The following is a 1,153,433-nucleotide window of genomic DNA, read 5'->3' as shown; positions in this document are numbered from 1 at the left end:
CCACACTCAGGAGGAGGGGATAAGACCAGGTTGTGGGTAAAAGGGAAGAATCACATGTGCATACATACGCATGCATAGACGTGTGTTTATATACACATACCCGTAAAAAACTATAGTGTTTCTGAAGCTTGATCAGCCATATTATGTAGCTTACATAAGGTCAGAGATATACGTACATGCATGATGATGATGATGATGATGATGTGTGTGTGTGTGTGTGTGTAATTTGTCCTATCAGAAACAAATTTCTCCCAGTGTGGTTCATGCATAGCCCGACCAAAAAATTGCTAGTGATTTAGTGCTGATATCTGATTGATCTACGAATTATAGCTCCCCATTGCCTATAAAATCCTCAGAAGTTTTGGAGGCCCCGGAAGGTTTCCCTCAACAGCCGCAGGAACTGCCCGTTCTTGCTCAGGGAACTTCTCTTCGGTCATAACGCCCACTGTTTCTGATGCCACCCCGGCCCACTCCTCCACGCCATGCTTCTGCTGAGTCCTCAGTTTCCTACTTGATTCAAATCCTACACTCCTCCGAAGCCTGGCTCAAGTTCATTTTATTTCCCCAATGAAACTGTGGAGTAAGAAGTTGTAGTACCCCTGCACGGTCATCAGCAATGGTTATGTTTACTGTTTATACCCAGTTATGCAGAGATACACCGCCACACGAACGTTCGGCTCCGATTTTGTCTTACGTTTTCCTTTAACTTCCGGTTACGTCCTATTCTCTTTTGCATTGCTCTTAGCCACTGCACAAAGTCGAATGCCGCTCTGTGTCTATCGATCTGTATACGAATGGATTGCATGGCATTCCAGACGGGCCTTTGACCCAAGAGGTGATTGGATCAACCACAATTATCTTCACAGCGTTGAGTGAAGGGGTTGGGCACAGAGCGGTCCACGTGTGTGAGAAGATGTGGGGACAGCGAGAAACGCATGTGACCACGGGGAAGTATGACATGCCACTTACTGGTCTGCGTGAAGTGTTTATTAATAATTACTGAAATGAGACCTGCCTCTAGGTCAAAAAATACCCCTCCTTACTGGCTTTCTTACAGCCTTTCTTTTGCGATTATAGAATACACAATCAAGTGGTTCCAAATGATGTTAATAGTAACTAGTCCTGAATTTTTTTTTTTAATCTTAAAATTAAATTTCGTAAGTCCAATTAGGCAATACTCTGGAGGTGTGATTTTCTGATGACGACTGACTCTGCAGGGGAAGGAATTTATTATAGAGGTCTCTGAATTATTTCCCATTTGGTCAAAAGTTCTTTGCGAGAAGAGCTATGTTATTCACTTTTTAAAACAGACTTAATTTTTTAGAACAGTTTTCGATTTACAGAAAAATTGATAGTGGACAGAGTTCCCATATAACCAATTTCCTCTATTTGCATGTTATATCAGGATGGTTCCTTTGTTACAAATAATAGACCCATAGTCATACATTATATTAACTGAAGTCCATACTTCATTCTGATTTCCTTAATTGTACCTAATGCTCCTTTTCCCTTCCAGGACCTTGCCTAAGGGGCCACGTTTCATTCAGTTGTCATGGCCCCCTTAGGTTCCTCTCGGCTGTGACAGTTTGTCAGACTGTCTGTGCCTCTGTCGACCTTGATAGTTTCCGTCAGGTATTCTGAAGTTTGCCCGTCTTTTGGAATTTATGTTCTTCTCTCATGATTAGACTGGGGCTGTGGGTGTTGAGGAGAACGATCTCAGGGCTAAAGTGTCATTTTTGTCACATCATATCGAGGCTACGCACCGTCAACATGACATCACTGTTAACACCGACCTAAGTCGACTGGCTGGGGTGTGCTGGTCGGTGTCTCCCCTGTGAAATTGGCCTTTTCTCCCCCACCCCCCACAGTGCCGTCTGCAAAAACGGTAAAGCCTCTGGCTCCCGTAAAGATAAACGACGTCGCCTGTCTTTTTGACCAAATATATTTTGCTTCCTGAACTTTTTTTCCCCCCTCTGTATATCAGTTACCGGCCAGAATTCTAAAGACATTTCGGCGACATGTTTTGGGTGTCTGCTGACATGGTTCCCAGGGCCTTCTGAGGTTCGAAGGGCGCGGAACAAAGCCCTCCTCCTAGCACAGGTGACTCCACGCCAACTCCGCAGCGGGAGCTTTGTCCTCTCCCTTCTAGGCCTGGCGCCTCCGCCTCCCACGGCCAGCACGAAACGGAGCGCTGGCCTGGGAGCGGGAAGGGCAGGGCAGGGGGCCCAGCGCGGGCGTGGGGACACGTCCCCCGCTCACGACTGTGTCGACCCCGTCTTCTCCTGCCTCCTCCCCAGCTCTCCTCCACCCCCTCGTCTTGCTTCAGACAATGAATTTCCTGGGAGCTTTTTTTTTTTTTTTTTTTTTTGCCTTTTGATCTCCTCACTGATCTAATGCAATTGTCCACTGGCAGAAGCGCTGTGAGGTGCAGAATAAAGGCGCGGAGCTAATTTGATTTGCGCTCCACCTCCTCCCTGAAGATCTACATGTCTTTATTGTATTAGATGCCTAATGAGATTCCCTGTCTGCACGCCAGCAGGGGCCCCAGAGAACTGTGGGGGCCGCGGGGGGACGGGGTTCACCTCAGGAGGTTTCCCCCATTTACATCCCATCTTTAATGGATATGGACCTGCCTGTCCTTGAGTCATAAGGTGGCCATGTGTCCCTCCCTGGACTGTCCGGGGCAAGAACTGGCAAAGCCACCACCGCCACAGAGAAGTGTGGGCTTCTCTTCAATCCCAGGGACGGACACAGGAGCCAAGGCCAGTGCTGGGCTGCGCGGTTCACGGAGGGAGCTCCGAGCAAACTTCCGGCCTCGAATCATGTTTCAGAAAGGGGTTTCCTTCTGGGGAAGGGCTCGTGGATAACGTTTCGAAGGAACTTGCCCCAGGCACCGAGTTCCCTGAACCATCTCAGCTGCATTGAGGCAGTTCCTCAGACTCCAGGGTATGTGCTGGCCAAATTCCTGGCTGGCCAGGGACCCTCCCAGAGAGACATAAATAGGAAACTGAGTCTGGAGAAGAAGCCCGCCCCTTACAACACAGTGCTCACTCACTTCCTCTGCCCTCCCCACCACCCACGATGAGAGAGTCAAACCTTTTCATAAGTGCCTATTTATTTAGCCTCTTATTATATTCACCAGGAGTTTTGCTGTGCTAATGACATTACTGACTTCCTGTTTTCCAGATCCAAAACATTGGATTTATCTGTCTCAAATCATAACAACATACACCAGGAGTAGAGTGTGATGTAATTTTGCTTTTTTTTGTTTGTTTTTAACTCCAAAAGCTACTTCTTGCTGGAAATTCTGACTTAATTGATATTATGCACTTATTTAGACAGTTCAAGGAATTATTTTAAGACCCAGCTGGGGAGAGAGCAAACATTGGTAGTTCACAATTCACAAGTTACTGCTCCAACATAAAAGGGCTTTTTGATTGTTTCGGGGGAAATAAAAAAAGGGGAGAGAGAGAGAAACCGGAGTGCTACTCAAAGAATCGTTTACATTGCTTCGTTTGTTTGGGCTTCTCTTGGCTCCCTGAAATCGTGGGAGGAAAGAGAAGGAGAGCTGATTGGCACCATGACGACCTTTCTCGTGGGGAAAAGGTAGTTTATATCTAATCTAAGGTCTTTAAGACGAATCTATCAGCTTTGGTTTGGCTCTCAGCGGACAGGTGTCTGTATCAGAGAAGCGCCATACATAATTCAGCACCAGAGAGCCCCAGAACTTAGCGAGGAGGCTAAATTACCTGTCACTGCCAAACAAGGTGTTCCCCGCAGGTCAAGGTTGAGAGCTCTGGTGAACCAGAGTGAGGAGAGCGCGTCGGTCTGTATTGAAGTGTCAACACTGCTCCTCGGTTGCCGGAGATGCAGGCCGGCTACTGGCCCCTGCGATTTGCCTGCCTTTTCATGGGGGCCAATTAACACGTTATCATTCTGAAATCGGACTGCGAAGAAGGCAGTGAGGTTGCTCGTTTTAGTGATCAGAGGCCACTTTGTTTATGTCGGATCACTGGATGCCGGGGGAAGCTTGCTCTCTGCACGGGAGGTGTGGGTTGGGGGGTGCCTGTCAGAGGTGGGAGCCGTTACAGCCTCCTCGGAATACAAACACGGCTCATTACTACCGGAGCAGGGGACCCAGGCAGACTCTGACTGAGGCACACAGGTCATGAAAGGCAGGTGCCATCGGGCTGTCAGTAAGCTGCTGAATGTGCCTTTCTCCTTGATTGACTGACTAGCGATGGATTGGCAGGTGTCGTGGAGCCCGACGGAGCCTGCCTCAGGGAGATGGGGGGAACCTGTGTCTCGTCTCGGTGGTTTTGGGGAGCCCGTGTGAGGCATCGCAAGTGGATTTCCCTTCAGATTTATCACCTATATTTTAGAAACTTTGTTTTTTGAAACAATACAACACAAAACAAAACCGTAACATAAAGCACCGACCCTTCGCACAAACTGGCGGAGGGGGCAGAAGGAAATGCTTCTTTCCTCTAGGAAACATTTTCCAGGTTTAATTCTGAGGGCGGGGGGAGAAGGCTAGTCGTGTTGTAACTCCTCTGTTGCTTTATAATTTCTTTGTAGTTATAATGCAAATTTGTAGTATCGGCTAATGAATTGAGTTTTAAAAGTCCTCTATTTCTAGTAAAACAGGAGAATGCGTAAGAGTTCTGAGATGTCTGTGTATTGAAGAACGCTTTGTTATATTAGAACACTCTAATCAAATGTGTTAATCAAATTATTACACTCGGAATTAAGGATCAACTCTGCAATATCCGAGAAATTTATGGCATTTGGTAATGCAGGGGGTGGAAAATCATTGTCACAAAAATTCCTAAAAGTGAGAAGCAAAATGTATTGGAATGATCAGATGTTGCTTAACAAATATTTGATTGACTCATTGATTGAGAATCACTGAGAACTTTTTGCCCCAACTTGGAAGAATCTCTAATGTTTAAATTCAGACGATCTCTTACCAGAGAAAACTTTCCCAGCTACATCTCAGTAAAAGATAGTGCTTTCCAATTGTGTTAAAACGAAGTGTTATTTTAATTTGGTAAGCTTGGGAGAGGCAGAAATAAAAATCATTAATTAATTCAACAGAGAGAATTTAATACTTTCTTTGGAATGTTATTTTGGGATGAAATACATAAAACTGTTTAAATCTATCTTTTATAAACATATCTAATTGATAAAAAATTCATTAACCATGAAGAGTTCTTGTAACTACTGATTCAGAAGTAAAAGCTAATTTTCCTGTTATATATACATTATTTGTGAGATGTATACTTTACACATAGTTCTAAGTATAAATTTTGTTTGTATCCATATTCCAAGCTCTGTCTATATTTTTACTTCTAAATAATTCTATATATAACCAAGTGAAAATGATTTTAATTAAAAACTGTCTGAAATCAAACATCGCACACATTTACAGCAAATTCCTGGGCGACCCCACTACTTGGGCTCTGCTGTGTGCGTAGCATTGCCACGCTGGGGGATTCTCGGGGAGCAGATACGAAAGCCAAAGGAGCAGCTTTCGTTGCTCCCATTTCAGGGCTGATTTCTCGTTCTCAGGTTAAACGTTTGGAAAAGCTCGCTTCACCCTTCTCGCTGAGGTTTCTGGGGGCGGGGATGGGGTAGAACACAGAGGCTCAGAGCTGTTTTCCGTTTCGCACAGTGGAGCAGCTGTGGGAGCCTGCTGCTCTGTTTGAAAAAGCTACCTGAAGGGGTGCCGTGACTGTAAATACCACCTAGATACCGACAACGCTCAAATTTGCGTCTCCTCCTCGGATGACCCCTGAACTCCAGGCTCGGACATCGAACCGTCCACAAGACGTCTCCACTCAATCCACCTCTCAAATGGAAATACATTAAAAAATGGACTCATGCTTTGAACTCGCAATTTTCTCTTCCACACCTGTTCTTCTAGCAAACAGTCTTCTCCACGCCTGTGGACAGCAAGTCTGTCTTCCCAACTGATCGACCCGGAAACCTTGAGTCATCCTTGACCTCTGTCTTTCTCTCACCCTCTGCGTCCGTTCTGTGATGAAGCCCTGGTGGCTCCAGATACGTCTGGGATCCAAACACCCTTCACCACCCTACCCCTCCCGCCTGGTCCGAGCCACCCTCATCTCGTCGTGGACGGCGCTGAGTCTCCTGATAGGTTTCTCTCTTTTCTTCCCACCTGCCCAAACCATACACTCTATTTTCACAGAGCAGCCAGACAGCCTGGCTCCTTGTAAGCGTAAGTGGGACCACGCTGCTGCTCTACCTGAAACCCTCCGACGGCGCTCCTCACACAGAGGGAAGCCAAGCTCGTCTCGGATGCTCACAGGACCCACTTCCCCGGCCTTACCCTCTGACCTCCGCTCCCTCTGCTCTCCCTCGCAGCCCCCCAGGCCAGCCAGGTCCCCACATGTTCCTGGATTTGGCCGAGAACGTTTCTCCCGCAGGACTTTGGAGCTTTACGTTGGTCTTTCCCAGGTAGCCACAGGACGCACCCTCTGGTCTCCTTCAGAGACTGTGTTCAAGTGTTACCTCCTTAAAGGAGCCCTCCTCCCTCCCCCCCTCCCTCCCTCCCCCCCCCTCTCTCTCTCTCTCTCCCCCCTCTGCTTCTCTCTTCCCTATAATACTCGCCGTCATCTGACATTACTTACTTACTTGGCCTACTGTCTTCCCGCACTAGAGTGAAGGTGCCTTGAACACAGGTGTTCTGCCTATTCACTGCTCTTTCCCCAGGACCGACCGGTGCCGGGAAGGCCGTGGTACTCAATAAATGATCATCAAATGCATAAACACATTTTCTTAAGCGAGGGTAATGCGGAGACCTGATGATGTCTCTCTGGTCTACATTCTTTTGAATATATTTTTAAAATTTCTTTTTAATCTACATAGAGTAAAACTTAGCTATTTTTGGGTGTGTAGTTTTATGCATTTAACAAATGCATACAGTTCTGTAACCAATCGAGACACAGAATAAGTTCATCAGCACTTAACAAAAGAAATCTCATGCTCTCTCTTTTAGTCAAACCCTTTCTTCACCTTTAACACCTGGGAACCACTGATCTGTTCCCCATTCTACAGCTTTTCCCAGAATGTCATATAAATGCAAGCACACTGCAGGTGACCCTTTCCGGTCTGGCTTCTTCCTTTCAGCAGAATGCACCTGAGCTTCACCCACATTATGTATGTTAAGTTGGCTCTGTTTTATTACCGAGTAGTAATAAAACATTACGTGTGTGTGTGTGTGTGTGTGTGTATGTGTAGCAGTTTGAATTTTATGTATTTCCAGGAGACCATGAATAAAGGCAATTATGCTATCAAGTTGTATATTACCAAACCAAGTCTCTAGGAGAATACATATACTTTTGTAGAGATTATAGAACTAAATTTAGTTGTTTATTTTTGAACTATGTGTGTCAGAAGACCCGAAGAAAATAACCGAAAATATCAACAGCAGTTGTCTTTATGAGTAACTTCTTTTCTATTTTTACTTGCCCAGTTTTTATAAAGGGCATGTATCTTTGTAATAGAAAATCTCCATTTTGAAAAAGATGATACATTTATATGGATATTTAACTATCCAGGGGTTATAATTTGGGGAAATGAAAATATACTTTATTTCCCTTTGATTCAGGTGGTATCAGATAATCGTAGTCAGCTACACTTTTTTTGAAAAATGAGAAAAATCTAGGTCCAGTGAAACGTTTATTTAACCCCGAAGGAGGAAAATAGACGCTAACTTTAAGATTATAATTTACGATTTGTTCTGCAATGATTTTATACCAGCCATCAAGAAGGCAGAAGTGAGGGTCTCAAAACTGTTTATGAAGTAATAGATCATATATAAATAGGTTGTTTGCTCTCGGTCCAGACGCCGTCATTAGGAACTACGTTCAGGCTCTTTGAGAGCGAGATAATTCTGTGATGCATCATTGAACATTCGGTTGCTTCATAGCAGATGGTTTCAGGGGTCCATCTGCTCACAGCAATGTTTTCGACAAGCCCCCTTCACCTTCACCAAAAGGTTCGGGAACATCAGAATATTCATTTTCCACCCTACGTGCACTTCCTTGGCTCCCCTGCCTTAAGAAGGGGCCACTGTCTTTTTTTCTTTTCCTCTGTGGACTGTGCGGGCGTAAGAAACCTTCCTGCGAGAGCCAGGAAAGCAAGTCGAAGAATATCTTGATTTAAAGATCTTGTACTCAGCCAGGTTATTGTGCAGGCGTGCGTGTGCATGCGTGTGTATCTGTGCGTGTGTGTGTGCGTGTGTGCACGTGTGTGAAGTGACGTAATCGCCTTCCTGGGCTGACTATGTTAAAAACGAGACATTACGCAGTCCACTTTGCTCCCTTATGCCCACCCCCAATACGCGCAGGGCCGTGTCAGCTCTTTAGCGCCTTCTGGGGAGAAGGACGCCCTCCCTGCCTTTGAGGCCACATGGGAGTCCCTCGGGCAAGGTCACCGTGAACACAGGAAATCCACGAAGAAGCATCAGCTAAAACCGTATGAACAAGAGCAAACCGAATAAAAGACCTGCGGGCCACGGAGCCGGGGCGAAGCGTTACGGGGCCAGAGTGCGTCTGATTCCGGAATCCCAAATGCCCCCCACGTGATGGCTGAAGTTTGCAGTCAGACTGCTGGAGAAACAGGGGTGCGGGGTGCGGGGCGGGCAGGGAGGTAAGGCATACGATGAGGACGTGTACGGCAGCTGCTCTCGGAAATTGTAGAATTTTCTTTTCCAAATGGGAAAATAACAAGGAAAGACGAAGTGGGTGGGGAGGAGGAGAACGCAAAGCAGAGAACTTTAAAAAGACCCCGAGAGACTCGCGGGCACCTATTTGGGTTGAGTCTGTGGAGACCCCTGACCCGCCGCATCGAGCACGGATTCAACCGCGAACTGCACATGTACCGTTCAGGTACCGAATGATTAGAGAGATGTCCCTCTGTCATCGAGGCGTCCGCAAGGAAAACAGTGAGTGAACGGCTTCCCGATGACCGTGGAACCCTCACCACGGCTCCTCCCTGCGGCCGCACGGGAGCGTCCGGAGGACACTTCTCTGCGCTTTGTGTCCGAGGGGTTGCATTTGAATTCGTCTTTCGAGAAAGAATGTGCGGTTCAGATTAGGATATTAAAGAAAATTGCTGAAGCTTTTAGAGTCATATTTCAGAGAGCCGTTTGAAGGCAACTTACCTGTTATCCTCTTTGTTTAAGGAGACAAATACATTTTAGAAAAAACGAGACTCTTCGGCTGACCGAAATGCAAGGTACTCTAAGCAATTGTCATGGGTGCCTCAGATTTGATCACTGTAATTTAGTAGCTTTACAAATGTAGGTCTGCTATTTGTTGGCAGTGATTTTTTTTTTTTTAATTTCAAGGGCATTCCTTTTCACTAATAATCTTCAAGTCTGCAGTCAATTTATTCCAGAGATATACAAAATTGTCAATTTTATATGTAAAAATCTGAGGCAATTTAGATATTTGGCGGCCGCAGGAAGTGGCTCTTTCTTCCATGCTCGTGCGGTGGTTCTAGCTGCTCACTGCTGCTTCGGGCTCGCGCCCTGAAGTTAGCAGTGTTTCGCCGTCTTGGGACGAGAAACGAGGAGGATGCGCGCAGCGGAATCAAGACAACACTTTCTTCATCCAAAACGAAGCGTGATCGTCCGAGGAGCCCTAACATTCCCGAGCCCCAGAGCCGATTTTCCCCAAACGCACATTAACGCAGGGCAGAGCTGTCTCCCGTCGGAACGTGTTGTTTGGGCCTGGGGACTCACTTGGTTTCGATGGCTAAGGTTTGGGTCACTCCATGACTTTTTTTTTTTTTTTCCAGAAGCACCGTAAAACGAACCTAAAGTAGGATTTAATCTCCCCAGACCTTCTCCCTTGTCCCTGTCCCATGTCATTGATACGCGGCGAGCGGCCGATGAGCTGTGACGGAGGCTGCTCCCTTCTTGACGTTCCCCGTCCCCCCGCATTAGGTCACGCAGGACCGGGGTCGGCGACGTCTCGGTCTGCAGAGCCCCCGGTGCCAGACCAGCTGCAGAGGGTGACCCCGCCGAGGAGCCGGCGCCTCTCAATGGCCCTTGGCTCTTTCCCCTCAGAGGCACGGCAAGCGAACATGCCAAGTGCCATCTACGTAAAGTCGCGTGCCCACTGTCATGGTGTTCGAGATCACGTGCACGTTGGAAAGGCACCAGTGGCAAGAGCGTTTGCCAGTCTGAATCACGGGCCCCTGCTCACCGTGCCGGCGGGGAAGGGCGTTTAACCGCGCTCTTAACCCTTCTCTGCAGATGCATGTGGACAGAGGTCTAGGCTGGAGCAATATGGAATGTATCACCCTTATTCCTGTCTGACTGCAGAGACGGGAGAGCTCAGGAACAGGGAAAAGCCACTTTGGAGAGCAGCTCCCTTTTCGAAACCTGTAACCACTGTGAATTACCTTCTCTATGATAAATACGGTCCTTAGGTGAGGTAGGTAGAAATCCTGTTAATGGGCGAGATAAAACCAGATACCCTCTGGAAATCTCTGCCTGCTGCTCATCTTCAGAAGAGTCGCCTCTTTTTTTTTAGGATTGTTTCTATGAAATTAGGCGATTTTTATTATAAAAGGTATGAAAAAGAATAGTTACGTTCTTAAACACTGATTGAGTAGCTGTCATAGTAGCTTTATTATTCTAGAAGCTGCACTAAATCTTGTTTCAGGTAAAACAAAAAATAGATGAATTCTGATGTCTTCATCAAAGAAAGCATGCAAGCGTTTTAGTGGATAACACTGTTATTCTCTTTTCTAAAGACAATTTGTAATAAAATTGAAAGATGTTCATCTATATGGCATCTATTAAACTAAAAGTATTCGTTTCTCTATTTTTGCTTTCCTAGTATATATATGAATTATCGGAAATGAATAGTTTAAATAAATTTAACATGAAAATATCATGGTTCATAAGGGTCATGAGTTTCAAATAAACTTTAAAGGGCTAATATTAGCTTTACAAAATGCTTTTTAATAATCTCATGGAAAAATATTAACAGAAAAGAAATTGGGAAGGTATAAATTGGTTTATGTTTTTAAATACTCAAAAATGTTTTCTAAGTTAAAAATTCTTTCTTTGAAATTATATGCTCATACCCAGAATTCCTGATACTATTGACAAGGGAAGCATATTAAGTTTTATCTTTACAATAGCTGGCTGAATTTTTTATCGTTTTCTCATAAATTATTGTTTTCTAATAATTAAACGTGATATTATAGGACTGAATTACCAACCTCATAAAACCATTTCCTCTTCCACTGGACATAACACAATTTTGATTCTAATTACATTTGAAAAAAATATTTTATAATTAATTTTTGGCTGTGTCTTTGTGCTTATTTATACGGAGTAGGATTTCTAAAGAGAAGATGATGATAATCTTAATTCAACTACTATTTCCATTTCTTAAAATGTTCAGTATACTAGTTTTAAGAGAGGGAAAGCTAAGATTATTTAAAGTTTCCGATGCTAAAACGATTCGTGTTCTTTCTCTCTTGGATGAATGTGTTTTAAAGCTTAGGATCCTTGTCGCAGGGAAGAAGTGATATATTGCCGAGTCACGAATGCCGGGTCCGGGGTGGGGTGGGGGTGGCCGGGAGAGGCGTTGAGGTCTCTCTCGGGCACTCCGTTTTCATTTCTCTTCACTGCTCGGGAAATGCTGTCCACCTTTGCGGCCGTCACTCTGGGTCTTAAACAGTCTGGCCCAACCGCATTCGAAACCCTGTAACCTCAATTTTTAAGTTGGGACGCTTCTCTCTGGTCTAGTTGGGCTGTGACATTATTTCCTCCGCCTCCCGCGTTAAGAAAATTACTCCTAGCAGGTCGCAGTGAAGACGGGATTATTGCCTGATTGGAAGGAGCATGTTCCATTTCTCGGGAAGCGGACGGTGTCACCGGGGCGCGGGTGTGTGTTTCTCTTTCTCTCCCACCGTTTACACAAGGGCCCCGTGTTCTCCTCGGATGGCGACGAGAGAGCTCTCGGCACCCATTTCGCCTCCAATGTAATGAAGTTGTTAAAGCAGCAAAGACTGACAGGTTAATTATCCTTTATAAAAGGGGGACAAATTGAACTGTGTCTTTCCATCATTTTTTGATAGATCAGGAAGCTCCGAGGCGCCCAGATGTGGCTCCGGTGAGCAGAGCAGCTAATCCGGTCGGTGGTCCTTCGCTGACCCTGCTGCTCGCCCCGCCGGGGCCTCGCGAGATGGCGCTGGGTTTTTGTTTCACATTCAACAGATCCCACTTTATTATAAATTCAGGAGGGTTTTTTTTTTTTTTTTTTCCCCCTCCCTTCCTCTCTCTCCATATGTTGGCTGACAGCTCCCCTGGAATAACCGATGGCTAAATTTAAACTCTGATGAAAATTAACCCGAGTGTTAAGTGCAGACAGGAGCTCGCTTGCATGGGGAAAGAGTCATCGCGGGAGATGCTGAGCGCTGGGAAATGTGCGTAGCTTAACAGGGCCTCGCCGGTGACAAGCCGTCAGGCGGGTTGATGGCTCTCGCTCGCATTCCAGTCCCACCGACGCTGGCCAGAGGGCAGCACACGGACAAGTCCTGCTTCTCAAAAAAGACCACGGGAAGCTTGACAGTGACGCTAACTAGATCATCGAAAGTTCATGGTCAAATAAGAGAGTTTTTTTTTTTTCTTTCTTTCCTGCTTTGCACTAAACAGAGTTTGCACTAAACAAGAGTTTGCAGACAGGGGAGCTGTGAATGAGCTCTCAAACTGCAAGTACAGCAGAATCGCCGAAAGAGGAGAGGGAAAGCCGGGAGGAACGGCCGAGACCGCAGACCGACGAGCGCGCGGCTGCCTTCAAGGTTACTAACTGGGAAACTGGTTTTGTTAGAAACAATAAGCATTTGGCTTGGAACGCTTCCTCCCTAGACCCTCAGGCTTCACTTATTCTAGGCGTTTTCACACAATCTACAGTTGTAGTTTCTCAATTTTTTCAGATTAAAATATGTAATTTTAGTGCGGTTCACTGAAAGGAAATAGAAAGCTAATAAAACGTAACTAGGTTTTATATTGTAACATATATGTGACGTTCAGAAGACTCTAAGGAGAAAAGTTCGACCGGCCGTCCATTTTTCACCAGGCAACGTTTTGCCTTCCTAAAAAGGTAACATTAACGGTGCGCTGTTTGCTACAGCTCGGGATCAGCAGGGTGTGATGGGTCATCGGTCGTTGAATCTCGAATTGGCCCAACTGCCTTCGGTCCAGGCTCGGTGTCTTCACGGACGCGCGGCCTTGGCCATGCGAGCTTGGGCGTTTGTAAAATAGGAGTAACGGTGAGGAGATCAAATGGGATTCTGAAGGTGGGAGCTCACCCTCCATCTAATGAGGGGAAGGACACTGGCAGCCTTCTGGACACTTCTGGACACCAAAGGAGGACCCTGAGTATGGGACAGTGGCCAGGCCTGGAGCTTTAGTCTGAAAGGCAGTGTCAGCTGCGGGCTCTGTGCCCACGGGCCGCACGACTCCGGTCGACACAGAGAGGCTGTCTCCCTCCCGCCCTCCCAGGACCCTGCGAGCATCAAATGCGCGGATGCACGGAACAGGCCTTTTCTGTAGACCGTAACTCACCGTACGGCGTGCAGCAGACAGGGGGCCAGGCCACGGGCCAGACAGTGGCCGAATGACGGAGATCAAGACCGCAAGGCCCGACAGGGAGGACGACGCTCAGAGGGGCGGCCGGCTGTGTTCGGGGAGGGCCGGAGCTCGGCCAGCGTGCCTGAGGGGGCGGCGTTCTGAGGATTTCAGGCGGGGGGGGGGGCAGGGGAGGGGTTCCCAGAGTGGAGGGGACGTACAGGTCATGGAGTTGGGGAGCTCAGAAGTATCAGGTTGGACACCCGGAAAATCGGTCACCTCTGGTTCGCAGCTCAGGGGCCATCGCTTCACCCCTGGGGCACCACTTACAATCACACACGGTGCCCAAACCGCCATCTGTGCAGCTCACGCCAGTTTATGTGGGTCAGGGGGCGAGAGAGTCCTCCTGGGGGCGAGGACCGGCGCCTCTTCTTGTCCTCCAGAGGCCAGCGTAAGATGCATGTCTCTCATACAAACTGTTCATCCATCCATCTATCTATCTATCTATCTATCTATCTATCTATCTATCTATCTATCTATCTATCTTTTATCATCTATCATCTATCTATTCTGTCTCTGTCTCTGTCTCTCTCTGTCTCTCTCTGTCTCTGTCTCTCTCTCTCATATATATCTTGCCATGCAGGGGGAAAAAAAAAAGGCAGAAGTATTGCATTCCAGGCCTTAACATGCAACACTGCATTTGGAAAATACACTACTTCTAAGTAGCTACTTTCCCCCTTTCACAGTGAATTGAAAAGGTTTACTCTCTACAACCAGCCCTCTAAGGCTCGAAGCAGTCTCACCTCCAAACACAGCTGAAACGTATTGCTGGGTTTGTTGTCGGTCGAATCACATCAAAACTGGGAAGCAGTTTGTTGCACGAACCATGCAATGTGTTCTTGAACTGGAGAGAAGGATTTTGAAGTAATGGCTTTGTCGGATTATACGCCCATCTCTCAGTTCAAATAAAAATAACAAAATTAAGAGTTGATTAAAGGGGGGGGGAAGCCTTAGTTATCTAGTTATCCGTCAGCAAATACTAGAGACTTTTTCATGCAAAGTGTGTTCTGAAAACAGTTCTTACCCATAAGAAACAGCTGCCATCTCCTGTTGAACCCTGCAAGTCACAAAAAATGCTGCAGGACCTGGTCGCCTACCCAAACTGGGAGAGTTAGAAAGCAATATTGTTTCTGATATGCCATGAGCCGGTGCGCGCGCAAAGCCTAAAACATTTGTGCATTCTTTCATGCAGATGCTCTCAAAACGAGCGGCCGCTCGCCACGTCAAGGGCATCTTCTTACTCGGCAGAACGGCCAGAAAGCCACAGTTTTGTTTTCTTCGAGCTCTGCCCTTCACGTCCGGAGCCCTGCCTGAGATTAAAACAGCCACCTGTGCCCATATCCAGTTGGCTCTCCACACGAGAAGGGACCCGCCGGCTGCGGGGCTCGGGGGCGGGGGGAGGCCCCCTGGGCCGGGCGGCAGTGATGGAAGGCTACTGACCCCGCCCGTGGCCTCTGCCAAGAGAACAGAGAGGGGCTCGGGGCCTCGGAGGACCCACCTCCGCATCGCAGCCTGCACTAATTGGTCCTCTCTCAGGCTCTCGCGGCGGGGAGGCTGGAGATTGGCATGGTGTCCGAGTGGCCGGCTGGGCAGCCTGAGCCGGGGGCGTCCGGGTCGGCCCCGGCCGCGGGCACGCGGAGGCCCCGGCGGGCAGCAGACCCTCTGTGAGTCTGGCACCGCGCGCCGGCAGGCAGCCTTCTGGTTTGAAAACCACGGCTATGATTCCTTGGGAAACGTGCAAAGGGAGCCGTTCAAAAAGAGAGCGGCCTCGCCGCCAAATTTCTGTGCAGATTGTAAAGCTTTTGACTATTATCCTTCACTGCCCTCCACTAATTGAAAGAAAAAATAAAAAGCCTGATCTCTCATGACAAAGCAAAGCAAGCGTTTTGTTCTCGTGGGAGCCGTATGTATGTGGCCGTCTACCCATCGAATGATCGACAGGGCCCCTGTGATCCTCACTGGACGCGGATCAGGAAGGGCCTGCTCTGAAGGATGCCGATGGAGACGAGGACGGCGAGAGCTCCGTGTGGCCGCGATGACAGCTGAGGAGTGCGCAGGTGGGGCCCGGCGGCGTGGGAGGGTGGGGACGGGGCGGACCCCCACGGCCCGTGTGGAAAGAGAACGGGACAAGAAGCTCAGAGAAGGTGCTCGAGCGAGCCTGGGGACCTCGGGAATGATTCGAGGAGAGGCAGAATCTGAAAAAGATGGGAATCGTCTGGACTGGGAGGGTGGAGCAGAACGCAGCTCCTCAGCATGGAGGACGGCGCTTCGGCATGGCTGGGCGTGGAGGATCGCGCACAGGACAGGGAGCCGGGGGCTCCCGTGAGCGTCGGAGCCAGATCGCGCGTGGACCAGCACAGCGCTACGTGCTGGGCGCTCTCCGAGACGAACCAGGCGGGGCCCTCACGGAGCTACACCAGCACGTCGGACACGTGGGCAGAGTATGAGAACGAGCAGGGGCTGCGGTGACGGCAGACGGATGGCCACATCACCACTGCACGCGCGTGGCATCTCGAGTCACCTGGGGCCCCCATGACCAAGCGCCACCCACTGAGCTGCTCAGACAGCAGAAGCTGACCGTCCCACAGCCCTGGGTGCTAGAGGCGCGGGGCGGGGTGCCAGCTGGGCCGAGCGTCGAGGGAGGGCTCTGTTGTGGGCCCCTGTCCTGGCCGCTCAGCTCAGCACCAGCCTTCGCCAGGCATCTCCGGGGTGGAGGGGGGCAGGGGTGGGGGAGGGCGGAGCTGCCTCCACGTCTAGGTCTCCCCCTTCCTGAGGATGACAGTCCAGTTCAGGTGAGGGTCCCCCTGCACCAGGACGAGCTCCTCTTAACTAATTATGTCTGTAATCACTTGTTTCCAGCAAAGGCCACATTCCGAGCTCCTGGGGGTTAGGGCTTCGACATGTGGATTTGGAATAGCCCCTGTGAACCTGAGTGTCCAGAGGCCGGACGCGGCCTGAGCAGCCCACGGAGCTTCCCCGGCCTGGCCGAGGGCTGAGCACTCCAGAAGGGCCTGGAAATGAGAACAGGAGTGACCAACAAAGGCCCCTTGTGAAAATCCGCGGGGACCGCTGACCACGAGCGGAAAGGTGATGGGTCCCTCAGCAAACGGCAACGTGGACAGGGGACACGAGGCCCTGATGCCCGCCCCTGGACCGCGCTAAGTCGCCCCTCGTTCTGTGAACTGCAGAGGAAGCAGGGCGAGGGGCGGGCGGTGGGGGCTGGACACCACCTCTCCTTCCCCCCAGCAGGTAGGGTCGGAAGGCAGAGTTAAGTTCACTAACAGGAAAAGAGAGGTCGACTTCTTGCACATGTGGGCGGGCGGGTTCCTTCGGGGGAGGGGAACGGCTCCCTCGCCCCCCTCCCTTCTCTGTATCTCCGTCTCTATCTCCCTTTCTGGCCGGAAGCAGATACCGAGTATACAGGAACAGCCCGTGGATCGGAGGCCCGGCCACGTGGGCCAGCGCGGGGGTCCCAGCGGCCCCTGGCACCCACAGGTCCCCGCGCCCTCACGTGAGCGGCCGTGTCTGGGGCTCGTGGGCGCCCCGTCCCTGTCCTCCGGGCCCCATCCGACTGCCCGGGCGACTGACACCCCACCTCCCCCCCGTCTCCGCAGCCGGCCGGGCTGCCGCGTCCTCTCCCCGCCCGGCCATCTGCTCCTGCTGCTCCGGCAGCCTCGCCGCTCGGCCCTCGCCGGGGCCTGTCTGAGCAGGGGGGTGTGAGGGCCTCGGATGAGGTGGGCCTCGGCCTCTCCATCACTCCCGGCCCCAAGGAAAGCGCCAGCTATCTGGCTTCATTTGCATTTTTCTCTCCCAAATAATGAAATTAGCCATGAGTTTCCTGAGGTGGTGCAAGACGCGAATTCGGGCCGGATGTGTCAGGATGTGATGGAGAGAGGAGGAGGAGGTCGGGGAAGTGCTTTGGTAACAAATTCGCGCGACTGAAACGGAAAGGAAAATGATCACAGATTTTTACTGGAGATGCGCCTTTTAGCTCAGAGGAAGATGGACCTTTCGAGCTCAGAGGAAAGTGAGATGAGGCCTTTAAAAGGTAATTTTCCCCTCTCGGGGATAAGGGCGCAAACATTTCATGAAGAAACAGAAAACGGTGTCGGCCAAGGCCAAAGCGATTCCCAAACTGCTAAACGTTTCTCTGGCCAGATGCAGAACCGTCTCAGGACATCTGCTGACGTGCAGAGGCCAGGAGGCCAGACAGGGCCGCGAACCACGGGTGCGACGTGGGAGTCGAGGACTCTTTTCTCTGAGGCGTTATTCGAGCCCTTCCGATCACAAACGAAGCCAGAGGCTCCCCATTTGTCATGAGGGTCTGGTCGCCAGTTCTGTGAATGGTTCCTGAAATGTCATCTTTCATATTTTTAAAATGATAAGTTCTCCTCCCTGAGGCGAATACACAAACTCTTGAAAATGTCTGTGTATGATATATATTCTTTCTTTCTTTCTTTCTTTCTTTCTTTCTTTCTTTCTTTCTTTCTTTCTTTCTTTCTTTCTTTCTTTCTTTCTATCTATCTATCATCTATCTATTTATCATCTATCTATCTATCTATCATCTATCTATCTATCATCTATCATCTATAGTCTGTCTGTCTATCATCTATCATTATAGTCTGTATATTATCTATCTATGTATTTATCTACCTATCATCTATCTATCATCTAGATACAGATACATAGACAGGGACGGAGACCGAGGCAAGACCACCTTTGAGGATCTTCTAAGATCCTCATATTAGCGACAAGTTTACGGAGTTCTTCAACTAATCCTGTTCAGACGCAGAAAAATCGGACCGCATTAGCTCTTAGCTAGGCGACAGGAGAGGACTCCCCCGCACGGGCTAGACGCCGGCACTGCCCTCACTCAGAACGAAGCGTCAACTCCTTCCCGGGGTTTAAAGGCCTCCACGCGATTCGGCTCTCTCTAACATCTCCCTCGGCTACATCTCTTGCATTCATTTATTCCACAGATATTTCCGAGTGCTGTCCACGTCCCGGGCACCTCCTAGACACGCGGGAAACATCGGTGAACGAAGCACTGGTGTCCGCACTTTGCAGCCGACGGCCCAGCGTGCAGGGGGAGGCAGACGTGCTCGTTGCAGACAGTGATTATGGTAGAAGACTGCGGCGGAGGGAGAATGAAGCGGAGCAAGGGATCCGTAGTGTGGTGTGTGTGGGGTGGGGCTGGGGGTGTCACTTAAAAGAGCTTGTAAAATGGTGCAGGGGACCTTGGGGCAAAGGCTTGAGGGAAGGGCAGGATGGGCCGTGAGGACGCGGGAGGCGGAGCTGGACAGAGACGGACGCGGCCGGCGCAGGAGCCCGACACGCGGGACGGGGCCCGGGGCGCCGGCGTGGGCAGAGCGGGGGGAGGACGCGGCCGTGGCCCCGGAGGTGGAGAGGAGAGGCGGCAGGGCCGGGTGTCCCGTGGGCCCCTGCGGGGACGCACGCCAGGCCCCCGCCTCCGCCTCCGCGGCCACGCCGCGCCCGCCCCCCTCCTCGCGGGGCCCGGCCTGACCCCGTGCTGTGTCCGTCCTCAACGAGCCACGTCCGCAAAGACCCCGTTTCCAGGCGAGGCCACATTCTGAGGGCCCCGTGGACATGAATTTTGGGGGGACACGATTCAAGCCATCACAGACAACCAACAGCGTTTTCAGACCAGGTGAGCGAGGGGTGTGAGAGAAAGAGAGGGAATAAAGACGACTCCCAGGTTTTTGGCCTCAGATGTCAAGTCAGCTGTTGGATTTGCAAGTTTTCCTGAAACGGTCAGTCTTGCTGCCACCGAGGACGCATTTCACGTACAATAGAATGTTTTAAAGCTCTTTATATTTTGGAAAAAAACAAAAGAATAAGTTGTGATTAGAATGTCCCCTAAGTCAGGGGTCCCCACCCCCGGGCCGTGGACAAGTACTAGGCTGTGGCCCGTCAGGAACCAGGCCGCATGGCATGAGGTGAGTGGCAGGTGAAGCTTCGTCTGTACCTGCAGCCGCTCCTCCGCGCCAGTATCACCGCCTCGGCTCCGCCTCGGCTCACCAGGCACTGGACGCTCATGGGAGCACCGGTCCCCGGAGCCACAGAGGCTGGGGACCTCTGCTCTAAGTCACGCGAGTCCTGGCCATTTGCATAGACTGCCACGTTTGCCCCGACTTCATTGCCCCGGCCGCTCTCAGCTTTGCCTTGAACTAACTATGCAACTTTAGGCAAGTCATTCTCCTGGGTCTGTCCCCTGGTTCCATGGGACAGAAAATAATACCTACTTTCGAAGGCACGAAAGCAACACCTATGTTAGAATAGAGCTGCAAGGATTGCATTAGATATAATAACGCATGGGAAGCACCAGGGGGCCCTGGACAACACGCTCTGCAGGATCGAGCCCTGCCGTGGACGGCAGGCGATTCGGCTTTCGTCGACGCCTGCGCCATCGGCGAGAGGCGCCCGGGCACTTTCACCTCTGGAACTCACTCTGTGCTGTGAACCCGTCTGCTTTCCAAGAGGGAAGTGCGTACATTTTGGGGGAAAACAGGGCAGGGATGAGCACACGGGGAGCCGCCAGGGCCCCAGCAGGCGGCACCCCCAAACGCGGGTGTTCACAAAGCGACCGAGCGCAGAGCGTGGTGGGTCGCGGGGACCACTGGACACACCTGGAGAATCAGCGAGAACGTCGGTGAGCACAGGGTCTGGGTGGAAAAGAGGCATCTCAGGGGGACACTGGCCACGGCCACCAAGCGAAGGACACTCTGGCGTGGGGGGCCTCGTCTTGTGATTTAACCGCTGAATCCTGCTGTCGGTCAGGACACAGCGCCACGACTCGAAAGTGAAAAGCTGAACTATACGAGTACGGCTTCTGGACGCGTGGGGCCCTGAAGCGAAGTCACTGTGCCAGTACCGGTTGGGTTAAAATACAGAATAAATGATGTCATACAAACAGGATGCATGTAACACCCCGCCCCCCCCCCGCCCCCCGGAGAAGCCACGTGCCCAAACGCTCGCACAGGAACAGCACGGATCAGCTCCCTCCGGACCCCGCCTGCATCCCCGTGCACGGTTTGTTCGAGGCTGCAAATCTCCCTGCGTGACCGCACGGGGGAAATCATTCCTTTAGTCGTTTTGAAATCGGGATTAAAAATCGTATTAGTAATGATGTCCTGTTTGATGGAGATGGACATTAATTGCTTCCGAGGTCCCCTCATGGAATTCTCAGACGTAACTGGATCCCGCCAGCGCTTTATGCGGCTGGGACAGAATCGTCCCGCATGGCAGGGTGCACCGGCGGGGACGCGGGGGCGTCCCCGGGGCGCGAGGTCCCTCCCTGGCCTTCCCTCCTCCCCCTGCCCCCGCCGTCATCCCTGGAAAAGACGGCTTCTTCCTGACAGCTGTCTGTGTCAGTCAAAAGTCCAGGTCGGACACTTATCAATTGACCCGGTGTTAAAGGTAGACGCTCATTTCAGCATCTGTCAATAGTCTCTTTTGATCCATTTAGACCAGAGCCTGCATCTCCGTGGTGATTTCTAGCGACATGCCTGCGGACTGTTAAAGACATGGGGGCCTTTCTGGAACTCCGGAGATCGTCTGGCTGGCGTACTGCAGCTTCTGCCGCTCTCGAAGGCCCCGAGAGAGAAGACGCCGCCGCCCGGGGGAAGACAGCGCCGACAGCTGTCGGCCGGCCTGGGAGGCCGGGGCTGGGTGCTCCGCTGGGCCCGGGTGCGGAAGCCCAGCGTCCCCTCGTGGTCTTGCCTTCGCCGGACTGGGCAGCTGAGCTGCCTCCTGAGTCACCAGGCTGTGGAGCCACATTTCCGGGGTGGAGGGCGGGGAGCGGGCACAGCTCCCCTAAGTACTCCCTCGGGGAAGTGCCCAAAACGCAGGACCCAGGGCCAGTGCGCAGCGTCCCCCCAGGCCTGAGCTCCCCTCCGATTTGGCGAGACACCCGCAGAGGCTTCTCACTCGGCTCGGTGCCCCCCACCCCTGGGCCCTAACGGGGATGACTCGCCTCTCTCTTTCCCAGGTGTGTGTCGCCAAGCTGCCGATCCCTCCCCGCTTGCGAGGCGGGAGGAGAAACGTGAGCGTGTAAGACATTCGGAGCGGCCGAGGCGATTTCCCTGACGCGCTCCTGCTGTGACGCCCCGGCGGTTGAAGAAGGCCTGTCATCGGGCTGTCAACCTTTAACCTCCCCCAGACGTAGTTGGAAATGATGTGAAAAGAATCGCTGTGCGGTACCACTGGCTCCTTCCAGCTCGGCATGTCTGTCCTTGATGTCAGTCAAAAGTAGTCAGCTGGCACCCATGGAGCCTTGGAAAAAAACCCTCCATGAAATATCGGTAATGACTCCGGTTAGGAAGACTAGCTCTCGTCAAGGAATGACTATTTGACATAAGGTATTGTTTACCTAGGCAACGTTCTCTTACTTGCATTTTAATGAGCCTAATTAATAACAAGTTAGGAGTCCTCAGCTACTTCTTCACAGCTGGACCATATGCACTAATTACGCCGAGCGTGCAAACCTAAAATGATTCATTTGGTCAGAAGAAATACTTTAAACGGAGAGGAAAATCTGGGTTTGTAAACAGTTTTGCTTTGTCCTCCTGATGATGTCGACTGTGAGAGCAAAGCAATTTGCAAGTGATTTAGGCGGCTGTGGTCTTAAAAAGCATGCTCTGCTTGAGTCGTGTTGGTGCAAGTTTTCACGGGTAGAAGTTCTGACTCACGCTCTTGCACAGACGGTCCTGTGCGCACCTCCGGTGTGTAACGAACCGGCACAGTTCTCGAGTGGAAGAACACACATCCGCGGTCCTAAAGAGTGACCTATTAGTGGAAATATCTCATAAAGAATAAACGCCCTGCAAAGGGCCATTCTGCGGCTTCTGAAAGTCTTTTCTGGGCAGTGGACACGTGCCTTTACTGGCTTGCATGAACGTTAAGCTCTCATGAATCTAAATTGTGCTCTTTTCTCAACAGAATCCTAGGAGCTGACGACTCTGGAATCAAGGCAAGAGATGCCAGGTCACCAGATTTTCCAGAAATGACGGCTCAAGCGCCGCGACCCCGATGGCAGCCTTCCTGGGGGGAAGCGTGTGAACCCCGACTGTCCCGGAGAGGGTTCGGCCCTCTGGGCAGCCGGGCACAGAGCTGGTGAAACTTTAGCGCCCCTAGGTGACTCTCTGGCCACAGGGGTTGGGACTGCCACACGGACACTCCGAGCGGAGCTGCAGCCGTGAAAGGTAATCTGCGACAGATCCGTTGGTCGCCGGAGCTCGGGGTCGGTTATTAACATTTTCACAGACCGAGTCGTGCAGTTTAGCTTTTGGGTTGTGGAAGGTCCTGGAGGCGGTACCACCAGACACGAGTCGGCGAGGGCAATGCTCAGAGTCCCTGTTCGGACTCTTCCAGAAATGGCAAGGCGGGCGCTCCAACCTCCATTTGCACCGAGTGGAAGGGAGCGGATTCTGGCGCTGGGGCTGCGTAGGGGGCTCGGTTCGCTCGGAGTGACGTCTGGACGTCGCCGGGTCCCCATCCACCCATGTTTTAACAAGACAGAGTTCAAAGCAGTCAGAGCCCAGTCGAGCTAATTGGTTGATTCAGCAAGAAACCTGGGAAAAGGAGCTGCGGGGGCGGGGGGCGTCGGGCCGGCGGGGGCCGCAGATGTTCTCCAGCCAGGGCCGTGGGTGGGCGCGGCCCCCCGCCGGGCGCCATATGCGTGATGGGCATGACGCGCCCAGGACGCCTGAGCAGAGGCGACAGATCGGCTCTCGCTCGCAGAGAAGGAAACTTCCCCGGAGCAGACACGGCGGAAGCTAGGCCACGACGCGGGCAGAAACGGTGACCCAGCATGGACCCGCATCATCCAAGCTCATTTAGACTCTCAGATTGCCTTTCCCCCGCAGGTCCGAGGCCGCCGAGGGACTCCACGCGAGCAAGAGACGCCCACGCTATGAACTGTGCCCCCCAGTGTGCTGAGCAGGACCACGGAGCTGTGAGAAGTCAGGGGGTGTTTAAAGCCAGAGCCAGCTTCTCGCCTAGTTGTCACCTGCCCGTGGGGTCAGCCTGGACCGGCCTAAACCACAATCATCCTCCAGATGATTGAATCGTACTTTATTCGGAGAGGATCGTTCTCTAAAAAAGTCACTTTCAGATTCCCTTTTTCCAGTCATTTCTCCGCCGAGACCGCGGTGACTGCAGGAGGCGTGCGGTACGTTGGTTTGTTTCCCCACGGAGATCTTTCTTGAAAAATCTACTGAGTTCTGCCAGAAAAAACTCACGGCTTCTTGTAAGTTTAATTATGTTCAATTCATTAACACAATTAGAGCTGTGAACAAATTTATTGACACAGCCAGAGTCACTTAGTAACAGGCAGTACGTTATAGATTAAACACAACTCGTTCCTGCAGGCCTCTCGACTCCGGGATGAGAAATGGGGGAGTCAAATTCGGCATCTTCAGCTCCCCGGAATGGTTCTCAGCGACCTCGCCAGACGTTGCCGCTGACAATTCACTGCAAGAATGGTTCTTATGTCCCTTGGAACATAAATCGAATCTCTTTGAAATACTCCTTTTCATTTTACCAGGAGAAGTGATCCAAACAGGGCGATTGGATGAGTACGGATCTGATGTGAGCTGAGTTGAGCTGGCCTCTCTCACCGTCAGGGGCGGAATCTCACGCTTGCTTTTCTAGTGAAGGCTGAGGGGACGGTGTGAGAAGCATTAGGTGGAGAACCTAATTTCCAACTGGCTTTCCCCTCTGAATTAATCCTTTCCAGCTAGACTTCTGTCCTTCCTCCACTCCACGGTCGATTTGCACCAACAAGCAGAAGAGGAACTTGAGGCACATATATAAAGTTAGGTTTTCAAAGGAAGATTTTATGACGCAGGATAGTTTCAAGAATATTCTCCTGGATGAGAGTCAATTTGTCAATCTTCAGGCAAACAATTTGGAAAGAGGCTTCAATGAAATACTTTTTTTTTTTAATAAAAGCTTTTAAAAAAAAATCACATGTAATTTAACAGCTTTTTCCAGCAAGAATTGTCTTTTCTTGAATAATCCTTCGTTGCCGTAATGCCACTGGCAACTTGACTCTCGAAGAAAGCTTTACACACACGGTTTTGATAGCCAAGTCCAGGGTGTTTACCACAGATCCCCCCGGGTCTGCTTACCCCCACGCTACAGCTGGGGGCTTGCGGCCCTACAAAGTGCGTCTGCTCACTCACTGCAGGTCCTTTAGCTGCCTGGGTTTGAGTCCTGCGCCCTGACGACATGGTAAACAAGTAACTAGACTGGTCTTGGGCCCGTTCTCAGTGTTTCTGTGCCTTAGTTTCTGCATCTTTAAGAAATGGCCGTGATAACTGTGTCTCTCGCAAACGTTTGCTCTAAATGAGAATCATGGAAAGACCTCAGACTAGAGGCTGCTACGTTACGAGGACAGAATGGGAGCATCACGTGTGGCCTCGTATCGACCCCGCCGCCCACCTTCCGGTGCGGCTCACGATTTTAAGTTGCCCCGTCCCCAGATCCCGGAACCCAGACCCCCAACAATGACCGCTGGCCTTCCAGGTAATTCTTTGCTACTTGTCAGGTAACTTCTTCGCATGTACAACTAGCTCATTATCATTGTAAAATAGAAGATTTTTTAATTAGAAAAAAGAAATCTCTATTTTATACCCCTTTAACGCAGGTTTTAAAATTTTAGCTGACACATAGTGCAGTTTAGTAAAGAGATAGAGAGGAGAATTATGTCTGGGAAGACAGACATGTGGCCTTGGAGAGTCAGAAAGTCATGACCTGGAACTTGTTAATGGGAAGCCACGTTCACGGCAAAATCTAATTTAGAAGAGGCCACAGGAGACGCTATTTCCGGGCAAACAGCAAGTGCGCAGGTTTTCGTTATGGTGTATTTCTGCGGCTCGCGCTCTGGCGGGGTGTGGCTGTCCTGTGTGACAGAAGTGAGCTGGCACCCCCTGTGCCACGCACCACGTGGCGCCCAGGAGAAGCCGAGTGTCGGATGGCAGAGATGAGCAAAGCCGCTCGAGAGCACATAGGTGCCATCATATTAGAGAAAACTCAACGGAGATCGATAAAAATGATTAAGGGACTCAGAGAATTGATTTTTGAGAAAAGATTAAGATAAATAAATGTGCAGTTTGACACACAGCCAAGGAGGAATATGATAACCGGGTGGTCAAATGAGGCACGGGCGATACCGCCGAGGAGGCAGGCTCGCTCTGGGAATGGGGACAAGCCGCCTGCGGTCTCTGAGGGCACAGCTTTCTCAGAGTGGTGGTGGCGAGCCCCGCCTCCGGACGCAGCCAGAAGCTTCTGGGTGGCAGAATTTGGCGGTAGGCAGAAGTGGACACGGTGATCATACCTGTTATCCCTTCCCCCGACCCCAGCGTGATTTTAGTAATTTCTGGAAATCAAGAGTGTACGATGTGGCGGAGTTACAATTCCAACCAAGCTCCTGTTTCCAGGGTCATTTCATTCAAACTACCTTAGACCAAAGTCAAAATTAAACAATGAACTACAGCCTACAATTGAATATCTCTCTGCCCTTAGAACAAACATACATACTCTCTATATAGGTAAAAACGCACCTGTAGTATAAATATACACAAAGCAGCCGGGCTCGTGGCTCACACACATGCGCATAAATGTAGATCTATCAGACGGATCCATTTAGTGACGCGCCACCGCGTCCAAAGTGAGGGGGTGGTGACGGCACCTCGTAGGGTTTTACCTCCGTCCTTTGTTCTGGCAGTTTCCAGAAACGGCTCCCACGCCAAGTGTGAATCATACTTTTCTGGCACTGAAAAAGCTATTTTCAGCACAGCCACGATGCGGGGTCATTAGTCTTCAGGCTGCATCACGGGCATCAGAGGAAATGACATCATCCGAAGCCATTCGCGAGACGTGGCACGTGGACGGCGCTGAAGGCTACATCACGGCATCTGCACATCTCTCTCCCCAAAAGTCACAAAACTTCCTACGACGGTCCCTGAGGGAGGAAGTCTCTCTAAGGTTAAATGGGAGGAGATGGCCCGAGAGGTGTCTTGCTGGTATCAAACTTCCTTCAGGTATTTATTGTAATAACACATGTACGCAAAAATAAAAAACAAAATAATGTAGCACGCCTTTATTCATTGTGTGTGTGTGTGTGTGTGTGTGAGAATGTGTGTATATATATATAGTCATATTCACACACACACACACACACACAGTGTTTGGCCACTATTCTTCGCACTTTCCATATACGGCATGAGATCTTTTAATAAGCATCATCATAATAAAATACACAGAAAATGACTGTGACAAAGCGTCAGGGAAAAATGTTGACCTCCTAGTCTCGATGGCGTAGCCTCCCATTCATTGTAAGGTATTATTTAGATTTACTCTCCTCGCTACTGAAAGAAGGTAGGGGTTTAACGAGCCACCTTTCTACTGCTTCAGGGCTGAAAGAGAATTTGATTTTCCTCTCAGGTGAGCTGTGCGTTAGACTCTGCTGAACAGTTTTTCCAAAAGGGCTTTTAGTGTCGTGGTGCCTTGAAAAGGGCTTAGCATCCCACGGCAGAGATGAAGGCTGGACCGAGTGGCCACGATCTAACTGAGGCCTGTGTCAAAGCATCAAAGCCAAAATTTAACCCTGGGCCAATTCGTGTCGTTTTTTGTTTATTTGTTTTGTTTTGTTTTTGCGGATTTTCTAGCACATTGTTCGCTGTTTCTTCAAGTGACTTGCTCTGCCTTGAAAAGGCCTAGACATTACTGTTTGTAATTAAATAGTGAGGAAAGAAAACCAAACAAAAACAGCCATTCCGACCTCAGGAATCTCCTCTTCTGGGAGATAAGCACAGAGATTCTTCTGTGAATAAACAAAACCCGGGAGGCAGGTCAAGACCGCGAAAGCAGGACTGCCTAGGTTTGAGTTCCAGAGCTGGAGTTCCCGGGGCGTCTGCACCACTCGGGGGCTCCACCACTTCTGCTTTCCTGAGCCACGCTGGCGCGCGGGCTGTCAGGAAGTGTTAGCGGCAGCTCGTGCGGTTCTGGAAGTTTTCACTGTAGTCACGTTCTCACTTGTCGTTTCTTCTTTCTCCTTGACTCATCTTTCATTTTGCTTCTCTCCTTCCTCTGTTAAATCTAAAGTGGAGACTAAGTGAAGAGAATTGACACAAAATTTGTAGATTTTGGGGGGGAAACATATTTTTCTCCTTCTCTAATCTCCTATGCCACGACAGCACATTTTCTCTGTGGCATTTGCAAAATGAATTATGTGTAACGACATCTCATATAATCCGTTTGTTTATTTATCCATGTATGTGTGCACGTATTGGTTTAACTCTTTCTTTTGGAACGAGTTTTAGATTTACAGAGAAGCTGCCAAGATAGAACAGAAAGTCCTCGTCCCACCCTGTTCTTTCACAGTTACATAAGTTCACATCTTATGTACTTATGCTATAGTTGTCAAAACTCAGAAATAACGTAGTTTGCAGCAACTAAGCTGTGGACTATTTGGACGTCACCAGTTTTCCCACTAATGTGCTCTTCCTATTCCAATATCTCAGGCTGGACACCACGTGGCATTAATTTGTCACGTCTCTTTTGTCTCTAACCCGTGACAGTTTCCTACTCTTTCTTTTTAATAACCTTGAGGGTTGTGAAGGGTGCTGGTGGGGAATATTACGGAATGTCCCTCAATTCTATTTTAAAATGGGGTTAAGGGTGTTGGAGGGGAACATGCCAGAGGGGCAAGCCGCATATCACAGCAGGGAGCATCTCTGAAGCATAAAGGCACTCGGAGCGTCCCCGACGCCCTGGCTCTCGCTTACCGGAATGGCCGCAGCAGTCAGATGTCACCCCCTCGGCTTTTCAAGCCAGGATGCCCCCCATCTTTTCTTGCTCCTGAGGCACTAGAACTACATCTATTAGCGTGGAGAGACAGGGGATGACTCAGACGCGCAGGGGAGATGGATGGGGAATGGGGCATCTCTTAATTAAGCAGAAGCTACTAATAAAAATGAACCTACTGGATGATTTGTGGGGTCCTAGCCTCACACCCAGATGTGCCTCAGAGCACTAGAAACGGGAGTGGCGCCCGGCTAGCACTAGCTGATAATAGAGACCACCATTTGGTTGTAAAAGGGGGAAATTCGAGCGGTCCCTTTTGGCCCTTCAGGATGAATACCGAGAGACCCGACGGGCCAGGCCGTCTGTGTTGCCTTCTGGACTCGCTGCTCTAGCTTTGCCCCTGACTCCTGCCCTCTGCCCAGGGAGCGCGAGGCTGGTCTAAGGGAGGGGATGGCTTAGTCCCCCGAAGCCCTGATGGGGCTGTTTGGGGGAGTGAGGGGGACATGGAGAATAACGGACTTGGGGTGGGCAGAGGGGGAACTGGCTTCTGAACGTCTACTCTGCTGCCTTTTGGAAAATCTCAACTGATGCGTTCTACGAAAGGGCGCTCTTTCCCGAGGATGTCGCTGTTCCAGAGGGAGCCCGCGATGAGGTCACATGACATTGGGCGCCTTTTCTTCACGGGGCCGCTCCAACCTCACTTCCTCTGTGACAATGCCCGTCCGACTCAGAAACCTGCCCTTACTTCCCTTCCTCTGTTGTCATATTTGCGGACTGGACAAGCTCGGCGCCCCCCCCCCGGTTCCGACTCAGTGTCCCGCAGTGAGGTCCCAGGTGGCAGGCTCCGGGAATCCACGTGCTCCGGCAGAACGTCCTTGGCCGCCCTGTCAAGTTTCCATCCTCTCGTAACCAGTGAGCGCCCCCGATCACACTGTACGTTTTCTTCACTCTCTATTATGTCTCTTTCGCTAAATGTCTCTTTCGCTAAAACGTGAGCTCTGTGAGCTCAAGAATTCGAATTTATTTTCCTCTTTCCTACATCCTCTGCTTGGAGAACAGTGCCCCGTATAGAAAGCACTCAATCAAGACTTATCGAGTATAATAAATAACTGCTCTTTTCTAGAGAAATCGCCCTAAGGCAGAGGATAAGTCCGTTTGGCTCATACCATACAAGCCCTTGAGATACATGGTCCTTTATTGAATGTCTTCAGTGCTAAATGTGAAGATCTGACTTTCGCACCTGGTGGATGCTAAACTTTAGAACAGTAGGTGTGAGGCTACCTGTCACATCAGGGTGCACAGACATTCTGCTTTGTTTTTCCTGTCCTGAGCCTTCCTTCATCATGAAGTCTTCTGCAAAGTCCTCTACTGACTCTCAAGCAAAGAGGGACATGGAAATCAAAGTCCATCAATTTCTTTTTTTTTTTTTTCAGCCTTAAGATGAGGCTGCCATCTGGCTGCCCGGGACGTTTGGTGTCTGGAAGAAGTCACGAGCCCGCGTGAATGTCAACACTGTTTAGAATAAGGCTTTTTTTTTTCCTCTTTTTTTTTTTTCTTTGTATGTTGGTGGATAACAAATAATACATATTCATAAATGCTGATGGGGCGGAGATCGGGTGTGACACGGGCTCTGAAGGGCAGCAGGACAAGGTGGGCTGGAGAATGGAAGCAAAGCCATGGTGCCCTGCGAACCTCCCTCGGGGTAGAAGCCCTGTTTTCTGAGCCATCGTATCGTTTCTTTATTCTCTTCTCTTTTCTTTCCTTTCCTTTCTTTTCTTTTTTTTCTTTTCTTTTCTTTTCTTTTCTTTTCTTTTCTTTTCTTTTCTTTTCCTTTTCCTTTTCTTTTTTCTTTTTTCTTTTCTTTTCTCTTCTCTTTTTCTCTTCTCTTTAGTTTTCTTTTTTTATATTTTCTGCAGGGCACCTAAAGTTTCGGGTCTTTCTGACTTCTATTGGACTATGCTTTTATTATTTATTTATTTATTTATTTTGCAAAAGGATCACACACCACATGTTTCTTTAGTGTTTATTGTATAACGGGCACTGCGTCAGGGGCCAGTAATGCAGAGTCGCACCTGGGCCTGTCCTCTCGAGCAGGAATCGTGTCGACTTCCACGTGGAGGCCAGACAGTGTCCAAGGTGTGGGCACTGGCAGGTCCGCTGTCCGGTGGGAGCCCCGGCTTCCTGCTTCATGGGGGGCTGACTTCCGGCTGTGTCCTCACAGGGCGGGAGGAGGGAGCAGACCCCGGGGGTCTCGAACGTCATTCAGGTGCCTTGCCTGCCAAAGGCCCCGCCTCCAGGTATCATGATGTTGGAAAATAGATTTTGACACATGAATTTGGGGAGGTGGGAGTAGGGACAGAAACTTTCAGTCTATAACACACGAATTTCTAGAAAATCAGTAAACCAGGTCATATTAAGAACACGTTTATGATTACTTACTCCACGCATCCTAAATGATCTGTATTTGTGTCCTGAACTTTAATTTCAGTAAATTTAATGCCCGTTCTGTGTAGACAGAGCACGATTCTTCCCTGGTTGGAATCTGCGTCGTTCTCTCTCATTTTCATAATAAATGAGCTCTTAACTTAATGGGATTGTTCTAGAATCACACGGACTGTGAACCGGCCAGCACATCTCACGTTCCATGGTGATGTTTAATGGCACGTTGTCCCCATCTCCAGGAGTGATGATTCCCGATGACGGCCTCCTGCACCGTCTGTAACCATGCCACGCCATTAATCCGGGGAAGGCAGTACCTACCAGCAGGAGACGGCTGGCACGGGGTGGGCGTTAACTGCCCTTGCCTGGTGCCGAGTCCACTCTACCTGCTCGACTGGGGCCTGCCTGCCTCGCTCTTTCAGCAGAAACACCTTTCTCTGAAGGCGTGGCGACTGTGGTTTTCCAATTCGCTTTGGATTCCTGTGAACAGAAGCCCACGCCTGCAGAGAGCTGGAATACCGGCTCCCAACGTAACTCGATGGTCTAGCATCTGTCATCACGGATAACCTGGTACGACACTACGAAACGGGTCCGCCTTTCACCCCAAACGGGAAGCAGCATAAACGTGCTCTGTCTGCTAACTCAAACACTCGCCTCTGTTTTTGCGGCCTGATCTGCTGAGTTCCTTTTAGATAAGATTTAGCTCCTGAGCTTAGGAGTGTTTCAAGGACGACAACAGCAACGAGACAAAAAACAACGACAAAGCAATCTTTGTAAAGTCAGATCTAAAGGAACGCGCTTTCTGATTTACTTTTTACAGACAAAAAGACCCTGTAAGACTTGACAACTATTTTAGTTTTTCGTGTTCTTCTTAGTTGGCAAATTGTCCTTAAATTGAACCTAAATTCTTCTTGCCGCAAAAGAAAGCCATCTCTCCTCTTTTTTCCCCCTCGTTTTAAACAGCTGCTAAACACTGCTTATCCGGCAGCGATGAGCCAGGTCTCCAGAGTCTCCGGAGAGGCTCTCGTTTTCCAGGGATCTGGGTGGGAATTCTAGGCAGGGCAGAAGGGCCGCAGGTGGGCGGGTGAGCGGCTTGAAAAACGACAACCACTCACTTGTCTTTATGAGCTGAATGCGTTGATGGAGAGAGCTAGGACCGAACTGTAGGGAAAATGTGTCCTCGCTTTACGCGCCGGTGTTACTTCAAGTATTTGTTAACTTAGAACAGTTTTTAAAACGTACTCTACTTCCCTATTGCTTAGTTAAACATTTAAATCAGTATTTTAGAGCGAGGAGTTATTCTTAGTGCATATTTTGCCATTGCCTTACAGACAGGCAAAGGCAGAGGTCAAGTGACAAAGAGTCAAGGACCACCCACGCTCTGAGCATCTCAGAGAAGGGTCTGCCCCTTGCCTGACCCGCAGGGGCAGCCTATGAGCACTCGGGCTCCTGCCAGATGACCCTTCTTGGGCACCTACTACGAGAGCTTTGGCCTACGAGAGCATCTATCCTAACAGTGTGATTTACCTGGCGGTGACCTTGGGCCATGTGGCATCGGGTTGACCTCTTGGGGACTACAGACCTAGGTCAGCCACATGGGTGGTCAGTGGTGTCTATGTGACTGACTTCCCCCCAGAAGTCTCTGGCCCCCGAGGCATGGTGAGCCTCCCGGGTGGCTGACGCGCGTGTCATTGAACATGGCGGCACTGACTCGGGGGACACCTCCCCCGCAGAGCTTTCCCAGCGCCCCAAGGGTAGGTCTGCGGCGGGTCCCGCTGGACAAGGGCCACTTCCCTGTCACTCCGTGAGCCAGTGCCACACCCCCCGACGGGCCTGGCACGCCCTGGAGCCTGAATGTCGGCCCCAGGCGGGCAGAGGCTCCCTCTGTTCCTCAGAGTCCCCTCTACATCCCGCTGGCCCACCCCTTGGCGCTCAGTCCTGTGTCAGAGTTTCTAATCCTTTATAGCAAATTTCTGTGTTCAGATTACCTGGTGGATTTGTATCCTGATTGGACCCTGACTAATCCATTCTTTTCTATGAGTCACTGCAAAGGAATTTAGGGTGAGGGCTTCCTGATTGCTTTATTTATTTATTTTCCTGTGAGATAAAGCAGCCATGTGATCTGTAAGCGTTTTTTGTTTGTTTTTTTCTTTTCTCTCTCCAAGCCCGTTATTAAAAACGCTACCCTCGATGATAGGTCAGATTCATTGATACTCTGAGGTTTATTCAAAAAAGCTCCTTTACATTCACGGCTTTCACTAAACACGAGACCAAAGCCAGAATGACTTCGCCGTCCAGGCCTCGTCGGACAGCATCACCTTCAGGAGCACACGGAGCCGTGGAAAAGTGATCTCACTCCCTTTGCCCTTCTCTTTTAATGACTCTCATCCAGACGAATTCTAGGAGGGACTGCTCACTGCTCTGTCCCACCTTCGGCCTCGGCAGGGACGTCTTCCTGGGCTTCTTTTGAACAAACACGGAGTGGAATAAAGGTGCCTAAATTTGGCCTCTCCAGGTCTGCACATGACAGATGAGACATCTGAAAAGTCTTCAGATCTCCCCGACATCAGGAGTAAAGGTTTGAAGAGGCGGGAAGGACGGTCGCATCTTCTAAAGCATCCTGTTGGTGAGACGACAAAAGACCTCGTGCCTTAGAGGCCTCGCGAAGCAGGCGGAAATGCGGTGACAGCCCCAAGAACGGAAAGATGGGTGACCTCGTCCGGACCTTGGGAATGAGGCTCTAGCGCATGTGAGAGAGGAGGAGAGAGGAGGAGGAAGGAAAGATGGAGAGACAGAGATCAAAAGGAAAAGCAAAGACTGCTTGGTTCCTATCGTCCACGCTAAAAGCTCCAGAAGTGTAATGACTAAGCGACCTCTCTTTTGGATCGTTCCTGAATGGGCACACAAGCTTTTGCCTCTGTGCCCCCAGGTTCAACTAAGCTAGTGCATGAATGACCTTCTTTCAAGCACATGAATACATTAGACCTCGTTCCAGAGGACACTTGCTGGCCAAGGAATCATCCACCTCCTCTGTACTCATTCACCAATTCCACAAATATCTATGCATGCCCACTACGTGTCAGACTTTGTCTCAGGTGCCGAGACTTCCTTAGGGACACATCTCAGTTCTCAGGAAGCACATATTCCAGAAAGAGGATATTCAACATACAAATGAACCTCAGGCGGGGGTAAGAACTACCAAGAAAATAACACAGCGTTGCAATGTTAATGACGGGAGGGGAAGAGGTTTTGTGATCAGGGAAGTCTCTCCGATAAGATGATATTTAAATTGTGACTTTCGTGACCAAGGTGGAGTCGGCCTACAGCTTTGTGCATTTCTGTTCTGCTCTGTGTTGGTTTTACGGTTTGATTGTGGGGATAACACGTTTCCTCTCTGACCCTGGAAGGGGCAGCCCCTCACTAAATGCCTCAGGTTCTTGCAACACAAGTCATGTCATTAGATAAGGCTTTTTTTTAAAAGTGAATTTAGGATAAAGAAACTTCAATGGACTTAAGAAATTGTAGTGGTGCACCAACTTTCTCTCTCAAAGAAATGCTCCTAAGACGTGATATATTACAAACTGGTTTTTTCTTTTTCTTTTCTTCTTCTTCTTTTTTTTTTTTTTTTTTGATTTATCTGTAGCCAGTTTTAGACATCTAAGGATAAATACAAGTCACGAGTAAGCAATGGTCATCTGGCCATCCTCTCTCAAATGTAGTCTTGCTTCAGTGTGTTACTCAGAGCGTGAGATCTAAATATGTTCCTTATTCTCCGAATAAATAAATGGCTTCGGTTCCTCCACACCGTTGCCTGTAATTAGACTTTCTAATTGGTCATCTCTGCGTATCGTTCCATGTCCAGAAGTCCATATTAATAAAACGTCTGTTTACGTAGAAGAATTTGGTGAAAAGTTTAATTTCAGGATGCGAATCCGTCTGGCCTTGCCAACTGCGGAACTACAGCAGGATAAGTCGACAGTGAGGAAACGCCATCTGTTCCTGAGAATTTAGTTGCTCTCTGCACGACGAGCAGAAAGTCAACTGCAAGATGGAGGAGCCAAGATGGTGAACGGAAAAGTGAAGAGTTTATTGGGCCTTTTGTTTCATACATGAGCATGATTTTCACAAGATGGAACATAACCAGTGAGCAAAATGTTCATCTAGTCACTTGGAAGAAATCAATTATTAAAAGGAACTGTATTCTTTCTGCCTAAACGTATATTTCTTCAAATGAAATAACCTGTTTATCCATTAGTGTTGACTCGATCAGGCAATATACAATGCAAGTTGAACCAAATGTCTAGGTTAGCTCAGTTGAATGTGGTATAGCGATGACCCCAACGTCCTAAACTTTACTTTTATACAGTCAGGTTAGTGTCACACAGGAACAGACTTCACCCCATAAGCGGGACTCTGTTCTACCCTTAGCTAAGTGGCTGAAAGGTGCCATCAAGAGACGGAGATGTGGTGACCTATCACGTTTATCTGATAAAAGTACTTCTAAGGAAGGTCATGTCCTAGTGATGGTGACCTGGTTGAATCGTGACCATAAAGAGCAGCACATTACAAAAATTGATGAGAATGGTTTGGTGACTCGATGAAGCTGGGAACAATTGGAAAAGCAGTTCGTCTGAAGTTTTCCTAACCATTTGACATCAGCGTTACTGGTGGCGTTTGGAGCAGAGGACCACTGCCTCTGTGACCTCGCTCTCCTTTAGGCTCTGCGACAGTTCTAAAGAGTCCTATTCTCACTCTTCTTTTTCTTTTGTATTCCTGTCTTCTATGTGGAATTCCCAGGCTCTCTGTGCAATTTTAACCACTTTTGTGAACTAATCTCCCTTGTCACTGATTCGGAGATAACCTATCTCCTGATTGATGCCTAAATTTATATTTTTGGCCCTGACTTTTCACCAAAACTATGGCTTCATAATTTCTCACTGAAACATCGTATAGTAGCTTCAAAATAAATATATCTCAGACTGAACCATCTTCCCTCCTAAACTAGGCCCTTTTCCAAGATTGGCGCGGCGTCCAATTCTCTCGATCCCCAGGACTCTTCATTAGGGGTTCTTACCATTTTGCCACCAAGGCTTTCTTTTCTCCACCCGATCATCTTCCTGGAGCTCGTTTTAAAATATATATATGTTCACCAAAAAGTTTCATTTAAGTAATGGTTTTTCCATTCTTATTAAGCAAAGGCATTTGGACTATGCTTCTAAATAAACTGAATTTTGGCCACAGGCAGAGATATTTGACATTTATTTAGTCTGTGCCGCCAGCATATACAGAATGTATAGGTCAAGCTCTGTTATTGTTTGAAAACAACTTAACTAATAATAAATAATCAAACCTAACAAGTTTTTTGTTTGTTTGTTTTTGTTTTTCTGTTTTTTGTTTTTTGTTTTTAAAGCTCCGGTGGGCGCTGTATTTGTAGGCCTAACTTCTTTACAAAAACTCGACCCGGACAGAGTCACAGAGTGTTCTTAGGCTTATTCATCCATGAACTTCAGCGGTTTCCTGGAGCCGACAGATGGAGATGCAGGAGCTCTGGGTGGCCTGACGCTTGGCAGTGGATGTGCGTGATCTCATGCGACAGAGACAGAACTTTCTCTGCTTTTCCTGGCAGCGCATGACAAGGAGCATAAAGGAGATTGAGCTTCTGAGCAACATTTTCTTCCGAAATCTTCCGTAAGTATTTTACAGGGGATGACACCCCTCAATGAAACCTGCCATGAACGTAAGGTCTATGTTGCTGTCTAACAAGGATAGTCTAGATTCTAGGGTTTCGCATGCTCCAGAAATGCATGCGCTTGAATAAAAAGCTCATTAATCATCTCTTAAACGGAAGCCAAATCAACATTCTGACATAATGTTTACTGATATCGCCCATTCACTTTTATTGCCTTGTTCTCATAATAACCTAGCACTGAGGATCTTGCCAAATATGAGTATTTTGGTCCCAATGACTGGCAGTTCTTTTTAATGGAATCTCATTATCAAGGTCAGAGCTGGCATCCTGTATAATTCCTTAATTTAATTTGAAGCAGAGGAAACACTGACATCATCAGCCTTGGACCGGACTAGAGCGTGTTATGAAAGGGCTTTAATGCATTCTGCATCTTGATCTTCACCGAGCTAAACTCATCATACCGAAACCAAAATGCTGAGGGGCGCACGTGGGTTCCAACTGGCTTCCAATTCGAGTGGATGAGCGGCTGCCGGAAGGGCCATGGGGACCAGGTCTGCAGAACTGAGGGCTGCGGGTCGTAATGTCCCCCATGGACAGGTAGCGAAGGAACAACCATGGGGTGAAGTTCTGGAACCTAAGGCCATTTAGCACAGAGGAAAGAAATCTCGGGCTAGCCATGGTATCTCAGTCAAATGCCTGGAGGATCGTAATATGAAAAAGGGAGACATACTCTAAGGCTCCAAATTAGTCCCGGTAAATGAAATCACAAGCTGCACCTAGTGAAGAACTTTTAAGTAATTAGGGAGATCCAAAATGGAACACATTCTCTTGAATATCTTCTAGGTCTCACTGATTTTCTTGAGTGGCTTGCGTGGAGAATGTACAAAAAAGAATTGCATGTAAGGTAATGTGGTTAAATAATTTTTCAGAAGAAACAGATTTATTGGTTTCCCCAATTATAGTCTCTAGTAATATTCCTTATCTTGGTCACCTCTCTCTTCAATGAAAAGGTATTTTTGACTCATCTGGACACCTCTGTAGCTATCAGCAGCGTGTGTGTGTGTGTGTGTGTGTGTGTGTGTGTGTGTGTGTGTGTGTATTTCAGTGAGAAGATAAAACTGTTATTCGCAGCAGTGAAATACTAAGCAGTTCCCAAGAGGAGGAATTATTTCTCTTGGGTGAACTAATATAACTTAGAAGAACAGGAAGAAGAGGAGAATGAAGGAAGGGAGGGGAGGGAGCGAGAGAGGGAGGGAAAGGGCCGGACAGATGCGTTCAGATTACTACACGTGAGCATTGCAGCTGGCGCAGGCTGATTCACATTTTCTGAGCAGAGAAGTCACGTGCCACTCACGATTACTTTTGTTTCTGAAATTCCAAGGACAGGTAACGGTGGAGTCCTGAGGTGATGCAGTAGCTTATAATGCCCAAAGTTAGCTTGAAAGAATGATTTCCCCGAATATTGCGAGCCCTGGCAGCGTGATTAGAATAAGAGTCCAGTCTCCTAAGTAGTGTAAAGAACAGGGATCGCCGATTGCATTACTATAAACAACACAGTCTATAAAATAGAGAAAAATCACCGAGAGCCCCAATAGGCTCACTTGAGCTAGAGACCAGGTTACATGCTCCCCACCCCCCCAGAGTGTCACCTTGGTTTTCTCCTTTCATGGACTTTGTCATCTGAGATACATGCAATGCAGAACATGTCAAAAGCATCTGCTCTGTTCTGAATCTAGTTCCTTCCACCCGACTTCTTACACTTTATAATAGCGTGCTTTTTAATTCTATTTCCTCTGCCCCAAAATGTTAGCCAATTCTTCCTTGCAATAAATATTGTTTTATTGAGAAACGCATTTGCTTTTCTATTCGAATTTTCTATACTTATTCAGCAAATTTGGTTCCATAAGAATGCTTGCCTTTTCTAAATAATAAGTAGCATTATTGACAATGTTTTAAAAACGAGTCTTCACATACAACTTCACAAATCATAATGCATTGCAGACCACCTCCTTACAGCGAACGCTTGCGGGATGTTCTAGGTGAGACTATCAGACTGACGAGGGCCAGGTTACGGACTGCATCACAAGACTGGTCCTACGGCTTCCGGGGGTGATGTTCAGACTCTTTCTAATACCAGCTAACTATCTTACGACTTTGTGCTCAGGTCAGAATCAACAGATATTCACTCAGCATCTATCAAATAGCTCATAGATGGCCTACAGTTACTAAAGATTCAAAGGGCGTACTCTTGAGTCACAGTGTCACCAGTCAGACGCCTGTTTCGCCTTCAGAAACCACTTACAGGTGAGTACGGCGAGCCGGGCACAACCCCGCAACCAGATGATGGTGTTGCCCTGTGTGGCGGAGACCCAGAAATGTCTTCTCTACACGAGGTGCCTAGGTTTCTGCTCCCACACCCTCTGAACCCTGCCTGTGTGTCTCAAGTTCAACGCACTGAGGGGCTTTCTAATCGTTCTGATGAGTTACTATGACCCTCGGGACCAAAACTTGATGCAAAACACTGCGCACCATTCGGACCGCCGTCCATTCATCATTCCCGCTTATACGCTGGCTGCCCCCAACTTGGAATCCAGCGCTGGCTTCACCATGTGACTAAGGCGACAGGGTCAGAATCTGGACGCTCCAGGGAAAACATTTATGACACTTTTGGTCACCAGGGGCCGTGGTTGTGACATTCTCAGAAGTAAAAGGCCCACTACTCGCGCACTGTGTCAAAGTCGTCAGGTGTAAAATATTAATAGTTTATTGAATCATAAGAAGTATGACCTACGTCCTCATTTCTGTTTTCTTTCTAGAATTGTAGAGTTTTTCAATAAACCAGAAATGGTTCCCGTTTCTTCTTTGGATAGATGAGAGGTGGGGGGAGAGAGAGAGAAAGAGAGAAAGAGAGACTCGTGTCAAGGTTACTCAGCCGGCCATGGAAGCGGGTTCCAGGCAGTGAGGGGTCTTCTAGGCCACAGTCACTTCACACCTTAACCTCATTTTTACATTCTGTCTTCTTTTATTTTCTAAAAACGAAACAGTAAAACGAAAGGAGGTATTTTCTAGAAACAGAACAATAAAACGAGAAAAGAAAAAAAAAAGAACCCAAAAACACGGAAGTTCTTGAATTCTCTATTTGAATCTTCCTCCCTTAGAGCTGGCTCAGCAGCCAGTCTGGGAGGCGACAGCCCTGGCTGCCCCCTCCTCGCCCTGCAGGAATGACCCTGTCCTGTGGTCTCTGTCCGCACTGCCACGACCACGTGTGCAGCCAGAGAGAGACTCAGTACCCGGCCGACCCGCCTCCGTCACGGAGAAACTTCTAGAGTGGAACCTCCTCCTATCGGCATGTGGGTTGTTACGTCATCTTTATTCCACGGACCAGTTCGCCAAGAGAAAAATACTAAAGATACCTAGATTTTTGTTTTGTTATTTTTTGCCAGTTCGCTATGACGGAACTGAAAAGGGTTATGAAGCTCACATGGTGCCAAGGTGAATGACAAGGTCTAACAAGTTCTCCTGCCGAGTTAAAATTTTATTTCCCAATGGGCACGTCTATAGCTTACGTGCCTGGTTATCACTCCCCCCTCATACATCTCCTCGTCCCTCACACAGTGGCCAAGACCTTATTCCCTCTAGAAAAGACAATGGAATTTCACCCCTTTCCCGATTCGGGTGCTAACCAAACTTATTTTTCATTTTAGTTTTTTCTTGGCTATTTGAGTAATCCATATGCCAAATCCCAAAGAAGAAGGGAAAAAGGTACACTGTTTTTCATGCATAACAAATAATTTAATTAAAACTCATCTCATCTGGCCTCAAAATTTTCAACAGGAAGACAGCCTGGACCAAAGCACATTGCAAAGAAGAAACTGAGAAAACTGAGAAGCGCGTCATGCAAGGAAACTACGCTGAGGCCGACTGACCAGTGATTTCATCTTATCCTGCTGATTTTTCTCCCCTCTGATCTGTTAAAGAGATTCTTCTGATTCAAAGGATGAACGGAGCCAAAAAGACGGCAAAGCAATCTGACAGGGATAGCGCAGCAGCCTATGAGAAACTACTAAAGGTTACCAAAGTGATTAGCTATAAAGAAAGATTAAAGAAATTAAAAGGAGTCGTATTATCCCGGCCAGAGAGCAGATTTTAAAATACGTGTGTGTGTGCGCGTGTGCGTATGTTTAAAATCTAATTCGCTCTGAGCGGTTTCAGTGGTAAAAATCTTAGTAGATTAATCAAAATGGGTAGGGGTAGGCTCTATTCATCCCAAACTCAGACATGCTAAGGGAAAGAAAGATTAATCTGATCAAGGCGTCACTATTTCTAATCGGACTGATGGAAAAACGTAGTATGGCTCTCAGAGGCGAAGCCGCGTGAATTACAGTGAAATGATGAACTACCTCGAAGCCGAAGCAATCAGATAGATAGCTCTAAAAATTACTACGGCATCTTTATGCAACACTTTGGTGCAAGTGTCCACATCCTGGCCTTTTTTTTTTTTTTTTTTTTACAAAAAGCAGCACTTCGTCATAGTTGGTGAAATTAAATCTTAATAGGAGAGCCTCAGCTAAGGCTGCTGCCCTTCACTTATCAAAATTAATTTCTTTTGAGGAAATGGCATTTGATAATGTTTCGATTCACAAAATAGTTAAAAATCCAAGAGAAGAGTTAGCAAGCATTTGTTTTTTTTTTTAAATTCTGTCACATATTTGTATCTGCATATTGTGCAATTTTTAATTAAAAGTAATGTGAGACATTTGTTACTCATCCTTGTCTTTCTTATAAATAATTTAGCAAGTAATTATTTTGTCTTCAGGAAAAAAAAAAAAGATAATTCTCTCTAAATGATGATTGAACAGAATAAAGCCAAGCTGTTTACGTAATTGGTAGAGAAGAGTAAGTAATCCCTATTGCATTATTTTGTTTTAACACTTTGGTTTTGTCTGATTAGATACAAATTTCAAAAAATGGGGATACATAGACATTTCTCCCAAAAAGGTACCTATGATCTTACTACCCAGAAATAGCTACCATTAACATTTTGTACAATACACAAATGTATGCATATGCACATACTATACAAGCACATATGAGTGTATTTCTTATAAAAGCACACACATTGTGTGATGTGTGTGTACACACACACGCACAGATTTTTTGACAGACTTAAGCTATGCGGTATTTTTGCATCCAGCCTTCTTTTCTTAGAAAGATATTCAAGTCTTTTTATAGTTAATAGGTGAAGATCTATGTTAACCTGTTTAATGTCCTTGTAACATTGCATTTTACATCTTTTACCATTGATTTAGCTTGGCGTATAACAAGCACTCACGTTGTTTTCAACCTTAACGCCATTATAAACAGAATATACCTTTGAATTAAGACCTAATTAAAATCACACACAAACATGAAAATTTTTATCTAGACTACTTTATACTATGTGTTATAAATACTAGATAAATGCTCCAATGGGTAATAATACTTTATAAACCTTGAAACTGCAATTCCACCGGCATTACATACATGTGTGTTTCTATTAGCTCAGAATATTTCATTTGGAGTCATTAAAAGATAGATATCGGTATCTGCATCTAACATACTGACTTCTACACTGAAGCACCCAAAGCCGTAAGTGAAGGAGAGGAGGCTGACATTAAATCTAGGGGACACAAGCTGCTCCAATCTACTCTGTGTCCCTTCCAAAGGACCTGAGCTGGCTTCCCCTGGGTTCGGGGTGTGGAGGACGCCTGCACAATTCTAACCAGCACGATTGGCTCAGTTTTTGCCTCTTTTCCGTTAACTGTAGTGGCCTGTGCTCTCTTCATCCAATCCCTCCTCTACCTGGGCTGAAAATGCCAAAATACCTCCTGGAGGCCTCACTTTGATCGTAAGCATTTCCCAGTTTTTAAACATCTTAGCAGTTAAGTAGACACTAGCTTATTCTGAGATCTCAAATTTTATGTGGGTCTTTGTTCTTCCCTATAGTGTAAACTTTAGGGAAGACCTCGGACACTATTTATTCAGAAACCCTTAAAGAGGTCTCGTACTTAGAATCACACACATAAGAAATACAGTATTTTAAACTATACTGTGTATTGACACAGTATTGAGAAATGTTTTGGCTTTTGGACACTGACAATATTTTTTTCATTTTGTTGTGTAAAACTATTTTTTCTTGTATTAATTTAAAGAGAAAGAGTCCATTTTAGAAAAGAGGTTTGAAAAACAAAGCCCACGTGTTTGAATGTTGAAAACCATTAGGCTAGAATGAAAGGAGTATCTGGTTCTGTTATGCATGAAGGTTATTACAGCATAGTTTTGAAAATGCTCGACAGTTAAGTCGCTCTCATTTGATCTGTTACTTAAAATGGTTTTGAAGTGTTTCTTAGCAAAAAATGCATACCTTTATAAAATCTGTCCAGCTTTTGAATACAGTTTTCCATAGTTCGAGAAGAGATCGATTGGTGGCAATACAGTTTGGAAATTCTAGGAGGAAAAAAGAGCAAAGGTTACCACAAAGATCTTACTGACTGTGCTATTATTAATGGTTGTTATTATTTTGTTACAATTTACATTATACTAAACTGTTGAATAGGTAGATTTTAATCGTCCTTTCAATTTTCCATCATACTCTCAAATAAAACAACATTCGCACGTAAGTTTTAACAGTTGACTCAGAGAGATTAAAGCTTTCTTTCTTTCTTTCTTTTTTTTTAGGCGAGGCAACCCTTGGTCGACATCACAGATTGCAAGGACCCCGTCAGTTTATAATCTCTTATTTTTTTTTTTATTGTTATTTACACCTACAGGGCCTGGTCTTCCTAGGTGGTCTCCCATCTAAGTAACTAACCAGGCCTGACCCTGCTAAGCTTCCGAGATCAGACGGGATCAGGCTTGTTCAGGGTGGCATGGCCGTAGCGAAGCTTTCTTAAACACACAGTTTCAATAGCCGTGAGAGGCAACTCGAGACGCCCTGAGCAATGCAATGATCACACAAAGCCACTTGTCTTCAAAGGGCTCACAGTCTATCACCTTGACCTCTAAGGCCCCAAGTGATCCTCCTCCCCCTGGGTCCCTTTCTTATATGATTTATTTTCTCCACATTTCCACGCCATGTAATCATCTCTAGAAACACGTCTCCTCTCAGAGCCTATAAAGGCCCCTACCCAGACGAAATGGTTAGTTTTATTTAAACTATCTTAGTTTAAATTTTTGATATTTATTAATTTAGTTTTCATTTTATATTTTGTTTTAGTTTAGTTTTTATTTAGTTTTCATTTTAAAAGATCATGTTGAATATTTAAAGTAAGTTATTTTTTTAAATGTCTATTTCAATTTTTGTTTCTTACATTTACTTCAAATTACTTTGGATAAAAACATATTCAGATTATATATACTTTAAATTCATTGAATGATTGTAGTAGAAAAGAAAGGTCTAAAATTAATAATCTGAGCTTCCACTTTAGGAAACTAAAAAAAAAAAAAAAGCAAATGAAATCCAGGTGAAAAGAAGAAACAATAAAATCAGAGCAAAAGTCATGAAATTGAAAACAGGAAATAAATAGAGCAAATCAACAAAACTAAAAGCTGGTTCTTTGAAAAGATCAATAAAATTAATAAACACTGAGCCAGTCTAAGAAAAAGGGAAGAAGACTCAAATTACTGAAAAAGATGAGACATTACTACTGATACCATGGACATTAAAAGTATAAGCTGAGAAGCATTATGAAGAGTTGACCGTGAGTTTGATATCTAAGATGAAATGGATGGATTCCTTAAAAGAAACAGTCGACCAAAACTCACATGAGGAGAAACAATATGAATAACCTACACCTATTCTAAAAATTGAACCAATAATTAATAACCTTCCCAAACAGGCCTAGATGATTTCGCTGGTGAATTCTACCAAACCAGCCCCCCACACGCACACACGCACCAGATGATGCTAATTCTCTATAACTCATTCCGTTTCATCAAACATAAAATGGAGATACTGACCTCACAAGGTTGTCGTGAGGGTTAAACAGGAAAAACACATTGTGGCATCAGCACTCACATGTTCCTCTCTCTGTCCTTCAGTGGTAAAAGTCTGTTCATAGTCTACCTACCGTGTTCTTCCAAAAATCAAATCAAATACATGTCATTCATACCTGTGAAGCAGGTGAGACTGCTTATGGTGAGTCGACGTAGAGGAACGGGACTCAGAGGATTTTGATCACATCCTCCATCGGCAAAAGTATTTTGAACACGCGCTCTCAACATATGTCTAAGTTATCTGTGCTAAATTATATACGTGTAACACTGTGGCAGTATAATTTAATGCTAAATAGATCTGTAAATGAGATAAAAATAGAAACGGAAGTCTAATGTTTTATGCCTCCGTTCCTGTGCATCTTTCGGTATACTTAATTTTGAACCCCTCCAATATAATGAATGAAGACTTACTTAAGTCTGGGTTTTAAGTTAATCCGTGCATGCCATTGACACCTGATCATCTGCAGTGTGTTAGGGGCTCCTGACGAAGGGTACCCAAACTCAGTCCTGTCTCCCACGAGTGCGAGCCCACATGGCAGGGATTAACATTTGGGTAGATAAACAAAGATTGTCTCTTCAAGTACCTACACTCTACGTCCCAGAAAGAAAACCAGAACTTTTTATGCCACTCTTATTTTTTAATTTAAAACCTCCCATTCTTACTTGGCCCTAGGCAACCAATAACTGCTACTAATCTCTGATATGGAAGAGGCGAATATGCCATTTAGACGGCTTTCGTTTTAGAAAAAAAAAATCTGGTGCTGATTCTCTCTGGTGTAAAATTTGCCCGTAATTTATAAAACCGGCCACCCGGCCACAGGAAGCCATGAGTGAGCTCGAGAAAACCACCTGCATGACACCCGTGCTGTGCCGCTTTTTAAGCGGGGGGCTGGGGGCTGCCTGCCTTCCTGAAAAATAGCCTCGCAGGGACAAAACGCTGGGGTGGTCATTCCGATTCCTGCCACGGCCCTCGCTGGCCGGAGCGGACAGCTTTCGCTGTGAGGCTGCCCAGCCCAACACAGAGAATCCGCGGCCAGAATGTGCTCCTCGGGACAAGTTAGGCATCTCTGGAGGCGGACGGCTCTTTGAGCTGGAATGCGGCCAGGCCCATTTCCAAACCCAAGTCAAAATGACAAAGAGCAAATTTCCTGGGCCACTCACCCTCGGAGTGCGAGATCACGTTAGGCTGGCAGATGCATTGCTTCTCTAGTTATAAGGTTTTGGTGGACACATTGCAACTTTTATTTCGATGTGTGTATTTCTAAATTCTAAAGGTATATATTTGAGTTTCTATTGTTCCCCACCCCTCCACATTTTTATATATCTTGCCTTCTTATTATTAGCTTCATCTGTCTTCCTCTTGTTTAGTTCCTGTCTCTCCTCCATCTTTCAAACTCTGGCTACAAACGCACAGATGGGAAATGGCAGGCCAGACGTGTAAGCTGAACCGTGTCAACTTACCGTATTATGGTGTTTTTCGTATTATGGCCATAATAAAAAAAGATACAAGATATAAAGATACGTCAGAAGAAATAGGTCTAGATATAGAAATAGACACATACAAAACGTGGCCTTCCCTGTTCAATTTCAACTGCAAACAAGAAGAACGTCGCCTAAATAAAAGTCACGAGTGGAACATGCCGCTGGTTGCAATGTGCAGTTAGAACGGCCTGCGTCCTGTGAGCCGCCCTGACGGCAGAGCTCAGGACAGCAGGGCAAGAGCTTCCTGTACCGTTATTTTCACATACAGTGACGGCCCCCTTTAAATGGAGGGGATGCTGTCTCTATGGAACTTCGATTTCCAGTGATCAGAGGCAGACGATAAGCAAATGTCAAGTAACAGCAAGTGCTATGAAGAAAAATAAGACGGGGGGAAGGGGAAGGGCTGAGGGAACTCGGGGAGGGCTTGCGGTGTCAAAGCGGGTGGCCAGGACAGGCGGCCCGAGGTGACGTCTGTGCGCACGTCGTCACCACGCAAACTAAGATCATGACCACATGGTTGTCACTACACCACTAGGGTCGTTTCAAGTAACTGAAACCCACTCGGTGACCCTACAGAGATCGACTGATCTGCTCTCGGAGTTTCGGAGGGGCAAACTTTCCAGCGCCTGGAACCGCTCGGCGCACGTGGCCCTCGCGGGGCGGAATGCGGGCCAGCCTCGAGCGATCAGAGAGGATCAGAGAGGGGTGCTTTTTTCTCCGTAGGCTGCACGAACAGGGCACCCCGGCCTCGCTGTATACGGAATTTCGCTCTTTCTGACAGGCGCTGTCATATACTGATGCCGTCGTCACACAGGTGAGCTGACACATCCCAGCCCCTGAGGCAGAGGTGTGGGAAGGTCCAGCAAGTGACGGGCCTGGCCCCTAATTTCTAGTCCCCCCTGGGGCATTGATATGCCTCATGCAGCTTGGCCCGAGAGAGACGTTTGGAGCAGTGAAGAGGACTGTTAAGAACGGTTACCTGTTTCTTTCATTGATACCACGAATGGTGTGCAATGTCAAAAAGTGAAAAAAAAAAATTCACATGGAAATGCCACGTGAGGCATGGCTTGGGTAAGTGGTAGCTGGAGATTTTTTTTTTTTAAGATAGCAATAACTAACTTTGGTCAGGGTTTGCTTTTCTTTTGACCACTGTGGGCTCCCGTGAGAAAAATGACCCTCCTCCATGAGCAGTACTGACAGAACACATCCCCCCACCCCTCCACTTTTTCTAAATTATCTATAGCTAAGTTTTGGGGATGGGATTTATTCTAATTTCTTGGTTAGCTGGAGGGGAGGCCTCGGCATAACATGTCTTGCTCATTTTCCAATTACCCCCAAAAGAACAAACATCCTGGAACAATGCACTGGATAATCTACAAGGCGAAGCTCACTCAAACGAAAGGCCATTGAATCTGTTATTTCGACGGCTTCAAAAACGCAAATCTTACCCTTGGAATCAACTAGTCATCAGATCTTAAAACAAACAGTAATATTGCCTCGCCTTCATAAAAGCCAGTTTATCTCCCTCTGAAGCATATCATTTTCATCAAACAATGTTTTTGTTTTTTTCACTCTTCTACTGTGAAAATACATTCGATGATGTTTGGTGTAAAAATTAAGAAATTAGTGTCACAGCGGGGAGTCTGCTAACAACACTCCTTTAATCTTATCCTTCAAGCAGCGGCAGAAAACGTATTAATTGCAGTTTAATTTATGCAACAAATATTTAATTTTAATTATGTTTAATTTTTGTCAGCTATAAAAATGTCAATAGTTCCGACAGTCTTTTTACGCGTTTTTTTCTTTAAGTGAAAGAATTAAAATCAAGTGCCATTTCTGAAAGAAATTATGAAAGATTTCTAATTACTGCTTATGCTTTTGAAAAATTGCTAATCGAGTGGCCCCAAAATAACATCTGGGAACATGCGAACTTGCAGCTTTATTACTCAATATTTATAATTCTTAGTAATAGACATGCATCATTAACATGATGACATTCTCACAGGAAGGTTGTTTTTTTCCTCCCTGTAATTATAGGATATATCGATAACTGTTATTGAATGGTGAATTTTCTCTATAGAAATGTTTCTGTTAATTCCTCTCAGCCAAAGACAAGAATAAGTGGAGCTGATTGCTGCTGAGCAAGGGTACGTACCGTTAACCGAGGCAAAGAGCGTTTGCCGTTAGCAGATGCAGAAAGAAGAATGTCAGCCCGCGGAGGCTGGGCAGCACTAGTTATAGTCGGCAAATATTTGTGCGGCTCTTATGAGGTGCACATCCTACTCAAACAGCCAGTCTCATATAAAGACGCTGCTGCCTCCCAGAAATCCTTCCTCGGGTGTGAATCGACTCTCCCTGCATGAATCCCTACGGTGCATAGTCACAGCCTTCTCGGGCCCTTGTAGATTTTGTTTTGCACCAGGGCAATTCCCTGACATGTTTCAGCTCCTCCCCTAGACCACAAGGTGCCTGGGGGCAGGATCCAGGCCTTCTGCGTTTATATCCACCGTCTATCCCCATTCAGGTATGCTTGACATGAATGAAATGCCCTGGGCGTTAACGTTTTTGGAAATAACGCTATCATTTCAAAAGCCTCTCTAGAAAAGCTGTGCAGACCCGCATTTTGAAATTGTTCATTTGGAAGACCGCAGGTTTTCGGATGGCAGAGCAATGACTTTCATGCCCTGTCTTAACTCAAGACTGGTACTCTCAGAAAACATGAAGATGACGGCATACAAGAGCTAAATTCTCATCTTCCGGAGGTGACGGTTAATGGCGAACACCAGCAGCTGATAAATCACGATGCCGCCATATTATTGGCTGGGAGATGGAGGAGCTGAAAGTGGCCTTTGGAAAGGAGGGCCATACATGTAGATGGGGGGGCTGAGTCGGAGTATGCCGCTCGGCGTGACAAATCTGGGAGCAGAGCTACTTTAACAAGGCACATGTTTCATTTTGATATTAAGTAAAAATAATAATAATAATAATAATTAGTGCATCGAACATTTACTTTTCCTCTTGGATTTAAGTTTTCTTTCTACTTGGACACTTATCAACTGCGTTCCTCTCTGTAATTGATTCCTTTTTTTTTTTTTTTTTGTCATTTATATAAAATACCCAAACATATAGTTTCTAATTCTTTTTTTACATTTTCCTTTCGGAACGTTTTTAACAATGCTTTCCATACATGAGTCTACATAATAAAACATCTTAAAATGCAGGTAAGATAGTGAATGGAAATTAATGTATTTTATAATGCCAACCCCTTGACAAGCTTTGGGAAAATTACACGCACATTTACTAGTCTATGTACAACACCTAATGTCTACATTTGAACCAAAATTATTAAAGACAAAGATCTATTTTCTGAACTAGTGTCCTTTTCCCCAACTAAATCAAATTACGGAAGTAATGTGCATTTCCTCACAAGCTATTTCATACTCGGATGCCCTTGAACTTTACTGAGTCTGAACTCGAAAACATGTGTAGGTAAAATACCTTGGAATTCAAAATACTAAGAAATGTTTATTTGCCGTGGCCGTTAAAACCACAATTTATTTCACAATTTAAATATTGCTCCTAACTTATTTAAACTTTATAAATAAAAGATGTCAAATTGAAAAACACTGACGTATGATACATCTCAATATTTAATACATTATTTCACTATTATTTTTGAACAACGTAAAATTATTTAAAGATTAAGAGGATATAAAGACAAAATAATTTTAATGATTATGGCCTTTTGAAACTATTTTTGGTAAGGGCCACATATGAGAAAAAACTCTTGAATAAAGTTAAATTCAACTGTGTATGTATTATCTTCACTTACATCACTTTTGTTCTGCAAATAAGAATTTATCAGAAACAAAGTAAAAAAAGCATGTCTCACTGTGGCCAATATATAATATCTGTAAATTAGCTGATATCTCTTTTTAACTTATACTTTTAAAACTAAACCATTAACATGTTACATTCTTAGCAAATGAATTATATGCAGTTGATACTTAAAAATACTTGAGCAACTGGCATGTTAAGTGGGTTAACCACTTAAAATGTTGCTTTAATTATCATTCTATTTACTAAACCTTTTACAAAATATATGAAATAAATTCAATATAAGAAAAAATAAAACAAGTACAAAAGTAGCGTATTCTACATAGTTCAGATTTGGCTCTGATGTAAACAGAATAAAATCGTTTACTGGGGTCTTAACATGCCTTATAGCCATGTGCAACTTGAAGGTTCATATGATTTATTAATAAAAAAAATCTCTGTATTAAGTTTGATAAGTTAAAAGTGTTTTAAACAAATCAAAATCTCCCAGAAGTTACTCATAGTATCTTTTTAACAAATAAGAACCAGAATGCTCTTGACCTGTTCAATGTTACTAAGTAAAATTTTGAGAACTCTATATTCACTTTACTTAAAAAAAAAAAAAAAGTATAAGAATTGTTTTATATTTAAAAACCACATTAAAACTCTATCATAAATGTAACATTAATATACTGGACCAAAATCATTATGAGTTGTAGATTCTTTATACAAACATTATTTGGCAATATAGTTTAAGATATCGATATGTAATACTTCATATAGCTCTTACGTTGACATATGTTTAGCTGATACAGATTATGATATGTGTTAGTCATCACTAATGATATTTCTAGAAACCCATTAGTTTCTAAGAGCTTGGAAATTAATGGCAAAGTATTTCAATTAGTTTTGTCTGCTCTCCAACTACATGGTTAGGGCCTATCCAAATTTTCAAAACTGTTAACATGATTTAGTGGATATTAACCTCACACAATGTTCCATTAAGCTCTGATCCATCATGAGGGCCAGTTAATTAGCCTACGGGAAGAAATTCCTCTTCCAAGAAATCTTATATTTAGAGCCCTAAGAAAAACTCTTGTCCATCTCTACCGTCGACAGTACGTGAAAGAATTGGCTTAGGATGTGGGAGGAAAATTGGAACCAAGAGTTACTGATGCTGATGTCTTCGTGGGGGGAACTGAAGAAGACATCACGGAAGGACCTGGCGCTCAGACTGTCATACCAGCGAGCTGTCTGAAACTTTCAAATAGCAGACAGTTCTTAGTCCGAGCAAACAGTATCAGAACTCCTTCTTACGTAACTTCCGATTTTCTTGCAAGCCTTAGCGTTGGCTTTCTTTTGAGCCATTGCTTTCTCAAGAGAAATTTCTATCTCTTCAAGGGAGTTCAGGACCATGAGTGGAAAACCCAAAATGTCTGAGCTACAGAAGCCGAGCTGTGGGCTAGGCTTTCTACAGGGGCTTGCTGCTGGCAGGGCCTCTGTGCCCTGCAGAGAAGAGCTGTCGGGGGCAGGACCTGGTTCGGATTCTAAATTCTCAACGTTCCCACCAGTTACCAGTGCTGGAGAACTAGGGACAGAAGACGCCGAACGACAGGTGCTCTCAGTGGCTGACAGTGAACGTGGCCAGTGCTCTTCACACAGGAAGAGGGTAAGAGGGACTAATTACATCAGCCCATGGAGGAAAAACAGACCCGCATGATAAAGCCTGGGATGGAAAGCAGACGTCTGATAATCATCATTTCCAGGCACCTACAGAAAACTCCACTGTTAGAGAATTATTTGCCAACCTCAACGAACTCCTGAAAATACAGATGCTATAAAAGAAGAGCCGAAGACCAAAAGGATAGGAGTCTAAAATGACAGGACTAGGTACCCATAAAGACGACAAGGTCACGGACGCTAGGCGAAAGGAGTAAATAAACTGAGATTACAACAGCAGAATTAAAATCCACTTTAGAGGCAACAACTGGCTATTCTAGGTTGAACGGGTGATAAAAGTCATATTATAGAATGAAGAAAATGACTCACAGAGGGACCCCCCTACACACACACATAGATTCAGTCGTATATCATATTTCTTTTGTAGCAGTCATCGATAGATTGCAAACTAATATCTATAAAGCTAAGAGAAAAATGTGAATTTAGTATTTTACACACACTCTAGTTGTCACTTACTTATGAAAGTAACAGAAAAGTATTCTTAGATATCATATTAATTGGGATTAGACGCAGCTGCAGCTGATGGAAAGACCAAATTAACAGTGATTTAGACGACTGTGAAGTTTATTTCTCTTTGCATAAAAGTTCAGGGTTGGTGTGTGACTCTCCACAGCACAACAGACCCATGATTCTCTGTTTTTGCTCTATCTTTTGAAGCCTGCATAGATCCAAGGATTAAAATACAACCGAAGATGTCAATCAATCTCTAGCTATCAAATCCCCCATTCCAGACGTCTGGAAGAAAGGAAGGAGAGGAATGACGTTTGTCTTTAAAATCGCTAGCTATTGGCCATGGGATCCTTGAGCTCCTACGTGTCTTGCTGAACGTGTCAAAACCACAGAGTCTGGATCATTCTTTTACCCAGATGGCAGGCCACTTCCCAGTACTGCTCATGTAACTGGGGATCCCGGGAAGTGATGGAACCCCTCACGGCACGTGCCACAGACCCGCAAAGCCCCTGGTCTCCCTGGAGACGGAGCGGGCTGTGTACCGCCTCCTGTAGCAGTGGGGGACCTCCTACGCGCAGGGCTCTCCTCCTGCAGCATGCCTGCCCGTGCGGCCGCACCTGGCACTCCCACCTGACGGTGGCATCTGAGACTCGGGGACTGGCACGCTGGGCTATCGCCCTTTCTTCCGCTTTTGCCGCGAAGGAACATTCTTTGACCTAGGAAGCTTGTGTCTTCTGCTGGCGCCTGCGGAGCCACGGGTTTTCATGCTCTGCTGTTAGCTGTCCTCCGCATCATCGGACTTATTTATGTAGGGGAAAATCGAGATAAATAATTTCTGGAAGGTGGACTCACATTTTCACTTATATTTTGTTTTCTAGCACAGAGTCACAGGAGTATAACTAGCTTCAAAAAGCGGCTGATATGTGCACTTTTTAAATTTCTGACAGCCACGAACCCAGCTACAAATCAGAGGTTCTCTTAGGATAGAACGGAAGTAACAGACTATAGCCCACAGGCCCAAACCAGCCCACTTTCTAATTTTTAAATAAAGTTTAATTGGAACACAGTCATGCCTACTGACTTCAGAAACTGCAGTCATTTCTGCAAAATGACTGATTTCCCTTTTTTGGGTAAGTTAAAAACCTGTGAACCAGGCTTTCTGAGTTGAACTGCAGGTTTATAGAGTTGTTTCGCTGGGAATACACAGTTCTTTGGTCTTAATGTTTTAAAATATTTGGCTCAATGCAAAATGTAGAAACCTAGAAAAAATGATAAATAGAGAGCTAGTCTCCCCTAATAATAAATTATCATCTATGTATTAATTTCAAAGAAACTCTTGGTGGAATTTTAGTCACTAATCACCAACCACGATTCTCCTATGTTGTATTATACCTATGTTAGAAAAAATAGTTATACCTGGACATGCTTTATTGCCACCTTTAGCAGGATTAAAACAGTATATCAAATTTTATTTTGGTGGTCCTTTTATTAGCTTTCTACCACTTGATCAGCTGATATCACTAATAATTTTTTTTTTTTTTATAAACTAGAGTTTGCAAGTCCCGAGACTATAATATTTCAAAAAACAGTCTAAGCTTTAGGGGAAAAACCAATTACAGAAACAGCATTAAAAATGCCAAGCACCGGGCAGAAGCAATTCTGGATCAGTTTAAAAAAGTGATTGATGAAACCCTAATCCAAACTGAAGGAACAGTTTCGCGACAAGCTGTGACCATCCCACACACTTCATTAGCTGCCATAATTAGCCTGGTGTTTCAATTTGTTAGAACTGGTGGGGACAATTTTCCTCAGAATGCAAACATCAAAAAGCAGGGTCCCTCAGACTTCAGAAGAGGCTGATGAGAGGCTTTTCTAGCCTCTGTTAACTAAAAGATTAATTATGGCTGATGGGAGGCTGTGCTGTGATTGTCACTCTGTCTATGTGCATTACTCTTAGCATTAGAAGGAAGACATGCTTGACACAGCACTGCTCAATCAAGCAGCCTCACATCAGAGCGCGGAGTCAGTTTTAATATCTAGGGCAGTTTTGATTGATTGTTTCTTCCTGTTTTTTGGAGTCTAAGACTCGCACCTATTTAGGTAAACCAGAATTTTCAAACGGCTTCTGAAATGCTCAGACGTTTGGTTAATGTGCTCTGTCTCGAGTCATAGCTTCCTTCTGTAACTACGCAGGAAGGCAGAAGAGTCGCGTCATATGTTTCTCTGACTGTATCGTGACATCCTTCAAATACGTTTTTAACTCTCCCAAGACTACAGATGTTTCAACCAATCTATGAAGCTACATGAATTTTATCTATACAGAATATACTGGAGGCTTCTGCGAATCCATGACACAGGGCTGGAAAAGTTTTACAGTGAAAAAAAAAAAAAAACATAAAAACATCAGAGGAAAATGCTTGTCAGAGTTTCCAGAGGGGAGTTTTTCATAGGTTCTGTTAAAATCGAGTCTTTTTTTTTTTTTTCCTTTACTCAAACAACTGGGCAAACACATGGGTCAGAGCAGCCTCAGCCAATGGAAGTGCAGAGTGGGCCCTGCAGGTAACTTTACCATTTGCTACAGTAAATGGTACCCTGATAGATGGTGAACTACAAAGAAATCTGGACAGACATCCCAGCCCAGGCTTCTAATGATAAATAATGGCTCATACCAAAACACAGCCAGAAAGAATGTGCAGCGAAAATATATGAAATAATAAAACACTGAAAGAATGTAGAGTGAGAATAATAAAGCACTGGACTGATATTGTATTTAGCCTAAGAAAAACTTGCTTTGGACTAGGATGTGATTTCTATATCAGCATTTAAGGTTTTTAAACACCAAACGTGCCAGTCATGCATGACTACAGTTGGGGGAAGGCGCGGTTTTAGGAAAAAGCTTTTCAAAGCGGGAGGTGGAGGCGGGGACTAGTGACTCTTAGCGCTTGACATAAGCGAGGGACCAGGTGGATGGAGAGAATCTGGAAGAGGCCAAGCGTCAGGGAGAAGCTCGGCATTGGGCATAATCGGTGTGAGCTGTCTCTCTGGATAAGCAAACAACGGACAGAGCAATCCGGCAACGTCTTCCTCTTTCCTCTCCAATGCTGCTCACAGGCGAGTTCTATAATTAAATGAAGAAGGTAGGCAAAGCGACAGACAAATGGCAATGCTCTGGGAGCCGGACGGCGTGATGAGAACATCTAATTTTCCCTTTAAAATCCATTTATTCTTCACGGCCCGAGATCGTCATCAGGGGACCACATTTTCCAACTGAAGAATTACAGAGGAGGAAAATTGGATTTTATTAAATATTCCAATTGTTGTGAGTAAACTCTTTACAAATAGCTCTTGGAATAGATTTAATAAGAAAGTAAGGTCAATATCTGTATCCTTACAGCCAACGCGGTAAAATATTTTGACTAACCTTGTACCTTCATGGTATTTAGTTGATGTCTTTAAAGGGAGTTGGTGCCAAAACTATCAAGCTACCAGTTTTTTGTCACCTGACACTTCATATCCGTCGACCCTTTAACACGTTGGCAGATTTAAATGTTTCCCTAATAGTTTATAATCTTATAACAGCCATCTAGTAAATGATTTGTAAATTAATCCAAAATTAATAAGACAATTATTAATCTGTCATTTATATAACAGAAGTTACGATTTGTAGCATTCTCAAAATCAGTCTGGTATTTGGTTTCTGGCACTTTTTAAAGGATGAATGTAAGGGTTTAGTTAGATAACTCTGTAAAGAATGTCTTTAGGGGAAAATACATTGCATTTAGTCATGCTTTGGGAAATATTCAGCTAAGCATACTAAAATAAATTAAATCCACAATAATAATTTTCACAATGGAACGATTTCTTCAAATGAGTTCTCAAGCAGGAAGAGCGGTGTGTGAAACATGAGTGGATTTCTGATACTGCGCGGTGTACGTTATATAAAGTGAGAGTAAGTGACAATGTAACAGAAAGTTAAGTGTTTCACTTGTCCCTTATTTTTATAGTCTGTGTCACTAGTAGTTAGTTGCCTCTGCCTTTTTGTAAGAGGTAAAGTTTCAAGCACCAACTTGGAAATTTACCAAAAAATAATTTTCAAAGTACCGCTTTTATATTCTGAGATAGAATCACAATTGAAAGATACAAAAGATATGAAATGTTATCTAGAAATTAAAATTTGACTTGATAGCAAGCTTTTACATCTTTGCCTTAGAAGCAACATGTTAGTAAATGTTTGGTATATTTAGATTTCAATATTTAACTTTTATAACATTCACACATGAACTATATAGCATGGGAAATACATTTAGATTAATAAAAAGCTAATTAATCTTCTGATCATCTTGAATTTGGTCAGTCTATTAATGTGATTTTATTACTTTCTAAATGACTTTTATTCTAATGTTAATACATGAAAATGGGGCTAATAATATATACATTTTAAATGAAAGATTGATCATCAGAGATTTAGGCTATCATCAGACACAAGTAATCAAAATATACTGTGCCATATACTTGTCTATGGGGTTCCATGGGGTGACATGCCTACGGGGTAACATGTCGCATGGTCAGGGAATTGACATTCGAGGCTGCAGCAGAGGGGGAGGCTGGGAAACCAGCACTCCTGAAAGAGAACACTCTCCGTAGGTGAACTAGGAAAAGGAAAAGGGCCCTATTAGGGAGACTCTGAGAGTCTGCACCCATCTCATTCTTGGTTCCGCATGGAGTGGAGGCAAGGGGAAAAATCGTATTTCCTAAGAGTTTCTAACTATGTACTCATGTAGGTTTGGACATCAAACCAAGTTTAATTTTCAGAGGTCCCGGGTGGGCAGTACCACTAGGCTGCTGGCAGAAACAAACAAAAACCTGCTCGGAAGAAATGTACTTCCAATCGGTTCTCAAAGAATTCCCATCAATAAAGTTCTAAGGAACAAAAACTCACAATTGAAATTTTCTTTTAAGAAACAAGGGTAAAAATAATCAAAAATAATCTATGCTAAACTTCTTCCACCTTAAAGGAAAAAAAGAAAGCTTTACTATAGGTCTCCGTACAGCTATTGCCCCCAATCTCTTCTTCCTTTCTCAGCCAAAACTATTCCAATTAGTATCTAGGCATACCTGCCCTCCGCTGCCCTGTTTTTCAGCCCCTCCCAGCCCACCCCAGTCGGGCTTAGTCACCCGCTATTGTCATAGAATCAGCTTTGGCTAAGTAACCAATGACTTTCATTTTGCTAAATCTCTGGGACTTTTCCAGTTCTCATCTTATTCAACATCACGGCATCATTTGCCAAGGCTCTTCACTCTTTCTTTTATTGTATTATCTTCCATTGGCTTCTCTGATGAGCCTATTCTCCTGGTTTTCTTCAATTTATCTACCTTTTATATGGATTCATCCTACTCCAAATGGCCATTAAGTGGTAGCAATCCTCAGAAATTCTAGCTCTCCTCTCTATTTTATTCTACGTTCTTATTCTTGAGTATTTTGTTTGCTTTCATGGTTTCAATTATGATTTATGAACCAAATATACTAAATTTCATGTATGAAGCAGACATACTCAATTTCATGATTCTGGTCAAAAATGTGATTCCAAGATACAGATTTATATGTTCAGCTGTATATCTGACTTCTCCACTTGGATGAATCAAAGTCATCTCGCATCCAGATGTGTCCAAGACTGAACTCAGGATCTCTTCCCTACAACTGCTCCCCAAATTCGACCCTCTTCTTTTCCCAAGCTCAGTGAACAGCATCACCATAAATTCACTTTGCCCCTTTCAGAAACGTAGGAGTAATCAGGGAATGACCTTTTTTCTTCCTCCATCATATCCAATTAATTTTCTAGTTTTAACAGTATTCGTACTCTTAATACTTCGAGTATTAATTTGCATCTCTCTGTTCTTCTACAGCACACCGCCATTAAATACGGTACTAAAGCGTCATCAAGGTGACACATAAAACTAACCGTCACAGTCCTGACTCAGAAATTCCTCATTCGGGAATTCATTAGAGCGGAGATGTATATGTAAGAATGTTCATTGCAGCGGGAGCACCCAAACGTCATTGCTAAGTGGTTTGACGGGGTCCCACCTGGGAGGACACACAAATGTCCCTTAGGCTTCTCCGTGCCAAGGCTCCAGACATAGCCAGAACCACACTGGATACGTAGTGATGATGCCCACTCTTCATATAACACTTCGAATACCTCCGCGATCCCTAAGATCGAAATTGGCCTCTTCCTAAGCGACCGGGTCTATTTCCTAGTTTTAGTTCTAGTCATCTGGGGTCCTTGCTTCTCTTTTGCCAAGTTGGATCGTGATATCACCAAGAGGCCAGAGACAGAAGTGAGAGCTCTGATCCTCTCTGTGGACATGAGGACAAGTCTGGACTCCTGATTCCCACTGGTACGTGAACCTCGTTTCCAACAACACCGTGAACTAAGAGTTTAATTGCAGAGAAGTGCAGATAATACGTGCCATAATCTTTGTCAGATGAGGAATTTAACTCTTGTTATTCTCGCTTAGCAAAAAGGCAGAGAAGACTAGCTTGTGTCGCATTTTTTAGAGACAAACTTCAAGAGAAACTCTTCCTAAAGTCCATGAATCACATTGAGACTCAAAACTTTCAGAAGAAAATTTTGGAGGCATGTGACTCAAGCCTCTCATTGTTCAAACAGAGTCTGTCCTACTCCAGAGCCCGCGTCCGCACATGGGGGGGCCAGCACCTTCCTTGAGGTGAGGTCCACCTTACAGACCACGGAGAGGAGCGTTAGCCTCAGCTTCTTCAGAGCTGAACGGCTATTAGTCATCCAATGGCGAGACCTCTCGATCTCAGACTTTACTGCAGTTGCAAAATAAACTTTTTAAAATATGCCTTGCCATGCTTTATAAAAATGCATTCCATTATGTTTGCTCCTCGCTCAAATGCAATGTTCTAGATTCAAGTGCAAATTGAGCCCTTAGGTTAATAATTATGGACTGATATGGTCCAATCTAATCTATTAAGAATCTTGGACACAGCTTCGCACATATTATTTTCACTCATAAGTTAAAATTCAAACCTGAAACTTCTGAAGTCATTTTGAAAACAGTAATTGAGAATGACTATACAATGTAATAAATCTGTCAGAAACCAGACAGTAATTAAAGAGCAAAGGTAGTGTGAATGCATACGTCTTCACATTACACATTTAAACTATTCTATAGGTTAGATTTTATTTTAATAAAATAATGTTTGGCTCTGTACAATTTTCTAACGTGCATAATAGAGTATATATAAATACTATATGCAAATACAAATGTTTCTATAGATTTATAATGAAATTGTATAAACTAATACTTTTCCTGAAGCTGACTGACCTCAAGACGACTGACACAGGGTAACGACAGGAGAGGAATAAAGAATTTCAGTCCCTGATGTATCGTGTGAGAGAGAGGGAGGAAAAAGCTCTTGCACTGAATATTTGATTATCAAAGGCCGTCCTCACAAGCAAAATATTCTCCCTCGATTACACCTAATTATTTAATTGTTTACATTTACTAATGAAATGAAACAACACAAAACAAACAACTGTAAGGGGTTGTTTTTCAGCAAGTGCATAATCATCAATCAACATGTACAGAAGGATTCTTAAAATTATATGAAGCTGGTCTGTTTAAATAGAAAGGCATATTTTATCCCAATCAACGCATAAAAGTAAAATTATCCCTAACTGAGGCGCGCTTCTCTGCTGTACAGTTCAGCTGTAATGATCCCCACACGCTGCACTTGTTCATCAATTATGATCATCATCATCACGGTCGTTAAGCGGGATGCTCATTATTATCAGGATGCTGGTGACGGCAGATCCCGCCGCCGGGTGCAGTGGGCGAGCCGTCACCACCCCAGCCGAGGTTCTGCAGACAGCGATGCACCACATTAAGCCTACGATGTGCACCACATCCCACTCCATTCCAAGAGCTGTAGACGGTAAAGGTCAACTTTATGTTCTGTGCAATATGCTTAGGTTCTCTAAATTAATTCTTTGGAGTACTCGATATTTTTATGCTTTGTAGCTTATCAAATCCTGCTTAGAACCAAAATGCTATGGAAATAACAAAAAGGGCTGCTCGTCTGTCATAATTCTCCTACAATGAGGCACGTGAGCGAGGGCTCTGCTGACATCAACCATCTTAAACGTCTCGTCTTGGATTTTGCAAACAAAGGAAAACATGAAAAGGCTCCATTAAAATCAGTCGTCTAACATGAACACGAAAACTAACTGCAATTAAGAGAAAGGCCTCAGAGGATCATCTCTGCTTCGGTAAATACAAACACATGTGGACACTTTGACGACCAGAAGAACGTTTTCAGTGTACTGAAAATTTTATTTTCCTACTCTTTTAGACCTACCCAAGTAGATTCAATTAATAGTGATTGGTAAATTACTTCTTAATGAGTTTCATTTCTATTTTAAATACTGAAATCAGCACAGCAAAGAATTTATAAACACAAAGCAGTTACCTAAATATAGAAAGTTTGACCATTTGAGACACAGAGCGAGAATCTCAATCTAACATGGGGCATTTTAGAAATAGATCAAGAACTATGAGTAAGTTATATGACACATATAGAAATTATAACCTCGATGCTTATAGATAATAAAAGAGAAGAACAATTCTCCATGTCGACAATCTTAAAACTTGATGGAAAGGTGAAGAACAGAAACTAAATATACTTAATTAAGCTGTTTCATGGCTGAAATCAATCTATTGCCTTCAATTAAATCTCTGGTGCATTTAAATGTTTGTAAATAGTCCATCTTCCCACAGTAGAAACATAAAACTCGGTCAGTCTTTTACTTTGTCAGCATTTTAAACGTAACAACTCTCATCTCCCTAAAATTGTCTTTAATTAATTAAAAATGAATAACTTGTGGCCTCTGATTTCCAGAATCGAGAGGAAAGTTTTATAAAAAAAAAAAAGACAAATAAGCCTGCTTTTATCAAGTTATTGGGCACAAGTCTTACTCAAATCACTTGACATCAAAACAGAAAATAGTTCAGATTTTTGCATATAAGTAACAGAATGCTTGCCTTCGTACTGTGCAGATTATATCAGCTACACAGAGATACTCTTTGTTTAATACGGTTATTAGAAGAGATCAGAAGGAAGGTGGGAAGGAATAAGGATGGAAGAGGAAAAGTAAGGGGGGTAAGAAGAGAGAGAGATTTAAATTTGCATTTAACGTTTTTCTACATGGTTTTGTGTAGGGTTAAGGAGACTAATCATTTTTCAGGAACTAAAGAATTCCTACATTTTTCTCGCTTACTTTTCAGGGTCTACAAGAACAATTATTTGTCATTAACTTTTTAACTTTGTTTATTTTCTAAAAGTATAAAGGGGCACACAATGATTCCTCCAAAAGAACAAAATACAATACGTTTTCTGTTTAACGAGTATCCAAAAGTCTCTATATTTCCATGAACTTGCTTACTTCAATTAGATAAATTCATATTCTCAGGCTACATGAAGTGAATCTGTTCCATAAAACCAAAAAGTTATTATTTCATGAAAGTAACATTTACACAAAGATCTTTGTCACTCTAAAGTAGCTTAATGTACTAAGGTGAGTCATTTATATTTTAGAGAACCGAACCGAATACTTGCTCAAATTAAATAGGATGATGAAAGGGCATTAAAGCAAAACAAAAAAGTTTATGTCAAAAAAAATGAAATGTAGATCATATCATGAGCATTATTCAAAATATAAAATTAAATAGTTTATAAATCTTACTTAGCCTGTATTCTGAATGGCTGCATGTTAGGTAAACATGAACGCTAGAATAGTTTCAGGGTGATGTTTATGAAATAACGTTGCCACTGACATTCAGATTTGTCAATCAGCAGACCAGGCGCTGCCCCAAGTACCCAAGTTATTTATTCCCCAGCATGATAGTCACTGCAAATGTGGTGATCCCATTTAGAATGTCCTTTAAAGGAGGAATTTTTGCTAAGGATTTGGTAAAGACCTCATTTTTCTCAAGGGTCTAAGCTGTCCCCTCCTCTTGGGTACGGAGTTCCTCTCCGCAGTCTGTTTCTCCTTCGTCATGCACGAGCTGAAGGCCGGAAGTCGCCCCCCATCACAGTGGTGCTCTCGTTTATTTTGTGGGCACAGACACTCTTCTCATCTAAGATCATGTCCCCTTCCTTCTATTTCTAGAGTAGGACCATTATTGACTTGTGTTTCGGTAGGATGCTGTAAAATCCTCGTGGAAGGAGGCTGCGTGTAAACGAGCCCATCCTCACTGGCAGGCGGTTGACAGGACCAGGGCCTGGAGCACATGGGGCTCGGGAGCCCCCATCCCTCTGCAGAAAATCACCCACTGCTTGATTTTATCTGTGTGGTTTTGCTATCAATCAGGTTTAGGTTCTGACTTCTGGACAGTCAGTTAAACACAGAGTAAACTTTCCTTGTCATTTTCTATAATGTGACACATCTTGGTGTTTTCCCAATTCATAAATTTTTATCAAGGTACTAACAAATACCATTATGGAATCAGATATTTACTTTCTTCCTTCTCGCTATTATATACATATAGACACAATATCACACATAGCTTTGTCTGTCTGTCTGTCTGTCTACCTGTCTACCTACCTACCTACCTACCTACCTACCTACCTACCTACCTACCTACCTACCTACATGTCTTATCCATCCTCTATTCATCTACAGGGACTGAGAGAAGGCAAGCACTGGTCTCCCTGCCTGAAAGTTAGCTTAACTCCATTCTCTCGCCACAGATTCGAGCCTGGACCCCGGTCAGCTTTGCCGAAGACAGTGATCCACGCCATTGATCATAGGGTAACTGAGCCATAAAGCATAAGTATACAACACTAAACAGATAAAAAAAAAAAAAAAATCCCTGAAAACAAGCCTCATATTGACGTAGGTCAGCAGCGCCATCTTTACATATAATAGCTCTAAATAACATTCTAACCAAGAAAGTGGTGATTGTAACGAGACTAGTTACATTTGCTGTCATTAAAAGGAAGGCACCGTTTTAAATGTGGCATTGACTCACCTTGCTGCTGATCCACTTCTCGGGCTTTTCGTCTCTGAAATGCGGACACTCATAAGAGCTGGGGTCATACTTGCTTGACGTATGCATCGATGGGATATACTTTTTGTTCTTATGGTAGGAAGAAAATGGCAAAAACCTGAAAGAGCAGGAAGGTGATATTCTTAATTTGATTTCGAGAGACATTTGTTTAAAAAACAAGACTTTCCAGAGGTAGTAGGGTGAAAACAGTGCATGGCTTGGGATCAGAGCTCCCGAGTTCTACTTCGATCTCCACTACTGGCCGTTGCTGTTACTTCTACGAATCCCTATTTCTTACTCTTCAAGTGGAGAAACTAAAAATCGGAAGAGATTTCTTACTGGTGAGTTATGAAATACACACAGGATTCTTATATCATAAGTAACTATCAGTGCATTCACTCATACTATGTGGGAAAAGAGAAACAAAATATAAATACTTCTTTTCATTTCAGACAGGAGTATAAAATGAGTTATTCTTAGAGTTTTAAAACCTCCTATACCTTATGCACAAGAAATTGTAATGTCGCGAGATGCTGGCATAGCGAATAAGGTCTTAGGAACTGTGCTGTCTTACCGATTTTATCTCGTAAACCACACAGAGTGGGAGCGCCAATTACTGTTTCTGTCCTTACAGCAAAGCCATGGAACACACTCAAGAGATCCCAAGCTGCATTAATAAAGACATCAGTCTACAAGCAGCCCCTCTCATGCCAATTGTCACTGACACCGAAGTGGGGGACCCAGGAGTGAGTATGGGGGTCCATCCCAGGAACTGTGCTTAAACGGTATAACTAAAATAGTTTGAATCGTAGCAGCAGCATTTGGCTGAGGACAGAAATAAAGGTTTTCATGCAGGATAAAGAAGCAAAGTCATTAAAGAGGTAAAGTACTAAATCGTTAGTGGACATCGTACCGAGACGGTCAGACCACAGGAAGGTTTCTCCTTGTAAAAGAGGCCTCGCATTTCTATAAGATTCCTCGATGTATCGCTTCAAACACACCCTTAATTTTTTGAGTTACCACGAATGAACCTTTGTTGTTTGCAACCAAGGAAGTTCTAAGAGTCATCCTAAGTGCACCTGAGACCCCGACCACAGCATCCATCCACACCATTATCCGGCTGCCCCCGGAATCAGGCTGGTTTAGGGTTTACAGCATTCTACTTTTAAGCAATTTGCCAGACTTGCCCTTCTCCACGAACAATGTCCCTGTCCGACTGCGAGTCTCTTGCTCTCTGAGCGGGGCTGTGACAGCCGTCTCCTAACTGGTCTCCGGTACCCGTGATTCACAATTCTGAACCATGGGCGGAGCTAATGAAGTGATATTTCTAAGCTACCTGTTCCTTTCAACCCAGTGATTACCAACACACTGTGACAGTTCTACACTGCATCCATATGGTCAAGTCCGAATACTGTATCGTGGTACACGTGGCCCTTTATTTTGTGACTTCACCTATGCTCTCCATGTCCTCGCTGTCACACTGTACGAGCTCCCAAAGTTATGCGCCAAGCTTCCCAAGGCGCCTGAGATGGCAAACGAAGCATCCATGAGCTTTGCACTTTTTTACCACAGAGAGGGCGTCGTCCAGGCCACCTCCTCGGAGCCAGTCCATTTGCTCTGTCTGGCAAACATCTGTTTGGCCTTCAAGTCTCTTCTGACCCCCACGCCCCTTTTGAGCCCTAAATTAAAAGGGGACGATCTGGCAGGTATAAATGGCAGACCAATATAAGGCTGTGAGTACAGCGCAAAATGACTATCTGTCTTTCACACACACACACACACAGCCATATGCTCGCGAATTGACTAAAAGTCAACTTTTAGTTAGCAGATGTTAGGCGTCGTATTAGGAAGAGTGCTTAGGATATGATGAAATCCAACTAAACAGACTGAAAGTGTCTTTTTATGACTTGTCGGATTGCACACGTTAGAAGCACATGTAATACTTTCAGGCATACCACTAAAAATATTCCAAATAACCACCATTATGTCGCGGTTATACATCCTAAGCTTCTTTAGACTTAGATATCGATAATGATGGAATTCTAGCCTTACGTGGTCATTTCTCAAGGAAACAGAGGACAAAAATGAGCACAGATGTCACTGTACAGTTGAAGTAATTAAGGTTTTTTTGTAGACAAATTCTAGAACTTCTTAATTATACATAGGCTTAATATCTGTATCCTCAGTGTTATAAAGCGCCAGAACTTCATTAGAAACATTCGGCTGGGAAAATGAAGGCAGCACTTTGTAAACTTCCACTGGAAATTAGCAGGGAGAGGCGGAGGGACACGGCGCCCACCTGAGCCCTGAGCGCCCGCGTGCACAGCGCGGTTCACACAGCAACCGCCTCTCCCGTTACTGCGTGTTTGGAGTATCCTGGGTTAATGGGGTTAGCTAATTCAGTATTTCAACTTAAAAAGGCTCTGCTGATTAATAAACGATGCCCGCTGCGCTAGTAATTAAAATAAATGGAAGAGTTGCAAATAAAAGTTGAATTGTTAAGAAAACATTCTCTGAAAATACACGATAATCCCGATTTTTCATCATACAATAGCAGTTCAGAGAAATGTGCAGATTGTAAAGGTCTAAAGTGTTTGAAAAAGTCACAAAAGTCAAATAACGTTGTGGGACGTGTTAAATTTCCTCATCACTATTCTTTAGTGATAAATGGAACCAGGTCTCTTTTATACCACCACGTTTTTTCCATGTCCCTTTTTTCAAAATCGTTGTTGAAGATCTAGTTTCCTAACCTTTCCCACGATTTTCCTATGGTGCTGTCTAGGAAATGCTGCTGATATTTAAGTAGAAACAAATATTTTAAATGTTTAAAAATGAGAAACCTACTATTTCCCAAGGCTTCTGTCTGAGCCGGGTGGTGAATGTGAGGGAAACGAAGGCGGATACGTAAGATTCACGGCTGCTGAAAGGTTTTCATCCGTGCCGGTGAATGAGAGAGCTCAAGACATCGAGATGCTGGCTCTTCTTTGCCACTGAGTGCTGACTGGGCATCTCTCATGTCATCTATCCCGAATAACGAAGGGTGGCAGAATATGCCCCCCAAATGGTGCCACTTTGGCAAAGCACTGTTTTGAGGTACAGGTGTTCAGAAACAACAGGTCCAAAGAAAGGGATCCGAGCTCTTTTTTTTTAAACGATGAACCTGCTTTTATCTTTTCTCTTTTTTCTGTCGAAATCCAGATCATCAGAGACGAGAGCAAATTGTAGGCTAAAAAAAAATCATGGTCTTTGACACACACTTGACCACTTTCAATAGCTTACCTGTAGTAATTCCCACTCAGAATTTTGTTAGGTTTTCTGGTTGGGTTTAAAGCTAGAAACATGGAAGATCTAAGAGAATAGTCTCTCCCCTCAGAGCAACATTTCTCGAGCCTAGAACTGCTCCTGACATGCAAACGTTTGCTGGATCAACAAACACCCCTCCACATTTCCCACAATATCCAGCTGGGAGGTTCTCACAGAAAAGTTACTAATTACTCATGTAATGTCCTGGCTTCCAAGAGCAAGGCGTATAAGGAAAATATATATTTTTTTTCTAGAAGGCATGAGAAAATGACATGAGTTTTTCTTTACGAACAAGAATAAATCAATGACGATTTAAAATGACTTCCAAAAAAATCCTCTGTAACCCATACTCTATATGTAAAATATTATTGTCACACTTCCTATGCTTAACAAACATATGAAAGACTGTGACATTATTCAGCAGTATGGTCGTTGCAGGTGTAATAAGTTAAGATGAGGTCATACAGGAGTAGGGTGGTCCCCTAATTCAATACGACTCGTATCCTCTGTGCGTGTGCGTGTGTGTGTACACACAATCAATATTGTCGTTGGTAGTGACCTTTTCTAAAACATTTGCACGTTGAAAAGGGTTGCTTTCAAATAGGTCAAGGGTGACCTTATCTTTTCTCACAAATAAAAGATTCTCTATGATTTCAGGGGAACAGGAAATATTAGATAACTTAGGGCACCAAACGGGGCGCAGCTGCGAACTCACATGTTGTCGTGAATGTTTTTTATCCATTCTCGTCTTTTGAGCTCCTCCCTGGCTTCTTTCAGCTCATCCATGGGTTCTGCCACCCGCAGGGTTGGCTCCAAAGGCTTGTAGCGCTGTTCTAACACGTCGGCGATGTCACGAAAGGGCCCCTAGTGACACAGGATGACGTACATATTTTATTACAGAGGAGTTCCCCACGTATTATTGATGACCGAGGGTGCTGAATATAGCAAGTTTATTAAACTATTTTTAAGGAACAATTGCTTCTTCTCTGAATTAGAAAATGACATGAGAGTATCACGTCCTTGAGAAATGTTCACACAAGAATAAGTTATTCTATTCAATTGTTTTAAATTAAGTAACATTTCCCTCGCATCAAAAGGGTTTTTATGCTATAACTGTAAACTTGTAGTTTTAGGTTGCTTTGCTTTCTTATTCTAAAAAATATGTTACTTATTCTATCTTTTTGAATAAGTAAAAATATTAGAAACAATTCTGAGCATAGTTGTCCTATAAACAGAAGTAGAATACCAAGTGTTTTTTCCATCAAAATTAAGTTTTTAGGTGAATGACAAATCTTATATTTAATTTTTGGTCCCCCAACACACAGAAGGACTGTATTTCCAATTATTTCAGGTGTTCTTTATTTAAAACTCTAAATTCTATTGCTTCATGATTTTGACACAATAGCAACCATGTCATCACACAAACGTGTAACAGGAAAGCCCAGAAGCTGCTCCTGGGAAAAGTGATTCACAATGTAACCTGCCTTTAAATTAGTAGTTACTTACACTACTACTGGAATCCACTGGTTGTCTAACTAGGATCACATAAAGCACAATGCAAATCAGAGGTGGCTTCAGATTTTGCTGTGCCATTAATGACATTTTTTTTTCTTTTTTCACCACTATTGTGCAGGAGGGAAGTGACATGAAATGGACCAAGATTTCTGTCATATTGCTTATCCTTAAAGATCTTTTTTAAATAGGTTATCACTAACGAGACACAGCTGGAGTTCCTGCAAGCACGGAGCAAAGACTGTGGGCTAATAAAAAGAAACGATTCACGCCTCATTTATGTTCACTTATGTTTTACATTAATAGAAACCAATAATAGGAACCAGTTACCATAAAAGCCATGGACCGTAAATAACACAAATGGCAAATAAGTATCATCGAGTACTTTTCACAGCTGGACAGGAGGGTTGCTATATTGGAAAGGCATTAATGGATTTTTATTGGAACTTTATTTTTTAAAGATACAGAAACATGATTCGAAGTTTACTATGAAAAAAATGGGAATATATATATGTGTGTGTGTGTACATATATATATATATTTCTTCATTTTTTACTTTGACGAATTCTATGTTTTAAAAATTAATGTTTGGTTGTGTCATCAGGGGCAAATCACGCCTCTAGACCTTCCTTATACACACATGAATTATAGCTATCTCACAAAATTGCTTAAGATATGTTAAGATAAGAAGGTAAATAATACTTCTACTTGGAGCAGAGTAAACACTCAGAAATGACATCCATGGCTTTATTATTATCTTTAGCACTATTATTGTTTGTTTCAAGAAGAGGCTGAAAAAGATTTTGGACGGCAGCAGCATCAAACATGTGAGCAAACGGCCGAGGCTGACTGAGAAGGGCCGGTATTCACACGGGGTGAAGGTCTTGCAGGTGGCCAGGCCCCGCCTCCCAACCTCCATCGGTGCAGCGACATGACTGACGTCTGTCCATCTGTAGACTTGCCCCATTACTTGGTCTGGAACTGACTATTCCCAACGAGACTGGAAGGAGCTCTAAGCGAGTAGCGAAATTTAGAATAAAAATAGACCCAGTCTTTCTTCGGGGGTTCAGTATCACCTTTGTGACCCCAATCCTCGGGCCGCATGTCCATCTCTCTCTGTGCCTGGTTTATACGTTTATATCTTAGAAAATCAGCATCTTGCCTTTGAGCTCAATATTCCTCCTCCCTGGATAGAAAATGACATCCACTGTCAAGCTTCTCTCTGTCTTTCTGTTGATGGATTGCCTTTTAGGTCTCAGGTGATCATTTGTATCAGCCATGTTTGGAGTGACCTGGGATTAGGTTTTGGCCATAGCTTCAAACTCCAGATTGGCTCATTTCCAAATATTGATCCTCAGAATGCCGGCCACCCAGGACTCCACCTGAACCTGTACGTCAACTAGGACTCCTAGTTTGACTTTCTTTGCCTCCAACCGAATCCTGATTACAAGAGTCAAATATGTCTATACTCTTCTATATTATTAATAGCTCCCATATGTTACAGTCATCTGGTATTTCCAAACATTTCTCAAAGCTTAAATAACAGTGAAGTTATTGCTTAAACTTCTAGACATACCTTTTTATTACTTAGGTTACATACAGGAAATGTAGTTCAATTAAAGAAAATCACAACATTAAAAATCCCATTCTGTGAAAACAGGATGGGGAGGAAGAAAAAAAAAAGGGAAGGAAAGAAGGAAGTCAAAAGAGGAGAAAAGAAGGTGAAAAGAGAAGATGGATTAAGGAAGAACGAGAAGGAAGGAGGGAGGGAGGGAGGGGGAGAGGGAGGGAAGGAAGGAAGGAAGAAAAGGAGGATAAAATGGCAGAGGAGGGAGGAGGACCAGGGGTAGAAAGGAAGGAGATAGGGAAGGGAGGAAAGGGAAAACAAATAAGGGAATAGAAGGAAAAAAGGAAGAAAGAAAGGAGCAGGAAAAGAAAAAATTAGCAAGGATCATTAATTTGTGGTGAGCTAGACAAATGTAATTTAGGGGTATGTGTGTATATGTATATATGTGTATATATACATGTGTGTGCATACATCTGCACAGATGTGTCGTAAAACCTCTCGCGGGAGATGTGATGAGCTTCTGACCAGCGGACAAATCCGTGTGCCCGGAGGGTGGTGCACAGGCTCCTGCTCTCTGGACCCGTCCGCATCTCACCCGGGCCCTCTTCGTCTGGTTCTTCACTCGCGTCCTTTATACTGAAGCAGTAAATGTAAATGAAATGTCTTCCCGAGCTCCGGGAGCCATTCTAGCAAATCATTCAACCTTAGGACGGGGTCATGCAAACCCTCGGTTTATACCTGGGCAGTAAGCAGCATGGGAGGCCTGAAAATTGCTGCTGGGGTGCGAGGTGGGGGTCGGGGTCACAGTCTTGTGGGACTGAGGCCTTCCACTGTGGCGTCTGCGTTAACTCCTGGTGGAGATCGGCGTCAGAACTGGCTTGAATCCTTGGACGCCCAGTTGGTATTCAGAGGATCAGACAACCGCTTGTTGGTTTTAGAAAACATCTCGGTCACATATACCTATTACATACATATATGTATATATATCTTCCATATGGATATATAACCATTTATACATGTATAACTTTATGTACATACATATTACCCACATTCGTATTTTATATCGATACATGTATAACATGTTCCATCTACATCACAATTATACTAAGAACGTTACGTGTATATAAGATACATTTAAGTAGAATGGTGTCGGGGGGAGACGCGAGGAGTCATAAAAGTGGGGGTATCAAGAGAAGCGCGTTAACAGAGAGGACGCGCACACGAACCAGTATAAACTAAGTCGTGTTAGAAAAGCATGAAAATAATCAAAGCAACAAAGCGATATTATAAAACGCGAAAACTAAGGTTAAGTGGGCACCGGACGGTGGGGCATTCGGTCTGGTTTGAGCGTTCTCAACTCAGAAACATGCATGTAACTGGATCTTATCAATGCTATCTAACGCTCGCATTCTCTAAGAGGCGGCATGCAGAACTACTCTGTGAATTCCACGGAGTAGCGGCGACTGTCCATATGACACACGCGCAGTAAGTATTCAAGTGAACGACGTTATACCTGATACTTAGCAACCACTGAACAGTTAACACGCACGCGATGAAGATATGAGAATAATCTCCTTTATCGAATAACTAATGAATGCCTTGCACGTTCCGATGGCATAGAAAACCATTGCTTGCTGTCATGGAAATACTAATGTGCATAATGCAAATAGTAAAAATTCAGTTCGTTATGAAATTCATTTCATATGCCTTTATTGGAATAACCCGTATGTTGAAAAGGATAATGGAATCATAGTTTGAGGATGTGTTCCAGAGTAAACTGAGATATTCCTGATCATGTCTCTCTGTCTCCTCGCTCAGTTCCGCCCTGCTTGCCACGCTGTTTCAGAAATAAGGAGAATTTTTCAGCTTCCATATCTTCTTTGGATAAACAAATTCATTTAAAGGTAATTAAAATATTGATATAGATTTTTTAAAACTAAAATAAATCAGGGATGAGGAAAAAGAGAAAAGTGGTCCAGGGGGAAAATTATCTTGATAGATTTTCAACTATTTTTTTTACAGCTCTTTCCACAATATACTAGAAACCACTAGTTTACAGTGTTATCTGTTAGTAGTTTCGAGAGATCAAAAATATACAAACGGAGGGAATCAAGGAGCCAATTGTGGAGAGTAGAAGCGTAAAACGGCACGTGATTACAGCGGCGATTCTCCTGGGATGGCACGAACGCAGGCCGTCCCGGCTGCCTCGCGGCGAGGCTCACCGAACGGCACGCACACTGCCCGGTGTTCACGCCCGGCCACGGACTGGACTATGCACTTCACCGCAGGCCAAGAGTGACGTCACTGTGGCACTGGGTCATAGAAAGGCTGCGGCTTCTGGTCTGAGAGCCCGCGCTCGCGCTCTTAGGTGGCCCGCTCTGAGCAAAGCCAGCTGCCCTGCCCGAGGCCGCGCCGCCGAGCGAGGCCGAGACACGAGACCCACCGCCCACCCTCTCCCTCCCCACACAGGCGGGCTCCCGTGGAGCTACGGTGCCTGCAGCTTTGCGGGAGATCTTGAGTCGGGGGCACCTGCCCGAGCTGTACCTACAACGCTGACCCACGGAAGCCGTGAGGTAAGCGAGAACCGTGTAGCAGCTCAAGTCGACAGGTGTTCGAGTAACTTATTGCACAGCAAGAGGTAAACTGAGGCAAGCCTGCGCAGGGGGCTGACGGTGAGGCATTCTGGGAGCTTGGCCGTGCAAACCAAAATGAATCGTTTCTGGCCTGATGCTGCCTGGTGGCACCTGTCCGCTCCGGTTTAAGTGTTCACGGGGATCACAGAACTGCTGATCCGTGTGACTGTCGGGACAGTGACGACTGTCACCTGATACCTCTCACTCCACCTTGGCCCCAGGAGGTCGTGTGCCGGTCCTGCTTTATTCCAGTCCATGGTGACTTTTCTTCCCGTCTCTGCTTGAGTCTTGCATTGTTTGGGGCCCTCTCTAATTCCCCAAGGCTAAAGTAGGTTTACAATCGTATATGAAGATACAGATCACCAGATGACAGGTGAAATTAAGTATATTTGATTATACTGAGGCTTCTTTCCTAGTAACAACAGGTTATAACAAATACTCCTAACAATATTTTTCCATAAAAAGGCTAAGTCCTATGTGTTTACTTCATATTGAAAACAATATACTAAATTCAATACTAAAGAAATATTTGATGACTTCCTTGGTATATATTTTAAATATACTTTATACTTATTATTTAAAATTAATTTCCATAAAAAATAATTTTCCTTTTTTTCTTCTTTTGGGTCACGAAAACCAAAAAAAAAAAAAAAAAAAAAACGGTAACTTAACAACAGCAGCAGCAGCAGCAGCAGCGAGAATACGACCAGCGATCAATGTCTCACACAGGCCCGACGAGTGCCTACCTGGCACTGCCTCCCGTTGATGGGCGGCAGGAACTCCGAGCGAGGGAAGGACCGTGCCGAGCTACACGCCAGCCAGTTGCTAAGGCAACTGGAGCTCGGCCGCCGAAGCTCGAAGCGTCGGTGTGTCAAAGGCTTCGCCTTCTGCAGCCTCAGCTCCCAAGGGTCGGGCTCCTGTCGGAACGGTGAATTGTATATGCCTGGAATCTAAAGGAAAAGAACTTCGTTTTGATCTTTATCTTTCATTTGCACATGCACGGAAAGCAAGAACGAGTCGCAGCTTAACATTTCTTGGACGCTCAAGGACTCTTTGAAACCACCACTCTGGTTCTGAACAGGAGGTGAATTTCAGATTGGCCCGAGAAGATCATAAAGCACTCACGCTACGTCTTCACTCTATACCAACAATTTCAGGATCATTCGTGGCTGAAGACCCAACATGCTAAATACTACTGAGTTATAGTTTCTACTTGCCTCACGGGACCTATTTTTCATAATTACATCTGTGGGGAAAAAAAAAAAAGGCAGAAGAACCTTAAGTCATTCATTTTGCTTTCTAACCACTCGCCATGTAGCCACACCTATAAGTCACACAGCCACTCACACGAACTCACATATGCAATGTTTGAACCACTTTCAGTGACAAAGCAGGTACTCAATATGTATTTGATGGTCTGAATGATTAGTTATTACACAGCTTAATTAATGGAAGCCATGTTAGCTTTTTTTTTTTCCTTTAAAATAACCCAGTGCATATTCGGAATAACGTCCTGTGCTTGGGGTTCATGTGGTTAGATCCCGCACCTCGGCAGTGCTGCGGTGCCCTTGCTGTTGACCTTGTCACACTGCATCAAAACAGTCAGGACCCGCTTAGCGGAGCACCTGCTACGCCGTGGAGGCTCAACAGATGTACGTAGGGCAGCTTTTAAATGCAAGTCTAGCAGATGTCCAATCTCTGAAAAGTCAGCGGCGTTTGAGTACAGAACCACATTCTGATCCTCTTTGCATCTCTACAAACACGTGTTCGTATGGAAAAAAGTACACTTTAAAGGACAGTATGACCTGTCTGACTGTTCATAGACGCTCCAGACTAATGTAAAGAATGGCGCCATTGAACCTGTTTTTTCCTAAAAATGCGTTGTTTTTTTTCTCTCATGCCATCATCGTATCCATAAATATAGTCACCTCATGAAACACACGGTTCCAAAGCATTATGCTTACTTAGGACAGCTGTCTTTGAAAAACCATCCTAGAAAATTATACATTTCTGCTCTGACACGTCAATAAGTGTTCGCCTCTGATGCCAGCTCATGCGAGATTCACTCCGCTCTCCCCGATGCTCCCGTGATCGCCTGGGGGCGTCCGGCACAGAATCTATTTACGTTGTCGCGACCACCTTTGCGGGGGCCCATCTCCCCCAAGCACGCCGCTGAAGCACGGGGACTCCGTTTTACCTATCCGTGCGTCCCTAGGGCCTCACTGAGGACTTGGTACGTAGCGGACACTCAAAAACGGAACACTAAATGCTTATCGAGAATAACATGCACTCAGAAAGGCCCACGAAGCCTCTCTTTCGCCCTCGTTTTCCGAAGATACATAAATGTCTTAGTAAAATGTTTGAGGTTTATTGCAAAATCCGATCGAATTCTTTCCAAGAAGTTACAGATGATACTCTTTTCAGCTTAACATGCCAGCTTTGATTTGCTTTCGAGCACATTGTGATTAAAAACTAAATTATCACAGACCCACACACAATTGTGTTACCTCCAACCCAACTTTTCCAATGTTATAATTGGGGACTGAGTTTTATTAGAAATAACTAAGTTAATATAAATATATTTAAACATTTTTAAAATATTTTGAACTGGCTCTTCTTCGAGATGTTTTTTCCTCTATGCAATTTATATAAGAAAAATCTGTTGGAAAGGTTACAGGCAATTATATAAACCATTTTTTAATGTCATACTAACATTCTCACTATAATACCAAATATAGAACACAGTGGATACATAAACAGCTAAATTGTCTTAATAAAAATATGTGTATATACATATATTCAAAACAGCTTTAAGTAGATAGTAGCTTTTAAGTGGATGGTAATTTTTATGATGATTTTAGGGTGATTTTCTGCAATGAAGATATATCAATTGTAATGAGAAAAAAGCACATAGTATATTAAGAGAACTATTTTAACGTAACATTAAACTAAATCTACATAGTGTATGAAAGAAAATCCCAATCCATTTAGTGATGATTTAATTAAATGAAGTCTGTTAGTTTATCATGTTCACAATCCCATAGATTTAAATGGTGAAATACAGACAATTTAACTAGATTATAATTTATGCTTTAAAATATCCTTCTACCTGAAGAACTGCTACCAGCTATTAACTTTACCCCCATTAGAAATCTTCTTTGATCTTCCACACTTGCATGCACATGTATACACAGGCTAGACGGGAAATGCAAATAGATCAGCAGACATGATAGGTTTCTTAAATTATATTTTGCAACCTATATAGAGACCTCCTCATGTGTATTCTCTCTGCAATTTAAATCAAATATAGAGAGAAAATATATTTTAATTGAATTTAAAATGTGTCATTTAAAATCTTCAAGGTGTATTTTAGAAATCAATTTAATATATTCGCTAACTTACGTCGATGAACACAGTCCAGCCCTCCCCCAATCCCTAAAGCAAATATCCTATTCATTTAGGCTAATACAGTATTCATTTCATTATTATTATTTAAGCAAATAAAACAACATCAACTTACTATAGTCTCGACTGCTGTATTTCAAAATTTGGAATCCACTTGTGAATAATGGTTTGTTGTTGATTTTTTTAAAATATTGCTATGAGTCACAAAAGACAAAATTAATCCTAAGGGACTATGACATATTTTTCGGTTTTCACATTTTTCACAGCTTAGAAGGGCTACGGCCAAGCTAGCTTTTGGGACCTCATTTCTAGCAATAATTTTCTAGAGTGACGGACACTATGGGGAAATCTGTGCTGTTTAAAAAAAAAAAAAAAAAAAAAGCCTACAACTGAGTTATTTGCAGTACTGTCATGCTAACATTCAACTCAATAAGACCCAGCAAATCTCAGGAGAGGCCTCTGCTAATGGCTTCCTACTGACCTCCTTGCATCCGGCCCACCACTGACTGGTGGCCCAGTGGTGAATACGGCAAATGAGGTGTGAAAGCACTGATTTTTTTTAAAGGCTACGATTCTGACTCGTCAAAAGGAGAGGAGAAAAAAAAAAAAAAAAAGCCAATGAGTTATATAATAGATATATATTTTTCTTGAATTCCCCCCTTCAGACCTTCCATCCTGGGAACTTAAGCGTGACCTAGAATATTAATTATGTCAGGTTGAGCAGCGAGCAAATGTACCATTTGTTACCCAGTCACCCTTAGCGTTACATTAATATTTTGAACTATTCCATATTTCTGACAATCTATCCGTGGGCTCCTTTCTTCTCAGTTTTTATTCTTACACTTAAGCGTTATATGGGCAAGTTCTTTAAAAATGCAATTGATTTGAAAATAAGCAGATCTATTTTTTTATATATATATATTTGAAGCACTTGCTGTTTTATTTCATGAAGAATGTTTTTATGGTCATTTTCCACTCATACACTGACCTTTATTTTGTAATTGCCTGGGGGAAGTTCTGTCTAATTTTTTTTCCCCTTCTCTTTGTTACTGAGGTTTACTTTTCAAACAAGCTTCCATGAAATAAAAAGAACTTGAAGAGGGTTGTGTATACCTGTAATTCCCAAAGCACAATTACTAGTGTTTCGATTTCATATTTTACCACATGAGAATAATAATTTCTCATGACTTCAAAGTAACTGCTTGTCCCAGGAAGGGAGAACTATCAAGTATACAGGGTAAGTGGGAGAATTCAAGTTTTACTTTGGCTAATAATAATCACACAGCAACCGGGAGTCACCGACTGTCATAAAAAGGAACAAGATTAGAAAGTATTTTTCTTGCTCCATGATCCGAAATTTGTGAATACTGTGAGACATAAAGTTTTCAAAGAAGGGCTGTCTGCAATATGTGTGACTTCTAAGTTTCGATTAAAAAAAAATGCTTTTAAAAAACAAGACACCGAATGAGCACAGAAGAGTGATAAAAATCCCCCAAAAAGGAGACGTGAAGGGCAGGGAACTGAGAATAAACTATTTGCCAGGGCGGCGGCTGCGGAGTCAGCACTGACCAGGGCACGTCTTCATAACTATCGGGATGTCCTTGTACCGGGGGATTTACAAAAGCCCCACTCGGCAAATAATTGCCCTGCTGTTAGGAGGTAGTCAGAGTGTTAACATTGTCACACTCCAGCGTTTAGTAAGACATTCCACAAGAAGGCACGTGAACAAGGCTGGGCGTCCACCTGCGTCGCAGACCACAGCCCTGGGAACCCTCAGGTACGGCGCCTCGGACGGGATGCGACTCACTCCACGGAAATGCTGGGATTCACAAAGAACACACGTGATCGAGCGGGACTTTAAAAAAATCTGTCACTGACTACAAATGCTTCTTCTCTTCTTTCAGTGCCATTGAGAGAGAGAATTTTTAAATGTTTGAGTCGAGTTATGGAGGGGTTACAGACCCCAGCTGTGGCTTGGCTTGTTTAGGCTAACAGATTATTTTTACAGACCATTTTGATGTCTTAATCATTATCATCATATGTTACGATGTTCTCGTGAAATGTCGATAAAACGAAGAAACTTAAACGAGATACCATTCTCGACACATGAAGTCCATTCAATAATGTTGAGACTCTACTAACTTAGACACACTTTGCTAGATCTAAGGTGGGGACAGAGATGGATAAAAAGCGATCGGCCCGTCATGCCAGGGCCAGCAGTGCGGGAGGGTGGGATTCAGAGAATAATTTTGTGACTGACAATAACGTAACCAGCTTGTAGTAAGTGTCCTTTAATGACTGTTGAAAAAGAGGCATACAGCAAAGGCTGTGATGATGGTATATCCTTTAGAAAACTCGGGAAAGAGTATCTGAATTCGTGCTAAAGATGAGTAGGCAATTAAAAAAAAAAAAGAAAAAGAAAAAGAAAAAGGAAAGCATACCAGGCTAAGGAAGGAGTAAAATAAAGACAGATTTATGGAAAAACACAGGGCCACTGCTCGGTGAACATCGTGTTGGCCAGTTTAAGCCTGAGATGAGCTTGTGAAGACAAATGGGGTCTAAACCTTAGCATGCTGCAGATTGCATTTAATTCTGCATATAGTGGGGATCTCTTGATTTTCTCATTCTCCTTTAGAAGGTGAACTCAGGAGGAAGTCTGAAGCAGGTCCTACAATTGCATGAAGCCTACAAAAAACAGAAACATAGGCAAAAAACACTTTGAAGAGACAGAGCGAGCATCAGAATCGGATTAGGTTATGGCAGGGATGTTGGAATCATTAGACGAGAAATTTAAACCAACTGTGATTTCCACGCTGAGGGAATCTAACGGATAGAGTAGACGGTGTGCAGGAACAGATGGGCGAGGTAAGCAGAAAGACGGAAATTCGAAGACGGAATCAAAACGAAATGCTGGGGATCAAAATCATTGTCACGGAAACGCAGAGCGCCTTTGATGGATACATTTCTAGTCCGGACATGGCGGAGGAAAGACTCTCCCAACTTGAGGACATGTCAGAAGAAACTCATACAATGGAAAGGCAAAGAAAAATAGTCTGGCGAAAATGAGTACCGAAGGTATGCCATACAAGTCATGGGAATACCAGAGAAGACGACGGAAAGGTGTAGAAGAAACATTTGAAGCAACGGTGACCAAGGACTTACCACACGACAATTTTATTCCTGGGAAGCTACACAGAGCAATGGAAATGTATGCCCTCACGAAACCTTGTGTACCGATGCTTAGAGCAGCATTGTTTATAAATCAATGCCCCAAACTGGTGACAACCCAAACATTCACCTGCGAGCTGACAAATTAACTGAACGGGGCAATCCACAGAATGGAACACTGCTCCACAAAAATAGATAAAAAGTACTGATACATGTTATAACATGGAAGAATCCCAAAATCAAGATGCTAAATCAAAGAAGAAAGATGTAATATCACATGGTGTATCATTCTATTTACATAAAATGCCCAGAAAAGGCAAAGCTAGATAAAGACATGTACAGAGTCATGGGGTATATGAAAAACTTCTGTACCTCCTCTCAATTTTGCTGTGTACCCAAAGCTATTCTAAAACCAAGACTATTAGAGAAAAAAGTAAATGGCACCATCGGTTCTCAGTATCTTAAGCCAAACACCTGAGGATCATCCTGGATGATGAATGACCTTTTCCCATCTCTACACCGAATCCGCCAACAAGTTCTATTAATTTCATCGTCAAAATACATCTTCAGTCCATAGGCTTCTGTTCGTATCCGTGGCCACTACCCTTGTCCAAACGACCATGATAATATCACCATAAGTGCTTCTAACTTACATTTAACTCTGACATACCACTCTTTAGAAAGACCTTTGTGACCCCAAACACACTGTCCTGGTCCGCGCTCTCTCACGTTCTTCACGGCACTGAGAACTTTTAATTACGCACACGTGTGCCTGTTTGCTTTTCGGTTTCTATCTCCCCGACTGGAATTTAAGCTCTGTCAGAGCAAGAGCAGTGTTCGCTGCTCTACCTGCTTAGGCTTGTTCTCATCTCTGGCTGCGCACTGTGGTCATAACACAAATCAACGTCCAAGCTCTGCCCTGACCAACCCGACCAGAGTCTTTGAACCACGTGTCTGGGCGTCAGGTTAGCTTTGTGTCTGAAAGCTGAGGTGCAGCCAGCGTTGAGAACCCTGACTTCTTCCCTTATCTCAGTACCTGGCTCGGAGCAGATGACCAATCCACGTTTACCTGAGTAAGCGAAAGAGACCCGAAGTCTGGAAAGGAGGCGAAGACTGCTTATCCAGGGGCGAGAAGAAAGAGCCGCAGGAGCAGGACAATGGTACGAACGGGGAGCGCGCGTTAGAAACAGAATCAAAAGGCGCCGGTAGTAAGTTTACGGAGGAGGAAATAAGAGAAGGCGGAGTTACAGAAAAGTTGGGGTGAAGCACCCGGGTGGAGAAGGCAGACGGAGGAGCGGCCCTGCGGGGGCACCCCGCCTGTCCTGGAGTTATTAAAATTCGGCTCCCCACCAACACTCAGGTCGAAAGGCCCAGTGTGGGCCTGGACGCTAGGAGAGCGGCCGCGGCTAGCGGCTGTTGTGTCTTCAAATAAAGCTAGCCGGAGGTGGGAAAATGGACAGGCCACCGGGGGAGGGGCAGGGGGTGCAGGCAGGAAGAGCCTCGGGGATGCGTGGGGACCGCCCCAGACCCCAAACAGGGCGCATGTCGCAAAGAAAGGGGGTCGCACACAGGTTTTGGTTTCCCGGTGGATGTGAAAGTTAGGTTTCTGCCATACTGTCGTCTACTGGGTGTGTGATAGCGCTATGTCTAAAGACACAACAGACATACTGTAATTAAGAACTACTTGGTTTGGCTAAAAGATGCTAACCGTCGTGTGCGCCTCTGGGGAGTTGTAATCTTTTTGCTGGTGCTTGCCACAAACCTGCAATTTGTAAAAAAAACAAAAAAACAAAAAACAAAAACACAAAAAACAAACAAACAAAAAACCGCAATCTCTGCAAAGTGCAAATAAAGCAAGTCGCAATAAAGTGCGGCCGGTCTGTGTAAGCAGCACGTGGGAGTTGAGGCCCCGGGAAGGACACTCGAAGGGCAGCGGCGGGCGCGGGGCCCAGGGCGGCGGGGTCAGAGGCAGGGGCCGGGGCAGCGGCGTGGGCAGGACGCGCAGCGGGGACGGCAATTAGAAGGTGACAGCTGACCTCTGCAGGAGCGGGCTCTGCTCCCGTGGCAGGAATCACAGCACAGCTCACCGAGCGCGAGGGGAGGAGAAGAAGCGGGGGCTGGTGTGAGCTCCCCGAAACGCAGTAGGGGCGTGACGGCTCAGAAAATCTCAGGGCGGAGAGATTACATATAATTATAATTTTTTCGTTTTGGTTTGGTGCTTTTTTCAGTCCGGACTTCCCTGTAACCAGACTGCATTTGGAAAGACTTTCTGCGAATGCCACACAAGAGACTTTCCGGGCAGTCGCCCCCACGCAACCACCCCTCCTCTCTATCCACGGCCGGGCGGTGTCTGCAGCCCGGCCGGCCCCGTCCTTATCCCCCGGCGAGCCCGCCGCGGCCGCCGCCTCCCTCTGCTCCCGCCGCCCTCTCTCCAGACGTGGCTCCTTCCTGCTTGTCTGCGGGAGTCAGAGCCCCGATCGCTTACAAACGACCGTGGAACGCTGACGCTGGCCCTGGGATGGGCACACGCCCGCACTGAGAACGGACGGTCGTGAGCGGTGTGGACGCCCGGTGTCTGGGGGAAGCGTGTGTCTGGTGTGCAAGGTGTGCAAGGTGGGGGAGTCACTCCCACAAAACAACAAACAACAAGATGTGCACAGAAACAGAAGCTTTCGATCGCTCTGATGTGACAGAGCCAGAAATAGCCCCACGTGGAATCGGAGTAAAAATACACAGGGAATCACTGAGGGAGGGAGAGAAGAAAAGACCAGAGGAGGAGACAAAGCCAAGCACAGGGCCACAAAGGCCACCGGAGGTTTCAGGCCACAGGCGCGACGTGCCGTGTGCGCATCGCCAAGAGGCCGCGCCAGCTTCTAGCCAGGGCCCTCCCGGGTGACCTTATTCGGGGTTACTGTCGGCATAACAGCCAGCGTGGGCTCCCAAGTCCACGGCGCTCTGCAAACGCCCCACTGTGGCCCCTCGAACACACGAGGCCACACCCTCCGAGCTGGACCATCGCACCCACGAGCGAAGCCTGCGCGCCCTGAGCTAAACACGGGAAAACTCACTCTCATGCTTCTGTGGCCACCATGCCCCTAGACCCCGTCCACGCCTCCTCTGGGAGCCCAGCCTGTTCCTTTGCTCGGTTTGTCCACAGACGTTTGAGCTGAAAATGATCGCATAGTTTGGGTTTAAGAGCTGACTTCCAGGGCAATTCATCACTAAAAGGAAAAATGCTTACCATTCCAGAAACAGGCAACTGAATGAAACTTTTCTTTTGTGAAAGAAAATGTACCAGTGGAATGGAGCATTTGTTGAATTTTGTCCCCAGTGCTACATGGGGCTCTCTGCCGGACACCGATTTCCCGTGAGTCCTTGAAGAAGGGGTTTTTTTTTTTTTTGGAGTAAACAGGAGTTTTATCCACGTGCGGGGCTGACTGCCGCGTGGGGGCGCTGCCGCCGCCCTATCTGGTCGCCACAATCTCGGGTCCACAGCCAAAGGCCACCTCGTTTTCAGAGCCCTGCGCCCGCCCCCGTCTGGGTCTGCAGACCTGCGGTCTTCCTGCACGGCACGTAGTGAAGCAGTGCCTGCGAGGCACACGTGGCGCCTGCCGCTTTGCGTGACTGAGCTGCCCGATGAGGAGTCTGGCACGTTTCTGTGTGTCCCCCTTCAACCCACACTCTCCCTTCTCAAGGGGATCGTCTGCTTTCCTGTTTTGCTCTGGTCTCCTTGATGGTCGGGAGCCCAGAACATTCCGCCACCCTTCGCACCGCGTCATCTTTTATCACCACTCACGCGGTAAGCCTCTCCAGCGGTTACACCAATTTGGCCACAAAATAATATAGAGGGAAAGTAATTTAATCAAGAGGAGTTGGCTGATACAATATCATGTTTGGCTCAGAAACAGATGTGGCTTAACAAGAGTAACAGTCCAGTCCCTGGCTTTTTGGGTACACTATCGGGTTGTTTCACAAGTTTCTAGGTGTTCTTAATTTTTCTCACTTTTCAAAATTTGAAGCCACAGCACTGCCCTCGCACCTGTTAGCTACCCCATATTCACTTTCGGTCTATCACCCCACCACCGTGCTGAGATAATAGGCGGAGCAGCTTAAATTTCTCTACAGTAGAACAGGGCTGGCCAGAGCGACTATTTACCTAGTTGATTTTTGGTCGGACTGCCGACGAATCAGCCACGGCTCTCCTTTACATTCTTTGGGGTTCTAATCCTCAACTACCTATTACTTTTCACAACACTTCTGATTGGCCGTTCTGCCTCTCACCTCCCGATGTTTGAAAGAACTGACAAGCTAATTCGGTACGCACTTGATCTTCTTAAGGCATTAAAGGCTAATAGTGCTCCCTAGGCCGTCTTGTTCAAATAAATAGAAACTTGAGGATATGATTTCAGCCTTCATCCAGGAAAATATCCTTGAGATAGGACCTTTCTCAGCTCCCTTCAAACTATACCATAACAAGAAAGCGTGGTTTTGACAACAGCCAGACCCAAGTGTGAATGTCAGCTGCATTCTGTCTAGCTGCATAACCTGGTTTAACTTGTGATGTAAGTCTTTAAAAATATTAGCTTCTTCTTTGCTATATGTGTGTGTGTGTGTGTGTGTACACATATATGTGTGTATATACATATATATGATTGCACTTTAAAAAATAAGATATTTTAGCAAATATAGATATCAGTTACTAAAATTATAGCTTTCAAAATAAACTGTTCATTTACATTTTTTTCACTCAAAGATAGTAAATAATTGAGATTGAAATAAAAGCTGTCCTTCTTGTGTTAAATCTGAAAGTATTATAAATCAGAATTAAGACATGCTTATAAACCATAACTATAGTTGACACAGCTGCATGATATATGTGAAAATTGAGAAAGTAAATTCTAAGAGCTCTCATCATAACAAAAAAAAATGAATACAGTAAATGGGAAATAAAGCCAAATAAATTTAAGAGAAAAAAAAAACTGAAATTCAACTTGTTAGGGAGACTAATAAACTAAGCGAAATGCTTTACATTATATAAGCACCTTGAAAATGTAACTTTTCTCTAAACTAAGGAAGATTATATCCTTTTGCAAGACTTTCAGGATAATAATAGCTACTGAGACATGGAGCTTATTCATTTTGGGGCCCAAGAGACAGTCACGGATTAAGACTTAAAGACAAATGGTTTCCCTCTCCTCTCGTCTCCATACTTCCTTCCACTCTCTCATTGTTTCTTTACTCTCTCCTGTGACACTGTGTGGATAACACAACTCATTTTCGAGTGAAATATTTCCAATTGTCAAAAGATGCAGTAGAGAGAAATATCAGTTAATGAGAGAGAAACCTGTCACTTTATACTAACATGCTTAAAATCATCTTTGTCACGCCGAAATGAAACTATTTTTTATATTTTTAAAATAATAATTGTACTTCTTTATTTTGTGATTATAATAAACACATAAAATAATGAGCAAATTTTCTATGTCTTTTAAATTATTTATCTATTTTATATTGCATGAAATCTTAAGTTCATAGGTAATTTCTCGTTTTGGATTATACCTTAAACTCAAAAGTTAAGAAATACTGATGTGGGTAGGGAGATAAAAGTGGGGTTTGAAATATGTACATCTGGAAGCTGGACTATGAAAAATTATTCCAAAATTTACAAGAGAAAATCATAAATGGAGAATTTGATTCTTACTTACTATATGAAGTGGAAGACCTCTCCTTTCAAAAATATGCTTAGTAATGCAGGATATTCAAATAGAAATCCATCACTTAACTTTTTTATAGTAATGACAAATTTACATCGGTATTCTTAGAAAAAATAGTGAATAAGCTTTCTATTCTCACTGTAGAAAAATACAACAAAATTACTATCAAATAAAGAAGTAATCAAAGAATATGTAGCCAAAATATAGTGAACAAATATTATAGTGCTAGCTGTCAGGAAATGAATGAAACTGGTATATTTTTAGATTTTTGAGTTGTAGTGTAGATGTCAAAATTTAAAATGTATTTGAAACAATTTTTTTGCTCATTATAAAAATCTCCATCTTCTTGTAGTTGTAAATTTGTATACTTTCTTCTAAAAAAGATGGCTCTCCAAACTATATAAGCTTCAGGCCCCACAGCCCATGAATCTGTCTCCTGTCACATGTATAGGAGGGGTTTATAGTGTGTTTCATCAAAGAAAATTGAAAAAAAAATAACTTTTAAAATGTAGCATATTGAAAACAGATTATATATAAGTAACCAAGGCACTTTTCTACCTAAGGGGACTCTCTTTTAGTTAACTTTTGTTTAATTTTTATTTTTATCAGCGTTTTTGGCTCTATTTCATAGATGTGTAGTGGTTCCATGACAGCAAGGACAGAAGAGCAGAAGAGGGATTCACCTGGGGACACAGCAAGATATTTAACCATTTCGCTCTGTCTCTTCCAAGAGTACTGACAATAAATAAGAATTCCACCCCTTTCGTATACTACAGGATAACAAAAACTACGACGTTAAAGAGGGAGGAAATAAAATGCAAAAGTTAGCAGCTAATTCACTGTCCATCCTTGGCCTTTTCTGAATGGAGATTGTGATCGTTACGAATCACGTGATGGTTGTGTGATGGGGACCGTTTGCGTGGGACCAAGAACAAATGACCAGACTCGAAGACCTGCCTCTTCGACAATGGGTCCAAAGACCGTGGTCAGAGCTTTATTCGTCACAGGATCTTCTTGAAAGGATAAACCTGCCAAGTGTCCAGAGGATCTAGTCACCAGGAAGAAGGCTGCTACTTCATAGAATATTATGGGGATAAATAACAGGAAGGCACCATAGAAATCTAGATAATGTTCTAGCTTGACTCGCTCTTTTCTGTGCAGGCCCTAATTTCTCTCTATTTTTGTATATATTCACACTCAGAATCAATGTTTCTTAAACGCCCTAAACCATTCCAGAGAAAGGGTGAAATGGGAGTTCACTGAATTGAGGGGAAGTCAAGGAGCAGGGCATAACCAGAATGCTGGTGTTTTCCAGAAAGATACCTGTACGCTTCTTCCCTTCTCTTATCATGACCTATTTCTAGCTATTGTTTCCACCGAGCTATACCAATAAGAACTTAATGGCCATCTCCATTCTACGAGTACTTTAATTCCATAGAGGAAGAGGAACGCATCTTTAACAGAAAAATAATGGCCCCATCAAAGTGTTACTGGAAACTCTGTGAGATGCTTCCCCTTCTCCGGTGGGGGAAAAAGGGAAGCTTCTGAATCTCTACAATATGACAAGCCACTAGAAGTCACCCACCTGATGTACACAGAGAAAACCTTATGATGGCTGTTTCTAGTCTGTGAAGCCAGTCTGTATCAGGCTGTTCCCACTGAGAAATAAAGGAGGTTAAGGCTGAACAGGCAGGGCCGGGTCAGATTATGGAGAGTTTGTAAATGCTTAGGCTGAAAATGTTGGGCCGCATCCTACAGGTAACACGGAATCGTCGGAGGTTTTGAACCTCGGTCAGAGGCGCAAGACGGAGCCAAAAGAAAAGCGTTTTAGACATTGTGTTCATTGTCCAGGGTTTGGGGGGTGGACGCGATGGAATGGATTTGAAAGAAACCTGGAAGAATGAATTAAAAGAAGTCGGCGATGTTACACAGAAGTGAAAGAAGGGCCAAAGATTTAAAAAATGTGGATGACCAGGAACAGTTCAGAATTACTGATCAAAATACAGACTGATCTGAGCAAATAAAAAAAAATTTAAAAGTACATAAAAAAGAAGAAGAAAAAAACCCAGAAAGCTGAAGCAAGGAATCACATGAATGTCCCAAATTAGGTTCTATCAAACCCTGGTAATCATAAATACGATATTCCATACCGTGGATATAAAGGTACCAGGACGGAAGGAGAGAGAGAGAGAGCACGTCCCACCCACACACTGGGAAAGGACAGGATCAGTGTTTTGAAGCCACGGCAGTGGTTTTGTGACCAGGACCGAGGCCCTGGAGCGCACTCCGGACGCCGTCGTGGGCATGTTCCCCACCACACTGGAGCATCCCATCCCCGAGAACCACCCCTCACGAGAGGCCCTCCGAAGACTCTTCCCAAATACACCACGTGTACGGTGACAAGCGTTCACACGCCGAAGGCTGCCGATCTTGTCACTTCGCCAGCCTGCATTAAAAGTGACCTGTCACAGCTACCGCGCACCGAGCACACATCAGGCACAGAATCTCTCTGCTATGGCACTGGGAAGACAGAGTTAAAAGCAAAAATCCTTGGAGAGACTTACTGTAATTTTTAACTTATACCTTTCCTCACCTTACAAGATTTCTCTAATAAACATGTTACCCATATCAGGAGAGTACCAATTAACTTGAGTATATCAAAAAAAAAAAAAAAAAAACTTTTAGATTTATGTATTTTCCTTCTGTGTACAGATGTGATATGATTTGAGCGGCAGTGAATGTAGCTGAAACCATTTGTTTTTCTCAAAAAAAATACTGAAATAAAGTTTACTCAATATTAACCTGTTAAAGAATCATGAATCACTGAAAATTGTTCTCAATGTCCATATGAAAAATTTCACTATTCACTAAAGGGAAAGCATTGAAAACCTACCTATTATATAAAGGATAACATGAAATTTATTTCCATAAATTGTGTGTACAAATTTTAATTAAATTCAAAATTTTCATTTCAGTTTTAACTTGAATATGCTGGAACTATTAAATGTCATAACTATAATAAATATACACAGTTATAATATAGTGAGTTATGAATATATTTTACATTTATGTATTTTTTGTGATTAGCATATTAAAATAAAAAACAGGATATTTCCACTAAATCAGGAAACTGTTAATGTGTATAATTCTACGTAATAACCTATATTTCTAAACATTAACGTTTTATGATTTGGATCTTGAACTTCAGATTTGTATCCATAATTTTGCTGATCTCCGGGAGGGTTTTTAAACGTTCTGGCAACATTTTAGAGGCAACGTCTTTTAATGAATTCTACAATAGGCCTTTGCATATATCTACCAGTAGGTGGAGCAGACAACATAATTTATTACCCAAGAACAAGGACAAGGGAATGAAAGTCAGTTAGCTGCTCTGGAATAAAACAAATCTACAAATGAGATTTTCTTCAAAGGAAATATGTCCTATATGTGTTAGATTTAGTTTGACTGGTTACTGAATCAAAATAAACAACTTTATTAAATAATCAATCTTTGCAGAAAGATAAATTAAATGTACAAATGGAGGCCATGTTTGCATTTTACTTATTCAAATCAACTAAAATTAGCTTTCTTTTCATAAAACTTTTTCGGGGACAAAGATTTTTTGATGTGTTCATTTAATAAGGGTGCTAAACCCAGCCCTGTCTTACAGGTGATGCGGTGCATAACAAACAGTATTTTCTGGGAAATATAATTGACTAATCCTATTATGTCTGTAGCAACAAATTAACCTTATTACTACTAGAAAATGGTGATTGATTATTTATGCAAATAAGTTACCATGTTCAGCTTTCTGATTGAAATAAACATATACAAAAGGTGCTTTAATATGACTTGAACTTTTTAATTAATATAACCCTGAGGGGTCTATTAATTCGGTCATTGCAATATTAGTTATTTAGTTGTGTAATTTCTATTTGTGTTAAATATTTGCTTGCATAGAGATGGGATAATTAATATCTGTAAAAAGTAGTAATAGATTTTAGAACTATTTTAAGATATACATTGGATTTGCATAAAAAATAAGCTTAAAACTGACTTTAAAACGATGCTAACAGTATAAGCATGTTAGTATATCAGCATAATTGTCCTAAAATTATTAATGCATTAAATAACACACGATTTCATTTATTATCTAAATCCGAATTTACGAATACAATTTTGGCTTATGAAAATATTCACCTTCTCTGAAGCATTAGTTGTCTAAATTAATGCTATAGTTCTATGCATCTAAGTTAAGCTATAGTAGAGCTGTGAAAGTTTAATATAAAAATTAGCATTTTTCAAACTAGATTAAAATCGTTTCTAAATTATTGAAATCGCCACTAACACAGGGTTTCTCTCCTTGCTAAAATGCTATTAGAATTATTCTTTTAAGTAGGTCAACAGGACATTTCTTATCCTGATATATTTGTTATAAAAAGTTATTTACCCTTGAATGTTTATTTGGTAAATTTTCAAATATCTGCCTGAACTGTGAGTGAAAACTGACAGAAGCCTTACAAAACAAATAATCCATAGTTGGCTTCTATTTTGTACTTAAATGTATATTTAATATAAGTTGAGATCAAAACTCTTAAAACAAGCAATAAAATTAATCTGCAAACATCTAACAGGAATATTTTCAGATCTGTAGCCTGACATCTCCCTAAGAGCAAGTCACACCAAGAAAACCGGTAACAAGAATCAGTCTCAAGGACGAATCTTTCATTCTCTGAGTCTTCCTTGGGTTTGAAAAAGTAGGAATTTTAAAAAAATTAAAATAAGCCAAACGGTAAATAGAATCAGTGAAATCAGAAACATGAAGAGCTATTAATTACAATGATGACCTATATTAAGCTGTCATGGAAAGTTGTCCAGTTCCTTCTACTAAAGAAGATGGCATTGGACCCGAACTTAAACTGAATGCTGCTGGCTGTGGTTACAAATCCCGTTGGGTAAACGTACATACGTCCTAGTCCTGGGACAGGATCAGGTACTCTGCGGGAACTCGAAAATATGTGAGTTGGAGTAATTAACCAATACATTTTAAAGTCGAGATTTATAATCACTATTAAATCTTAAGTGTTGCATCTTTTTCTTTAGGTGAAGATAAAAGATTGCTTTTTTTTTTTTTGCTGAAAGATAGTTTGTAATTATCACTTGTAATATCAGTTTTAAAATTCAGCCTCTTAATCTATGATGAAAAGTACTGATTTAAAGCTAAATAAAGCAAATTTGGTGGATATGAAAAAGACGACGTTTGAAGTTTTCAGGACCATCCAGTCAGTACAAGTTATCCCCTGACCAAGGCAAACAGATGAAACTAGAATGACACCACATTCCTATCACAAAACATGTGAACACACATACACACACGTGTGTGCACACACACACGCACACACACATACACACACGTGTGTGCGCACACACACACGCGCGCGTGCACACAGAGTTCGCTTCGGCAATAAAAGTGGTCCAAAGGGTCATCCTTCTGTCTTAGTAAACTGTGATCGAATATCAAGACCACTTCAACGAAGTATGCCAACTTGCCAGATCCACAGAAAAATCCCTAGTATTTTTCTAGCACTTCTCCAAAAAAGGTGATTTGGGAACTGTTTCTCCTTTAGGGCCTTTAGGTCTGTGAAACCAGGTGTAAAACGGGACTTGGGGGACAGCATGCTAAAGATTTCTAACCAATTTCCATTAATAACTAGAGGAAAACAAACAGGGGAATGAGGAAATGGATGCTTTGAACTGCTAAGACGAACGGAAGGAAATAGAAGTGCAGAGTCACGGTTCGTCCTCGGCAGGTTACACTCTGGTCACGTGGTACCGCTTTCTGAATGTTCTCGAAGAGCCTGGCACTCTCTTCCATACGTTCCAGGTAACCTGTGCCATGATCCTACAAGGTGCTGAGTGACAAGGAGGCTCAGAGGACTCAAGGCGACGTCCCATGACGCCCCCCTGAGTGGGAGAGCGAGGTGCCCGCTCGGCCCTCCCCGCGCACCGAGGCACCGCAAGAGCAGCCGCAGGGCTCCAGGGACAAGTGATCGCCGAGCCAGAGTCCCATGTGCCCTGGCACAGCCAGCAGCCCGCACGGCACAAACAACAAGGGGAGCAGGGTAGGGCACTGCCTGCATCTGTATCTGTAAACATAAGCATACCCTGAAACGTAACGGTAACAGTATTTGAAAACGCACTAAGATCCATGAGTTGAGTCACGTGGTCATTTGTGAACTAAACTGTTAAACCAGGCACTTCATTTTAAAGTTGAAAGAAAACCAAAAATAGTGTTAAAAGGAATGCATACCCAGTATCTACCATACTCTGGCACAGGGTAAGCATTCATGCCTGTTTCCTATATTATTATCATTAGCAAAAAAACTAATTCTTTCTGGACTTTCCAAGTTATTCCACTACCTACCTACTCGATAGCTAGATAACCCTGGATAAGACAGAATTAACTAGTATTTCAGTTAAATTGGATTTCATCCTTTTAAAAATTGCTTTCTCTATAACACTATCCATCACAAGTATCAACAACACAATTAGAACTCAGACTAAGAAAGATCCAAAGAATAAAGAGGGTCCGGAGTTATCAAAAAAAAAAAAAAAAAAAAAAAACAGTTTCCTTGTCTGTAAAACAAAGATAACTCAGCTATACAAATCCAAGTAAATAATAAGAAAGTCAGCATTATTGAAAAGAATTGTTTTTCAGACCAGGAACCGGAGGCCGGGAGTCCAAGGGCTCTGTTCCCAATGCGCATGGCCAGTCCAGTGGTTAAGATGGTTCTGGGCTTGGATGGCTCTGAGGAGGACACTGGTCTCAAAGCTCCTCACCGTCCACCTCTGGGATTTGACTGGCTCACGTCTGAAAACATGTAAATGTGTGACTCTAGCTAGAACTATGAGACTGGACTCGAAAGTCTAGAAAAAAATAAAAATAAAACCCCAGAAAATGTCTGTTTTCTGCCTCTAGCTCAAGTACCAAAACACAACTCAACCCTCAAATCCATGCTCTTTTTAACCATCTTTCTTTCTCTGTGGACAGCATACTCTGCATGCAATGTATTTTTTTTTTCTTAGCAACCACGTCAAGATCTGAGGCAGTGAAATTTTGCCACATGTAGGAAAATAAGTTTCTAAATATTCCAAGGTCCACGTTCCTAATTCTGTGTGAGGATGCAGTTGCAGAAGGACTTCTGCTAAAAGCTACACCTGGAAACTTGCACCACAATTTGGCAGGTGCGCAAGGACGGTTTTCATCTCCACGCGATCTCAATGGACAGACAACACCTAAAAGCCACCGCAGCTTGGTAACCTGTTAGTTCTTGATCGACAGACACCACCATGAGACGCTGCCCAGAAGGGGTTTGGAAAGCTGGGGTCTGCCCTTCGTGCTGTGCTGTCGCGGGCAGACCCCACTGCAGACCCCACTGCTGACCCCGCTGCTGACCCCACTGCTGACCCCGACCTGTCTGCCAGCGTCGCACTGGCTGCCTGCAGGAAGCCGCTGTCACAGGTGAGTCACGGCGCCTGCGTGCACCTACACAGAAGCACGGAATTGAACTCGAAGCCGCGTCCCTGTGATATCTCTTCAACAAGTCATGTCCCATTCAGCCTGCTAGTTCATCTCTGTCGGGCCGGAGGCCCGCGCGGCTTGCGGGGGCTGTCAGGGACAGGTAGACCAACCTGCTTTGTGCTGACGAGGTAATGCATCTTCCGGGCTTGGTAATCTCTTTTCTTCTCTTCCCTTTCGAGGCTGGCCTTCCTCTCTTCTCTTTCTTTCATCTCTGCAAACTCCTCCAGCGCCTCCCTGCATCCAAACAGTCTGCAGTTATTTATGAGACTGCAAATCTGCTTACATGTTAATTCTTTCACTAATGATCATCAAGTAAGTTTTTGAGGGGCGACCATCACCCACATCCATCAAAATCAGTGGTGTGATCCATCTTACCTGCACGTTCGTGCGATCTTTAAAAAGCACTTCAAGTGAATTTTCAGTGGTTGTTTTTAGAATCAAATATCTCTATATTATAGTTAATTCAGTAGTAGAAGAAACATACCAAATCCATAACTGAATTACTGTATTAATTTCTTTAGCTGAAGATGAACTTTTTGGGACATAAATACCCAAGAAAACACTTGATCTACTGATTTTCTTTACATTTTGATTTTGTATTTACAAATCCCTAATCATTTATTTTATACAGCAATAGCCTAATTTTAAAAGTGTAACGGTCTTTTATACATATGCTTGATTTATTGTAAGCTTACTTCTGTTAACAATTCAAATAATATCGTGGTTACATATATTATCTTGCACTTGAAAGGTTGACATTTTGTCGAATTACATAAATAATTAGAATAAAAGCTAAATTAGGTGAATAAGTTCATGTTTTCTGGGTGAAATAAATTCCATTAAAATAATGAAACTTTTTCATCATTTGTGTGTGTGTGTGTCTAAGAAATTTAAACAGAAAATAAGATTGTAAAATACACTACGTAAAAAGCACCTGATAGATAGGTTATGTTATCAAATGTGGAAAACTAAATTTTTTAATAGAACAAATCTAACGATTCATCTTAAAACAATGTTTTGAAATTGTACTTTATTCTTTTTAAAATATACATATGTAACTTAGTGTCTAGTTCTATAAATAAGACATTAAGTAAATCATCTGAGTATTTACCTCAAAGATAACAGGGGAAGGTTTCAAAAAGAAGAAAAGATTCACATTTCTATTTCAATGTCTCAAAATACTTTTGCTGCAATTTTCTGTTAAAGGCTGCTAATGCAATACTTCATACAAGGTTACTTATGAAACACCCTGACGTTTAAAAATCACCATGCTATGCTCCTGCAGCAGGGCAATTTTTTTCAACATAAGATTAAATTGCAAAATAAATGAATTACTTGGAGTGGCATGGCCCTCATTTTGCCACCCTTCTCTTGAAAATTGCTTATTAATATGAAAAAAGGAGTCGGAAAATAGCCTGTTTTGCTTTATGCATAGTGTTTTGGGGGCTTCTGCGGCCACGTTGCTGGGCTAGCTGCACATTTAGATTGTGTTGGCAAGCTAGCACGGTGACCTTCGTCACCTGCATCTCGAGGCTATTATTAATCGCTAAGTAACCTGGTAAAGCCAAACAAATTTGTTTCCATTGAAAGGATCTCTATCTGTGTCTGAGAATTTGTTCTGTACCAAACAAACCTCATTAACTGTGTCCATTTTTGACAAAAGAACCAGGAGTTAGAGGGACTAGTGACCTTTCTTTGTCCTTAAGGTACAAATTTCAAGGCAGTTACATATGAATAAATGAGAACTTCTACCAGGAAAAATACTATCCTGTTACATAACAAACTGAATAAATTATTAACTTTCATCTTTTTTATATCATACAAAAATAAATATTTCTTCTATAATTCCTCTTGTAAATCTTTAAGATACTTTAAAATAACCAACGAATTGCCACTACAAGGACGATTACTCAGCTATGCATGCACCCAATTTATGTCGCTCCAAAGATAAGTAATTTTCTGAGTAATCACAAGTTTGTACTCTCTAAGTGATTTCTTGAATATGAAGAGATCTTACCTAAGAAAGGAAAAAAGGCCCAAACTATGAACATAGACAAGAACCGGAAAGATACAAAGAAGGATGTGAGACTTGACACAAAATCCAAACTGTAAATTATTTGAAATCGTAAAAACAGTCCATCTTCGGGATGTGGAAACATAAAATATAAACAGTGGGTGCTTGGGGAACTTGACGAGAAAGGCTAAAATTGAGAGATGTGAAAATGAATGTCAGTTTCCATTTATAAAGAAAACACACAGTTAACCCTGAAGGAACTGGGAAGCCCTAAAAATAAATCCAAGAAACTTGACGAAACACTAGAAAAACTAATCTGGGGTACTTTTGAAACACAAAGTAACATAGTGGTCGATTTAATAAATCCATCCAATTGTTGAAAAGAATCGGCCTTACAGTCCTAATTGATTTGTTGCCATAGTTGACAGTGTACAGATATACTGAACATCAGTTCTATTTATGTCAAACAGTCTTTGTTAAATGGCCAAGTAGGAAGAGTTAATTATTTATCCTTGATATACAAGTTTTTATTACATCGATAGGAGTGAAGATATGACTCAGTGTAAAGGATTTAATAAAAATTAGGATCTCGTTAAAAATTAAATGATAGAAACCATTCTAATGAGGATTCCTCAGAAAATTATAAAAATTGTCTACTTTTTTATCCTGGGATTTTAAAATCTAGTACTTTTAAAACAGTTAAATTTTTTTCCAATTAATTTCAGATTGTTTTCGTTTCAGTTGTATTGTCTTATTTCTAGTCCTAAAAAAAAAAAAAAAAAAAGTCCGTGATATTTATGGGATAGGTGTTGCTCATTTTTCTATTTCACAAATATGAAAACACAGGAAGTGATGAAATGATCTAGTTTGAATAACAAATTAGTTAATGGCGGAAGTGGAATTAGAATCCTCCGACTGCAGAGTCTCTAACTCCAGACCAGGCTGTCGTCATCCGGATACAAGAACATTATGCAGAAGAGATTTTTCTATTGAATGAACCGGGCAAGTTTTCTTTCATCTTACGATTGTTTCCTACTATGTAGTTGCAGAACCTGGGTAGCTCCCAGGACCCCTTGCATCCGTTTTCATTTATCTGAAGAAGTTCGTGATATTAGCTTTAAAATAACATTAAAAATTACTGAGACTTTTGTAAAGCCTTAACATACTCGAACATATTTTCCTGATGTTTATAATGGTAAGAAAATATTCCTATATTTTAATAATGATAAAAATAATAGCCACTTGGAGGCAAGAGAGTAGAGTGGCTTCCAGTACAGACTCTGAAATGACACCTGGTTATAAAAGCTCAGCTGGGCTAAGTAGCTGTTCATCTCTGAGTCGCAATATCCTTACCGGTAAATGCAAATATCATAGTAGCATCTTCCTCATCAAGGTATTGCGAGTATTTTATTGAATATTCACTCTAAGCCAGGTGCCAGGCTGTTTGGTTTATCTACTCAAGTGGATACGAATCTTTTACATTTTCTCAAACTCCTCGATGACTCTCCTTCTCTGCCCCCATCGACGTGCGCTTTGTGGATTGAATTCCACAATGCAGAGCAGGGAGCAGGGCTTCCTCAGGGCCATGGGGTGTGCGGTGAACCCTGATCAGTGGGAAACGGGATGTGGACGAGAGCCACACGCATCAATGTCGTCCACGGGCTGCTGCGGGGCCTCGGTGCAAGCCCCTGTGGCTAAGGACAGCAAGCGAGCCTGCTGCAGCACGCTGAGTCACTGCGGGGCCCGCGGAGAGTGGCGGCCCCACGCTGCAGGAGCGCACAGTCTGCATCCCTCCCTACGGGACAAACGCACCCAACCCTCCAGCTGCCAAGAGCGTTGGCGGCTGACAGCTGATCGCTGTGTCCCACCGAGAAAATCAGGCTTCGGCATCCTCTCCCCCAAGCCTGCAGCGAGTTACTGGTGACCGAGGGGACGCACAGGCCCAGAGTCTTTGTCTCAATTCGGGGCCGCTCCAAAGACCGGAGAAACCCCAGGGCTTCCTGAGGTTGGCGGCGACCTTTCGACGCAGTTGAGCGGCTCCCTCTGCTCCACTCCCCTAGAGATGTCACCCCCCAAGGGCTCCCCAGTCACTGCCAGCACCAAATCGCTGTCTCAGAGTCCATTTCCACCTGTGACGCCTCGCTCCCCATCTTCCTCAGCCTCGTTGTCCTGGGCCGGAACCACTCGGAACCGAGCAGCAGCGACTCAAGGCCCGACTGGGGTTTTATTTCCCAGAGGGCCCTAAGACACACACACCCCTCCATTTCATCCGTTCACAGGTATCGTCACTCGCATGTTGTAGACAGGAAATGATGCTCACAGGGGCCAAGCCTGTGCCCCAAAGCCCAGACTGCGCCCCAAAGCCCAGACTGAAAAGTGGTCGAGTTGGAATTTGAATCTAGATCTGAAACCAAAATTGGTGTCTTTAAGCACAATGGTATATCATACATTTTGCCCAACTCCCTTATTTTACTTAGATATTGGCAGCACTTTTTATCTAAGACGGTAACTTTAAAAGCTGATCGGCACGACAGAACGAACAGTAAGGTCCGCGAGGCCTCTCACGATGGGCCCGGCTCCCCCCGCCATCTCAGGTCTTAGCTTTCTCCCGCGAGCGCCAGGCATCAGTCACGGGAGCCGCCATTCAATCATTCATTCCCTCACGAACAATTCACCTCCACCTCAGGACCTCCGCTTACAGCGTCTTTGCTCCATTTCGAGCGATCTGACTTCTTCCCCCACCGTTATTCTCACTCGCAACAGCGTGACTTTGTTCTTTCTTCCACAGAACTTAACAAAATTCACAATCGTGTGTTTATGGATACACTTGTTTTTTAATACATGTCTCGCCCACTAAAACAGATTTTACGAAGACAGTCCTGGACGGCAGGGCCCTTACTTGAGACATAGCCGTTGCTTGATTGCTCCCTGTCATGAAATAACTAACATTTTCTTGTGGTGCATTATTTTCTATCTCATCACAATGACTTTTCTTTTTAAATTATTTCTTGATTTTGTCTAAAGTCTAAGCCAAGGGAGAAAAACAATATATTTCCATGAACTATTTTTTGAGGAAAAAAAGAAATACGCTGCTCAAAATAAAATTATTTTTACCAACAGATAATATTTATAAGATGAAAAATATCCAAACTCATAATTACAATTTGGTAACTGTTCCCTCCTACATATTAATGAGTAAATCATTCCTGCAGTTCAATATTTGTTCAGCAGATTCATGTAATACTTCATCATAATAAAAATTATTCAGATGGCCACCTATGCCATCAGAAAAGCTTTATGTGTTGCCATTCTGTTTGATTTTCTTATTCATATCAAAATATAGTACAAAAAAAAACTTTATAATTTCTACCTTCTCTTATTTTAAGTCCAAAACAACACAAAATCTATACCCTCTCCTCTAAAGAGGTTTCATAGATCCCCTCAACCATAACTGATCTCTAGCTGTTCCCATCCGAACAGCCTTCCTTTCCCTTTCATGTGTGAGTTACACACATGGGAGCCGTATGCATGCACCCACTTCCTGCACCCCCGAGAGCTGAGGTCTGAAGTTCACAGTTAAGGTTTACTCATTGACGTGCCCCTCCCAAACTGCTTGGCCTACACCTGCCATAAAGCAGGTGCCAGCATCCCTCTTAACCATGTCTCCACCGACTAGCGGTAATTTCATCACTTCTGACGGTTTAATTAGGAGAGGCCTCTCTGGGGAAGCAGGGTGGGACCAGGACTCGGGCCCTCGGCCTAGGACAGAGGCTCTCAGGGTGAGGTCCCCTGACGCATCAGCTTCACCTGGGACCTGCCAGAAATGCACACCCTCAGGCTCCACCACGGATGGACTCAACCGGAAAACCCGGGGCAGAGCCCTGCGGCCATATCCTGCTTGCTCAGGTCTGAGGGGCACTGGACTGGCCCAGTGAAACCTGCCAGCTCTGTTTGGGAATGAAGATGGCTCAGTTCTCGTCACTAGGATGTCGTCATGAAGAGATGCGCTTACATAGTTAATTATCTTAACACGAGCACCATATTAACTAAAGCACTATGCGGCACTATAAATGAAATAGGCTATGTGCATCACAATACCTTCACAGAAATCATAATTTTGCCAGAGAAATAAAAAAAATTATATGCAAACTGTTTTCAAAGCCTAAATGCTCAAAATTCCAGAGGGAACTGCTAACGATATTACACAATTGCGCAAATAAAAACAAAATGCCATCATCTGCACTATCTTTAAGAAAAAAATAACTCTGAAGAAATGAATTTAAACAATTCTCTAGAGTCTGCACTCGGTTTTGCTGGCAGTCAGTGACGGGCTTCCGTAGTTTGAAGGCTTCAAAACAAAGTAGCTGAAAGGCATCAGTTCCTGCCGTGGTATATCCTGACAAAAGCATCTTGGTTAAATTTCTCGAATGTACTTACATTATATCTCTAGTCACTGCTCTCAATCTATGCATATCAAGTTAACCAAATTACTAGACAACAGAAGCAAAAAGAGAAGGCTAAGTCTAAACCACAAGTAAAAATACTAACCGCGAATAAAGGCGGTCGCAGGCTCGGAGCCGGTGCGTGACACCCCGAAATACTTGAAGGCTGACAAAGGCTCAGAACGGATGACGCGGCGTCGTGAAGCTCCCCAGAATGTGCGCATTGAAAACAAGAGCTTCACTTCTAGGAGGTCGGACCATACAACCCACTTACTCCATCCGCCCGGTCAACCCAGACCCTGGACGTGCAGGGCACGTGTCACCACTCAGATCTGGGCGGCAGCAGGCTCAGGGGGACGCAGCTTAAAATCAAGCCCTCAGGTTGCTCCTGAACTTCAGACTTTACTCTGGAGTTGAGACTGAGACATTTTGGCAACATTTAGAACAGTCCTCTCATTGGGGGGTCAGGGGGCGGAATTAGCTACTCGGAGGGAGCCAGGAGAGAGGGTGTCACCAAACAGGGCTGCGTTGCCCACGGGCCAGCGGCAGGGGAGACGCACTTCGGAGGAGAAGGCGGGCGCCCCCACCCAGGAGGATGGGCTCGCTAAGGGTAATGCCAGCAAATCTGGACTCTGTAGAGCAGGTATTTTGAGAATGGAAAAAAAAAAAAGTAAAAAAGAAGCTAATGACCGACGTTCTAAAATTACAATACCATGACTTCACTTTGATCATAAAAAAGGGACCGTCCAATTGCTCCCTTATTTCATTTGCCTTCTTTGCATGATTTTAAAAAGCAATAAAGCTCCATTCAAAGATCGTTCATGAAAATCAAATTTTTTCCTTCTTCTGGCTCTTTTGAATAAACTTAGTTGAAAAGAATTCTTTTTTTTTGTATAGTATTCTTTCTAAAAATATGCACATATTTCACCGTCAAATCTTTTTTTTTTTTTTAACTGCCCTGGATAGTTTCTGTAAAAGGAAGTAAAATGTACCGTACGTGACGTTAGATAATTGAGAGCGACATGGAGCTAAGCACAGTGACAGGAATAACAACACGTGTTTGCACCGCGGGCTCTTTTAAGGAGTGCCAAAGGCCTCGGACATGAATTCATCTTCACAGCATCACGCCAAGGCCGGGAAGGGGCAGGGATCATTAACGAGGCCCCCGTTGCTCTTTGTGAAATGCAATGACTCTACGGATGGCGACTGAGACGGAGAGAGGGGCCTTCCCGCGAAGAGGTCCATCAAGGCACGTCCTCTCTCTTTTGTCTGTCTTCCCAGTGACTCAGCCGTAAAGGATGAGGGCCAAGCTGGCGAAGTTTTGTTTGGGGTCGAGTGCAGAGTCGAGGTACCTCACTTTCCCGTTTCCTACGAAAAGGATTGCCCGATCCTATTTACTTCGTGTTTCCTCAAAAATCACACATTATCTCACATTTAAAATGGGTTGACGTCATTTTAAAGCAAAAATAATTCCCCTGCTGCTTTTGCGTGCAATCCACTCAACACAGACCGGGACAGCTCTAAATGAATCTCGTCACTGTCAGCAAGCAGTGTCATACCATCGGATGACATCAACATATGTCAAATGGTTTATCACGTGTAACTTCACAAAGTTACCTGATGAGTTTTAGAAAACCATTTACTAATCAACTGTTTAATAATCAATCTTAGAAATCACGTCCATATGGATGCCCAACAGAATCCCATCCTATTTATGACAGGGCAGGATTAAAAAAAAAAAAATGGTTGCAAAGTGGAAGTAGAAGGAACAGAGAGAAAGAGACAAACCAGAGGGATTTTCTCTCTTCGATCTGTTCAGTGTCACTCCTGAGAGAGAAAAGGGATGAATTAGAAAGGAAACAAGATGGAAAAAGCTGAAAAGCATGACGAAGGAGTAATAAAAACTATTGTTTAAAAAAAAAGTGATGCCTTAATTCACTGCTTTTGAAGTATGGTACTACTGCATACATTTCTTCTTCATCGTTTTTAGCTATATATAAACTCTAGGAATTCCCAATCTACAGTAATATTTTAACAAAGATGAATGCTAACTTTTTTTTCCCCTCAAAGATCCATTCTTTTAAACATTATAGCTATTTAAGAATATAATGCAAGTATTCATTTTGAGTTTGCTTAATTTTAATGCTGAGAAGAATCTCTGAAATGTAATCCCAATGTTTCTATGTATGTAGGACCTGCAAGTCCTCTTTTACTACAGAATCCTTAAAAGGAAAGAAATACAACAGATTGCATCCATCAGATTTGTATTTTAGAATAATCATCCAGGCAGCAGTAGGAAGGATAGATAGATGAAGATTGAGAACAGAGAGCTAGGAAAAGAAATAATAAGTTTGAGGAAGTAAGTATTTTATATATAAACATACTTCGCTTGAGGTGTCTGTGAGTGTCCAAGTGGCAATATTAGCAGGTATCTGAATAGATGGGTATACACTTAGAAGAAAGTTCGGGGCCAGAGAATCTTCGGGTTCACGAATCATGAGGATACAAGTGGTAGCAGAAGTCGTAGAAGCGGAAGAGACCGTCCACAGCATACAGAGTGAAAAAGCAAGCACATCGGAGAGAGAACGCTAATATTTCATCGGGCAAATAAAGGCAAGTACACAAAGAAAACGGTGAAGAAATCACTAGAAAAACAGAAAAAAGGAAAATGCAGGAGAAAGTAGTGTCACAGGACTCGAGTTACAAGAGAGATTAGAGAAGCAACCGGTCAACAGGGTCATACCCTTCGGAGGCCGGACACTTTGAAGGTCAAACAGCCCACCGGATGGCCTTATAAATGCCGTTTTAGAAGTGTTTACGTCTTCTCCACACACTTTCACAATAACTCACACAAATCCTCAAGTGTGACTAAAAAAGTTTGTATAGCCTTAATATATCAAAGAACCTGAATCTAATTTCCAGTATATAAATTTACTTTCAATCAGCAATATTAAAAATAGCATTACCAGCCCTTATCACAGAATTAAAAAAGAAAAAAAAAGAAAGAAACTCTCTTCCATCCATCTCCTAGGAGAAGATTGGCTAGGCTAAAGGAGAGAGGAAAGCTTCCAATGCACCCATTCTGCAAAGCTGGACGACCAAGCGGCTAAGTCCACGTGCCAACATATTCTTAGTCCCTTGCTCTGAAATGAGCAACGATTTAATGCTACACTCTGGCCTTTTCTCCCCACATGTCACCACATACACAAAAAGAGACTTTAAATTCAAACGAGATTTTATCTGTTACGAAAAAAAAAAAAAGGTTAACGGAAGTCACTGGTCATTACATTATTTGGTGTCTCGGAGTCGAAGATTCATATGTGAAATTTCTTTTAGAATCGGTAGGAGAAAAAGCTGTTTGTTGTCACATGCAGTGATCTTTTCTCCATTTTGACAATGGGACGCACCTAACCAACCACACTCCCCGATCAAACACGCCATACAAAAATACATTCTGTGTTTTCCTTTACTGTGCTCCACATTTCCTTTACTCTTTTCTTATATATCTTTTCGTAAATTGCTTGAAATTCATTGTGTAAAGAGTTACGTTTGAAAAAAAAATTAATATATATGTAAAGAAATTATACCCGGTATACTAAGCTTTTATTTTTTCTGTTATTAATTTTATCTTGGGAATGAAACTTTTTTTCTTTTCATATACTTTGCTTTTAAAACTTTTTGAAATAGATTGGTAAAAACAGTATGTGTAAACTGTGATCAAATGGTCGATGTCATTCCATATTTTAAAGTGATTATATAACTTATGTTATTACTTACTAATTAGGGATAATTGATAGACTGTTTTAAAACTAGGGCTATTTGCTGTATTTTAAGTTAGACACTCTAGTACGTTATCTAAATTCTACTAAATTAATTGCTATAATTATATCCTCACGTATAAAATGATTCCACGGGGGGGGGGGGGGGAGTCAGTGAACATCACAGACTGATTTGGTTCTTAAAACTTAAAATGTTAGTTTCTTGACAACTTGTGGAGCCCTTACTAAAAAATCCTGTCATCTAGGATACAGTTAGATAAAAACCAAACCGCTATCATTTCGTTGGCTGAGATCGGAGCATTTTACTTTCTGGATGAGGTCTACTGAAGCAGCATCTTTAGGTAATCGCATTTTTTCTCCCTGTTTACACAACATCTACAGTGGTCTCCTTGTGTCCTTGAAACAGGGAACAGAGACACCCGAGTATGAAAAAGTGTCCTCGCTGTTGGAGTTCATAAATTTCGTTCAGCTTTGGATGAGTTCAAAGGATTGCCATGTAAGAAAAGCCTTACAGAGGGAATTTATCTGATTATGGCAGTAATAATTACCCAGCTGTTTATGGCAGATAGAGAAATAATTCATGTAGGCAACAGGCCGTGGTGGCGGTGACACTTTGCATTTAGTAAATATGCAAACTGTTCACTTCTAATTAACCAAGCTAGAGGATGCCCTTATTAAATGGATAAACTAAAAGTGCCTTCCTGACAAGTGATGAATTGTTACATTGCACCAACTCTTGCCACGGAATTATTGCAGTGAACTTGGGGCTTAACTTCATTAAGAGATCTTGTGGGATAGTTAAATGAGGATGGACAGCATAACGAGGCCTCCCTGACGGCCACGGATACGCCGGGCCTTAATGGAGGTGCGCCTTTTCTTCTGTCCCCCGTCACTGCTCAGACGCGCCACGGATAAACCGGATAAACCGGGAAAACTGTAAAGTCAATCTGCGTTCGAATAATGAAAACAAATGAATGAGCATGACGGCCCACTCATGGACCGTTTACCTACCAGACGGATCGACAAAACGGCCACTTTTTAAAAAGGACCTGAGTATCTCTCACGTATCGAAAAGGAAAAAAAAATCTATCACTCTTTAACTTAAAATTATTTGTTGAATAAAAATAAATGGTCTTATTGACTCGCATGATCATACCTTTCAAAAGGAAATGAATTTTATTAAAGAAAATATAATACAGAAATTACTCTTAATATCGACTCTGAATGAGTTTCGTTTAATTTGGCCAATTAATTAATTACAAATAGTTCATTGTCTGTATTCTATGCTTAGCCCTACTCTAGGATAACCGTTCATTATCAATCATCTGTTCGGATATTCCTATTCCAATTAAGGACCTTATGGAAAACACTACTTAGAGAGAAGTCCTAAACATAATAAAGCAGAACTAAAATATTTCTATTTTAATTACTGAATAGGTAATCTCTACCTTATAGGTTTGTTGTGAAAATTGAAGGTGATGATGAGAATAAAGAGCTTAGCATAATACTTGGTATATAATAAGTGCGTGTTAGCAATTGACAATGTGCTTCTGTGACAATAGCGCTATTTGATTAAAAGATTAATTCCTAGTATTTTCCATGGGAGGTTCACTGTGGCATCTGTTAAGACTCTATACGTGCTCCTGCAATACGCAGACTCTGAGAACATAAAATATGAATGGGTATTTTGGATAATATCGGAATATTATTGTAAATGTTTGCTTAATCATGCACTCATTGTTAAATATGAAACGATATGTAAAAGAAGTATTTTTTTTAAGAGAATCAGATTTTGCCACTATTGAAAGTCTAATATGGTGCCTCCAAATGTATAAGTTAATTAATGAATATTTAGGAATCATGGAAGAATATATTACCCCATCTTCAAAAAATTTATGCATTCCTACATTTATTTCCATACGTTTTTTAATGAACACTCTACGCCAAGAACTGCAACCCAAACTAGGAAAATTATCAATATCGTTATAAGATAAAACTTCCATATCTTGATGAGGGACTACTATAATCAAGCATGAAAGTAAAACTGTTTTAATTCAGAAAGGAGCCATGTATCCAAATATACCAAAGAAAAGGCTTTAAAATGAAAAACAATTAGGCTCCACACTTTGAAGAAAGGGCAAGACTGAAAAAAGTAAAGAAATGAAACTCCATTTAAGGAAAGCAGAACAATAATAGCTAATATTGAGTGCGTGTTAAAATAATTATGTGTGAATTTCTAGGAAGACAGTGAATGGATGCTCTTTGGCCTACAATCCCTTTCTGAAGTCAGCCAAATGAACAAAAAGAACAAACACGTAGAGAAAAACAAGGAACAGTCACAATCCCCACCGTAAACCAGCAAGTAACTAGAAATCGAATGAACCACGAGTATCTGTCACATTCCATTACACTTAAGTCACAAGTGCAGGGCACTTTCCTTTATCAGGAGTCAGTGCAGCACTCGGGAAATAACTGAGTTCGCCTGAAGAACCGAGTAAGAACCCCAGCCAAGAGGGATGAAGGCTGGGGCTGGCGGGCAGGCGGGGCGGAGGGAAGGAGGGAGTGAAGGGCGAGGTGAGAAGACCGTGACCTGCGTGCCCCCCCCTCTCGAGTTCCAGGCCAAAGCCTTGGAAGCAGAGAGGAATGGTTAGTGAGCGGAGAGGGACTCCAAAGGCAGGGGAGGGCTCCCTATGATTTGTTGGGGGATCCTGTGGGGGACGCCACCTGTGCCAGGCAGCCCAAGACAATAAGGAATGACCAGGACAGTAAAGAGGACCCAAGAGCGGTCAGGTAGAGGAGGTTTCTCAGCCCTAGTGAGTCTTCCTCGGCTCCGAAGTCACGCATGAGGACCAGGGAGTTTGTGTATATCCCCCTTCAGGGACAAGAAGGATCTAGGTTGCGAAAGAATCAGGGTCGGAGTTGCGAAACCTTGGACAGCGTCTGCAGCGGGGCTGGCCTTCGCCGAGCGGTCACCGGAAGCCTCCGGAAGACCTCAGAGAGCGCGACAGAGATGGAACGAGGTGGCGCAGGGTCTGGTCAGCAGAGCGAAACCACCAAACTGAAATCAAGCTGGGCCGAGGCCGGAGACCGGGTACAGCAAGTGCCCGTCCTAGGGTTGGATGCCAGCGACACTCCTGGAGACAGGACACCGGCCACTGGCCCCGAAACTCAGACCGGCTCCCGCTTGATCCCTGCGGCCGCATGGGACGCGAGGCCCTTTGACACGCATATAACGCCTCGGGGAGGACGAGGGGTGCATGGTTTTCAAAAATTACAAAAAAGACTGACGTATTTTAAAAGATTATGTACTCTACTGGGCCAAATGGGACTGTTTAGTCTCTTGACCTCTTGCACCCCATCCCAGTGCTGGCGGGCCGGGATGGAGAGGAAGGTTTCATGGAGAGTGTCAGAGGGAGCTGCGCGCCCTGGCGAGCAGGGGATGCTCCCTCCGCCAGGCAGACGCACCTGCATCTCCGAGGGCCGCCCTCTCCTGCACACTGGCCAGTACGCTGCTCACAGTGCTGCCAGCTCTTTGGTGCTTAGACGTCATCATGAGGATGGCTGGTCCGAAGTACCGGCCACCAGCAGACAATACCCCTAATCCGATCTTTGTCTCGGGCTCACGTACGTGTCAAGGCCAGGGCTGACCTCCAGCTAAGACCCGAAACTTCACAGCCACTACTCATAACCATATTGGGTTCAGACACAGAAGTGGGTTTTTCAGAAGCACAAGGCTCCAAATTATAGGACTCTCACGAAGTGCGCAGGGCACACAGAGACCACATCCCGTGGCAAAGCAGTAATATCTTCCGTGTCTGCTTTCAGACTGGCTACCTCTGGTCCAAGTTCACCTGTTTCTCACAGGAATTTGCTGAAAGCCAGTAGCAATATTCTGAAATGTACGTACTGTTTCAATTAAAGTCAAAGTCTCAGTGTTGACGATGTGCGTCACAGGCAGAAGAGATGGGATCTGAGAACAAAATTCACGCTGTACAATAATGGCTTCTAATCTGACACAAACTGCCTTCAAGTGACAAATCTCCAGGTCCACCAGTAACTACAGGTATATGACCTCACCACCCAAGTTACTTAAACCTTGAGTTTAGTTTCCCAGTTTAAAATGCAATAATATATACCCCCAAGGAGATTTGTATGGCTAGATAACATATAAAACACTACACACATATGTAGGTGCTTAATAAATATGGCTTACTGTGATTGTAGTCTACTTACTGAGCTGGTCATTGTTTACAATATATAAATCTGTCCATATAACTTATTAGCTTGATAATTAATTATGACATCTCTTATTTCCACACATCAGATTGATTTTTCCCTTATTGTTATTTACCAGAAACAAATAGATATGCTATGCCAACAGCTGGAAATTGTTGCTGAATCTGTAATTAAAGTATTTCCGTTTATGTTTGTACCATTTAAGCAACTACTCAGTTATAATGCTCTCTACCTACACTGTGCATATGTCTAGGGAAAGCTATTATCATCAAGAATGTATTCAATATTGGTAGACTAGATATATTTCAGATTCTTGTTTACATTCATATTTTCCCACTTAATACTAATTGTGACTTTGACAATGGAGTTGGTAAAAGTTCGGAGGATCTGTGCGCGATGGCAGAGTAAGGGCCACCGACATCACTCTGAGTCACGTGACCAGTCTCAAGGACACACTGACTTCCTTCATTTCCAAGTCTCTGTCAATTGAGCACAGCTGGTGACATGCTGCCTAGATAGCTTGATGCACCGAAAAGTCCTCAACTCCAGAGCACCAGAACTCTGTTTTAGCACTGTGCTTCCCCAAATGCTACCTGAGCTGAACGCTCTTCCATTTTTGTCATTAGCCTGATGCATTTGCTGACTCGGTGTGACTTCTCTGCCACAGCAAGATCACTTAAGAACTGCAACGGTGGTCATATCGAAGCTCCCGGATAACGCTTTACAAGGAGGAGAGACTCTGTTCGAATTTTCCGGATTGAATTTCTCAGAAGCTAGACGCATATTCATAAAAATCACTCGGTCTTTCTGCTTTCTCCTTGAAAACAAATGCAAATTCACAGATGACAAAGATGGAATTTAACACAAATATTGATATAAACCTTTTGGAACAGCAAGCTGTTAGTTCTGGAGTGCGACTGTCTCAGCGACAGCCTGAATACAACAGAGAGGGAGGCACTGCGAATCTCAGGAACTAGGGATTTCTCCTGGTTCAGCTGGACGTGGTTCACATGAAAACGGCAGCAGCAATGGGCGAAGAACAGAAAGTTCATTTTTAAAAGGCGAGTGAGTGAAGTGTACGGATGCACGGACTTTAGAATAACCAAGGAAGCCAAGCACACGGCCCCGCCTGTGCCGACATGGCAGAGCGGCTTGCGATCCTGAATGGACTGGAGGCTGCTCTTACCAATGCGTTAGTTCATCGGCACTACCCGGATCATGACATAGCTGATCATATATTTTAATAGATGGCGTCTTCTCCAATTTAGCGTTTCGGCAAACATGTCAATGGACCTGAGAACTCTTAAGTGTAACATTAAAATTGGAATAATGGTCGTAATAATAATAAGTCCATCAGTCATTCTTCCCCGAAACTTTGAAAAACTAATCTTGCAATTTGCAAAGGTGTCGCCACATCTGAGAAACAAAATTTTCTATCTATGGGAATGCAAAGCAATCTTTATGCTTCAGGAGGGTATAGTTCAATCATAGCTTTTAGTATTATAAATATTTTTAAAATTTCATGATAGACTGAGTACTTTTAACTTTAGAACAAGGGTTTTAAATACATAATTATAATGTGTATGTGTGTATACAATCATCTTAATTTACATGTACTATTTACATCCATTTTGGTCTTGGAAAATGATAACTTTATACCATATAGTTTACTGTGAAGCCATTCTGCCATAGATGATTCTCATTTAAATTTTCCTAGCACCTTTAAGGAGTTCAACGTTCTTTGAGATTTGTCATAAATAAATATAAAGATTGTGTGTCTTTTAAATATATGTATTAGCATATCAAGGAAATGGTCTCAGTGTAAAGGGAGGTGAGAACTTTTCTAGCCATCGAATGCAGAATCCTTTCTACCCAAGTCCCGAGCTTCTGCCCTGCACATCTCTGCCACCTGGCTGTTCCTGAACTGAATCTTTTTATAACGAACCGGCAGCCTAGTAAATCCACCGTTTTCCTGAGTTCTTGAGGCTCTAGCGGAGGCCCTGGGAACCTCTGATGTGCGGCCAAGGCGGACAGGTGTTGCGGGCGCCCTGGGAAACCACCCCTAGGGACTGGCATGCGTGGGAGACAGCAGGGCTGGGCCTTCACCTACGGGCCCTGACGCTGCCTCCAGGTGGAGAGTGGGAGACTGAGTTATACTGTAGGACACACAGCTGGTGACTGAGAACTGCTTGGTATGGAAACCCACGCATCAGTGGCCGAAGGTGTTGGGAGTAGATATTGGGTACACAGAAAACAGAGAAGGGCCTCAAGACAGTAATCTCCGTGCCATAAATCTACTCGATTCATCTAACAGAGCAAAAAACCTGATAACAAGACCTGTAAATTGTAACACAAGAGAGAAAATTATACCATCATATATACAAAAGTGGATGTAAGTATTCTGTACAAAATATGGATATAATTTAGTAACAAATCAAAAGAATATTTAGCAATGGCCCAATTAGGTATATTCCTAGCTTACAGTGATGGTTTAACATTAGAATACCTATTAATAAAAATACATTCTACGACATGTCAATAAGTCTAAAAGGAAAAACACCATCATTATTTTAACAGGTGATGGAAAATCATTTATTACATTTAACCTCTATTCTGTCCCAAAAACTCCAAGAATGGTAGGAACACAAGAATCAGTCTATAATCTGGGGTACCAGGCTACACTGATGTACCTGACTCCCTAGTGACTAGAGACAGTCTCAGTAAAATCAAGAAGAAAACAAGGAAAACCACCTGGCTTCATGTTTGTCTATCTAAGGACATTCTCTCGTTCAGGGATGGACTAGGGTGAGGTGAGTAAGGCCTCTTAAACGCACAGTTCAAGGGCTCGCTGTCAGGGCTCACTGCAGGGTCGGCACTTGTACGGCCTTGGGCACTTGCTTGACCTTGATGGTGAAATCAGGTCCTTTTATATATATAACATGAGAAGTTAAAAAGTCGTGAAATTAGTTTTTAGATATATATATAATTTGCATAATTTTCGGGTTTCAGAGAAAACCTTTATTTTAACAATTACTGCCAATTGGTTTGCTCTCTAATTCAAAGAACTTTAGGAGTAAAACAAGATAATGTATGGGGAAAAAAATGAAAGTTAAGCTACAACATAAATGCCAACAATTAGTTACAGTTCCTTGTTATCTAAAAATATTAAAGGCATACAGTCACTTACATGTAATTAGAACAGAGTATATTACAACAGGAAAAAACGAACTACTTTTGAAGTAATATGAGAACTTAATACGCAGAGCTTTGGTAAAGCTTACTGAATAGTGTTGCCATGATCCTACTTTGCATAAATCTGTAGAAGACATCATCATCATCCTGCAGCCTAAATCGAGGTGCTATTTTCGTATGTGTTCAAGAAAATAAAAACTGACAGTAAAGCAGTCCATTTTATTATGTTCCATTTATTGTACTTTCTTATTTTATCTTCTTGGAGACGCAAGTTCTTGCTGTTGAATATGTTTCTCAAAATCCATCTGAGGCTAATCATACTTAAGCTTTCATAGCTAATGAAATCATTTTACAGTTAAACTCATCTTAAAAATGAAATTTTACTGAAACTAAACCATTTTGCAAAGGACCAAGGCATAATATAATCTAATTTACAGTCAAGAGTGCGAGATGTTTAAAAATACGACAATAATAAATTTTAAGGTAAAGAGAATCATGTATCTCTATCTTATCAGTATATTTCCACCTATGAAATCACTGAATTTTAGAAATTATTTCTGAGTATTGTGATGATCAACATCTATTGAGTGCTCTTCCTAGAATTTTCACTAGTAGACGAGTGATTCTACTACTCACCTAATCGCATCGTTGGTCTCTGAAACAGCTCTCAGGTATTCCTTCAAATAAAAATAATTAAAGCAGTATTTCCGAATCTTATAGCCTCGCCATCGTCTCTGAATCTATAGGAGTAAAAAAAAAGATAAAATATGTGAGTGAACATTTTTAGTGAAAACATTAACAGTTCTTCAAAATGAAGGTAATGATGGATGATAATTCATATTAAATGAAGTCTTAGGCTTTTCCGCTAATATTAAAGACAGTTACAAATGTAAGTTGTACTCATAGATTATAAAATATTAGAAAAATAGAAACATACTTATAGATTATAATATGTAAACATGTAAAATAGTTTCACAAATACTAAATGTGAAATTAACTATTGAAAGATTAAAAACTTGCTTTACCAATTCTTACCATTTATACTTCATGACCAAACAGATTTTTTTGTTATTCATAACTCCTGCCTTGAAGACTGTATTTGGTCTCATTGAAATCAATTTTTCAAATGGGATTTTAAAATTCAGTGGTATCAAAATCTTTGAACAGAAATGTCTTATATCTTCATATTTTGATACGTCTTTAATAATAATAGCTAAAATTTATTGACTTATCATGTGAGAGGCACTATTCTAAGGGTTCGCTTGTATCTGTGCATTTAATTTTTAAGACACTCCTATGACATATTCTTATCATCTTATTTACAGATGAGAAAACTGCTAAAAAGTAAAGTTATATAATTTTCCCCAAATTTTACAGCTATTAGTGATAGAGCAAAAAATCAAATTCAGACTTCAGAGAGCTCATTCTCTAAACCATTACAATATATAGCAATTGGAGCGAAGTGAACCATAATTTTCAGTAAATGGACATTTCTGTTGGAAGTATCTGTTTTTGTTTTGTTTGTTTTGTTTTTTTTGTTTTTTGTTTTAGATGAGATGATCTCCATGTTAGAGATGAAAAAACTGAGGTTAAGTAAAATGATCAAGATTACATAACCAGTAAAAAAGTAAATGGCAGTCTGGATACAAAGCCAGCTCTGTGTTACTCTCAAGCCCAGACATCTTGAATTTTGCTTAAATTTCCTATTGCTATCCCAACACTAGTGATGAACTTTCAATTAAAAAAAAAATAGTACTTTAAAGAGGGAAGATGACTTTTTGATAACATTTCTTAATTTCAAGGTGAGTAGGTTATGACTTCCAAAAAAAAAAAAAAAGCTAGTGTGCATGTCCTTCAAAGTAATTAGCACCTCTCAGAAGTGATTGGTATAAAACAATTATTGTCATTGATCAGCTCTGAATAGATAATTTCAAACACAGTCGCTGTGTGCTCAGCAGATTACAGCTTGTTAACTGGTAACTTCCAAATGACCTCTTAAGCTAGTCGAATCAATGATGCATATTCCTCTTTAAGTAACATCAAAATATAAGTGGTCTTATAAATAATGTTTATTTTAAGCAGTAAAATAAATGGTTAAAGCTTGCTATATTAAAAGTCATCTGCCCATAGGAAAGACCTTCCCTCCATTGGGTTTACTTTCATTCCTCAAAATTCAATAGTAACCTTAATGTTATCAAAAAAGAGAAAAAATAATGTCTTCTCACCTAAAATTAAAATGAAGGCATGAACAACAAAGTCACTGATAATAAACTACCTAGCATCAATGCTCCAAATAGACGTGAGACCATGCAGACAGAGCTCTTAGTCATAATGATACTTTTATTTATTAGAATGTTCCGACATTCTAGAAGACTATACAGCAAACATAGAAAAGTGGGTTTATTAAATTTTCAAAGATAGGGTGTTTAAAAACTAGTGATTTTTAGCTAGCAAAAGATCCTGGATAATTATTACATATGCCATTTCTACTCTTTAATATTGTTTCCCCACTCTACTTGACTTCATACTTCCTTTTCCTATAAATTTTTAAAATCATTTCACAATGATTTGGCATTAGAGTAACAGGAGGGAAGAAGAAATATTATTTTGCCCATTAATGGAACATTTAAATATCTGTCCATCATCAGGCAAAAGCTTGGGATTGTCTAGATGTTCCCTTCCCTCTTATTCCCTAAGCTGATATTTTGGGATGTCGTCTTCTGAGTGAATGGGGCTGTGTCTTATTCATTTTGTCGTCCTAGAACCTTGCATAGTGTCTACCAGAGACTGTCCTGGAGGCTTCCAGCACACCCACGCCCACGGAGGCTGTATACATAATCAAAATAATGTTAATTCGCCTGCCTTAGTTCAACACAGGGCTTTTTTTGTTTTACCCAAAACGAAATCATTAGCGTAAGAACTAAGAGATTAACAAGAAAGAATATAGTAAGGCAATATAGGTTTTAAGAACATTAATGAAACTTGCTTAAGTAACTCCTTCATTTACAGTAGCTTCTCAATTAAGCTAGTACCATATTGTCTGAGACAAAAGAAATATTTTTGTTGTCGGTTTCTGAATCTGTACAAGCTAGCCTCACAATCACTAAATTCAGCTCTCCATTAGGAAAATAACACACAAAAATGAACACAGAAATGATAGAAATAAAACTCCGAAGCTGGTAACTGGCTTTATTACTGTTAAATCATATGAATAATTTCTAATTGGTTTGTATTGGGCAGGAATCTTCTATTCCAGAACTGTATTCATCTATTTATCACAATATTCTATATGACATATGGAAAGTAATGCATTGCTTCATTAATATTTACAATCTTTCTCCAGTTATGGCTCAGAGATATTTAACATTCTAAAACATAAGCACTGATAATTACATGTTTTACATTTTACTCTAATTTTTAATACTGCCAAGATTATTTAGTATAGCTAACTTTTTAACTGTGTGCCCTTTTCTCTCTTTATCATTAGCATATCAATCAAATTTGCATTATTCTGGTTTGCTCATTTTATTAAAAGCGAATTCAAGGCACAATTGACTTTTCATTTGTTTAACAAGTGAAGAAATATTTACCCTGACAGCCATCTCATTGTAGAGATTCATCTTCATAGTATAATACGCTATCTGTGAATCAAGAAAAAAAAAAAGATGGCATACATTTCAGTTACACAAAGACAGAGCGGCCTATTTTTACATATAAAAGATAGGAGTCTTTATACATAATACATAATAAGAGTTCTAGGCTTAGAAAAATGAAATCAAACTTTGTATTGAAGAGATAGGCTTCCTAATACATAATGCAGGCTTAACCAGAAAAATCTATGGTAGTCAAACTGGGAGCTAATGGAGATATATGATCATAAAATGCTCTCCGCTGAGTTTGATAATCAATGGTGCTCTACTGAGAATAGAATAACAAAGCAGAAATATTCACAAGTGCTGGTGACATGTAGTATTGTATGATTTATTCACTGTAGTTCTTTTAGCCAAAACTCACAGAAACATAAAAGGAATTCATATTTCAAGACGTCTGGTTTAATGAAAAATTCAAAGAAATGCTGTCTTCAGTGGAAATCGTCCAAGGATATGGAGGCAGAGATGGAACAAAATTGTGCCTTCCAACCATCTGTACGAAACAGTACGTGCTTAGCTGCCTCCTGCGTAATCCTTGGGAATTCGGTTTCATTTAACAATCATTTTAACACCATAAAATCATCAATACGATGACATCATGTTACAGCGAATCCCCTGATACAGCGAAGACTTCCTGAAGCCTCGGTTTCTCCCTAGTAGAGACATGTTTGCCTATTAACTCATCTTATTTCAATGGAAATGTTGCTTTAAATACAGCGTCCACATCTGTTCTACCTTTCCATGAAAAATATGAAATTAACATAGTTCGTGACAAGACAATAAACATTAAAATGATGAAATTACATCTTTTTCAACACAAAATACAGCTTTAGCTGTTTTTATTCAGTCAAAATTAACTTGAATAATACATAATAGGTAATAGGTGCTTTGTTTCAGGCAAAAATCAGAGCTGAGTGCCTTAACCTTTTATACAGGGGTTTTCTTCCCTGCAACAAACAGGGATTCGTATGAAAGGATTTCACTGTAATTAGTATTGTTTGAATTGCCTGGTCTGATCCAAAGCAAATTGTCTGTGCCGAGCAGCAGGGCTGGATTATTTATCAACAGTCTGAGCAATTAAGAAACAGTTGGCTGCAATATGTTATTTACGAATAAACACCATGATGATCCTTTGCTTAAATTCTCTGCCTTTGTTATCGCAATCAAGGCAGAATGACTCTCGGTGTTTGAGGTAAACTCAAAATATTTACTTTAAAAGCATATTTTTTCAATTCATATGGAGGCAGATATAACCATTAAATATTTTTATACAGAAGAACCATATTGGCAGTTATCTATCTGAAGAAGTTTGGGTTTATAAAAATATATTGTTTCTCATCTTCCTCAGTTAGTGGCAGTGAGTTTGAGCTCTGAAGCCACGAATTCAACTCCTGACATGGCTATTTTCAGCTGAGTGGCTTTGAAGAAGCTACTGAAGGTCTCCCAGGCTTGATTCGCGCCCTTACAAAATGGGATGAAACATACTTCCTAGAGTTGCTGTGAAGATTAAAATGAGATAAAGTATTTAAGGTGCTTGAGACATAGTTGATGGTCACTATGAAAGGGATCATCGCTACTCTGCTAAACTTTTTGTGGCGAGAAGTACGTAATTTAACTATAAGTGAAAAATCCAAAATGTGTAAGAGGTTAAATTTTATTCTGAACGACGAGGAAGAGAGATACAGCCTCGAAGCCTGAGAATTCTGAATTTTATGGTTAAAAGGTGGGAACGCACTTTGATTCCAATGTATTAGTCTCAAGTGAACCAGTAATACACGGTTCATTCTTAATTCTGCAGCACGTATGCTTTTGAAAGTCCCAAAATAACCGCATGTGAGACCTTTCTGAGTAACAGCACATGGATGTGAACTTGACCGGATCCACTGGCTTTCTTCGCTAGACTGAGCAAAGCGGAAACCATATTCGCGTGAGAGCAATGGTGGTGGAACCGTTAGGAACCACGCGCCTGCGGACAACGGATCCGATGGGCCGGGCCTCTGCGAGTCTCCACGCTGATGTCACCCTCACTTCATAAGTTTCAGTATAATCATTAAAGTGATTTATTATCGAAGGATCGTGAGTATTTTGTGCATATGCTTTGCCTTGTTTGCTGGCTGGCAACTGATACCAATCTGGTCATTACCGAGAGCTGATTTTTAAAATAACCTTTCTTTTTCCACAAAATAATTAGACGCCAATTATATAATTTCTCACGGTTACTGCAAATGTAACCTTTAGAGGCAGGTGAACCACATCTAAATTAATTTCATAATTACGATGAAAATATGTTAATAAAGTTTCAAATTAACATTGGTAAGTCGGAGTCTAAAGGTATCCAGCCTTTGGTGTTTATTTAAAAGGCAAGACCCTGAAGGGGAAAAATTATATTATGTTTTTGTTCTCTGCTCTGACACTAAAGGGTGACATGTGTTGCCTCATTAGCTTGTCACTTATTTGGAAGTCCTACTAAGAAATTTATAAAAGAGTTGGGCATTTTTTAATCTTTAGAAGAAATGTTTACTTATCTAATGAAGAGAAAAATGTCTGTAAAAACAACCATGTCAATCTCATCAGTTTTAAAAACAGTGACTAATAATTTATATATTTTTACTAACCATAAAAAAAAAAAAACAAAAAAACACTGGTATTTATCATGACAACATAAAATGGAATTTAAGAGTAGATGGCTCCTTTTGACTCATTTAAAGTTAGTAAAATTTCTGTTATTACTCTTTCAAATACTAACCAAATAAAAAAACTTCTAAGGAGCGAGAAAATGGTAAGCAGTATATAAATATTATGAGCCTTGATTTTTGGCAGTTAAATGATTTTTATAATTTGAAAACTAATCTCTGTTTGACAATAATCTTTATAAATTAGTTCTACCATAGACTACTAACAAGTTTTCATTAAATTCTATTAAATGGTTTCCATATATACATTATTCACTGAACAATCTCAATGTAAAAACATAATATTGAGCTGTTTAGGACTATAGTTATCTATATTTATTTCATGATAATTCCTATAGAATTAATCAGGTATAAAGGATAGTGCTTATACTCTGCTGCTCTCCGAGTGTGGAGATTAAAAAAAAACACACACAGCTTATTGGATATTAAACATAATGTAAACTACGTGATGGTGAGATTCAATAAAAGAAAAGAAAATGCAAAAGGCTACGATGTAGACAGCGGTCCTGGATCGGTTGTACTGAGGAATCCACGCTAGTAAAGCTCGTGCTGCAAAAGCAGCCAGTGAGAGAATATTCGACATTCCTCTGGTCCTACTGCTGACGGGAATGACTATTTTCACGTTATCACCTATGAAACAGAGCGGGGAGTGGTAAGGACACGCTACGGAGAACATTATACTGTCCAAAAACGGAAGGACCATTTGGGCATCCAGTGGGCAGAGCAGGTGGCAGTGAAATGATGGGAAGGGCTCAGTGGGTATGAGACCCACCTGCCCTCAGCGCACTGAGCACCAGGAGACTCTGAATCCATCGCCAATGAAAAAGGAGAGTCGAGCACATCCCCACGGACAGGAAAAGATTTTCGAGTTGTGAATCCACAGTCCCGCACCCTTGAGGGGGACAAATTTGGGTTACGCTTGTCAGATTCAGCAGTGGCGTGGAAGTCCGCGAGAAGGCCTCAGATGAAGAGTGAAAAATTTAAAAAGCAGAAGCAGCAGTCATCCAGGAAGCAAGAAAGAGTCCAGCGACCAAAGAAAACTGGCATGGCTCTAAGACTGTGGTTTAAGGAGGCCACTGTGGGGGAGAATGCATGGCCCTTTAGGACTGGGCCGGCCGGCGGATGCCGCTGTGAGAGTTATTTAAAAGCTGGGCAGAAATATTCCGGTGCAGAAGGAATTTGAGGGAGGCTGTTCAAAAGTACGGAAGTCGTCTAAAGAGATCTCTGGAGTTCTGCCTTTTCACACTTCATTTTCTGTTTGACCTTTGTCGCGTTTGAGACTGTTGACAACTCCATTTTCTAAGTTGTCGCCTCTGCGTCCTGTGATATTATGTTTCTGCTTTTTCTATTTATTATCTACCTATACTTCTTTTGCCTCTGCCTAAATCCTACTTAATGCATTCCACGAGCCTAACTTCTCGGCCGTCTGCTCTACTGTTCGGGGACTTTTTCCATCAGGTGGGAAATCCTGTCATGACATGATGTTGGCACTAAAACCTCTATCTCCAGCTATGACTCTTAATCCGGACTCCCATTCCGCAGTTCACTTTCATAAGCATTTGCCGAGGGCTAATTAAGGTGTTGCAGCCACTCTGCTGAAAGGCGGCAGCGTCTCCTTACAAGACGTCACCACACGGAGGTGTCCTAACCTCATCACAAGCTCAAAGAGCTCGCAACCTCTTTCTTGTTGTGAGCTTCCCTGAGTGTACCATTCAGAATGTTTCTTACAAACATCCGTGCTTCTGTTAGCGTTGTAAACATTAATCAGCTTTGTAGAGATAAAAATGCAGCTCTCCGCGTCGCTCACAAAACAAAAAGTTTATTTCTTCCTCAGATGGCATGTGCGGTAAGGTTCCTTGTAGCTAAGCTCCACACGCCTCCTCCTCATCTTGGCCCAAGAAACGGAGACAGAAAAAGCCTCGTGAAGCCTCACCTTGGGGGAGGCAGGTGTCCCATCTTCTCACAGTGCATGGCCCAGCGCAAAATCAGCGGGCTGGGCACGAAGCATCCTTTTATGAGGAAGCGGGTTATGAGTCATTGTGGCACACGTTACTGCTCATCACCAGCCACGCCGACCATAGCGCAAGTCTCCCAACTTACGTCTCTGTGAATCGCTCACTTATCAGGCCAGCAGCGATTTCTGCAGGCTGTCTACGTGGCGTTCACTGCGATACGTCTGAGGGGTAATTAGAACACCCGCTGCCATTTAGCAGGTGCCGGTCAAGTGAAGGATATAAACAAACAAACGCATCACAGTGATAACAGATGCCTACCTGAAGGAAGCCTTAGCAAGACAGTCCGCACCATTCCGGACGCGTCCTCGGGCGATTAGAGAAGGTTCAGCTTTAAGTAAAGCCCTGAACGGTAAGTAGAGTCAGACCGACGGGAGGCGGGCACTGAAGAAGGGCATTCGAGGCAAAGTAAAGAGCATTTGCAGGACACCGCATGTTCTGGCAGTGGCGGGTGGTCCGACGTGTCCAGAGCACATTGCCGCACAGGTGCAGCAAGGAGTGAGGTTGGATGAGAAGCGGCCGTGAGACACGAGAAACCCCACACGGCGCGCTGAAGAGTGTGACCGTTACGACAGGGAAATGACGACGTTTCGCCCGGAAAACGGGATGGATTTGAGGACCAAGAGAACACAGAGCTGAGAGAGGAGGCGGCGGTGGGGAGTCGAAAATGCCTGACGTTCAGGCTTGGATGCTGTCAAATGGTTGTACCGTTCACCTGGCTAAAGGGATACGTGAGGAGGAGCCAGTGTGGGTGCCCAAGGGACACCCTAGCTTCGCTCTCCAAAAGCCTGAGCTCTGAGAGACGATGCTGGGGGTGGGGGGCTAGGAAGAGAGGCGTGGGAGGAGGAGGAAGAGAGGCGCTAAGAAGCCACACGCCAGGGAAAGGGATGGGCGTCAGATTCCTGAAATGAGGAAAGACGGCATTTGCATTCCTGCTGCTCCTGACAAGCAGCTTAAACCCTAGCGATGAGCGTGGAGGCAGCTGTGGAGGAGAGGGCTCTAAGCACCGGCGTCCTAGCTCTGGCAAAAATCCCATTGTCACACGTGGCCCAGCAGCGAAAGGGTCCTCAAAGGACGAACCGTAGAAGGACCCAAAACATGGGCTTGGACAATGGGCATTTTTTGAATGAGGGCTCCACAAGGCAGGACTGTGGCGTGTTGGCAGTCCGTCAGTCTCGAAGGGTCTCTCTATGACCCAAAGGAGGGAAATCTCCAATCACGACACCGCACTGCCTACCAGCTCCATCTAGAAAAGTTTCGGAATCAGATCCAACCGGCTTTGAACTTTTCCCCACCTGTCACTAACAGTGAGTGTGTCCGTAGGGAAGTGACCGTGCCTGAGCCTAATATTTTTCATCTGTGAAATGGTGACTCTATTCTTAGGGTTGGTATGAGACGTCCCACAGCTGGGAAACACACTATGTAAGGAAAGCGCTTAGCACAATAGTGCACTTGCATAATCAATCAAGAAACGGGAGCTATTTTACTCTCATTCAATCATTATTCATTGAGATCTGATTATACTATTTATTGAAATCTTTACGTTCGGCCCCTTAAGAGTTTTGAAATCCACCGAAACCAAAGATGACTTTATTCTTTTAATTCGACTGGCTAAAAAAGCCCGTCTTACATCTGCGACAGATTTGCAGTGTTTCTCATTCGCCTTGTTAATCGTTAGGATGGGTTTCCTGACCTAGGAAAACAGTCTTCTGCATCAGGCACGTTTCGGCCGTTTAAAAGGAATTGTGGAATTTTCAGATGATGACGGATTTACAGAAACTCGGTGAGTGACCCAAAGAACTTCCATCCAGTCTTCACTCGGATTTCCTCACTCAGGGGAAGAAATGTGCCATACCACATTCTCTCTCCTCTCCCCGTACACATTTTTCCCTTTTTTCTTTTGCTAAGGGAGGTGATGACGTTAAGGCAAGGTGACATTCAGATAACAAAAATTTGTTTCGGACATCTGATATGTTTAATAGGGACATCACAGTGGTTTTAAACCTACCTGGAAAAGAAAGCTGATGCTTATGAAAGTTTATGCCCACACATTTGTTTGAATTCTCTAGCTTACTTCATTAAATCTAAAATATTGGGCTCTTTCCCCAAGCAGTCTCTGTACTTCGACATGTTTTAAAATTTTCTCACTCAAAGTGAACTCTTACCAATTAGTTATGGATTCATTTTTTTTCTGTTCTCTCTCTCTATCTTTTAATTCACTCAGATGCAACTAATCAAGAATAAATAAAGAATAAATTGAAACTATTATGGTAGAAATGGTAACAAATCAAAAAGTTGATGGGATAGGCCACTAATTGGAAGCCTTCCCATTTTGAATCAAGAAAATTACCTTTTTCTTACTTTCCTAAAACTCAGCTGAGGTGCAAGTTGGCATGCTGTCATATAATTCTGCTAGTCTACCAGGGGATACAGATGGCTGTGGTATGTTAAATTTCTCAAGGCACATCCTCAAAATATTCTAACAGTCAATACTAGAAATGGTAAGTAACACAAAGAAAAATTGCCTTATTTTCAATATTTTGTAGAATTTTGGGCACTTCAGTTGAACTGATGTTTGTTGACTGTGCAACGGGCCAGGGAATGGCCTAATGTTGGTGACCCGAAAAATGAACAAGCTACAGTATCTACTCGGAAAGAGTTCACCATTTAGAAAGTAGAAAAAAATCATTCACGAATAAGTACATATGCATGCATACACTGTAAAAGGGTACTGTAACAAAATAAAACATCTAGTGTAGTTTGGGTGTAAAGAAATGAGTCACCAATTGTCCATGGAAAATCAGAAGTGTCTTCTCAGAAGAGGTCTCATACTGAAAATTAAATCCAGTTTTGCTCTTATGTAAATATTTACCAAACAATTTCAAAGCTACTAATAAATATACATACGTATATATAAAATAGTATTTACCTTCACAATTAGTTGATAATGTTGTCTTCCTAAGTAACCTCTCCAACATTTTTGAATAATTATTGCCACTCTGTGTAAAAACCTGAGTGAAAAATATCCCTATTAGTACACTTTCACAGAAACAAAGATAGTTCTTAAATTTTCGCTTAGAATATACCTTCCTGCAATTCAAGAAATCGAATTCAAAGCCGAGTTTATGTGTACTTGTGAAGACTAGAGTAATCATTCTACGTTAGAATTCCTTATTCCTAGAAGTAGAAATAAGGCAGAGACAACTACTCAGTATTTCTTTTGGGTTTCTGAGTACACGGTTTTTAAAATTTTTAATTGCCCTTCAGTACTTAACTCCGTAAAATATTTTTATCTGTTAACACCATAAAACAGGTCACAGTGACATGTTGAGGAATAAGCCAAGCACTATTTTTTTTAGCCGGGCACTACGGACATGAATCACTGGAAGGACTCAGAGAGAATTCTCGAGGTCAGGAAGCAGTTCCCTCTCTCATTTTTTCCTTGATGAGTCTGTCCACGCCACCTCCATGTGAGTCGGAATCCAGAAATGCTCTCCTTGCTGCCCTGTTCCGAGCTGGGACAGTGGCAAGAGGAGAAACTTCACCTCCTCACTGTGATCGGCGTGTCCGGCCCCTGCCGGCTGAGACAAGGCGCGGACAGCCCAGTCCCCAGCCCGCACGGAGCCATCGCAGAAGAGGCACAGTCTTCCTACGCCTAATGCAAGAAACTCTTTTTTTTTTTTTTTTTGGAATTTAAAGGGGGGTCCGAAGGGAAGTTTGAGCACTGAAGAAAATGTGGGAACCGTTAAGGGTCAACTTCAGTCTCTTTGTAATAGGAACGGCATCATTTCCCTGCATCTACCAACATGTTGAGAGGGTGGGAATACCCCCTGTGTGTGTGTGTAGGCACGTGTGTGTGTATGCACATGTGTGTGTACATGTGTGTGTGCGTGTGTGTTTTCTTTCTTACCAGTCAATGAATTCATTGCTATAACTACAAGTCCAGTCATTTTTTCAAATATGGAAGTTAAAGAATTTTCTCAAGTATGTTTACAATACTGAAGATTTTTAGACGTCAAGAAATAGTCAATATAAGTTAGTTTCTTGATATGTAAGAAAAGATGACAAAAAAGAGTTATATTTTTTAAAAAAAGACATCGTATAATTTCATTTAATTACAAAGAACATAAAAGATAATTTGAAATGAGCACTACATGCATAAATCGCATTCTCTACAAAGTATATTTTATGATATATCTGATTTTCCATGCCAACATCAATATACCTGATATATGCCCGAACTCGACATCCTCGAAACCAGCTCTGGATTTTAACTGCTGCATTATACTCTTTTTTTCTAAACGCGTCCACGACACTTAAAAAAAAAAAATTAGAGCATTTTGTTAGTTACTAATATAATTCTAAAGCAAATCAACCTCTTACACTTAACCTTTAATGTCTTCCAAACTAATTATAATCAGATGTCATTTTAAATAAAATTAAAATATTAAGTAACAAAAGCATTTCAAAAATCATGCGTTACGTTTTAAAAATTAACCTTTCTCTGAGGGGCCATGTGCTTTCAACAGCTTTACTTTTTAAAATTTTTATAATCACCTACTTTGCAACTAATTAATTTCCCGGAGATTTTATAAGGAAATAAAAAAAAAAAAAGCAATGTGCTATTTTTTTCATTATTTTAAAAACGTTATTTGAATTTATTATTTAAATACTGTTACACGTATCATACAAGATTAAAATGAATGAATAATTCACTCAAGGCACCAGTTAAATAAGTTGCCTCTAAGTTACACAAGTCCATCACAAAGTAACAATTCTAGATAGAATTCTCAGAAAGTCTATTTTAGTTAAAAGGGGCAATAGGCAGAAGGCAGGGCCATAGGGCTTATTAAGAGATAAAGATATAAAAACTTCAGTCTTTAGATTTACTAACTGATGGCAAGAAAAGGTTTAATCAAGATAGTTCTCCATCTTAATTGTACCAGTCATTACAGTTGCTCTCCCCACCCGCCCTTTGATAAAGTGATACCGCTTTGGGCATCTACAGGCGACCCCAGAGTAATCTCTCTCCTAGAATGCTGGTTGGCACATAATCCGCGCTTTATGTTTGCTGAATGAATAAAAAACGGCTAGTCATTTATTTCTTACTTAGACAAAAAAGTCCCTCAGAATTGTGTTTGATTGGAAAGGTTATTTTGTTGTTGTTGTTGCCATTATATGTTAGATTAAATATATATATTTCATTAATTTATTATAATTAGAAAAACAGAATGGAAAATAAAAACACTCTGAACAATAAACTTCTTAGACAATACTATGAAGTTGGCTGACAGAAAATAGGATTAGCAAGTAAGCTGTCAGTGGCAAACAGCTGGGAAAACCAGTGGATGGATTACAGTTCTAGGTAAGCGAGAAAGAGAGTTACCTGGACGGCCTGACTGAAAAGGGCCCACAAAAGCAAAGAGAGGAACAAAACCGATGCGCGGAAGACAGTGACCGAGACGCGGAGAAGAGCAGGGGAGGGAATCCACGCCAACCGGCAGGTGGCCTCAGGTGTGGTACAGGTGTTGTAAAGGCCACACGAGAGAGAGGGGGGTCGCGTTACCTTATCCCGGAAAGCTCCGTGACAAGACTACTGGACGACGGAATAAATTTTTTCTGGAGATAACTGAGAGAGATCACGCTAAACAATTAGGACTAGGAGAAAAAGTTTCGTTATTGTCATATGCTTGTCCTGCATGTAGCGAATGGCAGAGACGCAGAGACACTGTTCCTGGCCCGTGTGACGTCTGCCACGCGGCAGGGCGAGCAGCCCCCGGTCCTTCCTCTGTGGCCCTTTCCTGGTCCCCGAGGCCGCGCTCCAGCTAACACAATCGCGTTTGCTGGTAGGTCAACGATGGTCTCTCCACTGCACCTCAAAATCTGGAAGGCAGCAGTCCTGTCTACATTGTCCCACACAGCACCCCCAGGGGTTCCAGAGAGATCATTTATGTTACCTGGAAGCGGCTTCCCCTGGAGGGGGGCACACTCAGGCCCTGCAGGGCGCCACGGCCAAGCTCCCCGCACTAGACCGACCCACGACATTGAGGTCCCTCCCTACTTTGGGATGACAGAGTTGCAGAGCAGCCAACAGGTGCTTCACACTCTTTAATAATTTGAATCCTGGGGCGATTACAGGTAAGAGACAGCCAGGTATTAAAAGAATCTGTTAGAAGAAACAGAGAAAGAATAATAACCTCGTAAACAAATCAATCCTTTATGTGCCAGGCCCCGTTCCTAGCATTTTCCATGCCAGCGAATTGAGTCATATATGACCCTTTCAACACCCCCATCAAGTCGATCACTATTATCGCTATTTTTGACTTTGAGGAAGATAGTGAGAGCGCGCTGTGGCATGTGCTCAAGGTCACACATCACTGTGACAGAGCCGAGACCTGGTCCTAGGCAGTCTGGCTCCAGAGGCTGCCATCTTCATCCTCGCCGCCTCTAAAGGAGACGAGAGAAAGGATGAAAACAGGAGAAAAGAGAAAAAGTAAGAGGGAAGACGAAGGGGAATACCCGTGCCATTTTCAAACCCAGTCTTGAAATTCTGCAGTGTGAATTAGCGCCAAGCTCCTTAAAATGATAAAATGATCCAGAGAGACTAAGCTGTGAAAAGACACCAGCGTCTACTGCAATTAACAAAAATGCCTGACTGTGACAGGTATCGGTGGGAACACAGAGCAATGGGCATGATGTTTAGTGCCAGCAGGAAACAATCTGAGTCTCTGCACAGATACGGAAAACTTTCACTGATGTAAACAGAAAACTCGCAAACTTTAGAATCTTCATTAGGGACGCATACATATGTCGGAAAACTATCATGGGAATGATAAGACACAAATTTCAGGACGGATGTGAGCGAATTTCTAAGATTGGCCCTGTTTTCATACACTGCGAATTCCAAAAACAGGAAAACCAAAGATTTTATGCTGTAGTCACTACATCTAAGCAAAATAATAATAATAATAAAAAATAAAAAAATCAAACAATCCAATTGAAAAGTGGCAAAAGACCACTTACAGAAAAGGAAATACACACAACTTTTAATTTTAAATATTGCATGAAAAGATGCTAAACTCTAAGGAGGATTCAGCAATTCTATCCCAAGAAATCTATTTTCTTTTATGATGTATCATTGTTTGTACTATTGAAATAATGGGAACAATCTAAACAAGCAGATATACTGTAGAATACCCATAAAATGAGATACTAATTTGTTCTTACAAAAATTAAGTGGATCAATATGTCTTGACATCGAAACATACAACCTGACGTAAAGTGAAACAAAGAAAGATGCTACAGTGTAGTACAATGTGCTTCCACAGTGATAAAAAACAGTTTCACTGCATGGGTGTGTGAATGAACGCATCCTCAGAAAAAGTCTTACTTTGTATCAATTAAAAGTGGTTGTCTTTAGGGAATGAAATTTATAAGGTGGCCCAGTTACGAGCGGAGTATTTGGCAGCGTCACAGAAGTTAATGAGAAGGCATCGGAAAGAGCGAGCCTGATCATGCGGCGGCAAATGCCATGGAGTCAGGCAGAAGGTCAACCAGCAAGGTCAATGTTTCAAGGGATGGCAGGGTTAGAGGGAATCTTTCATTTTTCTTGCAACATCTTATCCTAGCCCATAGTAAGATGTGACGGTGCGGGACAGGAAATGTCGCTTGTGGAAACAAAGAAAAGATCCACCTCCACCACGCCCAGCGGGGCAGGCAATTCAGAGAAGAAGGGGCGGGAAGGAGGAGAGAACAATTCCATTCCGTAAGGCCGATGAGAAGTGAAATTCATGACAGCGGGATAAAACGCTTTCCTATGATTATGCAACCCTTTCTGCCACTGACATTTAATGTGGTTATAGCAGATGCATTTTTGTTTTTAACACCAGTTATCAACAACTGACTACCTTTGCAAAAGAGGAAGAAAAAACGTCAATAAGGTATACTGTATGATACACCTAGTACTTCTTTTGAACGAATGTATAGTTTGAACTTACCCTTTACTTATGGTTGTGGTTAGAAACGCAGAAGATAAGCAATCAAATTCTCTGTTTTGAGTATATATTTCTACTGTCTCCTGGTGATAAGGCTAACATGGTCAAAAGGAAAACTATCTTTTTGGAGTTACAATAGTGTATATAAATACAGGCATATGTATTGTGATATACTAAGAAGAACTATACATTTCAAAGGAAAACATTCAAAAAATCACTAATAGTTAACTTACTGCTAAGTTTTAACTTATGTGCTGAAACTTGACTTCTATACACATTTTTCTGTTGCTCTTTTTAAACTGCTCAAAAATGAAATTTACAGATGCTTGGGTTACCCCTGGGATGCTGAATACTCATGCAATATGTCATGAACTACTAGACATATTATGTTCAAAATGAAAAATGTGGGTAACACTTTATTTTAATGGCATATTAATTAGTTCCAAATTACAATGAAAATCCTATAGCAGTGAATAAAATATGACATCTGCATGAATTTGAAATAAATTTATTATGATCAGTATTATCACAATGAATACTAAATGAATTATTAATGATGAAAGACCAAAAGTATTACCAGGAATGTAATAAAACATCAAGAAAAAGCTGGAAGTTTCCAGTCACTTTATCATCAGTTAGAATTAACTACTGTAACCCCGGGTAACGCGATGCTCATGTGTGTCGTTAGTGGCCAGAAATTAACTGACGACAAATAGAAATTGAAAAAATGTGTTGTTCAATGTCTTTCCAGTGATATGCAAAAACTGTGTGTTAACTCTGACCTATGTGTATAAATAAATAACTGAATAAATACTAGATCAAAAGCCCCATAGTTTTTCTTTCTCCATATCATATATCAATTTTAGATACCAGGACTAAAACTCCAATATTAGCGGTCCTGTATTGTAAGATATATTGATGTGTAAAATTGTTACTATTTGTAAATCATCTCACTATTCGGTCTTAAGCACGTCAAGCCCCCTAAAGGCAGAAACGATGCTTAATCTGTACTTTGTGTTCCGACGATCACCCACGTGATGACGGGAAGCCAGGCTGCCTTTCGGGAGCTCGAAGCCATGTTTGGTTTTCATTAATGGTCCTCCTCATCATTATTATTATTTCACAGCTCAGTGAATAATGAGCTACGAATGCATGACTATTCGATCGCAAAGCAGGAGTGTCCTGCGGATGTATTAGTGTGCTTTAAAAATGTTGTATTATTCATTTTTCTACCGCTGTCTTCTCACTTCACTTGATTCCTGGAGCAGTTAAGTCCCAAGAAATCGGCAGCGGGCACAGCAAGCAGGGGTCCGTGCTACAGGGGGTGGAAGGGGAGGGCGCCGCAGAGCTCGGCGAGTCTGCATCGGCTCAGGTGGGCAGCCACCCATCGGGGCAGCCCCGGGAACGGGTGCCACAGGTGTGCAGGACTAACAGATTCCAGAATCGGGCCACCAGAAGGAACGCCATCCTTCGGGTTGACGCTGGGCATGAAGCATGGACAAGCCGCCTGTCCTGTGCTGGAGAGACCCTCCTGTGGCAGGTGTTTTCCTTCCTCGACCTGACCTTAGGAAGGCAGGTTGGCCCCCACGCACTTGGTGCACGCTGCCCCTCCAACCGCACAGGTTCACGCTTCTGTGAGATTCGGTCCACTTCCATGAGATTTTTTTTCCAATAAATACAGTGGGCGCCTGGTAGCCACAGATTTTGCATCTGAGGGTTTCGCGTCCAAGGATTCACACAACCTTAGATGGACACGGCATGTTCGCGTCCCCAACCACCGATACCCGGCCACACTCTCCCAGCTCCGGATCCCAGCCTCCGCGGAAAACGCCGCCCTCCACGCGCGGCTGAATGCACAGGTGCGAAGAGCCAGCTTCGGAGCTGAAGTTAGGGGCGGATTTCCGACTGTGCCAGGGCCAGTGCCCTTGACCTTGTTCGAGGGTCAGTTATATTTACTTCCAGGCAGAGTCACAATGTTTTAAAGCCCCTCCACCCCAAGCACAAGCTTTGGACTGACTTGGATTAAACCTCACTAGATCTTTGGCAAGCCATTTACACTTCCTAAATCCCATTTTCTTCCGTTATTAAGCAGGAAAACAGTTAAAATCACCTTATGAGATGATTGTGAACGGCAAAATGATGTTTGTGAAAGCATTTCACAAGAGTTCTCTCGGCAGGTATTCAATAGCATTTATTTCTCTTTCTACTTCCTTCTCTCCATCCTCATGGCAAGAGATCTGAAAATTTGACAGTTGGCTATCTGGGGTCCAGCGCATCTCTGCAAATTCTTCTCAAGTAGCTGCCCCTCAGCGAAGACGACTAAAAGAGACTGCGTCTCACCTACCATTTCTTTAATCATTACATTTTCATGTCTTTAACCACCACACATTTTCATCTCTTTCATCACAAACTTCCTTAGTTTTGATTTTTTTTTAACTAGAAAATGTGCTGCTTGTAAACAGGAATACATAGAATATGATTAACTCCTATCAGATAAAGGAGGATGGAGATTACAAGTAGAATTTAAAGATGAAACATTTTGCACATAAAAAGAAGACCAATAGATTGTCAATAATGAAGAGGCACGCCGGCACACATGCATAATAAGCTAAGTAACTTAGCATCAGAGGACACTACTACAGGAACTTGGTGAAAGAGGAAAATTTTAACTCATTCCTATTAGTATTTGACAGATTAACTAGACAGTGAAATAAGGCTACGAGGAAAGCGGACCATTTGATTAATGAAACACGTATGAAACACTTCCTTTCACAAACGGGATAGTATAAATAAGTCACGAGAAAATCTCCATAATTCAGAATAGAAGTGACACTAGGAACTTTCACAGCGAACTTTTTCTTTAAGGCCAATAATTGGTCAAATGATAACTGAGAACTATCATTTTCCACCCTGTGACATCCTGGATACAATATTCAGCCTCTTTGATGCGTTGGCCGAAATATGAATGCCCACCGAACGTTTCCTGTGACAGCAACTTCCCCGAAGACTTGGGCTGGTCGGGACAGACTCCCTGGCTCCCCAATCTCATCGGCAACTCCCATACACGCTTCTCACTTCCTGGGAGTTCCACGTCCTCCCCTTGATCAGGCAGGGGGGCGACCCCCTTTCTCGGTGGACTTCCCGGCCTGAGGACTCAGCGGCTAACCTAAGCATTTAGGAATAATACTTTTCCCCAAGACAGTCACCTTTCCACTTCAGAGGGATTCAGGTGCCGGCTGTAAGGCAAACACAGTTTTGCCACTGCTTCGTTACCGACATAGAGGAAAGATATTGAAACAAATTAAGGAGAAGCAAAAGTGTGTCCTCGAACTCCGTTCCCTACACGTTAGTGGGTTTGGGACAGTGTGCTCAGGCCGTCCGGGTTTCTGGGCCTCTGTGCTTGCTGCCACTTACTTCGTCAGACCAGCGTAATGGGAAAAATCTTGCCCTTTGCGGCAGCATAGGCCTTAGTGCCGGAGTACTTGGCTTTGAGGCTTCGTAGTTTTGAGACCTTAAGCAAATTCCCAATCTCCTTGAATCTCATTTTCCTTGAATTATGTGAAAAGGAAATAAATATATCATTTTTAAAGATGTTTAAGAATTGAATACGCTCATACATAGTTCCTTTTTTCCCCCCCAAAATGGGGCCTTACTGGAACTCTTGTGAGAAATGAAATGCACATTCTTCTGGCCATAACTGTGACCCACTGAACCAGAATCTGTAGTTTAACAAGATCCTCAGGTGATTCTAGTATACACTGAAGTTTGGGAAGAACTGATATAATCTATAAAAGATGGGAAATGATAATAACTTCTTAACAAAACTGCCCGTGTAGGTTTTCTGTTCGTTAATATTTTATATAGTTTTTACCCTGCTTTCGAAAACACTGCTAGGGACACTTTGACATTTTGATTCCTTAATGATCTCTAAAGGGTTTCCTTCAGACCGAAAACATTAATAAGAAACTACGTCTGCTTGCAGTGTGGCACTTCACCAGGCTTCTCTAGGACACTGTTCTCAAGCTCTAGAAACATACGTTAATGCATTAACTTATACCATTGTGAAGACCAAATGAGATATTACACGATAAAGTTCTTAGTCCATGCCCAGCATACGATCAGTGCTCGAGAAAGGTGAGTCATTTCCTTTCCTGTTCATCCTTAACCTACCACAATGATTTTTTTAGATGCCTATATCCCATGTTAGGCTGCAAACATCAAGAGGGACAGAGCTTATCTCTTTCATGGACATATACCATAAATAAGTACGGGACCTGTCACATCATCTAAATGATTGCTAAATAAATAGATAGCTTACCTACAATTATAGATAATATAAAGCTAATAGATAATTTCTATCTTTGGCTATTTTTAGTGTGTTTACTTAAACTAGAACCAATGATTGATTGAAAGATTCATTTATGCATTTATTGTGCAGCTACTGTGTGTCAAGAACTATGACAGACATGAGACAGAAATGATAATGAGCAAAAAATGACAGTCTGCTTCTAGTTTAAGAGGGACAATAGATATTATCTCACGACAGAATGGAAAGCTGAATTGTGATTAAGCACTGTGAAGAGAGGCACCTGGCCTTATTAGAAGGTGGCAGGTGAGACGAATGTTGGGATAAGAACAGCTCGGCAAGATCTTGTCTTATTGACTAGTTTTCCCTTGGTCCGCCAGGTCACTATATTCTATGGTCGTCCAGTTCACTTTTTCTGGTGTTTCTCTTTGGTAGGAAAAACTCCTGGAGCGCTCCTTCCAGAGGCCATTGATAAAATGCACCTCTTCAGGAGTGAGAAGTTTGGGTGTAGGGAGATTTAGGTTAGGCTGCTAGTATCTATCTTCCTTAGCCTTTCCCCCCCCCCCCCCCAATTAATGCGCTGATATTAACCACATGGTTTTGATACTGTTACTTTTGGGAGACAAATGAGCCATAGAATAGTTGAGTTCAATAATATTTGTAAAATAACGGAGGCCCAAACTGCCAGGTAGATAGGCGAGCCCAGGTGACCCCAACCAGGCTATTAGCCCTTCAACAGAGAGGACGGACGGAGGTTTCGTCAAATTGCGGAATGATGATATCCAAGAAAAGCACTTAATTTTACAATTTTACCTATGCCGGGCTTTTACTTAAACGATATCCATGTCCCCCCTCCCTCTACTGTTGACCCTCCTGTATGATAAAACTACTTTTAAACTTGTGACATGTTTGCAGCCAACAAATTAAGGGGAGAAGTGGGCGGTCCTTGCTGAATGAGAGAATTCGTTCACAAACTCCTGCTGGGGACACCTGGCTGACGTCGAGCCAGCTCTGCGCGACCCCGAGTCGGCGACTTACTTGTTCCTAAAGTAGAACTGCTGCCTGACAGTCGCCCAGCGAGCCTGCAGCCGGGCCAACGTGGCCATCGCCTCCCGGCGTCCGCTTTCCCCGAGGTGTTACTCTCGGTCTCCAAGGCAACCGGGCTGAACCATGACGCCGCTCCCGGGGGGGGGGGGTGAGGAAGGGAGGATACGCTCCGCCTTGACTCCGCTTTCTGTCTCCCCTCGTTTCCGTCTCTGGGACGTCAGGAAGGAAATGAGTTGATTGTGGAGGGGGGGGACGTGGGGCCGAGGGCCGCCGCGTTCTCCGCGGGTGCGGCGAGGGGCGGGCGGCGGGCGCGGGCAGCGGCGCGCGCCGTGGTCGCTCCCGGCATCCGGCTTCCGGCGCGCGGCCGCGTCCGGAAGCGCCGCGCGCGATGCCGCGCTGCTCGAGCGAAGGCGCCGGCGCGCCGCGACCTGCAGCCTGAGCTCGGGCCTGAGCCTCGAGGCCGGGCTCCCGGGTGTCGTTAATGTTCGGGGCCGCCGGGCGACAAGCGATCGGAGCTCCCGCCGCCGGGAACAGCTGGTGAGGCTGGCGGCCCCGGGGAGGGGCGATCAGCGAAGGGGGTGATGCCGGCCCGAGGCTGCCGCCGGCTGGACCCGGCGTGGAAGGGGGCGGGAGTTGAGCCGGAGGCTCTGAAGACGCTCAGGCCTCGCTCCCGCCCGCGTCCGCCCCGGGCGCGGTCTGAGGAAGGCGTTGAGGTGTGTGCCAGAGATCTGTGAAGACACGCAGCCGATGCTTGCCGACCGCTGCCCGAACGCGACGGCCCCTTAGGAGTCACGCCTTCTGGACTCCGGGAGCAGTTCATGCCCTGGCGGCCGTTGACCAGGTTAGGGACGGACAGGGAGCATCCACCTTAATCCAGGCCTCCTCCCAGCACTTCCCTGGTTAAATGGATTAGACGGTGCCGGGCTCTCTCGCAAGATCAAAGCGCGCAAACCTAGAGTTGCGGAAGTTGGCGGGTGGAAGCCACCGCCTCCTCCCGCCCCCTTTGGTGGAGTGGGAGTGACAAGCCTGTGTCTGTACCTTGCACGTTCCATTCTAGTCAAAATGAGGTACGTATGGGTGTCCCCCCAAACCTGTAAACGCCAGGACGCAGTGTGGGGCTTCGACGGCGTCTACCGTATCCGATCACCAATGCCACTTTAGAATAACAGATCGCTTTGACTTTTCAGAGTGCTTTCACGTCTTAAGTGCTTCCGCTTTATCTTTATGACAGGCCTGCAATAGAAGATCATTACAGGCACAGAATACTTAAGTGACTTGTCCAAAATTGTCATGCACGTGTGAGTCCTACAGCTAGAGGCTGGGTGATGGATTTCTAGTTGAAAACTCTTATTATATGGCCCGTTTCTCTCCCCAGCTCTTTTCCACAAGACGAGCAGTGACACAAACAAGCACATTTTCCACTGACGATTAATTCTCAAACATTAAGTATTGAACAGGTGACATGAGGCTAAAAAAAAAAAATGTATGTCCATTCCTGGATTCTGCAACAAATGAGAACATGGGGAATTCTAGTAGTGTGTGAACTCAAACGATTTGTTTTGCATCACCAGTATCTGAAAAGTTAAAAGAATGTCTTGGCTAAAATGTTTTCAATGAGATCAGTTCATTCTATAGTTCATTTTATAATGAACATAGATTTGGTTATGTTCCTTTTCTCACATTTTCCATTGGAAAAGGCAAGGAGCACTTTTTTATTAGTGACGTCATTAGCATCGAACATATTTAAGTGTTTAGTAGTTTTAGTTTCGACAGTGGTACATAGCGCGTAACTACCACACCAAACAAGGCATAAGACATCTCCACCCCAGAGTTCTCTCTCCAGGGCACCTTTCTTAAAGTTTCACCATTCGCTATCTTGTTAAGGGAGAGAGACAAAGTGTGCTATGTGGATTGGTCTGCTCTTGCTTTAGTGATACTGATTGGTAGGATAGGTGACTATTTAATCAAAAAATATGACTTTGAACGCCTTCCGCTCCCTTCCACCGTCTACCTAAATCATGGTCAGGTGCCTCTTTACGATACGCAGCTACCCTCCAGTTCTCTTTTAAAGAGCCTGTCCTGTTTTCCCTTGGCAGCACACAACTCATCCTTTCTTATGGCGCCAGAGAGCAATGGCACCAGCGTCTAACACGGTGCCTTGCACTGAATCTGTTTCTGGATGCAGTTCTTGAGATCACGCCCGATCTGGCAGAGTGAATGTGTTCCGGGCAACTGGAACTTTTATTTTCTAGTTTCTCTGCACAGCCATCCTGTCATTCGGTGGCATTTACTACACGACTGTGCATGTGTGTTTCGTCCCAGTGGGGACATTCCAGTGCCCCTCAGTGTGCTACTGCTCAGTGGTTACCTGGTGCCAGGTTTTACATACATATCATCTTATGTAAATCTTTTGAGGTAGGTTCTATCTTTTTTCTTTCATTTTAGAGATTTGAGAGGGGCAGATATAGTTTAAGTAACTTACTTAAGTATCGTATTTGCAGTGATTCCTGTATATTTTACAAAAATTCTTAACCACCCCAGGGTACCGCCCATGTCTGAGTAATATCCTATATCTCAAGGAGCATGTAAACTGGAAAGTATATGCCGAGATTGTTAACCAAGCTAGAATTCATGACGTATTTAACTCCCATTTTGACTACAACTTTTTCTCCAGCGTCAAGATTAGTATTTCAATTTTTAGTCACCAAATAGGTAATTGTAGATGGTTTATCTCTTTTTTAACAATTTGCCAAAAAGAATAGATGCTATGTTTTATAGTAAAGAAACCTAAGGAAGTTTTATATAATTAAATAATAAAGATTCTGTGATTTTCTGTGTGTGTGTGTGTTTCAGGAAATGAATATATTTTTTTGTTCAAGTTAATCTTAAAAGTGATTTATATTGTTTTTATAAAAAAAATATATATATATATATATAGCGCTGAGAGTTTGTCACTTCCTGCCTCATCACTCACGTTAGGGTCCAAGATGTACTATCATGGTACATCTAATGTTAACCTTTTAAAATGTGATCCATTTGTTGCACAAATTACATTTAGAATTTAGGTACACTTTCTTTATTACTTTTAACCTTAATAATTTATATTTAAAGTCAATTTCTGGGTTTTTTTTTAAATAAGTCGAACTAAATTATAAAAATTAAGTTTTTGGTAATGAAAATATTGAATTATTGACATATTGAACAATAGTATTTATTTACTGTGTGGCTTTGCTTTAAAAAAAATTAAAAATAAACTTGATTCTAGACCTTTGCTTCTATAGTTTCATTACTATTTGTTATTTTGTTGTTTTTTTTAATCTTGAAAAACTGCATAGTGAAATTGTGCATTTTTTAATAACTGTTCTTTTTTTGTTGTTGTCTTGAACTCAGTTTTATACTGTCAGGTTTGTTTGAGTCAGATTTCTGTTGCAACGATTAGGAATCAGAGCAATGGCCAGTGTGATTTTGGGCAAATAACTCATTAACCTTGGTATAGCTTCTTAGCATCCTTATCTACGGCATGATGGAAACCTTAAACTATCTTTGATAATGTGTGCTTAACTGGCACATTTACTTAACTAAAAACTTTGAGTATCTAACTTATTAATGTGACAAATTTTGAAATCTCGATTGTCTAAATTTTTAGTCAAGGCATAGTTTTCTTTTGTTATTTAGTCATTCGTTAGTTTGTTTATCCAACAGATTTTTTTTTAACATCTGTGATGTATCATGCATTATGCTTGATATTTGTAATAATATTCAATTGTCTAATTCTCATTGCTATTCTAGGAATACAGAATATATTATATATTTGCTATGTATTAAGCAGTTACCATGTAGAAGCAATGAATGAGACTCATTTCCTATAAACTGGAAACTTGCCTTGATGCATTCTCATATATGCATGTTGACAGGTGTTAGAATGAATTATCTTTTAGATTCTACGATTTTTTTTTTTGTTTCAGACTTTGATATTAATTCACTTAGGAAGTTTTTCCATTCAATAGTTTCTATTTTGAAAGTCATTAGAGTATAAGGCAAGAAGTTTGGAAAGACTCCTGAAGTTGTTAAATCAAGTAACAAAAATCAAATTTAAATAATGAGTTTGCCTTATTACATCGCCTTTTGGAAAGCAGAATTATAGTTTTTTTTGTTTTGTTTTGTTTTTTTCCTTTAAAGCCACCTGTAGTTTGTTTTTTGCCAGGTTGCTAGGGTAGGAGGAAAACAGGCATTCTGAGTGTGCCTGTGACAAAAGTGACAGAGCGGCCGCTGCCCGCAGCACCCCAGACTGAGCGCCTCCGTCATGGGACAGGAGTCGCCCTGGCTAGAGACCCATGACTCTTCAGTTGGAAGGACGATTCTCTTTATTTCTTATATGTGTATATCATTAAGATGAGTAGGTTAGATGCACAGAATTATATTTTGATTTTTTATTTTTTTTGTTCTTAAAATCTTTAAGGAGTCCCTGAATCTCTTGAAATTTTAAGAATGATTTTTGCAAATGTCTATTATCTCTACTCTGTCCAACGTTCAGACTGGATCAAGATCTCAGAGAGGTTGAAGGTCTTTGGTTGTATGATATCCTCAGGATTCCTGCTACGGTTATACCTTAAAAGCAGACCGAATTGGCATTTCAGTGACCAGTTTCTCTTAATTGTAAATAACCTCTATTTTACCACTTCGGTTGAAAGTTGACATCACTGTTCTCATGCATTAAGGCCCAACTTCAATCCTCATAGAATCTCTTCAATATAGAAATCATACTCATTTTTATGATCCCGTTTTTATGATGACTAAACCAGTCAGAAGATAAGTCATTTGTTCAAGGTCCTATGGCTAATGAGTACCACTGAATATAAAGTCAAGTTCTGTAGTTTCCTCCCAGCCTTTTTTTCCCTAGAGAATTTTATATTTCATATCTATTGCCCAGTGTTAATGTAAAGTTACAATCGATCATTTACAGTACATTTTAGAATAACATGGGCTCCCTCATCCCCACGCTACCTTTTTTCAAAACGAGAAAAGCTTAGCTAGGTCAAAGAGTTTTCTAAAGTAGCCCAAGTATTGACATTTAATGTTACGGTTATTCTTGAATTTCTAAGACGACCTCCCGCAAAATATAGAAGAAGGAGAAAAATGAAGCCATAGTCTATTAAGTTGTTAGCCTGAAATAAAGACTTATTTTGACAATGTTACCAAATTTATAAATTCCAGTGGGCAGCAGACATCTTAAACAGTATAATTCTTATGGATCACATTTTGTTAAATTAGTCATGCAATTTGGTCCCTGCTGGGTCATCCTAAGGCTCACCATTTGCATATTCAGTCACTCATTGTCAGCGTTCTGCTGTTATGCATCAATTTTGATTCACACGGTTCCGCTGTTTGCTGTATATTTTTAAGGCCAACCATCCTTCACTATTTTAAATGAAACTAACATGAGTACTGAGACACTTAGGTCCGAGTCTATTTTCTTAAATTTGCGAGCAGTCATAGCACACATCCGTCAGTCAGAATAGTTCAGGAACAGGTGCTGTGTTAGTATAGTTTTTTTTATTCATACAGAAACTAACACCTAAATGGCTATTTCTTCCCTTAAGTTTTTGAAAGCCAGTTAAGTTGTATTAGCAACAGGTCACTTTTAGCACTCCGCTCCTAAAATTATTTAACTTTGTAGAAGAAATCATCTGTTTTATAGAGATAAATATGAGAATTTTACCATGTACTGGGTGACAGAGTATTTGATTTTTTTTCTCCTTAACTAGATGTTTATAGCTGTCGTCAATTACCATTTAGTTATATCTGGAAGATTTTTGTTTTTTGATGAACTTACTAGATTTTTTCAATAGCAGACACACATATCTATCCTCTTGTTATGCAGTTATTTTTTAATCACTATCCACTCAAGGAAATTATTCCCTAGCTTTTCTATAAATTGTGTTTTTCTCTCAGGAATAGTAGTTTTTGCTAATGGTGGCTTCAAATATTAATAGTCACTGCCAAAACAGTTTTTAGGAAGGCCTCTTTTTGAATGAATTAAGCCTGGGTATTAAGGAAGCCAAGGAGACCAGTTCACTCGTTTTACTGGATGTTTAGTATTTCCTAGAGGAGGGCCAACAAGCTTGACCTTTGGCCAAATATTTTTACCCAGATCTGGTGCAGCAAATTTTGGGTTGATTGTACATTATACAGTACTTGGCATAATCTAGAACCACCTGAAAAAAAACAAATGCTTATCTCCTCGAGTCATTTCCCTTTATAAAATCCAGCTTTATATACATAGTGGGGTTATAAATTTATTCTCTTTATTTGGACCATCTTAAGAAAACTATTAGTGAACTGTTGCTATCTTAGACATTATTCCCAATACAGACTATTCCCCAAAGATTTCATTTCCAAATGAAGAGAAATTGTTTTATAAATGCAAATATAAAACTTCCAAATTAGCAAAGTGGTAATTTGCTGAATTTTATAATTTACAAACTTGAAAACTGCGGATGCTTAAACAGATTTTTATGTAGAAAAGTTAAGTATTTCCAGGTTTCCCCTCCAATAGGAAAGGTCTTATTAAAGAAAAATATCTGTAAGACAAAGTGTTTCACTGCCATGGTGTCTTCAGTGTAAATGTGAAAGCAAAAGAAATACACGAGTTATTGATCACGTCATGGTCTCTTGTGATAACTTTATTTCCATGAGGCCAGTGATGCCAGTTTTACCCAAGTGATGGAAGTAAAGCATCTTGACCACTAGCTGACGTTATTGGCTCATTAATAGGGGTTTAGGGGGGGATCATCTGGTGAGTTGAAACTGAAGGGGGAAAGCAATGATTTGAATTTCGAATGGCACTTATATTAAAGGACTCTTTCCTGTGTCTTTATAGGGTTTTTAAAAACGATTTCTAAAGTCGTATTTTAGTTGATCTGTGTTTGAGTGACCTTATAGAATAAATTGGCTTCTTCTAGTTAATTTTTTTAAATTTAATTTCTCTTTAGAAAAACAATCGAATAAGGCTGACACAATTTTTAAAAAAAGGTCTTTCTGACTACATCTCTTCCAAAGAAATAGTGTTAAAGGGAAAGACTAAAATGCTCAGTGCTATGAAGGGAAAACAAAAAGGCAGGAAGTAACAGAGGTGATGGAGGAGGGACCTGCTCAGATCATCAGTTTGGTCACAATTGTACCACCTGCTGCTAAAACGCATGAACGCAATGGCAGGCTGGGTTCCGGGATCCTGTAGCCGATTTTGGCTGCAGCGGGGTGAGCACTCAGGCTCCGGAACCAGATTGCTAGGGTTTGAATCCTGTTTCTACCACTGCCTGGGCGTGCCACCTCGGGCAAGCTGCCCCCAGTCTCTGCCGGTGCGTGTTCATCAACCACCTCATAGGGTTATTACGCGAGGACGAAATGCAATGATGCAGGTGAAACTCTTAGAACGGGCCTGGCACGCAGCGCTCACTGCCCAAGGGCTGGGAGCTACTCGTGCGTTGTCCTCCGAGTGGCAAACCCAGTGGAATCACGACATGTGTTTGTGTTCGGGTTATCATTGACATGAAAAGACAAAGTTGAAAGTTATCGTAGGGGACTCGGCAAACGTCTGAAAATACAGACTTCAGAGAATACACGAAGAGGGGTGAGCAAAGTGTGGCCTGCCATCATTTCATTTTGTAAATAAAATGTAACCGGAACACTACCACACCCGTTCACTTACGTATTACCTGTGGCCATTTTTTGCCACATGATGGCAAGCAAAAGCTGAGTAGTGCCCAAGGCGTAATGGGGACCTCAAATGGTCACTGTTTGGCCCTTTACGGAGAAGCGTGCCTACCCCTGTCATAGACTCTAGAAACTATATTGTTCTCTAAAATTAGAATATTTTGATCCTTTAGTTTGAGAAATGATTGTTCATGATCTTCATAAGAAAGGCACATAGTTGAATTACCTATAATGTTTAAAAACTAAAATCAGAATCCTGGGCCTCTATCACACCAACCGATTTAGAACCTTCTGGAGCTGGGTTTGGAAAGGGCCAGTACACTTCATAAAAGTTCTCAAAGAATACTGATGTTTATCCTTGCTGACTAGTGGAAAGCTTTCTCACTGGTAGTATAGCTCAGTGGTTTTTGTCTCTTTTTATAAAGAAAGGCCAAGAGACTTCCTCAGATGACTTGTAGGAAGAATAATGGGCCATTTGAGAACAGTAAGGCTCTAGTTTGAGTATAGTTTCTGCTTCACCGGCTTGTGAGATTTGCGCGGCCTAACTTTATGCCCAGTGTTTGGTTAAACTTGCTATTTACACACACGGCAAATCTCGAGGGTGCCTGCCAGTCCGGCCCGCCCGCGGGGCATGGCCGTCACTGGGAGAGTATGGGGTGAGAGCGGGAGGCTCGGTGCTGCTGAGAAACTGAGCAACGGGGCCAGCAGGGGACGGGGGAAGTCTCTCCATCCGTCTCTCAGAAGAGGACGGGAATAGGCTAAAGAACAGTTTTTACGCAGAAATAACTTTGCCGTAATTACACAGTAAAAATAGGAAATTACTGAGACCTTTCCCCTGCTGATATTATGCTCTATCTTGAAGTAATTCCCATATTTAATAAAAGAACTTATGCAGGAAAAAAGAGACCTTAAAACGAGTCCGAATATGTAAGACTCTAATGCGCCAGACAGGGAAATTAAAAAGCTTTTAAATATCTCTGTGTAATGACCACTGGTTTTCGCCAGATTGGGAGTGAGCCGTCTGCTGGAATGAGCCAGGCTAACACGGTTAATACTATTTTCTTTACATTTCTTCCTTTAATTTCTTTTCTCTCTCTCTCTCCCTCTCCCCCGACAATGCAGGCACTTCAGCCGGACCATGGAGGAGCTGGTCCACGACCTCGTGTCGGCCCTGGAGGAGAGCTCCGAGCAGGCCCGCGGGGGCTTCGCCGAGGCGGGGGACCACGCTCGCGGCCTGGCCTGCCCGCTGAAGCGCCAGGCGAGGAAGCGGAGGGGCCGCAAGCGGCGCTCGCACAACGCGCACCACCCCTGGGACCCGGGCCACGGCCCGAGCGAGGGCTCCGACTCGAGCCTCGAGGAGCCGGCCAAGGACTACCGCGAGGGCCAGGCCGGCGGCAGGCAGGACCGCAGCGACTCGGACGACCAGGTGCTGCTGGCGAAGCGCAGGCCGGCGGCCAACCCGGGCGGCGGCGGCGGCGGCGGCGCGCGCGCCCGGCGGCCGCTGTGGCTCGAGTGCGACTTCGCGGCCGATGGCCTGGCCGCGCGCGCGCTGCGCCGCCGCCGCAAGGTCAAGCGCATGGCCGTGGAGCCGCCGGCCGACGGCTGCGGCAGGCGCGCGCTCGCGCCGCCGCCCGAGGGCGCGCGCGCGCACGACGCGGACGGCGCGCGGCCCCAGGGCCGGAAGCGCAGGCTGCGGCCCGGCCGGCCGGGCGCGAGGACGGCGGACGGCGGCGCGGAGCGGAGGGCGCCCGACGAGCTCATGAGCGAAAGGTGACGGTGGCCGCCCTGGCGGCGCAGGCCCGCGGCCCCCACCGCGGTCCGCTTTCAAGTCGCTTCGCCTTTTAACCGGTTACGACGGCGGCGGCATTGCTGCTTAGCCGGGGTCGCGTTCCCTCATCACTCGGGACGTTTGCGACCGAACAGACGCGCGTGTTCCAGTTACACGAACCGTTTCGATTTCGTTATAACGACTTAGTATCTCGCCGCAAAGAGAAAAAGGAAATAGATCTTCATAGGGAAGGATGCGCGTTCGGATAATGGCCCCCAACTCTCAGAATAGGATATCTCGGCACTCGTGTGTCTAACTGTAGAGCGCTAGTCTTTTCTTCTTTTGTTTCGCAATTCATCAGTTTATTCTGATGACTGAGAATCCAACATCGATGCCACTTCGACATGCGCGGCTTGCCACTTTAAGTGTATCGATTGATTGCTAGGAATTCCGATCACTTGCGAATTGTCACACCCAGTGTGCAGTCAGTCAGTCTAGAAACACCTCGCCTTGTCTTTAGACAGATGGGGAAAGCAGTGGTCCTTTGGCAGGCAGTCTGATCTATCCGTTCTGGAAAGCGGGTATGCCCCAGGGAGGAGCCCTGTTTTAACAGCATCAGGAGGTGAGTGGGCATTTTTGTTTGACACAGAATTAAGGCGATTCGCAGAGAATGAGAAAGTATTGATACTGTTCATCCTCTTAGGTGTGTCCTTAGAAGCACATGCAGAACCAATGCAGAAAAAAAACATTCTTTAAAATAGTCCGGTAAAGAGTATTTTATTTTTAATTTGTAGGATTAGGATTTGAAAAGTGGATTGTGACCTATGGATATGGAATATATATACATATACATACATCTATAATATATATATACATATATATACACACACATATATATGATTTTTTTTTTTTTTTGCCTGTACACGTGATTACGTTTTTACAGACACGAGTAGGTCCTGGTAAAATTTTATAGAATGGACCTTTTCTTAGAAATGGTTTGCTATTTATGCAGTTTTTCCAAAGAAGTAAAAAATTACTTTAAAAACGTTTCAGAAAGGTTTTGCAAAGTTTATGCGTCTGCTTCTCTTCCCAGAAACATGTCATTTTTATACTAGAATGAGAATGATGTGTTTGCTGCTATTGGGCCACTGTGACTGAGAACACTTAGCTTGACTTGAAAGTAATTACCTTGCTCACTTGCCGGGAGGGCAGGAGGCAGTGGAGACAAGTGCTCACTTCTGGATTGTTCACAGATTCCCTGCTTTCTGGATGGACCGGGCAAGTCCCCCTTTAATTGACAGACATCTACCATGGAAGAGAGATGAGATCAAACCCTCATTTCTTTTCTGTTAACTTATGTGTTTAACTGTTTATTCCTCGTCACTTAAGAGTTAGGTGCATACTCGTTCTATGGGAAGACTGGTAAACATTTAAGGTGTTTTTCCAGCACGTATAAGGTTTTTTTTTTTGAGACGACTTCCAAAGCTTTCCTTCTGTAAAAAGCTATGCATTTCCTTGGAACCGATGGATGAGTAAGAATTGAACTGCTCCCCTCTGTGTGAGTGGTTTACCAGGCCCTGAGTCACTGCTGTTAGCACTTTACTCGTGGTACCGAGACTGATAATGAGACAGCCCCTGGTCTCGAAGCTTCCTGATCTGGACTAGCAGACAAGCAGGTGCTGAAAATGAAAGGCGCGGAAGGAAGGTGCTCGTGAGGGAGGACTTCCTGAAGGAGCTGTGATTCCGAGCAGGGCTCAGCCTGCAGGGATGTCGAGGAGGGCAGGAAGGGAGGGGAATGGCGTTGCGGGGCAGGGGCCAGCCTGCACAAAGGCATGGCTTGTGAAGCCAGTGTGGTGTATTCTCAAAAGTATACGCAGTTCATGATTGCCAGGACATAAAGTCGGGGATGAGGCGACAGCAATAAGCAGGCCTTAAAGGCCTCGTGCACTGTGGTAAAGAGTTTGAATTTCACCATATAAATAATGGGAAGTCAGTGAAGAGACCAAATTAGACTCCCATGTTATCAGTTAGAGTTACATGTTATCAAGATAACGCATGTGATCCTGACAGCAGCGTTTCCTTTGGCTTTCACCGACCTCCGGTCTGTCCCTAGGTGGGAGGTGAATTATGGCAGTGATAGTACAGGAAAAAGAAAAAAAAAGAAAAAATATATATATATATGAGCAGTTTTAAGAGCTGGAGACCCTCGGGGGTTGACTGACTGTATGTCAGAGGATGAATGAGAAAGAGGACTCTCAGATGGTGCCGGGTTTCAGGGAGAGAAAACAGAGGAGATGACCCGCTTGGGGCTGGAGACTACGATTACTGTTTGCACATCCATTAATTCAACAAGCACTCAAGGCACATCTCCTCCGAATTCTGCGCTATAAAAGTCACACTGAAAAAAGTGGAAGGAGGTGTCCTGGCAGGTGAGCCATAACAGCCGTCAGGTCCTGCAAATGAAAAGTCTTGCTTCTGTTTCACTTCACGTTCTGACTCAACGAACACGTTGCCAGCCACACGATGTGCCCGGAGCATCTAGCTGGACGTCAGGGAGGTGAAATGGAACCAGGAAACGTCGTTGAAAACGCATGTAAAAATATCTCGGGTTAGGACGGGATCCCTGAGAACTAAGAGCCGGTCTCAGAGACGCAGTTTGGATTTCCCTGCATCTTTGAGAAGAGTGGCCGAGCAGAGAGAGACGAGTAAGGACAGAAGGACCCCGCTTTAGAGAAAGACCAGAGGTGGGGATGGGAAGCATTTAGGTGGGAGTCCACCCAGAGAGAGCGCGCCTTGAAGTCTAAGTTTCGTCCAGCAGGTGTGGCGGAGTAACTTGAGACTTTTAAGGGAAGACGATTAAGACTATTTAGAGTTACAGAAAAGTCACAGAGATGGATGTCCTGTGCCCTGTCGTTACTATGAACAGCCTACGTCCCGTGGCTCATTTGCGAGAATTGATGAGCCAGTGTGGGCACATTATTGACAAAAGTCAATACTTTATTAGAATTCCCTTTGTTTTTATTTGACGTCTATTTTGGTCAATGAGTTATATTTTGAAAAGATGAACCTGGTTATATGTAGAATATATCAGACGGGGTAAATCTGAACTCAGAGAGATTAGAAGACCATTATGCAAAAAATAAATAGATAAGAAGCACATAGATTCACCGTCCTTTCTCTGCAACTCTGAATTCTGAAAGCTGTGAAAACCTATTTGTGGCCAGACAGACCTAACTCGACCTGTATTTAATGTGGATATTCATTCATTTAATTGAAAAAAAATTATATCGGTGTGTTTGATTATGGAGTCCTATCTCAACCCCCTCTAGCCATCTTAGAACATGCCTTTCTAAAATTCGAAGAATTCTGCATTTTAAATACATTTTGCTTCAAGGGGATGGGGACCTGAGGTGTGCATGACGAGTCCCTTTATTAGAGTTGCGTGTTGGGGACAGACGGGAAAGCACTACTGGGTCGCGGAAGAGAAAGAAAAAAAAAAACAGTAGTAGTTTGGACAGCTAAAGAGCAAAAGGATACAAACTTCCCAAAGTGTTTTTAATCCTCTGACATCACTGTGCATCGGCCAGCATGTATGTTTGTAAATAAAATGTGGATCCGGTGCTCTTAGAAAGTATTACTTTCTTACATTGATGTTTATGTAGTATAGGGAGCTTCATACATTCTCTTAACTTGAAAAAAGTTAAAAAAAAGGTTCAGAGTTCCTAAGGACAGTGTCACTTAAATTCTTTTAGTTTTTGTTTATATTTGTTTTCAAAAAGTCAAACAGAAACCGAGGTGAGATTTTATCTTCAAAAAAATGTATGGGGATTTAGACCTCATCTATAATTTTAATCCTAAACTCTCAATTTAAATACTTTAAAACAGATTAGGACGTTGATGAAAAAAAGTATTATAATATAAAAATTCACCTGGGGCAGTTTTCTGATTAGTAAAATTAAGAATTACAGTACGAAGAGAGTACGTGTGAATTTTTAAAGAACGTCATTCACTTTCTTTAGAGGCCAAACCGTTTATCCTATGACCTTGTTCTTTTATTTTTTAACTATGTTATCACATAAGCATTTCTTCTGTTAGAACTAATATTAACAATTAGTTCCTGTCCGTAGAATGCCTACTCTTAGTTTTAATTTGTATGTTAATTTCGACACTGTATCATACTCTCCAGCTTCTCTGTAGGAGTTATTTTCGCATACTCCTTCATATTGGTAATCCTCTTTTGCTCAGTTTTTACCCGGAGAGACCTTAACTTTGATTTAATTTGGATCGTTAACTCTCGTCAACTATTTCTTTTCTTGCCGCGTCATAGGGCTGTCGTGGATTCTTAAATAATGTCCTTTCCCGGATAGTTGCACGTGTGGTTCTTATGAAAAGTAATTTCGTCGCATGTGCAGAACAAAGGCGTAGCCCGCTCTCGAGGGAGGCTCTGCCCGAGCTCCCGGGCGGCGGGGCCCCTGGCGCGAGCTGGACCGTGTGGCCTGGGGAAGGCGCAGTGTGCGCTTGATGGAGGAGGACGATGACATGCACCAGTTGCAGTCACATCTGGCGTGCCGTCGGGGTCCCGTTAGCTTCCTGTGGTGTCATGTGCCAAAAATAATATGCTCTGTAGTTAATGGAACCAGGATATTTGCAGTTTGATTTTAAAAAAAAAGAGAGAGAGAGAGAGAAAAGTCATCTTATTTTCTTTTCAGATCTTTGTTAGGCTTAAGATCCATCTCTGAGCTGCCATGTCTTTTAAATTTTATGGCTGAGGGATCAATTGTTCTTCTGATCTGTTTGTTTTTTTTCCCCCTTTTTTCCTTATGACAGTGATTCCAGCAGCCTCAGCAGCACTGACGCGGGGTTGTTCACCAACGATGAAGGAAGACAAGGTACAGAAAAGTTCTTTTTCTCCTCTCTTTGGATAAAGTCTTCATTTTAAAGTTGTCCTTATTACTAGCTGTTCCCTAAGTCGATGACTGCAACCCATGTACCCTATACACACTACGCAGCGCACTGGGGTTTATGAACGTATCCCGTCTTCATAACCTCCGGTAATTGATTATCTCCAGAAGCTAGTACGCAGAGCTGATAATATTGAAGGAGGATTATCTTCCTTAGGGAAGCTTTACACACCTCAGTCTTTCCAGTGTTGTCTCTGTTAGCAAGTTCGCAAGACGCTGGTTCTCATTCTTCACCCGATTTCAAGTGATTTGATTCTGTTTAAGCATTTATATAGTTGGATTCGCAAGTCATTTGTCATTTTTATTCCTCTGTGACATTTGTTCACCCTGTCTAGTTTGTAAGTAATTAGACAATTTTCATGAATTCAAGATTGTAGCTGTTAAACAGGAATGTTTTACAACTTAGATCTCTTCCATCTTAGAAATTTCCTGAGGCTTTTCATACTTGAATGTGACATTATTTTGAAACCACCAGTTCTTAAAGAAAATATAAAACCCTTAATAAGGGGGCAGGAGGCATACATGCAAATCCTCGGTTATAAATGTTATATTTATTGAGAATCTTTAGAGGAAAGCAGTAAGTTCTAAGGGTAAAAGTATAATTTATTGTTTTAAATATTAGTAGTTTAAGGATGTTATGAGAAAAAGGATATCATAATAGCTGTCCCACATGGTTTTTTTCTTAGACAATAATTTTCTTAGACAACATTTTTTTCTCTTGGCAATACCAGTAAATTAAGTGATCATTCTTTTCTGTTTACTTACAAACCATTTGTCCTGGATAAATAGGTACATAACTTTTAAAAGCTGTAGACTTTTTCAAGTGAAGAGATTTTGCTGAAATATGGTAGAACCTCAGGGCTAAGAGTGAGTTTGACTCTCTCGATAATATACCTAAGTTCTCGTTAAAATACATATATCTACCCAAAGCTATAGTATAACTGTTGAATTTCATAATGAAATGAAATGAAATGAAAAAACTCTAAAAAAAATACTTTAATAAGCCTATCAATCTTTGAAAAGCTGAGTGGCTTAGAATATTATGCTAGCATTTATTGTGAGCTTATTATATTTCACATTGCCGAGTGCTTTTTTTACATTTAATTTACTTTACATTCTTATTTAATTCTTTAAACCTCCCTATGGTATCCCCCCCTTTTTTTAAGATGATAAAACCTAAGCTGATAGATTGAAGTAACTTCCCCAATGTTACGGAATACTAGAATTCTAATTGGTCTGTTTGCCTTTAGAGCCCAAGTTCGTAATCTTTAGCTACTTGATTTCCCTGTTAAGAATAAAGTTGTGTCTCACATCAAGAACAAAATAACCTTGTTTTTCTATAATGATGTTGTCTTAATAGGAATTAAGATCTAGGGTAGTCAGTTTCAAGGGATTCCCTTTCTTTTCTAATGCTTATATCTAATCTGAAATTTCAATATAACTCTCAGTAAAAATGCTTATGTGTTTTGAATTGTGATTTTTTTTTAAATAATTTTTTATTAAATCCTCAATTGAAATACTGGTGACTCTGGTTTTCCAAATGCTTAAAATTTTTTTCTCCCTTATAATTTGAATATAGCTGTTTCCCATAAAATCATTTTCAGTTGAAGCTTCAATTTGTTTTTAGTTTGCATTTAAAAATATTTGTAATGAGAGAACTTGGAAATCAAAAACTTCTTTTTCTAAAGGGAAAAGTTTGTGGCAGTAGTTTTTTATAAGAATCATGAGGATTTTTGATACAGATTGTATTCAAAATGCTGTTTGTCTCATTTTTAAAAGCTCTCTGCCTTTTTCTGTATTTTTATCTTTTTATACATCTCTTTATTATTCCTTTTTTAAAATAAAAAATACTCTTGATTCTCACACAGGACACATTTCAAAATGAATTTTAAATTGATCAATACTCCATGGCTGTTCTCAAACTTACTGTGAATAGTGATAAAAAACACCTTGTAGCAGTCTGGTATAAGTTTCTTTGTAAACTCTGTGGTATTGTCACTTTTCATTTAAAATCAACTTTTTCACAGCTATTGGTTAATGAACTTAATCAGATTAATTTCATTTAGTCACATCTGTTCATGACTGTTTTTCCTTTTACACTCCATACACATCATGGAATTAAGCTAATAGATACCATTATCAGCTGCAAAGAATAAGTTCCGCAGTTTTATACCTTTTAATTTCTGGCAGGAGATTAAGGCCTATTACTCCTTAATGTGGAAAGGATAACAGTTTAAATGGATTTTTCTATAGTTTTTGCCAAAGGATTAACTGGTTTATTATTGTTTTTCGCATTTTTGCATTTGGCTCTAAACCACAGCATTTTATATTTTTGTTGATGGCAGTTCTTGTTATAGTGTTAAAAAACCATTTTTTAAATGAAGCTGTGGGGTAGAATAAAGGTTTTATGTGTATATGTGTGAATATATATAATTATATATAGGTTATATATATAATTGCCAGATAATATACAGGACTCCCAGGTAAATTTGAATTTTAGATAACTAACAAATTATTTTTTAGTATACGTATGTTCCATGCAGTATTCTGACATACTAAAAATTCCATACATGTACTCTATATTTATATTAAAAATTAATCATTTATCTGAAATTCAAATTTAATTGCTCTCTTGTATTTTTTAAATCTCAACCTGAGGAAGGGGTTTATTTGCATGATAAAGCTGACTCTCCGGGGGATTTCTTGTCTTTGCACAGGGGACGATGAACAGAGTGACTGGTTTTACGAAAAGGAGTCGGGCGGGGCATGTGGCATCACCGGAATTGTGCCCTGGTGGGAAAAGGAAGACCCCGCGGAGCTGGACAAAAATTTACCGGATCCTGTCTTCGAGAGCATCTTAACCGGTTCTTTCCCCCTCATGTCGCACCCCGGAAGAAGAGGTCAGTGGTGCTTCCTGCCGGGCGGGTACAGTGGGCTCCGTCAGTCTAGGAGTCTAAGGCCACACTGGAAATGAAAGGCGCCAAGCGCGAGATGCTGTAACGAAACACGTGGGCCAGTAGTTCAGCTACCGCATCCGTCGCACTTTCAAATTAGCAGAGAGGTCCGACCCGGAAGTGTTGAAATGACGGAAAGGGACATCGGAGGCAAAGGAAAGCCCCGGAGGACACCCCCATGCTTCAGTAGTGGATAATCGTGTGCTGCCCACGTCAGAGCCCAGCCTGGCATTGCTTCTGACCCGTTAAGTGCGGGCTTTGCCTTTTCCCCACGACTACTCGAGATGCTTCCCTTCGCCCCCTTACTTACTTTTTGAATCCTGTCGTTGACAGGATCTTTTTCTATGCCCCAGTGACCATAGAACCCCCTAAGTTGAATACTTGGATTTTCCAGGTTTCCAAGCTAGACTCAGTCGCCTTCATGGAATGCCTTCCAAGAACATTAAAAAACCTGGAGGGACCCCCACTTCAATGGTAGGCATGCTTTTTTTTTCGTTTGTTTAATTTTTGTCATGTTTGCAAATGTATTCATTTCTATGGAATAAAAAGCCACATCCTCATCCGTTCTTTCCATTCTAATGTTATACTGAAAAATAATCCATTTTTTTGTAGGCTACAAACTGGACCAGTGAGATTCCCCTATAAACCAAAGCTTCTAATGCTAATAAATTAGTTTCGTTTTGAACATCTGGGGAATGGCATTCGAGGGACCCTGGCTCCTGTCCTCTCCCCTGGAGGAGTGTCACTGAAGGGAGAGCCTCTGATGAAAAGATGGGGCTGTTTTTGCTGCAGGACTGGCTTCCTTTGGGAGAAACTTTCTAGGGATCTAGGTTGGCCCAGGGTGGGGAGCAACTACTGTAAATTTTATATATTTTTCTCTTTTATGATTTTTATTTTTTACATTGAAACCATTTATGTATCACTTGCTTTGCCAAACTGCGAACAAAAGCTAGAACATTAAAAACGTCCAGATGTCACATAGGTATTCTTTAATGTTTATATTGTGACTGGTTAAGAACGAATTTTTACATTACCTGACTGTTGTAAATAAAAAAACAAAAAACAAAAACGTGATGCATTAACATTTATGGTTCATTTCTAGAGAAATCATATATAACTAGCATTATTTTAAAATACTTGCATTTTACTCAGGGCATTTTAACAAGGGCTAAGATGAGTAGTAGGTAAGGTTCATCATTTTTTCTAAAGCTTGTATTTTAAGTTTGCTTTCTACTTGGATAATCTGCTCTGTATCTCACACTCATTGTATTTTATACTACAGTTTTCGTTGTACTGCAAAATCATCCTCGCTTTACACTAGCCGCCGTGATTACTAGTCTGTGCTAACGGAATCATTTACTACTACCTTTTAATTATGTGCTTTGTGTGATACGTGAAACCAATCAAAATTATCATTTGGCTTAGAGCTTATTGAAATCATGTGAAAGCTGATATTTCAAAAACACTGTATGACTCTGAATCATATTTTCATGTTTAAAAGTGAGAGCTGCTTGCACGTCCTTAGAATGACAGACCGTGTGTCACTGTGAGTGTCAGAAATACTTGCATGAGCTCATTTTCTCCGGGCAGGAGGGAAATGTAACATTTCTATTGGTAGTAGTATTATTTAGACACTATACTATGTTCAGGCCACTTGCGTTCTTCAAAATGGTCATATTAAAATGATATTTTTAATAAGTTCAAATAATTGATGAAAACTGTGATGTCATACCTGTGTTTTTATGTTATTGTATGGATTAATTGTTAACTCAGCACTTAATGGCCAACTTAAATATGAAGACTGGGAAAGAAACTTGGAGTTGATGTGACTTTTACCTAAAGTTATTGCAATCTGGAAGATTTCAGCAGGAAGGTGTGACATTTTTTTAGATTGCTTTGTCTAAATGGAGAGATTAAAAATGATCAAGTGCAACTCTGAGTCTCTTTACCTTTGCATATTTAAAGTGATATTTTAGAGGTACAATAATGTGGTGTTTGGTAATTGTGAGTAAGCTTTTTTGTGCTATGTCCTTTGCAGTGAAAATTCGTGATTTTTTTTTTTTCTGAATTACATAAATAGTTTTATTTTATGTAATGACTGCCTTTTGGATCTGAATAAGTCACTTTAAAACCTTGGCCTATGAACTTTGCCTTACCGATCATGAATCTAGATGAATGCTATCTAGTTCTTGGTTCAGTTTTACCTATTTTTATTTTTGGTTCACTGCTTGCTTGAGCATAGCTGGGATTTGTAGCCCATTTTCTAGGCTTATTGCAATCTCACTGTGGTATTTTATAGACGCTATTACAACTGATAGGCTAGCTTCATGGTATTGATGATACATTGCTTACCCATAGGAAAAGCTGCCTTTCCTTTCTAAATTGTAAAAAGGTGATTAAGTTTCACTTGATGGAGATTTACTATATATGTGTGTTTATCGTGGAATGAGTGCATTAGGCTATAAACTGTTTTCCTGGTCTATGTTTTTTGTATTCAAAATTTTACTGAAGACAATGGGCTTTTTCAGGTTTCCTTTCTTTCAACCCTGGATTGTCCTTGTTTGGATTTTTAAGTACTATAATCCACCCCCACACCCCCCCCCACCCCCAAATAAAATATCTGACTTGGGCAAGAAAGATAAGAGTTGCAATTTCTGCTGATATTTTTAAATTCCCGAGCTGAATTTCTTTGTTGTTGTGGCTCCATACTGTCCATATTATTTCTAGTTTTAAAAATCGTAAGCTCACAGAACAGTCGTCTTTAAATAGCACCCGCGACTTCCAGTTATAAGAAATGAAACTTAAGTCCTCAGACTTTCACATCGGAAAGCCAGGTTGCTTCTAAGGGATTGAGCAAAGTCACACACAGGTCGTGGCTGCGACCCACTGAACGGAACGGCACCTGCCCAAAGACGACGAGGAAATGACCGAGGGAGAACCTTTCACTGAAGCATTCATGCAGATACGTGGGGGGAGAAAGTTTTGGAATTTTCATTATTCACCATAACTATGTCCCATGAAGTTGCTGCAGACACCGCATTGGTGAATACTGAGCCCCACTGATCCCAAGGGAGGACTAGGGGCGGGTTCCCGCGAGCCTCCGAGCACGGCATTTCCCTCAGTCGATCAACCTCGTCTTGTGTGTGTTTGTGTTTAAAGCACCTCGTGTGACATATGTCGTTGATTCATTAACATTCAGCTCTCGGCCAACAGCCCGTACTGTAACTCACGCCTGAACAAAGCTTATCTAAAAGATTTTTCCTCCACGAGGCGCGTCACAGCCTCCTCGCGCTTAGGAAGGGGCGGCCTCATTGCCGCTCTGTGCCTGGGGTCGCTCACAACAATGAACCACCCACAAAAAGCACAACGGTGTGTGAAAGACGGGTCCCTAAATGCGCCACACGAAGGGCCCCGTTTAGCGTATTAGAGCCAGAGCGGGGAGGCAGAGCCCTGCCTTGGACGACCTGACCCGGCTTTGTCCTGCCCATGTCCGTGAACCATCACAGAAGTGTTGACTTGGTCGCAAGTGCCACAAGTGTTGGATTTGGGGTCGCAAATAAATATTAGCAACTTGGTGATTGTGGAACCTGGAGACTGTAGTGGGGACCGACTGTAGTTTTGCAAAGAGCCAGGCAATACTGTAGGAAACACACAGGCTTTGAGGTCAGGCCTTGCTCTCCTTTTTACTCTGTCAGTGCCGTCTGGACCTCGCATTCTCTTCCTGCTAAATGGAGACAGTGGTTACTTTTAAAACTGTGGTCAGGATTAAATGAGAGTGTGTTTACATGATGGGTCCTGCAGCGTCTGTCCCGTAGTGTATATTAAATAATTGATAGTTACTGTTATTACACAGATTACACGCAGAAGCTCATGATTTAGAGAACATTTGTATTGTGGGTCCAAGTGCAAAATTTCGGACTTAACACCTTTTCAAATTTTAGCGTAATATGCCTTAACATATAAAGTGGTTTATATTGCAGGCGTTCCTGTTTCTTTCATACCTCATTTGTGTCTGAGCCAGCCCTTGTCTTTAATATCCATGAAGAATAATTTCGAATGAATTTTAGATTGATAGCTGCTGAGTTAAATCTTAAAACTTAATTGCAAACTAAAAACTGTTCTAAACACTTCTTCCTTGCCCCACCCCCTATCATTAAGCTATTTATTTGTAGAAAGACCCGTGCTGTTTAGGAGATTTTGGAGAGTTCTCTGAGCTTTAAAAATAATTTGGCCACATGCATGAGGTGTGAATGTAGACAGTCCTGCAAATTTAACGTTGAGGAGAATCAACTATAGCTGTCCTGTTAGAGCAAAGCACTGGTTTCCTGGAGCTCAGCTAAGCAGCCTCTAATAGTTATCTTTTTTTAGGAGAATTAAACGAATGAGAATTCCAAGGGATATTCTGGGGCCATTATCTAAAATTCATGCTCAAGTGCAATTCAGAATAATCTCAGAGTAAGGATGTATCCCAGAGCCAGTTTGGGGACCGGGTACTTACAAAGTGGCTGCCGTGAACCTGACCTCAGCACAGTGTTTCAGTTAGCCAACACGGCCTCTTCCTAAGCATCCTAACTAATAATTTCCATAGGTGAGAGATTGTTTTTTATTCTTTTTAAACTTACACTCTTTTAACCGGTTAATTTTATCAAAGTTAGCATTCAAACTGAATAGTCTATTGAAAGATCAGGAAGTAAATGGCTCCATTTAAAACATGGCACCTGAAATCCAACATAAATATTACATAAGGCCGATAGGATTCTATCTAAAAGTTTTATAATTGTTTCAAATTTTTTGTATGGTTGTAATGAGAAAAAGGGTGGTGGTGATGGTGGTGGTTGTTATTCTGTCAAAGAAAATGAATCTGATTTAATTGACTTTCTACATGTTTATCAAGTTTAAATATCTGAGAATGTGAACATCAAACCTTAATCTAAATTGTCATGCTGTACAAGTAAGCATACTGTTTATATTCGACAATACCATAGCTTGTATCTGTTCAGAATCTCGAGTCAGTCCATTAGAAGAGAAAAGGAATTTTGTGTGTTTTCCTCCTTCTGTGAAGTCACGGAGGCCAGATTTCATGAGTGGGATATCGATAATGATAATGATACTATCGTGGTTTACTCTATGTCTCGTTCAGCCTTTGTTTTATTATTTCTTAGGATACTGCAGTAGGAATATTTAGTCTGATTTACAGCCTTTCACAACAGCAGTGCCATTTGAAATGGATTTGGTTTAAATAAGAGAACTAGATAGACTTCTCTTAGGTTAGTCTAAGGTAAAGGAGAAATTTTACGGCAGAAAACAAATCTAAAATGATTTTTCAAAGTACAGCATATGTTCTCACTGGTACTCTGACTATGTGCTAGGCATCTAATATTTTTCAATAGAATTCAATAGCTAAATGCTTAATTATAATTTCTGTGAATCGATGTAAAGAATTTTTGGATACATTGCAGAATTTCAAAAGAATATATATTTAGAATTGTTTGTATTCTAAATATATAGCATGTATTTTCTATTCTCTTAGTATGTACGTAATAACTTAGTTTTTATCTTACCTTGCAATCTACTTGAGATCAGATTTCGTGGTAGAAACTGATATTTTTTTCTTAGAACTTATTTTAAGATAAAATAGATTTTGTATCATAGGAAAGTACTGCTTAATAGAATTATAATAAATATTTCTTTTATAAAAGACAGTTTAATAATATCTTATTTGACTTTTAAAATTCTATTTTGATGTCATTCATAACTTTATAGTTCATATTATATAAACTTAATATCTGTGACTGATATTTAAAATATGACTCTAAAAATGTTTCACTCTGTTTTATAAAAAACAATATTAATATTGATATTTAGTCGTATTGTATCATACGTTATTAAAAGTGGAGTAGATCTATATACAAATTTAAATAGTAGAGATATGCAGTAATATAATTATTATTTTTTATTCAATAAGTATTTGAATGTTTCTTTTGTTTTACCACAGGCTAGTTAACATGTAGAAATATGCCATAGGACTTATGAGTCATTTATGCTAACTAGCCCTTGTTAACACTGGCTGAAGTTGCATTTCCCAAGAACTTAGAACAGCAGTCACTGAGGACTTGCTGTGTAATGAGGAGCCTAAGCTCTCCGCGTGTTCCCCCAGCAGATGGGATCCCCAGTAGCCTGAACCCCTGTATATTCCGATCCACTTTTGTGTAGTGTCTGTTCATTCAACAGACATTTCCAGAGTCTACCCTGTGTTAGGCACTGTTCTAGGCTTCGGGGGTTACGGTGGTGAGCAAGACAGACAAGGTTGCCTGAAGCTTATATTTTAGTGAGTAAAAGTAAATTCAACTGGTGGGAGGAGATGGGTACGTACATGAAAACAGCCATGGAGAAAACTAAACGTGGTGATGGTAGTGTGACAGAGGACTACGGGGCACGAAGGTGATCGGAGAGGGTGTGGTTCACGGGACTGCATCGTTTTCAGCCGTGGCCAATCTAGGGTCTCCTCCTCCGTCTTGTGACTTGGGGAGAGGGGCGAGGGCAGCCATTACCCAGCCCTGTTCATCCGGGAAGTTGGAACAGGTCCTAGATCTCCCTCCCGATCCCTGCCCAGGCTGACCACAGCTTCCAGCGTCACTGTAGGTGGGCCTGCAGATGCCAAAACACCTCGCTTTTGTTTACAAAGTGTAGTGTTACTCCTGGTGTTTTTGAATGTTTTTTGTTTGTTTGTTTGTTTGTTCGTTTACGAAAGTTTACAGGTGCCAAATATTTATATAGTGTTTTCATTTTCGCCTTTTCATTTAATCATAATGCATGCTCTGAAATTTAGTATTGTAATATTGTAGTAGTCATTCCGTTTCATGGCTACTTACATATACTTCCAGGGCAACAGTCTGTTACATTTTTTTTTTTTAAATGCATTAAATGCCATGCTTCCTTCTTTTCATTTTTTTCACTTTTGTATTGGCATGCAAATTCTTAGGTAATTATTCACTTTATTAGTAAAGAAATGCTTTAGGACTTTTTTTTTTTGAGGCAAAGAGCTATGGACTTTTTAATGACTCTTTAAAAACATCGAATTTGCGAACATTTTAAAAAGTATTTCTAAGAAAGATTTTTCTTATCATTTAAAAACTATTTTTTTGGATCCTAACAAAATTTTGAAATGTGTTCTAAAATATTTATTGTTTTTAGAAATTAAGACTGACGATTGGTAACCGTTTGACTCCACAGATGGAGACGAAAGACCCCTCCTTATCCTCGACCAACTTTACAATGGCAGTGACATTGTAGAGGCCCCATCATTTTTCTTTGTTCCCCCATCAAAATCGGGGAAACAGAAAGGCTGCAAACATTTCACTTTCTTCGAAGCTTCAACTCTGGTTTTCTGCCTTTTATGGTGCTGATAGAATTATTCCGATGGTCTATAAAACTCAGTTTTCTAATTTGCCTTCAGATATGTCAGACATCTAATATCAGAAAAGTTCAAAATCAATGATGGGTAGAACACTTCCAAATAATATTCGACACGTGCTTTCTATGTCGAAGTCACCTGCAGATCCTCCAACTGAAGGTCATTTCGAACAACTGAGAATTCACCATGAAGTGATATAAATAAAAGGTGTTCCCTGTACTACAGTTAGCAAATGCCAGCGAGATAATCTGTTGCCTGTCATGCAGGCCGGGGGTTCTGACAAACCAAAGATACACGCTAACAGGTATTTACCAATATTCTAAGCCAATAAAACTTATAAAATTTTTGTTGTCAAATCACAACTATTTAAAACATTGACCAGTACTTAATGAGGGAATAAAGGAGAAGCGTGATGATTTCTTTACATACCAAGGAAATGATGGCTTGTGCTATTAACGGTGTACAGAGCATCCTTCTCTTCGAATGTCACATTTAAATCTGATAACTGGTCGTAGACAGTTCACCGTTACGGCGTTTAACGTCAGCACAGCTCTGAATTCGCAGGGGTGTTTATTTTTAAGTTGCAGTATTTAATGGTATGTGCTTGGTCTTTTTGAGGTCTTTCAGATTTATAGATGTTGAAGTATGTAGTCTAGAAATACTTCTTTAAAAATGACACAGTCTTTAAAATTGAAACCGTAATTATTACATGCCATCTCATTGTTTCATTTCTATATATATATATATACATATATATATATCTATGATAGACTCTTCTAATTTTTGATCCACAAAAATGTGTTAAAGGAGCCCATCATTTGGCGGACAAATGAATAAGCATATGTTACTTTTGACTCAGAAACCGAATGTCTTGCCGAATGGCGTTTTCAGCCACAGATTTCTTGCTTCAGGTGTACACACGTGTGATGCGAGCTTGTGACGTCTCCCTCGTAGGGAGGGCTGGGGACAGTGAAGTGCGTAAGATCTGTCTTTGTCCTCCAGCACCTTACAGGTTGGTTAGTAAAGATTAATTGGGAAAGGGAGAGAGAGCAGAGAGACCTGACATCGGCCAAGGAGCGCTGCGGCGCGTTTCCACTCCCCGGTGTGAGCTCTGGCTGTCTGCGCCCCGTCTTCGCCCACCCTTTCCACACCCCGTCAGCGTCCTATTCGTTTATCTGTCATCCTGGCCCCTTCTTCCCAATTTCATTTGCGCTGCCGTGGCGTACTACGCATCAGCTTCCATTCCGATGCTCCAGTTCTCTCCTCCCTCGTCTGGTTTTCCTCACAGGCCATCCCAAGTAGACGTTTCTAAAACATGGTTAGGCCCGAGGCGAAGAATAGTTCTCACCGCCATTATCGTAAAATCCCGGCTGTGGCTTCCTACCTGCCCTGCCCACCTGTGACCTGTATCGCTGCGCCCTCTGCGGACGGGCCCGGGGTCTCTGCCCCTCCGCCCGCTCGTCGGCTGCCTCGTGCCCAGCCGGCCGGCCATCTGCGCCCTTGCTCACAGCAGCGCACCCCTCTTCTGAGCTGTCAGACGTCGACCCTCCAAGTTCAAGCTCTGCGCCTTTTCTTCCAAACCTTCCCCAACTCGTCACACTTCTGAGGTCACTCCGTCTTCTGAAGGGGCCTTCCGCCTGCGGTCTCTGCCATTCGTTCTCTCGGTGACGGGCCGCCCTTCCGTTCCGCGCTGCTCCTCCTCGGCGTGTGCGTGCACTGTGTGCCCGGGTTCGTGTGGCACCCAGGGCCAGCAGGAGCCCAGCTCCTGGCGTGCGGTATGCGCTTCGTGACTCTCAACATGTCGGTAGGGCTTTCCTGGGTGTCGCCCCGTGGGGGGGGCAGGTTGCCACCACTGGTTCCATTTGCTGGGGCCGCCCCGAGTTCCGCCCTTGCCCGCCCACGTCGGCATCTGAGTCCCCCACGGTTTGTAATTTGCCCTTTCATGCGTTTCGCGATGTGATGGCAGATAAGCCTCTGTTCGAGGGAGCCCTAAAAGTTGACTGGACGCCGAGTGTGCAGACAGACGCGGGGCTGGCTTGCCTTTGGTTTGAGGGCTGGGGGGGCCCAAAGGCGGGGTAGCCTTTGGGGCCACTAGCCAGTGTTCTGGTCGCGAAGCAGAGGACAGGCAGCATTCAGTGCTAGACGGTCACTGAATTCCTTTGATTTTAGTAAAGGTGTGTTGTGTGGCCCCTAGGTGTGACCCCATTCTAGCTTAACATTTTCGTATAATAAATTTGGAGCCGCTGGTCTTTTATTATCATATCAGTGGGGCTTCGGGAAGGAGCTGACATGTGTGTGATGTTTAGTGGGAAGTCCTATCCACTGTTCTTTTAATTTCCATTTTTTTTAAGCAAAAATTAATAGATGCACAGGCTTTAAAAGTCAAATAGGGCAAAAAGTATCCAGCGCACGATACACAGTTCATTCCTCACATACCCATCTGTGCAAACAGAGCATTTATTTCTGTGCACCTTGTTTTTTATACTTGAAAAAACGTCTGAAAGGCTGTAAATGATAATTATTTATTCATTCGTTTGGCTGCATTACATTTTATTATACTGTATTATTAAATAGTTTATTTCGCATATCGGCTTTTATCTTATGTGACCACTTTTAAAGGACAGAAATATCTGATGACTATTAATTTTATTAGCTAACATTTATTGAGTTTTTATTTTTATGGATGGTAATTCATTTAATGTTCAAAAAAACCCTATCGAGGTAAATGTTATTTTCCTCTCTATCTTATAAAGTAGGAAACAGGGACAAATGGCTTAAATGACTTACTTGTTCAATGTCAGAGCTAGCAAGTAGTTAGTAGCGTCAGAATGTAAACTCTGGCCCTGTGGCCCACGCCCCAAGGACTTACCCATCAAGCTGGACACCTGCCCCTTTGAGGGTAAAAATGCTATTTTCACTTAATTTTTGACATGTAAAAGGTGGACAGGCCTAATGACCCACCAGAATAATACATCTCAGTCAAATGGTTTGGCCAATCTAATGAATGTATTTGGCAAGTCATCATTCTGTGTTTGGTGATCAAGTCGGTACGTTTCAGTTGTCCGTGTGATAGTTTTCGTTACATAAATACGATGTCCACCCTTCCTGTCAGTTCTCTGCATGCACCTCACATACGCTCCCTCTTCTGTCTGTCTCTTGGTACCTGTTGATTTAACTTTTTAGGTCCCCGCCGACATTTAAATCTTCTCTTTCTCTAGTTTCTTACAAGGTAGATTTTTCTGTTAACTATCAGATAGGTTTTCTTCATATCCCCAAAAGGCCAGTGACACTAGTAAATATATTTAAATAGCATTTCATATTTTGTAAAGAGCATCTTACAATCTCCATTCGTCCTGTGATAAAAGTATGATTATAATTACTATTTTATGGAGTCACTGAGATTTTCAAAGAAGCAGCTTCATTAAGAAGGATCTAAGCTAGGCCTTCTGAACACCAGTACTTCTACAAATGAAATTTTTCAGAAGTTATACTCTTCTGTATGTTTAGCTAGAGCTACAATGATTTTGCTTTTTTGAAATGTTAACTTTTGAAAATACCATGAGACCTGAAATTTAAATTTCTTGTTAACGCGTAAAAGTTGTCCATTTCAAAATTTGATTAGGCTTTCGTTTTGAGGACAGATTCAGGAGTTTTTATCTTGTTGAATTCTTAACTCGCCCTTTTAAATTTGTTGCAAATTGTATTGAAAAGCGTAATACAGGCTACAGATTTATCACCAGCCTCTTTAATGTTCATTAATATCACAGATTTTCCCTAATCCCACTTCCTCAAATTGCTTTTTAAAACACTAGTACACGCCCCTCCTCTGGAATTGACTGTTGATAGAAAATACCCATTAATCTAACTTATTCCTTGATTGAACATAATCTTAGAGTCATCCTGTTTCCTCAGAAATTATTGTGTATATCACATACGTTACTAATACGTTGTAAGCACATTATTTTATAGTGCGTCACATGCTCGTTACTGAAATGCCTTTACTTTCCATCGGAATGTTTCTTAATGGTGCTGATTGTCTCGCTGACGGGATGGGTTTTGATTTCTCCAGTTTTCCCCGATAAGTAACTGCCGGCTCCACAGCGAAGCTCTGTGAAAGGCATGAAGGGCCAAGCACACACTTTACGGAAAAATGGGCCTCTGTGTGCACACGCGCGCACACCCGTGTGCACACGCATTTTCTTTTTAGGTTGTCCTATTTCTGGTAGGTAATCCTTGATTTCATTTAGATATTATGAGGACACACGCTTGTTTTCACAACAATCATTACTGTAAACTTCATTAAAAGTGAATTAAGACATGAATATGCATGAAGAAATTAGATGTTCTAACCGTGAATATATGGCATCAATGTGTCCTGGGTGAGTTACAGACTTTACTTATTTCTGGGCCATTTGTTTTTTATATAGATTAAATATAGATAATTACTCATTTGACAGGTCACTTTATTACTTTGATATATCTCAAAGTACTGCATGTAGTTATAGTGTGATTATTGTAATAATTTGGATTCATTAATAACTAAAATTAATATTTTATATGCATTGAAATTTAAAAATTGGAATTTGATTTTGTTTAAAGTCAGTTTTCTGGTAGTTATCTTGATTTAATAACAGAATATACTTTTTAATTGCAGTTTTTAATTATTTTTAAGCTCACGCGTAAACATAAAAATGTTTTGTAATTACTCTAAATTATAGCTAGAAATATTAACTTCTGTAGGTTAATCAGTTCATTTTGTCTTATGCCTCACTTTATGAAAAAATTATGAGTTAAATTTACGTGTTGGGAGCAAATGTGCCTCACACGATATACTAAATTTAAATTTATTTTTGCACTTGTGGAGAACTTAGCCAAATACCTAGCACAATCGGATGTTCGATAATTGTCATTCCTATATAACTAATATTTCGTCTTAAAATTAGTATGTGGTTTAGACAGATATTAAATGGTTAAACCACTTAGAAGTTATTTGCACACTCATTAAGATTCGTTACCTGAGAGAATAAAATTAAAAGATTCTAATCAAGGCTCATGTTTTAATTTCTATCTTTATTTTGTTTTGTTTTCCAATAAGGATTCCATGTTTCTGGTTCAAAGTGGTTTTCACCTGCTCTTTTAGGTTAATACAATTCTTTAGAAAAGCAGATCTATTCTGGCTATGTAATGCATTTTATTTAATTTTATAGTTTTTATGGTATCATATATTAGAGATTGCCAAAAATATAGAAAAATTTTAGAGAACATTTTTGGATTTGATGGATTACCACTCTTGAAAGGGAAACAAAACACTAAATATTTCTAATCCCGCATTATTTACCGCATGGGTGGTTAAATGCTACTTTAAGCCTCATAAAATTAAAAGGGAGAAATCTGCCAACTGTAGCAGGAATTGGATTTAGGAAGAGTGGTACAGAGCCAAAATATTGCTACAGAATTAAATGTCAAAAATCTTCTTTAATAGTAGATATATAGTTCACAGTGCCTGGTTATGATTAATACATTTAATCTAAATCACTGAAAGTTGCACTCTCTTCTTCCATAAAATACAATAGGACACAAATCAGTTTTACTGTAGATGGATAACAATTGGAAAATAATGCATCTTCCCGCCCAATAAATTGTCAGTTATACCTTTTAACTAAAATCAATTCATCTTTCCAAAATTTATTGCAATTTCTAATAATAAATCTCCTCAAATGTTTATTCATTTGGTTTTTGATACATTTGTGCCACTTTTGCTATGGTCTAATGTTTTCTCTTTTGATTCATTGTAAATTAGAAAATCTATTTTGAGGCGGTGTTCTAGTTAAGAAGTTAAAATCTATAACCTAGCACCTTTTTTCACTCTCCTTTGTACATTTTAATACCCTTGAACTTGAACTTAAATGCAATCCAGTAAATTCTTTTCAGAAGGAGATTAAAAGACTTTTCAGTGTAACTTCTTGAGTAAGGGCCAGATTCATAAGACAAGCACTTGGGAGGTTGTTAGATGATTATTGCCACAGATCCATTTTTGAATTAAAAAGAGCTTGGGGTGGTGGAGAGACATGGGGTCGAGCTATCGTTTCATGTGTTTGTTACAAAGAAGAGTAAATACCCGTTTGAATTAGGATCAGATATTGATCATATTGGGAGCCTGCTGTATTTTCTATTGACTGCGGTGACCCACACAAATGGCATTAAAAGGGAGCACGAATAATCACCTCCATGCTCTTGGTTACACAGAGGTCTTTCCTTCATTAATCTCCAGATAACGTCTTTTAAATCTCTATATGTGCCTTTTCAGATTGTTCTTTTTTAGTGTGTCCTAAGTGTGAAATCAAATTTGTTTTTCACATACACTATGTTTAGTGTCATTATTATTTTTTAGTTTGATACATGATACATGAGCATTTCTCTTTTTTTTTTAGACTCAATATCATCATTAGACTTAAATTCCATTTTTCAGATATTGCATGGTGAACACTGACTATTGTCATTTTCATTTAAAACCTTTCCTCATTTACTCCAATGTGAATTCTGATTGGTACCCTTTTTTTCTACCTCCACCTCCACTGTGCCATTACATAGAATTTAAGAACGAAAGTGAGAATCCGTTCACTTTCCCACAGATTGAATAAAAAATGTGTTTGCAATCAACGTGTTCTAAGACTTGTTTTTTATGTTCTAAGACTTAATTTTAAGTCTTTCGATATCAACTAACATTCTAAAATTAACTTTTAGAATGGATACTATTAAAAACGAAAGCAACATTAATTTGAATCGAACCTGTAACTCATTGGCAAATTTGTGTCGCTTGCTATATATAAGATGCCGTATGATTCCTTTGTCAGTTAAATAAAGGTGATTTATACAGCCAGAATATCCAAAGTAGAATTCATTACTTGGACTAACTACAGAGAAGGAAAGAGAAGTTTTCTAAAGCAAAGATCAGACATGAAATTACAGGTTTTACTCATTCATCTAAAAATAGTACTTTTTTGAAGCTATGAACTTAATTTTTTTAATCTATGGATTCTTTAATATAAAATATATTACTCTTTTATACTTAACAAATTAATTTCTGCATTAACGAATTTTAGGTTTTAATAAATTTAGCAAGCTGTAAAAACTTTAAAAGTAATCTGACTTATGTGTACTCCTAATTTGATTTTCCCATCATACAGAATATGAAAGTAAATTCTGCTCTTTTAAATAAAAAATGATAAACTGAATGTTTATGCCTTTCTTTTAAACAACCGATAATAGATTTCGGTGGTATTTCTCTGGTGGTTTTATAAACATTGCTTAACGATAGAGTCAATTTATTGCTTAAGTGTTTGGGGTTTTTCCCTATTACTATCAGTTAAGAAGACTTTTTAATCACGACTGTAATGTTACGGCCGTCACCTTTGCATGGTAGCGTTCAGTTTTGTGAAGGACGACAAGTTTGGCAACGTGCGCCTGTCGAAGGAGGGAGTTAAGGTTCTGGGAAGATAAAGGAACTGACCTAACTAACGCGAGGCAGAACCAGGGTCAGTCCGCTGCTTCCCGGTCCAGGCTGCTTTTCTGTTCCCCCACCTGCCTCTCCGACATTCCTGGTTGAACGCGAATTCATCCCTGAGACGGAATTCTTCTTGTTCGTGTTTCTAACGGCAGCTTTAAGGGTTGCCAGGTACACCATCTTCGAGCAAAGCGAATGTTTCCGCGGGGGTCAGAGCGAAGCCCGTGGACTCTCCCCGCTCCTCTCGTTCATCCTCTCAGCCCTCGACATAGTCTGTTTCCCTCATTTAGTCTCTCTCCACTTCCTCCGACGCCTCCGCAGATTCCGATGTGAGGCTCGTCACCCGTTCGACTTCTGGCTCTGTGAGTGCCGCCCCTTGGTTTATGAACATAAGCATGAGCTCTCTTTCTCCCTGTTCTCGGTCTCTGCCGTTAGGATGTCCACTTATTTTCCAGTCTCCGTGCCCTGAGCCTCCCCGGGGATGCATCTTGAGTGTGCCTTGGACTCTCCGGCGTCTGTCTCTTTGCTCCTACTCTTTTTGCTCTCCGAAACGTCACCCTTGGCGTCAGTCTGCGCGAGTCTCGCCCATTCGTCAACGTACGTTGAAGTTAAAACCTCAGTCTGAAAACTTCGCCGCCCGAAGGCATCTCTGTCACTCAGAGGCCTCACTGTCGCTCAGAACCGTGTTTGAGCCACTTTCGTATAGCGCAAGCAGAAAGCATGCGACTAGAAATCATCGCGCCTTCTCTCGGATCCGTGATTTACTGGCTGTGTGACCTTGGAGGAATCACTTTGTGAGCTTCCGTCTCCTCATCCCTAAAATAGGGATAATAAAAGCTATGATGGAATAAGCGCTGTAATAGGACTTCGTGAACTGTAAAGGAACTATTTTTACTCATTTTCTTCAAGAGTCCAAAGCTCAGATGCCTCCAGGGGCAGGTGATGTATATGCCTGTGATGAAGCTTGCTGTTAGGTGTGTAGCCACAGTAGAAAGGCTGTTCCCTCACCGGAGGGGCTCAGGTCCAAAACATTTTAAGGGACTATGAAAGCGAGCTCTGGCAGACTGAAGGGCGTGGAGAGTCGAGAGCTTTTCCCTTCAATCACTGCTCCTCCTCATCCTTGACTGTTGGCTAAAGAAAACCCTAGTGCTTGAGATTAGTTAATGATGCTTTTTTCCTAGGACCTGGGAAATACGTGTCGTTTATTTCCTCGTCTTTAGAGATTTAAATATATCTTATCCGATGTGTTAGAAGCCACTTTTAAAACTTAGATTTAGGCACAGTTAATTCTTGGATCTTTCAAAGCAAGTAATAGAGACTTAATTTGATGTTAAAATACAAACCAAGGACCCCAAAGCTCTAGCGTGTATACCGTTCTATGTAATTTTCTCGTATATTTACCAACAAAATGACCATCTCTGCAGTTACTGTATGAAAAGCTGGTGTCGAGTAACTCTGATGAGAGAAAAATTATATTCCAGCACAGTGACTAAAAGCAATGCGCTATTAGGTAAAACTAATGCAGACACAAGCTTAACTGTTGTACTTGCTAAGAGAAACTTGCTCCCCTGCGCATCCGCCACCTGAGCACGCCCTTGCTAAAACGCCCACCCCGGCTTCTCTTCCCTGTATTTTCCCAGTTTTCGCCTTCCTCTGCCTCTGTGTTGTCCTGGCTTCTCTCTTTCCTGGATCCTAGAAGATTGGCGCTCTCGTGTTTCTTGTGTATGCGTTTTCGTCTTTAACCGGATCTCTTCTGTCTACACTTCGTCTTTCGCTCTAACCCCTCTCAGTTCTCGCCCGCTGCAGAAGGCAGCTGGGTCTGTATCTGTAGCTCCACGTGGCCTCTCGCCCAGGGTCCTTGGCCTTTTCTCCATCCTGTAACCCTGAGAGATAACACGTTACTTCCTTCAATGGAATGATTCGCTCAGGTGACCAGTCTTAAGCATGGGCGAGGCCATAGCTCAGCCCCCAGCTTCCGCAACAGGGAACAGCCTATGTAGTTTGAAGATCCTGCCAGGTAGTTGTGACGCATGACCCATGGCCATTTTCCTTCTCATTCCGATCTCTGTTTTTTTCTTATTTTTACTGGGGTCACCCTTCTACCCCCTGAGCAATTCAAATGTGTCTCCAGTCATCTTCTTGAGGTTACAGTGACTTTGATTTGACTTGATACCCCATTATTTATTCTTCTTTATTTTAAAACATGCCCAAATCTTCAATTGAAGAATAGTTTCCATAAATAAGTAGTTCTGAATTTGACCACGTTTAAAGTGAAACTCATTGTTGAGCTGAGGAACAACACGGTGTTGAGACTTACTGTATGCCAGGTACTTTGCTAAGGTCTGGAATTCCAAAGGCGACGAATGACACACGCCCCTCCTCTTAAGGAACCTGCAGCCACTGGGGACATGCAGATTAATCCGCAGCGAAGGAAATGTGTAAGTGCCATGACGGAGTCGTAAACCAGTTGCACTGCTGAGACCAGGACGAAGGGGAAACCTCTTCTGCCCAGAGGGCGTTAAGAAGGGTACTGGGCTGCATCTTTCCTGCTTTTCCCACGAAGGAGAGTAAGGGCAGCAGCACAGAGGAGAAAGACCAAGAGGCCTGGCCCAGAAGGAGCTCAGCTTGAGTTATTCCCCCATCTTGGCACAGTTCCCTGGGTCTGTTCTCTCTCCCTGTCTTTTCATTCCTTTCCTTCCTATGGCCTTTTCTCTTCCTTTATGGCACATGCTCTAGCCTGATCTACTTTTTTTTCTTTTCTAGTATCTCCAGCTGCTAGAATGGAAGCTTCCTGGGGCAGGGACTCTTGTCTGTCTGGTTCGCCTGCTTCCTTAGTGTCTAGAGCAGTGCCTGGCACGTCCCGGGAACTCAGGACGCTAGTGAGCATGTCGACTGCATGAGCGTGGGGTTCTTGCGAAGATTGACATAGGTTTGTTTCTGGATTTTCCTTTTCTGAGCAAACGCAGGTCATCCAGTTCTAAGTCCAGTGCTTAAATTCAGCACAAGGGACGATAAAGAGTTGAAAGAATGCCTGGCTAGTTTAAGGAATGCTGAGTACTCAGGTGGGTGTTAAGTTAAGGCCCTTGGATACTGATGTCAGGGCTTCTGACAATTATAATACGCTAATTTTCGTCATCCTTCTTCGCACTTAAACCGTCTCTTGCTCGCCAACCTGTCAGTTTTGTAAACGTATGAATTAACCATTAGTATTCACCCGCAACTGTTTGTTTAGATCTAAAGGCTTACCAGAGCCTTGCTCACCCTATCATCTTACATACATTTCGCATTTTCATTCCCGGGGTCATTTTTTTTCAAGTATGTACTTAGAAGGCATTTCAGTGCCCGACCCCTGAAGGCGTCAAGGCCAGTGGTGTCTGCGTTCTGAGTTTCTTTTGCACGGCCTTTACTCATGAGTTCCTGATTTCCCCCTCTCCGACACTGCAGATAGTTTTTGACAGAAGCAACACACGATCGATCGATGTAGAAAAGGGAAGCCGATCTCAAGGCTGAAGAACTATATAGCATTTGCCGTATTTGCGAACATGGTATTTCTGCGTCTCTGAGCGTGGAAGCCGTCCCCCCGCGACGCACCGCAGAGCCTGCCGATCGTGTCGCCAGAGACGAGTTCTCCCACACGCGCAGCCAGAACGGGGACGGCCGTGATCTCTCGGCCTCCGGCCTCGTCTTGCTCGTGCGTCAGGTGTCGGAAGGAGCCCTGGACACAGAGTCAGCGCGAGGCCGCTCTTGCTTTATCCCTGCGACTCGCTGACCACACGACCTTGTGTTGTTGAGTCCTTAGCATCTTTTACCTTCAATTTCTCCTCTGTCTCTTGTCTTAGGCCTTGTCATTTACCGAGGGCCTTTGAAGGCAAGGTCCTGAGCTAGGTACTGCTAATCGTTTCCAGTTTGCTTATCTGTAAGACGAAAGTTTCGGAATCAGTGGTTTCCAAGATGCTTCCCAACCTCCTTGACCCGGAGACCCACAGATGTGAAAGGTCAGGGCAGGAGACAGGACTGTGAGGGCGGAAGGCCCTTCCTGCAAGCCCGGGGCGGTGCTTCCTAAACTGAGTCTCTGGATGAGCTCTGGAGGGAGGCGGGGTCTTGTTAAAATGTAAATTCACGTTCGGAGATCTTGGGTGGGGCCCGAGAGCTTGCATTTCTAACAGGCTCCTGGGTAATGCTGCTGCTGGTGTGAGGCCCTCTCTGTGAAAGTAGCAAAGCAGGAGAGGATGGATGGGGAAGGGAAATGTTTTCATGGAGAGAGATGATACGCGTGAAAGGAGAAAGATCACTGAAGGCAAAGTTACGTCCGCCCGACTTATAAAGACATGATATAGCAGGATGTGAAAAGCAGATCTCTTTGCTGTGATGTTGAGATAACTGGGAACATTTGGCTTCCATCCTATACACTCCCTAACCCATTTTTGTTTGATATGGACTTTTTAGAAGTATAACCTTTTCCTTTTAACTTTCAGATTTGTAAGTTGAAAAGTTATCTTTCTAGTGATCAGAGTTACGATTATTAGCTTTTATCCTTTTCATGATTCTTTTCCGATAGGCAGTATTTGGAAGATAGGGGAGTGGGGATATTTCCAATTTATTTAAATTTGCAATTGTTTAGATGTAGGGTGCGATCCACCAAGTTAAACTTGTGCACGTGATACATTTACTTAAGGAACAGAGAAAGTTAACCTGTGCTTCTGTATCCTTGTCTGTGGAAATCTCACTTTCTCGTGAATACATTTCTGAATGAAACACATGATTCGTTCTGGTTTTGACCCTGAAAAATGTGTGCATGTAATAGCAAAACGATGGTAGCAAAAGCGACTGAGATGTTCACGCTTTTTCTGTGCTCAAATCTGTTGTTTTCTGCTCTCGAAACATCTCGACGGCCCCATGTTGCATACCACAGGTGCAGCCTCTGACTGCACGGAAGATCGCTGCGATCAGGGCTACCTTCGTTTCTCTTATTTTTCTCATTGCATTTGGAGAGATCACAATAGCTTGCTAGTTGTCTATAAAGATAGGACGTTTTATAAACAGCAGGTAGGTGGTGCCCTGGTTGCAGTCTTTGATGGATTCTCAATGAAATTCAGCTTATCCGGTTCTTCGGTAAATTTTATCAAGATTGCCTTACATGTGCCATAAAAAGTACACATTTTAATGATAAAAATTTAGTATTTGGTATTCACCTTTAGATGTTGGTTAGCCCCAGTGTTATGTCCCAGCATTTAAACTCTTGATGATTTTTATGTGCTAGGTGCATAGATTTACTGCGGCAGTCTGAACATTTTTAAATTAAAATATATCTTTCATTCTGATTGTATTGATTTACACATCTCTGTGTCAATATTAAGTTAAGTGAATTTTTCAATAAGTCGGAAAGATCTGGCAGGCCAAGTTAAATTTATTAGATTCGCCAGAGGTTTTTTTCTTGTCTGTGTTTGGGCATCTCTCTGCTTTTCTGTTCTTGATCAGAATTTTACTTTTAAAATAGCACTAAAATTTTAATCGCACAGTCTTGTTCTTCTTAATATTCTTTTTCTCTCTTGAACGTATTGCCATTGGAAACCTTGTCAATTTTATTACATCCTTGGCATTCTTTGCTACTGTTTTTTTAAAACTATAATTTCAGTTTCCTTTTTGTAAAATATATAATAGCTTGAATTTTATTTGAGTCACGAAACTTAAGTCATATTTCTTTGTATACTTTTTTTTTTTGTCAATTTTAAGTTTAGGAGAATTCACACCTTTAAAAAAAATCAGGCTAGGAAGTAAGGTTACCTCAGTTCATTGGAAATAAAAAGTTTCATGAGGCTTTAAAAACTTTAGGCATAATCCACCATCATTTTTAAGTATACATATGAATAAAGCGTTTACTTTTTTTGATTGTAAGTGAAAACTTTGTCTACGTATTTTGACTAACCCAGAATATCAGTTATCAGTACTTAAGGGTGAATCAGAGGGTCACGCATTCTGTATTCAGACACCAAGACAGAAACTGGAGGTACCAAGTGACGCTAATCGAAGTGCGTTGGGATGTTTATCAGATCATGATTTCACATAGACATTTGAGTCCGGCGTGACTATCCTCGTATCCGTTATGCTATTTATACACCGCCACAAGTCGACTTTCGAAGACAAAGGCTGTGATGAATATACCCAACATCAGAATATGCGAGCTGTGGGATAAAGGGAACATGACAGGGTGACTAAGTCAGTAAAACTTAGGGCGTAAATGGCCAAGAACTTTGATCCAAGGAACAAAATGGCAAAAAATAAATGATGTCAGAAGCTTTAACCAAGATTTAGTGAACTCATCAAGCTGTGGACGAAATATTCCTAACACCGACGCTAATGTTTGTGTCTCGGTGTATTATTTGCAGTGTAGGCTGGTCATCTTCCTCCCACCGTTAAATCCAGCCTTCCTGACTCTTTGTGGCTTTTTTTTTTTCCCCCTGGGCAGAGTGCAGGTTGTAGTATAAAGTAAAACCAACTTTTCTATAATGCTTTGGCATTGATAATCGATACTTTTATGGGGTCCTTGACTTTGAACCACTGAACACCTCAGAAATTCCAAATCGCCATGTAACAACACTGAATTTTATCTGTAAACAGAATAACTAGCAGATTTCAATAGTAATATAGCACTAATGTTACATTACAGCAAAAGCTAAAATAGTCGAACACAATGCTCAGTGTTTTACACAAGCACACGTATTTGATCTTCACAATAGCCATACGACATGGGTGTTATATCTCAGTTTTACAGACTGGGAAATCAAGCCAGAGGTTAAGTAATTTCCTCAAGGTCGCAGATCTATAGCAAATGCCAGAGCTCGGCCTTGAAACTCAGTCTCACTAAAGTCAGAGATCATGCTTTTATATATTACATTACACTGCCTCTTCATGCAAGAGAAGAGTTTTGATTTCGTAATCACCTGAGTTGTGTTATCCTTACTCTTTAAGAAAATACGTAGTTTTCAAACTATAGTTGGGGAATTTTTTGCCTTAAAATATTAACAAATTTTTTTTAAAAAACTTTTATTTAATCTTTCCAAGGTTTGTTTTTCTTTTTCTTTTTTTTTTAATTTATAGACAGGTGCAAATTTCTATGAAATCTTTGCTAAGCTGTTGACTATATACTTGTGTAAAATAGTACCTTATGTGAAAATGTTTGTGCCTTATCCTGCTAGCAAGCATATTATAATTTGCATTTTCTCGGGCGTGATATTAAGCTACTTTCACGCTTCCGTTCTAGAATTTTAAGGAACTTGGTGCAGCATGAAGCAAAACAGTGCGAGGAAAGCGGAGCGCTCGCCCGCGCTTGCCACACATTCGGTCATCTGCTTAATCCTTCTCCTCTCCGTATTGCCAATACCCATCTAATTCCACTTTAACAACAGTAATTGGCTGATGGAGTAGAAGATATAGATTTGTTTTCTTGATGACTCCTTGACTTTTTTCCCTCTGGTAATACTAATAGAATTCCAAATCCGTACTGGTGTGATCATGTCACGAGTAGGTCAACAATCGTGTCAAGGTCCTATTGGGAACCTCATAGCCAACATCTTAATTCAGACTTAGCCATCTCTGTCACTCGTGTGTGCAATTGTAAGCAATTTTTTCAAGTCTCAACTCTCTATGATAACGGAATTCATTTAGTTCAAAGGAGGGGAGTTCTGCATCTGATTTAGGTTGGCTGGCTACAATCAAGTGAACAGAATATTATAAAAATACGAGAACCCCGTTCGTATGAGTAATTTTAAGAAGGAAACATAGGTTCCCTTCTTAAAGTTACATCGGTTGAACAAAAATAGGAAAACTCCTACCCATTTTCTTTTTGCAATTAGTATTTTGTATTATGTAATTTGTAATAATGAAACATGAATGGTTTAGTAGCATTAAGTTCTAGGAAAGTATACTTTTGCTTTAAATAGATTATTGAGTTATTACCATACATTGTCATTACTGTTCCAATTTTATTTCATCACTTGTGACAGGAATAATATGTATTCATAATAAGAAAATGTTTTTTTAAATGATTAAACTGCTTTTATTTGAGGGGATGGGACCTATGTAATGCAGGCAAAAAGCATTTCAAATATTGAGGATGTATAAATGTGTGTATGTGTGCATACATGTCTGTGTATTCATCTGAGTATAGATATATGCCTTTTATATATTTCCGTTTTCTCATCTCGTAACATTGACTAATAAACATATTCCTCTCAACTGTATCATTATCTGTATATAAAAGGACCCACTGCACTCACTGTTTTGGATAGTAATAGATGATAATAAGCTGAAGCTAATTAGGTTTGGCTTTTATAAATTGGAATTTTGAAAAAAAAAAACATAACTAGGAACAATGGGTTAAAAGACAGAAGCTGCAGGCTTTTAAGATGCATAGAAATGGATTTCTGTAGAGACTTAGAGAAAGGAAAGGCAATCTGGTCATTCTAAATTTCTTTGAAATTTTGCATTTTGTAATTCATTCAAATATTCTTTTATTGAAATGTAGAGCAGATCTTTGAGCTGATTCTGTTTGTTTGTTTGTTTGTTTGTTTGTTTTCCTCCAAGCACAGAGATAGTACACATCCAGGAGCAAGGCTTTATTATCATACTAATAGGTTTTTGGTGCTTCCATTTATTTGTTGGGCAGGCCAAAGCAATCAAATTGGAAGCACATAAGGAATCAGTAACAGTTTTCTCATGTCACGATGTATTGATCTTTTACATTTGTTGTATTTTAAAGCGGAGCCACCTAGAGTTTTGCCCAGTAAATCCAAATTTTATTTTGTTTAAGTAAGCGTACTTAGTTTTGACGTTTTTCCTAATGACATCTGATTATTTTGTTACAGCAAAATTGATATTAAAAAAAAAAACCACCTAGGTAATCGGTTCCCTTTGTAAAGTAATGATGAAACGTCCTAATTTTTGAGAGGTTTTGAATGACACTCTCATGGTTGTGTCATGATAACTGACAGTCACAATCTTTTCCTGAGCTGGGGGAAAGAAAAACAAGAAAACCCGGCATTCTGTAATGGAAAGCACAGTGGATCCCGGGTCAGACCTCAGGTCTAATGCCAGCTTTGCAAAAACTCGAGCCCTGTGACTTCGGGCAAGACATCAAACCACTGTAAGCCTTTGTTTCCTCATCGGTAAGGATCAGGAAGCCTTAGGAACTTAAAAAAATAATTGTAGTAAATGTTATGATTCTAAGTGCAACAGTCACCTCAGGCCCAATCACTCCTCACACCTAGGAAAAAATACCTAATTCCCAGATTCCCAAACCTATGTGTACATTTAAGGAATTAAAAGGGAAATAATAATGATCTTTTACACGTCAAGTGTGAGAACATGATATTGAATTTTATGTTTTCCTTGTCTTTGAATCAGATCTTGAATCTTGCTTTTCCTTAATAGTTTACTGGGTAAGCGTGCTCTTGTGAGCCGCAAAGACCTGACTCGAATCCTGGGTGGGCCTGTCCTTTCTGGACTGAGTGATTTGGGACAGTTTCCTTAACCTTCCTGTATCTCTTTTTCTGCTTTTGCGCGTGGCAAGTGCAACGCTTCCTTGGAAACGTTGATGAGAGAAGAGATGTTGCATGACTATAACATAAGTAATGTACTTAGCAACGTGACTGCCTCGTAATACGTGTTCAGAAATGTTCCCCCCCACACACAAACACACTTCTCTCTTTTCGGGTCTGCCTTTACTCCCGGTATCGGTTCTGTCTGTCTTTCATGCATTACAAGCCAGCTCTCTGTAGGCAGGTGAACCATCCAGAAACTAAACGCGGTCACCGAATGTCATTCCACATCGCGGGCACCAGCGGAAGGGCCCTTCCGGGACCGAGGCCAGCCTTGGGGCGCTGCGGGTTCCCAGGCAGCTCTGTCCGCTCCAGGCTCTCCCTGGGCTGTTATGGGTTTCTTGGTTTCAGTCTAAATTTCCATGGCAGCTGCTGGGGCAAGCTCTGGGGTGAGGCTTGGGGGAATGAGCGAATTGAGAAAATAAGACCGTTGTAACTGAATGTATAAAAATGCTAACAAGGCGCAGTTTGTACCACTAGCCTTCAGAAGACTTTTCCTTGGTCACTGTATTCCTCTTATTTGTCCATTTCCTAAGCATTTGAGAAACCCTCTAAGAAGTAATATTTTAGTGTTGTGTATATGTCAGTACAGAATCAGTATCTGTCCAATACCCCAGCAGTGGTCCCTGGCCTGTATTTGTGTCTAGACAGCACATGCTTAAAAATCATCTCTTCAGGTATCATTTTTGCAAAAAGCAAATCATTCTCGTGTTCTCTGCAAAACAATTAAGTAAACATATTTAGCTAAGTCATTAACTGAGCTTTACCTATACTTGCGCTGTGAGCATTAGAATCAGGCCGTTACCATTATTTGAACATATTTCTGTAATATAATTAACAGCCAGGATAGGTTGATTCTAAAAAGGACAGCTAGCAGTTCTGACACTGGGAATTAATTATAAGAGAGCGAAGACAGATTTGTGCTCCGACCAGAATTAACGAGCAGTTCAAAACATACGCAGTCACCTTGTTCTCTTGCGACAAAAAATGATATCCCTTTTCTTAACATCTAGCTTGCAAAGTTGATTTAGACAACTCATCTGCTTGTCAGCTCTGTTATTTTTTTTCCTCCCTGTTTAATTAAATTGAGAAAACAGTTCCTGCTTTTCTTTGACCACTCCAAAGTTCCTGTTTCTTGAATTAAAAAAAAAAAAATCACGTTTTATGTGTGTTAGTGTTTAAATGGTTCAGATACTTATCAGAGGTCATTCATTCTAGGAGGAGAGGGATGACATTCAACTTAACATTTCTTCCCAGTTTTAAAGAATATCTCTTTAATTAAAGAGCTGAAAACTGTGTCAGACGTTTGCAAGGAAACCGCTCACATAAATGCTGGCACTGTATTTTGCTGATTTTTTCCCCCCAAGCGAGCACAATTATTTTAATGCTTTTAATGCAGCTTTTTCTCATTTCGCGACCACAAAGACCCTCTTCAAATATCCCACCCTGGTTCATCCAAGAAACACTGTGATAGTGGGGTTCATTCTGAGCTCACAAAGAGCTTCCGGAGGGGACAGAGAGGGCATCTGTTGGATAAGCCTCCAGTGTGATGAGGGTGATAACAGATCTGCCGCCTGCGCAAAAGACACGCGATCTTTCTCAGCACCTGACTTTAAAAAGTGTCATTCTATTTGTTTAAAGAGCATATTTTAGAAGAACGGGTTAGGTGATGAACATTGCTGTCGGGCTGCCTTTCTCTTTGTATGTCTGATGTTTTGGATCTCGGGAAATCCGGATTTTGTTTAACTATATTGTAAGTCGGTGCAACGTTGCATTTCAGATTCGTTTTTATAAAGATGCTTCAGCATTGTGTTTGCGGAGCCAACGTCTTACTTTTTCACGCTTACCCCTCCTCTCCCGCAGAGAAGTAGTTCTCCTTCCTTCCCTGTGTGGTCACGATTGTACTGAGTTGGGTGGGAGGTCACATCCAGGTCCCAAAAAGTGGCCTCATCTCAGGCAGATTAAATCAGAACCTCTGGAGGTGGACCCCAGACACTGGGATTTTGAAAGAGTTTTGGTTGATTTTAATGTACAGCCAGGGTCAGAGAACTGTTGAAGAAAAATCCAGAAAGACCTGTGATTCAATCCTGGTTTTGGCTTCGGGACCTTGGGCCAGTTATTTTCATGTGCAATAAATAAGATTGTTTTTCCACGGGGCTGGTCGTGGAGGTTGAGGGATTGTGGGACACCTGTTGTAACTGTTGTTCAGCAAATGCAAGGTCCCCACAGAGCCTGGAACGTCAGTGATGTGTTTTCAGGCTGAAGTTGTTCTGGATCACACTATGGACGGCCTTTATGTCTAGACTTTATAAGGGTACATTTTTGCTTTGTTTTTATTTCTTCCTTATGATGAGCTGAAATCTGGTATGCCAGTGTGAGTGGTTCAAGTTCTATTCTCTGGGATGACACAGAATAAATTGGATTTTTCTTTTTCGCCAGACCTAAATGTAGGCTCCAGTTCTTCTGCTAGCTCTCTGTGTTACCTCTCTGAGCCTCGTTGTTTTTTTTTTTTTTTCCCCCACCTGTCAAATACATATGAAGAAATTAAGCAAATGAAAGGAATTAAGAGTTGCCACGTGATAGTCCCACAAATACTTGGACAGTTTTATATCTTTTTCATACTAGATCACCTCATTTCTGTCCAGTTATTTTTCACATTTTTCAAACGTCTTCACCTTTCTGATTGTTCACTTTTAAATGTGCTTGTATGTTAATGTCATTAAATATGGCATCCAAAGTAAACTATTTGTAGTGGAAGGCTGAATTTCAGATTGCGAAGGTTTTCTTTTGAATCTTGATTCTGTCACCTAACGTGATCTTGTGTCATTAATGTTTAAGAGGCATACGTTCTTTTTTTTTTTTTTTGGTTCCAATACTTTGATAAATACATCGATTAAACTGAAGGAGCCAAGAACGCCTGCCATTAGAAATTTCTTTGTAGATTTATTTCAATCTGTTAGTCAATTTTCTTTGCCTAAGGTTGCTTTGCTCTCTATAATTCCACCTAACTGAGCTCTTGGCCAGCCATAGTTTACCCTCATTGTTGCAAATATTTTTGTTAGATACCCTTTTGAAATTCTCATATACCATATTTCTACCATCTTACTTCCAGGTTATTAACCTTGTCAACAAAAGTAAATGCCACTTCTTTGGCAAAATTCATTTTTAGTGAACCTGTGCTAGTTCCTGTTAATTATTACTTTTTTTTCTAGGTCCTGATAAACTCCGTGTTTAATAAATGACACATAATTTTCCCTTCATTTGTCATTACTGTCTCGGTTATTAATTTGTAAGCCTCCTGACATTTGATAGAAACAAAGAAAATGCAGTTCTAAGATTATATCTGAAATATCTTTGAATATTTGTATGAATTTAGAGATTTGAACTAATTTAAAAACAGCGAATGTTCTCCATTCTCTGTCTTGAGCTGCCGTATTTGCGGAAGGATTGAAAGTAGAAGTGGCATTTGAGCTGGTGGAGGGAACAGGAGGAAACAGTAATATCCCTTTCAAACACCCCATCTGAGTCGTATTTTTTTTAATCTCATTTATTGCTCGAAATACCTTTTCAAGTAAATATTGTTATTCGTACATTTACCGATAAGAGCGACTCCTAGAGAGATTAATTTATTTCAAATCATATAACTGGCTAAGTTCCAGATCCAGAATTTAAACCCAGATAGGCTTGGTTCCAGAGCTTATGTCCATTCTCTTAGATAATCTTGGTCTCAGAAAGCAGTATTTTTGTTTTGTTTTGTTTTAGCTTTTTATTTCTTTTCCCCATGCTACATAGTCCTTGTTTTCTTAACTTCATAGCCTCATTACATCATGCAGAAATTTCCATGATTTTCTATCTTTTTCCCCTTCTTTACACACACAGCAATGAGTCGGCATAACCGTAAGGACTAAATATTTGTCTCACTCATGTGATTTTCCTGGCACAGGGTACGGTGAGCCGGACAGAGTATCCGTTACTCTTGGTGCTGAGTGGTAGAGTGTGACTCTTGGAACAGGACAGAACTTGGTTCCTTCCAGTGCTTGGACAAATGGTCTTGGACAAATTTTATAATGTTTACAAGCCTCTCTTTCCTTCTGTATACGATGGGAATGATAACATCCCCTCTCAGGTTTGTCATGAAGATTAAATTAGATAGCCTATAATGAAGTATCCGGTACGTCTTTAGCAGAGTGCCTGACACAAGGTGGGTGCTCAGTAAGTTATGCCTCCTCTGAAAAAAGCCAAAGGTGACACTGATTTTAGCAATCTTGTTTTCTTATTGCCTCATTAACCACTGGAAAACCAAAAGATTCAGGTCTTTTGATTGTCGAGAAAATCCCATTACCCTATGGATCACTGATTGTTCTTATCTAAATATGATTTTGGCATTTGGCTATGAAAATGCACATTGTTAGTTTTAAAAGCAGCTGTACCTGCTCTAAAGACAGAGCCAAGTGCAGGCTCCCAGAGTCTTTTTTTGACGTCAGTCTGAGACTATTACTTAATATTCTTTTAATTAATTATTTTTTTAATTGAAGAAATGATTTAATTTCCCCCCTCCCCACCCCCCGTTTACCTTCCTCCTCTCTCCTCTCCTACTCTCTGGTAACCACGAGTCCATTGTCCATGTCCATGAGTCTCTGCTTGTTTGTTTGTCCTGTTCATTTGTTGCTCTTAGGGTTATATCTCACATTAATTAATATTCTTTAGGTAACTAACCTATGACTGCATCCAATTACCCTCTCTTGTCCTCAGTGATACTTTGTTAGATACTTTGTCTAAAGTCATGCTGATAAGAAATTAATTATAAAGTATAATTTCTATCCATTAGCCTGGCAAACCCTATAAACAAATTAAAAAAAAAAAAAACAGGAAAGAATGTAAATAGAGAAGAAGGGTAGAAGGAGAATATATCCTCATCTCAAATAATCAGCTTTATGTTTTATTCTGGAATTTTGATAGTCGATTAGACATGAACCTTTTTTGTCTCTAATGTTCCACTGATATATATATTATTTTAATTACCCAGTTTTGAAACTCAATCTCCTTAGGCAGTTTTACTTCTCTAACACCTTCCTCTTCATGATTTGGAAAAGACTTTATCCATTTACTTCTGAAATTATATCCAAAAATGCATCGGACTCGTGCGAGCCTGGAGTGTAAGCGTAGGCGAGCGGGCGTTCTTTCGCAGCTTTGGTTCCCTGGACTCCCGCTCTCTCTGCAGGTTCTCCTAACCGTTCTAGTGTAGGGAGCGCTTGCGGAGAAGATTCAAAGGGTCTGGACTAATAGTCTGCCTTCTTCTTATCATCTGTTCCAACTCCCCAGCACCTCTGTCTTTTCTGGGTTTTTTTCCCCCTGTTTCCAGCATTGCCAAAAATAGACTCTCGTTCTTGTCCGCTTCTCATGCTTTTCAGCAGCCCCAGTTTATTACGGGCTCTTGCTGCCCCTGTGCTATTATGATGAGCCTGTGTTAGTGTTTTATGTTCGTTCTTGGTTTCATTCCGTATAGTGTATTCTTAGAAAGTCTGGGTTCGTCGGGTCTATTATCTTAAGTACTGGCTTCATAAAATTGCCCCTCCAACTTTCTTATGGTTGAAATCACTGTTTTTTTATTTAGAATTTTGATTAAAGTAGCATATTCCTTTTATCAGATGAAGTTTTTTTTTTTTCTAGTATTTTATCCAAACAAAGCCTATTACTTAGCTATTAGAAACACGTATTCCGAAACTTCTGGCTAGTCTTGTATCGACGTTTGACCATCGTGCTTCCTGTTGTCTGTCTGCAAAACAGTGAACGGCGGTGTTCTCCTCTTATACCACGAGCCTCTCTTCCCCCCATAATATTCTGGATTCGTGAGTGGATCTAGCCGGGTCTGTCTCCCAGCGTCCTCAGGGTCCGATGCCTTCTCATCACGTTCAGTTTCACCTCCTCGTTCTAACGCCACTTCACCTCTTTCCTGATATAAAAGCTGCCAGGCTTTGTCTTTGTTCTCCAGCGTTCTGTTCTTAAAACAGGAGCTAGCGACCGATTCAGCAGAAGCCCATCGAATCTTTCCTCTACTCGAAAGCTTCCTGCGGCCTCTTCTCTCAATACAACAAAAGCAGACGTCCTGCCGTAGCCCGTAAGACAGGACCCTCCATCAGCACTGTCCCCACAACTGCCGTAATCTGTCTGACTTCCTTGTCTGTAATATATATCTGTAATTTATTATTTCAGTATACAAAATAAAGGTCTGCAATGCTCGTACACAGCCACTTTTAGAGCTATTGAGAGAACATCTAAAGAATAAGTAGCTTACTCGCCTCACAGCAATTGAATGGATATGCAATTAGTAAGGCCAAGTGAGCACAAAAAAGAAATTTTAACTTTTCACTGTCTTTGGTCTGCATCTTTTCTCTGAATTGAGTTGTTTGAATCGTTTGCGCCAAGGCTGTTAGTTAAGTACATAGAATAAATTTCTGTATTGAGAAGAAAGCTTAATTAATAAAAAAAAACCTTCTGTTAAGAACTAGCAAAACATTGGTTCTTTCATCTTCTTTCACTTAGCATCCCTTTGACTAGACACATGTCAAGTTAGACCACATAGAAAAGCACAGGACTCTAATTTTTTGTATGTCTTGTTTACACGTTAACTTTCAAGCCTTAAATCTATTCATAAGCATGGTTAGAACACTTAGTTACCTGAGAGGGTGGAGATATTTGTGAATTATCTTAAGGGTTAAATTAAAAAAAACCAGAAAGCCTATATATCATGGATGCTTATTTGCTAGTGTACTGTGTTACAGGAAGCATTTAGCGGTGAAACTGTGTGAAGTGTTTGCATATGTATGTTTTTGTTCCTGATTCTTTGAGAGTATAAAATAATATATTTTTTTCCCCACAGATGTCTTGCTAATCACTATTGTGATAAATGACATTAAATTCCTGGAAAGTATAGTTTTTCTCTTCAGGAATTTCCTTAAATTTCAGGCCGAATAGAGACTGTTTTTAAAAACTGAAATCGCCTGCTTTGGAATATTTCTGTACTCACTTATAACAGAGTTAAAAACTTTTTCCCTGCGTACATTCCTTGTATATAAATGCACTTGCCTTTATCTACTTCAATGTTTGAAGCTCAGCGTTCTCTGCATAGGTTTGTCTTGTCAGACTAAAGCAATGCTGGGGACCTGGGGTTCTTAGGACCTAGAGCCGCTCGCATTGTCACCAGCGAGCAGCTCCGTGTGGAAAAGCCTCAGATGATAAGCGCGCAGTCAGATGAGCATTGCCTTTTAGAGCCGGCCTTAGATATTAATGATAGGCCTGTTCGTGCCCAGGCCCTGGTCCCTGTTTTCTGTGGCCACGATCTTTTTAAACTCCTTTCATACTTTTAGGGGGACAGCGTGGCTTTTAAATTCAAGCTAAGGAAAGGTTTGCTGTGAAAGGTGGAAAGGCAAATACGTGAGGTTACGGCTAACATTTGTTTGTTTCTTGATTTTTTTCTTTACGAAAAGGGCAAACTCCTCCGATAGGGACTTTTGCATCTTTGATCGTTCAGCACAGATCACACCGGGTTCACTACCTGGTGTCTGGCCGTCACCCAGGGAAAGTTGCAGTCGACGCAGAAACATACTTTCCCAAAAGTCGCTGGACCGAGCGTGTGCCGCGCCGGAGGAATCGAATGGCAGCGCTCGCGCGGGGCAAGACAAATGGCGTCAGATGGGAAAACACACCGTGAGCTGCCCACGGGGCTGAGCGAGGCCGTTGCTCCAGTGGCGTCTCCCTCCTGTTAAATGGAGGCTGTGTAATTACCTTGCTGGCAGAGATAATGTCAACCCCTCGCTCCTCCTGACGTGCCTCCTTTTTACAGGGGGGCTAATTGAGCTGCGAGGTGACAACTGATTACGTGTGGCTATCGCTGGGTCCCCGTGCTCAGTTCTCAAAGATGCTGCCCTTGCTTTAAGTGAGCGGTTTTTTTTTGTTTGTTTGTTTATTTGTTTTTTATCAGACGTCACGTAAGGTCCGAAAGAAACTCTTTGAACTGCCTGAGTTATTTGCAGCATTCTTTTCTGTCTGTAAATTATTCTGGAGTAAATTGTCTCTTCGTATATATATACTTTTTAAAACCTCTTTCATCTCACATGCTTACACACTTTAGGTAAAGGAGCTGGCAATACTAGTTCATGTTTTATCTTGTGGCACGTGATAGTTGTGTTCAGTTGAAACTTTTTTTTTTTAATTTCTGGAACTTTAGGCTTTTTTAGGTATTGAAAATATAGAATGTCAGAAGTTCAAATAACAGGGGCCAAGCGCTTTGTTCATCAAAGTCAATCGAATTACAATTCCGATTCCTTTCCTTTGATACCTGGGATTGTGCTCACTTTCCTGTAAGTCTTCTGTATCGCGCTGCCTCGGGGGGTCCGAGCAGGATGACGCTGTTCGTGCACCTCGGCTCCAGCGTCGTTGGCTGTGGCTCTGTCGCTGAGGGGGCAGCGTTTTATGCAGTGAGCGTTTCTGTTTATTAAAGATCTGAAGGATCTTTTGCGCTTGTGGGCGTCCCGGAGTCCATGCTGGACGCAGGTCAGCATCTCAAGGAAAGGCCGATGGCTGCTCGAAGTGCCGCGTAGTTACCCGTGTTTCACCCTCCAGCTGTAATTCACAGCAGCGAGGGCCGTGCCCATGTTTCCGGGCGCACCTCTCCTCCGGTCCGGCGCCTCACGGCTCTTCCCGTCGCCGAGCGGGCGTTGCTGGTGGTTTCACTGCGTTTTGTAGCGGGGGCAGTTGTTTGCCCCGACGCTGAGCTGCAAGTGCCAACGTCTGGTTTCATTCTGCCCACGAGGAAGGGGTTCAAGTGCAGTGCAGAAATGGCTTTGGAAACTGCGGCAGTCCCAAAAGGTGTAAATAGTGCACGAGTGGCATCGTCTTATTTTTTCAAAAGGGGAACTGCTCATGTTATCGGAATTTTCTTTTCTTCTTTTTTTTTTTTTATATCGAGGCATAATCGACATACGACATTGTATTAGTTTTAGGCGCACGACGTAATTATTAGATATATGTGTATATGTTGCAAAATGATTAGCCCCACGGGTTTAGTTAATACCCCTCACGGCACATAGCCATACACTGAAGACTCCCTTTCCCAAGCATCAGGATTTCCCTGCCTTGTGAAATGAAGCTTAGACTGATGAGCTCCCCCGTCCCCAAGCGCCCTGTCAAACAGCCCACAACCCCAGGCTGCGTTAAGTTCACAGCCCTAAAATGGAGCTGCCCCGTGTGGAGGGGAAGCGTGGGGGCCGGACGGCCGTGCTTGTCGGAACGGGTCTGGGGAGCCGCTGGCACCCGGCGGGCGGGGGCCGGGGTGCCGCCCATGGTCCGCCGCTCGGCGTTGTCCGGCCCCAGATGGTGGTGGTGCCGGGGCTGGGGGCTCGGCTCTGGTGAAGCACGGAACCACAGGCGCGGTTCTTAGCTGCTGGGCCGTTACATTCAGGAAGCTGAGCTTCGTCTGTATATTTACTTATGTTTTAGTTGATAACATGTGATCCTGGTTAAAGGAAAAATATACTGAAGAACGTGTGTGTGTGCGTGTGACAAGCGAGGGTGGCAGATAAGCGAATAGGCGCTGCTTCGTTCAATTTGGAAAGTTTGCTGGAGAAGTCGGAATACTGGGGTTTTTCCTTCCTGCGGCCTTCATACCCCGGTGATGTAAGAGGCGGGGATACTCCTGAGGGATCCGCATCTGAATGAGGAGGAAGGGCAGAGAGACTTACAGGGGCCCTGAGGGCGCAGAGGGGAAGGGCCTGCGGTCACCCACGGTGGAGGGCTGTGCAGCAGAGGGTCCCTGACGGGGACCGTGGGGGACCGTGGCGGACGGGTGCGCACAGCGCCGGCCCTGTCTCCCGGTCCCTGTGTCTCCGCCCCGCGCGCTCTCCCTCGCGGGTGCTGCTGGGTCCACGGTTCTGTCTCTCGCCCCCTTTGGGGCTCTTGCTCGCTGCTGCCCGGTGTGGCTGTCTCCGGCCCTTCTCAGTCCCCCTGAACTGGGCCAGGGCTGCGTGCTGGCTCGCCGGCTCCCTTGCACTCACACGTGACCTTGGGCTTTCTTGGGACCACGCTCCCTCTCGCTTCCGCCCTGCCTGGCTGTCCATTTTTCTACCCTTCCTTCTTTTCATTTCCTTAATCCAGTCTGTACGTTTATAAACTGAAAAGACAACGGTAAGGAGAGTCCTCCGTTGAGGACAGAGAGACGGGCGTCAAGCGAGAGACGGTGAGAAGCAGGACTCAGGGACGGCAGCGGCCGGCTCCCAGCGGCCGTTAGGGAAGGAGTTTGCTTTCCATTCCACAGGTAGAGAGACCCCTTCGCAGGGTCCGTATTCACAGCCCACCTAGAATCGCGTCATTCCCGCACGCCTCGTGCCGGGGTTCGGCAGGGTGGCGCCGTGAGCGCACGATGCAGAACAGACGGGCGCCCCGCGCGGGCGGCGTGGTCGGGGGCTGCCGCTGGCGCCGCTGACCCGGGAGGGCTCCCGAGCCCAGCACCCGCGCCGGGCGATCTGGACGGGCCGCCTCCACCTGCCCTGCCGCGGCCTCCTCAGCGCTCACAGGACTGTGCTGTTTTCCTCGGATTTTGCTGTTGCTTTCAAGAAGGTCCATGCAGGTTTTAAATGGTTCGTTCACATTAACGTGATTGCCGTCCGGCACGGCAGCGCGGAGCAGTTTGGCCAGGGGTGGATGGCGAGGGGCGGGCGGGGGAGGGGGCGGCATTCGTTAGGGAGAGATTCAGTGGGTTTGGTCAACGAGGTTCGGTCCCCACCAAGCACACGGATGGAGCGGGAGGGGAGGGGTGTCGGGGTGGCGTCTCGGCTCGCGGGGCGGCACTGACTCGCTGTGTTTTCCTTTAATGCTAAGCCAGGGCTTCTCTGAATTCCGACGGGGCAGGACGCGGGCACCCTACACAGGGAAGAGACTGGAGTTTCGTTTTAAAAATCAGATGCTAAGGAGTAAGAGTGGGGCGGCAGGGTGGCTGGCGACCTTGGGCCGGTGCTTGAGTTTGTAGTCGTCAGCCGGACGCCCTCAGTCAGCACGACGGCTCTGTAGTGCACTCGGGTGCGACCACAGAGAATTACATTGTACATTTAATGTCGATGCCACCATTGTTTGGTGTCATCACAGACTAAACCGAATGCGTCACAGAGGGCTGGGTCCACCTGTGCTCAACGTCATCTGCGTGTATACATATGCGTGTATATGTAATTTAGTTAGTGCTTACTGTATCTCAAGCCCAGTGCTGGCTGTTTAAATGTATTACCTTCCCCACACAGAAACCCTTAATAGGTAATGGTTTTCAACACTGTACAGATGAGGTGACTCCAGCCTCAGAATGGTAAAGGACGCACCAGAGATGGTGAGCCCAGTCTTTACAGAGCCTGTTTCTAGTCACTGTTATGTGAGCGTGCGACTCCAAAGCCTGTACTTTTTCTACAGTATTATAAGGCCATTAGATATAATTAGTATCATTTAAAGTTCGAGATTAATGAGATAACATAAAAAGCTTTGAAAAAGTCAGCGGGTTAGAAAATCATCAGTTTGAGAATTGTAGGATGTGGATCATGATTTGGAAGCATTTTACAGATTAACTTGTGCCTTACTCTTATTAACTTGTTAAACGGTAATAAAGTTTGACTTCTGCTTATTTTACAGTATGACTATCATGTACTGAAAGTTTTTAGGGATTCAAAATAATATTTTCATGGAATGATCATTAATGAACAATTGGGTGTTGTTGCAAGAATGGAAAAAGAAACAAATGAACAGACCAGGGAGCCCAAGACCAAACCACACACATGGTATCATTAGACAGACGACGGAGTGGTGCCTTGGATCAGTGGGAAGTGGGTGGAGTTTGTCATCGGCGAGGAAGGGACAGCAACTTACTTTCATGGCTCGGGGGGGCGACGGAATTGGAATCCCTACCTCACAGCACATGCGAAAATCAATTCCGAGTGGCTTAAACATGTAAACGAAAGGCAAAGCTATGACATTTTAGAATATCGGGAAAAAAGTCTACGACCTCAACACAGAAGAATTTCTTTTAAGAATGCAGAAAAAATGTAAGCCATAAAGGAAAAGACTGAGAAATTCAACCACACTTAATTAAGAGTTCGACACCTGTAAAAGAGAGTGAAAACATGCGCACACGGGCACATGTGTGTGCACCCCATGCTGCGGACTGGGAGGACCTTTCAGGGACACGGGTCATTATCAAAGTTTAGAACCTGAAACATATAAAGACCATAAATTCGTGAGAAATAGACACCTGACGGAAAGACGGGCAAACAGAAATGTCAGGTATCGCGTAAGAGAGGGAGCAGAAATGGCCTGTAAGCATGAGACGTGTTCAGCTTTGTTAGAAATTAGGGAGCTGTCACTGAAATCACATTGGGGTGTGCTTTCTCACCCATCGGACTGGCAAGGCTTAAGAACACACAGCACGAGCGCTGTCGTGGTAGGGGTTCGTGGGAACCCTGAATCATGGCTTCGACGCGTACCCTGCTCTATTCGGGAAAAGGCAACGGCCCGTAAAGAGTGCGTGTCTCATGAACTTGAAGTTGCCCACGAGGTACATGCCCTAAAGAAACTCTTGCACCTTTGTGCTAGGAGCCATCTGCAAAAATACTCATAGTAGCAATCCTTATGAGAAGTGAAAAATTAACAGGGAAAAAAAAAACCACAAATGAGTACTGGCAGAATGGACAGGTTGTGGTGTGCTCGAGGGATGTAGTATATCCACAGTCAAAAGGAACGAACTGCAGCTCTGTGGATGCGAACGGACTGCCTTACCTTGCTGTTCTGAGAGTCGCTGCTGCTGTAGAAACGTCTTAGCTGGTGAGTTTTTCCGCCCAGGGCAGCAGGCCTTGTTCCTCTCGGCTGTCACTGCAGGAAGTCAGCAGTCCCGAAACCCTCTCCCCCTGAGCCGGTCCACGGCGGAGGGAAACTGAGGAGGAGGCAGGCTTTCAGCGTCCAGCTCTCTGCAGCCTTCCGGCAAGTGATGACCCTGGACAGTGGCGGTGCTAATGGACGAGAAACAGTTTGATTACGGTCAGGGGCATGACCATTCCTTCCCTCAGTGTCCCTGGGTTAGACGAGGTGAGGCTCGAAAGGGGACCGGCCTCCGATAGTAGGAGTACACGAGAAAAAAACAAACAAACCTTCCTACTCTAGCATGCAGGCGGGAACGAAGCGGAAAATTCGCCCTCTCGAGCTGACTCTAAGTCAGTGTGACAGAAGGGTACAACAGCGTGTGTGTGAAGCCACTGGCCAAAGGACTTGCAGACTGCGACTTGCCACTTAGAACTCTGATTCATCTATAGCTTCACAAAATGGAGTCATTGACTATCATTAGACTCTGGGGAATAGAATAAGATAAAGACAATCTTGATAGACAGTTGGGGTTTTATAATACATTATGATGCTAGCTTACCTTTTTTTTCTGCATTGCGTGCCACGATGACGTTTAAAAAGAGGACCTGAAACAACAACAAAAATGCCCATCTCAGTAAACCTTAGTTTTAGAAATCCATTAACCAAGCAGTGGCATCAAACCAAGTAGGAAAAGATTCAGGTGTCGTAAATTTTCAAGCCATCTGTACGCTGAGTACACTGATGAGTGAATCACTTTAGATGAATGGAAGTCATAGAAGCTTCTGTTCTTTGTAGCTGGCTGTAAAACCTTGAGTACTCAATAGTACAGGCAAAAGCTCTCACAATTTTTTCTAAGTACTCTGGAGGGAAAATAGAAATATGTATACCTTTTTAAAAATAATTAAAACTAAGAAATGTAGGCGAAAAGACTTCATTTAAAAAATGGTTATTTTTATTGTTGACCTTTTGTTTAAGTCAAAATCCTTTAACATTCAAGCTTCAAATGTATAAGGATTATTTTTTTATGCCTGGATTAGAAGCAAAATGATGCCTCTGTACTCTGCATTTGCTTTTAGCTATCCTGCTAATTCTACCAAAGTCCTAAGGGGGGAGGGGGGGCGTGAGGGTGAGGGAGGGTGTGTGTGTGTGTGTGTGTGTGTGTGTGTGTGTGTGTGCCTGCTTCCAAGATTTGCAGTTAGACTAGTTTGTGTTCTGAAGAAGACTGTATCCGATTAAATAAATGTGCCTTGTTGATGGGTTGCTATGTTCCTGAATCAAACGCACAGTAGCTACAGCATTTACAATAATAACAATAATGCTCAGATTGTGGCAGCTCTAATAGTTTCATTATTTCCTTCCCGTAGTTGTAACCTTTCATTGTTTGCCATAGAGCAAGCCATACTGTAGATACAGTTTAATCGGTTGCCAGGCAATGTAGCATTATTAATGTGATCTCAAGAGATGCTCAAGTGAAGATAGGGCCTGAGCATTTTATACCAGAGGCCATTGTGACTTTGGGGACTCAGTGAAGACTCGGCTGCCCTAGCTAGTGACCTCATAATTTCCAGAAGCAGGTGGAGGTGGCAATTATAGCTTCGGCCACTATCTGGAACTTTCTGTAGTAAGTGATGAATTGCAAATGGCTAGACCCTATACACAACCATAAACTCAAATAAATCTTCAATGTGTAATAATGACAAGACGGGAAGACTGGCAGCTATAACAAGGCTTCTGTTGTCACCCACTTTACTGGAGCCTTGATATTCATCATTATCGGCGGGAGCCAGCTCAAGAGCTGGACAAGAAGGTCCGAAGAAGGATGAGTTGTTTGCGCTGAAGCGTCCAGTTGGTCCCATCTGGACGAGAGTAAATGGGATTTTTTTTGCCTGTTCACTAGGCCAGAGCTGTCCATCATTTTAGGCAGGTATCTGATCACTTCATGCTGTGGGACAATATGGCTTTACACTGCTTGGTTCTCTCGGTATTGTAATATAATATTTTCACCCTGTTTGAAAGCTTTCGGTTACTTTTCGGTTACATAAAAAATGCAGTTCTGTTTTACAAAACTGAGCTAATAATATTTTCCGTTGTTGACAAAGGACTTCTCATATGAGAACCTAATTTTAATACCACCTGAATCACAGTTGAAATCTGTGTCTTGAATCATATGAGGTTATGTTGAACAATAATGTCTTATTTTCTTGGGCACAATATAACTTACTATTAATTTTAAAACAGTAATGTAGACAATGTAATTGTCAGAATTTTAAAATTATTTCTAGATACTCTAAATTCTCTAAATACGTTACTATTATTAGTATATATAGTATACATATTCTAGATAACAATAACGTGCCTGTGGCATTTCTGTCAAAACTGACAACCAAATGCTGTTTGATTTAAAATAAAGCCATATTCGCTAAATCCTTCAATGTTTTAACTGTGATAAGATTAATCAATCTATTATTAATCTTGGATTGATTATTCTCCCCTTTAGAGGCACATCAAATCTTTAAAAATATAGTCCGTTGAACATTCATTTATGAAGAGCATATAATTATGTATTTTGTACGTCGTCTTGATTGTGATTATGATGTTCTTAAAATGAAAATTTGAAAATTTAGTAACAGGTGGTTGATTTCCCTTTCTGTTAACCACAGCCATTTTAATAAAGATTATTAACATCCTCTTAGTGTGTTTTTTATTACCTTTTTTTTTTCTGTTTATTTTGCATCTTTTAAGGGAAAAGGTCACGTAACTGTTTCTTAACATGTTAGATTTGGTGTTGGTCTTTGGGAAAAATGAACTCATTAATAACAGAAAGTGGAACCCTCTGAGTATTTTCCCTTTTGATTTATGATACTCCTATCATTGTCACTTAAAAATATATTTTTAGATAAACCAATAATTACATAATCCAAGTTCACTTTAACTCCTGAGATGATTAAAAGGTAAGACTTCTGAGGTTTCCGTTTCTCCGAAATGCAGGTTCACTCCCAGGGTTCGGGCCAGATGACACGCCATCGTTCATTTTTGTCTCGCCACTATAATAAATCTGTAAGCCTTGAGGCGCCAGACTCATGCAGATTTCTCTGCATCTTAGTGTCCTGATGGAATAACAGCTTCCAATTTAAAAGCCGAAGCATATTGTATTTCATCTCTGTAGACCTAGCTTCGCCCAGTAGGGGCCACATGAAAATATATGTCAAGAGTACTGTTTTCTCATATTGGAATTTAGGCAATTTGTTTCCGGACCGTGGGCAGTTTCAGCCTATTTTTGGAACCCCTTTGTGGCCTGACCATTCGTTCTCACGTAATTGATGGTGGCGCTGTGACATATGGACTTTTCATCACTGTCCAGCTGAAATTCTCTGTTGTACGTAGACGCTTCTCCCTTTGCCCCCCTGTGGCTCCTTCTCTACCCTGGCTGCCTCCGGAGCAGGTGAAGCAGTGTGCAGTTTGCATGAGGCCACGCGCACCTTCAACTAGGTTAGCTCCTGTCTTGTAGATGATATAACCGCACTCTGAATAGTACGTGCATGTGTCTGGATCCGTCGCGAGAACCCGCTCAAGAGACTAACGAACAGCAGTTTGCCGAAGTGTCTCCGGTGTCTGTAAAGGCTGCACTTGTGCTGAGCCTGCTTCGCGCACATCGGGGTGAGCGGGCAGTTAGGACGGCGGTCAGTATTTTCTCTCGGTATTTCACTTGTCGACATCTGGCTCGTGGCTGAGTTAGAATGAGAGAGTGTGTAAGCATCTATCTATCTGAATCTCTTCACAAAGCTCTTGGCATTCAACGCTGAGAAATGTTGCCGATGGCGTCGAAGGATGTGATAACTGGAGACTAAATAAACTGGAAAGTGGGTGATGTTCGATGACCGTAGTTATTCTGTGACCCTCCGGCACGCTACTTTTTACTTGCCGTTTGACCGTGTACAAGTTACACAACTCCCAATTAAATCCTAGTTTTCCCCTTGTAACGTGGCTTCTTGATCATAGTACTTCTTTCATTTTAGTGTGTTAATGGATGTCAGCTGTTTCACATGATTTCTGGCACAACATTTTCAAAAAGCAGTCGACATTATTATTCACAGACAATATCCATGCACTTTCTCCTCAGCTTGCGGGTCAGATTGCTAGCCTAGTTGGCAGAGAGGGCCTTCGGGGCACTAGTGTCGAGGTTAAAATGGAAAGGAGGCACAGTCTCGATTCCTCGAATGCGTTAACCTTGAACGCAGCAACTCGAGAGTCCCTGGGCCTCCGGATCACCTGGAGGGGGCTCCTTACACCCGCAGTGGCTCTGCTCTCCCTGCCCCCGCATGCCTCACTCCGGGTCAGAGTCCGAGAGTTTGCGTTTCTAGAATGTTTCCCAGCGATGTTCTTGCTCCCAGGAACGCTAGTCTCTGACTCTCTCCTTAACGGGCACGGAGAGTGAGGTGAACTCCCCGACGGGACCCTGCGTGCGCCGTGTGGGGACCCAGGCAAGTGAGGACTCCGCCTGCAGGGACCGAGGCTCCCTTCAGTGATCCGGCTTCTTGTTTTGTTTCTGATCTAACCAGATCCGCATTCCTGGCTGGTCCAGGCTTTTCCCTGTTTTATTCACGATGAGTGAAAAATTCTCATTTTGCTTTCTTGAGGAGTTGCGGGTTCTATAATGATTTCGATTAAAATAAAATGTTATTTCAAATTACGAACTCTGTAGAGGTTTATAACGTAGTGTATGTGTGTGAAAAATCATCTGTCCACGTCAGCAAAAATTCTCCAATAAGTTTGTGATTGTATGCTATGTGATTACACTTAACTAATCATGTAATTGCCCGTTTTAATTATCGCATATCTTACTTGCTGCCCTACATATATTTAAATAATCTTATTAATATAAAATTACAAAATATAGTTTGGTATCAGACTTTTTTTGCTCACACTGAAAATGTTTGTTCATTAAATTATATAAAGCAGACAGTCATTTTTGACTGGCTAATAGAAGTAAAAAATAGTTTTAAAATCATTTTTAAAAATTACTTTATTTCTAGGACAAAGTAAACTATTTTTGGAAACAAATTTTGCTTTTTGGGTTTCCATTTCTGAAGCAAGTTATTAACCAATATTTATCAATAGATTTTTTGTGTTGTTGTTACAATATTTTTTTAAGCCCAGAAGGTAACAAGAAAATTTGGCTTTCAGTTGTGGATAAGTATCACACCAAAAAAATTTGAGACTAAGGAACGTAACGTAATCAATTGGTATTTAACGTTATCTGGGGCTGTGTTATTTCTGCATGTGTCGTGGTTGGCCGCCCTCCGTGGGCATGGCAGCTTTAAGAGAGGTGACCATCTCCTTTGATCATCACTTTGTCCCTAGGGTCAAATCACTACCCACCCCTGAGCAGGTATCCATAAACATTGGGCAAATAAATGAAAAACAGGAATGATGATGATTATTATTATTATTGCTGTTGTTGCATTTTTGAGCATCTACTATTTGGGAGGTCTTTTGCTAGATACTTTCACATGTCTTCAATTGTCCTCACAGTCTTTAACGATAGATATTATTAGTCGCCTGGGTACCGGCGGCTTGGACAGATTAGAATCCTGCTCTGCGTCCCAGTGAACAAACGGTGAGCCCTTGGCCTCAGACTCTCCGCTCTTGCCACTAAACCATGCTGCCTCTGAGTCTCATATTCTGGGGGAAAAAACGGAAACATGTATAGTATTCAGGCTGAGAAGAATGGGACTTACGAGATCGGCATTTTAAAAGACAGGAAACGGGGGGGTGGGGGGGGGGTAGTGGATAGGCAGTCAGTTACTCCTTCCATAGCTCTCCCATTAAAGAGCTAATCAGAAGGAAATGAGGTTTGATTTTGTTTGCACATAATTTAAAGCAGCTGGCATCCAACTAAAGCATGTTTTGTGTGCGTGTGTGTGCCCAGCTAACCTGCGAACCTAAATACAGTGACAGTTTCCAGTCATTAAAATTTTCTTTTTTCCAGCTCCCATGAATGTGCATAGGACAAGTTTGTTTCCAGATTCACTCTGTGAATGAATGCTGAGAGACCATAAGCATTTCGTGATTTCTCTTTGAACGATCCTATATGGGCCGTACAATTCGGGTGGATTAGAACCTTTCGTTTGTATCCTTAGGTCAAAGATGGAAAAGGAAGATATCAAATCAAATAAGCGTCTCCTGAGACACAGTCGCGGGGGTGTCTCAGATGCGTCTGGAGCATCTTCATCCCAAAGCAGCGCGGTCCACCTTCATTTCCCAAACGGCAGATGTGACGGTCCTCGTACCCATAGTCTGATATTTGAGGCACGGCATATGTGTGTGGGGGGGAGGGTATATTTTCAAGGGAAACAGAAATTTGTTAAGTTGAAAAATTCTTGAAGTATTTACCTGAGTTATACGTGATCATCTGGTCATTAGTTGAGATTGAAATAAAACTTAGGAAGTGCTCAGCCCACAAGAGGTGCTCACTGAATGGTACCGTAGTGAAACTGAGAGACTGCGGCCTTACCTCAGAGCTGCATGAACAGACCTGGGGAGACTGAGCCAGACTTCAGCATTTTGAATGAAGAGAAGGCATCTGGACACTATTAGACAAATCTTGCGTACAGAGAGGAAAAGAAAATGCATTCGTATGCAAAGACAGATGCTCGTGTGCACCTGGCAGTTAGACCTCCTTAAGACGTTTCTGGTTGCAAGAAACAACAGCCTCACTTAGCCTGCCTCGTGCGATTTAAAGGAATGTGTGGACTCAGAGAACAAGGTCCCGGGACCGGAGGCTGAGACAGTGGCCTTGGGACCAACTCTCGTTCCTGCCGTCTGCTGGCTGTTTTCCCTCGCACCGAGTCCGTCCTCGGGCAGGCTCTCCAGCTAGTGCGAGTGAAACGGCTGTGGGCACTTGCATTTTCTATCTTACAGTGCGCCCCCTCCTCTCCTCTCCCCAGAAAAGAGGCGTTTCCTCTTCCCAACAGTTTCCGAAATATCTGGGAACTGGTTCTTGATGATCGGGGCGAGGTCGCTTTCGTTCTCTAGAGATGGGGTGACAGGACCCCAGCTGGATGGGAACACTGCTCGGGGTCTGGCCACAAAGCTCGACACGTCCTGACGATTCCAGGACAAATGTAGCCACCTGTAGCTTCTGCAGCAAGCTCGTTTCTCGTTAGGCAACTTTTATTCCGTTTCCTAAACAACCTTTGCAGCACCACTACACGGATATGCCTTCTTACCATTCTATGATTTGACCTTTTCAGACAAAGGCAGTTGTTCTTTGTAGGAGGCCCTGTTCGGCCTCATTGTTAGATCCAACACCCAAGGTATGTCGGGGTGCAGTCTCCCCTGGAATACGTCTTAGGAGAGAGGTTATGGAATCGCAGATACTGGAGACTTCACTTGTCAGACCCCGAGTGACTCATGGGCTTTTTTAGAGGCTTTTTTTTTTCCCCCCCACACCTTCAGCTGCATAGTCCTGGGAATAACTATTTCACATTTGTAGATACCAGATCCCTCACTGCTAGAAATCAGAACTCGTCTTCCTGTTATTTTATTAAAGGCTTATCTTGAATGTTAAATCAAATAAAGTGTTCTCATAAACAAGAATTAGAATTGAGCGAAGAATAGCACTCTCAGGCGAGCATTGTGCACTTTAGTGTAATAAAGTTGACGGAATTATTTTACCGTTTAGAGAAGAGTAATCACTGCTCTGTTGCTAAAAAAAAATATTTGACATTTTTGGAAAAATTAACAAGCTATATTCATCGCTGCTATCGATGTAAAAATTCAGCTTATTCCACCCATTATCATGTAGTGTTTTGTGAGAAAACCAGGGACTCTGATGCTTTAGGATGAAAGATACTGAGGATCTTTTAAAAAGCAACAGCCGGCAGCTCTCTGGACCGTCACCCGGCAGCAGCCGCTGCACGTCCGTCTGCTGCTGTCTGTTCGTCTGTCCGTTTTCCCGTCTGCTTCTCTCTCTCTCCCTGCCTCCCTCTCACCCTCCCTCCTCCCCTTCTTCTTCTGTTCCCTAAATTTCAATGTGAAGAACTATGGAGGATGTCTGTTGTTTGCGGAGGATGTCTGTTGTTTGCGCCGGAATCGATTGCGCTTTCCTTATCAGTCCTAAAGTTGAACTACGCTATGTAATTTTAAAATACCCAAACCTCCAGAAACTTTTTAATGTTTAAAAAAAAAAAAAAAAAACCTCCAAAGAAATGTAATTTTTTGATTTAGATACTGAAAAACTTTAGTTTTTATCTGCTCTGCTAATTTTTATCCCAAGCATTTTTTAGAGTCGACATGTTAACCAAAACTAGGTGATTATACTAAAAGTAGTAACTGTTTCAAAAATATAGTGGGCGTAGATGCATATTGTTTTTAGCATAAATACATTTCTACGTAAACTGTAGAAACAATCAAGAAATCAAGCCTTTCAGGGTTATCTATTGCCATTGTTTCCTATGCATCGGGGCTCTCACCTAGCCATTTACTATGAAACGTTCCCTAAGTACATAAAGGCTCTGATCGTTAGGATTTTTATTGCCAGCCGCACATACAGAGCTGCAAATTGCCTTGTTTCAGATTTATTATGTATTACTCCAGAAATTCTATAAAGATCAAAAGAACTGATTACAATGTTGACCTTTGCATTAACTCATCTGAATTTAAATTCAAGTGTTTGATTTGGGAAAATAAGTCCATTTATCATAGGTCTGCCACTGAGGGGATTGTACGGCCCTGATTGGGAGTGCTGGGACCAAATTTATTTATCGAGCGTGGGCTCGGAAACTGTTTGTAGGACACGAGGAGCAGAAGTCTGACCTGCCGCTGTAGAGCGCCGGGGGGCAGCGTGGACGCCGGCCTTCTCAGACTCCAAATGGTCAGTCTGTTTCGACCTTGTTAATCGCTAGATGTTAAGCTGGGCAAAAAAAAAAAAAATACCGTCTTAAAAAATATAAGCCGTTCTTCAATTTAAAATTAATGATCCCTCTTCTACAGAGAAGGTAACCATTTCTCCAATATAGCGTTTACATTTTGGAGGCACGTTGAGATGCTTCTCATTCTGAAATCAGCCTTTATGTTATACTTGAACTCATACCTGTTCTTGACTTTTTTCCCTGAATTACTAAGAAAAAACTTTTTACAGTAATGTCTTCCTATGTAGAATTACAGATTTAATTAGCTTCCACCTGTTGAACTATTCAATTTTCCACATACGAAATTTCTAAATTTAAACCCTTGCCCTATACCCACATCCACCCCCTAAACTGCATCTTTTGTCCACACTGATAAACCTCATCTGCCTTTAGAAGGACAGAGAGTTCTAGAAAGCAATCTGATAAAGGAAGGGATGCTGGCAGTCAGCACAAGACATTGGCGTGAGTCTGTCCCTAAATCTACAGCCATGCTTTTAGAGAGCGCAGCATTCATAACGGTGTGAAGAATTAGAGTCCAACACTGTTAAGTATAGTGATGATGAGCATAACGTGGCTCATAGTAAGTAACCGGAAGAGGAAGAGCCGATCAGGAAAACAGCACAGACATTGTGGGTGAGATTTATGCCCTTCCCAGTGCTTCTGCTCCTTGTGGTGATTAACCCTCCAACCCACGTCCCCATCCAGACGGCGTGGCCAGGCTAGTATCTGTTTGCTGAGTTTCAACGGGCAGGCTGACAGCAGTTAGAGTAGACCCCGGGCCTAGGCAACAGATTTGCCCTGAGACATCCATGCACCGAAAGTGGGAAAACGTGATGTAGCATATCACATTCCCCGTCAAATCCAGTAAAGTAAAACTGAAAAAGTTAAGTGACCCTCCCGGCCATTAACGATTCTATAAACACAAACCCAATGTATTTATAAAGCTATTGAAACAAATCCTGCCACCAAAACAAGCCACACCACATAACAGCATGATTTTAGTAATCCAGGTGATGAGTATAGGATAAAGTTCCTATATTGCTGTCAATTAAAATTCTTAGAATTACCCAAAATTATTGAGTTACTGGGAAAGTTGTATTTACTGAATTACAATGTTCCTTTTGTTCTTACTTGGTTTAAAGGGACATGGAGTCCGGGACGGTTTGATTGTGCTTTGATGAATTGGACTTTTTTCTTCCACCATCCTTATGGATATGTTTGGGGTGGTTTCATTGATTGTCATGATGATTCTTTCACTTCTTGTATTTTAATGTTTTAAGTAACATCAAGATGTCATAGTAGTGAGGAGGAGGGGTGGGTGGTTAGGGCAGGGTTTGGTAGAGAGAGTACCTGTGTTCAGCACAAAGAGAATAGCCTTATATGTTCTTCGCCCATTTCGAACCTCTTAAACTAGTTCATGTCAGGTTAGCAAGTGTATATTGAGTCCCTCTATGTGCCAGACATTGTCTTAAGCAACCTCAGGTACGTGGATTAACGGGCACGGGCCGTGCTGCCAATGGGTTGGCTGCCTAGCAGGGCAGACATGCACATGATCCAGTGTGGTAGACCAGGTGCTTTGTGGGAAGAGCAAAGGGCCGAGGAAATTCAGAGGGAAGGAAAACGCCAAAAAGGACCCCTTCTCTTTGGTTTTAAATCTGTCAAGGTAATCTAAGAACTCAACTTAGAAACGCAGAATGCTTTTGATATTCAGGATTTTAGATAAAATACATACATATATGCACTGTCGCAGACATCTGCAAAATGGGCCTTGTGTGCAGGCGAGGCTTGGGTAAATGAAGGGCGTGAGGGCCACAGTGTCCGAGAGAGAAAAATGAAAGGAGAGGCTAAGGTTGAGGTGTAAGAGTAACAATTTCCAGCATAAAAGTCTCGATATTCAGAGTGTGTGTGTGTGTGTGCGCACACATGCGTGTGGGTGTGCATTTGGGGCAGTGGAGAGGTGCATTTCCTTTATCACGTCAATAGCATGTTTTTGAACGGTCTCTAGTTTAGGCTTCCTTCAGGCCCGTGAGTTGGCCAGGAACAGCAAATCAGCTGTAAAGCATTCAATTTAGAGGCCATTATTGTAGATAAGATACTTAACTCTATTTTATTTAAACTCATGACCTTTACACTAATTGAAAAGCATCGGAAAAGCACCAGGCTACGGAGTCACTAATGTGTCTTTGTGGAAATCACTGAATTAAGTTTGGTTATTTAGGCTGGCCACCATGTTGTTCCAGCTTAATTTATAAAGTAGCTCTTCTTTATAATTCAGTGTTTTTCGAATATTAAATATGTACCTACATTTCTAATATGCTCGTGAAAAACAACTGCTCATCTGATTCTTATCAACCCTCACCAAGACTATTTCAAGTCACATCACAGCAAGGAGTAACGATGGCCCTACAGTCAACATCTCCGCATGCACCATTCCCCTGAATTCTCACCCTCCTTGCTCCGACATCCCGCCAGCCCCATAAAAGCCCTTTATGCTCACGGGACATCCACCGCTGTATAGTGCGTCCTCTCGCTTGTGAGGTCGTATCTTGCAGCAGACTTTAAGCCAATTAATACAAATAAGGATAGTTAATAGACACTGATCCACGTGCTTTACAGGTTATCTCGTTTAATTATCACAATAACTATAAAACAGGTACAATTTTAATCCCCATTTTACAGATGAGGAAGTCGAGGCTGTCATAGAACTAAAACATGGATAAATCAGGCTTTGGACTCAGGCAATCAGGCCCTATAGCCCATGCTTTTAATCACTATGCTGTTCTGTTCCTATGAATAGCATTATACTGGAGGGGGGAAAAAAAAGAAAATTGAGGAAATTCATGGATTCTAGTTTATTTTGTTAAAACTGGTGGGTGGTATGTCCCATCGCGATCACTGCATTGGACAGCAAGAGTGACTGTTAGGACTCTGTATCTCTTTGTCTTCTAACCTTATCATAAAAATTCTGTCTTTGTCACAATTGATTTTATAACCTGCAGACTGAAAAAATATGAGATACACATTGTGGAATTTTGCTATAAGATAGAGAAAAGGCTTAAACTGGTAAAGTAATGCTTTACGTCTTAACTTGTGCACCATGTAGAAGGGTTTTCATCTATTCTAATGTAAGAGGAGCTGCTATTTGTGAGTGACTTAAAGGGTCGATGTCAGTTTGTAAGTGTGGTGAGGCAAACATTCAACACTTGGGCAAAAGTAAGCGTGGCTTATTTACTACACACGATGTTTCTCGTGGGTGTGCGGGGCAAGCATCTGGGGAAGTGAATAGACTTGCCAATGATACATTTCAGTGTAAAGTGTTTCTTTGGGCGACTTAGCCTCTTTCTAACAAACGCCGGGTCTTGCCGTTCTCCCCCGGCCCTCCCCGGAGCCGAGAGCTTGTGTGCCTGGGAGTCATGGAGTACATGCCTTAGCTGCACACGCCTCCCCACGATCCTTGCTGACCGGGTGGGCTGACTGGTCTGAACCTTGGCTCCACTTGCCGGCACCCATGACTGAAGCCCGTGGACTCCAGCCGTTGCCTCTGATCTCTAAGTCTCGGTGGTCCTTTGGGCCCCAGGACCGAGCTCACCGGCTGGCCCCCGCGTGGGGTCACAGAATGCCTGGCTCGCCCGTCCGGCGCACTCAGGCCCTGGGGGGCCCACACTGTCCTCTCAGGCTGTCTGCCTTGCCCCTCCATCCACAAATGCAGCACTTCGACGACCGTGCCAGGGAGGGTGGGGCGCCGGCTCAGATGTGGGGTCTTTCCCAGAGACCTGCCTCCTCACCAGCTGTGCCTCAGTTTCCCCACACTTTTCTGATCTGCCCCTCACTTCACCCCATGGAGTGGGGGCTCAGTTCTCCTTTCCGCGTGCCGTGGGAGCGAGAAGGGGCAGGAGCCTCGAGCCCCGGCGCGGGCAGAAGGGGCTGCATGTGACCCCCTCTGGCTGTCTGCCTGTTTTTATTATGTGACCTGAGTTGAACTCGATATTTACTTCTTTCAATTTAAAGCTGATTCTGCTCATGCATATCCTGGAATTATGAGAGTCTGACTATATGATTTTTTTTCTTTTTACTTGAAATACGTATTGGCCAAAGGATATTAAAAGTTACAAGTTATTAGTTGGAGTTTGTGTTCCCGTTCATTGAGAATAGACAGTATGCAATGTACTAAGATGAAACTCTTGTCTATTAACTAATATTTGGGTTTTTTTAATCAACTCATTCATCCATTTTTTCATACCCTAAAATATAGTTTGTCTGTGATTCTACTTGTGATCTTTTCTCTACCTTCTCAAATCACAATTATGTGTTTTTTTTTAGGTTATAGAAATTTTTTGTGCAATTAACAGTACAATAATCAGATTTCAGCAGCATCCATACAGGACTGAGTGGTTGCCTGCATGCTTGTTTCACCTTGTAAAACATATCTTAAGTGGTTTATTTGCTAAATATAAACCATATTAAGATAATCAGTTTCAAAATGTGGAGACTATCAGCATTTTTCTTAAAAATTACTATCGATGTATTCTTGAGATTCCTAGAAGCAATCTTTTAAACATCAAAACCAACTGTAATTTCTTTTTTTTTTTTTTGCTACAAATTAAGATTTTATACAGCATCACTGTCAACTTAAGGTAGGAAGAAATTGACTAGTTTGTAAAAACAATTTGAAAACCAAGAAAAATAAATATACAATTCAAAAAGGTATAGGTACAGCAGATAATATGACAAATTGTCAAATAATGACTACAGAAAGAAAATAATCTTTAGCTACTGAAGTGTAGATCATGTAATTCAGAATAATTTAAGCAATTTGTAAGCACTTAGAGATTCCCAAGTCTGCTTATATTTTTAAAGTAATTTTTTTAATGTGTATGGTAGAATTTTTTCCAAAAGCTGTGTTAATAATTTTTGCTGTTGTGTTTTCTGAATATCATAATTATCTTCACTGCCCTGTTATCCTCTAACCTCTTCAACCACCAAAAAAAATAATAAGAAGAATTTCACATGTACCAACCTTTTCAGTATGTTGCAATTCTCATTAGTAATGAGAACCATCAATTATTATTTTTTTTTTTTTATATTCCGTCCTGTATGTAATAGATTCTGTATTAGCTAAGCTCTAAGAAGAAAATATTTTCTCACTTCTATGTTCTGTATATGTGAGTCCTTTTTTTTTTTTTTTTTTTTTTAAACTTCCACAGAATTGTGGAAGGTGGGAGGGGAGCTTCAAAGTACCCATTAGAATTTGTACTTATTGTCTGAAATTCCTTCGACTTGTGGAACATTCCTTTTAAAAGCATTTCGAATGTCCAGAGAGATACGAGGATTTTTATAAACACATTTCCTGACGGGATCCGTGTCGTGCGCCATACATTTCAAGCTCGTAATAAAGGCTTCCTCTGGGTCAGTGTGCCGTATCCCAGGGGTGTCCCGTGAGGTGGAGGGTTATCGTAGATGTCAGCCAGCTCGCCCCGAGAACAGTTTCGAGCAGGCAAGATAATGGGGCCGCATTCTGAAACGAGGGCTGACATATAACTGGAAATTGTCACACGTGAGAACAATAAGTTTTAGAAATCGATGTAGTCGCCTTTTGACATCGTTAGGCAGATGCAGTCATAATTTTTAGTGGGGTATGTTTTAAATGTATTGACTGGATAGCATACGAAGCGAATCGTATATGATTGTCTGTTTAAATGGCTAAGCAAAAATTCACAAATTCTATCACGTGAGGTTTTTATTAATAGAAAGCTGCTGAGCAAAAATGGGAGCTGTTTTTCTGTATGATTACTGAATTAACATTGCCTGATGTTACATTACTAGGGTGAAGTTTCAACTTATTGCTATTTTAAGTCGTTGATATAAAACTGTTTCTACCAAAACATACATGCAACAATATAGAAATCTATAAAATTGCTTTGCTTTTACTATGTTTCCAGGATTGTATCTTCATAAACCATTATATGTTAATGCCATTTTTAAAATCACAAAAATTTTTAAAGATTTTTGAATTGTCTTTCTTTGCATTTGCCTGCAAAGTCGTTTCACCAAAACCTAAATTATACACTTACTTTTGAGAAAAACTTTGTGTATGTTTGAGTGTAATGTACCTTAAGAAAATACTTATTTTTAATGTAAATGTCATTTACTTGATACGAACTGAGTAAGATAATCCACAGTGATGGCATATAAAGATTTCTAGATTTTGAGTTTAATCTAATTTTGTTGCAATGGGATGAAATTATAAAGTTTTATATACCGTCTTACGCACATTTTGTTTATTTCTTTGGCATTTACTCTTATAAAAGGCAGGTTTTTATGCATGGATTTTATATAAACATACGTGAACCCAGCCTTATTTTCCTGAAGCTCGTGGTATCACAAGCATCATAAATGAGTGATTTAGGAAGCCTTTGGTCAGCCAGCAGAGGCCACTCACAGCTTGCTGCTAAAACGGGATGGCGAAGTGAAACTCTTCTTTAATCACTATTGACTGTCATTCTAAACTGATTTCTAGCTTCTTATTCAAAAATATATATATATATATCAGAGAGCAATATGAAAAAAAAGGTGTTGTATTTGTTTTTTAATTATATTGTGATTCATCTTTTATATGAAAGCATTTAGATTATTATTAGCATATACCAGAAATGAGAATTTATGCACTTAAAAATTAAAAGTATTATTATTCTAACAGGCCAGGCATTCTAAATCTTCAATTATTAATTCGGACTTATTTTAACAAGGAAAGAAATTGTTTAAAGTGAAGACTTAAAATAATTACATTAACTCTTAGATGAAAAATCTAATGATTGCTAATGTCATATACACACATATATGTATGTATATGTCTAAACCTTCATCCCTTTAGTATAATTTACATTTGGACAGTTCTTTTAGAGAAACATATGTGCTACTGTTACTTGAAAATGTACTGAAATGACTCCCAGATCACCTGAAGTCTGTCTTCATTCACTACACGTGATGCTGGCAGCCGAAAGGTTAGTATTTTCCCTTCGACACACAGGAGTCCTGCTGGGAAGGCTAATCCTCAGCTGAAAGAAAGCCTCTGCTTCTCCTGCTTTATTCCCCGTTCTTTTGTTTTTTGGTTTTGTCATTGTTGTTCTTTATAAAAACCTTTCTTGTTTCAAAAGATAATCTCCTATTTGCACTGATATCTGCCTTTGAAGAAAAAAAAAATAGCCAAGTTCCCTGATTTTCCAGGCTCCTTCTCATATTCTCATTATGGAACACTTAACCTCTCTCTGGAACAGTGTTTAACCGTTCTCCTGCGTGGGCCGTGATGCCTAGTCATGGAGCCGTTTGTTACTCTCCTTAGTCTTAAGACGTGCTCACGGCCCTGTCTCAGCTGCCATGCGCACTCTTGTCCGTATTTAAAACAGCCCCATAGGTGTCCCCGAAGTTAAAACTGGGCACCACCGTGTCCTTGGATGTGCATTTTAGGCTGCAGCTTTTCCAAGAGTGAGAGTAATTCCACGGGGGGATACGGTCCAAGCCCCCCAGGGGCTGCCCGAAACCACGGATAGTACCGGACCCTGCGTACACTCTGTTTTCACCGAGACACAGATACTTAGGGTAAAGTTTAACTTGCAAATTAGGCACAGTAAGAGCTTCACGACAGTAACTAACGATAAAATAGAACGTTTCTAACGTCACGCTGTCATAAACGTTACGTGGATGTGGTCTGGGTCTCTTAAAATGCCTCATTGTGTCGTACTCACCCGTCGTCTCGTGATGATGTGGGGTGGTGCAAGGCCGACGTGGCAGAGGCAGGGAGGAGGGTGCTGGGAGGTACCGTTCGGCTGCCACGAGGGCGACCAGCCCAAGCCCTGCGGTCCCCGTTCCGTCCACCGGATAACCCGGATTGCTACGCAGTGACTGACCGGCAGGGCGGGCGCGTCTGTACAGTGGAGACGCTGGACAGAAGGGGAATTAGCCTCCACCCAGGGCAGGTAGGCCCCGAGCTCATCACACTGCATAAAATGGCGGGAGATTTCCTCACACTGCCCGAAAGGGCGTGAGATTTCATCACACTACCTGAAAAGGCGCGAGATTTCCTCACACTACCCGAAAGGGCGCGGGATTTCCTCACACTACCTGAAAGGGCGCGAGATTTCATCACACTCCTCAGAATGGCGCGGGATTTCCTCACACTGCCCGAAAGGGCGCGAGATTTCCTCACACTGCCCGAAAGGGCGCGGGATTTCATCACACTCCTCAGAATGGCGCGAGATTTCATCACACTGCCCGAAAGGGCGCGAGATTTCATCACACTGCCCGAAAGGGCGCGAGATTTCATCACACTGCCCGAAAGGGCGCGAGATTTCCTCACACTGCCCGAAAGGGCGCGAGATTTCATCACACTGCTCAGACTGAATTCATTACTGCTCAGGTCGGCGCACAATTTAAAACATATGAATTGTTAATTTCTAAAAAATGTTCCTGTAATATTTTGGGGCCGCAGTTGACTGTGGGGAGCTGAAACTTGCAGGAAGTGAAACCATAGACAAGGGGGGGCTCCTGCTGTATTCTAGACTCAGGCCAGCATCTCCCGTGGCGCATCCTCCAGTACAGAAAACAGTCGTTTTGATGTATTGTCTCTTTTATGGGGTCCCCTATAGGGGAAAAAGTGCTCAGTCTTGACTAGGACAACTTCGGTTCAAATCTAGCTCTGTTTAGTCTTTGTGACCCAGGACGTGTGCCCTCACCTCACCGAATGTTAGTTTTCTTCATCTAGTATTTGAAAATATCGTCTGTTCACTCGCGCCATCTTGCCTGAGGAAACACCTTCTAGGCAGGCAAGAGCTGTAAAGAATAGGAGTGTCATTATCATTACTAACAATAGTAGTATTTTCGCTAATTGTATTCTTGATGTATCTATCACAGGTGGTCATTGTCACATTCTTCTCTGTTGGTTTGTTCATGCTTACATCCTGCCGGGGAGGATTAAAAATGACTTAATAAAACATAATGCAACAATTTGGAGCCCTTAACCTTGACGACCAGATAAAAGTCATGAGATTCACCCACTGTGTTATATCCACTATGAAATAATTTAGATAAAATAAAGGCTATGAATATAAGCTGCAGCATAGATCCTAAAAAGAGGTTTTCCCCCCTTAAAGTCTTAACCAGCGTGAGCTCTGCTGATAAGAGCTAGATTTTTGGTCAATATTGGTATATTAAAATGTATGAGAGATGATGAGAACTTGGTGTACCTTTCTGTGATGTTATTCGAGTTCACGAAACTCCAAACTCTGAGTCACATTTTTAGTTGGAAAACCAACTAATAGTGTATAAATTTAGGAATTTAGGAGGACAGATTTTGAAATCTCATGAAATGCAGTTGTCCTCGGGAATAGATTGGCTGCCTGACTTCCTGAGTATTCCTTTCTAGAGGACGTTGTCTGAATCTGAAACACCTGCTGGGTGAGGGCTCATGGCGATTCTTCCCGAGTATCTTACCGTCTTACCAGGCACACGCCAGACAGCCTGCACGCACATGTTATTTTTTTAGCTTCTTATAGCCATTCAAGAGAATTTTTCCTAGAGCACTGTATCAATCCACATTTTACTTTAACAGCAGTCTAGACAAATGAAGGTAAAATATAAATTACCACAAGAATTATGTACTGATATTTTTGTTAAAAAAAAAAAAAAAAACCGAAACCTTGGAATTAGAGCGAATCCTTCTGTTAAAACTTTATTATGACACCGAAAGGTAAGTTCAGTGTGTCAATGTCACTAAAATTATTCAACTCAATGGGAACCATACACCACTTATATAGTAAACTGAAACATAATTTCATATACACAGTAGGGAACTAGGCAACATTCATTGAATTGCATCAGGTAGAGCAGTTTTGGGTTTAGAACAAGGAGCAGTTGCTGCGTAAGGAGCTGGAGAGAAGGATCACATTGGAAAATAAGGATCGGCTTAGCGAGGGCTTCAAATGCATTTCTCATTAGTTTTAATTTTATTTTCAATGTAGAGCTGTGGATGGCTCTGGAACGAGAAAACTGACATGCGAAAAGCAGCGATTTAGAAAGTCTAATTTGGCAAGTTGGCTAAGATGGATTGGAGCAGGGAGAGAGAAATCACACGCGACTCCCTTCTCGGAGGTGATTTCTGTCGCCTTTTCACTCTTAAATCAGATATCTACTTTGCTTTCCTTTAACCTTATAAATGATATCCATTGATGCTACCTGAATTGCCACTTTTTGCGTTGCCTTTAGAAGTAATTCTTGCTTTTTATTTTTGTGTGTCGGTTTAAAAGTAATTCTGACGTTATTTTCCTGACTATTTGCCATCCCCAAACAGATCGTGCCTTTTGCGAATTAGGACCGTCCTGTAATACTATATATGACAATGGATGACACGCAATATTTTATTCATTCTCCCAACTATCTCGTAACCGAATTTTTCACCGTTTATAAAACTCGGGGGTCTTCATTTGAACTAATTTTGTGAATTTTTTTTTTATTCTATATGAGGTTAAAAGATAAATATCTTGCCCATTCATTTTAACAGGTATTCTTTAAAATCGATTACTACAAAATATGTAGGATGTTATTTTCTTAGGCTTGTTGTTTAACGAAGATAAACGTGTAGACTAGCAAGTGCAAGTCTGTGCTTTCCTCCCCTTACGTCCTGCCCCCAGGGTTTAAAGTCCTATTTTTAAGCCTGTTTTTGTTGAGTTGTTTTCCTTACTATCTGTCACAAGCGTTTGACTGACACATTTGTCGGATGTACCAGGGGGCCTTCATCGCAGAGCCTACTACTTTAAAGGCTTGTTTCTTTCTTCAAAGAACTCGAGTCAAATTAATAACAGTCCTTACAGGAGCAGGAAATGTCTGGGTCTTGACAGACTGGCGGGGAGGCTCAGGCCGTGTCTCCTCCTAGCCCGGAGGCCGCGCAGGTTTGATTGACCGGTCCTCACGAAACCGAAGGGCTTCCTTTTGAATGGCAGCCTGCCACCGTCGGTGTTTGTCCATGTGGCCACCGCCGCAGAGTAGCGTTTGGAAAGCAAATAGAATTTAGCCGTATATGAGAGCAAAGTCGAAGGGGGAACGGCTGGCTATACCAGAGGGAGGGAAGAAAGGGTGATGGCCTCTGGCAGTTACGTGGAGACACAGCATTCGGTTAGTTTACAGAAGGAATCTTACTCGGTGAGAACGTGAGCAGAGTATTATCCTTATTGAACAACCTCTTTTCTGATCCTATAAGACCATTGTGTTTTCTATATCTTTACCTGATTTGGGACACCATGTATTCAACTATCTAATTGTAGAAGAATGGGGTGGGATGCGGTGGGTTTGGCAATAACAGAATGAAAATGAGGTAGAAAACCAATTGTTGTGTTTATCTTTTGAGGAAAATCCTGAAATTGGTGTTAATCAGTGATAGGAAGAGTCAGAAATTACTTTTAATATATCTAATAAAATTGGGAAAAGAGATATTTTGTCATCGATATCATTTAGCTAAATTTCCCATATATTGTTACTTATGGACTTGATGAATTTTGATAGCGGCACTTATACAGTTTTTAGTTAAATTTTTTTATCTCTCACTACTACATTCCGAGGTTGATAACTTCATTGTGAGTAACAATAGCAAAAACTAAGGCCCATGTTGACTTTTAGCATTATAGTTTATTTTACCATCTAAAAAGGCCAGAGGTTGACCTAAATGTTATGGTATCTAGAGACCCTCCATTGCTTTCTACCCTTGAGTTTACTTTTTTAATTTAATAATTTTGTGTAACAAACATAGGTAATGGAAAGAACTATTCCGACTTTATTCAGCTTTGCAGTCACTATTGATAGAGTAACATTTAACAAATGAATCATAAGAATTCAAGACATACGGTGTGATGTCTGAGATTATTATCAGTAAATATTGGCTAATTATATAAATGATCATCTCCAGTGTTTTAACAGACAGCGTGATTGGGTTGTGGAGATACTGTTTTTTTATGAAGAACAGACTACCTGTTCCCTACCTAATCTTGTGGAATAAAATCTATGTTTTCTAAAAAAACAAACTTTACCATGTTTTGTTGGCTATTTAAAGAGATAGGGTTTTTATTTGTGGTTTCTCTCTAAGACATTTCTGGAATAACTGGAAGGCACTTTTTTTTTTTTTGGAGAGTAAAATCATCATCATGCTTGATTATTTACTAGAAATGAACACTTTGATCCGATGTTGAAAAATTTTAGAAGGAATTGTGTAGTAATGCTTCTTGACATTTTGTAGTACTTGGAAGCATCTACTAATGATCAGTCACTGAGCACATTTCAGCACGTCGAATGCACGGAATGCCATACAGTGGTGCTTCCCACAGTCGAATTCCGTTCCCATCCTGTTCTCACACTTTGGGTGAGGGCGTCCAGCCCCCAAAAGTAGCACAAGGTTCCCTCCCACGGTAAGAATACTTTCCTCCCGAATCAGACCGGTGCCTTTCTTTGACCCTAAGAAGATCATCACGCATGCATGGATCTCAGGGTTGCTTAATGTTGCCGAAAAAATTCTAAATTATGCCTGTTTGCATATCTTTAAGAGTAAAACAAAAATTGACATGAAATAACAGAAGGTGATATTTGCCTCCATTTTTTTTTTTAAAGAAAGGTCCATGGACTAGCTACATATATAAAGTCATTTAAATATCTCCATTTGCAACTGTAAATCTCTTCAGAGTTATTTGCAGCAATTGAATTGAGCTTATTGTTCTTATATATATGATTTCTGAGAAATAGATAGTGTGATTACTTCTGACTAGATTGAAAGCTTGCATTTGTATTGTGGTATAAATTAGTTATGAATTCTGTTTTATTGTATTCGGCTGCATTGTTTTCATCTGGCAATTTATCACACGGGCGTATGTGAAATTTCTTCATTTATTAAATTTCGGATTATGTATTTCGAGTCAGAGCAAGACGTTAGACGTTTTTCCATACGTACAGCTCCAGGTAAACAAGCAATTTTAGCCCTGAAAATAGCTTCTGCTTCTGTCAACACGTTGTTTATTCTTTCTTTGAGATAAAAAGTTCAGTTTTCTGATATTTGTGCCAAGATAAAGTCAGCAAACAAGATTAATACAGTGTGGAAAAGGTTGCCTGCGGCCCCGGCAAAGGAAACAAGTTGCCCGCGCGCAGAGCACCCTGTAAACCAAATAAAAGTGTCAGGTCCGCCACGCGGTAATGTGATCGTGAGCCCCTAACGAAGCGCGACATGGGCGCGGGGGGCTCTTCTCCTCGCCACGGCGTGGAAAATGGATTACTGCGTCGCAGCGAGCCCCGCCGGGCGAGCGTGCAAACCTCGTTTGGGGACGAACGCGGGACGGAGCCCTGGGGTCGGGCCGCGCGCACCTGCCATGCTCACGCCGTGGGTTCTCAGTGTCGCCGTCTGCGCAGAGCTGCAGCGTTTGCGCGTCCTGGAGGCCCAGAGGGGACACTGGCCTCCTCGCCAACCGGGTGGTACACGAAGAAACTCATTTTTGAAACGTTAGGTTTTTCTCCCCCTACGCATTCTTCCGCCGCACCGTGCCTCTGTCAAGCCTTGTTCTCTAAGTGGCACTCCTGTCATCAAACAGAGATTTTACTCACATGATGAGGGAGCATACCGAGACCTTTTGTTGCAAATGTATGTCCTGTTGGTTGGGAGGGTGCAGCGTGGTGCTCTGTATGTTCCCGTCGAGAGCCCTCTGTGCGATTAGGAAAGTGGTGAATTTATTTTAAATGGGAGTGGGTCAGATTATGAAAAAAAAAATTTTTTTTGAATTTTTCATTCTTTATCAGATTTTTAATTTTACTAAGAAATAGAGGACTAAAGTATCATTCTCGCAGGTGAAATTACATTTTGTTCTCTGTAAATACACATTTAATTCCTAATGGGAAAACCATGAAAAAGGACTAGCGACGACTTCCTTGACTAAAGTTTTTGTCTGTGTTAAAATGTGAGCATTATCAATGCATGCTATTCATATTTAGGAATTAACTGCAAATACATTGGTCCTTGGAAATATCATTCGCTCAGCACTAATCTTTTTTTTTTTTTTTTGGTTTTGTTTTCTTTTTGCCTGTGATTAAATATATGCACAGGTGAACAGTATTTGGAAGTAAGAGTCAGTGGTCTAGTTCTGAAGGAAGATTTTTTTTTTCCCTAGCATAAAGTTACTTTTTAAAAATTGTCTTAAAATTCTAGCAGAGGGTCTACAAGAGACTTACTAGGTGCTTACTAGGAATTATATTATGCTTTGGGTCTGTGCAGTCTTGGCTAGGTTTTAAGAATCCGTAATCTTCGTTTCAGAGCGGATGTCTTCAAATGCAAGCACCCCTGTTAATTCGCCGCCTTGTCAGAGCCGCATCTGTTAACGCCTTTTGTTGTCACTCTCTTTTCAGGGGACCACTCCCGGCCCTGTCAGTAACAAGAGGATGGTTCGCTTTTCCCCGGATTCTCATCACCACGAGTGAGTACAGGTTGCGCTGGCTCCGTGTAACCTCGTCTGGGGCATTCTGCGTCTTTCTTTTGGGGAACTGGTGGCTTTTGCTGGTAAGGGTGGTTTAATTCGTGCTCACCTTAAGAGGGAGTAAATCTCATATACCAAGGACAGTTGTGCAAGAACCACGTCTGAATCCCAGGGCAGACATTTAAATGAAATAAATGAAGTTTTTTTCGTTTTTTTTTTTTTTTTAATACAGTCATTATTTGTGATAGAATTTGAAAAACACGCGTTACTGGACTTCGTGTGCTGTGTTACAACATTTAAGTTTTCGTTACGTTAAGTTGCCTCAAGCTCTTCTGCTTCATCCTTATACCCTTTCTCCTCCAACTCTTTCTAAAGTACTAAAATGAGGCGTAAGTGACTTTTTGTCAGTCACTTCTCTACTCCCTGCTCCTGTCCATCGCGAGCTGTGATAGGACCAGAATTTATTTCCATTTAGCAACAAGAGGAAGAGACTTATTTACTACATAATTCCAAAAGCTAAGTAGTTGAGCTTTGACTTCAGTGAATTACTGGGTACATTTCTAGGAGCTAATTCTATTTCTAAATGCACCTTTGTTACAAGAGCTTAAATACATTATATATTTTGGCTCAATACCATATGTCTCCTGTGAAGTTGGTTGAACTTGAGGAAGGCCATAAAGTATGGGAAGATGTGAATTAATTAATAGAGTGAATTTTTTTCTGGCAAGCAATCATATTAGGATCCATTGGATCCTATTTTTTAATCCTATCCTTAGCAAATATGAAACAAATTGTTTTCATATATAGCTTATTTTATATAGATTATTAATATAATGTAAATATAATTTATATAACATAAAATGTTATTTAAATAGATGCCATTTTAGATATTCATTTTAATAGATTACGATATCATATTCTCTTTTATTATCCTATAAGAGGGTGTCTCTATTGTCCCTTAAACAGAAGGGGGGGTGGGGAAGCAGACTAAAGCATTTATTATCTCAGAATGACAACCAATCATTTTTATATCAATCTAGTCTGATATAAAACAAAATCTCTAGCGAGTAGATTTTTCGGTAACGATCGCAAACGCTCTGAGGCAGACGCCTGCCGTCTCTCTCTATCACCGCTGTACGCCCGGGCCCGCAGCCGCTGATACATAGTGAACTGTTACTGAGTGAATGAAGACACGAAGGCGGGAATTTAAAATGGGGCAGCCTGGAGGATGTCAGCGGAGGGGGGCTTCCCGGTGCGGCCCTCATCGTATTCTCCCGACACCCCTGCCCCACCGACCTCTGCAGAGGTTCCCAATCCATTTACTCAGACCCTCGGGGGGCGGACGTCAGCTGTCACTGTGTTCAGAGCGTCCTGGTCATCCCGGTGTGTTTGATTCCCGTTCTCCCGACCCTGGGGATGAGCAGGGAGCCGTTCTCTGACCCCACAGCCTGCGTGCTGCTAGCCCGGTTCCTTCAGGACCCCACGCCGACCCCCGCCGACCCCCGCCTTCCACTCCCTCCTCCGCGTCTTTAATTAAAGCTCTGTTACCGTTCGCATTAGGGCCCTCGTGAGTCTCTCTGTCTGTCCTGTTTCAGCCCATGCTACCCAAGCCCCGTCTGCTCCTTTCCTTTCCCTCCCTACAGCCTCCAGTGCTGCCGCCTGCCAGCGGGGAGACCTCCCAAGTATGTCACTGAACACCCTCCAGCATCCGGCTCCGGCTGCCTTTCCACCTTAGCCATTGTCACTCCCTCTTAACAGCACCCAAGGTCCAGCTGTCTGGTCGGCCTCCGTTCCCGGAGTCCGACCTCTGTGTCACTGCCCGCTGTAGCCGGGGACCTCGCTCACGCCTCCCTCTTGCCCTCATGTGTGAAAATCCTATTTGCCCTTCGAGACTGATCAAAAACCACCGACTGACTTATCAGCATGTACTAGGTGCAAGTAACAGAATCACTCCGAAAGTTCAGTAAGCAAGCGACCGCTCTAACCAATTTCCTTTTATTGCCATTTACTAAATTGTGTGAACAAGATTTCTGAGCATTCAAATCAATAAAAGTGAAAAATAGGAATAGAATTGATGCTAACAGTAATATCAGTGGATACACAAACTATTTGGGGGAAATGGTTATTTTAATGATGTCATTTTTATTTTATTTTTTATGTTTAATGTTATCAAAATATGTTATATTTATACTGGCTTAATTAGTTGAATATTAATGATACTGCTTCGATTCTTATCAACTAACAGTTTTTATCAGCATTGACTAATAAACTTTTCCAAATGATTCTTTAACTCTAGTTTTATACTCAGAAATTTAAGAAAAGTATATATATGTGTGTGTATGTATAGACAGCTATATACATGCATGCATGCAAAAGATAATAATAGGGTTATTAATAAAAGGCTTTTGAGCATAAAAATATATTGCATTAGGATGAACTTCTGTGAGGCAGTGAACTAGAGAAAAGAGAAAAATCCTGTAAAATTTTCAACTTTTAAAGAAGTGCTTGTTTTTTTTAATATTAAATTACAGTGATATTTGGATTCCAACATATTTATTTGAAAGCATGTTTTATGGTTTTATTTTAAAAGCAATATATATTATTGGTAGAAAACTAATCCTTTGTAAATATTTTAATTGATCGTGAAAAAAATTAGATGTCTACATAAAATATGTGAGGACGTTTTCTTAACTATTTCAGACAGTATATCCTTAAAGATCATTGAAGACCAATGCTGCATAAAATGCTTTCAGAAACAAGCATTGGAAAATCCTACAAATAATGGTTTAAACAAATAGCAGTTTAGTTTACTGACATAACTATAGGCTGGAAGTCAGTTCCACGGCTGTGAAGAACCAATAACAGGATCTGCCACCACCTCCTTTTAAGGAATCTTTGGTATTTTGCCTCAAATTCCCACTAGCGATTCTCTCTATCGTCTATGTTGTCTGATTGGGCTTTTATTTCTACTCGATTATAATATTTATCACATTATTCTCTACAACATAATTATTATATACATGTTTCGTAACCCTCGATGGACCATGAATTTGCCATGGTTAGAGACTTTCTCTTGTTCTTTAGGTTTCTTATAATAAATAGCAAATCAAAATTTATTTTAAATGCACATAGGTAGCTACCTATAATCCTATGATGAATTCCTTTAAAAAGTAAATACTCACCCCTTATTTTATCTTTTGTATAAATATCGAGTTTGCTTAAGCAAGCTGTGCCTGGATTAAAGATTATGTTCACTGGGAATACTTCTGCACTTTTGAAATTTAGCATCTATTGCTTTATCGTGAAAGTGGCTTTAACTTTAAGTTCAGATAAATAAGATATACTGGATCAATTTCTCCTCTGATTTACAGATTCCCTTGGGTAAGACATTTAGCTTACATATGTCTTAATTTTTAGTTATAGAGTAAAGATAAAAACAGGCCTCTCTTATGTAAGACCTTTTACAAAATACTTGTGTAAAATACAGAAAGATTATTGAAATAAGTATAAAACATTTCAGGATGCTGCTGCTGCTGCTTTATTTGGATAGTATACTTTATTTTTCAGAGTTTTCCCCAGCACTTTTCAATGTTTTTATTGCCTCTTAGAAGCAGTCATAGTAGTATCGCTTCTTCATTTTACAGGTAATCTGATTTTTCTGAAGTCAGACACTTTCTCACTCAGCCAATAGCCAAGTGAAGAAACAAGTGTTCTAAGCATCTTTTATGTACTTGATAACGTGCCACACCTGTTAGGGACCTAGAACTATTACCCCAGGAGCACTGGTGTCTTTACTAACACTTAGGAATTAAAGATCACGGACGAAAAGTTCACATGTTACTATATGTCCTTGGGTGCTATGTGGGGAAGTTGGATTTTAAGCAACTGCTATGCGCAGATTCTTTCTTAGTCTGGTTTAAGCCTCTCAACACTATAAGGGAGGTGCAGAGAGTTTTATTTTATATACGTCGGGCTTTGTTTCTAGAAATGCCCAAGCCACATCTGCGTCCTAGAGGGAGCACTGAGCTTGGAAACCACATAAGGCTGTTGTGAGGGTTAAGTGAGGTCATCTATCTCTGTGTGACCCCTAGCATGGGACCCTGCACCTCCAACATTTATCGAGTGACGGTGGCGTTTCTACTGCTCTTCCTACTGCTACTACTACGTTTCCTACAACTACTAGTACTGTTCCGTTACTTCGACTGTAATCACCATCCCTTTCTCAAGGACCTCCGATTCTCCATCAAAAGAAACAGACTACTACAGGATAGGGGTATAACTGCTGTAAAGGAGCAAAGTCCTTGCACGTTTAGAATGGGAAGCATCTGAGTCTGCCAGGGGGCGTGAGGCAGGCTGCCCAACGGAAAACCGAGGGCGCGGAGAACACCATTGTCCTACCCCATGTTATTGCCCCTTCCAGATCATTCTTTTTAAACTCCTGTGTAAAACTTCTTTCTTGTCTGCAGTACATACTTCCAGCAGGAAAGAAAAAAGAAACAGTAATAGGAGAGGGAAAAAAAGAAAACAAATGAACAAATTCTCTTGTATCGAAAGAGCCAGATCTCTGGGTTGAAAGGCCTCACCCATCCCAGTGAGGACAAGGGCTCGCGACTAGTGAGTTAGAAACGGCTAAAAGCATCCAGAGGGGGAAAAGACAGATCATATTTTTAAGAGAACAGGAAGAAGCATTGGATTGGTAAATTGAAAACTACGCATGTGAAGAAGCAAGCAGACAAAGGAAGGGGAGAAAAGGTCCTCTCAACAGGGTGCTTCTCCAGCCCTCTCAAGATGCTCTTCAAGCGAGTGCTTTGGGAAAAGGCTGAAATCAACGGAGAAGCTGTGAGATGCAGGAAACAGAGGTTCAGCAAAGGGGGACGACGACAGGAAGGCCCCGCGAAGGCAAAGGGAAGCCCGGGGCAGACCGCAGAGCGGCACCCGCACGAGACCGAGCACACTGAAGGCTCGGGGGCGGGGGTGGGTGCGGGGCGGCTATGGCGTCAGAGACTTTTTTTAATATATGAATAGTAACAGTGGTAAGGACTCCACAGCTCTCACAAAGGAGGCCAGTGGGCACACAGAAAAAAATAGCGAAGGAAGAAAAACAAGACAACTCTCCGTCTTTAGGAGAAATGGAAGATTCAGCACCACGAAGTGTTCACACAGTTCTATCTGCATCCACAACTGATTAATCAAAAACGGTGTTACAGCTGGAAATAAGGGGCCAGGAGTTTCGAAGGGGCTACGTTTTCAGTCGTAGGGAGTCCGTCCTTCACCTCTAAAATCAATCACAGATCATCAGTATAATCACGTTCTTGTGAAAAACATCATTAAATACCAAAAGAAAAGGCCAGAAGAGGTGACAGTGGTTTCTCTGGACAGAGCTTACGGGTCAGAAAGTGAGACAAGACGCTGCTGATTTTAAACCTTTTGTTGACTTGGGTTTTTGTTTGTTTGTTTGTTTGTTTGTTTTAACCATGGAAGAATCAGGCTGAAGGTACCTACAGCTGGTGCTCCAGAGTTTGCCTTCTGGGGCATAGCCAAAGCATGTAATATTCTTGTATTCTTAACGTTTTTTTTTTTTTTTTAAACTCCCACAATCAAAAGGTCATAATTTGTTGTAATGATGCTATAATTAAGTTGTGGTAAGTGATAGCGTTTGTAGATTTTATAACCAGAATTGATTTCGCAAAGTGAATAGCCCCAGCAGTTTATGTTAACATAATTAAATGGAAATTTAATTCTAACTGAGTTTGCTTATTAAATTGAAAATTACTGGGCTTATGAGCACTCCTACATTTCTGTCAGAATCGGTGTAAGTCTAGAATTACACGAAACCGCCATTAAGATGAAGCTCGCGTGAGGGAGGCCCCGCGGCTGGTGGCGAGCGGGTCCCCGCGGCCCCGGCCGGTGGGCGAGGCGTGGGCGCCTCCCCAGGGCCCCGCTAACACCCTCTCTCTTCCCTCCGCAGCCACTGGTTCGGCGCTGGGGCCCGGACAGAGCACGGCCAGGTGAGCAGCGTCCTGACCCAGAGGAAACCCCTCCGTCCCTTTCTAGCACTTAACTCTCTCCCTTTGGCGCGCGCTCGAGAAGCAGTGCGAATCCCCGTTTCTTTAAAAGAGAGTGAGTAGAGCCAGGGCTTACGGCGCGGACCGCGCAAACGATGCTCGGTAAACGTCTGGTCAGCGTCTGCTCTTCCCGCCATCGACTTGGACTAAACGTGAGATCAGCCGGCAAGAGGATGTACTTATTTATTTTTTTATTTGCTTATTTATATTTAATTTTTTTTTTTTTAGGCGAGGCAACCCCTGGTTGACCTCACAGATTGCAAGGACCTTGTCATCTTACAATTCCTTATTTTTTTATGCCTACGGCACCTGGTCTTCCTAGGTGGTCTCCCATTCAAGTGCTAACCAGGCCTGACCCTGCTTAGCTTCCGAGATCAGACAGGACTGGGCTTGTTCAGGGTGGCAAGAGGACATTTTTAATCTTTGAAGCTGAGAAGGTGGCAATAGTTTCTTACAAGTTTGTTGTATTTCTAGATGAGTTTGGGGTTTGTTTGTTTTTTTAATCTCGTATTTAGTATACATGGCAGTACAATGATTAGTCGACTTAGGAAGAACTCGACATTCACTTTAGTTAACTTTACACAAGAAGTTTACATATGAAGTAGTTTACTTTCGTTGTCCCTTGAATGTGCTAGTTCTCTCTCTGCATCATAGGAAGGTAATTTAGGGCATAGATAGATAGATAGAGATATATAGATATATAGATACACATACACACACACACATATATATATTTATCACTTTTAAAGCATATGTACTTTAGGCTGTGCAACCTTCCTACACTTTTTTTTTTCACTATTGATTCTAAAAGTTATTTAAGTGGGTCAAAAATATCATATATAGAGGATACCTCTAAAGACACGGAATGCTAGACCCCAGACGCCCAGGAGTCGTTCCTTCTTAGAGGCGGGTAGGCAGGCAGGTGGGAAGACAGGTAAGGGGGGATCGGTGTGGCGGCCGTCATCGGAGGCGTCGCCTCGTTGGGGTGCTTTGTCTCTAAGCTGGGCCGCGCACACCGTCGTTCCTCGGACTTATACAAGGTGCCAAGCACTTCATTACAAACTAGACCCTGTGCTTCCTAATGCGTATGAGCCTAAATGAAGAAAAATATCTTTGGAATTCAGTTTTAATGATTTTATTTTTTTTGGTAAACTTGCCTTTTTCCACGAGAGCGATTTTCCCTTTGAAAACTATTTCTCCCATAATAATAGACTATGTAACACCATTTCTAAAGATCTGGGAATTAACTAGGCTGCATCTATGAGGTGTTCATCTTATTATTCCGAATGTAAAAATTAGACACTCTGCTTTCCCGAACGGTTCAGGTCTCTCTATGGACAACGTAAGATCCTGTGTCTAGAAGTAAGCTGCATCAGGATACACTTTATCCCAAAACACTGTTTTTTAAAGCTCATTTTCTACCTTTTAAAATTCTAGAAATGCTAAAATGGTGTTATAAAGTACTGTTTTAGATTACAATGTAACTGATTGATTCCAGCCAGCCTTTATTTCTGCAGTTAAAAATTAACTAGTAACCAATAACATATAGATAAGAAAGTTAACCAGTCTCTTTTCTTTTAATTTTTAAAATCTTTTTTATCAATTTATGAATCAGCTTATTGCTTGAACTTTGATATACCAGGTCAAATTTTTATCTCAACTACACACATTATTAATTAATAAATACAGTCGATTCTTGTTATTTGCAGTAGGCATTTTCTATAAAATTGAGACAAACACTAAAATAGCAAATACAGAAAAGTCAGCTTCCTGAGAACTTACAGTCACAACTTTGTCGCTAACCTATCAACGCATGACGTTGTTTGATGTGCGTTTCTGTTTCGAGACACCTCTTTTATTCCATATCATGGAGACCTTAACTTTGAACACCCGTGACCTGCAGCACGGTACCTCCTGCCTGAAGAGAGCTTATCGAATGTGCGTGTTTTCTCCGGAAGGCCCATCACAGCTCTCTTGCACTGAGGAATGCTAGAAATCTCTTCAGCGCAAGGCATGGGGACCATTTTAAGAGACATAATCACCCATACGAGTCCAAAGATATTAAAAAAAAAAAAAACGTAGCACTAGGTTGACTGCGAAAAGACTCTGCTTTCCAGTCTGAGAGCTCAAAGGCGAAGACAGAGCATCTCCTTGTCCGACTTCGCCTGGGAACGGGCACTGCAAGGGACTTGGGTTTTACCACTCTGCACACCTGTGCATTCACTAGTGCCAGTAGTAGTGATTATTTCTTATTATTATTACAAATACATTTTAGCAAGTAGATGAGTTCACAAAAAAATGGAATCCACGAATAATGAGGATCGACTGTACATATGTGTGTTCACATACACAGACGACCGCTCAGATTCTGAGGGACAAAATTCCCTTAGTTCCACTCCGGCCTCACTACAGCCCCCTCTCCATAAGAGTGAGAACCGTCAGGCCCCCGGAGCACTTCGCCCCCTGGCTCCATTCAGCAATACCATGTCCCCTCTGTAAGCCTCGCACTGTACTAGGTCTTCTGTTTATGAATGTTAATGTAATTCTTACGTGAGTCATTTTCTAATGTGCATCTGCAGGTCACTAATAAGGGACTTGTATCTCCGTGTGGCCTAAGTCCAGAAATCTGAAAGTGGGAAGGTAAGAAGCACTTCGCACCATATCCAGAAGTTCTTAATCAGAGTCGCCATTCTTGAGTCAGAGCCCTGAAAAGTGATGACCTCGCTTGTGGCACTGATAGGAGATCAAGGAAACAGGAAAACTGTACCTAAGAATGAAAAGTTTCTCAAAACCTAGCGAGCTAGATACCCCTGCCGATTAGAGCCGAGCTTGAGGATTCTTGTTTCTTTTCACTGTGAGTTTATGCCCAATCTCCCTCTTCGTTTTTGGTCTTTGAGGCATAACAGAAACATGTTGGGAATCTTTCAAATACAAATATATGTCTTCTATTTTAGTAACCCTCTGGATTACCTTTTTCATCTCTGCCCCTTAAAAGATGTAGGTTCCCATAGTAACTTGTTAAATTCATGACCCAGACATCTGGGTCTGTATTTTTTTTTAACCTGAGTTTGATGGTAAATTTGCAAAGTGACACCCACATTGATAATTTTATTGATAAAGTGCGATAGTTTTGTGATGGTTTCTTAATAGAGGTAGATCGTATTAATTCATTCCAATATTTGTCTCTTTTTATGTACAAAGCCCATCAAAGCTATACGTTTGAGGAAGAAAAGAAATCCCCGTATAAATCTAATGGAAGGAGCTGTTCGGAGAAGGCGCTGTCACATTTAAGTTCATCCAGGTGGTGGCCTCTCCGAGAACTAGCCAGATGCCGTAGGCACGACCTACTATATTTATTTTGGTCATTACAGTTACGTTTTTTTAAAACTATAGAATTCTTTTATTTCAGAACCTTGCGTTGGGGATATTGAGTTTTTTCGCTCTGTTTTTAACACAAACCTCAGGAATAAATCGTGTTCAAATATCTGTCCTTTATCTTAAAATTAAAAATGTTCGTTAGCTAGTACCATTAACTTACGGTGGGGGTAGAGATTTCATCACTTCACCTCCCGCTATCTGTGTCACAAATGTTGGTTCGTACGTGTATTTTTTTTTAAAAGGCACTAGACTTATAAATGCCAAAGTAATTAATTATTTTCAGAAAAAATTTAGTCTTCATGGTACGAAGTGTTTCTGAGTTGAAACACTTTCAGATTAATGGACTTTAGATACATCGTTGCTGTTTTTATAAGTAGTAATAATGAGATATGTCTTCAGCCACGCATCAGACACTAGATCTCACTCCTGTTTTTTATATCATTTATTCATTCATTCAACAAATATTTATTGAGCAATAATAATAAAAAAAAAAAAATCCCAGACAGTGCGCTGGACCTTGGCTATGCAGACAGATTGAATAACTGAAGTTAAGGGCCAAAGGGGAACGAGAGCGTGATCCACGCCCCAAACTTAAAAGTTTAGCATGGCTGGGATGTGTAACTTAGAAGGAGGTTGGGTTGGGGATGGGAGGAAGCGTAACGGATTATAAGTGTAGAGATGTAATCCAATTATGAAGGGCCACAAAAACTTTGCACAAGATTGTGGGGTTTATCTGAAGGGAGTAATGCAATCAGGTCTAACTATAGAATTACTGGCTGCGATGTGGAAAACAAGTTAGCTGGGAGCCAGGCTGGAGGCTGGGAGGCCTTTGGGAGGCCGTTACGGGTGAGGGAAGGTGATGTTCTGGACTAAGTGGCAGCAGTGGGGATGGGCAGAAGTAGGTATTTAAGATAAATGTAATATATACTTATTTAGTTAAGATATTCCTAAAAGACCTGAGTGAGCCCACCACATGCCTGCTGATCTAATTAAGGTCTGTTCCTTCTCAAAGATGGCCCAGTGTTGCTAATAATTGATTCTAGACGATGTCATTCAATAGTTCAAAGCACTCATTTCATTAAGAGTCATTGATACTGGTCAGACACTCCTCACCGACAGCCAGGCTCATTAATTATAGTCACAGTTGTAGCACTGGAACCTTTTCCCAGCACTTCTTAACGTTCTGGTCAGAGCGCTGAGCATCCGATGTGGTTTGTCTTGTTTGACAGAGCGACCTTACAGGTAGATAGTATTATCCCCATTCTACAGATGAGGATTGGGATGTACCGAGCTTAAGTGCTGTGCCTAGGGTTGCACAGTGGTAAATGGTAGATCCGTTACTGAAATCACATGACTCGTTAACTGTGGGCCCAGCAGGGATTGGAACCCAGATCTGTCCTGCAGTATCAGTTCTAAGGCTTTAGTTTCTGTTTGGACTAATTTCTGAGAGGGTGCGCAACTCCTTTTTAGCCTAGTCTAGTGTACAATCACTTGCTGTATAAGTAAGCTATAGTTTTAGTGACCGCGCAGTAAACAATGTTGACCTTTTTTTTTTCTTCTTCTTTTTTTTTATCTTTTCAAATAGAGAAAAAGTAAGTGTGAAGGAAAGTAGATGGTGAGGCACTTTGAGAAGGAATCCATATATATATATATATATATATATTTTCTAATTACCTATTTCAAAACTAACAATTTTTTTCAAAAACATATGTTTTCAGTGTGTTTCTTTGCCATGTTAGGCCAGTAAAACCAGAGAAAAGCATGTTAGATCTTTCAGTTGGCATAGGTGAAAAGGCCCCAACACTTCGCAGCCAAACGCAGCGGAACAGGCCGTTGGTAAGAGAAGCTAGGGCGCTCTTACCGGGACCAGTCAGTCCGGGGCGCCGGGGCCGGAAGCGGGGTCCCGACCTCCAGCCGTGGGCCGCGCCCTGGCCGACCGCGAGAGCAGGCAGGCGTCGGGGAAGCGCCGGGCTGCCCGCTCCTGCTCCCGTCCCGCGGGACGCCCAGTGGCATCTCTCGGAAAAGCGAGCAGCCTCCCTGGCGAGAGCAGGGGGGAAGCAAGTAACGCAAGGTGAAGGAACGGCGTCCCTTCAAATGCGAGGCACCCTCTTCTCCTTGCGAAGGGATGTAATGAGGATATTTTTGTTTCCCCAACCGGGTCTGAACACTTTGGCTGGCGCCAGCTTCTGCGAGACAACCGACCGGAGAGAGGGCACAAGAAGAACTGCTCCGTGAAGACGGCCAGCAGGTAAGCGGCCCAGGTTCGCGTCTGCTCCATCCTCCTAATCACGCGCCGCTGTGTTTTCTCTCATACCAGTGTGAACGCGGTGAGTTGTGGTTGGGTCGTCTTTGGTTCTGAAGAGCCAACTTAAAATATTTTGTGTCTTACTCATAAGAATACATTTTCAGATTACGAGTGATGAGTAAATGATGCCATTTTAAGTGTATTTTTGAAAGCTGGTGAAACATAAAGAATGAGTTTTTAAAGGGAAAAATGTATATCTCCCATAACTAATGAATTATAGGTCAGGATTTAGACTAATTATGTTATTTTTTTATTTAAAAAAAATAGAATTAATCTTTTTCCCCAAATTTGAGTGGTACTGAGACCTCATGAAAGAGCACCATGTGTATTTCTTCTTCTAATATATAAACGAATACATAGAAAAGTCATTTTAGAAAAGTGCTTCCAGGTTCCTGCTCATGTTATGTTGCCGAGTCGATGTTCTTTTTTTTTTTTAATACAAAGATTGTGCCAGTTTATTGTTAGATGATACATTATCAAAGTTCACATGTGGTATCTCTGAAAACTTAATTTTTGTTCCAATGAACGTGGCTTTCAGAATGTCGATCAGAACTGCTACGCTGAGATTTATACTTATTCAGTCTTAAACAAGATAACTGACCTCTCAGCCATCACTGTGTCCCATGGCTTCCCATTGCTAGTCTGCTAGCCACTGCATTTAACATTCCCAAGCCGGCAACTTAGCTTTGAAGTACTAACCCCCAACCGAGAACCCACTAGACAACCCGCAGAAGCACATGTAAATCCTATCTTGCCTACCTGATTTAGACAACCAAAAATTACCAAACACATAAGAAGTTGACCACCAATGACAGTCAGCCAACATAAAATCAATGGGTTTACCCCTAAGAATGTCAGAGCCTAAAATTATAAAATATGAATTAAAATTATAATCTGTATAAAACTTATAAAGGTTATAAAAACTATGGATGACATGTTTATAGAGGCAACGGATCCCTATTAGAATTAACCAGGTAAAAGTGAATTAAAAATATATAATTATTAGAAATGAGAAATATGATTTTTAATGAGATAATTAGTCCAGCGGAATTACATCTGAAGAAACAGGCCATAATATAGCATAAAAACACGAAGAGTTGGAAAAATGAAAGAGCTGTTAAGAAATACAGAAAAGGTCTGAGATATAGTTAATCAGAGTCCTCGGTGGAGACTACAGAAAGGCTGGGAAAAAAATGTGCTCGAAAAGGAGTTGGCTCAGAATTCCCCAAACTGGTGAAAGTTACAAACCCCTAGACACACATGCAGAAAGCACAGTGAACACCAAGTGAATAACTGACCAGAAACCCGCGCCTAGTCGCATGCAGTAGCACACCGAAACCAAGGAGAAGATCTTAAAAGGGTCCAGAGAGAAAGGCCGAGCACCCACGAAGCAGCCCACGGCGCGGCTGCCTTTGTGAGGAGCAGGCGGGGACGGGACTCAGCCACAGAGCCCGCCGACCCCCGGGCTGAGAAGCACAGCTCTCTCTCGCCCTCTCTGGAGTGAAGAGAGGGAGAGGGGGTTAGCCCGACTCGGGGAGCTGTGTGTGTGAGTTTATCTTAATAGAGATAAAGATCTTTATTAAGATCTGTAACAAAGATCTTATTTTTTTTTCCCATAAAATCCTGAATAGCTTTCTATTTTATGCCAAGTAAAAGCCGAAGTCCTTATCTTGGCTGACAAGGCCATCTGCGACCTGGCCGTGCCCTCCTCGGCTTCCGCCCTGACCCGGCTCCTCCCAGCTTAACTTACTCACCTGCTCCAGGCACAGCGGCCTCTGTCCTGCCCCCGACACCCACTCGCCAAGCCCACGCCCGTCTCAGGGCCTTTGCACTGTGTCCTCTGCTGAGAACAGCCTCCCTGCAACTGTCTGTTAGGCCTGCTCCCCGTTTCCTTCGAGTCCGCTCAGCGTGAGGAGGGCCCGGCCCCCACCAGGGCCATCACACGCGGCTACGTAAGTGTCTTCCTTATTGCTCCTGTCGACCCCCTCTTTGAGCTTCATGAGGGCAGAGTCTTTGCTTTACTCGCTGGTATGTCCCCAGTACCAAAAACAGCACCCAACACGTGGGCATAAAGTGTTCATAGGACGAGCTTTAAACAGTCCTCCAGCGGCACGCTGTGCTGACTGAGTCCTCGTCTTGGCCTCTGTGTGCAGCCTCCGCAGTTGGAGTGCCTGGCTTCTCTTCCTGGTTCAACCGTTTCCTGAGCAAAATACTTCTCTGTTCTCCCGTTTACTCACCTGTCAGATCGAGAAAATAGTGGCGCCTATTGTATAACGTTGTCGTCAGGAGCAGAGGAGCCGATGCCTGCGCAGCGTCTGAAATGCCAGCTGCAGTATTGAGAGTGTGATGTCGTTATTTCCTTTTCTGTGTTTCCTGAGCGCTCGTTAAGGTCACATGTTTCATCACACTCTTCCGTACGTCGTTTAGAATGTCCAGCCTTCCGTATGACTTCTGACGAAGTGCAGCAGGCCGGGCCCTGAGCTTCCCTAGTCCCCAGTCTCGCCCTCCGAGGAAACCACTTTCCACTCCTGTAGACGTTTCTTAACACACTTTTTATGTTTCTGATTGGTCTTTCTTGTTCTAAGTATTCATACAAAAAGACTGATAGTGAATAGCAACTTTATGGAATTATTTAAATAACGTCAGGGCCTTTTATATCTGGTATCTTTTTATTTTGGGAGGGGGGGGAATTTGCCCTATTTCCTTCGTTACGTGATTCTTGTCATTTACTCTTGTGAAGCGCAAAGGCTAAATCCTCTAGCAGCCTTGATACATAATTCGAAATCAAGTAAAACCATTTTTTATTTCCACTATTATTAAATTCTATTTAATATTTTTAAATGTCTTTTAGAAACACGTGTTTGTTCGCACATTTTACTCAGCTCTTAGAAGCATTTTATTTTGCATCTACTTAGTTTCAAAAGATAATGCCTGGATTTGTGTGTCCTATAATTTCTTGTGTTATCAAGAAATTATAGGACAGACAATTAATAGAAGCAAGAAATAACTTTTTTTTTTTTTTGCTGTCATCTTGTCTGATTAGTAGTAAAAGAAAAAAAAGTCTTCCGAAATTAAAGAATGACAATGGATTTACTCATGGATCAGAATAGATCCCATCACATTCTCATTCTCTCTCTCTCCTTCTCTCTCATGCACACACACACACAAACGTTCATGTCAACCTTCTCCCATCAGGTTGGGACGATCCTGTTTACGGTAACACAGAGCACATTTGTTTTCACATGACGATCCACATCACTATATCTTGCTGCGGATGAAACAAATAGAATTACAGCTGTTCTTTATTTGATCGTCTAAAGACTCAAAGATGTGGAAGGATTCAGTTTGCTCAGTTTTCCCCATAGTGTCCTCTGTTATTTGGGAAGGAGATCTAATTTGCAACAGATACAAAACTATTTGTCATTTTGCAGGTTTGCCAAAAATAAATGAAACTATTAATTACTACATTTTTGAGCAGCTGTTAATGAATTGGGATGGAATGACTGTTCACTAGAGTACGGGTTAATGACGTGGACAAATTTGTTTAGCATTGCTTTTCACAGAAATGTATCAACAAAATTAAATGTATCAATAAAGGTAATTGATGCATTAATTATTTAAGATAAGAAGTTACCTATCCTATGTTACTAAATTTAGAATTTTTAGAACAAATCCTCCTTTGTCATGTTAAAAGTAGCGATTCAACACTGTATTTAAAAGCAAGTTACATTACTCAACATTTTATATTTCATGTATTTTATATTTATATATCTAAAAGAATTGCTTGAAACTGCTTTTAAATACTAATTTTAAAAATAAAATTTCTAGTACTTTATCATTTTTCTTTCTAAACCTAAAATTAGCGTTAAATTTTATTGTTCTAAAAAAATGTACCCAATCCTCCATATGGAAAAAGGTCTTTTAGATTATTTTAATTCATTTATAAGTATGCATGAATGAATAAACAAAAGTATTTACATAGTCGCTTTAATTAGAATGTATACATTTCATATTTGTTTCATTTGAACACATTTAATTGCATATGTGTTCTTTTTTTTTTTTTTTAATTGAATAGCTTCTAGGTATGGAGGTACTTAGACTAGAATAATTGGAAACATACCACGTATATAACATAAAACAGTTTTAAGAGATTTAATTCATCTGTTTCACTCTGCGACCGAGGTGCCGTATTAACAAAGGCCTTATTCTCACATTGCCAGTTCTCATCCCTCCTGTCCTTCCGGCATCCTGAAATTCTAACCTTCCTCGCCAAAATTTTAAACGGTGATGATAGAGAGTTATTTTAAATTGTGATTCTACTAAATAAAATGAGATATTAGCCTATTAGGATTTCGTAAGGTGGTTTTCAGTTTGAGATGAATAAACCATACCGGCAAAAAGGGGTTTTCCATTTGGAAATGTGTGTCTGATGTGCAGCGAGTGAAAAAGCAGTCGTGGGCTCCCTGGGTAAATGCCCGTCGTGGTGGCCCCCTCTGCCCTGAGATCTGGCGGCTGAGCTAGGTATTTTCCAACGACTAAAAGTATGCACAGCCTGTCACCTCCAGAACAGCAGTCGGGTTTGGCCGTGGTCACTAATAATGGAAAATAGTTATCACACGAAAGCTGGTCCAGTGACCTGTGGCCGAAATACATTTGTCGTGGGAAGCCCATGTCCTCGAGGACGGATGTCTGTTTCACAGTTGGCACTCTCCAAATTGGCCCTGTGATTAAATGGGCATGGACACAGACGTGACCTTTAACTCCCAGAGGCGGTTCCCCCAGGAAGCAATGAGGGGACACCTGGCGGGCCATCTCGCAGCAGCCTGTGTGGCCGGTGCCGCCCGGGTTGCGACTTCATCCCGGGCGTGTTTGGGGACCTGTCCGTCCAGTGTGTGCGTGTGCACCAGGATGCCTCCCAAAGCAACGAGGGTTCCTACCTTATTAGTAAAAGCAGCACTGTAAAAAATGAACACTTTAAGTCAGCAACACACTAAACAACAGATGCTGCTTGATAATTTGTACCGTATGGTTCCCCACCCCCCCCCCCGCCCCCAGAACAAACTTACTAATAAATTCATCGAAAACGCCTTCAATTTAAAAATGCTGTTTTGTGTCTATGGAACAACAGATCACGTCAACTCTTGAATTTTGAGGTATGTAACCACTCGTAACAGGAATCATCTTGTGATCTAAAAAGTTTAATGCGTATGTAAATGTAATTAGAATGCTTTAATGTTTTATCAAATAATTTATAAAAATATTCAAATATGAAACATTTAACTATCGCTTGTGTTAGCTAATTGTCATTACTTTTCAATTATGAGACAATTAAAAATGAACTTAAAAATCACAAAATAATGTCCCATAGAGTTAGAGCTATGTTTTTAAAGGAATCAATTTCTTTATGAGCAGTATTTTTCCTTGCTCTTTCTTCTTAAGACTATTTTTTCACCGCTCCGTAGTGATTTGTTTGTCTACCAAGATATTGTTGGGAATTTACCTTTGTTTATTTCATATATGTCTGATCAATTCCAACTCATGCCCAATTATATTATACTAAATTAACATAATTCAACAGATGTTGATATTTAAATGTTTTCTGGCATTCAAATCTTGGACAGCTGTCTTCGAGCTTGGGGAAAAGGCAAACATTTAGAGTTAAATGCTGAACATATGCTTAAATTACTAATTAGAAAGATGGAATAAAAACTGTGCATTATCCTTTCTAAGGACAATAAACCTCAGATAGGGATTTCTGTAATCTTTTTACATCAAGTTATAGTCCAGGGGTATATCCGGATTAGATGACATAGGCTTCATGACAACTTAATTTAATTTCCATTTTAATCATTTAAAAATTATGGAGAGTCTCACTAAGGTTTGAAAAACCTATAATAACTTTATATCAGCAGTCTTACGAGGTGAAAGGATGTCGTTTCTCTTTCTCTGTCAGGATGGTAAAAGCTGTTTTCAACGATATTTTATTATGGAAAATACATTGTTTGAATTGGATTCAAATGAGATCTACTGCCTGTTATGATTGATGGGGGTCTGCATCTTAGGTGCCCTTTGGTTTATGAATTCTCCGGTCCACGCCCCTGACCCCACTTTCTTTGCTTTAAAGTTTTGGGTTGAAGAAGTCAGCTTGTTTGTCCTGTACAGTTTCCCGCGTCCGAGGAATGTTGCTGATTTATTTTATCTACTTGCTGTCATTTCACACGGTCCTCTGTATCTCGTGGTTTCTGCAATTGGTATTTAGAGCTGGAGAATTGATTAGATCCTGGTTCAGTTTTTCGTTTTTGTTTTGTTCTTTTAAGACCCTTTCGGAGGCGGTGTTGTATACTTCTCTCACGTCCATGTCTTTTTATGATCTGTTGGCTGTAATGACCGCGGGATTGCTGTTTGACAATTAGGCATTTTGTTTCTGAAATTTAAAAAATATAGGGACTTGCATGTTTTTCTAAGGAAGAGCATGACACAAATGAGAAGGAAAAAAGACTTAGTTTATTTTCGGAGTTAATCTTTGTAGGGTATTTCTCCACGGAGCTCTACAGGCGATAGGCTTTCCAAGTGATAGACCTGAGTTAACAAAATTATGGAGGATGTTTGGTTCAGAGATCTCGATGGCAAACCGATCCTGAGTATAAGCTAATGCATTTCCGACTGAATTGGATTCGGAGCATCCGGAAGGGCTCTCCTCCGGATTATGGAACGTCAGTGTTCACGAGATCTTCACAACCCTCCTGATGTCCTTCCTTGCCATGCCAGTGTATTTCACAGTCTAGTCAATGTTGGCTAACAAGTCTATAAAAGTTTTACAGACACAATGTTCATTCATCTGGCAGACATCATGGAAAAGGAGAAACTAAAAGCATAGTTTCATCTAGTAAAATCCAAAATTACATGGAAAGAGACCTAAGGTGCCTGCATAGACTTTAAAAGCTGGTTTGCATGTACAAGCTTGATTTTACAGATACTTTGTAACCCGAAGCCCAAAGTATGGCCTGAACAAGTTTTCTGGTTTTCTATTTTCGTAAATAATCATTTATTATAGAAATTGGAACCTCAATAAAAATATCAATTATCATAAAAACAAGTTACTATAAAGGCTCTGGCATGTCCTATTAAATTTCGTTTAATAACTATTTAATAAGTGCCTGAGATTGGCAAGGTTTGTAAACACTAAGGAAAATTTACTAAAGAATTAATAAGATGCAGGCCCCACAGTCCTCAAGGACGTGCACGTCGGCCTGGGATTTTCTCTGCGCGTCGAGCTGAGTCATTTCCCGGCATGACCAGTAGCCTTTAGCTCCTAGGAAGTGAAGACTGTCTCTTTTTTATTCCTCGGTCCTGTCCGATGGCATAGGGTAGGGCATGTATTACGTTTTCAGGAGATATTTATTAAATGGAGTATGATAAACTAAGTTGAATAGTGTGGTATGGAATAAGGGGAAAAGTCGTTTTTTGAGGCAAGCATTGCTCAGTTCAACTACATTTACTTTGCTTTCTGTTCAGGTGATTGTTGTCAGGTAAGTTTCTCTGGACCTTGGGTTACTCAGGCCTCTGAGGGGTGATTCTGAGGATTAAACAAGATAAAGTATGTGAAAATGTTTGGCCTGATACCTCACGTATAATTGGCACTCAATAAGCTTGTCTCTTCCCGGTAATTCAGATGATAAATTCTAAGACTTAAGAAACCAACATGCATTCAAAATAATTAAAAAGTAAAATAAAATAAAAATATGCTCTCTGCCCTGCACTTCCAACTCCATCATTCCCTGAAGCTAGTGACAGAAAGAAGCTCACCGCGCTTATTCCAAAATGCTGCCCCAGAGCTGAACTGAAAGCTTGCCTTAGAGTCAGAAATATCAAATGGGAGATTTTAGAAAGAAGTCAGTTCAACAGATATTATACACTGCACTGGATGAAGTGGATATGAAAGTCAGTAACGTGTTGACTTCGCCCAGAAGAGTTAAGAATGTTAGGAATACCTCATTTATGAGCAGACATTATAAATGGCAACCATACCGTCCTAGGCAACTCCATACTGCTAGTATCGGAGAGGAAATGTGGAATTCTGTCTGAATCTGCAGTTTGATTTGAGGGTTCTTTTATGTGAGGTACAAGATGTTATAAGACCCACATTCCAATTTCCTTAAATGTAGACGCAAATCTTGCATTAAATGAAGCATTCTAAAAGAACCATGTTTATTTTGAGTAAGTTTTTTCTCTCTCTTAGGAGTAAACAGTATCTTTATTTTATTATTATTAAGCAAATTAGAGTAAGTATTATTATTAAGCAAATCAATGATATGCAGATTCCAAAAATGTATAGTTATATCTAGAAATCAAGTATATGAAATCGATTTCACTTTACTAAGTGCCTACTGTCTCCTAGGTTCTATGGTGTGAAGAATAAAAGAATCCTCCAAGATGCCTCAAATATCTTAGATTCCGCTTGGAGAGACAATATGCAAATTTGAACTCAGGAGAAATGAATTTTCCTCACTTTCCCCCGAAAAGGTGGTCTGCTACGACAGCCCCGTGGATTTATTAAATCGTATAGTGATTTCTAATCCGTGTGAGTCTCCTGCCTTAGTCTCCGAGCCCCTCGCTGGGAAGAGCTGTCTAACACTTCTTCCTGTTTCGTTTAGCGTCAGCAGAATGCCTGATTCACAGTCGAGTTTCGTTCATTGTTAAATGAATGTTTTCGAGCGAATTTACATAACCGTTCAAGAAAGGAGAAGTGTTATCAAAAAAAAAAAAAAAATTGCAGGACTGATTGCCAAGTGAGCAGTTACTAAGTTTTAGTTCAATAAACGTTTATTGTGCTTCTAGCAGATGGCAGAAGCAAACTGCAGGGCTCTGAGAATTAGACATGGTTCTGGGCCTTGAGTTGTTCCCGGTATATATTTAACTGCTAGTCACCCCTCATCTGAAAACGACTCAAGGCCATACTATACGGTGAGTGTCACAGCAGAGGTAGGCACAGATTGATATGAAATAACGAGAAAAAGCACTCGGAAGGATAGTGAGGTTGGGAAAGTTTTTTTAAAAAAAAAAAAAAAAAAGAACGTTTAGATTTGAGTGTGCTGGGAGAACTTCAAAGGGAGAAAGCGCAGACTCTCAAAAATGGGCAGAATTAGGAAACAAGGCATTTTTTTGAAGTAGGTAGAATACAGCGCTCCAGCATTAGCTCATGTGCACGGGCTCGGCGGCCGGCAGGTCCTCGGAAACACCCTAAGGAACTGGACAGGTGCGGCTGCCCGCGGAAGCTCAGGTGGAGCAGCACTCGTCCCAAACTGATTTTTAGAAACCGCGCTGCATAACTGGCTCCATTCAAAGGCTGACTTCCCTCCCGATGTGAGACCGTCCTCGCTCGCACGCACTCAGAACGACCCCAACTGCATAAAACCATCGCCGCCACCTTCGGGTTCCCTTTGTTTAGAATAATACAGAGGGACAAGGAGCAGCAGCATTTCCACGAGCCGTGGAATCCGTGCTCGTTAAGGCACGCGAGGAACGGCGCAGTTAGAGCGGCAGACCCCCGGGTCTGGGGTAGAGCTCGGAACACACCACGGGGGAGAAGCAGGGCAGCTCTGAACTCGCCAGGACCAGGTGGTGGCCAGGTGGAAAGGTGCAGTCGAGGACTGCCATGGGAAAGCCAGGGGGTGGCAAGGCTCTCGTGGGTTTTTCTTGAGCTCTTGAAACGAAAATGAGTACTTCATCCTGACATGCTGCAGCGCACCGAAAGTGAGCAGAATCAAACACTAGAGCCCAACCTGACTTTTCCATTAACTGCCAGAAAGATTCCTACTTGTTCTTTAGAAATGAACCTCATTACGTCCTTATTACAGCATATCGATAGTGTCCAGACGTAACGGCTCTGTGCTGTCACGGGTTTATTTGGTGTGAGTTTAGTGGCACTCCTCACCTGTGGCGTTATGATACCACAAAGTGCCTATCTTCAGTTCCCCTTCAATCCTGGGTAAATTATGTACCTTTTCTGTGCCCCGGGCCGCTTATCTGTAAAATGGGGATGACAATATCAGTAAGATTAACAGCTGACAGTTATCACTTGTTTCCTTTGCGCAGGCGCTGCACCAAATTTTTACACAAATAATATCTAAATAAAATCTTCAAAAAAAAAACTACTTTGAGATAAGATAGTCTTATCACAGTTCTTGAAGGTAAAGAAACTGAGGCAAAGAGTGTAAGTAACATGTCAAAGATTGGGGAAACTCCTCACACATTGACAAATACAGGGACACGGAGGCTTTTTCAGAGAACTGGCTGGGAGAGCAGAAGCAGTGGCTCCCCAGGGAGCAGGTTCCCCTGACTCATCCCGAACGCAAACCAGGCCGACAGAAGCCGTCGACGCTGGAGCTCACTCCACAGCTTCTGCCGTGAAAAGTTCGTGTCCTTGACGACAAAATCTCTCAAGCTGCCTAAATCGCTTACATGTATTAATTCCGTTGCTTGCTGTTTTCTAACTCACCTAGTAATAATTTAGAATAATTTTTCGTTGCATGTTCATTGTAAAAATAAAGTCCAAAAACCATGAGAGGCATAAAGAAGAAACCCCACAAAATGCCATCACACGGAGACAATCGTCATCAATATTTTGTCGCATGAGTTTCTGTGCCTTTCAGCAAACACTGAGGCACATTCATTGATTCAGAAATATTAGTTTAGTATGCTAGGAGGGAAAATAAAGCAGGCCGAGAAGTGGAGAAGGAAGGAGATTGCTTTTCGAGGTACAGCATATGATACGTATTATATTTCGATGAGGCTTTTGTTTAGCTTACATTATTAGAAGGTATTGTTTGAGATATTCTAATCAGAGAAAGTAGCCTCTGTGTGTGGAATATTCAGAATATTCCATAGAAATTTTAAGATAGGTATGTCCTATTTTAGATGATGAACAGCTTGGTATAAATCTTCTTTGTCTATTATGTGGGTGACCCTCTCTATGAATGCTTCAGAATCAGTTAAAGAATGGTGGACACTCTTGCCATGATAGGATACAAAATGCATACGCACATTTTGCGTGAGATTTCATAAGGTTCCTGGACCACCAGACGGCTCCCGCCATCTCCATCGCCCCCCTTTGCTCACTGGGGTTCAGCCGCACTGGTGCTGCTCTGAGCAGCAGGAGTGTCCTTGACTGGCAGGACGGTAAGACTTGTCCCTGAGCTCCCTGGCATCTTCCCGACACACAGCCGGTCACCTCTCCCTCACGCTCACAGCAACAACTGGGAGCTGCAGACAGAACGGATTTACCTGTCAGCATACAACCTGGAACACATTTTAAGTCCCGAGCATTAGAATATGGTGTTTCCTATTGAACATCATTCTAGAACCTTAGAGTCTTGCTGAGAACGACGTTTGAAAAGTTTCTAGGTTCCAAGAACGACAATGTCATTCTTTAAAAGAACAAAGCTTCAGCTTGTGTCTAATGAGAAGCCATCTGTTAAAGTAAAAGTGACGTGATGAGGGTTACAAAACTTTTACAGATCTTACTATTGCCTAAGCTTCCTCTAACCTCTACAAATGTTACCAATTGTATCATAAATAGAAACTATGGTAAGAAAGAGAGTAGGGAAGATAAACAACTCATTGTAACCCAGTGAAATAGTACGTGACTGAAACAAAGAAGAAACAGTAAACGTTAGTTCTGGCAGGTGGGTAGTGAGCAGGGATGGAACTGGCAGCAGCTGATGGTTGGACAGGGGTCCACCGGCCAGCCAGACACCTGCCTGCACATCCAGGCCGGACCTTAGCATCTGGGGTGGTCCAGGCAATGACCTAAACCTGAAAGAACGCACCACCAGGAGATTTATGATGAGACGGGATAAGTCCAGCATAAAGCAAGGGCCCAGTCACTGGCCATGAGCACTGGATTCAGGGCACTGATCTGAAACGTAAACCGCCCCTTGCTAAAGTCGGGATTGTTCTAGACAGACGTGGGCTGGAGGCAGATGGTGAGGTCAGGTGACCAAACACCTAGAGAGAGCGGCCTCCAGAACCAAGAACTGGGGTCGGGGTGGGTGCCGTCAATCAAAAGCACCCAATGCAAAGCGATCTTCGTGCACAACGAAGGGCTTTGAAAGAAAATACCATTAAACGCAAGGATCCGACATGATCCCAGCAGTGAGGAAATATTTATGCTTGAGGGCACTTGACCTCATGTGCATTTCGGTACGAAACGAAAGGAGCCGGATACTGACGTCGACTTGTTCGGTTTAATGCATTGAGACAGTTTAACGCCGCGCACAGGGCATCTGGGAGAGGAGCTCACACAGGGCGGGCTGCGCGGCCCCCGTGGTGTTGTTCCTGCCACCGGACGCCCCTCCCGTGACACCGCAGACCTGCTTCGTCTCCGCGCAGCTGAGGCCCCGTCCAGGCGCGAGCGTTTCGCGCTGACAGTGAGCGCTCCTGCCAAACGCCAGGGCCCGCGGCCACAGCTGTTCGTCTGGCGTCCGAGCTCGGCGGAGGCCGCGGGGAGCGTTCTGTCCGGGGGGGCAGCGTCCACCAGGCCCCACGTGCTTGTGAATGCAGAGGCCGAGGAGACCCGTTCCTCTTGTTTCCCCTTCAACATTATCCTCTCTGACACTGCCTGCTTCGGCCCTTGTCAGCCCCTGTCAGACGCCAAGTTCTCAGGCGAGGTGGTTCTCACCAGGCCTTTTTTCTTTCTGCTTTTTTATTTTTTGAAGGTTTTGTTTTTATTTGGGGGTTTGTTTGGTTTTTTTACTTTTTTTCCCCCCTCCAGATACATTGTCCAGTTTCCTATCGCCACACCATCTAAAAGGATGATGGATAAAAGAGTGAAGCCTGTTTCGAAGCAAAAGAAGAAAAAATTCTTTTCGAGCTCTGCTCCTCTAATATTTAATGGGCAGTTCTTCAGAACTAATACATAAGAAACCACGTTTCGCACCATAACTACGGGACAGTGCTTAATAATGAAACAGCATTCCTTCTTTGTCCTTTCCACGTAAAGGTGTGTGTTTACTCCCAATATTAAAGGTGTCAGTAAGTGTAAAGTGTCACCTCTTGTCCACTGCAAGCAGCTGCTCTGAAACCAATACACCACGGTAGTCGTTGGGTCATTTCCATACAGCACTTTACAAGAACTAACGTTCGTCTTTAGTACCTTTGGGCCAGTTCGCAGGACAACGTGCCGTCATTCCTCAAAACTCCACAGCAGCAAATAAGCAACAACAGTTGCCAACTGTCACCTTGAATAGTGACCCAAGTGTCCTGCTTTGCACAGACAAATGACCTGAAGCAATGAGGCTGCCTTTGAGACATTCATTGATTTCAAATTAAAAAATAACTGCTATGGTTTACATTAAGAGCAACAACTAAGTAACAGAGACAACCTTACTTAATGCTATTGGGAGCAACAACGCTGTTGGCAGCCGAGGGAATGGGGGCGCACGGGCCAGCCTCTCGGGGGGCCGTCTTGCCAGTCCGGGTCGCTCGGCGCGCTGTGGCCGGCGGTCAGCTCTGGGCAGAGCCGCTGCACTCCAGCGAGCTGCATTTCTCATGGGTCAGGTCTTCGAACTCGACGTGCTGAATTTATTCACTTTTAACTGTATCCTCCTGGAGCGTCTGCCCCTTTTCCTTTACGTCCCTTTGATGGCGATGAAGGAGAGGAGTTCAATGAAAACGTCACGTTCCATTTGTCCTGGAAAGATGCCCCAAAGGGAGTCTTGAGTCCGGCAGATGAGAAAAGGGTTTAGAAGAGGGAGATGCTCCTGGAGTTTGTAAACAGGGCATCCTAAGAAATATTAAGTAGTGTTAAAAAAAAAAAAATGAAAGCTTTAAAGACTACTGAGTGGGGAGACTGATCCTAGAGCAGTCGGAGGACTCAGCTCCACACAGCTGGGGTGGTAAGAGCCCGAGCAGCAGCGTAGTCGTTATGGGAAGCGGCTCCTGTGTGTCAGACCCATGATTCCTAGAAGTGTATTTCTTGAGGAGGACACTGCTGGCCAGTTTATTGTCTGTCTGTCTATCTATCTATCTATCTATCTATCTTAGTTTGAGCTTTAAATGTTTCCAAAAAAAAAACAATCCAACGTTACGGCTTTTCATCGGCCGCCTTCCCCTCCTGCCCACGGCTTCCCCGGGATGCGCCAACCCAAAGGGCTTTGCTGGTGCTGCAGCTTTGCAGGACGCCCCTCGTCGCACAGCTGGCATGAAGCTCCCGGGGGACGTGTGTGTCCGGACCGTCGCCACGCTCGGCACCTTCGACCGTGCCCAGCCGCAGCTCCCACCAGCGCCCGTGAAACTGGCCTGTGAGGACTTCACCGCGGCTGTAACACCCAGACTCCCTCAGGGGACGCGTGTGGCACGTCAGGCCCAGGGTCCGGCCCCAGCATTTGTCTTCTGTGGTGTTACACGCAGGTGACCCCTGAACAACACAGGTCTGAACTGTGCGGTTCCCCTTATGCGTGTTTACCAATAAACACGGTAAACATATTTTCTCTTTATGATTTTCTTAATAACATTTTCTTTTCTCTAGCTTGCTTTATTGTAAGAATACAGTTTATGGTATATGTGACATATAAAATACTTGTTAATAGACTGTTTATGTCCTAGGTAAGGCTTCTGGTCAACAGTAGACCACTCAGAGTTAAATTTTTAAGGAGTCAAACTTATACTTGGATTTTCGGCCAAGTGGGGATCGGCGTCCCTAACCCTCTCGACCTCCCTCATTGTTCAAAGGTCAACGGTAGCCCTTCTGCAGATACTGCTCTCCAGACATTGCGAGCTAGTCACAATTCTCTGAACAGAACAAATTCTGTCATGCAGAGGTACCTTCAGCAATGAGTATAAAAAAACCCAACCGGTAGCAGTTTTAACTTGTGAGACTGTTCCTTGTGTTTTAACCAGAGGGTCCGAAGCAGAGGGTCCATGGGCTGGTTGTCACAGCTCAGTAGCAGAAGGGCCACCCTTCCTGTCCATGTTCCCCCTTTATTCCCGTTCTCAGAATGCTGCCTTCCCGTCCCCCACCCCCAGCCGGTCCTGATGGCCGAAACTGTCAGGATTCGCTCCGCAGAACGTAAGCGTGACTCGGGTCTTTTACTACGGGGAAGTTTCAAGAGGGATCAGAACTGGTAAAGGACAATTTTGTTCCAAAAGGTAAAATCATGACATTTTTTACAGGTGCAAAATGAACATGTGTTTGAGATTCTCTTTAACTCGTTAATGCATGCAGGAACCAGGCAGAGGTTATAACGAGTTCAAAGGAGAAGTCAGAGCAGCACAGATTTTTGTGGAGTACGGGATATTGAAATGAACATGCCACGTGGCTTCTCCACAGGAGAGAGGCTTGTCCTTGCTCCGGACAGAATTCACTTGTACGTCTGTAGACCGGAATTATTTCCTGCTGCTTTCTGTATCTAGAAATTAGATGGAATCGCAGATGACTGGAAGAGTATATTCTAAAAATATAGCTTTCCATTGACGTAACCATTCCTACTCCCCGCCCCCAAACAGAAGGGGAAAAAAAAGTGCATTCAATGCAGCATATTTAGACATGTTATAAAAACCTAAAAAAAATACAGTCCCCGGTAATAGCTAATGAAGCGGATCATGTCTGCCGCTGCCACCAACGGCCCCCGTTACTTCACACACTTGTGGCTTCGGCTCCCGGCTCGGACCTGTGACCTCTGCCAGTTTCAGGGCTTGACCCTTCCGTTTCCTTTGTACCTGCGTCTCCTCTTGCCTATTCTTCGCATTTCTGCCGTCACGGTGGGGTCTTAGGCCAAGTCCGTAGGAGACATTGACGAAAGCTCGCTGAAGAAAAAGTACGTGTCTTCTCTGATAGTGCTTTAATTTCTTTTTTTTTTTTTTTTTAACTTTGATCATAACTGTTCATCTTCCCTGGCACTGGGAGTCAAGACCACACCACAAAATCTAATCAAAATGTTACAGTTACGCATGTTAACGAACACTTGGACACGTAGGTGCAGTTGTATATGTTTGCGAAGTTGGTCATTAACTGAATGAGCTCATTCTTAAAATAGTTAAATAATCATAAATATTTATTCTGTAACAGGGAAACCGTATGTATTCAATACAAAGGAAAGAAAACTAGACAAATGCCCATTTGCTGTGAGCTATACCGAGAAACTTCCAGGTGTGTTTCTTTGGTGACGTGTACCCCTTTGATCAGCCTGATTGTTAACTGGACTTGGTGCCTCATAGATAGAACTTAGATCCAAAGGGATGTTATTCCACAGCTCCAGTTTTTCATGATATTTTACTATGTGAATGCATGTGTATAAAAATATATTTGGGTTCTTACCTGAATTAACTTTTTTCCTTCTAAATTTTTTTCTAATACTCTGTTTTCGAATTGGGCCCTATAAAACGTCAGGATATTACCGGATGTCTCTACAAATCACCAAAATAACATGAGCTCTAATAAGCCTGCTTCGCCTGCTCCATTTCTGTTTCGTGATCACCAGACAGTGGCCCAGCCCCAGAGACTGGGATTACGATCCAGGAAATGAACGCGGGGTCCTTCTGTATCTTGAAAAATGTGAAGACTTTTAAATCCTTACCACCTCTGTAGTAGTGTGTCTTGACATCCAATGGGCCATTTCTAATTTTTCTGAAACTCTTTAATTTAGGAGTCCATGGTTAGAGACAATAATTTAATTCTAAGTAGGTCCAAGAATAGCAGAAGTTCTGCTTCTCAGCTTTTATATATCGTGTCTTTACAAATATAATCCAGTATCATGTTAGCCTGGTTAGTAGCATGCCAGCATTAACAGATTCCAATTATGTTTCCTCACCTAACTGATTAATTCTTAACTGAAGAATTCTAATCATATGAATTATAAGGGAGAACATCGCTATTTCCTTCTATCCATCTAAAAGGTTTTAGAAGAATTCACTGCTGCATAATATCCTAAAAGAAATTGATCATACTTTTCCTGTAATAAATGTTGTTCTGACAGTAAAGCATTAGTAACCAATTGATAACCCAGCAACAATATTGTGATCCCTTTAGATAATTAATCTTAGCTATTTTCCTGTCAGAAGCAACAGGGCTTGATTTTATGTTGAGCCAGAAAGATTGCCAGTTTTGAAAATTAAAAAGCATTCCTTTTATATTATTCATTCCAGTAACAATTTATGATGGCGCATTTAGCTGCTGAACGCTTGTCAACAAACGTAATTATGTTTCGATATAAACAAGATTGGTGGTTTTACTGTGCCGCTCCATCTTTGTCGAGAATGTTTTCATTTAGGTTCAGATTATACAAGCTGTGTTTTTATGTGTCACTTTTTCCCTCCTTTGTTAATAGTTTTGTTTTGATAATTACTTGTAGGCAAACGAGCATGCATTTAGGATCCTTATGCACGGGAGATGTCAAACGGAGGAGGAAGGCTGCACCTTTGCCTGGACCTACTCCTGCGGCAGGTAAAAAGAACAGGGGCTCAGGGCGGAGCACAGATACCGAGTTCGTAAACCGCCAGGAATAAAACGTGGGTAATTCTTCATCACTCGCACCGAAGAAAAGGCAGTTACAGGCAACTTAAATCGTTTGCATTTGGGGTCAAGGTCTTGCATGATCCTTCCGAAGATTCCTCAGGCAGCCAGTCCATAAAATGTTTGCTACATACCTGCCCCCAACACAAGACTTTGTGTGCGGTATTAAAGGATACAGAAACTTCAAAGGCTGTGTCTTTGGCCTCAAGAAACTCACAGACTTGTTGGGAAAATAAGGCATAAATAGATGCAAAGGCAAATAACCCCAGAAGAGATTAATAGTAATGAATGCAGAAGGCTAGGATCCGCCTCAGAACGCAAGCCCCGCGTCGTGAGTAATGGAAGGCTAGCCAGGGATGTGGCAGACCCGTGTCTCGTCCCAGCTCGGCGGCGGTCTCAGACTCATCTTTCCTTAGCTAGACAATGTCAGCATTCGAATAATGATAATACGAATAAACATCTCTCAGCGTCTCCACCTTCAAAACCATGTCAGTCTAAGAACATGTCATTCTAAGGAGTGTAGAGTAGGGAAAACCACCAGTTCTGACAGCGAGACGTCTGTACCAGACAGGACAGGAAGCCTAGCAGGGCAAAGATGCAAGCTTGGTTGTGAGGGGGCGGAATAAGATTAGTACACACCGCAAAATCTCATGCAAAGGCGGTGGTAAGGCGGGCAGAGACAAAAACCAGTGAAGGAAGAAGCCACCTGGGCATTCACTCATGATGCCCACGTGGGAATCAATGACAGGTGACCATAACGGGTGTGTGGTACAGCAAACTGATCATGGGCAAATGTTTTCAGTGTAGGTCCTTGGTCAGTTACAACGAATCATAGCCTTGGAATCTTGCCTGGGATCCTTACATTCAGATTTATAAACTTCCTCTTAATTTGGGGAACCTTTGGAGGAAATGTTGTTTTTTACATAATTAATTATAGAATAAGAAAAGATTCACATCAACACAAGAGTAAGTAATGAAAGATGGAATACACACACACACACACACACACACACACACACACACACCCTGACATGATGATTTCGAAGGAAATAAAAATGTGAAGCTCAAATTCTCTATTTAGGGGACCTGTCCTATAGTTCAGCCTAAAAATTTGAAGAATAATTTAAAATCGAAGCACTTATAGTGCTGTTTTTCCATCTATATAAAGGGCTACGTTATGAAATTATGCATGGGGGTTAGAATGTCTTTATCTTCTGGCTGTATTGAATTTTCACCTGCGCGCAGAGTGCGTTTACGTAGGATAATACTTTCCCACTCGTTGAGAACTTACTATGTGCCAGAAGCTTTAATGTTTCATTTTATCTTTGAACAACCTTATCAGCTAGGTGTTATTATCATAACTTTACACTATGAAATTAAAATTCAGAGAAGCGTTAGGACCTTCTTAGCTACCTAAGAAGACATAATCATTGGATGGCAAAGGGAGGTTTCAAGCCTGTGTATACATGGCTCCTGCTCTTTCCATGACAACGTCCTTATGGCCTCTTTGTAAGAATATGTGTGTAAAGACCCTGTCATTACACATGTTTACTCGAACCCACTATTACGTAAGTTTCCTAGGAGATTTCTCTATTGCTCTGCAGAGATACAGAATATCATTTAGAATACTTCTAACGTATCTCTTTAATCAGGAACATGTAGCCACTTTTCGATCAAACACATGTCGTAAGTTCTTTGAAACTTTCACAAGGCAGGTGCAGCATTCTTTAATTCCAACTGAATGGTCCCCTGAATTCTCTGCAATCAGTGGCAGAAATAATAGCATAGGAACAATCTCAGGAATGCGACCGAAGCACCTTAGTGCCAGCAAGAAGGAAGAGAGAGTATCGCAGTAACACTGGACATACGTGAAGTGGGAAGAATACAGACCGGTTGAGGATGATGATATGATGATTTCCACAAAGTGATTTTGACGCTACACCTCGACAGCATCAGAGGAAATAACTGATACGGGGTATGGGTATAAACATCAAACTTTAGCCTAAAGTATTCGTAAGCCCACGCTAGCATATTCCAGATGTTATATCTGGAATCAAAAGTATTGATTCTCTTAAGATTCAGGATGTTGATTACACTACTAGATTTTTTCCTTAAAGAGTAAAATTCATAGAAATCTAATGCATTTTTATAATTATTCAAAAAGTAGTGGAGCAGGAGAATCATGATACTCGTTTTCAGTACATTTTTAAAATCCATGCATAACTGTTTCTCTCAAAGAGGAAGAGAATGAGGTTATTTAAAAGTCTTCAGTTTTAAAAAGAATATCTTCTAATACTCTAAGGTGAAAATTATTATTCGAATTCAAGTGAGAAATGTGTTTGCATAAATACACATTGATAATGAGGTTATGAATCCTAGATCATCCTGTCTCTGGAAATTATAATTTCCAAATTCTAGAATATAGCAAGTCACATAAAAAATATCAGTATATTTGTAAGCTTGCAAAGTTGAGCTAGCTTGTAGAATTTTATTTTTTTACCATTTTATAGGGCCTTGCAGACCTCCCCCCAAAAACTTTGAGATATATTTTCACACTTTTTTCTATCTTTATTCAGCATTCAATCCAAACTGGAAAAATGCAGGTGAAGATGACTCTCATTTAAAATAGGGAATGAGAGTTATATTATTTGATGAGTCCCTCTGATTTATATGTGAAATATTACAGCAGGTTTAGAAAAGATTTACCAAAAAATTATCATAAAATTATAATTAAATACTTTATAATCCCAAACTGGGGTTATACAACAATTTAAGATCCTAAAGATAAACTTTATGTATTATATACATAATACTTTTTTAAAAGACTTAAAGTCCTTTATGAACTTAATAACCCCAATTTTAATCATCTTTACCTGATGGTGTATTGAAAATTGTACGCACTCTATTTTAGCAATAGCATCGAAGCATAATTCCAGTTGCTTTGTAAGGCTGTGGACCAGCCAGCAGTGTTATCGGTTGAACATTTATTAATTGTGACAGGAACACCAAATTTATTTCAGTGCTTTAGCTTATTTACTGCTCTTTCACCTTTGTATTTTGTATTGACAAAGTGAAATGAATATTGATAAGGTTCGATATTGATTTTTTAAATGTATGGCTTGTTCTCTGCCTCATTCAAAGTCACATACCAAAAGATAGTGGATGTCTCAGTAGCAAAGGATGTAGATTTACTAGTATAAAATTGAGAGCCGTTGAAGCAGGAAGGTTTGCCAGCAGAATGCATTTTATAGTTTGAAAAATGTCATCTGCGAAGATGAAGAAAAGCAATGAACAAAATAAGAGGAATATTATTAACACATTTTTAAAAGGCGGCCAGCGGTGTTGGTTATGGTCTGCGTTTTTGGCAGAAGTCATAGCTTACCAAGAATTTGATAGTGAAAAGACTGAACTATGTTTATTGAGTTATCGTGGCTACCACACTTTAAAAAAAATGTTCTGTCCACTAGACATCACTACATTCATTGTTCTCCACAATTAGTATTTGCTGTTACGTTACTACTTTCCTTTCTATTGAAATAATATTATGAGGAAAACATCATAGGAGTCAACCATTTTTCTAACATTTTAAATAGACAAAGAGATGCCTGCCGAAGTTTAATATCTTAGTATAGATATTGCTGCAAGGTAACTGTCTTCATGGACATACAAGTTCTTGGCAAGAGGTGGCATTACAGCTTTTGTGATTTTTCAACCTTTTCCTCTGCATTCTAGTGATACTTCAATAATAAAATAATCTTTATCAATATTCAAGACAATAAAGGCAGGTTGTAAATTATAGTAATGGGTGAAGATTTTTAAAAAGTGCACTTTTAATGAAAAGTTAATACTGAACATAATCAGGAAATGTTTGGTCTAACCCAACTCCCTTTCAAGGTGGTATTTGTCTTCAGTTGTCCAAATTTATCTTACCAATAATTATGTTTTTATTTCTCTCATCACTGGATCTATGTGACTAGTATAGATTATCTTATCTCTTCCAAGATTTTAATACAGGCAGACTTTGGAAGAGGAATTGTTATTAATTTGGAAACAAACCTACGTCTAAACATATAGCAAAAGCCTAATAATTATATAACATTCCACATCCTGGTACGTGGACCACCAAACGACCTTTCAGTTGTGTGTTTTGGTAGATTTTTAAGTGGCTCTTCATTGCCATTTGGTACAAACCACCCCCGTGCCATGTCCAGGCTTGCTGGTTGCAGAAATACTGAGGCATGTTGGTCAGTGCCCCAGCAAGAAGGGAGCCACACCAAGGAGCTGGCTGCCTGAACCCAGAACCTCTGGAAAGCTCCATTCTCTGAAAAGGGCAGACTAGGAACAAAACTCACCCGCAGGCCCAGGAATGTAAGGGACGCTGAAGAGTTGTGCCCAAGAGCCGACCCTCGCAGGAGTTTCTAGTTTGAAATTCCACCACGCCAAAATAGTAACATAAAAACCGGTCTTAGACGCAGATGCCCAGCTACTCCAGAGGTACACAACCCCAAGCCTCGAGAATTACCACAAATGAAAAACAACGGAAGACGATCTCATAAAACCAAAGGGAATGACTGGCAAAGAAAAAGACAGACGTGGTAAAGAAGCAAGTAGAAATTTGAGATTAGTTTATTATGAAGAAATCTTGAAAATTATAAACTTACCAGATGAGTTGAACAGCAGATCGGCTACATCCAAAATGAATAAACAAATTTTAAGGGCAATTTATTTATTTTTTAAGAGCAATTTTAAAGAAGCACAGGGGGAAAAAAATAGGGAAAATGTAAAAGAATGGCTGGACTTTAAGGAAAATGCAGTTTAGCATCTGTCTAACGGAACTTCCAGAAGGAGTAGGAAGAAAAGGGCAGTTTAATATTTAAGGGAATATTGAAAGAATTCAATGAATTCTTACAACTGAAGAAAACATGAACTTTTATGTTCAAAAAGTACAAGTTTTTATCAGGAAATAGTATAAATAAAGACATACCTAGACATATTGTAATAAAACTTTAGAACACCAGGGATGAAGAGAACTTCAGAGCAGCCAAGGAGAAGAGCTATACCCTATGAAGGGATGGAATCATACTCCTTAATAACAGGAGTGCAGTGCAGAAGATGAGGTAACACTTTCAAAGTGCTGAGACAAAATAAGGGAATCAAGACGGAGTTTTATATTCAGTGAAACTATCTCCCAAGAATATTTTTAGGTAAAGACCAGTCTTACTAAATGTAATACCTCAGGTAGAAAAATGGGATCCATAAAGAAAAATGAAAATCGAGAAGGAATTGTAATCCAAGAAATTGTTAAATGTGCCTAAAACTAAACTCTAATATTGAAAGTATAAAAATAACGATGATGTTGACAGGTGTTATGACAATGATTTATTTGGGTATGTAAAAGTAAGATGGCACTGTATCTCTGGACAATAAATAATATGTAAAGTGTGAGGGAATGATAAGTCGGGTGGGCATGTGGACATTTAAAAGTAAGGTAAATAGCATTAAGTGAAATAAAAATCAATCCTGAAATGTCAGTAATCACAATAAATGTAAATGGAGTAAATGTGTTCGTTAATTTCAGGGAGTATCATAACTGATAAAATAACAACACTCAATATATGCCATTTACAGTAAATACAACTAAAATGTAAGTTATCATTTAAATAGAAAGTCAAAGCCAGAGTTGCTGGGTTTATGACAAAACGCGCCCTGAGGTTTTTAAGGGGGGTTGACGCACACTCTCCAGACAGATTTGCTGTGCTACTTCAGTTTTTCTAGGAGTCTGAAATGTGTGACTAGGATAAAATCTCAGTCGTTTGGGAAAATGTGGCGGACGAAATCACAGAGCAGTAGCAGGTGTTGGTGACGTCACATTCTAAGTTCCATGCTCCGTCAGTAAGAAGTTACAGACTCAGGTATCCTAAGTTTACCCGTAAAGTGGAGCCAGGGATGACTTGTTGGTCTGGTAAGGAAGATCAGAAGAAATGCGGATATGAAAGCGCTGGGAATCTCTAAGAGCTGCAGACACGATTATATCCTAGGTTGTCCAGGTATGTCAGTGTGTGTGTGCCCTGCCATGTCCACGTGCAGATTGAGAGAAGTTAATATTACGATTCACATAGAAGCCAATTAAATTTTTTTTTTTAATGGCTCAAAACATAAGCTCTACTGAAATGGTTTGTTTGCCAGTAATTCTCATAGGGAGGCGATGCAGGTCATGGAGAGTGTAGACTCTGAGAGTAAACTTAAACGAAAGTTTGACTCTGAGCGTACGTACTCACGGAGCTCGAATGCTCAAGTTCCTTCATCTTTCCGGGGCCCATCATAACTGCTGCCTGGCACAGTCGTTACAAGGAATGGAGACAGGGGTTGTCGCATGCCTACCAAAGAAACCACGTGCCCGATACGCAGCAGGCAGACCATAAATGCCCTGACTAGATTACAGCAAACAAACATCCCCGTGTGCCTGCAGAAGCAATGCCATTCTATTCTGAGATTGTTTTTGTTTTTAGTTTTCTGAAAACTCTGTTCTTTAATACATAATCATTCCATAAGAAATATATTTCTATATAACCAAATCACGTCAACACAGACCACACCTCTCATTCTGTACATCGTGTGCATCGCTTAAGGAAGCAAAAAGAGAAAAAAAAAAACAGAGAAAAAGCTAGTTTTGCATTAAATTTTCATTATACGGAAACAAAGTGCCTTGTATTTTTAAGCAACTAACTATCCGAACTGATTGTATTGAATAAAATTTACATGAAAATGTCTGCGATATTGCAGATAAAATACAGAAAGGTCTGAATTAGTGAGGCTCTTCCCTAATAAGCAATGGAATGATGGAATGATGAAGACATTTGACAGGAAGTCGTTCGCACCGACCCCTCTCTCACATCTCAGACCGTGCTCGTTACTACTTCTTTAAGAGTCATCGAAACTCGTGTTCCTGCACTAGTGAGAACAGGGGACAGTATTATAACTCGCCATTTTGACAGCGTCGCTAAAAGCCGCCGCCCAGTCTCTCGGCCGGCTAGTCACGGGGACAGGAAGATGGAAGGAAGCTCGCGTGGACCGCCGCTCGCCGCCTGAACGCCGGGCAGGGGCCGGATGGATAGGGGCGCAGAGCTGCCGCGCGGGGAGCGGCGTGTGTCTCCTCCCCTTCCATCGGCTGTTTATCCAACATCAATACAACACTTTAGGAGCCAAATTACTAAACAAGCTGCCAATTAGGCTTGCAGTCAGCTGGATAGATTAGCAGCTAAGAGAGACCGATACAAGATTTTCATCTCTTGAGCCAATTACGCCAGTGAATTACTGTCCGCAATCCTCGGGAAGATTTGAGGGGAAAGGACCAACTCGGCGGTAATAGGTAGAAGATCTGGCTTCAAGGGGGCCGCGAGCGGGGGCGCGCGCAAGGGTTAGCAGGCTTCGCGGGGCTGAAATTGCCTGAGCAGGAGGAGAGCCTTCGAGGAAGAGACTTAAAGGATTTAGCACAGCCAGGAGCAGAAGGAAAGGAAATTACGGCTGCAGAAGGCTGCGCTGAGACCGAGCTGCTCCCTCCTATGCTTAATCTCATAAAGAGAAAAAAAGGATGCGAGACCAACCGACAGTTGATCTCACTCTAGAGTCACTTTCCATGAAAAATACAGTAGTTGTCGTTTTCCCTTTTTTTTTCTTTTTTTCTTTTTTAGGTTGTATAGACAGCCACCGCCTTTTTGTATCACTTTTTCAGGAACGTGTTTCTATGTGGAAAGATTTTAGTGTTTGAGAAATTTAATGTTCCTCCTCCCCCTTTTTTTTGTTTGTTTGTTTCTCTTCAAAGATATAACTTTATTTTCATTAAGAAGAGACATGAAACCAGCATTTAATAGAGAGAGAGAGAATGAATTCTTTTCCACCTCTACAGAAACACGAGCGCAGGGGGGAGGAGGGTGGCTGCCCTGGGGCCACCGTGCCGGACAAATCAGCCTTTTAAAATGATGGTCGTGAGTGAGTTATCCTTTGCTGTTCACTTTAGAACAGTAAACGTACCACAACTTAGCTTTTTTTTTTTTTTTTTTTTTTGGCAGGGTTGTTTTAAATTGGCCTTATATACTTTTTTTTTCTTAAATATTAAACACATTTTTTTTAAGTCCGAACTTTTGCAAGCCCTGTATCAAAAATATGATGAAACAGATGCGTGGCCTAGAGCAGCATTTTGGCTTATAGATGGAATGAACGTAAATCACGGCAGTCAGTGAAAAATCGGGCAGATGCGACAGAATGCTAGAGCATCGATTCACCTAACACACCTGCTCGGCAGCTGTAAAAAATTAGATACCTGGGAGGTCTGTCCTGGTCACCACCATCACGATAATTTCAAAATAAAATTTTAATAGTTTTTTTTGTTGTTGTTAATTGTGTTAAGGAAGTGTTTTGACATGACGCTCTCATCTATTATTATTGTCTTATAACCAAGAGGTTTATCTTTTTGCATTTTTATTTCTTGCGCATTTTGACCTTCTCAAGCATCTAATAATAGAAGTCAAGAATTCTTCTTTGATACCGGCCGCTGCCATTCAAGCAGTGTGCAGTTGAAGGCTTTTGTCTGTCACACGTTAACGGTGCTTTCGGCGAGCTAAGAGCCGGTGCGACGAGTCCAAAACCAGCTCGTAATTGTGGCAGCCTCGTTCGTACTCCCGATAAGGAACTGAGCGAAGACAGTGGCTACCCCAGGGCTCGATAAGGAGATTTGAAAATCAGCTGGTGATGACGCCACGGTAAACGAAAGCGTCGGTCACTGACACCCGCCCCGAGCACTGCGCAGTTTTCTTCGTCCGCAAGTCGGAATCATGAGAAAGAGCCCGCTTGCTATTCCCCAAAAGGCCAGGTGCAAATTTCCACATGAGATATATTACTGGTTCAACCCTGGCAATTTTTTTATTTTATTTTTTCCCGTGAAATGCATATGCCAGAGAACAAACGGGAATGCACAGTTTAAAGAACAGTAATAAACTTTGAGTAACCACCACCCAGGTCGAGAAACAGAATGCTATATACTCTGCGGTCCCACGGGTAATATTTTTGTCATTGTGATTGGTGCTTGAGGGTCCTTCTGTGCCTTGTGTCGGAAACACAGCCTTAGAGAAGGAAGAGGACAGAGAGTCCCAGCCTTACATGCGGTCGTAACCCTGGCTCAGGGAGGAGAAATCGAGGGTGATGACAATGACGACGACGACGATAGAAATCGGGTGGCGCGGGGATCTGCGTTGGTGCCCAGGAGACATCTAACTAGCAGGCCTTCGAGAGCAGTGAGCGATTCTTGTCAACAACTGCCCATTGCAGCACTCAAACTCTCTAGGAAGACACATTTCAGAGCAGAAGTAGGCTGGGCCCAGGACACAGGCCTGAGGGCTGATAGCTGATATACCACGGGTATCCTCTCTGAAAAGCGAGGCGTATTTATCCTTGGAGGCCTGGAGAAGGAGTGTCGGGCATGCACTACATCGCTGTACATCTGCGACCTTAGAGATCTACAACAGACTTCTTGGGAAGAAGCCTCCGCATAAATCAGGCTGAATATGTTCTCACGAAAACAAAGGTGGTTTTAAGATACCCTCACCCTTTTTTCCCTGCACAGCCGTTAACATTAGTTTGCCTGGTTAATTACTTCTTTCTTCTGCAAGAAGAGTAACCACATAAAATGCTCTGGTGATAGGGGGTTCGGATGGCTTCTGTCTGGTCACCTCCAGATTTGCCATACTCCCTTTTCATACACCGAAATCTAATAACTGTTGCTAGAGGATGAGCAGAAGTGGACCGACCACAGAGCCGGTCTCTACCGAGCTGAGACAGACGGGCCACGGCCACGGCCGCCGTTGCAGGCAAGAGCTCAGGTTCTCGTGACGGCTTGACTTTTACCACATTTGTTGGTTTCTTAGTCTTTCGACGTTAGAGGATATGACGGCATGTAAGGCTGATATGGTAAGGAAAAGAATTGTTAGATATTTAATACTTCTGCATTTCCCCCTGGAATCACACGCACGGTATATATGCTCTACTTTTTCCATAAGAGCCTATAAGAAAGTTTAAATTAAAAATCAGTCTTTGGAAATGTCATCAAACACAAAATGCTTAAAATAGATGCTTCACTCCGTCTTTGCTAAGGAAAACAGGGAAACGATAGTTATTTCTTAATTAATCATGATAAGCACTAGTCGATCTCTTTTTTTCAAAATAAGGAACGAAGGTAGGTAGGAGGAGAGGGAGGGAGGTAAAAAGAAAGGGCTGTTTATAGATAGTGCTATAAAGAACTTCAATCTTCTTTTCCATCTTCCCCTATTTATGTCCTGTTCCAGTCATTAAAACATAGAAATGGAAAAAGGAGAAGGAAGAGCATTAAAGGATACACAGGTTACAGACTGAATAACAAATAACAAGAAGAGCATTATCGCAAAGTCAACGATCCTTAGGAATTAAGGATGCCATCGATTGGGCTTTTCGTTCGCTTTGGTCTTAGCCGTGGGTTTGAACGTCAAGGTCCTGGATCCGTGTGAGATATTATAGTGTGCGTGGGTGATTCTCAAGATCACCTGTGGGGCTGATAGGGTAAAGGAAAGAATTGCCTTCGTAAAGTGCTTTGTCATTGGCTGAGAGCTTTCTTTCCGTACGTGACCTCATCTGATCCTTACAACTTCCCGCGCGTGGGAGGCAGTGTGTTTTACACCTGTTTTTCAGACGCGAAAACACAAGCCCAGGAGATCAAATAACTTAATCGGCTACCAAGTGGTAGAGCTGAAACTCTAAGCGAGGTCCTTCCCCCCTTGACCCTTGCACTGCAGCAAACTTCTTACCCAAAGCTGAATAAACAACCCTCCCAGGTGCCTTTTTGAAAGAAAAACATAAAAGAACGTGGTCTCTTCGCCTGAGAGGATCTGTCTTCGCCCGTGTTCCAACTAATGTCTTCTGTCGTCTTGTCATTTCAGGGCTTGTAGGAGAAAATGCCCAGCCCATCCTGGAAAACAACATTGGAAACCGAATGCTCCAGAACATGGGCTGGACGCCTGGCTCAGGCCTTGGGCGGGATGGCAAGGGGATCGCTGAGCCCGTTCAGGCCATGCAGAGGCCAAAAGGATTGGGACTTGGATACCCTCTACCCAAAAGCGCGCCTGCAGCCACCACCCCCGCCTCAGGAAAACCCGCCTAGGAAGAAGAGCGAAGAAGAAAGGTCCTGTAGTTTTCACTCGCCCTCTGTATCCCGTCGTCCTGAAAAATTACGGCACCACTTCTCTTTTTGAAGCCGAAATCTGCATCGCCTCGAGCTTGTCCCTCTAGCCGCCTAACTGCCTTCGGTCTTACTGCAGTGATCGAGATGAGATTTTGTCACAGTTCACGGTGCTCAAGGACAGACCTTTTCCCTTTTAAAATTTTTTCAGCAATTTTCCGCTGTATCTAGATACAAAACAAAACAAAACGAACAGCTCATTTCTCTTATTTATTTTGATCGCGTGTGTCAGTAATGTCTGATGCTTTAACTTGACCCATCCGGGTGCGTGTGTGCGCGCGCCCGTGGGCGTCTGGAGCAGGGTGCTCCGGAAAGAACTGCGTTCGGTGTCATCCCCACATGTGGCCACCGAAAGGCCCCTCACGGCCTCGGCGAAGCCCTAGGCAAGTCTTTGCTCGTTGCTCGAATTGGGCTTTTCTTTATTATTATTTTTTTTTACGAGGATTCTCCAGTGGGGTGATACCCATCATCCTTCCGTCCTTGGACAGCAGAGTACGGAGCCCGCTGCCGACAAACCCCAATCACTGCTCCCCTCTTGCGTTCTGACACAAATAAAACTCGTCATTGTTGTCACCAGAGCGATGCGTGACGTTAGTGCCGATTTTATACGTTTTACCTCACTTAGCACATAAAATAATTATTGGAAGAAAAATGTAATTTTTTAAATTCATCATGACCGACCTGCCAATTCTATTAATCTAGACCTAACTTCTACCTCTCCCTCTCTTCCCAAAGGCCGATTTTGTGTTTTTAGATCAACTCAACTGTAGTAAACTGATTTTAAATTTTAACCATTGGTGTAAGTTAGAACCGCGCATCAATTTATCTGAGGGTTTAAGTCGCTCTCCCAAGAATTCAGAGTTCGGACAGCGATCCGACCCGGGTGCAAGGCAGACAAAAACGGAAAGTGCTGATTTGCCCATTCTGGCCTCGAAGCCGTGACCTTAGAGCCGAGCAGAGCAGGTCGTTTTTGTCGCGCGCCTACTTTGTTATTTCTGAACCGCCTGCTCCGTAATCTCAGTGAGGAAATGTCGCCGACTTGTTATCACCTTCATTGTTAAGGACTGATAATCATATTCCATTTGTAATGGCCCCTGTTGCTTGAGCAAAGGCCAACACGACACGTGTGAATCGCCTTTATAATGTATTTTTTTTTTTTAAGACTTTGCTTTTTTTTAGAGCGGTTTTATGGTCACTTCGAAAGTAAGGCCAAGATCCAGAGGCTGCTCCTCGCCCCCCGGCCCCCCGCTGTCAGCATGCCCCACCGGGGAGGTGCCTGCGTCCCAGCCGATGAACCCACACCGCCGCGTCCTCATCGCGAGTCCACACGCACGCCGCCGTTCCCTCGCGGTGGCGTCCAGCCCGCAGGCTCGGACCAGCGGACCCGGCGGGAATTCCTCTGTGCTGCACCGTGACAGGTTTTTGAAGATCTGTAAAACCCCCAGGAGCTTTTAAAGCGGGGGGAGGAGGTTTGTGCGTGTACCGGACCTTCCCCGGCTGGTCCCCCGAAGAAAACACTGCTAACGAGGGAGAGGAGAGGCAGCCCGCCACTTGACAGCCTTGACGATGTGCAGATGTATCCGTTTCTTTTAAGAGTTTCCTCCTTTCTTCACATTACCGTGGTGAGCGGACAGGTTGGTTAGAGGGACCGTGGGCCACCGGCTGGGCCACTCTTTGGAAGCATTCTTCTCGGGTATGGTAACGCTGCTGTACAATTATTTTCTATCAGTTTGTTACTTAGAAATGTGCCATTAAAAAAAAAAATGCTTTCTGTTAAATATGCCAATAATTCTCAGGACGTAAGGGAAAGAGCTGGGGGAGACCGATAAATGCTGGTTTAAAACGTCTTTAAGGTCGATTCCAGTGCTCTCGTGTCCGCTCAAAAGATCTTTTAAATTCCAGTCTTTTCCGAAAACGCGAAGATCTTCTAAAATCCTAGATTTTTTTTTTTTTTTAATTCGTTAAAATGTAGCTGAGGCACAATGTCGTATTAGTTTCAGGTGTAAACCGCAGGTATCCGACATCTACAGCCCCGAAGAAGTGCCCGGCACGACACGCCCAGCCGCCAGCGGACGCCGCGCGGCGCCACCACGGTCTCGTCGGCCTCGTTCCCTGCGCCGAGCACCACCTGCCCGTGACGTCTTCGCGTCAGAGCTGGACATGTGAACCTCTTACTCGCCTTCCTTTGATTTTTCAATTGCGGTTGACGTCCGACATTATTAAAATCCTAGAATTCCGAAAAGCCAAATTTGGAGCCGCCTGAGAACCTGCAGCGAGGCTCCCGTGAGACCGACGTCCAGCTCCGGAGGACTCGGCGGTTCTTCTCCGCGCCACTTCCGAACCCTCGCGGCGAGAAAGAGCGGGACGTAGCCGGCCGCCCGGCGCGGCGGAGCCCTGGCTCAGGGACGCCAGGGCGCGCGAACACCGTTCATCGTTCTGCCGGACGGGCACTCACTCATCTGGAGCGAGGCCTCCAAACTGCTCACGGAACTGGGGCGCGGTTCTCTGACACCTCCCCCCGTAATGAGAGTTCATCTTTATATGTTCGGCTAACAGGGGAAAGCTCTTAATCTTGGTATCTAGAGCAGGGGACGCGAAATGTGTCTTATTCTCTAGAAGTGTCTAACTACACAGCACACGTGAACCACTAGCCGGGGTCGAGAAGGAGCGACATGCAAACGCCCCCCACGCCCCCCACGTCCACCAGGGGCGCGCGCAGCTCTGGAAAGGAGCGATGCGCCGTTCCGTCCTTATGGACTCATTCATTCCACTTGATACTGACCACGCTCTGGTCTGGGGTGATTTCCTTCCTCCCTCCCTTTCCTCCCTCCTTCCTTCTTTCCTCCTCCCCAAATAGAATGTTCCCCTCACATGCATTGCCTCTGTTGTTAAATTATAGGGTACCCCTGTAAAAGAAAATCCATTGCCAACTAAAACTTACGCATTCACTGATCTCAACATTTGCACACAGATTTTACAACTCGTATCGTGGCTATCCAGCAGAAGATAAGGCAGTAGGGTTGAAGATAAACATAACGTATGCACACAGAGGAGTGTTTACAGGGCACAGAAGCCTGCAGTATACGTGGCTGCCCAGCACCGCATTTTGTTAATACGGCTTTGTTAACATTGTGCATGGACATTCTTGTAATTCATCGAACTGGCAATTGCTTCTCCAGTATATCTGAGCGGATATTTCGAGAAAGGAAAACGTTACCGTTGACATGCTTTTTAAAACAATTTCCTCCTGTACTTTTGCCTTTCTAAAAAAAAAGAAAAAATCTAAATTGGTATTATAAACTGATGTTGTTTAGCAAGGAATATTTTGGATTTTTTTTTTAGATTATTTTTTTCTTTCGGTAGAAAGTCATACTAATAATACCACAAAGAATGAAAGAATAAACACAACACTTCAGAATGTTATTTACGAGCAGCCATTGTCCGTGCTTTAAATCTTTTCCTCGTACCTTGAGGTAATAAAAATAAAGTTGAAAGTACTTAAAAATTTTTTTTTAATTGCTACCTGCTGACAATTAACATTTAACAGTGCAGTTAAATTCATTGTTAACATTTATGTCAAAAAATTTCAGAGAAAAGAATCGCTGAACAAATCTGGCTCGCGTTTATTCACAGCTGATTGGGACTTGTCCTACCACATTTCCCTGTTTTCATTTTCTCTGAAATTGGCTTACGGTCTCTTTCCATTCAGAGACCCTAAGATTCTAAAGTACGTTCTCTCCCTGGCCACTTGAAATACCACAGCCGAAATCTCATGCACACGCTGGGATGTTTTTAATATTTTGTAATACTCATGAAAGTGTTGAGTTTTGTTTGCTGTAAGAAGCATCTCAAATTTTACCTTTTCTCCCAGAAATTAAGTAGACTTGTTAGAGTGTGAGGTATTTTGTTTTTTGTTTTTGTTTTTTGGGTTTTTTTAAATCCAATAGGTATTAAACACTCATTTTATTTAACAGGCTTGCAGTAACATATACTCAGCTGACAAATGGACCATGAAGGCTCCTTATGCTGGGTTCCTACTAAGCAAAGACTCATTACTTTACACACCTGACATTTTAAGTAGGTCCAGATTTGTCTTAGAGAGTCAGTGCCATTAACTGCCAGGAGTATGATCTACTATGGTCACTTTCCTTTTATCTGTACATTAGAGTTGTCTTCTGTCTTTGAATTGTCAGACAGTTTAAATCACTCTCAGATTCACACAGACCTCGCTCCTGTGGCATTATCTATCAGAATGCCCTGTGTTTACTCCTTAATCTTTCAAGGATGAAGTTAGGTAACAATTGAAGGCTATTTTGTGTTTCTTTTGGTTTCTTTTTTTTTTCCCCCTTAGTTCGAACTCTCAAAATAAATCACTAGCATTTTAAACTTGTGTATATTATTTGACTTTTCAGCTATAAGAGAGGAATGGCAAGACTGTATTATGAATACATCCTATATGAAAAGAACACCCAAAACTATTTTCTACCTGTTTTCACCTTCCTATTAAATTTCAAAGAAATGAACACATTTCTTTATGAAGACAGCTTTCTGTAATAAAAGCAGAAAGGATGAGAAATAGTAGACTAACTCATCATGTACTTAAAAATACGCTTTCCAAAAGCAAGCAAATTCTTATTTCCCTTATTGAGGTGAATTTCCTCAAATGCCAGAATTTCGTAGTTATCATGAGCCAATAAATTTATGGGGGGGGGGAGGGGTCGAGGGTGGGGAATGGGTTAAGGAGGCCACCTGGCTAATCTGTAATTCTAAATTTCTCTGTTGACGGCTATAATTTATTATGGAAACTGTAGATGACCCACATTGCCCGTCTGAGGCATGAGATGCATAAAATAAATTTTAAATGGGTGCGAAGCACTTGGGAGCACAGATTAAAGGTGTGAAATTTGAAGTGCAAAGCTGCAGTAGTTCTAATGCCATGGCTCTGGCGCCTGGGTCCTCGGCCGTGAGTACAGCGGTCCGCAGCCTGTGAGGCTTGGGTCTTGACCCTCCCGCATCTTAATACGCCTGTCCCCTTACTGTGCCATCTCGGATTCCTTGCCAGCACAGCCCAGGCTCCTTCCCATATTTTAATATCACAGGGTGGCCTTCCAAAATGAGGGCACGCTCGCCAAGCACCCAGGAAGCCAGCGTGGCGCGGCTCGGCTGCCATTGTGCTTCTCCGTCAGGTCCTCGAGCAAGTCAGCCAGAAACAAGCAGCAGACTCCCCCAGCTCCGTGAGTAATTGTCTGCACGCGGTGACAGATGTGCAATATAGCAGCTTCTTCAGGAAAAAATTAACAGTTTGTCCAGCATGTCAGCTCTCTCTTTTTAGTGCTTGGGAGGTCTTGGCCCCATTATGGATGATTTAGAAATTGAGGCAAGCGAGGACCAGCTGCCCGTGCTGAAAGCCTTCGTTAGGCGCCCTCATCTGCATTCCAGGACTCGCTCGCAGCGAGAGATGGGGGGAGCCCCTCGAGCCAGAGGATGAGTGTGGGCTGACAGCGCCTTGATTTGTTGAGAGAGAGAATAAATGGGTTTTTCAGAAGATGAGGAAATATCACCATTACTGGCCAATTTACAGCATTTTATCTGTTCTTCAAACATGTCACTTTTGTTATTGTTGCATGGTAATTACATAGCGCAACGGAAAGAAAACAAATTCCGGTTGCGCATTCAGATGGATTGCAAAATCATATAATCCTGATAAATGCCCATTGATGATACACACGGATGAAAGGTTCATTTTAATTTTCAATGGCCAGCTCCACCATAAATAGGATGTAGGATTAAATTTCAGAGACTCCGATTTCGTAAAAGCAAACAGTCTTTTCTCTGCACTTTTCCCCATCTAGGAAAACTGCGAGGCCTTGTCACAAACAGGATTTCCCGAGACGAAAAGTGAGTTCAGGATCGCATTCCGAAAAGGAGGAGAACTCCGGGGGAAGCCGGAGAGCTGTCTGTCTCGTTCTGGAGATCGGTCCGTCCTCGGGCTTCTCAGAAAACGCGGGGCCTACCGTGGAGAAAAAAACCTATGGCCCTATGTTCTGAAGCGTTAGCTCCTGGTCCCTTCTGCAATCTCGCCAGGCATTTGGATACTGGAAATCAAAAATGCTTTTTCTTGCTTGTTCCTCTTTCTGAAATTATTTTTCCCCCCACTCCCTACTTCCCATTATGGTAAAAGAACGTTGCCCGTGGAGTTTAGCTGAGCATGCAGACACTGAAAAGCCTGGAGGTGAAAAACGAAAAAGGGGTCCAGCCCCCCAGGACTGCTACTTGAAGTGTCAGGTGTGTAAAATAATGAGTCGTTCCTCAGCGAGGACCCAGCAGAAGGAGGCTTCATGGTCCACCTGCCAGGTGAGTGTGTTACCGTAACTCTGTTAAATAAGTGAGGATTTAATGCCCGTCGGCTCCCAGGTTTGCTGGGTCAGGGAGAGAGAGAAGAGCCACAGCAGCACGTGGCCCTGGGGTGGCAGGTGTCACTCCCGTTCAAACCCCATTGGCCAGAACTGGTCACGTGGGCCCACCTGGACCACAGGGGGGCTGCCGTAGGTAGAGGAGCACATGGACACCCATGAGCACTAACTGTCCCTGCCCGCATTATTTACTGACCTCATAAGCCCACTATTTCTACGTCATCTGAATTGGACACATCCAGACTGTTAAAGATCAAAGCGGCATCTACCGTATTTCATCGACTCTAAGATGCCAACAATTTTAAGATGTATCCTAATTTTCTGTACTATTAAAAAAGAAAAAAAAAATTGACAAACTATAATCCACCACCCATGGCGAGATGCACCGCAATTTCAGAAATATTAAAATAGAAAAAAAATGATAAAGTATGGTCACAAGTATCAAATAAATGGTGTAGAAAAAAAAATCTAAGGAAAGTCAGGGGAAGCTCGTGGGCAGGTGAGGCTGTGGGTGCTCCTCGAAGAATGATAGGGCATCACTAGAAAAAACAAAGACTCATTTTTACTAAAGGCTCCTACTGTGCATGTGTACATTGCAGTATATAAATGGCATTAGAGTTAGAATCTAGGCTGGTCAGTGCCCAACACTGCTGCCTTCTGAATGATGTGGAGCTCCTCTCACAAGTTTTAGGCTCCTGTGTTGGAGTCGGGAATGATAATAGCTGCCTCGTTGAGTTATAAGGGGTAAATGCAATAATGCACATAAAACGCCCTACCACAGCGTCAGGCACGTGGAATGTGCGTTAAATTGGATGCCATTTCTTCTCCTGTTTCTAAGGTTTATTTACTCTTCTGGTTGGCGAGAGGAGGTCAGAGAGAAGTGTTAACACTTTTAGTGCTTTGCTAATAGTTCTCCATAAAGGCAGTGATATTAAACAATCTTCCTGATATCATAGCTATGGATGGACACGGCTTAATAATAAACTTCTGCTAGGATTCCAAATATTAGGTTTTTAAAAAGCCACTTAACCAAAACCTATACAGGATTCAACTGCTCTCACTCCATTTCTCAGTAGCTGTCTGAAAATCATTTAGGAACTACTGGTCACAGCCACCAGGGCCACCGGAACCTTCCATGGCACTCTCTTGTATATGCTGCTCATCTCACAGAACCCAGTGAGAACGCACTTAGCCCCAAACTAATGTCAATGCTTGGATGGATTCCTCAGATAGGCCGCTTGCCTCAGATGCTCAGGTTGCAACTGTGTCTCTTACAGACTCTTTTTGAGACTGTATTCTAGAATAGTACCTACGTACCAAACTTCAGAGAGCACACGAATCACCAAGGATCTCACATGGCACTCTAGAAGAGGCACCTAAAGGTGAGTATGCAGTTGAGGAAGACTGTCCTAGAAGAACCAGCTCAGGTAATTCCCAAACCTGGACCCCCAAACAAACCCAGTCTTCTATGGTGGACCCTGCTGGGTCATCAGTCCCAGCTCTCACCTTCTGGGAACTGGTCTCACCTCCCTTCCACCCTCCCCCTAAGATGATTCCCAGGAATTCGAAATCAGAACTAAGATTTTATTCTGGTTTGGTATGACTGGTGTCTTGAATGAAGAAGCCTTTGGACTGGGAAACAGAGAAAGTCAGTATGAAAATGAGGTCTGGGCACAGAGCCGAGGGGCAGAGAATGATGGGAGATATTGCCCGGGTTTCCTACCGTCCTGGAGCCTGGTAAAGGTTGCAAGATGTTCTCATCAAAAATATATATATATATGAAAGAGAGAGAGGATTATTACCGGGAAGGCAGAGGAAGCAACACTTTTCTATAGGAGAATATGACACCTTTTTCATGGATCTACCCTTTCACATCATCGGGCAGAATACTTGCTATGCGGGTCTCAGCATCTTATGAGCAAACTGATAAAACACTGGAAAACACTGATCAGCCAGAGGGTGACGCATTGGCATCGCACCAAGACTCGGCACGTCATGAAAGGGCGCAGGGCCCCTTTAGTTGAGCATTCTCTCAAGTGCCTATTTACGGATTATCAAATACTTAATAGAGGGGAAAAGTACAAGCTGAAGTTCTTAAGCCGGTATTTATTAAATATCCATCACGGATTCAGATAAAGCAAATTAAAATCGTAATTCAGTTAATTGTCCAGTTTTTAGATTCTTTATGTTAGTGGACTGTAGGCTAAAGTAACAGCTTGGTCTAGATTAATACAGGAGCCCTGAGCATTCCACTGTGGTTATAACTCTTTTCTGAGGCTTATTTTTAGTCTCATAAAATACCCCTTTTGACTATAATAAATGTACCTTTTTTTGTACAAGTTAACTTAAGCTTTCTGTTTTCTACATAGTGCTAATATTCTGCTGGATGTTGGCTATACTTAAATTATAAAACACTGAAAATTACTACCATAACTTGAAAAACTGAATTTTTCTCTTGTGCGATAATCTAAAAATTTATATTTTTAAAGGAACTATTACACCCTATAATGTTTTAATAAAGTTCCACCTTGCGGGAATGGGATATTTTAAATGACTTCGTCTCATTTTTCTTTTTCTTTTCTTTTTAAACTGAGCCTCACTCTATCAAATTCTGGCCCAGTAAGTCTTATCAATAGAGGAGACCCATTACTCCAAGGGATTCTCATAAGACTGGAGAAGAATTCCGAATATAGTCATTAAGATATTTTTAAACATGTTAACGACTCCATAACATCCGATATTTTTCCCTGAGCCGTTTAACAGTGTTCGTGCATTGCCGTAGTGGAGGGCATGACGAATCTAGAAATGTGACTAGAAGCCACTCCCTTTATTCCCTCTCCCCCATCTCACGGCTACTTGCGCATCACACACTCTCATGCTAAGGAGTTTTGCTGTTGGTTGGTGAGCTGTCCCTGAGCAGATGATTCCCCCTAGAATCATCAGCGGCCCCGTTTCCCTCATCCAGCTCACCCCCTGCCTCCAGCCTGTCAGCCAGAGATCCGGGGCCCCACTAAAGGAAGGAAGCAACTTTCAAACAAGGCAAAAAGGCAGAGAGCGGAGAGCAGCCTTCTAGTCCCGACGAGATGCTTTCCTTTTACATCTCAGATACAGAGGAAGCGAGCTGCAGCAGGAGCAGCGGGCTGGGGGCTGGAAGACCTGGATTCTGGGCTGGGGATGCGGTACGTCGCTTCCTCCCGAACTTCGCGGAAAGGTAACCCTACACCTCGGTGGTCCTCAGTCAGAAAGATTACGGGACACTTAATTTGGATGATACAGACTAATTGGGAAAAAACTAATTCTTAAAGTAGCAGAAAGTCCAAATCATTTAATACTTAAAGACAGATGATGTTATCGTTTGCAGGTAAATTACAAATGATTTAAATTGACAGTGAATACAATTTTACTTAAACTAATACGCAAATCGGTGTATGCAAACAACATCTGTATAATGTCAAAAGTTTGGACGTTTTTATTTTCCCTAAGTACTTTATTTCCCCTGTAACCACTTACCACTATTTAGTTGATCAAACTATTACTGTAATGCACAGGCATACTAGCTCACCCCATGACTCGATTACTAAGAATTAAAATCGTATGGGGTCCTCGTAACTGGCACTTGACAATATCTCCTGGTGTATGTCTCATGACACGTCAGCCTCCTGATCACTGGTACGGGATAACGCTGACTTGACAACCTTGGACACGAGCCCACGCCTGATTTCCCAGAACAATGAAGAAGAAAGTAGTGGGTTTTTTTTTTTTCCTTTAAAGAACTAGGGTCCGTGGTAGTGACCTTAACTCCATATACAGCTTGAGAAATTGGAACAGATTCATAAAAAATCAAGACAAATGATTACAGGCTAAAGGGACCGACTTTAAGAAACACATAGGCAGTGAGTAATGTAGTTTGCTAAATAATGACCGCAGAGAGGACGTAATGATCCCGAGAATATTTAAAGATACAAACATCCACATGAAATAAAAGTATGTCGAGAACGACCCTTTAGTTCTAGAATGGGAAAAGCATGGATTTGTTGGTTTTAAAATAAATGAATAAATAAATGGTGTTTGAGTAAAAGGAAACAGAAGAGTGTCTATTTTAATGGAAAACATTAAACTAGTCAAAGAGGGAGCTCGTAGGAAATGTCAGTCCGAATTAATGGAAGCCCTTTCTAAAACCACCGGAGGCGACAATGCAGCCCAGCTCTGTCTGGGGCGATGGGCAGAGATATTCCAACACACCTGAGAGTCTAGCCTCGCTCCATTCCCCACCACCCTGACTGTAAGTTGTGCCAGGCCAGGTGTTGAGTGCCTCTTCACGCTGAGCGAGGCCATTCCCTCCATTCTTTTGCTGATGAGTAGCTTAGGGTTTGGCCTGTAACCCTTTCCGAGTCTCTTCTTCAATCTGACTTTTGCAGCTATGAAAATAACCAACGTACTCACAGGCCATTAGCCTAAGTAAATACTCACAACAGAGCAAAACTAAACCAATGACGGTCATATTGTGCCCACGCAGAATGTGTCTACTTCCTAGCATCTAATTAAATGCCACTTGCCAAGTATTTACGGGGCATCTACTGTATGCTTGTCACTGAGCTGCTCACTGTGAGACTTCATATTTCATAGTGTACTCACTGCCCACAAGGGATTTGGAGTCTTTTTGGAGGCATCCACATATATTCAGGAATGCTATTTAAAATTTTTATAGTGAGACCGGCCCAGGCACTGGCCAACGAGAGTGGATACCCATCTTATCTGAATGGATGCCAGCTATAAACAATTAGTACAGCAGTGTAATGGCACATATCAGTGAATACCAGCTCTACGTACGTCAGATCATTTTTAAGTTAGAGGGAGAAAAAAAACCCCTACATCTAAAATGTTATATTGAATACGATCAAATGCCAATACATATGATGGAACATGAAGGCTGTATATACCTTTCTCTGTCCATGGCAGACGTCAGTCTATAATTGTGCTCTTTCATGATGAACCCAGACTTAGAATCCTGGGTCGTCAAACACAATCAAAGTTACCTCTTGTGAAGAATTCCATTCGCAGTCCCTTATAAATACAGTAAGTACTGGTCACGGAAGGGTTAATATCAAGACGACTGACCACACAGATCTCCAGTGATACTTTCTTGATAATTTTCAGGAATCTCTTCTTGCTTATCCCTTAATCGAGTGACTCCACCATCTTTCAAATGTGCACATACTGGTTTTTTCTCATTTCTGTTGCTTTGCCTGTGGTCTCTGGCTCGTCCAGCTTAAAGAATTCCCCAATAACTCATGTCCACTTAGAATCGGGCAAAATCTCATTTCTTTCTACCAATCTTAAGGACTGATTAACAGAGTAAAACTAATATTTAACCAACACAAAAATTATGTATCCACTTTTGGTTACACCATACAAAATAATTTGACCCATAATTGAAATTTGACTGAATAAATGAATGAACAAAAAAAAAGGGGAAAAAAAGGAAATTCTACAGACCCAAAGGCTATATGCAAAAATTAGAAATGACCAAAATTGCCTCAAATTTTGACAAAGCCAAAGCGGAATAGCTGTCTATACAATGTTATTTAAGGGAGAGCACTTCTCAAGCAAATGCAGTAGAAATGAGTGTAAATATTTCACACAGGGCTGCCTCCGGCTGAGTTTCTTAACTAAGAGGGAAAAGTTCACAGAAATCTGTAAACAAATCGCCAGAGGTGACAAGAAAACACGAAGTCACATTCCCTCCAGTGAGTGTAATTTCTCCGCGAGGCCGGCTGGCGTTTCAGGAAAGTTTGCCTGGTGTCAAGCCTGCTGGTGTCTATTGTCCTGATCTCGAAATAAAGGATTGACTCAGAGGTGTCTCTACAATCATCTGGCAGGATGACAAATCCCAACTTTAACACCAAAATAAGGGGTGAACCATTAGCTCCGGCTGCTGCTTGGATCTCGTGCTTAACTCAATCTTCAGGCTGTCAGTGGTGCTGGGGGAGGAGGTCACCGGGCAGGCTCCAGGAGGAGCTTACGCGGCACAGGGCTGTCCTTGCTCTCTGCGTGATGCTCCTGGCTGCCTGCCGGGGATCCCCCATCTCCAGCCTGGTGTGAATGAATGGCCCATAAGTCTACAAAGCGGTTTATGAAATCTGAATAAGAGCTGAGCTATCATCTACAAAATTGTGGCTCATCGAGTAGAAATTATGAAGAGATCCCGTGTTTCGCTTTGTGTTATTGGCAAGCATCCTTAGTGAAACTGACTCTTTCCATAATAAGCTGTCATCGCATCCAATTGTTTTGGAATATGGTCTAGGTGTTTGATTGCAGGGTCTGCAGGCTTCAGACAGTAGGAATGCAATGCTTAAGCTTCTTCACTTATTGCCTGCTGGTGTACAAATATAGGATTTGGCAATTTAGCCTAAAGCCTTAGTCTCTCCCGCTCTGTCCGCCCACTCTGGGAGGTGCTACAGATGCAGGTTTCCACGGGCTCAGAGACAAGAGGAGGCCCATAAAGCTGAAATCAGAGCCACGATGTGAGCCGGCCTCATGCGTAATCAACCCACGAAATGCTATCTGATGGACCCCTTGCTACAGCTGAACTTTGGACTCCCCGCCACTTAAAGAAAATAAATAAATAAATAGAAGATAACAGTCAAATCCTCAAAAACGCTGAGAAGCAGCTGGTTGCCAAAAGACCACTTTAATAATAGGAATAAAAATAAAACCAAAGCTGGAAACGCAAAGGCTTATATCTGTTTAAAAAAAAACAAACAAAAGAATTAATGCAAAGAAGGGGATCAGAGCCATTTTTGCATCATGTGTGCAGGCAGGAGAAAGAAGGAAATTTCAAAATTGGAAATCCTGCCGACGCTCCCCAGATAATAGTCCACTAGGCTAACATACTCTGCCGTGATAGGTATAAGGTTATTTCAGGTTCCTGTTGCCATAGAAGAATCTCCACATAACAAAAATATTGATGGAACAGTGTTCTTTGTATAGGGCGTCCACGCCGACTCTGCTTGGCAAGTGACTCCCTACCAAATTTTGTCCAAGAAAACGCTTTGCTCTTAACGACATTCCCAGATCCTTTATAATTGAGCAACCTGTCTATTCAATGAGGCCAGAGTCATTTGTATGGACTATTGCTTAACCATGACAAGATTCGAATACATGTGTGAGGTAAACGATGATAGAATTCAGTATGTTCATAATACTGCCAAATAAGGAAAGGCGAGAGGAAGAGTTTGAGATGCAGCACAGTGTACCAGACGAAAGCATTAGTTCATGGCCATAGCCCTGGCTGGGGCATGCACTATGGTATCTTGAGCAGCCTGAAGCTTTTGAAGCCTTGTTTTGTTTTTGTTTTTTTTTAAATCTGTTCCCACTTTTTCAGTAGGTTATAACGAAGGTCCAATAAAACAACGTCATGTAAAAACATTTGAAAACTGAAATGCTATGTAACTATACAGACGAGTTTATGCCAGGCACCCCCAAAATTTATATGAATCTGTAGATGTTCAAAAATTACAGCCACTTGGTTACAGAGGCGGTTAAAACAGGTTGGTGTTTCTCTGGAACTTTAAGGATAATCAAGTCTCCCAAACACAGAGATGGAGAGAGACGTTGCAGATGGAGGGAACTGAGTGTAAATAGAGGCGAGAACATGTCTATAGACAGTGTTCAAAATCTAGACAGTACTCTCATTTGTTGAGAGCATGGGAGACCTAGAATTAAGAAAATTGTTGTTTCGAGTGTCTACATTTTAAATGGCAAAATTCCTCATCTTTTTATCCCAAACCTTAGTTATAGCGATACCAACAACGCATGCTCTACATGTCACATCTAAATGGCTAAATATTTACAACTCAGTCTGTGTTTTAGAATGTTTACACAATAGTTCTTGCTGTAGACCACATGAATATCAACCATCAAAAATTCAAAATAGTTTCCCAATTTCCTTTGCTGTTCTTTGCTATAATGGCTGATTTTTTATGTTAATGTTTCTATTGTTTTAATATCCGTGCTTTTCTCATTCATATTCTAAGAGATCATTGCTAGTGCCAACTCATTTGATTTATCACTGAGAGAAAGCGCTTGTTCAAAAAGTCAGCGCTGGGTATTAAATGATGATTGCCTGCGAGGAATTTCTACTCAACATCTGCAGAGACAATGTTGCCTTTTCTTCGTCCACTGACCTCTAAATAAGAGAGCTTAAATATACTTACATAAGTTTCCTATCAGCTTAAAGAATATCTTCTTAAAAGCTAGGATGTTACAAACAGTGACGTTTCTATTGCTTATTTATTTTTTATTTTTTTGGTTAGAGTAAACACGCACGTGCATGCCAGTGTACCACTGATGTATGATGCATGTGATCTTTCACCGAAACCCTAGCTAATACTGTACAATTAAAATATCCCTTCCTTTTCATATCATTTTATGTTGTATTTATAGAGAGTTTTATAATTTATCCACTGCTCTTGACTTCAAAAGACTCTATACAAACAGGAAAGAGTGAAGTCGCCATTTTAAAATAAACTTTTAAATTTGTGAAACCCTTCTCCAAATGGAAATACATTAGAAATACCGTGCGACAATTGCAGCTGGAATGCAGAGTTAATCCACAATAGTTGGCTGGGACTTTAGAACATCGAGGTGACACAAATAGGAGAAACCTAAGTAAAAAAGGCAACTCGAAAGGAAATGTAGTATAAACAAAAAATAATTATTTTATTTTGTCTGTAGAAGAGACATTATTGTGGACAGCAAACAATTCAAAATATTACTTTCATTGGTTTTTTGTCACCTTTGTGATTGTACCTGTTATTTTATTTGATGCTGACGTTCAATAAATATTTCCTGCTTACTACCATATGCCAGCCATAAAACCAGGAGCTCAGTAGGAGAGGCAGAAACAGAAAACTAAGCTACATTCCTTGCCTTAGATAATCTCAAATATTAACAGAGAAACTAAGTACATAAACAAATGATGGTAATAGAGTTGGATCCAAACTATAAGATAGATCTGTCCAAAACACTACATAAGTACATAGAGGGAAAAATCCACTCTGTCTTCATATGAGGTAACATTTTTGGCTGGATCATAAAGAATGAGTGAGCACACAGCAAATAGAGAAGAAGAATTATTCCAGGAAAAGGTAATCACTCAGACAACAGCACAGAGTTACACGCATGTGGTGCATTTCCAGGAAGGCTGCGTTGTTTGGTCAGAGCAGAATGAGGGGGTTTGGGGAGTCCGGGCAGGGGGTGATGATGGAGGTAAAGTGAAGCCAGGCAGGAAAGGACCACGTGTTCCATCCTCGGAAGCCTGGAAATCTGTAGATAGTGGGGAGCGGGAGCCCGTGAAGTTTTCCAAGCAGAGAGATGACGGGCTGATCATAACGATGATCGCGACTGCGGGATGAGTAACATTTACAAAGCACGTACTCTGTTGTTCCACGAGTAAGTATACGATTCATCCCTGTGAGAACTCATGACGATGCTGTAAGATGGTATTGCAGTATTTCTCTTTCACAGATAGGAGACTGGAGAGGCAGGAAATGGAGACAAGTAGTCTTCCCTGCGATGTGAGCCCAGTCTACTGCCCACATTCCTAACCACCAGACAAAAACGCACCATCGCACGTTGGTCCAGAGGATGGACGGAGGGGGGCAGAGCATGGACACATTTGGGAGGCCACACGTTCATTCGACACGCACACATGGCACCTACAGTTTGCCAGTCTCTAATTTACATACTAGAGGTAACAGCAGTGGATAAGAAAATATCCCCCTTTTCACAGAGCTATTATTACGGAATAGTCTAAAAACGGTGAGTGCCTAGACTAACTTAGAGATAATGTTAGGTCAAGAACAGAGAATCAAATCGAGGGAGATTTAGGAGCATGAATGGATAGGCCTTGGTGACATGAAAAGTGAGCAAGCACAGCGAGGTGGAAATTCGAGAAGACTCCGAGTTTTCTAAATTGGGCCGCTGGTCCCATAATGATACCAATTTAAGGACGATCGGTTTAGGAAAAAGACAAAGACTTCAGACATGTGGAAATGAAGATACCTTTGGGACAGCCCGACGGGAATGCCGGTCCAGAGAGCCTTTTCAAATATTGTTAAGCAAAAATTTATAAATATGTTCATGTCATTTCATATCCTCCCTTGCCAACATAAGGATCCCTGAGATTATAATGCACAAATCAGCACTCTGTTAATAACTTAGCATGTGCTTATAAAGTGTTTATTAAGGTCCAGAACAGGGCTAGGCACAAGGATGAGCAGAATAGACATGGCCCCTGGCCGTCAACTCGAGATGGTAGACCAAGCACAGTATCTGCCTCAGAGCCCAATAAAATGAATGCAGAGATGTTTACAGAAGAAGAATGTAAATCATGAAATGCAATAAAAACAGGAAAGGGGATGGAGCCTCACTGGGCCCAAACCTTTGAGGGCCAATTTTGAAAGTGAATGGGATCAAACGGATAAAAGTTTTGCAGAAGAGAGTGCAACTTGGTCATCAGGAAAAGCGTGGTCTTCACAGGGAGAACTGGAGAAGCTCTAAGCCCTGAGTCAACGATCAAGGGCAGGAGTGAGCTGCAGCTAACAGGCAGGACAAGTCACTTACAAACCGCATTTCAAACAAGCAGACGAGGTGTCCCCTCTCACCTGAGCAGCAGGTTGCTGTGACCAAGAGGAGGAGAAGCAGTTACCCTACTGAAGGTTCCCAGAATGGAACCCAAGATGGCAGCCCTCTGCCCCAGACGGACGCCCCCTTACCTGGGCGGGCCCCACCCACCTGCTCCCTGCTCCTCACACACGGGAACAGCTTCCCTCTACGCCCTACCCAGGGACGCAGGGCTTGGGGGAGACAGTGCCACACCTCTGAGCAGACCCCGACCGGCCACCTATGAAAGCCAACAGGGGTCTTCATTTAGGAGCAAACAGACGAGGTCCACTGACCACGGAGGAAGGAGGACGGCATGAAGGGAAAGCCAAGGCGGAAGAATACTTCAAGAGCATGGATTCTGGGAACATACTCGCCTCGACTGAAATCCCAGCTTGGTCACGTACAAGCCGTATGGCCCTGGGTAAGTTACTCAACCTCTCTCTCTCTCAGTCTCCTCACCTGCAAAATCGGAATAATAAAAGCATCTACCTTAGAGGCTATAGAAGGCTGTGCAAGGTGTATTTAGCAAGTCGAGCGCTCACACAGTTTAATATTCATGTCAGAAGCTCATTTTGGTTTTATGAAAAAGATCTTATATCTGTGTACATATTTGAATGAACATGGGGAAAATGGGAAAGGATGCTGGACCCCTCCATTATGCACGACACAAACTACTGACCTGTTCATCTTTTCGTAAAAGACTTATTAACTTTTGTAACCTAAAACACATTTTTTAAAAAAGAAACAAAACTCATCCTAGTTTTAAAAATATATTTAAATTAGTTTGCTGCTTTAAAGATAAAAACTTGGAGGACTAAAACGGTCTGAAAAGAACCTGTCCTGACATCATGATTTTAGGCTTGTAACCTGTAATTTGTGGTGTTTCATATTATTTTGTTTAACGGCATTACATTATGTCTATCACAAATATCCAACACAAAGTTAAAAAGAGTAACAATGAACCAAGTGGCAAAATTCTATCATTTAAGTGTGCATCTCTGGTGTTTACAGCCTTTTATTTTAGAAGCATGTTCTCAGTAACAGAAAAGGCAACACATGGTCATGGAGAAAAGTTTCAGAAATACAAAAAAAACACAAAGCAAAACACAAAAATTTTCTTCATTCTACTTTCTACATCAATTTTTTTGACTGTATAGAATATATGTCCTCCCAGGCATCCATTTTTCTCTCTCCCTCTTCCATCTTGATAATTGTACATATTTTTTTAATCACCAAAAATTCACATACAGTTTTGTAAACTGAGTTTTTTACTTGCGAATATTAGAAACATTTTCTTGTGTCTCCTACTGCATCATTTTTTATGGCCACTATTCCTTTGCACGGATGTATAATAACTTATTTAACTAGTCATTTATGACTGGATATTTGGGCTAAATTATAGCAGGAAAAAAATATGTACAGCATTTCTACTCAAAATTTGATGAATGCTTTCTAACATATGTTTGTTGCTACTTTTTCAAGTGTTTTTTTTTTTTTTTTAGGGAAACATACATTTTCTTAGCCAATTAGAGATTGTGTTTGGTAATGAGACGTTGGCACCTCCTGAGTTTTACACAGGGCAGAACAAAGAGATGTAGATGGTGGGCCTAAGTCTCCAGGTATGCTAGTGGAAACCTTACCAAGACCGCCACCACCCTGTGGCGACTCTGGCCAAGGATGCCAGAAGGCCCCATCGCCAGTACTTTATTTTGCAGTGGACCTGAATGAAATGATAATTATTGATCCAACAAACTATAAGTCCTCAGGGACTGTTGTGCAAATGTGTACTTAGGGACTCTTAAATACTGCTTATTAACGGTTTGACAGGCCTAACAGCTCTGCAGGAGCTATTAAAGACCACGGTGTAAATCTTTTTGGGTTCTCACTTTCTAGACCCTTCCTGTCAGAGACTGCCACGTGAGAACTAAATCAGACCTCTCAAACCATTAATGATGCTCTAACTTCTGAACAATTCATCCATAGCATCCAGAGCAATTTGGCATTTTTTTCCTGGAATTCATTGTTTCTCTTGCTTTTGTCTCTTTAACACAATGTATTTGATTCATTCTCTTAGGCTTTTTCAAATGGTATGTATAGTTCCATAGGAATTTTATTCTAATTTTTCTAATCTATTTCTACAGACTTGACTATAGTAAAAAAAAAAAAAATCATTGAGTAAAGTCTTTACAACAACTAGAATAACATCTGAAAGATATATTCTTACAATTTTTACATTGTTAAATATTTCATTATTGATTTGCAAGCACATCAACATAGTCCAGCTAATAAAAATGAGAACTTCTAATCCTCGTCATTGGCTTCAGAGGCTTAATGAGCAATGGTATATTTCACTGACACATCTTTGACAGGTTAGTATATATATCCTTCCAGGCATCCAACCCATATCTATGTCTACATTTATATCTACTTCTATCATCTAACTAAGTACCTCCAAAATAACACTGCAACAGCAAGAATGCTGAGCCAACTCCCGCTGGAGTCCCACTCGTGGTGCTGAAGTCAAGCCTATTTTTCTTTCATAACCGAGTTCCGCGGAGACACTTACGGAGGCTAAATTACAGTGTTTTGCCAGCATAGATCTCATTTCGAGTTACCGTCTTTGTTTTACAAACCGAATCCGGAGGACTGAACTTCCAAGGCCGGCAAGTTGCCGGAGGGGCACACAAGGGTTTAAATTGCATCTTTTCAATGCATTCTGGCACCGCAGCCTGAAGCCAGAACTTGTTTTTTAACTGGCATCCTGCCTCCCACGCACAGAGGAAGCAGATTGCCTCTTTGCTGAATACTTAGACAAGGTACTGATATAACAACACTGGACAAGCAGCTGGGAGCAGGGCTGTCAGCCTGTCACACGCTGACAAATCTGTTGTTCATATTCAGGCAGGATGTGTGTGCTCGCTCGCCATCGGTATCATCCATCTAGCACAGGCCCTGGGAAGCAGCCTCTCCCCCACGCGCCTGTGGACCCAAGGCTGGTATTAACAGCCTTCTGAAGGTGCTCAGCTAAACAACTCGTTTGCTTTTTTATGATGGGGTCTGGCAAATGAGACAAGCAAGATAGCCTGCTCAATTTTTGTTTCTCTTTCTTCTTTCAACACGCCAAGATAGCTTGTGGTATTGTCATTTCATGCCACATGCATAACATCATAACTCTAAATGGCTCCAAACTGCTCTTCTGAAAATCCACGAAGCAGAAGGAAGAGCAGATAGGGGGAATATTACGTTCAAGTGGTGTTGTTTGAAGGGGAAAAAAAGCATTTGAACAAAATGTGGGGTGAATTTTTGTTTTTGTTTTTGTTTTTTGGGGAGGGGAGGTCTTCTGTATTACAGGTAGGGCTGACTTTCAAGATGATCTCTAACAAATGTCCCCTAGAGCCCACCGGATGTGTGACACTCAGCTCTCTTTCTGCAGATCCATTTCAGGCTGAACGTGGTGCTCGTCTGAGACTAAGTTTACAATTCCCCAGACAAACCATATCTATATTTAGATGGGCCTTTGTAAATCAATGAAATATATTTTCTTTCTAAATGTAGGTATTTGGAGGAATTTATAGGTGATTGAGTCTGTATCCCAGATGTTCTGATATGATGCCATTTACCATTTATTGATCTTTAACCTGGAAAATTTAAAAACAAAATTCTGGCTATGGATTATTGATTTTCATCAAACGGTGTGTGTGTATGTGTCTCTGTGTGTGTGCATGTGTGTGTGTGTGTGCACACGTGTGCATGTGTGTGTGTGTTGCATTGTTTCTTTCCTTTTCCAAACACAGCTCACTTGATTGTTTTGGGGAAAAAAGAGACCAAACCCATCAGAATCAGAACTGCAGGGTAGAGTGTTTAGTGGACTGCTTTGTGTTTTTGATAATCATTTGTCATTTTTTTTCTTTTCCCAGGGTCAGTCCAAGACCTTTACTTATGAGAAAATATTTTGCCCCATATTTCAGGTAATCTGCTCCCTAAGAGTCACAAAATGTGCGCGAGCTCGAAGAGGCAAAACATTTGACGTTAGAGACGTGCATGATGCTAAAACGCCATATGACATTTTAGCATTAAAAAATTTCATGTTCCCAATATCGGCAGCAACGCATTATTGCCGTTCGCAATTTAACTTAAAATTCTTTTACATTAAAGACACTTTTTGTCAGTAAAAAGTTAAACAACAATAACAGTATTTATTATTTATTGAGTTCTCACTATTTGACTTTTTTTTTGCTGTGCTGATATTTGTTAGGAGAAAAATCTATTAATCATGAAATTGGTAGAGTAGTAGTGAAAAACAGCCAAAAATGTAAACAAGAAAAGCTCCCCCCCAAATAGTTATCATTTTCTGTTCACTATCTACAGTGCATAGTACATTGACATAATAATTCTTATACAAACATAGAAATTAAAGAGTAATAGGCACTACTTATTTTCTTAAAATTTCTTAAATGACACGTTTCAAGGATTGTCACGGAAGCAGTATCATAGTAAAACTTGAATTTAATTTAATTACATATACATGTGAGAAAAAAATAAAATGGTCATTTAGGAAATTCAATTTCTGGGTCTGTTTTTAAAATTAAACTCAATTAAAATTAATTATATATATATATGTGAGGGAAAATTACACACACACACACACATCTGTCATTTAGGAAATTCAGTTTTTAGATCTGTTTTTAAAGTGACGTAATGTGTACTCTCAAATGGGAAAATATTTTCTATTCCTAAAAATATTATCCTCTTGACTTACCTTGATTTAAGGTATAACATAGCTTTAAGCAAATATTTTCCTTTATGACAATATGTTTTTCACATTTTTATGCCTCTGAATGAGAAGGAAAGTGAAAGTACTCTGTTTAAATCAGTGGTGCAGAAAAATATGAAAAATTGATTCATACTTTGGAAATGAATTTGTCCTAATAGAAAACAAACCATTAATACTGAAGAGGGCTAAATAACTCCTGTCGACTTTAATAATATCCACATTAACTCCTCTATAAACTCTCGGATTTTTAAGATCGTGCCAATTTTTGTGTACAATAATGTTGTAAATTCCCCATCCTTATAAAATTTCTGGGTGCTCTTTATTCTGCCCTGAGACTGGTGGTTTTTGATTGACGGAAAGATTACCTAATAAAACTTCACTACAGACTAATTAACCACTTGGAACACAACACTGAATCTGCAGGCATCAAAAAAAGCAAATGAAATGGGCGGCGAAGGCCCTTTTCAAATGACCTTCATTAAAAGCCAAGTACAGACTTAATCCTTCTTTCCCAGCGCCACCTTTACATCACAGGAAGTGATCGCCCCAACGCCTGCCTGCCACCCCGTACCAAACGTTTCGCTTTTTTGAGTAAAACCATTCCGCAAGCAACAGGTATCTGCCGGACTCTGAGAGAAGAACTCACACGTCAGGTTGTACGGCTGCCTCGGCTTCCCTAGCACCCTGCGTCCACATCACTGTAACGGCGTGACGATTCTGTACGGAGAGTCTGTGCGTCCCGTACGGGGGCACCTTTTATTCATCTGTGTCTCCCCTGCAGGTGGCATAATATCTGGCACTCAGTACTTGTGCAAGAACTGAGTGCCATCTAGAACAAGACAATGGTTTTCAGTCATTCTTTCAGGTTGAAATGATTATTTGAAATGATTATTTCGTATTGAAAGGTGTACTGTCAATTTTGGCTGGAAAGACAAAATTCCTTAACAGAATCGAGTTCCCTTGTTCATTGTTTGAAAAGAAGGAGGAGGAGGAGAAGGAGGAGGAAGAGGAAGGAAGGGAGGGAGGGGGGAGGAGGGGAGAAGAGAGAGGGAGAGAGAGAGAGAGGAAGGAAGGAGCGAGAGAAGAGACAAGGAAGGAAGGAAGGAAGATGTTTTGTAGTGAGTGAGGGACTGTAGTACAGGGTTCTCCCTAATTCACTCCCAGCCCTCCCCCCTTTAAAACCTTCCTTCCTTGCCTTCCTCCCTCCCCCTCCTTCCTTCCCTTCCTCAATGCCCCCCCTCCCCTCCCTACCCCCCCCCTCCCCCTCCTCCCTCCCTTCCCTTCCCTCCCCTCCCTAACCCAGCAATAAAAGAAAAGAAAAGAAAAGAAAAGAAAAGCTATCTTGATCGGTTGACCATTAAGCCAATGCAACGTCATACACACGATCCAGCAAGGTGACCAACATTTGAGACAGTTCCTGACACGCTGGTCCTGTCAATGTCATCTGCGCCTGACAGTTGGGCGACATAGAACCCCATCTATACGTGCATCACCACTAACATACTTCGTCGCTTTGGTTCCGCTGATCTCTGGGATAAACAGCTCCGTGAAAGGGGGAAGGTGGTGGCCCAAGGCCCTGCGGGAACAAGAAAACATTTTCTAGATTCGCTTCTCACTTGCGACAAGTAGACTCTCAAGGTTTACGATAGTCGTCTTCTAACCTCAGGCCTAAAAATAGATGGAGGTAAAAAAGAAACAGACAGCACCAGCAATTTATTATTTTGGAAGGGCCCTCTGCCTGCCCCCAGCTCTGTCCTGAGTCGGCCCCTCTCTGCCTTTCGGCATCACTGTGGTGGCTTTCGTCTGTCGTTCTTGTTCAAGATCTGTCTGCTGACCCCAAAGACAGACATCCGCCTGCCTACGTCACAAGCCGTGGCTTCCTGGGATATTAAGGAGCCCTCGGCTACTTCTTGGGTCTCCCTTCCCCGTCCCCCTCTCTCTGGCCCCCACCCCTGGCCAGCCATGCTCCCTTGGCTCCTCCTCCTCCCTGCTTTCATCCAGAGACCGAGAGGGAGAGAGGAATTATTTATTGTGCGTCTGTTTGAAATGAAAGGCTTTTACATTTTAATGAGCACTAAATAGGTGCGAGGAAATATTGTTCATTAGCTGTAATCTGCCGAATTGCTTGAGTGAACTTCCTTTGGAGGCTGCTTTAAATGGTTCACTCAAGTAAAGCAGTTTGTATGGTAATTAAGGGAGCATTTTTCTGTCAACATCTGTGCTGCTATTTATAATGAGGGAGGCAGCTCGCAGCCTCACCGGAAGAGCAGGAAGGGGTGGGTCCTGAACTATGCGGGTGCGGCGGGGTCCGTGCCCGGGTTGGTAGTGGCACCGCTGTTTCCTCTTGGCACCTCACAACGATGCCAAGCGCTTTTTCCTTGCTTTCTTTCCACTCAACCTCTAATAATTCTTTAAAGAAAAAAAAAATCCCCACTCTCCTTGGCGGGAAAGAATTATCTCCCTGACACCTCTTCATTAATCACGTCCTTCACTTGGCAGGCCAGGCAGGGAGACTCAAGCTGCTTTGGAGAAGCAAGTGGTCTTCAGCTTTGTCAGATGGTTGCTTCCTGACTGTCATCTATTTTTCTCCAGGTCGCCTTTCCACACATACGGTGGCGGCAGAATACCTGAATCAGAATAGCAGAGCCCAGGGCGGGCAAAGACCCTCGGGAAACAAAGAACTAAACTGGAACCACACGTAAAGTGCAGGCAACCAGTCGTCCCTCCATAATCGATGATGCTCCAGCAACCAGCCCGATGCGCTATTTCCCTAGAGTGCTTTGTAGGACTGTTTTCGTTTTCCCTAAAGGAAGGCCTGGTGCTACATACCTTCACACCAGAGAGACTCAGGACAGCATGATCTGGAAAGTTCTAGAGACAGGTGGTTAGGAAAAGGGAGGTTCCTTAGCAAGGTGGCCTGGCTATGCTGAAGCCAGGACCGGGAAACACAAGAGCGGACAATCAGCAGACACAGTCAGCCTGTACACGGTCTGGCAGTCAGAGCGGGTGGGCACTGAGTCCGGGCTGGGACAGGACAATGCTCCAACCCTTGGAGGGACCTCACAGAGGCAAGTCGGAACCAGAGCCTTGAAGTGGGAATTAGTGAACATAGGGATGAAAGTAGAAGTTTGTACATGGTGAATAGGACTAGGACCCAGCTCCCGAATTCAGGGAGATAAAAGATCTGAGCCAAACTGGCAGTCATCCCACTGGATGCGTTACCCTTGAGCAACTGGTAGGTCTTTCTAAATCTTCTCTCACTAAAGGCAGAACGATTCCAAAATTTTCAAGAAGAGCAGTTAGTTTTTCTAGCTCAGAAGTTTATAGCGATACAGGGGCAAGAAATCAAGCAGATTTTAACTACTGAAGGAAGACTAAAGATCATTTAACAACTAGACTAGGATTCTTAAAGGCAAGGAAACTATTCTATTCATTTTTCTTTCTCTTTTCTTCCTTCCTTCCTTCCTTCCTTCCTTCCTTCCTTCCTTCCTTCCTTCCTTTTTTCCTTCCCTCTCTCCTTCCCTCCCTCCCTCCCTCTCTTCTTCTTTCCTTCCTTGAGTAGGTTCTCAAATATATTTTGAATGAAAGAATACATGATTGAAGATTCTGTCAATAATAGGAATGACATGATAATGGAATGATAAAATAGAAATGAGAGTGATAATGGCCAACTTGTCTTCTCCTGAAGAACTTTTATTTACTCAGTGATTAGTAAAGGATCAATATCCTTAAAATTGAACATTCTTGCTTATCACATTCAAAATCTTGATTGGGAAAACCCACTGAGAACCCCACATTAAGCGTGTGCTAAAAGATATTACATATGCACACAGAAGCTCTACTTACTTCTGACCAATTTTATCATAATTCTCTCAGGAGTGCTCCCTCTTTATTATTAAATGTCATCTTCACTGAAGAACTTGTCATGACACACACTATTTTACCCCTATTCTATTTTTGTCTTGACTCTTTTTGTTTATTAATGTTTGGATTCTCTATTTCACCCCAAGGTAATTTCACAAAGTGATTAATTTTGAAGAGTCAAACGGACATGAACAAATATAGTAAACTCTAAATGACCAAAGATGATTCGCACTTGAGATAACGTGAGTAATTCAAATCCACAAGTGACCCCCAGGTTACTCTCAGATTAAAATAACTGCCTTGCCACACTCTGTCAGTATGATTAGGCTGGGCAAATCCTCTTATCTGAATGTTGTTCTGTCCCCCAAGATCCAGTTCCTTTTTTAAGGGAACGATTGTAGGAAAATACTGAAGAGGAAGCAACAGAGAAAGAGAAGAATGAAAGTAATTAGCTCTGGATAATTTCCAAGTGTTTATTCATGTGTGATCTATACGCCAGTGTCCCTTACAGGATATGATACGACAGCTCGGCTGCGGAGCTGGCGGAGACAGAGTGCCAACTCTAGGAGTTTTGAGATTTAATTTTTCCACAGCACACAATGCCGGCCTGTAGGTTCTATGTTAAGCCTGATCCCAGCCTTCAAGGGGTTTTAGGTGTAGCCATGGAGACAGATTTTAAATCGATAAGTATAATGGAGTCTCGTGGATCTCATCACAGGTGTGTGCGCTGGACGGAGTGGGGGCGTCAGGAGATAACCGTCAATAGCACTTGGAAGAAAAGGGCAGCAGAAAAATAGACGAGTGAGGACGGGTGGAGGCGGAGGCACGATGAGCCGTGAGGGTCGAGGCGAAGAGGCACATGGCCATCCTGAGAAATTTCACTCTTGTTCTAATTTGTGGACAGTAGAGAATCACTGAAAAATCTAAGCAGGAAACGAGTGCTCTCTTGTTTGAATCTTAGACACCTGGGGCCGCGGCGGAGCTGGGATCAGAAGAGTAGAAAGCTGGAGCTAAGCAAAACCAACTGGGAGTCTCCTTTTGATGAAACTATTTTAAATTTCAGAACAGTACGAACTTGGAGTGACGTACATAGCAAAGACTAGTATAGTGACCCGGGGAGAGAGGACGATCCAGAACTAAGATAACGGCACTGGTGATGACGGGGAGAAAAAGCTGGGGTTCCTATAGATCACTGTCTGTAGGATTGGTGAGGGACTAGATGTGGAAGGAGAGGAGAGTAAGTTTGGTATGAATTGTAAGATCTATTTATTCAACAAAGAGTTTCTGGTTGCCTGTTATTACTGTTTGGATGATGATGATGATGATGATCATCATCATCATCATCATCATTGTCATTGGGTAGACACAGAACTAGGCCCCAGGAATAAAATGAGACACTAGGCTTTGTACCTGCCCTAAGATGCCAGCATGGGGTAGTCCCTTCCCCATAACAGGAAATTTTGACATGGTAGCAGGTGATAGTTTCTTTTTTTTTTATAATTGAAATACATTTCACACATATCACAGAATTCATTCTTTGATGGTATGCAGTTCAGCGGCCTTTAGCACAGTCACAAAGTTTTAGCCCATATTTTTATATGGGCTATATATTTTTAGCCCCTATAGATAAGATAGAAACAAATATTTTATAGCAATCTCTTTAAAACTGAGAGAGGGGTTCTCCCCTCGTTGGTTTTGTGCTCAGTTCGGTTATTTATTATTTATGAGGGAGGCGTTGCGCGACGAGATGAGTGCTATCGGCTTGTTTTAAACTCGAGCCCATCTTTATCACAGTCTGGGCAGAACCGGTTTTGGCAATGGAATGTGATACGTGTAATCGACGAATTGCAGCGGTTTCCAGACTTTGACTTCTGGTGTCATTATGTGTCGCCGCAGGTAGCATTCCACTGACGTTCAGCCTCGGCACCCAATAGGACACGTTCTGGCGCTTCATTAACGTTTACTTTGGAATGAAATGTTGACACATTCGATCGCTTGCTACATATATTAATGGGCCTCGAAAATGGACCACAGAGTGACATGTTTTAGCACACACACAGAATCATTTTTTTTAAACTTTCGACTTAATTTTCATCCTCTTTTTTCCCAAACGTTTTCTAGAAAGTGATTTGCCAGCCTAAAACACACTTTAAAAAAAACAACAACAAAAACAAAAATCACAACTGAAATAGAAAAGACAATTAGAACACATTAGACCGTTTTTCTCCTATTATTTGTAAAACGTCCCAACGAATACGTAACTGAAGAAATAGATAGAAACTGGGAAAGAAACTTTGGCCTGAGCGTGAGTTACCAGAGGTGACTCTCAAGCGTGGGTTCAGAGCTTCAGCCACAGTCTGTGAAATGCTGAGCGGAGCAGGGCGTGGGAGCTGAGAAGCGCTGAGCCAGGTTGCACAGGAAGCGACAAGTGTGGTTCTCGAGAAGTCGAGGGCCCGTCCGGGAAGGAACGGAAAGAGTGAGAAGGCAGGAGCGAAGGCCGAGTATTGCGAGTGGTGTGGCAAAGGGACGCGTAAGGCCAGGGGTGTGCGACACTCAAGTTCTCATGGTTTTACACACAAGAAATCCCTCCACGTCTCACACTTCTGTGCCGGCATGCACGCGCGTGCCTCACGTGTGACTACCGTGTTGCATTGAGGATGATTTCTTTAACTCCTTTAGTTTCGTGCTGGAGTTTGATGAGATCTGGGAGAGGCAGTGTCCACGTGGGGCACAACTCAATACACGAAGCTGTGCTTGGAGCCAGTGGCCGTCGGTCTGAGAAAGGGACCTTCCGAGAAGCGCCCTGGGCACAAAGCACCGCCCCGCCGACACAAACTGGGTTGTCTGCGGGGAACGAGTGACCTATTTTGTTTATACGTTTGTCTCAACCTGCAAAAGCTTTTAGCCGAGGTGAATTACTTAATCTCCAGGAGCCTCCTTTTCCTCGTCGGTGATATAGCAATGATATTTCTCAGACCAAAGTCTAGTTGTGAGAAGTAGTTTTCAAATTTCATTCACCTTAATTCCCCAAAGAGAAGGCTGGACAGCCCTCCCTATCTGAATCCACCAATTTTATTTTCTTTACTAATTTCTCTAACAAGCTTTGGGTTTCTGCTCACTCGACCTACCTTATTATGGTTTGTTGGGGCTCCAGTTGTGACCTTGTCTCTAAATGGCATGTTAGTTCTGGTTTCTCTGTGTCTTAATTGGGGAGAGGAAAAGAGAAAGGAGCGTGTGGTGGGGGTGGGGGGAAACAGCAAATCCTATTGGCACAGTCTAAGCTAATATCAGGTCCCCTCGCTACCTCTATTCCAATCAGCCGGAGCCAGAGAAAGGAATCGTGAGGAATAAACAGGGCTGCCTAGCCCTACTCATAGGGGCTAGAGTCTGGGAGGAATTTCAGAGAAGGAAGTATTAGCTGAGGGCAATAATGATTGTTCCTATTATGTATCTTTAGGTCACCTGATAGACCCCTCTTGTGGATGACAAGTCTTGAAGAAGATGAAGGAGAAACAGGGAGAAATTCCCCCTCTCTCTCTCTCTCTCTCTCTCTCTCTCTCTCCCACACACACTCTCTCTTCCCTTCCCCCTTCCATTCCTCTCCCTCTCTCTCATACACACATCCAAGACAATGGTTCGAAACAACCTTCTCTCTCCCTCTTCTAACTATTTTCCATAGATTTCACCTTGTCTTAATAATTATCATTCCACATGCTTCTACTTTTATGGTAATGATGAGGAAAGGAAAGGAGAAAAAGGAGATGTGAAGTCAGATTATTATTACAGTTGAATGTTGGAAAACCAGCTGGCAAGTTATAATTGACTGCTGCTCGTTAATCAGGTACCGCTTAGATATCAAATATAAGGTTTCCTGCATGCATTTTCCTGTACAAGGTTAGGGGATAAGTATAATAAAGGTAAACATTCAATGATAAGATGAAGTTTGCATTGTCTGGTAAATTACTTTGTGAATATGTTTTAGAACCTAGGAATTTTTGTTTTATTTTGTTTCTCTGTGTGTAAAGCTTTTATCATACATTGGTGTATATACCACGAAAGGCAATCAAATACCATAAGAGAAATTATACTTTGATCTCATCAAACTTGGAGAGTGGGTGCAAGGGAAAAGGTTTGGCTTTGGGGAGCTAAAAGTAAGAAAAAGAATAAAACGGTACAAACTGGCAGGGGAGTGTTTCAAGCTCAGGGAGGGAAGCCGATGATCAGAGCAGAATCAGGGATCTAGAATCTGGACAGAGGACAGTTGGGCAAGTAACGATGCTGAGGATCAGCGCCCGGCAAGCAGCGTGGCAGGCATTGCTGCTGGAAGACGGGGCGCTGTCCCCGATCACACGCAAGCCGTAGGTCTGGGCTTCTGGCAGATAACGTAGCAGACACCCAGAAATCTAGCCAAGGAGACTGAATACAGAGGGATTCTGGGCCCGAGTAAAGAGTCTGGCCAGCAAGTAGAGGGCACTAGAGCAAAGCAAAGAATTTCTGGCCAGAGACTTTGTAATGGCTGTACCTGCTCTCGGCATGGGGAGCAGCGAGGACAAGGAGTCCTGTGGTGGGGTGTGTAGGGGGAGAGACAAACCCAACACTTTTTTATTAGAAAAGATATAATCTTGCTTATATCCTGGCATAGATCCCGCAGAAATGACTAAGAATATAATCTGCCGTCCGATCTCAACAGACTATTACACATGACACAAATACCGAAATATTCAACAGGTAAACACATGTATAGTAATACATTTTATAAAATTATTATCTTTAAGTGAAATATATTTCATGGCATCCACTTTGGCAAACATCTTGTCCATGTGGGGCAAGTTATGCGAACGCTTGTGAAAACTAACACTGAACATTCTAGAGCACAGTCTTTCTTCCTTCATTTATTCAGACATTTGACTCACTTGTTTAAAAATACCACTCTCTACACTTTGCTAGTAAGATGTATTTCCTGACTTCAAAAGGATTAACAAATTCACCTGGTTTTGCTTAATATTAAATTATTAACATACAGTTTTACTTAATGGTGAAATTCAATAAAAATTAAGTATTTTAATTTTAGGAAGCACATTTCTGGAGAAGACAAATCTTTACTATTTACCAAACAATTTCCTATAGCATTAACTCGAACAAATAAGTGCTCACATTTAAACATGTTTAAACATCATGTTCTATGATGTTGACGTAAATGATTACATTAATATGAAATACATCAATAATAAATCTATTGATTTATTAATTTGAAAGTGATATTGGCGCAATGTTTATATTCTTTGGGTTATAACAAAGATAGTTTTCCAGGGCAATTTTTAAAAGATGTTTACTTCATCATCATAGCATAAATATATCCTCACCAACAGAAGCTGTAAGCAGCCCGTTTGTTTTGTTTTTCTTGGACCACTTGGCAGGACCATGTGGATTTAAAATATTAAAGCACCTGAACAGGGCGGAAAAAATATCTTCATTTTACAGAAACTTGATTAATTTTGTACCTCAAACCTCTAAATGCTTATAAATCACGTCTTAACAATAGAATTTTATTTCATTAAAAAAAAAAAGCGATTTTAGGGTATACACACACACACACACACACACGTATATCAGAACATATAATACAGTGTTTACTGAACAATAACTATAAAATATGCCATTTTTTGAAAAGCACGCTCAAAGCCAATGAGATTGTGATACAAAACAGATTGGAAAGAAATAAAACCTAAAAGGAAGCCCAACTACTGTGCGGGTTACCAAGCTCTTTTCAAACACGGTTGCGTCGAGAATTATGCTGCTCGCATTAACTACTCTGCTAAACGCAATTTCCGAGCAGCTTGGCTGTGCTGGGACCAATAACGCTTCAGCAGATGTTAACAGTGAGGGAATTTAAAAATTACAGAGTTTCATGGGTGCAGTAAAGCTGCGCTGGGAACAGAAATATTGCCGTAGCTGTTATGTTCCGAGTGCACTGCATTTACTGACAAGTAACACATGAGTGATAGTGGGAACCCAGGGAATGGAACTTTCTACTTACTGGTCAGCAGCATATAAATTCCATAAATTAAACAAAGTTTTATGTATTCTTCGTTTCTTTTCAGACTGATCTCCCTCCGAGGGCCTTTGTTTCATGTTAATTCCATCATCAAAGCTTTGTTCAACGGCGCCGTTCTCTTTAGGGGTATCTAGCCTCATTCAGGGTTTGCTGCCACACGTACGTTCCCATTATTTTCAAATCTCGGCGTGATCGCCATTTGGAACTTTGGGCAATCTCATGGTTTTTTTTTGTTTGTTTGTTTTTTTTATCACCGGCTCTATCAGTCTATCACTCCTTACAGAAATCTCATCCTCGTCCATCTAAAAGAGATCGTGTTCAGCTTATTTCTCTCTTTAATGATCTAAAAGGAACAGTCTCTGAAGATGTGAATGGGAGAAAAGTTGGGTAAGGGCGTTGCTTATGCTGGTAAAGACAGTAAAAGGCAGTAAAAGAGAAGGGGGAAGGTTTACTCTGTAAACATGGGGACAAATGGAGAATGGGCGTAATGGTTCATAGACTCCTTGATGCGACCTCCAGCTTTTTCAATGGGGCCAGATAATCAGACCCTAGACAATAAAATGTTGTTAATGGACTGAATATATAGGATCCTAATAACCCCACTGGATCTCAGGATAAAGCCAAAGTCAGATTGTGAGAGGTGAGAGTGAAATTATACTTTTATAATACAACCAAGTCGGCAATAGTTTTTCCAAAAAGATGAGATCGTATTAACGTTGAAAGTTAAAAGAGTTCAACGAAGAGTGTTTGGTGACTTCAAATGGACACAAAATTAGCCGTGTACAAATCCATGTTTCCTAGCTATCTGGACACAAAAAAAATAAGGTCACATATCGTGAACCTTACTCCACCACATCGACCAGATGCTGGAGTAGAAGCAGCAAGTACTATGCTCCATATAAATGCTCCCATTTCAAACCCCGAGGCCGGCCACGCCCATGCGGAGCCCTCGCCAGGCACTTCTACCTCTGTCCCGGTCACTCACTACAGTCTCTGTGTGAACGTTTTTCTTGTTACTAGACAGTCAGCTCGATTGAGAGCTTGCATGGTGTGATTTCTCGTTCCTCTGCCCAGTAGCGTTTTAACAATGTTTTGCAAAAAGTAAGCAAAGAAATAATGGAAAGAAAAAGGAAGATGGCATTACCGAAGAGCTTAGCCCCAGCTAGCTAGAAAGTATAAAGAAAACTTTCCTCAATAATTCTCCCCAACAGGCATCATGACATTAGCTTCACATGGATTATGGCAAAAGAAAAATCATACTCTCTTAGATGTGGAAATTTGCAGGAATAGTGACGTACTATCGTTTAGGTAGGTGCTAATCTTCTTATTTGTAAAATTGCACAAATTGTTCTTCTAAGCCCATGTTACTGGTCAGTCTTTCAAACTGTGAAGACTCTGACATTTGACCTATTTGTAAGCTAAGAAGTTAGCTTTCTCATGGATGCTAGAAAAAAAAAATGTGAGACTCCTAAGGACTGTCATACTTATGGCAAAAACAGTAGGAAGAGTACCAGCTTCTGCACAAGGTCCCCGAGCCCCAGTTCTCACAAGGCACTGTGAAGACGGCCACGTGGCACCTGTACACATGGTGGTTCATGTTATGGGAGAAGAATTCTGAGCTTCACACCTGCCTTTTGCCCTCGGGGAGATTCCATTCTCTCTTCCATGGCTGTTTGCTATCAACAAGAAAAGATTGTCTGGAGCTGCGGCAGAGAGTGGCTCTGCTCGCATGATGTATACACATGTGAAAGACCCGTGGAGAAATGTCTCCGGACAGTGAGCATCTAGAAGTGTCAAGGTGTTAAACCTTTTACCTAGAAGGCAGTTTTACTGCAACGACGCTGTCAGCCCCGCGTGGGTCTGGGCTGTACGCAAGGTAAGATGGCAGCAGAGTTCCCTGGTCTATTTGATCACTGTTGCATAAACTCTTAAGACTGATCTTCTTTCAAACAAGTTCTTAGTCCATCACAGGATGTAGAAAAGGATAGACGTTATGCACTATTGAAATATAAGTGGTGAAAGCGGTTTTAATTTTCTTGCTAGGGCTATTATCTTTTAAGTCCTAATAATCTCTCTCATGCACAGACCTTCAGTCTATAAATCTGTACAAGTTCAATTAGCAATGGCATTGAACTTTGCCTCGACAGTGCAAGGCACTGATAAAAGCAAACAATGCAATAACACCAGCATGCTGCTTATTGAGGAGGAGACGCCCACACAGCCCACGACAGACCGAGAGCCTTTTCATTTTGACGGTACTATTTCACTGTCTGTCATAAACTTAGCAGAGCAGGCTTTCTCTATCCTGCTCTCCTTTTATTGGGTATAAATCACCCCTGACAGGAAGTTTTATGCCTAACTCCGTTTACTGTCCTTGTTGGTAGTCTTTAAATTAATATGTATAAGCCGAAAGAGGCCTAAAAGGATGCGGAGGTAAAATAGCTAAATCTCCAGTTGGGCTTGAACTGACTTCCACCTCCTTGACCACTGACATTTTTAATCACCCCAGACCCAGGCGGCCATTGTTGGTGTCAGCCCTCTGCCTACAAATCACTGGCTTTGGTGGACTCACGGTGGACAAAAATGGGAATACAGAAGGGCTTCTTAGCCTTTGTGCTACATGTGATTTTTTTGAAAAGCTTCAGAAAGCAAACATAGAGACAGAGTAAAAGAAAACTGCGAACGAGTTACGCAGCGGGTGAAAAACAATGGCTTGGGAATTGTTCAAATCGGAATCGTGTAGGGATGGATCTCTTAAAATTCCGTTAAGAATTACCTCTTAGTGAAAACAGGTAGCTGAACGCATGGTTGCATTTTACCACGACGTCAGCCTCCCAGCACGGAGCAGACGGTGTCGGCTCCACGACTCTGTGTCTCTCTGCTGCCTTCTGCCAGCCTCGACACGTCCCCCGCCCCCACCTTGTTCAAGGATCTACAGGAGCCTGCCTTTGCCCAGCCACGTGCTGGAGGCGGGCCGGCCCAGCCCCACGGGAGACTCCTGCATGGTCTAAGCAATCACAATGTGGGCACGGGAAGGTGGCACAATTCGGGCCACTGTGACGTGAGGGAAAGTTGGATAGGGAGCTTCTGGGACACGCGTTCTCACCTTCGAGAGACACAGCAAAGAGGGGCCCTCGTTTGCGCGTTGTCCCATCTAACGTGGCCGCCTCACCGCTGTGAAGGAAAAGAACCAGAGGACAGGTCCGAGAAGCAGAGCTGACGCACTGGCCTCCCTTGCCTGGCGACTGCCCTCACTGCGGACTTCTGGCTCCTAAGGTGATAAAGCCCTGTACTGTTCAATCCCAGTAGAGTCAGCGTTTTCTGGTACTTGCACCCAAAGTCACCCACTTTCTTTATATCAAGATCTTTGGTGTTACCTAGTGCGCATAGACTTTCCATACAGTTCGGCATTTGTATCCTTTTTAAAAAGCATTGAAACATGGTCGGCATCTCTGTACCCAGTTCTCGAAGAGTTCTTACTTAACCTTTCCCAAAATAAACATGTTCTCCTCATGCCACGCCTCTCTAGGAAGGCTAATGCCGTAGAACTCTACGTTTCCTCCTCGATCGTTTCCTCCGCGGGATTACATCTGTTCTTACGCACGTGGTCACCTGTGCGTGGCTCTTCCAGGTGTACCTGGTCGACTCTGCCTCTCGCTCCTCTGCAGTGCTCTTTTTCCAGGTGCTCAGGGCATTTAACTTAGTCCTGAAATTTGCCCAAGTACTATTTTTCTCTAGACAAATTCTGCTTCTTTATTCTTCCATCTCTGCCAACTATGACCATAGTCATCCATGTCACACGTCACACGCTCCCTGGGAACCGTGCTTGCTGTCTCTCACCCAGTCCGTTACCTAATCGCACCAATTCTTGCTCTGCGGTGTCTCCTCCCTACATATGAGTCAGAGACGTGGGTGGCAAGCAAGAAAAAAGGGACGTGACAACCTCTTGCAGAATGGGAATCAGTGGAAAGGATATCGGTGGCGCCAGTAACTGATGAACGGCTCCCAGAACGAGCGGGAGCCGCCGAGGCTGGGAAGCCGAGCAGGCGAAGAGGCGCCGGGTCTCGCCTTCCCTTCACGTCACTGCCACGGCGGTAATCGCACCTTCGACTCACTCCACACCCTGCCTTTGAACACCTGGTCGGGATTTAAAGTCCTAGGACCGTACGCCCACCTGTCAAACGGAGGTCTCACATGCTCTCCTCCCCTACCGTCCAGTACCAACAAGGAGAAGCTGGCCCCTTTCGATCCCAGAGTGGGGGATGAAGAGACGCACGCTGACCCACCAAAACCACACGCAGTAGGGGCATTCCTCGAAGGGAAGACGGAAAGCTCACAGGAAGCGGCGAGCACAAGAGGTTGGGTCCTCAACAGCCACCAGCCAGCTAACATCCACTAACCATACAGCTCCTCTGCCTCCGAATTTCCTCACCACATTTCAAATCCATATCCCTTGCCACTTTACACTTCTGTTGCCGAGTCAACGACATAGCCTGTCTTTCTGCCTCCTGGAACTGTCCACTGTCATGACCATTTCAATCATCTTCAGCTTCTAGAATTACTGGCCTCCAAAAACGCCTGTTTGGAGATTTTCCTGCTCAAGGACCTCTCTTTCTAAACCTGAGCAGCTCATCACCACTTTCAAGTTCTCTTTCTTATTTTACATTCAACGTTTTCCCAAATTTATTGTTTCCATGTCTATGTTTTTCACTCTCATATATTTTACTTATGTCTTCTTTTGCTCCTGCATTTCCTTTTTCTCTTAACCCCATGCAAATACATTTCTCAATCCATCAATATTCCTAAAATTATCTCCTACCAAATTCTACATTTTCGTGTGACCTCTTCATATCCAATATCTCTGAACATTTGATGTACGACGTAGTTGAGTGAACCTTACAACACGAATTAGACAGTAAACTTTAAGAGGACCAGGAATTACACCCGACTTCCTCCGAAAGCTGAACATACGGCAGGATGTGGCAGGCAGCATTTGCCTCTTAACCTTTCCTTCTCCCTCCCCCAGCCCAATACATCAACATACCAACTGTCCTCCTATTTTCCCAGAATAGTTATACTACTATTTTTGGCTAAGGCATTATTTAGTAATTACATTACTGGGCCTACGGAAGTACGCGCAGCTTAGTCATATAATAACTGTAATTATATCTTTTTTTTTTTCATGATCTTTTTTTTCCTGGAGTTAATTGCCCAGTTTTTGTCATTAGTTTAAGCTTATGTGCACCAGTCATTAATTTATCCCCAAACTCCCCAAGAGATTTCTATAAGTTCTTTCCACATGGTCAACCACACAAGAAAACTTAATTGATTTCGCGTTTCTCTCGGGAATGACCTCCGGGAGCCCTTGGACTTCTTGCTCTAACCTGTGCTGCTAGCCTTCCTGGCTGCCGCTCAGATGGTTCTTGGGACAGCCCTTTACCATCACCCTGAAAATCTCTCTCATCTCTCTTCTGTGTCGGACCCCTTGCCTTCTAGATCCCCTGCCTTCCTCATTCCTGATTTATGCTCTTGCTTTTACAGAATACATACCTTAATTGTTTCCTGAGAAAAACAATACATGAAAGGGTAAAGTGTTTTTTTTTTTTATAGGCTCTGAATGTCTAAAATGCATTTATTTACTTTCACATTTGATTGATAGTTTAGCTGGCAGCAAAATTCCAGGTTGGAAATCATCACCTCTTAGAATTTTGAAGACGTTTCTCCTCTGTCTTTTAGCTTCTAGTGCTGCCGTTAAAAAGGCTTGTGACATCCTGCCTCCCGATCCTTAAGGTTTTACCTGCTTTGTTTTGGTTTGTTCATTTGTCTTTTTGGAAGGTTTTAAGATCTCTTTACCCCTAAGGTACTGAAATGCATGATGGCGTGACTTCATGTGGATTTTTTTTAAAATAATTCATTATGCTCTAAATCGGCAGGTACATCAAAGTTCAAATTGTTAAAATCAACACTCAGTTTCTAAGCCCCGTCTGACTTGACCTGTCCGCTGCAGCTGACATAGGTGGTCTGTCTCCATTCTTCGCCTGGCTTCCAGGACACCGTTTTCCCCTTCTACCTCACTGTCTACTTATCTGCGATCTCCTTGGCTCGTCCCTCTGCATTTCACAGACCTGTTCAATGCGGGGTCCCCCAGCCCTCGGTCCTCGGACCTCTTGTTTTCTCTCTTCGCTGACTCTCTTGGCGATCATCCCCATGCCACCTTATTTTGGGCGCCACCTCCTTACCCCAGAATGACGAATCCAACAGCTTTCTGATATCTCTACTTGCATGGCTAAGAGACCCCTTAACATCGGGTATGGTCCTCTTGGAGAACATTTGCTACCTGGAAGCTTAGCTCAACTTTATCTGATACTTTTTCTGCTGGATTTTTTGATTTCTCTGATATTTACAGAAGCTTTTTTTTTTTTTTTTAATTTTTGCTAGCCTCCTGCTTTGGTATGTTTATGTGTGTACGGTTTCAATATCCCCTCTAATCTTTCTGAGGATACTAACTATAGAATTTTTAAAGATGTTTTCACCTATTTAACAGTTTTTATCAGTTTCCCAGCACTGCTTCTTTTCTCTACACTTTCCTTTTTATTAATCTCTGCCTTTCCCAGTAAACTTTCTCCACATGTCTGGTGATCCCTTAGCTGTCTTTTCATACTTCAGAATGAATCACGAGAGAGCTTGTTAAAGCCTCATGGGGCTTGTTGACTGGTAGGCTTTACCAGAGGGCGCCTCGGTGGGGACTAGGCCTTTCCATTGGGGATCCTCAGTTACAGATTTTTATTTGTCTTTTCCCTTAGGTTGTTCATATTCCTCAACCTCCCCCCTGGTGAGACTAAGTCTACATTTTGGTCACCAAGCAGAAGGGAGCTGGGGTCTCAGTGTTCAGCATACTTTCGCTTAATAGCCTAGTTTTGGTTAATTAATTGCACCTTTGCCTTGCAGACTGGCGTTCCAGAATGCAGTGTCTCTCCGGGTGGGATTACTAGAGAAGGACCCTGACGTTTTCGGGGGTTGGAGGAAGGGTTCTTGCCTGGATGGGGGAGGGGACCTGGGGATTTAAATTAATAAAGAATTTCAACAAATCCTCCCTTTTCTTGCCCCCACCTCTCCTGACTCTTTGAGTTGCTCGTTGCATCTCATTCCTGAGGCAAGGTGCTCAGGTGAAACCAGCCTCTCCCTGAGCGTTCCTCATGAGAGCCTCATGTTCCAGCTCTCTTGGGTCTGCCAAGGCCTTGGCCACTTCTCCGGCTGTTTTCTAGTTTTCAAAATACTGGTTCCTGCTTCCTCCTGAACCTTCCTTTATGCTTTCTTTGTCTTTGCAGATTTATGCCTTCTTTTTTCTTTCTTCATTGTCACTGTAGTACAGTTTCGGAAGGAGATGGAAATAAACAGGTGTGTTTATATAATAGATCTTCTTTTATTACATATTTGACTTGGAAAACACAGGAACTAAATCTGCTAAGTTTATGCATCATCCTTCTGGGTAATGCTGTTTTTTGTCAAATGCAAACTGTGATGTGAAATAATGAGATTGGCTTTCTGATGTGGCTCATAATCCACCTCCAAAGGCAATTTTAAAATATCAGTGTCAAAACGTTGTGAGCAGTAGCTGCCTGCTTATGATAAGTGTCCAACCTCCAAGGGGAGTACTTCGCAGGAGACATCACTCCTTTAGATATTTTAATTCTGGTTTTGTATAAAAGTCATTTTTTTTTTTTTTTATACTTTGCCCAGGTTATGCTTCAGAATTATTCTTCAGCTGTTTCTCTTGGGCGTGTTTTGTCAGTGAAATCACTGATTCCCACCAGGGAGCTCTGCAACTCTCCATGAGCGATCACTGGACCTCCTCTGTCAAAACCCCTGGACAATTAGCAAAGATGCACCTTCTTGAGCCCAGCTCAGGACGATTGAACCTGAATGTCTGGAGGGTTTCGGTCTGGAATTAGATTTTAACAAGCTCCCTGGGGGATTTTTATGCACAGTACAGTCTGAGAATCACTGCCCATTATATTTGTTGGGGCAGGAGGTAGGGTCCAAATGGAAGCTCACGTGCCATATGTCTAAATATTTAAATATCAATCATTAAAAATTTATAAATCAATCTAAAAATTGTTTAAAATAATACATCGTATTCTCTTACTTCCACAGGATTCTTTTGGAACAACTTGGAAGGACGGTTTCAAATGCGGTGTTCTCAGGCTTCTGGAAGTTCCAGCCGAACGTGGAAACGGGAAAGAGCTGGTCCCCCTTCTCTTCCCATCCCGGCTCAGATTCTCACTGAGGGTGACCTCAGGAGCACAGGTAGGCACAGCCCTGCATCTAGGTTCTGTGCACAGTTCCTTCACAAAAAGCACCCCGTGGGCCCAAGGGTGAGCGCATCCATGTTACAGCTCACCCTCAGGAGGTCGGACCCTGGGAAGAATAAGCCCTTGCAGGTCCTGAAAGTTGACTCAAGACCACTTGGGTGGACAATGCTGAGTCCTTCAGCACCGGGGACATGGTCTAGAGGGAGGAGCATGGTCTCTGGGTGACCTCCCAGGCTCCTCCCCAATGCTGGGCTGTGACCAGGAGCCTTTAACCTAAATCCAAGGGTGGTAGCACTGCTCATCTGTGCCCAGTGCAATAGCAATAGTACTCAGCGTTTAATGGGATGCAATAAAAATAAGACACAATCTGATTGTTTTAATCTCGCGAAATGGTTTTAAAGCGCTGTGGTGTGATCCTTATTGAGGCGTGTGAGCATTTTCACATTATAGAGCAGGAAGCACAGTGGCTGGCTCAGCTCACACAGGTGTGTCACCAAGAAAACTCCCTGGCTCCTTTGTTCTTTACTTAGCATGCCAAGGGAGCCAGATAGCTTGGGATGGTCTGAAAAAGAGACTCAGGCTCCTGGGTCTTAAATCATTTGAACCCATGTGAAAAAATTCTGACAGCTACGAGTAGGATGGATGTAGATTGGTTTTAGAACGCCCAGGCTCTGTAAGAACTTGGAAGCTTTTTCAGGCTGATTTCAGCTTATTTATATTTCCACAGCACATAAATTTCACTTAGAAGAAGTATTAAGCCAGTCTTGCCTCCTGAGGTGAAAGAAGGATTAGAAGGGTCGGCTTAGTCCGGGGAATCCAGCAGAAGTACTGTGTTACGTGGCTTCAGAGTGAGAATAGACACAATTTTGACTGGTGGTGGTCCAGAGGCCACTTGGGCAACAGCCACAGGCCTGTCCCTAGGGTCTGTGGCTCCTGTAGACTCCCCTGGGTGGTGACACAGCCCAAGGGGAAAGAAAGACCTTCCGTTAGACTTCTATCTCAGCTCGTGGAGCGGGTCCCCGTCATTGACGTCAGCTCACTTTGCAACTAAGGTTTGTTCTGGGCTGCAATCGCTCCCCCCACATTTCTCCAGACACTAGTCTAGGCAAAGCTGGGTGGGGAACCCAAATAGCAACAACAAAAAAAACCCTATGCGTAGCAATATGGAGACGCAGGGCCGCCACTTGCGATGGACTGTGTGCTGCTCTAATGACTGAGTACGCTCCGAAAACAAGCGATGAGAGGTTGAGCTTGGGGACAGAAGCCACTTGGGCGCATTACCCAATGTACCGAGATTGTTATTCTTTTTCTCATTTAAGGAATTTGGAAACTGGGGCAGAGGGAGGATTTATCAGTTGCCCAAAGTCATACGGTTTCTAAATGGTGAATTTAAAATCAGTGTGCATGGACTTCACCGCCTTGTGCTGGTAACTAACTACGAGAGTGTATTGCATTCAAGGCACTGGCTACATGGATTGCAGAGCAGTAAATACAGGTAAAGACTCCCTGGCTTCCTATTTTATTTCTCAAGCAACAGCTCTGAGTTCTGTACCTGAGCTAAGCAGGATTAGAATCCTGTCACTGATTAGATTTTCCTGCAGATCTCTGCCATGATTATGAATGTGGTCACTGTCTTAACCTCCATCTCAGCTTCTGTCCCCTACCCTAAATTTCCCATTATTTTAGCAAAGACAACTTGAATTCTGTGTGTGTGTGTGTGTGTGTGTGTGTGTGTGCGTGTGATAAGTGCTTTTGAAGAATGCATTCCATTTCTTCCTTGCATGAGCCCATTTATATTTCTACTTTTACTTTAAGGGACACAAAACCTATATTGCTGACTATGTTCTCTCTTTGGTACAAGTTCGATAATAATATTTTATTGTCATTTATATACTGTACTTAGCAGGGTCAAAAAGGCACAAAGACCAAGTCCAGCCTGAAACGCCCATTAGCATTATAATATACTAACACTGGACAAATAAGGGAGTCAGTAAACGAATGTCAGTCAGCTATAAAACACACGATAGTGAAACACGTCTTTCATTCACCTATTATGAACAAAAGCTGGCCACCAGAAGATGCATAGGCCTAATAAATCAATGAGAAGGAATTCCAAAATGGATAAATCAATACTGAAGCATTGAGAGAACCCTACAGATGTATGACAATGACTCACTGAGCCTTTAAACCTCAGCCAGAAGGTTTATCCAAGATAGTCTACAATGATAGATGAACTGAGATGATAAATATCTCTGTGAAGGAAGCTTGACTTGTTTGCCTTTTTCTCCAAACAAACCCTTACACATTGGCAATATAAACTGACTTTTTAAATACTGAAGAACAGTTTTCTAGGAGGTTTCAGTTGTAAATCTATACACAAGAGAAGATGCCCAGGGAATTAGGTCATTTGCATAAACAGTTAGTTACTATTTGAATTTTACAGATGTGAAATTATACACTGGTTGTTGGTGAGAGTGTATATAAATCCCTCCCTTCTGGAATATAATGTGGCAAAACACGTAAAAATACTAATAATCTTTCAAAGGTTATTTAACTTCTAGAAAGCTAACCTAAGAAAGTAATGTAATGTTGATAAAGATGTTCATTTCATCGTTGTTTATAATTTCAAAAAATACAAATATCCTTTTAAATATTTATTGATAAAAGAGTACCTACAAGTACTAACAATGATATGTTCATAAAAATATTAATATGTATATTGTCAAGAGATATTTTCTACCAAATGTAATGATATGCAAAAATGTTTATGATGGAAAGTTAGATTTAAAAGATAGGCTCCGAGACTGTATATATATATATAATCTGATTAGGATTATGTTTTTAAGTTATTTTAAAAATTATTAAATCAAAAGACACAAAGTTCCAGTTATAAAATAAATAATTCATGAAGATGTAAATATGGTGATTACAATTAATAATACTTTACTGCATATTTGAAATCAGTGAATATTAGAAAATACACCAATAAAAATACTATGCCTGGGTTCTTTCTTCATGTCTGTCTATACTCCTCCATGTTTTCTAAAAGAATGTGAATTATTTTTATAAGACAAGAACCCTTATTTTAGTTAAGTTCTTTTTCATTAATCTCTTAATCCTACTTCAGAAAAATCTATCTTAAAATATTTTTTTAAATCATTATTCATAATGATTGCTAACATGCAAAAACAGAAACTTCCTAAATGTCTGACACTAGATTAACTAAGAAAATTATAATAGCTACATGATAAAATATTTAGAAAGCCATTGAAATTATAATTTTGTGAACTCTTAACAACATGAACAATGTATATTAATGTTAAGTAAAAAACTACTGTATAATATTGTCTATATGGTGCAAATATTCATAACTATAACGAATGCTCTAAAATGGCAATTGTGGTTTAATCTTTGGATGGTAAGACTATCAATGTACATTTGTTCTTACAACTTTATTTTTCAGATACTCTAGCACAAACATGTTGAACATTTCTAACTGGATACTGACAAATGAACTTTATCATTTTAAACCCTTTTTTTGCATATTAGCATCTTTAGCATTATTTTTCCCTGCGTAAATTATACCCAAAACTTAGAGTTTATTAAAATGCTTCAGATTGTCATGCAATCTGAGTGTAGAAAACGTCCAGATTTTTATAATTTTACGCAGTCCTTTTATGTTTTCTTGCCTCTTTTTTATTTTACGACATTTTTAGTGACTTGTTTTCATTAAGTTTTTCAAAGAATTAACTTATCTTTCTTAGAAAGCACTCTTCTTCTTGCCAACATTTGATCGGCTTTCACACTATTTTGTGATCTATATTTCAAATGTCAACTACGACCTGCCTAACGGGTTTAGAAACCGACGCGACCGACTCCCGATAAGCGAGACGCTGGAACAGAGGGGTGGATGAGGCCCGCGCACCGTTCAGTCAGCATTCGGAGCTGACCAGCGATGCCAGGCTGAAGGCCCTCGCTCTGCTCAAACGACGTACCCCTGAGTTTCCTCTGAGGCTATTTTAGATTTAATTTTCGTTTCTGTAAGTCGCCTGTTTCTATCCTTAGACCAAATTTCAGTGAGTTGTTTGTTTTCTACTGCTTCATAGAAATCCTTTATGTACTTTAGATATCATCACTCCTTCTATATACATCGTCAATATGTTTTTCCAGCTTTTAGCTTTCGCTGTGATTTCTTGTGACACGGAGTTTATAAATTTCGATTTACTCAAATTTATCCATTTTTTTTTCTTTTACAGCTTTCATATTTCGTCTTGTTTAAGAATGCCGTTTGTACATTTCCCTCCATTATTTACGTCTAACGGTTTTATTTGTAACCATTAGCTTTTCTGATTTATCTGTGCTTTATTTTTGTGAGGCATTTAAGGTAGTCATCTGACTTTTTTATTTTTAAAATGCATAGTGAATCTTCTAATACAATTTGTTGACACTCTCTTTCCACGTTGACTTAAAATTCTACTGTTATTATGTAAGAAATTTCCATGCATACATGAATCTTTTTCTGAATTCTCTCCACTGTTTCATTGATTTTTTTTTTCCCCCGAACCAATACCATGGTGCTCTAATTCCTAAGCTTTTAAACAATGTTCTGAGATCTGGTGACAGAGGCTGCTGCCCTTACCTCCTAAGTATTCTACTTAAAAAAACAAAAAACAAAAAACAAAAACTTGATTTTTCTTTACATTTTCTTTCTTTCAGATGAACTATGGAATTAGCTTTTCAAATATTATTTTACAAACCCTCCTGATAAATTCCAGTTGCTTTAAATTTAAGGAACAATCTGGAGAATATTATCAGCATTTAAACATCAGATTATTCCATATACTCATAATTTTTAAGAATATGAGTAAAAATTTTCTATATTAGTTGAGGAAAACGTATTCGCATTATTCCACTTTGTACTCCATCTTTCAGTAAACTGTCCACCACAATTCTACGCGCTTAACATCCCTGAGTAGGAATCAATTATAATGACATCATTTTCAATTGGAAACTGGACGCTAACCTCACAGACTGATGTTTACCAGGCTTCTGTGGGAAAAAACATATTAATCTGGACGTCACTCTTTCAGGATTTTGTGAAAATTCAACTTTAGCTGGACTGTGAATTCACTTTTGCCCTACTTAAAAAGAAAGGTTTACTTAACAAATTAACAGTGTAAATAGGCAGTGAATATGTTTAAACCACTTTGAACACTTTTTTAAAGGGTTTTAGCAAATTAATTTTATGCAAATGGTGTTGCTAATGCTTGTGCTGCTAATCCGTTCATTAAAGCCAGAGGGAGCAAACTTTATTTTGGCAATTAGCTGAAGTTACTATATGTATTAAAAAGCACTCGACTGCATTTCTTTAAAGCGAGCGATAAATTTAGACTTTTCTCTAGTGCAGACTTTACTCCATTATATAGTATGAGACAATGAGCTTAGATTTTCGCCTTTGGCTGCTGTGGGGAGGTTGTATGGCTGGAATGACTGACGTAAAGTATCACCAGTACTTTGACTTCAGGGAAAAGGTACTCGGGTCAGCTCCTACCTGTAACTGAAAGACTCACCTGGCAGAAAGAGCACCGATGCCCCTCTGACCGAGAGAATCAGGGAGACGGCACTAGTCTGTCTTTCGAGACAGAGAAGAACTGCCATTACTTAATACGACAATGACGAGCCCCAATCCATTATCAAATGTCAGGCTGCCATTGCACCCAACTTTTTCCCCTGCTCCAGAAATGCCGCGTTGTCGGATAGTGTTTGGAACGAAAGACATAGCAGGTGGCAACGATCGACGTGACCTTTCAGGTTATCTGCAGGACACTGAGTGCATTTAAAGGGATGAAGCTGACGTTTGTGGTTATGATCATTCATATTCTTGTCATCTGTCCATTGATCTAAGACACTGGTCACATCAATGTCTAGATGCCCAGTGACAAATGTGACATCTGACTGATAGGCAAAAGCTCAAGTGAATTTTGCCATTTATTATTATAATTATTGTTGAGTCAATTTTCCTTGCCCCAATTATGGGGGCGTAGGGGGGTGAGCTGTCAAAAGGAAAGATACGGCTGCCTAATGTCGTGGCGAGTCATAGGAAATACTTTGATGTAAAAAAGGTTGTCTTTCAGCACCCAGATCTGCTTCTTTCTCTACTATTTCCTCCACACATAATTTTTTAAATGAGTAAATCTATGATTTTTTCTGGGCGGGAGGGGTGTCCCATTGTACCAGATGCTTTATATACTGTATTTCTTTTTATTCCAAGGTGCACTTATTATCTATTGTTGTGAAACAGATTAACCCCAATTTAGTGGCTTTAGATAGCAAACACTTATTATTAACCAGCGCAGGTGGTGGAGATCCTGACAGCTTTCTGGACGGGATACCTCTGCCCAGGTTTTCTCAAAAGGCTGCAGTCAGGATGCCAGCCCAGGGTCTCTCACAAGGCAATACTCGAGGGGACAACTCAGGGCACATTTGCTCCCAAGAAAACTCACGTGGCTCTTGGCAGGCCTCAGGTCCTTGCTGGCTGTTGGCTGGAGTCGTGAGTTCCTCTTCACAGAGCAGCTCGCAACATGACAGCTGGCTTCCTTGAGAATAATGAACTAGCAAGAGAATGAGAGAGAGAGAGAGAGCTTGAGATAGAAGCAACAGTCTTCGTGCCCCAAGTGACATCTCATAACTTTGTGAGGAGTGAATCACTAGATCCAGCCCACACTTGAGGGGAGGGGATTACACTTGAGGAGAGGAGTTGAACTCCATGAAGCCAGGACCCTTCGGGGCCACTTAAAGGCTGCCTGCTATGCCAGGGCAAATGGATAAGGTATGCACCGCATCCCTTACCTGTTTCAGAGACAAAGCAATTGAGATTTAGGGAGCTGCTTGTGTTAGACCACATAGCTAACACTGTAGAACAGAGATTTGAACCAGATCATTCTGCTGCTCTCCGTTCCTTTAATCAAAACATAATCCTGCCTCTCTAGGTTAGGGGCATATTATTCACCCTCAGGTGTCCCAGAAAACGGGTGCTGCTGTCTCAGGGAACGGTAAAACAACACGTTTTAGCCGCTAAGACTTACTCCCAGGACCAAAGCACTAAAGGCTTTAAATAAAACCTTTAGGGTCTGACATAGATGACTTTGCTCTTATACTGGCTCCATTGCTAACTAGCTCTGTGAGTTGATTCTAATTCATCAAATTGGAATAAAATCACCTATTTCATAGAACTCTTTAAGACCAAAAGAAATTATACGTGTAAAGATATCTAACTTATACCTAATATACATACGTACTTACATATGTACATGATTTATGGTCAATTAGTTTCCTTTCTTCCCATACCCTGCCCAATTGGCCATTCAGGAGACAGAAACATTGGTATTTTCTTTATACAAACGCACCTTTCTTGAGCTACAAAAATCACTTAGATGGCCATCACTGCCTATGCTTAATGTCAAATGTTTAAAGATATCCATTCTTCCTTGGAGAAAATTTTAAACTTCTTTGCCCAAAACCTTCACTCATAGCGAGATACACTAGGGCACTGGCCAGGAGAGAGTTGGGGCTGTGATAGGCTGATAGGTGATGTGTAAGGGTCGGTGCCCATAGAAGAGAAAGGTGCTTTGGATGGGAAATTAATCTTAATTTTAGTATTGCTTCTGTCTCCCTCTTCCCCGTGTCTGCCTCTGAACTGAATAGCATGTAAAAATACTACTACCATCAAGACAGAAATACATGTCCTATCCCAGCCCGTGTTTACCCCCGACTCCTGTGACCCTGAATTCGATTCTTCTGATTCTTGCTGAACCCATAAAATCCAGTTCTTTGTGCTGTGATTTTTCTGTCCCCAGTGTCATAAATCACTCTAAAGACTAGACTCACAAAATACTAAAGGGAGTGGAAGAGAATGGATGTCGAGGGCAATTACTATTTCCTCATTGTGTGAATTTTTTGTAAACTTTTCTTGGAGATATTTTGTTATAGAAAAATCTCAGCCACACTTTTGATAAAATGTATTTCTTCTACAGCTTATCTAAAAATGAGAATGTTGTTGGTATTGGATGGTTTCATACACCTAAGTGTTAAGAGATTAGCTGCTATGTATCCTTGGGCAGTTTATAATCATTGATTTTTTTTTCTTAAGCTGGTTTCTCAAGGAGAATAGTGGTTGGCCCTATTGCCCCACAGACTTATGGGTAAAAGTTACCCTACGCATGTTTAAACAGGACTTGAGTTCCAACTCATGTCTTCTTCCAACTGCATGAATGTAACACTAATTAAATTAGATTAACTGAACTTCATATAGCAACTACAAAGTGAAGAGTAGTGGGCTGAATATTTTCATCTCTATTATTTAATACTCATATCAATTAATAATATTAATTATTAATTATTATAATTTTTTAAATTCAGGGGATAAGCATAAGGAGTTCAACTGATTTTCTGAAGATTATATAGATAGTAATTTGCAGAACCAAATTAGAACTTGGAGCTTCTGACTCTAAGTAAAAAAGCTCTTTGGTTCTATGTCAAACATAGATAGAAAGTGTGGTCACATTTTTTAAATAAGTTTGCCATTAATTACATAGGATAAATATATTTCTGATGGCATTAATTCTTCATTCACATTCAAAGGAAGTACTTTCAAAGGTCGGTCTTACTGTTTTTCAGGAAAGCAATAGGAACTTCTATTTTAAATTTTAAATACTCTGCCAATTTCCTTACCCAAATTGCCTGCTATGAGAACTACAAAATTAGCATTCAAGAATGAGATGTTCTCTAGTTTTGAAACCAGTCATAGCCGGGAAAAAGAAAACACAGCCAGCTCTTGACTAATTGAGTAGAGGACAGGAATCGCGTGTGTGACTGAGGTCTGCAGTGGATCCTCATTCTTAATTTTCACCAGTAGTTTCGAGCTTTTTCTCAACAAATCAATTTAATATTTACCGAGTTCCACTCAGAAGAAACAAAATTAAACATTACATAGGTTATAATTAGGTTCATTTATGGTAAAAGTTACTCCCCAAATGATAAATTAACAAGTTAATTTTTCTGCCATGTAAAAACAATCCAGAGACTGTCAGCTCAGGTGTCAGATGGCAGATCAAAGCCATCAGGGCCCGCTGTCTTTCAGAAGACTCCAGGAGTGAGCTCTGTGGTCCTCTCTCTAAGACCACTATGGGCAGCGACCATCACGGACACAGTTCAAGCAGTAGAATGGACCAGAACTTTATCCTCCTTATTTTTTCCTTATTATTTTGTGTGTGTGTGTGTGTGTGAAATAAGAATGTTTATTAAATCAAGGACTTTAAAAAAAAACAAATCAAGATATTATGGTTTTCATAAGACTTTTCTTTGTAAGGTTGATAACTGTAAACTGCAAAGTGGAAGGAATGCCTACAGAAATGGATACCATGAAAGCAGGAGATACTATAAAGAGTATAAGGAGTGAGAGAGACCTCTCAGACGTCTCACGTGGGGCTGTCCCTTGTAATAGGTGAGCGACATCTCGTGGGAAGTTGGGAGGCGTAGTTTATACAGGATGCCATTTTGCCTGACTGAAAACAAGTGTTCTGCTAATTTGAGGGAGTAGTTGAGAATAGATCATTGATGGCAATGAGCAATCTCTACCTTAGACAACTAGCTACTTTAAATTGTTAGGGGTACACAAAACTCATGTCCGATAAAGTGACGGAAAAGCTGGTGGTTAGAAGAAGTCTCAAAGACAAAGTTTGTATCACCTACTGCATAAGCAAAAGTAGAATGTGACCTCTCCATATTTAATAACTCTTGCTGTTAGAAACTGTGGAAACAACGTTTAACACAATAAGAACATTGGTGTCGGCCCAGACTGATGATCCAATAGACTTTTCCGTAGCAGTAAAAGGTGCTGGTAAAAGACAAAGGTTATTTCCTGATGAATACCTGCAATGTCTATCCCCAAATCTCTTAGCTTTCGGTATTAACCTATAAGGCCTGGGCAGACATTAGTTTATTGAACCTGGGTTTGAACCTATTCAATCTTGAATTTACTTTCTATTGTGATGAAAATTGATTGCCCACTACATAAATTAGTGCTTGCTTTAATTGTCTAAAATTTATCTGTGTCAAGTTACAAATGCTTCTCCTTCGAGCTGCTTAGTGTTCTAGGCTGTGGTGAAGAGGTTCGTCTTGTTCTAGCTACTTTGTGAGGAAAAAGACATGTCGAGATTCTGCTCCACCCTGATATTTCACCCATTCATAGTGGCTCCTGGCATTTCCTTTCCAAAAGAAAAACAGTGCAAATCTCTATTATTATTTTGATGTAGAAGTATATCCCCCATACCTCTACATCAATCCCTCCCGGCTTCTCCAACAATGTTCTTTCCTGCCTTGACCTCATTTTTTCTCACTGACAATGTCCTGTCTATCACAGACATTACCAATTGAATATAAACATTTAAGACTTAGGAGTTATTAATTTTTCTTGTCTCGACTCAGCAGTAACTAACTACATGACATTCTATCTTCAAGTTTAAAATCTTGATTTTAACTCAATAGTAAAATGAATGAGCATGGACTAAATCATTCCTAAGACACCTTCCAGCCTGGAAAACCCCAATGATCCTGTGACTTTACTGGTAAAGGATCAGATAAAGACATTGGGGTTGGGGAGAGCCCATTCTTCTAACTACACAGCAGTGGCTAGATAGGCCTATTCTTAAAAATGGGACCAAGGCTTCACATGCCCTCTGCTAACGCCTAATAGCAACTCAGTTGTCTGGTCACCTCCAGCCTTAAAGGTACTACATTCTCTACACTACCCGAGAATGAAAAGAAATTGCTCTGTCATTTGATTTTCATATAGTCAATTCTCAATTAGCTAAACCAAGGAGGTATAGTGTCATGGATAAATATAGATTACATGAATAAAAATTACTTATGTTTAGTTTTGGCATTGTTACAGTTTGTGGAGCACTGGTTTCTGCATAATTATATATTCTGTTGAAAAAATGACATGTCTGTATATTTTGATGATTCACATTCCATCCAGGAAAGAGCTTCAAGATGGAGAAAACCAGCCTAGACATAATGGTAGGTAATCCACATGCAGATAATTGAGAATATAATTCTGTCTACCATCTTTTATCATAAGAATTTGAAGCAGTTTACCAGAGTACATGTGACACCTTGTAATTGAGAATTTATCATCTTTTATTTGATAAAAATCTATGCCAGAGCCACTTACACATTTGATTAGCTGCATTTGCCTTTGGAAAGTTTGCAACTAGTCAAGATTGTATTTGCAAAACTTTTACAAATAAGGATAATAACAGCTCCCTTGCTATATCAATAAATCACCATGGTTCCAACATGAGAGACTGACAGCAGCTGTCAGAACACAGCTTCTTTGAAATGCTTTATAAATACCATCTAAAGAGCCAGATTGTTCTTTAACAGCCTTGTTATCCTAATGAAATCACTCTGCTTCCTAATCTTTGCTCCAGACACCACCAAGGTTGGGCAATGGAAGCCCCATCTCCCCAAATGACTCTAAACACCAAGTTGGGATGACAGATTAATGATTGGATCTGCCTCCCCATTAATTTATTTGCAGGAGACACCTGTGCCAATAACCTCGTTAGAGTTTGGAGCTTGTCCCTAGAAAGGCATGCCTTTCCTCTCATTGAATTCGCCTCCCATAATTCTTAATTACTTTCTATTGCCTGGTGGGGAAAAGGCACATGACATGGAAAATTTTATAGGGTCTAATCATTAACCAACTCTGTTCTTGAGTGGAGTTAGAGTATCAGAGAAAACGGTGTGTCTCAATCCCCCTAGCTACTTTCAAACCCATTGGCCAAAGGAATTTTCCATGTGCATTTTCTGCTTGAAAGCTATTCCTTCAAAGATACCAGCACTTTCAGAGGTCTTACTTTGTGTGAGGTATAGCCCCAAGTTCTCTACACAGAATTCATTTAATCCCTCAGCAACTCCATGAGGAAAATCATTGCTGTTACTCTAACTTTACAGTTGAGAAAACTGAGTCACGGAGAAGTGTCACTTGCCCAAGTGGTAGAGCCAGGGTTCAAAGTCAAGGTGTCTAGTTCTTACAACGGTGCTCTTCTTTCTCTAGAAGAGAGACTTCGTGAAAAACAACTTTTAAACTTAGCTTTCTTTGCTTTTCAACATTTATCCAAACTGTAGAGGAGATAAAGGAAATCTGAGAAATCCTTTCGGCATCACAAAAGCAAATCGAGCAACTGTAAATAGTCCAATTTTGTTCTAGCAGCTGAAAGTCTGTTGTGTGTGTGTGTTTAGCTCTTGCTGCCCGGTCCTTCGATTCTTGGCTGCATATTGGAATTACGCAGAGAGCTTTGTAGAATCCTGATGCCCAGTCTCGGTCTCTCTGTCTCTGTCTGTCTCTTCCATTATCTATATCTAAGTCTCTATCTATCTATTTACCATCTATCTATCTATTATCCATCTATTTATCATCTTTGTATCCATCACTCTATTTATCCATCTTATTTATCATCTAAATCTCTATTTCTCTCATCTCTCTGTCTCTGTGTATTCTATCTATCTATCTATCTATCTATCTATCTATCTATCTATCTATCTATCATTTATCATGACATAATGTTAGACAATGGTAATGCTATGAAGGAAACTAAAACCGGGAACAAGAGTAGGGGTTGTTGGGGAGAATGTGCTGTTATAAAGAGGGTTTCCCTTCCGAGGAGGTGACGTTTTAGCAGAACCTCGACTGAAGTGAGGGAGCAGGCTTGCTGATACGTGGAAGTGTTTCAGGCAGAAGAGACTGCAAGCGCAAAGGTCCTGAGATGGGACGGTGCATGCTTGCTTCGGAGAACAGCAAGGCGCTCAGGGAGGCGGGCATGCGGGTGGGTGAGGTGAAGACAGGTAGGAGAGGAGGTTGAGGATGGTTCCAGCACCGGATAACGCAGGGCCTTGAAGATCATGGTAAGGAATCTGGGTTTTATTCTGAGTGTCTAGAAAAAACCCTTGGACGGTATTGAGCAGGAGCGTAGCCAGATCTTATATTTTTAAATTATTACTCTGGCCATGTGTGGAAAATAAATTGTGTTGAGCAAGTGTAGAAGACTGGGGACTAGTTAGGAGGTGTATGTCGTCCACGAGGAAGAGACTGTTGACTTAGGCTGTGGGGTGAGCAGCTGGGGAAAGAGAAAGGATGCGAGACGTGGTAGGTTTGACCTGGGGTAAGAGGGAAAATGAAGGGTCAAGGAGAACTAGGTGTTACGTCTGACAAACTGTTTAATGTTATTTACAGAGGTTAACAAAAGGCTGGAGAGTCAAGATGAATCTGGAGTGGGAATGGGAATCAAGTTAAAAAAATATATTAACCGCTTAACTATTTTGCTAATATGTATTTCTAGGTGCCTCAATCAAACTTAAATGTGACTAAAACCACCGCAGGCACCTAGATTCTCCTTGTCCCAGCCTAACGTTGAAGTAAACACATTTATTTCCCATTCGAGTTCCAATCCACTTTTTTTCCATTTCAACTTCAAACTCTTTACCTCATCCCTTCTTATCTTTACTAGACGACGCCCACTCCTTACGAGCCAAGTGGTTCAGAAGGGATTTCCTTTTACAAAGACACTAAAACCCTTCCGTGTGAGTTGAGCTATGAATGCCTAGGGAGCGGGGTGGTTCAGTGAACTAACTGCCTTCTCACCTCTGGGACCCGCGTTCGCATATAGCCTTTGATTAAAGTGGCCCTAAATCATCCTGATTACCCTTGCCCTTATTATAAAGTGTGCACCACTCCAATTTGTGTCGAGACACTTTAAGAAGTTTTTTATCATTCATGTAACTGCCTGCCCATGAAACTCTCATTAGACCTGCTCTCTTTCATCGTCTGCATTTGAGGGCGCACGTGTGAGTGGCCTGATGAGAAACAGAGATTTGGCAATCACGTGTTTAACGTAAGGCCTGTGGGCGGAAATTTGCTTGGTTCTCAAAATGGTCGAGGACCATCTCTGCTTCACTATTTCTTCCTCCTCCTTCTTCTCTATTTCTTCCTCCTCCTTCTTCTCCACCTACTCTGTCTCTGTCTCTGTCTGTCTGCATTAAAAATGTTGAGTTACTTCCCGTTAACAGAAACTGAGAACAATCCACAATTCCAAGTCATTTCTAGACTTGAGTGGTACCCCCTTGTCCACACGTGTCCACAGTTTCCCCTTGCTGGGTTTCAATTACTTTCAGTCACCTGGAGTCTGCAGATGTTAAAAGGAAAATTCCAGAAATAAACAGTTTCCAGGTTGTGAACTGCATGCTGCATTCTGAGCAGTGTGATGAAATCTCAAGAGTCCTGCTTCGTCTCATTGGGGACATGAATCCTCCCTCTGAGCAGTGTCTCCGCGCCGTGGATGCTCTGTGCCTGTCAGTCACATGGTAGCTGTCGCCGTGATCAGATCAACTGTCCGGATATCACAGCGCTTGTGTTCAGGTCACCCTTATTTCACTCAATAATGGCCCCAAAGCGCAAGAGTAGGGATGCTGGCCATTCAGATATGCCAAAGAGAAGCCATAAAAAGCTTCCTTTAGGCGAAAAGGTGAAAGTTCTCAAATTAATAAGAAAAGAAACAACATTTTAAGCTGAGGTTGCTAAGACCTGCAGCAGGAACAGATCTTCTATCTATGACACTGTGGAGAAGGGAAAACGAATTTGAGCTAGGTTTGCTGTAGCACCTCAAATTGCAAAAGTTATGGCCTCAGTGTGTAATAAATGCTTAGTTAAGATGCAAAAGGCATTGCATTTATGGGAGGAAGACATGAACAGAAAACTTGTTTCTGTGGACGTCAATGTGTTGTGCCAGAAAGCACTGAACCTATACGAAGACTTCAGCAAGGGATCCCCAGGATGAGTGACACAAAGCCACTTACTGTAAGTAAAGGATCGTTACGCCCATTCAGGAATAGGTTTGTACTGAAAAGTATAAAGATTATTGGCACAATCTACAGTTTCAGGCACCCACTGAGGTCTTAGAATGTATCCCTTGTGGGTGAGGGTGACTGTTGTATTTTCCTGGTTGACCCCCAAATTGACGTGAAGCAAATATGTTGATGATAGATGAAAGATTGAAAATAATAGTAACTGAAATTAAAATTTACACGTGTAAAGTCTCACACCGTGATTCAAAGATCAACGGCATGACTGTAGCAAAGGGGCGGCGTCCTAGCTTGATCACTTGGGAAAAACTTGGCGAAGGAAATTGGTTGGCCCGAGCTCTCAGTGGGCTAGTGGCATTGGAAGGCAGCTAGAGAGCTCCAAGAAACAAGCTCCGTTCGTGGAAGCACAGTGTCCCGACCAAGGAGAGTAAAGTGTCACTTTGGCCAGACCGCATCTGGATTTTATATGCATCTTGGCGCGACGAAATGTTGACAAAATACAATACATTTAATGGAGGATGCTGACAGCAGTGAAGAATGCAGAAAATCACAGCATATAAAAGGAACGGAGGAAGCAATGGGAGTCTACAGAATGCGGATCAGGTAACAATCAGCGTGGGGGAGGCTTGGGGAAGTTAGCGTGTGAGAGTCGCCTTTAAATATTTCAAGGCTTGTTGAGTGAAAATGGGTTAGCCTCTGCTGGATGTAATTGTAGAGGACAGAACTAGAAAGAACGATAAGATATATGACTGGTTCTTTACCCTGGCCGCCCCTCAGAATCATCGGCAGAGTTCTTAAGATTAAGATTCCTGGGCCTCACCTCTTTCAATCTGATTCAGTGGCTCTCAGGTAGGGCCAGGTAATCTGTAGTTCTGAGAAAAAAATTATGGAACGTGGTGCTCAGCTTGATTTGAGAACAGCTCTAAGGAGACAACTTTTAAATATGAGAATGAATTTTCTAATAATTTCTCTCTTTCAAAGCAGAAACTGAAAGTAGTCTGTCCTTTGGGGGAAGTAAGCCCCTTCCTATCAGAAGTGTCCAAGCGGTGGCTAAGTCCTAAAGGGAAGATTTGTCCTTTAAGAGCAGCTGTGTTCAGTGACCACGGAGGCCGTCAGTCACTTTAAGGACCTGTAAGCTCGACGAGAGCGAAATGGTATCGGGTTGTGCTCTTTCCCAGTGTTTGGTACATCGCAGGTGCTCAAATATCTGCTAAGGCACGGTGGCAGAAATCTTATTCCTAAGACTCGTTTCTAGACCCGCGCCGCCTCACACCCAAACTTCACTCCCTCTCTGCAGAACGTTCTTTATTCTTCTTTCATTCTGGCACGATGGAGAGTTCCGACATACAGATCCAGTGTCACAGAATGGCAAAATCAGCTAACACATAATATAAATGCGAATACATCGCAATTGACCATTGATCATTGACATGCTTTTGTAGCAGGACCTGTGCCCACCACATCTGTGTGCTCGGGCCTCAAGGCCATCCCCACCCTTCGCCCCCTGAACATCCGCTCTGAGCCAGGCTACAGCTTTAGTTTCTCCATGTACCTTCTTTTGAGTCGCTGGGATTCCCAGCATCTGTTCCCTATAGAAAACGAGCATATTGGGCTTTAAAATGTTTTAACCTTTGGATTCTTGGATTCTCGCCAGAATGACAATACTCTTCAGTCACTTTTCTGTCAGCTCAGAACCAAAAAAGATTTTCTTCCTATCCGTTATATCCACCATGTGTATTTTCCCTTCTCCGATTTGGTAAATGTTCTTTCTCCTTTCCAAAATTACAAATTCCCACCCATCTTTTAAGATTCAACTCGATCTACACTTTCCTCATGGAATTTTTCTGGATAACTGCAGAATTTGCTAACTTTCCTGTCTGTCTCCCAACTCCTCTAATACCTATACTGTAATCCCAACATTTGTGGCTTAACCAGCTTCTCTCTTAAAATGTTGCCTGACAGCATTAGCCTCTGAGGATATAGGATATTACATTACTTGGCATCTTTCAGTGTTTTGATCTGGGTTGCACACAGCATATTTCTTGAGAAAAATACATGCTTGCTGATTTCATGTAAGATTAAATGCACAAATCTAGTTGTGTTGAAAAAGCATCTGGCATTACAATTTCTTTGGTAATTTCTACATGAAGAGAACCAAAATTCAACTGAATTAGACGCAGCCTCCGAGAGCTGTGGTGTGTGTGCATGTGTGCTTGCACACACATATTTGTATATGATGTGGTTATGCCCTGATGCCCCTGCCTTCCAGAAAGTTCCATGTTTGATTCTGACTCATCTCCATTCTCACCACAGGCCCTGCTCTCACCCAAGGCTGCAGAAGATGATCAAGTCCAACTTGTCAGGATTCGTTACTTGCTAGCGAAATATTCACACCTTTGACAGAGCTGTCAGATTTTTGTCCCCAAACCAAATGAGCACACAAACTGAATTTCCCTCCCTCCGGACCGGAGGCCAGTGCTTTAAATCAACTCTCAAAAGTAGTTCAAGTAAGTGGCTCTGTACCAGCAAAAGCTAAAAAAGAGGGAAACTCTTCGTCCATGATTCATCGGACTCCTAACAAAGATGGTGTCACATTTAAACTAATCAAACATCCCTCACTAGAGGGGAGCAATTGTGATGGTGTGGAGAGGCCGGAGGTCAGAGCATGTAAACGCGTAAAACCTTAAAAAATGTCATGCAATCATCCAAATCCGTAGTTTTACAATGAGCGAAGAAGCTGCATTAGTACATTTGCTAAAGAAACACTCTCAGGGACTTGTAGAGGCCAACTGTGAAAGGACGAATAAGAAAAATTAGTAATTTTATATTAGTAATTAATAATTTATAATGTTAATATATTCTCAAGATAATGTGAAACTAACGAATAGTAAAAGATACACAAAGGTTAGTGGGAAGGGTATTCGCAAGTAGATTCGGGCTCAGATTAGGGCTTCCAACTTCTAAAACATCAAATAAAACACTACTTGTAATGATTTTTGTCTACCAGCTACAGAGTAAATAATAGCAGGACAATCTCATTGGATTTAAGAAAGATTTTATGTGGGTAAATTCTGGAAATCGAGGGTATCCTCCATGTGTCCACCCTCCCCAGCCATCTTCAAGCCCAATATCACTCTTTTTCTTCTCAAACAGTCATTGCCAAGATTGCTATCAAGGAACTCCCCTCTACACTTTCTTCCATATTTTCTTCCAGGAGTTTTATGGTTCAGGTCTTATGTTTAAGTCTTAATCCATTTTGAGTTAATTTTTCTGCACGGTGTAAGATAGGGATTCAGTTTTTCTCTTTTATATGTGATTTCCAGTTTCTCCAAAACCATTTACTAAAGACACTACCCTTTCTGCACTGTATATTCTTGGTTCCCTTGCCAAATATTAGTTGACTACACATGCAAGGGTTTATATCTGGTCTTTGTTCCATTGGTTTGTCTTTTCTTATGGCAATGTCATACTGTTTTAATCACTATCATTTTGTAGTATAGTTTGAAACTAGGAATTTTCATGCCTTCGGCCTCGTTCTTTCTCGGGATTGTTTTGGCTCTCAGGGTCTTTTGTGGTCCCATATAAATTTTAGGTTTTATTTTTCCTACTTCTGCAAAAAATGTCATTGGAATTTTGATAGGGATCATATTGAATCTATAGATGGCTTTGGATAGTATGGACATGTTAGCAATATTAATGCTTCCAATCAATGAACAGAGGATATCTTTCCATTTCATATATGTATTCTTCAATTTCTGTCATCAATATAGGTGCCTATTTATTTATTTAGCCTAATTGCTTTGGCCAGGACTTCCAGTTCTTTTTTGAATAGAAAGGGCAATGGTGGTTGTTCTTCACCTTAAAGGAAAAGCTTTTAGCTTTCTACAGTTCAATATTATGTCAGCTGTGGGCTTGTCATATATAACCTTCATTACGTTGAATTATATTTCTTCTATACCTAATTTATTGAGAGTTTTTATCATCAATGAATAGTGTATGCTGTCAAATTTTTTTCTGCACTTATTGAGATGATCAAATGATTTTTATTTTTATTCTGTTATGTTGTATATCACATTTATTGATTTGTATGTGTGTGGTGTCAATTGTAATGTCTCCTCCTTCAATTTTGATTTTGAGTCATTTCTTTTTCCTTAGTCTAGCTAGAGGTTTGTCAATGTTGTTTATCTTAAAAAAAAAAAAAAACGGTTTTAGTTTCAGTGATTTTTCTATTGTTTTCATGGTCTCTGTTTCATTTATTTCTGCTCTGATCTTCATTTTTCTTCTGCTAATTTTGGGCTTAGTTTGTTCTTTTTCTAATTCTTTGATGTGTACAGTTATGTTGTCTGAGATTTATCTTTTTTCTTAATGTAGGCATTTATCACTATAAACTTCCCTTTGAGAACTGCTTTTGCTATATCTCATAAATTTTGGTATGTTGTATTCCAATTTCATTTATTAACAGCTTTTTTTTTTTTTAATTTCCCTTTTGAGTGTTTCTTTGACCCAAGATTATTCAGGAGCATGTTGTTTAACTTCCAAATACTGTGACACTTCCAGTGTTCTTCTTGAAATTGATTTCTAGTTTCACATCATTGTGGTCAGAAAAGATACTTGGTATGATTTAAATTTTTGTAAATTTGTTAAGACTTGTTTTGTGACCTATCATATGATCTATGCTGGAGAGTATTTCATGTACCCTTGAGAAGAATGTAGAGTTCAGTGCTATGGGATTCAATGTCCTGTATATGTCTTTTAGGTTCATTAGGTCTAAAGTATAGTTTGAATCCAATGTTTCCTTACTGATATCTGTCTGGGTGATTTGATCATTTTTGATAGTGGGGTATTGAAGTCCCTTACTATCATCATCTTATGTATTTTTTCCTTCAGATCTGTTAATATTTTCTTAATATATTTAGGTGTTCTGATGTTGGATACATATATATTTATGATCGTTATAGCCTCTTGATGAATTGACTCATTTATCATTATAAAATGACATTTTGTTTCTTGTTACAGCTTTTGATTTAAAGTCTGTTTTGTCTGATGTAACTCTAGTTAACCCTGCTCTCTTTTGGCTTCCTCTTGCATGGGATGTCTTTTGCATTCATTCCCTTTGAGCATCTGTGTATCTTTAAAACTGAAGTGAGCCTCTTATAAGCAGCATATATTTGGCTCTTATTTTATTAGCCATTCAACCATTTTATGGCTTTTAATTGGAGAGTTTAATCCATTAACATCTAGGGCAGTTATGAATAGGTAATGACTTATTGATGCTTTATTCATTCACAGATTCTTCTTATTGATTCATTCTTCTATCAATGCTCTATTACTTTTTTTTTTGCATTTAATTCAGCATTTTTTTAGCTACAAAATTTCTCTTTTTTAAAAATTATTTCTATCTTTGTAAAATTTCTCATTTTGTTGCTGTATTGTTTCCCTAATATCATTGAATTGTCACTCTGTGTTTTAGGTAAATCACAGATATCCATATCTTCCGTGTTGGTTACTGGAAAATTGTGATTCTTTGGTGGTATATTTCCTTGATTTTTCATGTAACTTGAAGTTTTGTGTTGTTTTCATATCTGAAGTAGCAAATCTCCTTCAGTTTTCACTGAATGACTCAGGGAGAAAAATACCTTCAGTGTACTTGCTCCCACCCTTCATGAAACTATTTCTCATTTTCTTAGGAAGCTGTTTTCTTGGGGATCCTGAGGCTGTCTTAGACCTTCCATGGATACACCTGCTTCGCACTTCTTTCTTCTTCTGGTGACAGACCCTAAGCTTCCGTGCCTTCCCTCAAGCCTGTGATGTACCAGTCTAGGGGCTGACAACCTCCTTTTTCATTCTCGAGGGTGATGCTAAAACTCCGGTTTGTGGTCTCTCCCTGGCCCACGTATTATGGCAGCCTTTTTGATGGGCGAGGTGGCAAGCCTCTCGTTGGAGTCTATGTTGTGGTTAGTAGGATCCATGTCCCTTTAGTGCCTGCCGAGTGTCCTATCTGCCTCTCTCCAAGCAGCTTCCCATCTCGCAGGAGCGCAGCTCAGGACTCTGTACTCTGGATGGAGTGGAGGAGAAGGAGGCCTCTTGGGAAGCATCCTGCTCTGTTGGGGAGACCAGGCACTGACTCACATGCTCTCACTTTACCCTGCAGGAGAAATCACAGGCGGAGAGGCTCTCTCCTGGCCCTGAGTTGTGCTGCCTTGGAGGAGGGGGTCATATGAGTAAAGTCCAACTGCTTCTCTTGCCCTCTCCAATGCATCCTTGTTATCTCCCCCTGCCCCCGACAGTGTGTTGAATCTTTTCCTCCAGAAACCTGGATTTCCGCAAGGGCTCTCCTGTCTTTGGGTGATTATCTAAGACAGAGTTCTCCAGGGACTCCCAGACTGTGGCTGAGATGGGCTGGAGCTGGTCCACAAACCACTTCAGGGTCCACTGCTAGGACTGAGGTCTATGTGCCTATTACTCAAAGCATAGGTGAGTGACACACTTTCTGAGTTCCTCAGCATAGGGTGCTGGATCCCAGAGCTCCTCCAGTCACTTTTGTCCATAGAAGGATGTAAAATTGTTGTCGTTGAGGGAGGGAGGTGAGAAACATCCTCTTTAGCCATCTTGCTAACTTCACTCTGCTGGTCACTAAATATTAATTATGTTTATCATAGGATTATGAAAACTCAAGTGACTTTTATTCTCTTCTCTTTACCTGTATGGATTGGTTGGCTTTTAATTATTTTTTTAGTGACCAGGTGGTGTTTATATAATCAAAAAAAAAAAACCCTCATTTTATTATGGAGAAAAGTCTTTATGATCATGAAATGAAATTTACTTGCTCCCACCCTTTGTTTTTATTTCTTGTTGAGAAAACGGTAAGATTCTTACCCGGTTTGTGTAGAATTGCCAATCAACAAAAACTTTATCCCTGTCATGGGTGATTTAATGTTCAATATCATAAACTTATTTCTCGACTGTTCTTCCCATATGTGACTAGGAGTTGGGAGCAAGGAACTACCTACCGCTTATTAAACATTTACCTATGTCAGATCTCTTAAGCACATTATCTCAACTGTTTTTCAGGTAAGATTGATTATCTCCACCTTTTTCTTTTTTTTTTTAAGTATAATTTACATATAGTATTAGTTTCAGGTATACAACATAATGATTCAATATTTGTATATATTGCAAAATGATCACAAGTCACATAATGACAATTTTTTTCTTAAAAATTATTTCCATTTTTAAGATGAGAACATCAATACAAGTCTAAACAGCTAGTTAGTAACAGCCACTCTTCACATTTGGTCCAGACTGATTTCTGAGCTTGTCCCATTCACTATCACCCTCTATTAGCAAGTTAACAAAAATAAATAGACCTCGCATCCTTGTCCTTAAATGCCTGCAGTTTGTTTATTTATCTGCAGAGGAAGCTCATAGGTAGACTTCAGCTCATTTAATCCCCACAGCCTCCCCCTGAGGTAGAAATGTCTATTTTTAGAGATGAGGCAATTCAAGCCCAGAGAGAAGTTAAGCCTTTCCAGCACTTTGCAGGGTGCAGACAAACGCTAAGTCTCCTGCAAGAAGTTACTCCTAAATTCAGCTGCACCATTTCGTTTGGCTGGAACTCCTGTGTTTTGAGGTTCTCACTGATCCATGCTTTGAAGCAGCCTATCTGGGGGTTTGCACCTCCAGAGACGTTGACTCATCCCAAACTAAAAATGAATAATTAGTCTGCAAGAAGATTGCTGAATTCCTTCCAAATTATCAATGCCACCCTAGACTTAATAAACCATCTTTTCCCCAAGAGCTCGGGGAAGTTTGTCGTGTCATGGGAATCAACAGAAACACGATTTTGCTTCTCATGCAGATAAAAGAGAGGTTTAAAAAGCATTGAGTCACCAAAAAAACATAATGTCCTTTACTACTCAAGTGTATTTTAAATTTCTCTCTCCAGCCTCAAGCCTGTGTTCAAATATAATCGACCAAATAGGAGACTCGAGTGCTGCCGATGGACATACCTCAGGTCACAGATGTCCTACCCACATGCGTGGTGTGTCCTACTTTGTTTTCTAAGTGAGCTACACACTTGGGGGAAGGAAGTAAGGGACTGTCGCTGGTTGTGTTTCTATTTCTACAGCTCTCCGTCTAGCTGCGGGTTATCTGCGTACAAGCCGCTTTGTGTCCACGAGGGGTTTCTGCAGCTCATCCCACCCCCGTCGGTGGCCCGGACCCCCCCCTTGGATGGTCCAAGGACCATGTTCATCACCTGGAGTGAAAGCTGACAGCAATGAGCCCGGGCAGCGAGCAGCGGCAAGCACGTACATTGTCATGCATGACTGGCCAGCAGCCATCAACGGCAATTAACCAGGAAGAGCCCCCAATCTTTCTGGACAGGTTCAAGTTCCCTGGCGCTGCTGTGATTAGATGTTTTGCGCTGTGCCCCTGTAGTCAGGATGTGACATATTCCCTTCCTCTTGCTCATTTCTCGTTTCTTTTGTGCCATCCTGGTGCTGCCCGATCCCCCAGCACAGACATTTAGATAACTTCATTTCATTGAGTTTGGTAGAAGCAGATGCAAGAGGAACCAAATCATAAGTGGTCCTAATTCAAGGGAAATCAGTTTTTGAAAACACTACATTATTTTCCAGATGCATGAATTTTAGCTCAGTAGGCATGACCTGCCAAGAGAGAATTCTTGCTGCGTTTCCTTTGCTTTGTTGTAATTTACATCCTGAATTTGATTCTGCAATTTTGGCTTCTTCAGAACGCTGCTGTTTTCAAGAGAACTGAAAGAACGATAAGCTATGCTTTTGAAGTATCTTTGGTCACTTAATTCTCACGATGTTTGAGACAATCAGGTTGTTGTCATTCTTAAAATAGTTGGCCCATAAGTTAGCAGAATTATATTTATGAAATTGGCTTTGCAGGGAAAAGAAAGTGGTTTATTTTAACAGAGTTAGATATCCAGTTTGGAGTCCTGGGGGAAAGGAATTGATGAAGGAAAAGAGCCCTGTCTCTCTATAGATAAAGCAGGAGGAGGAAACTGTCATTGATCTCCTGTCCCTAAGATCTGCCTACGATCATAGTTCCTTTAGTTTGATGATACCCATTGTTCCTCCATGAACTGAGTCATTCATAAATATTTAGAGAATTCCTTTTATGTGGAAAAAAAAATGGGAGTGTGTAGAGTAGGCCTACAAAAGGGTATAATTCGATGTGACAAACAGTTATTAACACTCCCCTCCCCCAATGTATCAGGAACCGTCCTCGGCACTGGGGTATGATGAAGACTAATGTCAGGAACTAGATGTTGAGAGACACAAGCGTAAACATGAACGTAAACATGAAGGCCCGAGAGACAGCGTCCGCGAGGCGAGGGTCTGGAGTCATAGAGTTATAAGGGCATCTGGATGTAGAACAGACAGAAAACGAACACCTATTCGATGCGACAAAGTGCAGTGATTTCATAACCACGTAACTGAGGGGGAAGGGAGATACTGAAATGTGACTTGCCAGGTAAGGACTGGTCACTTCAGTTAAAAGCGAAGTGCCCATTTTTACCACTTTGAGATGTGTAAAAGGGTCATGAATGGGCATGAGTGTTCAGCGCATCGTTTTGGGAACATATGTGTTTATAAAAGCCGTTCATTGCTTCAAGGCCGATAGCTCTTAAGTTTTTAAATATTGAGGTCTCCTTTGGGGAGTTTTAGGAATTTAATTCGGAAGGCTAGGACGGTACTCTCTCCTCTATTTGGCTTTGAGTCAGGCAGAAATGCATCTAATTAGTGAGTTAGGAAGAAATGCATCTAGTTTGTATTCCCTCTGCCTCCTTAAAACTTGGGGTGAAAAGTAAATGCTGTAGACAAATAGGAGACTTTTCTAAGGGTGTGCCAAGGATAACAGATTTAAGCTGTTTGAAAGCGAAATCACTTACATTTTGATACATGACAGAAACTCTGTTTGCTTGCTGAGAAACAGTGCCCACAGTTACCCTCGGATGTGGGCTCATGACCTGCATTTTTAATACAGGAAAGGAAATGGGAATTGTGTGGTTTGGGGCTGGTTTCTTAACTTCTCTGGGCTTTAGATTCCTCTTGTGTAGAAGGGAGATTATACCTATTAATAGGGTTAATTAGAGATAATGGATGTAAAAAGTACCTAATGCTTAGGAGATAATCAATAAATGTTATCAATTATGACTGTCAGGTCCTGCAGCCTTGGAACAGCCTAGATGTCTTGTGCAGAGATAATAGCTGCTAGTTAGAAAATAGAAGGTCAACACACAACATTGGGGTCTGGCTTTATTAGTTTTAGAAAGCCTATTTAAGCCCTATTTATTGTTTTGGAGTCTAGCTTTCAGAAACTATCTACATGTCCTTAACTTTCTTTTTTACACAGTTTTTTGTTTGTTTGTTTGTGGCTGTTCCTTTGAAAAGTCTCTAAGGAAGGTTTATCTCGAAGGTAGGAGACCTAAAGAATTAAACATGTCAGAGAGTCAATTCTAGAAAAGCCTTTTGACATTGGTTTTCCTTTGTGTGACATGGGAATAAATAGGTCATCCACTAGTGAGGTGCACCTGAGAAGCAGCAAGTAGCAATGTCGTGAGCACAGTGGGGGGCCCAGTTAGCTTTTGCTTCATGAAAACCATCCCAGAACTTAGCGACTTAAAACAACAATCATTGGTTAGCTCGCAATCGCGTGGGTTAACACTTTGGGGCTGGGTTCATTTGGGCAATGCTTTCGATGATCTCACCTGTGCTCACTCACATGTCTGCAGGCATCTGGTAGACAGACTGAGGGCTGGGTGGTCTAAGATGGCCCAACTCACAGTTCTAACAGCCAGCAGGTGGCCAGCCGAGGTGCCTAGGTTTTCTGTTATGTGGTCTTCCCGGAAGGCTAGCTCGTGCTTTCTCATATGGCGGCCCCACGTCTCCAATTGCAGCAAGAGAAGGTAAACCTTAATACCACAAGCATTTTTTGAGCTTCTTGGAATTTCTCAAGTAAAACTTCAAAAAAGTATGACTTTGTGAACAGGACTTCTGTGAGTATGGAAGGATGGGGGCGGGGGGGGGGGAGACTGCTCAGTACAGTAGAGATAGCTGGGATTTGGGATTTGCTACTACTGTTGTTAAGAAAAGAGCTATGTGTCACTGGTTTGGTTGGTCGGGGCAGAGTTCATGTTGAGAATTATGAGGAAGTTTGACGACTAAATTGATGCGTGCCAATGGGAAGAAAACCTTCAATTAATACTTTTCTGGAAGTCAAAAGACATGAATTCTACTCTTGGATTTATTAACCACTAAAAAAATAATAATAAAACCTTGTACAAATTATTTCACTTCCTTGAACACTTACGTATAAAATGGAAATTATGGAATAAATAATCTCTCAAATCTATTGGTGCTCTAAACATTGATTTTTACCTTAAATACATTTGCACACAGTTAATGCATTGAAATCCTTCCTGCTTCGAGCTTCCAGAATAATATAGAAATAGACCATTCATTCCTCTAACACCTATTCATTGTGTGACAGACCTTATGCCAGGAACAGGGAAACATCAGTGAACAGGATGGACGAGAGCCAGGTCCTGGTTGGCAGGTGGGATGGGGGTAGGGGAGAAAGAACACACAAGGAAGCGAATCAGTCAACACGATAGTTCCTGATCATGTTAAACATCACGAGAGCAGGAAGCAGGGTGGTGAGAGAGAGTAAGTGTTTGTGTGTGATGGTGGGGGGGGGGGGAGGGCGGGTGTGTCTCAAAGGCTACTTTATTTATTATAACCATGAAGCTTCTCTCTGAGGAGATGACATTTAAGCTGAGACCTAAAAGGGAGAAGGAGACGGGCATGTAAAGAACAGATGTGGGAGAACGTTGCAGGCAGAGGGAATGGAAAGTAAGTAAACAGGTAGTGGAAACAGGAAATTACGGTGGGAAGAGTATTAAGTGCTACTATGAAGTTTTGTAATATCCAAGAAGAGAGCCTCAGGCATAGCCAGGGATTCTCCATAAGCCAAGTCCTTAACCACCAGAGCACTATGAACGAAGACGAAAAGGAATCCTGAAAGACATTCGAGGCAGTCAGGGGACACTCACGAATTAAATTTTACCTTAATCACAAGCAACACCAATTACAAAAAAAAAAAAGGAGTTGGGAGGTAAGCCTACAGCAAACAATGTAACTGACTGGATGAAGAACTAAATTCTCCGATGAACTCAACTATAAAACTGGAAAAAAAAAAATAGGCCTAGGAAGAGTGTTTAATGGTACTGTGGAATCATTTTTTTTCTCAAAAACTGTCAAGGTCATTGCCTTGAGCTAATAAATCATCATCATTACCATCATCATCATCTTCTACACACCTTTAAAGTTGTATAGTGCTCTGGTATACTTTCTACCTACTCCGTGAGTCAGGCAGAGCAAGTACGATCGTGCCATAAAGGAGGCTCAGAAAACATGAGCAATATGTTAACAGAGCTAGGGAGTTGCTCATCTATACTCAAAACCAAATCTTTGCGTTTATGTCCAGTGTTCCTTATATGTAACCATCTTGTTTCTTAATTTAAATGCATCTCGCTCTTTTCCCTCCAAAAATGTGGAATAAATAATTCACAACTTTTGACTTACAAATGTACTGTTTATGTACAGAGGATTTGTCTAGGTCACATGTGCGTTCCAACATAAACAAGCTAATATTCCTAATATTTCTCATTCAAATGCTCTTGCCATTATACGCTGTTCCTCTGATGAACGTATTTCTTAGGTCTGGTTTTGCCTCAATGATGAGAGGCAGAGTGGGGTCTAACACACTGAGCTATGAGGGTCCTGTGACCCTGTGCTTTGTGATAGTGTGTGTAGGGAGGACGGGTTCAGCCAGTCCCATGAGCACCTGTCACAGGGCTGGAGCTCTCAGGGTAAACACGTTAATGGAACAGGTATGTGAGATCTTTATCACCATCCATGACGAAACGGTTCCTGGGGTGATTCTAAATGTTTGGCTCATCTCACCAAATCCCTCTCTAAAGCGTAACACTGTTCTCATATGATGAAATAGTCTGTAGAGGCAAAACTTAACACTTAAAAAGGGAAATGGAGGAGAGATTGACATTTCTTGTTAATTTGGTAGTTATTTCTTAAATAAAAAAATTCACAGGCATATGAAATGAGATACTTATTTTGTTCTGATGCCCCCGTCTCAGAATAAAAGCAAATGTACTAATACTCATTTTCAACACTAGTTTAATTTCAATTTCCATCTCAGTTTACTTTTAAGCTTTCTGGTGGTGGGGATATGAGTTTATGTTCTAGAGATGTTACAATAGAAGACTGATCATACTAAAACAAAAGCTTATGAGGTTTTCCATTTTGTTTTTAGATTTTACGTGTCTTGTGGTAAGCTTTCCTCCTAATCTTCAATATCACTAATTTGGTGATACCTATTCTCTTGAAAAGTGACTTTTTTTTTTTTAAACTTCTGAGTATTCCATTAACTACTAGATTGGTTCCACAATGTCTTTGTAATGGCTTTTCGCCTTCTGGGAGATGTATCTCTAAATTATATCCTTAATTAATAAGCTCTTTACCAATTGCCACAAAATAATAGAGTATTCTTCTAAACTTAGCAAATATGTGGGTACTTGTTAACTCATTCTAGGTCTCTATCCTGGAAAATCTGTGTTGAGACCGTGCATGGAATCTCTGTGATCATAACTGCAGGTGTTCCGATCCCGAGAAAGGAGAGCACAACTGATTCCCCAGCTTTCAGATGGGCTTAGGCAGGTGACCCCTTGTGGATGGGAAAGACTGAGTAGCCAAGAACAACACTAGCTGCAGGAGAACCAAGGTTAGAGAAACGATTTAGATTCTTAAGCGTTCTCAAGGAGAGAAAATAATAAAATATGTTACCGGTTCCCGATCATAATGCACCAGACTATAACTTCCCAGTGGCCAGTGAGCCACAGTCTGAGGGATGTCTCCTCTTTATCATTTCATTTACTTGTTCATTCATTCCTCCCTCCTATTTTTTAATCAGTTATTATATGACAACTTTGTATTGACAAAGAAGAACAAGAAACAATTCTTACTCAAAAGAAAGATTTTTGCCTTGGTGTGTTTTGTCCGAAGCGTTGCAATGTGGACACTAAACTCTAGGAGGAGCTCAAGCTCCCTTGGTGGGTTCTACGCTCTAGGTTGCTGGTGGGGGCCGGGGAACTCTTGATGCTGCTTCAAAACGCACAGTTAACGAGCACCGGCGGCCAGAACCGAGACGCCGACGGCTGTCTGTTCTCCTGGACGGCTCTTTTTATCTCACGCTGTGGCCAAGCAGCCTGGGACTTCTTACATGAAAGCGACGACAGTTTAATGATTCAAAACAAGGGCAGGTACCAGGGGCTGGGGGTCGGGGTGTGGGGAGAGGGGGAGGTTATTGGTCAGTGGGTTCGGAGCTTCAGGGAGGGACGATGAGGGAGTTCTGGAAGGGGACGGTGGTGACGGCTGCACGGCAGTGTGAATTCACCTAATGCCGCTAATAATACACTTAAAAATGGTTAAAATGGTAAATTGTATATTACGTATATTTTAACACCATTTTTAAAAAAGTCTTTCATCATGGGTTTCGATAGACTCAAAGATTCAAATTCCGGTGTATTGTAATGTTGGCATCTTTAAGTAAAGCCATGATGTCCTTCTTTAAAACAGACAAACAAACAGTATCGGAAGCGTGTAGAGCCGGATGAGCCTCTCAGGTAGGTCACTCTCCAAATCCACCCTTTTTCATGGGAAACGTGCTCAGTGAAAAAGCCAAGATTGGAGCACGCCCTCTCGCCTTGCGGAGGAAACTGGGACCAACCCAGCAAGCCGCCTAAATCTCGGGGCACGCTGTCGTCCACCCCTGTGCCTTGTCCTGGCTGGGACTCAGGCCTTCGTCTCCTAGGGCTTCGTGCAGCGAGCGGGCTTATCCCCTCAAAACTCAGTTCAGGTGTGCCCCTCTTCTGGCGAGAGGCCTCTGCTCTCGGCTCACCTGAGCTTGTCTCTCTCCCCAAACTAGACGGTGTACTTCCAGAGTGTACAGACAAGTCTTTAAGTCCTCAACACACAAGGCAGGATCTGACACCTCGTAGCTGGTTCACCGTAGTTGCTGCACTTGAATTTACACAATGCGCATCCCCTAAGCACACCCCAGTCTCCAGTTCCCACGAAGACACCGAAATGACCAAGCTTCGAAAATGACTCACCCTGCGTAAGGGGATCACTGGAGAAGTATGCAAGTGGGGGAACCAGGCCAGAACCAAACGCCCAAACCCTAAAAACGGCTCCGAGCTGGAAGCACGTTTCACAGAATGACCGTCCTCCACCAGAGCACCGAGGTCCCTTGGCTGTTCGACTCACTCCTCCTTCCTCCTGATGTCCCTCTCACTGCCCAGCCGAGCGATGCGTCCAAAAGCTCTTGCATTAATAACTTTTGGAAACGCAAAACCAGCTTTGCAAGGGGTTGGGGGGTGTCCTGGGGGCAGAGAGCTACCTACAGTGCATCGTCTTGCCTGGACTCCCTGTCTCCTACTCGAGAACGAGTTACCCTCACCCTGTTTCATTTCTGGGTTCTCTGTCCTGAAGCCAGCCCAGAGAGAGGTCTAGCTCTTGTGCTTGGCACTGAGCCAGGCATGAAAGAGTGAATGCCGTTGCTTGCCTGAGACGGGACTGTGGCCTGGGAACTAAATTCAAGACCTCTTCTTCCTGTTCTCCATAGGGACTTTTTTTTTTTTTTCTGTTGTAAATTCTCCAGTTTATGAGTTGACCAAGTATATTTCCCTCCAAGATGGAAGTTTGCTGTAGGCTAAGTTTGCTTAGTTCCTAAGAATGCAAAGATAAAATAAGAAACTTTACCTGGCTCATTGCAGAGAGCAAAAAAGTTAGACTCCCCAGTTCTCTTCCCGGTCCTGGTACTCACTTGCTAGGTGACCTTGAATGGGTCACTTAAGTAGGCTGTATCTTTTAAATATGCTTTTTTTTTTTCTTTAACCAGATAAGCTATGTAGATAGTTTTAGTGTCATGATGAGAAAAACGTGACAATCTTTCTAGAGAACTTTTGAGAAAGATGCACAATATAAAGCCTGACTGGAGCTATTCATCCTTGTGAATCTGATCAGTAACTTACAACTTCGGGAATTCGCAGTCGTAAACGTAAACACGAGAGAGCTGAAACCTCGAATGCCCTTCTCCCTCTCCTCTCTTTTGCCCTGTAGCAATCTCATCAAAGTGCCACATATGATCGAGGATGAAGCACTTAGCCTTTTAAAGTGTGGATTTAAACAATGGCTCACAGTGAAACTTAGCTCTCCCTGGCGAGCCATTCAATTGCCAAATCCCAGTGGCCAGGATGATGTACTCTGGACAGCTGTGCGCTGCTCGGAGGCGCCTCCGCCTTCTCTCCGCCGTCCGCTTGCAGCCCGAGCAGCAAACACTTGTCAGTTCACAGTTACCCCTCCGTGTCACGAGCCAAATTAGATCTGGCTGCCACAGATTTGTGGTTCCTGTTCCTCTCCAGCCTGGGCTGGCTGCTGCTTTCTCATCAGTCAGCCATCCTAAGCCCTCAGAGGCACTGAAGAGTGTCTAAGGAGCAGAATGGCAAAGGTGCCCAGTGCCTCAGCCACGCCTCCATTCTCTTGGGTGCCTGGGCTTTCATGTGGCCATTGGTGACACCCGGACAAATGTCACTCGGAAAGTCCTCAATCGACAAGACTCAGTTTTGCTAGCCACATACATAAATGATCAAAAGAGCCCCAGACAAAACAAGTTCAAGCTACTTAAGGAAATGAAATGGTTTTGAAAAAAAAAAAAAAATCATTTCTTTCGAAGCACTTACCGTTGGTGACACGTAGTTACGGGTTTTGTTTGTTCGTTCAAAACCGTTTCCCACATAGCTGGAGAATTCCACGAGAGCAGGAACCATGCAGATTTTGTCCTCGTTGAACTCCAGCACCTCGACTCTTGGCTGTACTCACCGGGATACTATTTGGTGAAAAACATCAAACTCTTTAGAGATCTCTCATAGATTATTAAGGAGTTAAAGCTAACCAAAAAAATTTCAGTGGTTATGTTCTTCAATTCCCCTCTTCTACAGGACAAGAAAGCCCCGAAGAGTGATGTGACTTACCAAGGTCACATAACGTCCGTGGCAGAAGAGTGTTCTTCTGGAATTGCATTCATATCCATTCTATTTCTTCCCTCTGCATCCCCAGTGCTCAAATAGTTCTTGTACTTGGCAGGTGTCAATGTGTTGTCTCAGGGACCACAGCTGGAGGTCCACCGATGTAATGCTACCTAGCTGTTTGCACTTAGCTGACGCATCGTCTACTTAACCGAAACACTGGCAACTCTCCTCCCAGCATCACCCACTCTACGAGTCGCTGCCACAGTGGAATACGACCTGCTGTGGCTGCCAGTCTCCACCTCGCAACTGCGAATTCCTTGAGGCACCATGTCCCTCACGTCGCTGTCAGCCTAGCATGGTGCCTGGCTCATCACAAAGAGCTCAGTATGCAGACTTTGGTAAGAGAAGAACTAAAGGCAATTGTGAACATTCACCGTACATGTTCCTTCAACCGTGTGTGCCAAAGGGATACTTTTTTTTTTTTTTCTCTCGCCCTGGTCTTCCAAACTCAGCAGACACCAGAGAATAGTTAAGGACAATTAAAATAACGAGGGATGTTTGCAAGAGCACTTGTACCATTATGCCCTAAGCACACACGGCGGGTGTTCAATGAAAATGCCGGAGAGACAAGGAGAGGTGTGCATGGAGAAGCAAGGATTGAGATGAGTGAGGCTCTTTGCTGTGGTGGAGCACCCACTCTCCAAATGTTGTTTGTTGTTGACTGTGAGTATTGAATGCATCAGGCACATTACTCATATTTCAAAATGAATCGTTTACGGTGGTGGTTCTGCACGGGGTTAAAATGCCGCAGCGGCATCCTGGAAACCAGGCCGAAGAATCATGCCTGGGCCTCTGAAGCAGGCTTGGTGAATCCAGTCCTACCGTGGAGACCCTGCACTAGTCACCTGGTACAGACCCTGACTGTGACTGTTTCAAATGTCAGGAATCCTGGCGAAGGCACAGACTGAAGTCAGAGCCCACTTCGAATCATGTCTCTGCTACTTTTTGACTATGCGAAGTTGCTTAACCTTTGAGCTTTTAGTTCCTTCATTGCCAAAATGGAGCTAAATCTTGGCAGTTCTGAGAATGAGGTGCGGTGATGGATGCAGAGCAACCCAGCACAGGGCAAGGCATGTGGCAGACAATGAATAAATGGCAGCTATTATTCTTCCACAAGCGACTCCATAATCCTCCGTAGAATCGCTAAGATTTTTAACATGTACGAAATGGATTATCTTAATTTTTTTGATAAAAAAAATTAGGAAGACCTTGATTAAATGATCAAAACACACTTCAACCTTCACATGGCAGGAGCAATGATACTAGTATTTAAGGAAAGTGCTGGAGAGCATGTATGCGGATATTGTCATTTTTTACAATATAGGAGTAAATATGGTCACTCAAAATAAACCCACAGTTGAAAGTGAAAACGGCAGGGCTATTGTTATTTATTATTAATAGCTCTTGTCTAACGAGCACCCGATTTGTTCTAGAGAATGTGCTAAGGCTGCTTGTCCATGGGACGTCCATGAACTCTTCCCAAGATTACAAGAGACTTACCCCTCTGATGAGCTGGGCCCTGTGAAGCAGGTGCTACTACTTCTGCAGCTTCCTTACGCGAAGTTTTGCAGTCAATGGTTGCAGTAACCCACGGCGAACCGCAGTTCAAAAATACGAACAGGGAAATTCCAGAAATAAACACTGCATACGTTTTAAAACGAGCGCTGCTCAGAGCAGCACGAGGAAACCTCGTGTTCTGGTCTACTGTCCCATCCAGGACTGGGTATTGTGACGAAATCTCGCGTTGTCTCACTCCGTCCACGCGGGACCGGGCGTCGTGACGAAATCTCGCGTTGTCTCGCTCCGTCCACGTGGGACTGGGCGTCGTGACGAAGTCTCTCATTGGCTTGCTCTGCCCCACTCGAGACTGAGTGGCTGACGAAATCTCACGAGACCTGCTTTGGTCCCGCCCATGACGCGAATCATCTTTTCACACCGTAGCCGGCGCCATGATCGGACCGACCGTTGTGGCGTCACAGTTCTTGTGTTCGAGTCATGCTTATTTTACTTAGTAACGGCCCCAAGCGCAAGAGTAGGGATGCTGGCTTTCCAAAGGTGCCAAAGAGAAGCCGTAAAGAGCTTCCTTTCAGTGAAAAGGCAAAAGCTTAATAAGGCATTTCGTCCTCTTGCGTCAACAGGAAGGGTGAGTATAGTACAAAAAGGTATTTTGAGAGACCACATTCACGTAACTTTTATTACAGCATATTGTTCTATTGTTCTATTTTGTTTTTTACTGTTGTTACTCTCTGACTGTGCCTAATAGGTTAAACTTTATCATAGGTGCTTACGTATAGGAAAAGACATAGTATGTATAGGGTTTGGTACCATCTGCCGTTTCAGGCATCCACGGGGCGTCTTGGAACATATCCCTCGTGAATAAGGGGGGACTCCTGTATTCTGTACAGTAGGCACTGTTATCATTTCCATTTTAGAGATGAGGAAGCTAAGGCAAGCAGCTCAGGATGAGCCCCAAAGTGAACACGTGTGGCAAAAGCAATTCGATATCACATGGCAGTGTGCTTGGGTCAGGACTCAAAACTATGTAGGTTTGACCTTCCCTGCAAACCTTTATGGCTTCCAATATGTATGATGTGGAATCACCTCATCACCTATAAACAGTCCTGAGTCCTGGTTTCTTCCATCCCTGAGTATTGCTGATTTTACTCACCGATTTAAAAAAAACTTTTAATGAGAATGGTGCTATGTTCAGAGCTTTGTGCCAGCCCTAGCGAGGAATTTAATAATGGGCAAGTCCTGATTTTTGTCTTCAAAGCAAGTTACAAATAACAAAGGTTATAAAAAGAAATCAAAGTTGGGTTCAAAGTAAAATGGTGGGGAGCTGCGGAAGCACCGAGTAAGAACGTAGGCAACCTCCAGCTTCCACGCTGGAATTGTTTTGCTCTGGCGTGGGCCTCTTTTAACGTCTGTCTGAGTGGCATAGTTCAAGACAGACTTTTACCAAGCAAGGTCTGGGGCAGACCAGCTGGACGGACTGCTTTTAAATCCACAAACTCCCTCATGTCGAGCCCATCAATCTAGGATATTGTTTCTTCCCAAGATATCCCAGACACAGCTATCTTGGCAACTGGGTTGCACATCTAAGTTGAAATCAAGGATTCGGCTCGGCCGCTGGCTTTCAGGTCGGGCCGGCCCATCACCTTTTCCCCTCTCTGTCTTTTAAAAATGTCATGCTCTCATCTTCGCCCGTTGATGGAGTATCTTAGGAAATTTTCTCCTCACACTTCTCCACTCACTCGGGGTTCCTCATTTCAGGACACCCTGGGCTAAAGCGAACTGGCGAGAAGCGAGAGTGGGTTAGACTCATTGGCAAAGTTTCTTACGACACATTTTTAACAAGCCAGCAGCCAACCTACTGATTTGGGGTTATTGTTTTTTTCGAAATTAACATACGATCGACTTTTTGGCGTTCGACTTTATTTGTACTCAAACACTGGTTTCAGTTAGGTTGCTACCTGGGTCTGTGTCTTCTAGGTTGCAACTTTTTTTGCCCAGATAAATACATTTTGTTCTTTATTGCAGCCTAAACCTTTTTGGTTACGGGAAGCAAACCTAGAGGGGTGAGAAATATGCAAGGGGCATTTCAATGTTCTTGGGAAGACAAGGACTCTATCAAAACAAGACAGTAATGAGTAATTCTGAGATTGAATGTGGGGACCAGTAAAAGAATGATAGAAGTAAGGAAATAATGAAAAAACAAACAAACAAAAAAAAAACAGACCCACCTGGGCAGAAGAAGGAAGCAATGCTTGAAGAAGGAGAATGGTAGAGATATGGTCCTGTTTCACCATTTCCATCATTCCATTTTCATTTCCCAGAGATAGGCTCAGGTGATATTGTAAAATTGGACACATGGGCCACATGGCCCCACCCCTACACACACACACACACACACACACACACACACACACACACACAAACACACACACACACACAGACACACACACACACACAGCCTTCCATGGATCCTTCCATGGATCTTGGCCCCTCCAGCTTCCTCTGCATCTGGAAGGAGAGCGAACATGCCTCCCCGAGACCCTCACGGTGCCCCCCACGGCCCCAGCACGCTGCATTTACCCTTCAGCGGGGTTTGGTCTGTCCCTTTGATGTTTTCCTTTGCTATTGTGCTCGCTGTCCCCAGGATATCCAGACCCTTTGTTTCCAGTGTAGCAATTCAAACTAGACGCGGAAGTGAGCCCTCAAGAGGATGTAAGCTTGAAGTTCAGACCCTTCTATGACCTATAGGACAGGCATTTAATCTTCTTTAATAATATTAGCATAATACCAAGAATAACAACCGCACTTATTGAGCCGCAACCGTGTTTTGGTAACTTTTGGCCATGCATCTGCCAGTCATTTCTGATGGATGTGAAAGTCTATGCATAAAATGAGCCAGGCGACCCTGGCCCTATCCCTTAGCTCCTCACAAAGCCACATTATATCACAGCAAAGGGTCGCAGCAGTTTCTCCCACCTCATGGAACGTCCTGCCTTTTTCCGTTTTTCTTCTACTGCTTTCCATTCCTTTTTTTCTGTGTGAGAAAACGCATTTTTTCCCTCCGTCAGAGACCACCAGCCCAAGTGTCCCTATCCATCATGTTCAGAACAGTCAGGGTAGAAGAGAGGGAGTCTAAAAGTAGGACTCATTTCAGAATTAAGTGCAGCGTGAGCCAGTGTTATTGACAGGAACTCTCCCCCTCATAATTGGTCTGCAGAAACACTCAGAGACTTGGAAGGCCTCAGGCTTTGAAGAGGAGCCACGAGGTAAAGCCAGCGCTGGCCCAGCCGGCCTGGCGCTCTCAGAGCGATGGGTTGACACTCCCGTCCTCTGTCAGCACTATCGTTTCTGTCATCCCTAGAGACCAAAGCGAGCACAAAAACAAAACAAAACGAAACCCCAGGAACTCAAAAGCAAAGGGATTCACGCTTAAGATTCTAGAAGTAGACTCTTCTTGTGGAATGTTCCTTTGGTCTCAGAGCAAAAGAGAAGGGCCCATTGCACAGTTGTCTCTGAAGAATATTATGTATTCTTAAAAAGCGTTATATACTCCTAAACCTATTCATTCACTGTAGAAAAAAACCATTTCGCGTCTCTTTATATACTTTTCCCTCAAATAGAAAAAAACCCAGGGCACTGTGGAAAGGACCACTACATAGACTCCTGCTTTTTATTTTCTGTCTTGTCTCCTTTTCTGGCGCTACTTTATGACCATCTCCATGAGGATTTTCCACAATCTTATTAATATTTAACATGTATTGTTAGTCTCTTAAGCTACCACAGAGATATATATTATCTCTTTGAAAGATTTAATGTCACCCTTAGTGATTCATATTCTCTATGGTATGCTTTCTCCTTAGGAAAAAAAATAAACAACAAAAAAAAACCCTTATCTCTGAATTAAAGCATTCTGTGTCCAACTGAAGTTTCAGTGCTTGGGCAGACAGGGTGAGTAATAGACAATGAGGTTGTTTATACTTTGTCCACCAGAGATCAAAAGGTTTTTACAGAAACTTTTGGAATTACTCAGCTCACGTCCTATATTTATATTCATTTGAAGTGCTTTAAAATATAGACTTTAATTAAATTTAAAACTTAGGCCAGACTGATTTAACTTTGCACAGTCTTGGAAGCAAAGTTTGCTGGGCAAGTAAATATTATAAACTCAATATTTTGCAACTGACTTACCTATCCATGGGAACAAATTATGTTTTAGCAATGTCGAGCCCCATACCAACTGTTAATTCGATAACTGAATATTATTCTTATTTATTCAAAATATAATCTACACATCACACTTGGAAATATTTTTTGGCTAACTTTCAGTAACATAAACTACAAAGACATAAGCCTGATTTATTTATAAAATCTATTCTCCTGTGCTGATTCTATAGAATTTCAAATTAATCATTCACATAACTAGTACGTTTTGCTTAAACCCCACAATAACAATTTGAGTTCGCTCTACAGCATATGCAATTCAAAGCATCTCAGTTTAGATGGAAGAAAGGCCCCATTCTAATACTATCTTTTCTTTGCTGTATGACCTAGAGAACAAGCATTTAACCTCTTTAATAATATTAATTAGTGTAAAACCAAGAATAGCAACTATACTTATTGAGCTAAAACTATGTTTCAGGAACGTTTAGTGGGGATCTGCTGGTCATTCCTGATGGATGCAGAAGTTCAGGTGTAAAATGAGTCAGGTGACCCTGGCCCTATCCCTTAGCTTTATACAAAGTCACTTTATGTCATAGCAGACACAAAGTGTGGTGCGTTTAATAAAAGATCGCTGTGTTCCTGGTGGTCCAAAGCAAGGGTTTTCTTGCTTGAGGTAGGGAGGTCATTATCATTGCGTTTCAAAAGCATCTTATCTTTCTGCAGCTGATCCTAAGCCGTTGATCTTAAGCATTTCACCTCCAAATATTCAGCCTCTGATTCAGGGGTATCTCTATAATGCCTTTAAAACAAAATTACTTAGTGCTCTGCTTTAATATGGTGGAGGTGGTTGTTTCGTTTTCATCTCTTTCTTGAGATCTTTCAGATAAACTTCCCTCACTCCCAGAATGGCAGCTAGTCTGGAGTTTGAATAAAAAATTAGGGAGCATAAGAGAACAAACCACTTTCCTGGATTTTCTCTTTGTTTTAACAGCTAATGCTTATTAAGTGCTCACTAGCATCGTTATTCCCATTTTACAGATGAAGAAATGGAGAGCTCTGCCCCAGAGGTTAAGTGACTTGTCCAAGGTCACACAGCTTGTAAGGGACACAGCTAAGATTCCCATAGGACACATTGCCTCCCCAGCTGGAGTTTGTAAACTTTAGCTTGTCTTACCTCTTTTTCTAATAAAAAACAAACAAACAACAACAACAAAAAACCCAACCCCTCGATTCTACCCATTTTGTGTTTTTTTCTCACTTGAGATTCTGTCTCTGCTTCTTCGATGTACCCCACAGAAACAAATCAATATGTTCCCCCCAGTCTGTCCCACCTCTCTTCAATGAGCAGCAAAATTAGGTTCAACTCACTAAAGGTTGCTCATGAAATGCCTGAGAATTCTGCCTTCTACGTACATCTTCACAGGACGATTTCATCAGGGTCCTGGTATGGGAAGGTTGTGTAAACAATCACGTATCTTTTCCAAGTTAATAACCAATTGTCATATGGATATAGAAGACAGATATAGATTGTAATTAGGTCATTTGGTTTTTATTGTTGGATTTTAAGAGTGCTTTGTAATTTTGGATACCAATTAGCAAATATGTGTTTTATAAATATTTTCTCCCAGTCTGTGGCTTGTCTTCTAGTTTTTTAAAAGGTGTCTTTTTGCAGAGCAAATGTTTTTAATTTTAATGAAGTACGACTTATCAATTTTTTTCTTTTGTGGATCACACTTTTGATGTTGTATCTAAAAGGTCATTGTTAAACCCACAGTCGCCTAGATTTTCTCTTTCATCTTCTAGGAATGAAATATAGTTTTGCATTTTATATTTAGGTCTATGATTCATTTTGAGTTAATTTTTATACAGATGTAAGTTCTGGTCTAGATTCTTTTCTTTTTGTCATTTTTTTGAGGTTTTTTTTTTTTGCATGTTAATGTTCAGTTGTCCCAGCACCATTTGTTGAAAAGACCGTCTTTGCCTTTGCTCCACTGTAATGCCTTTGGTCCTTTGTCAAAGATCAGTTGACTATATTTATGTAGTCTATTTCTGGGCTCTCTATTCCATTTCATTGATCTATTTGTCTATTCTTTCTCCAATACTGCATTGTCTTGATTACTGTAGCTTTATGCTAAGTCTCGGAGTCAGGTAGTGTCAGTTAACTGACTTTGTTCTTCTCCTTCAATATCGTGTTGCTTTTCTGGGTCTTTTGCCTCTTCATATAAACTATAAAATCAGTTTGTCAATATCCACAAAATAACTTGCTGAGATTTTAATTGGGATTGTGGTGAATCTATAGATCAAGTTGGAAAGAACTGACATCTTGACAATGTTGAATCTTCTTATCCACGTGCATGAAATATCTCCCCATTTATTTAGATCTTCTTTGATTTCTTTTTATTAGGATTTTTTTTCACATAGATCTTGTACATCATTTTTAGATTTAGATCTAGGTGTTTGTTTTTGGTGCCAATGCAATGCTATTGTGCTTTTACTCTCAAATTCCAATTGTTCATTGTGGCATATAAGAAAGCAATGCTTCAGTGTATTAGACATAGATTTTAAAGATCATATTTATTACTGAGTAAAGCTCTATTTGAGGATATGGGCACAACTCTGGGTCTTTTGTGCTGTATGGTGAATTAGACCATCTTGCCTACCCACGTAGACAGGGCTTAACAGCCACAGGCAGTTGCAAGACTACCCTAGGGACATTGCCTCAGAAAGGAGCTGAGCCTGTGTCCTGGGGGCTGGCCCTGTGGAGGGAGAGGCCCAAGAGGGGCAGAGCCAGCTTCACTAGCAGATAAATCTCATCTCAGGAGCAGGAGCGGGGCCAGGGCTAAGAGAAACAACTCAAGCGGAAGCTGCCTGTCAGGGTAACATTTTGCTGGAGAAATCCCTGCAAAATTCGACACTAGCTCCTCTAACCCGACAAATTTAAACAGACCAAGACAGAAAGCAAAAGCCAAAAGTAGCTTGGAAAAACATTTTGCTCTGTTTGTGGTTATGTGTGTGTATATGTGCGTATATTTATACTTTCCTTATATCATGTATTGCAAACTTCCACAAAATTAGTCATATGGAAAATATTGTCTCTTAAATTCTAGGACTCTTATATATGTAGTCCTTAACCAGGAACCCTGCCTTTTTTTTTTTTTAAGTAATGTGCCATTTAATAATAAATCATTAATCATGAAACATGGACCAAAAAGTACAAATAAGAATATAAAAGTTACTCGTGTCTCCACTCAGAGTTCAGTATTTTCTTCTATGCCTGTGTGTGTGTGTGTGTGTGTACACGTGCATGCGCACACGCATGTGTGCAGGGTGAGCCAGTATTATTGACAGACTCTGTCAGTATACATTTAAATACATATGCATTTAGAAAGAGAATTGATTATAGCATACATATATTTTTATAATCTGCTTTTTAACTTCATATATCTTGAAAATTTCTACATCAGTAAATAGTCTCTACAAGATGACTTTTAGTGTCTGTGTAGCATTCCATTATGTGGATATGTGTACGCCATAAGTTATTAAGTCCAACCACTATCATTAGCCTGCTGGGATGCCTAAAAATAAACTGCCCACATCACTAGGCACGTCTGTTTTTTAGTCTTTCGAAACAACATTTTGTCCGTCGATGCTCTCACCCGCGACTGTTAATGGACTGATTCTTCTAGTTTCTTAGTTACTCATTGTTAGTAGATTTGCCACCTTTGCAAAAAAAATTTTATAGCCATTCGGTTGTGCTCAGACTATGGATGTAGGATTTATTAAAATCATGCTGGAAAAACAATTGATTTAATGTAGATTCAAAGTTAGTCAGTCGCCGAGGTACAGAGCTAACCTGCCAATGGTGCATCGTTGTGATTTTTCCCAACTTTCTAAACTTCTCAGAGGAATTGAGACTACTTCTTTGGCTAAATGCCATGTGGAGAGAAACTCTTTAAGCTCTGAAATACCTTTTTACCTAGATCCTGATAGACAGCAAAGTCGGTGGTGTGACAAATGGCATCTGACATCCAGGAAGGAACATATCCTGAAAAATAAATCCATATCTCTCATCTATCTCTAATTTCAGGGGACAGGCTCTTGTGCAAGATCTATATCTGCCTCTGCTTTCCACAAACACCAAGTCTCAGCTTTCTGGCTCCATAATCAAGTTGGCTGAAACACCGCTACAACCCAGTCCGAGCGAAACTGTTCCCATAAAGAGTCTTCACATGCTGTTTGTCTAAAATTGATTTCTAAGGAGAAAAAAAAATGTAAGTAAAATAAGGCATCATTTTAAAAACACATATTTTTGCTGGTTTTAAAAAATAGATTTAAAGAATCCATGTTTTACATTCACGTATACATATCTCCATCAGTGTGTTTGGGTTATTTTAGAAAAAAATATTTATAATAGACATTAGGTATTTTGATCTTTCTTATGAGTAATTTAAAAAGCACATTACTATTAAAATATAAGTATTCGTTTCTTTTATAAACATTAATGACTTCCTACTATATGCCAGCTTCATTTTTGGTATGAGAGATAGTAAAATTAATAATATTTGAACCCATATGTAAGAATCTTCTAATGTAGGTTAAAAAATGCTCCGTATCATCAGTCATGTAAAGCGACTCACCAGAAGGGAAATCAAATCAAAACCACAGTGAGTAACACTCGTATTCCAAACCAAATTATTGGTTTCCAAGTATGAGTGGGAGTCAAAAAAAAGGAGATCTAGGTAAAGGAAAAGATACACGCATTAATAGTAGATATTAAATAAATATTTTTGAACAAATTCATACTAAACTAACCATTATATAAAAGATGGACAGTAGCAAGTGTTGATGAGGTTTTGGAGAACCTTCATGGTGGGATTCCAAAAGGGCATGGCCACCTTGGACGACAGGCAGTCTCTAAAAATGTTAAACGTGGGGTGACCACATGATCCAGGCACAGACCCAAGAACCGTGAAAACGTACGTCCACACGAAAGGTGTGCATGAGTGCTCATGGCAACATTATTCATCATAGCTCCAAATTGGAGGCAACCCAAAGTACGGTCGCCTGATGAACGGATAAGCAAAATGTGGTATATCCATAGCATAGAATATTATTCGGCAGACAGAAGGGGATGCCATGCCGTAATGCGGATGGCCCTTAACAATACTATGCTAAGTGAGAAAAATCAAGCACCGAAGGCTACATATCGAGCCAGTAAATTCTTGGTTTCTAGGAGCTGGGCAGGGGTGGAAAGGATTGGGAGTGGGGAGTGAGTGACAGCGGTGTGGGGTTTGTTTTAGAGGCGATGAAAATAGCTTGGGATTAGGTAGTGGTGATCGACGTACAGCCTTGTGAATATATGGAATGCTATTGAAGTTTATTCTTTAAAAGAATGAAATTTATCATAGGTAAAGTATATCTCAATGAAAGTTTTATTAAAAAAAAAAAAAAAAAAACCTATATCTAGGACAGTGTGATTCATTCTGCCAGTAAGGTAGGTTTGAAATTGAGCAGGGGAAGACTTCATGAAGGCATTAATGTCCGCCCTGAATATTTGAGTATGAGTAGGAGTCAGTAAAGGACACGTAGGGAAAGGAAATGATGCAAGCATTAATAGTAGGTGTTACATAATTACTTTTGAATAAATTTATGATTCCGGAGAATTACATGATTTGCATACGTCGTGAGAGCCCCCTCTCCATGTCCCAGGATAACTGGGGACATGCCAAAACAGTATGACTAAACTGAGTTGGAAACCGCTATCCCTTGGCAGATTGCACAATGACAAAAGTATGATCTCATTAGCTTCTTCTAATTTAAAACACCTATAAATTTCTCTTTCTCTCTGGACTGATTTCTGATGAGCTCTTAGAATGGATATTGCTATTTCTTTTATCCTAGAGTATCTCTATAAATACAGACATAAAGTCTGGTGAAAAATTGAGCAAAGCTAATCATCTCACATCAAACAAAAATAGGGAAAATTGGGTATAATATTTTCTTTTTTAATTTTTCAATTAACTTCTTCAGAATAGAGGACTTTAGGCTTATGTCTATAAATTCTATACATTTCGTAAGTTATGAGTAATGTTGATAGATATACAATTAGCTTCCTCTATGTCTAGGTTTCAAGCTAAATGTTGGAAAATATATTAAAATAAATGTAAAAAAAAAAAAAAACCTCATAATTTATATGTCAGTAAGTTTTCAGCCCTAGAAAAATGTAGTTGAACCCATGAAGGTAAAAGATGGCAATTCAATGACAGTGGGTGCTATATAATTTAATTTAAAAACAAAACGAAAACAATCTGCATATCATTCTGTACGATCGATTATTTTTTTAGAAGAGTATTTGGGGCTGGGATGATAACAAGAACCAACCTGAGTAGGAAGCATTTCACCCAGGAGAAGCTGTCAGTGGCTTTGCAAACATGAAGATAAGAGCATAGATGTCTGGGAGGTGGGTTAGAAGGTAATAGGATTTCACCCTACTATGGAAAACTTAAGCTACAGATCGGAAAGCTTTTATGTGATATCACCTTTTGAGTGACAACTGTCGATAGGAGTTGAACAGCGGCGAGGTCAGTATGGATTTTTTTCGAGGTCTCTCCGCTGCCATTGCCTGTCATGAGACTTGTCAATTTCAAATCACTTATACTACACTTCAGCCCTTTTACTGAATCAGTATGTAGAAAAGCAATGGAGTCGTAATACTTATTTGTTTTAAAATTCCGTCTCAGTGCATGCCAGGTTGTAAAATGCTCTGAGTGCCATTTCAAGCTTCATACTTTAAAAAATCGGTTAGTAATCTGTAAATAATTTTTTTCGAAGATTTGGATAATTCAGTTTTAAAGTGTATTGTATGTTTCCTTTAATGAATAGCAAATTACTTTTGTTTAGAAGACTTTCATTTACTCTATTGTACTTTTTTCATCTGATGTAGAAAAAAATCAATTATTTTAAGAGTTAAATTCTTTCTGGCAGTTCATTTAAGTAAATCCTAGTAAGTTAAATGACCATCGGTATTTTCTCCTTATTTATCAACTCCAAGAAAAGTGGAATATAATTTGCTATTGAGGAAATGACATTGATTTTCCTGTCAGTTAAAGACTGCTAAGTTGGAATGCAAGAATAATATGTTAACTTCTACTTGACAAAATCTACTTGATAAAAATTGTTCTAGAGGAGGAAAGGAGGTGGCTATTCCCTTATTCCCTCATAAACCAGCTTATGCCTGATGTAATAAAATCTTAGAGGGGAATAGATAAAGGGTTCTAAGTTTGGAATAATAATAACCAAAACAATAGTTTACAATTTATCTGCATGTAAAGTTTTAAAACCTATAAAACACTTTTATATACATGCCGTAATTGAATTACTAACACAAGAATTTTATGTAGTCAGGCACTTGGACAGCTTTAAAGAAAGAGGCTGCTTTCATATTGTAAATTGAGTTATATAATACTTCTGAGGGTTTGTCTGCATTTGATCAAGATACATAGTGTACTTATATCTATGTCATTTCATAAAGTACTAATATTTGATTAGGGGTTCACAAAACTGTCAAAATATATAAACTACCAAAATATTTAGAACTAGCTAACTATATAAGCTTCTTAAGGATGAAGAGCCTTTTTATTTGCTAATTTTTCTATATAGGTCCAAATGTTGACATGGCACAATCAGTAGCTATTTTGTGTGCTATTTTTCCCCGGAGGCATTAAATGCAGAGGGCATATTTGTTGGAAATTTAGGGAACTCCCAAATAGCTAACCCCCAGCCAAGCCAGGACTGATTGAGAGATGAGGGGTGAGCAGAGGCTTTGGGAGAAAGTGGCTCATTTGTACAGCAACACCCCCACCCAGCCCCCAGGAAACCAAAGGACTGTGGGTCCCCTTCACAGGGACAGGGCCTGCTGAGGTAGGAACAATGGCGCAAGGAGCAGAGATGAAAGAAGCAGGTGGTGGAATGAGAGGCCATCAGGTCCACGTTCTCCTCCCAGATTCACCAGTCTGATGCTGTAAGGTGTGAGTGAGGCAACAGGGGCCAGAGGGACTCAAATGGATGTCCCGCCACGTGAAAATCCCTCTACTCGGAAATGCGAGGCATGTGGGTAGGAGGGTGCCCCTAACTACTATCAATAAATAACAAAATTAATGCATAACTATAATATTTCTTTAATATATAATGTTACATTACATGATACATCTTCAAAAATAATTTGACTAGAGTGATTTTGGTGAATACTTGTGATATATGGGATTGAGCATACACTGATAAAAAGAAATTCTGTTAAGAATTCATCATCTTAAATACCAAAACTGTTTAACAGAAACGCCTTCCTGGTTTTTTCTTGCACTGTAAGTTACATCAAGTCAAGAGAGGGTTTACAATAGTTTGAAAATGTACATTTAGATATTCATAGGAGGATTGAAATCTATGATACTGCCAATAAATTTATCATTTAATACATAAGCTTAAACATATCTATCACATGGCAGATAATAATGGGAAGAGTCAAAATAATATAACCAATACTTAATGAGTATATACTATGTTCCAGGTATGCTATTAAGCATTATATATGCATGATCTCTTTAAAACTTGATAACCATGTTAGGTAAGTACTATTATCATTTTCATTTAAGGAATGTGTACTTGACTTGAAAATTCCATATGGCACATTTGAATTAGATTTTATCTGTGTTAACCATGTTTTCCTTTTTCTTTTAAAATTATTCTAGTCAGGGATAGAAAGCTATTATATGCCAACTGATATGTAGACATTAAATAACGTAAATAATTAGTTCAGGGAAGCAATACATTGTTTTAGGAATTATTAGTAAAAAGAAAGTCAGAAAGACCTAAATTCAACTCTCAACAGCACCTTTTTTTCTGGCTGTATTCCTTAATCTCTTGAAGATTTGGTTTTATCATATCAAAAATAGAAATAATAAATGCCAGTTACCTCATAGGGTTATTTCAAGAATCAAAGAAGGTCTTACATGAACGAAGAATCCAAAATGTGTTGCGTATGAGACGCAGGCTTCATCCCCCGCATTTTCTGATTGCCCCTTCTTCCTCCAGCACACCCTGTCCTCTCTTACATGCTCCTTCTTGAAGCTTGCTCCCCTCTTTGCAAGGGTGCAGGGCTTAGCCCTCACCCACACCGCAGTAGAAGTCATTTCCACCATCTCTTGAGTCATATCATGTCGCTCATGGGTTTCTGTCTGTAGCTTGACTATGAAACACCTTTTTTTTGTTTGTTTTACAGTGAATGCACATGGAAACAATAAAAGCTAAAAAATACCTATTCAATTTTGGGATCAAGCTTAGATAGAAACGCTTGATTGTTTGCTTATTATTTTCGCAAAACAAAAGGAGATGAATTCCCTTAGAAATACACATTTCTAAAACTAAAATATGCATGTTAACTAAAGGCTATGACAGTCAGCTCCTTAAAGACACAAGGCTTTGGATTTTGTTTTCATAATGTCTTCCAAAGGTACTCCTTTGATCAAGCTTTTTTGGATCCAGTTCCTACACCTTTAGGTAGTCTTTTAAATTTCATTTGGAAATTAAACCGGAAATCCACACCAATAGTTGGAGACTGCCCCCTGAAGATCAGGTATGAGCTGGAGTTAGCTTCCGCTAAGCCACTGATGTGGCCTCTATCCTCCGCCCTCTCTGAACCATGAAGTGCCAGATTTGGAGGAACACCGAAGGTTCCTTCCACCCCTGGAATATCAGAACCTCTTGAGGGGTTTAAACACACACACACATTCACACACATTGCTTTGACCTAGAACAGCAGAATGGGTTGGAGAAGCAGATAACTAATTCCTAGAACTGCAGGTCTGGGAGAGAGTTGGGGGACCGACAGCAAATCCTGTCCAGAGATTTTTTTCGCCTGTCTCCTCCTGCTGGAAGGCTGGGGCTTTTTTTGTTTTTCATGAGGGTCGAGTGTCCTCGCTGTCCCTCTCATTCCAGGACGATCCATCTCCTGTGCTTCCACTTCAATGCTCCCCAAGCTCACTTGATGAAGCTCAGCGCCCCAACATGTGTGCGGAGACAAGTGGCTTTCTCTACAACTGAACGAGATCTCTAATCCAAGCTTCCATGGCATGCAAAGCCAATCTCAGGCAACTGAGAAACACATCGGAGACCTTTGGAAGCGCCCAGATGTGAGGGCGAAGATGAGCATCGACTCCCGACTTAATGCCATCCGCCCTGTTGGCATTCTGCATCCTCGTGGTGTGCGGGCCCCCCTCCCCGCTGCCTCTGTCCACCATGGGCCACTTCTCTGGTTTTGGTTAGGGCCACCCATGCTCTCCGTAATGCTAAATCCAAGAGACATGTTTTCATTTTCATCTCGCTAAGGCCCCCATCAGCTTTTGACTTCGTTGGCCATTTTCTATTCAAACCACCACTCTCTCTCGGCTTCCGTAACCACCCAGTTTTCCTCTGGTCTTCCTTTATTTTTTTTAGCCTATTTCCATAATTTCCATATTCTTCAGAGGCGCCTCTCTTTTTCATGTCTGCTCTTGTCTGTCTCCATTCTCTCTCTAGATGACATCTTTTATTCCCATTGCTTCAAATCCTGATGACTGAGAATTTAGAACTTCGGGCCAGAGAAAGCGTTTCAACTTTTTACCTATATATTCGATGATCAACATTATATCCCTACTTAGCTGTCTCAAAGATACTTTTGAGAACAAACCAAAAAGAGAACCCAAGGTCACTGCTTCCCTAAAACATGATTCTCTTCTAGTTCGTCCACCTGGAACACAGTGGTCGTCTGTCCGTTTCATTCTTTCCCCTACACATCAAGTCCTGTGAGATTTTTCTCCCACATGTATCTCTGATCAATCCACATCTCTCACTCTCTGCTCCCTGAATCCAGGTCACTATTGTCTTCTTCTTGGATCACTGTAATGGCCTATCTGGTGACCTGTACCCATTCTTAGCTTCTTCCAATTTCTTTTCCATAGAGTAACCGGAGTGATCGCTTAAATGTGGCTCTAATCCCATTACTCCCTTCCCAAAAGTCTTCAGAAGATTTGCGACTGCCCTTAGAGTCATGTCTATAATAGTTAGCCTAACCCACAAGGACCTACGCGATGTTGTCCCTGACTGCATCCCCTGCATCGTTTTGTGTCACCGATCTCCAGATGTTATGATCCAGACATACTTTCCCAAACGAGCTCCTATGTGTCTCACAATGTTGGCACTTTCCTTAGTGATTTCAATCTTTCCTGTGCTGTAAGAGTTGCCACCATGTTCCCTGTTTGCCTGGACAATCATACCCATCGTTTGCCTTATCTGGGACAAAATCCACCCAAACCATCAAAGAACACACCTATGTTACACTCTTACAGTAGTACAAGCATTGCCTTTGTTTAACATCTCTCTTATTCATTACTTTATCCCCAGTACCTAGTAGAGCACCTGGCAAATAGTAGGCTCTCAGTACGCAAAGATTGGGTGCACAGATATGCAGCCTGCATTCCTTTCTTGCAGCTACCATAATCAGTTACCAGAAACTTGGTGTCTTAGAACAGTAGAAATTTATTCTTGCACAGTTCTGGAGGCTAGAAGTCCAAAATCAAGGTGACGGCCGGAGCGTGCTCTCTGAAGCCGCAAGGGAAGAGCCCTCCCTTGTCTCTTCCAGCTTCCAGTGACTCCAGACATTCTTGGATGTGTGGGAGCATAACTCCCCTCTCTGCCTCCATCTTTGCTTGGCTCTCGGTATCCATTCTTCTTTTACACGTGACCTTCAGTGGTGGATGTCTGGCAAAGCAAGGGGCCACACTAATTCCAGGGTGATTTCTTCTAGAGATCCTTAATCGATTATATCTGAAAAGATCCTGTTTCCAAATAATGTCATCTTCTGAGGCTCCAGATGGACACGAATTTGGGGAGTCACTTTTCAACTATTCAACACAGCCCTTCCCCTAATACTTCTTGCTGTTCCTTTTCCCTGCCTCCTGCCCCCTCATCAGCTGGAGTTCATTAGTGAAGCCGGCTCCATCATTACCATTTCTAGCAGGATCTTTCTCAGCTGCTCAATTAGAGCTTAATTCCTGAAATCAAAATAACACCTTAGGGGGGAAGAGTCCTCTGTGATTACTCTTATTGGTGAAACAGGGAATATCTTTAGAAAATAGACATGCTCTGGAGAAAAGAGAGAATTATTTCGCTTTCCAGAATTCTGAGCCTAAAAATGACACATGCCACCTATTATTCTGTGTGCCTTGCTCCCAAACAAGAAGCGAAATTAAACATAAAATTCACTTCAATTATATGTGTGAAAGTGAAAAAAAAATGCATGTGATTTTTGAAATCCACAGGCATATAACTAGCTGTGAATAAGGAAGAGGAGAAGAAATACTCTCCCATGGCCCAAACGAGCGTTAGCATGGATAACCGTTCACTTTGCAACTGTGTCTTGGGAGGGACATTCTGTGGCATGGTTTTTCCCTTTCATAAAGACACCCAGGCAGAAGCACTCGAGGCACAAAACTCATTGACCCCAACTCTCTGTCCATAAACTACAACCTCGAAAAATATGAGGCAATAATGTTCATGTTTCTAGAATCTGGTTATATTTCCAGCATATTCGTGCCCCATGCGCCCCCTGCCCCTCGCCTTGCCAGACATCCACCACCGAGGGTCATGTGTAACCATGAGCAGAACCTAATGCCCGCTGTCAACAAGCAGACGGTGATGTTTTGGTAGCAACGTAAATGAATATAAATCCCTGTTAAAGTGATTTCAGGGTATATATTTTCAATATAAAGTTAACTGGTATGCCTTCCTGGTGCCAGGCAGGGGGTAGGCAGAGGTTAATAAATGGTTCCTGACAGAGGAGAGACAGACAAGTAAATAAATAATTATGACACAGAGGGAAATGTTAAATAATAGAACTCAGCTCTTAGTTCGGAAATAGTACCAAAAAATAAAACTCAACAGCAACAAAAGGGGAACATTTTGATTCCATTTGTATGCAAAGCAGGGAAAGCTTCCTAGAAGAGGCATCTAAACAGATTTTTAAATGATGAACGGGGATTTTCTAGACAGATAAATCTTAGGGTGGAGGGAGAGAAGATGCAGCAACGCTGGGAAAGAGAATTAGAGAAGCAGAGACGAATAACAGGGATGGTCCTGAGACCTAGGAGACATTCGATGATAATGTGAGGACATGACGTGAACTTGGCCGACTGGAGGATTGTCTCTACAGGTGGAAGATGCTGGGTAGGAAAGAGTTGTGCATTGTGCTAAGGCTCACAGACACCAAGGCGGGGTTTACTGAGAACTATTAAGGCGTGTGTGTGTGTGTGTGTGTGTGTGTGTGTGTGTGTGTGTGTGGTGGTGGTGGTGGTTGAGGGGAGATATGGTTATATTTAATCCATTAATTTCATTCCTATTGTACTGAAATAACCCTAAAATGCTAAAAACACCTTAACTCATAATAGTAAAATGATAGCCCAATAACAAAAAAATTATTATATTCTTACATATCAAATTAAGTAAATGCACTTAAAGCATAATAAAAAACTGTATAGCCACATGTCGAAAGTTATATATTTTTAAGCATGCCTTATATATAAAATGAGGTGCAGTACTCATAAACTGTGAAGTTATTTTGTTATCCAGTTCTTTGAATTTCTGTTGAATTTCAGGTGACCTATAAATAAATGTCATAATGAACATAAAATATTTAATAAAAATTAAAATACCTAGTGTTTAGGGATACCATTTTAATACCATTTCTCAAAAAACAAAATTCGCTGTTGAAAAGAAAATTCTGTTATCATATTCTTAACCACTAAAATATATTCAAAAGTTATCTCTTGCTGTTGGTGCCAATGAATGATCATTGTCCTCTCAGTAATTGAGTGAACATATCTGTCCGGAAGAAATAAGTGAATGTAAGTCACAATGTTCAATTCCTCTCATTTTGACACTGCTCTGGGGTATGTAAAGGGCTTTAACATACATCGTTAAAGCCTGTGTGTGATGCACAGGTAGGCATCCATTCCTACGTGTGTGAAGTGCTTGTTAAACAAGTCTAATTCTTGCCTGAGACAGTGTTTGATTATCAAAGGACAGAGTTTAGATTGTCTGAGTTCAAACTAGTCTGACATACTGAAGTTGCTGGTTCTCCAGCCCTTCTCGGAAGAAATATGCAGTATCAGAATTCTTCATGCGAGGATTATAACATACCCTACCCTTCTCTATGGCCCAAGACAGGAGACACTAACACTCAGACCACCAGGAAAAGTCTGAGGTCACATTGGATTTGGTTTTTGAATAATAATAGTTCAAGCGAATCAACTCGAGTAGGAAGATCTAGTAAGGTACTTAAACATATACGATGAACTCATTCATTCTCTCTAAGGGTTTGTCGGCTGCCCAGAATGCCCACCATTGCGTCTGGAGTCAGAGAGGAATCAACTGAGATGTATAAAATCTTGTAAGTTTACCCCAAATTAGTGCATGATTCACTCAAGATGGGTGAATTTCATGGTATGTAAATTATTCTTCAATAGAGTTATTAAAAAAGGAGGAGGGTCCAGGGAGGGAAGAGCAGAAGGAGGGAGAAAGGTGGGTCAGATCGCCCAACCATTGCGGCAGGAATTCCAGAAGGAAGAGCGTGAGAGGCAGTGGAGTCACTTTGCCCAAATCTTAGTCACTCGTGTTAACTTTCCAGTATTTGCCTTATTTAATTTTCATATTTTTATTTATCAAAAAGTTATCTATTTTGTCTTTTTTTTTCATATAACTTCTTTATTGCTAATATTTCTTTTTCAAACCATCTATATTTATTTATTACTTAAATGGATCAATTTAAATAGGAAAAAGAAAAACGAAGCCCTTGCCTTCTGGGAGCTGACAAGGTGGTGAAGGGAGAAAATATATATAAATGTGTGTTCGGGCAAAGCAAGTTGCGTAACAACCCAAATTGTATACATCCAAGTGCCATAGATCAGAAGCAGAAAACAATTATTTCATATTTCTTTCTCAAAAAAGTCTCAACAGGAAGATGTCCCACTCCCTGAACACACACACACACACACACACACACACACACACCCCTATTTGAAGACATATAAAAAAGGATCAAATCATCTTTTATTTCTTTCCACTGAAAACTTGTATAAATTATCGCATGAGCGTGTAGAATGTGATTCTGCTTTGAGAGCCAATAATATCCCCCTTTAATTTTTTTTCATTTATTGATTTATTATTTTTTTCTCACCCGTTATTATATTAGTTTGGCAATTTTACATCTTTTTCTTTACTGTTTATCTTACAAAACATATATACATAATTTCTTGCCCCATGTAAGAACGTTACAACACTGATCTCTAACCTCTTCCTTGAATTACCGTGATTGCGGTATTTTAGTTCTGCTCTTAATCCATCTGTGCAAATTAAACCTTGTCAATATTTTATCCAGACAGTGTTCACATTTACACCTTTCGGTTACTACTTTATATAGCCACTATTGTTTCTTTAGTAAATGGTTTTCCTTCTTCCTGAAATGAATTCCTTAAAAGTTCCATTGGTGCAGGCTTATCGATGGGAAATACTTTCGATATAAAATTATAAAATAAACTGCTTTAATTATAAAATCAAATGTCTTTATTTTACCCTCATTCTCGGAAGTTAGTGTTTCTAGATACCCAGTTTTAAGTCGATAGTCATTTTCTATCAGTACTTTGAAATTATTATTCCCTTATCTTTTAGCTTCTTTTGTTGCTGTTGAGAAGTCTGTTGTCAGTTCGATTGTCATTCTTTCGTAGATGATCTTCATTTTTTCTCCAGCTACTTGTAAAAAGCAGTCCTTGTCTTTGGTGTTCAGCAATGTGACTGCCCTGTGTTTAGGTATAAATTTATTTTCATTTATCTTGCTTGGGAAATGTTAAACTTCCTTTTTACCAGTTTTGGGAAATTCTCAGTAATTATGACTTTAAGTTACCTGTGATCTCTTTTTGGAACTCTCAATTTCTTATATATCAGACCTCACATTATCCTCTCTCTCTCTTAATTTCTATTTTATGTTTTATATCTTATTCGTTTGTGCTTCATTCTTACAGTTTTTCAGGTATACCTTTTAGGAAACTATCTCTTTAATTGCATTTAATCTGCTATTTCATCCATCCATTGAGGGTTTTGTTCAACAATTATATGTTTACTTCCAGAACTCTACTTTTTTCTTTTTCAGCTCTGAGTAATCATTCCCGGTGATCTCCTGTAGCTTGCCTAGTTTTTGAGATCCCGTCCTTCAGTTCTTCATGTATTTTATACATGATCACTCAACGTCCTCTTTATGATGATTCAAACCTACGAAGGCCATGGGGATCTACATCTGTTTACTCTCCTCATTGGAGGCCTGCTCTCTTCTGAGCTTAATGATCTTCAAGAATTCCAAATTGCACGATCTTTATCCATGAACATTCTGCAGGACTAAATTAGAGCTCTTTTCCTTCAGATACAGAATGTGTTCGCCTCTGCTATGAGCAGATAGTGCCATCAATCTACAAGCTCTTTAGCCCCTTCCTAGGATTCTGTCTTAATGAGGGGGGTCCAGTTCCACCCCTGCTCTCGACCACTGACCCAAAGTGATGCATCTTATTTGTAGGCTGTATAGCTGCCTTTGAATTTGCTGTTAGGATAGCATTGCCCCTCTGACGGGCTCACTCTGCCCAGCCGTGAGTCTCCATGCCATATTCCCCTCTTTGGACATGAAGTTGGGAGAGACTTGGGGATTTTCTTTCTCTCGGCCCAGCAGGACAACCACAAGTATGTTTTGCAGCAGGACGATCCCCCCACGGTTATCTATTGTTGCAAACTTCTGAAAGTGAAAAACCTTCATTTGTGTTTTAGCAGGAAAATTATGTGCATTGAATATAAAAATAAGAATAAAAATTCTAGTTGTCACTTTTTGAAATGCAAATAAGATCCAGTTCAGCCTGATGTGACTTATTTTGAAATACAGTAACAAATAATTCGACTCTGCCTAAATTATACCATGAAACTTACTTGATGTGATGCAGAAGTACCTTGACTTACAAATAGTCTAGATTTTGAAAGCTTTTTCCTGATCCCATTTGTTAGCAAATCTAATGTGACACTTTCAATTGATTAGGGCATAGTATCTTGGAAACTTTTAGTTTCTCTTCCATTTCTATCATAATTGTTTACTTCTTCTAATCCTTTCAACATTTTCACATTTTTTACACTTGCATTAGGGTGAATAACTCCCAATTAAGCAGAAAGGCAGTGAGTATGCCGTAGAGCAACACATAACCCCGCAGCATAAACTATACCATGGTCATGCTTATTAACACTTCACGCTCTGGCATAGCTTTGCTCTGGCTTCAACCCTCTTTACTGCCCATAGCCTCAAACTAGTGTGATTGTTGATGTACAAACAGGAGGGGACATTATAGCTGCTGGGAAAGGAGGCAAGTACAGGGGAACTGAATTCAGTCAGGGCAGGTGCTCATCGTCCAATTGCACGCAGCACTGTGCGGACCACTGCGGTACCAGGTAATGACACCGAGTGCTCTTGGAGACCAGAGTGCGTAGTACAAGCCAGAATGTATAACGTATACGCAAGGATTACCGAGAGCAGAAGAAAAATAGTAATCCATTCCAGAGTAAGGAATTTATGTCACCTATAGGTTAGTAGTGCATGCATTTTGGAGCTAGACAAGAGAAAATCTTCATCCAGGGAATAAAAACAAAGTTCAGCCATTGCAAATCTTAGCTGAGCTGGGCTGACAAGAAATTATCTATAATTTTGTACCAACTGATACAGTTAAGAAGGGAATGCTTCCCACTTCTCATGCTGCATCTACTGTCAGTGACACAATCATATGACTCCTGGCCCTTCTTCAACCTTGACTCACTTTTAGGGAGGTGGAGTAACTACTGGCAAAACTGGAAAGAAAAAACTTAGGCTCTCCTTCTCCGTCCTGGGAGCTGGCTGCCCATGGGGAGCAGGCAGTCTCTTCAGCTCTATCTGGCACCATGTCATTGGGCACGGGAGTCTGCCTGATCGATTCTCTTGTTCAGGTAGCAGGCTTCTTTGGCTGAAAATATTGTATATGCTATATTGCCCAACTTATCCTTTATTGGTAATAAAAATGACAGTTTGCTTTGATCTGCTGACTCTTGTCTTATTCTTTAACTGATTCAATTTGGAGGGCAAGAGAAAAGCTAATATCTCCTCTTTTTCATCAGTAGCAGAGTCCCTTAGACATTCTTTTTTGTCCTGTATTGTCTGTTGTCTCTCTCTTGTGGGATCCCAAACCAAAATACCGTTTTCAGACTTTAAGAAAAGTGCTCTCAGGTCACAGCATCAGCAGAGAGAGCCACGTTCCCACAGGTGACACTTTGTGCAGAAAAATGGCCACTTCTGAATTCAGCTCATTTTCTGTGCATTTCTCCAGCAGTATCCACATTGCTGCTTCACTGTGTCACACTGGACGCATTGCATCTCTCTAGGACGTAATTTAAGTTTGTCTTCCAAATCCACTTTGCATCAGGAGGTTTTCTAGCTGTATCTCCAGGTGTCGTGATTGCCAGAGAGAGAGAATGTTTAGAGAGAAGATTCGTTTATCATTTTTGTTATCATACTTTGAGATAGTTTGCCAAATTTATCTCTTAATTCAAGGTTTAGCAAAGAGAGGAGCAAAAACTTGCATGTCATATGGATGAATGTAAGAGCATCTATAGCTAACCGGATCATGAGAACATTTAGTTGACTGCTCAGGATAGGCCGTCCCTCTTTGCCACACCAAAAATCTCCCTGCCAATGATAGAAAGATATTTTTTCCCATGGCTAAAACTTCTGAATTTATTCTGAGTGCCTATGGGATGTCTTGAAATCGATCTTGTGGATCTATTTCTAGGTGTAGAAGTTGATATCACCGTTAGGTTGGTTTTGCTCCCCACTTCCTTCCTCGAATTGATCAAACACCATGTGGTGTTTTTGTTGACTATGGCAGAAAAACTTCCTTTGGTTTGTTAATAATCACAAACGAGTTCTAATAGGTGCTTTATACCAGACATCGATTCAAGTAGTTGGTTTTTAAATATCAAGTCCTGATTGGGACTGTTGTACAATTGACCGTATTTTGCAGGGCAGGATGAACTAAATGGCCATCATATTGTCAATGCTAACACCGATTCACCCTGGCTCCATTCACTCAGTTCAGCGGTTCAGTTCGACAGACATTCTTTGAGATGTCTCGCAGTGCTAGGCCAGAAGCAAGTGCACGTGCCCTTGGCTGTCAATCAAGTAAATGGGACCTTTTACATCAGTTTGGTTGGTTGGCACTCCAGAAATAAATAAATAAATATATATATATATATATATATATATATATATTTTATATGTTTAGGGATTATCTTTTCTATCTCTTGCAAACTACAGCTAATGTCTGGTGTCCTGTTTATTGAAAGTAATTCTAATTACACGCTGGGTCGAGAGCAATTCATAAGGATTCCAAGAGGGCTGGTGACAAGGAACATCCACAGATGGGCAATTTTGGGATTAAAAGTTTTAGTAAATGAAAAAAAAAATTAATTCGTACTATATGCTAAACAGGAACTAGCCTGACTCAGAATGCAGATTTCTCCAATTGCACTGTAATTGCCACCGGGCTTCCGTTTTGTGAAGTAGGCTGCATGCAAGTATGGAAACATCCGGATGAAAGGATGATGGACACGGGTTCTTTTGATAATCGAGCAAGTTGGAAACTATTTAAATCCTGGGTAACTGTAAACAAATGTAAGTAAGGGGTCTCCATTCATACCCGTCCCCTCGGTAACTGATTGTTGTTTTCTTAAACTGCGCATTATTTTCCATCCCAATAAAGCAGGACTTGGCCCAGGGGCTCCTCTTTACTTGTCCCTTCACCCATGGTTCGAGGAGTGCAGTGCGGGTGAGGGCTTTAAAAATGCGAGCTCGGAGTGAGAAATCTGCCGGGACACTTCAGTTCTCTAGGACAGATGGCTGCTTCCCATAACCAGGAGAGTGGACAGGACACACTCGGTCCGGCCGCAGGACCTGGACACGAGTCTGGCTGGTGGGCCTATTTATAAAGTACAGCTTCAGATAAAAATGTATCTTGCAGCACATCTGGTCTGATTTAGCAAAGTCCACAGAAATAGCGTGTTTGCCTTATGAGCCTCCTCTCAAGGGGTTTGGGCGTGCTGAATTATCCACGATTATTATCGAGACGGGAACAATACAAGGTTCTTGCCTTTCTTAGCTGCCTAAATCGCTAGTCGTGAGCATTTATTTTTGATGTGTCATGTTGCTTTTCTGATGAGTCACGTTATCTTACATAGTCTTTGGCAGGGAAGAGACATGTCATTTTGCTGAGATGAGTTACAGCCGGACGCTGAAACAAAGCATAAAATAAAGTACCTCCTGAAAAAAAAAAAAAATCACCTGATCAATAGGCCTAAAATATCAAGCAGCTACAAAGAAAGGTACAGAACGTTCACAGTGTAAGTCAGCAAACTGCCCTCACCCAGTGTACTTTTCCATCTGAGGTCTCCACGAGGACTGCAAAGACGCGCCAGATTTCCTGTTTCGAACACCCCTTTCCAACATATTCCTCTGTTTTCAAGCAATTAATCACTTCCATGTTCTCAAATGCCAAACAGCACGTTATACTGAAAAGAACCAAGCTTGGAGTCAGAAGATTTGGGTTCGGAATCCAGACAGGCCACTTACCGGTTCTGACTTCAGCCAGGCTAGCTAAGCAATCCCTGCTTCTGTCTCCTTATACGTAAAACTTTGCAGAGCTGTTGTGTTTTTGAAGGCGATGGCAGGGAAGCTGCCTAGCACAGTGTCCGCGGAGTCAGCGAGTGAGTGAGGGGACTTTTATACCGGTTTCTCCTTACCCCGCCTCGTGGACACATAAGCAGGAAGCCTCTGTGTGTGTTGCACTTAATTCAGTCCACACTTTATCTTTTTAGAATGTCACTCATGAAATTGTGTGAAAAAGTGGCACAGGACCAAAATTATGAGTCAGAACTACCAACCTTGTTAGTCCATTTGATCTCTCTGGAATTCCATTTTCTCTATAATGTTTGGGAATTGGAGGTCATCCCAAAGGTTGCTTCCAGCTCTGAATTGCTATAATTTTATGATCTGAACTTTCAAGAGAGGAAAAACTAGATCAAAGAAAGCTTGGGTCCCTGGTTACTCCTTTAAATACCGAGAGGAGATGATTACTGCTCAGTTTGTGAAACGAGCCTCTTTGATGAAAGATTTCTGGAGAGAAGTTTTATCAGATGGCCCACAGGCTGGAGAACGCTGTGAGGGTATAAGCGAGTGGTCAACGAAAGAATGTTATTCCCGGTCTGACTGTGACTTCTTGTCAGTATGGAGAATCATGTGCGCATGTTGAAAAGAAAGAGGCGTTCTCTAGTATGCAAACCGAAGTGATCTATAATGATGGTTAATTGATATTTATAACACAAGCTTAATGTACATGGCACGAAGTCCTTAAGATTAAGACTAATTATCGTTAGGCTAGCAATTGCTAGTCTTAGGCTCTGTTCTTTTATCATTATAATCAACAACCATCATAGCTATTTGATAAGCATCAACCGTATTCAATATTGGGCATATTTCATGGCTGACATGTTCACCAAACACCGTGTGTATTCTTTAAGGCAAAACACTTTCACCGAGAAAGTGAATATGGAGGAAGACCTTATCTTTCATAGAGATCATGTTTACTGAAACATTAGAGCTACACAGGGTCGGGAGCTGTGAGGGGAAATGCTGTGCTATTTAAAAGCCGTGTGGGTGGTAGACATTGAAATGCTGGAGGTTCTATTACAGTTTCAGCATCCTGGAGACGTGACGACTTGCTAATGGGTACTTTCAGTCTCGGCAGCACACCGGAAGCCTACTTTTATCTATAAAATAAGGAATAGTAAGAGTATCTGCTTTGTAGGATTAAATAAGATACAGCTTTGCACATAATCGGTATTCAATAAGCGTAAGCTATTATTAGCAGTAATGATAATCTACTACCAAGAAATACTTGGAAACTTTCTAGAAATCAAAGTCCCCAAGAGATCTCATATCCAGGAGTCTAAGTAAAACATTTGTAAATCTTTACACCATTAGTTTAGTTTTGTTTTTTTGGTAGATATTAAACTAAGAACATAGAGCAGTATGTCTCTTGAGAGGATCCTGTGTGTACTCTAGAGTTAAGAATACTCTTAATAAGTGTAAGGTCTGACATTTCTTTCTGAGAACTCATAGACCGGAAGGGGATGGAGTAAGGACAGACTGTGGAAGTTGGGACTGCTGGAGAAATCAGTAACACATGGAAAGCTCTAAGGATCCACTACATGAATTGTAGGGTAGGGAGGAGCCGTCCTGGCTCCTGATTGACTTCCTTACGTTTGGGGAATAGAGCTGAGCCAAATCACATGAGAGAATTACCTAATAAATAAGGAGAGAGGTTCTTTGTCTGCTTCTGTGATTCAACCAAGGAATCAACTCTAATAAGAAAATGTATATTCTTTCATATTAAAGCAGTGTGACTGATTATGGCAGAGCTCCATGTAATTGAAGCACTTTATTTTTCTTATATAAGCTTTCTGAACAGTTAATTTAGCACATAGGATTTGATTCAGGAAATTCAGGTAAAACTAATAATCCTTCAGGAAATTGTCAAGCTGTAGGAAAAAAAAGTTGGTTTACATCTGTCTTGAGAGTTAAGAAAACATGTTTATAGGATGTTTACTTCTTAAACTACTTAAAACATTTCATGAAATTTGCTAATAATAGAGATAAAACCACTACTCATAGTTTGAATCAAGGGTCAAATGGCAAAAAAACAAAATCTCAGTTGAGTATACATACATGGTAAAGAGTGAAGAAATACCTAAATCTGCATCGACTCAAGCCAGATTCGAAGATAAGGGAGTTGTTTCTTGAAGTGACTTTTTTAAAAAACGTAAATTGCACGGTTCCCTTAGGTGCTAATTTTGTTGCTTGTAAAACTGTCTTTTTGCACCAGGCGTCCACTGGAGATCAGCAAAGGCATCCACAAATGCTTCATGGCTTTGTCTCATTTGGCTTCGACTCTTTCCAGACCATCATTGCGGTTCTCCCTTTCTGGCTCCTCTAGACATAATAAAGCAAAGGCCTTCTCACCACGGCCCTCGCACAGAGGAGTGAAATTCTCTGCCCTGTGTACTCGGCAGAGCTTCCCGCAGGGACCACCTACCTGCACACCAGTCTCCGGGCGTCACGTGAAGAGACACATTCTTAATCCTTGAAGTGTCAACAGATACATGGATGTGTGCTCTTAGTGCCGTGTTAGGCGGGGACATTACTTCTTATCATTCTAAATCTGTCGGAAATATCATGTCTTCGTGAAGTGCAAGCTTGTGTTTACTAGAGGTGTTTCTTCACGGAAATTCAGTCACTGGAATTTTTAAAGATGACTATTCACCATTTTAAAATGATTCAGTGGTTTCCTAGGGAGTCAGACACCCTGGACCAAAGGCTGTTGTTTTCTTGATAAAATCCTACAGCAGAAAAAAATAATCCTAAAATACTACCTGATGTCTTTTTAATTTCCGTTAACTCCTGGTGTTTCTTAGTTTGCCCATACATAGCTTTATGCTCACAGAATTAATATCATTTGTAGCTTCAAAGAGAAGGCCAGAGCCAGACTCTCACAAAGAAACTCAGCTCAGAGTTTCAAAATGAGTTTTTCAAAGCCTATGACAGATAATGGCTTGAAAGCTCAAAGGGCTTTTGGTTTGCCAGAGTCAAGCCTATGAGAGAGACACATTTGGGAAGAATCTAAAAACATGGTTTGCCTGGGTATCTCAGGACCAGTGCTGGGAATCTTTGATCTATGAGTTTGTTTTTTCCTGTACTCATGGTTGAAGTCAAGTTCAGTGAATGGGCCGGGGGAGGCAGGGGAGAGAGGCAGAGGAATGGTCTGTGGTTTCCTTTAGCCAGAAGCAATGGACTAGGAATGTGGGTGAACGTCTTTAGAAGATGAGGCTACATAGGCAGGCCAAGGTCAGATGGTGACGTGCCCTCTGTGCCCTCCTAGGAAATCCGAATTTGATTCTAAAGGGTAGTGGGATCCCTGGAAGGATTCGCTGCTGGAGTGTGACATGGCAGGTTTTCTTTCAACAAGGTTTCTCTGGCAGCAGTGAGGATAGTTTGGTAAGAGAAGCGGGTGTGATTTGAGTTACAGTGTTAGGAAGTTAGAGAGTGCAATTATTCAGGGAAGGCATGAGGAGGGCCTAAATGAAGGCAATGGAACTGGCGGAGGAATGATAAGACAGATGATTTAGGCATTACGTTTGTGGGACCCCCTGACTGAGGAAGTAGCAGAGAGAAGGAAAAAGAGATTCGCGGAATAACCCCGATGCTTCTGTGGAAGTGCTAGTCATCCATTCGCGGAGCAGTGGAACCAAGGACCTTAAAATGAGTTGGCATGGTGTGGCGGGGTTGAAGACAGCACGGATTTTGGACATCTCGGGTTTGAAGAGGCAGTTGGAAGATACTGAGGATTTAGATTTGAGAATCTAAATTTGGTGGTAGCTGATGCCAAACACCTGAGTGAGATTTTTTTTACCTATATACCCTGTCTTATTCTGAGTCAATACTGTTTCCATTTTTTTCTAGATAAGAAATTACCTTAATGATTTCAGCAAGTACAGGGTGGCATACGTTTGATAAGGTGCTTTGAATTTCTTCAGGACACAGGCACAATGTAACTATGCCCATGATTTTCCTAAAGCAATTTTATTATAATCTGTAATTCACTAGAAGCCCTCCTAATTAGGAAAAATAGATAAGTGTAGCTTCCAAGTGTACAAATTTTCTTTGCCTGCCCAGACTTCATTTTTGTGATTGAGCTTTGAATTGGATTCAAAGCTCAATCACAAGGATGAGCTTTGAATTGGATTCAAAGTCTAGTTCAGTTCACTCTCTAGGGGAGAAAATTGGTGCCTAAGCTCAGTGCCCTTCCGGAAACTCACCTTCTAACTAGGAATTCGTATTTTCTTCTTTCTGCATTCATCTACAGCTTAGCTACTTCCACTTCCAGTCCTTACAGAAGTATCCATCTTCTTTACCCTTTTCCTCTCCCTCAATACTTCTGCAAGCATAGAACGAACTCTCATTCAATGACAAATTAGAGGACTATTAGAGGATCATAACATGTGTCAATAATATTTAGTGTCTTTACATTGAAAAGGCATGTTCTCTTAGGGTTGTAATACGTAAATCCCTTACTTTATATACTTCAAAAAAATCACAGAAGGGGCATTCTGAGCTTTCATTTGTTATTGCATAGCTCCGTATATGAATTCTTGCACATCAAAAGTGTCTATGGGTGTTTTTATATCTACAACACGGTGTTGAAGTTGGGCCTGGATGATGTGTAGTGGTACTGATATATTTTTTATGCTTCATGTACTGAATTTTTTAAAAAGTTACACCTGCAGATTTTTATCTGCGTTCCATCAGCATAAACGCTCCAGGATCAGCACTTTTCAGTTCTCCCATGAAAAGTGATGAGGTCTTACAAGGGCCGGGGTCATATGATCTGTCTCAGCGCTGTCTTAAACGGTGCCAGAAGCTAGGGCATAAAGTGAGTGCTATTTTGGCCACACTTTATTGAATTCCCTCTCCAGATGCTCTACATATTTCACAGCAGAATTAGCAACAGCCATCGCCGCGGAAGATCGTAAATGTCCCATCTCCTGCCTCAATCCCCAAACCAGTTCACTGCCACCACTCGCCGAAGATGATGACAAACTTATTCCTTCCACCTGACAGTGCAAAAAGGCCATGTGCTCGAGGGCTGCGTCGTTCCGAGGGGGATAGGAGGGAGGTCAGGGGGAACATCACGGGAGTGCGAAGAGTGTGGCTTTGAAGTCTGAGATCCGTCCTGGCTTGCCATTCTGTGCGTTTTATAGGGCCTAAGAGGGCAGCCAACAACCCTCGACCGTGCTTCATACCCTGAGCCCCAAGCTGGGCTTGGCCTTTTCCTTTCAAACTCTCGTCATCTTCCCATGAGCCTTTGCATCCAAACCCATTTTTGCAGGTAATCTGCATAGTCAAATATTTCTGGAAAACACTCTCTGGGGTGAGCTTCCCTGGAAATCTCTACGGTGTGATCTGAGATCAAGTGACCAGGATTTTAGTTTACATTTAAAACTGCAGTCCAGCTCAGCAGTTTCGTCAAAGTGATGCTAATGCACGATAATATTTATAAAAGCCTCTGCTTTGTGGGAAGGCATATTTAAAAGGTTTTGTTTCTGTTTAAGGCAGGTAGATCAGTCTCGTTAGCCTGGCATCCCCTCAAATTCGGTAAATGACTGTCAGCAAATAAGTGCCAGAGCCAAACTAAATTTTTATTTACTTATTTATTTATCTTTTGCTACAAGGTGGCAATGAAGCGCACACTTGAACTTGAGGACTCTATAGTCGTCTTTATGATCGGTTATCTATGTGGCCACGATGACCTGGTGATAACTTTCAGATATATTTCTCAAATATTTATGTTTCTGATCAAGTTCTATGAAAACACCACGTGGGACCACTTTCTACCTCCATGTTCATCAATAATTGTATGCCGTCAGTGTATGACTCGTCTTTCTAATATCTGCCCTCTGAAGAACTAGAAATGCTAGGAAATTCATTTACATGAATTATGTATGAATTTTATTACATGTATTTTAAGACATTCCTATGACTCTTTACCTTAGTAATTAGCATCTTGGTGTTTAGATGTTTGGAATTAGACTATAATATTTTGCAAAATGTATCAGATCATCTAATTATTCTAAGTATCATCCACTAATGTCCCCAGTGTTTTAGGCAGTTGACCATAGTGACCAGCAAATCTTGGACGACAATCCTAATGACAATTGTGACATAGAAAACCAGTTTTGCAGAATTTAACAACAAACTCAGCTCAGTTAATGTTTGATTCAATTGATTAAATTATTTAAGGTGCTAATAGAAATAAATTGATGACTTTAGTGGCTTCAAGTTGATTCAAGTCATTATTTTTCGTCGCGTTTGGGTTATTTAAAAGTTCGACTCACAGGCTTTGCTTAATTGTAGGGAAACATGTTCGGCCACCCTTCAATCTCTGTAAGAATATCATGGGCTCCTTGACTTAGAAGTTACCTTGAGAAACTGTCCACACCACGAACTGGCTTCAAGCAGAAACATATCTATGTCAGTCTACGAGCTTTCCCTTTAAGCCTTAAGAAAGGGCAAGTCCCACAGCTGCTCCCAATGCTCATTTGGTTTCCTTTCCTACAACCAGAATGATGTCTTCTCCCTTCAAGGCTTTGCTTCACATTCAGTGTGTGTGTGTGCAGAGTCTATTTATTTATGCATTCATTTATTCGCTGTCTGTCTGTCTGTCTGTCTCTCCTTCTCTCCCCTCTTTCTCTCTCCTGCCTCCCCGACCTCCTCCCCCTTCCTCCCTCTTCCCTTCCTTCCTTCCTTCTCTCTCTCTCTCTCTCTGCTCTCTCTCACCACAGTTGTCCATTTCCTGCACTTTCATCCTTTACAGCAACCCTTGTATATCAGCTGACTTCACAGCAGGTAAAAAGGCACCCCAGGTTTCTCATCCTGCCTTCTCCTTTGGCTGAGGTCCTGAGAATCTTAGTCGTGAACAGTGGGGGTGGAGTGAGGCTCCTGTTATCATGCAAGCAATTGCTAACTGTGGACCTCTGACTTTGTAATTTGTTCTTTATGGACTTGCCTGCAGCCAATAAGCAAAATCAATAGTCTTTGCTGAAAAGTAAGCAAGTGCCAGTGTGTTATGTGACAGGTGAAGATACATGTGCTTACCAGGGGTCAGGGGGCCACATCAAATTTCTCTCTGACTTCTCTTCAAAAAGCTCAATCCATTTAGGGAGCGTTCGTCATTGGAAGATGTTGCAGCGGGGAGTAAGAAAGGCGGCCGCTCTTCTTTTCTCATTTAACGATGTTTGTTTTCAACAGCCTGTTCGATAATGTCACCGAGAAGAAATTATGTGAGAAGAATAAAGTGCTCGGAGGCTATTTACTTATTCGTTCATTCATTTCTGTAGAATAACACTAGCCGTTGCTTTCTCATGTATGTTAATACAGCAGCATTTGTCCAAACATCCGTTTGTTCTATTCCTTTCCAAGAAATAGGTAAGTCTCTCCTTATTGCCATTGAATTGATTACCTGTAGCTTAAGTCAGAGGGAAGGTTATAGGAGCTCGATGGGGGACGTACATATCTCTAAGCCAACATGATGGTAGGATGTAAATCTACTCAATAATTTGGCTATTGATAAGATGCCAAGAACCTTTTTCATTTCCACCTCAGAATCATCAGACGTTGGGCAATTTTGGAGAAGGATATAAAATAAACAACTAATAAGTGACAGTGGTTTCAAAGGAACCAGAATAAAATGGGCTTTTAATCTTTGATGTTTTATCCCCGGGTTTCTCCATTTGGCTTCTCATGCTCCCATTTGTTTGGGTGTTTCGCTCAGAAAACATGATTTCAAGCACGAGCAGGATTTCTGAACCTGGTATTAAATGGAAACAAGGAAGTGAACAGGGGTTTTCTTTTTCTTTTCTTATTTAAGGAATTTTGCAGAACCTGAAGCCGGCCATGAAGCTACACATCTGAGAGTACCCAGGCAGGGCTGTCACAGGAAGAAAGAGCCACGTAGGCGAAAACCATGTGGCTGCCCACTGGCAGAGTCTGAGGACGTGAGTTGCTTTGAAATTTTTTGAAGGTTCAAAATTCTATAGCATAGAATTGATGCTCAGTAAGATTACAGGTCATCTCACTATACAGACTCATTGCAATGAAAATGCCTACCTGCCAAAAAGATACATAAAACCCAGCTAATACCCAGCTTATTTTGTGTTATATTTAACATCACAAACCTCTAGCGTGTAAAGGTAATTGGTTCAGTATCTCAGAGTCCACTGGGCCTAATGCACTTCTCCCTAAACATAATGGAAATTCCTTGAGAGTAGGGACTGTGTCTTACATTTCTTTGTAGCCCTGTATTTCAACTACCAATTTAGCCTTACATCAGCAAAATCTGTATCTGAATTTGAGACATACATACATACATACAGAAGTTTGCTAGATGTAAAACATGTGCATGAGATACATAAAGCTTTGTCGAATGAGATAATTTGTTTTTAAATTAGATAAAGCCATATATTTGAGCTTCGTTTTCATTGGCACATTATCACATTTAATTTATATGTATGTTTATAATAACTATGATAATAGGAAATGAGTTAGAAGTCTTTCCACTAACGGAATTAACAGCCATTGCGGTAGGCTTCCCCCCACACTGCCGCGAAATAACTACAGAGAGGGAAATGCTCTTTTAATTTACAGACACATAGACTCCTGGAAAGATGTAAGGCTACACTGTTACATGTGATAGTCACATGTGGCTACTACGAACCTGAAGTGTGGTTGGTCAAAATTAATATGTTATTTAATGTATTGGACAGAGCTGATAACGAAGGACTATGTGATTTGACACGGACTGTCAGAATCAAATCGTCACATCTAACCGACCACTTGCTTAAACATCATTGCCTGCTGGTATAGGCTGTAATTATGGGCCTGACACATTTTTGTACATTTTTCCCTTAAAAAAAAAAAAAAGACACCTACATGAATAACTACATGCTGCTAAATATTTTAGTATGCTTTTTACAAAAATGAATTTGTAAACAAAACTCAAAAGTTTTGTTCGACCCGGCATTCTGAGTTTGGGGGTGAAGGGGAAAAATAAACACACACGAGCAGTCTGCAACCTTATCAACGGGCAGACGGCAGCCACCTGCAGGTTCTAGTCAGGTTAACAGCACACGCTTGGCTGTTTGCTACCCTCCTCCCCCTCTGGTCTTCCTGTTGTTTTTTTTCATGGTTCACCCCAACATCAGTATAGCCTCAGATTCACTCCAAATGCTCTGACTCTCTTTTCACACGTCACGCATTTTCACAACGCTAAAACTGGGATGCAACTTGCCATCTAGAAATAGGCAAAATGATACTCCCATCTACAGCTGATGCTGTTTTAGGTCCGATGATGTGGAGGGGAGGTTTATGAAATACGGCTCTCAGGGCCCTGCCCAGACACAGTGCGACAGAGTGTGGGTGGTGCAGCCGGGTCATCTGCTCTCGTTAAACACTCTCTTGGTGATTCCGATGTACCCAGGACACGCTTCTCAAGGGGCCGCTAATCTGAAGTCTTATTTATGACAAAGTGGGGAGACCCTGGCTAATGACACTGACCCAGTCTGTCCACAGAACAATCTGTTAATCAGTAACAGTTTTTCCTTAGTACCAACAATTGTTAGGCACTAAGAGGCCACGAGACATGGCTCGGACAGTCCTTTTTTCAAGGAATGTCTAACTTGCCTTTTACAATGCCTCAGGATGTGTTAAGTACCGGCATTTTCATGAAGAACAAACGTTGTGTCCTTTCTGCCCATCTAGACAATCAGAAGAGAAGCGTCATTCAGTGAGGAGTTGACGACGGCCTTCAGAGAAGAGGCAAGACCGCACGATGACCGCTCTGAAGGGCACAGCGCCTTTAGGCTGGAAGTGGAGACTGCAGGCCCAGGCACACGGCAGTGCCCTGATTGGAAAGCCGAGTCACAAGCTGCCCAGGAGGTAACGAGTTCTCGTTTCTTACTTAATTAAGACTTTAATGGCTGTAAGAACCAAAGTCTCTCCTTAATTCCATACCAACTGAGGACAGCAATTTCAGTCACTTTAAGAGTGTTGACCCGAAGGGAAGAGAGCCTGGCAGTACGAAGGACCCTGTGTTATCCAGGTCACTCTGAGCCCTAGGCCAGGAGAACATTGCTATCCCATTACTTAGGTTATCGCCTGCATGTGACCCATCCACCTGCTGAGGCCTTTGATTGGCCATTTGAGGAAGATGAGAGTTTACATCCACAGAAATGGAGCTGGAATTTGCAGCACTCTGGGCACGCAAGCAGCAATCCTAGTTGCCCTTACCGAGGGGACTGGAGGGCCCTAATGCGGCATCCACTGAGTGGTAATGGGCGGAGCTGCACCCCCTTCTCAGTTTCGTTTGTCCTGTTGCAAATGGTTAAGATTTTCTACTGGAGATTCCTTTGGGTGAAGGGATTTTCTCCCCTAGGCTGAAAATGCACTTAGTAAATATGGCATTAAATTACCATTGGTCATCCATACCTTCAAGTTGAATACTTAATAATTTATTCAACCATTATTTACTGAGCCACAAGTATAGATCACATTTGGGAAGATAACGGGAACGAAAAGCAGATACAGCTCCTAAACTCCTAGAGTCTAGGGTCTGGCGTTAGAAAGTAGTAGGTATCGACAGAATGAATGCAACAATAAATGCGTGATCATAAACTGAGATAAATAATAGAGAAGAGCACCAGGTTCTGCATCAGTCATTAGTAACCAGGAGGAAAAGGATTCGAAACTAACCTAGGAGATCAAAGAGAGAAAGCTTCTTCGAGGAAATGACCCATGAACTAAGGATGAAAATGGGTGGGAATTACCAGCGAAGGAGGAGGAGGCTGGCTAGGATGGACTTCGGTGCTCTTTAGCACAGATTTCGTTCGGCAGGGTCTCTTACTGGCATGTCAGGGGGGATGGCACTGTGGCCGAAAACGTCTTCGTTAGGTTATTTCTGGTGCATCTGCGAAATTAAACTTTACGTACCTAAAAAATTTAATCGTAGGTCGTGAACGGAACTTATTTAAGGGGGTAGAGAGCAGATAAGTCTCAGGCCATTGAAATGGACATGTGACATGTATATTTACTTTAGAAAACATTTTACTGCTCTGACTCAGAACCGATCGAGAGCATATAAAACATTCGCGCGCGCGTGTGTGTGTGTGATGTGTCTGTGCGTGTGTTCCATTTCTAGTAGTAAAATCAGAAATGACCGCCTATCATGGGGAAGGATAAAAGAGAGTAAAAGCCTGGAAGGGAAAGGACGTAAGATAATCCGTTCTCAGCGGCGGTTGAAGAAGTCACGTTTGAGGCGAGACGGCAAAATATAAGACTCCAGGCCACTGTCGCTTGGACAGTGCGACTTTCCAAATGGTGAAAATTGAGACCTTTGAGTCAGGAGGTGCTGCTATGCATCTTCTGACAAGAGCAGCGTGCAAAGATGTGTTCTTTTTTTCCCCTAAACGAATGGAATCGATCTAACTTATGTAGCTCAAGTATAGTTCATCTCACATGCCGTGTCGAAAGCACATACATAGGAGTTGAGCGTAGGATACAGAAACCGCATTTGGGCTTAGCAGGAAGGCGCGCCCTGAGGAGCAAAGCCTGTCAGGTGCAACAAAGTGGCAATGCTGGCCTATTACATTTTTGCTGTTTCTGCTCTCGATCGTCTCATTCGCCCGCATCGTACATGTGTTTCTCTTTGGCCACCTAAAGACATGAAAAAGGAAATAATTTTTCAGATCTTTAAAAACCGTTACTACTTCAGAAGCAACATTAAGCGCATCGGTATTTTTCTTTCTTTTAATGATTTCAGAGAAGAAATAAAATCAGCAACCGACAAAGGCAATGTTTTAAACATAAAATCGAAAGTTCTAGAGAAATTTGCATTTCCAGTGCTGAAACATATTGGGTCTTTTTTGGACTCAAACCCCCGCATGCCACACTGGGGCAAGAAAGGTAATGTTTATAACATCTGAATCTCTGAACCAGTGAATAAAAGATATCAGTGTTACTTAGCGGAGATGTGAATAAATATTCATAACAATGGCACATGCATAGCTAATTGAATGACTTTTGTTAATATTAAACTAGATATTCATGGACATGTGCCTTTTTCTATAATGAAAATACTGCCTTGGGCTAGTTTTGTTTTTCTTGTCTAGAACAATTTATGTGCTTTCACTGAAATGAATATAAACTCCTATTCTCATGACAAAAGAATTCACCATTAATTTGAGAAAAGAATTTCTTTATTCCCTTTGTAGTATGCTTTATGGAAAAAGCAAACCTTAAGCCTATCCTGAAATTTTTGTTCACGTCTTATGTTTAATTTCAACAACACATTCAATGTCTATAAATTGAGATTTCTAGGATTATTAGGACCAGATGCATTGTTATCAAGTCCTTAAGAGATTTTCTTTCAATTAATTTAAAAAGTTATAAAAACAGAGCAAAACAAAATAATTTTCTATGTAGCTGTTTGTGTGAAGTTTGAACCTAATGTTTTCCTTACTTCCTCAATTTTTTTGTTTCCATGCCTTTTTTTTCCCCCCACTTCCTCTTAATTTGTCCTATGTGCTTGGCAATGGATATTTGTTTTTTATTGGCTGCTTAGCATTTGGTCCCTCTTCTGAGCAGCACCTGGCTTCCTTTTGGAAACAAACCTTTCTTTATTGTGGCTAGTCCTAGTGCAGCCCCCTCTAAGAAGTCTGGGGAACTGTATCTAACCTCTCTCTGGAACTGGTACCATCACGGGGGCTGGCCATCACGTACGTTTGACCAGTTAGGTATTTTCTCTAAGATATCTGCGGTTAAACAAGGTAGACAAGGCCAGGATGAGCTCTTGGCGGTCGTTGGTCCGGCAGTCATGGCGACGGTGTCCTGACCAGCTTATTCTTACGAATGGGGTCATTATTCTGTGTCCTGCTTTTTAGACACCCAAGTGCCCTTGCATTCTGCTCATCAACCAGCCCTCTCCTCTGTCTGCAACTTGGTGAGCTCTTCAGTATCCTTCTCCGGAATCCCCGTTATCGTGAGGTAGCCAGTCTACGACACACGGATGCGTATTCATCTATTTCTTATTCTCCTCTCTTTCTATTCAGTAATGGCGTCCGTAGCTCAGCAGTTGGGCTTAGACAGCAGTGCCCTGTTAGATCCCAATTTGCCAATACATCGATCCATCCCCTAACATTTGCCTGACATGGCCTGATGAAAAGTTTCTGTGACCTGACCAGTACATTGAACACGGGGGTATACGAATTCACAGTGTGACCCAAGGGTTTTGCCAAATCACAATCGCTCTGTAGTAATGGTGAGTGAATAGAACTTGCAGCCATTGAAGCAACGCAACATAGCATGTCAGAGCCCCAATGTCCCTCATCCGTTGTTTTCAGAATGAGAAAACCAAGAGATTATTTATAAAGACCCGAAGATGATGTACACGGGGGTTGGTTGCTGTATGACTCGCTGCTTGGGGCTTGCTCACAGAACTTGGTTTTTTCCTCATTGGATTGTGCAAAGTTTAAATACACAATATAACTTCCAATGCCCCCTTTTTCCTTATTTACCATCATTGCCCCTGACCCATGGAAGTAAGTTCCATTACTCAAAAGAAGGCAAGGGCTACAAGCTGACCGTATCTTGTGTCTTCACTTGATTTCCTGCATTTTCTGAACAGCACATTGACTCTGAAACTGTACATTTCTATCTGTAGGATGAGTTGAGTTGGTATTATAGAATAAACTAAACCTATTGATATCTTTTTGAACCAAATAGCTAAATAATAGTGACAACCTAAAAGTAAATCAAAAGGAAAAATAACTTATTTAATCCCTCACGTTAGTATTATTATTAATATTATTGCACATGAAATTATTCAAATGCTCGGTCTTGAAGGTACTTATGTCATTTCATGCTCACCATACTCCCGGATATAGATAATGGGTGACCATGAAGCAAAGAGAGGCTAAGTGAGTTGACCAATCCAGCACAGCAAGGTCCTGGCAAAACATCTCATTGGCAAGAATGGGCTGCACTGTGACTATCAGAGCTGATTCGCCGTACACCCGAGAGCCAAAGGTGCCTGTCCGGGGTTGACCTCCCCGCCAGGCTGGCCTCTGCACGTGACTATTGACTGTCAGGCACTAGAATGGAAAAGCCTAGCTCCCTTTCCTCTGCTCGGACTCGTCCTGAGGTTTACTTTATTCCGGAGTAGCCCCGAAGGCCGGGCTGAGAGCATTTCCCTGGCGTCTGCCCTTTCCCTGGCCTGCTTCGCACTTCCTCACCTGTGTGTCCCCTGGAGTCGCTTCCTACGTAAACCACTCGTGTCAGGATAGTCCCATCGGGTTTTGCTTTTGGAAAAACTAAGACCCAAATTTTAGTTGCATATATTGTTTTTTATTTTTGATTTTAATTTTCTAATTAAAACCGACATTCGGTATTATTTTATGTTAGTTTCAGGTGTACAGTATAGTGGTTAGACATATAATTTACTAAGTTATCCCCCCCGATTCGTTCAGTACCCACCTGGCACTGTGCATTCATATGTCTAAATTTTCTCAGACAGCCGTTGGGCAATATTGCCAAAGACATTAATAGACTTTAACAATGTCTGGAACTTTTGGCTTCTCTACCACGTATAAATATTTATGTACAGTTAGATTTAATGCAGTGTGATTTATAACAGCAGTAAAATAGAATGAAAAAAATAATCTAAAAATTCAATGATAGGGGATTTAGTAAGCCATGATACATTCATATCATGGAATATTGGCAACTCAAAGTCAAATTGTTTAAGAAACAGGAAAGAAACGAAACACCGAGATTCTTTCTATTCATTCAGGATGGTTTTCACCATCTACCTTGCCTACCTAATATTGGCTCTTAAGTAAAAACTAGTTCACTCATAAATCTCCTAGTGTTTTAGGAGGCAAGTTTAAATGATTTGATAGTTAACTGGGAATAAAGCTGCACCAGAATATCAAAATCTCGATTCATAACCCAGTTATTCTGTTTGCCACCTATATGAAGCCTTAAGCAAACCATTTTACTTCCACAGCCATGAGAGAAATTTGTGTTTCTTCCATTATGAGGGCAATAAACAACTGGGCTTAATCAACAAAATGATGTGCCAGCTTCATCGCAGTTGGAGTCAGTCAAATGTATAGAAAATATTAGCCCCAACTAAGTGGTCACATTGTCCAGTGGTTTAATCAGAGGACCTAGGCCAAAGCTCAGCTGCAGAGATATACACATTAAAAAAAACTGTGTTTGGTAACATCTAAATCCACTTGAGGGTGTGATTGCAGGAGAGATGGACTCTTGTCCCTCAGAATGTATTCTTTCTCTTTGATAGGGGTAGAACTTCCAGTTCATATGAAAAAGTAAATAAAGACTACATTTCTCAGCTTCCTTTGAAGTTCAGGGTAGCCACGTGATTAGAGTCTTCCTAGGCTGCAAGCCAATATAATTTGCAAAGGCTGGGTGATGCCCGAAGGGGAAGGGGTGCCCACTGTCCTTGTTTTGTCTCGTAGTTGGAATGTGGTGAGCCATCTTGAGCTGGCAAGAGAAGGTAACGTCCCAGGAATCTTTTCATCTGTGCATGTTCAGTAAATATCGGCTGTTGTTATGAAGAACAGATTCTGGCACATAGCACATACTCAGCAAATACCAGTTTATTTTTGTATTAGTCTGCTTGGGCTGCCGTAACAGCATCTACAGGCTTAAACAACAGAAATGTATTTTCTCACAGATCCAGAAGCCAGACGTCTGAGACCAAGGTGTGAACAAATTTGGTTCCTAGTGAGAGGGCTCTTCCTGGCTTGAAGACAGACACTTGCTGTGTCCTCGAATGGCCTTTTCTCTCTGTGTGCAGAGAGAGAGAAGCAGAGAAACAGACAGAGACAGAGAGACAGAAGGAGAAAAAGAGAGGGGGGGGGGGAGGGAGGGAGGGAGGGAGGAAGGAAGAAAGAAAAGAAAGGAAGGAAGGAAAGAAGGAAGGAAGGAAGGAAGGAAGGAAGGAAGGAAGGAAGGAAGGAAGGAAGGAAGAAAGAAAGAGAAAAGAGAGAGAGAAAAAAGAGAAAGAAGAAAGAAACAGAAACACTAATGTCTCTTCTGTTCTTGGAAGGACTCTAGCTCTGTCAGATTAGGGCCCTATCCCAATGTAACCTCATTTAACCTTAATTACCTCCTTACAGATCCTAAGTCCAAATGCAGTCACATTGGGGTTTAGGACTTTAACATTTGAATTGTAGAGAGTTATAGTTCAGTCTGTAACAATCTTGCCCATCCATCAGTGTCTTCATAGATAGTCATCATAAACAAGAGACCTATTAGTAAATGAGGAGATTCCTGGTAACACGCATCATAGATTTCCTCAACCTCAATATATAGTTACAGAGTCCTTTCTATTGGATGTTCTAAAAATCATATCCTGGTTATATATTTGTCTAAATGCTTGACATCACTACATTGTAAGGGATTTGATTTCAAATAGATTAAATCAATAATTTGTCTACATAGTGACAAAGTGAGAATACTACTATTTTTGTTTCTCTGCTAATAAAAAATGTTCAAGCTGGCTGTAAGTCATACTTAAATGTTTTTTTTTTTCTCTTTTTTCTGAGTCTGTATCTTTGGCTAGACTCTAATCTCCGCAAATGTAGGGATGATGCTTTTCTAGTTCATTACTGATTCCTAATAGGTGCTTATTCGTATTTATGAGTAAACAAATCTTTATTTTTCTTCTTTGCCTAGGCTGCAAGCCCATACATGGATCAGGTTCTGTCTGATGTTTTTTGGATACTGATCTTTAACTCACTCAATGTGTAGCATGTTGAAAACTTTTTATAAGATTGAATAGATATGATGAACTATCTAATGGAAATTTTTTAAAAGGTCAATTGGTAAGACTCCTTGTCTTCAATTTAAGGACACTTTTTTAAAAAACATGTACATTTTACAGAATTAATTCTAGGTTTTTATCATAAGAATATTGAGCAAGACCCTTTCTGAGATGTTTCTCAAAAAAGCAAAATACAAAAATAAAACAAAACAATAAAACACAGAAAAACAAACCCAACATGTTGATGTTAGTTACAAGGAGACAATATGTTTTCAAACAGAAGCTTTATTTTATTTCATTTTTAATATTTCGATGTCTTCATAGAATGCTGCAGACAATTTTTAATAAAAAATCCCTGAAATAGCTACAATTTAGGTAACAGGGACTCAGAAGTAGACACAATGACAGAGTCCACCACAAGAATAAGTCAGTGCCGAGCACTATGGAAAGAGCGTCATGAAGGAAGGGCCGGGAGGCAGGGGCGTGGGAAAGGGCACAGAGGCAGGAACGGGCGTAGGCGGGCAACACACAGAGACGGTGACAAGTCTGGCCTCACTAGCACAGGAAAAGGAAATTTCCACATTTCCTCAACAACGAGGAAGAGCCTTGTCATGAAGGTCATACTTACCACGTGACTGATGAATTCCAGTTTTATTATTTCATTGCATTCAAATGTCTTCCTTAACATGGTATGCACACACACACACGCGCGCGCGCACACATACACATACATACACACACACACACACACATACATACACACACACGCACGCACACACTCCTGGACACTACCGGTTCCTCTGCCTATCTGACAGGCTCTCTACTTCCCTTGTCATGACTCGTATTCTATGTCTAACATCACGGTTTAGCACTGACTTGTTCTTCAGTTTCAGCTCAGTTGTCACCATCTTATGCGGATCTTTCTGGTCTTCAATCTGTCAAATCCCCCTGTCCTATGCTCTCCCAGCCTCAAGCATCTCTTCTTTTTAAAACTTAGCACAATTGTAATTTCACAGATTTGTGTACGACAATTTGAGTAATATCTGTAACTTCATTAGAAAGAGCTTCATTGGGGCAGAAACAGTTTCTGATGATGATGATGATGATGATTTCTATGGACCTGATGTTTATGTCCACTCAAATTTATATGTCAAAGCCCTAATCCCCAATGTGATGATATACGAAAGTGAGGCCTTTAGGAGATAATTAGGTTTAGATGAGATTCTGAAGGTGGAGATCCATGATGGGATCAGTATCCTTATATGAAGAGAAAGAGACCAGGACTCTCTCTCTGTCATGTGAGGATACAGAAAGAAGGTGGCTGTCTGCAAACCAGGAAAAGAGCCTTCACCAAGAGCCGCATCTTTCTGCACCTTAATCTTAGACTTCTCTGTCTCCAGAACTGAGAAATAAATGTCTGTCGTGTAATCCACTCGGTCTATGGCATTTCATTATAATAGACCAAGTTGCCCGAAGCTACTATTACTGTTGTTATTACCGCTATCATCATCATCATCATCATCATCATCATCATCATTATTTTCTATTTCCTAGCCCCTAGCATTTAATTGGAGAAAAACATGACATTAGGTGCAAGGAACTCTGAAATTTTAGATAGGCCCTGTCCCCGAGCACCTCGCATGTGTCACATAAAAGCTATTATTCCAAATAGTTAGGCTTTTTAGTGCCTTGACATTCTCCGGCACTTGTGAGTTTGGCAGCCAGCATGACTGTAGCTTTCTCTTATTATATAGCTATCGCTCTGTGATTTGCCACGTGCCTGAGCCGCCGTGAGCACTTCTCATGCTGAGCTTTGCCTTAGCCTATTTCTTAGGTTGACCAGATGAATTGTGTTCTTGCAAATGAACTCGAGCCTTACTGGCTTCCCCCACCCCCACCTCCCCAATACAAACTGCTTCTGGATGACGATGCTCCTTCCATTTCCAGATGAGAAGCTGTTATCAATCGACTTAAGGCTGAACATGGGCCTTATTTCTATTGCGAATCTCTTTGTAGGGCTCACCTAGCTGAACCGATTATGTATTTCTGGGTCTCTTAAGAGCAAGCTGCCAACCAGGCCAAACTGCTGGGGGATTTGAGAAAAATGTTAACTGTGGCTGAGTATGATCTTGGCACGTTCACGGGTCACCCTGACATTTAGCGGAGACATTCTGTGCACTCAGTGCAGTACCCCAGTCCCCTACTTTAGTTCATGTGATGATTAATTCTATCCTTGCGAGGTGGAGTTCACGGAACCGAAGTGCGTGCTCATGGCCTACATCTATCTGCCCAGGAGACAGAGGCCCCTGGGAATATTTGTAGAACCCAGGTGGTCAGTCCTATGGGACCTGAGCCCTTCTTATGGTTCAGATGCCTGAACTATTCACTACATCTTTGGATGTTATCAACGCTCCTTTCAGAAAACATGCAGGGGCATTTGGGAGTTTTCCACTAGGGGCCACGCCACTCTGGCCTCCACAGGGGCTCAGTGCATATATAGCCTCCGGCGAGAACAGTTTAAGCGCACCATTAATTCCATGATGGTCACGAGTAGTCGTGCTCGCTGGGGTTTCAGTGGCGGTGCTATTGGCATCTACTTTCTCATGATTTAGCAATGAAGCCCACAAGCTGTGGCTCTGAGTTTTGTTTCTTCTCCACAGTTCGATTTGTTGATTTGTTGACATTTTAAAATTTTTTCTTCAGCTGCACCTACTCGAGTGCCAGGCATCATGTTTTTGTCTCCTTTAGGGCAAGCACATAAGAGAAAGAACAGGGGCTTATAGTCATCGACTGCCCTAACGCCTAGTATAGCACCTGGAAAATTGTGGCGATTGGCATACAAGATAGAATTGAACAAAATTCTTTTAAATCTTATAAAATTAGAGCTCCGTATCTTCCTACCGCATTATTTTGATTCTTTTAATAGGAAATGAGATACCAATTATTATCATTATCTCGATATCATTTTCTCAGATGTCGTGCTGGTCATTATAGAAAGAAAATTTTATAAACGTGGTTTTGCTGGTATAGAAATGCTTTAAGATTGGGAGCATTGCCCTGGTTCTATGCTGCTAGAAGCACAAGAGAATAAAGACATGCTATCAAAATACAAATGAGATGTGGAATCCTAGCGAACAGGAAGAGGAGCACCCAGGTCGAGCAGAGTGCCGAAGCGGGCTGAGTGCGAAACCTGTTTCCTAATTCTGCACAGTACAGATTCATGGTTTTAAAGAGTCTTTCATTCTCTTCCTCGATAGCACAGCAGTGACTGTAGCGAAAGGACTTCAGAAAGGGGAAACAGGGATGCTGCCATGTAGTAAGCATTTTCGGTACCCTAGAAATGAATGAATGAATGAATGAATGAATGAATGAATCTAATATTGCTTGCTTGTTTTTCAATTGTACACAAAGTTTTGTTCCTTGTAGTGAGTATATCTTGAGGTGACCTGAAGGTATAAAGATATAAGTAACTTGCCTTGGAGCCAGGAATTATCTCGTATAGAGATGACTATTTCTCCTAAACTCAACATTTAAGGGATGATCTTGGATAAGAGACTCGATTTTTGGAGAACTCTTAAATCTCTTGGTCAAGTAGTCCAGGCACTCAAATTTCATCCTAAATAAAAAGCTGTCTAATCAGTTGGCACAGTTCATTTTCAGGCTTTCCCAAAAGACTATTTCCGTTCCCTGATGGGATGTTCATTAAATTAGGATTACTATTTGGCTCTGACAGACAAATGTGTTTCCTGGAGCAATGTTGCTTGTACAGTAAAGTGTTATATTGCTTTGTTTTAAAAGACGTCGACTGTTTCTTGGTGTATTACCAAGAAAGCAACATTAATCCTTATGGCCTCGAGTAGAAGTACTTTCTCAGTGGACGTAGCAGGGGGATTACATCATTCAAGGATATAGATTTATATAGCTTGCTGCCATAAATCTCGGTTTTTATAAATTTTTTTATACTTTATCCAATGAGTAACAATACTTTTTCAGTGAATAAAGCAATAAGATTACATCATTCTTAGATATGGATTTATATATCTCATAGTCATAAATCTAGGTTTTCACAGATTTTTATACTTTTATATTTTTATACTTCACAGAATAAGTAACAAAATTCTCTGAGATTTGCCGATTCATTCATTCATTCAGATTTTTTTTTATGTCAACATTCGGTTCATATGTCTTTTTCTAGGTGTCTATTCTTCATTTAGTTCTTAGTGTAAGTTCCTTGAATTCTTTAATAGCAATAACTTGATTGGCTTTTCTTCCATGAGCAATTTAAATTGACTGTGATTTGCCTTCCTAATCTTACGTGGCTCTTTATTTCTCTTGGAACTAGTCTTCTCATTATCAAACTTTTGGAAACCGCTTATTGAATCCCTTTAAAACATTCTCCTAAACCAAAAGGAGAAATTTGCATTTTCTTCTCAGCATGCCCTCATAGTGACCTTGGCAAATATTAGTAGGATCTGAGTTCCTCTTCCTTTTCTCTAAGAGAAGAACACAAACACAAGTCCCTTCATTTCTGAGTTGACGTTGCTCTCATGTCCTTTGCAGAGTTATTAATATGCTAGATGTTTATGGGCTAAGGAAAAATTGTTTTAGAAATAAAGGGCCTTGCTAGCTTTTTCTGCTCTAATGTCACTAAGAGTAACGACATTCCTTCAGAGGCATCTGATGAGCACTGACCCTGCAAAGGAGCAGAGAAGTTCCTGGCCATAAATTAGTGAATCAACTCAAGGGACAAAAAGCGTTGTGTGTGGATGCCATCTATGATCTGAGTACTGCTTAACCTCAGGGCAGGGAGCCAAAGTTTTGTAGATAGGAGGATTAGATTCTTTTGTTATTAGCTTTTAAAACCAATATATAAAAATAATCTCAGAGTGCATGAATTCCTTAGATTCAAAAAGTAAAGTTAAAGCAAATAAAATTTATATGAGCATTGAGAAAAAACACAACGAAAAACTGAAGCCAGGAAGCAAGAAGACAATCGATGAGGACAATTTAAATGGATTTTTGTCAAACAGTCACAGTGAAAAAGTACTCAGATAAATCAACTGGCTTCGTTTCTGTGAGAGGCTGTCATCAGATGAGGATGTGGGACGGGACCTCGGTCAGTCCGTGACGGACAGGACCCATCCTGCTTTTCCCTTCCTGGGGCAGCATGCAGACGTAGCTCAGCACTTGCACTGAGTTTTCCAAATTTGAACCAACCAATATCTATTCATCTCATTGCAACAGAGCTCAAATTATAACTGAGAGCCACTTACGCACGAACTTAAACTCATATACTACCTCCTACATGACTTTTTTATATGCGCGTGTGCCACATGAACAAAGTAAGTGGGCAAATGATGGTCTGGGGGGTTTCGTGAGTTGCTTGCTTGGATACCAACCCATCCGGCACAGGTAAGGCCATGGTAGGCAGACAGAACAACGCTCTTTCTCTCCTTTACCCCTGACATCAAACCAGTGCTTACGGCTGTGATTAAAACCCCCTTTTCCAAAAATCTCTGTCAGCTCCAGTGCAGGGCATTCTCTCTCCTCTGAACTCCTACAGCACTTGCCATCGATCCGACAAATGTCACTAAACTGCTGTGTGTTTGTTTAGCTGCTGTGTGTGCATATGAAACTGCTAAGTGCTCCAAAGTTGAAATTACGTCTTACGCTTCATGGTCAGAGAGCTAGGCACATACAGGGTCTTTGAATATTATTAATTTTAAAAGGATATTTAATCATTTAAAGATAAATGATTTAATGAAGGTAATACTTAATTTTTTTTTTTTATTTACAAATGTCTGTAAAGGATCTACAGACATTGGCACCCACATCTACAGCCGGGTGAACCTGACATCGCCGCGTTCATCCAATAGCTCAGGTTGGGGCACTTGGTCCCCGTGGGCCTATGCTCAGTATGTACAATGGCCACGTGGTGAATTGGGAGCCGTTCTACACAGAGTGGTACCCTGCCACGTACAGCACTGTCTTGTCCCAGCACCCTCGGGTTCTGAACTTTGACCCTGGCAGAGGGGCTTGCCAGAGATGCTGCCGGCCCTCCCATCCACGACAGAAAGGGCAGGGCCAGGGCGCCTTCTGACGTGGCCCACGGACCAGGGAGCTTCCACCACGGCCTGGGCCCTGCAGAGCTCCCTCTTGCTCTGAGCATCCCTCGACACTCGACATTCCCTAGGTTACTTCGTACATGGGTCTCACACGTATTCCCACTGCATCCGGAGTTCAAAGGGAGCCAGCAGAGATGGAGCACCTTGTTTAATCATAGAGAAACAAGGACAAACACTTCATCGTTGTGGTAGAGGGGAAAGCACAGCATGTCCGAGGTCACTAAGCTCCCAAGACTTCACCGGTATGGTCGGTCTGTAAATATATATGGTTTTCTCCCACCCACTAGCATGCAGATGTCTTACCAAAGTTACGGCCTACTTGCCATTCCCTGCCCCGCAAGGCCTTTTGTCCTGACATCATCACTAAGTGGACTGGCGTGATATGTTATGCAATATCGTGATGGTTGAGGTCCTCATGGCTTATATGATGTGGAAAAGCGGGAGCGTTGCTGAAGAAAGTACACTGCTGTCCGTGCCTAGTGAATTCAGGCTGCTTTGCTCCCCCCCGTTCCAGGGTTTTGAGAAGAAAGAATTTGTCAAACCCATTCCAGCGACCGGGTACAAGAGCCCGTGTTCATCTTCTTCAGTAAAGATGCCATATGCAGACTGAGTCCATAGATGCGACTGAGTCCACAACTAGGTAAGTTTACAGATGTCTCTGTCCTCTGTCTGCTGAGATCCACCAGGTTTCGCTGAGACCGAAGAGGTGAATAAAGTGGGTAAATGAGAGACTGCCGTGCCTGCATCCTTCTGGTTTTTAATGAAACCACTAATCTCTGTCATTGCTTCAGGAATGTGATTTTCTTCTGATTTACAGTCTTGACTTGGGTGGGGGAGTTGGGAAGAGGCAGTTTTAAGGAACGGTTCATTTCTCGGTCTCTTTCGTGCAAGTGACCCTTGTTCCTATTTTAGGGAACAAATGTAATCACTCCCCAGATTGACATACTGGGGCTGCCAAAACAAGATACCAGACTGAGAGGCTTAAAAAAACAGAAAGCTAAAAGTTCAAGACCAAGATGTTAGTATGTTCATTTTCTTCTGAGGCCTCTTCCCTCGGCTTGCGGACGGCCACCTCCTCTCTGTGTCCTCGTGTGGTTTCTCGTCTGTGTGTACTTACGTCTGTGTCTGAACCTCCCTTCTCTTACGGACACCAGTCGTATTGCATTAGGGCCCACCCTAAAGACCTCATATAAGTTCATTACCACTTTCAAGACCTTATCTCTAAATATGAGGTTACATCCTGAAATACTGGGGGTTAGGGCTTCAACATCTCAATTTCGGGGGAATACAATTCACCCCAGTATTTTAGGTGACATTCTAAAATCCTATTAGTATGAAATACTATGTTAGAAAATTCAATTGAAGAGAAAAATTTTGAGTTAGTTTATCTATTTTGGGGTTAGGCTTCTCCTGTTTCATTCAGCTGAAACGTAAGTTCTTAATTGGGCTTATGATATATATTTTTTAAAACGCCAGATGGTGTTCACTGCCTCTCTCTTACTCATACTCTCTGGCATTCTCTGGGTGCAGACTTGTTAGAATACAGTGAGCCTGGGTCAGTGTGTGCAAATGGTTTTCCTAACATCTGGGTGTTAGGAAATCATTACTGAGGGTTCCTACAAATGATGTCCCAGGTGTTACCAAAGAATCGATTCCCAGGAGAGCTAAGTATCACTGTTGCTGTTCACACATGCACGGTAAAGGAGAGGATGAGTCAAATGCCTGAATTATAGCTTGCATGAGCCTTTCTTTTTCTTACTTAACTAGTGCAGGAAAACATTCGTGGGCAGGGGCTTAACATGAGATGACTGGGAAATCGTCCCCACCCTCCACTTTGCTTAGGGTATACACATTCCCTTGGTATCACTGCTTCTCCGCCAGAGGCAATGTTTCCCCCATAGGACGTTTGGCAGTGTCTGGAGACATTTGTGATGATCATAACTTAAGAGTTCTACTAGAACCTAGCAGATAGTGGCAATGAATGCTGATAACCAGCCCGCGATGCACAGGACAAACCCCCCAACAAAAACATTCCATTCTGAAATGCCAGCAGCGTCAAATTTATCTCTACGAATTTATCTGTATATATGATTTGTGTGGGAGAATCGAAGGCAATTCATAAGGTTAGTTTTCCTCTTTGATTATGTGTCTTGACAGTATGAAAAAAAATACTCATGCATAAAGGAAACGAAAGACAATTTTACTTAAGATACTGTATAACTCAGTAAACTGGACTAGGACAGTGACCCAAGGTGCGTATAGGAAAACCACTCAAAAATTGCAATTATAATTATGCTTTTAACAGATAAAACACACATTTAAAGTCCTAGTGGGGTCCTACAGATATTAACTACCTCTTTGGTCAGCTTTTGTTATGGATCTGAATTCTGGATCTTCAGAACCTTAATTTTGCAAAGCAGCTATCTGTTTAAGAAAATTAAACATCATGCAAAAGAGTGGTTAGGGTGACCGCATCCTTTAAAGTAGCAGATCCAAGTGGAAAGTCCAGAAGTTTTTCTTGGGACATTAATTTTTCTTTGTGAAATGGGGACGTGATCATGTAACCCATCGTTGTCCTCGCTGCTCTGTGAAATTTAGCTGCGTATTTATGAGAAACATAACGGTCAGTCCTTAGATGAAGCATGTGGTCTTGCAAAACTATAGGCATTTTAGTTTTTAAGAAATGTGATTTTTGATTCCTACATTACAGCACCCATCTCACATCTTGTAGGAGAAAACATCCTGTAATACGAAGGAAACAGTAAGCTGGATTCTTTTCCCCGGGCTTCCCAAATTTGTCAGATTATAATGAATACCAGAGTCATTTATTTAAGACACATTTAAAGATGAATTTTAAAACAAGCTCTTTCAGTGATTTTTAAGATGCGGCAATGATAGAAATATGACTCTAGGGAGTAGGTCTGCAAACGACAGCCCATGGGCCTGGTTTTAAAATAAAGTTTTATTGGAACTAGTCATATCCTTTCATGTATTTATCATCTAGCAGGGCTTTCACGCTGTAACGGCAAAGTTGAGTTTTGCATATGCCCAGCAAAACCAAACACATCTCCTCTCGAGCCCCTTTATGGCAACGGTGTGTGCTGACCCCTGGTCTGGATGAGTAAAGTAGAGAGCAGTAGATATTGGCAAAACGGATCTGCCTAAAACTGTAACACAGCACGTGCTCAAAAACAAACAGCCATTTATTTAATTTCTGAGAACCAAGCAATTGGAAGGAACTAATTTTCCACTTCAATTAATCGAGACTTATTGAGTCCAGAAATGCATTTAGAAATATTTTAAAATATGAAGACCTCTGCCTTCCAGGAAGTTGGCCAAATATAACATATATAAATCAATTAATGAACAATTATGTGCTCACTATATGCTACTGACTAAAAAATAAATAGTAATGTAAAAAAGGTAAAATGAGATCAAGAAGATACTGAGATTAAATATGAGATTATATTGGACATGGAAGAAGTCAGTAGAAAATACGTATTCAATTGGTTGACTGCTTGACTGACTAATTTATTGATTGACACGTGTCAGGAGAGTTTTCATCTTGATGGGCAATGGGAAATAAGATTGGGTGTCGAATTACTTATCTATCGCCTCATTACCAATTACCCCTAAACTTAGTGACTTCAAACAACAAATGTTTATTATCTCACATATTTTCTGAAGGTAATAAATCTAAGAAGAGTTTAGCCAACTGATTCTGGTCCGGGGTCTCTCCTGGGACCAAGGCATAGGCTGAAGTTGAAGTCAGATGAAAGCTTGACTGGAACTGGAGGACCCCTTTCCAGGATGACTCACTCACACAGCCATGGGATGGACGCTTCAGCCTCTTGCTGGCTGTAGGCGAGGGCCTTTACCTCTTAACACATGAACCTCTTCACAGGCATGTGAAGTGTCCTCGCAACGTGGCTCCTGGCTTTCTGCTTAATAAGTGGTCCAACGGAAAGAGAGCTCAAGGAGAAAGCCCTTTATAACCTAAGACAGATAGTATACCGCTTTTATATGTTCTGTTAGTTAGAAGTGAGTCAGTAGGTCCAACCCATATGGAAGAGGGTGGGAATTAGGCTCCAACATTTAGAAAGGAACATTGAAGAATTTGTGGACATATTGTACGACCACCACAGACAGATATGTTAGACGTGAGTCAAACCAAGAATCTAGGACTAGAATGAAGAACTGGTGTTCTTCTCAGCGGGCTCAAGAGGACGAGTGGTTTACATGCACCTGTAACCTCTCCCAAACCGTCAGCTAATTATCTCACTTGTGACTTTTTCAACTGACCTTGCCATAAGCCAACAAAAGGATGTTGTCCCTTGATTTACAAAAGATAAAAGATTAGTCCTGGTCAGTCGTACAGGCTTCTGTCTCTGAATTCCCTTTCAGCAGAGGGAAATATGGGAGAAGGTGTGAAATGTAACATTTTTTTTCCCTTTTCATGGCTCCATGTGTTTATTGTTAAACAATGCAAAAAAAATCAGAAGCTTAATAATACAATGCTATAAATCAAAAGGAAACTAAGTCCTTGGAGTCATTTACAATAAAAAAATAGAAAATCTTATTTTTCAAAGGTATTTAATAGACTTTATTGGTAGTTACCTGAGTGTTATTTATGGCATCGGCTTGGTATTTATATAGTTGTATTTTTATTCTTAAATCTTTTTAAAATGTCACTATCCATTAACATGTGCTTAATATAATAAGCTGGTGATTAATTATGGGTATAGCACAACTTATTACCACACTTTCAAAGATGATTCTAATACTACCATTAAGTAATTTATTCGTTCATTCCTCAAATCTGTTTTACCTGCGTCTGTCTGTGGTTTGGGTCCTCTAGTCCTCTCTCATCACTTTTTTTTTGGTAAAACATTACCCCAAGTTTCTTCTGAGAAATCACCTCTGTTTTCTCAAGGCTCATCATGGATTGATACTGTTCTGAACTCTGATGCTTTTAAGTCAGTCAGTACATCCTAGTCCTCTGGTCACAAGGGCAGGGATGAGCATGTGACCCTATTCAGGTGGGTAAGAAATAGAACTTGGGCTCTTTTTCAACTATTGCATGGAAAATGTTAGCTCCTTTCCTTGGAGTCGTATGAGTGTGCCTTGCTTCCTTGTGGAGAGTAGGAACGAAGTGAACGTCGCACAAGGCAGGACCAAGGAAAACAAAAGGAGCCTCACCACATGAGCCCCGGATCAAGACTTACCAAGACCAGAGATGAGTTTTTGTCGCTTAAAATCCACGAATCCTGACTGATCAACCATTTACTTGTTGGATTTCATCGAGCTCTATTTTTTTTTTCCCTGTGTATTCATTGGTTTTCAAAACTCTCTGTGTAGAGACAGCACAAATTATATGCTGAGGCATTCACTGAGCCATTTCTTAAGACTCTGGTTCAAGTAAATATTATTACAGTTGAGTTGTCTCATTTTTATGTGGGCTAAAAATGAAAGAGTATGATGATTTTTTTTTTAACATTAAGTCTCCCTGAGGGGCATGTCATTGGAGGCTTGTGTTTGTCATGCTTATGGTGCATTCAAATACACTTACTAAATTCAGTCTTTGAATTAAGCTGTAACCAAGCTTGTATATTCATTAGAAAAGAGAAATTCTCCTCGAAGAAGTTCAAATTGTTTATTGATTTTCATTTCTGTGTTCAAAGGAAGACTGGGCAGATCTATCTGCACGGTGCCCATGGGACTAAGCGGCCAACAAGAACACATTTAAACCCAACCGAGCAGCTCCCAGCCAAATGGGAGGATTCTTCTAAAACTATATTAATAAATAGTAAGAGGACGAGATTTCCAGTTCAATAAAGTTGATTCTTAACAAGGAATAACAAATTTGCCACATCTGGCAAGAAATGACAATTTAGGGGAAAGTTTAAAAAAAATACAACATAGGGGATGTTGGAAATGAATTTGAGTATTCTCCTCTAGACTATGGCTAGGGGTAGAGAAAAAAAACTTATTTTAAAAATCACTTCTTCCTTAACCTTGATAATTTAACTGTCAACGTGGTAGCCCCATGGCATTACCAGTTGGGAATGTATGCAATGTGGGCCATGAGGCCAGGCATGATGTGTTCCATTCCTTAATGGTCGCGCCTTTCTGCATGAATACCCCCGAGGAATCTCTGAAAAAGGGAAACACCAGTTTACGAGAAAAGAGTATACACATGAATATTTATGTATCCTGAAGCCAAATCTAAAAGTTAGTTTTTAAAAATAAATATGAGGGTTGCTGAAATTTTCATGGCCCTTTGATAATTTTTTGCTATCCATAAAAATGTCGCCAGACCCTGATACATAGAGACCGTTAAAATCTTCTTTTGTTACTTTTATTTTCTTTTAGAAATAAAATTAAACATGTTTCATTTACTGAGCATAAATACAAGCTTAGGAAGATGTACCTTCTCTCCCAGATGGAAGATTGTACTTTCTGAAAGACATCTACATTTTTATTTTTTATTAGTTCTGAAAGGCTCAACAAGATAATAGACGAAACTCAGCTTTTAAATCAACCAAATTTTTTATTAGAAAATTTATATGAAGTCGATTTACCGTTGTCGCGTAAAACAGGAGAGGTGGTCCCCGGCCCGTTCTGCTTCTCGGAGACCCAGGTGTCGGCCTCTGTTCTGCCAGTGCTGTCTACAGTCCTAGGCAAGATTACTTCATCACTGTGTGTCACAGTTTCCCCATCTGCAGACTGGCCTGCAAACACTGGTTCTGCTTCTGAGGAATGTTTCGAGGATGAAATACAAAAGATACCGGCGATCATATTTTGCAAAACTACAAGCAGGTAGAACTCTAAAGTTTACTCGCAGGAGTGGCACCAATGTTACGTGCAGGTCCCATAAGGCAAAACCACATAGAAGAGCAAGTGCTTAGAGCTGGTACAGGCACCGTCTAGACAAGACTGGTAGCTGAAGGACAAAAACCGTTCAGTGCCTCCCGTAAAAACAATGATATAGCAGGGAAAACCTGTAAGGAATGAGCTGTGTGCCTTCCAACCGCCAACAAGCCAGTGGAGGTCTGGGAACACTCCCGGAGAGACCTAAGTCTAGATAGTTCTCTGAAACCATCCACTTGGGAAGACTGAAAAAAAGAGTGTGTATAATCACAGGATATCACAGTGTTTGATCATTACCCACACAAAAGTAAGCAGCCAATATTTAGAAACTCGCAGCAGATTGAACATTTTGACTGCTTTTGACCCAAGTCTTCAGCCCGGGAGAATTTGTTCTGGACGTGGAGGTCAGTTCTACAGTGAGCATACTTTCCATCCGATAGAGACAGAAGTCCTCCCTTCCCGTCATCGATAAGTTCTTGGTACAGCAGAGAAATGAGGTGCAATGAGACCCATTTTACCGTGGACTAAACTGAGAGAGAGTTAAGTTTCTGTGGCATCTCGTCAACATTATAATGAAATGTCATTCAAGGACCTGCTATGTTAAAATAACCTTTATCAAAATTAAGGGGAAAAACATCAAGCTGCTCTCGAAAAAAAAAAAAATTGAATTAACTGGCTAGATCAGCAATAATGCTGAGCGCTCTGGACTCTCTCAGCTTTACACCGTCAGTGAGTGAAGCCCGGGACCACGCGCTGGCCAGGAGGGTTCACTGAGTTGCATGGTTACACTCCTAAGAAAAGAGTCTGTGCTGGTGCTTTCGTACCAAAAGGAATAATTTGTTACTGGAAAACACTGTCTGACAGAAAACCTAATTTTTAAAAAGCACAGTGAAGTCTAGTGTACCGAAGTGCAGGCAGAATCTTTCATTCTGGCCCTGGAACCAGCCCAGATGGACCGTGCAAGCTTAAATCACCCACTTCTGCTTCTAGTGTCCGTGCAGATGAAGCAAACGTCCAGGAAGACTGAAGAGGGTGCAGCCCGCCCCCCAGGTGTCTGTGAGAGCTTGTGGAACGTCCCCGGACTGTGGCCAGGAGGCGCCTAGCAGAGTTCCCAGGTGCCTTGGGGCCCGACGCTCTACACAGAAACTCTCAAATTGAGTCGTTTGCTTCTAAGGCCCATGACGTCTAGCCAAGCCGAGCCTCCTTGCCTCATACGATGACAGTCAACTGATTCGCAGGGTGTTACCTCGTGTTCACAGACCGCTTCAGAGGCCGGGTTAGAGATTTCCTCTTTATTGCACCTCCTGACACCCTTCTTAGTCATGACGCTGCGCATGAGAATGAGCCAGCCAGTAGGCGAGTTCTTGGACTTCCTTGGCTCCAGCCACCCTCACATCTTGTCCCTTCAAGGCCCTGTTCTCAGGGTCACGCACTGGACCTTCTCTTTACCTAGAGCAACACCACGTCAGACTGAAACTCACAAACGTCACTCTCCTCGGGCTATCACTTACTTTTCTCGCACCTCTCACACTGCTTCTTTTCAACTTCAAAGAGAGATCAGTGCTTTGATCCCTCCATCGCTCTCCAATCTATCAGAACCATCCTGGCTTCACGGCTTTTGCTACCCAGCTGGACCCCACGATTGATCACCTGGTCTGTCCTCTTCCTGGTGCCTGTCACCAAGGCTCCTTGTGGTCTCCCCGCCCCCCATCTTCCAGCTTCATCACCAGGCATCGACTGCCTCCTCCTCAATGTAGGAAGAGCATCAGCGAGCTCACCGCTCTCTGCAAACACCTCACGAGGCTGCGTTATGCCTTGGAGCCTTGCCATGCAGGCTGAAGATTTGGTGCATGCCTCTTCTCATCTGGAATTCAGCCCCTGTCACTTTCCCCCAGACTTTTCCCAGATTGAGCTAAGGACTTCTGCCCCCACAAACACCCCTCTCACGGCCATCACAGCACCAGCCCCATGCTGGTGACAAGGTTTGCTAATATTCCCGCCTTTTCCCCAAAACTATAAGCTCTCCCGGAAGAGGGATTTTATTTTTTTCATTCTTGATTCTTCAACACCTGTCAGAGTAGCTGGGATATTATAGGTGCTCAACAAACATTTCTCGAAATGAAACGAGCTCCCCATCTGCCCTTCTTCCATACTTGTCCTCAAACGCCCCTATCCACGGCAGCTAAGCAACCAGGCTCCTTCATTCTCATCCCACAGAAAATCACATAACTATTACCCCTTCAGAAGACAAACTACATGGGAGTTTGGCTCAATCCGCAGTGCCTAGAACAACCGAGCATATATTGGGTGTTTAAATATTTAAGGTTTTTCGATATTACATGCACGTAGAACATGCTGAGTAATTTTCTAGCAACTGAGCTGGGTTTTTTTTTCTTTCCACCAGAGATTCCTCCAAAGCTCTCCCAGTGTCCCCACTCTTTCCAACACCTTCTCTCCTCTCCCTCAATGAAACGAGACCACGGAGTGTGGATTTCTCCAGCCGCCTCCACCGCGATGTGCCCGTGGCTCTCTGTCAACATAAGAAATGGTGAGTTCACCTCATACCTGTGAGAAAAAATTAGCTCTGCCCAACAGCAATCGTTTCATCAGCTTGATTACCAGCACTAGAACTTTAACTCTGTGCTTTCGAACAATCACAGGTAATACGAGGTCCACTGGAAAAAAAAAATTTGCACGATCGTTAATAATTATTGGTCTTATTGAATTATAATAATGAGCCATATTTCACTATTGTTATTGATACATAACATAGTCCGAACACGTGGATGTCTGATCACGTGACCCAGTATAGAAAAATTTGGGTGATTCGAAGGTGCACATATTAGTATCTGCTGATAACTGAGTCACTCTTAACCTTTAAGAGAAGGCGCATAGAGATTTATAATCACTCAACACTCTTCTCATAGAGATAAGAAACTTTTTATTAGGGTTGGGTCCTAGAAACACTGGGTGGTAGTTCAAGACAATTATAGATCTTACAAACAGTAATCCATCTAAACATTCTGCTGTGCTTACTTATTCACCAAACAAAGCCCAATTAAAAATGAAAAGATTAAATATGCGAGTGATCTTTTATCTATATTTAATCTATATAAATCATAAACCAACTATGTATGATTTCTAGACATTTGGATTTATTTTTTTTTTCATGTGTGTACTATGCTTTTAGCTCAAGAAGCAGTTTTATCATACCTTTCAGAAAAACTAAAAATAAATGCAGGTAAGCCACTTCGTCAAAGTTCTCAAGAGATCAGTCAAACTTTCCTTATGTTAGAATTTTGTTATTTAAAGAAAGGAAAATAAGAGTTAAAAGTCATTGGCTCTTCGAAATATATTTATATCAAAAAATATAACCCTACCCAATATCACAGGAGATGCATAATCTTTGTAAAGCCCTCTCCTTTAAGAAAAAAAAAAAAAATGTTTCTGGATCTAAAGAAAGATTTCATTGCAGTACAATTTGTTGTGATGTCATTTAACCTGGAAATAAGCTATACTCGAACGGCAGAAAATGGCTCATTTGCAAATTAAGGGACATGACCTATCAAAGCACAGAAGCTTTATTTATTGCTTAAAAACACAGAAGATTTATTTATGACTTAAAAATTATGAAGTTAATTCTTTTAAAGTATTGAGTTCAGAAATAATGAGCCTAGAACTAATTAATATCATTGATTTGAAACTAAATAAAAGCTTTTCATTATTGTCATTATTTTGAATTCAATATGTCAACCCAATAAGTGTTTGTTAATTAAGTTAATTGTTTTGACTGAAGAAAAATAGACTTTTACATTAATGTCATCATTTATTTCAATCCCTGAATCAGATTTTTTTTCTTGTACTTGGAAATTTTTTTGCTGGTTTGCAAACTATTTGTTCAATTTCTAAACAAGCTGATTTCGTTTCAAAGGCCATTATGTATACTCAGAGTCTCTACTAGAAGACTCTCAGAACAAACGCAAAGGTCAAATGTGGTTGATACTGAGAAATACGCATTTCCTAGACTCGACTCTCCTTGCTACCAGAAGTGAATATTGAGTTGGACACGCAAAAAGGTAGTAATGTTATAACATGTACATGGTGTCTTAGGCGTAGGGTGTAATGGGGCATACAACCGATTCCTAACCCAGTCATAGGAGTTCAAGGAAGTCTCTTCATTAGCAACAACTACCACACTTTGATATTAAGTATTAAGGCAACTGCTGGGTAAGGTAAAAGAAATAGGCCGAAGTGTTAGAGGAAGGGGAGCTACGGAAAACAGCGCATACAAAAGAAGAGAGGAGAGAGAATAAATATGCTTTTGGAGTAGCAAAACTATTTTATTCTTACAGGATAAAATGATTATAATGATTATAATCATTAGAAATAGGTAATTTAGTAGAACCTGGAAGCCAACTCTAAAATCAATCCAAAAATACCCAGCACCCATAAAATTCATCTCTAAATTCTCCATGTGCTGCTGATCAAAGTATTTATTATCTGGCAAATGTACCTAAACTCTTTGACTCCCCCTATTATAATTGGTCTTGATGTTTCAACCTTTGATCTTAAAATCCATCTCTCTTAATCTCTTTGCCTTTTAGGTCTTTGAGGGCTGTGATAAAAGCAAAAATGAAAATCCATAATGAGATGCTGCACCTAGCTTGGTTTGCTGCAACACAGCAGCAGCCGGCAGTCCCGATGGGTAAGTAAAAACAAGTGTGGGGGTTCTGCGGGGCAGGGGGGCGTGGCGGGGTGCCAATGGCGGATGGCGGGCTCGGGGCACTGTGCATGATGATTTCAGGATAACCGACTGGTAGAGGATAAGGGGTTTGTTTTCATTTTTTGCACCCAACTGCTATCATCGAATCAGCTAGAACATTCAGAGCCAATCTTAGGCAAAATGGCGAGATCATGCCATAATATTGACATCAGGTAACCAGTATCCCGTTTTTCCTTTTCCTCTCTCCTCTGTGAGAATTTCTCCCTCCAACCCTTAATCCCACTGAGGTTAAAAGGCCTGATAATAATTAAGGCTCCAACAGAAATATTTTAATGGATACATAAATGTCTGTCTCCTGAAAGTCTAGGCATCAATCGTCAATTTGGTAAGAAATATTTCAAGGAGACCCTGTCGCCTTCCTGGTACCCAGAATTCATAGCAATGAGTGGACACCTATTCTGCCCCAAATGTCTGTTTCTGAGACTCTGTTGCCTTCGGCAGGAAGGCTGCTCTGTCTGAAGGGTGCAGTTAAGCATGAGAAGCCCTAGTCCAGTAAGCCATCTAACTTTGGAAGGTCAGACATATGTGGAAAACCAGCCAAACGGAGGAAGGGAGAAAGGAAGATGGTCACAGGGAAGTCTCAGGTAGCGAGTTCCCAGACGCCACACTGAAACTGAGGGCAGGACTCAGACCAGGAGGAACCAGATCCCCGGCCACCTGATTGGGAGTCTCAGGGGTCACATGCAGGCTTAGCAGCCAGAGGAAGGATGGAGAATCTCAGATGTTGGCTTTTTTGACCTTTAAGCCATAGGTGATCCCTCGTCTTCCAGCCCAATGTGGGTGTTTTCCTCTCTTCTCGGCTTTCTGCCTCTGAGCTGAGTTCACTCATGTCGTACCTGCCTGTGATCATTGACCACAGAATCGACCACACACACACACACACACACACACACACACACACACACACTCACTCACTCTTCGGGTCTCTTTCAGAACAAATCCAACGTGATCAAACATTCTGCAATCTAACTCAGACATTAAAACAGCATTAAAAACCATATTTTCAAACTCTAATTTTTAATATGGGTTAAGAATCTACATGATTTTGAATTTCAACTGCTTTTCCATAACATCTAGGAGCAGGCACCACTCTCCCAAGTCTATGATGAAACTTTTAGAAAAGAAACGCTGGGTCTCAGACTCCTTCCTGAAGGAGACCTCTTGTCCCTCACTCGGGGAGTCAGCTCACGTTTGTGTATTTCCATTAGTGACAAATATCTCCATGGCCGTGAAGATTCTGATCTGAAAAGCTGTTTTTATAGTGTGTCATTGGCAAGTTGACTCGCCAAAGAGCATTCTAATCAGTAACGTTGAAAGCTTTCCATAAACGAGATGGCTGTCACTGTTCTTTCTGTCTTTTTTCTTTTTCTTTTTTTTCCTTTTCCCCTGTCCCGAGTGGCAATAAAAGAGAACAAATAAAGAGAGAAAACTATAATTGGTCTGATAATTGAGCCATGAAAATGAACCATAGAGGATGGAAACTAAAAAGAAATCCACAGAAATGGTGGCATTCCAAGTCGCCAGTTCATCCTGGCTGGCACGCCTGGAAATTACTGTTTGGGCTTTTGTTTTCTAACTTTTGAACATTAAAGGAATGTCAGCCACACTTCGAAAAGTGGCACGATTCACTTTTGGATCTCCTCCCTTCGCCAGTGGAACATGAAGACGTGTCTGGAAAATGCTGTCATTTTATTCAGAGCTTCATTAATTTGACCCTTTGTCCTCACTTCAGGAGAATAAAGGAAACCTTTTATATTATAGCTGGATAGAAGATGATCATCTGATTTTTTCCCTTACTTCCTCTGCCCCCAATTCTTTGTTTTCCGCCTAATCTCTTATGGACAAAAAAAAAAAAAAAAAAAATCATTACCCATTTACATTGTACTAAATTGGTAATGATTCTGCAGTGACGAGCCATCTTACTTAAAGAGAGCATGTCTGTGACACACTGCAAAAAAACAAGAACACAAGGAAACCCCCCAAGCTGGATCATTGAAACACATGTTAAGACCACTGGGCAGAGAAGAGGCCACAGTCGCTAGCAAAAGGGAACAAAACGTTTAAATCCTAAGACCTGACTTGTCTTGGGGAAGGGTCAGTTATGGACATGGCATGTTACTGTGACGGGTAAAACTTTTTAATCTGGTGGATCAGGCACTGTGGATACGTGTTTGAATTAAACGCCGTAGGTAAGAGTAACTAACATAGGCTCTAAACATTCAAAACTGGTGGCACAGCATTGAGCAAGACAGAGCCTCCGCTCTTGAGTTTATAGACAAGCAGACTTCCCCCTGCCATCCCCCCCCCCAAATACATATAGATAACTATACGAATAGTTTCCTGTGTCCACCTGCATCGTGAAGAAGATAAAATAGGGTAGGTAGTAATATAAAAAGAATTATGTGGGTGTGAAGGATGTTCCTTTAGCTCAAGTCTGTCTCAGTCTGGGGGGAAATGCTCTAAGTCAGATCAATTAAGCACAAATTCCCTGATATCAGAACAGAATTGGGATGTTCGAGATGCAGCGATGAGGGCCATGTGACTGGAGCGGGCTGGACAGGAAGTGGTGGGTCGTGGCGGGAGATCACCATTCCAGCTGGGATCAGAAACACTCCCAGTACCCCAGAGGCTGTTGCACACACCTTCCTCATCAGCATCTCTCTCTCTCTCTCTCTCTCACACACACACACACACACACACATTATGGAAGTCATTTAATTATTTAATTAACTATTTAACTCTTAAATATGACCCGATTTTGGCCAAAAATACATAACTTTTTTTCTTATAACACTTCAAATTTTTTCATCTATATGATAAATATTTTCCATGTATACAGGCATATTTCATAGTCGATGGATGCATAATATCCCATTGTACAGAAAAAAAAAACCAGATTTTCTATAACCCATTCTGCCATAAAAAAGTACTGCAGACTGAGACACGTGAACACCAGGAATTTACGTTTTCGCAGTTCTAGAAGCCAGAGGCCCGGGATCGAGGTGCTGGCAGGTGTGACTTCTCCCGAGTCCTCTCTTCTCGGCGTGCGGATGACAACCTCCTCACTGTGACCTCCTCGCTGTGCCCTCATGTGGCCTTTCCTCTGCGTCACTGACATTGCTCCCTCTGCCTATGAGGGCACCAGTCCTGTTGGATTAGGGATCCACCCATAGGACCTCGTTTAACCTCCGTTACCTGTGAAAACCCCCAGCTCCACACGTCATCATATTCTAAGGTGTTAGGACCTCCACACGCAAATTTGGAGGGAACACAATATAGCAAAGACTATTTTTAAAACTCAGGAGTCAGTTCCTGGTTTACATCTATTTATCCAAGTACTTTTTGTTCTTCTGAGTGAGGTCGCAGGATCTAGCAGTGGACCCTTTGGCTACTGTTCTCTGACAAACAGACTAAGCTTTTCAAAATCTGTAGCGGATTCGATGCTAAGGGAAAAAATGCTTTTCCCTAAGAACTTATCTACAGGTCTTCCATAATACCCAGAAAAACTAGCTCATTGCGTTACATCTATCGTAAAAGCGGAACTGAACGTCTGCTTCCAGCCATGACATGGCAACTGTGACCAAGCCTTGAGCGACAAGCCACGAGCAGAGCAGGCCTCTGGGTCTGGAGCGCGTGGAGGCACCCGAGGCAAGCCAGCCCCGTGGCCGTCCTGGATTCCTGCCTCGGCCCCTCTGCTGTCACGGCGTCAAGCGTTACAATCCGAGGGGACCCGCTCTGGTCTCTGCTCCTTTCTTCCCTCAGCCTTGTGAAGACCACAGTGGGTCGTTTTGTCTCCACAGCTCCCTGAGAAGCTATGCCACGGCCCCTGACTGTCCAAGAAACATCCCGCAGGACACCCGTGTGGATCGTGTGCTCCCAGGTGAGCCTGACGGAATGTGGTCAGTCGTAGACATGAGCGTGTGAGGGAGCGGTGTGCTCAGAGTCACCTGGGAATCTAGAACCGGAAAGATGTGTTTTCGTTCCCTAGCCCCCCTTGCCCGGCTCCCCACAGACTGGCTGGGAACTGTGCGAAGTCTCGGTGTAGAACTTGGTCAGAAGTTCTATGGCCTGCCCTCCACGCCCACCCCCTCCCCCCCCCCCCGGCTATCAGGAAGCAGTAAATGAGCACTTTCGATGATGGGTGGATGCCAGGCCTGCCCAAATGGAAGCGGGGACTGGCTGGGGTCGCCGTGAGCTGTAGCTCTCTTCATTCCCTCTACAAGGTCACAATGGAAAACACATCCTTGCCTTATCCGGATGTCACCCTAGATTCCAGAAAACCTTAAATGATAGCCACTTGCACAAATAAGATGCCCGTGGACGCCGGATTTTATTCCAATTACGAACCAAGAAGCTGTAACCATAGAGACATGCCAGGCCGTCTTGGCAATACTGTCCGGTACCACAAAGATAATAGCCCTTAATGATGGTCGAAAATTTTACTTTCCTATCAGCTGTGTCTACAGTCATAACATTTTTGAAAAATTAATATCCGACCATTTCTTTATCTGAATTCCATAATTTAAACTGTTCGTAGACGGCTATTTGGCCAGAGGCTATCAGCAAAGCACTAGACCCTAGATGCTGGTACAAAGAGTACCCCATTTTTCTATTTCTATCTTTGAGTCCTGTCTATTACCTGTTTTGTTACTTAGCCCGTTCCTCACTCCAAAGCAGACCGAGCGTCTGACATGTTAAAGAAGATGTCATGGGGATAGTCCCACAAAAGCTAGACCACCTTCAAAGGCCCGCATGTGCGCACACACACACCCACCCACCCACACACCCCCACACACAACCATGCCACGAGACCCTCCATCATTTCTTCACGATCCCATAAAAGGGACAAAGGGGGAGACAAACATTTATGAAGAGGAAGATTTTTCTCATAATGGCCCCAATAAATATGTTCGTTGTGGGGCAATGAACGTGGAGGGAAGACATACCAGGCTGATGCTGAAGAAAGGCTCGTTCATGCTTAATGCATTGGAGAGATTTTCAGGAGCTGTTCAACCATGTTAAAAAATATTACCCCGTAATGCTGCCAAGGACGTGGAGACCGACGGTGGCCAGCTGAGTGAGTGCTGGCCGTGCCAGCCGAAGTGCCTGGGGGCAGAAATAATTTATGTACCCAATTTTTCCAGCATGTCAACAACTGAAATCTCAAGAAGGGATACATGTATCTCGGGCATATGGGCTACTTGTTTACACACACACACGTGTGAACACACATATACACACACACTGGAGAGTCCCTGAAATTTGCTGCTTTTTCAGAAAGAAGGAAATAGAGCAGAGGAAATCTGTTGTCTGTTCCCACTGACAAGAGCCCTACACTTCTCCCATAGCCCGGAATTAAAACAACCTGAAAAACATACCGATATCCTGTGTCCGATACAGGATAATTCCAGAATGTGGGGATGAAGATAGTGGTATGCTTCAGTCACAACGAGTAAAAGGAAAAGCCACATATCTATAAGCTACTTCAAACTTTATCCTCCAAAGCACATTACTGTAATTAGTAAAGTCAGATGACTGTTAACTGTTTTCTGTCGAATGGTACTGTTCACCAGTAACAAGATAGTTAAAAAATTGAGATTTCACAATGGAATTGGGCTGGTATAAAATCCCTCTCTGCCCGTGGCAAAATTTATGGCAACTCTGAAAGCTCTCTGCCAATCACTATTATAATCACGAAACTGAACTAGTATTGCAGGTCATATAACCAAGTCTTCAAGGAGAGGATGACAAGATGGATAGGAATTTAATGGATTTATGGTATTAGACAATGAAGAAAAATACCTGTCTGGACTAATCATAAACTTTTCTTTAGCTGCAATTAACCTCCTGTTGAAATACTGTGCGGAGGCTATGTAACTGATAGCACTTAAGGAAAGCAATGAATGTATAATTGTCTGGAGCTTTTTTGGAATAAAAAGCTCTTGAAAATGAACATTTTCACAAAATAATATAACATTGTGCTTATATTCTAAATTAGCTTAGAAGACTAGATCTTTAGCTCACCATGAGAGTTACTCAAACATTGGCCTCAGCACCGACGACAGTGACCAAAACATACCTTTTGTCCAAAACATTTTTGCTAAATAATTAAGTGGCCATGCAGACCATAAGGGTTTTAGCTATTATTTAATTATGATTATTATTAGAATTAGCATCACAAGATCTGAAATTAATTTGAAAAATTCAATCAATTACAGGGCTAGATCTCTGAACAGCACCAGTCTTAGCTTTCGTTGTCACTGTCGTGTGTTTTTAAAATTTTCCTCTCCATTTTACATCCAACACCACATGATGCCTGGAACTTAGTGGGCACTCAAGTATTTGTTGAAAGTACATGACATAAATTAAATTATTCCCAGACACCGTCTCTGGTAAAAACAGGGTCCGGTCCCCGACTACCCCTTCACACCATGGCATCTTCACTTACGTCCTCAGCAAAGACATCGTCAGCAACGTCTTCTCCCTGAGTAGGAGGAGAGCGATCTGTTACACTTGGACAAATGAGAGTGTTAGCTGTTAGATTTGACCTGGCTTCCGTGATATTTCTACATTCTTGGTCCCTGATTCCTCATCTGATTTTCGATGTCAGCTGCTTGAGGGAGTTTCCATGAAGATGGTTTAAAAAATAGCCCCTCTTATCCGTGTCCCAGCCTTGTAACTAGTTTTGTTTACCTCAAATATACTCAGGTTCCTTTCATCTTAGATGGCAGAAGTAAGCCCCTCTCCCACTGAATGATAGAATGTAGGAATATATAAAGAACTGTTTCAACAGATAAACAACCTGATTTAAAAAGGGACAAAACATTTGAACAGTCACTTCACCGAAGAAGATACATAGCCAATAAATCACTAAAATATGCTCACATGATGAGTCATGAGGACTAATTTCCTTAAAACTAAGGAAATGAAAGTTAAAACTGCAATGAAATACCAATACAGACCTATTAGAATGGTTAAAATTAAAAAGCCTGAAAATACCAGGTGTTGACAAAGATGTAGAGGAAGCCAAGCTCTCATTTGTTTCTGGTGGGAATGAAAATCGTACAAACACTTTGAAACAGAGTTTGGTAGTTTCTTATAAAGTTAAATATATATTTGCCTTGAAATTCAGCTTTGCAATCTACCTAGCAATTTGCACACCTAATTATTTACCTGAGAGAAATGAAGACAAATGTCTTGTACAAAGGGTTATACATGAATATTTACAGCAGTTTTATTGATAATAGCCAAAGGCTGGAAATAATCCAAATGATTATCAACTGGTGAATACATCAATTGTGGTATATCCGTACAATACAATTCTACTCAGCGATAAAAAGGAACAAACTACGAAAACATGAAACATTACTTTTGAATCTCAAAAGAATTGCACTAAGTAAAAAAAGCCATTTATAAAAAGTCATGAGTTTGCACTTACAGAAAATTCTCAAGTAGGTAAAACTATAGTTATAGAAAGCAGATCAGAAGTAACTGACAGGCAGAAGTAGGGGGAGGGGTCATTGAAAGAGAGAATGAGGGGACTTTGGGGGAAGATAGAAATATTCCTTATCTTGATTAGGGCAGCTGTTACATGATTATACATATTTGTCAAATCTCATAGACTGACACTCAAAATGAGCAAATTTTGTTGTACGTATAGATGGCAGTTTTAGTCCTCAGACTATTTAACCTCTCAGGGCACCAGAGAGTGACAGTCAGGCCGCTGCATGCAGTTCTGTAAGCCGCGTGGTGATGTGTGCACCACTGGGTGCAGATGCCCATCTGAGAAGCCGTCGTCCCAGCTGCCCGCAGGCTCGTGTGGTTCTCCTGCCCTTGTCTCACCCAAACGGGTCCAGAGACCGTCCTAAACCTGCAGTGGCCATGTGAGGGCCTTCTAAAGCTTGAATTAGGGCGTCTTCCCCACACGAGAATAAGAAGTCTCAACTATGTGTGAGGATTTATCGCATTTAGTAAAATGGGGACCGAATGGATCCAGACGCATGTAGTGGACACACCTCGTCTATCTGCTGAGCACCCTTTCACCTGGGCGCCATGCCTCCCCCAGCTGGAATTATCCAGTTGACTTACTGTAAATTACAATGGGGGGAGGGGTGATATTGCCAAATATCATCTTATTTGCTAATATGCAAAGTCTTCGTGTTTTATATTTCTCAGTGTCCCAGGGTGACATTTTCAATCGGTCTTGACATGGGAAAAAGATAAAACCCAAGAAGGTTAATTTTGCTGCTTGACTGCAGCCCTAGAAAAAGGGTTGGTACAAGAGGAGATTGGAAATGTTTGCTAAAGCGAGATTTGGGATTGTTTTTTCCCATTATCCAATAGCCATGGAAAGTCAAGAGTCAGCCACACTGTTGAGACTCGTCCTGTGAATGGAACACGTCTCCTGTAAATGTGCCACACTGGATTACTTTGGGCTACGTTTTCAAGTCAAAAGGCATTTATGTTTTGTACGTGTCCATTCGTAAATAATATCATGGCTACTGCTTGTCACTCTTCACCCAAATTTTTAGAAGCTTAAATTAATTTTAAATATTAAAGATAATTCTTTCTCTAAGGACAGCTATCGATTACAAATATTTATGTCATCAGAGAAAGGAAATAAATATTTTTAAAATTCTACATGCTAATAATAATCAATACTAATTTTTATAAAATTGCTTTAAGTCCCTCTGTCACAGGTGTGCTGTGCAAGGTGTGACCACGTGGCCTGGGAGCTCAGAGAGCCGGTTCCCTCCTCCGCACCCACCACCATGGCTTCCATCTCCCCAGCCACGAAGTGGAGGTAAAAATGACTTTCTTTATCCCTTACTGGTTTCTGGGAAAGGTAATTTACAGCAAGACCCATGCCAATCACTTGGCAAAAAAAAAACAGGAAGATTTTAGTTAATTAACATTTTCCAGTTTTGAGACCACAGCAACACCGAAAGTGTCCCATTGATTTATTTTTCCCCCACCAAATTAGCTGACCTTTAGCTTCACTGAATCGATGGAGTCGGTCCAGGCTATTGTCTTTTCTTAGACTGATCCCACATCCAGCCCAGGCCACGCCTGCCGAATTTGCTTTCAAACATTTCTCACGATTCCTCTCAACACCCCAGACATTTCCCTGGTTCAGGGACGTGCCATTTCAATAAACGCCATGGTAGCTTTTTAGCAGACCTCCCTGCCTCCATTTGTGTCCTGTTTAGGCTCTCCACCTCATTGCACCAAGGCCATTTCTCTAAAACCGTAATTGTGGCTTCCTGCTTCCAACGGGATAAGTCCATGCTCCTTAGTCCACCTCAAAGAGTTTTCATGACCTGGCTCTCCGTTAGGTTTCTGGCTTTCGCTCCTCATACTCACCTTGCTTTTCAAGCCCAGGTAGTAGCGAACATTTTGCAGTTCCTTGCATCCAACAGGCCATCCATCCCTCTCAGGGGTCCCTTGGCCTGAAACGACTTTCTTACCTTTCCTCACCAGGTCGTGGTCCTTGCTACTTAAAATAGTGGCAGAGTCAGAAATAGAACCTAGTTCTCCAGAGAACGAGGGCTGAACTAAATCAAATAAAAGTTATAGCGGAGTCGTTGGCAGAATGCCTAGCACGTAGTAGGCACTTCATGAGTGCTAATCCATCTCTCTTCTTAGACCAGTTGCCTTTCCAGGGTGCTCCATTGCCTGTCTGCCGGGGAAAGTCTTCTGATTGCTTTGTTTTCGCTCTTGATCTCTTGGGTGGACACAGCTACAGAGGTCGTAGCTTTGGAAGTGCTGGAGAGGGAGGGCGTTTTACAAACTCAGCATTGCCGGCTGATGGTAGCATACCGCTAAAAATGGGAACTCAACACAGCCAGCAATGCCCCGATGAGGGTGCACAGTTTTTCTGTTACATTTAATTAAAAGATCTATTTTATGACAACATCATATTAGGGGTGGTAAAAGGATCGTAAATTGCTGCACGAGGTCACCAAGAAAGTTCCAATGCCCCATTAGTTTTCATTGTCCAGTCCCTAGATATCGACACTTACTTTGATCACAAAGTACATAAAACATACGACCTTTCTGGCGGCGGTACACAAATGTTCCCCGAAATCGTGTTGAGCTTGTTTCACAACTTAAACTTATTCCTGCCAAGGGCAGATGTAAAATGTGGCTAATATTTTTATATGCTGTGAAATGATGAAGTTCTGGAAAATTGCAGCTGTAGGTGCTTCGATCTCTGAAACGTAACCTGTCATTCTGTAAATATCACAGCCCCAACCTCCTAATTTTTATTACTGAATTACAACCAAAACATACAGCAGGAAGTTGTATGTGAGGGAAAATACCGGCGAGCAGTGCTGCTGTTGTTTAGAATGGAAAGGAAAACTTTTGATTTCGTTAGTTAAGGGAATAAAGGTGCTGTTCTGCAAAGACGCATTCTATCATAGTCAGTTAGAAATGCCTCCGTGCGGTGTCGTAAAGGGCTACACTACTAACCATGATTTTATGAAGAATCCGTCATTCCCCACAGAAGTGGCTGAATCTTCCATGTCTGCATTGCTTTGATTCGGACATGCCTGCTTAATATTCGAAAAATCGTAGTGCGAAGGAATTTCCAGAAGTCAGGTTCTCCAAAGTGGCTTTACAAAGCACTAATTTCTAAAGCCTTAATAAAATGATTTTATTAAGACCTTCACTGAAAACCTTGACTTTTTTTTTTTTTTATCACCTGGTTTGCTCCTTTTTCCAAAGGAAGTGACCAGCCAAAACTGTCTGTTTGCAGCAAAAAGATAAAAATTTCAATTAGGCTCAGTGCTGTCATAAGCAGACCACATGAGAAAGCTTGAGATAATCCACATTACATATTGATGCCTATCAGCCCCGAGCCCACAGTCATGTTTCATTCCAGGCCCCTTTTGTAGATTTGGCAGCCACTGCACCCAATAAAGGCTTAATCGTATTAATTTATGCCTCTATCAATTATACATTCAGATTCCCCAGATAGCTTGTCAGCCTTTATTCACTATTTTCCAAAAAATACGCCTATCATAGTTACTGTGCAAATAGTAGGACTGTCAGAAACGGAGATTTAAAGAAGACTACTTAAAAGAGGTGGGCTTCCTTAATTTATAAATGTTGTATTATATGTCATACAAGGGCTAGTTGTAAAATCAGGTACGGTGTGCAGATGGATATCACGTGAAGGACTTTGAGGAAAGAGGAGAAAATCTCCTCAAGCCCTTTGTCGTGTCTCAATAGTTCTTTAAACCAAATAATCTTCGGTTTATCTCTGTAAAATATCTCAAATTTTTATTTGAAGCAGTCGTTTACTTTCACCCGTCCAATAAGAAGCATCCATTAAGTGAGACTTTAAATGGGTTATCCTCACACTGGCTTTGCTGAGCGGTTAAGGGTGCTTCAGCCTTTTTCTCTGCTTTCCTCTATTTCTTATTTTGCTTATATGGTTCTGTTAGTTTTTAATAAGTTCCTTCCGCTACATAGTGTGGATTCCAAGTGAACCTGTGTGTGTGTGTGTGTGTGTGTGTGTGCATGTGTGTGTGTGTTGTGACCAGGAGCTACTGTGCATCGTAGAGATGTTTGCTAAATTCTACTCCCACCCACGGGAGAAAAGTTTACTTACCCTTCAGCTAGACACCTATTCTCACCACTTTTATCAATGGATGATCTTCAGAGAATTCCATTTCTCAATTGTATCAAGCCCCTTCCTACCTTCTCCCACGCCACCCCCCACGCCGCCCTGCCCCCCACCTTGATCCCAGGGCCCAAAGTGGTGTTGATATACTTCCACCAACACATCAGTGAGTGGAACTGGTCATATGGCCCCACTTAGATGCAAAGGAGCCTGGGAAATGAGGGCTTCCTGAGCCGGGAATAAATCGCAAATGAACACGTGGCCTTGTCTGCACCGCCACCCTGATCACTGGCCGACGCCAGTGTTCTGGAACCCCAGGAATATTATCCCACCACCACCGCTCCCCTGCCTTCATTCGATTCGCGCCCCTCTTTGTTTGCACACTGACTCTGAGAACCAGATTTAAGATCTCCGGCGCAGTGGCTGGGAAGTGCTCGGCCTTGTGCCTAGAGAATGGCGTTTCCAGGGGTATTTGAGAGGAAGCTAGAGAACGTTGGAGAAGAGAGGAGGAGACAGCAGGATGCTGGAGCATACAAGTGAGCCCGACGCACGGGCTGATCAGAAAGTACCATGTGACGAGCCACAAATGCCCCCTGCAAAGTACAGCCACTAAAACCAGCCTATCCAGAAGAGGTGGACTCCATGAGGAGAACAAAAAAATGAAAGAAAAAAGGAAGAAAGAAAAGGAGATGTCTTAGTTAGCTCCAGCTGCCATAATCAAATACCAGAGCTTCGGTCCCCGATTGAAATGTATTCCTCACAGTTCTGGGACGGGACATTTGAGATCAGGGTGCCAGCGTTGTTGGGTCCTGGTAAGAACCCAATGTAAGCGTGCATTCGTCCCAACCTGCAAATCAACTTTGCAGCGATACCAGGTGGCTCGCCGATGGCCACCTTCTCTCCGTGTCCTCACATGCTGGAGAGAGGAGACGCAGGTGTCTCTTCTTCTAAGGGCACGGATCCAGTCATGAGGCCTCCACCCTCATGGCCTCATCAAAACCCAATCGCCTTCCAAAGGCCCCCACCCCAAATGCCATTACGCTAAAGGGGAGGGCTTGAGGTGGAGCACAAACATTTTCTCTAACAGGAAGTCAGTTGAGAAATAAAGTTTATTAATGAGTGGCTTTTTGGCAAACAAGTCAGAATTACAGGAAGTAAGTGTAAGTACTTTTTTATTCATTACAGGACGTCTGAATACTTGTTATTAATCAGAACAGAGACGTTCAGGATGAGCTCTGGCCAGATACCAACCCAAGGATCTGGGTACCATTTGTATATCTTGCTTCACTGTGAAGGAAATATTTTTTAAAAAGAAAATCGACATCATAAATTCCTTTAAGAGGTAATAAATTTGACCTGAGTGTTTAAAAATTTGTCTCCTATTTAAAAGAATATAGTTTTCTATTGCTTTATCAACTTAAGTTATACAGATTTCATAAAAACCTTAGCTGAACCGGGGTCGTCGTGTTGTAGTCAGCTCTCGATTTTTCACGGGGAAGCTATGGAGATAAAGGTAAAGGGCAGAGCCCTGGAAGAATCTAAGGGGCATCGTGTAGAATGAAAAAGAGCCAATCACAATATGTAACGTACTGCAATATTCTTAAAGCGGCAAAACCATAGAGGTCAGGTGGATGAGGCGGAGACGATACAGCGATCAACGGGAGAGATTCTTTACGGTGCTGAACGGTTCTGTACTCTGCTCGTTACGATAATTGCACAAAACTATACACGGGATAAAATCCCTTCCGACTGTAAACAAAAAAGGTACCTGTAAAAATTGGCGAATCCCAAATAAAGACCGGTCTATGGTTGAGTTACCGGTACTGTTGCAAAGTCGATTTCCAGGCCGGGAAGAATTCACTCTCTTACAGACATTAGCAGTCAGGGGAGCATGCGAAGGGCACAGGAAATCCCTGTGCCGCTTTGGTAACTTCCTGTGAGTCTGAAACTCTTTCAAAATATAAAGTATTTGAAATATAAAGACATGCTTTCTGGGAAAGTGCTGTCTGTACAGTAAGGCTTCTTTAAATGTTTTTCAATAAAATCTTATGATTTTCTACACCTCCTCCCCCCAAAACAATAGATTCTAATTAAATTCCTTTTATTCCTAGATCCACATTATTTAATAAAGAAACAACCTATAGTGCTCCTAGATTTTTTTTTAATTTTTAAAAGATGTGTTAAGATTTTTTTTCTCAAGTTTTTATTTAGATTTGCTCCTAGATTTAAAAATTTTCATGAAAGAAACAGGCTACAGTGAAAAATAACTTATAGTACTGGAAATCACTTACTTTATTTATTCAAGTAAACCGGAGTACCTGTGCTGTTCTGTGTAGTAGGGCAGACAAAGCAGGTGCCCATGCAGAAAAAAGGTGCACAGTGCTGGCCTCAGGGGGACCCCGTTCCGGTGTGGGGTGGGCTACCATGCAGTCTCTCACGGGGGATTTAAAGCCCTTCCTCGTGATTATCTTATGATGGGGGATGTGGAAAGAAAAGCAAGTACCAGTTTAAATCCCTATAAATACAAATTCTTAAGAAGGCAAAGACATTAACCTTGTATTAGTCTTCAAGGTCTGAGGACAAGATTATTTTGGTTTCCGATTTTGCCAGACTTCAGCTCTTAGTACCATTAAATCGTTTTCTAAGCAAGAAAAATGACTCGGGTCAATAATAATTAGGCTACCCTTCTACTGCTCAGACTTTAGAAGTAAATAAGCCCATGGAAAGCCTGCCCTGGTTCGATGTCCACTCAGTTAAGTTGGAACGGGCAGGAAGGATCCCCACTTCTGATAAGAGGATGAGACGGGAGAATTATAAAAGGGCTGAGCGCTGATCCCAAGGAGGTGCTATGGGGGTTGGTTCGTCCTTTTACTGAGGCCCAAATGAACCCCTTCCGTTTCCTCCTAATAGAGCAGAGACCCAGCAGAGGGGGCTGTGACTCCAACGGGAGAATGCTGGATCATGGGAACACCCTGCCTTGGCACCGGAGAGGGGACTGGAGGTGAGTGTCGCTTTTGTTTTTTTAAAAAAATGGTTGACATTTGATGAGAAACTGGTTCTGTACATAGTCTCAAAGAGGCTCCCATGAATTATGTATAAATTTAAAATAGTGATTCTTAATAATGGAGACACCTAGCAGGCACACCTGAGCCGCCGATCGGAGTTAACGTCACTGGTGCTGGGACAGACTGACACCCACCAGGGAGGGTTCGCTTCTATGGGATTACTGCCCAAAATGAAGCAGCTAAATCTGATCACACAGAAAACATTCAATAACACCGTAATTGCAGGACATTCCACAAAATTAGTGTTCCACACTCTCCACCAGGGTCAAGGTCAAGATACAGAAAGGCAGAGGATGGTGTCAGAGTAAAGGAGACTTCGCACGCATGGGGACTGACCGCAGGGCATGATCCTGCATGGATCCTGTATTGGCGCTGGCCCCGGGGGACGGGAGAGGAGCTAGCGCTCAAGGATATTATTGGCACAATTGACAGAATTCGAAAATGGATTGTGGACCGGATACTAGCATCGTATCAACGTTACATTTTCTGATTTCAATTGCCGTATTCTAAGTATTTACGAGGATGCCTTGTTTCTAGGAAACACATCGAAGTAGTTAGGGCCAAAGGAATACAATTGTTCCCACTTTCAAATAATGAAGGGAAAACTTCGCATATACGTGTGTGTTTAGGACAGAAAGAATGGTGATGAAAATGTGTGGAAATGTTAACTGGCGAATCTGGGGGAGGGGAGGAAACTGTGGGCGTTCCTAGAATAATCTGGTACCATTTTTCTATGTCTAAAATTAAACTGAAATGAATTTTTTAGGACATATGTACTTGTCGCTGAGTGCTGGATGTGACCAGCCCCCTTGCGGGCATCGGGGTGACTTAGGGTAGTGGCCTTCCTCATTCTCCAGCTGGCCAGGGAGAGGTCACTCCCACAGCCCAGGCTGGGCAATAGCGAAGGCAGCAGAGAGACTGTGAGAGCGCAGTGGGGTGGTGAACACGAGGCTTCCCCGGGCCGCTGATCCTCGATCCTAGTCTTAAAAAAAAAAAAGGGAGAAGCGTTAGCCAGGCAACGGAGGGCCCCCGGGGGGAGGCTGCTGGGCCCGCCTCGCTTCCGCGCGGAGAGCAGGCACCGTCCGCCTTCTCCAGCTCCAGCGGCACCGAATGGAGGCGTGGACGCCGGCCCGCTGCGGCATGTGCGTGTGCTGATGGTGCCCGTGACCGAGCCCGTTCGCCCAGGGCCCGTTGCTGACCCGGGTCCACAGGGGCTTGGCCGGTTGCATGCACAGGAAGGGGAGCAGAGCGGCTACGTGTGCCTCTGCTCTCCTGCAGCGAGTGGCCAGGCTGGGGCAAGCTGCCGAGTGCAGGGTGATCGGGGAGGAAGCAGGTGTTTGGGGGCAGGGCGGGGGTGGGGGCGGGGGAGGGGGAGGGGGAGGGGGCGTGTGCGTAAATGCAGCAGTGCATTGAAAGAAGCAAGGAATCTAGATTCACGTGGTAATATGATTTAGGAAATCTCTTAACTTTTGCTAAAAACACTGTGCAAAGCAAGCGTTCTGTGGCCTCTTTGAGAAGTGGAGATGCTCTTTGATTGATGAACATGGCTTTGGGGTGCCTGGGGCAGACCCTGAGGTACGATTTTGGGTGCAGGCACTTATTTATTTGGAAGGCGATCCCAGGAAACGTGGGAACAAGGGAAGGCAGAAATGTCCACAGATGGCAGGCTGAAGGGTGACTCACCTCCATGATGCATGGGTTCAGACACAGCGGGGGCCGCTGAGAGGCTCTGGGACGCACTCCAGCACGAGGCCCGCGGGGATGATGGGCATTTGCATGGCGGCTCCCACCCCTCCCTGGCTGAGGGTCCCCCAGGCACGTGACGCTCGTGCGCCCACTTCCAGCTTGCTGAGCTCACAAGGCAGCAAGCCCCAGGGAGCCAGAGAGAGCTCCGGGCAGATGCAGGCCGGGTCGAGGGGCTGACTGCGCCTGAAGCGGCCTCTCGCGCCCGCGGGCCGATGCAGGTGGGCCAAGGCAGCGTGGGGCAAGGCGCTGCCAGCGTGTGCTGGGCCTTTCGTGCTGCAAAGACCCTTCTCCTCCTCACTCTTGGTTGCATGAGGTTTGGCGACGGGCCTAGAGTGCGAATGAGCCGAGTGGGAGACGCGAGAGCTCAGGGTGACGCGGCCCTGTCGGTGCTGTTCCTGTCTTGTGAGCGGCTCCGGCTGGCAGATAGAAGGGAGGCTGTGCGGATATCCTGGTGCCAGTCAGGACTGTGCGGATATCCTGGTGCCAGTCAGGACTGTGCGGATATCCTGGTGCCAGTCAGGACTGTGCGGATATCCTGGTGCCAGTCAGGACTGAGAAGAAGGGTGCGGGAGGCCAAGGAGAGGGTGCTAATGAAGCGGCATGACCTTTAAGACGGGTAATTTCTACCGCGGCGCAAGTTCTACACTTGTACGTTGCCCAGCCTGTCATGAGAAGCGTGAGGTCGTGGCCCGGCGTGGGGACGTTATTTTGCAGAGTGGAGACAAAGTCGGTTGACCTCTCAAAGATGATCAGTTCCATACACAAGCACCAAGGGACCCTGAGAGGTCATCAGTCCCGTTACGAAGCGGTTACCAGGCCTCGACATCAGCCCGCAATCCTGGTGTGAGCCGTTGCGATAGTACTTTGGAGAGCAGAAACTCGCACCACAGCCTCCTGCAGCCTCCAGCTCTGGCCCCCAGGGCTGGGGCCCACTCGATGACTTAATCTTTCTGCTACCACGGAATCCTCACTTCCTCTGGACTTACGAAATTGATATCAATGAATTTTGATTACAGGTATGGGGCAGTCCCTCCTGTTTACTATAAGTTTTTCAAAAAAAGGACAGCCATTTAAACATGCTGAGCTTTAAGAGGCGAACTCTGTGGGAATGCGTGTGTGTGTGTGTGTGTGTGTGTGTGTGTGTGTGTTCATATGCGTGCATGCAATGGCAGTAAGGTAACTGGGGGAAGAACATCGATATTAGAAGCTATTGTCATAGGAAACCAGCATCACATAAAACCGAGCACTTTCTTTTCGCAAACACTGACACGCTGGTGTCTGGGATTCGTTTTTTTAGGAGAAGGGTTGCCGTTAGCATAAGGTCAGGTTCTGCTGGACTTTCCAAAGGGACGTTGGTGGCCTTTGTCCGGTCGTTAATACTGAGTGTTTATAATGTTTGTAGCTACCAATAGCTCATAAGCCGATGTTTTTGCCTTTACTTATTACACAATGGGAACTCTGCCGACGGACTCAAGGGTGTTTTCCGTTTTGTGATAATTCCATTCCACCAATAGGACACTAGAGTTAATTCTGTCCTCTGGATATCCTTCAGGACATACTATTGAGACTATTGAAGGCTGGGACAGAAATACTCAATACTAAGAGAGGGTGGTGTATTTTCAATAATGTGCAGCCCGGAGAACTTCACTTTACATTAGTAGCACCTGGGTGACGTGTGACCAGAGCTGCCTGTCCTCGTTAGGCAGACTTGCCTCCGTCCATGGGGGGGGAGGGACAGGGTAAGTCACGTCCCAGAATAGGCCCGGGGGTGTTTATTTCCACCTCGCGCTTCCAAAGCAACTGGATATCGGGGTGTCTGTAGAATATCCCCAAATGTGTCGTTTTTCCCTCAAAGCAGCTTTCTGGGAGGGTGCTGAGAGATCGTATTATAGTTTAGATATGTTTAAAAAGTCCCATCTAGCCTATTGCGCCCTTGAGCCAAGGGCCATGTGTAATTGCTTTCTTTAGCAAAAGAACTGTTTCAAGAGCCAAAAAGATACGTTCTGCCTGAACTCGCAAGAGGTTAAACATGCTCATCGTTCGATGGCTGCTCGACTCGCAGCGGCATCACAAACGCCAAATACGCAGTCATCAACTGAATAGAAGGAAATTTGTCAAACTTTTTACTTAACGGACTTGACTGTTTACTTGACAGAATAACTTCTACTTCTGCCATTTATCTGGGTTCTCCTGAAATACTACGCATCTCTACGTTACAGGCTGGATTTACGAAGTGCTCTCAGAGAACACTGACACAGGCTATGTCTGTGACATAGAATGCTAACTGGTTGAGAAGTGAAATTTTAGGTCTATAAAATTATCCACAGAATGCCAAAAATGGAATGAACTCAAAAAAAAAAAACTTGAACGATATGTTGATCTAAATTTGCAGGCTCGATTGTATGACTGTCTTGAAATAGCCATCTGATTATTTATAGAGAGGGAAAGCATTGTTTTTATCTCAAAATACTTTCAAAATATATATAATTTTTAAAAAAATTCTTTATGAAGAAATATAGAGACATTTACTATTCACATTCATTCTGTATGTAATGAGATTTTATATTGGCCCACTGAAATAGCAGAATTTCCTCAGTACGGAATATCTTCTATAATCAGTATATTTCAGATAGCATTATTACCAAGGGTTTACTCATAGAGACATACACACTCAAAGCAAAACCTCATATGTAAATCCACTCACAGTGAGAAAAAAGAAGAAGGAGGAGGAGGAGGAGGAGGAGGAGGAGGAGGAGGAGGAGGAGGAAGAAGAAGAAGAAGAAGAAGAAGAAGAAGAAGAAGAAGAAGAAGAAGAAGAAGAAGAAGAAGAAGAAGAAATAATAATAGTATAGTACAAGTTTTTAAGGCTTTCTAATGTAAAAACTTAATATTACCACTGCAGCATTTTTTTTTTTTTAATAATCAAGGAACAGCCAACTGCCTATTTTGAATCTCCAGAATTGTGTTCCCTGGTAGGCGTATAGATTCGGTCAGGGTGATTTGCCACTCTCTGTAGAAGCAAACCCAACAGAGCAACTGGTATACCAGGTCCCTTCTCTGTATAGAAATCACAGGGAGCCCAATTACATGCAGTGTGGTCCCCGCCACCAACGACCTGGGACCAGCCGGCAGGAGGAAGCAACACTCTCTCCTGGCTTTACTGGTGTTTCTGTCGAAACCATCACAGCAGTGTTTTATTGAAGTGTGCTCTGGAAAACACCGGTCCTGGGAGATGCTCCACAAGAAAAGAAGTCTATGGTCGAGCAAGGTTGGAGACGCTGACTGCTATGCCTCCTTCTAGAATATTCTTAAAGCACCTTGACCTATTACATTACACCCATTGCAAAGTCTGGGAGCAAAGCAACCCATTTAATCGTGCTTAAAACAGCATCTCTTAAGCATAGGTAAGCATTCACTTTTCTTTCTTTCTTTTTTTTTTGTAATGTTCCTTTGCGAAATGTTGCTGTGCAGAATTTTAGTTTGGTTTTAGACTAAGCGCACTGATTTCACTTTTGGGCGATAGAAGAAGATCCAGGGTTAATATCAGAGAAACCACCAAGCTTTTAAAAAATTTCAAGAGGAAGCAGTTCTGACAAAGAGCCCATGCTGTTCCTCAAAGGATCAAGGCGCTAAATGACACAGTCCCACATAGCCGGTTCTACCTTATTTTTTCCCCACTGCCATCAAGCTGAGTGTTCAGCGGGCTTGGACCCTGTGCTGCACCAGCTGACCCCGTGGGGTCGCCAAGGGCTATTTCATAAGAATTTACTAGAGTCGAGCAGTGAGGAGGTCGGCGGTACGCGTTCCCACGCCAGGATTCTGCACTGGAGAGAGCTGTGCGCCGTAGTATATCTAAGTAATGACCTTCGGATGCTGTTATCTTGTGTCTGTTGGGGTAGTGCTTACTGCCAATACATCTTAGAGATGACATTTCCCCATAAGGTCGGTGTGTGTGCGCGCGAGCACGTGTATGTAAATCTCTGATAATATCGGCCGACGTATATAGGAAAAGCTGGTACATCGGGCCAGTGGTTCTTTGCAAACCTGTATTTTATCCGTGCTTTGTCGTACCAGGAAATGATGGGATGAGTGTTTGTCCCGCCCTCTGCTTTCTACTAAGTAGTATGTTTCCTCGGCTTTACTGTCATCTTGAGCCTTGTTTTGGAGGGCAGAAGAATGCTTAGGTCATGTTTAGTTTTTATAGCCTCATTTAGCGGAAATGGATCCTTTGGGCCCAGTCTATGCCCATTGCCTAAATTTAAAGTTCCTTTTCTTGCAGGTGGCTTAATTTATATTTGTTGATGGCACCATGAATGCAAATAACCGCACGGGTGACCTTTAGGAGACTTTAACCATAAAACCAGTTATATGAGGGGCTGGGATTCAGAACGGGATTTTGACATGACTTACGGATTTCTACATATACTTGTTCTTGAGGAGGGAAATGTTTAACCATCCAGTAGGCATTTTGGAAACAGAGAGAGAGCTAATCTGTGGTGAATGACCAGGCGATTCGATACCAGGCCACTAGATGAGTGACATGGCAAAAGGAAACCTGAGGAGGACCGTGGGACCACGAGGACGGCTTACCTGTCCAGGCTGTTTTATCACATTCCTTTATGTCCTGGAAGGTCCACAGGTACACCTCAAATGAGAACATAATTAAGACTGAGTCATGGCTGAATGTGAAGCGATATGGGAGAGAAATAAGTTGTTTTTCATGATTTCGGAGCTCTTGTCCAAGAATCTGTCTCAAATGATGCTTTGGCTGCAGCTCATAATGAAATCAGGTAAATGAAATACCTGATCTTCAGCTCCAGATTAGCTTTCTATAGGTTTCCCAAGTACCGACCGGGCGATGCCGCAGTTTCTTCCTTGAGAGAAAGGTATTTCCAGAAATGCTGCTGATGAAAGAGACCCCGTGCTGGTAGCAGCAATGCAGAAGCTGCTCCATCCTCGAGTTTTTACTCCATGCGATCCATAGAGCTGATTCCAGTGATCTGCATATTTAAAACCAGTAAAACTGATTTCAGATATAAACATCTCCCGTTTAAAAATCAATTTCAAAATAAGAAAACGACTTCTTTGCATTATCAGGGAGGTGAGGAAAGTGAAGATGATAAACTTTTCACGCATCTTTCACTGATGCTTCTCTCACACAAAGGCCGTGAGGGTCCCAGCCTGTCTACTCCCCCTCTCCCCACGACAGAGGTCGCTCCCCAGCCCGTCGCTCGGTCCTGCTTCCCTATTTGAGGGCCAGGCTCGACTTCCAGCAAGAGCTTCACCTAGTGCCTTTTGCTTTTTCCATTCGTATGTGGGAGCGTCTATGCACACGTGTGCAGATACATGTGACGCGCCTAGGTGGCAGGTGTTGTGCAATGTGTGAAACGCAGGGCCGGTTTTCCGCGCCAGGGCTCGCCAGATGGTCATTGGAATCCGTACTGCCGCCGGGACCGTTCTGATCGCTGACCCCGCCGGCCGGTCCTCAGGACGGATGCTCCGACTTACAGCACCTCTGCTGCTCTGTCTCCGGAAGCCGCCTTCACCTCGGTCCGGGGAATGGGTGCTTTTGGCTTTTCGACAGGTTGGAGACGGGAATCGGATCTCTGAAGTCCCCCCTCGTTGCCTAACAACCGTTGGACTGACACATACACTCTTCTCTCTACTTCCTAACACCTGTCACCCCTGCAGGTGGTTTCCCCACCCTCTGCTTGCAAGGGGACTCGATTAACGTAACCATTCCAGCTGTGTTCTGTGACAGGGTAGGTGTCTCATCGGTAACAAACGTGAAAAAAAAAAAACTGTACTATTCGGGTCTCCTCAGAAGATTAAAGCCAAGTAAACCACTTTTGTGGGTTATGCTCCACAGCCAGGGGAAAAAAAAAAAAAAAAAAAAGTCCAAACTGGATATTCTAATAATATATAGTGAATTAGGAAGAACACCTGACAAGGATTTGACTCTTTCTTACCTTCTCTTAAGAAAGCACACTCACCTTTTCCGATCTGCAGTCACATTTAAAAGGGAGGAGTCACGGCTTCGCCCGTGCCACAGGATTTTTATGAAGATCAAAAAGATAATAAACGTGAATTTAGGGAAGTGTAAATCACTACATACTGAGGTGTCATTATCATATTTAACTGATGCAAACGAAGAGCTCCAAAGGAGTATCGACTCCATGGGAATGCATTCCATTGTGCGAAGACAGGACGTCATCTTACAAGATCATTCAAGGTATTTGTGCTTTCAATTGTCTCCTTCAAGTCCAGCCACGAAGCCTTCATTTTCTTTCTTATTCTTTGGCTTTAAGTCTGTTTCTCCTCTTGTTCCCTCATACTCTACCTCCCTGCCCCCAAAAGCTCCTCTCCAAAGGCAGGTAAAGCTCCCAAATAAAAGATAACTCCTGTAATTGAAAAGATAACCTCTCCCCCTCAACGCCCCTCCCCCCAAAAGATGTAATTGTGACTTCTGGAATTATGCATGGCCTGAGAGTGCAGAAGGATTTGTATTAACGTGTAAACACGAGCCGTTAATATTTTGGGCCTGATTTTTAAAATCTGATCTAAAAAAATATTTAGAAAGAACTATAGGCTCCAAAGAAATTGCAGAACAATGCAGAGATGTCTTACCCGCCCGCCGCCCAGATCTCCGCCAGCGGTGACGGCTTGTATGACCACGGCACGTTATCAAAACTAAGGGACTGATGTTGGAAGAAGGAACCAGACTCCAGAAGGGACTCTGAAGACTCAAGTTTGTCAGGTCGCACTGACACACACTGAGGGCTTTGACTTGCAACTTGGCTAATTTTCGCATGCCTGGTACCGCCAGCCCGCACCAGGAACAAATGCCATGGGCAGAGACGAGGGACATGGAGAGAAGGAATCACCGTGAGTTGCCCAGGCTTGAAGGGAGAAACACTCAATACTTTTGGCAGGAACATGTTCCGTTTGCCAGTAGCCAAGGGCCATATTTCCTTATAGCGTCAATGAGAGCTCTCAAAGCAGCCCAGGTCCAATTCTATTGCAACAAATCAGTCACAGCCAAAACGTATGAAAAGCAAAAACCACTTTCGGTATTCCACGGCAATAAAATCATCTGAGCAGTATTTTTATTCCTATAATTTTCTTTCTATCACTTATTCAATTGGCAAATAATTTCAGAATTTCTGTGCTCTGCCTAGCCTCATTCTCCACAGGAGCTACACGAAGAGTCGGAGAAAATTCTAATTTATATCTTTGATGCACTTTCGTGATCTTTACATCTTGACCTTGTTTATATTTTCAGAAGCCGTGTGTTGAACCGTGGACTTGATCAATAGTATAATCCAATCATCAATAAGATACAAACTTCTTGTTTATTAATACATGATTAAAAATGTATATGATAAAAAGATATCGACTGTAGCCGAGTGTGTGGGTGACAAGAACAATTATAGTTCGTACTTCTAATCACTGTGTGAGCTGCACACCCAGCGAAAGTCAATAGTCTGTTTAAAAGTCACAGCGAATCCTTTTCTTTTCTTCTTCTTCTCCCTCTCTTTTTTAATTGCAAGTCCAGAAATAGAACTTGTTATCTTTTATATCTGGGTTAACTTGCATAACTCTAATTCCCTGAAGAAACATTTTTTGAACAACCACCCCATCTCAGGACCCTCCATAGGCTCTGATGATACAGAAAAAAATTTGTGCCCACAAGGGGCCACCCTGACTAGATAGTATGTACATCTTCAAACTGGAGAAAAAAAAGTATAAAACTACGTGCGTCAATGTTTTATGGTCTGTAAGCATAAGCCCTGAGTTGTTTTAGCGAAGGTGGTGATGGCTTTTACTTGTCCCAGCTTTCTCCTCTGACAAACACACTGTCCAGAGTCCAGGGGAACTGGGGGTTCACCCTATGACTAGGGAAGCCAGTGAGAAGAGCTTTTCGTATGGGCACTACAGCTGTACCTTTGGCCCTATTAACCAGCTAAGCTACCCAGACGATTAAAGTTTCATAGAAAATACAGTTATGCTTTTAGAAATATAAATAAAGGTATATGCATGTATGCATAGCTTCCATTCTGACGAGTCTGGAATAGTTAAGCAGAGAGCCAAAAAGGCTGAGTTATATCAGACGTAAGAAGGATTCTGTGTTTCCGCAAAGGTGGAAGGAGGGAATAATAAGCCCTTTTTAAAAAAGAAAAATTCTAATCCGGAAGCCATTCTTCCCAGCAGATTATAAACTGTGCCTTCCCATTGGCCGGCCTCTGCCCCCCACAAAACGTAGAGAAAGGACAGGCAGAGAAAGGACCGGCAGAGCTGCAAAGCTCCCCGGACCAGAACCACTTCCCAGTACTAAAGAGCTGGTGGCCGTCACTCTGCAGGGCCCGCTGAAGGAGCGTGATCCTCTTGAAAGGCTGGCTTTGAGCAGCTCCGGGAAGGAGCAAGTAGCTGCCATTTAGCAAGATGGCTGATAAAGACCTTCCGTGAAGTGTGCCCCTTAGAGAACGGAAGCTCAGGTTTGAGAGCCGAGGCATGCTCTGCAATGATCGTTAAGCAACCCTATGCAAGGAAATGATCTCGATCCCATCCTGACATAACAACAACAACAACAAAACAACAACAAAACAACAACAACCACCCAGGAAAAAAGGGTGACGAAGGAAGACAAGTGTAAAGGCATTTCTAGAACCAATTATGGAGAAGAGTTTCAAAGTTTATTTAAAAATCGGGAGGAAAAAAGAGTGTAGAAGTTAATATCCCCACATAACGCCATCTGTAATGGCTTTACTTTATCTGTTTGCTAATAGTAAACCATCACGTCCATAGTATAAATTATTCACTTATTCTCAAATAATCCTTTTGTAGCCATTATGAATTCCCTGCTTAATTTCAAATAAAAGGGCACAGAAAGATGCAGGTGTCACTCGACAGAGTCTACCAGATGCCTGGTCTATCAGGGTACTGTTTATAGCCCATAGAGAACGCTATGTCAAAGTCGTGTTCACTTCTGAGGGTTAGATTCACATTACCACAGCTAACAAAAGACTGATGTATAAAACCAGAATGGCATGTAAGAGTGTGTGTGGGCTTAGAATGAAACAGACTAGTGTTTGAATTGTGGCATGTACTTAGCTGTATGATCTACACAAGGCTTTTTTCCCCCTGTAAAGTAGAGATAATAACTTAATTTAAAGGTTTTGCTGTTGTTGTTTTTTAAGATTATTTGTCAATGTATGTAAACTGTCTGTCATACAGTAAGCACTTAATACATGGTAGCTACAGAATCATGGATTTATAATCAATAATGATATGCCGTTCTAGGATACAGGTCTTGGGTACAGATGTCCAATTTCCAGACCGTTGGTCCTCTCTCGTTTAGAGTCTTGATGTCCACAAATTTTTACCGGCAGCTCCTTCGTAGACACTCGGTGCTTAATCACTGTGCTTGTTGCATTGTAGTCTCTCAGCTGCAACCTTATTCCCTTTATTTTGTAAATTGTTAGGAGAATCTCACTCCTACCCCCAAGCCCTGCAAGTAAGTCCCTAGCTAAAGACTCGCTCTAGTTTTGACTTGCAGACAGATATCTCACTTAGAAACTCCTCACCCCATGATAGAGACACTTATTTTTGTGGCAAATAAAGTGGACAGACCAGAAAAATAGCCCAGACGACCCTATGTAAAGGCTTTCTCTAGACTAGTGTACTAAATTTCTAGAAAACAATAGGTACCATCTCCCTGCGCACGCGTGTACACAAAAAAATCTGTTCGAAGATATGAAACCAAATCGTACCCACAGATTCCTCCTGGAGACTGGCAGGTGTCCAGCAGGGGCGTGCTTCCTGTACCTCAGGGTTCTCATCATGAAAGAGGGCACACCTCCCTCCCAGGGCCGTGTGAGAATTAACTGCCAGAGGACGTCGGAAGCACTAGCTCAGGGTCTGGCGAAGGGTGAGCGCTCACTCAGTAAGTGACAGGGATAATGGCCGTGGTGGAGGCCACGATGATAGAGGGAAATGAAACATGTTATCCCTCCCCCCCATGAAGATACTTTATGTTTCCCAATCGTATACAGTGTATTGTTGTTCTACTTAATATAATACTAGAATACGCCAAAATATGTTTCTTGTTCGTCTTGGGAATATTTCTTGGGCTTGATTTTCTTCTACTAATACATGCTACTCGCAAGGCTATTTTAACCTATGGTGCTACATATACATTCGCTCCTTGTTAATGGATAGAAATAAAGATGATGGAAAGAGTTTGCAAAGCAGCAAGACCTAGTGCCTAAGAGCTGGGATATGCTGCTAATAACTTATTAACATATGGCAAATAAATATTTTTATTATTAACCAATAGACTTTATTTCGCGGAGCAGCTCTAGGTTCACAGCGAAACTCGAAAGCAGAAAGGATGGAGAGTGCCCACTTACCCTCTGCGCCCACACACTCACTGCCTCCCCGCTGTCAACTTCCCACCCTCGAAGGGGTACATTTATTACAAGTGGTGAACCCACACTGACACACCAGTAGCCCACTCTTGGTATTGTTAAGTCTAGGGGTTCTGACAAAGCTGCAGTTCAAGATTCCCTACCACAGTACTGGGTCCTGAGGTGGATTCGGCTCTAGGGTTTCTATTCTCATACGTTGTAACTACACGTGTTCATCTGTGTGTTTCTCCAGTTTGGAGGAAAGTCATTTTCCTGGTGACCTTACTTCTCTCATAAATTTAACCAGAGCTGATTTTTCAGTTCATGTCAGGCTTTTCTGTTTGGTAGGATAGAGTGGTGACTTTGGAGCTCCTTAAATGCTAGACTGCAAGTATTGGCTTTTGAATGTCCATATTAACTGGCTTATACTCCTTGGAAATGAATATAATATATGGTCATAGAGTTAAGTACCGACTTAATAAAACTTCTGTCTGCTTTTTGATTGGGATCTGCTGAACCCATCGTAATGGTCAGTTTTATCTTCGTTAGCTGCTGTATTTCAAAGAGTCTATGGTATTGTGACCCGTCTTTGAGGGAAAAATAAAATTATTCTGTAAACATAACCAAGAAATGGATGGACGAGCAAATATGTAATTTCCTCAGATTTCCTGGTGTCTACTAATACCATGAATACATCCAGAAATATTTAATATTGAAATCAAATCTGAAAGCAAGCAAACAAATTCTTTATCTTAAAGATGAAGATACATAATTTTATAAAATTTTAAATGCTGCACCGATACCCAGGCTGGTGCAGCAGTTTTCTTCGTCATTCCTAAGCTCTTCTTGTAGCCTCTGCTAGGTAGGTACCTTTGCTCCCTGTCCCTGCTCTGTGATACACTTTGTGAGATGTAATTTGGGTTGTAAACATATTCACGATCTCTTCTGTTCTTCATGCTGCAAGTTAGGATGTGCCCTTTTAAAAGTAAATCTTTTTTTTTTTTTCCTGTGGTCTGTGCAAGTTCATCCACATTCTCATTTGTTTCTCTTATCATTGCTGGCACATAATTGTCCAGGGCCAGTCGAATTTGGGTGTGTAGGTAGCTTCTGAGCATGGATGCCAATAACCACAAGACCAATTCTGGGCATGTTCTAAACAAACCAACTAAGCTAACCAGCCCTAACAACTAGCTTTTCCAATTGTCCCTGAAATAATGAATTGAGTGAAGTGATGCGGCTGGTTAATTTTTATATTCTATAATATCAAGCAACTTTTTTGACTTTTATCCACATTATATTGAATTATTGTTTTAAAGTTAAAGAGTTAAAAAAACAAACAAACAACCTTTGTGCAATGGAGAGTAGAAGAAATGCGTTCTTTGGTCAGAGGTCTCAGCTACCTTTTGGTTGGGTCAAACTAACTCACTGGTGATATTTGCAAACATCTGGAAACAAGACATAAAATGGATTATTGTTTAGGCTCATGCATATTTATGTGTCATTGTGCATGCACATTTGTACAACAACACACATTAGTTTCAAGCATTTTAGGAAAAAATGGATGGCACCATCTTACGGTCATGTCATTTTTTTTTTTTTCTGTAAATATCTCCTCTGGTGACCAAAAGAGCTACGAAAATGGTGAAAACCATAATATCTCTGGTAGGCTATCTTTTTTGGTCTTCACGATTCCTGATAAGTATTATTCTCTCTCTCTCTCTCTCTCTCTCTCTTTCTCTTTCTCTATGTGTGTGTGTGTGTGCGCGCGTGCGCGCGTGTGTGCGCGTAAGATTTTTATTTCACATTATAATACACCTGAAATCCACTCTTACTTTAAAAATCTGACCATGGTTATCTTCAAATACTTCCATGAAACACTGAGTGTGAAGAGACATAAAAGGTGATTTTTAAAAAGTGTGCTTATGTTAAGTCTCTTGGTTTGGGTTTCATATGCTTCCTAGTCACCCTGGCTTGATGACCACAATTTAAATGTACAGATTAAAAAAAAAAAAGAAAGAAAAGAAAAAAAGAAAGCGATTGAATGGAACCAGATCACATAAGAACTCAGGTCCCTTTAGATTTCGTTTTGACATCACGGTCCCTGCTGTGTACAGATCCCCATAATTCAGAAAGAATCAGACACACGAAACAGAGTTCAGGGACCACCTGTGGATATTGGACAGTGGTCTTTGCACAGCTCATGCAATGCCTGCGGGAGCAGCCGTCTCCTCGACCTGCTCTCGCGGCCTCTGGCACCATCACCACCGGCCAGTGTAGCAAAGTCTTAGCCGCCCAGATTCAAGTACCAAGCATAGATTACTGAAGACATACAGGAGCATTTTTCTATTAAATGGCTTCTCTGTTAAGTCATTAAGCAAATTAGCAGAAGTTGATGATACGGTGTTATACGACCAAAGCTCCTTTCTCTGAATAACTCTTTTATTGTATTTTATACACTGTTAATCCATTATTATAATTTTTAAAAATGTAACCAGGGAGGCTAGCTACCTCAAATATCCCAAAATCCTCAAAAGAAACAGGTTGTCGCAGGCCAACTAGTGCTGAGGGCCTGAAGGACACAGGAAGATTCATGTGTCTTTAAAGTCTATATGGTTCTCCCATAAGACACTTACCTACTTCCTTTGAGGAAGACAGAAGGAGGAAGAAAAGATAAATGCTCACAGGAACTGATGATATAACACCGTGCAGCTGCTAATGCATATGGATGTGTCATGCAAATGTCCCCAGCAGAAACACATTCTTTAGTTCAAACCTGCAACCATATTCAGCCATAAAAGAGGTTCCAAATCAAACTGCTGACTCCTTTTTTTCCCTTCTTATCAAAACACCCCAACATACATCTTACCAGGCAGAGTAAATCAAAAGAACCAGCTGGAGTTACCAAGTCTTGTTTTCCCTGGACTATCAGGTGTGGGCTGCAATTTTGCAGATCGATTTGGGAGCTGAAATCAGAGGCTGTTGTCCACTGAAACTCGAAATGAAGCCGTTTGGGCAACGTTCGTACTAACTTTCCAAAGGCTTTATCTTCTCATAGGGTTAGTACAATTTACCAACTGATTAGTTTCTTTTTCCTGACTGAAGATGTGTGTTGATGATACCTTTATCACAATATAGAGAGATCTAGAGGGACTCAGAGGAATATTGAGTGATAGAACATTGTTCTCTTGTCTTTATCTTTTCTAGTTTTAAATTTGGCAGATTCTCTGATAAGTTGACTGGATAAGTAGATTCGAGGAAAGGACAAAAAAAGAGAGAATAAGAACAAGAAAAAAGAAAAGAGATGGGAAGAATTCGGGGGACAGTCCTGTCACATTAAATTTCCCAAAGCATCGACATAGAGCACAGAGCCCTGGATTTACGGCAGCACTGTCTTCTCGTGCTGGTGCTGCGTATTTATTGAAAAGTTCTGTACTGGGGAATGAAAAATGTCAAACAAGGAACTCCAACTGTTACCTGGAGGGGATGTTAACCGGTAACCTGGGAGCGATTCGCTCCAACTTTTTTATGGCTGGGGGAAGGAAGGCCACCGTGACATTTTTTTATAGGGCTGTGTGCCGAAGCTAAGCACTTAGGAGAGTGAGGCAGTTGAGATTAGAGGCGGGAAGAGCAAATGAGTGTGTACCTGGGGATTAACCTGCATGTGTGCTCTGTGGGGAGGCGGGCGAGGCATTCACTTTGAAGGCGCCACTCCAGCGAAGCGCCATCAATTCCGAATGAAATTGCTCAGGGTGAAATTGCGTGTCTGCAGGTGGCATGGTCTGTGCGGTGCTAAGGGTTCTTCCTCCCCCCAGCTGGGATTTGGCTGGCCTGGCCAGGAGGTCCTGGCCGTGGAGCCCAGACTCTTGTGCCTAAAATGGGCCACTGGTTGCCCCAGCCTGTGGCCGACAGCTGTGCGCTCCAAGCAGGAGAGACTCCAATTCCTCCTTCTCAGACCTGGGGCTTTGGAGTTCCTGGCTTAGCTTTGGAGAGGCTGGGGCAAAGGTGAGGGGGCTGGCAGGTAAAAGGCCAGAGGGAGAAAAAGCAGCCTGTGGCTTGGCTAGTTCTCTCTTTCCACCAGGATGCTGGGCCACGGGTTCTGTTCATTTACAGAGAACGCGGTCGGTTCATGCAAGGAGCCCAGGCTACAGACTTCGACTCAGGCCCAAGTCAGGCTGCAGAGAAATGGCTTTGGGGGCTTTTCCCGCCCATTCCGCCCGACTGCCCGCGCAGGGTCGAGTCACGTTAAAGGATGTAAGAAGCCTGCTCCAGGAGCTGGTCACTTCCTCCTTTTCTTTGTTGTTCTCCTAGGGGCGAGGCGAGCGAACCTTTCGCAGAAGGAGCGAAGGTTGCAGTGCGCGGGCCTCGCTCCCCTGGAAGCAGGCGATTCCTGATTCCTCGCCGCGGCTGCGCGCGCCTCATATGCATACTGCGGGGGGCGGGGGGGAGGGGGGGCTGGGCGGCTGCTTCTTCGCCGGGTCAATGTGTTAATTAAAAGTTGGTCCTCGTTGGTCAGCGCGCAGTCCCAGATGTGCTTAACAGCATGCAATTAACACATGAGGCAAATCTTTTTGAAGATACCAGAATTGAAAACCCCCCAAAGAAACTCCACTCCGCTCCCCCCTCTCCGCCCGCCCTTAACATGAAATAGTAATGGCAAATAAGGAAAAAAGTCATTAAAAGACGTAATTAAATGTGGCTGCCATTCTGGGAAAGGGTTGGACTGGCCAAAAAGAAAAAAAAAATTTCCCCCGAAATCTGTAGATTTCTAAATAAATAAATAAATAAATAAATAGCAAATTGATTTTTTTTTTTTCCTGCAGTATGTGCAGGCACGAGATCCGTTTCCCTGCGTTCCCATCCCATGTATATTAAACAGCGGGCGAGCGGAGGCCGCGCGGCGCGGTGACCCAGCGAGCGCCCGGGGTCCCCCGTCCGCGCGCCGCCGCCGCAGGCGAGTGCGCAGCGGCCCGGGCAGCCAGATTGGTTTTGCATCCAGGGATAATTACAGCCCGCCCACTCGCCTAGCGTCCTTTAGACCGTCCAGAAGTGCAGGGGGAGAGTGTGCGCGCGCGTGTGTGTGTCGTGCTAGAACCATTCTAGGTAAGATACATCGGCGAGGAGTAAAAGTGTTGGCGGAGACAGTGAAATCATCGTCGCCCCCAGCGGAGAAGCGGGGCGGACTCCGCTCGCCCTGGGCTGCCTCTGCCCGGCCGCTCCTGCCGCTTCCCACCGGACGTAGCCGCCCGTTCTCCCGGCCTAGGCCTCCACGATGCAGCTTGCTTCTAGTTATCTTTTAATTTGGGTTGCTTCCTTAAAAAAATTGCCACCTCTGGGAGCCCAAGACCCCCAGCTGTTAGCGCCCCCTTCTTGCTACACACATTCACACGTGCCACACACGTGGGTCTGGGTCTGTCTCTCTCTCTCTCTCTCTCTCTCTCTCTCTCTCTCTCTCTCTCTCTCTCTCTCTCTCTCTCTCTCTCTCTCTGCAACTTCCTCACTTCCTGGGCTTGCAGAAGCCAGATAAGGACTTGGTGCCCGATTGGGCACCTGGGCACCACACTGAGCATCTAGTCAAGTTTTTGGTTATGGTCCCAGACTTGTGTCTTTGGGTGGTTTGGGTCAGGGGTGATGTGAGTCCCTCACCAACGCCACCCAAAAGGGGGGCTGTGAGGCAGCCATTTTAACCAGTTAGTCGCATCTAAAGGCCGTGCCTTATCGATACCGCCTAATGAAGCGCGTAATAGATTCGCAGTGTCTCGGCTATGCATCTGGTCCTCTCAGGAACCTGGGTGTTCAGGACGGATGGGTAGAGATGGATGGAGAGAAAGACAGAGGGAAGGGAGGCGCTGGGTAGAGAGGGGCCGGGTTAGAGATCCTTGAAAACGGATCAGGTTTGTTGCGTCTCCGCTCGAAGGAGGCAGCCTGAGCCATGATTTAAACGCGGCAGCGTCACTGCTAACTAGCGTCCAACGACCGCCCCCCGCCCCCACGCTGCCTTCCTGCCGCTCGCTGCTTCTCTCCCTTTCGTAGGATACAGAAGGTGAATAATGAAACCATTTTGCTAATAGTTTATGAGCCATGAGATTGGAAATGTATATGGATAGACCGGAGCACCAGACTAAAATCATTTGGAAGAAGCGTGAGCCTTGGCAGGGAAAGCAGCCCGCCGCGCCCTCTCTCCCCAGCTCAGAGCTGAATGGGACGGATGAGGCGGCCACGTGCCTCTCCGCTCCATCCAAGGGCAGTGGCTTGACCCGACTTCCCGCCAGCCCCTGACCCTCCTCGTCTCCCCTAGAGGCTGGAGCACAAGGGAGATGAATTGGGGCGATGGCAAGATAGCAAGAGCGAGAGAGAATCGTTATCATCAGGATGTTTCTTCCAGTGATGGCATCTAAAGTGTCTGTCACACGGGGCAGCTCCCCTAGGCAGCAAACAATAGACGTGGACTTCGCGGTCCAGACGGCCACAAGGACGCGGTGCGTCCACAGGTCACCTCCGTCCGCGTAGGGCCTGTTCCCCTCGTACAAGCATCCAGAACCTTTGAGAAACGCTGAGACCACCCAGCTGACCTCCACACTCTGCCCGGAAGAAGGTTCACACCTGCTTTGTTTGCGGGGTTACGGCAGTTTCAAAGCCTGAGCTCCCGGGGCGGGAAGAGGGGATCACCCGAGGGATTAGGGAGAGGGATGTGGGTTAGGGGACAGGTGAGGCCTGGCCTGGCCGAAAAAGCCGGGGGGAAATCCTCGAAGTCAGCGCGAAACAGTGACCCAAGCCAATGGCCCGCGAGAGACCGCCCCGCATCTGGCCCAGCTTCTAGGGGAGGGCGGGGGCGGGCCCCGCGGCAGGCGGCGGGCTCCGGGCCGGGCTCGGCAGCCAGGGCAGCAGCCGGAGCGGGAAGGCCGGGACAGGTACGTAGCCAGGGCAGCTCCAGCCGGGCAGCAGAGCCCTGGGACTCCCAGACTCCGTCCAGCTCCATCTGCGAGCACCCTACAGCTCGCTCTGGGCCGGGCTGAGGGGGCGCCCAGCGGGCTCCAGGCCCTGGAGACGCGAGGGAAGTGCCAAGGTCCGCGGCTGCGCCTGGAGCGCGCGGGCTTTCAGGGGGCCGCAAACGACGCCCGCGCAGCGCCAGGGGCGGTGGGCGCACCCCGCCCCGCAGGCCGAGCGGCCCCCGGTACCGGCTTAGCACCTCCGCCTTTTCTTCTGCTTCCGAACTCGGCTGGGTTCTGGGGGTAGCACAGGGACTTTCCTGCGCGCGCGGTGCACGGGGAGGTAACTGGTCTGGCATGAAGTGGTGATCAAAGAAGCGCCAATGGGAAGCAACGCCGCCCCCACCCCCCTCGGCTGCGGCGCGACCCTCTCGGATTTTCCCCCGCGGGTGGGGGTGGCTTCGGCGTTCCACAGATACGTTTGCGGAGGGCGCAGTGGTGGCGCCGGGCCGGGGCGGGCAGTGAAGAGAGCAAACGGCAGCCTCCCTGGCTCCCACGCCTCTCCCAGCCCGGGGTCGCCCGGCCCGCGGGCCTGGCGTGGAGCGCGGGGCCTTTCCGTGTTCCTGCCATCTTGCACCTGCGGGCCGTCCCCTGCAGAGTCCCGGCCTCTCCACGCCCGCGCCCCGATCGCCTGTCTTCCTGCGTCCGGGGGGCGCGAGACAGCCAGGATAAATAAGTTCAGCGAAGCAACCTCCTGGAGGGGGAGTCGGGAGGGGACAGTGAGTGTCCGTTGTCGCGGGGGAGAGGCGGGTCTTTTCGAGAAAGCACCTGGAATGAAACATGAAAACCGAGCCGACCCCGGTCACCACGCGCACTCGGGCCCTGGGTCACGGCGGGGGGGTGGGTGCACCCGTGTGGTGTTCAGGATCTGGATCAATCAGACCCGGTCCTACCGGTTAGCGGGCAGGTGTGAGCGGGCCTCGGCCCGGGGTCCGGTGCAGAGGACCCGAGGTGTCACCTGGCAGCTCGCGCGTCCCTGAGAGCTCGCGCCCCCTGACCAGTGGGGACTTAACCCAGGTGCGCCTTCTCCTCCCCCCAGCCCCGGCTTAGCGCCCGCGGGATCAAGTGCGGTTGTCGAGGGGGTTGTGGGGGGGTCGGTGGCCCCGGAGTGTCCTCATCCTTTCGCACTTGCTTTCCAAACTCGGGGTTACCTAAGTTCCCGTCCTGCTTTGTAAAGAAAAACTCCAAATCCTCCCAGTTTCCCGCTTTCCCTCCGGCTCTCGCTCTCCCGGATCCCAGGGGACACCCGCCTCCAGGTCTCTGCGCCCCCCCCCCACACACACACACCCCTGCTTCCACAGCTAAGCCTCAGGAGCCCGCTCTCCTGGGCCTCGGCCCTTCCAAGCTGCTGCCTGCAGTGTCTGGGTGGCGGGGGGTCAAAGGGCAGAGTGGTTTCACCCCCTCCCTCCGCAAAAAATAACAAAACTACTGTAAATTCTGATACAATTAAATTCCACCCTCCTCCCCAAATCTGCCCCCCTCCCGAAATCCCGCCTGACAGTGGCCGGCCGGAGGGGTGGTCGGGCGGACCCCGGAAAAGGGGACCCCGGAAAAGGGGATCCCGCGCCACTTCACGCCCGCCGCTGCCATCCGTTAGCGGATTCCGCGGCCAAGTTCGCTGTCTGTGGGCTGCACGCGCCCTCCGATCCCCGCGCCCTCCGATCCCCGCGCCCGCGCCCGGTTCCCGCGGCCTCCCGCGGCCGGTCTGGGCCGGGTCGCGTGATTGGTTTTGTTTTTGTTTCTGCCCTCGCACTGCAGGCAGCAGCGCAGGAGACCGCAGGCCGGGCGGCCCCGAGAGCGCCCACCCGCAGGAGCCGCGGCCCCGCAGTCAGACCATGTGAGTCCGCGCCGGACCCAGCCGGGCGCGCGCGCCCCGGGCGGACGCGTGGGCAGCGCTGCCCGCCCGGCCGCCGCGCCCCGGCTTGGCCTCGGCCTCCTCCTCTGCCCCTCGGACCTCCGGCTCCCTCTCCTCCTCCCTCGCCTTGGCGCTGCCCATTTCCGCGAGTCTCCGAGTCTCTCCTGCTCCCAACTTCCAGCCGAGTTGGCATCTGGGCTCAGAACGAGACCAGACTGCCCTGTACGCGGGAGGCGGGGTGCGCTGGGCGTGTGCGTTTCTTACGGAGAAAGCTGTGGGGGGCCGGGGGTGGCGGAGGCGCTGGACGGAGCCGGCTTGGAGCGCGGCCCGCGTGCTGGGGGAGGGGGCGGGCGCGTTTGGAGAGCCACCTTCCCTTCCGCCCCGCCACCAAACACCAAACGCCGGATGGGAATGCCGTGCTCGCTCAGTCTCGCCTGTGAGCCCGTCCCTCCAGGACTGAGGTTTCGATCAGACTCTCAGAACCTCCGGGGGAGGAAAGGGGGAGGACAAGGGCGCGGGCTGGCCAGCCGGGGAACAGGGCGAGAATGAGGTCTCCGGGTTCCACGGAGACCCGAGCGCTGTGACGCCTTTTCCGTGAGCGGCTGCGAACAGAACTCGCCTGCGGAGCTGGCGAAGGCGCAAGCGGACCGCCGCGGTCCCCGGGCCTTGACCTTGTCCCCTTTACATGGGAGAGGTGTACACGGTGCTTCTGTGTTTTAGACCTGAGACGTCAAGGGAGAAGGGAGCAGGGCAGGCTGGAGACGCCCCGCGAGCCGGGACGAGGCGAGCGCCGTGGCGCGCGCGTCCGTGGCGCGGGCCGGGCCGTGCGTCCCGGGCTGCGTGCGGTCAGGCCCGCTTTCTCGCAGGCGCGCAGCGGCCGACGACATGAGACTTGCGCACCGCGGGTCAAACTACCCTTTCCCCCCCAGAGCAGACGTGACATTTAGGGGTGGGGGAGGACGGAGAAGGTCGTGATTGAAAATCACCCGGGGCCCAGAGGCCTGTGGTGTGCCGAGGGGGGGGAGTTGGGAACCGGCCAGGGGCGAACGGCGGCCTCTCCTCTCCCGCGGGCTGGGCCCTGCGCTCCCAGAATAACTTCTCAGCCGCCGCCACTTCCCCCTCGCCTCGCACAGCGGACGGCACAGCTGGAACTCCCGTGTGGCCACATGCCCAAAGCGCTCAGTCTGCCACTGTGGATGGACTGGCGCGGAGTGAAGCCCCTGCACCAGGCCGCGGACCTGCGACGAAAGGGCGGCCTTCCTTCCCAGGGTGCGCGCTCCCAGAGCTCCCCGCCACAGGAACGGGGAGGGGTCTGTTCCCAGCCCGTGTCCCTGCCTCTCTCCCGAGCTCACCCCGCAGGGACAGTCTGGTTCAGACAGGACGGGGGCCGCTCCTACCTTGCCCAGCGCTGCCCCGATTCTCACCCCGGCCCGCCCCAAACAGCTTTCAACATCTCTACGGGCAAGTTCAAAGTAGAAGCAATTTTTTTTTTTGCTCCTATCCCTGAGCCGCGTTCGGGATTGTGGGTAGATGTCAAACCTAGTACAACTTTATAGCCAGAAACTATTGGCGGTGCCCCGTGAATGTCGGAGCCTGGGGACTTAGGGGTGCGGCGTCTTAGTGTCTCTTCCTCGCCCCATTCCCGATAGTAAGTGCCACTCAGCTCTCCAGTCACGGGCTTTGTCTGAGCATCCAGTTTTTCTGTAAATCCTAAGAGGAAGAAAAGAAGGAAGGCATTAACGAGATCTAAATAAGGAAGATGGAAATTAAGAGAAATAAGAGAGAAAGAAAAACGTGATAAATAAAAAGGATGGGGGGAAAAAATAATGTCAATAATGTCCTCTAGGTGCAGTTTCCCTCCTTGTCCCCATCTGGAAAACGCGAGGTTTTGAGAGCGATGGAGATAGCTCAGGAATGGCGCAGTCCCCTGTTCCCTGGCGGCTCGCGGACGGACCCGCTTTGCCCCGGGATTGAGTAATTTGCGTTTCTCAGCTTCCCCAGCTCCCGACCCTCAGCCACACTCAAATGCCCCGTCCCCACTGCTGTAGACGCTTGTCGCCCAGGAGCGAGGCAAAGACAAGAAGGCCGAGCGCGCCCTCTCCAGCACCCTGCAGGGCTGCGTGGGAGAGGAGCAGCCCCTACCCCATGCTGTTAGGACTGCCTTGGATCCTTGATGGGAATTTAGAATTTGGGAGCTTCCTGGGCTCAGCGAAGTAAAACAAACTTGCTCTGCGCTCTCTCCGCTGCTGGCCTTGAGCCTTCTAGTTGGCTGCCGGCTGCCCATTCTTTTCTGTCCCTGTCCTTAGCAGGTGGCCCCAAGTGCGTCACCTCCAGACACTCTGAGGCTTTACCGGCAAGCAGGCGGGGGCTCTAGATAGGAGGACCCCGCCCGAGTTACTCAGTGTGAGTAAAGATGACAGTCCACAGGAAATTAGAGGATAGACTGTGTGTGTGTGTGTGTCTGTGTGTGGAAGGAGGTGAGGGCAGAGAAAGGGGGGCGGGAGGCCTGTTTGTTTGCAGACGAGCTAGCGAATGAAGAAAGGAATTCCACTCTCCGCCCAAAAGCCCCTGTTTTCAAGGAACCCCGGCAAGCGGCAGGACCGGGGACCATCCTCACACAAATCCGTCGGGTCGTATGACCTACAAGCCCTGAGAAGAGGCTCTGGGAGGGAGACGGTGCGGGAGGGCGGGGCAGAGGCGGCCACCTGTGCCACCTGCGAGCAGGCCTTCGATCGTGGGCATAAACAGTGGCCACCGTTTTATGGGTAATCGGAGCGTAAGCACCTGGTGAAGCTGCAGGGTGGCAGGGCGAGGGAGGCGGTTTCTGCTTGAACCGCCCCAGACCCGGAGAGCTGCACGGACAAGTCTCTGTCTTCTTCAGCCTCCCCCGCAAGCCCTCGGTCACCACCCCATCTCCCGCTCTCCACAGTGTGGCCGTGTCACCCGGGGACTAAAAGGGCATGAGAAGCAACCCCAGGACCCCCTTCCCCGACCCCCTTCCCCTACCCCCGGCTAGCCCTTTGACTGGGAAAAGAGAATTACTCCGCTGGGTGTGTGTGCATGAAAGAAATGACCACGGTTCCAAAAAGCTGGGGCAGTTCCTTTCCATGCCCCGGGAACAGTCTTTCTTGGCTCCGGCCGGCGGGTAATTCCTAACGTGGGTGTGTGTGCGCGCGCTCTCGGCAGAGACTTCTCTTACTAAGTGAGAGCTTAGAGGAGCTGAGTCCAGCCTCCTTCCAGGGTTTCATTCCATCATTAAACTTACACTTACCTGGGCAAGGAGCTGAGGCCTGGAAGGCAAATGGAGGGGAGTAAGGGGAACGCAGAGAACTAAGCGACTCCATCAGACAAGCGATTTCCATGAACTCAAGGCTTTTCTCTTACACCTCACCTGCGTAGCTACCTTTCCCCTTCTTAACTGAAGGGATGGCAGAACTCTCAGCCTGCGTAACCCTTCGCCCCAGTCTGCCTGGGCATTTTTCACATTCGGTCGTGGACCACATATGCTACCTGCAAAGTCTCCCGTGCACTCTTCTGTCTCACTCGGTGGTGACACAAAGTACTGCGTAAGCATTTATTCTCATCAAGTCCTCGTTCACCTTCAACAGGTTGGTTTCAGTTTTCAGATTTCTCAGATTTCCTTACAATAACAGTACCTAATCCAGATATGGTTAGCTTTTCTGAGACAGGATTATTCCCACTACAATTCTCCAGGTAGTTCTGGCTAAAACCACCTTTGTTGTCACAGAAATGAGTCATAAACTTGAGTGAAAGTGACGGCCATTTTTTTAAAACCTGAATTATTTAAATTCTTGCTCTTTTTCTTTCCTTCCTTCCTTCCTTCCTTCCTTCCTTCCTTCCTTCCTTCCTTCCTTTCTTTCTTTCTTTCTTTCTTTCTTTCTTTCTTTCTTTCTTCTTTCTTTCTGCTTGTTTGGAATAAACCTGGTCATATTAGCATTTAAGTAGGCCTGTCCTAAAAAAAAAAAATAAACATGATTTTTTATAAGGGAAGTTTCTTTGAGATTCTAAAATCACAGCTCAGCTGTGTAACAGAATTTCAGGAAATCGTGTCTTTGAAATTTGTCGACAACTAGATTCATTTGCAGAACTTTCCAGGTAACTCTGTCATGTTTCTTTACAATTATATCCTCCGATCTAACTGAATCTGCCATCAACTGCTGAACAAGTATATATTTAAATGAAACATTTTTCCAGCTTTTAAAGTTTTCAACATTTTCCCTCATATAACCAGTTGACAGGAAAGTTTGCGGCTCAGAAAAAAAATTAAGGTTGGAGCATAGGGTATATTCTACTGACCCATTTATAAAATCTCTATTTAATTGTTAACATTTTAATGGTTAAAAAATACCTTAAATATGTCTTTTTGGGGGGGGAAGTTTATTGAATAATTGTTTTTTTTCTCCAATGTTCTTTATTTTTTCTATCAGATACACAATTGTTTTCTATTCATTTATCTCACATAAATTAAGAAAATATTCAAATTACTGATGTATGACAAATCACATCCCTCCTCATAGCGAAGTCATCAATACGCTATCATTCCAAATTAAACATTTTAATGCAATTTAGAAGGGAGATGGCCACATTGGCTAAAGTATTAATAGGAAACATTCGAAAGTGGAACTATAACATCAGAGAAGTTAAAGTTTCTGCTGGCAAACTGACAAACCAATACTGCCATACGAGAGCAAAGGACTCGTTATAAATTACACAATGGAATAAAGAGGACAAAGAGCTTGTCAGCCCCTGATGACTTAGACACAGTATCTCACTCCTTAATATGGCCAGGGTGATGATAATATTGTGCGTAATTACTTTGTATGGAAAGAAAAGCTTCTTGCTTTTCCTACCTGGCTATCAAGCGAATATATATATATATATTTTTTATGATGCAAAATATCAGATACCACAAAATTTGACATTTAAACTGCTTTAAAGCCCACGATGCGGTGGTTTTTCACTCCGTCCACGATGATGTGCAATGATCCCCATTGTTTTCAAGCCCAGAATGTTTTCATCACCCCAAAGGAAACCTCATACCCAAGAGCACTCGCTCTCATGCCCGCTCTTCCCAACCCCTGGCAACGACTCGTCCGTCTCTATGGATTTGCCTGTTCTGCACATTTACCACCGAAGCCATTTAGCATCTGGCCGCGGGTGTCTGGCTTCTTTCGCGTAGCACAGTGTCATCGGGGTTCATCCGTGCTGGAGCCTGTGTCAGCACCTCCTTCCTCTTTGAGTCTGAATAACATTTGACTTTATGGACTCACCACGTTTTGTTGACACACTCTTCAGCAGGTGGACATTTGGGTTGTTTCCACTTTGGGGCTATTATAAATAATGCTGCTGTGAACATCTGCGTAGAAGGTTCCATTTGAATGTGTTTTCGGATCTGTTGGGCGTGGTATTGCTGGGTCATATTGTGACTCTAACTTTTTGAGGAATCACCATACTGTTTTCAACAGTTACAGTCTTATCATAAATATCCGAGGGTTCCAATTTCTCCACCTCTTCACCAGTATTTATTTTATTTTCCTTTATTTTTTTATTTATTTATTTTTTTTTGTAGCTATGTCTAGTGGATGTAAGTGGTATTTCACTGTGGTTTTGATTTGTGTGTTCCGAAGGGTTGATGATGCTAAGCTTTTTTCCAGGTGCTTGTTGGCCGTTCGAATAGCTTCTTTAGAGAAATGTCTAGTCACTGTCTTTGGTCTCTGCTCATTTTAAAACGGAATTGTTTGTCTTTACATTGTTGAATCGTAAGAGTTCTTTGTATACTGAATGTTACACTCTTATCAGATACACGGTTTGCAAATATTTATATTTCTCCCACTCTCTGGGTTGTTTCTCACTTTCTTGATAATAACGCCCTACAATTTATAGAAGTTTTTGATTTTTGATAGAGTCCGATTAGTAGTAGTTATTTTAACCAATAAGTGCCTTCCCCATATTAAACACAACACAAAGCAAAAAAAATTAAAGCTCCAAACTCTGAAAAGAGAAGATTCTTCTTTAATGCCCAATGACTTTTTGAAATGTAGATTATCAGGGAATGTGTAAATTTTCTGCTGTTGTTCAAGAAAAGGAAACGGGCAGGGCCTATATTGACTTTTTTCTTTGAAGAAGTCCTGAGTTGTTTGAATAAAGTATACACTCTGGTGAATGAGATCTTTTATCTCAAGTCGACAGTAGTTTTTTAAAAACTTTTTTTTATCACTATCAAATTGATCTACCAAGAAATTTCAAATAGTCCCCAGTGTTTAAATAACATTAAGGATCTTCCTTAAGCCAACAGCAACCAGGAAAACCAACAGGCTGTCCTTAGTTTAGCAGCTTCTAACACACAGCCACCAGCACGTCTTTGCGGCCAGGCGATAAAACTTTTAACATTCCTGGGAGAAATATCTTAGGAGTCAAACAGAAGAGAAACTAAATTATTGAAAAATGTGTGTAAAACAAAAATTAATAGAAAATGATGACTACAAATACTCTTCATTGAATGTAAGGGCTTCCCCTTTACCTATTTTCTCAAATTGGTTGCTTTCGGACAATTAATTTACGAATGAAAAATAACCAAACAGTGGTTCTTGAATCAGATCTTCATTTTTTTTTTTTTTTGGAAATTATTTAGTTATTGAGTAAGAAAGCTGACCAAGGACACTGATTTAGACACCTCTGATTGCGTCCATCAGAAGCCTTGGGCTAGATTCCTGCACCTGTCATTCTGGGAGTATACTATTGGGCAAACCACTGGACACTTTCTAAATGTCCACGCACAGAGTCCCTGCGTGAGCCGCGTGCCTGGCGGTCACCCCCGGGGGGAAGCAGTCTCCTCATCTTCAGCCCCCTGGTGATGGTGAAGGAAACCATGGGACAATGCGTGTGAAACTCGTAAGGCATTTCAAAGTAGTAGTGTGTGTTTCCCTGTTTATGTAGCGCTTACCATGCACCTGGGGCGTGGTCCTAAGATTTAATAATCTTAAAAAATTAAGTTCTCAAGCAGTCCTATGAGGTAGGTGCTATTATTCCACACCCTCCTCCACCCCCCACCCCTCCATTTTACTGGTAGGAAAACGGAATGATGCAGTTTTCCTATATCTTGCCCAAGAGTATAGAGCCAATAAGCGGTGGAGCTAGAATTTGAAGCCAGGCAGTCTGGCCCCCAGAGCCCTTCTTCTCACCACTACATTATGCCGCTTACATTTAAAAATCTGGAGTGTTCAGATGAACATCGTGGTCTCTGTAGCAATTGATTCCATAAATATGTATCGCGTACCTGTTCCGTACTGGATTTCACTTGAAACGCAGATGGTCTAAGAATGCTGAGGCTGGCAACGGTCAGCTGTGGCCCAGCTGTCACGGCCCTCTTTTGAGGGGCTCACCCAAACCGGCTCGATTTATTTACTCGTTTGCCAGCATGAGCCCTTGCAGTAGTCAGTCACATGTGCCACTGCCCACATGAGGCACAGGCAAGGGAACTAGGTCACGACCGAAACATTAAGCAGACAGGCAGTAATAAACACAGGAAGCAGGCGCGAGGGCACGAACTTAGTTCCGCCAAGTTCTCCGGCCGCTCTCGTGAGCGCATGTCAAGGACCCGGAGACGTTTGCTAGGCATTCACTGAGTGGAGTAAATGCTTAAGTTTTAAGAGTTTAAAATCGGAAGGGTGAGAAAAACCAACACACGAAACACGAATGCAAATTAACATGTAGGAAATACAGTAAAAATTTCGCCAATCGGAAATCTTTAGTACTTAGTCTTTCAGGCAGAAGTCTGTCAGTCATAGAGTTTTGTTTTTTCGTTTTGTTTTGTTTTGTTTTTAATATGTAAAAGGGAAAGAGCAAGCAGTATCGGAGCCGTTCCAAAAGGCGGGCTTTAAATTGTGCCTCCCGGTTGGGAAACCATCAACTCTCTTTCTAGTGTTTTCCAAGGATTCAGGCAGTGACATTGAGCATCGTCCATAGCAACCATTGATGGCTCCAGGCCCGAGAAGAGTCTTCTGACTGGAGAAAGAATTAAATACTCTGAGTACCGTGTTATCATTACATGTATTCCACTGTATTCTAATTTTTGAGCACTGGTTAATTATTGTTAATGAGGATACTTGATAAGCAAAAAAACCCTTCTTTTATAAATGTATAGATGGCAGCCAAGATATTTGCTCTAGGTGTTTGTCCACTTAAGCGTGGAGAGCCTGTTTTTCGAAGGTGTGTTATCAAGCAGAGGAAATATTTCAGGGTCCTGTGCCTTGCGGCCAGCGACACAGAGCTTAGGCCTTGCCGTGATTTGGCCAACAATGTGTCCCTAAGTATGAGGCACAAGTACTGTGGATCGGATCGTCAGGGCGACTGACAGGCGTGAGTGTAGCATGATCGGCCCAGCTCTGCCGTGTGTCTTTAAATCAGCAGCAGAAACGCTTTCCAGGTTGAACACTTGCTGTGTTATCGTTTGTTTAATGCTGGAGAATGTTAAAATGACTGTGAACTTATTGATTCATTGCACAATGCGTACTGAGTGCCTGTAGTTTCAGGGCAGAGTTTTATAAATGCTTTCTCCTTATGCAATGCTGCCAGGCGAATGGGTAGGTGCTAGCCAGGTAGGTGAGGAGTCGTACTGTGACTCACACAGGGAGGAAAGTGAGGTTTAGAGGTCACTGCCCGTGACCGCACAAGTAGGGAGGGTGCAAACCCCAGCCTTGACCTTGAGCTTCTGATACCAAGTCAAGGGCTCCTCCGCCACAGCATCTCGGGTCAGCGTTTCTGAGAGTGCGTCCTACCTGAACACCTACGTCAGAATGACCTGGATGTTTGCATAGGGTCCTGCGCCCTGCTCTAAAAACAAACAAAATCTCAGCCCTCGGCATTTTTAAGGCCCCTCAATAGGTTTTCATACATGGTAAATTTTAAGCTATCACTGTTCTCAATACTAAAAATCTTGAAATATTTGCTTAGGTTAATTTAAAGCTAAGAAAAGATAGTTTGAGGGGAAACGAGAAATTTTCTGGCCACCAGCAACAAATGCCAGTGTACTGTTATTAATAGTTACCTCACAAACTGGGATTTAAATGAGAGATTCAAAGGGATCTTCCTATTGGGGGAGGTTGTCCTTCCTTGAAGCATTCCTAGAAATGTGATGTTTTTATCACATAGTTTTATAAAGCATGTTCTGTGGGGCCCTACTTCCACGGAAATGGATTATTCATCAGGCATTTATTGAAGTGTCAAGTCTATGTGAAGAACGCAGCATCGATACTGGCTCACGGAACCCAGCCTGTTGAGGGAAGATGTTAACAAGGCATTTTGCCCTTATTTCTTGTAGATAAACAAATCTGTGAAATAGTGAGTTCAATGGATTTCTTCAGAAACAGGTAGATTTTGGAGACGTCTACATGTGCATATTTGAGAGAAGATTATTACTGGAGGTGTTTTGCAGTCTCGGCACAACTTCCCTGATATAAAGAACAACTCCTCGCCTAGTGCTTTACAGAAACACATGTGGGTCACAGTCCAGATTACACATCCCAGGGAGATTCCATGCCTCCCGCAAGGCCCGACTCTGTGGCACGGGGAGAGATAGGAGATGTCTCATAAAAATGGACCCCTGCTGCACCCCGTGCCCAGGGAAGTCCTGCTCTCCTGGCCTAGTGAGCACCGAGAGGAGCAGCGGGCCGACTTCAGTCAAAGAACCAGTGCCCGGGGGTACGGATCCACTTTGGGGCGCCTTCGGAGGTTGGACTGGCTGTGAATTTGAACCTGGAGCAGACCTTCGGATGTGTTTCTGATCTCCCAGCGGGGGAGCAGTGAAGGCAGCAGAATCGATCGGGGTCCCCCATTCTGAGGCCGTCGGGGAGCACAGGTGTGGGACGAGCAGCGTTCATGGGGAGCAGGACACTCGGAGTTGGAGGCCGCCTGTTATCTGAGGGACACCAGCCTTTGGCTGGGTGTGTGTAGTTGGATTACTTAGTGAAAAATACTTCCTGTCTACGCACTGCTTACTTTTATCAGGAAAGTTGCTGGGCAAAGGGAAATGCCGGCGTTTTCGGTGGGCTCTTGACGTCCAGCTCCTCCCAGGCATGTTCTTTGTTCTTTGTCTTCTCTTCGGGCAGTGACGGTATCCGAACAGAGCAGAGTGAGTTGGCATCTGCTGAGATAACTCTCAGTGCTGGGTCCCCTGATGGATGGATTTAAATAGTTCGGTTATTGACATTTATCCAATTTCCCGGAGGACTGCCACGTTACCACCTTGATTCACACGCAGGAGAATTCTTAAAGAAGCCTCTTCAGGGCTATTTGTTTTTCTTAGTTATCATAATATTTAAAGATATGTTGCTTTTATTCGTTAAGTGCTTTCTTTATTCACAGGAAGGTCTTACCACACAAGCTTCCTTATGGACTTACAAAGTGGAATAAAGAAAGAATTCAGGTAGCCACCACCTGAGTATATAAAGGCTTGAGACAAACCGCCTTTTCCCCCTTGTTCTGCAGTTGCCTGAATAAAATGTCCACCTTTTTCATTCTTTGTGAGGAGACCGCGAATGTCCAAGAGTCGATCTCATCAACTCAAGGCCTGAAATTGGTTTACACTCTTAGCCCCTTCGAACAAGAGGCGTTAAATGCCGTTGCTTCTTGAGAGAGTTTACAACGTAGGCTCAGAGGTAGACAGGAAAGGGAGGTACGCACACTGTTATCACGCCAAACCAGTGTCGGACAGGTGCTAAGTGCAGAGCTGATCGGAACGGTGGGGTACTTCCGAATGTGTAACCTGGACGGGAAGAGCTGGAAAAGGCCGGATCCAGGAGACTGCCGTGAGATTGGCCTTTGAAAATGGGGGGAGGAGAAGTCGGTGGAGCAGAAAAGAGAAGCAATGGGCTTAGGGCCTTGTATAGAAAGGCAAGAACGTGAATGAAGACACGGAAACGGGAAAATATACGGTCTCTTCGGGACGCAGCAGAAGTGCGTCTATGGTGGAAGAAGACGGGGAACCACCGGGGAGTAAGGAACGACTTCACATCCCCGAGAGCTCCTTGGAGGCGAGATGCTCTCAGGTGTATTATCCACCCATTCTTGCTTTTTATCCTCGAACGAGCAGGGGAGATGGCTTTTGAGGCCACCGTTCCCCGAGATCTGTATGCCATTTCCATTGTGTAATATTTCCGCTAAAAAGTGACTGCCCAGGGGGGGGGGGGGGCACGTTTCTCAGGCCCCTTGGCATCTAGCTGGGAGCAAATGATTGTTCTCAACAGTGAAATGTGCACATAACTTCCCATCTGACGTGGTCGGGAGGGATGTGTGCTCTTTCTACCGCGGACCGTGGAAAGGAGAAGGCTGCAAACGGAGGACTCCTGGGGGAGAAAGACGGAGGAGCGTGGGCCTCGCTCAGTCTGCAACTGGACTTCCCGTAAATGAGAAGCACATCTGAGTTGAGCTACTGAGAATGCGGAGATGGATCTTCGTAGCAGCTGGAGTCGCCCTCACTAATTCAGATATTATTACAGGGTTATGCAACGCAGGCTCATAGATGTAACTCACTCAACATCACATAAATGACAAGGAGTTTGGCCGGGAGAGAAACCCAGGTCTGCCTTCGGGGTGATTCCTTCTAAATTTGGTCCCCGTGGTTTTAACTACGGTCTATATGCTAAAAGATATCAATTCCCCGTAGGTGGTCCACACCTTTTGGAGGTTCAGACTGGTGCAGACAGTTGCCAACTGGACTTCTCTGCTTGAAAGTCTACATTACGTAGGGCCTAAAATAAACTCTTTTAAATAAGATTGCAGTCTAATCTACCGTGAATTAAGTACGTAAGGTTTTATTTTGTTGTCGTTTCCCCAGAATCAGAGGTCCGCGTGAGATGCCCGGTCCGGCCTCTCCGCTTCACTGACCTTCCCCGTCTCTCCACGGTCTTTGCTCACCTTTCCCTAAGGTGCTGTCTCATTTGCGTAGCGAAAGCCGATCCAAGCTCTGGGTCGCTGAGGAGAGACCCAGGACGAGCCATGTCCTTTCGCGCGAACGGCGCGGAAGTTGCGCGCTCCGGCTCCTGTTCCGTTCCCGAGACTTTGGTCGTATGAGCACAGGGAGGCTGCACGGCGTGGTCCGCCGTCGGCGGTTATGAGCTCAGCCGACAGCGAAGGAGGACTTTGGAGGACAACCATCGTCTGGCACAGAGTCTCCCAAGTATTAAACCTCGAAGGCTTTAGACATCCACGCGGCCGTCTACACACACTGATTTCTCATCCTGCACTCCCTAACCGGGTTAGTGACCCCCGACCCTCCCAGATGGCCAGGGACGCAGAGTGACTTTTTCTCCTGCCTTATTCTCCACTGCCAGTCACTTAGGTCTCTTAAATGTCTTGGGAGACCGCCCGCTCCACTCAGGCCGCTGCTGCTGCCCTGGCCGCAGCCTCCACCACCGCTCACGTCGAGGAAGTCATAGGACGGCCTCCCAAGTGGTCACCCCGCCTGCGGCATCAGCCTGTCAAGGACATCCTTCACGCTGCCACGAGAGTGGTTTTTCGAAGATGCAAATCTGGTGATTATTTTACTCCCTTTTTACAACCCTTCGGTGATTGCCCATGGCAAAAGCCCAAATTGCTTTGCAGAGCACAGAAGGCCCTCTGTGGTGTGAGTCCCCGAGTCTCTCCAGCCTCATTCGTGACACTTTACCGTTCCCCGCCCTGAAGTGGATGCCACCCACCCACAGCTCCGGTCACGCTGAGCACTGCCGGAGCGTTTGGTGTCTCTGCGTCTCTGCTTCTATGTTCCTCCGTATTTTATTTTTCAAGACCCAGCACGGTTGATACCTCTCCTGCGACGTTGTCTCAACCCTTCTCTGGGCAAAGTTTATCACTCTTTTCTTGCCATGTTTTAGTTCTTCCGTGAGATTTAGCAACTATCTGTCCCTTTTAAGCATTGCGCTGAGCATCGGGTGTAGAGAGCAGACACAGGCAGGTGTCCCTGTCCTTATGAAGCCAACGGTCCAATGGCAGAGTTGGATATCAGTCAGATGTTCCCACAAACAAATGTAAAATCACACCCATGATAAATATTGTAAAGAAGAAAAAAGGGTGCAATGCTTAGCCCAGAGTCAGCGAACTTGACCTAGTAAGGGCGTACAGGGGAGACTTTCACCCAGGACATATGTTTGGGCTGAAATGCGAAAGGTGAACTAGCCAGGTGAGGAAAGTGAATCATAGGTAGAAGTAACTGTGAACAAAAACTTTGTGTTAGGAGGGAATTTGAGACTATCATGGAGGAACAAGTTTTCCTTGACACTCTTAGGGTTCCTGAATGGGTATGGAAATTAAATTGACGAAGGCAGATTAACAGGAGAACAATCACACAGAGTTATTTAATGGGAGTTTTATGTGACATGGGAACCTTCATAAGGAGATGAAGACCAGAAGAAACGATTCAACCGGAACATGTTTACGCTAGTTTTGATGAAGAGTGGAAAGTCGTGGAAAGATGTGTTAGGGCACATAGCGTGAGCCGAGGGTCGCGACCTGGGGGAAAATTAGCAAGGCTCGTTCTTTGGGATTCTGCTTGGTGTCCCTCCGCCTGTGAGTCAAGACTGTTCCTTTCCCCTGGGGGAGAGGAAATTAGGGTCGTGATAGTGGAGGTGCAATCATTCATATTAGGACCAGATATGGTAGAGGAGGGAGAAGGAGGTCTGAGGATGGTCCCTGTGTTACTGGGTGGATGAGAAGGAGGTAGTGTTTGGAACTCGAGAAGGACATGAATTTGGAGACAGTATGAATGCGAGGTACCTTGGGTATAGCTAAGAGGAGTCATTTCTTTGTGCATGAAGCATGCCTCTGTTACTTCACAAGCACTGTATTATAATTACTTTTGTGTGTTGCTCTTTATTTGACTGTGAGCTTTTCAAGGGAATGGATCAGCATTAATTTATTACTATTATTATTATTATTAATCACATTCAGTTCTGTATCTCTTTTATCTATGACTATAACTTGCACAAAATATACATCCAGTGAACATACATGAATAAATCATTTAATTGACCCTGAAGGCCAAGAAAACACTGGAAAGGCAAGTTGGGGCACAATTGTAGAGTGTTTTAAATCCCTGGCTAACGATGGCACAAAGTGTAATTAAACCTTAAGTTTACATTTACTTTCTAATCCAACCTTTGTATCAAATAATGCTTCTTTTTTTTTTTTTTAACCATATAATGTTTACTCAAGGGACATAATTTCCTAAGTAAATCAAATACAGCCAAGCTACAAGAAAAGCACAGAGATCACACTTGAAAACACAAACTATGCTTTTGTGTTGCATGATTAAATGAAACTGGGATGAATCTATGGGAAAAGCATTGGCATATACAAAAGAAATGTAACCAGGTTTTTTATTTTATTTTTTCACTCTCATTCTTTTAATCAGATATTGGAGGTTAGCATTCAGTATTAGGGGGCATTCGAAGAGGGGTTCAGGTGTTACGTGGTCCGTTGCTGGGTGGTTTTCACAGCATGGATGGAAAGGGATTGTTGGTAAAGGGCCACTACTCTTCCTTGGGGTCGGAGTGATAGCACAGTGTTTTGAGCCTGTCGAATTCAGTCCTAAGCACGCAAACTGCCTCTGTGTACGGCGAGACAAAACCAAGTTGCTAATGCCCCGTGGTGCGTCTGAGGGGCGAGGCCCTTGAAACTGGCTTGTGTGAGACTTTGTTTGAAGTTAGTTTGTGTGCAGTAAGGAAAGGTGCTATTCTAGTTTCATTAACCCCAACGGGGACGAGAATGTCTTCAACGCTAATCCCGAAATGGGATAAATCATTCCTTAGTGTTTTACTAAGAATCTATATTAATAAGGCCTCATACCCATCCTGCCCCCAATGAAGTAAGCAGGTAATTGAGCCCAGAGAGTGTATTTCCCCCTACTCCTTGCTATGAGTATGTGAGTGTGTATGTCAGTGTGTGTGTGATGCATCCTCTTCCTTTGGAAAATTGTGTAGTCACTCTCCATTGTTTGCAGAGGGGACAGTGGTGGGCTCGAAAGAGCCCAGGGTTGTTCTTGTAAGTCTTAACAGTGAGAGTCAGAATCGAGTGTCATGTGACCGATGGCCCAATCATACTGATTTTGATGACTGGCGGTGATGAGTGTGACTAAACATAGTCATACACGTGGAGGCCAGGTCTACAGTGCAGAGAGTAGCTTAGGCCACTCTCCAGTATCTTCAGGCCACAGAGATGGCCAAGCTACCTGTGGGTCTTAGAACCGTCGGTGTCTGCATGAAAATGTTTAGCAGAAAGGTTAAGAGCCTGGGATCCAGAGTCAAAACTGCCTGGGTCAAGTCTCCCCTCAGGCACTTAGCGGCATAACCTTGGTCCTGTTATGTAAATCTTGGTCTCTCAGTTTGCCTACATTTAAGATGAGGTTAGTTATATACTTACTGCATAAGGTTGTTGGAAGAATGATAAGCATTAATATAGGTAAAATACTTCAAACAGGTCTGGCACATAGTAAGCAATAAATAATTTCTAGCTAGTTTTGTTACAATGGGAAATGTTTAAAGTGTGGGCTTTACAGAGACAAAGATAGATTTGTGAGAGCAAGGTCAGCCTTACTTTTGGTACAAAAAAAAGAATTTTGAACACTTTTCTGAAGCATTAAATACCCATCATCTGCTTGACCTTTTAAACTGACTTATTTTAAAGACTGCTTTCCATAAATACTCTCTAAAAGTATTGCAAGTATCAGAGATTATTCTATAGAAGTTGAAGATACAAGTGTCATTAGTCAAGGTCAAAGACCTCAAGATGATTCAGTACTGCAAAGGGAAAGCCAAAGCATTGTTACCAGCCTGGGCATAAAAATGGGTTTATTAACCATTATAACAATATCAACTATTTACTGAGCACTTACTCTGTCACAGGAAACTTGCTTAATTTCATTAAATTCTTTAATTTTATTCTTTAATCATCTAGTGTCATTTAATCCTCACAAAATTTCACGAAGTGTTATCGCTCATATATCACTAAACCAAGGCACAGAGAGGTAACGTGGCTCCTTTGAGGTTCCAAAGTGGTTTAGGACGAGGATCAGGATTTGAATCAGATTATGACAAACTGTGAATTGTGTTTTTCATCTCTACGATATATTTCTCTCTATATGCTATTATTTATAGTAACAGCTATCATCAACGTGGCATTTAAAGCATTCTAAATACCCTCTAAGTTACGTGTTCCTTAAGTTCCGATTTTGCAGATGAGAAAATCGAGCCTTAATGAAGTTGATTGGTTTGCCCAGAATTATTCGGTTACTGAATATCCCATTTGTAAGACACCCGGTTTTCTAATTCGTCCACAACCATCGAATACTGTAGATTTTTGCCAGTTCCATACTTATCACTGACCCGACGGGCTGGTGTCGGGAGAGAGAGTCAGCAGAATCACCAGTGGGAAAGCGTTTCGAAGAGGGAGCTGAGCAGAACGGGTGTGGGCGGAGACGCAGACTTAACACCAGCCTGTGCTGTGTCCGCAATTTGGAATTTATCTGCCGTGATTGCTGCCTTCTTAGTAACACGTTAATGTCTCCTTTTCTTTTCTTTTTTTTTTCACTAATGTCAAAATTATAATAGAAAATATCTAAGTTAGACTTCAGTAAGAGTATTCTGACAGTATGGTTCTTAAAACACTAAGGGGTTATGAGGAACTTTTCCCTTCAATAATTTGTAAAATTCATTGTATCTATTACCACGTCTACTGCAAGCAAGCATCATTAGGTCAAAACATTTAGTTAGCTTTTTGATAAAATACAGTTACTAAGTCCAATGGATTGTGCAGGAGTTAGCTCACTTCTTTAAACACGTCAGAAAAATCTTGAGTCGTTATGGGTCTGGTTTGAATTAGTAGCGAATCATTATACTCTATTTGGGAACTTGCCAGCGAAATGACAACCAGAGTTAGGACCTGCCGGCGATGGCTGCTCTCCACGATGAGGGCTTTGCACGTTCTTCTCCGGATAATTAAGATATTTACATCTATAAAATGGAAAAGTACCTATCTTAATCTGCTTGCTCGCTAACACCTACGTAGAGTCCAGATATCTTAACAGGCGAGCCTGAGAGCGGGATCTTGGAAAAAAAACATATATTAATAAAACTTTCCTTCACTCGTCCTTTCCCTCTGTACCCACTTATACTAGAAATTTCCATTGTAAAATAGTCTACAGATTGGAAGTCAGCCTGCTACAAACTCATTCATGCATGCATTCATTCATTCATCAAATTTCCAATGAGCAGCTCTTAAATACGAGACACCGTGTGCCAGGGGCCAGGTTGTGGAGGAAACAGACAGAAGGCCCACGGCTAACGCAGCTTGTATTCTAGTGGAGACACAGGTAGAGGACGTCATAAGTCGGTAAATACATGGGCTGTACAATAATGAGAAGTGCTATGAAGAAAAGAGAAAGTAAGGGAAGGGAATACGGAATGTTAGGGAGGGTGCGATTTAGAGCAGGTGGACGGGGAAGGCGTCCGGGAGAAAGTGGCTGGAGGAAGGGAGATAGAGAGAGTCTCTTCAAGTTATCGTCCGGTCGGAGAGCTGGACAAGCAAACGCTCAAAATGCTGTGCTCTAACCTGTATGTGGTTGCACACTTGGAGCAAACGGTAGAAGAAATCAGACCTTTTCTGGAATGAGTGGGGACGTTTGACCTCTCGCTGCAGGCGGCATTCGTGAAAAGACTGGAGTGGAGGCGGGACCAACTCCGACAGGCGGGGAACTGAAGCCAGGAGTCGCTTGGGTAAAGGTCCAGCTCGGACGCAGGCAATGGCTTGGAAACTGAGGGGTCACAGCAAAAATCACAGCCAGCGATCCCTGTGCTCAATACTAAGCCAAGCTCGGGAGGAGGAGCTTAAGAAAGAGGCCAGTGGGCAAGGGTTTGCTCTGATCTTGGGCGGCCAGAATTTTGTCGAATGGAAATAACATTGGAGTTTGAGAGAGAATCAAAGGTTTGAAGATAATGGCAACTACGCCTGGTTTCTTTTGAATAGGTTAGGAATTCGGTAAGAATGAGGAGAAAATCCAGAAAAATTTTTTTTCTAAATTGTGGAGAGACCTAAATACCAGTTTAGGGGATTTGTTTCTGATTTGGTAAATTATGGGCAGGTACTGAAATTTTTAAAGCATAGCAGTAATACTATAAGAGTCAGGAATGGCGTGCTTTAAATAGAGTTCATGTCAAATGGACCACTCTGTTTATGAAAAGTTTTATTTATATAAGCACATAAATATGTATATATAAATTTCCATAGCCAAAGGAAAAGGTGGTATTTTATGGCATAAAATTATACATTTTTTGGCTCTGACTCAGCAGTCATAAAAACTATTTTCGAGCATAAGAAAGATGGAAAACACTCTTTATAACACCTTAAATAATTGTATGGAGGCCAGTCCCATGGCCCTTGTGCATAAGCAGCTCACACTGAATTTTAGGAGTTTTTTTTTAAAAAATATATTTCAGCATTAAGTTTGGGCATAGCAGCCGACCATATGGCTGATAGTAACTCCTCTGTGAAGTTCCGGTCCCACTCTCTACAACGAAATATTCAGATAGGCATTTAAATGCAGCTATTAAGGAGAACTTGAACCTTTTCCTATGTCTGTTGTCTAATAAAACAAACTTTCCAAACTAAGGCCAAGGGGGAAAAAACGTACAATCTCCATGTGTAAGTTTCAGCTTCCAAGTAAAAGAAGATGACTCGAATTCACCCAGGACTCACTATCAAGGAAGTGCTGGCATTTAACTGAGACATGAGAAAGTTACAGTTGTCGTTTGAATGCTGAGTAATAAAAATTCATGCAACCTAAGCTTTCAATTCAAAGCAGAAAAGTTGGATTCATGTAAAATCTGGTGAACATGAACAAGAGCTGTCGGATTATCAAGTTTCCATAGAAGGAGACGTGAAGTACTTCTGTTTGTTTATTTTTAATTTTTCCGATATAACAGAGTGGCAAGGATTCTTGTTTTATTTTATCTCTGCATCCTAAGATTAAGCCAGACCATGAACATCAGCCACAGGATACTGAGATTGGTGAAAATATGAGTTCTGCTAGACCATTTTTGCTTAGCATGCAAAACAAATGAATGTATAGAAAGTGATCAATCTAATCAACACCTCCAGATCTATTCAACCTGTCTTAATTGCTCTGGTTTTTAGATTTTTTTTCTGTTCCAGGTAGGCGGTAAACTGAGGGAGAAGGCAGAGAGACCAAGTTTTAAATCATGTTAGGTATGTAGAGCCTGGTAAAAGCCTGAAATTGGGCAAAATCTATTGTTTGCCAAGAAGAATGTTTATGCTGCTGTCCACTTCCAAGTGATCGGAGTGAGTTTAGCACAATTCAAAGTCAAGCAAGCAAGGTTGTCAAGGTGAAGGCAGTAAGATTGGATACCAGGTCATGCATGGTCTCAGGGGCAGGGTGACAAAACTCGAAACCAGTGTTGGATGTCGGCAAAACTTCAGGCGAGTCGAGCAGGCTGCCCGCTCCTGCCAAGCGAGGCTCCTCCTCTTAGACCACTCCAAGCTCTTCGTCTGTTATCTTTGGAAGAGAGACGTGTATTTTATTGTTTAGCAATGACGTCCACCGTTGTGGTCGCCAGTTTGGGGATGTCGCATTCGTGTTTAATCTCTACACGGACAACTGACGCCACCATACTGAGTCGGCCGCTCTGATTTAGTCCTTAAAATGGAAATTATACTGCCTCAAGTTTTACTGATCTAGAAAGTGGAATCATGTGGAGGCCAGTTTTATTATTGGTTTCTACTTCGTGACTGCTAAACTTTCTGCCTAGGAGACTCCAAGGTCACAAAGGACTCGAGGACCCATACCATTCGACCAAGGCTCAGGAGATGAACAGCTCAAACCAATCCAGGCCCCATCTCTTACTAACTCATGGCCCTGACCAAGTTATTTAATCTCTCTAAGCTAACTCCCTCCCTCCCTCCCTCCCTCCCTTCCTTCCTTATTTCTGGACTGTCTCCAAGGCACATACCGAAGCCATAAGGTTGGCCGAGAGAGCATGTGGTGAGGAGGAGGTGTCTAATGGGAGTGTTTTGGACCTGACCATTCACACCCTCTCACTCATCCCCAACGGGTCCCTCTCTGTGAAACAAAACCGTAAGGGCTCCGTAGACGTGGGTGCGTGCACGTAGAGGTTCGGGCTTCGTGGCCGTAAAGCAGAGGGAGGGCGACTGACTCAGGGCAGGGTCCCCTCGCCATGCCCGTCCTGGCAACGAGGCTCCTGAACAGTTCACCCAGAAAACTGGGCAATGGCTCAGAGACAGACTCCCCGTCCCCAGCCGTGACCTACCGCACAGCGAATCGAGGGCGGCCCGGCGCACTGTGCCTTCAGCAAATGCCAGGGATTCTGGGGACGGTCCTCTTGTTACTACTTCACTGACCCACCGACCTCACCCAGGACTGAAAAGGGCTATTTCTGGTTCATGAAGCACAGCCGTAAAGGAATAATATTGGGTTTTCTTTTGTGCGTCCTGAACCAGCTATGAAGGTGATCTTAAAAGAGGAATTCCCCAAATATTTAGAGCAATCATAGGACCGCCGAGGTAATTACAGAGCCTCCCCAAGTGACTGTTTTGTAGAGAAACACTCATTCGGATTTGTAGCTTCCGGTGTGTTTAATAAATGCCACTTTCATTACTAAAAGAGCCTCACTTCATAACCGTGGTTTTCCCGGATAAACAGGAAAGGCCAGAGGAGCAGGGCCCTCATCCGACACAGGGCGGCCGCTTTTCATTGCGCTCTGTGTTTGGGGTGGGGGGGATCAGTCAGCCGGGTCATTTCCTGAGCTCCGGAAACATCCTCACGCCTGCTCACATTCAGATTGTTCGCGGCCCTTTGACCTTTGCAGAGAACGGCTCTGCGTCGACGCCAGGCGTGGTGACCATATCGTGGAGCCTTGGAGAAACGGCCGGGGAGCTCCCAGCCAGCACACGGGTGCTGCGGGCTGACTGTGTCAGACTTCCGTGGGACGCGCCCACACCGTGGACCGGTCTGGACAGCGGTCAGCGTCGCTGCTTCGGGGGTCTGCGGAGTTTCCACGCCTCAGCTTGGTCTGCTTCGGGTAGAAGGAAAAGGGTTTCCAGACGTGAGACCTCGGGCCTCAGAGCAATTCATTCAGAGCTACGTGCGTTTACATGAGGGGTCTACCCTACCTCCTCTACCCCCCAGTCATTACACGGAAAGTTAAAAAGAATCAGTTCCAGTCCGGCCATCATTTTGCTTAACCGATGTTTTCCGCTGCTTACAGGCCCAGTTGCTTTCATGGTCCTTCTGTTTTCCTCCGAGGCGGGGATCGTGCGCACTTTGTTCTAGATCATCGCAAGGGAGTAGCTGGGCTTGGGAAGGGAGCCGAGCTGTGGAGGGGAGGAGGAGGCACTTTCATCTGAGTTTCGTTCATGGCACGTTTCTCTTCGGCTGTTTGTTCCTTCCTTGACCCCCTGCTCTGCGCAGGCACTCTGCTGGGTGCCGGGGGCGTCACTGTGGGTGGGGACAGTAGCCAGACGAGGCCCTGTGCGCGCGGGGTGTACAGACCTGGAGAGCGAGGCACAGAGGAAGCGAAATGCGCAGGAAAATTAGGAGGCGCGTCAGAAGCCGTTATGCAGGGCGGCAGGTGAGGGGCTTGGGCTGGGGGGTTTCCGTTGGCAACGAGGTACTCCAGGTGCTCCTCGAGGACTGTCTGTGAGGGCGGCACTTAAACCGAGCCTCGGAGGAGGGGGAGAAGAACACCGGGGAGAAGAACGCCGCGCCGTGAGGCGTGGACGGGACGCCGTTCCCTAGGACGTTTGTCCTGAGAAGTGCTGAGCTGAAGAAGAGCTTCGCTGTCCAGCCCATTGGGAAGTAATAACTTTAGACATTTACAGTGCTTGTTGGCATAATAAATAATTGGAAAAGTCCTGCTGGCAAGAAACCTGTTCAGCTTAAACGCACACAAAGCCGCTTCCCTCCCGCCCTCCCCATCTCTCTCCCTTCATTGCTTCCTTCTTGGCTGACGTGCCAGACCGCAGCTCCAAGCCGGCTGCAGGTGCGGCCGGGCCCCCGCAGGGGGACGGCCAGGAGGGCACGAGGCACAAAGGCCCGGGGAACGTGCCCCTTCGCGGGACCTCGGTGTAACCCGGATCCGCCGCCCTGTCCCTCAGCATGTCGAATATTCCTTGCTTTCGGTGGTATTCTGTAGAAATTGAACATAACAACATTATTGAGCGTCATCGGACATGATTCCAAGCACTACAAACACAGGTGTTTTACATGCTTTTGAACCTGCTTGTTCGGTCCTCGGGATGCGTCGGTCCACTGTGATCCCCCCGTCTGAGCTCGCCCACGGAAGGGGGAGGGGGGAGCAGGCGCCGGGCTCTGTGGAAGAGCGCGGAGCTGCCCTGAGCTGGACCAGAATCTGGAACTGGGGCCAGCCAGACCAGGTAGCTGGCCACAGGCCCATGCCCTCTGCTAGCCAGCGGTTCCCAAACCCTCGTGCACACTGGGATCACTTGGGATCCAAACAAAAATACCACTGCCTGCCTCCAGCCCTCAGACATTCCGACTCGGTTGCCGTGGGCTGTGAGTTGAGTGTCAGGACCTTTGAAAGCTTCCTGTGTGGTTCCAGTGTGCAGGAAAGTTTGGAGACTCGGCAGAAGCTCATTCCCGGGATCCTCTTTTTTCAGCAGCCTGGCTGACAAAAGAGCTCGAGAGTTGATCGTGGTTTGCGAATTGATGGATGGATTTGATCCTTCTTCCTTCCGGGAAGATGGACAGGAGTGAAGGAGGAGAGGGAGAGGGGAGACTTTGCTTTTCTAAAGGCGCTCTCCCATCCAGTCCTCCCACGAGAGAGCCCCCCGCCCTGAGCAGAGCACCCGCGCCATAGGGCCGCTGCCCCATCAGCGAGGCTGGCCCTGCCTTTTCCACTTCCCAGATTAGCTAAAGAATGTTCATGGACCGGGAACAGAAGCAGGCACATGCTGTCCCCTGATAAGAGTCTGTTCATTGAAGGTTTACGGAGCACCCGCTCTGCCCTAGGCACGACGACTAACAGGTAACGAAGACATCTGTTACACTGAAGACATTCGCCACTGAGCAGCAAAGACAGACATAGTAAAATGAAGTGTGGTAAGTGCAGTCGTGGAGGTGTGAGGTTGGTGGCAGAGACGGAGGAGGGAAGAACCCCGCTGGGTGGTCACCGCAGGGGGAGAGTCACGGGCAGGATCCTAGAGACATTCATCAAGCGGGTGACTTTTGAGGAGTGTGGTTGGGTTCGCTATGTCGCCGCCCTTTTGGGCAATCACCTAGCCAGCAGTGCCCAAGGGGTTATTCCCTGAGGGACGGAGGGCAGGTACTAAGGGGGAAAGCAGATTGCGAGAAGCGGAAAGACTTGCCCAAGGTCGCCTGAGCCACAAGAGGTGGAAATGAGACTCACACTCCAGGGTCCTGGCTCCAACTTTCACGTTCTTTCCGTGACACTGAGTTCCCTCTGCTGGTTCAGCAACTGGCAGGGCCACAGAGCTGGGAACAGAGTCCTTAACTGGTGGCATCGGGTGACATCGCGATGATTTTTTCCAGTCGGACCTGGTTGCCAAAGAGAAGTCTTTCTCCCTTCTGCACCCAGGCGTGAATGCGCTATTTCCAAAGGAAAACGGAGCCTCGGAATGCAAGAACTCCAGAAAAACCCCAGGCGTAAAATCAGATCTGAGAAGTCCAGTTAGTTCTATGCAGAAATGTATGTTAGAGCTACAGGTGTCGGTAAATAATATTCAAAATCGCCAACACTATTTTGCCTTGGGTGTTACATAATTTCATATTTTACAAATTAGATTTCATTCACATAAACACGATCTTACTTCCGATGTTTCTAAATCATTTATATTCGTAACCTCCCCCCATCTTTATTACCAACTTTAGCCACTCCCAATTCTCTGAGGATTCATACTCAAGTTCCTCCAGCCGGGGATCTCTTCAAAACCTTTCCCACGTCCAGTGGAATCTGGCTGTTCCACAGGCCTTTAAACCTAACATGCCCCAAACAAAATTCATTGTTTTCTTAACGTAGCCTTTACTTGTACCTCTTTAACATCCTATCATTAATTAAGTTGCATAAGCCAAACACTAAAATCTGTTGATTCCAGGTCCCTGCCAAATATCCCCCCATCTCCCTGCCCACCTCACTGCTATAGCTCTGCTGTAGGCCACCAAGCCTTGCCACCTAACCCTGCCGTGGACCTCTGCTTTACTCTCCAAAACATGGGGCTTTTTCCCACCCTCATCCACCTTTCTGAGCAGGCAGAGAATTATCCAGCCAGCTTAAACAAAACCCCAAACCTCTTCTTATTTTAATTCAGTATTTCAATCTTTCTGAAAGGCTGGTATGTTTTCCCACACCAGTTAAGTAAAATACTTTGACAAAAAAAAAATTTTTTTTGTATGATGATTGAAGCTTTTATTGTGTCTTGAGGCCATCATTCTGAATATTGGTGATTCCTATACACTATGCATGTTGTAGTCAGCATGAAATGTGGCTTAAATGATTATGTTATTCTCTGTAAGCTGAGTTTTAAAGTAAACTATTTTTCCATCAGGGTTCTTAACCTTTCTGGAGTCATGAACCCTTCTGAGAATGTGATGAAAGTTATGGGTCTTCTCTAGAGAACAATGCACATGTGCAAGCATGTGCATACACACACACACACACACACACACACACACACACACACACACGCACGCTTTTGCCTACCATTTCAAGACTTTCTTAATCCCTCCATGGATCCCTAGAGCGATTGTGAAAGCTGGGTTGAGGACCCTGCCTTCGATGAAACCATTCTCATTCTTTCATACCACAGGCTTGGTGTAAGTTTCTATTTTAACGAAGTGTTGTAATGAATTTGGTCCTAGTTGATTTGCCTGGCTGGAATGCTCTCTCATAGTTTGAACCATGACTTTTGACCAAAGACTGAGACGGGGAGGTTGACTTGTGGTCCTCCCGATTCTGCCTTTACCTACCTCCAGGACTCTGTGAAGTCCTACACCCAGCACGATGTGGCAGGAAGCAACTTACATTCTCAGCCAGGGGGCCTGAATTCTTGTCTTCATGTGGTCTACCAACATTGTGAAATTTTTTGGAAACACAGCTTGGTGCAAAATGAGGCATGTCTGCTATGATACTATCTTGCTGTCTTGGTGGATTGCTTTCACTTTTGCCATTTCGTTTACCCTCACGACGACCTGTTGAGAAGGTCGACGAGTTGCACATATTCAATGCAGAAAGGTAAATATGGAAAGGGACAGAGAGAGGCCTGCTCAAAGTTAGCTGCGTCAGGAAATGTGCAAAAGGTCACATTCTCCTCGTAGTCCGGTCTCTTCGTCGGAGACCTTGCTCTTCCGCTAGCTTCATGATTGAATTCAAGCCGCGCGTGAGCCTAAGGCATCTAGGCGAAAACGGTGGGATCTATTCATGTCAAGAGTCTACAGCGATCTGATTGTGCTAGAGTTAAAGGAAACTGTAGCAAGTATGAATGATGACTAATAATATTTGGCTGATATGATGGGCTACTAGTACACTCAGTTATTCATCACTTTACCTCCTATAAACGGCATCATTTTGGAAAAGGTCAATTCGAACATATTTTTATCTATGGATTTTTTTTTTTCCCCCTGAGCTACCCTTAACTATGCTCAGGAATCTGAAATACGATCTTTGCTAACTTTACTTGAGCTCCCCAGCATATGTTTTGTATCGTCAAAAAAAAAACAAAAAAAAACACAAAAAAAAAAAAAAAAAAAAAAACACCAAAAAAAAAAAAACAAAAACAACAACAACAAAAGAAACAGTCTTACCAGGCTGAGCCCTTTCTCTTTTCTTCTCTCTCTCACATCCTCTTTCAGACTTGTAGAAGCCCTGACCTAGAGGAGACTTGGAAATTGGTTAAATATCTCCTTGCGCAAGGACACTGAGGCCCAGAATGACTACTTTGCCAGAAGATGCACACACAGCTGATCAGCAGCAAACCCAAGCTAAGATTACAGGTTTCCTGACTTATTTCCCTATCTTTTTAAGCAGAAAAATTAATTTCTTGACACTGAGAAAATTCAAAAGATAGCAGAGAAAGGCTCATAACAGCTAAAGAGTCACGAGTAAGTTCACGATTACTTTTCAAATACTGTGCCCACCCTCCCTTCCCCTACGCCCTCATTGTGTTCTACCTCATCAACATACGCTTCTTCCGTTAAAATAATCCCTCCTATGATCTTACTTGGTTGTGACCTAGGGTCTGTCTGAAATGGGAGAGATAAGCTTGCAATTTCTCTAGTTAAAAGGACAAAACTTTTGCTACATAAAACTTTCAATTTCTGTCAAGTTGAAAACTGGTGTCCTAGCTCTCTGAAGGGTGGTTTTGTGTCAATCAGTGTGTATCAGAAGCTATTTAATTGAGGCCCGGTATTGCATGTGGCACTATGTTAGGCGAATCAGAAGAGTTGGAGGAAAAATGCATAATCCTGTCAGAAAGGAATTGGGAGAGGAGAGAGAGAGACAGAGGGAGGGAGGGGGAGGGGGGGGAGGGAGGGAGAGAGAGAGAGAGAGAGAGAGAGAGAGAGAGAGAGAAGGGAAGAGGAAAAGAGAAAGCTTAGGGACAGTTAAAGAACAGTGGTGTCACGTGTAGAAGTGAACAATGTGAAACAGAAATAATGGTCAATACACCCAAGAATAGTAAATAGCAAACGGCTTTGTGGGCACAGTAGGGTTTGAACTTGGCCTTGACCAATACATAGAGCTTGAATAGCCAAGAGGAAGAGGGCGTTGAGTGCTTGGGCACTGAGTGGGAGTTAACACAGGTGTGAGGTGGGCAGTGGGTGACCAGCCTGACCAGCCTGACTGGCCACATGTACAAGACCCCAGTAGTTGGGAAGAACATGGACTGGGCAGGCAGGCAAGCAGAGAAGGCTCCAGGCACTTTAATTTGAATCCCAGTTGTGTAATGTTGGGCAAATTACCTGACTTCTCTGTGTCTCCATTTCCTTGAGTAAATGAGAATACCAATAATTCCTCTCTCATATTGTTGTCGAGAAGATTTAATTTGATTAACAAGTTCTCAGCACAAGTGTAGGTGATGACAGCACCTCGTATGTGCTCCGTCCACCCTAGTAAGCGTTTTTATGCCCATTGGTTTTGTTTGGGAACTGAATAGGCTATGACAATATTAACTATTGTCTTTAAGGGGAGGCCAGGAAATAAAGACGTGAAAGTAGTCCAAGGAGTTTGAACTTGAATAAATAACTGAGAGGGATCCTTAGGCAGAATTGGACTTTGAGAATCTGGACTTGGAAAGAATCTATTTAGACCTCCAGGGCACTGGAACACCCTGCCTCTACCCTTTGCTAGTTGCTCAAACATGTCACCCCTGGGTGCCTGCAATGGCGTTCGGATGGGTGACAAACAGCGTGGACGGCATTTTTCTGGAATGAACAAACAAAAAACTAAAAGGGATTTCGAGGGATTAAAGTGAGTCGAGTTTTTATGGTTCTTTCTCTTTGCAATGGGCCTTTAAGGGTCCAGTTCTGAGGTTAATCAGCAAAAATAAATAAATAGATAGATAGATAGATAGATAGATAGACAAACAAAATGGAGAACCAGGTCTGTAGATTGAATATTAACGAGCCCCTCTTGGATAGTTGCTGCAACGTTATCAGTGACATGGAGAGATGATGCCTACTCCAGTGCTAAGTGGGCCCTGTCTTCTTTACAATCATCTTTGACACCGAGAGCCTCTAAGGACCAGCACCACTGCGCCGAGCCATCCTTCTGGCGTTCCAAGGAGACCGAGGAGCAGGGCCGGAGAGCCACGCTCACTGTCCAGAGCAGCCAGGCACATGCTGGTTTCAGGTTCTGTCTGCTGGTCCGTCGTTCTGAGACGCTCTTCGCTTTACGTTAGTGAGGCTCTTCTCCGGTTCCGATCATCTGGCCTTTGCGTCATTGCAATGTCTTCCCTCCTTATGGAATTTCCGAGGGATTCTTGTGGTCTGTGACTCTAAAGAGATCTAACAAAGTTACTTGCTGTTTTCATGAAGCTTAGACAACCTCTCAAACAGGTAAACTATTTTTAAACCTCCAGCAGCTGCAGTTGATCTCAGATGAGTTCGAAAGTCTTTGCCTTTGAGGTTCGACCCTCTCCTCCATGCTTTACTTTCTGCGACCTTGGCTTCTGCTGTCCTTGTTCAGAAACTTGGAATCGGCCGGGACAGTCACTGTACTAATGCAATGGTGGTGACCAAGGTCAACGGAGACTTGCGGGGAGAAAAAAAAAAAAAAATCTCCTAAACACATTCTGCTCCTCCGGGTGGGGAATCAGATAGAGCAGGGCGAACTATCTGCCAGACTTGACACTAGGTGTTCACCGTTCAGTAAGAGACACATGGTGATTTGGACACACGACATCGTGGTGGGCAGAGCCACATAAAACACACTAAACGATGCACAAACAACAAACTGACGCGGGAAAAAGACGTGATTCCTGCTGTACATGTCACGTCATGACATCGTCTAAAGTACGTCTTCGTGGCTGCAGAAATAAGCATGGAGGGTTACACCTGAGACCACTCCTACCAATTCTAGAGAACGTAATTATAAAAATAACAAATATGGTAATTAGCCAGCAATCATATGCGTGTGTGTGCGTGTGTGTGCGTGTGTGTGTATATATATATAAATGAAGTTTTCTGGCTGCTGTAGAAGAATGCAAGTAAAAGCTGGTCATCCTTTCTGCCCTTCCCAACTCTCCTTGTGGGTCAGATGCCAAGAGCCTGCAAATGTCCTAAGGTGTCTGCAGAGCCCTTGAAATAGGGCCTTGGGCTTTTCTTTCCCTCGCTTTTTTCTTCCTTCCCTGCCCCCTCCCCATGTTTAAAACGCTTTTAAAAAAAACATCTAAGGGAGACAAAAATAGCTCCAGTGGTGAGAGGCCTACAGCCTGGGAAGGCAACAGAGACAGGCGAGCCGGCCCGGCCGGCGGCGAGCATGAGTGTCTGGCCCGCGGCGGATGCTGCCGGATGGTTCCGCTTCCCCGCCTGGGCCCGGTGGGTAGAAAGGAGGCTGGTTTTTCCGCGGGCGGGAGGGGGCGGGGGTCGGGGAGGTTTGGGGTGCGGGAGGCGAAGGGATGGGAACCCCAGCATTCGCGGCCGAGGGGCTGGCTCTTCCTTCCCCTCCCCCCACGCTTCTAAAATTTGTTTTGCCCAGGCTGGGATTGGCGCCGGTCAGAAGGGAGCAGTTGGCATTGAATGTCACCCTGAAGGTAAAATGAAAGACAAAAGATGAACGCATGCTTGCTTTCCGTTTGCAGCGGCGGCTGCGGCGGCGGCGGCAGCAGGATTTAAAGGGGAAAAAAATAAACCCCACACGCACAGACAGACACACGCCCAGGGGCGCCAATTATGCAAACGCGATAATGCCATCAAATCGCGGCAGTGCCTGGAATTCTTCTTCTTTTTTTTTTTCCCTCCCCCCAAAAAACATCGGTATTTATTTTTTTTTAAAGAAAGAGGGGCGCGAGGGAGGAAAACAGGAGAAAACACACTCACACGCACACGCATGCAAAGAGAAGCGTGCACATACCACGTAAGCACCCGAGGAGCACCTGGCAGCCGGTCCCCGCTCCTGCCAAGTTGTCATTGAGAAAACAGACAGGCATCATGACGTCCTGGGTCACAGCGAGTGCGGACCGACGCTACCAAGAGCGGAGGGAGGCGCCGGGGCGCTCCGGCTAGCCGCGGGCGCCCGCCGCCCCTCGCCGCCCGGCCCGGTGAGTGCCCCGCCGCCCGCGCCGCGGACCCGGGGGGGCCCGGCCGGCCCGCGCCCGCGGGCGCCCCGCGGGGGGCCGCGCCCCGGCCGCGCGCGCAACGGCCCGCACCCCCTCGCCGGCCCAGGTCGCGGGAGCCCGGCGCGAGCGCGGCGGCGTGTGTGTACGATGTGCAATGCCCCTGCACGGGGCTCCGGCCGGGGCCGCCCTAACCCCCCCCCCCTCCGCGCCCCCCCCCCCCCCGACGACTCACCTGAGTGCCCTGCCGCAGTCTGACCCTGCCAAGGTAACCGGTCCGAAATCCTTACCTGCAGCCTCTGCAGGCAGAGCAGACCTTTACCTGCCTCCGGGGCGTGCGTGCTCGATTTGCAGTCCCGGCTGAAACCTCTATTGCCACCGCCCCCCCCTCCCCGCCCCTTTCACTTGTTTCTGAGTCTCTCGGAGAAAGAGAAAGAAAGAGAAAAAAAAAAAAAAAAAAAAAAAAGAAAGCAGCCCCCTCCCCCTCCCCCGGTGACACGGCCACGAGCCCCGGCCACCTCTGGCAGACGCGCCTTGCCGCGGCCGCGCAGCCGCCGGCGTGCGTGCGGGGTCTCGGACACCTTCCAGAGGCGAGGAGGTTTGTTCTGGAAACAGCGCTCCCATCCCCCTTCCCGGATGGAGGAGACTCCCGTGCTCGGCAAAGTGGCCGAGAGTGAGGGCGGAGTTAGGGCGCCGGGCCCGGGCGGGCCGAGCGGGTGCGGGGCGGGGGTCTCGGGGCGCGGGCGGCGGCGCCCGGGCCCGCGCATCCTTCTGCTGGCCGCCGTCTTCTCAGGTGTCTCCCCACCCCTGTCCCCTCCCCACCCCTGTCCCCTCCGCCTCCCTCCCTCCCGCCCTCCCGTCTCCCTGGTCCCTTCGCCCTCCCAGGGAGTCTCTGAAGTTGCGGGCGGGTCACTCGACCTTGGTTTTTAAGTATTTCAAACTGCCGACTTCCTGCTTCCCCTCAAGTCTGTTAGAAGCTTCTGCAGGATCAAGTCACCCCCCCTCCCCCCCCTTCCCCACCTCCACCTCCCCCTCCCGCATGTTTGGTGATGGGTGATTCTCAGAAGAAGACACAAGAGGGCCGAGACCCCCTCCTCCCCTCCCCTCCCCTCCCCTCCCAGCAGCCTCCCCCCTTTCGGAACCCTAATGAGCCGTTCTGGAAGTGTCCTGCAGGGCGGGAGGCCGCCCGCAGGCCTCAGAGCTGTGGAATGCTGGGGTACGTGTTTGTTTATTGTGCTTACTTGCGTCGCCTTGTGAGTCGCCACATGGGTCTGCTTGAGCCCAGGCAGCACGTTGGCTGTGTTTGCGGTGTTGTAGCCCTGGTCCAGTGGCCGGAGTCAGTCAGACAGGCACGCACTGGAAGCGGATGATTTTGCTCACATAAACCAGAGGGCAATGTTGCAAAGAGAGAGAGAGAGAGAGAGAGAGAGAGAGAGAGAGAGAGAGAGAGAGAGAGAGAGAAGAAAAAAAAAAACGCTCAGCATGTGAGTGGAGAGAAGCTGTTAGGCCCACATCTGACCTCTCACTACTTTGAACACACTCCTGCTTCATGCTTTAAGTCAACATCAAGAGACCTGCAGATGTTTTGAAGTGTTTCGGAGCCGCTGAGTGATTTGGTCCAGTTCCGAAGAGAAACCCTCCGCTTTGTTTCCCCTGCTGCTCCAAGACCAGCGAGGGGAGTTTGCCTGAAAGGCTCCCAAGTTCAGACGCAGCAGGCCGGGGATGGGCTCAGGCAGTAGTGTCCGGGTTCTTTCTTTCTTTCTTATTTTTTTTTTTCTGTCCAGTGGATGTTATCAAAACGAGTTGACCAACCTGAGCAACGGCTCCGTCCTTGTGGGGAAAAAGAGGGAAATTTGAACGTTTCTCAAATCCGAGCTGAGGAATAGCTGAAAAAAAAAAAAAAAAGAAAAAAAAAACAAGGTCCCCTGGCAGGTGAAGTGACATTGAGAGGGCCTCTTTCCCTTCAAATCTGAACAGAATCAACCAGCTCATGAAACAGGCCCAAGTGATGCTCCAAACGTATGTTTGTTATGCATGGCTTCGCTGCTTTTTTTAAAAAAACAATTCTCAGAACTCTTTAAACTCACGTTACGTAGAATTAGAAGTGTGTGTTGACAGCGCATAACACTGTCCATTGACTGGGGTGATGAACATACATAGAAGACCATTTATTTTCTTTAATCAGTTAAAATAGCGTTCTAGTCCTCGTGCGTGGTATATATGGAAACCTGCTGGTCTCGTGTGACGGGAATTGCAAGGAGACGTTCTGATGGGTGATGCTTTAACAAACCGGAGCAGATCAATCGATTAGGTTCCCGTGTGTGCTCCGCTCAATTTATTCTGTACAGTTTTTCCAGAAATTAAAAGGTTAGCAAGAGAGCGCCATGTTCCCATCTCCAACTGAGCACCACTTATGACCGTACCAGTATTTCAATATTAAGTGATTGTCAAGCCATTTCATCTTTCATTTGGAGTTCTGAATTTGAACCAGCGTGAGAATGGCAGGGCAGCCAGATAAGCCGTGAGTGGCTGTGCAGACAGCTGAGGAGGCGAGGAGGCAAAGTGTGGCTGAGAAGAGTATTCGGGGCCGTTCCCAGTCACCTTATTCACAGGTGCATTTCGGTTGCAGCTAGAACTTTAGCCAGAGCCTGCTGGAGGTCATGGGCTGACGTTTGAAACTGATCCTGGGTGTTTCTCTCTTTTCTCCTTCACAGACATGCCGTGCACCCAAGCCGAACACTCGAGGCAGGACTTCCCCAGGCAAACCCCAGCTTAACGAGTCACTGAAAAGGGGGTTGCTTCTTTATGAGGGTCGGCTCTTGTTTACAGATGTGTCCATATAAATAGCTTTACTCCTGCATTATTAATTTTTTTTTTTTAACATCTTGGGTGCTTGACTGTGTTAAATGCAAAAAAAAAAAAAAAACAAATGATATCTGAAGAAGTTTAGGGATGCGTTACAGATTGACCCATGAAATTGGTTTTAATTAGACACGGAAGATCTCATTATCCAGCGAGGGGAATTTATGATATAACGTAGGAATTTGGTATTTGTTTCAAAATTGTTGGAAAACTGCGGGAACAGAAAGATTTTGAGAGAAATGCCAAAAGCCACATTAATGAAGAAAAACACTGGCGAGATACTTTTGAATAATAGATAGGCGATGTAATGGTCAACCACAAGATGAAAATTTTACACAGGATTTTTATGGCTTTAAATTGGCTGCATTGTAAACTAAGCTTACTGCTCTATTAAGTCATTTATACTTTTCAATTATTTAACATTGCTGGCCAACCTATCTTCTGTGGTCGTCCTCTGTGTATGTCAGAAATATGTCTAATAGTAATTGCTTGTTCTTAGTGTGGGGGCTTTGCAATGGAGCAAGGTTTAATTTTAACGTCTCGAGACAAATATTACAGACAGCGCACGGAGGAAAAAGAAAGAAACAGACCGAGTCCCATGAAATGGAGACAGCTCCAGCATCCAACGCGCCTAATGCAGTTTGAGTTACTCTCACTAAGAAACCTTGACAGAATCTGCCTTCTAGATACTGTGCGTTTGGAAATACTGTATCTCCATTTAGATGCAGAGCTTCTGTTTTCTCCAAGGAGCAGTTTAGCGAATCTTTCAATTGAACCACTGGCGTGAGAAAACCAACTGAAAATTCCCCCACGAACATTAGAATCTGTCGATTTGGAGTAATGATTGCCGGGTTTGCAATGTCGTGATTTTTAAAATTCATTGAAAGTATCTTTCTAAAGTCGAAATAATGTACTGGGGTGCCTTGTGCAAACGAAGAAATCTTCTCCTGTCGCTTTGCAGTTAGTTTTGAAAAGCTGCGGAGTAATTCGGCTTTGCGAGTCCGTTTTCAGGCTAGTGGCGGGGTGGGGGAGGCGGGGGGGGGCACTGTCAGAGACTTCAGGGGTCTCCTTGGGCACCATCTTCTTTCAACGACTTTATTAATAATAGTGTTCTGTCTTGGAATCAGCGTTGGTAGTGGCCAGGAGCTGTAGCCGAAGGTGAGGCCTGCCTTCTTTAAGAGACGATTGCAGAAGGTAATACAGTCTTTTGAAACAGAGCGTAGGCACGCAGCCTGTGGTGACCCTGCCTCAGATTCAAGCAACTGGAGAAATCTTTGCAAATCTTTAAGTACTATTTCCCGAAGTACCCGTTGCGATCACGTTCAGACTGCGTCTTTGGCACAGGGCTAGGGAAGTTCTGTTTCTCTTGGAGATGAGATGCCATTCGTTTACTCTAGGACCCCGATACTTTCCAGCTGTGAAGGGCCACGGCCCCCCCAGTTTACCTCCTCTGTCGTCCTGGGTACCAGTCCCACCTCCCTCCCCCCCTCGAACAGGCTCTCTGTGTGCAGATGTTTATTAGTGTGTTTATGCCCCGGCTCCCGATCATCCCTGTGGTCGCGAGGTAGAGTCACTGGTTGTAGTTTTCCGTCGTCGGGCCTCTGTTCACGGTTCTGCGATGAAGGGTACTGTGTTCATTTGAACAAGGGGATGGTCGCAGTTGCCACGAGAGAGGGTCGAGGGTCGGATGTGTTCGGAGTCCCTGTGAGGAAGCGCAAGGCACCGGAGATGCAAAGACATTTTGTTTACTTACGGACGTTGATGGCTGTTTCAGGAGGTACATCTGCGAAGGCAGACAACCCGGATAGGACTCCATAAAGGATGTTAATTCATAAATGAGCTCATGTTACTTCCCTTATGCAAATGGAGCTTTTTGACTTAACAAATATGCGTATCTGACATAGCAAATTGTTCTGTTTTGAAGATTCAGTTTCAGGAGGCTACCTTGATTTTTCAATTATTTATTTGTTTTTTATTAAGTTTATTGGGGTAACACTGGTGAATGCAATTATGTAATTTTCAGGTGCACATCATAATTTGACATCTACAGAGTCCGTCGTGTGATTACTCCCCAAAGGCCAGTTTCCTTCGGCTATCATATCTTTGATCCCCTTTACCCACTTCACCCTTCCTATATTTGACTCTTTCGATCCCATCTACCTCTCCCCTCCTCCCCCACTCCCTACCCTCTGGTGACCGCTAGTCCATTGTCCGTGTTCCCGAGTCTCTGTTTGTCCTGTCCATCCGTTGCTTTTAGGTTTATATCATGGAGCGTGGCGTAACTTTTCGTGTTTCTATTCCAATAGGGTAAACAGTGTTTCCGGTTATCTGTGTTCCCAGAGTGGCCCATTTAAATTCGATCTCACTCTAAGATATATTAGATTAATAAAGCTGATTTTATGACCAACATAATTTATATTCACAAATACCTATTTTTATTAGCACAATTATAGATCGTGAAACAAATTTCCATATATGTTAAATGCTAAGAACAAGAATAACGAACATATGTATAGTGCATTATAGTTTATAACCATACATTATCTATAAGCTGTTCTTTGCAAGAATATTTATTGCCCTTTTTTACTCAAGAAGGCAATCAGTTTTTACAATGTAAACATTATATGGAAATATTTTATCAGAGTTTCCTCCCTCTCTTTTTCCTTCTTTCTTTCCTTTCTTTTTTTTTTTTCTTCTTTCCTCTTTTAATGCCAAGAGATCTAATGACATCTTTTTTAGGGGGGATGGAGCTTGTATAATTGCCTATCGCACATTTCTATTAAAAAAGGAGCTATATAACAAGCAATCCAACATGAATTTGGGAATATATCTTCTGCCTACCAGTGTTCTTGAGGAAATGTAAGGTTGCAAAAGTCATTTCATGCCCTGTATGTTTTCAGACATAAATCAGGAAAACTGTTAGCGAATTATAGCTCTTCTTAGAGACTGTGGTTATAGTGCCATAGTAAACACAGGCTGTATATTTTTCCAAGTTATTGTGTGTGGAGAGAAATCCAAAGTTGGCTATTGAGAGGGATGGTTTAATTCAGTTATCAGAAATTCATTTTCTATTTAGAATGAACATCTATTTCCCAAAGGTTGCAGAAATGGGACATAATACTTGATGATGCTTTAGATCGATCACCTTCAGAGTTAGAAATTTGCTCTTTTCAGCTAATGCGTGTACTGCCGAACATCGATCTTCAGCTAAGGACCAGTCAAAATGGTCCTAAGCGGAGTTGGTAGTTATCATCTGGTCACCATTGTTATCAGAATGCGATGAACCTGTTTCTTCATTTCTAAAATGACTCAGTGGTCTCCAGTTTACTTTGCCCCTGTGATTCTGAATTCGGTTGATTGATTAATTATGAATCAACCGAGTACTTATACTTCTATTTATTTCTATTTTATAAAATAGTTATTTACTAAAGTATGGTCTTATGGTCAAAAATATTAGCACGTAGAGTAATAAGTGAGCTCAGGTTTAGTGGCTGGAAACGAAAGCTCCATGAAATTTAGATACTCAAGTTTACGTTAAAATTTTTCATTTGTAGACAAATTATTAGTTATTCAAAATACATGATTTTTTTCAGAGAAAATAATCTTAAGTATTGATTACATTTTAGACTTGACTATGAAATTCTATGTTCCTTATTACAGTAAAATATTTATCGATGATGAAAAAATTAAAAAACAGTTCGATTGTGATGCAAGTGATAAACATAATAAAAGGCAATAGAAGTGAGTGATAGCTAACCCTTTATCTAGACTCTGGAGGGTTGATGTTTAAGGGAACACACGTGTAGCTGGAAGTTAAAAAAGATGGATGGAAATTATTGCCGAGTATCTGAAAGGGACTTTAAGAAACTTTCAGGAATTTTAGAGGCTGGTTACGAAGTATGTGATGTTTTTTCCCCCTTAGAATTGTGCAACAGTAGCACTATTTCTAAGATTGTTACTTGTGATGAGATGTGTTTATTTATTTATTTATTTTTTTGAGACCCCCAAATGCATTTTAAAAAGTGGTAGAGTGAGGAAAAACAAAGTGAGGAAAAATTATTCTTTGACATAATTGGCCCAGTTGTGCAAGAAGATGGAAGGCAGAGGCATATGGGTGTGTGTGTGTGTGTGTGTGTGTGTGGGTGTGGGTGTGTAAGATGGCCCGGTCGGCATTTACCTGATCTGTGGGATAGGAAACCAAAGGAAAAAGAAGAAAACAAATGTGCGCACGTTCTTCCCGAAGAGAAAGCACAGTATGTTCAGTGGGGAGCTTTGCCATTAGAGTTAGAGCCTCCATTTTGCATTTCTCGCTGGGCCATTCATTGCCCGTGTGATCTTGCAAAATTACTAGATCCTCGGAAGTTGTCTTCTCTGTGAAAATGTGAATGATAAACGCATCTGCTTCCGAGATAGTGATGAGAATGGAGTGAGACTCACGGGTATAGAAGCGCTTGAAAACTGTGTTCAGTTTAAGGCAGCGAAGAAACGTCATTGGGTCAGGCAGGTCTGACCAAGTCTTAGGCCAAAGTCTTTAGCTCCAGAGTCGTCTTTTTGGTAGGCGTGTGTCTTGTCCGTTGTGGTCCGAGAACCGTGGTAGGTACTTTACATGTTACTTTATTTAGGGAGGGAGCAGGGAATAGCATGCAGGTCGCCAGCCGAATGTAGCAAGTCTGATAATTCTGATGTCCGCGATGTGTGTAAGTAGCTCATTTAGTTTCCCTTACAGATGGCCACAGCGCGTCTGAATAAATAAGTGAACGACTGAAAGCAAAAACAGTGTATTCACTCATCGTTTTCTTTGTCTCAAACATTGCCAGTCATTTATACTCCTGCCATGACATTATTAACCTAAATTTCCTGGATTTTTGTTAAAGCCAAGGAAACCATTGTTTGGCAGTAAATACTTAAAGATATCAATTCCATTAAAAAAAGGTTTTCAGGATATAACAGAAGTAATTAATGTAGTACATGAGTTGAGCTCCAGGTTCTAGATTCTACAGAGATCTCTTTCAACAGTGTTTTCATTTTAATGTATGATTCACTGATGTCTAGCCAATTCTTCCATCAGAAATGGACTACATTTCAAAGCATAAAAGGAAGCAGTAGATCAAAAAACATTCAAGAAATTTGGGCTATTGGTACAGACAATATATTTTTAAAAATCAGATCCCAAAATCTGCTTGGAACCTGTCTGAGATTGGCCATGTGTTCCTTTCTGATTTTCAAGGTAATGATCAGTGGAATTCTGTACTTTTTGATCTGTTAAACCTAGAAACCGAAGCGGGCCTAGAAATCAAGAGTTGTCTTGGGATCACGTTTGAAGTTAAAAGTAAATATTTCATCGCTCTTACCATAATTTGCCAGGCCCACAATGTACAGAATACATGCTGAACCGTGAAGAAAACAGTCTTTGGGCGGTTTAATTATGGGTCAGTGTTAAAAATTTTGATATGTTTGTAATTTTTTGGACGTAAGTGAAGGCATAGCATGAGCCCCAGAAGGCCACGGCAATGACCTCCAAACTATGGTTTCCTGAAGAGTTGTGCCTTTCTATGAGCTCGATTATAGGGAATGAAACTGACCCCGCTTGAGTTTCTTTTAAATTTATGAAAATGTATTGAGGACGAAATATGTTTATCATCACGCTAGGTCTGTCAAAGAATGTGAAGCAATTTTAAGATATAGTTCCTCTCTTTAAGGAAGTACAGTATATACTCATGAAAGTATTTAAGATAACAAATACCGAGTTGTGCAGAAAGTGAATACTGCATGGTGAATTCATACGTATACGCTAAAGTAGAATGAGACAGAATGAGAGCTTGGGTTGACACTCAGGCCGCCGTTTCTTATCTGTGTGACCCTTAGCCATGGTTTTCCCATTGGCACATTGGGCACGGTTTCATCTGTCTCATAGTGTTGTGATGAGACAGAGTATTCGGAAGGTCGTTGTGCCTCCTGATACAATGACACAAACTTTGGGAGGGAGGGAGGAATGACCTAGCACTCGTGCCTCCGCCGTTGGGAGGGGGGCCGTGTCTCGGAGGCCTTCGCACCCCCTGCGCGTGGTTCTGGGAGCAGGCTCCGAAGTCGCGGTAAGTGGTGGTGCCGGGCCGCGCGGTCCGCGTTGGCACACGGGATTCTTCAGAGCTTCGCGATCCTCTCGTACGGTCGACGTGCTGTCGTCGCCTTTTTGCAGACGGGAAAACAGAAGTTGAGAGATTTTAAGCAGACCCCAAGACAGGCAGGTTGAGAGTCGTAGGTCCAGGACGGGAAGCCAGACCCATCCGGCCCCAGAACCCGGACTTGTCACTGCATCCAGTGGGCGCTCAGCTGTCGGGAATTGCGGTCACTCCTGAAAAGTTGCGTGGCCAACAGGAAAAGTCAGAGTCTTACTCGGGTAAGTCGCCAGGTGCCCAGGCAGCGACTGGGCTGGCTCTCAGAGGGCAGGAGAACACTTCCCTGTGCTGGCTGACATGGCGAACGTGGCCTTTTGTTAAACTGTCCGTTCCCATTTCTGCCCTTTGAAGTAAATGCACAATGGTGAGAAAATACCATCTAATATGCCATAACCTAGATTTGTCAGAGGGACAGCAGGAGAGGAAAGGCAGGAAGGAGCACTCGGATCGTGAGGGAGCTGACCAACGACCCGGGTCACGTTGGCGGCAGCCATCAGCAGCCACCCCACCCCTGCCGTCTCTTAGGCTCTCTTAACGCCCCCTCTAGAGCTGGCAGGTCTAAACTTTTCATGCTTCCCCATAGGAAGGGTGGCGAAGAGGGGGTTCCACTGCAGAGGAGCATATTCCCTGCTGCTAGCACCCCTCGACCCTGTCCCGGCAGGGGGTCCTCCTGGAGTTGATAACGGACACTGATCAAACGGCCCCCAGCACAACAGGAATTGTAAAACTCCAACCTCTGAGTTCGGAAGCACAGTGAAGAATCAGGCACAACACGACCCAATCCTATGTGATTTTTTTTGCTCCCAGTTTATTTGCCATGAACCTCACAGGAGTGATAAACACCCTCCACCGGGTCAGGAATGCGCCACGGAGTCGAGGGTTTCTGTAAGACGCAGAGGGAAATCCGTTCTAGAGATCGGGATTCGTTTTTTTTTAAATTCTGTGGGAACGTAGCCGCTGGTAGGTCAGGACAGCAGAGACAGAGACTGCCTTTAAGAAAAGCCCAGAGACTACTTTTCGCTGTCGCCGGAGGCGGTCGTCAGTGTTTGGTTTCTCCGGAAGCGCTGCGACCCACCCGAGATGAAACCTGGCGTTAGTTTGCATTTCCCACCCTCCTCCCTGACCTGTGGTGAAGCCTGCCCGGTCGAATTGTGTGAAGTTGTCAAAGGTTGCTCTGCTCTCCAGCACTTGGCACCGGCTCCGCTGAAATGTGATGCCATTGGTGTTCAGTCCAGGTTCCTTTCTGCAGGGCTGCAAACACAGATCAGCTGCGCCCGTGTATACACAACCAGGGAGCAGACCAGCCGGCACAGTTAAAGCAGCCTTTTAACCCCGAGACTTTCCAGGATCCCTGCACGCAGGAAGTTTTCTTCTCTGCTGTGAGATGTAGCACTGGGCTCTTGTCCTCAGACCTGAGCGAGGCTCCTTGCTGCACAGTAGAGAGGCTTCCTTGAGACATTTGTCCTTGAAACTGCACCAAACTCTTGGAAGAACCCAGAACGTGTAAGTATGTATGATTTAGGCAGCAATAGCACAGGGCAGAGCTGCAATCAACCATTATACAAGATCCGATTAGCAGTGCAGGAGGGATTTTCCCGACGTTATGTTACATTCATTTTCAGTTCGTTCTGAGGAAACCAATCAATTCTAGCTTCTGATACAGTGACTTTGCAGTAGATGGGGTTGTAACATGTTAGCTTTAACTATTTGCTGCTCTCATTTAACATTGAGATGTGACTCGTGGGACGATTATTGTGGGCATTAAACTACAAAAGTTTTACATTTTTATTAGGAATTGTAATTGTTGGTCATGTCCATCTTGAGAAACAAGTTTGCTTTGGGGACTGTTTTTTAAAGGATTAACCACGTAAATTCATGGACAATAGAATGAATCTGTACTGTTCTTGCTTTCAGAAAAACATATTAGTTGGCAGTCTTAATTTACTTGTAAAGAGTGAATTAAATGCTACTGAGATTTTTGTCTTAACCCTACATAGTGCTGTCTGTTTGGTATTTTACTGCCTTGTCTGTATCTGTTTAAGTTACTTGGCTGGGATTGCAGTCTGGTTAAACCTGTGTTTGGACACTTTGGAGCCTAAGAACATTCAGGTGTGATAAACGCTCGCAAAATTTTGGTAGGGGCGGGGTGTGTGTGTGTGTGCGGGGGGGTGTTTAGAGGGTGGTCGTAATATCCTTGAAAGCTTTCTAGACGCACAACGTGAATGGCCGTCAGCTGTTGGCCACAGACTGAACACTCTGAGGGTCCAAGTCCAATCTCAGCTTGCCCACGCTTGTAACTCCAACCAGTAAAAGCCCGCGCCCCTTTATATCAATTTTTAATATGCACCAGTACTTACGTGTGTAAGATTAATTTCTCTCAGATTAGTCTGATTGATAGCTGGATTGTGGTTTCCTAAGAGCTCACTCCCTGGAACCCACAGCAAAGCTGCATTCCATTCGACTAGTGAATGTAAAGACGGGTAACCATGGATTCAGCCACCACTAACTAACTGCCAGTGCCACGACTTGTTGTAAACAATACAAATGAGCCAGGAGAGCAGAGGCAACCAGACATGAAATGATTTTAATAGACATTACGGTAAAAGGTCATGTGATGTGGTCTCGGCCTCCGTGCAGTTTTAAAGGGGAACTCTGTCTTGCTCCCCTCCCCCCCCCACCACACACACCCCCCTCATTTTCCAATTAACCCAGGTGGCTCGCCCACCACCGCCGTGGCGCCCGTGGAGGAGGGCGGCCAGTGTGGTTCGGGGCAAAGTGTGGTGACTCGCGGATCTTTACTGTGAGTGCCTTTATTTTAGCAGAAAGGAGATCAGTGTCCTCCAGGGCTTCCTTCACGGAAGGTCATGCTAATTGTGTGCCAGAGACAGTCTGGCTTTGAAGTAAGAGGAGGAGGTCGTTTTGTGCCTGCCTTTTCACCCGATACAACTGTCTCCCCGCCACCCCCTTCCTGAATCTCTGGATTATTACATCTTGTTCTTTCCGAAAACTGTTGTTTGCTTTCCGAGCAAGGGCGACTTCTGCATTGTGGTAATGAGCGTGCGCAGGTCCGGGAGGCGCGCGCCTCACCTGCGGGTTTTCCCGTGCGCTCGCGTTTGCTGGCTTCTTGGCCCACCGGGGTTCGCCAGGCCATTTGCATTTATTTCTCTGGTAGAGATGGTTTCGCCACGTGAACGTGTTTGGGTTCCGACATCTGCCTTCAACCAGGAAATGTGAACGAGTCGCACCTGTGTTAAGTGCTAACTTTGTGGTTGGTTTGGTGTGTTGATACCAGCTGTGCTCAGTAAAAGGCAATGAAAGAAGAAACTAGTTAGACTTGGGGGGAAAGGGGGCACTTAAAAGGCAGATAGATTTGAAGGCTGGACCTAGTCGATGCCCGGTGTGCATGGATGAAGAAGTTCAGAGTCACTGTCTCGGGCCACCCCGGGCATGCTAAGCGAAGGCCAGTCTCAAGGTGTGTTGTGTCTCAAAGTGAAACTGACCTGAACTGGTCTCTGGAGCCATAGTCGTCCTCTGTACGCAGATGGTGGAAACGGTCATATCCTCTGGAAACAAACGATGATGAGGTATTTATAGTTAATGTCCTTTTCACTTACAGATAATTCTGGACACATGGGTAATCGTACGTATATAAATGTTGTACCGAGTGACAGAATTTCACGTGTTTATTTCCGTTTAATGCCTTTGCTGTCATAGGCCCGGTCACCACGTGAGAAAAAGGCGCGAGGGTTATTGTTGAGAAGCTCAGTAAGATGCCAGGGTGTCAGCCCCCGCCCCCCTCATGTACGCTCAAGACTCGTATCTCGCAAACTTTGTTTAGACCTGCAAGTGTTAACATAGTGCTTACAGTTAAGCTTTTTTTTTTTCCTCCCCACTTAAGCTTTTTAATAAGATATTGGCGTGCCTGACTGCATGCTTCGACTGAAGAATTCTTCAGAATGTCATGGTTAGATGTGGCCTCGTGGTGTGTTTACTTTTGTAGTACTCTGTGTCTCCTCCAAAAGAAGTTGAGAGAAGAAATTCTGGTCATTCACACCGGAGGTGGGGGAGGCACAATTCGAAGCCAACCTGGGAACACCAAGTTTAAATGAGGTTTGGGGTAGATTATAATAAAACATTTTAATTTCACTTTTCCTGGCCTTGATTCTCCGAGTCGAAGACTAGAAACCCAGTGTCGGTTGCAGGGTGAGCACTCTTTGGAGTCTGACGTGGACCTCACCGTGTTTAGGATTTTGGGCAAAGTGATTCCCACACCTGTAGCCCGAGGGTCGTACGGCATACCCACGGGTGGGCGAAGGGTGAGTTGAGACGAGGCAGAAAAGGCTTAGAAGGCATTTCGCACCACGTCCAGCATGTAGCAAGTGTTTTGTAAACTGTTGCTCGTTTCATTACTGTTTTTGATTGAGGAAACGCCGTTAAGTAGAATCCTGCTCTAAGCATCGGGGTCAGAGGAAGATGAAACTCGCATCCTAGGCAGGGTCTGTTCTCGTGACAGTTGTGCAATGCAGTAATCGTCATCCCATGGAAGACGGTGATTCAGTTTGTAGCGTAGTGTGGTATTTTGTATCACGTTTACTGAAAGCCAAAAGTAGTATCTTATTACAGTATATTTTTTATTTTTCAGCAGACTTTTTTATTTTTACCAAAAAAACCCCCCACAAAACCCAAAACGAATAACAACAAAAATATTTAGGAAACCTAATTTTTTTTATTTCGTATTTCGGATTTCTTATACTAAGGTATGGAGGCAACGTGCACGTTTTATCTGCGATCTTGTTGCCTGAGCGGAGAGCAGAGGGACCCTTCCAAGGTGTAAGAAATTCACAATTACATCACTCCTAAAACTTTAGAATAAGTGGTTACCGGTTGTTCTCAGAGATCATCATACATACTAAAGAACATTAATGATTAACAGGCTAGTAAACACGGAGGTTACATGCTACCAAGGAGACGAGTCTTGAGAGGATTGTCTGCACATGTTTGCTGTGTCCTTTGACCTTCCCGAAACCTAAGAGTCTGATTTACTGTTCCCTTCACCCCTCCCTCCCTCCCTCCCTCCTTTTTCTCTCTTCTTCCTTCCCTTATTCTTTCCTTCCTTTTAGTCTTAATTCTTCTCTTCCTTTTAGCTCTTATGTATTCTCTGAGCTATATAGTATTTTTTTTTTTATGTGTGTGAACCAGAAAAGTTCAAAGAGAGAGAGAGAGGGACATGAGACCAGAGGTCTTTTTGATGTTTCCCTGGTTTTATGAACGGAAACTTTAAGAGGAGTCAGAAAAACCTGTTTTCCTTTCTCCCGCCATTGAACTGGAGAGCGCATCTGACGTGACCTGCACACCCCAGGGGAGCCTCGCTCCGTAACTATTTGTTGATTCATTGATTAGACAGCACGGAGGGAAGGGGCATCAAGCATGGAGATCCCCTCAGTAGTGAAAGCTTTGAATCCCCGAGCCGCGGTGCGCAGGAGGATGGCTTCTCTGTGACCTTCCAACAACTAATCTCCTTTAAGAACTGAATCAAAGCAGCTAAGGGGTTTTGTCAGATGGATTTTGCCCACAGTTGGGTTTTTGGCAGTTGCATGTAGAAGGCGATACATTCTTCATAAAGATAGGAATTTTTTTTTTTTTTTTTTTTTTTTTTTTTGTTCCCAGAGAGGAATGAAGACAAGTTGCCAGCACATATCTCTAGAGAGGGCCCCTCGTGTGTTCGTGGTACCGTTCGGGCCGGGACAGCTGCAATGGGGCGACTTTCTCACACTTCCCGGCCAGTCCTCTTGACCACCCTTGTCTGGCGGACTGGCCCGTGAGCACACTCACGCCGTGAGCTCCCCTTCCTCCTCATCGTCCCTTCCGAGGGCAGAGGGAAAGCCCGTGATCAGAATTGCTGTTTGTATGGGTGACAGTGGGTATCTGCTATTATTTTTTTAATGAAAACATTTTTTTCTCATCCACCTACTACCCTCCCCTTTGGCAACATATACGCGCCTGTTTCTGTTTATTTCGTTTATTCTCTGGTTTCGTATTTTTAGATTCCACATAGGAGCGAAATTGTACAATATTTGTGTTTACCAGTCTGACTCATTTCGCTTAGCATAATGCTTTCTGGGTCCATCCATATTGTCTCAGATGGCAAGATTTCATTCTTTTTTGTTGTTGCTGCTGCATAAAATTCCACCGTGTGTATGTACCACGTCTTCTTTACCAATTTTTCCATCAGTGGACGCCCACATCGATTCCATATCTTGGCTATTTTAAGTAATGGTTCAATGAACAGAGGGTGCATATATCGTTTCAAATTAATGTTTTTTTGTTTCCTTTGGATAAATACACAGAAATGGAATTACTCGGGGGTGTGGTATGGCTGCTGTATTTTTAACTTTTTGAGAAATCTCCATGTTGTTTTCCATAGTGGTTGCACTGATTTACAATCCCACCTGCAGTGCAGGAAGGTCTCCTTTACTACTCATCCTCACCAGCACTCGCTTGTTGACTTACCCATGATGGCCATTCTGACAGGTGTGAGGTGGTATCTCATTGTGGTTTTGATGTGCATTTCCTTTGTAATTAATGTTGTCGAGCATCTTTTCATATGTCTGTTGGCCTTCTGTGTGTCTTCTTTGGAGAAATATTTATTCCTCTCCCCATTTTTTAATTGGATTTTTTTTTCTTGTTTGGTGCGACATTGTATGAGTTCGTTATATATATGTTTTGGATATTATTAACTCCTATCGAGTGTATCATTTGCGCACATCTCCCATTAACTAGGTGGTTTTTTTTTTTTCTTTCATTTTGTTGATGGTTTTCTTTGCTGTGCAAAAACTTTTTAGTCTGGCATAGTCCCATTTTTTTTTTTCCTTTGTTGCCCTGGCCCAAGTAGACATATTTTAGAAGCTATTGCAAAGAGCAATCTCCAAGAGGTTACTGCCTGTTTTCTTCTAGGTGTTTTATAGTTTTAGGTATTACATTTATGTCCATGATCCAGTTTGAGGTTTTTGTTTTGTTTTGTTTTGTTTTAATATGGTATAAGGAAGTGGTCCAGTTTCATTTTTTTTTTTTTTGCATGTATTTTTCCAGCGTTGCTAACACTTCTTTCTGAACAAGGTTTGTTGTGAGGTTTAAGTAAGATTACATAGTAAAGTGTCTAGTTCAGTGCTTGATACAAGAAGGAAAGCAGTAAATATTATGGCCGTTCTTCTTGCCTTTTCAAGGTCATTGGTAGAGTCATGCGTATTAGAATTATGATAAAATATGCACGTGGAATGGCATAGCTCAGTGGTTTTCGGCATTTTCTTCTGCCGTAATAACACATAGAAAATGTATGTGGAGACTTCCTACATGCCTGGCGTAGAGTGATCGATAAATAGTAACGTAACAGTGGCGATGATAACGGCAGTGGTGACAAAGAAGCTGAGGGGAGGCGTGCACATAAGACCCATGTGCTCAGGACTCTGAGCGATTCCCAGAGCTTTAGCTCGGATCCCGCTGCTTTCTTTCTTGCCCTGGAGAGGAAATGGGAATGTCGATGAGCAAGAGCTATGCCATCGCAAGTGCAGCTGCACTCTCAGATGGAAAAGGAGCTCATCGGCAGCCTTTGGTCTGTTGCTACCGGCGACAAACCAGTTGGTCCAGACGAAGCCATCTTTCCTGGAGGAACACGATTTCGAAAGTTGCTTTATGTCACAGCCCCGGAACTCGATGGCATGGGTCCGCATTCTGGATCCACCACTCACTCGCTGCGCTAACCCGGGGGAATAACCGAGCAACTCTACGTCTCTGTTCCTTCACCTTTAATTGGAATAATAGTGATGTGTCCTTCATACAGCCGTTGGGAGGATTAGATGAGTTAGCATGTGCACAGTGCACAGGTCAGGCAACAGAGTGGAAATATAATGTCTGCTTCTCAGAAGATAGAATCGAGGCAGCTCTAAGCGACAGAAAAGTGACCTTGCCATGCCATCTTACTGGGTATAGTCCCACCCACATTACCATGTAACAGAAGAAGAATCTGTCAGTAATATCATCGTAAAAGTGAAGGGACAGCTCAGTGAGATCCAGTGTGTGGGTAGACAGTGCAATAAATGTTCCTTTATCCACGCAATTAATAGTCTTAGCATAAAACTGCGTTGGTCTAATACTTAGTTAAAATATAGTGCCTTTTTTCCCCCCTTTGGAATGAAAGCTTATAGATTATACCAATATTAGAAAGTGGAATGAATGTATGTTCTCCCTCATATGAGTTCTGTGTTACTAATAACAGGTAAAGAAGGTCCTAACACAGGTCTCTGCAATAGGGTGAATTTCTTGGCTTGGCTTAATTCTAAGACCACGATAGAGAAATTATGTACTTGATCATGGCTCTGAAATCTTCAAGTCGACCCCAGATTCCCAGAAGGAGTCCATCCAAGCCATTGCTAATGCTTCAAAAGTACATACAGTATGTGACCGGCAGGGTGAACAAACTGGTGTGTCATATAGATGTCGGCTTTTTACCCTCAAACCATCGTGAACCAGTAGCAGCTTCCAGCTAATAGTCCAGCATTACATTGAGAATGTCAAATGATTAGTCGTCATATGGACAACAAATATGCTCCGTTAAAGGATGCACGCTTAAAAGCAAAATCGTCTGCCTCGGTGTGTTTGCACACCAGAGCTTTCTTTTGCTCAGTATTCCTCTCCATTGGGTCATTTAATAATCAATCAGTTTAATTTTAGTAAAGTTCCACTTTGATACTCCTAAAAATTCGAGGGCAATCTCACCGACGTTCATTCTCTGTGTCATACCGACATGGCACACAGCGAAGGTAAAAGATGAAAGATCAATTCTTATGGATCGCATCGTCCCGAGCTTTTAAGGCTGTCTTGTAGAAACTTTGTAATTATTGCGGGTGATCTTGCAGAAAATTAAATGTTGAGTTTGCATATGTGAAGAAGTTTGGACCGTTTTGCTCACCGTAGCTTGTTAGCGCTCAGCACCTCTTTGGCACTGTGAGGCTCTGCGTTTCCCTTCCCTGCTGGCGAGACGCTCCTCGCTCCTCTCCTTGGGGCACCAAGTGAAATCCTCGGCAGGGTGCGTCGTCCTGCGCTGGACGTGTGATTTAGAGAACTTGTGCCTGGAGTTTGTTTGCCTTTTTCACATGGACAGTGGATCGGCTGCTCTCAGCTGGGGGCCGTTCCATACCCTCCCTCCCCACCTCCTAATCCAAAGGAGCGTTTGGCAGTGTTTGAAGACATTCTTCGTTATTACAGCTGGGAGGTGGGTGCTGTTGTCTTCTAGTGAGTAGAGACCAAAGATTCTGCTAAACGTTCGATGATGCATAGGGGAGCCCCCCATACAACGAAGACTTATTTGCCCCAAAACGTCAACAGTGTTGAGATTGAGAAGCCTTGCTCTAGACTCTTCCAAAGTTTAAAAGGTAAGGGAAGAAGTAGGGACCTTCAATATTGTCATGTTTTTTAAAATGGCTGATTGCATGATTCGAATTTTCCCCGTGGGACGTAGAATAAAGATGAAAAACACAAATGCATCACATTTTTTTTTTTTTGGTAAAAAATATTTGAAACGTAATATATGCATTGTGGCTAACTGAGTTGCATGTAACAATCACCATGCCAACGATATCAATATTACAACTTAGACACAGCTCCCCGGGTGCTGGGTACTGGGCCGTGGTGGCACCGACGATCTATTGGGGTAGAGGAAGGCTTGATTTCTCTAAATGTCCCTCCCTGGTTACGCAAACTTTTGTTCTATGGTGCTGCTATTGCAGAAGGGCTTCTCTGGGAGGCTAGGAGTGCAGTCACGAAACAGGTTTATCTTTGCTTCTAGAGGGAGGGAGGAAAAGCAAGAGGGGGTGGAGCTCTGCGCTCGTCACCTCTGCATCCGCCCCGTGCCCGTTTGTCCCTTTCCGATCTCCGTTCGCGACTGAACCGGTCTTCAGGTTGTACGTCAGTGGCAGAATGGGTACCGTCGTGGCTCCGCCCCGCAGAAACGGAGTCCTCCCTTATTCTCGTGGCCGTCACCTCCTCGCTGGCTGGCCTCTGTCACATCTCCAGAGTCGACAGTGGGGACATGAAGCTTTCCCTTTGAGATTTCACCGTCGGGGTGGGTTGGAGCCACTCGAGCCTCACGTTGGAGAGGAACACTAGGTAAAACTTCTCGAGGCAGTCCTCCTGGGAGGCTCTTCAAGAACACATTTAATAACAGGATTTTCTCTGGAAATGCCACATCAAAAGTCATATTCCCGGTGGGGGTTTATGCGGGAATGGGAAGTTAGCCAGACTTGCTGCTTTCACACCTGCTGGGGTTGTGAGTCTAAGAAACTAAGTTGGTCATAGCTGTGCGTCTTACCTTTGCTGAATGAGTCTGTCGTATTAAAACTTCAGTGGCCCTCAAAACCTGGACAGGAGACCGTCACGAGTCACTGGAAATGTACCAGCATCCTGAGCAGCAGAATTTATGGGGGGTTATGGATCGTCTAGGCTATTTATCTTTTTGGTAGCCGTCGAAACACCTCTGCCTCTTCTCCCTGTCAGGGCTCTGTAGAGCCCCCAGTCTGGGACTTGAGTTGGAGAAAAGTTTTTGTAAATTTCTTGTTCACTTTGTCTTTTTGCCTCTTTCCCTTTTTTCACTGAAAACCCAAAATGGAACGTAGTAAGGATATATACGTGTGTGGGGGGTCTGTCCAGAGACTGGTGTAGTTGGGGTAGAGAGAGAGATAGCAAGAGACCCAATTCGCATATGAAAGATCAAGATCATTCATTCATTCATTCATAGGCAGGCTTCTCTGTGCCTAAAGATTGAGTCTTACATGCAATTCAGATGTGCTATTTTGTTCATCAAGTTCCAGTAAAGTTTATAAGGAATCCCCATGCTTTGGACGATGTCAGATGATTTCCACGAGTTGGTTTCAGCCCTTTCTCAAGCTCCGGGCCTCACTCACTCTTGTCCTCTGTGGAGGAGGAGCCTGAAATGCAAATGACCCGGACTCACATCGGGAGGGACAATGGCTCCTGGGAGCCTTTTCCCCGTGGGAGTTCAAGGTTCCACGTGGTGGGGGCCAGTGTGGGTTCGGAGCCTGGCTTTGCCACTGACTACTTGTAACCTTAGATCAAATCACTTAACATTGCTCGGTGTCCAAGACTGTGCAATGAGTCAAATTGTGTGTGTGTGTGTGTGTGTGTGTGTATATATGCGCACATATACGTGTGTGTGTGTGTGTATGTATATCTGATTAAATGATGTAAAATATGCAAAGACCCAAAGTAATGGGCGGAGGGTTTGGTGTTTTCCAGGGTCACGTGCTGTGCACACTAGTGGAACCTTAAGAGTCTTGACTCGGGACTTCCCTTTGTAAAAGATGAAGTCCAGGAACTACAGATTTACAATCACCTGCGCTCAAAGAACGCATGTTCCGGGCCACTAGCCCAGTGTTTTGAACAAGCGTCTTTTTGGGTCAGGATCCAGTAACTTGTATTTTTAGAAGCCCCTCCTATGACTCTCAGAGACGGAACTCAGAGTCCGAGGAGCGTTGGGTCGGCCGGCATCTCTCCCACCCCGGGACGGGCTCCCTCCTGCCTCGCACAGCGAAGTCAGCTCTTCTGGTGGAGTAGGTTCCTCTGACCCTGGCGGACTCCGTGTTTGGGTCCGTGAACTCGCTCCCCCGGTGGTCAGCTGTGCTTTTTACTGTCAGCCCCACAAGGCTGAGGAACCGGATTGACGTGGTAATGAGGACGGACCAAAGGTCAGGAGGTCGCTCACCTGGGCGAGGAGATTGCAGGGCTGAGCCTGTCCTCCGAGGGAAAGGGCAGCGCACCAACTGTGCCCACTGCAAAGCACGGCACGGGTTCTCTGCGCTGACTTAATCGTCTGGGCCGCCGGTGTCTCCAGTGAGCATGTCTGCCCCCCCGGATACGGTCGCTTCACAGCAGGAGGCGGCAGGGGGTGGCCAGTTTCCGTCGCCGGCTTCCTAAAATGCTTTTCAGAGTCAGCTGGGTGGCTCAGTCCTCTCTCGCTCTTCGATTAAATATAAAAATAACTATGTGCGGCGTATTGGCCCTCTTTTCCCTGTGTGCTGGAACGGCAATCTCCTATGCTTTTTCCAGAACCCGTTAGGAAGGGAAGAGGAGAGGATGGGTAAAAACGTGTGAAACCCCCAAACCCCACGTCAGACACTCCTGCTGAGGGAGGAGAGAGCTGGTCGCACAGCTCCATGCTCCTCGACTTCGGCTGGGCAAGGGCTGCCCAAGTGGCCCGAGCCTCCCTCTTCTTACTCTCGTTACTCTTGTCCGTCTCCGTTGCCGTATTAATGTTATTGACATTTCCACCAGAAGCCTGGGAGGGAAAGAGGCAGAAGCCAAACCAGGTGACGTTTCCATTTCCAAAGCCTTAAACGTGTCTGATGTTAAGACACGTTTGAAACTATAGACTGAAGGGAGGGGTGTGTCTCGCCCCGGTTCGGGCCGATCGAAACCGGCCTGGTCCCCGTCGCCACTAAAACAGCAGGGCGGGCTGGCCGGCAGACGCGTCCGGGGAGCAGGGCCCCAGCCTCGGCCACCCCGCGCCGACCGGGGCGCTGGAGAACAGGCTTCCCCTGCCAGGCGTCGCTCGAAGCGTCAGCCTCCTGAGAAGCTGCGGATTTCCCTGCGCGCGGGGCGGCGTCGTGGGGGGCCTGTTCTTTTGACCTTCGGCACCGTGGGTGGCAGGATCGGCAATGGGAGGGGACAGGATCGCGCAGGCCCCTCGGGGCGCCGAGGCTGGACGCAGTTCCCTGCGTTCCCGGCACCCAAGCCTGGCCCGCCGTCGAAAAGCTGCGACGTTTCAGCAGGCAGAAGCTGAGGGCGAGGTTTCCAGCTTTCCGTTTTTCCCGCTCCCGCGAAGTCTTTCACGCAGACGCCGCCGCCGCTTTCAAAACATGGTCATTTTCACGATCGCAGTGCCGCGGAGAGGGGGCCGGAGCGTCACGCAAAACCGACGGCATCCCGCGTGGCCTTCCAAGTGTTGATGCAAGTAGAATTAATTCAGAGGCCAGGGGTGTCTCAGGGGTCCATTTTAAGTTGGCACTGGACTTCGGGGGTGACCTCCCCATGACTGCCTAGGCAGAGCCCGGCCACCTCCGTCTTCAGATGCATCCAAACTAACGTATTAACTAGCGTTTAATTTTAACTAGAAGCAAACCTAGGTTCAGAAGTGGATGGCTGTTTGTTCCTTGTCCTTGGTTAGCAGTGAGGTAGTTACGAATGGTCTGCCTGGCATGTCACTCTTAATTTATTTTGGGGAAAGAGCAAAAATAATACTATCTTTATCATCAGTGGATTATTTCGTGACGTCATTTCTTAGCTCATTAAGGGATTTACTCTAGGTTTTAAACTTACCTGGTTTGTGGCTGCAGTGAGGAAGATACCGATTCTGTGTATCTTGCATTAAATTAGTTTGTGGCTAAAGTCAGACTTTCTGTGCCTTTGTAGTTCTCCCTGGCCTTGTCTTTCTATTTCTGCACAGTGAATTTAATAAAGAAACTATCTTGGAGTAATAATTCCAACAAGCCCTGGACATTCCTTTGGGGAAAGAGGACTGACCTTTTTCCTGTTTTTAATAAAACCTCAGTGAATTTGGGCTTGCCTCTTCTACAGTCCAGTGCAACTATCTTTTTATTTCATATTTAAGGGTGGGGTGAGCCCCTTTATTTCCTCCGAGTTAGAAGCCCGAAAGTGGACCTTGGAAAAAAATGGCTCTTGTGAGGTTTGTACTACACATTCCTGTTACGTTTGGTACTTATTTACATGTATTTACCTACTTGAACTTACATGATCTCTTTTGTTGTTGTCAGACTTTCGTTATTTATTTGGAATTTAATATCCCACTTATTTCTAAAAGAACTGCTTTTGTAATGTGGAGTTGAACTTTGCTCCTAACTGTGACGCCGGGCAATTTTAAAAGCTTTGTTTTGTCTTTGTCTGTCTTTGAATGAGGAGCATTTGACACATTGTTAACTCATGAAAGTCCCACTGGATGGATAATTTGGAATGGAAGAACTTAAGACCTTTTGGGGGAAGAAAAAGAAGAAATCCACAAAACCTCTTCTGATTGTTCTTTGTGGGCACAAAAAATATTTGGCATACTAAGTAAAACAGCCTATCCATGAAAGTGTGATATATTTTTAAGTGGAGTAATGAGTATAAAATAACCATTTCTGAGGGATATCGTCTCCATCATCTCAAGATACCTGTAAATTTGTTTCGATCGTTAGGGAATTCTGAGCCATTTATTCCCTGGTGCCTCTCCGATGTTCAGTGTTGCTTTGATTTTATAAGTCAGAGTTGACTCTCTCCTCCTGAGTCCTAGCGGAGTCCCAGAGAGAAAGAGTAATTTAGATGCTTCCAAAAGGCAAAAAGCTGCGGATAAACGTAATGCGCATGGCACAGCCGGCAGGTTTGAACTGGGTTCAGAAGACAGGGTTCGCGTGGGTCCCCGCGTGCTGGTGGCTCCCGTCCGCCCGCCTTCGCCGAGGGAAGACGCGTTGTTTGTGGCCAGGGTTTATTTCGCATCGTCTTTCTTGAGCTCGTGCAGCTTAATTACACAAACACGAGACTCCAGTGAGTGATGGGGGCACCAAGATGTTCAGAGGAAAGAGGAAATCACTAGACTCCTAAAAACCTTTAAGTGGATCTGCGTTATCTTTAAATTAAACGTAACTCTGACCTTTGTTGACTGTCACCATGTGACCCTGATCATCATTTCCTAGCATTCTTTCCCACGTCCACCATGTGATTTGCATCGCCTCCTCTGTAGGAGGTTGGGTGGGCGTGAGAAACAGTCTTTAAAAAAAACCATGTACATTTTTATTGCAAATAAAACAAACAAACAAAAACGACACGAATCAAATGCACGTCCTGATGTACTCTATATTTACGTGCTGTATGAGTATGTGTACTTATAGGTGGGTATGTATATCATATACGTATTGTGGACTAGCCAGGACAAAAAAGAATAGCATTCTGCCCCCCGAAGCGCCTCCCCGTGTGTCGGCGCCGAGCCGATGGAGAAGGGACGGTTTCGGGGGTGAGAAGCCAGCATGAGGATGAGACCGCGGGCGCTCGTGCGGCGGGGGACCACGTGGGCTTTGCCTGCGTCACAGAGCAGCGGTGGCATTCTGCCCCGCGCGGCGCGGCAATCGGACTCCGTAAGTTAGGCGCAGCTGCCCCGCGGCATTACCGGGACGTTCTAAATCCAGAGCCCTATCCCGAGCCGGGAGCCCGGATCACACGATGCACCTCGCCCAATCCAGTCCTTTGTACCCCCCCCCCCCAAAGTAGCTATTATTCTATTCTAATCACTCTGTCGTAGCTTTAGAAACACGTTTATCACGTGGTGTGCATCCTCGAACACTGTGTTTAGCCTTGCTCATTAAAAAAAAAAAAAAAATCGTGTGTCTTTCAGGATCCTTTTCATCTGAACGCCCCCCCCCCATTTCCTGTCATTTCCTTACGGCGTGTGTCCAGAGGAGCGCGGGCTGCCTGACCGCCTGCAGGCTCCCTGAGCCTGAGCTTTCTGAGCTGCGTGCTCACAGCTCAGCTCACCACATCCTTCTGCACCACTTGCATTTCCGTGCACGTCGGCGTCTCGGTCACACTCGGGTGTTATCCTTTTGGCAAGACCACAGGTGCTGGTTGGCAAGGCTGCACTCCTTCCTGGAGCTCAAGCTGATCCATGTATCCAGTGGGGAGCTGTTCAAACTGGGTCTCAAGTCCAGGCCTTTGGTAATAGCAGGTATTCTAGGTTCATCTTGTACATTTCTTGCCCAAGATCTGGAATCAGCCATTTTTATAAGAAACCTTATTTTTTTTTTTTGGGTGAGAAATATTACAGTTTGGGTGCTACGGATTCTCATTGCTACGTGGTCACTATTTCCTAACCCTTTGTAGAGGACGGGAATGAGGATCGATCGATCGATCGATCTTTCTATCTGACAGACTCATTACAAATATAGATAGATATATCTATACAGTTTAACACATTTTTATGAACTTGTGAGTTCATATTGATACTCCAAATTTGAGATTACAGAGTTGATTTAACCTCTTCAGCATTACATTTATGTATTCTTTCTTCCCTGAGAATCTCGATTTTCAAGGACACGGGATAATAGAATTAGAATATCCCATAATTACTCATCTTTTTTATTCCATGTTACTCATACAATAGTCTCAGGAGAACAATGCTAATAGCCCCAATGCGGTTGAAAACAAACATTGTTTTTGCATCCAGTCTCCCTGAAACTTCCCTCGTTTCTGAATTGTTGTGCCATGTCTACATTGTCAGAGGAATTAGCTATTAGACACTCTTGTCTCTACCTCTCAGCCTTCTGTTAGTCTTATTTCCATAGGTAACCGCATATTTTAATATTCACCACCAGTCCCTGTGTTGATGGGCTCTCTAATTGTTTTGATTGCCTGAAGCCCAGTCTCTGCTATGTTCTTTAGAGAGGATTCATGGGAACAATATTCCTTCAGTTCTTGCCTATACTCTGTAATGGTTTGAACCCTTTATACTCATAAGTCAGTTTCGCTGGATATAAAATTTTTAGTGTCTCAAAGATGTAGCTCTGTTTTCTTCTGGCGTAAAATATTGTTGTTGAAAAAAATATGGTGATACTTTCATTTTCTTTATAAGTCAGGTACCCTTTTTGCCTAGAAAGCCACAGGATTTTATTAGAACATGTCTTGGTATTGGGTTTTTATGGGTCACTATTGTCAAGTACATGCTATACTTTTTCAATTTAATTTCAAGGTTTTTTTTTTTTTTTTTTTTTTTTACGTTTCATGAAATTTTCTTGAAGTATAGTTATTAGTACGGTGTTTGTTATGTTCTTTTGCCTTGGTTTCTTCTTCACAATCTCTCGTTATCTATATGGTCAGTTTTCTTTGCCAATGTTTACTGTTTGTCTCTTTCTCTTTAAACTTTTTTATCTTTTTTATTTCTTTTTTACTTTTTAGCTTTCCTCCTTTTTACTTTTTATACTTATTAAGGGATTATCCATTGTATTTCTAGTTTAGCTGACATTTACAAAATAATTTTTTCCTTTTATTTCTAATTCTTTTCTGAGTCCTGTCACCCTATTTATTGATCAAATCTGATTGTGATGTTCTTTCATATTTTGTATTATTTATGTCTTTATGCTTCTTTTGAATGATAGGTGGTTATAGTTTTGATCTGTGTTGTGAGAATGCTTTTGTTGTCTCTAAGGATGTTTTTTCCTTTTCTTTTCTTTTTTTGATTTTTTGTAACCACAATAACTTCATATGGGATTTGACCTTGACACTTTTCCGTTGTTTGTTTTAATGTGAATTAATTTTCCCAACCTTTTAGAATGTGGTAGAATTCAGGAAATTTCCCCAACTTCACAGAGCTGTGCGTGCGTGCATGTGCATATGTGTGCGCGCGCGTGTGTGTGTGTGTCTGTCTGTGTTGTGTTGTGTTCAAGAAAATAGATTCTTTCTGAGATTCCTGGGCTGCTGCTCCCTCTCCCACGTTGACCTAGACCTGCTCCTCCTCCCATAGCTCTGACTCCATACCGCAGACGTTTCTCATCAGGAGGGACTTAATCTGTAAAAACGCACTACACACAAAGCTCCACTCTATCCCTGTCACTTCTGCCGACCACGGGCCCTGTGCACTGAGGTGCTCAGAAGGACAGAGGCCCTCGTGGTGGTAGCTGCTGTTCCCAGCTGGCCCACTGAACTCTCTCCTGTTCTTGGGTCGTTGGATTCCATTTCCATTATTTCCTTCTCTTCCTTCCACCCAGATGCCCTTTCCTGGTGGCGTCTTGTGACTATTGGTGCTTTGCCCCCCCAAAAAAAACTTACTTGGGATTCGTGGAGAAATTTTATCTCTTAGTTTTAAATGTCGAGAGGTTTTGGTTTTTGTTGTCCAGTGGTCTCTTCGTATCATATTCAAAAGACTGAAAAACCATTCTGCCGTTGCTGCCAAAGTCTTTCTGGTATCCCCCCCCCCCAATAAATGCCTTAGATGATTATTGACATGCATCTGAGAAGCAGCAGCTGAGGAAAAAGGATGCAGCCCAGGTCTCCAGAAAGGCTTGCTTCCGTACCAGCTGACTAGCCCAATAGTCTAGAAACCGTGAATCCATTTTCAGGGGCACCACATTCTATTGGCTGGTCAGCCTGGAAATAGAAAAAGTCTTGCGTAGTTTTGTTTTTGTTTCTGTATACGTTTAGTTTTCGTTCCTTCAATAAACATGAGTTTCTATTTATACCTGGACTTCTTTCAAAAATAAACATATGGTGACTTATAAAAATAACAACTATAAAAAAAGATATATAATTAATAATGTCTGGCTGAATACAAGACTGCTGAAACAAACAACCTAAACATCTTGATGTTTCAAAGTATTTCTTTCTTATACCACAGTCTAACTTGGATTAAAGGGCAGGGCGAGAAAGGAGCTGTGCTAGTATTTCAGGGACCCTGGGCCACCTTCAAGGGCCTCAGAATCAGAAGCAGTGGAAGAAAAAGAACACAGAATATTGCAAAGGAGAATTTTAGGGACCAGTGATGTCATACATTATTTCTACCCGCAAACCACCACTGGCCAGAGTTCAGTCAGGTAGATCCTTCCGACAGCAAGGGAAGTTGGGAAAGAGAGTATAACTGTGTGCCCAGGAAGGGAAGAAAATGGGGATTGGTGCCAAGATCTGCCACAAAATAGGAAGGAAATGTGAAAAGAGTAAGGAATAATTTACCAAGGTAGAGAGGATATTTCAGCCAGAAAAGAATTGTTTAAAGACCTGGATATAGGGAAGAGCATGTTGGCTTTGGAAAACTAAAAGAATTTTGGTAACTTCCTAAAAAGGGGGCTCGCACATTGTCTAAGGAGTCAGACCTGTCCCGTTTGAGAAAAGGGGCTATTGCGGTGTATAAGCAAGGGAGTGCCATCATCCACTTTTTGTTTTCGGAAGGTAACTCTGGCTCCCAACTACTATGGCAGTGTCTCTGAAATTGAAGAAGAAAGCGTTCCCGACCTTTCTGGATTGTGCACCTCGTTATGTACACCCAGGAAAACCCGACTTCACCTCTGCCTGTGCCCATCTGAATCATGCTGACCGGGTAGGCTCCCTTTAATGTGCTACGAGCATGACCAGAGTCTGCAGTAAGTTCTATAAATTCAAACTGGAAGTGTAATTCCGGATCTCACAGGGCCCGTGTTGTTTCAGTGATATTGTAATCAATGGCTGAAGCTCCCTTCGAAGCTCGTAAAGTGACCTCTCTTGACATTCGGTCCCCATCTGTTTTCCTCTCTGACCTTTCTTCACCTCCTGCGCCTCCCTATTCACTATGGCACAGTATTTTATTGCCGGGCGCCCTGATAATAACCACGGGAGCCATACATTTAGCTTTGTGCAAGTCATTACAGCCCGAGCAGGCGCCATGGTGGCAATGTCCAGTCCTAGTGTGCTTCGAGTCCTCCTCTTTGCCTAGACCGGAGTCCAGGAAGATGGCTACACCTGTTTTGTCATTCCTTTTGAGTAGAGCCCTGAATTAAGACAACCACGGGAAACGATCACAAATACATGATATCAGACACACGGACATCTCAAGGCATTGCCATGTCTTGCTAGACGCCTGTAGGAGGTTAAACAGGAAGTGAATAAAATGTGAGTCTTCTTTAGAGAAGCGTGTGGTCTCTCTGGCCTTTTGGCTCCCCCGGCGTGACCTTTAGAAGAAGATGTGATCGATAGCCAATTGGGCCATCCCTAGTCTGGCCATTAAGATCCAGGAGGAGAGAGCTGAGGGATTTTGATGAAAGCACCTAAAATAGCTAAGTGCAAACTTAGAAAAATACTCATTTTTTTTTTTTCAGTAGCTTCCAGAAGGTTCCTTAGCATCTGATGTATGATGCGCTTTTTCATTTTGGGCATCTACTCTCTTTGCCTAGATCAGCATTCCAGTGAGGTGTGTGTTTTGTTTTTTGTTTTGTTTCCCCTAAGAGCTCGAAACTGAATGTGTCAGTGGTGGGCAGCATCCCCCGTGCGCACGCGTGCACACACACACACACACACACACACACACACACACACAGCTTTGTGAAGAATGCCACGCTGCCAACTTCATGGCTGAGCCTTTCTCGTAAAGCAGTGCCGCATGCAGGGGCCTTTGTGACATAGGGACACCGCGGGGCTTCCAGATGTCCCCGCGCCTGGGAAAACATGCCAGCTCCTCCTCACCACGTTGCCCTTATATCCGGGGATGATAACCACGATGACTGCCAGCCCTTCAGTGGTTCTTGAGCATGAACGACCCTGCTTTCCTCCCAGCAGAGTAAAAAATAAATAGATAAATAAAAAAGAAAAAAAAAAGAAAAGAAAATAACTGCCATATTTTAAGAACAGGACCATCCGTTTGTCAAACCACTCAAATTGGGGCAAAAGAAATGATTTGGGGAACATGTAAAAAAAATTGTTTTCATATTTATTCGTGAATAATTCAACAGATGTTTAATGATTAGAACAAAAATCACACCATTTTTCTGTACCATTTCGAAGTGCTTTCTGTGTGACCACTTAAAGAGATATAATTCTGATATGACTGAGGAAGAATGAGTAAAAGAAGGTGGAAGGAAAGTCCCTCTTGAGCTCCAGGTCCATCTCCAGCTGGCCTGCTGACTTCCATCAGCCTCCCGTAATGCACAGGGCCCGCTTCGCGATCACGGGAAGTTCGTCCCTGGGCTCTGGCTGCAAGAAGCTCGATGTCTTAACCAGCGGCCTCAGGTTGCCTCCGAGAACCGTCTCAGGAACGTCCCACCGTTGATAACTGTCACCAACAACCAGGCGATAGTCATCATTATCCTCTCCTAAAAGCGCCTGGCACTTGCCCCATCGTAAGTCTAGAAATAGTCAAGTCAAGGCGAGTTTATTTTTCCTTGGAAGGACTCTTGGATATTTTAGTAGAGATGTTGCTAGACACCTGCCTCTGAACCCGTAGGTCTCTCTCCGGTCATTTTAGGAAGATGGGGAGTGAGACAGCAATATCGCAAGGTGAACGTAACGTATGGTTATAGCTCGAGTTGTAACAAGGAATTCATTTGGAATAATTTACAGATGGAGACGCCTCTGATGCTGATGCGTTCAGTCAACTACGGAACTTGCCCCGGCATCTGCTTCGGGGTGTCCCAGTGCGCCTTTGGAGATGTGCACGTGATCTCCTGAACCAAATCTTCAAGTCGATCTGTTCTTAATCGCCCACTTCATTCTGTGGCACTTCTTCGAAAGTCGCATAGCCGCTTAATTCAGAGTTTCATAATCGGCCTCAAAATCGTAGGTAGAGTTCCATTTTCCGTTCTCAGCATGTCTCCCTGTACAGCTCGAGATGAGTCTGACGGGGTGCTTTATTCAAAAACGCTTTCCCTGCTCTCGTCATTGTTATGTTCACAGAATCTTCGAGTATTTCATAAATAGGAAATAGGACTCCTGACGGATCAAAGCTACTTTTGCATAATGCCGCTTAGCTCTTTCGAAGTATGGTCGGTACATAATCCAGGGACCCCGTCTCTCAGGCCAGTTCCGATGATATATGGCTCTTTTTCTCTCCTCCCCGAACACAGAAAACGACAGCGAGTGTTTCAGAAACATCTGTAAAGAACGGACCGTGCCAGTGGGCATGTGTCGACTCATAACCGTTGCCCTTTTAATATGAGGCTCTGGCAGATGGAAAATCATCTGGATGTTGTGGTGACAGAAAAAATAACGTTGGCCTCCTCTCAGCTCTTTCCTCGAGAAGCCCCAGAAGCCTGTTTCTTCTCATGAGAAGGTGTGAGCAAACTTGAGCCGAAGCACCGAGTCAGCCATCGTAAGCATGAACTGATTCGCCCGTCAGAAGTGACAACCGAAGAATCGGCCTCAGGTAGCCTGGGGCTTTCTTCAGGTTCATACCTGAAGGGAAATCCTTGTGGGTTCAAGGCGAGTGTTTTCAGATGCTCCAGTCCTTCCCGCCTCCTTGTCTTTTCCTTCCTCTCCTGCCTCAGAACCACCTGACTGGAACCGCTGACTCCAGCTTCGTGGCCAGAGTGTTGGTCTGAGATCCTGGAGGTCAAGTAGGAGGAAGAAAGTCTTCTGCAAAACCTTTCTTCCGTCATTTCATCGTTCCCCTTCCCACACCGGGCCATCTCTAACCCGACGGACAAAGCAATGCTGCTTGACCAGAGTGGTCATTTTAAATGGCTCTGTTTTCAGTATTTGGAGCCCTAGAAGCATCTTCTCGTGGAGGATGCAGACACTTGAGGCCTTTCCCCAGGTTTACTGATTATTAGTTTACTGACTGATTCGCTTTGGTGTGAGTTTCGTCTGCTGCGACCGTTTATAAATGATCAAGTTGAGGAAAAGGTAGCTGGGAATTGAACCGAGGAGGAGCTGTGATGAACTGATCCACGTCTCGGTCCAGCTGTCAGATCCTTCGGAGAGTATTGGTTATTGCAGCTTGACATTTTCCCCATTGATCCACACTCATCTGCTGCTCTGTGGAGCTGTTGTTTCTTGAACAGGAGGAGATGTTGGGCTTCCCTGCCAGTCCCTTTCAGATGAGCAGTCATTCACGTGCAGGCTGTCTGGCCCCGCCGTTTTTCAGTCTTGAGTTGTCCCCAAGTGACCCATGATCTCAGACGATCGAGTCGCACAGGCTATGTGGTCCGTCCAACCTAATGGAAAGTAATGGCGTTTTTCTGGGCAAGGGCTATATTTTTTCGCGGTCTCTCTCACGTGTAACCTAATTTTTGTTGGACTGCGTTGAGTTTCACTACTCCAGCAACTCGTCTGGGCCAAGGAATCCATTTAGGAAGCAGCGTGGCCAGAAGTTCTTTCTCACCCTCCTGGCTCGGGTACCTTGGCCCATCCTCAGAGTCCAGGTCAGAGGATCGCGCAGGTGCGATTACCTTCTAATGAAGTTCTTTTGACAGCTCAGTTATCAAATTCTCTTGAGTGAGGTTCAAGCACGTCTGACTTGCAGTGCAGTTTGCTTTGAGTGGAGAGGGCCATCGGCCTTCTCATGGGAAGTTTTCTCTTATTTTTGCTGTCCCCTGTAGGTTTACTAACTTATGCAGATGGGTTCCATCTCTGTCCCAGAGCATGTAGTCACCGTTTCAGAAGCCTGGCTAACTTTAGTCACTCTTTGGTCTTTGAAGAGTCTCTGTGGACTCATGAGTCAGCATTGAGCAAATGATTCCTCACAGGCCTAATTCTGAGAGGCGGAGAGGAATGTTCCACGCGGATAGACGTAGGACACCGGGCCTGCTTCTCGGAGATTCGTGACAGCGCAGTAAGGGCTCCGAGAATGCCTGCGGTCAGAAAATTAGTTCTGTGGGCGATCTAGAATTCCCCGTGGGCACACAGTCTAGTCGGCGCGAGCTTGCCTAAGGAGGAACTCGTTAGATTCCGACTTACATGATGAGCGGAATTGGAAGCGAGGGAGGAACTTCGGAGAGGATATCCTGGACTGAGGGAAGGCACTTTCGAGAGCCCCTGACACCCGTCGTGATGGGGAATAGGGCGCTGAGAGGGGCAGGCGGAGCAGGAGGAGGCGGCGGGGTGCACGGGGCCCGATTCTGAAGGGCTCGTCGGCCACATTGACGAGTTCGATCATTCCCTGGGGTACGAAGGAAAACCATGGCCGATTTCCATCATCAGTGTAATTAGATGTGTGTTGTCAAAGCAGCTCGGAGGGCCGGTGCGTGTTGCAGGGCTGAGAACTTTCTCGCGCCGGAAGTTCCTACTGCAGCGGGAAGCTGGGGAACGCATTATATCCTAGTCTCTTCCAGTTTCAAGTCCTTTCTTTTCATTTAAAATGGTCGCTTTTGGGTGATTGCTCAGTCAGAGTTACCCACTCAGTCTCCTTCTCCTCAAGATGGCCCTGGTGCAGTGGGAGAGCTTCCTGTGCCGGGGGCATCGGCGGGAGGCGGCCAGGTCCCTAAGTGGGTCTTTGGTTTGCTCTGTGGGTCTCACTGCTGCCCTCTGCAGGAATGCTACCTCGTTGTCGGCCCGGCCATGCTGCTGAGCAATAGGCCGAACGAACTCACTCCATGCTCTTTCTGCCTGGGGATTATCTCTGCTGCCTCATCGGCCCCTGAGCTCTCTCTAGCATGGTTGCATCATGACGGCCTGAAGTGCGGCTCTGGTATGACACCCACCCCCTCCCAGCCTCTGCCCCTGGGAGGCTCCCCGGCCAGCTCCATCAGTGACTGCCCCTCCGCAGAGCCCAAGGGCCTTCTGCATCGTTTATACTACAGTCAAGCCAAGGGAGTGGCTAGGGAGCAAGGCCCAGGCCCGGGCTTCCTCTCTGCTTGGCCATGGTTCCCCACCGTCATTCTGCCGAGTCGCTCCAGGGCGGATGTCGGGGAGCACCCGATGGGAGAGTGCCAAACGGGAAGGGTAGGGACACTCTTCACATGCCTTCCTGCACGGGCTCTTCTCTCCAGAGAAGTGAGTCACGACTCGCATCTCCCGCTGGCGCAGCCTCTGCCTTCTTCAGCCTCCCCTGACTCCCTGAGCCGGAAAGGTGGGCTAGTTCTAACCCCTGCTCCCACCTCCTGCTCCTCCTCTGGGCCTGTGGTCAAACACGAAAATCTAGTATAAAAGCCAAAAGTCTTACTGTGGGCTTGAGAATTCCCTGTCTTGCTCTTGATAAGGCTTGGATCAGGGACTGCCGTCCAGATACAGAGGTCAAGCAAATCAGTTGCGAAACTCACAGCTGAGCAATGTTTGCCTTCTTGGTCATTCCCATCTAGTGCCCCTACATAGTACCCCCGAGGACGGTAGACCTCAGGGCTCAGTCACGGTGACGGATAGGTGCAAAGGATGATGATTTATATACATCAATTAGTATTTCCAAAATAGTCTCCTTGTTGAAGGTAGAAACAAGGTCCGCTGGGAGAGGCGTTGGTAACTCAGACTTAAGTGATGATAATGTGGAGGGAGAGAAGTCAAGAGAACGACACGTAGACGGCAGGATTTACAGTAGCTGGTACTCGATTCAGTGAGGCGACTTAGTCAAAAGCGAGGATCTCAGGTTTCTGGTTCGCACAGATGGATGACAGTGCCATTTACTAAGACACAGGACACGGGGCACGGAATCGTTTGGGGGGAGCCGTCCACTTCTGGACATGCCAGATTTGAACATTCCTATGAGACATCTAAGTGGAGGTATCTTGTAACCAGTAAGATGTACAGATTTAAAGCTCAAAATGGATATTCCTAGGGGAAGTCAGATCATAACCATTAGGGTGGCCGATGAGTATAAATTATAAGCGTAATAACTCATCCAATGGCTGCTAGTTTGGTGCAGCTGCCTCACTGTAGGCAGAGGCTCACCAGGGAGACCAGGTGGTGAGCACGACTGTGGGGGGCAGGTCCTCTCCCATGCCGTCTCCCATGGGTCATCACTGCGCCTCTTCTGAAGGACACAGCTTTCATTTACATATATCAATACATTCAATCAGTTTACAGAAAGTCATAGGGAATAATTTTCTCTCCAGTGATGTTGTGTATTTCTACTCTGATCCCATTCTGTGTAGCTCTTAAGATTTCACTCTCAAAAGTCAATTTCATTTCTGTTGTTACTCTATTCCCCAAATACTTGCAAAAGTGTTGATGAGCAGTGAAGCTAGAAATGTAGGTTGGGGCAAAATAAGTAGAAGATATTTGGACTTTATCCTACAATCATCAATGGAGAGCCAACGAAGGGTTATAAGCCAACAAGCGAGTGACGTAATTTGCATGTGCTTGACTAGGATGACTTCCGTCATGTGATGCCAGCAAGTTGACTCCTTCAGTCAATTTAATACCAATATATCGATCATCTCTTTTGCATAAGAGACTGTGCTAGATGCTACGCGGAAAAGTTTAAAAAAAAAAAATGTCTCCAGTGATTATGTTGGTATCCACTTGGGATATAAGTAGAAAAATTAGCACTCATTTTAGGTTTGATTTGTAAAGGAATGCCCAGCATAGAATGTCAGTGTTTCCTGACATAAACGCTTTTATTGAAGACATGCCTTAACCCTTTCGGGTCACAAATAGCTCCATAGACTTCATTGTTTTCAGCTCTGAGAATGCCGGCTTACTTGTCCTTGTGGCATTCTTTTTGTCATTTAGCGGAATTCTATTATTTTCTTTAGAGTCCTAATGGAAAGTCTCGATGCAGCCTAACTATGAACTTTGATTTCATTTTTAAAGACAAAAAAAAAGAAGACTTTTGTGTGAAAATTACATATTTCAAAAGAAATAGCCTAGGAGAGCAGATCTCTGAGGGGAAGCGGCAGAGGAATTCTCGCAGGGTTGGATTTGAAACATCTCTGACCAGCTGGGTGAAAATTGTTTTGAAGATGGATTACATTCCCTGATCAAATAGAAGAAAAATGACAGCTGCCGTCGTATCTAGGAGACACCCGTGTGCCATGGCCGTGAGCCACACTCTCCTTCCCACCCGGCCTCGCGGTGGAAGCCTTCCAGTACCCCCAGCTTTGGCAACTGGGGCCACTTTGTGCCTTCTCATGGAGCCTGGCCGTCTTAGAACCCGAGGGAATGCTCTGGACTTCTCATTGTTTTCCCTTGGACCTTCCCAAGTGTGGTTAATGGGTGATCTTTTCTTTCAAATGTTTAACCTAGCTGTTCCTCCGTTTCTGCCCCTTTTAGTACCTGAGTCAACTGTATAGACACTTGTACGTTAAATATGTGAGTTGGGGGGTTTTGTTGAAACGGTGTTATGTTAAAAATTTCCATCGGGTGTACTTTAGGGGTGTGTAGATAGTTTCCTGGGTTTTGAACTTCCTCCAACCTGGTATTATGATTTTTTGTTTCGTATTTCCAGTCTTGCAAAGGTTAATTTTCTTTACTGCTGTGAGTGTTTGATGTGAATCCTCCTATATTAATGTGGTTTTTGAAATGAAAAATCCCTACATGCACAAAGAGTGCCTTGGATAGTTTTGCATTTGCAAATAAAGCCCTAACAAATGCTCATTTAAAAAAATATATTTTCCCAGCTGAGCACATTAAGGCTATATGCAGCCTCTTTGTATGCACTTCAATAAACCAGGTGTGCTTCCGGAGATTAGCTATTTTTTATAAAGAATGATTTTGAAATAAATGACAATGGGCTCATTTCTCTTTATGCTGAGGATAACATTAAAGGGAAACTGCCGTGATTAGTTTTAATATCTCCGATAGCTTAATGAGTACTTACTAAAAATGTGAGTGTGTGTACGTGCGTGCAAGCGAGCATACGCATAGAAGGTAGATACGTGTGTACACACGCGCCCGCATAATTTTCTACCATCTTAAGTAATACCTGTCAGGGATTTTAATAACCCGAGGCCAGTGAATGATTCCGGTAGCTGCTCTTACTGAAGCTTTCGGCAGGAAGTCCATTTTCCCGTGGAGCTGGTTCTTTTTTTTTTTTTTAAGTGCCAGTCAGAAAATAGGAAAATGGACTGGACTTTTCTGTGTCCGGTGTAGCCAGTGGTTGCAATGCCTGTTCGTCAGTCCTCCGGGGCTCTTCGCACCTTACGCCTCTTCTGCGACGTGAGTGGGAGGCCAGCACAGGGATGTGAGGGACACTTCGGGGTGTGTGCGGAATAGTTAGTGTGCGGAAGACACTAGGGACCCATGGGAGATGGATTTCAGGCTTCCCGGAAGGGGCCACGTTAACTTACACAGAACGGACCTGGTAGGGGATGGACCTGTGTCGCTCCCTGGGTCTTTCCGGTACATTCCCGTCGTTAATGAATAGAGCGAGTATGGTCAGATGGTAGGAGGGGCCCTGTGGTTGAGGAATTCAGCGAAGTGAGAGAACCAGGTGTGTTATTAGTCGGGCAGAGGTTCAGGTGGTTAATCAAGGAGGCCAGTCCGGGCAGGGGGTCCCATGTTGCTGAAGGGAGGAGGGTGGTCAGCAGACAGCCCAATTCCAGAGGGATCAGCTGGACACCTTGGGGAGGGGGAAGGACCCCCTTGACCTTCTGTATTTCGAGATCACCTCCCTCCTTCAGTAAACTGGAAAGGTGGCAATTGCTTTATTAGAGAATTGACTGAGTCTTGATTATTTAGAGACAGATTATCCAGGGCACAATAATCAATGGATCCGTAGTTGGTGTTTTGCCTCCTTTTTTCTTACCTTTGGCTATTCTAATGCTATTGATACCTTTTCTAGAAATTGGAGAGAGAAAGGTAAAATTAATATCTAGTATTTTTTTTCCCCTTTTGTTCAGAACTCTGATGGCCTAAGCAAAGGGACAAAATTGAAGCTGTTCCTTATGTGCAGAGAGTGACTATCTAGGAAAGACAGGGTTCCATATTTTCTCTGACCCCAGGTAAATGATCTTTAGCAATCCGTTTTGACTTCTTAGTTTTCGTTTTGTTCCTGTGTGGGCACAATCTATATAAAGAACATTAGCACTTTCTCCTTAGAATTATGACTTAAATTGCTGTCTATATGTGTTTTTTAAGAGCCAGGATGTGGGTGCAAATTAACATTCTTCTTTTTCCTCTTAGCCTGAGAAGCTGACTCAATATGGGCTTAATGAAAATATGGACAGAAATAGCTAAATTTAAAAAGTCTGGGTTGAGATAATGGCCCTTTAATAAAAGCATTGAGGAACACTGTCATTGCAAGATTCTTTTGGGGCTTTTGTCAGATGGAAAAGGGTCAGCAATGATGCGTTTCATTTCAGGAAGCGTGACTGAGAATTTTTGGTTAACTAGAGTGAAGTCGTGCAGTATTCATTTATTACTGATAGGTTTTGAAAATGACGCAAACTTTTCAGGTTGAGTCTGGCGGTTTTATAGCGTTTGAGTAAAAGAGGGAGGCCAAGCCCCTGCCAGCTTCCCCCCCGCATTTACGGAGAGCGTCTTCGAGGCTCCATTTAGCTGCAGCCGACGAGAGCTGCTTGCTTTGCTGTGTCTGGAGCTGGGATGTGGTATGACCGACCCAGAGATGCATCAAGTGTGTCTTCTTTGCTCAGTTTCCTAATGGGTGTTGGGACTGGAGCATCTAACACGCAGGTTATCACGGGGCGGTGTTTCTTCTGTGTGTGTGAATGCCGAGGCATGCTTAGTGTCCGGCATTGCATTTGAACCGGGGCTGGGAGAGAAAGCAGAGAGAGGAGTTGGAGAGAGCGTGTTTCCGAGGCTAGCAGGGAGATCCCCGGCCACTGAGGAGCGGGGCGGTCAACATGCTGCCCCAGAGAAGGTGGTGTGTGCGCCCCATCGCCACGGAGGAGAACTGTGGCTCCCTTCCCTACCTCCCACCCAGCGCAGTGGAGAAGCTGAAGGACAGCAGTTCCCGGCTGTGGCCCAGCCCTCACTCCTTGCCAGATCTGAGCCTGCTGGTGGCTGGCCTTTCAACACCTCCCTTTGGAGAGCCCTTTTTTTTAAAAAAAAATAAAATAAAGTAAAATGAACAGATCGGGTTTCTAACTTTAGCCATGGCAGCTTATAATTAGAAACATCTCCGAACTTTCTTGTTTACAAACACCTGCACCAATGCCGTAAGTTTTCTGTTTTAGATTGGGCCCGGCTGGGGAAGAACGTGGAAGGGGTTGTAGCAGAGTCTGCGTATTTGTGTATTCTCTTAACTGCCCGCAGTGAGCCTGTGTGTGTGCCTGTGTGCTCGCTCATGTGTGTGCATACATGTGTGCAAATTGTTTCTTTACTTGCGTCGCGGGTGACTGCCTCAAGGCCGTCCAGCAAATGCTCCGGCCTGTGTCGCGTCCCTGGGCTCTCTTTTCCTGAGAGTCAAAGAACTCGGTGGTCAGTTGTTCTTTGGGACAAGGTTAGATTTTAAATGATACCCTAGAGAGAAATTTTCAGCCACTAATTTTAGCAACTCGGGATCCACATTGGTTAACACGCTTTCTCTATTTCCATAATTTCTATATTTCTATGTCATGCAGCATACTGTATAGCCGAGTGATTCAGGAAAAAAAAAAAAACACAAATAGAGCTATCCATAATATAAATCATTCTGCATTGTATCAAAGCAGAAACACAGATCTGGGGTTCAAACGAGCCCGCCCGGTGAAGAGATGGCTCCTTTCAAACTGCAGTAGAAGCATCGGATGATGCAGCAGCATGGCCAGACGGCAGGACTCGGCCCTGGAGGCCACTGATTCCAGGTCCTACGATGGGAATTGAGAAGCCCCTGGGTGCAGCGCCTGGATTATAATCTTAACGACTTCCCAGACAAGCGTCGTTGCTCCTCGCAAAGGATGCGAAAACGACGCCGCACGCCAAAGCCAGACTTAAAATAAGAAGTAAAATGAGAACACATGCTCACAGACCGATATTTATTTCTAATTAAAGTGGAGATCCTGTAGGAAACTAAGCAGGTGCGGGCTTTAGCTGTGACACTTGAGTCTGCCAGCTGGTTGGGTGACAGTCAGATGCCTGTTGACTACTTGATGTTTCAGGGAGAAAACACTGTAGAAACAATAAACAAAAATTACACATACAGGTCTTGTCACAGAAACCGATAGATGGAAAATTTACTTCTCAGATCTAATCCGGACTTAGCTAGGTTCTTGACTGTCATACTTGGGATCAATTAGATTAAATGCCTGTTTTAAGCCTCTCCTGGGCCTGTTCCTTTTAAAGCTAGATGCTGTATTACATGTGGGTGGATGCGAGCTTGTGCGTGTATTTGTACGTAGACATTCTTCCTACTCTTAAAATGCACAGCCTCTCTCTGTACCAACTTGCAATGGATGTTTAAGGGACGGGATGCATTCGCTGTCTTGTGTGAGGAGAGTGATGGAGAATTAGATGAGGAAGAAGGGCTTTGGGCGCCGCTCGGAGACTGTTGCTCTCACCAACTGTAGCGTTGGCTCTGATCTTTTTTTCGGTGTTTCTGACTATGGAGCCTCTTAGCGGGAGATCCCTGGGTCTTCACGATTTCATTTTTGTTATTAAAAAAAACAAAAGAGAGAGCATTTTTCATGCTTTTACATTCAGTATAACATCTTAAGCCAACATCGAAGGGGAGGCCATGAGCTGATAGAGGAGACTGTCCTAGCTGTCGGGGGGCGTGGGGCAGGGTAGAAGGGGCTCACTGCGTGTGCCGTAGGACAGGGGGATGTATTGCCAGAAGCTACAAATAAAACTCAGCGTGCTGTGTGTGGAAGCCATTGGTCAGGAATGTCTTCCCTTCAAGCCCGGCCAATTTCTGAGCCTCTCTTTGGGTCAAGTGGCATAGGGCCAACAACATTTATTGAGTGCCACTGTGTACTGAGCACAGGTACAGGGAAATAGGGTTTGGAGTCAAATTAGGTTGTTTTGGATCTCAACTCAAATGCCTGCCAATGATAGTATGTTACCTCGGACAAGTAAGTCAACCTCTCTAATTCATAGTTTTCACGTAATCAAAACACACCATTTCAGGTTTTTTTTTTTTTTTTTTTCAATGTTAAAGTTACCAGGATTTTGAAGATATTTCAGAAGAGAGGAACAAAACTAATTGCTGGTAGAAAAACCCTGAAATATTCCGAAAGTAAAACTCTCATCAGTTAAAAAAAAAAAGAAGTTTTTGATTACTAACTCATGGCCATAAAAGTTTAACTAAAGCAACAACTTTACAGTAATATTAAATCCTGAAGTCATAAGACGAATCATTTGAAAGTCATTGGAAAACTCCAATTCGAGGGCAGGAGAATATGGAGAAGAAGAAAAAAGGGGACGTTTCCTTCTCTGTGGCAGTCGAGTGTCAGGATGACACAAGCATCCTCGGTTCCCTTCTTCCTCAGACTGTAGGCAGGAGACAAGGCTTCAGAACTTTCTCCGCCAAGCCGCTGAAGAGACCGACCTTGAACTCACCAGCCTCGTAGCTCTTTCTTCTATGCCCAGTCCAGAAGTCTATTCCATTGCTACCTATATAACCCATTACGAGACCACTAGTCTGACATTAAAATATATATATATGTGTGTGTGTGTACATATATATACACACATACATATGTATATGTGTGTGTGTATTTATACTTTCTATGAATCAGAGGCCAAGAATTGGAGGACCATTATGTAAGTTCGGGGAGATAGCACTATGTTAAAATTAAGCTAGTAGGTCTTGCCATCCTTCACCTCTTGGTTTCTCCCTTCGCCCTCCTCCGTGTGTGTGTGTGTGTGTGTGCGCGCGCGTGCATGCATTTATTTATCGTTATTTCCACATGCTTCCATGGCGCACTGCCTACAAAGATTAAGACAGAAGTTGATGGGGTCATGTCGATCGCTCCATGACTGGGTATAGAACACTTTTCTGTTCAGGAGGCATGGGGGCAGGGTTAAAGGAAAAAAAATAAAATAAGACGGTCTTCAAATTGCAGGTGCTTACGTTAGAGGTGGACGGGTAGAACATACCGAGGTGTAAAGGATTCGAGAAGACGTGGAAGGTTTGTGAAGACCTCTGCACATTGGCAGGGCGAAGCCTCTGTGTGCAAAGTGCTTCGAAAGAGAGCGCGTAGTGGGTTTAGTTAAATCGGGTAACACAAAACTCTCGGAGGAGTGAAAAGTCTTTAAAAGGAGGGAGGGATGCGAGGTGCCTCCCCGTCGGGTGTTAGAGACGAATCTCGGGAGGGCGGAGGTCAGAGGGAAGCCCCACAGTCATCCTCAGGGGCCAGAGCCAGGCTCCTCGAGACGTGTGACAACACCTCAGCCAGTTTCCAGAGGACGCGCTCCGTCCGCGGTCCACAGGCACGCAGCCCGGCAGGGGTTCCTTCGACCTTGGAGGAGAGATTCTTCTCTGGCGGTCTGAGATTCCAGCTGAGATTCCAAGAAGTCGCTTAGCTCACGACGCCAGTGTGACCGAAGGGAGCCTGAGTGAAAAGGCGCAAGGCGGGGGCCAGCCTGCGAGAGGAGGCGCCGTGTCGCTCACGGGCTGTTTGCTCGTCACGTGCGTGCGCTGCTCTTGTCAGTCGGGCGCAGACTGTGGCCAGCGGCACAGAGGCGGCTCGGGCCGACGTGGACCTTCTTTGGACCCCAAGGAGTGCTTTAGAATCGCCCCGACGCCGGCTCATAATTTTTTGCACTGAACCACTAGAGCTTGCACTGCGGTCGAGTGTTTGACTTTCGTATTGAGCCTAAACATCCTGTTAAATATTGCAGGGCGTGGTGATCTTTATATATCTCACTTGCGCGGCCAGAGGTGTTCGAAGGGGCCTTGCCGCGAAAACCCGGGGATGCACGGCCTGCTTCTCGGTTGGTATGCCAAGTAACCTTGGCCTCATTCCTCCACTTCAGGCTTCTCCCACGTTTATTAAAACGAGTAGTAACTACCATAGCCATTCATTGTTTTTCAAGCGTATTAGCTGTTTACTAAACACTTGGGGGAAATGGGATATAACTGACTTGAAACGTGACCCCGGGGTCAGGTGTACGGAACACTTCTTGTACAGCATCCGTTAATTCTCACGGCCGTCCTAACGAGATAGACGTTGTTAGTCCCAGTTCAGCAGTGACGACTCTGAGGCCGAGACGTGCTGAGAGACGAGCCAAAGTCCAACAGCCGGGATCCGAACTCAGGGCCAGCCCATGTCGTCTCGTCCTCCGTCCACGAGGAGGGTCGGACGTTGGATTAGAAGACCTTTTGAAATACGTCGAACATGTTCCAGACACAGGAGTCGACGTGATAGAGAGAAGGTGTTGTTTTCCTGTATGACACAGGAAGTCCCAGTCCGGGACCCTGTGACGTCCGACGTGACTCCTCCACGGTGTTAACAGAGCCATGTGGCTCACGGAGTCCTGGGTGTGACACCGTGCGCCCCGCAGCCTGCTCCCTGCTCGTCCTCACAGGGCCTCAGAGCTCGACTCCAGGGAACGCTGCAGTGGGACCGAGGCTGCCTCACCTCGCCCCCAAGTCTTCGGCTTGCTCCCCGTCTTTGTTGATCTCTGTTCAGAAGGTTTTGAGGGAAAAAGTTGGCTGTCGTCTCAGAGGAAGCAGTGATTGTCCCGGGAGTCAACCCTGCAGCACAGAACAATGCGTCCCATTGTCCCGTGGCCAGCCTGCAGCTTACTGGAGTGCCAGACCCCCCTGTGGCTCACAGGGCTCCGCGCAGTCGGAGAGAAAAGTCCCTTCAGGCATATTTGAACTTCAGAGTCAGGAGTGGCAGGGTTTGAGACAGACCAAGGGGAACAAAGCAATGTCAAAAAGACATGTGTCAAAACAATAACAGAAAGAAAACTCCGGCGTCTGACTTTGACAGGAAGGGAGTTCAGAGTTGAAACGCGAGCATCTCAGGGCTGCGGGGGTGACGGGGATGTCTTCACGGTCCAGAGGCCGGCTCGGCTGCGGCCGAGCGGCGCCCAGGGCTGGCAGGGCCCCGTGGCCGAGGCACGGCCTCCGGGGCCTGTGGGTTTAGAGCGTGTGACGCATGGAGCGAGGGTGCCAGGTGGAACTGGGCGCTGCCGGCCGGGCAGGTGCTTCCGTGGGGAGAGGGGCTAGGAGAACCCAGGACACCACGGGAGCTTCTCTTTCTCGGCATCCTCCTTCGTCCTGGCCAGCGGCCACTTCACTCTGTGCAGGGTCCTCGCCGGGGACCTGACACAGCACTCAGCCTTTGCTAATGAGGTTTTTTCGTGGGTGCTTTTCTCACGTAAGTACAGGATTCTAGGTGCACCCCGTTTCGGCCCCCCCCTTCCATAAGCCTTAGTCATGGGTTGCTGCAGGCACGTGGCCACCGGGGACCGTCTCTGCCTGAGGCTATCAGTGGAGATAGCTATTTAAGAGGTTTTACTTTTACATCTGAGCAGCCAAATTGCGCATGTAACAATGGGGACCAATTATTGCACAATAGAGCGTCCCAGAAGAAACAGGGAGAGCGTGCGTTTAATATGCAGTGAGTGACGGCTGCCTTCTCCTAAATAACGAGGCATTTCCATGCTGTTTCGGAGAAGAGAGATTTTATTCTCGCGTTTTCGTTTGGGAAAGTGATGTGTAATGTCATGTGATCCAAAGAATGCAACGAGTGATGATAAAATGTCACCATTTAGGTTCACATGTGTGGGGTATATAACTTTTCCGGGTTTGAGGTATCATTCACACGCCTTTTTCTTTGGACATCGGGTCTTGCTGGCTTTTGTTTTATCTTCTCAGGGTATCCGTGGTGGGCTGAATGGATGGATTTAAAAAATCCGCCCTGTTGACAGTTGTCATCTGGAATTTAAATTGAGACTAATTTCCCTCCAGGTCCTTAAAGTCTCCTGTGTCATCCTCCAGCAGAAGTCCCCGGGAAGCATCACCATCTCCTCGGTGTAGTCTGTGGAGGAAAAAGTGAGGCCCAGAGCAATACAGGGTTTTGCTCCAAGATCCCAAAATGAAAGGACTGAATGGTCAATGGAGAACTTACTGAAAATTTAATTTTTAATAACTAAAAGGCAATGAAAGGAGAAGAGGCAAAAATTCAACACGCAGCTTTATTAAAGAAGGCAGTTCTTCCATTAGAAAAAAATGCGATTAGCATCGAATCCTTAATGTACTATGGTAGCTTAGTTTTTATTGGTCAGATTTAAAGTGACCGACTCATCCTGGTTTGCCCAGAACTGTCCTTTTCTTTTTCTTTTTCTTTCTTTCTTTTTTTTTTTTTTTTGCACTGTAGTATGCAGGAAGTCCCAAATCCCAGGAACCCCTGCATGCTGGGCAAAGGGACAGCTGGCCTTACTGAATATGGTCTAAAAAAAAAGCTACGATTTTTGCTTATCGGGGTAATTATCTCCCTAATTTTTCTGGCACTGAGTTCAAGAGTGGAGTATGACTAGCTGTAGCACCCAAACCCTGCAAGGGGAGACGTGAGGGGGGTCGGCAAACTTCCTCTGTAAAGGACAAGACAGTAAATACTTTAGCCACTGCTGGTCACAGTCTCTATAACACAGTCCCTCCCCAACCCCCATGCAACCTGCCTTTTTTAACAATCCTTTGAAAATGTTTTCCTTTTTAGCTTTCAAGGTAAATAAAAATAGGCCGTGGGCCAGGTTTGGCCTCCATGCCGAAGTCCCCCGTAGGGCATTGCTGTGCAACAGAAATATAATCTGAGTCACATCTAAAATTTTAAATTTTCTAGTAAGTACATTGAAAAAAGTCAAAGGAAAGTTAAATTTAATGTTAATAATGCACTTTAACCCAGTATGTCCTAATCGTTACCATACCATTCTAGCATGCAACTATGTAAAAATCGTCGATGAGCCATTTCGCCTTTTCTGGACACTAAGTCTTTGAAATCCAGACCGGTCGCGTTTCAGGTGTCCAGCAGTCATACTTGGTAGGTGGCTGCCGTACTGGACAGCACAGCTCCGGAGCGTCTTCGACAAGGCTTCAATCGCTAGTCCGTTACCCTTCAAGAGCGCAGGGGGAGAAAATGAAGATCTTAGAACCGGAAGGTGAATTGGAGATCGCCCTCATTTTGCAGAGGAGGATCAGGAGGGCCGAGCGGTTTGCCCACACTCACACAGCTAGTCCGGCGGTGGGACGTAGGTCTCAGCACCTGCCCGTGGCCTCTCTTCCTTCCACCCCGTGAGGTGTCCGAGGTGTGTGGAGGAGTCATTAACAGCCCTCTGCCTGGGCGGGAGGAGGGGTCATCAGGGAAATGGTCGGCGTCTCTGGTCACGGCGACGTGTTCATGCGGTGCGCAGGTCCTGCTTCCGATGTGTGGCGAACGTGTGAGAGGTGTGGCCGGCGGAAGGGCTGCCGTCTGGGCTCAGGGAAAGGGCAGGGGCAGGAAGACGCTCGCCCTGGTCGCCCGGACGACGCAGACGCCACAGTATGTGCGCGCGGGGCGTGCGCGCATCATGCGGCGGTGGCTCCGGACCGTCGTCTTGTCTCTGCGCTCGCCTAGGTGCAGGGCGGGGTTCGGAGGCCGGTGCGGAGGCGAGGATGCTGAAGCTCGGTGGTCCTCTTTGCCCGGGACATACCCGTCCCTAAGGCGAAAGGGTGGGCAGAGCTGAGTAAGTAGTAGTTGTGTAATCAGAGTGAAATGGAAGACAGAAGTTCCGTTGCTTTAAAGGAGCCCAAACCCATGCCTTTCTTTCTTTTTGGTTAGTCTGCGTTTTTCTGTTTTGGATCTGACTCTCTCCCTCCTCACTTCAGGGAGTTGCAGAGCAGCTAAAGAATTTTATGAATAGGAAAACCCTGTAGTGCCTTTAGCTTGGGAAAATGTCCTCTAGAATAGATGGTTTCTGAGTCAAGTGTATAAATATTCTGGCTCAAGACGATACCCTTTTTTTCTTAATGAATTGGTCTGGCAGTGGTTAAAGCCAAGTGTGGTCGAGCAGAGCGTTCCAGAGAGAAAACCGAATGGACACAAAGCCCAGTCACAGTTTTCAACTTTATATAATGCGTTTCGCAATGTATTAGAGAACTAACTTCACGGCAGCTGGCAGGACCTGTTGTGCAGGTCGGCCGGTTCGGAAGCAGTTAGGTGTCTTCTCTTAGCTGAACTTCCCTGCTTAGCGAATTTTGCCGAGGGGCCCGCTCATTTTCCTGGTGGGTCATTCAAGTGTATCGTCCCCTATGGTCAGCTTCCAGGCTAGTGAGCATAAAGAAGGAATTTTTCATGGACCACTTTAAAGGCGGGCTGTTAATCAATTTTTTTTCGTATTATTTTATGCCCTGTGCTTTTCATACTACCCCCACCAGCTGGTTAATCATGCAAAAGCCGAACACTTCATTAGCTAGGACATGTTCGCCCATGGGCATTTCTGTAGTAAATTAGTTCTTTCTATTTATACAGGTAAGTCATGGCCGAAAGTCTTACAAGGTGTCAAAGGTAAGGGTTAGAATTAATTTCTTTTTTCTTCTTTGCCTTTTTTTTTTTTGTAGTTTAGAGAACTCGTTTTTAACTCTGAGCTCTAGTGAGGCATGATGGCTTTTGAATTAAAGAGGACATGGAAGGGAGATCTTTTTCTGGAGGGTTTCGTGTTATGGTATAGGGATGGCTAATGTGATTTTGGGGGGCTACCCTTGATTTTCAGGAAGCAGAGTCCTAGGGGGTATCAGTATTTTTTTCCAAGCAAGGTCTGGACAACTATTGTCAAGAGGCTCTTTCAATTCATGCAGGAGGCAGTCAGCAACGAGCCTGCCTCAGCACCGATGCCATAGACTCGTGTAGTTGGATATACGACCTGTGCACATACCCGTTGACACATGTAGGCGGGTTTTTCTTTGACGTTTTGTGCTAATTCCTGGAAATTAGAAAAAAATATTCTTTACCAGCCTTATTTTGTCGGTGGCGGGTGGGGTGGGAGTGGGACTACTTGTGTTTTTGAGGGAAAATAATGATGGCTAACTTCCGAAATTTGCTGTTCCTAAAGATACAAAGTTCAACCCAGAAGTGTCTCTCCCTTCTCTCCTGAGAGGGATGATTTTTGGTAGAGTTTCGACAGTTTCGAAAGTTCAGCTAAACAGGCAAGGCGCAAGCCTCTTCTGAACTTGGCATCACACCCCGATACGTCTGTACTCCAAAGGCGGGTGGGTGGGCTTGCGTCTGTCAGGCGGGTGGGCTTGCGTCTGTCAGCCGCAGGTCCCTGCGTGTATGAGCAAAGTTTCCGCCTCCCACGCACGTTCCCCGGGACTGCCTCCTGCAGACCCTTCTTCCCCGCTGGAGCGCCTTCTGGCAACGTGTGCTCTGTTGTCTCCTCCTCTGGGGTCCTAAGTCCTTCCAGATGCCCGTGTGGAGTGGTGATGGCAAGGGAGGCTGCATCCTTTCCTTCCAAAAGGCCGGAAGAACATGCTGTTTCGTTGGGTCTGTATCCTTTCGTGGGCTCTGCCGAGAGGAGGAACGTGCCTTGACGGAGGTGACGGGTGTGGAGGTCGCAGAAGCATTCTGGAAATGCGGTCCTGACGGAAGCGCAAGGTCAAATCCGCTCATCCTTTGAATTTCTGTGATTCCCGCTACAGTTTTTAGAAAAGGGATAAATGCCAGTTGATTGTTGTTTGTTCCCTTTCCCAACTCCGATAGCAAGGCATTCGTTTAGAAAACCTTGATAGGCATGAAAATTAGAGAAAGGCTAACTCAAAAGCATTATGCATGAGTGACGCTCTTGATGGGAAAGGTGTCTCCTCCGGACTCACGCTTAAAGGGCCAGTGCTGCACCACAGTGCTCTGCGTCTGCTTTATTCTGTCATATTTCTGTGCCTGGGGTTTTGACAAAATCCCGCTCCAAACTAGGAACCCAAGCTCTGCCTCCCACCCTCCCCGCCCTCCTGCTCTCTGGGTAGCTTCGTGTACTGGGTTGACGACGGCTGGGAGAGGAGCTTTTTCTTTTCCCCAATAGCGTTCATTCCAGTTTAATGGTGTGGTTTGCGGCTCTCTGCTTGCCGTTTCTGTTCCTGTTTAAATACTAAAATCCATTGTTTGTCTCCATTTCTAGACAACCTAATTGCATTGCTAACTGGCAGGAACAATTAAGCGTACAGCATTATGAAAGAAAAATGTCGCAGGCCCTAAGAGTTAACTTGACTTCTAATTATACCGAATCCCTTTGTGAGGATGGCTTGATAGGGCTGAGGAGAGCGTTTACCGGGGAACGAGAGGCGAAGGTTATGCGGGGGATTTGGAGGGGCTAATCTCTAAGATGGCGCCTGTCGTTGGGTGGAAGATGGGTCACCATTTCTTCCACTTATCATGTGGGTTCAAGCTTTATTCGTTCTTTTGTGGGTGCAGGAGATAGTGACAAAATGGATCTCTGCGATTTTTCCAAATCAGTGCAGCCGGTGAGAAGTCAATCTTGGGGACAGTGTGTTTCAGGAGCAGGATGACTATGTGGCCTTTGTGGTGGGTGATATAATTTTTTTTTTTTAATTTACATAGAACATTTGAAAGTCTTCCCTCATAAGATACATCCTTTCAAACGATCTTAGGGTACTTGGCTCACAGTAAAATCTAGAAGAGAAAGGGGCGCTGCCCGCTCAGAGAAATTGTGGCAGGTGAGTAGAACAGTCAGTCCCCTAGACAGGGCTCCTTTGGGAGGGGGATTTCAGCCAGGGCTGGCAGGAAGGGCCTCCCTTTCGATGGAACACAGTTCTCTGGCCCTGGGGCCCGGCCCGGAATGTTCGCTGTTGAGCGAGTCATCCATCAGGCTCCGTGGGCTGTGCAGGTGCAGCAGTGTGTAGGCGCCTACAAAGCGAATGCAGTTAATGTTCACCTGAACTTTACTCCCTTGGGCAGGTTTGCTAGAAAAGGCTGCACATTAATAGCGCTCCAAGTCAGATCCCCCCAAATGGGTAGCCACATGTGTTATCACACGTGGAACATTTGAGCCAAACTCAGGCCAGAGGTGCTGTTTAATCGCCTTTTCGCTGGGGCCTTGGCCTTCCCTGAACCCGCAACCCTCTGAGAAGAGTGAATAGCCTTAAGTGACCGTGTGTTTTGCATACTCTTTAATTAACGCTGAGTGATGTCTTTAAACTGCTTGCCATTTGCAGTTTCTTCCCATAAGTGGGACTGGTTTGGTTCTGATTCTCTGCTGAGTTTAATTGAAATGAAACATTTCTGGCACTTCTTTCTTTGCCTTAAAGGGAAAGATGTTCTGCTCCTTTGCTGGGCCCACGGGCGGGATCAGGAAGGGTCTCGTCAGCAGGTAGAGTGGCAGGTGGCTCACGGGCCACAGGTCAGGGCTCTGTTCATGCCTCCAACTCAGGGAGGAATTAAATCACGAGTTGCCGAAAGTTCCATGGGCTCAGCAGGCCAGATGAGAGGCCAGGAAACCAAAGGCAAGGTGATAAGTCACCATGCATGGCCGACCTCAGTGGGCACTAGTGAAGCAAAGGTGGTTCTCTGCCGGGGCTCCGCTTTGCATCGTTTTACAGGAATTTTCCTTTCTCAGCTATTTCTTCTCTCATCTTGGGCTGCGTATTATTCCAGATAGAAATAGTATGTAAAAGGGAGAATAGAAAATCAGCATGAAACTGACCTACCATGACTCCCGTAATTCAATGCTGCTGGAACCCCATGACATGAAAGCAGTGGTTTTCCGGGGGCGGGGGCCCCCTAAGACTTTGGTATGGCCCTCCCCTCTTAAAAATGATCTACTCGTATAATGAACATTCATCTACGACTTTCAGGACGCTCGGTTTTAGTTGCATTCTTCTACTTACTACGTCCGATGTCTTGGGTCTGGGCTTCTGCGTGAGGTCAGTGTGGACCTCATCCGGGCCTTCCTACACGGGAGCGTGGGCCCAGTGAGAGCCCAGGCTCGCAGAGATCTGTGCTTTGCTGGCGAACATCCTCCAGGGGCGGCCAGACGTCATTAGCATTTCACAGTGACGACGGTGGGGTTTTCAGTTATCTCTGGGTCCCTAGCAGGAGGATGAGGAAGGTAGGGGCATGTTTTAGAAGCTTGGGCTCCACAGTCAGGTGACCTGACCCAAAAAAGGAATCGTTGGTTTCGGTTTCCGGAGGAGTGACCTTGGGCTGTTTCTAAAACCTCTTCAGGGCCCCGTTTCCGCACGCGAAGTGGGGAGGGTCTTACCTGTACCTTGCGCAGCGGCGACGAGGAGTGACGGAAGCAGTTCTCACGAGGGACTTGGCACGCGGCTGGCCCGTGGCGGATGTGCGGCAGCCTGTAGCAACTGAGGCAGGGCGTGTGGCGGTTTAAAGCTGGCACGCTCGCTGGGGCCCTCCCGCCGACGTCGCAGTGTGTCTCTGTTGCTAAGCAGCTAAGTAGCTGGAATGAGACACCGAATCCCTCAGTTTCCGCGCCTGACCCGAGATGGAAGCGTAACAGCACCTGCCTCCCGGGGCAGCGGTACAGGGCAAGCGCGACGATGGGTGTTAGAGCGCTCAGGACAGTTCCCCGCACAGCGAGGGCCGCACAAATCTTCAGTGTCTCTGTTTTTACAGCTGCTGGGACGGGAGGCCGAAGGCGCAGAGAGAAGTAAAAGATTGAAGAGGGTGAGCAGAAATGTATATAGGGCAAAAAAGGGAAGATAGAACAAATAGAAAAAAGGTAGAGATTAAGAATCACGTGCATCTGATGAAGGGTGATTGAATGATGTCAGGCCTCGGGGTCATTTTTTTTTTTTTGGTATAGAAATCGGGTGGGTGTAGAGTCGGCGATTCCTAAGGTGCCTCTTGGCTTGAACCTCTGTGGCGTCATGAAGCAGCTGTGACAAAGGCAACCCGCCTGTCCTGACCGGAAGTATGTACAGCTCTCAAATGTCCTTGACAACCGTAGACGGTTTATACCCCTCCTGTTAATCGCAAGACCATTTCGTTTTCCAAGTGCGTCGTCTAAGTTCGATGCATGTCACCTGTCACGACTGCCCCTTCTCATGACCGTCCCTGCTTCAAAGGTGGCCTGTCCACGTGTCGTTCACCCCACGCGATGATCCGTCACAGGCTGACCTAGAACGAGCCAGTCCGGATGGGCAGTCGTGTGACGCGCAGGGTCTTCACCGTTTCTAGGGTCTCAGTTGCGGGGAGGGGTTAGCATTCCACCTTCCCACCTCCAGGGTTTAGTCTGGGGACCAGGGGGTGGGAGGGTGAGTGGGCAGGAGAGTAGATCACGTCACAACCCGAGTCTGCCAAGGAGGCCCCCACTCCCCGCTCCAGGAAAGAGTCTCAGAGAAGGGGATTTCCAGAGGTGTTTGAATATGGGTGAAAGGTGATTCTTGCAATTATAATTGGCATTACATAAGTTTAGCTCTTAAGGATTTTGCCTTCATTTCAAGTAGGTCCAAAAAACGGTAAAAACTCATGCTCACTTTGGCGATTTCAGTGTCTTCTGGCTCTGTCCCCGAATTAAAGAACTGGCTTCAGGACGAATCAGCCTTGTCCCACCGGAAATGGGAGTAACTCGAGGCTCCAGGAAGCTCCCCCTGGACGGAGGCGCGTCTCTGCGCCTTCCTTCTGGTCCCCAGGCTTCTGGTTTCCCTCCTGGTCCCCCCAGATTGGCCTTACTGGTCTACCTCACATTTGCGGCTGATTCCATTTCTTAAAGTGTATCGAGAGGCAACATGCGGGAACATGAGGAGATCTTCTAGAGGCACACCGGTTTTCGTTCAAGTCTCGTGTACATTTCGATAGAACAACAAAGACATATTAAAATATTGCAGTTGCTTCTTTCCTCCACCGGGAATAGATCTTGACCCAAGTAGAAGGAAGGAACGGTCTGGCCGAAGACAGCTGAGGGGGCAGTTTTCTGTGCCTCCGACCTAGGTTGGTTCTCCAAAAGGTGTCCATCTTGACGCCCACGCTGGACGTCGGCTCGCCCGCCTCCTTTCCCTCCTCCTTCGAATGCACAACCTGCCGAGCGCCTGCAAGGGGCAGGTACTGCTCCAGGTACCGGGGGAGCCTGGACGGAACCTGAGCGGAATCTGCACTGCTTCCCAGAGCCGCTTCGCTAGACGAACCTGTCGGGCTGCCAGACAGACGCGGGGCCGGTGACCCCATTAAGTCAGGGTTGCGACAGCCTCCCAGCGGCGAGCCCCGTCAGGGAGCACTCGTTTGCCGTAAAGTACAATCAGCGTTAGAAAGAGTCGACCATCAGTAAATTTGGGAAGGCTGCGTGTTTTAATGTCCTCGCCGCCCTGCGCGCGTACGAACAGCCTGCCCTTTGCATATGGGAATCCTGTCACGGCAGCTTCCGGAAGCGATTTGTTAATAATCAGGTTCTCCGAACGGCCCTAAATCTGTCATTGATGTGGGTCTGGATGAAGCAACCCTTCCACCCGCCTATTTTGGGGACCATTTTTTTTGGCAGGGTCTGAGCCAGAATGAAAACTAGCCATCAGAACAAAATTCAGGACAGCTGGGATGCTTTGCAGCAAAGGCTTTTGGCTCTGCAGTTCAAATAATCCCAATAGCAGCTCCATTTAGCCTTCGGCTGAATGGCTTTGGCAGGGCACAATGAAAAATAATTATTCCATGGCCTGCTTATTTGCCGTTTCACCAATAAACACTCAGACCTCTTCGGGCTTATGTAAATACTCTGCTGCGGACGAGGATGGGCTATTACCCTATGATATCCCTATTTAGGAAATGGTTGTATTTCACCCTCGTGGGGTGGGAAGCAAAATTCAACAACTTTTTCAGATCTCTGTGTAGAGCAGGGGAAAGATGGGAAAACATTTAAAGGCCAGAAAGTCAGGCCACGGCCACAGCTGCAGAGAAACACATGGCGCTGCCCCTGACCCGCACGGAGAAGGCAGGGTGTCGGGGTGTGTGGCTGCCTTTGATGGGGAAGGAGCATTGCTCAGGGGATGTTGGACTGTGCCAGGTACACTGTAGTGACGAGGAGGGACAAGGCTGATTCTCTGGAGCTGGAGCTTTTTAGGCCAGGTGCGGAACGGTTCTCCAAACTTTTCGTGCCCGCACCGATTTGCTCTCATGACATTCAGCGTGCCACAAGCTGGTCGGTCCCTGTTCCCTAAGCCCTTGCCTTCGCCCCCGGTTGTCTGAACGGAGTCACGGAGAGGTGGATGGGATAAATTAGGCACGGCAGCAAGCCTCACAGCCACCCTAGGCCCGAAGCCCTTCAAGGCGTTTGCCCGAATCCCATCGGCCTCCTGTATTTCGCACCTGCCTTCCCAGGTCAGCCGTATCTTCGCACAGGGCCCCTGTGCCCCTGGATGACTGATTCCTATTCGACGAGAGTCCGCGGCTTTGCAGCTCGGTTGGTCAAAGCAGAGTGTTAATGAGCTCGGTCACGGGTCTGGTGCCTGCGGGAGCCAGTTAACTCCATTCTGTCCCATTAACCCCTGCCGGCTGCCTTAGGCGGGGGTGGGTTGGGTGAGGGGGTATGGGTGGCTCACTCCAGACCGTCCCCACTACTGGGCAGCCAGCGAGTGCCCCTGGCAGCGAGGGTCTGGAGTGTTCCCGATGAGTGGCGGCAGCCGGGGCGTTGGAAACAGAGGTGGCCGTGAGCTTGATGCCCCCTCCCTCCTCCGAGTGGGTGGGCGGGGGGTGTCGGGGAGGCAGGTGTAGGGGTCGGGGCGGCTGTTTCTACTGTCATGAAAGTGTAGGTTTTTCCCTCGCTTTGAAAGCCCTGCACCAAATCGCGCGCAGACCATGATCCGCACGATCTGGGTTTAATGAGTGGCATTTCTTCTCGAAGTATCTTGGAGAAATCGGCAGTCATGTCATGCATCAGGACGAATTTCTAAATGTAAATGAGATTCTCCCAGTAATTTATTTACATTTGTTTTCAGCACAACAAATGAGACATCACGTAGCTTCATAATTTTCCGTGACCGAGTCACCAGCATGCAGTGTGTAATTTACCATGATTTAAAATGCTGATCCGTAGGTTTTTCAACGGTACCTTCTGAGGCTCCAACAAGAGGAAGAGCTCCTCTGTGCTCTTTCCCTCCTTGTCCTTGTTCACCCCCCTCCTGCCCCGCAAGTGTTCCGGGGCCCACCGAAACCTCCGATCTGGCGCGCCCCTGTGAAGGCTCTTACGCGGAGCCACTTCGGGTAGGGCCGTTGTCACGGACAGAACTCCTCTGTGAAGACGAGGAAGCGCCGTTTCCCCGTGTGACCGCACGGAGGTTACTGCTCCGGGCTTGGCGTCCTCGTCGTAAACCGTCCCCGTGGAAAACCGGACAGGTTAGCGGTTGCATTCTGGATCGAGGGGGGAGAGTCAGTGTGCCCGATGGGTAAGTGGGCACGCGACAGGCTCTTCCCGGAAGCTGCGAACGTGTGTCATATGGTCCTGCGGTTTGGCATGCTGTTTTATAATGCGCCACATCCATGCCAGCCTTCCGTAACGGTCATTCCCCCGCTCCGCGCGAGAGAGGGAGCGTTCTGAGAGTCAGCATGGGCCCCGGGAGTTTCGTTCGCGTGCTCCTTTGCCGACTTGAACGGGGGGAGGGGAGGGTGTCCCAGGCCCTGTCAGACTTAGGGTGGAGCAAGGAAGGAGTCAGTGGCCTCGATTCCCGGGACGGTCTCAGCGACTTCCGGCAACCGCCGAAATCGGCACATTGGACGTGCCTTCCGGTTAGAGCTAGGATGTAGAAAGAGGCTTTTCTAAAGGTGCGTTCTCTAAGCAAGCCTTCCTGGGCTTGTTCAGTAGACAGGCGTGAGGAGCCCTCTGCGGGACGGCCGCCGGGCCCGGCGTCCGGGGCGCGTCAGGCTTGGCCGCCCCCGCCGGGCACGCTCTGCTCCTTCCAGTATGACAGGAAACCACATTTCCAGAAAGAAGGAATAAAGAGACGTGAACGAGAAGGACAAAAGCACCAGGCTCACTGCTTCTTAATACTTAAAGCATCTTCTTTAACCGTCGGTCCCGAACTCACCCGCGAGGTCCTTGTTAGCGGTTTCGCTGAATCCGCGTGCCTCAGACGTGTGTTTCTGTCCTGGCCGCCTGTCCTTTCGGTCGTAGCCTGGCACACACCAAGCGCTGTTTTGCTTGCGACCTTTCTTCCCCTTGCCACAGATATGCTTGTAAGATGTTTGTCAGGGCTGTCCAGGCGTTGGCATGCAAGCGAATGTTATCAACATGTTAGAAAAAGCTCTCTCAGGAGGGGCGGGAAAGTCATGCCATGGACCTGAGTCCTGCCTCTGCATTTTTCTCTGCTGGACACTTTAAAGCGACTTCAAAGCAAGGTCTCCCTGGCCAAATTCTAATCTTCGTTCCGTGCTGGTGATAGCCGTTTCACGGCTAGGTGTTTCTAGTTTGGTTAATAAAACAAGGAGAAAAGTAGAGGACGGTCTTCACCCTGAGTACTTAAACTGTTTGGAATTCTTTCACGAGAACCACAGATAAAGAACAAACCTGCACGTGATCTCATAAGTAGGAGACAACCGAACCACTGTCTGACTTTAAAGTTAGTAGCCGGTGGCGTTTCTCTGACCTTTCGCGTCTGCGGTGCGGGCGAAAAGCTCTGCGGAGCTCGTACTCACGCAGCGGATGTTGACGAAGCGCGCGCCTCGCGAAGGGGCCGCCCGCTGTCCTGGGAACGGCCGCGCGGGGAGCTCGGGAGACGCGTGTGGCCACGGCGTGTGCCACAGTGTGGCCCGCATAAGCCGCGGGACAGGCGCGTGACTACGGCAGGCTCGAGATGCGAGCAGAAGGAAGCGGGAAGGAGGGAGGCTGGGCTTCACCGGCGATGTTTCGTGTGAGAGCGTGAATGGAGGGTGCGGGGTCCCCGGGCAGGCCCAGTTGCAGAGGGACGGTCCTAGCAGAAGGGTCACTGTGAGCCACAGAGCAGAGGCGAGACATGGCTCGACCTTCACAGGGACTGTGGGCCTCGGGGGGTGGGAAGGAGGGAGCCGAGCAGGGAGAGGAGGCCGGAAGGAGAGGCAGCATCACAGCGGGCGTCGTGCACGATTTTCAGAAGTTTCGTCCGTGCTGAGTCGGATGATGGAGGGCGTTTATGATTTTCGCAGGAAGGTGACATGTCTCTGTTTTTGCTTTAAACGATTACTGGCTGCGGGATGGAAGATGGGACTGGGAAGACCAGGCGGGAGGCTGTCAGGATACAGTCCTCCTCGACGTCTTATTTTTGAGTGTTTATCTTCCTATGTGCTGGAGAACCTGGCCTCACCATGCGGAGATGTTAGAGAATTTTAGGATGATTAAAGAGCCGAAGTATCTGATCCAGAAAAAGTGAGGTTTGGGGAAATGTAATAACCATATCGCCATAGTAAAGTCGGGCTTGTATAGACCAGTCTCTTAGCTCAGATCCGGAATTTGTTGTTCACAATTCTGAAATCTAAAAGAAGCGGTGGCATTTTTTAATGTGTTTCATAAATTTGGCTACAAAACGTATTCGGCAGCAAAACCTGACCTGAACTGACATCGGGCTAATTATTTTCTTTTGTTTACTCAGCTAGGTGTGATTGTTTGTATCTTTCGCTGCAGAGATAGCAACGTGTTTGTGGTTTATCTTGTCGTTGATGCTGGTGCTGCTGCATTGGCCACAAACTATTCCTGTCAACTAACATTTACATAGCATAATGCAGTTTTTAGGACAGTTAACATGTTTTAGTTGACTTTTTCAAAAATGCCATGGGATAATTACTATCATTACCTCAATCTAAATACATGGAAAAAAAAAAATGAGGCACAAAAAGCCAGGCGACTTACCTCAAATAATTTATTTAGGAAGGAGGCAAGCCGTGGATGAAACTAGCTTCTCTCTCTCTCTCTTTTATTTTTCTATAGCTTTAAACAAAATAGGCAAGAATGTCTCGATGGCGAATCTCACAAATAGTGGACTGGATTCCCCCTCGCCCCCCAGCTTTTGTTGAGTTCTCCAGACTGTGTGCTCCTAGGATCTTATTAGGCAAAACTCAGAGTAGACGCAGTCATGGCCAGCGTGGCCAGGACGTGAGCCTGTCGGACAGCGGCATGAGTAACGGCGCTTCCCTTCGTTCTCAGTGCGGACGCGGCCGAGGAAAGGTGCGTTGGGCGTGCCGTGCTCTTCCCGGCTTGCGTACCGGTACTTCCCCCAGTAACGTGTTGCGTTTCTCCCCTCCCGGAGTGGAAACTCTAGTGGGAAGAGCAGTGTGACGGCTGTCGGCCGCACACGGCCCCACGGAGCGGTCCCTCTGTGGCGCTGGTCCCGGGACCAGGGTACCGATGTCCGTGCTTGGCCGCAAGAAGCTTTTCACTCGGGCTTCGTCGCGGAGTCTTCTGTGCCGGCCCCTGACTCGCAGCTTGCTTATTGCCGAAGGCAGCACCCTAAGGTGACCGGAGTCACACTCTGCATCACGTGTCGACGGGCACTCTCCTAGAAAGTGGTACCGGGCTGCTTTTGGTTAGGTCTCTCTTAGAGTCCACTTTTTGGATTTTCAGTTTTTCTGAAAATTGTATTTCTGAGTGTCGCATGAGGATAAACTGTACGTAGACCTATCTTCGCATGCATAGGCATCAGGTATCCAAGTTGATGATCGCTTGTCACAAATGGATTCCGTAAGTGCTCACGTTTACTCAGATTATGCCCTTCTTACACACTTCGGCCACACTGGTTCCATTTATGGCAGCATTTAACAGAATCCGTAGCTTGGGGGACGTGATCATAGGGCCGGGGAGGCCACAACAGGGGACCGTCTGAGCGTCTCTTCCTGCAGGGAACACACACTAAAATGGGATCCCCCCCCCCACCCAGATAGTGGGGAGTAGAGGCTGGAGGAGGGGCGGAGGAGGGAGAGGGGGAGGAAGGTCAAAACTAACCGTGGTACCTTAGATTGGGAGAGAAGCTGATAGTTTCACTAACAGCTTCCCGGGGGTCGTCAGGTAGGCAAGACGTTGTTTTTAAAATGAGACTGCGTCTCACCTAAGTTGTCACTTGAGTAAGGTCACTCATCCAGGGACTCGAGAAGCCACATTCTGTCCTTCCAGACTCAAGCTCAGTAACCGTCCCGTGACTCACGCGCAAAAGGAAATGGCACCTGTTTCGATAACATTTGTGAGCGCCGCCGCCCTTGCGAAGAGCGAGCTGACGCGGCCGACTCGTGACGGAGCGTGTTTCCGCGCTGGTCCGCGTGTTGTTAGATCAGATTTTGTTCTCTCACCGGGGGTCTGGCCCTTTCCTCTCCGCTTTCATTTTCCTGCCGTTTTTACCTATGTTCTAAGATTCGCACTTCTCACCGGACTTACTGGACTTTTTCTGCAGTAAAATCGGAGAAATAGAATTTCCTCCCAGTCTCCTCCCCAAATCAGCTTTTTCAGCCATTGGAAGGAGAAGGTAACGTCAACCCAAGTCTGTCTTTCTTTCAGTATATTCCTTCCCATTTCCGCTCCAAAGCCAGCCCCCCTGCCCCCCGGACTCTGCACATCTGAGCTCCTTAAAATATCAAACCATGCTTTATCATGCTCAGAGATCCTCACCAATGTCGTGGATCTTACACATATATTTTCAGTTAATGAGAAAATATGATAAAGTCTACAATTTTAGTTTATTAAGCAGATTTTCCTGCATCAAGATGACATGGACACTTAGAGATCCTGTGTAGAGAAACATCTTTCTCTGAACCTCCTTCAGTGGAATAATAAAAGAAGTCGTGTGAGTTTGAGCCAGGTCTCAAGAAAATAAATCTGTGTTTCTGTTCACTTACTTCCTCCAAATTATGGATTTAATTTCTGTTTAGGTAACATGAATCCAAAGCGTTACCAAGGGAGGAAGTCTGCTTCTCCAGCAGGGGTCAGGGCGATGGCCCTTAACAAATGCACATTTTGCATTCATGTAAAAAAAGGAGCTAAATAAGACCAATATGGAGATGGTGGAAATTGACTGCAGCTAGAAAAACACGAAGCGATTCGAACACTCCGGCCTGCACTGTTTTCAGAAACCCGGGAGCTGACCCGTAAGGGTCCTGGGCTGCGCCAGCCTGGGGGACAGACAGTAAAGGAAATAGATGAGTGGATTTAGGTGCCGAGGAGCCTAAGTATAGGGGAGGGTCACTCTTCGTTATTTTCGAGCATATTACATGGGGTCTCTCTCATTTTTATTTTTTAAATGATGCTTGGGAGGTATTCCCAATGCAGCTGCTCTGGGGGCCGTGATGAATGAGATGAGAGGGTCCTGGAAAATGGGAGATTTGGAATGGAATACCAAACAGTATTTGGTATGGAATCCTGTATCTTATTGAATCAGATACCCAGATGCCTAAGGGGCCAAGAAAGGTGGAGAAGAAATAAATGAACAGAAATAAGAATCATTTAAGTCGAGTTCGATCTGCAGTACCTAATATGCCCCTCTTTTAAAATGCATGCATTTTCTCCTGTCCTGAATTCCTCCCTGATCGCCGAGGACGAAGGACTTGCCCAGGACCTAGAGCCCCAGTCGGGGGCTGGCAGGCTGTCCAAGTCCAGGCCTGTGCGAGGCGGGAAGTTCTTCGGAGAGGCCATGCGACGCTTTACATCATTACGCTTTCCTTACCTGTACAATGTCAGAGGAGGCTGGTATCATAGAAGAACGGTAACCAGCGAGAGAAAACAACAATGGAAAGCACTTGTTTTGGAGCAAAAAGCGAGGACTGCTGAGGCAGAGCAGCAGGGCACAAACTGAAAACAGTCGCGGGTCTTGATGGATACGTCGGAGAAGAGTCGCGGAGCGATTACCTGTTAATTCTGGAGCACTCATACTATTTTTAAAATATCCCACAAAGGGAGAGCACAAAATAAAGCCTCAGCCTCTGCGGTGACAGCTGTTTCCATAGCAACCTGCCTGTCAATCAACACCCACTTCATCGAGCTTCAGAAAACACCCCCAGAAATAAATGTCAAAAGTCTTGCGTGGGTTCCAAATTTAAATCAAACTTTAAAATAAATTAAAATAAGAACCCACTGCCGTCCCAAAAGTAAATTTTACTTTGGAAGGAGGGAAAAGGGGGAGGGGGTCAAGAAACAATGGCCAAAGGAGCTTTTGAGGCAGATGCAGGAAGGAAGGAAGGGAGGGAGGGGCAAATCGGTGCCCCCTTTGCCCCTTCCCCAGCTTGATTTGATCGAGTGTTTCTTGATCATCAGCTGTAATTGATCTATGTCTGTTTCCTCTTGCTTCAGTGATTGGCTTTCGTTTTCATGATAACATTGCATAAGCCCGAACGCCAGCACTTCGGGGGTGAGTCATTGGCCTTCGCTTCTCTCCTGCATGAGCCCGACTTACCTCACAGAAGGGCATGTTCACGGACGGTGGTTTCCGGAGACCGTAGAACGCGTGCCCTTCGAAAAGTTGGAACGCGCCGAGTTCACGTGATAAAATGTCTGTGGACTCGAAATCAAACCAGCAGCGGTCAGTGTAATTGTCACTCAGCCTTTTACCAGTTCTTACACCTTTATTTTTTGCTGTTGATGAAATGGGCTCTTCACATAGCCCTTTGTCATCTTTATGTTATTTATGCTCGGATAACTTCCTTGTATGTGGCCGCCTGAGCTGCACATCTTTTTTTTTTGTCTTGGCCTATAATAAAGAGAGCACGAGTTTAAACGCATCCCAAATCCCCAACCCCCAGAGAGGTGCTTTGGAGTCCTAACCCCCAACACCCAAGAATGTAGCCCTGTTTGAAGACAGAGTCCTTGTAGAGCTAATCAAATCGAAGTGAACGCACCGGGTGGGCCCTAATCCGATGGGACCGGTTTCCCCCTAAAAATAGTAAATTTGGACATGGCGAAAAGACTATGTGAAGAGCCTCAGGAAGAAGCGAGCTAGCTACAAACCCAGGAGCAAAGCCCGGGGGGCAGATCCGCCCCCCAGTCTTCAAGAGGAACCACCCAGTCGACACCTCGACTTCAGAGCCCTAGCCTCAAAACCAGGACGATATGTCTGTCGCTCAAGCTGCCCAGCTCGTGGTACTTTCTTAGGGCAAATCTAGCAAATGAACGGACGTCCCAAGGGTCAAGAGAAAAAAAGGGACAAAGAGCCTTGTCTGCCGGTCAGCAGAGGGAAGAGTCTGGGGGCCTCACTGGCAGAATGCAGTTGCCGAGGGCAATTGTGGGAGGCCGGCGAGGGCAGCTCGCTTGGCAAACTGTGGAAGGAAGGAGAGAGATACTTTCCAGTTCCTTTAGCCTACGTGCGGCCTGTGACTTTGCTTTTCCTGAATTGCCACAGTCGGTGTCAACTTCTCACTGTCAGTAACTCAGAATACGGGTTGTCGTCTTATGCTGTCAGGCGAGAAGCTGTTTCAGATGCGAGCAAGGTAGGTAGGTAGGTATGCACTGGTGACCGTTCCCAAGAAAGGAAATGGGATGTGTGAGCTGCCTTTTCCTTAAATTTTACACTTCGGAGGTTGGGGACCTCTGCGATCCCATCTTATCATCACTTTTGTTATTTATGTCAGCAGGTATTGATTTCATGGCTCCTGTGCGCATACACACTCGCGAGTTTTCTCATGTTCTCAAATTCTAAAGGAAAACAAAGCCTTAAGTACTGTAGAAATAGATGGGCTTCTCAGAAGTTGAGCCAAAAATCTCTGATGGCAATTGGCGAAAATGATAGAGTTCTGGTCACGGGCAGGTTTAGAGAGAAGCTGATGAAGTCTAAGCCCGGGCTCCCTCCAAAGCTGGGTTTATAGTTTTACATGAAACCGTGTGCTCCTGTTTATTAAAGAGGGCCCCTCTCCGATGGCTCACGTTCCACGATGCCCAGATATGTCCGTGGTGCCAGTGATGGCGGGACTTCTAGGAATCGGTAAATCCTGCAAACGGGGCAGAAAACCAGCTCAGGAGGGAGTTAGAACGAAGCCGAACACAAAGGCCAGGACTAAACACACCGAGTCCAGATGAGGCAAGGGCGTCGGAGCAAGGGGTCCAGCTTCGGGTGGACGGCAGAGTAAGGGCCGTGGGAGCCAGGGCTGGGGCGAGAAGCAGCAGTGATCCCAGTCGAAGGCGGGTCACGGGGTCCACTGAGGAATTCCCTGGAGGACTGAGATTAAGAACTAGATCTGAGGTGCCCACAGTTGAGTCCCTTTTTTTTTAAAGGGGGGAGGGTGTGTGCATGCACGTACATATGTACAAGAAATCTCATATCCTTCCCAGAACAAAAACAAAGAGAGGATTGTCGATCGGCTCTCATCTTAACGAAAGTGAGGGGAGGGGGGAGATTTTGGACCCCCCGGGGGAGGATCTAGCAAAGTGCTGTGCACGTAGGTGCTCAACCTACTGTCTAATGTCCAGTGGAAGCAGGGTGGTACGTGAGAATCGAGCCGCCGGCCGCCTCTGCTCCCCAGAGCCGGGGAAAGGATCGAGCCGACGGCACTGTGTCCCGCGCCAGCCCTCGGGGGCTTCGAGAAGGCCAGCCTCGCTCCCTGGCACCGCGGTGCCTGCCTATCAGCCTGCTACCGAACCCCAAGGAACTCTCGTTTCAGTCGAGGCTTCCTTTTATTCTCCCAATAAGACCCAAAATCAGGAGAAAGGGGTTTGGAGGCCAGCATTTGATATCGCTTTCGCTTGGCTTTTTTTTTTTTTTTTTAGTAATATTCAAGCGATGTGTCATTTTCTCTGTCGCTGTACGTGCTGCCGGGGAATGAGTTATTTATAATAATAAGACTTTGCACGTATGGAGACATTTGCATAGTAAGCAAAGCCTATGGCTTCGGTGGTGTCTGGTGGGTAACCTTGGACTCATCAGTAGCTCTAATTATTTAATGTGGCTTGCTGGAATTTGCAGGCCGTTGCCCATGAATATTTTAGCCTATGAGAGCTAAACCTGTCTACCTGAGATCAAAGGCGTTTTCAGATCTAATCTGTCTCTGGGAATGGGCGAGGAGGCAAGGGGCAGATGCTGCGGAGGAAAGAATTAGATCTGCCCGTCTCCCCTCTCTTGCATCTCGGCCTCCCAGCCTCTGCCGCCGACCGAGCTCACTCTTATTTCCTATAATTTTGCATTCAAGGTCATCGTTTCCCGGGTCTCCGGCTATTTGATTCAGACTCTCGTAGCCTCTTCAGACAGTCATTCAGCGACTTGCGTTCACACGGCAAAACCTGGTGTGAAGTCACATGCCCACCTTGCCTGCTGCACCTTTGCACGAAAGGGTGACTTCTGACAGTGCCAGGCTCTTCGCGGACGTCGGTGTCCGCGTCTTGCCCGACGGGTGGCGTCTGTGCGGGAGAATTCATCTGAACAGATTTTCTATCAAAGGGTAAATGCACCCCCAAGTCACAATGGTCGTCAGAGCCGGCCGCCTCATTTCTGATGATTTTACCAACCATTTGGGCTTCAGAGATGCGTCAACGGGACTCTTCCCACACTGAGTTGTTTTGGCTGCAGGGCTGGGGGGAGGGGAGGCGGGTGCTTTGCTCTCTTCTCTCTCTCTCTCTCTCTCTCTCTCTCTCTCTCTCTCTCTCTCTCTCTCTCTCTCTCTCTCTCTCTCTCTCTTCTTTTGCTTCCAGGCTGCAGTTGTGAGTGCTCTCATCCTCTGCTAAAATGCGTTTCTCAAAAATGTGATTAACAAGTCATTTTCAAATACAGATATTGGCTCTCCTTCACCAAAAAGAGACACAGCGTGCGAGAATATCAAAATAATGCGAAAGGGCATGTTTATTGATCGGCCACTGTGCTGATGACTACCTCCGCCCCTGTCGTTGGGAGCTGGCTGGGATCGTCTCTGCTCTTTTGATTTGCTGACGTTCTCCCTACAGTGGCATCTCTTCATTTTTGTGCCCCATAAATAAAACATCCCCGCGGTCGGTCTGATGTTTATGGCCCGAGTGTTAAGTCAGAGTGATCTAACGTTCGAGGGCTGCGCTCGGTGGGACGGGCTCACGGGCTGCTCGCGTGTGGAGGGCGGGCCCTCGGCGCCTTCCTTGTGCAACTTTTAGGCGGAAAGGATTCGTGCCAAACGATGAACTGACTCACAGAGCACATAAAGCCGGGGGGTGTTTACGTTCGTTTTATGGCCTGCCGTTTTTGCATGTTTATTTTTCAAGGCAAATAAAATAGTAGGCTTGTGTGAGTGGCTCGAGGATGTGTCTTCGGGTGTTTTGGTCTTGAGAGCTTTGAACAACCCCAGGCCAGTGATTCGATCGCCAAAGGAGTGGCATCCAGCCTAGACCCGTTTTGACAAAAGCGTACATTATCTGCCGTCGGATGGAATTAATTTTAAAGAGCGGTCTTCGAGGTCACACCTTAAACAAATCGGTCGGCCGACACACAGCGTCGCTTGGTGATCCCTGCGTTGAGCTGGGTGGTTAGGGAGGTAGAGGGGGCAATGCTTAGACTTCAACAGTGGAGTTCGTGTCAGATCGACTTGAGTAGGAAGCATCGTAGTAGCAAGGAAGGGAGGCGAAATTACAGAAATGGAAATGCGTATGAGATACAGCGAGACGCCAAATATATCTCTTACTATTAAGAATGATGATGTTTTAACCGCTTTCACATCAATGTTTGAACTTACGCAGAATAATCCTGCCAGGTGCATTCACGTCAGATGACACACAAACCTGGCCACTAACGTCCCTCTCCGGTCAAAGCTTCAGAAACGTCTTCTTGAGTTTCTCAGCCCTGCCAAGTATGCCCGGTGCCTGATGGGAAGATGTTCCTTTAGCCAGCAGTGACTTGGAGAACAATGGTCTATTTCAGTAAGTCCCTTTACCACAGAAGGAAGTGGGATTTGTTTAGACTCAGCCACCGTCGAACACCAGGGAGGTGTGGACTCGCGTGATAAATCAAAGCCCCTTGTCCCCGATTAATGAAGTAAGGCTGGTAACGTTTCCAGAGGTGGGAGTCGGGATGCCATTTCACATGGCAACGTGTCAAAGACACCTGTGCTGCCTTCGGGGTTTAGTTCGTCATTAGCCCTTGTCTTCCCTCTTCCTTTGCTGCCCCCGGCAAGAGTCTGACACCTCCTGGCAGCACCGGGGGAGCACGAATAATCTAAGGACATGCAGCGTGCTTCCCGCACGCCTTCATGGAATTCTTTCCTATCCGTTTCCATTCCGTATCCCACTGTGTGGGTGTCTCGGAGCAGCCGCTGGAGTTGGGGGCTCAGTCCGCTGCTCCGTCCTTCCCCGAGGTCATGTTCTGGCCATGGAGAAATGATACTGTGTGTGGAAAGAACTCGGAAGTTGAGTCAGAAGTTCAGGATCTCGGCTCTACCGTTCAGCTTTTAAACCTTAAACAACCCCTTCGCAATTTGCTCACCCGTAAAATGGAGGTACTGCAACTCACCGTGCCTATGTATAGATCACACCTTGGCTGTCAGGCTCAAAGGCGTTCAAAGGTACGATTCATAACGGCGGAGATAGAGTTTAATGTCTGCTGCACTGGGTTTGCTGTCGCGATGGTGTAGCTGTTTCTGTTTAAGTGTCTCGTTCCTTTAGGATATGTTTGAGCACAGTAGGTTAGAGATGAGATGAGGACATGGGACTAGACCCACAGAGCAGAGGATCTGAGGGTTTTGGCTTCGCTTGGTAGGTCGTTCTTCTTATATATACCACGACTCCTCTCGTAGACACACTGAGGGTCACTTAACACCATTCTCTTCCTCTACCATGGCTGGGTTGGGACGTTTTTTCTTATTTACCCCTGACTCCCCAGCACCTGGAACAGTGCTTGGCATGTAGCAAATAGTACATGAATATTGAATGAAGATGGGAAGGAAGGGAGGGAGGGAGAGGGAGGGAGGAAGGGAGTCCACGTAAAAACTTTGATAGGTTTAGAAAGCTTGGTTTCATTAAAGAAAATCGCCTAAGACTAGACTCGGCACAGGAAGAGTTTTTCGGAGACTGCCCAGATAAAGATATTTACAAGACTGAAAATTTTCACTTCCTAATCCTCCAAAAAGAAGTCGTAAACGGTTTTTGACAATAATCCTTACAAATACTGATATTTTCAGGCGCTGAGCTGAAGATAAGGCTAATGTCCTCGAATCATCCAGGAGCACAATAATAATGCTCCTAAGTTTGTTATGAAAATTCCTTTGCCTCCGTGTTTCTTTCCTGTCCTTTCTTACCCGTTTGGAAGGAGAAAATACAGTTATTGAATTAGCAGGTGTGTGACAGCAGGGAGAATATCCGAAACGTTTTAGACTGAAACCATATGGTATTGGCTCTCTTTCTTTCTTTGCTCACTTAACTCTCCCATGGCTGGGTTGGGAGGAACTGAGAAGTCACAGTCAAGTGCTAACATATTGGGAAGGCGGGACATTCGACTACGTTTACGATGCTGTATGTGTATAAATAAGGGATGGTGAAATATCCCTTTTGCTCTTTTTGTGAGTATCCCGTGAATTTGATCTCTCTCATCTCTGAACTCATTACATTCCTTTTAAAGATCTAAAGAAAAGTCTTGATGGTCTGTTTAAAGCTTTAAATCACATAGAATTACAGTAGTTGTTAGAAGCCTTAAACAGGCGATAAGATTTAGCAAGGATTGTGGGGGAGTCAGCCTTTCTCTCTGACGACAATAAATAAAATAGCATGGCCGTTTAAAAAATTACTTTGGAAACAGTTTGTGAAATAGTTAAGATCTATCGTTATGAGCAAGCCAGTTCCAAGGTAACTATGCTTCATTGTTGGCAACCCATGTCTTGTCTTAGTGAAATTAAATGTATATTGTAGTCCTAAAGTGAATAAACTAAGTTATCAATGCCATTAATAAAAGAAATTGACATTATATATATTAATCACTCAGGTAAGTGTGTCGCCAATAATGCTAAATAAAAACTGTGAGTGTTTACAACAGCAAATTAATTATCCTATTATTTATATTTTACTTTTTAACAGCTTTAGAATGATTTATAAATATATTCTTTGCAAGGTAAATTATGTCGAATATCGAGCATCGAATATTATTTATCTTCACTGTATTGTAGTATACAAAAAAAAAAAAAAATCTGATAATCCAGAAGAACTCAATTCCGTGGCTTCAAAGCCATTCCAATTCAACTGGACTAAGCTACGTGAGTTAACCAACCGTTTCTGAGTGTTAAGAATGAACTGATTCTGTCCCTAATTATTAGTTGTTGCTCTGTTGAAAACTCAGGGATAAAATATCTATCAGTAAAGACCGCTGTGATTTGTGTGGCAGTGAGTTTACTGGCTCGGACGTTGGCAAATTAACAGTGAGTGAAAGAGAGTACTTTCCCTATGAACTTGGGTAGGCTTCTCGACTTAGAAACGCACAGGAAAAAAACGAGAGGATTTTGTCTAGAGAAGTTGTGGTTTGGACCCTTTATTACTCTCAGTTTACCATGCAATACATTAAATAAGAATTTCGGGTGTAGTGGATGTCAAGGTATCTTCTGAGTTAAGTGAACAGCGGGACTTTCTCTTTGATTGGCGTCGACATTTTGAGAAAAAACATTGCAGAACAAGTCCTTCTGCATGTCTCATCTCTTTAGCCTTGAGTCCTAAGAGTTTCCTATTGCTCTGGAGGGCTTATCTGAGAAGGCCAAACAGTCGTGATAGAAATTTTTACTGATCTGACTGATCGAGCTGGTCGTCGTCAGGTGCAAACTCACTGCGATTCTAGCATAATGGGGCGCAAAGGCTCGGGTTTAAAACTTAATTTCCAGTTTGCTTATTCTACTCTTATACTGTGTCCTTGGACAGATCATAGAACTTCTCTGGGTTTGATCTTTAAAAGAAGGCCGTTGGGTCCGAATAGGTCTCACTCAATTTAGAATCCTTGGAGGAAGTTATAGGGGAATGACTGACTTTTAGGATTTTAAATTCTAATGGAAATAAGACAAAAACTACAATGAACACAAGCCAACTAAAACATCTCCTTGTTTTTGCTTTTGGTTGGGATTATATACCTGCCAACCCTTTTTTTTTTCTTTTTTTTTACAACATGGAGTTATACAAATTACAAATTCTGACCGACGATAATACAGCTTTCTATTAATAAAACAAAACAAAATAAAACAAAAAAACATTGATATTAACTAAACAATAGTTCGATTGTCAAACACAAAATAATAGAACTCACTGGAGAAAACTCTAAAAGCTGTCAGGTGTCCTCAGCAGTAAAAAGTCCAGAGTTTCTTCTACTATTTTTAGTTCAGCAATTTCAAAGTGATGTCCTATTTATGGTGGCAGCCAGATCCCAAAATGTTCTTCTCGCTTCGCAGGCACTGTATCTAAATTGTCAGACAGCATCATCCATGAGCATTAACGAATGTTGCTGGGATAAATCAGTTGGTTGGTTTATTTATACAGATTAATTTCCTAACCAACACAATCTGTTTTCTTTCAGAACAGTAGATCTTACGCCCCTGGTTTACTATGCTAGGGAAAATCTCGTATCGGGGGTACCATTTACCTCATTGTAAATTTGGCCATTAATCCATTCTGCTTTATTTTTTAAATCCTCTCTAAAACTTGTACAAACATGCAGGATAAATAAACTGGGTAAAACACACATCATCATCGTCTGTCAATTCCCTTTTGTAGAAATCACTAAGGAGCGAGCACTGGGTATTAAGTTCTTTGGGAGCAGGGACAGGTTCTACCAGTGTTTGTATCACCAGTACTTCTAACAGTGCCTGGGATGCAGACTGCGTGTAATTATACCAGATGTTGGTGTGAATATCACGGGGATCGGGGTCAAGATTCTAGTATTAAGTTCTCGTTCCTTTTTAACCCTATAGATATTTTATTTATTCATGAGATTAATAAAATAATCACAAGTATTCATTGTGAGTTAAGCCGTATTTCCAGTTACAATTCAGTCAATTGACTGAATTGTATTATTGGAATTAATGATGACTTTGGATTTTTTTTATAATTTTGGTCCAAGCATGTAACTACTTCTGTGTCATCTGGTCATTAAAGTTACTTTTATGATATAAATCAGTAGATTAAAAATGAGTCTCAAATCTGACCAAATACAATGGCCGGATCTGCTTCTGCAAAGTATTTATTTTCCTTTTCCAAAATTTAAATGGCATTCGAGAGGCTGATAACAAATGAATTACTGATTATGAAGACTCCACATTTTGCTTGGTTTAATATTAGGCTTGAAGCAATTAATAATAGTATTAATAGTAGTTGTGAGACAAGCAAATAAAACTTATACACACATTAATTTTCTTTAGAGTATTTGCCTTTTCAAAAAATCAACATGGTCTAGATTTATTTTAATAAAAGAGAAACTAATGTTTGTTGAATAAAATATTTTACAGTCATTCGTTAGTTAACCTTCTCAACAGTGTAAGCTAAGCATTGTTTTCCCTGTTTTGAAGATCAAAACCAAGGCTTGATCAGTTTAAGTTGTTTGCTCAAGCTCGTAAGTGGCAGAAGCAATATTCATGGCCCACCTGCCTTTTTTTATTTTTTTATTTTATTTTTTTCTGACTCCAGAGTCCATGGATCTTCCACCATTCTCTGTCGCTTCAAATCAGTACTTTTTTAGTTTTGGTACTTCAGCCAAATGAAAGTTTTTGGTATATATTTTTGTAACTTTTCAATATAGTTTTATCTGATTATGATCTTATTATTGACTTTTGGGCTGTGTTCAGAAATTCGGAAACATGCTTAATAAAAATGAATGTTGTAAGTGAACAGGACAAACAAACAAGCTCACGGACATAGACCGTAGACTAGTGGTTACTAGAGAGTAGGGGACGGGGGAGGTGGAGGGAAGTAGATGGGGTAAAGGGGGTCAAATATAGGATGGTAGGGGGAGGGTGAAGTGGGTAAAGGGGATCAAATATATGGTAGCTGAAGGAAACTGGGCTTTGGGTGGTAAACACACAATAGAATATACAGATGTCAAATGATGATATACACCTGAAAATTATATAATTGTATATATACCCCAATAAAGTTTACCCCAATAAACTTAATTAAAAAAATAAATATCGTAAGCAGTAGCTAACTGACGATTACTAGAATATTTGGATATTAGAACATATGTTATCCATTGCTGAATTATCTATTACTGGGAAATAAATAACTCTAAAACTTAATGGATTCAAACACTAAGAACTAAGTCTCTCTTGTGGTTTCTATGGATTAGAAATTTACGACAGCTCTGCTGGGAAATTCTGGCTCAGGGTCACTCGTGAGGTTGTCTGTCACCGGGAAGTTGCAATCAGACCTTGACTAGAGTTGGGGCCAAAGGCAGGCTTGAACGAGGCTGGAATGGATCCATTTTCGAGATGGTCACTTGTGCAGCTGGTGAGTCCGTTCCTCCCCGTGGGAGCCTCTCCTTGTGGCATAGTGATTGGCATCCTCTAGAGCAAGTGATTCTGGAGAACAAAGCAGAAGCCACCATGTCCTTTGGGATCGAGCCTTGGTAGTCAGACCCCATCTCTTCAGCCACAGAGAAGTGGTCTCACGTAGGAAGATGTGGCTATCAGGAGCCGAGCGTCATCACAGGCCGTCATGGAGGCAGGCTACCACAGCAAAAAATACTACGGATAGCTAATTTTATAGATCATTGTATATCGGTACTAACCCCTTATTTTTAAAGAGTAGGATATAGAACCTAGAATTTGTTCAAGCTCATAGAACTTTGGGGAAGAACCTATCTTAAAATGAATATTACACAATGTGCATAATCTATGTTTAAATAAGTGTGTGTGTGCGCGCGCATGGGCTAAACTCGTTAACAGTTGTTTGAGCTTGGCTTGTTTCTAGTAGATTTATTACAAAAGGGCCACTCCACATGCTGAACTGGTTTAAGTTATCCATGCTTAGCCATTTGCTTTTGGTGAGCGGTTGACTTTTCGGAGGTAAAAGTGACTTTAAACCACATGTCTGGTTATTCGCTCTGTCCAAAATGCTGTTATGGCTTTCCGTGTCTCTCGGTAAACGTCGCAGCATTTACAGTGTCCGGTAAGACCTGACCTGAGCGGGCCGAGCACCCTGGTCTCCTCACTGTCCCTCGAGCCCAGCAGGCCTGCGCCTGCCACAGGGACTCTCTTCCCTATCCTCGTAATGAATTCCTTCCATCCTCCAAGTCTTTTCCTGAAACGTTTACTTTTCGGCGAGGTCTCCAGCAACCGTCCTGTTTAAAATTGCCGTCTTCTGCCAAGAACAGTGAACCCGAGACATAGTAAGTGCTCGGAAAACCTAGTGAGCGAAGGGACCATTAACAAAGGAATAGGGAAGTGCCGTTGATTGCCTCGGCTTCAGACACTGCTCTTGGTCTCGGTGAGGAATCTCTACAGACAGTGATCACATGTGAATGCGCCTTGCTTCTGCGGGAGGTTTGCAGAACTCGGCACCGTTTCCATACTCATATCTTGAGAATTTTAACATAAGAAGAGAACAGAAGAAAAACGCTTCTACTAACACGTATGATAGGGGACAGTTTGATATTATTTAAGGGAGGGAATTAATTGAGCCATTTCTGTAGGTGTCAGACAAATCGTTTCACTCAGTTAGAGAGCGGCTTGGGAGTCTTCAAGCACGGGGGCCCTGCACGCACTTTACGATGGCCTCCGCGCGTGATACCCTGACTTCACTCTTATTTCTCTGTTCAATCAAGATGGATCTCATTGGTGCCACCATCCCGCATGACCCGGCACGGCTCGTTCTGTGCACGTGACCGGAATTGTCTCTAATCGAATGGGAAGGTGTATCCGTCTCTGACAGGTGCCTTGCGTGGACAGTCTCGGGCCGGATTCCCTCAGCGCGGGTCTCTGTGGGATGGGGACAGATGACACAGGCTCTCGCGGTGTCAGTTGAGCGCTTTGTTGAGAGTCCGCCTCCCCTCACCTGGAAGCTGTGTCTCGCGGGCTCCTCTGGCTGCCCAGTGAAATGTCCCCACGCGGCCCTTCATGTAGAGTTCGTACAACAGGAGACAGCTGAGCTTTTAAAATTTCTTAAACGTCTAAAGAAATTGAAACTTCATAAAAAGGTAATGGTTATGGGTTGAATTGTGTCCCCCGCAAAAGATGCTGAAATTCTGACCCCTGGTACCCCTAGAATGTGACCTTAATTGGAAAGAGGGCCTTCGTGGATGACCAGGTTAAGATGAGATGAGGTCTTTAGAATGGGTCTTAATCCGATATGACTGATGTCTTCATCAAAGGGGGGCGTTTGGACACAGAAAGATAGAGGGCAAATGCCACATGAAGATTAGTTTACATGACTGTAAAGCAAGGAACTCCAAAGATTGCCAGCAAACTTCCAGAAGGGAGGAGAGAGACACGGGGCGGGTGGACCTTCACAGCCCTCCGAAAGAACCGGCCTTGCTGACGACCTTGGTTTTGGACTTTTAGCTTCCAGGATTGCGAGGCAATACATCTCTGTTGTTTAAGACACCCCGTCTGTCTGGTCACAGCAGCCCTGGCAAACTAACACGGCAGCTGTTTCCTTGTCCCTCGCGAGGCGAGCGTTAGGAAGCACTCTGGTGACTGGACAGCAATCCGCTTGGCACCTTTCACGAGGGAAAGAAGTTGGGGACAAGCAAAGATGTGAAGACTTGATTATGCTCATGTAACGAAGTCATTATTTAACCCGCATTTTCACGGAATGCTACTTTGTAATTACAATAGCTCGATATCGACATGCCTGCCATGAAAAGGCTATGAGTAGTATTCGAGTATTAGGGCAGAGGCACGGAGGGGTATCGCGCCCTTAAGAAGTACACACGAAAGTTATCTTGTCGAATCTCTTCGTGTGACAGAAGAAGCCACTCGAGTTGAATGGACTGCCTTCAGAAGACCATAGGAGCTAGGAAGAAGGCTTGATCAAGGCTCCCAGTTACTCTTCTTTTTAAAACCAAATTTCCTCTCTCATAAACCACGAATCACCACAGAGTAGCTGCTCAACCAGTGTTCACTGAATGAATAAACAAATTTACAGATCTTTATACAAGGCTTTAAGGTTTAGGTAAAATTATTAGATACTTTTCAATAGTTTAAGTAGTTAGGACTTTTGCCTCTTGGCCTAGGAAGAAAAGCAGACTTGGGCTGGTCTTGGATCCCAGTGTGCCCAAAGTGTGAAGTTGGGCAAGTTAAGCCCCCTAGCCTCGGTCCCATTATCCTCACTACAGAGACGAGAACACTTTGTAAGGCTGCCGTTAGTATGAGGTCATGTTCTTAGCATGTAAGTGCTCAGTAGCGGCTTTTTTATTTCGTCTTTCAAGATAGTACACATTAATAATGTCGTTACTTATTTAGACTGTGATGTTGACAGGGGAAGTGCATTTGAACCAGGTTTTCTTTTTCTTTTCTTTTCTTTTTCTTTTTTTTTTAATCATGATAAGGCATGAACCCAGTTCTAGCTCTTGTCTTCCAATTTTCTTTTTCGTCAAGAGCTGAAATTCTTATGCAAGTAATTGAAGCTGTGTGTTCCAGAGAGGGAAAAAAAAAAAACAAAACAAAACCGAATAGTTTGTGCAAGCACCCAATCCACAGCCTCCTCTGTCCTAACACATCCTTGTCCTCAACCACAGGAGAAAGTCACCATCACAGGTGGTAGATGATGCCACGTGTGATTATGTCAGCAGCATACAGAAGAGGAAGTGCTCTCTGTACCAGTTCCGGCTCGTGGTTCACGGGCTACGTGAACCGTGCAAATACAAGTGTCCAAATGTTTGTTTATGCATTTTTTTTTTAAATCGGCTTCTCTAAATAGTCATTTATGATTTTCTCATATTTTTATAAATTATATAAACTTGTCAAAGTGCATCCTAAACCCATTGATATTTTTCTTGTCCAATAATTTGAGGTTTATGAGATCTAGAAGTTCATTTCATGCCGTAGGAAGGGATATTTCTACTTTTCTCTCATAAAGAGAGTGATTAGCAGTATACTCAGATGCACACTACTAAGATTGAAATCACTGAAAATTGATTCTTAATCGTGATAATAAAAATAATAAAATGTGAGCAAAATGCTAAATTACATAGGGATAATGGAGTAATAAAAGTATTACAAGTGGCTTTACATCTGCAAAACAAAACCTATTTTTAAACTGGTATTGCTCAGTGAAACGAGACTCGCGTATTAAAATAATAAGAATATAATCGTCTTGGATTGGGAGGCAAACATCCCTGGCAGAAGTGTAAGGAAATGCATGTGGCTAACACCTGAAAGTTCATTTTCAGTTTCTTTTGTTTTCTCCTTCATCCTAACTTTTTCCTGCAGCTTTAAGACGCAGAGTCTCAGGCAATGCTCGTATGTATGTATTCGTCAGATAAATCATCTGTTTTACATTTTAGGTATTAGCTTTTCTTGCATCTTATTATAAGAAACAATTGCTGGAAAACAGGGTCTTTCGGTCTTAAGAGGTTGGCTGCTTGCACTTGAAACCACAATTCCCTGTGATATTAAAATTAGCTTCTTAGCAGGGCGGATGTATCACCACCGTGGAGAAGCAGCAGCTGTAAGTGGCAAGGGGATCAGTCCTCAGGAAAGGGAAGATCTTGTTTTCATGCAAATGCCTTTAGTGATAACAAGAAGGGACAAAAAAATTGAGCCTGGGGGAAGGAGCTGTTGGTGTTATGTTTTTAGGGAAACTGCTGAAAGCTATTTAGCCATGCAAACAGATGACCTTTACAATTCTCTCAAGGTTAATGGGGTCCAAGAAAATGCTAGTGTGATAATTTGGGGTTCTCGGGTGTCCTGCGGACATAGTGTATAGTCCCTCAAGTTTGCTAGCATTTTGCCTGGTGGAGGAGAGTAGTGTTGATTATTAAATGTGTCTGGGATCCCTGTGTCCTTATTCTAAGCTGCTTGCTTTTGGGAATCATCCAAAGTATATGAGGAAAGGTGACCTCGGCGGGGGAAATTCCATACATTCTCCCTTTTGTTCCAATTAAATAGGAGGCTACACTTGGTAGCCCAAAGATAAAATAGTAAACAGAACTCTGTAATGACATACCGCAAGTCTTACAGTCTAAGACGTTCAATAGCCAGAAAACCTGAAAAGTTGGGGACCATGTAGCTGAAATAGGCCTCTACGAGGTCCCCCCACTGCCCCCTCACGAACAGCAAAGAGAAGCTGTTCAGGCCTCTGCCGAGGGCCCAGGGAAAAAAGCAGGACACAGGTCTGTGTTTCTGCCACATGAAGCGGCCACAGGCTGGCTCTCTGCGTGAACATCCGGTGGGTGCCAGGCTCTGCGGGCGCCTCCGAGGGGCCCCTGAGAGGCCAAGTGTTTTGAGGTTACGCAGAGGGGCTCATTGCACCGAGGGAATCCATTTAGAATGACTTTAATGGGGCCGGCAGTCAAACTTCAGTGGAGCCCTGTGACAAAGGGAATTTTAAGTTTTCTGTATCCACTATGCCTTTCTCTCTTTAATTATGTCTGTCCTTAATATGCTACTGTTAGCGCCTGTAATGCTTTTCTTCTCCACGTTTCTGGCATTTTTAGAATTTGCAGCTCCCTTCTTAATGGGCACATGACATAATGCCATCAAATTCTGCCGAGACACATGCTCCAGTTTCCCGTGGCTTTTGGCCAAGCTGTACTATTACTTTTGATTCAGATATTTTGGATACAGATTATGGAGGCTGTGCAATATAAAGCAGAAGATTCTTTCCAATTTGAAAGAGAGATTTACTGCTTTCTTTTGAGTCGGATCCTTAACCCCTGATACAGGGTCTGGTCCATGGACGGTGCTTAGTAAATGTTGGTTGAATGAATGAATAAATTCATAAGTGACCGCCGTCAGCATTCAGACCCAATCGTATTGGAGTCTTAATATAAAACAGGGTTTTGCCTTCCGTTGAGTGAGGTGGGCGGGGGGCAGCACTTTGGGGATATAACGGATACGTGATGTAGTAGCCCGGAATCAAAGTTCAAATATTTTGTCCTTCTCGGATGTTCCTTGACTTTTGCTTGTCTCTCCTTCCTTCGTTGATCTATTCGACTGTCAAAATAAGGCCCCTCCTGTGTGCAAGTTACCGTATTACGTTTCCCCCTCTCCTTTCTTCCCGACTGTTCTTCTTCGCTTCTGTCCCCGTGTATCTATGCATCTTTGATTTTACTCTTCTTTTCCCCGCGAATCGCACCCGTCTGCCCGTCATCTGCTTTTCCTCCTCTGATCTCCCTGCTCTCCCCATGCTCCCCACTCTCCTTCCTCGAGCTCCTTCGGTACTTGTCATTTCCACTTCCAGCCCTCTGCATCTATACCTTTCTTATGTTCTGTTTTTAAGGAGATAACCTAGCATCTCCCTTTCTGCTGGTTCCTTCTCCTGTCCTTTTCCGTCCCTGGAATGCCCAGAGAAGCGAGGCATGGCCATGCTAAGGAATCATTCCAGACTCCTTACCTTCATTTCAAAATCTTGCTCAGATTCCTTTACGGCCACCACTGATACAACCCATTTCATTATCTTCAGGTAAGATCATACCTAAAACTTCAAGCAGAGGATAAACTGTCCTTTAAAAAAAATGTAAATAAAAACCCTCCGCCAAAGGCTGCCATTTGATTTTCCCAAAGAACCTGCCTTTTGAGCCCCGGCTTTGAGTTGGGACCCCCACCCCTTCTCTATTTTTGTTTTCCTCTGCTTTATGTGCAGAGAGAAGATGCCACAAGCCATTCTTAACATTCTGACCTCGTGTATTTATTCACTAAAATAAGTTAAATTCTAGACACCATATCTAGAAGGACTCGGCAGTGAGTGCACAAGACTCGGATCCTTCCAAAGGGGATAATAGTCCACCATCATGTGGCGAATGACATGATTGGGTTACAAGAACGATGCCCAACCTGGAACTGGGGAGGATCATGACACACTCTCAGAAGAAATGACAGTTACCTTGATTCCAGAAGGATACTTTAGTAGTGACCAGGAAAGGTGGTGGAAGGCAGGAATCCATACCTGGCAGCTGGAAGGATTACAGGAGTGACATGGCTGGGGCGGATGGACCTCATCCCAAAGCCATGGGGGCCACTGAAGGGTTTGAATCAGGGGGGCGACATTTGGGAGAGATGCTCTAGAAGTACCATGGAGAACGGATGGAGCAAAATCATGGCCAGGGGCAGTAAGGAGGTTGTCGTAATCAAGGGGAAAGATGGCGGTCACCTTTTCCAAGGTGGTAATGGTGACGGTGGAAATAACCGATGGATTTGGGGTGTACGAAGAGGGTAGAGGAGCAAGCCTTGCTGATGGATAGGGTCCGAGAGAGAAGGGGGAGCCGGGCGGCGAGAATGGCATCCGGTCTCTTGGGTTCTGAGGAAGGTACGTTGTGAGGAGCCATCTCGGTTGCCTTTGATCTGTAAGTGCAGGCCGGTGTTCCTAAAAGCTTCCCGACTGACGTCCCCGAAGACTAATGCCATCTTCTATTTCATCACAGTGAACAGCGAGGCTGGCTTGTGAAGGTGCGCTCGGCTGTTTGCAGCAATCCCGCAAAGCAAGAACAGGACCACGGAGGTTTGTAGGCAGATTCTTAAGTTTTTGAACCGTTTGCATTGAATTGATTGTTGTCAAATAAGTGATTAAAATATATCTCTTTCTGGTGATGAAGATGAGTTAAGTTATAGATAAGTTCAGGCAAAAAAGTCTGAAGGTGTGCGTGCTCGCATGCGCATTTGCGTGCATACGTGTGTTTATAAATGCATGTCCATTCACAATGTGCCTAAGTGTGTGCATATGTGTGTGTGGGGTGTGTTGATATATATAAATACACTCATTCTAGTTCCTCCGTCACCGAGAGAGTCTTGATTAATGTCTCTGAGATGACGGTGGTGCTTGTGATTGGATAGGAAGTAGGTGCTAGAGAGGAGCCCCTAACTCATTTTCATAAAAATGAGCCAAATAATTGTCACTTATAATAACCTTTTTTTCACCGCCTAAAGTCTGGACTAAATTCAAACTGGTGACATCAAAGTAAGTGACTCCATAGCCTATCGCCCGTCCCCTGAGATGTGTGATTCACTTTAAAGATACATTTCATTTTATTTTTATTTTATTTTTATTAATTTTTGTGGTGACGTTGATTAATGAAATCCAGTAAGAAAGGTGCATTTTAAATATCCTACTATATAGGAAACGTGATTAGCAAGCTCAGAGTGACACTTATATTTCAGAACTCTCAGAAATGCACTTACATATTTTAGAAAAATAAATCTTTGCAGGGAGTAAAATGCACATGAAAGAGATTCATTTTATTAGAGCAATTAAAACAGTGGCTCCTGTTTTCATCCATCATATTCATGAAATAAAAGAAATATACATTAGAGAAAAAGCGATACTTACCTGGAGATAAAAATTTAAATATAAGGAAGATAAAAGTCCATTTTTTTTTTTCTTTCTGAAGTAACTGAAAATCTTCTGTAGGTTATAATTCAGGCAGAACCTCATCATTATGGACCAGGAGCTGGAGTGAGATCATTGTGGAACGCAAGCCAGAGTGAGTGCCATCTCTTCCCAATATTTTTTTGAGGCACAAATGTAGCCAGGAGTGAGTCATTCAACAGGGTACCTCAGAGGTGGAGGGTCTCGGATATAAACGGGCAACAGCGCAGTACAGGAAAATCCGCCACCTTAGCCTCGGATGCGCCGCCCTCCTCTCCCGGTGAGTTCACAGAAATCACCTCCTTTGATTCCGGTCCGTGCCTTAGGCCATGTCCACGCTGTGGCGGGGCTTCAGGTGACTCGGAGATGGCTCGGAAACGCGACCGTCTCTGTGCCTAAACGCTGAGTGATGTAGGAACAGTTCCCTCTTGGGTTGCAAATAAGTTGTGTAAAAAGAACGTGGGGGACGATTAATCCGTGAGGACGGGAGAGAACTGGAGGCTTTGCTTGTGTCGAGGTGAGGCTGGAGGAGGGGGCGGGAGGGACGGCTTCCTGAGTTAACCTGTGTCAGCGCAGGGTACCAAGGAGAGCGTGGGACCGAGAGAAACTCGGGGGCCATTTCTTGGGGCTGAACATCCTGCTTTGCAGAGTTGTCTTAAAGGGGGAATCGAATCATTCATACATTCATTTATTCATCAACTATTTATTGAGTTTTACTAATTGCTAAAGGACCAAGAGCAAATAATATAATGTTTCTGTCTCACATAAGACCTTACGTTCTCGTGAATAGAGATGATCTAAGAAGTAATCAAACAAAAAAAAATATATAAAATAGCAGATGGGTGACAAGACAAAGTCAGGAGTGAGAAGGACCAGATAGTGGTGCTGCTTTCGATACGGTGGTGCGATCGTGGGCTCACCTGCTGAATGCAGTGGAGAGGGAAGAGCGGAAAAACACAGCACGGGCCGGGCACGTGGCAAACACCTGTCGTTATCCCTATTGTTATGATTGCGAGCATCAGTATCCCCGATGACAACGGTGTAGTTTACGTCCGTGTGCCCTTTTAAAGTGTCAGGAGTCTGTAAAGTCTCACAGGAAGTTGGGTGTAGAGCACACTTATAATGGTATTTTACATCTGTAAAATATAAAAGATTTTTTATTTTGTTACAGTTTGGCTCTGTAAATAGCTAACAACAAATGTTTAAAGGAAAATTAACCGAAGGTAATAATGAATGTTTAAAAGAAAATCAACAAAAGCTGATGGTTTCATGTGGTTAAATATCTTGTGAATTTTTCCCCCATCTGTGCAATTAAACATTTCCTGCCCACCTACTGTGCGTCAGGCGCTGTGCTGGGCCCTGGGGAAGCAAAAACGTGGACTTGAGTCTTTGCCCTTGGAAAGCTTATACTCTGATTTTTGCCCTCGGAAGTCGTGACTCTTGCACTGTTTGTTGGAATAGAACCAGCAGGAGGGATTTCCATGTTGACAAGGCTCTATAAGCTTCAGAAAAAAACAAGTTGCATTTGAGTGTTAACTTTGATGTTTGTTTAGTTTTATAAAATATGTAAGAGGCTTTTCCATTAGTGCATAAGACTTTCAGAAAGCTTTCAGGATCTCATGTCACAAGTAGTTAAACATTGCTGAGGGGGCATCTCAGACTGACAACTTGGAAACTTAAGCACTGTGTGTGGTTGAGGACATGTGGCCAAAGTGAGCCCCTTGTCCCGTCGTAACTGAGGTCATGTGGGTCCAATCGATTCATTCGGTCTGAAACATCCAGATTCCGTGGGGGTCCAGAATCCGCTTGGCGACCCTCTAATATCCTTCGACCTTTATTAGTAGCACATCATGCCCTGCCTGGGGCCAGTGAGGGATAAAAACTTCAGCCTGAGTATATTTTAATAATGGAATGAATTGGCACTTGGAAAAAGCGTTTTACACCTGAAATCCTTATACGGGTGGCATTAAGTGGCACAAATGAACTACACCTGGAAACTGCTTTCCAGCGTCCGTTTCTGCTATGTGTGAGTGTGTAGTTCGCTTTGGGACCAGACGTAGCACCTACTCAGGGAGGCCTGTCCGGACTCCACCATGGCCATGGAGCTCCACACTCGACCTCCTTCCTCTGTTTTTTGTTCTTCAGAGGAACATCCTATCTTATGCTATCCTGGGGTGCCCTATCCAGCCCAACCTTACCCAGTTTAACCCTACCCTACCCAACCCTGCCCAACCCAATCCAACCCAAACCTACCCAACCCTATGCTACCCAACCCTACCCAACCCAATCCAACCCAAATCTACCCAACCCTTCCCTACCCAATGCTACTCAACCCTATGCTACCCAACCCTACCCAACCCTACCCAACCCAATCCAACCCAGCCCTACCCAGCCCTACCCAACCCTACCCAACCCAATGCTACCCAACCCTACCCAACCCTACCCAACCCAACCCAACCCAACCCAATCCAACCCAGCCTTACCCAACCCTACCCAACCCTACCCTACCCAATCCTACCCAACCCTACCCAATCCTACCCAACCCTACCTAACCCTACCCTGTCCTAGCCTTTAGTTCCCAATTAAGTATGTGTTTCCGTATTCCTTGGTGCCTTCCCCCTCTGATGTATAAACCTTGTGAGGGCAGGAACTTTATCTTGCTTACGTTTGTATGCCCAGTGCTTGGCCCAGAGGAGGTTCCCAATGAATATTTGCTGATTAACGCGCTGTAGTGATGATGACAACAGCAGCAACACAACCCCGGGGACTGAAGTGAGCTTAGCTGAGCACCGTCAAAACTGCGAAATCAGAGCCAGGCTTCTAATGTCGCTTCAGGTGGCAGAGCTCTTGGTCGGTGCTCTCTGTGGGACCATGTGAAATGCTAGCACCTAACCTGAACTAATTTTACTAAACTTTGTGATGCAAAAGTGGTACTATGTGTCAAATGTTAAAAGGGCTATATGGACGGGACTGATAAATTATTTGCTTTGATTATTTTTAAATGCATTTACTTTTAACCTTTACATTTCCTTGATTTTTGCATTTTGCTTAAAGGGTGTTGTGTTCAGCTTTAACTCTCGGACTCACTGGTTCAGGTTGCCAAGTGTCATGTTCTGGGGCGAGATGCCTGTTGATGATGAACATTCACTGCTCTGCAGACGTTATCTTTGCCCTCGTACCTCCCTTCGGGTTACCCTCCTCACTGGCAAAATCTGTACGGTTTGAGCCAAAATTAGATCAGCATTGGAAAAATCTCATTCCTTTGTCAGTTCACGTAATTTTAAGAGACTTGCAGGACACAGCAGAGATTTTTCTCAATGTGTTGTAGATTATGCATTTATGTAGCTTGTTAATCATCCGTCTCTCAACTAAGAGTCATTATGAGGGCCTCAGGACCTTCCCTCCCCACCCCCCACCCCCTCACCACACACACACAATGATTCATCTAGACCAAAGCCAAACCACCCTTCTCAGGAAGTAAATTCCAGCAAACTGTTCAAACGTCCTAGCAATTACTGATGCAGAAGAACTTTCTTCTCCCCAACTCTGTCCAGTGGAAAATGTTTCATGAACACCTGTTGAGGCACAGGTGGAAGCCCATGGAAATCAAGGCATGCCGCCTGGGGGCAGAGAGATGCATGCACACACGTCTTCCCTGATACGAAGCCAAGTGTGAGCCATCGCCGGGCTGTTGGACATGAGTGAATAAGGGGTACAAATCAGAATGGGAAATTGAAGAAAATGTGATGTATTGAAACACGTACTCGTACACATGCTGTCAAAGATCTAAACTGAGGTTTTTAATTGGTGATATCCTGTTTTTACCTATTGGTTGATGATTTTAACTAGACGAAGTGATACATTCACTAAATCTATACATCTCTTTCCGAATATAAAGATACTCACGCATGATGTTTAGTTTCGTCTGATTGTCAGGAATCCCCCACTCCTCAATCTTCAGACCAGTAATTAAATACAAACAATAGGCACTTATACTTATGCAGGCAAGAAGGGCGCCCTCTGGAACGTCCGGGTCTCATGCCAGAAAGACTGCCTACGGTTAACTCTTAGCCATCACACTAGTGGAATAGAAAACGAGGGACTCCAAAAATGCCCGGGAGGCTTTTTTTTTTTTTTTTTTTTTTGCTGTTTATGCACGTTTATTTTCTCATTTAGTTTTGTCTGAATTACTATTCATAATAGACATTCTGGAACATGTAGTTCAGCTACTGGAGTAAAAGGCAAGGCCACCCGGAAGTGTCCGCTCAGGTCATGGGAAAACACAAGCCGCTCTTGCGAGGACCCGCACCGTAGCCAGGGAGAGGTGTGGTCGTGAGGTCACCACCCCAAAGAGCTACCGAAGAGGAGCCGAGTGTGACCTGAAGAGTCAAAGCCACCAAATCGGAAGCCACTGGATCGGAGGGACGGGGTTCTCAAACAAAAGGGCAGAAACTAAGAACGAGGCCAGAGCCACGTGCGAGGCACGCAGGGAAAGCGGAGAAAAGTCGCCATAAGACCGGCAGGAGGTGGGAGGCGGCGGGCCTGCCACCCGGGTTTCGTGCCCGCGAACGAAGCCGTACGCGGAGCACAGGAAGCACAGGAGGCGGGCACGGGGCAGGTGTGCGGGATCGCAGGGAGAAGGCAGGCAGGTGGAGGAGAGTCCGCCTCGGCGGCATGCCCCTGCTCCACAGTGTCACCGTGCTAGGGAAGGGACACGAAATTACAAAGCGAGATGAGGTACGCGAGCGAATGTTCGGAGCGAACGAGGAAATCACGGCGAATTGTAAGTCGAGCAAAGCTGACGCACATCACGGCACGAGGTGATTCAGAAACGTGAAATTGTAATTAGCTGTTTGACACCTCGGTAAAACATCGTTTTTTTTCCTGTGTGTTTTGGCTACATGCTCTCTGACTGCCTCCTCATTCGACAACAAAGATTTTATAATACCTTTTTCTGAGAATAGAATAGAATAGAAAGATAAATAGAAGAGAATGGAAAGATAATTTAGTCTTTCCTCTGGGAGGTTGATTCAAATTTGTTTTTCTCTAATCGATGGTTTAAAAACTTCTTTCAGTTACACTAGCCATTATTGGCAATGTTATATAAATTTTAGGATTGTGGTCAAATTTTCGAAAAACACCCTATCAAGCTTCATTCTATATAAGCTCCAAGATCTAGAAGAATTTTCTAGACTAGCATCTGGCTTCATGCATTTTAAATCGTATTTCTCTTCCATGACCACATATGGTCAGGGCCAGGCCCCCAGGGGACATGTCTCCATCTCTCTGTGACTCTGGCCCTGCACCCTCAGGGATGGCACCTGTGGTCAGCGGAGTGGAAGCGTCACTCCTGAAAGTCATCCCTGCGTGGGGCTAAGTAACAGTAATTTAACTATACATGGCAGTGACTGTGAGCCACACCAGTGTAATCTTAAACCCAGGCTGAAGGTACGGACAACTCCACTGCCCCTTAGCCAGAGTCCAAGAATGACTGGCTACTCTAAGCCACTCAACGGAAGAGAAGCGGGGAGGGAGGAAGTCAGAGGTCAATTGGCATTAAAATATCTTTACAAATACACAGCACTGTGTACAGAGAGCCCTGGGTGGGCCTCAGAACAGAGAGCCTAAGATGTAGGCTCCTTTATCTTCATGGTCAAACTGCCTCTGCCCACAGCATGGCTGTCGTGGACTTCCCTGATCCCACGTCCTATCTCAGAAGTCTGTATCCTAGCTCCCAAGGATGAAATGCATTTTTATAGATCTTGCTTCCCAATTCCTATTGAACCTCACTCTTCTGGATCAGATACAGGTTTTAATGCATTTGACCTCTTAGGGCTTTGCCAGTGGCTGTCCCGAGTGCCCCTCTCCATGAGAGATGACAATATGGTCATAGATACCATGAACAGCATGGGACAAATGGCTTTTAAGTAAGACTGGACCACCACTGCCTTCTGCAGGATAGAAAAGGTGCACTTTATCCCATTTACCTTTGATAAAGCAGCGCCTTAACTGAAGAGGATGAGTGTATCATTTAAATGAGAGGGATAGGAGCAGGAGGATTGTCCATCACAGGGAGGTATAAAGCCGTCCCCGGGGAAGCAGCTTCGCCTTTGGGGAAACGTTTGGGGAAACTTGTGCCTTGCGTTCCTCCTCCAGCCTGGGCCAGAGCGCGAAGGTTCCAGCGTGTGACTCTGAGTGTTACCTGTGAGCCTTTTCCCCTGGGTGGGGATTTCGTGGGGGGCGGCACATCTGTTAGATGAAGAATCTCTCTAACAGGGGTCCTTCCCCGCGGGCTCGGGAGGACCCGGAAGGTGTTTTATAAAGCTGTTCGAAAGAACTTCTCGCCCTTCCCACCAGCCTGTGATGGTTATAAATACATTTCGAGGTTCAGAATGGTTCCGACACTCTCCCCACGTGATCTTTTAGAGGTTCGGACTTGGTGAGAGTAGCCTTGGGATCTGGTCCTGCAGTAAAAGGCTCCACACGGGCGAACTGCACCGTGATTGAAACTGAAACTAGGAGGAAGCCCTGGGCAGAATAGGAAAAATAGTTACCTACGCTGCTGATTTGTGTGGAATTATTCTCGAGGTTATTAATAAAGAACATTCAGAAAGAGGCAAGTAAAAAATGTCATTTATGTCACAGATGAGAAAGCTGCCTACAGGTATTAATGGAATTCATTCACTGGTTTATGGACCCAGACTTCTCCGGGGACTTGACAAATTCACACGCATGTAGACCCCTCTGAACTGGACGGAGATGCCACTTAGTTACCAAATATTCTCTATGAATAGCCTAGGATTATGCAAATAATTCTCTAGTGGGCCGGAAGAGATCACCTTCTGTGGCAGGTAGCCGAGAAAACTTTCGCGGGGAGCCAGCCCAGGGATTTTCAGCGATGCGGGTTGGCTGCGTTTTTGCGGAGCAGGCGTTTCCGTAGACACCTGGGCCAGCCCCAGCGCACAAAGGATCTTTGTAAACATTTTCTTCTAGTCAGCGCTTTCTCATTAGAGGGATGGGTAAAGTGATCAGGCGTCGTCCCCGAAACAGATGTTTGCTGCTGCCAAAACGTGGCCGAAAGCACCCGTCTCGAAGATGCTAGAGAAACGAATGCTTGCAACTGAGATATGTCCTCGTCTTGTTAAGACTTTTCCCAACAAAACTTGTATGTTCAGGGAGCTGTTTTGCATGGAGCACGGGCCAGCCAGTATGAGCATATCATTCCTTAAGTGTAGCGTGGGTGCAGCTTGGGGATTAGAAGGGCTTCAAGTGATCGTAAGGATTTATTTGAAGTTCTCTCTTCTTCAAAAGAAAAAAAATAGAGTGTCTTCCCGCCAGAGGCGCAGAGGAAACTGGACGTAGCCCCGGGAGCTTTTGTTTCAGGAAACAAAGTGGCAGATTTGCTTGGATCCTACACGTGGAAGCTCTAAACGTGGCCATGCTCTAGCGTTATTTATAGTACAGGAGACTCCACCTGCCCTCCCTCATGGTTATCCGCCCCCTCCCCCCCAGCAGGGTGGCCTTATACTTACCTCCGAAGCCTCATCTTCAGATGCCTCCGCGAAGTGTGGCAGGATATGGCGTTATTTTGCCTAATAGAAAATATATCCATTTGGGATATTTTCGCCTTCTGGGGGAATAAAGTTTTGCTCCATGTAAGAAACCCAATCGGAAGGCCGGATCTCCCTGATACCATTCTATAGAAAGTAGCATTTTTGCGATAATCTGTTATTCCTTGCAAAAAGCATTGCTGTCACGTATTACTAACCTTTGGGAATAGGTTCTATAGGTAGAGGGTTCATTTTATTGTGTAAAATAAAAATTGTAGCTAACAAAACTTCAGCCAGAAAGATCTATGGTACCTGCTCTAGAGAAAGAAAATAAATATTTAAAGCTGTATCAGGAAATTAACAAAAAGAAAAACTAATCAATGTCACCGTGTTTGATACTACTTTCGATAATCGCTGACTGCCTGCTAAGCACATTTCTCGCATTGTTTTATTTAATTACCTCGTTACACATCCGGCATACAGCACCATTCCTATTTTACAGGCAGTTTTATTTAATTACCTTGCTACATATCAGTGTGCAGTATCATTCCCTTTCTACAGGTAAAATAGCTGAGGCTTAGAGAGTGAGTGACCCATTCCAGGTTGCCGAGCTGGGCAGGTGTCAAACTCAGCCGGTCTGACTCCTGGGCCACGACTTTTAACATTACCCTGGTTGCCGTTAGGTACAATTCTCTGATGGTTCATGTTGTCCAATGTGTGTGAAGATAAAATCGATGATGACGGTGACCTGGGCGTCCGCGGATGGCTGGGAAGCCCAGCGTGTGCGGCGCCGCCCTTTACAGGGGCAGAGTCCTCGTTCTTTATTAACTCTGGGCTGGGGCGACATGGAGGAAAAGGCACCCCCTCTGTGGGGACTGTTTTCCGGCTCATTCCGGAATTTCTCGATTCAGAAATTCCGGAATGAGCCTCTGTCTACTGCATCTCGCAGAGGAGTGGACTTCCCCTACAATAGCTCTCTTGCTATTAAAAGCCAGGCATACGGCCGAAAGCAATGCGTTTGGAAGCCATTTCTTTAGTATCATTTCCTTTCTTTCTCTTTTCTCCCGAAGCTACTTTATAAAACCACAAAGTACTTTTTAAAATTGCCCTTGTCACCTCCAGCTGCATCCCCGTCCATGTGCGTGGGTAGCGGCAGGATGCGCAGACGCTCTGCGGGAGGGACGAGGAAGGGTGTTGGGCATGGCTTTGTTTTGGGGGGGTCCGGGGGGGAGCACACGGTGGGAGATAAGCCGTCAGGTCTGCTTAGACTAGCACAGCACTGCCAATCTAGCACGAATAACTTCGGCCTTGTTCCTTTTCGCATCTAAAAAACAAAACAAAACAAACAAAAAACAAACTTTATTTTTTAGAAAATACCCAACGGACACCTGTGTATTTTCTGTCCTGGGAAAGACAGCACTGTGGTGTTCGCATTGGAGCAGTCAGATTTCATGTTCTTCTTCTTAAAGTGACGTCGGCGGCAGCTAAGCTCCGGCAGACTGGATGTTAAAGTTTCATGTTTAAAAGAGCATCTTTTGTTGGGGACGGGATTCCGGAATTTTTCAGGAAAGGTCTTCTCTGAAGCGGGGAGGAGGAAGAGAGGGGGAACGATGAATTCGTCGCGCTGAGCATGCACGAGGCGGCGAAGTGCGCAGGCCTCCGTCCTTGGCGGCGGGAGGGGCACCCCCCGCACCGCGGAGGTCACGGCCACGGCCGCGCCGGGCGCCCGGTCACGCTCGGCAGGCGCTGCGGCGTCACAGGCCGCGACGCGGTGAGAACAGGGAGCCAGGGGGTTGTCGTAAGAAGAAATCGTTGATTTAACATCCATAACCGGCGGCACGCCCTTCCCTGACCCTCATCCGCGGACGGCAAGCCTTGGTTGGAAAAAGGCGTGTGTGTGTGTGTGCGCGCACGTGTGCAAGTGTGTGCACGCATGCACGTGACACTTAACTCTTTCCGGTTAGCACAATCAGAAACTGTATGGGAAGTAAAAAGTGTTGAGTAAGCGACTGCCTAAACCAAGATTCATTTTTTATTTATTTCTGCTATCTTTTGTCCTTTCTTATGTAGATGTGCAGCATTAAATATAAAATAGTGAGAGTTAACATTTATTGAAGAGTCGCTTTGTGCCAGGCGCTGTTTTGAGTTATTTATGTGTATTACCTTGCTTGAAACAGGGCACCATTATTGTCTCCAGTTTGGGGGAGACGAGTAGCCTGCCCAAGGCCACATAGCTAATGATGAATAGTGTCACCAATGAGATTGCCTGACGCCAAAGGCCGTACCGTTGGCCTTTGAGAAATCTGATGAAACCAGAGGACAGTTCATTGAAGAGGCCAAGTACTCTTGTTTATTCTTTCAATGTGTCTTTTACTGAGTATTATGCTTACGGTAGATGGAAAGACAGACATGCACATTACCCCAACTTAATCCCATCATTGCTGTAATCGAAAGATGCCTATTTTTTTAAATCTCTGGTTAAGGATGACACTCTGCAATCAAAGAGCTTAGATCTCTGCGTTTCTAGCATCTGTTCTCAAGTCTCGAAAGTAGGGGAGCAGAATAGGTACAGGCTGAGAACTGGGGTGAATACTTTCAGAATTCCTCGTGTGCCTTTTTAATGAGCACTGTGTATACCTGAGGCATTTGAGAAACATTTATTTCTCTGACCAAATAAGGACCAGAGCCAGAATAAAGGAAGGGCCCTCCACGATCCTCACAACAGAAGAATGTATGGCTCCTGTCACCTGAGCTCATCCCTTGCGTCCGGCTTCCTGTGCTTTCTGGCTGGTTTTCTTTTGGGTAACAGCTTTGCCAAAAATGAAACAGAAGCCGCTCCTTTTTGTCTCCCCCTTTCCACGTCTGTCCTTGATCTGGGTAGATTGTTGTATCACAAAGGTGGTAAAAGATCGGATATCGAAAGAAGAATGTAGAATAGAATGATAACTGCTCCTTGGTTGATAAAACAATCTGATCCATTTCTGAGTGCCCGGGTGATGTTTGGTTGTATTAAAAATGTCACCAAGGGTAACAGTTCCAGGTATGTTATTCAAGATAAAAACATCGACGGGCTTTGCTGCACAGTCAGTGGGGGCAACAAAAATGCCCGTCTGTTGGTTAAGAACTGCACAAATTGGTTAAATAGAACAGAATGCCTCGGCAGCTTAAGCACACATCATACGACGTTCACATCCTCTCTGTGGTTCTTACTTTGTTGGGAAAAAGAATTATAAATTACTTTTTAAAGTATGTTTGTACCCTGCTGAGAAAATTCTGGGGGAAAAAAAAAAAGAAAGGAAGGAAGACCCAGAAACTGCCCTCTCTGTCCTCCGAGGGGCGAGAAGAGGAGGAGGAGGGTGGTGGGGGTGGGGAGGGAGGAGACCTGTGGACTCGGTCCAGGGAAAGGGTTTGAAAATGCTAATTCTGTGCCCGCAGACTCAACCCCTGAAGGACAGGTCCTTGTCATTGGACTCCTCGAGAAACAGCAGAGCAGAAATAAAAATAGATCGCTGACCAAGAATATCCCTTTCCAACCGAGAAGCTTTAAAGTGCTGCTGCCCGTTTTTCTGTTTAAAAAATTATAAACCAGCCTTTTTATTCTTTACTTTGGGAACGCTGGAGGACTCACGCATAGGTGGTTGAGGAATGGAAATATGACAAATCTCGGTTTAAGAAACGTCGGGACATTTTTATTGCTATTTTTCCCCCTTTGGAAAATTAATTATCTGCAAGGGTCAAGCTCAGGTCATTGTCAAATCAGGAATTTCGGAGGCTCAAGTCAATTAGCAGGTTTTGGAAAGATGAACATGGTTAGAAGTTACATCCTTTTTTTCTTTAAATAGAAATGTAGTGATAACGATAGCAATTCTAACAATCCCTTTGTACTTTAACTTTACGCTCCAGAGTTACACCAGGGTTTGTAGTGTTTATAACCAGTGTGGGGTGGGGACAATTATGCAGCATAGTTTTGGAGCACGCCCTGGTCATACGGTATATCAAAACCTAGCACATGCTCACCGCTTCATGAGAATCAAGAATGTCGTTAGAATGCGGGACTAGGTTTGGAATCTCTCTCTCCCTCCCTCCCTCCCCTCCTTCCTTCCTTCCGTTCTTTCTTTGATTCTTTAACACACATTTATTGATCCGATGCCGTTTAGCGCACACAGCAGTGAACAAAGGAAACAGAACTTCTGCCAGCATAGAGCTGACATTCTAGTAGGAAACTAAACAGATGGGTCAGGGAAGACTCCGCTCAGGTGACATTTGCAGAACGACCTCAGGGAGTGGCGGGAGTGGTCGTGTGGATGGTTGGGAGGGGCGAGTCCATCTGCGGGAATAGCGGAATAGCGGATGCTAAGGAAGGGAGGTGGCCGGTGCGTCGAGGTGAGGACAGGGATGGACTGGAGGGAGGACTCAGTGCGAGGTGACGTCAGGGAAGAAATGGGGGTAGGGCTACATGTGTGGGGGAATTTGGGTCACTGCCATGGCAATGATTGGGACTCTGAATGAAAGGAAGCCATCGATAGGATTTTGAGGAGAAGGGAGAGACGAGCTAACTTACGTTTGTGCGGGATCATTCCGTAGCCATAGAGAGAGAAGGACGGAAGCAGAGAAACCCAGCAAGAGGCCACTGCAGTTAGCCAGGGACAGGTGGCAGTGGCTTGGACCCTAGAGGTACGCGCCGGGGTGGGGAGAATCGGTCGGGGTCTCTGGATATACTTAGAAGGCAGTGCCAACAGGATTGGGTGATGGCTTGGATGTGGAATAAGAGAGAGAAAGTCTTCGAACTGCAGACCCTCATGCCACAGTCTCAGAAACCTTCGACAGTTTCTCAGTCACGAACTACAGCAACAGACACTCCTGTGTGCGCCGTGCTGTGCCGTGAAGGAAACGCCTTTATTTACAATATCCTAGGCGAACATATGCAGTAGGTTTTAACGCACACCTTTCAGACTAAGTTCCAGAGGAGTAATGGTAATAATGAACACTCCAACCACGTTAATGCAGCCAGTCGTGGCAGACTGGACACTCACAATCACATTTCCTGAAGAATTGGTATAATAAAGGTGATCGTCCTTATTAACTGCTGGGGCCGTAACTCATGGGGTTCTAGCATTTTAACCATGAAAAAAGTCCTCCGAGGAGCTAAGACAAGGCAAGACATCTCAAATACTAATGAGAAGAGTTATAATATGCGACCATGCACTATCTTTCGTATGTAAAGATGGAGGCTCTGAGCTATAGCGAGTACATTTGACCGTGTGCTTGGCATTGTTTTGTTTTGTTTTGTTTTCTGATAACTGGAAATGAATTTACCCAGTTTGGCCACTGCACTGTCATCCAGCGACTCTTGTATAACTCACTGGCGGTTATCTGTGGATTCGGGATGCCTTCTGAATTACTGAAATAGAGCAAGCCCGATTAGCCTAACCGGCAATTAGAAATATGACTTCGGCCCTGGTTAGTTAAGACGCCAACGAGCTGACGGACCTATCGCGTTACTGTCTTTTCACGGACGTGGTGCCGACCGGTGTGGTCTCGGCACAGCGAGTGCTTTGGCAGTTGAGAACGCCAGTCGGCCACACCAGTTTTCAGTATGATGGACAGATTCGAAATGAAGAGCAGGTTGAACTCTCAGTTAATGGGAAATAATATAAATAGGAATAAAAAAGCCCTTCCAATTTAGTCCATCGGAGGTAATAATATCTAAACACCTTAACCTCAAAATCATTAGTCTTGCATATTTCAATCAATATGGATTCTCTCAAAAATCAATTTGCCGCCACAAATATGATTATTTAATAATTCACAAGTTATGGGCCTTCAGGCTAAAAAAGGTGAGTGTGTGTGAAGGAAAGAAGTACTCTCCACCTTAGATAAGATTTCAATTAAAAGAAAACGTTCATGAAATACAGTTTAATGGTAGACGTGACAATCTTTCAGGAGCGTATGTTTTGAGCTGTCTGGCCTACTGGAGAGAGATCAACTTAGTTCCATCTCATTGTTCGCTTTCAGATCAGACCTATTTAGCTCTTTTCCTAGTACCATAAATATTTTATTCAAATAAGCCATAGCAAATTTCTGTTTTACTTACTAAATTAAAAGCAATAATTTTAAATAGCTGATGACTAGTACCAAATCACGCAGGCATTTTTCTAAGCATTATTGGCGACAGCGGACACATGCATTTCATAAGGCATTTTGGTAACTGTTTCATGGCTTTTCTGTTTCATGTCAGAGACGGTGACATTGTTCTGTGAATTTTGTCTTTGGAGTGGCCCTCCCCCGGGGTCATCACTTTGGATCGCGCGAATTCCTGATACTGGCGATTCTAACGCGTGGCTTTCCTGCTAACTCTGTTCCTCGAGAAGGCGTTCGTGGATCTGCCTTGCCGCGGGCTCTCTCCTATCCAGTTGCACAGGGCGGATGTGCCAGTTACTCATCAATCTTCCAGGTCCTGCCTCGATTCTCTTCACTCTCTGTTCTCCCTTGAAAATCATCCGCCCCAAGAATCTTTTCAGCCGTTATGAGGAGATGCTGTTTTGTTTTGTTTTCTCTCAAACGACAGTTTTTGCAGCCACTGGCTAAAATGTTCCACATCGTTTTATAATGGAATAGATAACTATTGGGATGGGGGTTGCCAGGGTCACTGCCAAACACCCTGGAGAATGTCCTGTCACCTGAATGACTCAGTCCTGCCCCCACCCTGGGCCACACCCCCATGTAGGGCTGGGTGACCTTTCTGTCTATTTGCATAATCTTCCTTCGTTGGATTTATTCTCCATGCCTGGGTCAAAAAATGGGGCTCATTAATAAACATTTATCGAGCACCAACAGGGTATTCTGTTCCAAATATATTCCCTTCCCTGTAGGCTCAGAATCCACAATTTTGGCTCCCAGCAGTCACCTCTGCCCTGATTTTGAGAAGCGTAAGTTATCTAAGCATTTGAAAGGACATTCAAATATTTGTAAACTTCAAAGGGAGATAGTCCTTCATCTAAAATGTCCTTTAGATGGTCAAAATTTCTGAATATTCTACTTGTCTAGTGAAGTTCACTGAACTGTTCCTGGGATGCAGATAAGCCCTGATAAGGTTAAAAATATTAAAACTCGTAGATAATAATTAGGCTATCAAGTTAAAAGCATCTGTTTCGTTAGGTGTGAGGACTGTGGAGAGAGAGAGAAAAAAAAAAGAACCTCATAAAAATTGAAGAACGTTGTCAAGGTCATTGGCACATAATTTTTAGAGTCATTTGGGCTAGATGCTGTTGTGCTAAAAATTCGATCAGTAGGCAATGTTGAAGACGACAGTGTTGTTAGGATGTGTGAAGCTCTTTACCGAAGCATGATAAATAATTGAAAATGCCTTCAGCAAATTCCTGTTTTAATGGGAAAATACTTTGTCATGCAGTTTTTTAATTAGTATTCACTAATTCAAATTGGTTTATCATTTAGCCAACTGCACATTAGATTTTTAGTGATGCATTTGCTCGTCTTCATTCTTATTTGTGGATTTTCCAGTTGATAGTAAAACTGTTGGCAGCTTCCACGATGCTTCGACGGGCGCTTCTCCGCATTTTTCTGGCTAATGCAACACCTGAAGGATTAAATTAAAAAATCATCATCGGAGGCTCAATCGAACCTGATTTGGGTGAAGGATCATGGGATTGTAGCTGCTTAAATTAGAAATCGGGGTAGGGAAAAGGATACATTTTAAACTGAAATAAAGAATTCTGCCCCTTAGGCCTCAGGTTCAAAGGGCTAATAGTCCAAAATTTGCTTCTTAAAATGTCAGTCATTAAGTATTTCTTAAGCACCAAAGGTAAACTCACTATTGAATTAGTTAAGGGGCTGCAGTAAATAGAAATATAAAAGAGATTATCTTTTTTTTTTTTTTCCCCGTGTGGTGCTGGAAAAGCCTAACCAAAAGTAAAGTTCCTCAGTCTCCATGAAACATTGACATTCATTCATTTGGGATTTAATAAGCACCTCCCTCCACAAGTCGGTTACTGCTGTCAGAAGACCTTTTTATGTTTGCATTTGCCCCCTTCCCCGTGAGTCTGTAAGTCGTATGAGGATAGAGAACTTCGTGTCTCTGCTTCGTCTGCAGAGCTTGGACTAACAACCGGCACGCATTAGAAATTCCATATACACATTTGCTGAATGAATGCATAAGTGGCTGAGTGAACGATTAAACATGTGCCTAGGAGCTGTCTCTCAAGGTGGCCGGCGGTCCGAGACCCGAAAGGCCAGTACGAGGTAGCCGAAAAAGAGGGGAGAGTGAAACCAGGATGGAGAAAATGTCTCGCAGAACAAAACGTGGACGGCAAGACCATTTACATTAGCACCCCCAAACATGAAATCCTTAGGGAGAACTCTGACAACGTGTGCGTAGGCCCTGTGTGAGAAAAACAGCAAAACTCCGATACAGAAGAAATCGGAGGACCAAATAAGTCGAGAGACACCCTGCATTCGTTCCTGGGGCCTCAGCGCGATGCGGGGATGTGGACTCTCGAGGGAGGAAGTCGAGCACGGAAAGGGAGGAAGGGCGCATAGGAGAAACCCCAGGCTCGGGCGGGCCCGCCCCCCAGCCTCCCCGACGGCAGTGGCACGTCTCTACCCCGTGACCCGGTTCCCCGGTTTCCATCCACGAGGTGGCTTTTGTGAAGTGGAGGCGGAACCGCGAGCCTGGGATGGTGACAGTGGGCCGGCGGGCTTGGACGAATCCTCGCTCCGTTCACCGCGGCAGGATTCGCATCCGTGGGCAGCCTGGGCGGCTCTGTGGTGCGTCGTTTGAAGCCACGCTAGTGGAACCAATTAATCCTTTGTCGAGGCTTTGTACTGCAGCCGAACTCTTCCCTGAGGCCGAGCTTTCTACGAAAACGTGCACGTCACTGATGAAAGATGTCCCTAACATTTGTGGGCCAGAGTGCAAGTGGAGGGCCTTCTGCCGCAGTGGTTCGAAAGCTACAAATCAAGCTAACGCAGTGTTAAATAAACTATGTTCCGTTAGTCTACCTTGATATTATACCTTTGTGATCCTTTTAACTTAAAGTGTGGTCCACAGGCCAGCAGCATCAGTATCATCTCAGAGCTCATGAGAAATGCAGACTTTCAGGCCTTACCTCCTATTTCCTGAGTCAGAATCTACATGTTAGCAAGACATGGGAAATAGAGTTAATGTTATTCTAGTAACCGTGTATGGTGCCGGGTGGGTACTTGACTTATCGCGAGATGACTTCGTAAATTATAATCAATGTCTAACCACTGTGCTCCACCTCCTGAAACTAACATAAAATGTCAACTGTAATTGGAAAAAAAAAAATTTAAAGACCTCCAGTTACTCTATTGGCACTTTGAACTTTGAGAAGCACTGTTGGGAATGACCTCAAAGGCAAGGCCAAGTTCTCACAGAGAACCCCCAGATATCTGGGAGTACTGCCCCCAAGCATGACAACATGACAAGAATCGTCTCAGCCCACAGCCCCTATCCTGAACCCCTTCTCTTCCCAATCCCGGGTCCTTCCAGCATCCCAAAGCGTCATGCACACACCTGAGTGGATGCCCCAGTCTACACGTTCATATCCCTTTAAGATAGCTGCTCCTTGGTCTCTCCTGAGGCCCGGGAGTATACCGTGACAGGACGGCCAGTCACCGGGACCTTGGCTGTAGGGCTGAAGGGAGCTTAGGACCATTGAGGCAGGAGATTCCAGATTCGTGGGGTATAACAGGGTCTAGAAGGGGGGTATGGGCTCTAGGCTGGCACATGCCCTTGACCCTAGAGACACCTCATACCACGGAGAAGGGCACGGCCAGAGAGGAGGCAGCTGAAGTGCAGGGCCCGTTTGCTCTGGTGTGAGGACGGCACTGCGCAAACGTATCTCGTCCTCCGGGCGTGAGACGGGAGTGGTGATGGCGTTCAACCTGGAGCGTCCTCAACACGTCAGGTAATAACGGATGCAAACTCGTGCTTGAAAACCCACGCACATATTGAGAAAAACAAAAAACAAACAAACAAAAACAGCCGTTGAAAGGCACCCAGGAACCACCTCAGAGGCTGAGGTCTGAGTTTCCTGCCCTGTGGGGCGGGTTGGAAGGAAGACGCAGCGTGAGAAAGGGGGAGAGCCCGGCGCATGGCGGGGGAGACCGTGTGGGCAGCTTTTGCGTTGCACGGGACTTGGCGTGTCCGCGATGAATTTGACGTGTCTTTTCACGGTGAGTCAAAAACTGGCTCCCTAAGAGATATTCCGTACCTTCTTTCAAAATCTGACCATCCATCAAATGGAATCTCTTTTTTAAAAAAAAAAAAAAAAAAAAAAAGTAATGAAATGTGATTAGTGCAAATGTCTGCGAAATTTATTGTACTATTAAAATCCTATTGGGTCTTTGTTTATGAAATGTATTTTTCTGTATTCGAGGTTTAGGGAGGCTTGATAATGAGGCTTCGAAGATTCATGGCCTCTTTTCTATGGCTTAATTTAGGCTCTATATCAAATATGTAAAATGACATTATATCTTCCCACCACCTCTGTGGGGCATACATTTTGCTATTATTTCCCTGCCAGAGTTTTTTTTTTTCTTCTTCTTCTTCTCCTCTTATAAATACAGAACTACCAATAAATAGTAGGCACATTTTTAATAGAGAGAGCCATTATGTAAAGCAGAAAGGAGTGTGAGTTCGGACGGCACCTTCTCCTCCTCGTTCGACCCCCAGGATCAGGTGGACACAGACCGACTCGTGTGTACTGTCAGCTGCCACCCCCCACCCCACCCCCTTGCATTTGAGGAAACGCATGTTTCTTTGTGGACCGCGTTTTCCTAAACTTCCCGTGGCCCATCACTCAGTCCGTGTCGGTGGCGAATGACTCGCTCAGCGGAACCGTCCACGGGGCGCAGAGGTTAAGAGGGTCAGGGGCACGGTGCACTTTGGGAGGAGAGAAGGTCGCCGGCGGCACGTTCGTGACTTGAGAAACCGCCCGGCGATTTCTGACCTTCCCTCCATCTCGTCGTGGGCCTGTTAAGGCCTCTCCTTGTCCCTCCCATGAGCACTGCTTAGGTTCTGCGTTTTACTTCCCTCTAAACCGTCATGGCACCAGAGACTTCACGCTGTTCTAAGGGTGAAGACCAAAGTCCTGACCGCGGCCTGAGAGGCCCTGTCCGCTCTGGGCCCCCGCTCTTGGTCCCGCCCCGTGCGCCTGCCCAGATGCCTCCTTCAGCATCCTCGCCCTCACCACGCCCCCTCCGGCCGCTGGACCACTGAGCTCGCTTGCTCTGCTCTCTGCTTACAACTCTGCAAGGCCTGCCTGCCTTACCTAGTTAGTACCGACTGTTTCCCCAGGCACCCGCTCTGTCTTCTCATCCTCGGCTAACCCTGACTGGGCTCCTCTGTGTTGATCAAATCCGTTCCTGGTACATTTTTTAAGGAATGTGGCTTTGGGTAGTATCTTCGGGTCCCCCCGGACTGAAACTCCTCAGGGGCAGAGTCGGTGTCTCTTCTCAGCACTCACCTTCGAACCCTGCACAGCGGGGCCCTCGCTACCCCTGCGGGAAGGGTCAGAGAGCGGCAGTGTGCGGGCCTCTTCCCTGCACTTCCCTGAGGGCAGCCCTGCGTGGTGTAACACTTGGCAAACTGCCATCGAACACCTTACAGGTTGGTGACTCATTGAAAGATGCTCATTCGGGGATAACGGAGCAGGGTGCAGAGGTCTTCATTCCGGCTTTATGAGAGGGCGCCAGCCCACAAATGCTTCCGAATTACATAGTTTGGTGCCATTAGGTTCTTGAGAGCCCCAGGAAAAATGCTTGAGTGTGTCTTTAGATGACTGGACCAGCTAAGGAACTTTAGTAACTTTGAGCCCCATTCTTACCCTAGGTGGCACCAGCAAGTGTCACATACATACCTTTCCCCTCTGCCCCCCTCTTAAGCAGTGGTGATTTGTTCCTCAGGAGCAACTCTGTTTCCTCCCTTATAATCAGTGTCACAGGGACGCTGTGCCTGCTGCCTAATATAAATTCCTTTTGCTATAATTAAATAAGCCCGTTTCCTTTTTCTTTCCTCAGGGAGAATCCATTTTGATAATTCTTCTCTAAATAGATGAATCATGCTTCTATAATGCTTTATAGTTTACAAAGCATTTTAAGTGCATCATCTCAAATCTTCGAATGACTCAGGGGCTCGAATATTAATTCCTTTTCTTTCGCAAAACAGCCCAGGGAGATTATTGAACTTGTTCAGGATCACATGGCTTGTCCGTGACGTTGATGGCCAGAGGGGTCTCAAACCCAGGTGTTTGCGTGTCTAAACTCCAAGTAGCTTTCACAGTATCGGAGCCACCGTCCGTCTGCAGGAAGAGTGATTTTCCAGCCCGTCCTTCCTTTGGTTATCACCATCATGTCATGTTAAGGCGTGTGTTTCTCAGTAGCTAATTTCCACACCTGTTTCTTTTCTGAGCTCTACGTTTTCCATGTATCGAATTGATATAGCTCTGAAATACAGTGTCTTTAAACATTTTTTTTTATATATGATTAGATTTCTGTGATTCCTTATATAGTGCACTTCTAGTCAAGCCTTCTGGTATGGTGCTCGCTTTGGTTTTTTAACAACAGGATTTATTAATCAGTTTAACAATGACATACACTTTAGCAACAAAGGTCGCTACTGGTAGGAATCCACAAGCTAATGGGTGAGATGGCGGATGGCGGAATTTACAGATTAAATGTCTGGTCTGACATGTGCGTCCACACTCCTCTCTCTGCCATGCTTTCGTGGGGGAAGACGTTTTTAGAAATCCACAGACAAGGGATGCTAGGCACTGAGGCACACTAAGTTGTGTTTTCTTGAAATGAAAACGGAAAGGAAATCAGAAGGAGGCCCCGCGCTGGGGGAAGACCCAGGTCACCAGCATTCAGTAGTCCTTGGACGATACTGGGGACTCACACTGTGGTTACCGGGCTGCCACCACATTGTCACTTGCAGTAAGAGGACTCTCCCAGGTTCCTTCAGATGACTTTCTTTGTCTCTCTAAGTCTTTTCATTCCTTTGTGTTTATTCCATAGTTTGGAACTAGAATCAAGCGTGAAAACTGGACTTTCTATTTGTGGTTGGAGGGGGAAAAAAAAAAGAGAGAGAGAGAGAGAAGGAAGCACTGGCAATTTTTCTTTATCTGGGTTGTATAAATTATGTCATGTTTGACTATGTTAGAATCATTAAACATTTGCGGGTAAAATAATTGCAATAATGATCTTATAACAATACTAGGTAATTTTTTAAATGTCACAGTTTATTTTGTGTGTGTGTGTGTGTGTGTGTGTGTGTGTGTGTGTGTTTCCCTTTTGGCCAAATGGTTTTCAATAGCAATTACTGAAGTGTCCGTGACCTTCTGGTTCAATGGAATTAAAAAACTTAAATGAAGTTTTACCAGTATCAGTCTTGGCTGTCATACAGGTAATTGGGAACATGATATATGCTACAACAATGCCACCTATAGTTAGCAGACTTTGTTTAAAGCGAGATAAAATTTCACATATATACTGCCAAGAAAACAATTTAAAATGAAGATCTGTTAACCGATGGTGTTTAGGTAGTACTTACTCTTTAAAGCATTAGGAAGTAATGGACAGATAGTAAGAGTAAGGGGCTCACATAGTGACTATTTCAGGGTTGATGGGAATGTAGTTAAAAAAAGAAATTTTTAATAAAAAATAGAGAGTATATGTTCTAAATATCTTCTAAGAGTTGCGACTTCTCCATTCATTTTCTTTAAGGTATCCTTGGATGAAAACATTCTCTTCCTTTTATTCAGATAGACTTTATCAATCTTTTCCTTCACGTTAGCACTTTTTATGTCATAAAGATATTATATTATTGCGTCTTCTTAAAATTTTAGAGGTTTGCTTTTTAGCTTTTATTCCATGTGGCATTTACTGTTGTGTGTTGTATAAGAAGGTGTTTCTTTTCAGGATAATCAGTTATCTTAGCACCATTTACTAGATACTTCATCCTTTCCCAAAGACCTGCAATTTGCTTTTGTTACATAGCAAGTTACCACCTGGCGAGGTCCTATTTCTAAGCTCTCTGTTTGGTTCTATGGATCAATGTGTTTATCCTTGTATAAATATCATATTGTTTCACAGTAGCTTTATAAGATGCCTTGACATCTGGAGAAGAAGTTAGCGGAAAGAAGGATGAATAAATTTGGTCTAATCATACCAGAGAAGACGTGCAGAGCAGTGAAATCAATGAACCGCTATTACGTATCAACGTAGGTGAATCGTAGAAGCATTAACATGTAATGAGAAAACGAAAAAACAACCAGAAAGAACTGTGGATAGAATGATACCATCCTAAAAGATCCCATGGAAATAAGTCCGAACAGTATATTATCTAGGGACACAATCTTGTGATAAAATTTCTAAAAACAGAACAAGACAGAGGAAGGATACCAACACAGTTCACGGTAGCGTTACTTCCAGTAAGGAAAGAAGCTGCGGCTGATGGAGGAATGGTCCATGGGACGCATTAGTGTTTTGGGGCAGTTTCCTGAGAGTTCATTTTGTTATTAGGTTTCATAATTTACATATGTGATGCAAAAATTCTTTACACGTTAACTATTAAAAAATGAAACTGAAAAACTATAAAAATATGCACGTTATGATAATTTTACAAAAGCGTATGCATATTAAAATTTTAAATCCTTCAAAGGACTAGACTTGCTGCTTACATTCCAGGTTTCTTTAATGTCCTATATCTAATTCAAATTAAATCAACTCACACACACATGTAGTATTTAGGTAAACTGATATGATACAATACAGTTTAAATCCTAGCTCTGGAACTGACTAGCTGTGTAAACTTAACATGTGACTTAAAGATCCTAAGCCTCAATTTCCTCATTTGTAAAGTAAGAATAGTCCCTCATGGGTTTTTGGGAGAATTAACAGTTCCTGGCAAGTGGTGAGCAGTCAGTAAAGATTAGTTTATGTATCTGTAATACTATTACTCAATAGTTGCATATGTGCATATGTGTGTGTGAGTATATGTATATGTAGCTAGATATAGATAGGTATGGGCATGCAATTTTTCACTTCTAGAAATTCAATTTGGCCCATGTATTTACTCAGCCTCATTAAAAAACATTTTATGGATTCTAGTTTTTTGTTTGGAAGCACAATTTCAAATTCTTTTCTTTTAAAATAAATAGATACATTTGCAGCTTTTTAAAGGCGGCATAGTTGAAGACTAAAAATCCATTTAAGTTTGCAAATAGTCCAGGTATGCAGTCTTCTCAAGAGTTCGAGTGGGTTAAACATGTATTCTAAGATCTGGAAATATGGACGTGAGCGACGTGTTTGTGGAACGAATGGGCACACGGCCGTGAACAGAACTTCGCCGTCCTCATTAGGTTCCATTTTGGTAGAAGAAGATAGAGAAGGGGAGGGGGAGGGAGGGAGAGAATGGAAATGTGAATGAAGGAAGGACATGAAGAGGGAAGGAAAAGAGAAAGAAGGAGCAAAATACATAAAATGTAAGTCTACCAGCAGAATGGCTAGAATAAAAACAAACAACGCATTCTTCTGACAATGATGAAATGCTTGTATGTAAAGGAAGCAGAATTAACTTTTATCCATTGCTGCTCAGTGTGCAAAATAGGACGATCACTTTGGAAAACAGGCAGTTTCTATGAAATTAAAAATTTCTGCCCTCTAAGCCAACCAACCACCCTATGCTCAGGTATTTACCTAAGAACAAAGAAAACGTAGGTGGAGACCACGTCTTGTAAAGAGTCTCATTCACAATAGCTAAACACTGGCAACAATTCCAAATGGCCATCAACAGATAATGAATAAATTATGGTTGTATATTTATACAATGGGACACTGCTCATCAATAAAATGGTATATACTATGTACTCGACAGTATGAATACATCTCAAAAATGTTATGACATGTGAAAGAAATCCAGATGCAAAGTAAGTAGGTAGTGTGGGTCCCATTCATTCGATCTTCTGACACAGGCAACACTGAGCTTTGATAACAAAAGTCAGAGGACTCGTTGCCTCTGCTTGGGAGGTAATTGACTAGAGAAGGACATCAGGGAAATGTCGGGCGTGATATAAACATTCTGTGACTTGACCGACATGGTGGAAGAATGTATCCATTGGTCAAAATGTATTGGTTTGTACTCTTAAAATCTGTACATTTTATCACAGGCAATAATTCATAACTTAATACTTTCATTTTTTTAAAAAAAGTGTCCCTGGGATTTTCTGTGGAGAATAAGTTGAGCAGGGCTGGAGTGGACCGAAGATCAATGGGGTTCCATCATGAACAGATGGCGGGGAAGTGAGTCGGCTTGGTAAGGACGAAGTGAAGGGAACTGGTCAGGCTCTGAACATACCTTGAGGGAAGAACCACATGGATTACATGAGCGGTTTTAGGATGTCTCTCAAGTTTTTGGCCTGAGCAACCAGAGGATGGGAAATTTGGGACAAGTCTAGATTTAGTTAAAGGGTAAGGATAACAGGAATCATTTCGGAAATGTTAATTTTGAGATGCATGTAGACATCCAAATGAATCGTGCTGAGTAGGAAGATGGATGAATGAATGAGTCTGGAGTTCAGAGGAGACATCTCTGCTAAGGTTATAAGTTTGGGATTTGTCAGCATATATATGGTATTCGAAATTATGGAGGCTAGCCATGACCACCTAGGAAGCGAGCGTAGAAGATAGAAGGTCCAAGGACTTAGCTACTTTAACAATTAGAGGACAGGGAAATGGGGAATGATCAGCAAAGGAGACTGGGAAGAAGTGCTCAGTGAGGGAGAGATCTTCAGGTTTAGCGAAGAAGTAGAAGAATTTCACCAAGCCTTTCCATTTCTAGGTCACATCCATCCATTGCTAAATACTTCGGGCATCACAGTGATATGATGCTTTTCATAATCCATCTTCATGATCCTGAACGCTTTGTCACCTTTAAGACCGAAAGTATAATTTTAATATTATTGCAGAATACCAGAGTTTCCTATGTGCTTTTTGCTTTGTTTTATTTATTTTTTCCTATTTGGTTAAGCTTTCACTTTTGTTTATTCCTTGATCGGAAGCTTTTGACAGATCAATGATTTGCGCATGAGTGACGCCAGCCTCTGCAAGCTTTCCAAATTTTGTGATTTCTTCTGGAAACCCTTTCTGTGGTCTGTGACTGCATTGTCAAGCATGCGACAGGCTGGCTCCCGTGCTCACAGTCACTGTATTTCCAGCGCGGCACCACGGGGCACTGTTTTTAGAAGGCATTTTGAGAGAGTCAGATTTAAGTTAACACCAACTCCATATGCCATCGCCAATGCAAGTAGCTGCAAGGAGGTGACAATCAGATGAACAGCTAAGTTCACACATGCTCAGGCAGGATCACCTCGGAGATGTCACAACTCTCTCCTCCGCCTGTCAGCTGGCAAGTGCCTTAATTGAGGAAACACAGCATGTAGATTACCATGAGCCACACCCCTCTACAGATGCTATGCTCAGTATTCTGGGACATATGTTTTCTATATCTTTCAGAACCCGATTATTCAGAATATTATTCAACTAGTGGAACACTCAAGCCATGATCGTTGGCTCGATTTATATAAGGCCCCCGTGTTTATGAGTCTTGATCAGGTAATTAGATAGTTTTCGATGCATTATAATTAAAATTGCATAACCAGTCTGTTCTTGTTTCCTTAGAAGAGGCTAAGTGAGATTCATCATGTTAAATTAAGCACCAAGAGGCGGGAAATAGTGACAGCATTTCCAGAGCACAGAATGGAGCAAACCGAACTTGGTTCTGATGGCTTCAGTGCAGGATAGGGATTTCTTGCAGAGCATCTTCACGGACCTTTCCAGAAAACGGCCACCTGCAATGTGAGACGACCTCTTCAGTGGATAGGAGGCCGTATTGAGGTTTTAAAAAATGTTACACTGCGTTATTACTTAGGGCACTTTTAATCCACAGTCTCACAATTTAAAAAATAGTGACGGAACTCAAGTTTTGTCCACTATCTCCTAATTTTAGGAGATAATGTCCAGAGATAAGATATTATGATGTTATTTACTTATAAGGAACCAAGATGGCAATTGATTGATGTTTCTCTTCCCTTCAACAGTTAAAAAATAGGGCTGAGCATGCAGTCTGTAGAGACCCAAAGTAGTAATAAGACACAGCCTCAGGTTCGTTTGAAACTTCGCATGGGCTTTTTAATGTTTTCCTTACTGGTCTTATGACATTTTTCACCATTGCCCACCCAAACTGATACATCATTAATGGCGGACTGTGTTATTGCTTTTAGTATTTGTACCTTTATGGAAAGGAAATGGATTTGTTCATTTACCTAGGCATTGTAACGTAAGACACCAAGGGATATTTGAGTTACATTTTATGCTATTTCAGAATGGTTTTGGCGTTCTTTCAGACTTTGCAAGTGGAGCCCTTTGCTCGTAGAGCGCTTTGATTTATGATGACATCATGTCCTTTCAGAAACGTTATTATGTCACTGGGCCTGAACAGTGAGGTCAAAAGTACATGTGAAGTAATTATGGGCCTGGAAGACCATGCTTCAGTTCAAAGGACAGTGACCAGGGCCAAGAGGGAGGATGAAGGATTCAGGACCGGGGTGGGCTCGGGAAGCGGGAAAGAGAATAAAGCAAATTCTGAAATACGGTCATTGGCATGAGCCGAAGTTTTACCCTCAGCATTTTCATGCTACGTTTTAGGAAATGGAAAAAAGAAATAATAATGAAAGGGGAAAAAAAGCCAGCACGCCTTTAAAACTTTGCTCTACTGCGTTCCTAAGAACGGCTCTGAGAAACGGGGTGGGGGAGGGCAGGGAGGTCACGTAAATGAGAGCAGGTGCGGCCGTGCAGAGGGGAGTATTCAGCATATGTAAGTGCAGTTGGAAAATCATTGCCTTGCAGAGAATACTCGGAATTGGTCCCTAATGGCTTTGGTTTTTGTCATATGGTCTTGATTATAAGGCTAAAATTGCATTGCCATGCCTTTCGTGTGAACGAGATGGATGGATAATTATTACGTGCGCTGAATACCTTTCTCCGAGAAAGAGCCGGGACGCCCCTGGCCACTGCAGCTTCTGTGTCGCCTGGGCGTCCGCAGAGCCACGTCGTCACCGTGTTTCTGTGGCCCTGTGGCGGGGCGTGCACCCTCGCACATGCACGTGCGTGTGCCGGCTGTGACGAGCTACAGTGCAGCAGCGTGCGGCGGTGGTCAGGGGAGCAGCAGCGTTAGTGACAGGTACAGAAACGAAACAGTGCGCTCTGGAAAATCGACGACCCTTGGCGATGTCCACACACCAGTGGCTGGTATGAACGCAATGCCAGGAAAGGTTCCGGGCTCCGTTTGAAATGCGGCGGGAAGTTTTAAATGATCGACCTTAGGAGCTGTCGAGAAAACAAGACACGTTTGTGGAAGACCAAGGCTTACAGACGCACTAAAAGGAAATAGCTCCCCTTTGCCCCTGTGTTGTTTTTAAACCGATTTTGCCGTTTTACACAGTTCTCGGGATCCCCTCGCAGGTGGGTGTGATGATGGTGACGAAAATCCCAGCTGCTGTTGCTGAGAATGAATTTCGTGTCTGTCTGATGTCTGTCACCACCACCCCTCTGGCGAGGACATCAGGGGAGTGCGTGTGCCATGGGGAGGAAGGACAAGCCCGGCACTTCATCCTGAGTGGGTAGGAGACAGGACTTCGCTAAGGTCCTCGCCACGATCACACCGTTCATTCATCACGGGAGTATTTGTTACGCGACCCTGGCCTTGAGAGGCTGTGGCTCCTCCTTTCTCTGCAGCCCTTTGCAGAATATGGACAACTGGGCACAAGGACCACTGTTTTTCTACACTGAGCCTTGAACTTCGGGGCCGGCGCCGAAGGGAGAAACAAATCACAGTTTGCTGAAGCGCTCAGAGGAAGTCCACTGGAAGAGCAGACCTAGGTTTGAGAGAAGAAGGTTCTGAGTCCAGAAATCAATGTCTGGAAGTTTTTTTGTTTGTGGTGTATAATTTGCCACTCAAAGCCCAAACAGGGTGTTTGTGTTGGAGGGGTAACATGAGTTGATCGATCAGATAATTAAGCCAATCACCCAGCTGTTCTACTGATGCTGTTTGGATTGTTTTGATGCAGGTTGGATGTTGTGAGGTCAGGAGTAGCCCAAACACTTAGGATGGTGGTTTTCTTATAAATGGAAAGAAAAAGAAGGGGAAAAAAAATGAAAATATAGAACTAATATAGGGATGCAGAACCAACATGTGTGTGCGTTTCTGTGCATAATAGTTAATGGAAAGGATGAGGAAGCTCATAACAATGATTTTAGCATATTTAATGCAAGCTTTTATTTCAGGTGTAAATATAGTGATCCGTGGCTCCTTCATACCCATTGTTAAGCTGTGCCACATGGTAATTAAATCTTGGATTCCGGGGAAATAAACCATGAGAATTATACTATTTCGGTGCTGCTCTTAGCTTTCGTTTCTATTGAAAAATGCTAAATTAGTAGCATTTTATGATTCCTGATTTAGCTCTTTTAATAAGAAGCAGAAGCTAAAAACAGCCCAGGCAAGCAGTGGAAATCTTATCACAAGCCGGTAAGATCAATAAGCTAAAAAAAGTATGAAAAGTTTTTGAGTGACAGCTTAAAAATGGAAAATTTAAATATATATCGCTGCCTTCTGCTCCATTGTGGAATGCATAAAGCCCGTGTTGGCGGCACGTTTTTAAGCCGCCGAGAAAGTGATTTATTTGTATTACCGGGTTTGTGTTTATGTTCCATGCCGTAAACTACGCCGACGGCAATATATCTGTGTTAAGGCGTTCGTACTAGCGGTGCCGCCTAAACGCGACGTTACAAATGTTGTTCAACGTGTAGTTTATTGGGCTGTAAATAGTAGCATCCGTATTGACACTCGCCGCACCCTCTGAGTGCCTGGGTAACTGTGTCCGCTGCCGCCGCGGACAGTATGTAAAGCATAAATCGTGACTTGGGGATGCTTCACGCCTCTCGCCGGCCTTCCCACCCCGCCTCGGTCCTCAGGGAAGGGGTTCTACGCGTGAGGAGAGCACACTGGGTTCTCCTAGAGGCTTTCAGAGGGACGCGTTTACCGGAAATTACCGTCTTGGTTTCAAACATTCGTATTTCACATGGCCACTTATTTTGTGTCACAAGGAAGAAAAAATTATCATTGCCCTGATACCTAGCAAGTCGGGACCTGAGTTTCGGTTTAACCTTCTGTACCCGAACTAGGTCTTCGCCTTACTGTGAAGCTGGTTGGTATTTATTCATTCATTTAACAAGTTTTAACTGAGGGCTGACTGCTGTCTCAGTCCATGTGGGCTGCTGTCACAAAATAACACATACACAGAAATTAACCTCTCGCAGTGTTGGAGGCTGAGTCCAAGGTCACGGCGCCGGAAGACTTGTGACTGGCGGGGTTCATTTCCTGGGTGGCCGTCCTTTTGCTGGACGCTCTCGTGGCAGAAGGGGCGAGGATGTCTCTGTGGACCTTATTGTAAGGGCGCTAACCCCAGCACGAAGGGTCCACGCTCATGGTTTATGTGCCTTCCGACGGGCTCACCTCCAAGCTCCATCAGAGCGGGATATGGGACTCAGCGTGGCCATGCTGTGGGACACTTTCAGTCCACGGTGACTACTGTGTGGTGGCCACCGCTGCCACAGGCGAGTATATGTCCTAAGTTTAATTTCTTTTGACGTTTCACGTCTGTTTGAATTTCCCTCTCGTATTAAAGGCAATAGAGAACGAGAGCACTCTTAAAAGTTGCCTTCGGGAGGCAAAACAGTCATATAAATCATCAATACGCTCCCTTCTCTCACTGTGTTTGTAGAGACTGATGCCATATGTTAAATTAAGCTTTGACTTCATTAGGATTGGAAGAGAATAGTCATATCTAGTAATTCATTCCTTCACTCAACTCAACAAACTGTTATGAGTGCCAGTTATGTGCTAGAAATGCCGTGGGTCTCTGGGGAATTAACAGTAAACGGACCACCTTCCCTTATCCTAAGACACAGTCAAATGATGTCACATTTTGCTGAGGTCATCCACAGGAATTATGAAAAAGTTATTTTTCTCTCGAACTAATAAAAGACAGGAGTCAAATGCATCAAATGATACGGATCCAAACATTTTTTGTTAGTTTATAGTTTCTTGCTAGTTTTGTCATAGAACATGATAGAGGCAAGTTCCCTGAAATGCGAACATGTGCTTCTGGTGCCCTTTTTACCTCAAATATCTTATTTCTGAGAACTGATTGGGTGCTCACAGGAAAGATACGAATTCGAGGACCCACGAAAGATAGATAGCCTATGACGTAGCACACTGGGTATTACTCTCATTGAAAATGAAGATAAGCAAGCACGGACTGTTCGCTTTCACTTGAAAGGAGCCAAGCATCAGAAGAGACAGTGAGCTAGGGGGAAGGCGATTTTTCTCAAAGCCGTAAAAGTTTGTGCCTCGATGAAACCTTTCATTCTCCCTGAAGGAAGCTCTGTTGCCGTCCGACTTCTGTGGCAGTAAATAAACCTGCGTTCTTGGTTTTCTGTCTCTGTTTTCATGCACATCCAGAAGGAGGGAAGTGGTTGGTCAAAACAGCTCAGTTCAAGAAGCCAGCGGAAACAGGACACGTTACATTCTAGAGCTTCCGGCGGGGAAGGTGTTGAGAGGCGGGGTGCTCTGTTCGCTTCTAGATGGTCCATGAACGGGGTCCAGAAGGGTACGGAGCCCGTGTACATACCGTCCCCGCATCTGTCAGACTTCCAGAAAGAACTCGGAGCACGTTAAACATAGGTTACTGCTTCTTGGACCCTAAGTCCATCCTTGTAAATGGCACAAACTGAGGGCAGCGTGCAGGCTGGCAGCTCAGGGACCTATGGATTCCCGTCGTTTTTCGTTAATTCCTCTTCGCCTCCTTCGTTAGTTGCAATATTCAGCTTTGGTCTAAAAAGCAGCTAAAAACCTTATGCAAAGAGCTTGTAAACAAACACCCACTCGAACCATCTGGTCTTGTAACACATAAAGTGATTAAGCTTCAGAGCTATGATTGTTAAAATTTTAAAAACACAACAATCCCAAATAGACTTCATATATAAGTTTATAAGGGGGAAAACATGATACTTTATATAGTAAATAATATGCAGAGATTAAAATGACTCTTTGTTTCCCTTTCTCCTTTTATCCCTTCCTTCCTTTCTTCATCATGAGTGTTAAGAAAGGGAAAGGCTTAAGATACAAATATATGGACTAAAAATACATTTGTTCTTCCACTACCCTGTGTCTGCATGGTTAACAATCTAGAATGGTTCATTCCCCATCTTTACGTCCATTTTTATTCTTTTCGCCCTTGAATGGGGAGAAACATGCCATGCGGACTTGAATTCATGTGTGTGCGTGTGCGCACAGGGGGTGTCTTCGTTCCCGCTAGAATACATTGAGCAATCTGGGCTATTTGCAAATAATGAATTCATACTTTTCGTCCATAATGACTAAAGAAAGTCATGTCGGGGGAAATTAAATATGTTAAGAGCTCTCATTTTAATTGTGTAATATTGACGCCGTCTTTATAGTTAATTTCCTTGACAGGTCAGAGGACATGTGGATTGGAGTCTTCAGATATTGCTAACGTGAAAATGATTCTAAATTGGACCGTTTCCTTTAGGTGACGTCATTAAAGGGAAAAAGAATAAGCCGCGGGAGTGTGGGAAGAACGTGGCCGTCTAGCCGATGGAACCCCGAACTCTCCAGTGAAATAAAAACTCTAAGTGAGAAATCAGTATCATATTAGGTCCCCTATTTCTGTCTTTTCCATCTTGACCAGTACGCATCCTTGGATTTATCCTATCAACTGGAGGAAGGAGGAAACACGATAGTTGAAAAAAAAAAAGGAGGAAGAGGGTTTAGTCACCGTGATGCTGACTGGTACGGCGAGCAAACCCCTACCTTTTACATGGTTCGAACATCATAAAAATCTTTTCTCTCACGTAAAGTCCACAATGGGCATCCTTGATTGTGGCGGGTCTCTTTCGTGTGGCGATCTGAAGGCGGAGCCCCTTCTGCCCTGCTGTTGTCTGGCTCCAGTGGATGGCAGGCATCCGAGGTCGCCTGTGGGAAGGGAAATGGTATGGATTGCTCTGGGGGGTGTGGGGTGTGTGTGTGTGGATTATGGCCCATGTGTGGGGAAGTTTCTGTCACTTCTGTTCCCATGGAGGAAGATTCAATCACATGACCACGCCTAACTTTAAATGTAGCTGGGGAACATGGTCTAGCCGTGTGCCAAGGAACAGGAGGAGATGGATCTGGTGAGCTGATGGCTAGCTTCCGCCAAGAGGAGGACGGAGAAGACAGAGATGGGTGTTGACGAAGGACACCCCAGAGCACTCTGCGTTTGGCAAGAAGGAAAGAAGAAATGAGAGCCTTTTCTGGTGCCGTGCTGGTCACGTATGGGAGGGTAAGGAAACTGGCTTCTAATGTCTGCTGAGTTCCTTGGGAGACATGCTCCCCCTGTGGCTGGTTTCAAGCTATACACCGTGAGGCCCCTCAGTGTGGACTTGGGGAGCGATGCCACCCTCGCCCTGAGGAAACACAGCCGAGGCAGGAAAGAAGGAAGTGAGCGCGCACGATCCCTTTCGTATTTGACGCATGGAGAAATTCTCTCCAGAATGGGTCGATTCTCTTGAAAGCCATCAATATGATGCCTTCGTGTCAAGAACGGATGGGAGCACACGACTTTCAAGTCAGAGAAGAACAGCGCCGGGAGCATCGTGACACGAGGCTGCCAGTCCGGACTCGGTCCTGGGTCACTCGCAGGCGAAACGTCGAGCCTCCAGACCGCGAGGTCGCATGCCGCTTCCGGAATTCTGTGTCATTGCAGCCGTAATGGTCTTCCAAAAGCTGGATGTGGACCGGATCGTGCTGACTAGAGGAAAGAGGTACCAAGGACGATGGCGTCTTCTCTGCCTGAGGACAGGTTGGGCGGCGTTGTCTTTCCCTGTGACGGAAGTGAAGCAGCAACATGAGCCGAGTCAACCTCGGGCTTTAAACGGACGCTCCTACCTCAACTGGCTAATTAATTTTGAGTGTTATCGCTAGACCAATGGCTGTCTCTACTCCTCAGGTTTACAAAGTGGCTTGTCTGCTTTCGCTGTGCAAAGAATTAGGCCATGTCATGATCCCTTTGATTTGCTCGTACCCTTCTGCTCGATCCACGCAGACAGGATGCCCTTGCATCGAAATCCAGGACAGGAAGTGACTACACACGGTGTGCCAGGTTCCTTCTGGGGGTGTTGCTCGGTGTGGGTCTGTTTGCAGGTGTTAAAGACATGACAGCACTTGACCTGATGGGGGAGGCTGACTCCACACCACGACGATGCGGGCTTTTGCGTGGGACGTGTACTGTTTAATTGGCAGGGTTATGGACACATCATTCCGATCCCAGATTCTGTAGGTTTTTGTCTGGAGCGCAAGCTGAGGGAGATCAAAATTAGCAATGAATTAAATCTGTGGTTGATGAATTCTAGTAGTTACTGGTTTATTTTTGGCCAATTGCTATTTTTGGAAAGTACGGAAAACTGGTAACAACAGACTCAGGTACGGAGATTTCTTGAAAAGTTAATCCATTCACTTAGTCAATACTAAGCCCTTCCAGGGAGCAGCTCTCCTCTTCATGCTTTTTAACGATGGTGGAAAGTAAGCTATTCCGAAATGAACTTTCCCTTAGGCCAACCTACCCTATTGAGTGTTTTTATAACTCTGGTCTGCCAAAAAAACAGAACCAGGCCTTGGCACACCCATTTTGATCAGACCAAGCATCAGAATCATAATGTCCTAAGTACAAAGCTCACTAATTGAATTTCATTCGCTGGACTGAGATGTTGCAGCCAAGACAGAAAACACTGTCGGCTGTTTTTTATGAGGTCCGGAGTCTAAAGTCATTTTTAAAATGTGAGTGATGCAATTTCTTATATCTTTCATTTAGAATGCTCCTTGGTAAACAGTGTTTCAGATTTGTGTGTTTGTAATTTAAATGAAGACAATACATCACACTAAATCTGAAAAGAAAGGAGAAGTTTAGGAAATGATTCATTTCTCTTTTTGTGAGATCTACTGTAGAACATCATAAATTAAGTAGGTAAAGAGAGAACAAGGGGAAAAAAAAAAGGTTTGTAGATTTTAGGAAACAAAATTGAACCATTTCTAAAACTGAGTCAGTCCCAATAGTTAAATCTTTATTTTGTTCAAGCAGACTAATACATTCCTCCTGATTCATTTTTTATTTTCTCTCGGGGTCTGCTTGCGGATTTGCGTCAACAAAGGAAGCATCGCGTTACATCTTTTAAATAATTGATGGCTCTCAGTCCAAGCCAGCTTGAAGGAAATTCTGAAAATAGTTACCGATTGAGCGAGCGCCTCCTTCCTGCCCCTGCTCCCCTCTGGAGAGCTCTTTCCTCTCATCTTTGTTTAACGAAACCTGCTTCTCCTACCTTGTGCTGGTTCTCTCTGGACTGGAAAAGGATGATATCATTTGGGCATAGCTTTTACCTACTGTCGGTACCTTCGTTTATTTCATTCCATTCTGTATATTTTTTAAGACAGAGGGAGCTGTTAGTTATAAGCCAATTGATGTACCGAAGCACTCTTAATTAACCATCAGAAATGTATTATAATCACCACCAGAGACATTTTATTGGGACTATGAACACTGGGCTGCAAACTTGTCCCTCTAAATTCAGAGCATGCTATCTCCACAGGTCGAATTACCGTGGAAGCTGGGTCAGCTGTGGACTTGCCCAAATCCAGCTGCTTATTCTAATACCGTGGACTGATCTCTGTTGCTGCCTCAGAGAGCGAAGGGCTTCTCCACCTTCCTTCCCTCACTGGTGGGGTCGTGAGCGATTATTGTCTGAGACATGGAGAAGCCATTAACGTTTTCAGGCAGCCGCGGTTGGTGGAGCATTAGACTGGTCCATGGCAAACCCGGCTCCTAGTGACTTCCTCAGTCACTTTGCCTCCCAACAGCTCCATTTCCTCACTGGTAAAATGGGCGCTCCCTGGTGGATCATGCCCAAGCACTCTGTGAGCGATGGCATTCTTGCATCCTCCAGGATGATAAGCCAGGGGAAGCTGCGCTCCATTTGATTTCGAGGGCATCGGTGGTATTCTGAGTTGGAGTGGATAGACCGTGCGCTCCTCATTGTTAACCTTCCTCTTCCTTCCCATTTTTTCCCCTTTCTCGTAGTCTTTCACTCACTTCTTCTCTTCTGCTGCGTATCCCCTTTCTTTTCCCTTTCTACCTTTCCACATTTCCAGGGTTAAGCGGAAGGAAGATGTGTTAGGATACGGGATCTTCACCGACTTGAGGAAGAAGTCACTTATTTAAAAACATGTTCTGTCCTCACAGAAAAGCTTTGTCCTTCAGAAATTACATTAGAAGGCAGCCAACGTCATTGAATTTTGGTAGACTAACTGTAAAGTGACAAAAATTAGGAGATCTAAAGCCGGAATCCTCAGTCCACGCTCACTTTACCTGGGGTGAAGCCACACACTATATAAACCCCCGAAACGATTGTATCTAACTTGACGTATGGTAGTCCTCCCTTATCCCCGGCTTCGCTTTCTGGAGTCTCAGTAACAGGTGGTCAACCGTGGTCCAAAAATATTAAACAGAAAATTCCACAACTAAACAGTTTGTACATTCTAAATCGTGCACCACACTGAGCAGCATGAGGAAATCTCGCGTTGTCTTGCTCCGTGCTGCCGGCCCGTGAGTCGCACCTTTGTCTAGTGCATCCACATTCGTCTCAGCAGAGAGGCGTTGTATCATCCCATGTCATCGCAAGAAGAGGAAGGGTGAATACCCTACAGCAAGGTGGGTTTTTTTTTGGGGGGGGGCACATTCACATAACTTTTATTACAGTGTGTTGTTGTAGTTGTTCTATTTTATTATTGATTGTTAATTTCTTACTGTGCCTAACTTATAGATTAAACTTTAGCATAGATTCGTATTTATAGGAAAAACACAGTGTATCTAGGGTCAGGTGCTATGCATGGTTTCAAACTTCCAGTGAGGGTTTTGGAAGTGTCCCTGTGGATAAGGGGCATTATTGTATTATTGTGCATCTCTTCCTTTCAAGGGACATTTTAAAGCATTGCGTTGATGATATTGTCCCCTTTTTCTGTTATTAGAGCAAGCTGCAGTGGACATGGGAGTTGCTAAAGTCATTTTCGCCCTGAATCTTCCCAATAACCAGTAGCTCGTTTGTATATCCCGTACCTGCCCAGGATAATCTTTTCTGATTGCCTTAACTGAAATTCTAGAAAACAAGTCTTCCAATCATCATACCTATTTAGACCTACGAGAACACCATGATGACCGGGAATCTAGAAAGCCAAGGAATTTCTTGTGTTGTATCTTTTGCTCTCTATCTGGCTCTATTGCTAAAGTTATACTCAGAAGGATCAAGGGAACTGGGTTTTGCCTTTTAAAAGTTTTCTGCTGTCCATTTACTTTTTAAAAATATACGATGCTCAGGCTTTTGTATCCATATGTTGGTAGACTATAGATAGGTTCACTCCTCCCAGTAAAATGTACTCCTAAGGGTCTGGCATCCAAAATGTGCCTCCCCCCCCCCCATCCCCCCGCCAAGAATAGCCATGTTGTTAATAGTTGGGTCTCACTGTATTGCCACTGTGTGTCAGTAACGACATGTGCTAAATGGCTTCTCTTTTCATCGGAATATCCGATCTTAGTACTTCTGTGGGATGCGAAGGTCAGATTCGTCCCCGTCTTTGAAAGTAGAGGAGTCATTCCGTATCTTCTAAGGAGGTGACTGCCATACAGAGGCTGCTGGTGGTGGGAATGGGGTGGTCTAGATCCTGTTGTTCTGGGGTCAGTGACTGTGGGTAAAAGGACACTAGTCATTTAGTTCTCAGTATTTGCTCTAAAAATGCACCCTGGGGTAGGAAAAGGAGTCCATACGCCCCCTCCCAACCCCACAGGGCTTAGTCGCAGTGGGGAGGCACCATTCACACCATTACCTGTGTGGAAGAGGGCCCCCTGGAGGTGTGCAGTGAAAAATCCCTCACAGTATAGATGGTGTGTTGTACCCTCGGCTATTAATTTATTTGTATGTCCAATCTCAATAATTAAGTATAGGCAATTCCTAGTTAACAAAATGGTAGTGTCTCAGTCTATATTTTAAAACCGGTTGTTTGTCATTCAGAATATTTGCAGACAGGAAAAAAAAATGAAATAATTTGTAGTGAGTTTTTAGGTTATCCACAAAAAAGTCCCAACCACACTGTAACCGAACGTCTAAGGGTTTACGACGTCTTGTTTCCTGTCCTTCAGTGAATCGTTGGCCGTCTTGAATAAGAAATGTTCCACCCGGGGTGGTCGTCACCATTTAAAACAGAATTTCTGTGGGGAAATGGGTATCGACTTTGCAGTAAGGAGACATCTCTGAGGTGGCAGGGACAAATTCCACACAATTTTTCAATGCCCACCATCATTCCTCATTCCCAAACCCCGACTGGCAGAAGCATGCAGCCCTGTCTCTCAGGAACTCCCAGATGGAGAGAGATTCCGAGTGCCCGTGGGACAGCTAGCTCCTACACCTTTGGGGTCCAGATTCTTCCGTGAAGCGCAGAGACGTGCTGGGTCCCCACTGTTCCTCTCCTTGCACCAGTTCCCGTAGAGCTTGTGCGTGGCCGAAAGGGGGGTTCGTGATGAGGACGGTGACTTTTCCTCCCTCTGACGCTGAGAGTGGGACCCACTGCCCGCTGACCCTTGCCGGTATGCGAGGTCACAAGGAAGACGACCCCGAGTTGAATGCTTCTGCTCAGAGAGAAGTTCCATGTGTGATCAAAGGCAAACTCATTTCCAAAAGCTCTGATTACAATAGGAGATTTATTTTAAGTTTGTATTGATTTCAGAGATGGGCTTTGACAACTCAGATACTTATGCGTTACCTCGAAGTCATAGCCACATCAGTCATGACCATGGGCAGCATCAGGCAGACAACAGCTTAACCGACAAAATTAGCACCTTAAGGATTTTTGTTTCTTCAAATCCGTCTTTTATACTTCTTGAGTCTAAGCTTTCCTAAAAAAAGAAGTAACAGTCTAAATTCATTCCCCTCAGGCTTCTCACCCTCACCCCATAGTGTCAGTTGGTAGGTTATCTCCTAATGTTTTTGTATATTTATACAAATTACAGCTTTTTAACAGGGCTTCTGTGTTCACAGTCCTAGAAAACAAATAGCATTGGATTCTCTCTCTTTTGCATCATCTTGGCTTCTTTCTTACTCATGAGTATGCTGGAAACGTCCTTCTATTTTTATTTATTTCTTGATTCTCAACCCTATCAAATTCCAGTTTACACCAGAAGCCTCCTCGATCTCTGGGCTTAGCTGCTTTTCAGCTCTCTCTGCAAGAATTTATTTTAAAATGGTCTCTTTGTTTGCCGGCGCTCAAATACTTTCTCTTTAGCATTGAAGCAAATGATCAAAGTTCGATTCCAGTTGCTTTTTTTTTGTAGTCGTGGGGTATTAGGATGAAGTTGGAATTGAAACCTCAGCCTTGTTTAATTGTCAAGAGTTTCGCTTTTAACTTCATTCTTTAAAGAAAATGGGAAGAGCTGCGGGTTCGAAGGGTGTGTTCAGCAAATACAATTTAGAGGTCCACAGAGAGTCTTCCAGTCACAAAGCAGGCGTCTCTTTGAAGTATTAACTCCCGTGAGTCTACAGGTACAAAATCCATGCCTCGCGGGGTGTGGCAGAAAATGGCCTGACACCACCCACACCTTTAACTTACGAGCTGCACCAGGGTGCTCACCCAACACGTGGTCCACAGGTGAGGAGCTTTACTTCTCCACTTTCTGGGCTGCAGCCCAGCCCAGCATCCCCTGCATCCCGGAGGAGCTGCTTCCTTGCTCTGAGTAGTTGCCTTTTCCATGAGGGTAGAGATCTGAGTACGAAGCTAAGTCAGATGGAATTGCCTTTTTCGTAGGTCAAGACTGGGAGAATCTTGGCGACGTCGTGAACTTGACCCGATCTCTTCCTCCGATAGACGTTCCATCTAAACCAGCCTTTCGAAGGGCACGTTTGGTGAAAACCTACGTGGAGTGATTCGAAACAGAAGCTTCGAGCTTTTCCAATCGGAAAATGTGTGCTTCTGTAAATGTTCCCTTTTATCTTGTCTAAAGAGCAGAGAAATAAGGAACAAAACCCTCCTGTTGGGAGAGATTCATGTATTTTGGGACTAATGTGAAATAATTACAAAGTCCCTTGGTCCCTGTGGTAGAATATTTTTCCCCCTGAAAGTTATAAATGGGTGATATAATGGAAAATGCTTCGAAACCTTCACCGGTGCATTTGCTATAAATAAGAAGGGAATAGAAGATTAATAAATCGAATAAAGTGGAGAAGGAAGGAAACTTAAAATAAGAAATGAGGGCTGTACGTTAGTCTGAGTGTTAACACAGCCCCGAGTATATATATATATATAGGAAAATCAAAGACTTGCTAAAGGCAGGGTATAGTAAGTTATAGCTGTTAATGTGTGCTTAACTCTGTTGCCTTGGAGATTTTATTAAATGCAGTGGCCAAGGAAATGGACCTCGCTTTTTTTTTTCTCCCTTTGGGACGGGATCCTTGTTTACGTCACATAAATGAATAGAGGTGACAATTTACTGGTTCGTCAGTGAAGCGATGTTGAATTACGAAGACGTAAGGAAGAACTTCCCACGCTAGCATTGTGCAGGTTGGACAGGATGCCGGTCCCTGCAAGATCAGGAGAGCTTACTGCTCATTTGAAACCAGCACAACGGGACGCCGCCTGTCACACGCCGGAGGGGCGGTGAGCGGCCTCGCGATGTCATCGGCTGTCGCTCTGGTCCTGCCACGCCTTTCCTTAGCGACGTACGTGGAGAGGCCCTGTGTTTCCCTCATTTTGTCTTCCGAAATGCAAAACTGTCATCTTTTATGCTTTCGAGGTGTTTTCTTTCATGGGACGTTCTTACACACGAGGCGTGTGTCGCTGCGATCGTGGTCCTTGACAGGCTTTGCTCACGGCCAGACCGTGTCCTTAGTTCTTGTCTCTTGGCGATGCACAAGAAGTTATGCATTATTTTTCTCTATGTCTTGCCCTGGACTCAGGACAGGAAGCCTCCTCTTCCTCATGCTACTTACAAAAGTTCTTGGGATGCTGTCAGGTCCTTACTTCCGGAATACCTGCTTCTCCGCAAGTCTGTCCAGATGTGAAGTCTCCTTCACTGCGTTTTTGAAGGAACGGGTCATGTAGTACCTTCCTTTCGAGGCTACTGTCTGTCAGTCTCTCACCTGGTCTACTAGACCCCGGTCCTTTACTCCACTGGGTCCACGGTTCCCGTGGCGATGGCTGACCTATAAGGACCCTAGTGCAGAGAGGCTGCCTCTCAGCGGGGTCCACAGCTCCAGAGAGGTGCCAGACCACAGCCCTGAGTGCTCTTCTCCGGGAGCCTCGACGACTCCTCGGTGACCCCAGCCCCCACAGCCCTGCCTTGCACCCAGTGGGCGTGCAGAAGGTCCGGCCACACTCCCCGCCTGCGACGCCTCTCGGCCCCGCCTGGTGCCAGGCCCTCTGGAGTGAGTCAGGCTTTCTGAACCGTGTTCTGCAGATTCCCCGCCGCCGTGTGGAAAATGGCACTTAAACAAAGTTGAATTACCTTTTTCATGACACCCCAGTTGCTTTATTTGCAAACCGAGAATAATTTAGGCAATAAGAGAATATGTTTCCGTGTGTGAGGAGGACCGGAATGAGTTTGGGGTTCTCTCTGCTCCTTCAGCTCAGACTGTCATAAAATGGAGTTCCAGCCAAAAAAAAGCATCCATTTACGTGATTCTGGGAGATCATCTGTTGTTTTGGGTAATGTCAGGTCGATCAGCTTCAATTACTGGCGATCCTGAAATCTGCTCGTCTTACAAACTGCAGGGGCGCCCCGCTGTAAGAAAACTGGGGCGCGCTTCACAGGCATGCTTGCTCTGCCGCCGTACGGAGGGGCCGTCGTTTGCGGTCTGAAAACAGCTGGGCTTTATAAAATAATTTATCCCGCGATTCCTCTAGATAACCAACTCTCTCGGAGCATTTAAAATATGATTTGATTTGAAAAATCAAATGTCCACTCACTCCACTTTTGAGGAACACACCTACTTTGTAATGAGGCAGGGCAGGGGTTTGGGGGGACATCAGGCCACCAGGAATAAGGGTCTTAAGCGAGCTGAAGAAAAATTCATTTTAATTTAGAAAAGCCTCCGCTTTTCCAGAGTTTCTCAGGGAAAACACCGTCCCCTTTGTCACCTCCACGGTGCATGTGGAAAAGAAAAGAGCGGGCCGGTTTGCGTTTGGAAAAGATAAATCTGTTTCTTCAGCGGGTCGCATTCTGCATTATGCATGTGCGTGAAAGTGAAGTTTGCTTTGATCCTGACTATTAGAAGTTTATTTTTAAACTCAGACTGGGCAGGAATCCAGCGACGCTCTTTCCCCCGATGGCCCATTCTGGTTTCAGGTCCCTGGCTGGCAAAATGCAGCTAAGCAGCTGGAAGTAGTTAAAAGTAAGGAGACTTGATGGGTGCTGAGCCCACCCCCCCACCCCCACCATTTCTTCCCCTCCATTTTTGAAATTCAAATTGAATGCAATTTTCAGCTCATTTGAGCCAGAATATACTGTTGTTGAGCTTCAGTGGCTCTTAAATTCAAACTCACAGGAGAAAACAGATATCATCTGTCACCGAGGGTGGGAGAGAGAGCGCTCCCTGCATTTTATTCATGGGAGGGAGAGTTCCACCTAGTAACTAATTCAAACCTTTCTGACTAATCGACTCATCATTCACCAGCGAACTTATCCACTAATCAATGAAACCTCGGAGACGCTCATCTTATGAATTCTGGAAGCGGCGTCTTTCTTCCTTAAAAAAAAAAAAAAAAAAATTGTGCAGGTCTATTTTTTGCATCCTCGATATTCTCCTACCTTTTTTTTGCCAACTGAGACAGAATCTCACGGCCATCTCTTTTTCTGCCCTTCCTGACTATTTTTACTGTTTTCATCTTTACTGTCTGTGTCAGGGCTATTTATTGATGACTGAGAGTGAGCAGAAAGCTTCCTGCGGGCTAGGCGGGGGCCAACACTGTGAGTTTTGTCTTCGCTAAACAGACTGCCTGGGAAAAATTCTTCTTGCAGCAAATATGAGGACCAGTTAAAGGAGGAAGGCCCACCCCCCCAACACCGTCAAGGAGTTTGCAAGTGTGTCTCAGCTGCACGGTGGCCGTTTCAGGACGGCTCGAGGATGTGTTTTAAGAAACTTAGGCCGCGGGTGTGTGCCCGGGGGACGCGAGGGGATTCGAACAAGTGAGTGTCTGAAACCCCTTCTCCGGTTTCAGAATGGACGCGACGTGGAATGAATATTCCGGTTCCGAAGTGCAGGCTTTCGGCTTTAGCAGTGGTGCTTAGCTCTGGCCGTTTTCGCACAAACCGAAACATCCACGCGAACCTGCAGGCCGTCGGCTCGCTCTGGCTGTTTTCGGTCGAGGTCCCTGAGAGGCACGTTGATTACGATGCGATTTCAAAGGAAGTGGGAGTAAAACAAATCGATCTCTGTGTGCCGCAATTTCTGCTGAAGCCCGTTCACAGCCATCGCGCTGTTTGCCATGAGCGTGTGATCAGGTCCCATACGCTGACGCGTGTGTGTATGTGCGCACGTGTGCGTGTGGTTACGCATCCCCGAGTTCTCCAAGGATGTGACGGCAGGAGTTCCTGAACAGTCGTTTTCCAGTAATAAAGGCATCGCCCACTTTATTTTCTTGGCGGTGATGAGCCGGCGCGTTAGGTCCCTTGGGGGGAGGCGTTTATTTCACTTACTTCGTGAAAACGAACCCCTGCCTCGCTAACCGGTGTCCTCAGTGATATCTCAATACAGCCTCCAGGACTGTGTTGCTGTTTCTTTGACATAGAGGTCAGAAACCAAAAACCTCCCTTGACAAGGAATCCGTGTTTTTAGCTAATGACTGAATTAGTTAACAGAAATTTCGTTTTCCTACTGCAACATCTGATCTCGTCAGTGTCCAAGGCATTACTGAGTGCTTACTGTGTGTCGGACATTCACTGTGCTGAGGTTTGTAACATGCGAAATAGCGGTTTTCTAACCCAAGTAAGGTGGACATTGGAGATGAAGTATCAGAATCCAACGGCCGAAAGCGGGAGGAGCTTGAAAAGGCCCCGCGTCCTCCAGTGGTTCGCGGCAGGTGGTCCTTCCTTCGCCTCTGTCGGATAATCACCAGTATGAAACAGATATGATCTACGTGTTCAGTTTTCTAAGAAACTGTCAGTGCATCATTAAAAAATTGGATAAAGTAACACTTCTACCAGCATTGCACGATTACCCCTTTCTTAGTGAGCCGTGGTTGTATCAGACCTTCAAATTGTTTTGCCAGTTTATTGTTGGGAAATGGTATTATTGTATAGATATTTCAACTTGCATTTTACAAGTTATGAATGAAGCCGAGCACCTTAATTTGTATTGGTCATTCGTATCTTATTTACTGACTTTCTATTTTCCTATTCTCTTACCATTTTTTCCTACTGAAACCATCATCATTTTTATGGGTTGAGACTTCTTGCACACAAAGAATATTAACCCCTTTTCTCTTAAATGGGTCATAACAATCTTTTTCTGTTTCATTTTACCTTTTCATTTTGTCTTTCCTTTTCTCTCAACAAAGAGAAGTAGTCAGATGTGTTGATTTTGATTTTTATGTGGCTCAGATTGGCTCCTTCTCCCCCACAAAGAAAGAAAGGCAATATTTATTTTATTCTAAATCTTTTACATATTTTTCGATGTAGTTCTCGATCCCTGCAGCTCATAGACTAGCCGGGAAGATGCCTGCAGAGGGCGGGTCCCTCCACGTCATGGGGCTGGTGTCCCTGGTGTTGGGAGACCCCCAGGGGAGGCCACCTGGTCAGCTGGGTAGAGGGAGGGTGGGTGGGTGCAGCCGGGCATCCCGAGGGGCCGACATCTGAAAGGAACTTTTACAGCAGGGGTAGAGAGGGTTTCCAGATGAGGGAAATGGGGAAAATAAAGAGACTTGCAAACTTTGAAAAGTCAGCACGTTTTACTGAGCGGAGAATGAGAGGCCGTGCGGGGCAAGGGGAAGCATTTTTAATATGGAGAACGATTTTCCCGAACTTAGCAAAAGTTTAACAAAGAAAGAATAGGTATCACTTTTATGGTCAGAAGAAGTTTTAAGGGAAGAAAAGAAACTCTGAGAGTGGGATAAAATAAGCTAAAGAATAAATCCGTGAGGGTGAGAAACACTCCTTCCCCTAAACTGTTAGGGACAGGAAGAAAGGCGCAGAGAGCCTCGTTTGGTCAGGAGCACCGTGAGCATCCTCTGCGATATCCGTGCGCCTTCTTCCACTTATGTTTGGGCCAGATGGCGACAGGTGCCTTCTGGCTGAACTTGGCCTTCAGCCTCTCCACTCTCAAGCCTCACCGTGGGCCCCTCTAGGGTACTATCCCGTTACCTACGATGAGGCCCTTCCAGACCGGCTGGGAACTTAGAGTCACCCCAGTGCGCCCTCCTTTTCCGTGAGGCCATTGTGTTCCTCCGCGCTCCACTTTATAAAGCGTGACCCAGTCCCCCTGTAGACGCGGGTGACGATGCTTCGTGCGGGACACCGGAAGCCGACACAGCTGGCCGTGAGCAGCGCGGGTTAAACCGCGAGTCCACGTCTGCATGAACATTTTTCAGCCAACAGTTTGAACCGCGCGGCCTGAAACAGACAGCCTCAATTTACGGTATCAATGCATATGTACATTATGTAAATGTAATTTCTCTCCCTTATGATTTTCTTAATAATGTTTTCTTTTCTCCAGCTTACTTTATGAAGAATGCAATATGTAATACATACAACATACCAAATAGGTCTTGATGACCGTTTACGTATCAGTAAGGCTTCTGGTCAACAGTAGGTTGTTAGTAGTTAAGTGAGGGGTCAGAAGTTATACGTGGGTTTTTGACTTTGTGGGACGTTGACGCCCCTGGCCTCCGTATTGTCCCAGGGTCAACTGCATTATGATACGTGTCAGTTACACCTCGAAAAAAAAGCACAACCACTGTGGACCGTGTGTGTCGCATCCACATTCTTCAAACGTGCAGCTCTTCCCACGTGGGTCTCCCTCCGCGAGTCTTTGCCAGGCCTCCCGAGATCCCCCTGAAGCTTCCGGGCTCAGCCTAAGCTTCGCCTCCTTTCTGCAGCCTTCCCTGACCTCTTCAGGCAGAAGAGAGCTGTGTGTCGCACTGCGCACTAGTCTACTTAAGGTTTGTCCCAGAACAACGGAGTAATATAGTCCTGCGTGTTCCTAACCGGATGGAAATTTCTGGAACGACAAGAACCATGTCTTGCACTTTTAGGCAGTTGTCCCTAGAACAGGCTCGAAGACCAAGCCCATCTGTAGAAACAGACCCACGGGAAGGACAGGTGAGGAGTGGGGGCACTCACGGCGCCAATGACCGGAATGCGAAGTCATTTCCTGAAAATAATGAGTTAGGAGCTTGAGGAGAGAGCGATTCCAAATAACCCTCTGAAGCACGTGACCCCGGGAATGCACGAGGCGACGTCACACAGAGTGGACCGGTAACGAGCCAAGTCGACGTCTTCCATCGAATCTGGTGACCAAAGAGCAGCGCGGGTGTCGACGCCCGAAAGAAAGAGGGGTGCAGAACGGTTAAAGACGCGGGAGGAAAAGGCGGGTGCTGGTGGACAGGGGGGAGCGAGCCAGAGAAAGGTTCTTCGGGGGACGGGAGTCGCAGAGGAAGGTGGCGCAGGCAGGCGAGTCCCGCGGGGAGCGGCCGCCAGCCCTGGGCTGAGGGGCGGTGTCCCGGGAGACTGCGTGGCCCGGCCGTCTGAGTAGGGAGCCACGTTCGGTGTGAGTGGCGGGGAGGCGCTGGGGGATGTTCCAGGCGGGAGGGATCGGGCGCCCTTTCTGCAAGGACGCCGGGAGGGTGACAGTGTGCCGGGCGGGGCTCGGAAGCAGATCACAGGTGTGGCATCTTCACGGTGGGCGATCGTCGTAAACCAGGAAGGGGCCCGGGACAGCTGGCTCGATAGTCTCATTTGGCGTTTAGGAAAAAAGAAAGTCTAAAATGCTTGACGTTATCTCCGAGGTCCCCATGGTCTGCTCCCAGCCTGCCTTTCGGGCCTCATCCCGTGCCTGTTCGCGCCCCACGCTCAGCCAGGCCAAACCTCTCTGTCTGGAATGTCCTTCTATTCTTTACCCAGCTCCTCTTCAACTTTTAGGTCTCGACTTAAAACCGTGTCCCCCAGTCCTCTCTCCCGCACGCCAGGCAAGGCCGTCATTACCTGCTTCCGGGCATTTGTCTCCTATTTCGTAGTTTTTCCGGAATGTACGGTTACTTCTTTTCTCTTCTAGATTGTAATTTTATTCAGTCCCATTTCTAGTATTGAACCAGTCACACAGTAGGGGCCCAACAAATGTCTCTGGACGGAAGGAAGGAAGAAACATACGTTTAAGTGAAAAATTTTCACCACCAAGCGCGGGCAGAGCCTGGCATGCTTCTTCTAGAACCAAGACGAGCAGGCTTGATTCAAGTGCGGCTTGAGCCTTCGTGTGCAGGTTTTGGAGTCCAGTGGTGGTTTTTTTTCCCCTATTATCTGAACCATTTCTGAGTGTGCATTTCAGAAGCATCAAGGACATCACACTGTTGTGCAGCCATCATCAGCATCGCTCACCTCGGGAGCTCGTTCATCATCTCGAATGGAAGCTCCATCTCTGTTGTACAATAATTCCCCACGGCCCACTTTGCCCAGCCCCTGACATCTGCTGGTCTACTTCCTGGCCCGACGGATTTCGCTGCTCTAGGTTCCGCGTATAAATAAGTAGAATCGTATTATATTTTCTGGCTTATTTCACTTGTGTAACGTTCCTAGAGTTCATCCGTATTGTGGCATGTATCAGAATCCCACCTCTTTTTTAAGGCTGAGTCATATTCCATGGTATGTATAGACCACATGTTATTTTTTGACTTACTCGTTGATGAATATTCGGGTTGTTTCCAGAGGCGGCCAGTGTTTCAAACCTTGAGATGTATCACCTGTCACATAATCTAGTAACCTGGGGGGAAGGCCAGGCGTGCGGAGGCTGGCAGAATCAAGCCGGGAAGGAAGGGTGGACGGAAGGATCACGGTGTGGGGGGCAGAGTCAACCAACGTGTCCAGGAACGTGGAGACAGAGAGGAGGGGAGGAAGTGTCCCGGTGTGACGAAGATGTGCGTCAGGGACTTTGATCGTAGGCATCGAGAAGTAGGGTTGGGAGAGACTTGTGTTCCCTTCTCCTCTCATTACCAAACTGGAGAAGTGGGATGGCCGAGAGGGGGCAGGAGAGAAAGGAGATCTTCTCCGAGGGGAGAGACGGGGAGGAGGAGGAGAGAGACAGATGCGGGAGGAAGGGGGTGCGGCCGCGGTCGGGGGCATGTGCCACAGCTCACGGGACGGGACGGGGAGCCAGTCGAGTCTTAGGTCACAGCCATTCTGCGGTCTTCATGTCGGAAGGGCCCGCAGTCCTCCGAGGTCGGTGAATACGTTCTATAGTCGACAATTTGAAGGAAGAGATTCCACGGCCACCCCCGGCCACCATCCCTCAGGCACAAGACGGCCTTCTTTTCGACAAGACCAGTTGGAGCCCTTTTCTTCTCTGGACTTTTCAGCAGCGGGAAAAGAATTTCGTACTCACTCCATCAAAATCCCCTCCTGTGCCTGAATTCTTTCTCAGCTAGAGATCGGAGCTGGATTAAGTCTTTTCCCTTAGCAACTTCTTAGTTACAGTTAACTAAGCCTTTAACGCCCTTTGAGGTGTCTGCTCTCCGTTCTGCTGGGCTCACGTCCTCCAGCCGGGGTGTGTCACACCCTGTGGGAAGCTGACGTTCTGTTCCGTCCTCTGGCCCCTCCCAGTGCCCGCAGCCAGCGTGGCACGGGCCTTGCCGAGGAGGGAAAAGCCGCCGTATTCCCAACATTACTGCCTTCCCCACGAAGCCCACCCTCTCAGCCCGGAGGCCCAGGAAGCGCCTTTCCAAGATGCTGCTGAGACTGTGTCATCGTTTGGGAAGTATTATTTTCTCGTTTCTACTTCACAAGTCCGGCTCGGGCCGTTTCAAGTCGCCTCTGATCTTTAGCTGCTGCCGCTCGGCCCCTTGAATCCTTCCTTGGGGAGCGCCTCACCGGTCACGGCGCGGGGCCCCCTCAGGCCGAGAAAGCCTCCCCCACTTTGTTTCTACTTAACCCTTGACCTCGGTGGCGGGGAGGCACCTTCTCTGTAGTTCTGCTGCCACTCGCAGGTGATTAGCTGGTGGCTTCTAAGCGGAAAGGAACATGGCCCCGGGCATCCTTCTCCCATAGGCTCCTGTCGTTTCGCTACGAGAGAGAGATGGAGCCTTTGAAGAGTGTCTGTACACTCTTCATGCACTTAGAAAGAGAGCGATGTCTATGAAATTGCAAGACCGGGATTAGGTTTTACTCAGCTACCAGGGGGCAGGACTGTTGGGTTACATCTCGGCTTGCCTTTGGAATTTTAAAAAAGAAAACAAACAAACAAAAAACAGAAAACTCTTGACTATAATCCTCGAGACAGTGGTCGATGAGAGGAGGCCAGGGAGCTGTGGGGTGTGCTGGGGAGAGCCGCCGGACCTCAACATAAACAGGGAAGACAGCGCACTTTCCTTACCTATTGAATACGACAGGCCGGGGACCAAGGGACATTTGAAAACCATATCTTGGGTGCATAACTGAGTTTTAGATGTTCTCACCTCACCCGAGCTTGGGCTCTGCTGTTTGCCCAAGTCTCATTTCTGCCCTGCCGTGAAGGAACCCAAGGCGAGGCCGCAAACCACACCCACCACAACAAGAACACCAGGACGTTGGCCTTGCGTGTATTCGCAGCGCTCTTCGGATTGCCATGGCAACAGTAGTTTTAATTATGGAGAGCCAAAATGATGACTTGCAAATCAGACGGGACTCACTTTCCCCTGTGGACAGAACTCTGATTTGAGAAAAGCTTTGTGTGTGGATTTCCCTCTTGGGCTAGATTGCATTATCCGCTCTCACGGGCAGCTCCGTAGGTCGTGGGATGAAGCAGAGGACGCCAAAGGGTCTGCTGGACAGAGGTCCTCACGGACGTGAACTGGACCTTTCTGTCTCGGAGGCGGCCTGATACGCTCGCCCCTTGTGAGTTTAAGATCCAAGCAAGCCTAACTCTCGGGGCTGCTTTCGGCTCCCCCTTTCGCCTCGTGGAAATCCACACGTTAGGACAGAGACTTGCGTGAAGTATCATCTGGTAATCATCCTCGACAGCTTTCAGGATTATGCTGGGGTGCGGGGGTGCGGCAAACAAGTAATCCCACCGCTGTAGCAATCGAGGCGAGACACAAATCACAGCAGCTCCGCAGTCAGAGGGGCGGGGTCCTACGCGTGAGCCCCCACCCTTCCCGTCTGGATCTGCTCGCCTGTCTTTTGAAATTTCTCTTCGGGCTCGGAGAGGTACAAACGCACATCTACATATTTCTGGGCCTCCTTATTCTGAAAGCTCTTGCAAAGCTAAATAATCTTCCCCTCAGGTAAACATAAATCATTGTCTACCTTCTTTGCTCCTCGAGTAGACCTTTTGATACGTTCATTAATTATGGCCGCTGCCTGGTGGCGCAGCGGTGGCCGGGTCACCGCCGTGAGCCTCTTCGCTAGGACGCCCCCACTTCTGACACTGAGCCCGAAAATTCACGTCGGCGTTAAGGAAGCCCTTCTCCTGTGCCGCGGACAAGTGGGTGGGTGGGGCGGGGGGCGGGTGAGGGAGGCGCGCCCGGGGAGGGCAGCGGGGAGGTGGCGGGGGACAGAGCGGGAGGGCAGGACACCTGGCACGTGACAGAGCGATGTCCTCAGGCAGGCAGCACCTGCTTCCAGTGTCTGGCGAGCCCCGGAATGAGACCTCGCTCCCCCGCTCAGCACATCCGCTGCCTCCGTCGCCAGCCCGGTGGCTCACAGGCCAGCGTGCGGAGGCTGCGGTGCCCGGGCTGACCCGTTCGGGAGTGGGCGCCGTGCTTCTGGTTTCTGATCCTTTCCCACATTATTGGGGGGTGGGGGGGGGGAGTCCTCGTTTTCAGTAGAGCTCACTCAGACTAATGACACAGTCTCCGTGTTTGTTTTCTGTTTTCGCTTCCACGTTTGGGAAGCTTTGCGGCTCTGCTGTTGATTTCGGAGTTGAGGCATGTTAATTAAGGCTTTGTATGAAAGCAGAGGGGTTCTGTTTCTTGTTTGTTAGTTTAATAAGATTTTGTGTTAAGAATGGCGCTGAGAATCTGTCAGAATGAGCTTGGCTGCATATGTGTAGCTCGGTGCTTTGAGACCCTTGAAATGTCTGTTTTTAGGACATCAGCAGGGGGCTAATGAAAAGGCTTTGTTGATTTTAACGAATTGCAAGCAACTGTAGCCAAAATAAATATAATCTGCTTTTTGGATTAGTTGTCACAGATGATTTTACCTCCTAACGGTGATTAAAGAACCCGAGTGGACCAGAAGCATAGCTACTCTCCAGTGACTCTCGCTAAAACAGCAATAAACAGAAGTAAATAAAGACTTAGGGCATTAGTTATCTTTAATAAACAGTGACACCGAATATACTGAATGCGGCATGCAGGGGTGGGAGTGGGGGCTCAGGGAAGATCGGGGTGTCAAAGACTTGCTGGACCCCTGATTGTAAAAACAAACAAATAAACAAACAAACAAAAAACTAGGTGTCCATGGGCGAGGTCCTGTGTCGCATTGTGCCTCGTAGGGAGTGATGAGAAACCCGAAGCCGCCTCCTGGTTCCCCAGCCCCGACGCTAAAGCCAGTCTCAGTTCATTGACATTCCGCTCTCATCTTTCCGTGGACTCTGGGACCAAAGTTGAAATCCTGCAACTATAGGATTAGAGTATGAAAATCAAGGAAGTGTTAATTACTTGTGTAATTATTAACCTTCTTGCTGCGGTAAATCTGCCCAGTTAATGAGCAGGAGATTGGCTCTCTAGTCCTCTCTGTATTTTCTGTCCCGTTGAAAAGAATGATTTGCCCCAACTGGCAAACCTGATCCTCGGATTTTCCCGGGAACGTCTGACTCCGTTTTCCCTCATGGCTGCTTAGCTTTAACCCGAAGGAGGAAGGTAGTGGCCCCCACCTCTCAGGTGGGGAGTGTGGGTGCCCGCGGGACGATGCCATTAGCAAGCAGAAACGTCGTTGGGCCTGAGACGCTGTGGTTTTTCCTGTTTTTAATCTTATGGCATGTTTTAAATCGTGCTGTGGAGGCTTGATCTCAGATGGCAGAGCAAGTGACAAACAGAGCTTTCCTCAGATTATTTCTCCCCTGGAGGGTAGACGTCATTGGATTTGTTCACAGATGCAGAAACTGGTGTTCCCGAGGCCCACGGATGAGTCATGGGGAGGCCCGCCATAGAACGGCGGCCTTCCTGTACCCCGCGGGGACCCAGGTGTTCGCGCTAGTGTTGACTGGCCAAAAGCAGCACAATTCACGATTCTAAAGAGGACAATCTTACCCCAGGTAAGATTGGCTGTCATTTATTACGGTCTTACCATGTACCAGGCACTGTGCTTAGCGACCTATAGATAGTTTGCCCTCTGATGCCTCACGGCAGATCCGTCCATCCTATAAATATTTACTGAGCCATCCTGAGCACCAGACTGTGCTGTAGGGCTGTGGCAGGGAATGCAATCGATGGAATTCCTGCCCTCTTGAAGTTTGTGTTTCGGTGGAAGGAGTTAAGACAATAGACACAATGAATTAACCAATAGTTATTAGAATATGGTGAGTGCCTTGAAGAGAAAGGAGAGAAATAGAGGCTGGAATTCTAAGTAAGTTGGGTATAATAGTCCAAACGAGCACGTGGCGTTCAAGCAAAGGATCGAAGGAAGCAAGGGACCGTGAAAAGGAAGGTATGCGACGGGAAGAAGTGCAAAGACCTTGGGAAAGGAGTGTGCCCGGAATGTTCTAGAAACAGCCAACTGGCCAACAGGAAGAGACAAATAAGGGAAGTCAGAGTAAATCCCCAGTCAGAAGCCCTGGGGGCGTTTCAGGCCTGGGGGGGGGGGGCTGACAGATCTGTCACACATTTCCACGCCCTGAGAGGGAGGGAGCATTTCCTCATTTCATCCATGGGGCACAGAGTGCAGAGGGAGGTCGGTTCAGCACGTGCAAGAAGTCACTGCGTGATGAGGACTCGAGGAGTCCTCAGCAGGACCGCTCCACTCCGGTCCCCCGTGAAAGACAGGGCTGGCCTCTGTCTCTCTCACCGCCAGACGGGGACAACCTCGTAGGCATCGTTTTTTAGAGGATGCCTTTTGGGTATCTGGACTCAAAGTCACGAGTGGCTGGACCGTTCCGGATGCCATTTGCGTCATCAAATTCAGCTTCTAAACAAGACGGCAGAAGATAGAGAAATCTGTAAACGGGGTACAAGTGCTCCAGGTCACAGAAGCAGGGGGTTTCAGACGGGGGTCGGGATCGAGTTCGCGTGCCTGACTGGGACTCTCTCGCCCGGCTCACGCGCCGCCCCACCGTGATGCTAACTCAGACTCTACGGCGCAGTTCGCACACGCGGAGGTGGGCCGAGGTGGCGCACGCCGGCCGCTCGCCCTGAGGAGGTGCTCGGACTGCTGGCCTTTCGCCGTTACTCCTTTTTTAAACCTCTTCTTCCAAACTGCAGGACAGATCTCTGGGTGACTATCCAGTTCCCAGATGGGTGGGTATCGACCCCCCGTAGCGAGGGAAGGAAGCAGTTTAACAAGTGATGCAGCATGGCATAGGAGCCTGCTGGGGGCTCCTTTCATTTTCCTTAGAGCTAGACCTCGCTTAACGTCATGGGTAGGGTCTGCGATCTAAGTGAAACGATGTATGACTCGACCAGTTTTACCATAGGCTAGTTGAAATAAACATGAGTTAAATTCCTACAGCGCCTCATCAACGCTATAATGAAATGAGGTCGAACAGAATGTTATTTGAGGATCTGCTGCAATTCAGGAATTTTTTTCCTCCAAATCCTATAAACCCATACTAGGTGATATGTAGATCTCATTGGCTAGCATATCAGAAAGGGTCTGTTCTTTCACGGTGAATTTGAAATGTGAATAGGTATCAGTAACTATTTTAAGTTGTTATAATGAATGTGAAAGGCCAAAGCTAATCTGACAAATGCAGGCACACAATAGTTTATACAGACAAGTGTACACACACACACACACACACACACAGCTAGGGTTCTCATTTTCTAGGTTTTTAGTGTGGCTTTGGTGTTTATTATCTCGATCAAGTCTATTCCTAAGATTTGAATACTCACAGTCCCTTTTGTGAGAAGCCATGCCTTGGTGGTCTTAAGGCCAAATTCTGGGCATGCCTTTTTAAAGAAGACTTTATATCTAAAATCTTTAGAATTTTGATGGACTACATAGACAATACTTTCTTATACAATAAGCACAGTATTGCTATTCTCCTTCTCTAAATAACCTTGGATTTTGACCTTGTATTTTTTTTTTTTTTTTTACCAAGGAGGCACCACTATATGAATGAATGATACACAGCTTCATCTTGCTTCCTGCACGTTTTCCTCTGAGCATCTTTCTGAAGCGATCACACTCTGTGATTCCGCCTTCTCGTAGGGTTTCCGCGGCATCTGCCACTGTTTCCCTGGATAACGTAACGAGACGCCAGTGATACTCAGCCTCAGACTCATTAGAATGCAATTTAATACAGGTGCTCTGTTCATTGTCCATGGAAGTCTTACTTGGGTGTCTGGCATTTTGAAATGAGAGGAAGTAATTATCTTGTTATACTGCCATACGCTGGCAGGTGGGAGGGACATGAGCAAAAGCTGGATTCTGCTTAAAATTCAAATTAACACTCGGGTCAGCTCTGCGGTGGTACAGAAACGTGGTATTCCTCCTGCATGCGAGGCTAATTTGGGCGTCGGTCCGAGTGGCTCTTGTCTAATTTCTAGGGAAGGGGCCTAGCTGTGGAGATAGCCCGTTGGTTCTTTTCTTGCCTTCTCTAACAGAAGGATAAAAAGAATGCATTTTGTTTATAAAATAAGTTATTACGGAAACTTTGTTTACTACCAAACATGGTTAACCCAGCAATGGATTTATACTGGTTACTGCTCAAATTCGAGAGCTGCTTTTCAGTCCGAGCCGAAGGTCCGAGCTCCGCGTGATTAGTCTCCTTGCCAAAGCATTGGAAATTGGACATTCCTCCGTTCTAACCCATACATACTCTTCCTGGGGTGATTAGCATTTCGAAAAATTGGATGTAAAAGTATCAATGCCACGTGGATGGCGTTTCTTTACCAAGGGACGGACTACTGCTCGTGCTCAGCAGGTGACTCAAAATTAGCAAACCCTTGGCTCTAGGAGAAAGAGCATGAACCTCAGCAAGTAAACACACATGGCTTCTCCTCGTGATCTGCAAAGTTATGACAACTAACTGTCTGTGGTTTCTTCGGTGGTGAGATAGAAATATTTTTTTCTCCTAAATAGAGACATTAGAGAAAGAAGCAAACTTATACCAGTTTATATTTGAAACCAGGGTAAAAATATGTAACAACGAATACTAGATATTATTACCACTAATTTTATTTGTAGTTTATGAAATATATTACTCATCTGATATTCATTATAAGTCTGTGATGGGGTAGTGTAGGTTTCATTATCTTTATGTTATAGATTAATAAATTAAAGTTCAGTTTGTTTTCTCTAAGGTTGCAGACCTTATTCTGGTTTTCAGATTTTTTTTTTTTTCAGATTTTTTTTAATTTAAAATACAGAGCTTTTAAAATCATATAACATTATAACATTATATACTATATAAATTGACTTTTATAGATTGTGTTTTTTTTTTAGTTAAAGCTTTGCTTTATGTCTGTTCTATTTTAATTCAAATTGCAATTAGCTTATCACACACATGTGAGTTATGGTGAGCTCCTTAGATTATCATTTGTTTTTAAGTCTCAGTGAAAAGGTTTAATAGCAATAGAGACAAGGAAGGAGACCAAAGGAAGGTTCGATGAAGTTTGGATGTCAGGAGTTAAGATGAGCATATAGTATATCCACATAGAGAAGTGTATGCAATAGAGAAGAGAGTTTGCACTTTGTTTTATCCTTAAAAATTGGTCACAAATGGCAACCTCGCTTTTTTCCCACCTAGGTGTGGAGTTGGGGTAGAAGGAGATGAGGTAGCAAAGCTTTCCTTGAACGGCGTGGCGGGGCTCATGCTCGTTTTCCGAACTCTCTGTGAACCCACAGGCGATCACATTCACTTAGTTCATTTAAAATGAAGAATGAGAGAATTTTTAGTATTTAAAATAAATGCTAAAGTCTGTCTCAGAGAATAGGAATTCTCCCAGGAGTAAACAAAATTAACTCTCCCAGAAGCTGATATTTGAAAGAAAATTACAATGCCTTTGTAGATTTTAAATTCGACAAAATATGTTCAATCGTCATTGAAAAAATAACAACTTTAAAGAGCTCATAAATAAAGATATAAAAGATATTCTGACATTTAATACAAAAACAGCATTTTAATGAACTAGGTAAAAATGAATCATAGACATATGGATTGCATATTTCTTATCGTGCGCCTGCGTTTCAAAAATTGAGGTGGTGGAAATCTGGCAAAATATTTTTGGGGAATCTGCTATATATACTATATTTAAAAAGAGGTGAAGATGAACCCCAGGCTGCTGTGATTGCTCGTGACATTGAATTTGATAACTTTTCATTCGCGTAAAGGAAACGCTTGTGAAATAGCTCAATCTGGCTATGCGTCGCGGAAGCGAGTTATTGGAGACGGTGTGTACCAGTTCATGTGGTCCCATAATCGACACACGTTTATTTCCAGGTGCTCGCTGAAGGCCAGGCTCTGTACTAGGGACAGGACGACTTCTAAGATGTTTAACACAAACCACGGACTCCGCCCTCATGGGAAGGGTAGGCAGTGGGAGCAAGGGGCTCACGAATTTGGGGGTAATCCGAGTCCTTTGGGACATAAAAGAAGACTATTTACAGAGCGTTGACTGCATGCCAGTCTTTGTGCTGACCAGTTTTTGCATTCATTGTCATGTTCGTTAGATCTCTATAAGAATACAGATTTTATCATTTCCTTTAAATGGGTGGGGAAACCGACGTCCATCAAAATGCAGAGGTTAAGTGATTCGTGAGGCGGCAGCAGTGGTCTGCTCACCGGGGCTCCACGTGACCCCTGCCTTCTGGATTCCCACCGCTGCGTGCTCCCGTCCTGGGCTCTGGGCTGGCCCCGAGGCCCACGGAACCAGTAGATCGTGGCAGACATCAGGTTGTCTCAGTCGCAGATCTAAGCCTTGAGTAGGCCTGGCAGCTTCTTCTTTTGTCATCTCGAAAGTCCTGGGCCACCAGGGAATATGTCTGCTTACCCTGCTGGCAAGACCCTGTGCTGAGACAGTTTAGAAAAATGCTCAGAGACGGGGAGAGAGAACAGGTACGGATGTCCCAGCCGGGCCCCCGCCCAGCTGCGCGCGTCCACGTGAGTGAGGACCAGCAGGGTCGACAGAGCTGTCAAGTCAAGATCAGCCCAGTCTGCGGAATGGTGGGTACGTGCCGCAGTGGTGGTTTGCAGCCGCAGAATTCTCTGGATCGCCACACAGCAAGAGGAGACCAGTGTGGCCGCTGAGTGGGCCTCGGACCTGAGTCAGACTCTAATGCATGTCTTTTTCATCGCCCCGTTTGCTCACGAGCCGGTGGGGTGAAGAATCCAGTGCTATCTGAACGCCTCTCAAAATGGTCCGCATCCGACATGCGTGAAGTGGGAGACCTTTGACTTTGCATTTTAGAGGGAAAGGGGGACGGCTCATGGCGCAGGGCACAGCCCCGGGGCCTTCTTGCCCTGTGTCGCAGGCAGCGCGTGTGTCAGAAGGAGCACGGGCCGGCGGCCAGACTTCCCATTGCCGATGCTCTTCCCGAGCGAACGCCATGTCGACGTCTGTATTGACGTTATTCAGAACCATCAAACTAATAACCGATGCTAATGAGTTCCTGTCTTTCCGCGTGGGAGTTTATAAAGTGAGCGAGGGCAGGAGCTCTAAAAAGTATACAAGTGCAACACACACACACACACACACACACACACACACGGGGGGTGTTACAGATGGTGACATAAAACGAACGGCGATCAAAAGGTGTGAAGCCGGGCCAGCCCGCAGTGGCCGGGGGAGGCGCAGGTCCCTGGCCGGCAGCACCGGGGAGCACTTGAAAGGGTAGTTTCCTGGCGGGTCCACGTTTAAAGTGATGTCATCTTTTATAGTCTCTCAGCGCGACTGCTCCTCTGAAGCTCATCCTTTCCATTCTGATGAGGAGCAAAAACCCCCCATCAAAGGTTGCTGCTCGAGTTGAGCCTGAAAGAGAGAGGGCGGGACGCACGCATGTGTGCCCCCATCCGCGCACACGCACACACACGCGTGTACACACACACGTGTATACACACACACACACACAGGTGGAGAGAGAATCACAGACGTTCTTAAAAACGTGTTATAAGGGAGCAGCCCTCTCCCTCCCCTGATGAACAGTTCACGGGATCGCGTTTGGGTCCGGACGTGGACCATCACAGTGCCTTTGACGTGGGCAGGGTCACTGGTATCACCTTTGGCAGCTTGTGGTGGCAAGGCGTGTGAAAAGGGACATTGTAGTAACCGTCAGCTCTTCCAGTCCACACAGCAAGTTCCCGATTTGCCCACACAGCCAGCCCTGGGTTCTCTCCTCAGCGTCGCCGTGATATGAGCTGGGGTTCTCTGTCCGGTCTGGAGTAGACCGCACCTGCGACCTGTGTATGGGGTGGTTCGGATTTCGCTTTGTGGTCAAGAACACATTCCGCATTCAGAGGGGTCTTTTTTTGCGGCCGTCCTGGCCGTTCGGGGTTGGATGGAATGTGGTAGGTTTACTTCTGTCCTAATGCAGTCCGCGTGTCGAAAGATGTCAACGTGACTTTTCTCTTTTTCCTGTCTGCACCTTCTTGAGGACGGCGGAATGTGAGTCATTTTTCTCCGGGTCGTTTCACTCGCGACACTCTATTCGGCCTCCTCATGGCAACCCGGGGACGAGGGGCAGGGGCGGCCTGGCTCCTGGGCGTGCTTTCAGAAGCAAGCAGCGGCGACCCTGCCGTTGCGCCCCGCCTGGCTTCTTCAGGCGGCCTCACGCAGTGGAGACCCAGCGGCATCCTGGTCGCCGGCAGCCGTGGCATGCTCGCGGTAGCTCTGCGAGGGATGGTGGCGGTCACCAGGAGCCAGACCGAAAGAAATCGAGCGGCCGGAAGAGATTCCGAGAGACCTCCCGAGTTTACTGTTGAAATCAGAGTGGGGAGTTGAATACACTCCCTTTTCCGTACTCGGGATGAGCGCCGTCCTACCTCTGGTTTCTTCGGTGTGTATTTGGATCTTCGAACAAAGGTCTGGGAAATGATACTTGAACATCAATCCTTCCCATCCTTCGAATATTGTCTCAGAACCCAGGGTTTCTGGACGGGGTGAGGGCAGAGGTGAAGGGTATGTCCCCTGTCACCCGCTTGTCAGTTGAATCCGTACGTCCCGCAGCTGGGCAGCAGCTGTGGCGGCCGGTGTGGACAGGCTGCCTGAGAGCATGCGAGGTGGCCTAGCTCCTGGTCCAGTGAGCTCCAGGACCCGGACCCTGGCGTCGCCACCCTGCTGGGCTAGCGGAGGAGGGAGCGAGGGCGGATGTGCCCGAGAGCAGGCCGTTGGCACCGAGGGCTGAGTGCCCTTTTGGAAATCATGCAATTCAGTGCCTTTCAGCGATTTCATCCGGCAATTAGACGTGCTTACATGGTCAAAGCCCTTTTTCAGACGGAGACGTTTTAGGTGAGTGCTCCTTCTGAGAAAAGCGGAAAGTTTTAGAAAATTGCAGGGCCACTAATGGTTTGAAAAAATGACCTCTTAGCAGTGTGTCTGAATTATGATGGGGAAAGAGTATTTTTATAAGTAGCATTCTATTTTATTTGTGTAACAAAGCTCATATAATAATCAATGTTAAATATTTAATGCTGCACTGCGGCCAAGTACACATATGGATGTGCTGCTAACACTGATAAAAAACAAAACAAAACGGAATTTCTCTCCTCAGGAAGCATTGCAAATATGTGTTTCTGAATCCCTCGTGTCAGGGCTGAGTGGAACTCAAGCTCCGGCCTGCCAACTCCTTGGCTCTGTCCTCTGGCGATCCAGGGCTCACGGAAACAGCCGTGTGGGAAGAGTGGAAAGCCAAAGGAATAGGGAAGGCTTGAAACAGAGTCTTCCTGACCAAGGGCTCCTGGAATACACTTTTCCGGTGCTTTCCGTGTTGTCATTTTCTGTCCATAGATCCAACATTAGAGGTGGTTATTATTAGTGTAGAAATATAAAGCCTTGTATCTTTTTTTTTATCCTTTTCCTGATTCCTCAGGATATAACTGTGGCGTGGAGTGTTATATATTGCCAAGTGCTTATCGCATGGACTGTATTATTTGATATCGCCACTGCCCTTGGAGGTAGACAAGGCAGTTATTTTTATTCCCATCTTAGAGATAGTTGACAGATGCACATGTAAAGGACCCTCAAGGGCCACAAAGTGAGTAAGGTTGGAAAAAGTATGGAGCCAAGGCTTGGACCCAGGTCTCCTGAATCAAAAGCCACAATTCGTTGATCACATAGGACACGGTGGCATGTTAAAAGGAAAGCCCTAAACAAATATAAAACCCTATATACTTTCCCCTTTGGTATGACTAGAAATAAATGTAAATATGAAGGATGGATATGTATAGCAATACTGTACCATAACTTTATAAAGGTACACCCTGTGGTTCTTAAGTAATTATTATAGTATCATCAGTAGTATAGAATCGAAAAGTCACAGGTGCTTGTTTAATAGAATACTATTATATGTTGTTTATCAGTATGAATAGAATTACAAATAGACTTGGGGAGAGACATGTAAAGGCAGTTGACTCGAATAAAGATACGTGTGAATCCTCCAGGTATTTTAAAAATATCAATGAGTGCAGGTAAGCGTGAGCTCCGTTAGTGTGAACAACTGTGTGCGCCTTGTACTTCCGCCACATGTGAATGGCTGCGAGACTTAGGCATACTAATGCATTTCTTCCAGACCCGTCTTTTACTTTAGCCTCCAGCACCTGGTCTCCCCAGGTGGTCTCTCACACAAGTACTAACCAAGCCTGACCCTGCGTAGCTTCCGACATCAGATGGGATTGGGCGCATTCCGGGTGGCATGGCCATAGACCTCACCTTTTTTTTTTTTTTAAACTGTAAAATGATGATTACAAGACCTACTAGATAAGACGACGTAATCGGTTAAATGAGTGCCAAATAGATGTATGTAAAGTGCGTTACACATAAAAAACATTCAATAAATAGTTATTACGAATACACCAAATACCACATGTAGAGAACTACAATTTATGTCAGTACATAGTTCCCTGTAATTGAGTATGTGATTTTTTTTTAATCTCCCTTTACCTTTTTCATCCATTCTCCCTCTTCCTCTCCTCTGGTACCCATCAGTTTGTTCACTGTTTCTATGAGTCTGTTTTTGTTTTGTTCATTTGTTTTGTTTTGTTTTTTATTTAACATTCTATATATGAGTGAGATCATATGGCATTTGTCTTTTTCTCTCTGGCTTATTCCATTTAGCATCCTGTTCTCTAGATCCATCCACATTGTTGCAAATGGCAAGATTTTATTCTTTTTCATTACTGAGTAATATTCCGTTGCATATACGTACCATGACTTCTTATCCATTCATCTATGAATGGACACATAGGTTGCTTCCGTATCTTGGCTATGATAAACCGTGCTGCAGTGAACACAGGGTAAGGATATCGTTTTGAATTAGTGTTCCGTTCTCTTCAGATAAATACCTAGTAGAAGCTTCCTAATGTGGACACATCTACGATCTCAGCTTTCTTGGAAGCGATCTTTATAATTTATCTTGTTTTTCAGGGCTTAATTCTCAGCAGCATGCACAGGCGAGATTTTAGTGAAGTAACGATTCCGTTAAAGAGTGTCCTGCTTCACCCGTGTGGTTTATTCCTGGCCAGACAATGCGGTCGGTGATGTATAGTGCACCTCGCCGTAACAAGCAAAGTGTCGTCTGCCCCATTTCCGGATGTTAAAAGTGCAATAGCGTTCTGTCAAACTTATTCAATGGTGTCCTATTTATTAGAACTGCCAAAATTTCATCCTCTGTCCAGTCCTGTGACTTGTGCTGAATTAATGCGAATTGTTTTTGTCAGGTCAAAGCCTTTGAGTGCTTGCAATAAAACTAACAAATGGAAAGGCCTGAACATTTTCAATTAGCTGCATGTAGCAAAATCCTAAAAATAATTAGTGGCTGAGATGGTGTGTCATTATTTTAAAATACTGTTTCTAGTTTATAAAGATCTTGGTTTAGTTTGCTTTGGAATTAAGCCATTTGGGAAAGAGAAAACCCTGTAGTGCATGTATGCGTGCATGTGTGTATGTGTGCATGTGTGTATGTGTATGCGTGCGAGGGTGTGTGTATTTTATCCAAGCCTCTTCATTTTCGTGCAGTAGTAGTATAATCATAGTGACTAATGTATCTTAGTGCTTTCTAACTTCACAAATTGTCCTGTTGTTCATATTAACTCATTCTCCACTGCAACACTTTGAGATTAGCATTATTATTCTATTTATTTTAATGAAGAAGTAGGCCGTATGTGTTTGAGATTAGCCATGGATGATCATTTACATGGCTAAAAGCACGAAGGGGTTAAGCCAGGCCGGCGCCTCGAAATCCCATGTTCTTTGTCCTGTACCAGGTTCGCGTCTCTGGGTCTTGTTTTGTTTCTTTGTTCATTAGTTTTGTTTGTTGTCGACAGCGATGTTTTGGTTTCATTCTTGAAGCGAGCCTGTGATACTTCATTGCTTTCCGATTTAACCACACGCGTCTGCCCCTGAGGTCACAGTTCAAGAAATAGTTGTTCTGCTAACACTCACTGAGCACCTGATATACTGAGTGCTTGGTAGAGGGGGTGAGCTTGGTTCTAGGAAGTTAAAACGCATTGGGAAAGACCCTGATCCCAACTGGGAGAGGATAGAGAAACTTACAGCGTCATGTCTCTCCAGGCTAGTTTTGCTTTCTGGGAACTGGATGTCATCCACAGTATTATAGTTTGATAACCCAAGCCACTAGGTGATTCCGAACTTCCCTTCTTAGACAGAGGAAGGTTGCGGAGTTATTGGTCAAAACTGGATTTTTGTGAATCCGGATCAAATGTGTTCTTAATTGAGACTTAATAGCTATCACTGCTTTATAGATTATGATATTCTTCACATGTATTTCTTCATTGGATCTCCATGGGAGCCAGTGGAATATTTTTTACTTCCCCTTTATAAAGTTGAGGAGCCTAGCTCCATGCAAGGTCAAGGCACCCAACCTCATTTTCTTCATCTATCATATTTCTACCCATGAACCCCAAGAGCAGAGGTCAAGGAACATACACGTGCAATTTGCAAGCGTCTTAGTTCGTGCTGCTGTAATAGAGTACCATAGACCGGGGGCTTTAACAACAGACTTTCTTTACTTCTGGCATAGGGCAGCCCATGATCAAGGCCCTGGCAGATTCGGTGTCTGGTGACAGCCTGCTTCCTGACTCACGTGGCCGTCTTAGCTCTCTGCCCTCACGTGGTGGGAAGGGGTGAAGGCACTCTGTGGGGCCCTTTTCATAAGGTCATTGACCCCATTTATGGGGGTTCCATCCTCATGACACAGTCATGTCCCAAGGCCCCGCCTACGGCCACCATTGCATTGGGGTTGAGAATGTCAACATGTGAATTTGGGGAGGACAAAAACATTCGTTCCGTAACAGCAGAGGCCAGTAGTGATGGCCGATAGCAATCAAAACATTCGTCCAAGTCTGCCTCGTCTTTAATATGCATGTGAAATTTGCATTTTGCTCCATGATACGCATTTCAATATACAAATTGTTCCCCAGACCCACACCAGAGTAAAATCTATGCTGCAGAGGATGCGCCGTGTGTTTTTCTGGGGACGTGCGTCGTGCATGGCACCTCGCCTTACACCGGGAAGAGCCCAGCACCGTGACACGAACCCCGCATTCTTCCAGCGTTAGCTATTCTGTGCGAGAACTGGTGACCTTAACGCTTTCCAGTTTGCTTCTCTTCTGCCCTCTCCATCTTTGTCTATCTCATTTGTGATCTGCTGTTTTATTTCAAACATAATTTGAGGGCATCCTCATAAGGACACACCATAAAGTGTAAAAAGCATCTGAAAATCAGGGTGAGAGAAAAACCCGGTTGTCTGAGCAAGGTGAGGTTGGGATGAGTGTCGGGCGGAGTCACTTTTATTATGCCCCTGCAAACGTGCGAGAAATAGACAATCGATGTGGCGCTGTGCTTCCTCCCAGCCAAACACTCTCAGCCGGGAATTTTCCCTTGTCCATGTAATCCACACTCAGCAGGGGACAGGCTCCCCAGCCCCGAGGTCTGAGGGACATTTCTCCTTCGCGTCCACGTGAGGCGGGCACGCTCTGCGATCGCCAGTCACCCCGATTCCCACTCCCGTGGCAAACCCGCGCCGAGGGCCCTTTGGCCGCCGACTCCGGCCTCCCCCAGGACAGCAGGCAGGCGGACCACCGAAGCGTGACCGTGGCCGCCCGCAGCCCGGGTTTTCTGCCGCGCGAGTCCGCCGTGGCCTCTGACGAGGATGGATTACGCTCTTGCTTCTTTTCCGTCCAAATAGCCTTCTGGACGGAGTTAAGAGGAACTGCGTAACAACAGCGTTTTCAGTGCCGTGGTGCCCTCATCAGGAGGGAAAATGAGTGAGCTGGAATTTTAATGGCGAGCCTCGCGATTCATTATTCTCCTTGGGACTTTATTCATAGTCTTTTATATATATTTATATATATATATGTATATATGTATGTATGTGTGTGTATGCTATATATGTATATATGTATGTATATATTACATATATAATATACGCACGTAGTATGCATATGTATATATGGATGTTAGCTTCTCCCTGTGGAACAAGTTTTAACGTGAGAGACGGATGAATTTGCACAGGTGACTCAGAATGCTTGGTTTCTTGTGCGTTCCTTCATTAGGTGGATATGAATGGGAGCCAGCAAGAATTTTAAAAAAAACTAAGTGTGTCACCATCACTGTTTAATCAAACGCGTCCTGGAAACTCTGATGTGGGGAGCTCTGAGATTACGCACTCTTCAAGAAGGACCGTCCCCACGGTTCGTACGCGTCTGGCTTACTCCGGTTTGTACACAGAGTGGTGAGCCGCATGTGGCTCCCCGTTGGTGAGATCCTCAGCACAGAGGGGTCTCCTCCTGGCAGCAGGCGCGGGCAGGCCGCTATCCCTTGGCGACTCGGGTCGGCCGACGGCAGTGACCAAAAGAGTGAGCCTCGACGGCTCCCGCCTCCCTGGCTCCCCGTGACCAGGCTCCCGGATCGCCGCGGAGCCCTCGCTGGTCCTCGCGGCCCTCTCCTGGTTCCAGACGCGTGATCACACGCACGGTGTCCCCCCTGCTCACGCCGCGCAGGTTGATGACACAGTCGCCGAGCCGGAGTCCCTAAAGAAATTATTAATTACCTGGTTAATGTGCGCCAGGCTGCGGGAGCGCGAGATTAATCACCAGCCGCGGGATGAGTTGCTGAAGTGGAGTTTGGTTTTTCATCTCCTGTCACTCGTAATGGCTTCTGCTGCCTTTGCCATCAGGTGCACAGGTGCGGAGATGCTGTATTTTCATTTTCCCAGAGTCGGCAACAGCCGGTGACCAGGCGACGGCTGTTCCCGGGTCCTGCTGCACGAGCAGTTTGCAGCATGGCGTCTCGCCCGCTCAGACGGTCGCAGAGGCCGCCCCGGCGTGACGGGCCCCACGCCTGCGTCTCCGCGTTCCAGATGAGCGCACGTGTGCACACATGCGCACACACACACGCACACACACGCACACACACACCCCGGGCAGACACACACGGACGCACGCATGCAGGCCGTCGTCGGTAGACGCAGAACCACTTGCGGAGACGTCCGGATGCTGCGAATGAACCTGTGCTCGACGCCGGCTCTCATTTCTTTCTTCAGACACATGTTCCTCATCTCTAAATGTAAAAAGAAAAAAGGAAAAAAAAAACGAAGGCAGCAGCTGTGTGCAGCTGCTTCTTTGAGAGGGAAAGAGAGGTTCGCCACTCGTCCTTTGGTCGTGGGCGAGAGGAGACAGATATTGTAAGACGTGTCTGGATTTTGTTTTTTCCCTTCATTTTCTCTCTTCCAGGCACTGGGTCTCATGTCCCAGGAAGTGGTCTTCGTTACTCACGTGCGACGCAATCAATCTCTCATTTACAATGAGCGCGCTTTCAGAAAGCAGGGCTCTCATCCCCGGATGTGAGCGTGTCTTGGAGTATCGAGGTTGGTGAGGGAGGTTGGCTAGTGTCCTGGGTAGCGGAAGGCTGAGCACGTTCTCGGAGCGGGTTGCAGGAGAGCTTTGCTGCACGATTAAGGCCGTACTTCTCCACCCTCTGGGCGAGCACAGAGTCCTGCGTGGACCATGGGTCCTGGGGGTTTCTGTGGGTCGGGTGAGTCCTGTCAAATCCAGCCTCTCTCTTAACGTTAGACTGGAGGCCGAGGTCCCCAGCAGACTATTCTGCTGGTTCACACTGATGCTAAGGATATGAAACTACCGGCATCACTGTCGATTTTAGCCGATTACAGTTATCTAGGGTTTGACAGTTCTTCTCTTTCAGTCTGAACAGGTAAAGTGGAGCGGAGGGCATGCACGATGAGCAGGTAGGGAGCAGTAGCCAGCAGAAAGCCTGAAACGAAAGGTTCATGGAAGTATAATGCTCTCTTCCTCTCCACTGCGTCTTCAAGTTATTTCCAAGTACACATCTTTCTGAAACTTCGTTAAAGCATATATTAGCTGTCTGGCAATCAGTTTTCCTTTAATAAATACATATTTGTTGGGACCCTCAGATGCTGGGGCCGCGGTGGTAACAAGACAGACAGGGTCTAAGCATTTGCAGAGCTCCAGGCTTGGTGGGGAGTGCCATTATTAACTGAGCGTATGAAGAGAACTGTGCAGAATCCCAGACCGTGCCGTTAGGAAATAAAAGGGAAGCGGGAAGTCGAGTGACTAGACAGTCAGACGAGACTTGAACTTCAGTGCGCAGCCTTGGAGCGGAGGGCCGGATCATGAGAAGGAGCGCACCCTGTGAAGAAGGTCCTTGGCAGACGCAGCCGCTCGAACCAGTGCCGTGAGCTGGGCTGGTTCAAGGGACAGAAAAAAAGACCAACGCGTCCAGAGGCTGGTGGACGAAGGAAGACCTGAGCGTGAGCTTTGCAGGTCAGCCGAGACCCGGCGACGCTCAGCCTTGTAACCCCCAGTAAAAACGGCGCGATCCCTTCCGGGCGCGATGGGCCGCCTTCGGCATCTGTTTGTAGACAGTGTGCTAAACACCTCAGGTTCATTTCGGTTCACCCCACGGGGTATCCCTTGCATCTTTAACGTGCTTGGCTAATCTTTCGTTACGCACGGTATGAAGAAAAAGTCAGCGAATATTGGATGTTCACAAGCATTCTGAGATGATTCCAGTTTGAATGAAACGTCATTTTGGGCTAGATGGGCATCGAAATGGATGTCACTGGCCCTTAGTCTCGTTTGGGGTGAGGACTACTCCTTGAGCAGTTCGGGAGAGGGTGCGTCCTCTCGATGTCTGCCTTGCAAACGTCCAGGCGGGGGGTGGGGTGTGAAGCCACATAAGGTGTAGAGGAGGCATTTGTCTTCCTTAATTAAGCCTAAGCCTGCCTACCCGTCATGCAGCTGCTGGGGGTGGGTTGGCTTTACACCAACTCCTGGGCTGTTCGTTGCATGCCACCTCTCTAGCGTCTGAGTGACTGCTACTCAGGGTTACCCGAGCTCACTCTGATAAGTAAAGCCAAGTTTATTTTGTTAAGCTCAGCAGTTCCCAGCAGTAGAGAGATAAGAAAGAGAAAAAATTAAGTATATTTAGGAGGGGAAAAAAAAAAAAGGCTGTTTCTGTTTATAACAGGCACCAAGTGCATGTTGATTGACTTTATTTGATTTTAGCAATCTCACACTACATTTACCAGAATATCCGGAATAGCTCATAAACTTTAAAGTCGAACAGAGGGTTTGATTAAGCCGTTTGTCTCTGGCAGAGCCACCTCATCTGCAGGTAGAATCTTCGGAGTTATTTTAGGAACGTAAGTTGCAGCGTGTCATTCATGAGGGAAATTATTGTTGCTTATCTTATTTAGAGAATTAAGAAATGAACTCTAACTAATTATCAGTTGGGGTGATTGCATTTGCAGTAAATACTATAATTTGTAGCCCTCTCTTGAGTTTTCATAAGAGTCGCTGCTTGCTGAGCCCCGCTGACTCTGTGCCAGGGACTCTGTTGAAATCGGCGTTATTATTCAGAGCAATGCTGCGCGGCGGGGGTGGATAGTATCCTCGCTTCACAGACGAGGAAGCTGGACCTGCGAGAGGTTCGGTCCTGTGCCCGCGCGGGGAGCCTCGGCCGGGCGGATGCGTGGCCCTCTCTCCTCGTGCTCTGGCTTCATGCGGCTCTCTCGACGCCACGTCCAGGTGTCCCAGGAAGGTCCTCACGGGGTCCTGGGTGGAGTTGCCTCTTGTCTAGTTGATAAGATAACGACTGGTGCCGGCAGAGCAGCCAGGGCGGGGCGCAGGTGGCATTGAGTCTATCCACGTGCCCTGCTCTCATCCTCAGTGCCTCAAGGCGTTTTTTTTTCTCAGATGGATCTTTTTTTTTTTTCCTCTGCATCTCTGGGTATTTCTCCAGATGAGACCCAGTGTGTGCCCCGAGAGCGTAGGCCGCCGGGGACCGGCCATGCGGGCTTCCGTCAGCCAATTTCCCGCCCTCCGTCCCTTATAGCTGGGGAGTCAGATGCACACCTGCAGTCTGGTTTATTTCCTTCCTTCCTCGTTACGGTCTTTCTAAAAGGCACTTTGTGAAGAATTGCGCCCTGGCCCTGTCTCCTGCAGACGTTTGCTGTGACATAGATTTGCCGTGACGGGCGTTATTCGGTACTGATAAGGCCCGTGTGATGACGTGGGCTCTGGACACACAGCAGACTCAGAATAAAGCGACGCAGTTCCAGGTGTGCTTTATAAAGCTCAGCGAGACAGGTGCGCACACAGGCGCGGATATGCAGGCACACGTACGTGATTTCTTTAAGAGGGGGCGGTGGAGTCTTCCCACAAAGGTGGCTCACACGTGCTCCATGGGACGATGACCGTGTTGTGTGAAGTGGACAAGTAGGAACAAGAAAACAGAAGGCAGTTCAGGTGGCCGGGGGTCGCTGTGGACCTCGGGCCACACGTGTCAATAGTAGAGTCCCGTCACTAAAAAGGCGGGCAGTCCCAGTCAGAGATCAGCAGGTCCGGGGTGGGGGGGTCCTTGTTTTGGCCATGAGTATTGTTTTCGATGGGGAGCCACAAAACTGTTTTAAAAGACGTCATGTTTCCCCAGCTGGCGGAACTCTCAGAAGATCTGGGAATCTTCACCAACACACTGTGTGCTCTCGAAGGTGCTAGAAATAGGTCCAGTGTTGAGGTACGTGTAGGCAGATACCCTGGAGAGTGGGCCGAGAGGACTCAGATTTCATCCCTCTCTTTTTTAACAGAGGCGGGAATAATTACCGTTGTTGTCATGGTCAGGACCCGCCTGGACTACGAAACAGGACTGATACAGAGGACGAAGAGAGGATTCAGAGTTCAGGGTTTAGGAAGCAGCATCCGGGGCATAAGCCTTGTGGAGTTCATGCTTCGTGGGCTTCCAGCATCGAAACAAGCGTTGGCAGGGACCTTGTCTCCGACGGGTTTGCGACAATAGAGCTACACGTTGAAGAGAATGCATTTATAGTCAAGAAAGAGGAGAGATGCCTTGACTTACAGACCGAGAAGAATCTCTGAACTGGTTATGGTACCCGCTCTGTTCGGGAGTTGAGAAAAGGGGGATTCTATGTAGGCGAATTGCCCCTAACTGCGCTCGAAGCACCCTGTGACATTCCCGAGGTCTTTCCTCGCTTCTGACTCCGCTTCCACACCTGTCCCCGCGAACAGCGAGGCAGGTGCGTTCCGCGACTTCCGCAGCCCACCCTCGCGCGTCAGGTCCCCTCTGGGGTTCCCGCCACAGACGCGGAATCCCGGGATTCAGAAGCAAGCCACGGCAGCACGGGGCCTGGGCTTGCTGCGCAGTGTCTGGCGTTAGCCTCCTCCGGCACGACAGCTTGGCGCCAGTGAGCGAGAAACTCGGGTTCCCTGCGTGAAGATTCTGGAAGCTCATTTCACTTGGCAGCGTGACGCCCTGAGTGCCGCCTGACTTCTGCTATTTCTCTTCATCGTCATTATCTGAGATTCACGAGGCCTGGGCATGGTTCCCCAATCCGGAGTTGTCTCCAGTGTACACTTTGCAATTGAAAGGTACAGATATAGTCAATGTATTATGATTACCTGTGAGCCCTTAGTGTAGCTAAGTGGGATCACGCTGCCGCGGTTTAAAATTTTATTGCACAGTCTACCCTTGGTCCACTCCTTAAAGTGTCAAGGTCCTTATGATTTGGGACCAAGGGGTAAAACCTGAGGCTAATTCTTCCTATAAAGGTTTGAGATAATATGGCGCGTATCTTAAGATAAAATTTACGCAGTAGGTCAAAATTCTTTCCCTTCAAACTGGACCCAGTTGCTTCAGTCTATACGCTGCACCACACACACACACGCACACACACACACGCATGCATGCATGCACACACACGCACACACACACACGCACACGCATGCATGCACACACACGCACATACACACACGCACACGCATGCATGCACACACACGCACATACACACACGCACACGCATGCATGCACACACACGCACATACACACACGCCCACACAGCCCACGTGCCCCTCACGCACCCACAGCCCAGATGCAATTTTGCTCCGTTCCCTACTTGCTCTGGAAGCGTCGTTTCCATTATGACTGCTTCGACTCGGGGGCTCTCCCGTGTCCGCAGCCTGAGCGCCGATTCGGGGGGGAGGTGTGCTCCCCCCAGCCGTCTGGAGAAAGAGGGAGCGTGCTGCGTTCAACCCGAACTGCTAGAATGTTCTGCTTGTCTTTGGCAAAGCACTAAGAATTCCAGATTTGTGACCGCTGGGCCCGGACGCGTTGGTGCTCTGTTAGGGACAGCGGTTCCCCTTCTCTGACCGTCCTCCGTAGCGCCGGCCTCCGAGGTCTGTACCGAGTGCAGCGAATGCTCGTTTACGGGGCGTTCTGTGCCTGATTATTTAAATCTTTTATAAATAGGTGATAGAAGCTCTTGATTGTCAAGGGAAATAAAATGAATTTGGATTTCTAAAGCAGCTTCATGACATCGTATAGAGGGGACGGAATAGTTGAATCTACAAAAGGGAAGAGAGGAAGGGAAGACGGCCGCGGGGTGTCCCGGAGCGCGGTTCCGGTACACGCGCCTTGGGCGTGAGACGGGACTCGGCTGACTCGGCCGACGGCACGCTGGGTCGCGGCTCCACATTCAGAGACTTGGCAGGTAGTCCGGCTCCCTTCTGGGGACAAGTGAACCCTGGGGTGGCAGAACAATGCCCTCCTGTGTTTGGAGTGAACCAAGTAATGCCGCATGCTTGGGCCACTTACTGGTTCTTCTTCTAATCCCGTCTCGCCTTTGCTTTCCTTGCGAGTCGTACTCCCGGAGGCTTGGTTATGAGCCGTAATTGCGTGCTTTGTAGGGGGAGCCTTTCTGGATGGGTTGCAAGTCGTTTCGAAATGGCATCTGTCATTTTCTAAACACGTGTGCTTTCAACGTCACAGAGCCATCTCCTCACACTGTCACCCACAAACTCAACGGTAGTGCTAGCGAAAAATCCAGTGATCTGTTTAATCCAGAACTCCGCTCTGTACATACCTCATGAGGTGGTCCTCAGACACACTGATTTTTGAGAACTGTCGACTCAAAACAAGAGATAATGTTAGGCAAAAGCGGTCAGGGGCACCTCAAGTCCCGCGCCCCCCCCCCAAGAGTAACTCACGAGTGCTTTTACTCAGAAGTACTTTCTGCGTGGGGAAAATCCCGCCCATCCTTCTCAATTGTACTTTTCCTTGCCTCCGCCATTCAATTCTTCCCAGTTACTTTTTCAAACGTCTGTGCAATGAGTGATCAATGAACGTACACGTGAAAGACAAACTTAAACTCTTCTTCTCTCTTTCCATCCCCTTCATTGCAAATGCCCCTTGGTTACAAACATTCCAAAATGTGGCAAAATAAATAAATAAATAAATAAATAAGGGCTCTGCAACAGATGCAATTCTTTCTAGGTCTCTAGGTAACATTTTAACCTGTGTAATGTTCACTGCACAGCATCTTAAGTAATATTCCAGGAAATACGCTGCTGCTTGTTAAAAAGGATAGGACCCCAGAGATGTCTTTAAATATGCCTGTAAAGTGAGAGGTGCCAAGAGAAAGATAATATGGCTGATTATAGTTATTTACCTTACATTTTCATTCGCTTTTAACTGGGTGTAATTTAGGGGCATGAAATCTCTTATTGGAAGTGTATTTGCATTAAACAGCTCTAAGCAACCATGAAAGTGCAGAAACTGAAAAATTGACAGACTGGGTTCCTAGAATCCCAAAGTAGCATTTTTGTAATAGGCATACAAACAAATCGAATAAACATGTTTTGCTTCAGCGATTTAAAGAATATGGTCTTTGGAGTAATTTGTCTTTTTTTAACTATCCTTTCTAACCTTTTCATTGCCTATCTCTGGTTCGCAGCTCCCCCTAACAATCTGCCACAGTTTCCCCACCAGCTGTTGGGGCGCTAGTGCTGGGCGCTTTGTTTCTCTTTCCTGGGCTATCAACTCCGCCTGTAAAGGGGATTATCTGAGTGCAGTTGTGGCCCAGGTTTGCATTGAGCAGTGGGTGTGTTTATTGTTGATTTTCTCAAGGTGCTTCATTGTATGGAAAGTCAGCTTTAAAAAAAAAAAAATGCAATGCCACGAGTCACAACCCTCAGGCCAAGTGTCGAAAGATGCTCCGAGTAATGGAAACTAAGCAAGGAGCTGTTGAAATTTTCGCTTGGTTTTTTTTTTTTTTTAGGTGTGGGTAAAGTAAAGGTTGTCACAGACTTTCTTGGGGAGAGAAGGCGCGTCCGTTGCATTGTTCTTGGCATGGTGTTTAGAACAATCATCTGTGTGCCCTGACCCCTGGGAGATGGTGCAGGGCAAACACGCTCGGACACGACGGAAGGATGAGTGGAAAGAGGGGCTCCGCCGCGCACGGGGGGTGGTGTGGACGCTAGTTCAAGGAGAAGCGAAGACGCCGTTCGCGGTCTTCACCGCTGTGTTTTGTTTCCACCTGAACACGCGGCAAACACTCGTTTTTCTGTATCGCGAGAGGATACTGCCACTCGTAAAATTAGTAAGCAGCAAGAAGAGGGAGAAAAAAAGAAACGAGGAAGGAACTCTCTTAGGTCCCTTTTTCCCTTTTTTTCTTTTCTTTTCTTTTTTTTACCTGTCACATTCCCCTTTTCCCCCCACGAAGTTATATTTCCAGTCCGTCTGGCTGCAGTTAGTGTAAGTGCTTTGACTAACGTGTCCATCATAGGAAGGGACCGTTGACTCTCAGCTTGTTGCCAGAGTTGTGAATAAGATTTTCTCATTCGAGAAGTCTCTTTAGTTTATTTAGAACCTGCTCGGATGGGAGAACATTTGTCTCCTTCAGAGGAAAATTTTATCTTCCAATTAGAGCTGAGGAAGGGATTCAAAAAGAGAGACTTGCTCTCTTTAAGCTGCCTGCCGTATTTGTTTCCAACATCCTGATAAAACGACAGAGATTTTCCCCGTGACTGGCCCTCTAGTTTTTGATCACGACATGTTGCATTGTGCCTTCCGTCAAAAACAGGACAAAACAAAGAACACCAGAGATCGGTAGGTCTTAATTAATAGGCTTTATGGTTTTGCTCCTAGATAAATGTCAGTCACATTTTTTTTTAAATGACAAACAAGCAAAAATATTTCCCAAATCACTTCTCTCACTCGAAAGATATGAGAGAAAGTCTTATTTCTTGTCAGTAGAATTTTTAAATAGTCCACTTACAAAAAAGAAAAAAACAGTCTCACTTCTCAAGGAAAAGTGATGCTTTCTAATAAACCGAAACAAGTATGACCACCTATGAAAAGAATCTAAAAAGAAAAGCGTATTTCAGGTATGGTGCAGGTGTTTGTACCCACCTAATTTTTATGGTTTGTCTGATGATAGAAATAAATAGGTAGAGAGAGTTATACTCTACATATGGAAATCAGAGCTGTATCCTGGCTTTGAAAAGAAATATACTTAAGTAAGATTTTTTTTTTTTTAAATATATATATATTAATTAATGGGGATTTTTTTTTTTTTTTCCGGTCAGGATAAAATGGTCTAAAAATAAACAGCCGTATGCTGGTTCATCGAGGTGCCGCATCGAGCGCTTTTGCCGTGGCCTCGTCTCAGGGCTAACGCTGGTCCGTTCCTCGTGTCATGGCTAATTAACGGGGGCACCGCTTCCGGGCACTTGCCCGCGTTGCCCGCGCTGCTTTGGCAAGTCGCAGCTCTCCCCCGCCTCCCCCCCCCCCCGCCACGCTGCCTCCTTCCCCAGCCCCTCATCTTTCTTCCTCCTAAAAACACGGCTTTCAGCCAAGAGGGAAGGGGGATCGCCTCTAGGTTAGAGTCTTCAAGTTCCTCTGTAAAGAGAGCAAACTCCGTAAAGAGATGATGTGCCAGCAAGAGAAATACACTTAGCTGGTCCCCGCAAACGTCGGATTGAGGGGCCGTGGAGACAGAGAGGGTTCGCTCTGGCCGCCGTATGAGCAGGCCGGATGGGTTCGTTTTGCATCTGGCTCATTGATTCAGACTTTTTCAGACTGTTTGCAGGACCGGTTACCTGACCCAGGGAGTTATGAGCAACGACCTTTAACGGAGAAACTGACCAGTGGCTTGAAGGCATCTTGAAGCCTCCGAGTTTCAGACCGAGCACGCTGTAGTTTCTGGGTCTGTGATGGAATTCGCCGCCAGGCCAGAGTTTCCTGGTCTGACGCATGGCTGTGGCTTCTGCAAGAAGATCCACACTCAAGCAGACCCTAGGCTAGAATCGGAGCAGAATACTCCATTTCGCAGCTCAGGGAGGGGGGTGGGCAGAATCCACAGCAGGAACATCACGAAAGCCACTGGCTTCCGTTCCGGGCCAGGGGGTCGTCGCTTCCATGAGCTCCAGCCGTCGCGCATGGTGGCAAAGCTTTTCCAGACTCACTGACTAACGTGTCGTCTTGACTCCCTGCCAGATCAGAGCATCTCTTCTAATCGAATCGAATAGAACATTGCACGCCGGAAACAGTTTCAGATGGGTTTTGATTCTTGCAGCTTGATGCGCTCGATGCCTTGAGTTCGCTGAGCTGTCCCGACGTCACGAGGTCGCGTCCCTCGGGGCGCCTTTCACGAGGGACTCGTAGGCAGGCGGCCTTTACGTGTCCGGTGCTTCGCGGCGTATCCACGCTCCTCGCCGGCTCCGTCTGTCAGCGGGCATTTGAGTGTGTATTTTTGCCTATTCACGTATGTCTCGTCATCTCTGTATGATTGCAAGCTCCCTGGGGGAAGGGACTGTGTCCTATTCACATTTGCAATTGAATCAAAATATATCGGTGCCTTTTTATTTGTCAAACCCCATGCTTAGGACACATGATGATGCATTCAACTGAATGAATGGAGGAGCCGAAGCTTTCTTTAACCGTGACATCATTCCTTTACCATTTCTCTTTGAAAACTCCTTGCATTTATATGTCGAAAGTTTATATACATTCCTAATGTGTTCTCTCAGGTCCCGGGGAGGTTTAGTTTGTTCTGATGGAGAGTCAGGGTGATTTCTAGGTACTGAAGCTTCGGGAGAACACTGAGGATTCTCGCCGAGCCCCTTAGGATGGCCTGGATTTCGAGTCGATTGGAAGCTTCCTGAATTCAGGAACTGCGCCTCTTTGCTCGCCAGCATATTTCCATCATCGGGGATATTGCGTGGCGACTCGTGTGCTCGGTACACTCTGTTGAAGGAAGGAGAAAGGCTGAAGCATCCTAGGCAGCGAGATCTGCATGGAAGCTGGACGTGGACGTGTTTTTTTTTTTTTTTCAAGAACTATATATTTCCAGCCCAGCAGGAGCAAATAGTTTGTCGAGTGTTGTATACGTCAAAAGAAGTCATAGAAAATAAGAGTGGGAGTGTATCTCACTCAGCACCAGGCTATAAATAGTCTTAAATGTCCAGCTAAGTAAGGAGTTTGGACTTTAATCCTGTGCGAAGACACTAACTACAGTTAATGACTGATAACTTGCAGAGAACGTTACCTTTAAAACAAGGTAATCCTGTCCGTCATATAATAAGAACACAGGGGGTTGGCTTTAATTCTGGCTCCGGGGATGCCCAGCAGGCAGGCGGGCAGGAGAGAGGACGACAGTTTCCTAATTCAGACACGCCGGCCGTCATTGCCGTGAGGGCCGGATGCTGTCACAGGGCATGGGGACCGTGCTGTGTTCACTCTCATCTTTTCTCTTCCCACTGCTCGGCTTTTCATGGGATTTTGTCTGTCTGTCTGTGTGTCTCTTCCTCCGTCTTTTTTGCTGCTGATGCCACTGGTATAAGTTAGTTCAGAAAAGAGTCTAAGAGGCTTGGCTTGCATAATCTGAGGCCCCCTGAATCCCCGACATCCGCTTTTGCTTCCTTAACGAGGACAGAAGGAACGGAAATGGTCCCCCGCATCTTGAACTACCACAGACGAACTCCCCATCGCATTATTTCCGTTCAAGGGGAGCCGGTTCTCTTTCCCCCATGGGAGGTAACGTAAACCCCGCAGGGAACCGTCGAGAGAGAAGGTGACGCTCTTCCCTGACATCCAAGACTCCAGGGGCTGGAAGTCAGTGAGGAGTGTCTTCGTGGTGGGCCCCCTCAATAAGACATTTGCCCCTCGACGTTTTGTGAGTCCAGAGTTTAAATCTGTGTTCTAGTCCTCTGAATGCCAAAGAGGCACCCTGAAAGTGGTTCATCAAAGAACATTTTCTTTCGTAAACTGTGTAGCTTCACATTCCAGTCTCTGCTCATAGAGAATCCACGGACCTGAAAGGAGACACGGTTCTCCGCAGTCTCCTGTTTTCTCTTGGTACCGCCATGCCCTTTGCCCCCTCAAGGAAGAAGCTGTCAGTGAGTAAAATCTAAGCGGCTGAGATGGGAACTTTATGGAGAAGTCATCTCTTAACTGACTTCGTGCTGTTTCTGTGGTACGTGGCTCTCCAGAATGTACAGTGACGAGGCAGCTGCAGGTGTCTGTCGCCATGCTTACGACAGCCCCTCGGGACACGACTTAACCAGCCACTGTGTGTGTGTGTGTGTGTGTGTGCGCGCACGCGCGCACTCGTGCCCACGTGTGTGCGGAAGAAAGGATTTTCTTATTGAGATGTTGAAGACAAATTTCACTAGTTGGGCATGGAGGAGGGGTTCAGCGACAGGACCGACTTGTATTAAGCTTCATCGTTTTACTAAAAATCCGTTACCTGTTGAGCTGTTAAGCGGTGAAAGGATTAAAGGAATAAAAAAAAAAATCTAATGAAGACGAGAACGGGGCGGCGTGTTGTGCATTTGTAGCCTGCGCTCCGTCTGCAGACGGCATCATTCGGCAGGAGGAGCCTGTACCACACGCACGGGCATGAAAAACGCAGCCGCGGAGTTTCCGGCCAGGAAACCGTTTTTTCCATATGGGCATCCATATGTTTTATCTTGAAATCCATATTTTTGGCCTTGATACCCATATGTTAGCTTTTTGCCCAAATAAGATGGTGTAATCATTCTTTATTATTTCTTCTTTCCTGGAAGTTATCACTCTAAGGTTTGGAAGGAAGGAGAGGAAGCCAATGGACAGCTTTTCACAGGAGTGCAGAGACAGGAAAGACACAGTGCTACAGGAGAGACATGGTGTGTGTGTGTGTGTGTGTGTGTGTGCGCGCGCGTGTGTGTGCATGCGTGCGTGCGTATGTGAGAGCGAGAGAATGTATATTCATTTCTAAATACCGGATCTACGTGCACTTGGTCAAGGCAGCTTTTTCATGGTTTGGGTTTTTACATCGAGGCCCATCTGTCTCAGGCTGCTGTATCCTTGCGTCCAGCTGGGCGATGAGGAACACTTTGAGAGTGGGCGGGAGGGGTTCACTCTTCCGTTCGTAGGGTCACTCAGTAGATAGTCACTGTAGAGCCCGGCTTTCCTTACTTCCAGCCCCACAGGAACGGTGATGGGGGACGTCATTTATGACCCCGTAAACATCCAGTTATACTGGAGACTTCCCCTCGAGACTGTGAACTCCTGGCGAGAGGATCTGGGATTGTCTTTTATTCATTTTTGCATCCCTGACTCATAGCTTATAGTTGGATTTCAATAAAAAACTTTAGACCTATTCATCTATAACAGTTCCCTCTCAAGAGGCAGACGATAAAGGCGTTTTATAAACCTCCCAAATCAACGCGTTCTCAAACAAGTAAACTCACTTTATCACAAAAATTTAATGTGCGGTTAAAATTAATTTTATTCAGTCTGCGTGCAAGGGCATCTCCATATTACACATTCCACCTAATATTGTCAGCTCTAGCCTGAAGTCAACGGAAAGAGAGACCACCTTTTCATCTTTTTTCCCTACTATATGCAATAAAATAATTGTTAGGTTTAGATGACCTCACGTAGATTCACACAGAATTAACTCCTGGTTGATTGAGAATCGGTTTACCAAGGCACATAACGAGATGTCTTGCCCCATGAGAAGTACCGGTGAGAAACAGAACAAGACCCCAGAACAAAGCAATGGATGCGCGCTCCGAAAAGGAGCGGCACGAGGGTCCCCTTCTTCTCTTCCTGACGACACCGCCTCTGCTTTCTGGGATTTCAGGTGGCGGCAGAGGGTGGCGCGCGGTGAATCCGCAGAGGAGGCCGGAGTTGGGGGGAGGGGGGTTGCTTTCTGCAGTCATTTCATTTCCTTTCCCTTCATTGGGGGGATTGCCACGATCAGCCATTTTTATCCTCCTCGTCCTGGCCGCCCCGCAAGGTCAGACGTGGCTGTCCGTGGTCTGTCAGCCTCGGGACCTTTGATTGACAGGCTGCTGAATTGCTCTTTGCAAAAATAAATAAATAAAGTTAAAAAAAAGGCCGCCGCGGTGTGCCTAGCATGTGCAAAACCCTCTACGTTAACCGTTTCCCAGGCGTTTCGGCTTGGAGTTTGCGCTTCAGCAGCCTTCTGAGAAATGTCCACTCGGAGCGGGTGTCAGGGCCGCCCCCGCTGGACCCCGCCGCGTGGAGAGTCAGCATTTCGCCCCGTCTCACCCCACTGGAAAGATGTCAGCAATCCTTCGCTTATTGCATTGCTGGGAAAACGTGCCGAGGTAACTCCGACTGCTCGGGGCCTTCCTGAGGTTGGCAGGGAGAGCCAGCGCAAGCTCCCTCCTCTCGGATCCAGGGCCTTTAAAGGCTGCCATTCTGCCTTTTGCCTTTGCTCATTCTTCTGAGGCCTGAACGACGCAAGTGCGAGCTCGTTTTCAGATTCCTCAGGGCAGCATGTCGGTCCTGGGCTCTCGCCTTCTCCGCCGCCTTACCTCGCTGCATTCGGCCTGTGTCGCTTCTGAAGGCAGCCGGTTTCCTTCCCGTGCACGGGGGGCTGGGGGTCGTATCCCTGATGCACTTAGAAATGGTGAGCTCTGCCCCTGAGAAGGCGAACGCTTTCTCGCTCACATCGATCGATCTCCAGGGCTCTACTTCTGTATGTCCCTTCGCTCACTCATTTGATGTTTGGAATAGTTGCCGTTCCGTTGAGGGGCGAGAGGCAAGATGGGTGTGAGGAACGAGATAAAGAATATACCTTTGATTCTGGTATCGGTGTTGATGAGGGTCCGTGTGAATCCCGTACTCCTGTAAGTTCAATGGAGACAGGTAAAATGTAGTAAATTTATCCCGCTGGGCAGGCTGCAGAAAAAGAGCCCTTAAAAAAAAGAAAAAAAAAGTTTTAATAAGGTCGTCATTTCATTTAAGATTGTTATTGTAGAACTAAGTGTGAAGTAAGTGAATAAAATAGAAAAAAAAAAAAAAGAATGATTAACCAAAGAGATTTAGAGGATTATTTTTAGATTGAAATTCCTATTTCTAAAGACCAACAGTGCGTAGTTCTTTGAGGAGCCACGGTTTGCTACAGCTTGGAGATAACACACTGTATCACTGTATGATGTTGTAGGAAACGGGAAATAAGAAAAGGGAAGCCTAGACTCGGGTGAAAAGTTTTCTCCGACTGTAACAATGAGTGGTTGCCATGAGGAAAACATCTAAATGAGAGAAGAGCGACCGTCCGTCTTCGTAAGCGCCAGAGTGAAAAGCCTTCTTGAAACAGACGTAAAATAAGGGGAAGGAATTGCCCTGTCGCAGGGCCGAATGGATGAAAGGCCCTCAGTAATTGTGATCGCGCAGTTAATAAACCCTAGAGCTTTTTTTGGGGAAGACAAAATTAGTTGTTCGGTGGATGTAAAAAAAAAAAAAAAAAATCAATTGCAAATTGTGTTGTCTTCTTTAAGCGACCAGGCCGAAAAGCCACTCTACCAGTGAACACCGAGAGTGAATGGAACCTTGCCGTATCTAAGATTTAACCACGTTTCTCAACAGAGATGGAAAACTAACATTCCTTAATGGGGACAGCGCTCCTTCTCATGGTGCCGAAGGGGTGGTTCCTGTTCTTCTCACGTGGAAGGTCTGTGGAGAGTTATCAACATGTTAGGGTTTTTTTTTTTCTTTAATACAGTTCAGTGAATGAGTATCTTGTAATGTATTCAGTGAGGAAAAACCAGCCATTCAAAGGAAAGGAGTGGGTGTTTCTGCCTGCGGCAGAAAATTGAAAAACACCTATGAATAGGTCAGTTGTGCTCGCAGATATAAAAGTGCAAGATTCCATAAACAGAGCCATCGTGTAGATTTTTTTTTTTAAATATAAAAAAATAAGCATTATCACTTTTGTGCAACAATTTCGAATACATGCCAGGATATACATGCAATATCATCTTTTTATAAACACGACAGGCAATTTAAGGGCCATGTGTAAACCTTCCACTTTCCTTGACCAAAATCAGAGGTGTGTTAGGGAAGGGAGTTTCGGAGTGATTGTGTCCTAATAGCTCTGGGAGCTCGAGTTGAAGATCAGTTCCTTGAAACTTAGAAGGAATTTTTCCACGGTGAGAAAGGAATGTTGGCAACTGACCATTTCAGGAAAGCTCACTGAACCGATATGGGCCGGAACACTGTGCGTATGAAGCAATGAGTTAAGCCGGTGACAGTGGCCTTGAGGGGAGACTTAGGCTCTGGAGTCAGCCAGAGCCAAGTTCAAACCACCCCTATCTGCCAACTCAGTCACTGTGGACCAATTGGGTTGCCACCTGGATACTCAGCTTCCTGATCTGAAAACTGGGGTGGTGAAAGCTTAGGGGTACGTCTATGAACATATATTGCCCTGTGTATAAGATAATAAGTTGCAATTATCAGTTTATGTGAAATGTTCTCCCACTTTGACCTCAAAAGCATTCTTCTGTTTGTTGCGCAATCAAATCTAAGACCCACGGAGCCGATTGAGATGAATCGTGAGCCTTTATTAGCCAGCCGACTCTTTACCATGCAGGGTTAGAAGAGATCAGCCCCGAGCCTGCAGAAGAGAGAGCTTAAAAAGCCCCAAAACCCCCTCCAGCAAGCAAGCAGGTTTGCAGAAGCAGAGGCTGGCCATTAACATATCTTTACACAGGATAACTACACCCTTAACATTAGCATATCTTTGCACAGAATATCTCCTAGAACTACACCCTGTTTAACATTAGACAATGGAAGCAGAAGTTGGCCATTTGAAAATTTTCCACCCTTAAGACCTGAACCAGCCAAACAGTTGAGGAGACATGGAATTGTGAATAGTAAATTTCTTTATTACTGTACCGTGTGGCTATCACTAAAGGTTTAGTCACTTTGCTAGGAAATTCTGTATAAACCGGAATAAAGCGACTGTGAGCCTCGCAGCAATGCGATCAGAATCCAATATAGAAAGCCTTCAGGTATGTTCTACATGAGCCCCATGGCCCCGTCTCTCTCTCAGTCCGTGGTGGGAGAAGTGCTGTCCTGGGCTAGAGAAAACCGTGAGGAGCGCTCCAGATGCCGAAGAATCCTCAAGGAGGCAAAGATCTTAGCGGCCAGTGAGGAGTCGTGCGTGCCTCGAGAAGCCTTCGCTTTGCTGAGGTCTCGTTCTACACCTTGAATCCAAGAAAGGATTCTGTCCGGGGAGGGTTCAGGTGGCCACCGTACACCTAGACCAGGGCAAATAAATTGATTTTAAAACGAAAATGTAGTTACCGGTAGCAGGCCCAATGCCTTGAACGTAGTAGGCTGTCAGACAATGTTTCATGAATCGAGATGTATTTTTTTTTTTTTCTGGAATTGTGCATCTAACAAAGAGTGGATTTGATTCTGTGGACTTTCGAACACGGCATTTGCCCTGCTGGGTAAGTCCTCTTTGCAAATACACCTGCAACTCAGCATACTGGATCCTGTGTTATCTATTCATAAAGCTACAGATTTATGTTTCAGTCTAAATCCAGACTGACAAACCTAGTTTCCCACAGCAGAGCATTAGCGACTTGCTGATGGATTCCTGGAATATTTTTCACAGGCCGAAAGGGGAGCCACAGAAAAAGTAAAACTTTTGGAGAGCGTAGGCAACAGGACCAGAAGTTTGGTGGCACTGATTTATAAAGACACTGTAACTTTAAAACGCGAACTTTCAACCTGAAGGACTGCAGTGGGGATTTCGAACACGACTATTTAATTTTTTAAAATTACATAAATTAAGTGAACAGCCCATTAGCAGGATGCCATCAGGATCACATGGCCAATTGAGATCAAGCTATATTATCTTGCCTGCCCGATGTGAATAAGAATTAAGAAATTACCATTCCGAAGTGCTGCTGGACGTGGCTCGTCATTGGCGGCGGTGTTCTTCATGGTAACTCTCTGGAACTGACGGCTCTGACGGGCGGCCCCGGCTCCCCGAGCCACCGCCACTACTGGGGGGATGGGGGGGGGGGCGGCGTATTCACTGGATGGGAGCAGCGACCGCAGAGTTCTCTCCGGCCCCGGAGACGGTGACGATGTATCCTGCAGGGGCCCCGGGGTGAAGCAAAGGGTCGCCGGATGCGAGACCCAGTACCCAGTACAGCAGTCACCGGGCTTCTCATATCTGTCCCCTCTGCTGAGCTGAACTCAAGCTTCACGGCCACACTGAAGCAGTCAGACCTCCCCCTGTCTGGTCACCGCCGACTCTGCGGCCTGCGTGTTTGAACTTTTTATTCAGGCAGTAATTTCATATGAATCCATGTTTTGCCTCTTGGGCTCTTCAACAGCTAACGGTGTGAAAATAATTAAATCTCTTATCACATGATCTTAGAAATTAAAGGTAAAACAAATATATTCTCAGTTTTACCAACATCATTTTTCATGGTCCTTTTAAAAACTCTATGGTGTTGGTTCTGCTTTATTTTTTTTGTGTGTGTATTTAAAGGTCATTTGTTACTTCTTCCCAATTTCTCTACCACTGATAAGTTATTTCCAGGTACGGCTGAAATTCTAACTTCCATGTGATCCATCGTGACTAGTCTGGTACTTACACTTCTTGTCAAACAATTTCGTTCTAATCATGACTTAGACTTCGCTCTTACTGGGACAAAACCTTTTACTTACTCCAGCATTTACCACATTGCCGAGTCCGTTCTAGGGATTCGGAATGGCTTGGTGGTCCTTTCGTCGTTGATACCTTCAACACCGTTCTGCTACCCACACAGACCCCGTGCCAGCCACGGGGAATACTTCGTGCCCCCTCTGCAGGGCCTCACGCCGAGTTCAGGAGCCCTGTGGTAAACCCCAAGAGTGTGAGCCCACGAGGCTTGCGTTCTGATTTAAATTCCATGGGCCGTCCGAGGAAGCGAAGAGAACAAGAAATATGTAACCCAGAATCCCCCGGACTGTGCGGCCATCCTCCAGGCAGCCCGGGTGAAGTCACCGAATCCCCCTGAACTTCCGTGGCCCGTCTGTGAAATGGTGATCATAATCATGACGCCCACCTCCCAGGGAGACGGTTCTGAGGGCCGGCGGAGCCCTCTTTTAACCTTTAAAATACCATCTAGAATGGTATTTAGAGGTCAAGGCCAAGACTCTTCTTAAGGATTTTTCTTTGAATCCAGTGCTGCAGACACGTCGCCTTCAGGAGACTCGTCGGCACGGTTTCGGAATCCTGTGCTTTGAACACACGACGACAGATGCTAATGTACGGGGCTATATAAGTCACTTAACAGATGGCTCGCGACACATCTTCCCTGTGAGACTCATGCAGTGAATCCTCATTCCCCTTGAAACGTTCGTTCGACTGCGTCTGTGACTCTTTATGCCCCCTTTCGTATGTGTGCGGAGTCCACATCTGGCTTCTTCAACAAATCAGATTGTAATTAGGGTCAGGTCTTCTTTTCCTTGGCCTGTATTAATTACAAGTCAAAATTACTCCCTCTTTTTTTTTTTTTTTTTTTTTAGAAGGGACGGCAATCATAGCAGGAGCCCTAGATAAATAAGAACTTTTTTTTATTCTGGTCTCGGTTTTTCACGCCTTTCTCTCCTCTCCAACCCCTAGCTCTACCCACCTCCCCCCCCCCGCCCCAACTTCTGTTAGGGAGGAGGGGCGTAGAACCAGAGGAAGTTGTGTGGCAACTCACGGGCAGGGGAAATACAGTTTTCCTCCATTAATATCTCTGAAAAGTGACTTGGCAGTGCTTGCGAGACTTATTAAATAACTACAGTTAATGTCTTCAAATGAGGATGCCATGTTTGACAAGCTACGAAGCTTTGTGCTTGTTTTGAGGGTAATCTGTCTGCTTTCTGTCATCTGTATCCTGGCGAGCATCCTCCTTTAGTATGAGAATTATGGAATGTGTTCAAAAAATTAGAAGCTTATTTAGAAACTGTTTAACTCTAAATTTTCACCAAGATTTTCTTTGCTCACATTTGTTCATATTCACCATTAGAAACATTCAATATACATAAAAGGAAATGCATTTGAAGTTTGCTAGTTTAATTGATGCATTTTTTTTTCTTTTATGTTGTTTCTTAGAGAATTTCCCTGAGGCTCATTATAGAACAACTTCGGCTTCAATTAATATTTACTTTTTTATCTATATGTTCAATTGTTTTAAGGTAGAAAAAAAGCATATTAAAAGGCAATAATTATCCTAGTGTGCGTTCAATCATAATGAATCAGCTCTGCCTTTCTTCTTTGCAAAGTAGCTACATTTTGCCTTTATAATGAATACTTTTAATATAAATGAGGATGTATTTCAGGATTCTAATTTCCTCTTGGTTGTAGATTCATACCCTGTGTCTCGTAATAATATAGTGCCCCACCATGCTTAGTTTTTACCGTCGTACGATTATAAATCAGTATGTTAAATGTTTCCTAAAACAAATGAAAAAGAGAGTGAGCGATGATGTTACGAATGTACTACTAAAATTAGAAGCACTCGCCTGGTCAAAGTCACGTAAAACAGTCATGAGCGCGTTGGAAAATTGTGAATGCAGTTTGAGAACCGCGTTTGGATTAAGCCCTTGGGAATCCGCTCAGTAGACCTTGTCACGTTAGGCGGCTTTCTGAACTACATCAAGCCTCTTCCCCTCTCCTCCAAGTTTTAGTGTAAACGTCCTATACGTCTCCCTTATGGAAAAGCATTCTGGGGATGGGGGTGAATTTAGGGAGAGGAAGATGACCGTTCGGTTCTCCTCTACCGAAGCAAAACTGCGAAGGGATGGAGGCAATTTTTTTTTTTTTTTTGCTCAGAAAATCCCATGGGACTGCTTCCGTTAGCTCTCTGGTGATATTGTCCCTGAAGGAGCAGGGGAAAAAAGGAGAGCAACTCAGCAGCAAAATAGAGATCCCGTCTCTGCTCTGCCGCGCCTGCGTTTAATGCGGCATCTGGTCTTTTTTAAATACCGCCCCCTCCTCCCAACACACACACACGCACTTCTTCTTCCTGGTGGCCTTCTTTCTTCCCCCTGTAGAGTAAGATTTTCGCTTAACAGAACTGGGGCAGCCTGGCAGGGGACGAGAATGTCCATGCACCATCTTCCGGGGCTCACGACGTCAGCACTCAGAGACAGCCGTTGGCAATTGCAGAGGGAGAGGAGCTGCAAGGCGCAGGAAGTCAACACTGTTGCTCACTTGCTCTTTCCCGAACCTGAGTTCAGTGCTCCGTAACCGTTTACCAAAAAGTTGAGCTCGAGCGCAGCCCCGTGTAAACTCTTGAACTCTAAGTTATTTAGAGACAGAGACAGATGGCCAAACAGATTTGCTAAAAACTTACGTAAATGGACTGTGTTCCAATGGCTCTATGCTCAGCTCTTTGCCTTTACGGCTAAACCGTCTGCCACAATTGTGTGTTCAAATTTTCTCTCATCTCACATTGGCTCTTTGTCCTCTATGCTCACCTAGCACTTTTTTTTTTTCACATGTCTATATAGTTGTAATTTAATAATTTCTTTGTTCACAAATGTATATTATGGCAAATTTTATCCCAGGCATGATTCTGCACAAGAGGAAATGTGAGGATAAATAAGCAAATCCAACATTTACATATAAGAATAAAAATCTCTTCGCAGTTTATCCATACTTTAGTGAAGCTATAATGTCCATAATTTTGTAATATTATAGTATAGCCCATACTTTTGTAAAAGTATAATTTTGTAAAATGAACATTCGTTCATTCAGCAACTTATTTTGAATATTTTAAACAGATGAGAGAGCAATAGTCCAGAATAAAAGCTCAGAGAAACTAACATGATGAAAACTTACTACTTATTAAAGGTGGCATCCAAAAAAAATTAATGGGGAAAGGACAGATTGCATTTTATGTGGGTTTTTGAAAATGGTAACTTCATAGAGAAATATGAAACTGAATCTCTTTCTAAACTTTTTACAAAGATAATCTCTAGATATATGAGAGAGATAAATGTGGGAAATAAAACTAAAAATAATAAAAGAAAATGCAGGAGAATATCTTTGTGACCTAGAGGCGAAAATCTTATTTTTAAAAACTCCAAAGGATAAATTAAAACGAAAATCTTGATTAACTTATTTACATAAAACTTAAGGATTTATGTTCAACCAAAAAAAACCCATAAATTAATACTCAGTTAATAGAAGAAAGTAATTATAGTGCTAATATGATGGAGGATTAATGTCTAGGCTCTAAAAAGAACTGAAAATTAGGAAGAAGAAGATAGCGATCCCAGTTGAAAAAGACAGGCAAAGAATGTCATCAGGTAATTTATAGACGAGGAAACCTGAAGAGCTAGCAAGCCTAGTTAGAGGTGCTCACACTCATTAACAACACAAGAAACGCAAATTCCAACGACCTGGATCAGGCCGGCAAAAAATTAGCAGCAGGAGCTACATGAAGCCGAGCGCCAGCAAAAAAGTGAGCGCCGGGGGGAACCTCACCTCCGGTGGGGGCAGGGGGGCGGGGACTATAGCCCCATAGGGCCTCAGGCCACCTCCGTGTGCTGCAGTTTGGATCCCAGGGTGCCTCCCAGACAGCGGCTTCCACCTGTAGGCAAGGGCGCTTGCGCTTGCTGCGGTACCATCCGTGGTGGCCGGAGGCCGGGCAGGTCACGCAGGCTGAGCGCACACCTGAAGTGCTGCGCCGCGCGCACGGGGAGCGGTGGGTCCCCAGGTGCGCAGAGCAGCCCAGGTGGGGCTGCAGGGCACGGCGCCGGATGGCAGCAGCGCGGACACGTCGGCGGACACGCCACGGCACCGCGTGCACGGATCCCGGAGGCGTAGACGCGCAGACTCGCGAGGCCTGCCCTGCAGGTGCGGCCGGGGGGGCCTTGCGCGGACCAGCAGCGAGGACAGCGGGGGCGCGGGGTGCGGGTCCGTCCTGGTCCCTAAGGAGCTCGCAGTGCAGCGAGGCAGACGGTGCACGGACCACGGACGACCACGATGCTGCGTGGCAAGCGCAAGTACACAGGTCTGTGCAGAGTTTTCGCCTGTGTTGCTACCTTTCTCTCAAAGTTTCCATGAGGGCAAGTTCTGTTTCGTAGGTTTCCTTTACTCTTGCATTCTTCCGTGGGACAGACAAAGCCGTAGGCACTGCGGGTTCGATTTTGTTCCGTATAACTCTATTAAAATACATGGAGGCTCCCGCCTAGGTGCAGACTGTCTCCTGCTGAGCGTGTAACCTGAGACAGGTGTAGCCCCGGGGGCCGTCGCATCACGCCATGGTGATGGTGAACTCGGCTTCCGATCGATCGTGGCTTCTCTTATGGCTTGATGAGTGGTTGTGCGGCTGCCATGAATAGTCCCGGCCGTCTCACAATTTCCGATTGCTGGTTACCGGAATGGGACGGATGCAAGTATGCAAATACCTCACACTCATCAGGCGACCCTGTAAAACTCCAGGGGTGGTGGAAGTGACACTGGGGTTTAAAAAAAATAAGTGAAAGTAGGCTTCGTTAGTTGCTTCTACCTCTCTGAAAACACACATTTCTGTATATAATGATTAGCTCGTTTTTACTATAAATGGGATAATAATGGGAATTTCTGATATTATATTGCACCACTCGTGCTGTATGCAACACGGATAGGTCTCATAGCTATCAAGGTCAGGAAGCTGGACATAGAACATGATTTTTGTATGGTTCTATTTGATTTTTAAAAATCAAAACAGATACAAAATAGTCTGAGCCGTTAGAAGTCGGGGTGACGGTTGCCTTTGTGGAAGACGTTAGAATGATTTGGAGCGGTCCAAGCCACCTTTGGGGTGCAGGCGATGTTTTATATGTGGATCAGGCGGTAGTCAAAAAGTGTGTTCATTGTGGAATAATTGATCACGTGTATGTGTACGATCAGCAGCCAGACATCTGCGAGGGGAGCTTTCTTCTCCTATCACTGGCGCTATGATCCTAAGAGGGTGGAACATACCCCTGGCTTTCTACTCTCCCTGTGTTCTATAATACTTTTGGCTGAATGAGATCATTAACTCCCAAAATGATGTGAACAGGGATGAAAATGGGAGCCCAAGGAAATAGAAAATTCCAAGAATGATGAAATGGATTAAGGGTTTGGGAAAGTGACCCCGTAAAGGTGTTTATGTACTCCTGGGCTCACCCCTGAGCTGATAGACACAGATCTGGGTCTAACTTTCTATTATTAGAACATTGAGAATTGAACAGATAACCGCTGCTCATGCACAGTCTGGCCACTGGATGGCGCACACACAGGAAAAATCTGAATAGCTCTTCAAAGACTTAACATTAGAACTACAAGCTCACAGAGGATGAATTGGAACATGCGGGATGAATCTCACTAGTTCGAGCGCCTGCTAAAACGAAAGTGTCACATCGTCCATAGGATTTAAACAAGAGACATAGTCTCGTAATGTAACATTAAAAATGTCCAAGATACCATCCAAAATTACTTAGCATATAAAGCACCAGGAAAATTTCGACCTCCATTGAAAAGACAGTCAACAGATGCCAAGGATGAGACAACACAGATGTTAGAATTATCTAATAAAGACTTTTCTAGAAGTTATTATAAAAAAACTACTCCAGCCAGTAATCACAAACACTCTTAAAACAAATGATGAAGCAGGGAGCCTTGGTGAAGACACAGGAAATATCAGGAAGGATCTAATGAAAATTTTATAACCAAAAAACACAATAATCAGAATAAAAATCTTACTGGACAAACTCGATAGCAGAACGTAGATGAAAGACTAAATAGCGAGTAAACTTGAAAACAGATCAATAGAAATTATACAACCTGATAAACAGAGGAAAAAAAAAAGATTAGGGGAGAATAAATGGAGCCTCTTAAAGACCTGTAGGACAAAAATTTTTTTTTAAAAGTCAGCATTCGTGTTATTGATGTTCTACAAGGCGAAGAGAAAGAACGCAGCACTAAATATTTTTTTGAAGAAACATGGTCCAAACTTCCCTTATTGGGGGAAAGTATATAACCTATAGATTCAAAAAATGCAGGGAAAATCAAAGAGGATAAACTCAAATCCATGTTCAGATACATCAGAATCAAAATGCTATAAAATATAAATGTGCAAAAAATCTTGAAAGGGGCCAGAGATGAGTTATGCATTTCCTATAGGGGAAGAACAATTTAAATGACTATACATTTCTCATCAAAACCCACAAAGGGCAGAAGGATATGACGCAATATTTTTAAATTACTGAAAAGAACTGCCAACCCAGAATTCTATATCCAGGAAAAATACTGCTCGGAAATGAAGGTGAAATAAAAACATTCTCAGGGGAAGGGGAACGAAGAATTCGTTGCCAGAAAACCAGCTCTTAAAGAATTTCTACAGTAAGCTCTTCACGTAGGAGGGGCATACCACCAGAAGGAAACTTGGAGCCTCGAGAATGTAAGAAGAACAGAGGAAATAGAAAATATTTGAGTACACATTGTTGACTGTTCTCCTCTGGAGTTCTTCAGAATACATTTGACAGTTGAAAGCAAAAATATGAACGTTGGTGGCATTTTCAGTGCCTATAGATCTAATATATAAAGCAATTACAACATAATGGAGTAGGATAATGGGAACTCTGAGATGGTAAGCCTTCACATCTCACTTGAAGTGATAAAATCGATTCTAAGAAGACTGTAAAAAGTGAAAAGTACATATTATACTCCTTACAACGATCACAAAACTATACAAGAAATGATAAACACAATTGATGAGTTAGAATACTAAAGGTGTCCAAGTAACTTGTTTCTCCTTAGAAACTGAGAACCAAATGACAAAGAAAACAAATGGAAAACAAAAAATTGGTAGATATAAATTCAGTTGTAACAATAAATATATGTAGAGAGCCTAAATAAGCATATAAAAAGATTCTTAGGAGTGAAAAAAAAATGATCCAATGCTATACTATCCACGAGAAGCTTCCTTCTAATATAAAGATATATGTAGATTAAAAATAAAAGAATAGAAAAAAATATTCCATGCAAACACTAATCAAAATAAAGCTGGAGTAGCTATATTAAAAAATAAAATAGACTTTAAAGTTAAAAAAAAATAAGAATAATATCAAGAATAAAGAGGTACATTACATAATGATAAAGGGTCAATCCACCAGGATGATATAACAATTTTAAATATATGTGAACTTGAAAACTAAACTCAAACTACAGGAAGCAAAAACTAACAAGTGAACGAAGAAATGGGCAAACTCACAATTACAGCTGGAGATTTTAGCACGCCTCTCCTGATGATAGCTAAAACTAATAGAAAGTCATCAAGGTTATGGAAGAATTTATCAACACCATCAAACGACTGTATCTAATTGGCACATTTAGAACACTCTACCCAATAAGAGCAGAATACCTGTTATTTTCAAGAGAACATGGAACATTCATCAAAATAGGCCATATCCTAGATCATAAAACCAATTTTAAAAATTTAAAAGAATTGAAATAATACAAAATGTTTTCTAGCTATAAAGAATGAACGTATTAATAATAGAAGGAGAACAGGAAAATATGCAAACTCGAATACTAGACAATTCATTGATAAATAATGCATGGCCAAAAAGGACGTTTCAGGAAAATAAGAAAATATTTTGAACTGAATAAAAATGAAAATATCCGTATCAAAATGTGTGTGACATAATTAAAGTAATGCTTACAGGGAAATTTATGGCATTGCATACTTATATTAGAAAAGAAGAAAGCTCTTCAAACAATATTCCAAGTTTCCAACGTAATAAACTAGAAAAAGAACAAAATACACCCTAAGAAGCAGAACGAAGAGAATAATAAGAAGGGGCAGCAATTAATAAAGTTAAAAACTATAGAAAAAAAATAAAAGCAAAAGTTTATTTATTTAGAGGAGTTTTTCTTCAGAGAGAGATGAAGGCAGAATTCTGCCCAAGCTGTAAAAATTACTGTGAATTTACAATGATGATATTTGAATTGCTGTTTCAAGTTTGGCTGAGGATTTGGCTGTGTGTAAAAATGAAAGACTAGGAAAATATTACTGATGCAAAAGGAGAGTTATTTGAAAAGTGATTCGAATTGACTTATTCTGTCTCCCTCTCAATCAGTTTGTGCATGCAGGTACAGGCTTTCTGAGGTGTTGGACAAGTGATTTCATTCTGTGCCTCAGTTTCCCCATGTGCATAAAATGAGGATAATAATTCTGGCAGTGAATGTCATATCAGCATACATATGGCAAACATATTTAAACACAATGCTTAAAGGCCCTTGAGGAAGAATGCCAATATTTACAAATTCCGTAATTTTATTTCTTTAAACCAAATATATCTCTTCGTCATTTCACAGTTTGGACCCTGATGAAGAAAACGACAGAAACTTGTAATTAGGGAAATTTAAAATATTTAAAGTTAGAAAAATGTCTGCGTGGCAGACTAAAAGGAAGAGAGATCGCTTTATACTCTAAGTTTGAAAACCCACATCAAAGAATGAAAGGAAATGTAATCACAGATGCCAGAGTTTGAAGGCTGCAAGAAAAGCCATGTGGACATGAAGAAATATAGACATAACCTTAATCCCCTTTAGAAGATAAAGATATCATGAAATATATATTTATATATTTCTACTCCATGCGCGGCTTTAATATGGTTGTCCTAGGAAAGTTTACGGCAGACCTTCAGCAGACATTAATATGCATATGTATCATTTTCCCCTAAAAACACATATTTCAATATTGATACAGACATGCATTTAAGTAACAAGAAGCATTCTTTCAAACATATTGTGTTGTTATAGTTGAACAATAAATATAACGGGGATAGACACACATATCATATATAGACATTTAAACTATGGAACTATGGCCGCTTACTAGTCTGTCCAATAAAATGCACGTACGTGTGTGTGTGTCCATAGTTTGTGGGGAGGGCTACTTAATAAATCTGTTTATCGAGAGCCTGTATTACGTGACTCTCCGTAAAAGGCGGTAGAGATGGCATCCGCTGCTGTCAAGCAGCATGTTCACAGCATCTGCATTTCCTGAGCAAGAACTAACGGTACCAGAATTTCCGCGTTGGCACACGCATCTGGGCTGGGTAGTGCAAACACAGCTTAGAGTCGCGCTTTCTAAAGATCGGCTCAAGGCTCTGCAGAATGTCGTGTCTTCTTCTGGATGATCTTTCCTTAAGCATGTCCGTTGGCGTGACTATCAGGGGAAGACTCTGGATCTTTTGCAAAGTGAGAAAAAAAAAAATGTTATGTTAAGGATGGATGTCAGTGCTGCTGGTATTGTCTAATGCAGGGACGTGGCATGTGGAAGATGTGAAGATTTTAGCTCTTGCTCTCTGATGTCCCATAAGGAGTGTCGATGTAAGTGACATCCGAGTGTCACCAGGAAAACGCAGTACTTCTCTTTCTTGTAAACGTCATTAGTCAAGTCGTAAGAGTCAAATTTCCAAAACCAAGTAGACTTATCGATTGGATTACATATTTAGTAGGCACTGGAATTTTGTGTTTTTCCAACTACTAAGGCAGTGGTACCGTTTCGCTTTTTAAGTTTCCCCTGATTTATCGTTTTGTTGTTGTTGTTGTTGTTGTTGGACTTTTTAATTGCAACGAAGTTTCCAAGGAGTAAAACGAACCAAGGCCAGTGGTCCCACACGCGCTGCGAAGCCACATAGAAACTCAGCTACTTCCCACCACCACACGCTATGTAAATGCGTTTCTGAAACCCTTAAGGTAAGACTTAAAAAAAAAAAAAAAGAAAAAATGAACAGTCGTCAAGGATGGTTGATTTTTAAAGCTTAACTACCTGAGCGATGTTCATTTAAAATAACATATGAGTCTCAGTCAAAGTGATCTAAGCTGGGCAAACGGCCGCTTTGTCCTTCTCTTCCAAGGAAGTTCTGAGGTGCTGAAAATTTCTTTGGATAGTGCTCTTTATTCCTCCTCAGGATTTCTTTTTTCCTGCGTAGCTTTAAACAAAGTTCAAGCCTATCAGAAACCTCCTTCTAAGAAACCTTTCTACTCAGCATCTAACTCTTCTTTTTTGTCTCAGTCATCAAAATATAGGTCCACCAGAGAGTGTGGGATAAAGTATAATTTTATTTGGGGAATTAAATGTTTCTGTCAGAGGAATAAAGGCTTTTCCATGTCCGTTCCTGGTGTGCGGAGGGCTGGGGCCCACTATGCGTTTTGGGGTGCAGCTCCCCAGTTGTTGGCCTCTGTGATGGGGCTAAAACACGGAAGTCGGGAGCCCATAGCTCAGGCCGGTTGCTTACTCAGTGCTGTCCTGCATCTCAGACACGCCTTACCTTCCCAGAGACCTTGGGGTGTCGGGGCTCTAGGCAGTATCTCCTGAAGTGAGCAGATGCTCCCTGTCACCCTGCTCTGACCACCAACCCCTGAAAGTATGACAAGATCATGGTCATTCCTGATGGAAACGCCTCGGTGTTCCCTGCTCTACACTGTGTTCTTGGCACCTCCCTCCTTCTGGTTGAAATGAACATTTTCAGGAAAGGCCTTTTTAAAAATTTTATTGATTGATTGATTGATTTGCATTATTATTTGTACTTTTGTTTCCTTCAACCTTTGATTTGGGCTGTTGTAGCAAAAGTCTAGAATCTTGAGAGAGTACAATCAGGATCCTTAAAAGGAACCCGCATTCACGGGCAGACGTTTTTAAATGGCTCTCGTAAAGGTTTTCAACGTGGTCCAGAATGGCACTGGCCCCCCCAGAGGTATTTCTGTTAAACAGGTCTGAGCCTCGGTTGCTTTTCACTGACTCGTTGATTTAGGGATCGGCTGACTCCTTGGAAATTGTGATCGAAGATCAGAAAAGCCTATTAAATGCGTGAGTAGGAATTGAGAAATTTGAGTGGCTCGGTGGTCGACCCGGGTTAGAGGCTCATGCCGTTTGATATGAGTGTCCTTAGAGACAATGTGAACATCCTCCCAAGCAGTTCGTATGTGCCCATGTGCTTGAGTACGTTGTGCGTTTATTGTTCCATCCCAAGTCCTCGCTCTCCAAATTTTTGATGACAGCTTTTGTTCCCTACCTCCCTTCTTCTTTATCCCTAACACACTCAGTAAGTAGCTCCAGAGAGGCCCAGGCAAGCTGGGATGTCCCAAATGCGACTTACATATAAATTAAAGAAAGGCATGAGTTCTTGAAGGAGTAGAGAGAAACGGGATGGGTGTGGTACACGATTTAGAGGGAAGCGCTCAAGACTACACCCTTGGACGTTCAAATGGTGGCCTGTGGCAGAGATTGGGAGAGCAGAAGCACTAGCTACACAGAAGGCCGGGTGCGAGAATGGACCGGAAGAAGATCCTCGGAGAGCCGAGGTCTAAGTTCAGATTGAATGAGAATTAGCCCGTTGAAAGCGAGCAGGTAGGATAAAAGGTGTTACACTCAAAGGAGGCAACAGGGACCAGAGCCCGTGGCCGAGAGAGAGATATTAAATATTTAAATGATTTTGACCTACAATCATAAGTATTTCTCAAAAGGATGTAGGAGGAGCCTAGCAAGACTGTGACAGAAAGTAGAAATAAGGGCTTTCACTAGGTGGACTGCACCCCGGCCTGGTTCTTACTCATGGGTTTGAGGTTTAATTGCTTTCTGAAAGGATGGTGATTGTCTCTCAGCTGAAGCAATTTATATGAGATAGTACTGAAAAGCCTGGAATTTTCTGTGAGAGCACTGCAAAATTTTAGGGGGTGGGGGGAAATTTCTTAGACTAAAATAAGATTTTATTTACTCGAATTTTGTTTTATTGCGAACTTAAGGAAAAATAAAAGCTTTTCAAACATGCTATAATTTTCTCCTTTCTTCCATAATGTCCTGCTCTCTAATCCATGTCTGTGGTTCTTAAAGTCTGGGCTTGGGACCAACAGAATCAGCATTGACGGAGAACTAGTCAGAAATGTAAATTCTTAAGCCCAATTCTGGACCTTTTGATTCAGAAACTCTGTCTTATTACTTGCATTGTTTTCAGTGAGAAATCCGTCGTCATGTGTATCGTTGAGTCTAGACCAGTGTGTTTTGTCTCTGGCTACTTTAAAGAGTTTCTCTTTGTGATTTCGAACAGGCGGATGCTGAGCTTTCTTTACGTTTCTTGTATTGGAGTTTGTGGTGATCCTGATGTGTACGCTTATAAATCTCCCTCGACTCAACTTTTGAATGGATGAAATATAGTAGTATAACTTTTAATGTCCTTGTCTGCCAATTCTAACATCTGGGTAAGTTTGGGGTCGGTGTCAATTAACCGATTTTTGGCCTACTCATCGGGGTTTTATGTTTCTGCTTCTGTTTGAACGTCTGGTGACACTAGACGGGACACCAGACAGGGAGAATGTACCTCATCGCATGCTGGATATTTTGTGTTTCTATTCGTATTCTAAACCTTGCGTTGAGATGCAGTTATTTGGGGAAAGTTTAACTGTTTAGAACCTTGCTTTTAACTTTTGTTTACTCGAATTGGAACAGCACTCGGTCTTCTGTGTACCTTCCCCAATGTCTCATAAATCATGCCGTTTTTCCAGTCTGGTCGACCTATCAGGTCCTAACGCTGGCCTCCTATGGGCACCGAGCACTGTCCGTCGCTTGGGATCTCTCTGAATGGCTCTCCCTCCCGACAGGTAGCTCGCATGCGTGTGCTGGTGAGTATTCAGCCGCCTCCGCGAAGGGGACGCCCTGCACCTTCGCAGCGTGCTCCCTCCGAGCAGCTCTCTCTTCTCCAGGACTCTGTCCTGCAGACTCATCGCCGTGGCCTCTGAGCTTTGCCCGCTTAGCCGAAGGAGTCTGCTGAGCGCTGCCTGACTTCATGCTTCCGTGCCTGTGGCCTGGAACCTCTCTCCGGCCAGTGAGCTGGGATGATCGCGGGTCTCACCTCATTCGCTTCTCCTCTCTCGGGGGTCACTGCCTCTCCTTACCTCATGCGGTGTCTTGCGAAGCGTTTCTTTCCGGCGGGAGGGTGAACCTGGTCTCTGGTACTCCGTCTTGGTAAATGTAGACGATACTGATCCCGTTTCATTCTCATTCGAGGTCTCAGAGCTTGCTGCACAGTGCTGGAAAATAAGGATAATTATTTGTTCACATTATCGAGTACTTAGGATGAGCCAGGTATTTTTCTAAACATCGTGCGTGGACTCGCTTCTTTGATCCTCACAGCCACCTCAGGAGTCAGACGTCATCTGTATTTTACAGAGGAAAAAGCAGAGGGGTGAACGGCTGGCCCAGGGCGCAGAGCCACGGTATCAGCACAGGCGTCCGGAACTCGTTTCGTTTCTTTTCTTTTCTTTTCTTTTCTTTTCTTTTCTTTTCTTTTCTTTTCTTTTCTTTTCTTTTCTTTTCTTTTCCATTTTTATTTTATTTTATTCTTTTATTTTTATATTATTAAATTTTATCGGGGTGGCGTCGGTTAATACAATGATATAGGTTTCAAGGGTGCAGTCCAATAATGCATCATTTGCATATCGCATCGTGTGTTCGATCAGATCGTCCCGAGGACACAGAGTTCTTGTACAAATGAAACGAAACACCTCCAAGTAAAGAATCGACACAGCTCCCGCCCCTTTTCGGAAAACTTGCTCCTTAGGTCGAAGGTGTGGCCCTGCTCAGCATTTGAATGTCACTCGCTACTAATTGGATAATAAAGCTTTTCCTGCCACTTTAGTGAGGACGCCCAGCCACCGCGCTTAATTATTTATTTGTAATTACAGAGAATTGTGGCTTCGCGTTCAGAGAGTTTTCACGTCCATCTTCTCATTTCCTCTTTACAATCCCCCTTGAAGGAAGAAGCAGTTTTTCCTTTTCATTTTACAAAGGGGCGACGCTGAGACTCAGAGAGGAGACCCAGAGAGGTTGGGACAGTTGCTCAAGCCCTCGAGGTCCCCAGGCGGCAGAGCCAAGGTTGTCACGTGGGCTGTTTGACTTGCCTCCATCTCCTGTCAGACGATGGGCAAAATGTCAGTCAACATGTGGAAAATGCCGTGAGAAGTCAGTGAACTTTTAAGTGGTCGTATCCATGTTCTGCGTGTGGTAATGAAAGCCCCACTGAGGGGCGTCTTTCTAGCGAAAGGGCGTGCGTTTCGGGGTGCGAGTCCTCACGTTGCCGAGCACGAGACGAGAGAGGTTTCCCAGCCTGGCGTTGCTGGGCGTGAACATCCGGACCGGCCTGAGTTTTCCGAAGGCCCGTGACTCTTGCCTGGTCCCCAGCGATGACGAGATGCCCAGAGTGGCCGGATTTGATTTGTCTTTCTCCTTCTGGACTTTCATATCGTGCGCCTTTTTGAAGAACACCTTTAATGTGTGTTTTTAAGTACGATACTGAGTGGGCGATGTCGATGCATTTCTTTTTTGTGTGTCTGGAATTTAAACCTGCGGACGATCGAGTTCTCTCATGGAATTGGCCCTCGACGGTTAATAAATTCTAAGCAGAGATGCATAAATCAGCAAAGGTTTCTCTCTCTCTCTCTCTCTCTTTTTTTTTTTTTGATTTTTCTTCTTCCCCAAAGGGTGGCTAAAGGAGAACAGGAACGAAATGTCTTCAGAGAATTGTTTGCTGTCGGTTCGGAACACAGAGGAAAGCCAGGAGCAGGGCCCGGCGCTGGTTCGCAGACTGTCATTTTTAGGCTTGACATCCCAGGGTTTAATTGTCTTTCACGCAAACAATAGCAGACCCTCTCTGGCGTGCTTCACCGGCATGATAAAAGGGGGTCGTTCTTGCATGGCGATGCGTCTTTTTTTTTTTTTTTATTAGCGTAAAAAATTAGCAAGCTGGAAGTCGTTAGAAGGAGTTCCACTGGCATTAATTGTAATGCAGCCTGAATCTGTTTGCAGACCAATGCGGCCAGACAATAGCAGGGAGAAAAAAAAGCAATATTAATAGCCGTCTACTTATTGTATCGTTTTAGTGGGCCTTAATAAGGTGTCTGCTGTCATCCGGAATTTATTAAAAAATAAATAAAAAGGACATGGTAATTGATGTATTGCAGTGCGTATGGATGAGGCCTCAACTTGATTAATGTATGAGTTGGCTTTTTAAGGCATTTTAAAAAGGCTTCTTAACTGGGTCTTAAGAGACTGGCGGAAGCCCACTGTAAACTACCTTTTTGCAGTTGGAAAACAACCTGACAGCTGCTGATGTCTCTTGTGGGTTTTTCCTCTTTTTTTCTCTTCCCGATCAGAGAAAAGCGAAGCAATATACTCCTTGTCAATAATTGCAGTACTTAAAAATCTTACAAGGGATTTTGGCTCTTCTCTCCAGAGGTAACTTTCCAAAGGTTAAATTAGTCTTACTTGTGTGTGCCTCAAATATCACCACTCTCACTGAGGTGTGAATTTGGTTTTTTAAATAAGCTGCTACTATGTGGGTTGCCGGAACCCAGATGCTAGGTGACATACACTGTTTTGATGTCAAAGATGGACTTGGTCCAAGGGCAGTTTCAGGTCAAGATCAAGTTCTGTTTCTTCACTCTCAACTGATTTGTGATGTTTCCAAAGAGAGAATGAGAGAGAGAGAGAGAGTGAGTGTGTGTGTGTGTGTGTGTGTGTGTGTGTGTGTGTGTGGAGAGAGACAGACAGACAGACAGACAAAAAGATGAAGAGAAAGGCTGATTAAGCAATTCGTCATATTTTTTATGGAAAAAATAAAGGGCACACTTCCCAGAAAATTTCATTATTGTGAGATCCATTCATCCATTTCTCCTTTTGCTCAACACGCTGCCTCTTGACTAAACTCTATATTTTCTATTCACAGAAAGTTTTTTTATAAGAAACAAAGCAACCGAGTTATAATCCCAGGGGAGGTGGGGTGGAGGCGGGGGAGGGGGTGCGGAGAAGAAGAAGAAAATCGAAAAGCTTTGCTTTCTTTGGTTTTCCATAGGTGTCAACACAGTGCCCCAGGTAGTAGGTCACCTCTTTTGATAATCATAAAAAGGAGATATTTGAAGAATTCTGAGCTGGCTGGAACTATCAGGATGTCACGTGGAGAAGGGTTGGGGGAAGCACCTCACCCTTATTGGGCACCACTGCCTTGGGGTGGAGAGAAAGCCCACAAACACGAGGGGAAGAAATGAGGGAGGAAGGACCGGGAGGGCAGACGGGTGCTCCGCACAGGCCCGTCGGGGATGCCCCGCTCGGCTGGCTGGGTTTCCAGCTCACAGCTGCTGTGGGGCACGTCCCAGGGGGGCGTGGGTGGGATCCTCCGCGCAGCTGGGCTTGTGCGCTTGGTCCACAGGCGACGACTTGTTTGCGGGGTGACGAGCGGGCAGGCAGGGACAATTGATTGGGCGGATTAAGCGTCGCTGTGTCGCACGGAGGGTGCGTCCCTACGCAGGTCACATGTGCGGACCTGTTGCCGCCTTGGATTTTCATCTTTACACTGAGTTGAAAAAAGAAGCGTTTGTTCCCCACTCCAGCCGACGCAGGTCCTAACTTACCTTTTAACGTCATGCAGTTTTTGGGGTCTTTTTTTTTTTTAACGGTGCACAGTTTGACTTTCTTCCTCTGTGGGACAGAGAAATGTGCCCACAGAGATGGCTCTAAGAACTAAACGAGATAATTGCCAGAGAGCACTCACTGCGCTGTCTGGCACCAAACAAGCCTTCGAGTCAGCTGTCATGGCCCCCAGACACTTTGCAGGCGGGGCTGCTGTTTGTTGTTTCTTAAGTGCTGTTGCCAGGAACCTAAGCCCTCTGATTGTTCAAGCCAGCTTTAAGGGCAGTCGCTTTGTTTGTTTGTTTGTTCGTTTCAGAAGATTGAATCCAAGTGTGGGGGACGGGAGGGAGTTACCTTCTGTTCTTCTGGATGAAAATACACTTGGAGAAATTCTTCCCCAGTGGAGCCCGAGGCTGACCCAGAGAGCGGATCCCACCGATTATGCAGCCAGGACCTTTTGGTGGGTCCATAGGCATCTTCAGAGACAAGGCATTTCTAACAATGTGAGTTGGCCGTTGCTGTTGTCCACTGGCTGGGACTGTCAAGTAGCTGTAAGTAGCAGCCCCCGCTCCCTGTAAACATCACCGTTTCCTTCCGTTTCTTCTGCCCTGAGACGTGAAAGGGGAGAGGCCGCGTCCTCTTACAGTCGATGCGATCGCATTTCAACCAAATTTACCGAGTACCCACTTACGCTCGGACTTGTGTATACATTCGAGCACCTACAAGGCATTCGTTAGGTGCTCCAAGTTGCACAAAGATGGATAAGACAACTCCTTGATTTTCAAGGAGGTTACAGGCTAAAAGTAAAGACAGGGGACCGTAATGGCAGCTGCGGAAGCAGCCAGCGTCTTCCCAAAGTGATTGTGATGGCGTCGGGTCTGGGTTTTCTTTCCCCTACATCGGGATTATCCCAGTGTTTCAGATTTAATAGAAAGCATGCATGTTCTAGAAGCTATAAACAGATTTTGAAAAACTATAAATGGTGAAAAAAGAAATATATATATATATATATACGTTTATACATACGTATTTGATGCAGAGATGGAGAAACAGTTGAATCAGAAAGAAATCAAGAAATCATCGAGAAATCATAAAGTGGTTGCAAAGTAGGAAAGATGAAATAAAAGGGTAAGAGCCAGAGAGAGAGAGATCAAAAGAAGCACCGTGGATTTTTACGGGAACAAATGTTTCCGTAAAACTGTGGGACTCTGGGGAGAGGGGGCGGCATCTGGGGAGACCAGCCAGCTGAGCTGGGTGTGAGACGGAAGTGGAATGCGATGTGTGAATACGCCGGCGTGGGGGACAGAAGCGCGTGCGTGTGTGTGCATGTGTGTGCATGTGTGTGTGCGTGCGTGTGCGTGTGCGGCACCTACGGTTCTAGGGCTGCACAAGTGATGAGTAGGGTCTTTGAGAGACAAAAATGACCCCAAGTGGAGGCATGAATAGAATTGGTGGCACTGCCGAATAGGATGCTAAATTCAGGACAAAGTAGGAACGATCTCGCGTGTTACACGGAAGAGCTGAGCGTCTTGTGCATTACGTTGGAACCGGTACCATGGAACATTTCGAGGTTGGATCTGACCTGATGGTTCCAACCGGACGGTCAGAAGGCAACGGGCAGCCTATGAAAGACAGGTCGGTGCAGATGTGGGGCTCACTCCGAAGAGTAAGCCCAGGTTTTTTTGGCCATTTAGCGTTTTTAACTGTGTGTTAAACACAAACACACACACAGACCATGTTATTGATTGATTGATCGATTGGTTGGTTATTTAAAATCTCCGTAAATGCGTTTAGCTCATTATACACATAATGAAATGTCTGCAACACGGAGAAATGCTTCTTGTAGAAGGGTAGAAAGTCAAGAGCATGACCCCTCTCACAGTCTCCGTTGATTTGGGATGAAAATTTGAAGGCAGAATTAGAAATAGTCGTAATAAATCATCCACCCCGAAAGAAACTTCGTAAACTTCTCGCAGCTGAGGAAAATACCTTCAGCATGTACAGTTCAAAGAGTCACGTCCTATTTTTAGCCCAGGACACAAGCTGGGAAAACTGTAGCGCGGGCGGCTCAGTATTTTCCTTGCTCGTGAGCTGTATCGATGGGATCCAGACAGCCTTCTTCCTAATGGGAAAGGCTGAAAGTTCAACCAAAGAGGTTGACATTTCTTAATAGTCGAGGAACTTGGGCTTTGAAATTTCCCTTATTAGCCCAGTTTTCCAAATAATCAGTATCACAGGGAGTTTTTAGAGCAGATTGTTCCTGATAGCCGGGCCGACAGGAAGCAGGAAGAATCCTTTTGATCTCTTGAGTGTAAACTGTGTTCGCAGATAATCCTGAGCAAGAGCGTTTTTTGTTCATTTGCTACCAATATAATACAAACAAGTGGAATTTGAGTTTAGTAAAAATAGATAAGTACCTAAATAAATAAAAGTCTCCTATAGGCTTTTGAATGCATACCTTTAAATATCAAAAGATAACGATTTGTATAGCATTGTTACATAAGGCATTTCTTGTCTTCTGTTGGGTTCATGTGACGAATTCCCCTTGATAAGCCCCAGACTCTGGAGTCACTTGTCTGGCTAGTTATTAAGATTAAGATAAGTGCTAAGAAGGAAAGATACAGTGCTTTGTACTACCTTTACGGGACTAGGCCACCAAGGATCCTGGGTGTAAACAATGGGTTATTTCACCGGACTCCCTTTCAAACCTGAGGGGGACACTGTATATAGTGGCAAAATGTGACCGAGGCCAACTATGAGGATTACTTTTAATAGAGAATATGTTACTTACCCCAGATCCTAAAATGTGTATAAATGTGGCAGTAAGTTTACAGAAAAGAGACTTGCTGTCTAATTTTTCTTATTGGAATTCAGAAATAAATAATTAATAGGTCACCAGTAGTTCATATGAAGGCACTTTATTTTCATGAAAGAGGCCACGAGGAAAAAATACAAGCTATTGAAGTGCATTTAGGGGGCTTTAAATGAAAGACATATGTACATGTATATCTCCAATACATATTCAAAGCTCATATCGCCTATTAAACGCTTCTCACTAATTTTTCAAAGAGGGGAAAACATCTACGCACTGTTCTCTAAAGCTGATGGAATGTTCCGGAGGCACGGCGAAGAGAGACAAATATTTTCTGAAGTTCAGTCAATGGCTCACACTGCATACAGTAAATAGGAGCTTCGCTGCCAATTGGCGGGCCATGTTTCCAGCCCAGCGACGTTTAACTGTCCCGGAGACGGCCGGGGAGTGATGGAAGGGCCATTTAGCAGGCATCCCATGGCAACGCGCGGCACCGCAGAGTGCCGGGCGGCCATTCGTTTCTGTTAATGAATTTAAAACTAGATGTATGGAAATGGTTATATGAAATGCACACACTGCTAAACAGTTAACTAGTCCTTAGGGCTTACGTTTAATTGTCTCTGTGTAAATCATTTTGAGCGGGGAGAGCTAATGAGTCAAAAAAAAAAAAAAGAGAGAGAGAGAGAGAAAGGAGAAAAAGAAAAGAACAACCTACCAAGAAACCGCCGTCTAGCTTTGTGATGACTGCTGAACGCAACTTGGCAGCTACTCCAACCTGCAGATAGAGAAAAGTTCACATGCGCCAGGTCTGTGGGGGCCTCGGGCCCTGGGTAGCTTCCGGCAGGGCTGTGGGGTTTGCCGCCTCTCCCATCCGGGAGCCGGGTTTAGCAGAGGAAGCGACCAGGTAGGTGCATGCCCTTCAGCTGTTCCGTTCCCATTGGAGATTCCTTTAATCCAGAGGTTCTCAACCGGCTTGATTTTGCCTCTGAGGGGACATTTCTGGCTGTCACAACTGGGCGGCCGCTACTATTAGAGGCAACAACAGATGCTGCGAAATATCCTACGTTTCAAGGACAGCCCCCAAAACACGATGATCTGGCCCCAAAAGTCAACAGTGCTGAGGCCGAGAAATGCTGCTTTATTCTAACACAGGAGGCGGCAAGAATGGGGTTGCCACCTGCCCCCTCCCTACGTGTCCTGCCGCGCTACTTAGCGCGTTCGAGAGCAAAGCCACCGCCACCGTCCTCTCTTGTCAACCAGATGCCCAGAATCTGTGCATGAAGCTTTCAGGTTCACGGTTGTGATGCTTTGATTGGAGACCAGGAAAGAAGGGCACGTTCACCCCGGGCTCAGTACCACGTTGTCACACTGCAGAGTGGCTGACGTGGACACACCGAGCCGAGGGACAGTGTGCTGGAGGACAGTGTAAACTGCTTTGCCACCACAGGTCCTGGGGAAAGAGGTGTGCGTAGGAAGAAGACACGGCAGGATGACTTGCTCACGGTCCCCTGAAGAAAGTCATTTTAGAAATTAAAATGCACCGCCCTTCCTTCCTCCCCCAGGGAGATCACGGGGACTTTGGAACTCCCGGGAGGCATTTATTGAGGTTCTTTCTCTGCTGAGAGTAGAGATAAATAGCGAAGAGGCTCTTGACCCCCATACGGTCCCCGAACGGTTTTTGAAGTGAAACCCAAACTGGAACACAATGCCTTGCTAGCGTCAGTTTTTAGTGAAAATACTAAGCATTCCTTGAAAACTTTAGATGGGAAATATTTATTCCTGCTTGCATTCTCAAACACTGACGATAGAGCTTCCTGGTAAAGGCCTCGGGGCGCTGTACCTGGTGAAGTCAACTCAGCTCCTTGGCCCAAGCAGTAATCCTAATACGTGACTGACAACCCTCTTGTCTTGCTCATTTTAAAATAAGAAAGTGGCGGTCACCCTGCTGTCGATGGCCGTTGGATTACTCACCTGGAAGGAATATGGAGTTATCAAAGCCCTGAGAGTTCAAGCATCTGCGTCTTTCCTCGGTTTGGTGACTGACTATCGGCTGCAGGACCCCAGAAACGTACTTTCTGTAACCGAGTGAGTTAAAAAAGGTTCGCTTGGAAGAGAATTGCCTAAGGAAGTGTCAGACCCAGGCTCAGCCTTATCTGGTCCTTAGGTTCTCTCCCTTTTGAGCAATGTTAATTGGGTCGAGTCCTCGACATCCCCCAAATTATGATTTTGTTACTGTGGAAAATGGAGCACATGCTGTATTTGAGATCACCCAATGGAATGAAAAAATCTGTTACAAATGTCCTGACCCTTTGACTTAATGATTCCACTTTTAGGCTTTTTGAGAAAGATCAGAGATCAAGTTGAGGCCAGGGCTTAGAATGGCTCAGTGCCGTGCTAGGACCAAATCCTGTTCATTGCCTGTTTTTGTGAATAAAGTTTTATTGAAATACAGTCACAGCCATTTATCTACATGTTGTCTTTGTGGCAGAATTGAGTAGTTGAGACAGAAATGACATGGCTCAAAAAAACCCTAAAATATTTCAGAAAAATTTTTCCGCTTCCATAGACAAAAGACACATGTTTATTGGTTTTTTTGTTTATAGTAGAAATAAAATTTATTATAGCACATTGTTAACTAAATGGCCATAAATCCCTCTAATAAAATAGTCTGTCTTGCCCGAATGTTTATCAAGAATTTTTGAAGACATAGAAATATTTTTGCAATACACTGAGTGGGAAAAGTAGACTTGTAACTGTATCAAGAATAAGACGTTAGCCATGTAAAGATGTCCATTGAAAATAGATTAAATGCAAAGCATAAAATAGTTATTCAGGGTGCGTAGGATTATAGGTGATTTTAATGTTTTTCTTTTTTACATGATCTAACTCTTCTACTGTGGCTTATTTGTTTATTTTTAGTTACTTTCACTGGCCGGGATAAAAAAAGCCTAAATGGTTTTGATAGGGAGGGAGGAAGGAAGGAAGGAAGGAAGGAAGGAAAGAAGGAAAGAAGGAAAGAAGGAAAGAAGGAAAGAAGGAAAGAAGGAAAGGGAGAGAAGAGGCTCTGAGAACCCCGTGGATTGTTTCCTTCCCGGGACAATGGAAATGCACCCCCTTTCTCCTCCCAGAGGGGAGCGGAGCAGGGGCACCCTAGGTTGAGGGCACCTCGCTTCTCGAGGAGAATGGGGTGAGTTCAGTACTGGGACCTGCTGCTGCTCTTCTCTATCTGGAGGTTTAACAGATTAGCTGAAGTCACAGAGTCGAGACTTGGGAGACTGTGATGCTTGAACTTGAATATTTTGGAAGAAAAACACGGATAAATCAGAAGGTTCCAGAAGTGGATAGTTTTGGGGGAGGGAAAAACTGAGTTAGGTCCTGAGAAGAAGCCACTGGGCGTTTGGGGGTAGCATAAGGGAAACTATACAGTTTGCAAGCAGAGAGCGGATGGAAACTACCATGACCAGCTCTGTCTTCCTACAGGAAATAGAATAAATTACACCGTACAAACATTATCCTTCTATCAGATTCTTTATTGTGTCACTGGTTAAATGAGAAGAAAATTCGTGTCATCTGTAATCTTATTCTGATAAAGGATTTCACATGTTTGACTATCTCCGACCGAATTAGGTTCTTTCACATTTAGCAGATATTTATGGCACCCTTTCTCCATGTCAAGGGCTGTTCTTAGCGCTGAAGACACCAAGGCGAACAAGACAGAAAAACGATGTTCCGCCATGCGGGAATTTGAGTAATAGGGTCGGAGAATAGACAATAAACATAGGCCTGCATACAGGTACACGCGCACCTTCTATTTCGGATACTGGTAAGTGGCGAGCAGGTCGTAAGACGAGGTCATCAGCTAGGGGCTTTGAGAGTGGATTGGGAAAGTGTCCCTTTAGTTAGGAGCCCTCTGTGGAGAGAGCATCTGATCAGAGGCCAGAATCATGAGGCGGAGTCAGCCGTGCAGAAATTCAGTTCCGTTGCACCAAACGGATCTTTGGATTGTGGCAGGTGCCGTCCCGGTCTCTCGGGCTGTTGCATTGAAGGAAACAAAGTTCCCGCGTGTGTGGCATCGTGTATGTGTGTGTGTGTCGCATGTGTTACTATTTTGCACACACACACACACACACACAGAGGAATGCCGTGAAGAGGTGGAAAGCCGCGTGCGAGGGAGAGCATGTGACTTGTGTCGCGTGGCGCGCCTGCATGTTATTTTGCGGCGGAGCCGGTGAACAACCTACGCGCTCGTGTTTGCGTGGAAACCGGGAAGGAGCAGGGCCGGCTTTCGGAGGACGGCGTCCAAGCAGAGAGCCGTACCGGAGGAGCAGCTCGCTGTGCCTGGGTGAAGGGCAGGAGGTCTCTGAGGCCGGAGGTAGAGCAGGAGAACCTGGCATCGCACAGAGCGGGGTCGAGTGTGTCACGCCTTTGAGACTAAGGCGTGACATTCAGATTTTATCCACCGCACCGTAAGCAAGCTTTGAGAGGTTCGAAGGGGAGTGATACCGTGTAATTTCCCCTTGGTCGAGGAACTTAATAGAGATAAAGGTAGGAAAGAAGGTATAAATGCTTATTTTAGAGTTTAAAATATCCAGACAGTGTGGATCCGTTCATTTATCTCTTCATTGGAGCTTTTACTCAAACTGACCTCAGAAAGAATGAAAGGTTTAGGGAGGATCTGGTGGTAAATTCCCCAGCCTTGTGATGAATTTCAGTCTGGCTAGAAGGAAAGAGAAGCAGGAGGAGTCTTCCTCTCCCCTTCCCCGTCCCTCATCCCCTTTAGTTGTATTAGGAAAAGAATCGTATTTTCATCTCCTAAGCTCCTCGTATTAAGATAACAAGCCAAAGGAGAACGCACCCGGACAGGATGCGAGGTAAAATTGGGACCATGCTTGGATTCCTGAGGGCTGTAACGAAAGCTCTCCGGATTAAGAAAGAGTTATTTCAATTCAGATGTATGTTCTAAGGAAATAAAAAAAGGAAAAAAAAAAAAAAAGAATAAGGAAGAAAGAATGGGGAAGTGAAATACGGGGGGTGGGGAGGGGGACCCTCTTAATTCCAATGGATTCGACTCACCCATGAGAAGGGCCGGCATTAACTCTGGCACCCAATTACGGTAATGTGGTTCAGAGCACCTCGGTAGGTGCTTCAGCCTCCAGCCAGGACGAACATTTGTAATCCTTTAAATGCACTTAAGAAATTGATGTTACAGCCCCACGATCTGTTAGGGGCCTTGCTTGCCGGATGATTGCAAAGTGTCCCGCCATTAATTGGATCATCAGAATGTGATCCGCATCCTGGTCCCTGGATTTATGGAAGACTGACTCGGCTCTGACGTGTCGAACCAGAAGCTCCTTTTGCTAGGGATTTTGACCCTTAATGTAGATAAGTGGTATTTTTCATCAATCTTAGCTTGCATTAAAAAAGGGGAAATGTCAATTCAATGTGGGGCATTTAACTTAATTCAACATCTTTTAATTTAATACCTTGGAAAAGTTAGTCTCTGCGACCTGCCTCACACTTCTGCTGATGGAATATTTTGTGAAGTCCTGGCAAAAAAAAAAAAAAAACGGTGGTCTTCCATTCGTTAGTAAAAAAAAAAATCACAATTTTGAAACTCTTTACTTGTCATGTTATAGTTGCAAAAAAAACAAGCTGACAAAACTCAGGCAAAACAGAGCAAAACAAAAATCAATGTCTTAACAGTTCCATTCATTAGGACAGCATTGAAAAGGCACATAAAAATCAAAATTAAACAAAGAAGAACCTGTGTTTGAACTATGGCGCCAGCGAGGTGGTCTGTTTGATTGCCTGGTTTTCGTGAGGCAGAAAGAAAGAATTAATCCAAACTACTGTTCCTTCATAGCCACTACTTTTTTGATGGTCTGTATCTCACAGGTATAAAGTCTGGATTCTAGTTTAGTGGGTTGTTATGAAATTTTACTGGCTCAGAGAAGAATGCCATCCTTGCATTTGTAAATGTATGTCAGCTCACACCTGACCCAGAGGGCAATAGCGCAGTCTTCAGACATCTCTAGCTCCTTTAAAGATTTGTACAAACACACTGCCGAATCCACGGCACCTTTGCTTCTTGGAGTGGCAGTGGTACTTACCTGCCAACGGATAGATGAAGACACATGTCTTCCTGTGAAAACCATTTACAGCTCAGTAAGGTGGCCAGGTTGGTCTCTGGCTGGGTTATCCTGCACTGTGTCACATGCCACTTAATGGGAGTCCTCGGTGACAGTTTGCTTAGCTGCGGCATCCGCAGGCAGGAGGTATGTCTGCCTCCTGCTTTAAGGACACTGTGAGTCGAAGAGAGAGCTGGGGTTTGTGGCCCAGGGTGGGCGAGATGCCCTGCGGACATGCGCCATTCTTAAGCCAAACGATGTCTTAGCTTCGTACCAGCATTTTCTTAAGCCACATTGTGTAGATATATTTTCAGCTCAGAGACGGAAAAGGAAAAGGAACTTAAGAACTTTATGTAGAAGCAGGCACGGAGAATAGGTTCATAGTGTCGGTATCATAAGTAAGACTGTCCTGCCTCAAAAATGATCTTCGGTGCTTGGATATTTTGTTACAGTCATTTTTGCTGGTATGAATAGTGGTGAAAAATATCTTCCGGCCTTACTTTGTCCAGTCTGGCAACAAGCTTCTAGGCGAATTAATGTTATTCTCTTTAATGGCCAAAAATCTATTTTATATTTGAGGGTTACTTAATTTAGGTTTGAAAAACAAAAACTGGATGTGAACACCAGACCTCATTATGAAATCTGTTCTTTTTTCAATCCTCCGAGCCGTCCTAAACCCAGATATTTCCTTCTTGTTTTTCTTTTTTTTAAACGTAAAGTGGCATTGCTCTATTTGCTGAACTTGGATGAACTAGTAGCATGCACATTTCTCAAAGATTTTACGTTGAGCCAGACACTTGCCTTTTTGTCTCTTATTCCAAACTGCAAGCTACATCTGCCCCTGCAGGGCACAGGTGACGTTAAGAGAAGCCGGCAGGCAGGATCACGTAAACCTGCCATAAGCTACCTGTCTTATTGTCTTAGGTTTTCACCTGGCCGCCACTGTCCCGAGGACACATCCTCCTTAACCGTCCTCCAGAGTGGGCAGCGAAATGCTCCCAGACGCGGCCCTTCATCCTCAGTGAAGTTGGCAGCTGTTTCTGCCCGTGTTCACGCAGCTTTACAGCTCCTTTCCTGCGTACCTTCTCCATCCCCCCAAGGGGTGTGTGTGACCCACGCTGACCGGGCTGCCAGCCCCTGGCATTACGAGTCAGAAGTCTACCCTGAAAGGAGGACTTTTTTTTTGCACTAAGATTTCTGGAAAAAAAAAAAGAAAGAAAGGAAAAGGGTTTGGGCGGCCATCGCTGGGAGTCTGCCTTGTGTTCATGAATGTGTGCGAGAGAAAAATAACTTCCCTTCTACTCTGCTCGGTTCTTAGCTGAGACACCTCTGTAATAAAAAAGATTAACAGGAGAAAAAAAACCCCAAAAGTTTAATAACATGTATACCTGTGTGCACGGGAGAGACCCAGGATAACTGAGCGACTCCCCGAGAAGTGGCCCAAGCCATCGCCTTAATATGCTAAAGAGCGACACTTCCGTAGATTGAAAAGCAAACCGATCTGTTACCACACCACAGCGTCTCGCATCCATTACCAGAATCAACAACGACTTTCCCTTGATGAGACTGAGAGGCTGTCAGTAAGTAGGGGATGATCTCATCCTTTCCTCTCAATACCTGGTTTCGGGTGCTCAGCCGGGAGGGAGGACAGAGGCATTTCTTCTGGTGGGTGCGGATAGAATCAAGGAGCTCGCGGTCCAGGTCGCTTTAGTCTCCGTCTCATGCTTTCTTACGTACAGCTGTACACGCGAGGAGACAGTTTTGAGGAAGTAGATTTTATTTTTAAATGCCTCTCCCAAAGTAAAACTGTCAGCTATATGCTTCCCCAAATCTGTCTACTCTTTATATAAACAATAATAAATAAAACCGTGCCATGGGAAGCCTCTGGAAGCTGGCGGCCTTGTAACCGACTGTGTAAGAATCCCGCACCCAACGCTGTTAGACAGAAGTCATTTCAACTTTTTCAGTTGCTAACCTCACAAGGGACAGCTCCGCGGCTCCTCCCAGAGGCGGCCCTTCGGCGGGGTGAGAGCCAGTGCGCTGGGAGCTGCGGTCAAGGTTGGCGGCAGCGAAACCCATCAGCCTGCTCTTCGGTGCCCTGTCGCCTTTCAGAACGAATCCCTCCACCCCTCTGTCCCACTCCGTCGAATTCTCTGGGCGACCGACCAGATGGCTTGAGGAAGCCTTGGGCGCTCGACGCAAGCTCGCCGGCTGGTCTCAGGGTTTGCCAGTCCTAAGCCAGCCACTCCCCGCCGCCCCCCTGGCGATAACGGGGAGACGGCAGCACAGTGACTCGCGCGTGACGTGACACTTTCAGAGGAGAATACCACCTTTGAAAAGACCTGGCGTTGCCATGCCACTCAATCCATTGTCAAGTTCATTCTAAAAACTGGCGATTTCCGTAGGAAGGGTTCCATGTTTAAAATCGAACTGTCTTTACCCACAAGGGGATCGATGCTTTTTTTTTATCATGATGCGGTCGTTTATTTGGTATTCCTTCTTTCTGTGGGCTGGTCTCAGGCTTGACCTACCCAGTACTAAAACACGCAGGCATTAGCCTCCTTCTCTGTGCGTCTGCATGTGGGGCCCTCCGCGTGTGGGGACCTCCGCGTGTGGGGACCTCCACGTGTGCGCACCTGTACAGCCAGCAGCCCGTTTCGCCCCGAGTACTCCTCAGCCATTTCTCTGCTTTCCCTCTCTGTCGTCTCTGCCACGCAAACCCTTCTCAGCCATGCACCAGCCCTCGTCTGGGATAATAACTTCTCCTTTTGTCATCGTCTAGTCGCGTTTGCTGCGGCCGCACGAGGATTTTAAATTGGCCGAAACGTTTGCATGCTGGGCCGCGACGTGTCCCGGAGCCACCAGGCCTCTTGACGCTGATATTGATGATCGCTCAGGAAAAAAAGAAAAAAGAAAAAGAAAAAGAAAAAAGTGGGCGGCGGCGGTTGCGAAACTCGTTCATGCCAAGCCTCTTTCATGCGACAGAGAGGAAGGAGGACGCGGAAGCCGCGTCCCTGCTGCCTAGCCGGTCCTCGCATTGTGCAGGTGCCAGGCTCTTGCTGGGAGATTACGGTCTTACGAGACCCGTGATTACAGAAATAGAAACACTAAAGAGGTAGAATAAAATAGTTAGAGATGCGCAGCTAAATTCAGTGACTCACTACCCACGGTTTTTAACTCGCTGCTGAGAGAGCCACCTCACTTTCTTACTTAATTTTATTCTCGCCGTCCTGCATTTGCTGATTGGGGGGAATAATGGAACAGGTCTGGCTGTGTGAAACTTACTATTTTCTTCTACCTCTTTAGTGTTTCTATTTCTATAATCACGGGTCTCTATTTCTATAATCACAATAAAGGAATTGAGAGGACAAGAGAGTTTTTTTTATTGTTGTTTCTAAAGTGAGTTGCTGTTAATATGTCTGAGTCGCGCCTTAGCATCATCCAGACCTACCAGTTACCTTCAATATTTTTGTTCAGTTTGTTTGAAAATATATCTGGTGATAAGCAACATGTTTCTAATTTGCCATTCCAGATTTTTGTTAAAATAGCAATATTTGTTGAAATAGCTCGCCCAGCATAAGCAGGAACTCCCAAAATATTTCACTCGTTTTGGAGGTAAATACAGAAGTGAACACGTACATTTTTTTTTTTAACTTCGCCATTTGAGACAATGTGGCTCTATTGAGCTAGCGCCACACGATTCTAGAACAATGAGAGAAAAAGTAGAAATTTCAGTAACTCGAGCAGTTGTTTTGTTTACAAGACATCAAAATATCACTTTCGCTAAATTCTCTCATTCAATATTGTCATATGAGCATTACAGTCATGTGTTTTATGAGCCCAGCTTTGCTATTTTAACGACTCCTGTTCCCAGGAGCTTGTAATTCTTTCAAAAGACTGGGAGTTGTCGTGCGTTCAGTCCGCCGCTCAGTCCATTGTCAAGTTCATGGGCGCTTTAGGCCCCTCTCCTCTCCCGACTCTGATGAAGTGCACCACCCTGCCACAGCTGACCCCTGTCCTTCCTGCGGTCGCTAAGATTCACGAGTATCAGTCCATCCCTCCAAAATGCCGAATCCCATTATTCCGAAGACCCCTTTCCTACTGTAGGAGACACACACACGCACACACACAGACACACACACGAAACAAAAAACTCTTCCCTACGCCTTGCTTTTCTCATTTCCTTCACCAACAATTTTCTCCTATAAAAAGTTCTGTGAACCAGATCTTCAGCGCATGGTCACGACCTGCTCCTTGACCCCTGTGGCCTGGCGCTGCCTCCACTGTCCGTGGTCACCAGGGACCCTCCAACCACGGAACCTGTCCATCGTCCCTCAGTTCCCATATTCTCGAACTCTCTGCTTTATTAAATGGCCCTTCTCTTGCCGGTGCTCTCTAGTTCCTCAGCTCGCATGGCTGCACAGGCCTGAATTTCTCGCTATTTCGTAGCCAGCATTTTATTTTTTACTGTCACTCAGCTGATAGCATCAGTCGTCATCATTCTTCCCTGAGTGGGGCGTCCGACTCATATCTACGCGTCTAATACCCGATCGTACATTCTATAGAGTCCGAACCTGTCTTCCAATGGCACTTCGAAATGCTGGTCAGAGCCGCTGGGATGAGCTGCCTGAAGCTCAACATGCCCATTTTTCAAACAGTTTTTCTTTTCCTCCTCGTCCAGGTATTGCTTTCTGACGATCTGGCGTTTGCGAATGTTTCACACTTTACTCCAACTAAAAAAACTTTCTAGTCATCTTTGACTCTACCTTCTTCTTGTCCAGTTTTGTAGCTTGCAAAGCGTATTAACGGGAGAATGTTTTCTTTCATCTTCTTTGCAGTGCTGTTAGTTGGACAATGCGATTCCCTTTTTTATTTTACAGATAGGGAGCCGGAGATCCCAGTTTCACCTCAGCTTTGGCATTCAATGCGGGAGACTTTCCACTGTGTAGAGAGTAGCTCCCTAACATGTGCGCTATCTATATATTATGCCGACAGTTGCTTGTTGTATAGAGCTAGGTATGGGTGGCGCAGGTCGTAGCCAGAGGGTAATTCTACTGAGAGAAATTTGGTAATTGGATGAACTACCTGGATTTAGACAGATGATCTTTCCCTCTCGTAAATTTAGCCTTAAGCAGTGTCTACTGGCTGTTGCTTTAAAAGAGGAGTAAAAAAACACCACCAGATGAGGGTACCAATTGGCCAATTTTGTTTGTCAAATTTTTCACAGAAACGATGAGTCCACATTTTGAAGGACAGACCTACCTAGAAGCCGTAAAATGTCAACATACCATAAAGCCTGCAGATCTACAAACAGAGAGCTCGTAATTATTATTAGAACAGCCAGCCTAGGGAATTGTAGCTGAGGCTCGTGAGGCACACAGCCTTGGCACTGGCTACCAAATGCTATGGATTCCATTGATTTCTTATGACTACATGGTTCTGCTCACTCTCCGGATGTGTTATCTCTAAATTACTCATTTTCAAAACACTATCTGATCAGATATTATTTTTTATAACACTGAAAGTATGGTATTTGTTCTTTTGGTAAGATATGCGATTTTCCAGTCAAAGGTCACTGCACAGGTGACGTTTCGAGCATTGACTGTAAGCAAGACATCGCTTGGCTTAAGGGAAGAGGTCTGGAGTAATCACTTTGGGGCTTCAGAGCAAGATGCTGAGGAATCGTGCACACGTGGACTGTGCTGTAACTGGGCGCGTTGGTGACAGCATGGCCTTTGGTCACTCGGTACAGCGTGTCCTTGAGTGACATTGTTTCATTCGACGTCGTTCAGTTAAATGTTGATGAGATGCCGGAGGAACTTAACTCTGGTTTCTGTCAATTAGCCGATGATAAAATCAGTCTCGTTATAAATCCTTTCGCTTAAAGAACCTATCGATGGTGTACTGTACTGCTGATACTCTCGTAAGTCTTGGTGGATAACCAAGGAGGATAAAATGAAATCGAATTAAAAAATGAAGGTGGTAGTGAAAGGGTTTTAAAAAATGAGAGTATAATGAAATGAGGTGGATTGTCTGTCCCCGGGTTTTGGTGTATTGAGGTACGTTATCAGATGGGACAGTTTATTAGCAAATTTGATAATCCTACCGAATTAGCTTGCGGGCTTTCGTTTCCAGAGTTGTTGGATGTGAAATACTACTCATCTTCCTGGCTGTTTATAGAAAGGTTTCTACCGTCCATATGACCCCAAAGCAGGTGACGCTTCAGTAGCTAACCTGTCTCTCCCTCCTGGATGAGGAGAATAACACTCCCATCCTCCCCCTATGTCAGGAACCTGGCCAAAACGAGTCCAGAGGAACTTCCTGTTTGCCTTAGGAGCTTCCGTCAACATTAAACAAGAAGGGATTCCCCAACATGTGCGCATCGTAACTGTCCTTTTTCCATACAATGGTTTGCGTTTTTCTGTAGTTGCTGCTGTTCTTAAGTAGGAATTGTAGTGGATTTAAAAATAAGGGGGGGGGGTGTGCAGAAAACATTCATCAACATGATATTAAATGCTAATGCTGTCCAGTGAGCGGTTCTGGAGCCCTTGCTGGTGGAGATGGAGGCTCCGTCTCGTTTTGCATTAATGCGTTGCCACTGGCATAGGGCGAGGGAGCCCAACGGGACCTTGGGAACCTCGAAGTTTCTGTGTAGCACAAACTGGCAGCTCTGAGCTGTCCACTCAGGTGAGCAGTAGGTAGAATCTTCTAAATAAATATATACACATATATATATAATTGTATATTAATATATGTTATGATATATAAAGATATATTAATATGTGTAAATACATATTAATATCAGGTAAAGACCTAGTGAATGGCATCTTTCTCTCTTTTCAATATCCTACCCCATCCATTTTGGCCAGGCCCTACATTAAAAGACCCAAGAAGGCCTTAGTTGTAATGAGTCCTGGTTTTTTTTCTATTCATTGCCTGGAAAATTATTTGTAGATTATTAAGAGTTAACTGTATCCTCCTGCCTATCACGTTGTCCTGGGGGAATTTCAAATTTATTTACTACTGTATTTATATTACTATTTAGTAATAAAGTTTAAGACTTTTTTTTCTCCTCTCTCTCCCTGTTTCTCTTTCTCTCTCTGGTGAATGAGAGAAAGAAAAACCCTTGTTTTCCCCAGAGCCCTGTCTCCTCAGGCTCCGTTTGGAAAGAGCGAGTTTAGATTAGATCATTTTAGTTCTTTGTGTGGAGCTATTTTTAAAACGAAATTTTTGCTAATAATGCAATTAGTTGTGTCTTTTGCATAATTTGCAATGTGGTGTTGGAGTTTAAGAAGCCTCATTTTATTCTAATTAACAACCGATCGGTAATAATAACCGAGAAGCAGCTGCTAACATTACCAGCTTTAACTCTTAAGGAAAAAAAAAAAAAAAAAGAAAGAAAAGGCACCGCCCACATGACTTTTCCTCCCCCTTCATCTCCCGTCTTTGGAATATTTAATGAGAATGCCTCGTACAAAATTGCCCTGTTAGAAAGACCTGGAGCTGCATTCCAATATAGATCTCAGTGGAGCATCACTCAAAATTGCCTGATGTTGTCCCTCCCTCCGCCTCCCCTCCTGACCACCCCCCTCCTGCTCCCCCCGACTCTTTTCTAATCATCTGTCTCGTAGTTCATTTGGGGGGGGGAGGGGTGAGAGCGTACGGGGGGGCTATTGTGACATTTCAGTTTACTGTTCCCACCAACCCCTTTGCACATTTCATTAGCACATTATTTATAGCTTCGTAAAAGGGTTCCTTTTTTTTTTTTTTTTTTTTTCCTGTTCCCTCCTCTGACAATATCCTTGTATCTCTGATGATCACGCTATCGGAGGGTCGAACGGTTATTTTTAAAAAATCCATTTCGTACGCCGACTCCTCACGGGCTCACTCTGTTCGGCATCTCTCCTGTCACACTGAGAAGTCTGCCTGCAAGTCCCCTCGAGAGACGGGGCTCCAATCTTCCGGTCGCAAAAAAAGTCCGAGGCAGACTAGGCGCCGGTTGCCTCCACCTTCCAACCCGCAGGTCCCCTGAACCCCGGATGCTTGCACAAGCAAGACTTCTAGAAGTCGTCACTTCACAGCTCCTCGTAAGCTTGCCTCCGACAAGCCTCTCACGCCGAGAGGCCAGTGTTTTCCCTAATAAATTCCTCTTTCAACCCACTTGTTAGCCAGGCGTCGTGCATACTAACTACGGAAAGGACCCTGTGTCTGGGGCATAAATTACTCTCTGTCCCGCCGTCCTCGAGCACCCCCAGTTATAGATTAGTTCGTTCTGGACTTGACAGGAACATAATTAGAGCTGTTGATGAAATCTACCGAATTGTTCCTCCGTGGCCGGGACATCCGGCTGGGTCGTATTTGTCACCGATGGGGCGGCTCCGAGCACTCCATATTCGCCGTGTCATTAATGCTCCCGTGAATCGGTGACTCCCGAGGCGAGTCCGGCCCTCTTGGCGCCTGCGGCGAATGCATCATGGGGCTGCGTTGCCCGTTTCGGCGGGGAGGACGTGGCCACGCGATTCCGGAGTGGGGGCGTATGTGTCTTCTGGGGGCTCATCGGTGCTTCTGTGTTAAAACATGGCCTTTTTTAGGACTTTCCTGATGCCGTACGTTTTGATTTTTTGAGCGTGCCACTCTCTCAGCCGCTGACTGCTGAATCCCATCAATCCTCTGCCAGGTGAGAGGTCAGAGGGCAGCGAAGGAGCGTCGTCAGAATGAGGCTTCCTGGAGCGAGGCGAGGCTGTGTGTTCAAGTCCTGGCTCCCCTGCTCGTTCGCTGTGGGCTTCTTAAACATGGTACTTGATCTCGTTGGGCCTCGTTCTCCTCGGCAGTGAAACGGGAATAGTGTTGCTGTAAGGAATTAAATGACAGTATCGGCGAAAAGATGTTAGTGTGGTGTCTGGTTAGTGGCCACTGAATAGTCTGATGATGGCGATGATGGCGGCATTGATGGTGACGATGGCGATGGTGACAATGATGATGGTGGCGGCAGTAGTGATTAACTGGCCTAACCCCTGCTGTCATCAGAGATTTCTCCTCACGGACGCGCTCCGGTGTGGGGGAACTCTGGTGTTCTCTGAGGACCGGTGTTAGCCTTGGAGGAAGGATGAACGTTGTTGGTTAACGAAACCAAGGGGCCGTTGACCGCGCATTGAGTTGCACAGCCATCCTCTCGACGCGCTGCACGTTTACTGCGACGGTGTCATCTCCTAAAGTGAAAGAGTGAGCGAGGTGTCACTTACGCACGGAGAGCAGGCCCTCGAGTAGCATCGTTTCATTCGGCATCGCTGCGTCATAACATTGGCAAAATGAAACACCGGTTCCCCGGGGGGCGCTTGTCTGTGCTGAGTCTGCATGTTGTCCCCGAGTATGCGGGGTCTTCTCCCAGGATCCGGTCCCCCCCCCCCCATGTCCCAAAGATGCGCTCATTAGGGGAACATTGTCTCAGGCTGCATGGGTGCGGGTGGGTGTGAGTGACCTTGCTATGGAAGGGCGTCCTGGCCGGGGTGCATCCCGCCTGCACCCCGAGCTGCTGGGAAAGGCTCTGGCCACTTGCCACCCCAAACTGGAATCAGACGGTTGGAAAATCATCATCTTACTTGTTTTTATTAATTTTTTTAAGTATATGTATAGTTCACATTTATGCTCAATATTAGAAGTTTTTGGCTATGTTTTTGTGATCAGAAAGAGGTTATTGGAACCAACCAAAACAAACAAAAAAAAAGTAAATAAATTCTTACATTAGGGTGTTTTCCGAGTTTCAAGCCCAAACCAACCAAACAAAAACACAACTTGCTTTCAGTTCTTAAACTTGCAGAATACATGTATAAATCTGGCTTTGTAACAGGACCCTTGTCCAGTATCGTAAGAATTCACTTCCTTCGTAGCTGAGAGGGCTGTGAAGGTCCCAGGTTTCAGACCAACTCCCTTCCCTCTGATAAATTGTCCCCAAATTCAAGCTCTGTTTCGTTCTTGGACATGAGAAATGTTTAATCGTTGCTCATTTTAACCAGGAAAGAGTTGTATTTTAAGAAGAACATAATGAATGGGAGAGCAGTGGAAAAAGGTTTGCGTCAGCACAGTAATCAGTGACAGAGATGTGGAGAAGGTTCACGAGTTCCTAACTTTCCTTGATCATGCCCCCAGCTTCCAGCCTTTGAAATTCCACTCGTCTTTCAGGGCCCGACTCAAACGCCGTCTTGTATATGAAGTCCTCCTTGCTTCTGGTTCTAGTCGAAACTCACCTTACCCTTTCCCAATTCCCCTTAAACATTCAACTTAGGTCGTAGTTGTTTATATGGATCCGTAAAGTCCTGCCTGATTTTGAATGACCAGGTCTTAACTTACCTTTATATTCTCTCACATTCCACCTGACCCTCTAGACGGTTTTATATCATTTCATTCATTTGTCTCTTTGACCGATTGGTGAAATAGGATAAAATACACAAAGTCAATTTAAGGAAGTCTAAGTGTCAAATGGCATACAAAATGCTTTTCATATTCGCGAAAATAAAAATTAGGGGTGACTAGGGAATTTTAAGGAACGTCGACTCGATTCAAGGAGGTGTGTGCCGTTACCCCGCTCTACAGACGAGGAAATGGAGAAGGTGGGTTAGTCCAGGTCGCGCCGTCGGCAAGGGGCAGAGCTAGGATTTTATCACGGCTTCTCACCACTGTCACTGTTAGATGCCAAAAATCAAAAGAGAAACCAGAGGGCATTAAATAAATACTAACTAACTACAGGTCGTATTTTACTAAGTTCAAAAAGCAGAATGCAGTAAGATGTCTTAATGCAATGAGAAAACATTTTAAAGACATCTTTTTAGATAAAATCATCAGACCGTTATACCGCCATGTTATTTTTATTATAACTTTTTCGGAAACAAAATAATGCATATCTGTTGTAAAAGACTTCAAGAATACCGACATCTAAAGAAGAAAATGAAAATCACTATCATTTCATTATACACAAAATTTTGCACCGTTCTCACTTAGTATGAGTAATTCTTCCAGGCGTTTTTTCTGGGCGCGACCTGTAAATCTGAACTGCATTCCTCTTTCAGTTTCGAAGCCATCAGGAGTTCAAAGCCAGCGTCCCTGGCAGACAGCAAGGATCCCCTTCTTTTGACAGAGCTGGGAAGCGGAGAAGCACCTACAGTCTCTCATGAAAATTCAGCTCTGACTGTAGCCCCTGAAGTTTCCTGACCAATAGTCGCTTAGTTAGTGGATCATTGCAGCATCTTCCAAACCCTTCTAGAACCAAAGTACGGAGAAGTGTGGAGGAACAATTCACAGTTCCTTTCTGAACTGAGGACCGAGAGCAACGATAATGTCATTCTACTGAAGACTCTCAACTCCAGTCTAAAACTGGAGTGTGTGTAGCACGGCCTAATTTAAGATCAAGACGTTTGGATTCAGAAATATTAGGCCCCATACCCTCAGTTTCCTCATCCGTAAAATGGGATCGATGATATTATATCTACCGCAAGGCTTACTCATATAAAGATGAAATTAAATCAGGAGACATTCATAGAACAATTTTCACACCGTATTCAATAATACTCTCATAGCATCAAGCATTGTTGTCACTAACCTCTGCTTATCACCTGCTGTGACTCCCAAGCCAGGTGGTAAGCTGTGCCCGACACGGCCAGCGAGCCCGCATCCCGTAGCTCGCCCTTGACTCGCCCTTGACCCTCAAGGTCGTCGTGGGCGTGCCCGCAAGCGTCCGTTACCGCGTGCTGCGCATTCGGCTCTGACCCTACCTTTGTGCGTTCTGTTTGCTGACGAGCCCAGATAAACGTACTGGGATCTCGCCGTTATCCAGCACGCGCGGGTTTGCTGGTCACGTGCCGTCCGTGTGTCTGCGCGAACGTGCGTGTTGGCTCTGCTCGTGGTGAGTCGAGCACGGTGTCATTGGAACCCGGCTTCGATGCAGACTCACTCAGCCCGCCCTCTTTTTACATGTCTGCTTGGGAGAGTGCTGAGGCAATTCTCGCTGCCCCCCCGTTTCGTTGGCCAGGGGCACGTAATGGGCCACCCTTCAACTCACGCAGAGCGTGGCTTCGTTGGTTGGGAAGGTTTTGCCACAAAAGAGCTAATGAATTCAACGTGAATCTGGAGACCAAGTAAGTAAAAGGGAGACTCAGCCGCTTAAGACTGTGGACCTTTCTGTACCGGCCTGAGGGTACCCTGCCGTTACCATTCCAGAAGGTTCTTGCTAGGATGACGATGCCGAGGAGTCATGTTACTTGAAGCCCTCCTTCATCTACAAAGCTTCGCAGAGTGTAAACCACCTCTCTGAGGTCACACAGTCATTTGGTGGCAGAGACTGGATTCGAACCCAAGGCCGCTTAGCACCACCACCCGCTCTGCACACTTCCAGCAACACTGGGAACCAAACCGATCTGTCTTGTTCATTTGCTAACTTATTTGTCTTGCATTACGTATAATTTAGAATCCACCAGCTCAGACTGTCAGTCTGCCCTTTTCTTCTTTCGGTCTATAAAGCTGTGGTAACAAACGCAAAAGTCCGATTCCTCTTTGCACTTGCGAAGCTCCTTACAATACATCTTCACCTGTGGCGATCTGTTGGACACTTACAGCAACTCAGTGTGCGTATCATTATCCACATGTTTACTGCTTTCTTTCTCTAAGGAGAGCATCTAAGTGACACATAGACAGACGGCTGGTCACGGTGGAGCTCGGTCTCCCATTCTGTTCTTCTGATCAGGTCAAGGATTCTTCATCCAAACCTTGCCTTAGGGGGCAGGCAGAATGTACAGGAGGCCTTGTCTCTGGGCCCCAGCTTTCGGCACTGACAGGTGGATGTAATGATGCTCACATTTCCTGCATACTTGTAGGAGGGTAGGGAAGAAAACACCCCGTTGCTGTCATGATATTGGCGATGTGGGACCAGAACCCGGTGACAAAGGGAGCCTCTCGTGAGAAGTAGGCAGATGGATCAAGTTATCAATGACAGGCCTCTATGCGACAGTGACAGATTCTGTAGGCTGCTGAGCTCCTGACCCTAGCACAGTCTGTCTTCAAGCAGGATCACCTGCGGACAGATATTGAATATATGTTTATAAAACATTATTCTTCATTTAGTAAGGTGGGGCAGGTAGACAGCAAACTCAATACAGTTCGTGGTTTGTTACTTCCCATCTTCATTTCAGACAAAATTGTGCTCCAGGTCCACCAGAATGAGACTGGACTTTGGTAAATCGGTGTGTGCCCTCAGCACTTTTTTATCTTGAGCATATGCTAGTGGATGCCCATGTTTGAAAGCCCGACTCACAGTTAATCATTATAAGAAATAGGCTTACCACTTCATAAACTCTGGGAAAGACTGTTTTCTTTTCTAAACATTTAAATTGCTCAGCCATTTTATGCATTAAAACCCAATTATAACTTAGTATGTTGGAGAATTTAAAAAGCTCTTCCCTTTAGGATTTGTGCCCAAGACTACATTTTATCATTCAGTAGTTCACACTTTCATACAGGCTTAAAAAAAAAAAAAAAAAAAAAAAAAAAAAGGGCCCTTAAAACACAGATGCACCTGATACATTGGACATTGCTCTCTAAGTATGACAGTTCTTGAGGCATGTGGGAGACACAAATCCGTTTTGCTCCATTATTAGGTGTTCATGTGAGCCTATCTAAAAAGGGGCAAAGAAGAGAAACGTCCAGACTCTTATTTATCTGGGGAAACCTGTCCCCATGTCCTATAGAGCTCCAGCCAGGGGCATTTTGTAAAGGGTGTGTACAAAACAGACTCGTCTTTCACGGCAGTGGAGGGCAGTTAATCAGTAGCCAAAACTGTGAATTTTACGTTAATGCTTTTTGCACTGTAGGTGATGAAATTATGGGCCAGTAGTCAGTGGAAGTTTTAGATTTTCCTGAGAATTTTCTTGTTATTATTCTAATGTCTCGGGTTACGTAAAGAACATTTTCATTCCCTCCAGAGACCTAGCAGCTCTCACACTCTACATGAGACGATAGGCAAGTTGGCTGACTTTGAAAACCTAACAGTTGGGAAGGGTTGGAATTCAATGTATTTGTCAGCCTGGAAAGGAAAATGGAGATAAGGTTAAGTAACTTAAATTTCTTAAAAAGAATGTGTTTTCCTGTGTTTTTCCTCCTGGCATTAAAACAGAGCCATATCCAATAGTAACTGCAGTGAGATCATGGAGTTCCAACGGGAAATACAAAGCCTCTCTCCAGAGTCCCCAATACTGTCACACTATGGACATCTCCAAAAGCTACCAGAGAAACACGAACTTTAGTTTCTTCTAAACGTAAAGGAAACAGCACAAAGAACCCATTGTCAGTCTTTGGGAACCTTTTCTATAACTACATGCAACAGGATCCCAGTGTTCTTTCTCTAGAGACCCACATAAACCAATCAATGGATTTTGCCACTGCAAATAGGTTAAATAGAGTAATTGACCATTCAAGTTGAAAGGGGTCTTTGCGGTCAGTCCTACTCTTGCCTTTTACAGATCAGAGACAAGGTTCTCAGGTAGAGTTTCTGCCTCACGCACAGGTTTTTCAAATAATGGGAATGCTGGGACTGAAATCCAGGCATCTGATGTTAACAGAGGGTTCTCGTTACAGGACCTCTAAAATATCTTTTGAGTTTAGGGAATGGGTGTAGGAGGGAATCAAAAGGCTAGAAGGCTAAGCTTTGTGTCCAGTACCCTTTTTCTCCTCTGTAATTGGATAGACATCTTCAATCTCAACAACAATTAAAGAAAGCAAGCAAGAGAACCAGGGGGCGGCATTATTTACATATTTTTTGGACCTCATCCAAATTAGGATAGTATCTTCTCCACGGAGCCATAGGTAAGATAAGCGTCTGGGCTGTGTGCTTTCTTTGCAAATCTGGAAGATTGTATTAAGGTTCTAAATGATATTGAGATTTGCTAAGTAAAGACCAACTTGTCAATAGCTCTTGTTGTTGGATATTTAAAGTTCAAGAGCTTTGTTTGCTTTGGTTAAGTGCTCTGAAGTGTTTCCACAGCCATTGGCCGTTTATATAAACAAATGAAGGAACACACTTATAATCCATGATACCTGAAGCAGCCTGAGCCTAAGGAGGTGCAGAAATCCTTGATGACTTACAGATAAGCCTTCCCCACACCTATCCAATTCACTTCCTGAAACAACAGGTGTGTGCCAATGGCTTTGAGTGGCTTAAGGGAGACCCACAAGGAAGAACAATTTACTGCTTTAAGTACATGTTTCTTTAAATGTATTAATTTGTGACCATTTTGCTCAGAAGTGCAATTACAACTTTGATACTCTTATTTGTTTTTAAGATATATTTAAAATATATTTTCTTTTATTTTTGTTCATCTCATGTATATTTGAGATGATTTTAATTGGGTTTATTAGAAAATTAGTTTTCTGAAAGTATTAATTACTTCCTATAATTTATCACCCACTCAGAATTGTAGAGAAGATCATTATTTCTTAAGAAAACTCCATTTTAGAACAGCGATCTTCAAGCAGTTTGGGCACAACACATATGTATCTATGCGTAAGTTGAAATTCACTATAGAATAATGTCATCTTCAAACAACGCTAATATATATATATATTTATGTCCATCTTTATAGAGACAGTAAATGGCCTCTGTCTGACATTCTCTGACCTGTTATGCCAGATTTTCCTAACATTTACAAGGAGGGAGAGTTTGCGCCAAAGTTCTGACTCCTCTCCTGCTGCCCAGCCAGGTGCTGGTGAGTCACTGAGGGACTTTAGGACCTGGAGGTCAGGAGCTTAAGCTTTGAATCCATATAATCCCAGTTTTAAAGCCCAGCTTTTGTCCATGAGAACTCACATGACGCTATATAATAATAGTAAAATGGAGATAATAGTATTAACGGCAAAACGTCATTGCGGGGCTCAAATGAGGCAGCGTACTAGGTTGAATCATATGGAATTTTTAGTATGTGGCCATTATTTGCAATATTTGACCACTATTAACCCTACAGTTTAAAATGGGTCAGCTGAATGAGTAAAATATTTATAGTATTTCCCATCAAATGAACACTCCTACTAAATATCAAATTCAAAGAGAGTATGTCCTGGAAGGGACAAAAATCTGAATTTACTAGTGAGGATATAGTGCACACCTGTCTCAGGTGGAGGGCGCAGACCAGGTAAAAGCGAATGACAGCAACCTTCCCAGGTGTCTTTGGCAGTTGGCCTAACCCTGATATGTCCTCCTTAGCTCACACTTTTATGTGACTTAACCCACATATAACTGGATCTAAAAATCAAGCCAGGCTCCAGACACTTCATAATGTAGTTTATTCACATTCTAGCAACATTACCCCCAGAACGTACAATGAAATATTAGTAGCTCATGAAGGCGAGGAAAGCAGAGTGCACGAAACCACACAGCGAGCAGGCAGACGAGAGAGGGAATGCTTCTTCTACCTGAAAGAGAAGACGAACTTTCATTAACGGTGTTGGCACGTGGCAAAGAATTTAAAATAACCGAAGTCGTACTGCTTTCTCTGCACCGTCCTATGTGACAGCCCAGCCTGTTGTCGTCACTTGTAAATATCCGATGATTTATTAACCCTAAGAGGTCTGTGTGGCCAATTGCAAAGCAGTGTATTATCTGTAAGAGGCTTTATCCAAATGCCGCGTGTACTCGGCAGAGAATCTCGGAGCAGCTGGAGCACCTGCTGTGGGTTGACACGCCTTGGTTCACAGGAGAACTTGAGAACACTCCTGAATTCTTGAATGATTGCCTGACAGCCAAAAGGCGTACTGGCATGGGGACCTGCAGTGAAGAGGAGGTGATGTCACATAGTAGGCAGGTTCACTGTGTCGTAATTAGAATTGAAGGCAGCGTGTTCTGACATAAGATCTAGAAGGTGCAAGAAGACATTAGATTTCGGTTTTTTTTTTTTTTTTTTTTTTGCCTACAATTTGCATTGGTTTTAATAAGTTTGTCTCTCTTTTCCTCTTGCTTTTCATCACTTCATAGTTTGAATATTTTTTTTCCCCTTTGAGTATCTCGAGATCTTTAAGAAGCAATAAAGGAATAAGCTTAAAATATCCAAGAGAGAATTGGGTTAAAACTGGATAGATTCTCTGTTTGTCTTGACCCTGGAATACTTTGTGAGGGTTAGAGACAAATGGTGACACATTACTAGGCAGACGGCAAAGACGGGTTGGCCGAGGATTTTGAGAGCCGCAGTCTGGAGTATAAGAACTTCCACAAGGCTTCCCTTCTCGTTTGAAGTTTTACAAGGCGGTGCTTTCGTATTTATTAAATTTGGATGCCACATACCCCTTCATTTCCGGCACATCGCTCCATGGCTCTGTGGCGACAGGATTTTGATTTCTGACATTTTCTCGTTTATGTCTGCTCCGCGTCCTGTAACCGTTTCCGTCGCTCCGCCGAGCCGCGTACCCTCCTTTCTGTTCACATCCGTGTTTGGGGTGATAGGGCATGCAACTTGCTCTCTCATTTATTATCTAAAAGGTGTCTCTGTGTTTAGCATCATTTATGGAAACTAACCACATCCACGACTGGTAGAATTGTCTCATTAGAATAGTGAGCTGGAAAACAGTGAGTACAACAGAAATAAAAGCACTTAATAAAACTAGTTTCGGTCGGTTCAGCAACAACAGATGTCTAAATACCCACTAGGTAGACAGAGAGGTGATCAGTACTGGAAAAGAAAGAATAATGGGAAAGAACATCAAGCCTTTGCCCCGAAGGATGTTCTCCTATAAAAGGGAAGTTTTTAAAGCAAAGGACCAGGCCTCGAGGCAAAATGTGATTTGGGCCCTAAGAAATTTGCTAGCGACATTAGCATAAGGGAGTGGCCGATTCTTCTGAGGGCTGGAGGGCGTGGAGGAGGGCCTCTTACGGAGGAGAAGTGTGCGGGCTTGAAGGGATAGGTAACGTTTTACATGGTTTCTGTTGGGTTGGTTTTCCGACTTGTTCTATAAGTCAATCAATGCTCATTAAAGGAAAAAAAATCAGAATACACAAAGAAACCAAAAGAAGATCATTTTTAAAAAGCGCGCCTGCTGGAGGACAACTGCTATTAACGTGGAGTGATTAGAACATGAGCAGAGAAAACGGGGAGGGGGATACGCCCACGGCGGGGCTGGCCCCCGGGCGGCCGATGGCCATTGTCTCCTCTCCCTTCCCCGGACGCCCAGGCCCTCTCCCCACAGTGCACAGACCACGCCGGGTGACGGTGGCTTATTTCTCGGCAACTTTCTGTTTCTTGTCACAAAAAGTACCCGTTAGTGCCCGGTAGACAGTCTCATCTCTCTGCCAAGGTACGTGAATGAAGCAGAGACGAAATGCCAACTTTCAGCTTTTCTCATCAGTGTTCAAAGGTATTATTCTATCAATGCACTGATTGGTAATTAAATGACAAAAACATCCCTTTATTTCCCCCATGCATGACACCAACTTTCCTTCTTCCCAAAAAGCTGTTTCAGGAGGTTTTAGTGGGATGAATAAACCGCATTTCTTTTTAACACTTTTGTGATTTAAAAACGCTATTGTTTCATTTGAGGTGTGAAGAAATATGCTGACCTTGTCTTCATGGGTGCAGCAGTGCAGAAATGATAACTGTATATACTTTTTTTAAAAAAATAAAAATGGAGAGGAGCAAGAAGGAGAGAGACAACTTATTTAAATCCCGAATACAGTCAGACCTCATATGCATTGTTAAAAAAAAAAAGCCCTAAAGAATTGCATATGGATTAGAGGGATGAATATTCTATTATTTCAGTCTGTTCTGCTGATCTTCTTATTGTGACTTTGTGCTTCAGAAATCTGCTAGGAATTTGGCTTTGCCGTAGCAGGCAGTGATTTTAAATGTGTATCAAGCACTTGATAGTGTATGATTTGCGTGCTGTTGCATTCCTGTTCCCTAAATTTTCCACCAATTTATTACTTTTTTCATACTGTTTTAATATTTCAGGATGATGAATATATACAGCATCATTAAAGGTAAATAAAAAATGCATGAAATTAAAAAATGGAATATTAGATGTTTCTCTGCTGTAATCCCCTGGCCCAATAGGAATGAAATGTCTCTGTTCCATCGAGTAATCCCTAAACATAATTAGGAACCTGGGAATGTCCACACAGCCCACATAATATTTGTAACATCTAAGCCTATTTATGTAAGGTCGGAGTAAAAGTTGTTATTAGAAGACCTATAAACCCATTTTGCAATTCTGAAAGCTAGGCTCGCCTCCTTATCGTTTCCTCCTTGATTATTTTTGCTGGAGTTGATGACAGTATACTCTTAATTTAGTTTTCAGAATGCTGTTCCTGCACGTCTTCTTCATACTTAGATGACACGTTGGCTATTCTTTTGAAATGCGTTGTAAAGACCCAGGATTGAGTTCAGCCGATCGTTTGAATCTTGTAGCTGTTTTTTCAATATTTGTAGGAAAGGAGAGGCATTCATTTCCTGGGGTCCTTCACAACTTCCACATTTGATGTACGTCCAGGGCAAGTTTTCCCAGTTTATTTCCTCCTTTTAAGGAAACTTTTCTATATTGACTCACTAAGTTCCTGGGCTTGTTTTGTGTTGTGTTGTTTCTTTAATAACAGTTTGTACTATGTGACGCTGCTAAAAAATTAATTAAATTTAGTTTTGATTTTTTTTTTGAACCAAAGAGATCAGTGTTTTTGTAAAGAGAATATCTGAATATAAAAAGGACCAGAAAATGTTTTCTCTTGTTCATGACTAAGATAAGGAAGCCTTGCTAGATGCCCCCCACTGCTGAAATGACTTCTTTGGGAAGATATTCTTTCTTTCTTAGCAAATCTTCAGCGTTCATCCTCTTTGAAAGGTCTCTCTTCACAGGGAGAAGTTTTTCGAAACGTCTTCAAAGTTGTATGTCTGATTCCTTTCTTCTCCTCCTTCCAATTAGATTTTAGCAGATACCAGGCTTCTCTTAACCCAGTTTAGTTCTTTTAAATGTACAAATATTGATCCAGCAGTTGCATAGACACGCTCTTGAATTTCAGGAAAGTTAGGCCTGCACCAATCACGGTCTTATTCCTGACACATTAAAGCACGAGGGTGGTTCTGAAATTTCACTTCTTTTACTGTGGCATTTCTTATGTGTCGCTTATTTATTTCTGGCTTAAGCACAAAAGGCATTATTTTACTATTCACTGATTAACCAACGTCATGGGATGCGAAGCTCAGTAGCTCTTACGAAGTTCACGGTTATAAAATGTGGTAAATGACCATAGTTCCCAGTGAACACTCATTTTAAAACCATGTTCATTTTAAAACCGTGTGTCTTACTGCCCCCCCCCCAAAAAAAAAAAAAAAAAAAAACCATGATGTGACCTTTTAAACCTTGGCTTCTGTTTTGGCCGGTTAACTCTGAGACCTAAGACGAATCTCGCAGTGAGAGAGGCATTCCGCTGGCATCTGCGTAAGTCAAGTTCAAGCTGGCTTTCCCTGCAAACACCAGGTTTGAGCAGAGCAGTCACCTCGCAAGCACGCCATTTGGCATGCACGCCGTCAGCAATTGTGAACATTTTCTTCTGGAAGCCAGCTTCTCTGTGTGTGTTCCTCGTTTCGCAGAGAAAAAGGAAAAATGACACCAAATTACATGGTGATCGTCCCCTAAGTGAACCCACAAAGGCCTTTAATGAGAAAAGGCGGGGGGGGGGGGGAGTTCTAAATCGTCCACACCCTTATGCTTGGAAAATCAGCAGCGAGCTTGGGCTTCCGTGACGGCCCTGGGACAGCGCTGCTCCATTGTGTTCGGCTCGTGGGGGATGTGAGCCTCCCTCCGCCAGCTGCGCCCAGCGTACCCCAATGTCCCGGGTGCAGTTGGCAGATGCAGCTCGGCTCTGTCGCAACGGCAGCGTGTGGGGCCACCAGCTGCGGCTCGGCCAGGGAGGCCTGTGCCCTGGTGATCCTCCCCAGGCCGGCGGAGGAGCGAGCAGTCTACAGTGTGTGGATTTGGGAGATGGGCCCCGAGTTCCGAGAGGAGAGGGCGCAGCGGGGCACCCGTTCCGGATTGGGGGTGTAGCATGTGCCAGTCCTTGAAGCCCGTCTAGGTGACGCAGAAGCCCATACAGTGATGGCGCTGAAAGCAGGTGGCCAGCCGAGCTCGGCCTTGGCAGTCAGTCCCCAGCTGTGCAACCTCAGGCCAGTTACTCACCCCCTCTGTGCCTCAGTCACCCTATTTGTAAAATTCGGATTAAATGAGATAATCCTCTCAGAGCACTTAGCTTGGAGCCCCGTGCTCAGTCCACACTCAACAGTGTCACCACCGGGAGCCCTCAATCGCCATACGTGCAATGCCTTCCTTGTATGAGAGGAGAAACTGAGGCTGTGAAGCGTGAGCTCACCTATGGCCACGCGGCCAGGAATAGAGCTCGCGTTTCCTGGCTTCCGTGCTAACCGCGGACCTGCGCTTCCTCCGGAATCAAGCCCTTACCGTTCCTATTCTTGATTAAAGCCAGGGGAGGATTTGAGAATATAATGGCAAGAAATAACCTCATAGAGATTAACTTAATCTGCTGCATCTCATCCTTGAAGCCGATCGTATTTGGGAAAAAAATAAAAAAAAATAAATAAATATGTTTTCGGTCAGTACTTCTCCACAGCTGAAATGATCGGATTTTTAAAATATACGTTTTACCTTGTTGGCAAAATTAACAAGTTTTCAAAAATAATTATATTTGGTGACTCTGTGGAGTCTTGTGTGCCTCTGAAACTATTCACAGACATTTAAACGAGCTCTGAGTCTCAGGCAGAATGAGGTAGAAAAATGTTTACAGTTCCTAGTTTTGAACGAATGCTGAAGTATTTTGCCTTAAGCAATACAGAAACTCCTGGGATAAGCAAAAAGCATATTTTCAAAGTGAAACAGACTGAAGAAAGTAGCAAAAATAGTACACGGTAAGGTTAAAAACCATTCAGGAGGCTGGATTAAAAAGCATAGACAACAAGGCATCTTTATGCTTCTATTAAGGACTTGGGTCTCCCTTCACAAATTAGTTTGCAAAGTCATATTTGGAGTTGGCTAAACGACTGAGTATTCGTTTTTTGAGAAGAAAATATTGAATCCACCAGTTATTGGAATGATTTCAACACACAATTCCCCAAACGAGCAAACAAAACAGTTTGTATATATAGGCACGGAATAATTCATCTCCACCTAGGTTGTGAATCTCATTCTGCAGATGCAATGTCCTTCCCGCCCTCAAAATAAATACCGAAAAAGGTCTGCCCCTCAAGGCCACAGCGAAGTTCGGCTGCCGGTTTGGTTTGACGGCTGGCGACGGCCCTGTGGTCTGGGGCGTTTCCTCTCACCAAATGCCTACAGTGTCGTGGCGATTAGAACAGGAGCTTTACGGGTGTGTTGTTGTTATTTTGTTGTTGTTGTTTTTACCACCAAGGAGCAAAGCCTTTTGGGCACAGTAGCTGTATTTTTAGCAGCAGATGAAACATGGGTAAGAATGGGGTTCGAGGAGCTCCTGGGGCGTTAGAGGTGCTGTGGGCGGGGAGGCGGGCCTTGCACACCCGAGTGGCAAATTCGTCTGCCTGCTGTCTTCACTGAGAGTCAGATCCCCAGCACGGGTGCGTTGTACATGGGTAAACACCAGTGAATGGCACCGAGGTGCTGCTCCCCACATTCTCGAGGGCGGCGGGGATTCCTTCCCAGAGGAGTGAGCGTGTTCACTGAAGGACCTGCCCCCTGCCCGCGTGGGGCTTGGTAGCTGATAGCCGTTACGTTATTTCTGTAGAGCACTTATGCATTTCCAGACAAATTCATGCACATGCAGCTGCTTGGGCTTTGCTTGGGCCTCCCTTGGGCCTCCCTGGGGGGGGGGAGGGGGCAGCTCTTCTATTTCCCCATGTTACAGACAAGCCTCACTGAGAGGTTAAATGACCTACCAATGCTGCTCAGTGTCGGGGCACACAAGGATTTGGACTTTGATTCCTTGGCTTCGAAACTCGTGTTCTTCCTGGCCCATCAACCCCATCTGTGTAGAGTCAAAATCTGCATTTTAGTGTAACTCTATGGCGTATAACTTCTCATAGTTTTCGCGTCGAGTCATATTCCCTGAACCATTTTAACTAAGTTCCAGACTATCACAAGTGTAGCTAAGGTCCAGCATGTTGCTAAGCTCCTGATAACTACAAAGACTGCTACTGCTTGTCCCCTCAGCGCTGATGACATAAGGGAGTCCCATGACCTTTTTACATATGGAAACTCTGAGCCACCCAGACAGTCACAGCTGAGTCACTCAGCGTCCAGAAGTATCACTAACCAGGCTGGTCAAGGTTACTTCTCTAGGTACTGTTTTAGCTGGCCGTGTCATGTGTTTAACAGACAGCGGCATCTGAGTCGTGCGGGCTCTCCACCTCGGCATCTCCAGAACATGAGTCAGCCAGCTCCGCTCACGGGATCTGGTAGTGACTGGGCAGCGTGACAGTTAACCTACCCAGCTTCACTTGGGCTACCCCCCCCCCCCCCACCGAGCCTGTACTCCGTGGAGCTTATACATAACTGCTCAGCTGTATGGCGTTCTGGCCTCGTTCCTCTGCTGTTTATAAGTATGCTAGTCTTTGTCACGACAGGAATCTTTTTGGTCTCTTGGGCCCTCTCTATCCTCATTTATGTTATCTCTGTCCTCGTTGCAGCATGACACAGAAAACAGGCACTGAATTTATGCTTATTGGCCCGTGGACCAGAGGGGCTTTGGCTCACCACAGTCCGCCTTGAATACATAAAGCACCTACCCTGCAGTCACTTAGGATACGGTCATAATAGTAAAGGGAAGGGGGAGGCAATGCCTGCCAAGGTCGTGGGGAGGAGAGGAGAGATTTAAAAAAAAAAAAAAAATGATGTACAAGGGATGCAACGATAGAACTTAGACTTATATTTGAGCCAGAGTTCCCCAAATGTGCTTTTTTTTTAAAGAAAGCAAGCCTTCTCGTTAATGAGAAAGAGACAAATCATAGTACACAGTGAGGCTTGCCCAAAGCAAGGGTATTATTTCTCATTGTTCTAAAGCATCTACAAATGCTGTGGCTATGTGGTCAAAAGAGCTGCTCTTTTTTTTTTTTTCCTTTCGTTTCTTTTTTTTTTCCTGTTCATTATGCAATCTACTGTACGAACAGGCAGCTCTGCAGAAATTGGGGACCACTGGCCTCCCCATGTAAGTGAAATGAAAACATTATCCGTTCAGTGTTTATGCGAACACGCTCTTTCAAAAAATCATTCGATCTTTGCAAAGCACTTAAAAGTGTCCGCTTAGTGTCATCAGATAAAAACAAATTTTTTTCCTATTCTTTCCTAACGAACTTTAAAGGAACGTGTTAAACACGAACAAGGTAAAAAAAAAAAAAAAAAAAAAAACCTTGGATTTCGTTTCTTTATGCAGTAGTCTCTCTCACGCATAGTTCAGTCTGCAACTCGATTGTTTCTTTAGGTCTGTTCTCTTGCAAGTGGAACCTGTAGACTTCCAGGGCGATGACGTCCCCTCCCGTGCTCAGGACGGTCTGTTACTGTTGTCTCTAAATAAGCCGTGATCGTGTAATGGATAAACACTAACGCCTCTGTCTTAATGACCCCCCCGGTTTTACGGCGGCCGGCGGTGCGCCGGAGTCAGCGCCTGGGCCTCGGTTTTTGTTCTCCGTTCCTCAGTACGACCACAAAAACTATTTATGTTTTGCTCGAATAGCTTAAACACCATTTTAGAAGACTTTAGATTGCTTTTGAACATTTTTGAATGCATCTTTAGCCATTCCTGGGCTTAAAATGGAAACCCTTTTTCCAGCTTATCTGTATTAAACACCTGTAAAAATCAATGGTACTGTAATTTTTTCTATTTTTTTTTTTCTTAGAGTGCTCTGTTCCTTTAACTAATGCCAGAAATAATGCACAATTTATTCTAGCATGTTCTTTTCCCTTTGCCCGACGTTCTCTGGTAGTAAGCGGCATAGTGTATAAGAACTCACTTCTGCTGACTTAATAGTAAAATTGCCAGGTTAGTGTTGAAATTCAACCAATTGGAGCCTAATCCTCACGAAGAAATTTGCTGTCTCTCCTACTGATTATCGGCCGTCTTCTTCATAATGAATATGCAGAAAGTTTGTTTTTTTGCAAGTGCTCATACTTACATAAGTGACCAATAGGAGAGGATAGAGTTAACTAGTGATTTTTTTTTCAGCATTGTTATTTTTCCCTAAAATCAGAAGTCATTACATTTATATTGAAAATATTGAGTGGTTCATATGAGCTTCGTGCCAAACTAAGATTAGTGTGCTGTAGCCCATTACCAATGTGGAAGATGGGCCATTTTTTTATGAGTTAGAATAAAAAATATGATAATAATGTCTTCTCATCATCATAAAGAGAGATGATAACGACTAAATGAAATATTTATATTATCTCATTTTATTTGATAGGTTCCATCTTCTCTCATACCAAACACTTCCTCAAGAGCAACCCCACAGCCTCCCTTTTAAACTAGAAACCTTTGTAGAATTCAGGTGCTACATGTGTGCTAATAAATCCAGTAATCCAATATTTTGCCGTCTTTCCTTTCAGAAATTTCATCGTGCCTCTCAAAACAGAGCCCAGTGATCTCGTATGTTTTGATCGGGGCTGTGCATTTTAGTTTCTACATGCATCTCATGTTTGTTCCCAAGAATTGCTTTTTTGGAAAGTGGGCTCATTCTTAAAGTTGCGTGTATGTGCGTATGTGCGGTGTGTACACACGGATGCATACGTATATACAAATGTAAGCATGCATATCTCATATATTATGCATGTTGTATGTTATACGACGTATGTAAGATGTCTGGCATACGCCCTCTGTGGCAGGCCCGCTTATTCTGCATACCTCTCGGTCCCTTTATGAACCCCACTTGGAAGCTCTCCCTCGCCCTTCTCCCTAAGGCCATGCCTTCCCCCTCACGTACCATGTTGCCTTCTTTCTAACTGGACCATTTTTAGACTTGTGCATTTCCTCTGAGACTCAACGTATAGGGACACTGACCTATATGTTGTCACCATAAAGCCATGTGAGGATGGTTTTTTATAACACTCATACTCGGAGCACAGACATGCAGGTCGTGACCAGGGACAGACCGGAGTAGAAATGGCAGGAGACAGAAGGCCGGGTGTCTGCACGAGGTGTCGGTGCCAGCGTGGGGCCGTCGGTGCCAGCGTGGGGCAGGGGGCCTGACGCCCCGGATGGAGGAGGCGGGAGACGCGGCCTCGCCGCTGCTCTTTCTCAACGGCCACGGCGCTCACGAAGGGGGCCGAGCGTCCCAGAAACGGCCGTCGGGCCCGCGGCTGAGTCCCGGGCCTGCCTGCGAACTCGGCCGTCCCTCGCTTTTCCTCCGACTCTTTCTTCCTCACTCCCTGAGCCGATCTTATTGAAGTCAGAGAAAAAGAAAAGAAAAGAAAGGGCTCGAGGCTGGCCCGCTGCGTTCTGCGACATAAAGAGACGTTTAGCTCCGTGAAAGGTGGCGGAGGCCAGACGAGCGTCTGACTGACATTTCAACAATGCGACCACAGGGACTGCTCATTCCTGGTCCCTTGGCATGTGCCTCCTGGCTCCCGGAGGCCTCTTGTCGAGCTTGCCTCGAGGAGCGACAGGGGCGACAGTCCCTAGGGGCTCGATGCTCAACACCTTGTTAGCGCTGCCGACAGAGACACCGTTTTCGGGGTAGCGCTTGGTTTCTGCAGGTGTTCAGGTTTGTTCAAAGCCGGAAGAAAACACTGCTAAGGAATGCTCGCTTTTAAGGTGGAAAAAACAAAAGCAAAAAAACTGATTTCCTTTAAAATTCTGTTAAATTTCAAGATGACTCTTTGGATTCAGCACAGGAATGTTGCCATCTCCCAATTTTCCTCAAATCCCTCATCTGCCAGACTTTACATGGTAGAAAGTAACTCATCATGATGCTCTGTGGTTGGTGCTAGTGACTGTCCCTGATTCACTGTGGTCTGTTTTTAAGAGCAAGGATCAGGGGTCTTTTTGTTTTTTTTCTTGTCTTTTACTATCACAAGGCACTCAGGCCCTTATTCGGTTCAAGCATTACATCGAACTTTAAAAATCACAAAAACAGCAAACAGCCCGCGTCGTGGGAAGGAGTCACATTTTGGAGTCAAAGTTCGTTCCGGGACCTTGGCTGAGCTCATTATCCTTTCCAAGTCTTCTTGACCTACCATGAACATCTAGAAAACGTTATAGTTGAAAAATAGTCCCCGCCGTGCAGGGTCGTTGTGGAAAGTTCATAAGGCAACGCGCAAATCTAGCTCAGCGCCTGGTACGTGAACATGCAAACGTGCAAACCAACCGGTGGCCGCGTAACCGTTTCTGGTCTCTGTCCTCCTCTTCTGCCCTTTCCACCTTTCCTCCTTTCCTTCCCATTTGAGAAAAATAAAAATAAAAATTAGGAAAGGATCCTTTGGCAAATTGCACGAGATGGAACTCGATGTCATGCGCAATGGTATGGGCTGAGGAACGGTTAGCCCGGGGCCCGAGCGGTCATCACGTCGCGAGCGCACTGCTACGCTTGGGCGCTGCCAAACCTGATGCTTAGCGTCCAGCGCGTTACCTCCGATTCATCGAGGATCCCTAGTCGAGGCTCATCGAAGCCTCTAGTTCAGAAGGGACGTGTTTTCGGCCTCATCGTTTTACGTGGACTTGGTCTCGTCCTCTTACGTGACCAAAGCCCAGATGTGGTGGCCGCTCATCTTATCTGGGACCCGTGCTTTATCTGTAGAGAGCCGAAAGCACCAAAAAGGCAGGGATTCTAAGTTTTCCTATCGGTCAGGATCGAAGAACTTTCGAAGTATATTTGGGTGTGTCTCTGAAGTCGCCCCGAAAGACACATCTCTAAGAGGAATCTCACATCGCCCAGTAAAAGCCAGTATGAGAAAGGGAGGACGGATGAGTTCATTCCTAAGAGGTCATTCAACCCTGAGGTTCTGTGACCTTTTGGTTCCAAAGTGGGGCTGTGCCAGACACTCCGGACTGTCCGTGCTCCCCTGAAATGAGCACGTTTCCGTCGTGGTGTACCTCCTTCACATGCCCAGTCCGCGCCTTTCGGGGTCACTGCTGTCCTGGCCCCTGGAAAACACTTGACAAAGGTCGGCGATGACCACTGCTTGGGAAGCCAAGGGTCTCGTTCTAGCCATGCTCGTCCAGGTTCCCTCTCGCCCATCCGCCCCCTTTAAAAACGCATCACGATCCACAGTAAACTTTCGTATCGGCAGAGGGATGAAGAAGCCGCCCCCCCCCCCCCACCTAGCACAGCTGAGCCCTGCCTCTGCTCCTCAAGGCTCCTCGCCCTCCCTCACCAAAATTTGAAACTCATCCCCCACACGGAAAAGCCTTATGCTGTGTCCCTTTAATGTTTTCTAGGCTACATTTTGAGTATTTTTAATGATGTCAGAAACGGAAAAAAAAAACTATATACTATTTTGAGAAACGGAAACAAATGAGGACAGAAAATCCAGTTTGCAAACTCAGCTTGGTGTTTTCGACAGCAAGGTGTTACGTTTTTCTGGGACTGCCGAGTCGTTCTAATGTAACTGCAGGACTTGAACCGTATCCCAGGAAAACACTGAAGAAAAGAGTTTTTGGACCTTTACGAAATGGCGACACATTTCTCATAGAAAATCATGGGATGCCCACCAGAGGTCCCCGCGTTTTTGCAGGCAAAACGAAGCCACTAGGCAGCGGGACAATCGTCTTAGACTGCAGAGAACGTCCAGCTTCTCCTCCAGACCAGGAGTGAGTTTACCAAACACGCACGTCACACTGTGCTTCAGAGCAGCCGTGGACTTCCTCGTCGATGGTCAGTTCCTGCTTACAGCTCCGTCCAGAATGCGTGAGAGCTCGAGAGACACAGGATTAGTTCCTCGGTCAAGACGAGGGACGGGCCAGGCCAGCGCGGACGGGAGGGAGCAGCAGGCGAGTTGGGGGCCCGGGGCCCACGCATCGGGTCGCTTTACAAGCCCCCAGGCGCCCGTTACGCATCCTCCCTCCACCACGGTGAGGGAAAAGCATTGACATCGTTTGGTGATGGCTTTATCCTCTTCACGTGTCAAGATCGGAATAGAAAGACGGCACCCAGAGGTGGTTCCCAGGGCGGTCGAGCTCTGTCCAGCCCCCGTGAGGTGCACAGAGGTGAGCCGAGCTCCGAAGAAGTCTACTTAGGGGATTCGTTTCGTCCAGCTCGGGATTTCTCACATTCGCGTTTCACCCGATACTTAGTTTAACGCCACGAGTGATGTAATACATGGGGGCAAGACAGGGGGCCAGCTAGAGGGAGGTGGATGGGGCTGCAGCCCGCTCGGGGCGCCTGACCTCGCAGCTGAGCGTTTACACGGAGGAGCGGAATTAAAACGTTCCATTCTTGCGCATTGTCATGCCTCGCCATTGATAAGCACAAAGAAATGTAAATAAAAAAGACCTGTTTCAAAACCTTCCCCACAACCTTTTTTGTTTTATGACAAAAGACAGTTAATTAACATACTAGCGGTAAGCAGCCTTCCCAAACTCACGCTAATTATGTATTCTGTTGACCGGCGACTCCAGTCATAAGGTAATTGGCTTGCAGCAACATGACATTTCAAATCATCTCTTGAAATTACATCAAAAAGCCAGCCTGTTTTGTTTTGATAGGGGAACAATCAATTTGATAAGTGGTAACACAGCTCATTGTTTCACATTAATTAGACTAATTGCGGCGTGTTAGCCTCTGAAACAGACGGAACCCGGAGAAGACAAAGGCTGCGCCCCTTAGCGTGCGGCGCGTGCCGGGGCTCCAGTCCCGGGCGCCGGCCGCGGGCTGGGCACAGCCGTGAGGAGGCGGTGGCCTCGCAGGGGGCGGGCTGGGCACAGCAGCAGCGCGATGTGGCCCGCTTCGTCCCCCGGCTTCCGATGACAGCGCGCGGGTCCCGGTCGCACCGAGGAAAGGAGGAACGAGAGCGGAGACCTCGCTCCCGGCTCTGGGTTCGAAGGGGTCACGACAACCCCCCCCCGCCCCCGTCACCCTCTCCCTTCCCAGACCCGTGCACTCCATGTCCTTGCCAGGGTTGGCCCTACTTCCGTCCCCGTGGAGGACTCTGGGCATACATGCCTTGAAGAACAAACAGAAACAAGGCAACGCCAAAATAAAACAACACACAAAACAAAAACAAAACGAAAGGAAACAAACAAAAAAAAAACGTTTTTTTTCAATTACCAATCAGAATGTTTTAACCCCCAGAGAGTCAGCGTTCTGTCGTTGTGGGAACCTGACACTTGAGCCGGGCAAACGCCTTTCGGTTTGACAGACTGTACCTTTGTTCATTCTCGCGACCACTGATTTGGCCAAATTGGACACTGTGATCTTTCTGACAACAGCACATGTCAGTCTCGACTGGCAAGGGAGAGCGGTTCACTTGTGACCCGCCCGGACTTCTGATGCTCGCCTCGGTGGATGATATCGCCTTACTGGAGTCTGATGCAATGGAACACGACTCCTGTCCAAGTCAGAGGCACGCGGGGCTTTAAAAAACCCCGGCGCTCTGCCTCGGCCGGTCACTCGGACGCTGTCTAGTTATCCGCGCACAACTTCGGAATATTGCTAGAGCTCTCTCAATGGATATGCAAATCGGGGGCCTGGTGTGTGTGTACCTCTTCCTGTCTATACCGTTCCCATATGTGAAGTGGGAAAAAAGTCTAAGTGTTTGACTCTGCAGGTGCGTTATCACCAGATTCAGTGAGGTTAGATGGTAAATCATCTTGTTGGCTTTGGGCTGAAACTGACCTAAGAGACAAACTCTCAAACAACAAAGACTCTGCTGACTGCTACTGTAGCGCGATTCAAAGAATAGTTTCATACGCCCGTGGTGTGGAAAGGACTGTGTTTCTCACTAGTTTCTTCAGCTTCCCCAAGAGTGGTGTTTGAACAGGAAGGACAGCAACATATAAACATAACAGGTTTTTTTTTTCATACGATACACAGCTGCATTACACATCCCAAAATTGTAAGTACGATGCTCCTCCATTTGTAAATGCTTTATGGGTGGAATTTCAGACCTGGCGTGGAAAATGACTTCGGAACATTCAGACAGGAATGCTTTGCTTCTGTCCGTGAAGGCATCTCGGGCGGGAAAGGGGAGGGCATGTGTGTGGACATGGGTACCAGAGAGAACGTTTCGTGGCTTCGTTTTATCATTCCCTCAAAGGAATAGCCCTTTAGCAGGAACTTCAAAGCACAGATGTGTGCAGCAGGTTTAATTCGGTCATTAAAGAAAAAAAAAAAAAAGTGTGTGGTGTAGCAGAGGCGAGCAATTAAATGATTGCTCCTACAAGTTAATAAATCTTCAACAGCCTTTTTAAAAAGGTACAAGGATTTGTGATTTAAGTGTGCTAATGTGCTATTTTCTCTGGAAAAATCCCAGGGTGTATGCAGAAAATAAATGATGGAGAGAAAAAAAAAAAGAAAGAAAGAAAGAAAAAGAAAGGACCCAGATCCGAGGCCCTTAACATTCGGTTTAAGTGCTGGTTTCACTTGCCTGAGCACAGGCGGAGGCAGCGTTGTCGGGCTTGCAGCCGGCTCCGTGGGTTCCAGTAGAGTCGAGCCCTCTTCGTGCAGAGCCCATCTTAGCTCAGTTAAGGGAGCGTCAGTCACCGGTAAGCCCGGGGTGGGCAGGTTTTTCTGTGCTACACCTGGATGAGATATTGACAGGACCTTGCTACCCAAACAGAGTTGAGACACTAGATAAAAAGATAAATAAATAAATTGTCACGGGGCTGACAGAATAATTTTGAAAACACTACTCACACGTCCAGGGTACAAGCAGACCAAGGAAATGCCTGGTCGCTTGGTGTAAGATGGTGTGTCGCTGGGTTGGTTGAATTCTCTGTCTTTCTGTCTTTCTCTCTCTCTCTCTCTCTTTTTTTCTTTCTCTCTCTCGCTCTCTCTCCCTTTTCTTCCTTTTCTTTTCTTTTCTTTTCTTTTCTTTTCTTTTCTTTTCTTTTCTTTTCTTTCTTTCTTTCTCTCTCTCTCTCTCTCTCTCTCTCTCTCTCTCTCTCTCTCTTTCTGTCTCTTTTTCTCTTTCTTCCTTTCTTTCTCTCTCTCTCTCTCTATCTCTTTCTTTTTCTTTCTTTTCTTACTTCTCATTGTGGGTTTGGAGCGAGGGCTGGCGGTGGGAAGAGCGATGCAGGCAGACGACTCACCTGGGTAGCAGTTTTCGGCCAGTTCCTTGCTTAATTCCAATAGGCCTATTATCTGCTTAACAAAAGCTCCCCCCTCACAAAACATCATGCAATGAAGTTACAAGGCTTTGCAGTGGGGAGAAAACTCTGACAGCAGGTAATTTCTGCTGAGGGGAAAAATAAGGATCAGAGTAAATCAGAGCCGGAGTTTGGGGGGGTGAGGGGGGCGGGGGAAGGGCAAAATGTGGGAACAGCTTTTAAATGGGAGTGGCTGCCTGAGCTTTTAATCACACACAAAGCGCGCTGAGCTACAGGGCTGTGTGAGTGTCTAGGACCAAAGGGCAGGAAGCTCTGACTGCTCCACCAAAAGCCCCTCCTCCGCCACCCCTATTCAAATAGGCTAAAAAAAAACATTAAAAAGTGTATGACAGTCTAAGGAGTTTTAGTAAATATTTAGATTCTTTGGTTTTATTGTCGAATTAATGTGCCGTTGTGACCCTGGCAGTTCTCGTTCTCATTCTAAGTGGGAAAAGTGAATTTCATTGATGGCAGTTGATGATTCCGATTATTCAGCAGCATTGATGGGGGCGGGGCGGGGGGGGCGGGGACAAGAGCTGAGGAAACTGGACACGAGCGAGCAGAGCCTTTCTTTCCGGAAAGTACGCATTGGAGGTTCTCTGGGAGGACATCAGCAATGGCTGTGGGTTCTGAAGATTGAACACCTCCTGTTAGAATTGGACTCGGCGCTCCCGCGGCGTGAGTGTCCTATCTCAATGAGCGAGTTCTCGTGGAGGTCATGTGGTGTTTCCTTATAGCTGTGTTTGTCTTGAGAAGGGGCACTTCTGAGAGTTGCTGGCATTTTGCTTCCTCCTCGAGGTGGACGTCCCGGGAACGTGCTGGGGGTGTGTGTGACTGTGACTGTGACTGTGGCTGTGGCGTGGTGAGCGATGGCCCTTCCACGCTCCAACTTTCACTCACCACAGGCACAACCCCTCAGGTTAACTTCACAGCCTTGGGACTTCCATGGCTCAGTCAGCGATGAACCCATAGCAAAGAAATAAAAACACCCACTTACAAGTCACTGTTGAAATAAAAGCGCCCATATTACAAGTCGCCCACTGCACTACGGCCTGGCACAAGGCAGTGAGAAAGTACCTTCAAGGTGTGCAAGACACATTTCCTGTACCTCTCTTAATGCCGGTTTTATAACCTATGAATGGGGCTCGTGATGTCTACCTCACAGGGTCGCTGAGAAAATTGAGAGACACGTAAACCTCCCAGCTCGGTGCTTGGAGCACAGTAAGTGCTTCATGGGAGTCATTTTGAGAAACGTGGGTCACGTACCTGTATTCTTATCTGTGACAAAGAATAGGTGTGAGCATTTGAAATTTTCTTCTAATGTCATCAGGGCCAGGTTCATGGCGACCTGTGCAGTCACACAGGGCCCAATGCTCAGAAGGGCCCGTCGTTTGGGCCCTTTGTCGCCATCTTGGAAATCCTGATAATTTTTTTAAGAACAGGCCTTGCCGTTTCAATTTGCATTGAGCCCGACAAGTTACATAGCTGGTCCTGAATACAGTTTGTTTGTTTGTTTGTCTGTCTGTTTTAATTTTACCCACAATTTCTATTTCATTTCCAGCTACTTTTTGTTGGGTATTTCAAACCGGCTTTTGGCATCACGAGGCTCAGATCAGGCACCATTCGTCTAACTCTCCCTCTTTCGACTTCCCCGGCACTGTGTTCCTTTCATTAATGACCGACGCGCTCCAGCCACCCCGCAGGTCTCGGCCTTCCCTTGACTCAGTGACCCCTGCCCTTGAGAAGACGCCCCTCGCTGTCCCTTTTGTGTCACAAGCGCCCTTCCTGCTCCTCCCGCACGGGTCTCGCCAGCTGCCACACAGCTCAATGTCTGCCCTCCCCGGAGCAGGAAGAACCCGTCCTCTGTGGTGCCCCCATGTCCTCACAGGGCCTTGCCACACACCCGTTCTGACACTCCTCGGATCGCTGCGCTAGGCAGGAAGCTCTTTCAAGGGGAGCCACCAGTCTTTAATCAAATTCTCTCCCTCCGAGGCCTTCAGCAAGTTTCTTTAGCACAGGGGTTTATAAATTCAGGGGTTTATAAGCCTTGAGCAGAGGGTCCCACAAGACAATGGGGAACCCGCATTGGGCTGGGTTGGGTGGTGGGCAGAGATGTAGGTCAGTAAATTTTATCGAAATCGAACGTGAAACTTTGTGAGCCCGTGCAATTTTCTGAGGAGAAAGTCCCCGGCTTTCATCAGATCCTCAAAGGAGCCTCTGGCCCAAAAGTAATTAAAGACCCTGCTTTGGTATTTCAATTTGAGAAAACGATGTTTCTTTCTTATTAAAATAGAATCTGGTATATAATGAGTCAGCTGTAACTTCGAGGTGTTTCTTAAGAGGTCTCGAGTTGGCGGAGCTCGCCTCGCTTGCCTTTCAGAGTTCTCTGCATTCATTTCTCTCCAGCTTGTGGTCTTCCTGAGCTTGCAAATCCTTCAATGTCTAGAGATGCCCCAGGACAGGGCAGCGGAGAAAGCCCGGGTGCCCCTGGCTGCTTCCTAATGCTTTCCTTTGTTGTTCTGGGCTGATTTTAGAATTCATATCATTGATGTGTTTGGGGCATCGGTGACAAGATGTTAATGGTTTCCCGACTGGGCAGACAGCTGTGTTGAGAGGTGTTAAGTTTTCCGTAAAATCATCTGTTTTATTAGTTCAAATGCACCTGCAATGCGAGCTCATTTACAACTGAGATTTTTGGTCGTCTTTTTTTTTTTTTTTTTTTTTACCCCCACCTTTAACAACTTCTTTTTCCTTTCATTGTTTTAGGGTAATTTTATTTGCAAAATACGGAGACTCCTCTTTTCCTTCCCCTCTGTGAGCTGGGATGTCTTTACATACAGATGACCGTGGACTTGGGAGGGCATTCCTTCCTGAGAACATACATGGTTCCAGGGCTCCGTCAGTGAAAAGCTCACGCTACTGACAAATGAGACATTCGCGGTTATCATCCTAGGTAGATTCACCCGGCTTATTAGAAGGGTTGGCACGTTTCTGTTTTGCTTCTTCTCGTTCGTGTTTGTACTGAGGACGTAAACTGTGCCGGAGGCGGGTAGAAGCGACATTTCACCCTCTTGGTTGAGATTTTAGCAGGTTCTTCCTGAAGTAAAAACTTCATTGAGATGATACGTCCCAACGTTCTTGGCTCTTTTCGTCATTACGCACCTCTCATTCCCTCCCATCTATAGTCTAAACAGAGAAATCTTTCATGATTTCTACAATCTTATAGTCAGTCTTCTTGCATCTGGATCCCCCTTACTTCCTTATGTCAGTTATAAGCTTCTAGAAGACAAGGGCCTGTCTTCTTTGTACTGTCCATGAATCCTGCCGTAATGCCAGACCCAACGTGACGCCATTGAATTCTTGCCGATTCCATGATTCTAGATAGGACCCCCTTCCATTCTGAGGAAGCGAATGGGCCATTTAAGCTGCGGTTCTGGAGGCTTTGGTGGTGTCTTGGGGTACTTAAAGCCTGCTGGAATAGACTCTCCCCTGAAATACTTTCTCAACTTGGCAGAAAAACAGGATAGACTCGCTGGCCCCTGAGCTGGGCAGAGGGAAGAGAGCTGCTTCTGGTGGGGATCGGCACCCCAATGTGCGTACGCTCGCTCTTCTCTTCCTCCATGCGTCTTGAATGGTGACTACTCCGCACCCCCTTTTCAACTTCACGTACCAGGGTTCAGGAAAAAGTACATCTCCCGTTTTCCTCAAAGACGGAGAATGTGTTTCTGTTCCTCCTCCTCGTTGTTTTGACTGATAATTTCTGAGATGAAGGAGACAGAAACGTCTTTACCTTCTTAAAATCAAAATTCCAGGATCTAACATTTAAAATCACCTTTTACGTGTGTGTGTGTGTGTTTGTGTTCTGAAAATGTATGTTAAAATTTAATGTGTTACATAGCCTGATTCTGTATTTTTCATGAAAAAGCAGCTGTAATTAAGGAACAGAGCTGTCAGTTTATTTTTTTGAGTCCATTGGTTTGAGGCTGAGCCCTTAGAGCATATTACTCTATGGCTTTGGGGCAGTGCTCACATTTTTTGAAAGTAAGCACTCTCTGTCAAGTGATGCAAGAGTCAACGCTTGTTTTCTGGAATAAAAATGCACCGAACCTCAGGCCCTTCCTCCTACCACACCATTCTGTTCTTTTCTCTTTTAATATTTTAGCGATTATTCTTATGACAAAAAAAATACATATATATATATATATATTTCTGTCTCCTCTGGCTCATGGCTTCTCGAGCTGTATTTACTTGTCAGCACATTGAGAGTGGAAAGAAGGGAGATGGCTTTCTCCAGGTCCTCTCCATCCCACGGGAGGGGGAGAGCCGGCGATTACCCGGGTTCTCACTCCCTAAAGACACAGCTCGTGCAATCCTGGGAAATTAGTTCCCAGCGAAATGTTTTTTTTTTTTTCCTTCGTGCAACTTGTACTTTCCTTTGGTAAAACTTCACCCGTGCTGAGCAAAACCTTTGTGTTACTTCTTTCTACTCACTGAACCCTTCTCACTTTGCTCCCGGTAGTAACTCTGCCCCGGAGGACGTCGCTGTTTAGGAACAGGGCTTAGTCAGTGTGGGGTGCGGGGAGAGAAGAAAGCAGTGTCTCTCTGTTGATGAACGGCAGCTCCACCAAACCCATCCCCAAGGGGTTTGCCTCTTCGTTTCTCGATGTGGTCATGGGGTTATGTACCCCTTTCTGTAACCGGTGTTTTCTCGGGGGGAATGCGTTAGAATCTGGGAGTGGGGGACCCCGAGCGATGGGAGCACCGTGACGTCTGTCACATGCTTCCCCTGCAGAAGAGAAGCTCAGAAGGCGCTTGGTCCCTGGTTCTCTCCGAGCTGTCACGTGACTGGGGGTTACTGACCTTGAAGACCGTTTTCCCTAGGTCCTAGTGAGTCATAGCTCTGTAGTCTCCTAAAACCCAAGACTTATAGGAGTTTATTTCTTTCATACTTACGTCAGCCTTTAGTCTTTCCCATTGTGCTGTCATGTCTTAGCTGGCGAGGCCAAGTTTTCGTTTGTAATCATGAATGCTCATGGGGCAGGACGCCAAAGCTTCCTAAATTGCTCACTGAGCCTCATTGTAAATTTATATTGAACTCTTAATGGTGGGAGCATTAAAAAAATTGGAGCTTTTGAAAGGTGATCTCATTCCAGAATTTTTTTTTTCAATCTATATTTTCTGGATTAAATTACACTATTAGAAAAAAAAAATTCTTAGTTAAGCCAGAAGTCTGTAAGTGTAATTGTCATTGAATTTATTTTAATGATAAAAACAGGAAGGAGTTGATCATTCATTCAGAAAATGGTTATTGGATTTGCTGTGTCCTTAGGCACTCTGCTAAACCTAAAAATGAATAAGATATGATTTCTGTCCTCCAGTCACTTAAAGATTAGAAGAAACACAAAATAAAACACAGACCAAAACCTAGCAGTGCCTGTTAGGATGCCCTATAGCAAATTACCCGAAAACTTAGTGGCTTCGAACAACAAATAGTTATCATGTCACGCATCTTCTGACGAGAATCTGTGAGCACCTTCGTTGGCCAGGTCTGGCCCTGGGTCTTACCTGAGGTTGCAGCGAAAGTGTCGGCCGGGAACGTGGTCATCTGAAGGCCTGACGGGACCAGAGAACCTGCCTCCAAGTTCACTCGCATGGCTCTGAGCTGGAGGGTCTTGGCGGCTAACCACAGGGGTCTCTCCATATGGCCGCTTACAACATGGCAGCTGCTCCCCCAAAGCAGGTCGTCTGAGAGAAAAGAGGAGGGCAAAGCGGAAGTCACGGTGTCCTTTAGATGACCTAGTTTCAGAAGTGACATACAGTCACTTCTGCTGTGTTCCATTGGTCACACAGACTGATCCCCATACACCGCGTGGGTGTGTGGGGGGAGGGGCTATGCAAAGGTATGAACACAGGAGTGAGGAGCCACAGAGAGCTTCCACAGGCTTCCATCCCAGGTCTGACCTGCTCAGCATCCAAGATGAACAGTGAAGATGCTGGCCATCTCTGTGGGAAGGAAAAGGTCGTCAAACGTAGAGGATGAATATGGACCAGTCAATAGGGACAGCAGCCTTGTCCTATGAGAATTCGGAATTCTAGAACTTCGTTATATAGAAATTCTGAACTCTAACCGATTCTGCAAAGGGATGTAAGGTTACTGATCATATTCCTATCGGCAGCAGACTGGGAGCCGTTTTTTTTTTCACTAAGGAATCCTGGCGCCTTATGCGAATTGACTTTGGGGGCGGCAGGAGAGGCCGTGTTTGAATGTATCTCCTCTACAGCTGTAGCCAGGCCGTTCTAATCCATGCACCACTGCGTTTAACAAGCCAGTGTAGGGTTTGTTGTAAGATAATCAAAGAACCGTTTCGTCAGTGCATTTGCAAAATTATTTCCGATTTGGACTGAGGCACCACATTCTCCTGCGTCGTTCTCTAGTTAATGACTGAGTTATTTTAGGTAAATACTTTTTTTTTTAATGGCGATTATTTTTTTTAAATGCACGAGAGTACTCTGTGAATTTTTCCTCTTACCCCTACTCCATCTCTACTTCAAATACGTAAAAGACGCCTCAAGGAGATCTCGTTTTTTTGCTTTCTCTTTTCTCCTGAATATTCATTTTTGAAGTGGTAATCGAGAGCCACAATATCTAAAGCATCTTTCTTACCCTTGGCTTTCTCTTGCTTTAACCAGGCAAAAACTTTGGGATTATATAGAGAATAACAGAGACGAAGGATAAATTCATTGGTATTTATTTCTATGACCAGACTTACATTCAAACTGATTCCAATCCTTGCTGAATTTAGGGCTCGGTCTAGGGAAATAGGACGTGATATTAAATGAGATATTTAGCAATGAGTGTCGCGGAGACAGTGAATCATGTTGACAAGGTGCTGCTGCTCCTCACGTATGTGCTTAGATAGATTCTTCTGGTTTAAATGTTATTGGCATATTCCATTTTAAATTTGATATTTAGATACATATGCACTGAATATAGATAATGCCAAGAAACCTTGGCCTTCTCTCTTTGAGCTTTAAAATTTTCCATGCATTTCTTACACTGGGAACAAGAGGAAAATCTAGTTGACAGCAAGAAGACAAATTGTGATTTTTTTTTTTTTTGGTCTGTGTTAAAGGAGGTGGGGGACCAGGTTCTAGGTCATGACTTTTAGCAAGTACTTGGGCTTGAATTTCCTCTGTAAAGCTTATGAAGATGATCTGGTCGACTTACCAGGGTTTTCTTAGCTCTCAAGTTTTATCAGAAAAGTCCTGGCTGGCTTTCTTTGGAATATATGTAAAATTTTTTATGCAACAGTGGTATGAAGAAATAAGTACACTTTACCAAAATAACAAGTAAGTTTCTTCCTCATAAAGTGGACTTCTGGATTGCTTTTATAAATACATCTTAGGATGTTTCCGCGAGAGCCTGTGGCACTGATCCATGTTCTTGAAGGACACATGTCTGAGATATTAAAGTGATGGTTTCGCAAGGAATCTTTTCGGAGATGAACTCTTTCCGCAGGTGTGTTTTTTTTCCTGATACCAAGTTAGTCTTTAAGAATGCTTTCAGCCGCAAGTAACAGAAATGACAATTTGGGTTAAAAAATGAGCATTTCATAATCGGGCATCACAGAAAGCTTAGGGGCGCGTGCGTCCAGGCCGGTTCCACTGCTTTGCGGGGCTGAGATTCTGGGCCAGCACCTGCCTGGTTCCCTGGGCCTTTGCATTCAGCTCACAGGGCGTCCGTCTCAGATCCAAGCAGCATATCTCTGCAGAGCAATGTCTCAGGCAAATAGATGTCCTCAGCCAACCAGGGGTGAAGAGGATGAAATGACCATCGCTAACTCAGACGAGTCAGAATTTATTATTCTAGTGTTCAGGCCATTCTTACATCCCCAAACTCTGGCTCTCACATTTATCTTACAGTCTTATTTCCTATTATACTTCTCCTAGATTTCTCTATCAGCAAAATGTCTTCTGCTGGTCACTGAAAAATACACTATCCATTTTTAATTTTGAACCATGCCTTTCCCCGCCCCTCCCCCCCCCATCGTTATATGTCCACTTCACAAGTTAAAATCCTATCCAAACATTCCTAAGGTTCATCTCAAGTTCTCTTTAATCTTTTCAGATCACTTCGGCTAGAAAGAATTGCTCTTTCCTTTGGATTCCTATCATAGTTTATCTTTCATGTGTGAATGACAGCATTTTACAGAATGATTGATGTCCACATTCCAGTAGGTGATAAAAGGCAGATGTGGTAGTGTCCATTTTACAGATGGGGAATCAGTTCGAAAGGGGCGAGCGGCTCTCCGAAGGCTTCATGCTACCCAGTGTTATATTCAGAATACGAATGAACCGGGGGTAAAACGTCTATGGCAAACATTCTCACATTCTCCAAAATAATGCAGAAGAGTATACATGTGTGTTTCTCTCTCATGCGAAAGACCAAAGTGCATTCTCTAGGTTGACCGGTGGCTCCGCCCCTCACAGGTGTGTTAAAGGCTCCGGCTGCCAGGAGTTGTGCTGTCTTCAATGTATGGCCACCAAGGTTGCACTGACCTCAGTCAGAACAGCCAGAGAAAGGGGATGAGAGCAAATTCCAGGTCCAGACTTGTTGTCAAGAGTAAGCGAGGTGATAGTTGCACTTTTGCTCTTAATTCATGGGCAAAAGCTTGGCGTGAAGCCCCCCCCCTCCCCAGCAGCTAGACTGGGGAACACAGTGTTGCCTTGGGTCCAGGAAATGGGGGAGAGCGGATCTGGATGGACAGACAGGTAGCCCCGTCTGCCACAGAGCAGGAATGCAGACCTCACCGGCAAGTTCTGGCTTGTGTGATTTATCCTTGCCGCTTTCTCCCTGTGAGAAGGCCAGCGAGGAGGCATTCCGGTAGGGAGCGTCCTCCTTGCAGCCCGTGAATGGCTCCGAGATTCTCAACAATTAAACCACTTAGAGGAGGGATTCCCCTTGGTCTTCAGGCCACTCACATCCCATTTAAAAAACAAAAACAAAACAAAAACAAAAACAACTCTCAAGAGGAGTTTTCCTTTACTGACACAGAGAAACGGCACGTGAGTGAGGCATTGTCCGCTTCCCCCGGGGCTGCCCCGTAGGGCGTGGAGGGTCAGCCGCGTTCTGTCCGGGTCCCCCCGATTGTGCCACCCCCAGCCCCTGCCGCTGGGATCTCGGAGAGCCGTGTGCCGTCACCGCTTCGAGCAGGCAGCAGAGCACGTAAAATGTTATGATTTGTTGCCATGCTGACACTGTCAACTTGACTACGGCTGACAAACAGGTTTTAAATAGAACATGTCAGTTCATTACGGTACTTTCCATCTGTGTGTGCGCGCGTGTGCGGGTTTTTTTTTTTTTTCTTTTTCCTTTCCCACGCTTCACACCGAGCGTCTGAAGAAGGTCGCCACCAAGGTGTAGTTCACACCTCCGGTCGCTCGCGTGGCACGCCCCGCCAAAAATCGTGTTTTGGAAATGAGCAAAGCGATTAACAGCGGTTTTGCAAGACGGAGTCCTTCCTCTTACTCGAGAAGGCGGTTCTCAAAGACCATGTTTAGTTGTTCGGCGTTCCCGGCCCCGCATTCTTCTTGGCTTCCTCTTGCTTTCTTCGGCTTTGTCCTGATCTCGCGACTGAAATTGCCTTTTTCCTCCAACTCTGAGCAAAATCCCTATGAAATTCCAAAGACCTATGGCCAGAGCTGCAGGCCAGCGCAGACCGTGCCCTAACCCCGTGCTGTCTGCAGAATCGGCCGTCGAAAAGGCTCCCCAGCCCGCTCGTGGCATTTTGCCAAGCGTGCATCCCATGCATTCCTATTTCTAGGCTCTACCTTCCCCACACTTACCTGCTCAAAATCACCCTTTCTCTTTGCTCCCGCTGCACATCGAACAGATTGCCTGACGCTGCCCAGTAGTGATTTCTAACGTCAAAACCACGTTAAGCGCCTTAATCGTGTTTTAAATGATGTCTTGGGTCTGTGTCCTTATAATGACAATATAGAGGGACGATGTAAATTTTAAAAGTCTGTTCCTGTGATGGTTCAATTTTGCGAGCTATTGTGTTAGTACAGATTTTTAAATTATAAAGAAATTCGATTTTTTTTTTTTTTATCTCGTTAATACTCTACTTTCTGTTCTGGGCGCCGAGGGCATTCCTTGTTGTTTTCCTAGGTTAGGCTTCGGCGGCAAATGTTTGGACATCAGCTCAGAACATCGTCTCCAAGGGAACATTTTGCAAGTGTTATCTCCTTGTTCACAGGAATCCAAGATGGACCTAGTGGAGAATTGTTTAGTGATAGAAACTGAAATAGCAATAAAAAGAGAGATGGCCAAATTATGTAAAATCAGAAGGCATGAATAATTCAGGACTCGCTTGAGTGTGATTTTTATTTTTATTGTTAAATAATACTAGCATTTCCATGAACTAATAACACAGTAACTAACCAACTGCAAGCTTTGTGTTGGGGGTTTGGGGCTACAGGAAAGAGGAAGGAAGAAAGGAGACTGAGACCAAATAGTCATCTTTTAGAAACGGAGTGTGCTCAGTGAAACACTGATAGGATCATCGGTTTTATGACTTTTTAACTATATTGAAGATCAGGAAATGAAACCACAAGACAGTCCCTTCGGACACCTTTGTTTTTTAGACCACCCAGAATAATTATAGTTACGTGAACTCTTCTCTGTTGAACCTCATAATTTGAATGTAGTGCTTTATACACACACACACACACACACACACACACACACACACATATATTTACCATAAATTCTAGGATAAGTGTATGTGTTCCTGTGTTGGTGGAAATACAATATATAGGGGTTTCTTTAATTATGACTTATGAAATATAGCTTAGATGTAGAGTTGCAATAATATAGAATGCAGGCCTTTGTAAGAAACTTATGTTAATCTCAAGTAAGAGTTATTCTTAACGAAAAAGAGAAAAACCTTGCCTTCAGTTAACTGTAACATCATGGATATTTTAAACAGGTTAGAAGAGAATTGGAAAATGAACAAAGTGTTAAATTACCGAGAAAACACCACGCATTGGAAAGAGAGAAAAATAAGATGTAAATTATGAAAAAGAAGCTCTCAGAGGAGTACAATGGGGTGACAGGAACTTTTTAGCTGGTGTAATTAATGGACGAACACTGCTTTTAATGGTCTCACTTAATCTAATGAAATTGCAATTAGCTCAGGGAGAACTGTTTTAACTAAGAGATCAAGAAACAAAAGCCAGAGGTATGGCACAAAACAAGGAGATGGTACCCCAAAAGTATGGCGGAGTCACCCCGTATGGCAAAAGAATGCAAGATAATATGATTTTACATTTTAAAATCAAATACGTTCTTTTTTATTCTAAGTCTTTGAGAGAGGGTGCAAGAGATTTCATAGATCAGTCGTAGGAGATGTTTTCGACTGAATGTAGGCTGGGACGCCCCTGGAGAGTCAGGGCAGAGCTCACACAGAGTCACACAGTCTTAGGGGGGACAGTTTTGTCACCCTAGACCTCACCACAGTATCGTCCGGACCCTGAAAAGGGACGGAGAAGGATCCAAACACCGTTAGGGTTCCGTGAGGCACTGAAGAGATGGTAGATTCACCGAGATCAGCAAACTATGGCCACATGAGCAACTGGTCTTTTAGCCTGAGGGGCATATTTATAAATAGATGTACTACAGTAGGATTAAGAAATACGATTTCTCAGCAGGTAAAATGATCTAAATTATTTTTTGGCTTAATTAAAAACGAATGAGGAAAATATAGGTTTGTAAAAGACAGTTTCTGAAGGAGATGAATGGAATAAGGGAGGTCGTTGAGCACACTAAAGTTATCAGTTGTGCAGCTAATAAATCAGCATAACTTTTACAAACATCCCCGTGTGTGTGTGTGTGTGTGTGTACACACACACATACGTAAAAGGGGTGCCTTTAATCAGCCTCATTCCTCAGACATAGTGACTCTACAGAGGGCCTCTCCTAGTAAATGTGTTCTTTTAAGAAAATAGAGATTGAAGCCTTTCATAATTTAATTGGCGACACGAGCAGGCAAGCTAATAAATGCCAAGTTCTCAGCCAAAAGGTATGTCAGAATCCCCTAAAAGTCGTTTTGAAACTACCCGAGGCCAACTTCCCCAAACCTCAGCCCCCAGGAAGATTCTAAGAAGTCAGTGTTCTAAGCCTCGTGAGTGTTCTCAGGAGAAATGTATGCTTCGAATTCATTCCTTCTTTATTCCACTTTCTGATATCTACACATGAGATTATTTATAACGAGAAGGAGACATCCAGGTAGAATTTTTATTAAGGGGAAGGAGAAGCAAAGAAGGGGAAAACATCTCCCCAAATTTCTTATTGGTTCAAAAGATGGAATACCTGTTAAAACTGGCAAGGGATGTTTTTCATTTTCAGCCACACATTTCCCGTCACTTTCTCCGGCATCCTTGTTTTATTTATTTGTGAGGTAGTAGATGATTACTGTAAAGCTATTTTGGTCTAGGATCTCACAGTTTGGTAAAAGGAATAAAGCAGATACCGAGGCTTTTTATTCATGATGTAATCATTAGCCCTGTTCTGAACTATTGACATGTTATAGCAATCTTGAGAACAAATCTTGTATTGTTTTAAATAAAAAACTATTTAACTAGAAGCTCTTTCTAATGAAAATGACCTAATTCTGCTGCTAAGTGCTAACTTAAAAAAAAAAAAAGCTAAAAGATGCATTTTGCAAAAATGCATATTGATCCACATAAATCAATGAGTCAGACATGATTGAGGCTTAAATTCTCTAGAGTTTCTAAAATGTCTTCTGTCTTCTTCGCGCAATAGCAGAAAATGTTTGTCTGCATTGTGATAACCAACATGGAAATTAGATATTAATATATACACGGGAAGGCAGAGACAGAGAGCAAATACTTAACACTCCGGAGAAGCGGTCTGTCCATTACTCACAGGCGGCACTGCCATGAGTGACTTACTCAGTCATCTCGTAACAAGTGCAAATCTGTCTCTTGAACCAAAAAGAAAAGGGATTTAAAAGGCACCTACCAGCCCTATTATACTTAAGTGCTCTTGTGTTTCTCTTGAAAACCCGAGGCTTTGTAATCGGTCTGTAACTGTTTACTCACACGAGACTGGCAAATAGCAGAAAGAGATGTGAAATCCAGTTCTTTTCTGTAAGCTGGAAGAAATGGTGTGTCATAATGATTTTGGAAATGGAGGCCTAGCTCTTTAAAGCTTACTAGGGTTCATTTTCTAAAAACGTCCTCTTTGTGAGCAGAGGTCAGCCAGGCCAGGTGACCCTAAGCGAGACTCCCTGACCTCCAGACTTTTCAGTCAGAGGCTTGTCACCTTGAAATGGCCAGCATTTGCACACGGCATGCCTGTGTACCACTGAGCAGGACACAGACATGAATCTGGCCAACCTGACTCCTACTTTGCCCATTAACGGTTCCTCAGCATTATCTGGAAATGAGAGAGAGAGTTAGGCTTGCCACTCCCTGTGATTGCTGTCTTACCTGGTGCATACCTGGCTTTCTGAGCCAACAACACAAAGAGACAGAATGAGGAGGGGGACGTTTGTATTTGCAAAGGTGGTCTCTCCTGCATCAGAGTACCAGGGGTGGTGCGGATGTTGGCTGACTTCTGTTGCTTTCTTTATCAGTCCGCTAAAATATAAGCTCTTTCGAATTGCGACCGTATGTCTGTCCGGTTTAGCGTTTGAAATGCAGAAGACGTTAGAGAAATAGTAACTGATTTTTGGTGGAGCTCTTTTGCGTATGCTCACCAGGTTAAAGCCATGCCGTACATTGAGAAATAAGAAAAAATTAAAGGCTATTTTGCAAATAATGATAATCCGTTTTCATCATTGCTCTTTAGAAAAACAACTAAATAAATTTACCTTGATTTCTCTGTGGTCTTACGCTCTAGCAAGGATCGAGGCAAGATATTTTATTTTATTTTATTTTATTTTATTTTATTTATTTTGTTTTGTTTCTGTTTGGGGATGTATCACTATGTTGAGCAGTGAGTGTCTCATAGTAGGTGCTTAATAAATATTTGCTGAATGAGAGAATGATTGTGCTGTGCAAATAGTGGAGATTTAAAATAGTAATATACTGCCCTCTTTTATAGACTTATTACCACAAACCAGGTGTGTTTTTTAGTCGCTTTGGATAAACAGTTATTGCGTGTTACTTTAATGCGGTTAACCAAACAAGTGCATAGTTAGCAATTTTCGACCGCATCACGAAATTACTTATTTTGAAAATTTCCAGTTAAATTTCATGATGAAGTAGAAAGATACAGGACCCATAGACATGCAGTTGATGAACCGAGGAGTCACAGTACTTAGTCCCGTGTCGTGAACATACAAAGCTTTGTTTTGCCGAATGTGTTCTAATCCCTTGTGCTAGAGCCGCGTCCCCGAGAGGACGTAAGGAACCTGAGAAAGAACATAGTCCTGGGCACTGAGTTCTGGTTTTCGTGTCGCCACTAACCGGCTGTGGGACCTTGCAAGTCCTTTCTCCTCTGCGGACCTCTGTCTTCTCTTCCTTAAAGCCCACTCCCGCAATGCGGTTGGTTACAGAAATCAAATAGTGACCTGGAGAGATCCGGACCTCCTTCTGAAGCAGTTTTCTCTTTCGTAACATGAAGACGATGATAGTAACAGATCAACGGTGTTTCTGGGACAATCAGATAATTTATGCGCAGTGCCTCACTCAGTAAGTGCATAGCAAGGTTCCGTAATTACGCTTATTCTGTATTTAATTATATATGATTCCCTGAGAAATTGTCCCGGACTATCAATAACTTAACGTAAAAAAAGGTCCAGGCATTCCCTGGGTTCATCCTGGTAACTTCTGCCAGGTAAAGAGAAGGATTGCTAGGTTTTGTATTTCATAGCTTTTGCGTGGAGCATCTTCGATTTTGAAAATGTCAGCATCTTGACCGTCCGCCGTTAAAAGCAGCTTTGTTGTCTTTAAATTGCATTCGTTAAGTTTGAAGTCCATATGTGAGTGATAGGCCCTGGTGGTATTTTTATAAAAATTAAAACTGCCAAGTCGTGTTAAGGTTTAATCACTGGCTATGGCCCACAAGCCCCGATTTCTTTCCACTAGCTCTGTTTATGCATTTTTTGTTTGTTTGTTTGTTTGTTTTTGCTATAAATCTGAGCTACGGAAACATTCTATGCCTCTTTTTGTTTTTTTTCAGGGCTCATATTCTTAGAAAATCTCTCAGTGAGTGTGTGTGGAAGACAGTGAGGCAAACCAAGCTAACAGTGTTCTGCATGAGGTGCATACACTATGTCCGGTGCCAGACACTTTACACATGGCGGTTCATATGGTTTTTAACGTTGCCCGGTGATGCGTTGTTGCCTTTGTACAGGTGAAAATCCTGAGATGAAGCCAGTTGGCCAAGGCCACTCCCAAAATACCGAATCCTAACTTCTTATCATGTTCTTCTAACACCTTCCTAGAAGAATCGTACCTCCCTTTTGCTGACCTCAAAAAAGTTCTTTTAATGACCTTAACTAGATGGTTAGGAAGTTGTGTTAAGTATAATTTTAAATCCACGATGGTTCAAAAAGTAAGACTGGGACTACTAGTACCCTTTAGAGACAGCGGGAGTCTTCTGAAGGCGGGCTGGATAAATGCGTTGCGCGGGCAGAACACATATTCCAAGAGTTTAAGGCTCCTCCTGGTCCTAGAGATACAAGCGATGTTCGAGTAACCCCTGCCCAGGGCATTTCTGCACAGTTCAGCTTTGTATGGTGGCTTCGTTTTGCTCTCGTGTCAGAGTTGAGTAGAGTGACTGAGGAGACGGCCCGTGGACTCACAGATCAACATCGCGGCTTCGCTGTGTCCCTCCGAGGACCTCTGGTCGCCAGGAGGCTTCTATGCAAAAGTGCGGGTTTGCGCTCAACCGCAGTGTGTGTTTATCAAGGTTGAGTGACGAGCGTCTCTGCTCTGCCCGTTTTCTCCATGCAGAACCGTGAAGTCGGCTTTCTCTTCCTTAGGAGTCTCTTCTCGACTAGATGTTCCTCCAGGCAGAGGAGATTCGTGATTTTTAATTCAAAATTTGTAATCGCTGCGCATCCATTTCAGCCACAGGTCAGCCTCTCCCGCCTGTCGTCAGTCTGTGGGGCCGGGGAGCACTCCCTGGTCTGGAACTGCCCCAGGGTCCCTGGGAGCCCGGCCTCTGGCCTCTGGGTGGGCCAAGAAAGTATCTAGAGCCCGGTGCGCTGCAGCTGGGTGACCAGCAATTGACGGACCTGACCGCCAGGCCCCCTCGCCTCCTGCAGAGACAGACTTGGAGGGCCGTTCGCACTCTGGAGCTCCCGCAGCGAACATCCCATCCTCCTCCGCCCGGGTGGCTTCCCACAGGTCTTACGGCCTGTGGCGCACAAACCCCAGAGTCTCTTTCTCAAGGACTCAGTCTGTCACAGCCTCCGAGAGGTTCCTCTGTTGGGTCAGTGTCATGATCTCCGCAGATCTGATTCCCAGACCCAGAATGGCTCCTAGACACGTGCCCATTGATACTCGTCCAGCATGGTCCTCTTCTGGTCATTAGTTTTCAGCAACAGGTACCAGGCGGGCGAAGGGAGCTAGTGTTTGAGTTTAAGGCAGGGACGACTCCGGGTTTCACTCTTGATCCAGGCCTGGCTGTGCTCCTGAGTAGCAGGGGGCGGAGAGCGGAATGGCGGGTCCATGTGTCATTCCACCGCCAGGGATCACAGGACACATTCCTGGGTGGGCGTTCAGCATAGCAAACGCCAAACCGTGTGTGGGACGGGCCGGGGGAGGGCGATGTGTCGTTTGGAACCGGGACTTCTGCAAGGTGTTAGAGGCCGGGACTTCAGACGTGAGTCAGACGAGATCCTCGTTGGAGAGGTGAAGAAACCGAGTCTTATGAATGAATATACAGCCGTTGCCCTTGAAAAATATGATTTTCAAATGCAACATCGTTTTGTTAACGGCGTTGGTGAGGTGCCACGGGAACTTAACTCTTGTTTCTGTCAAATCGTCGATGATAAAATTGGTTTCCTTATACTTCATTTCCGATCTCAAGAACCTGCAGATGGCCCTGAGGATTTCCTGTAATTTTTCAGCAACGGAGTCGGAATGCAGGCGTAGATCTCATTCTGGGACCGTTGCGTGTTATACGGAACCTCGCTGGTTCCCACCAGCCGTTTTCGGCGGCCCGTGACGTATTCTAAAGAAAGGCTCCGTGACAAAATGAGAAGAATAAAAACTAAGACGACCCTCCGGGTGTCTGATTTGAGGCCGTAAATACTTGTGGACGCTCCCCACTAGCTCCGTTGAGAAGGCCTTCACGCTGGGTTGCCATCAGGCAGGGTCACGAGCTGCCCGGCGGATGTCACGTCCCCCCGGAATGCCATGTCTCGCGGACCCAAATCCGAGCCGGAGCCTCTCCGCTGGCGGAGCCTCTCTGTGGCGCTTTGTGTTCTACCAGCCCGTAACGCACGGCGCGTCTTATTTATGCTAAGTCACCTTTTATACGGAACTGTCACAGAATACGTCACCGCGGACTCCACCTGTGTGGGCAAGCCGCGGTGTGAATTATGCCCCTCATCACAGATCATGCCCGTCGCGCCCAGCTGCGGGGAGAGGAGGGTCAATCCGGAGCAGTGATAGATGGGCTCTAAGAGAGTAAGAGATGCCTGGGCGCAGAGGCGAGGCTGCAGGGGCGCACGCCTAGAGGTGGCCTCCTTCATCTTCTAACTCCTCATCTCCCCCTGCGCCTCCTCAGAACACGCTCCGCCAGCTGTTGCGAACACACGTGGGTCTGCGTTGCCCCCGGCCACACGCCTAGGAGGGCCTCTCGTCTGTCAATCGCGGCCACAATTGTCACCGCTTTCTCTCTGAGCTCTAGCAGGATGTGGAGGTTTGCTCCTCTCCTCTTGCAATCTTTTTGGAAACCATTTACTCTTCCTTTGCCTCCCGAATTCTAGAAAACGCTTACTACTAACATATTTGAAGAGGGCGTTCAGTATTATACACGCATGTAGATATCTAAATGTTGCCCATGCTAACGCATTGGATTTTTGAGTAGAACTTGATCTTTATAAAGTGCCGCCTGGCATTTCTCGGTGTCGTCATACACGGCGTGAGGGACTGTGCCAGGGATGCACAACCGTGAATAAGACACAGAGCCAACACTCAGAGAGACCGGAGTTCGGCGAGGGAGTGCGGACCCAGGAAAAGAAAATTCTAGTAGAGTGGGAGGCGCTAGGGTAAGGATAGCCGCAGGGTCCTCCCTCAGTCAGCCTCAGGACGCTGGCGGGGTCCCGAAGGACAGACGCCAAGGCCAGTCGGGAAATTTGCGTTGGGGGTAGAGTGGGGATGGGCCGCCGTACTAGGCAGAGGACGGAGCATTATTGAAGAATTGCAGGCCACTGATCACGGTTATTATGGTGTGCCATAGTTATCGGTAAGGTTGGGAGGGAAGGAAGGAGTGACCCCGTAGGCTTCGGTCGGGTCAAACAGGGCCTCGTCGCACACAGTAAGCAGTTTGACCTTAACCCTGGAAGTATCAGGGACCTGCGATAGGCATTGGCATGGGAGGGTGGCACTTAGAACGGTCACTCTGGCCGCTTCACTGGGCGGGATGAAAGTGAGGCGGACCTTTTTACCTTGGCCTTGGGGAGAGGTCAGCGTGGCCCGTTGTCACAACGGCCATGGGAAAAGAGGTGGGCGGTGAATCGAGGGTGATATTTAAATAAAACGGGGCCACTTTCGAGTACTTGGGAGGAGACCCATATGGCCCACCGGGATGAAGAAGGGACAGGCGTGGGGAGGGGGCGGCAGCGCTCGCAGCTGAGGTTCGTATGGAGCAGTCGAGTCGTGCCGTCTGGCAGGCCACAGGTACGTGCCTGCCTGCGCTTCGGCGCTGGAGACAGAGACGGTTACCGCCACGTCCTCAAAGGGCGTGGTGGCCGGGTTCGCCCAGGGAGACGGGGACGCTAAGAGGGGACCCATCCTGGAGCCCATAGAACGTGCTCGTGGCAGGAGGTGAACTGAAAACAGGGCAATATTTTCACGTTCCCATTTTTACCATAGTGACAACCGCATTTTCAGCAACAATTGAAAAAAAAAAAAAATCCCGTTACTTTGTTTGGATGTTCCTTTAAGAGCCCGTTCATGCCAATTCACAGTTTTCACAGACTTTAATCAGAGGACGGTTCCAGGGCTGCATTCTTGTCCTTGTCATTAAAACATTATCAGCATTTTCCACACTACTTCAGAGTCTTCATTTAGGAGCAATGGCTTTGAAATGTGACAGATCCTTTAGGAGAGGGTACAGCACTCTACTTGGAGGAGAGGGGGAAAAAAAAAGACAGATTCGGAGGGTTTAGCAACAAGGATTTTCATTCATAAAGTGCGAGCGTAATATGATGACGGCCCAGCATGACCGATGCGCGGAGCGGGCCGGAGTTTTAGAGTTTCATGTTGCTGCTGCAATTCGTCGCCTCCCGCCCGCGCCGCGTAATGGAACAGCGTGTGCTGCTCTCTCCGTGACACGGGCGGTGCCCCGACGCGGGCGGCCCCGTGGCCCCCGCCGCAGACTTGTGACATGGGGCAAGGCGTCATCTCGAAGGGAGCCCAACCCTGTGCTTTCTGACACAGCCGCCGTCCACGGAACAAAGAGCCGGGAGCCAGGGAGAGCTACGCAAGGCCGTTTCTGTCGCCTCTGGGAGGAAATTGTGACCAAGGACTTTGAAGGAAGCATCAGGGCTTAGCGCCTACTTCGGGTTCAGGTCTTGGCTGTGCGGCTTGCAAGCCGTGCAGCCTCTGTGGCTGCGGATGCAGTCACCTCTTCCGTGGCTAACAATTCCCACTACAGCATGGTGATGAAGACGAAGCGCAGTAATGTTTAAAGGGCGCCGCCCTTTCGTCACTCTTACGTTATTCGTTGCCGCCGCAGTCATCTAGGGCTCACGCTTTATCTGTGGAACGTGGACATGTTAAGACTGGGACGGGATCCGGAACAGAATCTGCGCCGAGGCGCCTGTCGGGGTCTTGCACTGCGTGGTTCGTGGAGGGCCCCTCGTTCCTAGGAGTGCGTGGGCCTCCTCCCACCCGCCGCCCACCCCCGTCGCTCAGTTCGTCTGTTTAAGTCTCAAACAAGCCGATCTGCAGCTGCTTTCTCAAAAAAAAAAAAAAAAAAAAAAAAAATCCAAGTCAATTTTCCCTTGCATGGATCTACGGGTGCCTGTTAGAAATTTATGAATGTTTTTCTATCTTTTTAGATATTTATCGAAGCCCTAATATCTTTTTTTTTTTTTTTTTCTGATTAGGTCTATCAAGTACCATTGGTGCAAAAGCATCTTTATAGTTAACCACAGTTAATAGTTTCATCAAAAGTGGGGAGCCTTCCCCCCCTCCCCCCGCCACCGAGATGCTCATTAATCTAAAGCGGGATCAGAATGTAGAAATAAATCCCCTATGTCACATGCCATATCCATATGAGGGCCATCCACGGCCTAAATAAAACTACCCGCCGCTTACATTAGGTCGTCGTACTTCTGGTGGAAGTTTTAAACCTAAAGCAATCTGTCTCTGTGTGAAAAATGCGTGAATTCCATGGTGAATCTTTGATCTACTTGGTAAACCTTCCATGTTTCTAATGTCTATGTTTTGGAAACAACAACAGTGACCCATTTTACTAGGAATATTACAGAAAAGCATTTGTAGTTTAGTCGGAGATCTAGTTCCAAAGCCATGAGATGTTGGTAAGAAAAAAAAAAAATCAGTATATCATTCCACTTTATAAAACTAACTTTCTCTGAGATCATTGACAAATAACGTACACCTTTCCAAGCTGAGGATTTTACCTTTAAATGCCAAAGGATCTTTTGTCTGTCTGAAACATTAACTATTTCGGTGCTCATGTCTTAGTGTTGGACTTACTGTTTGCCTCATTACATTCTAGCTCTTAGAAAAAGGCAGAGTGGTATATCTAGAAGTTTTTGAAATGCTGTAGAGTTAAAGAATCTTCTGGAACTTGTCATGGGCAGCTTCTGCCCAAGCTGCTGACTTCCTCTAGGACGTTAGAATAGAGGGAGTGAGGGCTTAGAAAGGGCAGTTTTCTGGAGGACTCAACGTCATAGGCCCACCGTCTTAGAATCAGAAATCACCTGTGCGGGTCTCCGGTGAGGACTTCGCTCACAGGCTGTACGTGGGCTGCAAATGGGCTTTCTTTGTCAGTCCGATTAGCATTGCTAGAATTCGAATGCATTTATTGGGCCCCTTTTCTCCGGCTCGCTGTGGATCCCACTATCCCATGCTGCTTACACCTGCCCAGTACCTGCCTGGCCCCATAGGCATTTGAGTTTATGGAGCTGCCACCTTTCTAGAACTGCCATCAGGTCATGCTGATGCCATCTCAATTATTTGCTCAGACTATTTCTAGGTAGAGGCCCATCAATTATTTTTCGAGCAGTACACAAGGACGCTTCTAAATACAATATATGAGCATCAGTGAATAAAGACATATTTTTTCCCTATGGCAGGAATGTTTTAGACACATACTCGGACATAGTTATCAGCATCTCCCAGTTACGAAATTTTGACAAATTCTGACTTTAGATGTATATTTCACACACCATTAGAATACATTAGAATATATTATAAATTCCCTTAGGGCAGGGCTCTTCTCCCTTGTTCTACATATTTTGCTTATTAGATAACTATATGCGCATGCTATGGCAAAGATAATAAGGCATTAAATTAGAAATATGCCTAATTTAAATTTTCCAATTGAATTTTTTCATACCGCCCTAAGCATATGTGTATTTATGTTAAAGCACTATTGAGCATCTTTATTAGATGAGTAAAATTAATATAAAAGGCAAGTGTCATTTTTTTTCTCTCTCTTATTTATCTGGACTTTTAAAAAATCCCCATTAATTGAAATATGGTGCTTGGTTCATATGGGCAAAAAATGTATCTTTGAAATTAGTTGTCACAAAGTGGAATGATAGCAAGGCTGATACTGTATCTTCTCTAGTATCTGGCGTGAAGTAGACATATTTGGTGAATGAATGAATGGGTGAAGGAAGGAATGAATGAATGAAAGGATGGGTGGATGAGTGGGCGGATGAATGGGTGGATGAATAGGTCTTCGTAGCAGGACCTTGACACTGGATCGCTCATCAGCTTTCTAAGAAAGGACAGGAATTGCTAGGTAGATAATATACAAAATGTGATCCAAAAAATAAAGCAGGTATTTGTTGTCGAAAATGTGGTTTTTAGAGGTAAAATGAGGTAATTCATGTTAGAGTATGATGTACTTAATGGTTAACATTTTTAACAGTAATTATCATTATTATCATTACCATTATTTACTCCTTCTTTGTTAACTTTTAAATCGTAAGTGCCTGAGAAATAGATATATATGCAGAAATGTGATCCACGAAAGAAAAAATATTGGTGTCCGCTGGAATTCGGGGCGCGTACGTGGGGAGCGAAAAGCCAACGCTCACCTGTCTTCAGCGCCGAAGGACCTCGGCACCTGCTCGGAGCTCGGGCCGGTGGAGAGAAGCGTTCAGGGAGCAAAGCACGGACGCACACTCACTGCCGCGCGACGGAGCCAGCGTTCTGGCCGCCACCTCTTCCAAATGTGCTCGAGTCCCCGTGACAGACGTGCCTCACCGAAAGCCCAGCTGGACCCGCCCGCGCTTGGGACCCCGGTCGGTCTGCCTCCTCTCTGGGGCCACGGATTTGTTCGGGGCGGTCCGCTCTCTTGGCCCGCGGGCTCCTGGAAGGCCCCCCAGTGTCTTCCCGTCGCCGCCCTGGGCCACCTGCTGTTTCCCGTTGCGTCTTCCCCACCGGCGCGATGTCTGCTGCGTTTTCTGTCACGGACACCTCGCGTGCCCCTCGCCCGGCCCCCTTCGCCCTCGTCTGCCCTAGCTCACGGCTTGGTTTTCCTTGGTTGGTAGCGGTCTCCTTTCCCCTGCTCCCCAAAAGTGGGCTTGTCCTGCGTTTATACCCCTTCCTATTATTTCCCCGTTCTCTTGTGTAACGATGTTCTCTAACTTTACACAAAAGGTATTTAAAATCGTAATTTCGAAACCCGCGCACGTCTGCACTCGATTTCCATATTTGCAGATGCCTGCCAGACCACCTTCACTGAGATATTTCTTTGGCATTTCAAATTCAACAGGTCCGAATCTGTACCGCTGTTGCCAGTCATTCAGACGTTTCTGGCCATTCGCCCTCATCCTCGCTTCCTGATTTTGCCATCCCTTTCCAGCTCCACTGCTAGTCCGCACCCCTGCACAGAACCGTAGTTAGCACTGACCCTCACTCGCTTGCAGGAGCCTCATCACTGACTTCCTGACTAAATGCAAACGCCGCAGGCCGACTCACACGTGGCGGCTACCCCGATGGGCCCTCTCCTATCCTGTAATAGCTTTCTTAGCTCCCCAAAACCTTCCATGATAACCACATTTTTTTTTTTATCCAGAAAGTGGAGACTTTTGATGGCCACAAGTGCCCTGTCCAGTGTCAGCTCACACTATCATCCTCCATATACAACACACTTAAGCTAATTCAGCCCAGTCGCTCTTTCTCGTACCCATGGCAACTCGTGCCATTCCATCTCCCTAGAATGTCTGGCCCAAATCCATTGTTCAAGGACCACGTCAGAGGGCGCCCTTGGGGAGCAGTAGGGACTGTTCGCTTCATTTGGAAGTGGTCTTTCGTCTGGCATTCTGTCCATTCTCACTGAGGGCCACAAAGCGAACACTTCCTGCCATAATGGTTTTAGCACTTTCTTCAGTTTTCCTACTGAATTCTGAGTGCTCCGAGACTAGGAGGCAATGATTTTAATCATGGTTTCTCCTCATTTCCTAAAGCATGTACTTCATGCTGCTGATATCAATGACATATACTAGACGCCATTGAAGGATTTCCTGGTAAAAATGTGGTTTCGAATAAGTTGATTCTATTTTGATGCTAGACTTTGAGGCTTGAAATACAGTAGTGATAGCACAGGTACTAAACCAGATATTGAGGATTTAAATCCTGCCTTCTGTTCTTTGTAGAGTATGATCGCAGACAAGAAATTACTTACATAATATTTACCACATAGGATAATTATTGAGAATCATAAATAACAGGGTTTTTTTTTCCCCCCTCCAAATAAATGTTTTTTAAAGTAAGATAGTACTGGGTTATTATAGAATATTATCAGGATATTGTAGCATAGCTTGTTGACCTGAAGTCATTTCAAACCACCCCCTCCTCAGTGGTGCCTGGGTATTTTGTAGACTTTAACGCAGTAACATAGTTCAAGGATGTAGCCTGGACTTCGGAGCAAAACTTACTGAATTTGAGTGTAGATTCTGTCATTGTTAGCGATGCGGCCTTCCTCTGTCCTTGGAACTGTTCTGAGCTATTTCTTCAACTGGAAAGTGGGCTTGTAATTCTTTTTATGTAGGGTTTTGTGAGGATTAGAGACAAGATATGTTAACTGCGGAGCACATCACGGGTCACCTTCAATAATAAGGCTCACCAACAATTTGGGTAGGTGTAGAGCCTTTGTTGATGTTCGACCTTGACTTTTAGCATTTTATTTTATCCAGTAATCTCACATGTGGTTCCCTAATGGTTTACAATCCTCTCGTGGAAATCTCGTTTTGCAAACAACGTCCACTGACGTTTTAACCAGTCCTTTTTCTAGTAGACCACACTTTCCACGTCTCTCTTATCCCGAGACCTTGTCTTGAGATCAAAATGCGCGCTTAATTTTTGAAGCGCAGAATAAAGTTTCTCATAATGAGAAAATTCAGCTGAAGAAGAAAAACATGCAAAAGACTCATCTGTGGCATTTAGACCTTCGCACGGCCACTGGCAGGTGACTGTTTTCCAGTCACCCAGCTACCGGCTCAGCGTTACACGAGTTAGGTATCTGTTTAAGCAAACTGTACTAGTGGCAATCAAAGGCTTAATGATTGCTTATATTTGTCCGCCATGAGATATATTGAAAATTACAGACATCATGGAGCTGTAGCTGACAGAAACCCAGTATCTTGTTGTTCAAATAGCTTTAAACTCATGGTTACCATAACCCACGATAAACACGGCGCGTGATTAGATTATGATTAACCTATCTGGGTGGCATTTTAGGCATTCGCTTCAAAAATTCCTCCTTCTCGTGTCCTTATGTTTTCAGAAATATTATCTTTGAAAATTTTGGCCGATGCCCACTCCTTTGTGTGTGTGTTTTTTCTTTCCTTTTTTTTTCTTTAGACGCCAATGTGACTTTAAAAATATCAAGAACAATGAAAGGAAAACCTTGTTAACGCAGGATCGTTTGCTGAGTCAGCACGGTGAGATGACTCACACCCAACCATCTGAGTCAGGTTTGCTCCTTCTCATGACCTTGGACAAGTGTCTTTGCTTTTACTGGGCTTCAGTTACCTGTTAGAATGAGGAGCTGGATTATGTGACTCAAAGACCCTTTCTTATTCTTAAACCCAGTGATTGCGAGTGATTTAAGCTTCACCGAGTTTTGTAGAAGAAGGAAAGTTGGTTTAGAGCAGAAAAGAAATTACGTAATAGCCAGAATCCGACATAGAGCAGTGCACTCACTGAATAATGGATAGAGAAAGTTGGATCTCCAGCCAGACGCATTTGGTCTGAGTCCTGTCTGACCTGCGGGTGGACAGGGTGCTGGCTTCAGAGGGGACTCTGACTCTCGCTTTATAGAAATGCTGACAGTAGGTCTCTGCCTGTGGTGCAACTTTTGGTATAAATTATGAATTCCATCTTGATAGTTAATGAAGCACTCATTACCATGTCATCAGATATCACACCACTTTTAAGCCCTACGTCGCCGGGCAAAGATTTTCAGTGACAAAAAATGTTTTAGCACCGAAACCCACGACACACGTTGCTGTCCTAAGCAGTTCCGGTGGTGCTGAGAAAGATCCGGTAAAAGAGGGAACAGTTTTCTCATTTACTTTTCAGTCTTAACATCCCTGAGTTCGACCCAGCATTGTGAGAACGAGAATGGAGAGGGCCAGAGAGCATCGGCAGAGTCAAGTAGCCATGAGTGCGAAGTTAGGGCCGTTTATCATCCACGCTCTGGTCACGTTCTCCTCCGCCCTCGTCCCCACACCGGGCCCTCCTCGGCGTCTCCGTACCCCCTTACTGCCCTAACAGGGGCGGCAGGAGACTCGGGGCTCCTGCGTGAGGCGTCATTATTTTCATCCCTGTGGTGGGCCGAGGATTGACTGGAGAAAAAGAAAGAGGGAGAGGGAGAGAGACATCGTGCTAACGGAACAGTAAAACTCGGCCCCTTCCGCCGCCGTTTTACATGTGGGCGGCGTCCGTGGGGACAAGGGTGCCCCATGACGGCATCGGAGCCCGGCAGGTCCACGTCGCACGGTCTGTGACTAAGATGGCTTCGCTTCACTGTGGCACGCGCTCTGTCTTTACCTCCGCCGCCTTGAGATGTCTCGAGTTTGCGTTTCTATTGCCACCGATGTAAAACGTCATATCAGCACCGAGAAGTGAGAGGTGCGAAGGAGCCGGGACCCCGCAGTGCTGCGTGTGTGGGCGACAGGGACCTCGGCAGCCGGGGTCGGCTCGGTGGCCAGGCCTGGGGACCGCGCGCTCAGGGCTGCGTGAGGCGGCGGCCGCCCCGAGGCGGGATGCTCAAGGCCGGCTTCTCTGTCGCCAGGTCCCTCCGCGCCGGGCCAGCCAGCCCCTCTGCGTCTCCCTCTCGCCCCTGCCCGCGTCCACCCCTCTCCGCGTGGCCCCCGGGTGGAACGCGGCCTTCCCTTAGCCGGCCGTCACCTGAGGCAGGTGAGGCCGCCTTTCCGTGCCTCCGGCCGTCACCTGCGAACACCTGTGGGGCGGCACGACGCGGGGCCGGCTCGGGAAGCTCGGCTGCCAGGATCGCTGGCGTGCCCGCCATTCTCAGCCCGCGAAGCCCTTTCGTGCGGGAGCTCTGCCTCCGTCCTGCGGGGCGCGCCGCTGCTTCCCGCCCTGGGCTCCCGCGTTGTCCCGTGTGGGTCCCCACGGACCATAACTAGTCCCCTGACAGCCAGTCCCTCTGCGTCGAACCCTCGTGGGACGATCCCAGGATGACCATGCCGCCACCCGCGCCCTTAGAATCCCTCTGGATTTATTTCCTCTTTCTTTCTAGTGGAGATTCTCAAACTTTAGCGAGCGTGAGGCTCAATTAGCGAGTTTGCCGAAAATGCACATTTGCAGATTCTCGAATCCAAACCCTCGAGACTCTGGTCTACAGGTGTGACGCTGGACCCAGAAATGGTCATGATTAACAAGAGCCCGGTGGATTCCGGCGGCGGTGCGAGACATGGCTTTTACCTGTCCTAGCAGGGATTTCAATCTGTTTTGAATGTTGATATTTCACCGATTTGTCTTCTCTACAAGACTGTAACCCATTGAATATGCACCATGTGCTAAATATTCTGTTTTTACATATGCGCTAGGTGATCATCACAAACCTGTGTAAGACAGAATTACCCTTATTTTACGGAAGACAGGAGAACAAGGTTAGCATGAGGAGCCCGCCCGGAGCTGCTCGTCGTCCGAGGTAAACCTCCCTTTGGGCCTGCTGGGACCCACAACCTTGCTCTTCTCAGCATGTTCAGGCGTGACAAAAACGTTGCCGCCTCAGTATCGGAGTGATTTTTAAGCACAACCGCAAATCAAAACAATGAAATTGAACGTAGCCTTACAACAGCAGCGGAGGAACTAATTGCTTGCAACTCGCTGGAAACTCTAGGCAGACGTGAACGCCGTCACCAGCCTTCTCTCGGAGGCTTCGTTTTCGGGTTTCGGGTCATCGCCCCATGCCCCCTTCCTCGAACTTCTCCTCCCTCTCCCTTATCACCCAAAGATGTGAACTAAGATACGATGTGTAAAAGGAAAGCGTTCAACCTTAGCGTTACCATGGTGGATGAAAGGACTTTTTTTTTTCACGTGATAAAGATTCTCGTTTTCTTAGCGATTCGTTGGAGATTGCAGTATTCCCCAAAGAGATCTCACGATCCACAACCAGAACACGATATGGCCTGAAAATAGTCACACTCTAGCCGTCGGTGTATGAGGCGCCGTGTGCAGCCGCCTTCGGTGCATTTAGGAAGGGACCCCAAACGAAGGCATAAGATGCACGCGCTTGACTGAGTTTCTCACACTTAGGTTGGGGGGGGGGGTACGTCGGCAGAGGATCAACGCGAATTCGCTAGCTGTTATGTTTATATTGAGGAACCGAGTAGTCATAACTTTATGACAAGCGTTCCAAGGAATATTCCTCCCTTCCTCCTTTCCTTCCTTCCTTCCTCCCTCCCTCCCTTCCTTCCTTCTGTCCCTCCTTCCTAATGCTGTTCATTTATTTATTTCTCCTATCCCTGCAGCTCCTGAAAGCCTAAAGCATCAGCCATATTAAAAAGAATACTGTCTATTAGTTCAATTAGACATTAGACATTTACTTTTCAATATAATGCTGTTTCCCTGTGTCAATGCAATCGCGCCCCCTTCTTACCATCACTAATTTTACCTTTCATTTTTTAAAAGTTGTTTTAGCCTATAAATGAGAATAACGGAGCCATGAAAAAAAAAAATTCCTCTAGGAGTTGGTACTCTTAGGTAACTTGCGAGTTTAATCTAAAATGCGTTTATTAAATGCCTGGCACAGTGCTGTCCAAAATTGACAGTCTTGGCCATTCCACGGCAATGATAACCCAAGGGTCTGTTTGTGTGAGGTGCGTCCACACTACGCAGCATCGCTCAGCATCTACCCGGGGAAAGCACCCTGAGCTGGAACAGGATGCCAAGTCCGCAGGGCTGAGGACTGTAGAAGTGCCCCCTGGCCCCGTAGCTTCCTGCGGGGCACCAGTTCTTATTGGTCAAGGCCTTGGGCCATTGCACAACTCTCCAAGCCTCATCTTTTTTAGAGAAAGGAGCACTTAATAGCATAACGCCCATCCTCGAGTGTTAGTTACTGTGAGAATGAATGAAACACTCCACAAAGTACTGGTATTGGGTATTGTCATTGTTGTTTATAGCCACCATGAAGGTCATTATCATAGTACTTGAGTTTCAGACAACTAGAGTATTAGAGATACACCTTTGGGCTGTCAACCAAGAACCTGGTTTTCTAAACACTGGGCGATGCCTGGAAGAGGTGGGCAGCTCCACGTTGTACACCTTGACTCAAGAACAAGTTTGCGTGCAAGTTTTCTGCGTACCAGAAAGGGAAAGGATTTGTAAATGATCTCAGTTGCTTTTTCTCCTCCCTTTACTTGACGATAATTTCCACTTACAATCTGGGGCGCATCATCTGGCAGAAATACAAAAACGTGGATGTTAGAACCTTCTCAAGAACTCCGGAATCGGTCATCGTTATGAATTTTCGAACTGGTATGATGACCGGTTTTAATAGGGCCTCGGGGCCGGGAACCTGTGCTGTAAAGCCAGGTAGACCTCGTTTTAAATGCTGGCTCCGCCTTTCTACCAGCAGCGTAACCTTTGGAAAATGTCTTCGCCTCTCTCCACCTCAGTTACTTTATCCGAAAATGGGGAGAATTCCTTCTGTGAGGCATTATCTGGCTGAAATCAATGGAAAAAAGTAACATCCAGTGAGTGTGAGGACCATGACAAAATGCCTACTAAATAATATGATTGCTAAGATGATAATAATGATCATGATGATTGATGAAGATGATGATGATGGTGATGATGATGATATATTGGGCCAGTCAGACCTTTCTGGGAGTGGATAACCCCTTGAAGTCTTTGACTTTCCAAGTACCATCATTTCTAGGCCTATAAATGTGCGTTATTATTCTCACTTTTAGCCTTTTATCAGGATTCCCAAATTCACTGATTAGGCTGGCTCTTAGGCACCGACCTGAACAAGAATTTGACTTTGTCAGTATTGAGAAAATATTTGTAAAATAGTACCGTCGATAAATAAATATACTGTAGACTTTGAGTCGCTTTAAAAAAAAAAAAGGAAATGCCCAGGAGGTAAAAAAAAAAAAAAAAAAAAAAAAAAATTCTGGACGCACAATGTTAACTGGGTTTGGTTTAGTATTTGGACAAAGAAATCCCTGAACTGAGCGGAGAGATAAGCGCCTTGACTTGCACTAGATTAAGGACCTGCGTTGGTGAGAACAAACCCCGACTCAGGCGTTCCCCGAGTTCCCTGAGTGCAGCCACATTTAGATTTAAGATTAACTGCAGCCGAACGGCGGAGCGGCTGTTTGTTTTATGAAACAATCGCTAATGACATTAAACAGACGGAGCCCCTTCCAACTTGATTGTTCATTTGTGATAAACCGAGAGAAGCCCACAAGAGATTGGGAGAGAAAACTCGTGAGTGCTTCATTCTGAGGCTCCTGCGATATTCTGTTGGAGGTGACAATTAATGGAAGCGAGTGGGAATCTAATTCAGAGCATTTAGGTTGGGAGGGGGTAAGTCAGCAGAGAATCAATGCGAATTTGCTAGCTTTTGTATTTAGATTGAGGAATTGAGTAGTCATAATTTTATGACAAGTGTTCCAAGGAGTATTCCTCCCTCCCTTCCTTCTTCCCTTCCTTCCTTCTCTCCTTCCTTCCTAATGCTGTTCATTTATTTATTTCTCCTATTCCTGCAGCTCCTGAAAGCCTAAAGCTGGTACTAGGCATCAGCTATATTAAAAAGAGTACTATCTATTAGTTCAATTAGACATTAGACATTTACTTCTCAATGTTTGAAGCCCGATTTCATTTAGGTTCAGTCATTTAAAATTAAGACAGCAGAACTGTGTACAGTTATCTGCAGCTCTGAAGTCTTAATTGCAAATTCAGATAAGGACTAGACAGAACTCTCTCTCCAGACCAAAGGTATTTTCTAATACCTGAGATAGGTTCTGTATTTACTAATTCAGGCTTTCACCTCTGGATTTTTTATTGAACTTTCAACATTTTGGTTGCTACAACCTACTTTGCACCAGGATAAAGAGAGTGTATGTGGATAACATCTAAACAAGCCTGACTCGCGTTTTCATTATTTTGGTCCAGCTAAAAACTGAAATAGTGTTTTTGTTTTGTGTGTTTTTTTTAAATTGTCAAAGGCCATGTTGCAGCATTAAGCCTTTGTTTTATACACAAAGAAATATATTAATGAAAAGTGTTTTTAAGTGCTTATTATAGAGATGGTTTGTTTTGAAACACGGGCTTTTTCACAGCGGTTTTACACTTCATTGTGTACCATGAAAGACATTCTAAGTAGAGGTTGTCAGTCTCCCATCAGAAGTAGAGTAGTGCTGGGGAATAGAGCCATTTAGGGTGTCACTCAAGCAGGACTAATCTAGAGTAGATATCTTATAAATAACCAGTAACAAAAAAAAAAAAAAAAAAAAAAATCATCCCTCTCCCCACCAGAGCAGAGAATTACTGCTTAGGAGAAGGAAATCTTTGTGATAAGGAAGGATTCACTGTTTAAATTAATGAATTGTTTGGAGTAAAACGTTGCACAAAGTTGCAATGGCTCTTAGCCTTCAGGTGGGAGTTTGGGAAGCTGTGATGATAATGCCTTTATGAGCAGGGGGGGGCCCGGATGGGTCTCTTAGACACCTACCTGCATCTCTCTTTGCTCTTGAGGAGGTGGGGTCGGATACCCTAAGAACCTACCGGTTACTAGATAGGGGTTTCCGACTACCTTTTTTTCCAATTTCTACTGTCATACTCTTCCTCTCGCACCCCAAAAATATTTTCAAAATTAACAGTTATGACTATTTTTTTTTTTTGGCGTGGAAAATTGTTGCACACACTTAAAGCCATAGTAGCATAAAATGAATATATATTTTTTTACTTTATCTTATTTCGGTTGTCTTTCTTTTATTCTTTAACTTCTTGAAATAAATACTGTCTTCTGTAGGTATCTGCAGGTACCCTCGTTTTGGAAATCTTACCTATCGACCCCCTCTCTTTTCTTGTCCTCTTTAAAGCACCTAAAAGGAACTATCTCTCAATTTCCAGGGCGGGGTGTGGGGGCTTTATCAACACACGTTCTGATAGCCATAACTGTCGGAAAGGAAGAACCTGATCTTCTTGATTCTGATAATTACAAATTCCTCTTGCCGAAGAAGCTCTCCTTGTGGTGATATGCAGATAAATTGACAAGGAATGTTTCCTTGGGTAAAATAATCTCTTCTCCCACTCTACTCCAAATCATTCTTTTATTCTAGGGCAAGAAAAGGTCTATTTCCTGAATCTTCGAACCTGTCTTCTATAACATATCATTCTGATATCTTAGAATATGGAGGAAAAGAGGAGACAACCCCTATGTATAGATCACTTTTTCTAGTAATTCGATTTTGATGGGGTCAAGGGCAGAGTGGATTTTCTGGAATGCCGGAGCTCTTCATTGTAATGCGTCTAGTCCCACCCACACACCTGTGAACTAGACAGCAGGTGCTCTCTGCGTTTCTCAGGCGAGGAAACTAAAACACAGGCTTTCTTAAGATCTGGCAGCAGGAAGCGAGATTTATCTGGGGTATATCAGCGTTGGCCATGAACTTCGGGTTGCTGGGGCGAGTTAGTCTTCTTGAATCCCTTGTAAGCTGCAGTGGAGGCCAGAGTCAGGAGCCATCTCTAGACTGCTCTCACAGGAGCGCGTCATTCGGGCAGGACTCACGGTGTCACTAGAGCCCTGGACGTCAGCAGATGCCAACAGCCCCGGCACATCAGAAGTGGAGAACTTTTTACACGCTACGTGTGCAAAGTGAATCCTCGGCATCAGATTCCTCTCGCTGTCTGGGCCACTGGCCGTTTGCACTAAAAAGAGAGGACTCAGGTCCAGAAACATAGACTGTGCGCTCTGGGAATGCGCAGCATCGGAGGGACCGGGTGTCGGGGGCTTTGACAGCGTAGGCTCGGTTAAAGGTTTTCTTCCCTGATATTTGGGGCCATGTCAGGCGAATACGAGTAAATATAACTGAAAATGAATTTGCTTTTCACCAACAACAGTATACTAGGCTGTTCTATAATAAAGATACAGATAGATGATAGATAGATAGATAGATAGAGTCAATAATTCAGGATAAGAAATTCCGTGTAAAAGATGTATGATGTAGTCACTTAGATAATTCATTTAGTCATTTATTTAACCACATGCTCCATAACATCATATTCAGTACCTGAGCTGCATATTTTGGGGGCTATAAGATCCAGAGTTCTGGTCTAGATGGAATAAAGACAAACCACGACTTGAAATTCCCAAATTAACTTCTGCTTTGAAGACAAGCCATGCCATTCGCTACCACTCCGAGTGAGATTGGACAGAAAGCCATAATTCAGAAAGTTATAAAGCAGCAAAAATTCACCAGTTTACTTCTTTGAAAAAATTAAAGCCAAATTTGATTAAGACTATCTTATCTCATTAAAAAAAAATAGTAGGAGAGAGATAAAGACATGGATTACTTCGAACCCCATAAAATATCCTGGATGCCGTCCCCTCTCTGTATGGTTCTTTGTAAATGCCTGCGCGGAATACCTGAAATATACAATAAAACAAAACAAAACAAAAGATACACTATCCTTCCACATCCTGTCGTACTCTGCCTCTTTAAGGAGGCCTCGTTACACGTTAGCCAGTTTGATGTCCTTGCCATCGCCTTGAAATATTTGTCGAATGGATGGATGGAGGCATTCGGCGTCAGCTCTCAATTATCCATGGTAATGGAGTTGAAATAGGAAAGGAACATTTGAGAGAGAAATCCACAAATCACTGAGGAAGTTCGTGGGAGCCATTCCTTACCTTCCAAGTTTCCCACCAGATCTTTTACCCGGCTTCACTTACGTGTGGCCACAATGGCCACGTGGGACTTCCTTCTCTTTTCCCCGGCTCCGCCAACTTGGATACTGAGGACTAGAATTCTAAGTTAGGGACTGAAGCAAATGTCCAGGTAAAGCCAAGAGGTCGAATGCTAGTCTGAATAATGATGGCAAAGGGTTAGGTTTAACTCACTGTCCATATATAGAGTTTACAGGGCTTTTTTTTTTTTTTTTTTTTAATCAAAAGTTGTCAGTAAACTTGAACTAAGGGAGCAGGAAGAAAGACCCCCCCCCCCACTCCCCAATGCTGAATGATGAAAGCTGACTGTCACCTCTGCAAAGGGGCCGGAGAGGAAACAGCACCATTTAAGCGGTCCAGGGAGTGTTTCAGGTGCTGGACTCTAGTCAAAGTGTGACCTATGTCTGTCCTTTGGTAAAAGCGAGCCCAAGATAGGACCGTCGTGTGCAAATGTGCGGAAATGTGTTTTCCCATAGTCGCATGTGTGCTTGGGAGGAGCGGGGCGTGTGGGCTGCCCCGGGGCCTAGACCCCTTGGAGAAATGAATATGCCGTGTCAAGGTCACATTCATTCCCGGCCTGCGTTTCAGAACATTCGGAAGGAAGGGATTTTTTTCCTTTCTCTTTGAAAATGTCTAGCTGCTTCCCATTAAGTTACATTCGAAAGCTCTTGTGGTTTGGGAAGGAAACCGTGCCAGTCAAGGCAGCGTGGTTTCTGACGACAGGCCCGCGAGCGGCCGTGGTGGGTCACCCAAACGCCTCACGAGGTGCTGACTCCGGGAGCAGCGCGAGCCCAGGACACCGGCTTTCCGTTGCATGCAGGATCACTGGGGGCCGACGTCATTCCTGTTCAGAAGAACATGCAGACGGTACCCACAGCATCTCCCTTCTCACTTCTCTCCGCCCTCCTGTGCTATTCAAAGATGGGGTTTCTTACCTTTGGCTGTGAAGTCATGACGCAGGGTCTTTAACCTCTCCACACAGCCTTTGTTTTTCAGCGAGCAAAGTATGTATGCTTACGTGTCGTTGGATCATGCCCGCGGGCTTCGTTAAAGGACAGCACGCGATGGTAACACCGTCCGCTCTTTCACGGGTTCGCGTAACTATTATAAAAAACTACGCGGAAGGCCCAAATGTACTTCTGAGATTAACTTCTTGAAAATGGAACCCAGACTTAAGATCAGTGGCAATCTGCAGGCCGTAGCCGTGTTCGCTTGTGAAGCCCTTCACTAATGTTTTCTTCGACTCTTCGCGAAGGAGGGCGGCGGGGATAGTTCACGTGGACTTTTTCTTGGTTTTCTTTTGCCGTGTCTCGTGCGAACCAAACTTTTTTTTGATCACGAGAACAGTCTGATGTTACACACCAGGCAAAATGTCTCGGAGCGTTAGGTTGAAATCGTGCCGCCCAACTGGCCTATCTTCGCATAGAAGTAAGCGCATCTGTAAGCACTGCTCTGCGTTTTAAATACTTAATACAAGAGACATGTTTATACATGCATAGGAGCTTCTAATAATACTATGGCGTGTGTATGCGTGTGCGTGTGTGTGAGTGATTGTGTGCGTGTGATTGTGTGCGTGTGATCGTGTGCTTCTGGCTCCTCGGCCTCTGTTTATCACTCTCCCATGCTAATTGGCAGCGCCTGTAGGTCATGAAGACAGCGAAGTCAAATGCGTTATTTCCCTTAATAGAAGCGGAACATCGTCCTGGTGTACGTTGACCTTTGCTTCTTACTCTCGCCAGTCTTTTGTTTTCAGTCTGCAGCTGAGAATACAATTTAGTGAGAGCAAAGAATTCTCATTCCGACAGATCTGTTCTACGCGGCATAACATTTTCACGTGTTTAATTCTCCCTGCGTTCCAGTGAAGGACTCACTGTTATAAACCCATCGTATAGGAGGAGGAGTTATTTAACACAGCGATGTTAAATAACTCGCTCTAAGCCAGACAGCTAATAGGAGGCCCGGACGAGGTCCAGACATTGCTTCTAGCATTCATGCTCTAGATCACTGTGCTATTGTGTTTCTAACATGCTATGATATAGAAAAGACAGAAATAAAATAAATAAATAAATAAATAAAAGAAATCTGAAAGACGAATTAGTAATTCCTATCATACTTAATCCTACTGGGCTTGCCCGTTCTCTGATTTGGCCACGTTAAGTTTTAATGCCGACGGTTCTTGCTGAAAAGAATAGGGCCTGCGGCCGTGTGTTCTGAACTGCTTGCTGGGGGTACAGAGAGGCCTGTTACTCCTGTTTGCTTCGGGAAAGAAATATACATAAAAGTAAAGAATTACTTCCTGTCTGGCATTTTATCAACTTCACTAAAAAACTTTTATTATTTTTCCCTAGAGGGAGCTGGGGTGAATTGTTGCAAAGGGCCTACCTGTTCAATAGGAGATCTGTTTTCTCCTGTTACGTGCACCTGTAACTTCCATTGATAGAACCTTTTAGAAAACGACATGAAATGCATATAAAATTTTTGCACAGAGAGAAAGCAGGGGGACAAGAGGACTGTTTGCTCTCTTGGTTTAGAAATAAAGAGGCGATCTTGCCTTTTTATTTTTTAATTGATTTTTTAAAAGCCTTTTGTAAACAAAACACTTAACTCTTCTATTGCTCAGTTTCCCCATCTCTTAAATGGGAATCATAATAATAGCCTTTCCAAGTGCCTGGACATTGTAGGGTTAAAAAGGCCAAGTGAGTTTGGAATGAAAATACATCTCTTTCCTTCCACTGTGGCTGAGGGCTCCTTGAAGTAACCCAGCCACAGAGCAGAGACGATGGCCTTTATCGTGTAGAGAGTGGACGACCAGATGGCAGGGCCCATTCTACATAATGACTCTGACTCTGGTGGTTTGTAATTTATGAAGTGGCCGTCTAATCAGAGGCGCCGTTGGCTACCGGGGACTCTGCCACAGCATGGAAACAGCTTCTTCCAAAAAGGGAAAAAAAAAAAAAAAGAAATCATCAACCCGATAGTGTGTCACCTGATACACCGAACAGTGACAGTTCTGATTTTCGTTTCGTGAACCTCGAGGAAAGAACACAGGGTAGACCTTTTTCCCTTGCCTTTCTCAAGGCGGAGACGGCCGCTCTTTTAGCCGCACTTGTAACTTGCGTCTTCAGGGTCCCGTTGTGTGACGCATGAGCAAGGAAGAGAAAAAGGGTGGATGAGAGGAAGGGGAGAGAAACGGAAGGGCTTTGCCCGGCTGTGCTGAAGCAAAACACCCCACGCGATGTCAGGAGCTGCCTTTTCCAGTAGAAATCGCGGGCATCGAAGAGTCGTTGGCAGAATTTCTCTAATTTCCATAACCAAAACTTCTTAAAAAATCAGATATACAGTGAACACGGTGGTTTTTCTGCAGCCTCTTCTCCACAGTCTCTAAGATTTGTCCCTCATCTCTTTTATTGGTGCTAAAATCTCATCATTCATAAGTAAACCCAGTTCTTTTTCTAACGTGAACAACGGCCTCGCTCGTCTCGCTAGAGCCGAAGTCGGCGTCAGAGAATTTCGCCTGACTTAGAGGCAGGCGCTGCCCCATTTTCTCCGAGGCGTGGAAGGAGACTAAGAATAACCTACCCACTCCGTGGTGTTGGGTGCGTTTTCAGGCTGGCGTGCCAGGATTTCCAGCTCCAGGGCGAGGAGTAAACCAGTTTCTCTGAATAGCGATGAGAAGGAGGGATAAGCATTTCCGAAGGGTGGATGTGGCGGCAGAAAGTGGCGCTCGGCGCGGTGTCGCGGCCCCGTGAACCGTTCCGTGTGGAGCGATGGAGTCTTATCCGATTAGGTACGTTGAGCGTTCCTGGCGAGAAAGTGGTTAAACCCCGAGCACCCTCCCGCCGCATCTCGTGCGAATGCTTTTCTTCGTTGCTAAAAAGCACATCGAGAAAATGGACGACATTTTCATCTCGTTTGATTCAAGTCAGACAGTTGAGGTTGTTATGGCGTAGAGTTTTTTTTTTTAAAAGTGAATAGCTTTTTAGTAAAGAACTGTATCTACAGAATGTTCTGCAGGTGGGAAGCCTGACGCCTGTCAATTGATCGATGTGTGACATTTGTTAGTCACCTCGTCACTGGACAGTAGGCCTTGGGGACCTGTATTAAAGGGTCGTAGCCCATGGAGCGTTCATTTTTTTAAGCCAAGATGCTCACCGTAGCCCAATCTTGGAATGAATCGCATTTAAATGAGGTTAGAAAGAAGAGCAGTAAGGTAAGAAGGAATGCTTGGAGAATAGCTATTCATAATCAGGGAAGCCCAGAGATATTAAAAAGAGATCACAAGCTATTACCGAATTACAGCTGTTTAATGCAGTGCTTTGAAAACTGGAAGTCGACCACAGACTAACAGGAAGAATAAAGGCGGCTTTCTTAGGGGAGAGAGTCTGTGCGCAGCTAATGGCTTGTGGGGCCCCGAGGCCGGCGGGCTGGGAGGCCAGTGGGCTGGGAGGCCGGCCCCTGAGCCAGGAGCGACGGTGGCGTCTCCCGGGCGACGCGTCCGCCAGAGCAGAAGCATCAGCGCCCTCTGTTGGCCACAGGAGAACTGCAGCGTCGCCTGCGAACACGCCAGGCGTTTTTTTGCCTTGTAAACAGACTTCTCTGCAAACTGTGATTGATTCCGCCCAGGAAGAAAAGAAGGACGAAGGAGAGGGAGAGGGAGCGTGGGGAGGGACTGATTGATTTGCAGTCACCTCAGTTTATTCGCGCAATCGCTTAAAACGTGTCCAATTGCTTGAAACACGAAATGTATTAAATATGTTCTTTTTTTTTTTAATTTTTCTGGCCTACATTTTTGATTTTATTAACTAAAGAAGTGCTCTTCAGAAGAAGAGTGTGATTTAAATTTCGTCACGGCGAGGGCAGGATCAGTAATGGCGAACTCCTCCTGCTAACTTCATCATACTTCCTTTTTTTGTTTCTCCAACCTCTATTTATACGTCAACATTTAACTAATGTTGATAGAAAAACACTGGTATTAATATCTCGTGTTCTCCTTTGCACAACGTGTATTTCTCAGTGATGATTTTTATCTGTCGTCGATAAGGGAAATCCAAGCATTGGAAACTTCTTTTTTTTTTTTTTAACTAAAATGACATTAACATTAACGTAGCTCAGCTACGTGCTTCACTAAATTAAAGATTACTGCAAGAATGACAACTCCATTCGAGCGGATCATTTGGGATTACGTTAAACAGCTGTTAAACAGCTGACGGCCACGGCCCGTTTTCATGTCCACGGCCCCGGGGTCCAGCGGGGAGCACCTTGTCCGGGGTTTTGAAGAATCCGTTTGTTTGCCTTTAGACCCACACACAGCTTTGTTGCCAAACACTGGGCTTTCTAATCACTTTGTGTTCAGTCGGAGACCCAGGAAGTCCAAATCCAGCCAGACAAATGCAGAACAGCTTAGCAGAAGCAGCTTTAGCAGGTGCCGTCGGTGAGGTCTTAGGAAACCTGAGGGACACAACAGACAGCAGGCAAGCTGGCCGGCAGCATCTGTTTGCGGAGTGCACAGGGCGGCACCCGTCGCTGGGCAGCAGTTGGCCACGGGGGCTGGTTGATCGATCCTTAAGTGCTGGCGTAACCGCGCAAAAAGGTGTTTGGACTCCTTAGCCACGCGGGTCGCCTGCACGTACCGCCGCTGGGCTGCCGCGTAAGCAGAAGGGGCTGGAATGAGGAGCCTGGACCTGTTCTGAGTTAGAGGGCGTGGATGGGAGACTCAAGGGCAGCTGGTGCCTATTTGGAAAACAGGCAGAATGGGGTGGTCAGGGTCGCATTCTGTCCTTGCGTGGTACACGCCAGCAAGACCACACTCGAGGACCACGTCTCGTGATGTATTTTAGTCCGCGAGGCTACGTGGCCAGGTGTCCGTTTGCTCTGTTTGCTGAATTCTGGGTCACCTGCCTTAATACTAATGCTTGATTGAAGTGAGCCTGGAAACGTTGGCTGACCCTACGGCATGCTGCCAGACCCTATCCCGTCATCAGTACAGGGATGGCTTGCGTTCCCCATGAGGAATAGAAATTGTGCATTGACAAGAAGTTCATGAACTTGCATGTGGACCCTGAGCCAGCACTAGAGAAAAACTTAACGGATAGGATCCTGTGTATCCGGAGAGAGAAAATTGCAGAAGAAATGTGAAAAACCTGCACAGAGGTGGAAAACAGCCCGTGCAAATGCTCTATTCACATCCGGGCTTGTGCTTTGGCACTGATAGTAAACAAGGGAGGGAGAGAAACAAGGAAGCATTTTAAGGTCTGTGGATATTCGCTTCTGTGGCTGTGAGAACATTTACTATTTCGTGTGTTTTCCTTATTCTGCTAATTCTGTATTAAAAAAAAAATGAGGTCACAGTCAAAATAGAGCAGTTGGCCATTCTGGTATCACAGGATGTCCGTTTCTTTCCTGTCACGGTTCTGTGGATCGAAGAACGTGATGCTTGCTACCTGTTCTGAGCAGGGCTTGGTCAAGGATGCACACGCATCTCCAGGTGGACCGAGAGTCTGTGTGTTTTGATAAATTCCAGCGTTACCCTCTGCTTCAAAACGCCTCTCCTTTTCCGAACAACATTTGTAAATCAATAATTATGTCACAGTATAGCCTTATCGAAACACAGGCATTTGAGCCTTGTTTTAGTTTTTAGTGAAATGATGACTTCGGTGGGATTTTTTTTATTGGACGTGCATGTGACCGACATCACAGAATCGGTCTTTATACACTCCGCTTTGTAGTTCACGCACAGAAAAAGCGAAGCAAAATGGGGTCGATGGATGAAGCAACATTGTACATGAAATAAGGGAGAAAACTCATTAATTGTTATTTCGTGGCCCCTTGAGCACTGGTGTTCCTCGAATTGTACCAAATACCATTTTCAGAGAGAAATACTATTTGGAGGTGCGAATAGACTTTGTAGAAGTGGTTCCATTTCTCCCACTGTAAAATCAGTAAACTGAGGCTTACAGAGATCAAACCATTCGCCCAGAGTCACACAGATCGTTCAGAGCAGAACCGGAATGGGAGATGGAGCTGCCCAGAGATGTTTTGCCATTGCGCGTTTGTAAACTGTTAGACAAAATCAGAATATCTAGCGTAGAAGGAGAGGCGATCTTCGCAGCCTTGGTCCAGCCTGTCTGCGCTCCTTCCTGCCTCCGGGGTCTCTGGAGAAACAGAGACAGTGCGGGTGTGGGTGGGGAGCCGGGGAAGGGGCTCCGCCGTTTCAGTATGTCCTGGTGATGATGCAAAGGAGCTGGAGGGGTGGTCGTTTGCGGACCCGGCCCAGGGACAGCAGGTGTCATGGCGCTGCCGTTATTTTGATCGTGTGGCATTACCACGGAGTGAGGTCGAGGCAGAGAGGGGGAGCCTGGCGTGGGCGGGGTTATTGTCTGCCGCTTAGGGGTCGATTCGTCCCACCACTATTTAAATAACCTCTCAGGAGGTTAGTATCAGAATTTGTAAACTAGCATTATTTGTCTCACGAATAGGTACAAGGACTAAATGGGGTTATGTGTGAACAAGGATTGTGGGAGCTTTAAGTTCTATGGTTGTGCTAGAAATGGATGCATAGAACGTGACACCTATAAAATGTATCAGTTCCACGAATCCCGTTTTATGGGTTCTTAGATGAGGTTCCTTTGCTGAGTCATACTGATACCTTTTGCCAATAATCCAAAACCTCTTGAACGTACTGAAGAAAAAGTTTTAGGTTAATTAGTCTGTGTTAAGGAAAAAGTTTTGTATTTTATACAAACAGGTATGACACAAAAGAAAGTGGAATGGTGTGTGTGTGTGTGTGTGCGCGCGCACGCGTGTGAGCAAGTGTGCACACACTATTTATTCAATAAGTAGCCATCTTTGGGAATTAGGGACCAGTTTTGTTTACTTATCATTTGACAACTTTCTAAGATCTCCAGGGTAGGGGGTGAAGAATCAGGGGCTATTTTTATTCTTTCTTGGAACGTTACCACCGGCCGGCCTCCCGACACACGCCAATTGTCAGCCGCAGAGTATAAATAAATGGCATGATGTTCCAAGAGATCGCTTTTAACTTTAATACGTCTGTCTGACTTTTCAAATTTGCTGCAATTGTTGTTAGCAGGCAAGAAAAAAAAAAAGCTATGGAAATTAAGAACGTTAAGCAAAGAACTCTTGGCTCTGATACTCCTACAAGCTACAGTTCTGTGGAAACCAGACAGGATGTAACACACTGTACACACGTGAAATTAAGATTTTGCCAGCTGGAGCATTTTGCTTATCAGTATCAAGGTTTTACCAGTTAGGGATTATTTTCTTTTGCTCCAGCCGACCCTGGGCCTATCTCACTTTGCTCTCATCCAGGGGAAAACATGCTGCAGCAGAAAGAGTGTAGCTTTTGGCGACAGAAATTCCTGGGGCGATACTCTGGTTCTGTCACTTAACGGCTGGGTTTTCTTAGGTAAATTAATGTCTGAGCTTCATTTCCTTCTCTTCCTTTCTTCATAACGTAGAATCATAAAATCTACTTATGTATATTATTTACATTAAATTAGGTAATTGCCCAATGAAAGAAGGCATTGAACTTTTTTTGAGGTGACATGATAGATAGATAGATAGATAGATAGATAGCACATAGCACCATGCTTGAGACATAGTAGGTGCTCAACACATTTCCTGTTTTTCTTTGACACAAACTTTGCGTGAACACTTATATTAGACCCTACACTAAATAATAATACCACCGTAAATTCGTCGGCCACTTTATAATTTACAGAATGAGTCAAACACTCAGGTGATATATAGGGCCTGTTAAATAACTCTCCTGAGGACAAAGCCCTGGGAAGGGACAGAGCTGACTTGAAAACTTAGCGACCTCGTAGCCAGTGCAGCCGACCCACTGGCATGACTGTATGCAGCGAGACACTTGACAATGGGGGGGGGGGGACCCCAGCCTTTAACACAAGAGAGTCAAAATCCCTGTGCCGCGCAGTGTCTGGGATAGGGCAGGTACTGGATAAATATTTCTTAAATAAATGGAAGAAGGAAAAGCAAAATTCAACATAGGTTGGGAAACTTCAGAGAGGAATATCTTCATAAACACACCTCTAAATGACATCTGGTTATAAAAAGAAACGAAGGCCCTGGGCTCAGTCCTCCGATGGCTCAGCCAACAATTATCTTGAGGACCTCGAGACTCTCTTTTTCGACCCCAGCAGAGTGGGCTGCGGGCCTTGATAAATAGAGCAGAAACCTAGACATTCGCGAACGTGGAGCCCGCCTTACAGCCTGCTCGGAGAGCGGAGGACACGCATACTTGCCTGCTCTCACCTGGAGAGTGAAGCGCGTGCGGGCTGGAGAACGCCTCGTCGCGGGACGTCATGAAGGCCGACGTCGCTCCGGGGGCGGCCGGCCCGCAGCCTTGCTAGAGGAACAGATGGAAGACGGACACGTTTGTAGCCAAAAAGAGACGACTCGTAGGTGACCCAGCACGCGTCGCCAGGAGCAAAGATGGCGGGATGTGGAAATAACCTCTATGAGTCCTATACGTGTGCATTTCTTAAACTCATCTTTTTAAATTATTGGTACATATATTTTTGAAAGTTTTTAACTAAAATCTGTGCATTTTTTTGACATTGGCGAACCTCTGCTTTCCGGAGTGTGTGGAGAGGAGTGTGTGTGTGTGTGTGTGCGCGTGCCCAAGTGTGCAGAACTAGACTCGGATGAAATCAAAGATTTGATCAAAACGTCAAAGGACTAACCCGATGACTACTGTACAGTCGATGTTTACTTTCTGAAGAAAGGGCATGGGCTTGCATTTCTCTTATGGGTAAATATTTTGTTTAGCGACTGGTATGGTGCGATCGACGTGACAAATGCTGGCCACGTACAGTATAAATAAATAACCCGACGCGATGCCCTCAAGTCCGGCGTGCTCTTTGACGGCCATTTGTTGAGACACAGAGTAGAACAGACTCCTGCAGGCGGTGCATTCCTCCTCCCTCCCCGCTGGTTCCTCGCCCGCCCCAGGCTGGTCTCTCCAGCCTTGTTCTCTTAAAGTGCTTAACCCCTTGTACACCTTCCCGTCGGCCCGTGAGAGGAGAGGGGCGTGGCCAGGGGACGAACAGACCACGCTCCACGTGGCCAGGGGACGAACAGACCACGCTCCACGTGGCCAGGGGACGAACAGACCACGCTCCACGTGGCCAGGGGACGAACAGACCACGCTCCACGTGGCCAGGGGACGAACAGACCACGCTCCACGTGGCCAGGGGACGAACAGACCACGCTCCACGTGGCCAGGGGACGAACAGACCATGCTCCACGCAACGGTGACGAGCACAGCTTCCGCGTCCCCTGAACCACGCTGGCATTGTCTCTGCCGGTCGCCCACCGTGGAAGCTGCAAGTCGTGAAGCCTCTGTTTCCTCATGGGTACAACCAGATGCTGCCGAGATGCCTTGGGGCTTCGGCGAGCTAAGTTATGGAAGATGCTGAAGACAGTCTGAGCATGTTGTCGTCTTGCGAGATGGTGTGACGCTGACCATGGTGGTGACAGCGACAGTAACGATGATGAGCACGACAGTGTCACGTGAGGACGGCGATGGCGAGAGCTCTTCGTGGCCGACAGCTTGCCAGGCACACCCTTACAAGGAATCACGCCAAGGCCTGTTTCCAGTGTGTTTCCGGGACGCAAATTTCCTTCAGATACGCTCCGTTTTTGGAAAACTTGAACCAGCGCTCCAAACGAAATCACCCTGAAGGCTTTATGTCTTTAACATGAAAGATCTCCTGAATCCTACGCCATAGTCAGAAAATGGTTGCGTTTCCTAGGATACGGAAGTGTTCTCGCCACGATGCTGAGAATCGCTCTGGGACGGTTCCTCGCCCCAACATCCGTCGAGGCAGCTCTCCTGCCGCTCACGGCCGGCGAATCGTTGGGGCCTGTGCTGCGACTTCTGTTTTGTACCCAACGGCGTTTCTCGGAACTTCTCAGATCTGGCGGAGGGGTGGGGACTCGGGCGGTTTGCTGGGTTTGCTGCTCGCGCGACGTCACCTCCCTTTGCGGCTTCGCGCGCGCCTGGCCCGCGGGGGCCGGGAGGGCAGCGCGCATCCTCGTCGCCCTGCTGGCCGGGCCGCGACTGCAGGAGGCGCGTTTGCTCCATCACGCGGATGACCCGGAGGCTCCGTGCTTTACCGGACTTAAGAATTCGACCTTTACACAGTGCAGCGAAGTTGAAAGACGCCGCACGTCCCGTTCGGGGCCGCGCACTCACTCTGCATTTATCGGGACAGGTGTCCACCCTTCATTTCTTTGACGTAAAATCTCCCTGAACTCTTTAAGTTTGAGGTTTCCTGTTGTCTGGGAGCGTCCAACACCAGAGGGCGATGCAAATACAACGTTTTAACTAGTTTTTTTATTTACAGTGTATCTTTGGTGCGTAAACAAAGTAAAATTATTTTGTGGTCATCACCATTAATTTTTCTTCTTAAGTATTGTTCCCCTCCCCCCGATAACTGAAATTTCATTCACTCTGTGCCTCCCCCCACTTTTGTAGTTGTCAAAGGACGGAAAGGTCAGCAATCTCGCATTCATTGAACTGGTATTTATTGAGAACCTACTATATGGAAGACACGACATGAAAGATTCGGAATAAGTTAGTGCCATCACAGATAAAGACTCATTAAAGAAATATTTACAGTCTTGTTTACAGCTGCTGTAAACAAGACTCTGATAGGTACTATTGGGATTATTAAGATGAACCAGGAACTCCCGTCCTCGGGGCACTAACACTCCATTGGAAAAATAGGATCTAATGCTTCTCTCCTGCCATTAAAGGCTGTGATGTACCTGGAATCAATCCCTCCCCCCTCCCCTCCCCCACCACCTTTTAAAACTTATCTCACAAAACCCACCTCCTTCCTCCTCTCTCCTAAATAGAATCGTCTGTATCCTTTTTGAAGGCTGTAACCTTCTTTGTAGAGATGTATCGCATCTATGTGGACTTCCAGTATACGATGATGGGAAAAGCTGGACCAGGAGCGCTGGGCATAGGAATGCATTTCAGTATGTTCGAGCTAAGTGGAGATTGTTAGACTTAGTTTGCTTGACGCAGAATGGTAAAAACTATGCTAGGAAAGAAGATTTAGGTAAGATTGTAAATAGACTTGAATTTCTGCTTACGAAAATCTTGATTTTTTTTGCCCCGTTGAAATGGAAAGCATGGAGTAAAGTGCTTGAACAGCATATGACATGGATTAGAAAGCAGCAGAAAAATTGGGGGAGAAAGACCAGTTGAATCATCAGTTAGGAGATTCTGGCGGTTGGAATTTAACTTTGAGAATATAGAGATGACTTAAGGTTAGCACCAACAGTGCTTAAAAATTTACACATTTATTCCAAGCACCTATATGCAAAAGTGTGGTATTTTTTCGATGGCTGTAAATTAATCTTACTCATAAACGTAACAATCCAAAGCTCAGGAGGCAGGTGCCCGGCTATGCTGGCATTTTTTCATTCCTTTATTCAATCCACATCCATTGAACGTCTACTCTCTGTCAGGCCCTGAGTCATGTTCCAAGTCGCATTCGAGGGGAGTAAGACAGGTTTATGCCTTCAAAGAGCTCACGGTGTAATGGGAGAAATGAAATTATGTACAAACTGATACGAGAGCGCCAAATGATGGCGTGACAAGAGATGCCTCCAGCGAGGGGGTGATCTTTCCGAGTTTCCAGGTGAACAAGCAGTGTGTGTGTGTGTGTCTGTGTGCGTGCGTGCGCGTGCGTGCAAGGTGTGTGGGATGGCATTGTAGCTTGAGGGATCCACAAGTGCAGCTCCAGGTAGAAAGAAATAATTATAACACACATTACACTAACCTCAGCAAGCGTTTAATTCTCTAGAAATGGCTTTTTGTTTGTTTGTTTAGACAGTGCTCTGTTTTTATACCCAATGCAGTTTCATTACGTCGTAAGTCCTCTCGCATGGGGACAGGGTTATGAAAATAGAGAGAAGACACAGGTTAGGAACTGTAATAACTCAGTGCCAGTTCTATCTGAGAATCAATTTCTTAGGTGATTTAAAAAATATCGACCGAAAAGTAACACTTTAAATTCTGCCCAATGAAATAGTTAAATTCAGAAGGTGGAATTAAAATTAAGAATGCATATATATATATATATATATATATATATATATATATATATAAATCCCATATTGATAAATGTGACGTAGTAAATTCAAAGCCACTCCAATAAATGTCAAGTTTAATGGAGAACACCTCTGCTGGCAAATGAACTCCAGGAGTGAGCAAAATGGTACAAATGAAAATTCGAGTCCTTTAAGTTCTTGATAATTTTCGAGTTCCTGTTAGTTACTGTGGAAATGCAGCTTTCCACAGGCATCCAAGCCAGCTTGCTCTGTCTTTCTTCTTCCTGTTTTAAAAAATGGTCAGCACGTTCCTTTGCAGGGCTTAGCAATCTCTCTAGTCCGAAATTGAACAAAAAAGGCCTCCTCTGGTGGTTTTTTTTTTTCTTTTTTCTTTTTGTCAAGTTGATGAAGCTGTATAGAAATGTAAATGTAATGTAAGGACTGGAATGTGGGAAGCTAAAGTCCTGCTCCCTTCTAGAAAACAAAACAAAAAAAGCTCCAGCTCTGCTGTGCGTGAAGGTCTCTTGTGTAAAGGCATTTAATTAGATACAGGTTACGACAAAGACTCTTGAAGGGAATATATACCTGAGGTGCACGTGCCTTTATTTTCATTCCGAGAACAGCTACGTTTTTTAACTCCCTTATCAAGAGCTGCATGAACTGCCCGGACTCAATTGGGAACTTCTCCACACTGTTTGACAAATAGATTTTTTCGTAAACTGATTTAGCCTTTTTATTGTTTGCATTTCATTACATAGCAGACTTCATGTCACAAAATCGGTATTCATTCAAAATAGAGAATTTAGAGGTGGGACTGTAGACAGGTAAAAAATATTGCACAGGTCAGGTCTATTAAGCGTAGAATAATAGCAAGTCGGTGACTCGGAGGGCTGTCCTTCTGCAGAGAAGGGGAGGACGTTCCGGAGGTCAGGAGTCAGACTCAGGACTCGAGATGTGTCTGTGGCCACATTTACGAGACCATCTACAGGGAAAATGGTCAAGAAGGAAGGTCTCTGGCTGGATGCTCTAGAAGAGACAGGTTTGTCATTCGTACCTTAAGACTCGTTCGCCTGAGCGGCCGGAAGTAGGAGTTTTAAATGTAGCTGTGTCTTGGTCTGTTGAGAAACACTTGCTCATGAGAATTTGGGGGTCCACGGCCACTCTGGGGAAGTCGACTTTGCAAAGAGATCGGACACTCAGAATGCTGTTTCTATTCTTCCCAATCCTGTAGTTTGGACCAGTGAGTCTCAAATGTGAGGGTGCATTAAAATCACCTGGAAGATTTGATAGACCGTAGATTGCTGGGCCCCACCCTCTGGGTTTCTCCAGGTGGGGCCTGAGCATTGCCGTGAAGTTTCCGGGGAATACTGATGCTTTACTTTGAGAACCACTCGTACAGTCCCCATGTACCAGTCCCTAGAGAATCGAACGTTAGCGTTTCAAAGAACCTACCCGTTCAGTCCGCTGGGCAAGGGCCCTCGGCAGCTCTGTTACTTAGCCTCAAGAAGAAAGTCTGAGCGATCAGCGAAGACAGTTATCTACAGGACTCTTCTTTGCTAAGTGTTATTTAAAAAAAAAAAAAAATTGAGCTATAATTATATGACATCTTATTCTTACCTCTTTAGGAATTCCTGCCTGTTTCCCACAGCCAGGAGGCTTTTTCGTTCGGTTTAATGAGTCTTTAGAGATCCTCTTTTGTGCACTTGTCCTAAGAGCTGGGATTATTTATAAAGTTGAACAGGAGGCGGTTTTATTCTCAAGAAGCTTATCGTCATGGGGCAGTCAGACAAGTAGGAGGAAAACGTCAGCCGCGTTTGGCGAGTACAGATCACAGATGCCGGACGGCTCTCCGCAAGGAGCCTCCCCTGACCTCCCAGGGTGGGCTGAATATTAGGGATGAGTACGATTTCACCAAGCGGAAGGAGCAGGGGAACACGGAGAGAAGCGAACACGGGCGTGCACACTCAGGGATCCGCCGAGACTCCGTAAGCCCTAGGGCTTTTTACGGGCCCGTGAGCCGTGTTTCACCTCCCAGGCCCGGCATCTGGTACCTCCATCTAGCAAATTGGCCCCACTCATCCCCCTCACCCCCCAACACACGCACATGATTCTGTTTGACTGTTATTACCTGTTGGAAAAAATCACCCGCCCTCATTGCAAAGCCATTCCAACGAGGCCTAAGAAGATGAGGCAATGAAAAGCAACTAACTCTCTTTACCGTTTGTGCGGCCGCAGCAGCATCTCGTTGAACCATTCTGCATCTGCTTTCCTCCGGGAGTGCTTTTAAATGGGACTCCGCACCCCGGTGATCCATCGGCGCGTGGCAGGCTGCTTTTTCCTCCTGGGCGCCTGGCCGCGCTGCGCGCCCTATAGTCGGGTTTCGTGAGCTGATGGAGCCGCAGCAGTTTGGCTCCTCAGCGTCACATCCGGCCAAAGCTGAGGCCCACACGAGTTTCCAGTTTACGTTAAGCCGCTTCCCCAATGCTTCGCTTCACCTTTCTGTCTCTTTCTCTCAACTTCGGCCGCCGTCGGTGATCGCCAGTGGACCTCACCCTCAGAGATTCTGACTTGGGGGCTTTGGGTGACACCCAAGGTCCAGTAGTTTCCAGAAGTCCTCAGGGGGCTGTCGTGCGGAGCAGGTCATCTCATGCCTTGTGGAATGTTAGCATGGCCTCGGAGACAGAAACGTGATCTCCCGTTGGCAGGACTAGTGAAGGTTGACAAGTCACTCGCATTGAGTGACTTGACAGGTCACATGAGCCACGGACACTTCTGCAGGTTAGAGAGGGATTTTCTGGGGTATCCGTAGGAATAATCTCACCTTACGTCTGCGTGGTCTCTCACGGGCTTGGGTTTACACACCCTCGTTGGTAACCCGAGTAGGACCCTGTGTTTTTTCTCTGTCTTACCTCTTGTTAACTGTTGTCCTTCACAGATGGTGACGTTGAGACAAAACAGTTGAGGTTCTTGCCCGAGATCATACGGACGACAAGCCGGAAACCTGGGGTTGTACCTAGGTCGTCCGATACGCAATGAGTCGCTTTAACTTGCACGTCTTTGATACGGGTCCGTAACGGCAAAACAGTGGTCCAGGTCCTGTGCTCAGCCCGTTTGCCGGTAGTTCTCAAATCTCTGCTTGGGCAGCGTATTGAATTCACCTGGGGGGATTTTTCAACTCCTGATGCCAAAGATTATAGATAATTGGCTGAGGTGTGGCCTAGAGATCGGGACTTTTCCAAATATTGAAACCACTGATATCTGAGCCATCTCATTTAATCCTCTTAACAGCAGCCAGAGGTTAGAGACCGTCACCGTTTTAAAATGAGGAAACTGGAGACTTAGAAGACTTTAATTCGCCAGCCTACCAGTCACCAGCTGAAAAATGGCAGAGGCCAGACTCAGCAAGGAGCGAGCCCCGTGTAGCTCTTCCGATCTCCATATGAGTCACAATTTTAAGGCTGTCACTTCAGATCTTGGAGTAAAAGGCATGAGCATACACTAACTAAACAGAGAACCTAATTTAGAGTTTTCTAAAAGTTCAAGAGCCATGCTCCTGTCCGAACTAGCCATAGTAGTCAACAGAGGTTAAATTCTTTAGGTATTTATTTTTGGCTTTTGCCATTGTACGGTTTTATTCCTGAGACTCAATGCTTTGAAGCACAGAGTTTAAAAAACCCGGGAGCCAATAAGGAAATAGCAAAGCGAGTTTCCGAGATCTTTGTCGTAATCGAGGTTCTATCTGTTCCCGACAATGAAAGTGAAGCATTTTAGAGCAAGAAAGAACTATAACGATGCTCCAGCCCCGTGGTTGTCACACGTTGGCACGTATCAGAGTCACCTTGAAGGTTTGTTAAAACCCGGGACGCTGGGCTCCAGTCCCCTGTGCTTCCGATTCTGTAGGGAGCTGAGAGTGTGGCTCGTCCGGGATCCACACTTTGAGGACCGCAGCTCTGGCGCATCCCCTTCCTCGCCGAAGCCCAGCGAGACGAAACACCAAGTCGAAGGTCACAAGGTCACAGATGACCGAGGAGAACCATCACCCCTTGCATACCCTTTCTACCACACCTCACTTTTCTGGGCAAGATGGGGTCACTTCTGGTTCACCCCGCCCTAAAATTCTGCTTGCGTGTAACTCAAGGGGACGAACCCTGGGTGTAAAATGCTGAGATCACGGATGAATCGTGCGGTCTAGAAGGTGCCTCCTTTAATGTTCTAGGAACTGCCACTTGGGGATTTCCTTCCTGTTCCCTCTCAAGAAGAGAGGAATAGAGTGACCCAGAAGTGCAAGCTCTCGAGTCAGTCATCCAGTTGACTGAGACCACTCGGGGCCACCTAAGGATGGACGGCTAGGATTCTAAGTATTTGAAACTTGGGAACGATTGTTCCAGAGATCCTCTTGTCGATGGCGGGGAGGGGAGAGGGCAGGCTTTTGCCATCACCACATAACAAAACGACTACTGAGAAACGCAGCCAATATTTTGTTCTTGTCTGCTGGGTGGGGACAGGGGGCGGGGCTCACAGAGAAAACAGTGTTAATTATGAAAGAGGGACTGTATTAGCCCCATTCAACACTGACAGGATTTCTTCAGAGAAGCATTCGAGCTCATTTACAAAAAAATCGGGCGGCACGAATGTGACAATTTTTGCCCAGATCAGCAATTTCTTAGGCAAATATTTATTGAGCATCGAAATGTCTCATTTACAGTGGTAGGCCCAGCGCACATGACAGGTCATCGGGAAGCTTACCGAATGGACAGCACGGAGGCGTGGTGCAGCCCGCCTTGACACAAGCCCGTGGGGGCAGTTAGTGCAAAGCACTGTGGGACATGGGAGAGAGCCATCGGCCCCACCTGCAGACCCCCGAGGAGACTCCCAGAGGAGGGGACATTTCAGGGAGCCCGGCAGTACTGGAAGGGGGTTCTGTCCACCCTGCGCACTGTGTTGCTAAACGTTAAAGCTGACTCAGTGAAAACCAGAATTACAAGGAAAAGAACATTTTTCTTTGCAGGACTAAATGGTTTATTTGTAAAATATAACTTTCTCTCCCCCCAACTGCCCTTGGTAAGAGCCCATGAATTAAGTCTGGTAAAAATAAACAAAATGTTTACATTTATACTTCCTAGATCTCAAAATATTGATGGGGATTGAATCATTGAGTAGGACTGACTGCCCGATCGATGGAAACGAGGCCGTCGTGGGGCCAAACTGGGAAGCCCTGACCACAGGAAGAGCCCGTTAAGGCTCATATTGTCTCATTTAATCATCTTCGCTAATAGAGAAAACAAATTGTGGCCATGTTTCCTTCCAAGATCTTAGCAGTGATACAGCCGAGCCCAAGAGCACCTGGCACTATGCAATGCTGTCCCCCTTCTACAGCATTCTAGAAAGATGAGAGAGAGAGGCAGCAGAATCATTCTAATGAGAACACTGAGGTTTATAAAGCTATTGCTTTATATGAGTCAAGGATAGTTCTTTTCTATTAATGAAGAAACGTTGGAAAAATTTCGGGCACATGTAGTGCTTTTTAAATTTAATGTAAATCTTTAAAAATTGTTGTTGCTTTTGCTCTAATGAGGAATGGTTTTGTGCCTCCTTGGGTCTCCTGGTTCCTTGACGTAGATGTTTGAGAATTAGAGGGTAGTTGCACCGCCGTGAAACTTGGAGAAAAGAAACTAGTCCATGAGGAGCGAAATCCAAGCTTTCTGAGTGGAATCTGTGGTGGAGAAAGAAACCCGAGACCTCAGCTTTCTTATCTGTATTTTAAATGCTCGCTGGGGTGTGCTCATCCCGGGAAACGTGCACAGGGCCTGTCCAGAGCGGGCACCCAGACGGTGAGCGTTTCGCTAGCGAGAAAGGGAGAGCAGTGTGGAATCATAAAGAACAACTTTATTTCACTTTTCTGAAATAAATCGAGAGGCAGACTGGTGCCCTCCCTGTGTGTCTCTTTAAGAGGATACACGAAGGTTAATAGGAAACAGCTTGACAGTGTGAGTACCAAGGATGTACAATTAACAACAACACCAACACCAACACCAACAACAAGTCTAGAGATTTAGATGCTGACTTTGCAACACAACGACCTGATGTCTTTGAGGCACCAAATAAACTCTTGGGGCCTCAGTTTTATCATCTAGAAAATGGGAGTAAAAAATAACAAAAGTGATATGTCTCAAACTGCCTTGTTAATGTTAAATTATAGCAAAAATAGTAGACGCTCTGCTCATCACATACACTTTAACAAAATTCTAGACAGTTAAGCTTTTCAACCTGGCCGTATTTAAAAAAAAAAAAAAATCTGAAGTTAGGGAGATCTTATGCCTTTGTTAAATCTTACTTCTTTGTTTAGAGGTCTCATTTATCGAAGGATGAATGAATCCTCTTCTCACTAATGAAAATTATCTCTGATTTACTTAATTTTCTAATTCAAGTGGTAACTGAACTCTAGGAGAAAAAAAAAACAAAAAAGGGAGGGACCTTTAATTATGGTACTTGCTTTTCTGTAACACCAGGTTTGATTGGATGAAGTTCGGGTCCCAAACAGCTGTGTCCTTAGTGACACGCTCCAGGTGAGGCCAGCGCTCGGCCTTTCAGTGCTCGGTTTCATCCTGTGCTCCCCTCCCCCACCGCCCTGCCTGTCATTTTGATCTACGAAGGGAATGGGAAAGAAATCCGTGGCTTCGCTCTTTTTTTTTTTTTTTTTTTTTTTTGCACCCAAAGCATGGTTTTCTAGAAATTTTGGGGGGGCTCTCCCTAAGGCGATGATGCGTCTTCATCAGCGTCTGGCTCTTGGAATAAAACCACCAAGCGGAACCTCCCGGACGTAAAGAATTACAGACAGTAAAGAGGAGTGGAGAGTGGCCTAAAGACAGGACCTTTGTCTTTTCCTGCTGATTAAGTAATTCCCTTCTTCCCCTTGCATAAGAGGAGAATTCCAGCTCCTCTCTGAGAGCATTCGGTATTCAGTGGATAAAGTAAAGGGACAGAAGGAAGTGACTGATAGAGAAACCTACCTAGGCAGGGCAGGCCTGGGCTTCTTACTCTTTCTTCTGTCTGTGTCTTTCTACTAACCACTCCCCTTTTCATTTACTTCTGGTTTTTGTTTTTTTTTTTTTAAATCATCTTTTTAACGTTTCCTGGTTTATTCTAATAATGATCGAGCGGGATTCTAATCTTTAAATTTAGCAATGTCCCTTAAACTGAATAATAGTCAACAGACTAAGACCACCTGTCATTCATTAGTCCATTCGTTCCTTCTCTCACGCATCCAACACATAGTCATTGTGTTCCCGTAACCTGACGGGACCAGTGAGCAAGCTCCATCCCTGGCCGCGGGGACCTGTCAGCAGGCGCAGGTCCACAGGTCACGGCTGGGTAGGCATCAGGATAGGGAAAGGTGTGGCCATCTAATCAAACCCGGACCGTTCGAAGAAGTGATCAAAATGTGCCTAGGAAAGGATTAGCTGCGGAAGAGAGTGAATTTATCTCCAACTCACCCCCCACTTCTTTTTAATAGGTGACTCCGTTTTATCTTTCTAAGCTTCTGGAGAAGGTAGAGGACTATTTGGTATAGATTCGGGTATTTATCTCTTGGGATCAGATGTCCCTTGGCTCATACTTGGGACCTTTGTCCTTGCAGGGCTTAGCTCTCAGCTAGAGTTCTAGGCACAGGTATGTGGTCAACAATTGTGAGATTAACATTCAAAGCTTGTTTGGAAGTAAACACCGGAAAAAGGTGAAATGCATCTTTCCTAATATGAGTTCTTTTACTACCTTGGTGTGTCACCTGGGTTAAGGCTCTCAACTACTCTGAGCCCTATTTTCCTCACCTGTGAGATAACAGCCAGGCCCCGTATTCCCCATGGTCTTTTGCTGCCTGTGATTCACGTTGCCCAGGACTTTTCCGTCCTGCTATATAGATCAGTGGCCATTCAGTGTAACAACAGCAAAGCCTTGTGAAGAAATTGAGTTCTTGGGCTATCTGATCAAAGGAGCTCCTGGGTGAATGGGCTCGAGCTTGGGGTAGTAATAAAATCAAGAGCGTTATTGACCGAGCGGCGCAGTGGAGGGATGTGGGAGAAGCGTCTTAAAGGAAGAGAGAAAGGGGGTGAGAAATCCCTGTCCCCCTTTCTTTCTGCTAAGCAATGTGCGATCGAGCATCCCGGGCAGCCAGCAGAATCACTCCACGTTACCAGGTCTGCAGTCCTGGCGCCTTTCACTTTCTCCTGGCCTCACACGGAGCCAGCGCGTACGTGGGTCAGTTTGAGAACGAGCATCCACACCCTGTTACGGTGAACGTTATTGGTATTTGCACGGGGGAAGTGCTTACACGTCATTTTCCTTTCTCTGTTCACGATGTCGAACTCCTGGCCAAAGAAGGCGGCCAGACGAACGGACGGCATCATTCTGTGGCATCTCCTCCCTCACGCGGCGAGATTTAAAAATGACATGGCTGACAGGTGCAGAAGGGCTCACTGTGTGTAAGGTGGAAGGCAAACCGAGGCACTGTTGAGAGTGTGTGGAGGTAGTGAAGTCTTAAGGCAGGAGAGCTGCCACGAGCCAGGTGTCCTTGGCCCACTGAGTCGCGCGGTCAGTCTCCTCAACTGGCTTAACTCAATTCATCCCATAGCAATTTCCAAGATTGTTGTTGCTGTTGTTTATTGTTGTTTATGACAGGAAGAGGCCGAGACTCAGGCGGGTGAGGTGACTCTAGTCCATCCAAAGCCTTGCACCTCGTCTTGGAATCTGAGCTCAAGGCACAGCTCCTCAACGAGCCATCACCTCCTTGCTAGAAGGCCTTTTGGAGTCTTCTAACTTACCAGTATCTCACACACACACACACAGACATGCGCGTGCACACACACACACACAAACACAAATTAATTCCCCTTGTGTGGGGGAGGCAGATTTTTCTCAAATGTATTCGCTTATAAAAAAAAAAGTCCCTTAGAATGTGTTAAAGAGTTCAAACATCAAAAAAAAAGCATAATAATACTTTTACGGCCATGCCACCCTGAATAAGCCTGATCCTGTCTGATCTCGGAAGGCAAGCCCTTGGCTTGGGCCTGGCTAGTACTCGGATGAGAGACCACCTAGGAAGTCCAGGTGCTAAAGGCGTAAACAATAAAGGATTGCAAGCTGACAAGGTCCTTGCAATCCGTGAGGCCAGCCAAGGGTTGCCTGCCTTGCTTAAAAAATTAAAATAAGTAAATAAATAAATAAATAAATAAGCATAATAACCTCTTTAAGCCTGTATTTTATATGGACAGCAGATGCTACATATCTCACTTTTTTCTTTACTGGACTTTCGAAACTTTGGGCAAAACGATTAGAGGAAGCAAGGGGAAAAGAGAACTTTCAAAGTGTTGAACATTCATATACATCAGGAAAAAAATACTTTGTGTTTCGTGGATATATATCCATTTTTAGCATCAGATTTATGTTGCATGGGGCGGTTAATGTGGGTAATGAGATCATTTTACTGATATTGAAGAAAGTGTAGCTTATTCCGAAACTGGTCATATTCGTTCCACTTCCCTCTGCTCCTCTACCCCCACGGCCTCCCCCCCCAACCCCCCCACACCCCCCCTACTCCCCTCACACCCCCCCTACTCCCCCCACCCCCGAGTTAAGCCACCCTTATTTTGGACAAGACTATCACACACATGATTGAGTCAACAATTTATGGCTTTTAAAAATAGGAATTTCGTCCTCTCTTAGGTTTATTGTTTATCATAATCATCTTTCAAGTGAAAAGGCTAATTTACTCTTTCTATAGGAATATTTTAAGCTTGATTATCATAATATTACAGCTGCCTGAAAAGGTCTAAAACGGGACATTGACCTTGAGTGTTTTCTGCATTTAGCTCATGGTGCTTAACATTCAGGAAAGAATATAACTGCAACCCACTTATTAATGTATAATCTCAAAATGTTAACGATTGCTCTGTAAATACAAGCCATTCAGGTTGTAGAAAGCGCGTGGGATACTGTAAGACACATTTGATATTTTACCACGGCAAGTGTGTTGGAAATACAACATAACTGAAGTCAGTTTTCCCATTGGAGCTACCGTAGTTTATAATTTAATTTTTACTGACATTTTACCATGTATATTATTAGCTTGACAAAACGAAAGTGAAAATAATCCTGAATTAATTAAACAGTCACCGGGTTGCCTCCATTAGCTCCCTGTCTTCCCTACCCCCACCCCTTTCCCAAACGCAGTGGGAAAAGAGTTTGGTGTGTTACTGAGGTGGCATAATTGTACCCCAGAGAATTTTTTTTTTTTTTTTTTTTTAACACGGACTCCGTAATTTGGGAACGGGATGGATTTACAGGACAAGAGGTTTGTCGAAAGGAAAGGATTTTATTAGTGCTTCTGTGGAAGTGATCATTTTCAGCAGAAATGATTGCTTCTTGCCGGTAGAGACAATAATTTAAATATCAAAGCCTGTGCCCTAGAAATGAAACACAACAGAAAATGAGGTTTGATGAATTGATCGAGGTTCGGCGGAAATTTAGAGTAAAATAGTCGTACTGACATGGAAAGAAGTCTTGGTGATCTCAGCGGGAAAGGGGTGCTCTTAGGAGGTTTTCCAGCATAAAAACCATCCCAAGGCTCAGATGAGGAAACCAAGGATGGATTAATGAGGTGACCTGCAGAGGACACACCGCTCCTGAGGGAGCGGAGCAGACAGGAGTTGGGTGTTTAGGCCTCCTGCTTGTCCTTCAGGATGCTTTTCCCAGGGATGTTCATTGTGATGCTCTTTTGGAATTCAAGGTAGTGGTTTCTAATGGTCTTGGTTTGCTTTTTGTAGTATGCTAAATTATATTATGCATGCTATATCAAAGAGAGCAGGGAAGATGCTTCAAAAAGTTGAACCCTTTTTCAAAAGTTTATAATCTTGAGGAAAGAACTGGAAAAGTAGATGACAAGGCAATTTGGAAAATCTACATTTGCGACGCTTGGTTGGGTTTTAAATATTTAACGAATAGCAGATGAGCAATATGAAATCAAAATTACTTCAAAAACAGTGTAGCACCTATAAACATTTTAATTCGTGTTAGTCCCGTTGATTTTCAAAAAAGGAAGGTGGGGACTAGAAATAGCTATTAATATGCAATAACAGCAAGACACTTTCTCATGCCTTTTCAGCAGCATAAGAATGTGCCGTTAGAATCTTTTAAGAAATGATTATGATCAAAACGCGATAAAATCTGTGGCAGACAGCAGGATCCTACCTTTCCTTTCCTCTTCGATTTAGTTTGCCATCCTGTTCTTTCAAATGGAAATGAAGTATAATTTCTGCTTGGTGTCTCTGTATTAGCTGGGGCCTGTTTGGACATTTGTGACTGCATTGTTTGAAGGAAGGAGAGTTTGAAACTACGCTCGGACCCAGGGCTCAGTGCATCAGAGGCTGATATTAGGGAATTTGTTAATGTTCTTTGTGGAACAATCCTGAGAGTTCCTTTCGTTTGGTTCTATTTGTCCTGCTTTGGGTCGACTCCTTGTGGTAAGATTGTGAAGTGTATAAACTGATTAGCAAGATGCGTTTATTCCAAGCCGTTTATCAGTTTGTTTCAAACCACCCACCCCCCGCCCCCAAATCCTTTGAGTTGAGGTTCTTAAAGGTTTATGGCCAGTATTGCTCATGTTGTATTTATTTCCTGTGACGGTCCACTCTTTCCTCCTTCGACATGAGAAAACTCTGAGTAGGGAAGATTTTTGAGATGACTAAGCTGTGTGTTTATAAAATATTCTGGAACCTGTCTTGCAAGTTTAGTGCTGTAGATGTCATTTTAAAGTTTAAATTGGTTAAACTGGATTCAAGACAGTAGGTGTAATCTTAGGTCCTTGACTTGTCCAGGTGACACATTGTCCCCAAGGGGAAAGCATACAGCTCTATGAACAGAGTGCGCTTCTGGTCACTCGGAGAGCAGCTAGCTTGCTGGCCACTGCACCTCGTACAGATGAAATACGGTTAGGGAGAGATCAGCGCGGGGCACACCGTGTGTGTTTGTGCATGGGTCTCTGTGAGTCCAGAAAAGAAGTCATGCACATGAATGAGTCTAAATATGTTTGAAAATATATCCCAGTGAAATCAAATGGTTCATAATGAGTCTAATAGATACCCAAAGGGAATAAAAAAATTAAAAAATTCCAGGAAATAAAAGATAACTCCTGTGGGAGTTAAGGGCCATCGGTGAATAACCGGTGACAAACCTCGTCTTTATGAAGCCGTGTCAGAGGAGCAATGAGCAGGCTCTGTCACGGGTCGAGGACGCACAGACACTAACGGCTGCAGGGATCTGCACAGGTGCAAGATCTGCATGCGTGACGTGCAGGAAATAATTTTTGTGATTTTTATTTTTAAAAAAATTGGTCTCCAGACAAAATAAGACGGTGACTTTTTTTTTTTTTTTTTTTTTGCTATACCTTGGAACAATATGTACAATTGGGTCTATTCGTTACCCTGAGGATTTTTAGTTTATTCAGAAATCAAGGTAGTAAATCCGAATCAAAGATATTTTAAAAACTGTCTTTCTAAAGCAGTATTAGCTTCCCTAGTTCTTTTATTGTATTTTAGAAAAATCATGTTTCTTTTTCAAATGCCTTTTCATTTTTTAATTATAAAATGATTACGTGTCTCATTTTAGATTGAATAGACAAATCTTTTTTTTTTTTTTGAGTGTCTGCAGAATGCTTGAATTTTCTCCTACATCTCGAAGCTCTTGTAATTCACAGCTCACAACCAAATTTACATCTTAATTGCAGAGTTCATATTTAACAATATAGACAGCATAATGCTACTGGTAATTAAGCTTTTACTACCTGCTTTTATACAGTATTCTCGGGCACAGTTTTTGCTATATGAGTTTCTGTCAAGAAACTCATGTGTATTTAGACCACACATAAAAAGAATCAGGCCTATATCTTAGATATGGCTAAATACATGGTAGGGAAATTTCTTTCTTCTGTGGGTGGGGGACCAAATCATGCCTGTCATTTTTATATTCTGAATTTTAATGTGGCTGTTCTGTTTTAGTGATTTTTTTTTTTAAGGCCTAGATAGAAATTTTGAGAGGGTTGAGAAAAGGAGTTGAGTTCTGCTTTAGTGAATTTCACACATGCTGAATATCTGAACTGATTTATTTTAATCTCCAAAGATTATATACTATTTATGTCATGTCAGACTTATGGTTACAAAAGGTTGGTGAGCAGTGGCACTGAATTCTATCAAAATTGTGGGCCTTTCAGTCTCCATAAGGCAGCAGTTAGTTATCTCTTTGCCATAAATAGCTGGTATCTATTCTAAGTACATTCGCTAGTGCAAAAAAAAATCCTGTATTTTAAAATAGCACCTAAGAAAACTCTTTGTTATTTGGAAACTGAAAACATACTATACACTGGTGGAGGAAAAACACTCTTCTATTCTTATACCATCCCCAAAACAAACACACACTTTCCTGAGAATTCTTGGTTTTATAAATTATTTTGTTTGAAACCAGTCTTGACTGTGTGAAGATTTCCGAAACGTTTCTGAGCTGATTTTTTTGAAAGTATTCAGAGTGTGTTCTGTAGGAGAACGAGTATGTAAACTGCATTTTATTGGAAAGTTGATGACTGGGGTAAAATTTTGTATGTTTGTTTATGTCTCCCAGTTTGGAAGCTTGTATTGAAATAAGTATGTCTGTCATTAAGAACATTGAGTGTTCTGCGTCGGAATACTCCCTACCAAAAAAAAAAAAAAAATGCAGTCTTTATTTTGTCAAAATGGACTGAGATGGATTTATTGTACGACTTACCCTCCAGCCGTCGGGCCTCCCCCCCACCCCCTACCCTCCGCCCCAGAAACTGGAGAAGCCAATTTGTCGTGCAGTTTTGAAAAGCTACGCACGGTCCATCCCTCTATAGGTGGGGACAGGGCAGCAGGTAAAGCGATGTTTCCGCAGGTCATTTACACAGGCGTCCTCTCCTCTCAGATTGTCTTGGGGCACTAGTTCCTCTTCTGTAGCTTGTGAAACGCTGAGCGCGTCCTCCGAGACCGCGACGAGATCGCCATTCCCACGCCCAAACAATTTAGAAGAATGTCCTGGATCCTTTGAAACGCCCCGGTATGCATGATGCATGGGGTGGGGGGTGGGGGACAGATACACACCGAAGCGTAAGAGGAAAAGACGCGGTCACGAACGCGGGAGAAAGTGCAGCAGCCCCCACAAGCAGCAGACAGACAGCGGCAGGACACACTGGGCCCCCGACCTTGCGCCGCCGCCTCGGCCCCCCCAGTCCGCGGCGCGTCGGCGCGCGCGCTCCTCCTCCGGGCGCCACCGGGCTGCGGGGAGGCACCAGCGCCTCCAGCGCGCAGAGAGTTAAGTTAGTTCTGTCTCCTCCGTAGCCTCCCAGGGGTGGAGGGAAAGAAGGAAGGAAGGAAGGGAGAAGAAGAATAAATAAGTAGGAGGGGAGGCGAGCAGCGCGCCACCCCCCGCCCCCCGCCGCGCCCCGGCCGCGCGCGCGCCCCGCTACCTGCCCGGCTGCGGCTCGGGCCGCCCCCCGCCGCCTCCCTCCTGATTGGGCAGGGGTCCCCCAATCGGCTGCGCGGCTGGGCCGCGGGGACTGCATATGTAAAGCCCTACTTCATATTAATAAGCCCCGATCGGGGCTTTAAGTCCTTGATTAGGCGCCCGTGAGAGCTTTGGTCCCCACTGGCTGTGCCTATGGGCTCGTCACGGCGAGGACGTTTGTGTTAATTGCGCGGGGGCCGCGCCAAGGAAACTTTGATTTATAGCTGGGGTGCACGCATAATGGTCGCCGGCCGCACATGGATCCGGTAGAACTTTGCCTCCCCGAATCTTTCTCCCTGCACTACGAGGAAGAGTAGGTACCTTTTTCTTTCCATTTTGAACTCGGCGTGGGGGTGCGCGCGTCTGTGTGTGTGTGTATGTGTGTGTGCGTGTGTGTGTGTGTGGACGGAATGTCGCTTCGCTCACCAGTCCAGGTAGCCCTGGGTGTTTTGTGTGCACGGGGCTCGTTCGTGTCTGTCTCGTGCCTTTTGTGTGGAGGGAGACCCCCCCCCCCCTCCATTCCGCAAGTCGAGAATTCTTCTCTGGCCACCAAGGTTCGGCTTTACCTTTCCAGCAAAGCCCGGGGACTGTCAGTAAAACAGCTGTGTGACAGTCACTTCTTATTCAGGTGCTAAGAATAGGCACTTGGCACAAATGCCTAGTGAACTGTTAAAATGCATCTTTTACTAGGACCCATTTTCCCAAGGAAAGCGGTTTTAAAATACAATATTCACAATGATTTATACTATTGAGTGCTGCTTATGTGTTTGCAGTTTGACAGATATTTTAAGTACCCTGTCATTTCTTACCGGGCAGAGTTGGAGGCGAATTGTACATTTACTAATTCTCCTTCAGAGAACGACTTAAAAACTAGCCCTTCACAATTCAGGACCAGAATAATGTTATTTGCATGGTTAGCGTTAAGTCAGCACTTAACTGACAAATCAGTCCATTAAGTAACATGAGATTTTCACACATTATAAATATTTAAGGGGAGGAAAAAAAAAAAAAAAACTAAAGAAGAACCAGTAGTGACTTTTTAAATTTCCCCTTGAATAGTCAGTGTTGAGATTGTGAATTTGTTTCATGTATCATGTTTAGAAAATATAGAAAAGTACTTTTGTCCTCACATGCAGTTTAATTCGTATTTATGACTATCTTTATGCACATGGATCTCTATATTTGCATTCTAAAGGTGGGGGAGAAGCGAGTGGAGGGTAGAAGTAAATTAGGCATTCTTGTATAAATGAGTGGGTCATAAACTTAATTTCAATTCACCGTTAAGATAAAATGTTAGTATATCATAGGAGCTGTCGCTGGTCCATCTTTCTGTTGAGTCAGTTATATAGCTTTGCTTTCACATTACAGTAACACCAACTGTTATAATTCCGAAAAGAGTGCTCTTGGCAAACGTTTCTCTCCATAGATTTTAAAGAAGATTTAAAACTCTGGAAGATGAGGTAGTGCATTATAGGTAGATGTCCACTAGCTGTCCTTAGTGACTGCATATTGCATTGCTTTGTAATTAAGTAAGGGATGAAAGTGACTTGCAGTCCGAGTGGCTGCTCGTGTGTGTGTGTGTGTGTGTGTGTGTGTGTGTGTGTGTGTGTATGCATGCATGCATGCTCAAACACACACACACTCACATACACACTCACACAGGGGATATTGGCCAAGAGGTGGACTGAGGCAGAGCCGAAAGATCAGGAGGCTGTGCTTGCATCAGTTTGAAACAGCCGGAGAAACAACCTTCAATTGTGTGAAAACAAAAATCAAAAATAAACAAAGGTACGACTGCCCACTCAAGTGTAGTTTGAAGGTCTGTGGGCCTGGGGATTGGAGACTTGGAGAGTTTAAAATGTCTTCACGTCAGGGAGGACACATTATATAAACTCACCCAGATTCTGAACTTTCTCTCTTAAATAAATAAACAAAACAAACTTTAAAAATCCCCTAGAGGCTTCTTTTTAAAGTAGTTTTCTTGAATTTAACTTCTTATAGCTAATTTGAATAATTAGTTTAGATAAGCCTCTTAAAGCAGATGCATTTAAATGAAGTCAGGGCACATGCCCTTTTGGCTTTGGCGCAAGATTCAAACTAGCTTTCTTTTCTTTCTGGCTCAATTAAAAGTCATCTTTAAAAAAATACAGATTTATTGTCCGCATGCATTTCTGATGGTTACGTGGTTCACTGGACAGACAGAAAGATCTAATGCTAAGCAACGCATCTGCCTCTCTGTCTCAATTAATAAACCACAGAATTTATACATGCTATTAATATTCATAGTAATTGTACTGGGTTAAACCCCATCACGTGTGTGTATACATAGAAATGAAACCAGTTATGCGGTTTCAGAGGAAAATATTGGACAATTTCCGCTTCGGAGGCTGTTAAAAAAGGTTCGTGCAATTTATAGACCACTATTAGGAGATTCTAAAATGTTAAGCTATAACTATGTATTTTTTTATTTTAGGAAATGTGCCAGCACAGTCAAGAACATAATACGTGAAAGCTTGTTTCACATTTAATAGCAGTACTAACTGATAGCATAAATAGATGAAAATAATATATCTGCTCATTCTGACATATGTGTCAGTCTAATCATTCTAAATGAGTGTGCTCATCACATGAATCCCTTTCAACCTCTGATTAAAATGTAACATTGACTACAGGATTAGAGAGCGGACTTAATTTTACTGACTGTTTTAACAGTTGTCACAGCTGTTGGGAGAAGGAAAGGCCATTGAAACACTCCAAAACAGGCAGAGCGAAGAGGGAGCCGTTCAGTAAATTTCAGCCTGATCACTGAAATCCAGGCATTGACAACTAAACAAATGTGGCTTTTAAGATTCCTGTTCGGAGCTATGCAAGTTTTATTTTGTGTGGTCCCCTCTTTCTGTTTGGAGATTTTGAATGTTTCCTCTGCCTCATCTCTCCTTGTTGAAAGCTAAAGTAAATCGTAACATAACTGTTCAAAAGTAATACTATAATGTGGAAATGTATGGGATAAAAATGGGTGGGAGGGAAAAACGTATACAGTAACAGCAGCAGCAAGCCTAAATCAGGGCAAATGCAGTTTTTTTTTTTTTTTTTTTTTAAAGATAGGAGCTTGCCTAAGCCACTTTAGATGTGATATTATTGAGAACTATGAAGAGACACTTTAAATTTGTTTTTCTGAGAAAGACTATTTAAACTCCAGACTTGGAACTCGTATTACTTTTCTTCCTGTTTCTTCTCTATAAATCTGTTAAGAACACCTGCAGCCTTAAAGGTAGGGTGGTGTAGGTGGGATTTTCAGACGATTTCTTTGTAAATTGCTGGCAGTGACAACTAGCTGCACTTAGGGGTGAGTGTTCTTGGGCTGCAGAGTCTCGTAATCTTGCCCGTCACCTCAGTAAAGCGAACGGATTCATTCTGTTTTTCCTAAAAATTACATAACCATTGTACACATCCCCCAAATTACATGTAGTCGAAATAGCTGGACAGTATGTATTATGTAACATGCGATTTTTTTTTCCTCCTCGGAGTGCACAGAGAAAGTGTCCCCGAGTTAAGGGAATAGAGGTTGAGTGGGAGTGGTGGTGAGTAAATGGTGGGCACCCCACGTTTCGCCAGCCCTTTGTGTCAGTGTATCTGTGTATCTCTGTGCACGTTTGGTGGCAAGTTTCGAAATCCTCCTTTTACAGAGAGGGCTGGAAAACAGCTTTTGATTCCCTGGGCAGAGGCAAGGTTGCTGGTGTTGCTTGGTTCTTCTAGTGATGGTTTCTCATCTTAATGTGTTTATGGCTCTGCTGTTTTATTTACTGAGCCTAGTGTGTTGCAGCGGTAATTAACCCATGTTATTAGCAAAGCCCTTGTGGATATCCATTAATTCTCTTGCATGGATGATCATTTTTCCAGTGTTTTCTCCCCAATAAAGGTATCATTGTTCTTTTTCTTTTTTAATTCTAAATTGACGGCCTTTGAGATATTTCTTTGATTTAATCTGACCTGTAATGTGTATGTGCCATCTTATAAAGAATGGTATGGTAATTCAGCTTTAAAAAAATGCCGATAAGATACATATGTATATTTTCATTCTTTTCAAAGTAAAAAAAAAAAAAGAGAATAAATTAAGGTTTAAAAGGAAAATAATGCAGGAAATCAGTTTTAACGCCAAATTTTCTAGATCTTGGAATTTATGATAATTCGAGATCCTTTAATCAGATTTTTACTTAGTTAATAATACTTTAGGCATTTTTGTAAAATATTGAGCCAGCAGAAAAATGCTTGTGCTTCCTGTGCTGGAAAAAGATAAGGACCATCTCATTAGCCGGGCCATACTTTTGCAATTAATTTTAGGTACATGGTGCCATTTGTCAAAAAGGGCAGGTAACTTCTCTATGATCTACGTAACCAGACTTTCACAAGACCTCTCTCCTGCCACAACTACAGACAAAGGAGAGACAGCTCTTGTGGAAGGAAGGCAGGCATGATGCCCAATGGCAAGTCCGTATCACTTGTGACAAATTCCTCAACATTTGTTTTAGGCTGGTGACTGAACAGCATATTTCTTTGTGTTACTTCTGAAGTGCTGGTCGGCAGTGAAGGTTTTGTGTATATTATTTCATAAAACCAATTAAAATCCGGACTTCGGGCTGATATTTTGTCGTATAAGTGGCAATTAATAGCAATGGTTTCTATTAAACCAGTTAATTAGTATCAAATAAACTTCTTAGAATCACCTGTCAAGGATTTAGGAATAAAAGACGAGCGTTTACGGCACCTCAGAAGAACTTTAAAGTCATGCCGCAGATGAGGTCGACTCTGAATTTTGCTTCGTAGGGAATTCGTGGAGGAGACAATACAGTGTTGATCTGTCATAAGTGCATCAGAGCTCCGGCCAGAGCCAGCTCTCTCGAGAGAACCTTTGATTACTCTGGCCCAGTATGTTCAGTTTTTATCTCTTTTACATCCACTGGCCTTGTATTAAATTGTCATTGTCCTAAAGCACAGGAGATAGAAATGAATTGCGATCCTCCCCATTCCCTGACAGTGAAATATTTAGGTTCCCTTTCCCCAATCATATTTACGAGTGTATTTGATAGTGTCGGGGTGACAGCGAGCATCTCTGCCGCCTGACGCTCTTCCTCCTGCGTTTCGTGTGTTTTGCCATTGATCAGTACTTTCATAGCCATGTGTATATGGATGTACATGGTGTATACCATTATAAATAGAGAGCCATAAGGTTCTTTAAAATCCACTTCAGCTGATTGAGTACACGCGCGTGCGCTTGCGTGTGTTGTATGCGTGTGAAATATGCATGCAGATGGGAAGAGGTATATACGTAGAATATAGATACGCTGCTGCGTGTGCCTCTGTGTTTATATAATAAAGTGGATTTCGAGTATTTTTCTAATCAGTTAGTCACCGGTTAAATTTTCCAGGCATGATTTTAACCTGGAATTAGCATTTCAGGTATTTATCAGGTCTGATTTTAAACTCAATTAGCATTTCAGGTATCTATCAGGTCTGATTTTAAACTATTATGTAAAAGGTAGGTTAACCCCATAAGTAAATTTGTTTCTGATTTTATAAATTTTTAATTTCTGTCATTCCTAAATTTAACATCTAGTAAGCATAAATAATTTGTAAAATAGGAAATAAGCTACTAATATTAAATGCATAATTAAATGCTTTGGGCCTATATCCAATAAATAGTTTTGAATTAGCTCTTGGCTACATTCTTATCTTCTACTGTTGGGCCTGACAAATATATCTTAATATAAACATGACAGCTTTCAGATAAATGCAAAATATTATTTTAATTTATCTGCTCTATATAAATATGTCATTTGCTTTTTTTTTTTTTTTTTGGCTAAACGCAAATATAGAAAATCAATAAGTATTCTAGTTGCATAAAGTGCATCGTAGATTTTGGAATTTTTGATTTTTTTTTTCCAAAAGGTGATTTTAGAAGTCTGTGATTTGCTTAGTAAAATCTGAACCAGTGCCGAGAGAAAACTGATCCAAATGCTCTTTCTGTTCTAGTCCTCGTTTTAATTCATATTCTTATTTAAATTCCTAGATTCACTTCCTGCCTTTATTTGTGTAACACTTTACAGAGATTTAATGTTTGCGTTTAAAAAGAAATCCTGCTGTTTTTTTTCCTGCCAACCCATCAAATCTAAATTAGCCCCTTTATTATCTAAGGTTGATAAGTGACAGTCTTCTGCCTTGCGAGGGATGTACCTAGCATCTTTTTCTTACTTCAAGTTCATTTTAGACCTATACTTTCTGAGGTCTAGGGAACCTCAGCTCATAAAGACAGTTTTCATTCAGAGTTTTAGCAAACACAGCTCTCCTCCTCTCTACTTTTTCTTGACAGGAATACCAGCTGTCCCTTTTTCTCTGATTTGGACAGTATTTCTGAGTATTTTCCAAATGTATTTTCTAGTCAATTATACAAAACCATTGGATTGAGAACATGTAGATTTTGTGTGGTGTGTGTGTGTGCGTATACATTCATTCATCCCCTTTTTAATTAAAAAAAAACATTTTTACATGTTTAGAGGAAACTTGCTTTTATGTTTTGATTTCTTAAAATGTCATGCCATTTTAATTTTTGGCGATGCATGTATATTTGGAAGATAACTCACTAAGGCAAAGCAATAAAAGAAAAGGTATACTTTATATAAATTGGCTTCTTACTGGTCAATTAAAGTCCATTTCCACATGCTGGCATAGAACTATATGTGCATTCAAATATAGACACTAGCCATTAGAAATATAACCAACCTATAACTACATATGGAATTCTTTCACACGATATAATAAATGAAAACGCTGGCTTTTGGCATTTAAAATCTGTTAAATACTTATTTAAGGTGTTAAACTCACAGAGAGCCTACCTAAGATTAGATTGCATTGTAAAAAAAAAAAAAAAAACTTAAAAGTAAATTTATACTTTAATTATAAAAGGCAATCTTTGTCATATGCATTCCTCTGTGCTTTCTCATATTGCTTTGAGTGAAACAAAATTGCATATATACTTTTCATCATTTCGATTGGAAGTACATATTATGTGTAATACGCTTTGGCAGCAGTTACGTAGCCAAAGAAAACAAATTAATATTGGGCATACTGAGGGCTGTCAGGCGTATCACAGACATGTCAATTTGACTTTGCTTCATCATACACCTTCTCCGCAAACAGTTGGTTAAGATGGTGCTAAATAAGGAGGAAGCTACCACTAAATTCTCATATTGTATCATAGATTGATGGGTACTGGAAGTGTGAAGAAAACCAGCATGCTCGCTTACTTCTCTTTAAAATTCTGTGGAAGTGTAGATAGCATACACAATGATGAGGTTTTTTTGTTTTGTTTTGTTTTGTTTTGTTTTTTAAGGAAGAGTATAACTTAAGCTTGCGCAAATCTTTCTACTATGTTGGAAGTAATAATGGGATTTATTTTTTAAAAAGTCTGCAGTGGTAAACCTCAGTGGTTTTATCTATGAACTAGATGAGGACTTTAAGACGTGGGTATCAGAAGGAGCATTGCCAATCCACTTTCAACAAGGGACGTCTCTTTTTTGTTGGACGTGAAATACATTTTCTGAGAAAGAAAATAATCTTGTGCTTTGTGTGTGTGTGTGTGTGTGTGTGTGTGTGTGTGTGTGTGTGTGTGTGTGTGGCTTATTCGGTATGCAAGAAAAAAAAGGAATTTAAACATGTAAATCAAGAACTTATGCATAGGAAATAGGCAGGAGCACAGAACATTCTTTTTTTCCACCTCCATGATCAGAATGGTATCTTTGTACACGATAATTCCTTTTTCATCTATTCTAGGGAGATTTGACTCATCCGCGATGGCTTTTGAGAATTTAAACAAAGGACTCATTAAATAAATATATTTACTTTCCTTTTTATACTCACCATGTGAGTTAGAATGTTTTAAAAGGCATGCTTTTCAGTTAATATGTTGTTACATTTTCTATTTATGATAATTTATTTTGCTTTGAAAAGAAGGCCTAAAATTACATTGAGTTAGCAAAAATAATGAGTAATAAGAAAAATTATATAGACTGGGGTACTCATTTAAGAGAAAAAAATTCACATGTGAGGTAGTTCACTCGATTGTCCGACCTCCAGAATTCCAAACCATCATAGTACTTTAACACCTCCGAAAATGTACAATGGCCACGTTGAATTGTATTCATTTTTTCCATAGTTGGCAGAATATTCTGAAAATGCTTTCTTCTCAGCCATCAAACTATTAAAGCAGATCAAATATTTTGAGGAGGAGTATTACACTTGTGACCAAAGGGAGAGAGAGGTTTATGCATACAGTCAATAAGAATCGCATCTTTTTTCCTATGAGAAGGTGACCGCATACAGTTGGTGCTGGGTCCTATGAAATGACAGAAGCATCCCCTTTATCCGTAGACTTACACGAGGCCTCGTCAGCCACGGAATCCTAGTGCGACTATGGGAAAGCGGCCATCAGCTGCATTATACTGGACTGCACCCTCGGCTGGTGCACCTTCTTGCTCAGCACATCTCAGGGAAGTCTTTCTCTGTTCCTGGGGTCTAGGCAGAGTCCGGAGTTGGGCTCAGTGGGGAGCACGTGGCTGCCTTTTCCCGTGGCTGCCTTTTCCCGTCCCCTCCTAGCAGTTCGGCAAAGGGAGGTGTGAGGGACAGGTGGACAGCTTATGCACAGAAGCCCGAGCAGGGGTTCTTTCCCGAGGCTCAGGGATTGGTTGTTCAGTTGTTCAAGTAAATTTCAGATCCCGCTCATGTTCTAGAAGTGCCAGCGTTGTTTTTCATGTTCCAAAGGGCGACCCGCACGTGATGAGGTCCGTCTCTCAAATTTGTGTGGACCATGAACCGGTGTGAGCATTTTTTTCATAGGGAGAAGTGGAGAGCAGGTCATTCACATCCATTCACCTGGCCAACGATTCCTTTTTCCTACCCTCGGAGGGGACCGTTCAGTTGATTAGGTCTGAAGAATGAGAACAATAATGAGGTTAAACAACTCAAGTCGTATTTATTTTTTACTTATTTATTTTTAATGTCCTTATAGTGAACAAAACTTTCGTGCCTAGAGCATCGACGAGGGTTTTAACGACAGGAAAAAGCCGTCCTGAGGATGTGGTCACACTATGTGACGGCCTCGCTCTCTAGCTTGTCTTCAGTTGACCGAGCAAGTTCAGCGAGTGACGCTGTCGTCTTGCTTGGCTTTACGTAGTAGAGCCTCTGCATCTCCACGTGGAGGCCATTGAAATATGGGGAAATGCCTGCTCAGTTCTAAAAAAAAAAAACCTTCCCTGAACCCCCTCAATCCCAGCAGCATTTTCTTTTCAAATTTCTGTTCTGGTCATCTCTGTTGCTGGGGTACCATTTACTTTAGGAAAAGTAAGTGCAGGATATTCACCCCCATTTGCATGTGCATTTTATTCCCCTCCCTCCCGAATTCCAAAGAGATTGCCTTCAACTTCCCATATTTATTTTTCTTTTGTTTCTGTTTGTTATGCATTCTAGTCCAGTGCTTTTATAGTGTTTTCTTGATCGTTGTCAGTTTGGGGCACTCATTGCTGACATTTTTGTTAAGCTAATGTCACAGCAAAAAAAAAAAAAAAAAAAAAAAAAAACCTTCGGCGGACTGGAATCCAGCTATAGGGAGTGGAAGATCCAACTTACATTTGATTGCGTGTAAATACAGTTAGTTAGCTGAGGGTCGATCAGATAGCTTGGCAGAAAGAGAGAGGAGCAGTACAAACTGTTTTCAGTAACTGTGCTGTTCATACACCTGATAAGATTGAGAGAGCTTTTCGAAATGCTGATAGGCTTTGAATAAGAAAAGAATAATCACTTCTCTTGGCACCAGCTTATCAGGAGTGAAGTAAAATGCCAACACTTTTACATTAGCAAAAGTAAATGTTTTAGACACTGTGCCTTTTTTCATTCAAGTTAAATAGTAGGGGTGCTTTTGAGTGCGCTGTAATGAATAGAAGGATTTATTACCTTGACTAAATTACAGGTGAATATGTTGATAAAAGAACCTTGAGCGTCAACAGCAGCTTCTTTGATAAGCAGGTGCATCTATGCTGTACATTCTCTGGAGAAATTAAGGATTCCTTTTTCCACTCCAATTCTATTAAACATCATTTCTGATGTTAGAAGATGCAGTTATGTCCTATGTCAGTTGGGTCTCCTTGTTTTCCAGCAGGGGGGGCGACAGGCACTTGTCAAGTGTATAAATGTTGGGGTGCTGTCATTAAGTCGGTCGGCGCCTCTGTAAGTTTACATCCTCTGTGCCGAACCAGCAGACTCCCGTACAGGAAATAGTGTTGTCTCTCAGAAACTGACTGAGATCCGTTACACACTTAAGGATCCTTTAATGAGAAGGTAAACGCATTTGTCCATGTAATAGTCCATTCTCGAAGCACCGCCCCTTAAGAAAGAGAGACGTTGATTTTGCTCTTCGGGGTAAACCATTCACTTTCGCAGCTCTACCGTTTTCTCCTCTTTGTAATTTGACGCCTACAAATAATTTGGCGTATTCAGATTTGATAAATGATAGTGCAAGAGCAGATTGATTGATTTTGGATTGCTATTGATTACTCTCAATGAGATCACTGTGACACACTCGAATCAATAGTATTCGATTAAGCAAGGCACCAACGTTCTATACATTCAGCAGCGTGGGGAATTCAGAAACGGAATGTTCACCAGCTGATAAATTGACAAAGCATTCAGCTTTAAATAGCCCTTTGTTCAGCGCTAGTTCCTTAAAATATATTTCATTGGAAAGTTTGCCTTTTTTTTTTTTTTTTTTTTTTTTTTGCAACTCTGGGCCTTTCTGTGGACGAAAGGTCATCAGTTTAAGGTTTATTAATTTTTAACTAAAAACAACTGGGCTCCATTTAGGTGTAAAATAATTCAAGAACTTACTGCAGGCAGCCTTCCTGCTTTTGAGCTGTCGCTGCGAGCTTTCATTCTTTTGCGAAGATGTCAGTTGTAAACGTAAAAATGCATCACTTGGTTTAAGATTCCAACGGAAATAAAAATTCCTGCCCGAGGAAAGCACTATGGTCAAACTAAGGCGGCCTTGACTTTCTTCGGAAGTGGGCGTGCTTGGCAGGTGCTTGGCAGCGGGGTGGGCAGTGAGCAGGCAGGCAGGCAGGTGGAGCGCCCTCCTCGGCACACAGCCGCTGTCCACCTTCTGATCTGAGGCTGCTCATCACCTCCCCATTGCTCCATGCAAAACATTGAATAGCATTGGATCTAAAAGCCGCGACTACTACTGAAGTCTCTCTGTCCTGAGCAAACTCACAAAGTCACTAAGGGGAATTAAAAGTGTCCGTGCTTCCAGTCCTTTAGTGAAGGACCTCAAGGGGAAGATTTTATTTATTTATTTATTTGTACGTTCGTTCGTTCATTCATTCATTCATTCATTTATTATCAGATCCCATTTTTCTTCAGTCCTGGCACTTGGACAAGTTTGCCCTTCCATGGGATTGCCAAGTTGCTTCTCACAAAGGTGAGGATTCCAGCAAACACTCCACTGATTGGGTACACGAATGCTGCCATGGGACAAACTTGATTTCCGATGAAATTTTGACCACGAGGCCCGAACACTCAAAATCTTAACAGGTGCAAGTCTTGAAATAGACTTAGGTAAATGCTCTCATTTCGATAGCAGTGGAAAAGAACAAACCTAGACTAGAGATGGCTTTCCGAGGGAAAATAGGAAGGAAGGTCAAGTGTGGAATCGTGACATTCTCTGACGAAACGAGAGGCTTTTTTGCATGAAAGAGAGGTGATAAGATTCTAATTATATTAGGTTGGACCCCATGAAAATGCCATTTCTGTAGGTCAAAAAGTGGCCAAAAATCAGCGATTTCATGTGATTCAACATAATAATTAAATTTATTCCTATACTGTTCACATTCCATAAACAAATTGAAAGCGACAACTGTGTTTTTTTTTTTTATTTATTTTTTTTTTATGATAGACTGTGGGAGGTTATGGGAGACATGGATCCTCTGTACAGCTATGCCAAGTGCATTACAGTATCGTTTTTGCAACAACTGTTTTTTTCTTTGCCATCATTAGAGAGTTCCCAAGCACACAGCATCATCGTGCTCACTGAGAACACCTGCATTTACCTGGCCACTCACCTGTCGTAGCTGAGCTGCCTCCAAGCATCCGTGTAATGTTATTTCCTGTGCCGAGGAAAGGTGTGGCCCAGACGAGGGACCACGTTCAAGTCCTGACGCTCCAGAAGGAGCACAGAGCTAAGGGTAAAGAGTTGGAAAGCAAATCGGAGAAAAGATGCCGACAGCCGAGATGTTGCATCCTCACTCATTGGCGCACAGAGCCATAATGTGCTAGTTAGTTGACGCGTTCCGTGCCCCTTCCTCGCCTCCCCGAGGTATTAAGCCTGTGCTCCATTAAATCTGCTCACCCTTGTGGGGTCGGCAGGTGCCGAACGCCCCGAGTTGGCAGGGGAGCCGTGATGCTTTATGGGCGATCCCAGGTACGAGAGGTGCTTCGGCAGATGTAATAAAATGACCCCAGAGCTTCCACAGGGAAGCGGTGTCCTCCTGGCCAGTAGCAGCTCTCGGTGCCCACCTGCAGGCAGGTCCGGCTCCCACGGAGGAAGGGGATTGGCTCCGCCTTTAGGTGTGAGGGAGGGGCTACAGGGCCACCGCTGGAGATGTCACCACAAAGTGCATCTTGACTTGGGGTCACAGCAGGCCGGGGTATGTTGTTCTCGCTCTGGGTAAGTGCGCGGCAGCTTCCGTCTCGTTTCTGAGAGGAGGGTGGACATCCTTTCCTGGGACTCGATGGAGCGGACGCCTCCAACTGGTCCCACTGTCAGGGTTTTTCCCTGAGTGGTGCATTTCCGTCCTGTCCGTGGCACTGGATTTGATTTATTGCTGGTGCTAAGATCAAAAAAGAAGTCATTCCTTTTGATGTTTGCTATTAGGCACACGCAGCGCAGGGTTGGGGGCAGAGGGAGCCTCGTCTTCACGTGTAAGTTACTGTCCTGGTCACACAGTGGCCCCTGATGGCGGACTATGTATTTTGTATCTCTGTTCACTGTGGATATACCATTCTAGGAAAGAGGTGAGCTCTAGAGTATTTCGAATTAACAATAAGGTTTGTTTCAGGTACAGATTCTTTTGGTAAGGAACTGGAGCGGCCGGCATGCACACCTGATTAAAATGACGTTTCTTTCTTTTTTTTTTTTTAATTGTAATGGCATCAGTTTTACCAAAAAACACAAAAGACTGAGGAATACAACTAAGCCAAGGGGGCTCAGTCTTTCTTTGAGGAAAGAACACTTGGCTGCATTTGTTCTTGGGCGGCCGACTTGGGACATCGGAGAGGGGAGACCTGTGGGTCTGCTTCTCCTGGACGCTGGCCCCGGGCCCGGCTTCGTTTCTAGCCCTGTCCAGTCGCTTTCGTCCAGCACCTCAGGCCCTGGGATTCCTCTGGGCAGCGTGAGCTGCACAGCCCATCAGCAGGCTGGTAGGCAGCAGCAGGTGTGAACAACATAAAACAGGATTAACACTGAACCGAAGTGTGTACTAAAAACAGAGCCCCTGCCTTGCTTTTAAAAGAATGGCGGCCCTGGCAGAGAGAGGCCACCCCGGTCCTGTGTTCTCCTTGTTGGCTAAACAGTGTTCAGTGGACTATGCAGACGGCTCTGTTCAGGTGCCTGAGAAAGCATGCAAGGGATCACGCCCTGGTTCTGTCCCTCTCCTTTTCAGACGGTAAACTCGACACTTACTTAGAAGACTCCCCTCTCAGAGTTTCAGCCAGTGGGGAACACAGAGCCAAAGTGGTTCCGGTGACTCTTGAAGCAGGATTTACAGGGTAATGCTGTAAAGATACTTACAGGCTAAGAGCTATATTTCCCACCCCCCAAAAAAATATTCTTGGTTGGTTGATTCTAAGATATTTTTTTGTGTTATTATGTGACTTAATTTATATTTCACCCAGGCAGGTGTTCCACAGATAAGTAAAATAAGTAATTTCTTGGAGATTATAGGTCTCTGCCCAGTATTATTTTTTTTTTTTTCTCCTATCGGTGCTACCTACACGGGAAATAAAGCCAGCAAAAAAAAAAAAAAAGAAAGAAAAGAAAAAAATTATAATTATTATAGAGGACTACATGGATTTAACAAATATTGGGCACTGCATTGAATTGATGGCATTTGAGACATCAATATTATGTTTAGGAAAGAGAAAAGTGACGTTTAAAAATACGTTTCTCTTTAAATTATACTAATTCTGGTATGTATTATATATCAGATTAAATTTTGGATATCTGTTTTCTTTAAACTAACTTGTGTTTTGAAACTTTAAGATTTATTCACATTCAGACAGGGCTATAAAATTTAGTATAATTTTAAAATTAATTAGAGAAATCATATTTTATACAGACACAGACATATACATATATCTACACACAAACACAGACACACACAAATTAACTTTAAACCCATGTGAAGCAAATATATATATATTTTTTGCATTCGTATGTAATGGCATTACATTGAATGTTTTCATATTCCAAAAATATGTTCAATATAGAGATTTTTATAAGATGATTTGTTTGAGAATACCATAGAGATTTTACCTAGAGAATGATTTTGAAATGTCAAAAATCAAAATCATTCACTTTCAATGGCATCTTTTAACGAACATTACATTTATTACCCTTTAGCTAGGGCTTAAATTGAAATTACTCATTTTTTCACCCTCTGCTTATACTTCCTGTTTTTTATTTTTTTAATGACTTTTTTTTAGCTGGTGCTTTGCTGCTACTTTTATTTTAGAATATTGTCTGGCAGTTTAATTTTGGCATTCTTGATGTACATTGAATACACCAAGAATATCTAAATTATTATAACATTTAAATTTAAAAAATTATATTTTAATTCCACAGTTAATATCTTTAAACGTTTATTACCATTTGCCTTATAGTATGTTTCTAAGAAATATGTCTCTATCCTTCTGTTTAGTATTATTAAGTTCCTTCGGTATGTACATTAATTAGGTTGTGGGTGAATAGCTTAATGATAGTTAATGAAATCAAGTTTAGAAGATATTAGTTTAAAATCAATTTTTGAAGTGTATTTTTTATAACCACCTCTCTGGTGTCAAATTGATTGCTTATAGTAACTTCTCGTGTTGCATCAAAAAAGATTACATGCATTCCTTTGCAATTTTTTAAATCATTAAAGTAATCAATTTAGTGCATTAAACTGCATTTTCCTGGTCATTCATTCAAATACGTTTGACTGTGCTTAGGCACTGTCCTGGGCACTAAGATTCTGAAATAAATGATAAAATTATAAAATGATTTTGAGTGCATTAAACACACACACACTTAAAAGTGGGACTTTTTGTATCTATGTCTCCAACTTAGACTTGGGTCAGTCTTCAGAAAATTATTTCCGGAAGTTAGGTAACAGTAGTTTTACATAAAGCTTGTGTAAATGAAGCTTCCATCCTGGCTTTTTGGTTCGGGCTTTTTAGAGCTGATGTGAAGTTGGCGTCATGAGCCCAGCTAGGAACTGCACACTTGGGCTCTGAATATTGCAGGGGTGTGACTAGGGGTCTTGGAGCTGTTGGGTCTGGTCAGGCGTGAGCTCCCTCAGCTAAAACGCTGGCGGATACTACTTCCTCATGAATCCTTTCAAGATTCGACCACCAAAGTTGCCATTATATCTTAAAATGCTCTACATTTTTTAGACGTGGTTTGTTTTTTAGACTGGAAAATAAAGGGGGCGGGGGAAACAGCTTAAAAGATCATGTAAGAAACAAAATCTATCAGATCATGGGAAAAGCATAGAGAGTTAAGTTTATTTGAACTCTAGACCATTTCTTGTGGTTTGACTTTGAGGAGAAAGGTCTGGCATTATACATTATATCCATCAAAGTAAATGACTATCAGAAGGGAGTAAGGTAGTTTTTATAAAGAAACCTTGTCCTTAATCTTGAGATAATCTTCCAGCTACTGTCTTTGTCCAGGATTCCTGCAAAACTGCCCGCTAGACTTCTTGAAAGTCTGAGATTTCAGTTGGCCTAGGGACTGGAAGCCGGAGTTCAAAGTGGTCCTCCGTCTCTTTACAGCATCTCTTTGGTGGATGTGTTTTATTAAAGTGTTTTATTTACTCATTTATCGAAGCTACAGACTGAGTTGCTTTAGGTCATTACAGTTATCGTCTTATGCATTTTTAGATGTGTATAATTAGATGCTCAGTGAAGTTAGGTAATAAGATTTATATTGGCACCGGTTAAGTCTGTAGAAGGATTAAAATCATGGTGGCATGGTACCGTGGCCAGTCGAAACGTGCCGGAAATGTCTCAGGAGAATATGTGTCAAGTATTTATGCTCAATTAAAATGTATACCGCATGTTGCAAGGCGATCGTCTCATGACAGGTTGGCATCGTGACGTTGCAAAGCTCCTGTTTGACGTGGAATGCAGGGCAGTTTTGTCGTTGTCGTTATAGACTGTAGAATTGCAGGCTTTGGAAGGGAAGTGAGAAAGATGAGATAAAGAACCGTCTCAACTTGAGTCCGGTTAATATTTTCTGTAACACCAGAAAACTATAAAAATACAGCTTGGTAAATCCCCTCCCCTCGATAGTTGCAGTGGGCAGCTGACCTGTATATAAGAGCTGAGTCACCTCAACTGTGTTTTCCCTTTGTGTGCGTTGTTGGCCAAATATTTGTGAAAATATTTTTTTTTCCCCCATCGTCCTCCTGAATTTTCTGGTATCACTCCCCTTGAATCCTCTTCACTTTTTATTAAGCCGAGATGGAATTTTAGGATAGATACGTCCCCTTTATGCGCAGTGCCACAATGCTTTGGGAATGCTTTGCCGTAGTCTTAAAAAACAAAAACAAAATAATTTCCAAACACTAACAAAGCCGCAGCCTGCAGGCGTGGGGTTTGCTGGGGCTGGGGCGTGGGGGTCTGGTCATTGGCGGTTTCTCTGGTACCGGAGGTGAAGGATTTGCCCCACTTCCGCCCCGCCCCCGGAGTCCACAGTGCCCGGTGCAGGACGGTGACAACGCACCTGGAAGGACCCGGCCGTCCCTGCAGCATCGGCCGGGGCGCCTTGCCATCTGCCCCACCTGCTGCATTCGGGAGCCCATCTGGTGACTGCAGTCGCTCATCGTAGGCCTCTTCTGAGCGGCAGTCAGGCTGACAAGCAGGCGGTGTGAATTATTTAGGTAGCTCCTATAAACATGGAGGAAAAGGAGAAGAGGAGCCGGGGAAGGGGTATTCGTCCTGGTGCCCGGCGATGCGCTGATGGTCGGAAGCATTTGATTTGCACGTAGATATAGATGTATAGATCATTGTGCACAGTACAGACCAACGAGTTTTATCTAGATTTAGAGAGCACTTGGCTTGTTTTGCACTTAAAATATGGCCAGCTTCAGGTAGGGAACCTTGGGGACTTTCAGCGTAAATGAAACTAATGAAATGTAATATATTTAGACTGATTTAGCAGAAATAAAACGACTGCATGTCCTTTCTGAAATAAATGTGTGTGTGTGTGTGTGTGTGTGTGTGTGTGGACAACACATTTGACTTTTTTTGTAAATTGTGATTCATATGTAGTGTGTCCTTTTTTCCTACTTGATAGAAAAAAAATTAGCAAAAAATGTTCTGTGTTAATTTTGTTTGTGTATGTTGCCCATCAAAAATACCTTAGTTAGCTACTGTGTACAAAACACTATTACTGGATTTAGAATACATACTAATATATACTAAATATGAAATGAAAGCCTTCAATCCTAGAAATCTCTGTTTGACTTTGTGCGTTTTGTATCTAGGTAAACCACACAGACAGGCACAAATACCCTAGAAATTACCTGATGAACTCATATGAAATACTTAAAGAAATGGTGAACTGGAGTCATTCATATTGAAATGGACTTTACTGAAATAAGGAAAGTTTAACAAAATGATTTTAAAAGGTTCGTTGATATCATTTTGTAGCTAACAAGATAGGTTTACAAGGCATTAATTGCCATGGAAGTCTAGGAAGATCTAGTTGGTATAAAAATAATTCTAAATTATAAATGAAGGTTTTAGAACCATGAGTGGAATTGGTGGTATCCAGACTTAACACGGAACAAACTGTATTTTTTTTTTCCCTCAGAATCATTCAGAAGATAATATAATTTTGGGGTGGGGATAGGGGCTTAATTTATGATTCTTTCTATACTTGTTTTTACTCGATAGAGTAATATGGATAGATGAATGATGCTATATGTTGTCTCTAGGCTGTTGATGTTTTAACTGATACGCCTGTGATAGAGCCATGAAAAGAGAATGCATTTTTGAATATCTGTGCTCCAGAGTAGACTGGATTCTTTAGGGTGTGTGTACTTCATCCCACTTGACTCGATTCAGTTGCAAACTAAATGTAATGGATCTGTTTTTCTGAGCCAGTAAAGCTCCAGCCTCTCCTTACATAAGCAGCACCTATGGGACCAAAACGTGCATGAAAATGAGTCACATTCTAATTCAAAACACAACCAGTTACCCACTTCATATTTGTTCAAGTAAAAAACTTTTTTTTTTTTTAATTTCAAGGAAATTTATTTATAACCAGTTTCTTTCCGAAAAGTATTTGAGATGATTCCTTTTTATCGGCGTTTGAAACCATGTTCCAGTGCCAAATAAAATTTGTCTTAAGCCGAAGAACTTCCATGAAATTTAAGGGCATTAAGATGTAAAATTCAAGAGCGGTAGGCGACATCTAGTTCCTCCCCTCATTCCATCCTTCCACCCCACATTTCCTCCAAGTGTCCCAGGTTGCTTTGTCCCTCACTGAACAAGACCCTCAGCCCCCCAAAATGGTGATAATTTCTTTCCAGAATTTGTAACAAGGACTTTTAACTTACTCTTCTTAAATTTTCTTTTCCTGGAAAACAGCGTCTTCTTTCTAGATCCATTTGGATACCATTTGCTGCTGATCGAATGACGACTCTTGACAGGCACAAAAAGGACTCTGTTGACAGCGACGTGAATTAATTAGAAGTACCATGTAACTGCTAGTGGTCGTGGTTATTTGCAAGAACAGGAATTCGCTCGGGGTTTAATTGGCAACTTCAGGGAACACGTAGATTTAGTTTGAGGCTTTGTAAGTGTACCACGTCATGGTATGGAAGAAGTATAAGCACATCTGTATAAGAACACTTAAGCTTCTTACATATTACTTAAATTGCTTTTATTCACCACGATGAGCTCATTTTTAAAATTTATTTTTTATTTAGGACTCAGGAGTCTTCCCGAGTGTAGTTTTATCTCCTTTAGAATTCCGATGTTGGAGTTTTATGAGGCCTCTGATCTAATCTGGACAGGGCCAGCTTTATATTATCTTCGAATAATTCACATGCATATGATTTCATCAGATCATGCGCATGTGTCGCGTTTGCCTGGAGTATGTAATCACTTACTTTAGCCAAAGGTTATGATCAAAAACTGTATTTGTTTTGACAGAAGGGTTTTAGAGTTTGGTTATTTCCATAAAATGACAACAGAAACTTAGTAAATTAACATACCTCTGCACATATACCCGCTGTAAACATCTGTTACATTTTACATTCATCCTCTCTCATAAGACCAGAAAATCCATAATCTGGATGTTAATTTTATTTTTATCTGATTGGCGTCTTCATCAAAAGTGTTATTTAAAGACATGAACATTAACTTTTAAAGAAAGTTAGGTGCCCAAATATTTGTCAGGAATTTTAAAAGAGAAATTTCATAATTTGTCAAGGAAATTCCCAGAAGGAAATTAGTGTTACAACTCGCTTTTTAAGAATGCTGACTTTATAATTACGTAGTCAGTTGGTAAGTCTAATGATTCAATTAGAACCCCAAATTTTTTTAAATGTTAATAAAAGCCATTATATAACACATGCCATGTTTCAAAAGTAAATCCCCATTCATTGGTTCTTCCTGAAATTTACCATTGATGGTTTAGTCAGATCGGCTATATTTATGGAAGGTTAGCTGCTTTAAACATTGCTCTCTAATAGCAGTTATGGTGTTATTAATTATATGGGATAAATAGCAAATAGTAACATTCATGTTGCTTCTTAATAGCCTCCCATAAAGAACTTCATTACCCCATTCATAGGGAAGAAGAGGGAGCGAACAATAAATTACGGGTATTTTATGGGCCCGTAAGTGGGGAGGAAAGGTGACCATTTGGGGGTCCCCCCCCCCTCCAAGCAAGCCTAATACATAGAGTGGTGTTTGCTTAAGCACTGAAGACAGTCGGCATGGCTTGGTCATCTTTCGTTTTGGAGTGTCACAACCAGCCCAGACGTGATGCCAGGTTTCTTTATTTACTTAGAAGATACAGAGTAAAACTCGGTTGTATTTGGTGGCAAGAGAAGCCAGGTTGGCTGGTGAGTCCAAACAGGAGGGGCAGCATCCTTGCATGCGGAGGCACGAGAAGGCTTCTGGACCCTTTCTGCTCCCAGCTCCTATCAAGATCTGGGAGAATGTCCTGCCGTTAATCTCGGGATCATGGTTTGAGGGTCGTAGTGGATGCAGGTTTTAAAAATAATACGCTTTATTTTGGGATAGGAGATACTATAGTATAGGTTATGGGCTTGGGAGACAGAGGCATGTTATGTATGCTGTTACTTAGAGTATGTGAACTTTAATATTCTAATAAAATACCAGGCGAAAACTGCTTGGTGAGAGTGGGCACGCGATAAATATTTCACGCCCCCTCCCACTCTGCTCTTAATAACGGGGTTGTTGGTGGCGCTCGAAAAAGTACAAAACTGAGATTTCACTTCTCAAAGCCAAATTGGCTTCTTACCTCAACCGACAAAATTCTGAAGTCGAAGTGAGTCATAATAAGGATTAGTCAGGGGAGCTTGAATTGGACCTATTTCTCCTGCATGTGCGACTCCTTATCAGCCTCCTGCTACTTATAATTGCTGGATTCGCTTTCTGAAATTAGCAAAGGGAAAAGCGAAGCAAAGACAGAAACCTCGACCCCCACACTCTTCTCCGCTGCCTCGGTAGTTAGCGGACAGCTAGGGCTACACAAATATAATATTGAATTGTTATCTTTGGAAGAAATGTAGGAATAAAACTATGAACAGGAAGGTAGAGATTCTAGCAGATGACTATGAGGTTAAAGATATTTGGAGAGGTTCTCATTTTTTTTTTTTTAACTTTAAAAAACTGTTCAGTTATAATTGATGTTCAGTCTTGCCGCGACTTCTTTATGTCGTTAGCGATAGCTTCTGTTCCGCTAGTCTGCACGTGGTTCTCAGGGGTGGTGCTTCTGTAGTATTGAAAAGGTCCTCTTGCCTTCAGCTTCTCTTGTCTCTAAAGAGCATAGCCTGTCTTTGAATACGATTCCAGTACACACTGCAATCTGGCTTCTGAAATTAGAAGCTCCTCTAAGCCTTGTTACCAAGAAAGAGCATGAGTGCCCAGCTCTTGTCTTTAAGAGTGTGAGTGAATGAGTGTGTGTGTGTGTGTGTGTGTGTGTGTGAGAGAGAGAGAGAGAGAGAGAGAGAGAGAGAGAGAGAGAGAGAGATGGTTCTCAATCGATTCCAGGTGAGTTTCCTGAAGGAAGGGTTAAATCAACTGGTTGAGCTGATTCCTCTCCTGTGGTGATATTTTATTTATATGATAAAATGCTTGGGAAGTGATTAATTTGTCAGGGGAACATATCTTGTTATTGTGAATTTGCCGCATATGTAATAAAGTTGGCCACTGCCATAGATGGGGAAAGGAAGGTTTTTAAGAACCGAAATTGCCAGAGGGTCTTCCTATATTTCCATCAATTTCTTTTCACTCAGATTTCTCCCTTTAAAAACAACAGCTTCCAGAGACTCCTGGCTTGCCATTAAGAGAGGCCTCTGAGCTGGTGCGTTTAAAAAAAGCGGGGGGTGGCGGAGTGTAATGGAAGGAGCGAAGATGGGGCGGTGGGGTTGGTCCCTCGTTTCCTCTCCCTGGACCAACGATGACTGATACATCCATTAAATTTCAGTCCAGGCTGATTGACTGCGTGGTCTTATATAAATTTAAAAAATACAGGTCATATACCTTTTCTGATAGACCGTAAATGAGAACTAGGAATCCCTTTAAGCCTCGAAGGAGGAAATCCATAGACGAGGTTTCGAGTCAATAAGGCGCTATAGCGTCAACTCTTCTTGCCGTGTTTGTACAATAAGTTTTAGTTAATAGACAAATATTACACCGGCCTTTCCTCCGCTTGTTCCAGAGAGAGGTAGTTTGTAAATGAACTCACGTGATGTGGGAGAATTTCTGGCTTTCGTTGCGGTTTGAACTCGTGCTTTCCCGATCTGAAAGGGGACAGAAATCATCCCTCGCACCATTTTTTTTGTTTGTTTGTTTTTAGTGTAACAAGTGACAGTGGCATTAGTTAAGGAACAGTGGCTTTTATTCACGCTCATTCTCTCAGCTCCATGTCCATTCGTCCATTGGAATGGGCCACTTATCATACTTCCAGGTTTCTCCTCTTTCAACGTCAAGAGTTATGAAAGGAAAACCCCATTTTTTTCCTGGCCCTCCATGACAGGCAGACTGAAGATTGTGGTCATTTGGATTAAGAACAGATCCATCACCAGCAGCCAGCAGGGTATTATGATGTCTTTTTTGAATATATGAATTTCATACACTGCATGTCGAAAGTCTAAGAATGCCAACTTTTTAGATAAATAATTATCCCATTGGTGATGTACGGCACACTGTTGCCATATTTTCTCACTTTTACGGCATTCTGCCCTTATCACCCATGGCATAAATCTTTCACTTTCATATTTAGTAAAACTACTCGAGTAACAACCCCCAATGCTCGGTATAGTCAACCGATCACACACCATCACTCAACTATCATTATTTGTTTTCTTGCGACAGATATTTTAGTAGATTGTCTAGTTTAAATTTGACAGTGTGTTTGATGTATCCACGCAGGTAAGTAAGTAGATGACCTTATTTATGTGATGGCTGTGACCTCAGTACGCAGCCCTCAGCTTTGTGAGCTTCTGCGGATAGAAAGATGGATGAATGAATAAAATTCCCAGCATCGGTCAGTGTTATCATCTGAGCCCGCTAATCTGTCAGCTGAATTTTAGAGAGTGGAGAGAAATATGTGCATGTGGAAGAAGGCTAGAACAGAGGTGGCCATTGCTCAAGAGATTCATTTTTTTCTAAGCCTCGATTCTCTGAGTCACCGAGTCTTTGGTTCCTGAGGCGTGGGGCTGAGGCTTTACTCCATGTTGAGGTTTCTGAGGTTCCTATTTCCCATTTCGTTCTCTGATCTTCCTCCCTCCAGTTTCTTTCTCGTGATAAACATTAGTTTCTTTACCTGTAAAGCTCCAGCCTCTACACTGACCATCACTTAAACTGGGAAATTTGTGTTTCCCGGGAAACACACAGGCTTAGAGTTTGCACGATGACGTATTTGCTCCACGAGGTCTGTCCACACTGTCTTCTCTTGTTCTCCTGTAGTTAGTGGCTAAGATGGTTGAATGCAGGTAAGTGGTTTTGGAAGTTATCTCTTGTGGAAGTTAGCTACTTTCTCTGCTCCAGACCTGGTTAAATGAATCGTGATCCACATGCCATCTGGTGGAGGGCTCTAACTTTATTAGTTTCATGCGTAGCTTTCACACCACCTTAATCCGCAGCAGGGATCCTTGACCTTCTCTGAAACTCACCACATTTCCTTTGGAAAAACCCTCATTATTCTTCACGGGCAGAACCATCCCTTAGATATAGTAGATACTCACTAACGATTTGTGAATCGATTCATTTAAAGCTCCGATACAAACAAGTGGCATAACCTCGTAATCTCAGGTACTGAGACGTCAAGGAGATCATTTCGTGCGCTATTGTGAGCTCTTGTTGGGGAAAATCAGGACAAGTCGGGATGTATTATCAAAGTGTTTAAACAAACATCAATCACAACAGATCTCAAAATATAAATGCCTTTTTTTGGAGGGGGGGTGTGGTTAGAGCCTCAGAAAAGCATGCATTTATATTTCAAAAGTAGGTACCGATTTACTTTCATATTGGATAATTTTCAAATTTTACAAATCCCATTTCGTCTGACAAATGTATCGTGATGTTTTACATCTGCAGAACTCGTTACGCTTTTCAAAGGTTTTCATGCCTTTTCTTTTGAGTCCCAGCATTCCTGTGCGTTAGATAGTAGGAGCATTAATTAGTGCTCTCATTTTAGTCGTTAGAGCCACAGTGAATTAATTAATGTGTATTAATTATGCATACGGATATAGTTAATTAATGACAGCGACTACTTGGGCAGGAAGTTCTACCTGACGTCTAGCTCCAGTTTTCCGCGCGGTGAAATAAGTCAGTTTCTCCTTATTGGAAAGCCGTAATCCTGTACCCATCAGATAATAATCTTCTTTTCAGCCCTGTCCTTTCTGTGATGCACGTCATCTGGTCTTTTTCAAGTTGCTCAGTGATTTTGACTATTCAACGATATTCTTCGTTCTTGGTCGTTTAAGGACTAAGCTACTTTTTAAAAATCTTTTTGTTTTTGTCACACTTTCGTTTGGGTTCGAATAGTCATCGCAGATACATCATAGCACTTTACCAGGTATGCAGTCGTTTAGGAGAACTAAAGCATCAAACAATAAAATAGAAGATCGAGGTGCCAGTAGTTGTAAGTATAACTGCAGTTGACATATTTCATTGGCCATTACAAAGTATCGTTATTACATCTTTGTGGCACAGCAGTTTGTAGTTCAGTGTACAGGATTGAGACATAGGAAGTTCAAGTTTTGGCTCTCTCACAGTCCCATTTTCTCTCCTGTATAGATAAAACTTTTCTCACAGGGTTGTCTCGAGAACCAGTGCGTGACTATAACTTCTTTTCCTATAAAGAGAAAAAAAAATTTTTCAGATACCTTCTTGGGACATATGAAGTCATAACAATATTTTTTTAAGAACAGTGTCTTGAGAATTCATCCTGTCTGAGAAGTGGTGGAATAGAGAGCCATTTGTGCCATCATCTTCATAACCTCGACTAACTCTTACTGGAGTCAGAGTTTGAGTATTTAAAGTAATGTCAGACTGTTATAAGCCAGACAGAAAACCCTGTGTGACCAGGTTGATGACAACATTAGTAAATAATCACGATGCCTTCAGTTGACATAAGGCCTTGCAGTCCATTGCTTTATTCATTCAACAAACCTCTATTAAGTGACGCCTTTATTAAGTAGCTATCTGAGTTCAGCGTTGTACAAACTACCGAGGAAACAGCCTCCATTTGGTACAGCCCATGTCTTCAAGGCAAATTTCAATTGAAAAAAACTTTTTATTTTGAGATCATTGTAGACTCAGCGTGCAGTTTTACGAAATAATGCCAAGAAATCCTGTGCCTTTTACCCAGTTTCTTACATAATTTGTGGTACAGCCACATCACAACCAGGAAGTTGGTATCGGCACAATCCATAGATCTTATTCAGACCTCACAAGTTTTACATGCATGTGTGTGTGTGTGTGTGTGTGTGTGTGTTCTATGATTCCTGTGACTGCAACCATAGTCAAGATGAGAACAGTTCCACCACAAGGTGTTAATTTGTTTTTTATTTAATACTTTACGAAACATGATACTTTGTCAAGGAAATTTTAGCTTGACTGACTCGTATGTTATTTATGTACCACTAGGGGTGCAAAAACCTCTTTTTAATGATGTCCGTAGTATTTATCTTCTTATTTTTCTTTTCGTTTTCTTTGCCACTATCTTAATTCAAGTCGTCTTCATCATTTGTCTGGTTGGATACAATAGCTGTCCAGCTGGACTTTAAACACTGCGACTTCAGAGATCTAGTCTATTTGTTTTATTAGGTTATATTCCTAAAACTTAATAGGGGTGAATAAATGAATACATGGACATCTCTACAACCCAAACCGTATTTAATAAAAACACAGATTGGGTTAGTTCTCTTTTCTCCAAGGAAATCGTCAGTAGCTTCCCATCACTTACACAATGACATTTACACACCATCGACCTGCCAAAACCTGGCCTCAACCTACAGTCAGAACCCAGGGCAGATTCCAGATCCCCTCTACTTCTTTAGAACCATCTCTCCCTCATCCTGAGCCCACTCCGCATGCTCCTCCTTCTGGACCATCCTCCCGTGTCTTGAAATGGCGTTTTTCCTTCTTGCTCACAGATATCCTTCTGAATTCAGTGGTGTTGATTTTTATTTATTTTCCCCACAACTCACTGTAAGACATACTTCGCGTTTAACAGATTCAGAAGCAGAGGTTTGTAGACGACATGTCAGGTTAGTCAACAACAGCGTTGCTGGACCGAGAGCCAGAGCAAGGGGGAACGAGGTGAGGTTGGCTTTCCTTACTTCCAAACCACGCACATGAATCCATAGAATAATTTTGTGTTTATAGGGACACGTATTTTATACATTTTTTAGAAACAGAATACAGGAATGCGTTTATCAGTCAGCTCAGTAGACTGTTATTCACCGTGGCTCTGATTTCAGTTTCCTCCTTTGCTTCTTTAATAAGTTAGAAAAAAAGATCGGGTCTAAGGGACGGGCACCAGAATTTGGACTAGGTTCTGCTAGTCCTCGAATAGGTCATCTGTCTCACTTCCCTGATCCTCTGTGTCCTTGTGTGTAAAATGAAAAGTAGAACTAGGTGTCGATGAAGCACATTCTAGATCTGGTCATCTAAGCCCTGGTGCAGGGAATCAGTAGAAACTTCTTAGCCTACACAGTTATTATAGTTACATTACCGTTCAGAGTTTTCTTTTTTATATCAATTGTATCGAGACGACATTGACATACAACAAGACGCACGTTTTCGGTGCACAGTTGGATGACTTTTGACAAATGTGGCCCATACAGCGCACACAAACCCCATTTGCCTTGCGTCCCCTTCCCGGCCCTCTGCTGCCCTTGCCCCAGACAACCGCTGTGACTTCTGTGCCTGCAGAGTAGTTCCGCCTGCTCTAGAACTTCACCTGAGCAGAGCCTTGAGACTATGCGCTCTTTCGGACCTACAGTCTTCTTCTTCCCCAGGGTGCCTTTGGTATTCAGACGTGTTGGTGCATTTATCACGATTCGTTTCTTTTTTATCCTTGGCTAGAATTCCTGTGTGTGTGTGTGTGTGTGTGTCTATGCATGTGTGTGTGTATATATCACAATTTGTTTATCTGACTTTTTAGCTTAGGGCTGTTATGAATTCAGCTGTGTTGCACATTTGAGTGTAGCCCTTTTTGTGTGCATGTGTTTTTATTTTCAGTAAATATCTAGGGGTGAATTGTTGTAACATGACCAGCGTCTGTTTACCTTTATAAGACACTTCCGAACATTTTTTTTCCAAAAGGTACCATTTTACTTTATTTATTTATTTTTATTTTTTATTTTTCGTTTATGGGGGTGACACTGGTTAACACAATTCTATAATTTTCGGGAGTACAGTATAATTTGACACCTGTATACTCTATTGTGTGATTACCTCCCAGAGTCCAGCTTTCCTTCAGCTTCCGTATATTCGATCCCCTTTACCTGTTTCGCCCGCCCCCAACCCCGCTATATTTGACCCCTTTACCAAAGGGCGCCATTATATATCCTTCTAGCAATGCGTAGCAGTTATAGTTGCTCCATATCCTTACCAGCATTTAGTGTTGTCAGTTTTGTGAATTTTAGCTATTCTTAGGAGTATAAAGAAAACAATTTTTTTTAATTTACAGCTATAATAGATACTCAAAAAATCATACGATACAAATTGCTAACTTAGAGATATCAGAATTAGCATTTTTCTTAGTGAATATTGAAAATTTTAACATTGTTATCTTATATTTTACAATGTTTATATACTTTAATCACTTGTATTTGTTTTTAACCCACTGATGTTTTTATAGGTGATGTAGATATAATAATATGTTCATGAGTATGGATAAGCACATTTATTATAGTCTCAAGTTTTCTTTTTTGCAACAATGTTGTGAATAGTTTATAGTCTTTCATAATCTGCCATATCTCCTAAAAATTAGGCTTTTATTGTTGTAAATAGTTGAAAATACCTTTATAACTCACTAACCAAAAGAGTCCATCAGTAAAATAAGAGTTTTTTTCCCTCAAAGTATACCTTTATTTTATAACACATTTAGGATTTTTTTTTTTGATTGAGTAATGAGATACTGCTCGTTAAGTGATGGAGTTTACGTGTTAAAAGTTTTCTCTACAAACAATGTACTTATGGGCGATAATTATGCCTATAATGAAAATAAATATCTTGATCACATCCTCTCCAGTTATTTAGAGATTGATATCATGTCACCCAGTTCGCGTTCTGTGCTACTGGCTTAGAGAACAAAAGGGTGATCCTTCTAATGTCCATCGAAGAATTAGGTAGTGAGCCAGGCAACTAAACGGGAAATCAAAACTTCTCACTCAGCATTCAGACACCTTTTCCTCCTTTTGCAATGTATGTCTGTGGATCTTTATTTACTGTTGCCTTTAGAGATTACAGATATTCACAGAGTTAGGAAGCAATGAAATGCATTGAACACCAAATCTTTACTGAGCGTAGTTTAATCTTTCTCCGATGCAAAAAGCACCTTATAATTGTGTAGCTTCACAACCTCACGATTGTGAGTGCCAGGCATTATATTGGCTGAGGGTAGAAAGGACAGGGAATCTAAAGTGCATGCTAATGGAATCTCAGATGGAGAGAGGGGAGCGTGTGTTTACCCACATATACCTCTTTATTTTAAATTATATGTGATTTTTTTCCATTTCCATTTCTCCTGGATTTCCCCCTGCCCTGCTCTTACTCTCTCTGAATATACACATCAGTCTCTTGAGTTTCCTTAACAAAAATACAATTTCAGGCTTTCTCTACGTGAAAACCATGACAAAGTGATTTTATAGCCAGTTCTGAAAGTGACTAAACTTGACAACAATTGTATTTTATGACAACCTCTGCTTTCATGTCCCTGGCCTACTTTTATATCAGCATTTTTTTTTTTTACCCCAAATATGAACACTTTCCTATCTCTGCATTTGCTGAAAACAAATCCCTTCACCAGGAATACATTTTCATGGAGAAAAGCATGTTTCGCTCAAGTCACCAGACTTAACACCTTAACTCTGTAATATTCAATTTCTCACTCACCGAGAACCAAAGCCTTTTTTTTTTTTTTTTTTGGTGGTGGTTTGTGTTCATAGGGGTTGGGGGAAGAATTAGTATTATGGAACTAAACCAGATTAAGGGGGAATGTGAATTAGATTTGGTAACAGATGGTGCTGTGGAAATTAAAGGTTCTTTGCGAATGGAAATGGCAGCAGCTTGCCTCTGCTCTCTCCCGCTCTCCAGTTCGGGCGCTTGATAGACGGGTATAAATCACAACAATCCTGTCTTGACAGCCAATTTCGAGAATTTGATCTGGTTAAAGACGTGGCTTTCCTGCTCCGCGCACTGAAACCTGCTTCTGTTTTATTTTTGCACAGCACCTTGTCACCTTCGGAAAAGCACAGTCACCTGCCTCCCCTTAATGAAATTTTTCTTGATTACAGTTGTAGCTCTTTAGTTTTTAATTACTTTCCCATTCAGCCTGAGTTTTCATGATACCTCTGAGGAATTTTTCCTTCTTTCTTTTCCACCCTTTTGACTCACCCATATGCTTTTGTGTTGTTTCCGAAGGTGCTTTTTGTTGTCAGAAGTTGCTGTCAGAGGCACTCTTTGAGAATCCAAATTATCGAAATCATTATTTTTAAAGGGAAAGGCTCTCATGGGATACACTAATGTTATCAAATCAGAAAATTATTTTTAAAAAGTGCTAGAAACGGCCACCAAAAATAGCAATGATTTCAACAAAATTACGTGAGGCGAGTTAAACACTTTTTGTTTGTTTGTTTTGTTTTATAAAGGCTCTAGAAATATCTGCTCCGTGGGGCTAAAATAAACCCCACCCAGGAAAAAGATGTGTCCACAATGGGGCAGAATCGGTTGGTGTCTGTAGTGACCTTGCGATGAGCTACGGAATCAGAACCAAAATCTGGAGACTCCGAGGGGGGGAGGAGAACAGATCACGTGGCCCTGCTACGTCCAGGCCCTCGGGTCTGACGGGCTCAGAGGACAGAAACTGAGGTCTCCTCTTCCAAATCCACGTGGCATTTGGGCCTACAGCGCACCCAGGAAAAGGAAGTGGAAGAGAGGGAGAAATCAGTCCGGAAACGAAGGGCAGCTTCTCTGAGCGAGCAGCTAAACAGTCGGTAGAAATGAAGCTTCCTACTGGCAGTCGAATCAAATGGAGTAACGACTCAGCGGCCCCCCGCCGCTGGCTGGCAGCGTGGGGGTGCACGCAGGGACAAACAGTCACTTACACACTGATTGCAGGGAATTGCCCTTTCTGCCAGCACCTCCCCCCCGCAGCCCTGGGGTGAGCGGAAGGAGGACCGTTTCGAGGAAGAGCCGGGAGGCCTGCTCGCCAGCTCCCTCCCTCCCCCACGTGGTCATTGTCGTGTGTGTCCGTGAGTCGCCCACTGGGGAGGATTCCTCAGCGAAATGCGCTTGCTGCCGTTTCGGTGTCGTGAAGCGAGGTGCCTCTGTAATTATCCCTCCTCGTGCGGTGGGTGCACACCCCCGAGCACCCCTGTGCACCCCCGCGCACCCCCGCGCACCCCCGCGCACCCGCACTGCCGTGGTCCTGGGTGGAGGCTCCGGGCGGTGGCCCCGAAGGCGAGGGAAGCTTCGGGAGTGAGATTTAGGACAACAGCCCTTGCTCTCCGGTCTAATCTGAACGACAGGCCAACGGGGATTTTCTCTGAGTTAGAGAGAGTTTTTAAAACGTGGCAGAAGTTGCGTTAGAAAGCCTGTGGGGCCATCCTCTCCTGGGACACGTGAGGGTCTGAGCGGAGCGGTGACTGGTCTCAGGTCCCACGGTGCCGTGCCCAGAGCCGGACCCCACGCCTGCCTCTCCGTCCCCGTGCCGGGAGAGGGCAGGGCTGGCTTCCCGGGGCGGGGGACGACGGCCGAGCTATGGGAACTCGGATGCAGCTGCTGCCTTTTCTGCAATCAGGTTTTCAACATTGCAAAAAAAGGTTGAGAAATTTCCCTCTGCGTGGCAGCGCCTTCTGAGCCGAACCCCTGGCTTGTCGTCGGCTTCCCCGGACGCTGTCCCACGGCTGGATAATCCCCTGCACAAAACCCGTTCTTTTGCGAGGCACATCCTTCGTCATTTTCGTGGCTCGAGTTCAGAGTGTGTGTGTGCGTATTATGTATATGTGCATATATATGTATGTACACGTGTGTGTGTGTGTTATTTTCCCCGGCCTGCAAGTGGCAGCGTGTGTGTTTAAGCTTTATCTTCTCTTCAAGGAGCTGGCTCATTGGAATGTTTTTTAAAAAGAGGACAGGGGAAGAAGTCTTAGGATTAATAATTAGCTGATTTCCCTTCTTCCAAACCCCCCCCCCCCATACTTCAACTGAGCAATCCCTGATACCAGCAGAATATAATAGTAACCTCTGCTGCTGTAGATCAGCCCAGGCCGGCTACATTTGCATCCAGATTTTAACTACTGCAGACTAAGCTATTAAGTCAAAAGTATAAATACCGTTCCACCGCTGTCCAACAGGGAGAGATGTGGTTTATCATCTCCGGTTGCGCCGTGAATCTCTCTCTACCACAGAAACGTCCGTAGGTGCTCGAAGCGACCTTTATTTCAACAGCGATCCCGTCTCGGCGTTTAGATTGTCTCATCACTGTCATTCGCCCAGTTTCCGGGTGCGTTTTCGAGGTCCACTCCAAGGGAACCGGCGGCCTCGCGCGCCATCGTAATTGCTCTCGCAAATCATTTCCCTAATGAATAAAGGGCGACATCAACACGGGGATCTCCACCCCCGTACGGCAGCTCCCGATAGAGGTCTTAGTTCCCGTCCCGCGGTCGCAGAGGAGTAGGAAAGGGAGTGTCCCGCAGCCTGAGCGTTCATTGACCTGGGTTTGATTTGTGAACTCCATCGCCAGGGAGCATGTGGAATGCGTCCGGATTCGATTGTCGTTTGTAAAGATCAGTGCATAGACTTTCTCTGGGGTGCTTGACTGTTTATGTCTCCGCTAGCGCGGTGACGTGAGAAGGTCTTCATCTAGCTGTCAGTGACCCCCCGTCGGGCCGGCTTTCTCTCTTCCGCGTGCTCCTTGGCTGCTTGAAAACGGAATTGTCTGAACACAAGCAAACTTTATTGATCCATATTTCTGTTTGAAAGACCAGAGATTTGTAGAAGCAGGAGACTATTTCTTTTCCCTAGAAAGCTTACCGAAGAGGAGGTCTGCTCATGGCATAGTAAATCTCTAAGACCGAATAAATGTTACAGTCAGCATATATTGTAAGCTTCATTTTGATGATTTATCTCATGTACTACTTTTTTTTTTTTTTTTTTTTTTTTTACCCATTGCTAACCTTCTTTTCTAACCGTGGTCCCCAGCTCGTGCCCAGGGCTGTTTCGCTCTCCCCTGGGGATAGTGACCTGATCAACACTTGGGCTCTGATGTAGGGTGCACTGTTCTGAAGCCTTTCTGGTCTTTAGGCTTTTGGTCCCAAGAGAGTAACTCTTGTAAGGGAAGAAATATTCTTAGGGATCAGAGATAAAATGCTTGCTTTAAAAATCTGTCCTGCATCTGAGTTTCTGACTAGGCATGTCGTGAGATTCTCTTTTCACATGCGTTAAGTGTCATGGAGTTGGGCAGTCATGAGGATATAGATAATTAAGCTGTATTAGGGCAAATATACACACTTGTTAAAACACTTAATTTACCTCAATAGTATTGATTGCGTGGCAGAAGTTTGTTTAAACTAAATGGTATTTTCCCCCTACTGTTACAGTCCTTGAATGCAATTTGTATAATAGCTAATAGCCACCATCAGTGAAATATCATGTTAGTTATAAAGTAATGTCATAAGAATTGATTCGAACTTGGCAGTGGAGGAGATCTCTTTCTTTAAAGCCGATGGAGATGATTAGCCAGAGTTTTAAGCAGAATCATGTGTATATTTTATAGACTTACAGCTACTCTATATTACATGAGTGCCCATTATATTAAAGAAAAGCTCAGATAGTTAATTATGCAAAACATCATGTATGCAATTATCCAACATTATTATGCATTTAACAGTTTTATTGATCTTCCAGTAGCACACTTATTGTATTTGGAGCTATAAACAAGGGATGCACACCCCTAGGTTGAAATAGGTCCAAGAAAACAAGGTGAGGATAAATTACACTACGAAGCACCTCCGCATCAGATCGAATCCTTAAACGCAGAAACTGTCAGCAATCATGATGGACAGCAACGCATCGCGATATCCCAGGACCATTTCTTTCCCCATCAATGACGTTTATCCACCAGGAAGCATCACACATCACCTGGCAGTACTCGTGGAAGCAACCGCACTTTTCTACATCCAGGAGAGTCTGGATCACTTACCAAGGGGACCGGCAGTGGCCCGCTGGGTGTCCTCACAGGCACTGTCCGAGACGTGCATGTCCGCATTACCCTGTCTCGTTGGGTCGCCCGCTCTGGGTAGCACATCCCTCTGCCATCTTTCTCAGCCTCCATGGCCGCAAATGAATACCCTCCATTTCCCTGTCTCGGTTTTAGGTATAGCAGTAAGGGTGGAGCCAAGTGCTGCTTTCTGTAGGTCTCTCTCTGTCAGATCAGATGGGCCGACCATGCTGGCTCGGCCGAGGCTGGCGGTTCCCAGGACGTGGGATTTTACTGACTAAAAATAAACCTGGAAGGTTGACCGATCTATGGTCGCAACAAAATTGAACAAGAAAAGATCAGAGAACTCTGGAACCCTAAAAGCAGATAGGGTCTAGGCAAGATTTCCCCCCAGTTGTGTTTAAGTCATTAGGTACGAAATTATATTCACGAGGCACTTTCCTTTCGGTGACTGGCCAGAAACGTGTGGCAAGCCTCTTGTTTTTGTCCTAAATTTCCTTTTTTTTTTTTTTTTTTTTTTTTTTTGCATAGTGCACAGCCTTTTACAGAATTGGGAAGGCTTTCAGCTCAGATAGAGGCTCCGCTTTGTTACTTTGGGGACCTGGCCCCCTGTCCCCACGCTACTTAGCCACTTCTCTTGTCAGCAATTCAAGCCTCAGCTTTGCAGGGAGCTGTCTGCTGGCTCTTGTTCTTGACGGAATAAATTGGAAAGAGTCTTTAAGACTAACGGCACATGCCGTTTGTTCAAAGAACCAGGAAGCAACATGCGTAAACCACCGTGATTGGTTCTGCAGACACCCGTTCCTTGAGATGGGCCTCAACCTTTTCTGAAGAAGGCCCGAAATTACACCTGAGCGTGCGTGCGTGCGCGCATTTGCATACACGTGTGTGTTAATCTCCCTGAGCCAGGGGGTCCAGATTTACAATGGCTTCTGTACAATTAATGATCTCCTCCCGTTAGGTTAACCAGGCAGACCTTAAGATATTTCTTATTAAAGGAAAAAAACCCTTTCTCTTCCCTTCCCCAACTAAGCCAGTGTACCTTAATGCAATGATGATACGTTAGACCCAGCAGTTGTCAAAGCATCGTATTACCGTGATGCCGTAATGACACCCTGTCGCCGTAAAGTAGTCATGTTTTCTCAAATCACACGTTGCTCGGCTGATTTCTGACATGACACTTCATTCGGCTGCTTTCCTTTCCTTCGGCGTCTCCGTGCGCCGACAATGGCAGCTGGTGCCCATTTTGTCACTAAGTGATTCACGTTTCGCCACTTTACCAGAGTGCAATTAGTTGAAGCAGGGAGGAAAAAAAAAATGACAACGCTCGCTGTAAAGTAGCGCGCGCGCTTGAAGTCGCCACTCGGGCCGGGGAGGGGGCCGCGGGGCCGCGGGTGGCCGGCCGGCCGGCCCTGACGCTGGGCCTCCGGGAGGTTTTCTTCCAGGAGCGCTAACACAAAAAACGACGGGCTGATAACAGCTTTTTATGTGTTTAAACAAAATTACTCAAATATTTCAAATATTTAAGCCTGCGATTTGAGAAGGCGGAAGGCTGAACGGTCCTCCTGCTGCACCCCCCCCCCCCCCCCCCCCCCCCCGTTTCTAATAGGGGAGCCATCAAGTGGTGGCGCTTGATAGGCTTCCTGCCGCGCCCTGCAACGCTGCGATTTGCCGAGAGCGAGAGCATTCAGGGCTCGGTCTTCCTCCCCCCTCTCTCCCCTCGCATCTGTAAACGTGGGTAAAAACTCTGGATGTGAACCGCTGAAGCGTTTGGAAATTATAAAGAGCCCATTATAAGAGCCCCTCCTCTTTGGGCCCTCAAGGGTGACAAAGAAGGAAATGAAATCGTGACTCGTTTAATTGTCCTCCGTTTAGTCTCTTTAGGAGTCTGATACAGGTGTAACGAAAGTTGCAAAACATCTTCCTTAGTGTAGCAACCCAGGAAGGCCGAAGAACACCTGCACACACCTGTTCCTTAACGAGCATCCGGGGCATCGCTCTTTCAGTAGGGAAACAAGCGAATCAATTCCAGTTGGGTGTGACATCTGAAGGACGAAATGCAGGTGTTTGTTAAGAACTTATATTTTTACGAAAGGGTTAATGACACATAAGCCTATGGAACGTTAGCGTTATACTGGCGTTTAACGATTAAAATATTGGCTGCGCTTAAGTTCCTTCTGGAAAACGCGGGCCACCCTGGCCGTCTACGTGGGCAAGCAGAAATTCGGGGTGATTCACTCAGAATCACACGTTTACCTGGATCTAGCTAGAATCTCTGCAAACAACTAAGTTAGGTAATTATATAAATGGAGTGTCAATTTGCAGATTGTCCTGTTTTTCCCCACAGCAGCCTCTATGATTCTGATTTTTCCTCACTCTCTCTCTGTACAGAAACACCTAAACGTACAGTTAATGAACTTCCACGAATCACATTTTTCCATAGTCCAGCAGCCAAGAAGTTTTTATTTGCCTGACGATGAGTATCTAACACCGAAGATAAATTTTTCTCTTGCTGACCCTTAGGCAAGGTTAAGCAACAAGTGTCTCTGTTGAAGTATGATAACCAGAATTATTTGAGACGTATCTCAAACCGTGTTGAAAGTGCTTTTTAAAACACTGAAATTTCCCTAGTTTTGGGAAGACTTAAACCCCTCAAATTTAGTTTCTCATGCAGAAACTAAACATTATTCTTGACATAGCCATTTCTGCCTCCAGCTTATTTTCAGGGTATTCACTCAGAGAAGGCTTTCGGAAAATCATTGTCTTGGTCCCTCGTGCGTCTCTTCATTTTTCTTAAAATAATAAAGTAAAAGCAACTGTACTAAGGCTTTAAAATAAATATTTCCCACAGTTTTCAGCACCTTATTTCTATTCATAATTCTTAACTATATTCAGATTTTTATTAATCCAATGTGACCTAAAATTTCTGCATTAACAGCACAATGTGGAATTGGGCTTATTCTCTTTGGCTACAGATAAAGCCATCATCTTGAAAATGGCTCTTTCTGACAAAAAGGTGTTCTTTTGAAATAAAGTCTTATTCACTACATTCCTCTTAGAGTTAATGTGAATTTTAGTGCCTCTAATTTTAGATTGAAGTGAAGTCTAGAATAAAACCCACCAGCTGACAATTGAATTTATAGATAGTTGTGAATATTTCAGGCTTGAATAATAGAGCTGTAGAATTTCAGAGACAGAGAGGGAGAGAATTAAGACTCGCTGTAGTTTTAGGGTGTAATGTAACGGTGTCTAGGAAGTGTTCAGAGTAATGAGCTAAGTAATCATTAGGAGACAAGTGTGTTCTTTCAGAGATTCCGCTTAGGCATTGCTCCGCCGCCGGAGAGGGTGACTCACCAGGGCCGACCTACAGCCGGAATGTGGGTCCTTTCGGCCGCCCTCGACTCCTGGCTGAGCTGTGCGTGCTTGGCCATTTTTTAAAACCGTTCAGTGGACACCTTTAAACTCTCTTGTTGGCTTCAGGACGTTTCCGCACTGGCTTTTGGAGTCAGACCTGAGTTCGAATCCCTGTTCTTCCTCTTCTAGCTGTGTGACTTCCAGGAAACTGAGTGACGGCCGGGCCTCCATTTCCTGAAATGTGATGCCTCCCTCACAAGGTCGTCTTGGGGATTACATCCGGCGATATTCGGTAAAGTGCTCAGGGCCGTGCCTGGCACCTGATAAGCACTTGGTAAATGGCAGCTTGACTATTATTATTTCCACCGGGCAAAACATATTAATTAAGGAGGCTCTTTGTGTTTGGGGAAAAAAATACAACAACAACAACAACAAAAACATGTTCCATCCATCTACAGCACAAATCCAGCTTCGTTCACTTTGATTTACAGATAAAGTGGCCAGGCACTGTCCGGAGATTTCTTTAACGATGGGAACTTGAATTTCTTTGCTTCTAGGTTTTTGCAAAGTTATGGACAGAGATGTTGGAGGAGACAGCTGGCTGGAGACTCCCAGTTTTCCAGGCACTTTACAAACATGCATTCGACACATAAATATTTGGTGACTTAGCAGATAACTGTCGTGTCAGTGGGAAGGTCGTTTCTGGCCTTGTTCTTGAATCAGGAGTTCTGCAGGTTTTAGAAGCCCATGAGAAAAAGCCTGAGAGAGAGAAAATTAGGGAGGAAAAAAAAAAAAAAAACTGGTCATAGATGATACAAGAAAAGTGAGAAAGCAAGACAGGGTCTGGAGAAAAACGTGGCGTGTTTTGTGATCGAGCAACTCCCAGCAGCCTTCTGCGAAAAGGAAAAAAAAAAAAATTTAGGAAAGGTGCCTGCAGACGGATGCGAAAGAGTTAATTGTCGTAGCTATGAGACATGCAGTGCCAGCGAGTGGGAAGGGGAGCGACCACGTTTTAGTGGCCTAATAACTTCTAACTCGGGCGTAAGATCATAATGTATGTGCGAGCAGCCCGGTAATTATCAGGTACTAAGTGGAGTGGTGGGGTAAGTGCTCTAAATTAAAAGGGATTTGCAGGGCCGTTGTAAGTCAGCGCCCGCCCGCTGCCTTTCAGACGCTGAGTTGAGGAAAAGTGCTTAGCCCCGAGTGCAAGCAAGGAGACAAGAAAAGCAATCTGTTCATTACAGCGCTCGTTAACGGTGACGAGGACAAGGCGCAGAGGCAGGAGGGGCAGGGCACCGGCACGCGGGCCGGAGAGGGGCCCGCGTTCGTCTTCCGCGGGTTCCCGAGGGACGGATGGCGCACGTGGGTGGGCGCAGAGCAAGAGGGTCGTTGGGGGACTTTATCCTGCCTGTTTGCTCTCCGCGCATCCTGATACCACTCCACATCAGAAAGCAGAGCAGTGTCCAGTGTGGAGGAATGCGTTGGTTAAGAGGCAAATTCTGGTTTCCTTATGTTTTTATTTTTATTTTTTTGAGGACTGCCTTTTTTGCAATAATTAAGTTACTTTTGCAATAATTCTGTCACTTCATTTTGAAGTAATGGAACCGTGTGGGAAGGGAGACTTGGAGAAGAGCATGACATTTTTGCAATGATAAAATGTCACTAGATTTACAGTGAAAGAGATCATTGCGTTCATCTGGTCGCACCGTGACGGCTCCCCCCAAATTCTGGCGAGTGACCCGTGTTACCCTGTGGGAGTCCCATGAGTCAGCTTTCCACTGGGGGTGGGGGTGGGGAATTCTCTAACTCCCCTTCTCAATTGTCACCTCTTCTTTCTATAGTGGGCTCTTGGAAGGTTTTTGGAGACTTTGCTAAAAGAGGTTTCGCACTGTGACTAAGTGGACAGAAAATAGAACCGATTATGTCTTTTCACCTAATTACCTTTTGAGAATTTTAATCCCTTATGGATCCGGAAAAAAACGGGCATGATGTTTCTTCTAGATAAGAGTTTTTCACTAGAGATGTTCATATTGGCTTTTAGGAGGTATTGGGTGAAAAGATCCAAAGTTGGGAAAAAAAGGAATCATCACAAATCTCCTGTTTTGATACCTCTGACTTTGCTGAATCTAAAGTATGATTTATGGACTGAAATGGCTTTTCCTGATTCATCTCTTCAACAGTGAGAAATCTCACACACACACACACACACTCATATGAAAATATTTACTAATCAACGCTAGTGATCATTTCACTGTTTTGTGGGCTCTGGGAAGTAATCCTTTAATATTCCCTGGCATTTTATACTTGACGTCTTCCTATATGGCTCAATGCCTACGAAACAGAGCCATTTAAATAAAGGAGCGACGTGACTGAGGATGCAGTCCCTCCGTTTCTTAGATTCATAAAAGACACAGTTATGCTTATGGGATCTTGCTGACAAACAGTCATTACAGAGCCAAGGCATCATCTGCGCAGTCTCGAAAATAAAAGTCTGATTCTGCCGCCTCGGGAAGTGGAAGGGAAAAGTAGAGTGAGGGTAGATACAATTTTAGAAACGATATGGACTTTGCACCTCACTCCCCTTCCGTGGATAAATTTAGAATCTCCAGAGTTGATTTAGATATCGACAGTGGTTCTCCAAGAGAAAGTTAAAACAAAGGGAGTCGGACCCGTTAGAGCTCTTGTTTATGGCCTGTCTGGGCCCCTTTATGTAACCCCGTCATGCCCTTATGCTGATTACTTTCTTGTAGAACAAGAGATATTGACTCGAGCATGAGTGATGTGTCGTCCCTAGCTCTCAGGTCGTCCCCTCAAAGGGCGATGTCTTTAATGTACGAATTCTTCTAGTTTTTTCCTTCTTTTACCCTTCCCTTTCCTTTTCTCGATTTTTAAAAAAATTTTTCACCTCCTCTCTGTTTCTTCCTTGCTCGGTCTGTGTGTCTGACACTCTTTGTTTTCTCTTTCTCCCTCTCTCCGTCTCTCCCCGAATCACAGGCTTCTCTGCAGAATGTCAAACAAGGATCGACACATTGATTCCAGCTGCTCGTCCTTCATCAAGACGGAACCCTCCAGCCCAGCCTCCCTGACGGACAGCGTCAACCACCACAGCCCAGGTGGCTCCTCAGACGCCAGCGGGAGCTACAGCTCAACCATGAATGGCCATCAGAACGGACTTGACTCGCCGCCTCTCTACCCTTCCGCTCCCATCCTAGGAGGCAGTGGGCCGGTCCGGAAACTGTATGACGACTGCTCCAGCACCATCGTCGAAGACCCCCAGACCAAGTGTGAATACATGCTCAACTCGATGCCCAAGAGACTGTGTTTGGTGTGCGGTGACATCGCTTCCGGGTACCACTACGGGGTGGCGTCGTGCGAAGCCTGCAAGGCGTTCTTCAAGAGGACGATTCAAGGTGAGTGTCGGGCCTGGGACTACCCAACCCTCTTCCAGCCTCACGCGCGCATCCGCCTGTTCGGCGTCTCACGTCTTATCCTCACGAGTTAAATGCCGCAGCCTAATTCTATTTGGGATGCAAAATAAAAATAGATTAAAACTGAGAGTGGGGGATTTATACAATAGTCCCCTGGTCACCCTAGATATGCCCTCCACTGACACTGTCAAGCTCCAAGGATGGGCGGGTAATGAACTCTGGGTGGCGTTTAAACAAACAGGATTTTTTAAACTTGAGGGTGCATTAAACCTCCTGGAGATTTTGTTAAAATGCAAATCGCTGGGCCCTACCCCTGGATTTTCTGATTCATCAGACCTGGGGTACGGGCCCGAGAACTTATATTTTTTAACAAAAATCCAGGTGATTCTGATGCAACTGGCCCAGGGACTAGAATTTGAAAACTGCTGCTGTAGACAGCTTTAATTATCTACTGTCTTCCTTCTTTCTCTGTGGAAAGATATCCTTTCCCCAATTTTTGAATGAACTCGTATAAAAAACATCTTCCAAAATATGCCAAATTATAAAACACACCTCCAATATATCTAAGATATACCCACACCTTTATAGATCTCTAGATTTATAAATAACAATATTATTTCCCACATAAAATAAAGAAAAAAAATATGACCGAAGTTCGTATGTGTCCCTTTACACTAGTAATCCACAAATACAGAACTCAGCTCATTTTAAAAGCTATAGATCTGTGTTCTTACAGAAAATTACATTTCACTTTTTTAGATCCTAAGTGATAAACCCGTGGAGAAAATAGGGAAAGGATAGAATCTGTTTGCTGAGAATCGTCAGCACACCAGTGATCGTGTTCTGCTCGGTGGTTCACGAAATGTATCTTCTTAAACGGTTGTGGATACGAGTGTGTCTTCCCTCGTACCAGGGGTCCCCAACCCTATCCTCTCACTGGAATCACCTGGAAACTTCTAAAAAGTAGTGACGCCACGGCTCACACCTCAAAACTGAAATAATTGGCCTCGGGTGTGGCTGAGGTGCGGATGGTGGGGGGATTTTTTGAAAACTTCCTTGTTAATGCTCGAGGGGAAGCCAAGGTTAAGAACCTCGGCTGTCCATTGTGTTGGATTCTGTAACTGGGCTTCCAGAAATGTGGTCTCTGGACCAGCAGAGTCCGCATCCCCCAGGGGTGTGTTAGAGATGCGAATTCTCAGGCCTGGTTCCCGATGACCTCAGTCGGACCCTCACGGGGGTGGGCCCAGCAATCTGGGTTTGAGCCAGCCCCGAGGGGAATCTCCTACGCTTTTCTCCCAAGAGCACCGCGGGGGAAGGTGTCCCCTGCCCGTGGCGCCAAGGGCTGAGTGACTGTCTTTAGGGACGCAGGTGGCATCGTCTCTCACTTGCTTTGTGTCGTTGATCACGTAGCTTTCTGGGTCCGTGGTTAATGAACACACAGCTAGAGCGTTTCCTTGAAGCGCAGTTTTCCGTGCGATTGTAACTCGTTCGTAATAGAGTGAGTGGATCCTTAAGCCTAAGCTTTTCCCGGTTTTAACTGAGGAACACAAGCCAAGTTCGTGCGGCGTAAGTATGAGTTACCTTAATATTTTAATAGCTGTCTCTTCATATTTTATGGGTGGTTATTATTGTATTTTATTAGCATTGTCTTACAACCATCCCTCATTTACTGGATCTTTATTTTCTTTATTCGCATCTATAAATCGGAGGCATTAATACCTACCTCATTAGAATGCTGAAGGATAAAATGCAATGTAAAACCGCATGGAAAGTAAGTAAAAACAGTGGTGGTTTGACTGCAAAGCTTCCCTTCACTTTGGGGCATTTAAAAAAAAATCCCTGCGGCCTATTTACAAAATCGCAAACCTTGACCGTGAAACATTCCTCCAATCTTGGTGCCATTGTCGAACAGTTTTAGAACACTTAAGTTGCCAAGTGTCTAAAATTTAAACTGTGAGTCCTTTAAATTGTGTTAACTCCGTTTACAGAGCTCTAGGTCTGTCTCCACAAAGATAAGCAAATATTTTGGGGTCAATTAGCAAATACTGTGTATACCGGCACTGAGAAGGAGGTTCTCAATATGAAAATCGCTTCCGTTTTCTCCACAAATGTTCCCTGAGAACTTCCTGTGAGTCCGGGAGCCCGCCGGCTGGAGGTTCCCGTTATCTTCGTTCTGTTAAAGCTTTGTTCTCAGAGGGTTGGTGGATTGAGATGAATTCCTTATACGAATATCTCCTGCCTTAAGGGAACACCAAGTTTGGGGGGGGGGGTCGGGGTGTGGGGAAGACGAAACTCCTTAGTCCTCAGAATGTTTTCCAAAGATCGCACAACCGTGTGAAGAAGCGTCCTGATGGTTGTTTTAAAAAATCATCGAGCTCAAATACGAATAGCTCCACACTAGTTATTTACTGAGCGACAACGCGGATCGAACACTTGAGTTCCATGCCCGATTGATTATTCCTTAGGATGCCGAAATGCTACCCGAAGCTTAACAGGCCAGGCGCAGGGTGATCCCTGGGTTCGATGGAGAGTCCTCAGTTCTACTCCGTGTGGGAGACAGCACCTTTCAAGGATTCCGAGCAGGAGACAAAGATGTCACTGTCCAGATTAGCGCTCTGGACTCGCCCACCGGCTGTGGCAGCTGGGCGGCACTCAGGAAGGCCGCCCTGGCTAGCTACCTCAGCAGGCCTCCCGCTATGCCGCTTACTTAGCCCCAAAAAGGCAGTGAGGCAAGTAAAGGGATTAAATTGTGAAAGTGTAATGTAATAATTAGGGCGGCGATCGTAAGGAAGTTTGGAACAGCCCCTCCTCCCCGTGGCCAGATAGCGATAGCCACTGGACCCGCCAGAGACGTCGAAGGTGGCCCCGGTCTATGGCGTCACCGTGGAGTCTCATTCCGATGCCGGAGGGACCATGGGATCCAATGTCATGCCTCGAGGCAGCATCGCAGCCAAACTGTCTTTGACAGATAATAGCCTGTCCCTTCCTTCCTCTCAAGCTGTCCAGAGAATGAGACAGGGTTACACAACTCCGCTCGAGAACAAATCTTTCCACTGCCTCACAGCCCTCGTGGCCAGGACGTTATGTAAGTGTGGTGTCTGCCCTCATGGGCGACCGAGGGACGTGTGCATCCCAAGGCATGGCCACGGGAAAGAGAGCCCTAATTCCTGTTAAAATAATTGGTTTTTAAGGTTGGTTATACAAAATGCAATACATATAAATTTTAAAAGTCAGGAACAAATACGTCTTGCCTTTAAAGCCAAAAGAACATGTATCCGGAGCACATCTCGAGAAAAGTAATGAGAATTGTTCTTTTCCAAGCAAAATGTTGGTATCCCAGTTGCGAAAGGCAATTAATCATAGATTTCAAGGAAAGTCAACCAGAAAGGCATATTTTGTTCGTTGACTGTTTTTCAAGTTATCATTGGAAAACCACTTAATTGGGTCAGCACTTAGGGAAAAGCCAAGGTTGTTTTTGTTTGCTTGTGTGTGTGTGTGTTTTGTTGACCAAAAATCTTTTCAGAGGACTCGACATCCAGGCCACAGTGACGGCATCGCTTTCAGTGCCATTTTGTAGGCAGATGGATTTATTCCGATTTTTCTCTCATTGCAACGTTGGCCTCAGGTCCTAAATGAGCAGGTATTTTTTTTTGTTAATCTACTCCTTCAGAGATCTCCCTGGACCCTTGTTAAGGAGGCAAGACCAGGAGAATATGTTTCACCCTAAGAAGTCGATGCATATTTTGTTATTTAATATATAATACACTAGCTCCCCCCCCCGATTTCTCTATAAGAATATGAACATATGTGTGTGTACACACACCACACACACACACACACATTCATTTCAACTGCTCATTCTAGTGCTAGAGACAAGGCATTCTTTTCCCCTCCACTTTTACAAGGAGGAAATACACAATAAAAATGTTGTGTATTTATTCCGATTTTTCTCTTATTGCAATGTTGGCCTCAGGTCCTAAATGAGCATGTTTTAGATGTTTGCTGTAGCGTGGGTTTGGATTCACATAAAACCAGATCCCTAGGTCCCAGCCCCTCACCGGCCGAGACTTTTAAGCCCTCTGGGCCTCCGTCTCCAGGCCTGTAGCTATTGCTTCGGAAATTGGCAACGCTGGTTGACATCCGCGGTGTGACTGGGGTCCTGGAGCCCTGAGCGTCAGACCTCCTAGCACAGAGAAGCGTCCTTGATGCCTCACTCAGGACGCCTGACTTGCCCGGGTCACCGATGCCCACCCTCGTGCTGGGACAATAAACCCTCTTCCCCGGTCGTTGGCCCTCACGCTTCTATACGAGGAGGTGTTTAGATGGACTGGGACTTTGGTTGGTTTTGTTTTGTCGTATGGTGATCAGTAAACTTCTTCTTTTTTTTTTTTTTTTCCCTTTCATTTCCTGCGACCATGGATGGCAAACTGGGCACATTGGGATGGGAGCCAGAATCTTGGACCTGGCCCAAATCGTCAGATTAAGCCAAATGTCCTCACAGCATGAGATGAGGGGGGAATGGTTAGGAGGACAGCGTCCACTCCGGATGTCTGTGGGACCTGGGACAGGAGTGCCGTGGGCACCCATGTACCGTATTTGTAAACATGTAAAAGTTTATAACCCAAGATGGCGAACTGCTAAGTCAAACAGGGTCTGTTCTCCTGTTTGACACACATATCTTCGCCATGGGCTGGAGGAGGTTTGTCCCAGAAAGGAGCGGAGGAAGGAGCGTCTGTGCTGGGCCCCCAGCCCGGCCCATTTCTCTCCCTCCCCACCTCCCTCCATCTCGAGCGTAGCGTGAATGCGCCTGCCCACGTGTCTACAGCCTGTTGACCCCATCCAAACAGCTGTCCCTTGACCATGCCCTCACCTCCGCATGTGCACACCGGAAGTCCAGTCCAGGCCGCTTTCCAGAGAGTGGACCCAGGGGAGGGTCTTAGAATGGGGCATGTCATGGTTTCGCCAGGAAATTCAAGGGTCTCAGGGACTTGGGATCATGGAAGACAGGGGTTGGTGCCAGTAAGCTTGTCCCTGAGCATGTCGAAGGGCTCCTTGGGCAGCAGAGGCCTTACTAAGCCCAGGGCCTTCTGGTAGGGGCTAAAGATGGCAGAGACAGAAGCCTAATGATCACTTCCAACCGACGGTAGTCAAGATTAGGCGTTTGCCTGCAAGGCATGTGCTAAAGGCCGCGGGCATCGCCTGTGGCTCCGACACTGGTGACGCCTTTGCCACCCCGACTTGCAGACTCTCTCCTGAGCAGGCAGTGAAGTCGTGGAGCGTCTTTCCTGGATGGCTCATTTTCTTTGCCATCATGTGCTATTTTGACCGTAGAATAGAATATTTGCAGCGCTGGAGGAAATAAGCAATTACAGGTTGAGTGAGTGTAGATCACATGAACTTTCCAAAGAAAAATAATATTATCTACTTAAGTTGTGTTGAGAGAATATAATTACCCTGGTTTATAAATATGAGCTTTAAAACTCTTAATATATTCTAAAATCAAAATCAGAAAAAACTAAGGATGCTCTTCTGGATTATCTTTACATATGCATTTTATTTCCTTCCTTCCTTCCTTCCTTCCTTCCTTCCTTCCTTCCTTCCTTCCTTCCTTCCTTCCTTCCTTCCTTCCTTCCCTTCCCTTCCTTCCTTCCGTCCCTCCCTCCCTCCCTCCCTCCTTCCTTCCTTCCTTCCGTCCTTTTCTACACTCAGAAAATAAAATCACTTTTCCATGGCGCACCTGCGCCTACGGCCCCAGAAGTAGCAGCGGGGGAGGAAAGGTGCCCTCAGTGATGGCTGAGGGTGGAGCTGGCATGTGAGCCGGTGCCCCTTCTGTCTCCAGTGTGGTAACCCACGTGGACCATCCACACATACCTGTCCCTGAGTCCATCACTGTCTTAGGGACAGAAAGCCTGTGCATTGCCATTTCTTCCAAGGATTTGGCGGGTGAGTCTCTCTCTTTTCTTAGCTCGCCCCAGCCTACCACTTGCCAAACCTAAGACCTTCTCCAGCACTCCACACCGATCCTTCAACCAGCAAGGCCTTGGTGAGGAGGAGGTTGGCATTGTGTAGATGCTCAGGTCTGGAGGGTCAGTTCCAATTACCTCTTTAGAAATGCCATTTAACTTCCCGTCAGCAGGTGGATTTTTACATTTGTGCTAATACTTCTTAGGTCGTGTGTGGCTGACCCTTTGACTTTCCCTTGAGGACATGCCATCCTGCTCACCCTATTATCCGATGACTGTTTTGAGGAAGAGGCTGGAGGCTGTTCTTCGATTACAAGATAAACTCCAAGCATTTATTTATACATTCTGATAGCTTTCATTTTTTTTCCTTCTTGTTTCCTCTTAATTCAGAGCAAGCCCTGATAACCGATACTTTACCTTGTTAGAATAATTCAGGCCTGTGGAGCGCCATATTAAACGTTGACTACAAATGGTAGGGATGATACGTTTTACTTGACGTTTTCAAAATGCGTATGTTTATACATACGTTAAAATAATTATAAGATGAGACCCATCCACAGGTCCACACCAAGTTGGTTATGGCTGAATCCGGTCAGAGTAGATTAAAACGTTCACCCTAAAGGCAGGAAAGAAAACACCAAATAAATGTCTCAGTATGACTCGTCAAATCAGAGGAAAGGGAATACCAATGCTTGTTAAAATTCAAGTTTTGGAAGCTGTGAGGAAAGGCAGGGTCGGGGTCAGTGTCCAGGATCAGAATTACTTTTTCTTCACCGTTAAAGCCCAGGGCACTGATTCATTTTTTCTGATAAACTTAAGATACTGTCTTTGAAGTAACAAAGTATATACACGGCTTTAATTCACTTTCTTTTGAAGTTGCTGGTAATGGGATGTGAAGGCTTAGCCACCGGAGCTCGCTTAGATAATTTTAAAAGTTTTACCTGAAATCAAAATTAGATAAAAGATGCTGGTTGAATATCCTAGTTTATACTAAAGTAAATGTAAGTTTATATCGAAAAGGAATGATGGTTCAGCATTTATTTTTTAAATTTATCGTCTCTATCGTGGTAAAACACACATACCAAAAAGCACATAGCATAACATTTTTCGCCGTAACCATTGTTAAGTGGACTGTTCCCTAGCGTTAACTGCATTCGCATAGTTAGTTGTACAACAGATCTTTAGAACTTCTTCATCTTGCAAAACTGAAACTCTACACCCATTCAGCAGAAACACCCCATTCCTCCTGCCCCCCGTCATCCACCACCCTACTTTCCATTTCTATGCGGTTAGTTTGGACACATCCTGCAAGTGAAATCAGGCGGTGTTCGTCTTTTTGCGAGTGGCTTACTTCACTTCGCATGAGGGCCTCGGTTTATCTGTGTTGTACATGACAGGATTTCCTTCCTTTTTAAAGACCGAATAATATTCTACCGTGTGTTTATAGCACATTTTCTTTATTCCTTTATCTATCAGCAGACGTTAGGTTGTTTTTCCCTTCCTGGCTATTGTGAATAACGCTGCAGTAAATGTGGGCTTGCACATACCTCTTCAAGATCCTGTTTTCAGAGTTTTGGATACACACCTATAAATGGAATTGCTGGGTCTCCCGGTAGTTCTACGTTTAATTTTTTGAGGACGCGCCATACTGTTCTCCATAGCGGCTGTACCATTTCACATTGGTGAACGAGGGTTCCGATTTCTCTGCATCCTTTAAAACACTTGTTATTTTCTACTTCCTGTTCCTCCTTCTTTTCCTCCTCCTTCCCTTGAGTTTAATACGATGCCTTCGTACCAGTAATGGATGAAGAATTTGTTAGCTAATCATGATAATAAGGAATATATTAGTTTTTAGAATGTGCCACACACTGTTCTAAGGGCTTCACATTAATCATTTCATTTAATTCTTCTATGGCCCCGAGAAAGTAGTAGATATACTATTATATTAGGTAGTATTATTTGTAGATGCGGATCTTGAGTCCCAGAGAATTAATTTCCCAGTACGATTCTCAGACAGTCTGAACATAGAACATGTGCTTTTAACCCACCCCTCATTACCCTGCTTATATATTTTAAAAGGTTTTTAGAGCATTGAGTAATTTTAGAATGAGTTGTTCTTGAGTGATTTTAGTCCGTGGGCAAAATTTTTTTTTAAGTTGTTAAAATAAATGTGGGAACTAAGAGTATTCCCGAAGTCATGCTCAGATGACATTAAAGGTTTTTAAAGAAGATGGAGTCAAAAGTAATTCTTAAAAATAGTTAGTTTTTATAAATCATGTTCAGAAATCCCCTAAATATGAAGTTTGAGAGTTCACCTCTTCGATGCTTTTCTGTCAGCTGTCTGTCTCAGTCCCTTGAATTTTATCTGCTCATACTCACTTTACCACTCGATTTTTAGTTGTTAGTTTAGATTGATCTTAAAATTGTACCTCTCCACTCCCCTCTGGTAATACTTCCTGGACTCTAATTTTCAGGAGGAAAGAGGCTCATTTCTCCTTTTTTGATGTCAGGATGATGGTCCACTTGCACGAAGTTTGTGACCACCAGAGAGGGCAGCTCAGAATCAGTTTTTTTTTCCTTTTGACGAATACTAGTCAGAAGAAGGAAAAAAAAATACACGATTATACAAATAGATCAGTAGTTTCAAAGCAAAAAAATGATATTCTCGGGATTAAACCTTGTTTTGTTTTCGTTTTAAAAAGTTTAAAGAAACAACCATACTGTCATAAAATTTTTAATAAAGGCATCACTGAGTAATACTAGAAAGAAGAGAATTTAATATAAGGAAATCTCGATTAATTTAGAATCTAGAGCTTGAAATCCAAATGTAATTTTGGGAGGAATCTGAGAGCAAACCCCAAATCCACATTCTGATATCTGTTTCAGAGGCAAGTACAAGAATATCCAAAGGAATGAATGTGGCCCCAAATTATGTCCTTGATTGTACCTTTTTCTCCTTTCTCCTACAAAGCATCGTCATGGCTCCCTAGGTACCTCCTTGTTTCTGGAGCACCCTGACTGTCCCCCAGTCTTCAAAGTACATTTCACGTGGAGAACCAGTCCAACTTTTGTGGGTGTTCAATGCCAGAGGCCTCCAACTCAGTCTTGCATTTGCTCTTCTCAGATGTTATCAATTCACTAAGATTTTATTTTATTTTATTTTACTTAGTATCAATACTTAATTTGTGGGAATCCACTTTACAGGGTTATGAGCGAGAAATGAAATAATGGACAAGAGATTGTATTTTTGAACATTGCACCCTTTGTCCATGGGCTTTAGACTAGAGGTCAGTAAACCAAGGAAGGGTTTTCCTTAGCAAAACCCCCTTTTGCTCAGGAAAGTTGCCTTGGAGCAGAGCCACGCCCATCGCTGTGGTCTGTGGCCGCCTCGGTGCTTGGCTGAGGGCTGAGGAGTCACAAGGGACACTGGATGATCTGCAAAGCTTAAATATTTGCTACCTGGGCCTAGAGCTTGTCAACGCCCCTTTTATGAAGAATGAGAGTGAAACTCGTATTCAGTGGAGGAGGCGACCCGCCCCCACCTCCCAGCACCATCGCCAGGCAGGACGTCTCTCCCGCCTCCACCCGGCTGAGTCTGGCTCTGTCCTGCTGTCCTCTGCGGCGGCGCCGGGCGCCTCTCTGCCGTCCCGGTGACCCCGGCAGAGCAGCAGCACAGGTGGAGCTTCAGGCGGAGCCCTGGGGACAGCAGCGCGGACCCTCAGGGGCTTTCCCGGTTCTCCTCTAGGCTTTCTTCGTTTTGCTCTAAACCCAGCTAGCAGCCTGTCTCCGTTCCCTGCCCCTTGGGCTGATTAGTACTTAGTCTTCTTTGAGTGTTTGCTGGCTTGTGCTTCTCCAGACCTACTATGTCTACCGGCCTTTTTGCTTCCGAGCACCTGGACGGAGGTCGTTCTCTGCCTGGCAGTTCCTGCCTTCTGTGCTGAGAACCAGCACCTGGGCACTGCTCAAGCCCCTCGTAGCTCTTCTCCTGTGTCCCAGATCCCTTCCCTGAGGATAGTTATAGTGTCACAGTTACTGTTGATGATCGATGCTCCCTCTGCCGACTACCTTAAATACGTGATCTCATTCGATTTTCACGGCACCCTCTGAAGGTGTCCGTTGTTACGGCCCATCTCCACTGCAAATAACTTAACATCTAGACGTGTTCCCCAACTCCTCCTGAAAGTGGTAGAGCAGGGACCTGAACCCGGTTTGACTCAGCACCTCAGCTTGCCGTCGTGGTGACATTGCCTCCTACAGACCCGTCGACATCGCTGTGCCAAGCCGCATTCTCTAAAGCTGCACCGGCTCTGGAGGAAGCAAGACAGACACTTGCTAAAGACATGAACTTGATCTTGAAGGAAGAATCGAAAACATCCATGTTTCTCTTGTGGCCGAGTTCCGGGCACATTGATGGCATTCAAGTACGGAAGCCCTTAGGGGCAGTGTCAGGAAAGGATGGGCTTGTTCGGACTTGTTTAAGGTACAGGGGAAATCTGCAGGTTGACGTGACGTCCAATTCCTATTCCAGTCGGTCGCTTTGTCACACAGAGTGTGATCCAAACGCCACCAACACTTGCCGTGGGGACTCGCTGTGCCGTACGGCAGCCGCGGCAAAACATGCACATTGCAAATGTCTTCCATGCAGAGTTAGCGGGTGCGTGAGACTTCGTTAGCATTTCTTCTTTTCACCAAGGCTATTTTGTTAATAAACCGTTTTTTCCCTATTTTTTTTTTTTGAATCACATTTTACAAGAAAGATAGGCAAACTCATACAAGTTTTTGAAGATTTGTAGGTAGAACGAGAACATTTAAAACTTGATGTCGTGTATTAGCACAGCAAATTTGGGGGGTCATGGTTAGCTCAGGCCTAAAGCCTCTCGTGTGACAGGCGACATCTCTGAGCTGTTTCGTGAAGACCCCTGGGACATGTCCTCGCATCATAGGAACTTAAAAGCAAAGATGCAGTGGCCGCACACATCGCGTAGACGCAGCCGTGCCCGGCCTTCGTGGCCCCAGGGACCGGGCTCCTGCGAGAATCTAATGCCCGATGCTCTGAGGCGGAGCTGAGGCGGTGATGCTGGCGCTGGGAGCAGCTGCAGATACAGATGAGGCTTCGCTCACTCGCCCGCTGCTCACTTCCCGCCGTGCGGCCCGGTTCCTGACAGGCCAAGGACCGGTACCGGTCCACGGCCAAGGGTTGCGACCCTGTCCTAGGGGATGTGTCCCTCACTGCAGGAGAACAGTAGCCTTGTCCTAGAAGGTATCCTCATGTCACAGCGAAACACGTTGAATTTCTGCGTAACTCTGAGCAGAGAGATTTATAGTCTACGTCATTTTCGTCAATGAGTGTATTTTTATTATACACATTCTCTTTTGAATTCATCTCAGCCCTCACCCTTCTGTTATGAACTGCCCTTTCTCCCTGCGGTGAACAATAGCATTATTTCGAGGTCTTTAGAGGAGGCGTTGTTTACAACCTGACACCTGTCGCTTTGGCGACGCCGGTTTGTTTGGTTTCTGTGGAATCAAACTGGCCACGAACCGTCGTGGTGCAGAGATAAGTTGAGGGATTTCTCTTTGAGGTGCTGAGAGATGCCATTCTCTTGCAGGCAACCCTATCCTCTCCCGCAGCTGCCCCTGCGCCGTCAGCTGACGGCAGCGAGAGACAGTGCCAAGGCCCACCGCGGCCGGCTGCAGCCCCCGCCTTCCAGTCCGGGGCAGGAGCAGCAGCAGCTCCACGACGCGCCCTCTCGAAGGACGGGACTTCATTTTTCGTTTCTGTCCCCAGCAGTGCTCAGTCACTCATGTTTGGAAAGGTCAGGGGCCTGCGGCATTGCGTCAGGGTCGAGAGCACAGGCTTTCTGGGTTCAAATCCTGGCTCAGACGCTTACTCGTGAGCTGCGTGACCTCTTTTTTTCTGTGCCTTCGTTCACCCATCCGCGGAATGGGGGTTCGTGTTCGTAAAGCACGTGGGCCAGAGGCCGGCACTCGTCGTGTTTATTGTAGGTGTTGCTTGGTGAGTTTTAATGGGCGCATTTAAGGAGTGTTGGACTGGATGTCCGGGTGCTTGACTTTTAGTCTTTTCCCTGCATTTACCTAGCTGGGACAGGAGGTGGCGCTTCAGCAGGCACAGGTAATAAAGCGTGTTACCTGGTAAGAGGAAGACTCACCTGAGAGGCACTGGGGGCCATCCATAAAGATTCCTAACTCCTAACTCCATGGCCTGCGGAGGCGTCGCCAAAGAAATGATAAAAGAGACACTTGAGAAAGGTCGGAAGGGAAGGAAAGATAGCGACACTTTCTAGGAACTTGGGCTAATTCAATGTGGACGTCACGCAGCAGGTGGGCCTGGGCGGGGGTAGACATTGACCTTGACCTGGCACCGTGGCAATGAGATTAGGCAGAGGTGAGATTTCGAAGAGCTTTACAAATGCCTCGCTCTCAGTTATAGTCAGATTATATTCCATGATAGGCAGTTTGTGGGTTCTCGGGGGGAGTGACAGGAAGTGTTCACGGGAAGATGTGGTCGATGTCTCAGAAACTCACTTCTTAGACCATTTGGCGCTTTAAAAAAATGACTCGGGTTATGACACGTCTTCCTCTCCTCCCAGGACCTGTGAAATATAGCGCTGCGTCCTGGGGTTATTGGCGGGACAGTGTCCTCCCTCGGCCTCTTGGGGTGAGTGGCATATTTATTTTCACGGCCTTGAGTAAATCCGAGGGAGACTGTTTTTATACGGTCCTCAAACTCCAGTCAGAGTGTCCAGTGATCGATGGGCCCGTGCAGTGCGTCTCCCCTTTGGGAGGCAGAGCCCAACTGTACGCAGTTTTCATCCGCACGTTTCATGCGACGTTTACGGGGTGTTACGGGCGCACCCCCCTTCTCTCTCCTCTCACTCACGCATCCTCTGATGGTTTGCTGAACCAGATGCAAGGCAGGGCGCTAAGGGTGGACATTCAGTGGACAGGCAAGACTTGTTTCCACCTTTTCTTTGGAAATGAACATTCCCAGAGCCTAGTGCGTGGTTAATAGTTGTGGAATTAAAGCAATAAGAGAATTGCCGTGTTTACAGATTTGGGCGAAGCTGAAAGGGAAAAAAAGACAAAATAAATAACCAACGCTCATGTAACAGCATCGTTTTTCTGCCGAACCGTTTTTCCTTCAGTGCAATTGGGAAATTGAACGTCGTGGTTCGACACATTACGCAGGGGGAGGTCGATGGCGACCCCCGCTGCCGGCTGCCTGGCCTTCCTACCACACTCACCAGGGATGGCGCCGGGCCGCGTGGTCTTCCTGGTCTCCAGTCGCTCGGCTTTGCTCAGGGTTTGTAAGCCTGCCTGCTTGCTGGTTTCTTTCTGGTCTTTTTTTCCTGAAAGGCAGAGCATCATTTATTCCCATTTTAGAGCCAAGCCTCAGATTCACTGTGAAAATGTGGCGGTTTCTGCCAACGTACTGTTATGGCTCTTCTAGACTACTTACCAGGATGCCATGATCCTAGAGAACCTTAGAGAACCAAATATCGAAAGACCTTTTTTATACCCATCCGACTTCCACCTCACTTTCTGGGGGCAAAGGGCACGAGGCTGGCATTGCCCTGTGCCTGCGGCTGCTTAGACGAGAGGTGCACGTGACTGTTAACCTGGTGTGACACCCTTCCCGCCTCCGTATGCCACCACCCGCACTTCCCAGGTGGCTCGGGGTCCCTTTCGGAGTCTGGCACTGCCATTCTTTGCCGTATTTGGGGGTCTCCTCATTTAGAGCTGGAGGCCGATCCTCGGAGTACCTTCAGCGATCCTGAGATCGTCGACATTTCGAGGTAAATGACGGAGCGTGACAGTGGGCGGAAATCGGGGGCCGTCGGATGTTTTGCGTGGAGATGAATGGAGTGTCGTTCGTAAAGTGACTCTGGTGGCAGCCCAAAAAAAAAGTGGCGTACAGCTTTTGAAGCGGTCCTTTTGGGAACAGATGCAGTGTCTTTAGGTAACTTCTTCTCAAGTCTAACTTTGAGTGTATTCTTTGAAGAAAAAAAAAAGCACCCCAATGCTCATTGATGGATTCGTGACCCCTTTTTTATTTGTTACGAATATGTAATTATTATTCCATATTATATAAATCTCAGCTATAGATCATAATTTTTTTTTAATTTCAAGTGCAATGAGCAGAAAATAGCTAAAAACAAAGAAGCCTTAAAAACTAAAAAGTGAAAGGAAAGAAAAGGAAGTTACCTCTACGTGGAAAAACCTTTACTATGATGCTATAGAGGGTTTTCTTCTGTTTGGGGCATTTAAAACAAAAATACGGATTATCGCTTACATGTTTTTGATGCTCTGTAATCGTGTACCGAGGCAAATGCACCTTTTTAAAAAGTCACTTAATGTCGGAAAACAACTGGATACAACTCCACTCGGAGGGCCGTGTGGGTCATCTCAGGCCCTTTGGTTCTGCTAATAAAATTAAAACAATCGGGGGGAGTACGCAGACGCGTTCGGGTGGGCTTTATAATTGCGATGTCTGTGCGTATGAACGAGAGGGCGACCCTTGGGAACTCCGCGGAGCCAAGTCCATCACTGCCGCGTGTGAATGGAGGGGGCCGGGAACAAGGATTTGACGTACACTTTTATTTTGAGGTGCCCTGCTCATTTCCACCATTCAGCCCTCTCACTGCCAAACTGTGAAAGTCCATTAAGTGGCTGGAAGGAATATACAAATTATCCGCTGGCGCTCCGGGCCGGGGTTTCGCAGACACCCTGTTATTGCGTCCGCCAGCTAGCGGCGAGACTCTATTAAGCAGTAAGTGAGAAAATGATATGGCCTGCAGACTAATTGTGCAAAAGATTCTGAGAGGAGGAGTCGGAGCCCAGGACTTCGCGAAGAGCCTCCGGGAGGTATTATCCATGGCCCTCTCGTGCCCGCCGGCCTGGTTTGCCACCCCAGAGCGTCCACGTCGATTGGCGCCGCCCCGCAGCGGGACCGACTCCCTCGGCTGTTGCCAGGACTGGGAAGACTCCCATTGTGTCCTCAGGAGCAGCCCCGTTCAGTCCCTGGCGCTATCGCACCAGTGTGACCCAGAAAAGAGCGAGCTGCAATCCAGGCCAACCCCGCCACGTCTGCGATGAGAACCCGAGGCTGCGGGTCACCCGCCTCCGCGTCGTCCTGCGTGACCGTCCAGCATTCGGGTTCCAGGTGCCCACAGCCGCCATTGGTGATGTTTTTGTCTGGTTTCTGCTTTCATGAATCGAAGAAAACAACCGCCCCCCCCCCCCACCCCAGTAGAGATCATAAGGTCCACTCCGCCGGGAGTGATGTCTGCGCCGTTGCCGAAATAGATGTGATGTTGTTGCCCAGGTGCTGGGGGGCTGCACAGGTTTAGGATAAAAACGCGTTCTTTACTGAGTAGAAAAAGTGCCAGGGAAGGTTTTTGAAGGGCAGAATCTCTGTGGACTCGACTGGGGACCAAAGGCTTGGTCGGGTGGGTGGCCACGTCCGAACTCAGTCACGCAGGAGGAGGGCTGGCGGATGAGGAGGTTTTCCCACAGCAAATCGGTTCTGTAAAATGATGTCGATTTGCTTTTCAAGATGCAAACCAGTGTTGCTTAACGAGCCCAGGGTTATCGCCCATGTACGTCAGGACAAGTTTATTGAAACAGGACATTTGGTCGAAGGATACCTGATTTCCTCTTAAACGATTTTTACACGCGTGAGCCGAAAGCGTATCATTTATGAAAACACTCAGGACCAGTTTACTTCCCATCCATTCGCAGGGAAATTCATTTAAAAATGTCATGTTTCCTGCAGCTTCGGGAAGATGCCTGTACCCCAATGTGGTTACATTTTTTGTTTTTCACAACCCAGTTCAAGCATTTGTGTCCGTGTAAAGGACTCGCCCACTTTCCTAGCACAGTCTCTGCGTTTGTGGAAATTCATGTGCGTGGACATGCGTGCCGGTTCTCAGTCCAGAGCTGCCACACCACACACTACGTTGCACTGTTATTTGTTTATACGTCTGTAAGACCGTGGACCCCTGACGGATGGACCCACGTCTCTGTCTCAACACAGGACACAATAAAAAAAATTCCAGACTCATCGATAAGCACTGAGGATTCAGCAATGAAGAAGTCAGAGTCCCTCTTCCAAGAGTCCATTCTTGGGCTGTTAAAAAGTTTCCAGCCTTTACAGTTCTCTTTGTCATTGAAGAATCATGGGAGGCCACAGCTCGGGAGGAAGTTAGAATAGTTCATTGTACGCAATCTAAAAGTCTCACGATAGAAGTCTCAAAATAGAGCACTTATTTTGTAAATAATAAGAATTATAATTAGATAAAAGTGAAATAACTCATTCAGTGCCATCTCTCTGTATTTTCACATTTTCCTTTTATTCCTACTCATGTCAAGATGCATTTCTATTTCCTTTAAAGCCCCTTACCATTCTTTTTCCTTTTCACACTTTACTCCCTAGAAGTCTTTGCGTTTTGTTGGTTTCCTCTTGATAGTCTCTCCCCGTTTTGCCGTGGCATTTCCATTTTTGGCAGAGCCACTGTTCAAGGTTTTGAAAAATTAACTAGATTTTCTTCTACTTTTTCTGATTTGTGAAGAGGGTTTCCCAGTGTGGTTAATGTCACTTCCTAAAGGGGCACCCGGCTCCCTTGACTGCGGACGTGGCCGCGTTACACAGCACCATAATTGGCGTTCATCGAAATAACCTTGAGATAATCAAGAGAATATTAACTTATTCGAAGGGTATTACTTTACTTGCATTCTTCTTCTTCATGGAAGAGTTCTGTATTGCCTAAGAAGTGGTTCTTACCTCCAGGATCTTATCATCTGATGGGTGCGTGTGAAAAGGTTTACCAAAACATGGCATGTGTGGATCTGATGAGAGTATCCAAAAGGTAGGAGAACCAAGAAGTCATTTTCTGCCGCGATGAGCTGAGACGTTTTCGTGAGAGATTTGACTGGGATTCGAGTTGAACACTGGGACTTGGAAGTAATTTTAAGGAGAGAAGAGGGGCAAAGATAGATCGTTCTCAGCGAGAAGTCCGAAGGGCACAGCGAACATGAGTCAGTCAAAAGTGGCTGCATCAGAAAGTTCATACAAGGTGATCATTTCACTATTGCCGGAGAAGTGGGTGAGAACTGGATCGGAGGAGACTTTGTCAGCTAGTCTCACATTATAGATTTAATTCAGGAAGCCATAGGAATTGGTTGATTGATTGATTGATTGATTTTTTTAATTAGGGTGATGAGGGAGCAAAGCCAGTCACAGGAAGAGGGTTGTGACAGTGGTGTGCGGCGTGGGTTAGAGGAGGCAGAATGCCCGGTCGGGAGATAACTGCCATAGGCTAGGTGTGAGCTCACACACATGCCCGGCGGAGGTTCCCGTCAGAAGGATGCTATTGTGAAGGATGAGGATATAGTTTTCAGAGAGGAAGTGGAATGGAATGATGATTATTTGTGTGTGTGTTTGTGTGTGTGTGTGGGGGGGTGGTCATCCCAGTAGACGTTTTCAACACTGGGTTCCAAGTGTGGGGTCAAGTGCCCACACCTCGATACTGGCAGGTACACGAATGGGAAGGAATGCTGTTTGGAAAACAGTTTTTTTTTTTTCTTTCTTTCTTCTAGTCATTGTTCAGCTCTTCCTAAGAAAGCAGAGATGTGGCTTTCTTTTTAAATAAGTGCAAGAAGAGCCATGTAGATGGAAAGGGTCTCATAGTAGAATACTAATTAACTCCCAGGAAATTACTAGCGACACTCTCTTGATGCAAAATAAAGTTCGGTGATGGTTAAAGAAACTCTGCAGTGCGAAATGCTTTATCTAAAGTTCACATTCTAAATCCTCTTATTCTCAGACATGACCCAGGCAGACTGATTTCTTTGACTTCCCCTTGCTTTTCAGTGAATATAGCATCAGTAATATCTCTGAGGAAGGCGAGGTGTGTGCTCTTGTTGATACAATTAATATTACTCTTTTTATTCAACCTCTTAGGTGAAAAAGTAGTTGCTTTTATGATTATAAAGACCCTGAATTAGAATGCTAATTTAGTCAAACAATTTCGATAGTCTTATCTCAAGTTATAACACACAACCTATTTTTTTTTTCTTTTTTGAGGCATGCATGCTTAACCGATTTTCAGTAGTTGTAAGTGGTTAGGTATTACTTCCTGTTGAATTAGCAGTTGCCGAGGACTTGAGTCTGTACAACCCTGCAATCCACTAATGTGATATTTACTGAGGAGACATCAGTCTGGAGAAAGGTAGTCAATATAAATCAGTGTTTACAAAGTGTGATTAACTCTGAAATATTCCATCAATCCCGTGGTCCCAGGCAGACTCTATGCTAATTACCAGAGTCTGTGCATGTTTCAGGGGACTTGGACGGACCCTGGGCATTGCAAACATGGAGCAGCAAAATTGCAATTATGCTCGGACCATCTCTGATGACAATTTATGCATGTGGTGTGATGACCTCCCCCTTCCCAAGAGGGCGATAAACAATGCATTTTCATTAAGATACTGATGCACTTAATCACAAGGGGAAAGGGTTAGGAAGTAAATCGGAGACCTTCAGGCTCTGTGTGGTAGAGCTGATAGGGGAGAGAGCTCGATTTTGAAGGCGGCTTCTTTACCAAGCCGTAAGCAGGCCCAGGGCACAGCCCACACGCCGTCGCCGCCCCTAATTGAAAAAAAGAAAATAATTAAGTTATAATTTGGATCGTCTTCCGGCTACGCGTCATTTCGAATATATAGGTACTACCGTAAGTGATGTGAACTCGAATACGAAAGATATAATTTCATAGCAGTTTGTTCGTATTTAAAACGCCGCGTGGAGCTCGAGCGTGTGGGTTTCATCGTGTGAGTAGTGTAACAGGCCTGATGGCAACGGTGGTCGATGATGATGATGGTCGCTGATGACGACGATGCCAGTGATGACGACGATGCCAGTGATGACGACGTCGAGGATGCTGAGCATTTGCCAGGAAGAAGCGTTTGCCAAGCGTAAAGTCGTTTTTGCGAGACGGTGGTTAGTGTTAGACCCACGCAACTTTCGTCGCTGCCTTCCGGAAGCTTCCCGCGAGGTCCCACGTCGGCCTGCGGAGTTTTGCAGACGTTCGGTGTCAGAAAGATGGGAAAAGCCCGATGCAGCCAGCGTTTGTGACCAAAAGAAATCCAGGCGCGAGGAGACAAGAAGACAGTTCCGATGTCTGTGTTTTTTTATGGAAATAACCTGCTTCGAAATTTCTTTGGGCTCTGAAGCCCCTGGAAGGCCCTTCCTTTGCCTGGGTGGGCGACGCAGGCCGTTGTCAAGGCCAATTTAAACGGAGTCTTTTCAAGAGCATCACTGGGTATCATCACATTGTGCGTGTTCATTGGTGGTCGCGCGTGTGACGTGAATCCCAGGAGACTTTTTTTTTTTTTTTTTTTTTAGCGGGGAGAGGGCAGGAGTCACAGCCGGCATTGCCTTTGGGGTGCTCGTATGTCCTGGGTCTCGCACGTCTAACAGCTTCTGTCCTTCCAACTCTGCGTTTCAGGTAACATAGAGTATAGCTGCCCTGCCACGAACGAATGTGAGATCACAAAGCGCAGACGAAAATCCTGCCAGGCTTGTCGCTTCATGAAGTGTTTAAAAGTGGGCATGCTGAAGGAAGGTAAGGCCCCTCGCCAGTCGCCCCGTGCTTTGGGCTGGGAATGGAGGAGGGGATGCACGAGGAATTCCATAGACGCCATTCCCAGGACAAGCTGGGGTCGCAGTAAGTACCCTGAATCCGATGGCGGAATGCTCCTTCTTTACACCCGCACGTCCTGGTCCCCCGAGGCTCACGGCTTGACGTCTGCTGGAAGGGCCGGGTGGGATATGTCTCATGGGGGGCTGAGCGCACCAGGTACGTTTGGGCAGCTCTGGGGTTTTCATCCTTATAATTACCAGAAGGCAGAGGATGGAGGACACCAGGAAGCTACTTTAATTGTCTTTTTGCGTTTCTTCTCATTGTTAGGTTCATAGAAAGCTATTGTCCCATCCTTATCGAGGCATAATTGACAAAGTATATATTTAAGGCACACGAGTCGATGTTTTGATACACATATAGTTTGTAAAATAATTGCCGCAGTGTAGCTAATTAACACATCTATCACTCCATAAAGTTACCATTTTCTTCTTCTTAATTAACTTAGATTTAAAGCCCTCTTTATTCTCTTCTAATCTTTTAGACTTATTTTCTATCATAAAGGGCTTATAATAATAATAATAGTAAAATAATTGCTTTCAGTCGGGGATAGAAGCAGAAAACACAAGATAATAACCGCGAACGTGTCTTCTGTGCCAAACAAATTGCCCAAACTCACACAGCTACGTAGTCAGATCATAGAATTCATTCAACTCCTCCACCAGCGTCAAAGGTCTTAAAGCAGGTAGATATGCCAGTGTGTCTGGTGAAACTGACATTTTAGCTTAGAGATAGAAATCATTCTTTTCATCGGAGCCCTAGATTTAGTCTTTTTCTCTTCAACGTGTCTTTGCACATATGTGTGCTTCTGTAGATCTGCATTTTACATACTGCGTTTAGGTTTTACTGTTTCCTTCTCTTCAGAAACTTTTCCAGAATAAATAAAAGTGATAATTTTACAATGTAAGAAGATGAAAATGCTGTCATGGAAACTTGAAAGAAAAAGTAGGTAAACTGAATATTTAAATGGATAGCTTCTATTAAGTCAGAGGATATGCCTTGATCCTGGGGTTGGCCTTACGAGTTTGTGTATTTTGTGGTTAGTGGAGATTGCTGAGTTTTAAACTTCTTAATCCAGACAGATCCAACTTTGTTCCCTAAGAGTGAACCAGAGCTTCGCTTAGGGATGGAAGTACCAGTCTCGTAACTGTTCTCCGTTTGTCTTATTCCAAGGTTTTTACTATGTACAATGATACGGGAAGACAAGCAGATCAGATCATATCTGGGTGTCAGGAATTGCTGCTGGTTTTCTCTGCCTCTTGTCCGCTAAGAACTAACTCCTCCCTCGAGTAGGAGCAAAGGCTCTCTCAAATTCTTCTCATCTTCACCTTGAAAGACACTATAAGAAACAAGGGTGTATCTTTATAAGTAAAGCCTTCAGAAAAGGTAACAAGACATATTGCCAAGTCATACCAAAAGTTTCGTAAAGATTTCTATTTTAATAATTTATGTTAACAAGAAAGGAGAAAGAATGGTAGGCAGCGATAGACACCCCAGTGGTATTTAGATCAAGATTTGTGACTCTTTACCCTGGTGAATAAAAATGAGGATGAGGAATATGTACTTTTTTTTTTTTCCTCCCCGTGTATAGCCTCGGGTCCTATTAGGATTTTTTGGTTAACGTGTTTTACATTTATATCCATTTGCTAAATATTTATTGTGTTTCTCCCATGTACCGGGCACTCTTCTAGGCTCCGGTGGGAAAACAGTGAAAAAGGCAGATATGGTTGCTCTTACTAGTGACAACTTACACAAAAATGCCGGAAGGACAGTTTTGCAAAGGAAAACATACAAATAAAACCACACAGTAACAACCCCGCCCACATGGCGAGGAGTTGTCCTTTTCTGAGGCGAAAAACGCTGTCTTAGGAATTCCCTTAAAACCTTGTAGCAGAGTAACAAACTAAACATATTTCAGTGTGTGATGATCAATAATTGACAGTTAATTCTTGGTCTATAAATTGCCACTTGACCCATAGAGAGTCACACTAAATTTATGCTCATTTAAAAAAGCTTACGAGTTGGGAGTTAAGAAATCATTATTTTCAAAAAGCAAAGCTATTTCTTTAAAAAAAATTATAAAAATAATATATTAACACTTTGTATTGATGTGTCCTTGTGTCCTAGGTTTGAATTTTATTTTTAAAACCTGGAATACGTTGGGGACATGCTTCTATTTCCAGGTAGATAGAATTTTTGATGGGTTGAATTTTACTACTACAATTTACTCGACTGTTTGTCCTTCTCGGTTTAAGAAGGAAGTAGAAAAAAGTACTTTCCCACTAAATAATGTTCCCTATGATGGTCCTTAAGCAAGAACAATCACGACTGAAGAGGTGTGAACTGTGTTTAATTAAACGTTCTTGGTGCAAGTCCATGGGATGGTCCTTATCTATAATTCACACCTCTTCAGTTGCTGTTATCAAGCCTTTAGAGGGTCTGTTTTCAAGGGAATTGCTGCCATGGCTGATATACTCATGTAATAATTTATTTCCCTTTACCCCTTATGCCCACTTTGATGCGGGAAAAAAATCAGTTCTCTAAGCCCCTCCCTCCAAATAGGAGAGATGGAATGGTTCTGAGTAAGTATGGAATATTCCTTTTCTCTTACACCTAAAAAATGCAGTGAAATATAGCGTTACACCCTGCATATAAATACACAATTATGTTTGGCCATCTCCTTGGCTCAAGACTTGCCTTCTGAGCCTGGAGAGAATGATATCGTCTTAAATGTATCTTTATGGATGGAGAGGGATTTCGGTCCCATGCAGTATGACAGACATCATGAGGCAGTAAATCTATTCAAATGTAAACCTGTTCAATTCAATTACCAGTCCATAATAAAATTTGCTGCTACATTCCCTGTGTTGACCACAGCAGTCCATACAGACTGATGGCGCAGCAGGTCTGGAAATTGACAGACAAAATCTATTTAAACAAAAAACAACATTAGTTCTAAAATCTGAAATGAAATCAGATTTCAACAGCTTTGATGGGAACCTTCTTTCCTTTAACAGGTATTTTTATTCAACTAACCAAATGCATCTTAGATAAAGCGCTGCCTGAGGGAAATGAAGTTTTTATTAAAAGCGTGCTTTATAGAAAAATGAGACTTTTTTACACTCTAAAAAATAATAATCTTCAGTTTTATTGACTGCCATTTCTCCTAATGATAAAGAGTGCAAAGGGGGAGTGATGGCTTATGGGTAAACAATTCTGGTGAGATCACATTGAGCAAAATTAAATTCTTATCAGATACGCCTTCCCATTAGCCAGTGCCAGAACTATATCTCAATGAACAACGTCTGATTTTAACATTAGAATTTTTTGAATTAAAAAAATTTTTACCAGTCGAAGCACTAGTGTAGCAAGAACAACAAAAGACCATTATATAATAACATTTCGAGAAGTACGCTTAAAAAATGATAGTTTGCTCAAATCTGAGTGGTTGCACGATTCTGCATCTTGAAAAATAACCCTCCCCCCATTTTTTTTTCTGGGCTGGTAAGCCCCACAGATGATGGGCCAGCATTATTTTTTCGGCATACCACCATACTGTATGTCAGAGAAAACCCATCTGTTACAAGATATCTGGTCTCGACATTCCCCTTTCATTTTTTTGCAGGTATTGCTTATTTGAAGGGAAAAACAAGACCTAATCAAGGTGCACCTATAAATCTGGTCAGGATTTATTTCTATTTTGATCTCTCTCCTTGGTTATTTAAAGGATACTGCCGGCCATACTGGTTCTGATTTCTCTCTTGTCAGTGGCAAACAGGCATTTTATGAAAGCAGTAGCTATTTAATAGGTATAGAATTCACTGATCAAAGGGTGGAAGGGCTTTTTGCTGTTTATTCCTCTGATGGGTTTCATCTTGGCAACTCAGGTATTTTTCTTTGAGTCACAGGTAAGAGCAAGACACCCACATTTATGCACAACGATATTCCCTAGCCAGACCAGCCCGCATGCCGAAGTATGGAGGATAGTCTAGTTATTTCATGCCAAAAAACTGTGCTTCTTACTTTGCCTTAAAAAAATGGTTACTTAACCTTTCTAATCTTCAGTTTCATCATCTGTAACATGATGGCCACAGTAGTAATAGGTGCAAATAAAATGCTATGAATCTCCAGTAGGAGACTGCAGGTTAAGTGTTCAGCATCCCATGTGGCTTAGCGTAAGGACTAAGATCAACATTAGCTATTGTTTCTGCAGAGAGTATGGGTCAAGTTTTAGGGCCAGGTGGACCTAGCTGTGAGTTCTGGCTCCACCACCTTCTGCTCCTCAAGAAAGTTGTATAACTTTTGTGGATCAGCCTATGGCTTCATCATATTCATTTGTAAATATAGGACTGATGATAAAAATTATCTCGTGAGGTTTTGGTGACAAGAAACGCAGCTAATGCGGACACAGGGTCGGGTCTGACACATGGTGAGTGAGTGACGCGGTGAGCTAGGACCCGGTCATCGTCTATCATCGTATTGACTTGCCGGACTAACACGAATTCTGCAGAATTTACCATCCCTTGGTGATACCAATGGTGTTAAGTGTCCTTTCCAAACTTCTCGTAGAAGCACGTCAGTTCGTGAAAATTTGCTCAAGAAATTTCGTGAGGAAATTTACTCTTTTATGCCTGACCTTAAGTGAAGCAAAGAGAGACAAGAGTATAAAAAGGAAAAAAAGGGACTTCAGCCCAATAAGAAGCTTTCACCACTAACGTTACAAGCAAAGAATGCCTTGTAATTACTGGCTTAGATTCAGCAGGAACTCATCCCTTTGCCTACCAAAGAAAATGGACAAATCACCTTTAAATACCTTTAAAAATATGCAAGAAAAAAATACCCAAAATTTATTAACCTGTTGGTATATTAAATTTTAGTGAGGAAATTTTGAGGTCAGAGCATAGTGGGGAAAAAAAAAAAGATCAGAGATTGGAAATAAGTTTTATTACAGCTCAATAAATATTAACTGAGCTTTCTCCATGTGTCTGGGAAAATGTTGCACTTTAGGTTTTAATTCTGATTTTTCCACTAAGTAGCTTGTGATTTCAGGCAAGACCATTCAATTTTGCCTCCGTGTTCATGTGTGCAAGGAGCAGTTAGCCGACATTCTTTCCCATCCCATCTAGTCTAAGTTTTATCTTAAAATGACATAATGTCTACAGAAATATACCAACAGGTGACATGACAATACTTATATTTATGATGACGATGACAATGTCTATGACGTCAGAAATATAATGGGAACTATGTTTCGATAGACATGGCTAGTGAATCGTGCTATTTTTTAAATTTCGTCTTAGCGGAATAATTTTTGGACGTTTTTCATCTTTCTAGAAAAACAGGAAGTGTGTTATTTTTTGTCAAAGTTAGTAGAAGTGAGAGTTGAAGGAACAGCGGATTCATAAATATTTAAATACGTAGGAACCGAAATCTTCATTAGGAGTTTTTGCCTGTGTTTGAAAAACTTTTTCTCTGTATTTCTCCACAGTCCCTACCATCTCTTGAGAACATACTGAAGTGCAATCAGTAGAGTTTTATTTTTATAGGTGTCTGAAATCTCATCACAGATTGCTGTATTACTACCAGTGAAATTTATGTGAAGGTTTGTTTTTATACTTTTTAAATAAAAATATTGACACAAGTAGGGGAAGAGAAGAGCAACTTTACATCATTTTAAACACCTTCTGTACACTTCCTCTGGGGGAAGAAATGAGTCATTAAAACAAAATAAATAACATAGTTATGTGTTTTATTGATAACCTCGTTCGCTTTCCATATTTGATTTGACACCTTTAAAGTAAGCCTCTGTTATAGAGGTGTGCAGTATTTCCCCCATTTTTTAAAAGCCCCCCCAAAATACTAGTATATAGATAGATTCTAGGTAGGCAATGTGAACAAGTGGAAAAATCATGAGTCGCATTCAGGATAAAGTCAAAACAAAGGTTGGGAACCGTCTCTTGGTATGTTTCCGTTCAGTGTAGAAAAGGCACAGAATATTAAGGTTTTATTCACTTCAAACCTCACCCAGTGGAGACCCCGGCTGTCAGCGCCTCATTAATCAGATGAAGAACCCAAGCTTCAGAGAGTTTTAGTGGTTTACGCTTTGACCCATCACCGATAAAGTGGGAATGGGATTAAAAGTCAGGTATGTCCTCTTCCCGGGCCCGTCCTCTCTCTCTGTCGAGCTTGTCACAGGCTTGGCCAAACAAGGGGTCTTTCCCTGCCCCAGCCGATTGCCCACATACTCAGCACGGCGAGCCAGCAGTGGCCTGGAATATTCATTTGAGGGCAGAGGGAGTGGCAAAGAGTCCTGGCACCCCAGGAAGCAGCGAGCTTACGGGATTAAAGAAGAGTCTGGGCCTGAGGTGTGCATGTAAGTGGCGTTCACACGGAGGGCCCTTTCCCTTAGGATTCTGGTCTCAGGAAGCCAGGTATCTCACCTGGGGTTCGATGAGGCCACAGAGGGTGCAGATCCATCCAGGAAGGGTCCTTGCAGGGTACCGAAGCAGGCGAGAGCGATTGCGAATTGGAGAAGGCCCTGCGTGTCAGGAGTTACAGAGGTCAGGATGGCGAGATTTAAGACCCTGCATCGAACAGTACATGCAGGTGTATTCATCTGGTCAGGCTGAGGGAGTGTCTGTCCCTGGAGAGGTCCCTGGGACAGAAGCTAACCCAAAAAAGTAGGAGGCTCTCAAGCAACCTTTCGTTTTCATTCCCTCCCCGGTGGATCTCCCGTGTCTGAAAAGGGTCACGTCCTCTCTGCCCTGACTAAATCCTGTGGCTTGGCGACTTGTCTCCAGTCCTTCGCCGATTGCCAGTCTCTCCAGAATGCAAGGCCCTCGTCCTTTGCTCCGCCTCACAGATTACCAGGCCGACCAAAGGCTTAGGGACTCTTTGGGTGGAAGAAAGGGTAGGAGTAAACAGGTGGCCGCGACTCTTCTCCCACCTGAGAGGACTCTTTGTCCAGGGTTCCTATTTATTCTGAGCTCACTTGTCACTAACTATAGGGTAGACTTCCTACTTCTACCCTTTAGTGTAGAGAAGGTCCTTCATTTAGGATGGTTCGTCTTACTATTTTTCAAATTTGCGATGGTGTGAAAATGATACACATTCAGTGGAAATTGTACTTTGAATTTCGAGGTTTGAGCTTTTCCCCGGCCAGGGATAGGCTACGGTATGACCCTCTCTCGTGGTGCTGGACAGCAGCAGCGAGCTCAGGTCCTGGTCAGCCACGGCATCGCCAGGGCCAGGACACTCTGCGGTATATCCATCGTGTCAGATAATTTTGCCCAACTGTCGGCAAACGGAAGACGTCTAAGGTGGGCTAGGCTAAGCTCGGATGTTCGGCCGGTTAAGTGACTAAAAGCATTTTCGACTAATGGTATTTCAACTTCCGATGGGTTCATCAGAACAAAAACCCCGTCGTCATTCAAGGAGCGTTTATATCTGAGACAGCACAGATTTATTCATTTAGCTGCCATTACTCCTCACCCATCAGTTGTCCGAGCCCCTAGGATAGAAAGAAAAATTATCGCAGAACTGTTTTTGCTGCACCACAGCTTGGCGTCTTGATTTATATGTGGCAGTGCGGATGCTGGGGGTCCTCTGGGTTTTCCCAGTCGGCAGGAGGAGCAAAGACCAACTTACGCGTCTAATTGCCCTTCCGTTTCGTATCTTCCACTTTAATAAAACGTTCATTGAAAAGATGTAGCGTTTTCTGGGTAGGTTCTCTTTAAAAAAAAAAAAAAATATATATATATATATATATAAAGCTACTCAGGTCATCTCATAACAAGCAGCTGTGGTTTTGCTTACTTAAAAAAAAAAAAAAAGAAAGAAAAAAAAAACCTGCTTAGTACAATTTATCCTAACAAAATATCTCTTGTAAAAACCTCTGAAGAAGACATTGCCAAGGTGAATTTTTTTTTTTTTCCCCCTCAAGTCTAATATCATTATGCTGCCAAGTCGAAAACAGAAATTATCGGCAGGGAAATTTGGGTGCTTACTGCCTTCAAACAGCAGAACAAAGAAAAGGAGAAAGCTTTAATGGTAGTCAAGGAAAATATTTCTGCGTTAGATGACAGTTAACAGAACGCCGCTGACCTCACTGGTGTTCCGTGCCCTCTGCCTTGGCACACTATCTTCAGACGCGCGCTCATTAATGCAGAGCATTAAACAGAACTCCCGGGTTCTCATACAAGCCGTCGCAAAGAGCCCCTTCTTCGTGAGCCGTCTCGACATTAAGCCGTTGGGGAATATTTTTAAGGTGCCACAAAAAGTTATTTCATGTACAGATACCGCATTTCCAGCCGGTGATTTTTTTTTTTTTTTTTTTTTGGTTATGCTTTGTTGATATGAAACTTGAATAGTCTGTCTTGGAAATGAATAGCGAAGATTGTACAGGTGAAAGTCATAACACACGCTGAGAGCTTAATATCCATCAGGCTGTGTGCTGTGCGCTTTAGTTGGATTTTATTTTGATTTATTTATTGTTTTTGCTGACCCTTGCGTTGACACCCAGGGGTGGCTACTTCCCCATCTCACAGAGGGAATGGAAGCTCACAGAGATGATGTTACTTGCCAGAGTTCTCGCCGTGATTTGTGTGGTGGCGTCTGGGTTTTACAGGAGGCCTGTGCTCCATTTGCTTAACGGAGTTTTTCTTTGTCAACTGTAGGAACATTCCAGTATATATTTGGCTTGGGATTCTTCAGCGGCTGTGAGTATTAGGAGATAAGTGAGCTCTTAAAAGATTACTTAAGTAAACCATTTTTTTTCCTCCCGTTTTTAGACCAGGCTTCACTTCACTGCTTTGAATTTTTCACTTACTGTCCAGAAACAGAATGAATGGGGCTGGAAGGCAGGAAGTTTTCTGGGGCCTGGGAGAGAGGTTGAGAAGTCCAAGTATGATGTGGGGCTTAGACTAGACTGTCGTTCGTGGTGACTTCCCACTCTGAAACCCTTGGGTTCCCAATGTAAACTTTGGAGTAACTTGCCAGCTATACACTGTGTGAGTAAACGTCAGCTACACCGATGCCTTCCACTTCCTAGGAACCTGATTTCAGGGTCTCCGTTTTTGTGAACCAGAGGATGACATCTTATTTAAGTCCAAACCGAAGCGTAGAGGATCATCTTGCCTTGTGACGTGGTTTTACTCTCTGGTTCCAGTTTTTAGAAAGTGAGCTTCAAAACAAAATCCTTTGTCAGTTTTGCCTTTGTAGAGAGGAGCGAATTTGATTAACTGGCTTTGAGCACAAGCTGCCTCAGTTGTTTCGAAAATATGACCATCGTGTACTACTGGGGCGTTCCAATCTTATCTGTTTTTTCTTTTAAATGGGAAAAATCAAAGTACTACTGTTTAGAGATTTGGCCACAACTCTGTATGTAATCCATGTGGATCTTAGACCATCACATAGTCTCTCTGCGCAGTTTTCTGGTTTTCTGTGACAATTTTACATTTATATTTTTCAAAAACAACTAACATGTCGTAAATGAAATCGACTCTCTCACGCGGATTTACCAGACGCAGCTCCCGCAGTTCTTCGAATGGAATAAGTCTACCCTCGTCGCGTCTGGGTTAGAGAGGACAGAAAGATTGAAATGATAAGAAACTGCTCTTTTAGATCCCTTCCTCCCACTCTAATTGGAATGCCATTAAAAGTTAATCATATATTCGATTGTTCCCATTTGTCATTTCCATTTGTGAACTTGACGTAGGAAGCCAGCAGTTATCTAATGCGCTACAGATTTTTATTCCTTTTGGATTATTAAAAAAAAAAAAAAAATCCCCGGTGGATTTCGCCCCCAGTGGGGAAAAACCTGCTTCAACATTTGCTCGTCCGCTGAAAGTCCAGAGCCACCACAGTCAGTGGTGAGGGAGGAGGGGGGCCTCCCCCAGCCATATCGGAATCCGATGTGGAGTTTTAGTCCCTGGACCTCCAAACAACGGATTTTGGTTCCTTTTCCACCAATGCACGTATCTATCAGCGTGTTACTGATTTACGACGTTGTGCCTAAATTCACTGTAAAGGAATTCTGGCATTCGTGTGAACGAGGCTCATTTTATGAAGTGCTTCCCGGTTTTATTTCATCCGGGCACTATTCCTAACATGTCAGCTACCTTTTTGTTGTTGTTGTTGTGAAGACGATGCGACATTCTACTCCATCCATGTCGTATCCAGCACCTTGCATGATTTTGTTCATTCCCGAGTCTCCCTCGAATGAAAATGAACCCCGGTCATTTCTGGAGAGGCTGTTCTGTAGTTTTGTGTCTCTCTCTTGCTTAGTAGGTTGCATAGCCACCAGCCAGCTTCCCTAAGGCAAGCTGTCTGCAAAGGAACAAGCCAGCTGGCTTGGCCAAGGTTGATCAATGATGAGAGGCAGGCTGGGTTCCAGGTTCACAAAAGCCACTCAGTGGAGAGTAGGTCAGCGGCTTCCCCAAAGCCAGTTAGCTGGCAGAAGTCTGAGGTGCCTGGTGCTAGCCAAATTCCCTGAGCCTGATGGTACTGGTGGGGAGTCCATCCTTGGGCTTCCTGGCAAGCCAGACTTCAGTGAATGGCAGATTGTGCTATCTGAGAGCCAGTGTGGCTTCGTGGCTACTGGAACAAATGTCAGGGACCTGCCACTCCCACTCGGCCGTGGCACCAGGGAGACTGCACAGCCCAGGCTCAGCCCTGATGGGTCCGCAGACGCGATGGCGTTCAGCTGACCGTCCACAGCGTCAGCTTCTTTTGACTCGACTTCAGCTTAAAGTCTTTTGTAAAGTCGACACGAATATGAATCACGCCATTAAAGGAGCTCCACGTGGAAACGGTGTAGGAGGCGGGAAGCATCCTAGCGCCCTTTGGCAGGAGTGCTGGATGCCTGCTGTTTTAATGCCCCGATTGTGACAGCCTCTTCTTTTATAGATGACCGTGGGGATAAAATAGGACCCCCGGCAGAACCCCAAAGGGAGGGCTTCTCAGCAATCACCCTTTGCTTAACCCGTGTGCCCAAAGATGTGTGAATCTAGGATCATAATCTCTTTCCTATTTTTCTTGACCGTTATCACCTATTACGTCTGTCCTACATAGGCTGAGTGCAATCATAATTTTAAGATGCCCGGACTCTTTTTAACTAGAGAGTGTTTAGGTCGTTCGGGGATGTGGGGAAGTTAAGTAGAATGCGCACGAATGAGGCGGTTTCCCTTTCCTCGTTTAACTCAGCATATGTTTCTGCTTAGATCTGTACTAATTTCCAGTTCTGTTTCTCAATTCCAGTCAGCATGTTTCCCCCTTGGGAGGCCGGGGCTGTTCTGCCTGCAGCTTCTCCGTTCTCAGCTCTTAAGTGTTTTCCTTGAGGCCACCTGAGCCCTTCTGTCGTGGCCTCTCCCCGGACCATCCAGTTAATTTTCCCCGGCCTAACTTCTCCCTCGTGAGCCACTCTTTGGGGGCACACGGCTTGCTTTTTCGCTCCCTCCCATGCTCACCCCGCCCCCTGTTCCCTTCTGCTCTCTTTAAAACTTCTTTTTTTGTTGTTGTCGTCGTTCCAGAATTTCACCGAAAAGCAAAGTTTCTTCGCAACTGTCGCGAGTTGGCCCTTCGGCGATTCCCACGCTCGTGACCTCCACAGCGATCCCCTCCCCCGCCCCCTCTCACGGAGTCACCTCTCTGGTCTCTGACACATTCATCTCCAGGCCTGTTAAGTCTCTTCAGTATCAACATTATCATAATCATTAGTATGTTTGAAGCCAATTAAATGGCAATTACTCTGACCTTAGCTAGTCTTAGGTTATTATCAATTCGTGCATAATTTGGAAATATTTGGAAGGAAAGTAGATTCTTGCCTTATGGCGTAATCTGTGTAAATATTGTTGTCTGCTATCTGAGAAACAGACCCCATTCTTTATAACGTCTTGAGATGGGGGTAGCTTATTCCTCCAGGAGCTACTTATGGTTCCCAAATGGTACGTATTTGTCGGACTTCTCTCTAAACATTTATTTACCCATCCTCTATCCACCCATTCAGTGAATGTTTTTTGAGTCACAGCTTTGTACCCACTCACTTGGTTAAGTGCCAGAGGTTAAAAGTGAACGCGACAGACACGCCTTTGCCCGCACGGAGTTACGATTATATAGATCCCTTAGAATTATATAGATTTCTCCTGTCTCTGAATTTCACCACCGTTTATACGGTTTCCTGCCAGTTAGCATTCTAACTTCGTGTTTGCCACAGAAGGGAGTGGAGTGTAAGGGAAAAAAACCTCGGTGTCTCCGATCAGGTAAAGGCTGTGACTATTGATTGAATCCTTGAAATGCGCTTAATGCAACCGAAGGATTGAATTTTTAACTTCAGTTAAATAGCCTCACATGGCTGGTGACTATTAGACAGTGCAGGAATGGAATCTGGTTTCAATATAGACTTTGTTACTTACGAGCTGTGTCACCTCAAGCGAGTTACTTGACCCTTTTCAAGCCTTCGCTGTAAAATGGGGGTCGTAATTACAACTCGAGCAGAGGGTCGTTTTGAGTTTTGAATAAGGTACTAGATGCACTATTTTTGGCACATTGCCTGGTAAACAATAAGCACCCAGGAAGTTTTAAGTATTAGTATTAATTTTTAGCGTTCTATTTGTTTAGTATGTGTCTCAGAGAAAAGCATAAACAACTTGAGAACAGGGACTTAGTTTATATTTAGTTCTTTATGGTACCTGGCATCTTAATGATCACATAGAAGGTGCTTAATAAAATATAACTGATTAATTTCTTTTTTTTTTTTTTAGCCTACTTTATAGCAGGCTTTTAGTTACATTATGAAAACAAGTATGGGAATAATTTTGTCATAAATACTGATTTTAGAAACAATTCAAGGGCTATCATCATATATAAATTGGTGCTACATTTCCCTTTAATGTGTGTGTGACCATGACGGAATTGTATTCAGAAGTCATGTTGTATTGAATTTATATTGAATACCCAGCCAGTACATCAATTGGTATATCCTGAGTCAAAAAAGAGAGAGAGAAAAAGAAAGAGAAATGGCATTGTCTTCTTTCGTTTGCTAAGCCAGAGAATACAAATGAGAAAACTAAGACCCGTTTTAAATAACCTGGCGTAAATAACTTGCCTAGGATCGGACGACTAGTGAACGGCGAAGCCAGGGCTTGGTCTGGATTCCCAGACTCCGAAGCCTACACGCCGCGCCCATCTTCATAATGACGTCATTGGTTCACCTTGTTGTTCGTTAATCGTCCCAGAGTGTCGGAGAGGAGAAGTCCCGTTTCCTTCGCACGGGAGACACTGGTCTCTGCTACTCCTTCCCTCGGGGAGCAAAGAGGCCTTTCTTGCAGGCAGTGCTTTCAGGTGCCAGAGCTGTTAGAATTTCAGCATCCGTCTGTGCTGAAGATGCTCTGAAACGAAAGGCCTGCGCGATGACAGGGATGTGTTCTGAGTCCTGCGAACCCCGCGCGCTGTGGGACGGTGGTGTCATTTCCTAAAGCTTCGGTGCAGAATAGCTCCCCTTTCCTTGGAAATGGTTTGAATGACGCTGAAGCTACTGATATTTCCGAGCGGCTGTCGTTCAGCAGGGAGGACCACCAGGGCCCCGCATCTGTCCGCACGGGGCAGCGCAGGTCTGTTGATTGCGTTTTCCGTTTGTAGCATCTCTTTCGCGCTCTGCAGTCGACAGGTCCAGATTCGCAGTCCGTGAGCCGGTGTATTTCTCAGCGATCCTGTATGTGCCTGGAAGTCTCCCCAGAAGTCATTAATTAGGATCTGGAGGGGACAGTGTAGAAAAAAAAAAATAAAGCTCCGCTAATGGTGACAAAGTAAAAGGAACAGAAATTCAGTTCAAACGCCGCGCGCCTGAGAAATGCTAGGGGATCTCCCGGCGATCTCACAAATCTCTGACTATTTGGTTATGTGCTCCAGCAGAGAAAAAAAATCTATCACGCGTTTTGTGAAGGCAGCGAGAACAGAATCCCCCCAGCTTTTGCAAGGAATTTTACTTCTATCTGTGTGTCCCGTCACTCGGGACCTGGCCTCTTCGAAAGTCTCCAAGCTTAGGAAGCTAGGACTTCTTCCTCACCTCCCTTCCTTCACCTGCGGTCACGGAATCTGATGCGTTGATCTGAACCGGACCCCCAGGAGGAGACAGCGCTGTCGTCAGCCGAGCTCCGAGCAGGCCTGGGGGACCAGTCATTTGCACGTCGGGAACCAGCTAATGGGCCAGGGAGGCAGAGGGGAGCTGAGGGGCCTGAACTACTGTCTTCCCCTCACAGGGAGAGAGGACGTGAATTGCTAAGGCACCTGTACCTTGTCCTTTATTTACGCATTTGTTTTAAGGTCTTTACTTTCATGTTTCTTCGTGGCTAGATAGTTTAAAGGAATTCAGGCCTGTGGAAAGTAGAGGCGCAAATGCAGGAATCATTAGCTTCCTCTCGTCTTGCAAAATTCCAGTAGGTAGCACGACACCTCACAAAGGCAAGGGCTTAACGTATTCGCAAACTAAAGATCGCGCATTTGGAATTGTATTACAAACACACCGTTCTGCATAGCGTATTGCTGAGATCGTGGCATTTGTTAATAGACAGCTCAGAGTTTCTGTTACGTTGCCAATTGTTAGCACATTTCTTAATATCCATAGCCTCCTTTTCTTTATATAATAATGATGACGATAATAGTAATGCCTATTATAGAGTTCGCTTTGAAAATTAAATAAGATACCGTATGTAAAATGTTTAGCACAATGCCCAACAGATATCAGTCAAATAGGTCAGTAAACACGACCTATTATCATCATCATTATTGTCTTCACTGTTATTTTGTTGTCCAGGTGTGTGTGACGCTGACTAGCTAAACCAAAGCCAGATCAGTTCCGCTCGTCTCCAATGTCATCTTTCTGCCGCCTCCAAAGCGACCGAGTGCTCACAGCAGGCCTGGGCTGTCCTCACCCTGCCGCTCTGCATGGCTCACTGGGGTCAGAGGTCCCGATCAAGCTCTGTGTGACTCCGGCCCGAGGCCCTGTCCTGCGCTCAGGAGCGCAGAAGGTGACAGGCGGGGTCAGCAGGAACTGCCGGAATCCCAGGGCCCCCTCCGTGGGCTGTGACGGGGACGGCAGGGAAGTCTGTCACGGAGCAGGACGGACGGCCTTGACTCGGGGGACCCCCTTCTCGGCCAGGTCGTGGCTGACGTTTTCCGGAGCGCGGTGCGAGGCGTCTCCAGTTATGTCCATACTCACGCCATATCCCCCTTTGTCAGGATAAACACTGTTTTGAGCCACGAGTGAGGAACTTTTAACAACGCCGTGATCCCTTCACCACTGTTCTGTTACAGGTTTTTTTTTGTTTGTTTTGGTTTGTTCTTGTGTTTTCTTTAGGCTTCTCATCAACTTGGGTTCAAAGTCGTTGCAGGTCCCCTGGAACCTGTGAGTCGGTCTCAGGTTCTGCCCCGAAGCCATCGTTCCAGCCAGGAAGCAGAGTATGAATTATTCCTGCCTGGGACTCGCGCCCCTCGGCTCCCCCACCCCCCACGTTTCCCCCGTCCCCACCTCCTTTCCACCCCAGGATCGAGCCCAGCACATCACATGGCAGCATGTCAGTTCCGGACGGCGCCGCTGCCCCTTAGGGCTGGTGTTGCCCTCACACTGCGCTTCTTACGTCATCGCTTCCGATCCAGTGCGGGGGTCATCGGGGGGTTTGGCCCAGAGAGGAAGAGAGAGCAAAGAGAAGTGGGAGGAACGAGGAAGGAGGGGAAACGAAAGAGGAAAATAAAATAGGCTTACGTAGCACAGGCGACTCTGGCTCTCTGCCTCTCTTTTAAAACACTCGTTTCCTCCGGAACATTTTCTGTTCCTTCTCCATACGTACAGTGGTAAACTGAGGCCACACTGCTGCTCACATCTCCCTGTGTAGCCCACCCACCCACACCCCAGCTTCTTTGGGGGGAAGGGGAAATGGATCCGCCCCCCCCCCCCCCCCCGGTTGGTTCCTTTGCCAAGATGCAGGGCTGAGTAAGAGGCGTCTCCCCGCTGGGCCGGCGGGCGGGTTCCTGGGTGGACGCGCTCGCTGCCTCGCGAGCTAGTTCCGCACTGGCTCGTCTCTAATTAAAGTACTTGCTATGAACGATTTTTAAGCACTGGAGCTTAATGAAGTTGGGAAAAGGATTTGGATACAGTTTGTGAAGACTTCAAATTGTTTGAGTTTTTTCTCCAGGGAGAACTGTGAAGTCTGGAGGCATTTTGAATTACTTACAGTGTATTCCGTTTTGTCGGGAACATTTCTCTCTTCGTGGTGCATAGTTGAAAGAGCCCGTGGCCCACCTCCCCACCCCCCACCCCCATTTTTTTTTCTTTTTTTTTAAGGACACTGTAACTCTTGCTTTGCACAGTGGCTTCTTGGGAATGCACAAATCTTTCAAAACTGTATCTAATTAAAGAGACGCCCGTGTCTTTAATTTTCATTGGCAGGTCCACCTTTGACCCCGCTGTCTCTAGGAGCCGAAGGGAAAGTCGCATTCATGTAGGATAACCTGAAGTCTCCACATTTAGATGCTTACGTTCTTCACTGATTCCTGAGGCTCCGGGCCTTCGAGACACTGGGCTGAGCAGGATGACGGCGATCTGGCGTGCTGTCCAGCTCTGACGATCTATGGACCGAATTTCTCTGTCCATTGGTGGTTCACTGCTGACCAGTCAGATGCTGGCTGAGGCCTTCTGTTAGACATCAGAGTCGCAGTAATTTGTCATCGATAGCTGTAATTAGGTTTATCTACCCTTTTAACCAATATCGTAATCTTTGCCAGATTGTTTTTGTTTGGGGCTACAGGGAGAAATTCTGAAAAACTATTTTACAGATTGATTGCAAAATATTTCAGCCCTTTAGGGATCTCTCCTTACATCCATCCGTGCTTCATTTCCCTCTCCAGTATTCAAGTGCCTTTTCAGAAGAACATGTCATGAGCACGTGTCACGTATCTGAAAATAATTAATGCAATTGACAGGAATGTCGCTTTTCTGCTGAGGCGTGGTTCTCCCAATCCCACGGCGCAATCTTTCCTATCGATCCAGTTGTTAGGAAATCGCGTCTCTTTCCTCTCTCCCTACCTGGGCTAAACGTTTTCAGGGGTGAAGATCCTTGAACTATGCACTATTAACATCTGAATTATAATACTCACTTGACGGAGCTGGGTTTGCTTTCACTTGCGTGCGGGGCGCGGGCTATCCGTGTGTGTGTGTGTGTGTGTGTGTGAGGGGGGGTAGGCGTGGCCTCCTGCGGTGCTCACCTAGAGGTGACAGTTTATTCACTGCGTTCGAGGCGCATGAGGCTGCAAATGGCACGTCGGAGTGTCGGAATCCAGGCGGTAGGGGTTCAGCGCTCAGAGTGTCCAGGTTGCACCTGAACTGGCTGGAGCCTGCCAGCCCCTGCAAGCCCACTGAGAGCATCTGTCTCGCCCCCGCTGCCTCCTCGGCAGGCCCTCCGATTCCTCTGACTACGCGCATAAATCATCCACCTGTCAGGAGCTCGCGCCGCCTGGATTATGCAACGCGCCTGCCTTCCTTCGGAGGTGGTGTGAGCAGGAGATTGCTGCAAAGGGTCTGCGTTCATTTTAATGCCATCCCAGCGTTTCTCTAGCTTTAATGAGGGGATTAGCTGGGTGACAATGACTTTCAGAGACAATGAACGTCTTCAGGATTCTGGAATTTGCTTTGTATGGTGGGGATAGCTTAGTTCGAGATTTCATTTTTTTTTTTTTTTAATCCCAAATAAATCAATGGTTTAAACATTTAAGCAAAGGAGCTGGGTGTTGCACAAAGCCAGCTGTCTACAGCTCTATTTATTGGCTCCATAATAGTTCCTCCCCCAGCTGATGGACTTAGAACCAGTCAAATTTATTGCTGATCCTTAATTAGTTACTTTTATCTTCTTTCAGGGGTTGGATTTCCCCATACAGGGGACTTCTCATCCTCTTCCACCCCCCACCCTGCTTTTCCAACCTTCGCTTCCTTTCCTTTCTCTGAAATTAAAGGAAAAAAATTAGAGACTCTTTAATAATTTCAACTTCACTAATTGTTGACTAGCAAAGGTGAATCATGCTTTTAAAAAAGCCTCTGTTTTGTGTTTTGCGTTCCGATCCTCCCTGGTGTATTTAGAGTAAACTTTATTGCACAGATTGTGTAAGGTCCCTGCCACCCACTAAAATGTCTTAATTTTTCTTTAAGAAAACTCCCCAGTCAACGCCAGCTTTATATATACGATATGTACAAAAACGTGAAATTATCATTTTCTTTAATTAATTAGCCCTTTTGTCATATCCAGACCTCGACCAAAATGAAGCATAACTAGGACCGTATTTGAAATCGAGAGAATGCAAACCACAGGACTTCTCAAACGTCGTCACCACACATAGAGACATAAGTGGCCATAAGATCAGAGGACTAAGGGGAGACATATTGCTTTCAAAGTGGGACTTGCTATCAGTGAGTCATCAGCCACAATCAGGCTACAGAGACACAGCGTGGTGTATGCCTTGTAACATCCTCTTAAAACATTAGAGTACAGTTTAATATAGGACTATTAATGGATTAAATCATATGATATTATGTGCGCTTTCTAAAAAATATAAGGTCCTTTCATGGTCAGAGAGTCTGAGACTAAGCAAACATTGGATGCAAGTTTCTACGTCGGATTTCTTTCTTTTAAGCCTTGGGGAGCTCTCGCATGTGTGTTTCGGTGACGGTGGTATTTGGGGCGCCTCAGTAGTGAGAGGTTGATGGTCCGCTGCTGGCTTCCTGTCCCCCCGCCGCCTCATCCCAGGGCTCTGTCCACCTCTTCCATCCTCGAAGCCAGAGAGCTTGCTCGTCTCCCTCGGGTGCACGTATGCATGCATTTTATTAAAATCTGTTGCAAAAAGTAACACTTTGACATTCTTTTTACTATGTACATGTATGTGCACACATGTATTATATGGGCACATCTGTACACGTGTGTTATATGTGTGCGTGCAACACACACGTACATGTATTTCATATATCCACAGTGCATATGCATGGTACATGTATTTTATATGTACCTATAATGCATACACACAGCATGTAATATGTATTTTATATACACGTATATACACACACATACATGTATTCCTGAGAAAATACCTAAATTAGATTTTTTTTAAAAAATATTGAACGCACTGAGAGTTTTGTCTGCATGAGGTGAGTGCGGAGCAGAGGGTTAGACCATACTCTAGAGAACCTGGGCTTTCTATAAAATAATTTTTTATAACTAAAGGGAAAAAAACATCCTTAACAAGGGTACTTTTCACCATCTTAGTTACACACAAAATTCTTTAATGCGTTGAAATGGGGCAAAAGCTCATTTTCTCAGTGTTCAGCCAACCAGCGCAGGTCTCCCGGGCGATCGAACCCTCTGGTCTCGCAGTCGGGGCTTGTGCTGTGCTGTTAACAAGTCACAGAGTCTCTGGGGCGGCGGGGAGGTCACCGCGTGGAGAGAGGCGGTTCCAACACAGCCACTTCCTGTCGGTGTTTTGGGGGAGGCGGCTGGCCTCAGTGCGTGAAGTTTAAAGACCCGGAGCGGCGCCTTCGGAAGTTTATGACATGACTAGGAGCCAGGTAGCCTCCCTCTCTGCTGGCCTGTTTGCAAAGCGATAGAAAAAGCGTCCTTATTTATTTATTTTTTCTGTCTCTCTTTTCCCCCTTTTCCCTCTGTGGTACCCTGATGGACTCAGCTTCCTCAAACAGAAAATGTGTTTCCTCATCATGTTTCCCCCCATTACTGCCGGATCAAAATTTATGAATATTTAAAAAAAAAAAAAAAGAAAGAAAGAAAGAAAAAGAAAACAGAAGCCTTTGAAGAGATAAATGCAACACAACACTGATAAAATCTGATGAAAAATCTCAGTCTTTTATCTATGGAGAAATTAGGTTTATCATCAGGGAAGCATTCTCTTTTCATTTCCTGAAAGCCGCTTTTTGACAGACCCTTTGCTGTGGACGTCACACTCACAAAACTCGCTGTCACGGGGCTATTTGAATACGGTGACAGGCTCATTATCATGTTGAAGAGTCCCGACAACACTGCGAGGAGAAATGGACAGGGCTGCCAATCAGCTGTTGAAAAGACTGTGGTTGAAATGGGGTTTTTTTGTTCCGAGAACAGTAGTACAAATTGACTGCATTAATTCTTTTTATTATAGCCGTGCGTACTGTAGTTAAGGACTCGGGAGGGTTTCCATTATCAACCCCTATTTTCAGCAGGTTTATTAGCTGGCCATAAAATTTGGTTCCCAGCTGAAACTGGGCAGAGTTAGAAGGCTTTTCCTATAAGATTTAAGTGCGTACGTGTGTGTGTGTGTGTGTGTGTGTGTTAGTTTTACTAACAGTTTTTTTTTTTTTTTTTAATTGCTAAAATGAACTTTGACGAGCAGGGAGACGAGACTTCCAAAGTCTTACTGTAATGCAGTGATCATTCCGTGTCGGGAGGGGAAAAATAATTCCTGCCGATCGTCTATCATTGTGAGTTAGGGCGCCCAGGGCTCTCCGATCACAGAGAATGAAAGAACCTGAGGGTTCACACGCCGAGATCCAGACGCGTGGCCGTCGCGGAGCAAACAGATCTCCCCCTCCGGTTTGTCTGTTTGTCGTCCAGTTCTGACTTCATGTAGAAAAGTGGCGTGTGCCGAAAAGTCAAGTGATTTCCAGCGACTCCACCACTTCACCGGGAATCGGGATGGCGGCAGAGGTTTCGTATTTATGGGGGTGTGGGGCCTTTTTTCTTTTTCTTTTCTTTTTTTAACAAGTGAAGAATTAACTCTAGATTATCTAAGATAGCATTATTCAGGAGTATCCGAAGCCATCAAAAGACAACCACAGGAATTGTTAACTGGTCCTTTTTCTTATTTTTTTCTGACGTTGAGCCCTAGGCATATGGGCAAGGTTTGGTATTTTCCCTACGTCTCCACTTAAAAAAAAAAAAAGCTCATCAAATTCTAGCCTTTGCGGAAGGCGAGGGTGTTTGTCTTCATACGTTTGCGTGCCGGTTCCTCGCGACCCCTGTTCTGTTCCGTGCCTGCGCGACTTGCTGGCGGTAAGACATGTCGAGGACCCGTGAAAGGAGCGTTTATCCTCTTCTGCCGCCTGGTGCACTGCGACGTTTTCACACTTGGCCAGACTCTGCTCTGGTGCAAAAGTCAGCGTTCTTCCGCGAGCGCCAGATTCTCCCCAGGCGTTAGAGCCGACGAGTCCAATAGAGAAATCGTACTCACCTTCCAGAGCGATTCCATTCTGGCTTCACTCCCTAACTTGTCTTACGTTCACTTCTCCAAGCGCTTATCTTTTCTTCACGTACACCCAACGAGCAGAATTATTTGACATCCAAGCGTTATGTTTGGGGAAGAACTATCTTCCCTTCCTGTTTTTATGTTTTAAAAAATTGAACCTCGAACTGTCCACTCTTGGCTTCTTGGTTTATATGCCGATGGTCCCCCGGGATCCACGTGTCACTCCTTTGTTTATTAATTGACTCATTCCGCCATGGTGTGTAACTTACCCCCTTTGATCCAAGCAGCGTTCTGGGTGATGAGGATGAGGGTGAGGGTGTGTGGGGAGGTGGTTGGCAGCAAGGTGCCGTGGGGGCACGTGCGGGCGGCTTCCGCTCAGGGCTTGGGTTTCCGGAGGAGCCGATGCATGAAGTGATCTCAGAAGAATGAGCGCAGAGTCAGGGGTGGGGGCCAGGAGGGCAGAGCTGCAATGGGGGTGGTCAGTGGGTGCAGACGCTCGGAGGTTCTGAGAGGGTTGTGTCCCTTTGAGGAAGTGACTGTCGAGTGCCGCCAAAGGATCGTGGGTGACATGCACTGTGGGTTCACTGCGAGGAGGACGGGGTCAGTCAGGAACTTGATAGCAACGGATCTCGAAATCCGGTTAAGGATTTCAGGCTTTGCCTGGGGTTCATGAGGAGTTTTGACTGTTTCGTTCTTTCCTGTTTCAGACAGGATCTGATTTCTGTTTTAGGACGAACACCTTGACCAGAGATTGAGAAATGAATGAGTGACCCAGTGGGGTTGGCCTGAGGGGCGTATGCCTAGACTTACTGTCATTTTCAGAATTATTTCTGTTTACATTTTCTTTCCAGTTTTTTTCTTTTTTTTCTGCTATCTTGCTTTCCCCAGTTAAATTCAAAATGAAGCATTTTAATTCATATGACGGTAATAAACAGGCCATGTTCATTCATGTGTCCCTCAGCTCCAGAAGGAAGGCCATAGGGAGTCTACTCCCACTTGGCTTTTAACTTGAGCCTTTAAGATTTGACCCCGTGAGGCTCAACAGACTTGTTTGTGTTCACAAACAGTGTGTCTCCTATGAATGGAAAAAGGGCATGGAATTAACCTTTGTGGCTCTAGACTCTAAGATCCTCTCCAACTCTAAAAAAGCATTGTTCTAACCATAATAATAGCGTATGCATATTAATCCCAGTATGCCAGAAGGAAGCATGCTGTCAGGCTCTAGGTTTATTGTGCAGTTCATTTTCCATGAACATCGTAAAATAACTGTCCGCGTAGAAGAATGCTAACTGTGTTTTCCAGAGAACCATACCCACGCCATTGCGATGAAATTCATTTTCACGTGACTCTTAAGCACGCCTTGTATTCTATAATTATAAACAAGCGAAGTGCCAGGAGTATCTTGTTTCCGAATGCTTTAAACTTTAGCACCCAGTAAAAGAGAAAAAGTCTTAATGATTCCTAGACCATATTTCCCAATTATCAAATAATAATGTACATTTAAAAGCACCGCGTTAATGAATCTTCTATAACAGAGAAAATAATCACTTCTCTCTCCCTTTCTTGATAGAATAGCCTGTATAGGGCCCAGTGTTCATTCTGTTGTTAGATTGAATCCATTTCCACTTTTTTCACATAAGCAATGCTGTCAGGATTTTAGGTTTCTGTCCAGGTATTTGGGAAATGGGAGCTGAGTTTTCAAACCAAAGTAAACATTTCCATGCCTTTATATAGATGTGATGTCCCATGGTGATGCCTTAACCTTCATGGCCGAGTGTTGTTTATTTATTTATTTGTAAGCTGGCACCACACTGTGAAAGGAAGCATTCCACTAGATGGAGCAGAGCAGGAGCAGAACGATGCGGGAGAGGACGCGCTGACGAGCCGACTTGGCTTCTGAGACGTCAGAACCAGATCCAATGTGACCAAAAAATAAAAAGGGGCGGGGGGAATTCAGGGGTGGGATGCCTGGGAAGCTACAGGTGGAGAGGAAGGATTGCGAATGATCACGACACTTGCGAATGAAAAAGAATGGTGCCTGTCAATAAAGGGATTTCTAGTTTTACAAATCACGTTTAAAAACTCGTAGCCAGAAACTAGTTATTTTTGTGTGGATTAGAGGCATTTTAGTGATTCCTTGTATGTGCAAGGAAAAAAAAAAAAAGACTTTCCGCATCAAAGCATACCGTCATAGCCACACGTGCTATTCATTCCAGTTCCGGAAAGCAGCGCCTTGAAAACAGGTTAGAAAATCAGCTCTCGAGGATCCCCTTGTACGTCGGTCTCCATTAGCGGCCACAAACCCCAGAGCAACTGCGTTTCTTAAGCTTTAATCCTTCAAGGCTCGGGCAGAGCCACTGAGCATCGAGATCCAGGAAAAGAGATGAGCTCCGTGGAACCAGCCGGTGGCGTAACACCGCCGCTTCCAACTCCAGCCGGCTGGTCTGTCCTCGCCCGACTCTGCCTCAGTATGGATAACTCTCCTCCTGCCTTCCTCGAATAGCAGCCGGTTCCCCATGCTTTGGCCTCCTGGCCCTACGCAGAAGGTTTCTACTTCTGTGCACGTAAAAAATACTTTAGAAACCGGAAACTGCGTACTTTTCCCTCCTTCATGCCTTTCCGGGCTAAGGACCTTTAATTCTTCCCTAAAATTACCTTTGGGTCCCTTGTCATTCTCATTGTCTTCCTCTCATGGCTTTTTTTACTTAATAAATAAATGCCCATCTTAAAAGTATGGCTTTCAGATGTGCGCAAAGGAGCGCTGCTGTTTTATGACTAAATACTGCTCTCCAGATGGGCCGGCGACTTTTGATGATAAAACGACTTTTCCCCGACTGTTGGCCATGCCAGTCCGGCCAGCGTCCACCTTCAGGTGTTTTTTTGTTTGTTTTTTTTTTCCCCCCTCTGAATCATTATCTAGTTTTGACTTCCTTAGTTTTTACTCACCTAGTTGATTTGTCACCTTAATCTTGAATTTTACATTTAGCCTTTATTAGATTTTTAAAAAAACTACTCGAATCACTTCATCACTCTATATGAGCTATCCACTTCTTCTTCAGCTCATCTGGAAATATATAATAAATTCGCAATCTTTGTCTTCAAGTCATTGAAACTAATGTTGAGCAGGACTTAGCATAAACATCCCTAATCTAACTCTGGAGTTCTCTTTCCCTACCAAATGACACGGATTCATTAATACACGTGTTTCGGATATAATAGGACATCCAGCTGTGAGTTCTCTTAACTCTAATGTCACTCAGCCTCAAATTCTTCTGAACTTGCGATGGTCCACTCCACATGCTTTTGTCTTGTCCACAAGATTTCATGGAGATTTTGTTAAGTACCTCGTTGAAAGCACTATTGAGATGTCTGTGATATTCCACCGATCTGCTAGGACAATAACCCCATCTAAAAAGGATACGAGGTTTGTCATGGTATGATATGATTTGGCCTTTATATTTCTTGTCTTCCATTTTGAAAGGATGAACTATTCATTCTAGAAAATGAATGTGGAAAAAGGCAGAGTAGAAGGAAGAAGAAAAATTCACTCACAGGCAGGTGCTGTTTCTATTGTGGGCTTGAGTGGGCACATGCTTGCTTATAGGACACTGAGCCTAATTCACTCCAAAATTTGGTGAGTGATACATGTGAGGGTGTGTACTCTATAAAATCCTCTGTTTTCCCTTTTCTGGAGAGTCTAGACACGTTCTTATCCATAGGTGGGGTTCTTCTATTCCCGTGATTTCTCAAAGATTAAAGAATACACCGTCCGTTTCATAAGTTCGCTATCATAGTAATCTGGATGTGACATCCTCGAGTCCAGAAGTTTGATTTTTATGTAAGTGTGTAGATGCTCCTCTCTTACTATTCTCCTTATTTTTTTTTTTTTTGTGGTGTATTGAGGTTCACCCTGTTCTAGTTAGAGGATTATTCCATTTGATAAAGGAAAAGGGGGAGAAGCAGCAAAATAGTTTATCATTATTTGGTCATTTGTCCCTATAACATGAATTTACCAGCCAGGGTTCTTGGTTGCAGTCAACAGAAATCAACTTTAGTTAATTTAAACAGAAAAGACATATACATGGGCAAGACACTTGTCAGTTCAGAAATCAATGGAAGACTTGAGAGACAGACTAGGGGAATGGGCAGGGGCTGCAAGGGTCTGAGTGACCGGACCAGAGCAAGTTCATGCCCAGCACACTGCTGGAGTGCTCCCGCTGGGCACTGGGTGCTGCCGCAGTTGGCCCTGGAGTGAGTCCTCAACACGCCCTTCTCTGAGGCACGTTTCCTGTTGGAAGATCGGGCAGGGGGTTCTGATCGGCTGAGCAGGCTCCCACCCACCACTGCTGGCTTCAGGTCAGCAAGTGTCTTGACTTTTAGTTGCCCTGTGGTGGGAGGTGGGACTCTCCACTTCACCAAGCTTCGCACACTAATGGATGCTCAAAATGCAGGAAGCTAGTCCCCGCCATCAATAAATAAGTACATACTTCCTATAACCATCTTTTCTAAGCAAATGGGAAGTAAGACAGTTAGATGGAGTAAAAGATATATGAAGTTTTGATATATTTTATAAGTCTTGACTAACTTGGGAATATGTATTTCTTATTAATAACTTTTCTTCTTTTTGATGTTTTTCATTTTCCTCTCCTTTTTACTTCCAGATTTTGTTGTTGTTGTTGTTCGTCTGTTAAAATTCAAATTTGTGAAAGAATGGCTTACAGTGGGATGGTGTATCAGAAAGATTCTGGGCTAGAACCAAGGTGAAATTGGGTTTGACTTTTGACTGTACGTACCGCTTAGTAGCTTTGAGTCTTAAATAAGCCATGTAGCCTCTCTGAGACTGAAATTCCCCCTCTACAAAATGGTAATAATTGTACCTACTTTGTAAAGTAATTGCAAGAACTAGAGAGGAAATGTTTCAGAGGACCTAGTCTACAATAGATGTTCGATTAATTATAGCTTTACATTCCAGTAGGCACATTGGGTTCTAAAGATACTTTGAAATTGTTGGCATCTGAATAACTAGATTTAAAAAACTAATTAGATATGTCAGAACTGACTTCAGTATTAGAGTCCAACTTTGTTTTTAATCTTTTCTTTCAATTTGAAAACAAGTTTATAGCAAATATAAGTTTTATTTTTTAGTTCTCTATAATCCCTTTTTTTGCACATTTATAATTATAATGTGTACATTATTTTTTTACATATACTTTTAAAAATGTTATGTAATTAAATATTAATGTCATAATTCACCTAATTATTTGCTTCATGGGGATCATTTGCTGGTTTTTTTGTTTTTTGTTTTCCCTATTATAAATAAGATCATCTCACATATCTTTAGAGCATTTTTCTTATTTTGAATGATTTCATTAGGATAACTTCAGAAGGGAAGAAAAACTGGGTCAAAGGGTACGGGTGGTTTTATAGTTCTTGATTTGACACGTACATCACTCCGAATTTGTTTACGTCTGTATCTGTGTATACATATCCACCTTTTTAGAGTCTGAGGCACGTGGTCGCATATTGCCAGCATCACCTTGTACTTTTATAAACTACACGATGATGTAATCCCCTCTTCTTGGGATTCCTTCCACTTTCGTACCCACCAATATTTTTATCGATTGTGCTTCCCTTTGGTAGAGAATGACGCTATTAATTCTTTTGATAGTATCACTTTCTCCCGATACATTATATTATCAAGCTAATCATGAATTTAAACATATTTTAGATCATAAATATTATGATCATGCCCATGATTATGGCATTGAGAAAAACAACTAAGTTCACGCATTCATTCATTTAGTAAATGCATATAGATCAGCTATTAGGTACAGTTACTTTCTTGTGTCCTGGGGATAAGATGATGAATAAGGCATGAATCTTGTCCCTAAAGAATTCCGCCTATAAGAGGGACAGACAGTAATTATACGATAACAAGAATTGCAATATAATAGGTATGCAGAAGGCGCAAACGAAACATGGAGGCGGCTTGCCTGATTCGATCTCGGGCAGTTGGAGGGGGCTTATTGCAGAGGGGACGCCCACATTTAACCCTGACAGACATATAGGAGCTAGGGAGGCAGGGAGAAGGGCGACGGGAGAGAATTTCAAACGGAGGGAGTGGAATCTGTGAAGAAGGGCCCCGTTTGGGGACTGCAGTTTTTCAGTTTAGTCTAGAAGGTGAATGAGGAGAGATGCGGTTGGCAAGGTAAGTAGCATCCCGAGGAAGACTGCCCCTGAAGAGTCTGCGTTTTATCCAGACGGTGGTGGAGACACAGTGGAGGGCTTAACCTGGGGGCTGATATCAGAGCCCCGTGTTTAGAAAGATGGTCACACTATAGTGGTCAAGGGACTAGGCAGCCGGCAAGGCTAGTTACAAAGACACCAGTTAGGAGCCGGCACGGGAATCCTGGATAGAAACGATGGTGGGCTAAAATCAGACCTCAGCCCTGCACCGAGAGAAGCGAGCCGTCGGGGGGCAGTGAGGCAGCGGAGTGGACGGAAGCACATGGTATCATAGAGGCCAAGGAAATGGAAATTTAGGCGGGCGTGGCTGAAAAAAACGTGAAAAGCCATAGAGTGATTAAATAAGAGAACCGAAAAGCACCTTGGGGCTTGGTGACAAAGAGATCACAGCTGACCGTGGCAAGAACAGTTTCATTAGAAAGGTGTGGGCAGAAGTAAGTCGGGATCAGGTATTTTCACTTTGAGGATCGCGTGGGATGGAGGAAGTGGAAATAACGGGTGAAGACAAATGTTCCCCCAACCTCGACAGTGAGGGGAGGAGAGAGAGAGGAAAAAGGGAAGAGAGAGAGAAGGAAAAAGAATGAGAATAGTGGCTACGAAAAATATAATAATAACTAAAAATGCTTGAATGATCAACCATGATCTCTTTGTGTGTGTGTGTGTGTGTGTGTGTGTGCACGCGCGCGTGCGCTCATTTGATTCTTACAACCTTATGAAGTAGATATTTTCACTTCACACATGGGCATGCCGACACGGTGAAGGTAAAGGCTTGCCTGAGGTGCCGTGACTCTTAAGCCGGAGGTGGGATTTGAACCCGGGCAGTCTCCTCCAGAATTTGGATCCCTGAAGTATATTGTCTCTTGTCTTACCATCTCTAGCAACCTGGGATTTAGGCTTCCTTTAGGGAAGCAGGATGTGCTCAGGTGAAAAAAAAATTAGAAGGGGGCAGTATTATAAGGATCGACCTCATATAGAGAATAAATGTTAATACAGATTTTTTTTTTTTTTCCAGTAGGACAACCGTGAAGAGTTTGCCTAAGTGTGATTAGGACAAAAGCAATCAGAAGGTGTTTGGGGGACATTCTCGATGTGATAAGGATTGCTAGGTAGGATGGACTCAGTCTAGAGAGACATTAAAAGGTGGTTTCGAGTTAACGTGACTCAGAGCTGGGAGGCAGTGTAAGTTCCTAAGGAAGGAGCAAAGCTATTGTTTTTTCTGAGTCCTGACCCTGTAGAAGTAGTCAGAGTAGATGGAAGGGGGAAAGAGAGAGCTGGCGTGCTAAAGTGGGGGACAGTTTCCGTGGCCCAGCAGGTGTCAGGCCGGCAGTATCTCGTTGGGGCTCGTGGCATTCGTGAAGGTGACTCTGAAGGAGTTACCGGAGAAAGAACTGAGGGGTTTGGTAAGCATTCGAGTGAGGGATGGGGCGCGCGGTGGGCCAGAGGGGAACGACCTTACTAGACTCAGGTCCTTCAGCTTAGGGAACCAGTGGCCGGGGAATGGAACCAGAGGACGTGAGAGTGGGGGCCGGGACGAGAAGGAGCACCTCGCCGAACACGCACGTGCTGAGCGCTTTCTCTGCACTGTGAGCTGAGCCCACCCCTCTGATACTCCTGAACGTGGACTCACAAGTTCAGTCCAGGTGATGTTGGGGTATCCCAATCAACATGCCTCCAGCCATTAATACCATGAGACGGGAATCTGGGTGCGTTTGTCAGGGGCAGGGATGGTAATTTGAGAGCAGTCACGTATAGGTAAGGGTTGGGTCATGTGTCTATTTAAGGAGAGCCTGAGCTGAAAAAAGAATGCTTTTTTTTTTTTTTTTTCCTTGTGCCCCGGTGCATTTCCAGGCGGTACTGAAGGCGAGTGTGCTGAATGTGCATTTCAGAGTATATTATCTGGTCCAGATAGAGCGTAAAGAAGATGTCTTGGTCACCTGTCATCAAATATCCCATGGCACTTCTTTAGACTTAGCACTTAGACTCCCGGGTCATGAGCACGGGCTACTGTAGGTCACTGCTTCTTACCTCTGGGAAGTTTTGACAGGTTTCTTAGAGGTCTGGAATCATTTCAGTTCTGAAATGTCTCCTATTTTTAGACACTGTTAAGTATCTGAACGCTTTTTCATCTTTGTAATGATAAGTGAACACAGCCACAGAAACTTACAGTAGTTCTGGACATGAACAAAGGCAGGTTTCTATTCCTGGTTCTCGGAGTTTATTCCTCTTCAGATTTTTAGTGCTCAACACCCTATGATTTATGGAAGAACGAGACGAAGGCTGGCATTTGGGGGTCGCTCATGGGCGTTTTGTGCCTCTCTGAGCGTCTTTCTAGGTTCAGTGGAAACGATATTGTCCTAGCATATTTTGGGGAAAAGGAGAGTTTTTCTAGATCTTTTCCAAATAATATTGGTCTGAGAATATGGACTTGGCTCTTAGAACTCAAGTTATACATGATGATCCTGCTTCATGATATACTCGAGTCATGTGGACGCACACCCTTGAGTGCAGTAAATATTTACTCTTTATGTTATCCTCTTTTGTTATGCATTTGTGTTTCTGTGCATTTTGCCACACGAACACACACAGCTATTTATGTCCACTCCAGCCTGTGTGCATTACTAGCTTCCTCAGTATGTTTCTCACATTTAGTTACTTTAACATTATTCAGGGTCACGTCCCATAGAGAGGTCATCATTTTAATGTGACATGAGCACAGTTTCAGCGCTACATGGTCTTCTTATGTTTGTCAGTCTTTGCAAGCATCTCACTGGTTTTAAGTTGCCTTTCTTCCGTCCCTGGACCCTCGAAAGCTATTCATGGAGCTCTTTCCTTTTCTTAGTCATTCCGTAGCAGAGCTCGCCGCTGACACCTCTCCTGCTTTGCCGAGAGAGCAGGGCAGGCAGTATTTTACATTAGAGCTTTCTGGTCTCCACGTGTGGGTGTATTCTTTGTAGGATGCAAGAATTAACCAGCTAATATCACCTAGGTGGATAACGCTATTCTATATAATGTTACAAACAAGATCTTTCCTGTTCCCTGTTTTTAAAAGGTAAAATTGACTGGTTCTGACTGATGCCGAATTTAGCCATAAGTTGCATTGAACTGTAACTAAGGAAATGCATGTTTTGAACTTTTAGAGAAAAAAAGAATATTGTTTAAATGATGGTATCTCCTATAGGAAGCATTTAGATTAGTTCACATGACTGTATCACCCTTCTTTCCATATCTTGAAAAAGTGCCAATCTCATCTAGAAATACAGAAATTCCTTTCAAATACACCAGTAATTTATTTATTTTGAGACTTCAAAAGGCTCAAATCAATGTAGAATATTTTGAAAAAAGAAATTAGAGTGATTCGTATGCATCTGAATTTCTCGTACAGGAAAATTCTGACCTAATAAATTGAACTTACAAGAAGCAAAATACTGATAAAAAGCGTAGCCTACTAATGAAATAATTATGTGCCGTACTTTATAGGGGAAACCACATAATTTATATTAATTATATCTATAAATACATTACATAATTTCATATGTGTATTTTTTTGTTGTTTTCCATTGGAGCCATTTAATAAAAAGGAGAAACACATTTCTTTTACTATCAGAGTGAACAAATTTACTCTTATGTATAGGTCACTTTAATATGTACAGGGAATTTCAAGTATAAAGTCTGTTCCCCTAAAGGGCTGATGATTTAGTTGTGAAAGATCAAAGAACACCTGAAAGAAAATTAACAATTCATGAGAGCACAGAAGAGGTCCCATATAAATATGGCAGACAGTAGCTTTCAGATTTCAGTTCCTGAATTGATTAGAAATGACCAGAGTGTTTTAAGAAGTCCTTTAGGAGTAGACTTTCTACAGTTCTTGAAGAAATGTTAGTTCTTAGAACTGCAGAGGTCAAAAGGAAGGGCTTTTCTCACAGGAGTAATTGTGGTCAGGAAAGTCACACAAGTGTCACTTAAGTGGTGTTTTCAGGGTACAGCGAGGGTCATTCTGGCTACAGTCAATTTTTGTGAAAGGTAGAATTTGGAGCTAAGGACGGAGAAGTAGATAAGGCCCAGATCATGGAGGTTGTTGCTTGAATTCCAGGCCGAATACGTGCCCCGTATCTTGTTGAGAGTTAAGGTTTTCGTGCGTTAAGGGAAGTCACAGGATGCACATGTGTCTAGGAGAAGAGCAGACGAGGAGTCTACTGAGCACACCCCTGCAGATCTCTCGTGTGTCAGTCAATGAAGGTCCACACAAGGGCAGTGGGGCTAGAAAGGAAGAGATAGATTTGAGAAGCATTTCGAAGGGAGAATTAATTAACCCGGCCCAGTGCCTGATGGATTTGGGAATGTCGTCGGAAGGAGCGATAGTCATTTCATCGGAAATATCAGCGGACCACACTGGAGTCGATTAATCCCAGAACGCCACCAGTTTGTAGTTCCGAATGGCAAAGCCAAGATGACTTGGGAGAACGGAATTTTATCTTCTGCGGTTGACGGCCTGCCCCTAGATGGCTTGACTAATTACAGGACCTTCTCATTTCTCAAGATGACCATGTGGGGATCGCACTGTCGAGAACTTTAGGTGTTGACTGGGGATGAGAAATATCCGAGGGAATCCTTTCTTCTAGGGAGCGTGGCTTCCCCTGAACTTGGGGGTCGAGATCTTTCTTCATCTCCTTTTCCCTCGGCTAGCAGCAAAACACGAGGCTGCTGCCCGCAGCTCTCTTTCGATTGGATGTATGGGATTGACGAAAATAACTGCCACGTGTGACCCTTGGTGTTGCGCCTCTTTGTCAAAAGTCGCCTAAGTGCACATCACTCGGATGTTTCTTTTAGTGGTACCGTGAGATAGACGGGCATAATCTTCCAATGAAACATAAAGAAAAGGAAATTCTTTAATTGGATAATAAATTGAATTTTTGCCCATCTGGAGAGGGTAGGTCAAGGTTAGTGCACTGAGTGCTTTAGCCTAGAATAAGTGAGCAACATTTTATACATAAATATCACTTATATGCCACTTACATTAAGTTTCTGCCGTGGACACATATCGAGGGCCACTTTCAGGGTCTTATTCATATTCATTGGTGGATGTAAAAGCTAAATGGGATAGGAGCCTTCATGGCAAAACACCCTGCATCCTGACGTCTGGTGTCCAAACTTGACGTTGATATCGATATTATCCTAAGGGATAGCAGATTTCAGACCGGCGAGCCAAACACATGTAGAAATCAGTCCCCTTTTCTTTATCATTCGTAGTACTGCTTTGCCTTGTCTCGTTTTCTGAAAGGATCAGCTTATATAATTCAAATAATCATGCCAGCTCACCCAAACGCATGTTCATTGTCAAGAGTGGGCCTTATTAATTCTTTTTATCGGTTTGTCATTCCTTTAGTGGTGTGTCTTCCTCCAAACTCATTTAGAGAGCCCGAACAATTAAAGGAATGAGTGAATAAAGGGCTGATTGGTAAATAGGACTCTCTGGGGGCAGCATAGCATTTAAACCAGCAAATTGGTTCTGTGATAGACTGATTTAAAATGTATTAGATAATGGTGGTTTTCCATTAGAGCTTTATGTGTATTAAGCCATTTCACCCTCAAAATAACACTATAAATTAGGTGCTATTTTTTTTTTTAGGTGCTATTTTTTAACCCATGTTGTAGATGAGAATATTGGGGAATTGGAGGTATTACATTAACTTGTTCAGAATCACACAGCCGATAAGTCACAGAGCTGGGGTTCAAACCCAGAAAGGGGCTTCTGAGCCCAGACTGCACGGCACTGTAGTGTTCAATGTTAGGAAGTGGAGGACCCCTACAGTATCCGGCGATTTGTTTTCTACCTGTATCGAGAGCCTTTCAATATCAAAGAGTATTATTCTTAATTTTCAAACCCTTGGGAAGGACCACGAGATGTAGCAGTTGTGTGTCTTAGCTCTCGTTGAGTCGGTTGTATATTCAGGGCTTCCCTAATTCATATCTAATGAGCATTTTAGTTTAAAAACATTTTAATGTATTTCGCTGACTAGTTATTTTTAAACTTGACTTTCTGCTAGCCACTTGAATTGGGTGTAATCTGTGCACTTCTTGAGTATCTATTAACTCTTCCCGAGTATCTGAGGAAGTCAGCTTCCTGAGTATCTATTTATTAACTCTTCCACAAAACACATCTCTCTATTTCATGAAAACTGTCACCGGATTTTGATATTAACCTCAAAAAATATGACAGAGAAGATAAACATGTTTCAGTAAAAGGGCCCATAAAACATTGCAAACGACTGTGCTCTTTCGTCTTTTCTCGTCATTGCATGTATTTCAGAATACGGTAGAATGTCCAGCCTAGTGCTAGTTACAGTTTTGCAGGAAAAAAACCCACGCCTCCTAAGTTAGCGCCCATATAGCCGCCATATAAGGCGCTGCTCAGTCTCACTTAATGGACAGCCAGTGGAAGACCTCGATTCATGTTTCTTTGAAGAAGAGACTCAGGACCCATGACAGGCATGGGCTTTTGGATGAAGTCGTTGTCCACAGTAGAACGAAGATGGCCCCAGATATTTCTGGTGATATCTTTTCTTTATTTAGACGAGGCTACAGAAAACGTCATTTGACATTTCATATTTAATTTTTCTATAAATTTCCCACAGAGGGATCTCTGTAATTCCTGTGATTCTCTCCCTCTCGCATGCATGTGAACGTGTATATACACACAAATACACACACACACACACACACAATCAGGACTGTACGATATGAGGAAGTCTTTCATTTCTGTGATATAATAGTGTTAGATACTTCGTAAATACACAAAACAAGGAAAACAGCCAGGGACTCCTACCCTGGGGTCACTTCTTTATTCCTCACCGGGTTTTGTGACACTGTTGTGTGCCTTGCCCGATGAATTTGCCACTCGTGAGTCTCACATTCTGACAGAGCCCAAGGGTTCTAGTGGACGTGTTTGCCAGCAAATCTCTCGTCCTACGGAAACCAAAGTGGCCTAAGTCAATGGCATGGCTGTTCCCAGAAGGCTTGATCGTTGACCCCGGGTCGCCCATCTTCCCCGAGCGCCTACATCCCTTTTTGAGACGTTCTAGTGACGTACTGTTTATTCAAGGTCATTGAATGTAGAGTAAATACTCTTAACCCTAAACATATAATGTAAGGAAAACAAATCTCATCAATGTTTTTAGTTTTATGTTTTCCACTGGTTTTGTGTGAAAATCGTGAAGGTCACAATTTTGAAACTTATTCTCCTCAGTGTTCTAAGATGCTATGGAAATCAACTAAATATTCTGTATATCAAAGTGCATGAGGACTAGAACTTGCATAAATATTCTGAAAATTTTTTCAGCGAAAGCAAGCCGTGTGTATACACATATGTGGGGATAGCTTTGTAAGATTTTCCAATGAAAGCAAGCCACATATGTATACATGTGTAGGGGTAGTTTTATACATATTACTTATGTGTAAAATGAGGTAGTGTACTTATATATGTGTAAAATGATCTGTGTTTAGCTGAGCAAAATAGGACATGGCGCTAAATGAGACAAAGGTTGTATTCCTATACAGCCTGTTTAGTTAATTCTGATCTTAATCCATAGATTAAACCCCTGACCCTTGGTCATATCTGGTATAATATTGCAGCTGGTCCAAAAAGACAGAGCAAATGAATCAGCGCGGCTCACCCAGCTATTGGGAAAACAAGCAAATTTATCAGGGTAGGTCCATAATGTATCTGTTCTTTTGAGGGCACGTTTAATTTTACTCTCAAATTCAGTGTTATTCTGATATTACTATGTAAGTCTTGTTAAAATATGTAAATAGGGCATTTGCTAAACTGTCTTTATTTAGTGTTCTTTTAAGGGATCATAAAATTTTAATGACTATTATTACTGATACCCTAATAAGTACTTCATTGAATTTTTTGATGGTTAAATATAATTTGTATGTTCCTCCAGAATCTCGATATGGGGATTTTAATATTGAAACATTAGTGTAAAATATTCATGCCGTCAGGCTTCCATATTGCTATACCATAGAATAAATGCATGTTGATTTGAACTTAAATCTTTCTGACATTCAATGGTTTGGGTATCACAAAATCTTGTAATGCATTAGTCATTCAGCTGAGGGAAAATGACTTGCATTTTCAGAGTATTTATAAATTGACGTTAAAAACCATTTTATTCTAGCCAAGAAGGCTCTCTCGCTTTGCAGTCTAATTTGGGACATATATGTGGGTTACTTAAATAGAGAGATAACAGTAATCTCTCAGTAGCAGCGAGAGCCGGGTGAGGTTCAGGCCAAGAGTTTAGGATTCTTGCTATCAAACGCTGTTGTTGGACTTAAGGACAATGTGGGATCGTCGCCGATGGTCCAGATGATTCGGATTCTTTTGAGCTCTGCTGTGCGATGCTCGCGTCCTCACATGGCAAGTCCTCCCTCCCCCTGGCAGACCAGCAATTAGTAGAGAAGGTCTCATCTCTGGCGCCTGTGCTTAGCTGGAGGCCAGAGCAGCTCGTGGCGCAGTGCTCAGGCTGTGGTTTCTGTGGACGTTAGCGCAGGATCGGGGCGCTGACGACACGATGGGGTGGGCTTTATGTTACACATCACGAAACATTTTGTCGATGCTCTATAAATAGCGTCCCCTCTCCGTAACCTTCAGCCATCGTTCTTTTGGTGGCATTCTCAAGTGGCCTCTTGTTTGGTTAGCATCAGCCGAAGGCGCGCTTCTGGCGTGCGGCTGGGGGAGTTACGTGAGGGGTGGGGGCGTGGGTCGCAGCTCGCTGACCTAACGAACCTCTGGGACATCGTTAGAGGGAGGGAAGTTGAGATAGCGTTGACGTTACATGACAAACATTGGGAAAAGTTGAAAAAGCAGATCAGATGCGTTTTATACTACGATAATGTCAATCGACAGATGCAGAACAGAAATTTTACGTAAGAGAGTCTTAGAGTCCATTAAAAGAAGAAAAAGAAGAGAAGAACTCGAGGCGACAGCAGAATCCTGTGGGGGGAGAGCTCGCGTGTACCCCGGGGGCTCTTTGGGGAGCGTTTAGTCTCCTCTCGGAGGTAGAGGGGAGATTTTAAAGTTAATCATCTTTCTGCCCCCTTCCTCCTCCCTCCCCTGCGCTTAAAGGCAGAGGTTAAAACCTGCCCTGTGTCCCCCGTGTTTAATAGAGAGTCTACATCAAAAGCAGGAAAGCGAGGGAGGAAACGATCCACCGAGTGGTGTGTGGCCGCCTATAAAATCTGCAAAGGCTTTTACAGACCCAGGAGGCAGGCAGGACCCGCAAAGGAGAAGTAACCTGTTAACAAAGGCCGGCCGCTCCTCGGCCGTTTGTCATGACAGTGGGTGCAGCTTAACAAGCCGCTCTCACATACTTGCATTTATGAACAATGCGGAGAAACAGCTGAAAAGAAAGGGGAAGATTATCACAAGAGGACGTTTGCCACACTTGCCTTTTCTGTTCAGTTCAGCACGGATCCTACTGCTAATTCGCTCCCAGCCTCCCGGTGGGCCTACGGTGATTGCAAAAGCCGCTCGGAGCCCGCGGCTCAGGGTAGCTGTGTGTTACCTCCTAGGTCACACAGTCGTGGAGTCAAAACCCAGCGGGTCTTCTGTGGTCATCCACAGCTGACCCCCGTTAGCGGCTCCCGACAGAGCAGCTAGTGGCCATCGTCCCGGATCCCTCTTCGGGGCTGAAATGCCTCTCCCTGGCTTTGGAAAGCAAATGCACGATTTCCGTGGTGTGTTCAGACCGAGGAGAGATCCTGGCTTCAGCAGGCGAGGTCTCCGGGCCTTTGCGATCACGTCTTCTCTTTCCACGCCGGGCGATGACGGGCAGTGAAGTCTGGAGGGGACGCACAGGCCCGTCACCATCAGGGTGCGTGAGTCTCTCTGTCGCGATGCCGTGTGCCAGAAACGGAGGTGACGTTTCTGTTCCGGGCGATTGCTTGGAAATGCCGTCCACCGAGGTCTGCTCTGTAGCCAGCTGGGATCCCGAAGCGAAGTCGTTCACAGGGACCTTCCACCAAGCGGGACAGTTGCTTTCAAATGTGGGCAAACGAGCACAGAGGTGAGCTGACCGGGAGGCGCAGCGTGACCGGCCCCCCAGGCGGCCACAGAGGGAGCGCAGGAGCAGAAACCTGTGATGCCCGAGGACCTCCAGCTGTAACCCTGAACACAACGGAGGTTCTCAGAGAGTCTGGATGTGCTTTCTTTTCAGTCTCTGTCAACGGTTATTTCAGAGTGATTTCCCTGAAGGCTGGTGTCACCCCGCCGAAAGGTTTGTGGTCAACGACAGTCTTTGGGGAGAGATCCTTAGCCACTTTGAAGTAGAAAGTCAATGCCCGTTCCGAAACGTGACAGGCTCGCAAACCCCACACAGACCCGGATGGCGTGGAGGCAGGAGAGAATCAATTTCCCCTGCCATTTGTGGAGTTAAAAACATTAGAAATTATCCTCAGCCAGTCTCTTGAATCTTTTATTTTCTTCCTTTAAGACTAAGCCACTATAATAATCCAGGCGATTATACAATTAAAGCTCACCGAGAGGTCTGTTAACTTATCTGGGCCGCGGATTCTATCAAGCATTCCTCAATTATTTCCCAGAGTCAGTATTTTTTTTTTTTTTTTTAAACCTGGCAATGATGTCAACTTCAGTAAGTTAAAATGCTATGCTCCCTTTGCTGTTTATGCTTCGGTGCCTTATTAAATGCACCAGCTAAACAGAAAATGCGGTATAAATATGTTTCATGAGTCATTTAAGGATTCAGCCAAGAGACATAGCAATTGACTTTTGAGTCCATTTTTAGAACAAACTCTTTAAGACTCTTCTCAACGGGAACACTTCCCGTGCGCTGGAACTGACAAGACCGTATGCATTACTTTATTTTGATACTGACATTTAAACAATAAAATAAAGCCATTTAAAACAAATAGTAGTGCTTTAAGTGTCTGGGCTGTCAAGATATCAAATTATATAACTTGGAAAAAAATCAGAATTCATTGTTAATGGTATGCACTTAACACAAAGGGTCGCTGGAATACTCGCCAGATGTATATTCAGCTACCATGTTGGGGCTAACAGGCCGTATTCCTTTAGATAGAATTGACTATAGTCACTTAAATGGACTTGACTCTAGTACAATCACTGTATTCAAATGTCACAAAAAAAAAGAGAGAAAGAGGATGTCACAGAGGGTCACAAATTATGTTGGATTTTGACAGATTGTAGCCTTGCTTTACAAGAGCAGTAACATCTCATTTGTCACCGTTTGATCTGTAACTGCGGGTATGGGAGCAGAAGCCCCTCCGTCTCCACCACAATTTAATCGCTCTGAGGCCGGCGGTGGTGGAGGGAGCCACCTGCCCAGGCACCGCGCTGCTGATCTGTTTTAATTTAATCGTCTGTCAGCTGGATGAAAGCATAAATCGTCTCTCTTTGATCTGCAAATGGTGTGTTTTCGCAAAGCAGGGTGCGGAATCAGGGAGACGGGGGGGGGGGACTTCGGATCCGGTGCCGCCCGGACAATGTGGCCCCGTGGAGACACCAGAAGTACCAGTCGCAGAGCCAGGAAACGACTCTCTCGTGCAACTTATGACAGAGCAGGGGCAGGGGCGGAAGGGAAGCTATTCGTGCCGAAAGGTCTACAGTGAAATAAGAGCTCATAGGCATTGTAAGATACTGCTCTCGTCCAAGCTCAGACCAATGCTCCCGTTCGTATCCATCATCTTTCAAACACGTTTTGTTGTTCGTGTCTGAACTTTGGCCACAAGAGAGGCGACAGAAGGGGCCGTGAAACGGGTTTTTATGCCGCCGCGGTGAAGGTTCACCATTGCCATGGCGACCTGAATGCAACCTGCAGTTTTCGAAGGAGGTCGTGAACGGCAAAAGGCGATTTTCCTTAAAATGGGGACGTTGTAGAGAGGTACGCACTTTTCAACGAAATAAAGGGCGTGCTGATCGAACGCCATAACTATCGCATCGAAATAGTCATCGCGAGCCTTTGAGAGCTCTCGGAGTCCTTTTAAGGTGCTTTCCACATTATTTCATAGTCCGTTTCCCAGAATCACAAATAATATACTTTTTATAAATAAAAAGGGAACACTTTGTCGCACTTCTGCCAAAAGTAAAGTGGGTAATGAAGAATTGTCAAAACCACATTCTGTGTTTCGTAGTTTTTAAAATAATGGCTTTTTGTTGCAGAGATTAAAAAAGTAGGACAGAGTTTTCTAACAATTAGTCAGAGTTCTTCCACTGTTATAAGATGCTACCATTATCTTAGTATTTTTTATGAGTCCCGTAAAGAGAAACTTCGGGGCGTGCTACCAATTTAATACAATGTTTTCCGGTATACATATTTTTTAAATTAATAAGCAAAATATTTCTAAAGAAGAATCCACTTCAGGAAAAAAAATCCCCCAAAGTAACCCAGAAGTTTCCAAAAGACTTCCCCCAGTCCATAGAGAATCATCCCACAGACCAAAGAAAAATTCCCCCTGAAATTCCTTTAGGATACCATGGAAAGCAGAAACAATTTACAGTTCAATTCGAAAAGCTCAAAATCTCTTCACTGGTAATGGTTCTAATAAAATTACCACCAGAGGAGAAGGCCCCTGAAGACCGGCTGAGTCATCTTGCTTGTTCTGGCCCATGTATTTAGTTGGCTCTCGCCTTCCATAAGTCCCATTAATGGCTTTTCTGAGCAGTATTTGCATAGGAAACATAAAGGTATCTCCGCCACTTCCATTTATTAAGTTATTCTGCTGCAGGCTCAGAGGTAAACATCGGCGCGCTTTTGGGTTAAATAAGTCCCACAAAGCAGTTTTGGAAGAACCTGAATTTTGATAATGGGATTCCGAGGAATGCACAGTAAATCGTGGTTGTGACACTAATGTTCGCGTGAGTGAAATGGGAGAGTGGATTATGTGGGTTCTTCCCGCCCGGCAGGACGAGGTGCTGCTGACGTATTTGCGCCTGGGACGAACCGCAGAGAAAGGGGAGGAGAAACAGCAAAGAAAGGCAGGGGAGGGAGAAGAAAAGAGGAACGAAGAAAGGAATCGTAGAGCGTTACGTACGCATCGTGGGGGTTGGCGTGAGACCCCCCAACAAGCGCCTTTAGACGTCCTGTGCCGTAGCCTGCGATGTCTACTCTTTCACTCCAATTTTGTGGCACCCTAGAATTGGAAAAAAATATATATATATCTCTTCCTGCCTTTCTCTTAAAGGCACATTCATCCTCCTTCCTCTTCTTCTCTTCCTTTCTTTTTTGAGCACGGGCAAGTCTGAAGAGCACTGGGCGGACCGTCTACTGTTGTGGGACACATCTTGGAATTCATCCCTTTCCTAACTCCTTACAGCCCTTTGGTTTCTTAGCCATGTGGCTCTACCCACAGAGCATCCTTTGAATCCACCCCTTTTTATTCATCCCCTTGGCCACTGCTTTGGTAGAGATAGCTTAGATTAATCACCTGGATTACGGGAATAACCGCACCTGTTCTGTGTGTCTTCAGGGCCTTCTCTTCCCATCACCTTTGGCACTGCATAGAGTAACTCCAGATTTCCTAGCGGTCATATAAAGCAGCCACTTAGGATTAGCACCTGATTTATGCCCCTAACCTGCTTTGGGTACTGTAGGTTTTGGCCACCTTCCTCTCTCCCAACTACCTGAATCTAGCCTGCCTTTCATGTCTTCAGATCTCTGCTTGTTTCTTCGCCCAGCCCGGAATGCCCTTCTCACCTCCATCTTTACCTGGAGAAGTTCAACACCTTAAGAGAAATATCGCTTTCACTTTGTGAAGACCTCTTGAATCCTCAGGCAGAATTAATTGTTTCTTGCTCTACATTCCCACAGGATTTTTTTTTTTACATACCTCTAGCATAGTGCGAAATATATTATAGTGAGCTATTAAAGAGTCCCCCGGTGGATTCCGGCCCCTTGAGGGCAGACAGCTTCATGCTCGTCGGACTTCCTCCCCTCCTGCCTCTAAAACCCAGCATAGAGTTTGCGACCTGAGTCCATGTCCTGTCAGTACTGAAGATGAACTCATTGGTACTGGATATTCCAAGAACTTTCTTTGGACGCTTGCTTAAATTTCATGGGGTGTGTGTGTGCGTGTGTGCACATATACACATGTGCACATAAGTGTGTTATATTTATTAACATGTTAAATATTTCTGTACACTCATAAGATTTTGTTTCTAGCAGCTCCCTGCTAGGATCAGTTATGCCAGGTGAGTTATTCCTTCAGGCTCCTGTAAGAGGATCTGGCTGATTTATGTGTAAAGGAAGCACAAGAAACAGAGAGACAGAGAGAAGAGCCTACCATTTATATTGAGGACCTACTATGTACCAAACTCTATCCTAGATGCTTTTTATAATCTTAGTTATGCCTCTCAGAGGCAGTACCATTGCTAGAATCCAGTCTTGCCGTTTTAGGTTGAGTAAACTTGGGCAATTACTCAGCTATTATCTGCTTCTCTTTCCTTTGCTTTTAAAAAAATTTTTTCCCCTAATAGGGTTGTTGTAAGGAATAAATGAGTTAACATATAGAAAGCAGTTAAGACATTGCTTTGCACATGAGAAGTGCTCAGTCAACAAGTAAGGTGTGTATACACACACACACACACATATCATATGTATATATATATATATATGAATGATTGATTGGGTATCCTGTCCACAGTCACATAACTAGCAAGGCTAGGGCTGGGGCAGGAGGATCGTATCTAGTGCTTTAGATCCTTATACTTTTCCCCTACTGAGGCTTGCTTCCCTCTGCAACATTCATGATCAGAGCCTGTCCTAATTGGCTAAAAGATTCCGGGGAGGAAAAAAGAAACAACCAAGTCTTAAAATGCTGAAGCTACGTGAAATAGGAAAAAAAAAAAATACTCCTCTAAATATTCTTTAAATGCCTTCGAGCCCCGTAAGCTGCTTATAGAGATGAGGAAATTAAGCAAGGATAAAGTTGGGTGACGGGGGATATTATAAGCTTATATTTTTCTAAATTCGGTGTTAAATTCTGCCAACAATAAAAATTCTGGTTTAGGAAATAGCACCCTTTTTAGGATCATTTTGGAACCTGGAGCAAAGACAGATATACACATCGAATTTTGTACGGTTATCTAGACTTTACTCTAAGGGCACTTTGTGTTTTTAAAGATCACAGGTCTATTTTAATAACGTACTTTTCTGTTGCTAAATGTATGACCTCTAAACCGAAGGCACACCTGCTACTGTACCCTCCCCTTTGTACCAAATACTATATAGGGAAATAAACGAGGGCCAGGCCCTTCTGTGACAGTGAACTTTGCTCTCATGGAGACTGATCGCTCTTGAGAGGTGATAAATGCCAATGGAAAGCTACAGTAAGCCATCACATATTAAATATGGAAAAGTACTTTTAAATAATATCGAGATGCACAAAATATGAGCTGGCAGCCACCAACTAATAGAATTGTAGGTCAAGATTTCGTGTGACAGAATTCACTCCTAATGACGATTTCGACAGGGAACGCTGCTAACGCACAAAACCTATACGTTAGCTCATGTGTCGATAGTCATGCTATTTTTATATCGACGTCACCTGTCTTTTCCATGGCAGATTATTTTAAGAAAAAAAGTAGGCTTGTTACTTCTTAAATGCTTTCGAGCTGAGATTATTTAGTGAATCCCAGAGTAGCCTCTTTCATGGAATCTGATTAAAATAGGGATCCCACTTGGCGTTTTTTTTCGTAAAGCAGATATTGCCAAAACGTGAGAGCGCAGCTACTGCTTTTGCTGTTTCTGGTTGGAAATAGGGGTGTGAATGTCCCTCGGCGCCTTCCCAGAGCTCAGGGCTCCATGGTGGAAGCTGTGGCGTGGACGACGTGAGCTCTCCAGGGTGGACACGCCGTGACTCCATCCGAGGCTTTCTCAAGGCAAGCGTGAGTGGCGGCTTCTTTGAGGAAAGGCCTGCCTTCTCCTTTTTTGATGTTTGCCTGCCAGATGTCGCGCTACTCTTTAAGTGTGCAATCGTAAACAAAAGTATGGTGTGTGCCCTAGAAACGTTTGTAATCTAATACGTCATGATCTCGTGCGCAAATGTAACTGTTAAGTGCCGTGGAGCACAGGTAGATGGTGTCATGCGATTGAGTAAGACAGCCGATAAGAACATCTCATGTTTTACACTTTATAAACACCCGTCTGTCATAGGTTTGTTACAAAGAGTTAGTTTTCACTGGAGATTGTACAATGCAAAAAAAAAAAAAAAGAAGGGGAAAGAAAATTCAAACTCAATAACTGGGAAATAATTTCCTTTACTGAAGACTCCTCTGAAGAATGCAGAAGGTATCCGTGTCATTTATTTGTATATCTTTCAGAAGATGCAACCCCTCTTCTTTTTTACCTCCTGGATGATTCTGGATATACTAATTTCCGAGGTGTTTTGTGGACTAGAGGACATTGGTAGCGGTGTTTTTATTACAAGATGCAATCTGATCGTTTCATTAGATTTTAAAGCTATAGTTGGTGATTTCTGTTTCTTTTTGATGAGCTCCAATCCCCTTGAACCCGCCAGACTTGAGAACCGTGTGACTGCGCCTCGACACAGGGGAGACGGGTTAAGCTAAAGGTGGCAGCTCATCAGTTGTAGAGCCAAAAATAGAACGCTGGCTTCTGAGTTTGATGTCTGGGCACTAGAATATCCTGCACATTCCATGAGCAAGGGCCCAGTGGTATCATGCGGCCCATTGTTTGTGCGAATTGGACACCAGGAGCTCCAAGGAGGATTAAGTTATGATTCGGTGAATCTGTGATTCTCTAAGAAGGTCTTAGGATGTCTAAAAATATCTTCCTTTTCTCTCCTGACACTTAGAGGAAAACTACTTCATGATCCCCTGGAAAGAGAACCGAAATGAATTTATGACCCGGACACCTATTTTAAATATTTGCCCTAAATGCTATGAGACCAGGACATCGACGTGTGCATGAAATACTCATTGTTTCACGAGAATGTTTTCAGATTCTGCAGTCCTGACAAAAGCAATAAAGGAAGATAATATTTAAGTTGATAAAAGATGCAAACATGGCTTTATTGGGTTTCTAAATTCAAATTAAAAATAAATATTTCATCAGTGATACTAATTAAAGATTGGTCAAAGATTTGTCTGTGTCTCATATAGCAAATACCAATCAGAACTGATTAAGAGAAGTAACATTTACTGGACTGCTCAGATATAGAAAGAAATGATTACTGTGAAGTCCATTTTACCGAGTAATACTTACTTGCTTATAACTTGATTTTCAAAGGACGTTAGTACTCCTTGACATCATGCCTCTCTGTTCTTTCTGCGGAGTAATTTTGATCCGGAGATGGGGGACAGAAATGCTTTAGGAGATAGTTCATTATGTAAACTTTGCTTATTAGCGGTTTTGTGTGGTTCCCTGTGATTTAAGCGTTTTCCTTTGGTGTGCCCCTTTGCTTTAAAAAAAAGTCAATTTAAAAATTGATCGAAAGGACGGTGATATTCAGCAACTTATCATCTGAGCAACATAGTCACCTGTTTCGTTTCTGTTTTAAGTATTTATGTCTTATTAGATGGAAAATTCTGATAAAGTCGTTTGTATACTCCGTAAAAATAGCGATTAAAGACAGAGAAAATGAAAGAGACCCTTTTAAATGCTGACAATGAAATCGAGACCGTGGTTCCTGACCTCGGTCCCCTGGTGCATCTCATGGGGGGTGTTCTGGGGTAGGGTCCCTGGACTGGCGAGAATGTGTGCACACGGGGTTCACGCTCTGACATCTTTCTCATTTCATTCTTCAGACCTCGAAGCGTTTACATTGCCGTGCGACCGCCCGCTCTGTCCATCTGTCTGCACCATCATGTTTGCATTTTCTTTTATTTTTTTCTAAGTTAGGTTGATGCGAAAGTAATTTGACTTGTCTATGTAATAACTGTAGAAAAGTGAATCGGAGGTCACCGTGGTCTAGCCCGGACGAATGTCAGCCTTAGTCGCCAACTTTTTGGGTCTCTAGCTCCATCCACTTTTCTCAAGGATGAGGTCCAGGGGAGTGTGGGAATGTGGTCAGCCCTGAGCCGGAGCTGCCTTTACCACTCTCAGGAAGTCCGCAGGTGATCGGCATAGACTAGAAATTTCTACCTTCCAGGCAGCGTGCTCTCAGGACTGTAAAAATTTTTCAGTTTTTTTTTTTAAGTACAACAAAACCGTTATGGGTCCGCTTGCTATGATACAATGAAAGAGTTCTCTGTGAGCAGCCTCGTTTCAAAGATCTACAGATCAATCTGTGGACTTACGTAACGATAAAGCACCTTTCTCTGTTAACCAGATGGAAAGTGCTAGAGCTTTGCGATATCTTTTCTGTCCCCCTCAACAGTTGTGCCGTGCATCCATGTAGACACCTATCTGCCTGCAGCTGTTTTTTTTTTTTTTTTGGACAAACATTTGAAGTGGAGCGTTAAAATAATTCTCTAACTGACCTGTGTGTGCCATTCCCACAGTCCCTGTCTACGTGTGGTGTGTTACACACCACGTACATTAAAATCCACATTTAAATTTCAAATGAGTTAAATACACTGTTGCTTTCAAATAAGTTACCGATTTTTGTTCCTCTCCCGTTATATTAATATTAATATGACGGAATCCTGTACCCTCGCATTCCTTGCTGACTACCTGATAATTGGGTTGGGGGGGTTACTCTGGGCCTTCTTGTGTAGCTTATCTCTGCAAGAGAAAGAGTGGCCAGTAATAAGGGAAAGCGGCAATAAAATGGTCACAAAAAATTGAAAAGAAGATTGAATCTCTGGCCAATTTGAAACATATCCCGAGGAATCCATGGAGAAAAAGATAAAGTGCGACCATGAGTAAGTTAACTAAACACAGCACACCGCATGAGAGCAAATGGAGTTAGCGCATTGTACATGTTTAATTTCCTATTAGTCTCTGGCGTTTACTACCACGTCTGAGTTGGGGCATCTGTAAATTCAGTTAAATACAGTGCATTGTCTAAACATATCACAGCTCCAATCAGTCACCTCAGCTGCTGATAAGAAGCCTCTTGTATTATTGAATCTACAATGGGGAGCCTCTGCAGGAACCGAGATAACAGCTAGGTATTTCACTTTTAAGTATGGAAAGGAGGGGGGAAAAAAAAAAAAGAAACTAGCTTCTGCCTTTGCTTTTATAGCTCTGACATTTCTTACTGCTCTCAGATTTGCTTTATACTAGTGATGCGATTCCCCCCCCCCCCCCGATGTATTATGTCTTTCTTTGGTTTTAACTTAAACGGTGGTGAATCAAAGAGAAGGAAGGAGACCAGGGGCAGCAAAGTATTGCAAACAAACAAAACAATCCGCGTTCCCGTTATTATGAAGACAGCAACAGCGTCTTCAGAGAGCGTGTGTTCGTGTGTGTGTGTGGGGGGGGAGGGGTTAGTTTTTTAATTTAAGCTCTGTTTATTGATTTTTTTTTTTTTTTTTTTTTTTGCTTTTCTTCCGGGCTGGGCACACAAGGATGAAACCCAGTCTTTTGCTCTTTCATAGTCTCATTGAAATTTTTTTACTAGTGCTCCTCTAATGATTGATCTCAGAAGGCAAATCACTTTTAACTCTGATGAACTGTCCGGTTCAGCTCAGGTCTAGTCAGAGCAGAGCGGGTGTCTTTCCCGAGGTCCACTTACAGTTTTTATTTTCTGTTGTTATTACTACTGTATTTATCGTATGATTGTATTATGCCGATCATTCCACTATTGGTGACAGTATAGACACATCGTTATTTTCAGATATAATATTATTTTATATTTGCAAAAAAAACATTTTTCTTTTTTGCACGAGAGATGTTACTAGCAGCTCCCGTTTCTGAGAAGTGTTTGCATGCAGTTTTCTAAAATCTTTTTCCAGCACTGGCCATTATGTGTCGTGAAGATCACGATGCTACCTGTACTTGCTTTTTAATAGGATGATTGATCGTCTTTTGCAAACCACTCCATATGTCCGACACTCGTATTTGTGAACGTACAGATCACGCTGCCTTCATTTGATTTTATGAGTTGATATTTCCTTTTTCCCAAGCAGATGTTTTAGTACAGCTGCTATTTGTTTAGTAAATTGGTTCACAGGCCATAGTTCTGTTTTCATATAACATTACAGATATGACCCAAAACATTAATGCAGAAAAAAAAGGAAAAAAAAAAAAAGCCATGGAACTCTTTTTTTATCAAGTTCTGGTGTGAGCTGTGTTTGTTGGTTACGTTTTTTTGGCTTTGGTTTTGTGCCATGTTTCTCTTTACAATCTCAGCCTCTTTGTACACACATGTTCATCCGCCCCTCACATACAGACATCCCCCCTCCCCCTCCCATCCACCTGTCCACCTGGTAACTAGCCAAAGCGGCCCCAAGGCCTCAGGGCTAGGATTTCAATCCAGTCCGAAGATGTATTCATCCCGCACAAAAATACTACCGTGTGTTTGGTGATAAACGATGATACAGTTTGTCTTTTCAAGGGTAAAAGGTTAAGAGTGAACGGGTAGGTCAAGAAGCAACAGATAAATATTTTAGGTGACGCAGGCCATGGGAAGGAAGGTAATGCATGTGGGAGTTAGGAGGTGGGCACTAGGCACTAGCGACAGGTTATTGGCTCCTGAGAGTGACCAGCCCCTTTTTAATGCCTAGGTGGGCACTTTTGTTGGAAGGTCACTGTTTCTTAGAGATGAGCTTGATGACCCCATTATAAAGGCTCTCTTAAGCCTACGTGTCCTTTATCAAACTATTGTCTCTGAGCTCAAAACTCACCTTTTTTTTGGTGCCGTGTGGGCCGGGACTCCAGGCAGGAGGAGGGAGAAGAAATTGGATCTTTATGTCCGCTTCCTGTTGACTCATTCCTGACAGTGCCACCCCCTCGAAGGCCCTTCACCCTGCCGTTGGCAGCTGGCAGAGTCTCTTGCTCGTTCTGGCATCCCACGCCAGCCGCTGGCTTCAGCTCCCGGGAGGTCCGATTCTCAGCCCGCCGGGCCTCTCCGTTGGGCTCCCGAGTTTTGGTAGCGTGGACTCTTCCTTTCGGCCCCCCAGTTTATAAGAGGAGCAGTTGCTCCCACAGTTCTTATCCCTGCTCCATTTTTTTGCCATTGCAATTCTCCAACAGCATTCGAACCAATTTCTCATGTTAAATTCCCCCTGTGGAAATGCCTGGCGTGGTTTCTGCCCCCCCGTCTGGATTCTGACAAAGATGGAACACTAATTTCCTAATTGTATATACATTATTTCCTTTAACATCGCATCCTTATTTCCTGCCCTGGCTGCCAGAAGGGGTGACTACGATGTTGTGGCATACATTAAATAATGTTTCTGTTTTCTTTAATGTGACTCTCAGGAGTTTTATAGACTAGTTTGAAAATTCCTGGAATCAATGAATCACTGTTTTGTTTTGTTTTTTTGTTTTTGTTTGTTTTTGTTTCTGTTTTTGTGTGTTTGCAACTTAAACTGGTCTGCGGGGCATGATCTTGTGTGGATTGTTCACCATCGCTTTGGCATTCAATGGTGTCTTTTTATAGTGAGGATTAAATACAAATCTGTCTCCGTCCAGCTATTAGTCAAACCAGATAAAGCAGAGAGGTGAATTCAGTGGTAGCAAATATTTGTAAACTACTCTAGCGAAAATTAGGGTCAATTCATGGATTGTGTCAGTATTTCGGAGAGTGACGCATGGGATGAACTTTTTAAAAGCTGGTGTAGAGCATGGGTTTTGACTTATATTTTAAAGTAAGCAAAGGAGTTTGGTGTTAAACATGCAGAAGAGGAAATACTAATGAAAATTAAACGATATTTAAAAACCGCATAGATTAATTTCCTTTAAAATGTCATTCAGTGCATTCAGTGATTAAAACAGGATTTTAAGTAGTGACAAATACAAAAGCAAGAAAATTAATGTGATTATTGTGGTCCATACGATTGCTGGTAGACTCAGTAATTCAAGTAAAAGAAAATGCCTTGAAATGTTTAATATCAGATTTTCCTATCTACGGCCCTCGAATTAAACAGAGTTTTTCCTCCTATGGTTTTCTTCCCTACTGTACACATACAGTTTAACACTAAGTTACGAGATAGCTGAAAAATTATTTTGCCTTAACTTTCTTCATGTAGGCAATGGAAACAGTGTCAGATAGATATTCGTTTAAAAACCAAATTAATTGACAGTGAGTTTATGTTTGTTTTCCGAACCTTTAGTACGAGAGACATTACTCTAGTGTCCTGTGAAGCTGTTACTTGGCTTGGTAATTCATGAACCATAATTTTGAAACCTTGATTCATCGGGACCATATGCCAGAGCGTCTTGTAAATTTTAGGATGATCCCTACAGACTTTCTCTCCATTGCAGCGAATCCACCATCCCCCAGGGAACATTTACCCTGGAACGGATAATCCAGGGAGGAATGGCATTAAAATGGCCCAAATGTTCCTGGTCCTTGTAGGTTTTATGCCAACGACAGTGGTTCATGGAAAAAATTTATTAGCACCTGTTATAGTTGGCTCTAGTTCTGATTTTCGTATCCCGGCCTCGTTGTTGGAAAAGCGCAAGGAAGCAGCAAATTAAAGTCAGTATCGAAGAAAAATTGATTTCATGGGCAAAATTTCATTTTTTGCATTATGTTTCATAGCGAACACTTGTATGTCCTTAGAGTAGTCACGGGATCTTGTCAGGCTCGTGACAAGTTAGGGGCCGTGAGCGTTTATCCTCTCTGGGTAAATGCAACTTAATGGAGGAGGGGTCCTCTGTGCCATTTAGCCAGGTCCACCTCATTGTCCTCACAAGTCATTAGCAGTTGCCTGCAGATGTCAAAGGCTCCTTCGGGCCAGCACTTTCTGTGCTAATGTGGATAAAAAGCCTTAGCTGTGTGTTAAACAATTCCTGTACTTGAAAGTATCAGGGGTTTAGAAAGAACACAGAAAGATTAGGATTTTTTTTTTTTTTCTTCCCAGACGTTTGCCTGTAGTTTTAGGTTATGCTTATTTATTCACTAACTGTGAGACCTTAGATAAGTCATTCAGCCATTTGAGCCTTCATTAATTTATTTGTTAAATGGGGGCATTTTAATACCGCTCCCAAAAGACATCGAATGGATTTTCAGTTTGTAACAATAGGTAGGGCCTTTGGAAATATTCTAGAATGTTTTGAAGTATGCTATAGAAAGTTCGGCAGATGGATAATAGTTGAGATGTCATATAACATGATCCTTCTTCTTCTTTTTTTTTTTTTGTCTTGATCCAAGTCACTGCTTTCTGTGTATTTATGTCCCCTTTGCAAATCGTAGGTAATAATATCTGCCTCCTGTTGTGGTGATTATTGAAATAATCTCCCGATCTGTGGGCTGTGGTGGAAACTCGCCGCTCAAGAGAAAGCAACGGGGAAATGCTCACTCGCCCCAGCCCAGCGCATCCCCGCCCTGGTTAAAGGTGCTCCTGCACCTCCAGGTCGCACCCCGCCATCGGAACCCGAACAACTCGTGGGAATTAATACAGTTTAGTAAACGTTTGCGACAGGCTCCCTCCGCATTCCCCCAGCACGCGGGGGATGCGTTGCTCACGGCTCCGTCCGGCTCCGGAGGAGACCCCGCCTTCCCTGTGGCACACGGTGTGCGTTTCTGCTTCTCCCCCGATGTTGATGCACAAGCAGACCCTGCAGATCTGCTCGGAGGGAGCCCCGGGGAGGCCTCGGGGTGCCTTGGCTGCCAGCCAGGTTTCCTTCACGGGGTGTCCCTTCCACTCCAGCTGCCCATCGTGCGAGCAGAACCCCTGGCCTGGTGCCCATCTGGGGCTGGTGGGCAGCCTGTGGGTGGCCGCAGGCTGGAGTTGGCAGTTTGAGCCAGGAACCCCGCCCCCCCCCCCCCCCCACACACACACTGCACCTGCAGCTTCAGAGGCCTCTGCGAGACCCCTTCCCACCCACGTGAGACGAATCCCAGAAGAGACTCGGGGAGGAATGCAGAAGCAGCTTTTTCTTCTCATAATTTGAGATACTGTTTTATCCTTAACAATCTGCTCGAGGGGAAAGCTTGGGGTGCAGGTGTCTGTCAAGGCAACGGGATGCAGCCTGCGTAGAGCCAGAGTTATGTTTTCTGAGACCAGCAGTGGTTACTCTTGATGTACATACATGAACCATTGAATTAAATGAGGAAATCTAGCTGAAAACTACATGATTTTTTATTCTAAAGTTCTATTCACAGCACTCGGGGTAAATGCAGTGATTCTATGGACCCCAAAAGTAGATTTTTGAAGGGAGGAGTCTCTGTTTTTGTTTTTGTTTTTTTTAATAGTCATTTTTAGAGAAGTTTTAGGTGCACAGAAAGATTGAGTGGAGAGTAGTTCCCATGTCCCCCTGTCCCCCACATTTACGCCCTCCCCACTGTCTCCTCCCGCCCCAGACGGGGGCATTTATCCCAGCACACACCCACACGGATAGATCGTCGTAACCCAGAGTTCATGTTCATGTTGGGGTTAGTTCACTCTTGGTGTTTTGTGGGTTTGGACAAATGCACTGTGACACGAATCCGCTGTCACAGCATCACAGCGGAGTTTCTCTGCTCTAAAATGCCTCTTCTCTGCCCGTTTATCCCTCCCTCCCCTGTAAGCCCTGACCACAAGTGTTTTTTTTGTTGTTGTTGTTGTTCTGTTTTGTTTTGTTTCGTGGTTTTGTTTGTTTGTTTGTTTTGTTTTTGTTTTTTAATACTACTTCAGACAAGAATTTCCCCCCTAATGAGTTGTTTATTCTCCTTATGGACCACTTCCTAGCAGGAAGTGTTCTTTCACGGGTTGCGTTTTGTTAACGGGCTCTTCGCGTGTATGTGTGTGCGGCTTCCTAATCTCCACTCTGCTGAGGGCCGTCTCCAGCCCAACCAGTTCTAATTAACAAGGAAATGCTCTTATTATTTTGGGACAGTGATTACAGGCAAAGCTTAAGGAGAAGTCAGTTTGGTGTCCCGAGAGATTTCAGTGTTAAAAATGCATTAGGTGCCTCTCTCTAATTCTCATTCTCATTCATTCTCTCTCTCTCTCTCTCTCTCTCTCTCTCTCTCTCTCTCTCTCTCTCATTCTCTCTGTTTCTGTCTCTCTCTCTGTCTCTCTCTCTCTCTATCTGTCTCTGCCTCTCTCTCTCTCTCTTTCTCTCTCATTCTCTCTGTCTCTGTCTCTCTCTCTGTCTCTCTCTCTATCTGTCTCTGCCTCTGTCTCTCTCTCTCTCTCTCTCTCTCATTCTCTCATTCTCTCTCTTTCTCTCTCTCTCTCTGTCTCTCTCTCTCATTCTGTCTCTGTCTCTCTCTCTTTCTTTCTCTTTCTGTCTTTCTTTCTTTCTCTTTCTTCCTTTCCCCCACTTTAATTCTCCTCCGTGAACTCCAGATAAGCAGCAGGCCCGAGCCAGATTTCATTACTATCACGCGCTCTTCATGGTCATCTTTTAATATTTGAAAGGATCATTTGTTAACTGGAAATGGTCAATTTTTTTTTCCTTTGGCTTTTGAAATATAATTTTCAATTTTTAATTTGATTCATTTAGATGAAATCATTAATCAGGGTTGAAACTGAGTTAATTTTCTGGAAAATAAATGAGGTTGTTAGAGTGAACATTATTAAGTGGGCTCTTTGTGAGAGAGGGATAATAGCTGAAAATATGGAAAACTTGGAGAAATGCAGCATGTGGGTAAAAATTGAAAGGATGTCTTTTCCTCCTTAAGTGGAATAATTCATTTAAAAAATTAGAGCGGAGGATTTTCGGCGTTAAGCCTTATAAACACCCCATTAATTACATCAGAAATTGTAAATAGTAAAGTTTTGAGACATTATAAGGAAAGGCCGTGGTGTAAAGTTCTTTTTCTCGTTGTGAGGCGTTAAAGGCATGTAATTTCTGATGTGCTTTTACTCTTTTTTTCTTTAAAAATGACACATGAGCCAGTACGGCGAGCTTTCGCTTCCTGTCATAGGTAGGTTCGGCGACGTGAAGCGAAACGGCGTGTGAGGAAGCCAGTTTTTTTCACCACAGGCTCATGGCTGAGTGAAGTCCCCGTGGCGTCTCATCGAGGGTACAGCCAGACGATGTCGGGCACACGATGTCCTCCGAGGACCTGCCGGACTGGCTTTCGTATACTTCGTCTCATTTCTCTTTTCGGGTGTTTTAAACCTATCTCTGGTCATGGTTTTGTTACAAAATAAATTAGAATTCACAAGGACCCGGTACAGGAATTCAAGCCCACACCGTGTCTGGTTCCCTGACGTTTCTTTCAGGACCCGATTGACAATGAATTTCCCTCAGGCCGTCCTTCCTTTCTTAGCCTCCTGTCACATTGCTTGCCGCTTGTCCTAAATTTTCAAATCTCTTTAGCTCGCAAAGATTCAGGTTATAACAACACATTTTGACTCTTTATTTTTTTTAATTGTTGTTATATGATCGCCTCTCTCTCTATATATGTATTGTCCCTCTTAACTACATTTTGAAAGTGTCGAGCATCAGAATTATGTGTCTTTATAGTCCCTGAGTTCTTCTCTACACACAGTCAGGCTTCAGTTAGTTCTTTGTGACTGACCCACTCAGCGAATCACAGGAGAATAGCATGAAGGAGATTCTGGCCCTAGACCACATCAGGTGCCTTTTTTCCCGTTGAAACCTAGATCAAATTTCAGCCCCTGTGAACAGAAGAAAGCGTGTTTTCCCAGCCTACTTTGGGGCATGGAGTGACTTTAAGTGATTAGGATAGTGGGCAAAATACCCTGCCCAAGGAAATCAAGAAAGCCGGGGGCTGGCCAGACATCCATCCACCTCAATTCACTATTTAAGTGAAACACGGGTCGTTGGAGAAGTCATCGCTTAGAGTTGACATCTCCATTTCTTAAAGTTTTACGCTGGGGGTTTTCAATATGATCACTTTTCATTAGGGCTTTTAGTTGAATGTTTTAGGCAGAGACGTTCCCATTAATGCAGCTCAGAGATTTTTATTGGCGCTTTCACGAACGCCGTATTACCTGTTCATGAATGCACGCAGTAAGCAGAACCTGCTCAGCCCCCAAGTTCCAATATCACCCGTTTAAGTCTTAAGTTTGATTGGCAGGGTGAAACACACCATTGATACAACCTGTCCACATGCGTTTCTGTAGTTGTTTCTAGTCACAGTTCTTTCTTTCTAGTCCTATAAAGCCATAAATATGAAGAATTAAATAGAAATATCGACCTAGGGATGCCAACAGGGTTCCCTAAGCTATCATTTTACCCCTTGACCTTAACGAGTTAATACATGTGAATTCTTGAGGCAGGGCTTGGTCCACAGTAAACATTGAACAAATGTTAATTATTATTATTATGAATTATTGTTGTTTTGGTGGTGGTAGTGGTTATTACTGAAAAATAAAAGGGGAAAAAAAGCATGTACGGTTGGTATGCGTGTGTGGAATACTTGCGTGCGTGTGTGTGTGTAGATGTGTGTGTGAGGACGTGTGTGTGCACCTCCCTCCCCACTGTTGCTTGAATGACGTTCTCTCTAAAACACCCTCTGATCAAGCCCATTTCTCTCTCCCTCCCTTACCCACACTACTGCTCACTTTACCGCTTAAATCCACCTGTGGCTCTTCACATGCCGAGAGCCTCCATGCCTTTGAGTGGCTTCCCAGGATGTAGAGAATCAGGTCCCTTCCTACATTTCAAACCTCAGAGCGCGCCACCCCGCTAAAGTCCGCGTTCCTGAAGCAGTGGAACTGTCCTTGGTGACGGACCGTTCCGTAAGTGCACCGGCCACCGCCACCCCTGACTGTGGAGCGTTTCACACGTAGCTAGTGCAATGAAAAACTGAATTTTAGTTTCTGTTTTATTCGTTTACGTTGAAGCTTAAGTGGTCGCACGTTGGAGCACACAATGCCAGGTCCTGTTTTCACTGGCTTCCTTCCGTCTTCCTCGATCCCCATCGGGCACCTTCACCTCTTAACTCCATGACACCCCAATGCTTCTTCGACTCCCCTAGAGAAGTTGTAGTTTCTTCTTCATGCTCCTCCTGGGGCCTGGCCAGGCCTTGTTGGGAAAGCACTGTCAGTGTCTATCTGAATGCCTGCCTCTCCATCAGACCGAGCGCAGGAAGAAAACTGTGCTATTGCCCCAAGCCTCCCACAGAGACTGGCATGAAATAAGCACATCACACACCTTTGAATAATTCGAATTGGGTGAATACGTGAGGCCAAAGACAAGACCAATCCTTTTAGATGTAATAGAAAATTAAACGTGTGTATCACACATTACTGCCGTTGCTGTTTGGTGGTGGTGGTGGTGGTGGTGGTGGTGGTGGTGGTTGTTATTATTATTATTATTATTATTATTATTATTATTATTATTGGGCGAGACAAGTTTAAACATTTTAGAAACACAGGGAGAAGACCCTCTCGCTGTTCAGCAGCCCCTTACCCGTATCACAAACGCGGTCCATATCCAAGGGCCCAAAACGCGATGTGTATTCTTAACGCGTTAACTTTCTTCCTCTGTGTCTTGCCGATGGTCCAGTTTAACACTAGGAGTCGTGTAGCCTTCATGCCCAGGATGCCACGGCCAGACCAGATTTGGCCCCAGTCATATCGCAGACAGATGCAAACATATGCCACTGACTGCAAAAAAATTAAATTTAGTTGCTGTTTGGACGAGGACGCCTAAGCCGCGATTCGCTTATTCCGGAATCGACTGCACGGCGATGGTTCAGCCATCTGTCCCCCGCGTGTAAAATGCGCAGCTCACACAGCCTTGCGGTGTCGATGTGGGCACGCGGTGCTGGCCAGCGCGACCGAATGCGCGTTTAGTGTTCACAGGCGGAAGTCGGTTTAGAGGTGGCCGCTCTGCTCCCCTCCCTCGCCCGCCCTCCCCGCCCGTCTCCCCATCCCTGGCTCCCCCCACCACCCCAGACTTCAGCGAGGCCAGCGGGGGGCCGGGGGGGGGTGCGATGGCTCACCTTTCAGTTTCTTATGTCGAGAGAGGCTCCCCCCCGCCCCCCCCCCCCCGGTCGGTTTCATCCCCTTCCAGCATCCTCCCCTGACTCCGAAGACAGAGCACGACCCCCTCCGTCTCTGACACTGAGCAGGGCCCCCCCTTTTGTTGTTGTTGTTGTTGTCGTTGTCGTTTTCACACGCTGAAGATAAAGTGCTCACATGAGCTCATTTACCGAGACCGGAGTTGGCAGTCGGATCAGGAGAAGAGAGAGGCGTGCCGAAGATGAAAAGCTCCGCGGTGGCAGAAGTCTTGATCACTTCGGGCAGTAATGGGATGCAGAGTACACAGAGGAAAGTGGCGGCCGCCGGAGCAGTTAGGGGAGGCGAGAGCCACAACCGTGTTTTACGTTGCTCCCCCTCTGGCTGTCCCGGTGAGCCCGCTGACCCCAGGGAAGGGCTCTGCACAGGTGGGAAGTGGTGTGAGAACACGTGTTCTTCTCGGGGGAAATCGGAGCCCAGGTGATCCCCGAGTGCTCTGTGAATTGGCTTTGGGGCAGCATGTGTCAACCTAATGCATACGCTGCTGAAACACCCAAACGTGTTGCGGATTTTTTTTTTTCCTTCCGGTTTTCTACCAAAATTATCCAGAGAAGCCATGCTATTGACGCTTCGCATTATTGATGTTTTGTATAATTGTTTTCGTAACCTGGAGTTGTAGCAAAATGAAATCGTCACTTGTTCCCAAGGGCTTTAGGGCAGTGTAAGCAGAATTTCAGCATTCTAAGAAATCAAAAGTTGGGGGGAAAACAGCCAGGCAAGGCTTTAGCTTTTTCACTGAGTCGTACTTGAATAGGCAGCTAATTAGGGCCTCTCAAAAATTATTTATCTCCAGAAATAGAGGACAGGTGATAAAAAGCATGTTAGACATGAAATCTGTGCCACGCCCTTTCCAAGAATCTGACATTTTATGCATTTGACATTCGATAACTAGTACTTCACTTTTTTAATTATTTGAAACTTAATCCTCTGAAACAGTTGAAACGCATTCTTATTATACAGGCTTCTCAATAAATTTCCAGAATATGTTTTATCAAGTGGGAAAATAAGTAAATCCAATTATGATCGATTATGTTTGAGTAGAGCAGTTGGGCCACACCAGAGTTTTCTGGTTCTGTGTGCATCATGACCCTGGCATTTTTGAGCTAACCTGAGTTCTCATAGAAATAAGAGCTGAGTGTCATGAGGACGGGAGGGTTTCGGACATAGAGTAGGCCTTCCCAAGTAATAATATCAGTCTTGAAAAAAAAAGTTCCGTTTTCTATGACTAAACATCGTTTAACATGTTACGTAATGTTTTGTTTTAATCATACTGATTTTCTCTTTCCAAACACGTATTTCAAATATTTGCCTACGAAACAACGTCCCTCTGGTCTTTCTTAGAAAGAGTGAAGGTAGATTTCCCATCCTCACAAGAGTGCTTGCAGGATGTTCTTTGGCAGAGTTAAGAGAAGTGTCACCTCCAATCACAGTCTCCTCCTGCAGGATGGATTAAGTAGTTGCCTGTTGTCATGTGACAGGTGCTAGATATGCCCCAGGTCTCAAAACACCTTCTCTACGAAAATACTGAGTCCTGAAATTCCACCAGTAGAGACTAAGTTTTTTTTCGCATTGTAACTTTACGTGTTCATTCTTCCTAGGGAAGCTCAAAAATGAAGGCCATAGGGACCCGACATATACTGAATGTCTCCTATGTGCCAGGGGTGGTCCAAGGCCCTTTAGAGATGTTCTCCTTCTAATTCCTCACTCTTACTCCGTAGGAGAGGTGGGAGATGCCACTCCATGGTGTTAATGAGTTGCGCAAAGGTCACACCACGAGAAAGCGGTGGAGCCTTGATTCAAACTCAAACCAATAATTTTACCCACTTCACTTCATTGTAGCTGAGCGATCGGATTTCAGCAGCCGGTTCCAGGATGCTGAGTGCTCTGGTCAGCCGGGAGGATGGAGGTAGAGGGCCACTTTGGAAGGCAGGAGCGAGAAGACAGTTTGCTGAAAGTCGACCCTCTAGATTGGACTTGTGGACCCCCGATAGGGCTGGTGGAACCATTGAGCAAATAAATATTTGTGGATATTTTACTGTCCTTAAAATATTACAACTCAAAATAGTATTTAAGGAGGTATAAATAATATTATCTCATTAATTTCTAGAACCGAATTTGAAAAATTAAAGTCTAAGGGATTACAAAGTGTATTTGTAATGTAAATGTAAATACGAATAATACCCAGCAATCTTTATGTACCAGAGACATATCATCTCATTTAGTCATCATAAACAAGCTAGAGCCAAAGAGGTGAAGATCCCACATCCGGAAAGTGATAGAGTAGAGGATTCAACCCCATCTCATAAATTTAAAGTTACAATGTCACCATTATGCCAATTATGTGTTTCAGGATAACTGCTATTAAGACTCAGCCAGTATGAATAGGATGAAAACCCTAGAATGATTCACTAGGAATTTATTCAAACTTATATATAGTTCCTTTTGATTCCAAATCTGCCAACTCTATCCGATTACTCTCAACGAGATAACTGTTCAAAACCTACAAAAGTGTACAAATGGCGAAGTTGTAATTAGGAGGATCTTTTAGAGGAAACATTAGAATGCAGGTAGTGATTCGCGGTCGCTCACAGTCGGCATCCCATCTTTTAGACAGCGGCTGGCCTGATTGTCATAGATGTTCCAGTTGAAAAAGACAGGGTCGGAGCAGGGAGGGCCAGTCTCAGGGCTGGGATTGTCTTTTTAATGTCTTTCCAACAATAGGTGTGTATTTCCATTTAATTAAAACAGTAAAGTTTTACTTCAGATTCATGGAATTCACCAACAACTATAATTGATTTTGCTCATTTTCTTTTTCCTCCTTTAAAAAAAAATCACAATGAAGGACTGTTCGTTTTAGTTAAAAAGCTAAGCAGCAACAATGGGAATGAAGCTAGATCACTGCCACTTTCTGTACATTAATGGAGACGGCAGAGGGACTGTCATTCATTCGCACCGAGCAGCCTGAACGGCGCCAACTAATTTCAGCGGCAGATCTTTGTCTAATTCATTTTCTTTTCATTTTCTCTCTTTCTTTCTTTCCTTCTTTCTTCCTTTTTTCTCTTTCTCTCTCTCCTTCTTCCCTCCCTCCCTCTCTCCCTTCCTTCCTTCCTTCCTTCCTTCCTTCCTTCCTTCCTTCCTTCCTTCCTTCCTTCCTTCCTCTCTCTGTCTTTCTCTCTTTCTTTCTTTCCTTTCTTCTTTCTTCCTTTTTTCTCTTTCTCTCTCTCCTTCTTCCCTCCCTCCCTCCCTCCCTTCCTTCCTTCCTTCCTTCCTTCCTTCCTTCCTTCCTTCCTTCCTTCCTTCCTTCCTCCCTTCCTAATGCTGAAATGCAGACAGTCCCGTGTACATGAGGGAGGCGGCCATGTAGTACTGATGTTATAGCGTTCACTGTAACCCACGAACCTTGTAACGGATTGAATCTGCCCCAGTTTCCTTATTCGTGGAGTGTGAAACGTAGACACACCTATCTCAGGGAGGATGGAAGAGTCTAATGGGGTGCTCTAGGTGGAGTGCGTCATAAAACTACAGCAACGCACGACTCTTCTTCACCTCTGAGAGGTTTCACCAAGGTGATAGCACCATCCTGAAATTACGCGAACTCCAAGGTCATGCAAATCAATTGAAAATGCAGGTTCAGGATGTGAAAAAAGAAAACGGAAATCCTGTTTTCAAATGGGCATTTCGATAATGTTGCTTCCAGGTAGCACTGACCTTCTGGAGTCTGGGGAGGAAGAGAGGTGAGGGAAAAAGAGAGAGGGAAAGAGCGGTTCCACGCTCCGCCGAAGGGACCGAAAGCCAAAACGTTAAGCTCAACGGATGCCGACAGTTCCAGGAGTTACACGTTTCCATTGACACGAAAGACGTGCTTATGATTAAATCGACATTATTTTCGTGGATTTTTTGGCTGCCAGTTTTGAAGGTTTCGGGCCAGTTATTTCGTGGAACGTCCTTCGATTCGGGTTGTCACGCCGTTTCTTCACGATCGGATTCAGGTTGTGCGTCTCTGGCAGGAGTATCACAGAGGCCAGGCGGTGACGTCATTGCATCGTGCCAGGTGGCACACCGGCCTCTCCCTTGTCGTGCTGCCGATATCAGCTTGGCCACTTGAACGAGGGTGTCCACCAGGCCTCTCTACCACAGATCGCCCTTCCGCCCTTCGAGCGTAATAAGAACTTCGTGGGGCGATACTTTGAGACTCACGTAAATATTCCGTTCCTCATCCATCCTTCAGTTTCTTCACTTGTTTGCTCGTGTTACTGTGGACTCATGATTCCTGTTTTATCCGGCGAGTTGTAATCCGTTCCTATCAGTATTTATGTCGATGCTCAAACTGTTGCAGACGCATCCATTGGGAGCCCCGTCAGGCCGGCTTCTTGTGAGTCGTTGACACGTCCCTCTTATTCTCGGTTCCCTTTCTTGCTCTTCTGGCACAGATCCGGATGCGTCTTCTGCTCTCTGTGCCACAGCCTTAGGGTCCGCCGTTTCTCCAAGCTTCAGTTCTTTGTGGTGGAGAACGGTATCCAGCAACGAGATCGAGATGCTATTGCTCTTGGGGGTTTGTCATTCCGAGGCGTTTTCCAGCCCCAGGAACCAATTCTCTGCTTCTCCAGACTCAGGCTGCATGTCCCGCAAGACCGCCCCCCACTTCAGATGCCAGTCACAGGATGTAGTCCACCCATACTTTCGACATCTGGCTATAAGTCAGAGGTTCCCGTACCCCCTCCTTAGATTTGGTAATTGGCTGGAATGGCTCTCAGGACTCGAGAAGGCACTCCACTTATTATCGCCGGCAGAGGGCAAGGTGTCGGGGAGGTTCCAGAGGTGCCATGCCTGCTCTTGGTAGACCATTCTCCCAGCCCCTCAAATGTATTCATCAGCTTGGATGCTCTCCAAACCCTGTCCCATCATTTAGGGTCTTTTATGGAGGTTTTCATTAAATAAACATGATGGATGACATTATTGGCCATTGTTGATTAACTCAATTTCTGGCTCCTTTCCCTTTCTGCAGGTGGGGGGAGGGAAGAGGTGGGGCCGAAAGTTCCAAGCTTTAAATCAAAGCTTGGTCTCTCTGGCGACCAGCACACACCCGAAAGCTGTCTAGGGGCTCGCCAAGAGTTATCTCATTAGAACCAACGGGTGGGTCTCTTATCACCTTTATTTATTGCTGAGATAATTCCAAAGATTTTAGGATCTGGGTGCCAGGAATGGGGACAAAGACTTAATGCCTTTCTGTGATACCAGTCTTTGGATTGTTGGTATTAATGAACACGACTGCCAGTGTACAGGCATGTGTTAGTCAGGCTTAAATATCAGCAGGTCATTTGTCAATAAAGCATAGCTTTAGGAGACAATAAAGGGAACATATGTTATTGCACCACCTTTTAATTACTGAATGAGTCTGATGGAGACTGTCTTGTGACTTATACTGTCTGTGTAAAATGAGATTGGGTTTGGAGTTCTCTTGTTACTCTTCCATACTCCCTAACGAAGTGTCAGACAATATGCTGTATATATTTACAGGCTTGAAATCACGGAATAATATTCAGTCTTGTGGGTTTTCATCAGTAGAACCGATTCTATTGCCCTCTGCTTTCATTTTCTCCAAAAATCTCTGGCTACACCTCTAGCTCAGAAAACATGTCAATGATCTTTGTTAGTAAAACAAAATTTCACAGGGTGTAGGATTTCGGAAATCTTGTTATTCCCCGAACTCCAAACAGAGAGGAAAGAAGCCAGTTTGAACTCCTTTTTTACGTATATATCCAGATTTTTCTGGCCATCCGTAACAGATGTAACACCCTTACATAAATGAGTGTTAAATGTACAATTCTTTAAGTTGATAACCTTCAGAATACTTCAGAGTACTCTAGAGGGATATCTTATCCTTCTGTTTGGAGTTTAACAAAAAATAACAAATACTAAAATTAATCCAGTCCTCTACCATGGATCTTAGAACTGTTGGTGGCATGAAACTTTGCGATTTTTCTTAGAAGATATTTGTGTATTGATATCTAATTGTGTATTGATATCTACCCCTTCGGCTTTGATTTTTTTACAGTGTGTCAAGACAATATAATAATATTTACAACCAAACACTAAAGATTACCTTTAACCACACACATGCACACACACCCAAATAGAGCAGTGAGATAGGATTTAATAGTTTCCCTTTGATATAATACATTATAATTACATATTATTCATACGATTAATAATAATTGCCTTTAGAAGAGTTTTGGTTTAGTTAAGGATCTGTGCTACTGAATATATTTCCATCAGGGTTGATTGAAAAAATATTTTGAAAAAATATTTTAAAAATACTTTTACACTACTTTTAAGACATTTAGTTTTATCATAACTTACAATGATATTACCATATGTTCCATAAGTCGTTATAGCATGTCATCAGTTTTAGTATCGTCATTCTTCCTGCTAAATTCGTCTGTATCTCACTTCTTAACGGTTTCCCCTCCCTTGGATTCCATGTATAAGTCGCCAGTGTTTCCCTCCGACTTTTAAAAATCACCCGTTCTTAGTTTCCTTCCCTCATTTCACTTATTGTTTCTCTTCTGTGTTTGTGAACAGTGCCTATGACTGACCCGAGCCCTTCTAGTCTCCTTTCTGAAAACTGAATCTGTATTTTTAACTTCAAATATCTGGGCTGTGGCTCAATTCGACACCCCGGTCCTGTGTTCTTCCGTGAATTTCCGTTTCGATTTTTGCGTGCTGTATCTTGGATTTCCCCCAAACGATCCTAAACTTGACAAGCATAAAACCATACTTCTTACCTCTGGTTAGAAACTGGTTCCCTCTTCCAGTTCCCCCGTTTTGGCCAAGAGAGCAGGGTTTTTCTTTAGGATCTGACTTTTGGGGCTGCCTTTGACTCTAACTTCGTTTCCCGTCCCACACATTCAGCTGTGAGCCGTGGTGTTAATGCACTTCACGTCTTGTAGATTCTCGCCGTTTTACTTACTGTGTTCCCATTGACTGTGAGTCCTCAGGAAAGGAGCTCGGAGCTGCTCAAAGTGCTCGTTTCAGGGCCGAAGGGCTGCGAGATCAGTGAGGGAATGGCCCGCTTTCCTTTTCTTTATTTTTCGTTGTTATTTCAAAATTCTTTTTTGAAACTAATAATAAAATAAAATTTTTAAAAAATTCCATTTGAGTGTTTTGGAAAACGGGGAGATAGATAGATGATAGATAGGTAGAGGATCATATAAAGAACACTTGAAATTAGAAGAAAACAAATACAAGATCTTGATTGCAAGGTGCTTCACTCCTCTGAGCCTACGAGCTGGAGGTAGTGGTCCTATATTTACAGCGCTGAGTTATACGAGTTACGGGAAGTGATCTACGTGAAAATGCTTTGTAAACACTAATAATTCACTTGGGTGTTTTCCTGTATTCCAAAGCCTTGGAAATAGAGGTGATTTATACATTTGAAATGTCTGGGGCATAAAGGCATTAAATTTATAGTTATTTATCTTGATCTTTTATAAGGCAATGCCACATTAACTTATAATAACTAATTAATAGAAACAGCCACAATTGCTTTAGTTTTTTTTTTTTTAATGCGGTATCTCCTAACTCTCAAGTCTTCCCATATGAAAATGTTATGGAAGAAATAGTAACCTAAAGAGACAGAGAGAGAGCCATAAAATTTACGAGTTTGCTAAACACAAATCATACTGATTTCGTATGCTAGAATCCATAATCCGTGGATTTCAATCAGATTTAACCATTAGATTGAAAATAAAGGTGGAATCATAGGTAGAATCCTTTTTTTTTTTTTTTTTTTTAATTGATATTGGTTTAAATCAATTGATGATTCAGCATTAGCCTTGGGGAACCCATGGTAACGTACCATGCTTGCAGAGACACAGAGTTATCCATATCAAATTAATATGAAGCATAGTATATATACTTCATGTTAATTTCATATTTCTACTGTTGCTGCCAAAATGAGATCTCATTCTAGTCTGAGCTCATGCAGTTTCATAAGATGTTCGATGGGCACTCAGGGTCAGTGGCTGGACATAACTTTTCTCAACAGAGTCATGCTTAGGACATGGATACACCTGAGGAATAACATGCTGCTTGCATGAACGCTGATCATCACGTGTTATGTTCATCACGAGCCCGCGGGCCGTCTCCGCTTTAAAAAGGTTTATTACAAATGAGGAACACCGTACATGTTTCTTGCTACATAGTGGTTTCCTTGAAGATTCCTTTTCTTTTGTCTCTTCCTAAATAGTTTTATTTGAAAATATGAATTCCTTTTTTTTTTGAAACTCTTAACATAAATGCTTTCATAAGAGCCAAAAGGGAGGCAAGCTTTCTCTTGTGACAATTATTGTCCTTATTTTTTTATTTATTCATTTTTGGGTTAATTTAGTCTGGCTAAAATTGCATACATATTCATGTTTCTTAATAAGAACAAAGCTTTACTCTTGGTTATTTTCCATAAATTTGTCCTCATAAGCAATTTGATAGACATGTAGTTTAACTATTAGAATGAAAGTTCACAGTGAATCACAGAGCTTGGTTTCTGATCTATAATTCACTAACTCCTTCCCCAAAGGTCTAAATGGTTCTTTATCAAATTATAATAAATTTGCTGCTGCTTTCTTTTTAAATTTCAGAGTGGGCACATATTGTAATCGAGGTGTAGGTATCTAACTATTAGTAAATACATTAGGGTATCTGAATATAATTTAGTTTTGGTCCAAAGCATCGATCTGAAGCAAAATTGTAGATTGTGAAATGTTATAATTTTTCAAAAATGATTTTTTTGTTCAAAATTCCATGGAATATCTGTCTAAATGTTTCACATTAAATATACTGTTAGGAGATTTATAATACCTAATACATATTTAAATGTCAATTTATTAAACTTTCGGTCATCATATAGGTATTGGTTGTACGACAGAGGTAGAATTTGTAAGCAGGATGAAATGTCTCGAGTATTATACAGTGCCGCTAAAGAAAGGTTTTGGAAACTCAAAAGTTACTTAGGCTGTCAGCTTTCACAGACAAATATGTACAGTTCTCTAATTTGTTATGTATTCTTGTTGAATTCAATCATCAGGATTGATAAAGTTTATATAATTAATCCTACATTGCTATTTATGTGGCATTATTCAATAGCCACATGTTATTTAATAACAGGTTATGGTGACATTTTTAAACTTACACCTGTTCTATTTTGACATTATTTGAAAAAATTAACATCCTACTTTTGAAAGTATATTTTTCCTTAAACATCAGGTTTTATTCCCCATTTATTTAGTGAATATTTTAAGATTTATTTGCTCTCTTATTTTGTGCTTAACTCCCTTGATTTCAATAGAAAATTTGCAATTATGTACTCTAAATTCATACCTGTCCCCCTGTTCTCTTAAATAGGCAGCATATTTCTTAATTAGAGATGCTACAGTGTTTGGTATAATTTCATTCTAAAGACTTTACATGATAATGCAGAACATGTTAGCGGTTCACTAAGTGCAGCAATATAGATTTACAGAGTCCACGAAAATATTCTTTATTTTCCCATTTTAAGTGCATCTCAGTCTTGAAAAAAGAAAATCCATAATAAGCACCAGGGAAACACACACAAAAAGCCAAACAATGTTTTCTAGAGCTGATTTCATTTTTTTTACTTCCATACCAGATGCCTACTGTGTTATATTTAAGTTCTTTAAATTTATCTCAATTCTGAACTGTGTATGTTTTGATAAGTGAATGAACTCTCATTTTTTTTTAGAACCAATAATTAAAATAAATCCAGTTATTTTTATTTTCTTCCTTGTTAACAATGAATATTTATTGTGCCACAATATCTGGGACATTTTAACACTTTCTAGTGTTTGTCACACAACTGGTCTTAAAACTACTGTATTATGTATTGACGATTTTAAATCACATCCTCAGCAGTAAAAGAGGGATGAGAAGAGAATTATAGAGCTGATATCAATTTTCTCCATCTTAATACTAGGCTAACAGTGCCTTTGTTATTTTTCTTGATTTCATAAGTAGCAAGTAAACTCCTTGTGTAAATGATGTGAAAATTGTAAAAGGATATGCACATTATTTTATGGCTGGGAAATCATTCGAAATCTGTGAAATAATATGAATAGTAGCTATGCAAGAAATGCTCAGAAGAGTTTACCGATATACTTATGTTTTTTTCCCATTTATAACTTACATGTTTTTAAGAACAAAGTACGTTGATTTACAAAACATATAGTTTATTTTAGAAAGATCGGATCATTCCTATACATATATACATAATGCGTGTGTGCATATGTGTGTGTGTGCATGTGTGAATATGTATAAAATTAAATTGGTTGGCCAGATGAAAGAAATAAGGAAGAATGTGGGGAAGAATGACTTTTCTATGTCCCCTCCCTCCCCACCCAAACACCTAAATTATTGACTGTGTTGATTTGTCTCCCTTAGGACATGTTTAAAATGCAGACAGAGGGGAGGAGGGTTTGGGGGGGCTGAGAAAATGGAGTGAAGGGGTAAAGAAGTACAAATTAGCAGCCGATGGATGGTCACGGGGATGGGGAGCATGGCACAGGGAATGCAGTCAGCATCAATACGTTGGCTAGGTGGAGGGTCAGCGGAGGGAGGGAGGCATTGGGGGATCATTTTACGAACTATATAGATATCTAACCGATGTATTGTATACTTGAAACTAATCAAAATAAATAAATAAGCAAGTAAGTAAGTAAATAAAATAAGATGCACGAGTAACGCAAGGTGTATGATCGTCCAGAACTGTTTTTGAAATCAAAGTGCTGTACTGGTTTCCACTCTCAACATTGTAATGGAAATGTCATGACGACCTTTACGTGTGTCCTCAGGCTGCGTTGGTGGCCCGATGGCCGGGCTGGTTTGACCCGCCGTGTGACGACGTGGGTTCAGTGCCACGGTCTTCCATTTCCTGGGCCGGCGAGAGCTTCTGGTGCTGAGGGGGCGGCCACGAAGCCCTGTGGGAGGACGGGGTGCCTCACGCGGCCTCCTCTTTACCTGGTTAGGCCAGTGCACTGCAGACCTCCAGGGGTTTCCCGTCGAGCTCTCTTGACGGCAGCAGAAGTGAGAGGCTTTGAAAAGACAGTTTCTGAAACACGTACAGTTAGAGGAAGCCATCGCCTCTCAGTCGGAGGCCCGAGTTGCTGCAGTGGCTTGGTGTTAACGGGAATTATGGAATAGCGTTTATCGAGTTCAGTAGGTGTAACACATTTGGCCGTCATCTGTTAGAAAGAAGTTTATAATTTTACTGCAGTGATATGTTGGTCCCGAGCCTATTTCTGGCCGTCTGGTACATGTCACAGACTGTTTAAAATCTCACTTTTTCACCCTACCTATTATGTTATTCCGCATATGAAGGGTTTTTCCGAATGTGCTTGCAAATTCTCTAAGAGTTAACGGAACGGTGATCTTTACCACCTTCTTTGAAACTTAAAGGCTTTATTTTTTAAACACTCAAGATTATTTTCAGGTGAGGTTATCTTTCCCTGCTCTTTCTCTCGTCATATCTTCGATGCAGTCACGCCGCCTTGGCCATCTCCCGCCCACCCTCCGATTTTCCACCCAGAAGCATCTTCTTGTCTTTTTCATTCTGCGATCTACCAACCTAGGACCGTTCCACAAAGCATTCAGTATCCTCGTATCCTTCTGCCACGTCCAAGATCATCTCTTCTCTATAACGCAAGGAGTCAGGGGACACAGGGTCCAGGCAAAGACAAGAGTGATTCTTTGCCAGCCGATTAATTTGATGCTTCCTGGTGACGATGGAGATGCACTGACCGTATTCCAGGAATTGGCTTGTAGGTTCCAACAGATTTCACTGGGCAGAAAGATGTCCCTTCAGAGACTGAGAACAGGAAGCATAATGGATGAATTTGAGAAAAGCCTTTGCTGCCCTTTACAATTGATAACAGTAGACACTTGTGTTTAGCAAGAGATCCTTTAAGAGGGCTGAACTGGACCAAAACCCGTCAGCATTCCTGACTGACAGGTGTTATGTATGGGCATGGATGATTAAATTTTTATTCTTGTTTGAAATGCTTTCTAATGCAAACTGTTATCTTTTATACATTATTATTATACCTGAAACCCTACTAAACAGCATTTTAAAATTAGAATTTCAAGACGTATCCTATAGGACACCATAGCAATTAGACAATTTAATTTATGCTCATATTTAATGAGTGCCTAAATAAAATAAAAGGATAATTTCTAAATAGCTACTAACTTGGGATAGGATCGATTTAACCAGCCAGTTGTCAGACGTGGCTTCTACCAGGGGACTTCTAACCGTTGGCCCTGCGTAAAAGAATGTGAATCAAAGGCCCAAGGGCCACCACAGGCTAAAAAAATTGTGTGAGCACTTAAACATTGGGTGATTTTTAGGTACAGATTGCCGGCTTCTTTTGGAAATGGGGTAACATGGAGCCCCAGTTCCGTGGGCGTGTTCACTCCGGCGCCGGTAGCGGGGTCATACCGTCTGCTGGGCAAATGCTCTCGGGTTCACGTACACACCCCTCTTTCTTTTATGAACACACTGTCCATTTCACTCACCGCTTTACATCGTTGTCCCTGTAGTAGTTTGAATTCGCAACTCCTGATACAAATAGCAATATAAATCAACACACCATGGGGTTTCCTTGGATGGAAACATTTTGCAAGTAAGTCTCGTAAAATCGTTTCGCCAGCCAAATCATTATCAGGAATAGAAACAAATTGATAAATGTCTTACTGATTTAGACTATTATGTGTGTGTATCTATCCCTGTATTTATGTATATGTGCATATTCGTATGTACTATAATTTCTGAAAAAAGGTGACGAAAGATGTTGAGATGAAAAATTACCCGTTGCAATATATTTACAGAATTCTGATCATATTTAGCCAAATGCCTTTCCGTTTCTAAACTCTGGCCGAAATTTGGTTAAATATCAGAATAACCATTGACTGTGTACCGGTTGTTTAAAAAAAAAACAGCCATTATTAGGTCGTCTTCTCCTCTCAGCAAAATCTAGTCGATGTTTTTTAAGATGCCTACAAACCTGAAGTCGTTTATGATTTTTCCATACTTTGTCTCCACAGCCATGTGCAACAGGCATTGATATTTTTCTAATGCAGTAATAAGCTAGAAGCATTTTTTTTTTTTCAAACCTGGGCCGTTTATTTGCTTGATTTTCATCAGGAACAAAAGGAAATGCATTTGGCCAAGGTCAGCGTGAGGGGGTCGCTAAGACCTGGGCCAGAAAGCCGTCTGCTCGTCTGGTTCATTAGCGACATCCATTTGGCTCTGGTCTGCCTTGATTTAAGATACGAAGTGTGTTGATGTTTCCACCTGCCAAGGCAGTTGTCGTACCCTGAGTCTGTGGGTCAATTCCATCTTTTTAAGTCCATCATTCCATTCATGGAATCTTAGACCTGGAGGAGCGTTTAGCACGTGATCGAACTCATTCATCTGCTTCCAGGCAGGAGAGCAATAAAAATGTCTCAGAAAGAGGACGGTTTTCTTCATTTGTCAGATTTCCCAAGGATGGGGAGCTGTGGTCTTTCTGGCTCAGTATTCGGCATCTAAATATAATCCTTATTAGTTGGTTTTTCTTAATAGCTATCAAGATTTCCCAGAAAATCAAACGCTGTTTCCTTGCGTATTGTCCAGGAAGATGCTGAAAATTAAGTTCTTCTCTCATACGTTTGAGCACTCCCATTTTTTTTAGTGCTTTATGCTATTTCGTTGTCTTCAAATTTTTCTCTACCTTTCTAAGGTTATGTATACTAGTGCATTAAGAAAAACATGACAGGCAAGAATTATTGACAAGCAGTTCACACTTTTCTACATATATAGTCCAGTTTTAGAAGTATCAAAAGAAAAACAATCACATTAAAAAAAAAAAACCTGATTGGTAGATGGCCGTAATGCACATGTTTATTTATTTACTCAGTAGTGCGGGGTGCTTACTCTGTGGCAGGCATAGTATACTATGTATGATATGTATACCACATGCGGCATGCTTATGAATATATAATTAAAACACAAACCAAAGTCATTTGGCTATATTTTGATCCTTTGAAGCTGTTTCAATTACAGTGTTTTCTCTCACTGTGCCCTCAACCCTCAGTTTTTTGCTTTGTTTTTTGTTCGTTTGTTTGTTTGGTGGAATTAAGCCAAACGGAGATAATAAATATCTTGAAGTTTGATTTTGGGCTGGATCGTGTTTCAAAACTATAGAGACTCTGCCGACAGGGGAGACTGAGAAGAAATGTCCTGGGGAATCGCAAGGAGGTCTTCACGGGGACTTCTGTCTCCTCCCACACGTCACACTCGGACTCTCACAACCGGAATCCGACCTGGAGCCACAGCGTGACTAGAAAAGTGTGTTTGTCTTTTCTTGGCATTCTTTGGCCTTGCGGACCATTTCGAGGATGGCACGGGGCCCTCACATCTTCCCCCGATGTGGCAGCTACACACAGGGACGCCTCTCAGGAAATTTCCGACCTGGTTTTTTCGGTCACCTGTTTTCTGTGTTTTCTGTGTGCCTTCACACACTCTTCACACATCCTGATTTAAGAAGGAAAGTACGGGCTGCGTAGTGCACCCTGCCACGGCACTTCAATACGTTTTCTTAATGGCCCTCAGAGTTGGTGTTCCCGTAGTTCTTTTCCTTGACAGGAGATGTCGACGTGTTTATAGTTACTTATGTATAACTCTCCCCCACATCGCGAACGTCGTGTATCAAAGGAGCATGAGCCTGGGGTAGCTCTTTATTAAAATCTAGATGCTCCGCGCTGTGATATAAAAATGTCATTGACCATTTGGCTTGAAAACCAGATTTAAAAAAAAAACAAAACAAAAAACAAAGCAAAACACATGCCTTTTTGTATATTTGTTACCTGTAACAAATCAGACAGAATTTCTAGTCATCTTTCTGAAACCAGGTAGAAGGAGGATCCTGAAAATCTGCACGAGATCCAAGGGTGAGAAACAGACATTAATTGCACAGGAAACATTACTTATTGAGCGTGTCTGTTGTTGGTAGTCTTTTCGTATTTGTCTTTATTTAACTTCAGTGACTACATCATGACCTTGTAAGTGCCTTATTATCACTGTCACTCCTGCCTCTCCTAGCCCAGTTTTTCTTAAATCGTAAATCTCGCGACAGTCTAATTGGTCAACTGTGGGGGAGAAAAAAAAAACTGTATTTTAATTAGCTTGAAAATGTGCCCCCAGCACCCATGCGCTCCCGTGGACGCCTCCACGGGAGGCAGCCGCGTGTGCCCGTGTGCTCCCCTTCTGAATTTTACGAGGCTTAAACCATTCTCTCCTACGTTTCTTGTTTTCCTTCTCTTTTTCTCCGTCGACTCTCCTCACCAATTCTCAGCAGCACAGTTGGCGGGTGGATGAGGGTTAGTGATGGTGTGTGGAGGTGGCTGAGAAAGGGGTGGGGACCAATGGCATTTTTTTCTATTTCATGCCACATCCTGTAGCGATGCACTGTAGAGCATCTCTCTTAACTCTCTTATTATGTTTCCTCATCACTTCTTGCTTTGGTCTGTTCAGGATGCTCTAACAGAACACCACAGACCGTTCAGCTTATAAAACACGGGGACTTATTTCTCACAGTTCTAGACGCTGAAGAATCCAGGATTGGAGCGGGGTCGGGGGTGGGGGTGTGTTGGGGGAGGGGCGGATGGCGGATTCAGTGTTTGGCGAGGGATTCCTGGCTCTTAGGCAGCCTTCTTCTTGCTGCCCTCACATGGGGAGCTTTTTGGGGTCTCTGCTAGTCTCATCATGAGGGCTGCACCTTCATGACCTAATCAAACCCCAGGGGGCCCCACCTTCAAATGCCATCACTTTGGGGATTCGCTTTCAACATAGGAATTTGGGGGACACACACGTTCAGTCTGTAGCAGTTCCTGTTTACCCTGTTAAAGACTTACAATACAGCCGCTGGAGTCTGTCCCCTCCCTTGAATGAAACAAAGTATCGGTGGTTGTCATCCGGCAGCCTGAAAACCAGCTTGTTTATTTTCATGTCTAATTAATTGTTGCAGGGTATCGAACTTGACGAACTTGACGTAGCTAATATGTGTGCTTTTATTTACACAGAGCCTCCTCACAGAGTGCCGTGCACTGTTATTACTATTATTGTATCAAACTTAACCGCTGCTGGTGTCATAAAAATAAGGAGTAAGTGTCACAGTGTCCCAAGAGAAGTTCTTGCTGGTATGAGATTTGGACAGGTACACGTTCATTTTATATTAACATTTAATCTACATGAAAATCTGTGTAATCTACATTAGACTGAATTTCCCCCCTACATATTTTATGTGCGGGATGTCATTCTCTTTTCACGTGACCCGGACACGCATCTTATGTTCTTTGTGATAGATTTACTTTATTTTAAATCTCAACTTTGTTAAATCATAATCACCAGAGAGATATTAAACATCATGCATCACTTTGATGGCTTATAATTGGCTCCCCGCATTCCTGCCCGAGTCTGGTAACACACTTCTATTATCTTTGGTAAGTTACCAACAAGTTAGCCAGGACTTATATAGTTTTCCTCTATTCAGATCCCCGTGAGCTTCCCTTTTGAGCTTCATAGGGTCTGCCTATGGTCCTCATGTGATCTTGAGTCACATGTTTGAACCAAATGACCTCCAGATGCACTGGCACCTTCCTCTGTCACCTAGGTCCTTTTTACACCCATATTCTCTTTAAAATCCACATCAGCTTTTTTGGGTCACAGACTTTACTCTCTTCCCTCCACCTTGAATGGTGGAACCGAGTGACGGTGCCTCCGAGCCTGGCGACTTGTAAACCAGCTTGGTTGATTTCATATTTAATTCATTTTTACAGGGCATTGAATTTTGCATAAATAATATCTGTGCTTTTGTTTACACAGAGCCTCCCCACGGGGTGCTGTGCACTGTTATCACTGTATTATTGTGTTAAACTTATTGCTGCCACTGTCACATTTAATTGTGCATTAGCAGAATCACTTTCCCCGATGTTGGTGCGCAGCCACACTTGAACGTCTGCACCCACTAATTCATAACTTCATTCACGTGAGCAGGCAATTTCAGAAAGGATAAAGGGAGCGGTCTCCAGTATTAAATAGTAACAAGAGAAAATAGAGTTTAGATAGGCATAAGTCACGACAATCTCTCTTCTGATAGTTTATGAAATTTTTAACAGGTAAAACGGAAGGGAAGATTTTTTTTTTTTTGTAAGGTAATCTGCGCTTAGCAAATGCCGGCAAAGCATGCTCTCGCTCTCTCTCCTCTCTCTTTCTCTCTCTCTCAATCTGACATCAAGCAAAGTAAGAAATAGTGCCTTTTGAATAGGAGATTTCCTTTAATTACGTTGGGGATGTGATAATGGTAGGTATTGCATCTTTAATGGAGCATTCTGGATGGGCCTCTTTTTCTTTCTCTTTTTTTTTTTTAATTTTTTTTTCCTCCTCCGCAGCTACCTCATCTTGAGCAGAAATAAAAGGTTCAAGGCTTGTCAGCATCAGTTTATAGATAGCTGTTTAAAAATAATGAGATATTGGGTATTGTAGGGCTCAGGGCCGTCTGGCCAGACTCATTTATTTCCATTCACCTTTTGTCAGAATTGAAGACGGAAGACATTCAATTAAAACTTGTCACCTGTTGCAGATGACCTAATTTGTACTTGTATGTGTCATAGATTAGGATGAAGCAACTTTGCCCCTGACGGAATAATATTCCTCCTACAAAATATGTTGTCTGTGATTATTTCAATTTTTTTTGTTTTGTTTTGTTTTGATTTTGCCTCCAATCCAGATTATAAATTTGACATGTGTTCCTATGAACCAGCCAAGAGCAGTGAATCACACTTTGAACAGCAGAAGGGAGAACTTCTTTGGGGTTATGTCCTGTGCACAGAAATCCACAAATGTGTTTTGGATGCGGCTCGAATCTGAAACGGAGGGAAACTTTTGTAATTTCCTATGCAAACCTCCATGTTTAATAGTCCAGATGGCTCTCAGGAGACCAAAAAGAAAGACTTCCCCTTGCTAATTGTTAATTCATCTGTAGAGCAAGGAAGCTTTAATGTGAGTCATGGCTTTTATCTCTTTTAGTGACTGAGGACTTAGTCCAAAAAAAAAAAAAGTTTGCCTAATGGATATGCATTTTCTCTCCCTGTGTGAATTTTTTCCCCTATTAGTTCAACAGTTCTTATAGTGTTTCTGTGTTCAATCTAGCAATTTCAGAGTTTCCTAACTGTCATAATCTTCCAGGAAGAGTAAATGTAACCACAGGACGGGATATCTGCCCCCTTGCCTCTGTGACTCAGGCAAGACAGCCCTCGTCAAAATCGTAGGAACATTTCAAGGATAAACAAGGAGCGAGGAAGTCACTATCTCTGGGTCCCTGCCTCAGCGGAAAAGCAGAGTGACTGAATCTTTCCTTCGGCACTTTCGGTTTGCCCGCGGTCTTACAGCTATACGCTTTTCCAAGCGAAGTCTCCGGACAGGGTGATAGATGCGACTTGGCTGGCCTTTCGGTGGAATCAAAGTGATCACTTCCCCTGGCTAGTTCATCACCCGCCTCCCTCTTTACACGCACCCCCCAATCACGGTGAGGGTGCTGTTTTTTTACCGCAGCAGTCGGGGTTTATCTGCTGGCGCATCTTCTTTTAGCCTGTGTACCAAACACTCTTTGCCCAGCGTAGCATTTAACGGCGGAGAAGCCGTGTGGACCTGGCGCTCCGAGTGCGGGTTCTGCAGCTTTTCTCCCCACCTCCCGCTCCTGGCCCAGCCTCTCGCCGTCTCCAGTGTTCTCCTTTGCAAAATGGGGTGGTCATCGCTCTTGCCTCATGAGGAGTGCCGTGAGGATTCACCGTGTTAATGTACGTACCGCCGCCCATTGCCTGGAACATGATAAGCTCTCGAGGACCAGTGCCTGCTAGGAACTGGCTTCCGTTTTGGTTTATTCTAAGACCCTTCACGCAGAGTCATTCAACTAACAGTGAAGACGGTGCTCGGTAGGGAGACGCAGAGATGAGGAGGCAGAGGCTGTGGAAGCACAGAGGAGAAACCATGTATGTCATAGCGCCGTGTTTGACAGCATCACTGGCTGCTTTGAGAAGGGACGGTAGTCAGAGAAGCTTCTAGGGGTCGCTGCCTTTTATTTTCTCATGTGATCCTCAAGAATTTAATACCGTTAGATGCTCCCTGGAGTATATGTGAGACCATACAAATAACTGCCACCCATCCGCTCACCCAGGACCCAGTGAGTATGCACAGCTACTCTGGGTCAAACCGGGACGCTCCATCAGGACATTGTCCCCAAGGAGAAACCAACCCCACCTCAGGTGGCGACTAAAATTCCCACTGTGGTCCCTTTACTTCTTTTCCTGGAGCTCCTCCGTGGAAATACCTCCATCCTCTCTTTCGGAGGGTCCCTCGCAGAAGCCTCAGAAGAATTCAAGGTGCTACTAGGCACTTAAGGAGCGAGACATCCTTACGTAGTAAAGGGAACCACAGTGTCAGGAAGACCAGAGTGGACGGGAAAGTGCCCTCCCCTGCCACCTGATTGCTTCCAAAGTCCTGCTTTTCCGGTCTGCTCCTGGTACCCCAATTACACGCCGTGTTGGATAACATTTATTTAACATAACTATTGATTTAGTAGCCATTAAATTCATTATCTTTTTCAAAAATATTTTTACTTTCATGCGACTCTTTGCCTCTTTTTTTTTTTTTAAGTATTCCAGGGGTCTATGTAATTAATGTTTTTAGTCAGCCTTTGGGGATAATTATAAAAGGCATGTCTTTAAATTTAGGAAAGTAGGCTAGAGTATTCTTGTATAATTCTCCGAAGGGAAGATCTTTTATTCTGTGAAATGCCTCTGACTTTGTGCTATTAAAAATGTGAAAAATACTTTTGACTTTGGACTGTATAATATAAAAATTTGCATTTGGGCATAAAATGTAGACTTAAAATGAGCTGACCTAGGAAGACCTCGTGCTGAACTGTTTTACTTTTTTGGCGTTTATTTGCCTCACAGCATTTTTTTTTTTTCCTCCTTGCCTTATTCTTGCTTTCTCAATTTTGTAATTCTGACAATGTATAAGATTTGTAATTCCCTCGTGGCAATGTAGGCACATGCAGTGTTTGAAAGAAGAAGCAATGTGAAATGTTCTACTTGTTAGGTAGTGCCGACTATTAAAATCTTATATTTTTTAAAAAAAGAAAGATAATGGCAGTCTCCACATGGGTAGAAAATCCAGTTGCCTTAATTAACTTCAAATCCTGTCAAACATTGAACATTGTGGGCATCTTCTTTCCTGGGAGAATTCTTATTTTAAACTTTTTCAAAATTGGCTTACAAATGAACTGCAAACAAATTGTTTGTGTTTAGGATCCTAAGAATGTAAAGGCTCAGGCTTGGTTACCTTCGGTGGAAATATTTAGATTAGATTGTTGTTTGTTTACAGCAAATCTGGATTTCCCAGGTCCTGATTATAAATACTATTGTTTTCCTTTATTTCTGCTAGAATCGTTAGTTGGAGATTTTGGAACGTATGAGGTTAAAGAGATAATTACCAATTCTCCACGTAACTTTGTGTTGTTGCTTGTAGCTAAACTCAGAGAAAATATCCTTCTTTTTCATAGAATTTGGATTACTTTTTGTATCTTAAAATCATCACATAGCTAAATAATATTATTAGTGCAGGGATGAACAGTAAATAGAATGGGATACCAAATATTTCTGTAAGTCACTTAGGTATCAGATAGTATTATTTGGCTTGTATTTTTAAATTGCCTTACTACTCCGTCATACCTCAATCTGTTTACCTACAGAACTGAGGCAGGTAGACTAACTCCAGAGAGCTAGGTTTTCAATAAATGATCATGGTGCAAAATATGTTTAAATAAGATAATATAGCAATATTTCAACAAAATTATGCTATAGTGACAAGTTCCTTATTTTTCTTAGAATTTTAAGGTTCATAGACTATTTTAATAGTGTATTTGTACAATGCCCAAATATATTCTTATACTATAGTAATGTAATATTAGATCATTACAACAGAATATTGGGGAGGATATTTTCTTTATATCTGTGTTATATTTGGAAAAACAATTAGGTTAAAGAACTCATCAAAGTTTATAGAGCTCGTTAGCAAAAGAGTCAGGAAAAACACTCAACTTTTCTGACTTGCAAATTTTGCTTAATTTTATAAAAACATATTTTTGTATACTACTTAGGAATAATTTATCATACTATTGCATATAGCTTCTTTGTGACACCCATTTAGTATCATTTTCAGTGAATATTTGAACACTGCACCTAATTTCTTTGGTTTTTGATATTTATTTAAACCTATTTAATAGCTCTGGAAATTTTCTCCTGATTGTATTTCAACTCTGCTGTGATTTTTCAATATGACATTTCAGGCTTTATCTAGACTAAGTGTATGTTTGTATGTTTCACTAAAAAATAACCAACTCTTAAAGTGGTGCTACTAAGATAATATGAAAAATTATATATAATTTACTATAAATAATAATTTTTAATATTCGAATGCATAGTTACCTCCAGGATTCACATAGAGGTATATCAGCCTTTCCCAAACTGTTTCATATAACTCAGATAACCCACAGCACACATGTTCCCCATGATACTGATAAATATTCCAAAAATGGGCTCTTTGGTTAAACTGTTTTGCAAAGCATTGCATAGGCTGTATCTCTCTCTGAGAGTTTTTCAGAGATCATTTGCATATGAAAGGCTCTGAGAGCCCCTTCAGTAAAATAGTAATACTGACAATGCTGTTAAACCAAATCTATTTTCTAAACAGTTTGAGAAATGCCAAAATATGTACAATGAATCACTTGGTTGAATTTATTAATGGATAATGTTATACCATTTTATCAATTAAGATGCAACCTAATACCATAAAAAGAAGCTCTCATCTGGTTCTCGCTCCCAAGTATCTTCTTTTTATTTGATAAAAATTGATGTGGCCCTGTTCTAAACTTTGCAGTTACAGACTGAAAACCGGGTTATTCACAAGCTCTTTCCCACCCTACCCCCCATGCGAATGAAACCTTGCTTCATGTTTAATCCCTTTCTTTCTCTTTTGCCTCTTTCCTTAGCCTTTTAAATCCACTGCGGCACAAACTCCCTGAATCTTGACCCAGCCCATCATTCTTTGGGAGAAAGTCAGTGCTAAAGCCAATCTGGGTGTCTTCCTCCTTCAGCTCTGCCCTACTAACGTGCCCCTTCTCAGACTCAGCCTTCCGAGTTATTTTTAGGAAGGAAACCTCTTTCTAGCCTGCGTTCAGTCCACACCTGCTCCCGGTTTTCTGTCGTTTGAAAGAAAATACAGATGCGTGCCAAAACGTGAACGCCGTCGTCCTCCTGAGACGCGTTGGCGTGCCAACGTGGAGCAGCCTCTGCATCTCATCTTGCGTAGTGTAATTCCAGCAAGCGCTTTCAATGCGACGCAGCTCCGCAGGTCCACGCTGAGTCCCTGGTAGACTGGAGAGGGTTTGAGAGCCGGTCGACTGGTCTGCTCAGTCCTACACCCTGAGCTTTCACGGCGATGGATAAGGAGGATACAAATTGTCATTGTCTTTAATTTGAGAAACTACATTATCTTTAATATGAGAAACAGTTTCTCTGTGTTAATTCCCATGAAAACATGCCTTTTCTTCAGTGGGTGAATGTGTCTTGGATAGCCTTGCATAAAATGCCGTCCCGGTTTGGTATCCTCTGCCGCGTTTGGTTTCCAGCCTCTCTTTCCTACGTTCCCCTAATATTCCTGGACCACCGCGCATTCTGTCTCGTCTCCCTGGCACCCATGGGTGATACTCTCTGTGTATTTGATTGGTCTCAGAGATAACTACCTCACCAGTAAGCCGCTGTCTGTCTCTGCTCGCAGGGGTGCGTCTCGACAGAGTACGCGGAGGTCGGCAGAAGTACAAGCGCAGAATAGATGCGGAGAACAGCCCGTACCTGAACCCCCAGCTGGTGCAGCCAGCCAAAAAGCCATGTAAGTACAGCAGACGTGTCCGATGCCCGAGCACAGAGAGCCTCCCAGTTGGCCGTCGGTGGGTTAGTTGGGAATGCCCACCCCGCGCCCACTCCAAGGAGGTGTGTCTTTGCCAGGGGGCCCGTGACTCTGTTCCCGTGGGATTGCCCTTGAGGATCAACAGCAATGCAGCTAATTATCTTCCTTTCCTCCCTATGGTCATCTTCCGCCTCCCGTTTTCGCCTAGTCATTTTGTAGAAGCATATGTACGTGAAGACATCGCTTCTCTAGTGCACGATTTACATTTACTGGTTATCTTTATTTTCAGAGGTACATAAAATGGCTCATACTGTGATCATTAGTTCATTGGAGCTGTTAGTTTTCAGATTTTACAAGAAAGCGAGTTTTGTCGTTTCCACGAACTAAATGAGTTTGACTGCTCAACCTCCCAATGAAGATACATTAGGAGCCTCATTAATTTGGAGCGATAGAGGGTTAACACACAGGCTAGCAATAGATTCAAACAGGAATGGGCCTCACTCATAACAAGCATAGGTTGATGGTTCCATCCTAGATGCCCTTATGGGCATCGTGGATTGTTTTTGAAGGGCCCGTGGTTTTATAACGCCAGGTTGCAGTTTGAAAGGATGATGGGTACGTTGCTAAAATGCAAGCCCCATTCTCTTTGTCATTAACTAAAAAGAGCTGGAATATAGATTGAGGCGATAACTGTATCCCATCTTCTGAAAAATCCGTTCAGAGCTGCAGTGCACCAGAGCTAGCATTTTAGGATGTTTATGCAGAGAGTTTGTGCTCCACACTGAGCAGTACCTGGGCGGGAGCAGTTCTCACACTCAGCTGTCTTTGTCTCAGAAGACAGAGGCAGCACTCACCAGAGGAGATACCGCATCTGTAGCAGTTCTAGAAAAGATGCAGGTACTTTCCACTCTACTGTTAAGGGAAATGAAAAAGCGTCCGCTTATAATTCAGATTCTCCAGGAGGGGGCGCTGCTGTGCATCGTACATGTGAGCATATGGGGTTCGGTTAAATAAATAAAACAGACCCTGAACTGTAAACGAAAGGACATTTTAGCTATGTCAAAGGAAAAACAACCAGTTTTACATAAAATTAAAGCTTAAGTGAACATATGGCATAGTTTCCTTTTGCCTTTCCAAAAAACATTATGTTGATTATACCTTCAATTGTCCAATCTGGCATCTTCTCAGCCCACATAAGCTGTTTGGCGTTCTGCAAATACAATCTAGGACTGCAGTAAGCAGATTTTGCACATTATAATAAAAAACTTTCTGATAATACAATAAAATGCAATAAACACTAATGCTTAATTTTATTAGAGGTTTAGTATTCCTGGATTCGGTAATACACAAACTGCCCATTTCTCATTCATTTTATGTAAACTTTGACTAAAACCATTGATAATTTCCTCTGCTGAGAGAAAAATGAGCGCCAGCCCATTCGTAAGTCCACACGATAGGGGAACATCTACAGTTTTCTGCGTAAACCTGAGAAATTGGGAAGTGGCTTGTCAAGTACCTTTAAGAAGATTACAGCAATTTCAGTGAGCTTCATTTGTCTGAGATAAAAGAGGTCTCCTAATAAATCATTACTCATTATCTCAAGGCTTCTGTGTTAATTTTCCCGAGTCCATCCAATTAGTGTGTTTTCGTAACAAACATTTATAAAACTTAATTTTCAGATCCTGTCAGATAAGTGTCAAGAGACAGTGCGTGGGGCTTTGCGGACACAGTGGTTGGGGGAGATTTCTGGACCCTGACGGGTTGTGTACCACAGAAGCCCAAGGATGGAAATTGGGTTCTATTGATTCTAATTAGGGAAACATTAAATAAGATTTACTTTGAAACAGCGCTGCTGGCTATGTTCTGAATAAGGGGAGAGTCCAGGCTTCAACCAGATTTCTTTGACCTCAATTCAAATATCTATCGACTTGGGTAAAACAGGTAACAGGTTTTTTTTTGGTTTTTTTTTTGTTTTGTTTTTTTTAATTGAAAGAACTAGAATCAGGATTTCCTTTGGTCACCTTTTTTTATGCCCTTTATGACTGCATTTTCTTCTGATTCTGAGAATCTAGTGGTTGCTGACAGGCTTCGTTGCATTGTCAGAGCAGTGAAAGTTGAAACTTTTTCAAGCGGAACTAAAAACACAGGGTGTTGTTTCTATAGCGTATACAGGAAGCAGGTGTTATTCTTTGCAGACCCTGCAAATCAAAAAAAAAAAATCTCTATTTAATTATTTTTTTTTCTATAAAATGTGGTATTTGGGGATATTTCCTCCCAAATCTGCATCTTCAATTTGACGATAATTGGATATTACTGCCTATAAATGGTTATCTGCTGATAATTTGCAATAAATATATTTCCTCTGGCAGCCATAATAATAAAATTTTAAAATATGTCGGAAAAATGTTTGCTAATTATACGTTGGATAAGTCTCCTTATTATTTTGTTAAAATAAATTAAAAGAATTCTATGTTTTTTTCAATTCTAAGGTACAGCAAATCTTTCATTTTGGTTTAAAACATTAAAAACACAGCAAAAGGGACATAGTCTAGTAAACATAGAGGCAACTTTGTCTCTGCTCACGAAAATCCCATTTAATGCCCTAGTTTTCTAGAGTAATAGTACATAGAACATTGAAATATTCGGGTTTCTTCTTACCCACTTCTGTCTCCTCACTTAGTTGAAAATATAAAATCTAAAGCTACTCAAAAAAAAAAATTGAAAATAGGGCCAACGAGAAAAACCATTCGGTTAGCGAGGCTTTACAACCCCTCCCATAAACTCTCACATGCCCCCGAGCAATAAAACACATTCGATGTGATGTCTTCCATTTGTCTCTAGCGTTTATTTTATGAAGGATTTTAAGAACATGTATCACAAATTTCAGACAGATAAATCTGAAACAGAGAAATGAACTAAAGACAACAGATGAAAATAGAGGATTAAAGAATTAGACGCTCCGAAGAGAAAACACCGTAACGTTTCAGCAGGAGCGTTTTTCTGGGCACCAGTGCTGGCTATGGTGGGAAGATTGGCCGGGGGGTGGGCAGGGGGAGGAAGGGAAGACATTCCCACTCAACGCGTCCCACAGAGATCACGTCACCCAGTCAGCGATTCACCCAGGCAGAAGGGCTGTGACCTTTGCTGTTCTTTAAAGGAATTAAGATAATTAATGACTTTCATGCTCATTATGACTATGGGCATTAGAAGTTCTTTGCCTTCCGCATGATAGTCTAGATTTCCATGGCTAACTGTAGATTTTTACTTTAAAGCTGTTGCATGGTGTTTAATCTGCTTCCCCAAATCCCACTTAAGAATCAAAGCGCGAACCCAGAAAGCATCTAACTTCTCTTATCTGTTTGCTAAAAAGAATCTCATTCTAGGGCAGAATCTTCATTCCAGCAGAGGCAGGTCGAGGAAAGAAGAAAGGAATGCATTCTATTATGCTTTCCTGAACACTGTTTACCACACACATATTGAACCATAAGTAGAATATGTCGGGTTTATTGTAGGCAATTAGGATTATTTCCCAAAACACAGCATACTTTAAGGTTTGTAAAAGAAGGGCGATACCACTAGTGATCTCGTAGTGCTCTGGTCTGATCCTGCAGATAACAAGATTGTTTCACATTTGTTGGTGGCCGAGCCGGAGAAGATCTATGCCATGCCTGACCCGACTGTCCCCGACAGTGACATCAAGGCCCTCACTACACTGTGTGACTTGGCTGACCGGGAGTTGGTGGTTATCATTGGATGGGCGAAGCATATTCCAGGTACATTTTCTGAAAAGAAAGAAAAAAAAAAAAAAACCCACAGCAAAATGAAAATAAAAAGGTTGCAATGAATTCCCTAGGTCGTATATGTAAATGTAAGCAAATTCAAAATTTTCTCATTAGGATTTTTTTTAACCTTGACATTTGTTTTTTATCATACTTAATTTAGAGCTTTGCTGATCCTCGTATAATCATGAACCTTTTTTACTTCTGTTCCACCTTGAACTCTTGTTAATTATTTTTTCATATGCGAAGGTACTATTTATTGCCAGTGAAGAGAGTATAAGTTTTAAAAACTTTTCTTTGTCTCTTTTAGAATTCTGAGCTTTACCCTAAGGAAATGCTCCTACTTTTTCTTTTCATGTTAAAAAAAACGTCTTTGTCTGCAGTAGTCTAATGTACCTTTTTTCTTTTAAAAATCACTCATTTTGTTGTCCATGGTGGTTATTTATACTAAATTGCATTCATATTCACGAATTTCCTTTGGTTGCAATTAGATATTTATAATGAATTTATACAGGAATGATGAAAAAAACTGTTAAATTGACATGTTATTTTCTCATATGGTAACTCAAAAGTAATATTTTTAAATATCCTGTTACTTTTCTTTCTTAACTGATCCTGTAATATCAAACTTATGCCTGACCGCAAGGTTTGAGAATTTTACTAGTCTATTTGAATCGTGATTTTTTTTTTTCCGTTCGTTTGAATTTTGATCTTCAAATAGTTTCTAAACAAGTTTTTGAATGATGACCAATGTTTTTCTGGTACAGTTAACTTATTTCTGTCTCCTTAAACTAGTTTGTCTTTATGCTTTGAATGCTACAGTAATTTCTCTAATCAAATTGATGGAAGTCCCTTTCCCAGCCCACACTGAAACCAATTTATTGGTCATGATACGCCAGCTATGTTGCTAACAGTCGTGACGAACTGTCAGGCGGTATCACACTGAAGCTAATTTGAAGTCATTAGGTGTGCAGCGTTCGGTGACAATTTGTTACAGTGGTTAGGAACACAGCTGACATTTCTGAATGGCTTTGTTCGGTGCTGTTCTAGATGAGGCCAAGCAAATTGTAAACTAATTTAAACATCACTCTGTATTATACCAGCTACTTTGTCTTACACTGTTTGCTAATAAAGCACCCCAAATTAAGTCAAAACTAGTTAAATAGGTGAGCTTGAGTACGTTCTTCAGGAGATACCTTCACAAGGGTCACTGCATATAAAAAAAAAAGAATGAGAATTTGATCATATGGATGATCGATATTGCATTTAGATTATAATCACATCTATATGACTTTTAGAAAAAGCAAAAAAAAGAAAGGGATATGTTAAAAGATGTTAAGACATTTGGATTTTGTGACAGTAGAAACAGTCAGAATTTACTCAAACAATATATGTAAACTTATTTGATATGAAAGGTTTTAGAGCCAAAAGAAACAAAACATTTGTTGAAGCATCCACAGATACTTTTTCAGATGATCAATATATATATTGTCATTTATGTTTATATATTTTGTCATTTTATACACACACACACACACACACACACGCCTCCTGTCCCCAACTGAGAACCACTGTTTCAAATCAGGGTTCTGTTATTATTATCCTTAACCAAAGACAGAGAGATTCGAGGCAGAGAGAGGTAAAAACACATTCACCAGCCTGGCCAGTGTGCTCAAAACATACAGTCAGAGTCGCTTCCTAGAGTCAAATCAGGATATTTTAGTGTCCTGGTTGATCGCTCTTCAAAGAACTATTTCAAAATAATAATAGCGATATTGTCATTAGTAACAACAGCATGAAAGGCTATGGCACTGTGACTCCAAGCCATCCATTATTTCAGAGAATTCTGCCTAAGTTCTCCCTGGTTTAGGGGATTTGTTAAGCCAATATTTTGATGTCATACAGACATTCCATAACAAGAACCAATAAAAGTCAACAACCCCTTCCAACGTTCTCTGCTAGAGAAAAGTCAGTGGTAAATTTGTGGGTCCAGTTGTGCACAGAAGTAGAAATGTCAGCTCACAAAGGAACTTGTCACTGTAAAGGGGCTCCGGTGACTTCTGTGAAGACAGTAACTTTAAATAACTATGAGTAACAGCAGCTCCAGTGGTGGAAACAATTACTGTACGATTATGTGTTCAGTCTTAAGCTGAGGCTCAGAATTGGTGGGGTCTGACGTTATTCTCTTTCCGTAGAAAATGCCAGAACAGGTCACTGTGGAGGGATGACTCACGACTCTGGTTTTCCTGATCCCCCGAGGGTGCTTTAAATGATTGCAAGGAGTATCTTGGCTTTTCAGAAAGGGATTAGCAAGACAAGAATGAACCGAAATTCTTCCTACCTTTTTAACAGTAGGCCTGCGGTTGGGTGTTTTGAGGAAGGGCAGCCTGCCATCACAGGGCTTGCTTCAGGGGGGTCAGACACGACAGCACCCTGCAGTGTGGGGTGGGGTGTGATGGAGGAGAGGATATAAAGATGAGAGTCACATTTCTGCCTTGATGAACGTGAAATCCCATTCTCGATCACAGAGCCCAGCCCTGATGACTGTGCTCGTAGCTAGAATTAAAGCCGAATCAGAACTGAAATTTCCACTGGACTTAAGTCTTGACTTCAGAACTCTGTGTTTTGCAACATTAGTGAAACCATACTTTTTTAATGTCTTAAATTTTTAAGCCTTTGCTCTCTTTATCCTGTTTTCGGTTTGTGTACTGTCCCAGGCAAACACACACAGACACGCACTTTTTTTTTAAAATGAAGTTTAACATCTAAGGTAAGATCAGTAGTCTTTCTCCCCTGCTGGGAATGCACTTTTCGTGTATTTGCTTTTGCTGTATAAAAAAGTGAAGAATTCAATGGAAGAAAATATCGAAGAAAAATACTTACGGGGTAGGCCTTTCTTTATGGGTAAATAGAATTAATTGACTTACCTTAATCAATCATATAAATGGAAAAGTGTGTTGTTATGAAACATGACCATACTTTATAGAAAAAAAAAAAAAAGAGATCACAAGGGCTTTAGAAAAAGCTCGACTTCCATCGGAGGAGCATAAGGGCACCAGTACAGATGATGGTGTCCTAATAGCCCCGTTTTAAGAATGACAGGGCCCGGCCATTAGCATCCTTTTATATCCTTGGAAATTGCTCATGCCTCGCTTTTCTGGTTCCTATCTGCCTGACTCTTTTTTATTTCTCTTTCAATTTCGTCCGCGCTCGGATAAGCGCATGCTAACACAATATGATTGAGCTGTAAAATGGAACGCTGTCGCCTCTAATCTCTTTTATGTAGATACGAAGGTACTGCACACTACACTTCATCTCTCCCCATTGTTGGCCTTTCTCAGGATGGGATGCGGGGGGTAAGGGAGGGTCCGTCCAGTGTTAGAGCTAGGTTTCACGGGGTGTGATAAGACGATTATCAGCCCAGCAGTCAGATCTGCTATTGTTCTTTGGGGTTGATTAAAATATTATTATGTCCCGTGACTTTGTTAGCAAAAGGCAGGACGTGCTTAGTCAGATGGTGCTCTAAAAAGCGTAACCCATATTAGCTGACCTATATAAGTGGCTTAAATATATTTATGGACCTCCCAGACAGTTTACTTTAAAAGAGTAGAAGGTATTTGCACAATTAAGTAGATGAATGCACTTTAGAACAAAAAAAAAATTATCAAGTATGGCACGTTTCCAGACAGGCTTGCTTATTTTTATCATGACACATTAAACACTTGGCTGCTAAAGAAGGAATGCTCCGCTCATGTTTGGAGCCTCTTAGTTACGTTTTAAAAATCATGTCTATTGTAATAACATCAAACAGAAAAAAAATTCTACAATTTCGCTTCATACAAAGTGAAGGCAGGTAATATTAAGCTCAAAACAAATAAAACACACACACACACACACACACCAAAAATATGATTTGATAAAAACAGTCTTTACATATAGTTATTCACGTTAGAAGCAAGTCTAAAGTATAGAAGTCAATATTTTCAATTTGCGCTGAAACATTTTTTGGGAAAACGTTTAGAAGAATGCATCAATCATTGCTCATGAAGTTAACTTTTTACATTTTTTCTCAACAGAAGTATTTAGACTTTTCTAGAAATGACAGAAATCTCTAAAGGACATGGATAAACTTTTTCTACATTATGACATAAATTTTGTTGGAGAATGCCCGAGAATGTTTTGAACATTTATTGCTAATGATACCGCTTAAAGATACATTATATGTTCCAATGCATTTTATGTAGAGACCAATTTTCAAGATTCTCTCATTATTCAACCAAAGTTCTGGAGGTTTCATTTTGAAAATGTCCATCGCATACCTGAAACTAGTAGCGCCTCTAAATGATTATGATATGTACAACAGCACAAAAAAATGTGGTAGAAATAATTACGGTAAGATTTTCTTTCCATTTGTAACACAAGGCATGTTTCCACTTGTGGAAGTGTGTGATTGTGGTTTGATGAGCAGGACCCAGATCTGGTTCGGGTAGAATTCTATAAACGGCACTTAGTATTTTTTTTTTGGATCTGTGGCATTGGCATTTGATAAACGTTTTATCGATGAGTTGATTAAAATATGCGTAGCACAGACTTGTTAGTAGTCTCTGAGGCTCCACTCTTCACCGATCCCGTAGCTGAATTTCCACGTGGTTATAATTTCTGTCTTGCTGTGAATGAACTAAAGGGATTACAGCTTCTTCCCTCGGGATAAGTTTTTCTTTTGTGTACATAACTGAATGACTTCAGAACTATGAAATAGTAGAGCCTTTTAAATAAGTGAAAAAAATATAAATTTAAGACCAAAGCCCTGGCACTTAATAATACTAGTTAAATTATAAGTATATTCAATTATCAACTATTCAGAGGTTATATTTAATGTACCTTGTAGTTGTATACCTGTGTACCTGTAGTTGTGTTTTGTGAGGGTAAAATGATTCTGAAAGTAAATTCAGAAAACCGGATCGTACTAGTTGAGTAATTTTTTTGTGAGTTACTTAGTTGCCATAGCCATTAGTGATATTATGAAAATCAAATGAGGAAAAAAATATATGCGCAAGTTACACACATATGTGTAACTAATTTGCAAGTTATAAAGCATGATCTAAACATAAAATCTTCACTGTTCATTTAGTTTCTAAGATACTGCACATAGTTTGCCATTTTGTTGCAATTAAAACCATGAGGTCCAAAATGTTAGTGTTCACCAATGCCGTTTTGAAAAATATGCAGAATAAAATATCGATTGTAATGGAAAAGGGGGTGAGCTTATTTCACCAGGAAGATGAATGTCACCATTCTGTCCTAGACGGGAAAGATCCTTAGGTCTAAATAATTTAGTCCACCTTCCTTGGCCAAACCTAAGACAACTGAATGTTTAACAGTTTCTGAAGTCACGACCGTGATATGAAAATAGAAACCAGTGAGTTGAGAAATATTTAACTTAACATATTTTCGTGAAAAAAAAATATCTGAAATACCTTCTGAGGACTTGTTTCATTTTCCGTACATCTCCTCCCTAGAAATGAGAACGTGTAGCCCAACGAAAAGTTGCCAGGTTTCCTAGACAGAGATCTAACTTCGAGGATACACTGAAATGTCGTTCAGGATGCTCGCAGAGGTCTGTCTTCACTACTTGGTGCCACCGTTTGTAACCCAAGGCATCGTCTGCCACCGTACTGAATTGCCTGTCCTCTTACGACCTCTGTTCCATCATTCCTTCTGCTCGGTTACGTCCCAAGAATATACATAGCCATCCATACGTAGTCGTGCCATCGTATACCCTTGTGTGAAGAGAGATCATAGCGTCATAGCAATTGTGGACACAGTTTAAGTCTTTGAGTGTCTGCTAAGTGAGTAACACTGAGTTCAGTACTATGGGAACTATGAAAGATATACATGATGCGATCTTTACTCTGACTCATGCAACTGTGTCTACATAAACATACATGCATGCATGTGCATATATATGTGATAATCTTTTTCATGGGATTAAGCTTCAATACAAAAATAACTAACGTCTAGACAGTTTCGTATTGCTTATGAAACACTTTCACAAACTTCCGTTTGCTGTCAACAATAAACCCTGTAGGTATTCTATAGGTAGTACTTGTGCTAGTAATAAGGTTAGTTGAATCCAGAGAATATTTAACCGAAATGATGTTTTACCAGCAGCTTCATTATGTCTTTCTTGCCACTCCTCATCCACTTCACCCATGTTCTTTGTTATTCTGCATCACCTACCTGCTTTTCATAAAGTGGCTAGGTGAATGCAACATGTTCGCTCTCTTTTTAAATTTTGTCGATACACGTACAAAATGAAAGGTTAAAGTGAAGGAGGATGAATTTAAAGCAGTGTAGGGCACATCTTCAAATCAGTCAAAATCGAGGTGTTTGATTGATAGTGTACCCTAGAGACTCCTGATCACAAATGTGAATGAAACAAGGTGATCGTTGTTTAGGTACCCATCTGAATAGTTGGAGAAGTCCTTAAATGGTGGGTGGTTAACATTGGAGGCTTCTCCTCGCCAACTCTGTTCAGTTTCACTGGGCGTTAATTTGAGAGTTACGGGTAAACTGGAACAGAAAAGTGAGTTGAGTGACTTCCAGCCAATACCAGATATCAAAAGTGTTAGCTCCACCACTTGGTGCCGAGTCACTTTCTTCCTCCACGCTTCTCTCCCTTCCCCCCACCCCCTTCCTTTTTCCCTTGCGTGAATATTTAGTGAGCGCCGCGTCAGGCACTGCGCAGAAAGGATGCACGTAAGGATGCAGCACAGGTTCTGCTTTTGAGACCCTCGCTTTTAAGTGTAGCGGCGATTCAGAACGAAGAATCGATGGCCACGCCCCAGAGATGAGGGCTGTGATAGAGTCACATGGACGGATAGAAGAAACGGCAGGAGGCAAAGGCTTGACACGAGGCCGGAGACATAAGCAAAGGGCCCATCGTGAAAGATCTTGAGTGTCATGCTAAGGAAATAACATTTCATACTAAAGGCAACAGGAAGCCATTGAAATGTTTAACTGAGTGCCGTGATTGGAACTGCCTTTTGAAAAGATTAAAATCATAGCTTTTGAGTCGACTCACATAAAGATAGATTACCCGGTACTTTTGAAAATATGTTACATTCCTGACTATTGAAGATTTTTTATTTGTACCGGGTCCTAAAATATGATATAATTTTCAGGCAAGTTCTCAGTAATTGCTAAGCTCTTTAGAATGATAAGGTGACAGAATGAATCCAGTCATTCAGTTTCCTAAATATTCATGATCTTTCAGAAGCCCCACACAGCCTAAAGTTTATCTGAGGATTATCAAATCAAATTATCAGCATCCTGGCCCAATTCCTATCTTTCTGTTTCGGAATGCTGTTTGTGAACGGAGCTGTTACCTCTGACTTTTGGGTTCTTCTCCGGGCTGCTCGATGCTTTAAAAGGAGAGTGCCTTTTGTGTCTTATGAGAAAATTGTTATATGAAAACTGGTATAATCAGTACAACCCTAATACACGTAAATGCGTAATTAAAAAAACGTCCCGCCTCCTAAACAGTTGAAGAGGGAAGAGCAGAACGTGCCGTGGATGTGTTTAGTTTCTCTCTCATGTCGCTCCTTGTTTGACCCTCTCTCCAACCCTAATGCCACCTCCCCTCTGTGGGCTGGTGGGACTTTTTCCCCTGTGTCCCCCGTTATCTGCCTCAGCCAATCTCCAAATGAATGCATGTCTATCCTGGCCCCGGCTTTGACACTCTGGATATATTGATTAATAGTTGCCCTAAGCTCCTTTTAGCAAATCAAATTTTCACTTTTAGCAAGGATTTCGCCTCTGATTTATTCAGCAAAGTGAAATGCACTAAATTGACTTTGACATTCAAGGAAAATAGCTGAAAAACAGAGAGCAGAGGGAAGAGATATAAATTGTGTGGCAGCTGGAGACTCCAGGCATCAGAGAAACAGTTTTCCATAGAAGACAGCGCAGTTGAAAAGCACCGCTTAAACACAGGGAGAAGTGATTTCTTTATAAAAAGGTAACTGCTGAGTTTTCTTTTTGAAAGAGGATATATTACTCAGCCGAACTCAGAATTTCTGTTATAGTACATTATATTTTGTAGATAAAAATACCTGCGTCTCGCAGGGTTGTACATATCAAAATTAGCTTATGAAAGCTGGAAAGTAACCTAATTATTTGGGAAAATAAATATTCAAGTCATCCCACACAAAATAGAATGGTTCACGTGAAGGTACTAATGCTTTGCAGTAGCAGCAGCAGCAGCAGCAGCAGTAGTGTGTAAAAAATGGAGCTTTTTCATCACCAGAAAGAGAATTCGAAATAATTTAGCATCACAAATGTCAGTATAGGAAATCCATGTAACTTTGTGCTCTTCTGCATGCCTTTTCCCTTCTTCCCATGAATGTCAGCCTTGGCTGTTTTTCTGACACGGTCCTTGTTAGACCAAGGTTCAGTGAGTGAGAAACCATCAGGTTCAAGATGCAGAGTGTGGTTTCCACGCGTAAAAGGAAATGGTGCTGGTGTGGACGAGGAAGGGGGAGAGGAGTTGAACTTTGCTCGCTGCGGGCACAGGGGAGGAGCGGAGGGTGTGAGGGGTGTCGGAGAAGGTTTTTTGACGCTGAGATCTAATTGTTGCCTCTTGCCTGTGGGGGATTCTCAGAGGAGCGGCCGGAGGTGGCACCTACAGCTGGAATTTGCTGTCCGTTTACCTCTTTCCTGCTCTGTATGAAGGTTCCTTATTAGCCAAAGTCGGGGTCCACATTGTCAAGGCACTGCCCTCCCTTTAACTATAAATGTTATTGTTCCCTTTTCTTTAATTTTTGACAAATCTATGTCCAGACGAACCGAGCTATCCATATCGGTGGCATTTCACAAATCAGATGCTATCAGCACAGAACTGGATATGGCCCCAGGCATATGATTTCCCTAAAATCAAGCTGCTTCCTCCCAAATTAATGCCGGTTTCAGCCATCGGAAATGACTCTTAATTAGAACGATGCAATTAGAAGAACCTGTTTAACCTGCTGAAACCACTTTAATTGACCAAAGTTTCTAGGATGTTTATGCTGTGTGATAAACAGACATAACACCTCTGGTTTGTTTATAAAATACCTTGATATTTCTCTTAAGGAATTTTTTTCCGTTTTTCCCCAAGAAAAAAAAATAATATTTTTTTTTTTCTAAGAAGCAATCAATGACTTTTATTTTTGCCAGGTTACTTTTCTTCACCAAGAGGCAGGAATGATGTACAAAGTGCACAGACTCCAATTAAAGGGGGTATTCACCTCTTGTTTTATACTTGAATCTCTTATAATGCAGTTCAGTGTTGTTATTCCATAAATTAAAAATTACTAGTGGATTGAACTTTAGTGAAAGAGAAAAAGATAAGAGTTAAATGCCACCCCTTGGTAATTCTGAGAGCTAGATCATTGATTCAACTTAGTTCATCCCGAAATTTTACCATTCTCCATTCATCACATAACTTGGCTTCCAATAAGGAAATCCTATTTCTGGTGCCAGAGCGGCCATTGAGTCCCAACTGCAGATTGTTTATATTATAAACTCAGGAAAGAGAAAGGACCCGTTTCAGCTGGGTTTGGATGAAGCGCGTGGATAACTAACTGGATGTCCAGGTGGGCAGGCCAGCTCTCCAGTTTGAGAGTCACTGGAGCCCAATTAAATACTCTGATTCCAGGGGTGTCTCTGAACAGCAGCCCCCTCCTCACTCACCGAGGAGGCTCCACACCTGCTTCACCTATACTGGGAAAGGATTAATTAATTAATTACCGGAAGTGCCAGGCCCCCTCTGCCGGTCAGCACGTGTGTGGCGGGGCACATGGTGGCCTGGGCTGAGGAGGGAGGCGGGGTTCCTGGAAAGACTCACTCCTCCTGACGTAGTCAGCACTTTAGGGGTGGGGGGGAAGAGTCCAGTAAGTGTTTTGTGATTTTTCTGTGTCATGGCAGAGCTGGGTGTTTTTAACGTAGATTTGTAAACCTAAAAAAAAAAAAAAAAAATACGCTCCAGGTTGTTTCCACTGTGCGTGTTACTCAGATTAACCTTTTGTGGAGTAAATCCTTAAAGCAATTCAGATTTGTGTCTGTAGCTATTATTCTGATGTAAAGTGCTTTATGATAGGTTTCTCCAGAGTTTTTTTAAAAAGTGCTTATTGAGAAACATGCCTGGAGGAAGAGTTGGGGCAGCCTTTCTGAGTGGAATGATATCAGAGAGATCTTTCCCCCCAAAGTCCATCCTCAGATGACTGAGCCGGAATGGCCCTTAGAGCTCGTTCGCTAGAACTTTGCATTTTCGGAGAAGGTACCATGGCGGGTCAGTGGGCAGATAGTGCTTACCTTGGCTTAAATTTCGATACTGCTACATTCCATGGACTCAGTTGACTTATGTATAAAATGGGGTTAATCATGTTTACTTTATAGGTTGCTGGGACGAGTCAGTGAGCTAATGTAAATAACGTGCCCAGTCCGATCTTCGACATGTAATCGTAAGCGTTCAATAATGGCAGATGCCTTCACTTGCCCATTCGCTTATGGATAAAGACATTGAAGACCAGGGAAGCCGAGTGACTTACCCGAAGTCACAAGCTAGTCGGTGACAGAGTTGAGACTAAAACGCAGATCTTTTCATTTCCATTTGAGCACCAATTGATACTTATTGCCGTCACTACCAGTTTTTCAGAAAAACATGTACATTCTTGTGCATAGTATTAACCGTTAACGAGTTATCTTTATCTCTTTTCTGTATTATGCCAATATGATATTACATTATGTACAAACATGTACATATATTTATATGGACAATTTATTTCTTTAAGATAGAAAATGTTATAGAAAAATTATTGTGGTATATTTTTAAATGTGTATACCACAGATTAGAAGCAATAAACGAATCTTTTGTTAATCTCTGTTATAGACCGGGCATGTTACCTGGATGTACGAGGTCAAACCACTTCCTGAAGGGTTGTGTATCTACAGGTCTGGCTCAGAATTCTACTGTTTCATGCAAGGAGGTATAATAGAGAGAAGTCCCTGACTGAAGCTCGAGGTCGGGCAGCACAACCAACAGCCCAAAGTGGCCAAGAATTTGCTTTTTGGATGATCCTGGTGCAGAGCTAAGGTCTAGATAACACAGGGATAAGATAACATGATGCATATGACACGATGTTTATAAAGCATCGTTGATGTACTTGCTATGTGAACACTAATCCTACCTTTGAAAACCATGTCTGGCAGATCGGTTTTTAACAGTTAAAATTAACTCACGACTAATTCATGGATTTTCATTAACCTGATCAGTTACTCAACACTTTTACACGCAGTGAGCGTTTTCGGTTTTAACATCTCTGTGTTCGCTGTGAAACTCTAACTCAAACTTCCAAGCCACTTTCATATAGTTAGAATGGAATTATTTATTATTTCATTTGAATCCGATCACACCGGATTGGTATGGTTGAATAAATTTTATGTGGGCTGCGAACGGGCGATGGCGTATCTTCAAAACATCACCCACGATGATATTTGAGATATCCGAATGTGGTAATAAGCTCTGCAAATTCAGCTTGACATTTTCCTAAACACTTGATATTATTCAGTTCCCCAACAAAAAACATCACGTGTAATATATTTCTGCAGCAAGTTAATACCTATTCATTCACACACTGACCCAAAAGATAGAGAGCTACCTCACAGTTGCTATCCTTGGGAGGCTGTCTGCCATTACTTTTTGATTAGGAGGCGGCGTTGACCTAGTCTCACAATACTTTTTTGCATTTCGATTTCAAGAACGTTGCGTCGCGGCGCATTCGGGATCGTGGTTTTCATTTTGTCGCCACACGCACTCAAGAGTCTTGCAGAAAAGTGATCTAAGTCAGGTGTCAGCCGAGCCTCGTGGCCCGGTATTTCAGTTTACGGCTCTGCAGCCCTCTGTCCCTGTGTTCCGTATATCAGTGAAAGTCCGTGGACTGAATTGAGGGCCATGAGCTGCCCGAGAGGGATTTTATGGGTTTCGAACCATATATATGTGGTTGTTCTGAGCCCACTTGAATTTTAAATGGTTGAACTCACTCGGAAACAGAGTCCCTTTAGAAACAGAGGCCTGCTTACTGCACGGAAGTGTCGAGGTCCCTTTACTTAGGAAGAGGCTCTTCGTTTGTCTTGCATTTACTTGGACTATAGACCCGATCACAACTGCTGCTTTTCTCACGCTCCGATCCGGTCGTTAAGGCGGCGTTGCATCTCCTGCCACAGCACGGTTCAGAGGTGTGGGCTCCATGTTGCATCCGTACTTGGCTTGTTATCCTCTTATCAAGCTCTTAGCCTCCCTTTGTTTATTTGAGGCGACAGGAAGACTGTGTAAAGGCTGCTTAGTCAGGGATATCAGCCTTGTTGGCAGGGGAGTGATTGCCAGTTGAAAAACAAGGCATTATTGCTCATTTTTTCCCTCTTATTAGTTTGATTACATTTGCAAATCAAATCAATCCATCAGACATGATCAGGCCTCGTCCGCATTTTAAGGAATAGTAATCTTCGTCTAATAAGATGCAAATGTGTCACATCGGTAAGTAACCAATAAATCATCGTCTTGTCTTTGGCAATCATTAAATATCAGAACCAACAGTCAATTTTTAGTATTTTCAATTTGCGATATGCCGCTGGAATATAAAGATAGATGGACGTAATTACACAAACCAAACACTATTTCACTTCATTCCAGACAGCAAATTTAGTGGAAGGTATAACTGGCTTGTCATCACACTACATTATTCCTAGCGGTTCATGCAAAGTTCACAGACGAGCTTCCAATGGACATCGCTTTTTTTTTTTTTTTTTCCCAACTTCGAACAACGTCCCTACAATGGCACAAACTTTGATGTGAGGACTTGAGCCGACTTCCGCACGGCTGTTGCAGTCAGATGCCAACCTGACTGCAAACATATGCTTTCCCCCATCAGACGCTACTGGCGGTGCCAGCTCCAGGCCTCCGTATTTCCTATTAAAAAGAAAACGAACTCACAAATGTAAAAATAAAGGAAAACAGACACAACCAAGCACCCTTCAGATGATTTATCTCATCCTCATCTGTTTTGACAGAATCGTTTCCTCAGGGGGAAACATGCAACAAAACTTTATTTTTTCTAACATTCACATTTTTAACACTTCTCGGTTTAGCCAATGTATTCTTTTCACCTAACCCATCCTCTGTGAAGGAAGTGCATGTATGCAGTGTCTTCGTAGGGTGAGGGAAGAAAGAGGGTGTTAATTTTGGGCACAATAGTGAAATTTTATAATTCAAAGGATAGGAAATGAAATCGTTTGGACGGAACGTCTGATGTGAGTGTCTTTTCTTTAATCATGCTTGTTTGGAGCTCAGTATCTTCTGATGAACTTTGACAGTGGCTCATTCATTCATTCATCCGTTCGTCCATTCATTCATGTGCTGAAATTCTTACAAACGGAGGATCTTGCCCAGTCTCTCTTGGCTCTCTTTGATTATTTCAACACAGTTGATATTTCTGCTTTTCCATCCTCTCTCAATGTTTGTCCCTCATCTGCTTCTTTTTTTTCCTGAGTTCTAATATTACAAAAGAAAACGACTTTTAAAAATCAGTGATCGATGATATTTAAAGCACGCAGCGCCCCTCTCTTCGATTTCTGCCTTTCACCGCCGCCTCCTCCAGCTGCTGACATGGCCGCCGTTCCTTCCCCTTCTTCTCCGCCAGTGCAAGTTGCTAACCAGGATGTGATGAACATCTTTATGTGACCTTGGCGCACCTGCTGCTTCTTTTGGTGGCAGTTCCAGTAGGCAGTGACCGATTCCAGTCCGTCTCGACAGATGCATCATACCCTTTATGCTTAAACTGAGAGCTTGACATCCGGCAACACCAACCTTTTGGCCATCGTGAGAAAAGTAGTGAGAAAAGCAGACTGCGGAATATTATTTAGTAAAATATCTCATTTAAAGTGGAAAGAAATAGATTTTGACTGCATTACTTATTTTACATATGTTTATGTCTTTACGCCAATCACTGTGCTTGGCAGTGGGATACACAGGTAAACAGGGCAGAGGTGATCAAACAGTCCTCTAGCTGAAGGTCTGTTGGGGGTACAAATAAGCAAAGAGACGATTATAGTACAGTGCTCTAAGTGCATTGATGGGGTAGCAGAACATCCCGGAGGTACATCATGGTAGACGTAAAACATTGAGGTGAAATTTTAGTTAAGGATGAGCTTCCTTCCGTTTCAGAAACCACTAGACCAGGTTCAACGGGCCCATTTCCAATATCTTTGCCCCATTCGTTGAAGAATGGAGAACGGTCTTCCCAATTTTGAGAGATCGTAATAGAAAAGTTGGATTGGACTCCGATCGTGACAGGCCAGCAGGGTTCGGATTCAGGCAGCGAGGTCCGCTGCGGCTCGAGGCGGTGGTCAAGCACCGTTCTGAATAAGCTTCTTCGATGTCTCGCGCGCGTCCCCCGTTGGATGCTCTCCCCGTGCCATACGTTTGGGCAGGGAGACGCACCGTCCCTCTCTGAGAGCAGCTCTATGCTGCTGCTGCACCTTTTTCTATATCCACATCCATTCGAAGCGAGTGGATTTCCAGCATTCTTTTTCCTTTCTGCAAAACTGTTGTGAATTCTGCAAATGCAGCTCCGGTCTTTCCAGGGGATGGCTTCGCCAGCCAGCCGACATAGCTCAAGGAACCCCACACACAGCAGCAATTGCCAGGAACCCCTATGAGTTACAGCTGACGAAAGCTACACAGCCCATGCCTTTGAAGCTCTCTACCAGAACCTTATGCTCTCTCTAACCGATTTACATACCACCATGGTATGTTTAATTTGCTTTTTCATCAAATCAATAATGGGTCTAATTGAAAAAATTGGCAGTGCTACGTGCAACCTAACTACTGATCTCGATGTTTGCCGGCGAAAGGGAGCGTCGCATACATAGCTCTGTGTCAGACACCTGTGTTATTGGTGCGCTCCTGCTACTAATGTGTACAAAAACAAACATTAATACAGGTGGAGCATCTGCACCAATTGATCACTATGCTATGAGAATTAATCACCTGGCTTTCAGCTTGAAGAATAAAATTTACATCTTTAATGCACGAAACGTATTAACACACACGCTTACACCACCAACGTAGGGTGAGGTCAGGAGGGGAGCAGGCGCAGTCCCTTTCAGACATGTTCTCCCCGGACTCTTGGACCTGGGGGCAGAAATTCAGGGCCAGGTTTTAAGTCCTCAGGAGCATATTTAAAATTTGCGTTTGAGACTTTTTCTCGTGTGTGTGAGTAGTGATTGGAAAATACTGGGCACGCATGATTCACCCTAAGTCCCTAAAACTTTGAACTCTGGAAATTTGCCTTCGGCACAGTATGGTGAAGCTTTTGAAATTGAAGGCGATTTTCTCATCCCAATCCAGAATGGATTTTGGCAACATCGTTGTCATCATGATGGAGCCACATTTTGAGCACGTCCTGGGTGCTGGGCTCAGTGTCGTTTTAGGTACGTCATCTCAGTTATTCTCCAGATCTACCCTACAGTTGAGGATTGCCTCTGACATCATTTTATAATTGAGAAATTGAAGCTTAGAGAAGTCACACCACTCGCCTGAGCTCCCAAAGCCAGTAAGGTAGTAAAGACGGGATTTAAATTCAGATCAGTGGGATTCCTAACCCTGATTTTTATTTACTGTGCTTACTGGTACAGACTCACTCTTTCTTTCCTTCTTTTTTTTTTTTTTTTTTTTTTTTTTTAAATCCAACCTATTATCATTATTTTTTTAAAGCTCAGTGGAATCTCGAAAACGTCCTCTAGCAAAACACCGATTCCATTGGTGTTGGTTTGATAGTCATTACAGGACTGGCTACATAACTAGTGGGGTCCAGTGCAAAATGAAAACGCAGCACTCATTAAAAAGGTAAGGGTTTCAAGACAGCGACAGCAGAGAATTAAACCAAGTGTGGCTCCCTGCACAAGCCTCACAGCCCCGAAGCTGACGTGCTATTGCTGTGAAAGGTGGAATTTTTGCTTGGGGACAAATTTAGCAGTTAGAGGAGTCTCTCTTGTTTAAGTCTGTGTGGTTAGATCTAGGGAAATGCCACATAGACCGAGACACGAAATTTTTAATACAGGCATTCTCAGTAATGAATAATTTAAGAAAAAAAGATGTTTTATCATTCCTTACCAGTGGCTTCCACACAGGAGCGATTTTACCTCATGGGGATTATTTGGCAAAGTTGAGAGACATTTTGATGGCCATAGTCAGGGAGGTAGCGAAATATTATACAGTTTACAACCACCTACCCCTTCCTCCCCAACGAAGAATTATTTGGCCTAAAATATCAGTAGTGTTGAGGTTGAGAAACCTGTCATAAACCATCACATTGGTGAGGTTTTTGGGTTTAGTATTAAGTTTTGCAAACCTTATAAATGAGTCTATAAATAAATATGGTAGGTTCAATGTCAAAGGGAAGGCCTCACTTCACCAGGTACAGCCTTCATCAACAAGATCAATACATATTTATTGGTCGGCCATGGTGCCAGTGTTTTGTGGTTGTAAGTTTTTTGGCATTTCAAAAAAAAAGAGAGAGAGAGAGAGAGAAAAAAGAAAGAAAAGAAAACAGAAAGGTTAGTAAACTCTGAAAAGTGACCATGACACATTTGAATTAAGAGCTTTCTTAGAAATGTCTAAGGAGGTATTTATGAAGTGGCTAATTACATATTCACATATAATGGTGAGGAAGAAGCAGTTATAGCACATTGAATAAGCGGTATGCATTTTAACAAATATATAAATATGTATTCACCTAACAGAAACCTTTTCTTAGTTATTTGGATGTAAATAATGTTTATAAAAATTTACAGACGTTAAGTGATAAATGTTCTAAGTGCTCAGGTAAATGCTAGGTATATTTAAAAGCATTTGAATTTTTGGCAGAGAAATCTTTTATATGAGCTTCTACAAATGACATTAGAAAACTCTAAATTTGTTACTATTAAGCTGGACATTCTTAGAATTGGTGAGTTGGGGCGGGCATGTCATAAGCTTGTCAATGAATTGTATAAAGCTTATGTAAAAGCATTATATGTAAATATATGGCTTATATTCTATTAATACTTGTGCAGTTACTCATAAACATGTATGAGGCTATATAATTCAACTCTTACTGGCATTTTATAATTCTTAAATTGTTTTTTTCTAATCATTTCAGATGTAAAACAAATCATAATTATCTTATTTTTACACAGAAATTTCCATTTAAGTAAATATGATGCCTCTATCTTCCACCTCTGTTTCTATCCATCTAGGGGTAATATATCAAGTTTTGAAACAGCCCAACTACCTATAGCACTGTTTAAAAAGAACAAAAGTTTTTTGAGTAACTTCCAAAGGTATTATAATTACGAAGGAGCCCCTGAACCCCCTCACTCACAGGCCATTTAAACTCTGTGAACCGTTCCAACTAGTTTGTCTCCTTTTAATTTAAGCAGGTTTGAGGGGAGGTTAATGTCAAGGGAACCCCATGTGCAGTGGTGGAAAATTGGAGTCTGTTTGGCTAAGAAAACCAAGACCCAAAGATGAAGTGATTTCCTCCAAATTCACACTGTTGACTGTTGGCCCATCTGTCTCCTGAATAGTATCACTCAGGTCATTGTCACATCTTACAAGACATGCGAATTCAAGGTAGCAAAGTTTTCTTTTATTTTGATATTTGAAATAATTTTCTAAGATTTTTCTTTCATTTTTTTTTAACCTATATTGAGCATAAACACAAAAGAGATAAGATTCTATAATCTCTCTTTTTAGAAAGGGTCTATCCCTCAAAAAATACATGAAGTCACTTTACTTGTCGTTATGATGTCGAGTATAAATGGAATCCTGCGAAGTTTAGAATGGCGTTAAAACACTGTTTAGTTGATAGTGAGCACTCTGTTTCCGTTCCGTAGATCGAGAGACACATGCTAATATAATCATGGTTCCGATGGTGAACCAACGGAAGTGAATGAAACATGGTAATAATACATATTGAAATGCAATGCATTTCTAATCCACATTTTAGCAGTCAGCCTCAGAGAGGCAGAATTAGGCATTAATATTAAGATCATAAAACACAATTAGAAGCTCAAGGGACTCCTAATACGACATCAACCTGTGTTGCCAATATCTTCCAGCTTCGGGGTTCAAGGGAACGAATTCTTTCCTCTCCTCTAACAATCAGGGATTAGAAGAGGCATACAAGGAATTTCCTGGGTTTTTGTGCTGAAGAAAGAAATATATTTTTATCTCTAAACTTTTTTTTTTTTAATGGTGATAGAGAACTTCAAAAAATTCTGGTTAGAAGGCCGCATCATGATGTGCTCGACAGCAGATTCGGCCTCAGTGCTACAATGAGAACCTGCTTCCACGGAGTTGGGATGGGTAGCACTGTGACACGGGGGACTTCAGAGCACACAGGTCCTTGTCACGGATTTGAAAATGGTCTCTGCGCATGGCCGCATGTGGCGACTGACTGTGTGGCCCCTTTCGGGTTTTATGTGTCCAGCGCACTTAGAGCGCTTTTCGTGGGGGCGCTCTCGTCGTTTGGAGTGGGAAATTGTTTTCAAGAACTTTTAGCATCCTCTGGCTGTTCTCCTCCTGAAAGTCTCAGTTGAAACAGCGCCTGCCTATGTGTCCAGATGCCGTCCAGTGCGGGGCGGGGGGTGGGGGGCAGCGCGTGGAGGGCCATTGGCTGAGAATAAATTTAAGCGGAAATAAACACTAAATTCAGACCCGTATAAATCCAAATGGGCTTTCTCATACATGGCACATGCGAGGTGATATGAACTATACAGTTCATATAGCACCTGGCGCTACGTTAACAATGAATAATAAGTAGACATTAAAGTATTTGATTGTACATTACTGAGGTTTTTTTTTTTTCAAATATGAAATGCACTGTTCGCAAAATATCATCCCGTCATTCAAATTTATTTAGAAAATACTATATAAAAACTGGGTAGTTTGAAAAAAAAAAAAAACAAAGATTTTAAGGGCAATTCAAGATGCATGTGCAGTGAATGCTACAATGCGTTTTAACTCAGGGTGGGGAACCAGCGGCTTTGCGGAATGTTATTGGCGTGTGGGCTTCCAGCCCTTCACTCTCCTGCTGCAGCGCCTGCTGGTAGAGACCTCATGGCATATCCATGCGATGCCGCATCCATCCTCGCCTGGATGTGGCTCTGCGTTGCATAACTACATGGTGACGTCTCATTTATACGTGTATTTAAGAGCTAGAGCTAGGTTTTAAGGATTATTCAAAAGGCATCAAAAAGAGGTACCTCCTCCAGGAAAGCAAAACTCTTGACTCTTACTAAAGTGATTAAATAAGAAGTCCCCCATCTGGGAGGGAGTTAGAAAGGAAATGGAGTTCAGCATCAGGAAGGATTTCCTTTGCAAATAGCATAGAAAGGCTAGGAATCGATCCCCCAAATTGGTAGTGGAATCAGAAAACTCTCTGCCCTCTCCCCACCTGCCCCCCCAAAACCCCACATGTAATACACCCACAGAATATCCAGTTCATGAATCTCACCCAACAGTAAGTTTTAGGGGCAATTTATCAGGGAATTGGATTAGCTCCAAACTCTGTGGCCAGAAAGGAAAAACCCAACCCCTTGGAAGTCGAAGCGCTCAGGATCCTGGTAAGCACTCGTACTTGGGGATCACGAGAAGGTTTGGGGTGAGGGTTTGAGGATGAAGGTAAATGGACTCTTCGAAAAACACAAAGGGTTTGGCTGAGAGAAATTCTGGCAGGGCTTTGCTCTAAAAATGATTACTGACTTAGAATAAAATAAAAGTTGAAAACCATATTCGGAACCCATATCCTGACCTTGCCGAAGAGGCGGGAAGACTTCCGTCTCCTCTGTAGCCTCCCATCCTATGCTTCTGGGACATTGAGTGGCTGGCCGATCACAGAAATAACCCACAGACTCAGAAATATCTGAACAAGCCTCCCTTTCTTAAATATCATTACTTCCTAAACTTACTGTTAAACAGAGGTTCACAGTCCGTAATGTCTAACAACATACGGGAGATGATAATGCCATTGGCTAAGAGATAACATTGAGCTCTCAATCCTGTGATCCTATTGAATTTGCCTGTGAAATTCTTGGTGTAATTAAAGCAGATAGGAGCATTCATACATTTTGTTGCAAATTGATATGATCTCCTTTGTCTGTGATCTAAGTGAGATTGCCCTGTAGTTTTTAATTTAGCAGGTTAAGAAGCACAATTAAAATATCATGAAAAAGATCATAATCAGAAAACGTCTTTTGGCTCATCCCTGCCAAGTTGATAAAGGGATCGGTGTATTTAATAATTACCTCTTTTGCTGTTCATTTGTTCTATTTGTGGGAAGAAGCGTTAATAAATACCTTGCACTATTCCGGTGGGAAAGGCTTTCCACCTAATTAATAAAACTTGGAAGAATAGCTGGGACATTGAACCATATCTTTCTTATTAGTGCTGCCTGCCTCAAAAAAGAATCCATGTCTCCCTACCGCATTAGTAAATGTCATCGTCCTGGGTTATAAAGGAACCTCTTGAAAAACTGCCAGTTTTCAATAGAAATGAAAAAAGCAAATTCTTTGAATTTTTTTTTTTTTAAGAAAGTATTCAACCATTGAATTTTAAGTAGTAAAAAAATCCTAATCAAGCTCAACAGGAATTATTCTGTCTAAAGCACACACCTTAATAAAAGCACCAGAATCATGAAAGGTTCATATTGGGATATAATTGGCTTTGAATAAGTTTTTATTTCAGACTCTTGTTTCTTCTATAGTTCAGTGACTCAAGTACTTTCTGGGCTTGGAACCTAGAGAAGCTGAAACTGAGTTTAGCATGTAGCACTGTTACATTCGAACCTTGCCTGTCAAATTTTAAATGTCGAGTTACTTGGGAATATTTTTTATTTATACTGAAATTGAGTTCAGAAATGAAAAATCTGTAAATCCATCATTACCTCAACATGATAGACTTGTATAGACAACATCCTCTTGTGAGTCTATGCATTTAGTGAATATTTGAGCATGTAAAAGACCAGTCAACAAATTGAATAGGTCCTTGGTCTGTGGCCATATGCAGTCTTCAGTTGGAGGCTTAAATTATGAGTCTAATGTTACACCTTTTTGTTTTAATTAAAAATGTATAATAAATGAAAAATAGGTAGAACCAATCATCCCTAAAATTTTTATCTGCATAGAATACGGAAGTTTACACCCATTTCATAATGTGTGAATTGTTGAGTCCATTGGCTTGGTCAGGACTCTTCAGGATATTGAAATAGCAATATCTGAAACCTGTGAGGTGTGTTAATAAGGGAGGAGCCTGCACGGCTCCCTCTGCCTTAGGTACGCGATGAGCTGGAAGTATTAAAGAATTCTACACGCACTGTCGCCAGACAGTATCTCTTAGAATGGTTAGGGAAAGGGAAACAAGGTGTATCTAAAATTTCTTTATTAAATCGTAGCATTTTTCCTGTTTCTAACTTTACTTTGAGATTCTTCGAATCTAATTACATTTTAAAATAGCAGTTTTTTAGACTGCTCTTCAGAGGGCAGATAAAAGAAATATTCTGAAAGAAACATTTTTCTCACGCATGTCTTCAATCTCAGATGAAATTCATCGATCGTCCTTTGCTCCGAAGGTGGGGTGAGAAACACATACCTCTTGGGCACCTTCCCTTAAAAACCTACTAAGCTCACAACGCAGTCATAGCGTGGCGCATAGCATCGTTCGTTCTTGCCTTCATTCACATATTTCATGAAACATGCTCTGTGTGAGGATGCGCTAAACACCAGTGATGTAGTAGTGAACTAAAGTGATCAAAACTCCCTACCCTTGCGGAGTTTAAACGCGAGTGGGGGTGACGGAAAGTGGAGGAGGGGCCGTGCGTGCAAAGGTCCTGGGGACGAGTGTGCCTGGCTCTTACGGGACCAGCAGGGAGGCTTCCGGGAAAGGCTGAAGATGGCCGGGGGGTGCAGAAAACGTGGTCAGGGAGCAGGGCGGACCTGACCGTCATGGTGCTTTCGAGTACACCATTTCTTCTCCTCATCTGCGTATCGATACCCTCAATAATGAACCAATTTGAAATTTTGCCGGGGGCCATGGCATGCATGTCCAAGGCTTATAGTATGTGTGAAAATTCTTCAGATCTGTTCAGTAAATTGTCAGCAGACACATTTTAGCCGTCATCTAACATGCGGCTTGGGCAAAAATGTTCCCATCGATGTTATCCTTTCTTATATCCGAGGAGCCATCGCTCTGAAGATTCGAAGTTAGACTTTATTTTATTTGCGTGATTAGAATGTCCGCGCACATTTCTTAGCCAGTATTTGGAATGCCGGGCTTATAGTGTAGGAAATGAGAAGACGTATCAAAATCTGTTTTTAACATCTCGCGACTAATGTTTAAGTCCCACTATTGCTAATTAAAATGCAGTTGACCCTTGAACAACATGGGGGGTGGAGTTCCCAACACCCTGTGCAATCGGAACTCCACGTGAGCTCCTGACTTCCCATAATCTTAAGTGGTCCCTCGGTATCTACAGAAGGTCGGTTCCAGGATTGCCCCTCGTGGATGCTAAAATTTGCGGGGACTCAACTCCCCTATATAAAAAGGCGCAGATCAGTGCATACAGTTAGATCAAAAAGAGTACAGGCATTAATTAATTGGGAAACACCTGCCTGTACGTGGACCCGCACCGTTCAAACCCGTGTTGTCTAAGGGTCAGCTCGAATCGTGACCCGGCATGACGTGGCTAATACGGTGGTGGAGTTCGTTTTCCTAAGAGGTGTGAGCTTTCTTGTCTTCGAAATGAGCATTTTGAATGGGATGCTTTTTAAATCCAGTTCTTGGACTTAATAAACACCTGGTAACTTCATCATACTGTGGCATTTAGATTTTCCGAGTTACCTTGGAACAATTTTGCTGTTAATTGGGTGTCTGGCCTACTGGAAAATTACAGCCAAGCGCGTGGAGCAGGAGCTGGGGAGAATGCTGGGGAACATGCCGGTGGGGAGGGCTTTTTAAAGAGGCTTAGCGTGTTCTTTTGGGTCCAAGCGTTGCATTTGATGCTTTTCCACTCTCAGAGTCGCTCAGCTTCTCGGGCTTATCCTGTGTCCCCTTTTGGAATTCCTCAGCCGCGGAATTGTTGAAAGTGTCCCACAGAAAGGACTGGCACCGGTGAAGGACGGAAGGCCAGAAGAAGGATGTGCAAGCGCCCGGTGGGCGCAGGGGGGTCGAGAAGGAGGAGAGCGGGCAAGGTGCGCCGAATGTCTCAGAGCTCAAACGGCGTCTCAGAGAGGGCGGGCCGTGCAATTCGGCCGTTAGGAGATTTTGGGGTCTCTAAGATGCCAGAGCTGCTGGGACACGCCCCTGACTCCGCTGGGGCACAGATGGCAGCGGAGAAGTGTGATCACACTCATCGGTCAGGCATTGAGGCGGGGAGAGGGTGGGTGCCGCGGAGAGGGACAGACAGACAGACAGACAGAGGCAGAGAGCGCGCTCTTGAGGAGAGCCCGGTGAAGGGGAGGCGTTGTGAGAACAGAGAGGTGAAGGACCCCAGGAGGAGAAGAGGGGAACAGGCACAGGAAGGGGAGAGGGACCGAGAGGGACCGCGCACGAAATCGATGGAACAGAATTGTCCAGGTGGCCGGGGCGGCTGGGATTAAGAGCACAGCGAAGACCTTTCCTGGGGAGAAGAAGCACCCCTCTTCTGTAGAGACACGTGGGAAGGTGTTCAGAACCGATCCTTACAGATGAGGCGATACTCGCTGTTTTCCAATAGAGAGGGAAAGGGATAAAGAGAGGGAGAGGCAGAAGCAGAGAGAGAGAGAGAGAGAGAGAGAGATCCCATCGGCAGAGTAAAGCACAGTCAAGCCTAGAAGAGGATTCAGGTAGATGCTGTCCACTTGCGTCAAGGAGGCGTTTTGGATCCACGCTTTTTCCCGCCCCAAACAAAGAGCGTTGGGTAACGGAGCGTTCGGGCTGGAGCGTACCGAGGAGCGGCGGGCACATCCAGGCCCTGTGCGATAGATAAGGGAACCGAGCAATTCTGTGGCTAGCTCAAGGTCACACAGCTCGTGGGTAGCCAACATTGCACTGTGAAACCAGTCGTTCTCACTCCTGATCTGCACTTGTAGTGAACCGTGTCAAGCCGCGCTTTCCAGAGACTCGATGCCCCGTACGCCAGCATCCCGTCCTCTTTCTGCACGCCTACCCTTCTGCCCACACACGCCCTGCGCCCGGCCAGCCTCCAGTCTCGGCGTCGGCCGCATGCATCCTGACTCTCTCCTTCCCTGCGCCGCGTGGCCCACTGTTTCAGCTCGCAGCCTGAACTGGGTTGACCCTCAGGCAGGCTGTTTCTCCCGGAGAAGCCCCACCATAGACTGGCTGTCTGGTCACCTGCCTGAGACGAGCCAGCATGGGCCCGAGGCCACCTCACGACCGAGGGCGTTAGCTCTGTGAAGTCACCGCCATGTCCCAAAGGCAGAGTCGAACTAGATGCTCCCTGGAGTGTCGCAACTTGCGGTTGTCAGATGAACATCCTTGATGGCCCTTTTCCGTTTAACTCGATGTTTAAAAGGATCTACATAAGTGCTTCATTCACACCCAAAAAAAGAGCTATGTCGGGAATGTGTTAAGCAAACCATCCTTGTAGCAGTTCTTAGGCTGTTTGACTCCTTACATTCCAAAATGAAAATACGTTAGAGCTGCAAACATTTTAGTTATACATGAATATGCTTGTATTTCCCCTGCCTATAGTTCAGCTTGAGTTTCTGTTGTTTTTGACTTCTTTAAAAAATGTTAATATATATATATGCATATATATACATATATATGTGTGTATATATGTATTATATATATACAGACATATATATATATGTAAACTCATGAGCTAAATCAAATTTGTCTCGGCGTACTTAATTTGGATTACTGTGTTAGTGCTATGAGCAGGGGAAAAAATATGCCAGGTAGCTAGCCTCCCCCCGCCCCCCCCCCCCACCACCCACTGAAACAGATGTCAGGATATCTGAGTCGTTCCTGCCCTTTAAATAATGCACTGAACACAGTGGTCACGGGCACACTCACAGCCCTTCATTTGATTTCGAGATACAGGGAATAAGTGAGACGTTCACTTGGGTTTCGCCGTCTTTTATGAAACCCGACCCATCCCGGAGCGGAGCGAACGCAGGAGGGACGTGGGGGGCCGCCTCCGTGGGGGCCGGCTGCCGCTCCCGAGCATCTCATGCGTGCTCTGTCATCCTCAGGCGATGTGCCTGCATTTGTGTGTGTAGATTTATAGTTTATCTTTATCTATGGCTTCATCTGTAGGTAGCTATTATAGCTGCCTCGCCTGGATATTGTTTGGGCCTGATAGATCTGTCTGTAGTTCATCAAAGGAGAGCCGAGTGCCTAAAAGCCATCGGGTCCAGCTGAGGATGAAATACGAGCCATCAGCCTTGGTAATGGCTGTAAAATTTCATAATTACACGGCCTTTATTACATTGCATAATGATCCTGAAGCAGTATGGAACAATTAATTAAGATTTTCAACCGTGGCTCTTTCAGAAATTAAAAGGTGCTAGTCGTTAAGAAACAGGGATCTGTCTTGTCCTAAAAGCATTCGGGATGTTTAAGAAATGCTTTCCCAGGCGCTTGCATTTTTTTTTGCTAAGAGGGATGTCTCTTCCTTAGAGATCAAGCATTCGTGTACCAAGCCTATTATCAAGTTTTTATTCCAACTCCAAAACTGATATTTTTTTTAAAAAAGAAAGAAAATGGGAGTAAAAGAGTGCTGAGCGCCTGTGTAACTCCCAACTTCCCTTTTCTCTTCTTTGAAAAATTCTATTCAGCCTCCTGCCGAGGCCATTTGTCACATTTATGGTTGTTCATCGCTACACATTAAATAAATGCTGGCTCTGAGATGGGGGGTCACTTAACCGCCTGCTCTGCTATACTGACCAGAGAGTTTCTCTTACACACTCTCTTGTATCTTGAGGCATTAAAATTCTCCCGGGATCTCTACAGTTTTGACATTCATCCCCAAAGGAAGACTTTGCTGTTTCCATTTATTGTCCTGTGAGCACAGCATGTCACTTCGAATATATACCTTTGATTTTATTTATTTTTTCCCATAATCTCCTCGTCGCACCCCGTAAGGAGTAATTAAATTGGGTGCGGGCCTGTAAGAGCTAGTGGGAATTTACTGTTTTTCAATAATGACAGACACCAAAGAAATACATACGGTAGCCATGCACACGTCTGTGTGTTTATACATGCAAATTATGACCCATTTTTTGACTTTATTTTCCACGTCAAGGAAATTATGATGAAGATGGCTGCCTGCAATAAAATACTAATGAAAAGGTAGTGAAAACAAGCTCAGCCCTTTCATTGTGATGATTCTGAACCATATTCCAAGCTTTCAGCTATATATTCGGTAGGAAAGAGATACGTTTCAGGAAAACATCGTCAATGATGTTGTCAATTTAGATGAAAGAGAATAATGTCCTGTGATTTACACATGACTCCTGGATGTTTGTTCACTTCGAGTATTATTGTTTTCAAATTGACAATCATCGTCTAACATTTTACGGGTCTAAATATTTCACGGGGGAACCGAAACTTCCCCCTGGGCATCCCTGATAATAAACTTTCCGCAGAAAATTTGGGAAGGATTATGCGCTTCGAGGAGGAGCTGCTACTCGGAGTACATTCTCTTGCTGAGGCATTTAGTCCCTTAATAGGAATTTTCTGATCTGCTGTCATTCTTGTTCAGACACCGAGTGTCACCGCCTCTAAAACACTTGTCATTCTTTAATGGAAACAAAATAGTCATTGCAGCCAGAGCCACAATGTCATCCCACAGCCCCTTGCTGCGTCGGCAATAGTGGAAATGACAGAGCGGCTCTCAGTAGGGGTAATTAAAATGTAAATATTGATATTTTATTATTTGAAATTACTTTCCAGTGCGGCATTTAATATCTCTCCATCTGTGCGGCTCTGTTTAGCGGTCACTTCAGTGCAGCTCTGGGACACGAAGCGGCGGCTCGATCCCCGCTCTGACACAATGCTTGTTGCTGCTTAATTTTGATATCTAATTAAGTGGAAAAGTACAGTCCACACTGTAATCCATGGCATCTTAACCAGCTGCTTGGGTATATTTAGAATTAATCTCCACTATGGAATCATCCTAATGTATGCAATTAAGAGTCTGCCGATGGCTAATTAGGTGTATTAGAATCAGGCAGCTTTTTTTTTTTTTTTTTTTTCTCCTCCTTTTTTTCCCCTCTCCTTCTGGACTGTTGTTGCAGACGCGAGAGTCTCTGACTGCGGAGGTAGTCCGCGTGCTCCTCGGACCGAGTTAGGAAGCGGATTCACCCACGGACGTAACCCGTGCATTTTCCTTGGCTCGTTTCCTGGAGTCAGCCCGATAGAGGAATTTCTAGGGTTTCCTGGATGTCTTTGCAGGATCTCAGTGACACGAACGAACGGACTGGGGACAGCCCAGGGGAAAGTTGTTATGCAAAGATAAACACACTTTCCAGCGGATCAAAGCAGGGAGGCTGCGAGCAGGGCGGTGGGTGCGCCGCGCAGTCGGGGGGCAGGGGGTGCAGCCCCTCTTCCCTCCTCCATCCTACTTCTGAACGGGAGAGGGTCTCGGCGAGAGGTATTTATTATAAGGGGCACGGCTCGGGTTTGTACGTTATAGACCTGTGATCCATGTCCATGCGGCAGGCAGCCTTTTATTACTGGTAACGATTCCACGTCCATGTGACCGAGGAATTCCAAGACCTGTGTTGTTTCGTGGCTTGCTTTTGTTTCCTTTGAACTCGGCCAGTTATCCAAATTGGGGGCAGCGTGGAGAGGAAGAGGGGGAGGCAGAGAGGAATCGAAGGGGTTGCCTCTGTTGTCAATAAGATAACAGCCTCCCCGGCGGAACGGATGCCAAGCCATAATGACTTAGCTCTGCTCGAGCCAGCAAACGCCAGCCGTGAACTTGGGAGTAAATATTCGTAAACAGATCTTCATTAGGCACAGAGAAAAATAGTGCAGGAGCTTGACTTGAAACAGAACTCTTGGGGCTGTTTTTGCCCCGAGAAGCTGTTTTGCCATGCCGTCCAGAGCACAAATTATGTCCAGGTCTTTACACACAGATAGGATTTCTAATATTATTTGAATGTGGAGTTTCAGGGTCAGCGTGCTATAATTTCATATCTGTGACATGCATCTCATGGACGACATATTTCTTCTGCATTCTTTCATGAATACATATGACACTTTGTTTTTAATGGCTTGTGCTGTAAATCCTTTAACTTCGTTTATGCCGAAGACCTCCCGATTTTATTTTATTTTATTTTTCCTGCTTCTTCTCCTATCAGGGTGTGTGTTGGAGACACTGAGTTAGCGTCTTTCTTTTTGAGACAAGAGAAGCATACCTGAAGGAATTTTTTTTTCCTGCTTTACTTGTAACTAGTAAAAGCAATAGAAAGGAGATATTAATATTAATGCCACAAACACCAAGCCTCCAATAATTAGTGATCTTGTTGGAATTTATGTTTCTACACCAAGGGACCAATTAGGTAAATTTGAGAAGATTTGAAGACATGTTATTTAAAATTAATATAGAAATTAGAAGTGATTCTCTCTTTGAGATCCCAGATAGAATCGACTCCTGGTCATCTCAGTGACCACCACTCTCCGTTCGTTTGTGATTGGTGGCCGAAATAAAATTTTCGAATTTTTAGGTGAGCTCATGAAATTACCCAGGTGTTCACGACGCCAATGTCATTCTGTGCCTGCACGTGTGTGGACTTGTGCCCTTCAAAAATGGAACAATGGTCACAAAAAGCTTCCTTTGACAAGACACCCTAAGCCTTCCTTAGTGCCAGCAACTCTGCCTTCGTTAGTGGAGGAGGATGCATTGAGGGCATGCTGGAACTCTCAGCTTCCTGGGCAGGCAGCGTTTAATCTCAGATTGGGTAGATTGAGCATCTGTCTTTTCCTTCTAATTTTCTCTTTTGTGCTGTGTCAGTAAATTTTATATGTGTATATATATATATATATATGTATATATGTATATGTGTGTGTGTATATTATTTATATATGTGTGTATATATATAAAAATCCACCACAGCTTATTTCTAATTTATCTAATGTTTAAAATATGCTTTTAGATTTTTCGATATTGAATATTATGCCGGGTCACATAGAACAAACAAAGCAACTATGGTTAACTTGCTGTTTATAGATTTCCTTTAATAATTGAATGTCCCTGAGAGAATCAGGTTATCTTAACCAAAAAAAAAAAAAAAAAAAAAGTTCTTAAACTTCACGTGGGCAAAAAAAAAAAATTTAGCAAAAATGCATTTTTAATGTAAAATAGAAATTATAAAGTCAAATATGCCAATAATTCATTGTTTTAAAAAATAATAAAAAATACAGTTAGGATTATTTGTTTGATGACTCAGAAGTTTATTAAAGACACATCTGTCTCTTGTTGAAGTCTGACAAATGACATGCTCTATGAATAACTTATTGATTAGTTTATTAAAACTTCGTATGATTATAAAACATACATTTGATCCTCAAATTTATGTTTTAGCAAAATTCATCTTCTCGTGTTTCTTGCTAAATCTGTTTTAAATGAAAAATTATGGTCTCCAACAGGCATAATTTGTTTGCTCCTTTGTCCAAGTGCTCAGCTAAATACTTACAAAAAATTGGAAAACAAAGTTCACACAAAAATGCGAACCTAGTACCGGCCTTACTAAAACTCTGTTTGGTCCTCCGAATGACTTCCTCAAGGTCTGACCTTTGAGACTTAGATGGAGCCTCCTTTACTTGCCCAGAAAATTGGCACAGGGCTCTTTCTAGCGATGGATGTTCCTTCAGCAGGTGGAAATGGTTTCCCTCCAAAAGTATTATGTGAGAGCGGATACCTAAGCTAGTTTGGTAAACCTGAAACATATCTAAATGGCATTTACATTACATTAACACCTACTCGTACAGACGCAGTGAAAGGTCGAAACCAGCAAGTACCATCTTTACTGTTGGCACATGTCTAATTTGCTGCTTTGAAATGTGCAGGCATCTCCCTCCCTCTGTGCTGTTTAAGGGCCATCGTGTTACAAATAGTTCTGATGAGGGACTATTCTTGAGAATTCGCGAGACTCTATCCTACAATGGACGGAGAAGGAGGTGCCGTGGGAGTACGTTTTCATTGCATTGCCTTTTCTTTGCTGTTTTTGATTCAGGGAAGGGAAACCCATAACAATAAAAAAAAAAACACGGCTTCTCAGTCTGCTCGTCATTTTTCTTAAGTCCAAAAAAACAAAAAACAAAAAACAAAAAAACAAAAAACAAACCCTTGCCAGTTACTTTGGCTTTACAAAAACTAGATTTGGAATTGCTTGAGAATTTATGTTAAAAAAGTAGGCATATGATTTTTGATTTCTGGAAACAGAATGCAGCAACGGGCACTTGCTTTCCTTTCCGACCAGACTAGGTTAAGATTTCAGCTACAGAAAATGAATTTACACATTGTCAAATAACTACACAACTAGGATGAAGTAGAGAAATTAATTACAGATACGTGAAAATAATTTTAAAAAGTTATCGTGACATTATCAGGGAATCTGTTGTGAATGGCTGTTTGCAAATATAAAACAGGCCACATGGTTAAAATGTCCGGATTAGTTGCAAATTGAAAAAAAAAAATAGGCTGAGATAGAGAAATTTAGAAAGGACTTTTATCAGAGTTTAAGTGTCTCCAAAGACAATCCTATAACTTTATAGTCACTAATAAGCCAGGAGCATTTCATGTAATCAGTGCCTTAAACACTTGTTGAATTATGAGAACATCGAGCAACTTTCGTTACGTATCCAGGGATCTTTTCGTTGACGAGGAGACTGAGATCTAGGATGCTGCCTCCACTTCTAGCCTTCCATTCTTTTTGAAAGTCAGTCCATGAGTCGTTAAGGAATGATTCATGTATTCACTTGGCACGAATTTACTGAGCACCTGCTGTGTGGCGGGCCCTGGGGAGGTGCTCGGGATACAGCAAGGAACACAGAGAGGTGACTCCATTGTTAAAAGCTCAGACGACGGGGTTACCCGCCGAGAAGGATGCAGACGGATCCGTACGGTGGCAGGCACAGCGTCCCTCCCGTCCATCCCTTTACCTGCTTTTCCGCCTTTACCTCGAGCTCACATTTACATCTGACGAGTCGCAACTGTGAATTCCTCTGGATGAGGCAGCGGGACTGGAAAGGAATGGATGCACTTGATTCTAGACGTAAAACAGATGAGGGTAGACGGGGACGGGGACAGAGCAGAGGAAGGCTGGGAGTGAGGCGTTGGGGGGTAGTGGTGATGCCGTTAACGGGGGAAGCAGTCCAGCCGGGGGCCTTGACCTTGAAGTAGGGAAATGAGCTCACGTTGCAGCACGCGAGAGCATCTACAGAGAAGTCACGAGGCGGGGGGGGGGCGGGGGGCTCCTTTTCAGGACACGTGGCAGGAAAAGGAGGAAAAGGGCCAAATAGAGAGAGAAATTCCGCATGTGTCAGAAGGTTTCAGTTTTGTCCTTTGGAAGATGCGGAAGCTAGGAAAGCATTTTGATCAGCGGATGGCGTGCGTAGCTTCCATAGTTCAATGAAGGAGAACCATGTGGAATCACCAGATGTAAAGGGTCCGGTATCCCTTTACCCTAAGAGAGGGGGACGGAGGCCAGAACCACGGCGGGGCAGCGGGGGCAGGAGAGGGAGCGCGGGGGGCCCCGGAAGGGGGCGCAGAGCCGGCACCCGCCTTCCTCCCCTGCGGTTCGCGGCACTCACCCCCCGTTCCCCGCCGTGGGCTCCTCCACTTTCTCCGGACTGGAAGGTCCTGGCGGCCGAGGAGAGCCTCGCGCTCATCTCGTGTGTTCTGCTGGCCGTGAGCAGAGCGCTTCGCTTCCTGTGGGTGCGTGTGAACATCAACCAGTTTGACTTTTTCACATTGGAAACCTAATAGCGTGGGCCGGGCGGAACCTGTGATTTTTCCCACCTTCTCACTTTCCAGATGAGAAGTCGGGAACCAGAGAGGTTGAGGTATTCCTCAGAGTCACACAGCGACTTGGCGGCAGGGGTGGCGCCAAGTGTCCGGTCCGCTCCCGCCCAGCCCGGCCGTCTTTGTCCGAAGTGACTGCTGTCCACTCAGCTTCTGTACGCCCCGTAATCAGTGCTCAGTTTGTTACTCTGCGTCGGACAGTGTCGGGACTGGAGGGTCCTTCACAGGCGTCTGGTCTACCTTTTTTTTGCATGTGACAGATGACGAGTCAACCGTCGGTCCGTGTCGGTTTGTTGGGGCCGCTGTGGCAAAGCGCCACCAGCTGGGTGGGTCCAGCAACAGAAGCTGGTGGTTCCACGGTTCCGGAGGCTGCAGGTCTGAGGGGGAGATTTCAGGAGGGCCGCTTTCTTCGGAGGGTCGCGAGAATCTGTTCCGTAATTCTGTCCGAGCTTCTGGAAGCCTCAAGCGGCCCTCGGCTTGAAGATAGACACCTCCTCGTGTATTTTGACATCATTTTTCACCTGTGTGTGTCTGTTCCTATCTAAATTCCCCCTCTGTATACAGTGACAGTTGTATTAGGTTTGGACCCACCCCGAGGACGTCATCTTAACTTCATCATCTTCAAAGACTTTATTTCCAAATGAGGTTATTTACTTATTCGCGGGACCTGGGAGTTAGGAGCCAGTTAGTGTCCTTGGTTGTAGCATCTAGAACCCAGATCTCCAGACCTCAAGGTCACTGTTCCATATTAGCCTCTTCCTTCACGTATCAGTCAGTGACAGTAAGCCCTTAGCTTTGGGGTATTTGCCATTAAATGTTTCCCAGACTGTTTACATGTCTGTGGAAATGTCTGTCAGCTTTACAGATCCCCAGAGGTCCAGATAGGGCTGCTATGCATTTATTTCGGTGTCTGATTTTTAAATCAAGCGTTAGCCCGGATTCGATGCAGACTACCTGGGAGTCTCCTGCAGAGGATGGTAGTGCCTGCGTATCTGATGCCCAGGCTGGCCGCTTTTCCTGGGACTCCTTGGTCAGTGCCCTGTGATGCCCGAGGCTCTTTCTTGGCCCAGTCCTACCGGTGATTGGGTAGAGCACGTCACAGTCAAACACAGATTCTTTTTCTTTCGAATCAGAAACAAGGCTTCACAACAATGCTTTCTCCTCTCTTAGTATCCACGTAATCCCAAAGCGAGACCGAAAATGCCCTTTCGTAGGATATTTTTTAGAGTCCTATATTATCTGGCACAACCTTCCTTTTTTTCTTGATGGTCCAACAGATGTTAGTCACATCAAAAGGGAAGTTCCAGGCGGAACTTCTTTGTTTTGTTTCAGTTAGTACAATAGAAAGGCTGGCAGGGGACGAGGTGGTGAGGGGGGCATTATGTTTCCCTCCTTTAAAGCATCTCGGCCATACATGCTTCCATGCCTTCCAATGATTTTTCTTTCTTCCTGGCTTAGATGAAAGGGCAGAAGAAGTAAAGAGGGAGTTTGGGAAAAGCTAAGGGAATTATTTCTGATCTTCTTAGTCATTCAGAAATGGTAGGTAAGTGGGATTTGCAGAGGGAAACCGCATGCCCCATGTAGATATTCTTAAATTCTTATTTTGCATGCATCTGCCCTGTATCTAGTCCTTTTTAGAGAGCAGGTTAAAAACCGCCCACTCACAGAAACAGATCAAAAAAAAAAACAAAAACAAAAAAAACTCATCATCATTGTGAGGCTTTCCCTTGTTGCCACTGGAGAATCTTATTTTTTAGTTGCTGTTATATTTTTGGTTTTTTTAGCAAGCTTGACAGGGAGATGAGAACAATCGCTAAAGAACACTTTCCGCCAGTGCCATGTGGGCACGTTTTCAATTTCTGCGCCCACGAGCAGGCGAACTGTAAACTCGCCTGCCGGTCACACCTGTAAACTCAGTTAATAGCAATAATTCTGTCTTGGACTGGGAGATCTTACCTTTACAATTCTGTCCCCCCTTTCTTTCATTTATAACCGCTGCCCAAATCATTTGCTAAATTTTATAGATGGTGGTCAGTTCTGCCACAGAGATAGTGAGTAAATTTTGAATCTGAGTTCTGTCTTTCAGATTTTCATATTTGTCCCGTGAAACTACTATTTTTTTAAAAAAAATTGATTCCATAAAAATTTCTGTGAACCCTGCCTCAAGTACAAAATCAGGTTAAAGAAACAGATTTCTTATGAAATCAACGAATACGGAAACTAATGATTAAATGAAAAAGGAAGAGCTATCCCATTTTGCCAATTGTTCTTACATTTCCCCTAAACCAACTGTGACTGAATCTAAGTTATTAACATCTGGATTAGGGCTAGTCTGAAAGAAGGTGCCATTGCAAGTATTTTATCTAATGCCTGAGTCCTGTTATAATAGCTAATAGTTATCATCCCTCATAAAGGAGACCGTTAAATAAAAGGCTTCTAATAGCATCAGGAATTCTAGGCATAGTCTAGCTCTAACCTTGGCACCTGGCTATTCGTAGCTGCGTAGCTCAGGCCTCTATTGAGATCTCTAGTCCATGAAGTCCATTGCTAAGGGGAAAAAAAATAGGGAAAAAAGGTCTTCAGATATGCAGTATGTAGGTGCAGAAACACACACACACACACACCCCGCACACCCCAGAGCTGTGTGTTTTGTGCATCATAGAACATACGTGAGCTCATATGTAAACAGAACTGCCGGCTTAAAAACACAGAGTCAGCTTGTCTCTAGCGAGGGTGACGCCTCTGCACATCTATGGGTAGCTGAGACCAAAGCTGAGCGCAGTGCTGTGCCTTCCCCCCGTTCCTGTGAACATCGGGTTTCTTTGGGGGGGCGGGGGGTGGGAAGGCACCTCACTTGGGCCACGTTGCTCATCCACCTCCTCTCCGCGAACTTTGTCTGTGATTCTCGGCGAGTCATTACAGCATCATTACAATTCTAACACGATATGCTAGTTGTCGAAAAAGTGTCGGTTTTTCGTGGAGCCGAGAAACTGCGGTTCAAAAAACTGTGAGCGGGCAAATCCATGCCACGATCAACTGATATTAACAGGCCCCGAGGATTTAAGACACGTGCTCTCGTTTCCGCGAGGCCGCCGAGAAGAAGGTGCCTGGGAGGGGTTAAACCCAAATGCCTGCACGGCAGCCTCCTTCTGTCAACATTCTGTTCGGGAGGTAAACATTCATGCTTTCTGAAATGAAAGTGTATTTTTGAGGACTAGCTGTCAGATATTTTTTGCCCTTCACACTTTCAAATGCTTAGCCTTTTTTGTAAGTTGACTGCAAAGTGCATCAGTTTGCCAGGCTAAGGAAGAAAAAAAAAAAAAAGAAAGAAAGAAAGCACTTGACAAGTGCCCGTGGCACCACGGTCACCCCCCGGGGCTTCTGGGAAACCGAGGCAGGAGGCTCGGCATGCAGCGTACTTTCTTCAGGCCTATCACTACCGGGGTACCTGCCTCTCCAGCAGCTTTTCGGTCCTTCCAAATGATGCGATTCCCAAACTGTCACCTGGTTGGTGTGGAGCGCAGTGTATTGACATAAACATGCTCTTTAACTGCGGGTCCAGACGGTAGAGCATCATTCTGCTAGCAGAATGCCCCGGCTGCGTTAAATGGCCCCGACTCCAGGGCGGAGATCGAGAGAGCGCCCGGGTGTCGGTGACCCGCGTGGGGTGGGCTGCGGCCAGGGAAGGAGGCGCGTGCCGCGGTATCGGCGTGCTTTCGAAAGCTGTAATGCAGCTGGACGTTTAAAACTACAACCTGTCACACGCCGGAGATTAAGGTCCTGGGACGCAGGAGGCGGGAGGCTCCCCACCGCACAGCTGCAGAGCGTGTTTCATTTCAGTTGGGGAAGCGCCTTCTCTCCAGAGACAGCTGCGTAGCAGGGATGGAGGTACCTCTAGCTGGTCGCCCGGTAGCTATAAAACACCATTAAATGCTGGCAAAGGCACAGACGAGTCATTACCATTTGGACACACACGCGTGTGTGCCAATAGGGCAACAGCGTTTGCAGAAAATTCTTCCGCCTCGGTTTATTTAAAACATGCATTTTCATTTAGCTCTTGGTCATGTAAGACGCCGTGCTGTGCTCGGGTCTCCTGGTAACAGTTTGATTTTATCCATGTGTCTTGATGCACCTGCAGGACAGCTAGCACCCCTTAGCGCAGGGAGAGGAACGGTGTGGAACTAAACGCGATATCTGTGATGCGTGCCGCCTCCGGAGTGGCCCGGTGGGCACAGGTGTCTCAGGACAGGGCTGATAGCCGGGCACCTGGGTGGGGGAGAGGTCTCTGCTCGCTTCTAGACTGCAGAGGTATATGGTAGACGAGGGTTAATCTGCTGAGCTTCCACTATTTCTAGACCCAGAAGAGAAAAGAGTGTAGACTTTTTATTTATGTTGTGTAAAATGTGGATTGTTGCTTTTCCTATCATTTTGCAAAAATTACACCTTTCAATCGGCTGAAATAGACTGGAAGAGAGCAAGCAAGCAAACGTGTCATGCCTTTTGTTAAATTCATCTTCACATCCTCCCCCATCAAGAAAAAAAAAGAGAAAGAAGGAACCCTTTTTTACCTTCCCCCTTCTTTTTAATCCATTAAGAAGTAAAAGGGAAAAAGAGAAAAAGTTAGTTTTACAGGATCTCACACACACGCGCGCGCACACACACACACACACAGCCACTGACCTAGAAGAAACAAATTGCAGGACCCACGAAAAAAAAAATGAAATTTTATTCATTATTTTTGGCTTAATTAAACCTCGGAGAAACGTGGGGAGCATTGTCGCGGCTGGGGAAACGGTTCATTTGTAAGTCGGAGGGACAAAGGGGCCCCCGTGCGACTTTAAAGTCCCCGTACACGTACGTGTCGATAGCATGCCTTCTCCATCATCAGCACTAAATTCACATTGATGCCTCTTTTCTTCTCCGTATCGATCCTTCCATGAGAACGCAGATTTGTATCTGTTAATTAATGCGTCCTGAAACAGCGTTTGTATTAATCAGGCAGATAAGAAAAATTGGATGCCTGCACCCTCCTGACAACCGTAAAAGTGCTGGCCCTGATAAAATCGTGGCTGGACCTCAATAAAAAAGTTCCTCCTTCCACTCAATAAACTAATCATCCTGCTTTTAATTATTCGGCAGAAAGATGTGTGGAGATTGGAGGATGTGTAAATCTATTTACTAACAGCAGTGTCTGGGAGGGGGAACGGGGCTGTCTCGGGGAGCTGCTGCAGGCTACGCGCTCGGTCCATCTGCTGCAGAGACGCTGCGCCTGGGGGTGCCCGGGAAGAGGAGAGCCGGGGCCCACGGACGATGCCCTTTCACCCGGAGCCTCCCAGATGACCCCTTGTCCTCTCTGTCTATTTAATTTACAGAAGAAATCTCCACGCAGTCCCTTACCTCGAGTTAGGTATTTGGGTGTACAATGCATCTTTTTTTCTTGGGAAAGGGATGGAGAAGAAGAGTGATATTATTTGTTTGTTGTGAGTATAACCGTCTCAACCTCAAAAGCCAATGGAGGCAGAGCCACTCAAATCAGATCACTATTTTCTCCTCTAAATATCATCAATTGCTGTATCTAATTCTAAGGGGATGATTCTTAATTTAACCCCACATCACAATCACACACACAGAGAATGGGAAAAAAGGAGCAACAGAAAGACTTATACAGCCAGCCCACAGGATCTGTTAAGTACCATGTCAGCAGCTTGATAAAGACTGAAAGAAATGCCTTTTCCAGATGCCGGAAGACCCCCTTATGGAAAGCTTGACTAATCCCTCTTGATGATTTTATTAAACACGTCTAGTTAACGGTGCCAAATGGCAAGCTACTAGTTGTCACCAACAGGCCAGGAGATATTTTCCTGTCCCTTATTGTGCTGTGGTTCCCAATATCACATGGATATGAACAATTTGAGATAAATGAAAATGAGAACAGCAGTGACCGTATCAAGACCCTAAGAAGTCTGGGTGACAGTGGATATGTGTGATTTAGGTAACAGGGTCAAGAAAAGGAGTAAAAATAGATTTTATAAGCTGCGGTATTAAAATTGTCCTCGTTGTATAGACTTACTGGTGGCAGTAGCTTAAATCATAGTACCATTGTTCTCAGAGACCACAGAAGTGATCACCCTTGGAATTCCTGGCCATAACCTTGGAGATGAAAGTGAAGTTTTGAGAAACAGTTCTTTTTTAGGATTCTTGGAAGAAATATGTAGTTGATGATCAGGTATAATCACTAAGACCTTATTCCTTAAATTTCTTTTAGAATTTAGATCTGGTCCCTCTCAGCTATAAATGTATATTGTTACTCCTAAGGTTTAGTTGTACTACGTCACTGAACTATATTTTTATCATGTGTTTGCATATGTTTTCCGACACGTGGAAGGGACCGGAAGCATGTGTGAGTGAAAGCAGACCAGAACTGAAACAGTCATCCAGATATTTGAGATAAAAATAATCTATAATATAGCTACACTTATTGAGTGCATATTATAAATCAGTGTTTTATTGGGTGTTTTTATATTTCCACAAAACAAAAAATAAGGTACACGTAAGTCGCTCAGTGGAACCGAGGTTTAAATTCAGGATCTAGCCTTGTTCATATCCTATCCATCAAACCCCACTGCCTCCATATTTAACTTTTTAAATAACTGGGTCTTAATATGAAGACTAAACTTGCTTTTCTATTGGGCGAGGAGGCCTTTTGTACCAATGACGACCATTCTCAAAAGGAATTCAGGCTAAATACCAGTAGGGCAAGTACCCAACTGGGAAGGGGTTTGGGGTGGGAGCATCCTCATCCTGCACGGTGCTCGTGACTGTTGGAGAGAAATGTTTCCAGATTTCACTCTGCTGCGTTCCTTTATTTTTTGACTTTTTAAAAAACTTGTATGTTTTGTGTGAAAAATAGTTTTGAGAGATGAGGTTGTTGCAAATCTGAGAGGACAGTCATAAAGACTTTAGCCAGAAAATCAAGGATATTTAACATTATGTGGTATTTTCTTCTCAAGCGAAAGAAACAAAACTGTGATCTTCTTGTCAGCCCCGTCTATGAAACCTGGAGAAGATACTACCATGTCGGTTTGTGAAGTTTGCTTTGCTGCTCGCAAAATGATCAGGGGGAGGATTTAAGAGCGTCTCTTCAAAGCTCAGCATAATTTTGAGCATGCATGCAGAGGCTGACCCCACTAGATTAGTATGAAGCTAATGTTGCATTATGAAATTATGGCTTTAGAGTAACCTGATCTGCCCATCTTCCCATGCAGGCTTCTCTACGCTGTCCCTGGCGGACCAGATGAGCCTCCTCCAGAGTGCTTGGATGGAAATTTTGATCCTTGGTGTCGTATACCGATCTCTTTCCTTTGAGGACGAACTTGTCTATGCAGACGATTATATAATGGATGAAGACCAGTCCAAATTAGCAGGCCTTCTTGATCTAAATAATGCTATCCTGCAGCTGGTAAAGAAATACAAGAGCATGAAACTGGAGAAAGAAGAATTTGTCACCCTCAAAGCGATAGCTCTTGCTAATTCAGGTTGGCACACTGACATGGTCATTGTTATATTTTTTTAATACATCAGTTTTACCCCTTTCCTTAACTTCTTCAGAGATTTACTAGACTCAGTTGTAAATCCCGTATGAATCAGCAAAATTAGAGTCATTTTAGCTTTCTAGTGGACAGTTAGCAATAAGAAAAATCAACTTAAAGGGTATTAATTTTTATTTTTATATTAGCTATTGAAAGCTGTGAAACTTTCACCACCTAACACACTTGCTAATTTGTAGTGTAAATGGGCACGCTCAGAACAAAATGATCTCTATTGTCTTGTATGCACAAGTGAATGTAAGTGTGAATTACAAATATATACAAACCGTGTTTCCCCCTGAAAAAAATGCAAATTTTGCAACTGGAAAGATATATTTAGTGCTGTTTTTAATTCTGGTTATCAAAGAATGCTCCGTTTTCTTGCCTTCTGCAATTCTCTGGCTGTCAGATTCTGCTGAGGGCATCTCTCTCTCAAAGACACCAACTATGCACTATGGGTTCAGGATTCCGGGAATAAACAGTCTTTACATTTGAATTGAAACGGGCTAAAATAGGGAGCAACCTCTGATAAGTAAAAATCATTGGCGCTTTGTTGTTTTTCCCTTTGTGCCTCTCCGAATGCTTTATTGTGGTCTTAAGGCTGTTTTAGCATTTGCATAAAGTTCCAGATAGATCCCTTCTTAATGACGTGCCGATCATTAGATACCGACGCGTCAATAACATGTTCTGATGCTACGTACCGTTGACAGTCACACCGTGCCCCTCCATCTGCTTTTGTTTTGACCCTATCTTTGAACTTTATCTTGGTTGCTGGCCAGTAGTTTTCCCTTTAATTACAAGAAGGAAACTGTCAATAAAATCTGTTAAATGGGATGCAGTGAGTGGCTTGAATGGGCGGACGGCTATTTGTTCAAATTCTGCAGCATTCAAGGTATTGACAGTTTGTTTTCTGGGGCCATATGTGACGATCAATCTCAGGCTGGGCTCAGCCGCGCTGAAAAATGAAAAACCAGATTGCTTTTGCTTAGTTGTGGATGACGACTTTGTGATTTGGCGCGGTCCTAGTGAGATGAGACCTTCTGCCCAAATTGCCCCCATGAGAGCCAGGGGCGCGTGACTGTTTTTAGAAATAATTTTTAATTGATTTTGTAATTAACAGTTCATCTACAATATTGATGCATGAATCCTTGGACTGATAGGAGGGAAATTGTTTTCAACAATGAAGTTGTGCTTTCCTATTCGTCTTCGTGGTGGTGTTGAGCGTTTCGCACTTTTAATTGCGGACGCAGCTCTCCCTGCCTTAACGCTCCGTCCTCTTTGCTCCTCCTGCTCCCCCGGTGGAACTGTAAAATGCGATTCGCTATGACAAATGGCATTGTCGTTGCACACCGTCAAGAAGAACCCCTCGTCCTGCTCTCTTGAAAACCAAAATGGGCGAAATTTTCTGCGAATTTATCAGTTTGCATAGAATTCACATGATAGCACCTCTCATAATTAGATAGATGAAAGATTTGGGGAAGAATTTTTATTCGGTAATCATATAGTAATTCAGATTTAAAACATTTACGTGGTTAATTATTTATAAAGTACAGCAAGCACGTGTTATTTCTTTTATGTTTCCAGTTGCTTTTTTATTTTTTTATTTTTTTTTGATTAACTAATCATGAGTGCTGAGCGGTGCTAAAATTTTATCAAAATTGCTAAAATTTTATAATTTTAGGTGTTAGATGCACACTTTGTGATTATGGATTATAATTTAGAGTGCCCGAATTAATTAGTAGCAGCATTTCCGTCTCTACTGTTTAGGAGTATAATCATTAATATTTTGATAAATATTCTAATCCCATTCTTCTCTTAGGGGGAGGAAGCGACCTACTTTAGAGCAGTGACTGGTGATTAGAGAGTATTTAAAGAACTAGTTAATTTTTCTTGTTTAAAGCCAGAAATAGTTAACAAGCCCTCCTTTTTTTCCCCCTCTTTATTATAGTATTGAGTAGCATCATGTTTTTTTCCCAGAAAACTTCTCCACGTCACAAAAATGTCCTGCAAGTTGTTTAACAGTCTTTTAGTCTCTCAATGCCAAGAAGCTAAGTCAGAGTCCATAATAATGGAGAAATTATTAAGCACTTTAAAGGCTATTTCTAAGTCACGCCACCTCCCCTGTGTTGTATAAATATGGCCTTTCTCTTATGCATCTAACCTGTTGGGATAAATGACTCAGAAAGTCATTTTTTTTGATACTGTCAATATGATGCCATTTCGTTCTATTTTTTGACCATTATTTGTAGGACAGTGATAAAGTAGTAGATTCGATCTTGCTTAGATCTGGTGATTCTTAAGCTGCTCATTAATGCTTCACTACGAAAATGTTTTAATAATTTTCAGACACTCTAAAAAGCTCCTACTTTAAGTATTTAGAAATTTCAGATCAAATAAGTGACTTTCTGTGCGAAACGAAACAAACATTTTAGTGTTATTTATGGGTATCTGAGCATTCCCTGTGTGATTGTCTCATTAATCTAAATTTCAGCTTATTTTAAACATCTGTCTTTATTCAATAATTATAAATGTTGTGCTTATGCTCAGGAAACAGGAAATTGGCTTCCTAATAATGACCCTCATCTTTTTTGTAGCTCTGTTTCTGTCATTTGTGAATTCAGGAATACTTACAACACTAGAACACCAGCAGAAGTATAGTCCCTATCTTTAGGTAGATGGCAATAAAAAAAAAAAAAATCCAATGCATCATATACGAATGCTGTAATTCTCACATTCAAGTATCTGGAAACCCTAAGTAATTGTTCTAATTATTTCCGAAGGTAAGAAACTCAGAAGCTCACTTAAATCACGTATTCTCTTATCTTTGAGTGCCAACAACCTCTTGAGCAGCGACTGCAACCCTCAAACATGGGTTTTAAAAAGGAAAATCTAGGGCATTGTTTTAATGCTGCAGCTGTCAGGCCCCCATTCTCTCATGTGTGTGCCAAGAGGATAGATCTCTAGAATGTCTTCCACAATGACAGAATTCTATGATGCTGTCTTTGATTTTATGTCTCTATTGGAAAATACAGTGAAATAGTACTACAAGCATTTTGAGTAAGAGTATATCATGCTGTTTCTATTCTCTCGATGGGTCCTATCGATTCTTACGTCCAAGAATTTGTTTGAAATGGTTACACTCATTTTTATAAAGGGGAAGATTAAAGCAGTTTAAGATTTTACTCCTGCGCAGTCTTTCTGCAACGACAGCGCCTATTGATACAAGGCTACAAGTAATATTTTGGTCATTAATTTTAAATCATAAGTAATTATAACCATTCCTGACAGTGTTTTGTTCCTGAGGACAAATGGCATACGTTTAGAACTGTGATGTTAATTTTAAGGATAGTTTATGATTCCTGGAGGAGACCGGAAGGGAGGCCATGTTTAATCAGAAGATTTGGACCCTCACAGAGGTTCGGACTAGTGTGTCTCAATTTTTGTTCATTATCGCTCTTTGAAGATAGCCTTCTTAGCTACGTTCCCCCTAATGAAATAATAATATCTCAAATGTACTGCACATCTGTTTATGTACTATATATGTGTGTGTGTTTTACCTAAAAGAGAGATTTTATTTTTCTACTCTTCAATTCCAAATTTCTTCTTGTTTGAGAATGCATGGTTTGGCCATATAACTGTTTTCTTCTCTATAAAATGAGGCAGGTGAATATTTCCTAACTGGCCTAAAATTTTTATATCAGTTACTTTTAAGGGGAAGTGGCAAGTATAGTCATATATTTTCTGTGCGGTATGTATGTATTTGTGCTGAATTTATAATATAGAAATATTAACATCTTCTGAACAACTGGTATAAAAAAAATGAAGAACTTTCCAGTTCTTTAGTGTCTATTAAAGGGGACCCTCAAACAGTTTTACTGGAATTTTGACTAAACTGGCTGATTTCAGTATTTTGGAGATTGTTATAGCTACCGGTCAAGAGAGTATCCCTTTTTTAGAATCTTGCTGGAGACTTGTTTTAAATTAAATTTCATCTTTTTAGCCTTCTCTTAGGAATCTCATTTGATTTCCATATCATGTCTGTGAGGTGGACGTGTCCGATAGTGTTTTACAGGTAACCGAAGTGAGCTAATAAAGATGCCTGGGTACTCTTCTGTCCCTTGCTATCAATGAGCTTTTTCTCTTCCACAAATAAGAATATACCATGTCTTCAAAAACATCAATGTGAAACATTTCAATGTCGCACCTGCCAACTGAAAGTGGTATTTTTAATTTAATTTAGAATTTTGTGCTCACTTCCTTTATCTTGCTGTCTTCTTGGGGTGATAGTAGCATACCACCACCCAGAAAGATGACAAAGAGAATTAAAGACAAGATGTTTGCCAGGGTATAGCATCTTTTAAAATATAAATATTGGTAGGTCTTTTTTGGCAGATTGATATTTATTCTTATTTTTTTACCCAGACTAAGCCGTAATTAACACTATCAGATAAAGAAATAATCAAAATTTTGACTTTCCATCTCCAAATCTTTTTTATTGTCTTTGTTTTTGTTTGTTTGTTTGTTTGTTTGTTTTTGCTCAAATCTGCCTTGTTTATTTTAATTTTATTTAAGGTGATACACACACACACTCGCACACACATATTTTAATTTAACACAACTCTTAAATTTCATATATTACGTTATTCCTCACTTGCATGTAAAAAGTAAAGACTGGTCCTTAAATGTTTATCACACTCAGTGGTCACTCTGCCTTGATGTAGCATAGGAAATACTGGCTTCAAGTATAGCAGTGCTTCCAACCTGGGTAATAAAATACTCTGCTGCCGTGTTACTTCTAAGGAGTGACACAGCATCATTCTCATTTGCAGGTCTTAAGATAATGAGCGCTCGGTTACAAAAGGTCGTTAGCATGGTACAGATCATTTCTGGTGTTGTGGAAGGTTGAGCTATTTACCACCCAAGTGGGTATCACCATGCACTTAGTGAACGTAATTGTCTTTATCACCTCTAGTGACAGGAGTTAGAAAGCTCCTAGACAAGTATCAGATACTGGCGGGAGAGAGGGAGGAGGCCTTGAGTCCTTGTGAGGACACAGGAAAACACCTAGCAGGGGAATCCCATCAGGCAGAGCAGACACAAGGCCGCCATGGGCCGAGGGGGTTTTCTGTGCTTCGGCATTTCACATCAACACTGGGAAAGAGTGATTTGTGGGGCTGGTGTGAGTGTGGGTGAAGGCTGGCTTGATAGAGGGAGAAATGAGGAAAACGGCTCTTCTCCCCAAATAAGGATGTCTTAGTAGAAAGCTGAGGACTCAGGAGTTCTGTTCTCACTGTGGTTAAGCACCAAATCAGAATTATTATTACCGTGTTTAATATTAGATTTACACCTTTTCTGGGTTAGAGAAGACCGAAAAGGTTTTTGATCCAACTCCCTATGCGATATATGAACAGCTTCCTCGGGTATTTTTGCCAAGTGTTTCTATAATCTTGATGGGAATTCTCCTTGGCTCACTGCTTTCTAGAAGGGACCATTATAAGTTTTTCACTCCCTTTCTATCCCCTTCACCATTTTAGTGGGAAATAAAACACAGATTAAAAAAAAGAAGAAGAAAAGAAAACACCAAAAAACAAACGTGTAACTTAATGAGTTTGTTTCCTATTGCCTGACAAAACACCCCAAGTTGACGGCTTTAAGCAGCGTTTATTTATCTTCTTACAGTTCTGGGGGTTGGGAGTCCACTAGGGTAAAGGCAAGGTGCCAGCAGGGCGCCCCCGGAGGAGGGTCTGGGGGACGCTGCCTTTTGCAGCTTCCAGAGCAGCGTTCCTTGTGTTCCTGGGCCCCTGGCACCTTCCTCCATCTTCAAAGTTCGCAGTGCAGAATGCTGCTTCCCCGGTGACAGGGGCTTTTGCTTCCTCTGCCGTCGTCCTCTTATCAGGACGCTTTTGATTTCCTTGAAAGCCTATTTACAGCCCACCACAATGAACGTGTGAGTACGAGCAAGGTTGAGAAACAGAGCTTTGCAAATATATCCCAGAAACCCCTCCCTGTCCGCAGAAGTAACCACTCTCCTGCCCTGACTTTAATAGTCACCCTTCCCTTGTGTTTCACGTCGGTTTTATCTCTAAGTGCATATCCATTCATTTGTTTTTTTCTTATGGAATTTGAACTTTCCTTTAACAAAAAAAACCCTCTTTCGTTTTACTTTCATACAGCTTACCTGTTGACGTCTGGACTTTGCAGATTGCATTTTCCAGGTGCGGCTCATCATGCTTCTCTGTCCTTTGCATTTTGGGCAAACTGGCATCTGGATCCGGAGACTTAGACTCAGGTTCAATCCCTGTGGCACTCACGGGCGGCGTGCCGCTCACCGAGAGGCACGTTGGGTCCGGTTGTCTCTCGTTCTGTGATGATGGCGGCTGCTGATGCTCGTGACTCATTAATCTCTCTGCTTGCAAAATGGCGATTCGTAACTTTATTATTTATTTATGTTTTATTTAGTAGAAGGGATGCTCATATAAAGTGACGCCGTCCTTTGTCCTTATTTGGTGACCAGTGACACAGTTTGTATAGGAAAGGTCGGATAAATGCTGGATTCTTGCTCATCACCAGATTTCAAAAACCTGGTGCCCCATCTGTTTCTAATGTCATTATAAACACATGTTTTTAAACATAGTCAGTGGTTTTCAATCAATTGCAATTGCAATCTCTATTGAAGTTCAAATTGTCCCATTTTGGGGTCAGTTACCTTGGATCACAGGTGTTGATTTTCTTTAGTGTTTGTAAGGTCCCACTTTGGGTCAGTCTTCAGGTGACCTTCTGGAATGTTTCTGAATGACTTAGTAGTTTAGATAATGTGCTTCCTGTTTAGCACAACAGGATGTTCTATACTCATCTTAAATATGTCCTGACCAGGGCCTGGAATCTAGTTACAAGTCCGGTGCTAGGTGGCTCGTTACTCATTACCGCGTTTCTGAGTTGGCCGTTCTTCCAAGGCTACTTCCGCAGACAGAGGTAGGACGCGCACACATACAGTGATTCCGACACTCTGTGTGCGTGCGTTTCTTGGGGATACCTTGTCACCTGATTTTTTTGTGTGCTTCTTACGGGTTTTTATATTTGTCATCCATTTGCTCTGCAAATTCATCTGCAGATTTAGAGAGGTAAAAGTATTTTATTGCCGCCACTGCCAACTTCCTTGAATCTGGTCTCCCTATTTTTCATCAAAGTTTTATGATTGGCACAATTTTCTTTTTTAACCTGTTCATTAAGGGCCAGTTTGCCATGGCCATACTGGGTCCTGGCCCCTCGGTGCCTACTAAGCTCACTGCCTCCAGAGGATCAGTCTGTTAGACTGCTTACATATTGCACTTAAAATTTTTGAGACACAAATCCTCTTGTAGAGAAGAGACTTTTGCTCAGTTCTCTGTCTTTTCCATCATATTGTGTTTCATTCCTTTAGTGACTGGTGTTGTATTGGCTCCCTCCTCCTCCCCTCCTTCACACAGACAGCTCACAGTCACCAAGAAAGCCAGCGTCTGTGTTCCACAGACAAGGTTGCTGCAAGAGCTGGTTTACGCTGGGCGCCGGAAACGACTCTGGATGCGCTTTATCTATTTTTCCATCCCTTCCTCGAACTATGATTTGGCGCCACACGGAAACTATTGCCAAGAATGAGGCTTCACGATAGTTCCCAGATGGAACTCGGGCATTTGGGAGCAGCTCTGCTCGCGCCCAGAGCCCTCAGCATGTGTATGCTGAGAAGGGCAGGGTTTCCTTCCAGGGGAGATACACAAGTAAGTTGTTTGCCGTGGCTGCGACTCTCGTTGAATCCTGCGGCTGACGGTACGAGGATACGTAGCTGTCTTCCCAAAGCAAACGGTCTGAGCCAGACACATCGCTTTAGGATCCACCCCGCTTCACAGAGTAGAAGATTGGACGTTATTGCTATCAAGTGTTGCCACTTAATGTTTGGTTGATAATTTGATAATATATGCATCATTCAAAATCTGGTTATCTTTTGAAATCTTGATTAAAGTAGCATTTGTTTGTTTTGTCTGGTTCAGCAGCTCAACCGTGACTTGGCCAGAGAATCACCTAGATTTAAAAAACATATATATACATATACATATATATATACGTGTGTGTGTGTGTGTGTACACACTGATGTCTTAATTCAGCCCCAATTTTCTGATTTAATAGGTCTGGGCTTAGGCCCAGGCATCCTAATTTTTTTTTTTTTTAAACAACTTACCCAGCATTGTCAAAGTATAGCCTCACCCTGTCTAGTTAGTTCATAAACCTAGGATTTCCATTATTTAATTTTACCTGGTTCCCATTAGCACGAATACTGGGACTACGTCCTTTAAAATGGAAAGTTAAAATGGAACCATGGCCGGCAACCCACGCTGAATGATTACATCGTTTAATGCCCGTTCAGCGGGCCTGGCACACAGGGAAGAATTTTGCCAGAAGGAACAAAACAGAGGTTAAAGCCACAGAGCCAGAACTTGAACCAGGCTCTCTAATGGAGATTAATATTTTCTTCAGCAGTCTGCCAGCTGAATCATGGTCTAATTAAATAGTTCAGATTTAGTGAGTTTGCATTTAGAGTATTAGCCGGTCCGAGAATGGGTAAAGCTCAAATGAGTTAGAATCTTTTCTGTAAATGGGAGGCTAAATCATCACAGTAATTTGATTAAATCTTTTTAAAATCTCACAAGCTAAATCACAGCCTTTAAAGAATAGTTTGAAGTCTTAATTGCTGTTTGTGAGCATATCTCTCTGCTATTTGTCCTCGCCTCATTTCCTGTGACATCTTATAATATATCTCCTGCTGGGCACGAGTAGTGAGGAAGGCCAGACTTGGGGCGGGGCTTGAGGCGGCTGTGCCGCCGGCTTTAAGCATTTAGAAAGATCTGCCATGTCGGAGGAGGGAATTCATCTTGTCTCCTTCTAGTCATCCGAGCCAGGGCCAAATTCTTGAGAAATGTAGAGACGATTCCCGATGAAGATGAGAGTTTGAACGAGATGATCTCAGAGGACCATTTCAAATCATCATCATCGTCATCATCATCATTACTATTATTATTTTCGGAAAAGGAAATGCCAGCCATGTCCAATGTTCTAAACTGCGACTCAAAGAAACCTGAGTTTAAGCTCGACTCTGACCCTTCCTACCGATGCGTGTGACTGGCCAGGCTGTTGGGGAACAGAATGGGGCTGTGTTTATAAAGTGCCTATCAGAGGCCTTAATACCTATACTTGATACACGGCATGTTTATCACGTTCTGGTTTTTTGTTTTGTTTTTGGTCTGCTTGGAAAATAGTTATATTTTTTAAAAATCTTGTCTGTAAAGAATGCAATTCCTCTTTTCCCCGTCTACTTGTTCCGCTCTGCTTTTACTGAGAGTGCTAACTTTCAGTCCCAAAACGGGTTTGGCAAGTCCACCCCGTCTGTTCCCTGAATGATCTAGGTCAGTCTCTCATGCACCTGGACACCTACCTTTGGTGTGCGCCCCGGCTCTCCGTGTCCCCTTCAGACATCATTTTCGTGAAAAAGGAGAGAAAAAATATCAGAGTGCGTTGCTGTCTTGGCCATGGCTTTCTTTTTCTCAGTAACATTACCAACCCTTAGATGGCTTTGGAAATTACGCGTGCTTGTGTTAAAGAGAAGACTCATAGGAATGGGATGGGATGGCCACTCATCCAGAAAGCAGATTAGAGAGCCGCCAAGGAGGAAACGCCCCCTGGGGAAGGGAGAGGTCCCGGGGGAGTGTCTGGAACGCTCCAGGCAGGAATCAAGTCTTGAGCAGTAAACACTTATAAACAACTGTATTACAGACTATTCAGGAGTCTTTCAAAGGAATGTGTCGTTAACCACATAATGTAAATACTGGTCAGTTTCCAAATGATGTGGCGAGCTGATGCAAAATAATAGTGTAAAAAAAACAATACAAAGAAAATCTAAAAAACATGTTACTGCTAATACTTGCAGTCAATCTTTTAATTACTTTGCCATAATTTTTTTTATCATGTTTAGCCACTCGATTTTAAATTGCATTTTGCCTCTTTTTGTGCATGTGATCTGATATTTGAATTATATGAAAGATTAGGCTCACTACTTACGTCTTAGAGCTCTGCATTCTCAGAGAACTAGAATTATTAAACATTCAGAATTCCCCCAAAGACCCCATTATGTGTAATTAACAGATAAACTGTCATCAGAATCAATAAAACGTGCTAAATGATTCAAACTTGTATATAATTAAGTGTCTGTTTTAGAGCTAGAGCTGTAACTTTTATTTTTTCCTCCACATCTCACATTTCTCACAAGAATAATTGTGCCAACCCTGTTAACCCTTTCCTTGTTCGATCAAATTAGATTTTTAAATTAGTCACTTATGGACGAAGCTCGCCTTCACGAATATGAGAAATATTTCAGAACTCATTAATCTAAAGGCTTCATTTGTATTTCAGTAGAGAAGCAGACTATGTAAGGATCCTTTAAGGAACTGTGACTATTACACTAAAAATTCTAAAAAGATAAGAAGTTGAATGTTTCTGTGTTTTCTACAACTGAATACTGTTAGAGTCAGTGATTTTACGTGGAGTTTTAAAAATCTTAGTCATCAATGGTTTCCTTTCCTTTTGGGAAACATGAGCTTTTTGTAGGCGAGCTCAGAATTTTAGACAACTTTACTTTCAGAGCACTTAGAATAATATTTTTAGTCGATGGCCTTCCACAATGGTTGAATGAGTGAATAAGTACAAGAATGAGGTAATGAAAAAAATAGACAAAACTGTCATCTGTTTAAAGACAGTCTTCTCTTGCTCATTCTTAGGAGGGAAAACAGTAACCACAATTTAAATAATGGATCTTTTGTAATAATTCCCATGTTCTAACTGAGCATTGGAAATGAATTATCTACTGCAGGGAAATTTAGACCAAAATAGAAAGAGAGACTTTGGAATGGTGAGACCCGGAGCACATCACAGCATAGAGCCTAGAGAAGTTCGGGGGTGATCTGTGACTTTCCCCACTGTCTAGCAGACACGGGCCTCGGTGATTAATATCAGTGTCTGTGTTCTCTGCCCTGTCGCACAGACTCCATGCACATAGAAGACGTGGAGGCCGTCCAGAAGCTTCAGGACGTCTTGCACGAGGCGCTGCAGGACTACGAAGCCGGCCAGCACGTGGAAGACCCCCGCCGGGCGGGCAAGATGCTGATGACGCTCCCCCTCCTGCGGCAGACCTCCACCAAGGCCGTGCAGCATTTCTACAGCATCAAACTGGAGGGCAAGGTGCCCATGCACAAACTTTTTTTGGAAATGCTGGAGGCCAAGGTCTGACTAAAAGTTTCCCTGGGCCTTCCTATCCTGCACGCCAAAAGAGGGAAAATAAACCCAAGAGCGATGTCGAAGAAACTTAGAGTTTAGTTAACACCATCGAAAATCAACAAAGACTGCACTGATAATTTAGCAGCAAGACTACAAAGCAGCTTCCAGATTTCTCCGTATCTTCCTGATGAATTTCTTTCTACCTGATTGCATCTTTTTTTCTTTTCTTTTCTCATTTTTCTTCCTCTTAATTTTTTTTTTCCTTCTTTCTTTACACTTCCTTGTCCTCATCTTTTGGCTTCCTTGATTAGTGGTTTCTTCTCTGTCTCTTTCTTTCCTTCCTTCCCTCTTTCTTTCCTTCCTTCCTTCTTTCCTTCCTTCCTCCCTCCCTTCCATCCATCCCCCATTCTCCTCCCTCTCTTCTTATCCTTTCCCTTTCTTCTGAATTTTAAATAGCTTTAGTCATAAGAAAAATGTTCTTCCTTTCCTATCTTTCCCTCCCTCCCTCCCTTCCGCTGCTGAACTTTTAAAAGAGGTCTCTAATTGAAGAGAGAAGGAAGCCAGCCCTGCCAAAGGATGTTAATCCATAATATGGATGCCAGTGAACTTATTGTGAACCATAATGTCCCCAATGACTAAGGAATCAGAGACAGAACCAACGACCCTAAAGTGCAGTGCTACGTAAAGGAATTGACTGAGTGCAGTATTAGATGTCATGGGAGCAGCCTCTAATTAGACAGCTTAGGCAAGGTGGCATCGGCTGCTTCTTATCATTACTTTTCCATCTAGATCAGTTACAGCCATTTGATTCCTTAATTGTTTTCTCAAGTCTTCCAGGTATTTGTTAGTTTAGCTACTATGTAACTTTTTCAGGGAATAGTTTAAGCTTTATTCATTCATGCAATACTAAAGAGAAAATAAGAATACTGCAATTTTGTGCTGGCTTTGAACAATTATGAACAATAATGAAGGACAAATGAATCCTGAAGGAAGATTTTTAAAAAAATGTTTCGTTTCTTCTTACAAATGGAGATTTTTTTGTACCAGCTTTACCACTTTTCAGCCATTTATTAATATGGGAATTTAACTTACTCAAGCAATAGTTGAAGGGAAGGTGCATATTATCACGGATGCAATTTATGTTGTGTGCCAGTCTGGTCCCAAACATCAATTTCTTAACACGAGCTCCAGTTTACCTAAATGTTCACTGACACGAAGGATTAGATTACACCCAGTGACCCCGGGTGGTCACGCACCTAAGCGCTGCCCGTGGAGTCCAGATCTGTAGAATTTCAGGAGTGTACCTCTCTTTCTGGGAGGTACAGTTGCCATATGATTTCTAGCTGCCGCGGTGGTTAGGAACGAGTTACTGCCTGTTTGCAAAGTTACAGACCTTGCCCCAGAAGGAGCTGTGAGCCACTACACATTTAAAAGGCAATAAGGCAAATGCCAGAATTTGAACAACAGCAACATCATCGACAACAACAAAAAGATCATTGAAGACGACAGACGCCTGACCAAATCCTAAAACCTATCTACACGAGTTTATTCATTTAGGAATGTTTGTTTAAATTAATCTGCAGTTTTTACCAAGAGCTAAGCCAATATATCTGCTTTCAACCAGTATTGTCACAGCAAAAAAAAAGTCAGTCAGGTTCCAGACTGTTAACAGGTGTAATCTAAGGAAGAAATCAATTAGATGCCCCCAAAATCCACACTCGCTGAATAACCAATGACAGTAACCTCCATCAAACGCTGTGCCGATGGACCAGTGTTAGTAGCTGCTCCCTGTACTATGTGAACAGTCTTATTCTATGTACACAGATGTAATTAAAATTGTAACCCTTACAAACAAAAGAAATGTAGTTCAGCTTTTCAATGTTTCATGTTTGCTGTGCTTTCCGGAATTTTATGTTGCATTCTGAGACTGTTGTCTTGTTCTTCTTGTGGTGTTTGGATTCTTGTGGTGTGTGCTTTTAGACACAGGGTAGAATTAGAGACAATATTGGATGTACAATTCCTCAGGAGACTACAGTAGTATATTCTATTCCTTACCAGTAATAAGGTTCTTCCTAATAATAATTAAGAGATTGAAACTCCAAACAAGTATTCATTATGAACAGATACACATCAAAATCATAATAATATTTTCAAAACGAGGAATAATTTCTTTAATGGTTTATTATAGAATACCAATGTATAGCTTAGAAATAAAACTTTGAATATTTCAAGAATATAGATAAGTCTAATTTTTAAATGCTGTATATATGGCTTTCACTCAATCATCTCTCAGACGTTGTTATTAACTCGCTCTGTGTTGTTGCAAAACTTTGGTGCGGACACGTTTCCAAAACTATTGCTACTTTGTGTGCTTTAAACAAAATACCTGAGGTTGATGTTTCATCAGCCTAATGCTAGGAATACTGTGTATCTATCATTAGCTATATGGGACTATATTGTAGATTGTGGTTTCTCAGTAGAGAAGTGACTGTAGTGTGATTCTAGATAAATCATCATTAGCAATTCATTCAGATGGTCAATAACTTGAAATTTATAGCTGTGATAGGAGTTCAGAAATTGGCACATCCCTTTAAAAATAACAAGAGAAAATCCAACTCCTGGGAAAAAAAAAAGGTGCTGATCCTATAAGATTATTTATATATGTAAGTGTTTAAAAAGATTATTTTCCAGAAAGTCTGTGCAGGGTTTAAGTTGCTACTGTTCAACCACACTATATATAGATAAAATACAGACAATATATACATTGTTTTTACTATATCACATTAAAGTACTTGGGCTTCAGAAGCGAGAGCTAACCAACTGAAAACACGAGATGGAGATTTGTGAAAAGAAGGAAGTACAATTTTTAGTTTTTAAGTCAAACGAGCATCTCAAATAGGAAACACAACTTAAATGGAGAGCTGCAAGATCGGAACGGGCTTTGGGGCGGATGCTCATCTCAAAGCCTCGCTTGAGGTAAGTTTTTTCAAGTTTCAAGCAAGACCATTTACTTAATGTGAAGTTTTGGAAAGTCATAAAGGTGTATGTTTTAGCCATATGATTTTAATTTTTATTTTGCTTCTTCTCGGTTTGTTCTTATTTAAAGCAATACGATTGTGTGACTACCGGTGGTTACACTTGTGTTTCAATCAGATCAGATTGTTGTATTTATTCCACTATTTTGCATTTAAATGATAACATAAAAGATATAAAAAATTTAAAACTGCTATTTTTCTTATAGAAGAGAAAATGGGTGTTGGTGATTGTATTTTAATTATTTAAGCGTCTCTGTTTACCTGCCTAGGAAAACATTTTATGGCAGTCTTATGTGCAAAGATCGTAAAAGGACAAAAAATTTAAACTGCTTATAATAATCCAGGAGTTGCATTATAGCCAGTAGTAAAAAGAATAATAATAATAATAAAACCATGTCTATAGCTGTAGATGGGCTTCACATCTGTAAAGCAATCAATTGTATATTTTTGTGATGTGTACCATACCGTGTGCTCCAGCCGATGTCCATTTGTGTAAATGTATTTATTTTATATTGTATATATTGTTAAATGCAAAAAGGAGATATGATTCTGTAACTCCGATCAGTTCAGATGTGTAACTCAAATTATTATGCCTTTCAGGATGATGGTAGAGCAATATTAAACAAGCTTCCTCTTTTGATTGCTTTTCTGTTTTGTGTTTCTTTATTTCCCTCCCATGTTAGAACGAAATCGGCAAACACTGCCCTTGGTGGCTTCCATTGAGAGAGTATCTCTGAGTTACCTGCTCCCTAAAAATAAAGTAGGAGTTTAAATAAGAGCTATATACAGGCTTGTCAGAATGAATTTGAGGGTGCCAAGACACGTTTTGCATATTTAAGAGTATGCAAAGTGTCTCATGGCACATTAGAATTCACTCTGACAAGCCTTTATATAGCTCTTACTTAATCTTAAAGCGTCTCCACATCACCCTGCATTACTCAAAATCATCGCCTCTATGTCAATGTCATAACAGAAAACTTTCCCCCTATTTTAAGATCATATTAAAAGCAGAGATACCTATTATTTCCCTCCACCCACAATTAGCCCACGTGTTTGCGCTGAGCTCGTTAGCGAGCTGCTGACCAGGTTTCCTGAATGAGGAGTCAACACCAGCCTATATAGATCCATGTGCGTGAGGAGGGGGAGCTGTCTGCACATTCGAGAGGGTTAAGCAGCGCTGCTGACAGCAAGTGGCCTTCCCGTGCCTTTCTCGCGCGGAGAGGTCACAGCCCTTGCCGCTTGGGGTCAAGCTGTGCTTCCACTGGACCCTCCTGGAGCCGTCACCAAGGTGCTGATATGTGCTTTCTTGTCTCCTCTGCCTGTCTCGAGAGTGTTTTGTCATTGCGTTTGCCCACTGTACTTCTCACCTTTCAGAGGTGGCTGGTCCTCTAGAGGAAGCGAGCAGATGACAAAAAGGCCACTAAACCTTTAGAATCGGATTTAGGGGCGTGAGATTACCTAAGACGCACTAGGTAGCAGCGGAACTCAGAGTCGTCTTTTCCTATCTTAATGTCCTTTCGGTCGCGGGGGCTCAGCATAGAATCTGACCTGTTTCACTTGGGTGGGGGGGCAGTTGGGGGTTCAAAGTTCTCGGGTGCAACTGAGACAATGCAAGATGCAAAAGGAAAAAGGAAAATCCATGCCTGCACTCTTCCAGCGAGGTCCTCATTTAAAGGCATGTACGGCACACACACACACACACACACACGTGTGCACAAATGTTCAGTTAAGTATCAGCATTCCCTTGCGGGTTTTCATAATCTGAAATTATTACAGAGCAACTTTTCTGGTACTGCCGTGTTTATTACAGATGCCTCGGGTGTACAAGAGAATAACAAAGTCGGATCGTGGCATTTTAACACGTCATATTTCTATATGTATAAATAACGAGACGCTCTGATAAATGGCCTATGTTGTTGGTGTCAAGGGATCGCTTTTATTTGCACCTGTTTTTCGTAAGGGATTTTTCTTACGTGTTCCAAACTTGGCTGCGTATTGGAATCACCTGAAGGGTATTAAGAATTTGCGATGCTCATACTTTCACCCACCCCCAAGACTGGGGTTTAATTGATTTGAGGTGTGGCCTGGACTTTGGAGAATATTTTTTTTTAATTTCCAGGTGATTCTAATATGAAGAGAAGATGAGGAAACCACTGCTTTAAATTTAATACGTTACTCAGAAAACCAAAGTTTTTAAGGAATTTTTTGTACATTGGCTCTGATTTTTTGTGAAGGTTTTAGACTTTTTTTTTTAATATCAAGATAAAAGGACTTAACTTTTTTTACTCAGAAATCCAAAGCTAATGAAATCCACTTGGGCTGTTTTGACCTCCCCACCCCTGTTGTGGGCCTTTTCCATCTCTAGTCCTTAGCGCACGAGGAGAACACATCTTACTTAATAGCTCCTAAGCCATTTCTGGTTATGCTCCATATAAACACGGAGGTACCTGCTCAAAAACTTGCGCAAAATCTCTCACAATCTTTCTTTTAATCCTATTCATCAGGCTCTTTCATGTGCTTTAATATGGATTTAGATGTGGTTCAAAATACCTGTTTTCCCACCCCCCTAAAAAATGCAAAACGGCAACAAAATTAGAACAAAACTGATTTCTCGGAATGACTTCCCTTACCTGTATTTTCCAAGTTGCTGATTTAGGTAAGAGGTAGAGACGAGATAGAATGGAGAGAGACTGTTTTCACCCTTGAGCCTGTGCAAACACTTCCGGTATGCTTCGCTTATTGGAAATTTAATTCGTGATTACACTGTAAAAGAAAAGGTATGTTAAGGATTTTGTTTCATCTACAGTGGTTCACATGCTGAATGGATAGCTCCCTAGTCCAATAGATACAGAAATGTGTAAATCAGTATCTCTTGCCCTTTCCAATCTCTAAGTCTAGTCTCGTGCTCTTTGGAAGTGTGGGGGTAAAAAAAGTAGCAGTAGATTGATTGTGCGCTGCATCTTATTATGAAACAAAATAAAAAAGGAATTTCAAAATATAATCCCCCTTTCCCAGGAGTATTTGTCTTGTTCTCTATGAAGTTAAAGGTCTGAAATAATGTGCCCATCAGGGGCTCAATGTTGCATGTCGATGCCAGTTGGTCCAAGGGCTTGTTATGATGGTAATGACCTACCGAAACGTGAGCTTGGATTGCAACAATACAATTGCTACCAGCTCACCCGCTGGGAGAAATATTTTATTATTGTCAAATGTCCTCCATAGAGATTTGTTTTGCCTGTTCCTGTTTAAATTAAATTCAAAGCAGAACTGCATTACTGTTTCTCTGGAGTATATTTGAGATAAACAACTAGTCTCAAAATTTAGGATTCCTGGCTAGTTCAAATTTGTTTATTAGCAGAAAAATTACAATAGGTGACACTGTAGCTGCAGGAATATCATGATCGCAGCCACACTAGAGATTTACGTACTGCGTCCATGGCCTAAGAGCAAGAGGACTCTCTTTTTCATTACGAAAGCCAGCCAGGTTAATAATGAATTATTCCATCCATTGTACAGCCTTCAAAAAGGAACGATGTCCTGAAATGCTAATGCAGCGCCATGACATACCACAGAAACTTGGCCACGAGAAAATTTGCTCCAAGACAGACATGTTTTTAAACTTGAGATCATAAACCAAGCGTACATCTGTTTGTGTAAAAAAAAAAAAAAAAAAAATTGAAACAGCAACATAGCGGATGTAACAGAAACCCAAAGCATGCATGGAAATGCTCTTTAAGCATATGTTTTTCCAATGTTGTTGTTGTTATTATTTTAATGATTGAAAAGAATGTCCTACAATGGATAAAATTATGTGGACCATTTTGCCAGAGGTCCTGTCCTGCAGCTCAAAAAAAACCCTGTTACGTTTGTGAAAATCATGGTGTCCTGCGTGTTTCGTAGGACTAAACTTTGGAGAACTGGCTTCAGGAAGTATAAACTAACAACTGTTGGGAGGGTTTGCAAAAGAGGCCTAACAGGAAACATTTCAGACTCGGAGCATTAAATCATGCTATTCACACTCCGATTCAATCTGCCATGCTCAGTCAGATTTCACAGTTTTGTTGGGAGGTGAAGAACTGGCTGCTATTTAAAAAAAAAAAAAAAAAGGCACAGAAAACTAAAAAGTCAAGAGTGCTTTTCCAAAATCATTAGCATTTTCCAAAATGTCTAGAGCCAAGCAAAAGTTGGCTTTTTCCCTTTATGTGATTTCATATTATTATAAAAAAAAAAAATTACACATTAATGCTAACAAAATTCCTGCAGGTACCTTATATTAATCCCTCTGAAATTCATTATCTCTACTGGAGTTTTATTTTGCTTTAGTCTTCTTTTAGTGAACAAAATGAATCGAGCAGGCACAAAGTATCGAACCTATGCTTACGAATCAAAACCAATATGTAGCCTATATTTTTAAGTGTATGTATTAAAAAAAATAAACGTGTAATTGAGAGTAATTTCCAGGCTGGCGAAAAAGTAAAATAGTGTTTAGATGTGATGTTTCGATATGATGCACAGGGAATTCGGTGGCATGTGACTTCCTTGCTCTAGTTTAAGATTTGGTGGTGGATGAAAAACACTGAGAGAAATGATAAAACCAGTCCGTGTTGTTTCTATGTGTGGACTTTGCATCAGTGATACATGGCTTTGGATCCCAGCTCTGTCACTAACCAGCTATGTGACCTTGCTACTAAAATGTATTCAACTTCAATAAATGGGGATAAATTATCAGGAGGTTGTTATCGGAATTATCAGACGGTAGTGATCAGAATTGGGTAATGCAAGGAAACACCTTACCTTGTTCAATAGGGCGAATTTCCCCCCACCCCCTTCCTCCAAAAGAAGCAAAATAAGTCTCTGGGATAATCTAATTGATAATGGGCAAAAAAGGTCATTAGGACAGGGAGAAACATTTCAAAAGTTTGCCTTATGACACTTTGCTTTTAGGAAAGACCTACATTTAGCACCTGTTTTCAATACCGAAAAGCAATCCCGAGAGGAGTTTCGCTTTTACGATAAAAGATGCAAAGTGCAACGCGCTGGGCGTCTGTTTTGCAGCAGGTGTCGTAGACTCCGCGTGCGGCCCGGTGGCCCCACCCAGAGCCAGCGTTCCTGCCACACCCCTTCCCGGGAGCTGCCCTCAGCACCAGGCCCAAGATCCCTGAGCCCTGTGTGAGTTGGTGCTTTCTCCTGATTTATCTTGTGCCTCCGTTAGCAGGATATGTCTTCAGAGATCAGAAAAGCCTACGAGAGCCCGTGAAACCGTTAGGCCTAGCGTAAAACTGGATGCAATTAAGCATTCAGGTTGTGGCGAACAGGACAGACATTGTGTGTGCTTGTTGGATTTTGGGTCTGAGAAAGCCCCCAAATGTTTCTGTACAAATGAATAATTGCTTTGCTTTATGGTGTTTCTGCTTATGGAAAGTTTCATAGGAGAGAACACTGTGGGTTTGGGTGGCTTCTTTGGAGTGACAAGCCCTGAACTGGCACAAAATCAGCATTGTGATTATGCCAGGTGCAGGTTTGACTAGAAAATGGTCATCAAGCTAAGTTCTGGGCCCAATGCTAGTTCTTCGGATGCATTGCAGAATGTGATAGTCACAACAGCTCCGTAAGTGCCATTAGTATCTCCGCTTCATAGATGAAGAAAAGGAAGCTTCGAGAAGGTAGATGGGTTGCTCAAGGGGAACACCATTAGTACACAGTCCAACTCCATTTGATTCCAGTTGTCTAAATCCTGAGCCTAATATCATAACCCATTTCCAGTTTAGAAAAAAAAAATGCCACTCGCTGCCAGCATTAATTTAATTTTACATGAACATGCTCTTTGAGGTTGAAGCAAATCTGACTGGTGTTCAATGTGAAAATAAAATATAAACACTGCTCTTGGAGTTACTTCTAAACAGAGCTTGTCTCTAATCGTAACGTAACAGAAACGTATACATAAATCGGATTCATCAAATGAATCTTCAGCTAACAACTGAGAACGGCGTTCACATCATGCATAGGAATGCTATGTTTTCTAAGATTTGAAATTTTCAGCGACAACTATAGCTATATTAGAGCAATGGAAACATGATAAAAGTGAGATATTTCATGGCAAACTTTGGGGGTGAGGTTAGGACTATTAATCTGCAAGTTATTGTGGGGTAAATGCAGCTGTTTTTACCCCAAGAGTGGCAAGTATTCTCGGGGCAAAAGGAAAAAGGGTTCAAATATCAACCCTGTATTTAACACTTTCTCAAATTTGAATAAGAGATAGCGCATCTTTTTTCTTCGTTGCACACACGGGACACAGGGTTGAATTCATTCCGTTGTTTAGACTCAGGGATACAGTTCTCCACCTGCTGATACCTAATCTTCATTCTCTTCCTCTACCTAAAGTTTCCTTGTGAATCCCTGGGAAATATACAATGTTGGTTTGTGTCCGTAAGAATTTAAATATGCAGAAATGGTGCTCCGTTGACTGTCTTGTTCTGTTTTTTTAATTTTTACCAGTCACTAAATTTTTAAGACTTTGTCCGTGTTTTAGAAGGAAATCTGTGTAGTAAACCATATCCCGTTTTACCTGTTACTCTTGGCGATGAATAATAAGGTTGCTTTCAATCCCTTAATACAATCAATACTGCGATGAACATCTTTGGGTGTTTTTTCCTTATGGACCAATGTAATTATTTTTCTAAGTTATGGGCCCAGGAGGAAGTTATTGAGTTATTGACCATTCGTGTGTTTATTTTCACTACAAAAAGTATTCTACAGAATCAGATTAGTTTAAACTCCTACGAGCAGTGTGTTGAGGTTTCATTTTCCCTGAGCAGCATAGAATTTTATTTAGCTCTTAAATTTTTACCAATTATTTTCAAAATGGTATTATTCTGCCCTACGCTTCTCTAAATATCTTTTATTATTCTTATACCAGCTCAGGCTTTTTTTTCTTCGAATTGCCTATTCATATTTTTTTGCTCTTTTTTTTTTTCTGTTGCATCTCTTACCATAGTTTTGTTTATTTACAGGAGTTTTTTTCTATATTGTAGATTTTGACCCTTGTCAGTGTTAGGTTTTGGAAATGTCTTTTAGTCTGTCATGCATCTAGTAACTTTGACCTTTGTCTTTTTTCACTAGAAATTTTGATAGTCCAATTCATCAATTTTAACATTATGCTTTCGTAGTTAAAATATTTTTTTCTTATTTTTTTTTGTAATTTTTAGAATCTAAATTTCACATTTAGGTCTTTTTAAATTAAATTTGTATGTTTTTGATGTGATACGATTTTTTTCTTAATCTTTTTTTCCCACACCCATGTATGATGTCACATTTATACCAAGCTATCATACATAAAGAGGACTATTTCTTGATATTCTCATTCCACATTTTGGACAATCTATACGTTGCCGCCATAGTGCCAAATTGTTTCATTACTGAAGTTCTGTCCTTTGTCAACAGCTGACAAAATATTTCTCCACTCGCACACATTTGTCTTATTTTTAAAATTCTCAGTTTTTAATTTTTTTTTCTTTTGAGAGGGAGTGTTTTTTCTTTCTCATAAATTTCTAAGTGCTTTTTTGCAAGTTCTCAAAATGATTCTTCTTTAAATTTTATTAGAATTTTTAGTACAAATTAACGTGGAGAAAATTAAAATTTTATAAGTAAAATTCAATGAACATGGTGTGTGTGGATATATATGTGTGTGTGTGTGTGTGTGTGTATATCCATTTAGTCATATCTTATTTTTCTAATAGAGATATTTTGAAATTATGTCCATAAAGTCTTATGCTTTCTTTTAGTCAATTCCTGGATGCTTTATAGATTTCTACCTATTTCAAATTGCTACTTATTTTCTATTTATTAGTAAATTGTTTTCGTTTTTGATTTGAATAAAGCAATGGTATTTCAATTTGCAAATTGATCTTATACTTGGGAATTTGCTGAACTTCCTTATTAGTTCTAATCGTTCATTTACGGTCCTGGATTTTCTATGGAAATGATCTACATTCCCTCTAAATTCGGGTAACAAACCGATTAGTTTATTTCTGAGTCCATCTCTTTTCATCATATCTTATGGGCAATTAAGGGCAATGCTCTTAGCATTCTTACTACGTAAACTATCTTTCCAAGTCCATAAATGTGTTAAGTTGTTTTCTTTCTTCCAAGTTACCGAAGACGAAACTTTTATTACTGGGTTGCCAGTATATACCATGAATTGCCATTTTTCCAGGCTTCAGTAATATAATTCTAGCTTTCTATGAAAATTTTCCACTGCCTTTATCCAAAAGTCACGTCCACGCATTTTTAGATTTTCATATTGGCAGCAGCTGCATTTCTAGGTACCAATTTTTCTATCAGTACCAATCTTTCTATCATTTTTTTTTTTTTTCTGCGTAACCACCACCGAACCTCCATGTGGGATAAAACAGGGAAAAACTTGTTGGAGTTTATTGAGATGTCTAGATGGGGCTTGACTTAATGGCTCTATTTCTATCCATGGATCTGGTCGGCTCAGGTCTGTGTAACCCGTATCTCACTCTGGGGTTCCTTGTAGACACTCTTTAATAGATTAAAACGTTGCCGCCTTTTTTACTGATTGCTAAGAAATTTTACAATGCAAAGATTTGTCATTTTTTAATTTTTGAATTTAATTACCTTTTTTTGTTTTTGCATCTACTGAGCTATTCTGTGATTTTCTCCTTTATTCTGGTAATGTGACAACTTATATTCATTGCTATTTTAATGTAAAACTAATTTAGCGTTTTTGAGATAGACACAGCTTGATCATAGAATATTAATCTATATATTGCTGAATTTGGTTTGCTTGTATTTTGTTTAGGAATTGTTCCCTCTGTTATGAACAAGAACATGCTTTAATTTTCTTTTTTCAATATAAAATTGTTAGGTTGCAATATCTATCAGTGAACAGTTGGGAATAATGATACTTTAGCTTTTCTTCTCTTGGAGAATCTGTGTAAGATTGATATTATTTCTTTGGTAAAAGCATGGTAGAATTTTTCAGAGAGACTATGTGGGTCTGATATTTTCCCTACGTAAAGTTATTAGGACTGTATTTTGTAATAATTATAGAAGCATCCAAATTTTTTAATCCCTTCTTGTATTGCATTCATTAGTTTATATTTGTGTGGGAATTTTTGCACTTCATCTGTATTTTCAAATATGTTGGCATAACATTGCTGACAATTTTAATTTTTTCGGGACTTCGAAGTCTATAATGAAGTGGTTGTATTGTATTAGTGTCCTATGGCTGTTGTAGCAAGTGACCACAAACTTGTTGGCTGAAAACAGCAGACATTCTGAGGCCAGAAGTCTGAATAAGATTCATGGCTCCAAAGAGGGTTACGCTCCTTCCCAAGGCTCTAGGAACATCCGTTTCTCGGGTCTTCTCATTTCTGGAGGGCGGCTGGCAGTCCTTGCTTTGTAGTCAAACCACTCCAGCTCTCCAGGTTGGCTCCTTCCAGACTCTCTCTGTTCCATAGACACGTGACCTTTCCTCTGTATGTATGTCTCTCTCTCTCTCTTAACAACTTTTGTGATGGAACTTAGGATCCACCAGTACAATCTCAAACACTCTCATCTCAAGATTCTTAACCACATCTGCAAAAACCCTTTTCCCAAATAAGGTGACGCAGGTGCCTGGGTTTAGGACCTTAGATCTTTGGAAGCCATGATTCTGCCTGCTAAAGTGGTGTTAACTTTTTCATTTCTACCATTAATTATTTGTGTACCCTCCTTTTATTTCTTTACCAGTCTTTCCAAGGTTTATGAATTTTTAAAACTTTTTCAAGGAACAAACTTGAACTTTTTTTTCCTCCTCTATTGCATGATTGCTGATATGCTAATTTCTATGCTTACTCTATTCTTTATTATTCTTAGATTATTTTGCTTCATTTTTGTACCTTCTCGAGATGCTTACTAATTAGTTTTTATCTTTTCTAATGTATGTTATGAAATTTCCTCTTTGACAGCTTTTGCTTTTTCGTGTTTTGTTAACATTATATGCAAAATAATTTCTAATCTCTCAAGCTATGTTTTCTTTAATTGTAGTTTATGTAGATTTTTGGGGGGAGTTATTATTTTCCTTCTTAATTCCCCTATGGTCAGACAACATATTCTGTACAAATTCAGTGAATTTTGTTATTTACTTTTGTGGCTCATTATATGGACAATTTTTTGTATATATTCGTATTTGCTTGAAAAGTACATTTTATTCAGTTGCTAGGTCCAGTTTTACATATATTTCCATTAGGTCAACTTTTTTGATTGAATTTTGAAAACTTTTTACCATATCTTAAAACCCTACTGATATTTTGCCTGCTTATTCTACCAGTTATTGAGAAGTATATGTAACTATCCCAACATAATTACGGATCTTTCAGTTTCTCGTTGTAGGTTTGTTGATATTTGCTTTATATTCTTTGTGGTTATGGAAATTTAGGCTTTTTACTGCCACAAGCACAAATGGTTTTGGCCGATGACACATGTATCATTGTGAACTGTTCTTCTTTAGTTGTAGAGTACATTTTCTTTTTAAAGTCTATTTTTTCTCTTACTGTAATTCCATTAATATTGTTTGTTTTTTCATGGTTTTCCAATCTTTTTTTTTTTTTTTTTCCATTTGGCTCTGCTCTCTTTTCCTGTCCCACAATGTGGAGGGGTAAACGTGGATTTCAGGGCATAAGGAGGGCCCCGTGAGACAGCCCTCTCTTGCCCGCACAGACTTTCACTTTCTGTTGGTGACATTTTTCTCTCATAAGGCATCTAAAGTATTTCTCTTTTTTTAACACATCATCTCAAATTTTGTGACATCCCCGCCGTTGAGTGTAGAGGGAAGTTTAAGTAGCTCGTAGCTCATGCTAGTTAATAATCCTGATGCTTTCAAAGGAAAAAAAAAAAGGTCATGGGCCTCCAGGATTTACTTATTTATTATAAGTCCATAAAGTCTTGCTGTAAAGTCTTGCAGGACGTGACTTAGGCTAATGTCAAAGTAGCTAAGAGAAAGGAAAGCAGAATTCCTGGCTCCAAGGGAATGGTGGTGGTTTGACGCTGCTGTTTTTAAATTTATCTATGACTCTTTCGATTACCGTCTGCCTTCATTTTGTGGCTTCGTATGCGATAAGGGTTAGATTCGTAGATTGGCCAATAATGGTAGCCATCTCTCTTTCTCTTTAACCAGTCTGGTCACTTTCTCATAATGGGCATGGAATAAACTGAACTATTTCTGAAAGCCTGTGCTGTTTCGCACTTGTGAATTTTTGTGGTGTTAGAAGTGATCTGAGTGTGATTTTTTTTTTCTTTTTTTGAAGAATCTTAGAGACTTTCTAAGTGAAATTTCCAAGGACTTCAGCATGCTGCCCTAGGTATTCCCAGAATAGCTAAGAGTAGGGCCACGGAAACAGAAAATACTATAGTCCAGTCAGTACAGAGAACAGACACCTTTCTTTCTATTAACCTTTCACAGTATAAGCAAAGTCCTAGCCTGTTAGAGTAGGAAGTCGTGGATTCCCTGACCCAACTCGTTTGGGTTCCAGGTGAAGAAGCCGGCTGGGGGGCGTGGAGGTGGGGGTGGGGGGTGGTTCGAGGCCTGCCTCGGGTCTATGCCATCTCGCCCCCATTTGGTGCCACGCCCTCATTGGGTCACTCTTCAGATAATGCCGCCGTGTGCCGAGGACTTCCTCTTCCTCTTTCCTCCTGTTTCCATCTGTCTCAGGTCTCAGGTCGATCTCTGTAAAATCTGGTTAATATTCTGTCACATCGGGCACACAATTAATTTCCTTTCGGCCTTTACCAGTCTCTCTTATACCCACCCTTTTAAGGCAACCTTATCTTGAAATGTCCTAGAGCTCAAACCCTCCCATGTCTTCAATGCCACGAGCACATAATGTTCCTTTTTTTTTTTCCCCCACGTTTGCTCACGCTCGTTCTTTCCTACTTTTTTTTTTTCCCTCCCCATGACGTTAGCCCCAGATTATGGTCGCTCTTACTTTCCCTTGGATTCTTATTGATCTGCACCACACAATCTAGCTTTCCTGAGTTATGTATTTCAAACTAGAAAGCAAACAACTCAAAGCCAGAGCGCCTCTCCCAGATTTTTATGTGCATCATACCTAACCTAGCATAGGTTGCTGGGCACACAGGATGGAGCCATGCCAGCGACGGAGACCCTAGGTCAGCAATGGGTGTTTTGTTCCTTTTTCCTCTTATTCATTAGTTTATTCAACAAATAATCATTCTGCCGACAGGAATCCTGCCCCCTTCACATCCTTTAGATCTTGGTCAAAATCCGCAGTGAGACGTCCCCTAATCGCTTTCTTTAAGCCTGGAAACCCCCTCCCCAACCTCAGAATCCCTTTTCCCACATTTTTTTTTTTTTTTTTGGCAGAGCAGTCATCGCCATCAAAAGTAGCTCTGTTGACCTCCCCGCTTGTCATCTGCCTGTTCCTTGTCTCCCTTCACAGAAGGGAAGCTCCGCGAAGCAGGGTTTTTGTCCATTTTGCCCATCCCCCTGTGCCTAGAACCACGTCTGTCACACACACTGAAGAAGGGCGTATTTGGAACCTTTCACGTGTTGGGCGCTGTGGTACGCGGAGGAGGATGTGAAAAAAAATAGGTGAATCTCCTGCGTTCATGCAGTTCTGGTTCAGAGGGCGGACGGGCTTTGAGCTAATGATCAAAACTGCGGTGAGTCTGGCTGCGAGGGGGCGTGCGACGAGGGCCAGCGCCCAGCCTGTCCAGGCGGAGGAAGGCCTCCCTGAACAAGACGTACCTGAACGGGGACTAACTTACCGTTAGCTTCCCGGAGGAGGGAGTACGTCGTCAGCACAGGAGATCTTAATGCCGGGCACCGAGTACAGGCCGGATGATAACAGAGGCCATTTGTTCACCTCTCAGTCGTACCTTAAGCCACATTTGGCGCAAACCAGTCGGGTGGCATAAATGCTTGTCTTTCCGATGGGTCGGTTCAAACCGCACCAACGTTGGCACATCCCCAGTGCCGCTGCCCAGCCCGAAGCTGCCACGGGCCTTACCATCCATTTTAAAGAAAAGCCTAGACATAAACTCACAAATTAAAGGTTGGGGAAAGCAACCCTTATCATTAGAATATAGGCTGAATTGTAGTTCTCTCCCTCTGCCCTGCCAGAGCATCTCCTATTTTCAGTTTTTTTTTTAACACTGTATTTTTGTGCTTCTTCGCACACAAAATCTAAGTGGCATTTCCGTCCACAGAGCATTTCCTGGCCTGTGTCAGGTCTGGGTACCATCTGGACCTGCTACTGTCGTCCTAGGGCCAGATGCTTTTTTTCATGGATGGGGGATTTGTTCTCCTCCCTTGACCCACTCTCTCCCTTTAGTTTACAGTGCATATTCATTTAATTCGGGTTTAAAACTATTTTTCTCAAAAGGAATTCAGACTTCATCTAGTCTTCTGTACACACGGATCCGCCCAGAGGAATTGTACAGGGATTAGTTGCTGCTTCAGACTAGTTTTAAGAGAGTTATGTAGAAGGTGGTCTTCAAAATTTCACATCCTTGTTTCAAAGCGACATAACTGATGGACAGAACTGTTCACACAGCATCCACACTTCTGGGGCCTGGCTCAAAAGCAAGCAGAGTAAAAGTTCAATCACAAGAGAGGGGGGCGGAATTTTTTTTCTTATTTAAATGCCATTTTTTTGAAAGGAGAATTCATAATTGTTATTTCAATTAATCTTCCTAGAAAGAACCCTGTGGCATCTATTACTATTTCTGTTTTTAATGTTAGGAAACAGAGAAAGATTGTTTATTGCAAATAGGAAAGAGTGAGACTCATATCCAGGTCTATATGACCCTAAAATGTGTGTTTTATCCTCATGCCAAGTGGCGTCTTTGAACTAATGAATGCATGAATAAAGCAAAGTGAGAATAAGGGGACCCGGAAACAGAAGGGGGAATAGTTTGCTTTTTATACAAAGCTTCACTTAACTGTGGGCAATTGAGTGGTTGTCTTTACATAACATTATTCTTCGCTCGCTCGATTCTGGACCCAGTACTTGATTTCTGATTATAATGCAGCTAGATCTTGGAAATTCTTCTTATTTACTTTTTAAACGAGATACCATATTTGAATATTCGTATTCATGGGACGCAAAGAGGCTTCTATTGAGAAAAGTCAAAAGTGGCAAAAACACAGAGTCTGCTGTGCCCATGTAAAGCCAGTGAGTGTTTAGACGGGAAGCAGCCCCCAAACTCCAACGTCCCTGCCGTTCGCTTTACTTCCCAGAAGGCAGAGGCAGTTCCTCCTGTGCCCTGATTTAGCTCTGGGAGTTGATTTTCTACAGAGAAAGAAGAGACAATTCTGAACTCTTCTGTGGTGACCCATTGGGTGATCTATGCAGGGAGCTAGACTTTCTCCGTTGACTCAACCCGGGAAAGTGGACACGTACACACACACACACACAACGTGCACGCACACACACATGTGTGCATGGAGTATGACAGGTCCAAGGAGCGTAGAACTTTTACCAGGCTGCCCAGGCAAGGTGTCAGAGAAGGTCCTTCGAGTAGGCGCAGCAGCGCAGAAAACCAGAGGTCGGGAAGAACCCTGGTCTGTAGTTAGACTCCAGTAGGGTGATGCATCTACTAGTTAGGAGGCTTCAAATTGTGAAAAAAGGTTGGAGCTAAGCAAGTCTCAAAATGGGTGGAATGGCAAAGAATAGTTGGGAGAACTCTGCTCAGAGGACGGGGCTGGAAGAGGTGAGAGTTACCTTCAAATTCAGTGAGTTTTTCAGGAAAGGAGAAGTGACAAAGGCCCAGAAAGACATCCCGGAGTCTCGTTGATGGTCGTACCCGTAACCTTGCACAAGCCACGCCATCTTTCTAACACTTAGCTCCACCGTCTAGAAAACAAGGCGGTCGCATTAAATGAGATATGAGATTCTAGATAGACGAAGGACGTATTTATTACGCAGGTGCTGAGCAACACTTAGGGAAAGCAATGGGTTTGAATAAAAGGAAAAGTACGCACAAAAGAAAACTAGCTCATTTCCTTAAATGATTCACGAGGTCCCCTCGGGTGTCGTAAAACTACGAGAGACAACCGCTCAGGCGGTTTTGGCATAATGGCTACCATTCATTTGGTGCGTCGAACCGGTGAAGTGCTGAGTTTAACACTTTACATATTTTATTTCATTTACTAAAGAAATACGAGGCAGGTGCTGTTGCCACCACTCTGACAATAAGGGAACTTAAGATCGCTGAGTTGAAATAACCCTTCTCGGGTCACATGCATGAAGAGTCAGAGCTGAGATTGGCCCTCAGCCTGTCCTACGAAGTACCTGCTCTCGATCTTGAGAACCTCCCATCTTAGACCAAGTACGGACCAGGTACACTTGTGAGATCCCTCCTTTAATTTTGTGATCGTGGAACAGCTGATCAAAGTACCACATTTTTTTTTTTTTTGGATGTTGACTATCAAAGAACAAACATCTAGTGTTCACAGAAATAAAAGTTCTACTACATGTCTTCATGTCAGAGTATACAGAGGGTTTATGTGCTTCTCTGCGAAGAAAAGGAAATACAGCTGTTTTGCAGGTAATAACAGTTTATTTTATGTCCTATTTTCTTTAACAGTGATTGCTCTTACTTGGAAACTCTCCTGGCATTTTGTAGGCAATAAAAACGTAAAAAGAATGCTCTTTGCAGGGAGTTTCGCAAGCCTGGCCCCCAGTTCATAGTCCGTGGCAGAGGTGTCAGCAGCCCGATTCCAGACTGAATTGCCAATATGTACAACAGGATTATAGGAACCAGGGCCTCCTTCTGACGTGCCGGAGGTCAATTCTTCCATCTTTGGACCTTCCAACGCTATTGTGAGGGGGGAAAAAAAAAGCCAACTTGAGAAAATGCTGAGGAAAATGTTTCCTGTAAGAAAGAAACCAATGAAAACTTGACTATTGCAAAGTAAAAATCTGGAATTTGATGCTAATAATACTTAATCACTTTGTGATTAAGTCTCCTTTCCCGGCTCAGGGCTAGTCCAGCGCAAAAATGTAAAAGAAACTGTGTTTGCTGCCTCGGAAGACTCCTTTTGGGACATTCTCATTGCTTACCCCACCCTAACCTTCTGCTCCCTCGATCTCTCTAAGGTCATGTTCCGAGTTACCCAGGGGACCTCTTGTTCTCTAAATCTTCTTCGCTCTCCATCTGGGTCTCTTTGGGCCTCACTTGCTACAAAAAAAAAAAAAAAAAAAAAAATCTGGATGAATGGACAGGGGCATCCATTCAAGGCAGTGCATTATTTGCCTTTTTTAATTTTTGAAAAAAAAATAAGGAAGCCATTGCTCTGTGCTAAGCACGGTGCTGGGTGCTTTTCTGTGGATGCGCCCTGAGCCTTCCCAGAGGCCAGGAGGTGCAGAGGCCAGGAGGTGGAAGCCCGTGGAAGCAGGGTGGAGGCCTGGGCAGTGCGGGGCTTTGCTCCGGCCCCCACGGCGACTAAGTGGGAGACAACAGTGGCAACCCCTGTGCTTTTTTCATGTTTTGCTTTTCTCCTCCGTGAGTTTTTGGTCATGGCCATCGAAGACGATGCTAAAATCGTAGCTCCTTGGGCAGGGTAATGGACCATCCCTCTCCAACTGAATCAGCTCTGGAATGTTCTGGCCTTGTTAATTCCCTCACTGCCTGCAACTATCTCGCAGCATAATAACGTCCTCTCATATTCTCGTATGAGCGTATATTCTCTTGCATTGTTTTGACCATAATGAGGTCTTAGTCCCACTAGTATTTGCTTCTTTAGGCTGCGCCTTGAAATCTTGGGGATATAGAAACACTTCTCTCTGGATGCTTTTATTTTATAGGGCTTGACTGAGAGGCACAGTAGGAATTTCCGATACTTTTATAAGTGTTATTATTTCATCCCATTGCTAGGGGACTTTGAGGAGACTCTGAGTGTGAGTGGTTAACAATTTTTTTTGTTTTAATGGCATTGGCTGTTCAGGAAGAAAGGGATTAAGAAAATCCCATGACCTACTAAAACGTATTGATATTGAGATCAGTGTGTCTCTGAGAAACAGTCGAGCAAAGTAGTTTGCAATTTATCATGCCATTCTCGATGCAATTGATGACTCAAACGAGAGCGGCGGCTCGTGGTTCTGAGGACGGGACTTCCTGAGTGGCCCCCTGAGCCTCCACGTTTCAGCATTTTAAAGATCAATTGGCAGCTCAGATCACCAAGAGCAGTGGACACTCCGGAAGCCAGTCTGTCCCCGGGCGTTGGCAGTGGGTAGATACTCCAGTGTCTGTCCGCTGATCGGAACAGGTGCTGCAGAAGGTGCCCTCAGGGAAAAGGCAGGGTGCCACGCCACTCCCAGGTGGTGAGCTGCAGTTGGGCACCTGTGAGCAAGCTGCGAGAGATGGCTTCAGAAACATTTGTCTAGACGCAAGCTGCTGGGGACAAATGGAGTCTTTAAGCATTTATAAGCTATACTAGTGCTGCGGGCGTGCTGACCTTTCTGTCTGCTTTTGCACAAACGGAAGAAAATCTAAAACTCTGGATAACAGTGTTCAGGGGCAATGCTAGAAATCTGGCCTCCTGCCTGAGAATTTCAGAAGGGGCTTCATCACCACCAACTATGTGGGGTTCCTACTCTCAGAAGATGGGGAACGTTAGCAGTGTTTATACCTTGCTCAGAGGTTTCGTTCTGGAGAACTTTTTCCATTTTTCTCATAGAGAAGCATGTCTCGTATGATTAACCGTTAAGAAGCTAAATGACCAATCCTTCATCAAGGCTCTCTCGAAAATCAGCAATGCTGGTAGAAGTTCATTGTTTTTTGTTTGTTTCTGTTTCGTGTTTTGGCTTTCGAAATTTCTGAGATTATCTTGAGTATTGAGCTCTCATTACGATATCTTAATATTCCTAATAAGTAAGAAATTATCTCATGCTGGCAAGGTGGCTTTTCCTGACACTTTGAGCCCCCAAGTCACCAAGTGTCGCCAGTATTGTTTATATAATAATTGGCATATGTTTACAGTAGTCGATAAGTTACATGTGACTGAGAGAAGACCTTTGAAAAGTCTATCTAATACAAATACACATTAAATAGCTATAAAATTTCTTGCGATTGACATTATTTAATATTTAAATCTACTTCGTGCAGTTCTTAGGACATAGTAGGGCTTAATTATTGTATGAGTAAACCGATGTGCATACAATTGATAACACTAATATAGTTAAAAAACAGATACTACACATGGCTTTTAGCAAGTAGGTTGATTGTTGTGGTAGCCTCGATGCAGTATTATAGGCCTAGGAAGTGAAGGTTTAAAATGAATGTCCCCAGTAGACTCCCATAAAGGGTACCTACTGAGTTTGGGCGACGTGACCGGTACTACACTTAGAGCTGAAAACCGTAGATGGAAGGCATAGCCCTGTCCTCAAAGGGTTTGATGCGTACTCAGATGTAGGTACGGGGTTTGTGGATCACACATATAGTTATATTGCATGTTGGCTACATGTAATTTCACCTATTTATGTAAAATTGCATGTGATATCAGTCTATTAATCACCTAGAAACACCAGAGAATGGATGTTAAAAACCACAACTGCCACCTGGAAGGTCTTGTGGCGTGTGTGCAGGAGGTTTACGCATCCTGGTTCCGATGATCCACGCTCCAATCCCGATCAGACACGGTCACTGGGTCGGGAAGGGAAGAACGGTTTGTTACGTTTGCATCTTATAAGCATTGAACCGAACGCCTGCGGCACCGGCCTGTGTCAGGAACGTGCTTTGCTTGTTCCGTTTTGCCGTGATGATACATTTCAAGTATTCCCGCTTGGCCCCCGAGCCTGCTTCTGCAGAGCGCGGAGGGGCAAATGACAACGAGAGTGTGTCGAGAAGTTGTGTCTCATTGCACAAGCCTGTCTGGCTACTAAAAAGCGCACAATTCACAAAACAAATCTGTAATTACTATCTATTCAAAATATGAAATGTAGAAACTGGAGAGGACCTTGGAGGCCTCCTCTTCCATGTTACAAATGAAGAAACTGAACCTCACAGTGGCGGTTAGTTATAATTCATTAGTTAATTACTTATAAAATGGGGCAGCAGAGAATTTTATTTTAGCATCATTCGAGTAGTGATTTGCAGGAAAAGACCCATTATTTGTCACTTGGATTCTTGGCACTATTTTTAAACCCTGTTCGCTAAAGTAAATATACATCTTCACAATAAATGGATTACTGGTATGTTCTTGCCTGAGTTTCCTCAGGGTTGAATGGAATCAAACTCTAAGAGAAAAACTAGGGGAACTAATCTTTGCAGATTAATCTGGTCCTCCCTCCCCAGGTTATGAGGCAGCAATCTCGCCATGCTTATTGATTATCAGACAAGACTACTAATCCCCTTCAGGTCATTAAGTGTACTTAATTAAAGAGCAGTTAGCAAGCTTCTCTTTACTGGAGTAATGTGGCTGTTAAAAGTGATTTGTACTTTACCAATACGGTAGCTATTAATCTGAAGGTCAATTTGTCATTTATATATTTTCCCAAACAAATATATTTGGCAGGCCAAGTGAGCACTGATATTTATCACGTGGCCTCTTGATGCGTGTGTATCTGTAACTGTCAGTAAAGAAAGCTTCCAACAGCCCTGTGTAGGAACAGCCAGTCCTGTCTTTGTGAGTGCCATGCCCAATTATTGTTTGCGTAACAGTCTGGTATCTTCTTCCTTTCGCGAAGGGTTTTGTAGGAAATAGTGTTGATTTGAAAAAATATATATATATTTTTTCTTTGTAACCTGTTCAAAAAAGAACTGGAATAAGAATGAAGGAAAGAGAAATTCACAGTGTGGAATAGTTCTAGGGATAGATTTAAAAAAAAAAAGTTCACGTAATTGATAATTGGACCTCGGGTTGTCGCATTCCTTGTGAATGACTTCATGGCGTAGTGGGAGGAATATGCAGAAGATAGGAATTATTGACTGGCCCACGCCAGCATCCTCTGATGGGTCCTGTAGTCTATTTCGGGACTGTATCTGCAATGTAGTAAATGCTCAATAACGGACACTCGTGTGGATGATTGGGTGTTAAGGGATTCCTAAGAAAAAAGATGCACGTAAAACAGGACTTGCTCTAATAAATGCCACAGGCCACCCCTGCTGGATGTGGCTGACGGTGCAACCCGAGTTCTTGCAGGAAAGAGCCGAGAAGGTCTCAGCCCTCAGGAGGCGGAGGACCTGGGGTGGGCAGCGGATTTACATTTTAGACTACCTGTCTGCCTTTCTCTGTTGTCTAAGCTTCATTTCTATTTTTCAGTTGGAAAATGGATTTATAAAGACAGCTCCCTTGTTGGGAGCACTTAAGAACATGGGCAGCTCCCCGGGGAAAACAAAACAAAATAAACCGATAAGGTTTTTATTAACAGAGGTTATTTTGGGTCGATTTCTCTAAACTACAGTTCAAAAGGTTAGACCGTGATGGATGGGGAGGGGATAGCTTTGGTGGTTGGTAGAGTTGGCAGAGGCTCCGACCACCTGATACCCGTCAGATTGCCCTTCTCACACCAGGGTTTCTGCGTTATGCCACGGAGACTGTCCAGTGATTCTAATTTCACTCTTGGGATGGAGACACATGTTTTGGGGTAATTCCCTGGCTCTTTGGGACCATCTCTGACATGGTCTTCTTTTATATTCCAACCACAATTAATCTAACATACATATTTCAGCTGCAATATTCTGGTAGCCGGGGAGCAATTCGATGAGCCATGGTTTAAATTAGGAAGATCCCAGGTGGCCCTCAGGAGAGGGCTGAGCCTTGGGGCTGGAGCCAGATTGGGGGGGGGGGGGTGCATAGGAACTAGAGCTTTGGTGTGAGCATAATGGCCAGTAACGTGTATCGGGCTTGTTGGTCCCGCCAGGCGCGGGGTTACGTCTATCACACAGCTCCCTGTGAGATATGGTCATTATCTCTAGTTTACAAGTTAGGAGAGTGAAACCTAGCGAAACCCCACACCTAGGGAGCTGACTATGGATGAAGTGCTACCTATTTATGGTACCACTAAGAAGGGAGAAGGGGGGGATGAATGAGCACTTAGAAACGGAAGCCAGAGTCACGCCCCTGCACCCCAGTACTCGAACATCTAAGGCTTAAAGGGGGTCATTCGTTAGTGATAATGGCTCTTACTATCAAGGTAAGTGGTGGCCTCAAGGGTGGTGTGTGACAGAAGGGATCTTAAACTCTCTCCAGGCCAATGGAAGAGCTGACCCCCAAGGTAAAACCAGCCAAACTCCGGAGGAAAGCATTTGCCCCGTTTCTATTAGAATGGTGCCCTCATACAGGAAGCTCACGGTGTGATTCCACACTCCCGTTGGTCCGAGTACAGATGCATCCGAAGCAGCCAGACCCAAGACTTAATTAACCAAATTCTTAACTCTCACTTCCTGATTTGCTTTCATAGCTGCTTTTCTGTGCTTTTCTTTAAATTTATGTATCCGCGTTTATGTTTACCAATGTCATAGCCGTATCCAGGACATCTCTTGAATATCCCTTTGGCGACTATTAAATTTGATTTAAAAAATACATTCATTTGGATATTTTCAAGCTGCTTACCAGTTAGCAGTATTTTTAATGTCCTATTTATCTAATACAGTTGCTTGTGCTGTTTTCATAATCAGATAAGGGTCATTAAACCATTTTTGAGATTAAATAGCACAAAACCATTTTTTTCCTGTTTATGTGCCCCATTAATATTGGAGCTTATGCTTACTATGGCTTAATGTTTCAGTTTTTAAATATCATTTGTTAATATGGAGAGGCTCTATTATCTAATTGTGAGGATTATTTCCATTACCTTCCAGCATAATCTCTGCAAACATTGGCCACCATATTTCTTTGAACGAACAGATTTTTAACCTTGGGCATTTCTCAGTGTACCTTTCAAAATACTGTTGTTTACTCTTGTTTAGTTTTGTTTAAGACCTCTTCCTTTTTTAAGAGCAGTTTTAGGGTTACAGCAAAACTGAGAGGGGGACAGAGATTTCTCACATGCCTCACACATGCATAGCCTTCCTCGTTATCAGCATCACTCGCCCAAATCACCAAAATGGTACTACTACTGCTCCTTTTATTTTTATTATATTTTTTTATTATTTTTTTTTAACCAAGGATAAGCCTGCAGTGACACATCGTGATCAAACATAACATCCATAGGTTACATTACAGTGCACACTTGATGTTATTTATCCCGTAGGTTTGGACAAAGGCGTAATGACAGGTATCCGTAGTTATAATGGTACACATGGTATTTTCACTGCCCTGAAAATCCTTCGCACGCTCCGTATCCATCCCTGCCCCGTCACCACCCTCAGACCACTGATCTTTCTGTCATCTCCACAGTCTTGCCTTTTCCAGAATGTCCTGTAACTGGAATCGCACACCGTGTAGCCTTTCAGACTCGATGTTTTCACTTGGCAACGTGCATTTAGTGGTGTTCCTCCGTGTCTCTTCATGGCTTGATCTCGCGTTTATTTTTAGCACTGAATAACATTCTATCGTTTGTATGAACCACCATTTATTCGTTTATCTGTTCACTGACTGGAGGTCATCTTGGTTGCTTCCAGTTTGGCACTATGAATAAAGCTGCTGTAAACGTCCGTGAACAGGTTTTTGTGTGGACGTAGCTTTCAGCTCCTTTGGGTAAAGACCAAGGAGCACGATGGCTGGATCATATGGTAAGAATGCTTCATTTTAAAAGAAACTCCCGCCGTCTTCCAAAGGGGCTCTACCTTTTGCCTGCTCACCTGCGGTGGGCGAGAGGTCCCGTTGCTCCATAATCTCGTCAGCTTGTGGCGGTGCCTGTGTTTCGGATTTGGCCCTTCTGAGAGGCGTGTGGTGGTTTTCTCGTTTTTATTTGCATTTCCCCGAAGACATACGATGTGAAGTCCCTTTTCATACGCTTATTTGCCATCTTCATTTCATCCTTGGCGAGGTGTCCGTTGAGATCTTTGGACTCCTTTTTAATGAGACGGTTCATCTTCTTAGTGATGCAGTTTAAGGTTCTTTGTGTATTTTAAATAAGTCATTTATCAGGTATGTCTTTTGAAATAGTTTCTCCCAGTCTGGGGCTTGTCTTCTCATTCCCCTGATACTATCTTCCACAGAGCAGAAGTTTTTAATTTAATGAAGTCCAGATTATCAGTTGTTTCTATTAAAGGTCGTGCCTTTGATGTTGTACCTGAAAAGGCATCACCTTATCCAAGGTCATCTAGATTTTTCTACTATGTCGTCTTCTAGGAGTTTTTATAGTTTTGCATTTTATAGTTAGTTCTATGATCCATTTTGAGTTAATTTTTGCGACGGGCGTAATGTCTGTGTCTAGATTTATCATCCTTTCACGTGGCTGTTCATTTGTTTTAGCTCCACTTTTTCAAGAGATCGCCTTTGTCCCATTGTGTTGTTTTCTGCGCCTTTGTCAAGGGTCTGCTTAGTTTTTGAAACTTGGTGTTTCGTTCAAATGTATTAAGTACCTAATCTGGAATGCTTAACTTATTGTTGTTTGTTATGGCTATTGTCTGGAACATTCACGACATTAAGAAGACCCTGAATCTCCCTGGTAGAAGTATTCCTGAAATAAAATAGGAACAGAAACAGGCAGAAAGGTGGATAGAGAGAGAGAGAGCAAGCGAGCGATCAAGCGCGTTAAGACTTGTACCTTTGAAATAGCTATCCCTTTGGTTTATAGTCACCCAGACGGCACTGATTCAAAAGAGGGAGGAAAGTCAACTGACATATGGTGCCCTGAATCACGCATATCCCAGTGACCCGAAGTCCCTTACGTGACCATTCGTCTTACATTTTGAAACGTTCCTAGTTTAAATATTCTCTTCGATCACGGGTGGGTTATCTAATGAGTTCCAGTTCGTAGCTGCAACATGAGGTTATTATACATCGTATCCAACAATCACGTGCCAAGTCGCAATTACCAAGATGACTCTTTGCTCAGAGTTTCAGTCACCAGCAGTGGGTTGCTTTGTGCGTGATGCCTCTCCTTCATGGACCTGGCCTCCTCGGGTGCCTCTGCTGGCTCGGGCGGGTCTCAGCTCACCAGGCTGGTCTCCTCCAGCAGTGACCCGGGACATCCGCCACTTCCTTCTGCGTCCCCCACCCTTTCTCAGGTCCAAAGCCAGTGTCGTCAGTGATTCAGCCTATCTGCATAGCAGGTGCATCTGGATAAAGGAGTATGATTCCCCTTACCTTTATTTATGTGTTCCTAAAAGAAGAATGGTTTACGTTGCACACAGCTAAGAATGGAAATGCTATGGCAACAGCTCAGTATCTTAATTCAGGAGCCGGGGATTTCCATCTCTACTTTCTCATTGACTGGAGAGGTCACCCAGTCCCTCCAAACCTCAGTATTTCTTAACAATGGAGATCAGGACTCTTAAGAAGATTCAAATAGATTAGTGTACACAGCTAAGGTTCTTAGAATATAAAACACCATGCTAAGTTTAGACGTCACCAAACTTACCACAGATAGCAATGTATGTAAATGAAAACACCTTAGCACCTACTATGTGCCAGACTCTCCCATGCTTTATTATGTTAAAACAAACAGAATGTCACCTCTTTCAATTCCCCTGAGAGTTGGGTACAGTGAACATTTCCATTTTACAGATGGGTAAATCGAGAGGTTAAGCAACTTCCTGAAGAGTCACGTAGCTAGTAAAGGAAAGAGCTGGAATTTTATCCCAGAATCTGTGTTTATAACCACTTGACCATGCTGCTTTTAAATAACAATAATAATAATGATGATGATAATGATAACGATGATAATTATATCAAAATAATGTACATGTTTTCTTTATGGATCAGTAAGTTTGCCTTTTTTCTGTCATCCCGCAGTCCTTAATCATTGACCCAGCTCCTGAATAAATATTTTTGGTAAAGTAAAGGAATGACTCAGTGTGCAGAAATTTAAAATACATGCCCTGATACAGTGGGTCAACATCTCATTTCCTCTCCTGCTGACAGTGTTGTTAGGAACAGCTAAATTTAAATAGCAATATGATATTTTCATTCGATATAAAATATTAATAATGACTTAAACTATATTTTCAAGGAAATTATTGGTCGCACCTGTGTCTACAATGTATTCTGCTACCTCTTTTATTATAGCTGCCTTCAATTTAGATAAAATGCATTAAACTTGTATATATCTCTTCTCAGGTATTCATGACACTTTAAAGATTGTTTAGTTACATTTACACTGTCACGCTTAGTGTGTAGCTCGCCAAATAGAGTTACATTGTGTGCTAAGAGCTGCGAATGCTTCCGAGCTGCGCTGCGAAACTTTGCCCGTGACGCCACCAGGCTCGGTACCGGATCCACACTCTCCCTGCTGTCTGAACGTCTTTTAGCCAGTTCTGGGTTTTCTCAGTCCTTCTAGGTTTTAACTCGGGTGATTAAAAACAAACAAACAAACAACTTCCCTTCTTTATTCTGCCCCCACGAAAGCATTTGAATTGCTGGGGCTGGCCTAGTGTCATGCCGTCGTGGAGAAGTGCCCGGCCTTGGCACCCTCGGCTGAGATGGCCGTAGTCATCCACAGTGCCTGTCCTTTCTTCGTGCACTCAGTGACTTCTTCCCCCTGAACTCAAGGTCCTCTTTCTTTATGCTGACCAAATCTCAACACTTATACACTTTTGGTGGGGAGGGGCATAGGACACTTGGGGGCATTACCTCGTGCCCCGTGGGCTTCCGGAGCTCTGTGGTAGTGGGGGGTGTTTGGGGAGATATCGTCTCCGATCTTCTCTACCTGAACCTGCTCCTGTTCCAGACTCCTGACTCACGCTGCCATGTGGCATTCCAGCACGGGGTCTCATCTACTTCATTGGGCTCCACATAAGTGACCTCAGGGCCACACTTACCTTTCGCTCCCTTCGACTCTGCTCCCTCTCCCCTCCTTGAAGAAGGATCACGTTTTTCTCTAGCTGCAGATGAGGGTGGGGTTTGGAATGGGGTACGGCACAAGGCTGGTTCCGTGTGACAGCACGTTCTTACAAACCTTCCCTCCCAGGAAAGGTACTGACGCCTGGCTAAGTGCTTGAGAAGCGAATCTCAGGATGATGATGGTTTTGTCCCACTGAACCGATTTCCCGAGCTTGGAGTTCTCCTGAAATGAGAGGGGCGTGTGGTCGGCAGAGTGCGGGATCGGGCGAGAGGTGTGTGTATGGTCAGTCCCAGCGCACCATGAGTATTTAACTGCACTCCCCAAAACTAAGCCAGTGCCCTCGACAGTGGAACCCCTGTCTACCTTCTCTTCTTTTTCCCCCTTTTCATTTAAAGACGAATGTAAAGGAAGTGTGGCGAAGTTTCTGTTGCTGGAGTAGGAATGGTCACATTTCTGCTTTTCCACCCCAAAAGCCTGCCTCTGCCTCTGTCATTTGACCAGGGCACTGGTTCTCAGACTCTCTCATTCTCTCACTCTCTGTAAGGTCTGGACTCGAGTCTGCTCTCTCGCTGACATTTTTGTGCAAATGTTTACACTTGTTAGTAATTTAATTTTAATTCCCAAATATTCTTAACTATTAGTGCTTTAATCAATAAGACTATATCAACGAGAGCTCAAATACCTAAGCATTGACTTATTGTATTTTTTCATCTTATTTTTCTAATATCAGTGCGCCCACATGATTCTTTGTGCCGTTGTTGTTCTGGACTGCGGAGGTACAGCAATGAACAAAGCAGATCAGAGTCTCCACTTTTAGGGAGTCTGTAGCCTCTTCTGGAAGATGATTCTTAGGCACTAATAGTGAAAGATGGTGAGCACGGTGAAGGTGGAGAAAGAGAGGCTTACTCTGTCAGGGTCATCGCTTTCCAAATTTCCCATGTGGTATAAGAAGAGAAGAGAAGGTAGTCGTTTTATGTACCTGGGATGAAACTGAGTTGAATCATTCCGTGACCATTCCTCGTGACTCAGAAGTAGGCGCAGCGTGGGGATGTAAAGGTAGATTAACCATCCTCCTGAAGTATTACAGCGAGTACGTATAAATTCGATGCTTCCCAGGATATGAGAGAGGTAATCACTGACTAAAGAAAGGCGTATGAGGAAAATACAGTTTCTATTGTTACGTAGGACGTTTATAAGTAAATACACTTAATTCATTTTCACATTAAACGTTTGTGGATATAGATCATGATGCTGATGAATCTGACAAGAATATTCCGCAATGACGGTCAGTCCATTTGTCCACAAAAATAGTCCAGATTCCATTGGGGTTTGCTGTTCAAAGCCAGCCATCATGGGAATGACTCACTCATCGTCAACTCAAAGGCTTCTGTTAGGAAAACTGCACCAAGCAAAAACATTTAGGAATCAAATAAGTATGTGGTTTCTTATAGTGGAATGTGTACTGACATTTTTAAAACAATTGTGAGAAACTCGGTTGGCTTTTTACTAGGCAAACCGTAATGAGATCCACACCTCAGAAGTCCTGGTCCCAAATTGTAATTGCTTTTATAACATTTGTTTCTTTTCACTCCCAGTACTTTTTTATTTTTTTTTTAAAGATTTCTTTTCACCAGAATTGTGCCTATAATGTACAGCCCTATCTCTCTGAACAGTGCCTGCCCTATGTCTAGCCAGAGGAATATGCAATTTGTATGTTGCTGATTAAAACGGAAGTCTGAATGTGTGTCTGAATGTCTGGTCACATTTTAAAAAGAAATCGCACAAGCGGACAAAACACCTTCCCCCTTCCCGTACAGTCCAACAGCCCGAGTTCTTGCACCCCCCGCTAAGCCTCCCGCCATATCTTTTTAACAAAGAATGAACTCGAGTATGAAAAGCCGCCAGGAAGCCTTGGGCTTCGTCAAACACATGCCCCTTGAGAGCCTCGTCCTGCTTCTCCACTCCCGTGTTTCAGAATCCCTGGCTGCTGGTCTTTGAGTGATGTAGCAATAGGTGCTCGTGGGACTTCCACCCGGCACGGAGAAGAAGCCCAGTTTTAGATAATAGACCAGCTACTGGTGAAGAACACAGAATGTTATCAGCCCGTGTTCGCATTGGTGCCTTGGAAAGGGATTGAGGCCAGGGGGGTGGGGAGCAAAGGAGAAACCGGGCAGGAGAAGATGCTGTGTGTACCTTGTCAGTTTTCTGAGTGACGCCAGGGGACCATGGAGACGTTTGTTCTAAACTGTGTGGAGAGCAGCAATTGGTAACAATTAATGTTCGTCCAAGAAGTGGCAGGTTGAGAATAAGACAGCTACGGCTGATGTGGTTGAACGAGGTCATGTCGCGTTCTTACATCCTAAAGTGTCATGAGAGAGCTGCCTACAAAATCTCTAACTTCTGGGGGTACACTATGTGGACACAATTTTCCTAGACTGTCCCAAAACTACACATGTGAGAAAAACACCTGCCTTCCAGTTCTGAAACCAATCAGTACATTCGCCAAAGTCAAGTCTTCCCTTTAGGTCACTAACTTACCTTCTAACTGGGTCATAACAAATAATATTAATAGTTGAGATGGTTAAAAGGCAAAATTTCTTCCCCCTGCATTCAGAGAAGATGGGAGTAGTGTTTGTTTGTTTGTTTAAGATTCATTTGTCTTGCCTCCAGTATTAGAATTAGAGTATTAGTTTTACCAAACTACTTTACATTTTACATTTATAAAGTGGGATGAGAAAAAATTTTCTTATTCAACATACATTTAGAGTTTGGTAGGTATTTTGTGAGATGCTGAAGATGAAATAAAAATAAGAAAAATAGAAAACTATGAGCAATTATCTAGCACTTAGCTGTTGGTTTTGTTGTTCATGTTGAAAAAAGTCTATTAACGGAAGGATGTTTAATCATAGAAATAAAACCCTACTGGTGACTCTAAGGGAGTGGTCCACCCCCTCCGGGATAGACTATGGATGTTTCTTAGAGGCAATGACACTTGATTTTGGTCTTTAATTTAAGTATTATTAGGAATTCACACTTCAGAGCAAAAGAGAAGGCAAATTTAGAACAGAGCACCTAGGAAGTGTGAAAACATGGCGGTGTAGATAGAGGGTATATTTGGGAAACTGAGGCACTGCTGTAAGTGGGGGAGGGGACGGAGATGAGGTGTGAGGCGTTCAGAGAAACGTGGACTTGTCTGTTACTCCCTACCACTCGTTCAACACAAGCAGTGGCTGGTTTTCAGTAGGAGTTGAATGAGTAATTGTTGAGATAGGTGAATGAATAATAGGGAGACAGATGGAATGCATATTAGGAGGCTATCAGTCTTGTCTTACAGACAAGGAGAACTCATCGGAAACTTTTCAACATGATAGTGACATCAGCTATGATGGAAGTGTTTGTGAGCTGAATGGTAAGGGGGCCAGGGCCAGGGAGATCACTGCGGCGGCAAGGCGATTGTCTGCCAATCCTGTTTCAGGGGACTTTTGTTTAAGCTAAAATCGCACTGAGAGGAAGAGCCGGATGTGAAGGAGAATCAGTAGATATTGTTGACTCATCAGATATCAGGGGTTGGGGGTTGAGGACGATGCATGGAGCAGTCGGATCAGAGTAGTGGCCCTTGAGGAGATGGCGTAGGCTTTAGATAGATGTGTCACGTGGATCGTTAAACATGCCAAACTGGAAGTCACATGAAAAGGGGGAGGGGGTTGGGATCTAGCAGTGGGAGTCATTAGATGGTCGAGAAGAAAAATTAAGAATGGAATTTTGAGGATCATCAAATACACATAAAGTTCCAAACAGGAGCTAAACGTAGCCCAGGAGGGTGACCGCCAAGCGCCAACCAGGTAAGAGAGGAACAGGAAGAAGTGAGACTTGCTGTTTCGTATTCGTTCACTGGGACACCTGGAGCAGTGTCTCGTATTGAACTTAAAAAATGTGACTTTTTTTTTTTTAGTCAGTTTGGAGTTTGCATTTATCTTAATGCCCAAATACTCTCGATTGGTCCCTAATTTAATGTGATTGTGTCGTTTAACTTGACTTAATGAATATTTAGGATACAGTACAGCTGTGTGACATGTTTTCAGAAACCTGTTTCATGATTCTCTGTTAAGATTATCTCCGCTTATTCACACCAGGTGAATGCTTTGCCCATACTCTAATTTTCAAAGTAGTACTAATGACACAGGTATTCTGTTAAAATCAGATACAAACTTAGAAAAATAGTGAACAAACTTAGAATATAAGATTATTTTCCAAAAGTAAGAAGAAAGGAAGGGTGGGGGGAGGGGGATGGCTGTACAAATCCTGAGAGATGAAAACATTTCAAGTTTCCTTTTTTTATTTTTTAACTGTTTTCAGTTGGGATTTATCTGCTCCTCAGAGAAACCGGGTGAGTCAAACGTAGTCCCAAGCGTGTATTTGTGCAGATCCCAAATTTGATAAAAGTTTAGCATGACTTATCAGTCCGTGCAGAGAGCGGCGGGGTCCACTTTTTCTCAGTTCTCTAGTTCATTTGACAGAGCTTTGAGGGGAAAGTCACAGCAATTGACGATCACTAGCCACTGGGTCATTAGCCACTGGGTCTTTCAGGACCTAGAGAGCAGCTGTTACCCCATCTAGAAAACCAAGGAAAGTTTGGAGCAAAAAGGAAATCAATCAATTTTACAAATAACAGATACTAATGAGGTAAACGAGATCACGAGAAACTGGAAATGCTTTGCACTTTTTCCTTACTACACAATTTTTTTCCTTTATAAATTGGGACATGATGCATATAAGAATCTGGTTTCTGCTCACACCGTTAATTTATCATCCCTTCTTGAGACAAGTGATAGCCATTTAGATTCGATTAAAAGCCTTAGTTCAATTTGGAGCTGCATGAAACAAGGACTAAGTGCCTGAGATCGTTCAGCATAGCTACCCCTGTCTATGTTTATTCCTTACTTACTCTCTGAGACTGATTTTAAAAACTGATTTTGCTGTCATCTTGGAAATCAGAATTATATTCCCTAGTCATAAACTTAGAGTTAATATACTGAAATATGGAGGAAAAGATCACTAGGTGGTCAGTACAGAGCCATAAACTTTGCTGTGTTTACCATGGGCCCTTGAGAGAGTATGATTTACTTAACCCCAAATGGACCTTAATTTGAAGACTAGATGCACTCATCATTTTTAGATAATGCTCATGAGGCTTTCTTCTCTTTTTTATAAAATTTGAGCAGATTCCTTACTGATCAAGGCCAAAAAAAAATACATAATACTGAGAAATATGCTCTTTTATTTAACAGGCATTGAGTTCCTTCTATGTTTCAGAAACTATGAAATGTCGAATACAATAATAAGATAGGTCCTTTGAGGAGTTTAGAGCTCCTAGTTCATACAATTTTTTAAAATATATTTATTTACAGACATACTTATTCCATGGAAGATTTGATGTAATACACACGCACGTACATACTTCTACAAAAGTAAAAGTACATTACTGAGACAGTCAAATAGAAAGAAATATATGGGCAGTGAAATCATTAGATATAAAACCAAGGATACAGTTGCACCCAAAATCATATACTATTTGGGTCCACGAAGTTTCAGTTACTTGAGATGGTCAGAAAAATTGGTCTGTAAGCTTCTCCTGGGTCAAAACAAAGAGGAGAGCAGCGTCATTTATATACAAGATTAAATCCCTCCAAAATAAAAACACTTCTTTCAACAATGTCATCAGTAGTCACCATTTATTGGGTACTTATATTTCTCAGTTGAGGCTCCCAACAAAGTCAAAAAACAAATAGAAAGACAGAAAGGTTAAATAACTTGCTCAAGGATCCACATCCAGTAAATGATGGAACTGAGGTCAGAGGTCAAGGTTGTTGAAGAACTTCAAAGCCTAACCCCCAAGGAAACTGCTGTCCTCTCTCTTCTGAGGCACCTGTATCTCCCAGCACCCCTGGGAGAAACTGGCAGGAGTCACGGTAAGGGGACGTCTTAGAGGCATTTCCAAAACGCTGTAGAAACAGAAGAGGAAATATTTCCGCCTGGTTTGTGAGAGGAGGCAGAGAATTTATAGAAACACTTGCATGTATGTACTCTTATATGATTCGTATGTCTTTAGAAAACAGTTTTTACAATCAATTCCTTCTTGGTGGCTTTTTTCTAGGATGGCTACCCCACTACTATACTTACCATCTTCCGCTTTTCCCTAAAGGTTTAACAATTGTAGACCGTAACAGTGTTGGCTGTTGATGTGGACTCACACATCTCATATTAAGAAAGCGATCTGCAGTGCTCACAAAATATTCAGAAACATGCCGAAATGTGGTTTGCAACATGTCATGCTTCTTTGATCAATAGGCCGAGGATGAATGTGCTGTTTCAGGGCCGTTGGAAGACTGGCAATCAGTAAAATGGCATTTTATATGGGTTGTGCAAATGCTTCGTGGTGGTACCGAAATGCCTTAAATGCTTTTATGAATGTATTTAATGAGTTCCATTTACCTTATGGGACTAAGCGACTCACTCCACGCGGACACTGTGCAAACCCAAAGAGACATTACTTTTTGCCCGCGGCACAGGGTGAACCAGAACAATCCAAATCTAACTGTCACTCGCTCTGCCCTGCCTGTGTGCACCGTGTGTGCTGTGCCCACAGGAGAACTGGGCTGGGCACTGTCTGTCCGGGAGCCTCTGGTCTGGTGTCCAGGCTTAATTGAATAACAGCAGGTGCTTCAGCTGGAAGTGATGAGGTGGCCAGTCACGATGGCCTCAAGGTCAAGGAACAGCCTGAGAGGGAGCAACGTTTATGTCCCTTAGTGCGTGGGAGATCAGTTTCTGACAGAGAGTTACTGAGAAGAGTTTCGCTTTCTGGTGGAGTGAGAGGCAGTGAAGGCAAGCCGGGCCTCTACTGCGCTAGAACCCTGACCACCAGCACAGCAGGGCAGAGCAAATGCTCTCATTTCTCTTTGAAGTCTACATTTCCATATCTTTTCCCATGATTTCATACTCCATTCGTTATACTCGGGTCTGAGGAATAATAGCCCATTCTAAGAAGCACCTAACCGTGTTCCAGACACCGTACTAAAGTCTTTTGCATGCGTTATCTCATTTAGCATTCCCAGCAAATCTATCAGGTAGATATCGCTATTATTTTTATTCCAGTTTTACGTGAAGAAATGAAGGCTTGGTTATGGTCAAAGTTATGTAAATAGTGACTGCAAGAGATCGCAACTGAATCCAGTACTTAGCCGCTAAGTGATCTTGTTTGGTTTGTTTGATCGATGGATTTGTGTCAAATTTTTTTGAGTTATAATTTATACATAGTAACATTCCCCCTTTTAAAAAATGTACCATTCAATGAATTTTGATAAGTTTGCATAATCATATAGCCTTCACTTCATGCAAGATGGCAGATCCAAATATTTCTATAAGATCAGTAATTTCCTTCATGTCCCTTTCTGGTCGATCCCTTTCGCTCACATAGAGCCAGTGGGAATAAAATTGATTTGTCTCTATAGTTCTGCCTTTTCCATAATATCATGGTAGTAGAATAATACAGTGTTAGCCTTTTGCTTCTGGATTCTTTCACATAGCATACGGTATTTGAGATTCATCTGTATTGCATGTAGTCTGTACCTTTTCATTGCTGAGTAGTATTTCATTGTATGGAGGTGCCACGATTTATTTACCCATTCACCATTTCATAGAAATTTGGGTTGTTTCCAATTCTGAATAAAGCTACTGTTAGCATTTGTGCTCAAGTCTTTGTATAGTCATTTATTGTTGCAGGAGCTCTAGAATAGTAGTAATACAGACACTATGTCAGGAATTCGGGGCCACTAAGATGAACAGGTCGTACTTGTCTTTAAGGAGTTGAAAGTGATACTACAGCATAAACTGACTGCAATATATTGAAAGTACCTGCAACGTTTTACAGAATCAGCAATATCTGAACTTGTTTTATGAAAGGAACGTGGACCACTGTTTGGTCACATGCGGGGTGCGGGGAAGGAGCAGAGAGGCCAAGCAGATGAGCAAAATTGTGGAGCCCGAGGACTTGGCGGGAATGAAACTGTGAGAATCCCTGTGGCCAGAGAAGGGCGGGGTACAAAACAAAGTCTATTAACTATCAATTTCTTAGACTTTTCAGAGAAGTTGCTTTCAAAAATTTTTTTCTCTATTATATAATATTCTTCCCTTAGATTTGTCTTCATAAATTTTCTTTTTTTTGTGGGAGGGGAGAGGGTTCAATTTATTCTCTTCCAATTGCTTGAGATTATCATTTGATTAAATTTTAAATATATCCTTATCATATGTGCTTTTAGGCGCTTTACTCCTTTTAAAGGAGGTTTGTTGTCTTATTGTCATTATCAAGCTCAAAATATTTTCTAATATCCATGTTGTGATTTTTTTTGACTTATCATGAATTATTCACGAAATATGTTGGAAATATATGGCTTCAGTTCCAAACACTTAAGGATTTTTTGAATATCTTTGTTATTGATTTTTTAGAATAATTTCACTGTGATCTTATTGATATATATCCTGATTTACTTGAATATTTTGAAATTTCTTGGGAATTGTTTCATGGCCAAACATATTAAACTTTTTGGTAAATATGTGTATTTAAAAGTAATATCAATCCTATTATGATTAGGAACGGTGCTCTCGGCTGATTGTGTCAAGTTTGATAACTTTGCTTCAAAATCTTTTTAGTCGTTATCGATCTATTTATTAGCACAGGTAGCTTAAAATCTTTTGATTTTATTGTGGATTTATCTATTTCCATGTTAATTCAATCAAATATATATGTATATATATGGAAATTGTAAACACAAATATATAAATTCATAATTTATGTTCTCATGGATTGATCCTTTTAGTATTATATAATGTACCTCTTTATCTCTGAAATGCTTCTTAAAGTCTGTTTTCTGAGGATTTACTATAACTACCCTTGATTCTCCTGGTTAGTGTTGGCTTGGTATAACTCTGTCCATCCTTTTACTTCTTTAAATCTTTCTAAGTATGCTATATAAGTTGCCTATAAGCTGATAATCATGGTCTTTTAACTATAACTTATTCACATTTAATATAATTATGGGTGCTCCCTGCAAATTTGTTTTATAATTTCCCACCTCTTCGTGTCTCTTTTTCCTATCTTCTCAACCTCTTTGAATTAATTGTTAAACATTTTCTATTATCCCATTTTCTTCTTTACTAGCTCACAGTTTCATTATTTTTCAATTCTTTTTGTAGTCATACAACCATTGAAAACAGGAATCCCTGATTTCTTAGAGGCAAATATAAATTAATACTTTATTCAGATAGCGACAAACTCTTTAACTTTATCCCATTCAAATTTTTGTTTTACTTTTTTTCATTAAATTTCCTTTATTCAGTGTAAATGCCCCAAACCATTACTTTTATTGTTTTGTACCTCGGGTACACATTTACGTTTACACACACATTCACCCTACCCCCCAGTTCATTTCCCTTCTCATTGAAGGATTTTTTTTTTTTCGATTTAAATTTATTTATTTATTTAATTTTTATGGAAAGATTCCTTTTAGTTCTACTATAAGTGCAGATGGACTGGCTAAAAAAAAAAAATCTCTCAAATTTTGTTAATTCGAAAATGTCTTTATTTCATCCTTGATTTCAAATTTTGTTGAGGACAGAATTCTGCACTGGCATCTCCATTCTTTCAGTCCTTATTAGATAACAATAAATTATATATTATATTTTATATTATATTCTGGTATTTATTGTTTCTGTTGAGAAGTCAGCTCTGTTTTATTTTTTTTATTTTTTTTAAGGTAATTTAAGAGAATGTTTTAAAAGTTGTTAAATTTGTTCACATCTTTGTTATTCATTCCTCAGGATTGAATGTGATCTTTAAAGCATCTTTTTTCTTTTTCTTTTTTTTTTTACAACTTACAAAAGTGTTCTTTGTGTGGTAATATAATATCTGTAAATGTTTCACACAGTGACAAAGGAGTTTTAGTCTCAGTAGATACAAATATTGTAATATATCTATTTCAGTTGATTTATTCTCATTTATTTCATAAGATGTCTATTATAAGTATTGTTCCAATTTTCTATATTTACATGCAGAGAAATATGTTAAAATCTCCAAATTATTTCATTTTCTAAAAATTTCCACTTGTATTTCTGAAAGTTTTGCTTAAAATTTTTAGACACTCATGAAATTCTTGATAGCGTTATGTTTATTACTAATTGCACCACAATATAGGTATTTTTGGGAGTTACATTTTATTTTTATTAAAAATTATTAGAGTGACATTGATTAATAAAATCAAATAAGTTTTAAGTACATGATTCAATGGTATGTTGTGTGTGTGTGTGTGTGTGTGTGTGTGTGTGTATACATACACATAGCAGTGCGTGTTTACCACCCAAAGTTAGGTTTCTTTCTGTCGCCAAATACTTGGCCCCTTTTACCTCTGTCTGCCTCTCCCCTACCCCTCTTCCCTCTGGTATCGAGTATCCACTGTCCACTTCCATGAGTCTGGACATGCTTGTTTGTCATGTTTGTTTGCTGATTTCAGTCTTATATCCCACTTGACTGATTATATCTCTCTTTATGACTTTCATATTATTTTTAAACATTCTGTTTCAATGCAGTTCCGTGATTAACTTTTCATCACAGTTTGAGTTCAGATACTGCCTTTGGCACTTATTAGCCATGTATCAACCGAATGCATCAAACAACAGTTTTCTCATCTGATAAATGGAGTGTCATGAGAAATAATGAGAGGATATGAAAATTTCTTAGCATAGAACCTGTTGCATTGTGAGCACTCGATGAAGATCACTGATATTGTTAATTGCCTGAGTAATACTAATCGTAAATAAGAGAAAGAAAAAACTCACACAACTGAATATGCTATGGCAAATAAACTTATGAATAACAAGAGGGAGAATTGAATCTCGTCGGGGAGGTATTGTGTTTATAATGGAAATGGAGAGAGGATAAGAAGCAGAAGCCATGGAGGGGCTTAGGACGGGAGTGTCACAGGCTGCCGAAGGATGCGGGGCCAGGTCCAGAGCAGATGCTGCTTGCGTATCATCTCTCTCCTATCAGAGGCAAACTCAGTAGGTTTTATTTTTCAAGATTTTGTCCTGACTAGAACAAGCTGAGCTTGCATGTGAAAGACGGAATAGAAGGTCTAATTTTAAAAAGTTCATTTTGAACTTCTGAGCCTGTTCCAAATGAAAAAAAAAAAAAAATTTCTCCCTCTGCCATTTTTTTTTCCCCCATTGTCATTTTCCACATCTCTCTTTTCCTTCTGTTGATGTTTTTAGGAGTTCTCCAAGCTATCGAGTTTGGGTATAGTTTTGGATTATCTTATGTTCCCTTGAAGCTAAAATTGGAGCTTAAACATGATTGTTGAGCATATAGGTTGACACCCCAACCATGAGCTGCATTATAGATTTGGGTCATTTGTTCACTCACTCATTCCTTCGTTCCTTCATTCATTCAAGAAATCATTAATTGCAAGCTATATGTTGGTATTTGATTGGACACGATGCAAACATGGCCTTCTCCTTGAGAGTTGATGAGAAGATACTAGTACGTTCTATAAGTTCTATAGTAAGTTCTTTTCCCTACTGTCCTCTTTCTTACCTATTATATATCCCATCAGGCCTTCGCTCATACTAATTTGTGTTGAACTCTACCCTGCTTTAGATGGCTCATTTGCAGCCTGCATTCTAGTTCCGATTCAGTTCCGGTGCCCAGACCTGCCACCGCCTAGCAAAGCGCCTCCTCTGTGTGGTCCTACTAACTTGTCAAGTTAGGTTACTCTTTATTGCATTCTCTATGCAAGCCGCAATTCAGATAGAGAATATTTATCCAACTAGAAAGAATTTTACAACCCTTATAGTGGTACTTTAGCTTAAAATTATCATTGATTCATTTGCCCCTACATAAAGTGATTCCCTTATTGCCAATAACGTCAATCTTACCAAGTACTCATTCAAAACTGTGCTTTACTCCTCATTTTATTCATCTTCATGGCTTTTTCTCAGATGATCCTTCTGAATGTACTATATTCATGTGGTTCTAGAATAACAAGATTGGAGAAGCACCCAAAGGGGGTGCTTCTGTGAATCACAGGTAAACTGACAACTGTCCTTTCCCTCCTCAAATAAATTCCTTTATATTTTGAAGCAAAAAGTCAAGCCTTGACATCAAGAGTTATTTTAGGATTAGCATCCTTTGATCAATTACAGTAGCATAGTGCCATAGGAAGATGCTTGCTATCCTAACTTTAAAGGATGCATTTAGAATATAAGAAACTGTCTAATGCTAGAATCTTCGCTGCGATTGTTGTTTTCGTGGACAATCTGGCATTGCGGTGAGATTTAGATGGTGCTAGATTTGAATCTTATTCTTCCTGAATTTTACTTGTCAGACTTTACGAAATTATGTACCATCCGGGGCTCAGCATCCTGGTATCTACAATAGTGGCAGTATTAATCGCTGCCGGAGGGTTTCATGTTGGTTCGATGAGACAGCGTTTTCGGCACGCTGCCTGACACACAGCGTACACTCATTTAACATGACTATCAGTATCATGACCATTTCAAAGGGTTGGTCAGATGCTTATGTTCTTTAATCTCTTTCTTCATGAACATTTTGATTTGATACGAGAATCAGTTATGTTCGTGAGTGTGGAGTGAGGTGGACATCAAGCTGGCCTCGTCATCAGGAGACCTGAGTTTTGGTTTGAGCACTAATAGTAATAGCATCATGTCATTTCTCTTTTATATGCAATTTCCAAGTAAAATCTCTTATTTCTCAAACTTTCTGTTTTGGTCATACCGATAAGGATAGTGTTTGCATTTGTCTTTGAAGCTGTTCTACAAATGTATTTTGCTCAAGCTCTTATATCCTAATCATTTTTCTAACGTTTGCCCTTTTCTTATTTAAGTCTTTGGCTTCTGGACCTAAAAATTACATTAATAAACTGCATAAATAAGTTACATGGAGATTTACATAGGCTTTAAAAAAGAGTTTGCTGATATGGCATATTCCGTGTTATTTTCCTTCAATTAAAACACAAAAGCTCTCAAACACGTCATGTTTGCTTTTTTTCCCTGAGCAAAGCTATTTTTGTCCTACTGTCATGACTTTTCTTTCTTTCATTTTACTCTAAATGTAGCACATTTTTTCCCCCGACTCTGTAGGACTATTTTAGGTGTTATTCAGCTGGATTGAGTTTCTAAGACCAAGTACACCACTCTTTCTGCTTAGCCCCCCGTCCCCTGAATCCTGGTAGGCCTTCAGGTTTCCTTCCCCAGTGCAACGGAACTGTCTCAAAATCATTTTAAAACCACATGCCCATGGGTTTCAGGCGATCCAGGGCTCTCCCACTTTGTGAAAGGGGCGGGCGGTGGTGGCGGGGAGAGCCGTGTCACTCTGGGGAACACGGCCCGTTATGGACACGGGACCCTTAACGATCGACGCTGGGCTGTCCAGCTTGACCTCCCTTCTGCGCTCTACTCGCCTGCTGCCTTTCTGCACATTGTGTCGTTTTCGCTTTCAGGCCCACACCCACCTGGCCGTCCCGCTCACCAGACATTAACTTGCCTGTCCCAGACTGCTCTGCAGCTGTTACTCGCCGCCAGGCTCAGACCTGGAAAGCCGCTCTCGAATTCACCTGCCAGGCTCAGGCTGGGCCCTTGCCCAGGGTGAGGAGAAAGAATAGACAGGAATTAGATGGCCTGCCACATGCTATCAGTGGAATCAAGTGTCCCAGTGTACCCTGAAACACCCACGTGAAGCTTTTAGGCCTCAAACCGATACAATTCTTCGGCCATCTGAGACTTTGCATAATTTAATAAGTGTGAGAATATGTTCCACAATCTTGATCAAGGCAATAGAATAATATCTGCTAGGTATGAGCTGTTGAATAATAATAATAATAAAAAAAACTAAACCTCCTAAAAGTTACTGCAATACTCTTGTGAATGCTTTGACCGTTTTTAGAAAAAAAAAACCTGGAAATCTGATAAATTCTACCTCAGAGGGCTGGATCGTGTTTCTCTGCAGGTGTGTACAGGAAATGCGTGTTCCATAAATGCAGGGCGATCTTACTCCACCCGTAGCGTCTTCGCTCGAGATGCGCGTTGTTCTCTGTCTGCAAGAGCTGTCATCGCTCAGACGTGGTTCAACACCCGGTCACCTCCGGGACGCCTCCGATCAGTCAAGCCTCCGTGTAGGGTGATGAGTGCTAGACTCCACCGAGAGAATCGGCACTTGTGTCCAGGCCTCGCCACTTACCAGTGAAGTGACTTTGAGAAAGCCGCTTAAGCCTCGACTCTCAGTCCCTTCATGTGTGTCTTGGGAGTGGCATCATCTCTGTGGCATTTGTAGGGCGGCCGTGAAGATCAAATGAGATAACCTATAAGAGCATTTGGTAAACTCTAATGATGGAGAAATGAATGGTGGTATGTCCTCTCTATTGCCTCAGGATATACGATTATAGAACAACTCACTAAGTATGAATTGGAAAATGTGTGATGAGAGTTAACGGGGAAAACCCAGTCGCAACCCCGGGAGGGAGGCGATACTTCCATTGTATAGGGGAGGGAGCTGAAGCAAAAAGAGAGTAAGAACACGCCGCTAGTAGGTAGCGGGGCCGGGTTTAACCCAGTCCGTCTCTGGAGCATGTATTTTCAACTACCGAATGGTCCGCTTCTCATGATGTTCTGATGGAGGGTATGTGCTTCGTTCGTTTAAGTTTATATTTTTCTTTCTCTGAAATCTCTCTAAACCATACTACATCCCTCACCAGCTTCTCTGTGTCTTATGGGAGAAGGGGCTGAACAGCAAAACAAAGTCTGGTGCTATGCTAGTCTTTCGAGTAACTGCCTCTTCAGGTCCGAGAACATTCCTTCACCGTGGCAGAATGAGTCCGCAGGGCTCACATTTCCAGATCAAGGCAGGACTCTGGCTAATGTGGCTTATCTCTTTGTGGCTTGCTCCTCTTGGGCTCTGAGTGGCGCCACCATTAACGGGATTCTCTGGGAGGCAGAGGCTCCATGGGCTCTGGGCATGGTCTCAAGGATCAAACAGTTCTGAGAAGTCAATGTCCCTTGAGCCCCTGAGTGAAGCTCTAATCCACTCTAAGGAAGGGGGTTTCCGTATATGGCCTGTTGGCAGTTTCCTGGAGTTAAAATGTAGCTTCTTCCTGACACTTGATGGGCCAGTGAGGGTGGTCTACAGGGGAAGCCTCTAGTCACCCTGCTAGATGGGGTGTGAGACTGTTTCGTAGGTGGCCCTGCCGTGTCTGGTGGTTTCCTCTGACTCGACTTGCTCCCGCTCTGTGTGCTTGCTTATCCTTCTCATCCGGCCATGCCCCTCCCTGTCCTCTTCCTCCCTCAGGCTCTTGTTTGGTAGCCTCCTTTCTCTTGGAGAGGTTTGCTTTCCAGAATGAATTATCTCCTTTTAAGACCCATCTTAGAAGATGCTGGCCAGTTTTTGTTTTGATATCCATTTTCCAACCACCTGGGTCCAACATTACTTACTAAAGGACTTTCTCATCCGCCATGGGCCAAATAATTGCTGCTTCCAGATATAACTGAACGATTAAAGATGTGGCAGCCCCATTCCAGGCACTGCAAGCAGACAGTCCACTCTCCAGGGACGGCCCTGCCAGCTGGCTGACGGAAATGTGTTTTTATGGCTGCAGAGTAGGTCATTAGTTGTCCAGAGTGTACCAACCTGGTTCCCAAGTCCGTCCAATGAGATCATCAGCAATTATACCAGTGCAGGTGTAGCGTACGAGGAAATGCAGCAAGACCTGGGGATCACATAGGGCCGTCCCTGCTACCATCACAAACAGTACTACAACCGCGTGGGTTTATTTCTTACTCATACGGCATATCCCGTGTGTTACCTGTTCATTGCAGGTAATCTGTGAGTTCCAGGTACGGTAGTCATTTGGAGACCTGAGTGATGAATGGTCCATCTCAATATGATTGGAGAAGAAGACCGCTCCATCACTGGCCCTTCAAACTTTTGTCTTCAAGTGACACAGGTCACTTTTACTGGCATACTACTTCTTAGGTACCGTGCTGTATTAGCAGCCTTACTAATTATGTGTGAATTACTGCTGTTTGACAAGAAAAAGGTGTTTTAATTTACTCTTTGAATTTTAAGCTTTGCAAGCATTGCTTTGGTTAAGTAGAAAGAAAATTAAGAGAATTTTTGGAAAATAGGAAGCATTTTGCTAAACTTTTTCAGAATGTTGTATCCATTTTATGTAGAATGCACACACTTCATGTATGTAGAAAAAGGTTAAAATTCTAACTAATTTTCCTTATTTTAGTGCGCTGGCTAGTAAAATGTTGAATAGAAGCAGTGATAATGGGTGTCCCTGTTCTCCTGATTTTAACAGAAGTGCTAATTATAATGATTATTATTTTATGATGTTGGTTTTTGTAAGTTGTCTTTCAAGTCATAGTAGTTTCCTCATTTTATTAATTTTGGCCTTAAGTAAATAGCTTTGGCTCTAAATAAATAAATTCTTTATTAAGGACTTTGGTCCTAAATAGATCATAGGAATTTTTTCCTTTAATCCATTTTCATGGTGAATTACACTTATATCTTAATTTAAACCATTTTTGCAGTTTCGGAATGAACACAGTTGGTCAGGAGATTTAAGCTTTTTGTATAGTTCTGGATTCAGTTTGCTTATGTTTTACTCAGAAATTTTTTGTTCATATTTATGTACCGAGTGATACTGGTTTTTAATTTTTCTTTCTCATGTTTCCTATTTTATGCCTATTTATCTATATGTGTACACACATATATATATTTCTTCATGTATCTCAAGATTACGCTAGCTTCATAAGATAAGTTGGAAAGTATTCTCTTATTCCATGTGCAAGAGTGTTTGTAAAAATTGAAATTGCAGTTTTTACAGATGTGTGGTATAACTGATTTGCACAATTATCTGGGCCCACTGTTCTTCTCATGGGGAGAAATCTAACTGTAGACTATGTTTGTAAACATTTTTTAGTTGAGACAAACTTTTCACAAGGTATACAAATCTTAAGTATACAGCTTGATGAATTTTTTTCACAGGGATCCATCCACCTGTGTAATCACCACCAGTATCAAGGTAGAGAAATTCCCAGTCCTCCTGCAGGCTTGCTTGAACCCATTCCCATGTGATGCTCCGTTTTAAAGAGCGAGCACTATACTCTCACCACAGATCAGCTTTGACTGTTTGAACTTTGTATAAATCGAATCATACAGTACATTGTTGGTGTGTCTGGCTTCCTTCACTCACTGCCCTGTCTGAAATTTCTCCATGTTTTTGCTTGTAGCAATAGTTCATTTTTCTTTCATTGTGTTATCTCTTCCCATTGCATGAATCTGCTACAATTTATTTTGCATTCTGTAGTTAATGGACATTTGGGTTGTTTCTAGCTCGCTCTTCTTGAATCAGCTTAGGTTGGAAATATTCTTAGGGATTTGTCCAGTTTGTCTAAAGATTCAAATTCTCATAAAATTCTCTACAATATTTTTTGTTTGTTTTTAATCATATTACACCTGTAGATTATGGCTTTATTTTCATATATAATGCTCTACATCCACTCTTTTTTTTTTTTTCTTGATCAGTTATGCCAGAGGTTAGTCAATTTTAATGGTAGATCTACGGATACTAAAAACTCTGGAATGGGGGTCGCCTCTTCATGTTGTCCATCAACAAGAGCTGAGTCTCAAGTGCTTGAAAAACTAAGATTGTTATTGTTGGCTTTTCCAAAGTAATCATGAGTATGAACTTGTTTAGGGTTTTCTAACTAAAACACCATTTTTGTGACTCTTTCAAAACAAGAAAATCCTGATTTAAATGAGGCATGTTATGTCTTTACAATTAGAAAAAGAAATCAATGGCAACTGTCTGTGGTAGAATGCGGCCACGTTTCTTTCCATTTTGCACGCATGCCCCTTTGCAATCTGCCTTTGTCTTTCCTCCTTTGAAGACCGGAGCTTATTTCACAGCCCTCGAGTCTGCTTTTGGTCATGTGACTTTTCTGGCCAACAGAACATTCACAAGTATGATGTAAACAGAGGCCCCAAAAGTACTTACACATTAGGGCCCTTTACCTTATGTTGGTGGGAACTTTTCTTCTCCTAGGACAGATCCCCAGGACTGCGGAGCCAACGGCTAGATGAGAGACTGAGGCCAAATCAGGTGGTCCAGCCTCAGCCAAACCAAGCTGCCCTAGACCGGAAGAAATACCCAGTGACTCCCCTGAAATGCACCAAAAAAAAAAAAAAAAAAAAAAAAAGAGTAGCACAGGGCCACATCTGCTTTAACTAAACTTCCTTCCTGTGCACCTTTTTTTGGGTACTTCTTTCTCAGGCCCCATGGGGGTGGTAGAATTGCTGGTGCCCAGTTCTCTTACCAGATGTGTCCTCAGGATTGATGGTGCAGAATGTAAAAGTTGAGGGATGTGTCAATCTACTGTCTGCCTCTGCGAATTACAGGCGGCGCTTCTGAATGTGGAGGAGAGGCGCTAATCATAGATTGTCTATTTTGAGTCATGACTACAAAGCGGAGTTATGTGGTAGGAGAATTCTTATCTCAAGAATGGTGACCCAAAAGATACGCTGGAGCCCCACAATTAAAAATTAAAGTTAGTCCACCGGGAATAAAGGGAAGGGAGCCATTGAATAACTAGTCCGAATAAATATCGGTTGTGTGTTTCATATCAGGTTTGACTAATCCGTTTGTCTAAGTCTCCGTGTCCCATATATCAATTTTTAATCATATTTTCCCAGAGTCTCAGAATTCCTTACCTATTGGCTAGCTTAACATTCAAACTTGTTTTTAATTTAAAAAGTTGCCCTTGCAAGGTTATATTAATAAGTAGAGAATAGGGTATTTTCACAAAAGGTGAAGGTTTCCTCCAGAAGCACCTCATTCTAATTGATGCATAAAAGGGAAGTGGTTTTCAGATCTCTCATGGAAGAGAAATTAAAGAGTCTGAGAGAAGACGCTTCGGGTTTGTCTCCGGCTGCGTTACTAACAAACAAGAAACACCATACAAATGTTTCTCTCATTTCTAAATATTTCTCTAAATGCGATAACTTATTAAAAAACAAAACCACAATTGCCTAGTTGTTTCCCAAATGGGTTTTCCATTTTTAAGATAAAAAGAGAACATTCAGTTGATTTTAAACCTCTCGTCTAGGATGAGATATCCCAGATGCTAGAAAAAAGAGTTTTAGATGTAATAGAAACTACATAGAATTGATATCAAACATGCGTTCAGAAATACATATTCATAGCCAATCAGACAGCTAAAAAGTCAGCAATTCTGTTGCTTCTGTAGTGTAATTAAAATCCCAGATCACCCAAATGCAACCTTTTTAGATATATCAGATGTTCTTTGTAATTTAGAGAAGCATTAGTATTTACGAGAGGGTGCCCTGGGCTAAAGAATGAAGTCACACCTGAATGGTCAGGAAAAAAAAAACTTCCATTCATGGGCCAAGCTCTGCTAGGTTATCAGTGTTTGTACCCCAGAAAAGAGAAAGGGCTCTAGACATCATTGTGTTAGTAATAGTGGCAGATGATTTTGATTACAGGATTAAGTGGATGGAGGTTCAGGGCAGCAGAGAGGGGAGGGGCGAAGGGGATTATGGGATCAGGTGTACTGCTACTTTAAAATTATGCACGCCTAGCCCTTCCAGGTCCCTCCCCCGGCTTGAGGCACCTGCTAAAAGCTTGGGGCGCTCAGTTCCAGGAGGGCCACCAAGCCGACCGCAGGGTTTCAGGTAACCAGGTGTGTGCCGTGCAGAATCCCGTAGTCGGACAGTCAAGTCTTCTTTGCAGCGTTCCTGCCGTTGTGGCCTGTTTGCTCAAAGTAACCAGGGGTTACTGCAGCGTTGCCAGGCAACGAGGGACAGCGGTCTTGTGAAGAGCCATTTGTCACACTGAGGGGACTGGTCGAAATGCAATAAAGAAATGGTAACTCAGCTTATTTATCAATGCAATTACTTACACAGTATTATGGGTCCATATTTAACCCACAGCTACGCAGGCACACGAGGAAACAGGAACATAAACGTTTGCTAAATACTGAGGCGTGGGATAGACAGATGGTGTTGGGTTTCTAAGCAGCTTTACCGTGGGCTTAAAGTTGCTGCACATGCTGGGCCGAGGGGGAAAGGCCCAGAGCGCTTTGCCAGCTTGCTTTCGGACATCTGCAAGTTAGCTCTGTGTTACGCCATACGGTGCGTGTGTAAAGAAAATCTACACGGTTCTTTACCTTGCTAAGCAGAGTGGATAGTGCTAATTCTCTAGAGCGACGATCTGAACTTACCGTGCTGAAACAGATTAATGAAAATAGAGGCATATGTACGTGTGTTATAACACTGGTGGTCCTGTGGACTTTTAAAGTGCTTGATTTGCTCAATAACATGCAGGTATGTGCCCAAAGAATGAGCGTCTTACTCCAGACAATGTACTTGGCACTTTTTTTTTTTTTTAAGTTTAATAGTGGTTGCTCTAAGTCCTCATGCTGAGGGTGCTTTCCCTTGACACTCTGTTTTTGATCCCCAGACACCTGCTTGCCTTTGCCGAGACCAGCTCTGGCATTCCCTCCGTGTGAAAACGTGTGCACCGTCTCCCGAGAATGCAGCGTCTCTGTGGTCCTTAACGCCGCGGGCTCCCGCGCGTCGCCGGCCGGCGGCCTTGGCCATGCCATTTCTGTAGGAGCGCTCTACCGGGAGGAGAATGCCCTTTTGCAAACATGAGCGGCCCGGCTCTGCCCCTGGGACTCGGCGTCTGGTTCCACGTCACCGCAACAGTGATCTTCGCCTGCTTCGCTTCCACCTCGTGGGCCGCCTCGCAGGGCCTCTTCCCACGGCTGCAGAACGTGGGAGCATTCAGGACGGTGTCGGCCGCGCCAGCCCCAGCCATGTGCGGGCTCCCGGCCCCGAGCACCTTCTGCCATAGCTCTGCAGCGGCTGAGAGTGTCCAGTTGTGCCGCCGGAGGGTTTGCGTGCAGGATTGCCCGCACAGGTCCTCGCCTGCCACTCATGTCCCCCTTCTGTCAGCAGGCCTCGGGAGCTGCGTCACCCCGGACAGGCGCGACCTGCGCCCCAAGTCCCCCGGCAATGCTACGAGTTTTATTTTCAGCAATCGCAAGAGCTGCTTTTCTTCTCCTCCTTCTCCAAGGCTGGCCGCATCCTTTACTTTAGCCGTGTGGCTGAAACCCGAGCAAGGAGGTGTAATGTAAGTAGAGGGGCGAGTGTAAGCTTTCCTTGGGGCCTCCAAAGTCTTGGTAGCGAAGGCCGCTGAGGCTCCTGTCCCAGACTGGACGTGGGAGCGGGCACTTTGGAATTCATGCGGTGGAAGAGCAGGGCCCGCGTTAGTCTTTCCTAGTCTCGCTTCCCGTTCCGAACGCACTTTCCTAAACTCAGTTTTGTCCTCCTTGCCGGGAATGAAGTGAGCCCTCAGCGCAGAATGTGCTGGAATGGCTTCATCGCAGGCGGTCGTGTTTACCCCTGTCTCATGTATTTCCCGGAGTATAGCTCAACCTTTGTCTGAACTGGCAGAAGCCAACCGGGCTCAGTGAGTTTTAAGGCATGAGGCTTAGTAATAGAAATAACTGATATTTTCAAAGTCTTGGTCTTAGTTTGTACAAAACCTCCCACTGCTAGGGTACACACTTTTCATCAGGCGGGTAACTCTTAAGGATGTAGGACTGTCTTTTCTTCATCCTTATTTCCCTAAGAAGAGTTGCTTGTTCTACTCATGGAAATCGCCCAGTGATATGAGTTGGATAAATGAACAACCCTCCATCTCTGAAAGGATATAGCTTTTGGCTCTTTACCTTGTAGTGTTTCCATGGGTTAGGAAAGACATAGGCATGAAAGAGTCTCAGAAGCTTTTAATCCAGGAATCTCAGTGGGAGGCCTTCGGTGAGTTTAGAATGGAGCTTTCTTAACATCATTTTTGCCAGTTCATATAACCACCTGCTTTTCATTCTGTGATAGTGCTTAAAGCTGTTATCTAATGTGTCTAGAGCCAATCTGGAACTTGGAATAAGTAGGACAGTTTGGAGGCACTTTTTTTTTTTTTTTTTTTTTTGCTTATTTTTTGTCTCCCTTCAGGGCTTTCGGCTTGTCCCCATGTGACGTTTTCTTTGTGTGAGAGTATTGGCCAAATATGTAAGAACTTAGGGAACAAACCAGAAAAGTCTTATAATCTCATAAGCAAATAGGACTTAAATGTCTTTGCTGTTTAGTTTCAATCTGCCAAGTGAGAGTTGGCATATTTTCATTTTTTAAAAATGGAGTGAAAATTATCACAAGTCATTATTTCTATTTCTGTGTCCTAAAAGAAAACCCTGTTTTCTTACTGTTTGAAATGTCAGTAAATCCAGCCTACTCTGTTTATGTAATTAGTGTACAAAGAGTCTTAAAAAAAACTATCTCTTGACAAAAAAGACTAGGGCAAGATGTTTTTTTTCCAAGTTTTTCCCCCCACCGGATGTGTCTCTACCAAATTCATGTACTTAGCAGCATTTTGTATAAGATGGGGATTTGTCGGGGCAGAAGCACGTGGTTCACAGTTTTGAAAGTTCCATGCATCAAGGTCATTTCCATTCTCAAAACTGAAATACCTATGGGAATTGGGGAAATTTCGGGGTGTTTGCTCTAGATAAGTAAAACAAACAAAACATGGATTATCCCATTATTGTTTATCCAGGAGCAGAATAAATCCAGTTCCTAAATATTTTGCTACCTGCCTTCCTCTCACATTCATTATCTACCAAAGCTAGTATGTTTACAAGCAAACAAAATAGCAAGGAAGATAATCAATAACATATTAAGAAATGCATTTTCAGTAAGCTCGGGGAAATAAGCCTGCATTTGGTAAATACATTCTTGAGTAATGGTCAAATGCTAACTCGTAGATTGAAATTCAAGAAAAATGAATAGAGGCAAATTTTTCTCAGATTGTTTAGGACCCGGAGTCAGGAAATAAAGAGAAACTTATTCCAGTGATTTAGAAGTATCCACCTGCTAAAGAGTTAAAAAATCATAGAGTTTTTATAAAACCTTATTTCCGTTTTATATTGAACTTTTATGGTAACTAAACCTATTCGTCTAAAATACATACTTTCTCAACTTTTTCACCAAATATATGTACAAAATATACTAAACTAATGGCAGTAAAACAGTGACTATTAAGTGTTCTCCAAACTTATTCTTACCTCCCAACGCTGGGGGGAAAAAAGCAAGTGAGAAGAGATAATTCGTGAGAAAAGTACTATTTAAAGAAACTTTTTAAACATCTTTAGCAGTCAGGCTTGGTTGGTCCGACCTTACGTTTGCCTCTTTGAGGTTCCTACTCGATTCGATCGCTAACTCTTCAGTTTTCTATGGTCTGCAATATCCCAGCCATACCTCTACCATCGGAAAGCTCGTGAATGAATAGGAATACAGAGCAGCTGGTGTTATTGGCCAGGCAGCATGACGTGTTAAGTGAGCACAAAGGATGATGTCTTTAGCAACTTTGAGCTGCAGAAGGTTTCAGGGTCAGGCATAAGAACCATGGAGATTCCTGGACTGAGTGAGAAGGACCCCAGGGAAGAAAAGGACTCAGACTCCTCCAGTACCTGCTGGCTTTCTCCTCCCCTGGGATGTACCAACTTCTTGAGTTCTTGTCCACAAGATACAGGCAGATGACTATCTTCAATAGCTAGTTATTTGGGGGAGATATCGGTGGCTATTGTTAATGATATTTAAACATCAGATTTTGGGGAATAGTGTACTCGAGGCTACTAGCAAGAACTCATAACATTCTTTCTGCTAAAAAGTTGAGTTGCTGGTTCGAAAAGTGGTAGAAAAGCATGGGGCTTAAGTTCATACCTGTTTCTGCTCAGCGGACACAGAATGGCCAGGAATATACAATGATATAAAATAAAATTTATATTGAAGGTAAGTTAGTATAGAACATAAAAACATTTAAAAAAATGTTAATGCCCTAAGCCTATTTACAGGAATGGGGAAAGAATACTGTGATTAGGAAAGAAGTTAATTTTTTAAAGATAATTTGATACCTGGCCTGACACAGGACTGAGCATTTTTAAAATTCTGTCTTATCAAAATATTATTTCACTGTGTTCTTAGGAGACTGGACGGTCTTTCGTCCAAGATCGTGAACATTATCTCAGAGCCTCACTTGGGCTGTGTGGTCAGGGTGAGCTAGCCGGTCATCTGGCCAGCAGTGAGGAAGGAAAGACTAAGGTGATTCATTCTCCGTTTCACTGCGGGAATTCATCAGAACAGTTTAGAGCCTACTGTGGACACTAAATTCTCTTTATGTTAAAAAAAAAAAAGGAAAAAGAAGAAGAAAGAAGTCTTTGCGCTGGTGACTCAGTGCGCAGGATGTGTATCGTGCTATTTCCTATAAAAGAAATAGCAGAGGAATTAATGAGCCAATCGGTTAAATGTTAGTTTTGCAGGATGATTCAACCGCGTTACTTTCCACCGCGGACGTCTAATAAAGGGTGCTGAGGTTCTTGGGAACACATTATAAATAAAATTTCTATTTTTCTTTCAAATAAAAGGCCTTAATCGGAATAAAGCTTGCTCTGAATCTAATGGCACTCGGGCATTTATTCATAGTGCGCCTTTTTGAGTGCTTTTGGTGCGTTACACTTACCTAGCTGCACGGTGCCTTGGCATGTCTTCTGGGTGGATGCTGACCTTGTCTCTTTTCTGGTTGCTTCCTAAGGTGTATTATAGAAAAGACGGTGGATGGGAAGATTGTGTTCAAACTCACGGTGTCTGAGAAAGAGACCATGTTTTATTATCGCACAGTAAATGGTTTGCAGCCTCCAATAAAAGTAATGACACTGGGGAGAATTCTCGTGAAGAAATGGATTCATCTTAGTGTGCAGGTGAGTAAAATAAAAAATATTTAACATTTGGTTAAACACAGGGTCTGTCTTCCTTTCTTTCCTTTAAATGACATCTTCCCACAAGATCCGAAGCAGTGTCTTTTGAGATTTTAAGTATATGGAAAAGACAAGTAAAAAAAAAAAAAACATTTAAATGACCTAATGATGCATTTCATGTCAAACTAGCATTTCCAGCCCCCCCCACCCCCCAAAAAAAATTGTTGTGAAAACTCTCACAGAAGCTCAGAGAGTGCTATTTAGAGTAATATCCTCAGGAGTTGTTTTTGTTTTATTTTGTTAGTATATTCTGTTTTGTTCAGAAATGTGTGAGGTCTCCTTTGGTGTGTGGAACTAATTTTACTAGTCATGGCAGTGTTAAAACCCTTGCCTGGTTTTTACAGCTGTCTTTTGCAGATAGCATCTGATGATGTGAATAAAATTTGGCTGTCGCATTAAAATGCTGACCTTAGAACTAATGAACTTTACGCATCAGACAGTCAAAAGGTGTTATGTTATTACTTCAGTTGTCAACCACAGTTTGTATTAACCTTAGAAGCTGCTAAAGGCTAGGATAACTGTGAGAAGTCTGGCATTTTGTAGTTCCTAGGAACAGACACACAGTTTATCCTTTTGTTTCTTCAGGGCGCTGGAATGGCCCAGCGTAGCCAGTGGTCACCCTCGCCTTTCATACACGAGGACCCGCGTCCGCTGTCCCCGGTACATGCTCTTATAGGGACATCCAAACAGAGGACATGCAAACCCCGTTTGCACTAGACGACACGGCACCCTCATTCACTTTATGAAAATAACCTTCGATTTCTCATCCCTCCCTGAAGCAGCTGATGAGTAGGCTTCCTTAGAGGGTCTTGAGGATTGTCACCAGGGTTTTAAAATCTGTTTCGGCATGGACATTGTTCTTGATTTATACACGCTTATGTTTGGCCTGCGTATAACTGAAATTCTTCCATGTATTTGCACAGCAGTGCATGAAAAGTCCTAGGGAGAATGTTAAATATAGGGAGGTCACACTGATTGATTTCTATCGAAAGGTATTGGCGAAGTGGTGTTCGGTTGGTGTGTTTTGCCTTGTCTGCCCAGCTTTTATTTAGGCTGAGAGTTTAGCAAATGTGCTCGGGACGGGGTAGCACTTCCAGGCCACCAGGCTTGAAGGGGCCTGCAGAAGGGCGGGCGTGTCTGATGGCCGGCCCTGTCTGCAGCACTGGATGGGTTCGGTCAGTCACAGCGCCCGCCTCTCTTTGTTCAGTAGTTAGCAGAGAGGGGCCTCATTCGGTCTGTATCTTGAGGCTGGTCCATTCCACCCACTGACCAGTGTAACAGAATCGGGGTTATAATGGTACAAATGTGAAGATAGAAACTGCCAAAAAAAGGGAATCTGCAGGGGCTGTCAAACAGATATATTCATTGCCTATTTTTGTATCAACAATGACCAAAAAAAAATCATTTTACTTGCCTTTACTTTGCCTTATCTGTGAAATGGTGCCATGTTTTGGTAGGCAGTGATACAGAATAAGCTTTGCAGAGAAAGTTTAAAATCAACGTGAAGAGGTAGTCATGACGGAATTACTTGCCTGGGAGAAACGCATTCTTAGACGGTCTATTGAAATCAGCATTATCTTTCAACACATGTCAAACATGAGTCCTTTCCTGGGTTAGGTGAAATCTCATTATAAATCTTTGAATCTTCCCCTTCTTTCGAGAAAAGGTTAAAGTACTTACGATTTAATGAGACTGCTTAATTTCATAACTGCCTGACTACCAAGAGAAAACTCGTTCTTTCCAATTTGTGCACTTTTTATTTATTTTTCAATAAGTTTCTTCCCCCATTGTACATTTTACGTTAAAATTACAGAGCTAACTATTCATAACGTATTAAGAAAAAAAAGTCACTCATGAAAATGAGTCATTCATTCATCTGTCATTTTATCGATAGATTTAGGGGGTACCCAGCATTTTGAAAATCTGTATCTATTCAACTAAAAATGAGAAAGCAATTATTTACTCTAACTTGGAGATCTGTGTACGGTTTCCTTACTGGACACCATCTGAATACATGTAAGATATTATGAAATGCATAATAATTGACAGCATAGCTGTTTAATATGGAATGTGCTCATTCTTGAACAGTCGTTATAAGTAGTGGTGGGAAGGACAAGAGAGTAGGATGGGGGAATCTGACATCGGTCACTCCACTGCGTAGTCAACAAGTTCACTGGATTCGGTGTGGGGTAAACAAACCAAGGCTTCCTTGAATTCTACATTAAAACGTGAGTAGAGTGCAGACCGAGGCACCAGCTATGAATACGTGGAAAGCTGTTGAGCTGCGTAGTGTCGTCTGGGTCGTTAGCGACAGAGTTAGATGCTCAGGCTGACATCAGGATTGTGCTTTTTTTTCTGCTTCCCCACGCTGTCTGGTATTTACATAGAAACATTTTTTGGTAGCTTTTATGGCCAAGATGTGAGCGAAGGCGGCTTGTAACCATTTCACTGCAAAGAATATATTTCAATATAAAATGCAACTTGCTGTTGCTTTTTTATGTGGCGTATCCAAATTCTGTTTGATTTGGGGATTAGAGACTTTCATCATTGCCGGGCATATGAGAAAGAACACATAAATGATAGTCTGGGTTAGTCAAGTTTAAATTGCGAGTCTGTAGTTAATGTGTAGGCATATTTTAACTTTCCCAAAATGGCCATAAATTAATTAATTTGCATGGTGTGTGTGTGTGTGAAATAAAACATACATCTTGACTCGTGGAATTGGATCAGAAACCAGGATTTAAGTTACAAAGGCATGGTGACACATAATTAACAGATCTGACTTTATACGTTGCCTGAGATACAGGCCACTCAGTATCTGATTCTACAGATAGAATCAGAATTCGAATTTCCCAAATTCAGAAAAAATAAATGATTTTCAAATAATTACATCACTGGGCAAAAAAAAAAAAAAAAAAAAAAAGATACCAGGAAGACGTAGGTATACCAAACACTGGGGGTCTAGTTTCCTAAACCAAAATGCTTGATGTTACAGTGATGGACCTAACAGCTTTTACTCAAGAACTGGTATTGTGAAGCTTCAACCTGTTGGAAAAGGGTTAGTTTTTAAATTAATAATTATTCAAGGACTTGAGTTTGCCACAACTGCCAATTTAAATTTTGCTTTGGGGTTTAATATATTAGCTATTTCAAATTACATCAAGCTAAAAGTCGTCATATTTTTTTTTGTACTAAAACTGGAAAAAATCAATTCAGTCTTTTTATTATCAAACAGGGAACAGTGGTAGCATTAGCAGGTTTTTTTTTAAGCTTAGTTTCCATATTGAATCAGCACATGCTACACTTATTGCAAGAGTTTTTTGATTTTTTAAAAAGTTTTGTAATATGTAAAAGGATTTTATTTGAGCTGTTTGTTATGGATTGGTAGATAAAAAGATCTAGATGTATTTAATTTTATAGCATTTAAAAGTAAAATTTCAGAGTTTCCTGTGGAAATACTGTTTTCTTTTAAGCAGTCTCTCACATTTTATAGGAAAAATAACATCAAAGAATCATTAGTATAGGACCCGTATAGTAGTTATGCCGAAATATGATAAAACAATTACTAAAATTTGGAGCTGATGAAATCTTACAACTATGAAAGCATGAAATGATTGAGTCATGTATTCACATTATCTATGCTATTTTGAAAGCTCCTTGATATACTGATAATTCAAGAGCCACAAATGACCCTAGCTACAATAATATATATATAAAAAAAGTTCTAATCTGATACAATGAAGGAAAAAAATACATGGGTAAATAAAATTTTAGGGATCAATAGATGAAGGAGTTTCATAATCATAGTTTGTTCATGAAATATGTTCTTTTGATTTATGTATTCAATCCGAAAAAGGGAAATTATTGATAGTCTTGGAGAAAAAGAAAATGCAATTTAACCTACAGTCGTTAGAATAGATAAAGCAAGTCTCTCAATCTCTGGAGTATATGCCCATGTGCACACTTAATCAAGATATTACCGTGTCTCTATTGATTGAGGGAACATAAAACATCCATACAACCTTCAGTAAGCTCTGTGTCTTGGGATTCTCGTGGGAGCACCATCTCAACGCCCACTGCAAGAAAATCTCAGTCCGTATTCTTTCTTTAATAATTTTCTTGCTTTTAACTGTATTTGTACGTGTCTGTGCGTGTTAAACATTGTTTATTTGTGCAAAGCCTTCTGTTTGTAACCAGCCAGTCGAATATCACCCGTTACTTGAATAGTTTTGATTATTCAAAACTAAGTGAAGATCAATAGAATTTAACGAAGCTTTTCAGAATAATCAGTTAAAAACGGTGATGATAATAGTGGCCATTATGGAGCACTGATTATAGGTACTGTATTAAATGTAGTACATGCTAAATTTTCAAATGGTTTATGTTAGCTCCATTATAGAGATGAGAAAAATGAGCCTCAGGGAGGTTAAATTACCTGCCTGAATTTACGGTCACAAGTTTCTCTGAGCATTAACTGAAAAAAATAATGTCTCAGTGAACCTAGGTCACTGTATGATTTAAGGAGTAATTCATTTTTAAAGTTCTCCAAACCCCCACCCCCCAAAAAAGGTAAGAAAAAACAAAAAACATTTGTAAATGTGCATTAATTTTTGTACATGTTTGTATATATTTATAACGTAAGCATTTAAAATGGCTCATAGTTACATAATTTGTACAAATAACTTCAATCAATATATTTTGCAACTCTATCCCTCATGGATATAAGCAGTTTAAATACCCAACAGAACATAATTTTATATCAAGTTCTGCTCAGTATCTCTACGGTCTGTGTCAGTCGGTAAAGACCGCAGTGGGTTAATGGAAGAATGTCCTGATTAGCGCATCCCGGCCACCTGACCCACGCAGTGCAGAACCAAGCCTCGCTCTGGTGCATGGGCACTAGGAAGTGGGGGTTCTTCCCACTCGATTATACAGACAGTTAAAACTGCCCAAGTAAAAATTATTCTTTGCACATGAGTTCAAAATATAACATTTAGTCAGAAAGCAAGGCCTTAATTTTTGACATTCTACTTAAGAGTGGTGAAACTCTAGGTAAGTTAGGTAACTCCCGGAAATGTTAGCTACCCGTTACAAATTGGATTGCTGAATTACTCTCGCCGCCCACGTGAGATGTGTCTCTTTTGAACTGCAGTGACAATAGCAGATATACTGGGAAGTGGTCCCCCGGTGAGACCTGTTTGGGAAATAAAATGAAAGGCCCCGTTGATGGAAGAAAAGTGAAGGTTAAGGCAAAGGGACTTGTTGGCAAACTCCAGATTTCTGGATTGGACATTTATGTAGACAATGGTTTCGTTTGCCAGGACAAAAGCGTCGGAAGAGAATCAGAATTTTGATATTCAGTACATATGAGCTAGACTTCAGCTCAGGGCAATAATTCCTAACTGAAGAAATCATTAGCATTGTTAGTAAACTTAAAAAAATATATATATTCTAATGCCCATTCCCCATTATGTTATTGGTCTGGGTGGGACCCAAACCTTCTTCCTCCCTTCCTGCCTTCATGAATTAAAAAGTGCGTAACAAAATAATCAGAATTCAAGACAGGAAGTGATCAACTTCTGTTCAGATATGTCAGGAAAGGTGCATCAAAAAGGTAGGCTGTGAGTTAACTCTTGAAGTTTGGTTATGTTTTTAATAGGTGGACAAAGGAGGAAGGAAACAGGTGAACAGTGCCTGGGCGACGAAAATAGCAAAATGTGTCAGTAAAAGTAGGGGTCTGAGACTTTTAGAAAGACATATATTGCGTTAAATGAAAAAGGCTGAAAAAGTGGATTAGAGGTTTACGTAGCATTATGAACTTGTCTGTTTTTTCCCCTCTCATGGATAACAGATATATTACCTGCTCTAAATCCAGTCTACATGGAAACTGTTATAAACCACTACTATGTGCACATGTATATATGTACAGCAAAAGAAGTGTTGTTTAGCTAATGTGTGCAAAAAGGTCATCATGCATCATATTACAGTATTTACCTCTTACAAGTCTGAATGTTATCAGTGTAATATTTCGAAACAGTTTTAAGTTCAGTAAGACCTTTTAAGGTAAACACCTCAAATTAAGATGTAAAGCAAGCCATGAATAAATGAATATTTCAACTTAGAAACTGATATTTGAAGAATGTAGCAAATTTTCCTATTAGAAAATGGCTGATTTTCAGCCATTAGGTATAAAATGTGCAATATATGCAAAAGAAAATTATGTGCAAATATTGTAATGCATTTACTACATATGCTACTAAAACCGAAAATTGATATAAAAAAGGAGAGATTTTCAACATCCACTTATTTGTTTCAATAATCTCCAGTCTTGGAAATGCCACTCTGGTAATTTGCTCAAATTTGTCATGGTTAAAATGGGATGATAATGCTTTTTAAAATTTATATCAGCTAATGGAATTGTATTTATAGTATATCACTTTCATCTAAAAGCCAACTATTATAAGACAGATAATATTTGCTTTTTTTGAGGGTGAGTATTTTCATGCCTACAGGGCTAACTGATGCCTTTAGATTTACATGAACAATTCTCACTAAACTCAGAAAAACCAGTGTGTATGTAACCTAGGGCAGGAGTTGGCCTATGGTATGTTATCACTGGGTAATGGAATGGAGAATATGACTTTATTCAGACATGGACTTGAATAGTTTTATTTTCTCATTCTGTTTCCCTTGATGTTTCTCTAAAAGGTAACATTCGAAAGTATTTCAATCAGTTGTAGTGTTCTGGAAGCATCATAGGGCATGTGGTCCAGATACCAATTTAGTTGTGTATAATCCAAAAAAAAGAATAGTTACAATTTTTTTTTAAATGAAGGAAACTTTTCCAAGAATGGAAGACCCTAATAAGTTTGCTAATCTTCTAATTACCTAACTACGGCAGAGAAAAAGTACTGATATTTATAAATTATGTATATATAATTATATATGTATATATGTAATAAGTATTCACATCAGAAAATATTCTTTTCTGCTTTCTAAAGATTACATGAAATAATCCCTGAAAAAGAAAAAAAAAACTGTATTGTAGAAGTAGAAAAAAATAATTGGATCATTTTTGTTTATTCAGAGTGTTTAATGGTTCTCAATCAGGAGAAGGAAGAAAGTTGGGAAGAAACATAAAACATTTGAGTTTTGGGGGGAGCAGGGTGTGGCAGACAGAACCCAGTGCCAAAGAAAGACATTCTACCTGTGCCAGTTTTACCATGGCTGGTTTGACCAAAAAAGTTTACATTGTGGATGTACAGCATGTGATTTTAAGTTGTTAATTTTCTGGGATGCAAATCCCCTGTGTTATTTTAACGATTTGACCCAAATCTGTTACGTGTAGCCATTTTGAGGGTTTTGACATTTTAGGGAATTAATAGAAAGGAGTTGAGTTAATATTTGAGTTGAATATAAGGCAGACAGAAAACAAGAACAAAGGAACGAGTTGCAAAGTAGACGGAGTCTGAGGAAATATACACTAGGACAAATGGTGACCATTGCAATTTAATCTCTTAAAATACTAGCAACGGTCTCAGGCAGAGAGAGCATCTCAGAGTGTGTGAGAAGAGGCTCTTACAGATATGAAAGAGAAGACGGACCCCAGGAATTTTAAAAACTGGGGCACCATAGCTTGGATGAGTACTGCATAGATGATACTTATTTATTTTTAGTTAATTTTAGGTGATTGTGGATTCACAGGCACTTGTAAGAAATAGTATGGAGAGATCCCACGCATTATTTACCCATCTGCCTCAATAACATCTTGGAAAACTAGAATATGAAACCTCAAGCAGTATATTGACAATCCACCATTTTATTTAGATTTCCAGTTGTGTGTGTGTGTGTGTGTCTCCATACAATTTTATCGCATGTCCAGATTTGTGTATCCATCCTGGTGAAGACACGAAACGGTTCCATCGAGAGGTCACTTCCTGTGTTGCCCTGTTATAACCGCACTGGAATGCTTTGTCCAGGATATATGGGTGGACGTAAGAAAACCGAGGGGACTTACTGCCACGTTGTCCCTCAGACTCTGAGGTCCCTAAGTTTCTTGCCTCCTCCTTCCCACTTTGTTCAGAGAGGACCTTGGAGGAATAGGGCCACTCCATCACCGTCAAAACCAGAAGTCCTAGCTTAAAAATAGGACCTCGTCTGCCATTTTTGAATGCTTGTTTTTATAAACTCTTCATTATGTTTAAAACGTATTGGCTAAAATGGAGAGACGTGAGGAAGAGTTCTTCAAACCATCAGTTGGAGCTAGGAAAACAAGGAGGGAAGAGCTAGCACTGGTTAGATACTGCAAAGTTAATTCTAACAAAACTAGACATGGTCTTATTTCCACGTGAAAATCTGGCATAAATCACAGCAGTGTTCAGGTGCACCGTTTGTACTGTTTTTACATTTTGTTTCAATGAATTTTCGGCAGGTATGTCTTTTCGAAGTAGCTTTAGGTGTTGAAAAGATACTTGCGAACCCTCCAGACTAATCTCTTTCCATGTGCCAATTACCATCACCTGGGTTTACATCTGATTTGTGGGTGGAGGAGTCGTTTCGATACAAAAGCAGTTGTCGCTATTTGCAGATCTCGTGTCTAGGAGTTTCTTGCGTTACTATATGTAGTTTGATGTTCATTTGTAGCATGTGTAAGTGGTTCATGTAGTGATTTAAATAATAAGCAACGCCTGATCATGTTTAAAAAATTACCAAGGATAAATTCTTCTATTAGCGAAAGCTTATCCACATTAGCGGCTATAATTATGAGCTGTTGTTAATTTTTGCTGCCTCCGATTAGCTATACTGTCCTAAATTATTAACACTCATGCAACTGGGAATTAATGATAGATGACTTTTTAAATGTACAGTGGAACTTCCATGGAAAACTTATACTAATAAATACACATTTTAGATACTATTTCAAACAAAGCCATGGAAAATTCACGTGGGATTTCAGATTTAGCGTAAACAAAAATGTATCAGGTTTGGTGGTTGAGCTGCACATGAAAAGCCAAGGCATGTCCCTTTGCAGGTGATCTTGGATCCAAGGCTTCCTTGCGCTCTGACTCACATTTGTATGGCTTTCTGTTTCCTTAAGTCACTTTCTGTTATGAACTTTTGATATATTTCCTAAACTGGTGCCGTCTCATGCCTTTGTCTAAGGAGTGATTGATAAAGTACTGCTTTTGATTTTGAAAAATCTAGCCTACTAGTGAATATGTATATATCGGTGGAGTAGTCAAAAACAGAATAAGTGAAATGCCTCAAAATTACCCCAAGTTTTGATTTTGCTTGTGTTCCCATTTTTGTTAGTATATGTAACATTCTCAGATAAGTTAATTGCTTTGGGGCAGGACTGTATAGTCAGTCTCAGCCCTATTGGCGCTTTAGACGGGATCATTCCCTGAGCAGGGGCTGTCCTGTGCCCCCAGAGAAGACGTTTAGCAGCGTCCTTGGCCTCGACCGCTAGATAAAAGTAGCAGCCCTCTCATACCCTCATCTCCCTCCATTCCAGTGACAATCAAACAGTGTCTTCAGACATTGTCAAATGTCCCCTGAGGGGCAAAACTTCCCTTTATTGAGAAAAACTGCTTTGAAGTTTCATCCTTAGTTATTTTCTTTCTTTGTAATTTGCACAGTATTTTTTTTTTTTGAGAGGTAGAAGTTGTAATGCTACACCTGTACAGAAAAGGCTTGGATTTAAGGTTAACGGTATTTAAATGAAGACGTTTATCAAAGCATAAAGCACAAGTAGGAACAAAAGTGAAATTCTAAAATGGCTTATGCAATTTCTAAGGATGGCTAATAATTCTGAGTTGGCGATAGATTACATTTTGACTTAAAAGATGATACAACTTAAAATTAATTGTGAAACGTGTATTCAAAGAAAGTACATAGAACTGTTAGCATCAAAATAATGCTCAAGAGTGAAAGAGTCTCAGCTATACAAAAATAATAGAATTTTAGTAAATAGTTTATTTAAACAGGAGAACAACCTTGTAAAAGTCTCCAGGGTGCTTTGTGGGTGGCATAGTGTTTTGATGTAAGATTAGATGGTGTTAAAAAAATGTCCGAACCAGTTATTAGAGCTTTAATTTGAAGCTCTCAGCCATTCGCAAAATTGACAATTGAAAGACAGAATTGACAACTGATATTTGCCATTTCTATGAAACATCCATTAGTTATCCATTCTAGTAAAGATTTTGAAATGGCAAAATGAAATCGTTATCACATATGTGTATGATGCTTTTGCCATACAAGTGTGTTTTTATTTATTTTAAAAAATTTGCATACAGCGAAATTTGCTCCCTTTCTTTGTGCTCAGTTCGGTTAGTTTTTGGCAAATGCGTTCAATTGTGTAACTACCATTTAGTCAATGTATAGATGAGTTCTATAACCTCCAAATATTCCTTTCTCTTATCCTTTCCCCACCCCAACCCATATTAACCTCTGCTGTGTTTTCTGAGTAATATCTAGGAGTATCATTGCTGGTTGAAATGGTGGGTGTATGTTTAAATTTATCAGGAATTGCCAAACTTTTTAAAAAAGTGCCAGTATCATTTCGCATTCCCATGAGCGAAATATGAAATTACTATTGCTTTGAATCCTTACCAGCACTTACTTAATATGGTCAATTTATTTATCTACTTATCTAGTTACCTACATACCTGTCCATCTCCTTATCATCTATCTTAGCCGTTCTTCCGATTGATATTTATTGGTATCTCATTGTGGTTTTGATTTGCATTTCTCTGATGATTAATGGCACTGAGGATCTCTGCGTTTATTTATTTGCCTTCCCAGTATCTTCTTTAGTGAAGTGTTTGTTCAAATCTTCTCATTAAAAAAAAAAAAAAAAAAAAAAAAAAAAACCAAAAAAAACACCTTCTACCTTCTTTGTTTTCTTATTAGGGAGTTTTAATGGCTTTTATGTATTCTGTACACAAGCCCTTTGTCAGCTATTTATTTTGCAAATATTCTTCCAGCCCGTAGCTCGTTTCTTATTCTTTCCACAATGTCTTTTGCAGATCTGAAGTTCTCAGTTCTCCAGGTTTGGACTCCCATTCATAATCTGTTTGCTTTGGTTCGTTTTTCGGAATACTCAGGTAGTTACTTTTTGTATTTTGTCCAGGGCTTTTAGTTGTAATTGGCAGAGAGAGAGACAGACAGACAGACAGAGACAGACAGACAGAGACAGACAGACTCTGAAGTGGGCTTACTCCATCATGGCCAGAATCAGAAGTCCTGTACGATGCTTTTGAATTGTCAGTGTTTTAAAAAAAATTATGTTTGATCCCTTGACATTTCTGATTGCCATTTTCTATATGAGAAAAGTAAAAACATCAGAAGCCATAAGATTTTTTGACTTCAGAAATAAATGAAACGTCATGTGGGAAATAACCAGCGATCTAAAACATCTAGAACAACTAAACCTGAAGATGTTAAATCTTACTTAGTGTGTTCTGACTGCAAGCTTCTAGGATGTAATTTTTTTTTTACTCAGGGACCTTACAGAATTCTTATTTTAAAAGGATGCACGTCCACACACACATATGTTCTTTTTAGTATTTTTAGGACTTATTTAATTAATCTTTGAATTTAAATATTTGCAGGAAGTTAATACATTTTTTAAAAAATTATGTAAATGCGGTTGTCGAGGAGGTTCGTTTTACCCTGTGGATGAGGGTCCTTTTTGTTCAGTATTCTTTGGTGACTTGAGCTGTCCCTAGAGCGTGGATGAGCCAAGCAGGTCCACAGCGTGCTTGATGACAGACCACAGGCGAACGTCAGGATTGGCAAATGCGTCTTCAGTCCTTACACAGGCTAAGTTGAAAAGAAACTTGACAGCCGTTTTTCTAGCAAACGAGTCAAATCGTCTTGCTTAAAGCATTCCACCACGGTGACTGAGAAGGACCTCAGACATGGCCCATGTGCACGATGCTGCACGAGAGGTCTCACGGTTGCCGAGATGGTGACCGCCGGGCTAGTACCCTTGTGGAGCCGTGCGCAGGCGAGAAAGCAACGAGGTTCGACGTTGAATTCAGATTGCAGGGAAATAATTTTTGAATAAAATCATATTTTTTAAAAAGATCACAAAATGCGTATAATTGATATTTTAGGATACTTAAAAAATAAATAAGAATAAAGAAAAGACAAACACCATTAGCCCCCTCCAAAAATTTTTGCTTTAGTATTAATGTAATACTATTACATTAGTATTTTTGCTTTAGTATTAATGTAATTTCTAGTCTCTTCTAATGTGTATTTTATACAGTTGTAACCGTAGCACATCCATAGTGCATGTATAATTTTGTCTGCCCCTTTCTTTTTTCTTTAAATTGACATGGCTTTAAAATTTATTTCCATGTAGTTCACAGTTCAAGGTAGGGCTCAGGAGGAAGTAAGGGAGTTTTTGTGACAAAAGATAGAGGTTGCCAAAGAAGGAACTAGCATGAGGTTTCAGAAAACTGCTACCTTCTGGACTGATTTTTTTTTTAATCAGGTAGAAAGTTCTGTGCTCATCCTTGTCCTTATGTCCTGCGAAGACTTGTCTTTAACAGTGCAATTTCTCTTGGGCCATAAGCGCTTAGAGGCGCATATCGGTACTTAGATAACATTTTAAAAATTAAGATATCAATCTATGCATCTCTGTCCCTTGGTTTCCTACTGAGTGAGGGTTTTCCAGGTGTCATTTTATGCGTACCCTAGGCAGAACGTACAGATGAATTTACTGAGGCATGGAGAGATTGAGGACGCTTCACAGGTGAGCAGAGTGTCACATGCAGTTTGGAACTCGACACATTTTTCTTGGTCGAAAATATGCAGCGACAAAAAAAAAAAAGAGTGGATAGAAAATTTGTTTTATATCGGATTAAGACCCGGAACAAAAGCATATGGGCACCGGCAGCATCTGCTTGAGAGGTCACAGTGCCCAAGGGAAAACAACTCTAAGCAAGTCATTTAACCTTGCTCACCTCAGTTCTCTTGTTGGCTTAATACAGTGCGTATGCAAACTCAATACATGTCAAAAAATATCTGCGAGGCATTGTCTAAAACTGACCCTCTGGATTCCTTCATGCATGCCTGCTTATTATTTATTAAGATGTATTGGGGGCAAGTCTCAAATGGTAGAAAAGATAAAAGGCAGATCTTCGAAGGGAAGAACTGAGGTTAAGCGCAATGCAGGAGAAACTCTTAATCCAGGGGGACTTTGCCTGTCAATCAAATCTATATTCATTTAAAAAAAAAAAGATTAATAATGGTTTGTTAGCCGAGCAACATGGCAGATGTTGGAAGCAATGAGATGAGATCTCGGAGCATCTATGACCAGTTGATGACTGACTGACCAATTCCGGAAGATGCTGTGAAGGATCATGAAGTTTCGTTCCATGTGTATTTTGATGATAGTTGCATCTATATTTAAAGCTTTCTGTCACTGGAAGCACTCTTGGTGTTGTCAGGCTGTCTATTGGAGTGGATGAGCTGCAACTTTTTGCAATTGAATGTCAATAAGACCAAAGCAATTTTGGCTGATTCATAGCACCAGCTTAAGCATATTCACTTGCACAGATTACATTTGACAGATAGTTTCCTTCAGCTGAACGCTGTGGTTAGAAGCTTGGGTGTACCCTTGACAGTGAGCTCAGAGTTGATGCCTAATGTTTATTTCATATTCTGTTTTTACCTTCCCTAACACTGCATGTGTAAATCTATATTTAAATGTATTCACAGCTGATGTTCTCGTCAGGCCACTTGTTATCTCTGAACAGAATGCCGCAATGATTCGATTTCATTGTTTTAATAACAATAACTGGCATCCATCCAGCTTTAATTTCACTAAATTTAATGAGTAATGATTCATTTTAAAGTGTCTCCTTGATGAGCAGTTGCCATATTATAGCAGGAAAATGTCCAAGTGATGAGAGAATTCTTACATCTCCTAAAATTTTACATCTTCAAAGTTTAGTGTATAATTATGAATACTAGGAAAATAGATCCACATTTATTTGCCATATGACTATTTCTTTAATGGCTGTGATTGAGGTTTATTGGTTTTCTTCAAGCTTCAGTAGAGAATTATTCATTTCAAGAATATTTAGCCCTTTAAAATGAATATAATTTAAAGAACATATTCTAAAATGTTTTCGCAGAACTATAAAATGCATAGAACCCAATATACTATTTATTCTTTTTTAAAATGTTGCCATTTCTGAAAATAATTAAGACTTGGCGTTTTATGTCCAGGAAGAGGTGCAGTTATGACGTGAATTATTTCTTCATTATGGTATTCTCTACTCAGTTATGTTAGATTCATTAAGATTCTGGTTGGGAACTTTAAAGGACATATAGATCTAATAATCTGAGCCTAAGTCTCCTGTTCTATACAAATAACACTGCAAAGCTCTGGAATCTCCCTATTTGACTTGGTGAATGGCAGATGTGTTTGTATCAGACTCAACCTAGCTTGGGAATAGTGATTTCAGAGCAAACATGTTATACTCACGCATTTCCATCTTCTCTAGAATCTGCGATTTTCAGACATCAAACAATTCAAATTATACATTTCACGGAGGAGAAACACTCATGCTAAAGCAGCTATTTTTTTTTTAAATTATTTTCTCCACATTCACTGGTATACTTTCCCTTTCTTACTCTTTTTTTTTTTTAACTGACAGTCAAGTTATTTTTTTTTCTCTTTTACTGACAGCTAGTAAATGTACTGACAGTTGAGAAGGAGGATGTAAATGTAAAATTACTATTACTTTGTCCACTTGATACCTGAGCATTAGGTGGAAATGCTTGGCTATATTTTAAAATAAAAACTAAATCGTTTCCAATGGTTCTGAAAGGAAGATATATAGAAAAACTGTTCTCTGTAAATAAAAATGTGTTAGAGGCAAGGTTGTAGCACATTCAGAAATATCATACTTTTCTCATTGGGAATGTGACTAGTATTTGTATTGAAGAAAATAGGCCAATTATTTAAGGCACGCATTTATTTTCTGTTCCATTAGCTATAAATCTTTTCAGCGTGAAATTAATGGAGAGTATATGAGTGGCGCAAAGAAAGCAGGTTAAGAAGTTACTATCCTATTAAGAATTTTTTCCTTGAATGTGATTCAGGATTAAAAATGGTTTTATCAGAATAAAACATTTTCTATTTAGTAAATTTATCCCGTGACGAAATGCTACGTGAGTGGTTGGTTGTGAAGAACTGTCAGCCATTGGTAGAAGTATGTTGTGCCAACTTGGACGAACACTTTCATCTCAGAAGGACTAATTCCTTCTTAAAAGATGGTTTGTTGTTTTTCTATGTTCCAATAACAGCCGAATTTCAAAACATAAGAAGATAAACCAACCACAGTGTTCATTTATTTATGACTTAGATAATCGCAGGATTTTATTTTGTCTTTTTTTTTCGCCTCAATAATATTCTTATTTGCCTCAATAATATTCTTATGTATGTGGGGAATTGGTAGAGAGGGAGAAGACTTGGGGTTTATAGATTTTTATATTGAAACATGCAATCATAAACCAGTCAATTTCATCCAAGAATATTTCCCTCTTTTCACTTTCACTAGATGCTCAAGCATGAGACCCTAGTTCTTTAAATTATCTTATTCTGTTTCTGTCACTAATTTTTTTATTCTTACCCTTGTATATTGAAGTTACATATAGCTTTGTGAAACTTCGTCATAGGAGGTTAAAATCGATTCGCTTTTAAATACAGTAGCTTCAATATGCTTTTGATTGTTTGAAGAATACCTATTGGGAGGCAAGGGGAAGTCTTGCATAATGAGTTACCAAAGGCAGGACTTGCCTCACAGAAAAAGCAGCAGGCGTTTCTTGGCAGGAGTTTCAGCAAGTGGTGTCAGCAGCTCAGAAGTTGCCATTGGACTGTCGAGTGTTATGTAGATAAATTGTAGCTCTGGCTTGTCCTCCAATGTCATTCTTTGATTTCTCTCTCTGTTAACATGGCATTTGCATTTGGGTCTGACTGAGAACAAGGCCCTGTGCAAATGCCTCATGACATGTGTAGAAAGCTGCTTTTATGTTAAAAGTGATATGTTTTCTTGTTCACTACGTTTACAATAAAAATTCATCTTCTAGGCCTTAAATCATTGGAAATGCCTTTGTGTATTTGCAAGTCCCATTTTAAGTCAAAATATTAAAGTACAAAGAGTGGAGAAAAATTTTTTTCTAATTACAAAATCAGACAAAAAAAAGAAAAAAAAAACAGTTGATCACAGGCAGCAAAAACCAAAAAATATCATAATCAAAACATGCAAATTTAGTGTATCTCCAGTGAAAGATAAAATCCTTAAGGAGGAGAGTAAGTATTGCTTTAGAGTAAGCATCCAGGAAGGGAAAACATTAAAACAATCCCGTTTATTAAAAAATTATTTGTACTTGCCATGCATATGTGTTTCCTTGACTTGCCACATTGGAGATACCTTTTGGTCACCCTTGCCCTATATGAAAGCCTTATTTATTTATTTGTTTGTTTGTTTATTTATGATAATGAAAACATTGAGTTAAGTTTATCGACTTCTGTTGCTTTTGACTGTACATAGCCAAGTAACTGGATTGTGCCAGCAGGTAGGTAGTTCTAGGGGAAGACTTTGCCCTTTGCAGGAAAACACTTCAGCCAGCAGCTAGTTACTGTGTGACACACGCTCGATTCTCAGGAGGTTCAGACAAAAGAGAGGGTTAGAGGGTCAGGGGAGCCTGATGCTATTTAGCAAGATGCTTGAGTTGAATTCCCGCACCAGAATTTAGCCTCATACCTAATTCAGACAGTGTAATAGTGGGGGAGGGTAGAGGAGGGAGGACCAGGGAGGGTGTCTTTTCAGGTTAAATGTTAAAATAAGGTCCTTTATTTCTGTCTCTGGTGGCATAGGGTGTTAGAAAACCGGTGACACATTTTGGAAGTGTTGCTTTAAAATAGATTTTAACGTTCGAAGATCTGTAAAGGGTATTATTGAGTACTTAATAGATTCTGTGTTTGCCTATTGAAGTCACTACACAGCCAATGTCTACCTCATTAATTTGTAAAGCACTTTGGCCCACCTGGAGACTACGTACTATATTAAAACAACTTTTATACCCAAATTCTTCATGTCTAATAATTATAAAATGTTCAGTATCTGAAGAAAATTGTCTAAATGCCGTAATATTGGTCATGGATAGTTTTGCATGGAATATTCCATGCAGACAAATTTGTTCTGTGTTGAAGATTTTTTTCATTCGGTCAGCTGCATCAAACTAAACTGAAAATGGAAAATGGAAACTAAATTGTTTAAAAAAAATGGATTCCATAGTTTGTTTGGCTGCCAAAATGTTATTGTCATTGAAGTTTATGCTGTGTAGCTAAGAAAAGCCAAATTTAAGATATATATAACTTTAATCATTTTCCTCGCAACATTCATCAAAATGCTAGTTTTATAACTTTTTCATAGCTTGTTTTTGAAAATTTTTATCTTTTCCAAATTATATTCTATTAGAGTCATAAAAGTAATAAAGCTTATTTATTCTAGATCCTTCATACCTTGTACAAAGTAATTAAACCATGTTCTTAAAAGCAAATTTTTTCATTTCACTTCAAAACCCCTTTATGACCTATTAGGATTCTCAAGATATTTTATGATAAAATTCTCAGTCTGATAAGATAATAGTAAGACTGACGTTTAAGCTCTGCCTGAAAAGCTGAACGCAGTTAGGACTTGTTCTTTTTGATTACTATGTTCTATTCACTGTTTCTGTGTCGTTTGTAATTGCTGTATGGTTTAATTTATTTTTTAAGTTGAGTACTAGGTGCTCTTGCACTGGGTAGAGGTTTTGGAAGTGACGCAATTAGCTAACTTGGATCTCAGTAAAAGGAACTTAGTGGAAGGATATCAAATAATAGATATAAGCGGTTATAGTTTTTGAGAGTAAACTGTGATTTCTTCTGATCGTGGTGAAACTTCATGGATTATGAAGAATTGAAAGTAGACCTTGAGGGTTGGAAAATTTTCAAGAGGCAGAAATGGAGTGAGAATTCTGGGTTGGGGACAGGGGCGTGGAAAGGCACAGTAGAGTGCGCGTATAATGCTTAGGGAAGCGTGGTCAAGTTTGCTTTGAGTAGGCTTTGTGCGAGAATGTAAGATGAAAATCCGAAGGAAGTTTAGTGTCCCATGATAGAAGCTTGAATAAAGTTGAGATTATCCCTGGATAATGAAAAGGAAATGAAGTTTTGAACAGAGAAGGAATCAGGTTGAACTAGCCCTTATTTTTAAAACTAGAGCGAGTTCGAATCTACCTGTGCCGGCGCGGAGCCGCCGTCAGCCCAGGATTCCGGCTGAATTGGGAGCAGTGAATCCCGCAGCAGGCTCGGTGGTCCTACCACCTCTTGTCATTCGGTCCCCTTCAGTGATGTCTTCTCCCGTATTCTCACGGCGTTATGTCTGTCTTTCCTTTCTTTACTTTCATCTCCCACACCTGGGCAGCTCTGTGATTCTGCAGTGGCCGCCTCCTCTACATTGTCAGCTTCTTTAAAAAACAAAACAAAACAAAACAAAAAACTCTGGCCTTCCAAGAATGCTGATTCTCTCCCTGTAGGCACCGGTTTCTGTCCTTTTCAAGCAGGGGGCAGTTCATTCATCCATCCTCATGCACCTCAGGGCTGGGAGCTGGTGAAGATGTGAAGACTGACATTGTCTCTCTCTCTCTTTTGTAACCTTCTATTGGCAAGAAATGTTACTTTTAAAACTCATGTTAACTAGGTTTATAACCTCCTTTAATACCAGCCTCATTTTTCTTTTTCTTTTTTTTTTTTCTTTTTCTTTTTTGGTTTACAACCGCGGGACCCAAAACAATAAAAAAATTAAGTTTAACTCAGTGTTTTTCAACATCAGCATCACCTTTCGGTCAAACACCATGTAGCCTCATTCTCTCTCCTGTTTACCACCCTACTCGTATAGAGTAAATGCCCTCTTTTGGAAGATACGTCTACCCAAAATGATAACTTTGAACTACACACGAAAGTTTAGCCTCTGGACCCTTGTAGTTGTCTCTGAATCTGTTGGGTTTCTTCTGGGATCACGTCCTTCCCTTCTAGCCCAGCCAAAAGGAACATGGCTTCGATAGTCTTCTGACCATTTTTTAAAAAATTTATTTCCCCTTGTCCTTCTGTTGACTATAAACACCCATTCTCAAGTCTTTCACCTGCTTGCTTTGTTAATGCCTGTGTATAGACTGCGGAATAATACTGAAGAAAAACAAACGTGGGTGGACGGAGGCCATTATCAATTAACGATTTCCGGCTGAAGGTAGTCTATCAGTGTAGCCTTAGGGTGAATTCCAAAGGTATAGTTTTTGATTCAAAGGGTATGCCTAATTTTATTTTTGGTACATACTGACATACTCCTTTCAGGAAACATGTGACTAATGGAGACTTCTACCAAAAGTAATTCATTGTGCCTGTTTCTTGTCAATACAGAGAATTATCTTTGTCATTTTTCCCAGTCTGATGGACAGAATAGTATTAGTGCATTCTTCTTTTATTTTGCATTTCTTACCCTAACTTATACATGTCTTACCTTATCTAGACTTACTGGCCAGCCATGTGTATTTTTTCTTCTGTACATTGCTATCTTTTTAAATTAGGGGGTTTGCATTTTTATTGATTACTAAGAAATATTAATGTATTATTGGATTCCCTCTGGTAACTTGGAAGGGATTAAATTTGGTTTTATTTATACTACCTATCATTTTAAAAATCTACATGTAAAGTAATTCAAGCCTGAAATTTATTTCTCAAGTCATGAATTTCAGACTTGATACTATGTTAACTCCTATGGGAAAGTAAAAGAGTTGTCATACGTTTGCTTTTAGAATTCTTTTATTCTCTTCTCACATTCTAGTTTTTGTTAGAATAAATAAGGATTCTAACCCCGATATATTATTGCAAAATCATTACAATGAAATGATGATACTTTTATTTCGAGCATTCTAATAACATTTTTATAACTGTTATTTAAAAATGATGTATATATATATAAATGGATTCAATGCTCACTGAGCCTTCTTTTATAGCATACTTATCTAATTTCTTAATTTAAATTGCATCTTCTATTTGGTGAGCATATTTCCATTTTCTGAAAGGGAGTGTGTCTGGTGATGTGCCTTCTGACATCTTGCCTGGTTGAGACTATCTATCTAAAGCTTGTGCCCCCAAACAATGACAGTGAGGATGCAATTCTTTTCATATTCCTTTTCATTTCTGAGCCCTTAATACACTACATCATGTTCTGAAGAGAAATCTGAGATGAGCTTGAGAATTATTTTTCACTCTGGGAGTACTGTTTCCCCCCGCCCCCCTGGAGTGTGTAGGATTCTTACGGGTTTCTTTTCTCTCCTTAAGATCCCAGATCCCAGGACCACTGGCATACATCTTGGTATTAATCTTGACTTGTTTTTCTGGGCACGTGGTAAGCTTTTCTTAGTTGAATGTTCAGACCATCTTCTTAATTACCAAATGTTGATTTTAAATATGTCTTTGAGTTTATATCTTGAGCAATTTTTTTCCCCAATAAGATCAGTTTTTTTTTTTTCCATTGGTACCTAAGATCCTTCAAAATCTGTTAGACTGCATATTGGTAGCCAGACTCATTGTTCTACATAATTTGAGCTTTACACTGTTTTCCAAGTCTCTGAAAACCTCATATTTTGTGGTGTTCATCCAAGCTTCTCCTCCTTGCCTTCACTTACCTTTTCTTCTGCCTGATTACTTTCTTCCTCTGCATCTTAGCCCCTAGTTCTATATTTCAATGGCCAGCGAAAATTCAATTTTCTTTGTAAAAAGCACTTTAAAACCCTCTCCCCTTTTCTCCTGTCTACTACTATAGCATTTTTATCATATTGGTATGGTATGGTATTTTTTATGTAGATCGATTTTGCATTAGATACATTTTGAACTTACTGAAGGCAAATACTTTATTCGTTTATGTGTGTCAAGAACATAGCAAAATGTCTGTTCCTTGATGAATGTTTCATATAAATAAGTATATAAACAAATGGAATTGAATGAGTTTGGTAAAGAATGATGTTGAGACAATGGTGATATGTGATGGAGTAAAAAGCTCAAGATATTTTTTGAATGATGAGTGGACATTTAAAACTTACTGCGTCCTATGAAAATCCTCGCTTTCTTTATTCTGAGCGAAATTCACTTTCCCGTGATTGTAAATCACTTTGTAGTCTCTTCCAATGATAATGGTTTATAGCAAATGGTTGTATAGGCTCTTTTCTCTAATCGGTTAAATATAAACTGTGACCAAACTAGCAATTCTGTTTTTCTCATATTTTGTCTCATGGTGAATTCGGTGATATTTCTTCTCTCTCCACAAATGTACTCACACTCAGCCTCTTCCGAACCCTGTTACAGTCTAGAGGGTAACTGGACTTTCCTTCAAAATAACACACATTTTCTTAACTCTTTTCATATCAAGGGAAAAAAATAAAAAAATAAAAAAGATACCAACACTGGCCTTCTCTCACATTTTCTAGAACTGTTTTTCTTCCGCATTTGGTATTTCTGTGCTCTTTGATGTTTTCATGATTCGGGCTATGTATTCTGCCTGGTGTCTGGAACAATGTCGCTCTCCAGTAAATAAGAGATAGGGATATGACACTCCTAAACATTTCGAGCTACTTGGAAAAAGATATTACTTAAAATGTGTGTTCCGAATGACCTTCCGTCTAAAGAGTGAATCTCGTACTCCATTCCTGCTCCAAATCTAACCTCTTGCATTTTTGTACGTTGTTTCTCAGGGACTTTGGCAACACCTATCAATTTGATTTCCTCTGCGGATGACACTTAACAGACTAACTCTTCCTTGGAAATTATTAATGGAAACCTGAAATAAAACTCCAATTTCCTATCAATTCTCCCCTTAGTTCCATAAATATCTATTTAAATGACAGGCTGTAGTTCATAGAAAATGTTATTTCAAATAAGATGTAGCTTAAGTCCGTGTGCCTCCTAAGTTAAATTAAATTTTGGTTTTATTCATTTTGTTTTCCTTTGCAGTATCCCGTGCTAAGCTTGTCCATTAAAATACATCTTCCTTCTAAACTCTGGTTAGAGCACAAGTGGTTGAGCCCTCCGGGGAGGCAGGTGGAATTTGATTGGATACTTACGCTTTCCGATTATTTTATTTTCCTCAGAGAAATAGAACATTTTTTGCTTTCAGGTCAATTGGTGTAATGGTTGGATTCAGATAGAATGACACTTTCTCCCCTCGTAAGTCTCTAGTTCCTCAGAGAAATCCTTGAGAAATCTGTTGACAACTCGATGTCATTCAGCGGGTCTAATGGTATAAATGGCTTAGACGTTGATTCGGAGTAGTGTGAAAGTCTGATGTGAAGTGAAAGTTTGAGATCTCAAGTGCATTTTGAATAAGGCACTTGGACAGGACTCATATATTCATTTCTTACAGTTCGTTTCTTATTCAGATCATTGCTGGTTTTTGCTAGGGACAGGGGTTTACCATGGAAACCTGCTCGGACATATCAGCAGCTGATCAGAAATGCCCCTACCGTGAGGTATAGGAAGCAATACAATTAGGATGACCTTTGTTTTAGGAACCTATGGAAGTACAAAGCAGATGAGATCAGATTGGCAGAATCACAACCCAAAGTACACGCAGGAGAGGAGCTGTTCTCGAGGGGCGTATCGAGTCCTGGGGGCTGTTGGCACAGAGCTGACAGACTCCGTGGGCAGGAGGGTATGTGGCTCTGATTCCCAGGGACAGGATGTGGCAGACAGCGCTTGGAACGGCAGTGTGGTCAGCTCCTCAGACTCTTCCCATCAGAGGCATCAGGCAATGTGGACAGGGGGCCCAGGTTTGGATCCCAAGACAAGGCAGACTGAGTCCCCGTGCCCAGAAAAAGGGCGGCACCACAGAACCAGTACGCCTACCATTGCCTGAAGTTACTGCAACCACATCTAGTGCAGGGCGGGCAGGTGGAACCCTAAATAAACAAGAAATGTATCGAGGACAAAGGAGTCTCCAAAGAATTAAAATATGGTAGAAAGTTATTGGGTGGTTACTCAGGCTTGCTTGGACATTAAAGGACTTTCTGAGCTGGTAATAGATAAGCTGAGATTGGAGTGGCAATACTCAATATATTCCTTGATCCCTATAACTAGTGCTGGAAAAAAAAAGCCCTAAAATTTTAACTTAAATTGAGTGTTTGAATGTCATAATTTAAAGGTGAATTTGTAGAAGGAAGAGGTAAACTACTACCTAATTATACTTACCTGGGTGGGAAGGTATACTAATTCACAAATACCCGTCATTACATGTGTTAGGAGATGCAAAGCACCATGAAAGACCTGGGCCAGTAAGTATGCGGCAGACTTTGGGGAGCGTGTTAATTTTTAACATGAGGTATTATAACTGTAGTAATTCTCGCTCTTAATTGTTTCACATCTTAATATCTACCTTTATTCTTGATTTGCTCTTTCTAAAGATATGCTATAAGCAGTTATACACTGCTTTTTTTTTAATAAGTAAAATCAACATGCAAATGTTTCTCCCACCCAGTATTTTTTTAAATTTATTTTTTATATCTATGGCGTTGTATGTTCACCTGCCATAGTTATATTTCTTTCTGTCACTGCATATTTGACCCCTTTTAGCTCATCTGTCACCCCCCTCTCCCCTTACCCTCTGGTAACCACTGGTCTATTGACCACGTCCATGAGGCTCTGTCCAGTTCATTTGTTTTTAGGTTCGTATTTCACATATGAGTGATATCATGTGGTCTTCTACTTTTTCTGTCTGGCTTATTTTACTTAGCGTGATTATCTCAACGTCCATCCATTATGTCACAAATGGCAGTATTTCATCTCTTCTTGTGGATGAGTAGTATTTCATCATATATATGCACAGCTGCTTTATCCAGTCATCTGTCGGAAACTTTGGTTTCTTCCATGTCCCGGCCACCGTGAATAATGCTGCTATGAACATCAGTGTGCACATATCTTTTCGGATATGGGTTTTCTAGTCTTCAGGGTAAACACCCATCAAAGGAATTGCTGGATCATATGGTAGATCAATTCTTAGAGTTTTGAGGAACTTCCGTACTGTTGTCCATAATGGCTGTACCAATCGACAGTCCCACCAGCACTGTACGAGGGTTCCCTTTTCTCCGCATCCTCTCCAACACTTGTTATTACTTGTCTTGTTGATAACAGCTGCTCTAACATGTGTAAGATGGTGTCTCACTGTGGTTTTGATTTGCATTTCCCTAATAGCTAGTAATGTTGAGCACATTTTCATATGTTTGTTGGCCATTTGTATGTCTTCTTGGGAGAAGTGTCTGTTTAGGTTCTATGCCCATTTTTAAATTGGATTACTGTTTTGTTGTTGTTGTTGTTGTTGAGTTGTATGCGTTCTTTGTATATTTTGAATATTAGGCCCTTATCAGAGGCATTGCTTGCAAATATCTTCTCTCAATTGGGTGGTCGTCTCTTTATCTTGTTGACCGTTTCTTTTGCTGTGCAGAAGCTTTTTAGTTTGATGTCTTCCCATTCATTTATTTTAGCTTTTACTTCCCTTGCCTTTGAGGTCAAACTCATAAAATCCTCTTTAAGTCTAAGGTCCATGAGTTTAGTTCCTATGTTTCCTTCTATGCAATTTATAGTTTCAGGTCTTACATTCAGATCCTTAATCCATTTTGAGTTTGTTTTGGTGTGTGGTGGTAGACAGCAGTCGAGTGTCGTTCTTTTGCAGGTGGCTTTCCATTTTTTCCCAGTAGTATTTATTGAAGAGGTTTTATTTTCTGTACTGTATGTTTTTGGCTGTTTCATCAAAAATCATTTGCCCATGTAAACATGAGTTTATTTCTGGACTCTCCATTCTGTTCCACTGGTCTATGTGTCTAATTTTCCGCCAGTACCATGCAGTTTTGATTATTGTTGCTTTGTAGTATAATTTGAAGTCAGGCAGAGTGATGTCTCCAGCCTCGTTCTTTTATCTCAGGATGGCTTTGGCAATTCAGAGTCTTTTTTGCTTCCATATAAATCTGATGATTTTTTGTTTTATTTTTTTTAAGTATCAATGGGCTTTTGATGTTGATTGCTGCATTAAATCTGTGTAATGCTTTAGGTAGTAAGATTATTTTAATTATGTTGATTCTTCTAATGCAAGAACATGAAATATCTTTCCATTTCTTTGTATCTTCAGGTTTCTTTTTTTTTTAAATAGCATCTTACAGCTTTCATCATGTAAGTTCTTCACACGTTTCATTAAATTTATTCCTAGGTATTTTATTCTTTTTTGTTGCAACGGTAAAATAAATTATTTTTCCACTTCTTTTTCTGACACTTCATTTTTAGAGTATAGGAACACTATGAATTTTTGAACATTGATTTTTTTATTCAGAAACTTTACTGTATTTGCTTGTTATTTCTAGTAATGTTCTCGCGGAATGTTTGGGGTTTTCTATACAGAGCATCATGTCATCTACAAATAGTGACAGTTTGACTTCTTCATTTCCTATTTGGATGCCTTCATCCAGTATTTCATCCTGGTTCTCATACTTCTGAGGCTTGTCAACTTTTGAAGAAGGCTAATTTAGCCTTTACAAAAAATAAAAAAAATGAAACAAACAAACAGCAAAACAGGTGAACTATTCTAAATACACCACCAAATTTAGAGGTTGGTGGTGTTCGTTTTTTGACAGCCGGTGCTTACTTGGGGGAAAATAGATTGGGAAGAAATATGTAAGAATCGAACTGAGTTAATATCAATTATGAAGATACAAAACGAATACTATTTTCAGGAGCACCATGTCAATCTAGTAATCTAATTGCTAGTATAACATACTTCAGATTATAAAACCATTTATTTTGCCAAAATTGATGACACTGTTTGTTTATTTTGTTGTCGTGAAGGGGATAATGGAAATTTCTGAATTTTCTAGTTTTGACCTATAAGTAGCTACTTTTGCTTTTCAGGCCAATATAATCCTTACCTTACAAGAATGCCTATTTGCTACTGTCTGTCGTTATTTTATTTTTTTTCCGTTTGGTTTTTGGTATAAACTAAATTAAATGTGTGTGCTTCTCTATGACTGATTGAGAAGAAACTGCTTAGACAATTTATCTCACCGGCTTTATTGCAGAGTGCCACCTTTAAACAAAGGTCATTGTGAAGACCTTATTCTCAATTTTAGAATGTTTTAAAGATAAAGTAGTTCCCATCAGATTTCATGATACAGTTCTCTGAAAAACGTTAAAGAGATTCACATTTTTTCTTTGGCCTGAAATGACTCTTCTGCATTAGCTTATGAGACATATTTTAAATAAATTTTACTCAATACTATTACAGCTGAAAAAAATCTAAGAGGAATAGCTGGGAGATAGGTACTTACAGAGAACCATGCATTTCTTTTAAGAATGTAAAATTAATAAATAGTCCATGAGTTATTCAATGGGAAATTCTGGCCTTATTGAAGATTTTAGTAGGAATAACTCATGCATAGTGTCATAGGCATTTTATGTCTGTTTTGTTTACATGGCAGGACCCCATTTCAGCTTACAAATCACTGCTCAGAATCTTCAAGATGTCGTTTGAGTACTGGCATGAAGTTCAGGTTTTGGACTATACACAGAATGATTTCCTATCTATCCATCTGCACGTTGAGGGCTTGATTGATGACCCTCTGACTTTGGGTCGAGAGTGAGTTCACATCTCTTGGCAGGGCTTCAGCTTTCTCTCTGAAAGTATAAACAGAAATCCACTAATTTTATCATCCCTCTCCTAGCATAATTTCACTTAGTGATATGCCATTTTATCACTGCAATTTAAAGAGATTTTAAAAAAAAAAACTGGAAAAGATTTGGGAGAAAGTGGGGAGGGTGCTTTTAAATTTAATACATTAAAGAGAAGAAAAATTAAATTACTCAGTATAAATGAAAGCTTGGGGTAATTTTGAAGCATCTTTCCATTTTCTTTCTGGTGCTTTTTCCTTACAACTCACTTATTCCTTAGCTTCTACCACTTCCTACTTTGCTAATTCCTTTTATTCTTTTAAGAGTTAGTTTAGATGAAGCTTCATCCATTCAACAAAGATTTAATGAATACCTAACAGTAGCTACTATTACTCTTCTGGGAAATTAAGGGAACAAAACAAAAAAATAACACAAAGAAAAACCTCTTCTTATGGATTTCATATTCTAAACAGGAAAATAAAACTAACAATAAAAAAATATGCAATATATTAGTCAATAAAGAGAATAATTGTATAGGAAAGGGGGTTAGAAAGGATTGGGGGCTACAATTTTGCATTGGGTAGCTAGGCGACGTTTTTATTAAATGACATTTGAGAAATTCTCTGAAAGAGATGAGGGAAGAAGCCAACAAGTATCTATAGAAATAGTCAAGGAGTAGGAATAGAAAATGCAAAGACTTCGTGGAAGGCAAGTGCCCGGTAGGCTTGATGAGGGCCTGCAGAGAGCATGGACCATACTGACAGGAAGTAGCAGGGGAACAAGGAGCCTGATCGGGTAGGGCTTTTTTTTTTTTTTTTTCACTCAGGGTGAGAACATATTGGACATCTTTTTGCAAGATGTGACGTGATCTAATTTTGTTTTAGCAAGAATCCTCAGGCTCCTGTCTTGATAAAATGCTGAAGGGGATCACAGGCTGTATCTGGGAGGTCACTGCAAAAATCTAGGGAACAGGTAGTAGAGTCTTGGGCCAGAGTTGTAGCAGGAGAGGTGGTGAGTGGATTATGGATGTATTGTGCAATTAGGGCTTCTGGATTTACAGTATCTACAGAAGATGTGTTGGGTCTATCCCTATTATTCGAGAAATCAATAATAAATCAGACCATTGGTAGATTTTCTATCATAGATATGTGTAAATAACTTTTTTTTGAAGCAAAGAGAAGAAGAGAATAATTTGCTAATTTAGGAAGAAGAGACCATGAGAGTCAATACAGGAAAAAGAGAACTACCTACATTTCTGTATTAAATCGTTGGAGATTGGTTAAATTGGAGGCTTGCTTGCAGGAAAGCACAGTATGCAGAGAGCTTTAATAGCTCTCAGGAGGAGAATAGGAAATCCAAAGCATTAAGCATTGTGCCTAGGGTAAAAGTAGCATATTCTTAGGTATCGATCACCTCAAGGGCTTGGCTCGTCTGAGTCCCTCAGAGAGGAAAAAACAAAAGCAAGTGTATAGGAAAGGGGTGTGTGCAGGAGAGTGAGGGCAGACGAGGGGCCGGGGAGAGGAATAAGTGTGGAAATAAAATGTATGCGCTCATGAGAAGTGAAAAATAGAACAAAAACAAGAAAAACTTGTGAGGAGCATATCTGTGTATGAAGTTGTTTTCCTGTAGCTTCTTTCATATAGTCGGAGAGGGGGAGGGTATAAGCAGAGTGATTCAAGTAGTGATGAAATCACAGGCACTGTCCAGATATCCGTGGGCAACCATGTGATCGATTCCTGCCAAAGCAACCTTCCCCGAGTAATCGCCTCAACTCTTCTTAAATATTATTTGTATAAACAAAGCTTAATAGAGAATACTTCATAGACTGGAGTATCTACCATTAAATCATCATGCGAAAACTCATGCTGAGAAACAGGGCGACTCTGCAAAGGTGAAGAATTCCCGTACGGCACATTTTAGCTGTTAGAAAATGGTGCCTTTTTGGCTGCTTAGAATTGTAACACAGTGTAGGTCGTGTTGGTGGTTTTATTTTTGGAGTGTCAATTAGTCAATCAATCAGTATTTACTGAGCATCTGCCCAGCATGTAGGGCATACTCATCAAATTTGCAAATGACGCAGATCTAGGAGGATGGTAAATACACGGGATGACAGACATTACGTTCATAAAGACTTCAACAGCCTGAAGCAGTGGGCTTAACCTAACACGATAAAATGTAATGTGGTTAAATATAAATTTCTGTCCTCGGGTCCACATAACTAACTGCACATGTACAGGATGGAATGGATGTGCTTTAGCAGTGATGTAAGTAAAGAAAGATGCTATTTTAGTGACTAGTCAGTTCAACTTAATTTATCAGTTTTAGCTGTGTGCTGTCACTGCTAAAAATCTAGCTTGCAATTTTGGATTATATTAAGGTGATAATCCTATTTTAATTTGGCAAGTGAGACCACATGTAGAGATTGTAGTATTTCTGGAGCCATATTTTAAGAAGAGAGAAACCCAAAATCATGTCATATTTAGAACAGGGCAGAAACCGCATTTCTCCTGAAGAGGATACAGGAGGAGAATGACATCTTTCTCTACGTCTGTGTAAGCTCTGCCATGGAAAAGAGATGAAAATTGCTTGGTGTGAGCTCAGTAGATAGAGCTGGGTTTTATGCATTGAGGTCATGAGGTGATTATCCTGTCACCTATTTATTATAGTAAAAAGTTGTTCAAGGATACAAGGGGTTCTGAAGTCTGCAGAAGCAGAATATTGGGGCAATGAAAACTTATTTTGGGAGTAATCCTGCAGAAAGGCAATCTGAACAATTGAGGTAATGTAAGTAAGGCATCCAGTCTGGTGCCAGGGATATGGCAGGCGATGAGATAGCTCATCGGGGTCGTTACCCTTCTTGTTGAGGATGGTGTTAACAGGAAGTGCATCATCACTTTGTAGAGTTACAGCAGAGAGACTCAATGTGTGGGTCCGGCACACTAGATGGTTGTTGCTTCTAATGCTACCTGGATGTGCTGAGTAATTAAAATGAGTTCAAACAAGCTCTAGAACTAGTCAACCTTCTATATTACCTTGAGTAATGTAACCTCTTTTTTGTTGTTGTTGTTTTTTTAATTCTCTGTTATTCAGCTTCGTTATCTTTAAAATGAAGATAACAAACCTGCCTTGGTTTGTTGTAAGGATAAATGAATACACAAAAATTGAGAACAGGGTCTGACATGCTAATTTTTCAATAACTTATAATGCTGAAGTAGTTGACGAAAAGATTATTGGAAGATACAGGACTTGAGATATATATTTTGAAATTACTAAAAATTTAGATAAATAGAAGGCCATAGGAAGGTTATTTACATGTGGAAATGGCTTAAATAAAAGATGGGGATGGAATTAAGCATTGTGTGATCATAAGAGAATGGGGAGACCTCTCTATTTACACTGGAGGTTGACTGTTGGTGATGAGTTAGGAATTAAATCACAGGATGTGCAAGGAAAACTTCAGAAGCCCTTGAGTTTAGAATGGTGAGCAGTAAGAGAAGCATCCCACGCGCTCTCAGGTAGGGAAATACAACATACATTTGATATTTTAAAATAACCTTATAGAGTTTTCAAGAATAAATTGCCTTCCTTATGTTGAAAAATTATAGATGGAATAGTAGAATCTTTTATGCAAATCCTTCTTTAATGTAGAAATAGAAATTCTATTTCAGGGCAATTTCTATTTCAGCAAGTCCAAGACATTTTTCTCCATAAAGTTTTCCCTTTAGAGTCACATTACAGTGTTTTCCTTATTTGTTTGAATCCCTTCACATTCCAAATAATGTCCTTTACGTTTGTATCATCCATCATCATCTTTGAATTTCTGACCTATTGCCAAATAATTTTGTGTTAAATCAGTAAGAAAGATGTTATTCAAAATACTTGAAAGGGTTTTGCTTAAAATGAGACCCATCAAATTAAGGAAACTGGTGTTCTTGAGAGGCTTGTAAGTCGATTCTGAGGAGGCAAGTCTTACAGAGAAGGCTACCAAATATGTTATGCACCACTCCTTAATAGATTAAAGCATAACTTCTCAAAGCAACTCCTTGAAGAAGACAACCCTTCATTAACTGCATTTAGTGTCAGTACTTAAATCAAAAACAACCATCATTTATAGTGATTCAAACATTAACTACCATATTAAAATTAATCTTTTGTTTCATACATACAAGCTTGAGAGTAAGGATTATTATTTTATCTTCTTGGTATAACTCATAAGGCCATTGTGGGTTGATGCTTTATTGAATTGAATTAGGAGCACGTAGGTAACAGGAAATCTATAAAACTTTCTTAGGTGAGAAAGTGAGCTCAGGTACTCTGTCTGCGTTTTCTAGCTGAGTAAGCAGTTATTTTTGGTTGTTAATGGCCAGCAGGAGTAGAACAATGACAAAGAGTGGACATTTCAATGGTACAGGTGATGGTGGACAATTACTCTGGTCTAGGTGGACTTGATTATATTTGTTTCTCCTCTGTAGCTTCTCATATGTCTATTGTATGACTTCCTGGACTTTAGAATCATACTCGCATGAGAATTCAACATTTTAAAACTCTGATACATGCTGATGTTCAACTGAATAAGTAAACTCTATCACAGGGACACAAGTTTGACCCAACAGGGGTAAAAATAAAATACGAAACTCAGAGCATAAAGGCTTGAGCATGACTTGCTCCTTTATATTTTCTTTCCAAAGTCTTTTGGGATCTCTCTCGAGAGATTTAAGGCTTTTGTATAGCTGGTAGCAATTTTGCCAATTCATTCATGCAAGCCATACTGGTAAGCGTGTGCAGCTCCTGCAGTCCTCAAAGGGTGAAGATTGACATAGCTGGGAAGTTCACTTTAGCAAAAGGCTTTCTTTTCACAAATCAGATATACCATCGTATATATGTCGGTTCCCCTAAATAACTGGCAAGGGGATCATAGGAATGAGCTATTGCAAAAAGCCGCCTTCATCTTCCCTTGTGATGGGACCCCAAACCAGAATTGCAAAGTAGTTTAGAGAATCTTGGAATATAAAGCATGGTATATAACACCAAAGAAGATTTAATCTTATTTATAGAAAGGTGATCGGTAGGGGAAGGGACAAGGCGAGAGTGGCTTGGGATCATCATTAATCATTTTTTTAAGTAGCAACAAAGTGAAGACATCCTTCTAGAATTCACTCCAAGTGACACTGAATCCTTCCACTAAGCAAATACATGATGAGTTGATAAAAAAGAAAAAAAGGAAAAAGAAAAAAAGGTCCTGAACTTTTGACTACAGATAGAATACAGGGAATACAGAAAATCAAAAACATGCTTTCTATCTGACTCAAAGTAAAGGTGCACTTAAACTTGTAAAAGACAACATTTTTATTTGAATGATATGACAGAACTGTCACCAGAGTGTTACCTGCTATAAAGAAAGCCTAAGAATTATTACCTTTATTAGACCAGTGACACTGAGCTTTAGCCATACATTTCTAACTTCTGTCCCTCTACAGAGACAATTTTCTTTCCTTAAATAAACTGTCATGCTAGGTGTTAATATATTGTTGGCTCTCTCGTGCTCTGAGAATACCGCTGATATAAAACATGTATATGTTAGATTGGTAATAGTATCTTTAGTGTAGCTGACTAGAACAAATGTGTTTCCCTCATGGCTGTGCTAATGTGATAAAGGAAAATGGGCTGTTCATCAGCTTTCGGCTGGGCAGAGACAGTAGAGATGGAACCACATTCTTTTTTATGCATTAATACCATCAAGAACTTTTCACGAGTTATATTTCATGCGCCTGCATGTTGCGCAGAGATGCTGTAAAACATGAGATAATGCTACAAATAACAAAGTAGAAAAGCCTGTATCTTTTATAATGATAACAGTCAAACACCAAATGACAGTAACAGGCTGTAAAAAATGGGATGCAAAAAAAAAAAAAATCAAAAACAAAAAAAAACGTGGCCCCACTACCCAGCAAAGAGGTATGTATCCAGGCCCATAAGGAGTTGGTGTGCGATTTTAGGTCTTCGTTAAAGACTTGTTTTAGAATTAAGTAAAATGTAACACTGGGTCGGTGGACTTAACAAAACAAGGTCCAGATGAAACTAGTTTGGATAGAATGGAAAAAGGCAAATTGAATAACCTTTTAAAAAATTAATACTGCCAAGTAATTATGACGTTAACTTCCAGGGGTTTGGTTTTGTTTTTTGAAGAAGAGGGGGTTTTTAAAAGGCAGTTGCCCACATAATCTAAAGATGTTAGAGTGCGGTTGCTTCGTTTTATCAATTGTTATAAGGCCATTTTAATAGAATAGCATTTTAAATTTTTTATTCAATTTATTAAAATGTTAATCTCTAACATTTCAACTGCAAAACATTAAATTTCTCTCTTTCCTGTATCCTATCCACCCCTCTAGCTTTTTGCTTGCCATTTCAGCCCCTTTACTAATTAGAGTAGCAATGATTTTACATTTAATGTAAAAGCATCTAACAGGGCTATTTGTAGAGACTAAAGTTGATGTCAAAACAGCTGATAAGTTTATTGAGAAATATGTGCAATCAATGAAGATTTTATAGAGGTAACACCTACGGAGTAGTCTGCACAAAACTCTGAATTGCTATTCAGGGAATTACTTCACACAAACAGAAATGTCATATCTTTAAATGGTATCATTGTGGGATCATCACACTATAACCTGTGGGCCAAATATGGCTGGCCACGTGTGTCTACAAAAGTCATTTGCACGTGGTCTGTGGCTCCTGTTCTGTTATAACAGTGAAGTTCAGGAGCAGTGACCGGGCTGTTGGGACCACAAAGTCAAATCATTTGCCTGCAAATGATAATAATAATAATAATAATAATAATAATAATAATAATAATAATAATTGTCAGGCTATTTATAGAAGTCTGCTAACCCTCAGCGTAGAGTTGTTAGTTTCCCTGAATAATTACCCTAAAATACGATTGGTGCAGCTGGAAATTACTACCACTTAGAAAGTAAATGTTATGAGAAGTATTTTGTATTGGCAACTTAAATTGAATCATATCTATATGCTATATATTCCTTTTTGGTATAACTGGTTTTGAATATTTCTCCCTCTTGTGTTTATTTGTGTTTATTTCCAAATATAGCTATACCAAATTTAAGCGGTACCTAAAGAAACAACAAATCCTCAAAAAACATATAAGAACATGGAAGTCAGAGTTGTTAAATAGATGGGACAAACAATTACATACACCTGTGAATACCCGGTAGCTAGCATCACAGCACAAAACGCCAACATAGAGGTGTATGTCTAGATATATAAACACACGAATACATTATTGAGGAATTAAACTGAATTATTTTCTTTCTAAATGAAGAAAGTGGAGAAGTAGTAAATTAACTTGAGATAGACTGCTGAAATGTATTTATTATAGAATTAAAGATTATACAATTAATAATGGCGATAATTTCCTACAGGTGCATCAGACAAAAATCAGTTTCTTCATCAACGGTCTGGAGGAAGATAATACGGCTTTTGACGCAAGAACTCTGAGTGGCTCAATTACAGATTTTGCCTCCAGTGCTACTCGCATAGGACAGAATTCAAGCGGTAAGTTTCTGACTTCGGAAAATTATGTATTCGATTGTACTGTTACTGAATGTGTCAAAAAATAGTATGTTAAAATGCCTAGGCGTACTCGTTTCCTAGAGCTGGCCTCACAAAGTAAGCAGCAGTTGGGTGGCGGCTCAGCGTAACAGTGTATCCTCCCACGTTCTGGATGCCGAGATCTAAAATCAAGGATTCACAGTGGCCGTTCCTTCCGGAGGCTCAGGGGGGTGGGGGTGGGGGATGGAATCTGTTTCTTGCCCTTTGTTTTCTGATAATTCTTAGCATTCGTTGGCTTGTAGCCGTATGACCCCAGTCTTCGCCTCCATCGCCACATGGCCTCCTTCCCCTTCTCTTACAGGGGAGATTGTGGTTACGTGTAGGGGCCACCCTAACCCACTCTAAGGGTATTATGTTGAGTCGAGGTCCTTAATCACATCTGCAAAGACCAGTTTTTTGAAATAAGGTCATGGTCACAGGTTCCAGGTAGACATGCGGTTTCGGAAGCCACCCTTCAACCCACTGCACCTCAGAAGGTTTAAAATGGGAATGTGTTTATTATGACCAGTTTTTAAATTAAGAAAAATATGTAATAAGCTATCTATATCTATATATCTACATCTATATATATATCTCTACATCTATATATATATATCTACATCTATATGTATATATATATACACACATACACATTTTTTTTCCTGGTTTGGATTTTACTGTAGGGATATAGTTAAAATAAGACTTAGAGTATTAGATAGAAACTGAGAAATAATACTCAACATCTAATAAACTGGATTTATGGTCTTCATATCTTCCCACCCTAAGAATGGGCCATATAGTTTAGGAAGATGATACACATTAGATATGGAAAAGAACAGATGTTGAATTTAGCATTTTCTTGAAATAACTAGCACAATGGTCTATAAATTGCCCGTACCTTAAAATGAAAATGTTATTTTATAGTATTAAAAAGTAAATATTCATTATAAGATAATCCAAACAATACAGAACGCTGTGAAATAGTTATTTCATTTTCCTAACTTCAGAGATAGTTAACATTTTATACCCTTCCAAAATTTTAGTACCTATAGATAGAAATATGGTTATAAATATAATGTTCCAAAAATGAAATTACAATATAAATACTTTCCCTGAGTCCTCTAAAAATAAATACTTCCCCTCCAAACATTATGGACATTTCATGTTAACTCCTTCCTATTTAAAATCACTGTATCGTGCACAATTGTACAGCTATAACAAAAGCTTGTTAATAAGCTCCTATTAGTGAACATGCAGGTTATTTCTAATATTTCAATATTATCAGCAGTTATAGGTGTCTCTATAGCAATCTGTTGATTTAGTATGCACACACACATTGAAGCAATTGTCCAATGGCACAGTAACTTCAGACCTTATACTTTTGCTGTCAAGCTGCCTGAGTTCAAGTCCCATCTCCCCCGTTACTAGCCACATGGCCAGGAATATCTTTTAATGTCTTTAAACTGTAATTACTCCAAATCTAAAATGACGACGATAATGATGGTATTACAGTTCCATCATGATGATCGAATGTGGCTTCGTCATGAAAAGCATTATTGGTCTTCCCGTATCTGGCACGTGGTAGTCGTTCAGTATCTGTCGAATGAATGAACTGTGCCTTGCTTATACTAAACCATATTGCTCTGTCATGCTATTATTAATAGTATAATTGTCCCCCAAGTTCATAGAAGTTTAATAGGTTGAAGTATATGATCATTTTATATTTAATGCCTATGAGAAAGAGTACCGTCATGCATAACAACAGACTTCATCCAGAAAGGTGTGCAAGCTTATCTAAAAATATAGGTAGGTGCTTCCTTCCTTACACACTAACTGACCTTACAAATTATTCGTTTGTTCACTTTTGCCTTTTTTCTCATTGAAAAATGTTGGATGCTGCCTGAGAATTATTCGTCCATTAGTGATTTTTAGTAGCTTTCCACACGTCTTGATCAATCTCATTGTATTTGTTGTGTGTCCATATTTACATTCTGGAATTTATCTGTAACAGCTCATTATCGTTACGATTATTATGTTGCGGGTGTTCTTTTCGGTTTTTAGACGGCCTATTAACTTTGTTACAGGAATTTTAAAATACCGTCTCACAATTTTAAGGCGAAAACATGCATGCAATGTAATGCATTATATTAAGGGTGTGGTCTGATGGATTTGTAATCTGTGTATGTACCTGTCTAAGTCTCATCCAGAAAGTTCTGGAACACTTCCCGTATCTCAAAGACTCCTCGCGGATATCACCTCTAAAGGCAAACAGGGAACAGTGTCAGGACAGATTACCGCCGTGGATGAGTGTTGCCTCTTCTCGAACTGTCATGCAAATTAAATCAGGCAGTAGGTGCTCGTTCGTGTCTAATTACCCCCGCTCAGCACTGCGCCTGTGAGATTTATCATTGCGCGTTATTTCTTTAGCTTTTGGATATATTTCTTTGGCTTTAGAAAATACTCGTTTAGTGTTCCAAAATGGGCGTTCCAGCCAGCAACGTATGTGAGTTTCAGTTGATCCACATCCTTACTGACACGTCATATTGTCATGTGTTGTTGTCGTGTGATTGATGATACTGAGAACTTTTTCATGTGCTTACCGGTCATGTGGATATGCTCTTCTGTGAAGTACCTATTTAAGTTTTTTGCCAATATTTAAATTAGTTTATCTTCAATATTTTGAATCTGAGTTTTTTTTGGCAGGTACATGGGTAGCTAATATCTCTTTTGGGCTATGGCTTATACTTTCCCTTAATGGCATTCCTTGATCAACAGAAGTTCTTTATTTTAATACAGTCCAATTTACAAATCTTTCTTTCATTCTTAATGCTTTTTATGTCCTGTTTAGAATATCTTTGCAAACAATGATATAATTAAAATATTCTCCTATACCTTTTTCTAGAAGTGTTATTTTACTTATCGGGGATTTGATCTTTGGGTGTGATATGAGAGTGGTCAAGTTTCATTTTTTTTCACCTGAATATCTAATAGAACCAGAAACACTTTCTTTAAATAAATCATGATTTCTCTCCAGTGGTAATTTTGCCACAAATCATATCTGGGTACGTGAAGGTGGCTTTGTTCCTGAGCTCTCTATTTTGTTGCAATGATCTGTTTGCCTATACTTGAGTCAAACCTTTTTAGTTTCCAGTATTGTAGCTTCACAAAAGTCTTACTATCTGGAAGTGTCTAATTTCTCCACTTTCTTTTTTCTTTGAAGCTTGTCTTATCTATTATATGAATTTTAGAAGCAGTTTTTTTCATTTCACAAAATGTTTTGCTTGGATTCAAATCATTAACTGAATTTTGGGAGAGGGAATATTTATACAATATCGAGTCTTGCAATCCATGAATATAATGCATTCCGTAATTTTAGTTTTCTGAATAGAGATCTTGCTCGTATTTGTAAGGTTTAATCATATATAGTTGTTGGTTCTTTTTTCATGCAATTTTACTTAGTATAATATTTGAACTTTGCTTTCTAATTTTGTTTCTATTATAGTACTGTCGATTTTTACATGACTCTTAAGTTCAATGACCTTGCTAAATTTTAATTCTCATAGTTTAACAGTCTTGTCAATTTATGCATGGCAGGCACTCACATCTTTTCAAATGTTTGCAACAAATGTATAAATGGCCATGGCTTTAGAATTGTCACATAGATATTTATATGTGTTGTTATTGCTAATTTTTAAATAATGCAAAATTTCAGTTTGTTTCCTCCTACAATCTGAGTAATCGAGACACATATCTGGCTTAAGGAAATAAGGTATATATTTTCGATAGTCTAAATACATTCTAAAACACCATGGTTAAATTTCTAAGCCCTAGTGACAAACAAACCTAGGATCGAATCCAGTCCAGTTGAGAGCATTTGATCAAAATGCAAAACCTTGGAGTGGTGTCAACAAGCTGGTGACATAGGTGGTTGCTGACTCCGTTCCCCATCACAATGAGAACAATTAACAACCATCTGAGAACGAGACACTCCCGGGAGAACCCCAGAACACGGGGGTGAGGCCGAAGCACCCCCCGCACCACGGAAACCGAGGAATGGATGAGAAGAAGGTAAGAGGAGAGGCTACGGCGATGCGTTGACATGACCCGCCACCAGCCCAGCGCGTCACCCGAGTCTTCAGCTCCTTAGATGGGGAAACAGAATCCAGGGGCCGGTTAGCCCCCTGGCCCTGCAGGAGCGGTGACTCTGGTTTCCCACCACAGAGGCTGCAGGAGGGTGTGCGAGGCTCCCCCACCAGGGGCTGGAAAGGCAGGGGAGAAGCCTGCGGCACCAGCGGATCTCCGTGGACAGAGCCCACGCCTGCAGCCCCCACACGATGATGCCGGTCAGCAGCTTCGCGCCCACACAGGGCCGGTTCCGGGCCACACTCTGACCGGGGATCTCGGTGGCGTGCACGTCTGCCTGATCCGGATCCTCAGACTGGGTTTGCTGGCCTCGGAGCCCAGTTTGCTCACAGCGAGGCAAGGAGTTGGATGACAGCCCCATCTGCTGTAGAGAGTGTCTCCTGGCCCCATCGGACTCGGAGGGCTGGCAGCAATCCTGGAAGCAGGGCCGCCAGTGGCACTTGAGCAAGCGTCAGGCAGGCAGAGCTGATGGTCCCCAGAGCAAAGCCAGGCCTGGGCGCAGAGCCCTCCCCGCCCTTCCGCAGGCAAGGGAGTTACCTCCTAGCCAAGACTGCGGGCTGCTGCTGGCCCCTGCCAACCAGAGAGCCTGTTTGAGAAATTGGGAGTAGCCTGAAACTGCCTCTCCCTCTCCCACCCAGGCAAGGGAGCTGGGACAAAGTGTCACCCTCGGCGGAGAGTGTCTTCAGCTCCGTCTGACCAGAAGGACTGTCAACAGCAACTCAAAGCTGTGTGGCCCAGCAACACCCCAGCTGGTCGGCCTCAGGTTAAGACAGCAGAGAACTTTACTGGCTTTATAGCAGCTTCTCCCCCTGCTTCTGGGCAGGGAATCTAATCTGCAGCCTTGCTCAGCACTGAATGCAGCCTTCAGCCTGTCCAGGCTCAAAACCTGTTCAGAGGACATGGGAAGCCGTGTAGCCCACCCAGCAGCCCTGCCTGCAATGGCACTAAAACTGAGAGTACAGCCATGGCCTCGCCTGACGGCAGAGCAAAACCAGTGTCTCACCCGACTGGAGAACTCAGGGAACACTCCGGCCTGATTCAGGTCCTCAGGCAATGAGCTAGACAGGCCTGAGGCTCCATCCCACACATTTAAGAAGACTGAAATCAAACCAGGTATCTTGTCTGGCCACAGTGGCATGAAACTAGGGATTGATAACGAGAGGAAGGCTGGAGAATTCACAAGCATGCAGAAATTAGACAACACTCTCCTGAACAACCAATGGATCGAATAAGAAATAAAAAAGTTTCTTGAAGCAAATGAAAATGAAACATATTGGAACTTGTGGAATGCAGCAAAAGCAGTCCTAAGAGGGAAATTTTGTAGCAATAAATGCCTGCATTAAGAAGCAAGGAAGATCCCAAATAAACAACCTAACCCTACACCTTAAGAAACTAGAAAAAAGAAGAAATTGTACCAAAAGTTAGCAGAGACAAGCAAATAATAAAATTAGCACAGAGATAAATGAAATAGGGAACAGAAAAACAATAGAAAAGATTAATCAAATCAAGAATTGGTTCTTTGCAAAGGTAATCAAAGTTAACAAATCTGCAGGTGGACTAACCAAGGGAAAAAGGACCAAAATCAAAATTATAAATGAAAATGATGACAGAGAAATTCAAAGGATCATAAGAGGCTACTGTGAAAAACTACATACCAAGAAACTGGGCAACCTAGAAGAAATTTTAAAAACTTCTTAGAAACATATACTTTACCAAGACTGTTTGAATAGAACAATTACTAGCAAGGAGATTGAATTGTAATAAAATATATATATATATATATATATATATATATATATATATATATATATATATATATATATCCCAGTGAAGAAAAACCCAGGGCCAGATGACTTCATGGATACATTTTACCAAACATTTAAAGAGGAATTAGCACCAATCTTTCTCAGACTCTTCCAAACCATTGAGGAAGATGGAACACTCTCTTACTTATTTTGTGGGGCCTGCATTATCTTGATATCAAAACCTGAAAAGGACATTAGCAGAAAATAAAACTACAAGACAGTACACCTGATGAATATAATAAAGGCCATTTTTGGCAAACCCATAGCTAACATCATACTGAACGGTGAAAGGTTGAAAGCTTTTCCTCTAAGATTAGGAAGAAGACAGGGGTGCCCCTCTTACCACCCTTATTCAACATAATACTAGAAATCCTGGCTAGAGCAATCAGGCAAGAAAAAAAAGCTATCTAAATCGAAAAAGAAGTAAAATTGTTTCTATTTGTAGATGGCATAATTTTATAGAGAAGAAATCCTAAAGACTTCATCAAAAAAACTGTTAGAGCTAATCAATAAATTCAGTAAAGTGGCAATATACAAGATTAACATCAAAAATCAGCATTTCTATACACCGGCAACACATTTTTTGCGAAAAAAGAAATGGATCCTATTTGCAAACGTATGAAAAACAACCACTAGCCAAAGAAATCTTGAGAAAAGAACAAAGCAGGAGGCATCGCACTTCCTGATTTCAAGCTAGGCTATAAAGATACAATTATTAAACAGTGCGTTGCTGGCGTAAAAACAGACAAATGGACCAAAAGGACAGAAATGAAAGCCCAGAAATGAGCACAACCACAGGGTCACCTGATGCTTGACAAGGGAGCCAAGGACACTCAGTGGAGAATAGACAGTTTCTTCAATGAATAGTGTTTGGATAATTGGATATTCACATCAAAGAATATAAAACTGGACTCATCTCTTCTACCACTCACAAAAATAAACTCGAAATGGAATAAAGACGCAAATGCAAGACCTGAAACCATGAAACTCCTAGAAGAAAACAGGAATAAAACTTCTTGACATAGGTCCTGATAATCTTTTTTTTTCTGGGGTGAGGGGGGATGTAAAGGGGAGCTATGACAGCTAACGTCCAAACGACTAAAAATGAACAAATAGGTGAGACTCTGTCAAACTTACAAGCTTGTGTACAGCAAAAAAGAAAAAATAAGTAAACAAAAATCCAAACTCAAAGAGAAAGAAGTCGGACTTATGGTTACCAGAGGCAGAGGGGGAGGGGAAGGGGAAATTGGAGGCAGGTGGTCAAGAGGTACAAACCCCCGTTTATAAGATAAATCGGTACCAGGGATGTGACGTACAGTGTGATGACTGCAGATAACACTGCTGGATGACATGTCGGAGAGTCGAGAAAAGAGTGTGTCCTATAAGTTCTCATCACAATGGGATCATTTTCTTATTCTTTTTTTTTTTTTTTAAGAAGATGGATGTTAGCCGAACCTATTGTAATCATTTCATAATATATGTAAAACACTATCATGTAGTATGATTTAAATATATACAGTGATGTAGGCCAATTATTTCTCAATAAAACTGGAAAAAGTATATCTTTTTAAGTCTCGGTTTTCTATTCTATTCTAAGAATCACATACTAGTTTATATGTAAAATATATTCCCCATCAAATAATAAAATCCAGTAAGTGGCAGCTATTATTAACCTCTTTTAACATCTATTTTCTCATTGTGGAGAAGGAGAACAATATGTCTCCATTAGATTGTTGGGAGACCTAAAAACTATGTCCATAAACAACTCTATTACTTAAGTTCGTATATGCTCTTTGATCAAGCTAAGCTTATATGAAGTCATTTCAAGGAACCTGCATATTTAGAAATTTGATTTGAGTAATTTGTATAACAAAGAATGTGATAAAGTACTCTGCATGTAGGATTTCTTAACACATTAAATCTTGTGTCTTGTTTCAATAATTAAGCCCCATCAGTACTTCCAAAAAATGTTTTATTGCACCAAACGTTGCTTATAGTATTCAGTAGTACTATAAATTTGTCCATGATGCACTGTAGGTTGAAATGCCTTGTTTCTGTTCTGCTTCGATATATGCTTCAGAAAGATGGTGTGGACTGAATATTATATTCATTTTTAAACTGTGTAAAAAGAAATTTAACTTCTGATTAGAAAACATCATTGAAAAAGGGTTTATTTCAAATGTTATTTAATTTTTATTACCATTTTCTCCTTAAGTTCTGGGCATCGGAGAGCTACAGGAGAAAAGGATATTTAAAATTTTTTATCTTTATTCTATCAATTTATAGGTACAGTTGTACCTACTGTATCTTTTCTCTAATTAGAGATGGCACATAGACTGGCTCATTACTTCTGCCTAATGAGCCAGGCTCCATGCCACCTCTCTAATCAGAAAAGAGATAGATACAGAATGTTCCCATGGACTTATTATAAATCATTTTCTCTCTCCCGCTTGCTCCTTTTTTTTTAATCAAAAAATTAAGTCGCTGTCCTCCATACTTTTATCCATATCCAAGATGGTTTCATTCAGGAGAGGTAATTGTGCAAAAGACGACTGCGAGCCGGATTCAAGGTGCTCTCACGCAGCTCCTTGCTGGCTGGCTCTGCTCTGAGCAGACCCCGCCTCAAACACAGTGCTTTCCAGTGAAGGCCGGGAGGGGAGCGAGGCGCCTTTTCTTTCTTCCTCTGGTGGGGCTTAACTCGCTTCCCCGTTTCCGCACCCAAGAAGCACCAACTTTTCACACGAGAGTTGGCGAGCACAGACGTTTGCTCTGCGTCTCATCTCTAGCGTAACTTTCTGGAAAAGTGTGTTGCCGGTGGGTGGCATGTTCTGTTGCTGCAGGTCTCCCCTGGGAAATGAATCACTGGACCACAGGAGCGCTTTTCACAGAGCCTTGTGTGCAGCTCGATGGAAATATGCATGCATATAAGGTCTGTGTACCTATAATGTATACCAATACACATGTAAGGCACACACAGTAATGTATGTTTACATACATAATACAGATATAAGGCACACATAATAATGTATACATACATAATGCACACATAATGCATGCTTACATAATATACACGATGCACATTGTATGTATACATACATATACACATAACAGGTAATGATGTGCATATATAATGTATACATATTAATGAGCAAATGTGATTTGGTCAGGCTGATTTTTAAATACACGGATAGAAACACCTTACTTGGACCATCCATATTAACCAACACATGTCAGTTTATTTTTAGAGCATTTTCTTCCAGGCGTAAGTTACTTCAGGGCCCCGGGTTGGGCGTAAAGTCTAGAGGTGCCACCATAGCACATGAGTCTCTGAGGGGTCTTCCAAGGTCATCGTGGTAATAACTACAACAGCCCTTCAGATTTTGGATTTAAAAATACAAGACGATGAGTCAAAACTTTCACGGCTCTTTCTGAACTCATTTATCAACAATGCCCTCATTTCCCTTTGAACACGGAGATTTCTACATAATGTGTTTACAGTTGTTTACCACTTTCTTAAGAAGGTCATGGGTCATTAAGGAGTCGGTAAACATTTGTCGGCTCTCTGTGAAGGAGCGTGTGCAGGGGTAGAAGGGATGGTCATTTATAGCCGGCTCCAGCCTCCCTTCTCTGCTGTATTTTCTGTGTGTTTTATCTTACTACAACTGCTTGCTCTTCACTCTGGAGTTGAAATACTACTTTTAATTTCTACTAACATACGTAATCTCCACTGAGATTATACTAAAATTTTTCTGAAAGAATTTTCTGGAATTGGATCAAAAAAGAAATAGAAACACATAGAAATTGATGAATAAGGCAGGTGACTAGAAGAAGGGCATAGGAATAAGCTGCATGTAGGTGCAGAGGGGTTTAATTAAAGATAAAGTTGGCATTTCAGATCATCACGGAGGAGACAGCAATGCCCCCAGGACAGCTGGCCACGTGCATGACAAAAATGAAAGAAAGATAAATTAAATGTACTCCTCACAACCGCACTAAGTAAAAACCGTAGATGAAATAAAATTTAAATGTACAATATGCAATCCATAAGGCAGTCAAAGAAAATGAATGCAAATGTTTCCATAATCCTGGCATATCGAAGAATTTTATTAACATGATGCCGTGGCCGAACCATGGAAGGGACATTGAAACAGCTGACTAACAAGCTGAGAATTTTAAAACAAACATTGCTCATCATTTTGTGTTTCACTTGGCAAGGAATTCAAGAGAGAAAATACTCGTGTTGGAAAGAGTTTGGGATAACCGGGAAAACTGAAAAGTAAAAAATACGAAAGCTACTTAATCTAAGAATTCTACCGCGAGGACATTATCTCAAGAATGTAATTACATAAGGCCTCAACTGCTCGAAAATGTTCATTGTAGAATTATTTAGAATAGTAAATAATTGGAACCATTTAAAAACTTCAAAGGGAATGATTAAATTAATTAAAATTCATACCTACAAAGGAAAAATGCACCTTTAAGAGAAATGAAATGTGTCTATTTATAGAGACATGGCCATGGGTTCGCGATATATTATATGAATAAATCAAGAATGTGTAGTTTAATATACTCGAAATTTAGCATGGGTTGAGTAAATACAAATCTGCACTGGACATTTAACTGACTTTCCATACAAATTATTATTGTTATAATAATTAGTGCGTGAGACGCAAGGCATGAGATTTATAATCAGGCAGTTTGGGGTTTGAATCTCAAACCCAAGTTTCTGCTTCTTAAAAGCCAAGTGATTTTGGCAAAAAGTTTAACTTCTCAATCCAGTTTTCTAATTTGTTTCCTCATTTGTAAAATGTTTTATAATACTGTTTTCAAGGTAATTGTAGAACTTATAAATAATATATACTTGGTTCCTGTTAGATACTTAGTAAAATTTGATATCGTAAATATTAATGTTAATATTGTTTAGACCTTGAGTTTATTGCCTTCGTAAAACCTAAGCATTTTAAAATAATGTTCACGGGCTATATTTAACTTTTTGGCTCAAAATTGAAATTTTCTTAGGGTAAGAAGAAAAAACTATTCAATTTAGAGAAATGTGTTCGATGTTTAAAACTAGTGCATTTTACATAAGGAAACCTCATGAAATATATTTTTCCCTCTTTAAAATTAGCCCTTTCTGCTGCCTTCCATTGTTTCCTGAAAACCCTACATTCCACCCAGTCTTAATTCTCCTCAGCCCGAAGAATTTTCTTCTCCATTACCAAACATTTCGACTATTTTGTGCCTAGGCATAGTTTTTTCCGTCATAGTAATCCTGCTTGAGTTTTGCTCAGATACTTATTTTCATTACTTTTATTCATATTTTCATTATTTTTGAAAGCTCCAGATAATTCTCTCTTTGAACTTTTCTTTTTCTGTTCCATTTTCTTCTCTAATTTTTTTTAAATAATGTTTGTATTTTTCAATTATAGTAGACATACAATATCAGTTTCAAGTGTTCAACATAGTGATTAGACATTTATATAACTTACAAAGTGATCACCCCCATAGGTCTGGGATCCATATGACGCCATACATAATTAATATAATATTATTGACTATATCCCCTATCTATAGTTTACATTTCCCTATTTTTATAACTGGCAATTTTATCCGTCCCCGCAATTCTCTTCTATCTGAGGACCCTCAAAATATTTTTTATGAGTTCATTTCTGTTTCATTTGTTCATTAATTTTGTTTTTTAGATTCCACATATGTGTCAAATCATATGGTAGTTTTCTTTCTCTGACTTGTTTCACCTAGCATAATGCTGTCTAGGTCCATCCAGGTTGTCACAAATGGCAAGATTTCATTATTTTCATGGCTGAGTAATATTCCATTGCATATATGTGTCACTTCATTACCCACTTGTCTATTGATGGATACTTTGGTTGCTGCCATATCTCGGCTATAGCAAATAATGCTGCAGCAAACATAGGGGTGCTTATATCCTTTCAAATTAGTGTTTTGGATTTCTTCAGATAAATACCTAGAAGTGGAATAAGTAGATCATATAGTAGTTCTGGTTTGGATTTTTTCAGGGTCCTCCATGTTGTTTTCCACAGTGGCTGCGACAATTTGCAATCCTGCCAACAGTGTACGAGGGTTCACTTTTCTCCACACTCTTGCCAACACTTGTTGATTTATTGATGATAGGCATTCTGACCAGTGTGACGTGAGATCTCATTGTGGTTTTAATTTGCAATCCCTGATGATTAGTGGTGCTGAGCCTTCTATCATGTGTCTACTGGCCATTTGTATGTCCTCTTTGATTTTAGTTACATTTATGTTAGAGCATTGGCTAGTATCCCTCAAATCTTGGGCACATTTTTGTTTATTTGCCTTTGTTTTTTCTACTCTTTCTCAATATTTTTCTGTGGATATTCTCTACTGTCTTGAAATTCACTGATCCTTTTCTCTGTTGTATCTGGGCTGCTAGTAAGCCTAGGTGGAAAACTCTTCATTTTTAACATACTTTTCATTTCCAGCATTTTTATTTGGCTACTTTTTGGTATATTCTCTCTGTTCAAATTTCCTCATCTATTTTACACATACTGTCACCGTTTCCACTAGATCTTTTAATATTTTCATCTGAGATATTTTCAGCTCCCTATTTAGTTAATTTCAATTTCCTATTGACTGTCTCCTTACAAAGGGCCATGTGTTCTTCTTTGTATGTCTTAAAATATTTGTACTGTGTGTCAGACATTTTGTATAGAAATGGAACAGAGGGAAGTAATAATATATACCTCCAGAGACAAGAGCACGGCTGGCTCTCTCAGACCACTAGAGCAGGTGTGCGTGCGTGTGCGTGCGTGTGTGCTGGAGAGGAGTGAGTGCAACATTGGCGTCAAACATTTGAAGTTGGCCTGGAGGTGGGCTTTATTGCAGTTTTCATACTATTTAGCTCTCCACTCATTTAATTGAAGATAGAATCAAGATGAGTATAGCTCACTGCATTGGGGCTTCTATGGAATTCTCATAATAATAATGAGCAGCGGAAGATCAAGGAGAGTGAAAAGGTATAAAACTGAGAAGCACACATAGGATGGCCACCAAAGTGCAGTTTCAGACCAGTGATGGTGGGAGAAAAAGGGCTGTGGGTAATTTGAAATGAGCTTAAATGATGAGGGAAAGGAGGCCTGGGGGCAGACACTGGAGAAGGCTGGTCCCGAGAAGAAGGTGAGGAATTGGAGGACGTTGGCATAACACAAGGTTCTGGTTTCTGGTGGTTGTTTATGACTTTTGAGCATTTTGTAGCCATCTGTTAAATATATTGCATCATAACTTGCTTTTTGGGATCTTAAGTACTATTCTGGAGATGAATTTTCAGACTTTTCTCAATTCAAAGAATCTTATAATGGTCTATTGTATGATTGTGTATGAGTGTACAGTGAATGCATGCATTTTTTGTTACTGTTGTCCGCAGTGGTTATTTCATTTGGACTTTTATTTCCCTCTTTTGGTTCTGTGAGAGCCAAATTATACACTTATCCTTTTCTATTGGTGTCTAGAAACAATATTAACAATAACAACATAAACAAAACAACTTCTTCTAATTATTTTTGCTGTGAAGTCTTCACCGTTGTGAGCATTGAAATATGATGACTCCATTTTAGTCATCATATTTTGAAGTTCTAGGTTTTTATGATTTGTTTTTGTAATGTTTCAGAATAAAATGTTTGTTATTTTTAGTATCACACTGAAGTAAATAGGGATCAGATAATTAACCTGACCCCATCATGAATAATTTTAATTTCAATTTGAATTCTCGATAGAAATGACAGGTCCTTATCTAAGTTTGTTTGAGCGGCATGGATTTTTTATTCCACCACATTGAGAGTTTTTCTTACATATGTGAATCTATTAATGGGAATGTCCAAATGCTCTGTCTTTAGGCTTTGTTATTTTCAAGAAATTAAGATCCTCAGTTTGAGATATTAGATATTTTTTCCAAAACTTTGGCAATTATCTTGTTGCTTTAACCCATGGATTGATATTGCTAAAGTTTGCTATGTCAGTTATTATACTTTTATTTATTTTTTGATTCACAAAGACAGATCGTCTTAATAACTTGTTGCTTTTTCCACTTATTTGACTTTATCATTGATAGTAACATCTAACTTTCAAAAATAACTTTAAAATGTCAGTCCTCTACGTCAGTTATTTTTCCTGATAGTGGACATTCATGGCTTTGAAATTTCAAAATGTTTTTAAGCAATTTTTAAAAACTCTTAAAGATCTCATATTCTGTATTTACATGTATCATTCTCGTGTGCGTTTTCATACTTATAAGGCTGAGGCATATAAAATTGTCTATTTAAAAAGATTCAACCTAATATATGTGTCCTTAAATGATATATATTATCATGCTGTTAAAATTTACATAAGTGACTTTTTAGTGTATTTTTGACGAGGCTTTTTCATAAGAATTGTTTTAAGAATTATTTGGTTTGAGGTATGGTTCCTTCATTTTAGCTTTTCAAGATTGAATTTTATGAACCAAAGCATATATTATTTATTTATTTTCATGCTGAAAGTTAGTTTTCTCTTTTTACAATTTATAAAATTCTGCAAGTAACATATTTTAAGTTTCTTCCTGTATACATTTGTTTTTACATCTTTCCAATTCAGAGAACGTTTTTCTGCTTACTTGCCCTGGCTTGTACCTCAAGACAATGCTAAATAGAAGTGGCCCAGTGAAGACTGGTGTCTTGCTCTTGACCGTAGGGGAAAAGCGTTTAGTCTTTTACCACTTAGTATGATGTTAGCTGTTGATTTATGTAAATGACTCTTATAAAATGAAGAAGGTCCCTTCTTTCATAGTGTGATGAGTGTTTTTATAATGAAAGAGTGTTGGAATTTGCCAAGTGTTTTTTTTGTTTGTTTTTTGGGTTTTTTTTGCATCTATGGAGATGATATTTTGCCCTTTATTCTGTCAATATTGTGCATTATTTGATTTTCACATGTACTAACCTTGTGTCAATGGCATAAATCCAGTTGCTTGTGATATATAATGCTTTTTTTTTTTATGGGATCGGATTCAATTTATTAGTATTCTGTTGCAGATTTTTGCATCAGTATTCTTAAGACATATTGATTTGTATCTTTTCTTGTGATACATTTATTGGTTGTGGAATCTGGGTAAGATGACGTCATAGAATGAGTTGGGAAGTGTTTCTTCGATTTTTTTGGAAGAGCTTTGTAAAGGATCGATGCTGTGTTTTCTTCAAATGTTTAGATGGATTCGCTGGTAAAGACATTTGGTCCTGGATTTTTTTTTTTGTGGAAAAAATTTCATTACTACTTTAATCTACTTAGATTGTCTAGTTCTTCTTAAGGATGTTTCACTAGTGTCTTTCTAAGAATTTATCCATATTTTTCAGGCTATTTAATTGTGAGCATACAGTTGCTCATAGAATTCCCTTATGGTCTTCTTGTGTCTGAGTGGTCAGGCATAATGTCTCTTCTTTGATTCCTGATTTTAATAATCTGAATCTTCACTTTTCTTGGTCAGTTTAGCTAAAGGTTTGTCAGATTTACTCAGTTTTCCTGTTTCGCTGATTTCGGTGTGCCACCAGTTGTAATGTGGACGTACAGCTTCTTCCCAAGCATTACCTATTTCCTCTATTGACACACTGAGGTCTTTCTGGTATGAATTACATCTATTTCCTTGATCAGTTTATATAATTTAAACCTTCTGTTGCCATACGAATATTTTTTCAAAGAATATTTATACAATATTTATTCTAGTCAGTATCTGTTGTTAAAAATGAACAACTAGCAAAAGAATGAGTAATATTTACCCTTATTACTGTATTTTTTACGTTCTAATATACTATATAAATTAATCATTTATTATGTTCATCTAGCTGCTTGAACGCAGGCTCCATAAAAGTAAGTAGGTATTTTTTGTTTGTTTAGGTTTTATCGTACCTGTTTTATAAATGAGTATATATCCGGAACCTGTGAAAGTCCCTAGCACAAAATAGGCTCCCCGTACATATTGGTTGAATGAATGAATGCATGAAAGAATGAAGCCACTCTGACAATTTAAAACTACGATTCAGGCCTTGACAAATCGCATCGTTCATCATTTTTTGCTGTATTCATTTATATAACATCTTTTAAACTCACAAGTGATTATCTTTTGTTACAGTCTATATTTTCTGGATGCTTTGAGATTGAACATTCCCTAGAGATGCTACGTAAGACATTTGAGATGACTTTTTATACTGAGGGGAAAAAAACTGAAAAACATGGAATACATGTTATAATTTTATATTTTCTCTTTGATTATGTTAACAGACATTGGGAACAATGACTGTATTAGTTGCCTGGGCCTCTATAACAAAGTTCTACCAACTAGGTGGCTTACAACAGACATTTATTGTCACAGTTCCGGAAATTAAGGCGTCAGTAGGGCCATGCCCTCTTTGAAACCTGTAGGAGCGAATCCTTCTTTGCCTCTGATTGACTTCTTTTGGCGGCCATCCGTCCTTGGTATTCCTTGGGTTGTAGCTGCATCACTCCAACCTCTGCCTCTCTTGTCGCACGGCCTTCTCATGCGGAGTTTTCCTCCTGTAATAAGGACACTAGTTGTATTTGTAAAGGCCCACCTTAATGCTATCACTTTGACTCGATTACTTCTGCAAAGACCGTGTACAAATTAGGTCACGTTCATAGGTCCTAGGGGATAAGACGTCAATGTGTGTGTCTGTGGGGGACACAGTTCAACCCATAATAAGGACTTTTATATTCGGAAGGTATTTCCTGATGGCGAAGTATGCTTTGAGTGTGGTGAGAACTTCCTGTCGCTCCATTAGTCAGTGCTGCCAAAAGCAGTATCAGTGTTGCTAAGCTTTTGTGTGTCCCCAACTAGCACTAATGTGAATACTTTAATTGTTCCAAATATCTTGCTCCCTTATTTCTACCATACTCTACTTTCACTTATTCAGATGGCCAGTACCTTGATTCCTCTTTTCTCCTGGTCAATCACCTCTTACCTGGTTTCACTTCCTTGTCCAATTAAGTCCTGTGGTACATCACGTCTACTCCCTGATTACTGGAGAGGGAGCACCTGCTGATGTATCGGTGCAGCTGGTGGAAATGTTCACACTCGAAAATAACTATTCATATGTAAAACAGTGTTAGTTTTTCTTATATATACCCTTATATAAATCTTATATAAATCTGTATACACACCTGTACACATGCATATATCGTTTTTAATGTCCCGAAGTCTCACCCTTCTCTGCTAATTCATCTCCTGCTTCTGAGAGCAATATCAGACTACCGGGTGTGCTGATTTCACTCCTCATCTTGTATTCATCAGACACATCTTCACTCTGTTCTAGTTTCTTCCAAGGCACCACCAAGGAACTGCAGCAGAGACAGGTGAAACATTAAGATAAAAAACAAACAAACAAAAACATTTCAGCAAATGGTCATTTGCTGAATTGGCCACTGCTCTACATTATTGTCATTATAAATTATATCACATCTCTTAGTGTCTCCATGATCCAAACTGTAGAATTTTGCCATTTTTCATCAAATTTTTCTCACTATTAACATTAAACATAGAGGTGTTAGGTTTTTTTCTTCCCACTCTATTGGACTTGCCTGTTACTACATCTTAAATATTTGCTAAATGAATTAATAAAATAACATGCGGTTTAAGGTTGAGATCTACCTATACCTTGAAAGGACACCTAATTTAACACGGACTAGGCTTTGACCTGGCTTGTCTCAGGAAAATTCTTATATGGTGTTGAAATTTGGAGACTGAACTAGGACACCATTGATAAATATAACTTAGACTCATGAGTAGGAAGCTTTCACGTTATCCTTATTTATGAGAGATTTTCTAGACTGGGCATTAATCTAAGTTTGGGGAGCATCCAAACTGACGTTCTGGAGCTCAGAGGTCGCACAGGTGGATTGAAAGAATGGGGACTCTTCCTCTTGGCCGTGAGTGCAAATGCTCTGAACGTTGCAGTTGAAAACAAATGACAACCAAATTTTGGGTACGAGTCTGATTTGGGGAGGACTTCCGGAGAGATCAAAAGTTGGGTCAGTAGGGCGACTGGTCAAAGTGTTCACTTTAAGTCCTCTAACGTTCGTGGAGATAATTACGATTGTTGTTATTCATGTGGAATTATCAAACTATGTATATATTGGTCTAAAAATTTAAAAAGTCTGTGATATACAAATGATTAAAATGTTATACCTTCAAAGTGATTTCACTTGAATATTTGTCAGCTATTTTTTGGTAAACAGATTTCTTATATTATGTGTATATATATATATGCATTCTGCAGGTCTGGAGCAGTTTGTTGGAAGAATGCAAGATTTTCGATTATACCAAGTGGCACTTACAAACAGGTAAGCAGGTGTGGTATTGTAAAGCTCAAAAAGCATAAGAATAAATGCCACATCTACTTAAATAAGAGTAGCATGAAGATTATAACATTTTTCGCCTGTACAGCATTTGGCTAACATCACCTACCTAATGTTTATGGTGTTTGCTTTGGCTTAGTCCGTGGTTGTTATTCACTAGAGCTACTCTAGCAGGTAACTCTTCATCATGTGAAATTGATCAAATTTCTTCCAAAAAAGGTAAATGTTCTATATGAAGTAGTTTCTGATACTTAAACTGCTATATCTCTACCTTTTAAATTCCCTTTGCTGAATTTGTAGAACAAAAATGATTATAGGAAAGTCTCAAGAGACTGGTCTATTATGAATAACTTCAAGTGTTGTGTTATTTATTTCCAGTAAGGAAATAATTATTTAGACTTGGACTAGCTGTAGTAAAGGAGTGCCTCATCTTGAGAATAGGTTGGGACTCTATCTTGGGGGTTCTTGAAGGCATATGGATTCCCTCTTTGTTCAGAAAATGTTCCAGTGGCATTCCGCATAAAACATTCTCCCAAGTGTCTTTTCTATTTTGTGATTTGATGATATAAGAGTATATTGTATGGATGAATTGATCTTTACTTCTATTAAAGATTTTAAAAAGTCCGTATTTTTCAATGGAGATAGATGAGCATGGCGAATTTACAAAGGGCAGCGCGAGTTCTTGTGAATTTGAGAACCATCACTCTCGAGGTGCCGCCATGGTCAGTGGGGTATCCATTAGCAATGTTTACTAATCCATGTAACAAGAGGTGCCTGAATAAAGGGTGCTATGGCACTGGAAAACATAATTGGGGAGACTTACCGCCATCAGCCTCACTACTTTTTAAATCACTTTTGTCTAAAAATTCTGAAGAGCAATGTTACGGTAATTCCGGAGGGGAATAAAAGGTTTCACCGAAGGGTCACTTCTGGTCCCATGCAGAATCTGGTATCAACTGAAAAAAAAAAAAGATTTAAAGAAGGTGTAACTGTGTTTTAGTAAATGGAAAATCTTCCTGACTCAGCCGTTGACTCACCGGGGTCTAAGAGGACGCTGACTTCCCTAGTTACACCTGACTACTGGCCTTGGCCGACCTAAAATGTCTGGAAAGGTGTTAGTTGGAAGCATTCCCAGAAACAGAATGACTAATTTTGATCTAGAACAGGTATAAGGCCCTTAATGGAAAAATTAAATATATCTGCCTGGAATTGGCATTCTTCTTTGACTGTTGGCAGCTGCCATATGATCTGAAGCCATTGAGGCATTTTCGGATGCCAGAATCTGTACTGATGAGTCACAGGAAACCATTGACAAATGGCCTTGGCCTCAGTCCCTTCACCTAAATCAGCAGTAGATAAGTATAACTTTATTTTCTTACTCCCCGTGGGTGAACTGAAGACTTTGTCCATAACTCTCCCTGCTTTCAATATATTATTCATTCTCAGTCGGAAGTCAGTTTAACAATCTAAGTGAATGTTACCTTTCTTCAAGCAGGCACAGTAAAATATTGTATTAGTTAAATATTTTGATAAGCAGACAAGGGCTTGTACATGCTTCATGATGTAAAATGCCGACACTGAAGAATTTACTGTTTGTAAAATTAGTATGTTTCATTTTGTGAGAATAAGTATGTGTAGTTGGCCAGAAATGAGTTTTTGTTTAAACGTTACGAAAGCTAAATGGATACTAATGAAAACATTACAATATATAGCGATATTCAACTGTAGTACCTCTTAGAAGTTCTGTCGGCGTTGAACGGCTGTCCTCACTGTCTGCCCTTGACCTCCACAGGGAGATTATGGACATCTTTTCTGGAGGGCTGCCCACGCTGCATGTCCAGTCACACTGCCGCTGTCCAGGCAGCCACCCTCGGGTCCACCCTTCGGACCAGAGGTACTGCATTCCCAGTGATGCGCAAGACTCAACCCGTGACAGGGTGTCACGGCTGAATCCTGAGGCCCACCCTCTTTCTTTCATCAACGACAACGATATTAGTACCTCGTGGGTTTCACGCGTGTTCACAAGCATTGCCCAACTCAACGAAGGAGTGACTATTACAGTAGATTTGGAGAATGGACAGTATCAGGTAATTTGAAATGATGGAGTATCTATTTGTTTCCTGTAGCTGCTGCACAAATTTACGGGCTTAGAACAATATAAACGTATTTTCTGATGGCTCTGAAGATCAGAAGTGGGGATCACCATTGGCGGGGTCTCGTCTCTTCCATCTTGGGGTGTTCCTTGGCTTTGTGGTAGCACTCCAACTTCTGCTTCCATCTTCCCTTGACCTTCTTGCTCCTCCTTTTCTTGTGAGGACTGCCCTACATCCGCCATTATCTCATCCCGAGATCTTTTAACTTACTTACATCTAAAAGATCCTGTTTCCAAATAAAGTCACGTTCGCAGGTACTAGGAATTAGAACTTGGCCATCCAGTCGGGTCCATAATTCAACCTACTACGAGGTAAAACTTGAACATTATAATGTATGAATTAAAAGTACCTAAAGGAAGGCATGCAGGGGGCTAATTTTTTAGAGATTTGTATCAAAATTATGAAATAGTGAAACATTCTTCTTTAATATTAAGTACCACAAATTAATAAAAACAGATACTTATTTTAAATAACTACAGAATATACATGATTATTTGATGGAAGTAATGGTTTTTTTCCCATGTCTTTATATCTAACTTAATATTAATTTCCACTTTATAAAATTTCTAGAAGAGTGACAGAAATGCAATGATACAACGTGTTGCTTTTCCGATAGGGTTATGAAATTTCTGGATGTCTAGTAAAGCTCTGGTAGTTGTCACTATGAGGAAGTAAGCCACCATATTTAAATTGAACAATTCTACCATTTGATTTAGACTGATGGAGCCAAACTTAAGACTTCAGTAACCGTAATTAACTTATTTATTTTTAGGTGTTTTATATTATCATTCAGTTCTTTAGTCCACAACCTACAGCGATAAGGATTCAGAGGAAGAAGGAAGCTGGGCTAGACTGGGAAGACTGGCAGTATTTTGCTAGAAATTGTAGTACTTTTGGAATGAAAAACAGTGGAGATTTGGAAAATCCTGATTCTGTCAACTGTCTTCAGCTTTCCAAGTATGAATACTTTTTGAAACAAATTCTTTTAAAGGCATTTGAGTTAATTTTACTAGATTGATGGGTTAGTAATAATCTTCAAGTAAACTAATTCACCATGCTGGTAGAGACTCCTCAACCATCTCAAAGTAGATTCTTTTAGAATTTTTCCCCAAAATGAGGTTTAAAATTCTCATAAAAGACTTCATAGTCTAACTTGTTCTTTATAATCCAATTTTCATATTTTTAAGCAAGTTATCTATAGTAATAGAATTTTTATGTCCAGGAAATGCTTTAGTATATATTTTCTGTGATGCTATTTTATATCACTTGCATCTGGACTATGTTTTTCCAGAGTGAAGAATTTAAGCTGTTATTAATATAGTATTATAATATGTTTTGTGAAAAATATGGTTAGCTTTTCATGATTTAAAATTTCTTTCATCAACAGTTTTACTCCATACTCCGGAGGCAATGTCACATTTAGTATCCTAACGCCTGGGCCAAATCATCGTCCTGGATACAATGATTTCTACAACACCCAGTCTCTTCAAGAGTTTGTAAAAGCCACACAAATAAGATTTCATTTCCATGGACAGTACTATACCACCGAGATGCCCGTCAGCGTCAGACACAGATACTACGCAGTCAACGAAATTACCATAACTGGGAGGTAAGGTTTCGGTTGCAGTATGCTTTTCACTGTGGTTTGTTTTCAAGATTTTTGCCTTACTTGTTTAGAGCAAGCCAGATCTACAAGGTTCAGGTATTAAGATGGTTTCCTACTCTGAGATTTTGAGGAGATTGGTATCTGAGGTTTTTCTCTCTATAAATATCGCATTGTGATAGAATCAGTTTGCAAAGGCTGTTGGGTTTAGAATTGATGATACTGTGGATCTGATTTAGAAATAATTTACCCTATAGTTAGGTTGGTCCTGGAATGTAATGTCTGAGTATTCTTGAAATCAAAGGGAAGAAACAGGATTTGGAATTACAGCTATAGTGCCCGCTCATGTATAAGTATAGGTATTTATTTTCCTTTAAAAGAAAAATCTAATATGCCTTAATTCATAAATATCTAACCATAATTGAAAACATAGTGCACAGTATTTAAGTAAATAAGGAGCTAAGGAGTTAGCGGGCAGCACACTCTCCGGTGTGCATACGGCACCCGGGCAGACTGTGTTTAGAACTGGCTGTGTGAGAACAACATGCCCTGGAAAGAAAGTGTATCTTTAAAACCTGACTTCCGATCTGTAAGTGTTATCGGTAATATCAGCATAATAAAAAAATACTATTGTTCACCCTCTAATTTTGGAAAACAAATGGAAATTTGTCACCTTCCTTCTGCAGTTGACTCTAAACTTATAGCCTTAACTGTGTCTTGAATAGTTTAAGGAAATGTTTTCTTCTGGAGAATGTGCCACACAGTTTCTGTAGGTGTAAACGACTTGGAAATTACCTTCCCAGTCAGTCAGTGTGGGTCGGCGATTGACGATATGCCTTCCAATACTTAAGGATTAAAGGCAGATGGATGTGCGTTGATTAAGCTACTCACCCCCCTTGCCGAGTTCACAAAGTAGCTGTGCTCAGAGGTTCTTAGACGGTCACGGTGGAGCCGATGTTTCTCAGGTGCTGTGTGATGCTCCTGTTCGCAGATGCCAGTGCCACGGACACGCCCATCACTGCGACACGAAGAGCCAGCCATACCGGTGCCTCTGTTCCCAGGAGAGCTTCACCGAGGGACCGCACGTGAGTGCTGTTTCACGCCCGGAAACCTCAAAAACGGGGGTGGGGAGAAATGGCGGTTATAAAGTCTTTAAACTTTATTTTAGCCTATCTTCTGGGAATGGCTAAGAATAAATTGATATGACCCTTAAATGCCAATTATTTCAGGAAAAAAAATGCATAGAGAAAAAAACGCTGTCGATAATGTTGAAAATTTCATTTTTTAGAAATAAACTCAGAACTAACTTCTAAAATTAAACTCAGTATTTTTCCTCTTTATCAGACTTATCCATAGTTTATATAAAACAAGAAAAACTAGAACTTTAAGGTGTCTGGAAAGGTGGCGCTAAAAAAATGGGGGATGTCTGACTCCTATATCCAAAGGTTATTTATGCAAAGATTTCTATATAAAAAATGCCTTTAGATACAGAGAGAGCTTCACATATTTGCATTGATCAGGTTTAATTCAATACCAATATCAGTAATTTTAATTAATTTTAAAATTTATGGTAAAAACGACCTAGATGTTACATTACTTTAGTTTGTCATGATGGTCAGAGGACATTTTATAGTTGAGGTAGAAATTTACAGCTTTAGGAAAAAGAAATAAATGGGGGAAAAATGTTGATAGAACTAACTAGCGTCCACATCACTATCAGCAGTTATGAAAGAGGATGCAAGCCCCAGTCACAACCAAACCTACCAGTATTAAAAATAGTGAGAAGTCTTCAGTAAATGGCTTGAGGCGATTGGCTGCCAATTTAGAGCCCTACCTCATGGCATGCACAGAAATCGAGGTGCCTTAAAGATTTAAATGTAAAAATAACTGTAAACTTATTAAAGTTTGGAACATGGTTCTAAATCTAAAGCAGAGGAGGCCTTTATAAGCAAAACATGAAATACAAAGAAACGTAATAGGAGCCATGAAGGAAGTTATTGACATGTTACATACATCCTTAAAATAATGTGTAGTTTAAGGACTAACAGAACCACAGTGTGATGATAAGTGATAGGAAATAGTTCCATAGTAGCAAGTAAAGAGTTAAGATCACTTTAAAAAAATGAAACACTCTTCTCTCTGACTCACAGCACTTATGACGCCAAGTGTGTGGGTTTTTCTACAGCAAGCATTTCTCCAGGTCTTTTTGGACACCAACTAGGCGTCCTACAGTTTAACTCCATTGTGACACCATGTGTTCACAAGCTCAGTTCCACGAGACAGCCCAGGCTTCGGATGCAAAGTGCAAAAGAGGGTCCCCAGGTTAACAAAAACTTTTTTGTCTGACTTAGCTACATACTGGGGGTTTCTGTACTCTCCTCTTTGGATTCCATAATCTGCTAGAATGGGTCTCTGAACTCGAGACCAGATTACCCTTTATTACTAAAGGACGCAACTCAAGAATGGCTGGATGGAGGGGGCACACAGGGCGGTGTACGCAGGAAGAGGACAGAGCATCTGTGCTCTCTTTGAGCTCACCATTCTCCCAGCACCTTGAGATGTTTGGCAGTCTGCAAGCTAGAGGTTTTATGAATGCTTCATAATGTAGGCATGATTGACTAAACCATCGACCATTGGTGATTGAACTCAACCTCCATTATCCTCCCTGGAAATCCAGGGGTAGAGCTGACAGTTCCAGCCCTCTAATGACATGGTCGGTTCCTCCTGGCCACTGGCCCACATACTTACAGGGATTCCCAAAATCACCTCATTAACAAATCGGGTGAGGTTGGAAGGGGGTTGTTATGAGTTATAAAAGATGTTGCTTTCACGTTTATCACTCGAGCTATTTCAGGGACAGAATCGAAATATAACAAAAGAGTCCTCTACCACTCTTATCACTTGGGAAATTACAAGAGATTTAGGAGCTGTGTACCAGAGACCAAATATATATTTCTTATGTCACAATCTCTCATACACAAACGACACCTAAAAATAATCGAAATACAACAACCTAAGGACAAGGTGAAGATAAAGGAACAAGCAATTTACAAAGGAAGAACTGATAATTAACACCTGAAAGGTTACCCAACCTTAGTTTTAACCAGGAAAGTGCAAATCATAAAATAATGTTTCGAACCTATCGAATTAACAAAGTGTAAAGGTTTAGATTGATAACATTTAGGATATATGAGAATATGAACTTCTCTACATTACTGATGGGTCTGCAAATTGGTACAACGGTTTTGGAGGATAATTGAGCTACACCTATTAAAATTAAAGTTGTAAATACAGTAAGCTACATTAGATGTTCTAAAAATCAGTTCTTCAATGATAAGAATGGTTATATCTTTTGTTACATAAGCATGTGTATTATGTTAACATATCTTAGCTTTTCAAATATTAGCACCGGCTCAGCCCCCTGTGACTGGTGAACTTCCCTGCCTTCTAGACTTAGCCCTATAGTCACTTCTCTGTGTGGTTTATTTTATATCATGGAGCATCTTGTTTTTTAAAAACTATCGGTACAGGTTTTGGTGAGCTTCATTTCTGTTTTTTGAGATTCTTAATCTGATCTGATTTGTTTTTGACTTCAACATTAATGCATATAGTTCAACATTAAGGACATTTCCTAAAATGAAGACTTACTGCGGCACGCTTAAGATGTAGTCCTGAGCCTCAGTTTCAACTTAGTCTTTGATCTAGTTACCTGCTCTTTTTTTGTGTGTATTCAAATGAAATTTTTCACATCCTAATTCAAATGTTCCTTTGAACTTATTCTCCTCAGATAACTGCTTTATGTTGCCGATCTTTTTATTTATCAGCTAGTCGTTAAGGCTAAACGTATAATCTCTTTGAAAGAAGGGATTTTTTACATTCTGATTTCTAATATTTGGAGTCCATGAATTTAGTTTGAATAATATGAGGAAAAAAACTTGAAAAGCATTGATTTTAATGTTTGATTATAAAGCTGATATTGTCATAGAAAGGAAATAGGATTAAATCAATCAATTCACTTATTGTGCTTAAATTTTTGACAATTTGTTCTTGATTTTAAAGTTAAAGTGATATTTATTCTATTTTTCCTAGTCTTTTCTTTTTGATATTTTATGATGGACGCTTCTCCCCTTTACTTGCAGTGATATCTTATTAATCTCACCTCTTCTCCCCCAACCCACTAATAACCAATTAAAAATTCTGTGTGATGAATTTTGTAGGACACCTTGATCTGAATCTATGTAGTATATGCACACTAAAAACTGGCTAAAATTAACAATTTAATTTTACACCTGAAGGAACTAGGAAAGAACAAAGCCCAAAGTGAGTAAAAGAAAGGAATAAAGAGTAGAAATACAGTAGTCTAAAGCAAAAACAGAAAAGATCAATGAAACCAAGAGCTGGTTCTTTGAAGAGAAACAATTGATAAAACTTAAGCCAGACTTGTTAAGAAAAGGAAAAGATGTCCCAAATTAATAATACTAGAACCGAATGAGAAATAACACCACAGAAACAAATGGTTATAAGGAAACACTACAATTACATGCCTAAAAATTGAACAACCTGGAAGATATGGATAAATTTCTAATACATTCTTTCAAGTTTGAATCAAAAACAAAATCTGAACAGACCAAAAACTACTAATGAAATTGAATCGGCAATCAAAAACCCCCCAAACAAAGCCCTGAATCAATGTTTCATATGTGAATCTTACCAAACATGTAAAGAATTAATGCTTACTCTTCTCAAACTATTTCAAAAAAATTGAAGAGATAGGAAGGCCTTCCAAATTCATTTTCTAAAACCAGACACAGGCACTACAAACGTATATGTGTATATACACACGTGTGTGTGTATGTGAATATTCTTGATGAACATAGATGCAAAAATCCTCAAAATATTAGCAAACCAAATTTAGCAATACATATAAAAAATAACAGCATATTCAAGGACGATTTATTCATTGGATGCAAGTTTGGTTCAATATCTACAAATTGTTACACACCACAAAAAGTGAAGAATCATCTCAATAGATGCAGAAAAAGCATTTGACAAAATCGGCCACATTTTGATAAAAACTCTACAAATCGTAAAAAAAAATACCTCCACATTATAAAGGCCATATATGACAAATTCATAGCTAACATCATATGCAACTGAAAGACTAAGAACTTTTTCTTTAAGATCAGGAATGTATGAAAAAAATGTCTATTTTCACCATTTTTATTCAACATAGCATTGGAAGTCCTAGTCAGAGAATCGGACAAGAAATAAAAGGCATCTAAATTGGAAAGGAAGAAATAAAAGTTATAATTATAGGATACTATATAAAGAACCCTAAAGATTCCACCAAAAACTATTAGAATAAATGAATTCAGTAAACTAGGATACACAATTAATATTCAGAAATTGATTGCATTTTTATATACCTATAGCAAACCATCAGAAAGAAAAATTAAGAAAACGATCCTATTTACTATTCGATTTAAAATAATACCTAGGAATAAATTTAACCAAGGAGATAAAAAGACATACACAGAAAACTATAAGGCATTAAAGAAAGAAATTGAAGATATAAATAAATGGAAGCATATACTGCGCTTATGGATAGGAAGAATTTACACAGTTCAAATGACCACACTATGCAAAGCAATCTAATTCCATGCAATTCCTATCAAAATACCAATGACATTTTTCATAGAACAAAGAATCCTAAAATTTATATGGAACTCCAAAAGTCATCAGAATAGCCAAGACATGGAAACCACCCACGTGTCCTTCGACAGATGAGTAGATGAAGGCAATGTGGTACATATGCATTCAATGAAATACTACTTTCATAAAAAGATGGAATTTTTTTCATTTGCGACAGCACAGATGGATCTTGAGAGTATTAGGCTAAGTAAGTCAGAAAAGGACAAAGACTGTGTGATTTTACTCATATGTGGGATATAAAACCAAAGGAAACAAAAGCAATGAATAAAAATAAGGCCATAGCTACAGACGACAGAACGGTGGTCACCAAAGTGGGGAGGGCAAATATACGGTGAGGGAAGGAGACTAGACTCCGTGAGCGAGCACACACAGGTCTGTAGACATCATATTCCAAAGATGTACACCTGAACCTTGCGTGTTATTACCAACCAGTGTCACCCTAATACATTTATTAAAAAAAGAAAGATAGTAATTATACCAACAACTAAAGGAAAATCTACCAAGAGATATGCATGGTGGAAACATTGAAAAATAATTAAAAGTCTGAGGCATAACAAGCTCATGGAGAGGAAGATGTAATATCACAAAAATGTCAATGCTCCTCAATCATAATATCAATTCGATCCATTTCCAATGAAAAACGGGTGTTATTTTTTTTTTCCTGTAATTTGACAAACTGATTTGAACACAGGATGATTAGAAAAGAAAAATAACAGAAATGAACTTGAAGAAGAGAAAAAGGGGTAGGGCCTTGCCTTACCCAATATAAGGCTTTATCACAGGTATAGTCATTGACACAATGAGATTTGTTCAAGGAGAAACAAATCATCATACAAAAAAGACATTTCAAATCTGTGAGGGAAAACTAGACTATTAATAAATAGTTATAGGACAATTTATTTTTCATCTAAAAAGCTGGATTCGTAACTTGAACCATAAACACAAATTTCTAACAAAATAGACATCTAAATAAAAAAATGAAATATTAAAGCTCTTTAAGAGGAAATAATTCTTTATGACTTCTGGATACATGAAGCACAAAATAAAGGAAGAAACTGATAAATGTGGCTACATTAAAATTAGAAACTTCTAATCCTCCAAAGCTATCATAAACACACACACACACACACACACACACACACACACACACACACACGAACTAGCAGATATTAGTAACACAGCACATATAAAAAACAAAGGGGACTTTTAAGTTAGATTAATTGAAAAACAGACCAAAAAAATGAAAAGGTAATTCTCAAAAAAGGCCAGAAATGGCAACTTGAATGGCCGATATACATATGAAACCATCTGCCTCTTTACTGGCTATCAGTAATCAGAACTATCAAATTTTATACTCATGAGGTTGGCAAAGGAATTTCTCTTAATTTGAAAATTTTAGTTGCTGACAGGGTGTGGATTTTTGAGGACTCATGACCACTGATGAGAATGTGGCACCATTGTGAAAAAACAATTTACAGATATTTAAACAGAATACTTACAGCAGTGGGTTTGAATGAATATAACGGATACATTAACATAACTAGACTTCTCAAACAATTGAGCATCAAAAGCTTGTTATAAACTACATACAGTATACCATTTATGTGAAATTTAAAAACACGCAAAATGATACTGTTAGCTAAGTAATATGTAAAGCATAAATATCAAGCAAGATTTCAGTATTACAAAATTTAGATGTTATTGGTGGGGTAAAATGTATACGAACGTGTTGTTTCTTAAGTCAGGTGGTGAATAAAAGCACAGTGCTTTGCTTTTGTTTTGTTTATAAATTTTTAGTCTTAAAAAGTACAATATAATTTTCTTGAAATAAGATTTATTAGTCTATCTGGGACATATAATCTGTTAAGTACTCGCGCTACTACCAAAGATAGAGTGGAGGTGACTGTATTACTGCATACATTTATAGTGCTAAAGTGAGGATTGATCATTTGCTAGCTTCATTCAGCAAATATTTATGAAATGCCTTCTATGCTTGGAACATTATGGTAGAGTACAGCCACTACATCTTGATTACAGATGCAAATATTTGAAAATATTGAAGGACTTTCATTTGTGAAATTCAAAAAAGATTGCCTGGCAGACACTAATTACTATAATAAATGGAGATGACTTTAGTGCAAACAAATTACTCAGGCTGACAATTTGTAATTAGCAAATAATATAAATACCATTGACTCTTTAAATCTTAAAAGGAAACTTTAAATGCAGCTATCCTAATGAAAGCATTTTTAAAGTTTACTTATCTAATTCTCAACTCTAACATTAGTTAGAATTTTCAATATGAAATGGTTTTATAGGACTTCCAGTAAAGTTGGCAGAATAGGTAAATGCTGTGCTCACTTTCTCCCATAACCACATCAGAATTACAACTAAATTATAGAACACCTGAAGACTAGCTAAAGAGAAGCCCTATAACTAGGGATATAAAAAGAAGCCACATCAAGACTGGTAGGAAGGACAGAGTAGATCAGGCAAGTCCCACACCCATGTATGGCAATTAAGAATCAGGAGGGAGATCTTGACTGCTGAGGTCCCTCCTGTGGAGGGAGGGGACCCAGTTCCACACTAGGTTCCACAGCCTGTGCCACCAGTACTGGCAATAGGAGTCCCCATAATGCCTGGCTGTGAAAACCAGTGGGGACTGTGACCAAGTGATATTGAGGATTGCAGGAGACCTTTTCAGGGGCTGCACACAGACTCACTTACTCACAAACTCACTTGCTCTAAACCCCAGAGCAGGACCAGCAGCTCAAAAAGCACCAGGGACACATAGGGAGAAGCTTAAATGACCAGCTTCAGGGCAAGGGCTGAGAAGTAGGGTTGGAGCAGCTCTCTCCTGGGATGGAAGCACTGGCAGGTACCATCACGCCTTTATTAAACACTTCAGGCATCGAATATGCATTGCCATTAACCAGGCTTACCTCATTCTCCCTGCTAGCAAAGAGGTTAATCCAACAAGATGATATAACTTATAAATTTTCAAACACTCGATATAGAAGCACCTAAATATATGAAGCAAGTATCGACAGACATAAAGGGTAAGACCGACAGTAATACAGTAACAGTAAGGGACTTGAAGACCCATTGCTATCAATGGATAGATCATTCAGATAGAAAATCAACGAGGAAACAGTGGTCTTAAATGACATATTAGACTAGATGGATTTAATTGATATTTTTAGAACATTTCATCCAAAAGCATCAGAATATACAGTCTTTTCGAGTGCACGTGGGACATTTTCATAGCTTGACCACATGTTAGACCGATCAGCAAGTCTCAGTGAATTTAAGAAGATTAAAGTCAAATCAAATATCTATCACAAAGATATGAAACTAGAAATCAATTACAAGAAGAAAACTAAAAAACACAGAAATATACGGAGCTAAAATAAAATGGTACTGAACAAAGAATGGGTTGATAACCAGATTGAGGCATTAAAAGATATCTTGAGACAAATAAAATAAAAATGCAATGACCCCAAATCTATGGGACAAAGCCAAAGCAGTTCTAAGTGGGACATTTATAGCAATACAGGCCTACCACAAGAAACAAGAAAAATCTCAATCTAACCTTACACCTAAGGGAACTAGGGGGAAAGAAAAGCCCAAAGCGAGTGGAACGATGGAAATAATAAAGATCAGAACAGAAACAAAATAATCTAAAACTATAGAAAAGATTAATGAAATGAAGAGCTTGTTCTTTGAAAAGATAAAGTAGATAAATCTTTAGCTAGACTAATTAAGAAAAAAAAAAAAAAGAAGCCCCAAATAAAATCAGAAGTGAGAGTGACAACTGACAGAAATAAAGGATAAGAAAATATTATAAACACTTATATGCCAACATATGGGACAACATGGACAAAATGGATAAATTCCTAGAAACATACATTCCTCCAAGGCTGAATCAGGAAGACAGAAAATCTGAACAGACTGATGACCACTAACAGAATCAAATCGGTAATCAAAAAAATCTCAGCAACCTAAAACCCTGTACCAGATGGCCTCACAGATGAATTTTATCGAATATTCAAAGACGAATTAACACCTGTCTTTCCCAAATTCTTTCAAAAAATTGAAGAAGTGGGAAGACTCCAAACTCATTTTACAAGACCAGCATCACACAGATACCCAAATCAGAAAAAGATACTACAAAAAAAACAAAACAAAACAAAAAATTATAAGTAAATATCCCTGATGAATATAGATGCAAAAATCCTCAATAAAATATTAGCAAACCATAGTCAGTAATATGTTAAAAAGATAATACATCATCATCAAGTGGGATTTATTCCAAGGATATAAGTTTGGTTCAAAAGCTGCAAATTAGTTAATGTCATACACCACAAAAACAAATGAAAAATAAGAATTATACAATTATCTCAATTGATGCATAAGAATCATTTGACAAAATATAATATACATTTAAGATAAAATCTCTCAGGGATAGAGGAGACACACATCAACATTATAAAGGCCATAGATGACAAACCCACAGCTAACATCTCACTCAACTGTGAAAAGCTGAAAGCTTGTTTTTTGTTGTTGTTGTTTTTTTTTTTTTTAAGATTAGGAACAAAACAAGGATATCCACTTTCACTATTTTTATTCAACATAGTATTGGAAGTCTTAGCCACAGAATCAGACAAGAAATAAAAGGCATCCACATTGTAAAGAAAGAGGTAAAATTGTCATTATTATAGGATACTATATATAGAGAACGCTAAAGATTCCACCAAAAAGCTAATATGATAAATTTAGTAAAGTAGAATTCAAATTTAATATTCAGAAACTGGTTATGTGTTTATACACCAATAACATACTATCAGAAAGAGAAACTAAGAAAACAATCCCATTTACAATTGCATCAAAAAGAGTAAAATCCCTAGGAATAAATTTAACCAAGGGGGTAAAAGACCCGTACACAGAAAACTATAAAGCAGTGGTCCCTAACGTTTTTGGCACCAGGGACCATTGCTCCTTTGAGAATCTAATGCCTGATGATCTGAGGTGGAGCGGAGGTGGTGATGCTAGCTAGCGCTGGTGAGTGCCTGCAGATACATGAAGCTTTGCTGGCTCACCCACTGCTCGCTTCCTGCTGTGCAGCCTGGTTCCTACTAGGCCATGGACCAGTACTGCTCCGCAACCCAGTGTTTGGGGAGCCCTACTCTAATGCATTCAAAAAGAAATTGAAAAAGATACAAATAAATGAAAGATGTACTGTGCTCACAGATAGGAAGAATTAGCATGGTTCAAATGCCCATTATACCTGAGGCACTCTACATATTCCATGCAATCTCTATCGAAATACCAATGACATTCTTCACAGAACTAGAACAAATAATCCTAAAGTTTGTATGGAATCACAAAAGTCAGTCACTGGATAGCCAAAGCAATCTTTAGAAAGAAGAGAGGTATCATGCTGTCTGATTTCAATCTATAATACAAGACTTTAGTAGTCAAATCAGCATGGTATTGGCATAAAAACAGACACACAGATCAATGTAAGGGACTAGAGAGCCCAGAATTAAACCCTCTCCTATGTGAGCAATTACTCTATGGCCAAGGAGGCAAGAATGTGATAGGGTAAAGACAGCCTCTTCAATAAATGGTGTTGGAAAAAAAACAGGATAGATTGGGGGAGGGGGGATTTACCACTTTCTTACAAGAATAAACTTAAAACGGATTAAGTCTTAACTATAAGACCTAAAACCATAAAACTCCTAGAAGAAAACATAGGCAATAAACACTTTGATATCACTTTCAGCACTATCATTTTGGATATATCTCCTCAGGCAAGGGAAACAAACAAATGGGATGGCATCAAACTAAAATGTTTTTTCGCAGTGAAAGCAACCATCAACAAAAGATATCCTACCAAATGGGAAAATATATTCAGCGATAATATGTTTGATAAAGTGTTAATATTCAAAATCTATAAAGAACTCATACAACTTAAAGCAAAAAAAAAAAAAAAAAGAAAGAAAGAAAAGAAACTCACAAGAATAGACGTTTCTCCAAAAAGGATATACAGATGGCCAAGAGACATATGAAAAGATGATCATCACGAATCATCAGGGAAATGCAAATTAAAACCACAATGAGATCACCTTACACCTGTCAGAATCACAATCGTCAACAAATTGACAAATGAATATTGTTGAAGATATTAAGAGTAAAGGGTACTTTTGTACATTCTCAGTGGGATTACACATTGGTGCAGCTACTATGGAAAACAATGTGGAGTTTCCTTGAAAAGTTAAAAATAGAACTATCATGACCCAACAATTTTACTTCTGGGTATTTATCCAAAGAAATCTAAAACATTAATTTGAAAAGAGAAATGTACCTCTCTGTTCACTGCAGCATTATTTACAATTGCCAAGATATTAGAACAACTAAGTGCTCATCAATAAATAAATGGATAAAGAAGTGGTACATATATACAATGGAATATTACTCAGCCACGAAAAAATGAAATCTTGCCATTTGCAACAATATAGATGGACCTAGGGACTATGATGCTCAGTGAAATAAGTTAGAGAGAAAATGACAAATACAATATGCTTTCACTTATATGTGGTATCTAAAAAAACAAAATAAATGAACAAATAAACCAGAAAATTTCAAATAGAGTTTATGGTCACCAAATGCAAGGGCTAGGGAGATGGGTAAAAACAGTGAAGGAGTTAAGAAGTAGAAATTGTAAGTTATAAAAATCATCATAGGATAGAAATCATAGCTTATGCTTCAGATCTGTACTATACTTACCGAGTGATCACTTCACAAGTTATATAAATATCTAATCACTGCTTTGCACCTGTAACTAATATATTGCAGGTCAACTGTAATTGAAAGTGATCTTATATTTAAATAGTAACTCATGCATTTTATGTTCACTCATTAAGTTTAGAGGGACCCCAAAACTAAGAGATAATAGATTTTTCTTTTTAAAATATAAATCTATAATTGTATTATATATGTATGTGTGTGTGTGTGTGTGTGTGTGTGTGTGTGTGTGTGTGTAGAATTACATTACTTTGGAGAGTTGCATGTAAGAAACATTTTAATATGATGAATACATTTTTTCTTCCTTTATAAATTAATGCTGGTTGGCCTATATAAATGCATTCCCTATGCTAAGCCATAGAGTTAAATTATTATGGTTGCAACAAATAGAACTGCTATGGCTTGGCTACTACCTGCAAACATGAACAACCCTTGAAGTCCTCTTTCTGGACTCTTGGGGGAATCTGGTGTATTTCACATTCTTTTCTATGTAGTACCCTGAACAGGACCTACAAGTAAAGAGAAAGAGGGAATAAAGAAGGGAAGGCATAGCCAAGGGAGAAATCAAAAATTAAGCAACATATTCAAAGTTAAGAAGATTCCAGGGCCCTTCATGCAAATGGTTCTCATTCAACAACTAGACAGAGTTAGATGGTCTGGATTCACAAGCCTTACTGTCAGGAGCCCCAGGCTCGAAGTATCTAGATGACCAGGTACATTTATATATAGACAATGTGGAGAATTGAAGCACTTGTCCATAATTCTATCTATAGTTCTTATTTTTGCAAATGTAGATTTTTGTTTCACATGTTATTAGAATTTGTTTTATTCGATGATTTTCCAGTCCTCCATTGCACTTTGCCTGTAGTGTAGGGACAGGCCATTGAATGAATAAGAAAGTTTCTAAAAGCAGCCAGTTGAATAGTGGAATGTCAGATAGGCTATGTTAAGTGTTCATGATCATTGTATTGCCACCAATATCTTATCAGTCCTCTCCAATAGTATTAGTAATCATTTAATTTATCCTATTAATTTCAGTACCTAGAGAACAGACTAAGTACTTATTTTCTGTGGACATTTTATATAAGAATTTCTAGCCAGGGGAAAGATAATAAGAAATATACAATTGAAGGATAAATATGTATTTCTATTTTATCAATAGCAAAGCATGGTAATTGTTTTGGATTTGCTAATTGAGATTACCTACTAATCCTTAAATACAAGTCTGCAGAAAAATACTGCATTGACCTTTAAATCTTTAATGTTACTCTTCAGTCAAGTCCTGTAATACGTCATAAATGTTAAGTGGTCTATTAGGTTATTCATTCATTCATTCATTCATCAAACATATCGATCACGTACCACATGAAAAAGCACTGAGCGATTTTTGTCGAGATTGTCTCTGCAGCTGGAAATTTTGCTTCCTCCACTCCCTCGCCCCCCCCCCCGCCCACACACCCAATCTGTTATTGATAATTAGCAAGTTTAACAATACCTTTGTGATTGGAGCATTAAGCCAACATAGGGAAACTTCTATTGCAAAAAAGTTACATGACACTTGGAAGTTTTTATGTTTACAAAGATGATTTCTCTATTTAGTAGACAAAAGAAATTACACCGAAAAGGCATCATTTAAATCATAATTGAATTGCTGCATCTGAAGCAAAGCGTAAGCTGGAAATAGAGCCTGACGACAATTACTAGAGATGGAGGCTCTTAAAATTTCCAACATACTAGTCCGGCTTCTACTGATGAGAAAGGGGCAATTTACAGAAGATCTCTAATTTGTTTAGGCCATTTGGGAATAGTTTAACAAATTACCTTTTTCAGCTTAATGCTATACGGACCTCTAACAAGTGAGCACTTTATAATCTCTCCCTTGGAAACAGATTTCCTTCCTCCCCTTTCCACAAGGGCGGGGGCTGCCTACAAGCCTCTGTATTTTCCAGATGGGGTGAGACAGGGGGTGACTTCGACATTCCGGGGCTCTCCTGTCAACGCTGCCCTCCTTCAGAGATCATTGTCTACCCCTGGAGCCAGTACTGCGTGGTAATTAGGAGTGCAGGCTCTCTCTAAATGTATACGTTGAGTGCCTTCTGTGTGTTAGGGCTTCTTCTAGGCACTGCAATTACAGCAATGAATGAAAAGCAGCAAACGTGGCAGTCGTTACAAATTTTTACATTCTAGTTCATACTGTTTGACATTCTAGTGAGTGACTAGAAAATTATTAACTTTCTTTCCTATTCCTCGGTTTTTTCATCTGTAAGATGGAGGTAATAGCAACTCCTACTTCCTGGGCTGTTGGAAAGATTTAGTTCAGCTAATAAATGTGAAGCACTTAATCCTGTCTCTAAGCCTTAGCTATTGTTACTGTATGAATAACATTGCCTAAAGACACTGGTTGGCATTTTACTATTGAGGACAGAAAAATAACTTTCTTTCACTTTGGTTTTTTTACTAGAACCAGGAATGAAAATGAATTCACTAATAGAAATGAGCTTTTGTTGCATCACCCATTCATTAATTCACTCATTTATACATTTTTTTAAATTCATTCTCACTCAATAATCATTTACTGAGCAATTACAATGCTTTAGGCATTATAATTGGCACTCATTAGATTAATAAAATCTAATTTCTGCTTGAAGTTCAGTCTAAATACAACAGATAAATGGACTAATATTCTATAACTGTGGTGATTTAAAAACTAGCAAAATGCCAATTTCTCTATAAATGCTTAAGAAAATATGGTAGCACTCTTATTCTTTGTGTCCCTAACATTTTTGCCTGTATGCTCTGTACTAAAGAAAATATTTCATTATTTACCATATTTGGGGAATTAACTAAATTTTCCAGATAGGATTTTTTCAAATGAACACTTTAAAGCTAGTTTCATCCATTTTTAAAGTCATTCAAAAACAGATTGCCCTGTTTTCTTAATCTGTGAATGTTGAAGACAGGTTGCTTTTGATGACTCATGGCCGTCATTATGAACTTGAGCTTTCAAAGGGCAGAGTCCCTTGGTTTCTCCAGTCTGGCAAGCTCTTCTGAGAGTAGCATGTGGGAAGACTTCTCTCTTCCCTGAACCTTTCCGTGGACTTCAGGTGTCTGGCTCAGAGGACATTTTCTTACTCCTTCTTCCAAAGATACATAATGGGAATTGATTGTTAGATCAGTGACTGGATAAGTTGAAGAGATGAGGAACTGCTATAGCTATATTCCTTTAAATGTTTCTATATGTAAGTTTGTACTTTCTGTATAAATTTGACAGCATTAAGAAATAATGGATCAAGATTGAGACTGATGGGCATTGAAAAAATGTTTTTGGATCTGTGGATTATCTTTGATAGATTCTTTGCTAGTCTGTAATGGTAACAAAAGACCACTGTATTCTAGTTTAATGATCCAGAAGAGAGAAATCTCATCTCTTTATTAGATTATAATGTAGTAAAATAAATTTCATCAGTATCTTCTAGATTTAATAATTATTCTATGATTTTTTTTTCCCCCCTGAACATGTCAAAGTATTTGGCTGCAACTTTGTGGGGTTGATTTGCAGCCTTTAAAAAGCAATAAAAATTATAGCAGTTAAAGGACTCAGTGATAAAGGTTATCAACCCTGATACAGCTATTGTCTAATCTTACAATGTGAGCATCCAGGGATATATCAGGGAGAATCCAGTTGTTACAGAAGAAACTGAAACAATTGAAAGTGACGAATGATCAACTGGAGACTGAGAAAACATGAAGTAGAAAACCATCTGGTTCAGAAGTGACAAAATATAAGATACAACTATTTCTGGATTTTAAATGACACTTTAGAAATCATTGATAGAATAAAGTAAGAATTCAGAAATTTACTCCTAATATTTATAATTTAGTTAAAATTTACTCATTTTTTTTCCCCATTTTGTCTTCACTCACTCTTTATTACCTAGAAGAAGTTAAACAGTTTTGAGACCAAAAATATAATACTTTCATTAATTTTATAATCATGGATAGAGTACAAAGTTCCTTTTCATTTATCTTTGTAAACTACGAGAAATAATAACAACATAGCATCATTCTTAAGATCAAAAGCCAAAATATATGTCAGTGTGTCATTTAGTTCTGTACCTTTTTACAACAGATTTTACAATAGAAGTTTAGGCTTTCATCTCAAAATCCTTGCTCCTATATTTTAATCTCATTATTTGAAACATTTTTATATTTTAAAAATCATACTCAACTGGTAAATTATAAATACTCTCGGCCTACATTGCGCTCAAAAAGAGAACCATTTTCACTGTAGTATTTTACTGATCTGTGTATAATTTAAAACATTTCTTACTGAAAATGTTACATGCAAATGGTGCGTAATTTTCTTAAAACTGTCCATCCACTTGCATTTGATTTGTCCTCAATTTTTAATACATTTAATAAACGCACACTGTAGAAAAAATATTATAAAAAGTAAAAGTCATCTGTAACTGTACCACCCACAGATAATCTGGGGAAAATACTCTTTAGTTTATATTCTTTCAAATCTTTTATTTTAAACAAATTTATATAATCTATGCTTCTTAAAGTTGTAGCTCTATATCCATATTCATAGATGAATCTATCTTTATCTGGAAAATAGAATTATATTCTACATATTATTTTTAACTTGGTTTTTAAATTCAAACTATTATGAATACTTTTGTACATGTTTATATATGCTTGCATTATATTTCTTTAAAGATATGATATTTTAAAACTATACCCCTTTAGGCATATAACTTGTATCCTTTTTTTCACTGTGGTATCTTTGTCTGGCTTTGATATCAGATTAATGCTGGCCTCACAGAATGAGTGGAAATATTCAACTATTTTTAAGTTTGAAAAGGATTGATATTGATTCTTTAAATTTGACAAACCTTTATCTAGACTAAAAAACATAGGATTCAAATAAATAAAATTAGAATTGAAAAAGGAGACATTACAACTGATGCCACAGAAATTAAAAGAATCGTACAAGACTGTACTGAATAATTATATGCCAACCAACTAGATAAACTGAGAAGAAATGGATTGATTTCCAGAAATACACAATGTACCAGCTCTTTGGGCTAGGGTACCCACCCCCCGTCTTTTCTTCCACAGCACTCTAGTAATACTTTGACCTTGCTCATTTCACTTGAATCAAAAATGATGGGTTTACTTACATGTATCTTCGAAGAAATGCAAGTTATTGACTTTCATACTCTTTGTCATTCACCCAGTAGGAATTTAATAAACAATTGCTAAACTGTTAACTAGAAATTCACATGTAACAATAATTAATATTCAAAAAAATTCATTTTTGAGAAAATTTAGAGGGGGACCATAATGAGAACAGTTAGTAAATAGGATAATGTTTATGTAAAGTTTTCAGAATTGGCTGTTTTTAGATGATTTGCAATAAAACACATATATAAAATGAAGCTCATTTTGTAAAAGGAAAAAATGCAGCAATCATTAGATTATCAACTATGAGTCTTCAGCCAAAAGACATTAGAGAAATTAACCTTTTCAGGTTTCCGTTCACAAGCAATTATTTGTAAATCAAATGTAATTGTAGAATCACAAGTTAGAAATTAAGCATAAGCTTAAAGTCGGACATCTTAGTTCAATTATTAACACTGCCTCTAACTGAAAAGTAACATGAAATATATGTTTTCTGTGTGCTGAGTGTCACAGTAAGAATTTAAAGTGAATTACTTCATTGAATCCTCTAGGCTTTTGGTTATATTATCTCACATCTGATTTGTTTCTCAATTTATTAGCCCAGTATCCTTACATAATTAATGCTTCCTCATTAAGTCTTATTTTGCTCATCTATAACATGGGGGTAATAATACCTGACTAACAAAGTTGTTGTAAAGACCAGGTACTTAGCAGAGCATCACATAGTAAGCCCTCAGTAAACATCTACCACTTTATTAGAAGAGCAAGTAGGGATGAAAGAGGTTACTATGAACAATATCGTTAAACAGGAAGTCCTTGAGCCTCCCTCTGTGAATCTGTTTCTTCACCTCCAAAAGAAAAACAACTTAGCTCAATATCTTAATTGATATTGACTGAAAATAATGAGGATAAGTGATAATATTTAAGTAATACTTAAATAAACAAAGCCTGGCACATATCACACATTCAAAATTTGGAAGTTATGAGATGAATGTGGGGGAATGACAAGGAAAGAGAAAAATCTAACAGGTTTTGATCTCAAGTTCAAGTGATACTAACAGTATATAAGACCATTCTGATGAAAACTATTACTTATAAGTATTAATAGCAGATTCTGTGATCATAAATGTACTCGTTCATGATCTTAGGGATACAGCCTATAGAGTAAAACAAGGAGCAATTTATGACAAAAAATTCATTTTTAGTTAATTTTATCATCTGTGACTCTAACTACAAAGGAGGCCTTATCCCACACATCCTAATGATAGCTGATGGCTCCCAGACAGCAGCTCTAACTCCTGGTAGCCCTAAGAGTAGGGGAGAGATTTTCTAATTGGATAAATAGAATATATGAAAACTTACTTTCTGGCTGTCCTGGCTTTGGAAGAAAGAAATGAGCTCATTAAACTCTCCTCCCCAAATCAATTAGCCATGCAATTAATCTCATTCTCAATTTTAAAAAGCTCTATCCCACTGCAAAACTTCAACCAAATGGAAAATTGTACTACAAGACAATGCCTAATGCCTATTTTAAACTTTATTTCAGTGTTCTTATTGATGACTTCACTGACATTATGATGGTTTTTTTTTTATCATTCGAGTTACACTTTCTTAAAAAAAAAGTTAATGGAAGTGATGATATGGAAATTGTGGACTTGTCACATTGATTACAGATGCAGTTTGTCTTCTACAAAGCAACTGCTGGCTGTTTGAGTTTGGGATGCTGCCTGCCTGAGCTAGTGGAGCAATTCCAGCAAACACTTTCTTTTGATATTTCTATAAAGACAATACTTTTTTTGCTTTATGACTATGATCTAAAAAAAAAAAAAAAGTCTCATTTAAGATATTACCCTTATTGCCGACCTAAAAGCCAGTATAAAACACACACGCTAAATAAAACTGGACTAAATACTGTATCAATGCTCCAAAGACACAATCTGGACATCCTTAATGTTTAAAACCAAAGAGAAATTTGCAGCTGGCGTAATGGAGTGGTTTGGGTACTACCAAGCAGTCGTTATTCAAAAAGACTAGCCTTAATTTACTGGTCAACAAACAAACAAACAAAAATATTGTTGATTTTATTTCCTCTTAAATAAAATAAGCATAGCTATCATTTCCACTCTCAATTTGATATATATATATATATATATATTTTTTTAATTATAATAATCCTAGGCTGGCAAGAGTCCATCAAGGGCCAGTGGGAGCACCAGTCCTAGGAGGCCAGTTCATACACACCTGCCAGGACGTGTGCTGACCTTCTACTGGACCCAACAATCCCACTGGGAATTCAGAAAAGTACATTCTTCATAACTACATGAAAGATTACCAAGAATGAGATGTCAAGGAATAGAAAGTCTGAACAGATCTTTAACTGGTAGGGAGAGTGACTCTCTAATCAAAAACCTCCAACAAAGAAAAGCCCAGGCCCAGATGGCTTCCCTGGTGAATTCTACCAGACATTTAACAAAAAGAGATGACTCTAGGCCACTGTCCCTAATGAATATAGATACAAAATTCCCAACTAAATATTAGTAAACTGAACCCAAAAGCACATTAAAAGGATCATACACAATGACTAATCGGATTTATCTCTGATTTAAGGATGATTCAACATATACCAAATATCAATCTGTGTGATAAATCACATTAACAAAATAGAAATTCACGTGATTGTCTCAATAGATGCAGAAAAGCATTTGACAAAATTTAACCTCTTTCATGATAAAAAAAAAAAAAGTCTCTCCATGAACTAGGAAGAGATGGAAATTATCTGATCATAATAAAGGCCATATATGACAAGACCACAGCAACCATCATTATCAGCCATGAAAGGTTGAAAGCTTTTCCTCGAAGCTCAGTAATAAGGCAAGAATATCCACTCTCACTACTGCTATTCAACATAGTACTGGGAGTTCTAGCCCAAACAATTAGACAAGAAAAAAAAAAAAAGGCATCCAAATTGAAAAGGAAGAGGTAGAATTATCCATTTGTAGACAATATGCTCTTATATATAGAACACTACATTAAAAAATTCTGAGAAATAGAGAGGTCAAGAGATACATAGAAACAAATGAACGATAGTACAACATATCAAAACTTTTGAGACATGGAAAAGCAGTAATAAGGGGAAAGTTCATATCAAAAAACAAGAATGAGTCCAAATAACCTAACACTTCATCTTAAACTAGAAAAGGAAGAACAAATGAAGCCTAAAGTCAGATAGAAATAATCAAAATTAGAGAATTAAATGAAATTGAAAACAAAACAATAGAAAAAATTTAACAAAGAGCTGCTTCATGAGAAGGTTAATAAAATTGACAAACCCCTGGCTAGACTCATTAAAAAGAAAAAAATTAGGGATGAAAGAGAAAAAAATAATGACACTGCAGAAATACAAAGGATCATACAATACTATGAAAAAGTATATAACATTAAATTTATTAACCTAGAAGAAATGGACAAGTACTTAGAAAGATGCAACCTTCCTCGACTGAATCAAGAAGAGCAGGAAAATCTAAAAGACTGATCAGCAGTATGGAAATTGAAATAGTCATCAAAAAACCACCAAAAAGTAAAAGTCCAGAACCAGATGGCTTTACCAGTGAATTCTACCAAAAGCTCAAAGATTTAATACTTATTCCTCTCAAACACTTGAAAAATCAGAGGCGGCAATACTTCCCAACTCATTTTATGAGGCAATATTACCCTGATACCAAAACCTCGTAAAGATGGCACAAAAAAAGAAAACTACAAACTGATCTCTCTCATAAACACACATGCAAAAATCCTAAATAAGATACTAGTGAACTGAATATAGCAACATATTTAAAAGATTATACGCCACAATCAAATGGGCTTCATCTCAGGGGCACGGGGATGGATCAACATGTGCAAATTGATTAATGTGATACACCACAAATGAATTAAAAAATAAAAATCATATGATCATATCAATAGATGCAGAAAAAGTCTTTGACAAGATACGGCATCAATTTATGGCCAAACACTTGAAAAAATTGGTATAGAAGGAAAGTACCTAACCATAATAAAGGCCACATATGACAAATTCTCAGCCAACATTAGACTCAATGGTGAAAAACTAAAAACCTTCCAAGATCAGGAACAAATCAATGCTGTCCACTATTGCCACTGGTATTCAATATTGCATTACAGGTCCTAGTGAGTCCAATCAGGCAAGAGAAAGATAGGAAACGAAAAAGTCAAACCGTCACTATTTGTAGATGACATGATTCTCTATATAGAAAACCCTCAAGACTCCAAAAGAACACTACTAGAAACAATAAGCAAATACAGTAGTTTTTGGAAACAAATTCAAGGTTCAAAAATCCTTAGTGTTCCTATACTCTAATAATGAAGAGTCAGACAAAGAAATGGAAAAAATAATTCTTTTTGCAATTGCAACAAAAAGCATAAAATACCTAGGAATAAATCTAATAAACATGTGAAGGACCTATATGATGAAAATTATAAAACCCTATTTTAAAAAATTAAGAAGACACAAAAAAAATGGAAAGATATTTCGTGTCCTATTAGAAGAATTAACGTAGTTAAAATGACCTCATTACCTAAAGCATTATACAGATTTAATGCAATCCCCATCAAAATCCCATCAGCATTTGTTTAAAGAAATAAAACAAAAAATAATCAGATTTATATGGAAGCACAAAAGACCCAGAATTGCCAAAGCCATCCTGAGAAAAAAGAATGAAGCTGGAGACATCACTCTGCCTGACTTCAAATTACACTACAAAGTGACAGCAACCAAAATGGCATGGTATTGGCAGAAAAACAGACACATGGACCATGGAACAGAATTGAGAGTCTAGAAATAAACCCATATTTGTATGGGCAAATAATTTTTAACCAAAATGCCAAAAACATACAGTGGAGAAAGGAAAGCCTCTTCAAGAAATGATACTGGGAAAACTGGAAAGCCGCCTGCAAAAGAATGACACTAGACTCTTTTCTATCATCACACACCAAAATTAACTCAAAATGGATTAAGGACTTGAATATAAAACCTGAAACAATAAAATTCATAGAAGAAAACATAGGACCTAAACTCAAACTCTTAAAGAGGATTTATGAATTTAACCTCAAAGGTAAGGGAAGTAAAAGCAAAAATGAACGGGACTACATCAAACTAAAAAGCTTCTGCTCAGCAAAAGAAATCATCAATAAGGTAAAGAGACAACCATCTGAATGGGAAAATATATTCGCAAGCAACACCTCTGTTAAGGGCCTAGTATCCAATATATACAAAGAACTCACACAAGCCAATAAGAACAAAAAATCCAGTAAAAAAAAATGAGCAGATGACCTGAACAGATACTTTTCCAAAGAAGACATATAAATGGCCAACAGACATATGGAAAGATGTTTAACATTGCTAGCTATCAGGGAAATGCAAATCAGAACCACCATAAAATACCATCTCACGCCTGTTAAAATAGCTGTTATCAATAGGACAAGTAATAACAAGTGTTAGAGAGGATACAGAGAAAAAAGAACCCTCATACACTGTGGGAATGTAAATTGGTACAGCCACTATGGAAAATGAGTTTCCTCAAAAAACTAAGAATTAACCTACCACATGATCTAGCAATCTCTCTACTATTCACCCCAGAGACTTGAAAACCCATATCTGAAAAGCTATTTGCACACCAATGTCCATAGCAGCATTATTTGCAGTGGCCAGGACGTGAAAGCAACCAAAGTGCCCTACAATAGATGATTGGTTAAAGAAGCTGTGGTACATATATACAATGGAATATTACTCAGCCAGAAGAGATGAAATACCACCATTTGAGACAACATAGATGGACCTCGAGATAATTATGCTAAGTGAAATAAGCCAGACAGAAAAAGTTGAAAACCACATGATATCCCTGATGTGTAGGATATAAATCTAAAAGCAACAAACAAACAGGACAAACAGACAGACATACATGGACAATGGACTAGTGGTTACTAGAGGGTACGGGGAAGGGGGAAGTAGATGGGGTAAAAGAGGTCAAATACATGGTGACAGAAAGAAATCAAACTGTAAGAGGTGAATACACAATGCAATATATATACACACATATATGTATAAACATGTATATATGTATGTATATATACACACACGTATATATGTGTATGTGTATATATCTCACAATGTGTGTATGTGTGTATCTATGAATGTATGTGTGTGTATGTGTGTATATATGTGTCTGTGTGTATGCACATTACTGTTAAATTGTACACCTGAAACTTATGGGATTTTGTTAGCCAATGTCACCATTAAAAAATAAATAAATTTTAAGAATGAGTTCAGTAGTTATAGAATACAAAATCAGCACACAAAACCCAGCTGCATTTGTATACACTAATGATGAACTATGTACAAAGAAAATTATGATAACAATTCCATTTACAATAGCATTAAAAGAATAAAATACTTAGGAATAAACTAAGACAGTGAAAGAATTGTACTGAAAACTACAAAACATTGATTAAAGACATTTTAAAAAAGCACGAATCAAAAGGCGTCCCTTATTTATGGATTGGAACATTATTAAAAATGTTCATACTATTCAAAGCCATCTATAAAGTCAATGAAATCCTTATGAAGACCCAAATAGCGCTTTTTTTTTTTTCAGAAATAGAAAAAACAATCCTAAAGTGTATATAAAACCACAAAAGACTGAATAGCTAAAGTAACCTAGAAGAAGTAAAAAGGACAAAGCTGGAGGCATCACACTTTCTGGTTTCAAAATAGATTTCAAAGCTATAGTAACCAAAACAACATGATATGGGCAGATAGAAAAACAACGGAACAGAATACAAAGGCCAGAAATAAACTAGTACATGTACATTCAGTTCATCTTTGAAAAAGTGTGAAGAGTATAAAATGAGTCAAGGATAATCTCTTCAACCAATGGTGTTGGGGAAACTGGATGTAAAAGAATGAAACTATCTTTAGTTGACACCATACGCAAAAATCAACTCGAAATGGATTAACAACTTAAATGCAAGACTTGAAAGTGTAAAAGTCCTAGAAGAAAACATAGGAGGGAGACTTCACAACATTGATCTGGAAACTGATTTAATGGATATGATCCCAACAGCATCGTCATAGACGGGTGGCATGGCAGCACGCCGCAAAGCTTTCGTGCAGGAAGAGAAACGAGCTGAGAGAAAAGGCGTCCTACAGAATGGGAGAAAAGATTTGCAAACCATCTATCTGATAAATAGCAGATTTCTAAAACGTTTGAAGAACTGTAATTCGATAGCTTATAAAAAAAACACGCACTAATAACCCAGTTTAAGAATGAGCTAAGTACTGGAATAGACATTTTTCTAAAGACATACAAATGGCCCACAAGTATATGAAAACTGCTCAATGTCTGTTAGGGAAATACAAATTAGAACTGCGATGAGATGTCACCTCACACCTGTAGCGATGACTAGTTTATGAGGAAAAACAAAAGACAGCAGACATTGATGAGGATACAGAGAAAATGAAACCTTTGTGCATTGTTGGTAGGGATACGAAATGGTGCCACTGCTATGGAAGGCAGCGTGATGGTTTTACAAAAGATTAACCATGGAACCACCGTATGATTCAGCAATCCCACTTCTAGAGATTTGGCAAACATTATTAAAATCCGGATCTTGAAGAGCATTAGCACGCCCGTGTCCTATGCAAACTATTCACAGTAGCCAGGATGTAGAAACAACCTAAATGTCCATTGACGAAGGAATGAAGGAAATGTATCATATACACGCAATAAGACATTCGTCCTAAAGAGAAGGAAATCCTGCGATATGTAGCAATGTGAATGAAACTTGAAGACATGATGCTTTTTAAAATAAGCCAGTTGCGGGACAAATGCTGGATGATTCCATTTATCTGCAGTATCTAAAATAATAAAAAATAGTCAGGGGACAGCAGTTACTAGGGGAAGGGAGCAGAGAGAACAGGGAACCATTAGTGGGTTCCTACTTCAGTAACGCAGCATGAGTGAGCTCTAGAATTGTGCTGTGGCATTTTGCCTGCGGTTAACATCAAATCGTGCACTTAAAATTCTTGTAGAGGGTAGAACTCTCCTTAAGTATTTTTGCCACAATAAAGATTAAAAATGAATAAAATTTCCCCAGTATGCATATTTTCTCTAGCATAATTTTACTTTTGTATTTTTCCAGAAAATTATGTATAGTATCACATTTTTCAAACTTATTAGTATAGAATTAGACAAAACGTTCCCATAATTATGTCAGTCTCTACCTCTTACTTGTTTTTTAGTTTTTCTCCATTGGATGTGACAGACATCTATTTTGTTCTTTTAAGCATTAGCTCATATGTGTTTATCAATATATTTTATATTCTTAGTGATTTTCTATTTCTCAACTTCTTCCTTTTCTTATGTTTATTTGCATAGTATATTCGATGAAGGCTTTTTAAAAAATTTACTATTAGTATCACTCGGGCAAGTAACAATATTGGTGACTGAATTTTATTGAGTGCTTTCTATATAACAGATATCATGCTAAGAGATTTTCATATCTTCTCATTATTTCTTACAACACTCCATTTGTCAGATTAGAAAACTGTTGTTTGAGGCATTCGGTGATACATGGCTAATAAACGGCAGAGGTGGTATTTGAAACCCAATCTGTGTGACTGAGAAGTTAATAATCATATAACTGTAATAAAATAGAAAGGTTAAAAATAATATGAAGGACATAAAAATAGATTAGGAAGTGTAATTCCTGAAAAAAAAAAAAAAACTACACTGCAGTGCAATTCTCAATGAACATAAAGCTGACATGAACTTTGAGAAGAGTGTCTAAAATTTTTAAGAAAAAAACTATTAGAAATACTAGCGGAGATTTTTAGAAAATGAAATAATTTGAAGATTTTTAACATATTTCCTCAAATGTTATGAGGATAGAAAATTGGAACAGAAAATTTATTACAGTAGACACAGTATAAATTAGAATCAATTGAATGAATATATTTCAATATTTGTATGTATTGAGACTAAGACTTCTAGTGTGAAGAAACATTTACATATATTATTTATTACTAAAGAAAACTCGTACGTTACAAAAAAAAACCAGATGTGTTAAAGATCACATTCTCTGACCATGACGACTAAGGTCGGAAACAAATAACAAAAATGTAAACAAATTTAATAAATTTAAAAATAGTCTCTTACATTACCATTTAAAAAGGAATAAAACAGAGCTGATTTCTCGGCAGAAACATGAAAGCCAGAAGACAATTTATTATCGTCTTTGAAGTGTCAAAAAAATATAAATGACAATACGGAATTCAAAAATAACCTTCAAGGATGGAATAAATACATTTTCTAATAAACAGAAATTAAGAGTTTTTTTTTTTTTTTTTTTGCCAGTAGATGCAGTTAAATTAGAACTAAAATTCTTCAATCGGAAGAAGGAAAATGAATGGGGGAATGGGAGTTGCGGGAGGGAAAAGCAGGAAATAAAGAAATGAAAGCCAATGTGTGCATAAATTAGTACGTAGTGTAACAAACAATAAAAATGATAACATTTAAATTGAATAGAGGAAATCAATGATAAAATACAAAAATGTGGATGGAATCAGTGAAGTTAAAGGGTTTATCACTATGTAACTGAAAAAAGTACTTCTTGATATTTGTAAGAAGTCACGGATGCATATTGTAGTTCCTTGTGTGACTACAAAAATAGGGAGGGAAAATAACTATGAGCTTGTGAAGGAGGAAATAGAATGAAAAATTTTTAAAAATTTGATGAGGGCAAGATAGGAAAAAGAGGAGCACAAAAGAGGTAGAAAAAATAGAAAACAAATTGTCAGGAGTATCAATAATTACAATAAAAGGTAATAGATTATATAAATTTAAAAAACATGATTATCAGCTTATATGCTGCTTACACAATACTTAATAATAAAAGATTAGAGAAAGATATTCCAAGAACACTAATCAAAAGAATGGTAGTTTCAATAAAATTTAAGAGACTATATTTTAAGAAGCACTTGAAAAATAACGAGGTATGTTTTATAGTACTGAAAGTATCAATTCACAAGAACAGATGATTTTATGTTTATAGTTAAAATTTGTATATATATTTGGCAGAATTAAAGAGGCAATAGACAACTCTATAATAAACAAAGGATTTTAACCCACCTGTCTTAGTAATTAACAGATCGATAACAAAGTTTTTAGCAAAATTAACATAATTGACCTAATCAATAGATAGCACTGTGCTTGATTCTGATATAATTGATTTTCAAAAACACATAGAACACTAAAACTTATTATGTTTGGTCACAAAGAAATTAACAAATTTCAAATAAATCAGAGTATTTATCAGACCGTAGTAAAATTAAGCTACAAATTAATAACCAAAAACAAAAAAATCTCCAAATATTTGGAAATAAAGCAATTTATTTCTAAATATATGTCATGACTAATTCACGGAATCAAGGAAAAATCATGATATCAATATTAGAAAATATTTTGATCTTAACAAGACATCAAAACCTCCTGAAAAGGAACTGAAGAACTTAAATGCATATATGATAAGAAAATATTAGAATTTGCCACGTTCACTTAATAAAAGAGAAAGTCCATGTAATCATCTCGTAGATCCAGGAAAAGCATTCAATGAAGTTTTAAGGTCCATTTTTTTATTTAAAAAGTAAAAGAAAGAAAAGCTCTTGGCCAGAAATAGAAGGGGATTTCTTTCATCCAATAGGCATACCAAACTGGGGGGGGGGGGTCACTACAGCACACAGAATGGTGAATAAATTGTTACAATCTCTGCCCATCATTAAAAATCTCAGCCAGCACAATAAGGGTTAAGTGAAAGAATCGTATAAATAAAGGAAATGAAGAAATACACCCGTCAGTACTCACAGTAAACATTAAAGGGTTCATGGAAAGTCCAAAAGAATCTATGAACTAAGATGGAGTAAATTTAGCAAAGTAACTGGACATATGATTAAAACAAAAATCAACTACATTTTTATGTGACAGGTTGCGATTACAATTTAAAATTATCGTAGCTTAAACAAATAACTTAGTAAAAGACATACACAGGATATTTTATTTTATTGATACGTAAAATAAGTCAAATAAATTGAGAGTCAGAGCATGTTCATAAACTGAAAGCTTCAATATTATTAAAATATCAATTTTCCACAAGTCGAGCAATAAATCCAATGTAATCCCAATCAAAATCTCGGCAGGGTCAGTTATGAATCAGTTTATTATAAAATGAATGTGAAATGACAAAATAGTCAAGATAATCAAAGAAAAAGAAGAAAAATTGAGATAAGAATTTGGAAAAGGCAAAGAACAAAGTCTATTATTGGACACCAAGACATAATACAGCTATAATCAGATAGTAGGGTGCAGGTGGAAATAGCCAAACACACAGAAGGAAGAAGAATCTCGAAACATACTCATACGCATACATTTTACTTATGAAAACATTGCACCACAGAGCAGTGGGAAAAGTGCATTATTATTATTATTATTATTTAAAATGATTCTGGGTCAACTTGTTAAAGTACGAAAGAAAAAACTCAATTATATTAAAACTGGAAATTTCTATTTATAAAAAGACATCACTAAGAGTAAAAAGACAAATCCAGAATGCAATAAAACATTTGCAAAAACAATTACCCAGAGCAAATAAAGATCACTTACAAGTCAGTGAGAGGAACAATATAGAAAAATGGGCAGAATACTCGAACGAGCTTTTCACAAAAGGTCAATAAACATGAATGCATGCTCAACTTCCTCTGAGATCAGAGAATTTAAACAACGTCAATAAAGATGCACCGTAACCAAAATAAATAAAATTAACACAAGAAACACCATGTATGGGCAGAGACGTGGTATAATAAAAATGTTTATACACTGCTATACCATTGCTAGGTTTAAACTCAACAGAAAAGTGTGCATGTTTACCATAAGACACATTTACATGGTTTGGAACGTCCATGGCAGTGCAATTCAAAACAGCTAAAACCGGAAACTCTTCTGAAGTATTGAACTGTAATTTTTTTTCCCACAAAAATGACTTTTACTCATAGTCTCTTCTTCCCAGGTGGCCAAACCATTTGCTCATTGTCTCAGGGGAGGGATAAGACAGGGGAGAAGGGTGAGAGGTGAGCTCTGGTTGTAACTTCAGTTTGAAAAAGTGTAAAGCCCTTGAGAGAATGAGGAGCTCCCTGGACAGGCCTGACGTGTCGGTGGGCAGGGGCCGAGGACTGCAGGGTAGAGCTGTCAGCCTTGCCTAAACCCTGCAGCTTATGCGACTTTGGACATGGGCTATGGCAGAGGGCAGGAGGGGCTTGGGAAGGAATGAGGAAAAAAGAAAATAATAGCGTGAATATCAGAAAGCTGAATGTCCTGTACTGACTTTTTAAGGTCACTTTTTGGAAACCAAGAGCGTAGTTTTGTGCCCTGTTCCAGGGGCAGGCACCCCAATGAGGTGGTGAGTTCCCCGAGAAGGAGAAGCCATGCAGAGTGAGTTTAGCCAGGGCTGAACCGGAGACCAGCTTGCAGATCCTACCTGTGCCCCCCGTGGCCTTCCCGAAGCAGCAGGTTCCCCCACACCCCAAAGTATTGCACCAGCACAGAGGCAAACAAGCCACTTGCATGCTTGAACCAAGAGCCAAGGAAGAAAGTGAATGCCGGCCGTCGCAGCAGACCGGACATGTCCCTGGTCACTGCCTCCCCACTACGTATGCGCCGCAAAACTTAGCTGCAGTGTTGGGGGACACCTCTATGAACTGGAATTAAGTGGAGTTAAAAAAAAAATGAATGCGTGTGTCTCGTGCACCTTAATTACACAGCAGGACAGTACGCGCTTGCTTGCTAGGTTCGGCATACCTGAGTCAGTGCCGGGTCGGTTCCAGGCCGCCGCACCCTGTGGCTGCTGGATGGTCTCGTCTCGGTTTGTTAAAAACCTCAGCATCCGTGAAGTACATTAAAGCGAAGCGCAGTAAAACGAGGTGCACCCACGTCTACCCCAGGGCCTCTCGGACTCTGATCAGCACCGGAATTCGGGGGCTGGACGCGGAATCGGGCTGCGTGCCGCGTGAGCGTCCGTGAGCACCTGCACCTGTGCTCAGCGCTCTGCGTCCCTTTGCTTTCTCTAGAAGTCAAACTTAAACATTGACTAGAAAATGACTGTTATCTGTTTTTGCAAATAGAAAAGTTGAGACTCCCAGGAGTAATCTCTCCAACGCCATCCAGGGGGGTAAGGGACGGAGTTAGGGTTTCAATCTGGGACAGTCTCTCTTTGGAGGCTACAAATCTGTCCTTCACCCTGAACCTTAGCAGAGTCACTTCTCCCGTCTCACAACCACCCAGTCACCACGGAAGGGCACCAACAGCCCAGGCGTTGGGTCTCTCTCTCATTCGATTTTCTCTGTTCTGCTATAATTAGCAATCCAGTCTTTTAACCCTACCCAAGGCATCAGTCACCAACATCTTCAGCCCTCCTGAAATCGTGAAGAAATCTAACTTACTCTTCATTACCTTCCTGCTAACCTCCTCCTACTTCTACTAAACCCAGAGCGGGAGCTCATGGTGATATTCACCCCGGCACCGTCCTTTATTGCCCCAAGCTGGCCTCCCCAGCCCACTCCTACCCACACCGCAAACTTTTGGTACCACCCTGCTCCTGCCAGTTCTGAGATGTAGCTGTCCATGTCCCCTGTGTGAACAGCCAAGTGTTTCTAAAGAAAGCCACCGGGCTGGGTGGTTTGCTGCCACTGTAAACCATGACTTTGCATCTGAAGGCACTCTTGGATACTGCGCAGCAGGGTTAAATGGGTCACCGGTTTCCTTTTGCGTGCCCCACGCCAACAATTCACACTCCCCCAAGCTCACCAGTGTCCCCCAAACCTCCTTCACACAAGATCATAATGGAAGACTCGCTCCTGTCCTCGTTGTTCATCCTTACGCCTTCTACTCAGGGAGAGAAGAGTGTCTTTCCTCTTCACATCGAAAACTCTGAATGTCCTCTTTTTGAGACTCTTTGAAATATACTTTTAAAGATTGTATTTTCGACATCGCCGTCTCCGGAACTTTTTCAGACATGAGTATCCCAAATATTTTCGTATTCTCTGTCTCACAGATTGTGTTCCTTCTCCCGTCAAACTTTGTGAAAGCACAGGCTGTCTTCTGCCTGCATGTCCTCAACCCGTCTTGTCCTATCCCACACCCTAAACCATCACCGATGTTACCTACTACTTAAAAATAAACAAAAACAAAACTTTCTCTTACCTGACATCCAGGTACCTCCGTTTCTGTCTTACAGGAATCCCTTTCTGATCTTCATGTCTTTTCTCCCGCCTCCTCGAGCGTTCTTTGACTTCTCAGTGGATTTTTTTTCCCCCGTCCCTTTTCTAGTCCCTAGCTGCCAATTAGAATCACCTGGGGATGCTTTTTTTAAACAGGCCAAAGCTGTGGCCTTGTCCCAGGCAGATTCCATCAGAATTGTAGCATGTGAAGCCCAGGCATCGGTACTTTTAAAAGTTGCCGAGGTGTGCAGGTTGCTCCGAAGCCGATACATATCATGACACATGTGCATAAACATCGCCCGGGAGGAAGCCTCAAAACGCACCTCCTAAGGCCTGCTGGCCAGCTGCTTCGGTTCAGTGGGATTTGAATAGGATCCCTGAATCCGTATGTTTAGTAACGGCACCAGGTGATTCTCATAAAATGTTAAAGGGTCCCCTTTAAGAGACATAATGAGTTTTTACCCATCCCCTTTCTTTGAGAATGCCGTCTAACCTGCTCTACATGGATATCGCAGACACCTTAAACCTATCATGACTAAAATAAAATGTACTTTTCCTCCCCCTGCCATACTTCTACATCCCATTGCGTGTCTTATTTCCCTGCTCCCTGATAACGACACCAGAACTTACTGCGTCGAAGCAGAAATCTTTGAGCTAACTTCTTTCCTTCCCTAATTCTTTGCATCCCATGGACCGTTACAACCCTTTGATGCTACATAATAGCTCTAAAAATACTCTTCTCTTTGCGACATTTTTTCCAGACTTTTGCTTAAGCGAATGCTGCTTTGCCTGCCCCAGCCTCTCCACCTTGTTGCTGGAATGAACTTTTTATTAATAAAATGTACACTAGATAATATCACTAACATTCAGTTAAGTGCTTAATACATGCCACTGTTCTAAGAATGATGCATGTATACGTCACTAATTCCTCACACCAGTGCTTTGTTCTGGGAACTATATTGTCTCCATGTTACTGATCAAAGACAGGTGAGAAGGCACGTGAATTTACGCACCTCCCAGCAGCGGAGCCGGGATTCGGGGCCAGGCACACGTGTTCTCCATCACTCAATCACTGACGCCTAATGACACTGTTGTCTTTTAAGATCTTGGCTGCTTCTACGCTGTCTCCGAAATAAAAGTGTTTAGCATGGCAGGCAAGGCTGTTCAGATCACAGCTGACCCTTGAGTGACACAGGTTTGAAAGGTACCAGTCAATTCACCTGTGGATTCTTTTCAGTAACTACAGGAAGCCCATATCGGCCGGTGTTCTGTGGGTGGATTCACTAACCACAGGTGGAAAACTGTATTTCGCATTCCCAGCTGCCGGTTCCCAGCCAGGGGTGGAAAATCCTGGTTTCCAGTGGTTGGTTTAATCTGCGCATGCGAAGGTTTTGTGTGGCGTCGAAGGGTCTAGGAGCTTTTCCACAGCTCCAGGGTCGGCGCCCCTAACCCCCAGCCGTTCAAGGTAAACTGTATTTCCACCTCCTCATTTCCCACCCCACCCTTCTCCGCTCTGGCCACAGCAAGCTTCTCCAGTCTCCATCCCCACCGAGTCCTCTCGGGCTCCACGCCTTTGCTGCATCCGCGCGGCCTCTCTGGCCTCTCTGCTCCTTCCCCGCACCCCGCATCTGACCACGCAGTGCCCCACATTCCTTTTAAAAACAAGTTCGGATATCGCTGATTCTGTAAAACGGTGCAGGTACTTTCAGTACATCGCAGCCAGTTTAGGTCGCAGCATCGCTTTTAACTCCTTAAAGACAAGTACGATCTGTTGCTCGTTTTAGTGGCCGGGATTTCCTGGGGTAGTGTCTGCGTTAGTATTCCAGAGCTCCTGCAACAAATTAGCACAAACACGGTGGCTTCAAACAACAGACCTTAATTCTCTCACAGTTTTGGAAGCCGGAAGTCTGACGTCAAGGTGTCGGCAGGGCCGAGCTTGCTCAGAAGGCTGTGGGGAGAATCCTTCTTCGCCACATCCAGCTTCTGTGGCTTAGGGTGCTGTGGGCTTGCGGTACTATAACCCCATCTTTCCCTTCGTTTTCACACAGCCTTCTCCGTTGCTCTCTATCGTCTATTATAAGTCATTGGATTTAGCACCCGCACTACATCAAGGATTCTGTGCTACAGGCCTTAATTATATCTGCAAAGACCCTGTTTTCTCCATAATGTCAAATTCGGAGGCCTTGCTGGACAGGATTGGGGGTCACTATTTAACCCACTAAAATGTCTAAAAAGAAATAGCTCAATAAATGCTGATCGATTATTTGGTAGGAAGTAGGCAGAATAAATGCCAGGACTTCTATTCGACATACATAAAGGATTCTTTCAATGATGAGAAAAACAATCCGGCTTTTAAAAAGTATTTTTTTCTTTACTTTAAAAAAATATATATTTTCAAAGCATGTGATATTTACCATAAAATCGAAAGGGAGGCGCCAGTCACGCATAGCCTTCTCCGTTATCAGCATCACTCACCAGAATGATTCTTTATTTTCCGAAGGACAAACCTACGTTGACACATCGCAATCGATCATCGTCCCTAAGTTTACCTTACGGTTCACTCTCGGTGGTGTACATTCTATGGGTATGGACAAGTGTGTCGTGCACGTATCCATAATGAGAACAGCACACACAGTATTTTCACTACCCTAAAAATCCCCTGTGCTCTGCTGAGTTATCTGTCCCCTACTGAAGTCCTGACATCCGCCGACCTTTCTGTTGTTGGTATAATTCTGCCTTTCCCGCAAAGTCATGAAGTTGGAATTGCATAGACTTAGCCTTTTCAGATTGGCTTTCTTTCTTTTTTTTTTTTTCACTTAGTAATATGCATTTAATATTCCTAAATGTCTTTTCATGGCGCGATAGCTCCTTTCTTTTTGGCACCGAATAACAGTCTATCGCCTGGATGTACCGAGTTTATTTATACGTTCACCCACGGAAGGACATCTTGTTTGCTTCTAAGTTTGGCGATTGTGAATGAAGCTGCTATCAACACTTGCGAGCAGATTTTCGTGTGGACGCGAGTTTTCAGCTCCTTCGGGTAAACACGCAGGGGTGTGATGGCTGAACCATATGGCACGAGTGTGCTTAGTTTTATAAGAAACCGCCAAACTGTCTTCCAGGGTGGCGCTACCGTTCCGCGTTCCCACCCGTCACGTAGGCGAGTTCATCTCGTCCACACCCTCGCCAGCATTCGGTGTGGTATGTGCTCCAGATTTGGGCATTCTGATATGTGTGTCGGGGTTATCTCACTGTTGTTTTAATTTGCATTTCCCTGATGACATGTAGTATGGAGCATCTTTTCATATGCTTATTTACCATCTGTATTATCTTCCTTGGTGAAGTGTTCATTGTGGTCTTTGGACCATGTTTTAATAGGCTTTTTTTTTTTTATTGTTGAGTTTTAAGAATTCTTTGTCTATTTTAGATGCCTTGTATCAGGTATATGTTTTACAATATTTTCTCCCAGTCCGTGGCTTGTCTTCTCATTTCCTCGATATTATCTTTGCAGAGCAGAAGGCTTTAATTTTAATGGAGTCCAGCTTGTCAGTTATTTCTCTCATGGATTACATCTCTGGCGTTGTACCTAAGAAGGCATCACCATACCCCAAACCATCTAGGTTTTCTCCTGTGCCGTCTTCAAGGAGTTTTACAGCTTTGTGTTTACGTTCGGGTCTATTATCCATTTTGAGTTAATTTTTGTGAAGGCTGTAATGTCTGTGTCTAGATTTCTTTTGTTATTGATGCCTTTTGTGATTTTAGTAGAGCGTTTTATAAGGTTCTATCTTCTTTCTTAGCATAGGAGTTATTACTTCTTTTTATTAACCTTTATTAGTAGTTGTCTTAGATTTTTCAATATATATATAACTAATCTAGTGTATGGGTAGTGTAAATACCTTCTAATAAAATAACCCTAACTCCTTCGTCTTATCTCTTATATCATTGCTTTATTCATTTCAGTCATATGTAAGTATACATAAGCATTTACATATGAATAAGATATACACATAAACATGTAATAGGATACATTGTCACATCACTTTGAAAAAAGTATTAATTGTTAGATCAATTAAGAATAAGAAAAATAAAAGTTTTTATTTCACTTTTACTTATTCCTTCTTCAGTGCTCTTCTGTCTCTACATGGATCTGAGTTTCTAATCTACATTTTCCTTCTTCCTAAAGAACTTTCTAACATTTCTTACAAGGGAGGTCTCCTGGCAACAAGTTCCTTCATTGTTTTTTGGTCTGAGAAAGTTTGTAATCTTCACTTTTAAGGATAATTTAGCCAGGCACAGAATTCTAGGTGATGTTTTTTTTTTCCTCTCTCAACAATTTAAATATTTTAACTACTCTCTTCTTGCTTTCAAGGTTTCTGAGAAGTTGGATGTAATTATTATCTTTGTTCCCCTATGAGTCAGGTATTTTTACCTCTGGCTTCTTTCATGATATATGTATATATATATATTTTTGCTGGATCATAGATTTTCTGTAGTTTGAAAATGCTGTCCCTAGGTATATATATATATACATATATATATATTTTTCGTCATTTTCGTGCTTGTTCTCTGAGCTTCTCCCATTTGTGATTTGATGTTTGACATTAGTTTGGGGGAAAGTCATTATTGTTAGAAATATTTCTTCTGTTCCTTTTTCTTTCTTTTCCTTCCAGCATTCCCCTATGTATCTGTTATACCTTTTGTAGTTGTCCTACAATCTTTAGTCTGTTTTTTTTTTCTATCTTTATTCTCTTTGTTTTTCAGTGAGAGAGGTTTCTATTGATATATCCTCCAGTTCCTAGATTTTTTCCTTAGCCATGTTCAGTCTACTAATAACTGCAGCTAAAGGCATTCTTAATTTCTGTTACAGCATTTTTGATCTCTAGCATTTCTTTTCGGTCCTTTCTTAAGACGTCCATCTCTCTGTGTGCATTGCCCATGAGTTTTTGCACGCTGTCTCCCCATTAGATCCCTTAGCATAGTAATCGTAGTTGATTTAGATTCCTAGTCTGATAATTTCAACATCCCTCCTCAGCTGGTTTTGATGTTTGCTCTTTCTCTTTATATTGCAGTTTCTGTTTTCGTTTCTGCTTTTTGGTACGCCTCGTGGCTTTTTTTCTGGATGGCTGACCGTGCCGTGTGGTAGTGAGAGGTGAAGGAAGCGTTCTGTCATCCGGTGTTTAGATCTGTCTTTCAGTGAGCCTGTGCCTCCAGACTGTGAATGCCACAAGAGTTTCTTAATTTTTGTCAACCCCCCTAGGAGGAATGGGATGGCTGGAGTGGCCTGATGTGGGTCTCCCCTTCCCAGGTCATTTAGGCTCTGACTGTACCCCAGCAGATTCGCGTTTGTTTAACCAGTTTCTCCTGAGGACAGATATTGCGAAGAATAACAGAATACTCTGTTGTATTTCAAAATGATTTCTTTCCCTTTCCTCTGCTAGAAGCTCCAGGAATTTTTTCCCCCCTGTTATCTATTATGAAAACAATGTCATGCTCCCGGAAGTGAATCTCACAAAATTGTGGGGGCCCCTTTATAACTAGGTGCCCGCGTAGTTTTCAGCTCTCAGACTCGTCCATGCTGAACCTCCAGCAATTTGTCAATAACATTTGGGCGTTTTTACGCCAGTGTTGTTTTCCGTGGAGGCTTCCGCTCATCTCCGCTCCTGTAGCCAGAGCTCCCTGTCTCCGCCTGTCTCTCTCTCCATCGTGGGGCAGCTCTTTGCTCCGCGTCTTCCCCTTGGGGATCCAGAAAGAGTCATGGCATTTTTCAGTCTGTTCATGTTTCTACTTGTTAGGATGGCGTGGCAACTGCTAAGCTTTTCACCTGTGGAACTGAAAACCGGAAGTCAAGTTTTTAATGTTTTGACAAAAAAAAATATGAGAAAGTCACGGAACATCAAAAACTTTCCCCATTGGTTGTTAGGATTAATTGCATGGTTTCAGCTTGCATGGTCACTTCTACAATGGCACACCACCATGCCTATAATAAATTAATTTCTGCTTTATAAAACGTTTTTCAAAATATGGTAGTTGCTGGCTTTTACCTCTTTGATATTAGCTTTCCATCTAGCGAAAGTACCTGATACATAAATAAGAAAAGAAAAAAAAAATTCAGAGCATTACATTCATTCATCGTTCTGATATGTGTTTGCTGTTCTAGTGTGATCGCTGTTTGCCCCTGTACAATGACAAGCCCTTCCGCCAAGGCGATCAAGCTCACGCTTTCAACTGTAAACCCTGCCAGTGCCACAGCCATGCCAGAAGCTGCCACTACAGCATCCCGGAGGACCCGTTTCCCTCTGAGCACCACAGAGGGGGCGGAGGAGTGTGTGATGACTGTGAGCATAACACTACAGGTAACGCGCCACTAACCCAGCACAGGCAGAGGCCGAAGCGGCAGTCGGGGTCCACGCGCCTCTGTGTACAACGTGTAGCATTTCAAATCACGTGATAGCTATCTTATTTAAGAAAGCGGTTTCATAGTGTTGAGATTGAAAACCAAAGTTGGTCCATCTCATATTCATAAGTCCAGGTAATGAGGTGGTTTTCGGAAAGAGCAATGTCGCCTTACTACATCTTTTCAGGAAAAGATTTTTTTTTTTTCTTTTTAAGTTCACAACATTCGATTAGATTACGAATATATATATATTTTTTTGATAATTCAGGAATTGTTAGTCTGACTGTATATACTAAAAATAAGTTTCCTTGCATGACCCCAATCTTCCACTTTGTCTGAATTTTCACATAAAGATGTTTACATTCTGATTTGGCATGGACTCTGGTGACCTGGAAATACTGACTTTTTTTAAAAAAATGCTAATTATATACAGAAGATGATTATCAAAGTCTTGTTCTGAAACCATCAGCATTTTGACTCATCATTGGAAACTATTTTCTGAAAGGCTAGCATGTTAAAAGCTGAAGAAGGCAATCTCTGACTTTGTCAGGTATAACAGCCCAAGTCTGATGGATCTGAACGTGTGCTACTCTGAAGCCTGGCCAAATTTAATAGATAATTGCTAATGACCTAAAATGTCACATAAGAACTTGGCTAGGCACTGAGAATATAAAGATTAACAAGGTAATGACTATGCCTGTCTTCGCATGGATTCTTACCTAGTGGGAAAGGCTCACAATTGAAGGAACGATTACAAAGTTGTGTGATGAGTGCCAAGATAGGGCGACCGAAGCAGGAGTTAACCAGGTGAAGGGGTGAGAGGAAGAGGGATTGGCAGGGGGTGGGCAAAGGTTTCTGATAAGAGAAATAGTTGGAGAAAAAAACGTGGTACCTTGGAAGAAATGATTGACCGGCAAATGGCTGATTGTAAGACAAGGTACTCAGAAGGAAGTCAGGGCCAGATTTTAGAGGACGAAGAGTTTGGTTTCTCTCTTAAGGTTGACGAGATGCCACTTAAGGGATTTATACAGGAAAGGGGCTCAATAAGTTTCATATTTTTAGAAGCTCCATCTGATCATAAAGTGGGGACAGATTAGAGAAGTTTGGGGAAAGAAGTTTGGGGAAACCTGTGAGTTGGATACTGCAGTGGCCCAGGTGAGACATAATGCCAGAGTCCTTTTAAGGTACTACGGAGAGAGAGAAGTTGATCCAAGAGATGTTTAGGATGGAAAATGGCAGCATCTCCTGAGCAAGGTGCACGGTGTAGGTGACTCGTGCTTGGCATTTCCGTTTGAGCAATAGGGTCGATGTTGGCGTCAGCCATTGAGGCGGGAAACACAGGTGGAGCAAGCTTAGGGAGAAGAGGACAAGTTCTGTTTTGGGCATGTTCACTGTGTGTCTCCAAGAGATATAGCGGGGCTCTTCTCATGGGAGGTCGAGAACACAGTTCTGAAGTTTCTTTCCTAAGAAAAGCCTTGTGCGATGCCTCAGAAAAGATCAATACCATCGACATACTTTAGTGGCTCCGTATGTTAATCACAGTCTGTAAACGTGCGTTTATTCCTGTAATTATGTAAGAGAATCATCTTACCCACCAGACTGCAAGAAAGCTCTGTGAGGAGGGCGCGGCCTGCATTTTGCTCATGACCGTATTCCTCAGCTCTTAGCACGTTTGTTTGGAACATGGTGATCACTCAATCAACATCCAATGAATGACATTTCAAGGAGATATTTCTAGATTGGAGATATGGAGTTGGGAGTCATCAACATATGTGAATGAAAATATTCTAAAAGTACTATCAATTCATTTAATTTATAATTAGTAGCCAATATCCATCAGAATGTGAGTTTTCACTTGATTAAATTATTTTCATAGCCTTCTAATATTGGGCCAATTTCAGGAATATTTGAGCAGAATGCATAATGTTTAAAAAGGGAAATTGATCATCGCGAGTTGTATTTCAGCTTATTTCAGTGATCATATATGCTACTTATTTATTTTAAAAACTGGCTGTGTGTTATTTCCTTTTATCAAACTGTAAGGGGAATTTTCTGATTAATAAATTGTAAGCTATAGGAATTACCTGGTATTTTTAATAGGTCAGAGTATTCTAATATTTAATGTAAAATGCATTCGATATATCTAAATATGATAAATTTCTATTGATATTTGCAACGAAACATAGTTACCATAAGCACTAACACAAGCATTTGCTTTTAATTTTGTTAACTATAGAGTAATGAATTATAGTAAGAGCAGTCTCCTATTTTACAATATTGAGTTCTGGAAAATATTTCTAATATTATAGACCTAGCTGTTTCTACCTAGACAACTGTCATCTATCATACCTGTAGAAGTTTCTCATATTTGATTTAGATTAAGTGTCTGGCTGTAAAAATAAAGAAAAGTTTTTAAGTTCAGAAAGAAACTCTTTCAAAATGCATGGGCCCCTCCAAAGCACAGCTTTTTAGATGTGCGGTGTTATGTAACAGATGGGAGTTTAATGAGGTAAAGCACAGCTTGTAACAGGTTCATTGTTTCATATGCTCTGGATCACCAAATTGGCAGGTAGAGATGAAAGGTGCATTAAAATGGACATCCCGAAAATTACAGAATTCCCTCAAAGGGATACAGTCTTTAATTTTGAATTATGCAACTGATTTTAATGAATTGGAAGTCATAATGCATAACCTTTCCCTGACACAGGAAGAAACTGTGAACTGTGTAAAGATTACTTTTTCCGACCAGTTGGTATGGATCCCTCAGCCATAGATGTCTGCAGATCTTGTGATTGTGATAAAATTGGCACGAGAAACGGTAGCCTCCTTTGTGATCAGGTGAGTTCTCAGAATTGAAGGTAAGGAATCACTCCCTTTCAAAACTAATTTGGGAGATGTCCTACTAGTGGGATCGAAGACTGTATTTATCAGGATGTCTTCTGCGTGCATTTGCATTTCACAGAGATGGTAAGTTCAGGAGTGTTTCTGGGCAACGTTTAACATGACCATGAGCTATAAGGCTATGTAGGTGGTCCTTTGCATAGGAGAAAGGCTCATTTTATTTTTAATTTTATAAATGTCAAAAAAAAAAAAGGAAGGTAGGGGTTTGAAGTAAACTGAGAAATAAATCAAGTATCTGCCTTGGAATTGTTGGAGAATTAATATTAACAAATGATATTAGCTAAATAAGCACATTTTTTCCTTCCAAATGCCATAGAAGATAGAATAACAAAGATAACTTGTGCATAGATCTAAATGGAAATTATAGTTCCACATCTAAATTTCTTATTCCAATCTTCTATCTTAACAGTACAACAAATTTTTGTAGTTTTGTACATTAGCATTACAACATCACAAAAATTGATATGTGGCATACAAGAATATAGATTCCAACTAAACTGGGTCGATATATCCTACATCAACCCAAAGAATGGGAGAAAATATTTGCAAAGTACATATCCAACAAGACTTGTCTCTAGTACATATAAAGAACCTTTATAAGTCAATAATAAGAAGACAACACAATTAAAAGTGGCTGAAGGATCTAAGTGGATAATTCTCCGAGGAAGATACACAAATGGCCAATAAGCACATGAAAAGAAGCTTCGCGTTATTAGTCTTCAGAAAAATGCAAATCAAAAGCACAATGAGATACCACTTTATACTTACCGGCCTGGCTGTCATTAAAAGCATAGTTAATAGCAAGCATTAATGAGGATGTGGAGATAATTGGAATTCTCATAGACCGCTGGTGGGAATGGAAAATGTGCACCCACTTTTACAGACAGAAAACAATCTTGTATCTCTCGACACAGTAAACACGGTGTTACCATATGACCTAGCGCTTTCACGCCCAGGTATATACCCAATTAAAATGAAAGCATCTCTCATCACACAATCTTACTCATGAGCACTCATCACTCCGTTGTTCATCATAGTCAACATGCAGACTAATCCAATGTCGATCAACTGGTGAGTCGATAAAACATAGTTTATCCACTCAACGGAATACTATTCAGCAGTAAGAAGAAAGGAAGTAATGACACATTTTAATGTGTGCTCTGGCCTCAGGCGTAAGGAGAGAGGAAGGGAAGAGAAGGCACTTTTTAGATGCTTCTGCGTGTCAGTATTTCCCGTGTGCAAAAATCTAGTTTAAAAATGGACAAAAGACATACTTTAAAGTGTTAACATGTGACAAATTTCTTTTAAAATTTTTTCTTCCTAATTTGCTGTGTTGACAATTTTCAGAGTAGAAAAAAATAAAATTTTTGTGAAATCTGATATATCACCAGAGAGAGCTACTGATAGGAATCTGGAAGCAGACATCATGACAGAGCCGTTTTATGACTTTAAAACATCCGTGCTGTCTACCTCTAAATCATATTCATATTTTGCTTCAATTTTTATTATTTCCGTATGCTCCAAGTACACACACAAAGCATGTGACACGAAGATTTTTATTACATGTGAAAACATAGCGTCAAGTATACCTTGCTTAAGTAAAGGAACAAACGATTTCTCAAAATGTTCGCTGTCGTTTTCGATGGGATAACATGGTACATGCTTAAAAAGTTGTCAACAATGTCAGAATCATAAACTGCAAAATCGTATTCAAGGACATTTTTAAAATTCATGCAGCCACAATCCTTAATAATATTAGGGCGCATACAAGAAAATTAGGCAGTAGTTCAACTCCCATTTTGCTATAATAACTGAGGAACCAGGCCAGCCCCAAATGGCCCGAGGGACTGTGCTGTGCACTCTGCGTCCTGGAGAGGGAACTTTCTCTTTGGCAGTTGTCGTCTGAAACTCAATCCAATCTCGTAGGCCATGGCACGTTCGCCTTATCCTTCCATAAGAAATGTTGCAATTCTTCCCCGTGTGAATGCCAAGATCTTGAGAATGGCATGAAGTAATGCTGTGAGTCACCGTGTCCTAAAAATGCGGATGCCAAAGTGAAGAGACAGAGAACATCTAAAGCACAGTAATTATTAACATGAATAGGAGCGTAGGAAATGGAGAAGACTCATTGTCAAAGAGTCCTTAACAAAGAGTCTTGTATGTTATGATATCAGTATAGTGAGTTCGTTTTAAAAACTAGTCAGCACACTGCCGTGCCCCTTTGTATGTGATTTTTGGTGATACGGATTTATTCAGAGCAGAACGTAGCCAGCCTCCTTCCTCCACGGCCCACTAGACCTGTGCGCCGATCACTTCTCTAGTCGGGTGCACTCCGAACTGGTGGCCAGGGCACGGGGCTCCCCTGGTCGCCGGGTCCGGGGAATGTTTAAGCCCCTCGTGGGCTCAGGGACTGGTCTCCACCTTCATCTGCTCCCGTGTGGTTTCTGTGTCATGCGTGGGAGTGCCACATTTTGAAATGTGTAGGACAGCTTGGCAGGCGGATGACATATCACTCAAAATGCAGGAGGACAGAAACTTGTTGGTGAGATTCTCACGCCTGCCATTTGTTTCGCACTTGCCATGTGCAAAGACGTATGCCAAGCACTGTTAGTCAGTTAATTCAGCCCTTGCTAAAGGTGCGAAGTGGTTATTAGTTTAGACATTGTAGAATTAAGGAGACCGAGCCTCAGAGAAATTAGGCTACTCCTCCAAGATCACACCGCTGATACCAAGGAAGAGCAGAAATTCTAAACTTGTATTGTTTCCAGAGCCCAAGGCAAACTTGTGGGTAAAGATGCTGGGTCCTTCTTAACACACAGTCCACAGGAGGTTGCAACCTAGATGTGCACGCACACCGTCCAGGCAGGACGGAAGCTTGTCCGTTTGCCTTGGGATCATTATAGCAAGTCCTGTGAATTTAATCCTAACTGCTAAAAAAATTCCTAAATATTTAGGAAACAACAATGTGCATACGATTTAGTAGCCAATTAATGTCTTGGAGTCAATACAATTCTCAAATGGAGATTTGAGTGGTGTCTCTCTTAAGAATATCCAGAATTTGCATTTTTACTGGACCAGTAAACAAACACAATAGTAAGCAAGCATTCTATTGTAGGAGTTCATAGCAACTTTGATTGATTTTTCCAAAATGAAACAAAGATGTTTAAACCAAACGCGTTAGCTTTCCTAAAAGCGTATTTCTATACGTTAACTTCGATGTGGAAAATGCACTTATTTATGTTGGAACTGTTTTTAAAATGCTACCATGAGTTCTTTCATTTCGAAAAAGTTAAAACACAATCTTTTTATTAATTTTGCAGCAAATTACAGCAAGACCAAACCATATTGTGCCACTCACATGGCATTTATGAAATGATTCAATTTACCATGGCGACATATATTACATGCATTTTTTTTTACAAGATATAGTTTATGATCTGAGTGAAATAGACATAAACCACCACCACCCCAAAAAAGGGATACCCCTTTGAGAGCTAGCGCTATGATTATAGAGCTTCTCTTCACACCGCTCAAGTATATAGCATTGTTGGGAATGGCGTGTATGGGGAACATCTTCACACCCTTTCTGTCTTGAACACTCAAAAGACTCAGAAAAATCATCTTTGGCGCCTACCCTTGCTTTGTTGGAGCATGCTTCAGGATGTCACCTTTTTGTACACTCCTTAGAAATTTTAGTGGGGAAATTTGGAAAGCAGTTTCTCAGAAATGCCTTTTGGAAAGGGAGGGAACTATAAAAATACACCAGCCTGACAAATGCCGAGCATTGTAGAATGGAAAAGAAAAGACATCTTGGTTTTACACCAAGTAGAAGCTTTTCTTCTACAATGACTTTTTTCTTTTTCCGACAGCTGAGCAAAATGATAAACAGCAGTATCACAAAACACTTAAATAGAAACAAGTATTATGATGTACATTATTCACCCGACATTCTCCAATTCGTGACATTTATATGTGGCAGAAACTACTGCAGATTCATTTATTTATTTTCGAAGTGAAATGACTGCTTTACAAAGGTAGCCTGTTACATTAATATGGACTTTTCTTCTCTAGAGAGGAAGAAGCTTAAGGAAAGAAATCATCGTATCTGTACTAGAAACATAATAATTCTTAGGGTCCACACCTTAGGGCTGAGCAAGCTTCTTAGCAGAGATAATATACTGTCCATAGATGATCGATGATAGGTAGGTAGGTAGGTAGGTAGGTAGATAGATAGATAGATACAAACATACATACATACATACATGTTATGATAAATATGTATTCTTTTAGAAGTAGTGCTACAAATGATTAGATATTTCACAAAAGCTTTTTTTTAAAAGGAATTCTAAAGCTGTTTTATTTCTAGAATTAACATTCATATACTCAGTAGTATAAGTATTCCAATATTAGTTCAGAAACACTGTTTATTTGATACACGAAGATAGAACTATCAATAATTTGAAGAGATGCATAACAGAGGAAAAATTAGTAAGACAAAATGTCTAAGAATCAATCGAATTACTGCAATGACAGCATAGGTAGCAAGTACTTCAACACTAATTCTTAAATATCTATGTTTATAAGAACCGTGACATCTCTGCTACCAGGTAAATGAGTATTTAGGAAGACATATATTTATGCTGTTTTAAAAATGTATCTTTAACTTACTTATATTTGGTGTTGGTTACATAGAGAAGCTCTAATAAATATTGACAATGCTGACTTGATTTATTAATCTTTAAATTATATTTCATATTTTCTTTAAACACAGAAGTGGTATTTTCACGTACATAAAGGCGATGTAAGAATTATTTGATGCCTTGAATTCACTCTGATAGAATTCCATCTTTTTGAAGGCAGTTGAGAAAGAATTATTGCAGAATCTTACTCTTTTATCTTCCACCATTATCACGGCTTCAACTGTCACACGGTTGGTGGTGTGTAACCACCATCACTACAAGTCAGGGGCAGCAGACTTTTGCAGGATAGTCCAAAATGGAGAAGTCCTGAGTGTGTTCGCAGGGCAATACGTAGCACCCATTAGCAAGCTAATTCTCAAAATACTAACTGGACCACGTGCCTTCCACCCATCTTCCAGCTCCTCAGAGAGACCGGTCGGCCTTTGCCTTCCTTGGGTCCGCCTGTTACTATTATGTTTGTAGCGTATCACAAGCAGAGTGAATTTAGAATAGTGGTTTTGAGCATGCACTTGGGAATTGGGCCATTTGCCTTCTGGCACTCAGTAAGTAACTTGATCTTTCCCAGGTTTGGTTTCTTCTGTAAAAGGAAGCATCACGCGTTTCACAAATGGTGAAATGACTAAAACTTTTGCTGTCGTGGAGCTTACATTGAAAGGTGGCTTCTTCCTGCTGCTGTTTCTTTTGTCCCTGTTTTTCATGTTGGGAATTTTGCACAAACGTCTGATGACTCTTTGTCGCCTGCTTGGTTCTGTCACGAAATGGTAAAACACTCCCGCACGGGACTTCCCTCCTGAATACATGAACAGCAAGAGAGCTTTTCTTTGCAGGAGTCGGAGTCCCAGATGTCAGTGTAGAGATTTTATCTCTGTAGTTTTTTTTTTTTTTTTTTTATGGAAAATAAGTCTGTCTCTTGGCTGTCTCCAGAAGCAGTATGGGAGAAAGGGAATGGTGGCAGGGGATAGGATGTCCCTGTCTTAGTCTATAGACTTTCACTTAATCCTGCAATAGCTGCCCTATACTTTAGACTCTCACCAATAGGTAATGGCCTAATACAATAGAGCAGGTTAATTTTAATTTTTCTTGACAATAGGACTGGTGGTACCATGTAGCAGGAGTAGTTCGCCTGGCTTTGTAGGATTGAAATGGGGCCCTAGAAATCTAGATACTTGCTGCGTAAAATTCCTGTAACTCGTGATTCTCAGCCTTGCCACTGCTGGTATTTGGGGCTGGAAAATTCCTTGCTGTGGGAGGCTGCTCCGTCCATTGCAGAGTGTGGAGCAGCATCCCTGGCCTCTCCCCGCCAGATGCAGGCAGCATCCTTTCCTCAGTGGGAAATCATCTCTAGCCACTGCTGAATGTCTTCTCAGGCAAAAAATAACCCCCAGTAGAGAATCGTTGTTCTAACTTCAGGCCTGTATCCTACTTCTTTAAGCGTTTTGCGGCCTGTAAATCTTAAGACTTTCTGATGTTCTGTAGGAAAATATCAGTTCTCTTGTTTTAAGAATCCAACTTAGCTGGCATCCATCCATAGTGTAGCTTCTAGGATTCATTAAGTTGTTGGGCATATTCACTTATAATTCTTTCTTCCAATTTCTTTGAAATTTTCTGTGAAATTTGTTCTCTATTGTTTTCCCTACTGGTCTCATTAAATTTATGGGTTATACTTCTTTTTATCCCTATTATATGTGAGATATGAGGGGAAAGAGGAAATAGGCACATGCTTAATCATCCAAATTTTACCGAAAATCCCATTTTTGAAGACTCATTTTTAAATGTATATTTTTCTAACAATGGCCAGACAGTCAATACTTACATACTTTTCTCTAAGTAAGATAAGAACTTTGTTGTGATTCCCTCCGCCCCTTGTTTCTGCCTTTCTATCCTCCATGCATCAAACTTATCTTAATTTTATTAACCTCTGAATGAACCATTTGTAGCAAGGTCAGGCTTTGTCGGAGAGCAGAATGTGTACACTATACTTATTGCTTGTGTCTGTTTTCCTGGACACGGAGCATTTATCACCACCAGACATACCTAAGGGTCAGCATGACCACAGTTTAATCTACTGTGTTTGGTGCCCATGCCTCATGGAAGTCACCTAGATTGTGACAGAACCTTGTTTCTTTTTGTTGTTGTTAATTGTGATAAAAACACTTAACATGAGACATACCCTCTTAACCAAATTGGAACAGCACAGTAAGCGTCATTATCTATAGCAGATCTCCAGAACTTTTTTTTGTCTTGCATAACTGAAATTGTATACCGATTGCATAGGGACTCCCTGTTTACCCCTGTCCCCAGCCCCTGGCAATCACCCATCTGCTCTGTTTACACGAGTTTGGCTATTTTAGATATCTCACAGAAGTAAAATCGTGAAGAGTTTGTTCTTCTGTGACCGGCCTATTTCACGTAGCATGAGAATCTCGGGTTTCAATGAAGAGTTATCTAATAAAGAGACCACTGGTTTAAATTCTTACTTGAGTGGTCACCAAATGAACACTAATCTCCCCTGTCCCTTCCTTTCCTCTCAGTCACATACACAGCCACAGAATCGTTCCAAATTCTTTTCATGGTGCTGTTGCTTAGACTTTCAGAGTTCTCAGAGTGCATTGTTCTTCTGTTAATCCATCCAAGTTATGCCTGTTTCAGAGTTCGTCTTTAAGAAAAAGTCATGCCGATGGGCGATAGAGGGTTCAGGACTCTGATTGTGGCTGCTTTGAACAGTCAAGGAATGACATGCGGTTTTTGATCTACGCGGTTCCTTTCGGTGGTATAATAAGCAGAAGCGTCTCTGGCAAACGTCTTCGGGTCTGTAGCTGATGTGAGTTCAGAACTGACAGCGTGTGCTAAATGTTGACCAATGCAATTCCACCTATGATGCGGCTTATGAAAATCCACTTTGGGTTTTGTAGTTGTGGAAGCTCAGTGTGTAGTTGTTTTGTGAGGTTAAAAATTGAGACTTCTACTTTCAAGCAGACGGAACAATAGGAACTGATTTACCCTTCCACCTAAAATAACCAAAATATGGACAAACTATATTAAACAAGGGCTTGCAAGATACTGGGCATCACCGCAGGCAGCGTCCAAGAGTGACAGGAAGCAAATTAAATAGGTCCTACAGTTGCCCTCTAACACTGCCTTGAGGAACAAGGAAGGAGAACCCAGGAGAAGCCCAGGGGCTTCTCTGAGTGGAGACAGAGCTGAGAGTTTGGAGAGTCCAAAGTGACTGAAGTTTGCAGAGAGAGAGCAGCACAGAAGGAAAATTCCAGAGATGCACAGAGCATCTTCCTTGAGTATTCAGCTCACTGAATGCAGGTGTGTGAGAGGGGCAAGGCGCAGCCTGAAAGGATTAAGGATGATGGTGCTTAAGTCTCACACAAGGCTGGGCATAGTACCCGTTTCTACCAGTTTACGAGGAGGTCTCAGCAAGAGGGAATGAATGCTACATTTGTAAGCATTTCGAGCCTTTGCTTGCGTCATTTTGCTGACGTCCTGTTGGACAAAGACAAGTAGTAAGTCAGCCTAGGGTTAGTATAGAAGTAGCCTACCAAAACGCACGGAAAAGGAAAAAGCATTGCGCTCGACTTTTTGGAAGTGCGTTTGTGAAAGGAGGGTGCGCACCCGTCTTTCTTCCTACTTGGTAGACAAGGATCGATCTTAGAGTATGAGTGCGTTTATATACCCTCATAAAACAAAGAGAATCTGCAGCTGAGTTGTACAGAAGTAAAGTGGTACCTTCAGGTGAATTTTGAGAAACGGATGAAAAGGTGATCATTATGTAAAACTATAAAGCCTTTTGTCACTTAATTATAACCCACGTTTTAAGGTATAGTTAGTTACTATAGAGAAAGTCTAATTTGTAGGCATTGCAAAATTATAATATTTGCAGCAGAATTGCTCACGTAGAGAGTTTTCATCTTGTTGAACAGAAGAAAGTCCCTTGGCGAGACTGCGGTGTTGTGTGAATCAAGGCAGTAGAGGATGCATTAAGACATCCTGGGCAAAAGGTGAGGGGAGTGTAAAAAGGAAAAAGAGACATGTGTTAGGGAGCAGTGAGGAGTAGGGTGAGAACATGGGAGCTGAGTGACGTGCAGAAACCTATGACGACCACCACTCGTGGGGAAAGGAAAAGATATTATCAATTGCAGAGTAAAGCTCTCATCTGCTTTCACCCCAAAACTTTAGTAACGTTTCATTTTTATTAATAATTTAACAAGAACTCATTTTCTTGAAATCGAGATGTTGGCCACGTTTCACCTCTGGGGTGACGCAGGGCTCAGCTCTCTGTGGCAAACAGGTTCCGAAGTAGAAGAAGCAGAAATTAGGGTCAGAGGGACCATGAGAACATCAATACACATAGAGTGCTGATAAGCTTAAGGGGTCCTTCTGTCTTTCTCAGGGGTAGAGTTAGGGCTACGGGCAGCCTTGTCTAGATTTCAAGAGGCAAGAAAGCCCCAGGTGGTATATACACTACGTTTAAATAAGAATATATTAAATACAGAGAAGATCACGTTTTGCCACAGCACGCACTTTCATTTCTCTTTACCTTTTTCCCTTTCTTGCTCTTGATCTTTGAAAGAGTTTTCCTTAGATGCGGGGTGTATATAAGGTTATTCTTTGACAAATATAATGCACTTCCAGTCTTGGAAGATGTTTGCCATCTGCTTAGAGAATGAGAGAGATACAACAGCAATAATTAAATTATTAATAAGGGCTCAGTTATAGGGTGATAGATGTGAAGCGTTACGACATTCGTGGCTATATGTAACACGTACCCACCAATAAACGCCACGTACTTTTGCAGACCAAATCAAATCCCGGTCTGGTTTGCACGGGACTGAATGAGACAGGGATGGGGCACAGCCAGGCACAAGCAGGCAGCTCACAGTCTTTGCATCTGTTTCTGGACCTACGTGCGTCTCCAGGGTTGAGGTTCATTATTCTCTGCAGCCATATCCGGTGCGTGTATAAAGCTTTATTTTTCAGAGTTTTGGACATTTTTATATCAATTATTTTATCCTGAAACCATGACCCCAGGGAGTCCCTCTTTCTCAGGTGAGGAGAAAGGAATCAATGCTAGGTTTATAAAATTTACTTAATTAAAAAGCCCTTCTCCACATCTTTGTGACTGAACCCTCACATCGCGTGGTTGTTTTGAATAACCCCGAGATGAAAGGTAAATCACACTGCGTCTTTTCCCAGGTACGGCAGGTACTGCTCTGCCTCAAGGTGTGCAGAGCCAGGTTCAGTCCAAGAGAAAGGGAGGCATAGGGAGAAATGCCAGGGACTTCATGAGATTTCATGTCTAAGCGACATCTCTTGTGGCAGTCCTAAGTTACCGAGTTTCTCATATTTATTTCACATTTTATATGTTTATGTTCCTTTATGAAAAGTTTCAGCTCTTTAGCTTTCTTCAACGAACATACTATATAGTAGGTGCATATTATATATCTTATATATTTATATATTTTTATTCTCAAAAAGCATCTTGAAGAAGAAAAATACTTATTTTGTAGCTATTTTGCTTGACAATGCTCTGAAACATGTAACTTTTTTTTTTGTATTTTTTAACCGCAACGTACATCAGCTTAATGTGATTAAGTCGTGCTATAAATGAACCATAAATATGCTGAAATATTCTTAAAAGCAGGATCGTGCAAAAAAATGTAATCAGGGTCAATATCAACGGGCATAAATGGATGCTATTAACAAAGACCTTTATTTTACACATTGTTAAAAGCTTGGTGGGATAATATTATTATAGCAAGAGTCTTCCTTAAATTAAACACCTGGTATGCATAGAACGAGTTTGGATGAAAAAGACAGTAAATGAGGGGAAAGGAAAACAGAGAGGTCGAGTTGGAAAGACTAAATTAATTGCTGTCTCTTTTCTACTTTCAGTCTCCAGATGACTATATTTTGATTATAAAGAAATGGTGCTGAATGCTTAATCCCACATTTTCCCTTTGGTCACAGACTACTGACTTCTCTGGGGTTATTTCCATTCAGTTCTATATATTCACCCTGCTGAAGCAACCTATGTTTTTGTGTCGAGAGGGAAAAAAAATACCTTCTTACCTTCTTGTCTGTTTAACATTTAAAGTTTTTTTTTTTCTCCCTCCCTCCCTGTCTTGTACCTAATGAGCAAATCATCTAAAAATAGATGCGTTCATCATTCTACAAAATGTCGTATCTTCTCTAGATTGGAGGCCAGTGTAATTGTAAGAGACACGTTTCTGGCAGACAGTGCAATCAGTGCCAGGACGGATTCTACAAGCTACAAGCGTCAGATCCTGATGGCTGTAGTCCTTGCGAGTGCAATACCTCCGGGACGGTGGATGGAGATATTACCTGTCACCCGAATTCAGGCCAGTGCAAGTGCAAAGCAAATGTTATTGGTACGTGTAATGCAGAAGTTTACGGTCACATCTCTATTACCATCCGGAATAAAATTCTCTGTTCGATTTCTTAACCGGAGAGTCAAGCGGATTTCCTGACTCAAGGCAGGCTGGAAAAGAAAAAAAAAAAAAACAATTTGGAAGAAATTAACTGTCTAAAAATGATTAAATTAATGCTTCCATCAAACTTCAGCTTGAAGCTTAGTTTAATCAACGCTTTAGAAGTTTCTTTAGTCTGTAGCTGCATTAGTTCACACAGTCACATACTAATAAGTCGTAGAAAAATATAATTTGCTTACTGCATAGATGTTTCTTTTAGAAAATTAGCACTTTTTCAAAATGTTTTATACTTAATGAGTTCTAAGCAAATCATTTCCATGCTAGTTTTCTTAATAGACCAAAATAAATGGATTTTTTTCAAAATATTCTGTGCTACAGGGTCCTTTGTGATAAATCTTTCCCTTTTTTCTATTATATTTCTTTGAACTGTCCCTATGAAATGCAAAATAAGTCAACATAATTCTACAGATCATGTATATTGCTAGAGTTAGTTATAAAGGGCTACGTAATTTTAATTTTGTAATTCAGTACCAAGCTGATTATAATAAACAGCCACCTTCAGTGTTATTTATCATTTTTTTATATAAGACGTGCTTTTTTGTTTGTTACTCCCACAGGTATTTTTCAGAAATTAGATTTGATTATAGCAATTTATTACATCCAACATTTTTGAGGGGAACCACAGCCACATAAGGACAAAATTTATCAAGTGCCCAAAATGCACCATGTACATAATGCACTTTGAAATTTTGATATATGAGAATATTATGAGAGGAAAGTTTCCTGATGAAGTGACTCTTGTAACTGAACGCGTCGTGGTTCGTGCAGGAAGTTTAAAAAAGACCTTTACCTTTCTATTGTCATTCAGGACACTAAGTCCCCCATGGCTTTTCTACCATTGACCCCGACCTCGTAATGAAACCGTACCTGGCGGTCTTCACGTACACACACCCCCGCACACACGTATACACGCGCACGCGCTTATGCAGACACACATATAGACATACATAGGACTATGTCATTCTAAATAACAATTTCCTTTCTGTAATAGAACACTAAAATATATTCTTTATCTTTTATATATATACATATATATATTAATTTAATTTTAATTTAATAGAAAAGAATATGGGCGTTCTTAATGGTTATTACAGAAGATTTCTCTGGTTTAAAGAAAGATTACATCAAAATCTATAACATAACTTGCATTTCAAACACACAAAACCTCAACTTTTCAGGAAAAGAGCGTAACTAACTTGTACAGAGAAGCACATTTTCGCGTGTGTTATCTGTGATGCCGAAGGAATTCTAAGTGCCGACTTCATTCTATCCGGCATCCTTCGTACTTTGCTATGAGATATGTTTCGAATTCAGAGTATGAAAACAAAGTTTCATGCAATGCCTTTACATGTGATGAAGTAGCAGCTTCTCTGTGCATCAGAGCATCTTGCGATGGTAGGACTCCAGAGCTGAGGGAAGAATAAGATATCAAAACTTACCATTCACTTAGAATTTGTTATGACCTCCCTGCCATTTACCTATTGTACCTATTAGTTTTCTGCAGGAGAATGCAAATAAATAAATAAATAAATGAATAATAGACAGACAGATAACTAACTAAATAAATAAAATGAAATTGCCATTTTGATATTATTTCTAAAGTTACATCTGCACATGCAGTATTTTTAATCAAAATATAAACTTGGTATGCATAAATATTTATTTTTCTGATGCGATTAGTAAGCAACCGTATGCAATTTCATCTTGTTAATAAGGGGGAAAAAAAACCCCAGAAAATATGAGTGTGTGTTGTATATGCTTCAGAAAGCAAACTGTGAGAGTTACCAAAACTGTTAAATCTTACTAATGACTCTATCCCCAGTAAAACACATTAGCACCGATAATTTTATTAAAGTAGGTCATTCATCTAGAATAAAAAGGGAGAAGAATGTGAATTAAATGCCAAGTGTGCTAACTCGCCTGTACTTGTTAACACTGAGTGCGATGCCCCGTAGGCCTTCCTGACTATCGTTAGGAATAGATTACCTGTCAGGAATATGTATGGCATATTCAAATAAGCACTGCGCATATTTTTAAAACTGATATGATATGAATCCATGTAGACCAATTTTAATAGTTCAAAATGAGTCATAATTCTTGTTAACAATACAGTTATTTTTAAAATTTGCAGCAATAGTGGCTCTTTTTTATTTTCCTTATTGAAATTAAATGATATGCCTTAGGTGAGTCATTCATCACTGCTAAAGAATTTGCCTTCCATTGGAGTTCTTGAATTTTTATTCATATATATATACATATGTATTATGCATTTGCTTCCCATTTAGGAAATACTTTTCTACATATGAGTTCCTGAGTGTGTTTTTGACCGTTATTTTAGGACTAATTTTTTTTTTTATTGCCATTAAAGCTTGAAATAAATGTTTTCAATTGCTTCAACCCCACATAGTTACTTAAATTCATGGATATGTGAAGGCTAAAGAAAGTGTTTTGCATCATAACATTTACTATTCAAAAGAATTTTTTTTTTTATTCCTTCACCTTGTAATATTCTTTATGAAACTAACCCAAGTTATCAGTGATGGTTTAGGTGATAAAACGTTTTTCTCTGTTTGTGAAATGTATATTTGTTCTCCTTTAAATAGAAGCAACATAAACAGCAGAATTTATTTAGTGTTTAAAGAGGTATATTCTGAATCATACAATATGACAAGCAATGTGATTGCTTTATGAGCCAAGGAGAGCATAATTTATATTAATTGAAAATGATGAAATACAGGAGCATATAAAAGCATTGAAGTAAAAATTATTTTGGATAAGTTTTATTTTTATTAATTACTTAAATGTGCACTATTCAGAAGTAAGTATATATACTGTTATCACAAACATAGTTACCAACCTAACATTTTATTAAATGTTTTTCAGGGGATTCTGATTGCTAGGAAAATAACAAATGCGATATGCAATTTTTTTCATACAGCTTTGAAAATGTACTTTACTCTCTACAATACTATTAAGTGAACATACTTTGTTAATAGAAGATCACTAAAAATAATAGTTCGAACCTAGTTATTGGTTTTAAAATACGTTTTAATATTCGTCAAAGAGAAAAGCTCTCATGTGTAAGAGAAGCGACACTTGCAGTAAGTAATAAGTGAATAAAATCTCAAGTTCCGTAAGTGCCACCCATATTAGGTCTGGTCGCCACATTTCGAGTGTGCGATTAGCCTCTGCGGCCTCACTTGCGAGAGGACACTCGGCATTGTGTGTCTGCGTTAAGGGTTGCGCTTCGGCCAGCTGAGAACATAAAACGATCATTTGCACACTTTCACCTTTAATTTTTTATTTAATTTTATTTTATTACTATTGTTTTATCTTTAGGGCTTCGATGCGATCACTGCGATTTTGGATTCAAAGTCCTCCGAGGCGCGAATGCCGACGGGTGCGAGCCTTGCCGGTGTGACCCCCACGGCTCGGCGAGCAGCGTGTGCGATCCCGTGTCTGGGCAGTGTGAGTGCAGGAAAGGGGCCCGAGGACTTCAGTGCGACACCTGCGGAGAACACTTCTACCGGTCAGACGCCGCCGGCTGCAAGGCCTGTGACTGCGACCCGGCGGGGTCCCTCCCCGGGAGTGTCTGCGATCCTGCGACGGGATCGTGCCGCTGCAGGCCCCACGTTGGAGGGCGGCAGTGCGACGAATGTCCGGAGGGATCCTTCAAGCTGCAGCAAGAGGATTCTTTCCTCTGCCTGCCCTGTAACTGTGACAAGACCGGGACAGTAAACGGCTCTCTGCTGTGTGACAAATCGACAGGACAGTGTCCTTGCAGATTGGGAGTAACAGGTCTTCACTGCGACCGGTGCGAGCCTCACAGGTACAACGCGACCACTGGCGGCTCCCACGCCTGCCAGATGTGTGAGTGTGACTCCGCGGGGACGTTGCCGGGGACCATCTGCGACCCCATCAGCGGCCAGTGCCTATGTTTGCCTAATCGCCAAGGAAGGAGGTGTAACGAATGCCAACCAGGTAAGAGAGAAACGTGTCACATGTTCAGTGCATTGTGACTTTTCCTTGTCACCCCACGTCAGGTGATGCCTCTCCGTTACCCAGCTGAGACTGCTAAAACATTTGTCTCCAGCATCACAGTTGGATTTATTTCGTGATGCCACACAGATGTAACTGTCTAATTGAGTCAAGATTATGTGGCATATTTTTGTTGCCGTATATGGGGCGACCCTTTAGGTAAAGTGCCAGCCAATCGCACATTTCAGAATTGAGACTTATGTTTAATTTCTCAACTTGAATTCCCATTTTAACAACTGGAAGAAAAAAAAAAGAAAACTAAGAACAGCAAGAATACATTTTATTTTCCACAGAAAGGAAAACTCGAGTTGATTATCTACACGAGGTCAAATATTCAGATGACGCACTGATTTTCTGAATAAAGCCGACCAAATGTTTTCGCTAAATGGGCTGTATGTTCTGACATCATACAGAAACATCTAGAATTATTTTTACATGCCACCGATTTAACAAAATAGGCTAGTGTTTAGTCCCATTTGCCTGTCTTTCTATCTGTTTCCCAACTGGAAGAAAGACGGACCCTATCTTTGGCTTTCTCTTTGCCTTTGTGTGGTTTTAATTAAAAGAATACACTTTTCTTTATAATAAATTCATCACAATGTCACAATAAGTGTAAATATTTATCACTTGTCTAACAGCTGCACTAATTGTTGCCCTCTGTGCCAAAATCAGCTCTGAGTTATCTGAGGCCGTGAAAATGACCATGATGCAAATTCAAGAGTGATTTTCCTGGAAGGTAAGGTTAGGCCTAAAGTCATGTTTTACAAGACAAGGAAGCCAGCTCAGGAGAATCCACCCTTACCTTCCGCTTGACATTGGTCAGTGTGACAAGTAAATCCAAAAAGAGGAGAAGGAATTGAGGAGCAGTTCATTTACTTTGAGATGAAATATCAGAACCCAATTTGAACCAGCTTATACATAAAAGGTCTGGTATCTGCATGTCCCAGAAAACCTGACATGAATCCATGTGGTCAGGACCGAGGAACTGGACCGCTCCTATTGGCATCCATTTATTCATTCATTCATTCCCTTCTGCCCTCCCTCCTTCCCCCCACCCCCTGCAAAAGGGCACTTTCAGATTCATTTTCCCTTTTAAAACTCTATTTCTCAGGGTCTTCGAATAGACCAGCCACTTACAGAGAGCAGGCCGTGTACAAGGAGTCATATCAGTACTGTGCTGATGCAGGTTGAAGAAGATACTCCTTGCTCCTAAGACATGAAAACTCTAACTGGAAATAAGATGACTGTGCGAGTATAAAAGCGAGAATACTTTAGCTGTGATCATTGTTTTCACTGATAGTGATGATCCCCGTTCTATGTCCTTCTCAAAAGAGAGGACGACTTGACATCAACCTTTGCAGAGGAGTTTTGCGGCATCTTTGTTTAGGCAAATAGCTACTAAGAAATTTCCCTTTTAAAAATACAACGCTATACCAGATAAATCCCAATAGGAGAGGGGCCAGAAGGAGATGAGAGAGATCATAAATGGGGAGAAAAAGATTGCGTATGATTTTCCAGTATTTTAATTTTTTTTAATTTAATTTATATTTTCGTCAAAATTTAAATGCAGGTAGTTTTAAAGATCAGGTAGAATTTAAAGGTTCACAATGCAGAATAGCTTTCTTCCAGAAGTCTCCCACCACCCACAACGCGTAGATGTTTAATGTCGGCTTTTATTTCTGTATTTCTATATATATTCTTCTATCTCAACCCTTAAAATGTAGGCCGTTCTCCTCCTCCTCCTACAGAAAATGAGTATTTGGCTCATGATACTCATTCCTCAATAATCCTTTATTTGGTTAAATCAATATTCAGAGATTGTTCTATTATGACTTTTTAAATGTATTTCACAGCTATGCCGGATAATATGCTTTGATTACATTTCCTTTCTTGAAAACTTTGCCTTTGTTTCGCCTTTTGGGGATCTCTTAAATACTTCTAGGAATCAAAACTTCCCAACAGGAATCAATCCGAGATATCTCTCTCTCTCTCTCTCTCTCTCTCTCTCTCTCTCTCTCTCTCTCTCTCTCTCTCTCTCTCTTTCTCTTTCTCTCCTTCTCTCCTTTCTTCCACGGACTCTCTCAGTCCACAGGAGGCTCTGCATCCCTGGTTTGAGCTGGCTGACCTCTGGCTCTGTCGCAGTTACCTGCTTGGTCCTGCTTTTTCAGCTGTTCTGAGAATTTCCTTCACATCTCCCGTGGCGAGTTCCCTGTCCGTGAATCCTGCCTGCTCTTTCCCCTTGTTTTATTTGCGTATTAGGCAGAGCACACGCCGCAGTAGCTTGCAAAAAAAGAGTACAGGAAGGGAAGCAATTTTTTTTTTTTTTTAGAATTTCAAATGTCTGAAATTACCTTTATTTCACACTTACAGCCATTTGAAACGTTACCCCTATACAGAATCATTTTCACTCAAAAAATTATTTCACCATTATCTTCTAGTAATGCCAATTGAATTCTTGTTTCTTTTTTTTGTTGTTGTTGTTTTTTTCTTTCTTCATTCTAGAAACGTCTACCATTTCTATATATCTCGTTTCAGAAGATATCATGATACGTTTTCGGTTAAATAATTTTTCTAGGCACTCAGTGGGTGTATAGTTTCGTGTCCTTACGGTGAGACTGTCTATAAAACACCTTCATAGAGAACATCTGGATTGGGATCTGACCAAGCACCTGGAACCCAGACTTGGCCGCATCAGTGCACAGGACGACTGGGCAGCTTTTCACAGTATCCCCCTGGTTACTCGGCACTTCGTCCCTGCGCCTCTGACCCCAGACCCTCCTCGGTTTGACTTCTCGTGAGAAAAGCCACCGTGTTCTCTCAGAAGGCCAGCAGGGAACCTGGCTGGGGACAGCGTTCACAACGCCTCACCCCCGACTTCAGAAACCTCTGGGGCCTCTCATTCCACACGTTTCTCCCCAGAGTTCCGCAGCCCGTATCAGTGAGCTTACTCTGCGCCTCTCCCTGGTCGTTGGCTGCCGTTTCTTCTTCTTTTGTTTTTAGTTCGGGGAATTTCCGAAGGGAAGAATCGTTCAATCAATTATGCTTAACTGAACATGTCACCCTAACATGTCCCGGGTTGTGATCTTTCCAGGCCTCATCCTTGCAGTTATATTTCGATCGCTCTCTTTTTCCCACAGCCCTTGTCTCTTCTGTCAAAATCAGCCTCACTGGTCTTCCCTGCAAATATATCCAGATTGGGGACACTTCTTACCGCCCTCGCTTGTCCATCCTGGTCCAGCCATTTTAATCTTTCTCTCGGACTGTTTGAAAAGCCTCCTACACTTCCTATTTCTCCTACTTATCCTTTTTCAGTCACTTCTCAACATTCCGCCGAGGTGCTACTGTTCCAACCTCCGTCAGATGCTGTCACTCCACCCTTCGCTGGGTTCCCGTCCTCGTGTTAGGAACAGTTGATGGGCGTTAACGCCCCACATGGTCCGTTCCGTCCTTCATCTCTCTGACCTCATCTCCACGAGTCTCCAGGTCCTTGTTCCTCTGCCGCCCACAAGTCGAATCTGTCCTTGCAGGTGTCCAGAGCTCTGTGCCGGACACACAGCGTGTACCTGCACAGTGGGGCCTCCTCATAGACTCCGTGAATTAGGAGAATCGTTACATTTAAATACAGCTCGTGGCATGCTCTTTGTAGGCAAGGGCCACAGTAAGCATCCTTGTAATAACATGTGCATTGGGGGGCTGTGGTGTGTTATCCTGCAGGGGAAGGAAGAAAACCATAGCTTAAGAACTTGTTGTGGTTTTTTTTTTGACAAAATAAGACATTTCGTACACATACGTGTAGCATATGGAAAGGTCCAAGTGTGTATGTGTGGACCTTTTGTGTGGTTTTGTTTCCGTTTTGGGTCCTGCATTCCTCTGGCTTCAGAAACTATGTTGAATTTTGTTTTCCAGTTTTATTGTCTAGAACTGTGCAATTTATCTTGGGGAAACAAACAAACAAACAAACACTCATATCCCGAAGTATCTTTATCAGAAGCAGATCTTCAAGACAGGCAGCTCTGCAATGGGTACATTCAAATGCCCTGCTGTGATCGCAAGCTTTCATTTTACTGTCAACTCATCCGAGAGGCCAGATCACGTACTGGGATGGTCACCAGTGAGCCTAAGGCCTTCTGCCTGCCTTTTTCATCTCTGCTTGTAAATAGTATAGGCCCAGACGAGACTGCTGCACATAGATTCTTGTCCCACTTTTTTTATTAAAAAAACATTATTAAGGAAGGTGCATGTAATGAAACCTCATGTATTATTAACCTAACCTTACTTGGATGTACGAGGAATAGGCTTAATTCAACTAAAATTTATAGGCAATTTGTTAAGGCAGCAGTGCACATTAGAAGGTACATTAGAGCCACATTGGTTTTAATATGCCATTCAATAACTCGAGCAGAGGTTAAAAATGCTGCTTAACCTCCATTAAGTATTTTAAAAATGCTTTAATTTAAAATTATTTGGAGCGTGTGTACATATATGAACGTACACATGCCCACACCAATAAATATAGCACTAAATATGTTTTCTCCGTCTGTTTTCTCAGTGCTGGATGACCTCGAAACATTCAGCAGCAGGCACTTAATCAGAGGCCAGGCCGAGGGAGGCAGGGAAGGATGTCAAGGCATCTCGAGCCAGTGACCCACCCTTGTCCTTGAGAACTAGAAGCAGAGAGGGTTTATTGAGGAGTCTGCAGCTTTGGAATAAAATAAAGGCTAATTTATAATGAAAACAGCTTCATATGACATGTTTTGTGCTAACAGGACAATTCCTCATGCCTTCCCCCGGTATTTACTTTTGGTTTTGTTTTAGAAGTCACGCAGACTATTAGAAAGTAAAACAAAAGTATCGCGTTCCATTAAGGAGCATATTGTATTTGTTAAGTAATGAGCTCGTCCGCCAGAATTGCATGCGAGACCCTGTCAAGGGAATTGGAACTGGACGGCTGATGTTTTATTAAAAGTCAGTGCATAGGAGTCGAGATCCATTTATGCCACATGCCCCAGTGTTTGGTGAAAAAGCTTTCTAGATCGACATGTTTTTCACAGAGAGCCCTGAGTCTCAAAACAAGAGTTTCTTCCTTGATAAGCCATCAGAAAAGAATCTTGTCACAGGCAGTATAGACCATAATTTAAGGCACATCTGGGGGGGGGGGGGGGACCTTAACAAGTCATTATTTAGACTTTAATTTAGGAAAATCCCACTTTCACAGAAAACTACCTAATAAAATTTGCAATGATGATAATAAATAATATTTACTGTCTATTGTTTGCCAGACCCTGAAATAGGGTTTTATCTGAAAGTCCCATTTGATATGCACAATATTTCCATGATGGAAGGACCAGCATTATTCCCATTTTCTAGTATGAAAAATGGATTTTGGTTAAGTGGAAGAGCTATTTACAAATCCAAATCCATGTGAACCCCAGAATCTGCACTCTGAGAGTGTGAAACTTTTCTTCGAATAACTCAGTTACCCGCCTCCACTCTCAAACTCAGCTCAACCCGCGATTCTGGCTTCCCGCCTCAGGCCCTGGCACATATTGTAGGTTGTGCAGAATCCGAGTCATAGTTATAAAATGAAAATTAACAGAGTCCTGGGAGAGGCTAGAGTGATCAATTAACAAAGAGCTGAACGAAGCGGTGTAAAAATGGACTGATCTCCATGGACTGAGTCGGAGAGATTTTTGAGATGGTGCTGTGCTGTACAGGAGAGATGATAACGTCCAGCTGATAACTGTCGAGACTGAGAAAAATGGGAACAAAGAATATAAAAGTTTTTCTGTGGATTCTGGAAACACACATATATGTGTTTTATATTTATGTTCATCCATAATCTACAAGATACAATCAGAGCTGCCATTATTAATATTCGTTGTTGTTATTAGACCCGATTCTTAAAGAATATACTTAGGCAGCCCTTTCATAGGTTTTCACATAAATCAGAAAACTAGTTTTGTTTTTAATGAAAATAGACACATCCAAATGAATGTTTTCCCTTATATGAGCATGTTATTATATTCTTTGTTCTAAGGACAGGAGACATAGTTTTGGGATGACAATTTGTTTCTGAAACTCCGTTCCAGCTCCTGATGTGGCAAGGATTGCATTGACAATTTATTGTTCCTGATTCATATACATTTCCTGCTAGGCCAGGCCACTTACTCTCATGGCTCACAGATTTATGCTTACCATTTTCCTCTTCAGTGTTAAAAAGATCATCTCATATTTTAAAGGGTAAGAGATATCTATCCATTCATCTACACATCCATTCATTTCAGCCATCTATCCATTTCATTCGTATATCAATTTTTTCAATAAATATCTGTTGAATAAATGACTAGGTACCAGGGACTGTGCTGGTGGTATAAGATACACAATCATAAATATATTAAGGCGTTATGGTTTGGTAGGGGAAACTGACTCGTGCCTAAACATAACACACTGTGATAAGTTGCAATATTGGAAACACACAATGTAAAGAACCATAAAGCGAACGGATGGATTAATTCTTGGAGGATGCGGGACATGGAAACTCAGTTGAGAAAGTGACTCCTGAGCTGAGTTTTAAAACTAAACAGTAGTTGGTAAGGTACTCAATGAGAGTCATAGCAGTCGAGAGGAAGGCCTAGAAGTAGGGGACTTAAAGTGTATCAGAAGTAATTGAAAAAGAGCTTAAATTTATTTTTTTAATAAGAGATATTATATATTGGGACAGATAGCATTAATATTTATGTACTTATTGATATTTGGTCAACTCTATCAATAATTGCAGCCTTATTTTTATTTAAAACCATCAAGTGGAGGGAAATTATTGTTTTAATTTGAAATCGGCATCGTCTAGTAACACTTCATTCTGAAAATTTCGATTCGTGAAAAAGAGTTACTAAAGTGCTCCTTTGTTCCTTGGCATAGGTGAGCCACAAATTCCTCCCTGGACTCTTACTATTATGTCCATTCTCTGGCTTAAGCTGAGTCGTTTCTTCTAAATGGCTCATAATTAGCGCTTAGCCTCGGCTCTGCCCTCCTTTTCTGAATAAGGCCTCGAGGTTAAGCTTGTTTTCTTTCTCCCATTCGAAGACCTTGGCAAAGCCTAGTTGTTCATGGTCCTCGGGAGGGACATTGCTAGGAAATGGGCTCTTCCTTTATGCCCGAGACAGGTACTGCGCTGTGCAAATAGCCGCGAGAGGAGATACTACCAGCTGCCTTGCTAATAACTTGGACTCTAAGGACTCTGCAAACCTTCTTCTAGATAAAGCGACACTCTTTCATGATACTGGTGACTTTTTTTTTTTTGCTTCAGCTGCATAAGGCATCGTTTTCTACATGAGGCTCGTCTTGCTTGAGACCAGGGGTTAGGGGAACTCAAACTGGGGGGAACTAATGAACTTGAGTGGGCCGATTTGTGCTATACATGTGTGAACTCTCAGCACTACATAATGTAAGGTAATAACGTTGTCTTAATAACTCTGCTTAAGTGTGTGGTACAGAATCGTTCACGGAACGAAACCGCAAAAAAAAAAAAAATCGGTTAAAACGAGGCAGCCACGGAGATGTGGAACGTGGAGTGGAGCTAATGGGAAGAAATCAGAAATGTATCGAGTTAAGGAAAAGAAATTAGGGTCAGTCATCTTTAGGCTGCACCCACTCAGGAGTTGAAGCTATAGGAGAAGGGAAGGGAAAATGTTGTTTTCTACAGTTGGAAGTCGTAAGAGGAAAGGTAATGGTCTAGAATTAGGCACATTCAGGTAAGCTGAGAGGTACCATTGAACAGGAAGGTACCTGAGTCATCCTAATTAAAGCTACTTAGAAATAGGACACAAAAACACTGCTGGGATTAGCCTTTGTAATCATGCCCCGGTGGGGAGGAGGGAAATTAACCTCCAGACAAATCCCAATGTCATCTTTATCTCGAAGCTCAGCCTCGAGGTTGCTGCCTCCCTACCGCCGTGTTCTTCTCTGCTTACATCCGTAATTTTTGCATGGCATTCTTTAGTCTCGAAAACTCGGGCAACCCAGGCTTCCGCATCAAAATGTACCCCCCTTATCTTTACGGATTTATCGAATGATTTATCCTTAAAAATCACCCCTAATTGTTCTAGAATCCTCCGTGGCTCAAAGCTATTGCAGCAAGCCCAAATTAATTCTGCTTCTAAGTATGTGTGCTAATGGGTAATTTATCCAAATTGGAGAGCTGTTAGTACATTCGTGATACTATCATCGCAAATTTAAGAACCTAGGTACCTGCCCAGGAAAAAAAAAAAATACATAGAATCACAGCCACAGTGGTCTTGAATCCAAAGTAGAAGCCTTCTAAATTTGTGCTTGGATCATGTGATGAATCAGGTGCATGACCACACTCTTTCTGGAAACACATATAAGGCAAGTTGCTATCAGTAGTTGCAAAGAAGCAAATGACATAATCTAGTTATAAATCACAGTTAAAAAATGACAGTATTAGCCAGGTCTGTCTAACGGAATGGCGCGGATTTTGAGCTTCTTCCTTTTCATTGAGCTTAATCTTTTTTGTTTCAACTCTCTCTGAAGCTCTCCAGGAGAGCGTGTGCAGGGCCTAGGAGAAGAAAAGCTAATTGTCGATGGTTGTAAAAGAAGGGCTTGTTTTCCACGAAAGCCTCAAATGGGTTTTAGAGTGTTTCAATTACTTTCGTTTTTCGCCGTAGAATAGATAATACAGAATGGATTCACTTTGTGTTTATGTTCTTTCTCCTTCAATATCACTGATATTTTATGTACTTAAATTAGTGATCATGACAATTGCCCAATTCATTTTCATTTTCCAGAACTATATTCATTAGAACCCTTTGCAATTCCTCTCCCCATTGTTTCAATACAATTTCTTGGGACATTATGCATGTGCTCATGCGTGTATATGTGTATGTGCATGTGTATGCACATTACATATAATACATAGACACACATATCACGTAGCAGCAAGAACCATTTCTCCCTCATTTGCCTGCTCCATCATTCAAATGACTAATGCCTTTCTAATTTTATAACTGCTGACTTCCACCTTCTGGGTCCAAGAAATTTTAAATAACTTGAAAATATTTTTGAATCATATTTTTATTTCTTTCCTTTTGCTATAAGAAAATGGGGTTTAATAATCTAAATTCTGTTTGTTTGTTTTTAAGATAGTGTTTGTGGGAATCAATACCTATTTAATTAAGAATTTGGTACATTTTTGCGGATTCATCCAGTATTTATGGAGTGCCTACTTTGTGACAAGCACAGTACTGGGGAGATAGTGATGAATTAATCAGATGAGGTTCCTGCCTTCATGGGGGTTTCGATCTGGTGGAAATGAGATTAATTGTAACTTCCATGAGCGCTGTCAAGGGAATAAACGGGGCGCTTTGAAACCGTGATAGGCGCATCTGCACTGTCCTGGAGTGGGATACTCAAGGAAACCACAAGACCGGATGCGCGCTAGGGTGAGCTAAGCAGAAAATGTGGGTCGGAGTCATTTCGGCAGACGCGCCAGGGATCGAGAGCGGGAGGAGGTGTGAGCGGAGCAGACGGAGTAGGTGACGAGCCGCGAACTGCAGCTGGAGAGACAGGCGGGACGCGACGGAGGCTCGAAGGCTATGTTAGGGATTTGGACGTTTTTCCTACGGGAAGTAGGAAGTCATCAAATAGTTTTAAATAGAGGAATGGGATGCTGAAACTGCACTCTAAAGGAGACTGTTCCAGCTACTCTATGCGGAATAGATTGAAGGGGGGGGGGGCAAAGGGGCTCCATGAGAAGAGACGGCCTCTGTAGTTGGGATGCCTGGGTTCAAATCTGGATCGTGCTGTTTGTTAGCTATTGTTTTAGGGAAGTTTGTTAACGCTTCAGTTTTCGACTCTGCGTAACGGACATAGTGAGACCCCCTGAATTATTAGCATTGCTGGGAGAACTAAACGAGGTAATGATATAAAGCTCTTACCAAGAGCCTCTAACCCATAGCGTTAAACATAAAAAGCTTCGTGGTGATTTTCCACTAGGGAGGTGGCCATGGGGATGGGGAGCAGAAGTCTCAAATTCCTAGGACACAGTATTTATAGGACTTGGTGAGTAGCGAGACGAGGGAGCAGAGAGAAGCAAAATTTTAGCAAAGTACAGGGTGCTCTGTTAAATTTGAATTTCAGATAATAATCAGAAACTATACAAACAGATATCAGGCAGGAGGGAGGTACTTTTACTCAAAAAAATATTGTTGATCAGAAACTCAGATTGACCTGGGCGTCCCGTGTTTCCTCCGGCTACGCTAACTGAGATGGCTCAGAGGTCGGCGCTGAGCGTCTGCGTAGACGGCGAACCGTGTGGCGGGATGGGGGCCGTGGGAGGGAGACCGGGTGTCAATGGGAAGACTGTGGAGCGGGTTTGCCGCACGCTGGGTTCTGGGTGCCAGGGAGACGCCAGGCGCGGGCCCGTCATTTACCAATCCTTCCTTTGGCCGCAGTCGACACACAGGTCCAGCCCGGCTGTAACCACATCTGTAGCGCATATCAGTTTAGCGCCTCGGCAGAGTGTCGTCCTCTTTTTGACGCAGTCAAAAAAAAAAAAATGATCTTAAAACAAAAAAAAGAAGTGCTCGGATTAGAAAGCGAACATGGAAACTCGTCATGTCTTCGTTTCAGGGTTCTACGTCTCCCCGGGCCATGCCGCTGGCTGCCGGCCGTGTTCGTGCCACGCGGCGGGAGCCGCGCATCGCCCCTGCGACGGCCTGACCGGCCAGTGCGTTTGCCGAGACGCCTCCACCGCCGGCCGGCGCTGTGACCGGTGTCGTCACCTTTACTTCGGCTTCGACCCGCAGACCGGAAGGTAAAAATGTGCAAGAGCTAGTAATTCCACATTCGTATTTAGTCACATTGGCAATATCTTGTTTTCTTTGCTTTTTTCTTTCTTTCTTCTTTTTTTTTTTTTTAACAGTGATGACTTCGGGGACAGTATCTTTTGTAAAAAGCAATATTTTCTGTCCTCTCTACTTAGTCGATATATTTTAGACTCTTCAGTGTCTGCGTTTATTAAACAATGGTAATCTTTAACTATTTCTTAGAGTTCCAGTGTATTGGTTGCTATGCATTAATAAATATGCCCAATTTTAGGGCCCGGGAGTATTTAACTACATACAATCTTTTTCTCTCAAAGAACTTACAATGTGGATGTGGAGATGGACAGATAAAGAAATATCCATAGAACGCACGCACGCGCGCACACACACGCGCGCGCACACACACACACACACACACAGTAAGGGCTGGATAGCTAACACACGTAGGCATGTACCTTGTTTTGCATGGCCCCGGAATTTCTCGCTTATTTGTTGATTGATTTACTGCATTCTGTTATGTCATCCTTGCCATTCTAATTTAGATTTTAAAACTGGCAGATAAGAAACATATCTTTGTATTCGATGATATGATTTTTCTCCCTGGTGTATAAAGTCCATCCTGAGAGTAAATTAACCGGTTTTCAAAGTTACACTGTCTTTAATGTCCTACTTCTCATTTCCTGTGTATCGGCGGGCATTCACTTTCATGAATTTATGTTAATCGTCGTATTTTTGAAGATGAGCTGGAATGCGAGTTTCATGTGAAATTTTTTTTTTTTTTTGGTCTGGTCGGATTACGAATTTGTCTAGGGTTGGAACTACATCCATCAATTCTTTGGCATGCCTTTCCTCAAACAGCTAGTACTGTCTTCTGCTTATGGCGATCGAACCTGTTTATTAATGTGCACGTATGTGTCTTTATACATACGACTGCTAACTGTTCAAGGGTTTAAGATTAGCCGGGCTATTTTTAACACGTTGCCCGCCCCCCACCCCACCCTCCCCGCACCGTCTGCCTCTGGCCTGTTATTAACTCCTGCTTAACACTTCAGAGTGTGCACGTGGTGATAGGGTAAATTATTGAAAAAGAACTCAAGCTAGTTTATGTAGAGGGTACACACACCCTTTCCCCTTCCACGTTCACTTTAAAGTGTACAGCTGTGTTTGCTGTATTGGTCTCTCAATTTATTTTTTAACTTTTTTTTTTATACTCCCAAGGGCAAAATAAATAAAATAGGCTCTGACTCTAAACTACAGCAACACCAACCAAAATGTACCAAATGCAGTGATAACAAGCTGGAAAATCGTTTGCCTGTTTTTATCCAGGTGGCTCATTTTTCAAAAGCTACCTATCACGAAAAAGGGGCACGTGTTTTAGAAAGCTGATCCAAGTGTGAAAATCGCTTCATTTACCTCTGACGCGGAAAGCAAGCATGATTTAATCAGCATCAAAAACAATGAGGCCAAAAAATTCTGCCTACTAAAAAATCAATAAAGCAAAATAAATAAATTATATATATATACCTATATATATATATATCTCATATTTGTCTAAACCAAAAACAATGAGACAAAATGGGCCACATTCACTTCGTCCCCATTGGCAGTTGGCACCCACATGAGACACAGCGCTGTCCTCAAGTTGACCTGTAACGACGAGTCCTCCTTCCCACAGCCCCCGTGTCTGCTCTGGTACACTCCTGTTTTTCTTACATAACATCCACACATCACAAACCCCACCACAGTTTTCTTCCCTAATGTCTTCTCTCTCTATTTATTAGTTGTATTTTGTCTTTTTTTTCTTAAGCCTCAGCGGGTTAGATGTATCACTGTTCATCTCTTCCCAGCTGACACACACTGAACTATAATTTTCCTCGGATGGTAGAGGCCATCGCAGGCTAGGCTGGCCGGAGAACCTCAAGGCTCAGAATTCTAAATCACACAGTCACATTTTCCGGTGACCAGATGATTTGGGGTTTGACTGCAAACTCGCTCCGTTTGAACACTGAGTTGTAGATTTGTGCCAGTAATTTTTTCACCTACGTATTTCCAATTGATGCCAATGGGTCTTTTGTCTGAGAACCAGATCAGTGACTTCACCTGGAAGCAGACAACTTCCGTGCCAACTTCTTTCCTTGCATGATGTGGCGGTGGGGACATTGGGGAGCGCGCCTCACAGTGCCATGCTCGTCAGTGACTCCTCGTGAGATGACCTGCTGTTGTCTTCAGTGACGGGGCAAACGGCCTCGGCTGTCACCAGCCCTGGCTAGCCTGCTGGGTGAGGCGACGGCTTGCTCGCCAGGTCGTGGCAGAGTCCTGAAGAGACAGCGGAAGCGTGCAAGGCCTCTGGAGGCCTCTGCTTGGGAGTGGCACAACATCGTTTTTGCCTTAAGCTACTGGCCAAAGCAAATCACACGCCAGGCCATATTCAGGAGTGCAGAAATGGACTATTTTTTTCATGGGATGAATTGTGCAGTTAGTTGCAAAGGACCTGCGTGAAGAGAGGGGTGAAGAATTGTCATTTTTGCAATCTACCGTGACCACTAACCAGTATGCTCTCCTTTAATATGGATTATATATATGATTCCGTAAGAAACGCCAGTTTTTATAAATTAGTAGCATTTATTTAACGCGTTCCGATAAGATTAGCATGCTGTTGGGCATCAGGATCTCTAAGGTCTAGTTATGGCTTTTCACTACACCAGGTGTGTTAGTTTCTATCACTGCTGTAATAAATTACCACAAACGTAGCAGCTTCAACAGCATAAAGTATTATCTCACAGTTCTGGAGGTCAGAAGTCCTAAATTAGCCCCATTGGGCTAAAATCAAGGTGTCAGCAGGCCGATGATTCTTTGGGGTACTGTAGCAGAAAATCCATTTCCTTGCCTTTCTCGGTTCAAGAGGCCACCTACATCCCTTAGCTCAGGGCTCCTTCCTTCATCCTCGAAGCCAGCAGAGGAGGGTTTTCTGTCTTCTCACCTCTGCTTATGTCCTGGCATCATTTCTCCCTGCCTTCCTCCTGCCAGAACCCCTGTGATTAGCCAGGACACTCTTGGATACTCCAGGATAATCCTTGCATCGTAAGGTCCTTAGTCACGTCTGCAAAGTTTATTTTATGGCGTGCAGTGTAACATTCACAGGTTCCAGAGATTAAGACTTTGCCATTGTTGGGGGCTGTGATTCAGCCTGCTCTACCAGGATTCAGCAAACTACACCCTGCAGCCAGGTCTGGCCCGCCACTACTTTGTGGAAATAACGTTTAATCGGAGTACAGCAATATCCATTCTTCCTACATTGTCTGGCTACCTTGATGCCCCTACCGCAGAGCTGAGTTGCAGCAGAGAGTGTATGGCCCACAAAGCCTCAGTTATTTACTGTCTAGTCCTTTACAGGTTCACTGTCACCTTGGGCAAGTTATTTAATCTCACTAAGTACTATAGAATCGTGGCTTTTTATACTTAGAACCTTAAAGGTAATTTTGGTTAAACATTACCCTAAATGTTTCTTTGCATAAATCATCTTTTCAGAATAACTTGTCATTTAGCTTCTCAAAGGCATGGAAAAAGAGCTCACTGTCTCATGAAGCAGTTTAGGTTTATTTCAAACAACTCTAATTCCGAAGAAATAGAAATATATTCTTCATATTGAACAAAAATTTTTTTCCTGCGACTCTCTTACCTAGTTTTATTTCTCACCTCCGGAGCCATAGAGAATAAGTATAATCTCTTTGCCACCCAGGAGGACTTTAAGAATTTGAATCTGCAGTCATCCTTCAAAGTGATGTTGCTACGGGCATGATGGGTTGAGGAAAAGTGACCCCGGGTGACAGCGTTAATCTAATGAATCATCGGGAGTCTTATTCCTTGTAAAAATGTTTGGTGTTGGTGACCAACATGTCACCAACTAGGGCATAGTGTCAGCAATGCCCTAGACGACAGTTATGTCACCTCCCTGGACTCGGACACCACCATCAACAGCCGAATGCAAGGGAGTCACTGTGCAGGTCTAGCTCTTTTAGGTCCCTTTCCCGGTGCTGAGGAAAGCTTCCCCAGGGGGCGGATTCCTTCTCAGTGCTCCACCCCCTGTCCCCTCCCCCGCCAGCAGACTAGGCAGCTGCCCCTTTGCTGTGACACCGAAAAGTCCACGCACATTGTTATCGACGCTCTTTTCGATTTCCACTTCTCACTCGACTGTGAGCTCCTCGAGGACAGAACCGACTCTTTCTCGTTTCTATTTATGTCTTCAGTGCCTTTTCTAGCCCCGGGACATAATTAGCCTTCGATGATTTTTTTTCTTAATGCAATTCAATACATTTAAATCGATTTCATGGTACCCACGAGTTGAGGCCCCAGACCGATGAGCGATGCCCAAAGAGCAAAGCCAGTAAAGTGACTAACATCCTGGAACACGTCCCTGGACCTCCTGTGGTGGCTTCCCCTCAGATGATGTACTGTCCGGCAATGAAATGCATTATCGAAACACATGCCCTTCATTAATAGCGATGCTTCTGCGGTAGTAATAAGTAGAACGACTCTTTCTCTTATCATTTGTACAACCGGAAGGTACTCCCTGGAGAGTGAGATATGTGAGACTCGTGATTTAAGGGACTGAGGCCAATTAACTCCTCTCCCATTGTGCCCAGTGAGCACGCGAGGCCCGAGCAGAGCCGTGGAGTGCTGGCCGGGATTAGCAGTGCTTTACTCCTGTTTTGTTTACCATAATGAACTGGTCAATAAACATCACAAATTGTTTATCTCTATAAATCTTGACAGATTACTCTTTATGAAATCCATTTAGCAAGTGAGGTTTTCCCATAAGGATGAAAAATGAAGATTTTAAACAGATTGCGGGAGAAGCGTCGGCTCTACCAGGAGAGTCAGTGTAATAAAGGCTTCTTTATATTAATATTACGAAAACCATTTATCCTCACAAAATCAATATCACAATTCATCTTAGTTTGGTCTTTCTCTTTCTAAGCTTAAAATGTCTCTTCCTTTATTATGTATAATTTTGTCTTAATAAACGTGAAATATATTTCATTTAGGAGGTGCTCTTGAGGGGTGATAACTTATAAAATGACATCAGACTTGTAGCTTATTTGCTAAGGGTCTTGGAAATGTTTAAAATTATATTTGAGTGGCTGAGAAATTTACAGGAATCATTTTACTTAAGCCTTAATTACAAAATTATCCCCAACGTCCTTTGGGTTGGAAATAAACTATAATATTCAGGATAGTCTCCTGTGACTTCATTCAGATAAAATTCCCTTTTACTGAAGTCAAGCAATTATAACAAGTCAGATAAGTTAGATAGAACAATGGCTGGGATGAGAAGCTATAAAATCAGAAGTAGTCACATTTAATTATTCAAAACACCGCCTGCTTTCCTAAGAAGCGATTTATTTATTCCATTTGGATTCAGAACTTAATATGCCATGGATGTTGACAGAGCTGACGTAGAGGTAAGCAAGTAGCTGGAAGAAAATAGAACAGCATCAAGGAAAGGAATTATGTTCTACACTGGAAACTGCTACCCTGAATGCACCGTGTATGAAATAAGTGTGATTATCTCATGAGTGAGTGGTAATAAAAACAAATACTCAGAAGATACTCACTCATGAGTGGTGTGCTGATAAATGTGCATTGGGAGGAGCTTCCTCTTATTGGATGTGCTTACCAATACAACCTAAAAAGCCCGCAAACAATATACTCTAAGTAATAGCATATAACGAAATTGAGAACAAATTAAATATTTCGTTGCTTCTATAATTCCACTTTAATGTCAATGCTACATTTTCTTCAGCTCTAATATTTAAGTAGCCTAAGCAAAATGTCTAGTTTCAAATGGAGTTCTGATGCAATGTCTTTACGTAAAGGACTTAATATAGTTTTTTGTAGGAGAAAAATGTCCTTTTATCGTGACAGAAAAAGGACAAACTACAGCATAGCAGTTTTCAAGAGAAACTGTACTTGATTTATTCCCTCGGTGATATTAGTCCATAAAACAAATTTGCAGCTTATTTAGCAGCCTTAGCTTTTATCAGCCTTTTTAAGGGTGTTGAGTGATTACCCATGAGATCACACCATAAAAGTTGCAGTGGGATAAAGTAACTCTACCCATCCGGCATCTTTATTAGAAAATATAGGTGAATCCATAAGGTCACCACTAAACGTATCATGTGTAGAGCCCCGTTTAAAGATGCCTGGTCTTCTTACAAGTGCAGTTTTGGCTTCTTTAATACTTCGTGATACCAAAATCGCTCACCTTGATCTGTGACACTAATCTCGCCTATGCGTGTGAATAATTCACTCTGAAGAAACAGGTTTTGGTTTCTATCATGGCCAAATGCCAGGACACTGATTTTTTTTTTCACACGCTACTTGGGGACCAAGAAATTTAAGTGGAAATGAAGTTCTCTCATTATGTTTGTCACTAGCATCTTTTCACAGATCATAGGTGATGCTATTTTCCAGCCATTCTGGATAAGGGAGTTTAGTGTGTTAAATAAAAAAAAAAAATGAAATATATATGAAGACATCATCAATATTGGACCGTTGTCTTTCTCAATATGTCTTCTTAGTGAAATCTAGTCTTTATAAAACTAAATGTTAGACTTTCGAGATCTTTGGGGAGAGCAATGATTATCATATCTAGTTTTCTGGTTCACCACTTGATAGGTACTTGAAAAGATAATTTCATGGGGGCTTCATCTTAATTTTGAGCTGTCAGGGTAACTGTTTTTGTGAGAAAGTAAAATTTGTAGTACTCCTAATTGAACGACTGATATTCAGCATAATCTAGATGATGTATTCTGACATGTGAAAAAGCAGTATAACACTTTTTGGCCATTAATTAGTTTACAAAGAGAAGACTTCATTTAATCAGTGTTTTGATCAAGGTTTTTTTGTTTGTTTGTTTTATTTCATGCTTGTTTGTTTAACTCAAGCATACTTTTCAACACGTTGGCTAAAACAGACTGTCTTATTCTACAATGTTATCAATAGATGTGGCTTACGCTATGAATTATTAATCAAAACTTTATTCTCTTTAATGGTTTATTTGTCTTGTTTTCAGATGTCAGCCTTGCAATTGTCATCTCTCAGGAGCCTTGAATGAAACCTGTCACTTGGTCACGGGCCAGTGTTTCTGTAAACGATTTGTCACTGGCTCAAAGTGTGACGCCTGTGTTCCCAGTGCAAGCCATTTGGATGTCAGCAATCTGTTGGGCTGCAGCAAAAGTAAGTGAACTCTGGCCCGGTGCTGATGGAGACGGTGTCCATGATTTTCTTTCTCCACTGAGAACCCATCAGAAAGGCTTGGGTGCAATGTGGAGAATTTAGGTAGAAATGGAAAGAAAAAAAAATACACTCAATAAAATTTGTATTCTTTTCCCTTGATTCTATCATTGAATGGGATTATGTGATTATATCAGTGGCGAGACATTTACAATGATTAATTGAAATGGTAGCGCTAAGAAGGTGGACATAATCCTGATTTCCCCAAGTGTTGGTTTCCCCGTACCCGGGACTTTCAGTGTAAAAATCGGTATATGACTGGTTAAACCAAAACTATTGGTCACCTCACCAGACAATTTTCTATAACACATGGAAAATTTATACGTATTTGTTATGTGGTTTATGTCCCTCCATCCCACAAATGGTATGGGTCCTTTGCTACTATTGTTTATTGATATTAGAGCAATTATCACTACCATTATTTATCACAACATATTACTGACTCATATATTTGATGTTCCTTTCTTTCTACTTTTGCTTGTATTGGTTGTTTAAATGACTCTCCCCTTTCTGGTTTAGCTCCCGGAAGCCAAAGATTACATCTTAGTGTCTTTTGACTTTTCAACACCCTTTTCCGGTTCTTTGAATTGACTTCACGAGGTCACCTGCCGTCCTACCATGTCACAACATATTGACAATTCCTTTAAATTGTCTTCAAGATCATGTATTCTTACTTTTCCAGAATTCCTTAAAAAATGCCTGCTGTATTTTTAGTGGTAAGAAGTCCTCTGCAACATACTGTACAATACGTGTCCTCCTCGAGGTGTCCTGAGACTGTCATCAGTCACAGTGCCAGGAAATGCCACAGTCAGGACCAACCATCATAAACGTGTGGGCCTAGAACTGTGCTATCTGTATTTAAGAGAGAGAGAGAGAGAGACAAGTAATGGAATATTGGACTCCACGGCGATTGTGCTAGATTTTGAGGAGGTGAAAGGCAGGGTGTAGCTAGCTAATGATTAACGAAACAAATTTAGATTTTGGACATGTGCACATTATCTTCAGCATCCTTTGTTTCATTGGTACTTCTGGGTTTTAGTATAAGTGAAGCCTTAGGTATTTATGCTACTCTTGAATAACGGCCATCATAATTGCCTGCATGTTAATACAGTCTAAACTCAAATCTGGTTTTCACTGAGCATTTCATATATGTTGTTCATTGATAGCTATAGAATTGATTTGTGTGCAATTCTCGTATAGTTGAGTGTATTCCTTTAAATGTCAGGTTTTAAACAGAATTGCGACAGCCTTTCATACAACACATCTTAGCAGTATTTGATTGGTTCTGCCACGGATTTTGTGTGAAAGTGTTCGCATTAGCTCTACTCTCTGCTGCCCATCCTTGCACCTGAGTCACGGTCTAAGAATTATACCTCAGGCAAAACTGGGTGTTCTGGCCACTGGGGACTCAGCCTGCTTTTCTTAGCGGCAGACGGTTTCTTTCGAGTCCCACCTTTTCTTCTCTGTACTATGCATTCTTGGTGTTTCCAAATGTGTCCCATTTTAATCGTTTAAAAGACATTCACATTCCTAATCATTCTCCCACCGGACATGCTCATCTTGAGTTTCTGTCTCTTTAAAGTCACGATCCGCAGTATTGAACCTGTTCCTTCAACTCTCTGGTTATTGGTGGTGGTGCTGCTGTTTGGGTTTGTGTTTAATGGGGCTGACAAAACACTATGCAAAGTCAGAAGCCCCGCATCACCAGAAGTAATTCATTTAAAAAAAAAAAAAATGAGACAGGATTCCTGCCTCCAGAAGAACTCAAAACGTACCCAGCGAAAGTGACGGACATGCCGGTGATGGAGGGGAGCAAACGTGGTCACGGGGGCGTGCTAGGCGTAGGGCGAGCATGGAGGGGGTCCGCTTTCTCTCCTCTTCTGCCATGATTGCCACGTGGCCCTTGTGTTTTATCTCGGCAACGGCCAGGACAACCGGCTTCGTAAAGACATGAAGCTATCGAAAGGAACGTAGCGCTATCTATTGTTGAAACTGTGAACTACCTCTGGCTGGCATTTTCCTCCCGGTCCAACAGATGTCAAGAACGTGTTTGCCTTGGAAGTAGGTGTGTTTTATGGTGTCCTTCTATGCAGCTCGGGTACTGTGGGTTTGTAACTATTACCTTTCTGTTTTCTTAGAGACCACTGACTGTAGTTTAGCAATAGTATCTGTTATTATTATTATTATTTTTTTTGGCATGGGGAATTGAGGTAGCAATCCTAAGATATAATTTCCAGAGTGCAGGAGAATCGATTTGATTTCAGATAGTTAGCCACTCTCTGTAGCATGCTTCCTTGTCGTGTGAATCACGTCTTTCCTATCAATATGTATTTCACGCTTTCAAAGTGATAGTCATTGTCTTTGGTGGGAGAGACAGAGGAAAACAGTATCTAGTAGTTCTTCTTTCTTTCTTCCCCAGACTTCTAGCTATGAACACACACACACACACACACACACACACACACACACACGTCATGAAATCTTCCTGATCGTTTGCTGTTTCTAACTAATCCCCATCGCCTCTTGAATAGCATCAAGCCCAGACAAGTAGTTCTTCTCATCCTCGTTTTCTCCTGTGTATAATGACTAAGAACACAGTTCACAAATTCAGCATCCTTCTTTTAGCAGAATGAGATACCCACAAAGAACGTAGACGTTCAGGGTCCCCCCAGCCTTCATTACCATGCGTTATCTCATCATCTCATTTGGGGTTTGAACGAGGAACGTGTCATTACTTTTCTTCAACAGGCAACCCGTAGTATAATTCCACAATATCATTTCTGTTCCTCGTTCCTTGTAAGCTGTACCACGTGCCCTCCAGTATCTTTCCTCATTCAGACTTATGAGTTCCATGCAGGTTATGACAGTGATCAGTTTCCCATTAGTATATTAAGACAGAATATAATTTTCCCATTAAAAAACATTATCTCTGTGTACCTCTCGTCAAAGAAACTCTTAACGATTTTTAAATATAAGAATCAGGATGGCCTTGCTACATATTTTGAGGGTAGAGAGAAAGAAGGTAGTATTTACTGAATACTTACTTAAAATATACATATATACCCATAGTATACACATATGTATACACACCTACACACGTAGACGCACACACATTTTATATTCAGAATAACCCTGAGAGGTCGACGTTATCATCCTCTTATTATAAATGAAGAAAAGTTCAGCGCGTCCATTAAAAATGTGACTATAGTCATAAAACCACGAAGGTGCCCAAGCCAAGATGAACACTCATAGTGCCTGCACAGATGACCGTGGTCACAACTTTATTATACTTTCTTAAACAAGAGCCCGGCATATGCGGAGACTATCCTGGCCCCTTCGATGAATGAACCTAGGAACATTTTCTCAGAAATCTACTTTCCGCACATGAGGAGTGATTCAAGTTATCTCATGCCCAGGATTCCATATTTATTTTTAGAGTTTCATCGAGCCTTCTAAACCTTCAGGTCGATGAAAATTCTCATGTTAATGTCAAGAGGGCACTGTTCATTTATGCTGTTAAGTAGGACAAGACTGTGGTTAGAGGTGGTCATAACACTTAAGCGGCTTTGAATGTTTGACAGAGTCTGTGTGTGTATTTGTGTGTTTGTTGCCAAGGAAATTTTCATGTAATATGAATCATTTTCAGCACCCTTTGACCTGGGACTGAAACATCTCTCTCAATCATCCTAAGAGTATTTCACTGTCTTAGAAAATAGTCTGAAGGTCAGTTTTGAGTGCTTTAACCCCAAAATCTTTTGCGTTCCTGATAACATGCAGAGTTTTCAATGTAGTCGCTAATATTCACTAAAAATATATTAAATTGCCATGGATTGCAAGGCTCTTTGCGAGTGCTAAAAATGGGATGGTTTATGATCTCTGATGCTCCACCAGGAACAACGGGATTTAGAGCTGTAAATGAAAATTCACCGAAAGATGAAATGCACCGTCGGCGTTCATTCAAAGTGACCACGTCCGATATGGCAAATCCGTGAATTCAAAAATACGAGGTGCTTTCAGAAATAATTCTCTTTTCGTGTGTCATTTGGAGATTGTTCCTACTCTTGTTCTCTATCTAAACAGACATATGGAGAGTTAGGATTTTGATATTACGACGGAAATTCCAAAGGGGAAAAAAAAGAGAAAAAGTGAGAGTGTCTCTAGTTTGAATATTTTTCTTTATATGGCAGCAATATCATGTACCACAGTATTTGAGACATTTATAGAAAGCCTATACTCAATGTATAGAATCGTATGTATTTCAGAACCAGTGTTCTTGAAATGCTTTCTTCAAATGTTCTTATTCGATTATATCATGCCTTTAAAATGGAGTGTGTCGCTCACGAATACTGATGATAGTACTTAGTTGAAAGTCTTCTCCCTGGGCCATCTGTGCAGGGCCATCTCACTTTACTACTACACTTCCCCACTGTCCCCGGTCCCCACCCGCTCTCCTCCCGGGATTCTGCGTGGTCTGACTCTCGGTTGGCCGCAGCTCCGCACAGGGACCTGCTAGTCAGGTGGAGGCCAGGTGGGCGGCAAAGTGAGGATGTCTAACGCACAGCTTCTGTCTGTGTGGCAAGTGGCCTTGAGCTGGCTGTCTCCTGCTGTGGGCGGCCACAGCTAGGGGCACGTGCTGCTTTACATACAGCCTTAGGGACAGCGTGTGGCAAAAAGGTAACACGGGAAGACCTGTGTGCAAAGCTCCCCTTTGGCTGGCATCGGGGGCCTTGGATTTTGTGCGGGCTTCCGCCATCCCCCGAACTGATCGGGGCGGCTGACTGTGCCTCAAATTTTGCACATCAAGTGGTTTACGTTTAACACGTGCTTTCCCCCCGGGAGGCTGGAATCTGGGGGGCTGTCCATGGAGACAGAGGCTGTCCCTAGGAACAGCCCCTGATCACGAGCCCTGGACGCTGCGTGTCCGACGAGCTTCCCTGGTTGGCACCGCTTCATACATGTTTCCTTCCCCAGCACGGCACCGGGGAAACTGAGCACATCCTGAGTGGCCGGAAGCTTGCGGCCGGTGTCCCCCGGACCTCGCCCATGGGCCTTTTCCCTTTGTTGCCTGTCCTTCGGGGTTTTTTTTTTCCTGTAATAGGTCTTAGCCGTGGGGAGGACTGTGCGCGGGGTCAGTCCTGTGAGCCCAGATCACGGGGGTGGTTTGGAGGACCCCGCACATAGGTAGAGAAAGAGCTCGCTGTCACCAGCCTCTAGAGTGCTGCTCCATTTTCCCCCGTTTTCTTACGTTCTGCTCACGTTTTTGAAAGCGGTTTCTTTATTAAGCTCTCTATTAAGTTCCTTAATTTGAATGTGTTCTCTCTTTTTTTCCCCCTGAAACCCTGACTGTAACCTAGTGACTGCAGATACTTTACATATAAAAATATTGATAATTATTTGATTGGTTCATTTCTGGACATGACTTTTTAAAGCTTCTTAACAAAACATATCAATGGTTTAAAAAATAGGATGACACAGCAACTTGTACCTTTGGCATCGTATTTAATGAGAAAGTCTTATTCGGTCACGCCTCCCTCAGTGGACGGAGGATCATGCATCATGTTAAACCAGAAAGGGGTAAATAAACGTGTGGCTAATAGTGTTTTCCTCCTTCGTGTTTATATATTCTGGAGTTGGGGAGAATGAAGGCTTCCTCTAAAAAACAGCAAAACTAAGGAAAATATACAATGGTAAGAGTCGATGTTTTCATATCACTACAACAGTGAGACGGATGCTTTTCTGTACCCGATAGAAGCATTCATATCTCTATCGGTCTCGGCATCTCTAACAGGTGTTACGAGCCATCAGGTGCCGGTGTATTCACACAGTGTTTTCAAATTGGTTCTTGCTAATATTTAGACTATTTAACATCCATAACAACCATAGCTATTTGTATCACCAACTATTATCTTTTTTATTTTTTTAACACTGTGCTCTGTGAAGCAAGATGAGGCATCATGCTTAATGCAATGGAAAAATCCCTTTTAAAAATCTGAAAAGCATGCTACTTAAATTCCAAGTTTCAATGGACCTTTTTTGCATCAACTTTTAAATTAATTGAATAGAAAGTAAGTGTTATGCATCCTTGGATAGTTTCTCAAAAAAAAAAAAACGCAAAGAAAGAAGTGTTTAATGTGAGTGGTTCCCTCCCCCTCCAAACTATATCTATATCAGCTACATAGTACTAGAAATTTGTTTTATGCTTACAGATAAAAAAAAAACTTCATTTTAGACATTCCTAATAAATAACCTTTGTTGGTTAACATTTTGGTAAACCACACGTCTTCTTGATAAAGTAACCCTGAATCAGAAAGACCTCTATGGTGGATATCTTACTTCAGTTTACTCGTGTGCTTATTGATCGCCTTTGCTAATAAATGCTCTCTCCATTGTAATTTAGCTCCATCCCAGCAACCTCCACCCAGAGGACAAGTTCAAAGTTCTTCTGCTATCAATCTCTCCTGGAGTCCACCCGATTCCCCCAATGCCCACTGGCTTGCTTACGGTGTGTTCAGGGATGGTTCTGAAATCTACACAACTGAAGATCAATACCCATACAGTGAGTCTGAAGCTTTCATGATGGAAAGATGTAATATTCTGAGAATTGATACATTAGTTAAGTTCTTTGACATTGAGGATGAATGCTGTTGTGGTTTCCTCTGTCTGGCACAGTGTTTCAAGCAGAGAGAGAATTACAAATCTCACTAGTAATCAAAGAAATGCAATAAGAATGAGATGCTTCTTATTTGATAAACCCTTAATGCTTATCAAATTCTCAAAGATGAAGAGAAAAAGGCCCTATCTGGCATTATTGATGAGGATGTGAAGGAGCTGGAACTTATACATAAACTACCGGCAATCTGTGTGAGTTCACTAGTACAACTTTTCCGGCAGGATAAGTAGTTAAAATACATGAAAAACGTTACCCTTTTGGGTACTATTTGACTTAGAAAATATGCTTTAAAAATATATCTTAATAGTCACTGACGAATACAAAATCACAAAATATGTTCAAACCTACACTCTTTGTAACAGCAAAATGGTGGAAAACTTCAGACATTCAAAAATTTTTCCATAAATTATGGTACCTGGAATAATAGAATCCTGATATATTGTTAAGTAAATTGTAGGATATGATAGCTTTAAAATGATATCTTAGTTTGCATATGAATGAATGGAAATCTTCATGATGTATTATTTAAGGAAATAAGGTATTAAAATAATTTATAAATTATATTTTAATTCAAAAATATATAAAATTCCTGAAAGATTATAACAAACCTATCTATAGTTTTCTCTGGGTGTAAGGATTACAGGAAATTTATCAAATATTTCTATTGTATGAATTCAACTTTTTTAATTTGCGGGTTAAAAATGGAGGAAACACAACGCGATCTTAAATTGAGGGAGGATATGAACAGTGAGCATTATCTTTGCATCTGTCACTTTTATGAAGATTTTAAAGGAGCTCGAGACACGTCTTTAAAGAATATTCGTTCAGGGGTTTTAAATATAGTTTCCCTAAAGACAGAATGAAGAGATATGAAACGTTCCATTCCTCCAGCCCCATCTTCTCTGATAGTCGATCATAGTCATGTTTCGCTACAAGCTAATTTAAGAAACGAGCTTAAGAAACATTGCAACAGTGATGCCAATTCAGGTGCCCATTGCGTCTTCTTTGTTTCATACCCAATTTTCCAAATTTCAGTTTAACATACTTAGGTAAGAAAATACATAAACCTATGTGGAAACACCCAATTTCCATACTCTTGCTCAAAATGTTTGGGAGGATGCCTTTTTTTTAACTTATTGGCTGGCTGTGAAACTTCTGCATAGCATTCAGTTCTATTTTACATATATTTTCACAGTTGATAGTATGCACCTAATTCTGTATGACTTGCAACTACCCTATAATGTCCAGACCTTTCAGGTAGCTCCGAGTGTCTCCTCAGCACTGCAAGTCTTGCCTGAAGTTAATGGAAACCCTGAATTTCATGATGCAGATTGCAGAGGGAAATGAACATCTGTCTACATCTGCCACGTTGGCAGAACACCCTGAAAACCTGCTACCAGAATGTTTGTTTTCTTCCAAATATCAGCGTGATCCAGGTGTCCCGAAACTTAAACTTTAGTGACAGGAATAGAGAGAGTTACACAGATATTGAAAGTGATTTTGGAGATGATGGTACCACTGGTTGAATTAGTTCTGAAGTGGCAAATTAGGGTCACCCAATTTTTCATACAGCCTAATTAAACAATAAAGTTGAAGTTTAGTTTATCTGTACTTCATTCGGTCCAGAAGCATGTTTTCCATAGTAACATGTTGTGATCTGTTTTATAGAACACTGCATGTGAGAACAACAATGTGGCTCTCTTTGTAATTGCACTAATACAGAATCCAAACAGCAGTTTCTTACATAACAAATGTGTGCTTGTTCACTAATCAGGCAATTATATAATCCTATTAAACAAAGTATTATTTCCTAAAACCCTATTTTTCATTAAAAAATGCTACTTTTGGCATTTCTTGACAATCACTATAATTAATGATGTGAAAATTATCCGCATGATGGCATTTGAACAGTGAGAACAATTGGTTACCGCTGTCAGAACTTTGTATCATTCTAATAATATCCTCGTGTTTATTATTCTATTTCCAGTGTGTGGATAGCATGTGCACTATGAAAAGGGAACGGCACTTATATTCAGTCGGATGAACACAAATCTTTGGGTTAAATAAAGGCATTTGGAATTATAGGTGGAGAATCATTGAACTTTTCAGAGAAAATTAATAGTGTTGTCTTCCAAGCAAGTTCGATCATTGCTCAAGACCATTATAGAACTTCTTGTTAGAGTAAAAAAACCTTCTGTAGCTGGCCAGGTGCACAATGGGATTCTGTAGGTCAGTAGTTTCTAGCCTAAGATCTTGACAACTGCTGTATGATCATTTTTAGAGCTTGTAGATTATTGGTTATTAGTAATAGCATGCCAGTAATGGTGAAGTGATTTTAATGATTTTTAACTTTCTGAATAATCAACTTGTAAAAAATAAGGTGTAGGCAATGGTTTCCCTAAATAAAATCGCGCTCATTTGCATACTCCTAAGTTTTCAAAATCGGAAGAGAAAGGCATAGAAGTCAAGTTACCACACTGGGAATTACACGTAATCAGCACCTAATATCACCCCCCGTGCAGCCCTAATCTGTGTCTGTGTCAGAAGTAGGAAGAGAACAGCTGTCGTAGGAAACAGCATTCTTTCAATAGCATCGGAATTTTAGGAGGTGGCCAGTGAATCACATTATTATTATTATTATTTTCCCTACCTGAGTTTGAAACTAAAAGAGAACTAGACATAGGAATAAGGCAGATGGAAATTTAAAATAAAAACTGTCTTTATTACTGATAAAAACCAGATTGGAGAATATATTTTTCTATTGCAGGAAGACAGATTCGAAAAGAGAAAAATCGATGGGCCGATTGGGGCATGCTCTGCTTTTGGCCCACAAATTCACAGCCAGCTAAATCATTTCTCATTGGGTATGCCATGAGTAGGGAGATAATCCTTAAATGTCACTCGAGGGAAATGCTTCCATAGAGTAACTAGAGGATGACAATTTTGACATTAACAGTTTAAGTTTAGAGTTTCAGGCTATGGCATATTTTAATGAACCCTAGGTTTTCATTTGTACCTTTACTATTATTATAACTTAATTAATTAATCCATACTATAATGTAACAAGTGGTCAGTTGGTTTCTTTAAGAGAAACAGAAAATACAGGGAGGACATTAAAAAAAATATGAAAAGCAATTTTTTATAAGGTTGCTAATACTATTGCCTAAATTGAGTATATATGGAAAATTATTCATTCATTTACTTGTTCATTCAATAAAATTTTATTCAGCTCTCACTCCAGACCAGGAACTGTGGGAGCCACTAGAAATACCAACATGGAACAAATGACTTTCATTATCGAGGGGGCAGATAGATGAGTAAACCAATACTCTGTGGTTTCTGTGTCCTGATTGGATCCTCGTGCAATAATCAACATATTTTCATGAAGAATTTGCAATGACACATATAACAGAATGGCAAAATCGGTCTTCACTCAGATGTTTGCTGCCTTTGTCCATTCAGGCTGCTACAAAAAAACAAAACAAAACAAAACAAAACAAAATACCACCAGCTGGGCGGCTTATAAACAACAGAAATGTATTACCTGGTGTTCTGGAGGCTGGAAGTTCAAGGTCAGGGTACCAGCCTGGTCAGGTTCTGGCGAGGTTCTCTCTTGGGCTGCAGATGGCCACCTTCTACCTGTGCCCTCACATGGTGTAAAGGAGGGCGTGTCTTTCTGCGACCTCTTTTATAAGGGCACGAATCCCATTTAGGGACTCGCCTTCCTAACCTCCCAAGGGCCTCCTCTCTTAATACTATCACCTTGGGCATTAGGCTTCTAGGATATAGATTTGGGAGTACACGAAGATTTAACCTATGACATTCACTGCTCCATAAAGATGTAGCTATTCTTCAGTTAGTCCATGTCTCCCTCCACCACGCTAGAACTGGGGCAAGCACAGTTTTCTCCTGGCCCTTGGCTTCTGCAGAACCTTCAGGGGATGCTGGCTCGTTTGTGAGGTGTAGCTGGCCAGACCGCAGCCATTGGTATTCTCATGGAATCCGCTTCTGGTGCGTGAAGCTGGTGAACACATGTTCATTTTCAGCTTGGTTAGGTCTTCGTGAACACCCCACTATCTCAGCCTGCCCCAAGCTCTTTCTGTTCTAGGAACATTCTGGGATTTGTTTTCCATGTCCTTCATTCACCCTTTGGCCCTCCCAAGGCTGAAGGACCATCTTGCCCCAGAGGCAGAGGGTCCCATAGTAGATGCACTGGACAGCATGCCCACTACTCAGGAACCAGAACACCCTGTGGATGAAAAGCAGATCTGGGTGCCCAGCTCTTCTCCTGTAAGCACCTAAATATGCTCGGCCTTCATACTGCTGAAAGGTGCCCTGTCTCCCCTTCCCATAAACACCGTCCCCCAAGGGGGCAGGCAGCAGGATTGTTCCACAGTCCTACAGTCCGCTTTGTACCCCCTGAGAACGACCAGTCCCGGGCACACGACTCATCACGTCCACTCCTCACCTTTTTTTTTTTTTAACTTTTTTTTTGTCTGTTCTCTATTTATCCAGGACTTATCTTTTATAAATTGCTAATGACAAATGTGTCCAAAATTCACCAACTTATAGTAACAACAAACATTTGTAATTTTGTAGTTTCTGTGGGTCAGAAATTCGGGAAGGGTTCCAGTCAAGTTGTTGGCCAAGTGACAGATGTGACCTGTGGCGGTACTTTGCCGATGCTTGGGCCAGTGCATTAGTGTTTAACGAGCAAACAGTTTACATAGAAAAAAACAGTCATTTCTATATCAGGAAATAAAAAAAAAAAACCTTTCTTTTACATCTTCTATAAAAAGGACAGTATTATATAAAGAACAAAACAAGAGCTTAAACAACTTCTAAGCATTCTTCATTATAAAAGACACTTTTCTTCCATTAAACTGCACAATAAAAGTAACCAGTGTCTGCTTTATCTCAGCTTTTGACATATTTACTGTGCTCTAATTTAGAAGAGTGGATTGGCACAGTTCAAGTAGTTAAGTCATATAAGAAAACGGAAATGAGTCCTTAACAATCGGCGGAATGTAAATATTCTCTTTTTCCTTTTAATTTCAGCTATGCAACACTTCTTAGACACCACCCTGTCGCCGTACACCTCATACTCCTATTACATTGAGACCAACAACGTGCATGGGTCAACAAGGAGTGCAGCTGTCACCTACAGGACAAAACCAGGCGTCCCGGAGGGAAACCTGAACTTAAGTTTTATCATTCCTATTGGCTCAGACTCTGTGACGCTGACCTGGGCTGCACCTTCAAATCGTTCTGGCCCGATAGAGAAATATATCGTGTCCTGTGCTGCTTCAGATGACGTCCAGCCATGTGTTCCCTACGAATGTCAAGAAACCTTTGCGACCGTGTGGAATCTGGTTCCGTTCACCACGTACCAGTTTTCCGTGGAGGCGTGTACTAGTGGGGGCTGTTTACGCAGCTCACCCATCACAGTGACCACAGCCCAGGCACCTCCCCGGAGGCTGGGTGCCCCCCAGGTGTGGACCATCAGCTCCACAGAACTGCACGTAGAATGGTCTCCGCCAACAGAACCAAACGGTAGGACTTCAAGGCCTACATTTCCTCTTCTTGGGCAAAACGCAAATTAGAATCGAGGCCCTTGGAATTGTGCGATAAGGGTCTGGTGATTGTCTTCATTTTCATAACTGCGGGATGTAATAACTGAGAAACAATTTCTAAAGATATAAGATCCTATTTGTCCTGGTTAGTAGAACAAGTGTATTTCTTTAATAACAAATTCCATTCATTTAAATTGCCCCTTAAAAGGCTAATATTATCTTTGCTCTTAATGACATCTGCCACAACACAAATTATGTTTCTAATTTGAAACTCACTTATGAAATGCATTATATTTGACTGTGTCACGAGTTAGGGTGCCCATAAGCAGTAAATTTTCTCTTTTAGGCAAGAAAAGGATATAAAATAATACAAAAAATATGTATATAGGCTAGTGGACTCCATTAAGTTAATTTTTGTGTTTATACAATTGAACCCTGTTATATAGGCCAGATACACGTTCATAGATATTTAGTAACTTAATATTATGTACATATTATGGCAAAACCTTTTTTCTTAGACTATGTAAGTTTGCTAAAACTGAGTAGAAATTAACTATAATATACTAATACGTATGTGATAATGTTATACATTACATGATTATGTTAAACAGATAATCAAATTAAAATTTCCAAATTCAAAAATATACAAATTGGAGATATGATAAGAAAATTTCCATAAAAAAGTAGCTATTCTTAGTAGAAATTATGACCATTTTTTCCTGAAAAGGAATTGAATGTAAATGTTATAAATTGTAGTTATTTTGTGTTTGTACACTTTCCTTTCGGTTTGTTTTTCCCACGAATACACTGTTTAGTAGTATTTTATACATTCATCGACCACCAGTCTGTTGTTTTTTTATTAGTACCTATTATCTAGATTGCTAAGGAATTGCAATCTAGGTAATCTGGTGAGAAAAGAATGAAAAGCCAGCCCATTTCAACTGACTTAACCCTAGCCCACTCCCAAAATAGTGTGCATGTGTCTGATGAGTCATCTTGGTTTACTGTTATACTTTCCTAGGAATAATTATAAGATATGAAGTGTATATGAAACGATCACGGTCCGACGGAGAACCCTCGACAGCAGAAAGCCGGGTATTCGAGAGCAGTGGCTGGCTCAGTCCTCACCCGCCTGCAGAATCAGCCAGTGAAAACGCACCGCCACCTCCTCAGACAGCCACTGCCATCACTGGCTTGGAGCCGTACGCCACGTATGAGTTCAGAGTCTTGGCTGTGAACATGGCCGGCAGCGTGTCCTCTGCCTGGACCACAGGGAGAACGGGAGAATCAGGTGAAGATCCATGCTTTGAACTCTGATTTTAAAACTCCCGAATGAAAATGTCGCCCCAAATTAGTGTCAACACCCCTAAAGTGCATTCGAAAGGCAAGAATTATAAACTTACGTAAGCCAACGAGAAATTTAATGCATCGGTTGATTGTATAGATAACCCAAGGTCATACAGTACTTTCAGTAAGTTCAAAAGGGAAAAACAATAAATGCTTCAGCTATTACTGTGAGGGGGAAAATGACTTAAATATAGTCTTTAGGGAATGTTTGCCGAAATGGCAGTTGGTCTCCGGCCCTAAAGTCCTGTGGCCATGGTCCCCTCTTGTCTTAAATTCAGCACAATCCACATTCAAAGTGATGTCTGTCTTCACAAACCTGATTTTGTTTTTTGTTTCTCGTTCCAAAACACATAGTTTAGCTTCTAGATCGTACCTAATGGCACAATCCCGGATGTCAAAATCTAGCATTCACAAGTGTGCTTATAAGCAGTTGGCAATATGGAAGGAAGGTGAAAAGTTTTAATTTCCTTAACTTATCTTTACTAAGGCAAATGAGATATTGTTGATTCTCCACCTTACTCTTTGCATGAACAACACTTCAAATTCCATGGGTTTTAACATGCATGTGTATATATATACTTACACACATACACACACACACTTTTAGTAATGCTTTGAATTCATGGCTATCCGAAGAAACCCAGGTCCTGGTTAAACTAAGACCTGTTAGGACAGCGGAGGTTAAGGATAGCTGTAGGTCGATGCCCAAGGGAATCGTTTCATGAATAAAATGTGCATTGTGCTTGAGCATCCCTCGATGACGAGCAGCCATCTTGGGCAAATAATAGTGCCGCGATAGCACGAGTGATGAGCCATGGCATCCTGGAAGGAGAACATCAAGGTCAGAAGTGGAAAGTAATGGGCGATACTGAGTCCTGGACCCTCATAATCTTACGGGTCACTGGGTAATGGCAGTATGAAGATGCCCTCTGATGATACACCTTCTGTCAGCACATTTAAATCCATGTGAAGATCTCAGGGGTAGCAGAGGAAGATTGTCTCTGTGTGTGTACACCCTGCACATTTCAATTAAGATTTATTGAAAACGTGAAAAATTTCTTTGGGGTTATTTAGACGATTTTAGACTTGCCTCTTTCTGAAGAGTCATATTCTCCCAGCTGTATCAGTTTGGCTCGGTGAAATACTCCTTTACATAAGAAATGTGATATGTCACTATGCATCATTCTGAACTTTGTGGACTGAAACATATTCTGTTTTGTTATTTCTCGTTTTAAATACTTCATTAGACTTATGGGTTCCCCACCCAGTTATCTACTAGTCATCATTATGAAATCAGGCAAATTCCTAGATGATTTTTACTTTGTAAATAAAAAAAATATATATATCCTTGCTGGTGATATGAAGTTGGAGAAAATACTTGCAGGTGACATTTTTAAAAAAATGGATAACTTTTATACACAGCAGATAACTTTTATACCCAGCAGTATATCATTTGGTTTTGGAGAGTCAGAACATTACGTAAGGAACGGGCTGGTGCAGAAGCTAGGATAAACGCGCGGATTCCGTTTGAAAAGGCCGGGGGCGTGGCCTTCCTCGTTTGGCCGTCACTGTCGTTGTCCTTCGCAGAGCCCGTGCTCATGAGCCCTCCTGCCGTGTCGTCGCTCTCGCCGTATTCCCTCAACGTGTCCTGGGAGAAGCCAGCGGATGACGTAACGAGAGGAGAAGTGGTGGGGTATGACCTCCGCGTGATTTCCGAACGGTGCCCCCCACGATTTATTCCGGTGGTGCTTTCACAGGTATTGCTAGGTTCAACGAATGTCCTTGCAGAATTGCATTATGTCCCCATTGTGATATTTTCCAAGTTTGCAGAATTTAGTGACGGACTTCTCCCCTATGCACTCTTTACATGGGGCATTTATTTCCTCGAATAATGTTGTATGTACAAGGCCCTATATACTTACGCCACTTATTTTTTTTTCCTAATGTAACTGTATATTAAAACAAAGTTAGTGTAATTTCATTTCATAAAATCTACTTTCCCACTTAACGCACATTCTCGAAAATCTTGCAAGCAGCTGACATTTGGCAACTATGTACTATTATATTATCTGGACATACAACGATGCATTTAAGCAATCCACAATCAAGTGATCTCTATGTCGTATCAGTTCTTTTGGAAATATAAATAACGTTGATAAGAACACCTTACATGTACGTTTTGTATATTTCTATTTCCTTAGAAAAAAATCTGAGGAATGGAATTTATTACAGCTTATAGAAAAGCTTCTGAACACATTCAAGGTTTGGGGTAGACCTCTGGGGTCTGGAGCAAGGGCGTTACCACACAATGAGAACTACACAGCATTTGCTGGACAGCTCCTGGCACACTGCTGGGCTCGGTCAAAGTAGAGAGTCTGACTAAAAAAGTATGTCCGGTGGCCTTGCAGCCAGAGCTAGTCCTCGTGATCTGGGTTAGTTGGACACACCACGTTGCCTTATAGTAATTCCTATTCCAGCTAGCAGGAACGAGAGTGATAATCACTGCTCACAGTCACTGAGCTTTACCGTGTGCATGGGCTAATTCATTTGATAGATAAACACATACAAACAATCTTGGAGGATGAGAGGCTCTCGTCAGCCTATAGTTATGACCGTGGCCATTGTACTCCATTAGCCCATTTTATCAACATGGGGGTGGGGGGTGGGGCCTGTGACAGAGACTGGCTGATGTCAGATGGACAACTCATTCTCCATACTTGGCTATTTAACCCTCTCCTGAGTGAGGCGCTTTCCGGCGGAGGTTAACGTGACAAGTTCTTCACACATGACGCCCTCCTCCATGAGGCTATCCGTGTTCTTCTCCCTCAGACTTCTTGGCTCCTCATCTTCCAGTCTTTTTCTTTTATGTCCGTGACCGATACAGCCGAGTCACTGCCACATAGTCCAGGTGTGTTCGACCTTGAGACGAAATGGGTGACCGGGTACACTGCCCGAAGCTCTGGACAGAGAGAGGATATCTTCTTACTGCTGGTTTTTAGGGCCATCCCTTGATGGGGGCTTGCAACCACGTACTAACACAACCCATCTATTTGAACCAAACTGTTTTTCTGCTCTTTTAAGGGACGTCATTCTTTAGCGGACGTCCAGGGCGTCATCAGTCTGAGCCGAGATTGCGCCACCAGTGTAAGAATGGTGGACGCCGTGGACATCAGGATGACCTGCTTGCAGAACATCCCATGCCTTGTGGCTCTGCTCATGTCCATCACCAGACCTCCACTTCCATTTTATGATGCGTCTCTGTTGGGCCCACCTGACCTTAAGACGTGGTGTGTCTGACTAACGCAGATCACAAGGACTAGCTCTGACTGCAAAGCCACCTGACAAACTTTTTTAGTCAGACTCTCTGCTTTTACTGAGCCCAGCAGCGTGCCAGGAGCTGTCCAGCAAATGCCATGTAGTTCTCATTGTGTGGTAACGCCCTTGCTCCAGACCCCAGAGGTCTACCCTGTGATTTCCTCACTGGAGACTTGCCATTTGTGTCCCACAACATCTCTTCCCACTGTAGTCACCTCTGGCACCGTAGGGTCCCCTAGGCTCATGTCCCAGCTTGCTGGTCTGCCTTGGTCCTCCCCCAAGTGCTTTTGTGGATTGTGGCATTCCACGTTCCTCACGGATTTGGCCCAGGTGTGGGATATTGGGATATGCTCACCTTAGAACGTAAGACAGGAAATAAGAAACACCGTAATGTGTCTTATCCTAAAAGCAAGTTCATGTTCTAAAAAGCTACATTAAATCCCACCAGGGTTCTAAATGAGATGGATTTTATAGCAATATTAACTGTTTTACTTGTTTTGACATTTTATTTTTCTTCGAAGATTTTAAGTTGCATGGCACAAAAGAGGAAAGTTTATATCCTAAATACCTTAATAACCATTTATATTTAGAGAGATAAAGGTTTAATAATTCAGTGTTTGATGTTTTTACTGATTTCCAAATGTAATTGCAGTGGAATCATACCGTGGTTTGAAATTATTCCTAGAGTTTTAGAAGCTTTGAAATCACCTTTATTTCTGAAAGATGTTATGTAAACGATATAATTTATATTCTAACCACACTGCTTTCTAGAACTACTCACTTGGGTTATGAAATTTTAAAGTCAATACCCAGGCAAACATTCCAAATGAATTGTACTCCTAAAGAGAAAATATCTAGAAAATTACTCCAAATGTTGCTAACTTTTACAGTTTTTATACTTATGGAATTTAATTTTATGAAACATTATTTCATATGTATGTATATCAACATTCTTTAGAAGAAATAATTTTGTACTTACTCATGCTTGGCGCCATACTCTTCATTTTAATGACCTTTTATTTCTAAATATAATTTTCAGTGGTATTTACAGACAAAGCAAATTTACGTGGTTGCTTTGATCAATTCTAGTCATAATGGTGGGACTAACTCTCAATGTCGACTATTTCAGTACTTGTTTAAGGACTATTGAGTTCCTCTCAATCTCCTTTGCTCAAATCTGCTATTTTCATCTGAAATTGTATGATAAAGATAATATTAAAAAAAAAAAGCTACCTGTTTGATCTAATCTGTATATGATTATTTTCACAGGAAAGATAACTGAGAGTTGACCTCGTGTGTATGCTAAGTAATAGGTTTACTTTTTGCTCTTCTGTTATTATTATTTTTTTTCTTTTTTAATGATGGGATTGATTTAGCATAGCGGCATCTTTCTGTGACTACCTCTATCAAATAGCATGTGAGCACCACTGCACTAGGTTAGCTTGGCCAAGCCCCATGGTTTTATCTGGACTTTTTCATAATAACAATGATATTATCACCATCCTTTATCTCTACCACTGGTGACAATAACCATACCACCATGCTGCTTTATGAGGCAATAACTTGGTTTCCTCATTTATCCACTCAGGAACTGGATTATCACCTCATGAAACAGTGTGATTGTGCAATTATCAGTTAAACCCTAGCTTGTTGAGACTCTCCAGAAAAGAATTCCTTTCCTTGATAGAGATTGACTGTAATTCCCTCTGTCTAAATGCGTGCAACTTCGACTGCCAAGATGATATTTTTTTTACACTAATCACCTATTACCTGACTTTTTTTCTTTTTTTTTGCCTTGAAGGTGTTATACACTGCTGAATCCCAGCAACTGTCCTACGTTGTCAGAGGACTAAAACCTTATTCGATATACGACTTCACTATTTCTCTCTGCAATTCGGTTGACTGTGTAACCAGCGCCCCGGGAGCAGGGCAGACGCTGGCAGCGGGTAAGCAAGTTTCAATGCACATGAACTATATATATCGTGTGTTTGCACACAGACTCCTACGAAGCTCACCGGCTTCTCCAGTGGGGACCTGATATTTATCTTCTGTGCTTTCCCCTGCTCCCTCGGTAACTGCGCTTGCTACTTACCTTGACATTTTAACTCAGGAAAATGAACTGAAGTTACACCGGCAGTCCTGAGTCACAGCCGTGTCATAATATTAAATAGTAGATGCAGAGTAACCGTAGGACTCAGACACTATCCTAGATCCTCGTGGTGCCCCCACCATTGTTGGACGTGTCCAGGAGCCCTCTCTGAGGGCTCAGAGTATTTCTTCTCTAAGTCTCGACCTTTTTTGTAGGGTTGGGTCTACTCACTCTTAGTCTATGTGGCTAAAAGCATATCCCCAGGAATTACTTGTTTGCCCTGGTATTATACTTTGCCTTTAGACAGTAGTGTATATGTTAATTTATTTATTATTAAGAAGAAGTTCTCTCAAGTTTTTAAAATTTAAAAGATGTCACGTATAATTGTAGTAGAATGTGGTAGGTTCGACACGGGCAGGATTGTGTGTATTATTATCTAGATTATTCAATGACTTGGCGTTGAGTGTGTTTCCAAAACAGTTTTTCTATCAGCAGTCCAACAAGGCTGGGTTCCCTGGTGCTGTTTGAAGAAATATAGATTCGATGGGGATATAAGATTGCCAGACAAGTGACAGATAGTGCGCAAACATATTGAGCTACAAAAATGTTCCCCAGACCTCCATAGCTGTCTCCAGGCCTAAGTCTACAGCATCTTGTTTTGTTCTGCTTTGTTTTCTTTCTGGAAAAACTTGTCTGACTCAAGGGATCCCATCCAAGATTTTTTTTTTCCCCCTTCAAATTTTCAATTGATGAGAACAACTCCAAAATTCCAAGGAATTACGTTTTGTTATCTCTATGACTGAACTCTCCGTGTTTTTATATATTTAACCTATATGTATTTCAGATCTTTGCATACACGTAGGGAGTGCCTAGCTTGTTCAAAACACCATTCTCCTAAAAGACTGGATATTCATTTACTTTGTATACTATACCCCTTGAGGGTTACCGGATATGGATAACGGAGGAAGACTGTATCCTTTAGGAAAAATAATAAAATTCAGGATTAGAGAATAAAAATTAAAAGAGGAATCAGTCTCCCGGGCTGGAGAAAGCGAAACAGAAACAACATGAGCTAAAGCCCGGCCCGAGGTGTAGTGGAGGAGACGGGTACCCCAACCTTGTGATTTCAGCAGATCTGAAATCATCGCTTCTTGGGGCTGCAAAACACTTGAGTCATCTAGTCCGGCCAACTTTGCAACCTTCCTCCCAGGCATTTGCGCAACCTCTCTGATCCCCTCCCAGCTCTGAGGCAAATCCATACCATGTTTAGAGACCTCTTTCAACTGAAGGGCGACATGCCAGTCTCTAGAGACTGGACAAACTCTGGGGCCAGAAAGAGTAAAATGAGAAACATGTGGGAAGCAGAGCCCGCCACGCTCAGCGCACCAGCATTAACATCCACGCTGCACCCTCAGTGGTCACAGCGCCGGTGCCCATGGCTGGGAAGGCAGCGCACCCCGGGGCTCCCCGCAGCCCTCGATACAGGGCCTGGTGAGGGGCTGCAGGCCACTTCCGCCCACCGGAAGTTATGGGACTGAAACCGGCCTAAGCGCCCTGACTCCTCTCTCTGCCTCTTTATCCTTAGAAAAGAATTTGGAAACTTCTTGTGTCCTCTAAAAGCTATGAGATGTGCAAGTTAGTTGACTTTTTACATTAAGAGCTTATTCATATATTTTTTTTGGGAAAAAAAAAAATAAGCCAGAATGCCAGGACTTGAATTTGGGCTCCACCATCTACAAGCTGTGTGACCTTGAGTGAATTATGTTACTTCTGTGCCTTCGTTTCCCAATTTATAAATAAGGATAACCTATTTTATGGGGTGCTTGTGAAGATTAAAAAAAGTCAATGCATGCTCATTTCTTAAAGCGGTGCCAACACGGAGCAAATCCTCAATAAACATTATTTTTATCAGTCACAGTGTAAATGTTATAGAATTTCTAATGCTATCAAAATCAGTAAACTCATTTTACAACTTTGGGCCCGTAAGATTATTACAACATAAATGTGACAATAGAGAATCCTAAAACTAAGCACCATGCCGCAAAACTGAACTGTAGGAGGATACGTCTAAAAGCATTTTTCAGTTCTGTAAGGAGCATGTTGTTCAGGATTACGATAACGCATTTCAAAATTTTGCTCAAAAACTCCAAATTTTAAATTTGTCTACAGTATAGAGTTACTAATGCACCATAACCATATCCTTACCATATTTTATCGTGAATGCTTAATTTGGTAAACATCTATTAAGGGCTTACTGCTTAAAACACTATGGAGGATTCAAAGGTAACCCATTCCAAGATACCTTCATGATGTCTGCATCAAGGTGTTCACATATAACCGACAGAATTAATGCCATGGCAGCCTCTAAGAAAGGATCAAAGAGAACTATGAGGACCTAGACTATTGGATGGGTACCTGTGATTTGAGAGACAGAGTGTTAGTCACTGTCTTACAGGCTGGTGCTGTCCCAGGTGCTGATGTGATGAAAGCTAGGGGTTTATGAAGATTTCTCTGGCAGTAGAATACAGAATAGATTAAAAGAAACTGTTTTATAAATAGAGTCCGGTAGAATTTTCTAAATGTCCATGCGTAAGTAAGTCAGATAAACAGAAGTGAAGATTGAAAGAAGGGAACGGAGCGGGATCAGGGAAGAAAAATCCACAGGTTAAGAAGAGAGAAGAATTGAAAATGACAGCAAAGATTGTAGATCATGCCGATGCCATTAAATATAATGAGAAAGATGACGGAAGAACATATGGGAGAAATAAACCCGTAAGTTTAAGTTTGATCGTTTGATAGAAACGCATCCATGGTAAATATAACCAGCCAGCGGCAGAAAGTGCGAATCTGGAGTTTAAGAATGATGCAGATTTTGCAATCATCTGCATATGGATCGGAGCGAAAACGATGGATGATAATGAATTAGGGAAGGCCGAGAAAATACCAAATAAAAGTTTGCATCTCAACGAATGCGAAATTTTGGGAGAATAGAGGAGTAAATGGAACAGAGAAATGGTCAGAGTGTGGGAAGGAATCTGGAGAGAACAGTATCAGAAAAGTCAAGGGAGGAGAGAATTCTCGAAGGAGAACGTTCTCTAGAGCACCATATGCTGTAGGGAAAGCGAGGGAAATGTGAGCCACAAGGAATGTGGGGTCATGGGTGACTTGCCAGTGACCCCGGTTAGTGTGGTCGGAGCGGACACTGGGACGCAAAGGACCGAGCAATGGCAGACGAAGCGATGGTCAATTTAAAACGCGTGATTCTTTGCCAACATTTCCCTTCTATTGAACTTCCATTCAAAAATGAACGTCCGTTCCCCTGTAAAATCCTTTCTTTTGTTGAAAGAAAAATTATTTTAGTGTTATTCTGGGAAAACGTTTATTTCTTAATCTCTCAGTATATTTGTCAAAACTCTGACTCTTCATCTCCCGAGCAGAGTAAAATCACTTGCGGGACAAAAGTATAGAAAAAGTCATTTTCGCTTGCTGTCTGATTTACTATAAAAGATACCATACCAGGGGTATTCAGATCAGTGAGGATAAACTTATTTGTTTTTATTGGACTATAAGGAAAACCCCAGCAATTACAGATCCAGTATCGTCCTTGCCTCCTTATTTTCAGTAGATAAGGTTTTTATCCAAATGTTTTCAAAGATTAAACATCTGGAAGCAGCTCATAGGTGTTAAGTCGTACAGAAAAGAGTGAGAAGGCCGATCCTTTTGAATGGTCAACAGGTCTGAAGCCAGAAAGGAGTAAACGTTGACTTGCAGCTTCACGTTTCTTCCTGCTCTGTTTCTTTTAGTAATACAATTGCAATTTGGAAGGTATGTATGACTGCGACACATTCTAATGTATTCGTGGGAAATTTAACTCATACGTCTAAATGCAGTTCGTGAGTTCATTGTTGGAGACCAAAAGCAGCCAACAACCATTCGCAAAATGAGAAAGAGGACCCAAAAATGACACCTTTCTGAAGGACTGAATCATGAAAATGTATTTCTTCCTTAAATCTCAGAGAAATTGAAAAAAAAAGAAAAAAGATTGATCTGACCCTTTCATTAAAAAGCTTGAGAGTTATAATTTGCCCTCTTTTGTTTTAAGTGTTTTCCCATTCGATGGGTGCTAGACTTGGTGCATCTCGTCAAGAATATCACATTGTTCTTCCTTTAGTTTGGTGAGAATTTGAGGGAGGTGGTCGTTTTCCCAGCAATGGCTGCATCTGCCCCCGTTCCGGAATCTCCGAGCAATGTCATCGGTGACTTTGGAGTTGCTTCTCCATAAATGAGGGTGATGAGCTGATGGGCTGGACCTTCCTAGAGCTTGTTTGTACCTTTCTTCGAGATTACCCTTCTAATCTAGGAAAGTTGTGTGCGTTTCCGTCCTTTGCGAATTAAGTACAATTTAAACCTATCTTGAGAGAAATTCCTTTGGGCCATCCATTCCCGGAGGGACTATGTGATATTCCCTTTGCCTGTCATAAATTGACCTCTGCACCGTGAGCTTAGAAGTGCCCATCTTCCATTAAGCAAGTAATTAGTGGTGCATTAAGCTTTCCTGAATCCAAAGTAAAATGTATAGGCCGTTTGAGGCCGGGCTGAAAACATACGTTGTTTTGCATGCAGGTACATGAGTCTCTTCATTGTGAAAAGGGCCCAGAGTGATTAAACAAGCACTCTTAATATGTTAATTCATAATTTTAATTACAACAATCTTGTATATATAGTCATTAGTGAATACCAATATAAATATTTTTCTATCTTTTTATTCATAATGCATAAACCAATCACCCAGTTACTTCTCTGAGGTTGCCTCTTTTTGTTTCATAATACAATCTTTGTTCTTAGTTATGAATGCATTCTGTTCGTTCCTGTCTTGAATAATCCCTCATTAAGCTAGTCACTTTCTGCTCCATGCTAAAAAGAAAAAATTATCATGCAAATGTGGCACGCCATATTAAAAAGCGCATTACCAAACACTTTTGTTGCTGTCCTTCAATTAGTTTCCCTTCTTTGAATTTAATTCCATTTGTTGTTAAACTACTGACTTGATGTATGGGCTCATGAATCTGCGGCCGCTGCCAGGAAACCAGGGGGGAAAATCAAAGGCTCTTGGAAGAGCTGCAGAGGCGAGCTGAAATGAATTTGCTTCACCTTTGACAAGAATGCTCAGCAGCACAGGAATCCTCTGATGATTCAACTTGGCTAATTATCCGATTCTTTATTTCAAGAAGAAAGGCGCTGTTTTACAATTAGAGAAGTGCAAAGCAATCTGAGGAATTCGGGAATGACAGACGAGTTGGGGAACTTCTGAGAGGAACAACAGTATCCGTGCAAACCTGTCTCGCCCGGCGTTCTCAGGCAGCAGTTCTGGTACCCAGCGTTGGGGGCATCCTGAGTGCGTGGCAGGGTTCTCGTTTGTTTGTTTGTTTGTTTGTTTTGCTCCTTCAATTATTGTACACTTTCAACCCACATGTCAAATTTCCATGGCTCTTCAGCAATGTTTAAGTTGCGTTTCTCTTGATTAAAAGCTTTTGGTTCAAAGCTATACTTTTTAATCGCCTAATGATATAAGTCGGTTCTTAGGAAAAAACCGCACATTTAGGAGTTCATTTGCAATATAACTGAAAAATTCATTGCATGGCAGTAAAACAATTTACTGTTAATTACAAGGAGAAGAATTTGCTGTAGCATGCTCACAGATTGCCATGAATCATGCAGCACTCCTAGAGATTTATAACAGATGTGTAAGTGGGAAGAATTAGCAGGGTTTAATAACAGAGACACAAATCATGCAGACTTCAAGGAGCTTTAATTGATATACTAGAATGTGACGGGCATGAATCACTCAGCCATTCAACAGCACTGTAACATATGGTCAGCTCAATATGCCGCATCTTAAATCGGTTGGTGAGTCGTTGGTTGTCCCATATGGTGGAAGCAATATATTTTTCACGATTAAAAAAAAATACATCCATTTTTAAAGAAATATGATTGCAAAGCATGTTTGTTATTGAACAGTTGCCTGAATGCCAAACTTTTTTTTATGATTTTTTTTTTTTTAATATGGCAGCTTCCCAAAATAAATAGGACTATTACTTATGAAGCCAGGTCACTGGAGGCACCATGAGAACCCGATGGGTGCTTGTTGGCACACTCTATCCGCAGCAAAGCCTACAGAAGAGCACCTGATGACAGCTGGGATTGTCAGGGAGATCTTCCCAACTGGGGCAGAGCAAATAAGATGAAAGGAATGATGTCACTTTCGTAGGAGTTCTGGTATGCCAGGATTTGCAAAGACAATAAAATGAGTTGAAAGGGAGACCCTTATTTAGCAAGGTAGGAACCTAAGAACGTGATTGTGATAATACTGTGATCCATCCCCCCACCACCACCACCACCAATGTAACAGTCAGACGTTACATTTAATACCAACTTTTCCATTAAACGTTCAGTCTTTCAGGAGCGTGAAAGAAATCCTGGCCCCCATCACAGAGATGGTAGCACCAATTCCGTGTCGTTCTTGAATTATTCTAGTGCATAAAAACAGGTATCCTGATGCAAACCGGTAACTGGTACCATGCAAATATCGTTTTATTGAAACCGGGATCAGGCAGCTTTCTGCAAAGCTTTTCCAGCATTTGTAAATCTGACAGACTTGAAAAAGGAATATTGCAGCCTTAGAACTGTGGCTGCCAGAATTTAATGTCAACAATTAAAATTTATTTTGATCCTTACCTACTGTTTATTACTGTTTGTATACACAACAGACCTTACTAATACAGAGATGCACTATTAGATGGAATTACCATCTGTTCACAGTGAAATGCTGGCATCTGTCTTAGATGCTAAAACTAAAATGATATTATTTCTAACAAAACAAAATTAACTGCTTTTACTCACCAACTTTAATTTTGAAAGTGTGAATTCACCGAAGATAAAGGCTTATTGATAAGGTATGTAATGACCTCTGTCATGAGGTCTATATGTAGCTAGGTGACCTGGTGGTGCTCTACTTGGCCTTTTTTGGCACACGGAAATGGCATGTAGAAATCATACTTTTAAAACCCATTTTATCTTGTGTGCTAATTATGGGAAGTCATGAAAACAACACGATTAAACTACATAAAAAATGAATCAGAATGACTAGAGTATACAAAATATTTTGATAGGTCTGCCCTAAATAAGTGTAAGGAAATGAATTAAATAGATAAAAATTCATCTAAATAAAGTCGCCATTAGTGTCTCACAGTGACACCTTTAGGAAAATATAAACTATCTTCTCTGAGAGACTATTTTTAATTTTCTCCTAGACTGATATATACAGTGCATATTCAGCACCCCCTCCTTTTTTAAGCCTAAGCATCCTATCAAAAGGGTCTTAGCTTTTAGAAGTTAAGAGAACTTGGAGCATCGAAGGCCACGGTAGATTCCATACCGACGTGTCAGTGATGCTACTTTCTGCGGAGCCAGACCTCAGTTCTACATATCACAAAATAATAAATTGTGTCACACCAACGTTTAATGCATGTACACAGTGCATTAATTGTAACCGTAGTACATTTATTTGTGCTAGAAGAGACTTGAAAATGATTAAAAAATCAATATTTTGCTGTCAGAGAAGCAAGTGTTACGATGCATTTGAGTAGTTAATTGCATAAGCCCCATAAAAGCTTCGGGTTTGGGTAGCAAGATGCCATAATTACAGTCTAAGCAACTACCTTTTATCAATGGCGGAATTCAGGGGACGGTGCTTGCTCTCATCACTGATGCTCCATGTGCAGTTCAGAAATCACGGATTCTCTTCTCTCTCCGAACGTAGGGTCCTACTTGTGAGCACATCATGGTTGATCAGCAGAATGACGGCCGGTTGAGGCAGTGTTTATTCACCGAGGAGGTGATGTCCCTTGCATTCCCTGAAAGCAGTGCTTTCTGGCTTTTTGGTATGTCATAGAACATATAGGAAAATTATAATATTCATATGCCATACTGAGGTCAAGAAGCATGGTGGCTCAGAGTGGAAGGGGGTAAACCCAGCCAGCTTCCGGGAGGACTGAAGGTGTCCATGTGCCCGGCAACCCTTCTGCTTTACTAATTGAGAAGCAGCACCTGAGGATGTTCAGTCATGAACTCTGAAACTAGAAGAGGCACCACACATAACGAGGTCTGCCACGCTCTTCCACAAATGAAGGCCTGAAGAACAGAGAGGCCAAATAATGGTTAAGCCAAGAGCCATCCTAGAATCTAAATCTTCTTTCTAAATCAGCTCCACGATATGTACTCTCTCTGGAAGGAGACAAGAAACAAAGAAGATAGTGAAAGAGAGTTTGTTCCTTTTTCTTCCAGTTAGAGAAGAGTCGGCAAAGCAGGACTGAGTGATCTCTGAGGGCCTGGCGGGGAGAACCCTTTCCTCTTCTGGTCAGCGATGGCAAAGCACTTGAAGTGGGTCATTTGGCAAATGGACATTCATGGCTTCATGACCCGGGTTTCTGGTCTGAGTCCTGGCCTCGCAGTGTTCGGCAGATTGCATTTTCTGTGGCGGTTGCACATTTCTGAGAAAAAGTCAAAATCATTTTCTATTGACAAGGCGCCCGAGGATGTCTTTATTTAGTGTGCACCCACGCACTTCCGGGACATGGAAAAGCTGTTCGTTCTTGGGTCCCTGTCATCATAACAGACAGTTGACAGTGTTTTAAGATATTGATACAGCCATGCAGCCTTCATAGACAACAAACTCTTCCTTGAAAATAAATAAAGAGGTTTGATTTTGAAGACTTGTCATCAACGAGAGCTTCTGCTCATTTAGCGTTCAGTCCTTATTCTGCGGTGCTCAAACTCCACACTACATAAATTTTGCGAGTGTAAATTTATGCATAATGATATGCTATTAATCAGATTATAAAGTAATATGCTGCATAAAGAATATATATTATCACGCATTTTATAAAAGCTTTCTTATAAATAGAAAAGCCAGACTAGAAATCGGATTACAGAGCTATCGTAAAAAAGTACAAGAACATTGTAATTTTATTCCAAGTGAAAACAGACGTTGTATATTATTATTTGAAATGATGGATATCGAAGATCTATTTTATACTCACATTTATGAGAGGATTTTCTAACTAAATACAGAGAGATTTTGAATGAGGATGAACTATATTTTTTTATCACATGTAATTTGAAAAATGTGTTATTGGCTGGTAATAATAGTGCCTTGTACTGATATAGAAATTTGTTTTGTAAAACCTAAAGGAGTTAGGAGCATTTTTTCAAAAGCAGTTATTGTCAAAGTATTCCCTGAAATTGTATACTAATGCTATAGATGAGAAAACTGGGGCAAATATAAATTTTAAGTGATTTTTAAAAAATTCATGTAGAATTAGAAATTAGAAAGTGAAATATAATCTTTCAAAGTCTGCAGAGTTCATCCCATTATTCTATGTTGTCTCGTAATTTACTGTTTTGCGATGTGCAAATTTATATCTAGAATTCCTTTACTTTGATAATCTGACAAATAAGCTTTTATTTCCCCTCTCAGTGATTTTCTGTTTGTGCGCGCGGGTTTAATAGTTCAGGAGTATCTATATTCCTTCTGATCATTGCACGTGCATGTGTGTGCGTGTGCGTGTGCGTAACCGGTCTAGTTTAATTGATTGAAAATCCCCCCTTAGGTTTTAAGGGGACTCTGAGGATAATGACTCAGTAGGATGCTCACCTTTCAAATGGACTGGGCTGTCTCATACCAGCTGGAAGGTTGTTTGGTTTTTTTTTAAGCAAGAAAATAAAAAAAAATATGTACTCTAGTTCAACTCATTCTCTGTAGTCGACTTCCTAAGAATAGTCTAATTGCTTGGTGGGAGAATTCCCCTGTGAATCTAGAAGTGCTCCTAGTGCTTCTTATTAGAGTTTAAATAGTCAGCATTAATTTTAGTAGATTCTCAGTGCTAGTGTGCCCTTATCGATTATAATCATTTTGCAAAATTAAAAACAAAAAAAACAAAAAAACAAACAAAAAAAAAACAAGCACACATTCTTGCTTTCAGGAGATATTTTAAAAAAAATACCTATTCGGTTGCTAGAATTTCTTTTGTTTTGCTTTATTTGACCCTGAATTTATATTCCTGATTAAGAAATGATTGTGGATTATGCTCTTAATGGGGAAAGGATTCTGAATACTATAGTAACTCTAAAGCTTCGTCATTATCTGTGTTTAGCTGTGTGGTTGGGATAAAGTAAAGAGAAATCAAATGTCAAACAAATCGAACCTTGAGGAAGAGGCTGCTTTTAAACAACAATTAAACTCTAGTTATTACACATATGATACTTATTCATAATTTCTCTAAATATCTAGAGAAATCATTTTTAGTTGAATATTTAGTTGAAATCCTATCATCAACACACCCAATATTTATAATTTGTGATTCTCTAGATCTTTGCTCTTTAACATGGAAGCATATTAAGTAGTAGTCATATATATAGCTATTTAAATTTAAAATACACTTATTTCAAATTAACTTTAAAACTCTGTTGCTGAACAGTCATATGTGACTAAGTACCACATTTGACAGTTGGATCTAAAACATTTCCATCATTAGAGAAAATTCTATTAGCTATCATAAGGAATAGGTGATATTTTTCAAACTAAAAAGTTCAAGTCCTTTTGTCCTAGAACAGTAGCAAATTTTAAGGGGAATGCAAATATATATATATATATATATATATATATATATATAGAGAGAGAGAGAGAGAGAGAGAGAGAGAGAGAGAGAGAGAGAACTCAAAACTCTTCTCTTCGAAGTAGCAAATTTTAGAAAATATATTATGTCTTCCATTGGTCTTCCATTGCTTCCCTAGGCTGAGGACGCAAAAATCTTTGACCACCCTCCTTCCTACTTAAGCTTGTAGCCAGTGATGGCCAGCGGACATTTTAATACAAAGAGGGAGCTCCAAACTGAAGAGAAGCTTAGTGGGAGAAGACATTTCTGGATGGCCTCACTTTTCATTTTGTTCTGGATCGTTTTGAAGAGGGGTCAGAGCTGGTAGGACGAAATCTTAAAGAACCCATCATTTAGCTAATTTTTGGCAAGGGCTCCTAAGAGATATCATGCATATAATTTAGAGATTCCTACGTATGTAAAAATAACAATATCACATCGTTTGCGGTGGCAGGAGACTAAAGGAATTGTTACTGATCTTGGTGCATGATGAACTTTCTGCTCGGCGCCCTCTCTTCTTTGATGAGTGCAAGTAGAATCACAAGGAATAGTTTCTCTTTAGAAAGCTGGCCAAGCTTCTAGAAAGCAACAAATAGTTATTGTTCTTAGCTGTTTTAAGGTGAATTTCTAATCATGGCTTAAAGATATCAATTTTTATATTCACATTATTCTAATGTGTTTATTGGGAATGGCTAAGACTTTGTGTCTGTGAAAAGGCTGTGATTTAAATGTGATTGTGACATTTGTTACTTTCTTCACTTTCACTTCTCAAATAGTTGACACACAGGGAGCTTGAATCTCAGCCTGTGAACTCAACTGTTTAAGAAAAAAAAAAACCCCAAAGCTTCATTTCCACGACCTCAGTTCCTCTGATCGCCTTTCCAGTAGGTTGTAGGGAAAATCTCAGCTCTAGTCACTCCTGGGAATTGCCCAGGAGCCTCCAAAAAATGCCAGGGTCCCAGGACCTGTGAGCATCGGGGCCATTCAGCCCCATCCACTTCTTCTCAGACCCCACATCCCCTCTGGTCACCCCATCCGGCCCACTTCAATCATTCCCTCGTCGTTCTTGTCCTCTATGACTTGCAGCCCCGAATAAATGGCACTTTAAAGCAAAGGACACTGTGCTTTGTCACTGGCAGTCACTGGCAGGTAGTTTGCTGGCTACAGGTTTCATGGGGTGGGGGGGGTCTGTGGCTCCTGCGTAGGGCAGCTCCGACTCACACAAGGGGAATTTGCCAGAAAAGGGGGCAGCTGGGGAATTTGCTGGCATATAATTGTTCATAGTGTTCTTTAATAGTTCTTTGTATTTCTGTGGTGTTGGTTATAACCTCTCTTTCGTTTATGATTTTATTTGGGCCCTCTTTTTTTCTCGTTGGGGTTGGCTAAAGGTTTGTCTATTTTATTTATATTTTCAAAGAACCACCTTTTAATTTTATTGGTATTTTCTATTGTTTTTTAAATTTTTATTCTGTTTACTTTTGCTCTGATCTTAACTATTTCTTTTGTTTAGTTTGGATTTTGTTCGTTCCTTTCTAGTTCCTTTAGATGGAGAGTTAGATTGTTCATTTTGGGTTTTTCTTGTTTCTTGAGGTAGGCCTGTACAGCTTTCAACGTCCCTTTTTGAACAGCTTTTGCTACCTATTATAAATTTTGAAAAGTGTTTTCATTTTCATTTGTTTAAAGACAGTTTTTGATTTTTTGTTTGATTCCCTCTTTCATCCATTTGTTGTTTAGTGGCATGTTGTCTAGCGTTCACATATCTGCGTTTTTTTCCAATTTCATCCCTGTTACTATTTCTAGTTTCATTCCATGGTGGGCAGAAAAGATGCTTGATATGATTTTAACCTTCTTGAATTTATTGAGGCTTGTTATTGTTGCCTAATATGTGGTCTATCTTGAAGAATGTTCCAGGTGTAACTTTAGGGGGAAAAAAAATGTATTCTTTAGTTTTTGGTTGAAATGTTCTAAAAATCTGTGAGTAGATCCTGTTTAAGTGATATTTAAGGCCATTATTTCCTTATTGATTTTCTGTTTGGATAATCTATCCATTGATGAGAGTGGGGTATTAAAATCCTCTACTTGCATTGTATTACTCTGGATTTCTCCTTTTCTATCCAATAATAACCGCTTTATATATTCAGGCACTCCTATGTTGGGTACATATTTATGATCGTTATATCCTCTTCTTGGATTGATCCTGTTATAATTATGTAACATCCTTTGTCTTTTCTCAGATTTTTTTTTGTTTTAAAGTCTGTTTTGTCTGATATGAGTATTTCTACTCTAGCTTTCTTTCCATTTCGATTTAATGGAATATCTTTTCCATCTTTTCTCTTTCAGTCTGTCTTGTCTTTATTTGCAGTCTCTTCGAAGAAGTATATAGACGGGTCATGTTTTTCAATCCACTCAGTCTTGCTATTTTTTTTTTTATTGAGGCATTTAATCCAGTTCCATTTAAAGTCATTATTGATAAGTATGTATTTATTGCCAGTTTATTAATTGTTTTTAAGCTGTTTTTATAGTTGTCTTCTGCTCCTTGCTTCTTCTCTTGATCTCTTTCCTTGTGGTTTTTGCTGTGGGGTTTCTTTTAGTAGTTTGTTTGGGTTCCTGTCTCTATATTCCTTGTGTCTCTTTTGTAGGTTTTTGGCGTGTGGCTACCATGAGATTTCTGTAGATCATTCTGTGTCTATAGCAGCCTATTTTAAGCCTATAGGCATTTAAATTCAAATATATTCGAAATGGGCTACATTTTTACTCTCCCTTCCACATTTTATGTATTCGATGTCATATTTTAGATCTTCTTGTGTTGTGTTTCTCCTAACTACTTATTGTAGTTTGAATTGAGTTTGATACTTTTCTCTTTTAACCTTCATTACAGACTTTTACATGTCTGATTTGCAGTATTTATTGACTATTTGGCTTTACCTGGAGGGTTTCCCCTTCCTCCTCGTTTCTTATATCCAGTCATGGCCTTTCCTTTCCTTCTATAAGAGAGCCTTTTAACGTTTCTTGCAAAAATGGTTTAATGTTAATGAAGTCCTTTAGTTTTTGCTTGTCCAGGAAACTCTCCATCTCTCCTTCAAAACCAAACAACAGCTCGACTGGGTAAATGACTCTATGCTGTAGGTTCCTTTCCTTCGACACTAAAGATGCCCTGCCATTTCTGGCCTGTAAAGCGGCGGAGAAAAAGTCAGCTGATAGCCTTACAGCGGTCCCTTTGTGTGTAACTCGTTTTTCGCTAGCTTCCTCCCAGACTGTCTCTTTCTCTTTAACGTTTGCCATTCCCCCAGGTGTCCTGGTGTGGGTCTCCCTGGGTTTATCGTCTTTGGAACTCCCTGTGCTTCCTGGGCCTGGATGTCTGTTACCTCTCCCGGATGAGGGAAGTTCTCAGTCATTATTTCTTTAAATAAAGTTTATGCTCCTTTCTCCCTTTCTTCTCCTTCTGGGGTCCCTATAAAGTGAACGTTTGTGCACTTGGTGTTATCCCAGAGGACCCTTAAGCTATCTTTTTTAAATTTTATTTTTAATTCTTTTTTTTCTTTCTGCTGCTCTGATTGGTTGATTTCGGCTGGCCTCCCAGGCTCTTGATCTGTTCTGCGTTAGCCAGTCTGATGTTGATTCTTCCTAATGTGTTTTTCATTTACGCTGTTGCGTTCTTCACGTCTGCTTGATTCCTTCTTAGGCTTTCTGCCTCTTTGTTAAAGTTCTCCCTAAATGTACCTCAAGTTTGATGAGCATCCTTATGACCATTTATTGTTATTATTATTTTAATTCTTTATCGGGAAAATTACTTAATTCCATTCCCTTAGGGTTTTTTTTTTTTCCTCCCTGGGGATTTTTCTTGTTCCTTCCTTCGAAAGCTATTTTTCTGTCTTTTCATTTTGTTTGACTTTCTGTGTTTGTTTCCATGAATTAGACAAAATAACGATCTCCTTCAGTCTTTAGAGACTGCCCTTTCCTATAAGCGGGCGGTGTGTGCCAGGTGGGTGGGGGGCTGGCAACAGCAGAGCGGGGGCCTAAGGCCTGGAGGGGGCAGCAGCTCCGGGACGCGGCCAGGTGCGTGCAGTGACGCCCTTGGTTCTGATTGGTCCCTCTGGCCCGGGCCGTGGGCTGGGAGGCCTCGCGGACAGGCCAGAGCGGCCGGGTGGAGCGCCGCCCCCGGCCGGAGGTGGACGTGGGGGTGGCGCTCGCCCGGCCCCGCCTGCGCCCCGGCCCCGCAGGCTCCGCTCGGGCTCGGCCCGGCAGGTGCGTGTTGGAGCAGCGGCCTCTCGGAGCTGGGCACGCGCTCAGGGCGCCTGGGGCCCGGACGCCAGGTGTGTGCGGACGCGCCGTGGTCGCTTTTGCTCCCTCGGTTCGGAGGCAGCAGGCTCCAGGCCGGTGTCCGTGGAGGGCCGGCCGCGGGGCCTGGCAGGTAGGCCGCAGCCCCCAGGTGGAGCGGCCCCCAGCGGTGATGCGCAGCGGCTCCGGCGCCCCGAGGGTCCCCGCAGCTCCTGGGCGGGGTGGTTGAGCACCTTCCTCTGCTCTGCCCTCTCCTGCTGGCCTCGTAATCTGTTCATTCGCGTTTTAGGTAAACTCCATCTTGTGTTTCCGTTTCTAGAACCATGCGTACTTGAGACCCTCAGGGATTTGATTCTGAGTGTGATGCACACTAATGCATGTGTGCAGAGGTGTGGATATCTGTGTCTGGAGACAGAAACCAAACCCTTGCAGGTAACCAGTGTTTTCTAACTCTCAGCCCCAGCCCACCTGAGGCCTCCCGCGGTCGAAGGGGTCAACAGCACGGCCGTGCGTCTTCGATGGTTTGCACCTGCGCAGGTGAACGGCCCGCCGCCCACGTACCAGCTGGAGAGGAGAGACACGTCTCTGGCAGCTCCGAGCGCCACGGTGACGACAGGGGTCCGTTTCGGAGGACATGGATATTACAAATTCCCCAGCTCCACTCACCCAATCAACACAGACTTTACCGGTGAGTGTGTCTGACGGCATTTTACTTACGAGGCGCTCAGCCCCCATGCGTTTTCTGTGAATTTTTTACTCTGCCTGTTTATAAAACGCTAATTCAGGCCCTTAATAACTTTAGCTTGATTGTGCTGACATGTCCATCTTTTTAGAGTTCTGGGAGAGAGAAAAAAAGGTGGAGAAAAGAAAAAAAAATACATGCAAAAAGGCTCTTATATCAAAGTATGTGCTAGAAATGTCTTAGTATGTCTTAGAACACTACTGGAACATGTTTCTCAGAATATTATTCACTCGCTCTGTGAAAAGAATTCTGTGGGCAAGTGAGTTTGAGAAACAGGAAATTCTCAGTGCACGTCAGGCCCTTAAAGCCTCTGATAGAATTTTAACAAAGCTTTTTAACTCCGTTCAGCTAGGTAGTCCTAACACTTATGTGATGCGACTTTTTTTTCTTTTTTTAAACTATAACGACTATTAACACCCCGTGTTCAGTGGAGTACGTACCTTCGCTGGGCCCAGACTGCAGCTAAAGCAAGTTCGGCATTTGTTTCAGTCACAGAATTTAAAGGCAACAGAAAACTCAGGAATGAATCTAAATAACATTTTAATACAGGACTTTTAAAAATGAAAATAAATGCAAATAAATCTCTAACCAAATATCGATAATTGACGCAGAGACGGGATCTGTGTAATCCCATCTCGTTTTCCTCACCCAACTCCTGGTCTCACTGTCGCTACGATATTCTGAAAGGCCCGGTACCCGCATGCATATAGCTTTTAAAGGCACTGTTTCACGACAGATACGGAGAGCTGTAACTATTTGGGATACATACGTCACTTGTCCATTTTTTTTAAAATTTACAAAATACGAGCTATTTTGTAAGCTCATCACGGTATTCATCGAATCCATAAGAAAGTCATTTTGGAGCATACAGCTTGTCTTTAAAACGTTCCCTATGTTGAGGACCATGAAATGGAATTTCAATTAGAAAATACAGCTCAGATATCATTGTTTTATTTTTTACCTAAAATAGTAAATAGTTTGCTTTTAAGTGAGGCCGGCTGCCGGTGTACGTTTGTAATGAATAATGATCACGCTCCAGCTGAGCTGTATTGAGATGAATGCATGCTTAATACTGGCCTAGTGCATCAGAAGCATCATGGAGCATTGAAATGCAACCACTGAGCTCTCCTAAGATGCTTACTTTCTACTTAATATTTGTAAATGTCAAAGAAAGGAAGGAGAAGGGGGAAAAATAGGTGTCTAGACAGAAACGTACAGATACGAGTAAAAGGCTTTTTATCAAAAGTTAACAGAAACTTTCTCCCCGGTTCAGCCTTTGGCTCGCGGTGTGTTTCTTCGAGGAACCAGCATTGGTTTTCCTCATGCTGCTGCAAGCATGTCAGCCTGCATGTGCTGGCTAGCCAGCAGACAGATTTTTTTTGATAGGATCACCTACTGTTGTCGCAGAGAAAGACAGAGTGGCCCGTCCACCGTTAATAAATTTAGTCGTCTGCGCTGTCTCCCTAGCCGGCCTTATACTCGGAGGTGGAAGGACTAGGGGCAGATGTAGCGTCTGGGAAGTTTTCCAAATTCCTCTTTAAAAAAGTTAGGCCGTAAACACCCGCCTCACTAAACAAGATCCTTCTGTCTATAACAAAGCCTCCAGCTGCACAGAAAATGTGTTCGGAGCACACATCATTTGAAGGACAAGGCAGGGAGATCACAATTGTGGCTGGAAGTACTCCCCGGAGCTTTGGCGATTCCCGGAGAATGAGAATCTCTGTATTCAGACACACTCTGGGGCATCGCTGGCTCCTTTATTTTAGCAGCTCTGCCTCCCTTTTATGGCTCGCTTTTAAAGTAAGCCGTCCACACCAAGTTATTGGTTTGCTCCTCTGGCTCAACTGGCATATTGGGCTGAATAATTTGGTTGAGTTGGGTCATGATGTAACAAAATGTGCCCGGTTAACGAGCTAGGACAATTTTACAACACCAACTCCATGGCTTTCCTTAGACTTAACATTTGAACGAGGTAGAAAGGTGAGTGTGTAATGAGTGGTGTATTCTCTCAGTCCCTCTACAGCCCTGTAAGGTGAGTACTTTTACCCTCAGAGTATGCGAGGAAAAGGAGCTCTAGTAAGTGGCTTCCTCAGGGTGAGCGCGTAAATTGGAGGCTTCTGATTTCGAAGCTGATGTGTTTTTTCCATGGAAATGTGACGGAGCACACGTGGGCAGTGCTTTGGAAGTTGTGGCATCAGAAGTGACTAAAAGCAATGAATGAGGTGAAATCGTTATCACCGAAGTACCCCTGACCCAACCTTGCTAAATAAGCTTGTCCGGTATGTCTTCTGGTTCCTAGCTTTTTAAGTAACAAAGGGTAAATGCGTTGCTGTTATTTATTTATTTGTATCTCCAAAGGCATCTGGGGATCGGCATTTTCTTTCCCCTCTGTAGCAATTAATTCCAAAGGGTTACTTGAAGCTACCTGTATAACATCTGAGTGGAATTATTTTATACAAGCCAAAGTGCTGTGGGACTCACGTTCTGCTATATCTTAATGTAGTTTTAATATTCTGAGGCAAATTTAATGAGCAAATTCTGGAAGTATCTGTAGTGATGAATTATATTTAAAAAGTGACTAATTACGTAGAAAGAACTTGTTAGCTTTTGTTTTGAATTACTCATTTCAAAATCTCAAACTCGAATGATTCCTGAAATATGAATGATGACATCAGATAACACTCAAAAACAAATATATACTGATCTGTATTATTGCACATAGTTTATGTTGAAAAAAATAAGTGAGATTTAGCCCATCAGAAAAAGGATTTATAAATACATTGATAGTGTGTTCTGTGGTCATAAGTAAAATGCCGAAAGTCTCAGTATAAACTATCACATTATTACAGTTCAAGAAAGAATTCTCTCTATATTACTTAGCTTTCTTCAGTATTCTATTCGCTTTAACTAGCTTTACCTCCTATGATAGAATGAAAAGCATTCAAACACATGGATAAACGTCTTAATATTTTACTTTACATCGTAAATCAGGAAGCTTAGTATTGTAAATGAACTCAGCCATCATCGACCTTTTGGCAGAAATATTAGCCACGTGACACTGTATTTTTTGATTCCTTTGCTTTTCTGATACAAGCGCTCTTTTAAAACTCTAGTCTCCAGGAAGGACCCATTATCAGTCATTTACACCATAGTATAAATTTAAAACCGTACATTACTCTCTCACTTCTATATGATTAAGAGTGAGAGCTTTGGGGGCAGAGTGATAAGTTTTAGATCGAAGCCTCATTATTTATTAGTTAAATGTAATTAGATAAACCACTTAATCCTTTTTCTGATTCTGTTTCCTTTTCTTTAAAACTAGCATACTACTACTACTTATGTTCATATGTAGCAGGTAGGAGATGATTAAAGGAGACAGCACACCTAATGAACTTTGCACAGCGTCTGCCAGACAGATTACTTATCAGTCATTAAACATTAGCAATTAACTATTGCTCACTTAACAAATATTTATTAAGTACCTACAATGGGACAGAAGTTTTTCTAAGAGTCTCCTGCAGTTTATAAAACCAACATTGTATGAATTCACTTGCGGTTACACACAGAAAATATGTATTCCTAAATGTTATATCTGGGGTATAAACAATAAGGAATATTCTGTATTAAAATGTAATATTTAATTTTGTTATTGAAAACCGTTAAGCATTGAGACATTAGATAAACTATTTTCCTAAATAGTTTATTGAGGTTATGCTAGATCACCAATGTCTTTAACATCTAAGATTCGAAATCAGTGACTCAAGAATATTTAAGTAGCCTCAAAAATTCAAAATGGAGGTTATTACCACAGCATCTGTGAGTTTAACAACAGCTAGATTTTTAGATTGTGCAGTTATAATTCTTTTTGATAATCATATGTTCACAATTGAAGATGAGCATAAATTTGCTCTTTCCCTCTACTAATCTGAAGAATTTAGTACTACAGGGAGAATGACTCAATATCAAGTGGACATTCGATTAGTGCGTTACGTCAGCGGGTGTAAAAAAGCCACACATTCAACATAATTCCGTGATCTTGTGAGTAGAAAAGCTGTGGAGAAATCGCCTCCTGGTTGACGTGGAGTTAACACTACTTTCTCCGTCTAAACCAGGCATGGGAAACAGCATCCCGCCCTCATGCAGATGCGAGAGGAGATCTCTGTGCCTTCAGGGGGGGGGTAAAAAAATGCTCATTTTATTGAGGAAGGCAGAGTCAATGCACTTCATTTACATAAAGAACTTAGTCCTTTCCGTATAATGCTAGGAATCCAAGTGCAACCTGGTGGAAAGAGAAAGCCCAAACACGGCTCTGCGCAGATTGGCATTCCAAAGGCGACCCCCTCTCTCTCCTTGCCACTTTTATTTTTTTCCCCCCTATTAGCGAAAACAGGTCCATGATCGTTTGGGGGAGGGTTTGACTATCGTAGCACCCAGGTGCCAATCACGCCAGCCTTTTAAACTGCCTTTGCGGGTGACCCTGCCCAGAAAGCAGGAATCGCCTTTGGGGCGATCTCCGCAGCAAACCACGGGGGACAAGAGCGGACGCGTGCACCTGGATGCAATTGCCTTTTATTTGTCTTCACGAGAAATGTGATTACTGATGTTGAATATCTTGCAGATGAGAACTCTGTACACTTTCTTCATAATAATGCTGTTCAAGGACACTAAACGATTGTCATACATTTTTTTTTTTGTCTCTCAGTGTAATTTTCCTTCCCCCAAAAATGGCTGAACTAAAATGCTTTAGGTTCCAGAAATACAATTAATTACCGACCTATGAAAAGGGAAATTCAACCAAAATCAATATACTTAAAAGCACATATTTTATGCTTTTTACTGTATGGTATTTATGCATTATTGTTACTATTTTTTTTATTATTTTTAGTAAATTGGGACATTTAAGCACTTCATTAAAGGGAAGCTGATTATAAGCAGCTACAGCGAAGGTAGAAAGAAGTAGGGCAGAATTCTTCAGGTAACTAATTAGTAAAAGCATATTAATTTTGACCTTCAACGCCCTTGGTGGCCCAGTATTAGTTTTCCTCTGACTGGGAGCAAGTAATTTTGCCAGAAAGTGCTTAAAAACAAAACCAAACCAAATAAAATGCCAGTTTTTTTCAGGGCAGATCTGAACCACAGGTTTTATTTGACCTATGATGTTGGATTTCGGCCATAGTTATGGGAAAACATGTGTTAATCTACCCTGTGTCCTAGCGGCTTAATGAACAGGCAGCGATGATGTGGGTAGATACAGGTAAGAGGGAGAGCTCAGACCTTGGGGATGCAGTCGCGAGGGAAGAGGCAGACTCCTAAAGCAGAAGGCATGAGAATGTCTTGCTGAGGTCATCTGCATAGATTGAGAGGGACAAGGACCCAAAGGCATACCTAATTAGAATAAGAGAAGTCTTTTGAACCCATGGTGACAAAGGTATGTTAAGAAGTAAACGTTACGATCGTTCAGTTTTTACCATGTTTAGTAGAGAGGTAAAATTAGGTTCTTTAGAAATGCTTTCAGATGGCGTTTGATGCTATTATTGGGTGGGAGAGGACCAATTTTCCCCCAGTCAGCAAAGTCACCCAGGCCAGGTTAAGATGACTGCACATGTTTTAACCTTTATCATTTTAAAGTGACACATTCGAAACCCGTTTCTGTAACATTGCCTGCGTTTGAAATGCTAACTGCAGGTTTGGTCTAATGGTCAACTCAGTTTCACTTTGGAATTTTGTCTTAGATTGCTTGCACTCGTGTTCAGCCTCTATTGGTGTGAGATGTATAGAGTGTGTTTTAAGCTCTGTAGTACTAGAGACAAAAAGGAAACCCTCATGAATGGTCCTCAGTTGCTGGTGGAGTTCCTCCTGTGTCATTATGGCTGGAGAGCTACGTCAGGAGTTGCTTCCTGTCCCACGTAGCTCCTGCATTTTGTCGTTGGGAGCTAGGTGTGGCACATCTCTTCGATACAGGATCTCCTTAGGCTTATTCAATTCTGAAGTTAATGAATATTTTGACACTTTTACCTATACATATCATTAGGGCTTATTGCAATAGGTTCAAGATGACAGTCATAATAAACATATGTAGTACAATAAAAAGCACTTTTAATCTTGAGAGTGCTTTATAAACAACCGTGATCAATGCTATAGATGGATTAACAGCATCAGACTGATTGGATGCTATTTCAAGGGCAATGGAGGTATTGATGTCGGCGTTCTAGTTCGGAAGGAAAGCAAAGATGGCAGTAAAAACGTAGGTTCTGGGGTCAGACACCCAGGTTTCAAAGCCGCCTTCCCAGCATGCCATGGGTGACGTTTCATGAATCACCTCCCTGCCCTGCGGCTCAGTGTCTTCTCTTTAAAGTGGATTATTATAAGGTTCTGCTGCAGGAATCACCGTAAAGGATTAGCACACAGTATCTTTATGGTCATTATTACATATGCATTTATGGTTGACGTTTTTTAATTTAGAATTTTAAATTAGGTCCCTCCCCATTCATGCATGTATTTCTTGTGCCTACGCCACATAAATGTTGATACTTTTTTACAACCTCTCTCTACTACCTACCTCTCTGATCTTCACTTCTTTTTACTTAATCTGTGGAGTTAGGACCTTCGTTTTTTCAGTTGCTTGTCTTCTTCCTTCAGAACTGAGATGTTCTGTATCTCATTTCCACATTCCTAGTGGCTACTCTTAAATTTTAACATGAACTTGTAAATCTAACTCTATTTCTTCTCTTTTCCTCATAATTGGTCTTCTTAAAAAATAAGACTCCTCAATCTACTGTCACCTGCATTTTTTCCCCTCTCACTTCTTTATTATAAATGCTTTCTTCAAGATAATTTTAAAAACAAGAGACTTTTCTTAATCCTCACCTTACATGCCCCTAAACGATGTGGTACCATTAAATCTTTTCAGAAATGTATAAAGAAACCACATATTGATCACCAATTTTCCTTTTCTGTTTTCTTCAGACTTTTTCAAGCCTTTGGGCTTTGCTTTCTCATTCGCCTTCAGATAGAAGGACTCAACTATTTAGTCAGTCCGTGTACAGATCTTATTCATTTTTACCCCATTTGCCAGATGCTATGATTGGTATTTTGCAAAGGGTTTTGAGAAACACAGGCACAGTCCCTAACCTTAGGGAGCTTAAAATCTTGCAGCGAAGTCATGCATCAGACACCTAATTAAATAATTACAAGTGACTTCTGTCTCCAGCTATGAGGCATATCAAAAAAATCCTCCTGCTGAAGAAGAGGAAAAAAAAAGCTGGATAAAATTTCTTAAAATTATGGTTGTTTAACAATTGCCAGGACTTGTGGGGCCAGGATCCCAGAAATAAGGAGAGCCATTTACGTGAGGTTTTTTTATTTATCTTTGCTTTTTTTTTTTCTTCTGATTGACTGGTTGACTCCTATATTGCATGGTATTAAGGTGGGGGTGGGAGAAAGCATAGCTTGAGAGACAGAATGTTGGAGTTCAGTACTATGGAGGAGCAGGGCCCCGGGGAATGTGTCCAGCTTTCTCTGGAAATCCTGTCAGTGGACTTAGACCAGAAATAGACCAGGCTTCCTAAAGCCTGAAGTCAAGCCTCATCCCGTCTCAGCTGCCCACAGGGCAAGGTTATTTGCCTGGCCAAAGTACTTAAATACTCACTGAAAGAGAGCAACTAGAGTCTGTAAGTGTTCGGTATTTAATTCAAAATTACCCATAATACCAAGAATTAAGGTCAAATAAATACAACCAAAAATAGAAATAGGTAATCTAGATATATTGGCAAATATATATGCACATGCACACATATAAATATATATGCATTTATACACACACATCTATGTATACATATTATCCAGACACAAACTTTAAGATAACTATGACTAATAGTGTCAAGAACACAAAAATGTATAAAATGCATAATTTAAATAGAACTGGAATCTATCAGAATAGGAATTCTAGAACTGAAATAATAACTAAGATCTCAGTAATTAGAATTTCAGTTTTATCTTTGATGGAGTAAATGGTATTAGACTTAAATGATGAAAGTGTAAATGTATGTATTGGAAAAAATAAGTTAAAAATCAGTGATCTAGGTTTTCAAGTCAAGAAGAAAACAACAACAAAAAAATATGTCAAATAGAACCCTTAAAAATTGAGGAAGTAACAAAAATGAAAGCAAAACTCTCAATGAAATAGAAAACAAAAAGTATAATTAAGAAAATAAACAAGACCAAAAAATCTACGTGATTCATTCTATTAACAGAGATGACATCTTCTAAATTACTTCCATAATATATTTGATAAAATATATTTATTCATGATAATATCTCAGCAAACTAGGAATGAAACATTCTAGTAAATATGTTTCTATAAAAGACGACTAATAGCAAAATAGTGAAGGCTTTCTCCTAGAGGTCAGAAACAGGACAAAGAAATCTGCTGTTGCCACTGGTTAAAAATATTGTACATCCGGTACCAGCTAGAGCAATATAGCAACATAATAAATACATTAATATCAAAAAGGAAGTAAACTGTCTATGGAGGTGGCATATAGTGTATATGTGAAATTTAAAATAATATATAAATCGTTCAGTTTAACATTTTGTAAACAAAAATGTTGGGTGTCAATCGTCAGTTGGTTCTATTAAATAGCAAAAAACAAGTGAGAAATAATTTTTTTTTAAAGTACCACTTTAATAGTGCCAAAATATTTAACAGATTTAGGAACAAATCATAGAAAGATAATGCAAGACCTTTACACTGAAAACTACAAAATATTAATGTGAGAAATTCAGGAAGACCTAATGCTAAATGAAAAGATATTTATGTCATGGATTCGAAGGCTTAATGTTGTTAAATCCCAAATCTTTCTAATTTTGCCTATAGAATCCATGTAGTCCCAGTCAAAATCCCAGGATTTTTTGCGGAAATTGAGAAACCGTAAAATTCGTACGTAAAAGGAAAGGGTGTAGAATAGCCAAGTTTATCCCGAAGGACAAAGCTGGAGGACTGAACGTCGCCACATACCGAGGATGTCTCCGACGCTGCAGGCGGTGAGGCAGGATAGCCGTAAGGCGTAAGGACAGACGGACAGACTGCTCGTGCACTGCTGCATACACATCCCGGAAAGGGTATACATGCGTGCGCCAAGAAGCAGGTGCACGGTTGTTCGTAGGAGCTTTATTCCCAACAATCATAAAATGCTAACCCAAATTTCCATCAACAATAGAATGGAAAACAAAGTCTTATGTATGGACTGCGTGTGGCAGTAAAAACGAAAAAAAAAAAAAAAAACTATTGCTTCACACAACATGAACAAATCTCATGACCTTTTACTGAGCGAAAGCAGCTAGAAAGAAACTGATCTAGTTTTCTGTTTACATATATTTCAATAATAGGGACAGGAATCGA

General features: G+C 42.8%; 4 protein-coding genes and 6 long non-coding RNA genes across 32 annotated transcripts in view; 4 read left to right on the top strand and 6 right to left on the bottom strand.

Annotated features, from left to right (window-relative positions):
• Nucleotides 1–39,384: 39,384 nt before the first annotated feature.
• On the bottom strand, nucleotides 39,385–131,653 carry SPATA17 (spermatogenesis associated 17). Its single transcript, XM_016165080.2, has 11 exons — nucleotides 131,477–131,653; nucleotides 122,364–122,453; nucleotides 121,068–121,149; nucleotides 113,374–113,424; nucleotides 110,420–110,523; nucleotides 92,231–92,354; nucleotides 72,998–73,201; nucleotides 67,255–67,403; nucleotides 63,219–63,354; nucleotides 43,042–43,124; nucleotides 39,385–39,667 (listed from the first exon to the last, which is right to left on the bottom strand). Exons 1-10 carry the CDS (start codon nucleotides 131,542–131,544, stop codon nucleotides 43,044–43,046), a joined length of 1,089 nt encoding a protein of 362 aa, XP_016020566.2. The 5' UTR covers nucleotides 131,545–131,653; the 3' UTR covers nucleotides 39,385–39,667; nucleotides 43,042–43,043.
• A 199-nt stretch (nucleotides 131,654–131,852) lies between these two features.
• GPATCH2 (G-patch domain containing 2) lies at nucleotides 131,853–253,701 on the top strand. Of its 5 annotated transcripts, XM_036235440.1 has the most exons (11): nucleotides 131,853–132,022; nucleotides 140,321–140,968; nucleotides 145,794–145,855; nucleotides 148,645–148,827; nucleotides 149,276–149,355; nucleotides 209,617–209,684; nucleotides 215,653–215,692; nucleotides 221,311–221,375; nucleotides 237,499–237,579; nucleotides 238,781–238,872; nucleotides 249,906–253,701. In XM_036235440.1, the coding sequence occupies exons 1-11, from the start codon at nucleotides 131,967–131,969 to the stop codon at nucleotides 250,124–250,126; spliced, it is 1,596 nt and encodes a 531-aa protein (XP_036091333.1). In that variant the 5' UTR covers nucleotides 131,853–131,966; the 3' UTR covers nucleotides 250,127–253,701. The 5 variants fall into 5 exon arrangements, with proteins under 5 accessions (XP_036091333.1, XP_036091335.1, XP_036091336.1 ...); XM_036235441.1 differs by lacking the exon at nucleotides 237,499–237,579 and having other exon boundaries at nucleotides 131,854–132,022; XM_036235442.1 differs by lacking the exons at nucleotides 237,499–237,579; nucleotides 238,781–238,872.
• Nucleotides 253,702–296,794: 43,093 nt separating this feature from the next.
• LOC118613331 lies at nucleotides 296,795–322,451 on the bottom strand. Its single transcript, XR_004955374.1, has 3 exons — nucleotides 322,359–322,451; nucleotides 322,068–322,213; nucleotides 296,795–296,901 (listed from the first exon to the last, which is right to left on the bottom strand). It is a non-coding gene; the product is annotated as an uncharacterized LOC118613331 (long non-coding RNA).
• A 36,205-nt stretch (nucleotides 322,452–358,656) lies between these two features.
• LOC118613332 lies at nucleotides 358,657–381,242 on the top strand. The gene is made up of 3 exons (XR_004955375.1): nucleotides 358,657–358,827; nucleotides 372,374–372,499; nucleotides 381,134–381,242. It is a non-coding gene; the product is annotated as an uncharacterized LOC118613332 (long non-coding RNA).
• Nucleotides 381,243–417,298: 36,056 nt separating this feature from the next.
• Nucleotides 417,299–924,553, top strand: ESRRG (estrogen related receptor gamma). 13 transcript variants are annotated; one of them, XM_016165022.2, is made up of 10 exons: nucleotides 417,299–417,421; nucleotides 419,103–419,181; nucleotides 526,708–526,784; nucleotides 527,691–527,763; nucleotides 769,631–770,046; nucleotides 789,554–789,670; nucleotides 869,236–869,346; nucleotides 872,976–873,137; nucleotides 912,520–912,789; nucleotides 923,906–924,553. In XM_016165022.2, the coding sequence occupies exons 5-10, from the start codon at nucleotides 769,644–769,646 to the stop codon at nucleotides 924,148–924,150; spliced, it is 1,308 nt and encodes a 435-aa protein (XP_016020508.1). In that variant the 5' UTR covers nucleotides 417,299–417,421; nucleotides 419,103–419,181; nucleotides 526,708–526,784; nucleotides 527,691–527,763; nucleotides 769,631–769,643; the 3' UTR covers nucleotides 924,151–924,553. The 13 variants fall into 13 exon arrangements, with proteins under 13 accessions (XP_016020508.1, XP_016020496.1, XP_016020498.1 ...); XM_016165010.2 differs by lacking the exons at nucleotides 417,299–417,421; nucleotides 419,103–419,181 and adding an exon at nucleotides 448,217–448,309; XM_016165012.2 differs by lacking the exons at nucleotides 417,299–417,421; nucleotides 419,103–419,181 and adding an exon at nucleotides 450,193–450,262.
• On the bottom strand, nucleotides 439,857–440,984 carry LOC118613359. The gene is made up of 2 exons (XR_004955418.1): nucleotides 440,506–440,984; nucleotides 439,857–440,315 (listed from the first exon to the last, which is right to left on the bottom strand). It is a non-coding gene; the product is annotated as an uncharacterized LOC118613359 (long non-coding RNA).
• LOC107520823 lies at nucleotides 440,993–447,962 on the bottom strand. Of its 7 annotated transcripts, none has more exons than XR_004955415.1 (4): nucleotides 445,079–447,962; nucleotides 441,834–444,466; nucleotides 441,518–441,610; nucleotides 440,993–441,428 (listed from the first exon to the last, which is right to left on the bottom strand). It is a non-coding gene; the product is annotated as an uncharacterized LOC107520823 (long non-coding RNA). The 7 variants fall into 7 exon arrangements; XR_004955417.1 differs by having other exon boundaries at nucleotides 442,668–444,466; XR_004955411.1 differs by having other exon boundaries at nucleotides 441,518–444,466.
• LOC118613360 lies at nucleotides 918,482–922,406 on the bottom strand. Its single transcript, XR_004955419.1, has 3 exons — nucleotides 922,304–922,406; nucleotides 919,019–920,895; nucleotides 918,482–918,760 (listed from the first exon to the last, which is right to left on the bottom strand). It is a non-coding gene; the product is annotated as an uncharacterized LOC118613360 (long non-coding RNA).
• Nucleotides 924,554–958,985: 34,432 nt separating the features above from the next.
• Nucleotides 958,986–971,689, bottom strand: LOC107520866. Its single transcript, XR_001599451.2, has 3 exons — nucleotides 971,534–971,689; nucleotides 971,232–971,349; nucleotides 958,986–959,094 (listed from the first exon to the last, which is right to left on the bottom strand). It is a non-coding gene; the product is annotated as an uncharacterized LOC107520866 (long non-coding RNA).
• Nucleotides 971,690–973,747: 2,058 nt separating this feature from the next.
• Nucleotides 973,748–1,153,433, top strand: part of USH2A (usherin) — a 526,768-nt gene continuing 347,082 nt past the window's right edge. Inside the window, exons 1-20 of the mRNA XM_036235436.1 lie at nucleotides 973,748–974,370; nucleotides 977,884–978,049; nucleotides 1,012,307–1,012,439; nucleotides 1,030,741–1,030,804; nucleotides 1,032,612–1,032,906; nucleotides 1,033,745–1,033,929; nucleotides 1,034,360–1,034,581; nucleotides 1,035,567–1,035,660; nucleotides 1,072,777–1,072,972; nucleotides 1,075,721–1,075,851; nucleotides 1,086,817–1,087,012; nucleotides 1,090,472–1,091,113; nucleotides 1,101,818–1,102,001; nucleotides 1,109,087–1,109,250; nucleotides 1,115,705–1,115,863; nucleotides 1,121,036–1,121,530; nucleotides 1,122,572–1,122,841; nucleotides 1,124,485–1,124,654; nucleotides 1,128,014–1,128,158; nucleotides 1,143,749–1,143,979. Coding sequence (XP_036091329.1) covers nucleotides 973,886–974,370; nucleotides 977,884–978,049; nucleotides 1,012,307–1,012,439; nucleotides 1,030,741–1,030,804; nucleotides 1,032,612–1,032,906; nucleotides 1,033,745–1,033,929; nucleotides 1,034,360–1,034,581; nucleotides 1,035,567–1,035,660; nucleotides 1,072,777–1,072,972; nucleotides 1,075,721–1,075,851; nucleotides 1,086,817–1,087,012; nucleotides 1,090,472–1,091,113; nucleotides 1,101,818–1,102,001; nucleotides 1,109,087–1,109,250; nucleotides 1,115,705–1,115,863; nucleotides 1,121,036–1,121,530; nucleotides 1,122,572–1,122,841; nucleotides 1,124,485–1,124,654; nucleotides 1,128,014–1,128,158; nucleotides 1,143,749–1,143,979 — 4,627 coding nt within the window. The 5' untranslated portion in view covers nucleotides 973,748–973,885. The remainder of the gene's footprint in view (nucleotides 974,371–977,883; nucleotides 978,050–1,012,306; nucleotides 1,012,440–1,030,740; nucleotides 1,030,805–1,032,611; nucleotides 1,032,907–1,033,744; nucleotides 1,033,930–1,034,359; nucleotides 1,034,582–1,035,566; nucleotides 1,035,661–1,072,776; nucleotides 1,072,973–1,075,720; nucleotides 1,075,852–1,086,816; nucleotides 1,087,013–1,090,471; nucleotides 1,091,114–1,101,817; nucleotides 1,102,002–1,109,086; nucleotides 1,109,251–1,115,704; nucleotides 1,115,864–1,121,035; nucleotides 1,121,531–1,122,571; nucleotides 1,122,842–1,124,484; nucleotides 1,124,655–1,128,013; nucleotides 1,128,159–1,143,748; nucleotides 1,143,980–1,153,433) is intronic.

Source organism: Rousettus aegyptiacus, unplaced genomic scaffold (genome assembly GCF_014176215.1).
Source record: "Rousettus aegyptiacus isolate mRouAeg1 unplaced genomic scaffold, mRouAeg1.p scaffold_m13_p_18, whole genome shotgun sequence".
NCBI lineage: Eukaryota > Metazoa > Chordata > Mammalia > Chiroptera > Pteropodidae > Rousettus > Rousettus aegyptiacus.
This window is presented reverse-complemented; position numbering and strand designations above follow the sequence as displayed.

Excerpts from the sequence above, each read along its gene's own strand:
- ESRRG (XM_016165009.2), top strand. The coding sequence starts at position 525,646 with ATGGCCATGCTAAGGAATCATTCCAGACTCCTTACCTTCATTTCAAAA. Across the intron at positions 525,750-526,707 it reads ACCCATTTCATTATCTTCAG|TGAACAGCGAGGCTGGCTTG; the intron begins GTAAGATCATAC and ends ATTTCATCACAG. Across the intron at positions 526,785-527,690 it reads GCAAGAACAGGACCACGGAG|GTTATAATTCAGGCAGAACC; the intron begins GTTTGTAGGCAG and ends AATCTTCTGTAG.
- GPATCH2 (XM_036235440.1), top strand. The coding sequence starts at position 131,967 with ATGTTCGGGGCCGCCGGGCGACAAGCGATCGGAGCTCCCGCCGCCGGG. Across the intron at positions 149,356-209,616 it reads GAGGGACCCCCACTTCAATG|GGGACCACTCCCGGCCCTGT; the intron begins GTAGGCATGCTT and ends CTCTCTTTTCAG. Across the intron at positions 215,693-221,310 it reads CCCGGACAGAGCACGGCCAG|CTTCTGCGAGACAACCGACC; the intron begins GTGAGCAGCGTC and ends GGCTGGCGCCAG.
- SPATA17 (XM_016165080.2), bottom strand. The coding sequence starts at position 131,544 with ATGGCCACGTTGGCCCGGCTGCAGGCTCGCTGGGCGACTGTCAGGCAG. Across the intron at positions 92,355-110,419 it reads GAGACCAACGATGCGATTAG|GGAGGCGCTGGAGGAGTTTG; the intron begins GTGAGTAGTAGA and ends GTTTGGATGCAG. Across the intron at positions 67,404-72,997 it reads TCAACGGGAGGCAGTGCCAG|GGGCCCTTTCGTGACATCGC; the intron begins GTAGGCACTCGT and ends CTGTGTCACTAG.